General features: G+C 37.0%; 1 protein-coding gene and 1 pseudogene across 3 annotated transcripts; one reads left to right on the top strand and one right to left on the bottom strand.

Annotated features, from left to right (window-relative positions):
* Positions 1-375,990: 375,990 nt before the first annotated feature.
* On the top strand, positions 375,991-377,923 carry LOC133227403 (endogenous retrovirus group K member 25 Env polyprotein-like; annotated as a pseudogene).
* Positions 377,924-546,745: 168,822 nt separating this feature from the next.
* Positions 546,746-1,036,333, bottom strand: BRINP3 (BMP/retinoic acid inducible neural specific 3). 3 transcript variants are annotated; one of them, XM_061382185.1, is made up of 8 exons: positions 1,036,257-1,036,333; positions 1,012,138-1,012,423; positions 790,531-790,721; positions 774,091-774,281; positions 720,267-720,372; positions 711,581-711,817; positions 638,257-638,479; positions 546,746-548,124 (listed from the first exon to the last, which is right to left on the bottom strand). In XM_061382185.1, exons 2-8 carry the CDS (start codon positions 1,012,371-1,012,373, stop codon positions 547,008-547,010), a joined length of 2,301 nt encoding a protein of 766 aa, XP_061238169.1. In that variant the 5' UTR covers positions 1,012,374-1,012,423; positions 1,036,257-1,036,333; the 3' UTR covers positions 546,746-547,007. The 3 variants fall into 3 exon arrangements, with proteins under 3 accessions (XP_061238169.1, XP_061238170.1, XP_061238168.1); XM_061382186.1 differs by lacking the exon at positions 1,036,257-1,036,333 and adding an exon at positions 1,034,566-1,034,819; XM_061382184.1 differs by lacking the exon at positions 1,036,257-1,036,333 and adding an exon at positions 1,033,187-1,033,992.
* Positions 1,036,334-1,153,433: the final 117,100 nt, after the last annotated feature.

Raw genomic sequence — 1,153,433 nt, 5'->3', positions numbered from 1 at the left:
CAATTAAAATAAATAAATATATATTTTAAAAAAGGATAAATGCACTAATCACTGGACTATGAACAGAGATTAGATAAAATTTGTTGTTCGCTCACTAAGTTATTTTCGACTGTTTGCAATCCCTTGGGCTGCATCATACCAGGCCTCCCTGTCCCTCACCATCTCCCTGAGTTTGCCCAAGTTCACTTCCATTGCATCAGTGATGCCATCAAACCATTTCATCCTTTGTCACCTTATTCTCCTTCTGCCTTCAATCTTTCCTAGCATCAAGTTATTTTCTAGTGAGTTGGTTCTTTGTATCAGGTGGCTGATTCAGCTTCAGCATCAGTCCTTCCAATGAATATTCAGGGTTGATTTCCTTTAGGATTGAGTGGTTCGATCTCTTTGCTGTCCAAGGGACTCTCAAGAGTCTTCTCCAGCACCACAGTTCAAAAACATCAATCCTTCGGCCCTCTGTCTTTTCTATGATACAGCTCTTACATCTGTACCTGACAAATGGAAAGACCATAGTCTCAACTATACAGATCTTTGTCAGCAATGTGATGTCTTGGCTTTTTACCATACTGACTAGGTTTGTCATGGTTTTTTGGCCAAGAAGCAGTAACCTAATTTGATGACTGCAGTCACCATCCACAATGATTTTAGAGTCCAAGAAGAGGAAATCTGTTACTGATTTCACATTCCCCCCTTCCATTTGCCATGAAGTGATGGGACTGGATGCCATGATCTTAGTTTTTTTTTTAACTTTTATTTTATTTAACTTTACAATATTGTATTGGTGTTTTTGTTTTTGTTTTTAATTCTGAGCTTTTAAACCAGCTTTTTCACTCTCCTCCATTCTCATCAAGAGGTTCTTTAGTTCCTCTTCACTTTCTGCCGTTAGAGTAGTATCATCTGCATATCTGAGGTTGTTAATATTTCTCCCAGAAATCTTGACTCCAGCTTGTAACTCCTCCAGTCAAGCATTTCACATGATGCAGCTTGCATATAAGTTAAATAAAGAGGGTGACAATAAACAGCCTTGTTGTACTCCTTTCTCAATCCTGAACCATTCAGTTGTTCCACAGGGTTCTAACTATTGCTTCTTGACCTGCATACAGGTTTCTCAAGAGACAAGTAAAGTTTAGTCTAGATTAAAAAATTATTCTTAATGAAAAAGAATCATTCTGTTAATGTGAAGTGTCTTTTCACATGATACATATATTTCAATATATATGTATATGTGTATATATATACACATATATTTATATTTATATATATAAATAGCTATACTTATATTTTCCTCTATCTGTATCAATAAATAATAGATTAAATAATTATTTAATAATAGATTAAAAATTATTATTAATAAAAAAGAATCATTCTGTTAATGTGAAGTGTCTTTTCACGTGATACATATATTTAAATATATATATATTTATATATATAAATAGCTATACTTATATTTTCCTCTATCTGTATCAATAAATAATAGATGTGGGTGTCTGTGTGTGTATGCATGTGTCCTTGTGTGTGTGTATAAAACTAGTAACCATCCATTAACTAGGTAAGAATGATGTGCCAGATTGTATTGTCATCAAAATATTTGCTCACCCTTCTTTTCAGACCCCTCCTTATCCATATGGTCAAATAGCTTGTATTGACTAAAGATAAATGAGTGGAAATAATTGTGCCATTTCCAAGTAAAATATAGTTTTTAGAATTATCTTGCAGTTGTTTCCTGCATTGGCAACCAGATTCTTTACTACGGAACCACTGGGGAAGTCCTAGAATTATCCTACAGTCGTTATTCTAATGTCCACTCTGCCATGAGACCTATTTGAGCCAGCTTTCAGCCTGGGATACAGAAGACAAAGAGGAGTCTCAGCTAAACTGAGATGGACATGTGTATAAGAAGTAAGCAGGTATGTCACTGACATTTTGTCATTTGTTACCACAGCATGTGTGTGAAAGTGAAAGTGTTAGTCAGGCAGTCATGTCCAGTTGTTTGCGACCCCATAAACTATAGCCTGTCAGACTCTTCTGTCCATGGAATTCTCCAGGCAAGAATACTGGAGAGGGTTGCCATTCCCTTCTCCAGGCAATCTTCTCAACCCAGAGATTGAACCCGGATCTCCCGCATTGCTGGCAGACTGTTTACCATCTGAGCCACCAGGGAAGCCCATACCACAGCATAACTTACACTAAATTGGTTGAAATAGAAGTTGCATGTCACTATTTGACATTGTTCTAGGAGCGGTGGACACTGCAATTAGATAAGCAAAGAAATGAAAGTAATAAAGTACAAATGTAAAAATAGAGAGGCAATGTCTTCACTATTTACAAGAAATACTAAAAATTAACAAAAAATAGTAAAAATGAAAATATTTTAGAAATGATTAGGAAATTCATAAATGTGGCTACATAAAAATGTAGGAAATGCTTGAAAAGCCATGAGAAATTGTTTGTTTTCTTTTGCTTAGTCACTTTTTTCAAGGAGGAGGAAGAGGGTAGTAAGATCTCTGAACACTTATCACAGGAATAAGATTTTATTTTGGATGGAAATAAAAACATGACTCAATTTCTTCACTTCTATAAAAATTCCACATGATCTGTGGGCATGCTTTCCAAAATTTTACACTTGCCTCACATATGCCTGAAAAGCTTCAGTTAAAATAAAATCTCAAAGTGTTCAATATTTTGCTTACCCATATTTGCTATTGCCAATAAAGAATGCGGATAAAGTTTACTATTGAAATGTCAAATTAAGTGATACTTTGGCTACCTGATGCAAAGAGCCAACTCACTGGAAAAGACGCTGATGCTGGGAAAGATTGAAGGCAGAAGGAGAAGGGGGCAGCCGAGGATGGATGAGATGGTTAGATAGCATTGCCAACTCAACTGACAGAAATTTGAGCAAACTCCAGGAGAGAGTGAAGAACAGAGGAGCCTGGCGTGCTGCAGTCCATGGGGTCACAAAGAGTAGGACACGATTAAAGACTGAACAATAACAAGAAGACTGGGTCACAACCTTGCCAATCATCTCTGATCTGTGTGGGATAAATCAGCCACTTTGTGACAGGTAAAACCTTCTATGCTACTCTCTACCCAAACTGGGAAGTAGCCACTGTCCATGAACCACTTTCAGGCCCACAGGCGTATGTCGGAGTCATTTCTGTGAAATTGGGAATCTGAGGGAGAGAAGGCTTTGCTCTCCTTTGCTTGGTGACCCAACAGTGCATCTTCTGCACCTCTCTTTCCCTGCCCTGACTGAAGGAAAAGTTGGCTAGCTCTGCTTTTTAAGCAAAAAGCCAACAGAGTGTCTCCAAAAAATGGGACTTCATGATCACTATGTGTGCATGCTAAGTTGCCTCAGTCATGTCCAACTCTTTTTGATTCTGTGGACTGTAGCCCACCAGGCTCCTCTCTCCATGGGATTCTCCAGACAAGAATATTGGAGTGGATTGCCATGCCCTCCTCCAGGGGATCTTCTTAACCCAGAGATCAAACCCACATCTCTTGAGTCACCAGCGTTGGCAGGCAGGTTCTTTACCATTAGTACCACCTGCAAAGCCCTCATAATCACTGGCTTCTTTAAACTAGTTTCTTCTCTCCCAAGTACCTCCTTTTATAGTAAGTCCCCTACATATATAAACCTTCAAGTTGAAACTACAAACGATGGGAATGTGTATTCCCATATAAAACTATGTAAGTTAGTTCACATGTCTGGTGTACATTTTCTCATGTGTGCGTCCTCTACAATGGGTTGTGTTTTTGTGTGTAGTTTTCTGTACAGTACTGTACAGAGTACAGTAAAAGAGTATGTTTGTCCAGGATGTCTGGAAGTAAGTATAAAAGCAACAGGGATATAGTACTGTACTTTTAAAGTACTATACTGTAAGATTAAAACTGTTTTATTGTTTTTTATGTATTATTGGTGTGGAAACTATTATAAACATATTACAGTAGAGCACTATATTGCTGATTGTGTTTTTTGGGTACCTAAGGTGACTTTATTGGACTTACAAACAAATTTGACTTATAAACATGTTCTAAGAACAGAACTTGATCACATATAGGGGGCTTACTGTACAACTTAGGCAATGATGATGTTGCTGATGGATTGTTGTCTGAATTGAGTCCTCAGAGTAACTCTGGAGGATAGATGCTAATCATGAGTTTCACTTTATTTCTAATTTTTTTTGGGGGGGTTTCACACAACTTTATATATATATATATATATATAGTTTTAACTTTACAATACTGTATTGGTTTTGCCATGTATCAACATGAGTCTGCCACAGGTACACACGTGTTCCTCATCCTGAACCCTCCTCCCTCCTCCCTCCCCGTACCATCCCTCCTCTGGGTCGTCCCAGTGCAACACTGTGGTAAGTATACACAATGGAGTATTACTCAGCCATTAAAAAGAACATATTTGAATCAGTTCTAATGAGGTGGATGAAACTGGAGCCTATTATACAGAGTGAAGTAAGCCAGAAAGAAAAACACCAGTACAGTATATTAACACGTATACATGGAATTTAGAAAGATGGAAACAATAACCCTGTATACGAGACAGCAAAAGAGACACTGATGTATAGAACAGTCTTTTGGACTCTGTGGGAGAGGGAGAGGGTGGGATGATTTGGGAGAATGGCAATGAAACATGTGTAATATCATATATGAAATGAGTCACCAGTCCAGGTTCGATGCACGATATTTCTAAATTTAAGATAAGAATTCAGCCTTTCCCTCCCTCAAATCTGAGCATTAGCTTTAATTTTGGGACTATTGGTAGAATTTCCACTATTTCCTATTCCACTTGTATAAACTGTGATTAAGTATTTTAAAAATTATCTTAAGAAGATGCTTTGTGATTTAGAACTGAACACAACACAGGAAACAAATTCCTTTTGCATGGTGTTTCCTGTATGTGTAGGAAACCAGATCTTAATATTAAAAAATTCAATAAAAAATTTGAGTATTTCCTTTGTTTTATAGGATTAAATTCCTTTTCATAACCATATTCCTTAAGCAAAACATTTAAGTGTGATTGTGGTTGCTTTAATACTTATTTCATGGTAAGAATTCATAACTATAGTCACTATAACTATAGTCATTATAAACATATGGTCATTCAGAAGCTTTTGCTTAAATATAAATCACCATCGAAAACATTACACTACATAATTATCTGGTCGCATACATTTGAGAACACATAATTTTCAGTAGATGAAGGCATACGCTCAGTTTCCATGTAGCATAATTTTTTAAATGTGCTTAGAAGAGCAATTTGTTGTCTGCATTTTGGTTTAAAAAACCTAAAACACTGCTAATTTCCACTTGCTTTCTTTCCAAATTGCCTTAGATAACTTATTTGTAGAATATTTTTAACCACAGAAGCTTTAAAATGGTTTTTAAGCAACCTGTAAATAAAGAGCTTTTCAATATTCTGGCTAAAACATAATAGGAAGCAAGAGTTACAGTGTATTAACTGAGATGAATTCCAAATTTTGTTGCTTAAAAATTAAGGTATCTTTGTACTTCTTAGCCATTTGCGATATTTTCTATATCTTCATGTACTTGAGGTTGTTTGTTGGATGGAAAATTTTCAAAATTAAGAGAAAAGAAAAAGGCAAACAGAAATCCAAAAACATCATCACTAACAACAACAAAGGTGGATTCAAATTTTTCAGTTAGTAAGATCCATAGATTTATTGGAAAATAAGCATTCCAACCAAACATCACAGGTTTTAAATTTTTATTATTTTTAAAATCTTGTGAAACTTTACATCTTCCTGAGTTTAAGATTGTAGAATAGTATGAAGGAGACACAGTGTTAAAATTAAAAATTTGGAAGGGGCAGGAATGGAGACACAGAAAAGAGAAGTGACATGTGGACACAGTGGGGAAGGGGAGGGTGAGATGAATTGGGAGATTGGGGTCAACTTATACACACTGTATATTTTATACTGCTGTGAAAAGTAGATAGCTGGTGGGAACCTGCTGTATACAGTTCAGTTTAGTGCTCTATGATGACATAGATGGGTGGGATGAGGGGTGGATGGGAGGTCCAAGAGGGAGGGGATAAATATAGCTAATTCACTTCATTGTACAGCAGAAACCAACATAATACTGTAAAGCATCTATACTCAAATTAAAGAGAAAAAAAATGAACTTGTGAAGTAGCTAATGCAAACTCTGTATCTAGAAAGTGGCATAAAGTTCTAGGGGAAAAAAAAGGTTTTTAAGTTTTAATAATTTTATAATTAAGACATTAATGTGAAGGGAATGAGCAAGTGCACATTGATGTATCATTACTGTAAGCAGACACACAACCTGACTTATTGCTGTTGATGTTAATGTTAATAAAGTGGCTGAGCTAGTGTTTGCTAGATTTCTATACTGTAAGTTTTATTCCTCTTGACACTTGATATTCTTTAGCAGAAAATCCCAGCTGCATCCACACTCAAGCCATGGAGAGTTATGCATCACTTCCTTGAGAGTGGACCATCTACAAAAATATATGGAATTTTTCTGCATGTAAGATTTATTATTTTCCTTTATTTATGTATTTATTAAATGCTTTATTTATATCAGCATGGACTCAGGGACTTGGGGTATTTTAGACATTGTATATGATCCAATACTATTTTCTTTATTTGGTTGCTAAAGTTACTTCAGCTTTGCCTAGAGTTCATCAGAAACTCTATGCTTCCATTTTCATTTGTTGGAAATATAAGAGGTTTCATGCTCATCTTCCCACCTCAGTACTATAATCGATAATTGGACCAAGGAATCCAAGTTACTTTGTTGAAAAGTGATATTAGAGACTAAGATACAGGTGAAAGGTACGATTTTGCTACCAGAGTATAATTGCTCCTAAGATCTCTCAGTGGACAGAGAAAGAGGGTACATGTTCACACCAACTCAGGTATAAATACACACACACACACACACACACACATACATATATGTATATACATATACACACACACACACACACACACATATATATATATATATACGGTAACCATCTCTATGCAAATCAACTAGATAAATAGTGACAATCAGGATTACTGGATTCTATGATAAGATCATATTTAACTTTGCAAGAAACTCCCAAGCCGTCTTCAAAGTGGTTACACCATTTTGTACTCCCACCACCAATGGATGAGAGTTCCTATAGTTCTGTATTCTCACCAGCAATTGGTAGTGTCAGTTTTTTGGGTACTGTCCCTTTTACTAGATATGTAGTGGTATCTCATTGTTGTTATTAGTTTGCATTTCCATAATGACAAATGATGTTCAGAATCTTTCTTATGTTTATTTGCCATGGGCTTTGTTTATTTGCATAGGCTTCCTTGGTGACTCAGCAGTAAAGAATACACCTGTAAATGCACAAGATATGGGTTTGATCCTTGGGTCAGGAAGGTCCCCTGGAGAAGGAAATGGCAACCCACTCCAGTATACTTGCCTGGGAAATACCATGGACAGAGGAGCCTTGAAGGCTGAAGTCCATGGGGTCCCAAATGAGTCAAACATGACTTAGCAACTAAACAACATCAATAAAGTCTTCTTTGGTAGGCTGTGTCTGTTCAGATCTTTTGCCTAATTTTGTTATAATTGCATTGTTTTTTTCCCTTCATGTTAGACTTAAAAATTCTCTCTAAAAATTCCCTGTCAGTCCAGTGGTTAAGACTCCATGCTTCTACTGTGGAAGCATCCTTCAATCCCTGGTCAGGGAACCAAGATCCCAAATGCTGCGTGGCACAGCCATAAAAGGAAAATAAAATTAGTATTTTCAAAAATTCTTTGTATATATTGGATCCAAATTCTTTAACAGATATGTGTTTCTCAAATATTATCTCCTGTTGTGTGACTTGTTTATTATCTTAACATGTCTTTTGAGAAGTAGAAGTTTTCCATTTTAGTGAAGTGCAAATTACCTGTGATTTCTTTCATGGATATTGTTCTAATGTTTTATTCAAAAACTCATCCTTCTTAAGGGGAATCTTCTTGAATCTTAACCTTGAGAACCCGGTACGTTTCCTGGAGGCAAACCGCATGAAAGTAAGGCAACTCCCCCAAGACCGCAGTCAAGGAGTTTTCTAACTTGCAAGTTGGTTCCCGTAGGCTCCAGGAGTTTGTCAGTTACCATTTGAGTTCTTGAGCTTCCCTGGTGGTTCAGATGGTAAAGAATCTGCCTGCAATGCAGGAGATCCAGATTCAATCCCTGAGTCAGGAAGATCCTGTGGAGAAGGGAATGGTTAACCACTCTAGTATTCTTGCCTGGAGAATTCCATGCACAGAGGAGCCTGTTGGGATCCATGGGGTCACAACTCAGACAGCACTGAGTGACTAACACTTTGACTTTTTCACTTTCATTTGAGTTCTTACCACTATGGCTTCAGCAGCTTCAGCAGGAAAGGCAGAATTTTCCTGTGACTGTCTAAATTTGACCATCTTTCCAGATTTTATGGTGGTCATTTCTGTTATCTCACTTATCTAACGGGTATAAGAAAATTCATTGATTTTTATTTTGTTGTTGTAAGAACCTGAGAGACATCTTCTAAGTTCTTTACACTTCTGGACTGAAAACAGAGTAATAGTATCTTTGTATATAAGTTGTATCTCAGTAAATTTTATTTCAAAAGAAATTTTAAAAATATATTTTAAAATATATTATTACTTACATGAAAAACTATTAATAATATAAACTAAATTACTGAGGAATAAGAATTCTGTTCCTAACATGCCATCAAATTGCCATAATATGCTTGGTCAATTTAGAAAATGTATCATGATATGCATGAATGTCATATTTAATTTATTCCTTTCATCAGGGGATTCCTTTTTGATTGATCATCTTAACAATCACCTCAAAATAACAACTGTTACATAAATATTTAATAAATGAACAAACACACACACCAAGTATAAATTTATTATGAAAACAGTTAATCAAATTTTCAGAATTCATCTGTCAGTGATGTCAGCATTGGTAAATAGAATAAAACTCACACACAAAAAAAGGTTTTATGTTGTTAGCTCAAAAGTTTGAAAGCAAATCTGGCTGAGTTAGTGAATTCTTTAAGCAATTAGGAAACTTTTACTTTTACTATCACTCAAAAATATTGAACAATTTATATTTGTATTAGGAAGAAAATATTTTTGAGTTATATATTGCATAGGTTTTTTTATATTTGTTATGCAGAGGGGTCATGGATGCATATGAGGTAAGATTATACAATGAAGATGAAAATAGGTTTTTTGGAGGAAAAACTTAAAGGGGAAAAAATAACATAGCTACTGTTTCTTTCACTCATATTTATATAGCATGGGGAATCTCTGGCAGGCCAGTGGGTAGGATTGTAAGCTTCCACTGCAGAAGACATGGGTTCAATCCCTGGTCTGGGATCTAAGATCCCACAAGCTGCAGCTCTCAGCCAATAAATAAATAAATAGATAGATAAGTAAATAAATAGCATGGACTGTACATAGCTGTCAGTGGGTACAGTAGTCAAGATTCCAGCAGGGATGGGCCTTTCTGGGTAAGCACATTCCAGAGAAAGTCAACCTCACTCTCAGCTTATATGAAACATTTTTTAGTTGATCTCTAGGCCCAAGAACCACAACAGGGAAACTGCAGAAGAGGACTAATAACTCTTTTGAAACTGATAATTATTTTTGGTTGGTGCCTGTAGTTGTATTCTTGCATTGAAATTCTACATATTTTCACACTTGTAGAGTTTTTAAACAGGAAGTGGTAGCTCTAGCCTCATACCCAGACGCATAAGGCAGAGGTATGGAGTTCGGCCTAGAAGCCCTCCTCTATGTCCTGTGGATGGTCCTGGAGTTCAGGTTGGTCCAGTAATTTGTTGGCACAACATTTACAGCCATCTGCCTCTTAGGAAAAACCTGTCCCTAGTGGACCCCATTCAGCATCCCAGGTCTGCCTCTGATTCTCTGGAGAAGAATCTGAACTAGGTCCTGCTTGGGAGTCAGGAGCCCAAAGCTCATGGTCTCCTAGTGTTGTCCATTAAGGACGCAGGGAGTGGAACAATTCGCTGTAAATGGTAAATTCAGGGACCAAGTCTAAGGATGTCCAAGGCTGAAGTTCTCAGAAACCAAGAGCCAGCACAGGAAGAAAAATCTGAGCAAGAAGCTACTAAAGAGTATACCATATAGTTTTGCTAATAAGAATTTATATATAAACTGAAAGAAACTTTCCTAACCTAAGCTGTTAATACCAGGTTAAAATTTTTAAAAATTCAGTCAACCGTACAGTAAAGTAAAACTGAATTACCTTTCTATGGTCTCTATAGGGAATTACAAAGTTCTGCTATATTTAGAGGAAAGAGCGTTCATTTGAAAAATAGAGGAAAACTACTATAGAGTTCTTTCAGACAGTTAATTAAAATAATAATTCTAATTCTAATTAAATCGTATATTCTTTGAGCAATAATAGTTGAGCAAACTGTATATATATATTTTTTTTGGTTACTGAATGCCTCTACAATTCTCCATAAATTTGAGAATTCATCATCTCTCCAAACCCAGAACTAATCTTTTACATAAAGGATAATCTACAATTAAATTTCTCACTTTGTGTAATTTGCATTTATATAGGATTTACTAATATAATGGAGATCTGTTTTTTAAAAAATAGAATTGAACAGTTATAATAAATAATTTTTCACACAACATGTAACTAAACTAATAACTTACTTTAAAAGAATGAGTGTTAATGGCCAGTTATTCTCCAAGAATATTTTGGGAACATTAGAAGGAAGTATTAAGTGTTCAATAGACTTTGAAACAAGAGTGAAATGGATCTGTCACTTGAGATTTGCAGTCAGCAGAATGAGGAAATGGGCTGGGAAATGGTGTTTATGCTAATAGTTTTACTGATCAATATCTAGAAACTTCAGTTTTAAGACTTTAGGAAGAGTTGTCATTGTCACATTTGGTAATAACAAGGATGGTTGCAAACCTTTAAATATATGCATAGAAATCATTAAAAAAAATGTTCTCTGTACCTGCATAGATTTACCTATTAAAAAAAAAACTAAACATAACAAGCTTTACAGGAGAAAAATTAAACATTTAGAAATAAGTAAAAATTTCAGTTATTATAGTTAAGGGAATGGCTTTTGAATTCTTGTTCTAGGACTCTCTGATCACCCTCTAGAAGTCTCAAAATGTCTTTCCGGAATATCTACCTCTTGATTTAGAGCCCAGGTTAATTTCAAGAAATCATTAGTCTTTTCGTATAAAATTGCTCAAAGTTCACATTAAGAAATAAATCTTTTTCCATAGACTCTACAAAGGCTTTACTCCATCCCAGTAATTTTGGAGAAGCATTGACTACCTGGTTTACAAGATAATGAGAATTTCTCCATTCTGTTGCTTTAACCTAAAAGTTCCAACCTATCTACCTGTCTGCGTTCTCTGTTCCCGATGCTTTATTTCTGCCTCTAGCTTTGACAGCAAGACTCACTTCCTGATTAGCTTCCAAGTTCAAAATTTATTACTTCCTTTCAATGCCAAGATACATTGAGAATGACACTATTAAATAAATATCATGCGGTCACTAGAACCTCAGAGAATCATTATCAAGCATTTTATTATCCAATATCTAATAGACTTTACAATGTACCTAGAGTACAAAAAATAACCAAAGGAAAATGAAAATATGTGCATATATATGTATTATTTATAACTGTTAACAGACTATATAGTATACTATGCAAATCCCTGCATATTAGCTCATTTAACTTTGGCATTCCTATTAAATAGTTATTGTTAAGACTATTTAAACAAAGATGAACCCAAGGCCCAACATGAATAATCCAGTTTTCCCTTGTTTTTTTCTTCCTTAAATATGAGTATAATTGCTTTACAATGTTGTGTTATTTTCTGCTGAATGCTGAAAATAATGATTCTGATTCTGCAGAATGCTGATTTTACTGTTTTGCCTTTGTTGTGGGTCAAAGAGGGGGCATTGGGAGAATTATTTTCAAAATAGAAAACACGAATGATAATAAAGTGTTCCTATTGAAACAAAGATAAATTAAAGGCTTGTATGGGGACTTCCCTGGTGGTCCATTGGTTAAGAATCTGGGACTCGGTCCCTGGTCTGGGAACTAAGATCCCACCTGCCCAGAACAACTAAGCCTGCCACCTCAACAAAAGATCCTGCGTGCTGCAACTAAGACCTGCTGCAGCCAAATAAATAAAAATTAAAAAAAAATTAATAAAGGAGAAAAGATATATTCTAGATAATTATAACATAAAGAAGTGTTCAGTGCTGGAGGAGGCGATCAATTTAGAATGACATATGCTGTCAGAACCTGCCCTGCTGTAGACTCCTGTCCTCATGAGGAGTTGGGTGGCATTGAGCTGGATTGTGAATGTCAGATAGTCTTAGAACTTTTGGCGTTAAGGGAGATAGACTTTCCAGAAGGTGGGAGCAAGGTTTGGAGAGTGCAAAGTGGGGCTCTATGTCTAAGAATGTGCATGTTTATGTTCCTGAGCTGGAGGGTTAGAGAGTCAGAGAGGCAGCTAAGGCATGAACCATCATTCATGAATCAGCCACAGTATGCATATAATCCCTCCTTCTTGGACCTCCCTCCCCCTCTCCATCCCACCCCTCTAGGTTGTCACAGGGCACCTAGCAGAGCGTAGTGCATATGTGTCAATTCCAATCTCCCAATTCTTGATAACACTTTACTTTTAATGTGATATATTTGGCTTGTAAAACTCATAGAGTTGTAAACTTTAAGCCATGTTCTTAATACATGCCATCACTACCTATTAAATCTAACATGGTGCCAATTTTTATGCTTTACTCATTTTAAAATTTATATATTGTAGACATTAATCATGTATCTACTATGCACTCAATAGTAGATTGCAGTAGTTTTCTAGCATTTAAAAACATTCAGTAGGCTGCCATTTTGAAAACAGATTGATCACGATAAGGATAGAAGCAGGATAGATGCTAACAGTGCAGGAAGGAGATAATGATGCTAGGTGGTAACAGTAACCTTTGATGGTGATGAGATATAGTCAGGTGGCTCAGAGGTAAAGAATCTGCCTGCAATGCAAGGGACTTGGATTTGGTCCCTGGGTCTGGAAGATCCCCTGGAGAAGGAAATGGCAACCCGCTCCAGTATTCTTGCCTGGGAAATTCCATGGACAGAGGAGCCTGGCAGGCTATAGTCCACGGGGTTGCAAAAGAGTCAGACACAACTTAGTGACTAAACAACAACAAATATTTATATACATTATAACAAAAATATTTATATATAATATATGTATATATAATGATAATGCCTTATTTCTATGCCTTAGGCTTGAGATATTGGAATGATGGACTTCATTTATGGAGTTCAGGGAACACTGGGAAAGATATGAATAGGTGGAGATCAGAATGTTTGATTTTTATATGTATTGTTAAATACCCCTAATTAATGTCTAAGTGGAGATATTCACCAACCAGTTAGACTGCAAGATGCCTTCAGAGGAGGTCAGAGATAGAGATACATATTTGGAAATCATCAGTTTATAATTAATTTTATATATCATTTTACTCCACGGTAAAATGAAGATAAATACAAAATAAAATCTCATACTATAGAACTCTTGTGATGTTACAATAATATATTTGAATGATGACATCAGAAATAATGCATGTAAAATAACACATTTAATTAGTCAATTTAAAAATCTTTCATGATTATTATTTTTCAACTAGTTGTTCACTCTAAGTTAAGGTTTTATTATTTCATTGCCTATTGTTAACAGTTATAATATGTTAAAATGATGAATATTGCCTTTTCTTTTATCTGGCATCCTACCTTTTAGCCATAATACTTTAACTAGAAAATGTAAAAATAAGGTACTAGAACAACTTTTTTTTTAAGGAAAAGTTTTCTTCCACTGAATGTAACCATGCCTTTATGTAAAATAAGAACTGATTATAGTTATCAAAAATAGCAAGATCACTACATGGGCATTTACTATGAACAAGAAAATCTTTATTCTAGCCTTTTTATTTTTGTAAAGTTTTTAAAAATTGAGGTATAATTTATGGTGTTGCAGTAGTATTAAGAGTACAGTAAAGTGATTCAGTTATATGTGGGCTCCACTGCCCATTCTTTTCCAACTCTGCAACCCCATGGACTGTAGTCTGTCAGGCTTCTCTGCCCATGGGATTTTCCATGCAAGAATACAGGAGTGGGTTGTCATTTCCTTCTCCAGGAGATCTTCCCAGCCCAGGGATCAAACTTCCATCTCCTGTGTTTCCTAAATTGGGAGGAAGATTCTTTACCACTGAGCCCCCGGGAAACCCTTACATACATATATACATATATATATATATATATATATATATATATATATATATATATATATTTATAAACACACACAAACACACATATATCTATACATATAGTTATATACATGTATATATATATATATATAGTTATTGGAAAAGGCAATGGCAACCCTCTCCAGTACTCTTGCCTGGAAAATCCCATGGACGGAGATCCATGGGGTCGTGAGGAGTTGGATACGACTGAGTGACTTCACTTTCACTTTGCATTTCCATGCATTGGAGAAGGAAATGGCAACCCACTCCAGTGTTCTTGCCTGGAGAACCCCAGGGACAGAGGAGCCTGTGGTCTACGGGGTCGCACAGAGTCGGACACTACTGACGTGACTTAGCAGCAGCATATATAGTTATGTATCTAAAATAGATTATTTTCCATTATAGACTATTGTAAGATATTTGATATAGTTCCCTGTACAATACAATAGCTCCCTGTTGTTTACCTATTTTATATATAGTAGGGTGGCGTATGTTAATCCCAAACTCCTAATTTACCTCCCTGCCCTCACTCTGCCATCTCCTTTGGTCACCATAAGTCTGTTTTCTATTTCTGCAAATCTATTTCTGTTTTGTAAATAAGTTCATTTCTGTCACTTTTATATGCCACAAATAAGTGATGTCATGTGATATCTGTCTTTCTCTGACTTACTTCACTTAATATGATAGCATCTATATCCATCCATATATCTGCAAATGGCAATATTCTACAAATGGCAATTAGTCATTCTATTCTAGCCTCTTTCTAATAAAAATAGCTACAGTTTCTATTAAAACATGTAGAGAACTAGCTGCACGCAGCACCACAAAAGGGTGGGCAAATCACCTAACCCATCCCTCCAGTCCAACCTCTGGACACACCCTACCCTCACCTCATATTAGAAATGAGCTTGCCCCACCTCAGGGAGCAAACCAGGAAACCTGTTACTTGTTTTCACTGCCTCCTACAGCTGGCACAGGAACCCAATAAAGCCTTGCCTGAAAATAAATAAATAAATAAATAAAGCTATTTAATCAGTGGTTTTGAATTCAAAACTTGTAAAGACCCTGAAAAAAAAAAAAAAAGGCATTATCAAGTAATGATACCCTTAGCCATCCTGCATTCTGACCACATTTTATGTTATGCTGTCACCACAGAAGGATGTGATATACTAAGACCTCTCTAACTCAGTCCTTTAGCCTGTCCATTTCACATAATTAAGATAAGTGGAAAGTGTTAGTCACTCAGTTCTTTCCGACTCTTTGTGACTCCATGATCTGTAACCCACCAGGCTCCTCTGTCGGTGGGACTCTCCAGGCAAGAATACTGGAGTGGGTTGCCATTCCCTTTTCCAAGGGATCTTCCCAACCCAGGGACTGAAGCTGGGTCTCCTGCATTGCAGGCAGATTCTTTACCTTCTTGAGCCACCAGGGAAACCCCAATTAAGATAAGATAACTCAGATCAACCAGTGTTCTATATGAAATGCATAGTTTTCCCCAACGGGAAGACTACCTAACATATTTAAGCAGTCCTAACACAGAATATTTTAATAGGATAACCACATTATTTATGAAAAAACACTTGAAACTGTTTGTTTTCCTACCTGTAGCACTACTGGAGATTACTTAATTTGGAGTACTAACTTGAATGAAAAATGCTACCCTATAGTATTTTTATATACTACAAATATTACATATGTTGTCATACATTGTGAAAGTCAGTCAGTCATGTCTGACTCTTTGCGACCCCATGGACTATAGTCCATTGGGGTCCTCTGTCTGTGGAATTCTCCAGGCAAGAATACTGGAGTGGATTGCCATTCCCCTCTCCAGGGGATCTTCCTAACCAGTTAGAGATCAAACCTGGGTCTTCCGCATTCCTGGCGGATTCTTTATCATCTGAGTTGCTAGGGATGTCTTGTCATACATTACTTTACGTAACATTATATTATGTCATTTGTATTGTGTTGTTTGACTATACAGACCTTTGTCAGCAAAGTGATGTCTCTATATTTAATATGCTGTATAGATTTGTCATAGCTTTCCTTCTGAGGAGCAGTGTTAAAGTGTTAATCTCTCAGTCATATCCAACTCTGCAACTCCATGGATTGTAGCCTGCTAGGATCATCTGTCCATGGAATTCTCCAGGCAAAAATACTAGAGTGGGTTGCCATCCCCTTCTCCAGGACTGAGGGGCAAAAGCCTTTTAATTTCATGGTTGCAGTCACCATCCGCAGTGATTATGGAGCCCAAGAAAATAAAATCTGTCACTGTTTCCACTTTTTCTTCATCTATTTGCCATGGAGTGATGGAACCAGATTCCATGATAGTAGTTTTTTTGAATGTTGAATTCTAAACCAGCTTTTTCTCTCTCCTCCTTAACTCTCATCAAGAGACTCTTTAGTTCCTCTTCACTTTCTGCTCCCAGAGTGTATCATCTGCATATCTGAGGTTGTTGAGTATGGATGTGAGGGTTAAATCATAAGAAGGCTGAGTGCCAAAGAATTGATGCTTTTGAATTATGGTGCTGGTGAAGACTTCAGAGTCCCTGCACGGAGATCAAATCAATCAATCCTAAAGAAAATCAAGCTCAAATATTCATAGGAAGGACAGTTGTTGAAGCTGAAGCTCCAGTACTTTGGTCACCTGATGCCAAGAGCTGACTCACTGGAATAGACATTGATGCTGGAAAAGATTGAAGGCAAAAGAAGAAGGGGGTGACTGTAGATGAGATGGTTAGATGACATCTCTGCTTCAACGAACCTGAATTTGAGCAAACTCCAGGAGATAGTAAAGGACAGAGGAGCCTGGCATGCTGCAGTCTATAGGGTCACAAAGTGTAGGATAGAACTTAGCGACTGAATAAAATTACATTGTTATATGTTATGTTGTACTATATTATTTTGTATTACATTTAGATGGTTAGAATTAATGCTATCATGACAAGTTATGGGCCTCTTTAAAAAATTAAATTTCTATCACAGATATTCATTTAACTTACAATGTTGCATTGCATCAACCACAGGTAGGAAAGAACTCAATTTATTATTAGATAAAGTGAAAGTGAAGTCGCTCAGTCATGTCCGACTCTTTGCGACCCTGTGGACTGTAGCCTACCAGGCTCTTCCATCCATGGGATTCTCCAGGCAAGAATAATGGAGTGGGTTGCCATTTCCATCTCCAGGGGATCTTCCCTGATCCAGGGATTGAACCCGGGTCTCCCGAATTGTAGGCAGACACTTTAATCTCTGAACCAACCAGGGAAGCCATTATATAAATATTCACCAATTGATTTGACATCAGTGCAACCTCAATGTGGAGAGTTCTGAAAAATTCATGCATTCATCAACACAGAAGGCTATATCTCCACGTAAAGGATGGTGTCCAAAGAACTCTGCTAGAAACGGCACTGTCAAGTTTTGTTTTGGTAACTATTATATATTATTATTATAGAAAATCTCAAGTTTCTTCATGACCAAGCCTAAAACAGCATTATGCATTATTTATTTCAGATACATTACTTTCAGTAAAACTCCATGTGATAACTCTTCTAGCTTATATAACTGCATGTTTTTGAACCAAAATACTAAATATTGAAGATAGAGCTTCTCTCAAAGACCTGATTGTTTCCTCTTTTTCTAGATCCTGACATCTCCATGTCCCAAGTGTCTATCAGCAAAACTGAAAATATAGCTAGCTTTCTTTTTGTTCAATCCTTGTATCATTGGGACACATGTCTATGCACAAAATCATTGACCAAAAAAAATGAATAATCTACTTACTCCTATTGTAGTTGTAGTTGATTGAGTTTATAGTATAAAATAACCTCAGTAGCTTATGTTCGGTTCATGTGCTTATTAGATTAATAGACCATCAGTTCAGTTCAGTCACTCAGTCATGTCCGACTATTTGCGACCCCATGAATTGCTGTCCATAACCAACTCCCGGAGTTCCACTCAGACTTATGTCTGTCGAGTCGGTGATGCCATCCATACATCTCATCCTCTGTTGGCCCCTTCTCCTCCTGCCCCCAATCCCTCCCAGCATCAGAGTCTTTTCCAATGAGTCAACTCTTCACATGAGGTGGCCAAAGTACTGGAATTTCAGCTTTAGCATCATTCCTTCCAAAGAAACCCCAGGGCTGATCTCCTTCAGAATGGACTGGTTGGATCTCCTTGCAGTCCAAGGGACTCTCACCATACTAGAAATCTGTTACCTTTCAAAGTAAGGCAAAATTAATAGAATTAATTATTTATTTATTTTAAAATAATTTTTAATATTTTAAATAAATTTTAAATATTATTTATTAATTAATAGAAATAAAAATTAATAGAATATCCATATAAGGATATTTGTGATTAAGGAAGGTGATTTAGACAATGTAATATGAAAAATCTTACAACAGCATTATTTTTATTATAGTTGTTTTTTTCTTTAATAAAGCTTTAAAAATGTACTATGTAGAGATAGCCTATTTATCCTTTCCCAACCTTGTAGGGGGAAAAGTGCTGTGAGGCAGGAATAGTCTTTTAGAAATTATTAATAGTGTTTTCTGTAAAATAGCAACTTAAAGAAGCTTCCCATTGCTCTTTGAAGCCATTAAAAGGAATATCTGGACTTCTTATGCAAAATTAAATTTATCCTATGTGATGTGTATGTGTGTGCTTGCTAAGTCACTTCAGTCATGTTCAACTCTTTGTGACCCTATGGGCTATAGCCTCTCAGCCTCCTCTGTCCATAGTATTCTCCAGGCAGGAATACTGCCATGCCCTCCTCCAGGGGATCTTCCTGATCCAGGGGTCGAACCTGCGTCTCTTGCAGTTGCTGCATTGCAGGTGGATTCTTTACCACTGAGTCACCAAGGAAACCCTCTTCTGTGGTATAATAGTACAAAACTTAATTAAGTGTTTAGTTCAGTTCACTCAGTCGTGTCCGACTCTGCGACCGCATGAACCGCAGCATGCCAGGCCTCCCTGTCCATCACCATAGTAGTACAAAACTTAATTCAGAAAACTTTAAAAATTACTGTTTCAACTTTTGTAACATTTTTGGGAAGAAAATTATAGGTAGTTTTATAAAAATTACATTCCCCAAAGCATACTGTCTTTATAAGAAAATGCTATACTTGTGAAAGTCATTTAAATTGAAGTGTTTACATTGTGCGATGGGGATGGTAAACACCATTTACATGGTTTTATACCTTAATTAACCCTAACTGGTATTATTTGAGCAGAGTTCTTGTTAAATGGCATATTATGATTATGTAGTTTCACTAAAGTAAATATGCCTGATACTTCAATTCTTCTCTTTTGCCTTTAAAATTCTTTCTCTGAGCAGTAATATTCCATATGCATGACATTTTAATGGTCTCTTTTCATAGAAATTGATGAAGTGTATATTCAAAAAGGATAACTGTCTTAAAATCAGGCAGTTTAGAATTATTGTGTTTAGAAAGATAAATGAGCAGTGATCCTTACTTATCTTCTAAGATCAATATGAAAAGCCCTAAAATTTGAGTTTAGTTTGTATGAATATACTTAACAGAATATACAAGGAGTGACATTATTGTAAGGATACATTTTGAAGGGTGACTTTTCAAAAAATAATGATAGAGAATAGAAAGAGTGGCAGGTAGATAGCACACTGGCTGATACCATAATGCTATTTTTTATCAGCAGCATCAATAAAAAATTCAGTCAACATTTGCTTATTTTTTGACTTCTTGCCAACAGCGGGTTAGACTGAAATTTTTTGCACTGAATAAGTGCAAAGGAATATTTTGTGTCACTGTAGGGAAAGCATGATCTCTGTTATGACTCTTGCAAATTCAAAAAGGAAAGGGAAAGGCTAGTTTGAATGAGCTTTATTGATTGATTTTTTGATTGATTGGTTGATTTTATATGAGGCTGACTGCTATAATCATGTCTTTCAGATAGACTGTAGACTCAAAATAGCTTCAGAAAATCATTTCTTCCCCTGCAGCAATGAGAAGATATAGACAACCAGGGGTTCCTGTGTGTTGAGGTGACCCAGGTGACAACCTGGAAGAAGAATCCAGATAGACCTCCAGCTACACTCTTGATTCGGTATCTAATTCCTCCTAAAAGAGCAGATCTTTAAGGAAGAAAGAGGGGTTTTGACACGGATTCTGAATAAGCTAAATATGTCAATGTATCATAGATATCAACTAGCAATAGATTAATACATGTACTTTCATAGGCTCATGGCTTCTGCTTATTAACTTTAAAGGATCATAAAAGAAAGAATAACTCATTTGGCAGGTCAATATGAGGATTTTGTTGATCTCATAATGTCATGTCATAGATCTCCAAAACTGGAGATAAATGTTCTGCTTATGAATCTTGGAAAAATATGCATTTACTCTCAACATTAGCTATCTTAAAGGGGAAATTGTATTTCATATCTAGTTTTCTTCTTTTCCCTTAGCATGCTATATTAATTCCCCTTGGTGGCTCAAGGAGTAAAAGAACCCACCTGCCAATGCAGGAAATTCAGGTTTAATCCCTGTGTCAGGAAGATCCCCTAGAGAAGAAAATAGCAACCAACTTCAGTATTCTTAGCTAGGAAATCCCATGGACAGAGAAGCCTGGAAAGCTATAGTCCATGGGGTCACAGGAGTCGGACACAACTTAGTGACTGAGCATATGAGCGCGAGCCACAACAAATGACCACAGAGTGAGTGGCTTAAGACAGTAGACATTTGTTCTCTCACAGTTCAAGACACCAGAGGCCAAAGTCAAGGGGACAGCATGATTGGTTTCCTCTGGAGATTCTTATTGAGAAAACTCCTAATTTATTGTCTCTTCCCTAGCTTCTGGTACTTTCTAGGCATCTTTTGTATCCTTGACTTCAGGCAGCATAACCCCAAACTCTGCCTCTTGGCAAAGTCTTTGAAACACACTTTAAAGATTTAAGATTTTGGCACAAAACATTATTGTGAGTACAGCAATCCTTGTGTAGGGGAGTGTATGTTACTTTAAAAAAGATCCAATAAATTGATATGTCTATAAATTGAGAATTTTCATTAATTCAATTAACTAAATTAATTCAGTTTAACTAACCCATAGAAATTTAGATATCCTTAGTAAAAAGCACTGCTGCTGCTAAGTCATGTCAGTTGTGTCTGACTCTGTGTGATCCCATAGACGGAAGCCCACCAGGCTCCTCCGTCCCTGGAATTCTCCAGGCAAGAACACTGGAGTGGGTTGCCATTTCCTTCTCCAATGCATGAAGGTGAAAAGTGAAAGTGAAGTCACTCAGTCGTGTCCGACTCTTAGCGACCCCATGGACTGTAGCGTAGCAGGCTCCTCAGTCCATGGGATTTTCCAGGCAAGAGTACTAGAGTGGGGTGCCATCGCCTTCTCTGAGTAAAAAGCACAAATACGCTTAAACTGCATTTGTCATATTGTTTTTTAGTATAATTTTAAGTTTATAATCAGAATTTATAGATAATGCAGTGTTTTGCTTCATTTCCCTTTATGTAAAATATATATTAAATTTAAAATTTGCTTCCTCATTTTGGTATTGTAGAAATTCATAGAAATTTGCATGCACTAATATGTATACTTGACTTTGCCTTAAAATCTCAATTTATGGATAATAACACATATATTATTGTATATGTGTTTAAATATATATATTTTAAAATTGAGAATATAAATTCACCTTATACTAACTTATTGTAATACAGTCTTTCAGCCTTTTCTTGTTTTACACTTTAATTTCAAATCCTGGAATATTTACTGATATCTAATTTCCTGATGACAAGAATGCAGACTATTATATTGCATTTCCAAGCAGATGTCTGTATCAGAACACAAGATAAATACAGAAATTAAGCAAAAAAAAAAAAAACCACGTATCTTACTCTACTAAATTGAAAACTCTCTTTACACTTGGAAAGCAAAATGAAGATTTGATGCACTCATATAGAAAACAAGTTTCTTCATTTCTGAAAGGCGTTTGCTTACAGCACACATTCATTCATTCTGCCATGTAGTTGGTTAACATGTTTTAGCAGCTTCTGTGAGGCAGACACCAAAATCAGTACACTTACTTCATATTGCCCAAACTCTTCACATCTGTTATGCTGAGGGATACAGATAATTTCATGCACTTCATATTTTGAATTTAATATTGCATACTATCATTCAACTTCTCAAATATACTTGTTAACATTGCTTTTAAGTACTATCAACTGGATGTTTACTACACTTACTCAACATGTAAATGTCTGTAAATATTAATGTATTATCCATATGTAATACATATACTAACTTTGTACCCCAGTTTAACAGTTGCTAAGTATTTTTTATGTTTTACATGGTTGTTTTTGTTTGAAATAAAAAGTTCTAATACATCAGAGGCTTGGGGTTTTTTTTTTTTGTTTTTTTTTTTTTGGTCTCATATTTACTGCTAAATGGATAAAGATTCTAGAAGGATGAATGTGCATTACTGCTCTGATGAAACGGTAAAGGAAACTCTAATTTCCAGCTTCTGATTTACAAGCTATGGTTATTTAATCATCAGGCAGCAGTAACTTTTGGAACATTAAACAGGAAGTTGTATTTCAAGTCATCCTTAGTCACTGATGGTCCATATGTGCAATTTAACAGAGTATGCCCCTATGTAAGGGGCTTCCCAGGTGGCTCAGTGGTAAAGAATCCATTTGCCAATGCAGGAGAACCAGGAGGTACAAGTTTCATACCTGGATTGGGAAGATCCCCAGGAGAAGGAACTGGCAACCCATTTAAGTATTCTTGTCTGGAAAATTCCATGGACAGAAGAGCCTGGAGGGCTACCATCTGTGGGGTCGCAAAGAGTCAGACACAGTGGAGAAACTGAGCACTCACTCATCCCTATATAAGCAGAATGGTGATATTTGGATTGGGTTTTCAAGACAAATTATACCCTTTTGCACTCTGCAGGCAAAAAAACCCAAAAAAACTGTAGACTACCTCTATATTCTATACATGCTGTTGTTTCAGTCGGTAGGTTATGTCCGACTCTTTTGTGACCTCATGGACTGCAGCCTACTAGACTCCTCTGTCGATGGGATTTCCCAGGCAAGTATACTGGAGTGGGTTGCCATTTTCTTCTCTGGTATTCTATATATATAAGCTATCTATAATAGCTTCAAGGAACAATGCTGCGTTATAAAAAGAAAATGAAGGACGAACCATTTGAAATACGTATATATATATATTGTTGTTGTGGAAACAGTGTCACATAAAAATGATGACAGGGAATCTGTGTCAACATGAAATGAGATATTTTGAGGGATATTGAACACTTCATTATCATGGAACAGGACAAGGTTATTTCGCACAGGTGTTTCTGTAATTGTGATGCATTAGCAAAATTAGCCGTGTTCAATGGCCCTCACACTTCCTTTGCCACCTGTACTTGAATTGGTGTACTGTTACTGCCAAGAGATTGAAACATGTACCGTAGAATGAAGTTCATAACCACAAAAATAACCTATTTGTGGCTTTATCATCTTCTTTTGGTAAATAAAACTGTTTTTCCAACATTGTATTCTTTCTTATGTCTAAGAAGAAAAAAAAAAAAAGAATCCTTGAAAAATGAGCACAATGTGATAAATTCTGAACCAAGTTGGAGAGAGAAAACACCCGGGAAAAACAAAGCACTTGTGTAGGTCACAGTGGAAGCTGAAGACTTTTTTCATACTGAACGATGACCAAGAATTTAAAGTTGCTTTCATACTGAGGTACTGCTTATCCATTAATCTCTGAGGATTCTAGATAAAAATTTGAAGACCCTGGGCCCAGCCTATTAAGTGGGACTCTGACAGTATCCCAGTGATTCGGCTTCACAATCAGCTTTTCCAACCATTGATCAGATGGTTAAGATGCATGAAAGATAAATGATTTTTTTAAAGCAAGATAATACTATTTGAAATACCAGTGTACCATGCTTGCATTTGCAGGGAACATAAATATTAGATGATACAGAGATCATTCCTTAATAATTAGTAGCTGTAAATGCATTATTGTTTTCCTCATTTTGAAAAAAAATGTAGAAGGTGCCGTGAAGTCATGAATATTTTACTTAAACTTGTTTCCAAACCACTGAATTCAAAAGCAGGACTGCCAGGTTCGATGCACGATGCTGGATGCTTGGGGCTGGTGCACTGGGACGGCCCAGAGGGATGGTAGGGGGAGGGAGGAGGGAGGAGGGTTCGGGATGGGGAACACATGTATACCTGTGGCGGATTCATTTTGATATTTGGCAAAACTAATACAATTATGTAAAGTTTAAAAATAAAATAAAATTAGAAAAAAAAATAAAATAAATGAAACATAAAAAAATAAAAAAAAGCAGGACTGCCAAAGTCACTGGTGTTTGATGCTTTGGGATTGACAGCCTTGATTTTTTATAAATCAAATAAATACATAGTATAAACTATTATATTCATTTATTTAATTAGAAATTGAATGCATATACAAACATCATTTCCCAATTAAATGCTTTGTCATCACTAAGATAAATCTTAAGATTTATCTTAATGACTTTGACTGCTTTTTTAAAATTTCAGATATGACATAATTTTCATATTATGAAACTGATAATTATAATTTGATTTTTATAAAAGTAGCCTAAATGTTTATAGGAAATTATTTTAATATGTCAAGTTAGTTCAATGATACCAGCAGTTACATAAATTATATATTAGTACTCGGGCATGTGTCTGTGGCCTCTTTTTTAAATGTCAAGCCCCAAGTTCATCACTGGCAAATAGTCAGTTAATTCTGATTCCTTTCGTTGGGACCACAGGAATGTATTGGAAGCACCAACTTCATTCCTGTTTCTATTTCTGGATAAACCTAGGAAAACCTCCCATAGTAACTGAGTATTTTGCCAGCTTATATATTAATATTTCAGGGAAACAACTGCCCTGATAGGTGTATCTTATTTGGAGTTGTAATATTATATCTTGTTATCTCAGTTATTTTGTAAATCAGCAGTGTTATGGAAATGTGACTTCATATTTTATTTTAAACTTATTCAATTCAAAAAATAAGTAGCAAGTATTATTTGGTATTGACTTAAGAATCCAAGATAGTTGACACAAGAAATACTGTGCAAGTCCTTCATAAAACATGATACCATTCTTCTAGACTCCAAATTGCATGTGTTTTTGACCAAATAATGACTCTATTCTGTGAACAGATGTCCTGGACAATCACAACCTGCTTACTCAGAACATTAAGCCTCCTACATCCATGAAATTTTCAAATTGTATTTGTCCAGTTCTTTTGGGTTCTTCTACCTCACTGTGGGCTTCTAGAAGCAAACATTATGGATCATAAGAGTTAACTTTGAGCTATTTTGGCCCCTGTTACTACCTGAAAAGTCTTTTATCTCTGCATTATTGCATCATCTTTTATCTGAGGGTTAAGTGACCCCGTGTTATTAGCCATAATTCGGCCACCATAGTTCATACCTTGACGTAACCTTTAAAGCATCTCTTGATTTCTTAATATCAAGGATACAACTTTGTTATTACAGTTTCCATCATATTCAGTATCTTTTTATCTTCGTTAAGTAACATTTATATCATCAATTTTATGTTTGGTGTAAAGTAGGGACTAAACATGTATAATGAGCAATTCAGTAAAGAATGAATGTGTCAGTCTCGACATCCAGATCACTTTTTCAAGTCTTTTTTAGTGGAGTGAGAGTACCCTGCCAGATCTAGAGTAATAACTCTTTCTCCCTAAGCTTGTAATGATAAGAGAATAACATCACAGTCTGATCTGTTTCCAAGATGTCTGAAATAGCCACAACTACATTTAACAATTCCTGAAGATATCAGAGTTTATATATATTAGATGCCATTTCCTTTCCTTTTTTTACATAACTCTTTTCTTTGATGGAAAAAAAGTCAAAGCTTCATGTTTATGAATATAAACACATTTTATATGCAGTATATAATATATTCAAACTAGATGCTGGGATATACATACAGACAAATATTACAATTTTTCTTTTACCACATAGGTACTCAGCACTACTTTGCAATGTGAATATACGAAACTTTTTAATTCCTTTTATCTAACAGATAAAAGTTTCAAGAATGACACAAAGAAACAAATGTTTTTTCCTTGTTCCAATGAAATGATATTGTCAGACATAATCAAGCACATTTTTAAAAGATGCTTTTATGAGGTTGTCAAGAGTTTGGCTAGTCTAGTCTATGGAATTATGGCCTTGGCATTCTTTTTGTTGACTGAGCAAGCAGCCTGGAATGACTTTAGACTGACATGGTCCCCTCAAACAAGCAAATATCCTAGATAGCATTCTGCAGAGTCACAAGAAAATGTAATTTCCTGATATATTTACTTCAATAGCCCTTGTGATCAACAATTTCTCCTGTCTCTCAGACCCCATTCTTTTAGTTTGAATTAAACAGTTCTGCGTTAATCTATGAACCCCAAAGCACTTTACCCACCACCCCTAGTAAAGGCGTGTTTTCTATGTCCTGTCTTTCTCTGCCTTGATGTCCGCATGTGGCCCCTCAAGACAAGCTGGGTACATCTTTCAGGGAATGTAAATGATCAACTTCTTGATTTCCATGTCATTGTAAAGTAAAAAATGAAAAACAACAACAAAAATAACAGGTGACAAATTACAAACACAGAGAAATTCAGAGACAAAAATGTGAAGAAAGCACCCCCTCAATAGTTTCCTGTAATAGCAGTTAGACATGGTGAGGTAGAGAAGTGGAGATTTACTAGTGGTACCATAAAAAAATCAACCAGAAAGTAGCACTCCAATGGGCAGAAACAGTCTGTTTTGTTTCTGGTTAAAACGTGTAGCTGCATTCAAATTTAATCTAGCACATAATAAATACTCTGTAGGTTTTAGAAGTTTTTGTTGGCATATAGTTGCTTAAATTGCTGTTTGTTTCTGCTGTACAGCAAAGTGAATCAGCAATGCTGCTAAGTCGCTTCAGTCATGTCCGACTCTGTGGGACCCCATAGATGGCAGCCCACCAGGCTCCCCCATCCCTGGGATTCTCCAGGCAAGAATACTGGAGTGGGTTGCCATTTCCTTCTCCAATGCATGAAAGTAGAAAGTGAAAGTGAAGTCGCTCAGTCGTGTCTGACTCCTAGCGACCCCATGGACTGCCGCCTACCAGGCTCCTCCATCCATGGAATTTTCCAGGCAAGAGTACTGCAGTGGGTTGCCATTGCCTTCTCAGTAATACATATACATGTGAATCAGTAATACGTATACATATATCTCCTCTTCTTTGGGTTTCCTTCCCAATTAGGTCATCACAGAGCACTGAGTAGAGTTCCCTGTGCTTTACAGTAGATTCTCATTAGTTGCTTATTTTACGCATAGTTATCAGTAGTGTAAATATGTAAATTCCAATCTCTCAATTCACCCCACCCCATTTTCCCCCTTTGTTGTCCATATGTTTATTCTCTACCTCTGTGTCTCCATTTCTGCTTCACAAATGGGTTCATCTATACCTTTTTCTAACTCCACATATATGCACTAATAAATGATTTTTTTCCCTCTTTTCTAACTTACTTCACTCTGTATCACAGTCTCTAGACCCACCCATGTCTCTGCAAATGGTGTAATTTCCTTTCTTTTTACAGCTGAGTAATCTTTCATTTTACGCAAGGAGGCCTAGAGCGTTGCAGTCCATGGGGTTGAGAAGAGTCAGACACAACTTCATGCCTGAACAACAAACATTTCATTTTTGTGTGCTTTGTAAACACTATTTAAAAGACTAACTAGACGAATGGAGCATTTATTTTCTCCGAAAACTGTGAGTCAGATACATTAAGTACCTTAAAGAAGTGTTGCATGAAAGTCAGATGTTTAAGGGGGCTTGCCAGGTGGCGCTAGTGGTAAAGAACCTGCCTGCCAGTGCAGGAGGTGTAAGAGAGGTGGGTTCAATCCCTGGGTTGGGACGATCCCCTGGAGGAGGGCATGGCCACCCACTCCAGTATTCTTGCCTGGAAAATCCCGTGGACAGAGTAACCTGGCAGGCTACAGTCCACAGTGTACCACAGAGTTAGACATGACTGAAGCGACTTAGCGTACATGCAAGCAGGAGTTTAAGCTCTTCAGAGAGAAAAGGTGGATTTAAATCTAGGTTTTGTTTCTTACATATGTCATTAGGTATATTTCTTAAATACTCAGTAACCATTTCTGTTTCATTTTTGTTAAATATTTATTAGTAGACCCTAGAACCAAGTGATTTTTGTAGTTCTATATTTTAGAAACAAATACCAATAAGCTAATCAATAGTTCTAGAGAAATATTATTCATATAAAAATTTTAAAAACAGAAAAATATTACCGGTGTCCACTGTTACACAGGGAAAATAAAGGTATTGTGCAATTATCACTTTAATTCAAATTAAATGTGTGTGTGCCAATTGAAAGCGTTCTCAAGTACTAAATTATAACTACAAACAGATTAATTAAAGAATGATTATATTCAGTGTGAAACAATTCCTCAAAAAATTAATTTAGTTGAAATTCACCTTTTATTTTAAATTATCTATTTACTAGCAAGTAAATCCTAAAAAAAGACTAAGACAAAAATACTGAAACACATTTATGTGTTAGCTACCTTTGTAAAAATAAATACAACTAAGATTATACCCTAAGTTCATGGTATACATGTACTGGTGATTACAAAAATTAGTATTAACTTAGGAAATCTCTAAACGTAAGGGCACAAATACGGATCTGTTTTATTTTTCTAATTTGATTTCCTGATGATGCTATGGAGAATCTTTGTTTTTTCTCATTCAATAGAATGTCTAATAACAAATGGATATTCCTTTATAAGTTTACAGTTAATTTTAATAGAATAGTTTTATTTCATGATCAAAGTTTCAGTTTGTTTTGTCTTAAAGCAGTCTCAAATTCTACTCAACATTTAGCTCACTTGCTTCTATTTCAGTGGGCTTGTAGTGGAGGAGAAAAGTTTCTCCATGCGTGCGTTTCAGCTCTGGTGTTGGAACAGGAAAAAGATAGAGGAGGTGGATCTCTGTAAGGGTATTTGCTGTGACCAGCTGTCTTATCTAAGGGTGCCTTACTGACACGCTATCTTCAGCTTCACAGTTGACTTTAGTGATGGGGTGTACTGAGGAGATTCTCCTGAAGTCTGGGGGAGTCACCCCTCCTGCTGTTCCCTGATATGATAAAAGGAACTCTATCTAGACTCTGTGTTCCACTTCTCTTTCTTGTCCTGTTCTCACCAAATAACATGCACCTCATTTGCTTATCTGTACACCACATATAATGAGTTATACTCCCCTGGTGAGTGCCTCTTCTGGAAGTGACAACAAGGTAGCTCAAGCCCAGCTACCGGCTTGGTGAACCCTCACACCTTGAGGGACTGAAAACATGGAAGAGTATGGGTTTTGACTGCAGCAAAATCTCTGACTGCTTTTCCTCTGCACGGGTTGGTACAGGTACTGAAGAGCAGAGGCCACTGTGCAGACATGCATGTGCTCAGGGAATTGACCTTTCCTGCTTTAGAGAGAATCTTTTGGAGTCTCTATCGGTTGGCTTTGGGAAAGAGAAGACACCCTCCTTTACAAAGAGGAGAAAATAACCTCTTTACAAGGCATTCCAATTGATTCAAAGATCAATATAATTTCTGCTCTTTTCTCTGGCTGTTGATGAGAACAGTGATCATGGTAATTTGGGAAAACGGATTGTTCAGAGAGAGTGCTGTAAGGAGGGGGCAGATCTTGACTGCTAAAAGTTTAGTCACTCAGTCGTGTCCAACTCTTTGCAACCCCATGGACTGTAACCTACCAGGCTCCTCCCTCCGTGGAATTTTCCAGGAACGAGTACTAGAGTGGGTTGCTATTTCCTTCTTCAGGGGATCTTCCCAACCCAGGAATCAAACCTGGGTCTCCTGCATTGCAGGCAGATATTTTATCATCTGAGCCATAAGGGAAGCCATTAAAAATGGTTGTTAAAAATGGTTCTTATAACTTAAAAGGTAGGTTAAATTGAGGTTCAGTTCTCAATTCCAGAATTACAAGAAAATTTCATCTCTCTCTGTATCTTCATGAAATATTTAATTTTAATTATTACTCCATTAGATTGTTAGATCTGTATCTGTACCTATAATATCTATATTTGTCATCCAGCCTATTTGAATATATATGTATGTGTGTATGAATACACACACACACACACACACACACACACATAGCTTTACTAGAAGTCAGCAGACAGCTATGGAATTGGTACACCTAGTAATCATTTTAATGAGAGAGGCAACATTCTGATCTCCATCTTCAGGAATTCAAAAACAGATAACTTTATTTTATTTTTTAGAGTATAATTGCTTTATAATTTTGTGTTAGATTCTGCTGTATAACAAAGTGAATCAATTGTACATATACATTATCCCCTCCTTCTTGGATTTCCCTCCCACTACCCCATCCCATCATTCCAGATCATCACAGAGCACTGAGCTGGCCTCCCTGTGCTGTATAGCAGATTCCCACTAGCTATCTATTTTACATATGGCAATGTATATATGTCAATCCCAATCTTCCAATTTATCCTACTCAACTTTCCCTCCATGGTGTCTATACAGTTGTTCTCCAGGTCTGTCTCTCTATTTCTGTTTTGGAGACAAGAGCATCTGTACCATTTTTCTAGGTTCCACCTATATATGTTAACATATGATATTTGCTTTTTTCTTTTGATTTCCTTCATATGACAGAAAGAACAAGAGACAGGTATAGTCCCTTAGCTCAATATTCTCTCATGCTTTTGATAATAGTCCCCTTTGCTGGTGGTTCACAACAAGGCAGCTCCAGCAATATTTATTTTAATAGTTGCCATCAGTGAAAATAACTCTTTATAGATGCACAATTTCTCTGGTTATCATTTTTAGATAATTCACCACGAATTCCAGGAGCAGTAGTTTTCAGGACAAAAATGATAAGGCTAATTACACTTGCTGATGGAAATCAAATTCATTTAGAATATCTTATGACTCTAAACAGTAACTGAAGCTTTCACTTAGCATCTTTGGAAACACTGTCTCCTTTTAAAAAAATATGCTTAAAATATGTTCAATTTCAATAGCACAAAAACTAAGAAGTAGGAACTTTTGACATAGAAAACACATGGTTGGCTTGATTTTTTTAAATTTTACAAGCTTTCTGGAAATTTGCCTTAAATCTATTTAAACTTTCAAATATTTGTGTATTATTAAATGCAAAATGTGATTTTTTCCCATGTGTACCAATAAAACAATATTTTCTGGAATGAAAGAACATATGTTAGAAATGACTACTATGATTAAAATTAGCATAAATCCTACTGTTTTAAATGTACTCAAATAGTTGTATAGAATTTTTAAGACTGGGAAATATATTAATATAAAATTATGTATAATATGTGAACCATCTTTTGAACTAAACACTTTAAACTTCAAAACGAAAAGGGCAGTGTGTCTACTCTTTTTAATTTCATATACATCCACTATTAGTAATAATATTAATTTCATAAATATCACAAAGTAATAAAGAGCCAAGTACTAATCTATGTTCAAAAAGTAAGATAATCTACGTTTAATATATAGAAAGATCTTGGCTGGGAAATTTGTAATTGCCTATAAAAAATAGACTAATGATCTTTCTGTCAATAAAGAAGCTTAAAAAGGGAAAGCCAAAAGAGAACTAGAAAAGCTCAGATAATCACTTTGATTACTTGAGTGAATTTTGATTAAATGGATATTTGATTAGGCGTATTGAATGGGACATTGAATGGATATTTGATTACTTAAATGGATATGAAATAAAAGTGTGTAGAAATGGAAAAAGTATAGATTTGTGGAAAATAGTTTTATGATATCCTTCATGATCTGATACCTCTGCAGCAGCTACAGTCTCAAGGCACTTGGTTTTGCCATGTAATTTGCAATACTGTCTTATTTACTGACACTAAATCTCTGTACGGTGAGGATGAGATGAGAGTTTAGGGGATATTGAACTTGGTGACTTTTTCAATGAATGTCAATTGGAGAAGCACCTGTGGTCAGGGGCTTTGGGCCAGTCTCCTGGGAGACAGGGGGTTAAATCACTCCAATTCAAGACAGGCTTTTATTTTGTTTTGCACATGGTATCTAAGTCTTAGAGATTCAAAAGATTTTTTTGTATGTTCAATACAACCTCAAACTTTTAATACACTAGATATTTATATGTGTGTGTCTTCTAATATTTTACTACAATTTTAAATATAAAACAGAATACGCTAAACTTTATAATTGTATTAGTTTTGCCAAATATCAAAATGAATCCGCCACAGGTATACATGTGTTCCCCATCCCGAACCCTCCTCCCTCCTCCCTCCCCATACCATCCCTCTGGGCCGTCCCAGTGCACCAGCCCCAAGCATCCAGCATCATGCATCGAACCTGGACTGGCAACTCGTTTCCTACATGAAACTTTATAAGATAATTCATCACATACAAAACATGGACTACTGAACATTAATACGAGTTCTTCCAAATGAAAAGAAGTATAGCCAGGTTTAAGTTAAATTCAAAGGAAAGTATGAAAATTGTGGGTAAGTATGAAAACCAGTATCTCATAACAGCAATGTACTGTAGGATAATTTGTAATATTGCATCAAGGGGAAGTGCTACTTATAAATGTAAAATATATAATAAAAATAGTGAAAGACTAAAAGCTAAAGGGATTATATTGTAGCTGTGTACTTAAATGGGGCTTCCCTGGTAGCTCAGTTGGTAAAGAATCTTCCTGCAGTGCAGGAGACCGGGGTTTGATCCTTGGGTCAGGAAGATCCCCTGGAGAAGAAAATGGCAACCAACTCTAGTATTCTTGCCTGGGAAATCCCATGTACAGAGGAGCCTGGTGGGCTACAGTCCATGGGGTCGCAAGAGTCAGACTTGACTTAGTGACTAAACCACTGATATGTACTTAATACTCTCACATTTCATTTATCTGCAAAAAATATTCATTTTATCCTCTTTATTTCAAGAATGATTTCACTGATTATAGCATTTGAGTCAGACAGTAGTATGTGTATGTGTTCTCCCAGAACTTTTTTGATATCATCCATTGTTTTCTCTCCCTCTATTACATTTTTGGGGAGTCAGTCACTATTTATCTGATTGTTTATATATAAAGCATGTCTGCTTTTGAGATTTTCTTTGTAACATTTTCCATTTAATGATGATGTGTCTTGGTGTGATCCTATTTGATTTTATCCAGCTCAGTGTTGAATGAACTTTTTAGATCTCTTGGTCAAGATATTTTTATTTTAAATTAGAAATGTTCCATCATTATTTCTTCAACTATTTGTGTGACCTCACCTTTCATTTTACTCTGTGTCTGGTACTATAATTGTTAATAAAAGTGGGGTTGCTTGCTGTTCAAAAGACAACAAATAATCAAGGTGGGTGGAAAGGAAAGTTTGCTTTATTTTGGATGTGGGCAACTGAGGATGGGGCGGGCTCCTGTTCAAAGGCTTGTCCCAACTGACAATCAGTGGGAACGAACTTTTATAGACAAAGAGAGGGAATTACATGTAGAAACAGCTACATGTAGCTGACAATCATCTTGGAATTGGTCATGCAGTGGTCTGATAAAGTGCTTTAAGTAAAGTTAACCTTCAGTTACAGGGTCACTTTGTTCCCATATCCTTAAGGCCAGTTTTCAGAATTGTGGATACTTGTGTTTGGGCTATAGTTTGGTTATCATGTAGTTAACTTCTTCCACCAGTGCGGGTTTTAGCATCTACAAGACAACTCACAGGATATAACTCGGAATATTATCTACAGCCCTTGAAGAGGAAACAATAGTCCCTGACTTTGCTTAATAACTGAACTTTTATTTGGATCTGTTTAATTGTTTTCCTTTGCTTCTGCATTTTCTCACTTCTCTGCTTAAATTTATTTTCTGACTAAAGTTTTTTTTTTTCTTTTAATAGACGGAAGGCAGGCAGAAGTCATTGATGGGGATGGATGATAGCATCCTGCTCTGTTTCATAATTTCATGTATATTAAATCACTTGACATTGTCTTACATGTTGAAATCTGTTTATTATTGTTACTTTGAAGTCGACTGTCACTTCATAGATTGGATGGTACCAGTATCAACATTGGTCACTCTTGATTATTTTTCATTATTCTCTGGCCACGGGTCGATTTTTCCTTCTTAATACATTCATGTTGCAAATTACTTTTAAAAAATCTGGTATCTTGATATCCATTATAGCTTATTTAAGTTTCTACAAAAATGTTGTAAGAATCTTGTTTCTTAATACATTTTACAAGAACATGCAGGGAAATCATTAACGACATTTACTTATGTTTTTTTCCTTCTAAATATATGAAGACCTTTTACAAAATATAGAAATATATGTAACTGCATTTTTGTAGTGTTGTATATAAAACTTGTTGATCAGAATTTTTCAAATGTATAAGGGTAAAGAAACAATTTATTCCTACAAAAGATTAAGTGGACAACATAATTATTCAGTGTTACTCTCTCAATGAGTTCTCCAGAAATTAAAAGAATTAATTTCACTCCCATTGTCACTCCTACCCCAGCCCTGCCACTGACACATATAGCTTCCAGCCACAATTTTCTGCCACAGATATATGTATTATATGTACATATATATGTCTCTGCATGCACATACATACTGGATATATTAATATCTATTCTGAATATATATAAATATATAATATATATGGTTCTTAGTATATATGATCTATACAGTACAAGAATTCAGCTTATACTACTTCAGTATTTCTACCATAATTATATTATGTAGCATTACATGTATTTTACAAAGACAAGAAGGGATAATACATACAAAATTTGCAAAGTCAGTTTGTCTCTTACAATTAAAGCAGAAACTTAATTGAACAACTGAATCTTTCTCAGGACTAAAATTCCAAGACATATTTGCCTTACTCAGGCTAGAAAGAAAATATTACATTTAGTGTTTTAGTGTAACATCATCATGATATAATTTTAAATTGTAAATTTTCATTGATCATAATAGCTATAATTATTAGTCACAACTCAGACATTTAATCACAAGTTATTATTAGTCACAACTCAGACATTTAATCACAAGTTCCTATTTCTGAAAATTTCATAATACTTTGAAATATTTGAAGATATGCTTGTGCATATCTCTTTAAGCAAATAGCCCTAATTATGAGCAATGTTTTTAAATTCTTAAGAAACCCAGCACATTAGATTGCTGTACCAGGAAAATGTACCAGGAAAATCATTAGCTAGAATTTAAGTAGTAAAAGGGGATAAAAAAGACTCTCATAGAGATATTTCATGACAATGAAGTGGCTGTTTATGATATAAGTGAAATTTGAAGAAGGAGTTCTAGAAAATTAACATCCATAAGATTAAGGATAATCATATCAATTTTCTCTCAATGCTTTTTCCTTGGGGAAAAATAAAAGCTGTGACAAAATTAAAAAGAACAGAATTGTGTTAAAGAAACCTTGGTTTTGTGTTTTTTTTTATTTTAGAGGCAGATGCTTTTCTCATGGAAGGAATAAATCATTGATTTATTAAGGCACATTGAGCAATAACTGTCAAATATGCCATCCAAAATTAATTTAATTAAATACTTGACTCATTAATTTTATAACTTGTAGTTTTGAGTTGACATGAAACTCATCCAACATTCTTAATTGAAGAGTCATATCAGACCACTGCAAGGATAATTTGAACTGAACAAATCTACCATATGTGACCTAGTATTAAATATAATCCAATAAGAATTTTCTTGCTTTTGAGTATACTTTGTCTTGTGCAATAATCAAAATCAATACTGTAAATAGTTACTCTAAATGTGATATTTTAGGCCCTATATGTACGTAAGATGAAAGCTTAGACATTAGGTTTATATTAGAATTGATCTCTTCAAAGTAACTAACAATCCTAGGGCCCATATTGATAATTAGGAGTGCCAAATTTAATATTTCTGATGTGATCCTTTAAAGTCTACATGTAAAATATTTCTGTTATTCTAGACATTTTCTTTTCCAATAGATCTTTATATTTTAGATGAAGCTTTTATTCTCCTAAAATAGTAATCATTATCATAGAAATTCTACTGAAGCAAATGAAAAATCATTAGTGTTTTCATGTTCAAATAACAGAAATTCAGATTATTAGAAACTCCAATTAAGAGGGAATCCCTGGTGGCTCAGCAGTAAAGAATGCATCTGCCAATCCCTGAGATGGGAAGATTCCCTGGAGAAAGAAATGATAACTCACTCCAGTGTTCTTGCCTGGGAAGTCCCATGGACAGAGGAGCCTGGTGGGCTACAGTTCATGTGGTCCCAGGATCAAACACGACTTCAGTACTAAACCACCACCACCTATTATTAAGAATGGTTATGCATATTGGATACCTTTAATTTCAATTATTTTCATTAATTAATGCATTAAAATATTTAGTTAGTATCTCTTGCATATTGATGATTTAAAGTACCAAAATTCATATGTCCGCTATCTTTATAATATGTATATGAAATGTATCTCTTATTCCAATCATCTTCTCCCAGAAATATCTTGATGTGTTATGCTTGATGCTGGCTTTGCATGCTATATATAGGCCTTACAGTCTGATGGTTCCAGTGTAGTTGGATTTCTAATGTGGAGTTTTTGTCTAAAAGTGTTCAAAAGATTCAAGTGTCCAAAAATGGTCCAAAGGATTTTCAACTGTTTGAAAGCTTCAGGAAGAAACAGTTTGACTTTTTCTGACTTTCTGTTGTAGGTCACACAGCACCAGTTCTGCCACATGTAATTGACTGAAGTAGTCATAAGCCAATACAGATAAAGAAATTAAAGAAGAACTGGACACTATTTCTGTTTGGAAAGTGGTAAGTTCAAGATGTAGATTATGGAGGATAGAGAATATTGTTGAAACCTCTATGGAAAAACAACCAGCCTCATGAAATCAGTATAAAAAAAGAGTTGTTTGTGAAAGTCTGTAGCACAATTCTTTTCATTTAACTAGACGAGATGAAAGCAATGACAGATAGACAAAAGCTTATCAAGTGAGATAATTTTCATTAATATGGAGGTGCTAGAACTGCAATGTTCAGCCTCTCTTCATAAATTAACTCTCACGGCTGTTCACAAGGACGATTGAGCTGCATATGAACTTGACAAGTTTGTAAAGAAGGAATACAACTTTACTTTTGTTTCAAGTTCTAAAGATTTAAGTAACAGGAATTTTGATGGACTTAATATACTTTAAAATTCTTAAAACCACATTAGGAAAGCATAAAAGGAGCGAAAAATTAGACAGCATGCAGGGATATTTCAATTATACCCTTCTGTTTTGAAGAAAGACATTAATACTATATCCATCACCACAGACAGCAACTGTCTTTGAAAACAGAGATTATGAGGATAGTATTGGTGAATTCTAGTTTTAAACAAAAGGATTGGTAAAATGCATACCTCATAAACATAAAGAAAGAAAGAAAAATGATCTTTTAGTATCACGATTTAGCAGCAACCAAAAAATTATAATAAATATTGGATGAATGCCTACCAAACTCAACTATACAAACTTCTAACTTTCTCCAAAAAAGCACTATTTTAATTTTAAACTATTGATTCCATGCATTAATAGTGCTTGATGATACACTCAATCTAAAAGCTAGACTCAATAAATGACCCAGTCAAAAAATGGGCCAAAGAACTAAATAGACATTTCTCCAAGGAAGACATACAGATGGCTAACAAACACATGAAAAGATGCTCAACATCACTCATTATCAGAGAAATGCAAATCAAAACCACTATGAGGTACCATTTCACACCAGTCAGAATGGCTGCGATCCAAAAGTCTACAAGCAATAAATGCTGGAGAGGGTGTGGAGAAAAGGGAACCCTCTTATACTGTTGGTGGAAATGCAAACTAGTACAGCCACTATGGAGAACAGTATGGAGATTCCTTAAAAAACTGGAAATAGAACTGCCTCATGACCCAGCAAGCCATATACTGCTGGGCATACACACTGAGGAAACCAGAATTGAAAGAGACACCTGTACCCCAATGTTCATCGCAGCACTGTTTATAATAGCCAGGACATGGAAGCAACCTAGATGTCCATCAGCAGATGAATGGATAAGAAAGCAGTGGTACCTATACACAATGGAGTATTACTCAGCCAATAAAAAGAATACATTTGAATCAGTTCTAATGAGATGGATGAAACTGGAGCCTATTATACAGAGTCAAGTAAGCCAGAAAGAAAAACATCAATATAGTATACTAACGCATATATATGGAATTTAGAAAGATGGTAACAATAACCCTGTATACAAGACAGCAAAAGAGACACTGATGTATAGAAGTCTTTTGGACTCTGTGGGAGAGGGAGAGGGTGGGATGATTTGGGAGAATGGCACTGAAACATGTATAATACCATATATGAAATGAGTCGCCAATCCAGGATCAATGCACGATACTGGATGCTTGGGGCTGGTGCACTGGGACAACCCAGAGGGATGGTACGGGGAGGGAGGAGGGTTCAGGATGAGGAACACATGTATACCTGTGGCGGATTCATTTTGATATATGGCTAAACCAATACAATATTTTAAAGTTAAAAAAAAAGAAAGAAAGAAAGAAATTTAAACTGAAATCTTTATCCCAAACAAAACAAAACATTATAGATAATATAAATACTTGGACTGCAGGGCATATAAAGTAAAAACAGCATATGCAAATAGAGGAAGAAGAGACAGGAGCAGGGCAGAGTGGTATTCATTCTGAGTTTCTTGCAGACCCACATACATCCTTTAATACTGGACTCCTTAAAAGTGGCTGTAACTCTGAATGTTTTTCCAAAGGGAACATGGTTTGTTATCTATCTTAGGTGAGATTTCCTACAAAATAGGTTCTGAGAAAATTTGCTTACAAGAATCAACAGGCAGGTTTTCAAACCACACCAGTAAGGAAATGAAAGAAAAAAAAAAAAAAGAAAAAAGACTGAACAGAATGAGAAGCTGATAGAATTTAGTTGCTACATATACAGGAATGCACAGGAACCGAGTCCCTTCAAGTAAATTCTAGGTGTGTGTATTTGTGGGGTGTGTGTGTGTGTGTTCAGTTGCTCAGTCATGTCTGAGTCTTTGCAACCCCATGGACTATAGCCCACCAGGATGCCCTGTCCATGGGCTTTTCCAGGCAATAATACTAGAGTGGGTTGCCATTTCCTTCTCTAGGGGATATTCTTAACCCAGGGATCAAATTGGTGTCTTCTGCAAGTCTCCTGCATTGCAGGTGAATTCTTTACCACTAGAATACCTGGGAAGCCCAACTTTGCAGCTTTATAATAAATTTAAGATTTTCTTAGGAGTTTCACAATATGGGGCTTCCCAGGTGGCTTAAAGAGTAGTAGATAATATTTCCCAAAGTTAATCTGCATGTATATATTATCCACTATGTTCACTATATTATTTTTATTGAATTCCAATAAAATCTTCTCTTCTCCAGTGAGCCTGAGTCAGTGAAAATAGAAACAAATATTAAAACCTAACTAGGACATAAAGATTAAAATTCGCATTTTCCAAGGGGAAGAGAGAAAAAAAGAAATATTTTAAGGGGGAAATCCAGGAGATCTGAGTAGAAGCCAATTCAACACTGAAGATTGGAACCTGTTATTGGCAGGCAGAAACACATGGATCAGCCTTCTGATCTTCTAACCACCTGAATAGGAGCACTGTATCATCATTTCAAAGATTTTGTCTTCCTCTCTTCTTGTGACTAAGCAGTGAATTTTCACAGTTCTAATGGAAAAGCCCTCAGCACTCTTGAGCCCTTAGAACAGAAGATGAGAGAGTGGTAAGTTGAGTGTATCTCTAAAGAAAAATCGTTAGTCATGATAATGGAAAGACTATATTAAATTACTTAAAACTACTTTAAAATTGCTCACTTAGCTGGAAGAGTAGTAAACACATCATATCTATTGCAATGAGGTTAGGCCAGAAATCATAAAATTGTAATACTTTGCAAAAGTCTTACATTTTGAAATCAGAATATTAATGCATTACAAATCTTGTATAGCATGCAAAATGCAGCCAAGAGCTTTGTTAAATGGAAAAAGAATATTAAGAGACAACATGGCAAAACAAAAATTCTGCCTATTTTGGAAAGAAAAAAGTACTATCAATGACAAATTTGTGCTTGCTAAGGGAAGCATCTGCCATCTGCCTCTGTGGAGACTGGAACCTGTGATGCCGCAGCTATTGATCTTCTACATGCCCTGAAGGGAGTTCCTGTGGAGAATGAAGCACTCTGCTCCAGGCAAACTGGTGGAATGGGTCTTTAGACAGTTAGATATTTTCAGGAACTGATTTCGAGATCCTCATCCTTGCATCTCCTCTTATCTAGAAAAGCACTAAATCCCTTCATGGTGACATTAGTTCCCCATGACTAGAAGAAAAATCTTTGTAAAATGAGTGCTTGATTGTGTGAACTCCTACTCCACCAAAATATATATTTTGACCTCCCTCAACTGCCTCTTTGGAGTAGTCTCTCAGAGTTATCTGAGGTGCTGTCTCCCAGGCTTCAGTCCTCTTTTTTGCCCCAAATAAAGTTTAACTCGCAATCCTCATATTGTGCATCTTTTTTAAAGTCGATAGTATAGATGGCTTTCTCATTTTAATTTTTTTAATTATAAGTTTTCCAAATGACTATTTTGGTTAATAAATTTGTCAAGTGGACCAATTAATAATTACTCAAATGAGTTTGTACTTTCCTGCCTAAATATGATTTTAAAGACATGCAATTAAGTTCTTGAGCTTCTTCATTTGGGTCCCCCTTTTTCCCTGAGTAGTTCTGCTCAAAAAGCTTTAAGACAGACCCCTGAGAGAGCCAAAGACTTTGATTCTTTCTGAGTGTTACCCATTTTTTTCTGAGATGAGCCTCCAACATTTGGATTTCCATAGATATTAAAAAAGAATTTTCCTGTTTGAAAAAAATATATGTGTGTGTGTGTGCTCATATGGCAGCACTCAGGTATTAAGATCCTGGCTAATTTGTTTTTCTTTTATTTCCTTGACTCATGCACCATCATCTATCTGCAAGGCCCCAAGCTTTGCAAAACAAAGCTACCTCAGGAAAAAAGGTAGAATGAAACAGTCATTAAAATTTTCCCACACACATTGATCAGCCTTCTGATCTTCTAACCACCTGAATAGGAGCAGTGTATCATCTTTTCAAATATTTTGAATGAGCCAAAGACAAGTCATCATAAGTGAATTCTACCAGTAAAAAAAGAATATTAACCCCACTGGAATGTAGAAAAGGCAGTAGTAAGAAGTAAAGCTTAATGCTGTAAAGAGCAATATTGCGTAGGAACCTGGAATGTTAGGTCCATGAACCAAGGCGAATTAGAAGTGGTCAAACAGAAAATGACAAGAGTGAACATCAACATTTTAGGAATCAGTGAATTAAAATGGACTGTAATGGGTTAATCTAACTCAGATTACCATTATATCTACTGCTACTGCTGCTGCTAAGTTGCTTCAGTTGGGTCTGATTCTGCGCGACCCCATAGACAGCAGCCTACCATGCTCCGCTGTCCTTGGGATTCTCCAGGCAAGAATACTGGAGTGGGTTGCCATTCCCTTCTTCAATGCATGAAAGTGAAAAGTGAAAGTGAAGTTGCTCAGTCATGTCCGACTAGGCTCCTCAGTCCATGGGATTTTCCAGGCAAGAATACTGGAGTGGGTTGTCAGTTCCTTCTGTGGGAAAGAATCCCTTAGAAGAAATAGAGTAGTCATCATAGTCAACAAAAGAGTCTGAAATGCAGTACTTGGATGCATCTCAAAAATGACAGAATGATCTCTGTTCATTTCCAAGGCAAACCATTCAATATCACAGTAATCCAAGTCTATGCTCCAACCAGTAATGCTGAAGAAGCTGAAGTCGAACGGTTCTATGAAGACCTACAAGACCTTCTAGAACTAAAACCCAAAAAAGATGTCCTTTTCATTACAGGGGTCTGGAATACCAAAATAGGAAGTCAAGAAACACCTGGAGTAACAGGCAGCTTTAGCTGTGGAGTACAGAATGAAGCAGGGCAAAGGCTCCTAGAGTTTTGCCGAAAGAATGCATTGATCATAGCAAACATGCTCGTCCAGCAACACAAGAGAAGACCCTACACATGGACATCACCAGAAGGTCAATACCAAAATCAGATTGATTATATTCTTTGCAGCCAAAGATGGAGAAACTCTATAGAGTCAGCAAAAACAAGAGCAGGAGCTGACTGTGGCTCAGACCATTAACTCTTTATTGCCAAATTCAGACTTAAATTGAATAATGTAGGGAAGAATACTAGACCATTCAGGTATGGCCTAAATCAAATCCCTTACATTATACAGTGGAAGTGAGAAATAGATTCAAGGGATTAGATCTGATGGACAGAGTGCCTGAAGAACTATGGATGGAGGTTTGTGATATTGCACAGGAGGCAGGGATCAAGACCATCCCCAAGATGGTCTTGAAAAAGAAGTGCAAAAGGCCAAATGCTTGTCTGAGGAGGCCTTACAAATAGTCATTGACACAAGAGATACTAAAGGCAAAGGAGAAAAGGAAAAATATATCCATTTGAATGTAGGGTCCCAAAGAATAGCAAGGAAAGCCTTCAACAGAGATCAATGCATAGAGGAAAACAATAAAATGGAAAAGATTAGAAATCTCTTCAAGAAAATTACAGATATCAAGGAATCATTTCATGCAAAGATGGGCACAATAAAGGACAGAAATGGTATGGATCTAACAGAGCAGAAGATATTAAGAAGAAGTGGCAAGAATACACAGACAAACTATACAAAAAAGATCTTAATAACTCAGATAATACCAATGGTGTGATCACTCACCTAGAGGCAGGCATCCTGGAATGTGAAGTCAAATGGGCCTTAGGAAGCATCACTACAATCAAAGCTAGTAGATGTGATGGAATTCTAATTGAGCTATTTCAAATCCTAAAAGATGATGCTGTGAAAGTGCTGCACTCAATATACCAGCAAATTTAGAAAACTCAACAGTGGCCACAGGACTGGAAAAGGTCAGTTTTCATTCCAATCCCAAAGAAAGGCAATGGCAAAAAAACACTCAAACTCCCACACAACTGCACTCATCTCACATGCTAGTAAAGTAATGCTCAAAATTCTCCAAGCCAGGCTTCTACAGTAAGTGAACCAGATATTCAAGCTGGATTTAGGAAAGGAACAGGAACCAGAGATCAAATTGCCAACATCAGTTGGATCATCAAAAAAGCAAGAGAGTTTCTGTAAGACATCTACTTTTGCTTTATTGACCATGCCAATGCCTTTCACTGTGTGGAATCACAACAAACTGTAGAATCTTAAAGAAATGGGAATACCAGACCACCTGACCTTCCTCCTGAGAAATCTGTATGCAGGTCAAGAAGCAACAGTTAGAACTGGACATGGAACAGACTGGTTCCAAATCAGGAAAGTAGTACTTCAAGGCTATATATTGTCACCCTGTTTATTTAACTTATATGCAGAGTACATCATGAGAAACGCTGGGCTGGAGGAAGCACAAGCTGGAATCAAGATTGCTGGGAGAAATATCAATAACCTCAGATATGCAGATGACACCACCCTTATGGCAGAAAGAGAAGAAGAACTAAAGAGTCTTGATGAAAGTGAAACAGAAGAGTGAAAAAATTGGTTTAAAACTGAACATTGAAAACTAAGATCATGGCATCTGTTCCCATCACTTCATGGCAAATAGATGGGGAAAGAGTAGAAACAGTGACAGACTTTATTTTGGGAGCTCCAAAATCACTGCAGTTGGTGACTACAGCCATGAAATTAAAAGACGATTGCTCCTTGGAAGAAAATTTAAGACCAACCTAGATAACATGTTAAAAAGCAGAGACATTACTTTGGCAACAAAGGTCCATCTAGTCAAAGCTATGGTTTTTTCAGTGGTCATCTATGGATGTGAGAGTTGGACTATAAAGAAAGCTGAGTGCCGAAGAATTGATGCTTTTGAACTGTGGTTTTGAAAAAGACTCTTGAGAGGCCCTTGGACAGCAAGGAGATCCAACCTGTCCATCCTAAAGGAAATAAGTCTTGAATATTCATTGGAAGGACTGATGCTGAAGCTGAAACTCCAATACTTTGGCCACCTGATGCTAAGAAACGACTTATAGGAAAAGACCCTGATGCTGGGAAGGGTTGAAGGTGAAAGAAGAAAGGGACAACAGAGGATGAGATGGATGGATGGCATCACTGACTCAATGGATAGGAGTTTTAGTAAATCCAGGGAGCTAGTGATGGACAGGGAAGCTGGGCATTCTGCAATCCATGGAGTTGCCAAGAATTGAACAGGACCAAGTGACTGAACTGAGCTAAGAAAGAGAAAAGAGGGAAGAAGAGTAAAGAAACATAAGTCCAACCTTGGGGGCAAGGTCCTGACTCTTCAAGATATATACATAACAGTGCTTCCCGCATAGCTTAGTTATAAAATCTGCCTCTATGCAGGCCACTTTGATTTGATCTTCTGCTGGAGAAGAAAATAGCAAATCACTCCAGTATTGTGGAAAATCCCCATGATAGAGGAACCTGGCAGGCTATAGTCCATGGGGCTGCCAAGAGTCAGACATGACTTAGGGACTAAACCTCCAAGGCCCTCACCCAGGTGGAGCATGGGGTAATCATGTCTTATCCACATGTGTCTTTTTCATTTTCTGCATTGGCAGGTGGGTTCTTTACCACTAGTGCCAACTGGAAAGTTGAATATGCATGCACACTTAGCTTAAAACTTACCCAATTTTGTTACTGGGGGGACACTTCTTTGGGAGAGATTTCTAATATTCTCCTTACATGCTACAAGTAAAAGTAAATCTTTCCTTCTCCCAATTTTTGGTTTAACTGTGTCTACTAGGCCTACAGTAAAAAACTACGGTAAAAACTGGGGACCCAGTTTTCAGGTAACAATAGCACTTTATTCACTGTCATCAAAATTATCTTGACACTTTCCCTTTTTCTTTTTTTTTATACATTTTATGACAAACTATTGATGTTATCTGAAAAGATTTTTGGAGTTGTAACTGCAATTGCATTGATTTATTTGCAAAGATTGGTTTCTTTCTTTCTTTCTATGAAGCCTTTTGTCAAAGAACATGTTGGATCAATTTATGAATTGAAGAGTTCTAAATAGAATATTCTTTAAAAGAATTCAATAGCATTTTATTCATTATGATGAAGATGATTTTCCTTTACTATATTTGAGTATATATTCTTTTGTATGTGCTTTACTGTGTATGTGAAAATGTTTCTGAATATAAAATTTTTCATGGATATATTCTTTGCAAGCATAAGGATCAATAAATGAATTTTGCTTTTTCCTTATAAAACTTAACATTCACCTTTGTCTGCTTATCTCTCCCCTCAATAGTTTTCAGCTCTGAACTTGCTGCCAACTCAAACACAATAAATTCTCCTTTTGCTTCCTTTTTTTGCCTCAGCACCTTTCAGCTATAGTAGCAGAGGCCTAGGGAAGAAACATTTTGTATAGTCATTAGAATGAACTGCTGGAAGAAATGCAAATTGTTACACTGAATCTAAAAGTTAAGAGGAAGAAAAAGTAAATTAGTTTAATTTATCTCTTAAGAAAACATCATTTATAAAGAAATGTGTGGCAAATATGTTGAAAAAAAAAAAAGGCAAACAACCCTAAATTGTGAGTTCACCTATCTCTTATACTCTCTAATTTTTCACATATTTTAAACACTATATGATAAAATTGTGTTAGCATTATACCCTACCTTAGAACTTAAATTGGAATCCTGGTGCCACCATTGAACATGGTGTGACAATCACCTGATTATTTAATTGCTTCATTATTCAAATTCTACATCTGTAAAGGGGCATAACAATGAAACTCCTTTAAGAGGTCATGTTGAGAAACAAACGGGTTAGTCATTTTTTTCAGAAAAGAGAGTAGGGCATGAGAGTATGATCATATCCCAGTTACATCCAAGTCCCTGAGACAGCCACCAATGGTCAGCTCTTGGCTTCTTTCAGGAAAGAATTCAAGAGTGAGATATAGTAGAGTGAAAGGTATATTCAGGGAGTAAACACACTTCACAGACAGTGTGTGGGATTTCCTGGAAAAAGCACCAGGTTATGGGATCATCAGTTTTTGTAGGGGTGGGTAATTTCATAGGCTCCCACTATGAATCAAGGTATCTTTGAGTTCTTTAGGAGGCCCTCACTTAGGTGGAGAATGTGATAATCATGTTGACTTTCCTGATCAACTAAAGCTTGGACACTGTAGACCATTGCCCCAATTCTATGATGAATTCTCTTTCAGTCAAGCTCCTTCATGAATATGCATATGTGTGCATGTTAAGTCATGCTTTCCCACTTGGCAAGCCAAATATGCATTTCCTGTAGCTTAAAACTAAGTGGGAGGAGTGGGAGTCTTCCAGTTATTTTGGAGAAGAGGTGGGGATTACCAGGAATTAGGCCTCTGCCCACTTTTTGGTTTGGCCTTGAAACTGTTGAGATGCCTGTAGGTGTGTCATTTAACTTGCTGATGAGTTACAATGAGTGAATGTTGAGGCTCAAAGTCTAGTGGAAGCCTACTCATCTGCCATCTTGGACCTATTTATTAATAGATTGAATCAGTTTATGTCATGGTCCCAGGATATGCCATTCTTTGAAAGAATGTACTCTGGCCCCTTCCTGTTCCAATTGTATTTAAAGGCAAAAAATGAAATGATGATGGTTTTAACAAGATGTCTAATGTACAGCAAAGGTAGAGGGGAATTAGTAAAAGGCCATATTATCAAGATGAGCTTTTGGCTACACATTAGATGATCCAGTTATAAAGGAGAGGTTATGTGGTATTTGCAATGAAGGAAACACCCTCGCTGATCTCTCATCTTGAAAACAGTCACAGAGAGAAAGCATTAGATAAGGAACCCCAAATACCCCTTAACCTCACTACCTTTGTCAATGTTTTATCAAATAGTTGCATACTTTATTTTCTAGATGATAATATTTTTTTGCCTTTATGAGACATAATTATTCACTTACCTTTTAATTTTCAAAATTTAATAACAATAGTTTCAGGAGGTAACATAAGTATGAAAGTGAAAGTGATAATTGATTAGTCATGTCCAACTTTTTGCAACCTATAGACTGTAGCCTGACAGGCTATTCTGTCCATGGAATTCTCCAGGCAAGAATACTGGAGTGGGTGCCCTGCCTTCCTTCAGGGGATTGTCCCAATCCAGGGATCAAACCCATGTCTCCTGTATTGCAGACAGATTCTTTACCATCTGAGCCACCAGGTAAGCCCCTAACACATGTATGCTGCTGCTGCTGCTGCTTCTAAGTCACTTCAGTCGTGTCAGACTCTGTGCGACCCCATAGACGGCAGCCCACCAGGCTCCCCTGTCCCTGGCATTCTCCAGGCAAGAACACTGGAGGGGGTTGCCATTTCCTTCTCCAATGCATGAAAGTGAAAAATGAAAGTGAAGTCGCTCAGTCATGTCTGACCCTCAGTGATCCCATGGACTGCAGCCTTCCAGGCTCCTCTGTCCATGGGATTTTCCAGGCAAGAGTACTGGAGAACACATGTACATCTGAGTGTATTTCTGTGTGTGTATGAAAATGCATATTGTTGATGAAAAATTAATCAGTCAATGGAAAGGAAGAAATGGAAAATTTTATTTAGGCCAAACTTAGAATTATAACCCAGGAAATAGTCTTTCAGAAAGCTGAAAACTCTCTTGCCCATTAAAGGTCAAACCTCAGCTGTGCAAGTTTTTGAGACAGTGGTCTGTACATGAAACGATGTATTACTGACAGTTTACACAATCCAGATCTATAGGTGCAAAGCAAGTCTTCCCGGCCCCTTACAAGATTAAGAAGGTAGGTTATCTCCCAAAGAGTTTTGACCCTTGATGAGATTAAGAAGAAACTTGATCTCCTAAGGAAGTCTAGTGAAGGCAGATACACAACAATCATTACAAAGGAAGGAGAAAGCCCAAGGGACAATGAAAAATTTGGTGTTTAAACTTTTCTCATCTTGCCAAAAAATATGAATTTTATTTCATAGTGTACATATGAAACTCATGATGAAAAAAAATCTCTCACCCCATTTCTTCACCCTCCATTTCTTGTTCCTTCCCACATAGGTAACCACGCAGGGCCATGCTGTGCCCTCCTGGGTACAAAAGCCTTTCCTTTCCAAGGTACCCATTTTCTGTTTGTAGCCAAGACTATCTTCCCAGACTTTCTCTAAATCCCAAAGGCATATTTAAGTAGTAGCTAATTATAGAAGTAAGAGAATTCAGAAACAACAGAAAAACAGTCAAGAAATAAAAGTCAAGTAAAAAAGCAACATCTGAGTTCCTTGAAAGGTGAAAATATTCACTTCAGATTGGGACCTGAACCCATGTGCCTGGACTCAAACCCAATCCAAACCTAGTTTGGGGCTTGAACCCATAAAGTCAGGACTCAAATCCAGCCACAACCCTGCTTGGTACTTGAATCCACAATCTTTTAATTAGAATTGCTCACCTGGTGTCTGACCCTACTGAGACTCAAGTTCTTTGTGTCTCAGCACAGAAGGAATTCAGAGAGAGGCAAAGTGATAGGTAAGAAGTAGATTTATTATATAGGTTCTGCCTTATGAGATATACAAAACAGTATTTTTGAGCTTTTTGCAGAGCTCAAACCCCCAGTAAATGGAAGATGAACTGTTGCAGGAAGGGGGATCCCTTTCAGGGTCCGAAAGTGGCCTCTTGTCTAACACTTGGAAATGAATTGCTGGAAGAGACATACGTGCTGATAAAGCAAGAGATTTTATTGGAAAGGGCACACAGGTGGAGAGCAGTAGGCTATGGGAAACCAGGAGAACTGCTTTGCCTCATGGCTCACAGTCTTGGCTTTTATAGAGATGGGATTCGTTTTGGGGTTGTATCTGGTCAATCATTCTAACTCGGGTTCCTTCCTGGTGGTGCACACATTGCTTCGCCAAGATGGATGCCAGTGAGGAAGATCCTGGGAAGTGGTCAGACACATGGCTTCTCCCTTTGACTTTTCCCAAACTCTTCGGTTGGTAGTCCTATTAGTTTGATGTTTTGAACTAGGACCTCCTGCCATAAAATGGCTTGTGCAAATGGTTACTATGGTGCCTGGCCAGGGTGGTGGTTTCAGTCAGTGTGCTTCCCTTAACAGAACTACTTAGGCAAGCAGCCTGAAGCTCAGGCTGGATCAAGATTGCTGGCAGAAATATCAATAACCTCAGATATGCAGATGACACCACCCTTATGGCAGAAAGTGAAGAGGAACTAGAGAGTCTCTTGATGAAAGTGAAAGAGGAGAGTGAAAAAGCTGGATTAAAACTCAACATTCAAAAAACTAAGATCATGACATCCACTCCCATCACCTCATAGAAAATAGATGGGGAAAGAATGGAAACAGAGCGACAAACTTTATTTTCTTGGCTCCAAAATCAGTGCAGACTTTGACTGCAGCCATGAAATTAAAGGACACTTGCTCCTTGGAAGAAAAGATATGACAAATCTGTGTACTGTGCCTCATTGCTCAGTTGTGTCTGACTCTTTGTGACCCCATGAACTATAGCCCACCTGGCTCCCCTGTCCATGGGGATTCTCCAGGCAAGAATACTAGAGTGGATTGTCATGCCCTGCTCCAAGGGATCTTTCCAACCCATGGATCGAGCCCAGGTCTTCCACATTGCAGGCAGATTCTTTACTGTCTGAGCCACCAGGGAAACCTATGACAAACCTAGACAGTGTATTAAATAGCAAAGTCATCACATTGTCCACAAAGTTCTGTATAGTCAAAGCTATGGTTTTTCCTGTAGTCACGTACAGATATGAGAGTTGGACTGTAAAGAAGGCTGAGCAATGAAGAACTGATACTTTCAAACTGTGATGTTGGAAAAGACTCTTGAGAGTCCCTTGGACAGCAAGGATCAAATCAGTCAATCCTAACGGAAATTAACCCTGAATATTCATTGGAAGGACTGATGCTGAAGCTGAAGCTCCAATACTTTGGCCACCTGATAGGAAGAGTCAACTCACTGGAAAAGACCCTGATGCTGGAAATGATTGAGAGCAAGAGGAGAAAGGGGTGACAGAGGATGGGATTGTTGGATGATATCATCAGCTCAATGGACAGGAGTTTGAGCATGAGATAGTGAAGGACAGGGAAGCCTGGCATGCTGCAGTCCATGGGGTCTCAAATTGTTGGACATGACTGAGCATCTACACAATCTCCTAAGTCATTTCAAGTTGCGTCTGATTCTTTGTGACCCTATGGACTGTAACTCACCAGGATCTTCTGTCCATGGGATTTTCCAGGCAAAAATACTGGAGTGGGTTGCCATGCCCTCCTCCAGGAAATCTTTATGTCCCAGGGATCCAATCCAAGTCTGTTATGTCTCCTGCATTGGCAGGCAGGTTTTTAATCACTGTCTCTTAGATTCAATTCAACACCAGTCCACAGAGGTAGAACATTTGGCATCAGCGCATAATAAGGAACTCTAAGTTTTCCAGTCTTTATAATAAAGCACAACATTAAGTCTTTTGCATATAAACAAGTGTATCATTTTTTTTTTTTAATTCTCTGCCAAAGATCATGCCTGTTTTCTTCTAAGTCTAAAATTAAGCTGCAAAAATGGTCTCTGACTAAATATGCATTCATACTGTGTGGCTTTTAGAATTTTTTTCTTTTAGAACAAGGTCAAGAGTATTACTGCTATCCTTAGCTTTTTTTTACTAACTGCATGTCTGTTATTTTTTGAGAAAAATCTCTACATTTTCCTATTCCTTTAGCATGTTAAAGACTTGCTTCCCCCTTTTTATTAAATATAATTTGAAATTTTGTATTTTTACACCATATGGTTTTGGTTGAATAGCTATAGCTTTATGCTGAATCTTATAGTTATTTGTGATTTCAATGAACAGTTACAACTTTAAGATGAATGTTGTAATGTTTTCTTCACTGTTTTTAAAAAAGAATAAGATATAGCTTTAATAAGAATATCTTAATTATCTAATAAGATAACTAGTAAGTAGTATAAATAGCACCTATTTCTTCTGAAGCATGAACATTTTGGAAAGTTGATAAAGCAAGGATAGTCATCCCAAAGGTAATGAAGCTAACATGAGAAATCTATAGAGTTGAGTTGAGTTCAGTAGCTCAGTTACGTCCAACCCTTTGTGACCCGAAAGACTGAGTACGCCAGGCTTCCCTGTCCATCACCAATTCCCAGAGCATGCTCAAACTATGTTCACCAAGTCAGTGATGCCATCCAACCATCTCATCCTCTGTCATCCCCTTCTCCTCCCAACTTCAATATTTTCCATGAGTCAGTTCCTTGCATCAGGTGGCCAAAATATAGGAGTTTCCGCTTCAGTGTCAGTCCTTCAAATGAATATTCAGGATACAGATTTCCTTTAGGATTGATTAGTTTGATCTTGCAGTCCAAGGGTCTCTCAATAGTCTTCTCCAACACCACAGTTCAAAAGCATCGGTTCTTCAGGGCTCAGCTTTGTTTATGATCCAACTCTCACATCCATACATGATGACTGGAAGAACCATAGCTTTGACTAGATGGACTTTTGCTGGCAAAGTAATGTCTCTGCTTTTTAATATGCTATCTAGGTTGATCATAGCTTTTCTTCCACAGAGCAACTGTCTTTTAATTTCATGGCTGCAGTCACCATTTGCAGTGATTTTGGAGCCTCCAAAATTAAAGTTTGTCACTGTTTCCTTTGCTTCCCCATCTATTTGCCATGAAGTGATGGGAACAGATGCCATGATCTTCGTTTTCTGAATGATGAGTTTTAAGGCAGCTTTTTCACTCTCCTCTTTCACTTTCATCAAGAAGCTCTTTAGTTCTTCTTCTCTTTCTGCCATAAGGGTGGCTTCATCTGCATATCTGAGTTATTGATATTTCTCCTGGCAATCTTGACTCCAGCTTGTGCTTCATCCAGCCCAGCATTTCACATGATGTACTCTGCATATGAGGTAAATAAGCAGGGTGACAATACAAAGTCTTGAAATACTCCTTTTGGGATTTGGAACCAGTTCATTGTTCCATGTCCGGTTCTAATTGTTGCTTCTTAATCTGCATACAGATTTCTCAGGAGGCAGGTGAGGTGGTCTGGTATTCTCATCTCTTTAAGAATTTCATACTATCTGATTTTAAAAGACATGAAAAATCAAATTATTTGGTACTGTTTGATTTTTAAAGACATGAAAATGCAATCCTAATTTAAAAATGAATGGGATTATAAAGGGGCTTTCCTGGTGGCTCAGAAGGTGAAGAATCTTCCTGTAGCACAGAAGTATAATTTGAAGAGTTTACTCTTGTTTTGGTTTAGATCTTAATAAAGCAATAAATTAACTAACTGTGCTATTTTACATATGAGCAAATTAGACATTAAGTTACATTTATTGACTTCTTTCAATAAAGTTATAAATATAAATAAATATATGTAGTCTAAATACACATATCAATTTATCTGTTTCACATTGACCCTTTAAATTCAATCCTATAATGATTTCTTCTCTACAGATAAGGAAATTGAAGCACTTACAAGTTAAGTACTTGTCCAAAACCAGAGAATTAAGAGAGATGAAATGTAAGCCACTACGCTTTGTCCCTCTAATTGGTGAATAAAATACATTCTGTGACACCTCAAATTGGAATTGGTAGGATATTGATTAAGTATATGCATTATGGGTGCCACAAATTCACCTTGAAGTGTGTTTTCAACAATCTTTTTCCTATCTGTGACATAATTTGTACCCTTAGTGAGCTATCCTAATTATCTGATAATATTGTTCTTGACAAAGCAACACATGCATTTCAATGTATTTCCAAATTGGAAATTAATTCTTACTGATCTTAAATTTTAGTCATTGATTTGTAATGACCAATTTTATATTAATATCTTAATAAGGGGATTTAATTTAATGTTACATTTAGAATAGCATGGCTTGCCACAAGTCTATCTTCCATATGTATGAACTAACAAAAAATTTTTTTAAAAATCTGATGTTTATATATTGAATAGGAGAATATGTCTCAGCGATTGTTAGAAACAGTTTTAATGAGAGCTCTAATCTTTACAGATATGGTGATATAGGCTCCAAAGTGCAGCTTAGCTGAAACTGCTCTGTCTGTCTTGATGCAAAGTACTTAACATAATAAGTTTTATTCTACTACATGTAAAAGGATATAAATTTTGCAGTTATTTTTTATTTGATGCTTACAGAACATTTTAGCATTGACAAGTTGAAGTTTATTTCAGATAAATTTGGAATTAGAGCTGATTTACTAGAGCCACATATTGTGAATTGCATAGGCAATATATTTCAAGATATTGATATATATTGCCATTGCAATATAGAAACAGATTGCTTATTTTACCATGGCAGAATTATTTTGCTTTAGGGAATGAATATTAAATTCCATGAATATTTGTTGAGCCTGTTTCTCTGCATTGAAGAATGTGCTTGTCCCAAGTGTTTCAAACTGGAATGGTATAAAATCTGGTATTTCCTTGCATGAGGTATTACTGCTGCATCAGAATCTGTTCTGAGCTCTGGCTCCACACTCTGCACTTCAGATGAAATAACTTAGCTGACATCTTATCAAATGACTATGTCCTGGGTTATACTTATATATGGAGGTCTCAGGAGCTGTGGTATAAAAGCAGATCATTCCTCAAAATGACGCAAGGATTCTCTGAAATAATCACTGAGTCATATTTGTTGAGGCAGTTATTGCTTTCTTGGTGTCCATTGCTTACTCTTTGGAAGAAAAGTTATGACCAACCTAGACAGCATATTCAAAAGCAGAGACATTACTCTGCCAACAAAGGTCCTTCTAGTCAAGGCTATGGTTTTTCCTGTGGTCATGTATGGATGTGAGAGTTGGACTATAAAGAAAGCTGAGAGCAGAATAATTGATGCTTTTGAACTGTGGTGTTGGAGAAGATTCTTGAGAGTCCCTTGGACTGCAAGGAATCCAACCAGTCCATCCTAAAGGAGATCAGTCCTGAACATTCATTGGAAGGACTGATGTTGAAGCTGAAACTCCAAAACTTCGGCCACCTGATGTGAACAGCTGACTCATTTGAAAAGATCCTGATGCTGGGAAAGATTGAAGGCAGGAGGAGAAGGAGATGACAGAGGATGAGATGGTTGGATGGCATCACCGATTCAATGGAGAAGAGTTTGAGTAAACTCCAGGAGTTGGTGATCGACAGGGAGACCTGTGTGCTGCAGTCCATGGGGTTGCAAAGAGTCAGACACGACTGAGTGAACTGAACTGAACTGATACATACATTTCCCAGTGCATCCTTGACTATATTAAGTCACTTAATTCTGTCAGCAGCCAAATGGGATAAATAGTTTAATTTACAAGAAAGGAACCCGTGGGCAATTTGAGGGTAAGCAGAGTTGGTAAATGTCCATGACCTCTACCTTCTTCATGTTTTCATATGATAATTGGCTTGATAATAATTGTAGCGAAGATTTATTTTCATTCATTTTGTTGAAATAAATTATATAGTAATGAAAAATACAAGTGGGAATTCTTTTCTCAAATGATTGTCTACTAATGTACTACTTACTTTGGCAGAAAATGTTATGAGCAAGATACAAGCAGTCTTTTTTCAAAGCATTATATATATATACATATATATATATATTAAAAAATGATATTAAAAAACCGGTGTATATGTGGAGCCGGCTTATACTGGCTTATGAAGAGTTCATTATTAAATTTTCAGAAATTTTGCTTTTGTTTTAAAAATGACTACTATTTAAAATTAAATTATATAAATACACAATTATATAGTTTCAAAAGCAAACATGATAAATATTCCAAATATTCACTGCATAGTGAAATACAACCAACTGTATTACTGCAGTTCATTCCAACTCTGTATTAAGTGACATCATGTTGGCAGATTGAGCACGTGATGGGAATATTTATACCATCACTTATACTTGCTTCACTGTTTTATTGATTGCCTAGACTTAAGAAAGTGTTGGGAAAATGTTAATAATGCAGATATTTGCAGTCATTACGTGGTGACTATTGCACCCAGATAAGCACACACAAATACAAAAGAGAAAATATTCCTCTGAAACAAAACACTATCATCTGATTCATCAAACAACCCATTGATACCATCAATTAATGAGGGAATTTCCAGAATGAAATTTAACTTTGCTCTTATCCTTTTTCTAAATAAGCAAAATTATTAAATAATATTCTTGCCAAAGCACACTCATTTATCAATGATATGAGTGATTTCCTTGCATTTATTTTTAGCCTGTTTTTTAAAAATCATAATGAAGTTGCAAAGATAAGTTTGCTACAGATACAAGAGGTCACAAAAAAATCAATAAAAGCATTCTGTGAAAATCAATTGGCTATATGGAATCACAATAGAGTATTGTATTTTTGTTATTTGTAAATTATGCCCTATATATCTTCTATATCAGTATCAAAAAATAATAAACTCATACAATATTTTCAGAGAGCTCCTTGTTAATCATCTACTAGCACACTACTGGTAGCACTGAAAAACAGTATTGAAACGAAATATATAGCTTGTTGTTGTTGTTCAGTCACTCAGTTGTGTCCAACTCTGTGATCCCATGGACTACAGCTTGCCAGGCTTCCCTGTCCAATATACAGCTTAGGAAATCTTAATAAAAATACTTACAGGGTATAAGTAGAGAAACACTAAAATTTCTTATCATGAATTCATAATAAGTTAATGGGGAAAAACAGATTGGCAAAATAAAGTTTAAGTTAATTTCAAGAGCAGCTTTTTGAATTAACTTCAGTCTTCTGACGGGCAATTTTGTAAACAGGCTTCCAATGATTCCTGCTTCCTGACCCCCAGGTCCCTGTGTAATCAACCACCTCCCTTTGAATGTGGCTTGGACTTAGAGATTTATTCCTAATGAGTAGATTACTATTAAACTGATTTTCGACCACCTCTGAGATTAGACAGTGAGAAACCGTCTTCCATCTTTCTTGCACTCTATCTCTGGTTCTCCTCACATGCTTGCTCTGATAAAGCAAGTTGCCATGTAGTGAGTTGTTCTACGGAGAGTCCATCATGGTAAGGAACTCAGGGCAACCAATAGCCAAGAGCCAGGGAGGAAGTTGCTGTCCAGATGGTGCAATGGTAAAGAACCTGCTTGCCAATGCAGGAGATACAGGAGACATGAGTTGAATTCCTGGGTCGGGAAGATCCCCTGGAAAAGGAAATGGCAACCCACTCCAGTATTCTTGCCTGGAAAATACCATGAACAGAGGAGCCTGGTGGGCTACCGTCCATGGGGTCACAAGGAATCAGACACTACTGAGAACAACACAACAACAAAGAGGAAGCAAAGCCCTCAGTCCAATCAGATCAGATCAGTCGCTCAGTCGTGTCCGACTCTTTGCGACCCCATGAACAGCAGCACGCCAGGCCTCCCTGTCCATCACCAACTCCCGGAGTTCACTCAGACTCACGTCCATCGAGTCAGTGATGCCATCCAGCCATCTAATCCTCTGTCATCTCCTTCTCCTCCTGCCCCCAATCCCTCCCAACATCAGAGTCTTTTCCAATGAGTCACCTCTTCGCATGAGGTGGCCAAAGTACTGGAGTTTCAGCTTTAGCATCAGTCCTTCCAAAGAAATCCCAGGGCTGATCTCCTTCAGGATGGACTGGTTGGATCTCCTTGCAGTCCAAGGGACTCTCAAGAGTCTTCTCCAACACCACAGTTCAAAAGCATCTATTCTTCGGTGCTCAGCCTTCTTCACAGTCCAACTCTCACATCCATACATGACCACAGGAAAAACCATAGCCTTGACTAGACGAACCTTTGTTGGCAAAGAAATGTCTCTGCTTTTGAATATGCTATCTAGGTTGGTCATAACTTTCCTTCCAAGGAGTAAGCATCTTCTAATTTCATGGCTGCAGTCACCATCTGTAGTGATTTTGGAGCCCAGAAAAATAAAGTCTGACAGTTTCCCCTGTTTCCCCATCTATTTCCAATGAAGTGGTGGGACCGGATGCCATGATCTTTGTTTTCTTAATGTTGAGCTTTAAGCCAACTTTTTCACTCTCCACTTTCATTTTCATCAAGAGGCTTTTTAGTTCCTCTTCACTTTCTGCCATAAGGGTGGTGTCATCTGCATATCTGAGGTTACTGATATTTCTCCCAGCAATCTTGATTCCAGCTTGTGTTTCTTCCAGTCCAGCGTTTCTCATGATGTACTCTGCATAGAAGTTAAATAAACAGGGTGACAATATACAGCCTTAACGAACTCCTTTTCCTATTTGGAACCAGTCTGTTGTTCCATGTCCAGTTCTAACTGTTCCTTCCTGACCTGCATACAAATTTCTCAGGAGGCAGATCAGGTGTTCTGGTATTCTCATCTCTTTCAGAATTTTCCACAGTTTATTGTGATCCACACAGTCAAAGGCTTTGGCACAGTCAATAAAGCAGAAATAGATGTTTTTCTGGAACTCTCTTGCTTTTTCCATGATTCAGCGGATGTTGGCTATTTGATCTCTGGTTCCTCTGCCTTTTCTAAAACCAGCTTGAACATCAGGAAGTTCATGGTTCACATATTGCTGAAGCCTGGCTTGGAGAATTTTGAGCATTACTTTACTAGCATGTGAGATGAGTGCAATTGTGTGGTAGTTTGAGCACTCTTTGGCATTGCCTTTCTTTGGGATTGGAATGAAAACTGACCTTTTCCAGTCCTGTGGCCACTGCTGAGTTTTCCAAATTTGCTAGCATATTGAGTGCAGCACTTTCACAACATCATCTTTCAGGATTTGGAATAGCTCAACTGGAATTCCATCACCTCCACTAGCTTTGTTCGTAGTGATGCTTTCTAAGGCCCACTTGACTTCACATTCCAGGATGTCTGGCTCTAGGTCAGTGATCACACCATCGTGACTATCTGGGTCGTGAAGATCTTTTTTGTACAGTTCTTCTGTGTATTCTTGCCATCTCTTCTTAATATCTTCTGCTTCTGTTAGGTCCATACCATTTCTGTCCTTTATCAAGCTCATCTTGCATGAAATGTTCCTTTGGTATCTCTGATTTTCTTGAAGAGATCCCTAGTCTTTCCCATTCTGTTGTTTTCCTCTATTTCTTTGCATTGATCGCTGAAGAAGGCTTTCTCATCTTTTCTTGCTATTCTTTGGAACTCTGCATTCAGATGTTTATATCTTTCCTTTTCTCCTTTGCTTTTTGCTTCTCTTCTTTTCACAGCTATTTGTAAGGCCTCCCCAAACAGCCATTTTACTTTTTTGCATTTTTTTTCTATGGGAATGGTCTTGATCCCTGTCTCAGTCCAATGGCACGCTATAAATTGAATCCTGCCAACAATGATATGAGTGGTCTTGGCAGCACATTATTTCTCAAGTAAGTCTTCAGATTGGGCTTCCCAGGTGGCTCATTGGTAAAAAGTCCCCTTGCAATGCAGGAGATGCTGGAGACATGTGTTTGATCCCTGGATTGGGAAGATTTCCTGGAGGAGGAAATGACAATCTATTCCAGTATTCTTGCCTGGAAAATCCCATGAACAGAGGAGCCTGGAGGGCTAGAATCCATGGGGTTGCAAAGAGTTGGACACAACTTAGCAACTAAACAATAATAAGAAGAAGTCTTTAGATGAGTTCCCAACCTTAGTCTAAACCTTGATTTATTTCAGCCTCTGAGAAGTCTTGAAGGCAAGACCCAACAAAGTCTTACCCAGATTCCTTACCAACAGAAACTTTGAAATAATATTCTGTTGTTTTAAGCCACTAGATTTGGCAGTACTTCATTAAACAGTAATAGAAAACTAATACAATCATCATAAAAATAAAATTGAAGTTAAACATCCTTTAAAATTATATAATTTCAATTAAACACAAAATAAGCAAAATTCTTACTATTAGTCTTAAAATTTAGAGTTGCTTTGTTCCTTTACCTGTGGCGGATTCATTTTGATATTTGGCAAAACTAATACAAATTGTAAAGTTTAAAAATAAAATAAAATTTTAGCTCTGTGAAGAATACTGTTGGTAGCTTGATAGGGATTGCGTTGAATCTATAAATTGCTTTGGGTAGTATACTCATTTTCACTATACTGATTCTTCCAATCCATGAACATGGTATATTTCTCCATCTATTAGTGTCCTCTTTGATTTCTTTCACCAGTGTTTTATAGTTTTCTGTATATAGGTCTTTAGTTTCTTTAGGTAGATATATTCCTAAGTATTTTATTCTTTCCGTTGCAATGGTGAATGGAATTGTTTCCTTAATTTCTCTTTCTGTTTTCTCATTATTAGTGTATAGGAATGCAAGGGATTTCTGTGTGTTGATTTTATATCCTGCAACTTTACTGTAGTCATTGATTATTTCTAGTAATTTTCTGGTGGACTCTTTAGGGTTTTCTATGTAGAGGATCATGTCATCTGCAAATAGTGAGAGTTTTACTTCTTCTTTTCCAATTTGGATTCCTTTTATTTCTTTTTCTGCTCTGATTGCTGTGGCCAAAACTTCCAAAACTATGTTGAATAGTAATGGTGAAAGTGGGCACCCTTGTCTTGTTCCTGACTTTAGAGGAAATGCTTTCAATTTTTCACCATTGAGGATAATGTTTGCAGTGGGTTTGTCATATATAGCTTTTATTATGTTGAGGTATGTTCCTTCTATTCCTGCTTTCTGGAGAGTTTTTATCATAAATGGATGTTGAATTTTGTCGAAGGCTTTCTCTGCATCTATTGAGATAATCATATGGTTTTTATTTTTCAATTTGTTAATGTGGTGTATTACATTGATTGATTTGCGGATATTGAAGAATCCTTGCATCCCTGGGATAAAGCCCACTTGATCATGGTGTATGATCTTTTTAATGTGTTGTTGGATTCTGATTGCTAGAATTTTGTTAAGGATTTTTGCATCTATGTTCATCAGTGATATTGGCCTGTAGTTTTTTCACAATTTGTATGGAAATACAAAAAACCTCGAATAGCCAAAGCGATCTTGAGAAAGAAGAATGGAACTGGAGGAATCAACTTACCTGACTTCAGGCTCTACTACAAAGCCACAGTTATCAAGACAGTATGGTACTGGCACAAAGACAGAAATATTGATCAATGGAATAAAATAGAAAGCCCAGAGATAAATCCACGCACATATGGACACCTTATCTTCGACAAAGGAGGCAAGAATATACAATGGATTAAAGACAATCTCTTTAACAAGTGGTGCTGGGAAATCTGGTCAACCACTTGTAAAAGAATGAAACTGGACCACTTTCTAACACCATACACAAAAATAAACTCAAAATGGATTAAAGATCTAAACGTAAGACCAGAAACTATAAAACTCCTAGAGGAGAACATAGGCAAAACACTCTCCGACATACATCACAGCAGGATCCTCTATGACCCACCTCCCAGAATATTGGAAATAAAAGCAAAAATAAACAAATGGGACCTAATTAACCTTAAAAGCTTCTGCACATCAAAGGAAACTATTAGCAAGGTGAAAAGACAGCCTTCAGAATGGGAGAAAATAATAGCAAATGAAGCAACTGACAAACAACTAATCTCAAAAATATACAAGCAACTCCTACAGCTCAACTCCAGAAAAATAAACGACCCAATCAAAAAATGGGCCAAAGAACTAAATAGACATTTCTCCAAAAAAGACATACAGATGGCTAACAAACACATGAAAAGATGCTCAACATCACTCATTATCAGAGAAATGCAAATCAAAACCACTATGAGGTACCATTTCACACCAGTCAGAATGGCTGCGATCCAAAAGTCTACAAATAATAAATGCTGGAGAGGGTGTGGAGAAAAGGGAACCCTCTTACACTGTTGGTGGGAATGCAAACTAGTACAGCCACTATGGAGAACAGTGTGGAGATTCCTTAAAAAACTGGAAATAGAACTGCCTTATGATCCAGCAACCCCACTGCTGGGCATACACACTGAGGAAACCAGAAGGGAAAGAGACACGTGTACCCCAATGTTCATCGCAGCACTGTTTATAATAGCCAAGACGTGGAAGCAACCTAGATGTCCATCAGCAGATGAATGGATAAAGAAAGCTGTGGTACATATACACAATGGAGTATTACTCAGCCATTAAAAAGAATACATTTGAATCAGTTCTAATGAGGTGGATGAAACTGGAGCCTATTATACAGAGTGAAGTAAGCCAGAAGGAAAAACATAAATACAGTATACTAACGCATATATATGGAATTTAGAAAGATGGTAACAATAACCCTGTGTACGAGACAGCAAAAGAGACACTGATGTATGGAACAGTCTTATGGACTCTGTGGGAGAGGGAGAGGGTGGGAAGATGTGGGAGAATGGCAATGAAACATGTAAAATATCATGTAGGAAACGAGTTGCCAGTCCAGGTTCGATGCATGATGCTGGATGCTTGGGGCTGGTGCACTGGGACGGCCCAGAGGGATGGTATGGGGAGGGAGGAGGGAGGAGCGTTCGGGATGGGGAACACATGTATACCTGTGGCGGATTCATTTTGATATTTGGCAAAACTAATACAATTATGTAAAGTTTAAAAATAAAATAAAATTGGAAGAATAAAAAAAAATAAATAAATAAAATAAAATTTAAAAAAAATGAAATGCATTTTGAATTTTTTTAAAAGTCTTAGTATTAAAATCTTTCCTTTATATCTAAGATATTTCTAGTGACATTTCCACTCTGGCACTGAAGTATTGTATAAATATTCTTGCATCTCTTTTTTACAAATTAGAGCAAAAGAAATAAAATTATAATAATGGTACATAGGTTGGCATTCATTTCTAACTACTTTATAATCCCACCATTCCTTACACCTGAATTTATGACATTCATTTAATATGTGTAATAACAGCAATTCAAACTCCATATCACTATAAAGAAAAACAGTCAATATCTCACTATTTTTTTAAATATACAAGCAAGTTGTCCATTTCTTCCTTGTTAATTTACATGTATCTTGCATGAATTAATGCAATGAATTAATCATTGTCATAAATGTATTAATGATAGGTTTCCTGAAGGAATACTTTTCTCAGAAGTTTGAGACCATAAAGTAACCAGAAACTAGATCTTTAACTGAATATACTCTTCACATTTTCTATTTTTTTTCCTTAAACCTGTAAGTGTTCAGTTGTGTAGCTGTTTCTAATAATCAGAGAGGCACCTGTCAAATTCTGCTCAATACTTTTCCTCTAATATGGTTGTCGACTCTCTAAATTATTTCTAATTTAAAAATTATTTCACTATAAATATTTTAAAGCAGAAGCAAGGAACAAATGTGTTCTATATATATTTGACAGCTCTGAAATTCAATAAGAAAATTTGAAACGTCTTTCAAGATTACAATCTGTGAGAGTTCCCGTACATATCTGGATATTTCTTAAACATACTTACTGAAATGTGTCCTTGTCTTTATTAAAGCTAAATGCATATTTTTTATTTCCTGTAGATATTTGTAATTTATCTTCCGGGCTTTACTCACATCTTTTCTATTGGCTTATTCTGGCATTGATTCTCTGCTTAATAATTGTTGATTTCCCACTTCCATTTAGGAAGAATGATATTTAAAGAGAAATCAAATGTAACTCTGCTATGCTTATATTCTTATTTACAATGAGATAATATTTTGCTATGTTAATAAATTTAATTGACTAGCAGGAGAGGTAGTGATAATGTAATTATTTATAAAGGATATTCTCCAATAAACCTAAACATACTGTGTGATTAATAAAATTGATGATCTAATGAACTCAATTGATGTGATTAAATATAAAGTAAGAAAACTTCTACTAAAATGAGTTACTTTTTGTATGTCAAACATATACATTTAGTTAAAATGAACTTATAGTAAGACTTTGTCTTGTTAGATGTCCATTGTAAGAGCTAAACACTTTTATAATATTTAAATATTTCTAAATGGTGTTTTCAAACCTATGAAATTCATTACTCTGAAAACAATGTGATTATGGTCATAAACATTTCTAGAAAGCCTTGTATTTGAAGAATAATGACTCTGCCTAAATTGATTTCTAGCATTGTTATATGCCCAGTGTAATGTTAATGAAACCTAAAATGAGTGATCTTTAACAAGGTTTCCATTCTAGCAACTTTTATTACTTGCATCTATTGTTGCAACAGAGGCTGTTTTCAAATTTAAAAAATTCTTTATAAATTCAAAAGCTTATTTTAGGAGAATATTCTCATCCACAAAGACTGCAAGTAGAATACAATAAATAAAAATAAATTTAAGTGTCCTGATGAAAAATAAAGCCCATTTTAAATAGCAGTTCAGAATATGTAATTAAGAAAGTCCCTAACCAGAAAGAATTTTCTAAATGATAATAATAAACAAGTATAAATTAGCATTTGCATCTACAGAGGATAATTTCTCATGAGTTCTGGGTAATAACCTCGATATAATGACACATATTCAAGGGCTATTTAGCACAAGTTTTAGATTCAAATATTAAGCCACAATTATTTTGGCATTTTTCTTTTAAACAACAATGAAAATAAACTGTCTAAAAGAGATATTCTTTACCATATCTGGAAATTTCACTGCTTGTGGTTCAATATTGTGTGTGGAGAGCATCCATGTGAATTTGACTTACCAATAGTGATTTTGGTTGATTTATTATAAATTAGAAAAGACTAAACTCAATCAATGTTAATCAAAATCAATTATCAATAACCATTATATTAATCCCAGTGATTATTTTTTCTCAACCAGTTGATGATACTATTGTTTCTTTTGCATATAAAATTAAAATATAAATGACATAAAGTCATTAAAATTTATTCAATTACTTATGGCAAATATATTGAGCATCTTTATTTTATGGTTCACAAAAAAGGTGAAATGCTAAGCTATTAATTATCATTCTTCTATTAGTAAATATGTAGGTCCCACTGATTACACCTTACTCACATATTTAAATTTCTGCAGAGTATTATGGTTATAGGATAAAAATCTACAGCATAAAGCAAACTAGATTCTGTTTTGGGGGATACTATAGCTCACTGCTCTCTTATTCATAAATTTCTTAGAGTTTAATTTTTCTAATTAGGTACAAATGATTGAAACTCACATCTGAAACTTTGTTTTTTAAACAAATTCATCAAATTTCTCCCATGCATCTATTCATTTCAAAAACACACAGTTATAATAATTATTAAACCATACTTAGTTTGGTAATAGGCTTCCCTGGCAGCTCAGCTGGTAAAGAATCCACCTGCAATGCAGGAAACCCCAGTTCAGTTCCTGGGTTGGGAGGGGATCAGCTGGAGAAGGGATAGGCTACCTACTCCAGTATTCTTGGGCTTCTCTACTGGGTCAGTTGGTACAGATTCCACCTGCAATGCAGACACTGGGGTTCGATCTCTGGGTTGAGAAGGTCCCCTGGAGAAGGGAAAGGCTTACCCACTCCACTATTCTGGCCTGGAGAATTCCATGGACTCTGTAGTCTATGGGGTCTCAGAGAGTTGGACACGACAGAGCGACTTTCAGTTTCACATTTGTTTGATAGCAACAACATACTTATAGTAGATTATAGCTATCTTAAAGTGCTTTCTCATTTTACTGTATTTTTTTTAAAAAACTTTTATTTATGTATTCATTTGACTGTGCAGGGCCTGGGTCTTCATTGCTGTGCAAGCAGGCTTTTCTCTAGTTTTGGTGAGCAAGGGTTATTCTATAATTGTGCTGCTTAGGCTTCTCACTGTGGTGGGTTCTCTTACTGTGGAGCACAGGTTCCAGGCACACAGGCTCCAGTGGTTGTGGAACACAGGCTTATTAGTGTTCACTGGCAGGCCCTAGAGTGTGAACTCAATAGTTGTGACGCAAAGGCTAAATCGCTCCGCAGCATGGGGAATCTTCCCAGACCAGGGATTGAACCCATATCCCCTGCATTGGCAAATGAATTCTTACCCATTGCATCACCAGGGAAGTCCATCATTTTACTTTAAATTTGCAGAACTGGATAAAGAATGAAGTCCAATAATAATAGTTAATATTTTAGAGTGCATATTTTCCCATTCATGTTTTAAGTATTTTATTAACATTAACTAATTTAGATCTCAAAATGGCACTATGAAATGCCATTATTTTTATCTGTTTTATATATGCAGAAAAGTAGAGAAGCCATATAGTTTTCCCATAGCAAATAAGTATTAAATATTGAAAACAGAAATTGGATTCAGCTCCAGAACCCAAGCTCCTAACTACCTGGACTTAGAAGGTATTATTATGCTTAGTGAAATAACTTACATGGAGAAAGACAAATGCTGTATGTATTCACTTATATATAGAATCTAAAAAATAAATTAAAAAAGAATACATATAGCCAAAAAGAAACATACTGATATGGAGAACGAAATAATGATTTAGTGATTACCAGTGGAGACAGGGAAAGGAGGAAGGGCAAGAAGGGCTTGATAAGAGATACAAACTACTGAGTATAAAATAAATGAGCTAAAAGGATATGTTTTATAGCACAGGGAGTAGAGCCAATATTTGTAATAACTTTAAATGGAGTATAATCTATAGAAGTATTAAATCACTGTGCTATACACCTGAAACTAATATCATATTGTTAATCAAATATACTTCCATGAAAATAAAATGAAAGTATTATTATTGTCAAGTAACTCACAGGAATTTAATATAAACATATTTTAACATTTGATAAATTAATGATAAGGAAATAATACTAACAATATTTAAAATATTTGTGTGTATACATTGTTGTGGCACTTTGGTTTATAAGAGTATAGTCAAGGGAATGTACTTTGAATTCTTACAGACCTGGCCTCCAATCCTGGCTCTGTGATGTTGAGCAAGTTGATTTTTTTCTCTGAGCCTGAATATTTTCATATGTAAAATGGGGGACAATAATGCCTATTGAGAGACTTTCTTGATGGTCCAATGACTAAGACTCCACTCTGCCATTGCAGGGGACCAGGGTTTGATCCCAGTACTATTGCCTGGAAAAATCCCATGGACAGAGGAGCCTGGTAGGCTACAGTCCATGGGGTCGCAAAGAGTCAGACATGACTGAGCGACTTCACTTCACTTCACTTCAGGGAACTAGATTTCACGTGCCTCAACTAAGAATTTGGATGCCACTATGAAGATGGAAGATCTCATGAGACAGAACTAAGACCCAGTGCAGTCACATTAAAAAGAGAAAAAATATCTGTGATTACAAAAAAATAAATAAATAATGCCTACTGATAGGTATGGGCTTCCCTCATGGGTCAGTCGATAAAGAATCCACCTGCAATTGGGGAGACCTGGCTTCAATTCCTGGGTAGGGAAGATCCCCTGGAGGAGGGCATGGAACCCACGCCAGTGTTCTTGCCTCGAGAGTCCACATGGACAGAAGTGCCTGGCTGGCTGCAGTCCATGGGGTTGCTAGGAGTCAGACAGCACTGAGCGACTAAGCACAGCACACCACCAATAGGTATGTTGTGTATAAAAAGCTAAGCATACTGCCTATCAGTCAGTTAGGAAGTACTCATAACTTCTAATTATGATTAGTTCTATTTTAACTATACTTTATTAATTCCTGAAAATAAAAACCAACCTGGCATTTCTCATTATTCTGGCAATAATATTGTAATACAAAGGCTAATGCTGTTTTTAAAATACAATATTGTATTATCTCCTTATTTGAACCCCTTGAGAAGGAAATGGCAAACCAGTCTAGTATTCTTGCCTGGAAAAACCCATGGACAGGGGAGACTGGTGGTCTACACTTCATGGGATAGAAAAACAACTGGACACAACTTTGTGACTAAATAAACAAATTTTTCAACTAATCCATTTTATAGTCTTAAACATTTAACAGTCTTCAGGGGAATGAGAAATTTGGTTCTGAAGCACGGGATAAATTGACAAGACATTGTGATGAAGAACTTTGCAGTGTTTCATTTCTCCATTAAAAACTCTGATTGTAATTTGATATTTTTAAGGCCCCATTCATATCTGCACAGAATTTCACTGTGTTAATGTTGCAGCATGGTGGAGCAGAGACCAGAACCTACTCCATGACTCAAGGGTGCTGCAAACTGCAACCTCATGATTGTCCTAGTAAGCACGTGGAACTGGACATTCTTGGGGCCGGACGTGCTCTCTGCTCTGCTTCACTGCCTATCCCTGTGCCCGTTCCCATGGAAATAAAGTAAGATGTTCCTGATCAACAGCAGAGCCTTAACTTGACTCCATCTTTATGGTGTGCTAAACTAACTCTTATTATATCTATTCCCTAAAGATCTCATGTGACTTCTGCCAAAAAAAGTTGGGGCTGAAAGGAGCCATTTTGTCTTCCTGCCATAGACAGCAGGAAGGCCCCTGACTCCCCACTTGCCAAATTCTATGTGTCTGTCTTTTCATTATGTGCCCGCTCTCCTTTCAGGTCTTTCTCACCTGCTATGTTGGACACAGAACAATGTAAATCATATCTTATTAATAAAAATTAGAATTGTGTTCTAAATTCAAGTTTCAGCTTGACTAAAGGAAAAAAGACACTTGCTCCTTGGAAGAAAGGTTATGACCAACCTAGACAGCATATTAAAAAGCAGAGACATCACTTTGCCAACAAAGGTCCATCTAGTCAAAGTTACGGTTTTTCCAGTAGTCATGTATGGATGTGAGAGTTGGACTATAAAGAAAGCTGAGCACTGAAGAGTTGATGCATTTGAACTGTGGTATTGGAGAAGACTCTTGAGAGGCCCTTGGACAGCAGGAGATCCAACCAGTCCATCCTAAAGGAAATCATGAATATTCATTGGAAGGACTGATGCTAAAACTTCAATATTTTGGCCACCTGATGCGAAGAACTGCCTCATTTGAAAAGACCCTGATGCTGGGAAAGATTGAAGGTGGGAGGAGAAGGGGACAACAGAGGATGAGATGGTTGGATGGCATCACCGACTCAATGGACATGAGTTTGTGTAAGCTCTGGAAGTTGGTGATGGACAGAAGGCCTGGAGTGCTGTACTCTATGGGGCCGCAAAGAGTCTGACATGACTGAGTGAACTGAACTGAACTGAAAGTTAAAAAGAGAGAGAGAGAGAGAGATGGTTTTAGTACCACACCATAAAATTATAGTTCTGCTTATTAAGAAAATAGCTTTATTTCAAATTTAAATATAAGAAAACAATAGGAAGTCTACTATCAAGGAGATGAGTTATTATATTTCCATATTATTTCTGCTAGTCTTTTGTTTACTTCTTTAACAGTGACTTGTGTCCATTTAAGACCAGGAGTCAGAAAGCCAAATTTAATTTTATATTACTTTAGTAACATATTCTTCATCTCCATCACTGCTTCTATTTTTCTCTCCAAATATTCCCTCTAAATATAAACAGAGCATCATGCTCTTAATTTATGGAGGATAATTCTCTTGAAATTCATGAAATTTTTAATTAAAATTTTATTCAGTTCTTAAAATAAGTTTTTATTTTCTTAAATCCAGAGTGTATGCATATGTGTTTGTATTTCATCTTTGTCTTTCACATGTCTTGTTTTGTTCATGTTTCTTTGAGTCTTGTTCACAAAACAGTAGTAAGTTACAAAGACTATGTAATAGTTACTTCTATGTATAAATGTTTCTGGGCTAGGTCTTTTCTTGGGTGACGATTTTGTGTAATGATATAGGCCTAAGATTAATGTTTGAAAAGCCTAGTATTAGAATGTTTCCTCCATATAATGGAAAGACAAATTTTAAAGGTTATAAGCTAAGTTTTAACCTACATAGTAGACTCTGTCTTGCTCCAAAAAAAGCTTTGTATATCAGTTTAGGAAAGAGGTCAAAATCAGGGCTGTTATGGTTCATTGGTAACTGGTTCTTCTACACAAAGGACTAAAATGTCAGCAGAGAAAAATGCAATCTTCTAGTAAATAACAACATGGGTCTGACAGCAGTGTCCTTTTCTGTAAAACAGGAACTAGAACACAATGAAATAACAGTTTCATAGTGTTAAGAAAAAATAACTGCAAAATTAGAATTCAAGCCTCAGTATATATGCCTATTGTTAGAAAGAAGACAAGCCCCAAATGGAGACACTTGTTATCTAAGACCCACTTCACCAAACCAAGACTTAATTATAGTTTTGTTTTCCAGAAATGGAGGCTTAAATAGACTGATCAGGAACTACCTTCCTAGACTGACACTAGTTACATAACCTGCCAGATAACCCCCCCATCATTCCCTATTAAAAAAGCAGCCTTGTAAAGCCAACCTGCTCTCTGGCCTGATGTGACTTCCTTGTTCCTGCTTTCTTCTGCTTGTAAGTGTCTTTCATTTTGTATAGCTCTTTGAAGCTTCATTTTATCTGCTAGATTATACACTGCCTGATTCATGAATTACTAAAGCCAGTAAAGATCTTTAAAATTGATTTGCTTTCAAAAAATAGATAAATAGACATTAAGTTTTTGGATTGGGCGATGTGTTGTTTGGGTTTTTAATTTGTACTATAGTCTAATGTCTTTGTGATGCATATGTACATGCCCGGGTGTGTAGTCACATCCAACTCTTTGTGACCTCATGGACTGCAGCTCACCAGACTCCTCTGTCCATGGGATTTTCCCCACAAGAATACTAGGGTGGATTGCCATTTCTTCCTTCAGGGTGTCTTCCCCACCCAAGGATCAAACCCACATTTCATGCTTTGCAGGTGAATTCTAAGCCACACAAGAAACCCACATTTTCTTTTGTATGCATCAAATATATGTCAGTAATACTTTTAAACAATTCACACATATAACACTCAAAAGAGCTAGAGCAACAGTTAAACATACATCTAACATCTATGCTTCAAAGGACATTCAAAACAAATGCATACCATGTGCTGTGCTGTGCTGTACTAAGTGACTTCAATTGTCTCTGACTCTTCGGACCCTATGGACTCCTCTGTCCATGGAATTCTCCAGGCAAGAATACTGGAGTGGGTTGCCATTTCCTTCTCCAAAGCATCTTCCCAACCCCGAGATCAAATCCGGGTCTCCCACATTGGAGGCAGACACTTTACTGTAGCCTGATAGGCTCCTCCATCCATGGGGTCTCAAAGAGTTGGACATGACTGAGCGACTAAACTTTCACTTTTCACTTTCAAGTGGGACAGGCCAGTTCCTACGAAGCAGGACTGAGAATTACTCAAAACAGGTCACAGTAACAAAAGACCACTAGGAGAACAAAATCAATAAAGATCAAGGAGATTTTAGGAGAAAGTGATCTGTTATACTGGCAGGATCAGGATAAGGGTTTATTTTCCTTGACTATTCTTCTGCAGGAAGAGTGACAATTAGAGCCGACAAAGAAGCAACAATTTAAAATTGTCATTGACCTATGAAAACAGTTTGCTTAACAGTAGCATTGACTAATCAAAGCTTCCCAATATTTGTACAGATTCAACTTGTAACGATGCCCAGCTAAAACTGACTGAGGAACTTTACCCAAGAAAAATTATGTTCTTAGAGTAGCCATATACTTTGCCTTAGTCACATAAATATACTTAATTTGAGAAGAATGCCATTTTGAAGAAAAATAAATAAATTATACAGTTCTCTGCTTGTAGTGAAGAAATTCTATATTAAAATTAAATTAATGTTTTTAAAAAAATAAAAAAATTCTATTACTCAAAATGAAATAACATTGCTTGTCTAATACCCTATCAATTTCTCACTGGGTCAAAATGAGAAAAAATTATATTATCTACTAATAAGTATTTATCAGACAAAAGCTTTAAACAAAGTTGAATAAAAACACACAATAAAAACATGTATGTACCTTATATCTTAAAAATGCTTAAATTTCAAGATAAAATATTTGAATTCTGTAATAGGACTTTAAAATATTAGCTGATCATTATTAATTTCTTCTGGTATTTATTGTCACAATATTAATCATGATGAACTCATTTGGTATTAATGTGCATGTCATAACTAGTTCTTTGGGATTTCAACAGTGATTTCATCAATGATTAATTGCACAATTATTTTAAAGGGTTACCAATTTTCTTAATGCCTCCTACCTGACAAAAAGGTTGAGCTGTATTTTTGTAGGTATAGAGAATAGCAGGTACATTTAAATGTCTTCCATCCATGAAGTCAACATTAATCCCTATATTTAAATCTCATGTGCATACTCGGGCTCAGTTCTTGCTATTTTCATTTATAATCTCAATATGCCAACCTGATTAAAATACCATCTTTTAAAGATTAATCATCTGATACAGGTGACTATATTTTAATATGAAGGAGAGTTGCGAAGTGAGGAACTAGATCATTAGAAAAAAAGACAACCAAAAAATTCATTCTCAACTATTAATAAAAAGTGGGAGTGAGCTGAAAACCTATAAGATGGTGGTGGGACAAAAATAGGAAGAGAAACATCCTTGCAGAATTTCCAGTCTTAATAAGGTTTTTCAACACTTAGAGGTCATGAAATGGATACTATGAGACAAGATATTGAGTTAGTCCAAAATTTCCTTTGGGTTTTTCTGTAAGACTTTATGGAAAACCAGAACAAACTTTTTGGCCAACTCAGTATTACAGGGACATAGAAAATATGAATGACAGGTTTACTGATGTAACTTCAGTACCACAGAAAGTGGAAAATATTTAAATTATATGGGACACAAGTATATCCAAATTTGTAAAGTCTCAGATGGCTCGGTAGTAAAGAATCTGCCTGCCAATGCAGGAGACATAGGTTTAATTCCTGAGTCAGAAGGACCCCCTGGAAAAGCAAATGGCAAATCCATTCTAGTATTCTTGCCTGGAAAATCCCATGGAGAGAGGAGTCTGGCAGGTTACAGTCCATGGGGTTGCCATGGCTTAGCAACTAAACAACAACATAAAACTATCTTATAGATTATTTCATTATTTTTTTCCTATTTATTTGCTCTTCTACTAGTATTTTTCTCTAAAACTATTTCCAAAACTACTTCAAAAACTATTTCAGTATGTTCTAATTCCAAAGGAAAATAAGTAAACATGGGCTGTATGTAAATGCACTTCATATCTCTTCCTTGTGCTTTTATCTTTCTTCTCCCACTGACCCTATCCCAAGCAATTACGCACATGAAGAAGCATCCTATTACACACCTGAGGACACTGTTTCTCCATATTTAAGCATCATTCCACCACTCTTGGTTATCTAATTTCCAAACTTAACAATACATTCAATTCTTCAGGGATGACAGCTCCTATCTTTAAAAATTGTGAATTTTTATTTGCTTAAACTCTGTTAGATGAAATTTTAATCTACTCTCCTATGAGTTTGGGGATGTTAGAGAATTTGGGGTCAATAGATAAACATGCTTATATTAGTGGTTCCTTTCAGCAGAGCATCTCAATCTTGTATATAGTGGCAATACACAAACATTACCTTTTGGTTAATATTTCCATATATTACTTATTTTAAAACTAACTTTCAAAAATATACTTAAAATTGGCAACATTCAAGTAAATGTGCTTTAAATTTCTTACATTTAAAATTAAAACTGAGAGGCAAGGTAGTAGAAAAAGCATGGAAAGAGAGAAGAAAGAGACTCTTATAAGGATTAAATCAGAATAATATATAATGAGCTATCTTATATTTTGATCACATAAAAATAGCAAAATTATCTCTAACAGCAACCACATTAAAACACACAATGTTAGAAAACATATTCAAGTTTTTGGGGAAAAAAATTGAAATCTTTAAGAGCTGAAAATGCCAAGAAATCTCTGTGTAGTGAGGACAGTTATTGGAATAATTAGCAACTCTAGTTAAAGTGAAAAAGTGAAAGTGTTAGTAAATTCAGTCATGTCTGACTCTTTGTGACACCACAGACCATAGCCCTTCAGGCTCCTCTGCCTATGGAATTCTTCAGATAAGAATACTGGAGTGGGTTTCCATTCCCTTCTCCAGGGGATCTTCCCAACCCAGGGATCAAACCCGGGTCTTCTGCATTGCAGGCAGATTCTTTACCATCTGAGCCGTCAGAGAAGCCCAGATAAAGTAGTAGAATACTATGACAGGTATAAAACATCAGTTATTAAAATAATTATGTAAAGAAAGAAGAGAAAAAATGAAAGTAAATGAACAGGATAATATAAAAATTAACTAGGAAAATTTGCCAAAAAATTATTAGAACTATGAGAAATCAGTCTATAGCCATACCACCCTGAAAGTGCCCAATTCCATCTGATCTTGGAAGCTAAGCAGGGTTGGGCCCAGTTGCTATTTAGATGGGAGAACTATGAAAAACCACACTAGGTGATGAAATGAAAAAGTCAAATGATGGTAGAAATCTGAAGACAGAAATAATGAAATGAAAGATAAATTTATATAATTTGCTTCATAATGAGCACAAATAGAGATGGAATAATTTCAAACCCCACTGGCAAAATAGCTAGCATAAATTTGCTTTACACAGTTGTTCCTTTAAAACCATGACTTATTCTCTAAATAGAGTTGAATATACACATTTCTATGTTTTATGAATATTTATATATTGCCAGCCAATACCCGGTATGCATCCCTATATTAAAACTCAAAAATGCATTTACACTTACAACAAATTTTCAGATTTTGTATCTGTAGAGAGCCCAGATCACATGTAAAAAGAAATATTTAATAAGTATATAAGTGCAATATTGAAAAGAAAGTAAATTAGGAAGTTTGAGAATGGGTAAGGAGGTAGAAAGCAATCTTTATTAACAAAATGAAGTGTGGCACATGTGGTACATGCCTTGGCTTATTTAAGCCACACAAACTAATGAGATATTAATATTTTCCCTATTTTAGAAATAAATCGGAGAAGGCAATGGCAACCCACTCCAGTACTCTTGCCTGGAAAACCCCATGGGCGGAGGAGCCAGGTAGGCTGCAGTCCATGGGTCGCGAAGAGTCGGACACGATTGAGAGACTTCACTTTCACTTTTCACTTTCATGCATTGGAGAAGGACATGGTAACCCACTCCAGTGTTCTTGCCTGGAGAATCCCAGGGACTGGGGAGCCTGGTGGGCTGCTGTCTGTGGGGTCGCACAGAGTCGGACATGACTGAAGCAACTTAGCAGCAGCAGCAGCAGAGATAAGTAGATGGACACAGAAAAATTAAAGAACCTGCCCAAACTCACACAGTGAGTGACTCTTGGTGTCCAGCAACAAATCCTGTCAGTGAGCCTCCAGTGGTCAAAGTGAGAAATAGGTCTGTTATAAAAGAAAGGAATAAATGCCAGATGTGTATTTCAAACAATGGTGATCCTTTAAATTGTTATTACCACTTTAGAATCCCTGTCACTAGAAGAATAATCACGCCTATCTCTATAAAATATTTTAAAGGTGAATTTTTGTTTGGCGTGATTATTAATGAAGTTGAGAAATGGGCATTAAGCAGAAGATTGGCAGAAAACAAAATGAGCTATCTTATCTAGAGATGCATTGATGCATTGAAATGTAATCTGCACAAGGAAAAATATTTCATTTTGAGTAGACAAGCTTATCTGTGTTCTAAGTGTAAAGCCAATTGAAACTTGGCAGGGATTTCTGCTTTGCTTTGTCTTGCATTATTTTCAATTGAATGGAAAAATGCTAATGCTACTGAATTGGCTAAAATCATCAGGGGAAGAATGTTGCTTTTGAGTTTTTAAAGCAAAATTTATTTTTATCTGATTGAGATTTTTAATTGAAATAATATTACATTTCCAGAGCTTAAAATGCACTCTTATGTTTAATGATTCTCTATGAAAAAAATGTTCACTGTAAAATTATTAAAATGAAGCAATAATTTATTTAAAATATATGTTTAAACTTTATTTCTTAACTATTTTTCTGTTCACAGCACAAAATTTTAAAATCCCACCTACCACCTATTAATAATATTATTTCTTATGTATGTATTTTAAGTAAGTAGACATATAGTGGAAAAAATGACATATTAAGCTTTAACAAATCTAGAGGTATTGTAGGCTTATGTTTTTGCTTCTTGACAGTCAGGTAAGGAGTATATTAGATTGTTTTTCATTCATGTACTCAAAAATTATAATAACTAAAATTCCCATATGTAGAATTTATGATTATCATCAAACTTATTCATTGGAATTTTTGTCTTTTATTTATCATCTAGTTAACAAACACCATAATTGCATTGCCAAATATAGCCATTCAGTCATTTTCCTTAGGGTATTAAAAACTCTGTTATCATTGAAGAAAATATATTTTAGAAATTCAATATAACATTTTATCAAGATATTCATTTTCACTTGTATATTATTCTGTTTAAGTGACATGCAACTATATCCATGCTCTAGATGGCAGGTTGGTTAAATTTTTTCATAAAAAGCTTCATAGTAAATATTTTGTGCATTGCAGATCATAGGATGTCTGTCTCCACTGCTCAGCAGTGTTATGTCACCGATAGAGAACACATGACAAATGGATGTGGCTCTGTTCCAATTATTTTTAAAACCAAAACAGGAATCAATTGTATTTGCATATGATCTGATCTCTGTTTGCCTCTAGTGCCTCACTATGTATCACTCATGCCCTCATTTGTTTCTGTCTCCAATCAAAGTTCTGTTCTCATACATACTTATTTTACTCTTGGATTAAATCTGTTGTACTCTTGTGTGGCCCCTGATTGTATCTGTCCATGCATCCAAAAGTTGGCTGCTTATCAAATGTAACCTGCTCATAGAGGTCTTGTCTAACTAGCCTTCTCTTGTAGTTACACCCCCACACACACATACACACACAAACCATTTTCCACATATAAATTAGAGGATTAGATGTCCTAGTTCACAGTAAAAAGTCTTGGTTTGCCTGGAATAGAGCTGGCTTATTTCTGCTAATCTCATTCTTTATAGTCTCTGTTCCAGATAGTACATTATTTGACCTACTTATTATTAACTGAAATATGTAAACTGGACTGGGTCTGACAGAACTACTTTTTATACATCCTACTTTTGCTTTAAAACTCAACATTCAGAAAACTAAGATCATGGCATCCGGTCCCGTCACTTCATGGCAAATAGATGTGGAAAAAGTGGAAGCAGTGGCAGACCTTATTTTCTAGGGCTCCAAAATCACTATGGACTGTGACTTCAGCCATGAAATAAAGACACTTGCTTCTTGGAAGAAAAGCTATGACAAACCTAGACAGTGTATAAAAAAGCAGAGTTATCACTTTGCCAACAGTTTCATACAGTCAAAACTATAGTTTTTCCAGTAATCATGTACAGATGTGAGAGTTGGACCATAAAGCAGGCTGACCACAAAACTGTGGTGTTGGAGAAAACTCTTGAGAGTACCTTGAACACAAGGAGATCAAACCAGTCAATCCTAAAGGAAATCAACCCTGAATACTCATTGGAAGGACTGATGCTAAAGCTGAAGCTCCAACACATTGGCTACCTGACGCAAAGAGCTGACTCATTAGAAAAGACCATGATGCTGGGAAATATTGAATGCAGGAGGAGAAGGGAGCAACAGAGGATGAGATGGTAGGATGGCATCACTGATGGACATGAGTTTGAGTAAACTCAAGGAGATAGGGAAGGACAAGGAAACCTGGCATGCTGCAATCCATGGGGTTGCAAAGAGTCGGACATGTCTTAGCAACTGAACAACAACAATTTATGCCTTAGTGGATTCTAACAGTATGTAGCATGAAAGTTCAGTGAACAGAATTCTCCCTGGAACACATCATTAGAGGTAAAAGATAACCATTGATAACCTGTTTCTCCTTCCAAAACTGTTTCTAGAGGTAATGTCCTTACTTCATGGATATAATGCATGTGATAAATCAAATTATACTTGAACATAAATTCTCAGTCATGCCCAACTTTCTGCAGCCCCATAGACTGTAAACCAACAGACTCCTTTGCCCATGGAATTTTCCAGGCAATAATTCTGGAGTGGGGTGTCATTTCATCCCCCAGGTGATCTTCCTGACCCAGAGATCAAACCTACATCTCATGCATCCCCTGCATTGGCAGTCGAATTCTTTACCATTAGCACCACCTGGAAAGCCCTGAGTGGCTAGGGGCAAACATTGCCAGGTCTAATGTGCTGGAGATGTACATGCAACTGTCCATGGTGTTCTCTTGATATGCCCTTGGCATGATGGAAACAGTTCACAAAAGGAGCAGGGCGTCAGACTGCAGGGTGACATAAACATAAAAGACTAAGAAATAGGAGTACAGGGGGAAAAAAGCATAATTATTGAATTTCAACATCAAAATTTGTACACAAATTTTTTTGTAAATAATCCTGCCATGAACAGTTCAGTTCAGTTCAGTTTCTCAGTCGTGTCTGACTCTTTGCAACCCCATGAACCGCAGTACGCCAGGCCTCCCTGTCCATCACCAACTTCCGGAGTCCTCCCAAATCCATGTCAATTGAGTCGGTGATGGCATCCAACATGGGTGTACAAATACCCCATTGAGACCCTAATTTCAACTTTTGGGGGTGTACATAGGCAAGTGGAATTGCTGAATCATATGGCAATTCTGTTTTGATTTTTTGAAAAATTCTCATACTATTTTCTGTAGCAATTGCAACATTTAAATTTCAAACAGTACACAAAGGTTCCAATTTCTCCATATCGAAGCTAGTGTTTCTTTTTTTTTTTTTTAGTAGCTATGATTAATATTTATTTTAATCACTAAATCATTTTCAGAATGGTTTTCTTCAGTATTTTGGTTTTTGGGGAATATAAATTCTATTTTTCCTGTTATTCTTTTATAAATATTTTATGTAATTATTTCATCAAATTTTTACAATGATTTTTCAGAACTGTTTTAATTTTGGACTTTACAGGAAATAGCCTTTCAAACATGTCAATGATGCATTTTACTTGAAATCCTTTGTGAATGGCTTCAACTCAAAATTATTTTTCTTGAATGCTCCCATGTGTAAATTGCTCCATAATGTTCAAATTAAGCTTTGATTTTTACCATGTTAAATGTTTCTACTTGTGTCTTCTGGCATTTATCTAATTCTGTCTACAGCAAGATGGTATCATCTTTTCATTAAAATAACTAACGTGTTCAGCCATACATCTACCTTCCATGGCACTTTCCTGAAATATTTGTTTTGTTGTGGTTTATTCAATTCAAATAAACCTACTTTTTTCAATATGCTGCTACATTCCAGATGTCATGTTAGCTGTTTAAGGGATCAAAGCATAACACTATTCCTCTTCTGGGGAAACATATTATTTTATTCAAACCCTAAGCAAATGTGATATATTATTCATTTGTCTGTTAACTTAGGTAAATCCTTGCTTATCACCTTTCTAAATGTATAGCATTTGTTCTACTTAGTGTTTTAGTTTTATATCTGGCATTTTAATTTCTACATTATATTCTGTCCTACTAAGAACATATTTTTATTTCCTGTACATTTGGCATTTTCTAGGTTTCTATGTTTTGCCAACAAAGGTCCTTATAGTCAAGGCTATGGTTTTTCCAATGGTCATGTATGGATGTGAGAGTTGGACTGTGAGGAAAGCTGAGTGCCGAAGAGTTGACGCTTTTCAACTGTGGTGTTGGAGAAGACTCTTGAGAGTCCCTTGGCCTTCAAGGAGTACTAACCAGTCCATCCTAAAGGAGATCAGCCCTGGGTGTTCTTTGGAAAGAATGATGCTAAAGCTGAAACTCCAGTACTTTGGTCACCTCATGTGAAGACTTGACTCATTGGAAAAGACTCTGATGCTGGGAGGGATTGGGGGCAGGAAGAAAAGGGGACGACAGAGGATGAGATGACTGGATGGCATCACCGACTCGATGGACATGAGTTTAAGTGAACTCCCGGAGTTGGTGATGGACAGGGAGGCCCGGCGTGCTGTGATTCATGGGGTCACAAAGAGTCGGACACGACTGAGTGAACTGAACTGAGGTTTCTATGTTATTTGCTGCAGTACAAGCAATTATCTCTTCCTCATTTATATTTTGCTCTCTGTGACCTCATAATTGGTTGGTAATTTCTGTCATTAGTGATCAATACAAAAGCTAGTGAATATAACTTTTATTGATTTGATTTTGCTCTAGACTTTTACTTTTTTTTTTAATCTCTTCATGCTGTGTTTAGTTGCTCAGTTGTACCTGACTCTTTGCGACCCCATGGACTATAGCCTGCCAGGCTCCTCTGTCCATGTAGATTCTCCAGGCTAAAATACTGGAGTGAGTTGCCATGCCTTCCTCCAGGGGATCTTTCCAAACCAGGGATCGAACCCAGGTCTCCCACATTTGTAGGCAGATTCTTTACCAGTTGAACCACCAGGGAAACCCAAGAATACTTGGAGTTGGTAGCCTATCCCTTCTTCAGGGGAACTTCTCAACCCAGGAATTAAACCAGAGTCTTCTGCATTACAGATGGATTCTTTACCAGCTTAGCTATCCTAAGCTAAGTATATTTTTATTTTTTAAGCTTCAACAATATCTTTATATAACCCTTAGATTATTTTGGTTGCACAATTATTCTTTAAATGTTATATAAACTTTACATAAATTTTGTGTATTTTCTGGACAATTACATTTTATTTAAAGTTGAGAAAATATGCAAAGTTTTTCTTTTTTTTAATCTTTGAAAGATAATTGATAAAAATAAATAAAGCTGGTGGCTCAGTGATAAAGAGACTGCCTGCAACATGGAAGATGCGTATTTGATCTCTGGGTTGGGAAGATCCCCTGGAGAAGGAAATGGCAACCTGCTCCAGTATCCTTGCCTGGAGAATTCCATGGACAGAGGAACCTGGCAGGCTGCAGTCCATGGGGTTGTAAGAGTTGGACATGACTTAGTGACTAAATCACCACTGCCAAAGTAATCAGAGAAGACTAATCCATAAAATACTTTCCTACCCACGAATAATGGTGCATCTTTTCTTTGCAACAAAGCACATAGCTTACATAAAGCATGATATTTTATTTCCATCCTATTTATATATAACGAAAATTTCACAGGCTTTATGTCAAACTTTCTGAGCCACAGTGGCTAGGTATTCAGTCAGAAATTGTCTTAGGTAGTCTTGTGAAACTGGGGGTGAAATCAACATTTAAATTGGAGATTACTGTCAGCAATGTGAGCGGGTCTCAAGCAATCAGCTGAAAACCTTAATATAACAAAGTCTGAACAATGCCCCCACCAACACACAAACAAAAAGGAATTTTGGCAGCAGACTGCCTTTGGGTTCAAACTGCAATACAAACTACATCCTTTTTGTTCGGCTTCTCTAGAGGACTCTGACATATAAAGATCCTTGAAGATAAATTCTTTATCAAGTATCTATCTTTGCTGAACAAATAGGATTTCACTAATACATTATTTTTCTTGAAATTATATTCATTGAAAACAATTTATATATATATATGACTTATCTATCTGTAGTGAGCTATTTCTGGTGAAAGTAAAAACAGGTACAATCAGCCCTTTATTTCTACAGGTTTAGCACCTGCAGGTTTAAACAACTATGGAACAAAAGTATCTGTAAAAAAACAAAACTTCTAGAATGTTCCAAACATTAAGATCTTGCATGCTGACAACTATTTGCATTGTATTTATAACATTTACATTTGTACACTGTGTTAAATATTATTAAGCATTATAAGTGGACTTTCCAGGTAATGTAGTGCTAAGGAATCCTTCTGCCAGTGCAGGAGACAGAGATGCAAGAGACATGGGAAGATCTCCTGGAGTAGGAAATGGCAACCTGCTCCATTGCTCTTACCTTGAGAATTCCATGGACAGAGAAGCCTGGTGGGCTACAGTCATGGGGTAACCGAGTTGAATGTGACTGAGCACCACATAGACAAGTATTGTAAGTAAACTAGAGACTATTTGAAATGCATGGGATGATATGCATAGATTATATGCAAATACTATGGCCTTTTATGTGAGAGACTTGAGCATCCTTAGATTTTGGTGTCAGTCGTAGGGGTCCAGAAACCAATCTCCTTGCTGTGTAATAATAAGCATTGAGAGAGTAGTGGTAATCTAAATGTAGGATCTAAATGTGAGAAAGAAAAGCTGTGTGATGCTACCTTGTTAGTATATGATGAAACTGTTTTCCTTTGAATTTAACCCTTATAACGTTTCTTTTTTTCAACCTGCAATTACTTAATTAAACTTCATTCTAACTTAGATCACATAATTTATCCCAGAAGTTTTCTGCCCCCAGATAACAATGACTAGACTGCCAAAGAGATGAGTAATCTTGTTCAAACAATCAAATGATTCTGTAAAGTCACATAAAGACCACCTCTCCTTTATTTGGTTAACCTGAATTACCGATTAATAGAAATTTTTCTTATCTGATGAAGTTATTGGTCTAACTTTCTCCATTATTTCTTGTACTGGAGACATTTAACATGGTATTATGTGAAACTGGAGCTTCGCATATGAACCAACAGTAACGAATCTGCCTGCAGTGTAGGAGACACAGGAGATGCAGGTTCGATCCCTGGGTTGGGAAGATCTCCTGCAGTAGGAAATGGCAATCTGCTCCAGTATTCTTACCTGGAGAATTCCACGGACAGAGGAGCCTCACAGGCTATAGTCATGGGGTAGCTAAGAGTTGGACGTGACCAAGAGTGCACTGGGCCTATGTGAAAATGAGTTCCATAAAAGAAATAGATTAACTCTATCAGACAATAAATTCTACTTTACTTTCTCTTTTCCAAATGAACACACATAGATACACTTAATTTGATTTTTGCAACTGACTAGTAAATTTATTTTAAGCTACTGTAAGCTCTCATTATTATACCTGTGTTACTATCTTGCTTTATTTTTAAGTAGCTCTGGGTCATCACCCACCTCAAAGTGTGATGTATCAGATTAAAACGGAGAAAAGTATTATAAGAAATAAAAAATTCAAATTCCACTTATAATTAAGGATGCGACATAGGAAAACTTAATTTAGAAATAGATGAGCACACTACCTTAGGGAAATTTGGAAAAGGTCATACAAAGACTGATAATTAAAAGCACTCTTCCACAGTTCCTATGCTGTTTGATCAGGATACTTCAGTGATCAAAAATCCAAGAAGAACTATGAGAAAATAATATATACAGTTTTTTCCCCTCATGATGATTTCAACTCCACCTGCATAATTTGCACAAGTATGGTTTTTAATGCTTTCCTGAAACAGTATATTGAAAACAGGATCAATAAATTAAAATGTCTGCATGATCACATAATTATTTTGCTTTGATAAACATAAGAACCATGACATTCACAAATGCTACATTAAGGAATGATAGCCACACCCTGTAAATATAGCAAAATGTAATATAATTTCCTAATAGGTGGGTGGGTGGAATGTAGTTTGTGGATGTTGATTAAAATTTACTTTAATTAAATAATTTTTAAATTTATTTAATTATTTTAAAAATAATCATAATTTTTATGATCTGTTATTAAACTCATTATTTCAGGCGCTCAGTTAATGTATTGAGCTGGTAAGCCAAAGCCAGATGATTAAAAATGGTGACTTGATGCTGTATGTGTGTCTAGGTCACTTCAATCGTGTCCGACTCTTTGAGATGCTATGGACTGTGGCCTATCAGGCTCCTCTGTACAAGGGATTCTCCAGGAAAGAATACTGGAATGGGTGCCATTTCCTTCTCCAGGGTATCTTTCCAACCCAGGGATTGAACCCATGGTTCTTATGTGTCCTACACTGGACACTGGAATGCTTTACCACTGGAATGCTACATCCCCACAATTCAGTTCAAGAACCAACTTATCTTCTTTACTCGGGTTAAGTGTTCTTGATTTTACCACTGGAATGCTACATCCCCACAATTCAGTTCAAGAACCAACTTATCTTCTTTACTCGGGTTAAATGTTCTTGATTTTACCAGGAGGAGACAGTTTTCTCATCTGGTTTGCCTTGAAGATCCTGATTGTTTATGTGTCACGTGTGTTTTCAACCTCTAACTTGAATTTACATCCTAATTCAATGTTATATATACAATTTCATAACTTATTTTCTAGCTTGAATTACAACCATCAGTATCAGATTCATTCTCACAATCTCCATCAGAACAGCTAAGTATAAGATGCTCCTTATGTTCCAGACAGTGTACAGATAACTTCTATACATCATGTCATCATTTCACTGAATCCTCCCAGTACACTCACAAAGCATCTACTGGGGTGAACAGAGATGAGGGAGCTCACACAAGGGTTTATAGTCAAGAAATAACAGACTGAGATTCATTCTCTGATTTCAGAGTTTGTGCTACTAATCACTACCCCCACCAGATGCCTTGCGCACAGACTCAACAGTATGAAAAAAAAAAAAAACTCTTGGGCTGCTGCACTTAATTTATTATTCTTCCTAGCTTCCCTGTGTTATCAAGCAGCAATGTTAATGTCTTTCTTAGTCTGGTTCTCATTTCTCACCTGTAATAATCACATCAGATTATTATAGTCACTTTTGAACTGCTGTTTCTCTTCAATCTATCCTCTGTTATGCTGCTAGATTTAATATTCCAAAATGTTAATATGATCTTGCTGTAATCTGTCAGTGATTTAGAAATACATTTCAGATTCTTATCATGATGTCTAAATACGCTTCACTGTGCGGCCAGTAGTAACTGCCCATTGTCATCCATATATCTCTGCTGGCAACCATTAGTTGTATGTGGACAGCACATTGAACTACTTGTCTGCTAAGCATGCTGGGAAATAAAATGACACAGATCAGAATAAACAAAAAGCAAAAGGTGCCACCACTACCAATCATAAAAATATGCTGCAAGAGGTCATGAGATCCAGGAACACATGAGCTGAAGAAAAGTCAGTTCTGATGGTCTCAGCTGCCTGGAGCACTAAAATCAGTGATTGCCAGGTCTTTACCAGACAACTTTCCAACCTCATAGATGATATTTACTCATAAATGTGCAGGTTGGTGTGGGAGAAAAATAATGATCCATTCCTTCTCTTTTTCTGCCTTTCAAATCTTGTAAGGAGGTATGTATTGGCAAAATGTTGTTTATTGTAACCTGACTGACAATGCAGTTACATGGTTCTTAGCAATGCTCCAGAAAATGCATTAGGTTGCATAGCAAAGGCTATGGTTGGTGTAAGTATTGACATAGCTTATGTTCAAAATATACACAAAATCTAAGCTTCTCACACTTTCCTGGTCCCTGGTCTAGACAGCATGGTATTTGACCGGGTTACAGAAGTTGCCTCCAACTGACCACAGTATGTACACTTTTGCCTCCTTCTAATGCCTCAGGCCTTAGAAAGAAAGTTCCTTTAAAGCTGTGCATTAAATCGCATCACTTCTTTGATCAAGACCTTCTGATAGATGTTGGTCTCCTTCAAAATAAAAGCCAGAGTCCTTAAAAGCCTACAAAGTCCACTATGACTCAGTCCCGTTATCTCTCTGACATTTTTCTCCTATCACTTTTCCTCTTCACTCATTCAAGTTATACTGGCTTCCCTGAGGTTTCTTTAGTAGCCCAGGCAGCTTTCAGCTATGGGGATTTTGTATCCATCCTTTCTTATCAGTAACAGTCTCTCTAAGGTGTTCTTATGACTCTTATGCCTCATATCAGTTACGTCTTTGTCTTCTCTCAAATGCGAATTTCACAGTGAAGCCTTTCCTTAAAATCCTATTTATATTTGCACCAAGTTCCAGCCCCAAATCCAGGAATTGAAAACAAAGGTGTTTACCTTTAACCAAAGGAGGTGAAAGCTTATGTCCACAAAAATGTCTGCACATAGAAGCTTGTGGTGTGTTCCTCAGCTGTGTCTGACTCTTTGCCATCCCGTGGACTATAGCCTGCCAGGGTCCTTTGTCTATGGCATTATCCAGGTAAGAATACTGGAGTGAGTAGACATTCCCTTTTCTAGGGGATCTTCCCAACCCAAGGTTCCAATCTGGGTCTCCTGTATTGTAGGCAGTCTTTATTGTCTACACCCTGGAAGCCCATACAGAAGCTTATAGCTTCTTTATTCATAATTGCCCAAACTTGGAGCAGTCAAAATGTTCTTCAGTAAGTGAATGGATAAATGAACTGTGGTACATCAGACAATGGACTATTATTCAATGTTTAAAATAAATAAGCTATCAAGCCAGGGAAAAAACATGAAAGAATTTTAAATGCAAATTACCAAGATGCCAATTTGAAAAGCCATCTGTATTATTTAAATCATAAAACATTCTGGAAAAGACAAAGCTATGGAGAAATTAAAAAGATCAATGGAGTTTGAGGTTGGAGGGAGAAAGAAGAGGGATGAGTAGGTGGAGCACAGAGGAGAAAATATTCTGTATGATACCATATTGATGGATGCATATCTGTAAATATTTGTCCAAAACTATGGAATGTACAAGAGTGAGCTTATTGTGAACTATCAACTTTGGGTGATTATGATATGTCAGTGTAGGTTCATCACTTGTAATAAATGGACCACTCAGGAAGGGGATGTTGATAAGGAGGGAGGCTATGCATGTGGGGGGCAGGGACATAAGAGAAATCTATATTGTCCTCTTAATTTTTCAGCAAACCTAACATTGCTTTAAAAAAGATATTAAAACATCAGTCTTGTCTATCTCTTCTTGCCTAGATATAAATCTTCTCTTTCCCATCCCTAAAATGGCTTTATCTTATAGGAAAATAGTAGCTTCATGTTTTTCTTTAACCTTATGTTTATGGATGCATGACTACCTCCTTCAGACTTTTGTTCTTTATATTTTTAGTCAAGATTTCTAAAGTGCAAAACCCTTTTCCCTCCAAAGAGTTTTGCTCTTGAAAATGAAAACCAAAGGTTGCAAATCTCTATGTCTCCAAAAGGTATAAAAAGGATAAAAAATGAGCACAACAACACTGGTGTGTGTGTGTGTGTGTGTGTGTGTGTGTGTGTGTTGGGTGAGGCTGATGAAAGTGAAAGATGTTCACTTTTACCATATGGCACATGAGCATATATAGCAGAGAACCACGTTAGAACAAAAAGAAGACGGACTAAATTAAAGTTTCGAAATACATTTTTTGATCTGAGTGAAGGGTGTTAAAAATAAAATTATTATTTTTCTGTAAGTTTATAATTAAAATTTCTTTGAACATGCACTCAGAACTGACTAAAATGACTGCATTTTATGTTTTCATCCTGATGCATTCAAATTTTTAAAGCTTAATCTTTTCATATATAAATAGAAGACCTGGATTCTGGTGCTGTGCCCTAGGAATCTACACAGTGCATTCTACAGGCTTGATACTCACAAAGAATGGAATTTAATCTGTCCTTGTTCTGCCAGTAGAGAACAATTAAGTATCAACAGAAGTAGGGAAGTGTAGGATTAGAGTTTCATTAATTCCCTTCTCTTCCTATATTGAATGTGATTTCAAATTCAAAGTAGTTATATTTGGACAAGGTTTTTTGGTTAAAAGTGAAGCTGATTATAGGAAACTTAGATACTTAAGCTCTCGAAAGCAGTAAACAATTATAATCCATCATTTTATGTGTTCCTTTTCCTCAGAAAGTCACAATGACTTACATTTAATTATACCTTACTACATTAACAAGGGATCCCTAATCTCTTCCTTATGAGGTCCTCAAGATTTTATAGAAGTACCTTTCAAGAAAAAGTATAATCATTTTCATCTAATTCACATCACAATTGCCCAATTAAAAATCTCACTTTTATTATGAAATGTACATTTCCTTTGTGAAATGTCTTATTTTATAAGAGTAAGTGTGTGGAATATAAATAAATGGCTTATTTTGTATGTTAATGGACTTGTGAGCAGGCCAAGAAATACAACTAGTACGTGAGCGATGTTGGCTTATTCTCATGAAAAGCCCTTGTATGTTTTCTGGTTGCTAAATACAATGGGCTGAAACCAAGTTGGAATAAATTGATGCTGAGTCCTAGTACTTCATCAGAGGCAAGCATTTAGGGATGCGGAGCTAACAAAATTAAGGACTTGGTCAGGGCTCAGCAAGAACAGATTGGGAAAGCTAAATATCTGCCAAGCAGCTTATTGTAACTTCTGGGATAATGTGCCCTGGTTGTTTTTCTGAATAAATGACATCCTGGAGCTGTGCAGAGGTAACACAACAAAGACATTAACCACGTTAAAGCACTTCCCTTCATTCCAGTGGGCAACATGAGAGCCAAAATTTCATCCTACTCACAATACTCATCATTATCAATGAGGTTCTAAGATACTTTGAGACCCTCCACACATGAACACACATGTTGGAAGATAGTAGCACTGACTTATAAATTTAAATAAACAAATTTTAATTAAACACTCAATGTCAGCCTCTGGGGTGTAAGAAAGCTTGAGACAAAATGAATTTATAAAGGTCACTGTTGACAATATACAAAATCATTTGTGCAAGTATATATGCAAAAATCAATAATAATTGTATGTATGAAAAATAAGTAGAAATAAGATTTTTAAAATAACACAATTTTCACTAACATCATAGGAACAAATCTGAGACCTCTGCACTGAAAACAATAAAGAATATTATATAAGAGAAATTAGACCAATATAAATGGAGAGATGTATCATAGGTATGGATTAGAACATTCAATATTTTAATAATCTAATGAGGTTAATTTTCCAGAATTTGTTAAGCTGATTCTAGAATACATGTGAAAATATAAAGCACTAAGAATAGGAAAAAAAAAAAAATTGAAGAACAAACCTGGAGGACGTACACTATTAAATATCTATCTATCTATCTATATTTAGAGCTTCCCTGGTGGCTCAGACAGTAAAGAATATGCCTGCAATACAGGAGGCCTGAGTTTGATCCCTGGATCAGGAAGAGCCTCTGGCAAAGGAAATGGCTGCCCACCCCAGGATTCTTGCCTATAGAATTCCATGAACAGAGGAGCCTGGCAGGCTACAGTCCATGGGGTCACAAAGAGTCAGACACCATAAGTGACTAAGACTTTCACTTGCATATCTTATTAATTTAATTACAAAACTAACTAAATAAAAAATTACAAAATAAATCTATGTCATTAGAATTTAGGATAATGGTAACAATTCCTGAAGTAATATGTCATTTACCAGTTTTACCAATTGCAGTAGTATTTCCAGAACAAAAGAAAATGAAGAAAATGACATATATTACATATAATTAATTTATTTTTTTGGGGGGGGGCATATGCCATGGGGCATGTGGGATCTTAGTTCCCCAACCAGGTATAGAACACATGGCCCCTGCATTGGAAGCACAGTCTTAACCACTGGACCACCAGGGAAGTACCCATTACCTGTAGTTTTAACAGCTATTTATTAGTATAATTTTGTATTTCCTTGTTATTATTGGCCCAAACTTGCAGAAAGCAAATGGCTTTCGAAGAGGAATCATTTGGTTTTGAATTTTTTCTGCAGAAAAATCCCATCAATTAAAGTACTTTCATAAAGATATTCACTAGGAAATGTATTTCTTATAGTGACAACATGAACACAACTGCTGGGTCTTGGGGCTGTGATGGGGGGAGTAGCAAAAACTGGCTTGAGACTCTGGACAGCAACTCTTTCTTGAGTTCACCTTCAGTGATACTACACTGCAGTTCTGTCCCTTGAAGGGCTGGTTGTATAACATTTAGCAGCATGGCATTGGGTGAGAACAAATGTATTTTTGAACAAATATATATCTGCAATATTAAATGGCAATTAAAATTAAAGCCTTATTCTATTCTGCTGGGAAAAGCCTACATTATGGTTTTTTTTTTTCTAATGTTGCTATTCCATTTGACATAAAGATGATGAGTTAGTTAAAATAATACATGGAAAAAAATTTTCAAAAACTGCAGAAAGTACCATATGTTAATCTCAGAGATTATGGTTTTATTATTCTCATGCATTTCTGTATTTTTAACTTCTTTTTAAATTATTTTATTATAAAATTTTAAAATGTAATGAAGTACATTTATTTTTTAAAATTTTATTCATAAAGGTTACCAAAATTGAGATTCTTAATAAATGTCTTATTTTTTTATGAAAAGTATTAGACCTAATAACTCCAAAGTTTATGTCAGCTGATGCTCTCTCCTTGATTTAAAATATTGTAATTCAGTATTAATTTTCTTCATCCCAGTGTCCTTATTTACTGTGTTATTTACAAGAATGATAAGATATAGATTTCATTTGGAACACTTACACAGTTTATCTTAAAACAGAGACAATAAAGAAAGGATTAGCATCTTGCTAAGTTGTTATAAAATTCAAGAGATATGTATAAAACACTAAACTCTATTAAAAGAGAATTAAACCCATTAATTACAAAAGTGTATGAATATTTCTGTAGAGGCCAAGTATGGATGGCATTACCTTTTAAGATTTATATTTCAAATGTAAATTAAAAACTCTCAAACCAAAAAATTTATAAGCACAGAAAGTTAGAAGAGCCATAACAGGAAAGCTGAGCAAGCAATCAAGGATTATACTGTCTCGTTTGGATCAAGACTGTATTCAATACAATACCACTTCAGTTTTGTGTTTTCCAGTATGTAAAAGAATATATGCTCTCAAATCTAGGTAACCTCAGAGCTAATTAGGTAAACTACGGCATTTGTTTGTGTATCTTTGGGTTAAAAAATAAATTTTTGGCTCATTTTATGTCACATCATATAAATTTTAGCTTCAATACACTATGTAATAAATTTTAATGTTTCCAGTTTGAAAAAGGAAGAGATCCTTTTTGCATAGGAAATTTATCAGTTTATCCTGTGAAAATGAAATTATTTTAATATATTCCTTTTCACAGCCATGTGGAGAGTTGTGAGTTAATTATGTTTCTACTGAGGAAAAATATCCAATATGTCTTAAAAGTCATAGGGAAAGGGTAGACACAATGCAAGTCTAAAGAGTTGTGATTCAGTTAAGCTTTCAACATAAGTCAGACTTTCCACAAGAATATCATTTAACAATATGTTGCCAAAAGAGTCACTTCTAAGGATGCATTTGTCTCATTATCTCTTAGATTTTTTTCTTTTTGTGGGGGGAGGGGGAGGTGTGCAGCTTTCAGGATTTTAGTTTCTGGACCATGGATTGAACCTGGGACCCCTGCATTGCGAGTGTGGAATCTTAGCCACTGGACCACTAGGAAGTCCCAGTCGCTCCTTATCTCTTTAAAGCACCCTTTAACTGCCTTCTCAGCCCTTCTATCCTTTTAGTCTACTTAAAGGACCACTTGAAACTGTTAAGTCAAGTTGTGCTTAATTTCCAGAGCTCCCAGTCATAAGAAAATGAAAGGTTTTCTGTTGGTACCAACAAAGGAGGCTACAGTATCTGAGATGTGGTTTCTAAATCAGGGGCTTCCCAGGTGGCGCTAGAGGTAAAGAACCTGCATGGGTTCCATCCCTGGAGGAAGGCATGGCAACCGCTCCAGGAGAATCCCATGGATGGAAAAGCCTGGATGGCTATAGTCCATAGGGTCTCACAGCATAGGACACAGCTGAAGTGGCTCAGCACGCAGGCACGTTCCAGATCAGATCTTCAAGAATCAACTGAGCAGTCTCCTCACAGGGTAGACATATCTTCAAACCAAAGCTAATAAAAAGCTGCTGTGGGATTTCCATTCTCCCTAAGTTTTATTCTAATTATTGGAAGACTTTTACATCCCATCCAATATTATGAATGATACAGCACATATTATAAAACAAAACACTTGTGATACAAACTAGTTAGAGATTATGGTTCAAACGTAAAATGGCTTTTTATATAAAAAGCTGAGTTCAGGAGATAGTAGATGCCATCAGAGCCAAGATAAGAAGGGAAAATTTACGCAAGTGTGATAAGCAGACAGGGAAGTTTTAAGGATATTAATGAAAAGCCCTCAGCATTTAAAACAGAAGAGGGAAGAAAAGACAAAACTTAAATGAGTAACTCAGAGCAGGTTCAACACATGGAGAACCCCCCTCCATCCTTGCAATGTCTGGAGATCACAAAGAACTTCATGGTTACAGGCTGGGTTCACAGAGGAAGGAAAATATATCTCTGGAGAATTTCTATCACCAAGCCTGTTTTCAAATCAAATTTCTACTACCTACCTGATTTCTGAAAAGATAAACAAAAAATTTAAGTGGTTCTGGATTTAAATCAAAGTGCGAGTGTCATACAAACTCTTCTGACACTAATAAAAATGAGTTAGAATTCAACCAGCAAGAAATAACTAAGAAGGACAAAATATAAAATACATTTGGAAAGTAACAGCACACTGGAAAAAAAAAACTTGCAGATAAATGATGAAATTATTATGGAAATCAGGACTCACAACTTAAAAATGAAATCATTGCACAGACAACAGCTTGGCATTTGCACTTAATTTTTTACTATTAGATGCTTATAATTTTAGTATTAGATACTGAAGAAAAATAATTAATTAAAAAAACATTTAACAAATTAGAAATTGAAAAGCAGTCAAAAAGAAATTAACAGGGAAAGCAATAAGAAAGAAAAAGCTAGAAAAATAATGAACAATGAAGCTAGAAAATAATGGAATATATAAAAAATGGTATTATAAAACCTAAAGTTTTATGCAAAGAATAGTGAAAGAAATAAATTTCTGGTAAGAGTGAGAAAGATTTGTGAAAGATGCACAGATAAAAATAAGTACTTGATAAGAATAAAAATACATAAAAAATTATGTGAAACCATTATGAACACACTTATGTATGTTCACATAATGTGCACAATTTCCTTGTAAAAGATGCATCCCCCAAACTGACACAAAAAGAAATACTGTAGTGAACAGATTTTTAAAATCATTTTTGATGCTAAATCATTGATGAAAAGTCAAAACAAGCATAGACACAAAGGCAAGATTATAAAAATGCTACATATGAATTATACAAAAAATTGATAATAATTTCATGTTTAAAACAATTCAGGGAATAGCAAAATAAAACATTTCTGAATTTATTTTGTGGCTTTATAATTGCCAAGCAATAAAAATATAAGAAAAGCAAATCATAACCAAAAATTATTTAATCATGACAGTACTTTTTAAATTTATTTGCTAGCAACTCCCCCTCCCTTCTTAAACATTTTGTTTGTATCATCGGTTGAATCCAGTATTCATTAATTTAATCAAAGACTAACTATATTTATCCTGTCTATGCTGTGTGCTAAGTCGCTTCAGTTGTGTCCAACTTTTTGTGACCCCATGGTCTGTAGCCCACCAGGCTCTCCTGTCCACGAGATTCTCCAGGCAAGAATACTGAAGTGAGTTACCATGCCCTCCTCCAGGGGATCTTCCTGACCCAGGGATCGAACCTACATCTCTTATGTCTTCTGCATTGGCAGGCAGGTTCTTTACCACTAGTGGCATTTGGAAAGTCCCTTATACCCATCTCTATTTTTCTATTATCGGTCTATCTCTCTCTATCGATCTATCTAGCCATCAATCTCTTCACCTCTTCTTTCTTGTTTCTTGCTATGTTTCACCCCAATATAAATTAGCCTGTAGGAAGGTCAGAAGTTTCCTGATTCTCCTTTCTGAATTTCCAACATCCTTATATATGTACCTTTTTCTCATAATAATTTTCTAGTCTTTTCTAATAGGCTTTAAAAAAATTCTTTAAGTAGATCTTTGTTTTAATAATTATAATTTTACCTCCTTTCTGCTGCCTATTGATCAAGCTTATGTCAACCATTGATCATTTGAGTCTGTCAGCTTGACTGACTCCCTGGTAAGTCTCTTACAATGTACCAAATCAGTCATCAGTTTTACTTTTTTTCCTTTTGTATATAAATATTGGTGACAGTCAGAAGTACAGGCAATGTGAATATGTCATACAAGCAATACCAATATAAAATAGAGGGTGGGACAAATTGGGATATTAGGATTGACATGTATACATTACCACGAGTAAAATACATGGCTAGTGGGAAACCTATACAGGGAGCTCAGCTCAGTGCTCTGCGATGACCTCGAGGGGTGGGATAGGGAGTGAGCGGGGTGCTCAATGGGGAGGGGGATTATGTATACATGTAGCTGATTCACATTGTTGTACAGCAGAAACTAACCGAACATTGCAAGGCAATTATCCTCCAAATAAAAAAAATAGTATAAACCATAATACAGCATATGGCAGTGATATAAAAATATGTAAAAGATCCAGATTAGTTTACCCTACCATTGAAAATAGGAGAAGAAAATCAGTATCAATATTGCTAACATGATCTTATGATTCAAAAGTTTTTAAATTGCTATTCCAATGGTTGAGAAAATAAATTTATACTGCTTCAAATAACAGTCATTTTTGCAAATCTCATTCAAGATGCTTACATTTAGGAAATGCACATGCTTGTGGAAAAAAAATTGGTAAAATGTATTTATGAATACAACATTAATTTCTATTTTATTTTTTGGAGAATTTCAAGGCCAAAATCATTAAGGCCTGAACTATGTACTGTGGTAGATTTTCCAAAATATTCTCATTCAAATACAGATAAATGGGGAGTAGACTGAAGATCACAGTTTCATCTTAGAGGATAGCAGACTTTGCTCTCATAGCTTCTAAACATTTTTGCAGTCCTCTGCATTAGTCCTAAAATTCCTGGTAATTTTATATTCTATTTATGATAAAAACTTATTTCAAAACCTTACTTATTTATTTTTTCTATTAAGTTGTTGATGTTTATTCAGTTTCCCAGACAATGGATTCCACCTATCTTAACAGCTAGCAAAGCACCTGGTATCTAACTTGAATGAAGAAGTATTATTACTCAAGTATATAAAGGCAACCTGACTACATTTTATGCTGATAAGCATGACCCCTATGCTAATAGTCCTGATTACCAGGCTTCCCTGGTGGCTCAGACAATAAAGAATTACCTGTAATGTGGAAGACCTTGATTCAATCTCTGGGTCAGGAAGATCCCCTGGAGGAGGGCATGGCAACCCACTCTAGTATTCTTGCCAGAATCCCATGGACAGAGGTGCCTGGAAGTTTACAGTCCATGGAGTCAGAAAGAGTTCGATATGACTAAGTGTAGCCCAACACATGATCCCTTCAGAACTTCTTGCATGTTAATAGACTAAATAATAGCCAAAACCAAAGAAAATAGAGAATTTTGGTAATAAACCTAAGTGATATAATATTAATTATTATTATTACAAATGCTAGGGTCAGGTTGCATGTATCCATATTCTATTTTATATCCTTATGGTCTTAAAGATATAAAGCAATCTGAGCACAATTTCATCTTTAAATATACCTCTTTCATCTTTGGGTCATTGTAAGAACTAAATGAGGTAATATATGCAAAGATCTTAGAAAAGTGTCTGGTACCTTGGAAACCAAATGTTATCATCATCATTATTTACATCCATTTTTGAAGAAATTATTTAGGTAGCATAATGGTAAGGTTTATGTTATATTGAATTCATGAAATATATTCCAAATTAAATTGTACTAGGTGATATACAAGAGAGAGAGAGAGGAAAGCACACACAAAGTAATCATCTGACCAAACAAGTTTGAGAAAAAACATTATTCAAAGTTAAACTTTTTTTACAAAGGGGAATGTCAGAGTATACGCTAAAATAAATGGATCCTAAGACTTTGACTCAAAAATCTAACCTACTTTAACCAAATAATCTTTTAAAATCAGTGTTTTCAAACACATCCATCCTAGAAAGAATCTGACAGAACATGTTTAGAATTTCAACAGTGCCACTGTTTTGTTTTTAAGAATTTTTCTTTTATTAATTTTACCCTAAATGAACACAAGAGGTTTTCCAGGTCAGACATGCATGTTTTATTAAATTCCTCACAATAAATAACAATGTGTCAGCATCTCATTTTCCTAGAGCTTGTCCCTTGAGCAACGGGATGAAAGATGATGGGAGTTTTTTTTTTTTTTTTTCCTATACAGTGAACCAGACAGCCTATAGGTGAATGGCAAAGATGGAATGGAACCGAAAAAATGATTTTTCTCTGATTATAAAGCATAATTAAGAAATTTGTTCCCTCCCGTCCTAAAAGGGCCTCATAGGAAAAGTAAAGTTTCTGAATCATAAATTCAGACTTTTTGGCAGTTGAATAAAATCTCTCCATGAGCCAGATAAGTTCTCTGCCTCAGTCCTTAAAACCTGGAGTTTTCTCCAAGTTCTGACTCTTTGTTGATTCTGTTAGGTAGGAAGTTAGGCATAAGCAATAAGGGTTGGTCACCAGTATATAAGAAGTTTCAGAGAGTGTATATCATAATTCTACTATTAACGACTAATATTAAGTGTATATTATTAGCCTACATTTTTCTAAACCACTTTACATTTATAGGACTTCCCAAGTGGCTCAATGGTAAAGAATTTGCCTTTGCCTACCAGTCAGGAGATACAAGAGATGTGGATTCAATCCCTACGTTGGGAAGATCCCCTGGAGAAGGAAAGGGCAGCCCACTCCAGTATTCTTGCCTGGAAAATTCCATGGATAGAGGAGCCTGGCAGGCTACAGTCCATGGGGTTACAAAGAGTCTGACTGAGCAACTGAGCACACACACTTGTCTTTTCAAGTCCTTTCTTCATCATTCTGGTGCCAGTGCCTCTTTTCTTGGCCCACGTCTCCCTTGAGTTGTTCTTTCTGTTCTTACCTTAATAAACTTGTTTTTGCCATAGGTAAGACCTCATATTGTTCTTTGTGCTCTTACCAAGAACGGAGACCCACAAAGAAGGATCCTCTGACCCTCCCTCTCCATATCCAATAGCAATTCTGACATGTAAATACTTCAGTTCAGTTCAGTCACTCGATTGTGTCCTATTCTTTGAGACCTCATGAACCGCAGTACACCAGGCCTCCTTGTCCATCACCAACTCCCCAAGTCCACCCAAACCCATGTCCATTGAGTCAGTGATGCCATCCAACCATTTTATCCTCTGTCTTCCCCTTCTCCTTCTGCCCTCAATCCTTCCCAGCATCAGGGTCTTTTTAAATGAGTCAACTCTTCCCATGAGGTGGCCAAAGTATTAGAGTTTCAGCTTCAACATCAGTCCTACCAGTGAATACCCAGGACTGATTTCCTTTAGGATGGACTGATTGGATCTCCTTGCAGTCCATGGGACTCAAGAGTCTTCTCCAACACCACAGTTCAAAAGCATTAATTCTTCTCTGCTCAGCTTTCTTTATAGTCCAACTCTCACATCCATACATGACCACAGGAAAAACCATAGCCTTGACTAGACAGACATTTGTTGACAAAGTAATGTCTTTGCTTTTTAATATGCTGTCTAGGTTGGTCATAACTTTCCTTCCAAGGAGTATGTGTCTTTCAATTTCACGGCTGCAATCACCATCTGCAGTGATTTTGGAGCCCAGAAAAATAAAGTCTGACACTGTTTCCACTGTTTCCCCATCTATTTCCCATGAAGTGATGGGACCAGATGCCATGATCTTCGTCTTCTGAATGTTGAGCTTTAAGCTAACTTTTTCACTCTCCTCTTTCACTTTCATCAAGAGGCTCTTTAGTTCTTCTTTATTTTCTGCCATATGGGTGGTGTTGTCTGCATATCTGAGGTTATTGATATTTCTCCAAGCAATCTTGATTTCAGCTGTGCTTCCTCCAACCCAGCATTTTTCATGATGTACTCTGCATATAAGTTAAATAAGCAGGGTGACAATATACAGCTTTGACATACTCCTTTTCCTATTTGGAATCAGTCTGTTGTTCCATGTCCAGTTTTAACTGTTGCTTCCTGACCTGCATATAGGCTTCTCAAAAGGCAGGTCAGGTGGTCTGGTATTCCCATCTCTTTCAGAATTTTCCACAGTTTATTGTGATCCACACAGTAAATATTTAGGAAGATATTAATAGCTAATTATCTATTTTTCCCAATACCCAGATGTTTGACTTAGGGATACATGCCAGGCTGTGAGAGCTGACCCTGGCCTTGAGAAAAGAGAAAGTTGCATCACTCTTTTGAATCAGTACAATGAACTAAACAAAGGATGGAGTTCTAATCCTCCAAGTAGGTGACAAGCCTCCAGAAGCTTGGGATTTTTATAGCTGAAGAATCCAGTGAAGTTTGATTCCCCACATATTAAGCAGGTTTTGAAAAGTTAAATAATGGGAGATAATGGGTGATGTTAATAGCATACCATAAGGAGACAAGAACAAGAAACTTTTGTTTTTCTTTGGCTGATTCTAATAGGAAATATCCCACTGGGCAAACAAACAAACAAATATATATATATAATTTAAGAGTAACTTAAATCTACCTTTAACAATTTTAAATTTTGCGGATTGTAGGTACAAATTTATCACACATATTTCAGCTACCCATTTTGCCTCTAGGGAACTGTTATTTTGTCCATGCCACTTAAACCTATAGGATATTTACATCCTTAAAGGAAAAAGCATTTATTATCTCACAGTTTCTAGGGTTCAGGAAATCAAGTGTGGCTTTGTTGGGTGACTCTGGCTCCATGCTTTTTTTTTTTTTTGATTTTGCAGTAAAGCTGTCTCACCAATGCTCCACTGAGACTGGGCATGTGGCAACATGCCTCTAAACTCACTTAACCTTACTTAAGCATATATGCTCACTCAGTCATGCCCTACTCTTTGATACCCCATGGAGTTTAGACTGCCAAGCTCTTCTGTCCATGAGATTTTCCAGGCAAGAATCCTGAAGTGGGTTACCATTTTCTCCTCCAGGGGATCTTCCCAATCCAGGGATGGAACCTGTGTCTCCATCACCTTTTGCATTGGCAGGCGAATTCTTTACCACTTAGCCACCCGGGAAGCCCCTACTTTCATTTATGTTGTTGTTGTTGTTCAGTCACTCAGTCTTGTCTGATTCTTTGTGACCCTATGGGCTGCAATATGCCAGGCTTCCTTGTCCTTCACCATCTCCTGGAGCTTGCTCAAACTCATGTCCATTGAGTCAGTGATGCTATCCAACTATCTTGTCCTCTATAGTCCCCTTCTCCTCCTGCCTTCAATCTTTCCCAGCATCAGTATCTTTTCTAATTAGTTGGCTCTTGGCATCAGGTGGCCAAAGAATTGGAGTTTCAGCTTCAGCGTCAGTCCTTCTAATGAATATTCAGGGTTGATTTTCTTTAGGATTGACAGGTTTGACCTTGCAATTCAAGGGACTCAAGAGTCTTCTCCAACACCACAATTCAAAAGCATCAGCTCTTCAGCGCTCAGCCTTCTTTATAGTCCAACTCTCACATCCATAATGACTACTGGAAAAGCCATAGCTTTGACTATACGGACCTTTGTTGGCAAAAGTAATGTCTCACAAACAAAGTAACTTCACTTGTAGTTAGTCCCTAATCAGATGCCTTTTTACAGGGCTGCTTCCTGATAGACATGGCTTCTGCTCTCTCTGGGTGAGCAATGAAAGAGAGAGAGAGAGAGAGATCTCAACAGCCACTAACTCTTAATATTCTAACCACAGGATTGATACTCTATCACTTCTGTTGTATTTGAGTCAGTAAATTCTACCCACACTCAAGGGGAGGAGATTACATACACTAAGATCTTAGAAGCCTTCTACCATACTTGATATTAAGACTATCTGTGGATTATTCATGTTGAGGTTTAACACATAAAAATAAAATTCTGTAAAGCAATTACCCTTCAATTAAAAAAAAAAAAATATATATATATTTTTTTTTTTTAATAAAAAGACTCTATTTACGTGGCTAGCATCATAACTGCTTTGGAAACTCTTCCAGAGTATTAGGTAACAATTGAAGCACCTACATGAAAATGGTTTGTAATGCTGTAATCATTGTGAAAGCAGTCTATAATTCACTAAGATTATGTAATACATAAATATGTAAATGTTGAAGTGGAGAGCTATGCTTTTTTAGTGAATGTTTCCCAAAGTGTATGCAAAGTAGTCCATCACTCAATAATCCTAATTTTAACAAATGATAGTTTATAATGGATAATTTTGTTTTAAAATTCTATAACAGTGCACCAGAAGCTACAACAGCATCAATGCTTTAGTTAATATATCTTTATAATATTCTGAAAAGACTTTATATGCAGTAAATCATGACTGGCATATTAAATATTTCAATATTAGCATTTAAATAGATTTTTATATCCTCTACAGGTTAAACACAAATATTTTGATTATTTCTATTTATTTATTCTCATGCCAGCTTAGTTATGATTGGGACTAACTTGCTGAAGTTTAAATTTTGAATTCTGCTGCTGCTGCTAAGTCACTTCAGTCGTGTCCGACTCTGTGTGACCTCATAGACGGCAGCGCACCAGGCTCCCCAGCCCCTGGGATTCTCCAGGCAAGAACACTGGAGTGGGTTGCCATTTCCTTCTCCAATGCATGAAAGTGAAAAGTGAAAGTGAATAGTTTTGTTTAAATAGTACCGAAATTAATGAGCATATTTGCAACTTCAGTGTGCTGTACCAGTCAGAAATTTAAACTAATGTCACAGAGAATAATAATAAATTTTTAAAAGGTTAATGTCAAATTTTTGAGAAAAGGCTCTAATCTGTTCTTTACTTATTGATGAAGGAATTGATAAAGACAATAGCAACAAAGAGATGATGAAGTAAGAGTAAGCTCTGGAAACTTTTTACAATTGAATACAATGTAAAACTCAATAAAAAATAAAATAAATATAAATATTATCAAGGACTACCATGTGTCCAGAACTCTGTAAGAATCTGCTGTAAGATAATTTCACAAGGAACTTTTAGAAACATGGCCATACCAGCGGGGCTGCTTGTAAGCTAAAATATATTTGAAATTATTCTTATAAATTATTAATAAGATTTCCACAGTCCAAATATCCCGTTAAGCACTCCAACTCCATTTATTACTATCCTCCACAAAACAAATCTACCCTAAAATAGACAAATAAACTATTTTCTATTTCCCATAATTTGCCCAGATTTCTATTATCCTTATATTTGTAGTGTAAGGCTTCTCACGAACTCCATCTCTCTTCTTTCTCCACATTGTCAAATTCAATCTTTCTTTCAAGTACAGAGTTTATAACTATCCACTTGCTTCTCTACACTTAAGCGTAGACTCTTCCTCAATTGTATTTTTCTGGCAGTCCTTTGAAATCTCTACTAAGATACCAATCGTTTTCTAACTTGTGTTTTAGCTTTATAGTCAATTGGCATGTACCAATTTTCTGACTGAAAACTTCATGAAGTCAGAACCCACATTTGGGCTATCTCAGTTCTCTATAACAGCTACAATATTGCTTTGCAATTCATATGCATCTGACATGTTTATATTGCATATATAAACCTAGATGATTTTGCACTGGAGGACACTGATGATTTTTCAAATCAAGCAGTGGTTTAGAACAATAAGAACTTAAGAGATTGATTCTGTACTGTTCAACTAAAGCAAGTAACAGAGACTATTAATATTCTTCAATGTTGGCATAAAGCTGAAAGATACATAATTAATTGGTTCTGTAAAGTAAAATATATAAAGTAAGTGAAGCCATAGAAATGAAGAATTTCTTTGCAAATTCATGTGAACAACTTTAAAAAATGTTTTATAAATTTGGACACCAAAGGAAGATCTATAAAAGAATAGCCCATTTTTGAGTCTGTCTGTAAGTAATAACTGTCCTGATCCCAAACAAATACCTTCATCAGTATTTACACCAAATCTTTAAGTAATTAACTTGTTCCCTAAATTGACTAAAATAAAGGACACTATGTGTGAACTGAAAAATGGAAACAGAGAGCAATTCATATTTAAAGGAGAGTCATTACATTTTGAAAATGCTAAATTCAGAGAGGTAAGCACTGCTGCTGCTGCTGCTGCTGCTGCTAAGTCGCTTCAGTCGTGTCTGACTCTGTGCGACCCCATAGATGGAAGCCCACCAGGCTCCCCCATCCCTGGGATTCTCTAGGCAAGAATACTGGAGTGGGTTGCCATTTCCTTCTCCAGTGCATGAAAGTGAAAAGTGAAAGTGAAGTCGCTCAGTCATGTCTGACTCTTAGCGACCCCATGGACTGCAACCTACCAGGCTCCTCTGTCCGTGGGATTTTCCAGGCAAGAGTACTGGAGTGGGGCGCCATTGCCTTCTCCAAGGTAAGCACTAAATACCTTAAAATAATAACAAAGCCACATTTAATAATATTGCACAGACAATTACATCCTACAAGTATTGATACATATTTTCTTTATGTGGGGCCATATAATAAAATCAGATGCTTGAATTATCAACATATATATGTATAGAGTGAATAACATGAAGACAAAAAAAAATATTGCTCTAAGTGACCACAAATCACTTAAGTGCTCTAAATTTAAAGATATTATCTGTGGAATCAAGTGATAGAAAAAGAAAAAAAACAGCTGATCAAAGTTAACATTTTGTAGCTGTAGAAGTTCAGGTAGAAATTGAATCTTCAATGCTAACTTGTTTTAATCCTCAGTTCAATATTATATCCACTACAATCAAATTGATGAACTCTCTTGACTTATATAATCTAAAAATTAACTTAAAATACTCATGAAATCAAAATGACAAACTTCTTAACCTCATTAAAATGAATATAATTAAGTTTTCACTTTACTTTCTATGCTTTTGAACTGTGGTGTTGGAGAAGACTCTTGAGAGTCCCCTGGACTGCAAGGAGATCAAACCATTCAATCCTAAAGGAAATCAATCCTGAATATTCTCTGGAAGGACTGATGCAGAGGCTAAAGCTCCAATAATTTGGCCACCTGATGAGCAGAATTCACTCATTGGAAAAGACCCTGATGCTGGGAAAGATTGATGGCAGGAGAAGGGGACAACAGAGGATGAGATGTTTGGATGGCATCACTGACTCAATGGACATGAGTTTGAGCAAGCTCCGAGTGTTGGTGATGGACAAGGAAGTGGTAACCTGCAAGTCCATGGGGTGGCAAAGAGTGGGACATGACTGAGTGACTGAACTGAACTGAACTTACTATTTATTCAGATTCTCTCTTGACATTGTTATCTGTCATACTTTAAGGATATATTACAAATCACTTAGTTGATGATTATTGCTAAAAGATTTCCAATCATAAGCATATATGGATGTTTGTACCTGATAATAAACATAGTTGATATTTTATAAATATTTATGCATTTTATAAATTCAACTTAACTTTTTTCTGGAATTTTTAAATAAATATCTTAAATCTGTGTGATATTCATATTTTTACACAATTTATTACATTTTAGTGTCATTTCCTATTATAATTATAATTGTTAATTTATAGAAGAGTTTAAAATGTTGAGAAATTATTGGTCAAACCCATTATTAAATGGCTGTCATTTTCATTAAGGGATGGAATATGATCAGTTAATGTTCTCTATAGATATTTATCTTGAACTTTTAAAGTTAACAAAATTTAATTTTTGTTTAGGCCTTATGCCAAATAATGAGTACAGTCAAAGTAGAAAAATAATTATGATTTAATAGTATCCTGAAGATAAGGTGTGAATGTTTTTATTGAGTTTGTTTCCTAAGAGATTCTATTGCAATCTCTAATATGATTTTACATTCTTTTGAATGGCACAGGCAATTTGCATTTTATTACTGCCTGCTTAATTGAACTTTTATAGTGACTTATTGAACAGAATAACTCAGTTTGCCAACTTCACTTTCTGAAACCTGCATTTACATTGTCTTAAAAATCTTAAAAATATTGGTAAAAAAATGAAACATCAGCAAAATATTATTTTTCTTTGTTTATGATTTACTTTCTCCTACCACCCACTCCAGTATTCCTGCCTGGAGAATCCCATTGACAGAGAAGCCTGGAGGGCTACAGTCCATAGGGTCGCAAAGAGTTGGACAGAACTAAAGTGATTTAGTATCATGCATGCACATGAGAATTAAATGATCTGATTTTTGTTTTGCTTTTTTTTTTTAATTTAGGTGACAGATGAAAATTTTCTATTTTGTCTTTCAAAAGTAAGTATGCTTCTCTGACTACAATGTGCATTTGCCATAGAATTCAGTATACTTTTATGATATTCAAAATTGTTTTTAATTGCAAACATAAGGAAACCATGATGTCAAGTCAACCGAAAACTGAAGCAAACTTTTATATTTATGGTGCTATATACCTTACCTGAAACAGGCAGGAAACTGAAATAAGTAGAGTGTTTGACAGCTTTACTTTTGTTTTCTTCTCAAAACCTGTACCTTCCAAGATTTTTATTTTCTGTTTTCTATACAGACTTTAGTTTTAGATTCTGAATGACCTACATATGACCTTTTGAAAAAGACAAATAAGACATCAAGTTTACTCTGTAAATAGAGTAATTAGTAAATTAGTAATTGTGTATAATAATCTGAACCATACATTCTTTGTACTGTTGCTCAGAGAAATTTTCATTTGAAACTTATTTTTTCTGTTTACTAAGAAAGTAATTGCCTCCAGGGGAAAAGAATATTATGTAGCACTTTTATGTGTGAATCCTTTCAATGGTAATTATTTGAATGGGTAACTAAACACAATTTCTGCCTTAGGGTTAACACATATCCAATTTGTTCACAGATCAACTAATTATAAACAGATCATCCACCCACCTCACGTTTAATCTCTTTGCATTTTAAAGTAACTTCAGAGTGTAAAGAAATATGTGATACTTGTTATTAGGTCATCACAAGACTACCTATGTTAGAACTGTCTCACTTGCATTCCTCTTTCATAACTCCTCTGTGGTTAGAGTGTCAACAATAAATGAGTTATTACCATATTACAGACATGTGGGAAAACTAAGCAGAACGTTTACAAAAAAGAAAAAGCACACAAACTTAACTGTCAATTTTGATTTCTTTCTATAAAAGAGCCTACATGATAGACACATATTTCAAGTCATCATTATGCCATTTTAAGCTACTCCTTTCATATTTCACAGGTAAGATGGAGCCATGATTTAATGTTTATTTCTGGGAGACATGTACCTGCTGCTGAAAATTACTCCTCAAAGGACTCACAGTTCTCTTCAAATACATAAAATAAGACTGTACCACAAAGTGACAAGCAAAGGGAACTGATTCAATCATTAAGAGAATTCTATAGAATATTATACTCATTTATTTTTATGTTTCACCTTCATTTAATCTATTTCTCCTAGTATAATATTTTCTGCACCCATAAACTTTAAAACTATAACTTTTCATTTAATATCCTATCTCTCTATTGCCTTTCAGATGCAAACTTCATGGAAAAGTTATTCTATTTACTGTCTCTACTTTTTCATGTTCTATTTACTCCCCAGACTTGGATCTGGCTTCCTCCCTCCCTTGGTAATGTTAATAATCTTATTGTTGGCAAATCCAATCAGTATTTTGCTAACTTGCTCTTCCTTATTTCCTCTTCCATTACAACACATTCCTTTGATTTTCTTCATGCACTTTCTGCTTCCTTCAACATTTCTTTTACTTGCTCTTCTTTCTCTACCTTTCTTTAAATGTTGAAGTTGTCCAGGGAGTGTTTCCAGGCCTCCTTTTCTTCTTGGTATGGAAACTTGGCCAGATATTTAAATATTGCCTCTATAGAAAGGAAAATATGTCTTGCCATGATCAATTCTCTGAGCTTCAGACATAGATATTTGATTGCCTTTGATTGAGTGTACCATGGACACTGAAAATACAGCATTAGCAAAACTGAACTGCTATGTCCTGTAGATATGCTCTTCCCCCAATGTTTCTCCATGATTCTTCTGTCCAACTCTTTTTCAAGTCAGAAAACTAAAAATCATTCTAACAACTCACTCTGCCTCAGGTTGCAGCATTCAATATCCTACCAGATTGACAAAATATTTACTACATCTATTCACTTCTTTCCTAGAAACCAAGTAATTATCGTCTTCCTTCCTTGCATATCAAAGTCATCTCACCAAATCCTGTGGGTTTTACTGCCTATGAATTTCAGCCCACTTTCTTTCTCTCTTCTCTACTATCACGGATCCAGTTTCAGCCACCATTGCCCACCACACCTCTAGCTAGTCAATGAATGGTCTCTAAATTAATCTTTCCACTAGTATACTTACCCATTTATAAACCACTGTGTACAGACAATTTAGAACACCCTTTTCAAAACAAATAAGATCACATCACAATACCTAAAACTATGAAAAATAATGTTTTTCTCCTCCCCCTCAAATAGTTCTTGTACCACTCTCTCCCCTTATTCCCAGTATCTAGCCATGATGTCCTTTGGGCCAGGATCTCTGTATCAAAAACATACCAAAGGGCTTTTGTATGTTTTGCTAATTCTGAGTAAAAAGTGTTTTTCATCAATACTTCAAAATTTTAAAGTCTTCAGGTCTCAATTTAAATGGCATTTCTTTAGAAAGGAAGGCCTTAACTGACTGCAGTTCATCCTTGGAAATGAATCTACTCTATTTCATTATCTCATAATTCACTGTATTATCATCCTAGTACTATTTGCGGTTTTGTATTTTATGACCATTTTCCACTAAAATTAGTTGCTACTAAAATTTGCCAGTGGATGAAGGTTGCCTTATCAATGTATTAGAATTGTGTTTATCTTTTCAATTTTAATTTTTCTCTAGATGAGATATTTAAAATTTTCAGATTGTGTATGAATCACTTGGGCTGCTTTTCAACTATGTAATTCTCAGGATTTATATTGAAGTGGGCACAAGGAATCACAAATTTCATGCATCTTTAACAAGCCCCTATGATGATTTTGATGTACATTTTTCTATGTTTTTAAGACAAATCTGATTTAAAAGTATATATATATATATATATATATATATATATATATACACTAATATATATGAAATACAGCATAAAATTATTTTTTACACTCTATTCTAAAATATCAGTTCAATCAAGTGTATTTCATATACACAATTGCTGTATTTTGTGAGATGATTTCAATTTTTAGATATATGCCAACTGGAAAAGTAACATATAATGACAAATTGAATTTATTTCACCTTTGCTTTTAACTGGGTTAATGCATTTAATTATCTTAAGTGAAGCCACTTCTTGAAGAACTTCAATGTATAAAATAAAAATGCTATTGCTCTAAGCTTCTTCACCTTGGCAGCATTGACATTGTGGGCTGGGCGTTTATTTTCGTGGGGTTTGTGCTGTGCACTCTAGGATGTTTAGCAGCATCCCTGGCCTTTATCTACTAAACACGCCCACCCACCCCATTTGAGACCAAAAAAAAAAAGCCAAAGTCTCTTAAAAGGCAAATCACTCTAAATTGAGAATTGTTGCTCTAAGAGAAAGATTACCCTCTCTAGTGATACTGGATGTTCATCTCCCACTATCCTTCAGAATAGTGGGAAACTCAGAAACATGACTTGCCCAAGGTTAAACGCTAATTTAATATTAGCTAATAATATTAGATCTATGACCTTGGGGAAGTCTAGTTTCTGATTCAAGACATTCATATGTAATGTAAGAAAGCTGGGATAGTTTATTGTCAAGTGATCTTTAAGTTTTACTGTCCTTTTATCATGCAGATAAATGGAGATGTAGGGGAATAGGGGGAGATAATTACTATTATGTGCTCAATCCTTGTACACACACATATATTATGAATTTTATATATATATATATATATATATAAAATAAGGAAAAAGAGTGTCTTGAGTTCAAAGTTTAAGAGTATCTTGAAATAATTCAGACAAGAATGGTACTGATATTCTTCTTGATACTTAAGGAGACCTGTTATACATGAATATATAAATTAATGCTAAATACCCTTGTCTAAAACACATGGGAAATAGTATATAAATTCTACATTAAATGTCAAATATTTTTCCTAAAACTGGAAATATATTTAAAATATATTGATATTTTCCCAGGGTTTTAGTTTTACAATTAGTGTGTGTGTGTGTGTGTGTGGCAAAGAAAGTTAAGCATAGAAAGAATCTTAAACATTTTTCTAATGTTGCAATAATCTCCTAATAATTTTCGTTTGTAAGGAGTTGTCCTCTCTTTCCATCTCCATGGTGGTTTCAGGAAAAATCACCTTCATGCACTGTGACACTCTGTGTGTGCTCAGTCGCTTCAGTTGTCTGACTCTTTGCAATGCAATGGACTGTCACAAGATTTTCTAGGCAGGAATACTAGAGTGGATGGCCATGCCATCCTCCGGGGGATATTCCCAAACCAGGGATCAAACCAACGTCTCCTGCTTTGGCAGGCGAATTCTTTACTGATGAGCCACCAGAGAAACCATGCCCCATATTATAATTCCATGCTGTTGACAGAATCCCTGAAACACAGCGTTTCAGCTTTTGTCTTACTGTTCTCTTGAAAAGGGTTTTGTTAGTGTGGGAATTGATAGAAATGGTCACCTTCTGCCATGTTGATTACCACCAAAGGAAAAGAGGTCTTAGTAAACATGAAAAATGAGAATGGGCACTCATCTCAAAGGGAAAAGGGAAATCGATTGGAAATGGGTTTTATGGATCCTCTATGTTGTCCCAGGCCCTTGTCCTCTCCACTCAAAAAGCTAATTTGTTAGATAAAGCCACAAAACACAGTCCTTCTTCGTGTGTCTGTATAGGAATCCTCAGAATGTGCCTTAATTCAGATCCTGACTCTTCTTGTCATTTTCTGGGTAACTGAAAAACTTATCTAACCTTTCTAGTACTTAGTTGCCTAATCTTCAAAATGGGATTTTTAAAAAGTGTTTATATTATATTGTATAGCCACGCGTTCCAGGAAACAAACTCACTCAGAAGGACAATGCAGATAGTGGAGTGCAGTTTATTACACAGGTGGGCCCAAAGCAGAGTCTCCTCTTAACCAAGGACCTCGACCGACTTTTATGGAAACCTTATATACCTTAAGTATACTGCTCAAGCCCACATCTCCAAATTCCTTAAACCTAGCCTGCAAAGTGTTAAAGGGCGATACAATCAGGTTACAGCCATGATTCATAATCAGAAGGGTCAGCTGGTTATTCATTGTAGCCTACACCTATGGGTGTGATAAAGATTACAAAGGTGACCCGACTACATAGGGGATTACTGCATTCTTTTTGGCAATGAGAAATCGTAGTATGGAATCTAGTGTTTAGCAGTCCGGGAGGCCAGTTCAGCCGTATGTATGTCATCCCCATGGCTACCAGGCACATAGTCCAAAGCTCACTGAAAGTGCAAGATGGAGTTTCCTTCTTTTTCAAGATGGAGTCAGCTCAGCCTGTTCCTTTCCTCCCTCAATGTAATTGCTGTAAAGATTTTTTAAAGATTATATATTCCAAAGGGTTTAACCTGATCCTTGTCATTAAGCAAGTGCTCAGTAAAAGCTAATTATGAGGTGATAATATAACTTAGTAAGCTCTAGTGTGTGAGTGCTGGTTGAGGATAAAACTTGGGTCCCCTGCAGATTAATTGTGTAACCTTGAGATACTTCATCTCCCTGTGCTTTCATGCTCACTTTTGTAGCACGGGGTTAATAATAAAACCTTCCCTGGAGAGTTCTTATGAGAATTCAGACTTCACCTGATGCCTGGCACATAATAATCAAAAAATAATTATTATTGCTATAACCAGCACTTTGGGCTTTCATTCTGCCAAGTTGTTGTCCCAGTTCTTTCTAAGGCTGTAGTCTGGCTGCCCAGTTGCTTCCTCCCCCTGGCACCTTGACCTTCTTTATCTGTCAGCTCTTCAGCAAGTGAGACTCCTGCTCTGATTGCGCTGTGTAAGCAGAGCATCCCTGTTACCATCTATCTCATTCTTGAGTTTCCTTGGTAGCAGGCATCACAAAAGGTAATTACTTCATGTTTTTACCTGTTTTTATTTTTCTCTTCCACTAAATTTGTAAGTGCCTGAGAAGAGAAAACTTGTCTGCTTTGCTTGCTTAGAATAATGATTGACCTATTTTGGCACTCAAAATTGTCTATGAATGCATAGATTTGTTTTTCCTAAATCAGTGACAGTTAAGAAAGTATGTTTCCCTAAATGGGTGGTCAGAGCCCAGGACCCATTTCTCTAAGTCTTTGCTCATGTGCAACCAAAATGCTCTGTTATACCATCATACAAGAAAATAAAGATACCCTGTGACAATATCATATAAAACAAGTTTACTATCTTAGTGAAAATGAGAGATGATTTCCACCAAAGTTATTTTTGATTCTGTATTTAATCTGACCAAATTTTTCAAAGGGACTCATCATGTAAAATAGATAATAAGATATATTATATATACACACATATATATACATATATTTCTCTTCTTCCATTTTAATGCATTAACTGATGGCCTTATTGCTTCTGTCTTTCATCACTTTTTTTTTTTTAATGGTTAAAGTATAGTACAAAAACTGAAGGATAAAAGCAAGTAACTGGCCCTTTAATTTTTTTTTCTCTGATGGACATTCAGAATAAGGATATTACCACAACCAGACTGAGATTGGGATTTATGGTATAGTTAAAGAGTCAAAAGGCTTCACTGATGGCTCAGGCGGTAAAGAAACTGTCTGTGATGCAGAAGACCTGGATTTGATCCCTGGGTTGGGAAGATCCCCTGGATCTTGAGAGGGGATGAGGCCATGACCACCCTCTCCAGTATTCTTGCTTGGAGCATCCCGGGGACAGAGGAGCCTGGCGGGCTACAGCCCATGGAGCTGCAAAGAGTTGGACTCGACTGAGAGAATAACACACACTTTTCACTAAAGAATCAAAAGTTTAGGAAATAGAGAGCTTATGGAAAGTTTCAAGATCTCAGAATTTGTAGCAGCAGTTCTGGCTTGCACATGGCAGTAATTTTACCTACTGCAGCCACCAATTGGCCCCAGATAGTCACAAAAACACAGTCTTGGGTAAAATTCCATTGCATTTGTTGATTTTATTCCAGAAACATTTTATTATCTCTAACATCTGTTGTATTTGGCAAATATGGACTATTTAACAGTGAAATGTATTAGCATGAATATCTTCACTGTCCCCTCCCCCCCTCTTTTTTTCTTTAATGGCTAAAGGTCTGTCTCTGTAGTTAAATTGCTGAAGGGTGGGCATCAATAAGCTCTCTATTTTCCTCCACGTTGATATATTTAAAAGAGTTTGTGTATTTCCTGTCTATTGAAATTTAAAACACTATCTGAACCCTGTCTGACAGTCCTGAGAGTCTTTAAAAGTTTTATTTCCTTAAGTTATAGTGTGTGCTTTACTATGCAAGATGAGTAAAACAGATGCAAGTTCAGATTATAATTTATATCCGACTCTAATATGTCAAAGACAAAATACAGATTTACTCTTCCATTTCTACATGAATTTACACTTAGAATGATTTTTTCCTAATCTCTTTTCTTTTTCCCTTTTGGATTAAGTTGACTCTTGTAAATATTGAATATCATTATGATGTTATTTCCTTTCGTAAAATGCTTAGTTTGCTATAATTTCTCAAATCTCACTGTATAGGTTCTTGTTTTATAAAATATTAAAATATTTTTTTTATTTTGCAAGACATAGTTGGAAATGAATTCTTTCAAATATATTAAAAATGCACACTATTTATTTATAAGTTGTGATCTTTAAATTTTATTTGAATTTTTTAGATAGTAGATGATATGAGTTCTGAATCTTTTTTCAGGCACAGCAAATGAAATTTGAGTCTGCAGCTTTATTAAAATCTACAAAGCAAAGAATATTTCAAAAGTTACACATCGGTGAAAGTAAAGATTTTCAGGGAGAAGGGAGGGAGTGACAGGTGTCTGATAGAAACCCACTGTTTCACCCACAACCAGTCTATCCAATATTCTGGGCAAATTTTGTTAGTAACTCAAACTAAGTAGAGCATCCTTCCATTATCACAGTTACCAGACTGAATTTCTATTACTTTGTCAATTGTTTGTATCTCTGATGAAGGTGTTAACTTCTTGAGTAAAGTTCTTAGGCAGTATTCATCCTTGTTTCTAGCTTCCACAATCCCTGCAACATAAGGAACACACAGATAGTATTTTTTGTTGGCTTGAATTGAAATCTCCCACTGTCTGGCATAGTAATTTCCATATGGTTGATTTTAAATATTTTTCAATTTCATGAAAATAAAGTCAGAGGCTCTCATTGTACCTTTTTGATTTTTAATACTTGTAGAAAATTACCTTCCCTAGAAACAATTCCACAGACACTACAATTCTTGGATAAACTACACTTCTTTAATTTAAATGAAAACTTTATTACAAAAAAAAAATCAATGAAAATCTAAGTACATGTAAAAGTCTTTTAAATCATATTTAGATGTGTTTTATCTAAGCTTTATTTACTTGGAATTTTGTTAAACCACATTTTTCTTCTCTCATAGAATAATAAGCTAATAGTAAATATGAGTTTATATAAGGTGGAGACCTTGCAATTAGTTTTTACCAGGATTAAAAAACATAATTATCTGAAACTAATTCTTTGTGATGCTTTGTTTTCTCAGATCATAGGGTTGAGAAGAAAAAGGATAAGAAGGAGTTACAAAAGAGGCCAAATATTTCACTCTTTAACATCACATATTTATATGACTATTAATAGTATTATTATAAGAATGTGATGGTAGATTCGAGTCCATTACTATTTGTCTGACATCTAGATATGATATAATTATTCTTTTGTTATTGAATAATTGAAAATAGATTATTGAGTGGTCTCCTTACTGGTACAGTATGAAATTGAGTTGAGATTTAGGAGATTTTGAAAAGTCTCCTCATATAAATCTTAATAATTCTTACAATTACATTTGCTTTATTTTGAATGATTCTAGAACAGTCAAGCAGAATATCGAATGTGATCGATGGTATTTATGGCTGTGAATATGCTGAGGTATGTAAGCTGGTGATCATTAGATTGTGATGCTTTTCTTACATAATAAAAATGAGGGCATCATAAGCCACTAGCAGAAGAGGGAGCATTGTGGGTGACTAATCCATCATCCATATGTCACAGGTATATGTGACTTCTTTCTTAACTGTGACTTACCTGTCATACATAAATTGAAGCTCTTTAAAATGCCCTTGAAACACCCCAATTTTTTTCTATGGGACCCTGACAGGGAGTTATGGCTCAATTCTTAATAATTGGTTTGTTCCTACCTATATTTCAGGAATGTTGGCTTTGATAGTTAGGCAAGGCAAGTTATTCCCAGGTGAAATTGTTCTTACTAAAATCTGTGTCAGCATCAGTGCACTATCGAATATTGCTGTCTCAGTTAAATAGAGCACAGCATTTGTGTGATATGGTGCAGTTACCTCAGTCATATATTTCTTAGCAATGATGAGAAGATGAAAATTGATGACAGTAAGAAGAAGGCTAATAAGTGTAAGTAATGGGGGAGAAGTAAATATAAGATACACTGTAAGTAAAATATTAATCACAAACTGCCAAAGTAAATATTCTCAATTTGTTATTGTCTCTTTTTATAAATGAAGCTACTTGTTTTCAATCGGACTATTCACAGTTGTCCTTCTTCCATCATGTACTTATTTCTCAATGATCAAACTAGGATGATCCTGGGGTTTGGCTTCCAATTAGTTTGAAATTTTTACCTTGGTAGAAAGTCTGATTACATCATTCCATGGGGGACTTACCTTAGAGACATCTTATTCTTGCTTTAAAAAATTTTATTTACAGGCACCCAACCTCTGCGGTGGCTCACACTATCTATGGAGGTTTTTTTTTTTTTTTTTTAATAAATCCACTTCTTACCTATCAAAAAATTTAATAATATTTTATTTATAAAATTAAGTTATTCACATGACTTCCTATTGAAATGCATTTATCTCTATACAATAGGAACAAGAAGATTTAATAAACCTGGTTACCTAATTTCTATCACATCCATAACTCAGATTAGGTAAAGCCAAATCAATTTTTTAAAATATGACCTGTCTCAATTGTCCTCAAAAATTAGCACCTAAATTATCATCCCTTGATGTCTCCTTCATCACTTTTTGTAGATCTCATCTGACAGACTAGCTTCTTTTCTTGTCTTTCATAGTTTCATATGGGCGATGCATTACAATTACCAAAAACACCACTGTGTATGTCACTATTCTTATTTTAGAGTCTGTGAAGTGAAGTGAAGTCACTCAGTCGTGTTCGACTCTTTGCAACCCCATAGACTATAGCCTACCAGGCTCCTCTGTCCATGGGATTTTCCAGGCAATAGTACTGGAGTGGATTGCCATTTCCTTCTCCAGGGGATCTTCCCAACCCAGGGCTCGAACCCGGGTTTTCCGCATTGTAGACAAACACTTTACCATCTGACCTACCAGGGAAGTCCCTTATTTCAGAGTTTAGTGATCATCAACTGCAGTAGTCTTCTTCAGTCTGGGGTGGGGTGTGGATAAAAAAATTAATCAAAATCAGGCAAGAATCTCAGAATAGCTTAATTTGCCCTTAGTCTAAGCCTGACCAAGGACGGTCCACAGAACATTGCCTGGGCATCCTCAGAGTGGTCCAGGGTAGGCCCATCATACATATTCAGATGACCAGCTTCTTTTTACAAGGGGTTTTATTTCCAAGGCTCAGGCATGCATTTCCTTTGTTTTGCTACCTGTACTTCATACTAAGGCTATACTGCCTTTTGTGGTATTTCCTATCTCTTTAGCTCCTTCATATCGTTCATGATCAATTAGGCATTTCTCCATGCTTGACTTTGGATAGGTTCTTGAGTGGAAACCACTGCTGTTCCTCTGCTTATAATGATTTTGTCAACCTTTGCCTGGTTCTTGATTACCGACACAGAGAGAGCAGCTGATTAATTGGCATACACTACTTTGACCAATCCCTGGTCATTTATTAATTAATTTATTTTGCTGTCTCACAAGAACTTAAATTTCTATTTACACATCTAATGCTAAAAATCCTTATTTAAAATTTAATTATTCAAGATACTTTGTAGCTGGAAGCCTCATTGTTGACAACTAAACAGAGGATGCTTGCCTCTGATGCTCCCCACTGAATATGGTCTTCTGATAAAGATGAGCTCTGTAGGGACTTCCCTAGTGGTCTAGTGGCTGAGACTTCACCTTCCAGTACAGGTTGTATGGGTTCAGTCCCTTGTAGGGAAACCAAGATCCCATAAGCCTTGTGGCCAAAAAAACCAAACAAAACATGAAACAGAAGCAATATTGTAACAAATTCAATAAAGAATTTGAAAAATGATCTCTGTAAAAAATTCTTTAAAAAAGATTTGCTCTATAAATATTACCTTCACCCCCTGGTTCATGTACTCCTTCCTTATAGAGAGACTCCTTGGCTATAGCAGTGAGAACTCACTTCTCTGTGGCATAAATCTCTGCCAGCATCTGCACTGTAGAAAATTTCAGGCAAATGATTGAAAAGGCCTTTAAGTAGAAGGGTCCTGAGCAGTTTGACTTGGAGTGTCATGACTCAGCACAATAGTACAGAAAGAGTCTGTCTGTTCTGGAATAATTTCTACCTCTGGAGCAAGATGTCATGTTAAAATGCACGGTCACTGAAGTATAATGGGACTTGACTGCAATATCCACTTTCCAAACATAGCACACTGAGATTATTTTCTCTAGAGGAGAAAGTTGTTCTTTGCTACGAATAGCACAGTGGAACTGGATGGAGGTGATCTCTCCCACCGTTTTAGACACGTGGCAGTGTTTCTGGGCTTCAGCTCGGTTGATAAAGAATCCACTTGCAATGCAGGAGATACCTGTTTGATTCCTGGGTCAGGAAGATCCACTGGAGAAGGGATAGGCTATCAACTCCAGTATTCTTGGGCTTTCTTTGTGGCTCAGCTGGTAAAAAATCTGCCTGAAACACTGGAGATCTGGGCTGGATCCCTGGGTTAGGAACATCCCCTGGAGAAGGGAAAAGCCACCCACTCCAGTATTCTGACCTGGAAAATTGCAGTGTTTTTAGCATAAAGGGTAAAAAGAGTAAAAGGTTGAAGACATATTAGTAAATAAACAGGAATTGGGGACTGTTTATGCTTTCACAGGTGGAGTTTTAACTATTACATTCTAGAAACTCTCAGGGACATAGAATACACCAATTGCATTAATGTTGTGAGCAACCCATAGTTTTTGCTTTTATTTGTTTTATGTTTTGTTTTATATACATGGTCTTTTATCAAGCACTTCCTTTTTTCCCTTTGCTTTTGGTAAATTTTGTTTTAAAATATTTTCAAATGTATAGAAGTTGCAAGAAAAGTTAACAAAGAGCCCCAATATACCTTTCCCTCAGGGCTCCTAACTGTTAACATTTTGCCATTTTATTTTATTTTATTATTTATTTTCAGAACCATTTGACAAGTTGCATATATAAAGCCCCTTTTGTCCCTAAATATTCAAGGTATATTTTCTAAGAGCAAGCACATTTTATCAGGAATATTTTCCTGTTAATAAACTGAATGCTATTAAAGGACATAAGTATTAAAAATAAATATAGCTACAATAATTTGTTAGTGGATAAGCAATACAAATAGATGTAAATTATAATATCAATAGCAGATAAAATGGGTGCTTGTGTGCTCAGTTGTATCCGACTCTTTGCAAGCCCATGGAGTTGGGCTTCTGTCCATGGATTTTCTAGGCGAGAATACTGGGGTGGGTTGCCGTTTCCTACTACAGGGGAGCTTCCCAACCCGGGGATCAAACCCATGTGTCCTGCATTGGCAGTTGGATTCTTTCCCACCAAGTACCTGGGAAGCCCATAATATGGAGGGTGAAAGGCAAAACTAGAGAATTTTTATATGCAAGTGAAAGTAAGCTTACTTTTTATGATATTTTTATGTCCTTATCTTACAAACTCAATTTATTATTATTATTACTTTATTTTGATTGATTGATTATATTCTTTGTAGCCAAAGAAAGAGAAGCTCTATACAGTCAGCAAAAACAAGACAAAGAGCTGACTGTGGCTCAGGTAATGAACTCCTTATTGAAAAATTCAGACTTACATTGAAAATAGGGAAAACCACTAGACCATTCATGTATGACCTAAATCAAATCCCTTATGATTATATAGTGGAAGTGACAAATAGATTCAAGGGATTAGATCTGATAGTCAGAGTGCCTGAAGAACTATGGTTAGATGTTGGTAACATTGTACAGGAGGCAGTGATCAAAGCCATCCCCAAGAAAAAGAAATTCAAAAAGGTAATGGTTGTCTGAGGAGGCCTTACAAAGTGCTGAGAAAAGACGAGAAGTAAAAGGCACAGGAGAAAAGGAAAGATATATGAATCTGAATGCAGAGTTCCAAAAAATAGCAAGAAGAGATAAGAAAGCCTTCCTCAGTGATCAATGAAAAGAAATAGAGGAAAACAATAGAATGGGAAAGACTAGAGATCTCTTCAAGGAAACTAGAGATACCAAGGGAACATTTCATGCAGATGGGAACAAAAAGGGACAGAAACAGAAGCAGAAGCAGAAGATATTAAGAAAAAGTGGTAATAATACACAGAATAATTATACAAAAAAAGATCTTAATGACCCAGATAACCATGAAGATATGGCCACTCACCTAGAGCCAGACATCCTGGAGTGCAAAGTCAAATGGGTCTTAGGAAGTATCACTACAAACAAAGCTAGAGGAGGTGATGGAATTACAGCTGAGCTATTTCAAATCCTAAAAGATGATACTGTGAAAGTGCTGCATTCAATATGCCAGCAAATTTGGAAAACTCAGCAGTGGCCACAGGACTGGAAAGTGTCAGTTTTCATTCCAATCCCAAAGAAAGACAATGCCAAAGAATGTTCAAACTACTGCACAATTGTGCAATTCTCACATGCTAGCAAAGTAATGTTCAAAGTTCTCCAAGCCAGGCTTCAGCAGTATGTGAACCGAGAACTTCCAGATGTTCAAGCTGGATTTAGGAAAGGCAGAGGAATCAAAGATCAAATTGCCAACATACATTGGATCGATCATAGAAAAAGCAAGAGAGTTCCAGAAAAGCATCTACTTCTACTTTATTGACTATGCCAAATCCTCTGACTGTGTAGATCAAAGCAAACTGTGGAAAATTCTTCAAGAGATAGGAATACCAGACCACCTTACCTGCCTCCTGAGAAATCTGTATGCAGGTCAGGAAGCAACAGTTAAAACTGGACGTGGAACAATGGACTGTTCCCAAATTGGGAAAGGAGTACATCAAGGCTCTATATCGTCACCCTGCTTTTTTAACTTCTATGCAGAGTAGATCATGCAAAATGCCAGGCTGGATGAAGCACAAGCTGGAATCCAGATTTCTGGGAGAGATATCTATAACCTCATGTATACAGATGACACCACCCTTATGGCAGAAGGTGCCATAAGTTGCCTTTTTTTTTTTTTTTGCTCTTAAGAGCTCTTTCTAATTTGATTTTTCTTGTTTTGAATTTGCCATACCTTTCCTACTTTTTGAACATAGTATTGAACAACATGTTGAAAATATATTCTTCATGAATATCTTTTTAAATGATTTACTCTTTCTTTGTATTCTGCATTATTTATACCGATAAAGATCTTTTTAGAACATGTATACTGATTATTTGCAATCTGTAACTTTTACAATGATAACATGGGTACTCTCCTGTTGGTCTGGTAGTTAAGACTCTGCATTTCCACTGCAAGGGCCACAGCTTTAATCCCTAGCTGGGGAAATAAGGTCCCACATGCCATGTGATGCAGTGCAGCCTAAATAGATAAATAATTTTTTAAAATTAGTATATGAAGACCTTTCTAATGGACATGATTTTTTTTTAGAGTGAGCATTCAGAGATTACTTGTTATTCCAATGAGATCAAAGTGGGATGGTGAGAGTTTTCTTTGGAATGCCTCAACCCACTAAGCTTCTCCAATAGTCCTAGCACTCCTTTTTCCATTTCTTTCTGCAAAAACATTAATTTGTTCCCTCAAGGGGTAAACTGTGGTTGCCTGCACTATACATGGAAGCTGGAAGGTCAATGGCATATTAAAATGAAGCAACTTTCTATGACTCCATTCATTTTCATCTCTAATATTCTCTACCTACACTCTCCCTCCCTGGCTTCCTCCATTGTTTTCTCCAATTCAGTCAAAACCTTTCCAGGATAGGTTGCCTTCCTCTCACTTGGCTTTGGTTCCCTCTGCTTTCATTTGCCAATACAGTTTTATAACTTTTACCTTCCCCAAATCTGGAAATTCTTTGTCCACTGTTGGCCCTGTCCTGATTCTGATATTGTTCTTTATATATATTTCTATTCCTTTATATATATGTATATATATATTTTTTTTCATAAAATTTCAGGAAAGAAGGGAGGATGTTCCTGTGTTTGGTGTAATGTCTTTAAACACAATTTCCATAAAGATTTTTGAAATTTGATTTTGGTCTAACAAAACTAGCTATAGCTATGAAAAATTTTTAAATCTGTTTACACTGTTTGAAGCAATGACATTAAATAGATAAATATATATTTTGCAAAAATGTGGCATTTTATCTTGTCTGATATTTTATTCTATCTTTAGGATTTCAAAACAAATAGAAAGGCAATTTTGAAGCAATTTGGTCTCAGTGGCCCTCAGTCTACAACAGTTTGAGGCATGATTTCATTTCCCAGCCAGAAACTTAAGTTGGGATGTGGTTGTGAGAGTGCTGAATCCTAGCCACCAGGTCAGTGACCAGTGACAAGACCCTGGCCCTTCAGCTTTGCAGAAATGAATTCCCACAAAGACAAAAAGTAGTGAAACACATAAAGTCTTTATTAGGAGGAAAAAATGTACCTGTGAGTAGGCACACACAGGCAGACTCAGAGAGAATCATGCCCTCGTGGTGCTTTGAATCACTTATATGGGGCATTTCTTCTGGGTTTCCTTGACAAATCACCTTGCTTTGCCTGGTTCTGAGCCTGTATTTGGTTTCTCTTGGGGTCCTCCCTTGTTTTGGACTCTAGTGAAGAGGCCTATGGGGAGGCTGACATGACTCACTTTTTGACTTCTATAGAGCCTTTCTATGCATGTACAGTCAGGAAGGTCTCCTTGACCTTGAGAATGAGAAATACATGGGGCCTGTCTTTTAATTGGGCAGAACTTAGCTCCTCCTCCTCTTCATCTTGAATTATCTGTCCAGAGGGGACAAATTCCAGCCTGGGGCCCATCTATCTCCTGCCTAAAAATCAATATGAGGAAATGTTCTACATCCTTTTTTTTTCACCTATTAAAATATTTCATACCCTATACTCCAGCAATCCATAATTAACCCAAAATATGATTTCTATTTGATCTTATCTCTAAAATGAAGGAGAAAAGTAAATATGAAGATTTGGGCATCTTGATGAGAGTGTTTGGAAAACCCAAATGCATAGATTTTTATAATTCTCAAAGTGAATATTGACTCCCTAATCTATATTTCAAGTGTGAAATAAGTGTTTACACCCATTCACATAAAGTAAATATTCCAAACCCCACCCATTCTCTGGAATTCTCTATTATAACAGAATAAAAGGGGGAAGCTGATTTGAGATTCTAATAGTCCTAATTTTGAACATATTGGAAGCCTGCAAATGTAGCCTTTCCTAAGCTATTATTGTGTAGATAATGAGTGCCTTCCACTACCAACAAGTATTTCACAATAGTTTAGAGTTTTAAAAGCACAGGAGTGGGATTTTTGAGGACTGAAGATTTATCTACTCTTGGCTGAATGCATATGGGTATTAGCTTTTAGCTTTCATTCAATCTCTTTAACCTGTTCTTGTTTACTGAAAATCTGTCATTATGTTCTGCTTTGAAACTTTCTTTTACAAATGGCTTATACGCATTGCATGGCATGTTATTCAGTCTCAGTGAATAATAAAAGCTCCTTAAAGAAGGCATTAAATATAGAGAGACAAAGAACTGTTATTCCAAAACGCTATTCTGCCAAGGACCACTTGTCCATTCCTCAAACTTTTTAATATTCATATCTAAAAACCTTTATTTTATTTTTTTACTGAACTGTTTTATTTGCAGTTACATAATATACCAACTCTCTCTCTCTTTTTTTTTTACTTTTCATTTGCTTTTCAGCAAGTGTAAAGGAAAATTACTATTCTAGTACAATAGGTTTTAAATTTAACACTTGAGTTTCTGTCCTCTTTTTAACTCTATACACATACACACACACACACAGAGTTAAATGATTTTGTGTATGAAGAATAGGGAGGAGAATCAGAAGTGTGAGCTGTTGTGAATCTTTGGATCAGGAAATAGGTAAGCTCAATTCAAAATTCATATCATTTAAGAAACAAAGAATAAATAGTCTTCAAAGGAGGCAGATATCAGGAGTCAGGAGATTTAGAGGTACAAGCAAGAGCTATCCAGAATTCCTGTTTTTAAACAGAAGTTATAAAAATAAGTTTAAAAATGTGATGCCTAAAACTAGACTAGATAAACCAGTAGGTTTAGAAAAGGAGAGGCATAGAGTTTCATACACAGAAGCTGAATGAAACCATTTACCTGTTTATTTAATCCATTATATTATCATTGTTAACCATTACAAAACTTTGAACTCTAAATAGATGATAAGAGTTTGGCCTAGTCAGTTTTGAAAAACAATGACTTGGGGTGGTGGTTAATCTATTAGATATTAAGATTCATCTTAATGTGTGGATTTGACATTGCCCTATGAAATGAGGTTTGTGACACTGTACAGGAGACAGGGATCAAGACCATTCCCATAGAAAAGAAATTCAAAAAAGCAAAATGGCTGTCTGGGGAGGCCTTACAATTAGCTGTGAAAAGAAGAGAAGCAAAAAGCAAAGGAGAAAAGGAAAGATATAAGCATCTGAATGCAGAGTTCCAAAGAATAGCAAGAAGAGATAAGAAAGCCTTCTTCAGCCATCAATGCAAAGAAATAGAGGAAAACAACAGAATGGGAAAGACTAGGGATCTCTTCAAGAAAATCAGAGATACCAAAGGAACATTTCATTCAAAGATGAGCTCGATAAAGGACAGAAATGGTATGGACCTAATAGAAGCAGAAGATATTAAGAAGAGATGGCAAGAATACACAGAAGAACTGTACAAAAAAGATCTTCATAACCCAGATAATCACAATGGTGTGATCACTGACCTAGAGCCAGACATCCTGGAATGTGAAGTCAAGTGGGCCTTAGAAAGCATCACTACGAACAAAGCTAGTGGAGGTGATGGAATTCCAGTTGAACTATTCCAAATCCTGGAAGATGATGCTGTGAAAGTGCTACACTCAATATGCTAGCAAATTTGGAAAACTCAGCAGTGGCCACAGGACTGGAAAAGGTCAGTTTTCATTCCAATCCCAAAGAAAGGCAATGCCAAAGAATGCTCAAACTACCGCACAATTTCACTCATCTCACACGCTAGTAAAGCATTAGCTCAATATTCAATATTCTCCAAGCCAGGCTTCAGCAATATGTGAACCGTGAACTTCCTGATGTCCAAGCTGGTTTTAGAAAAGGCAGAGGAACCAGAGATCAAATTGCCAACATCTGCTAGATCACAGAAAAAATAAGAGAGTTCCAGAAAAACATCTATCTCTGCTTTATTGACTATGCCAAAGCCTTTGACTGTGTCGATCACAGTAAACTGTGGAAAATGCTGAAAGAGATGGGAATACCAGACCACCTGATCTGCCTCTTGAGAAATTTGTGTGCAGGTCAGGAAGCAAGAGTTAGAACTGGACATGGAACAACAGACTGGTTCCAAATAGGAAAAGGAGTACGTCAAGGCTGTATATTGTCATCCTGCTTATTTAACTTATGCAGAGTACATCATGAGAAACACTGGACTGGAAGAAACACAAGCTGGAATCAAGATTGCTGGGAGAAATCTCAATCACCTCAGATATGCAGATGACACACCCTTATGGCAGAAAGTGAAGAGGAACTCAAAAGCCTCTTGATGAAAGTGAAAGTGGAGAGTGAAAAAGTTGGCTTAAAGCTCAACATTCAGAAAACGAAGATCATGGCATCCTGTCCCATCACTTCATGGGAAATAGATGGGGAAACAGTGGAAACAGTGTCAGACTTTATTTCTCTGGGCTCCACAATCACTACAGATGGTGACTGCAGCCGTGAAATTAAAAGACGCTTACTCCTTGGAAGGAAAGTTATGACCAACCTGGATAGCATATTCAAAAGCAGAGACTTTACTTTGCCAACAAAGGTTTGTCTAGTCAAGGCTATGGTTTTTCCTGTGGTCATGTATGGATGTGAGAGTTGGACTGTGAAGAAGGCTGAGTGCCGAAGAATTGATACTTTTGAACTGTGGTGTTGGAGAAGACTCTTGAGAGTCCCTTGGACTGCAAGGAGATCCAACCAGTCCATTCTGAAGGAGACCAGCCCTGGGATTTCTTTGGAAGGAATGATGCTAAAGCTGAAACTCCAGTACTTTGGCCACCTCATGTGAAGAGTTGATTCATTGGAAAAGCCTCTGATGCTGGGAGGGATTGGGGGCAAGAGGAGAAGGGGACGACAGAGGATGAGATGGCTGGATGGCATCACTGACTCGATGGACGTGAGTCTGGGTGAACTCCAGGAGTTGGTGATGGACAGGGAGGCCTGGCATGCTGTGATTCATGGGATCGCAAAGAGTCAGACACGACTGAGTGACTGATCTGATCTGATCTGATCTGAAGTAATCAGTTAAATTTAAAGTCCACAAATACATCAAACATTTATAGAAATAAAATGTTTCAGGGAGATAACACTATAAATTCGTTCATGATTGGGGAGCTATTCAATAAGTGGTTTTAAAATAACTGATAATTTATATTGCAAAAATGAAAGTCAATCCTTATTGCACACTGTGCTTCAAAGACCATGTCCAATCAAAGCATAATATAGAAAAAGAAAATTTGAAACTTTTAACATGTACAATTGAATATGTTTGTGTTCTATGGGCACTAAAATATTATTTAAACAAAATATAACTCAAAAAGTAAGCTATAGACACATTAGATTGCATTAATATGTTTAGGTCTATACAGGAAATGACACCAGTAACAACATTGAATTACACCAAAGCCTTTGACTGTGTGGACCATAATAAACTGTGGAAAATGCTGAATGAGATGGGAACACCAGACCACCTGACCTGCCTCTTGAGAAACCTATATGCAGGTCAGGAAGCAAGAGTTAGAACTGGACATGGAACAACAGACTGGTTCCAAATAGGAAAAGGAGTATGTCAAGGCTGTATATTGTCACCCTGTTTATTTAACTTCTATGCAGATTATATCATGAGAAACCCTGGGCTGGAAGAAGCACTAGCTAGAATAAGATTGCCGGGAGAAATATCAATAACTTCAGATATGCAGATGACACCACCCTTTTGGCAGAAAGTGAAGAGGAACTAAAAAGCCTCTTGATGAAAGTGAAAGAAGAGAGTGAAAAAGTTGGCTTAAAGCTCAACATTCAGAAAACGAAGATCATGGCATCCGGTCCCATCACTTCATAGCAAATAGATGGGGAAACAGTGGAAACAGTGTCAGGCTTTATTTTCTGGGGCTCCAAAATCACTGCAGATGGTGATTGCAGCCATGAAATTAAAAGACACTTACTCCTTGGAAGGAAAGTTGTGACCAACCTAGGTAGCATATTCAAAAGTAGAGACATTACTTTGCCAACAAAGGTCCATCTAGTCAAGGCTATGGTTTTTCCAGTGGTCGTGTATGGATGTGAGAGTTGGACTGTGAAGAAAGCCGAGCACCGAAGAATTGATGCTTTTGAACTGTGGTGTTGGAGAAGACTCTTGAGAGTCCCTTGGACTGCAAGGAGATCCAACCAGTCCATTCTAAAGGAGATTAATCCTGGATATTCATTGGAAAGACTGATGTTGAAGCTGAAACTCCAATACTTTGGCCCCCTCGTGTGAAGAGTTGACTCATTGGAAAAGACTCTGATGCTGGGAGGGATTGGGGGCAGGAGGAAAAGGGGACAACAGAGGATGAGATAGCTGGGTGGCATCACCAACCTAATGGACATAAGTTTGAGTGAACTCTGGGACTTGGTGATGGACAGGGAGGCCTGGCATGCAATTCATTGTATCTCAAAGAGTCAGACACGACTGAGCTAATGAACTGAATTGAACTGAACAGCGTTGAAAGACAAACGATAATTTGAGAAAGAAATATATATGGTATAAAATCAACAAAGATTTGAATTTGAAATTTATAAAAATGATATTTAAAGAATGTAGAGTTTTTATTCATGTTAATATATTCACATATGTATTAAATATACATATTAATCACCTAATAGGAAGATCCCTTGGAGAAGAAATGGCAACCCACTCCAATATTCTTGCCTGGGGAATCACATGGACAGAGGAGCCTGGTGGACTATAGTCATGGGGTTGTAAAAGAGTGGAGTATGACTTAGCCACTAAACAACAACAACAACTATATATATATATATATATATATATATATATATATATATATATATAGTAAATTAGTGTATGAAAGTTAAACATCACCTATCACCAGATTTTGATTTCTAATGTCATTCTATTACAGGAGCTCCTTGAAGAAATCACTGATTCTAGGAATGGGCCAATAATTTTTTATAGAAAGAGTCTAGAGATCTTATGGTTCAATAAAGTAAAGTGCTCAAACATCCTGCAGTAAGCAGGATGTGTCACAGGGACCCAGGACCAAAGTAAAAGAGAGCGCAGTAACTAAAATTGAAACAATTTGACAAAATAAAGTAACATTGGATCATTACCAAGAGTATAAAATGAGTATCCATGAGTCCACATTGAGAAAAATAAATAATATCGTAAATATATGAGAGAGAAGATATCAATCTCCAATACAGAAAAAAACCCTAAATAATGTACATGTTAGTAGGTGCTCTGCACTCATGGGCACATTGCATACTAAAGCATTTGAAAAGGGGAACAAAAATGGTAACCTCACAGTGAAGAATCCTGACATACTCTACTTCTGCTAGATCATCAAGGTTAGCACCAAGAGTGACAAGTCATGTTGACAGATGTACCCTTGATATTGTGTGACAAAAATGAAAAATGGCACTTGACCTCTGTGGTAGGCTTCCTCAAAAGACCAGAAACAACAACAACAAACACAGTTCCTGTCTAATTATAAGAGAACCATTGGACAAACCCTAAAAAAATGGTCGTTCTACAAAACAAAACTGATGACTATGCCTCAGAACTTTCAAGGTCATAAAAATATGGAAAGTGTGAGAAATTCTTTTCTCCAAAGGAAACTACAATGACATGCTTACTAAATGTAAACCAGCAAAAATCAAAAGCTCAATGGACATGCATGTCCATCCAATGGATGACTCAATGGATATGAATCTGAGCAAATTCCAGAAGATAATAAAGGACAGGAGAGCCTGGTGAGCTGCAGTCCATGGGGTCACAAAGAGTGGGACACAATTTAGCAAACAAACAACAAAAACAATGACAAAAAAAAGAAAGTGAAATTTGAAGGTTTGGAAAATTTTCAGTCTATCCACACTGCAAAAAATAAGAAAGCATGCTGTGGAGTTAATATGAAAGGAGGTGCTGGACAATTTTGCTACAGCGATTAAATGTGTAACACATGGATTCAATCAAGCATCTTGACAGAAACTAGGATTAGAGATGAGTTATCCAGAAAAGGTATATAGAGGACCTGCTTGTCAATGGCTTGAACACTTCCAAACTGCACAGGAGACTGGCTGATGGGTTTTGAGAATTTTATATCAGCAGAAATGTGGCCAGTCTGGACTGAAAAGAACAGAGGAGGGACAAGATGAAATAAGAATGACCGTGGAGCTGATGGCACTTCCTTAGGCTTACAGGGCAGACCACTACCACAGTAAGACTGAAAGGCAGGGGGTTCCCACTTGCACAGAGAGATCCAACATCCTTCTGACAAGAAGCGGATGACAAAAGCTGGAACAGTAAAGTGTTCTTCAAGACTTAGGGAGGAAGTCGAGGGGAAATTGATCCTGATTTGGATTTAGATGTTATTCTTAGTAACAGCAAGATCATTTCTTTCAAAGCACTTAAAGTATTATGCAACCAAAGGCAAAATAGTTTTCTTAGAAATAATTAATGTATACAACATGCAATTTATAATATCTAGAAAAATATGAATTAAATATTATAATATTTACAGTTGTCATCAGCAATTTTCCTGTTTTCTTAGTTACATTATTATAAAATAAAATTATTTTCTTTTTGTAATGAGAAAAATATTTGTATTTATAAGGGGAATGTATATCACAGTTTGTATTATATACTATTTCTATTTTACACTATTTCCATTATACTATACTATAATATCACTTCGTATTAATGAACTTTTCGTGGGTTTCAGGTCCATTAGGGTATTAGTTTGGGAAGAGCAATGACCTTATACAAAGATCTGATTTCTGAATTTATTGCTGCCTCTTAATACTTGGACCTTGCACAAGCCACTTAACCTCTTTAAGGTTATTTCCTGCCCTACATACCTCACAAAGTAGGTGTAAGAATCAAATGAGGTTATTTATGAAGGTTCCGTAATTCTCAGTATAATGTCAGGAATAATTATTGCAAAAATAATTTTAACACAATTCTCAGTTTCAAAAACAGAATATGAACTTTTATTAAATAGATATTTTAAAGTTTTTAAACTGTCACGTATCTTGCAAAACATTTATACTGGATAATGATAAAGCAACATATTTATGTAAGATTCTGTGAAAATAGCCAATAGGCCATGAATGTCTATGTTCATGTGAAATATTATACTATGTCTGTGAGACAGTCTGAAAATTTGTTTAATAATTAACATTAATTAACATAATTAATAAAGTTTGGTGAAGACTGTAATCAATAAGTGTTGAGGTTTTGAACCAAATTATTTGGGGAGTTGAAAGTTTTTTTCAATACTTCTTTTGATTTGATTTGACTTAATTTTACAGAAATTGATACATCATTTTCCTTTTACAAAAGGACATATTCCAGTCTGTTGCACCAAATGTAAGCTTCATGTTCACACCTGAAATTAATGATATAAAGTTTTGAGCTCCATTTTTCAAAACTCTCAAAGGTTCTGGGCAGTACAAGATGGAGAGAGAGATGCTAGATTCTTCTGGTAATTACCTAGCATTGTGATGCTATCTCTCTAGGACCTGGGTATACAGAAGATATACCACTACACTTTTATTTCTCAAGACTTTATATTTAATATTTGACTTCTTTCATAGTTTTTATGTGAATTCTGGGAAAGAAAAAAAAAGAAAGGATCTATAACTGTAAAAACTGAAATCTCAAACTAATTCATCTTTTGTACAATATAACACCAAAGAGAGTTCTTTGAGCACAGTGAAAATTCCATCAATACTTACTGAATACATTATATAATCAAAGAAATAAAAAAATCACTGCAAGGAAATGTACAAACTTTATATCAAGTCAAAGATTATCTTCAGTTCTAATTTATTAATTTCTTTTGGCAGGAGACATTTTATGCATTCTATGAGACAGATGTTTACAGAAGAGGTCTGATTTCATATTTATCCAGATGCAACTAACTAAGTGGGAAAAATAGTGTCATTTTAGCCTCTTTGGTGTGTCATCTAAGACATATCCAGAAGAAACATACCTAGTTCTTTCTGGAAAGACTGAAAATAATTTAGACCCTTTCAATACCGTAGTCTGTGTGTAGTAATGTGGATTGCCTACCTTTAGGTAGGCTAGACTATGAACACTTTTTTTAAGAGGGTGTATTGATTGCATTCAATCAATCATTCCAATTCCAAAGAAAGGCAATGCCAAAGAATGCTCAAACTACTGCACAATTGCACTCACCTTACATGCTAGTTAAAGTAATGCTCAAAATTCTCCAAGCCAGGCTTCAGCAATATGTAAACCGTGAACTTCCTGATGCTCAAGCTGGTTTTAGAAAAGGCAGAGAAACCAGAAATCAAATTGCCAACATCCGCTGGATCATGGAAACAGCAAGAGAGTTCCAGAAAAACATCTATTTCTGCTTTACTGACTATGCCAAAGCCTTTGACTGTGTCGATCACAATAAACTGGAAAATGCTGAAAGAGGTGGGAATACCAGACCACCTGATCTGCCTCTTGAGAAATTTGTATGCATGTCAGTAAGCAACAGTTAGAACTGGACGTGGAACAACAGACTGGTTCCAAACAGGAAAAGGATTACGTCAAGGCTGTATATTGTCACCCTGTTTATTTAACTTCTATGCAGAGTACATCATGAGAAATGCTGGACTGGAAGAAACACAAGCTGGAATCAAGATTGCTGGGAGAAATATCAATAACCTCAGATATGCAGATGACACCAGCCTTCTGGCAGAAAGTGAAGAGGAACTAAAAAGCCTCTTGATGAAAGTGAAAGTGGAGAGTGAAAAAGTTGGCTTAAAGCTCAACATTCGGAAAATGAAGATCATGGCATCCGGTCCCATCACTTCATGGGAAATAGATGGGGAAACAGTGGAAACAGTGTCAGACTTTATTTCCCTGGGCTCCACAATCACTGCAGATGGTGACTGCAGCCATGAAATTAAGACGCTTACTCTTTGGAAGGAAAGTTATGACCAACCTAGATAGCATATTCAAAAGCAGAGACATTACTTTGCCAACAAAGGTTTGTCTAGTCAAGGCTATGGTTTTTCCTGTGGTCATGTATGGATGTGAGAGTTGGACTGTGAAGAAAGCTGAGCACTGAAGAATTGATGCTTTTGAAGTGTGGTTTTGGAGAAGACTCTTGAGAGTCCCTTGGACTGCAAGGAGCTCCAACCAGTCCATTCTGAAGGAGATCAGCCCTGGGATTTCTTTGGAAGGAATGATGCTAAAGCTGAAATTCCAGTACTTTGGCCACCTCATGCGAAGAGTTGACTCCTTGGAAAAGCCTCTGATGCTGGGAGGGATTAGGGGCAAGAGGAGAAGGGGACGACAGAGGATGAGATGGCTGGATGGCATCACTGACTCGATGGACGTGAGTCTGAATGAACTCCGGGAGTTGGTGATGAACAGGGAGGCCTGGCGTGCTGCGATTCATGGGGTCACAAAGAGTCGGACACGACTGAGCGTGATCTAATCTGATCTGGTCTGATTGATTGCCGGGAGAAATATCAATAACCTCAGATATGCAGATGACACCATCCTTATGGCAGAAAATGAAGATATAAAGAGCCTCTTGATGAAGTTGAAAGAGGAGAGTTAAAAAGTGGGCTTAAAGCTTAACATTCAGAAAATAAAGATCATGGCATCTGGTCCCATCACTTCATGGCAAATAGATGGGGAAACAGTGGAAACAGTGGCTGACTTTATTTTTCTGGGCTCCAAAATCACTGCAGATGGTGTTTGCAGCCATGAAATTTCCTTCCTTGGAAGGAAAGTTATGACCATCCTAGACAGCATATTGAAAAGCAGAGACATTACTTTGCCAACAAAGTTTCATCTAGTCAAGGCTGTGGTTTTTCCAGTGGTCTTGTATGGATGGGAGTTGGACCGTGAAGAAAGCTGAGCATCAAAGAATTGATGCTTTTGAACTGTGGTGTTGGAGAAGACTCTTGAAAGTCCCTTGGACTGCAAGGAGATCCAACTAGTCTATCCTAAAGGAGATCAGTCCTGGGTGTTCATTGGAAGGACTGATGCTAAAACTGAAACTCCAATACTTTGGCCACCTGATGTGAAGAACTGACTCATTGGAAAAGACCCCAATGATAGGAAACATTGAGGGCAGGAGGAGAAGGAGACGACAGAGGATGAGATGGTTGGATGGCATCACCAAGTCAATGGACACGGGTTTAGGTGGACTCCGGGAGTTGGTGATGGACAGGGAGGCCTCACGTGCTGCGGTTCATGGGTTCGCAAATAGTTGGACATGACCTAGCAACTGAACTGAACTGAACTGAATTGACTTCTGAGACATATTTACAGTTATTTTGAAAATATATAGTCATGGTTATCATGGTAACATTAGGTCAAGACGATTTTTTTTTTTGCTGTTTCTCTATAACTCTACTCATAGATTATTTCTATCTAATATATAAGGCATATATTCACCTTACTAGTATCATGTATTTGATCTGCCATTAATTAAATATTGGAATGAGTTCACTAAGTTAATAGCTGACTGAAATTATCCTTCTTAAAAAGAAAAAAAAAATACATAGAATATTTGCAAACATCCACAGACTTCATGACATGTTATTTATTTTAAAGTAGCCAATTTACCTCATGCAATGTTAATTTTGTAATTCTAGTTGCTGTTATGGTGGCTGTCACAGTCATCTTACACTCGAGCACACTGCACTCCCAAGAGCAACTGATGTTAACTTGAGGAATCCTAAGGCCACTGATAGCCAAAGACTAACTTTCCCATTTACCACCATGCACCAAGGAGGAGGTTTTCTCTGTGAGTTCCGCAGAGAGGATAACCCAATCTTAGGCCCCAATCCTGAAGGTGTAGAGAAATAAAGGTACTGATCAGGTTCTTGGCTGGGGAATCCATCTACTGGTTGAGCATCTATGTGGAACATTTTCAGACGTTGAACCACAGTCAGTCAGAGGCTTTACCTAGCAGATGTCGCTGGGAAAACTGCCAACCCTCCTCCAGACTTAGTGCATGGCCAGGACACTGTCATCTCTGAAGGGAGGAGGTGCAGTCAAGGACACAGGTCCTGTGGCCAGTAGTGCTCTTTACATACCTACATTCTTAGCGAAGGAGCCTGAATTCCTAGGTCCCTTCCTGCAGTACCTCTTCTGAGACTTCCCAAGAGCTAAGAGGATGGGAACCTGGAAGGTCTTCTGCTTGCTATAACTCAGCACCTAGTACTCATCCACTCCTCCTGACCACAGGGTCCACAAAACCACAAGATGCTTTGGTCTGGGGCTCCCTCAACAGTGAGAAGATCCCAGCATCAGTGCTGATCCACCTGACCCTCAACCTGCACTCCCTTCCAGAGGGAAAATAGAATGGGGGGAGTTGATCTTTTTGGGGTTTGAGACTCTTGCTTATTCCATCACAGTAAATGATTAAAGGCTTAGCTCTCTCTCATTGTGGTATGTGGTTTTAATCAGTTGTTCTTCCCACACCTGGCAGCTCAGCTTTAGCTCAGTTGAGCTCCCTCCCTCACCTACATCCCCCCAAAAAAGTGACTTATTTCAACTCACAAAGTGTTGGGTGTAGGAAAATCTTCCAGGGTGAGGAAAGGCTTTCTTCTAGAGAATTCAGAACCTCTACTGTCCCTGACAGGATAATGGAAGGTATAGTACCAGAACCCAGGGGCCACGATCAGCAGAGTTATAGCTTTTGGTGGTGAGGTGGCCCCCCTCCAAGTGGCATGGAGGAGGATGTGAGAATCAGTCTCCCTACCTGACTGTCCTGCATCCTCCAGATCATGTTAATGCCTCCCCAGAAGCCCTTGAGAGAGAGCACATCCATTAGTACAGAACAAGAAGCAGAGTTAAAAGAGTGGAAAGAAAATCTACAGAAACAAATAGAAAATGTACAATATGTGTTTAACATTGAAAGATCTCTGATGCTGCCTATCATATACAAAATCAACTTTAGGGTCAATTCATACCTCACACTTTATCTCCTATATGATACAAATGCTCTCTTTTTAACCCAAAATTCCAGCTTACTAATCTTCTTTGGACTGTCTCTTGTTCATTTCAGTCTGGAAAATTCCACACTCAATTCAGGGAAGAAATAATTTTGTTTGACTTTGAGTAAACTCTGGACAGGGAGGCCCGGCATGCTGTAGTCCATGGGGTTGCAAAGAGTCGGACACAACTGAGCCACTGAACTGAAATGAACAGAACTGATAATTTTATTTGTACTTCTAAGTACTGTGAAATTTTTAAAATCTAATCTTTTTGAAAAAAATTCCCTTAACATACCAGACGATAGTAGTCCCATCCTGGTGTCAATACATTTAACAGATGTGAAAGTGCTGCACTCAATATGCCAGCAAATTTGGAAAACTCAGCAGTGGCCACAGGACTGGAAAAGGTCAGTTTTCATTCCAATCCCGAAGAAAGGCAATGCCAAAGAATGCTCAAACTACCACACAATTGCACTCATCTCTTATGCTACTAAAGTAATGCTCAAAATTGTCCAGGCTTCAGCAATATGTGAACTGTGAACTTCCAGATGTTCAAGCTGGTTTTAGAAAAGGCAGAGGAACCAGAGATCAAATTGCCAACATCCACTGGGTCATGGAAAAAGCAAGAGAGTTCCAGAAAAACATCTATTTCTGCTTTATGGACTATGCCAAAGCCTTTGATTGTGTGGATCACAATAAACTGTGCAAAATTCTGAAAGAGATGGGAATACCAGACCACCTGACCTGCCTCTTGAGAAATCTGTATGCAGGTCAGGAAGCAACAGTTAGAACTGGACATGGAACAACAGACTGGTTCCAAATAGGAAAAGGAGTACGTCAAGGCTGTATATTATCACCCTGCTTATTTAACTTCTATGCAGAGTACAGCATGAGAAACGCTTGACTGGAAGAAACACAAACTGGAATCAAGATTGCCGGGAGACATATCAATAACCTCAGATATGCAGATGACACCACCATTATGGCAGAAATCCTCTTGATGAAAGTGAAAGAGGAGAGTGAAAAAGGAGGAGAAGAAGATGACGACAGAGGATGAGATGGCTGGATGGCATCACTGACTCGATGGACGTGAGTCTGAGTGAACTCCGGGAGTTGGTGATGGATAGGGAGGTCTGGTGTGCTGCGATTCATGGGGTCACGAAGAGTAGGACACAACTGAGCGACTGAACTGCACTGAACCATTTGCAGGAAAAAAAAAAAAAAAACCGAAACAAAAAAATGTGAAATTTCAATTTCTATAACTTGCACAAATTTCCTGTGTCTAGAAGTCTTTCTACATCTCATGTGCAGGTGTGATATTTTGTAATCTCAATTCAAGTGTCAACCTCATTTAAAAAAATATCTTTCCCTCCCTCCTAGTAAAAAAAAAAAAAAAAAGACATGTATTTTTCAGAGTTGAAACATGAAAACTGAGGCCATTAAGGATATTTCAAACAGGAAGAGAGCTGTTTCTATGAGAATGGGCAGTCAAAATGTGACTGCAAAAACTCAAAGAAAGAGGGTCACCAGAGTTATCTGTTAGCTGTCAAGGAAGAGGAAGTTTCTGGAACTCCAGAAAACTGCTGTTGGCGGTCACAGCTGCCTCAGCATGAGAGAAAGGCAATTCATTAGGGAACATACATGTTGTTGTTTAGTCACTCAACTGCGTCTGAGTCCTGGCAACCACATGGACTGTATCATGCCAGGATCTTCTGTCCATGGGATTTCCCAGGAGAGAATACTGGAGTGGGTTGCCATTTCCTCCTCCAGGGGATTTTCCCAACCCAGGGATCGTACCCATGTCCCCTGCATTGGCAGATAGATTCTTTACCACTGAGCCACCAGGGAGGCCAGAGAATATATATAGGTCACAAAACAAATCATATGTCTAAGAAATTACATCTGCACTCTCCCCAATTTTTCTTATTTATGAAAATTAAATAATTGCATAATACTTCCCTTGCTATCTATCATCTATGTATTATACTAAATCTGTATACTAAATATGTATGCTGCCTATACTAACAAAATGTCCTTGAAATCCACCTTTACTCTCTGCAAAACAAAACAAAACAAATAACAACAACAAAAAGGCAAAGGAATATTAATTCATTTAGGCTTTCTTTTCACAGACTATAATTCTCTTATTTTTTCATTATCTGATATATTATACTGAGTAGTCTGGCCTGTATGCAAAGGAATCATTGACATGTTTTAAAATAGTTTTGAGATCTCAATGGCAGCATCTTGCATTTCATCTATTTTGAATCTTCAACAAATATGCTAGAATTAATTTAAAGTAAGTAGATATTTTTACAAAAGTCATTGTATTTTTTAAAATTATAGCTATAATTTATGCCTAGTTCTAAAACTGGTTCTGGAAAATTGTCAAACAATTTTTATTGATTTCAACCATTTAAATTTAAACAAAATAAATTTAAAACCTGGATTATAGGAAACTAATACATTTTGTTTTATGCATAATATTGTAAATCTTTAAAATAAAGCAACTTCAAAATTTCTAAAAGACATTTTCTTTTACACACTTAAATTTTGCTAATGTTATAATTGAAGTATCTGTACCTAGCTAAATCGACTTTTCTATTCATCATACTTCCTAATTTTACAATCAGGTAAAAGCTAAAATACTTTTCTGTTTTCCATATTGGCACAATATTCAGTGTTCTTTCCTAAAAAATACAGTGTATCTACTCTGTATTATTTAACTACTCAATTGACCTTGCAAATCTCTTCTCTCAAAAAGTGATATATTTTTTAACATTCTTTGTGAAAATGGATATTTTTCATTAGTAAAATTGATCACAAAAGGACATTAATGTAATAACAAACTTGACCTGATTTTTAGAAATATGGGATACTTCTCAGTAAATGTCCCAAGAAATGTGAATCAGTTGAACATGCTCACCTTCTTGGCAAGCATTTTAATAATACAATTTTCTCTTTTGCTCTATTTAAAGCTCTGCTTTTCTTGCTATTAAATTATACTTTTGGCTCACTGAAGTGTTTATGAATCAGCATTACTTTAAGAGAATCTATCTTCACTACCATTAGTTTTAAGTGTAGAGTTTCAGTGAGTAGAAAAATAGTAGTTGAATGTGAATCAAGAGGTTCAAATATAAATTACTAATCCTATCTCTTTTACAATCTACTGCTTTTCTTCTTGAGTCCTTGATGATTTCATGAGTGATAAAGTAGTTGTATATCTAAGTGTACTAGTCTAGAATAAATGCTACATTTATTTAAGATTTCTAAATACATAATGGATAAGGACAGAACAAGTAATCTTTAGCTCTTCAGTATTCAAGTGTAAAATAACTGGCTTTTTATTCATCTGAAAAGAGCATACATTTCTCAAAGAAAAGAAACTTTCTAAAATAAATTTTATGAGAGTAAGAGTTAAATACCAACTAGAGGTTTATACATGTTAATAATATAATATAAATAAATCTGCTTTCAGATTTATTTTTCCTAACTCTTGGATTAATGATATTTTTACCAGAATTCTATATATGAAGACTGTATCAAAATAAAGTCAGTTTTAGGACAGTACTGATGGCTAAAATTTCACTTGACCAATCATTGTACATTGATGAGCTATGGTCAAATTTTAGTTAAAAAAAAAAAAACAAAAAACTTTTGCCTCCCTAAATCCTCTACTTGCCATTGACTTTGTTCTTTGTGTTCTAATTAATTTGTGTGATGTCTGTATTATAATAAGTAACAAAAATTGAAGCTACTCCTCTATTATAAGTACTTACAAGTGGGTTCCTTTAAAAATATTCTGTTATGATAGAACACTTATAACAGAATTACAATGAAGCTAGTACAATGAAACATTATTTTATAGATTTAAATTAATTTAATTATTGCCAGGTTACTTAACTGAAGCTCTATTATATGTATCATTCTTATGACATCACATTCAAAATTATGCTTGTGAGCTGCTTAAATATGTTATCCTATCTAATTTCATTTCTTAGCATCAAGAATGAGTTTATTGAGGAAATATTGGTAGGGAAGATAAGACACAATATATCTGTTAATTACGATATTATTTATTATTATTCTACTTACCTTTATCTTCTTCCACATTTTCCCTCAAATTCTCTGTGAATTTTTGTTTCAGTATCACAAACTGAAAGTCATTATTCTGTATAGTCTTTAATTAATTAAATGTATTGATCTATTTTATCAGTGGAAGACACAAAATAGTGGAGTAGAAGGACATGTGCTCATCTTCTCCTGTGAGAACTCCAAAAGTACAACTCACTACTGAAGAACCACTGACAGAAGCATGTAGGATCCCACCAAAAAAAGATATCCCCCATCCGAGTGCAAAGGAGAAGCACCATCAAGATTGTACGAGGGAAGAAATAGCATTTAGAATCAAGCCCCATACCCGCCAGAGATGCTTGGAGGGCTCAAACAAAATCTTGTGCACACCAGGACCCAGACACCCCACAGAGACTGAGCCAGACCGCTGTTTGAGTCTCCTGCAGAGGCATGGGTCAGCAGTGGTCTGCCTCAGGGGCAGGAACTTTGGGTGCAGCTACCTGGGTCACACAGCCTGTGGCATAAGCCATCTTGGAGAAGGTCACCATTAACCTCACCACAGGGATGCAGAGCAGATGACCCACAAACTGCAGAGCAATTATGCCAAAGAAATTCTCACACTGTTAAGAAAGTTCTAAGACTCACAACAGATTTCTAAACCTGGGGATCTGAAAGGCACTGAGAACCCCCAGAGAATCTGACTTTGGAGGCCAGGGGATTTAATTACACAACTTACACAGGACTGGGGAAACAGACTCTTGGAGGGCACAAACAAAAACTTGTGTGCACCAAGAACCAGAAGAAAGGAGCAGTGAGCCTGCAAAAGACTGACCCAGACTTGCCTGTGAATGTCCAGAACATCACTAGATGGTCAATACCAAAATCAGATTGATTATATCCTTTGGAGGCAAAGATGAAGAAGCTCTATACAGTCAGTGAAAACAAGACCAGGAGCTGATTGTGGCTCAGATCATGAACTCCTTATTACCAAATTCAGACTTACATTGAAGAAAGTAGGGAAAGCCACTAGACCATTCAGGTATAACCTAAATCAAAACCCATACAATTATACAGTGGAAGTGACAGATAGATTCAAGGGATTAGATCTGCTAGAGTGCCTGAAGAACTATGGACAGAGGTTTGTGACAGGAGGCAGCAATCATGATCATCCCCAAGAAAAAGAAATACAAAAAAGTAAAACAGTTGTCTGAGGAGGCCTTACAAATGGCTGAGAAAAGAAGAGAAGCTAAAGGCAAAGGAGAAAAGCAAAGATACACTCATCTGAAAGCAGAATTTGAAAGAATAGCAAGGAGTGATAAGAAAGCCTTTCTCAGGGAAGAATGCAAAGAAATAGAGGAAAACAATAGAATGGTAAAGACAAGCGATCTCTTCCAGAGAAGGCAATGGCAATCCACTCAGTATTCTTGCCTGGAAACTCCCATGGACAGAGGAGCCTGGAAGGCTGCAGTCCATGGGGTCGCTGAGGGTTGGACACAACTGAGCGACTTCACTTTCATGCATTGGAGAAGGAAATGGAAACCTACTCCAGTGTTCTTGCTGGGAGAATCCCGGGGACTGGTGGGTTGCTGTCTATGGGGTCACACAGAGTCAGACACGACTGAAGTGACTTAGCAGCAGCAGTGGCAGCAGCAGCGATCTCTTCAAGAAAAATTCGAAAACCGAGATACATCTTTGCATATGCTCATGCAAAGATGGGCACAGTAAAGGACAAAAATGGAATGAACCTAATATAAGCAGAGATGTTAAGAAGAGGTGGCAAGAATACTCAGAAGAACTATACAAAAAAGATCTTCATGACCAAGATAACCACAATGGTGTTATCATTCACTTAGAGCCAGACATCCTAGAATGCAAAGTCAAGAGGGCTTTAGGAAGCATCACTACAGACAAAACTAGTGGAGGTGAAGTAATACCAGTTGAATTAGTTCAAATCCTATAAGATGATTCTGTTAAAGTGCTGCTCTCAATATTCCAGCAAATTTGGAAAACTCAGCAGTGGCCACAGGACTGGAAAATTTCAGTTTTCTTTCCAATCCCAAAGAAGGACAATGCCAAAGAATGTTCAAACTACTGCACATTGCACTCATCTCACATGCTAGCAAAGTAATGCTCAAAAATCTCCAAGACAGGCTTCAATGGTATGTGAACCATGAACTTCCAGATATTCAAGCTGGACTTAGAAAAGGCAGAGTAACCAGAGATCAAATAGCCAACATCCATTGAATCATACAAAAAGCAAGACAATCCCCCCCAAAATCTACTTCTGCTTTCAGTTCAGTTCATTCGCTCAGTCGTGTCTGACTCTTTGTGACCCCATGAATCAAAGCACGCCAGGCCTCTCTGTCCATCACCAACTCCCAGAGTTCACTCAGACTCACGCCCATCGAGTCAGTGATGCCATCCAGCCATTTCATCCTCTGTCATCCCCTTCTCCTCCTGCCCCCAATCCCTCCCAGCATCAGAGTGTTTTCCAATGAGTCAACTCTTCACATGAGGTGGCCAAAGTATTGGAGTTTCAGCTTTAGCATAAATCCTTCCAATGAACAACCAGGACTGATTTCCCTTAGAATGGACTGGTTGGATCTCCTTGCAGTCCAAGGGACGTTCAAGAGTCTTCTCCATCACCACTCAGTATTCTTGCCTTGAGAACCCCATGAACAGTATGAAAAGGAAAAATGATGGGATACTGAAAGAAGAACTCCCCAGGTAGATAGGTGCCCAATATGCTACTGGAGAACAGTGGAGAAATAACTTCAGAAAGAATGAAGGGATGGAGCCAAAGCAAAAACAATACCCAGGTGTGGATGTGACTGATGATAGAAGCAAGGTCCGATGCTCTAAAGAGCAATATTGCATAGGAACCTGGAATGTTAGGTCCATGAATCAAGGCAAATTGGAAGTGGTCAAACAGGAGATGGCAAGAGTGAACGTCAACATTCTAGGAATCAGCGAACTAAAATGGACTGGAATGGGTGAATTTAACTCAGATGACCATTATATCTACTACTGTGGGCAGGAATCCCTTAGAAGAAATGGAGTAGCCATCATGGTCAACAAAAGAATCCGAAATGCAGTACTTGGATGCAATCTCAAAAACAACAGAATGATCTCTATTTGTTTCCAAGGCAAACCATTCAATATCACAATAATCCAAGTCTACACCCCAACCAGTAACGCTGAAGAAGCTGAAGTTGAAGAGTTCTATGAAGACCTACAAGACATTTTAGAACTAACATCCAAAAAGGATGTCCTTTTCATTATAAGGGACTGGAATGCAAAAGTAGGAAGTCAAGAAACACCTGGAGTGACAGGCAGATTTGGCCTTGGAATATGGAATGAAGCAGGGCAAAGGCTAATAGCGTTTTGCAAAGAGAACGCAATGGTCATAGCAAACACCCTCTTCCAGCAACACAAGAGAAGAGTCTACACATGGACATCACCAGATGGTCAACACCGAAATCAGATTGATTATATTCTTTGCAGCCAAAGATGGAGAAGCTCTATACAGTCAGCAAAAACAAGACCGGCTGCTGACTGTGGCTCAGATCATGAACTCCTTATTGCCAAATTCAGACTTAAATTGAAGAAAGTAGGGAAAACCACTAGACCATTCAGGTATGACCTAAATCAAATCCCTTATGATTATACAGTGGAAGTGAGAAATAGATTTAAGGGACTAGATCTGATAGTGAGAGTGCCTGATGAACTATGGACGGAGGTTCATGACATTGTACAGGAGACAAGGATCAAGATCATCCCTATGGAAAAGAAATGCAAAAAAGCAAAATGGCTGTCTTGGGAGGCCTTACAAATAGCTGTGAAAAGAAGAGAAGCAAAAAGCAAAGGAGAAAAGGAAAAATATAAGCATCTGAATGCAGAGTTCCAAATAATAGCAAGGAGAGATAAGAAAGCCTTCCTCAGCAATGAATGCAAAGAAATAGAGGAAACTAACAGAATGGGAAAGACTAGAGATCTCTTCAAGAAAATTAGAGATACCAAGGGAACATTTCATGACCAACCTAGACAATACATTAAAAAGCAGAGATGTTACATGGCCAATAAATGTTTGTCTAGTCAAAGCTGTGCTTTTTCCAGTAGTGATGCATAGATGTGAGAGTTGGACCATAAAGAAAGCTGAGTGCCAGAGAATTGATGCTTTTGAACTGTGGTTTTGGAGAAGACTCTTAAGAGTCCCTTGGATTGCAAGGAGATCAAAACAGTCAATCCTAAAGGAAAACAGTCCTGAATATTTATTGGAAGGACTGATGCTGAAGCTGAAACTCCATTACTTTGGCCACCTGATGCAAAGGACTGACTCCTTGGAAAAGACATTGATACTGGGAAATTTTGAAGGCAGGAGGAGAAGGAGCGACAGAGGATGAGATGGTTGGATGGCATCACTGAGTCAATGGATATGATTTTGAGCAAGCTCCGGGAGTTGGTGATGGACAGGGAAGCCTAGTGTGCTGTAGTCCTTGGGGTCACAAAGAGCTGGACACGACTGAACTGAACTGATTTTACCAGTATTTGTTTCTGTCATTATTTCTTGCAAACTAATTTTTCCCCACGGGTTTACTTTTCTTCTTGCTCTGGTGGTAGTAATGGTTTAATTGCTAAGTCTTGTCCAACACTATTGTGACCCCATGGACTATAGCTTCTCCATCCATGGGATTTCCCAGTCAAGAGTACTGGAGTGGGTTGCCGTTTCCTTCTCCAGGGGATCTTCCTGATCCAGGGATTGAACCTTCATATCCTGCTTTGCAGGCAGATTCTTTACTGCTTAAAAAGCAAACCCCATACTGAGTATCTTTTAATAAAATTGTAATGAAGGTCTGGAAGGACTAAATTTGATTACTATTTTTATGTTCAGTCATGAATTTTTCACTTATGAATTATAGTTTAACTGGCAATGTCTTTAAAGAGAAAATGATTTTTTCTTAGAAAATTTAATATTTCACAAAACTACATTTTTACATATGGGTCATTTCTGTCAGTCTATTGGTATTCCACACTATAAATAAAGGTAGTATATTCTACTCCTTTGATAGCTTTTAAGAAGTTTCTTTGTGAACTGCTGCTTGATTCTAAGTAGTCTAGATGTAAAATTATTTTTATTTTACTTAATATTTGTTTGCAGTTTCAATCTGAGCATTTACTTATCCTTTAAGCCACTTAATTTTGTCTTTGAAATTTGATTTTTAATCCATTTGAAATTGATGTTATTCTATAGTAGAATGTCTAGGTCTAATTTCAGACTTTTTCATTTGTTTTTTCCAAATTGCTATTAACCTCTTCCTAGACTTTGTTGAACACCTAACCCTTGTCTTACTATTCTGCAAGACCAGGTCTGTCACTATTGTATGTTATGTCCCTTTAGTTGTGTATGACTCTTTGTGACCCCAAGAACTGTAGCCCGCCAGGCTCCGCTGTCCTTGGGATTCTCCAGGCAAGAATACTGAAGTGGGTTGCCATTTCCTTCTCCAACGGTCACGATTAAGTTTCCATATATGCATTGATCTGTTTTTGTGATTTCTACTTTCAGTTGTCAATATGTGTATGTGCGTGCTCAGAAGCTTCAGTTGTGTCCAGCTCTTTCTGACTCTATGGACTGTAGCCCACCAGGCACCTACGTTCATGGAATTCTCCAAGCAAGAATACTGGAGTGGGTTGCTGTGCCTTCCTCCAGGGGATTTCCCAGGCCTGGGGATCGAACTGGTGTCTGCCTGGATCTCGTGCACTGTAGGCAGATGATTTACCCACTGAACCACCTGAGAAGCCCATTGATTGTGCATGTGTTGCCAATTCCACAGTGTCAATTATAATAGCTGTAGTTTTTACATGCTGAAAAACAAGTTTTCAGCTTGTTTTTTTTTTTTTTCTCCCTTGTTAAAGAGGTTCTGTGATATTCTTATCCATCTGATCTTTTCTAGTAAAATCAGTGTGTCATTTTTCAGGAATACAGGGTTTTGATTAGAGTTACAATAAATCTACAGTTAATTTTTAGGGAATTAATATTTTTGATTGTTGTGAATCTTTTTATGATCACCTGCTTTAACATATTGTATTTGAATTTTATTACTTTCTTCCCAACTTCCTCCCCAGGAATACTTGGTGTAATTATCTATTTGTTTTCTGCAGTTGCTATCTTATTTATTGTTTTCATTCTCTTTCTCCATTTACCCTGTACCACGGGAGTATTTATCAAGTTTTTCTTCCACATCATTGATAGGATCTTTAGCAATAATAAAGTCAACATTTTACTTCTTTAAGATCTATTCAAACTTGTTTGAAAATAAATAAATTGTATAGTTTTCCAGTGTTTCTACTCACAACACACTTTGTGTCTGTCCACAGATCTATGAATTATGGCACATGGATATGCACATTGGATTCCCAATCACCATTATAGCCTCATTATTCCAACCCAAAATCTTATGTTTCCTGAGATATAGATTTCTCCTGGTCCCTGATTCTTTTTTTTGGAATTTTTTATTAAATAAAAAGTGCAGTTTTTTCTAGGTGTTTCTGTTAGATTAAGAATAAATATATTCAAAATCCTGACAGTCTTCCAGGAAAATGACAAACTGATTTTACTAAAAAGAGCAGACAGATAAGAACATTCCAGAAACTCTTTAAGAAGCCATTTAATGCTTTGGTTCTCATGTAGCAAGTTTCATTTTGGGAGGATGAGGCCTTTTGAGATGCAGTGTAAGTACGAGTAAGTCTTTTACTTACTCTTTTAAGGAAGTTTGGTAGAGATAAAACAGTTGGTCATTCAGAAAATGACAAAATGGTTATCTGAGGAAGCCTTACAAAAAACTGAGAAAAGAAGAGAAGCAAAAGGCAAAGGAGAAAAGGAAAGATATAGGAATCTGAATACAGAGTTCCAGGGAATAGTAAGGAGAGATAAGAAAGCCTTCCAAATCAAACAATGCAAAGAAATTGAGGTAAGTAGTAAAATGAGAGAATGGAGAATGAGAATGGAGAAGGCAATGGCACCCCACTCCAGTACTCTTGCCTGGAAAATCCCATGGACGGAGGATCCTGGTGGGCTGCAGTTCATGGGGTCGCCAAGAGTCAGGCAGGACTGAGCGACTTCACTTTCACTTTCATGCATTGGAGAAGGAAATGGCAACCCACTCCAGTATTCTTGCCTGGAGAATCCCAGGGACAGAGGAGCCTAGTGGGCTGCCGTCTATGGGGTCGCACAGAGTCGGACACGACTGAAGCGACTTAGCAGCATCAGCAGCAGCAGTAGAATGAGAAAGACTAGAGATCTCTTCAAGAAAATTGGAGATACCAAGGGAACATTTCATGCAAAGATGGGTGCAGTAAAGGACAGAAATGGTATGGACCTAAGAGAAGCAGAAGAGCTTAAGAAAAGATGGCAAGAATACACAGAAGAACTATACAAAAAAGATCTTAATGACCTGGATAACTACGATGGTGTGATCACTCACCTAAAGCCAGGCATTCCAGAGTGAGAAGTCAAATGGGCCTTAAGAAGCATCACTGAGAACAAAGTTAGTGAGGTGATGGAATATCAGTAGAGCTATTTCAACTCCTAAAAGATGATGCTGTTAAAGTGCTGCACTTAACATGCCAGAAAATTTGGAAAACTCAACAGTGGCCACGGGACTGAAAAAGGTCAGTTTTCATTCCAATCCCAAAGAAGAGCAATACTAAAGAATATTCAAACTGCCACAGAATTGCATTCATCTCACAGGCTAGCAAGGTAATGCTCAAAATCCTTGAAGCTAGGCTGCAACAGTATGCAAACCGAAAACTTTCAGATGTACAAGCTGGATTTAGAAAATGTAGAGGAACCAGAGATCAAATTGCCAACATCCATTAGATTTTAGAAAAAGAAAGATATTTTCAGAAAAACATCTACTTTTGCTTCATTGACTATGCTAAAGCCTTCGACTGTGAGGATCACAACAAATCATGGAAAATTCTTAAAGAGATGGGAATACCAGACCATCTTACCTGCCTCCTGAGAAACCTGTATGCAGGTCAAGAAGCAACAGTCAGACCAAACATGGAACAGACTGGCTCCAAATTGGAAAAGGAGTACATTGAGGCTGTATATTGTCACCTTGCTTATTTAACTTATATGCAGAGTACATCATGAGAAATGCCATGCTGGAATCAAGATTGCCAGGAGAAACATCAATAGCCTCAGATATGCAGATGACCAGAGAAGGAAATGGCAACCCACTCCGGTACTCTTGCCTGGAAAATCCCATGGATGGAGGAGCCTGGTAGGTTGCAGTCCATGGGGTCACTAAGAGTCGGATACGACTGAGCGACTTCACTTTCACTTTTCACTTTCATGCATTGGAGAAGGAAACGGCAACCCACTCCAGTGTTCTTGCCTGGAGAATCCCAGGGACGGAGATGCCTGGTAGACCGCTGTCTATGGGGTCAAACAGAGTCGGACAGCATGACATCACCCTTTTGGCAGAAAGTAAAGAGGAACCTAAGAGCCTCTTGATGAAGGTGAAAGAGGAGAGTGAAAAGGCTGGCTTAAATCTCAACATTCAAAAAACAAAGATCATGGCATCTGGTCCCATCACGTCATGAGAGATAGATGGGGAAACAGTGGAAACAGTGACAGACTTTATTTTCTTGTGCTCCAGCATCACTGAGGATGGTGACTGCAACCATGAAATTAAACTATGCTTGCTCCTTGGAAGTAAAACTATGATAAAGGTCCATTTGGTCAAAGTTAGTTTTTCCAGTAGTCATATATGAATGTGAGAGTTGGACTATAAAGAAGGCTGAGTTCTGAGGAACTGATGCTTTTGAACTGTGGTATTGGAGAAGACTCTTGAGAGTCCCTTGGGCTGCAAGGAGATCAAACGAGTCAATCCTAAAGGAAATCAGGCCTGTGTATTCATTGGAGGGACTTATGCTGAAGCTGAAACTTCAATACTTTGGCCACCTGATGCGAAAAGCCAACTCACTGGAAAAGACCCTGATGCTTTGACAGATTGAAGGCAGGAGGAGAAGGGGATGACGGAAAATGAGGTGGTTGGATGGCATCACTGATTTTGTGGACTTAAGTTTGGACAAACTCTGGGAGATGGTGAAGGACAGGGAAGCCTGGCAGGCTACCATCCATTGGGGTTGCAAAGAGTCAGACACGACTGAGTGACTAAAGGGTTACGACAACCACTTTCCTTGTGTATCAGGCACTGCCCCAGACTCTGGGAACTTTCTCTTGCTCTGAAAGGAATATAAACTTTATGATAGAGGGAGAAAAATGGATAGGACAGAAGTAGTCCCATCAATGATGTAAAATTAAAACTCAGACAAACAGTCTGATGGAAACAGCATTTGAACAAGGGATTCATTCTTTGAAAGACAAAGTGTCTTCTTTGAAAAAGTAACATTTAACCTGAGTAATACTTTCGAAGTCAAATTGCATCTGACAAGTTTTCTAGTTGTTAAAAGCTTTGGGTTTATTAGTCAGAGGAAAGACTTTTTATTCCCTAAGTCCATCTTTGGAATAAGTGGTAAAAATATTCCTTCCAGATTCTGTTATTATTTTGTATGGAATTTTATTTTTACAGTTGTGAATTTTCATGTTGTTCTGTGTTCCTGTTGATATTTTAAGAGGAAGTTTGGAAAGACTGCCCCAAGGACTGCTTGTTGTATGCCATTTAAAGCCAGACATCCTGAATTATTTATTAACAAAAGAAAAAAACTTACATCCAGTGCTACTGCATACCTATTGCCTTGTTAATGTGAATTTAGGACTTCGTCATTTGACTGCATATGTATGACTCATGAACACATTTACAATTATGTGCTCAAAGGGATCATGATCTTCTACCCAGTTTATAAACTCTTTTGGCATTTGTCTTAAATAACACTTAGTAGTATTGCACTCATTTTGATGATACTTACAGTGAATATTCTGGCTAATGTTGCTTATTAATTATGAGACAGATACTGTTTTATTCTCTTTGCTTACATAATTTAACCCATTGTATAACACTCTGAAATATGCAGAGACAAGATTTAAATCAATGGCCATGTTTTCGAATCTGTGGTTCTTATTGTGCTCCATTGCTTTTTTCATCGAGTAAGCTCATTCATACGAATATCATGCCGCATTTAATTCGCATCTATATTACAAATATATGTTCAGTGCTTTTCCCAGGCAGGCAGCTTACACATGACAAAAGTCTGGTTCCAAAATTATCCCCCTAAAACTCCTTTATCTTAGTTTGGAATATTTTAATTGGAGAAGTTTGGGAAAAGCAGAAGGAGAAGAATTGTAAGTAGTAGAGCTACCAGTGGAAAGTATGCAGTGAATACTAGGAAGGGAAAACATGATAAAAGAATAAACAATGGGACTGTGATGGAAAACTAGCTAACACTGCCTGTATTTTCAAATATCCTCATATGATTTAGAACTAGAGCTGGATTTTTGCAGCAGCCAAAGCCAGTATTTTCTCAGCTTGTCAGTACTGTCAGTTTTTATACTGTACACAGGAATTCATGTGTATGAATGTGAATATGTATCTGTGGGTGTTTTTGTTGGATTTTTTCACCCATTAAACCCCTTGGATTTTCCCTTTTAGTGATTACAATTGCTATTTCTTTTTAATTTGCTTGTGTTGTTATAACTTCCTAATGTGATGAGTGGAAATCATCTAGACTTGGAAAATATAAAGCTGATTGTATACATGGCTGACACTTGATCCAAGAGTAAGTAAGAAGTTGTCATCCCTAGGGGTTTCCCCAGAGGCTTAGAGGTAAAATGTCTGCCTGCAAAGCACGAGATGCAGGAGCAGCAGTTTCAATCCCTGGGTTGAGAAGATCCCTTGGAGGAAGGCACAACAACCCACTCCATTATTCTTGCTGGGAAATCCCCATGGACATAGGAACCTGGCAGGCCACAGTCCGTGGGCTGCAAAGAGTTGGATACAACTGAAGCGAATGAGCATGCACTCATGTCATCCCATGATCATCTCCATGATACAAGAAATGAGTATCCCAAGTTTCTATGGAGTAAAATGACTAATATGGAATAATTTGCTGTTTCTGGAGGTGAAGGTATCTATCTGAAAAGGAAAGAAAATATGGGGCTAATGATGTAAAATAAGCTGAATACTCAATGATGGCAGGTTTTTTTTTTTTTTTTTTTTTTTGGCTTCTTTCTTCATTAATATAGTTTTAAGAAACAGGACATCATTTGGCTACAAAGGGCTCTCAATAAATAGCGGTTGACAAAATATTTTTTAAAAAGTATTTAAGCACTAAAATAGTAAGATGAAGACTGATAAGAAAAACATGAAGAACTGGCAATTCAGTTTAGATATGAAAATGCTGAATCAAAATTTAAAAGCCAAATGAAAATATTATATTTCAGACAGACTCCATTCCTGAACAATACTGGGAAACTGAAGAAGGGCTGTAGAAACAGGTAGAATAGACTTTTTCAAATTTTGCTTCTGTCTGACATGGAATTGTTTTTGTGTTTTAAACTCTAAAATTTTATGGACTGAAGATTAGTGAGAGTTATAAACACTGAATGCATTGATTCAATTTTTTATCTTTATTTTAATCAACTGCAGGATATTAAAATTTCATCCTTTTTCTCATCAAAACTTGAAAATTACATTTTCATGTCTTTAACTATACTGAAATACAAGACCTAATTGGTTATGAAATGAAACATAATTAGGGGCCAAGGACATTTTTTTCTTTCAAAAGCTTTATAAGACTAACATGTTTTATGACTCTTCTATATAAGTAGCAAAAAACTTTTATAATGTAAGGCACTTTCTATGAATTATTTCAAAATTTTCAATCTGGTAAAAGTGAAAGTGGAGCACTTTGTGTTCAAAACTCATTATTCATATAAACCACTTTGTTGTCTTTGCATAATTTTATTCTGTCAATCCACCTTTATTTCAGATTGAGTTTGTCATTACTATTCTAGTTTAACAGATGTATAGATAAGTGGATGATTGGATGGATGGATGGATAGATTTATAGATAGATGAATGGATGGATGGACAGTTGGATGATGGATAGGTATAGAAAATTAATTTATGTTGTGTCTTATTGTGAAATGAGGACATTTATTTTAAATTATTGTTATGATTCTTCTATGATTTATTTCCCTAAGTACTTGACACAGGGCATTCACCTGCCAGTTTAGATGGAATGAGAAAGGGAGGTGAGGAGAGGTATGGAATTAAATATGTACAAATATATAGCATAGGTAATTTTACTCATAGTTTCTTATGGGTAAACTAAGATTATTCAAGTAGGAGTAAAATTGCATCCAGCATTTTCCTTTAAAAGAATAAGATATTGATACTTCTACATCTATAAATACCTTCGATCTTCTTTCCTTTTCTTAAAATGTTACTGTGATAAGAACACTAGCATGAAATTGATCTCTAACAAAATTTTCAGTGTACTATACATTCTTTCTGACTATAAGCACAATGTTGCATGGCAAATCTTTAGAGCTTAATTCATCTTGCTTGACTGAAACTTTTTGCCCCTAGAGTAGTAACTCATTTCTCCCTCTAATCAGGCTCTCAACTGAATTCAGTCACTCAGTCGTGCCCAACTCTTTGCAACCCCATGAACTGCAGCACACCAGGCCTCCCTGTCCATCACCAACTCCCAGAGTTCACTCAGACTCATGTCCATCGAGTCAGTGACGCCATCCAGCCATCTCATCCTCTGTCGTCCCCTTCTCCTCCTGCCCCCAATCCCTCCCAGCATCAGTCTTTTCAATGAATCAACTCTTCGCTGAGGTGGCCAAAGTACTGGAGTTTCACCTTCAGCATCAGTCCTTCCAAAGAACACCCAGGACTGATCTCCTTTAGAATGGACTGGTTGGATCTCCTTGCAGTCCAAGGGACTCTCAAGAGTTTTGTCGAACACCACAGTTCAAAAGTATCAATTCTTCGGCACTCGGCTTTCTTCACAGTCCAACTCTCTCATCCATACATGACCACCGGAAAAACCATAGCCTTGACTAGACAGACTTTTGTTGGCAAAGTAATGTCTCTGCTTTTGAATATGCTATCTAGGTTGGTCATAACTTTCCTTCCAAGGAGTAAGTGTCTTTTAATTTCATGGCTGAAATCACGATTTGCAGTGATTCTGGAGCCCCCAAAAATAAAGTCTGACACTGTTTCCAATGTTTCCTCATTTATTTCCCATAAAGTAATGGGATGCCATGATCTTCGTTTTCTGAATGTTGACCTTTAAGCCAACTTTTTCACTCTCATTTTTCACTTTCATCAAGAGGCTTTTTAGTTCCTCTTCACTTTCTGCATAAGGGTGGTGTCATCTGCATATCTGAGATTATTATTTCTCCTGGCAATCTTGATTCCAGCTTGTGTTTCTTCCAGTCCAGCGTTTCTCATGATGTACTCTGCATATAAGTTAAATAAGCAGGGTGACAATATACAGCCTTGACGTACTCCTTTTCCTATTTGGAACCAGTCTGTTGTTCCATGTCCAGTTCTAACTGTTGCTTCCTGACCTGCATACAAATTTCTCAAGAGGCAGATCAGGTGGTCTGGTATTCCCATCTCTTTCAGAATATTCCACAGTTTATTGTGATCCACACAGTCAAAGGCTTTGGCATAGTCAATAAAGCAGAAATAGATGTTTTTCTGGAACTCTCTTGCTTTTTCAATGATCCAGAGGATGTTGGCAATTTGATCTCTGGTTCCTCTGCCTTTTCTAAAACCAGCTTGAACATCTGGAAGTTCATGGTTCATGTATTGTTAATGCCTGGCTTGGAGAATTTTGAGCATTGCTTTACTAGCGTGTGAGATGAGTACAATTGTGTGGTAGTTTGAGCATTCTTTGGCATTGCCTTTCTTTGGGACTGGAATGAAGCTGACCTTTTCCAGTCCTGTAGCCACTGTTGAGTTTTCCAAATTTGCTGGCATATTGAGTGCAGCACTTTCACAGCATCATCTGTCAGGATTTGAAATAGCTCAATTGGAATTCCATCACCTCCACTAGCTTTGTTCATAGTGATGTTTTCTAAGGCCCACTTGACTTCACATTCCAGGATACCTGGCTCTAGGTGAGTGATCACACCATCATAATTATCTTGGTCATGAAGATCTTTTTTGTATAGTTCTTCTGTGTATTCTTGCCACCTCTTCTTAATATCCTCTGCTTCTATTAGGTCCATACCATTTATGCCCTTTATCGAGCCCATCTTTGCATGAAATGTTCCCTTGGTATCTCTAATTTTGTTGAAATGATCTCTTGTCTCCCCCATTCTGTTGTTTTCCTCTATTTCTTTGCATTGATCGCTGAGGAAGGCTTTCTTATCTCTCCTGGCTATTCTTTGGAACTCTGCATTCAGATGCTTATATCTTTCCTTTTCTCCTTTGCTTTTCACTTCTCTTCTTTTCACAGCTATTTTTAAGGCCTCCTGAGGCAGCCATTTTGCTTTTTTGTATTTCTTTTCTATGGGGATAGTCTTGATCCCTGTCTCCTGTACAATGTCACGAACTTCCGTCCATAGTTCATCAGGCACTCTATCTATCTGATCTAGTCCCTTAAATCTATTTCTCACTTCCACTGTATAATCATAAGGGATTTGACTTAGGTCATACCTGAATGATCTAGTGGTTTTCCCTAATTTCTTCAATTTAAGTCTGAATTTGGCAATAAGGAGTTCATGATCTGAGCCATGGTCAGCTCCTGGTCTTGTTTTTGCTGACTGTATAGAGCTTCTCCATCTTTGGCTGCAAAGAATATAATCAATCTGATTTCGGTGTTGACCATCTGGTGATGTCCATGTGTAGAGTCTTCTCTTGTGTTGTTGGAATAGGGTGTTTGCTATGACCAGTGCATTCTCTTTGCAAAACTCTATTAGCCTTTGCTCTGCTTCATTCCGTATTCCAAGGCTAAATTTTCCTGTTACCCTAGGAAAATTCCTACTTTTGCATTCCAGTCCCCTATAATGAAAAGGACATCCTTTTTGGGTGTTAGTTCTAAAAGGTCTTGTAGGTCTTCATAGAACCGTTCAACTTCAGCTTCTTCAGTGTTACTGGTTGGGGCACAGACTCTTCCAACCATCATCTCACTAATTGATTCTATGATTTGACAGTTTAGATAACTCATATAAGTAGAATCAAGCCGTATTTGTCTTTGAGTGACATTTCACTTGGATAATATCCTTAAGTTCATCCATATGTCACATGTTGCAAAATTTCTTTGTTTTTTAAGGCTGAAAATTATTCCCTTGTGTCTGTGTTATTTTCTTTATCCATTCATCAGTCAATGGCCATTTAGATTGTTTCTATGTCTTGGTTATTGTGAATAGTGCTGCAATGAACACAGGAGTGCTAATATCTCCCGAGATCCTGATTTCAATTCTTTTGGATAAATATTCAGTAGTGGATATCAATGGATACTATGGTAGCCTAGTTTTAATAGTCTGAAGAACCTCCGTACTATTTTCATCAGCATCTGCACCATTTTGCATTCTCACCAGTTAATGAGCAAGGGTAAAAACTTTTTCCCATCCTTGCCAGCTCTTGTTGTCTTTAGTTTTTTTCTTTCTTTCTTTCTTTTTTTTTTTTATAATATCCATCCTGTAAAGTATGAGGTGATATTGCATGATGGTTTTAATTTGCATTCCTGATGATTAGTGATATATATGTCGTATATATATTCTTTTTATGTCTTCTTTGAAGAAATATCTGTTCAGATCTTTAATATATTTTAACTGACTTACTAGTTGTATCACTTAGTTACTTTACTATAACTTAGGAGTTAAATATTTTGGATGTTAACCCCTTATCATATATATGGCTTGCAAATATTTACTGATATTTCATAGGTTGGCTTTTCACCCTATTAATCTTTCTATTGCTGTATAGAGGTTTTTACTTTGATGCAGTATCACTTTATTTTTATTTTAGTTAACTATGCTTTAATATCTTATCCAAAAAGAAATCATTGCCCAGAACAATGTCAAGAAGATTTTTTCCCCAATGTTTTCTTCTGGGAGTTTTATAAAGTTCAAGCCTTAATTTAAGTCTTTAATGTATTTCAAGTTGATTTTTTGTGTTTTGTATAAGGATCAAATTTCATTTTTTTGCATGAGGATAGCCACTTTTTCAACACTTTTTGTTGAAGAGACTGTCTTTTCCTTTGTATTTCTTGGGAACTGTTATAGAAGATCAGTTGTATATGCATGGATTTATTTTTATACTTTCTGTTCTGTTGCAGTGTTCTATATGTCCACACTTACCCAGGCATCATACTTTTTTATTATTATTGTAGCTTTGTAATATATTTGATATTAAGAAGTGTGAGGTCTCCAGATTTGTTTCTTAAGATTGCTCCAGTTATTGTGTGTATCTTGTGCTTTTGTATAAATTTTAGAATTATTTTCTCTATTTCTGTAGAAAAATCATTGGGATTTTGGTAGTGATTATGCTGATTTTTTTCATTGCTTTAGATAGTATGAATATTTTAATAACATTAATCTCCTAATTCATGCACACAAGATATCTTTTCACTTGTTTGTCTTGTCTAATCTATTTTATCAATATTTTACAATTTTCAATATATACATTTTTATATCCTTAGTTAAGTTTATTTCTAAGTATTTTTTATTCTTTTTGGTGCTGTTGTAAAGAGGATTGTTTTCCTGATTTCCTTTTCAGAGAGTTTGTTGTTAGTTCCCTGGTAGTTCAGATGGTAAAGAACCTGTCTTCAATGTGGGAGACCCAGGTTCAATTCCTGGGCTGGGAAAATCCCCTGGAGAAGGGAATGGCAATGCACTCCAGTATTCTTGCGTAGAGAATTCCATAGACAGAAGAGCCTGGCAGGCTACATTCTATGGGCTTGCAAAGAGTCAGATGTAACTGAGAGACTAACACACACCAGAAACAACTGAATTTCTTATATTGATTTGTACCCTACAACTTTGCTATATTCAGTCATCTGATTCTTGGAATAAGCCATTAAACCTCTGTGTTCTGAACCTTACTAACTGTTTAAACTTAAGAGCTCTTTGGCCACCTCATGCAAAGAGTTGACTCATTGGAAAAGACTCTAATGCTGGGAGGGATTGGGGGCAGGAGGAGAAGGGGATGACAGAGGATGAGATGGCTGGATGGCATCACTGACTCGATGGACGTGAGTCTGAGTGAACTCCGGGAGTTAGTGATGGACAGCGAGGCCTGGCGTGCTGCGATTCGTGGATTCGCGAAGAGTCAGACACGACTGAGCGACTGAACCAACCTGAACCAACCAGAGCTCTTTGAAGAAGTGGCTGATTCCATGCCTGGGGCAAATAAAGCGTTAAATAAATCTGGAAGTACTTGGGAAACTTGCAAGTAAAATTACTCAAAAACATACTCACTCCATACTGAAAAGCCAACTTAAAGAAGCTCCTAATAACCAAATATGAGGCAATTAAAGCAGTAAATAAATAATGACAGTGATAGGTTATAAGTATTAAATTAAAATAAACACCTATAATGCACACTGGTATAAATGATTGAGTAGCAAATAAATGAGAAATTATTCTATGTAGTGGACTTCCAGCTCACCAATAGAAAGAGAATATTGAAAATATAAATATTGCCATTAATCAAAACATACGGTAATAATTGATATAAGCAAATATCATCAACAGATGCTAAAACTTAAGGGCAAATGTATAATGAGAAGAAAGACATTTGCGTCATCGTAAATTACATCACCACCTGCTAATTATTCACCATAAAGTGCAAAATACTAGCTTTACTGAGGAAAAACTTGGCAAACACAACCCCAACCGTGTTCAGACACATCACTAATTTTTCATTCTTTTTCAGGTATAATAAATGTCTATTTCCTTCAGTTTCCTTTAAAACCCTAGTAACATATTTCTGCCTTTATTCACCATTCAAATTTGATTATAAATATTTTTACTGTTATATAATTTTTGTAATTTATTTATTTTTACTCATATAAATTTTAAGCAAGTTTTTACTCTTAAAAACAGTATTAAAGTATTTTCTTTAATTTCACCTTCAACATTTTCTCTTGTGTTGTTTTCTGCTACTGAGGAGAACATAATGAGCATACATTTTCATAATTTTATTTATTAGGCATGAAATATTTGTGGCATTTTCTCAGAGGCAGGCATCTGACCATACTTCACCAAATTTTCAAGTGCAATGGCAAAATATGTCAAAATTCTGCTGTACCAACTGCTGCTTCAGACAGCTACAAGAATGAATGCCAGTAGCTTGTCTTTGAGATAAGTGTTAAATATGTATGATTAAAGATGTTAAATATAAAGATGAAAATTGTATCTTTCAGTTATCAGAAAATATTTCAAATTCTGTTAATTCTATCTTTCATTGACATGCAGAATAAAGGAAAAACACAGTGCTTAACTAATTGCAATGATATGGCTTGATATTTTCATAGATATGATGATATAAAGGCAAGAAACATTTCAAAATATTCAAATATATTGACAGGTTGAGATTAATTAGATAAATGCACGATTGAATTTGATAAGATGATGAACAAAGTAATTCACTTTCTCCTTTACATTTAGAGGAAACATAACTTTCTTTCTAGTCATCTTCTCTATTATTCACCTGGTACAATTCATAAGATGAAAATCACTGCCAAACACCAGTTATAGTTTATCATCTCCATGTTTGGCTTTGAACAATATTGTTTTCTGTTTGTGAGTAAGTGAGAAAGTTCCTTCATTTGGTCAAGTTAGTAAATTATTCCATCAGTTTTAAGGAGGTTCTAGTGGGGAAAGCTGTTAAATTGCTTTATATAAAAGAAAAATAGGCTATAAAACTTCTAGACAAGAGTGCTGAGTATGTGTCCCTCTCCTTAGTGTATTCTGAAGCAAAAGAAGGTCAAGATTTAGGGAAAAGCTCATCTCTTTTTAAGATGAAGCTCAGAAAGAATTCTAATATTTGCAAAATTTTCTCACGAATACCTTGAGTATTCTGTGAGCGAAACAAATCTTTCTCCCCCAAAAATTCAAAAGATATATCCAGTCTTGGTTCAGTGTATCCCAAGAGCTTTAGCAATTTTCTTTATGAACAGATGCATGAAAAGAAATAAGGGGTTTCCTTTATCCTTTCTACATCTGTATGTATATACAGGCTTTTCTAATCTTCCTCAGCATATACAATGCAGTTGGTAAACTCAAGAAAAAAAATGAAAATGCACACATTCGTTTTATCATTCAGAATCAAAACAACCTGATGATGGCTTTGATAAAGACAACTTGTAAAGTGTCTTGAAGACCTGGAATATTCACATTAATGCTTCAAAACTCAGACAGGCTGATGTAAGATATAAGAAATTAACCCTGACTAAATCACAAGATCTCAATAATTTAAAGGTGTCTAGAAGGAATAACATGTCTTGTTTCAATGTTTTCTTACTTCAAACTCAAAAGTTTTGCCTGATAATGTGCTGCTTCTCCAAATCACTCATCCTTCTGAGTTTTGGGGGGTTTTTGGTATTTACAAACTGCCTAATTATATTCAAGAAATTACTCGATCGATCATGATGAATCACACACCTTGCATTTTTCCTACCATTTAAAAGTCAATCCATAGTGTAAGGTATATTGTCATTGATATGGCGACACTGAATACTCAAAATTTCTTAGCACCAGCGCAACGTCTCAGTGGACCTTCCCAGGTGGCTCAGTGGTAAAGAATCTGTCTGCAATGCAGGAGACACAAGAGACGTGGGTTTAACCCTTGGGTTGGGAAGATCCACTAGAGAAAGAAATGGCAACTCACTTCAGTATTTTTGCCTGGGAATTTCCATGGACAGAGAAGCCTGGTGGGCTACAGTCCAGGGGGTATCACAAAAAAGTCAGACATGACTTGCAACTAAGCAGCAGCAACAGCATCTCTATATAATTCCTCTCAAGGAAAGAATATTGCCCAAAAGCAGCAACCTGTCAGGCATTACAGTCCTCATGACCTCAGACAGGGATGACAAAGTTCACCTCTATAAGGAAGATACTCATCAGAAGATGAACAAAGTGAGAGTTGTTCCTCATACAATTCACTGAGAAGTTTAAGGGTAAAATCATATTTCTTTCTTGAGATTCTGAATTTCAAGTGACAAAAAATAATGCCCAAGTTTCATCCATATGAGATAAGGCAGGTGAGATGTGTGCTTGGTCTAACACTTTAATTCTGAGATGACTCACAAAGACTTCCTGGTCCAAAGTTCTCACTGGAAGAAATGACCACAGACAGCTTTCTAAGAAATAACCAGCCACAGAATGGCTGCTATCAAAAAGTCTACAAGCAATAAATACTAAAGATGGTACAGAGAAAAAGAACCCTCTTACACGGTTGGTGGGAATGCAAGCTAGTACAGCCACTATGGAGAACTGTGGAGATTCCTTAAAAAACTGGAAATAGGACTGCCATATGACCTAGCAATCCCACTGCTGGGCATACACACTGAGGAAACCAGAAGGGAAAGAGACACGTGTACCCCAATGTTCATCGCAGCACAGTTTCTAATAGCCAGGACATGGAAGCAACCTAGATGTCCATCAGCAGATGAATGGATAAGAAAGCAGTGGTACATATACACAATGGAGTATTACTCAGCCATTAAAAAGAATACATTTGAATCAGTTCTAATCAGGTGGATGAAACTGGAGCCTATTATACAGAGTGAAGTAAGTAAGAAAGAAAAATACCAATACAGTATATTAATGCATATATATGGAATTTAGAAAGATGGTAACGATGACCCTATATGCAAGATAGCAAAAGAGACACAAATGTAAAGAATAGACTTTTGGACTCTATGGGAGAAGGCGAGGGTGGGATGATTTGAGAGAATACCATTGAAACATGTATATTATCATACGTGAAACAGATCGCCAGACCAGGTTCAATATATGAGACAGGGTGTTCAGGGCTGGTGCACTGGGATGACCCAGAGGGATGGTATGGGGAGGGAGGTGAGAGGGGGGTCAGGATGGGGGACACATGTACACCCATGGCTGATTCATGTCATGTATGGCAAAAACCACCACAATATTGTAAAGTAATTAACCTCCAATTAAAATAAATTTTAAAAAAAAGAAAGAAAGAAAAAAAAAAAAAGATATGACCAGTCAATCAATAAAGCCAGGATGCTGAACCAAGAGACATTCCCATGAGAGGAAGATACAGTCTGTGGTATATACTGGTAAGATCACTCTGTGTAGTGGATGCAGACAGATGTGCTCAGATTCTCTCTGTTAGGGAATTTAATGAAAAAAATAGGCAAATTAAGAATAACAACACACAAAATAGGAGGACCTTAAGTAGAATCCAAAAGGCAATAAAATTAGTAAGTAAACAAGAGCCATAAATTAGAAGCAAAACAAAGAAAGGAAACAGGGGTCTCCAACCTCTGGGATCTAATGCCTGATCATCTGAGGTGGAACTGATGTAATAATAATAGAAATAAAGTGCACAATAAATATAATGCACTTGAATCATCCTGAAAACATCCCCCCACCCCGGTTGGTAGAAAAATTGTCTTTCACAAAACTGGTCCTTGGGGCCAAAAAGGTTGGGGATCACTGATTAGAGGTAAAAGAGAGTAACTGAAAGAAGAAGCCATAGATACTTCTGGGGGAAAGAGAAGAGCATTTATGCCATTGAAATATACTGTGATCTGAGTGATTTTCCAATTCTCCTTAAGACATATCTTTTTTTTCTTTTTTAATGACCCCAGATAAGTGCCTTTATATACAGAAGAACTATATAAAAACGATCTTCATGACTCAGATAATCACAATGGTGTGATCACTCACCTAGAACCAGACACACTGGAATGTGAAGTCAAGTGGGCCTTAGGAAGCATCACTATGAACAAAGCTAGTGGAGGTGACGGAATTCCAGTTGAGCTATTTCAAATCCTAAAAGATGATGCTGTGAAAGTGCTGCACTCAATAAGCCAGCACATTTGGAAAACTCAGCAGAACTGAAAGCAGGACTGGAAATGGTCAGTTTTCATTCCAATCCCAAAGAAAGGCAATGCCAAAGAATGCTCAAACTACCACACAACTGCACTCATCTCACACGCTAGCAAAGTAATGCTCGAAATTCTCCAAGCCAGGCTTCAACAGTACGTGAACCATGAACTTCCAGATGTGCAAGCTGGACTTAGAAAAGACAGAGAAACCAGAAATCAAATTGTCAACATCCATTGGGTCATCAAAAAAGTAAGAGAGTTCCAGAAAAAAAAAAAACGTCTACTTCTGCTTTATTAACTATGCCAAAGCCTTTGACTGTGTGGATCACAACAAACTGTGGAAAATTCTTAAAGAGATGGGAATACCAGACTAACTTACCTGCCTCCTGAGAAATCTGTATGCAAGTCAAAAAGCAACAGTTAGAACTGGACATGGAACAACAGCCTGGTTACAAATCAGGAAGGAGTACGTCATAGCTGTATGTTATCACCCTGCCAATTTAACTTATATGCAGAATACATCATGAGAAACGCTGGACTGGATGAAGCACAAGCTGGAATTAAGATTGCCAGGAGGAATATCAATAACCTCAGATATGCAGATATGCAGATATGGCAGAAAGTGAAGAGGAACTCAAAAGCCTCTTGATGAAAATGAAAGAGGAGAGTGAAAAAGTTGGCTTAAAGCTCAATATTCAGAAAACTAAGATCATGGCATCTGGTCCCATCATTTCATGGCAAATAGATGGGGAAACAATGGAAACAGTGATAGACTTCATTTTGGGGGACTCCAAAATCACTGTAGATGGGGACTGCAGCCATGAAATTAAAAGATACTTGCTCCTTGGAAGAAAGGCTATGACCAACCTAGACAGCATATTAAAAAGCAGAAACATTACTTGGCCAACAAAGGTCCATCTAGTCAAGGCTATGGTTTTTCCCATAGTCATGTATGGATGTGAGAATTGAACTATAAAGATAGCTGAGGGCCAAAGAATTTATGCTTTTGAACTGTGGTGTTGGAGAAGACTCTTGAGAGTCCCTTCGACTGCAAGGAGATGCAACCAGTCCATCCTAAAGGAAATCAGTCCTAACTATTCATTGGAAAGACTGATACTGAAGCTGAAACTCCAGTACTTTGGCCATCCGATGGGAAGAACTGACTCATTTGAAAAGACCCTGATGCTGGGAAAGATTGAAGCCTGGAGGAAAAGAAGACAGAGGATGAGATGGTTGGATGGCATCACCGACTCAATGGACATGAGTTTGAGTAAGCTCTGGGGATTGGTGATGGACAGGGGGGGCTGGCGTGTTGCAGTACATGGGGTCTCAAAGAGTGGGACACAACTGAGCAATTGAACTGAACTGATATATTTACTAATTTTAGCAATCTGACTGTTCACACATTGGAAATTTTAAGAGACTAATACAAATATACTGAAGTAATGCCAAAGGTTCATAAATAAAAAATAAAGTGAAGATAACTTTAAAAAAATAAAGAGTTTCTCAGAATTATGCAAGATGTTCCTGAAGTACATAAGCTTCTAGTACTGAATGAGACTATGATCCTGTCAACTGTAAACATCAAATATTAACAGAGTGGTTCTCAACTGGAGGTAATTGCCCTTGCTCTCAGGAATATTTGGCAATGTTTGAAGAAATTTTGGTTGTCATCAAACAGGTTAGGGAGCTTGGCAGAGGACTAACCATTCTGCAATGTACAGGACACCTCTCCTCAAGACAAAGAAATCCGACTCAAATGGCTATAGTGCCAGGTCTGTGTCTAAGTATTGATCTAAATCAAGAGAGGCTGGGTCAAAACAAATCGAAGCTTCTTAACTTGAACTAATTCTGGTTTAACTATTTCAAATCAATTCTTACTCTTTTACCTATATTATTCCACCGTAAATATACCTAATCATCATAATTGAAACCATCTAAAACTAAACAAATAAACCTGCTAAACATAATATCTCCAGTAGCTTATTTTGAAAGATTCTGTTTTATTCAAGTAAAAGAATATTGTAAGAAGTTTCTTTGAATTGGGTTACTGCCATTTTGCTGATAGAAGTACAAGGAGAGGCTGAAATGGATACTTTCTGACAATAGGGGAAATCAGTGAAAGTGATGAACTGGCAGAGTTTAGTCTCTCAAGATTTTTATGAAGCAAAACATCCAAAGCCTATTTTCCTGTAACTCTGGTACATCTAAATGTGGATATTTTGGCTTTCTGCAGACTGATGACTTATTCGATAGCTGACTTTTTGTGAGTGGTGAATAATACCATATTTTAGATATATGAAAATTATAAAGGAATAGATTATTGTTTATCTAGTGTGATTTCAACTTCAAAGAGTAAAATCCTTTGACAAAGCAAAAAAGAAATCACTCAACTGTCATTTTATGATCCTTAGATTCTATCACTACTATTAGAAATGCAAAAATTCTGGGGCAGAATAGCTTATTGAACCTGGGGAGTCATAACGTTTAAGAGGAATACATCAGAAGGTTTACAAATTCACAATAAGGTGAAACTTCTTGCTTTTTTAGAGTGGAGGAAGAAACAGAAAGAAGGAACAGAGAGTTCAGACCAAGAGAGGTCACTTGGATATGGAAGGAGCCAACCATAAAGAAACATGAAGTTCTGAAAATCAGCTAGGGAAATATAATTCATTGACTACTTTATGATTTGAATTAATGCTCCAACTAGCTAATTTATTTAAGAGTAATAGGTTTTTTGTTTTTTTAATCTCACCATAATCTGGCAAAGTTGCTATGACTTTAGTTATGTAGAGATTGAGGCTTAAAGACAGGTATAATTGTGTGGGTCATTCAATGAGTGAATAGCAGAAAAAGGTTTTGAATCAAGGTCTGGCTGAAAGAAAGGTTATATTATTTTTATTTTCAAAAATTTTTTTCGTGAAGATTGTATGAACTCATTCATGGGTGTTCATAAAGTAAAGAAAACTAACATTCACTGGATATATACTAGATACTGTGCTAATGTCTTTACATTCATTATACAAAATAATTCTTATATAATTTACTGGAGAAGTGATAGGGAATAAATAGCAGAATTAAAATGGAATAGTTTAAACAAAATATGTTTATTTTTCTAGTATCAAGAATCCTATGGGGTGTAATCCAGCCCTATCATTTGTTAGCCAAGTCCTGAAAAGACCATCAGAATATCTTCTTCATAAAATAAAGATAATTTCTGTTCTCACTTAAGTGAGACTTTGAAGGCATCATATTATCTGCTTAGAGTTGGGAGGCTTTGGGCAGGATAATTATAGGTTTTTGATATCTAGTTTAAGATCATTCTCTCAATGTTGGGAACTGTTTGAGGGTGGGTAAAAATAAGTTATAACAGTTTAGATTTAGTGAATACAGGGAGACAGGAATGTAGAACAACCTCATTTGGACAAGTTTATGGGATAAGAAGGGGCTTCCCAGGTGGCACAGTGGTAAAGAATCCAGCTGCAAATGCAGGAGATGCAAGAGAAGCAGGTTTGATGCCTGGGTTGGGAAGACTCCCTAGAGGAGGAAATGGCATCCCCTTTAGTATTCTTACCTGGAAAATTCCATGGACAGAGGAGCCTAGTGTGCTACAGTTCATGTGGTCGCAGGGTCAGACACAACTGAGTGACTGAGCACACGCACACACACACACACACACACACACACACACACACAAAGTCACGTTAATTGGAGATATGTTGCCTCTCCTATTTCAGTTCAAAAATGTTATAAAAATTCAAGTTCCTTTTTCTTTCTCCCTGCCATCTTATCACTGTGGCATTTATTTTTGTAATTAAAGGGTAACTTGAACAGTTTTACATGTCACACCTATATCCCAGGGATAGAAAGATAAAAGAGAAGCAAAAAGGGACCAAGTCTAGATCAGACAAGTCTGCCCCTTTAAAAATGTTTTTTTTCAGAAATCATATTGCTTCTCCTCCCCAATCCCCAACTCCACTCCATAGTCACAACTAGGTAACCAGGTCTCCCGTGTAGCTCTAGCTAAGAGGAAATGTGTGTGTGTGTGTTAAGCCACTCAGTTGTGTCCAACTCTTCGTGACCCCATAGACTGTAGTCCACCAGGCTCCTCTGTCCATGGAATTCTCCAGGCAAGAATACTGGAGTGAGTTACCACGCCCTTCTCCAGGGGATCTTCCTAACCCAGAAATCGAACCCAGGTCCCCTGCATTACAGGCAGATTATTTACATCTGAGCCACCAGGGAAGGAAATAGGGAAGGTAAATGTTGGACTTTATAGCCTCTAAAGCAGAGAAAAGAAGTGAAAAAGGTTAGTGAGTTGATTTTGTTGCTAATACACAACGTTGGTTGCAATTGATTTTAGATGAATAATTCCCTAGCTGGCACAGTTGTTCCTATTTTATGAGATTATACTGAGTCCTACTATGTCCCCAAACACTCTGCTGTGTTATGTCATGAAAGTTTCCCTTCATGAAACTTCACTCCAAGCTTATTTGGTAAATCATAGCATTGTTCCTTTTACAGATGAAGAAATTGATGGTAGGTAACTTATCTGAAGACACAAAGAGCCAGCAAATGTCAGAGATGGGATTTAGAACCCAGAACAATTTTTTAAATATTATTACTGGAGTATAATTGGCTTATAATGTTGTGTTAGTTTCTGCTGTACAAAAAAATGAACCAACTATATATATACACATTTATCCCCTCCCTCTTAAGCCTCCCTTCCCCATCCCACCCCTACAGGTCAGTACAGAGCTGAGCTCCCTGTGCTATACAACAGCTTTCCAGTAGCTATCCATTTGACACATGGTGTGTATCTATGTCATTGCTACTCTCCTAATTCATTCCACACTCCCCTTCTGCTCAACCATGTGTCTACATATCCATTCTCTATGTCTGCATCTCTATTCTCATCCTGCAAATAAGTGAACCCATAACAAATTTTCTCCAAAGATTGTGCTATGCCCATCATAGCCACTACCTCTTTGGATGTAAAAATACAATGTACAACTGAAATGGACATACTAATTGTGATTTATTTATTATCCTATTAATCTTATTATTTATCCCAATTGTGATTCATTTATTATTATATTATTTATCCTATTATAATTAATTATATTAAGTATTCCTATTATATTAATTATTCTGCACTCAAATACTTTCTCATTATAATCAAACCTTCCTATAATCAGATAAATTGTTTGTATAGTATCCTGAATATTTTTTGTCATTTTATGCACAATAAAGTCTGTCTTTAAAAAAATATATTCCACCTAATGTGGAACAGGATGTCATAGTATTTTTTTCTATACTGAAGTCAGTGAAATGGAACTTGTGTTGTGAGTCATGTTTTTGTCAGCAACTGTTATCACCCAAGGACATATATTCCAAATAATTTAATAATTTTGTTTTATAAATGCAAATGCAAAAATGTTTTTAAAAACTCATCTAAAAACTAGTCAGCATGAAATTTTTCATTCTCATATGATATCCCTACAGCTGATTATTTTAAATAGCAATCTCAGTAGAATTTCAAGTTCAGTAAAATCATTTTCTCCCTCCATGCTGCAAAATTCTTTTATGTTTACATTGTAAAATCAACAGAGTCAAAATTAGAAACACTGTGTTGCCTGTTACTTTTTCTGAGACTGATATGAAAACATAATTTGTAATCCACTGAGGAAATGCTTAAACCAAAACCAAGCAATCTAACAATAACAAAATATCTATTACAACTGGTGCCTTGCAGATTTTTTCTTAAACCCACTGCTTCTTGGCTGCTGATTGTAACTCAGAGGTGAAATTCTGACCTGACCTTATAGATTTGCTGGGGAGAGTTTCACCTGTAAATAAAGACCTTCACTTACATTAAACAAAACACTTACAAATTAGGTCAAACACTGCTCCCTTACAGAACTGAACTTTTTCATGCACAGAGCACACAGTTGCCACAAAATGTGACTTGAAAGAGATTTAGAAAGTCATTTTATCAATATAACCTAAAAAAGGCAGCCTCCCCCATAAAAAAGCATCAATCTGTTTTTGATTGCCATCCTCAATTATTTCTTTAATATGAAGTATATGAAGAACTAAGTATGGACTATCCCCAAATAATACATTGTGCCATGAGTTACAAATCAATACTTTGTTAAATGAACTATTGTGCATAAGATTGGCTATTTAACCTCTGAGAAGGAACCATAGAGAATAAAAGTCAGACAGAGCCAATACGTTTGGAGTCTTGTTATCATATCATTAGTCTCGTTGTTTATAGACTGTTCTAGAATGGTCTAGCTTAGGGAAGAACTGTCATGTTAGGAAGTCTGCCTTCTACTTGGGGAGATTTTAACATATATGCAATGCATTCTGACAATTCTACTATTTCTTTTCCTTCAATACTGCCAGATATGAATAGCACCTATGATTAAAAACTGCCATTAAAAGTATCTTGTTCCCCAAAAGTTCCATAAAACAATCATGGGAGAATAATTGGTTTCCTGAATGTTTGCTTTTGAAGCCTAATTCTGATACCTGCTTATCTCCTTTTCTTCCTTCCTCTGCTCCTTCCTTCTTTCCTTCCTAAAAATTTCATTCTAAAGGTCATTAGGTGGGATCCAGGAAGGTCAGAACGCTTTGCACTAGAGAGGGAGCATAGCACAGGAGTTAAGAACTCAAGTGGAGTATAGCACAGGAGCAGAGCACTTGGCCATCCAGTAGGTTAATAAAAGAAGGTAGCCTGCACGGAGCCCCAGAGCTGCGATGATGCTACCTGCCCCTGTGTGTCGGAGGCCAAGTAGGGTGAGCAGGCCATTTGCATAGGAGGAGCTGCGATGGTATATAGGCATTGGTGACATGCAAGGGGAACTTGTCAAAAACTATATATATATATATATATATATATATATATATATATATATACATATATATGAGGAATGGTGGAAGTCAAGTTCCTGTCTATGAGATAAGACATACTAAGGGAAAAACTAAAATGATTTCTGTGAGGTTGATATCAGCATGACATTATGGTTTTGAATATACAGTTGTACCTCAGTATCCACAGGTGATGATTCCCCAATTTTCTAATTACAAAATCCACTAACTCTCAAGTTCCTTATATAAAATGGCGCCATATAGTCAGCCCTCCGTATGCATCGTTCAGAATCATGGATTCAACCGATTGCACATCACATCCCTGAGGTTGTTTCAATCTGCAAAAAGGAGCCCCCAGGTATGGAGGGCCAACAGTATATACAGAGACATAACTATGCATGGGAGAGGGAGGGAGTTAATATATTCTTTAGCTCAGTCTTCTGAAAGGCTGTGAAAGCTGAGGATCAAAAGTGACTTGAGAATATATATATATATATATATATATATATAAATACCATTGTATATCAAAATTGCTGATTTCAAAGTTGGAATAGTGAAGACATAAGATAAGCCTGGACTATCTTATTGTAGTAAAGTGTAACGACTTCCTCTAAGAAAGATGAAGGTTTGTCAAAAACAATTGGAAGTCCCCTTGAAGGATCTATCACAGGCTATTTTGGGGGTAATCTGATCAGCAAAATAAATAATGATAGGTGTGGACTATTATAAACAAACAGGAATCCATGATTTTTTTTGTTTTGTTTTGTTTACTGAATTATTTCCAGAGGAGAAAACCTTTCCTTAACTTGCATGCCAATAGAAGGCTGTAGATGGAATGAAGGAAAGATGTTATTACCATTTGGCATCTATGACATTGATTATTTATCCAAGAAACAGAAACAGATGTTAAAGTAATGGATGAAGGTTTGATGAGCAATGTAACAGTTTTAATTGCCTCCTTACAAAATCCTTATAAAGACAAAAGATTCCTATACCTTAGAGAAACCTGGCCAGGAACACTTAATTCAAGGTAGCAAATTTAGCATTATAAGCAAGGGGACAGATTGAAATTGTGTCCTGTCTGATAAAATGGAAGAAGGAGACATCTTTTCTGTGTTATTCCTACCAAAACTTTATAACCTACATTTGACATTTCAAATAAATGTAATCTAAGGGACATCCTATAAGATAATTGGTCTATAATCTTCACAATGTTATGATCATCAAAGTCAAACAACTGTTTCGGAGTAAAAAAACAGCAAAACAAACAAACAAAAAAAAACAGCTCCCCCCCCAAAAAAAAAGCTAAAGATTCATAACCTCTAAGTATAAGAGGTGATCCTGACTTGATCCTATTTGCTAAAAAGGGCATTATTGAGAAAACTCACAAAACTTGGATGAAGCTTTTGGATTAGATGATAGTAATATATCACTGTTAATGACCTTGTTTGATTGCTGTGTTGTGACCAGCATACAGAAGGATGTCCTTATTTGTAGTTGGTACATATCAAAGTGTTCAGCTTTGAAAGGGCATCATATAGGCGACTTACTCTTAAGTAGTTCAAGAACCGAAAGGTTTTTAAAGATTTTCCTTCAGTAACAGAAGGTTGTGGTTGTATCAAAATAAAAAGACCTGGATTTTCGAGAATTATAATTCCATATGGAACTTGCTCCAATACGTTAACTCTAAAAAATTTGACCCACTATTTTCCATAAAAACTTCTCTTAGAAGTCAAGGGGAACAAAGTTATTTGAAAATGATTATAGGATAATTGTGTCTTTAAGAGTCTAACCATAGTTGCAGAAATCTTCAAAGGAGTTCTCATTTAAAAATAATGTTTAAAATGTGTATTTCTAAATGACTCTAATATTATATCTACCAATTACAGTACTTATTCCTTTATAGCTTCTAAAATTAATTTATTTTCCCATTACTCTTTTTCTTTTCTTGGCTGAAATCCATGTTTCCATATCTCTTAGGTTGTTTAAAGAGAAGCATAGTTCTTTGGATTATCTTTCAAAGTATTTCTCTGCCATCTCATGGGACAAGTTTTAAGAGGGTAAATTTGCTTACATAAATTTCAATGTAGTTAGGAGCTCAAATTGTAGAAAATGAGACAAAACACACAAAAAGATTATTTCCTAGATAAGAGGAAAACAATTGATAGATTGTGCTAAGTAATTAAAACTGCTGAGAATCTAAGTTTAAAAACATGGTAAAGTTTTAATTATTCATAATAAATTGTAGACCATCCAATTATTAGCATCTATATCACCTAAAATATTTCAAACTTGGGTCTAAAAAAATGTATTAGAACTCCTGATAGAAATATAATATTTAGTCTATGTACTATATTGCTTTCTTACTATACTTCCTTTAAAATGTTTCTGAGGTTGAGTACTGTACTTGTGCAAATTGAAAATTAAATATTTCACCCTGCCATCCATCCTCCCTGTCTCTTAAGAGGCATATGGCTAACATCTTATTGTAAAACTCTACTGGAATGAGCTAACTTACAGCTAACAGTTTGCTCCATTGTATCAAATGACTTATTTTGTGTGCAGTATGACAAATACATGATTAATTCTCTTTCTGTACAAGAACTTCTCTGCTTGTGTGGCTTTGAAGGGAAAGGTGCCTTTGAGGATGAATGAGTAAGTTCCATAGAGACAAATAGCCTTGAGGGCAGCAGGTTAACTCACTCAATCTGTAGTGAAGCAGTGCTCCCCTGGAGATGCTCCAAAAAGCCAAGAATCAAAAATAAGGAAGCTTTTAATTTTTGTGTTCAAACCCAGAAAAGTTCAGTGTTTTCTTTTTTATAATATTTCTAGGTGTAAGTGACCTGGAAAAGTAATAGGCAACTTACTGTGTGTGCTCACTCAGTCGTATCTGACTCTCGTGACCTCATGGACTGTGGCCCACCAGGCTCCTCAGTCCATGGGATTTTCCTGCCAAGAATACTGGAGTGGTTTGCCATTTCCTTCTCCACATCTTACTATAAGACATTATACAAGTATTTTCAAATTTAAAAAGAGAAGCTTGGAAGCATTTGAGGACATGGCTTTCTCACCTGCACTCAACTGAGTATTTTACTATGTAATTGTCCCTCAACATTTTAAAACATGATACTAAAGGAATAAAATTCTATAAATCCATTAGCTAGACTTAACAAAAATCTTGCAGATGAGCATATTTGTCATGGAATTTAATATAGTGACACAGAGATGCTATATAATTAGATATGCAATATGTTCTTCATGAAAATGAATTCAAAGTTAACTGGGGGTTAAAAATGAGAGAATTTCCATAAGGAAGCAATTTAGTGTTATCAAAAAGGTACGGAGTTCAGAATTGGAAACCTGGTAATAAGAATCCATAGGAATATAACATACAAAGTTGTTGTTCAATCACTAAGTCCTGTGTGACTCTTTGAGACCCCCTGGACTGCAGCACTCCAGGTTCCTCTGTTCTCCATTATCTCTGAGAGTTTGCTCAAATTCATGTCCATTGAGTCGGTGATGCTATCTAGCATCTCATTCTCTGCCACCTCCTTCTCCTTTTGCCTTCAATCTTTCCCAGCATCAGGGTTTCTTCGCATCAGGTGGCCAAAGTATTGGAGCTTCAGCTTCACAACAGTCCTTGAAATGAATATTCAGGGTTGATTTCCTTTAGAATTGACTTGGCTTGATCTCCATGCAGTCTAGGGGACTCTCTATAATCTTCTCCAGCACCATAGTTTGAAAGAACAATATTCATAGTAGCACTGTTTAAATAGCCAGGACATGAAAGTATATAGATTACTGAGAGCTTATATGGCCTACTTGCCAGTCAGTGGTACATAAGGCAGTAAACTTGCAGTTACTTTGTTCCTCTAAATCAAAGGGTCCTCAAATTCCACACTGACTATTGAATTTCAAGCCCCCCATGTGAGGAGCTGCATCCTCCCCCCACACCCTTTTGTGCATGGATATAGAGTAGTCCCTATTCTGCTTGTTTACTGACAATCGTGTCAAGTGGAGGGGAACCAACCCTGGAAAAAGTCCATATGCTCCATCTTCCCAATTCTCAGACCAGGATTACAATTCCTTTTCTGTTTTTGCTCATTTAGAATAAAGTAGACCAGGATTTTTGGCAAATTACCTAATCTCAACTTCCTTGTCTTTAAAATGCCACTGATACAATTTACTTTTCAGAGCAGCTGTAGAATTTAAATGAGATAAAAGAAATAGACATTCTTTTATATTTTAAGTTGCAGCAATTACTAGAGTTTTATTTTCTTTCTTTAGCTTTTTGTTATGTGGAGATGGTCTACTGTATAGCTGAGATTTATGTGCTCCCAGCGAGAATAAATAAATAGCCTCTTTATATGAATGACCATAATGTATAATGGTATTGCTTGAATATATTTCACTTTTCCTTCCAGACTCACTTTTATCTATTTCTTCTAAAACTTTTGCACTTCTGGGAACATGGCAACTTCCTGTATTGGTCCTTCTTGCTGTTATTCTTTCTCCAATGACATTCCAAGTTCATTTGTAAGCGTGGGATACATTGTTGTCAAGTATCATCTTTAGTTATCATGCTTACTGGGCATGAGATTTAGTTGCCTTTTAATGAAGAGGTAAAATCTGGACTCTTTGGCTAAGAGGATATTGGAAAAATAGCACTGTGCAGGAATAGCCCTAAAGTTAGGCCTCAAGAGGACTTGTAGGTTCAACTTTTGATCTTCTAGGGTCATGAGACCACCTTATTATGAAAATGTCAGTCTGCTTAATGGTAAGTGAGATTGTGGGGGGAACTTAAAGTACCCATGCTGACAGCCAGCAAAAACTGGCTGAAGGTGAATGGAGTTCCTTGATCTCTCTGAATGCAGTTATTATGTCAGATGATACAGTAGTCTTTATGTGTACAAATTCATTTAATTGCCATGTCTTACTGTGTTGGAAGTATAAAAGGGGTAATTTTACCTAGTACAGTGTTCAGTTCTGTAAGCAATTCATGGTTGCTTATATTTTCTTCCTCACTACTCAATTTGTTCTTTGAAAAATGAAATGGTTTTAGGTAAGTATTTTGAATAAGTGAGGAAGTCAAGGATGTAAAGTAAGATTACATCACATATTATTCTTGTACATAAAACATGTGGATTGAGAAGATGTACTAGTCTATTCCAAGAGGAGCCAAAAATATGACTCCAAGATTTCTTACACTGGATTTGAACAGAGACACAATATCCTAAATGGACCTAAGGTGATATAATGATAAACATATTTAACCACAAATAGGGGAAGAAAAAGCATGGCAAATTTCCAAGGACCATTTCTTTTAATATTTTCAACTTAATCTGATTCTGTAATGGCCAAGGCACAAAAAGGTTTGGATAACCCTCTGGGAATTTCCTAATTGTGGCATTTAATCCCAAATGTATTTTAGAGTTATTTAATGAGTGTATGGACTGCAAATTCCTCAGGCTATGCTCCATAAATACTTTCCTTACTTTGGATTTTTATCGTAATTCAGAGATAGTGATTTTTTTTTAGAATACTTACAGTTGGATTGTCTATATTTTTCCTTGTCATTAAATATATGCCATGATGAGCATAACATTTTAGGAAGGATATTGAAAAAAAAATAATGTGTGTTCATGGAAAATGACCACAGAAGTCAAGAGAATTGGAGGGTATAACCCAGGGAATAAATTCAAGAAATATAATCTATTTCCCAAATATTTGGTAACCTTTACATAGAAATGCATTAGACTTTGCTGTGTAATCTCAAAAGGCAGAACTTGAAGTTATAGCTTAAAGTTGTAAGAAGTTATATTTCAGCCTAACATATAAATTTATGATACCTCACATTCTACAAAAATGATAAAGACTATTTCAGAGTACCTCAGTGGTTTACAACTTTGTTATTCAGAGAGGTATAAGTATGCAACAAACTTTTTCACCAATTAAGGCAAAATGGTGCAAGAGGGATGTGTGTGTGTGTAACTGTGTAAGATAGCTCATTACCAATGATCTATTATTCGGAAAATGACTGGTCTTATGTTCATCTTAATTTTCTGTTTTAAAAATGTCCATACACTTTTTGATTACTTTTTTTGGTTCAAAATATTAATCTTGAAGTTAAAATCTACAACCTTTGTAGTAGATAGTGATTTAGCAATGATGTCCATGAAGGAATTCACGCAAACAGTATTTGGAATAATCAGCTCATGGGGTCACTGTAATCCAAAATTCTCTAACTCAATTCTCTAACTCAAAACTCACAGTCAAAGGATTTAAGTGATAGTGGTCTTCTGTTGTATCATGATCCTAGATATGTATTTTTAGCTTTCAGACAAGGCCTTTGCTTTGTTATCAGAGAACATCTCTTTGTTTTAGTCTTAATAGACACCAACTCCCTCTCATAGATTTCATACCCAGTGGCATGGAAATAAAGCCATATATATTGAATCAGTGTTTTTCACAATTGAAGAAAACTCTCACAATGATTACATAAGGATTTACATTTCCTAAGAGGAATTTGTACTTTATATTTCTTAACATAAAATAGTTAGACTATAAGCCTTATACATTTTTTGCATCTGATAGCAAGTTAGTGTCTTAATGACATGCAGCATTTGGATATTGAACAGATGGCCATATAAACATTACCAGCCACAATAAATAATGTAATGGGAGTAAAAATGTCCAGACATTATTTGATATTAATGCCATTTTCATTGTCATTCAATTGTGTTCTCATATTTTCTATATTGTTAATATTTCATCAGCTAACATTTGTTTTTCCCTGTAACTATTATATAACTATTTAAAATTTAACATGAAATAGAATTGAAATACATAGTTCATTAAACTTTGAATCTATTTATGACTGCTTGAGTCTAAGAATCTGATCAAGCAAGAGATAGTTCTATTAATAACTAATGCAAGACTGAAACGTGGAAGACATCTATATTCTAGCAGTAAAGAGGAAGATAGAACAAAGTAAATTTGCATGTAAAAAGGAAAGCATTAGTGTTATATAAACAATAACAATAGACTTCCTTACAAAAAATATCTTAAAATAATACACCATATTTTTTTTCTAAATGATGGGAAACATGCATATATATATATATATATATATATATATATATATATATATATATATCATGTACCCAATCTCTCCTTTCCCCCAAACAATATCACTAATCCTCCAGGGCATTTTTCTCAAATGAAAATTCATGAACTCAAATGTAGCTTCAGAGCATACCTCACATTAATGCTCTGAACAACCACTACCAATCCATGAGAATTGACACTCCAGTTAAAATCAATTTACCTTTCTATCTGTTACTCCAAAAAGATCATTAGAAGCTAGAAATCCATTCTGGAATGCAAACATGAATTTAGCAAACAGACAGAAGCTTGGATGGTGTAGTTGCCTATACTCTACAACAGAATAGGTGAATTTCTGAGGCCTAAAATTATCCATTAGTTTAAAGGACATCTAATCTATGAAGATGAAGGATGTTCTTTTGTTCAGCCTACAGCTTTAAAAAGTCATTATTGAAAACACTTAAGAAAATCAAAGCCATTTTTAAACAATTCAAAGCAAAAACTGGTAGATTTTCCACAGTAAATAACCTCTAGATTGGGTATAAGTGAAAGTGAAGTCACTCAGTCGTGTCCGACTCTTTGCGACCCCGTGGACTGTAGCCCGCCAGGTTCCTCCATCCATGGGATTCTCCAGGCAAGAATACTGGAATGGGTTGCCATTTCCTTCTCCAGGAGAATCTTCCCAACCCAAGGATTGAACCCAGGTCTCCCACATTGCAGGCAGACGCTTTAACCTCTGAGCCACCTGGGAAGCCCTGGTGGGTATGGGTGGTAGAAAAATGGCATTATGCCCTTCAGAGGACTAAGAATTTCCCCTTAATGCCCATCACATTTCAGGCACCACTGTAATTACAATAAACAGTATCTTTCCTCATGGATCTTACTCTTTAGCTAAGGGACAGTAGGAAACAAACAAACAAATAAATAAGACATTTTACATAGTGAAAAGGGCTTCCCCTGTGCTCAGCAGTAAAGAATCTGCCTGCAATGCAGGGGTCACCGGAGATATCGGTTCAGTCCCTGCGTAGGGAAGATCCCCTGGAGAAGGGAATGGTTACCCACTCCAGTATTCTCTGGAGATTTCCATGGAGGAGCCTGATGGGATACAGGGCATAGGGTCTCATAGGGAATATGCCCTGGAGAAGGGAATGGCTACCCACTCCAGTATTCTTCTCTGGAGATTTCCATGGAGGAGCCTGATGGGATACAGGGCATAGGGTCTCAAAGAGTTGGACACAACTGAAACGACTTATTAATAGCATAGCATCTAGTGAAAAGTGCTCTGATAGAAATTCAACAAAATAAGGAAATAGAGAACAAGAGTGGGTGTGGGGGATTCGGAATCTCGCCCCAGGTCTCGCTGAAGCGGGCTGCGTCTGGGTGCGCGGTGTGTGGTGGCGGCGCGTGGTGAGGGGCTGCATGTGGCGGGCCGCACGCCGCTCCAGCTCAGCCAGGAGACCTCCCCGCCACCGCTGAGCCTGTTTTTAAAAAAAAAAAAAAAGAGTGGGTGTGGGACTGCTGAAATGCCAGGAAGTCCTCTCTGAGGGCTGAGAACTAAATTACAAAAAGGGAGACCTGGAACATTATATAAATGTTAATGGCATTGTCACTAAATAAGGACTCCTACTTCTTACTGAACTATTAATATTGTTTTGGTAAAACTATTTTAATGGAAAAGAATGGAAGAAGAGAAGTGCAAAAACAGAAAATAGTATGTACAAAAGACATGGAGCAGGAATGGCTCAGTATGTTCTTTTGCAAAATAAAGGAATGACATTAATCATTGTATACAGAGACTTTCAACTGCCTACAATTGATACAGCATGTTTACTTCAAGTAGAACAAATTCAAGATCAAATGGATTACAACCCACTGCATATAGATTACTAGCATGTTGCTATTTCTTTTTCAATATTATTATTCAAACCACTATTACTAGAGGTAGATATTGCTTCAGTGAATAAGCCCACATCTTACTTTACTGTCTACCGAAACAGTCTGTCTAATCACTGGGACACAAATTTTACTTTCTGCTGAATGTCAGTAGCTCATACTTGGTTCAGGGTTATTAAACATCTCTCAACTATGTAATATTTTATCAAACAAATTAAAAGCATTGGAAAAATTCACAATTAGTCTAATTACTGTCTGAAGCAGTGGTCAGCAAACCACCAACCACAAGCCAAACTTGATTTGCAGTCTGTTTTGTTAGATAAAGTTTATTCGGACCAAAGCCAGCACCATTCATTTACATTTTGTTGGTGGCTATTTTCTTCCTGAAACAGGCAGAGCTGATCAGTTGCAACAGAGACCATATGGCCTGCAATTCTTAAATATTCACTACCTGGCCCTTTACAGGAAAAGTTTTCAAACACCTTGTGTGAAGTAGTTCAGTAATACTGGAGGACATTTAAAGCACCAGTATGTTTCATCAAAGCGCTTAGTGATAATTTCATCCCTTGAATTATATTGCTTCTTATTTTCATCTACTTTCCTCCTCTCCACTTCACCTGAGCCAAGTCAATTAATTTTGTTTTCAGTTCTGTAGAAATAAGAGCCTTTTAAATTTATTCTGCAAAAATATTTTCTTTGTTTTCTAAGCCAAAGTTCAACTTGCTTTCTGCACCAACTGGATTAGGTCTTTCTCTCTCTCTCTTTTTTTTTTTCTCTTTCACTTCCATTAGGTTAGAAATACTTTCTCTTTATCCCTCTTCTGGAACAATTTTAGAAAATATTACTCAAGTTTATATAGTAGAGTGCCTATATAGGCTAAATTTCTGCTGTCAACGTGGAAAAGAGGCCTTGGATCAGTGAAAAATACCTTAGTCCTTTTTGGAGAGTAAGAATCTTACTGGGTTAAGTGAGATCCTTTCATCCATGATCAGGAATTTTGGCTGTTCAGCTCAAATGAGCAATTTGGGAGGGATTTGCTTCATCAGATGATTTCTGATGACTAGAAAAGCAGATATCTATCTCTTTTTGTTATTTTACTTTTTGCAGTTGAATTATAGTTAACTGAAAATGTTGTGTTAGTCTCTTGCATATAGCAAAGTGATTTGGTGATATATATACATACATATATATATACACATACATATAAAACTTTGCAGATTTTTTCTATTATAGGTTATTATTACAAGATGTTGAGTATAGTTTCCTGTACTATGCAATAGGTCTTATTGTTTATCTATTAAATATGTAGTAGTGTACATCTATTAATCCCAAACTCCTAATTTACCCTCTCCCCACCCTTTCCCTTTTAATAACCATAAATTTGTTTTCTGTCTGTGAGTCTGTTTCTGTCTTGAAAATAAATTCACTTTTATCATTTCCTTTATATTTTACATGTAAGTGGTATCATATGCCATTTTTCTTTCTCTGTCTGACTTATTTCACTTAGTGTGATAATCTCTTGGTCCATTCATATTGCTGCAATGGCATATTTTTATGGCTGAGTAGTATTCCACTGTCTATATGTCCTACATCGTCTTCATTCATCTGTCAGAAGACTCTTTGGTTGCTTGCATGTCTTGGCTATTGTAAATAGTGTACCTATCTTGTTTTCCATTTGGAACATTACATTAAGAGGGTCCACATTGGGAGGACTGATACTTGGAGATGGTTGTCAGAATTGTGACTAACATCTTGCTTTATCACTGCACCTTAACTCTCTTCTTACAGTAACTTGGCCACCTGAGAGGCAGCAAATCAAAGGCAGAATCAGAATCTTGCAGTTAAGTCCCACAACACATCATATACAAATGTATGAGTTGGCCTAGTTGTTTACTTTTTCTTTGTGTAGATTTTCTGTGGGATAAGGGCAAAAATCAAGAGAATTCTTTTCACATATCCATCATTTGCAACAATGTGGAAGACTGAGCACATTACACTTAATGAGATAAGAGAAAAGCAAGTTCTGGATGATATCACATACAGGTGGCATTTTAAAAAGTCAAATTCATAATGAATAGAGCAAAATGGTGGCTACCAGGGCCTGGGGGATAAGGATATTGTTTAAGGTCCAAACTTGCAATAAGTAAATAAGCCATAGAAATGTAATGCCCAGTACAATGAATATAGACAACAATGTTGTGCTACAATTATGTAATGCATTAAGTATCACTATAAAGGCATTCATATTACAATATCTAATCCTATCAAAATAACATGTACATCTTATTTTTTTTTATTTGTTTAATTGGAGGAAGATACACATTTTAAATTTATAGAATTTTGTATGTATCAGATCAGATCAAATCAGTCACTCAGTCGTGTCCGACTCTTTGCGATCCCATGAATTGCAGCACACCAGGCCTCCCTGTCCATCACCAACTCCCGGAGTTCACTGAGACTCACGTCCATCGAATCAGTGATGCCATCCAGCCATCTCATCTCTGTCATCCCCTTCTCCTCTTGCCCCCAATCCCTCCCAGCATCAGAGTCTTTTCCAATGAGTCAACTCTTCACATGAGGTGGCCAAAGTACTGGAGTTTCAGCTTTAGCATCATTCCTTCCAAAGAAATCCCAGGGCTGATCTCTTTCAGAATGGACTGGTTGGATCTCCTTGCAGTCCAAGGGACTCTCAAGAGTCTTCTCCAACACCACAGTTCAAAAGCATCAATTCTGCGGCGCTCAGCCTTCTTCACAGTCCAACTCTCACATCCATACATGACCACAGGAAAAACCATAGCCTTGACTAGATGAACCTTTGTTGGCAAAGTAATGTCCCTGCTTTTGAATATGCTATCTAGGTTGGTCATAACTTTCCTTCCAAGGAGTAAGCGTCTTTTAATTTCCTGGCTGCAGTCACCATCTGTAGTGATTTTGGAGCTCAGAAAAATAAAGTCTGACACTGTTTCCACTGTTTCCCTGTCTATTTCCCATGAAGTGATGGGACCAGATGCCATGATCTTCATTTTCTGAATGCTGAGCTTTAAGCCAACTTTTTCACTCTCCACTTTCACTTTCACCAGAGGCTTTTGAGTTCCTCTTCACTTCCTGCCATAAGGGTGGTGTCATCTGCATATCTAAGGTTATTGATATTTCTCCCGGCAATCTTGATTCCGGAGTTTTATATGGTTATATGTATATAGACAATTAAAAAAGAATCCTTGTTATTAAAAAATAGCATACTAATATTGTCTAGCAAGATATTTATAAAAATATTGACATTATAATTGCTTCAAATAAGGAGTATTCAAAAATCATAAATGTTCAGTGAAAGGAAAAATCATTTGTACATGGTCAAAAATTTATAGAATCTGTGCTGGGTCTTGTAAAATTAGGATTTTGATGAAACTGATAATTTCAGGCTTAAAATTACTTTTTTTCATTTATTCATTTATTCAACAATTATTTATTAAGCAGTTTTTTCATGTAGATTCTGTGCTTGGCGGTGAATCAACAGTGGTAGACCAGAGTATATGCTAATATTCTTAATAGAGTTTACTGTCAAGTTGAAGGATTGGTCAATAAACAAATAAAAATAGAAAGAACATATGCAATGAAAGAGAATGTAGCTGAGAAGAAAAACACAGAAAAAAATCAACTAAGGGGCAAATGGGAAACAGACATCAATGTATTCAAATTATTTTTGTTTCATGCTTTAAGAAATTGAATTTTTCATATTACATTTGCTCAGCAATTACAGATATTGCCAAACAAAGAGTGTGCATATGTGCATTTATATTTATCTTTAAAAAAAAAAGTTCATTTTGGTTTTTTCTGAATTGCATTTGTCATTCATTGACTTTGTGCTAGCTCTTTTATCTTGTTGATTACTATACAAACATTTCCTTTAAAATGGAAAATTATAGTATCCATATAGTATGATGTGCTCATGCTCAGTCGCTAAGTCCTGTCAGCTTTTTGCAACCCTGTGGACTGTAGCCCACCAGCCTCCTCTGACCATGGGATTTCCCAGGGAAGAATACTGAAATGGGCTGTCATTTTCTTCTCCAGGGGATCTTCCCAACCCAGGGATTGAACCCAAGTCTCTTGCATTGGCAGGTGAGTTCTTTACCATTGAGCCACCAGAGAAGCCCTATTATACAGTATGGTATGGTGCTTTAAATTATGTATCTTAGACTGTTTTAAAAGTTCAAGTACTACGTTTATTATTTTAACAATTTATTTAACTCTTGCTGCGTCCCTTATACTGGTCTAACCCTTGACAGGCATGCATGACCCTTCTTTCTTGGCATATATATTACAAGGAGTGAAAGAAAGAAAAAGAAGTAAACAACATGCATTTAAGAAAATTTCAAGATGCTTTCAGATAATAGAAATAAAATGGAGAGATATGATATTGACTGAGACTTGGATGGGAATAATAGTTTTAATATTGAGGGCTCAAAGCAGATGACTCTGGAAAGAGAATACAGAGCTGAAGCTTATTAACTTAGTCCATTTGTGGGCCAGGCAGAGCAAACACAGACTGAATAGAAGAAACAGCTTGAAAACATCAATGTAGGCATGGATTTTATGTGTTTTGCAAACGTAAAAATAGAGTGATTGGACAATTGTGTCTAGAGGAGAAAGTAATAGTATTTGTCAAGAGAATTGCTGGTCCTGGATACCATGGTAAGGGGTCCGCATTCATGACAGAGAATGAGATGGTTGGATGCATCACCGACTCAATGGACATGAGTTTGAGTAAACTCTGGGAGATAGTGAAGGACAGCAAAGCCTGGCATGCTGCAGTCCATGGGGTCACAAAGAGTCAGACACAATTTAGCAACTGAACAACATTCATTTTAAATAGGATCTTAGACTATTATAAAGCATAATTGATAAAACCAATTTATATTTTTAAGATACTTCAGTTGCTTCATACAGAAAGTTTCAGGAAGGGTAAAAGCAAAGAAACCATTGTGAGGGTGGAGTCACTGTGTTTAGTTAAGAGAGGAGAAACATTTGGATCAGGGCATAACTGGCTTCCCTGGTGGCTCAGTGGTAAAGAATTCACCTATAATGCAGGAAATGCAGTTTCAATCCCTGTGTCAGGAAGACCTCTTGGAAAAGGAAATGGCAGCCCACTTCAGTATTCTTGCCTGGGAAATTCCATGGACAGAGGAAGCAGACAGGCTACAATCCATGGGGCTGCAAAGGAGTCAAACACAACTTAGCAACTAAAACAACAAATGGTATAACATGTAGAGAAACATGAAATGTGGGTATGCTATAGGTGAAGAGCTGGCAGGATTTGACGATGGAGAAGATGTAAAAGAGGAAACAGGTAAGAATTAAGCAGCTGCTAGTTTTATTTTAACAACAAAAGGGAAAACAATACCAATTACAGAGAAGTGAAGAGATGTAAATTTGGGATTTGGATGTATAAATGTTAGTATACAAGTTCTAAAAGTTCTAAAGAGGATGTGTAGGTTAAGAAATTTCTAAAGAGGTTGTGTAGATTAAGAAGATATAAACAAGAAATAAATCAGCACCAAATCTTGAGGCATTCCCATATTTAAAAGTTGGAAGAGGGGGAAGAGCCATATGAAGAGAGAATAAGAATGTTGACCATTGATGAGGAATGAAAATCAGTAGAGGTGGGGGGGGTCAGAGAAATCAAGAGAAGAAAGGGTTTCAGGGAAGAAGAAATGAATCAAATCGGGTATTCCTGACTGATCTACTGAGGTGAGTTACTGAGGAGACCATTGGATTTACCACCATGGAGTTCAGGTGACAAAAGAATTGTCAGAGAAAAGATACGGACAAAACATTTTTAGAGAAGGTAAAAGAGATAATAAGCAGGAAGAAAGACACAGCAAGAAATAAAAGCAGATATTTGTAAAGATCTTGGTACTTCCCTGGAGGTCCAGTGATTAAAACTCTGTGCTTCCAAAGCTTGGGCTGCAGATTCAATCCCTGTGGTGTGGCAAGAAAAAAAAAAAAAAAAGAAATATCTTAATTAATCTCAGAATTCTGCCTTTAACAATTCACTTTTTGTAATGTATATATATAATGTACATTCAGTGGAAATATACAACTTATTATTTTTGAATGTGTAGACTATAAACAACAATAAGTGCATACCTTTAAATATTGATGCCAGGAATAATTAATTAACTCTAAATGGAAATAAAAGTACCACTCCACTTTGGTATATTCTTTGCTAACCTGTCTTTCCATTTTGTCACAAGAAGAGCTTTAGTTCTCAAATTTTATTTCATAAAGCATGCTTAAAAAGAAAACATTAAATGTTTTCGTAATTTTAGAATTTAATTCCATGATGATAAGAACATAGAAAAGTACTTAAAGAGTTATAATGATTCATGATTTATGGAGTATTATTTTAAAATATGCAAGCTGATATTTTATAACTAGATTTACACAGTATGCCTGTAAGAATGTCTGGATTCCTGATTCCTTTAGAAGTGATTATGTATTGCATTTATAATGGTGCTACAGAATATAAACTGTACAAGCTAGAAATACAGTTTTAAAATGTAAATAAAAATAGAACTTTGTATGTTATATAAGTATGCTTTATGTGTTAAATGTGATTTAAAACTTTGACATATTGATTCATCGAGATCTCCATTAGCTATATAATCTGTACTAATCCCCTCAACATTCAGTTTCTTAAAATAATCAGAATTATAGTATTGTACCTTATTTCATTAGTACTCATAGCTGAGGAACTGCATGTAACCTTTTTATATTACAGAGGAATGGATTTATGGCATGATTACAGCTGTTTTCAAATCAAGTATTTCACGTTAATATTTGCAGATAAAAAAAATCCTCTTTTCCTTTGATGGATTTCCACTCCTGCTCTACCTACAAAATAAATCACAGATGTTTTGATATTACAGCCCTCTGAAAAGTAATCCAGAACATTTGAAAAATGTTAGTATAATACTACTAATTTGTTTTGCTTCCTGTTAATAATAAGAGCTATGTGGTGATTATGGGACGTTAAGATCTAGAGTACAACTTGTAAGTGGAACTTGAGCCGTTATAAATTATGCTGCTTCTTTTTATGCTACTGTAGTTAAGAAATCCCTAACATGTCCATTATAAATCTTTATCTTTTGGGCTTTCATATATCATACAGTGGTTTTTAAATATGGCATAAACCACTACAGTTTGGGAAAATATAACTTTTCAGAATATCCAGAGAAAAGATTGAAGATAGGATATTTTGTATTTATGGCCTCACTATTAACAATAACTCCATTTAAGCTAAATATTGAAAACAATATCAAGATATATGTTGCCAGAAATTGTGAACGGTCTGAACTGTCACCCTACCTACCCAGTATATATCACAAACACAAACCTGGGTCAGAGTAAAGAACTGCGATACTTGCACAGTCATTAGCTAAAATAACATCACATTGTCTGTTCTCGCATGCCCAGCAATCCAGAAGAGTTACATGTTGAGAGCCAGACGGAAAAATACCTTGTGCACATGGTGGGCTCACTCCAAAGGTGAAGGTTAGAAAAACGCACATTTTCTTCATTTTTAAAGAAGAAAGAGATCGCTTTCTCTCCTGCCATTCTGAGAGAGTTGTCTCCTGAGGATTGTAAATCTTGGCTCTTGTACAGATAAGAAAAAGTTTGCTGGATCAAAGTAATTGTAGGACCATTAGGCTACAGAAATAATCCTCATGGTATGTGAAAAGTAAAATATTTCTAGAAGTGAAGGTAAATATTCTTTGCCTTTATAATGTTTATAAGGTATACATTTTTCACTACTTAGGGAGGTGAGATAAGCACCGAGAAAGTCAATGAATATTTATTTTCCCACAATATACAGGCCATAAAATTTTGCCTTATTTATTATCTTATAATAGCGAATATCTTCCTTAATTCTGCAATAAGTACCAAAATTTTATCAAAAGGATTATTATTTTAGACATGCATATTTTATTCTCTATTTATGGTATATGAATTATATATGCTAAATAATTTTTCTAGGTTTAAAATTATATAGTTTACAAAAAGCTTCTGGAGGACAATTTTTATTTTAAACAATGAAAAATAAAACTTTTAATTTTATCTACTATTTCATATGAAATTAATAAATTTAACTTGAATAAAAATAAAGTTAAATTCAAGGTTATTGAGCTTTAAATTTTATATTTAATTTATTTTAATATATTTTTAATAGCTTTATTGAGGTTTTCTGTCCATGGGGATTCTTCAGTACTCTTGCCTGGAGAATCCCCACGGGCAGAGGAGCCCGGCTGGCTACAGTCCATGGGGTCACAAAGAGTTGGACACAACTGAGTGACTAAGCAGAAGCAGCAGAGGTATAGGGCTTCCTTGGTGTCTCAGTGGTAAAGAATCTGCCTGACAATGCAGGAGATATGGGTTTGATCCCTTGGTCAGGAAGATACCCTGAAGAAGGAAATGGCAACACACTCCAATATCCTTGCCTAGGACATTCCATGGACAGAAGAGCCTGGCGAACTACAGTCCATAGTGTTGCAAAGAGTTGGACACGACTTAAGAGACTAAACAACAACAAAATTAAAGTATAGTTGATATTCAAAGATCTCACATTTTTAATATGTATGATTTAATGAGTTGGGACATATGCAATCCCCCCCAAAATATATGTGTATTTAGATAATTGTTTTTATTTAGAACATATTCATTTGAAGATTTCTTTGAAGAGAAATAAAACGGTGCTCATAATTAGAGGTAGAAGTAAATGTTACATAAAGAAATAAATGTATATATAGACAGCCAAATAAAATTGTTTTATTCCAATGCCCCTTTTGTGGTATTATGCATTGCCATTATATATCAATATTTAAGCCTGACAAGGCATCATGATTATGTTCTATACACAAAATAATCCGCTTTTCTACAACATAGGTAGTAGAGATAGCGTGGTTCTAGAATCAGCATGGCAAATTTGGGGTCTTGATTTATTACATTTTCTGATTCTGCATCAGTTTGCACTGGACAAAAACAATTTGGTTTTCAGATGTTGTTTGAGAGTTGTTTTGAGTATATCGCCAACAGACATTTTTTTAAGGCTTCCTATAATTCTAAGGGCTATGTATGCCATTTACTAATCTCTTCTGATATCATTTGGACTTCCCTGGTGGCTCACAGGTTAAAGCATCTGCCCGCAATGTGGGAGACTTGGGTTCGATCCCTGGGTCGGGAAGATCCCCTGGAGAAGGAAATGGCAACCCACTCCAGTATTCTTGCGTGGAGAATCCCATGGACGAAGGAGGCTGGTAAGCTACAGTCCACCGGATCGCAAAGAGTCAGACACGACTGAGCGACTTCACTTTCACTTTCTGAAATCATCTGGGCTTCCCTGGTAGCTCAGATGGTAAAGCGTCTGACCGCAATGCAGAAGACCTGGAGTTCGATCCCTGAGTTGGGAAGATCCCCTGGAGAAAGAAATGGCAACCCACTCCAGTATTCTTGCCTGGAAAATCCCGTAGACAGAGGACCCTGGTAGGCTGCAGTTCATGGGGTCGCAAAGAGTCGGACACGACTGAGTGACTTCACTTTCTTTCTTTCTGAAATCATCTAGATGTTATCTTCTTCAACCAAGAGCTCTGCATTACAAACACGAGCTTGTGTTTCCTATTAGAGGAATGCAATGATTTATATTAATTTTTAAGGAATGGTATTTTTTTAGTAAATGTATGGTAAAATGAATATATTGTATAATTAGAGTGTAATTTTTGTGAAATGACATTTTCCTCTCTTATATACTCTGATTCAGGTTTATTGTTACTGTTAAAGCATGTGATGTGTGCTCAGTCACTAAGTCATGTCCAACTCTGCGACCTCATGGACTATTTCTTGCCTGGCTCCTCTGTCTATGGCATTTCCCAGGCAAGAACACTGGGTTGGGTTGCCATTTCTTCCTCTAGGAGATTTTCCCAACCCAGAGATCGAACCCACGTCTTTTGCATTGACAGGTAGATTCTTTACCACTGAGCCACTTGGGAAGCCCCACTCTGATTTGGGACAGGATGCTAAAGTTCTGTCCAAACTTGTAGAACAATACACTTTTCATTAGAGTTTATACCCTTAAGTAGAAATAAATATTCTAGACAAATACTGTTCCTCAGTTCTATATAGTGTTTCAAAGGATTGTATTTGAAGTCAAGACTTATTTATGTATATTTTTAAGTTGGAATCTCAGTGGATTATTTTTTACATAAGATTGATCTAAACACATTTTTCCTTTCTTCGGCAGGAGAAGAAAAATCAGAGGACCCAAGCAGTTCATTGAGGTAGCCTGACTCTTGTTATTTCAATGCTTTGACCTAATGTTGTACTTTTCTGTTCAGAACTGCTTGACAAACACCTGGGAATAATGTCAAAATATTTGAAGATTATAAGAAAAAAGAAGATAAAGATTTGAACTTTGTCTTTCTAGCTGTCTTTTTCTCCTTACACTGGTGAATACAGTTCAAAGAAATAAGAGTAAATCAAATTATTAAAATATGCTGTTTTTAGGGGCTCTATATCAACCTAGAAGGGTGGGATGGGGTGGTAGATGGAATGGAAGTTCAAAAGGGAGGAGGTACATGTATACCTATGGCTGATTGATGTTGAGGTTTGACAGAAAACAACAAAATTCTATAAAGCAATTATCCTTCAGTAAAAAAAATAAATAAATTTGAAAAAAAACATGCTGTTTATATTTTGAGATTATAGAAATGACAAATATTTATGGTGGGAAAATTTGAAAATGCATCATAGTAAATTTAAAAAACACATAACTGTCCACCCAAAATTGACCAAACATGCCATGAGTACTTAAAAATATTCGCTGTTAATAAAATCATCCAATACATCTGTCTTCAAAATATAGACATGTGTAAAGACATGAATATCAATATAAAATATGTTTATACATATACTTGTTTTATATATATGTACTTATATATTCTGAAATTTAGATTATGAACATAATATTAAAATCTGCTAGGTCATAGCATTATATCATAACTCACTTCACGAAAACCTGTTTCATAGTGTTTCATCAAGAACATTTTTTTGCTTAATATTAGTTTGTATGAACATCTAAACATTGATCTGAATAAACATTATTCTACTACTAGGCATTTTTCTACCTATATTATTTTATATCATCTCTAATTATTAAAAAACCACAGATATGAACATTCTTTTATTTAAATGCTACCTGAATTTTAAATTACTTTCTTAGTTTAAATATCTAGAGTTTGTCCATCAAAGGGTCTGTATTTTATAAGAAACTTTGATAAATACTGCAACATTAACTCCAGACAGGTTAAAGTGATTTACTTTGCTAATACTGGACTACAACCTGGACATTTATTATACTCTCATGAACACTACATGTTATTTTTGAAAGCATTTTCTTCCTTTGGTAATATAAAAGTGTCATTTAGTTTGTGCTAAGATGTATGTTGGGCTTCCCTGATGGCTCAGCAGGTGAAGAATCTGCCTGCAGTGCAGGAGACACAGGAGACATGGGTTCGATCCCTGGGTCAGGAAGATCCCTGGAGAAGAAAATGGCAACCCGCTCCAGTACTCTTGCCTGGAAAACCCCATGAACAGAGGAGCCTTTCAGATTACAGTCCAAAGGGCTGTAATGAGTCTGACATGACTAAGCACACAGGCATGGCATGATGTATGTTGGAATAATGAATGTCATGTCATGTATACTATATTGTGTTTCAATAAATAGTAAATTTGTACATTTCTGTCATATGTTATTTGCCATTGCAGTTCTTCTTTGTGGATTTTATGAACTTTCCCATAGAATAATCAATCTGTTGTTTTCCAAAATTTCCAAGGGCATTATTTGTCATATCTGTGAAAAAGTCTTAGCAATTCCTTATTAACATTTTTCTTTTATTCACTTGTTATGAAATCTTGATTTGCAAGTTTAAAAAATTGAAAAATATAATGCAAATCTTTCTGATTTTTAAAAATTATTTGATGTTTAAGATCCTCTTTGATTCTGAAATCAGACAAATTTTCCATTCACAATCCTAATTGTTTTCTGCTCATATAAAGATGCTGAGGGTTTACATAGTCAGTGATTCTGTTTCTTTACAGTGTTCTCATTAATGACTTCATTTTTCTGAAAATGTTTACTTTTATTTATTCTGTTTTTATGTGTTGAGTTACTTCTTAGTTACAAAAAAGTCAATAGTACTGTACCCTTCAGATTTTGTTCATGTGATTTATGATTCCATATATGTATAAGTATATGTATGGATTATATGTATTATTTTATGGAAACAGCAAAAATAAAATCAAACAATTTGAAAGAAGTATGTCACTTATACTATTTTAATTTTATTTACTTTTTCCTTTTTCATAGAGAAATAAAAGTTAGAAATTTTTAAATGTATAATGACTCAATCAGTGAATAACCAGTAACTGTCATGATAAACATGGTATCAGCTAACTTACAAGTGTCCAATGGTTCTAAAATTTAACCAGTTCAATACAAATTTCATGTCAGATTTCTCTGTTTCCTATGTATACATAGGAATATGTATATTTTTCTCCTAATTATCTTTGATTGTCTGACAGTAACCACTATCAACATCATGACTGCAAACGAGACATTTGCTTGACAAAACTATATACCCACTTATGCATACAGATAATGAATAATTGAATACATAATAAATTGGGAGAAGGGACAGTTCTTTTCAAAGAAAGATTTGAATTAATAAATGTAGAAGGGTAATGGAAATAGAAATCATCTTAAGTAAATTCTAGTATAAACGAGCACTGCAATTAGAATCAACAATAGATATATCAGAGTCTAAAGTTATCTCCCCATAAGAGACTTACTCATCAAAAGGGAATATTAAATAATGTTATAATTGGGGAAACTTGGAAGACAGCACACTTATCCAGTGATCAAAGTTAGCCTCACCAATAAGATAAATATACCCTAACAACTCTGGATGTGAGGCATAGAGAAAAGTGCCACAATACTGCTGTTTTATTCTTGCCCCAAATGCACAAACTCCCATCCAATCATAAGAAAATATCAGACAAATCCTACCTAAGGGGCATTCCACAAAATAGCTGGTCAGTATTCTTCAAAAGTGTCAAGATCACAAAATAAAGAAAAATTGATGTACTGTTACATATTAGAGGAGACTAAAATGACATGACAACTAAGTATAATGTGTGCTCCCAGAATGAATCCTGGACCCAGAAAAGGGCAGCACTGAGAAACCAGTGAAATTCAAATGACTTCTGTCATTTAATGACAGTGTATCAATGTCAATTTCCAAGTTGATATAATTGCACCATGGTTGTATAAGAGATTATCATTAAGGGAAGCTTGGTGAAGGGTAAAAGAGAGAAATATTATATTTGCAAGTCTTCTATACATCAAAATTACTTTAAAGCAAAAGGTTTAAAAATGACTTGAAACTTAGTGACAATAATAGGTAGAAATTTGCTGTATTCCTTGATGGTTCCAAGTATTTCTTATACATTAATCATTTAATCTCAAGAAATGTATTAGATGGGTACTATTATCAACTCCACTTAATAACCAAGCAAATAGGTACGAACTGGTTAAGAAACATAGCCAGTCATGAGAAACAATACTTCAAAGGTAGGCAGGTGATTGCCCTCATTGGTGCTCTTAACAACTCCAGTACATATTGCTAATTAATTTCTTCCTATTACTATGCTTAATATGTTCTGTCTAATCTAATATTCACAAATTTAAAATACTTTCAGACTGACTATTTTTAATAAACTTTATTTTTAGAACCATTTTATAGTTACTGAAAAATTTAGAAGACAATACAAAGTTCTCATATGTCCCATAGTTTTCACCATTTTAACATCTTACATTAGTGTCATGTATTTGTCACATTTAAAGATACAGTGTTGATATATTAATATTAAATATTACTATTATTAACTCAATTTGGGTTTCATAGTTTGTCTCTATTTTTCTCCTTCTATTACAGACCCCACTGGGTTTAGCAGTCAAGTCTCCTTAGGTTCCTTTAGGTGAGCACAATCTCTCAAGTTGTCCTTGTTTTTGATGACTTTCATAGTCTGAGAAGTAATAATCAGGTATAAAAGAGAATGGTCCTCAGCTGGAGTTTCTCTGATCTTTTTCCTCACAATGAGATCTGGGTGAAAGGGTCAGAATCACATTATATCATGGGGACATACTATAGATACAGGTCATCATTGTAGAGGATGACTAGATGACCTGAAAGAGAGTTTGTCAGATTCCTCTCCTATAAAGTTGTTCTCCACCCGCTTCCCTTTTCACACCCTGCTTTGTGAAAATGAGTTGTTATGCACACTTCACACTTAAGGAGAGGGGAGTCATGCTTCATCTCCCTGAGAGCAGAGCATCTCCATAAATTACCTGGAAATCTTCTGCTCTTGAGATTTTTCTCTTCTCCACCATTTATTTATCTATTCTTATCAGTATAAATTTGATGGTATGTTTATGATTATATTATAATTTATATTGCTGTTTCTGTTGTTTAGTCACTAAGTTGTGTCTAAATCTTTGTAACATCATGGACTGCAGCCCTCCAGGCTTCTCAGTCCATGGAATTTTTTATGGAGTGGTTTGCCGTCTTTCTCTAGATGATCTTCCTGACCCAAGGATCAAACACGCATCTGGCATCTACTGGATTGGCAGGTGGACTTTTTTTACCACAGTCACCTGGGAAACCCACAATTTGTATTATGGTTCACTATTTCTTTTGTTGTTGTTGCTAAAATTGTTCTGCTGCTGCTGCTAAGTCGCTTCAGTTGTTTCCGACTCTGTGTGACCCCAGAGACAGCAGCCCACCAGGCTTCCCTGTTCCTGGGATTCTCCAGGCAAGAACACTGGAGTGGGTTGCCATTTCCTTCTCCAGTGCATGAAAGTGAAAAGTCAAAGTGAAGTCGCTCAGTCATGTCCGACTCTAGCGACCCCATGGTCTGCAGCCTACCAGGCTCCTCTGTTCATGGGATTTTCTAGGCAAATGTATTGGAGTGGGGTGCCATTGCCTTCTCCGAAAATTGTTCTAGGTTTGGCCATTGGGTCCTGTGTCCTTTTGACATAGCTCCATTATTGTGGGGATTAGCTTCTCCCCCAAACTACAGGCAAGATGAGAAGAATAGAGGAGACTAAGGTCGTAGGGATATATTTCTTACAGGCGGGATACTGTACTGGTAAAGTCTTTGTCCTTTGAGAGTAGGAGTTTGTTAGAAAGAATATTCTAGGCAAACATCACAATTGTTACTTTTTCCCTCTTCCTGCCTCCAGGAGAGATTCCTTGACTCCTCACTGTGAGGAGGAACTCTTAAGAGTTCCTGGAGGTAAAATCCATTGAGATCCGTGAGGCAATTTAAGACCTCAGAGTTCAGGAATTTCTTACTCTCAAGCTAGTCCACAAACAACCTTTAGGTATTCTTCAAAACCATCAGTTAAGTGATCCTTCCATTTGACTGCATCAGTGACTTTTGCTCTACTTACACAGATCTCAATTGTGACTTTCTGGATTTACATGTCTCTCCAGATTTCAGTCCCTGGTGGTGATAAAGAATCTGCCTGCAATGTGGAAGACCCAGGTTTGATCCCTAGGTTGGGAAGATTCTCTGGAGAAGGGAATGGCAACCCACTCCAGTACCCTTGCCTGGAGAATTCCATGGACAGAGGAACCTGACTATAGTCCATAGGGTCGCAAAGAATCAGACACAACTAAGGGACTAACGTTTTTACTTTCCAGATTTCACAGGGTGGCTGCCCTGGGAATTCAGTTTTTTAATGACTCCAAGAAAAGTCATTGATTTTCAACTTGTTCAGTTTGTTTCTTGGGTGATGACATCTATGTTCTTTGTCAAGACATGAAATGGATGACCAGATTTAGCATTTTTCCATTGTTTTTTCAGAGGATATTCATCTTCTTTAACAACAATTTTCTCACTATTATATTGAGCAGTAAGAAATTAAATTAACACTTTAAATTTCTTGTTATTAAGAATTCTTAATTTTTTTATGTCTCATTTTATCTCCACACCATTAACATGGTATTTAACCACATGGTGGGTACATATTAATACTACAGACTCACAAGTGAATCAATGGAATTTGACACTTGACGTAAGTTTTCTTATCAAAATACCTATTCATATGTTATACTTTTTCATTTTACACAATGAGCTCATCATCTTATCCATTAAAAACCTTCTCCTATGATATGACTAATTCTACAAGTTATCTAAATATAAAGTACTTTGAAAGCAGTAATCATATAATCATTAAATAACATTTTTGATTCCTATTGTTGACACATTTTGAGGTTATTTCTCAAACTGTGGATTCACTTGGTAGATCAGCATTGTTTTTCTCACATAAAACACAGCTTTATACATCATTAATAATTGCTTATTTCAACTTATTATGAATAAAATGAAAACATAAGGATTTATGAATGTAAATGAGTGCAAACTCCTAGATTTTCACATAAAATTTTCCAATCTTTTGTCATTGTCAATTCTACAGCTAATTTTCAAAACCTTAAAAAAAAAAAAAAAACTGAATTTATAAAACCTTTTCAAAGGACATGTTTCCAAAGAATTCAGCCTTCAAGAGAGCACATTCTTTTTTGCTTCCATTTTTCTTTGATGATTTTTAATTGCAGCAACTTGTACCATTGGTACACAAAACTTTGTGAATAAATGCCACCAATTCAAGAAAAGTAAAAATTTAATTGCAGGCCAATGAGGGCACTGTACAATCTACGAAGCACACAAAAAAACAGCATTTTGGATTCTTTGTATCTCCACACCAGTTTGGAGAGTAAATAGTTTATTACAGGAAATAGAGAGTAATAGTTTATTTCATGAAAGTTAAATAAGTAGTAGTAAAATATATCTTCCATTTTTCACTAGTAAAATTCTTGTAATAGAAACCCTTTACTCTTGTATGAGAGACTTAGAATTTTAACATGATAACAAGAGAGAAATGTGCTTAACTTTCAAACTGATTAACTTGTGTTTGATAGCTAGAAAAAAGCATTTTCAAATTAAAAAGATAGGCAGTATTATTTGCAAATAACTGTCACTCTACATTTTTTTAATATAGGGATAAAGTATGGGCATTAAATATGATATTTGATATTCTCAAATTTCTTAAAAATGCATCTTTCTTGCATTTTTAAGAAATTTGAGAATGTTAAACATCATATTAGGAATGATATTTAAATATTGTATAAAGAAAGCATCCAAGAAAGATCACATATCAGGAAAAAGTTATTAGCAAACAAGTAGATACTAACTTATGCTGATAATTCAATATGAAATATATTTCAAACACAAAAACAACTAAAATTGACTTCTTATTATCTAATATTATTAAACTTTCAATATTTAGTGAATAAACTATTTAAATAATTTTTCCTTAAATACTTTCTACATATGATGAAGATACAATTTAAATAGACTACATAATTTCTTTAAATAAAGATTTTAAAATTGGTTCTTATTCTGAAAATGCAAAATAAGTCAATTTTTTTTTCATTTTTCTCAACATAGAGGAACAGTTATAAAAGTGAATAATAAGAGATTAAAAACAATTTTTAATTGGGAGATCATTTGATATGAAGAAACTCAGGGAATATATGCATGATTGTGTTTGAAGACATTAAAATGTGTAAGGAAAAAGTCTGAAGTAACTTTCATCTTGATACACTTAGCAAACTGTCTAACAGATGTTACCAGATTTGCAGTTTCCAATTAGAATTTTTTAAACACAATTAAAGAGGATAACCGGCTCTGTTTTTAATTAGTTAGAAAGCCATTATTTTGGTTGAGTTGTTTTGTTTTGTAAAACTTTACAGCAAGTTATTTTGTGTTACAGGCTAAAGTGACTCCTGTACCATTGGTAGGCCTTTTCCAATTTTAGTGATCTAAAAGGTGTTCTAGGCCCAAACTGGGGTTTTCCTTCTTAGTTTCTGATAACTCCCTACATCACCACACCACCCAAAACCAACCCCCACCCTGACCCCCAGGGAATAATGATTGATGGTTTGCTTTGGGACATAGACTACTTATTTCTTGTATCCTGTGTCTTCAAATATTGGTTTTATTCCCATAAATAATTTGGCTCAGGGTAAACCTAACCAACTTTTACCTCTTTTTTTTCACATGAAAAATGTTAGTTTCCACATGGTTGCTTTTGAATATATTTTTTGTTAAATACAGAATGATTTATTTAAACAGGATTAAATCTTGGCTTCCTACACTCATGTCTACCAAGTATGAACATTCTTTTTCTCAAACTTTGAAAACTATTACTTTTCTGGTATTTTTGCTTCTTTGTTTTTCTCTATTCCTCTCCCCAAATTGATTTATTTCTACCACTTTGAAAAAATTTGAAAAAAATAAAATTGTAAAGTAAAGTGTCCTGAGAAATACAGTGGAGAAAAGTTGTTTTCTCAAACTGAGTTGCTACTCTCTGGACCATGCTGTGTTATGCTTAGTCGCTCAGTCATGTCTGACTCTTTGCCATCCCCTGGGCTGTAGCCAGCTAGGTAGCTCTGTCCATGGGGATTCTCCAGGCAAGAATACTGGAGTGAATTGCCATGCCCTCCTCCAGAGGATCTTCCCAACCCAGGGATTGAACCCAGGTCTCTGGCATTGCAGGCAGACTCTTTACCATCTGAACCACCAGGGAAGCCCAAGAATACTACCCACTGGAGTGGGTAGCCTATCCCTTCTCCAGGGGATCTTCCTGTCCCAGGAATCGAACAGGGATCTCTTGCATTGCAAGTGGATCCTTTACCAGCCGGTCTACCAGGGAAGCCCACTCTCTGGGCAGCAGTAGTTTTTTTGACTAAAATTCACCACCCAGTTCTAGTGGGTGTGAGGAGGGGGTGGTTTCCATTTAACAAGTAATTCTCAGATACCACCTGGGTGTCCTTCACTTCAACTCATTTCTGGCACTATCTACCTCCAGCGTCAGATTCTACAGGTTGATGCTAGAGTTTGAGGACTTAATCCTATGAGACTGCCCCCCACACCCGAACACATATTTCTGATGCCAGTTGCAAACCCAGGTTATTACTTGTTCTTCTGGCTGCTGGGCAAAAAGAGATTCCAATTACCACATCCTGGAATTCCATTAATTTGCTAGAAGGTCTCAAAGAACTGAAGAAATATTTTACTTTCTAGATTATGTAGACATGAGTAATCAAATTGTTAGCCATTGGTGCTTAATTCAACCTCCAGCCCCTAGCTCTCCTTGGGAGGTCAGGGGTGGGGGTTGAAAATTCCAAGCTTCTGTTCCTGATTGGTTCCCTGGAGTAGGAAATGGCAACCCACTTCAGAATTCTTTCCTGGAAAATCCCATGAACAGAGGAGCCTGGTGTACTGCAGTCCAGTGGGGTTGCAAAGAGTCAGACACAATTGAGCTACTAAGCACACGCACATCTTCCTGATTGATTCCCCTGGCAACTAGCCCCCATCCTTGGTGCTTTCCAAAAGTAACCATATCATCATAAGCACAGTCGTGATGGAAAAGGGATTGTTGCAAATAACAAGACACTCTTTGATCTTTACGTCTTTGAAGTGATTTTGGTAAACAAGAACAAATATTATAACAAAAGGTACTCTCATTGCTCTTATCATTTAAAACTTCTAAGAGTCTTGGGAACTGTGAGCCAGGAACCATGGATGAAGATCAAATATATATTAGAAATATATATTTGGCCATCTGAATGACCAAACATATATTTCTTATGAATTACAATTGGGCATTGACCATAGGAACAAACTGTAGCTTACTATGGACTTGTTTAATTTGCTACTTTATTATGCTAAGTCTTGACTTCTAAAACAACACCTTGCTGCTAAGTCACTTCAGTCGTGTCCAACTCTGTGCGACCCCACAGACGGCAGCCCACCAGGCTCCCCTGTCCCTGGGATTCTCCAGGCAAGAACACTGGAGTGGGTTGCCATTTCCTTCTCCAAAACAACACCTTAACTTCTTCTGAATTCATATGTATATGTATATGATTGGCTTACTTATTATTATTAATGACATTTTATTCATTATTTCTTACATACTGTGTTCATTCAGTGCTGGAAAGTAACAGAATATGGAACCCCAGAATATGCCACCCCAAAATATGCAGCTTTGACATAATGATTATTTTGAGTTGAAGTTCTTCTCAATAGAGAAGAAACAGATTTAAGAAAAGCTCTCTGAACTTCCCCTATTTGTCTAAAATTAAGGCATGCATTTGTAAAGGTGTCCCCATCCCCTCTATCAGGAGGACACAAGTTAGTCACAGAGACAATTCTAAATCCTTATCAGCCCATAAGGGTGTCAGAGTACTCTACATAAAGAAGTTTACTAATCAGCCCTTATCTACTGCTTCCCCTGGTGGGCTTCCCTGGTGGCTCAGATGGTAAAGTGTCTGCCTACAATGTGGGAGAGCTGGGTTTGATTCCTGGGTCGGGAAGATACTCTGGAGAAGGAAATGGCAACCCACTCCAGTACTCTTGCCTGGAAAATCCCATGGATGGAGGAACCTGGTAGGCTACAGTCCACGGGGTCACAAAGAGTCAGGCACAACTGAGCGACTTCACTTTTACTGCTTCCCCATGTATTTACCTTTCTAAAATTTCCTTCCCAAGAAACTCAAAGTTCTTTTCCTTCATCCTGTCATTTATCTTCAAATTTATTGGGTTTTTTTGTAAAGATGAGCGCAGGTTCTAATCATCTGTTTTAGTCTTCTCAGGTTGTTAAACCATGTAGTAGTAGTGTAGCCGCTCAGTCGTGTCTGACTCTATGCGACCTCACAGACTATAGCCCGCCAGGCTCCTCTGTCCATGGGATTCTCCAGGCAAGAATACTGGAGTGCATTGCTGTCCCTTTCTCAACCCAGGGATCTTCCCAACCCAGGGATCAAACCTGGATCTCCTGCTGCAGGCAGATTCTCTCTGATCTACAGGGAAAAAAAAAAAAAAAAACATAGGCCAGGTTAAATAAAAACAGAAATTTATTTCTCACAGTTCTGGAAGCGAAGAAGTCCCAGACTGATGCCCTTAAGACTGTGCCTCCCTAGAAAACAGTGAGTGTTTTTATAGCAGTTGTTCAAAGAAGGTGTCATCAGCTCTTTGCCATTCTTCTGATGGGTTGGTGTAAGGTAAGTAGGAGTCAGCATCACTGATCTTCAGATGCAACTGGTCTGGCATCTACATGCTTGTAGGTAGCATGTCCTATCCCGTGTTAGTTGCTCAGTTGTATCTGGCTCTTTGTGACTCCATGGACTGTAGCCCACCAGACTCTTCTGTCCATGGAATTCTCCAGGCCTGTAAGCAGCATACCAATACTAATTGTTAACTTTCCCCAACTGGAGGGGGTTTCAGTATCTGCAAAATAGCTCAAAGATATAGTTGTGTGTATCCCTTGATGAGGAAATAGGACCTTGCTTCAAGGCTGCTCTTGACTGTTCTTCCCTCCCTGCCCTAACAACTGTTTGAATCTGTGCATTGGAACTTCGGGAAGGTCATAGAGGCTGAATGAAGGCTGTTCCTGTAATCAAAGAAATGGGAGACACAGAAAGACTTGTGCCCAGAACCCCCATAGGGCCCTTCCTGGTATCAGTGAGAGGCCACTTCTTGGTTCATATATAGTCATCTTTTTGCTGTCTTCGCATGAGAAAGGGGTGAGGAATCTCTCTGATCTCGTGAATACTAATCCTATTCATGAGGTCTCAGCTCTTATGACTGAATCTCCTCCATACGACCCCACTTGTAAATACCATAACCTTGAGGATTATGCTTTAACATATGCATTTTGGGAGGACACAAGGCATCTAAAGAACCACATATTTGAGCTACTCATCACTACACATCACTGTGATGTCCTTGTTGATAAACTTCTTTTTTTCCTCTTGATATTTAACCTTTAATGAGTCTGATTTACAGAGTCCTAGCCAATAAGCCCAGGCTGGGTAGAGGGAAAACAATTATTCCCTCTCCCTTGCAATCTTGTCATGTATTATTTCATTTAATCATTATGAAAACATGATAGATGTCATTATCTTCACTGTCTAGAAACAATGGAAAAGTTAAGAAATTTATCCAAAGAAGTATAATCAGTGAAGGGTAAGTAGGCAATGTCAGGGTAAATAAAATAGGAAAAAAAAAAAATTAACAAAAAGACATACTGTGGGACCCAGAGAAACATCTCTTTTTGAAATATATCTATCAAAAAAAGACAGCGTCACTATCTATCCGTTTCTGTGGAAGAATAGGAACCTAACTTTGGGGTCTGCCTCGCTTGAAAACTACTTCCCCTCATAAAGACATGACAAAGTTTTTGCTCTTTTGAATTAAGCCAATTAGTTAGCACACATGTTGAATTATCTGTTGAATTTAGAATAAACCATGTATGACAAATGGTGCTGTCAAGTCCTCTTATGAGAGGACTAGTTTTTGTTTATCTTGAAAAGCAAAAGCGAAAGTTGCTCAGCTGTGTCTGACTCTGAAGCCCATGGACTATACAGTCCATGGAATTCTCCAGGCTAGAATACTGGAGTGGGTAGCTGTCAGGCGAGTGTATGCTCCTCAGTTTTTGTCTCATGACAACAAAGATTTGGAGTGATGGACATTAAAGCCCTCTCGGCGTGTCACAGCTCTTGGGTCTTGGACAGACAGTGTTATAGCTCTCAGGTATCGAACAGACCATGTTATAGCTCTTAGACAAATCAATGTTACAGCTCAGTGTTACAGCTCTATTGTATTTAGAAGATAGCAGGAGAATCCATCTTCAAGGCGTGAAGGCATGTTGATCTAAAGACACAAAGAGAAGAGCACCCCAGACTGTGGTGGGGAGAAAGAGAGAGAGAGAGAGAGAAAGAGAGAGAGAGAGAGAGATAGCTTTGGCTCCTCTTGTTATATGTTTTTTTTTTTCCTCCCCTGGGCCTGTGTAAATTGGGCCAGTCAGGAGTGTTGTTTTTTTACCTGAGGTCCTCACTCTGGTCCTCAGACCTTCCTTTGTTCTATTTTCATGGGCTTTTCCCTTCTTTGTCTTTTAGCCACCGCCATTTTGGACTCCTTTTCCCTATTCTAACTACGTAATAGTAGCCTTTCCCTTCTCCAGGGGATCTTCCCAACCCAGGGACTGAACCCAGGTCTCCAGCATTGCAGGTGGATTATTTACCAGCTGAGCCACCAGGGAAGCCCAAGAATACTGGAGTGGGTAGCCTATCCATTCTCCAGGGGATCTTCCAGACCCAGGAATCAAACCAGGGTCTCCTGCATTGCAGGCGGATTCTTTATCAGCTGAGCTACCAGGGAAGCCCTTTTCATTTATCTTAAGGACACATACGTAATAGTGTGTATATTCTTGGTTACATAACATGGTGACACGTCTGTTTTTGCGATCTGTGATGCACAATACATTCTAGATTGATGCTTATTCAATGATAAAATGTTTGTCTTTTTCTTATACTTTAGGAGAGAGGACTACTGGGTCAGGAGAAGATTATTTTAGATATGTTTCTCCAACTGCATTCAGTATTGATGCTGACAATATTAAGCAACATGCTTTCAAAAAGCAGGAACTGCTAGGACATAACCTCATTTGTTTTTGTTCTTGAAAAGGGCTGATCAAGAAGAACCACTATATATTCTGAAATACAGCCTATTTCTATACTCCTCATGAATCACTCAACACTCATGGAGAGCTCCTTTGTTTAGCTGGCTCCATCAAACCCCAGGCTCACTTCCTTTTCTTTGTCACATTCCTTGTTAATGAATGTTCTCCCTATTGCAACAGCTTTAACAAAATCACCTCTTTAATTTGTATTTTGTGTTTAATAATGTGTGTTTTGTATTTAATAATGCTAATACAGTGTATTTTGGATTTAATAATGTTAATAATTTAATATAATGCACTTTTTATTTAATAATAATGCTAATCTTTTACCAACCACTTGGCTAGTTGTGCTATGTTTTGTTGTCATCATTTTGGCTTTTTTTTTTTTTTTTTCTGAATATTGTCAGTTGGTCTGGGACAACAGTTTGCTGTCTTTCACCTTCAGAGGTAATTGAGACAAGTTTAAAAGTTAACTTGCTGTCTTGACTCTTATTTTAATTTTACTTCTTTCTGTTGTGGAAATTAATGAAGACCACTCAAAGGAGGACATGCAAAGTTTATTTATTCAGAATTTGTTATAGCAAGCGTCAATCACACCTTGCCTTAGCAAAGACTCAAGGCATGTAAAGGAATGTGAAAGCTTTAAAACTGGAAGGAAAGGAAGCATCAGGTATGCCCTGATTGGAGGTCACTGGTCAGAAAGCTGAGGAAAGATGACTACAAGTGGTGTGTCTTCTCTGTTTTTTTTCATGGGAATATTTTTGCCTTTTTCCAGTTGGCCCCAAGTTTGGAGACACTGTAGGGCATCTGTCAGTTATTCATCAAATCCTGACAATTGCTGTAGAAGTGGTGGTGATTTGGCTTCTGGCACTAGTTGCTGAAGACTTTAGGTCAAGTTTCTAGTTTCCTTTATGATCTGACCATTGCCTGTTTGTATATTGTCTGTAACAGTTAATGCCGTTGCCATTCTTCCTGTCACCTAGGCCCAGAACAATAGAGTCCCCTAAGTATTTTTGTTATAATATTCATATTTTCAGTTTTTTCTTTTTAAAAATCTTTCACCTTTTTCTATCATATAGTCCTGAACTACAAACTATGAAACCGCAGTACTTTTTCCACTGCCACATCTTTGATTCAGGTCTTTATTTCTTCGTCTAGAAGAGGTGCTGGTGTTCTCATTGGTGATTTCTCTCAGTATCCCACTCTCTGCACAGTCATTAACTAAATAAAATTTAATTTTAAGTTCTTCACCACTAACCCCCAATGGTCGCTCTTCCTTCTTCCTTTGGCATAGCTGTCATTTCTGTGCATACTCAGACAACCTACCGTCCTTGTACATAAAACCAGTAAACTATATTTACCGAATGAATAATACTGAAAAAAAAAATGAATTAACCCTATAACCTTCACTCTTTGCACAAATCAGTCATTTTTGTCCTGTTCAAAGTTTTTACTGAATAAAATGTGAGTGGATTTGAAGTTTTGAATCTTGCAATGTTATAAATGTTTCCGTAAGATTAACCTTTTACTAAATTTATTGACATTTACATTTTTAGATGCAAATAATTCCAGATAAATAAAATGTTTTCTCTAAATAGTTGAGTAGCTTTGGTGGAAAATAATTACCATAGCTATGTCCTGTTGCTGGGATTCCTGGAGCCTAAGGTGGTCATTCTGAAACATTTCTCCAGGGCCACCTGTCAATCATCCCAGTGAGGCCATTGACAGCAAGAGTCCTGTTATTACCATGGCAAAGAAAGGGCAGCTACCATGCTGTCTCTATTTAGTAGCACCCCAGGAGCACTGCCCTCACCTCAGTAAGGTTTCATTTAATAAATTACACTTGTAGTGTACTGGATCCTGTCACAGGATTCTCTCTCTCTCTCTTTCTCTTTCTGTTTCCCCTTCCTTCTTATTTTTTTGATTCAATAGTACACCTTCAAAATACCTGTTACAACTTACAGTGTAAATTACAGAGCATGCTCAGCCCTTTTACAAATTGCATAAACTTTAGGTTTTGTTTTCAATCTAGAAGTAAAATATGTTGATTAAAAACATCTTCAAGTAAGACTATCCTTATAGAAAAATTAAATAATTATATACAAATCAACTAGGCTAAACCATCAGCTAAAATCATATTTGAATTCTCCAGGCAACAGTACTGGTAGTCATTCCCTTCTCCAGGGAATCTTCCCAACCCAGGGGCTGATCCTGGTTCTCCTACATTGCAGGCAGATACTTTACCATCTGAGCTATTAGAAATATGAATGGTAGGATTTTATAACTCCAAGTACTTACCTTGGTCATTTTAAGGTTTAATCCTGGTCAATTTTGCAGTGGTGGTAAGAGGAGATTTGTATGGCTAGAAAGACTCAATGCACACCTTGTGTGAACAGTTCTGGAAGCATCTCCTGACTCTATACAACACATCACAGGCTGGGTATCCCTCCTGTTTCAGGACACTTTGACTCTATCACACCACTGTTCGTATCAATTCATCTTTCTCCCCTAGCTGTCTGTTGTTCCTTGAATAAAATACTTCCCCCCCACCCTCCGCCCCCGCCTGGTTCTTATTTGTGGTATTTGTAGGGGTAAAGAAAGGGCAACCCACTCCAGCATTCTTGCCTAGAGAATCTGTAGACAGAGGAGCCTGGTGGGCTGCTGTCCATAGTGTCACACAGAGTCAGACATGACTGAAGTGATTTAGCATGCATGCGTGTATCAGAGAAGGAAATGGCAACCAACTCCAGTATTCTTGCCTAGAGAATCCCAGCGACAGAGGAGCCTGGTGGGCTGCTGTCTATGGGTTTGCACAGAGTAGTACATGACTGAAGTAACTTAGCAGCAGCAGCAGCATGGTATTTATATGTCAGCTATATAATGAATTAACTAATTACAATTAATATTTGGAGAAGGCAATGGCAACCCACTCCAGTACTCTTGCTTGGAAAATCCCATGGACCGAGGAACCTGGTAGGCTGCAGTCCATGGGGTTGCTAAGAGTCAGGCACGATTGAGCGACTTCACTTTCACTTTTCACTTTCATGCATTGGAGAAGGAAATGGCAACCCACTCCAGTATTCTTGCCTGGAGAATCCCAAGGACAGAGGAGCCTAGTGGGCTGCTATCTATGGGGTCACACAGAGTCGGACACAACTGAAGTGACTTAGCAGCAGTAGCAACAGCAGTAAATATTTAGTATATAATGTGACAAAGCATTAAAGCACTTTCAATAACTCATATTACATATTACAATTTTTAAAATCACAAGAGTTAATTCATATGGAATATAGGTTAGATATAAGATTTTGCTTAAATTTCATCTCCATTGCTCATGTTTCTCATTTTTATAACTAATAGCATTAAAGAAAAAGAAATATTTAAAAGCATCTGAGTTTCAACTTTCAAGAGAAAAAAGAAAAAAAACACTGAAAGAACATAATTTGGAAATTTTTGTTTGCAATACTTGCAATGTTAGCTCTAATATTGCAAATAAACTAAAATCCACCTTATTAAACTATGGAAATAATCAAGTATAATAGCAACAAAGAAATAAATATGTCATATATTGTCATGACACCCTTTAATTTTTTGATGAATTTCTATTTTGGGTCCAAAATACATTCTAGATGAAAATAAATCCATCAGATTGATGATGCTTACTGTTTTCTGTAATTTTTCTTCCCAACAATGAGGGGAAAATATTATTATACTCTGTGATTCAAAGATCATCCATGTATTTCAAAAATGCATGTATTAAATTAGCATTCTATAGCAATCATGACTAAATATAGCATCTTTCACCTTATGTGAGTTAAATAACAGTTTTAATCCATGAATTGAAACCCAGAAAACATTTAGTTTCAAGGAGGGAAAAGGAGGCAAGTGAATATGGAAAAAACTTTAAAAAAATAAATTTTTCTCTTGGGTGTCCGCAGAAATTAGAATGATGATGACTGAAAAGAAACAGACTGGCTTTTACAGACTGAAGGAAATAAGGTATCTTCAAACTATGCACTGAAAATTCAAGGCATTACTATTGGATTTGTCAGATTCAGGACGGAAGAGAAAAACTAAAGAATATTGTGTTTCCACAGTTTCAAAATTATCCCAGTATGAAAGACTTATAGCTAGCTGCATGTAAGAATTTAGTGCCACTTAATGTACCGATAGTATGTAGCTAAAGGTCTATTTACATAAGCAATGGGAAAGTAGCAATGTGTAGAACAAGCATAATATCTGCCTCTAAAATATTCTGGTCTGATAAGGAGGATAGACACATAACTATGACTACAGTTAATTGTCAAGCAGGAGAAAATGAAAGTGTTACAGAGACATATAAATTGAGAACTTACATTAATTTCTTTTTATATGAGTAGAAAAGGATAGTTTAAATAAATTTTTGTTAATGTATCAAGCAAAGTCTTCAAAGATTAGTTGTTGTTGTTCAGTCACTCAGTCACGTCCAACTCTTTGAAACCCCATGGACTGCAGCACACCAGGCCTCCCTGTCCTTCACCGCCTCCCAGACCTTGCTCAAACTCATGTCCATTGAGTTGGTGCTGCCATCCAACCATCTCATCCTCTGTCATCCCTTTGTCTTCCTTTCAATCTTTCCAGCATCAGGGTCCAATGAGTTGGCAAGCTTTAGCCTCAGCATGAGTACCTTCAATGAATGTTCAGGACTGATTTCCTTTAGGATTGACTGGTTTGATCTCCTTGCAGTCCAAGGGACTCTCAAGAGTCTTCCCCAAAACCACAGTTTGAAAGTATCAATTATTCAGCATTCAGCCTTCTTTATGGTCCAACTTTCATATCCATATCTGACTACTGGAAAAACCATAGTGTTGACTACATGGATCTTTGTTGGCAAAGTAACATCTCTGCTTCTTAACAAACTGTCTAAGTTTGTCATAGCTTTTCTTCCAAGGAGCAAGTGTCTTTTAATTTCATGCCTGCCATCACCATATGCAGTAATTTTAGAGCCCAAGAAAATAAAGTATGTCACCGTTTCCACTGTTTCCCCATCTATTTGCCATGAAGTGATGGGACTAGATGCCATGATCTTCATCTTTTGAATGTTGAGTTTTAAGCCAGTTTTTTCACTCTCCTCTTTCACCTTCATCAAGAGCCTCTTTAGTTCTTCTTTTTCTGCCATAAGCATGGTGTCATCTGCATACCCAAAGTTATTGATTTTCTCCCGTCAATCTGGATTCCAGCTTGTGCTTCATCCAGCTCAGCATTTCCAATGATGCACTTGGCTTACTTGGTGGCTTAGACAGTAGAGAGTCCATCTGCAATGGAGGACAGCTGGGTTTGATGCCTGGGTTGGGAAGATCCCCTAGAGGAGGGCATGGCAATCCACTCCAGCAACCCTCTCCAGTGTTCTTGCCTGGAGAATCCCCATGGACAGAAGAACCTGGCAGGCTATAATCCATGCAGGCACAAAGAGTTGGACATGACTGAGCAACTAAGCACACAGTACTATGCATAGAAGTTAAATAAGCAGGGTGACAACATACAGCCATGGTGCACTCCTTTCCCAACTGTGAACCAGTTTGTTGTTCCATGTCTGGTTCTAAATGTTGCTTCTTGACCTGCATACAGGTTTCTCAGGAAGCAGATAACATGTTCTGGTATTCCCATCTCTTTAAGAATTTTCCACAGTTTGTTGTGATCCACACAGTCAAAGGCTTTAGCACAGTCAGTGAAGCACAAGTAGATGTTTCTCTGGAATTCTCTTGATTTTTCTATTATTCAACAGATGTTGGCAATTAATCTCTGTTTCCTCTGCTTTTTCTAAATTCAGCTTGAACATCTGAAACTTCTCGGTTCACGTAGTGTTGAAGCCTAGCTTGGAGAATTTTAAGCATTATTATTCTAGCATGTGAAATGAGTGCAATTGTGCAATAGTTTGAACATTCTTTGGTGTTTCCCTTCTTTGGGAATGGAATGAAAACTGACCTTTTACCAGTCCTGTGGCCACTGTTTTTCCAAAGTTGCTGGAATATTGAGTACAGCATGTTAACAACATTTGCAGAAAGAGTTGACCAGTGTGTTCCAGTTCTTGAGGACAGCACATGTGAATATACTCAAATTACAAAGAACATGTTGCTTTCAAGGAAGTAACAATAGCTTGCTAAGAAAATAAATTTAAAAATAAAGACTGGTGGAACTAATACACAATTATAGCAAGATTGTATGACTCAAGGTTAATACAAATTTAATTTCTTTCTTATATACCATCAGGAACAATTGGAATTTGAAATTAGGAACGCAATATGATTTATATTATCACCAACACAAATGCAGTCCTTAGTTATAAATCTAACAAAATATGTACAAGATCTATATGAGAAAAATAAAATTCTGATGATAGATGTCAAAGAAGTTCTAATTAAATGGAGATATTTTATGTGCATGACTAAAAATACTAAAAACTGTCAAGATATCAGTTCTTCCAAAATTGATCTGTAGGTTTAACACAATTCAAATCAAAATGTCAGCATGTTATTTTGTGAATATAGACAAACTGATTCTAAATTTTAAATGAAAAGGTTAAAAAAAAGCTTCAGCATAATCAAAACAATATTGAAGAAGAACAAAACTAAAGAACTAAAGTTACCTGATTTCAACATTTAATATAAATATACAGTAATTGAGACAGTGTAGTATTAACAAAATAATATACATACTGATCAATGGAACAAAGAGGTTGCCTAGAAATAAACCTACACAAATATAATCAACTGGTCAGAGTAAAGAAGTAAAGGGAATTCAGTGGAGAAAAGATAATCTCAATGCATGATAGTGAGACAACTGGACATCCACATGTCACAAAATGAATCTAAATAAAGATGTCACAACTGTTGGAAAGGCTTCTCTGGTGGCTCAGATGGTAAAGAATATTCCTGTAATGCCAGAGACCTGGGTTTATCCAGGGTTGGGCAGATCCCCTGGAGGACAGCATGGCAACCCACATCAGTATTCTTGCCTGGAGAATCCCCATGGACAGAGGAGCCTAATGGGCTACAGTCCATGGGGTCGCAAAGAGTCAGACATCCCTGAGTGACTAAAAACAGCACAACTGTTGGAAAAATTAATTCACAATGGGTTATATACACAAAAACAAAATGCAAAATTATAAGAGTCCTAGTATATACTATAAGAAGAATTCAGGTGACTTTCGGTTTGGTAAAGATTTTTTAGATATAACACTTAAATCATGATTTACCAAAAAAAAAAAAATTAAATCATTCAAATTAAAAAAAAAAAAAAAACCCATTCTGCTCTGCATAAGCCACTGTTAAGAGCATGTAAAGATGAGCCACAAAATGATGATGGTATTTATAAAGACACCTGTTAAAGGACTATTATTTAACATGTACAAAGAACACTTTAGTGTCAACAATAAGAAAACAAGAACCTTAATTTTGAAAATGGGAAAAAATTCTGACATGCTCCTAATGAAAGAAGATATATAGATAGAGGCATATGAAAGGATGTTCAACATTGTATTGTGTAGTTGTTGTTTAGTTGCTAAGTCTTGTCTGACTTTTGTGACCCCATGGACCATAGCACACCAGCCTCCACTGTCCATGGGATTTCCAAGGCAAGAATATCAGAGTGGATTGTTATTTGTTTCTCCAGGGGATCTTCTTGGCCCAAGAATCAAACCCACATCTCCTGCTTGGAAGACTGATTCTTTACCACTGAGTCACCAGGGAAGCCCTTTGCCTCAAGGGCTACAATCCATGGCGTCACTAAGAATTGGGCACAGTTGAGTGACTGACTCTGTATTTCATTGAGTTCAGTTCAGTTCATTTCAGTCACTCAGTTGTGTCCGACTCTTTGCGACCCCATGAATCGCATCACTCCAGGCCTCCCTGTCCATCACAAACTCCCAGAGTTCACTCAGACTCACGTCCATCGAGTCAGTGATGCCATCCAGCCATCTCATCCTCTGTCGTCCCCTTCTCCTCCTGCCCCCAATCCCTCCCAGCATCAGAGTCTTTTCCAATGAGTCAACTCTTCGCATGAGGTGGCCAAAGTACTGGAGTTTCAGCTTTAGCATCAGTCCTTCCAAAGAAATCCCAGGGCTGATCTCCTTCAGAATGGACTGGTTAGATCTCCTTGCAGTCCAAGAGACTCTCAAGAGTCTTCTCCAGCACCACAGTTCAAAAGCATCAATTCTTCGGCGCTCAGCCTTCTTCACAGTCCAACTCTCACATCCTTACATGACCACAGGAAGAAACATAGCCTTGACTAGACGAACCTTTGTTGGAAAAGTAATGTCTCTGCTTTTGAATATGCTATCTAGGTTGGTCATAACTTTCCTTCCAACGAGTAAGCATCTTTTATTTTTTTTAATTTTATTTTATTTTTAAACTTTACAATATTGTATTAGTTTTTCCAAATATCGAAATGAATCTGCCACAGGTATACATGTGTTCCCATCCTGAACCCTCCTCCCTCCTCCCTCTGGGTCGTCCCAGTGCACCAGCCCCAAGCATCCAGTATCGTGCATCAAACCTGGACTGGCGACTTGTTTCATACATGATATTATACATGTTTCAATGCCATTCTCCCAAATCTTCCCACCCTTTCCCTCTCCCACAGAGTCCATAAGACTGTTCTATACATCAGTGTCTCTTTTGCTGTCTCGTACCCAGGGTTATTGTTACCATCTTCTAAATTCCATATATATGCGTTAGTATACTGTATTGTTGTTTTTCTTTCTGGCTTACTTCACTCTGTATAATAGGCTCCAGTTTCATCCACCTCATTAGAACTGATTCAAATGTATTCTTTTTAATGACTGAGTAATACTCCATTGTGTATATGTACCACTGCTTTCTTATCCATTCATCTGCTGATGGACATCTAGGTTGCTTCCATGTCCTGGCTATTATAAACAGTGCTGCAATGAATATTGGGGTACACGTGTCTCTTTCCCTTCTGGTTTCCTCAGTGTGTATGCCCAGCAGTGGGATTGCTGGGTCATAAGGCAGTTCTATTTCCAGTTTTTTAAGGAATCTCCACACTGTTCTCCATAGTGGCTGTACTAGCTTGGATTCCCATCAACAGTGTAAGAGGGTTCCCTTTTCTCCACACCCTCTCCAGCATTTATTGCTTCTAGACTTTTGGATCGCAGCCATTCTGACTGGTGTGAAATGGTACCTCATAGTGGTTTTGATTTGCATTTCTCTGATAATGAGTGATGTTGAGCATCTTTTCATGTGTTTGTTAGCCATCTGTATGTCTTCTTTGGAGAAATGTCTATTTAGTTCTTTGGCCCATTTTTTGATTGGGTCATTTATTTTCCTGGAATTGAGCTGTAGAAGTTGCTTGTATATTTTTGAGATTAGTTGTTTGTCAGTTGCTTCATTTGCTATTATTTTCTCCCATTCTGAAGGCTGCCTTTTCACCTTGCTAATAGTTTCCCTAGTTGTGCAGAAGCTTTTAAGTTTAATTAGGTCCCATTTGTTTATTTTTGCTTTTATTTCCAATATTCTGGGAAGTGAGTCATAGAGGATCCTGCTGTGATGTATGTCAGAAAGTGTTTTGCCTATGTTCTCCTCTAAGAGTTTTATAGTTTCTGGTCTTATGTTTAGATCTTTAATCCATTTTGAGTTTATTTTTGTGTATGGTGTTAGAAAGTGTTCTAGTTTCATTCTTTTACAAGTGGTTGACCAGTTTTCCCAGTACCACTTGTTAAAGAGATTGTCTTTAATTCATTGTATATTCTTGCCTCTTTTGTCAAAGATAAGGTGTCCATAGGAGCGTGGATTTATCTCTGGGCTTTCTATTTTGTTCCATTGATCTATATTTCTGTCTTTGTGCCAGTACCATACTGTCTTGATAACTGTGGCTTTGTAGTAGAGACTGAAGTCAGGTAGGTTGATTCCTCCAGTTCCATTCTTCTTTCTCAAGATCGCTTTGGCTATTCGAGGTTTTTTGTATTTCCATACAAATTGTGAAATTATTTCTTCTAGCTCTGTGAAGAATACCATTGGTAGCTTGATAGGGATTGCATTGAATCTATAAATTCCTTTGTGTAGTATACTCATTTTTACTATATTGATTCTTTCAATCCATGAACATGGTATATTTCTCCATCTATTAGTGTCCTCTTTGATTTCTTTCACCAGTGTTTTATAGTTTTCTATATATAGGTCTTTAGTTTCTTTGGGTAGAGCTGCAGTCACCATCTGCAGTGATTTTGGAGCCCCAAAAAATAAAGTCTGACACTGTTTCCACTGTTTCCCCATCTATTTCCCATGAAGTGATGGGACCAGATGCCATGACCTTCGTTTTCTGAATGTTGAGCTTTAAGCCAACTTTTTCACTTTCCACTTTCACCTTCATCAAGAGGCTTTTTAGTTCCTCTTCACTTTCTGCCATAAGAGTGGTGTCACCTGCATATCTGAGGTTATTGATATTTCTCCCGGCAATCTTGATTCAAGCTTGTGTTTCTTCCAGTCCAGCGTTTCTCATGATGTACTCTGCATAAGTTAAATAAGCAGGGTGACAATATACAGTATTGACGTACTCCTTTTCCTATTTGGAACCAGTCTGTTGTTCCATGTCCAGTTCTAACTGTTCCTTCCTGACCTGCATACAAATTTCTCAAGAGGCAGGTCAGGTGGTCTGGTATTCCCATCTCTTTCAGAATTTTCCTCAGTTTATTGTGATCCACACAGTCAAAAGCTTTGGCATAGTCAATAAAGCAGAAATAGATGTTTTTCTGGAACTCTCTTGCTTTTTCCATGATCCAGCAGATGTTGGCAATTTGATCTCTGGTTCCTCTGCCTTTTCTCAAACCAGCTTGAACATCAGGAAGTTCACGGTTCCCATATTGCTGAAGCCTGGCTTGGAGAATTTTGAGCATTACTTTACTAGCGTGTGAGGTGAGTGCAATTGTGCGGTAGTTTGAGCATTCTTTGGCTTTCTTTGGGATTGGAATGAAAACTGACCTTTTCCAGTCCTGTGGCCACTGCTGAGTTTTCCAAATTTGCTGGCATATTGAGTGCAGTACTTTCACAGCATCATCTTCCAGGATTTGAAAGAGCTCAACTGGAATTCCATCACCTCCACTAGCTTTGCTCGCAGTGATGCTTTCTAAGGCCCACTTGACTTCACATTCCAAGATGTCTGGCTCTAGGTCAGTAATCACACCATCGTGATTATCTGGGTCATAAAGATCTTTTTTGTATAGTTCTTCTGTGTATTCTTGCCATCTCTTCTTAATATCTTCTGTTTCTGTTAGGTCCATACCATTTCTGTCCTTTATCGAGCCCATCTTTCCATGAAATGTTCCTTTCGTATCTCTAATTTTCTTGAAGAGATCTCTAGTCTTTCCCATTCTGTTGTTTTCCTCTATTTCTTTGCATTCATTGCTGAAGCAGGCTTTCTTATCTCTTCTTGCTATTCTTTGGAACTCTGCATTCAGAGGCTTATATCTTTCCTTTTCTCCTTTGCTTTTTGCTTCTCTTCTTTTCACAGCTATTTGTAATGCCTCCCCAGCCATTTTGCTTTTTTGCATTTCTTTTCCATGGTGATGGTCTTGATCCCTGTCTCCTGTACAATGTCACGAACCTCAGTCCATAGTTCATCAGGCACTCTATCTATCAGATCTAGGCCCTTAAATCTATTTCTCACTTCCACTGTATAATCATAAGGGATTTGATTTAGGTCATACCTGAATGGTCTAGTGGTTTTCCCTACTTTCTTCTTTTAATTCTGAATTTGGTAATAAGGAGTTCATGATCTGAGCCACAGTCAGCTCCTGGTCTTGTTTTTGTTGACTGTATAGAGCTTCTCCATCTTTGGCTGCAAACAATATAATCAATCTGGTTTCAGTTTTGACCATCTGATGATGTCCACGTGTAGAGTCTTCTCCTGTGTTGTTGGAAGAGGGTGTTTGTTATGACCAGTGCATTTTCTTGGCAAAACTCTATTAGTCTTTGCCCTGCTTCATTCCGTATTCCAAGGCCAAATTTGCCTGTTACTCCAGGTGTTTCTTGACTTCCTACTTTTGCATTCCAGTCCTCTATAATGAAAAGGACATCTTTTTTGGGTGTTAGTTCTAAAAGGTCTTGTAGGTCTTCATAGAACCGTTCAACTTCAGCTTCTTCAGCATAACTGGTTGGGGCATAGACTTGGATTACTGTGATATTGAATAGTTTGCCTTGGAAACAAACAGAGATCATTCTGTCGTTTTTGAGATTGCATCCAAGTACTGCATTCCGGACTCTTTTGTTGACCATGATGGCTACTCCATTTCTTCTGAGGGATTCCTGCCTACAGTAGTAGATATAATGGTCATCTGAGTTAAATTCACCCATTCCAGTCCATCTTAGTTCACTGATTCCTAGAATGTCGACATTCACTCTTGCCATCTTTTGTTTGACCACTTCCAGTTTGTCTTGATCATGGACCTGACATTCCAGGTTCCTATGCAATATTGCTCTTTACAGCATCGGACCTTGCTTCTATCACCAGTCACATCCATAGCTGTGTATTCTTTTTGCTTTGACTCCATCCCTTCATTCTTTCTGGAGTTATTTCTCCACTGATCTCTAGTAGCATATTGGGCACCTACTGACGTGGGGAGTTCTTCTTTCAGTATCCTATCATTTTGCCTTTTCATACTGTTCATGGGGTTCTCAAGGCAAGAATACTGAAGTGGTTTGCCATTCCCTTCTCCAATGGACCACATTCTGTCAGATCTCTCCACCATGACCCGCCCATCTTGGGTTGCCCCACAGGCATGGCTTAGTTTCATTGAGTTAGACAAGGCTGTGGTCCTAGTATGATTAGATTGACTAGTTTTCTGTGAGTATGGTTTCAGTGTGTCTGCCCTGTGATGCCCTTTTGCAACACTAATCATCTTACTTGGGTTTCTCTTTCCTTGGGCGTGGGGTATCTCTTCACGGCTGCTCCAGCAAAGCGCAGCCGCTGCTCCTTACCTTGGATGAGGGGTATCTCCTCACTGCCACCCCTCCTGACCTTCAATGTGGGATAGCTCCTCTAGGCCCTCTTGTGCCTGTGCAGCCATGGCTCCTTGGACATGGGGTTGGTCCTCCTGGCCGCCGCCCCTGGCCTCAGATGTGGGGTAACTCCTCTCGTTGCGGCCCCTGACCTCGGACATGGGGTAGTTCCTCTCCGCCGTTCCTGCGTGGTCGCAGCCTGGCACTCTCGGCTGCTGCCCCTCACCTTGGACATGGGGTAACTCCTCTTGGCCGCTGCCCTTCGGGCATGGGGTCCTCCGGTCTTCTGCCCCTGACCTCGACGTGGGGTAGCTCCTCTCCGCCACACTTAGCGTGCCGGTCACAGCCGCCTGTGCTTAGCGATTAGAGAACTACAAATTAAAGCAGTAATGGGATACCACTACATATGTGGGTAAAGATACAAAGCAATAGGAATTCTTGTTCATTGCTGGTGGTGATATAAAATGGTACTGCTGCTGCTGCTGCTAAATCACTTCAGTTGTGTCCAACTCTGTGCAACCCCATAGATGGCAGCCACTGGAGTGGGTTGCCATTTCCTTCTCCAATGCATAGAAGTGAAAAGTGAAAGTGAAGTCGCTCAGTCGTGTCGGACTCCTAGCGACCCCATGGACTGCAGCCTACCAGGTTGCTCTGTCCATGGGATTTTCCAGGCAAGAGTACTGGAGTGGGGTGCCATTGCCTTCTCCAGTAAAATGGTACAGCCACCTTAAATGGCACAGCCAAGAGAGCTTGACAGTTTCTTACAAAAATTAAGCATTCTCTTACCACATAATTCAGCAATTAGGCTCCTTATCATTTACTTAAAAGAGTCGAAATCTTTATCTACCCATAATTCACATTCAAGTATTTATAGCAGTTTTACTCACGATTGACAAGACTTGGAAGCAACCAAAATATCCTTTAACAGATAAATGGAAAAACAAACTGTGTTATGCCCATATAATCGAACATCAGTCAACATTAAAGGAAATAAAAAGTAAATTCTGTGTCAACAAAGCATATTATAAAATAATTTTTCAATGATAATATTTTAGTGGTTTAAAATTCCTTAAACATGTATTTGAATTTGGGCTGTATGTGTCTCTATCTATGTATCTGTGAGTGCTTAATACCTACATCTCACAGGATAATTAGTGAATTATCTAATGAATATGGAAAATAGTTCATGCAATCAACACTGAGGCCTGTGTCAGCTTTAAAGCTCATTTTTATGTATGGCATTTATTTATGTACAGTCACAAGTATTTTATTAAAAAATGAAGCTCCTTTTTAAAAAACTGATAACTACTACTATCTCTTCAGTACACTTTGTTTTTTTTAATTTGTCATTTTATTTAAATTTCATTTTCACCTATATGAACCCACACCTACAAATATTTAAATGTCTTTTTAAAATTTAAATCTATTTATTTTAATTAGAGGCTAATTACTTTACAATAGTGTATTGGTTTTGCCATACATCAACATGAATCTGCCAAATATTATTCATATCTGAAAAATGTCATACACATTAAACTTTCGTTTCAACATATAATCCTTTGGACACTGACTGCAGCCATGAAATTAAAACACACTTGCTCCTTGGAAGAAAAGCTATGACAAACCTAGACAGCGAACTTTGTTGACAAAGGTCCATATAGTCAAAGCTATAGTTTTCCTAGTAATGTTATACAGATGTGAGAGCTGGACAATAAAAAAAACTGAGCACTGAAGAATTGATGCCTTTGAACTGTGGTGCTTGAGAAGATTCTTGAGAGTCCCTTGGACAGCAAGAAGATCAAATCAGCCAATCCCAAAGGAAATAAATCCTGAATTGGAAGGACTGACGCTGAAGCTGAAGTTCCAATACTTTGGCACCTGATGCAGAGTCGACTTATTGGAAAAGACCTTGATCCTGGGAAAGATTGGGGCAACAGAAGAAAGGGAAGACAAAGCATGAGATGGTTGGATGGTGTCACCAACTCAATGGACGTGAGTTTGAGTTAATTCCAGGAAATAGCAAAGGACAGGGAAGCCTGATGTGCTTCACTCCATAGTATCACAAAGAGTCAGACATGAATGAGTAACTGAACAACAACATATAATCGTTATTTGAATGACCTAAAAAGAATGTATCTCACTTTGATAAGAATTAACTGCTGAAATATCTCTAAATTAAAAACATTATATGACCTCCTACTTGATAAGAGGAGGAGTTGATAGTTATGACACATTTCAGTCTCAAAAAATAAATAAATGGAAGTATTCTAATGAAAGGCCACAAGACATTTTTCAAATGCTAGATATCTATTTTTTGTAATGGTCAGTTGGTCCTAAGTCACTTCAGTTGACTCTTTGCAACCCCATTTAATGTAACCTTCCAGGCTCCTCTGTCCATTGGGATTCTCCAGGCAGGAATACTGGAATGGATTGCCATTTCCTCCTTGAGGGGATCTTCCTGACCCAGAGACTAAACCAGTGTCTCTTGTGTCTCCTGCATTGGCAGGCAGGTTCTTTACCACTAGTGCCACATGGGAAGTATATGTACCCAAATGGCTAGAGTACTGATTTCATAAAATATTTGAATTTTCCAAGAAAAAATATATCTTGACACATAGAAGCAAGCTTGGTGGCAGAGAGGATCATTTTCCCACCTTAAAAACAATAAAACCAGGATAAGGTATTATTAGTATATTTTCAGGAACAGTTGACACTTGAAATCTTGGTTGATGCTCTAAATATGTACCCCAGTTTCGCCATTTTACTGTGATTTTCTCTTTTCACACTTAGATCAGTTAAAAGCTAACCACCACTCACCCAACCATGCAACAAACAAATCACAATTTATCTAACATAATTCTCTGTTTCAGATCTTTACAGTGAGCCAGACAGGGCTTTTGCAACTTTTATTAAACATTCATATGTTAGATCAAATTGCCTTTAAACAGGTATAGATTGAACTTGATCTTAAGCAAAAGTGTACCTTCATGATCCCCTCATTACTGGCATCTCCATGACACCTGTCAGTTGCAGAAAAACAGGAACAGCTTGATGGAAAACTGTCATAATAAATAAAGGGAAGATATGCCAACCCTTCTGTTATTATATGCTCATGTGCTGAAAAGCTGTGCAATAGGTTTTCATTTGAGTTAGAACTCTTTTAGTTCCATTTTAATATTTTCCTGTTACAGTTTGTTAATTTTAAAACAGTAAATGAAAGAAATTTCTACCTCCTTTGGTTAAGAGGTATTTGAGTTAGAGTTAGCAATACTTTCCTTAGTTACCTTGCAGGAATAAGATACCAAAAAAAAAAAAAAAGAAGAAAAGAAAAAAAAGTGTTTTCTCCAACATAAAGATATCAAATAAATCTAAGAACCCAAATCCTTGGAGAATTGTCAGAAACTTATTTCAGTTTGAACTCCAAAAGCAATAAAGAAAGGTTTATGTGAGAAAATAAAATAAAAGTAGAAATAAAGTCTGGCCTTCATCCAAATGAGACCTAGATTGGCCTATAAAGTCAAAGCAAAAGGAAGTTACACCTTGTCTTGTTGGTTTGATATCACACCAAAACTATTGAGATAATCTATTTTTCAGGTCTTCAAATTCTTGATATTTTTTAATTTCATAAATATAATTCAGATGTTGAAAAAAACAATAAAATTGTACCCCTCATTGTTTGTATTATAGTAGTCTACAAGTTCGTTATTTTTTTTTCATGTGGGAAACTTGGACATATTTAATATTAGTGCAGGACATTTTAGCTTCAGATTTCTATGTATGTCAAAATAAAAAATTTTATTTGTACATGGTATTTTGGGCTTCCCTGGTGGCTCAAACAGTAAAAGAATACACCTGCAATGTAGGAAACCTTGGTTCAATCCCTGGGTTGGGAAGATCCCCAAAGAAGGGAATGGCTCCCTGAAGAAGGGAATGGCTAGTATTCTTGCCTGGAGAATTCCACAGATAGAGGAGCCTGGTGGGCTACAGTCCACGGGATTGCAAAGTTGGAGAAGACCAAGCAACTAACCCTTTCACCTTTAGGAAACATAATTAAATCTGAACAATTTTAATTTCCTTTCTTTAAAACAATCATTTAAATACCATTTATTGTTAATAATAAATAGTCATGCAACTTAATGTGAATTTATTCTGAATGAAACATTTTTACTGTCAAAATTTTGTGGATTTAGAGTTTACTTTATAATATAAATGATCCATTCCAGCATTCAAAAGTATGATGCATATGTTTCATGATTACTAAAAATGAGATGCATTTATCAAAAACAATCTGCTTGCACTTTTGAGCTCTATATCTGTATTTATGACTACTCACATATATCTATAATTTATAGTAATGTTATTTATTTTTGTTTTCACATTTGGTAAATGCCAGTAAAGATTTTCAACTTAAAATGTAAAACTTCTCTAATTATATAAAAAATATTTTTGTTTGAATATTTGACTCTCCAAAGTTAAAAAATCTGTTTATCTAAAACAATCTGTAAAATGAAAGCACAAATGTAATTTGGTATTGGCAGTTATCATTCTTAGTTCTTTTCAGCCTAACTACTATCTCATTATTTTCCCTGAGGTTAATTAGAAATAATAATAAAAGAAATCACCATTCATTACTAAAGTTGGCTACCATTTTTTTGCATAATCAGTTTAATATATTTGAACACTAAATTCAACCATGCATAAAAATAGTAATTTCATTATTTTCTCAGGACTCAAAGTATTTCTAAATATCACAGAAAGGAATTGAACATCTAAAATACAAACATGAATTATTATTAGTATGTGTAGGTATGTTTAATTCAAAATAGGGTTTAAACATTGTTTTAACATTATTTTTATCCTTATTCTAGAAAAAGAGAGCCAAATATTCACTTTTATACTTAATAAGCAAGGATGATACCTTAAAACAGTTGAATTAAAGAAATAAATAAAAGACAGGAAACTTTATTTTCCATGATATAATTTTTGCCTTTTTTTTGTTGTTGTTAATTGACTAATTGTGGTTCTTACCTTTGAGGTAGTACTTTGAATTACTTAAGCCTAATTTCATAGCAAAATTCAACAATATTGTTAAGGGAAGTAAAATAATCCCTTCTAAAATACAATCAAAGTACATTAAAATGATGAAAACTTACTTTTAAAAGTATCTTTCAAACTGCCAAAGGCATTTTTACTTACGAGTTATGCTGTATTTCAAGCAAATATTAGGATAAACAGTACTCTCCAACCAAATATCATGCTTTCTGGTGGTATGTATCATCTTCTTCCTGTTTTCCATCACTTTGGACACTATTTGGATGTTGTTTATGTATTTTAATGGTCTTAGATTCTTATCTGGATCTACTGTCAAATTTTTGGAAGCATGCAGATAATGTCTCTCTTGACTATCTCTAGGGAACCTTGAAATCAACATATATAAGGTATTTTCTTCTTTGTCAAATTAAAAATGCCTGATAAGTACCAATTTTTCTTACAATATCTCTGTGCATGACCTGTTATTCTTCATTTCTATCATCATCAGTTCTCATGATATCCTACTGTGATACCTCTACTGATTCTGAGCATGCTGTTTTCATCTTTAGTGTCTCCCCTTTCTGCTGCTGCTGCTAAGTCGCTTCAGTCCTGCCTGACTTTGTGTGACCCCATAGACAGCAGCCCACCAGGCTCCTCCGTCCCTGGGATTCTCCAGGCAAGAACACTGGAATGGGTTGCCATTTCCTTCTCCAGTGCATGAAAGTGAAAAGTGAAAGTGAAGTCGTTCAGTCATGTCCAACTCTTAGTGACCCCATGGACTGCAGCCCACCAGGCTCCTCTGTCCATGGGATTTTCCAAGCAAGAGTACTGGAGTGGGGTGCCATTGCCTTCTCCCTTCCCTCTCTAGAACATGTTATATTTCCAGATTAATTGGCCCAAGTTGCTGTTCATCATGTCACTCTTTTGATCAAGAAAATACTGTAGATCCTTATTGCCTTTGTGAATAAATCAAACATCCAAAAATTACCATTCGATTAGTGTTCCTATCAGTACTCATGTACTACTGTAACTTAACTTATATGAGGCATGACCTAAAGACTAGTCTCCTTTCATCACCCTTAAATATTTTCTTATGACACTGACTCAGCATAGAATGATGTTAAGAATATGGAGTCTAGTTGAGTTTTGCCCAAGAATCTTCTGGAGTTCTTTGGAGATGGAGGTGACTTATAATGAGGTCAGTAAGAGTTAAGAGGAGTGGTACCACGGACATGGTAGAGTTGGAGACCTCAGCTTTCAGCCTTCAACAGCGATTAATAATTAGACAGCTATCCATCCCTGGAGAAGGAAATGGCAACCAATTTCCTGCCTGGAAAATTCCATGGACAGAAGAGCCAGGCGGGCTACAGGCCATGGGAAGAAAGAAAGAGACTCGTCATCTCGACCGCATCAACTCCTGTCTTCTGCCTACCCCAGCCAAGGGGGACCAACCCAGCTCGAAAGTTTAAAAATAAAATAAAATTTAAAAAAATAATAATAATAAAGCTGCTATAAGCATTCATATACAAAAAAAAGAAATAGTTCCTCTCACTGGGACAGGGAAAGCAGGTTATATGATCAGCTACCTCAGCCTTTTGGGGCTTTGTCTTTGCCCCACCCAGACACCAGCTGAGCTGAGACAGGCCACAGAGATGGCTGGAGCAAGGAAGAAAAGCAAGAACTCCCCAACCAGCCAGGTACCTGGAGATAATCCCAGTTCCCACTGCCTGCTCTGCGGAGGACCCAGAGGTTCTTGTCACTGAGAAAATCTACCTCCTTGGAACAACCTCTGTGAAATCCCTACCTATTTCTCTTATTTTCACACTCCTCCCTGGCAGATTATTGGAGTTTGCAGATGACAGCTGCCTACATTCCTCACCCCCCTCTCTAGCTGGACCCCAGCATCTGGGGTGGTGACCAGCCCAGGCCTTTGGGCTTGGGTAAAGGCAAGACCCCCACAGCCACATGAGCGCTCAGGGCCAGCCCCTCCTGAATGGCCCATCACCAGGGTCCACCGCTTTGTATGCATCCTCAGTGACACCTTGCTACCACAGCTCTGGACTCTGACAGCCAGGGCTCCCACATCTGCCTGTGAGCTCAGATTTGGGTCTATTTCTTCTCACTGGCCTGCACTGTTGGGCTCATCTGCTGCTCTGCTAGCCTTCCCTCTGTGCACCTACACTCTTCTAGTTGGAAATCTGTCACAGCAATGCCTCCACTGCTACCTGTGCCCCCGGGGGTAAGACCCAGCCACCCCAGGAGTGCCCACAGGCAGCCATGGACCCATGCAGATGCCACTGTTGACTCTGTCCTTGCTGTTGACCCTGCGTGTGTACTGTTGACTTAAAATAAACAGACTGCCAGATATTTTCCCAGTGAAAATAGGTTTATTGGGATCAGTAGAGAATTGCAATTCAGGGTTTGCAACCACACTGAGCCCATGGCAAGGGAAGAACCCTTATGGAGAGGAAAATGATTTGAGAGGACTGTCGTAACCAGACGGTCATGGGTTTTCATTGGCCGAGTCCTTGCAAGGAAGGAAGAGGAGTCTTTCACCTTCCTGTTGGGCTCTGCTATGGTCTCATACTTGAGACCTCCCCTTTCTGTTCTCCCAACTCTGTTAAATTGAAGTTTCTGTTTATTATTTTCTTACAGAGTTTACAACCAGACTCTGCCATACACAGGCACTTCCATTGGTCCCTGCAACCAAGCGTGTGCAAACTAAGGCTCTACCTACCACAGCTACCTGCCCTGGTCCCTTGCTGCCGGCCCTGGAGGTGCAACTGAGGACCTAAACTGTCCATGCAGTCAAGCACTTGTTGATGCTATAATGTGGATTCCAGCAGCCCAGACTGAGGAAACATCATGCCTCATACCTTCATCTCGAGCCACCAGAAGCTCATGCACTCGGCGCCCTGAGCCACTGGACAGAGGGGCCACACAAGCTCCAGCATGCCCCATGTGTGTGTGGGAAGGCTTTTCTCATTCAAGTCAGTCCATAAGCACAGATCAAAATCACAGTGAGATGCCCCTCAGACTTGTTAGAAGGTCTATTATTTAAAATACAAGGGATTTTTAAGTGTTGGGGAGGACGTGAAGAAAAGGAACACTTGTGCACTGTTGGTGAGAATGTAAATTGATGCAGTCACTGTAGAAAACAGTACAGAGGTACCCAAGAAATTCAAAATCATTTAAAAGTAATACTAGAACAGCCTCTGTTTTCACTTAATATCTTCTACCATGGACATAAGGCAACCCAAAACCTAGTAAGAGCATCAGCACAGAGAGAAATCTTCAAGTTTGAGCTCAAAGAATGGAACAAGGATCTCTTGACGGTGACAGCAGAGGCATCAAAGAATCACAGATACTAAAACTCTGAAGACGGAGTAACTTCCTCTCTGATTGTAGATATGGTCACCCCGAGAGTACAAACCTCAATTGCTTTCTCTCTCTCTCTGACACCGGGCAGCTTGGTTCTGGACATGAATGTTATATCCCTCCGATGCAAAAAGTATGAGACAGAGCAGGTTACATACAACCTGTGCTTTCTGGAAAAAAGGAAATTGGGGGCCTCCAGGGAAACAGAAAGTACCCAGGAGACTGCTGACAAAGGAAAAGTTTTGCAAAGTGACCCCATAAAGTTGATTATAAACCCTTCAGCTCATCCCCAAATTTCATGCATGAATCTGATAGTATGCACTATCACAGGCTTCCCTGGTAGCTCAGAGGGTAAAGAATCTGCCTGCAATGCAGAAGACCTTGGTTTGATCCCTAGGTTGGGAAGATTCCCCTGGAGAAGGGAATGGCAACTCATTCCAGTATTCTTGCCTGGAGAATTCCATGGTCAGAGGATCCTTGGAGGGCTATAGTCCATGGGGTCACATAGAGTCAGACACGATTGAGAAACTAACACACATACACTATCACTAAGAAAACATGATGAATTTTGGTTATTGATCACTTCCAAATGAATTTGGAGCAAGTGAGTTAATTGCAATTAAAATAATGAAGGAAAACAAAGAGGAATATGAGAAAAAGAAGAATAAATAAAAGTCATTAGCAGTCCTATGAGGTGGGAGGGGGGTTCAGGATGGTGACACAGGTACACCCATGGCTGATTTGTGTCGATATATGGTGAAAGCCACTACAATATTGTAAAGTAATTAGCCTCCAATTAAAATAAATAAATTAATTTTCAAAAAGAATACAAAAAAATAAAAATTGAGGTAACTTGGTGGAACAAATAACCTGAGAATAATGAACAAAAGGGAAGAAAGAACAGCTTCATCTCATCTGCATCATCCTGTCCCTGCCTCCCAGCACTGCTCAGGGCCAAGAGAGAATAACCTAGCTAGGCACAGGACCTGTCACTGGGAAAGGGAAAGCAGATTAAGTGACCAGATTTATAATACAGTAAGTCCCTTACATAAGAACGAGTTCCATTCTGAGAGCACCTTCGTAAGTCCATCTTGTAGGTAAGCCCAACAAAGCCTCAGTTCAGTTCAGTTCAGTCACTCAGTAATGTCCCACACTTTGTGACCCCATGGACTGCAGCACACCAGGCCTCCCTGTCCATCACCAACTCCCAAAACTTGCTCAAACTCATGTCCATCGAGTCGGTGATGACATCCAACCATCTCATCCTCTGTTGTCCCCTTCTCTCCCCGCCTTCAATCTTTCCCAGCAGCAGGGTCTTTTCAAATGAATTAATTCTTTGCATCAGGTGGCCAAAGTATTGGAGCTTCAGCATCAGTCCTTCAATGAATATTCAGGACTGATTTTCTTCAGGATGGACTTGTTGGATCTCCTTGAACTCCAAGGGACTCTCAAGAGTCTTCTCCACACACAAATAAAACAATCTGCTATATAGTACTGTACTGTAATAGGTGTATAGTACTTTTCACACAAATAATGCAGAACAAACAGAATATAAAACATTTTAAATCTTATAGTACATTACCCTGAAAAGTACAGTATAATATCAGCTATATTATTGATGCTTTTATACTTTCTCCTTTTATGCAATCCTGAGCTTGAAACAAACTGTACTGCTGTGCTCTATACAGTACTGTACAGTAAAGAACATAAAAGCATATCCATTTGTAGAGGATGCACCGTGACAATACCCCAGACACGTGAGCTTACTTACTTATTGAACATGTGAACACACATTTGTAATCTTTGAAAGTTCGCAACTTAAAAGTTCATATGTAGGGGAATTACTCCACTGTGTTAGTTTTGGGTAATTCAGTTTTTATACATATTTTTTTCAGATTATTTTATATTATAGTTATTATAAGATATTGAATAGAGTTCCCTGTATTTTACAGTAAATCCTATTGCTTATCTATTTTATGTATAGTTGTTTTTATCTTTTAATCCCATACTCCTAATTTATCCTCCCCACATACTTTTTCCTTTTGGTAACTATTAGTTTGTTTCTACATCTGTGATTCTGTCTCTGCTTTGTATATAGATTCATTTTTATCATTTTCTAGATTCCGCATACAAGCCATGTATTATATTTGTGTAATATTTGTCTTTCTCTGCATGATTTGTTTTTTACATTTGAAGAATTATAGAATCTGAGATGGATAGGAATTTAAAGGTCAATGTTAGCTTGATTCAATTTATTTCAATTTTGTAAATACCCTGAAATGTGCTCACAGGTGGAAGGTGCTGAATGACTACAGATGTAGAGCAGGGCAGGTCTATTAGGAAAGACTGAGCTCCAGATCATTTTGGCATCTAGTGTTAAGATGAAGTGCAAATAAATAGTAGATGGCATTGCACTTATCACATTCTAGGCATTCAATAAATATTTGCTAATGGATGAAAGGTAAACTAAAGACATGTTTTTAGAAAGTTTTAAAAACCATTACAATGTGAACTCAGCCCTGCTACATCCTGTCTCTCTTTTTTATAATTGATTCCCTGTTCTCAGGGGTAAACATGAAGTCCAGTTCAAGCCAATAATTGCCTTCTTCAGCTGGTTCCAGTGACTTTCCAAGAGATAAATATATGACCCAAGTTAAGCCAATCAAACTATTTCAATAGAAATGTTCAATTTGGAACTGGAAAAGGTACATTTTTTATTTGCATTTTATTTTGTTTTTATTTTTTGTTTTCTGACACTGGGTTTTGAGGTTGTGAGTAGGACCCCAGCAATCATCATGCTTCCTCCTTGACATCCTGATCAGCACTGAGAGAGAATGAGGATGACGTTTAAATATAAATACATGTAAATAGAAGTAGAATGTATGAGAACCACTTCTCCCCAAGTCATGTTTTCTTTCATTTGGGAAAAAAGTCAATTAAAGTAACTCAGTGACCTTTCTGCCCTCTTACACAAGCAAATGAAGTGGTTTATCTGCTTATATATTTGGAGAAAACTTTGGACATATTCAGTTCAGCTCTGCCACTTCCTTTTGGAATGGAGTAGCTTACAAAGGCTATGATCTTCTCCACAAAGAAAATAATTTACCATCATTGCCTGTGACTTCTGGGTAAGTCTGTCTAAATCAGAGTTTCACTTTGAAAGTCAACATGGGTTTTCCCTAGTGACTCAGTGGTAAAGAATTTGCCTGCTAATGCAGGAGACAGGAGTTCGATCTCTAATCTGGAAAAATTCCACATGCCTTGGAGCAAATAAGCCAATGCACCACAGCTAGTGAGCCAGTGCTCTAGAGCCCAGGAGCCACAACTGCTGAAGCCCAAGTGCCTAAAGCCTGTGCTCCACAACAAGAGAAGCCCGTGCACCACAATTAGAGAGTAGCCTCAACTTGCTGCAACTTGGGAAATACTCATGCAGCAATGAAGCCTCAGTACAGCCAAAAGTAAATTAGCTAATTTAAAAAAATCAGCATGGCTGAGATATCTAAACCATATCTTTCAATCTGGCATCATCTGTAATAATGTTGACCATTTATTCACAATTGATTCAGTACTTTGAGAAGAAGAATAAAAAGCATGGAGTCTTTTCAAAGCATCACAGAAAGAAAAGCATAGGAAAAATTTTCTGGCTGTTTAAGCCTGGATTCCATGTTTGCTTTAAGGCAGCTATCATCCTCCTTCCAGGGAGAATATGTGTACTAATAAATCGTTTATTTTCCTAATTGAATTCTATTTATATTTCAGTTATATCCCAAATTGATGAGCCAAAATGATATGCATATTCACTATACTTTTTGCATACACTAGTAAATATATCACTGTGTTTATATTATGAGAAAAACAAGTTGGTTTAGTCTTCCCAGATAAACTCTAAATATATAATGATATCAATGCCAAGAGACAGATCTGCTGTTTTCTTTCTTTGAGGTTCTCAAGTTCAGTTCAGTAAACCAGCCATGTCTGACTCTTTGCAACCCCATGGACTGCAGCACACCAAGCTTCCCTGTCCATCAGCAACTCTCAGAGCTTACTCAAATTCATGTCTATTGATTCAGTGATGCCATCCAACCATCTCATCCTCTACATCCCCTTCTCCTCCTGCCTTCAATCTTTCTCATCACCAGGGTCTTTTCCAATGAGTCAGCTCTTCACATCAGGTGGCCAGAGTATTGGAGATTCAGCTTCAGTGTCAGTCCCTCCAATGAATAATCAGGATGCATTTCTTTCAGAATTGAATAGTTTGATCTCCTTGCAGTCCAAAGGACTCTCAGAGTTTTTTCCAATGCTGCTGCTGCTGCTGCTGCTAAGTCGCTTCAGTCATGTCCAACTCTGTGCGATCCCATAGACGGCAGCCCACCAGGATCCCCTGTTCCTGGGATTCTCCAGGCAAGAACACTGGAGTGGGTTGCCATTTCCTATTCCAATGAATGAAAGTGAAAAGTGGAAGTGAAGTTGCTCAGTCATGTCCGACTCTTAGCAACCCCATGGACTGCAGCCTACCAGGCTTCTCCATCCATGGGATTTTCCAGGCAAGAATACTGGAGTGGGGTGCCATTGCCTTCTCCAGTCTTTTCCAATGCCACAGTTCAAAAGCATCAATTCTTTGGCACTCAGCTTTCTTTATGGTCCAACTCTCACATCCATACATGACTACTGGAAAAACCATAGCTTTGACTAGATGGACCTTCATCTGCTTTTTAATATTCTGTGTAGGTTGGTCATAACTTTTCTTTCAAGGAGCAAGTATTTTTTTTTTTAATTTAATTTTATTTTTAAACTTTACATAATTGTATTAGTTTTGCCAAATATCAAAATGAATCCGCCACAGGTATACATGTGTTCCCCATCCTGAACCCTCCTCCCTCCTCCCTCCCCATACCATCCCTCTGGGTCGTCCCAGTGCACTAGGCCCAGGCATCCAGTATCGTGTATCGAACCTGGACTGGCAACTCTTTTCTTACATGATATATTGCATGTTTCAATGTCATTCTCCCAGATCTTCCCACCCTCTCCCTCTCCCACAGAGTCCATAAGACTGTTCTATACATCAGTGTCTCTTTTGCTGTCTCGTACACGAATTTCATGGCTTTCAGTCACAATCTGCAGTGATTTTGGAGCCCAAGAAGATAAAGTCTGTCTCTGTTTCCATTGTTTCCCCATCTATTTGCCATGAAGTGATGGGACTGAATGCCATCAACTTAGTTTATTGAATGTTGAGTTTTAAGCCAGCTTTTTCACTTTCCTCTTTCACTTTCATTAAGAGGCTTTTTGGTTACTCTTCACTTTCTGCCATAAGGGTGGTGTCACCTGCATATCTGAGGTTATTGATATTTCTCCCGGCAATCTAGTCTCCAGCTTGTGCTTCATCCAGCCCAGCATTTCACATGATGTACTCCGAATATGAGTTAAATAAGCAGGGTGACAGTATACAGCCTTGAAATAGTCCTTTCCCGATTTGGAATCAGTCCATTGCTCCATGTCCAGTTCTAACTGTTGCTTCTTCGCCTGCATACAGATTACTCAGGAGGCAGGTCAGGTGGTCTGGTATTCCCATCTTTTTCAGAATTTTGCACAGTTTGTTCTGATCCACAAAGTCAAAGGTTCTGGTGTAGTCAATAAAGCAGAATTAGATGTTTTTCTGGAACTCTCATGCTTTTTATATGATCCAACCATGTTGGCAATTTGATCACTGGTTCCTCTGCCTTTTCTAAATCCAGCTTGAACATCTGGAAGTTCTTGGTTGACGTATTGTTGAAGTCTGGCTTGGATAATTTTGAGTATTATTTTGCTATGTGTGAGATGAATGCAATTATTTAGTAGTTTAAACATTCTTTGGCATTGATTTTCTTTGGAATGGGAAAGAAAACTGACCTTTTCCAGTCCTGTGGACACTGCTGAGTTTTCCAAATTTGCTGGCATATTGAGTGCAGCACTTTCACAACATCATCTTTTATTACTTGAAATAACTCAGTTGGAATCCTATCATCTCCACTAGCTTTATTTGTAGTGATGCTTCCTAAAACCCACCCGACTTCGCATTCCAGGATATCTAGCTCTAGGTGAGTGAACACACAATCGTGGTTATCTGGATCATTAGGATCTTTTTGTATATTTCTTCTGTTTATTCTTGCCACCTCTTCTTAATGTCTTCTGCTTCTGTTGGGTCTATAACATTTCTGTCCTTTATTATGCCCATCTTTGCAGGAAATGTTCCCTTGGTATCTCTAACTTTCTTGAAGAGATCCCTAGTCTTTCCCATTCTATTCTTTTCCTCTATTTCTTTGCATTGATCACTGAGGAAGGTTTTCTTATATCTCTTTGCTATTCTTTGGAATTCTGCATTCATATAGGTATATTTTTCCTTTTCTCCTTTGCCTTTAGTGTCTTTTCTTTTCTCAGTTGTTTGTAAGGCCTCCTCAGACAACCATTTTGCCTTCTTGCTTTTCTTTTTCTTGGGGATGGTCTTGATCACTGCCTCCTGTACAATGTCATGAATCTCCATCCATAGTTCTTCAGGCACTTGGTCTAGCAGATCTAACCCCTTGAATCTATTTGTCAGTTCCACTGTATAATTGTAAGGGATTTGATTTAGGTCATACCTGAATTGTCAGTGGTTTTCCCTACTTTCTTCAATTTAAGTCTGAATTTTGCAATAAGGATATCATGATTTAAGCCACAGTCAGCTCCTGGTCTTGTTTTTGCTGACAATGTAGAGCTTCTCCATCTTTGGCTGCAAAGAATATAATCAATCTGATTTCAGTATTGACCATATGGTGATGTCCATGTGTAGAGTTGTCTCTTTGCTGTTGGAAGAGGGTGTTTGCTATGACCAGTGCATTCTCTTGGCAAAACTCAGTTAGCCTTTGCCCTGCTTCATTTTTTACTCAAGGTCAAACTTGTCTGTTACTCCAGGTATCTCTTGACTTCCTACTTTTACATTTCAGTCCCCTATAATGAAAATGACATCTTTTTTTGGTGTTAGTAGTAGAAAGTCTTGTAAGTCATCAAAGAGCCATTCAACTTCAGCTTCTACAGCATTAGTGGTTGGGGCATAGACTCAGATCACTGTAATATTGAATGGTTTGCCTTGGAAATGAGCACAGATCATTCTGTCACTTTTGAGATTCCACCCAAGTACTGTGTTTTGGACTCTTTTGTTGACTCTGAGGGCTGCTCCATTTCTTCCAAGGGATTCTTGCCAACAGTTCAGTTAAGTTCAGTCACTCAGTCATGTCCAACTCTTTGCAACCCCATGGATGGCAGTATGCCAGGCCTCTCTGTCCATCACCAACTCCTGGAGTTTACTCAAACTCATGTCCATTGAGTCAGTGATGCCATTCAACCATCTCATCCTCTGTCGCCTATTCTCCTCCTGCCTTCAATCTTTCCCAGCATTAGGGTCTTTTCAATTGAGTCAGTTCTTCCCATCAGATGGCCAAAGTATTGGAGTTTCAGCTTCAGCATCAGTCTTTCCAGTGAATATTCAGGATTGATTTCATTTAGGGTGGACTAGTTGGATCTCCTTGTTGCCCAAGAGTAGATATAATGGTCATCTGAATTGAATTCCTCCATTCAAGTTCATTTTAGTTCACTGATTCCTAAAATATTCACTCTTGCCATATCCTGTTTGACCACTTCCAGTTTACCTTTATTCATGGATCTAACATTCTAGGTTCCTATGCAGTATTGTTCTTTGCAGCATTGAGCTTTACTTCCATCACCAGGCACGTCCTCAACTGGGTGTTTTCTTTCGCTTTGGCTCTGTCTCTTTATTCTTTATGGAGTTATTTCTCCACTCTTCTCCAGTAGCATATTGGGCACCTAGCAACCTGGGGAGTTCATCTTTCAGTGTCATATCTTTTTGCCTTTTCATACTTTTCATGGGGTTTCAGGCAAGAATACTGAAGTGGTTTGCCATTCCCTTCCCCAGTGGAACATGGTTTGTCAGAAATTTCCACCATGACCCATCCATCTTGGGTGGCCCTACATGGCATGGCTCATTGTTTCACTGAGTTGGACAAGGCTGGAGACTCGGGTTTGATCCCTGGGTCAGGAAGATCCCCTGAGAAAGCAATGGCAACCCACTCCAGTACTTTTGCCTGGAAAATCCTATGGACTGAGAAGCCTGGTAGGCTACAGTCCATGGGGTTCCAAAGAGTCGGACACAACTGAGCAACTTCATTTTCACTTTCATGGTCCATGTGATCAGTTTGATTAGTTTTCTGTGATTGTTGTTTTCATTCTGTTTATCCTCTGATGAATAAAGATAAGAGGCTTATGGAAGCTTCCTGATGTGAGAGACTGATTGTGGTGGAAACTGGGTCTTCTGATGGGTGGGATCCTGCTCAGTAAATCTTTAATCCAATTTTCTGTTGATGGCTGGGGCTGTGTTCCCTCCTTATCTGGCCTGAGGCCAATACTGTTGGCCCACACCAAAACTGTTGGCCTGAGACTCCAGGACACTCAGGGCAAATCTGGCTTGGTGTCTTCTGGGAATACTGCTCCTATCTCCTGGCTCCTGTTGCACACAAAGTTTTGTTTGTGCCCTGCAGGAGTCTGTTTCCCCAGTCCTGTGGAGGTTCTGTAATCAAATCCCACTGGCCTCCAGGAGTCCTGGTGTGCACAAGGTTTTGTTGGAGCCCTCCGAGTGTCTCTGGCAGGTATGGGGTTTGTTTCTAAACATGATTTTGCGTCTCATACAATCTTGTTGGGGCTTCTCCTTTGCCCTTGGATGTGGGGTATCTTTTTTTTTGGTGGGATCCAGCATTCTCTTGTCCATGGTTGTTCAGCAGAGAATTGTAATTTTGGAGTCCTCTCAGGAGAAGATGAGCTCAGATCCCTCTACTTCACCATCCCACTCAAGTACCTTGGCCGCATACTTTTCAGTGCACAGGGCTGAGTGGCTGCACTTAGTGTACAGGCAAATGAGCACATCAAGCAGTGTCTCCATGTTTAGGGCACCCTCATTGCACCTGGGCCCATCCAGGAGTAGCTGTTCCAGCTTCTTGAGTCACACCTTGGCTGACATGGTGCCATATGGCCCATTCCCAATGTGCTGGCCTCTCGTGGCCCACTTGGCCAGTCCATCAGGGACTGAGAAAAGGAGGGCAGGCTATTCTTCTGCAACATTATCTTCATAGACTCTTTTTAGCATAAATAGAAAAATAAATATGTTATCATGCTAACATTTTTCTTAAATACAGATATTTTTGTCTGGTTGCTTCTAATGGTCACAACAAATCTGAACTGCTGACACAATGACTCTAGTCATCATTTAAAAGATGTGTAATTTTTATTGCAGGACATTCTTTTGGACTCAGTTTTTCCAAGATTTTTTCCTTTTGTCTCAATACAACTCTTCAGACACAAGTCACTCATTTGTTATCAGTATGAACAAATCACATCATTGACATACACCATGTTTCCATAAATCTTATAATTTATTGAAATTTTTATTTTTGAGATATTATAGACAACTTTAGAAGCTTTATTTACTTATTGTGGTTTTTAAACAAGCTATATTTATAATTTTTACCATCAAAATTTCTTATGATTTTAAGTTCATGAAAAATTGTATTTTTTGTATTTGAAGTAAACTTTGGATTTTATATTACCTTTGAAACCTATACTTATAGCTACAGATAATGATTGCATAACAGTTCTTGATAATTTGAAAAGGCCGAAGACGGCTTTGAGTATCTAAAGGAAGATATTTTCAATTTTCCTTACCGTGTTATACTTCAATGTGCATACTCAGTCACTCAATCATGTCCAACTCCTGTGACCCATTGGACTGTAGCCCAACAGACTCCTCTATTCATGAGATTTTCCAGGAAAGAATACTGGAGTGGGTTGCTATTTCCTCTTCTTGGGTATCTTCCCAACCCAGAGATCAAACTAGCCTAGCATCTCATCTCTGTCTCTTTTGTCTCCTGCATTGGCAGGTGGATTCTTAACCACTTGCACCATCTGGGAAATACCAAGTTATACATCAATAGATTTCAATCAATGTTTGACTCTCCTCAACTGCACTCATGTACCATTTTGGACATTACCTATCCCAGGGTAAAGCAAGGACCTCAGGCAAGTATAAGAAGAGGACACTTGCTCTATTCTCACATCAGCTTTTATTACCTGCACTTCTTCATTAATGTGGTGGTGAAACCTGTAAAGAGGGAGCAAAGATATTCTCGTAATTTTCTTTTCATTCTCTCTTGGTTTAATTTTATCTGACTGTCTTCTTTAACTGTCCTCATTTTTGTAATAGTCCATTCATGTTACATCAATTACAGAAAATACTCGGTCTCTTCTTCAGAAAGGTCTCAAAATTTACACTTTAAAGGCAGAGTCTTCATTTGCAGCGTTTCTGGAGTGTTCAATATTCTAATTTCAAATAACCCTTGCACTAACTCACATAAAGCTGAAATCCATACTTAGTCACTATGTCATGTCTCACATTTTGTGACTCCATGACTGTAGACCATCAGGCTCCTCTGTTTGATTTCTCAGGCAAGAATACTGAAGTGGGTTGCCATTTCCTCCTCCAGGAGATCTTCCTGACCCAGGGATCAAACTTGCATCTCCTGTGTCTCCTGCATTGACAAGCAGATTCTGTACCACTGAGCAACCTGGGAAGCCCCTAGAAGCTGAGATGTTCACCCTGTATTTTGCAGATTGGTTGCTTTTTGTATTAATATAAGAATAGCTTTTCTCTGTGTGAACTTCCCTTTAGGACATCTTTAATTATACTTCATGCTCTGAGATGTGCTGTGAAAGTGGATGTGAATTTATTTTCTGGTCCAAATTATGGTGAGATGAGAACAGGTTTCACATTGGTAGAACCTGAAAATGTTTCTCTCCCATTGAAAACTCTTTATGTCCTGCAGGTACTTCTAACTTACTGCATCAGCCTGAGGTCTCATACCTTCATGTTCTAGTACCCAAAGGTTTACACTGCTGCTGCTGCTGCTAAGTCGCTTCAGTCGTGTCTGACTCTGAGTGACCCCATAGACGGCAGCCCACCAGGCTCTCCCGTCCCCGGGATTCTCCAGGCAAGAACACTGGAGTGGGTTGCCATTTCCTTCTCCAAAGGTTTACACTGGCACAATGCTAATTTCATCATGTTGAAATTACCACTGTGACAAGCTAAAATTTCTCCCTGTTCTGAATAATTTCCAAAATGGAATTAATTGCTAAATAATTCTTTTTGCAAACATCTAATTGGTGATATAAATTACATTTAAATACTGCTTGGATATTTACTATGTACTGATAGTATACATCAAAAAGTCATAGATCCTTAGCTAGATATTTCAGTATCTTGATATTATATTGTCAGCAAATGTATCCACTTCTTTTCCCCCCTCTATACCTTAAAAATATTCATCTTAAATTACCAGGAATTTTAACAACTAACATATACTAAATGTGTACTTTTATCAATACTGGCTAAGAGCTTAATCTTATTTTAATACTACAAACACCCTTTGAAGTAGCAGATATTGCTATCTCCATTTAATATATAAAACAACAGAGGTCTATACAGATAACCTGATATGCCCAAGATCACCATTCATCCACTTCAAAAAAAAAAAAAAAAAAATCTATTGGAGAAATTCTATTAAGGTAAGACTTTTGTTGGATTGGTTCTATGACAGATTCCAAACAGATGCAACAGTCTAAAACACATATGGAAAACTATCATAGTTTTCAGAATCTACTGGATATTCTTCCTTTGTTCCTCCAAATATACTCTCCACCATCTTTCACTTTGACTATTTCCTGGGTAGGGTTGGGGATGCTTTAAGAACTGCATTAACTGATCTCCCTGGCTTTCTAGTTTCCTACTGGGCTTAGTTCATACTACCTTGGCAAGAAATTTAGGTCACCACGAGGCTGTTCTGCCTCTTGTTTCATGTGACGCAACAGATCCAGTGGTGTTTCAAGTAACTATTACTGACAGCAAGGCTAAACAGAATGATTGGCAAAGGTCTGAGGGCAAATTCTTCTCCCTTTCAAACTGCCAATGGACTGGTGGGAGACAATAGTTTCATATAACTTCAGATGGCAAGTTTGACCAATCAGCATTTCTTTGTGATTTCTCTTTTCCTGTCTTACTCCTCTTTTCTCTTATTTCTGTTTCCACATGACAGTATTATTCCCTGACAGTTTTTCTCAGTCTTTGTTTTCAAGAAAACCCAATTTAAGACATCCCAAAGCTCATAAATATTACATGCACACAAAGTTCCATATTTGTACAGGTGCCTTGATCAAAAATATTAATGCTTTGTCATATGTGTATTATATTTTCTCTTCTGCTGACTCTGTGTACTATATCATTTAATTGAATTTGTATGTCTTTAGATCTTTAGAGATTTTAAATCTTGTCTTCACAAAAACTTTTCATCCTTGCTGGAAATACTTCTCTTTGTAAATTTTCTCACCTGTTAAAGCGATAAAATCTATGACGCTTAGAGATTCTCACTTAGCTTTTTCTGATTATGTGCTTGTAGAATTCTAATAAAATCCTTCTCAAACTTGAACATACATTAGAGTCACAAGGAAATATGTTGAAAATATAAATTGCTGGGCCTCATTGTCAGAGTTTCTGATTCAGTAGGTAGAGAAAGGCTTGAAAATTCCAATTTCTTACAAGTTCCAAAGTGATGCGGATGCTGCTGAACTGGAAACCTCATTCTGGAAGACATTGTTCTAAGGTTGCGCCAATGATATATATGAGGTCAGAAGTCTTACTCTAGAGCTGTAACTTAAGTGTGTGATATTGATAGAATAGCCAAGTAAACAGCAGAAAAAAACCTATGGGGAAAAATGTAACTGAACATTTGATGATATACGATTACAATGTGTTTATTTTTAAAAAATTTTTAGACTATTATTTATTTATTTTATTTTTGGCTGTGCTAGGTCTTTGTTGCTGCTCCGGCTTTTCTCTAGGTGCAGTGAGCAGGCTTCTCATTGTAGCGATTTCTCTTGTTGTGGAGCACAGACTTTAGGGCACATGAGAAAGTGAAAGTGAAGTTGCTCAGTCGTGTCTGACTCTGCGACCCCATGGACTGTAGCCCACCAGGCTCCTCTGTCCATGGGGTTTTTCAGGCAAGAATACTGGAGTGGGTTGCCATTTCCTTCTCCAGGAGATCTTCCCAACCCAGGGATTGAACCCGGGTCTCCTGTGTTATAGGCAGATGCTTTACCGTCTGAGCCACCAGGAAAGTCCTTAGGGCACATGGTTTTCAGTAACTGCAGTACATAGATTCATTAGTAGCTGCTCCCAGGCTCTAGAGCCCTGGCTCAATAGTTGTGGCACATGAGCTTATTTGCTTCATGGCCTGCGGGATCTTCCTGAATCAGGGATAAAACCCATGTCTCCTGTATTGGCAAGCTGATTCTTTACCACTGAGCCACCAAGGAAGCTCTATAATGTGTTTCTTAAGTAAGATAAAATCGTCCTAAAGATTGATGTTTGATCTTTTATGAGAGATAGTCCATTTTATGAAAATTCCCTTAAGTAAATTGAATTGACATTTTCTTCATAACCATCCTGTTAAGTAGCACTGTTATTACATGTGCTTTAAAGATTAGTAAGTTGGGCAAGTGAACTCCTTCAAACCACAAGTAGGTAAGTGGTAGAACCAGGCAGTGTGTCTCCAGAGCCCATGCTTTGTTGCTTAAGAAGAAATCTGAACATGAAAAGCAAGGCCAGAAGATGTTAGTGGTGACAGAGCATACACTTAGCCAGATTGTGCCACTCATGAGTCTGGGCTTTCAATCACTGCACGATGGCTCACAGTGGGTTTTTTTGTTTTGTTTCATAATGATAGGTAGTTTTTAATCAGAATTAACTATATTTTAATCACTGCAGTTACCACTTTGCACAAATTTGTTCATTTAGTACTATAAAACCTGAGATACTAAATACTTAAAAATATTCTCATTTTATGGGTAAGGACACTGGGTCTTAGAGAAAGTTAAGCATTTAGACAGGTTAAAGAGATTGTGATTTTGAGAATCAGAGGCAATCACAGATGTAATTATGCTGTACATTCCAAAGGTTTTTACAAAATTAATTTGAAAACCTACTTCAATTTAATATAAAAAAATAGCAATAACCACATCAATAAAACAAACATTCAAAAATGCCCCCTTTCAACCTTGCAGTAACAATTCTTTTTTGTTGAATCAAAACCAGTTTGTCATCATCTTGATAAAGACTTCAGAAAACAACAACAACAAAAAAAAGACATAAAAACTGGAAAACATAAACTAAATGAAATGGAAGCACTGAATAGGAAATAAAAAAATTGAAACAAACTAAATGAAAGTAGAAGACCATCAAATACTCCAGTTGTTTTTAAACATGGCTGTATTCATTAGAAATACACATAGAGCTTTGGAGAAAAAAAGCAACACCTGGGCATTTGCATTTTTCAAAAAATTACAAGAAAATTCTCATATGCATCTGGATTTTAATAAGTAATTAGAGGTTTTCTATTAAATGTTAGGTTTAGTGATATAGAATTCTATTATTTTCTGTTGACTAATCATGATACAATGGTATTAAGCAAATAATAGCTACATAATCACAATTGTAAAAGATGTTTATCAGTTATCACAGTCAGTAGCCAGATTTAAAAAATCAAAAGATAATTACATCTGCAAACCATAATGGAAACATGATTCACCTAACCATGTAAAATAATTACATACAATTTGAGGGGTTAAATAGAGTGATGTGGTATATGGAAGTGTATACATACAAATTTCCATCTGCCCAGCCAGTCTATGCCTTTTGGTGGTGCATTTGATCCATTTACATTCAAGGTAATTATCTGTATGCATGAATAAAAGGTCTGTCTAGTCAAGGCTATGGTTTTTCCAGTAGTCATGTTGTGGATGTGAGAGTTGGACTATAAAGAAAGCTGAGTGCAGAATTGATGCTTTCGAACTATGATATTGGACAAGACTCTTGGGAGTCCCTTGGACTGCAAGGAGATCCAATCAGTTCATCCTAAAGAAGATCAGTCCTGGGTGTTCATTGGGAGGACTGATGTTGAAGCTGAAACCCTAATACTTTGGCCACCTGATGAGAAGAGCTGACTCTTGAAAAGACCCTGATGCTGGGAAAGATTGAAGGCAGGAGGAGAAGGGGATGACAGAGGATGAGATGGCTGGATGGCATCACTGACTCAATGGACATGAGTTTGGGTGAACTCTGGGAGTTGAGGATGGACACAGAGGCCTGACATGCTGCAGTTCATGGGGTCACAAAGGGTCGGACACGACTGAGTGACTGAATTGAGCTGATGATACTATCTGCATTTTCTTCATTGTTTTTGGTTTATTTTGTATACCTTCTCTTGTGTTTCCTACATAAGGAAGTTCCTTTAGCATTTGTTGTAAAGATGGTTTGGTGGTGCTAAATTCTCTTAACTTTTGCTGATCTGGAAAACCGTGATTGCTTCATCAGATCTGAACAAGAGTCTTGCTGGGTAGAGCATTCTTGGTCGTAGGTTCTTCCCTTTCATCACTTTAAATATATCATGCCCTTGCCTTCTGGCTTGTCGAGTTTCTGTTGAGAAATCAGCTGATAACCTTATGATAGTTTCTTCATATGTTATTTGTCATTTTTTCCCTTCTTGTTTTTAATATTTTATCTTTTTCTTTAATTTTTGCCACTTTGATTGCTATGTGTCTCAGAGCGTTCCTCTTTGGGTTTATTCTGCCTGGGACTCTCTACTTCCTGGGTTTGGTTGACTATTTCCTTTCACATGTTAGGGAAGTTTTCAGCCATTATCTCTTCAAATATTTTCCCTGGCCCTTTCTTTGTCTCTTCTCCTTCTGACATTTCTCTGGTGGCTCAGATTGTAAAGAACCTACCTATAATGCAGGACACCCAGGTTTGATCCCTGGGTGGGGAAGATCCCCTGGAGAAAGGAATGGCTACCCACTCCAGTATTTTTGCCTGGAGAATTCCATAGACAGAGGAGCCTGGTGGGCTACAGTCCATGGGGTCACAAAGAGTCAGACATGACTGAGTGACTAACACACTTTACATGCACATAATGCAAATGTTAGTGTTTTTCATGTTGTCCCAGAGGTCTCTTATGCTGTCTTCATTTTGTTTTTCATTCTTTTTTTTATATTCTGTTCTGCCTCAGTGATTTCTACTATTATATCTTTAGGGAAGTGACTTTTAAAAGCCGTAAAAAGGAATGAAATTGTGCCATTTGAAGAGACATGGATGGACCTAGAGACTATCATACAGAAAGTCAGGAAGAGAAAATCACATCATATAGGTGGAAATTAAAAAAAAAAAAAGAGGGTATATATGTATACATACAGCTGATTCACTTTGCTATACGGGAGAAAATAACAGAACATTATAAAGCAACTCTACTTCAATAAAAATTTTTAAAGGACAATTTGACGTTTTTAGCAGATTCATGTGCTACTATGAACACATTAAGTTTTCTTTCATTCTACTCACTGGTTGATTTATCTCTTTATGAAAAACATGTCTCCTAGGTTGGAGCCTTAACACTCACTCTTGATTGTCCTTTGAAGTTGAAGCAAGGCATATCACCTTTTGCTTTATCAATCCACTGAGGGAGCATTTATTTTAAATGAATGGGATATAGTTTTTGGAAAAATCTTATTTTCTTATTGCTATTTGACATTCTTCAACAACTGGAATCATTTCAAGTTTAGGAAAATGCACATTTGCATGTTTTTTCATGAATTCTCCTAATGATATCATGCAGTGAAACTTAAAAAAGCAACATCTGTATTCTCACCTTTTGTGTAAACTCTTATAATGTACATGTACTGTCTTCAGGAACTATGGGGAAGTATATGACATTTTTATATTGTGCTACTTTGTTTAATTAGAACTGACTCAGAATGAAGTACAATTCTGCCCTCTGTGCAACTGCCTTGAACTTTCTTCACTTATATGGAGTCCTCAGCTTCGTTGCCAAGCAACCATGCTCAAATTGCTACTTTGCCTTTGCACTGAGAGCAGTCAACTCTACCACATATACTTTGCTTTGCATTTTTTAAGCACAAATAATTTTCTCCTTTCTTTAAGGCAATTGTATCTTTTAGTTCTGTATTTTTGACAAATCTGTTTCATAAGCTATGTATATTCTATATCTTATACCTGACAAATTTCTTCTTTTGTCAATTTAGAAACTTGGAATTTATCTTCTTTTTGCCTTCTTAGTTTATCAGAGATGTAGTTGTGTCTTCAGCTAATAAATAAAATGCCAACAAGATTTACAATAGATGTGAACAAGAATCAAACAGATGAAAAAACTAATTCAGCAAATATTTATCATATTCTATTTACCCTTTTTGGGGCTGGGGAAATAACAGTGACCAAAGCAGACAAAATACCTGCCACCATGAAGCTTACATTCTATTCAAGGAAAATAGGTAAATACTTAGGGAACAAATAATAATGCAATATATATATACAGCTGGTGTCAATAAGCTATAAGGAGGAGAAGGTCTTCTTTTTTTTGGTGTCTTTGTATTTGCATGCATGTGTGCTCAGTTGCTTCAGTCGTGTCTGACACAGGTGGGCCTTATGGACCATGGACCACCAGGCTCCTCTGTCCATGGGATCCTCCAGGCAAGAATATTGGAGTGGGTTGCCATTCCCTTCTCAAGGGGATCTTTCCAATACAGGGATCGAACCTACATCTCTTGCATCTCCTGCATTGTCAGGCAGGTTCTTTATAGCTGAGCCACTATGGAAACCCCATCTTTGTATACATACATGCCTAAATATATATATATATATATATATATACATACACACAAACACACACACACATATTATATTTATAATTAAACATAATATATTATGTTTAATGTGTTTATAATTATATAAATGTTTAATATAATGTTTAATTGTAAATATAATATGTTTAACTGTAAATATAGTATGTGTGTATGTGTTTGTGTATATACATATTATATTAATAATTCATGTACAGTTTGATGGCAATTTTTAAAGAAATAATTAAAATTATAACTACAAAATTGGAAGAACTTATAAGGGGCTATACACATGAGGGATGTGACATATAAGTATCAGTTTTCTAGTACACCCACAATTGATGTTTGGCTTAAAATAAAACTGACAAGAAAGATGCGGAGCTCAAGGCAGTTAGGCAGTTACCATGCTGTTATTTGGTAGCCAAGGAAAGGCTCACTGAGAAGATGACATTTGAATAATGATTTAAAATAATTGAGGAAAGTGTTGGCATGGTTGATAAATGGTTACAGGTGGGTCAAGATTAAAGATAGGAAGCTAAAATGGAAAGATAAGATAGAAAGTTGTTACTGCAGAGGAGAATTTTATGAGTGTTAAAGATGTTGGAAATAAAGAATAGGGTTGTCCGTGAGAATGAACAACTGAAGCAGAGTGAAGAATATGATCACTGGAGGATTCAGATAAAAAAAACTGAGTAGCAAACTTATTAGATGGTTTTTATACACATATTCTCAACTAAACAAACATTCAGTTCAGTTCAGTTCAGTCACTCAGTCGTGTCCGACTCTTTGCGACCCCATGATTCGCAGCACATCAAGCCTCCCTGTCCATCACAAACTCCCAGAGTTCACTCAGACTCACGTCCATCAAGTCAGTGATACCATCCAGCCATCTCATCTTCTGTCATCCCCTTCTCCTCCTGACCCCAATCCCTCCCAGCATCAGAGTCTTTTCCAATGAGTCAACTCTTCTCATGAGGTGGCCAAACTAATGGAGTTTCAGCTTTAGAATCATTCCTTCCAAAGAAATCCCAGGGCTAATCTCCTTCAGATTGGACTGGTTGGATCTCCTTGCAGTCCAAGAGACTCTCAAGAGTCTTCTCCAACACCACAGTTCAAAAGCATCAATTCTTCGGCACTCAGCTTTCTTCACAGTCCAACTCTCACATCCATACATGACCACTGGAAAAACCATAGCCTTGACTAGATGGACCTTTGTTGGCAAAGTAATGTCTCTGCTTTTGAATATGCTATCTAGATTGGTCATAACTTTCCTTCCAAGGAGCAAGCATCTTTTAATTTCATGGCTGCAATCACCATCTGCAGTGATTTTGGAGCCCCAAAAAATAGTCTGACACTGTTTCCACTGTTTCCCCATCTATTTCCCATGAAGTGATGGGACCGGATGCCATAATCTTCATTTTCTGAATGTTGAGCTTTAAGCCAACTTTTTCACTCTCCACTTTCATTTTCATCAAGAGGCTTTTTAGTTCCTCTTCACTTTCTGCCATAAGGGTGGTGTCATCTGCATATCTGAGGTTATTGAGATTTATCCCGGCAATCTTGATTCCAGCTTGTGTTTCTTCCAGCCCAGCATTTCTCATGATCTCCTCTGCATAGAAGTTCAATAAGCAGGGTGACAATATACAGCCTTGATGTACTCCTTTTCCTATTTGGAACCAGTCTGTTGTTCCATGTCCAGTTCTAACTGCTCCTTCCTGACCTGCATACAGATTTCTCAAGAGGCAGATGAGGTGGTCTGGTATTCCCATCTCTTTCAGAATTTTCCACAGTTTATTGTGATCCACACAGTCAAAGGCTTTGGCATAGCAATAAAGCAGAAATAGATGTGTTTCTGGAACTCTCTTGCTTTTTTGATGATCCAGCAGATGTTGGCAATTTGATCTCTGGTTCCTCTGCCTTTTCTAAAACCAGCTTGAACATCAGGACGTTCACGGTTCACATATTGCTGAAGCCTGGCTTGGAGAATTTTGAGCATTACTTTGCTAGCGTGTGAGATGAGTGCAATTGTGCCGTAGTTTGAGCATTCTTTGGCATTGCCTTTCTTGGGATTGGAATGAAAACTGACCTTTTCCAGTCCTGTGGCTTCTGCTGAGTTTTCCAAATTTGCTGGCATATTGAGTGCAGCACTTTCACAGCGTCATCTTTCAGGATTTGGAAGAGCTCAACTGGAATTCCATCACCTCCACTAGCTTTGTTCGTAGTGATGATTTCTAAGGCCCACTTGACTTCACATTCCAGGATGTCTGGCTCTAGGTCAGTGATCATACCATCGTGATTATCTGGGTCGTGAAGATCTTTTTGTACAGTTCTTCTGCGTATTCTTGCCACCTCTTCTTGATATCTTCTGCTTCTGTTAGGTCCATACCATTTCTATCCTTGATCGAGCCCATCTTTGCATGAAATGTTCCCTTGGTATCTCTAATTTTCTTGAAGAGATCTCTAGTCTTTCCCATTCTGTTGTTTTCCTCTATTTCTTTGCACTGGTCACTGAAGAAGGCTTTTTTATCTCTTCTTGCTATTCTTTGGAACTCTGCATTCAGATGCTTATATCTTTCCTTTTCACCTTTACTTTTCGCTTCTCTTCTTTTCACAGCTATTTGTAAGGCTCCCCAGATAGCCATTTTGCTTTTTTACATTTCTTTTCCATGAGGATGGTCTTGATCCCTGTCTCCTGTACAATGTCACGAACCTCATTCCATAGTTCATTTGCCTATCAGACAGGCAAATTTGTCCTTGGAATACAGAATGAAGCAGGGCAAAGACTAATAGAGTTTTGCCAAGAAAATGCACTGGTCATAGCAAACACCCTCTTCCAACAACACAAGAGAATACTCTACACATGGACATCACCAGGTGGTCAACACTGAAATCAGATTGATTATATTCTTTGCAGCCAAAGATGGAGAAGCTCTGTACAGTCAACAAAAACAAGACCAGAAGCTGACTGTGGCTCAGATCATGAACTCCTTATTACCAAATTCAGACTTAAATTGAAGAAAGTAGGGAAAACCACTAGACCATTCAGGTATGACCTAAATCAAACATTAAGGCAATATTAATTTTAGACTGTATTACAGTCATGTGCTATAACCTATAAATGATGGGTAATGACCTGGATGGTAGTAGTGATAAGACTGACAATATTATGGGGAATGGAGGAGGGGGAAGTGTCTCGCCAGGAACAACCAGAGCTATTCAGGGTTAAGTATTCCTGTGTGTGTGTGCGCTTGCGGCCTCAGTCATGTCCAACTCTTTGCCACTCCATGGACAGTAGCCTGCCAGGCTCCTCTGTTTATGGAATTTTCCAGGCAAGAATACTAGAGTGGGTTTCCATTTCCTTCTCCAAAGGATCTTCCTGACCCAGGGATCAAGCCCTCATCTCTTGCATCTCCTTCATTGGCAGGCAGGTTCTTTATCAGCTGAGCCACCGGGGAAGCCTGTGCATGACAACAGGTAAAAATTGATAGTGAGTGGTAAATTTTAGTGACCTGAAATTTACAACTGAGGTATTTTAGTGAATAGAGATGAAGAACACTGTGAAAATAAAGATGAGGAGCTTTCCAAGATCTGCAGTACATAAGACATGTGAACGAAAACAGTCCTCGCTTGAGGACTACAAAGGGAGCATTGTTCTGAGGGAAATCCTAGTGTCATTTCCACTAAGAAGACAAAGGGAATGTTCAAAGAAAGTATGTAGAAGACAATGCTTTTGCTGATTAACAACCAAGATTCCCTGAAATCATGATGAAAAAATTCAAATTTTGGAGAACAGCTTACAACAGCTGACAGGGGCAACTGATAGAGAAAAAGGGACACACAGGATAAATGGAGTTCCCATGATGACAGATGACATAGGCTTCCTGGTCTACTGGATAGACTCGCTGTCTGGTGAAATCAAGGAGATTAGTCTTAATGGTCTTAAAGCATATTTAGAGTTACATACACCTATGCATTTATTATATTTGCATATATATCACATGTGTGTGCTAAGTTGCTTTAGTCATGTCCTACTGTTCACAGCCTATGGACTGTAACCCACCAGGCTCCTCTGTCCATGGGACTCTCCAGGCAAAAATACTGGAGTGAGTTGCCATTTCCTTCTCCAGGGGATCTTCCCAACTCAGGGATAGAATCTGCATCTCTTAAGTCTCCTGCATTGGCAGGTGGGTTCTTTACCACTAGTGCCACCTGGAAAATCCTATATAAGACAAATTCATATATTTATATACACTTGCAAGAATGTAAACACACAGTCACAGAAATTAGACACTGGAACTTTCAGACTACAGGCTAAAGATGAGATATTAATATTAATTATCATGTGTATGGCTTGCAACTAGCTACTTTCTCTGAAGTTCCATAAGCATTTTTCTAAAGAGCAAAATCCAGTGAGAGAAGTCTATTATATCCAAATTTAAGAGGACCAAACCAAGGATAAAATTTCCTTGTAACTTAAATCAAAATGGATAATATCATCCTGCTACATTGCTAAACTTATAAGCCCAAGATTAAAGTACACATATCTTTTATGTAATCTGAACATTAAATTCACTGTTAATTAAGTTGCCATATTTATTAACAGGAATAATATCAATTAAAGTAAAAACAGATAACACATTCTCACATTTCCAGATCTAGTTAATGAGTTCTGTATATATGTGTGCATGCTCAGTCATCTCAGATTCTGCATCTCCCTGGACTGTAGACCACCAGGCTGCTCTGTCCATGGAAGTTTCCAGGCAAGAATTTTGGAGTGGGTTGCCATTTCCTACTCCAGGGAATCTTCCCCACCCAGGGATGGAACCCACATATCCTGCATCTCTTGAGTCTCCTGCATTGGCAGGGGCATTCTATGCCACCTGGAAAGCCCCTTAATGAGTTCTGCTCATCCACTAATCTCACTTTATTGAGCAAACTTTGAATATATGTTTTTGAATTCTTATATTTAAAAGGAAGAAAACCATTTCATAAAGAAATCTTGTGCTTCTTAATTATATTATAAATTTCACTATGTGACTCAGTGGTCTTTATCTCTCTGGTTCTCTAATTTAAATTGAATTCACATAAACTTTCCTACACTGGTAAAGCCCACACTGGTAATTTATTTGTAAAATCACACTTTGGAAAACGATGTTGCAAATGTCTTTATCTCATTTGAAACATAAAACAGTTCAAGTATTTTTAAAAAATTCAAACTAACTGACAGTTTCAATATATTTCATTCATGTACAGGAGGGAAGGCTTATTTTTTATTTCAAGAAAGTAAGGGAATCAACCCTGAATATTCATTGGAAGAACCAATGCTGAATCTGAAGCCCACTATTTTGGACACCTGAGGTGAGGAGCTGACTCATTGGAAAAGACCCTGATGCTGGAAAAGACTGAAGATAAAAGGAGAAGGGTGCAGCATGAGATGGATATCATCACTGACTCAATGGACATGAGTTTGAGCAGATGCCAGAAGTTAGTGAAGGACATGGAAGCCTGGTGTGCTACAGTTCATGGGGCCACAAAGAGTCAGACACCATTTAGCAACTGAACAACAACCAAAGCACATTACAGAGTCAATACTTTATAAAAGCTTTTAAAAGCTCTCAGGTTGTCTGTTCTGAGATTCTGAATAGAAGGAAATGCTCCAGAATAATCACTGTGTACTTCAAATATGGACTAGAAAGCTATGGGGCACTGTGGCCTAGAAATTCAACGGTAGTCTTAATTTTTGGCTGCTTTTGCTGGAAACTCTTTAAGCAGTCAATGGGAGTGATTTATCTGGAAGGAAATGTACGATTTTAAGGAGAAATGCTTTCACACCTTCAGTGAATCTAGATAATGTTTTGTGTATCTAAAGATTGCAGCTGTCTTTGGGAGGGCTGATCCAGGTCCTGAATATCTTAAGCCTCAGCTTGCAGAAAAGAATTTAAATGAGGACCTTTGTTTCTGGAGGATTAGAGTAAAAGAGGGGATGCTCAGAAGAATTGAGTGTAGGAAAAGAGGGTTAGAGCATTTCAATTCAGTCAAGAGCTTTTTCTCTGAGAGGGCCCTCACTTATTTCCTCACTTTGAGGCTTAAGAAGCATCAAGTCCAGTAAGTGAGAAAAGGTCCCTACGTGAAAAGCACAATCTGAGTTATCAGATGTATTCGTGTGTTCAGTTGCTAAGCCGTGTCTGACTCTCTGCTGTCCCATGGACTGTAGCCCACCAGGCTCCTCTGCCCATGGAATTTTCCAGGCAAGAATACTGGAGTGGGTTGCCATTTCTTACTTCAGGGGACCTTCCTGATCCAGGGGTTGAACCCATGTCTCCTGCATTGGCAAGCACATTCTTTACCACTAGAGCCACCTAGGAAACTTTGACTCCTCAGGATCCCCATGGTCAACAAAACATGCCAGCTCAAAGTGTTAGCTAGGAATGACATTTTTTTTTTAAATTTTAATTTGATTGGAGCATAGTTTATTTACAATCTGAAAGGATACATGTAGATTTCTTTGTCTCCATCCTGGGTGAACTTTTCTGGCAATAAATGAATTATCTCCAAAGTAAGATACCAAAAGTATTTTTGAGACAGAATGGTCATGTGACAAATTCATTGGTTACCAAATGGGATGCTCTATGGCTTCATCCAGAAGCTGGTACCTCTCATGGTAGAAGAAGAAGGGAGGACAGCTTCCTTACTAGAACCCTGATGGTGGAAAAGGACACTTCAGTGTAACTGAGATGGGGGCCTAGCAAAGATAATTCTACATTTACACCATTATTAGCTTATACTTATTCTTTCCATATCAACTAGAAATAGTAAAAAAAAAAAAAATTTGATTTGGCACATGAGTGATGTTGCAGATGGTGACTGCAGCCATGAAATTAAGAGGCTTGCTCTTTGGAAGAAAAGCTATGACCAACCTAGACAGCATACTAAAAAGCAGAGACATTATTTTGCCAACAAAGGTCCGATTAGTCAAGTCTATGGTTTTTCCAGTAGTCATGTATGGATGTGAGGGCTGGACTATAAAGAAAGCTGAGTGTTGAAGAACTGATGCTTTTGAACTGTGGTGTTGGAGAAGACTCTTGAGAGTCCCTTAGACTGCAAGAAGATCCAACCAGTCCATCCTAAAGGAAATCAGTCCTGAATATTCATTGGAAGGACTGATGCTGAAGCTGAAACTCCAATACTTTGGCTACCTGATGCAAAGAACTGACTCATTGGAAAAGACCCTGATGCTGGGAAAGATTGAAGGCAGGTGGAGAAGGAGATGACAGAGGATAAGATGGTTGCGTGGCATCACCAGCTCAATGGACATGAGTTTGAGTAACCTCTAGAGTTGGTGATGGACAGAGAAACCTGGGGTGCTCCAGTCCATGGAATCAAAAAGAGTTGGAAATGACTGAGCAACTGAACTGAACTGAACTGATGTTGATGGAAATCTCAAATCACTAATATATGTGAAACAAAAAGCCAATTTACAATTTTTTTTCTTGACCAGGATAGAAGTGTTAGTAAACATAGAAAGTCAGCTTCTCATTGAGCAAATAAGTTGGCCAGTAATTTAGATTTGGGGGAAATGTGGAATCTGAAATAGATTTCAACAAAGCAGGGTTTTAATTAGAGTTTATCACTGAATGAATGCTTTCTACATTCCAAATGGATCTGTTCCTTGGGGGTCCACTGATTGGAAGGGATTCAGTGTAAAAGAGACTTCTGCAGCTTCCTGCATATATTTAAGTCACATTCTTCAAGAAGAGCAGGGTTTACAGATTCTTCTGTGTATGTGCAAAGGAAATCTTCAAGCAAGTATAGACATTTTTTGTTTGTTTGTTTTCATTGTCCCCCTTTGTCCCTCTTTGGTTAGATCACAGAGGAGATGATTAAATATTGTCTGGCTCTATACACTATCAATCATGGTTCCATTTAGGAAAATGTCATATAACATACAGAAAAGGTTCTGGAACTTTCACTTTTTTAGTGAAAGAAGGTTACAGTGTGGACAGACAATACTACACCAATAAAGAGCAATTTTTATCACAATATTCATTTTATAACTGCAAAAGTTTCAAGAGTCAAATAATGCACACAAAAGTATAAAAATACACACCAAGAATGCACTACAAACAAATAAACCAATCCCCATCCCCCAAACTCCAGACCTAAAGGCTATACAATTTTAGGATAGAAAAATAAGTTTGGTCTGATTCAGTTGATATTATTCTACAAACTCTTTTGAGATCTCAGATTACCATGCAGACACTCACCCATCTGGGAAAAATAGTTAGAATGTTATACTAAGGGAAATGTATGTTATGTTTGCAGGTCTCTTGACTACAGTGAATGAAATAAGCAAGATCTCAAGGAAGTGTTACTGTAAAACCTCACAATCTACTGAAATCTGCCAAAGAAAAATATAAAATTATTCATAATGCAGTTTCTCACTAGACAAAAATAAAAATGCAATGTAAAATATAGACAATACAAGAGGGTTTTTTTTTTTGGGGGGGGGGAGATAATGTTTAGATTACATTTAAACAAAGCAAGACTTGTTGTTGTTTAGTCACTCAGTTGTATCTGACTTTTTGTGACCCCATGGACTACAACACACCAGGCTTCCCTGTTCTTCACCATCTCCCAGAGTTTGCTCAAACTCATGTCCATTGAGTCAGTGATGCCAACCAACTGTTTCATCCTTTATCATCTCCTTCTCCTCCTGCCTTCAATCTTACTCAGCATCAGGATTTTTTCCAGTGATTCAACTCTTCACATCAGCGGCCAATATTGGAACTTCAGCTTCAGCTTCAGTCTTTCCAATGAATATTCAGAGTTGATTTCCTTTAGGATTGATTGGTTTGATCTCCCTGCAGTCCAAAGGACTCTCAAAAGTATTCTCCAACATTACAGTTCAAAAATGTCAGTTCTACATGAAAAGATGCTCAACATCACTCATTATTAGAGAAATGCAAATCAAAACCACTATGAGATATCATTTCACACCAGTCAGAATGGCTGCGATCCAAAAGTCTACAAATAATAAATGCTGGAGAGGGTGTGGAGAAAAGGGAACCCTCTTACACTGTTGGTGGGAATGCAAACTAGTACAGCCATTATGGAGAACAGTGTGGAGATTCCTTAAAAAACTGGAAATAGAACTGCCTTATGATCCAGCAATCCCACTGCTGGGCATACACACTGAGGAAACCAGAAGGGAAAGAGACACGTGTACCCCAATGTTCATCGCAGCACTGTTTATAATAGCCAGGACATGGAAGCAACCTAGATGTCCATCAGCAGATGAATGGATAAGAAAGCAGTGGTACATATACACAATGGAGTATTACTCAGCCATTAAAAAGAATACATTTGAATCAGTTCTGATGAGGTGGATGAAACTGGAGCCTATTATACAGAGTGAAGTAAGCCAGAAGGACAAACACCAATACAGTATAGTAACGCATATATATGGAATTTAGAAAGATGGTAATGATAACCCTGTATGCGAGACAGCAAAAGAGACACTGATGTATAGAACAGGCTTATGGACTCTGTGGGAGAGGGAGAGGGTGGCAAGATTTGGGAGAATGGCATTGAAACATGTGAAATGTCATGTATGAAACGAGATGCCAGTCCAGGTTCAATGCACGATGCTGGATGCTTGGGACTGGTGCACTGGGACGACCCAGAGGGATGGTATGGGGAGGGAGGAGGGAGGAGGGTTCAGGATGGATTTTCTTTTAAAAATTTAGAAAAAAAAATAAATAAATTCATGAAGACTCTACCTATTAAAAAAAAAAAAAAAACGAAAAAAAGAAAAAAATAAAGGTTGGAGAATACTTCTAGTGCTTTCTGCTTTTGGACATGCCCCCAGTGCAGAATGCAAAGTCTGCCGAGGTTCTTGAGATGAGAAAGGGAAGAATATACACAGGAGGGATAACAAAATGCGCAAATTGATCTCTTTAAATTATGCTGCCCCAAATTTGCCACTGAGACAAGGTGATGCGTCAGCATTTGCGGAGTGCTTTATGACTCTCATGATGGAGAGAGTGTGTCGGAGGATCACGGGGTTAATACTTTCCCTGGCATCTCAGTTGTCTTCCTTTTGGGGAAAAGTTCACTTAAGACCCATCATCTGAAGATTTGGAGGGATATGGGCAGAATTATGAATCTCTAGACCATTTTCTCCAGAGGCATTTGCTCAAAGGAGGTCACATTAATTTGCTGCTAATTATATGAAGCTAGATTTATCGGTGAAGATGGTTTTGGCAGCAAATAATCAAAAAGTCTACTCAAAAGGGTTTAAACAATAAGGGAATTAAAAAAAAGAAGCTAACTACACTCTCCATGTCTACCTGCTGAGCCCCATGGATGTCATGATTGATGGAAAGGCATTACAGAACGCTGACTCTGAGGAAAAAAAAAAAAAATGTCAGTTCTTCAGAACTCAGCCTTCTTTATTGTCCAATTCTCACATCCATACATGACTAATGGAAAAACCATAGCTATGATCTTTGTCAGCAGAGTAATGTCTCTGCTTTTTAATAAGGTGTCTAGTTTTGTCATGGCTTTTCTTCCAAGGATAAAGCATAATAATTTCATGACTGCAGTCACTGTCTTCAGTGATTTTGGAGCCCATGAAATTAAAGTCTGTCACTGTTTCCATTGTTTACCAATCTATTTGCCATGAAGTGATGGGACCAGATGCCATGATCTTAGTTTTTGAATGTTGAGTTTTAAGCCAACTTTTTTACTCTCCTCTTTCACTGTCATCAAGAGGCTCTTTAGTTCTTTGCTTTCTGCCATAAGGGTGGTGATATCTGCATAACTGAAGTTGTTGATATTTCTCCCAGCAATTCTGATTTCAACTGTGATTCATCAAGCCTGACATTTTGCATAATATACTCTGCATATAAGTTAAATAGGCAGGGTTGACACACTCATTTCCCAATTTTGAACCAGTCTCTTGTTCTGTGTTCGGTTCTAACTGTTGCTTCTTGACCTGCATACAGGTTTCTCAGGAGGTAGGTAAGGTGGTCTGATATTCTCACCTTTTCAAGAATTTTTCAGTTTGTTGTGATCCAGACAGTCAAAGGTTTTAGTGTAGTCAATGAACCAGATGTTTTTTCTGGAACTCTTTTGCTTTTTCGATGACTGAATTAATGTTGACAATTTGATCTCTGGTTCCTCTGACTTTTCTAAATCCAGCTTGTACATCTGAAAGTTCTTGGTTCATGTACTGTTGAAGCCTCACTTGGAGGATTTTGATCATGACGTTGCTAGCATGTGACATGAGTACAACTGTGTGGTAGTTTGAACATTCTTTAGGATCGCCTTTCTTTGGGATTGAAATGAAAACTGAACCTTTCCAGTCCCATGGCCACTGATGAGTTTTCCAAATTTGATGGCATACTGAGTGCAGCACTTTCACAGCATCATCTTTTAGGATTTGAAATAGCTCAGCTGGAACTCCATCACCTCTACTAGCTTTGTTCTTAGTGAAGCAAGACCAGAATTTGAACAAATTATTATGGGCCTATTATCTAAATAAAATTAAGAACAGATCTGTTCATGACTGGAGTCTACCTGTAGTATGTGATTCTACACAAAACCACAGAATCTTAAACTTATGTGTCAGTTATGTCCTTTAGGATCCTTTCAGCATTTGATTAAATTTTAAAGATTCTTTTAGTTATGTTGTACACATACCTCTAAGAATTAACCTTTGGTACAGAAAGCTAAATGATTGGTTAATTTTTGTTGCATCAATCTGTTTGTAAACCACTCATAGTTTTCAGGAATTAATGAAGATTTGGTGACAGACATATTTTCCTCTGTTATGGGGAAACCTTTGTTTAAATAGCCTTTATTCAGATGTTAAGTACTTTTTTTGCTTATAATAATACATTGTAAATAATGTGCAGATCAAAGCCTGTTATATTTCTTGATTATTTTTCAATATTGTTTAAAAATAAGGCAGAATAATCAGTACATAGGATGACAGTTTAACACTAACCAAATAGCCAGTGAAGTCACAATATCATGAAGGATTCATTATTACTTTAGTGTGTCATAAAATCATATGCAATATACAAACTGCCAAGTCTGCATTCTATGCCTTCACAGAATCCCCACAAATCCTAAGACATGGCTTCACCTTTAATAACAACTTGGTTAATATCAACTATTAGATGGACCAACAAACAGTGCATACATTATCTTTTTTTTTAATGACCAAATTATAGGAAAAGTTTGGTCAGGAAAACAGAAACAATAAGGAATTAGAGCACAGATAACCACTGGATGAGCTGGGAGAACAAAGGCTATGATCTTTTGGCAACAGTGACGTCACTGAAACTGAAGAAGTCAAATACCAGGGGTCCACAGTCTCTGCTGGAAGCTGCTGGCTGTGCTGCTCTTATTTGGCTTCAGTTGTCGCTACAAGTGCTTTTGGAAACTGATGGTCTCTTCTCTTGGCCTTCCAAACTCATACATGATGCCCATTGTAAACATTACTTTAATGATGAAAAATATTACATTGTATCTTTTTCAGAGTGCCATATTAAGAATGCATGGATATTGGATTCTCTTAAATCCATGGCAAAAATTATATTGTCTGCAATGTGGAAAGTGATTTGAAAATATAATTTTATAAAACAATGATGCATAGCATCTTTATATCTCACACCTTGGGTAAACAATAAAGCACACATTTAAAAAATCTGAGTATTTTCTAATAAATACTGCTATTTCCTTTTCCTGTTCCAGTATTCTTCCTATCTTACCTTGCCAAGTAGTTTTATAAGGTCTTGAACTTCTAAGTTATTTAAACTTTATAACAATCCTCTTAGACAAGTCATCATTCATTTTATAGATTAAGACAATAAGCCATAGAGAGACTGAAGAATTTGTCTAAACTTATACAGTATGTAGTTCTAATTGACCAAGCAAGAAGTGAAGGTCAAGAAAACTTAAGAGAAGCCCCAGAAAAAGACTAAATATCAGTTATTATGTGTTTCCACTGTTTAAATGCCTGAAGATCATGCATGGTGAAAAGCTATATCTCTTGTATTAATGTCCAACACATTTAAACAGTTTGCTATGTTTTTCTTCCACTCAAGTGCCTTAATAATGATAATAATCATAACAATTTGGGTTTCCATGGCATTTAATTTTTTTTACAAGTTATTTCATACTTTTAATGTGTGAATATACTCATAACAGCTCACTGTTATCAGTTTTGTCCACCTGGGAAATTAAGCTTTAAAATCAGAATTAATAATATGGTATTTATAGTCCCTTTCCTTTGGGAATATATATGTAGAGCTTTATATTTATTTATATATATATATAATTATTATAATCATATAGGCATGTACACTAATTACACATAAATATCCATGTTTTCCATGGGCTTCAAAGTTATATAATTACTCATCGTTTTCTATGCCTATATACAGTGAATGGATTGGTTATACTTTTAGATTGGTAACTTTTATAGACATTTAAAAATCAGAATGTAAGCAGTTTTTAACCACATTTTTTTTGTTGTTGTTGATGTTGTTACTAAATAAAGCAGAAATGTCACCTATTTTTATGTAGTTTTTAAGTGCATTGGCAGAAAAATGCCCCAAAGATATATACAATGAGGGAAAATGTACTTTTGCCTTTGGTTTAGCAAATAATACAAAGGGAAAAGGCATGACAAGCAGTATTTCTCAAAATTATTTAATATGTACCCATATTTTGGTGGAAAGAAAATATGTAAACTTAGGGTTACACCTGACTTAAACATGTATTTAATGTTGCGTAAGAAGTTCAAAACATAGACCTGGATATAAAACCCATATGCTTTTACAGCTATATAACCAAAACTAATTTAAAAATTAATTATAAACACTGTAAAGTTAATGATATTCAAATTAAGAACATTGATTTAATGTCACAAATAATATTTTTCTGAAACTTAATTACAATAACCAGCTATGCTGGGCAGAAGTTGTTTTTTAATTCAGCATACCTACAAGTTTGTACTCTGTGATAGCTAAATTTTCTTACCAGTATTTCTATTCAAACTGTGGTGGACACTTCACCCTCCTAAATCACTAGGCAGAGTGCAGAATTTGCAATTAATATACCCTGTCATTGCCTCATTATTAGTAGAATGTGGCAATCTTTCCTTTTCTCATTTAAAATAATACTATGTAGATTCAAAATATCTTTAAAAGCAAAATTTAAACCAAGAGGCAAGTAATCAGTTCATATTTTTCAGTATAGTTCTTAATAAAAATATAATATTATGTATTTATTCACTTATATATTAAAAATATTGATTAAATGCCTACTTTGTATCAGGAGCTGGGTACAGAGGAAAATTTATTCAAAATCCATTTTCTCATAGAGCTAGCATTTTATTGTAAGAAAAAAGGAATTAAAATAAAATCTATGTCTATATCTTTCTATATATCTATATCTGTATATTCCAGAACTTTTTAAAATCCAGAACAGAGTCTATTTTTTTCCTTGTAATATTAGATATATAAAAGTATACAAGTGATGTATCAAGGTATAAACATGATGTCTATAAATATTTATATTATGCCCATTTATAAATTATAATACTATTCTGTGGTATCATTTTTAATAGCAAAAACTGATAAATATCCTAAATGCCAATAAGGAGCAACTAGTTGATTAATGGCACCCACTCCAGTACTCTTGCCTGGAAAATCTCATGGGCAGAGGAGCCTGATGGGCTGCAGTCCATGGGGTCGCTAAGAGTCGGACACGACTGAGCAACTTGACTTTCACTTTTCACTTTAGTGCATTGGAGAAGGAAATGACAACCCACTCCAGTGTTCTTGCCTGGAGAATCCCCAGGGACGGGGGAGCCTGGTGGGCTGCCGTCTATGGGGTCGCACAGAGTCGGACACGACTGAAGCGACTTAGTAGTAGTAGTAGTAGTTGATTAAAACTTAATGAAATGGAATATAACACAACCATAATAAAATGTACTATAACAAAATGGAAAGCTGTGCAAATTTTATTGTAAGTTAAAAGACAAGGACCAGATTATTTTATATCATTTGCTTAAAAATGGTTCATATCTATCAATTCATCTATCTAGATATTTAGAAGGAGCCACAGTGGCTATCTGCTTGCAAGATAGAGAATGAAATATAAGTAGAGACACTTCACTGCATGCACATTTCTCTACTTTTTGCTTTGTGACTCATGAGAATTTTCCAGCTATTCAAAAGTTGAATAAAAATATAGTTTTATAAAGATTTTAAATTGTAGGGTTCAGAAAGATCAGATGGAGCAACACTGTAGTGCTTGCATTGAAATACGAGGGGGATAGCAGTGGAGACCTGTTAAGAAGAGGTTTTCATATTCAAGATAGCTTTGGAAAACCTTCAAAGGCGTTGGCAGCCTATGGCCCTTGATTGAAATCAGGGTCAATGTCGGTTTTGTAAATAAAATATTACTGGAACATAGCTACACTTTTTTTTTTTTTTTTTTTTATAGATCGTCTGTTCCTGCTTTCACACTGTAACAGCATGGTTGAGTACTTGGACAATTATTGCCTGCAAAGACTAAACATTTGCAGTTTTCGCTTTTACAGAAAAAAAGCTTGCTGATCCCTGATGTAGAGTACAGAATTTTATAATGGACAATCTGTGTGGTATTGACTAATGATGAGAGTAAATACTGACTCCACCAATTTTAGCTGAAGCAAAGTGGTGAATAAATTTGCCAGTTATGGCCACGTATTCAAATAGGATAAGGATCACTTGGAGAGGAACAAATTCAGGGTGAGGAAGAATAAAACTCAGGATCTCAACAGGATATTGGTGTATTCCTTGAGTGCATCTGTATGATCATGTAGGTCCACAAAATTCTGCTGGAGAAGCAGTTAAGTAGTAGGATAAAAAGTGGATAATTATAGGTTCTAAAACTAATAACCTTTTGAGTAAATCACTTAATGTTTGCGATTCTCAATTTTCTCATGAATATAATAGTAGGTTCATCTAATAATCACTAAAGTCCTTTCCTAAACCAAACTTTGTTAAATAATTACTGAAATTTTACTATATAAGTCGACTAGGTGCTGCTTTTAAGGATTTTTAAGTTAGTGAAAGATGCAAGATATCTAGTTAGGACAATATACCTATTCTGTCCACTGAAGGTCACAGGTAGATAACACTTCATTGTGAAGATTTTTATTCAAATAAATACATTATCAAGCATTTTAATTTGCTTTAAATTGTATCATATTGCACTTTAAAAATACTTACACTTACAACTCAATAAGGGAAAAAAGTCACCACTCCGGGAGGTAGGGCAGGAGATGTGTGTGAAGAGAGTGGGGAAAAAAAAAAAAAGGAAAAAGTAACCAATCTGGATGTCACATAGACTGCCATCATGCTAGCATCACACCTCCACTTTGCATTTATTTTGATAACTTTTCATAAACAGAGGATTTTGATGGCAAGCAATTTTCAGAGAGTTAATTGGTGAAGAACATAAGGCATTCCTTTGCAAGTATAGCACCTTATTGAGATGTTTGTCTTAAAAAATAAATATAGCAAGAGTGTAATAAAAGCCAGAGAATTTCTCAGTGTTTCTTATCTTTTCTCTTTTAGAAACTACAAATTCTTCTAAAAAGCCACACACTTAAAAGAGATTTGAACAGTTACAAAGACAAAGAATCATTTCAGCAGGTTTAATTGCCAGTTGGTTTCTGTCACAACTAAATCTTCAAGCCCTTTTTAGGCCTTTCCAAATTATTGAATACTTTCAAATCCTCCTTGACCTATTTTGTAAAAGTGCTGGTCATTATTTTTTAAGACCATGCTCTCTATGATTATTATGTGCCTGCACACATTCTCTTTCTTGTTCTACATACCATGATGAAGAAATCTGCTAAATACAGAATTTCATTATATTCAATTTCCATGAGAGAAGAGGTGAGTGTTCTTTATTCAGGTTCTATAATGACTAAATTTTCACCCTTCCAAATATAAAATGGCAGTGTCATCACTTTTCCACACCTTCACTGAAGTTCCATTTCCTCTGTAAACTTTCCCCCTTTTCTCTATTTGATCAGATTATGTCCTCAGATCAGTCAGGAACTGACTACATGGAGCTTTATGTGATCACATTATATGAAATTCAAAGTTGCACCAGTTTGTTATCTGAAAAATTATTTTGCACCTCTTAATAAGTAACACAAAAAAATTATGAACATATGTGAATATATGTGAACATATCCATAACAGTTATTTGTTTTTCTCGTCCAGTTCCCTTCTGTATTCTGCAGCACCTTATCATCAAAATTTCCTTTAGTTATATGTACTTCCAAATGTATTATTTATAAATGCATAGAGAAATTCCTCCTTGGGCATGAGCAAATAATTTATATTTTAAAATTATGCAAAGATATCAGAATATTTACTAAAAATTGTGGGAAGCAATCTAAGGTAATGGCATAGTTGGTGACACTCTAGAAAGATAATTTTATAGGTGAGTTATGAAAGAACAATGTGTTGGGACTTCCCTGTTAGTCCAGTGATTAAGATTCTGTGCTCCCAATGCAGGGGGCATGTGTTCAATTCCTGGTTGGGGAACTGAGATCAAACATGCCACATAGCCAAAAAAAGAAATAACTGCATGTTCTCTCCTGCCAGTGTCCACAGAGAACAGAAATACACCTGTAATAATTTTATAAACAAGTTCAGTTTCATCACTGTAAATACTTCAAAGTACAATTATCTCATACTTCATTTCAAGATAGATACATGATTTTCTATAAATAAGCAAATATACCAACATCATATTTTCTTTCTTATGTTTTTATTATAATACTAAACAGGAAAATTTGTTTTTTACACCAACAAAAATATATAAAGATTTCTCAATTTCCTTTTCCTTGCTTTCTCCTGTCCCCTCCCAACCAATCTCAGCATCCTATTCCCCCTCCTTCAAGTTACAAGTATCCTAGAAATTTTGCTATGAATTCACATATCCATTTCCATACACGTATTGAGCTATTGTCATCATATCATATTTTACATTTTGCTTTATCTTTTTCCTTTGTAATAAATACATGGAAAGTATGTTTCTGTGTGGGTACATATAGGTCTGCCTTATTCAAATAACTGCAGTCTTCCATATTAAGGATGTAACATAAGTCATTTCACTGACCTTTGGTGAAGCAGTGGTAAAGAATCCACCTGTCAATGCAGGAAACACAGGAGATGAGGTTTGATACCAGGGTCAGAAAGATCCCCTGGAGAAGGGAATGGCTACCCATTCCATTATGGACTTCCCTGGTGGCTCAGACAGTACAGCGTCTACCTACAATGCGGGAGACCTGGGTTTGATCCCTGAGTTAGGAAGATCCCCTGAAGAATGAAATGGCAACCCACTCCAGTACTCTTGCCTGGAAAATCCCGTGGACGGAGGATCCTGGTAGACTACAGTCCATGGGGTCGCAAAGAGTCGGACACGACTGAGCGACTTCACTACTTCTTCACGCAATCCAGTATTCTTGCCTGGAGAATCCCATGGACAGAGGAGCCTGGCGAGCTATAGTCCACAGGGTCACAGAGTTGGATACAACTGAGCGACTAACACTTTCAGACAGGGCAAACTATGCTACACTTTTTTCTATAATTCAGTGTACTGGCTAAGAGTATAGGTTCCAGATTCAAAGCTATGTATCAGTTTTGTTCCTGTAAAAATGAGGATAATGAGAGCATGTGTCTCAGACTTATTTTGACAAATGCTAGAATACAAGCAAAAGTATTTAAGTAGGACTGCCAAAACTATAAGTATTCAGTAGATGTGGTAATAGATAATAGATAGATAATAGCTAATAATAGATAATAGATAACTATTATCATATTCATGGTAATAAAACTGTTCATGAATATGAGGTATAGTTTGTTATACTACTGGAATGTTTCCGGTATGTTTCATAATCATTATCTCCCTGAGTCCTGAAAGTGGTACCTAACTCCCTCAGCTACTTCCATCCTAGGGACACTCAGACAAATATTGTCTGTTGAGATTTTCATCTTCTGCTCTTCTGAAAATATCCCAGTTTCTGAAGTTCCTGTGTGAACCCCAGGTAACAGAGGGCTTTCACCCTGGAGGCTGATAAGAAAGATGACAAACTGCTGCTGCTGCTAAGTTGCTTCAGTTGTGTCTGACTCTGTGCAACCCCATAGACGGCAGCCCACCAGGCTTCCCTGTCCCTGGGATTCTCCAGGCAAGAACACTGGAGTGGGTTGCCATTTCCTTCTCCAATGCATGAAAGTGAAAAGTGAAAGTGAAGTCACTCAGTCGTGTCCGACTCTTAGTGACCCCATGGACTGCAGCCCACCAGGCTCCTCCGTCCATGGGATTCTCCAGGCAAGAGTACTGGAGTGGGGTGCCATTGCCTTCTCCGATGACAAACTAGAGAGTGTAAATATCTAGGCTCTGCAGCCTGTCCTGATACATCTCCATCAATCACTTGTCAAAACTACAGTGTGGTCGCTACCTTTAATAATATAGGGTTTCCTGGTGGCTTAGATGATAAAGAATCCACCTGCAATGTGAGAGACCTAGGTTCAATCCCTGGGTTGGGAAGATCTCCTGGAGAAGGAAATGACAACCCACTCCAGTATTCTTGCCTGGAGAATTCCATGGACAGAGGAGCCTGGTGGGCTATAGTCCATGAGGTTGCAAAGAGTCAGACACAACTGAGAGACTTTCATCTAATAGTAATTTTTTTTTTTACTATTTCTATATATTATTATTTACAGTATTTAAATATTATGAACAATTAACCAATATACATACAATTATAAAATATTACTCTTATTATACAGATTTCATATAGACAATCTATGTGGGGGATTATTTAAATATATATTTTTAGTGACAGTTTACTAGATACAAAATTCCAAGTAGGCAGGTGTTTTGTTTTCTTACAGCAGTTTCAAGGTAGCATTGCATTTTTTCCTTTCAGCTTTCACCCCCCATTTCTTTGAGCTTGAAATCTTAATCTTGTTCCACTGAAAAAACCTTAAATCTACCCTTTATTTTCTTTCTTTTAATTTTTTTCTCTAGTCATTTTAGTTTCACCACTTTTACTATGATGCACTTATTTGCTATTTTCTTTATATCTATATTTCAGTGCCATGGTCTGAATGTTTGTGTTCCCCATAATTCGTATATTGGAATCCCCACCCTGAAATTAATGTTATTAGGAGGTGGGGCCTTTGGAATGTGCTTTAGTCCTGAGAATGGAGTGCTCATGAATGGGAATCATGCTCTCATAAAAGAGGCCTGAGAAGAGCTCAGCAACATAAACCCAAAAGAGGGTCCCCACCAAAATCCAACTATGCTGACTTGTACTTCACCTCCAGAATGGGGAGCAATAATTTTCTGCTGTTTATAAAACACGTGGTCTATGATAATTTGATATAGCAGCCCAAACAGATTAAAACATGTACCTGTTTGTTTTCTTTTTCTTTTTATTTCTCACTTTTAAAATCTATGAATGGAAGTTTTTCATTAATTTTGGAAAATACTTTGATATTACTGTTTCAGATCTTGATTCTGCTATTGTTTCTCTATTTCCCCATTTTGGGCTCTGTTTTAAACAGAATTCTAAGACAGCCCTCATTGTTACTGACCAGTGTTCTTGGCCTCCTTAATCAATAGAAATTAATAACAGGCCAGACAAGAAATGTTTGCAAGACTTTAATGGGGCCCTGCTGTAGCAGGGGAGTGTGAACACAAGTAACAGTGTTTCCAAGCTCACTCCCTTGAGGTGAGGGAGCTGGTTCCTCATATGAAGGGAGGGTGGGAGATGGATCTAGGAGTTGGGCTTAGGTAGACTACCCACCACCTTGGTGATGCTGTGTGCAGGGAGCATGAGTAGCACCCTGCTTTTGCTCGTGGCTCCTCAGAATTAGCCATTGGGTTTTGGGTCTTTTTATAGGTTGTTGTTCACAATTTGCCCGAACTGCTCATGCACAGTTATTTTTAGTCCTTTACAGTTTCTTTGCATTTTGCTGCTGGAGGAGACATTTGTTTGTCCAGGTGCAAGCACTGAAGCAAACAGTCCCAGGTCCCAGGTTTCAGGTCCCAGCCAGTCTCGGCATCATCTCCATTTCCTGTTGATACTACCACGGTTATATCATGTTTCATATTTACATTGTACACACAATTAACCTTACAATAGATCCAACCAGTCCATCCTAAAGGAGATCAGTCCTGGGTGTTCACTGGAAGGACTGATGCTGAGGCTGAAACTCCAATACTTTGGCCACCTCATGTGAAGAGTTGACTCATTGGAAAAGACCCTGATGCTGGGAGGGATTGGGGTCAGGAGGAGAAGGGGATGGCAGAGGATGAGATGGCATCACTGACTGGCTGCACATGAGTCTGGGTGAACTCCAGGAGTTGGTGATGGACAAGGAGGCCTGGCATGCTGCGATTCATGGGGTCGCAAAGAGTCTGACACGACTGAGCGACTGAACTGAATTGAACTAAACCTTACAATAGAAAGATTATCCAATTAGGCTTAACTCATTCATATGAGCGCATTAAAAGAAGAGTTTTTTCCAGCTGGTTACAAATAGGAAGTCAGATATTAGAAGCCTGAGGGAAATTTGAGTCTCTTGTGGCAGCTGTAATGTGACAGAGCCTGTGAGACTGGCCCAAGGCACAACACTGAAGCAGAATGTAGGAGCTGAGAGTATTTTCCAGCTCACAGCTTGCAACAGAAAGAAGCCCTCGGTCCTACAACCACAAGGAACTGAATTTTTCCAACTAACTCAATGAGCTAGTTGATAAGTTATTTTCTAGAATCCCCAATGAAGAGTTTAGCTCTGTTGAGGCCACCTAGATTGCTAACTTACAAAACTGCAAGATGCTAAACAGATGCTGTTTTAAGCCTTCTAGATTTATGGTAAGCAGAAAATAAAATTAAAGATCTTTTTTGTACTGCATAGTCTTTCTGTCCTGCCTCCCACAGACAGGGAGTGCTTCCCTGTGTTCTCTGCTCCCATAATATTTCATATCTACACAAACAGCCATACATTAAAAAGAATCATAAATACATCATTGCTTTATCTTCTCCAGTCAAATGCAATCTATTGAAAGATAAGAACCATGATCTTCACTTTTTTGTGTGTGCTTCCAGATATATAGGGTTGGCCAAAAAGCTTATTCAGGTCTTTCTGTAAGATGTTTTGGAAAAACCAAATGAAACTTTTGACCAACCCAATAAATAGCCACACCTGGCCATAGAAGGAATTTTGTTTGGATGAAGTCTTTCAATTTCTTTACAACAACAAAATTTATTGAAATATTTTGTCTTTAAGAGATCAAATTTTAAAGTGGTAAGTTTTGTTATTAATGTAAGCTTACAATTTTCAAGAATTGGAGGGTTCAAGTACTCTATGATATAGAGATCCAGAAAAAAAGTATTAGATTTTCTTTTAGCAATTTAGGTTTGCACGCACATTTATGCACCAAATACACAAATACACATATACAAAAGTAATGCCAAATACTTTTCTTATTAGATAAATTATATTCTCTCTTGGAGAAGGCAATGGCATCTCACTCCAGTACTCTTGCCTGGAAAATCCCATGGATGGAGGAGCCTGGTGGGCTGCCATCAATGGGGTTGCACAGAGTCGGACACGACTGAAGCGACTTAGCAGTAGCAGCAGCAGCATTCTCTCTTTCACAAACTTGCTAAAACAACTACAAAAGATATTTACTGGCCATCTTCTCCATATGTATTTTCTTTTTTAGTTGACGTTTACTAACTGACTACTTGCCATTTGTCAATATTTTTAACCTATTGGAAGACTCCCAAATTCAGAACAATTTACCCTGATCATTTTCCCCAGTGCTGAATTATTTTAAACTTCTGAAGCCTTTTTATGTGACTTTAGATACATAAAATACATCAAACTGAAACTTTTAATAAAATTTTAATGAAGTGATTAAGATGACTTTTGCAAAAAAAAATGTAAAAATTTTTTTACACCATTTGTACACCATTAAATGATGTACAAATCATATCTAGTCTGAATGAGTTTCTTGAAAAATCAAAGAAGCGTCAATCTAATACTTTCTTTAAAATGATTCTTCAAACTCTATTTTTTAAAGCAAAATAACGTGTTTCAGGTCAGTTGTGATTTTTGCAAGCATTTATCAGCAATCAAGGTTTTAAATATACTAACTCTCAAAAATGTTAAAGTACAACTTCATATTCATTATTTTATTTTAAAATTTAATCTGTGCTAATGAAGCACTCTAATGCCATTTTTATTGTGAACTGATATTAATACTTTAAGAACATACATATCAACATTGTTAGGATCACTGCTGCTGCTGCTGCTAAGTCGCTTCAGTCATGTCCAACTCTGTGTGACCCCATAGACGGCAGACCACCAGGCTCCCCTGTCCCTGGGATTCTCCAAGCAAGAACACTGGAGTGGGTTGCCATTTCCTTCTCCAATGCATGAAAGTGAAAAGTCAAAGTGAAGTCACTCAGTCGTGTCTGACTCTTAGCAACCCCATGGACTGCAGCCTACCAAACTCCTCCGTCCATGGGATTTTCCAGGCAAGAGTACTGGAGTGGGGTGCCATTGCCTTTTCCAGTTAGGATCACTAGTGTGACTAAATTTGCAGAAAACAATGATTGATGGAATTACATTATTACATGCTTACTTTCATCGAAGCATATATATAACTTTTGAGATTCAATATGCTTTTGAGGTTTTCAGAATTGCTGTGAAGATGTTGCTGTTATTATTATGTTTTCTTCATATATTTCCCCTAGTCTCCAAAAGACCTATTGCAAAAGGACTAAGACATCTATTATTGAAAGGAATCTTTTTCCAACATGATTGGCAAAATAAATAATTCACTCAAGTTAGCTTGTTCTCTTTTATATCCTGTATATTAAAAAGGAATGAGAATGCATAAACTTAGGTTTTCTTGACACTCATTCTGGCTCTATGTAAAGATTACTAGCATATATAACAAAATCCAATAGATTCAATATTTAAGTTGTTTACACAACTGTTGAATTCACATTATGTAGTTACCTAAGGAAGTTTTGCACTGTCAGAAAATTCCTGGACTTGATTAGTGTGGTTGATTGTGATGAGAATCTGAAATTCTTGCTGGGACTCTATACCTAAATTCTTCCGCCATCAAGATGGAGAAATGAGTTTCCATACCTGGAAGTGGCAACACTTTCCTCCTTTAATAGTGTATCAACACATGTGAAGCTAAAGAAAACTTTCTTGGAGCATATGTATGCTCTAGAGTTGGAAAGATGATCATTCTTTTGAAAATTGTTTCAGCAAAAGGGGAGGGCAGTCATAGATGGGTAAGACGAGAATTAGTGCATAACATTTATATCTCAAAAAATTCACTGCACCCAGTTGATTATCAGCTAGGTTGTTTTTCCTTTTCAGTCCTTCATGAAGTCCCATCTCTAGATGAAGTGGGAATCCACAGCATGGCAAATCTCCAAGTCTACTGAACAGAGAGATCTGAGCTAGAAATCTAATACTCTTTACTTTATTCCCTGTGGAAATATCCACTGCAAAACAGAAGAAAAAATGTGATTTCAATTGTAATAGCAAAATTTGTTTATTCATGTTTTCATATTTTTGTTGTTTAAAAAGCATACCTTCTTTAGACAAATGCAATTCTCAAATTTAGAGAATCCTATCAAGTATATCAAATATTCTTTTTGTTGTCTTTGCCATACATTATAGTATTGCTGTCTTGCTTTGTGATCTCAAGTTTCTGTGGTGAGTCATTCAATAAAGAAATGCTCTAGCAAATAACTGGAGAAGGCAATGGCACCCCACTCCAATACTCTTGCCTGGAAAATCTCATGGACAGAGGAGCCTCGTAGGCTGCAGTCCATGGGGTCGTTAAGAGTCGGACATGACTGAGCAACTTCACTTTGACTTTTCACTTTCATGCATTGGAGAAGGAAATGGCAACCCACTCCAATGTTCGTGCCTGGAGAATCCCAGGGACGGGGGAGCCTGGTGGTCTGCCGTCTATGGGGTCGCACAGAGTCGGACACGACTGAAGCGACTTAGCAGCAGCAGCAGCAGCCCCGAATAACTATTATTAAAACTCTACAGATATTCTCAGGCATTATTTCCCTGACGGTAATTTGTAGAAAAACTTTCAGAAGCAGAGAGAGGTGAAAATCACTACTCTAAACAAATTATATTTTAGCTCTTTAAATTTAACTAGTGAAGTGAAAGTGAAACTCGCTCACAAAGTCCGACTCTTTGAGACCCCATGGACTATATAGTCCATGGAATTCTCCAGGCCAGAATATTGGAGTGAGTAGCCTTTCCCTTCTCCAGGGGATCGTCCCAGCCCAGGGATCGAACTCAGGTTTCCCTCATTGCAGGCGGATTCTGTCCCAGCTGAGACCACCGGGAAGCTCTAAATTTAACCATGTACAGCATAAATAAACTGTGTGCTTGCGTGTGCGCCAGTCTTCTCTCTTTTCGACCCTATGGAGTCTAGCCTGCCAGGCTCCTCTGTCTATAGGATTCTCCAGGCAAGAATACTGGAGTGGGTTGCTGTGTGTGGGTAGAGAGCAAATAAGCCAAGAGGCGTGTTCAGCCTTTCTCACCCCACGTTTTGTAAATAACGACTATGTAAAAGCTGAGATCACTGATAGCACTGCACATGCGCGTCAGGAGACACTGGCTTGGTCACGGGTTACTTTGTGCAGTACGCATATGTGAGCCTTGTCTAGAAAACGGCTCCATTACTGTCGCATCACGGCTGTGCTGATTGGGTCAGCCATGAGAAGAGAGAATATAGTGTGTCCTCGGCTACGGCTGCTGTGCCAAGAAGGAGAGAGGTTGTGTTGTGTTAGGTTACGCCATGGCTGCTGCTACAGCTGCTGCATTAGCCAGGAGAAAATAAACCTGTCTTCAGCTCCTACCGGAGCCTCTTAGCTCGCGGCTGGCCTACCCTGGTATCAATGAACAATACGCACAGTGAGATACAGTGAGACAACCAGCATCACAAACAGGATCGGCAATACACTGCCCTCCTCCAGGGGATCTTCCCGACCCAGAGTTTGAACCTGCATCTCTTGCATCTCCTGCTTTGGCAGGTGGATTATTTACCACTAGTGCCACCTGGGAAGCCCCAAATAAACTGTGTGCAAATTATTAAATTTAAATTATTTTGCTGTATTTGAGAAGCTCTTAAATAGTATAAGTCTAAACTTGTATCTGCTATTCAGCAGCCACTTGTATAGGGAAAAAGTGGATTTGAACGATATTACATCACTATAAATATGTGGAAAGATTATTACAATGGTTAAGGAGTTGAGCTAACAGATAATTTTTCTGGAAGCTTTCAACCATCTCTGGGATTGGTTCACATTTGTGTTTCAATTTTATCATTCTACCATTTGAATATTAACCTACAGGAAATATATTTATTAAAATTTCAACTTTGTAACTACTAGGCGTTTGCTATTACTGTCACTTCACTACTCTTAGCCAGAAAATAATGGAAGTTTTGTCCAAAGTTAGTCTGCTTACCTTAACTTCCAAATCCTACTCTTTTATAAATGTGTGCAGTTTTGAAAATCTACAGCCCATGGGGTCACAAAGAGTTGGACACGACTGAGGGATTTTCACTCACTCACTTCAAAATGGTAGGCAGCCATGAAATGACAACTGGTCCCTATACCTGTTATTTTGTCAATATTGTTAAAGAAAAAAATTATGCAAAATCATCAAATACATGCCAAAGAAATTTGGTGGACTAAACTTTTCAATGAAATTTTTAGGATATTTTTCCTCTCTTTTTTAATTAGAGGATTATTGTTTTAAGATATTGTGTTGACCTCTGCCATACATCAACATTAATCATCCACAGTTATACATATGTCACCTCCCTCCTGAATCTCCCTCCCATCTCTTCTATATGTCAGTCCAAAGACTACGTAATCAAATTAGTCACAAACCACAAACCCAGTAAAGAAGTGAGCTATATATTTTAAATAAAAATCTATTAAAAAAAACAACTTTATTTCCATAAGTATTACTTTCTGGAGTACTCGGTAAGGTAGGATAGATATTCTACAGCACATCGACTAATATACTTTGAACACTAGTTAAAATTTTGATCTTATACTTCCCTTGATATCTCTACAGTGCTGTAGACAGTATTTTCTGGGTTCCTGTTTTTTTTTTTTTCCCCTAACTATGTCCTAAGAAAGTGTACATAAGAATAATTTTCTAAGTTGTTTTAGGGCTAAAAATATTTTTATTTCTTCCTGTCTGATTAATACTTTCTCTGTATATGTAGTTCTGGCTGGAAATCATGTTTCCTTAGACATTTGAAGAAGCTGTTATATTTTATTCTAGTATCTAATGCTGTATTGAGAAATCTTGTGCCTTCTGCTTCACATGCTTCAATAGAGTTGCTAACCCTGAACCTATGCCTTTCAGAAGGTTTTAGCATCCTCGAACCTCACTATTCTGAAGAGTGACAGTGATATGTTTTAGCCACAAATAATTTGTGGTGTAAGCCACTATACTGTAAACAAAACAAAGCAAAACATAAGCAAAACAAACAAAAGCCATAGAAAGCTAGTTTCCACTCAACATCCCATAGAAAATATGAGAGTGGAAATCATAATACCAGACAAATGGCTGATCTTCTCAGCATGCAGAGGCTTTTCTCATATTGTGAGAAAATCCTCTTTTGGTAAAAAGTTGAATATTGAATTTCCATTAGTTTTGTTCATTTTAAGAGTTTTTGAAAATGTATAGATCTTGGTTATGAGTTGAACATAATTACTGAACCTGAATTTTTAAAAGAAAAGTTGACTTCAATTTCTAGATCAATAAAAAATTCTTCTGTTTTTTCCAATTTAAAATTCACAGTTTTGACTTTTTATCAATTTGACTGATATAGGCATATTTGTCTTCCCTGCTTTCTTTTTCAAGGTACAAAATGATTATTGAAAACAAAGATTTCCTTCTCCAAGGCACACATGAAAATGTAAACTAGCAGATTTGTTAAATTCATTTTTTCCTGTAGCTATATAAGTTTTTGCTATATTTTAGTTTTAAATAACTTTTCTCTGTTAGCAATAATTTCTACATGATATTCACATTTTCTAAATATTTATTATAGTGTCTTATTTTTTCTAATTCTTCAAATATATATTTCAATTGCAGACTAATTAATAATTTCTCCAATCATGGACTGTGTTTATGTTCTTAAAATAACTTTTGTTGCATGCCTTTTTTGCTCATCTTAACATATTAAATGAGAATTATCTAAACTTCTTGAAAGCTCTATGTCAAATTTTCCACATGATTTGGACATTACTGCATTTCCAAAATATATAGATATTATTTTCTTATTAACTTTATATTGCTTCAATTCAGTTCAGACGCTCAGTTGTGTCCAACTCTTTGCGACCACATGGACCTCTGCACGCCAGGTTTCCTTGTCCATCACCAATTTCCGGAGTTTACTTAAACTCATATCCATTGAAGTCAGTGATGCCATCTAACCATCTCATCCTCTGTTGTCCCCTTCTCCTGCCTTCAATCTTGCCCAGCATCAGGGTCTTTTCCAAGCAGTCAGTTCTTCGCATCAGGTAGCCAAATGAGTTTCAACTTTATCATCAGTCTTTTCAGTGAATATTCAGGACTGATTTCCTTTAGGACGGGTTGGTTGTATCTCCTTGTTATATTGTTTAGTAATACTATTACTCCAATTAATTCATTAAAAGGCATCAGAACTTAAGATACTGAGTGTTTCTGACTGTTGTTGTTCAGTCGCACAGTCATGTCCAATTCTTTGAGACCCCATGGACTGCAGCATTTTTGCCTCCTGTCCCTCACCATCTCCTAGAGTTTGCCCAAGTCCACGTTCATTGCATCAGTGACGCTGTCCAGCCATCTCATCCTCTGATGCCCTTTTCTCCGTCTGCCTTCAAACTTTCCCAGCATCAGAGACTTTTCTAATGAGTCATCTGTTCACCTCACATGACCAACATACTGGAGCTTCAGCTTCAGCATCAGTCCTTCCAGTGAATATTCAGGGTTGATCTCCCTTAAGATTGACTGGTTTGATCTCCTTGCTGTCTAAGGGACTTTCAGGAATCTTCTCCATCACCATAGTTTGAAGGCATCAATTCTTTTCACTGTTAAGTTTTCTCACTGTAACAATGAAAAATGATTTTTTAAAGATGCTGTATGTTTGTATTTTTTGCACTTAAAATGTGTCTAATAACATTAATGGCCAATTTTTGTTGCAACTATAACTTAGTCAAACTTACTTCCTCCTGAAGACATAAAGATAGATACAATTTTATAATTTTCTTATTTTTTAATATAGGATGGTTTAGCATCCCTATAAAATATGCAATATAATACTTAAAATAATTACTTAATACTTTTTAAAACCCAACTATATATTCAAATTATTTAACAACTAAGAAGTGGAAAAGTTTGGTGTTTTAAATAGTAATCAGGTCAAATGCTGGTAGAACTTATAACCTGATATACACATATATATACACTATTTGGTTTGACAAGATGACATTTACTATGGATAAATTTTCCCTGTCCAGTAACTTTACTTCACCTTTGTGAAGTCAGATATTTGGCTTTTGACAACAGAATGACTACTTCATTCCCTAACAGGTGGACTTAACAAAACTCATAGACATTGATATAAAATGTATATTCTCTGATTATTAATATAAAACTTTAGAAAAATAAAACTCCACTACATTTTTCTGTACTCCTTCAAAAAGCACTAGCTTCTGAGCCATGGAAATATATACTATATAGCTTATGTTTATATAGAATAAATGGTGGTGGTTTAGTTGAGAAGTCATCTTTGACTCTTGTGACTTCATGGACTGTAGCCCACCAGACTCCTCTGTCTATGGAATTCTCCAGGCAAGAATATGGGAGTGGGTTTCCATTTCCTTCTCCAGGGGATTTTCCTGACCCAGGGATCAAACCCATGCCTTCTGCATTGGCAGGTAGATGCTTTACCACTGAGCCTTCAGGGAAGCCCATATAGAATATATAGAAACATATATACTTACAGTATATTTATATAGGATAGAGTGCTTTTTTTCCCCCCAAGAAACAGCTCACATACTCTAAAACTTATATCTGTAGTCATTTTTTTGGTTAAATTCTCTGATCAAAATGGTTAATGAAACTTCTCTGTCCATTTCTGGGACAGCCAGGTTAAAACCAGGTGCCAGGAAGACTGGAACAATATCTATCTGGTATTTACATGTCAAAAAATCAGAGACTCCAGGGTCTGCCTGAGTCCTGAAGAAATGTTTTTGTTTACCAAATAGTTGGAGTTAGAATTTGCAGTATTTATATTTCCTAGGAACTCCTTTAGGAAGGAAGAACAATTGCCTTCTTCTGCTTTAAAAGCAGAGAGAAATTTCTTTCTCATTCTTAGCCTGTGGGGCCTCTGGCTACTCCTGTAGTTAATCTTGCTCTCATGACCCCACATTAGGCATAACCACTAGGGCAAGAGGAGCCAATACACTTATCATTTACTGTATGGTATTTCATTGGAAATCTGTCTCTGATTCAGAATTTCTCATATTGTAAAGATATAGCACATAAAGATGAATATTAAAAACCTGGCAGTAGTCAGATATTTGCTGGTTGTCCAGTCACTAAGTCATGCCCTACTCTTTGGGATCCAGGGACTAGAGCTTGCTGGACTCCTCTGTCCTCCACTGTCTCGCAGAGTTTGCTGAACCTCATGTCAACTGAGTCCTTGATGCTATCTAAACATCTCATCTATGCTGCCCCCTTCTCCTTCTGCCTTCAGTTTTTCTCAGCATCAGGGTTGTTTCCAATTAGTTTTTCACATCAGGTGGCCAAAATATTGGAGCTTCAGCTTCAGCACCAGTCTTTCCAATGAATACTTAGGGTTGATTTCCTTTAGGATTGACTGATTTGATGTCTTTGCTGTCCAAAGGACTCTCAAGAGTCCTCTCCAGCACCACAGTTCAAAGCATCATTTTTTAGTAATCAGAAATAGGACTTGAGTATTTGTGTTGATCAAAAAAAATGCACTTAGTTGAACATTCAAGCAAGGGGAATTATTTTTAAATGTTAATGACATCAAGACTGATTGCCAGAGACTTCATCTCCATGACAGGGATATACCTGACACAGAGATGTCAATGTCTGAACTTATGGGACAGACACATCCTACACATTAGTTTTATTTTGTCCAGATTGTTTTCCTGACTAGCCTAAGGTAAATTTATACTGTTTAAATCTTAGAATGTACCTTATTTTTCTTGCTTCAGAGTTTTTGTCCTAGTGTGAGATAAAATAATAGAGTAAAAAAACTCTATCTTCTCTCATGGGCTCCCCCAGTGGCTCATCAGTAAAGGATCCATCTTCAGAGCAGGAGACACAGGAGATGCAGGTTTGATCCGTGGGTCAGGAAGATCCTCTGGGAGATGACATGGCAGCCCACTCCAGTATTTTTGCCTGGGAAATTCCATGGACAGAGGAGCCTGGTTGTCCATCAGGTCACAAAGAGTAGACATGACTGAGCAACTGAACACATTTTCTCTCATGTACCCCTTACAAATGTCTCTCCTAAATTTTCTTATTAACAAATAGGCCTGAGTGACATTGGTGTCATGGTGGCCTCCTTTTTGTCTCCCTTGTAACAACTGGCATCCATCCATGAGCAAAAGTGCCTCAGTAGAGGCTATGGGACTTGGCACTATGCACCAAGAAGCCTAGGAGGCGTCTTGCCCACCTGTGTACCAGGTAATAGCAAACAGATTTTGGTAAAAAAAAAAAAAAGAAAGAAAAAACTTGAATAAAATCATAACAATAATAATGCCAGGAACTATGTCTATCTAATTATGTTTTTTCATTTCAATTTGTATTTTATTATTTAATTATTGCTAAAGCTGGTGCAATATTCACAACTATAATCATTATGTGATCAAGAGATTAGGGCTCATTTTGGTTCACATATATTTCTTCAAATAATTTGTTTAGAACTAGGCATAGTTAAGACTAAAGGTTTCAATTACCTGATTTTCAGAAAAAGCCCTGACACAGTAAAATTATATCATAATAGAATTCTAGAACCTAGGTTTTGTCAGCAACCATTTTTGTTATCTAAAAGTTCACTTAACACCAAACTTTATAAAATGCTGTGTGTTTAAGTTCAGTTCACTTCAATTGCTAAGTCATGTCCAACTCTTTATGACCCCATGGACTGAGGCACACCAGGCTTCCCTGACCATCACCAACTCCCAGAGCTTGCTCAAACTTATGTTATCCAGTCATAACATTCTCTGTCATCCCCTTATCCTCCTGCCTTTAATCTTTCCCAACATCAGGGTCTTTTCCAATGAGTCAGTTCTTTGCACCAGGTGGCCAAAGTTTTGGAACTTCAGCTTCAGCATCAATTCTTACAATGAATATTCAGAACTGATTTCCTTTAGGATTGACTGGTTTGATCTCCTTGCAGTGTGTGCTTATCACCCTCTAGATCATTTCCTTTGGCACTTTCATGACTCATGTATACCTTCACACTCTTTCTGTCAATCAGTACATATTTATTAACAAAATTATTTTTAGTTAATTTTATTGGAGTGTAGTTGTGGAGCTATCACTTTGCCCACAAAAGTCCTTGTAGTTGAAAATACGGTTTTTCCAGTTGTCATGTACAGATAGGAGAGTTGAACCAGAAAGAAGGCTAAGCACAAAAGAATTGATGCTTTCTAATTGTGATGCCGGAGAAGACTCCTGAGAGTCCCTTGGACAGCAAGGAGATCCAACCAGTCAATCCTAAAGTACATCAACCCTAACTATTCATTGGAAGGACTGATGCTGAAGCTGAAACTTCAATACTTTGGCTACCTGATACCAAGAGCCAACTCATCAGAAAAGAGGATGAGATAGTTGGATGGCACCACTGACACAATGGACATGAGTTTGAGCAAACTCTGCGAGATGGTGAAGGACAGGGAAGCCTGGAGTGCTGCAGTCTGTGGGGTCACAAAGAGTCAGACATGACTTAGTGACTAAACAACAACAGTTTGTACTATGTTAATTTCTGCTATACAGAAAAGTGAATCAGCTATACATATACATTTATCCTCTCCTTTTTTGTATGTCCTTTCCATTTAGGTCACTGCATAGTACTGAGTAGAATTCCCTGTGCTATACAGTATGTTCTCATTATCTATCTATTTTATACATAGTCTCAATAGTGTATGGGGCTGTCCTGGTAGCTCAGCTGGTAAAGAATCCTTTTGCAATGTGGGAGACCCGGTAACCTAGGTTCAATCCCTGGGCTGGGAAGATCCCCTGGAGGAGGGCATGGCAACCCACTCTGGTATTATTGCCTGGAGAGTCTCCCTGGACAGAGGAGCCTGGTGGACTACAGTCGATGGGTTGCAAAGAGTCAGACACAACTAAGTGGCTAAGCGCAGCACAGCACATCGATAGTGTATATGTGTTAATTCCAATCTCCCAATTCATTGCTCCGCCCTTTACCCGCTGGCTACCCTTATGATTGTTCTCAGTACTTCTCTATGTTCAGAAAGATGTGTGCTTCCCCCCTGCCCTTGGGTCAATATGCTTGTTCTCTACATATCTGTATCTCTGTTTTGCAAATAAGATCACTTATATAATTTTCTAGATTCCACATATATGTGTTAATATGTGATATGTATTTTTTATTTTTCTTGTTTACTTCACTGTGGGGCAGGATCTAGGTTAATCCACATCTCTAGAAATGACCTGATTTCGTTTCTTTTTAGGGATGAGTGATATTCAGTAGCATATATGCACCACATCTTCTGTATTAATTCCTCCGCCAGTGGGTATTTAGGTTGCCTCCATGTCCTGACTATTTTAAATAGTACTTCAATGAACATTGGGGTGCATGTATCTTTTTGAATTATGGTCTTCTCTGGGTATATGTCCAGTAGTGGAATTGCTGGGTGATAAGATAATTCTATTCTTTATTTTGAAGACTTAGTTTATTTTATACTAGAAAATAATATCAATCTAGTTAAAACATCTACTATAATATTTTTCTTCCATTTTCCCACTTGTTTTACATTTAAATAATTTTAATCGTGCATCATTTGGTGATTTACCATATCTATGCTAACTTACTATTTTAGAGTTATTAGAAGTTCATTTAAGTTTTTCATTTAAGTTTTTATTTATACTCTGAAAGAATAAAAGAGTGGAAAACTCAACCCAAATTGAGAGAATATTTCCAGTCTCCATCTGGATGTCATTCATTGTCTAAACACAGAAATTGTCAAATGAAGCAGCAAAACACAGAACCTGGATAAAATAGTATTTCCTGCTGAGCAGACTCTTAGAAGCACTGAAAGTCTTGAAAGAAAAATAAAGAGCGTTGACTTTGAAATAAGTATGATGTTTCATGCTGAGAGAAACCACATTTACAGGGTACATGAACATTGAAAATAGAATTGCAAACCAGAACCAGGAGATAATATAATGCTAGCTAGAGATTCTACCTCCCAGAAAAATAAAAAGCAAAATTTTAGCACTTAGAGAAATTTAAGACATGAGGTTAAAATAAATAGAACAGCAACAACCCCTAAGGGTTATACATGATTCCTTTAAAAAGAAGTAAATAAATTCTGTGTTGACAGGTGTATTCCTCTAAAGGTGGATGCCAAAAGTGTAACAGTTGCAAACCTAATTAGATGAGCCAGATGTGAATATGGTGAAAGTCATTTCAGCAAAAAAAGAGCTTGGGCATGCTGGCTTTTAAATTTTCTAATCTCCTCTCTCTTAAGTGACTGTCAATGCAAGTATTTTTAATATAAATTTTTCTATCTTATACATCTTTAGAACATTTTTTGTTTATGTTTTGCCCAAAGCATTGGTATTCATTTAGGTGACAGCAGTTTCACAAAATGCTATTTGTCCAGAATTCCATGTAACTTGTATTAATATTATACCCACATACTCCTACAAATAAAAGATGAAAAAGAAAAGCAAATCAAAATAGCTTGAAGATCAATCACTACATAGTAAATTCCCAATAACAATGATCAAATTAAAAAAGCAATATGTTTAAGGATACATTTATTTTCATTATAAATCTCCTTAAAGTGGGATAATATTAGCATTCTATTTTTATTTTTCTACTCCTTTCACAAGCAAACCAGACCTCAGTATTAGATGGACTAACAGGTTGAAGAAATAAAATCTAAACATAAGTGTTTAATATGTGAGATATTAAAGCTGTTAAGAAATTAATTGTTCTGCTGTGCTGTATCTGAGAAATGATGCAAAGACTGCATATGAGTCATTTATTAGAAATGTCGAATTTGTAAAAAACTTACGATAAAAGAGTGAAAAATAATACAATTATGGTTTATATTTATGATATAAGCTATACAAGTAGAGCACTTTATTTTCACCTTTAATTGAACTATGTCATGCTTTTAAGATCATATAAATAAAGCAATAAAAATTAAGATGATCTAGAAAAAATTTCAGCTTCTAACAGAATATAAGAACTGCTTATATATAAATTAGGTGCCTTTAAGGTGTTTCTAACAGAATCTTTCATATAATAGAGTTCAATCAGTGAATGAAGATAATATGTAAGATTACATAGCAAACAAATTATTGCTATGTAGTTTCTTAAGAATTGATATCTATTCACTTATCCAGTGCTTCCCAGGTGAGTCAGTGGTAAAGAATCTGCCTACAATGCAGGAGACACAGGTTTCATCACTGGGTTAGCAATAACCCAATATTTTTACCTGGGAAATCCCAGGGAGAGAGGAGCCTGGCGGGCTACCATCCATGGTGTGGCCTAAAGTCGGACATGGCTTAGCAACTCAAAAACAACACTTATCCAATCTCTTCAGAACCTATAAGACATAATTTCTTCTAAAAACTATGAGAGATAAGACATAGCCTTATCCTCAACATACTTATGATAAAGTTGAAGGACAGAATTTAAACCTTCGTAATTTTTAAATAATGCTATATGGCTTGTTGTGAATAAACATTCTCTTTAAATCATACAATGTTTTGGTAAACCTTAGAGAAACTATAGGTTTAAGGGTATATGAGGAAGAATAGTTAATATTTACTAAGAGAATGCAGTTGAGACAATAAAGCATGAAAAAAAGGCATTGAGGACCAGTGTGATGGTCTGAAGACGAGTGATCTAGATGATACTAGAGATCACATTAGACCGAGTATCACATGTCTGAAAAGGCAGTTTGAAAGCTCTGTATGATGGTAGAGCATAGATAATGACTAGTTGCCTGAAAACTGGAAACGTGTTTTCAGTTTCCATTCTGGCTCTCCCACTTGGCTGTTGAACATCGGACAGCTTGTTCAAGCTCTCTGTGGCTCTGTTTTCTCACACATAAAATAGGGGCAATAATGCTTTCTAGCTCATGGGATTGTTGTGAGGATTAAATAAATGTGTATGTGTGAAGTGCTTAAAATAGTATTTGGCATTAAGAAAGATAAATACTAGTTATTGCAATTATTTAGCACTCTATGTATACATATAGCTGATTCACTTCGTTGTACAGCTGAAAATAACACATTATAAAACAATTCTATACCAATTAAAAAAATAAACTAAAGATCTACTATTATACCAGAAAAAAAAATTAAATATGTGTGTGCTTCACAGAAGCAGAACTGCCTTGAATAGAAATGTGAGGACTTCTGTAAATTCTTTCTTCCATAAAATGAATAATAAAAGAATCTTGAATGAAGATCAAAATGAACTTTTTCAGAACTCTGAAAATTAACGAAAATTTTATAAGAATTAGGACAGTGTTTATTTATTTGAACAAATTCCCAACAGATGTTTTATTAAAGAGGATATGCAATGTTTAAAACATTGATCAACATAATTACTTATAGAGGAAATGAAAATTAAACATACAATTTGATAACAATTTAACCTCTACTAAAATATCTATAGTAAATAAGGCAGATGATAGTCAAAGTGGGTGAGAATATGGAGAAACAGAAACTTACATATTATTGCTTGATGGGAATATAAAATGGTGCAGTCATTATAAAGTAAGTCTGGTAGTTTCTAGAAAAATTAAACATAAAATGACCACATGACCTAGAATTTTGACGAATAGGTATCTAACTGACAAGTGAAATTTTTGTCTACACAAAATCTTGTATGAGATTGTAAAGAAAAGCATTATCATAATAGCTAATAACTAGAGCGACTTCACTTTCACTTTTCACTTTCATGCATTGGAGAAGGAAATGGCAACCCCAGTGTTCTTCCCTGGAGAATCCCAGGGATGGGGGAGCCTGGTGGGCTGCCGTCTATGGGGTCACACAGAATCGGACACAACTGAAGCGACTTGGCAGCGGCAGCAGCAGAAACGATCTAAGTGGAATGGAAAGACAAAATGTGTTTTATCTATAAAATGGAAAATTATTCATCAATAAAAGAAAATATCATCATATTCCATGAACTTAAAAAATGTTAAGTGACCATATACTAGGTACCACATATTATATGATTTTATCTATATGTATATATTCTGAAAGAAGCAAATGTATAGTGACAAAAAATAGATTAGTGGAAGTCTGAGGCTGGGCGTAGGATGGGGACTAACTGTATATGGATATTTGCAATCCCATGGACTGTAGCCTGCCAGGTGCCAATGTCCTAGAAAATGTGATTTTCTAGGCAAGAATACAGGAGTGGGTTGCCATTTCCTTCTCCAGGGCATCTTCCTGATCCAGAGGTGGAACCATCTTCTCCTGCTTGGTAGCTGGATTCTTTACTACTGAGGTGTATATGGACATGAGGGATTTTTTTTTTTTTTTTCCCTTTGGAGGGATAAAAATGTTCTAATTTTTGTGACAGATGAAACACTCAGTAAAGGTGATAAAAATTACTGAAACGTAATACTCAAAATAGATGTAATTTCTGTTATGTTAAAAACCAATATATCTGCTTATAAAAATAATGTCTTAATAAGTTTGTGGAAGGACATGAAAGCCAGATGTAAGCTTTAATTATATCTATCCTTATTTTGATACTATTTTAGAATGTGCACAATGTTATGATCTATCACATTTCATCTCACACTGCCCAGTAAGATAGAAATAGCATCTAATCAAATATCCTTTAACTGATTATTAAAGTGAAAGTAAATATAGACTGCAATAGTTGAACCCAGCTGCCTACCTGTACTTGGGTTTCATTATTATCTAGATTGTATTGGATTGAGTTGGAGCTAAATGCAAAATGTAAATTAAGAAAATATTATAGTAATTCATATTTTCTGTGTCAACACCACCAGGAAAAATGGCAATACTCCAAAGGCACTGCTTTAATAATTAATAAAAATGACAACTTAAAGTCAATACTTGTATTAATACTAACCTAAATATTCTCAACTCTTTAATTTTTCTTATGGTAAAAGCATTTACATTAAGTATAATATGATTTGGAAAACTCATCAGTCTAGTTTTGATTTAAAATATGGCCAAGATATTTGTGTAAAGATAATTATATAAAAAGATAATTTTCTGAAATTTTCATTTATTTATTAAAATATAAAAAGTAGTGTGTGTGTGCTTATTCCCTCGGTCATGTCTGACTCAAAAGTAGTATCTTCCTTAAAAAATTTTAAATGTTTTTAAGAATATAACAATAGGATGCAAAAATAAGTAACCAGGTGATTGGGCAAAACTGTTGCTTCTAAGTTAAATATTTACCACAAAATGTATTCATAAAATCATTTCTGGATGTTCTTTAGGATTTCTGTTACAACAACCAATATTCACTGAATATCTACTATGTAATGAAGCATTATAATTGCTTTTTGTTAATCCATAAAATCATTGAACACATACTTATTTGATTTCTCCCATGTACCAGAAATTATTCCAGGGTTTGGGAATGCATGAGTAAACAAACAAGCAAAAAAAAATAACATCTCTGCATTCACGAAGATTATTTCTGGGAAAAAAGGCAGCTAAGGAAAAAAATAAGCATATTTTGAGACCTAGACCACTTTAATGCTGCTGTTTTCATGATATTAGAAGGCATAGCTAGAATATTTTTCACACAGTTGGGTCACTAATGATATTAGACTGACAGTGATTGTTAGATACAATAAGACTTCCATAATGTTAAGTGTGGAAAGAAAAACAAAAACACAAAAGCCCGCAGAACTCTATACCGCAGACACATTGAAATAGTAAATAGGCCTATAGAATCAGAATGTAGTAAATGTTGTAGAAAATAAAACTGGACAATGTGACAGGCCTTGAGACTGCTGGGGGACTTAAGATTTCAGAAGGCACACTCAGTAGAAATATCCTTCTCAGAAGAGAAAGTGAGCCATGAAGTTGTTTGGAGGAAAATAGGAAAAATAGGAAGAAGAAAACTTGCTTTCAGAAAGCAGGAAGAGCCATTGCAAAACCTTTTTATATCAGAGCAAGCATAGACTGTTGAGGAATGATGAAGAGCTATATGAGGCTAACAGGAAGGAAAGTTAAAAAAAAAAAAAAAGACAAGAGAGAAGGAGTGTGGAGTCAGGTAGGGCGTCAGAGGTCATTGAAAGAACCATAGGGTGTTTCCATCCCAGAGAAGTTGTTCAGTCACTAAGTCATGTCCAACTCTATGTGACCCCATGGACTGCATCACGCCAGGCTTTCCTGTCCTTCACTATCTCCCAGAGTTTGCTCAAACTTATGTCTATTGCTTTGTCATCCAACCATCTCATTGCCTGTTGCCTCCTTCTCCTGAGCTCAAACCTTCCCAGCATTAAAGTCTCTTCCAATGAGTCAGCTGTTAGCATTAGGTGCCCAAATTATTGGAGTTTCAGTACAAATACTTCAGTCCAAGTATTTCAGCATCAGTCCTTCCAATGAATATTCAGGATGGACTCCCTTTAAGATTGACTGTTTTGATCTCCTTGATGTCCAAGGGACATCTTACAGAAGAGATATGGTCAGTTTCACAGGGCCACGCTGAACTTCATGTTGTGGATGAACAGTGATAATTTGAAGGTCACAGCAGGGAGATCAGTTAGGATGCTATTGCAAAAAGCCTTGGGAAGAATGATGGACATGTAGACCAAAGTTGTAGAGGAGTAGATAAATTTTGAAAGTAAAGCCAGAAAGATTTCTTTGACAAACAACACAAGGTATGAGAGAGATATAGGACTCAAGTTGATTGCAAAGGTTTGGGGATTATTAATAGCAATAGGAACTGTGGAGAAGTTAAAAAATGAAAGTGCAATGTACTTAACTGATTTGTAGAACACAGTAATTCCAAAGTAAACTTGCTGGAGATCTTACAAATAAATTATTTCAATAAGATAATTCAATATATACCAATATGTACCATTTTGGCAGAATTAAAAATGCTTTCCCTTACTGTTTAAGTTTGTAACTCTGACAGCTAAAGTGACCTTTTTACCATTTAATAGTTATTTACCTGGCTTGTATTAGGAACTAGATGCTAAATACCTTTTAAGTTTTTTTGTTGATAACTTTTTCTTAAGTTATGAAAATACTTCATGTACAATATAGGACAGTCATTCTTTAATCCAAAAAAGTAGCTGCCTATATTTTATTATTTTATATTCAGTTCAGTTCAGTTCAGTCCCTCAGTTGTTCATGTTTGACTCTTTGAGACCCATGGACTGCAGCACACCAGGCTTCCCTATCCATCACCAACTCCCAGAGCTTGCTCAAGCTCACATCCGTCGAGTTGGTGATGCCATACAACCATCTCATCCTCTGTTGTCCCCTTCTCCTCCCACCTTCAATCTTTCCCATCAGGGTCTTTTCCAATGAGTCATTTCTTCACATCAGGTGCCAAAGTATTGGACTTTCAGCTTCACCTTTAATTCATAATAATTTATAAGTATTTAATATACATAAAACTATGTAATGATCTAATGAACACATTTATAAAAATAATTGCATTAATATCCCCTGGTGGCTCTATCAAATCACCATGCATTTTGTGACTTGATAGTGATAATGATAGTGAAGTCGCGCAGTCATGTCTGACTCTTTGCTACCCCGTGGAGCCAACCAGGCTCCTCTGTCCATGGGATTTTCCAGGCAAGAATACTGGAGTGGGTTGCCATTTCCTTCTTCAGGGGATCTTCCCAACCCAGGGATCGAACCTGGGTCTCCCACGTTGTAGTCAGATGCTTTACCATCTGAGCCACCAGGGAAGTCACACAGCTATAAAAATAATTGCCTTAATATCCTCTGGTGGCTCTATCAAATCACCACACATTTTGTGACTTCAACAACATAAATGTACTCTTATGGTCTGGAGGCCAGAGTCTGTAAGTGTTCCCTGGGGTGACATCAGCATCAGCAGCTCCCTCTGCTGACTCCAGGAGAGAACACATTTTCTTGCCTTTGTCAGCTTCTGGAGGCTTGTTCACTGGTCGGCTCATGGCCCCACATCACACCACCTTTTTCCCTAGCTTCCATGGTCACATGGTTTTCTTCCTCTTCTACCTTCAAATCCCTCTCTGCCTCCCTCTCATAAGGACAACTGTGAGAACATATATGACTCACCCTGATAATACAAGATGATCTCACCACATCAAGATCCTTAATCACACCTGTGAAATCCTAGCTAAGATCTAAAATCACACTCATAGATTAGAGGAGTTAGGACCTGGAAAACAAAACTTGAGAACCAAAAATTATCAATAGACTTGAAGAACTCTCTACCAATCACTTCTAACTTTCCAATTCAATTTTAAATTAATTTAATGGATTATGCATGGTAGGCATATAAATCAAATATTTTCTGATGTCATGAGCCAATTTTCCAGCAATCTAAGTAATTGCTGATCACTGACACAAACATATATACTTGTCTGTGCATACTATGTCACTTCAGTTGTGTCTGACTCTTTGTGACCCCATGGACAGTAGCCCACCAGGCTCCTCTGTCCATGGGATTCTCCAGGCAAGAATACTGGAGTGGGTTGCTCTACTCCAGTGGATCCAGTGGAACCACTCCAGAAGATCCTCTAGGGGATCTTCCCAACCCTGGGATTGAACCCATATCTCTATGTCTCCTGCATTAGCAGGCAGATTCTTTACCATTCCGTCACCAGGGAATCAGTCTTTATATTTTTGTCACTTCATTTTGGCTTAGAATATAAAGTCAAGGATTGTAATGCAATACTTTCCTGGGCTAGTTTTCCTTCAAATTTTCCCTCTGAGGCTTATGTTCCAGACAGTCTAGAAAATTTGTTATTGCAAAGCAGAGAGTCTTTCATCTTTACTCGCCTTTGCTCATAATGTTTCATCTACATGGTGACATTTTCCCTTTCCTTGTTCCAGGTAGAAGAAATTTTACTCCTCCTTTAGCTGCAACTGACGTCCTTCTCCAGATGTAGCATCATTCTCTTTTGTGTTGTTGTTGTTCAGTTGCTCAGTCATGTCCAACTCTTCATGACCCCATGGACTGCAGCATGCCAGGCTTCCATGTCCTTCATCATCTCCCGGAGTTTGCTCCATTGCTCAATGTCCATTGAGATGGTGATACCATCCAACCATCTCATCCTCTGTCATCCCTTTCTTATCCTATCTTCAATCTTTCCCAGCATCAGGGTCTTTTCCAAGGAGTCAGCTTTTTGCATCAGGTAGCCAAAATGTTGGAGCTTCAGCTTCAGCCTCAGTCCTTCCAATGAATATTCAGGGTTGATTTACTTTAGGATTGACTTGCTTGATCTCTTTTGTGTTACTAGATGGTTAAGGTACCTAGCTTACCTTGCTTTTTATTAGTCTAAGGTTAAAAATGCATTTTCTAGACAGGTTTGGGTTCAGACTCCACCACTTACTAAGTGTGAGATCTTGGGAAAATTATTTTCCTTTGTTACATCTTATTTTCCCCAACCACACAAAAGATGCAATTAATGACCTCCCACTTAACTGGGGCTTCCCCAACTGCTCAGCAGGTAAATAATCCACCTGCAATGCAGGAGATGAGGTTTGATACCTGGGTTGGGAAGATCCCTGGAGAAGAGAATGGCAACCCACTCCAACATTCTTGCCTGGGGAATTCCATGGACAGAGGAGCCTGGTGAGCTACAGTCCATGTTGCAGAGTTGGACATGACTGAGTGACTAACATGCATTTCATATAGGTGAAATATATGTTTAATAAAAAAACAGATCTACTTAAATTAGATCTACTTAATTTCACCTAGGTCCTATAAATGGCAAGCTTTCAACAAACATTTGCTATTCTTCTACTACTTTCTATATTCACTTTCATTATTATTTAGTTTATGAAATTTATGATATTAGTTGCCAACAGGAAAGGCCTGCAAAACTCTCAGATACCAATCACTCAATGAACTTATATTCAATTCTACTAATACTCATATCCCTTTAAGTTGTCTGTCTTATAAAATAATCATAAACTTTAGAAAGCACAATCTTTCTCTATTTTTAGTTTATCTTCATTATCTAATCATATAAATATTTCTTTGGTTTAAGACTTTTTTTTTAATGTGGATCATTTTTAAAGTCCTATTGAATTTGTTACAATATCACTTCTGCTTTATGTTTTGGTTTCAAGGCATATGTGATCTCAGCTCCCTAACCAGGGATCAGACTCACACCCCCTGCTTTGGAAGCCCTAGTCTTAACCACTGGACCATCAAGGAAGTCTGAAAACTTCTCTAACTATCTCACTGCTAATTCAATGTCTCACCTTCCTGATAAATAATGTAACCCATCAACAGTTGTAGTCATCAAGGAAAAATGTGTAATTGTGTAGCTGAGAATTTAACTTATCACATAAATCTTTTGTTTACCCAAACATACTTCACAGTTGACTACCCAATTTATGTTAAATGCTTTCAGAAAATGCATTATAAGATTGTGTTCTATCTTCAAACATACATTTATAAGCAAGTTTTCTTGCTAGATGAACATAATTTGTTGACTGGTTGAATTTTTACTTTCAAAAAATTGTTTTTTTTCCTAAAATCGTACTGATTTAATTTTCTATTTTAGTGTTGTAGTCAAGTATACTAACTGCCATACTCCTTCACCTGAAGCTTCCCTAATTTGTACTACTTTGCTTTTTCACAAATACAGCACTTGGCATATTTCTTTTTAATTAATTTTCTGGCAAAAGTATTTTTTTTTTGCAAAATTCCCTGTCATCTATAATTTTCTTTTACTTCTCTAGTGTAGGTTAAAAGAAAAAAGAAGGAAAAAAAAATCCTTAGACTAAATAGCCAGCCTCAGGTATCCTATAATGCCTATGACTAAAAAGTACAGATAATTTGCTTGTTTTCCCAAGGAAGTGGGCAGGCAGCCAAACCTCACAAGTGAAATTAGTTCCCAATTTAGTGTTCGATGTCATTTCACAAGGACTAGAATGAAAAATGAGACATCGGACATGTTAGCTCTGAGGAAAATTATCACTTCACCTTGTATAGGGCGTCTTTACTGGATGAAATCAGAGGAGATAAATCATCTCTCCCCATGACAGATCTGCCTGTCATCAGGGGAAAGATGTCCCACAGTGAGAGGGCAGGCGCTGTCTGAGGTTCCCTCCGGTTGCGACCAGATATATTTTGTGCCTCAAAATAATTATAGAAATGTGAAAATGTGGATGGTGTATGCAGGACACACTTCCCAAGTCAATTTTTCCAAGTGACATCTTAAGCGAATATACACAAATACAAATAGAAATGCATTCACATTTGTGAACTGCGTATACCCTTGAAACAGTTACGGGATAAAGAAAACATTTACCAAACGCTATCTGTGATCAGGTTTCCTCGTGGCTGGTGGTGATCAGCATAAGTAAACTCATAAGCCCAAGTAAGATTCGTGGGGTGTTTTGTCCCTCAAATTTTCCTTCAGAAAGCAGGATATAAGCTTAAATTTAAATACCTACAAAGGCAGTTATATTATGGTCAAATCTCTCACGAAATTTATTTTGAAATCTAACGTGTCTCTTTAGGAAAAGAGGCATTAACCAGAAATGATATCACTCATCAAATTTTGGATACATAGAGAGGTGACCTTATGGAAATACAAACAACGGAGGTAAAGATTTCATTTAGACTTTGTGTTTATTCTTGTGCTATGGCATTGCAATTCAGTTTTGGTTGCAGTCTTTAAAAAGGATTCTAAATAGTAGAGAACATGTTGATGATGAAGTTGAATACATGCCTTCAGAAATAATAATTACCCCAAATGTTTAATAAATGCGTCTTTGTGGCTACAGATAAAATACTGAATGGCAGCAAAATGAGCATTTTAAAAGGTCGCTGTCATTTCTGAAGGAAGTCAAAGTCTAAACTGATAGATAACTCAAAAACAGCTCTAGATTTAATAAAGTTAAAGCTATATAAACTCCTCAGATCACATCAGATCAGTTGCTCAGTCATGTCTGACTCTTTACAACCCCATGAATCGCAGCACGTGAGGCCTCCCTGTCCAACACCAATTCCCGGAGTTCACTGAGACTCACGTCCATCGAGTCAGTGATGCCATCCAGCCATCTCATCCTCTGTCGTCCCCTTCTCCTCCTGCCCCCAATCCCTCCCAGCATCAGTGTCTTTTCCAATGAGTCAACGCTTCCCATGAGGTGGCCAAAGTACTGGAGTTTCAGCTTTAGCATCATTCCTTCCAAAGAAATCCCAGGGCTGATCTCCTTCAGAATGGACTGGTTGGATCTCCTTGCAGTCCAAGGGACTCTCAAGAGTCTTCCCCAACACTGCAGTTCAAAAGCATCAATTCTTTGGCGCTCAGCCTTCTTCACAGTCCAACTCTCACATCCATACATGACCACAGGAAAAACCATAGCCTTGACTAGACAAAACTTTGTTGGCAAAGTAATGTCTCTGCTTTTGAATATGCTATCTAGGTTAGTCATAAATTTCCTTCCAAAGAGCAAGTGTCTTTTAATTTCATGGCTGCAGTGATTTTGGAGCCCAGAAAAATAAAGTCTGACACTGTTTCCACTGTTTCCCTATCTATTTCCCACGAAGTGATGGGACCAGATGCCATGTTCTTCGTTTTCTGAATGTTGAGATGTAAGCCAACTTTTTCACTCTCCATTTTCACTTTCATCAAGAGGCTTTTGAGTTCCTTTTCACTTTCTGCCATAAGTGTGGTGTCATTTGCATATCTGAGGTGATTGATATTTCTCCCAGCAATCTTGATTCCAGCTTGTGCTTCTTCCAGTCCAGCATTTCTCATGATGTACTCTGCATATAAGTTAAATAAACAGGGTGACAATATACAGCATTGACATACTCCTTTTCCTATTTGGAACCAGTCTGTTGTTCCATGTCCAGTTCTAACTGTTGCTTCCTGACCTGCATACAAATTTCTCAAGAGGCAGGTCAGGTGGTCTGGTATTCCCATCTCTTGAAGAATTTTCCACAGTTTATTGTGATCCACACAGTCAAAGGCTTTGGCATAGTCAATAGAGCAGAAATAGATGTGTTTCTGGAACTCTCTTGCTTTTTCCATGATCCAGTGGATGTTGGCAATTTGATCTCTGGTTCCTCTGCCTTTTCTAAAACCAGCTTGAACATCAGGAAGTTCACGGTTCACATATTGCTGAAGCCTAGCTTGGAGAATTTTGAGCATTACTTTACTAGCATGTGAGATGAGTGCAATCGTGTGGTAGTTTGAGCATTCTTTGGCATTGCCTTTCTTTGGGATTGGAATGAAAACTGACCTTTTTCAGTCCTGTGGCCACTGCTGAGTTTTCCAAATTTGCTGGCATATTGAGTGCAACACTTTCACAGCATCATCTTTCAGGATTTGGAATAGCTCAACTGGAATTCTATCACCTCCACTAGCTTTGTTCATAGTGATGCTTTCTAAGGCCCACTTGACTTCACATTCCAGGATGTCTGGCTCTAGGTCAGTGATCACACCATCATGATTATCTGGGTCGTGAGGAGCTATCCCATGTTGAAGGTCAGGAAGGGCGGCAGTGAGGAGGTACCCCTCACCCCAGGTAAGGAGCAATGGCTGCACTTTGCTGGAGCAGCCGTGAAGAGATATAAACTCCTAGAAAAAAAAAAAAATGATTCTATTATTACTAAGTTAAAGCTTTGCTGTAAGATGTCCAAATGAAATATATTTTTCTCCTAAAATTCTATTCTAGTTTTGCCCCCAAACATCCTTTTGAAGTGATCTTATAAAATAAGCACTCAGTCACCTTCTATTTTCATCTATTTGATTTTTAAAAAATGAAACTTTAAAAATAAATTAATACTCCCATTCAAAAATTGATGTAATTCTTTAAAAATTGCACTATTTCTAACATCCAATAATATATTTAAATTAAATAATTAAAATAATTCAGAATGGTCATTTGAGTTTACTTCTCCAAAGAAAGTCAAACATGTGATAAGCCTGTCTGTGATTTTCTATAAGGTCTTATTAAATCTTTTTTCAGCTTGTAGTAATAATAGATCAGGGTTCATTGACAACTTGTTTATTGATTATGCAAATATTGAGCTTATCCTCTTGTCTGGGTCTTGTCTGGACATAAGATGTACAAGGGTAAACAAAACAGACTTGTCTTCTCAGACACTGAATTCTAGTGATCACAAATTCAGTTCATATTGTTGATGAAGTAACTGGAATACTTTAGGGTTAGGTGAACCAGACTGAGAAAAGTGCAGCCAGGGACCAGTTAGATCAGCAGGAAAAAGAAAATCATAAGAGATGCTCAAAGCTAAGACCAGGCAGGCCATCAACACAAAAAGAACTGCATGTTTCAAACAAAATAATCTGGATTTAGAGATCATGATTTAGAGTGCATGTTAATTTCAATAAAGTTGATAGAAGCAGTAATTTAGGAACTGGCTCCAAAGTGATCCAGGAGAAAATACATTTGCTGGCTCTGTCCATTAAGGGTAAAGCAAAACCTCCATCTGATTTCATTCACACATTAATTTCCTCATTCTCTTGCCCATTTATTCATCAAAAATCGCAGCACTGTTTATAATAGCCAGGACATGGAAGCAACCTAGATGTCCATCAGCAGATGAATGGATAATAAAGCAGTGGTACATATACACAATGGAGTATTACTCAGCCATTAAAAAGAAAACATTTGAATCAGTTCTAATGAGGTGGATGAAACTGGAGCCTATTATACAGAGTGAAGTAAGCCAGAAGGAAAAACACCAATACAGTATACTAACGCATATATATGGAATTTAGAAAGATGATAACAATAACCCGGTGTACGAGACAGCAAAAGAGATACTGATGTATAGAACAGTCTTATGGACTCTATGGGAGAGGGAAAGGGTGGGAAGATTTGGGAGAATGGCATTGAAACATGTAAAATATCATGTATGAAACGAGATGCCAGTCCAGGTTCGATGCACGATACTGGATGCTTGGGGCTAGTGCACTGGGACGACCCAGAGGGATGGTATGGGGAGGGAGGAGGGAGGAGGGTTCAGGATGGGGAACACACGTATGCCTGTGGCAGATTCATTTTGATATTTGGCAAAACTAATACAATTATGTAAAGTTTAAAAATAAAATTTAAAAAATGTATTAAGCACTCTCTATATACCAGGAATTTTTCTACTTCATGGGCATAGAATATTAAAACAGAGTCCCTGCCCTCATGGAATTTACAGTTAACTAGAGAAATAAAGGACAATAAAATGTGCCATACATTTTAAATGTAGTAATTATATGTAAATCTACAGATATGGATTATGTGTAGTATGCCTATTATACATGCATATAGATGACATTATCTATATCAATATCTCTGTCTGCCTTTCTTTATTTCTAGAAATATAAAGAAATAGTAAAAAAGAAAGCTGAGATATAAAATGGAAGGAGATGAAGTAGAGATTTGGAAGGTTTCGTAAGTCATTCTGATTTGTTTTTTTAGATGAAGCTTTCTTCTAGAAACATTGAACACCATACTATATATATTCCCAGTTTTTCAAATACCTTACTCCCCGCTCCTCCATGCCTTAATTATCCTGCTCTATCTACTAGGATGCTATTCCCAAAGTTCCTTAAGATTAAAATACAAAAACCTGACTTTTGCTTCAAAGCCTTCGTTAATATGACCCCCTCATACATAATGTGTCCTATCATCCAGGCAGTCAGTTACTCCTTCCTCACTGGTGTCTGAGAGCCTTAAAATATGCTCTCTAGTACCCTTACTTCACTGCCATGAAGGATTCTCCAACTCACCCTTCAACATTAAAACAAAATAAATTTTGAATGCTTCTAAACATTGAGAGTCCCTTGGACTGTAAGGAGATCCAACCAGTCCATTCTGAAGGAGATCAGCCCTGGGATTTCTTTGGAAGGAATGATGCTGAAGCTGAAACTCCAGTACTTTGGCCACCTCATGTGAAGAGTTGACTCATTGGAAAAGACTCTGATGCCGGGAGGGATTGTGGGCAGGAGGAGAAGGGGATGACAGAGGATGAGATGGCTGGATGGCATCACTGACTCGATGGATGCGAGTCTGAGTGAACTCCGGGAGTTGGTGATGGACAGGGAGGCCTGGCGTGCTGTGATTCATGGGGTTGCAAAGAGTCAGACATGACTGAGTGACTGAACTGAACTGACTGAAACATTTATTGATTGCTTAATGTCATCAAGTTCTCTAGTAGATGTGTGTTTTTTGTTTGTTTTTTTTTTTCCATTGTGTAAGTTCTTAGTTCAACGTCAATTGTTTGGAAAAGTGGGCTATTTTAAAGGACAGTAATTTTATCCCAGAAATCATCATAGACAAACATTATACTACCCAAACCTGTGGCAAGGAAGAAGAATCCAGGATACAGAAGACTCCCTTGACGAAAATGTATGTTCTTCATTAGTTACAAGTAGTTGGAAAGTGAAAGTGAAGTCGCTCAGTCATATCCGACTCTTTGCGACCCCATGGACTGTAGCCTACCAGGTTCCTCCATTCAAGGGATTTTCCAGGCAAAAATACTGCAGTGGGTTGCCATTTCTTTCTATTTATGTTGTTGTTGTTCAGTCACTAAGTTGTGTCCAACTCTTTGCAACCCCATGGACTGAAGCACACCAGGTCTCCCTGTCCCTCACTATCTTTAGGAGTTTGCCCAAGTTCATGTCTGTTAAATCAGTGATGCTATCCAACCGTCTCATCCTCTGCCACTCTCTTCTCCTTTTGCCTTTAATATTTTCCAGAATCAGGGTCTTTTCCAATGAGTTGGCTGTTGGCATCATGTGGCCACAGTATTGGAGTAAATCTTAAATGGTACTACGGATATTGATAAGAGGCTTTGACATTGAAAGAAAGCTATAAAATTTCCTCTTACCTGCAAGATAATGAACATATGGCATAATAAAGCCACTCATGACCATTATGAACAAAGGTAACTATTAGTAGAAATTAGGAATTGGATGGCTTCCCCCATAGCTCAGCTGGTAAAGAACCTGCCTGCAATGCAGGGGACACAAGAGACATGGGTTTGATCCCTGGTTTGGGAAGATCCCCTGGAGGAGATGGCAATCCACTCCAGTATTCTTGCCTGAAAAATCCAATGGACAGAGAAGCCTGGCAGGGTACTGTCCATAGGGTCACAAAGTCAGACACAACTGAAGGGAGGCAGTATTTGCACATATAAAGAAAAGAAAATGATTGCTGTTAATTACAATAACAACTTCAGCAAATAAGACTAGAGTTAACATAGGGTAAGTGATTTTTGCTGTAAGAGTGCTTTTGATACATAATATTAAGCCAAAATTGTATTGCTTCACATCACTATGCAAGTGATATCTCACTGGCAGTTTATTTCCCTGCCTTCATAAACACACTATCCTAATTTAAAATCTGCTTAAAAGACACATCTAAAATGCAGATTTGATCATTGTACAATTTTATGTAAAAACTATCTTTAGTTTCCCCAAATCTCAGAGAAAAAAATCAAAACTTTTTCCCTTCAATGCCTATCAGTGTAACACCTGTGTACTTTCCCTGCCACCTGCATTTCTGTTCTATGTCAGAGAAACAATTCTATTTCCAGGACCACTATGGTTTTGTAACTACACTGACTTCAGAAATTTTGGATTTTTCACATGCTATTCTCTGGGCTCATAAAACTTATTCTCTCCTTCTTACTATCCTGTCTCCAACTCCGTATATTTTAATATCAGCCGACACTATTTCCTTCAGGATTAGCAATCTACCTTCCACACTAGCAATCTGTTATTTCCAGGATGGGAGAAGTAATTAAGCTCCCCCTGTATCTTGTGTGTAATCTCAGTTTAATTGTTGTCATGAGTACCATTTCCATGTTATACTTGCATATTTCCCCGTCTGTTTCTAGCATTGTTGCGTGACATCCCATAGCTTTAGCTTACACATTTTTTAGGATTCATGACTCAGTTTCATCCCCAGAGATTTTTGCTTAACCAAGTCTTAAATTATACCTGAGTCATGAATTTAAAGGAAGAAATGAAAGAACCAAAAAGGTATTTGATTACAGTTAATTGTATCAAATGTTTAGAACCATTGTCCTAAAAGGAATTCTGTAATCCTAATGCATTACTTTGTTCCTGGAACAGTATAAGAAGAGAAAGTAAAAAAAAAAAAAAAAAAACTCTGAAAAAAAGACCTTCTTCAGTACAAGTGTCAACTATAAAAAAATGATTGTATTTCTGTTGAATTAAAAATATTCAAAATATTGGATTATCTTATTTCCCACCTTTATCCAAAACTCTGTGGCCAAGAGTGCCTACAATCTTTGTGGTTTTCAAATGTATCTTAACAAGATATGATAACAAAGGCAACACGATTTCTGATAAGGTCATTCTAAGGCAAACTGGGCTCATGGGTTTAGGGGATCTTGGAGAAGGCAATGGCACCCCACTCCAGTACTCTTGCCTGGAGAATCCCATGGATGGAGGAGCCTGGTAGGCTGCAGTCCATGGGGTCGCTAAGAGTCGGACATGACTGAACGACTTCACTTTCACTTTCCACTTTCATGCACTGGAAAAGGACATTGCAACCCACTCCAGTGTTCTTGCCTGGAGAATTCCATGGACAAAGGAGCCTGATGAGCTACAGTCCATGGGGTCACAAAGAGTCAGACACAACTGAGGGACTGAGCATGCACTCACACTCTCTCTACTTCTCACTGAAATTCACCTGTCATAAGCCCATCCCCCCAGGTTCTGTCTTGGCTTAGATAAGCAGCTTATGTTATTAAATACAGAGGTAAAGAATATCAAAGGTTTATGTAGGATATGCTTCTAATCCTATGTTTTTATCTTCTATTTATACTTTAATAGGGGATTTTCTGGACTTAGAATAACGTGATGGAAATCAGAAACATCCATCAAACAATTCAGAAGTGAGATAAGTCCTTGAGGTTCTCCTCCCCCCCTTTGGAATGTAGTCAACAATGTTGTGTTACTTTCACGTGACGGCAAAGTGATTCAGTTATACACACACATGTAATTTTTCTTTTGCAAATTTTTTTCCTTTTTAGGTTTTTACAGACTATTGAGCACAGTTCCCAGTCTACACAGTAGGTCATTATCCTTCTTGGTTATTTCTTAATATTTTAAATATAGTAGTGTATATTTTGCAAGAAAAACATTTAAACAGCTATTATATGGCCACAACTAAAATGTGATTGAATGTTCATGATTATTTATGTTTTTAATACATGAGATTAAATTTAAATTATATATTTATAACTTCTTGATTATTTTGCATTTTATGCAACTATATATTGACTTTTTTGTGTGGCACCATTGTTTGGTATTTGATTTGGCAGAAGAGTAACATAGCATAGTAGATAGTACAATAAAATGCTAATGACCTTTTAGCCACCTTGTAGAAATTAAATTTAATTTAATTCTGATCTAGGGAATTCTAAAATGTCTCAATTAACTTAGCATTGAGTAATTAAGAATATGAATATTTTTAATATAAAAAACACCAGGACCCATTTTATAAAAGTTGTTTAAATATAATAACAATCAACATTAAAATAGATTATCACATAGAAGGCATGCAGAGTATACTAGTAAAATACAATGATAACGTAATGACCACAATGTTGTAAGACTAAAATGTTTTAAAATTAAGAACATAAATTTATTTTCTAACATATTGTAAAATTAACATATTCCACAATGCTATCACTGGTTTATCTTTTACTTTTGCTAAAAAAAAGGTCCAGAATTATAACATTTAATTACAGTAATCCAATAAACACTAAAACAAAAAATATACTGACAGTTCTATTTTGATGAAGTTATCATATTAAACAAATATGGTACCTCTCAGAGATGGAAAATGAAAAAGAACAAGCATTGCATTAAATCATGGAATCAGATACAGACCCCTTGGATCAAAATACATTATCTGTCAGAACTTGAGCAATTCATTGCTTTGTTAGAAACTTATGAAATTGAGAGGAAACCACCTAACTCTAGTGCTTGATATTTTAATTATCAGTGTTTCACTATTCACCTTAAAAAGAGAGATTTTTCTGATTTTGCTTGCTTGTTGATTTGCTTTTTAGTGTTCTCAAAAGTATTGTAGCCAGGTTATTGCAATTTCCTTTGGCACCTGGTAATTACATATTAGATCACCAAGGTCAAATTTTGCCACTGCCAGCTCTTATTAACTCTAATTTTTTTCTTCAAACATCCCTCAGTTCATATTCTGCAATAAGCGGCTGCAATTTAAAGCTATAACCTAATGACTCCCCTGTGATATAGGCCACCTTGCCCAAATGGCTCTTGGAATCAGATAAAAATTTGTTAAAATTATTAATCCAGAAAATAGCTTTCAGTCACACAAATGTCAATCAGTAACCTGAATTTCCTAACCAAACACTGTAGTAAGTAATTGTCTTCTGCTTGTCCTGTCCCTCACAACATCCCACTCTGCATTTAAATAATAAAAAAATAAAAAATAAAAAAAAAAGAAATGTACATAATCAAGAATACTATGCTCAATAAATTATTTAAATTGTTAAAAAAAATACTAAAATTTCATTATCAAAAATTCTTCTCAAATAAACAACTCATCCTTAATATTTACATTGTATATGCTGCATAAAAGTAACCTGTAGAGAATTTTCCTTTATAGCTGGACAGAGGTGTCTCTGCTGCTGCTAAGTCGTTTCAGTCGTGTCCGACTCTGTGCGACCCCATAGACGGCAGCCCATCAGGCTCCACCATCCCTGGGATTCTCCAGGCAAGAACACTGGAGTGGGTTGCCATTTCCTTCTCCAATGCGTGAAAGTGAAAAGTGAAAGTGAAGTTGCTCAGTTGTGTCCGACTCCTAGCGACCCCATTGACTGTAGCCCACCAGGCTCCTCCGTCCATGGGATTTTCCAGGCAAGAGTACTGGAGTGGGGTGCCATTGCCTTCTCCGGAGGTGTCTCTAGGTATTTCAAAAAATATGTGGTTCTACTGGTGGTTTCCTCTGATAGGTCTTATACATTGCTTGCATGACACATTTCAACTTCTTTTCTTTCCTCTTATTACTACAGATTTTTAAATAACATACATACCTCAATGTTGTCTAATAGTTTGCATCTAGCCACTACTTCAATAATGTTATAATTAAATATTTTAGCTTGGCATTTTGGATTTCAATTTTCAGAAATTAACTTGAGCTGCCTTAAGAAAAACAGGGCATTTTTTTTTAAGTACAAAAGGATGTGTCATACCTGGACAGAAAAGCCCCTGGGCTTAGGAAGGACTGTGAACAAAACAGGGAGAGCTATCAGAAACACAGAACCTGGGAGTTTACTTTTTTTTGTAATATCTAATTCTTTAGAGTTGGCTTCTTTCAGTTTTTCTAGCACAATAGCATTCTATATTATTTAATGCACATGACAAGAAAAATAGAATCATCCAATTCTAGGCAAGTAAAAGGATTTTTTTTTTTTCCCCTTTTCTCCAATCCTACTTTTCCAGGGTAGGGGCTCTGTGGCCAATCTTGAGCTGGGGACTCCTCAACTGCACCAACTCCAAAGGGACCATATTTCATAGCAACAAAACATGCCCCATTCTAGATGTAAACTTCTGACCTTACCTCTTGACCAGAACTAAGCATGGAAAATAGGGACCAATTTTCTGCACTGAAATTTATTCTCAGAGTGAAAGTAAGTTGAAAAGTAGAAGAGTTATCAAAGGAAAAAAAAAAATAAAAACAGAGAACGGGACCACAGAAAACAGGGCAATGTATAAACAATAGACTATCATCAGTTAAACCTATAGTCATATCCTGGTTATGCTACTTTATAGTTGCACATGGCATGGCATTTAATTTATCTGAGCATCATTTCCTCAATTATACAAATGTAGATTAAATAGCATGAGGCATGTAAGTTTAATGGATGATACAGTGCATTAATTCAGTGAGTCAATATGGCTAGTCCTGCTAATGGTTTATGTTTCTAAGTCTATGAAATCTTTTTACACAATCATTCCCAGGTTATCTAATGACTTACTTCACCTTATATTTCTCACTGCATATTTTATTCTTTAAATTATGACATCTCTATGCATCTTTACTTGTTAGCTATCTCTTCCATCAGATTGCAAAGTTTTTGAAGCAGGGTCTCCATCAAAATTGTTCACTAATGTGGTCCCAATTTCTGGAACAATGTCTAGTAAATACAACATTTTTAGTGAAGAGAAAGTATACTAAATACAAGATGGCCATTCTATTTCAGTGAAATTGTAAAGCATGTAGTTTATCTTACAGATCTTTGACTATATGGTAACATGACAAAAATTACTCTTTAATAAAATTCTGATAGTTTTGAAGGGACTTCTTAAGGTTTTAAATGTAAAGAGAATGTCTGATATTAAAAAAGAAGAAGAAAATATAATTATATTAGAAAATGGAGTTAGTATGATCTCCATTATTTCAGTGGTGTAAGAGGTAAAATAAAATACCTAAAAATGCTTTCTTTTTCTAAAGTGAAAGAGTAGAGTGAAAAAGTTGGCTTAAAACTCAACATTCAAAAAACTAAGATCATGGCATCTGGTCCCACCATGTCATGGTGAATAGATGGGGAAACAATGGAAACAGTGAGAGACTTTATTTTCTTGGGGTCCAAAATCACTGCAAATGGTGACTGCAACCATGAAATTAAAAGACACTTGTTCCTTGGAAGAAAAGCTATGGCCAACCTAGTTCATTTCATTTCAGTCACTCAGTCCTGTCCGACTCTCTGTGACCCCATGGACTGCAGCACGCCAGGCTTCCCTGTCCATCACCAACTCCCGGAGCTTACTCAAACTCATGTCCATCAGGTCGGTGATGCCATCCAACCATCTCATCCTCTGTCATTCTCGTCTCTTCCTGCCTTCAATCTTTCCCAGCATCAGGGTCATTTCAAATGAGTCAGCTCTTCACATCAGATGACCAAAGTATTGGAGTTTAAGCTCAACATCAGTCCTTCCAATGAACATCCAGGACTGATCTTCTTTAGGATGGACTGGTTGGATCTCCTTGCAGTCCAAGGGACTCTCACTAGTCTTCTCCAACACCACAGTTCAAAAGCATCAATTCTTTAGCACTCAGCTTTCTTTATAGTCCAACTCTCACATCCATACATGATTATGGGACAAACCATAGCATTGACTAGACAGACCTTTGTTGGCAAAGTAATGTCCCTCCTTTTTAATATGCTGTCTAGGTTGGCCATAGCTTTTCTTCCAAGGATCAAGCATCTTTTAATTTCATGGCTGCAGTCACCATCTACAGTGATTTTGGAACCCCCAAAATAAAGCCTGCCACTGTTTCCATGGTTCCTATTTGCCATGAAGTGATAGGACCAGATGCCATGATCTTAGTTTGCTGAATGTTGAATTTTAAGCCAACTTTTTCACTCTCTTCTTTCACTTTCATCAAGAGGTTCTTTAGTTCTTCTTTGCTTTCTGCCATAAGGGTGGTGCCATCTGCATATATGAGGTTACCTAGACAGCATATTAAAAAGCAGAGACATTATTTTGCTGACAAAGGTCCATCTAGTCAAAGCTATGTTTTTTCCAATAATCATGTATGGATATGAGAGTTGGACTATAAAAAAAGCTGAGCACCAAAGAACTGATGCTTTTGAACTGTGGTATTGAATAAGATTATTGAGAGTCCCTTGGACTGCAAGGAGATCAAACCAGTCAATCCTAAAGGAAATCAGTCCTGAATATTCATTGGAAGGACTGATGCTGAAGCTGAAGCTCCAATACTTTGGCCACCTGATGCAAAGAACTGACTCATTGGAAAAGATCCTGGTGCTGAGGAAGACTGAAGGCAGAAGGGGATGACAGAGAATAAGAAGGTTGAAAGGCATCAGCGACTCAATGGACATGAGTTGAGCAAACTCCAGGAGTTTCATGATGTACAGGGAACCCTGGTGTACTGCAGTCCATGGGGTAGCAAAGAGTCGGACATGGCTGAGTGACTGAACTGAACTGAATCCAAAGAAGCTATTTCTGGATGTTGATTGCACGCAAAAATTTAAACTATTTTGTAGTGTCCTGTACTATGTTCTCAATAAGGAATATATAGTACCAGTTTACATTGAAATAAATGTTCTGTTTAAATATAACATGGTATTTTTGAAATAATGTTTAATCCATATAAAAGCTATTAAATCAAACAATAATTAAATTGGAAGGGGTTAATTGAGATGCTATGAGTTATTGCTCACCAGATGAGATGAAACAAGTATACCAATAGGAGAGAAGAATTTCTATCATTAAGGAATGAGTTAGCATCTTTTTAATGAAATTTTTAAAAAAAGAGTAATGGATTAGAGATAAAAATAGAAACTAAAACAGAGAGATGAGCACTGACATGTAGATAATATTACCTATAAATGCGCGAAAGTCTAGTTACTCTGACCTGAAATGTGAAAGATTCATTCTAGAATGTTCCCTAAGTTTCTCTTTAACAGGCAGTTCAGTGATTCTATATTTTTAAAGGTCACAAAAGTTTGATGAGATTAGTGAAAGCATAAATATCTGACTAGCAACAAGAACATGTGAGAAATTAGTGAAACAATTGTTTCTTTGAACATATGAAGTCAATCATGCAAAAATATTATTGAAAAGTAATTTTATAGTTTCCTCATGGTATCCAACTTCATTCTTTCTGAATCTGATCTTCAAACACCATTCTTTTTCAGGTTCAATATGGTTCTCCTGAAATGTTTCCATGTTCTGAGAGAGAAGTAAGGCTTTAAGATAAAAATTCATTGGATTTCCATCTGCTATATCCAAAAACAGATGAAGAATAGGAAGATGTGATGGAATCAGTCTTCAGAAATACATGACCTAAATGGGATGACAAAAATATACATTACGTGAAAAGCACTCATTGTACAAATAACAAAATATAGGCAGAATTTCTGAAATTGCATGTAATCATATACTGAGGATACTTCATGATGAAGTTCAATTCATGTTAATTGTATAAAGAAAAGAAGAATGACTGTATTAAAATAATTTGTAATGGCCAATACCTTGGTTTTATTAAAAAGGTAAATTAAGTTATTTAAAATCATATCCTATCCATGTAATGTATAATATATAATGTATATAAAGCAACAAACTATTTTGATGACCTTAGAATATTTTTTGTTTAATTAAATAACATAGTCTCTCCTAGACAGAGAACACATAACATCATTGAGGCTCCTTTTCAAAATTATTCCCCACTCTACCTATACAGAATGAAAATTTATGCTAAGGTATAAAGATTAAGATAAGTAATATCTACAAGCACTCCCTGAAAAAAAAAGTTCTAAAAAAGAAATAATGTGGTTTATCTTAAAGAAGTGTTGGAGGAAACCATCAAAAAGATAGATCAGTAGACCCAAGTGCTGGACCTTATGAATTAAAGACTCCACCACCCCTCTTTCCTTGTGGTTCCAATTCTGCTGTTCTTCCCATTTCCAGGAGTTGTTCAAGGATATGTCCTTGACACAGCAATGTGGTATTGAAGCCACCTGGACTGGTTACCTGACTGAGCCCTATTAAGTTCTCTATATAAAGTTTTAAGATGTGTGGGCAGGTGGAGAAATCTACTCATCTTGAGCTCCTCTAAGACAGAGCCCCTAACCTGAGGGATCTAATACCTGATGATCCAAGTTGGAGCTTATGTAATAATAATGGAAACAAAGTGCATAATAAATGTAATATACTTGAATCATCCTGAAATTATGCCCCCTCCTGTCTGTGGAAAAAACGTCTTCCATGAAGCTGGTCCCTGGTGCCAAAAATGTTGGGGACCTCTGACCTGAGAGGAGCCTGGTAAGTTCCCCTGCTTATTAAAAACTGCTGCCTATCAAGCCGAAGCTGCATGACTCTTTATTTGATATATCCCTTCCCTTCATGGCACCCCCTCTCCATCCCATCTCAATAACAGGGCTGGTTTCAGATTACACTGAAGAAGATATAAGGAGGTTGCAAAACAAGAAAGTGAAGGTGATGCAATGAGCCAAACATGAAAAAGCTAAACGTCGATAACAGAACAAAGTTACACTGTGTCTGAAAAATAATAATGCTCCTTTTGAATATCTATGTCAGCATTCATCTTTGGCACAGAAACATGTGTCAAGCTTATCTCTGTTCTACCAGTATTATTTTTCCAGAAATCATAATTAGCAAGTCCCAAACTATATTTACACTAACCAGCCTTTTATTTAGGTGCTTTACAAGGATAGTATTAGAATAAAAGAAGCTTCAGGCACTTCTGTTACAATAATGGATGATTCCTGAGATGTGATGGTGTCCAAGTTATATCATTCTGATCATAATTTCTAATGCATTACAGAGGAGTGGGGAATCTTGAGAATCAGATGAAATTCTTTTTCATCTAGATTACATTTTTTCACTGTCCCAATGTGCTTGATATGAACTGACACAGCCATAAATATGTTTATATGAATGACATGCTGTCATATTAGATAGAAAAATATATAGCCCTGTGTGAAAAATAATTTCAGATACCTTTCAAGTGCTTTCTTGGTTGTTGTAACAGTAATTCTTGCAAATCACATAGTAGACTATGTAAAATAACAATTCTGCCTACAGATTTAGTGAAATGTGTATTCTTCAGAAAGGTTGAACATTTGTGTTCTAATAGTACCTATGGGTAGTATGTAGGATAATTTAACTTTCTGGAGGTTTATAGATCTCCAAAGTTCCTGAACTACCTCTTGAGAAAGAAACCAAGTGCTCTTGCCCTTCTAATAATTTATGAATGTACCAGTGATCACTGAATGTATACCCAATTAACTAGAGAAATAGGCTCACAATATTCTAAATATATACACAGAAGAGATACCTACACTACCTGTGTTGAGGATAAAGGAAATATTGATTTCATTAACCCTCACTGGGTTATTACCAATGCTAGTGAAATTGAAATGGATCAAGTGATTAGTACAGTGCCTGACATTTAAAAAGTACAGCACAAGTTGTTGAAAATTGGAAAGAGTTACTACATGAAAGTTACAAATATCTTCAAAATTATTACATTACCTGCACAAATAATTGAATAAAATTTATTTCATATTTTGGGTATGACTTTCCTTTTTTCTTTTTTTTTAAAAGGAAATTTAGTTTCCTTTTGTTTTAAGATTTGTTTTGAAGCTGATAATTTTTAGAGTCTTTATTGAATTTGTTACAATATTGTTTCTGTATTGGTTTTTTGGCCACGAGGTATCTGGGATCTTAGCTCTCCAGTCAGGGATCAAACCTGCACCATCTGCATTGAAAGGGGAAGTCTTAACCTCTGGACCACGAGGGAAGTCCCCTTTTGTTCTTTTACTTCCCCTAAATAACTAGTGGTGTTAGGTGTGATTGAGTCCTGTGAATGATTTGATTCACTAAATGTACTATTCAGGTTTTTCAAACAGTAGGCTGGTATTCCGGAGGACTTTGCCATGTTGTATAATGGGCACAATAAAGGACAGAAATGGTATGGACCTAACAGAAGCAGAAGATATTAAGAAGAGGTGGCAAGAATACACAGAAGAACTGTACAAAAAGATCTTCACGACCCAGATAATCACGATGGTGTGATCATTGACCTAGAGCCAGACATCCTGGAATGTGAAGTCAAGGGGGCCTTAGAAAGCATCACTATGAACAAAGCTAGTGGAGGTGATGGAATTCCAGTTGAGCTATTCCAAATCCTGAAAGATGATGCTGTGAAAGTGCTGCACTCAATATGCCAGCAAATTTGGAAAACTCAGCAGTGGCCACAGGACTGGAAAAAGTCAGTTTTCATTCCAATCCCAAAGAAAGGCAATGCCAAAGAATGCTCAAACTACCACACAATTGCACTCATCTCACACGCTAGCAAAGTAATGCTCAAAATTCTCCAAGCCAGGCTTCAGCAATATGTGAACCGTGAACATCCTGATGTTCAAGCTGGTTTTAGAAAAGACAGAGGAACCAGAGATCAAATTTCCAACATCTCCTGGATCACGGAAAAAGCAAGAGAGTTCCAGAAAAGCATCTATTTCTGCTTTATTGACTATGCCAAAGCCTTTGACTGTGTGGATCACAATAAACTGTGGAAAATTCTTCAAGAGATGGGAATACCAGACCACCTGATCTGCCTCTTGAGAAATTTGTATGCAGGTCAGGAAGGAACAGTTAGAACTGGACATGGGACAACAGACTGGTTCCAAATAGGAAAAGGATTACGTCAAGGCTGTATATTGTCACCCTGCTTATTTAACTTATGCAGAGTACATCATGAGAAACGCTGGACTGGAAGAAACACAAGCTGGAATCAAGATTGCTGGGAGAAATATCAATCACCTCAGATATGCAGATGATACCACCCTTATGGCAGAAAGTGAAGAGGAACTCAAAAGCCTCTTGATGAAAGTGAAAGTGGAGAGTGAAAAAGTTGGCTTAAATCTCAACATTCAGAAAACAAAGAGCATGGCATCTGGTCCCTTCATTTCATGGGAAATAGATGGGTAAACAGTGGAAACAGTGTCAGATTTGTTTTTGGGGGCTCCAAAATCATTGCAGATGGTGACTGCAGCCATGAAATTAAAAGACGCTTGCTCCTTGGAAGGAAAGTTATGACCAACCTAGATAGCATATTCAAAAGCAGAGATGTTACTTTGCCAACAAAGGTCCGTCTAGTCAAGGCTATGCTTTTTCCTGTGGTCATGTATGGATCTGAGAGTTGGACTGTGAAGAAGGCTGAGTGCCAAGGAACTGATGCCTTTGAACTGTGGTGTTGGAGAAGACTCTTGAGAGTCCCTTGGACTGCAAGGAGATCCAACCAGTCAATTCTGAAGGAGATCATCCCTGGGATTTCTTTGGAAGGAATGATGCTAAAGCTGAAACTCCAGTACTTTGGCCACCTCATGCTAAGAGTTGACTCATTGGAAAAGACTCTGATGCTGGGAGGGATTGGGGGCAGGAGGAGAAGGGGACGACAGAGGATGAGATGGCTGGATGGCATCATTAACTCCATGGATGTGAGTCTGGGTGTAGTCTGGGAGTTGGTGATGGACAGGGAGGCCTGGCATGCTGCGATACATGGGGTCGCAAAGAGTCAGACACAACTGAGCGACTGAACTAACTATCACTATTCAAATTGCTTCAATATTTTAGTATTATGATGTAAGTTGTAGAATTTGAGAAGAATTTTATATCCAACAATTTTTCAGGGTAATTTTTTTGTCATACTCATGGCCACTGTGCTTGCTCTATGTCTCTGCAATTTTAAACTTGCCATTATGTAGAGCTTGATTAAAACACCAACTTCATCATAAACTGTTCTCCAAATTCTATACTAATGTTCTTCTTCCTTAAACTAGGGCTAAATGTAAAGGCAGAAGGAATATTTTTGAAAAATCTGTACCTTTTCTTATCCAATCTCTAATTTTATTTCTACCCTAGCTGAAAAATTCAAGAAAGTTTGTTTGGGAAATTTGCAAATGAACTCTAGAATTTATGTGAAAATTCAAAGGTCCAACAGTGTCAAAGGAAATCAGGATGAAAGAAGAGCAAAATTGGACAGAAGTTATTGAATTTCAAGATATATGTGCAATAAAGGATACAAGTATGCATGCTCAGTCACTTCAGTCAGTGTTCAACACTGTGTGATCCTATGGACTGTAGCCTGCCAGGCTCCTTAGTCCATGGGATTCTCCAGGCAAGAATACTGGAGTGGGTTGCCATGCCCACCTCTAGGGGATCTTCCCGACCCAGGAATCAAACCCACATCTCCTATACTGCAGGAGGACTCCATACTGACCGAGCCATCAGGGAAGCCCCTCAATAAAGGATAAGCATTGTCTAAAGTAAAGTTTGGTCTTTTGTCCTCATGTCTTAGAGGGTAACCACTAAGCTTATCTAATTAACTTTTTTTGTTTACCAGGACATCTTGGGCCTTGCCACTTAATTGATGCCAATAACATGATTTATAGTGAGGATTTTGGGCCATTTGGTGTCAGCTCCACCTCTGGAGGGGTACAAGATTAGCATCACCTATGGGGGTGGTCAGCCATGTCTACCTGTACAATCTCTGGTACATCTATTGGCACCAGGACTTGTATGATCTCTCCTGGTTGGCAATACTCTACAGGAAGTGTCAAACATCATTTCTGGGAGAAATACAGGCTGTTTGCACCACTTTTGTGGGAGATGACAACAGATAGTCTTGTATCTATTCTGTCCTGGACTTTGCCCAATATGCCTTTTCCTATTGCTTGTCATAATCTGTATCCTTTCACTGTAATGAACTGGAACCATGAGTATAACAACTCTACTGACTTCTGTGAGACTATTATTTATGCACCTGACTACTATCTTGGAGGCCTCCTCAACCATATGGTAATTATGAATTTGGTGTGAAATTCAGAAAAATAGATCAATGAAACAGAACTCATTGTCTGGTCCAATATGGTAGCTACCAGCTGCATGTAGTAGTTTAAATTTCAAATTCAATGAAATAAAACTGAATATTCATTTCTTCAAATGTATTACACATATATCAAGTGTTCAACAGTGTGTGATTATTGTATTGAGGCTAAACAGACATAAAACATTTCCATCATTATAAAAAATTCTATTAAATAAACACTCACATAGGGAGTTCAATAAAAGACCCAGTTAGGTAGACAGAGAGATATGTCTTGGGTAACTTGTACATTAGAATTTGAGAAGTAAAACTATAAAACTTCTAAAAAGTCACATATGAAACTGTCTTCGTGTCCTTTGTGTAGTGAAAATCTTCTTAGAACAAAAATACTAATTGTTCGTGAAAGCTATAAATAATTAGGCTGCATTAAATAAAAATTCAGTTCATCAAATGACACCATGAAGAATGAAATGTAGAGAACAGGTCTTTGGAAACAAGGGAGGAAGAAGGAGGGTGGCATGGATTGGTAGACTGGGATTGGCATATATACACTACCATGTGTAAGGTAGACGGTTAATGGGAAGCGTGGGAAGCTCAACTCTGTGATGATCTAGAGGAATGGGATAGGGAGACAAGACGGCTGCTCAAAAGGGAGGAGTTATATGTATACTTATGGCTAATTCACTTCAATGTACATCAGACTAACACAATGTTGTAAAGCAACTATATTGCAATAAAATAAACAAATTTTTTTAAATGAATGAAAAGTTAAAGAGTGGGTGAATAAATTTGTAATACATATAATTGTCAAAGAGCAAATATGTAGAATATAAAAGAAATTTTAATGGCTGAGTAATACTCCATTGTGTATATGTACCACAGCTTTCTTATCCATTCATCTGCTGATGGACATCTAGGTTACTTCCATGTCCTGGCTATTATAAACAGTGCTGTGATGAACATTGGGGTACATGTGTCTCTTTCAATTCTGGTTTCCTTGATGTGTATGCCCAGCAGTGGGATTGCTGGGTTGTATGAATCAGTTCTAATGAGGTGGATGAAACTGGAGCCTATTATACAAAGTGAAGTAAGCCAGAAAGAAAAACACCAATACAGTATATTAACACATATATATATGGAATTTAGAAAGATGGTAACAACAACCCTGTATGCGAGGCAGCAAAAGAGACACAGATGTATAGAACAGGCTTTTGGACTCTGTGGGAGAGGGAGTGGGGGGATGATTTGGGAGAATGGCATTAAAACATGTATAATATCATATAAGAAACAAATTGCCAGTCCAGGTTTGATGCAGGATACAGGAAGCTCGGGGCTGGTGCACTGGGATGACCCAGAGGGATGGTATGGGGAGGGAGGTGGGAGGGGGTTCAGGATGTGGAACACATGTACACCCATGGTGGATGCATGTTGATGTATGGAAAAACCAATACAATATGGTAAAGTAAAAAATAAATAAATAAAATAAAATATCTGCAAATAATAATAATAAAAAAAGAATTTTTACAAAATGAAAGGAAAAAAAGTCCAGTAGAAATATAGAAGGGACTATGGGGCATTCCTCAAAAGAGGCAACCTGCATACTACACACACACACACACACACACACACTTGTACACAACCTCAGTAGGAGTTAGGGAAAAGCCATGCTAAAAATACAGTGAGATACTACCATACACCACTGACCAAGAATAATTAATAATATTGAGTGTTGGTGAGGAAGTAAAACTACTGGAATGTTGGAGAGATTGTAAATGATGCTTAGATGCTAAAATGATGCTTAGAAAACTTTTAACATCATTTTCATGTTCAGTTCAGTTCAGCCACTCAGTTGTATCCAGCTCCTTGCAACACCATGAACTGCAGCACGCCAGGCATCCCTGTCCATCACCAACTCCCAGAGCTTACCCAAACTCAAGTCCATTGAGTCGGTGATGCCACCCTACCATCTCATCCTCTGTCGTCCCCTTCTCCTCCTGCCTTCAATCTTTTCCAGCATCAGGGTCTTTTCAAATGAGTCAGCTCTTCACATCAGGTGCCCAAGTATTGGAGTTTCAGCTTCAACATCAGTCCTTCCAATGAATACCCCCAGGACTGATCTCCTTTAGGATAGACTGGTTGGATATCCTTGCAGTCCAAGGGACTCTCAAGAGTCTCCTCCAACACCACAGTTCAGTTTCAGTTCAGTTCAGTTGCTCAGTCGTGTCCGACTCTTTGCGACCCCATGAATCGCAGCACGCCAGGCTTCCCTGTCCATCACCAACTCCCGGAGTTCACTCACACTCCCGTCCATCAAGTCAGTGATGCCATCCAGCTATCTCATCCTCTGTCGTCCCCTTCTCCTCCTGCCCCCAATCCCTCCCAGCATCAGAGTCTTTTCCAATGAGTCAACTCTTTGCATGAGGTGGCCAAAGTACTGGAGTTTCAGCTTTAGCATCATTCCTTCCAAAGAAATCCCAGGGCTGATCTCCTTTAGAATGGACTGGTTGGATCTCCTTGCAGTCCAAGGGACTCTCAAGAGTCTTCTCCAACACCACAGTTGAAAAGCATCAATTCTTCAGCGCTCAGCTTTCTTTATAGTCCAACTCTCACATCCATACATGACCACTGGAAAAACCAGAGCCTTGACTAGACGGACCTTTGTTGGCAAAGTAACATCTCTGCTTTTTAATATGCTGTCTAGGTTGGTCATAACTTTCCTTCCAAGTAGTAAGCAACTTTTAATTTCATGGTGGCAATCACCATCTGCAGTGATTTTAGAGCCCCCAAAAATAAAGTCATCACTGTTTCCCCATCTATTTCCCATGAAGTGATGGGACCAGATGTTAAACAAATAAATATATGTGTACATGTGCACGTGTGTGTTCAGTCACTAAGTTTTGGCCAACACTTTGTGGCCCCATGGACTGTAGACCCCCAGGCTCCTCTGCCCATGCGATTTCCCAGGCAAGAATATTGGAGTGGGTTGCCATTTTCTTTTCCAGGGGATCTTTGCCAACCCAGGGATCGAACCCACATCTCCTGCATTGCAGGTGAATTCTTTACCACTGAGCCACCAGGGAAGTCACTATGACCAATAATTCCTCCCTTGGGAATATGTCAGTGACAGAATTACCCTTCCATGTACATCCAAGAAATATGCAAGAATATTTATTGCAGCATTATCATTAATAGACCAAAACCTGGAAATAGGATGAATTCTAATATTATTTATTCTAGTACAAACTTCATATTGTGTTGTAGTGGTGAGATGCAGAAGAATATATTATTAATTTTTTCATATGAGGCTCACTATAGAGGACACTAATTTACACTGTTAGAAACTATGAAGGTTGTTTTCTTTGAGAAACAGAAGCATATGGATTTGGGGAGCCTACATACGAGGAGCCTCTTGATGAAGCCTTTTGATGAAGGTGAAAGAGGACAGTGAAAAAGTTGGCTTAAAACTCAACATTCAGAAAACGAAGAGCATGGCATCTGGCCCCATCACTTGATAGGAAATAGATGGGAAAACAGTGGAAACAGTGTCAGATTTATTTTTGGGGGCTCCAAAATCACTGCAGATGGTGACTGCAGCCATGAAATTAAAGACACTTACTCCATGGAAGAAAAGTTATGACCAACCTAGATAGCATATTGAAAAGCAGAGACATTACTTTGGCAACAAAGTTTCGTCTAGTCAAGGCTATGGTTTCCAGTGGTCATGTATGGATGTGAGAGTTAGACTGTAAAGAAAGCTGAGCGCTGAAGAATTGATGCTTTTGAACTGTGGTGTTGGAGAAGATTCTTGAGAGTCCCTTGGACTGCAAGGAGATCCAACCAGTCCATTCTGAAGGAGATCAGCCCTGGGATTTCTTTGGAAGGAATGATGCTGAAGCTGAAACTCCAGTACTTTGGCCACCTCATGCGAAGTGTTGACTCCTTGGAAAAGCCTCTGATGCTGGGAGGGATTGGGGGCAGGAGGAGAAGGGGATGACAGAGGATGAGATGGCTGGATGGCATCACCGACTTAATGGACGTGAGTGTGAGTGAACTCCGGGAGTTGGTGATGGACAGGGAGGCCTGGCGTGCTTCAATTCATGGGGTCACAAAGACTCAGACATGACTGAGCGACTGAACTGAACTGAACTTAACTGAACATATGAGGAGGTTATATATTGCTGGTCATGCACTATTTCCTCACCTGGGGGTAGTTATAAAATATGTTTACATTGTGATAATTTATCAAGCTATACACATGATTAAATGTCCTTCTATGATGCAAAGTATGTTTTAATAAAAATGATTTTAAAATCTTATAGTCTAAGTAAAAAGAAGTATAAAACCTGTTGAATGATAATCATACGCATTCTGGGAAGATACTGGTCCCATTTTAACATGATAAAATAAGGTGAAACAAAATGATCCTGGATAACCTTAGCAAATGAAAGAACAATTAATTATTAATAATAACTACTTAAGTATTTAAGGCAACCTAATAAGTTGTTCATTGGTTTAAACTAAATTTCAACTAAACCGCTTACCTAATTTATGAATTCACTCAGCCAATTATTTATTGAGCAACTACTAAATGCTAATTGAAAGGGAAAGGGAAGTCACTCAGTCGTGTCCGACTCTTAGCGACCCCATGGACTGCAGCCCACCAGGCTCCTCCATCCATGGGATTTTCCAGGCAAGAGTACCGGAGTAGGGTGCCATTGCCTTCTAATGCTAATTACTGACCTATAAATATAGAATGTCATAATAAATTAGACTGACACTTTGCATATTTTAGTGAATTTAACAATATAAAGGAAATAGAAGAAAAATTTAACTCCTCTGAGTTTTTAATGAAGATTGTTATAATACCATCACATTTATCAACCAATATGTCATTGATGTATTTATTATCCTATTAAATAAGAAAGTCATAAACCATTATGTGCCCTGGTAAAAATATATTTAAAAATTAATTATTTCAGACATGACAATTTCAACTTGAGCAGTACAGTTTTCGTGGCATAGTCAACACAGCTCAGGACCTAAGATATACAAAAGGCATGTGCTTACTGTGTCAGCCACTGAATTGATAGCCAAGGACAAAGGATTGGGCAAAATATATGTTATCTGTACTCTTATGGGGTTTGCAACCTGACAGTCTACATACACATTTGACAAAAATAATAAACACAGAAATAAATCTACAATAGTGATGAATGTTATGAAATAGAAGTTTGCTGTGAAAGCACATAATAAGAACATGTACTGATACTCAGTTTAGACTAATCATGGAAAAAGAAAACTTCCCTGAATTTATTAGTGTTCTTGTAAAAAGTCCCAGCTTCCTACAACATTTTCACATGCCATGAGTTGTGTGGACATTTGTCTAGTTAATTGCTCTGATCCAGAAGTGTAGTAAAATATTTCTCTTTATTTTTCCTGGAAAGGCCTTAACTGTTACAGCCATGAACTAGGCCCTTAAGTTAAATACATGAGGTGGCCAGGGAGACTGGTACTTTATCTTCTTTGGATTTATATATAAATGAGGAATAAGGCCCAGACACTTGGAGATAACTCTAGGTCTTAAAGGCTGAGACACACAGAGTTATTAGACATTTGCCGAGATTCTACTCCCATCTCAAAGGGCTTAAGGAAGGAGGAGAGCTTTTCTGGGGTAAAGGAAACTTTATAAGCAGAGAGAAATAATTTACTCATGGTTTGCTATGAGATTTCCAGTTACTCATGCAGGAAAATTCCCATTATTGACTCTGGTGATATCCCCATGGGGTAAAGACTGGCAGGGGAGGAAGAACACATATATATTTGCTTTAAAGTAATAATAAATCTGTCTTTGATGTGGTACAGCTTGTGTGTGCATTCTGGATAAAATTAATAAAGATGAATATTAAAAGTTCAACTGGGTCATTTATAGGGATGCAGATGGACCTACAGTCTATCACACAGAGTGAAGTAAGTTAGGAAGAGAAAAGACAATTTCACATATTAATGTATATATATGGAATCCAGACAAATGGTACAGATAAACATAAATGCAGGACAGAAAGGGAGATGCAGATACAGAAAACAGATGTGTATGTGTGAGGGGAGGGGAGTAGAATGAATTAAAAGAGTAGCATTGACATATATACCCTACCATGCACAAAATAGATAGCTAGTAGGAAGCTGCAGTATGACACAGCGAGCCCAGCTTGGTGGTCTGTGTTGACCTAGAGGGGTGGGATGGGAGGGTAGGGGAAAGGTTCAAGAGGAAATTGATACACACACACACACACACACACACACACAGCTGATTAAATTTGTTGTACAGCAGAAACTATTATTAACACAACATTTATAAAACAGCTACACACCAATAATAAAATTTTCATAGTTGTAGAAAAAAAAAAAAGCCCAACTCTAATACTAAAATTAAAACTTTGTGAATGCTTTAAATGTGCCAGACACATATGTTAACTTCTTTACATGTGTTGTCACTAATAGCCACAGTAAAACATACACCATTTATATGCTAGAGGCATAGAGAAGGAAAATGTCTTGCTTAATTAATGTGACAATCTCATAAGTTGTCTTAAAAAACTTCTGATTTCAGAGTCCAATGATTAAAATTGATGATGTACATTGAAAAGACCTCCTTGAGAAAGTTTCATTGAAGATGGTACTTGAAAGAATAAAACAAATTTAAATGGTAGAAATGTTGGTTCCAGCAGAAGGAACATTGTCCTCTATAAGATGATAAGGCCATAAGAGTTTAAGATATATAAAAAAGAAAGAAAAAGGTGAAGATGGAGGAAGAAAACTATGAATTATTATAGACCTCCTGACATTGCATTTCTATTTTTCAGCCCACTCCTAAGAATCATGTACAAAAATATATATATATAACATATGTAGTGTTACTATATAGGTGTACCTGAATAATCTCACATTTTGCTAAATTGCACACTAAAATTGGAAGACTTATGACAAAAAGAGATGAGGTTCTAAACAGACCACTTAAAACTCACACAACTCTACACTGCCCTATAGATGCAACAAGAATTCAAAGAAAAACAACAACACGGGTAGCACCCTGCTGACATTCACAACAAGCGTCACATCTTGTGTGCCTGTTAAGTCACTCAGCCATGTCTGCCTCTTTATGACCCTATGGACTGTAGCCCACAAGGCTACTCTGTATATGGGGATTCTCCAGGCAAGAATATTGGAGTGGGTTACTGTACCCTCCTCCAGGGGATCTTTCCCAGCCCAGCGATCTTCCCAATCCAGGGACTGAACACTCTTCTTTTAAGTCTCCGACATTGGCAGGCGGATTCTTTACTACTAGAGCCACCTGGAAACCTCTATCACATACTTAGTAGACTTAAAACCTCAATTCTGTTACCCTCATTAAATGTGGGGCCTTAAGAGGATTTGCTTCCAAAAGGGACCAGTGTCATCAACATTTTAAACTATCAGATCCCAGATATGTATGGCTCTTTCATCTTTTTTTTTTTTTAAACATGGAGTAAATATGTTCACATCATCCTCATCTGTGTAGATTCCTCAAATAATTTAACAGAATCAAAGATGATCTTGAAGCAATAAAACAGATATGATTTCTATGAAACAAAGGCACTTGTGTAGGATTTTTAGCTGTTTCTTAAGGTTTTCATGTTAAATACTTGACCTTTCCTTGTAAGAAGGTCTGGCAAGCTCAGTTTTAAAACATTAATGTCCCTGAAAAAAGTTCCTATACAAGTTGACTTCTGATTTATACTAATTTACCAATCATGTGTGAGCTAATTTGCCTGAGAGTAATATACTTTGTGGCAGAACAGGATGGACTCAGAATAAGTCTTAAATGTTATTAGTCTTTTCTAAAATAATTTATGTATTAGGAAATTACAGCCTTTTAAATTTTTATGACTGACAATTTATTTTCCAGATAAAATTTATGTTATTACTCAGTAATGGATCTTTCCTCACCCAGATGGGAACTGTTAAAAACAATTTCAAGTCTTTGTCCTCATTCTTTACTGGGAGTTTACTTCTCTGTGTTTACAGAGGTAAATTCAATGAACTTCTCAGATCCTCTAATTGTTCAGCTGTAAATTGAAGAGGTTAAAACAGATAGGTGTTTTCTACATTTTGATCAATTCTGGCCCAAACTTAGGAGAGGACAAATGTACATTTACTTTTTGAACTCTCTTTAGGAAAGAAGAGAAATATTCAAATTATATATGTTTAATATAGATATTCTAAATTATATATATTTATATAACCAAATGTATATAATGGGTTTCCCTGATAGCTCAGTTGATAAAGAATCTACCTGCAATACAGGAGACACTGGTTTGATTCCTGGGTTGGGAAGATCCCCTGGAGAAGAGAAAGGCTACCCACTCCAGTTTTCTGGCCTGGAAAATTCCAAGGACTGTATAGTCCATTGGTCGCAAAGAGTCGGACACAACGGAGTGACTTTGACTTTCACTTCAAATGTATGTAATGGCTCTATGTAAGTTAGCAGAGGGGTGGTAACATAGGCTTGTTAGGTAATTAGAGTAGGAAAAAGGAGTTCAAAATGGCAGTGGCTAAAACACAAAGACGAGAAAAGCCCACAAAATTAGAGCAAAGGGAAGTCCAAGGACTGGAGTGAGGACCTTGGATAAAACAAACAGCCTTCCTAGCTAGCCCAATTTACATAGGGCAGGCTCAGGGGGAGGAGAAAAAGCATATAACAATATGGGCCAAAATTGAGCTGGGGGCTTCTCTTTTCTTTGCGTAGTTTGGGTTAACCCATCCTCTTCCCTCGAGGATGTATTTTCCTTTGCTTGCCAATAAAGCTGAGCTATAACACTGGTCCATCCGTTGCTTCAGAGAGACAGAAGCTGCAGGGAGACAGAACCGAGGAAATTACACACTCCCCTGACATATATGGTGCCACTTCCCAGATTTAGCCTGGCTCAAACAACCTCAGCTTGGCCCCTGTGAGGCGGAGGACAAGCACAGCAGAAGCTCAACTCAGAGAAAGCTCTTGGGAAGGAAACTGAACGCAAAGAAAACCCAGCGCAGTGGAAGTGACAAGAAGCCCACCATACTGGAAACCAGGACAACAAAAACAAAGTCAGCAGAAAGCTCACACGGGTCAGTCTCCTATTCCAGAGCTCCGGTTGGGGTAGGAAGTCCTCGCTCCTACAGCTGGAAGGACATATGGCTGACAAAATCTTAATTCCTTTACAATCCCTCATTTCTTATTTCCTCCAACCACCTGCAAATAAGTGAGCAGCAGTGGGTGCCCCAGGGTGTCCTGAAGCCTCCGCTATCTGAGGTGCCCTAGTAGCTGTTGCCCAAGCGAGTAGGGGTTCTTCTGTCCTTAATCTTCTTTGTGCCAAGGATCAGGCCAATGAGAATTGTGGGCACAGGTCAGGGTATTTATCATATTTTCCAGCAGGTTATGAAGGGGATTTCTCAGCATGTTTTTCCCACTGCTTTTTCCTCCAGTCCTTCAGCTCTTCTCTCTTGGCCAAAACCCTCAGTGCCTAGTTTCAGGGCCTAATGAAGCTCAGGTTCTTGATGTCTCATTGAATAAACTTCAGCAAAAGACACAGCAATAGTTAAGAGGTGGATTTGTTTGGATTCAGAGAGAAGCACACTCCACAGGGTGTGGGCCATCACAGAGGGCGAGTGCAGTGTGTTGGCCATAAAATGTCCTGTGGTTAGTTTGAGTTGTGTGATTTCATATGTTAACGAGTGAGAGGATCACCTGAACAATTAGGGAACCACACACTCCTGTCTTTTGACAGTGCCTTGGAACTGTCCTGGAGCTTCTGGGTGTGTCATTCAGCTTGCAGATTGAGAATCAAGGTTTAATTGAATTTGACTTGTCATCTTGGATCCATTTGATTTTAATCAGTTTATGTTATGCTCTTGGGCTACGTCATTCTTTCAAAAGTTGTGCCCTGCCCCCTTTCCTTCTGCTTCACGCTCTTTTCCTGAGCCCCATCTGGGCCCACAGTGTTGCCTCTACAATCTTCTGGAGGAATGAACAGAAAATAGCTGGCCCTTGGGAGAGAAATACTGTATAATATCCAATCACTCTATATATTCAGACCTTCATCTTCCATGTTTCTTACAACATGTGCAACAATAGCATCTCTCAGTGAATACCCTAGGGCTGGTGACAGGCACACAATGCCTGCCAGAAGTCCATCTGTTGGTGGCATCCTTTCAAGGGCAATTTGGCTTCTGGCGATAATGTTTACCACTTTGGGAGTTAGCCCTGCAGGCCCTTTGGGCCCAAATCCTTACCACCCTTCTCCTAAACTTACAAACATACCCAAACGGATCAAATCTCCACTTCACTTTTATGGAACATCTGGTTTGTTGCCTCTTGTCAATTTGTTCTTAAGCAACTTACGAACTCCTACAAATAGGACCCTGCCCCCTTGTAAACAACATCGCTTCATCCCACTTACTATTAAAATACTCCTAATACCCCTAACAGAACCAGATAACCCACTCCTTTATTATTACTTCCGTTATTACCTAAAGTGGGTCTATGACAATGAGACTTTTACCATTGGAAACACCCTAAACTGCTCTTATGGAGGAGTAGGGGAAGAAATCAGTGACTGACATTTTCTCAGAGCAATAAGAGGATAAGGCTTATGGCTGTTTCCCCAGGTTTCCAGTCTCAGGTCACAGGCTTGGGTTGCTTTACATTCCCATCTGTAGTGGACAAACCAGCAATGAGTTAAGATTACAACCCCTTAAAATCTTACCCAGCACTGGTCACGTTGGAGACCTCTGGGATGCCCAACTCCAGTCTAGGGGTCCCATGAGGTCGACCTGCCTCAACCTTCCTAGGGATCTGGTCCCTGGGAGGTTGTCACATGTCAACCTGCTCAGGGATCTGGCAGTCTGGGGGTCCCAGGAAGTCAATCTACCTCGACCTGCCTAGGGATCTGGTCCTCAGAGATTGTCACGCCTCAACCTGTTTGGGGATCCACCAGTTCAGGGGTTCCAGGAGGTCGACATGCCTTGACTTGCCCAGGGACCCAATTCTCAGGAGGCTGACATGCCTTGACAAGCCCGGGTATTCAATCTCCAGGAGACTGTCACGCCTCAACCTGCCTGGGGATCTGCACCCTGACCCGCAGACGCCTGGCTCTCAGGTTGCAACAGTACAGGGTAGGATAAGCTTCAGAAAGACTCACCCCTAACCCAGTCCACCCACGGAAACGAAAGGAAGCCTATTAGTTGTGGGACTGTGTCGTCTTGGCAGTAACTCAGGAGCACAACGAGAACCCCATTGCCTTTCTGGAAAGGCTAAAAGAGGCCCTCCAAAAGTTTACCAATCTGTACTTAGACTCTTATGAGGGACAGGTGACTCTAAAGGACAAATTCCTGTCACAGTGTGCATCAGACATCAGGATAAAGTTACAACAGCTACAGCAGCAGGACCCTCCTGCCTCTTTAAATGAGATGGTCCAAACAGCCACCAATATCCTTTGTAGGAGAGAACAGGAGAGGGAAGACAAGTCCCAGGAAAGGAAGAAAAGGAAAGAGACAAGGCATGGCCAGATGCTGGCCACCCTCTAGGCAAACCCTGAGTCTTTAAAGGACAAGGCACGCGGCAAATGCCTAATCTGTAGTCAGGTGGGACACTGGGCTAAAGAGTATCCAAACTGTGACAAGTCTCCTAAAATGGCTTGCTACAAATGCCATCAGTTGGGACATTGGGTGGCACTCTGCCCTGGGGACCCAAGAGCCTCAAGGTCAAGCGCCAAACCTTCCTTCAGGGTGGTTCAACAGTACTAAAGTGGCCTGCTACATCCAGCCCATCTGTCACAGATAACCAACATGGGGCTGGAGCCAAGGGTGAAACTGGATGTGGCAGGTAGGTCCGAGAATTTCTTGGTTGACACAGGGGCTACCTACTCTGTCCTGACCTCCTACTCCGGAGCCTTCTCCTCCCAAGCCTGTACTATTTTCGGTGCTACAGGAAAAACAATTACGAAAATATTCACCCGAGCACGTCTTTGTTGCTGTGATGGACAAATATTTTCCCACCAGTTTCTGGTGATCCCTGAGTGTCCTACTCCCTTATTGGGAAGAAATATTTCCCTGTCTTAAAAATCTTGCAGCTTTTGAAGTCCTGATAGAAGATGCTTTAAGACTCTCTTTGGGGGGAAAACTATTTTTACCAGCCCCCAAGTAAAACAACTCCTGAATGGGACAGGCCATTTATGGTTGTCTGATTCCTCAGATATCAAGTAGTGCTGATGGAAAATCCAGTCCTGATTATATCCCCTTGTGAGGTTCTTAACCCTGCCACTCTCCTGCTTACCCCCAAGGGCTCTCTCCCCTTTCGGTCTTGCCTAGAAACTGGACCACTGGACAAAACCCCGAGAGGGATTGTCAGAAGATCCTCTGACCAATCCTGAGGAAATCTGGTGCACTGATGGAAGCAGCTTTGTGTTGGATGGAAAAAGAAGAGCTGGATACACAGCTGTCTCCAATTTTGAGACCATGGAAGCTACACCTTTGCCACCAGGTACCAATTAACTGAACTCATAGCCCCAATTTGAGCATTAGAGCTGGGAAAAGGAAAAGGAGTAGCCATTTACACTGACTCCAAGTATGCCTTTCTGGTGCTACGTGCACATGCTGCTGTTTGGAAAGAAAGAGGTAACTTGACCACCTGAGGGTTTCCAATCAAATATGGTGATTAAATCCTTAGGCTCTTGGAGGCAGTCCATCTTCCCGCTGAGGTTTCAGTCTCCCACTGTAAAGGACACCAAAAAGGAAACACAGAAGTGGCACGAGGGAACCAAGCAGCCAATCAGGTAGCTAAGAGAGCAGCATTACAGAACAAGGACCTAATAGGGGTTGCCACCTTAGTTCCACAGACTAATTTACCAGAAACTCTTTCATATGCTGAAGGTGAGACTCTTAAAGCTAAAAGAGGGAAGGCTTTCAAGAAGATCATATGGGGTGGTTCCAAAAGGAGGGACTCCTTTTTCTGCCTGGGAACCTCCAATGGAAGTTGGTTAACTCCTTACATGCCACCACTCATTTAGGGGAGAAGGCCCTCCAAAGATTACTAGAAAGGTCCTTCAGAGGAACATGCTTCCAAACAACTATATGACAGGTGGTCTCCTCTTGTCCCACTTGCCAATTAAACAACCCCCAAGAAGCTCAAAGACCCCAGCTGGCCCAACTTGCCCAATGATGTAGGACCTACCCAGGAGAGGACTAGCAGATGGACTTCACCCAGATGCCAATTTCTCAAGGGTATAAATACCTATTAGTCATGATAGATACATTCACGGGATAGATTGAAGGCTTTGCCACCCAGAAGGAGAAGGCAGAGAAGGTAGTAAAAAAAACTGTTCTATGAAATCATTCTGAGATTTGGTCTGCCCAGGTCATTACAAAGTACGATGGGACATCAATTACTTCTAAGGTCACCCATGGGGTCTCTAAAGCATTGGGCATTGCTTATTACCTCCATTGTGCCTGGAGGCCTCAGTCGTCAGGAAAAGTAGTAAGAGCCAATCAACTCTTAAAAATCAGTGATAAAAAAGATAACCCAGGAGACCTCACTGTGATGGAAGGAGGCTTTACCAATAGCTCTCCTCTGCTTCTATATTGCCCCCAAGGAACAGGGTGGTCTTAGTCCTTATGAGATGCTATATGGGATACCTTTTGTTTATTTCAATGACCTCTCCCTGGATCCAGAGGCTCAATCCCTCCTTTTTTATACCATGGCCATTGGACAATTCCAACAGGATATATGCTTGTGGGGTGTGAACCAGGACCCAAAATATTCTAAAGAGCCACCACTATATGCTCCAGGGACACATGTCCTAATTAAAGTCTGGAAAGATAGATCCCCAAAGGCTCAACTCCAGCCCATATGGAAGGTCCCCTACCCTGCAATACTTTCTACCCCCATAGCAGTCAAGGTACCAGGACACAACTCCTTGACTCAGGAGTCAAGCTGTGGAAGAAAACAGAAGAGGACACTCAATATACCTGTGAGCCCCTGGGAGATCTCAGATACCTATTCAGGACTACCAATGAGTGCCATTCTAATGAACACCCCCAGAATTAGGTTTCTGGGAATAAGATTTCTCAGGACAGATCTAAATGGCCAACACATCTTGGCAGGGGTTGTACTCCAAAATAGACAGGAGATAGATCTCCTGATCCCTGAACAAGGAGGGACTTGAGCCATCTTGAATGAGACATGTTGTTTCTGGGTAAATACCTCCAGCTATGTTAAAGATAGTTTCACAGTCCTCGAGAAAAGCATTTTAGATCTACAGGACCTAAAAGAACAAGCTGGAGATTTCTTGGGGTGGCTACATATCTCTTTTTGGGGAATCCTTCTCCTGGTGATGGGGAATTTGGAATTGGCTTGGAAGGAAAGTTATGACCAATCTAGATAGCATATTCAAAAGCAGAGACATTACTTTGCCAACAAAGGTCCATCTAGTCAAGGCTATGGTTTTTCCTGTGGTCATGTATGGATGTGAGAGTTGGACTGTGAAGAAGGCTGAGCGCCGAAGAATTGATGCTTTTGAACTGTGGTGTTGGAGAAGATTCTTGAGAGTCCCTTAGACTGCAAGGAGATCCAACCAGTCCATTCTGAAGGAGATCAGCCCTGGGTGTTCTTTGGAGGGAATGATGCTGAAGCTGAAACTCCAGTACTTTGGCCACCTCATGCGAAGAGTTGACTCATTGGAAAAGAGTCTGATGCTGGGAGGGATTGGGAGCAGGAGGAGAAGGGGACGACAGAGGATGAGATGGCTGGATGGCATCACTGACTCGATGGACGTGAGTCTGAGTGAAGTCGGGGAGTTTGTGATGGACAGGGAGGCCTGGCATGCTGCGATTCATGGGGTTGCAAAGAGTCACACACGACTGAGTGACTGAACTGAACTGAATGCCCCTACTAATCCTGTTATCACTGTATTGATGCTGTTTAGATGGTTTAATGTATTATCAATTGTCTAACCCATTTTGTCTCTGCCCAGGTCAACAAGCTACAACATGCAGTGCCAGTTTAACAAGGATATATAAAACTACAGCCAGCCACTGAAAATATCACCCACCCTTAGATGGACACTGCTATAAAGACTCTGAGGCTTGAGAACAGCAAGAGTCGAGGCCCAATGCCCCTCTCCATCCAAGTTCAGCAAGAAGTAGCCAGAGACACCTCAACGCCCCTATTTCCAAAAATTGGGCCTCCCATTTCTTGAGGGAGGAATGTTAGGCAGTTAGAATAGGAAAATGAAGACCAAAATGGCGGTGGCTGAAAGACAGAGAAGGGAAAAGCCTGCGAAAATAGAAGAACGGAAGGCCCAAGGATGAGAGTGACAAGCAGCCCTCCTGGCTAGCACAATTTACATAGGGCAGGCTCAGGGGGAGGAGAAAAGCATATAAAAAGAGTCAAAATTGAGGCGGGGCCTTCTCTTCTCCTCATGTCTTTTGGGTCGGCCAGCTCTCATGCCTCGAGGATGTATTTTCCTTTGCTTGCCAATAAAACTGAGCTATAACACTGGTCCGTCCATTATTTCAAACTTTTGCTGTGGCAAGACAGAACCAAGGAAATTACACACTCCCCTGACAGGCTAAACCTGGTAAATCATCTCCAATTTTACTGTAATGTCACCTTTTCGGTATATTTTTGTTTTTAATGTGCACAGAGGAGCATTTCCTAGGAATTGTTGAATTATTGAACTCCTGGAAAGAAAGTGGGTATCATACCACCATTGTATTGTTTGGGAGTGTGTCTCATGCTTCTGTTGCATGGTTTTGATGCTAAGCAAGCTCATTTGGCTTTATGGTTAAGCAAACCTGCTTTCTTGAGTGGTCATTAACTTACAGGGCTCTCCCATACATTTTTCTTTATTTACAATCCCCTACTGGGATTAAGTATTTAATCACATACTTTGGCCCTTGACTCTCCTTATCAAATTTGCTTAGAACATTTTAAAGTCCTCTCATTTCAGTTAGTTTATAATCCATGTTCCTCATCATGACCTTCTTACTTTGTAGACAGTGAAAATTATTTTAAGAAATTAGCACTTATTAGACGAACCTCAAGAAACTAAGGAAGTATAAAAAATACTAAACTTTGCTGTGTAAATAGCCATAATATGATAAGATATAAAATCTTTTAAACTGGAAGCTATTTCTTGGGTTACTGACAGTCAAGATTCTTCTATACCAAAAGCTGAGCAGAACTCCCTTTTGTCTGGATCAGTAAAAGTTGTATATTTTTATATACAATTTTATAGAAAGAATACACTGATCAGTCAGTCAATAAAAATATTTTAATAAAAAATTTCCTGAAGTTTCTGGGATATTTTCTGTTTTAAAGGCATCTCAGAGATCACATGTATGTTTCCTCCTAAATTAAAATTTAAAATATTCAGGATTATTCTGACCTTTTCTTGATTAAAATGTTGATATATTCCTTAATCTAGAGCTTTCCTCACAATGCTGGTATATCTCAAAGTACCAGAAATGAATTATAAATCCTGGATGGAAAAACAAGAATGAAATGATGCAAACACCTATCCTAAGATGCATAACACATGCTATGAAAATGCATGCAGACTTTTTAATGTCCTTTCAATTACACTGCACATAATTTAATATATTCATGGAATGTCATTCAATTATAAACAATGAAAAGCAAAGAAGTGCTCATTTTCAATATTCCATGATATTCTTTATACTGATACAGATTTATATATTTTGGTTTAATCAAAAATTTACAATATGTAAAATACTGTAGAATTTCTAATAATATAAGGAAAGAAAATTTGTCATTTTTCACATAATATGATGGTGCCTGCTCTATTATGCCAATGGTTATGGGAATTATTTAAATCTAATGTTAGCATTCCATTGAGACTGTGGCTTTTGTAATATTAAAATAATATTGAAAAAATTTTAATTTTGTTTAATGAAATTTTGTAATGAAGCAATTCCTAGATACTTCTTACAGGAAAAAAATACTCCAAAGTAATGAGCATATTATGTTGCAAATGCAAAATACTGGAAAAATAGTCATCTATCTAGGAAGACAGCAGAGGCACTGGTTTCTAATTTTTCATTCAATAATTGATTATTCATACACCCAACACTATTGAGCTCAAGTTCTCCAGGAACTTCACTGAATTTAGAAGCCCCAATGGTGAGATCTCCTAATATTCTGCAGAACTCCCTCCAAGTCCTTGTACTTAATAGTCTTTCTTTCTATAATCTTAAATCCTAGATGGTAAAGAAAATGCCTACATTAACTGATTATTGAATATCCCCTGGAGAAGAAAATGGCTACCCATTCCAATATCCTTGCCTGAGAAATCCCATGGACAGAGGAGCCTGGTAGGCTAGAGTCCATGGGACAAAAAGTTAGACACAACTGAGTGTCTAGCACACTTTTCACTTTTTTTCACTTCAGTAACCTATAAGGGAAAATAATATGAATGTATATAAATATATATAATTGAATCACTTTGCTGTAAACCTGAAATTAACACAACATTTTTGCCTGAAAAAAAAAAATTCACAATGTGAGAGTTGTGAGGTAAGTTTTATATGGGGCAAAATGGGGACTATTGCCTGGGAGATAGCATTTCAGATAGCTCTCAGAAACTGCTCCAAAGAGGTAGCAGGAGAGGTCAGTGTATGTGGGACTTTGGTGAAAGAGGAGAACATGCAAACAAGTACAATTTTTTGCAGGTTTCTGCTAGACTTGTGAAGGTTACTTCTAGTCAGGAGTCACCGTGAAGGATTTTAGTGCTTTTCCAGATGCAAGGAGCTGCAAGACTTGAGCTCATAAAATCACCTGAAAATATCCAACTACCTGAAGACCTGTTCAGCCAGTTTCTCCCAGAGCACATGTTTACTCATTCCTGATCTACATTCTGAACTTCTTTCAGGGGGTGTTGAAGGTCAGCAGCTGCAGCAACTCATAACTTGATCCTTGTAGAGGTACATGGCAAGTGTCAATTTGAAGGAGACAACTTCAACTTTAAAAAACTTCAACTTTAAAAAAGACCTAATTTAAGGTCAAAACCAAACAAATAAATAAGAAAAACAAAGAGGACTTTCTCTCTCTTCGAATTGCATATAAATAGATATGTATGGAGATAGTTTACTGCAGTGAAAAAGAGTATCAGAATGTGTGTCCTGTGATCATATCTGCATATTTCAATACAATTTTTCAGTGTGATCCTCATCAAGTTACTTAACTTTTCATGATTGAATTTCCTCATTTGTAAATTAGGCATGATAATAGTACTGACCTCATTTTGCTTTTGCAAAAATTAAATCAGATGCTAATCATGTAAATACTTGTACTTCCTGACACATATTAAGTGCTTAGAAAATGTTTCAGTGGTCTATTATTCATATTATTTACGACCCTTGGTTTTGTTCTATGCTTTCTATTTGTGTCTTATGACTATGAGAGTTCACACTTTTATACATTGTGTCAATGACTTACCAATTAAGATCTTACTCTTGATCTCTACATCACTTACCCAAATTCCTGTTTGACATTCCCTTTAATATAGATTGGGCTTCCCTGGTGGCTCAGTTGTTAAAGAATCTGTCTGCAAATCAGAAGATCCATGTTCGATCCTTTGGTCAGAAAGATCCCCCAGAGAACAGAATGGCTACTCACTTCAGTATTTTTGCCTGGAAAATCCCATGGACTTAGGAGCTTGGTGAGCTACAGTTGCAAAGAGTTGTACACGACTGAATGACTAACACTTTCACTTCACTTTAATATAGATTACTCAGGGCTGCAGATTGCTCCCCTCTGTTCTCCAATTAAACCCACACCTAACTCTAGCTTCTTCAGCCTGAAAGGACTCTATTATCTTTGTAGAAATTCAAATAAATACAAAGGTTTTTCCTACCCTCATCTACCATATCCAATTAATTTAAAAACCTTGGAGGTTCTTCAAAACATAACTCATATCCATTTTTATAGAGACTACATCTCATTTTGAAGTATCTATAAAGCTTTAAAGCATTTCATCAAATATTGCATCAAATTTTGTATAAGTTAACTCTAAAAAGCATAAATTATTCAAGTCATTCTCTGCTCCCAAGACAAAACAACTAGATCAAATGATAAAATTCACAAGAATATATTTAGCAATTTTAGTATTTCTAACTAAGATTTAATAATAACAGAAGTTTCCTGATAAAAATCCATCAATGACATATCAAATTACCAAGAAAGAACAAATGAAAATTTGAATAGGAGATCTGAAGACATTTTAAATATTTTTTCTCTCATTTCCAATTTTAATCATTTTCTAAAAAATAAATGTTTACTTTTGACTTTAATCTGTCACAATAAAACATATTTAAACCAACTTCTTAAAATTAGCAATCTACATTATATCTTTGCTCTATAAGCTAATATTAAAATGAATAGTGTGAGATTATTGATATGATAACAAGAATAACTAGAACATAGCATGGTTAACTATGGAATGGACAGTACAAGGTTATCTATGGTAGTGGTGGTGGTTTAGTTGCTAAGTCGTGTCCAACTCTTGCAACCCCATGAACTGCAGCCCATCAGGCTCCTCTGTCCATGGGATTTCCCAGGCAAACATACTGGAGCCAGTACCCTTCCATTCTCCAAGGGATCTTCTGAACCAGAAATTGAACCTGGGTCTCCTGCATCGCAAGTAGATACTTTACCAACAGAGCCACCACAGAATCCCAAGGTTATCTATGTTTATGAGAAACAGATGTAACTGATAAGCTGCTAAAATTGACAGCTTCTCCTTCAGTATAAACAATATGATTTCAAAGAATTATTTACCCCTCTCTTCTTAAAACCACACACATATAAATAAGAGTAAACTTGTACCTGAACTAAAAATTAGAACTACACACACAAAGAAAATTATGATTTCAACAATAAAATCAAAACCAAAATGACTAATGGTCCCAGACCTAGGTGACAAACAGAACCATTTGAAATGTTTCATAAAAATACAGTAGAACTAGACTATATTTTAAGTTTCATTTTATTTTTGTACTTCTTATATACTATAATATGGGCTTCCCAGGTGATAGGTATTAGTGGTAAAGAACCCACCTGGCAATGCAAAAGATGTAAGAGACACGGGTTTGCTCCCTGGGTCAGGAAGATCCCCTGGAGGAGGACATGGCAACCCATTCCAATATTCTTGCCTGGAGAATGTCATGGACAGAGGAGCCTGGTGGGCTATAGTCCATAGGATCACAGAGTCAGCCACTACTGAAGCAACTTAGCTTGCATGCATATACTCCAATGATCAGATAACTTATGAAGTGGTTAGTGTAAGAGGAATTTGATTGAGGGAAAAGCCAATCCTATAGCAATTAGCAGTCTAAACAATAAGGTTAATAAGGTTCAGTTCAGTTCAGTTCAGTCGCTCAGTCATGTCCGACTCTTTGCGACCCCATGAATCGCAGCATGCCAGGCCTCCTTGTCCATCAACAACCATGGGAGTTCACTCAGACTCACGTCCATAGAGTCGGTGATGCCATCCAGCCATCTCATCCTCTGTCGTCCCCTTCTCCTCTTGCCCCCAATCCCTCCCAGCATCAGAGTCTTTTCCAATTAGTCAACTCTTCGCAGGAGGTGGCCAAAGTACTGGAGTTTCAGCTTTAGCATCATTCCTTCCAAAGAAATCCCAGGGCTAATCTCCTTCAGAATGGACTGGTTGGATCTCCTTGCAGTCCAAGGGACTCTCAAGAGTCTTCTCCAACACCACAGGTCAAAAGCATCAATTCTTCGGTGCTCAGCCTTCTTCACAGTCCAACTCTCGCATCCATACATGACCACAGGAAAAACCATAGCCTTAGATGAACCTTTGTTGGCAAAGTAATGTCTCTGCTTTTGAATATGCTATCTAGGTTGGTCATAACTTTCCTTCCAAGGAGTAAGCGCCTTTTAATTTCATGGCTGCATTCACCAACTGCAGTGATTTTGGAGCCTCCCAAAAAATAAAGTCTGACACTGTTTCCACTGTTTACCCATCTATTTCACATGAAGTGATGGGACCAGATACCATGATCCTTGTTTTCTGAATGTTGAGTTTTAAGCCAACTATTTCACTCTCCTCTTTCACCTTCATCAAGAGGCTTTTTAGTTCCTCTTTACTTTCTGCCATAAGTGTGGAGTCATCTGCGTATCTGAGGTTATTGATATTTCTCCTGGCAATCTTGATTCTAACTTGTGCTTCTTCCAGCCCAGGGTTTCTCATGATGTACTCTGCATATAAGTTAAATAAGCAGGATGACAATATACAGCCTTGATGTACTCCTTTTCCTATTTGGAACCAGTCTGTTGTTCCATGTCCAGTTCTAACTGTTGCTTCCTGACTTGCATACAAATTTCTCAAGAGGCAGATCAGGTGGTCTGATATTCCCATATCTTGAAGAATTTCCCACAGTTTATTGTGATCCACACAGTCAAAGGCTTTGGCATAGTCAGTAAAACAGAAATAGATGTGTTTCTGGAACTCTCTTGCTTTTTCCATGATCCAGCGGATGTTGGCAATTTGATCTCTGGTTCCTCTGTCTTTTCTAAAACCAGCTAGAACATCTGGAAGTTGACGATTCACGTATTGCTGAAGCCTGGCTTGGAGAATTTTGAGCATTACTTTACTAGCATGTGAGATGAGTGCAATTGTGCGGTAGTTTGAGCATTCGTTGGCATTGCCTTTCTTTGGGATTGGAATGAAAACGGACTTTTTCCAGTCCTGTGGCCTCTGCTGAGTTTTCCAAATTTGCTGGCATATTGAGTGCAGCACTTTCACAGCATCATCTTTCAGGATTTGAAATAGCTCAACTGGAATTCCATCACCTCCACTAGCTTTGTTCATAGTGATGCTTTCTAAGGCCCACTTGACTTCACATTTCAGGATTTCTGGCTCTAGGTCAGTGAACACACCATCGTGATTATCTTGGTTGTGAAGATATTTTTTGTACAGTTCTTCCGTGTATTCTTGCCACTTCTTAATATCTTCTGCTTCTGTTAGGTCCATACCATTTCTGTCCTTGATCAAGCCCATCTTTGCATGAAATGTTCCCTTGGTATCTCTAATTTTCTTGAAGAGATCTCTAGTCTTTCCCATTCTGTGTTTTCCTCTATTTCTTTGCATTGATCGCTGAGGAAGGCTTTCTTATCTCTTCCTGCTATTCTTTGGAACTCTGCATTCAGATGCTTATATCTTTCCTTTTCTCCTTTGCTTTTCACTTCTCTTCTTTTCACAGCTATTTGTAAGGCCTCCCCAGACAGCCATTTTGCTTTTTTGCATTTCTTTTCCATGGGGATGGTCTTGATCCCTGTCTCCTGTACAATGTCACGAACCTCATTCCATAGTTCATCAGGCACTCTATCTATCAGATCTAGGCCCTTAAATCTATTTCACTCCCACTGTATAATCATAAGGGATTTGATTTAGGTCATACCTGAATGGTCTAGTGGTTTTCCCTACTTTCTTCAATTTAAGTCTGAATTTGGCAATAAGGAGTTCATGATCTGAGCCACAGTCAGCTCCCAGTCTTGTTTTTGTTGACTGTATAGAGCCTCTCCATCTTTGGCTGCAAAGAATATAATCAATCTGATATCGTTGTTGACCATCTGGTGGTGTCCATGTTAAAGTCTTCTCTTGTGTTGTCGGAAGAGTGTGTTTGCTATGACCAGTGTGTTCTCTTTGAAAAACTCTATTAGCCTTTGCCCTGCTTCATTCCATATTCCAAGGCCAAATTTGCCTGTTACTCCAGGTGTTTCTTGACTTCCTACTTTTGCATTCCAGTCCCCTATAATGAAAAGGACATCTTTTTTGGGTGTTAGTTCTAAAAGGTGTTGTAGGTCTTCATAGAACTGTTCAACTTCAGCTTCTTCAGAATTACTGGTTGGGGCATAGACTTGGATTACTTTGATATTGAATGGTTCACCTTGGAAACGAACAGAGATCATTCTGTCGTTTTTGAGATTACATCCAAGTACTGCATTTCAAGCCCTTTTGTTGACCATCATGGCTATTCCATTTCTTCTAAGGGATTCCTGCCCGCAGTAGTAGATATAATGGTCATCTAAGTTAAATTCACCTATTCCAGTCCATTTTAGTTTGCTGATTCCTAAAATATTGACGTTTACTCTTGCCATCTCTTGTTTGACCACTTCCAATTTGCCTTGATTCATGGACCTGACATTCCAGGTTCCTATGCAATATTGCTCTTTTCAGATCAGACCTTGCTTCTATCACCAGTCACATCCACAGCCGGGTATTGTTTTTGCTTTGGCTCCATCCCTTCATTCTTTCTGGAGTTATTTCTCCACTGATCTCCAGTAGCATGTTGGGTACCTACTGACCTGGGGAGTTCCTCTTTCAGTATCCTATCATTTTGCCTTTTCATACTGTTCATGGGGTTCTCAAGGCAAGAATACTGAAGTGGTTTGCCATTCCCTTCTCCAGTGGACCACATTCTGTCAGATCTCTCCACCATGACCCGCCCGTCTTTGGTGGCCCCATGGGCGTGGCTTAGTTTCATTGAATTAGACAAAGCTGTGGTCCTAGTGTGATTAGATTGACTAGTTTTCTGTGAATACGGTTTCAGTGTGTCTGCCCTATGATGCCTCTCACAACACCTATCGTCTTACTTGGGTTTCTCTTACCTTGGACATTGGGTATCTCTTCACTGCTGCTCCAGCAAAGCGCAGCCACTGCTCCTTACCTTGGACTAGGGGTATATCCTCACCACCGCCCCTTCTGACCTTGACGGTGGAATAGCTCCTTTAGGCCCTCCTGCACCCGTGCAGCCACCGCTCCTTGGAGGTGGGGTTGCTCCTTCCAGCGGCGGCCTTTAGCCTCAGGCGTGGAGTAGGTCCTCCCGGCTGCTGCCCCTGACCTCAGACGTGGGGTAGCTCCTCTTGGCTGCTTTTTATTAATAAACTTAATAATCTGGTTAATAAAGTGAAAGTAAACCCAGAAGAAATTCTCTAGTCCTCATAACAGTGAGTGATTTGAGATGTTAGAATGAAATAGGTCATAGGGCAACAGTTGGTGGGAAGACAAAACTTAGTCTATGGATTCTTGAATCAATCTAACCTAGTACTAAAATCAGTATAGCAATTATCTGTTATGGTACATACTTTTACTTCCTCCTTAAATTTGGCATGGTTAGCAAATATTGCTTGTTCCAGCTGATTCATAAAGAGATAGTTGCATTCGATACTGGCAGCACATGGCTAGGAGAACACTATGAATATTACAACAAATACAGAAATTAAATGCTGACAAAGGGAAGAATGTTTCTTCCTTCCCTATTTCTTCTCTGCATAGGCACTCCAACCAGCTCTCCCCAAAATTCTAAGTTTGTATAAAGCAATTAGGTAGTTTAAAAGAAAACCACCAATTTAAGAAAGCAAATGAAGATCCCCAGATTAGCAGTTGCAGAAAGGAAGGAAAGTTAGTGCCTAGAATTCTTTTCCCTTCTAAGAGGTGTGTATGAGCTTCGTGAAGAGCAGAAAATCCAGGAAGCTAAAATCAGTAGGTTAGTTTGAAATTGAATCTGTAATTGTCACATCTGAAATGTGTCAGAGGCACTAAACAACAGGTTGAATGATACAGAAAGCTAAATCAGAGAATTTTACAAGAGGCATGAGTTCTTAGAGAACTCTGCATGAATATAATGTTATACAAGAAAAAAAAAAAAAGAGAGAGAGAGAGAGATAACTGAAAGAGGACTCTTCACCAGCAATTCACCAAATACAAAGAAAAATTCCCAAGTAAGAAGTATAAAAGACATTCATAATGAAACAAAACATCTCTAGTTCTTCTACCTTGGAGTGAGGTGCATGGGAAATGATGGACACAGGAGAAGCACTAGCAGAAGGACATCTTTCCCAGTGAAATTTCAACAGATTGGGAGGGCAGAACTGGAAGCTTCAGTATATGTTAGAAATAACTCCATACTCATTTAACAACAGCACGTGTATATATATATATATATATATATATATATATATATATATACACACACACACACATAAAAACAATCTTAAACTCTGTAACCAAGTGTGATAGGAAAATGGTAAGTAGACTTATTATGGCAATCATTTCACTTGATGAAATGATATATAAATATTGGCTCATGATGTCCTACACCTAAAACTAAAAAAATGCTATATGTCAGTTTTATCTCAAATTTTTTTTAAATTTTTAAACTTTACAATATTGTATTGGTTTTGCCAAATATCGAAATGAATCTGCCACAGGTATATATGTGTTCCCCATCCTGAACCCTCCTCCCTCCTCCCTCCTCCCTCCTCCCTCCCCATACCATCCCTCTGGGTCGTCCCAGTGCACCAGCCCCAAGCATCTAGTATCGTGCATCGAACCTGGACTGGCAACTCGTTTCTTACATGATATTTTACATGTTTCAATGTCATTCTCCCAAATCTTCCCACCCTCTCCCTCTCCCACAGAGTCCATAAGACTGTTCTATACATCTGTGTCTCTTTTGCTGTCTCATACACAGGGTTATTGTTACCATCTTTCTAAATTCCATATATATGTGTTAGTATACTGTATTGGTGTTTTTCTTTCTGGCTTACTTCACTCTGTATAACAGGCTCCAGTTTCATCCACCTCATTAGAACTGATTCAAATGTATTCTTTTTAATGGCTGAGTAATACTCCATTGTGTATATGTACCACTGCTTTCTTATCCATTCATCTGCTGATGAACATCTAGGTTGCTTCCATGTCCTGGCTATCATAAACAGTGCTGCGATGAACATTGGGGTACACGTGTCTCTTTCAATTCTGGTTTCCTCAGTGTGTATACCCAGCAGTGGGATTGCTGGGTCATAAGGCAGTTCTATTTCCAGTTTTTTAAGGAATCTCCACATTGTTCTCCATAGTGGCTGTACTAGTTTGCATTCCCACCAACAGTGTAAGAGGGTTCCCTTTTCTCCACACCCTCTCCAGCATTTATTGCTTGTAGACTTTTGGATTGCAGCCATTCTGACTGGCGTGAAATGGTACCTCATAGTGGTTTTGATTTGCATTTCTCTGATAATAAGTGATGTTAAGCATCTTTTCATGTGTTTGTAAACTCTGTGGTTAGTACCGTCTACATAGGAAGGGGCCTATAGATCTTGAGTTTATCTCAATTTAAAACATCAAAAGTTAAAAAAAATTCAGCAAGTTTTCTGAACAAACTAAACATTGTGATCTTGTCCTTAAAATATTGCATCATCATTAACTTTATACCAGATATTTATTTAATGCTTAACCCACACCTGGTAGGGGCTTCCGTGATGGCTCAGCAGATAAAGGATCCATCTGAAATTCAGGAGACATAGGAGACGTAGGTTAGATCCTTGGGTCAGGAAGATCACTGGAGAAGGAAATGGCACCCAACTCCAATATTCTTGGCAAGAAAATCCCATGGACATAGGAGCCTGGAAGCCACTGTCCAAAGGGTCACAAAGAGTTGGACACAACTGAGCATGCATGTATGCACACACCTGGAAATGTATTAGCCTCTTAGTCTGTAACAATGAACAAGATGCAAGCCTTGCTTTGGTGTCAGATTGTGCATCTTGTGAAGGGTACAAACAAGCAGGTAAGTAAGTTGCTCTGCCAATTAACAGCTGTGTAACTTTGAGCAAGTTGTTTAACATCTTTATGTTATTTCCTCATTTACAAAATGAGGTAATTTAACTTCTATCATGTGATAGGCTGGCTATTGTCAACTTGGCATAACCATGTCTTTCCAAGGTCTCTTCTGCATTTCCAAAACTCCTTTTGCCATATGTTTCCTTGTTAGAGTTTGCCAACGATAGATGCTTGTGTGAGCTTTGGAAGACAGAAGAGCCAGAAAAGCCATTATTCTCTGGAGGCTGTCACAACGAGACAAATGAGCAGATGGGAGATTTCACTGCATCATTTCAAACAGCACTGGGGAACTACCTGCTTGACTGCTGCATACTAAGACAATGAGTGAGAGTTTCACATAGACTCAGCACTGCAGCCCTTTCCAAGACAGTTCTTGAGAGCTTCCGACTAAGATATCTGGTAGCTTTACTGAAATTTGTTCCTGGACTTCTTATCTTTCAGAATCGGCCTTCTTGATCTTTTTTTTTTTTTTCCTTTCAGTCCTTCTAACTTTTCTATAAGCTTTTAATTCCTGCATTAACTCTTTTATACCTGGAAAAGCTAATGTGGCTACTGTTGGCTGTTGGGTCTTAGATTCTTACACTTCTGGTAAAAAGAATGAGGTTGATTTCTCACTTATGGCACACGTGCGTTCTGTTAACCAAATATCTGAGGGATTTAAAACTTTCTGCTTTAAAGTCCAACCATGATTGTAAACCATCATGTCAAGAGCTGCACAAGGGACCAGATCTTCAACAGTAACATGATTAGAAAGTGCATGGGATAGTTTATGATAACCCATTCATATTCTCCAAGGTCTTTTAGATTCTGCACTGTCCAAACAGGCTAGCTTAACAGGGGTATGATGGAAGTCTTCAGCTCTCCATCTTTCAAGACCTTTATTGTGGCACTAAGCTTGTCAATTCCTACAGAAATGGGATTTGGGTTTAAATCTTAAAGAAGAGAAGAGAGAGAAAAGTCTAGGGGGTTCTCTTGGCTTTATGACCAATAGGCTCATTCTGAAGCAGACTTGAGCCAAAATTGGATCATCATGCTTAAAACAGATAATTTTATATGATAAGAAAATTAAACCTTTTAAAAATATGAATCACAATGTATTTTAGATCTCTTGAAAATTGCATCAGCTCACAGCGAACGTATAGTAATCCGTTAACATTCTGGTATATGATTAAGATAGATACCTTTGGAAATGTAGAAAAAGATTACACCTATATATGTACACATATCTATTAACATTTTGAAATAATTTGATTAAAGTATCAAAAGCATATATAGTGAGAGCTTTTCTCTATAACTAACATATATTTTAAACTTGGCAAACAAAAAAATAAAATGAAATATTCACATACAAATGTACATATATTTATGAAATAGATGAAAATTTAAGGGATTAATTTTTATAAATTAAGGAAATCTAATGTAATCTGCCTATCCAGAAGCCTGATAAATATTATAATTGCTTCAAAAACTAATCTATCTAATCAAAATTTCAATGTAAAACATTTGAAAATTAACCATATAGCTATTATTTAGCTGGTTTTCTGAATGGGATGATAAATCCAGATAGACTGATCAAGGAAAACATTACAGAAAGTGAGAAAACACAAATTATCAATATCAGGAAGATGTGAAGGGCACATAATTATGGTCTAAATGCAGTTTATCTTTGAAATTCAAAGTTGAGCTAATGTTTGAAAATTAGTCTCTAATAAGTTAAGAGACTAAAGGAAAAAATAATATAATTTCTTCAATATTTATTAAGCCACCATGGCTTAATTACCAGCCAATCAGAAAAAAAGCAAAGAATTTCTTCAGTTTGGTAGAAGAGCATCTATAAAACCTATAGCTAGTATAACACTTCATGATGAAATGCTTTCTCAGTCAGGACAAAAGCAAGCATACCTGCTTTCTTTTTCCACTTAACACTGCAGAAAGAAAAAATAATAGAGATAGGAAGCATAATGATTGGGAAGGAAGAAGTAAACATTCCTTTATTCATAGAAAAAAATTTTTTTACAGAAAATCTAATGGAATCTTCAAAAAGACTACTAGAACTAAATCCTTTTAGCAAAAGCATAAGGCCAACATAAAATGTCAATTGTGTTTTTAAACTACAAAACATTGCTCAAATGATTATGAATATCTTGTATCAGTAAATGCAGATTTTATTCTAAAAAATATCTCTTTTGAAATTCTCTTTTTATTGAAGTATACCTGCTTTTGGCATAAAAAAATTAGTGCTGAAAATATGAAATATTTTTTGTATTCACATATTGTTAGTATTTGGTTTATCACTGTTAAAATTTCAAGTGTCCCTAAATGATCTATAGATTCAACAGAATCTTGATAATTCTGAAAGTCTTTTTGTAAAAATAAGTAAGTCAAATGTGTATGTACAGAGGTGCACTCACAGGATAGCTGGCATCGCTGAGTGCACAAAGGTATCTAGAGTTCCAGAATGGCTATATGAAGCCCAGAATCCACAGTGGCCTAATGTGAATGAGCTTGAAATGACATTAAGATCCATCCTGGAAGGAGTATACAGTCCTAAGGAAGTGGGAATGGTGTAATGAATATGTTGTGTTAAAACTCTGGAATCCTGCAATGGCACTATAGATACAAAATATGAAGGAAAATTGAGAAGATATATTTTAAAAATTATTACTGAGAAGGAGCATCCTTAATAGTTTGAAGTGATTGTTCATGCAGAGATCATGCTCTAATGTAAAGGATTTAAGTTTCTTGATATCAATCGAAATAATGGAATCTTACAATTGTATTTATTTCTTTATTTTTGACTGTGCTGAGTTTTTGTTACTACATTCTAGTTGCAGTGTGTGGGCTTCTCATTGCAGTGCAGAAGGAATTGCAGTGCATTCCTCTTGCTGTGAAGCACAGGCTCTAGGTAAGCTGGCCTCAAGTAGTTGTAGCACATAGGCTAGGTAGCTGCAGCTCCTGGGCTCTGGAGCACAGTCTCAGGAGTTGTGTTACATGGGCTTAGTTGCTGCACAGCACATGGGATCTTCCTGTATCAGGGATCAAACCCACATCTCCTGCGTTGGCAGGTGGATTCTTTACCACTGAGTCACCAGGGAAGCCCCAAGAATCTTACAGCTATAGATAGTAGGTTGAGATGCCTAAGAGCCAATGACAAAGTATAGTATAATTACTATATCCAACCACAGAATGGAAGGGTACATTAAGAGTGTTTTCAGGTCTGCAGAAATTTGTGTTAATGTTTGAATTCTTATTGGATGTGTAGTATTAGAGCAGTTTGCCATCACATGGTGCAAAATTTTTATGTTGAGCAGGGAAAAAAAGCTAAATTGTATCATTAAGCAGGCATTCAAAATCTCTTATTCAGTCCCCCTACTTACTCAAATTTACTCAAAGATACCTCAAATTGAAGGGAGGCAATAAATGTTTGGGGAAGGACACTGGGATCATGTGATAGTTACACACCATTACTCATTCCCAAAGCTTTGCCTGGTGGAACCTGATGCCATTTACTGAGGATCTATGCACTGGGAAAAATGAATTTCTCTTCCCTTTAAAGTTGTAAGTTGCTGACTTTTTTAAATGACATACATGCTTGAAGACCAAAAACCTCACATTCTACCAGTTAGATTGGGGCTTAAAAAAAACAATTGGTGATAGTACAGTCTTGGGACAAATCCATCTCACTGAGAGTTTAGAAAAACTGTGGTTACTTCTTGGCAAAACTTTATTAGTCTTTGTCCTGCTTCATTCCGTATTCCAAGGCCAAATTTGCCTGTTACTCCAGGTGTTTCTTGACTTCCTACTTTTGCATTCCAGTCCCCTATAATGAAAAGGATATCTTTTTGAGGTGTTAGTTCTAAAAGGTGTTGTAGGTCTTCATAGAACTGTTCAACTTCAGCTTCTTCAGCATTACTGGTTGGGGCATAGACTTGGATTACTTTGATATTGAATGGTTTGCCTTGGAAACAAACAGAGATCATTCTGTCATTTTTGAGATTGCATCCAAGTATTGCATTACGGACTTTTTTGTTGACCATAATGGCTACTCCATTTCTTCTAAGGGATTCCTGTCTGCAGTAGATATAATGGTCATCTGAGTTAAATTCACCCATTCCAGTCCATTTGAGTTCGCTGATTCCTAGAATGTCAACATTCACTCTTGCCATCTCTTGTTTGACCACTTCCAATTTGCCTTGATTCATGGACCTGACATTCCAGGTTCCTATGCAATATTGCTCTTTACAGCATCGGACCTTGCTTCTATCACCAGTCACATCCACAGCTGGGTATTGTTTTTTCTTTGGCTTCATCCCTTCATTCTTTCTGGAGTTATTTCTCCACTGATCTCCAGTAGCATATTGGGCACCTACTGACCTGGGGAGTTCCTCTTTCAGTATCCTATCATTTTGCCTTTTCATAGTGTTCATGGGGTTCTCAAGGCAAGAATACTTAAGTGGTTTGCTATTCCCTTCTCTATGTTTAGAATCCATGATGGGATTAGGTACACTTAGTAATTGACCAGATACTTGTATTACTAACTTTACCAATGAACTCGAGACATAGTTAAGAAGAGCTTGCAATGCAGGAGACCTGTGTTTGATCCCTGGTTTGGGAAGATCCCCTGGGGAAGGGAAAGGCTACCCACTCCAGTATACTGGCTTGGAGAATTCCATGGTTGTCACAACGAATAGGACATGACTGAGTGACTTTCACTTTCACTTCCTGAATAACATCCTCTACAGCTACCCAAGTACTAAATTAATCAATCAACTAAAAACAATACTGTAGCCTTAGGTGAAATTCAGTGATTAGATTCATCAGAAAGTACTTGAAAGATGCAATAACAATGATGAGAATAAGACTGTTACAGAAGTGAATCAAAGATGACCTCTGTGTATTGGCCTTTGAATTATTTATTTCTCTGCTGCTGCTGCTGCTGCTAAGTCGCTTCAGTCGTGTCCAACTCTATGCGACCCCAGAGACAGCAGCCCACCAGTCTCCCCCATCCTTGGGATTCTCCAAGCAAGAACACTGGAGTGGGTTGCCATTTCCTTCTCCAATGCATGAAAGTGAAGAGGGAAAGTGAAATCACTCAGTCGTTTCCGACTCTTAGTGACCCCATGGACTGCAGCCTACCAGGCTCCTCCGTCCATGGGATTTTCCAGGCAAGAGTATTGGAGTGGGATGCCATTGCCTTCTCCGATTTATTTCTCTACATACACTGAAATTTATCTTAGAATCTTACCAGGGCCAAACTCAAATTTTGACACATCCAATTATTTTTCTTCCTTTTTAAAATGTATTTTATTTTTTAATTAATTCATTTTTAATTGAAGGGTAATTGCCTTACAATATTGTGTAGACTTCTGTCATACAGCAATGTGAATCAGCCACAAGTACACATAGGACTTGCCTTGTAGCTCAGTCGGTAAAGAATCTGCCTGCAATGCAGAAGACCCGGGCTCGATCCCTCAGTTGGGAAGATCCCCTGGAGAAGGAAATGGCAACCCACTTCAGTATCCTTGCCTGGCAAATCTCATGGACAGAGGAGCCTAGTGGGCTGCAGTCCATGGGGTCGCAAAGAGTCAGGCATAACTGAGCAACTAACACTTATTTACACTTACTTACTCATAGGTCCCCTCCCATCTGAACCTCCCCCCCACCCCATCTTGCCTCTCTAGGTAGCTTGCAAAGCCGATTTTAGCGCCTGCTTGCTTTGTGTATCCTAGAAAACTGTTCCTCACATCTGCTAACCTAATTTATCTTTATAGATTAGATAAACCCTGTGGCTATGAAGACCAATCACTGCCCTTTGGAGCTCTGAGTCACTGTGCCTCTAAGAGTCATTACCTAGATAAGATAAGTCCCATCTCTGATCCTTCTCTTTGTTCCTCCCCTTCTGCATTAAAAAAAAAAAAAAAAGTGAATTGCACAGTCCTGTCCAACTCTTTGCGACCTGTACAGGCTCCTCCATCCATGGGATTCTCCAGGCAAGAATACTGGAGTGTAGTGCCTGGATTATCTCATATGATGAGAGATTTTCCTTGTACATATATATGCTATATATGGTCCTTACACATTCATGGATTGTCTTTCCATTCTCCAGCACACATATAGCTTAAGAAGGTATTTAGATTGCTTTATCCCAAAGCAGTGCCCAAATAAACTGGACATAATACTGTTACATTAAGATCATCTCTTTTTCCTTGAACATCCCTAAATTCCTACCATAAAATCAAATTTATGGTTTCTACTTGGCCAGCACAAAATTCAAGTGTTCCTTGAGTTCAGTTCAGTTCAGTCACTCACTTGTGTCTGACTCTTTGCAAACCCACAGACTGCAGCAGGCTAGAACTCCCATTCCATCACCAACTCTTGGAGTTTACTCAAATGTATGTCCATTGAGTTGATGATACCATCCAACCATATCATCCTCTGTTGTTCCCTTCTCCTCCCCACTTCAATCATCCCTATCATCAGGGACTTTTCAAATGAGTCAGTTCTTCGCATCAAGCAGCCAAAGTATTGGAGTTTCAGCTTCAACATCGGTCCTTCCAATGAATATTCAGGACTGATTTCCTTTAGGATAGACTGGTTGGATCTCCTTGGAGTCCAAGGGACTCTCAAGAGTCTTTTCCAATACCACAGTTCAAAAGCATCAATTCTTCAGCATTCAGCTTTCTTTATAGTCCAACTCTCACATCCATACATAACTGCTGGTAAAACAATAGTTTTGAATAGACGGACCTTGTTGCCAAAGTAGTCTCTGCTTTTTAATATTCTGTCTAGGCTGGTCATAACTTTTCTTCCAAGGAGCAAGCATCTTTTAATTTCATGGCTGCAATCAGCATCTGCAGTGATTTTGGACCCCCCAAAATAAAGTCTGCCACTGTTTCCACTGTTTCCCCATCTATTTGCCATGAAGTAACGGGACTGGATGCCATGATCTTAGTTTTCTGAATGTTGAGCTTTAAGCCAACTTTTCCACTCTCCTCTTTCACTTTCATCAAGAGGCTCTTTAGTTCTTTGCTTTCTGCCATAAGGATGGTGTCATCTGCATGCCTGAGATTATTGATATTTCTCCCAGCAATCTTGATCCCAGCTTGTGCTTCCTCCAGCCCAGCATTTCTCATATAATCTGCATATATGTAAAACAGCAGAGTGGCAATAAACAGCGTTGACCTTCTCCTTTCCCTATTTGGGACCAGTCTGTTGTTTCACGTCCAGTTCTAACTGTTGCTTCCTGACCTGCATACTGACTTCTCAAGAGGCATGTCAGGTGGTCTGGTATTCCCATCTTTCAGAATTTTCAACAGTTTGTTGTGATCCACACAGTCACAGGCTTTGGCATAGTCAATGATGCAGAAATAGATGTTTTTCTGGAACTCTTTTGCTTTTTTGATGATCCAACAGATGTTGGCAATTTGATCTCTTGTTCCTCTGCTGCCGCTGCTGCTGCTGCCTCTGCTAAGTCGATTCAGTCATATCCGACTCTGTGCAACCCCATAGACAGCAGCACACCAGGCTCCCCCGTCCCTGGGATTCTCCAGGCAAGAACACTGGAGTGGGTTGCCATTTCCTTCTCCAGTGCATGAAAGTGAAAAGTGAAAGGGAAGTCGCTCAGTCGTGTCCCCATGGACTGCAGCCCACAAGGCTCCTCCATCCATGGGATTTTCCAGGCAAGAGTACTGGAGTAGATTGCCATTTTCTTGTTCCTCTGCCTTTGATAAATCCAGCTTTAACATCTGGAAGTTCATGGTTTACATACTATTGAAGCCTGGCTTGGAGAATTTTGAGCATTACTTTACTAGCATGTGAGATGAGTGCAATTGTGCAGTAGTTTGAGCATTCTTTGGCATTGCCTTTCTTTGGGATTGGAATGAAAACTGACCTTTTCCAGTCCTGTGGCCACTGCTGAGTTTTCCTAGTTGGTTGGAATATTGAGTGCAGCACTTTCACAGCATCATTTTTTAGGACTTGAAATAGCTCAACTGGAATTCTATCATCTCCACTAACTTTGTTCTTAGTGATGCTTCCTAAGGCCCCCTTGACTTTGCATTCCTGGATGTCTGGCTCTAGGTGAGTGATCACACCATCATGATTATCTGGGTTGTGATGTTCTTTTTTGTATAATTCTCCTGTGTATTCTTGCCACCTCTTCTTAGTATCTTCTGCTTCTGTTAGGTCCGTACCATTTCTGTCCTTTATTGTGCCCATCTTTGCATGTAATTTTTCCTTAGTATCTCTAATTTTCTTGAAGAGATCTCTAATCTTTCCCATTCTATTGTTTTCCTCTATTTCTTTGTGTTGATCACTGAGGAAGGCTTTCTTATCTCTCCTTGTTATGCTTTTTATCTGTGTATTCAAATGGATATATCTTTCCTTTTCTCCTTTGCCTTTTGCTTCTTTTCTCAGCTATTTGTAAGGCCTTGTCAGACACTCACTATGCTTTTTTGCTTTTTTTTTTTTTTTGAGATGGTCTTGATCCCTGCCTTGTGTACAATGTCATGGACTTCCATCCATATTTCTTCAGGCACTCTCTCTATCAGATTTAATCCCTTGAATCTATTTCTTACTTCCACTGTGTAATTGTGAGGGATTTGATTTAGGTCATAGTGTTAAGTTGTCTAGTGTTTTTCTCTACTTTCTTCAATTTAAGTCTGACTTTGGCAATAAGGAGTTCAGGATTTGAGCTATCATCAGCTCCCAGTCTTGCTTTTGCTGACTGTATAGGGCTTCTGCATCTTTAGCTGCAAAGAATATCATCAATCTTATTTCAGTGTTGACCATCTGGTGTGTTTTTCCCTACTTTGTTCAATTTAAGTCTGACTTTGGCAATAAGGAGTTCAGGATTTGAGCCATCGTCAGCTCCCAGTCTTGGTTTTGCTGACTATATAGAGCTTCTGCATCTTTGGCTGCAAAGAATATCATCAATATTATTTCAGTGTTGACCATCTAGTGATGTCCATGTGTAGAGTCTTATGTTGTTGAAAGAGGATGTTTGCTATGACCAGTGCATACTTTTGGCAAAACTCTGTTAGTATTTGACCTGCCACATTTTGTATTCCAAGGCCAAATTTACCTGTTACTCCAGGTAGCTCTTGACTTCCTAGTTTTGCATCCCAGTCCCCTGTAATGAAAAAGACATCTTTTTTGGGGCATTAGTTTTAGAAGGTCTTGTAGGTCTTCATCGAACCATTCAGTTTCAGCATCATTCATTGGGACATAGACTTGGATTATTGTAATACTGAATGGTTTGCCTTTGAAAGGAACAGAGATCATTCTGTCATTTCTGAGATTGCATCCAAGTACTGTATTTCAGATTCTTTTGTTGACTATGACAGCTACTCCATTTCTTTTAAGGAATTCTTGCCCACAGTAGTAGATATAATAGTCATCTGAATTAAATTCACCCATTTCAGACCAGTTTATTTTGCTGATTCTTCAAATGTCGATGTTCAGTCTTGCCATCTCCTGTTTGACCGCTTCCAATTTGCCTTGAGTCATGGACCTAACATTCCAGGTTCCTATGCAATACTGCTCTCTACAGCATTGGACTTTACTTCCATCACCAGTCACATTCACAACTGGGTGTTGTTTTTCTTTGGATCTGTTTCTTCATTCTTTCTGGAGTTATTTATCTACTGATCTCCAGTAGCATATTGGGCACCTACTTATCTGGGGAGTTCATCTTTCAGGGTCTTTTTGCCTATTCATACTGTTCATTTGGTTCTCAAAGCAAGAATACTGAAGTGGTTTGACATTCCCTTCTCCAAAACATGGACCATGTTTTGTCAGAACTCTCCACCATGTCCCATCTTTCTTGGGTGGCCCTACATGGCATGGCTCATAGTTTCATTGAATTAGACAAGGCTGTGGTCCATGTGATCAGATTGATTAGTTTTAAGTGATTATGGTTTCCAGTGTGTCTGCCCTCTGATGAAGAAGGATAAGAAGCTTATGGAAACTTCCTGATGGGAGAGACTGACTGAGGAAGGATGATGATTATATCCACATTAACCAATTGATAATGCCAATCACAACTGTCATTCTGGCTGTAACATCTTTAGTGGAGCAAATACTTGTCTCTGTAACTGACATCAGAAATTTATCAAGCATATAATTTTAATAAAATTTTATCACAGAGTAAATTAGTGGCAATTTGCCTTCATGTGAATGGATGGTCACTTTCATTGCCTTTCATCTTGGTCTATCAAATGCCTTGCATTTGCTATAGTCAACAGTGACATTGATTATCTTGATATCAGAACATCAACATGAGCCTATTGAGCAAGACATAAAAAGCAGCCTAGATATCTTCTTAATTTATATGCATTGTGTAGAAGGAGAAATAAAACCCATGCATGTATAAAAACCCCCATACAGCAGGGAGCATTCTAAGTTTCCATGGTCTGAAGGCATCAGGTGATATTCCCTTTAAGAAAAAAGTAAAATCGCTATGCTTTATGCTACCACAAAGCAGAGAAAAAATGATGAAATGCTTTGTATACATATAAAATGATATATAGTTATTTATATAAATAAATACATAGTTATTTATTTTATTTTCATCTGGGTTGCATCTTCATTGCTTTGCACTGGCTTTCTCCAGCTGTGGAAAGCAAGGGCTACTCTTCATTCCAGCACACGGGCCTCTCCTTGTAGTAGCCTCCCTTGTTGCAGAGCGTCGACTCTAGGGATCTAGGTAGTTGCGGCTTGCAGACCCTAGAGCATGGGCTCAGTAGTTATGGCACACAGACTTAGTTGCTCCATGCATGTGGGATCTTCCTGGATCAAGGATCGAATCCATGCCAACTGCATTGATAGGTAGATTCTTATCCACTGCACCATCAGGGAAGTCCAAAATGCTTTTAATTTAGGAGGCAAAGCAGAATATATTTGAGTATGCTTCTCTAACTTTTCTTCTAGGTAAACACAAGAGACTTCTTAGTGACAAAGCCAGACTACCATAGTTTTCATTTAACCAACCAATGACATTGAAAATGTCTATGGTTCTATGTTAAGCCTTGAACAATATGAAACTCATAGCTTAGACCCTTAAAGATTTTATGCAATACAACTGTTTTCCATTTGAAAAACAGCTTCTGGCTTGCAGCTGTGCTTCAATAGAAACTACATACATGTCCAAGGGACATCAATCATAAAAGAAACTAAATTTCCCCTGATGAAATACATTTTATCCAATCTACAGGATCATGAAATTGGTCATGCACAGCAGTAATCTCTTGCAAAATTGAAATCGTGTATGCATCACCAGATCTAGAAGGGAAAAACTTCACAACTGCTGGCCCAGCTTCCACGGTATCTACCCCTGCTGTTTTGTTAACATTCCCTCCAACCCACATACCTAGGGAAATTCACTATGACCAGGTGGTTGAGAAGAAAAGAAAGAAAAGATAAGCTTGGTTTATAGATGAATCTTCACTGTGTGCTGGTGCTAGTGGGAACTGTCTGACTTGTATAGCATATACACACTGAGAAGTAAGGAGTGTCCCTAAGAGATAATGGAGAAAAAAGCCCCTTCCAGGGGACAGAATTTCCAGCAAAACTTTTAGTTGCTCACAACATTTGGGGTTGATAAATGGCTTTAATTAGGTGCTAGAACTTTAAGTAGGCATCTACATTAATTCATTAGCAATGGCTGAGAGTTTTTCAGATGAATAGAAACTTGGAAGATGGGGGCAGGATGTCTTTTTTATTTTATCTTATTTTTTAACTTTACAATATTGTATTGGTTTTGCCATATATCAACATGAATCCACCACAGGTATACACGTGTTCCCTATCCTGAACCCTCCTCCCTCCTCCCTCCCCATACCATCCCTCTGGGTCATCCCACTGCACCAGCCCCAAGCATCCTGTATCCTGCATCAAACCTGGACTGGTGACTCATTTCATATATGATATTACACATGTTTCAATGCCATTCTCCCAAATCATCCTACCCTCGTCCTCTCCTACAGAGTCTAAAAGACTCTTCTATACATCTGTGTCTCTTTTGCTGTCTTGTATACAGGGTTATTGTTACCATCTTTCTAAATTCCATATATATGCATTAGTATACTGTATTGGTGTTTTTCTTTCTGGCTTACTTCACTCTGTATAATAGGCTCCAGTTTCATCCACCTCATTAGAACTGATTCAAATGTATTCTTTTTAATGGCTGAGTAATACTCCATTGTGTATATGTACCACTGCTTTCTTATCCATTCATCTGCTGATGGACATCTAGGTTGCTTCCATGTCCTGGCTATTATAAACAGTGCTGCGATGAACATTGGGGTACATGTGTCTCTTTCAATTCTGGTTTCCTCAGTGTGTGTGCCCAGCAGTGGGATTGCTGGGTTGTTTGGCAGTTCTATTTCCAGTTTTTTAAGGAATCTCCACACTGTTCTCCATAGTGGCTGTACTAGTTTGCATTCCTACCAACAATGTAAGAGGGTTCCCTTTTCTCCACACCCTCCCCAGCATTTATTGCTTGTAGACTTTTGGATCACAGCCATTCTGACTGGCATGAAATGGTACCTCATAGTGGTTTTGATTTGCATTTCTCTGATAATGAGTGATGTTGAGCATCTTTTCATGTGTTTGTTATCCATCTGTATGTCTTTGGAGAAATGTCTATTTAGTGCTATGGCCCATTTTTTGATTGGGTCATTTATTTTTCTGGAATTGAGCTGCAGGAGTTGCTTGTAAGGATGTCTTTGTGAGAAGTACATGATTGAACCCTTCAGGATGAGTATTCCATGTGAAGATATGCTAATCTGTGCTGTTGGTTGCCAAGTCTACATTACTACCAGTTACATCTATGGGCTTTGTTGATTGCAAAGGAGAAGCCAGAAAACATCTCAAAAGACCCTTTTTTTCCTTTCAAGAGTCTATATTAGGAATGCATATCAGGCTTATGGGGTGAAAGTGAGGAAAAGGCATTATTAAGATTTCACAGTGATCAGGCATATGAACAACCACAAGCTATATAGCAGCTTTTCCAGTCAACAGTTTCCAGAGACTTGAGAATTACAGTTCCCCAATGAAGTTTTGCAAACTAACTTCTTCAGCTCATTTAGCTGATGTCTTCAGTTACTCTTCTAAACTACCAAGTTCCAAGCTGTTCTCATATTCATGCTCAGTTGCTCAATCATGTCCAGCTCTTTACGATCTCATGGACTGTAGCCCACCAGGTTCCAGTGTCCATGGAATTTCTCTTCAGGCAAGAATATTGGAGTGGGTTGTCATTTCCTCCTCTAGGGAATCTTTCTGACCCAGGGATTGAACCCACATCTCCTGCATTGGCAAGCAGATTCTTCTACCACCAAACTACCTGGGAAGCCTGAGTATTACATGGTCTCAAAGGAGTTACCATAGATATCAAAAACATTTTTTTCACAAGATGGCAAACATGTTCCAAAAGTAGAAAGTGAGAAATCCCCAATTTATTAACATTCAACTGGCTTAACTGAATCATAGACCTGCCCAGATTTATGGAAAGGCAAAGTAGACTCCATTTGTGAGATCCTTCTCTCCAAGTCAAGAGAACATTCATAAGTAGATGAGAAAAATTCCTGGCCATTTTTTCTATCAATTAGTCACAAGGCTCAAACTTTAATTTATCTCAGGGTCCCACCTGCCAACATAAGCCACCTGGTGGCAGGTTGACTACATTGGACCCATTCCACTAAGGTATAAGGCAGCAAATTTTCCTTCCTGGAAAGATAACTTGCTCTGTATTTATGTATGGACTTACCTTCTTACCCACATGCTTTTGTTCAAACCACATTGTTGAGGTTACAGTTCAGTTCAGTTCAGTTCAGCTCAGTTCAGTCTCTCAATTGTGTCCAACTCTTTGCAACCCCCTTAATTGAAGCACACCAGGCCTCCCTGTCCATCATCAACTCCCAGAGTCCACCCAAACCATGTCCATTGAGTCGGTGATGCCATCCAACCATCTCATCCTCTGTTGTCCCCTTCTCCTCCTGCCTTCAATCTTTCCCAGCATCAGGGTCTCTTCCAATGAGTCAGCACTTTGCATCAGGTGGCCAAAGTATTGGAGTTTTAGTTTCAAAATCAATCCTTCCAATTAACACCCAGGACTTATCTGCTTTAGGATGGACTGGTTGGATCTCCCTGCAGTCCAAGGGACTCTCAAGAGTCTTCTCCAACACCACAGTTCAAAAGCACCAATTTTTATGCACTCAGCTTTCTTTATAGTCCAACTCTCACATCCATACACAACCACTGGAAAAACCATAGCCTTGACTAGACAGACCTTTTTTGGCAAAGTAATGTCTCTGCTTTTGAATATGCTATCTAGGTTGATCATAACTTTCCTTCCAAGGAGTAAGCATCTTTTAACTTCATGGCTGCAATCACCATCTGCAGTGATTTTGGAGTCCAAAAAAATAAAGTCAGCCACTGTTTCCTCATCTATTTGCCATGAAGTGACGGAACCAGATGCCATGATCTTAGTTTTCTGAATGTTGAGCTTTAAGCCAACTTTTTCACTCTCCTCTTTCACCTTCGTCAAGAGGCTCTTTAGTTCTTCTTCACTTTCTGCCATAAGGGTGGTGTCATCTGCATATCTGATTTCTCCCGGCAATCTGGTTTCCAGCTTGTGCTTCCTCCAGCCCAGCGTTTTTCTTGATGTACTCTGCATATAAGTAAGCAGGGTGACAATATACAGCCTTGACGTACTCCTTTTCCTATTTGGAAACAGACTGTTGTTCTATGTCTAGTTCTAACTGTTGCTTCCTGACCTGCATACAGATTTCTCAAGAGGCAGGTCAGGTGGTCTGGTATTCCCATCTCTTTCAGAATTTTCCACAATTTATTGTGATCCACATAGTCAAAGGCTTTGGCATAGTCAATAAAGCAGAAAGTTTTTCTGAAACTCTCTTGCTTTTTCAATGATCCATCAGATGTTAGCAATTTGATCTCTAGTTCCTCTGCCTTTTCTAAAACCAGCTTGAACATCTGGAAGTTGACAATTCACTTATTGCTGAAGCCTGGCTTGGAGAATTTTGAGCTTTACTTTACTAACGTGTGAGATGATTGCAATTGTGTGGTAGTTTGAGCATTCTTTGGCATTGCCTTTCTTTGGGATTGGAATGCAAACTGATCTTTTCCAGTCCTGTGGTTGAGCTTACAGAATGACTTATTTTTATGACCAAGAAACTGTATTTTACAGAAAAGAAGGGGAAGCCATAGGCTCATGTCTATGGAATCCATTGACTTTACTGTGTGTCCTATTACCTTTAAAGAAGCTGAAATTCCAATTGTGTTGCAACTTCAATGGTTTCTTGTCAACAGCTCCCTGCTATTGTATTCCAAGGCAGTTGGTGGGTCTTTCCTAAGCCTCTTCCAAATTGCAGAGTTTCTGTTAGTCTTTGAGAATTATTCACTATTGTGCTGTAGGTTTTTTGTCAGACTAGATCTAAAATGATATAGTGTCCCAGTTAAATGAAAATGGATGGCTGTAAACTAGACACGGCCCTCAGTAAGCAGAAGGAAAATGTGACTGCTCACTCTTTCCCCAGTCATATTGGTGTTTGCTCAATGGACATAGACTCAATGGCCATGAAAACAAAGATGGAAGCCATGCATGGGCTCAACTTTATAAAGTTTTTGTACTAAGACTGATCTGGCTACTATCACTGCCAAGTTCCCAATCTGCGAATGACAAAGGCTAACAGTGAAATATACTTGGCACATTTTGCAGAGTTCCAGGCAAGCATCTCCCAACAGATTGATTGTTTGGGACTCCTCTCATCACAGAGAGAGCAATAGTTTGGAATACGTGTCCACAGAGATACAATATTTCCTTACTGCCCATGGTGTTTCTACCAATACCACCATTCATAAACTTACAGAAAGCCATATCCATTGCCAGAGTATCTCATACAGCATCTCCAAAGAACATGCTTTATAGTGAAGGAATTAGAGCAATCGGCTCACAGCCACAAATTCATTGGTGCAACATCTTTCATCAACCAGAAGCAGTTGTTTGAGAAAATTATGAGATAGGCTGCTGTAGTTCTACTTAGGACTTCCCTGGTGGCTCAGACAGTAAAGAATCTGCCTGCAATGTGGGAGACCTGGGTTTGATCCCTGGGTTGGGAAGATCCCCTGGAGGAGAGCATGGCAAACCACTCCAGTTTACTTGCCTGGAGAATTCCCATGGACAGAGGGTCCTGGCTGGCTTCAGGCTATGGGGTTGCAAAGAGTCAGACATGACTGAGTGATTAAGCACAGCACAGCATAGCACAGTCTTAGTTATGGGACCATCTTGGAGAAATAAAATCTTGAGTCCTGATCGTGTCATATATGTCTTCAGCCAGTACTTAGTAGGTGATGGTCATTCTCATATAATTAGAATGTATGCACCCCACAATTCAGGAGATGGGATATGACTCTTTTACTCTAAAGCCAAAGAATCTGCTATCATAGTCTCCCTTCCCACCCATTCCTGTAATATTGGGCTCGGTGAGTTTTATTCCCAAGGGAGAAAGGTTGCTACCAGGAAACAAGTCATGGTTCCATTAAATTGGATGCCAAGACTGCCAATGGCCATTTTTGTCCCCTTATGCTGCTAGATCAGCAGGAAATAAAGGGGGTTACTGTAAAAGCTAGGATGATTAATCAATAACTTTCAGAGAGTTCATCGATTCAATCTAGTAGCTAGCCAAATTGACCTTCAGCTGTGTTTATTCTACTATTCAGCTCACTTATTGAGTTTTCTTTTCCAACAGACAGACTGCCATCTTGGGCCAATGCTGGTCATAAATTTTTTTACTGCTTTGGACGGATGTTGGTAAGTTTATTCTTGCTTGGTAGATAGCAGTTCAGACAAATCGAGAAGCACAAATCTTCCATTTGTACTTGGAATGGCATGCACAATAACACAGAATTCTAGTTTAAAAAATCAAACTATAGTTTATGACCTAGTACATCTAGGTAAAATAGAAGATGCAGTTTTAGAATATGAGCAGAATCAGCTTCCCCCTAAAGAAGAAAATATTCCTCTTGGTCTTCTTGTATTTAGAAGCACTTTGGAAAGATAATTTCAAGCGTTTGTTTAATTACAGAGACTTTCTTCATGGAAACACTGTCTAAACTATTTGAGAAGAGAATTCCTTGATGGTCCAGTGGCTAAGACTCACCATTTCCAATGCAGGGATTGTGGGTTTGATCCCTGGTTCCTAAACTAAGATCCCACATGCCTTGCAGTGTGGTCAAAAGAAAGAGGCTTTTTTATTATTTGAAGAGAGATAATTTTTTTTTTCCAATCACGAGAGTGACAAAAATAAATCTAGAACCTCAAGAGTTTCCACTGTCAATTTGAACTTGAATGTTAGTAATATTACTTCTTTTAAAAATATTCGTTTATTTATTTATCTTTGGTTGTGCTGGATCTTGTTACTATGTCTGGGTTTTCTCTGGTTGAAGCATGTGGGAATTACTTCTAAGACTTTATAGCTAACACACCTTCTGCCTCCTTTAGTATTTATAAAGTGGAAATTTCGCAGAATGAAAAATTAAATACCATTATCATTGAATCTATCAAAACATATATACTGTCATTTATTATTCAATATTTGCAGTGCTTACTATGTAACAGGCACTATTCTAGTAAATATAGCATACATGGAACAACTATAGCATACATGGAACTTGTAGTCTACTGGGGAAAGAACAGACAATAAATATAAATATAAAAGAAAATGATAAATAACTAAAATATATAGTGTATTATAAAGTGGCACATGCAATGAATGAAAAGAAATAATAGAATAATTTAAGGGATAATCAGAATTTTCTCCTTTCTCAATAAGAGCAAGAAAACTGTACTAACATCAGGCTGTTGAATTTTTTATTTACTTAAGAATAAAGTGCCAATCAAAAATATTTTATCCATCATGCTGTCCTTCAGGTCTTGAGGCCATAGGAAAACATGCCAGAAATCAGGGAAAGCTTGCACTTGTGTCTTTCCCAAGGAAACAAAGAGAAGATAAAAATTATCTCAACAAAAAGTGGGAAAATTCATGTTGAACTTTTCATATGTTTAACTGTAGAGCTAAGACTAACACATAGTGAGGTTTTCAGATGAGAATGTGTTGAGCATCATATGTATGACTGAGTAAAACAATGCAAATAAAAGTGGCTAAAGGGGGAGGTTTAAAGGGGAAGGTAAATATTATAAACTATTTTTTTAGATTATGTAGGAGTCAAAGGATTGCTTTTAAAACTAACAGTAAAAGATTAAGTTAGAAAAATATGATATTAGGATAATTGTGGAACTATGGATGGTGGTTCATAACATTGTACAGGAGGCAGTGATCGAGACCAACCCAAAGAAAAAGAAGTGTGAAAAGGAAAAAACTTTCTCTAAGAAGCCTTAAAATTAGCTGAGAAAAGAAGAGAAGCAAAAGGCAAAGGAGGAAAGGAAAGATATATTCATCTGAATGCAGAGTTCCAAAGAAGAGCAAGGAGAGATAAGAAAGCCTTCCAAACTGAGCAATGCAAAGAAATAGAGGGAAAAAAAAAAGGAAAGAGTAGAGATTTCTTCAAGAAAATTAAGATACCAAGGGAACATTTCATGCAAATATGGGCTCAGTAAAAGACAGAAATGGTATGGACCTAACAGAAGCAGAAAGATAGTAAGAAGAGATGGCACAAATACACAGAAAAACTATACAAAGAATATCTTTATGACCCAGATAATCACAGTGGTGTGATCACTCACCTAGAGTTAAATATCTTGAAATGTGAAGTCAAGGGGGCCTTGGGAAGCATCACTACAAACAAAGCTAGTGGATGTGATGGAATTCCAGGTGAGCTATTTCAAATCCTAAAATATGATGCTGCTAAAATACTGCAATCAATATGCCAGCAAATTTGGAAGACTCAGTAGTGGCCACAGGACTGGAAAAGGTCAGTTTTCATTCCAATCCCATAGAAGGGAAATGCCAAAGAATGTTCAACTGCTACACAATTGTACTCATTACACATGCTGGCAAAGTAATGCTCAAAATGCTCCAACCTAGGCTTCAACAATACTTGAACCAAGAACTTCCATATGTTCAAGCTGAATTTAGAAAAGGCAAAGCAAATTGCCAACATCCATTGGATTACAGAAAAAGCAAGAGAATTGCAGAAAAAATCTACTTCTGCTTCATTGACTAGGCTAAAGCCTTGATTCTGTGGATCACAACAAGCTGTGGAGAATTCTTAAAGAGATGGGAATACCAGACCACCTTACCTACTTCCTGAGAAATCTGTATGCAGGTCAAGATGCAACAGTTAAAGCCAGACATGGAACAACAAACTGGTTCAACATTGGGAAAGGAATATGCCAAGGCTGTATATTGTCACCTTATTTATTTAACTTATATACAGAATACATCTTGTAAAATGCCAGGCTGGATGAAGCACAAGCTGGAATCAATATTGCTGGGATAAATATCAATAACTTCAGATATGCAGATGACACCAACCTTGTGGCAGAAAGTGAGGAAGAATTAAAGAGCCTCTGAATGAAGGTAAAAAAGGAGAGTGAAAAAGCTGGCTTAAAACTAAACATTAAAAAAACAAAGATCATGGCCTCTGGTCCCCCATGTCATGGCAAATAGAAAAGGAAACAACGGAAATAATGATAGATTTTATTTTCTTGGGCTGTAAGATCACTGCAGATGGTGACTTCAGCCATGAAATTAAAAGATGCTTGCTCCTTGGAAGCAAAGCTATGACAAATGTAGCATATTAAAAAGACATTAATTTGCCTAAAAATATCTGTAGAGCCAAAGCTATAGATTTTCCAGTTTGGTTGTGAGAGTTGGACCATAAGGAAGGCTGAATGCCAAAGAATTGATGCTTTTGAACTGTGGTGTTGGAGAAGACTTGAGAGTCCCTTGGACAGCAGGGAGATCCAACCAGTCTATCCTAAAGGAAATCAGTCCCGAATATCCATTGGAAGGACTGATCATGAAGCTGAAGCTCCAATATTTTGGCCGCCTTGTGCGAAGAGCCAATTTATTAGAAAAAACCCTCATGCTGGGAAAGATTGAAGGCAGAAGGAGAAGGGAATGGCAGAGGGTGAGATTGTTGGATGGCATCACCAACTCAATGGACATGAGTTTAAACAAGTTATGGGAGATGGTGAAGGCCAGTGAAGCCTGGTGTGATGCCTTCCATGGGATCACAAAGAGTTGGACACAAATGAGTGACTGAACAACAACAACAGAATAATAAAGTGTTTCAAAAATCCAGAAAACTAGTAGAATAAAAATACAAAGCTTTCAAAATAACAAATAAAATTCTTTGCCGATTAGAAAACAATTTCAAAGTTCTATTACCTCTTACTTCACAAATTGTTTCATACCTAATATTATCAAGAAGTATTTGTTGAAATGTGGAATGAAGGCAGAAATTAGAAGGGGTTAAAAAAGAAATGACATTTTAAAATTACACAATAGATAAATTTTTGTAGATTCTTAAGAGAGACTGTTGAACAGAACATTAAACAAAAAAAACGCTCTCTCTCATGTAGCTCAGTATGACTATTCTAACACGGATACAAAAGAGAAACAAGTGAAACACAATTTTTCTTGAGATTTCTATTACATACTATTGTTTTCCATTTGTGGTTCTATTAATACTGTTGATGAAGCAGTTCTTTATTGTTGAGTCATAAGTTGCTCAGTTAAGGTAATCATATATGTTTTTGATAGATGTTTTGGAGGGCAAGAAACAAGTATACACTCATTACTTGAAAACATTTTTTTAAATCTAATGCCACCTATCAGCAGTTGTGGTGTCAATGCTTAGATATTTTGATCTCCATCTCTCTTTCTCTCAGCTTTATTTGGCCTGCTCATCATTTTCTGCCAGGCCACATCACACGTCACAGGAAGCTCTGATTCAGTTAAGTGTCTACTAATGGTACAATCAGACCAGGAATTATGTGAACTTGGCATCACTGTGGCATCACTGTGGCATCACTCATGTCTAAAGCTTCAAGGTATTTTTTTTATTCAACAAAAAATTGGGACTAAGACCTAAACATTTATTAGACAGCAGTTCTTTCAAGTTTGAAAACCATAGAGAAAAAATTCAATTAATAATACAATATTATAAAAATTTAAACAGTTCTTAGTAACTAAAATGCAAATTTAGCAAGAATCCTAAGGATATTTTTCATATTTGAACCTACATAATACAAAGGCCAACAAAATATTAGCATAATTCTTAGAGAAAACAAGTTGCTTTACATAGCTTAGTACAGCTGAGAAAGATTGGAAGGATCTTTCCAAATGCACTGATTAGTAAAATTAAAATTGAAATGCTCTATACCAAGTAGATAATAAGCTTAAGGGTAAAGCTGTTCCTAATTGAAAAACTTACCCTTAAGAGAAATGTAATACCAAATTAAGGAGAACAAAAACAGCACAAAATCCTTTAGATTCTCAGATACCTATTAAAAAACTTTAATATGCTTAAAAATGAAACTAAAGAAAAATATCTTAACTATTGGAATATGAGCCACTGGGTTCATATTCCACTATTTTAAAAATGTGATCAAAACAGCCTATAGATTTAGAATGAGTGACTTAAAAAGCTGATGCATTTCAAAACACTTTTTTTGGTGGGCTTGCTTGTGTTTATTGTTGTTCCTAAATGATCTTTAAGCATACAGTTCATCTGATTTCTCGGTGTCATTTATTTTGAGTCATTATGTTGTGTAATTGATACCCAAGAAGATAAATTTATAACTCTCTCTATATATTGTATTTTATTTTACAAGTTCTTTCATATATATCTCCCAAAGTATTCAAATGAAGTAATGTAGGTAGAAGGGTGATCATGGATCCTTATTAGACCAACAAAATAAAAGAAGAAAAGAAAAAAGAAACACAGAAGAAATGACAAAACAAAGAGATCATAAATAAATGTAGCCTAGATATTCCATTTGTAAAAGATTATATATATGTTTGTATTCTTTATAAATAAGAGCCTTTAAAGTTGAAGCCTATGAATGCCAGTAGCTAGAAATCACTTGTCAATATTGCATAAGCTTGTAACAAAGAAAAAAATCAAGGAAAGGAAAAAATTTTCAGCATGCATAAGACACCATAGCACATAGTAAGCAAAAATAACTCTATTAGTCAACATTCTTAATTCTTTTTAATTTGGAAGTTTCTTAGTGTTTAAATAGATAAATGTGCTACCATGTTGCTGCAAATTAATGCTAATACTACCTTTGAAGAAAATTCTTCATAATTTATAAAAGCTGTTCTTTCAAAACAGTACATTTTATAGCCTCTGATAATTATTCTCAGCCACTAGCTTGCAAAAAAAGATACCATCAATGTTATGAACAGAGACATTTAGCACATTAAAACTCTGAGAGAATACACTTTAATGCTCTACTTTTAATTTCTTTGTACTTGTCTGGTGTTTAATTGTGTTCATATTCCTTTTAAAGTTTATAATATGCATCTGGTTCTTCTGGATTCTTTAAAGCTTCCAGGATGTGCCACAGTCTTAGAATAAAAGAAAGAAATTACTTTTAAAAAGTCTCCAGCATGAAAATTTAAACAGTATATTCTTCAGATCCAGGGAACACAAGTGATAAAACCAAACAACTTATATTTTAGTGGCAAAATTCCTTATTTGCTTAAAATTTAATATATGTTATTTTACCCAAATCTTTCAAAAATAGATCACACACTGAGTTCTCAAAGGAGAACTTAACACTTTTGAACTGCTAACAAAACTGTGATCATAAAAATCAAGTTTCTTTGTGTTTCTTTGTTTAAGAATCTATAAATATTTATGAGTTGTTGGACATATATCTATTCAACAAGAATGTTCACCTTTGAATAGACTAAGTAAATGCTTGTTTCTTTGTACTCAAAACATGAGTAATCTTTACAATGAATTATTTTTACATAAATAATGTGAGATAAAAATGCTAGTATCTCCAGGATAAATTCTATTCTTTATTTCAATTAAATTTTCTATTGAAATATAGTTAATTTACAATGTTGTTTTACTTTCAAGTGTATAGCAAAGTAATTCATGTATATATATGAATGTGATTCATTCATACATATATGAATGTATTCATATATATTCATATATATGGCTTCCCTGGTGACTCAGTGGTAAGCAATTCACCTGCCAAGGCAGGAGACACGGGATTGATCTCTGGGTGGGGAAGATCCCCTGGAGAAGGCAAGCCAACCTACTCCAGTATTCTTGTCTGGGAAATCTCATGAACAGAAGAGCCTGGCAGACTACAGTTCATGGGGTCACAAAGAGTCGGATATGACTTAGTGACTAAACAACAACAAAATTATATATATATATATATATATATATATATATATATATATATACCTAGACACACACCCCCACATATATGTGTGTGTGTGTCTTCTTTTTCACATTCTTTTTCATTATGTTATTAAAGGACATTGAGTAGAACTCCCTGTGCTATACGACAGGTCCTTATAGCTATCTATTTTATATATAGTAGTATATTTATGTTAAACGCAAACTCCTAGTTTATCTCCCCTACTCTTCCATACACTTTGGAAACCAGAAGTTTGTTTTCTATATAGACTCACACACAATTGCATTTTATTTGAACAAAATAAATCAGAAACGAAATGGCTGTTAAATTCTGAGAAAATATTTCATACACTCATGTATTTAACAAATTATTTTTATTTGAATCATACAGAGTATGATTCATTTTCTCTTTTGTGAAAAAATGAATAAGCATTAGGAAGAAATAACTGTCATAAATAACTGTCATATAAATATGAATTTTCACTGATCTTATTTGTTAAAATAACATTTTGGGTATAACATGCAGTATTTAAAATATGTACTGAAAACAAATTGTAAAATTGTAGGATTTATTTTCATTCACAGAGTAAAATATCTTTTGAAATGTTCTATTGTTAAATAAATCCATGTTGCCATGACCAGAATACATTAGAGTGAAAGTTTCAGCACATACAAGACTACACATATAGTGATAAAGTGTGGTATAATATAATCCAGTATAATATATTTAAATATAAAAATGAATATTTTAGGTTGTATTTATTAAATCTGAGAGTAATATTTCTTCTCCTGTTTTTCAGTTTACTTGGCTGTCCTTGGTCTTAGTTGCAGCATGTGGGATCTAGTTCCCTGATCAAGGACTGAACCTGGGCCCCTTGCATTGGGAGCTTGGAGTCTTAACCACCAGACCCTAGGGAAGTCCCCTATAATTCAATAGAATATACATATAACCTGCTCACAAAGAGTTAGGGTTCAATGAAATTATGGTATATATTCTGGAATTCAGACAATTGCAGAAAAGCTGTTTCCCATTTTTAAAAAACAGTCTATGACTTAACTGCATAAATATAATTTCACAGGAAGGGTATGATATCATCTTTCCTTTCCATCAGTACAGTTATATACATGCCACTCTTCTCAAGATATAAGTCAATACAAATCCTAGTAAGTAGACTGTCAGCTGGCTGGATAGATTTAGATTGATTTAGTAGAATGCATTTGGATATAGCAAGCTAAAGTATCATCTGTATAGTCAAGGCTATGGTCTTTCCAGTAGTTATCTATAGTTGTGAAAACTGGACAGTAAAGAAGGCAGAGCACTGAAGAATTTATGCTTTCAAACTGTGATGCTATAAAAGACTCTTGAGAGTCTCTTGGACAGCAAGGAGATCAAACCAATCAGTCTTAAAGGAAATCAACCCTGAATACACATTGGAAGGACTGATGCTGAAGCTGAAGTTCCAATACTTTGCCCATCTGATGTGAAGAGATGACTCATTGGAAAAGACCCTGAAATATTGAGGGCAGATGGAGAAGAGGGTGACAGAGGATGAGATAGTTGGATGGCATCACTGATACAATGGACATGAACTTGGGCAGTCTCCAGGACATGATGAGGGACAGGGAGGCCTGGCAAGCTGCAGTCCAAGGGGTCATGAAGAGTCAGGCATAACTTGGAGACTGAACAATAACAAGATAAAACTAACAATGTTGAAGTTAAACAAAGAGTGTTGTTAGAAAGCAAATGGTTATAGTTCCCTTTTATCATTAAAACATTATATTTTTTTAACTTACTATTCTGTAGAACAGAGTGGCTCAGCAGAAGCATGGTGGGCCCATAACCCAGAGGTCAATAGATAGAAACCATCCTCTGCTATTGGTGTGTTTTGGGCTTCCCTTATGGCTCAGCTGGTAAAGAATCCACCTGCAATGTGGGTAGACCTGGATTCGATCCCTGGGTTGGGAAGATTCCCTGGAGGAGGGCATGGCAACCTTATCTCAATATTCTTGCCTGGAGAATCCCCATGGACAAAGGAGCCTGGTGGGTTATAATCCATGAGATCTCAAAGAGTTGGACACGACTAAGTGACTCAGCACAAGATTTTGATAGAGGATACTGAAAAGGCTCATGAGAATAAAACATACATATAAAGATATAGAATATAAATATTTCTACAGAACTCATGTTAGTGAAAGTTTCTCAGTCGTGTCCAACTCTTTGTGATCCCATGGACTGAAACCTGCCAGTCTCCTTTGTTTGTAGGGATTCTCCAAGCAGGAATACTGAAATGAGGTTGCTATGCCCTCCTCCAGAGGATCCTCCCAACCCAGGGATCGAACCCAGCTTTACCCACATTGCAGGCAGATTCTTTACCAGCTGAGCCACCAGAGAAACCCTCAAAATCTTAGTTTTAAGAACTGCCTTGTTGGATAAAAACATGAAATTACAGACTTGTTAAAACAAAGCTTTTCATAATATGTTTATCAGACACTGAACATACAGATATAATTGCTACCTTTAGCAATATAGGTGTTGGCATTTGGGGAGTAGTTGAAGATAATTTTGAAAATATTCCAACTTCATGGTCATGATTGCATAGACATTGGATGGTCAGTCTTTATCTGGAACTTCCACCTCTGGCAGAGTCACTTATGCCTCTATCATGGACAGAAGAAACCTTCGAAATTCTAGCAAAATATAAAGTCAGAGAACACTGCTTCAAAGCTGAGTCTATGACATGTTAAAGTAACTAACAGAAATAGATTGGGAGCTTTTAAAAAGGTCTTTCTTCAACTGTGCAATTAGACTTCCTGTACTTGAATGGTAGCTTCAGTATTTTATAGTTGATATTTAGATGTAACTTATCTCATTACACAAGTCGTGTGGCCGTTCTCAGTTACTGGTGCTATGTTATTCTTGAGTTTGTTTATTTTCTATTTCTCCAACTAGAATATACACACCCTAGATGCAATGATTTTTATATCCTGTTCAATGCTGTATCCTCAATTAATAACATACTGCCTGACACATATTAGGTTTTTGTAGGTCAGTCATATATATGAGTACATATATGAATGATGTAATGCATAACACAAGAATTGTTTGCTTAGTTGTATTTTGCATTCTCCATCAGTTTGCAAGAGTTACTAATATATTGGGAAGACAAGTGTCACAAAGTGGTGATCTGGTGTAGGCTTATGTCCCATAGAGCAAGTGGTGACCTCCGCCAAGCACTCTGAGCACTGAGCACTCTGGCAGGTCTGTGACCACACAAATGAGATTTCCTTTTTTTAACTCACAAAATAGTGCTGTGTAGGCTGAGACATCTTTGGGTACAGTAGTCTAAGAAAGTAAGGTGAAGATAATTTTGGATTATGGGTTGTTTATGTCACAGAATAGATATGACACATATCATGGAGCTTACTAAACATTACTAAGCAAAATATGCAAAGTAAGAGGCTAAGGAAAATATGTGAAGTAAGAGGATGCTGGTGAGAGAGTTAATTATAGACAGATTCTACAAGAAAATTGATATATCTCTAATGTAGGTACAAAGGTGTGGGTATAAGAAACTAGCCACCTGATGCAAAGAGCCAACTCATTGGAAAAGACCCTGATGCTGGCAAAGATTGGGGGCAAAAGGAGAAGAGGGAGGCAGAGAATAAGATGGTTAGATAGCATCATTGACTAAATGAACATGAATCTGAGCAAACTGTGGAAGATAGTGAAGGAAAGGGAATCCAGTTGTGCTGCAGTCCACGGGGTGGCAAAGAGTCACATGTGTCTTAGCGACTGAACAACAACAAAGAAGACATTAGCAGGGAGTGAGGCAGTGAGTTGGCTAAAGATCTTGTGCTCCATCTATCAAATGTTTATTTTGAAGAGAGAGTGAAAAAAATAAAGACTTATGAAGGAAATTAATGTTCATTAGAAACAGTAAGATAATTTTATATAATTATTATAACATAAATGGATCATCCAACGTTTTAATCTAATAAGATAAAATCTTCTTAAGAATTAATGTGTATCATGTAATGTATCATGCAGAAATAAAGAAAATGTTGTCTTTTCTACAGAATAAAATATAAATTGCTAAATCGTATTTACATTTCTTTTCACTAAAAAGTAGCCATATTTTTTCCCTATCAATCTTTAGAATTCTTGGCTTTATGATATCCTTAATGTTCTACAGTTTGTCAAGATAAAGCTGATAGTCCCATCACAAAGTAGAGTATTTTACTAAAAAATTTTTCATCATTCCTCTTAAGTTCTGTACTTTAACAACATTCTCTGTAAAGGTATTTAAATTCTTTGAACATATTGTATATTTAACCTCTTCAAATATAAGTGGTTCATTAGATTATCATTATTTAATTATATAAATTTTTATATTTAAATCCCTTAGTAAACTAGGAGTTTGAGATTACCAAATACAAATTGCTAAATACAAAATAGATAACAAAAATATAATAAAACAGATAACAAAGTTCTACTATTTTCAATATCCCATAATAAACCACAATGAAAAAGAATAGGAAAGAGAATATATATTTATATCACACACACACACACTGAATCACTTTGTAGAAAATAACACATTATTACAAATCAACTAAACTTCAGTAAAATATTTTAAAAATTAAATTCCTTAGAACTCTAAATCCTTTGTTCTTCACTCTTGCTCCTCTAAAACATAAGCAAGAAAAATTATATGTGAGAGTTTCAACTTGATTTTCAAGATTACTTAGATACTGTTGTCTCAACTTTTATTCAGAATTACACAGAAGTGAGTCTGGCTCCAATTATAGAATGTGTAATGACTGATTTTGCTAGAAATCACAGTTATAATTGTTCACTAATTCAGCATATCCATTTTGTGGTTGTTCAGTCACTATGTTGTGTCTTACTCTTTGCAACTCAATGAACTGCAGCACGCCAGGCTTCCCTATCCTTCTCTATCTACTGGAGCTTGCTCAAACTCAAGTCCATTGAAACAGTGATGCCATGCAACTGTCTCATCTTCTGCCACCCCCTTCTCCTCCTGCCCTCAATCTTTCCAGTATCAGGGTTTTTTTCAATGAGTTATCTCTTCGCATCAGGTGGCTAAAGTATTGGAGGTTCAGCTTTAGCATCAGTCCTTCCAGTAAATTGTTGCTGTTGTTGATTTCCTTTAGGATTGACTGACTTGATCTCCTTGCTGTCCAAGGGGCTCTCAAGAGTCTTCTCTAGCACCACAGTTCAGAAACACCAATTCTTAGGCCCTCAGTCTTCTTTATGGTCCAAGTCTCTCATCCATAGATGACTACTGGAAAAACTATGATTATACAAACCTTTTTCAGCAAAGTGATGTCTTTGATTTTTAATATACTGTTTAGGTTTGTCATAACTTTTCTTCCAAGGAGCAAGTTAATTCAATAATATCCATGCATATGGAAAAAGACAAACTTTGTCAGAAAACAAATACATAGTTATTTTTAAAAGAACACATCATCAATTTATAGGCCAAATTGTGTCTAGTATACATTATTTTATTAAAAATATGATTCATCATATTTATTATAATCAGAAACTTTTAAAATTCTATAAGCAGTTTAACTCCGGAGAAGGCAATGGCACCCCACTCCAGTACTCTTGCCTGGAAAATCCCATGGATGGAGGAGCCTGGTAGGCTGCAGTCCATGGCGTTGCTAAGAGTCGGACACGACTGAGCGACTTCACTTTCACTTTTCACTTTGCTGCATTGGAGAAGGAAATGGCAACCCACTGCAGTGTTCTTGCCTGGAGAATCCCAGGGATGGGGGAGCCTGGTGGGCTTCCATCTATGGGGTCGCACAGAGTTGGACACGACTAAAGTGACTTAGCAGCAGCAGCAGCAAGCAGTTTAACTCAGAAATGACAAGGTGAATGCAGTTAAACACTCAAATCTGGTAAATAGATTTTGCAGAAAAACTTCTGCACCCTCCAATTTGTGTATGTATTTATATTGTCCTGTGGAAAGTTATAAAAATTAGTCATATCCAAAGGCAAAAAAATCCTCAGTAAAAGAGAAAATCAGAAGACCTTAATAAACATATTGAAATGAAGCAGGATATGGAGAACAAAATGATAATAATAACCACACAGACAACAAAAATTCATTCATGTGAAAATTTCAATAAATATTTTTCTAAAAAATTCAAGCCAAAGACTAATCACATCTAAAATGACAAATTCATATTTGAAGAATATTTGTAATGGTATAATTCATATTATCCCTAGGAATAATTTGTATTATCACTAACTCTGAATCTAAAGATGTTGAGTGACTTTTGAATTTGCGTTATGAAAGGGGAGTCAGCCTTTGCATAATTCAGAAATACCTGAACTGGAAGCCACCATGTATGAAGTTCAGTCACCCTGAGTGTGCCATGCTGTGAAGAAGTCAAGCCACATAGAAAACAGTCATTCTTTCTATATCCTGTCTAAATTCCTGACCCAAAAACCTGTGAGCATAATAAAAGGTTGTTTCAAGCCTGAGTTTTCAGGTGGTTTGTATTCAGCACAGTAACTGGGTTCTAATACAATCACAATTTAAACGCCAGTATTTTTAATGGATTTTATTTTCAAGATATACAGTCTTAAAAAAAATAGTTAAGATTTAGATTTCAAAATAGGCAGAAACCTTTGAATTCCCAGATGTTTGCAACTCTCTAAGCATGTGGATAAGCCTGAATTAGAAATGCTAGGAATTATTTTTGTGAAGTCTGGCAACAGTTCTGCTACGTGAGAGCAGCTGCTGGCTTTAAAAGTAAGGGTTGCACATATGTAATAGAAAAACTAATATCACCTTATTAAAAATGCATTATCACAGTGTTTATTCTGTCCAATGACAGATGCAAAACACGTATTTCTTTATTTAAAATTCAGAGTCTTGAACTGTTTTAGACAAATGGGCTGCTCCTTCATTCACAACAGATAACAAAATAAAAACAGAGATTTCAAGAGTGCATATACAGCAAAATTCAATTTCCAAGAAATATTTTTATTTTTACCTTCCCATAGTCAAGAATGTCCTTGGTGACATTCATTTCCAGAAAAAAACTGAAACAAAGAACATCCGTGACAGGATATGCTGCTGATTCTACATCACTCCATCAGTTATCAGTGACATGCTGGTGGCTTAGCTATAGATTGATTATATTACAGAATTGAATACATTTAATATAATTTGATCCACTAAATAGCATCTGCCATACACTTTTATTAATAATCTTACCGGACATGGATAAATCAGACAATTCTTAAAACTAATAAAAACATAGCTTGTAACTAATTTCTTTAATTCTGCTAAAGACCAAAATATGGAATGGTATTCAGCTTCTGTTTACACAGCCACCAGAGAACATCTTCCCCTTTCTCTGCCATCATGTTTCATTTCTACTGAGGCTTGATTATTTAATTATTTAATTCAAATTCTATTTCGACAGATAAGGTTATGGAAACATGGGAACAACTGAAAAGAATTTGAAAACCATTGTTTAAATTTCAAATTTATCTTAAACATTAATACTAACAATAGATGGATCTTCTCAAAGAAACAACTTTGAAGAGGAAGCATTAGTGTACTTTTAAACAAAAGTAGCTTACTGTATACAAAAATCTTACTGTACTCAGAAACATAATGCATGGTAGTTCTGTCCCAGTTTACATTTCTATGTAAACTATGTGGTGAATCTTGAAAACATTAATATAATGATCAAATGACTGGGATCTTGGCAATTTTCTTTACTTTGATCTCAACAAAGATAACTAACAAGGATCAACAGGCTAAATCACATTAAATATGGAAAGGAATTAAAATTAGTACAGTAGTATTTATGTAAACAGTGGAGATGGCCTCACATCAATGCTGAATCTGTAATAATCTCATCGATATAATTGCATCAACATGGCAGTTATCTTACCCAGGGCTTTTTGTCTAAGTGATATATAACCTACAAGACTGTTAAATTTCTAGGGAAGCTCACAAAATCATTTTTACCATTTATAACATAACGATATAAGGTTTTTTACTGGGGGAGAGGAGGGCAATCTTTTGAATCAAATAAAAACATAGAAAAATAAGAGTTTGGCATTATTATGACTGTATTGATGATATAGCTTTTTATTTTTTCTTTTCAGTCAAAGTCACAGAAAGAATTTCTAAAATGATTTTTTTTTTCTTGCCACTACTTTGCAGAAAGCAATACAGACAGAGAAGTCAAATAATACCCTTCAGACTGAGGTTTATTTGATGTTTCAAACCCTGGAACACCTTTAGAATTATACCTATAACAGTGCCATGGCATTTAATGTTATGTTATTTTTTCCTTCTTTCTCATCTGTTTTTAAGTAGGTTTATAGACTAGCATTCAAAGCCAGTTAAACAGAGAGATGAAAGTTTACAGAGATATAGAAAGAAGGAAAGGAAGGCTTTGTTGATAGCAGTAATAGAGGGAAGAGATTGAAACTAGTCAAACAGGACTGAAGGGAGAGAAAGAAAACCAATAGCTGAAGTAAAAGAAAGTAATCTTGAGAAAATAATAGTACTACTATAACAGTTCAGTTTTTTACTGAGAGTGTTTAAAATAAACTTAACATTGGATGTTAAGAAGTTTTAAGTCAGGAGAAAGAGGTTTTTAAAAAATTGTTTTTGATATTATATTCACAAATATTCAGTGGGACAGGGCTCTCCCTTTCTCTCCTGCTGTTTGCCTTCAGGCTATTTCGCTGTTCATTAGCACCTTCACCAGAGAGTGGGCTGGAGGAAAAAATGAGCTGAAACAGGAGTCAGTCAATTACAGTTCTCATTAGGGGCGCTGGCAAAAAAAATAATGTGTGGGTGGGCGGAGTCTGAAACTAACAGCTAAAGAGAGGTGTGGGGATTATCCAGGGTATTTTCTTGTCCAAATCATTCTGCTCCCTGAATATCAGAGATAATTGCATGTTGACTATATTATAATACATTTCCATAGCAATTACTGACATGTTTGCAGAAGGGAAACAAAGCGAAAGGGTGAAGTAATTATCTAGGTCAGTGGTTCTCAAATTTGAGCTCATATTGGAATCATCTGCAGAGCTTTATGTAAAAAAGGCAGATTGTCAGGCTCCATCTATAGAGTTTCTGATGGAATAGGCGTGGGTCGGTGCCCAAGAACACGACTTTCAGCAAGTTATCAAGTACTACTGCTACTGCTGCTAGTCCACAGAGATCATATTCCAAAGATGGCTGATCTAGATAATTCAGAAAACATTACACAGTTGCTAACAAGCAATATAGTTGATTGATTTTAATTTTTCCTTCTTGTAAGGCTTATGAATCCTTCTAGTATTCCTTACCAGAATTCTGGAACCCTTTGAACTTATCCTAGGTTGATATGCAAAAAAGGAACATTGAGTTGCTATCCAACATCTAGATAACATCCTAAAACATAATGGTAAAAATAGGGGTAACATTTAAATATTTGCTTTCAAGTTCATTTTTATTGCATTGAGATGTATTCTTTGTCAATTTAAACTGTTAATTTACCAATGAAGTCTCCTGAGTCCATAGTTTTTCTTTTCTTTTCATTTGTTTTAAGTTATCAAAATAGAATCATCTTTGAAAAAGATACATATAGAAATCTAAAGGGAAAAAAATGTAAAAATCTTCACTTTCTGCTTCTGCTTAACCCATAATCTAGCACTGGAGACATACTGATATTTATAGCTACCCGAAAATAAACATAGACTTGAAAATATAATAGCATATATTGGTATATTTTATGTGACTATTATATATTCTGCATGTGATCATTATATATTCTTCTGTAGGCAGTTTTGTTTTTTGATTGACGGTCTACCATGGATATAGCAGAAACTGTTTATTGCTTCCTTTATTCATTCATTTTTAATACAAATGTAAGATTTTAGATTTTCTTATGACCACCTAGATTAGATTTTATTTTTCCCATTGTGATTTCCAGTTTTGTGTGGCCATGTGACAAACTTAATAACTATAATGTGTCATAATAAAACCGGGCAGGACTCTGTGGGACTCTGATGTATATAAATTCTTTACATGTTCCCCATTTCTTGTTCCTAGGAAAGAGGCTTCATTTGATCTCCTAGTCCTTCCCTGAGTTCCAGCAAGCAGATTCAAATAGTTGTGGGCTTTCCAAGTGGCACAACGCTAAAGAATCTGCCTACCAATGCAGAAGATGCAAGAGACATGGGTTTGATCTCTGGGTCAGGAAGATCGCCTGGAGAAGGAAATGACAACCCACTCCAGTATTCTTGCCTGGATAATTCCATGGACAGAGGAGACTGCCTGAACTGAGTCATTCCAGTGTGTGCAGGATGGGAAAATTCTACCCACTCCATCAGGGCTCATTTCCCTTTCAGAAAGTGAGCCACTTCAGGGCCCATTAGATTAAGAATTGGTCTAATCTGTTAGGAGAACTTTGTTGGGGAGTGGAAGTATAATTTTTGGCCCACACCTCATCCAATCTCTTGTTTGTGGGCCCATGTTTGTTGTTTGTATATGTGTGTGTTTGAGTACTTGCACTGAACTGGTTGAGGTATCTCTGGCCTCTGAGTTCTGATGACACTAGGCTATTCTTCCCTATTGCACTGGCTTCACCTATGGTGGACAATTGGTGGGGAATATCCCTTTCTGGATCTAGGGAGTTGCAACCCTGAGAGACCATCCTGCATTGCATTAGTTTGCTTTTGGCTGTGCATAATTAAAAACAGGTGATCAGAGATCTACTCCAACTTATATCCTGCAAGGGGTATATTATGCAAAACTGGTAAATAGTCAACTCAGTTCAGTTCAATCGCTAAGTCGTGTCAGACTCTTTTGACCCCATGGACTGCAGCACGCCAGGCTTCCCTGTCTATCCCCAATTCCCAAAGCTTACTCAAACTCATGTCCATTGAGTCGGTGATGCCATTCAACCATCTTATCCTCTGTAGTCCTTCTCTCCTCCTGCCTTCAATCTTTCCCAGTATCATGATCTTTTTGAATGAGTCAGTTCTTTACATCAGGTGGCTAAAGTATTGGAGTTTCAGCTTCAGCATCAGTGCTTCCAATGAATATTCAGGATGGATTTCCATTAGGATGGATTGGTTTGATCGCCTTTCAGTCCAAGGGATTCTCAAGAGTCTTCTTCAACACCACAGTTCAAAAGCATGAATTTTTCAGCGCACAGCTTTCTTTATACTCCAACTCTCACATCAATATATGACTACCAGAAAAGTCATAGATTTGACTAGATGGACCTTTATTAGGAAAGTGATGTCTCTGCTTTTTAATAGACTGTCTAGGTTGGCCATAGCTTTTCTTCCAAGGAGCAAGCATCTTTTAATCTCATGGTTGCAGTCACCATCTGCAGTGATTTGGGAGCGCACAAAATTAAGTCTGTCACTATTTCCATTGTTCCCAAATCTATTTGCCATGAAGTGATGGGACCAGATGATCTGACTTTTTTAAAAGTTGAGTTTTAAGCCAGCTTTTTCACTCTTCTCTTTCACTTTCATCAAGAGGCTCTTTAATTCCTCTTCACTTTCTGCCATAAGGGTGGTGCCATCTGCATATCTGAGGTTATTGATATTTCTCCTGGTAATCTTGATTCCAGCTTAGGTTTCCTCCAGCCCATCATATATACATGATGTACTCTGTATATATGTTAAATAGGTAGGGTGACAAAATACAGCCTGATGTACTCCTTTCCTGATTTGGAACCAGTCTGTTGTTCCATATTGGGTTCTAACTGCTGCTTCTTGACCAGCATACAGATTTCTCAGGAGGCAGGTAAGGTTATCTGGAATTCCCATTTCTTGAATAATTTTTCCACAGTTTGTTGTGAACTATACAGTCAAAGGCTTTGGTATAATCAATGAAGCAGAAGTAGATGTTTTTCTGGAATTCTCTTGCTTTTTCAATGATCCAGCAGATGTTGGCAATTGGACTGCTGGTTCCTCTGGCTTTTCTAAATCCAGCTTGAACATCTGGAAGTTCTCAATTAAAATACTGTTTAAGCCTGGCTTTGAGAATTTTGAACATTACTTTACTAGCATGTGAGGAGCAAACCCACGTTCAAGGAGTGGTGGCTGCTTGGGCACAGGAGGGCCAAGAGGAGCTACTCCACATTCAAAGTCAGGAGGGGTGGCGGTGAGGAGATACCCCTCATCCAAGGTAAGAGAAACCCAAGTAAGATGGTAGGTGTTGTGAGAGGATATCAGAGGGCAGACACACTGAAACCATAATCACAGAAAACTAGTCAATCTAATCACATGGACCACAGCCTTGTCTAACTCAGTGAGACTAAGCCATGCCGTGTGGGGCCACCCAAGATGGGCAAGTCATGGTGGAGAGGTCTGACAGAATGTGGTCCACTGGAGAAGGGAATGACAAACCATTCAGTATTCTTGCCTTGAGAACTCCATGAATATTATGAAAAGGCAAAATGATAGGATACTGAAAGAGGAACTCCCCAGGTTGGTAGGTGTCCAATATGCTACTGGAGATGAGTCAAGAAATAACTCCAGAAAGAATGAAGGGATGGGGCCAAAGCAAAAACAAAGCCCAGTTGTGGATGTGACAGGTGATAGAAGCAAGGTCCGATGCTGTAAAGAGCAATATTGCATAGGAACCTGGAATGTTAGGTACATGAATCAAGTCAAATTGGAAGTGGTCAAACAGGAGATGGCAAGAGTGAACGTTGACATTCTAGGAATCAGTGAACTCAAATGGACTGGAAAGGGTGAAATTAACTAAGATGATCATTGTATCTACTACAGTGGGCAGGAATCCCTTAGAAAAAATGGAGTAGCCATCATGGTCAACAGAAGAGTCCAAAATGCAATACTTGGATGCAATCTCAAAAAAGAATGATCTCTGTTCATTTGCAAGGCAAACCATTCAATATCACAGTAATCCAAGTCTATGCCCCAACCAGCAATGCTGAAGAAGCTCAAGTTGAACAGTTCTATGAAGACCTACAAGGCCTTTTAGAACTATCACCCAAAAAAGATGTCCTTTTCATTATGGGGGACCAGAATGCAAAAGTAGGAAGTCAAGAAACACCTGGAGTAACAGGCAAATTTGGCCTTGGAATATGGAATGAAGCAGGGCAAAGGCTAATAGAGTTTTGCAAAGAGAATGCACTGGTCATAGCAAACACCCTCTTCCAACAAAACAAGAGAAGACTCTACATATGGACATCACCAGATGGTCAACACTGAAATCAGACTGACAATATTCTTTGCAGCCAAAGATGGAGAGGCTCTATACAGTCAACAAAAACAAGACCAGGAGCTGACTGTGGCTCACATCATGAACTCCTTATTGCCAAATTCAGACTTAAATTGAAGAAAGTAGGGAAAACCACTAGACCATTCAGGTATGAATCAAATCCTTTATGATTATACAGTGGAAGTGAGAAATAGATTTAAGGGCCTAGATCTGATAGATAGAGTGCCTTATTAACTATGGACTGAGGTTCGTGACATTGTACAGGAGACAGGGATCAAGACCATCCCCATGGAAAAGAAATACAAAAAGCAAAATGGCTGTCTGGGGAGGCCTTACAAATAGCTGTAAAAAGAAGAGAAGTGAAAAGCAAAGGAGAAAAGGAAAGATACAAGCATTTGAATGCAGACTTCCAAAGAATAGCAAGAAGAGATAAAAAAAAAAAAGCCTTCCTCAGCGATCAATGCAAAGAAATAGAGGAAAACAACAGAAAGGGAAAGACTAGAGATCTCTTCAAGAAAATTAGTGATACCAAGGGAACATTTCATGCAAAGATGAGCTCGATAAAGGACAAAAATGTTATGGACCTAACAGAAGCAGAAGATGTCAAGAAGAGGTGGCCAGAATACACAGAAGAACTGTACAAAAAAGATCTTCATGGCCAAGATAATCACGATGGTGTGATTACTCACCTAGAGCCAGAAATCCTGGGATGTGAAGTCAAGTGGGCCTTATAAAACATCACTATGAAAAAGGTAGTGGAGGTGATGGAATTCCAGTTGAGCTATTTCAAATCCTGAAAGATGATGTTGTAAAAGTGCTGCACTCAATATGCCAGCAAATTTGGAAAACTCAGCAGTGGCCACAGGATTGGAAAAAGTCAGTTTTCATTCCAATCCAAAAGAAAGGCAATGCCAAAGAATGCTCAAGCTACCACACAATTGCAGTCATCTCACACGCTAGTAAAGTAATGCTCAAAATTCTCCAAGCCAGGCTTCAGCAGTCCATGAACCGTGATCTTCCAGATGTTCAAGCTGGCTTTAGAAAAGGCAGAGGAACCAGAGATCAAATTGCCAACATTCGCTGGATCATCAAAAAAGCAAGAGAGTTCCAGAAACACATCTATTTCTGCTTTATTGACTATGCCAAAGCCTTTGACTGTGTGGATCACAATAAACTGTGGAAAATTCTGAAAGAGATGGGAATACCAGACCACCTGATCTGCCTCTTGAGAAATTTGTATGCAGGTCAGGAAACAACAGTTAGAACTGGACATGGAATAACAGACTGGTTCCAAATAGGAAAAGGAGTATGTCAAGGCTGTATATTGTCACCCTGCTTATTTAACTTATATGCAGAGTACACCATGAGAAATGCTGGACTAGAAGAAGCACAAGCTGGAATCAAGATTGCCGGGAGAAATATCAATAACCTCAGATATGCAGATGACACCACCCTTATGGAAGAAAGTGAAGAGGAACTAAAAAGCCTCTTGATGAAAGTGAAAGAGGAGAGTGAAAAAGTTGGCTTAAAGCTCAACATTCAGAAAACGAAGGTCATGGCATCTGGTCCCATCACTTCATGGAAATGGAAAGGCAAACAGTGGAAACAGTGTCAGACTTTATTTTGGGGGGCTCCAAAATCACTGCATATGGTGACTGCAGCCATTAAATTAAAAGACGCTTACTTCTTGGAAGGAAAGTTATGACCAACCTAGATAGCATGTTGAAAAGCATATTGAAAATGTCTTTGTAGTCAAGGCTATGGTCCCAGTGCTCATGTATGGATGTGAGAATTGGACTGTGAAGAAAGCTGAGTGCTGAAGAATTGATGCTTTTGAACTGTGGTGTTGGAGAAGACTCTTGAGAGTCCCTTGGACTGCAAGGAGATCCAGCCAGTCCATTCTGGAGGAGATCAGTCCTGGGTGTTCTTTGGAAGGAATGATGCTGAAGCTGAAACTCCAGTACTTTGGCCACCTCATGTGAAGAGTTGACTCATTGGAAAAGACTCTGATGCTGGGAGGGTTTGTGGGCAGGAGGAGAAGGGGATGACAGACGATGAGATGGCTGGATGGCATCTCCGACTCGATGGACATGAGTTTGAGTGAACTCCGGGAGTTGGTGATGGACAGGGAGGCCTGGCGTGCTGCAATTCATGGGGTCACAAAGAGTCAGACACCTCTGAGCTACTGAACTGAACTTATTCGTGTGTGAAAGTGAAAATGAAGTCGCTCAGTCATGTCCAGCTGTTTGCGACCCCATGGACTGTAGCCTACCAGGCTCCTCTGTCCATGGGATTTTCCAGGCAATAGTACTGGAGTGGATTGCCATTTCATTCCCCAGGGGATCTTCCCAACCCAGGGATTGAACCTGGCTCTTCCGCATTGTAGACAGATGCTTAACTCTCTGAGCCACCAGGGAAGTCCTTACTAGCATGTGAGATGAGTGCAACTGTGCAGTAGTTTGAGCATTCTTTGGCATTGCCTTTCTTTAGGATTGGAAGGAAAATTGACCTTTCCCAGTCTTGTGGCCACTACTGAGTTTTCCAAATTTGCTGGCATATTGAGTGCAGCACTTTCAAAGCATCATCTTTTATGATTTGAAACAGTTCAAGTGGAATTCCATCACCTCCACTAGCTTTGTTTATAGTGATGCTTCCTAAGGCTTACTTGACTTCACATTCCAGGATGTCTGGCTCTAAGTGAGTGACACCATCGTGATTATCTTGGTTGTGAAGATATTTTTTGTATAGTTCTTCTGTGTATTCTTGCCACCTCTTCTTAATATCTTCTGCTTCTGTTAGGTCCATACCATTTCTGTCCTTTATCGAGCCCATCTTTGCATGAAGTATTCCCTTGCTATCACTAATTTTCTTGAAGAGATCTCTAGTCTTTCCCATTCTATTGTTTTTGTCCATTTCTTTGCATTGATCACTGAGGAAGGCTTTCTTATCTCTCTTTGCTATTCTCTGGAAGTCTGCTTTCAAATGGGTATATCTTTCCTTTTTTCCTTTGCCTTTAGCTTCTCTTCTTTTCTCAGCTATTTGTAAGACCTCCTCAGACAACCAAATTGCCTTTTTGCATTTCTTTTCCTTGGGGGTGTACTTGATGACTGCTTCCTGTACAATGTCATGTACCTCTGTCCATAGTTCTTCAGGCACTCTGTTATCAGATCTAATCCCTTGCTTGAATCCATTTATCACTTCCAGTGTATAATCGTAAGGGATTTGATTTAGGTCATACCTGAATGGTCTAGTGGTTTTCCGTACTTTCTTAAATTTAAGTCTGAATTTGGCAATAATTAGTTCATGATCTGAGCCACAGTCAGCTCCCAGTCTTGTTTTGGCTGACTGTATAGACCTTCTCTATCTTTGGCTATAAAGAATATTGTCAATCTGATTTCAGTTTTGACCATCTGGTCATATCCATGTGTAGAATCTTTTCTTGTACTGTTGCAAGAGGATATTTGCTATAATCTTCAACTATGCTCCCACAAATTAAACAACATTCTGGGGGGGTTTTTGGTAACACTGTTTGACCTCAAGGTTCCTTGAGATCTGGGCAACAATACCCCCTGATATTTGTGCTACTGTATCAGAGTGAACATCTTGGAATTGTTTTGGCTTTTATCAATATTTTGGGTGTATATATGTTATCTCAGTACATGAGCCCTAGCCCTGTTCTCTTTTACTTGTTTTGATCTTTTTTTTTTTTTTTTAAATAATGCAAGCCATTTATTTAAGATGTTTCATTGTGTTTTCTTCTCAGCAAGCTTAACATAGTAGACTAGGTAGTTCAAACTGCATGTATCAAAACTATGTTTTTTGTTTTCTTCCTTAGAAGAAATATCTTCTTACATCAAAAGCTAAATTCTTTGCCTATGCTTTGATTTTTTAATTTAAATTTAAATTATTTTAATTGGAGGCTAATTAATTTAAAATATTGTATTGGTTTTGCCATACATCAACATGAATCTGCCACAGGTGTGCATGTATTCCCCATCCTGAACACCCATCCCACCTCCATCCCTGTACCATCCCTCTGGGTCATCCCAGTGCACCAGCCCCAAGCATCCTGTATCATGCATCGAACCTGGACTGGCAATTAGTTTCTTGTATGATATTATACATGTTTCAATGTCATTCTCCCAAATCATCCCACCCTCTCCCTCTCCCACAGAGTCCAAAAGACTTTTCTATACATCTGTGTCTCTTTTGCTGTCTCGCATACAGGGTTATCATTACCATCTTTCTAAATTCCATATATATGTGTTAGTATACTGTATTGGTGCTTTTCTTTCTGGCTTACTTCACTCTGTATAATAGGCTCCAGTTTCATCCACCTCATTAGAACTGATTCAAATGTATTCTTTTTAATGGCTGAGCAATACTCCATTGTGTTTATGTACCACAGCTTTCCTATCCATTCATCTGCTGATGGACATCTAGGTTGCTTCCATGTCCTGGCTATTATAAACAGTGCTGCGATGAACATTGGGGTACATGTGTCTCTTTCAATTCTGGTTTCCTCAGTGTGTGTGCCCAGCAGTGGGATTACTAGGTCATAAGGCAGTTCTATTTCCAGTTTTTTAAGGAATCTCCACACTGTTCTCCATAGTGGCTGTATTAGTTTGTATTCCCACCAACAGTGTAAGTTCTCCACACCCTCTCCAGCATTTATTGCTTGTAGACTTATGGATCGCAGCCATTCCGACTGGTGTGAAATGGTACCTCATAGTGGTTTTGATTTGCATTTCTCTGATAATGAGTGATGTTGAGCATCTTTTCATGTGTTTCTTAGCCATCTGTTTGTCTTCTTTGGAGAAATGTCTATTTAGTTCTTTGGCCTATTTTTTGATTGGGTCGTTTATTTTGCTGGAATTGAGCTACAGGAGTTGCTTGTATATTTTTGAGATTAGTTGTTTGTCAGTTGCTTCATTTGCTATTATTTTCTCCCATTCCAAAGGCTGTCTTTTCACCTTGCTTATAGTTTCCTTTGTTGTGCAGAAACTTTTAATTTTAATTAGGTCCCATTTGTTTATTTTTGCTTTGATTTCCAATATTCTGGGAGGTGGGTCATAGAGGATCCTGCTGTGATTTATGTCGGAGAGTGTTTTGCCTATGTTCTCCTCTAGGAGTTTTATAGTTTCTGGTCTTACATTTAGATCTTTAATTCATTTTGAGTTTATTTTTGTGTATGGTATTAGAAAGTGTTCTAGTTTCATTCTTTTACAAGTGGTTGACCAGTTTTCCCAGCACCACTTGTTAAAGAGATGGTCTTTAATCCATTGTATATTCTTGCCTCCTTTGTCAAAGATAAGGTGTCCATAGGTGCATGGATTTATCTCTGGGCTTTCTATTTTGTTCCACTGATCTATATTTCTGTCTTTGTGCCAGTACCATACTGTCTTGATAACTGTGGCTTTGTAGTAGAGCCTGAAGTCAAGCAGGTTGATTCCTCCAGTTCCATTCTTCTTTCTCAAGATTGCTTTGGCTATTTGAGGTTTTTTGTATTTCCATACAAATTGTGAAATTATTTCTTCTAGCTCTGTGAAGAATACCGTTGGTAGCTTGATAGGGATTGCATTGAGTCTATAGATTGCTTTGGGTAGTATACTAATTTTCACTATATTGATTCTTCCAATCTATGAATATGGTATATTTCTCCAGCTATTAGTGTCCTCTTTGATTTCTTTCACCAGTGTTTTATAGTTTTCTATATATAGGTCTTTAGTTTCTTTAGGTAGATATATTCCTAAGTATTTTATTCTTTCCGTTGCAATGGTGAATGGAATTGTTTCCTTAATTTCTCTTTCTATTTTCTCATTATTAGTGTATAGGAATGCAAGGGATTTCTGTGTGTTGGTTTTATATCCTGCCACTTTACTATATTCATTGATTAGTTCTAGTAATTTTCTGGTGGAGTCTTTATGCTATGTAGAGGATCACATCATCTGCAAACAGTGAGAGTTTTACTTCTTCTTTTCCAATTTGGATTCCTTTTATGTCTTTTTCTGGTCTGATTGCTGTGGCCGAAACTTCCAAAACCATGTTGAATAGTAGTGGTGACAGTGGGCACCCTTGTGTTTTTCCTGACTTTAGAGGAAATGCTTTAAATTTTTCACCATTGAGGATAATGTTTGCTGTGGGTTTGTCATATATAGCTTTTGTTATGTTGAGGTATGTTCTTTTTATTCTTGCTTTCTGGAGAGTTTTTATCATAAATGGATGTTTAATTTTGTTTTGATCTTTATTTATGGGGTCAGGTAGCTTCAATGCAGATTCAAGTTTATTTGGAAATGATGCATGTAAACACAAATGAGCATTGTGTATTTTTTCTATTACTGTTATTGAGTATAATTGAATTGGCAATTTAGCAACTGAAGAAACAATCCCAGAAAATGGCTGTTGGAAAGCGCAATACAAAATAGCCAGTTGGAGGAAGTCCTTGGGAAAATGGCAAAGGGCCAGAAGTACCCCGGCTTGGTGTGCTGCGGGTAGAAAAACATCTCCTGCCTTTGGTTATGCCTGGTGCCAAGATTTAATAATAAATATTAAGAATGTTGCTTGAGAAAATGGGTTATGGGATAAGCACATGGGTCAGTTAGAGCGCGCTGTCCTTGAAATATTTTTACTGATTAGGTGTTAACCCCATACGCGCTCTGCTGGCTGTATACTCTAAGCTCTTTGTTCCTGCTTCTATAAAAAGGCTTGACTGCAGAAATAAACTTGTCAGTCCTTGCAAGAGACTGTCCGAGTGTCATTCTTTCAGGTTCATCGCTTCCAAGTCCCAGGGAGAAAAATCCCCAACAAGTGGCACCTGAACAGGGACTTGAAAGGAAGGCTAAACAAAGCAACGAGTGCCTACAGAAAAAGGTAAGCAGGATGGGACAACATAACAGTAAAATTCCTTTCATTTCTATAATGCATCATTTTTTGAAACAAAACAGTGTTAATGTTTCAAGAGATCAGTTGAACGACTGCTATCATATTTTACTGGAACAATTCATGGTTCCCAGAAGAGGGGACACTGAATCTAGACATATGGAAAAGGGTTAAAAATAATGTTTTGTGAGCATATCGGCAGGGAGTTCACATTCCTCCTCAATGGTGGGTTACCTGGTCACTCATATGGGCTGTCATAGAACAAATTGAAGGACATAATGTTGATTTGGAGGTAGAGACTGTTTGGTCTTTGCATGAATATGAGCTTAATGAACAAGACATGCAAGGTGCTTTGAAATGCAAGAATGTTATGCTCAATCAGACACAACTGAGACATATATATACAGGATATGTATATATATATATATATATGCATATATATATATATATATAAGAGACAAATATATACAGAATATGTCAAAACTGAAGCCACTTAGAACTGAGGTCATTTCATTCAACGGACAGCCCAAATCTGAGGTTTTTCCTTCCTCTCCACCTGTAATAGCAATTGCTAACTTTGCTCGTACTAATCATTTCACTCCTCCTCAGGAGATGCCTGCTTGCACTTTCGCTTTCCCAATGTAATTTAATCAACCTGTCCAAGGCCAGAATACTTGGGCTAATCTAGATTTTGGCATGTTGTCTAGCTTTAAGAAAGCATGCACTCTGTATGGACCTACTTCTCCTTACTGTATAGAATTGCTCGGAGGATGGGCTGACCATTGGATGCCATATGATTTTTTTCAAGTAACAAAGATGATTTTAAATCCTCAACAATTACTTCAGTGGCAAATGTGGGTTAATGATGAGGCCCGACAGCTGATGATTGACCAGCAATATCATGGTAACCCTGCCGATTTAACCTATGATATACTCACTGGAACAAGAGCCATAGCCAATATGATTGTGCAATTAGCTAATATTACCCCTCAGATGTTACATTTCATTAAAGAAACTGCCTGCAGGGCATAAGCAAAGGTTGATAGCACTAACTCTGATGGTTCATTTATTAAGATTATTCAAGGATATCAAGAGGAATATTCTCAATTTATAGGGAAATTAAAGGATACAATCGAAAAATCTATTAAGGATGTGACTTTATAAAATATTATTTTCAAACAACTTGCTTTTGAAAACACTAATGAGGAATGTCAATCCATGCTTAGACCAATTCGAGAGACTAGCTCTCTTATTGAATATTTGAAAGCTTATAAGGATATTGGATCTAGTTCCCGTAGAGCAAAATTGGCAACATTAGAAAATTTTAATGTACATAAGCTACTAATGCCAAATGTTTTACCTGTGGGAAGCCCAGCCATATGAAAAAACAATGCCACCTGCCAACACAGGCCAAAATAATAATAATAATAATACTTCTAATAAGAAGAGACCCCAGGAGTATGTCCAAGATGTAAAAAGGGGTTCCATTGGCTGAATGAATGTCATTCTAAATTTGATAAGGATGGAAATACTTTGAACCCTGGTGCACAACAAAAACAACAAGGAAACTGATAAAGGGGCTGTCCTCTAGCCCCACTACAAAAGGAGGACCTAGCGTTATGACGCTACGAGCAGCTACATCTAAGAGTGCTTGCATTGATATACCTAGTCCTTATGATATGAAACTAATAGAGTTATACAACCCCCACAAAATTCCCACTGGATATTATGACCCGATTCCACCAGAGACAATGGGACTAATTTTAGGATGTAGTAGCTGCACAATGAGAGGTTCAGTGGTATTGACTGGTGTTGTGGATGAAGATTATGAAGGGGAAATACATGTTACGGTAAATACTGTGAAAATGAGAAATGTATACTTACAAAAAGGGGAACATTTTGCACAATTATTACTTTTGCCATATGTCAAACCAATGAAGGCATCTGATAAAGTTCGGCAGGGAGGCTTTGGCAGTACCAACCTTACTGCTGCACTATCCACCTTATTAAAGGAACATCAGAAACCCATGCTTACTTTATGCATATGGGGAAAAAATTTCACAGGCATGTTAGATACCGGAGCTAACATTTCAATCATTAGAGCTGCAGAATGGCCCCTTGATTGGGGTAAGGTTATGGCTCCTTCTAAACTATTAGGAATGGATAAAACTGATGCCACACAAACTTTTGTCAATGCATCCTATTTACAAGTGTATGGCCCTGATCAAATTGTAGCTTATCTTAAACCATATATTACTAATATCCCTATCAATTTATGAGTACGGGATTTTTTTGAACAAACAAAAGCCACAATTTCTTTAAATGAACCTTTTTAATGGGGGCCATTGAGTTAACACTGCTGCCTCTCGATTGGGAATCTGGTACCCCAGTATGGACACCTCAATGGCCCCTAACTAAAGAAAAATTGGCAGCTCTTATGCAATTAATAAATTAACAATTACAAAAGGCTCATATAGAACCTTCATTTTCCCCTTGGAATTCTCCTATTTTTGTAATAAAAAAGAAATCAGGAAAATGGCAAATGTTGATAGATTTAAGAAATGTTAATAATACCATGTTACCTATGGGGCCCTTACAACTTAGATTGCCCTCCCCTTCTATGGTACCAAAAGGATGGTCTATAATTATTATTGACTTACAAGACTACTTTTTTACTATACCTCTGCACGCTAAAGATAGAAAGCGTTTTGTCTTTTCAGTTCCTTCTATAAATCACATGGCTCCTGTTAAAAGATTTCAATGGAAGGTGCTACCTCAGGGAATGATGAACTCTCCTACCACTTGCCAATATCTCATATCTGTTTTATTACAACCCATTAGAGATAAGTATCCTACTGCATTTATAATTCATTACATGGATGATATACTTCTTTCTATGGAATCTGAACTTTGTTTGCAACAGTTATACAATGAAGTTACTACTACTCTTCAAAGTCATGGCCTGCTTGTTGCGCCAGATAAAATTCAATAGAAAGCACCCTTTAATTATTTAGGACAAGTTATGGAAGAATCTAAAATCAAACCTCAAAAAACTCAAATTTCTGTGCAGTCTCTATGCACGCTGAATGATTTTCAAAAATTGCTAGGAGATATTAATTGGCTGCGGCCATCTGTTGGCATCCACACCTATGTCTTACAAAATCTATTTAAAATTTTAGAGGGATCCCCTGACCCTAATATCCCTAGGCAACTAGGGTCAAAAGAGGCCAAAGAAGAACTGGCCTTAATGGAGAAATGCATTCAACAGTCTTTGTCAACTCGGCTAGATCATGATCAACCAATGTCTTTATATATATTCCCCACTGAACATTCGCCCACAGCAATTATAAGTCAGCATAGCCCAGTAGAATGGGTATATTTACACACTAAACAGTCTAAAAAAATTGTATCATATATTGAGAAAATAGGGCCCTTAATTATGTCAGGAAGAAGCCATATACAAACTTTGACTGGATTTGATCCATATGCAATACACGTTCCCTTGACAAAAAAGGAATTGCAAATTGCCTTACAGTATAACTTGACCATGCAAATGGCATTAAGTGATTTTCAAAATGTTATCTCATTTCATTTGCCAAAAGGAAAATTATGGGACTTTCTACAATGTACTAGATTCATTGTAACTAATATCATTGCATCCCAGACTATTTCCAATGCACCCACCTATTTCATTGATGGCAACAAGAAGGCATAGCAGGGATTGTCGGCCCTGATATCAAAGAAAAATTACCCACTACCTATTCTTCAATACAAAGAGTTAAATTGTATGCTTTATATGCTTTTTTGTCGCTTCAACCATTATCCTTCAACGTATATACTGATTCCAAATACCTTGCTTCCCTTTTTCCCAATTTTGTTACCGCCTTTTTATACAACCTAAATGAAGAATTATATACTCTCTCTTCACAGACTCAAGCCTTAATTCACTCATGTACAGAACCTTTCTTTATTGCACATATACACACTCATTCAGGTTTACCTGGCCCTCTGGTTGCAGGAAATGATGCTGTTGACAGGCTCATAGCACCCATTTTTACGTCTGCCAATGATGAGCATGCTAATCTTCATACCAATGCCAACAGATTGCACTCTAAATACCATATTCCTCTCACTGAAGCGCAGCATATTATTAAAACCTGTGATGTTTGCGCCCCTCTGCACTTACGAACTACGATTTCAGGAGTTAATCCCCAGGGGCAACAGCCTAACTCCCTTTGGCAATCTGATTTCACTCACTGCTCCTTAGGAAAGTTTTCTTTGCTTTTTGTCTCAGTTGATACATTTTCAGGCTTTATCTGGGCAGTACCTGTCTCTTCAGAATCCAGTAAACACACCATTTCCACACTCTTACTCACCCTCCCCATTATGGGGATTCCTTCTGTCTTGAAAACAGATAATGGACCTGCATTTACCTTGCATTCATTTTGTTCATTTTTATCAGAATGGAACATAACACACATTACAAGAATACCCTACAATCTTCAGGGTCAAGCCATTATTGAAAGAGCCCACCGCACCCTAAAAACTCATTTATTAAAACAGAAAGGGGAAATATGGAAAAAGAGATACACTTCTTATCCCATGAACCCTCAATTACTATTATCTTTAACTCTTTATTCCCTGAATTTTTTAAACTTAACAAAAAATAATTCTGATACTCGTGAAGATAGACATTTTGCAGAAGACAAAAACAGCAAATTAGAAATCAATACACCAATATGTTATAAGCAATTTAATCAGTGGCTGCCAGGAATCTTACAACTCCTAGGCAAGGGTTATGGTCTTGTCATTGCAGATGGAGAGGAAATCTAGGTTTCCCTTCACCATGTCCATTACTGAGAGGGACCCCAAGACCGGACTCCCTCAGGGAGTGATGAAGTTGACACAAAGGGTCTCGTCAATGACCCTGGAGGAACCAATGAGGAAACGCCATCGTCTGAATCCTTACCCAACATGTGCTCAAGTGAAAAACATGACTCGTCAGGCTGAGCAGACACTGAAGAGTATTGAAACTCCTATGACTCCAGATAAGCTGTTTCTGCCAATGTTAGCTGTTCTTTCCTATTCCTCTGGGGTAAGTGCAGAATATGTTTATTGGGCATACATACCCAACCCACCACTTCTCTCCATAGTAGATTTGGTAGACAAAGCCCCTATGATCTTTACTAAAGATAGCATGCATTTTCCAAGTCCCTGGTCCATAAAGCAACCAATTCATGAAGAAGATGAGGGAAAGCCAATCAACATTTCCATGGGATTCAAAACCTTGCCTATCTGTTTCGGATCTCATCCCCTTTGCATGACTATCTTCCCACAATGGTGGGCATACTCTGCCAACAATGGGACTGCTTTGCATCTGGGAATGTTTGCTACAGCATCTTTCTTACTTACTGGCACCAAGCGACATTATCCAGGCCAGATAGCCAACTATTTGAACTCGCTTTTTCAACCAGAGGAACCTTCATGTCATATTGTATCTTGGAGAAGAAAACAGGCAATACAACCGTTACATTGGTGTGATTGTCGAGGCCAATTTGGAAAAGTTTCTATAATTCAGCAAAATCATACTAATCATACATTTAAATTTGTTGACTGGGGACCTCACGGTTTGTTTGTAAACTGTTCTGAAGAGCAGGAGGAACATCATAATTGCTCCTGGTTTAATAGATCAAGCATTGGAGGCTTTCATAAATCTAAGACAAGTTCCTGGACTGATAAGAACATATTGCTGAATTGGTATAACGGGGGCTTATCATCCCCACGACCCAGGATTGTCGTCCCCATTGTGGGGCCAAAGCAATGGCACATTTGGAAAATTCCAGCAGCCTTAGAGCACTTCGCTAATGTTTATGGGACTATGGGTGTGTTTCGTCCTTCTAATTATACCTTCCTATACAATAGTACTGGCTATATGCAATCGTGTGTTCACCTTCCATACTTATTTATTGTAGGACATTTTGATATTGACTTATCAGCCAAGATTGTCAATTGTACTGCATGTGCATTGTATACCTGCCTTAATCACACCATTTCATATCACGATGCTAGCATTGCACTAGTTAAACAAAGATCCGAGTTATGGCTTCCCATAAACTTAACTGATTCTGTATTTCTTTCTGTATTGTTGAAAACTGGACTTAGGTGATCTAAGCGCATCATTGGGTGGATTATTGCAGGCATCTTAAGCCTTATTTCTATTATGACTGTAGGAACTTTGTCTGGTATGGCTTTACATAATTCTATACAAAATCATGATTTTATCACTGCTTGGCACAAAGACTCTCATAATCTTTGGACTCGACAAGCTCAAATAGATCAGCAATTACAAACACGAATTAGTGAGTTACAAACTCTGGTTATCCCCTTAGGAGATCAAGTGCAACAACTGACTTTCCAAACACGTATATGTTGTCACTGGAATTTTACTTCTTTTTGTCTGACTAACATGCCCTATAATAGCACTGAATATCCTTGGGATAAAGTTAAAGCGCATTTGCAGGATCTCACAGATAACTCAAGTTTTAGACATCAATTTGTTGAAACAACAAGTTGCTAATTTTCAAGTTAAGGTACCTAAGGAATTGTACAGCACTCAATTTTATGGTACTTTAACCAAAACCCTATTGTCTCTACACCCTAGAACTTGGTTTTCAGGAAGCAACATTTTTATATATGTATTAATCACTCTGATTTTTCTGTCATTGCTTATAGGATATAGATGTCTCTCCTCAAGACGCCATGCCTCCCACAACAGAGTCTAACTAGCAGCTACCATGCTTAAATTAAAAACAAAAGGAGGATATATTGGGAAATGCAATACAAAATAGCTGGCTGAAGGAAGCCCTTGGGAAAATGGTGAAGGGCCAAAAGTACCCTGGCTTGGTGTGCTGTGGGTAGAAAAACATCTCCTGCCTTTGGTTATGCCCGGCATCAAGATTTAATAATAAATATTAAAGATGTTGCTTGAGAAAACAGGCTATGGGATAAGCACATGGGTCACTTAGAGCGCGCTGTCCTTGAAATATTTTTACTGATTAGGTGTTAACCCTGTATGCGCTCTGCTGGCTGTATACTCTAAGCTCTTTGTTCCTGCTTCTATAAAAAGGCTTGACTCCTTGCAAGAAACTGCCTGAGTGTCATTCATTCAGGTTCGTTGCTTCCAAGTCCTGGGGAGAAAATCCCCAACAATGGCCAAGATGAGTCTCTTTCAATATTCTAAATCTAGGTTTTTCTTTTCAGTTAGAGGAAGCTAGGTCTCTTGAAAGACTTGTTATTTATCTTTCTGTGTCATTGAGATGTAAGTGATATATCTTAATGTTAAGTCTAGTTATCTGTGATCCCTGTGATTCCCAGGTGTCCTTAGTGGTAAAGAACTGCCTGCCAATGAAGGTAGATGTAAGAGATGTGGGTTTTATCCCTGGGTTGGGAAGATCCCCCCGGAGGAGGGCACAGTAACCCACTCCAGTATTCTTGCCTGGAGAATCCCATGGACAGAGGAACCTGGCAGGCTACAGTCCATGGAGTCTCAAGAGGAAAGACTGAAGCAATTTAGCACACATGCACCTTATTTAGTACGTGAAGTTGCATGGGAAGCATTGTCAAATGAGTGAGAAGTTTTTTCAGGTTATATTGTATGAGTAAACGTTTTAAATATAAGTATTCTAAAAATTATATGGAATTCCTAAAAATATGGTATGTCCTGATAAGGTATTGTCAGTCCTAATTTCTAACATATGATAAATGATTAATGGATATATTTGAAGTGATTATATATGTAATTTTTATTAAAAAAAAACTGACTTAGAAAATATTTTCTGTAAATACTATACTTCTTAGATTATCTTAGAGCTTCCAGTAAAATTCTATATATGAGTAATACTATTTAATATATTTAACATTTATTAGCAGGAATTATAATTTTGTTGTCATATTTTATGGCTTTATTACCCTATTGAATAATGTTTATGCCTACGTGCAGTCCATGGGGTCGCGAAGAGTTGGACATGACTTGGTTAGTGAACAACACGCCTACATTGTGCACTTTTAGGTTCCATCTTTTTTTTTTTTTTTGTCTTCACTGGGTCTTCATTGCTGCACTGGCTTTTCTCTAGTTGTGGTGAGCAGGGGCTACTCTCTAGCAGTGGTGTGCAAGCTTCTCATTGCAGTAGCTTCCCTGGTTGTGGAGCACAGGCTCTAGGGCTCATGGGCTTCTGTGGTTACAGCACTTGGGCTCAGAACTTGTGGTTCCCGAGCTCTAAAACACAGTCTCAGTAGTTGTGACACATGGGCTTAGCTGCTTCCTCAGTATGTGGGATCTTCACAGGGATTGAATCTGTGTCTCATTCATTGGCCAGTGGATTCTTTATCACTGAGCCACTGGAGAAGACTCAGATTCCATCATTTTGTAAAGTTTCTTTAAACTGCCTTTTTAAATTTTTGACAATTTTATGTGTGAAAAGAATGCTCTTTCTTTGTTGCTTTAATTTGATTTCCTTAGTAATTAATAGAATCAACTATCTTTATGCTGAATACTCATTTATATTTATGCTTCTGTGAAATATCTGATTTAAATATTTCCTTATTTTTCTTTTGAGAATAATTACATTATTACATTCTGGATGGATACCATTTGGCTATTATATTATTATAAATATTTTCTCCTTGAGGGCCAGTAGTCTTTAAAATTTTGTTTGTGGTCATTTTTTTCCATGAATAGGTATCTAATCTTTATAAATTCAGATTTATTATATTATTATGTTTCCCTTTGTGGCTTTAGCTTTTCATGCATTCTTGAAAAAATTCTCCCTTGGCCAAAGGCATATATTTGGTCTTCCATATTCTCCTTTATTTTTTAAATAGAATATTTATGATCTTTAATATATCAGGAGTTATGTTTGAAATAGTGTGGAGAGTTAATGGGTATGATTTTCCAAACTTTTCTCAGAATCATTTACTGAACATCCTTTCTGATTTGAAATGTGACTTGTATATCATAATAAGTTATCATATCTACATGGACCTTAAGGAAGATTTTCTTTTTATCCTCAGGTCCTAGAGGCCAGGCAAAAATTTTAAGCTTCATGAAATTCTCAGTAATTTTATGTAAAGCTTTGTGAGTTCAAATGTGCCTTTCTCCGTAGTGAATAACCTTAACTTTAATTAGATCCTTAATAGTTATACACGTACACATGCACACACACACACACACACACACACACACATACACACAATGCAATGTGTTAAAAGAGATTGCATTAAATGAAGGAGCAAGTAGGTGAACCATTCCACTAGAATCGCTGCTATGATATCGTGTTGGTTCTACTAAGTAGGCAGAAATCAAAAAACGTTAGAGATGATGCTGAAAGTTACTGTTTGCTGGGTAGGCAGTAAAATGTTGTTTCACTGTATGTAGAGAAAGGCTTTTTAATGCGTTCACTTAAAAATTTCCTTGAAAGGTTTATAGTTTGCCCTATAGCCATCTGGATTTGAGTTTTATTTCTTTTGAATCACTGATCACTGTCTCTAGTTCTAGTACCATAGGGGCAAGTCAGTTTTCTGCTTGAGCTCTCGAGAGCTGAGGCAAATTTGAATTAATCAAAAATTGGCATGTTCTCTCTGCTAAATTTTCAAGGGAGTTTATTCTATATAGAGTGTTTGATAATATTGAAAACAGCATCTGTTGCAGTTTTTGCTTTGTTCACTGCTTTGTTGAAATTGGATTGTTGGTTCATTGTCACTCCACAATGTGGAGGCTTATTGTTTTCTTAATTGAAAGGCCAACAGCTGGCTCTTTTTGTTGTGCTCTTCCCCACGTGGTTTTAAAACACTCCTTGGTTTAAAATATGAAGGTGCAATTGTAAATATCTAAAAATTATCATATATAGATAAGAGAAGGTTCTGAATCAAAATAGGAAAAACAAGTGTTAAATTTTGAAGAACGCTTTTAAGCCCAGATGTTTATTTATCTAAAATTTCTAAATAAATGAGCATCTTTCAAAATTAAAATATTATTTATTACACAAAATAGTTTAACTTGCATTACTCATTAACTTTGTTCCTTCTACGATATATATGTGTTTACCCCAAAGAAAATGTTCTGATATGGAAGGTAGTCAGAAATTGTCTATAAGGAGGAGGGGCTGAAATAAAACTACACCTTGGACTTAACGGTTGGTTTTGCACAATACTTAAATTTATTGAATTAAACACCATAGGCTCATGAGAAATGTTCACTGGGTAAAGAGGAAAAAACAGTGGAGCTGTTGGCAGTCGTGTGGATATAAAGTACAATATGGAAAATTTGAGAGGTCTCAAACACACAGTTGTTTCTTTCTATAAACTATTTGCTGAGTTTCAAGGCTTATAAGAGTACATAGAACTAGGTCAATAGTTTCTAAAATACAGTCAAGAGGGATGGGATGGGGATAGGAGGGAGGCTCAGGAGAGAAAAGATACATGTATACAAATAACTTTCACTTCATCATACAGCAGAAATCAACATAACATTGTAAAGCAATTATACTTTTAAAATAAATAAATAAATAATTAATTAAATGCAGAATGAAAGCTCTGCATTGTGGTGTTAGAAAATAAAATATCTACTAGAAGGAGTGGACCTGTTCCATGCACTCTGCTGCTCTCCTGTTCAAGGCATGTGCCAAATTCTGAAGCTGAGTGGTAGGTGGTTGGAGAACTGAATTAGGAACCTCTAAAGAACAGAGCAAGACATCCCTCTGTCTTTCAGTGCTATTGCCAAAGAGATGTGCCAGGCACTCAATCAGAAATCAGAGGCACATTCATGTGCAACACAGATGAAGATGGTGTAGAGGAAATTTACACTCTCCAAAATGTAAATGTACCCCAGGCCAGCCCAGTGCCTGTCTAGACTGAAGTGAATGGACCCCACCCTGTGCCTAACAGAAGAAAGAGGGGACACCATGCAAACAACCTTCTCAGAGCCTCTGGTTCTGTTGCCATGAAGTCCAGGATATCATAAAGGTATATAATACATATACAAGAGTCAACAGTGTATGACCAGCAATGAAGAGAATAAGAAAAGAGAGATAGACACATTACACAAAATCAGTTTATTATTATTATATTGTAGGATATGCTTATAATTTTCCTTTTTTGATTTTTCTGTCTTTGGTTATAGCATATATGAATAGGGCACATAGGATTTTTATCTATAAAGCATTTACTATGTACTTACTACCTAAATCCTGAATAGCTTCATTTTTATTAATTTCAATTCATAATGACAATCTCAAATGTTGTTAAAGTTAATAATTTGGAATTATCAATAACATTATAAATGTTAATATCAAACATGTAATTTGGAATTAAGATGGAAAAATCAAATAGATAAATTTGCAGCCATAATTGTTTCATTGGCTAAATGTGTAGCTGCTTTTCTTTTTCAAGTAAAAATTTGTGCAGTACTTTCAGTGTATACAAAAACATCCCTTTTTTAACACCAAGAGTTTCTTTTAGGGAGAAGAAATTTACCCTATGATTATCCTTAATTAAGGGTGGTTCAGTGCAGTTGATGGGCTGCTGCTGTTGACCTCCCAAATGAAATATAATTGAGTGGATATCACAAAGATAATAATTAACTGAACTGAGAGAGGTCCTTTTAAATATTATGTAGGTTAAGATTAATTGGAACATTCCCCAAGCTCCTTAAGTAACTCATTTTTCATTGATAGGGTAGAAATTGCATTCAGGGCAGCTATCATCAAAAATGTGATTTCTGTAATTCCCTGCTCTTTGTTAGCAAACTGCTAAATTTGGGATATAACATAAATTGAATTTTTCAAATAAATCAAAGAGAATTTTAACTTATTTTTTCTTGTTTTAATATAAATGTCAATTAACATATGTTAATCATCTAAAATGAAAGTCATTTAGTCATGTTTGACTATTTGCGACCCCATGGACTATATAGTCCATGGAATTCTCCAAGCCAGAATACTGGAGTGGATAGCCATTCCCTTCTCCAGGGGATCTTCCCAACCCAGGGGTCGAACCCAGATCTCCTGCATTGCAGGCAGATCCTTTATTGTCTTAGCCACCAGGGAATCCCATTTAGGATTTTTTTTTTTAATTTTATTTTTAAACTTTACAATATTGTATTAGTTTTGCCAAATATTGAAATGAATCCGCCACAGGTATACATGCGTTCCCCATCCCGAACCCTCCTCCCTCCCCATACCATCAATCTGGATTGTCCCAGTGCACCAGCCCCAAGCATCCTGTATCCTGCATCAAACCTGGACTGGCAACTCGTTTCATACATGATATTATACATGTTTCAATGCCATACTCCAAAATCTTCCCACCCTCTCCCTCTCCCATAGAGTCCATAAGACTGTTCGATACATCAGTGTCTCTTTTGCTGTCTTGTACACAGGGTTATTGTTACCATCTTTCTAAATTCCATATATATGCGTTAGTATACTGTATTGGTGCTTTTCTTTCTGGCTTACTTCACTCTGTATAATAGGTTCCAGTTTCATCCACCTCATTAGAACTGATTCAAATGTATTCTTTTTAATGGCTGAGTAATACTCCATTGTGTTTATGTACCACTGCTTTCTTATCCATTCATCTGCTGATGGACATCTAGGTTGCTTCCATGTCCTGGCTATTATAAACAGTGCTGCGATGAACATTGGGGTACACGTGTCTCTTTCCCTTCTGGTTTCCTCAGTATGTATGCCCAGCAGTGGGATTGCTGGATCATAAGGCAGTTCTATTTCCAGTTTTTTAAGGAATCTCCACACTGTTCTCCATAGTGGCTGGACTAGTTTGCATTCCCACCAACAGTGTAAGAGGGTTCCCTTTTCTCCACACCCTCTCCAGCATTTATTGCTTGTAGACTTATGGATAGCAGCCATTCTGACTGGAGTGAAATGGTACCTCATAGTGGTTTTGATTTGCATTTCTCTGATAACGAGTGATGTTGAGCATCTTTTCATGTGTTTGTTAGCCATGTGTATGCCTTCTTTGGAGAAATGTCTATTTCTTTCTTTGGCTCATTTTTTGATTGGGTCATTTATTTTTCTGGAGTTGAGCTGTAGGAGTTGTTTGTATATTTTTGAGAGTAGTTGTTTGTCAGTTGCTTCATTTGCTATTGTTTTCTCCCATTCTGAAGGCTGTCTTTTCACCTTGCTAATAGTTTCCTTTGATGTGCAGAAGCTTTTAAGTTTAATTAGGTCCCATTTATTTATTTTTGCTTTGATTTCCAATATTCTGGGAGGTGGGTCATAGAGGATCCTGCTGTGATGTACCTCGGAGAGTGTTTTGCCTATGTTCTCCTCTAGGAGTTTTATAGTTTCTGGTCTTAGGTTTAGATCTTTAATCCATTTGGAGTTTATTTTTGTGTATGGTGTTAGAAAGTGCTCTAGTTTCATTCTTTTTCAAGTGGTTAACCAGTTTTCCCAGCACCACTTGTTAATGAGATTGTCTTTAATCCATTGTATATTCTTGCCTCCTTTGTCAAAGATAAGGTGTCCATATGTGTGTGGATTTATCTCTGGGCTTTCTATTTTGTTCCATTGATCAATATTTCTGTCTTTGTGCCAGTATCATACTGTCTTGATAGCTGTGGCTTTGTAGTAGAGCCTGAAGTCAGGTAGGTTGATTCCTCCAGTTCCATTCTTCTTTCTCAAGATAGCTTTGGCTATTCGAGGTTTTTTGTATTTCCATACAAATTGTGAAATTATTTGTTCTAGCTTTGTGAAGAATACCGTTGGTAGCTTGATAGGGATTGCATTGAATCTATAGATTGCTTTGGGTAGTATACTCATTTTCACTATATTGATTCTTCCAATCCATGAACATGGTATATTTCTCCATCTATTAGTGTCCTCTTTGATTTCTTTCACCAGTGTTTTATAGTTTTCTATATATAGGTCTTTAGTTTTTTAGGTAGATATATTCCTAAGTATTTTATTCTTTCCGTTGCAATGGTAAATGGAATTGTTTCCTTATTTTCTCTTTCTGTTTTCTCATTATTAGTGTATAGGAATGCAAGGGATTTCTTGTGTGTTGATTTTATATCCTGCAACTTTACTATAATCATTGATTAGTTCTAGTAATTTTCTGGTGGAGTCTTTAGGGTTTTCTATGTAGAGGATCATGTCATCTGCAAATAGTGAGGGTTTTACTTCTTCTTTTCCAATTTAGATTCCTTTTATTTCTTTTTCTGGTCTGATTGCTGTGGCCAAAACTTCCAAAACTATGTTGAATAGTAATGGTGAAAGTGGGCACCTTTGTCTTGTTCCTGACTTTAGAGGAAATGCTTTCAATTTTTCACCATTGAGGATAATGTTTGCTGAGGGTTTGTCATATATAGCTTTTATTATGTTGAGGTATGTTCCTTCTATTCTTGCTTTCTGGAGAGTTTTTATAATAAATGAATGTTGAATTTTGTCAAAGGCTTTCTCTGCATCTATTGAGATAATTGTATTAGTTTTGCCAAATATCAAAATGAATCCGCCACAGGTATACATAGAGTCCATAAGACTGTTCTATTATTTTTCAATTTGTTAATGTGGTGTATTACATTGATTGATTTGCAGATATTGAAGAATCCTTGCATCCCTGGGATAGAGCCCATTTGGTCATGGTGTATGATCTTTTTAATATGTTGGTGGATTCTGATTGCTAGAATTTTGTTAAGGACTTTTGCATCTATGTTCATCAGTGATATTGGCCTGTAGTTTTCCTTTTTTGTGGGGTCTTTGTCAGGTTTTGGTATTAGGGTGATGGTGGCCTCATAGAATGAGTTTGGAAGTTTACCTTCCTCTGCAATTTTCTGGAAGAGTTTGAGCAGGATAGGTGTTAGTGCTTCTCTAAATTTTTGGTAGAATTCAGCTGTGAAGCCGTCTGGACCTGGGCTTTTGTTTGTTGGAAGATTTTTGATTACAGTTTCAATTTCCGTGCTTGTGATGGGTCTGTTAAGATTTTCTATTTCTTCCTGGTCCAGTTTTGGAAAGTTGTACTGTTCCAAGAATTTGTCCATTTCTTCCACGTTGTCCATTTTATCAGCATATAATTGTTGATAGTAGTCTCTTATGATCCTTTGTATTTCTGTGTTGTCTGTTGTGATCTCTCCATTTTCATTTATATTTTTACTGATTTGATTTTTCTCCCTTTGTTTCTTGATGAGTCTGGCTAATGGTTTGTCAATTTTATGTATCCTTTCAAAGAACCAGCTTTTGGCTTTGTTGATTTTTGCTATGGTCTCTTTTGTTTCTTTTGCATTTATTTCTGCCCTAATTTTTAAGATTTCTTTCCTTCTACTAACCCTGAGGTTCTTCATTTCTTCCTTTTCTAGTTGCTTTAGGTGTAGAGTTAGGTTATTTATTTGACTTTTTTCTTGTTTCTTGAGGTATGCCTGTATTGCTATGAACTTTCCTCGTAGGACTGCTTTTACAGTGTCCCACAGGTTTGGGGTTGTTGTGTTTTCATTTTCATTCATTTCTATGCAAATTTTGATTTTTTTTAAATTTCTTCTGTAATTTGTTGGTTATTCAGCAGCGTGTTATTCAGCCTCCATATGTTGGAATTTTTAATAGTTTTTCTCCTATAATTGAGATTTAATCATACTGCATTGTAGTCAGAAAAGATGCTTGGAATGATTTCTATTTTTTTGAATTTACCAAGGCTAGATTTATGGCCCAGGATGTGGTCTATCCTGGAGAAGGTTCCATGTGCGCTTGAGAAAAAGGTGAAATTCATTGTTTTGGGATGAAATGTCCTATAGATATCAATTAGGTCTAACTGGTCTATTGTGTCATTTAACGTTTGTGTTTCCTTGTTAATTTTCTGTTTAGTTGATCTATCCATAGGTGTGAATGGGGTATTAAAGTCTCCCACTATTATTGTGTTATTGTTAATTTCTCCTTTCATACTTGTTAGCATTTGTCTTACATATTGCGGGGCTCCCATGTTGGGTGCATATATATTTATAATTGTTATATCTTCTTCTTGGATTGATCCTTTGATCATTATGTAGTGACCATCTTTGTCTCTTTTCACAGCCTTTGTTTTAAAGTCTATTTTATCTGATATGAGTATTGTTACTCCTGCTTTCTTTTGGTCCCTATTTGCATGGAAAATCTTTTTGCAGCCCTTCACTTTCAGTCTGTATGTGTCCCCTGTTTTGAGGTGGGTCTCTTGTAGACAACATATGTAGGGGTCTTGTTTTTGTATCCATTCAGCCAGTCTTTGCCTTTTGGTTGGGGCATTCAACCCATTTACGTTTAAGGTAATTACTGATAAGTATGATCCCGTTGCCACTTACTTTATTGTTTTGGGCTCGAATTTATATACCGTTTTTGTGTTTCCTGTCTAGAGAATATCCTTTAGTATTTGTTGGAGAGCTGGTTTGGTGGTGCTGAATTCTCTCAGCTTTTGCTTATCTGAAAAGCTTTTGATTTCTCCTTCATATTTGAATGAGATCTTTGCTGGGTACAATAATCTGGGCTGTAGGTTATTTTCTTTCATCACTTTAAGTATGTCTTGCCATTCCCTCCTGGCTTGAAGAGTTTCTATTGAAAGATCAGCTGTTATCCTTATGGGAATTCCCTTGTGTGTTATTTGTTGTTTTTCCCTTGCTGCTTTTAATATTTGTTCTTTGTGTTTGATCTTTGTTAATTTGATTAATATGTGTCTTGGGGTGTTTTGCCTTGGGTTTATCCTGTTTGGGACTCTGGGTTTCTTGGACTTGGGTGATTATTTCCTTCCCCATTTTAGGGAAGTTTTCAACTATTATCTCCTCAAGTATTTTCCCATGGTCTTTCTTTTTGTCTTCTTCTTCTGGGACCCCTATGATTCGAATGTTGTAGCGTTTAATATTGTCCTGAAAGTCTCTGAGATTGTCCTCATTTCTTTTAATTCGTTTTTCTTTTATCTTCTCTGATTCATTTATTTCTACCATTCTATCTTCTAATTCACTAATCCTATCTTCTGCCTCTGTTATTCTACTATTTGTTGCCTCCAGAGTGTTTTGAATTTCATTTATTCCATTATTCATTATATATTGACTCTTTTTTATTTCTTCTAAGTCCTTGTTAAACCTTTCTTGCATCTTCTCAATCCTTGCCCATTTAGGATTTAAAGTATTCATGATATGGATTTCAGCACTGGGAAAAGAGTTAACAAAATATAACCCTAATATAATTTGGATACTAAAATCTTTATTTTCAGAGAAATTGTATGAGTATACATTTCTTTTTACAATAAGAAAAATATTAAGTTCTTCCATCAAAGGTCATTAGTTTTTTTGTGTCTCAGATTATTCTAATAGTTCAAATCCAACAGACTTTGAACCAAAATATAATAACTGAGCACATATTTAATCACAATGGTTACTAGATCCAAAGTCTGCTTATAATACAACTGAACATTATTGAATGTAGTAGAAGTAAAACTTAAAACCATACTGACTGTTTTCACTTCAATTTATTTCTGTGAAACTCAAGAATATTTTAATGATTCCTGGAAATCAGATCATACTTTCCTTTTCTGTTTGTCACTATTATAGACAACTATTTTACATTTTCTCTTCTTTCCTCAAATAGCTAACACTTCTCTGCCATCCTCACTTTTAACTTCATATTTCTCCTCATTGATATGTTGTTTCACTTTACTCCTCCACTGAATCTGCTCTTTACAAAACTGCTAATAACTTTAATATGAGTAAAATAAATGGCCAATTCACAGTTTTCGTCTTATTTGATGAAATATATCAGAGTTATTCATGTTATGCGTGGCAAAAATGTAGTAAACCACTTGCCTATAATAGCTTAAACCTCTCAATCTGGGGTTAGCAAACACTGTTTTTGTAAAGGACTAGAGTGTATTGGGCTTTGTGGGTCATATGCTCTCTGTTAAAATTACTCACTTCTGCCACCATGGCAAGAAAATAACCATAAATGAAATGCAAGTAAATAGGTGTATCTGTATCCTAATAAAATGTTCTTTCCTGAAAAAAGTGTCCTGCTGGATGCAGAGGCTGACAAAGAGAATTTAAGAGCACAGGCTTATAATCATTGGCTACTTCACACAAGGCACAGCAAAGAAATGTTACCTCAGAAAATAATTGGCCATTATGAAAGCTGAAATTCAGAGACTTACAGGTTGGAAGAAAAAAATCTCTTAAACATAAATAGTCAAAGATACAATTAAAAAATATTTTTAAAGACTTTCCTGATTGTCTAGTGGTTAATAATTCACCTTGCAGTGCAGGAGGCCAGAGTTTGATCCCTGCTCTAGGAACTGGGATCCCATATGCTGAGTCCGTGGGGTCGCAAAGAGTCGGACACAACTGAGTGACTGAACTGACTGAAGATATGAGGGTCTGTGTGACTCTATGGACTGTAGCCTGCCAGACTCCTCTGTCCATTGGATTTTCTAGGTAAGAATACTAGAGTGGGTTGCCATGTTTTTCTCCAGGGGGATTTTCCTGACCCAGGGATTGAACCTGAGTTTCTTGTCTCCAGCACTGGCACGCGGGTTCTTTTTCACTAGTGCCACCTGGAAAACCCAGGATATGAGAGTAGGGGCTCCGCCCAATATTTGTCAGCTGGAATTTCACTATTGCTATGTAGAGAGATTGTTGTATGGCTCCAATGATCTCTTCCCAAAAGGTGAGTGTTTACTGTGGTTATCCTGCCTCAAAGCTACATTTTTACTGGGTTTGTGGAGAGTATATCATGCATGTGCACATGTTCAGTCACTTCAGTCATGTCTGACTCGTTGTGACCCTATGGACAGTAGCCTGCCAGTCTCCCCTGTCCATGGGATTCTCCACGCAAGACTACTGGAGTGGGTTGTCTTGCCCTCCTCCAGGGGAATCTTCCCTGGTAGTGTATTACTTGTCTTCTTAATTCATGAGCTTCCAGACTTAGACCAGATATGAGGTTTTCCCAATGGCCTGAACAAGGAGTATGATAAATTACTGTGAACGATTTTTGAGTTGTCTTCCTTGTGTAGGGGTCAGTATATTATGTATGAGTTAAAGACTGAATATTCTATCCACTAGAGTTATTTACAAACATAGAGTGCTGTCATTTCAGAAATAAGCCACATCTCTTTTCATTTATTTTGTTTATTTGGAACCTGATCTGCTTTCTAAGTAAAAGGAAATAAAGCAAAAATAAACAATGAGACCTAATTAAACTCAAAAGCTTTTGCATAGCAAAGGAAACCATCAATAAAACAAAACAACAACAACAAAAAACAACCAAGCGCACAAGAATCCCAGAAACTATGAGTGAAGTTCTAAAAGAAACAATAAATAAATGGTTTTAATTCCAGGGCTTATCTGTGTCTAGAAGGTCATCACAGAATATACAATATTTACATATAAAATATTTAAAGAAACAAATCAGATAGTTTCTTAAATAAGCACTCAACAGAGAAAATGTGAGAAATAGATTTGGAAATAGGCTGAAAATAAAAGTTGTAGAAAAAAAAAAAACTTATACTCAAAAATCAATAGGTAGTTGAGACAATTATTAAATTACAGGAAAACAGCCTATAATCATAACACTAAATATAGTTTTAAAAAGTAAAATAAAATTTGACATTTAATTATTTTTTTTAATTTGAGATAGAAGGTTTTAGAATATTTGAGATACAGACAAAATTATTTAACCGAATAAAGATAAGGTGGGAAACGTTTTCCATAAATATAGCTCTGGATGAGAATAGTGAGAGGCATGTCCTTTGTAGGTAGGGACAAATCCATTATCACTACTTACATTTGATAATGTAGGATGAGATGGCTGGACGGCATCACTGACTCGATGGACATGAGTTTGAGTGAACTCCAGGATATGGTGATGGACAGGGAGGCCTGGAGTGCTGCGATTCATGGGGTCACAAAGAGTCAGACAAGACTGAGCGACTGAACTGAACTGAACTGAAAAGACACACAAAAGCTTGAGGATTAGAAAGATGGCAATTATTTATCATTTGTAGTTAATGTGATTGTTTAGATGAGGAAAAGATACAGACACATTATCAGTACTAAAGAAAATAGGATAAAATGGTAAGGTTGGAAACAGGAAAAATATACAAAAAGAATCAGTGTTAGGGAACTCTGCTCAGTACTCTGTAATAACCTACATGGAAAGAGAATTTGAAAAAGAATCAGTTCAGTTCAGTTCAGTTGCTCAGTCGTGTCCAACTCTTTGTGACCCCATGAATCACAGCACGCCAGTCCTTCCTTTCCATCACCAACTCCCCGAGTTCACTCAAACTCATGTCCATCAAGTCAGTGATGCCATCCAGCCATCTCATCCTCTGTCGTCTCCTTCTCCTCCTGCCCCCAATCCCTCCCAGCATCAGAGTCTTTTCCAATGAGTCAACTCTTCCAATGAGGTGGCCAAAGTACTGGAATTTCAGTTTTAGCATCAGTCCTTCCAATGAACACCCAGGACTGATCTCCTTTAGAATGGACTGGTTGGATCTCCTTGGAGTCCAAGGGACTCTCAAGAGTCTTCTCCAACACCACAGTTCAAAAGCATTAATTCTTTGGTGCTCGGCTTTCTTCACAGTCCAACTCTCACATCCATACATGACCACAGGAAAAACCATAGCCTTGACTAGACGGACCTTTGTTGGCAAAGTAATGTCTCTGCTTTTGAATATGCTATCTAGGTTGGTCATAACTTTCCTTCCAAGGAGTAAGCATCTTTTAATTTCATGGCTGCAATCACCATCTGCAGTGATTTTGGAGCCCCAAAAATAAAGTCTGACACTGTTTCCACTGTTTCCCTATCTATTTCCCATGAAGTGATGGGATCGGATGCCATGATCTTCATTTTCTGAATTTGAGCTTTAAACCAACTTTTTCACTCTCTTCTTTCACTCTCATCAAGAGGCTTTTTAAAGAATAGATGCACATATATGTATAACTGAATCAGTTTTCTGTACACCTGAAACTAACACAATGTTGTTAACCAGTTATACCCCCAATATAAAATTAAAACATAAAGATAAATTTTTTAAAATAAAAATTAAAAAATCAGTGTTTACCAACAACACTAAGACATTTAAATATCACAGTAAAATAAATATCTAGAAGTTAATGTAACTACAAATATGCAATACATGTGGCAAGACTGAAAATGTAGATCTAGTGAAAAATCACTGAAAATCTGAAACAAAGAAATATACCCAATATCAATAGGTATAATGAATGAATATCATAAAAACACCATGCCTTCTCTATAGATACAAACAGAACTACACACTCAATGATTTGAAATTTTATATAGAATAACAAAGAACTGAAAACAGTTTAAATATTTCTGAAGAAGAAAAATGTGGAGGAAAAAAAGCCTTTACAAAATCCAGAGACTTATTTAAAGCTAGAGCAATTTAGAAAGTGTAAAATGTGTACAAGGAGAGGCAAATTGATAAATAGAAGAAAATAGTGAACCCAGAAATAAATCCACACAAATATGCCACTTTGATTTAGAGCTGAAGTGGCAAAATGATCAGCAAATATTTGTTATCCATATGGAAAGAAAAGTGAAATTGACTTCTTCAGTTCATTTCACTGAAATTAAATTCTTCTTCAAGACATATCCATAATTCATTCTAGATGGCTTAAAACTTAAAATTTCATAGACAAAGCTTTATAGTGTTTGGGGGAATACATAGACACATATATTTTTTATAATAGGAGATAGAAGTCTTCTTAAACAGGTCATGAAAGTTTTTTTCAGTATTAAAGAACATAAACATTCAAAATGTGGCAATATTAAGTTCAAACATTTCTGGTCTTCAAAAAATATCTTGTAAAGTGGAAAATCAAGCTATAAACTTACAAAAATATTGGAAACACATAAGATATAAAACAATATTTTTTGAATAACAAATAATAACATGAATTATTATAATTAGAAAATTGGATTAGAGATTTACTGAGCAAGACTCTGTCCACCAGAGCTAGCTAGGTTTTACCCACAGCCAGTCCCTCCCATCAAGAAGCTTCCATAAGCCTCTTATCATCAGCCTTCAAACAAAAGACAGAATGAAAACTACAATCACAGAAAACTAACCAAACTGATCACATGGACCATAGCCTTGTTTGACTCAATGAAACCATGAGCTATGCCTGTAGGGCTACCCAAGACAGACAGGTCATGGTGGAGAGTCCTGACAAAATGTGGTCCACTGGAGAAGGGAATGGCAAATCACTTCAGTATTCTTGCCATAAGGATCCCAAGAACAGTATGAAAAGGCAAAAAGATAGGACACTGAAAGATGAACCCCCTAGGTCATTAGGTGCCCAATATACTACTAGAGAAGAGCAGAGAAATAGCTCTAGAAGGAATGAAGAGGCTGAGCCAAAGTGGAAACAACACCCAGTTGTGGATGTATCTGGTGGTAATTTAAAGTCCAATGCTGTAAAGAACAATAATGCATAGGAACCTGGAATGTTAGGTCTACAGGTAATTGGGTAATTGGGAAATGGTCAAACAGGAGATAGCAACAGTGAACATCAACATTTCAGGAATCAGCAAACTAAAATGGACTGGAATGGGTAAAATTAATTCAGATGACCATTGTATCTACTACTGTGGGGAAGAATCCTTTAGAAGAAATGGAGTAGCCCTCATAGTTAACAAAAGAGTCCAAAATGCAGTACTTGGGTGCAATCTCAAAACTGACAGAATGATCTCTGTTTGTCTCCAAGCCAAGCCATTCAATATTACAATAATCCAAGTCTATACCTCAACCACTAGTGCCAAAGTAGCTTAAGTTGAATGGATCTATGAATACCTACAAGACCTTCTAGAACTAACAACAACAACAAAAAAAGATGCCCTTGTCATCATGGGGGGACTGGAAAGCAAAGTAGGAAGTCAAAAGAAACCTGGAGTGACAGGCAAGTTTGCCTTGGAGCACAAAATGAAGCAAGGCAAAGGCTAACAGTTTTGCCAAGAGAATGTACTGATTATAGCAAACACCTTCTTCCAACAACACAAGAGATGACTCTACACATGGACAGCGCCAGATGGTCAATACTGTAATCAGATTGATTATATTCTTTGCAGCCTAAGAGAAAGTGAAAGTGAAAGAGGAGAGTGAAAAAGTTGGCTTAAAGCTCAACATTTAGAAAACGAAGATCATGGCATCTGGTCCCAACATTTCAAGGCAAATAGGTGGGAAAACAGTGGAAACAGTGACAGACTTTATTTTCTTGGACTCCAAAATCACTGCAGATGGTGATTGCATCCATGAAATTAAAAGATGCTTGTTCCTTGGAAGAAAAGTTATGACCAACCTAGACAGCATATTAAAAAGCAGAGACATTACTTTGCCAAGAAAGGTCCATCTAGTCAAGGCTATGGTTTTTCCAGGAGTCATATATGGATGTGAGACTTGGACTCTAAAGAAAGCTGAATGCTGAAGAATTGATGCTTTTCAACTGTGGTGTTGGAGAAGATTCTTGAGTACCCTTGGACTGCAAGGAGATCCAACCAGTCCATTCTGAAGGAAATCAGTCCTGAATATTCATTGGAAGGACTGATTCTGAAGCTTAAATTCCCTATATTTTGGCCACCAAATGTGAAGGACTGACTGATTGGAAAGACCCTGATACTGGGAAAGACTGAAGGCAGGAAGAGAAGGGGACCACAGAGGATGAGATGGTTGGATGGCATCACTGACTCTATGGACATGAATTTGAGTAAACTCTGGGAGTTGGCGATGGACAGGGAGGCCTAGCATGCTGCAGCCCATGGTGTCACAAAGAGTCAGACACCACTGGGCAACTGAACTGAATTGAACTGAGCTGAACATGGAGAAGCTTATACAGTCAGCAAGAACAAGACTGAAGCTGACTCTGTATCATAACATGAACTCCTTATTGCAAAATTCAGACTTAAATTGAAACTAGGGGAAAAAACACTAGACCATTAAGATATGACCTAAATCAAATATTTTACTATTATACAGTGAAAGTAGCAAATAGATTGAAGGGGTTACATCTAATAGACAGAGTGCCTAAGGCACTGTGGATGAAGGTTTGTGATATTATATAGGAGGCAGTGACCAAAATCATTCTCAAGAAGAAGAAATGCAAAGGGGCAAAATAGCTGTTTGAGGAGACCTTAAAAATATTTGAGAAAAGAAGAAAAGCAAAAGGAAATATATACCCATCTGAATGCAGAGTTTCAAAGAATAGCAAGGAGAGTTAGGAAAGCCTTGCTAAGTGAACATTGAAAAGAAAAAGAGGTAAACAATAGAATGGAAAAAAACTAAAGATCTCTTCATGAAAATTAAAGATACCAAGGGATCATTTCATGCAAAGATGGGCACAATAAGGGATATAAATGCTATGGACCTAACAGAAGCAGAAGATATTAAGAAGAGGTGGCAAGAATACACAGAACTATACAAAAAAGATATTAATGGCCCAAATAACCACAATTGTTTGATTCCTCACCTAGAGCCATACATCTCGGAATGTAAAGCCATGTGGGCCTTAGGAAGTATCACTACAATCAAAGCAAGTGGAGGTGATGGAATTCTAGCTAAGCTATTTCAGATCCTAAAAGATGATGCTTTTAAAGTGATGCACACAATATACCAGCAAATTTGGAAAACTCAGCAGTGGCCACAGGAATGGAAAAGGTCAATTTTCATTCCTGTCCCAAAGAAAGGCAATGTCAAAAAATGTTCAAACTACTGCAAAATTGCACTTATTTCACACAATAGTAAAGTAATATTGAAAATTCTCCAAACTAGACTTTAACAGTACATGATCTGAGAACTTCCAGTTGTTCAAGCTGGATTTAGTAAAGTCAGAGGAACCAGAGATCAAATTGAATTGCCAACATCCATTGAATCACAGAAAAAGAAAGAGAATTCCAGAAAAACATCTACTTCTGCTTCACTGACTATGCTAAAGCCTTTTGTGTGGATCACAGTGATCTGCAAAAAATAATTAAAGAGATGGGAACACCAGACCACTTTACCTGCCTCCTGAGGAACCTATACACAGGTCAAGAGGCAATAGTTAATAGTTAATAGTCATGGGACAAAGGACTGGTTCAAAGTTGGGAAAGGAATACATCAAGGCTGTTTATTGTCACCCTGCTTATTTAACTTATGCAGAATTCAACATGAGCAATGAGGGGCTGGATGAAGCACAAGCTGGAATCCAGATTGCCAGGAAAAATATCAATAACCTCAGATATGCAGATGACACCATCCACTACCTGATGGCAGAAAGCAAAGAGGAACTAAGAGTCTCTTGATGAAAGTGAAAGAGGAGAGTGAAAAAGCTGGCTTAAAAGTCAACATTCAAAAAATGAAGATCATGACCTCTGGTCCCATCACTTCATGGCAAATAGATAGGGAAACAATGGAAACAGTGGCAGATTTTATCTTCTTGGGCTCCAAAAATCACTGCAGATGGTGACTGCTGTCATGAAATTAAACGACTCTTAGACAGTAAATCTATGACAAATCTAGGCTGCATATTAAAAAGCAGAGGCATTACTTTGCTGACAAAGTCTGTATAGTCAAAGCTATGGTTTTTGCAGTAGTAGTGTAAGGATGTGAGTTGGACCATAAGGAAGGCTGGAAGCCAAATAATTGATGCTCTTGAGCTATGGTGTTGGAGAAGACTTTTGAGAGTCCCTTGGAATGTAAGGAGATCCAACCAGTCAACCCTAAAGGAAATAAATCCGGAATATTCATTGGAAAGACTGATGCTGAAGTGGAAGCTCCAATATTTTGGGCACCTAATGTGAAGAACTCACTCATTGGAAAAGCCCCTGATGCTGGGAAAGATTGAAGGCAGGTGGGGAAGGCAACAACAGAGGATGAGATGAATGATGGTATTCCCAACTCAATGGGCATGACTTTGAACAAGCTCTGAGAGATGGTGAAGCACAAGGAAGCTTTGGTGTGCTTCAGTCCATGGTGTCACAAATAGTTAGATACAACTGAGAGATGATGATCTATATGAAGAATATATAATCGGAAGGAAATGTCTTAATAATCTTCTCCTGCATAACAAACCATTCTAAAATGCTGTGAAAACAAGTGCCATACAATTTTTTTTCATAGTTTTGAGACATAGTGCGTTTGAGACTTGGATTGAGAGACACAAGCAGAAAAATCCTGGACTCCATGACCTTATTTCAGCCATCAGCTTTTGGGTGGCTCAGTGGTTAACTGGCTGGGACTGGCTGGGACTGTCTCATTTTATTCTCACATCTTCCAAATCCTCTCACCATATGACTTATCTATACTCCTTGTTAGTCAGGGTTCTTTACATGATGGCTTAGGGCTCCAAGGGTAGAGAAGGACATACTAACGGCTTATAAGCCTAGGCACAGAAATAATACAACATCCCTTCTGTCTCATTCTATATGTCAAAATAAGTCACATATTAGAGGGGAGTAAACACCGATACTAACCTTTGTTAAGAGAAATGGCTTTAGAAAACCTTTAGGATAAGGGAATCTTTGAGATTCTTTTTTTTTTTCCTTTTTTGGTAAATTAATTAATATATTTTAATTGCATGCTAATTACTTTACAATATTGTAGTGGTTTTTGCCATACTTTCACATGAATCAGCCACAGGGGTACATGTGTCCCCCATCCTGAACCCCCCTCCCACCTCCCTCCCCATCCCATTCCTGAGGGTCATCCCAGTGCACCAGCCCTGAGCACCCTGTGCATCAAACCTGGACTGGTGATCTATTTCACATATGGTAATATACATGTTTCAATGCTAGTCTCTCAAATCATCTCACCCTCACCTTCTCCCACAGAGTCCAAAAGTCTGTTCTTTACGTCTTTGTCTCTTTTGCTGTCTCACATATAGGGTCATTGTTATCATCTTCCTAAATTCCATATATATGTTTTATTATACTGTATTGGTGTTTTTCTTTATGACTTACTTCACTCTGTATAATAGGCTCCAGTTTCATCCACCTCGTTAGAATTGATTCAAATGCATTCTTTTTAATAGCTGAGTAATATTCCATTGTGTATATGTACCACAGCATTTTTATCCATTCATCTGCCGATGGACATCTAGTTTTTAAACACTTTTTTTAAAACAATCTACCATGCAAACTTGTACAAAAAGAGCAAATGTCATAAGCAGACATTCTCCACCAGAAAAAAACTAATGACTGGAAAAAGAATCACTCAGCAGCATCAGCCTTATGATTAATCAAAGTAAAATAAGGCCACAATGAATTTCTGTTTCTCAAGCATTTAACTGACTGGCAAACGAAATAAAATAAAATCTGCCAATATCAAATACTGGGGAGCTTCATATTTCTGAGATTCCTTACTTTTTAATAAATGAGGGTATTAAGTGGTACCACTTTCAGGTAAATGATTCAGCATTGTCTTGAAATGTTGAGCATCCCCATGTTTTGGGTGCTAAGTCATCTTAGTCATGTCTGACTCTTTGCAACCCCCCGGGGTTGTGGCCCACCAGGCTCCTCTGTCCATGGGATTCTGTAGGCAAGAATACTGAAGTGGGTTGCCACGCCCTCCTCCAGGGGATCTTCCTGAACAAGGGATTGAACCCATGTCTCCTACGTCTTTTTGCATTGGCAGGCGGGTTCTTTATCAGTATCACCACGTGGGAATCCTTTTATGTTATGATCCCCAAATTACACTTCTATGCATGACACTATTTTGCTGCAATAGACCAGAAGACATGTGTAGGAATGATCCTGATGGCATCATTTGTAAGAACAAAACCTGGAAACAATACCAATGTCCATGAATGGAAAAGCAGATAAATAAAATTTGATAACTTCTTTGGATATCAGGAGTTCAAGGTGCCTAGCACATTGTCACTAAATGTTTTTGCAGCACTTAGAGGTGTTCCTTGGATGCAGAGTCTATGCTCCTTGCCACCAGTGTTCCCAAACATGTTCCTCCTTTGTACTTAATCAAGAGCTTATTCATATGTCTAGTATTTTATGCCCAATGAATGGCCGTTGTTACATTTATACAATTAAATAATACTGCAAGATTTCAGATTTAAGAACAGTAATTATAGTGTGTCAATCAGGATAAATGATAGGTGAAGCCACTTCTAATATGTTTTAATTCTTATGTTTGCAAAATATTTCATGTATTATAGGAGCAATTTTCCAATTCAATTGTGTCATATTGTTTGTGTGTATATATGTATCTTACAGATCTTTCTCCATTTAAAAAGATTTTATTTTATCAAATAATTGATATTGATGTTGATTCATTTCATATTAATTAAGTTCAGTCACTCAGTCATGTCTGACTCTTTGCGACCCCATAAACTGCAGCATGCTAGGCTTCCCTGTCTGTCACCAAATCCCAGAGCTTGCTCACATTCATGTTCATTGAGTTGGTGATGCCATACAGCCATCTCATCCTGTCATCCTCTTCTCTTCCTGCCTTTGATCTTTCCCAGCATCAGGATCTTTTCAAATGAGTCAGCTCTTCACATCAGGTGACCAAAGTATTGGAGTTTCAGCTTCAGCACCAGTACTTTCAATGAATATTCAGGACTGATTTCCTTTAGGATGGACTGTTTTGATCTCTTTGCAGTCCAAGGGACTCTCAAGAGTCTTCTCCAACACCACAGTTCAAAAGCATCAATTCTTCTGTGCTGAGCTTTCTTTATAGTCCGACTCTCACATCCATATATGACCACTGGAAAAACCATAGCTTTGAGTAGACAAACTTTTATTGGCAAAGTAATGTCTCTGCTCTTTAATATGCTGTCTAGATTGGTCTTAGCTTTTCTTCCAAGGAGCAATCATCTTTTAATTTCATGGCTGCAATCACAATCTGCAGTGATTTTGGAGCCCCCAAAATAAAGTCTGCCACTGTTTCCATTGTTTCTCCATCTATTTGTCATGAAGTGATGGGACCGGATGCCATTATCTTAGTTTTCTGAATGTTGAGCTTTAAGCCAACTTTTTCACTCTCCTCTTTCACTTTCATCAAGAGGCTCTTTAATTCTTCCTTACTTTCTGCCATAAGGGTGGTGTCATTTGCATATCTGAGGTTATTGATATTTCTTCCAGCAATCTTGATTCCAGCTTGTGCTTCATCCAGCCCAGCATTTCTCAAGATGTACTCTGCATATAAGTTAAATAAGTTGTGTGACAATATATAGCCTTAATGTACTACTTTTCTGATTTGGAACCAGTCTGTTGTTCCATGTCCAGTTCTAACTGTTGCTTCTTGACCTGAGTATAGATTTCTCAGGAGGCAGGTCAGGTGGTCTTGTATACCCATCTCTTGGGGAATTTTCCACAGTTTGTTGTGATCCACACAGTCAAAGGCTTTGGCATAGTCAATAAAGCAGAAGTAGATATTTTTATGGAACTTTCTTCCTTTTCCATGATCCAACAGATGTTGGCAATTTGATCTCTGGTTCATCTGCCTTTTCTAAATCCAGCTTGAACATCTGGAAGTTCACGGTTTACATACTGTTGAAGCCTGACTTGGAGAATCATTTCATATAACTGTGCTATATTCTATGGATTTGTATTTTACAAACACTCTGCATTAACAATAGGAATTCTATTTTGTGATAATAAATATTTACTAGGGAAAATAGTACTCCTTTAGAACCTTCTGGTCCTCTAACATATTCCATATGTACATAGCTATGAAAGCTAGTTTTGATGGTTTCTATTCTGAATGTAAATATCTATAATACAGTCAGCATTTTTGAAAATACAGTAATCATATATTACCTAGGGAATTTCTATATAGTCATGATGCAGAAATAGTCCTGGCTGATCTTTTCATTTCTGGCTGTGCTACATCTTTGTTGCTCGGCACAAGTTTCTCTAATTTTGGTGAGCGTGGGCTACTCTCTAGTTGCGGTGCACAGGCCGCTCACTGTGGTGGCTTCTCTTGTTGCAGAGCATGGACTCTGGGTGCACAGGCTTCAGTAATTGTGACTCATGGCTCTAGGCCACAGGCTCAGGAGTTGTGGTGTACCGGCTTAGTTGCTCCAATGCATGTGGAATCTTCCAGGATGAGAGATTGAACCCATGTCTTCTGAACTGCCAGATGGATTCTTCACACCTGAGTCACCAGGGAAGCCCCTAGCTGATAAGTAGCTGTAATATTTATTTCTGAGAATATTTTGACCAATTTTAGGAGTTTTTTTTCAAAAGTCATATATGACTAGCAGGCTTTCCTAACCATTAACATATGAGAGATGCTAGTTAATTTATATGGTTTCACTGGTTTCTTAAATCTAAGACTTTGGAAATTTTTCTTCAGTCCCTTGGTGTTGTTCAGTTGCTCAGTTGTGTTTGACTTTTGCAACCCCGTGAAGAGCAGAATACCAGACGTCCCTATCCTTCACCATCTCCCAGAGTTTGCTCAAACTTGTGTCCATTGAGTTGGTGATGCCATCCAAACATCTCATCCTCTGTTTCCCCCTGTTTCTCCTGCCCTCAAATTTTTCCAGCATCAGTGTCTTTTCTGATGAGTCAGCTCTTTGCATCTGTAGCCAAAGTGCTAGAGCTTGAGCTTCAGCATCATTCCTTCCAATGAATATTCAGGGTTGATTTCCTTTAGGATTGGCTGGCTTTATCTCCTTACTGTCCAAGGGACTCTCAAGAGTCTTCTCCAGCACCATAGCTCAAAACCATCAGTTCTTTGGTGCTCAGTCTTCTTTATGATCCAACTCTCACAACCTTACACAGCTATTGGAAAAACCATAGCTTTGACCATATGGACCTTTGTTAGCAAAGTGGTGTCTCTTCTTTTTAATGCACAGTTTAGGTTTATCATAACTTTTCTTCTAAGGAGCACGTGTCTTTTAATTTCATGACTTCAGTCATTGTCCACAGTGATTCTGAAACCCAAGAAAATAAATTCTGTCACTGTTTCTATTTTTCCCCGTCTATTTGCCATGAAGTAATGGGACCAGATGCCATGATCTTCGTTTTTTGAATGTTGAATTTTAAGACAGCTTTTTCAGTGTTTTCAGTTCTATATGTTTAATTTTATTATTCCATCTTTTTCAGCAAATTTACAAGGAAATGTAGTGCATTGAGTAAAATACTGAAAGCATTTGGATGGTTAGACATTTTAGTTATGAAGCTTCTCATTTCATGTCTTTGTTTGTCATAAAAGCAGATAGTTATTGAGGCAGTTATAGCTACCTGAACATAAAGAACCAGGACTATTTCAAATGTTCATGCCAACATCATGCATATATCTAACATTGAGATGGAGTATTCTGTCTGCAATTATGTTTGATTGGTTTTATTTGTCATTTCCAGGCAGTCTTAAATGAATCACCAAAAAACAGTCCATCAATTCCTCAATATAAAATGATTCATTATTGTAGAATGTAATAGTCTCAAAACATTGTTTCCAAAAAATGATTACCTTGCCAAAAGTAAAAGTGCCCCATCTCCTCTGAGAGCACAATAATTCAAGGCTGGAAATGTAGTTTTGTTCCATGCCTCAGTGGATTGAGCACATTTTAGCATACTGTCTAAACTCATGAATAAAAGGACAGGAAAAAATGCAAATGAAATTTATGAAGTACAGTATGTTCTTCTATTGTTAACCTAACGTTCCAGCTGTAAAGAATATGGCTATCTTAAAAGAGTTATTTCTCTCTATATCTCTATCATTTAATCAATTGTATAATTAATACTACCGAAAGAGGATATAGAATTCTGTAATCTTTCTAATAATGGAATGAAGCAAAGATGTAATCTAAGGACATAAAAATAATGGACAAATTGACAGAGATTTTAATGAGAATTCCCTGTAAAAATCTTTAACAATTATCCTTTTGGAAGTGAAGTGACTTTTTTTCTTAGCAAGACTCATTGTTAAAGCAGAAAGATAATGCAAGAAAAGATACAGAACTAGAATATTGGAATACATAGAAAATCCTAAGAGTTGAGATTATGGAGTCAGTAACATTTTGTTGACTCAAACTTATGCTTTATTATTTCTGAAACTCTTTGTAAGAATAGTTTTTATAGAAAGACATGTTTGAAGTACATTTAAATTCTATTTCAATTAAGATTATGTATAAATAACTCTTTTAATCCAGGATTGCCCCTTACTACCTGTGTAATTTTAGACTAGTGATTTAATTTTTCTATGCCTCTGTTTCCTCATCTGTAAACTAGAATAATGAAAATGACAAACTATAGTCCTATTACAAGAATTACATCAAGTTATAAATGTAAGGATCTGGCTTTACCCAAGTTATGCCCTAATCTTTGTGATCCCATGGACTGTAGCCCTCCATGCTCCTATGTCCACAGGATTCTCCAGGCAAAAATACTAGAGTGGGTAGCCATTCTTTTCTCCAGGGGATCTTCCCAACCTAGGGATTAAACCCAGGTCTCCTGCATTGCAGGCAGGTTCTTTATCATCTGAGGCACTAAGGGAAAAAGCAGGCCTTAATGTTTGTTTGTGAAAGTGATCCCTCTCCCTTCCCAGGAATGAGAGAAGAATCATTATCACCAAAGATAGAGAAGGCACTGGGTTCAGTCTGGATAAACAGAGCTTATAATCCTTATTTATAACTAATTTAACCAGTGTATTTGCTTGTCCCCAATGTACAACCCCCAGAAATCTAAAGCCTTTTCCGAAAAATGGCATATAACTGCCTGAGTCTTTGTTGTTTCTTCAGGTTCTCACTTCTTTTCTGGGAAATCCTTTGCATATAAAAATATTAACATCAGTAACATTTTTATGCCTTTTCTCTTGTTCATCTGCCTTTTATCAGTTTAATATGCAGGCCCCACTTATATATATTAAGAGGGTAGAGGAAAAGTCTTTCCTCCCCTGTGGGATGCTTTTGGGAGTTGTTAAGTATGAGGATTGGTTTTGGGAAAGATTTCATATTTCACAGAGGAAATTGTGTTTGAACTACTTCTTAAAAAATGAAAGAGATTGTCAAGGTAAGAAATGGACAGATGATGGAAAAATCATGGACTTTATTCTGTGAATAGTGGGGAATTGATGCTGATCTGGGACATTGGGAAGTGATGAAACATTGTGTGTGTGTGTGTGTGTGTGTGTGTCCATGTGTACACACGCACACGCTTAGTCATGTCTGATTCTTTATGACCCCATGGACTGTAGCCCTCCAGACTCCTCCATCTATGGGATTTTCCAGGTAAGAATACTGGAGTGGGTTGCAATTTCCTTCTCCAGGGGATCTTCCTGATCAAGGAATCTAACCTGAGTCTCTTACATCTGCTACATTGGGAGGCAGATTCTTTACCACTGTGCCACCTGAGAAGCTGCTGTGTAATATTAGAGCCTGCTTAATATTAGTTGAAAGGGAAAACCTGAGCTTCTCGTGTGGGGTAGAAGGTCACACGGAGATATTTTAATAGTTTTAGCCTCAGAACGTCTGTGGTTTTGATTAATGACGGATGTTTTTCCCAAAAAACTAGGTAGAATATAACTTTCCCTATTACCACAACACTGCAGGTGAAAGGCAGAGGATTTACAAATGAGAGAAAGAACAAAAGGCAAATGCAGATCAGTTATTTTCAGGTTAAAAAGCAACAACAACATTCAAAGAGCTTATTGGTAAAAAGAATTCTCATTCATAACAAAACAGTGACACTGCATTAAAGTTAACTTTGACCAACTGCACAGATTCTGAATACCTTGCAGTCGTAAAAACTGACATGAATCACAACTACATTGTAACACAAATTTCCTCTTACTTTTTTCTCCCACTAGATTATAAATTCCAGAATAGAAATTGTATTATCTATTTTATTATTTCCATGGAACAGTTATAGATCTAGTTATTTGCTGAATAATTTAATGATTGAAAGACAGCAAAAGAGGGGGAAATAGTGATGTAAAATACTTCATTAAAATAGGGAGTAAAGGATCTCAGATGACACCAGAAAGGAAACTATTCTCACAGTTAAAATTAACTGATGAATTTTTCTAGTTCTTGCTAAAGAGGAACTGGAGATTTATATTTAAGCTAAACTGTAAACCCTTCAGAAATATAAATATATACAGTTAATTGATTGCAAGATGTAACTATTTTTTCTTCTTCAGTTTGTTCATCCTGTTATGTCCACTATTTTTAAGTCCTAAGCGAAAACTCCTAGCAATTTTTTCTGGGCAGCTGTCTCAACTCTGTTTTATATGTGACTATTATAATTAAATACTGATGCCAAATAGCAGATAAAATGAAGAAAGAAATATCATCTTCTGAATGAGGCTTTTATAAGATATATTTCTCCTTGTGCATGTCACCAGTGCAACAGAGTTATAAAAATAATCACAGGTGGTTCTAGTGGTAAAGACCCTGCCTGCCAATGCAGGGGATATAAAAGACACGGGTTCATTTCCTGGGTCAGGAAGATCCCCTGAAGGAGGGCATGGCAACCCACTCCAGTGTTCCTGTCTGAAGAATGACATGGACAGAGGATCCTGGGAGTCTACAGTCCATGGGGTCACAAAGAGTGGACATGACTGAAGCGACTTAGCATTCAATCAAAATAATCACAGAGGTTTCCCAGTGGTATAAAGAATCCCCTGCCAATGCAGAAGACGAGGAGACATGGGTTGCATTCCTGGGTCGGAAAGATCCCCTGGAGGAGGAAATTGTAACACACCTCAGTATTCTTGCCTGAAAAATTCCATGAACAGAGAAGCCTGGCAGGCTAATGTCCTGAAAGAGCAGAACATGACTAAGACACTAAACAATAACAAAAGATCTCTATGTCTCAGAAAAAGAAAAAAAGATCATTGGAAGTAAAAGGAAGTATCAATTTACTAGTTTTAAATTTACAATTACATATAGAATAAGATCATGAACAATTACAGCTAAATGTAAGTTTTCTTTCTGTTGTCTGATGCTAATTGGCTTCAGTCATGTCTGACTCTTTGCAACTCTATGTAGCAGGCTCCTCTCTCGAGGAGATTTTCCAGGCAAGAATACTGGAGTACGTTGCCATTTCCTCCTCCAGAAGATCTTCCTGACTCAGGGATCATCTCTTGGGTCACCTGCATTGGTGGGAAGATTTTTTACCACTAGCCTCACCTAGGAAGCCTCTTTCTTTCTGTTAGATATATGTAAAATATAGTTTTAATTACTACAAAATTCTGCTGAAAGTGATGTTTTGAAAACATAAGTTTGTTCAATATGAAGAACTCAGCTATAATAAGTGTTTACTTTCTTTGTATTAAGCACATATTATTTTAGATAAGACGATTAGACTTTCTAGGCATAACTCTAGAGACTTTACTGTTTGGGGCTCCAAAATCACTGCAGATGGTGGACTGCAGCCATGAAATTAAAAGATACTTGCTCCTTGGAAGAAAAGCTATGACCAACTTAAACAGCATATTAGAAAGCAGAGACATTACTTTGCCAACAATGGTCCATCTAGTCAAAGCTTTGGTTTATCCAGTAGTCATGAATGGATGTGAGAGTTGGACCATAAAGAAATCTGAGCACAGAAGAATTGATGCTTTTGAACTGTCGTGTTGGAGAAGACTCTTGAAAGTCCCTTGGACTGCAAGGAGATCAAACCAGTCCATCCTAAAAAAAATCAGCCCTGAATATGCATTGGAAGGGCTGATGCTGAAGCTGAAGCTCCAATACTTTGGCCACCTGATGGGAAGAACTGACTTATTGGAAAAGACCCTGATGCTGGGAAAGATTGAAGGCAGGAGGAGAAAAGGAAGACAGAGGATGAGATGGTTGGATGGCATCACCGACTCAATGGACATGAGTTTGAGTAAGCTCTGGGATTTGGTGAGGGACAGGGAAGCCCGGTGTGCTGCAGTCCATGGGGTCACAAAGTGTCGGATGTGACTGAGTGACTGAACTGAACTGAACTGAGGCATAACTCAGATTGCAGGTAAGCAAACCTGGAGGAAGAATCTTCAGCTTCCTTTACACGTTTTTCAATTAACACTTACCCTTTGGATCAGCTTGCCGCTCCCTAAGGTAATGCCATGGGCAGCTAAATGATGAACTTGCTCTCCCCAGCTCCCTCAAAAGCACTGAACTATTTTAATTGTTGATCCATGAGGAGAGATGATTGATGTGAGAAAGAAACTGAGGTTGCTCTCTATCACACTTTATAAAATTCCCTTCCATTTATCATTCACTATACAAAAGCCCTCAAGATTAGTTTTGTTTAAAGATTATTTGCATTTAAATTGTGAGGATATTGTAGAGTACTTGTATTTATGGCTGAGGTTAAAAGCTGAAATCATCAGTGGTTTCATCATTTTTGAAGCAATATTCCCTAAAGCAACCCAAAGCACTGAATGTGCTACAATATCTTGTGGAAATTTCTTTGGCTAGAACAATACAGTGGGGTCAACAAAGTAAAAGAGAAAAAAAAGTGTCTCTATTTTCTACTAGGTTGTACCTAAACATATATCCCAGTAGAATAATGGTCCTTGATGTGAGCTACTCTTTACAAACAAAAGTGAAGCTTTTTATTTTCTGAAATTGCAATTGTATAAGCCAATTTTTTCTCAAGTATCATGCAGAGTTAATTGACTTCCAGTAACCTAAATTATGCTGTTACCTTACAGTTCAATTTAAAATTGTTAAGCAGAGAAATTTAGAAATGTTAGAATGAAAACATTAGGCATAAAACAGACTGTAATATAACATCATAGTGGTTCTAAGTAGATTGTGCACAATGTGGGTTATGGCTGTAAATGTAAAACACAATTATATATCTTCTTCCATTGATTTCAAAGAGTTCACAGGGTTATTCCCATGAAACAAGCAAGCACACTATAGAGTTTTATCAGTAAAGATATCTAATTCGAATAACTCCCTAACATCTTACATTTTAAAAGGTTTGAGATGCTTATTAAATAGCCTATATATAATATTTCCAAAAGGACCATTTTTTTTATGTTAAAAGGTTTTTTTTTTTTTTTAACCCAATAAATGAAAGAATCTTGTTTTATATGTTTAAAAGTTTTAGCAAAGAAGACTAGTTGCTTAAGGCCTAAATAGAACTGAAGACTGTGTATATCTAAAATGAACTTTTTGAAGGAGTAAAATGTTATTTACTCTGCTTGGTGCAGGCTGACCTATTCATCTTTATGTAAAACATATATCTAAAATCTAATAATTTAATTTTATAATCATGTATTTGGTTTATCATGATTGGTAGAATCTACTTTAGAATTATGTGTTATACTATCAATGGTATACTAATTATTAAAGGTTTATTTTTCCTTTCTGTCTTGAAGCCGAAGACGTGGAAAGGACACTCATAATTAAAACATAACAAAGCTATTTTCTAATTTATGAATATTTGTTAAATATAGTAACCAAAATATGAAAATTAACAATATCAGTTTATATTCACGGTGTTCATGGTTACACATTCATGAAAACTTTGTAAAGTTCCCTACTGGCTCAGATGGGATGGTAAAGAATCCGCCTGCAATTCAAGAGACCCAGGTTTGATCTCTGGGTCAGAAGATCCCCTGGAGGAGGAAATGGCTATCCACTCCAGTATTCTTGCCTGGAGAATGCTGTGGACAGAAGAGCCTGGTGGGCTGCAGTCCACAGGTTTGCAAAGACTCGGAAAGGACTGAACTACTAACACTTTCACTTTCCACATCAGTTTATTTTCAGGGTGTTCATGGCTACACATTCATGAAAACTTCATCAAATATTCACTCATAGTTTTAAAATTATATATATGCATATAAGCTTTTATGTATCTTTGTACATAAAAGATTTTAAACAAAATTCTAAAACAGATATTTTCAGTCTGTACTCCATGTGGACTCTTAACTGACTTGAGGCTGAGGCACAGAGCAAATAAAATAAAATACAAATAAAAAGCATTTTTATAAAAGGAGGTCAAAATGACACATAGTTGTAATATTATTCTTTGTTGGCCACAGTGCCCACCAGAAATCATAACCTTCTTGATGTTCCTAGATGTCAGGTAAAACCATTTTTAGGAACACAGTACATTTAAACTTCACAGCAGCCCTCTTCCTTCATTCAAAGATATACATCATGTGCTTAATCCCCAGATATTGTCTGTGTTCAAGTCTTTGCAACCCCATGGACTGTCGTCTGCCAGGCTCCTCTGTCCGTAGAATTTTCCAGGCAAGAATACTGAAATGTTTATTAATTTTAAGTAGCCTTCAGTAGACCTAAGATGGTGAATAAAGCAGTGCTGGATTGCAGGTCCTGGATCTAGTAACAGCAGAACATTATTTTGGAACAAGGAGACTTCTAAATACTCATCTATTTCATGTGATTACATCCTCTCCATTTCATAGGGTATTGACACAGAAGGTATCCTTGGAACAAAATTGTAATTATTACCAGAGCTTTTTAAATTTGTATCAGCCTGGTCACAAATTTTAAAGATCATTTGGAATCTTTTCCAATAGTTATGGCATAAATACATTTCTATATTCTTAAGGATGCATGTGTGTGTGCTATGTCGCTTCAGTCACGTCCGACTCCTTGGACTATAGCTTGCCAGGCTACTCTGTCCATGGGATTCTCCAGGCAAGAGATACTGGAGTGGGTTGCCATGCTTTCTGCCAGCGGATCTTCCTGACCCAAAGATCAAACCCACATCTCTTACATCTCCTGCATTGGCGGGTGGGTTCTTTACCACTAACACCACCTGGGAAGCCCTTCCTTAAGGATACTGCATAGTTATTTACTTATTATAACATAAAACTATTACACATAGAAGTAAAAATTGCATGTAAGTCCCTAAAATTTTTCCATTATTTAAATAAGATCAAAAATTAAATAGTTTTCCATTTTCTTGAAAATACTTAAAAACCAAAAAAGTGATACTTTGCTAATGTTTCATTATCAGAATAGAGTGAGAGAAAAAAATGAGTGCCTCTTTCTTCTTATTTTTAAAATGTTTCAGATGCATTAGAGTTTATCCAAATAGTGTATCCCTCTTAAACCACTCCAAATATCAGTAGATGTTACACTATTAAGAACTTGTCAATAAAATTTCAGCTCTCTGATTTCCTCAAGAGACTAAAACAAAATCATTTCAACAATCATAGTAAGCATTTGATTGTTGCAAATCTTTGGGAACATATTTCAACATATTTCAACTTTTAGCACAAACTTAAGTCACCATAAGAAGGGGCCAGCAGAGGAAGAGATGGTCAGATAGCATCACTGATTCAAAGGAGATGAATTTGAGCAATCTGTGGGAGATAGCAAAGAACAGGGAAGCCTGGCGCTCTGCAGTCCATGGAGTTGCAAAAAGGCAGACACGACTTAGCAACTGAAACAATAACAACAACAAAGTCACCCTAGGTAGATTCGAATTTCCTTCTGTTATAAATAATCCTAACTGCAAAGATGATAGATTTGGAATATTAGAGATTTAGTTATTTAGCCTTTTATTCAATCTTCATTCATATTAAATCTTTTCAGGTATATTGGCATATTGCAAATATTCTTTGAATAATTATATTGCCAAATCACAACAAAAATATTCCTCTAAAAGTCACTTTCACCAACTATGTTGTTTTCCACCAGCATTTACCCCTTCAACCCTTTCCTCTCCATATATAAGAGACAAAGTGAAAATGAAGCTGCTGCTGCTGCTGCTGCTGCTAAGTTGCTTCAGTCGTGTCCAACTCTGTGCGACCCCAAAGATGGAAGCCCACTAGGCTCCCCTGTCCCTAGGATTCTCCAGGCAAGAACACTGGAGTGGGTTGCCATTTCCTTCTCCAATGCATGAAAGTGAAAAGTGAAAGTGAAGTCGCTCAGTCGTGTCCGACTCTTAGCGACCCCATGGACTGCAGCCTACCAGGCTCCTCCTCCATGGGATTTTCCAGGCGAGAGTACTGGAGTGGGTGCCATTGCCTTCTCCGGAAATGAAACTAGTAGTTAGTAAAGGAAAAACCAGTGTCCCTGAGCACGTGCTCCAGTTATCTTAGATAATGAGATGACATGGGGATTGCTAAAACTTAATATATAATGTACATGCATGTGAAAGAGAAATAGAGACAGAAAAGAAAATGAAGGGGAAAGAGAAGAAGGAGGAGGGAAAAGAAGGAGAAAGAGAAGGAAGAAGAAAACAAATCAATCAGACACTCAGATAAAAAGAGTCAGTTGCATCTGAGGCCTCCTCAACCAGCCCCAGATGACTGTAAGCTCCTCATCTTGTTTGTATGTTCCCTCATCTACAACCCAGTATCTCAGATTCCATCCTTAACCTCAAACCACAAGCAGTTAGAACAGAGTTGTATCAGATCAATTGCAGGAATGGCCCATTCATTCACACCATCCTGTATCTAGGCCCTTGGATAGCACCCTCCCTCACTGACTTTACACTTGACTTCGTATCAATGCAACAGGAGCAAACAACTCAGATGGAGGCTTGAAAAGATACTTTCACACTTTTACTTTCCTTCTTGAAACACTGTCAGTGCCACCAAGACTAACCTCTGGAAGGATGTGAGAGGTTTTTGGGGAGAGCGGAGTTAGCTACTGAGACCTTCTGAAACAGGGCAGCGCCTAGCCAACCACTGATGGAGATGCATGAGCAAGCACAGCCAGAGACGCAGAACTTCTCAGCCAATATATACACTAGTGAGAAATCATAAAATGGCTGTTTAAGTCATTACTTCTTGCAGTGCTTCATTACCAATAATAACTAACTCATGTAGGAATGGTCATTGAAAGTGTCTAATAAAGGGCTCATTTTCATAGACTCAGCCACTGGATCTCTGGACTCAGAGAACCCAGGCACTTCAGTCATTCTGGCTGATGGTTAATAACAGCACTGCTCAGCCAGCGCAGTAACTGTGGAGCTCCCCAAAGCTCTCTGTAGCAGCAGCATTTGACTCTGGTATATATATATAAAAGGAGGAGACAACAAGATAGAGGTGACCAGAAAAAATAAAATTGACTTCTCTAAATATAAATTTTTTTTCTAGATTTAATTTTGAAATTTAAAACATTTACTTTTATAAATTATGCAATTACAACTATAAATCAAGGCTCAATTTGTAAAAATCAGAGGCAACCTGAAAGAAGTGAAACTGTGTTAGGTCTGTATTACAATGAGTTTTAAAAACAGAATTTGACTGCACATGTTAATACTATGGATAAAAAATAAATATAAAATATCATAGCAATGTGATACCCTGGTTATCCATTTGCAAAACAAACAAAATAAAAGATTAAATAATAAAGCATGAAAGTGAATGTTTTAGTTGCTCATGCCTGTCTGACTCTCTGTTATTCCATGGATTGCAGCCTGCCAGGCTCCTTTGTCCATGGGATTCTCCAGGCAAGAATAGTGGAGATGGTTACCATTCTCTTTTCCAGGGGATCTTCCCAACCCAAGGATTGAACTTGGGTCTCCTGTGTTGCAGGCAAATTATTTATCATCTGAACCACCATGTCAGTGATAAAGTATACCTCAATACTCTTACTATATAATTACTGGACAATGACTGAAGCCCATGGCCTTCTCCAACATGGCTGCCTATTTTATCTGCTCTCTTGCTTTCTTTATTTATAAAAAGATTGCTAAATGTGTTTTACTTAAATACATAAAATTACTATTAAACTATACTTCATAATTTAATTTCACCTTATTTAAAAATGATATATTTAAAAAGAGGAAAATTTTACCATTTGCAATATCTTGAATGGATCTTGAGGACGTTATGCTACATGAATCATGAAGAGAAAAGGCCATATGATCTCACTGGAATCTAAAAATACAAAAACAAAATAAAGCAAAAAACAAGCTAAGAAATACAGGGAACATATTCATGCTGGTAGATCTGAGAGATATACATGAAATCCCTCATCTTTCTCCTCTACATTTTAAAATATAATATTTTGCACTATATTTTAGTATAGTATTTAAATATGTAGATATTTACTTAAATAAGCAAGATGGATAAAAAACAAATATTATATATCATCACTTATACAGGTAATGTAAAAATAACACATACAATGTTTCTACAAAACAGAAACAGTCTCACAGATACAGAGCACAAACTGGTGGTTGCCAGTAGGGAGAGGGAAAGAAAATGGAGCAAAATAGGAGGAGAGGATTAAGAGTTACAAACTACCATGTATAAAATTAATAAACTACAAGGATATATTATACAACACAGGGAATATAGCCATAATTCTATACTAACTTAAAATGGAGTATCATCTATAAAACCACTAGCCCATTCAGGTATGACCTAAGTCAAATCCCTTACTACTATACAGTGAAAGTGACAAATAGATTTAAGGGATTAGATCTGATAAACAGAGTACCTGAAGAACTATGGATGGAGGCTCATAACAATGTACAGGAGACAATGATCAAATCATCCCCAAGGAAAAGAAATACAAAAAGGCAATATGGTTGTCTGAGGAGGCCTTACAAATAGCTGAGAAAAGAAGAGAAGCAAAAGGCAGAGGAGAAAAGAAAGACATACCCACGTGAATGCAGAGTTCCAAAGAATAGCAAGGAGAGATAAGAAAGCCTTCCTCAGCGATCAGTGTAAAGAAACAAAGGAAAACAATAGAATGGGAAAGACTGGAGATCTCTTCAAGAAAATTACTGATACCAAGGGATCATTTCAGCAAAGATGGGCACAATAAAGGACAGAAATAGTATGAACTTAACAGAAGCAGAAGATATTAAGAAGAGATGACAAGAATACACAGATGAACTCTACAAAAAAGATCTTAATGACCCAGATAACCATGATGGTGTGATCAGTCACCTAGAACCAGACATCCTGGAATGCGAAGTCAAGAGGGCCTGAGGAAGCATCACTATGAACAAAGCTAATGGAGGTGATAGAATTACAGCTGATCTATTCAGATCCTAAAAGATGATGCTGTGAAAGTTCTGCACTCAATATGCCAGCAAATTTGGAAAATTCAGCAGTGGCCACAGGACTGGGAAAGGTCAGTTATCAATCCCAAAGAAAGGCAATGCCAAATAATGTTCAAACTACTGCACAATTACACTCATCTCACATGCTAGCAAAGTAATACTGAAAAATTTCAAAGTTAGGCTCAACAGTACATGAACTGAGAACTTTCAGATGTTCAAGCTCAAATTAGGACAGGCAGAGGAACCAGAGATCAAAATGTCAACATCTAGTGGATCATAGAAAAAGCAAGAAAATTCCAGAAAAAGCGTCTACTTCTGCTTCATTGACTACACTAAAGCCTTTTACTGTGTGGACCACAATCAACTGTGGAGAATTCTTCAAGAGAAAAGAATACCAGACCACCTTACCTACCTTCTGAGAAATATGTATGCATGTCAAGAAGCAACAGTTAAACCTGGACATGGAACAACAGACTGGTTCCAAATCGGGAAGGAAGTACGTCAAGGCTGTATATTGTCACCCTGCTTATTTAACTTATATGCAGAGTACATCCTGAGAAATGCTGGACTGGATGAAGAACAAACTGGAATCAAGATTGCCAGGAGAAATAACAATAACCTGAGATATGCAGCTGACACCACCCTTATGGCAGAAAGCAAAGAGGAATTAAAGAATCTCTTGATGAAGGTGAAAGAGGAGAGTGAAAAATCTGGCTTAAAACTCAACTTTCAAAAAACTAAAATAATGGCATTCAGTCCCATCATTTCATGTCCAGTACATGGGGAAACAATGGAAAGAGTGATAGACTTTATTTTCTTGGGCTCCAAATAACTGCAGATGGTGACTGCAGCCATGAAATTAAAACACTCTTGCTCCTTGGAAAAAAAAGCTATGACCAACCTAGACGGCATATTAAAAAGCAGAAACATTATTTTGACCACAAAGGTCTGTCTAGTCAAAGCTATGGTTTTTCCAGTGGTCATGTATGGACATGAGAGTTGGACTATAAAGAAAACTGAGTATCCAAGAATTGATTCTTTTGAACTGTGGTGTTGGAGAAGACTCTTGAGAGTCCCTTGGACTGCAAGGAGATCCAACCAGCCCATCCTAAAGGAAATCAATCCTGAATATTCACTGGAAGGACTGATGCTGAACCTGAAGCTCCAGTTCTTTGGGCCACCTGACACAAAGAGTCAACTCATTAGGAAATACCATGATGCCAGGAAATATTGAAGGTGGGAGGAGAGGCGGATAACAGAGGATGAGATGGTTGAATGGCATTACCAACTCAATGGACATGAGTTTGAGCAAGCTCTGGGAGATGGTGAAGGCCATGGAAGCCTAACATGCTGCAGTACAAATGTTTGCAAAGAATTGGACACAATTGAGTGACTGAACAATAACAATCTATAAAATACTGAATCACTATGTTGTATATCTGAAACTAATGTAGTATTGCAAATCAACTATACTTTGATAAAAGTCTTTTAAAATGAAAAATATTAAAATTCTTGTCTTTATACTAGGCACAATAGGATATTATTAAAGTGTTTTCAAGATTGACATGGCCAGATTTTTTTTATCATATTGAATATTTCCTTTTAGGTGCAGACAGCTAGAAAAATACTCCAGTTTCAAAATGCACCATGTTAAAGAACTAATCTAGCAAAATGATAAAAAATAATAATTATTATACACTGTGAATTTATTATAAATAATAATTATGTGATTTTATCATGAGGAGAGCAACACTAGATATAATAAGGCCAGTTAGAATAAACTTGCAATAATCCAAGAGAACAATTATGATAAATTTTGTACATCTCTACAGTGTAAATAGAGATATGTATGACAGATAATTTAGTGGTAGAATATATAAGATGCAAATGTACAAGATATTGATATTTGGATTGAAATAAAAAATATCACAGAAAGAGTCTTGAGAGTTTTGAGGAGGAGGTGAATGGCAGTGGAGCAGAGCCTGGCAGTGCTGACACAGGCTGTATTTGGTGCCCTTGCGGATTACTCTATGCCACTGCCTGCTTCACTCTGCTCGATGGCTTCTCCCTGCCTGCCCCAAAACTGTGGAAAGTAAAACAACCATGGGCCCCAAACAAAAAGCACCAGAGGAGGAATCTCTTCAGCCCACAAGAGCAGCTCTCAGACCAAGACTCTCGAAAGCTGATGTGAAAATATCTCAGCTCCCTCAGCTCCTCAAACTTCGGGTCAGATGAAGAATCTGTTTTGTACTATTCCCAGCATTTCGAGGAAGGCTGCGTCCGTGGGGTCCCTAGAGTAGGACACGACTGAGCGACTTCACTTTCACTTTTCACTTTCATGCATTGGAGAAGGAAATGGCCACCCATTCCAGTGTTCTTGCCTGGAGAATCCCAGGGACGGGGGAGCCTGGTGGGCTGCCGTCTATGGTGTCACACAGAGTCGGACACGACTGAAGCGACTTAGCAGCAGCAGCAGCAGCATTTCCACATAGAGTTGGCTCTAGGAGCCACTCTCATCCTATGGTTCCCAAATAAAAGACTGCTTGCTATCAAATTCTGGTCTCAGGAAATCCTTGGAGATTCTAAGACATTAGTGACCTTTACATGACTAGAGACAACAACAAAGCCTAGCTATTTCAATGGTGGTCTAGTGGTTAACAATCCATCCTTTCACCGGAAGGGGAATGGGTTCAATGCCTGGTCAGGGAGCTAAGATCCCACATGCCCGTGCAGTCAAAAAAAATTTTTTAATTGAAAAATGAAATAGTTATACTAATTTGAGAGGTAAATTAAGTTATATGTTTAATATGGGTAAAAACTATCCACCAGAAATAGTATTTACAGTTAGTTGATTCAGAAAAAAAAATCAAACTATTGTTGAAAATATAGAAAATCTGTGGTTGTGTTGAACCAGTAACTTTAAAAGACATATTTCTATAAAATATTCTTTTAATTATATTTAATTATTAGATTAATAAATTCACCTGTAAGTAAATATGCCTGGTTCTAGATAACAGTCATGGTATATTGTTATTTCTTATCATAGAGCAATAATATTATTTGTAATTTATCCAATCTGTTATAGTTCAAAATAATAAAAATTCATTTCACTAGTTCAGATATTTATATAGTTAAACCAATGGTTCCATTTCAAAATATATGGGATCTATTTTATAGTTGATTAAATATGAAACAATTCACTTAAAGAGAAATGCTTTCAAAGAGATAATTGTTCAGTTCAGTTCAGTTCAGTCGCTCAGTTGTGTCCGACTCTTTGCAACCACATGTATTGCAGCACACCAGGCCTCCCTGTCCATCACCAACTCCTGGAGTTCATCCAAACTCATGTCCATTGATTTGGTGATGCCATCCAGCCATCTCATCCTCTGTCGTCCCCTTCTCCTCCTGCCCCCAATCCCTCCCAGCATCAGAGTCTTTTCCAATGAGTCAACTCTTTGCATGAGGTGGCCAAAGTACTGGAGTTTCAGCTTTAGCATCATTCCTTCCAAAGAAATCCCAGGACTGATCTCCTTTAGAATGGACTGGTTGGATCTCCTTGCAGTCCAAGGGACCCTCAAGAGTCTTCAACACCACAGTTCAAAAGCATCAATTCTTCAGCGCTCAGCTTTCTTCACAGTCCAACTCTCACGTCCATACATGACCACTGGAAAAATCACAGCCTTAGACGAACCTTTGTTGGCAAAGTAATGTCTCTGCTTTTGAATATGCTATCTAGGTTGGTCATAACTTTACTTCCAAAGAGTAAGCACCTTTTAATTTCATGGCTGCAATCACCATCTGCACTGATTTTGGAGCCCCAAAAAATAAAGTCTGACACTGTTTCCCCATCTATTTCCCATGAAGTGATGGGACTGGATGCCATGATCTTTGTTTTCTGAATGTTGAGCTTTAAGCCAACTTTTTCACTCTCCTCTTTCACTTTCATCAAGAGGCTTTTTAGTTCCTCTTCACTTTCTGCCATAAGGGTGATTCATCGGCATATGTGAGGTTATTGATATTTCTCCCGGCAATCTTGATTCCAGCTTGTGCTTCTTCCAGCCCAGTGTTTCTCATGATGTACTCTGCATAGAAGTTAAATAAGCAGGGTGACAATATACAGCCTTGATGTATTCCTTTTCCTATCTGGAACCAGTCTGTTGTTCCATGTCCAGTTCTAACTGTTGCTTCCTGACCTGCATATAGGTTTCTCAAGAGGCAGATCAGGTAGTCTGGTAGTCCCATCTCTTTCAGAATTTTCCACAGTTTATTGTGATCCACACAGTCAAAGGCTTTGTTATAGTCAATAAAGCAGAAATAGATGTTTTTTCTGAAACACTCTTGCTTTATCCATGATCCAGCAGATGTTGGCAATTTGATCTCTGGTTACTCTGCCTTTTCTAAAACCAGCTTGAATATCAGAAAGTTCATAGTTCACGTATTGCTGAAGCCTGGCTTGGAGAATTTTGAGCATTACTTTACTAGCGTGTGAGATGATTTTTAATTTATAGATAATAAGCATGTGGAGAAAAATCTCTGATAAAAGTTTCTAAACCAACCGATTGTTTTGGAATTTTTTTTAAGAAATAAAACAAATATGTTGTTAAAATTGCTCCTTTAAAAAGGATGATAAAGTAAACTGAAAGAAAGATGCAACATTTTTCTAACTCAAAATTTCAGGTCACATGCATACTATTCTGTATTTTCTTTTTAATTTAACTTTACCTTGTATTTGATGGAAATTTTCTGAAATTGTCATGTATAAAAGGGAATATACAAATTGCCCCAATTTTGTATATTTTATTTTCCCAAAGAGCTCAAGGCAAGGTTATCTTGAAGTCATCGCTGGACCATTTCACTTTGGGGACTTCCAGCTATGCCAGATTCCTGTCTTTCTTTTTTCTCCCAAAATGAAGTTATTAGTTTGAATTCAATATGATTGATTCCTAACACACTCGGTCAGATACTGAAATAGCTACAGGGCTTTTTTTTTTTTTTTTAATGTGCTTTCCCACAAATACACTTCCAGAAGAAAACTGGAAAGAGATGCCTTTCACCATTGTGTTTGCTTAGATTCTATCCAGATGCAAAACTCTGAAATAGCCAGTCAAGGTGGGCAGGACAATGAGAACACAGTCCTGTCCTGGCTTTTCTATGGCGGCAGCACCTCTGTCAGGATAACCCATCCTTGAGTCATGCACAATATGTTCTGAAACAGTCTTACTCCATCTAGACTAGCAACTTTAAATCATGTATATGTCTTTTCAATTTTCTAAAAAGCTATATTTTATTTCTACATTTGAAAGCTTGAAGATCATTTATTTTAGTATGATAAGTAGAAGGAAATAGAATTGAGATTTTTTTCTCTCAATTTTTTTCTAATAGTATAAAAATACTTCTGTGTACTGGATCTGTTGCCTTCAAGACTTTTTAATCACGGAATTTTGATATAGCAAAATGGTGTTGTAAATTATAAAACAAAATATTTTTTTAAATGAACCATTTTCTTTAAGACTACTCACACTATGAAGTATTTTTGATCTCTTATGCCCCACTCAAAAGTATGCACCCTACCCCAACCCATCCCCACCCATCCAGTGGTATTAGATATTTCCAGATAGGAAATATTGCATTTTCCATTGTTTGAATATATTTATAATATTATCACTAATAGTATGAAAGCAAAAGTCACTTAGTCGTGTCCGACTCTTTGTGACCCCATGGTCTGTACAGTCCATGGTATTCTCCAGGCCAGAATACTGGAGTAGGAAGCCTTTCCCTTCTCCAGAGATCTTTTCAACCCAGGGATTGAACCAGGTCTCCTGCATTGTGGGTGGATTCTTTACCAGCTGAGCTACAAGGGAAGCCCAAGAATACTGGAGTGGGTAGCCTATTCCTTCTACAGTGGATCTTCCTGACCTAGGAATCAAACTGGGGTCTCCTGCTTTGCAGGAGGATTCTTTACCAACTGAGCTATCTGGGAAGTAGATAGCAGAATATGCAGAGGGCCAACTATACCTCTGTTTTTCATCCATTCTGCCCCTGAATATTAGTGAATTTTAACTTTATCTGTTATAAATTTTATTGCCATAAACATTCATGAAAATACCTGCTGGGGTACCTGTCTATATAGTACCATTTTTATAAAATTTAAAGCAACCAAACATAAAATATCTTTATAATACCAAACTAATTTTCAAAATATTTCTGCCCACATAGACTCTCACTTTGAAGTTTCTAATTTATTATTTGTATTTAATGTGTGCAAAGCATATCACCTATAGGTTTTAAAACATTTCCCCAATTATCTGCTTCTGGGAGTAATTAATATTATTTTAAAACCCAGCTTAATATTCTTCTCTAATCATTTAGCTAAACCTTGGTTATCACATTCATCATCACTGAACTTTTTTACATGGTGAAAACCAACTGCAAGTAAGTTCCCTGGGTGATTCATAGTCTGGTTGTTTGTCCTCTGCCTTACACTTGCTCCTGGTTTCAGTTAATAATGGCTTTTCTTTCTGTTTGTGGGTCAGAGAGGCTTAAAGCATCATTTCCCTTTATCTTCCCCACTGAATAGTTTCCTGCCATGCTTTACCCCTGTGTCTGTAATGCAAAAAACATCCGTCCTACCTAAATTACCATTCAAGTGTAATACCTTTTTTATTTAACCCTGAGTGCATGACTGCTCTCTTTAATCCTACTCAATCTACCCTGGACAGGGAAATATCTAAAGGAGAATTTATGGTCCCAAGCTTCAAATGCTATTCCTCCGTGTACTTAGAAATGGTTTCAAAATTGATGTTCACTGAAGTTTTAGATCAAAAATTGAGCATAGATAAAGCCAAGGTCGTGACTAGTCAGCTCACAATTATTTCTGTGAAAGCTTACCTAGGGAGAGTAACCCTGCTGTGCTTTGTATCTCAAATGATGAATTACCATGAGATGCTGAAATCAAGTATTATGGAATATGGGCCCATGCTCTGGCCAAAAAAGAACTCAGGCATGACCTCACTAATTAAGCCAGTGAAGTGATATGACAGACAGGTCAGACTGGTTTAAAGGGTGTCCAGAACTCTAATAGTAGCCAGGCTCAGGTGAGCATACACAGAGGAACAGGACAGATTAGAGCAACCATTAACACATTTTTAAATAAAAAGTCAAAACCACTTGCATGGGCTCTCTAGAAAGTTCTCAGCAAGTATGCTGCCTGATAAAAGAATATTTTCCTCTATTTCAGACATTTGATAAGCATTGAATAGTATTCATTTGCCTCCCAGGCTACAATTTCCAATGCTAGGAAAGCAGATGTAATAATGTACAAAATTTATATTACCTGTGGTTTCAGGGGAAATGCTCTCTCTGACACCTTCTCTAATATGCAAAAGACCAACAATCGCCAGAAACTGCTAGCGATTTTCTGTACGTATTGTCTTTTTTCTTTTACCTTTTCTTCATTATAATGTATTTCTTGAGTTTTAATTAACTTACATTAATATCAATATAGGCATATTTGTAAACTTATCTCAAATTTATGCACAAATTTTGATGAGATGATAAAGGATTACATGTCCCAACATTTCAAATACGTATAATTTATGGAAATAGAGAAATTTAGAATACTAGTAATACAATTGCTTTTTAGTTGTTGCATTAATTCTTATTTCAGCATCCCCATGCAGAGAAAAAACATTTTTTTATAAAACTACATTGTATCAGTTTTCAATATTCTTCACTACCTTTTTTCTCAGAGCATATCTGACAGCTGCCTTAGCTGTGTGTTTCTTGATTCATTGTGAAAACTTACCCAGCACATATTTGTCTGACCCATGAACTGTGAAAAATTATTTCTGACTTTCTTATCCCAGGCTTGAGGTTAAGCCTGGATCAAGCTTAGATCAAGAAGGGACAAGATATAGGGAAGCCCATAAGGAGAGCAGTGCAAAGCTTGAGGGGCAGAACCAAGATGAGAAAATGACAAATCAAAGATGTCTAACTCTTAATTTTGTTCTCCTGCATCAAGTGCTCTCACATTAAAGTCAGAGAAAACAAGAAATGAATGTAAAATATGAATAAGACGTGGGTAAGAGTGATGTTACTGAAGCAAGTTAATTTTCCTAACAGTACGTTCTAACCATGTTGTGAATGTTGAGAAAATAATATTTTCTAATTTTCTTTATGAACTCATTCTTTCCCCACTCAGTAGGAGTAAATTAGATGTAAGAAAGGCTGGATTCTAGCCCTCACATCATATAAGTTCATAAATGAGGTGATAAGGATAGGGCCACTTTGAAAAGTATGCTATGCTATGCTAAGTCACTTCAGTCGTGTCCAACTCTGTGCGATCCCATAAACAGCAGCCCACCAGGCTCCCCGTCCCTGGGATTCTCCAGGCAAGAACACTGGAGTGGGTTGCCATTTCCTTCTCCAGTTCATGAAAGTGAAAAGTGAAAGTGAAGTCACTCAGTCATGTCCGATTCCTAGTGACTCAATGGACTGCAACCTACCAGGCTCCTCCGTCCCTGGAGTTTTCCAGGCAAGAGTACTGGAGTGGGGTGCCATTGCCTTGAAGTGACTACAAAATATTCACCAATTTTAGGCTATTTCTTCAATTGCAGAATAAATATATTAGCCAACATAGCAACGCTTTGATGAGTTAACCACGACTTTTCGAAAAATGTGAATGTAATCAAGGCCTCTGCATGTCAGCATCACAGCCTCAGAGAACTCATGGCTCATAGGACACCTTCCAGATGCACCAACACGTTGACCCCTGTTCACTTCTCCAGCCTCACGGTTCAACGTTCTGCAACTGATTTAGAATTTACCTCCACATCTTTTGAGGTCTTTAATAATGCTAAGAGATACTGGAATATCTCAGTGCCTTTGCCAAATGGTTCTAGTTCTATCATGAGTATGTATGCTATTTTTGTGCTCATCTACACACTGCCTTCTTTTCATTTATCTATTCATTCATTTATTTGGCTGTGTAGGGTCTTCGGCTCGCTGGATATGTTTATATCCAATATCGCTGGATACTGCAGCACATGGACTCTCTAGTGGCAGCACAGGGGCTTTGTTTCTCCAAGGCATGTAGGATCTTAGTTCCCAGCCCAGGGACTGAACCTGTGTCCTCTGTGTTGCAACACAGATTCTTAAACACTGGACCACCAGGGAAGTCCCACAACTATCTTCTGTTGTCTTTCTTTGTTTTTTGTTTTTTTTTCACACTGCCTTCTTGATGGAACTTACCTGACCATGCAGATAGCACTTACCTTTTTCTCAGGTGGATCTTTACCTTGCTTGTACATATTCAGCTCAGTTCAGTCACTAGGGTGTGTCCAACTCTTTGTGATCTCAAGGACTGCAGAACGCCAGGCTTCCAAGTACATCATCAACTCCTAGAGCTTATTCAAACTCATGTCCATTGAGCCAGTGATGTCATTTAACCATCTCATCTTCTGTCATCCCCTTCTCCTCCTGCCTTCAATCTTTCCCAGCATCAGGGTCTTTTCCAGTGAGTCAGCTCTTCGTATCAGGTGGCCAAAGTATTGGAGTTTCAGCTTCAGCATCAGTCTTTCCAATGAATATTCAGGACTGATTTCCTTTAGGATGGACTAGTTGGATCTCCTTGCAGTCCAAGGGACTCTCAGGAGTCTTCTCCAACACCACAGTTCAACAGCATCAGTTCTGCTCTCAGCTTTCTTTATAGTACAACTCTCACATCCATACATGACTATTGGAAAAACCATAACTGTGACTAGACAGACCTTTGTTGGCAAAGTAATGTCTCTGCTTTTTACTATGCTGTCTAGGTTGGTCATAGCTTTTCTTCCAAGGAGCAAGCATCTTTTAATTTCATGGCTGCAGTCACCATCTGCAGTGATTTTGGAGCCCCCCAAAATAAAGGCTCTCACTGTTTCCATTGTTTCCCCATCTATTTCCCATAAAGTGATGGGACCAGATGCCATGATCTTAGTTTTCTTAATGTTGAGTTTAAGCCAACATTTTGACTCTCCTCTTTCACCTTCGTCAAGAGGCTCTTTAGTTCTTCTTTGCTTTCTGCTGTAAGGGTGGTATCATCTGCATATCTGAGGTTATTGATATTTCTCCTGGAAATCTTGATCCCAACTTGTGCTTCATTCAGTCCAGCATTTCTCATTATGTACTCTGCATATAAGTTAAATAAACAGGGTGACAATATACAGCCTTGACGTACTCCTTTCCCAATTTGGAACCAGTCTGTTGTTCCATGTCCAGTTCTAATTGTTGCTTCCAGATCTGCATACAGATTTGTCAGGAGGCAAGTCAGATGGTCTGGTATTTCCATCTTTTGAAGAATTTTCCACAGTTTGTTCTGATCCACACAGTCAAAGGCTTTGGTATAGTCAGTAAAGCAAAAGTAGGTATTTTTCTGGAACTCTCTTGCTGTTTAGATAACCCAATGGATGTTGACAATCTGATCTCTGGTTCCTCTGCCTTTGCTAAATCCAGCTTGAACATCTGGAAGTTCATGGTTCATATACTGTTTGAGCCTGGCTTGGAGAATTTTGAGCATTACTTTGCTGGCATGTGAAATGAGTACAATTGTGTGGTAGTTTGAACATTCTTTGGCATTGCATTTCGTAGGGATTGGAATGAAAACTGACTTTTCCCAGTCCTGTGGCCACTGCTGAGTTTTCCAAAGTTGCTGACATATTGACTGCAGCACTTTCACAGCATCATCTTTTAGGATCTGAAATAGCTCAACTGGAATTCATCATCTCCACTGACTTTGTTGGTAGTGATGCTTCCTAAGGCACACTTGACTTTGCATTCCAGGATGTCTGGCTCTAGATGACTGGTCACATCATTGCAGTGTCATGAATATCTTTTTTGTGCAGTTTTTCTGTGTATTCTTGCCATCTCTTCTTAATATCTTCTGCTTCTGTTAGGTCCATACCATTTCTGTCATTTATTGAGCCCATCTTTGCATGAAATGTTACCCTGGTATCTCTAATTTTGTTGAGGCGATCTCTAGTCTTTCCCATTCTATTGTCTTCCTCTATTTCTTTGCATTGATCATGGAGGAAGTCTTTCTTATCTCTCCTTGCTATTCTTTGGAACTCTGTATTCAGATAGGTATATCTTTCCTTTTCTCCTTTGTCTTTAGCTTCTCTTCTTTTCTCAGCTATTTGTAAGGACTTATCAGACAACCATCTTGCTTTTTTACATTTCTTTTTCTAGGGGATGCTTTTGATCACTGCCTCCTGTACAGTGTCACAAACCTCCATCCATAGTTTTTCAAGGACTCTATCAGATCTAATCCCTCTGAATCAATCTACCGTATAATGATAAGGGATTTGATTTAGGTCATACCTGGGTGACCTAAATCACTCAGTAGTGGTTTTCCCTACTTTCTTCAATTTAAGTCTAAATTTGACAATAAGGAGGTAATGATCTGAGCCACAGTTAGTGCCTGGTCTTGTTTTTGCTGACTGTATAGAGCCGCTCCATCTTTGGCTGCCAAGAATATAATCAATCTGATTTCGATATTGGCCATGTGGTGATGTCCATGTGTAGAGACTTCTTTTGTGTTGTTGGAAGAGAGTGTTTGCTATGACCAGTGCATTCTCTGGACAAAACTCTGTTAGCCTTTGACCTGCCTCATTTTGTACTTCAAGGCCAAATTTGCCTGTTACTCTAGGTAGCTCCTAACTTCCTGCTTTTGCATTCCAGTCCCCTATAATGAAGAGGACATCTTTCTTGTTAGGTCTTCATAGAATCATTCAACTTCAACCTCTTCAGGATTACTGGTTGAAGCACAGACTTGGACTACTCTAATACTGAGTGGTTTGCCTTGGAAATGAACAGAGATCATTCTGTCGTTTTTGAGACTGCATCCAAGTACTGCATTTTGAACTGAGTTGTTGCCTGGGAGGGCTGCTTCATTTCTTCTATGGAATTCCTGCCCACAGTAGTAGATATAATGGTTATTTGAGTTAAATTCACCCATTCCAGTCCATTTTAGTTCTCTGATTCCTAAAATGTTGATGTTCACTCTTGCCATCTCCTGTTTGACCACTTCCAATTGCCTTGACTCATGGACCTAACATTCCAGGTTCCTATGCAATATTACTCTTTACAGCATCAGACTTTACTTCTATCATCTGTCACATCCACAACTGGGTGTTGTTTTTGCTTTGGCTCTGTTTCTTCATTCTTTCAGGAGTTATTTCTCTATTCTTCTCCAGTAGCATATTGGACACCTAATTGGTCTGCATTTATTTCTTATTTATTTAAGAATAGAAATGATGGAATACTAGATAGTTCAGAGAATTTTTTTTTAAGTGAAAGAGTTCATAAAAGTAATTTCCTATGAAGAAAAGCATTTTTCTTGATGATTCACTTAATAAGCTAAATAACGATTCTTCTATTAAGACATTGCTCTTGCAGACCTAAATTGTTATTTCATCTGTGTGTTTGGATGACTTGGTAAAATGATTCACTGTGTGATAAAGACTTAATAGAATAATAATAAAGATTTAATTTTTATTATAATAATTTGATTATTTTCTCTTAATATTAAACCAAAAAATACAGATGATATTCATTCTATACTTTCTACTTGACTAAGAATGGTTTTTAAATACATATTTGGTAGCTTAGATTACTTGAAAAGTTTTGCATTGGCAAATTGTAGATACAAAAGTGGTAATTCTATGTTATGCTCAGTTGTGTCTGACTCTTTGCAGCTCCGTGAACTGTAGCCTGCCAGGCTCTTCTGCCCATGGATTTTTTCTGGCAAGAATACTAGAGTGGAGCTATTTCCTTCTCCAAGGGATCTTCCCGACCCAGGGGTCAAACTTGTGTCTCTTGAATCTCCTTCATTGGCAGGCAGGAAGCCCCAGCTGTATGTTATATCAAACATTTGCTTGTGGCTTTTGGTGAATGCTTTTATACACTATTATGCACAATGAGATATTTTGACTGACAGCATTTATTATGAACAGTTTCACAACTTCACTTGTGTGCCCAGACCTACTGAACTCTGCAGCCTATGAATGCCTCATCCCATTTCTTTATTTAGCCATTCAACATTAAGCACATAATTATTGAGTTCTTATTCAAGTCAAACATTATCTTAAGAGGCAAAAGATACACACAATGAATAAAAGTTACAAACATTCCTGTCTTTATCATTTTGTATATCACTTATCATCTAAAATCTATTTTATCTACACCCTAGGCCCCAGAATTCAGAGAAGGTTATGGCACCCCACTCCAGTACTTTTGCCTGGACAATCCCATGGATGGAGGAGCCTGGTAAGCTGCAGTCCATGGGGTCTCGAATACACAACTGAGCGACTTCACTTTCACTTTTCACTTTCATGCATTGGAGAAGGAAATGGCAACCCACTCCAGTGTTCTTGCCTGGAGAATCCCAGGGATGGTGGAGCCTGGTGAGCTGCCATCTATGGGGTCGCACAGAGTCGGACACGACTACAGCGACTTAGCAGCAGCAGCAGGGCCCAGAATTAAATCTGGCATTAGCCAGAGAAACTTAAGGAATTCTACCTTGAGTCGATTCTCTGACATTTAGTATTAACTCACTCTTACTACTTACCTGAGTCTAAACATGTGCAATAATTCCACTAGCTGAGTTTTTGCCTTATACCTGATCAAATCCCTAACAACTAGCCTATTTCTCACAATACTCGAATTAGACTTTCTGCTTCTGAAGCCTGGTTGGAACAAAAGGCCTAGCACCCTGGCTGCTGGAGTACTAAAGCTGTTCTTTTCCATCATCTTATAAATGTACAGTGGAGACCCGGGTTTAGCTTCCTGCAGATAGACATAGCCAACATCTACTGACCAACCTGATAGAGCTGCAGATTTTACCTGCCACTAGATTGTCTTTAGTAATTCCCTGTAGGAACACCCATTACTTTGTGATGCAACTGCTTTTTACTTTTGCCAAGTACAATGAATGCCTACTAACCTTCATCCTTAACATCCCTGGCCTTGTTCCAGCTTAACAATCAATACTAGTTCCAGACTATTATCCTTCTCACTCAGCCCCTAATGCAGGGAACTAAGTCATCCATATCTGTGTCTCAATCTATAACAGCTCTGCAGGGGTTGTGGAAGACATCACCCAAGATGTTGTGTTAGGCAAAGGAAAAGCTGCAGGAAAAGACATGGACATTCCAGCACAACTTTCCAATGTGTAGGCAGGGTTGCAAAACGTCAAGTTCAAAAATTATATCTAAAATTAAAGATCAGTTAATCAGAAATCAAATAGAGGAGATACAATTACATTAATCAAGTTCTATGAAGAGTTTTAAATTTTAAGGCATTTCCTCTAAGCAGATTTGAAGGATTATTACAGGGTCAATCAGGCAAGTATGCCATCAAAGAAATCCAGCTATAGCTGTTTCTTATATAGTGTCTTTAAAAGAAGCCCAGCTGGATCTTAAGTACAACCAAGCTGGGTATGGAACCCCAGGTTTGACTTACTGCAATCAATGTGAAAAGGTACCTAAGAGCAACACTTAATCAGTGTTGAATTGATAACTTCCTGGGGTTCTCAGGTCATGCTCGTAGTAAAGAATCCACCTGCCAATGAGGGAGACATAAGAGAGGCAGGTTCAATTCCTGGGTTGGGAAGATCCCCTGGAGGAGGGCGTGGCAACCCACTGTAGTATTCTTGCCTGGAGAATCCCGTGGACAGAGGAGTCTGGTGGGCTACAGTGCTTGGGGTTGCAAAGAGTCTGACAGGACTGAAATGACTTAGCACAAACACATGATAACTTACTAGTATGTGTCCAGCTTGCCTCTTATATATGATGTGTGACTCCAGCAGGCCTCTTATATGTGATGTGTGACTCAGTAGATACAGGGTCAGTGGTACTAGACACCAAGCTTGGAGGGTTATGGGGGCACTCAGATGTATGATTGCAATAGCATTTTTTAGAGTTGGAATATTTAGAAAATTCAGAGATTACAGTTCTGCAATTGAATATTTAAAATAAATAGTAGAAATGAAACTTGAAAATACACATGCGTAGATACCACATGAAAGAAATTATAGCTTGGTAAATTGTCACTGACATGTTTTGTTAAAAATCAAGTTTCAATGAATTTCATATTTCCTTTGGCATCCAGTTGCTTCTATTAATGTTCACACCTGTAGAAAAGAGAAAAGCTTGACTCTACTAATCACCCATTTTTCTAAGCTACAGCTGTACAGATAAAAATATACAATTAACTGTGATTTTGAGATGTCACTCAGAATAAATTAATTGCATCAAAATATACATGATTTTGATAATATATATTAAAAAAACACAAATTCAAATTCTTAAAGTGATACATTTCAAAATAAACTTTCTCCTGCAATTTCTCATACCAGCAGGACTTTCTTAATTGGCAAGCAAAGAAATTTGTTCCAAATTCCTAAGATGCATTTTGTCTCATATGGCAAAGGAAGAAAATTTGAGGTATGGCTAGTTAGCTGGAGACAAAGAATCAATTCATTACATTGGAAAAGACAAGGGGCACAAAAATATACCTGAGGAAGCTTGAGCAGATAATTGTGTTCCTTAGCTTTCTGATGAGAAAGGGCCTAAGGCTGTAGCTATAGATAAAAAAAAGAGAAAAAAAAAAAAAGCTCAAGGGCAAGAAAATACTAGCTATAACACTAAATTAAAGACTGATATGAATTATTATGGGGATATTTAGATTATTGATTCATTACACAGCTATAGTCAAAATAACTCCGTCACACTGTGATCAAATTAATAGTTTTCAAAGTTCAGTTCAGTCTCTCAGTTATGTCCAACTCTTTGCAACCCCATGGACTGCAGCACACCAGGCCTCCCCTTCCATCACTAATTCCCAGAGTTTACTCAAACTCATGTCCATTAAGTCAGTGATACCATCCAACCATCTCATTCTCTGTCATCCCCTTCTCCTCTTGCCTTCAATCTTTCCCAACATCAGGGTCCTTTCAAATGAGTCAGTTCTTTGCATCAGGTCACCAAAGTACTGGAGTTTCAGCTTCAACATCAGTCCTTGCAATGAATATTCAGAACTGACTTTCCTTAGGATTGACTGGTTGGATCTTCTTGCAGTCCAAAGGACTCTCAAGAGTCTTCTCCAACACCACAGTTTAAAAGCATCAATTATTTGGCACTCAGCTTTAATTATAGTCCAACACTCACATCTATACATTACTACTGGAAAAACCGAAGCCTTGACTAGATGGACCTTTTTTGGCAAAGCAATATCTCTGCTTTTTAATATGCTATCTAGGTTGGTCATAACTTTTCTTTCAAGGAGTAAGTGTCTTTTAATTTTATGGCTGCAGTCACCATCTGCAGTGATTTTGGAGCCCCCAAAATAAAGTCTGTCACTGTTTCCACTGTTTCCTCATCTATTTGCCATGAAGTGATGGGACCCGATGCCATGATCTTAATTTTCAGAATGTTGAGCTTTAAAAGTTAATTTTCGAAGGAGCCTAAATAATAAATTTGAACAGTATAACCAAAAAAAAGTTATTTAAGTTTTCTTTGGGTTTTCATTATTCATTTTCTAGTGTCTTATCCACAGTATTTATTCTTAATGAAGAAACTAGTTGTGTTAGTATTGTATATAACCAGTCTCTACCAAAACTCTTAGTTAAATTTTTAATGTTTGAGAGTCTTGTAAACATGAAGAAGAATGTTTGCTGTTAATTACACATTTTATGTTTCTTTACAAATCTTATAAATCTGTTAAACAATGGTTCTTCATATATTTAAATACAACTTATGTAATATTGGATTAAAAATTGATAAAATTAAAAATAATTTTGGGGTACTTACCTGATGTTCCAAATAGGAAAAGGAGTACATCAAGGCTGTATATTGTCACCATGCTTATTTAACTTATATGCAGAGTACATCATGAGAAACGCTGGACTGGAAGAAACACAAGCTGGAATCAAGATTTCCGGGAGAAATATCAATAACCTCAGATATGAAGATGACACCACCCTTATGGCAGAAAGTGAAGAGGAATTAAAAAGCCTCTTGATGAAAGTGAAAGTGGAGAGTGAAAAAGTTGGCTTAAAGCTCAACTTTCAGAAACTGAAGATCATGGCATCCGGTCCCATCACTTCATGGGAAGTAGATGGGGAAACAGTGGAAAGAGTGTCAGACTTTATTTTTGGGGGCTCCAAAATCACTACAGATGGTAACTGCACTCATGAAATTAAAAGACACTTACTCCTTGGAAGGAAAGTTATGACCAACCTAGATAGCATATTCAAAAGCAGAGATATTACCTTGCCAACAAAGTTTTGTCTAGTCAAGGCTATGGTTTTTCCTGTGGTCATGTATGGATGTGAGAGTTGGACTATGAAGAAGGCTGAGTGCCGAAGAATTGATGCTTTTGAACTGTGGTGTTGGAGAAGGCTCTTGAGAGTCCCTTGGACTACAAGGAGATCCAACCAGTCCATTCTGAAGGAGATCAGCCCTGGGATTTCTTTGGAAGGAATGATGCTAAAGCTGAAACTCCAGTACTTTGGCCACCTCATGCAAAGAGTTGACTCATTGGAAAAGACTCTGATGCTGGGAGGGATTGGGGGCAGGAGGAGAAGGGGACGACAGAGGATGAGATGGCTAGATGGCATCACTGACTCGATGGACGTGAGTCTGAGTGAACTCCGGGAGTTGGTGATGGACAGGGAGGCCTGGCGTGCTGCGATTCATGGGGTCGCAAAGAGTCGGACATGACTGAGTGACTGATCTGATCTAATCTGATCCCTGATTTTCCAGTGGTTAAGAAACTGAGCTTCCAAGGCAGGGTGCATGGGTTCAAGCCCTAATTGTGGAACTAATATCCCACAGGATATTTTAAAAAATAAAATGATATTTTTTGAAGAAAATAATTGCTCCTGAAAATAAAAACCATCTTAAGTTTCAGTCTATAAATTTAACAAATTTGTTTTTTAGAGCATTTAGAAATATCTTAAATTGCAGGTAGAGTATAAAAAGTGAAATATCACAGTACTCATTGTTACATTATTACTCATTAATATGCAGAGAAGGCAATGGCACCCCACTCCAGTACTCTGCCTGGAAACGCCCATGGATGGAGGAGCCTGGTAGGCTGCAGTCCATGGGGTCGCTAAGAGTCAGACAGGACTGAGCAACTTCACTGTCACTTTTCACTTTCATGTATTGCAGAAGGAAATGGCAACCCACTCCAGTGTTTTTGCCTGGAGAATCCCAGGGACAGGGGAGCCTGGCGGACTGCTGTCTATGGGGTTGCACAGAGTTGGACATGACTGATGTGACTTAGCAGCAGCAGCAGCATTTATATGAAAACAATATTCAGTATTTAATATAGTCATTATCTTCATATATTCTATTATTCCTTCAGAATTCATTATCTTTAGATATATTTTTCTGTATTGTGGGGGTTATCTAACATTATTAGGTCCAAGTCAAAAAAGACTAATTCAACCAACAAAAGATTTTAAGTTATGGTTTACTAAACAATTGATTTGGGGGAAAGATCTGGAACTGGCTAACAAAGCTAAACCTATACCCTGCTGTAGTCAAATTCCATGTTTATACCAAAGAGGTGTGTTTTTCTGTGTGTTTTTTTTTTTAGCTCATAAATTTTACAGAAGTGTAATTCTCCTGAAAGCTTTCTTGTTTTGTTTTGTTTTTTCCCTTGTCTCCTTTTAGCTTTGCTTTTCAGACATTACCTGGTCAATTGCCCTGTCATTTTTTTCATATTGACCTGGTACTTAGTACTATCGAAAAACTGTGCCTGTTGTCTTTAGTAGCTCATTCTAATTAGCAGCATAATTGTTAAGTTTTGGTTCCCAGATCACAATGTGTTATGTCTACAGAGTCAGATTACCCATTTAGAACATTTTGCTAATCCATAATCTTTGGGAAACCCAGCTTAAGCTCTTTTTTTCTTGTCATCTGGTCAATAGCTCACAGGTTTTAAAAACAAGTCCACAAGTTATTTTCTGCCTTCATCTTTAAAAGATGAACCCTAATTCTTCCCTCTTAAATGTGGGAAGACTGAATGCTTTACTTCTGTTAAATAATCAGTCAAGTGGAAGCACCCTTGTTTGGTTTTCATTTTGGGGAGGAAGGGATTGTCTTTGTATGTGTTTTTTGTTTTCTTTTGATTTTTGCCCTGCTCCATGGCATGCAAGATCCCTTTTCCCTAACCAGGGGTTGAACCTGTGCCCCCTGAAGTGGAAGAATGGATTCTTAACCACTGGACTGCCAAATAAGTCTAGTGTTCATATTTGGAGACCAGGTTACAAATAAACACTGTGACTTCTGTCTTGATTGCTTCATCCTGTGCTCCCTTTTGGGCTTTCCTTGTGGCTTAGATGGTAAAGAAGCTGCCTGCAATGAAGGAGATCTGGGTTCGACCCCTAGGTTGGAAAGATCCCCTGGAGGAGGGCATGCACCTCAATCCAGTATTCTTGCCTGGAGAATCCCCATAGACAAAGGAGCCTGGAGGGCTAAAATCCATGAGGTCTCAAAGAGTCAGACAGGACAGAGCCATTAAGCAGAGCACTCTCTCTTTTGAAGAAATCTCACTTTGGCAAAAGCCAAGAACTGGGAGCCACTGAGACAGCCTTCAGTCTAACAACTCTCATAACTGAGGCCAAAAACCATAGGAGTTTGCTTTGAAGCAGATCTTCATCTGTGGTCAAGCCTTGAGGCAACTGAAGCCAGACTAGGGGCCAGAACTACCCTGAAAAGCCATTCCTTCCTGCGTGCTCCTTGGAAACTGAAATCATGAATGTCCCCTGTTTTAAGCTCTAAACTTGAGGGTAATTTTTAAACAGCAATACATAGTGTTGAGGAACAAAACTTATCACCCCAGAATGTTTCTTTGGCATGTGGATTATTTTGAGCTGAAAGCAATCAAGACCTAACACAGTCAGAAAGAAACTTTGACATTCCCCCTGACTGCCTAAAATAATGTAGAGAGAAGACTTGTTTCAGGAAGGGAACTACTACTGTAGATAATTACATTATGAACTGAACACCATGCTAGACAGGGAGGAATCTAGCAAAGTCTGCTAAAATTCCTCATTATGTTTCCATGCTTCCTATTTGTTTATCAAACATTTGCTTTTTCATCTCCATGTAAATTGCCTTCTTCCCCTCTGAAGTCCCAAACTATGACCCCCAACATGTTCATTTGTCTTTAACCATAGATGGTTCATCAGGTAAAGAATCTACCTGCAATGCAGGAGACACAGGAGATATGGGTTCGATCCCTGGGTCAGGAAGATCCACTGGAGAAGGAAATGGCAATGCACTTCAGTATTCTTCTCTGGGAAATCCCATGGACAGAGAAGCCTGGCGGTCTACAGTCCATGGGATCACAAAGAATCATATACGACTGAGTGACTAAGCAACAACAAATACATGTTATGTATTATATTTTATTCCTTATAAAAATGCATTCATATTTTCACGGATTGAGGTTGTGAGGTGCTCATGCCCTATGATGGACTCAACATATTATTCTCTTAAAGTTATTATTCTCTTTTTGATGCCCAAATTATCACAACATGGCCAAAAGCAAGCAGGCTCTTTTGGCCTTTCAGCAAGAATTCAGGTATCTTTGACAGTTTCATTCTTCTGACTTGAAATCACTAAAAGTTCCTAATAAAAGAATGTTTTAAACACATTGTGTTTTGGAGGGGGAGAGGGGATGCCTTTGCAGGATGATAGGATGCCTCACAGCTGTACTGTGCGTTCCTCTCAGCTCCTTGCCCAGATTCTACCTCCCTCCCTCCCTCTCTTTAGTCATCTACATAATTCAGCCTCCACAGAAAAGCTTCCATGACTCTCTAGGTAGAAGGGATCCATCGCCAGTGCTTTCTAGTCTCTTCTGTTATGGTGTTTAGCCATAAGTGAAATCATGTTATATAAATTATTTGTATCCTTTTGTATTTTGAATAATGAGAACATACTTAAAAAAATTGATCTAAGGGAATGCATTGCCTTTTTCTAAAATAAGTAAATACATTTAAACTATGAGGCTGTATCCTACTCTCTCTTTAAAATTGCCCAACAACAAAGTGGATGGTTATTCTGCACTTGAGAATAGATGCAATTTTCACTTTTATGATTTAAAAAGAAAAGAAAGTCCCTAAATTAATTCCTAGCTCCATGGCTTATGCTGAAAATAGTAAAAGCTAAGATTTATTGAAGACCAATGATGTGCCCTGCCCAGAGCTATATTCTTTATGTGTCAACTCATTTAATCCTTGGGATTACCCTATGAGGTTTTGAACTGATTTACCCTTATTTTAGACTAAAGATATTAAGTCAGAGGAGATTTAGTAACTGGTTCAAGGTCACAGAGTCAGGGCACACTAAGATTCGAAGTTAAACAGTTTGAATTCTCAAGTCTATGCCCTCCAATTCACAATGCTGTAATTAGTACACTACCAGCAGATTTCTGGAAAAATCTGTTTCATGAACTATACCATGCCCCATTTCATGTACCATAAAATTTGCAAAGTATTTTAACAGACAGACATTTTTAATTTATTATTTTATAGAAATCTAATTTGTCTAGAAATAAAGCACTTAAAGCAATTTCAAGTAAGGGGGAAATTTTTCCAGTTCAACTATGCACAGAAAATCTTCAAATGTGCACATATTTAGTAATACTTAAATGTGTACAAGTGGAAATTTAATATTTGTCCCTGTAGTGGAAAATACTGGAGGAGAAGTTAAAATCAACTGGATACTTCTTATTACATTTTTCTTGTATTATAGGGAAAAAAATGAAAGATTTTTGTTTTTATTCCTATCTATAGCTTTCTAAAAGTAAACTCTCAGGTTGGCCTTGTTTATTTTTCACATTTTGTAAATATGAGCAGCTTCAGGATATAAAGATTTATATTATATGTAATGTGTGTCAAATTATAAATATCAACACTGCAGCCCAGAAAATATAAACTAGCGTACCAGAAATACCACAGGTGATTTGAGTATAGGCTTTTAAACAGCACAGTCTTTATTCAAAGTTTGGAACTAGATCTTCCTTGCTGATCCTTCTTTATCCCACACCAAAGACTGCATTAACCCTGAAAGCATATTTCACTTGTCTTCACATAATATCATTTTAATTTTAGACAGTTTATAAACTATGTTCTCCTCTACTCATTTTTAATTTTAAGATATATTGGACTCCCAATTCTACAAAGTTGGATTATAAAAGTTAAAGTAGATGTTTTTCTCTTTAACCAACTTACATTCCCACCGACAATCTAGGAGGGGTCTCTTTTTTCAGCACCCCTTCCAGTATTTATTATTTACAGACTTTTTGACGATGGCACTTCTGACCAATATGAAGTGATACCTCATTGGTGTTTTGATACGAATTTCTCTAATAATTAGCATTATTGAGCATTTTTTCATGTGTCTTTTTGCCTTGGGTAGTATTTTCATTTTGACAATTTTGATTCTTCCAAGCTAAGAACATGGTATATCTTTTCATCTGTTTGTGTCCCATCAACAGCTTCAAGTTTTTGGAGTACAAGTCTTTTGTCTCCTTAGGTAGGTTTACTCCTACATGTTTTATTCTTTTTGATGGGATGGTAAATTTTAACAGAGAAAAATAAAGGAGCTGTTGGACACAGTTCCACTTCGTTTGCACATTTTTAGAGTTTTACTATAAATTGTTTTAAATACGATATTATATTTTCAAAACCTACAATTCTTCCATATCCAAAGGCAAGACAAAGAATCCAAAGATAGAAGCAACTTGAATATTGACTATTTTCTAAATGTATGCTTATGACCATCCTATTATGCTTTAATAAATTGAAACAAATTTTGTACTGATCGCAAATGCATATTCAGTTCAGTTCAGACACTCAGTCGCGTCTGACTCTTTGCGACCCCATGAATCGCAGCGCGCCAGGCCTCCCTGTCCATCACCATCTCCCGGAGTTCACTCAAACTCACTTCCATCCAGTCGGTGATGCCATCCAGCCATCAATAGTTAATCAGGACTTTTTTAGTTTGAATTTATAAAAAACTACATTTAAAGCAAACATAACTCATCATCTACAGACTCAAGCACAGTTTTTAAATGCTTAAAAGGATTTCCTTGTAAACCTGCTGCACCCCACCCCATCCACAGCTTTCAGTTCACCTGCGTTAGGGCTTCTCTGGTGACTCAGATGGTACAGAATCTGCCCACAATGCGGGAAACCCAGGGTTGAACCCTGTGTCAGGGAGATTCCCCTGGAGAAGGAATGGCTACCCACTCCAGTATTCTTGCTTGGAGAATTCTATGGACAGAGAAACCCGGTGGCTACAGCGGTGGGCTACAGTCCATGGGATGGCAAAGAGTCAAACATAACTGAGTGACTAACACTTTCACTTTTCTTTTCTTGATGACTTAATTCTCAATCAGATGCCATCGGAATGAAACATCCTTAGGGTTTCCGAACCCATGATTCAAAAAAGCTCTGTCTTCCTGGTGGGTATGACTAGGCTCTCCCTTCATGCCTATTTACACACACATTAAGAATTCCTTATAAAAAAATCCATTTTACCTTTTTATATTTTGTGCATGTGTGTGTTAGTTTCTCAGTCCTTTCCAACTCTTTGCAACCCCTGAGACTGAGACATATCCATGGAATACTCCAGGCAAGAATACTGGAGTTGATTGCTAATTTCCTCCTCCAGGGGACCTTTCTAACCCAGGGTTCAAACCCTGGTCTCCTGCACTGCAGGCAGATTCTTTACCAGCTGAGTCACCAGGAAGCATGAATCCTATTAAAATGTACTTTGGGAGTTTCCTTCATTAACATAAGCCAACACTTTAAAATGTATCAGCTGATTTTTCTTGTATAAAAACATGGCTTATTTTGTGTATTGTATTTGTATCTGCAACAATTCAGTCATTAAAAAAATAAATATTTGAACAAAATCAGTGTCCTCTGGAATTTCGCCCTGTTCTGTTCATTTCTATTGCAAACTGCTAGTCAAGATGTGTTTCTTTTTGCTTGAATTATTGTAAAAAGTACTGTTTTCTATACTACCTAATTCTTTACTCTAGTGCCTAGCAAACAGCTTGAAACTCTCTAATAATGGCAATGTTCTACTATACTTTAGGAGGAGATAAAACTGATTGGCTTGATAGTTGGTACTTAATATTTGTCCAGAGCTGATTTAACTAGCTTATCTATATTTACAAAGCTGAGCACTGAAGAACTGATACTTTTTAACTGTGGTATTGGAAAAGACTCTGGAGAGTCCCTTGGACTGCAAGGAGATCCAACCAGTCTATCCTAAAGGAAATCAGTGCTGAATATTCATTGGAAGGACTGATGCTGAAGCTGAAACTCCAATACTTTGGCCACCTGGTGTGAAGAACTGACTCCTTGGAAAAGACCCTGATGCTAGGAAAGATTGAAAGCAAGAGGAGAAGGGGATGACAGAGGATGAGATATTTGGATGGCATCACGGACTCAATGGACATGAGTTTGAGCAGGCTCTGGGAGTTGTTGATGGACAGGGCGGCCTGGCATGCTACAGTTGAAGGGGTCACAAAAAGTTGGACATGACTGAGCGACTGAACTGAACTGAACTACATTTATTAGGCCAAAGTCCCTGATTGCCTCTGTTATGCCCTTCTTTCTGCCCACATGCCTTTGATTATCTGGTTCTCTAAAGCATTGGTTGATCCCATAGTTCTCCATCTCCCCAGTTTCACATTTTCAGTTCCTAAAAATGAAACGACGTGCTCCCATCTATGACTTCTCAGTCAATAAGTATCTAGAATTACTCTCTTCATCTGTGCTCTGATAACACTTAATTCATGACTCCCTAAAGACTCTAATCAGTTTCAACTGTCTTTGAGTTATTTGTGTTCATGTTTTACCTCTCCCAATGGACCCATATTTGAGAGCCAGAGTCATTTCTTATTTATGACTGAATCACCGTCAGAGCACAGTACAACATCTTAACCAGAGTAGGAGCTCCAGAATCTTTATTTTGAAGGCAAAATTGCAATTAATAAATTATATGAAGTATACACAGCCAAAACTAAGAGAATTAGAGACTCAATATATTTTTGGAAGCTATAGAAATAGTTGCAAAAGCAAATGCATGTGTTTCTACATCTAACCACATACAAACCAAAACATCTAATTAACAGATCCTTCAATTTCAGAATACTGAAGTAATTGAGTTTTTGAGCTTTTCAAAACAACCATGATAAAAACTTCATAGAAGAATTTAATGTGTGTATAGGTGTTTAGAGAAAATGCCTTTTTTTATATTTTAATTTCCATTTACCACTATCCCTCCCTAAAATGTCAGAACAGAAAATCAGTAGGATATGTGTAATTTTGTCTTTTTTGTATGAATGGAATGAAATAATTTTCTCATACCCAAAATAAACTTTTACTGAACAACATTATGTACTAGGCAATATAAATTAATTTTGTCTTTCTAAATCTAATTGAATATAGAGAAGAAATTCTCAGTTTCAGTCAAGAGATGTAGGACACTACATTTAGTGCTGATTTTCAAAATTGTATTCTTAAGAAATTGATTGGAAATTGAAAATAAGGATATTGACTAAAGTCCATCCTTACAAAATTCCTAAATATGCTTCTTGATTTAACACCAGTATCTTGCTAGAAGAGTCATTTTATGTTCTTCAATTACTTCACATTACCAAATAGAATACTTAATAATGATTGATTAATGTAAATTATTTTCATTTCTAAGTTTTCAAGATAAAGTGAAGAAGCTCTGTCTGGGACTGTGCATTTCAACTTTTTTTTTTTTTTACCTGAATTTTCCAGTTTATATACCTATTTTAAGTGATAAGGACCAATGTAAAACACAGCAAAATAAACCTTCTGGACTTTTTTTTTCTCCTACTAATTAATGAATCTATTTAAGAACAGTTTTTCTGACATTATTTTTCTGACTTTAGTTGTCTAAAGTGTAACAAATCACTCCCAAGCATAGGCATCTTAAAAAGTGATAATAATTATTTATATTTTTCACAAATTTTGTCCACCAGGAATTTTAGGGCAACTGACTGTGCAAAACAGATCTCTGTTTTTTTCTGCTATGAATCTCATTCTAAAGAAAGAAAATGAAGTGAAAATATAAGATATCTTAAGAAAATTATTGAAACTGTATAAAATATTTCTGAAAAATATATCTACTTATAGGTATTTATTCCAACTGCTTATTCCCAATGGGTTATTGTTCCCATGAATTTTCCCTGTAGGAAGATATGGAGGTTTGCATGTATGTGTGCATGCAGCTGTATGATAAATAAATCTCCTGTAAAATGCAGCAGAAGCTGTCTGCAATGGATGGAGGTAATAAGAGGAGTGAAACTTTCTCTGTAGAAAAATTTAAAATAGTCTAAGCTTGGCTAAAACTCAGTCTACTTCTTTCATCATCCCAACGCACTGAAAATTCTAAATATTGCCAATGACACAATATTTCTCTGTAAAAATTGTCTTATTTGGTTTAAAATCAAAGCACTTCCTGTAGTTATCATAGAGTTTTAACAATGTGATAAAAATTCAGATTGCAAATCATCACATTTTTATTACTCCCTTTAATAATCTTTGCATTCTACATGAAAGATAATTATAATAACTCTCAGTTATGCAGTAAAATTCTACTTAAACAGATCGGTTACACAAATTTATTCCAAGAGTTAAGAGTGTAGTGTGATTCAGAATCAATCAAACAAATTTTAGGGGACAGTCTTACCTGTAACCACCATATAATTACAATTTCCTACATATAACAGTAAAATTAAAATAAACCATGAGAGCACAGTGATCGTAAACAGCAGAAACAAAATTTGAGTTGCATTTATTATCACTTTCTGTGCAAATTATTCCCTAATTTTGGCAGAAGAATTTCTACTGGGAACATTTCCTCTGGTGTATATTTCCCTTCCTTTAGAGAACACAATAATGCAAAAGATAAAGGACTGTTATCCAAAGTGTACAGAAAACTCCTAAAACTCAACATTAAGAAAACAAACAACCCAATTAAAAGTGAGCCAAAGACCTTAGCAGACACATCACCAAAGCTCCACATCATATGTCATCAGGAAAATGCAAATTAAAACAACAATGAGATACCAAGGCTGTATATTGTCACCCTGCTTATTTAACTTATATGTAGACTACATCATGTGAAATGCCAGGCTGGATGAAGCACAAGCTGGAATCAAGATTGCTGGGAGAAATATCAATAGCCTCAGATATGCAGATGACACCACCCTTATGGCAGAAAGTGAAGAAGAACTGAAGAGCCTCTTGATAAAAGTGAAAGAGGAGAGTGAAAAAGTCGGGTTAAAACTCAACATTCAGAAAACTAAGATCATGGTATCCGGTCCCATCACTTCATAGCAAATAGATGGGGAAACAATGAAAACAATGGCAGACTTTATTTGGCAGGGGGTGGGGGTGGGGGCTCCAAAATCGCTGCAGATGGTCACTGCATCTATGAAATTAGGACACTTGCTCTTTGGAAGGAAAGCTATGACCAACCTACACAGCATAGTAAAAAGCAGAGACATTACTTTGCCAACAAAGATCCATCTACTCACAGCTATGGTTTTTCCAGTAGTCATGTGTGGATATAAGAGTTGGACCATAAAAAAGCTGAGCACTGAAGAATTGATGCTTTTGAACTGTGGTGTTGAAGAAGACTCTTGAGAGTCCCTTGGACTGCAAGGAGATCCAACCAGTCAAATGTAAAGGAAATCGGTCTTGAATATTCATTGGAAGGACTGATGCTGAAGTTGAAACTCTAATACTTTGGCCACCTAATGCAAAGAACTGACTCCTTAGAAAAGACCCTGATGCTGGGAAAGAATGAAGGCAGGAGGAGAAGGGGACGACAGAGGATGAGATGGTTGGATGGCATCACCGACTCGATGGACATCAGTTTGAGTAAGCTCAAGGATTGGTGACCGACAGGGAAGCCTGGAGTGCTGCAGTCCATGAGGTCCCAAAGAGTCAGACATGACTGAGTGACTGAACTGAACTGAGAAGGCCCCAAGAAACACTAACAAAAATCAAGTGCTGGTGAGGATGTGGAACAATAGGAACTCACTTATGATGGTGGAAACGCAAAATGGTTCAACCACTTTGAAAGACTAGACTTACGTTAAGATCCAGCAGCCATGCTCCTTGATATTTGCCCAAAAGAATTTGGACTTTGGATGATGCTGAGTCAGTGTAGACTCATCAGCTGTGACAAATGTATCACCCTCATGTGGGATATTGATCATGAAGGAGGCTGTGGGTGTTTGAAGGCTGTCAGGAGTCATATAGGAACTCTGAACTTTCTGCTCAGTTTTGATATGAACTCAGCTCTTAAAACATCTATTTAAAACTTTAAATGTAATATATTAACCTATAACTTTTGTCTTTTTGTATTGTAGTATATTGTAATGTTTACACATATCCATTTTAACAAAAGAAAATTTTAGTGTGTGAATAACTTTTGCAGCCATTATCAATATTTTTTACTTCTTAGATAGTAAATTTTCAAAATAATCTTGTGATATAGAGACTATATTAAAAAACTATCTGTTCCAGGTATTACAATTTACTTCAGAGTATTTAACCATTGTTCTTAGTTGCTCTGTCGTGTCCAACTCTTTGCAATCTCATGCACTGTAGCCTGACAGGTTCCTCTGTCCATGAGGATTCTCCACGTAAGAATACCAGAATGGGTTGCCATGTGCCCTCCTCCAGGGCATCTTCCCAACCCAAGGACTGAACCCAAGTCTCCTGCATTGCACGTGGATTCTCTACTATCTGAGCCACCAGGTAACCCCATATAACCATTGGTATCACTGGTACTTTGCCTCAAGCCTTCATTTTTAAAGCTATCATTCCCTTCAAAAGCTAACATTGCTTTAGACAATGAATGCACCTGAAATATATGTCCATTTAAGATTTTTTTTTCCACTGATCCCATCAGTCCACCAGTAATTGCTTCTCTAAAGAAATTTTAGAAGCTGCATCTTGAATTTCTTTTAAGAAATATTTTAGGACTATTGATCTAGTGAATTCACAATCAAGTATATTTTTCTGTTAAATTTTCAGTTTTTCAGGACACATTGATGGTGTGGATAAGATTATAATTACACAGGTGTTCCTTAAAGCTAAGGGATTTCCAGGTGACTCAGTGGTAAAGAATCCACCTGTCAATTCAGGAGACACAGGAGACTTGGTTTGGGAAGATCTCCTGGAGTAAGAAATGCCAATCCACTCCAGAATTCTTGCCTGGAAAAGTCTCATGGACAGAGGAGCCTGGTGAGCTACAGCCCATGAGGTAACAAAGAGTTGGACATGATTGAGCACACATACAGGCATCTTCACCAGGCATGTTATGACAAATGGTGCTTGGTGTCTCATTTCCTATTAGAAATTAATAATCAGATTGAGGTCTTCTTTCAAAATGTTTTAGTCAGTCAGACAGTTCTCAAAAACTATTCCTTGGCAATTTCTGAACTTTAAACTTTTAATCTCAATGTCCTCAAACTTTTGTTAAATGAGTTTCCTGCTATGACTATACATCACTATGATCGAAAAGAGAAAAGTTAAAGAGTACTTTTGCTCATTGCAGAGGGTAATAGCAGAGTAACACCATTTATTTTTCATGAAGAACTTCTGATCCCAATTATTCGGGTAAATTGATTTTATGGTATTAAGGAAACTCTATTTTCTTCTAAAAGTATAAAATAAGACGTCAACCATCTGGCACTCAGCTGTGTAGAGGCAGCAAACCCAAAGATGCATAGGCCATTTATTAATAAATTTGAAAAGGGAATAAGAGGAGGAAGAAATTTAAAGAATTTTACCTGATTTAATACTCTCTGTATTTTAAACTTACACTTTTTAAGTTCTAAATTTGCTAGATAATTTTCTGGTGACTTTGTGTTTACATATTTCTGCTGGTGAATGTCTATGAGAATAAAATGTTTAACTTATTTACAGAAAGGATTCAGGATTGACATCAAGTTTATGTTGCAGTGTCTACTGAAAGGACTTGGTAAGGGTAAAAAGAGTCTTGATCCAAAGAACATTCAATCTCTTTTCTTTTGTTGTTCAGTCATTAATTCTTGTTTGACTCTTTGCAATCCCATGGACTGCAGCAGCCAAAGTATTAGAGCTTCAGCTTCACCATCAGTCCTTCCAATGAGTATTCAGGGTTGATTTTTTTAGGATTGACTGGATTGATCTCCTTGCAGTTCGACTCTCAAGAGTTTTCTCCAGCACCACAATTCGAAGGCATCAGTTCTTTGACACTCAGCCTTCTTTATGGTACAACTCTCACATTCATATATGACTAGTAGAAAAAACATAGCTTTGACTAGACAGGTCTTTGTTGGCAAAGTGATGTCTTTGCTTCTTAATATACTGTCTAGGTTTGTCATAGCTTTCCTTCCAAGGAGCAAGTGTCTTTTAATCTCATGGCTACCGTCACCATCCTCAGTGATTTAGAGGTCAAGAAAATAAAATCTGTCACTGCTTCCATTTCTTCCCCATCTATTGCCATGAAGTAATGGGACTGGATGCCATGATCTTCGTTTTTTAAATCTTGAGTTTTAAGCCAGCTTTTTCACTCTCCTCTTTCACCTTCATCAAGAGGCTTTTAGTTCCTTTTTGGTTTCTGCCATAAATGTGGTGTCATCTGCACATCTGAGATTATTGATATTTCTCCCAGCAATCTTGATTCCAGTCTGTGCTTCATCCAGCCTGGCATTTCACATTATGTACTCTGCATATAAGTTAAATAAAGAGAGTGACAATATACAGCCTTGTGCTCCTTTCCTGTTTTTGAACCAGTCCATTGTTCCACGCAAAGTTCTAACTGTTGCTTCTTGACTCACATACAGGCTTCTCAGGATACAAGTAAGGTGGTCCAGTGTTCCCATCTCTTTAATAATTTTCCACAGTTTGTTGTGATCCACACAGTCAAATGCTTTAGCCTAGTCAATGAAGCAGAAGTAGATACTTTTTTTCCTGAAATTTCCTTGCTTTTTCTATGATCAAGGGAATGTTGCTCTCTTGTTCTTCTGCCTTTTCTAAACCCAGCTTGTACATCTAGAAGTTCTCAGTTCACATAATGCTGAACACTAGCTTGAACAAATTTGAGCATAACTTTATTAGCATGCCTGGTGCCTGGAGAAGGAAATGACAACCCACTCCAGTACCTTGCCTGGAAAATTCCATGGACTGAGGAACCTCGTAGGCTACAGTCCATGGGTTCACAAAGAGTTGGACACGACTGAGCCACTTCACTTCACTTTACTAGCATGGGAAATAAATGCAATATACATTCTTTGGCATGGCCTTTCTTTGGGATTGGAATGGAAATTGACCTTTTTCAGTCCTGTGACCACTGCTGAGTTTTCAAATTTTGCTGACATTGAGTGTAGTGCTGTTACTCATTTTACAACTCAACACAGATATTAACACTTGTTTTGTGAGTGCCAAATTTTCTCTGTGGTTAAAAATACCTAATTATTATCCACTCAACAGCTTCCCTGGTGGCTCAGATGGTAAAGCGTCTGCCTACAATGTGGGAGACCCAGGTTCAATCCCTGGGTTGGGAAACTCTCCTGGAGAAGGAAATGGCAACCTATTCCAGTACTCTTGCCTAGAAAATCCCATGGACGAAGGAGCCTGGTAAGCTACAGTCCATGGGGTCGCAAAGAGTCGGACACGACTGAGCAACTTCACTTTCACTTTTCACTTTCACTTTATGAACTCAAAATAAAAGTGTAGTTTTCTTAGATTTTATTTGTTATTGCATTTATTTTTATGGTCTGCATTACTTATAAATTCATCATTATAAAATAATTGAGATGACAGAACTTAAAAAAAATTAAAATGGAAATGAATAGTTTAATAAAATAAGTTATAAAAAAAGGACTGGGATATTCTGGATGTTTGGATATTAACTTACCTTTGAAAAACTGAATTGATATTTAATTGCCTTTTGGAAGTTGAAGCAGTTATTATACATTAACACTTAACAGAATAGGTATAAATTATGAATTTCATTTAGAACTGTGGTGTGTGTGGTGTTTAGTTGTTTAAAAAACTCTTTGCAACCCGATGGACTGTAGCGCATCAAGCTCCTTTGCCCATGGGATTTCCCAGAAAAAGAATACTGGAGTAGGTTGCCATTTCCTTCTCTAGTTATTTAGAGTTGTACTAGTTGCTTATTAGTATTGAATGAGGAAAATTGTACAACAGTATAGAGATACACATTTCAAATAGTACCCACCAAGACAAATTGGACACATTTTGAGTGTGTTTTAACTAGCATTTATGATACCTACATTCTATAAACAAAACAGTTTGGGGCTAATGAATATTCTGTAAATGAATCATACTACTTAGTGAAATCATTTGCTATGATATGAGTTTAAAATATGGTATGAGTCTCATTTATTAGATATGACTTTACAACTGAAATTTGTAAATAAACTGAAAAAAGCCAAACACCTTTGAAAAATGTTAGTTTAATATTATTTTCAAAAGTATGTGATGATTTTATTAAATATACCTTTAATTTTTATTACTTGCATTGTAATCCCAAGACATAAAGTATAAGACATAGAATACACCAAGACAGTGAAATTTATTCAAAATGAGAGATATTTGTAAATTATTTTTTTGAATTGTCAGACTTACTCCTGAGACGTTTAAACTCTAAAAGTTTAGATACTAATTCTTATTCAATATTCAACAAGTCAATTAGTAGGTTTTCTGTCATGCTACCCTGAGACTGTATGAAATTGAAAATAGACTCTAAATATTCAGTGCTTATGGTGATGCAAGTAAATTTTTGTGAAAACCATTTTGGATAAATACCCAACATTAACTATTAATAAATTCACCTCACTTTAGATAAGGTTGTATTTTGCATAAATGAAGAAATAGAAAAGAAATTGTGATCATATTTTCAACAAACAATAAAAATTTTCTATGCATTCCTCAGCTAGTTTCTTGCATTTAAAAAGGAAATCTTTTTTTTTTTTTAATCTTGGTATTATTCTTTGGATAATTGGCACTTTGTCATAGTTATTTTGTTGACAATACTTAGGAACACATTCCTATTTATAATATTCTCACAAAGTAGGAGGGAATAGATTTTTCCCAAATTGCCAATTTTAATTTTCTATTTCTTAAGAGATTTTGTAATAGTACATATGCAGATCTATTTATGGTTTATGAAATGCATACGTCCTGTAATTTAGAAATAAATATTATTTTGTTTAAATATATCTTATTTTGAAGATATGCCGGAAGTTAAATCCTTTAGAAATAATAATTCTAACATCTTATATACCAATACAGCAGTGTAAAGCAATTATCCTCCAGTTAAAAACAAAAAATCTAGTATTTAATTACTAGATTAATAAGTAATTTATTACTTACGATAATAAAAAATTACTCTAAAATAACATTCATGTTTGATTCCAGTTTTAACATATACTTGACTCACTAACAAGTACAAAAATTTTTCTTTCGAGTCATAATTTCATAAGCATCGTCATTGCAATTTATTCACTCTGTCAGTGTTTATCATCTTTTTGACTAACTTCCTGAAAGTTGATTATTCAGTTCTGTTTTCAAATGTGCCTGGAAGTTTTCACACTTCCGACAATGTTTTCTGAAGTTTTGAGAGCACTGAAACAGCTTTGCAGTTCTTCCATATCCTCACTAAATAGCATTAGGAAAAAAAATCCAAGTATGTGGCTGACAGCACTGTGAAAATTGTGTCCCTGCTTCTTACAGGTGCTGAAACCCTGTTAAATTTTCAGGTTGGCCACATATCATACAGTCAAGTGAACTCTGATTCTCCGCATTGAGCAAGTTAGTCACATTCATTCCAACATCTTTGAAACCCGAAGAATATCTTCTTAAATGAAATGGCTGCTAGCGCTTTGTGCAAGTTCTTGAAAAACAGGATCTACAAAAGTTTAGTCTATCATGCCAGTGTATTTTACATGAATTTATGCATTTTGTGTAAATAAATCTTAAAATCAAAAACAAACTATGATCTTTCCCATTTAAATTCTAAATCTTTAACATACTGCCATTTTATATATATATATAATTGAAGACTGATTAAAGTATTCATTGATTCAACGTAATTTTAAAACACCAACTTTGTCCATGTAGGCAGCTACTTGGGGTATGTTGGTTGGTTAGTTTAATCGCTAAGTCATGTCCAGCTCTTGAGACCCCCTGGACAGTAGCCCACCAGGCTCATTTGGAATGGGATTACCCAGGCATGAACACTGGAGTGGGTTGCCATTTCCTCCTCCAAGGGATCTTCCCAGGGGATCATTCCTGGATTGCAGGTGAGTTCTTTTTACTGTTGAAGCTCCACTAGGGGTGTAGCAAAGGGGAAAATAAAAGCAAAAGAGATAAGATTCCTCCTTTCCTATAGGTTTTAAGTTATAAGATTAATAAAATAAATTTATATGCTTCACATTTGAGCATACATGTTTATATGTTGATCTAAATATTTGATCACATGTGAATAAATAATTGTAAAGAATGTACTTTCATTTATTATAAGTATTATCAATGTATTTGTCAAGAACTGCAAAGAGTCTAAGATTTTGCTTTACCTGCAAGCTGACAGTTTAACGTGGCACAGTTTTATAGAGGCTTGCAAAAACATGTGAACCTCCTGAGTCATTGACAAAAATCTTCATTATTTGTGGCTGAGCAAAAAGCATAAGCTTCGAGTTTGTAAATCCTATGTGGGCAATGCCATGGTGGGCCCTGGTGGGTGCTGTGCACACAAGTGAGAAATGGTGACAGTGTGGCCTAAAAATCTGTCCAACCTATACGTGGATGGAGGAATCATACCGCTTGGACTGCAATGTGAACTCTATACCCCCTAGTAAATACTATCTTCCAAGGCTATTTGCTATAGAGCTGATCTTGGAAAGAGCGTCTGAGAAAAACTGTCAGTAAAGACATAGAGTTGCTTTATTACACTCTGTGAAATCAGTTTACTATAATAGTACAATGGAATCATTGTGATACTATTAAACAAAGTCAGTGGAATCTAAAAACTATCATGCTGTCATCACTCCTTTTTTCATTTGACTCAAATTTCTAACTATGCACTATCAGAATATTATTCATCTTCTATTATATTTCATGCAAAAGAGTATATAAGTTGAAATTTAATGACTATTTTCCACTTGATGTTAGACTTTACAATTTTTTTCTGTATTCAGCTATCTTGTAACTATTATCACCAGTAATCGATCAAAAGAATACATTCATTATAACACATAAATATATAATAATTCAACAAATTTTATTTAACAAGAGTATACTTTTATCAAAATATATCTCTGAATGAGATTGATATCCTTGCCCTTAATATACCCATTAACGAATATTACACATTGACGGACTGAATCAACTTTCATCAGAAATTAACTATCCTTTTAAAGAAAAATTAATTTTAAGGGTTAAAATTTTTATTCATATAAATAAGTAGATGAAAATATGTTAATTTTATTATAGATTGTCACTGAGTTACTTGAATTTTTTAATTACATGGAAAAGTTGCATAGTGATTAATTAATATATTTATTTTATAAGATATTAGCTGACAAATAAGATTCCCCTTTAATTTGTTGAAAGCAAAGATTTGAAAATCAACTGACTTACAAAAAACAAAATTCTTAGTGTGCCAACAGATCATTCATGCCCCGAATTCTGGGAAGTAAACCAAAAATGATTTACCAAATATTATCAGCTGACTATTAATTACATCTGTTATGTTTTCACCTAGAGACATGTATTTAGTCTTATGTATTCAAAAAGGGTAATGAAAGCTGGAATACTTTTCATGCTAATTTACATTTGCCAATGAAATATTTGTTAATAATGATTTGATCCCTTCACATAACCCAATTAAGAAAGCCAGTCATCATGGTTAAACTAATTAGGCATATCATAGTTAGTTTCTGTCAGAATAAAAGCTTGCCTTCATTGTACAGTTCAAATACATATGCTAATACAAAGTTCAAGATATCTTATAAAATCACTGAGAAAATGAATTTCATATCAGCAAGAATATCACTGTGCTATTTCCAATTGAAATATAAAATATTAAGCATTTAATAAAGATTACTTGAAAGAAAAAAAAGTTATATAAAATGCTTTGCACATTCATCTGAGCAAACTCTGGGAGACAGTGAAGGGCAGGGGAGCCTGGCATTCTGAAATCCATAATGTGGCAAAGAGTCAGACACAACTTAGTGACTGAACAACAACAAAAGCATTATTTCCCCTTTAGGATCAAGTAATGCTTCATCTGGAGAAGGTGATGGCACCCCACTCCAGTACTCTTGCCTGGAGAATCCCATGGATGGAGGAGCCTGGTAGGCTACAGTCCATGGGGTCGCTAAGAGTGGGACACAACTGGGCGACTTCACTTTCACTTTTCATTTTCATGCTTTGGAGAAGGAAATGGCAACCCACTCCAGTGTTCTTGCCTGGAAAATCCCAGGGACGGGGTAGCCTGGTGGGCTGCCATCTATGGGGTCGCAGAGAGTCGGACAGGACTGACATGACTTAGCAGCAGTAGCAGCAGTAGCATGCTTCATTTAATGTTTACTATTAATGTATTACATGTGCTTGAAAAAAAGATTATCTGTGTCAGGGGTGAAAGGTTTCTTTTAAACAATGCAGGCTGCCATGGTATAACACTATGGACTGGATGGCTTAAACAAGGATTCCCAGATGGTGCTAATGGTAAAGAATCTACCTGCCAACGCAGGAGATACAGGTTCAGTCCCTGCATCTGGAAGATCCCCTGGAGGAGGAAATGGCAACCCACTCCAGTATTCTTGCCTGAAAACCCCATGGACAAAGGAGCCTGGCAGGCTACAGTCCATGTGGTTGCAAAGAGTTAGACACAACTCAGCAACTGAGCATGTAACCATGGGTGGCTTAAAAAACAAAAATTTACTTGTCATGGTCTTATCAGCTAAGAAATACAAGATTAGGGCATGCACAGATTTGGAGGTGGTCTGATGAGAGCCCTCTTCTTGGTTTCCAGCAGATCTTCTTTCTGTACCCTCAAATGACAGAAAGACAGCAAGAAAGTTCTCTGTTTTTTTTTTTTTTAAAGAATGATAATCCTATTCATGTGGTCCGAGTGATTGAATTATCTCCTAAAGCCCTACCTCCTAGAACCATCACATTAGTGTTAAGAATTTCAGCATACAACTTTGGGGGAATACAGACATTCAGTGTATGACAGTGCTCCTTCCACATTTAGTAATTGAGTATATTGATTACTATATTGATTACATTGCTCAGATCTTCAATGGCTCTCTTTATTTTTTAAATTAAAACCAATTTTTTGGTCTACTTCACTTATAAATTTCTGCCACAGCTACCACCTTTTATTAAAATTTCCAGCTTGAATTGATTTATAATCCTTTATTTTCCATCACGTATGTACTAATGTTCCATCTTTTATTTTTAATATTAGTAATTGGCATCTTTTTTTTTTTTTTTGGTGGTTGGTTTAGCTAGAGACTAATCAATTTTATTGATCTTTTCAAAAAACCAACTTTTACTTTTATTGATTTTTTTCCTACTTATTTCCTGTTTTCAAACCCTGTTTCATGGATTTCTGCTCTAAATCTTATGATATATTTTCCTTCTGGTTCCCTCAACACAATTTCTGCTAGAGAGTCTGTTATGAACTCACGACTCCCTATCTCTCCAATCTTGGGGTCAGTGGTTTCCCCTCTCATAGAACCAAGAAATGGTGATTTTCCAGCCTGTCCAAATTTTTGCTTGCTGTTAGGAATGCAGGAGGAACTTCTAAGCTGCTTCAGTGTGGAACCAGAAACTGGAAACCTAGGGTCTTTTTTACTGTAATTTTTGTTTTATGTTGCTAGTATTTTACCTACACCCTTAAGAAATGGGCTTCTCTTGTAGTTCAGCTGGTAAAGAATCAGCCTGCAATGCAGGAGATCCCCATTTGATCTTCCTCAGGAAGATCCGCTGGAAAAGGGATAGGCTACCCACTCCAATATTCTGGCCTGGAGAATTTCATTGACTGTATATTCATTGGGTCACAAAGTGTTGGACACAACTGAGTGACTTTCACTTAAGAAATAATCTTACTTTTAATTATTTGTCTTTCTCTTCAAATACCTACCTTTTAGTGGAATATGTTCTTTAGTGTATTATGTATGTTTAATGAATGTATGCTTTTTAGATATTTAGCTTTGGTCTATGAGTTTGTGCTCTTTTGGTTGAATAAGTTACTTTGATGATGAGATAGGTCCATGAGTTTGAAGAGTGGAAAACTCCGAGCACCCCTCCAATCCATCTGATCCCACCTACATGTTTCCTCACCTTAATACTCTTCCTCCTTCACCTCCACATATCAGGTTAACCCCTTTGGTCTTGATTTCATCATCAAATTATTAGCAGTAGCTGCTTTTGCTGAAGCTATTTTTTGGGTATAATTTACCCTGAATGGCAAGGGGGAAGTGAAAATGCAAGAAACCAAATCTCAGGCGAGAGAATACATTTAGAATTCAACTCTTCCTCCACCCAAACTTTTGCAATGCCTTGATATCCTGTGGGCACCAGCATCAGCTGTTTTTGCCAATTTCTGAAGCAAAAGGACAAGTAGTCATTGACATACATATATATGTATGTATCTCCTATATATATATATATATATATATATATGTATATAGATGAGAGAGAGAGAGAGAGAGAGATGTGTGTAGGTGTGGGTGTGTATACATACACATAGCTGCATATTGCCATATGTTTATTTAACTTATAGGCAGAGTATATCATAGCTGGATGGTGACTGAAGCCATGAAATTAAGACACTTGCTCATTGGAAGGAAAGCTATGACAAACTTAGTTTATTAAAAAGCAGAGACATCACTTTGCTGACAAAGGTCCCTATAATCAAACCTGTGTTTTTCCTAGTAGTCATGTATGGATTATGAGAGTTGGACCATAAAGAAGGCTGAGCATGGAAAAATTGATGCTTTCAAATTGTGGTGCTGGAGAAGACTCTTCAGAATCCCATGGACTGCAAGGAGATCCAACCAGTCCATCCTAAAGGAAATCAATCCTGAATATTCATTAGAAGGACTGATGTTGAAGCTGAAGTTCCAATAGTTTGGCCACCTGATATGAAGAGCAAACTCATTGGAAAAGACCCTGGTGCTGGGACAGATTGAGGGCAAGAGAAGAAGCGGGTGATAGAGGATGAGATGATTGGATGGCATCATTGAATCAGTGGGCATGAGTTTGAGCAAACTCCAAGAGATAGTGAAGGACAGAGAAGCATGGCATGCTTCAGTCCATGGGGTTGAAAAGAGTTGTACACAATTTAGTGACTGAACAACAACAAATACATATAGCTGTACCATAGAAGCTAACGCAACATTATAAAGCAACTACAATAAAAATTTAAACTAATGATGAAACATAAGAGAAAATATTTTTCCATGCACAGCCTTCTTTTTGGTCCAACTCTCATATCCATACATGACTACTAGAAAAAACACAGGTTTGATTATAGGGACGTTTGTCAGCAAAGCGATGTCTCTGCTTTTTAATACATTAAGTTTGTCATAGCTTTCCTTCCAATGAGCAAGTGTCTTAATTTCATGGCTTCAGTCACCATCCACAGTGAATGTGGAGCCCAAGAAAATAAAATCTTTCACTGTTTCCACTTTTTCCCCTTCTATTTGCCATGAAGGGATGGGACTGGATGCCATGATCTTTGTTTTTTGAATGTTGAGTTTTAAGCCAGCTTTCTCACATTCCTCTTTTACCCTCAGCAAGAGACTCTTTATTTCCTCTTTGCTTTCTGCCATTGAAATGGTATTATCTGCACATCTGAGGTTGTTGGTATTTCTCCAGGCAACCTTGATTCTAGCTATGATATACTCTGCCTATAAGTTAAATAAACACATGGCAATATGCAGCAATGTACTCAGCAGCAGCAGCAGCAGCATATGTATACACACACACACACACAAACATAACTCTCTCTCTCTCTAACTGTTGCTTCATGATCTGCATACAGATTTCTCAGGAGGCAGTTCAGGTGCTGTCTGATATTCCCATCTCTTGAAGAATTTTCCACAGTTTGTTGTGATCTACACAAAGGCTTTGGCATAATCAGTAAAGCAGTAGTTGTTTCTCTGGAATTCTTTTGTTTTTTTTTCTAATCCAACGGACATTGACAACTTGATCTCTGGTTCCTCTATCTTTTCTAAATCCAGCTTGAACATTTGGAAGTTCTCGGTTCATGTACCGTTGAAACCTGGCTTGGAGAATTTTGAGCATTACTTGGCTAGCATGTGAAATGAGTGCAATTGTGCAGTAGTTTGAACATTCTTTGGCATTGTCCTGAGGGATTGGAATGAAAACTGACCTTTTCCAGTCCTGTGGCCACTGCTGAACTTTCCAAATTTGCTGGAATACTGAGTGCAGCACTTTGACAGCACCATCTTCTAGGATTTGAAGTAGCTCAACTGGAATTCCATCACCTCCACTAGCTTTGTTCCTAGTAATGCTTCCTAAGGCCCACCTGACTTCGCATTCCAGGATGTCTGGCTCTAGGTGAGTGATCACATTGTCGTGGGTATCTGGGTCATGAAGAACTTTTTTGTATAATTCTTCTGTGTTTTCCTGCCACTTCTTCTTAAATATCTTCTGCTTCTGTTAGGTCCATACCATTTCTGTCCTTTAGTGTGCCCATCTTTGCATGAAATGTTCCCTTAGTATCTCTAGTTTTCTTGCAAGATCTCTGGTCTTTCCCATTCTATTGTTTTCTTCTATTTCATTGCAATGATCACAGAGGAAGGCTTTTTTATCTTTCCTTACTATTCTATGGAACTCTACATTCAAATGGATATATTTTTCCTTTCCTCCTTTCCCTTTACCTTCTCTTCTTTTCACAGCTATTTGTAAGGCCTTGTCAGAAAACCATTTTGCCTTTTTGCGTTTCTTTTTCTTGGAGATGATCTTGATTACTACTTCCTGTACAATGTCACAGACCTCCATCCATAGTTCTTCAGGCACTCTATCAGATCTAATCCCTTGAATCTACTTGTCATTTCCATTGTATAACTGTAAGGGATTTGATTTAGGTCGTACCTGAATGGTCTAGTGGTTTTCCCAACTTTCTTCAATATAAGTCTGAATTTGGCAATAAGGAGTTCATGATCTGAGCCACAGTCAGCTCCCAGTCCTGTTTTTGCTGATTGCAAAAAGCTTCTCCATCTTAGGCTGCAAAGAATATAATCAACCTGATTTCGGTGTTGACCATCTGGTGATGTCCATGTGTAGAGTAGTCTCTTGTGTTGTTGGAAGAGGGTGCTTGCTATGACCAATGTGCTCTCTTGGCAAAACTCTGTTAGCCTTTGGCTTGCTTCATTCTGTACTTCAAAGCCAAATTTGCCTGTTACTCCAGGTATCACTTGCCCTCCTACTTTGCATTCCAGAGCCCTATGATGAAAAGGACATCTTTTTTGGGTGTTAGTTCTAGACAGTCAGTGATTTGTCAACCATTATTTTCTTAGTCTGGGTTGTTATAACAAAATGCCAAAAAATTACTACCATATTAAGAAAATCATGATGTTAGCACAGCTATGTTTGGTGAGAGCCCTTTTATGGTGTACATGGTTGACTTACTGCATCCTCAAATGGTAGAGATCAGAGCAGAAGAAACAAGTTCTCTGATGAATCTTATACAGGCAGTGATACTATCCATGAGGGCTTCACTCTTATGACTTCATTGAATCTAATTGCCTACCAAAGACTCAACCTTCTGATACCATCACACTGGTGGATTGAGGGCAACAAGCATTCAACAATAATTGAGGGGCAATAAGCATTCATTCCCCAACCATTAGATATAAAAATAATGATCTGTTTAGGAAGCCTGTGTGTTAAATTTTTAATATCAGTATTTATTAATGTTTTCCTGAATGCAAACACATGGTTTCTGCAGCAGAGAAGATCTTTATTTATTTACAGTCAATAATGTTGCTTATTTTTCAAGGCCAGATTTTCCCTTGCAGGGCTACACATTAAAAACAAGATAAGAGATTATCCTCATGGGCCAGAGTTTGTCCTGCAGGCAAGACCTTAAAATATGAATCCAGAGGATTATTACATAGGAGGAGGAGGCCATTTGTACTGTCATTTCTTCCTAAAGATGGGGAGCAGAATTTTGTTCCTCATATAAACAATTCTTTTGGAAGTTCAAAAGGAAAGGATCTTAGAATATACATTTATGCTTCTAAGGGGGAGATCAAATTAGTATTTTAGGCTTTAGAGTGTGTGGTCATGCTCAGTCATGTCTGATTCTTTGTGACCCTATAGAGTGTGGCCTGCCAGACTGCTCTGTCTTCTCTGGGATTTTCCAGGTAAGAATACTGGAGAGGGTTGTCACTCCCTCCTCAGGAGATCTTCCCAACCCAGGGATCAAACCCATGTCTCCTGCATTGGCAGGTGGATTCTTTATCACTGAGCCACCTGTGAAACCCATAAGTTTTAGTACTCCTGGGATATCTCATTGGCCTTGTGCCTTACCCTCCTTGGGTGTAAGCACATACATCTCTGGAAGTAATTTTTTCTATCTAGAATTCTCTATTTAATCCATCATAAGTTAATTTTCATGATATATTTTAATTCAGTTCCAAAGTTTCCACAAAATTTAAAACAAAGCCCTAAAATAAAAATATTTTCTCCATGGTTGAAGAGATAATGCATGCTTTATCATTTTGTTCACAAAAGAGACAAAATTTGATATAACAAATGAAAAGTCCTTAATAAATAGAAACATATCAAATAAAATACATCCTTAGATGACTTATAAAATCAGCGTAAAACCCATTCCAAAGAACTGAATAAATAAAGACAATGTGATCATTTATTTACTTTTCTTTCTTTCATAGAATAAGGACCTCTTCTAATAAAAGACAATTCATAAAATTGTTTTCATAATTATTTTAAATATTTTATTGTTTGATGGATAATATTAAACAAAAATACAGTCTCCTAATACTTAAGTGTAGAGTTTGTTTTTTTAACTTAACTCTGGGAGATAGTGAAGGGCAAGTATACTGGCCTGTGGCAGTCCACAGGATCCTAAAGAGTCGGACTCAAGTTAGTGACTGAACGATATTCATTAATGGTTAATATATCTTGTGACTTAAGAAGAGAATATCCCTCTTTGGGGAGTCTTAATTCAGTAAAGGTCACAATATTTACATGTCTGCATTACAAAGAAGTATTCAAATGTATTACTATATGTTACTGACATTGCTAACCAAAAAAGAAGGAATCTAAATTTAAAAAATTTTAAAGACTATCCTTTGAAAAACAAATTTCAAAAATGTAAAAATTATAATGAAGCAGAAAGAAATAAAAACACTAGATTTATATAACATTAATGCATTTTTTATGTTTGTATTCAACATTATCCTAATAACTCATATTGTTATCTTCAAGCATTTCATTAGACTTTTTTTTTTCTGTGTAATATCTAGCTTTCAAGGAATGGAACCATCACAGTGAGAGTAAAGAAACTTCTAAATTGTACTTTTATTCTTCCAAGAAGAGTATTAAAACAAATTTCATACAGTGAGACAATTATTTTTAAAATACTTATTGTGTAAGTGTAGTTAAAAAAAATAAAAACCAAAAATGTGTATACAAATGCACAAGAAGGGAAAAATGTATCTTATGCAGTATTGCTTAGGAAAAGTAGCCAAACTTCAAATAGCACTATATAGTTGCATTTTTATTATAGTGGTACTGATCAATAGTCTTACTTTACTAAAATAAAGAATTATACTAATGGGAAGATCCAGATATACACTATTCTCTATGAATAATGCAGATGAAATGTACTAGAAATGATGATACATTGTGGCTAAGTAGAAATAACTATCTTTCATCAGACTATAATTTAAAAATTTTAAAATAATCCTAAGTATGTACTATGAGGACCCCAGTCAACACACTCTGCTCTTCCTGTACATATGGATTTCAGTATCCACATATTCCTTATCTGAACTGCACTTTAGCATACTGAGAAGTCAGCTTCTCAATCTTCTGGAAAGAACATTGCTGTAAGTATTAGTAAGCTAACTTCATTGCCTTTTTATGTTTTTAATTGGTTAGCTTGAATAGCTTCATAATGTCAATAGTCATTGAGAAAATGGGGTTATTTGGAGAGAAAGTAATCTCCCTTTCCCTATTGGCATCTTCAGGCCAGACTTCCACAGCCAAAGGGATGAGGAGCCATAAGGCAATTAAACAATAAATGTGAAGTCAGCCTCTTCACTTTTACTCAGAACTGCACTAATTCCATCTAACTGATTGGGATAAACACCCACGAAAGCCAAAACCAGAGGCAACAATTCCAAAGAAAAGGAGGTGGTGTAAATTTCCAGGCATATGCTCTAGGACACAGGCCAAAGGGAGAATTTTCTAATGGTTGATGTGAAGGTACAATCCTAGTTTATTCTTAAAGTGATTGCCTTAGTCATCCCCTCATGTCATCTATTCACAGAGCAAATAGGATATACAGGCTCCTCTGTCCATGGGATTTACCACTCAAGAATGCTGGAGTAGACTGCCATTTCCTTCTCCAGAGGATCTTCTTGACCCTGGGATCAAACCCCTGTCACCAACCTTGAAAGGCAGACTCTTTACTGCTGAGCCACCAGGGAAGCCTAGATATGCTTTTCCAATTTTCTCCAATTGATAATCCAAATAAGTTAAATATGAATGATCAGAATTATAAACCAGAACCATATAGACAGGTAACATATACATGGGGCTTCCCAGGTGGCTCAGTGATAAAGAACCCACCTGCTAATGCAGGAGACGTAAGAGATACGAGTTCGATCCCTGGGTCAGCAAGATTCCAGGGAGGCGGCATGGCAGCCCACACCAGTATTCTTGCGTGTAAAATCTCATAGACAGAAGAGCCTAGTGGGCTACAGTCCATAGAGTTACAAAGAGTCAGACATGACTTAGTGACTGAGCATGCACACACACATGGACAAAGTCATCATTACATTTCCTAACCTCTTTTCACGATCCATCCTTTCTCTAACCCTTGGATGTAGAAATACTAATAGTGTGTCTTCAAAAGTTGTAACCTCTGAGCAACCTCTGAGAAATCTGTTTTACTCTGTCAAAGTTAATTACATCTCCTTATATGTTATTCCTCTTACATTTGTAATGAAAGAATTGTGCTTCAGTGGAATCTATGCATTGTCCGAGGCACACACTTCCAGGTCACCTCATTCTGATATTTTGAGAAGCATTTCATAATTTTGTGAGTTATAGGTAACGAATAGCAATGCCAAAATAATACTTTTCTATGGATATATGAGGACTTTTGTTTGTGGAAGGACACTCTGTGGATATAACATTAAATAATAAAGAACTTTAAAGTGTGTTCCACTTTAAATTTTTTTGAGTGTCATAATTTCATCTTAAAAAAAAATATGTCTGGGAACTTCCCTGGTTGTCCAGTGGTTAAGACTCCACCATTCCAATGCAAGGGCATAGGTTTGATCCTTGACTGGGGAACTAAGATTTCACATGCCTCGGGGCATGGCCAAATAAATCAATAATTTTAAAGTATTTTTTTTTAAAGTCTGTTTACGTTGCCAGATATACTTTGGCCAGTAGTCCCCATTTTATACAGCTAAATTCACCAGCCCTGGCGCAAGTAGAATGAAAAGACACTTGGTATTAAATATAGTATTTCATTACTTTCCATGGTCTTCCACCCTTTTATTTAAGAATAGACATCATTATAAATTTTCATTAATTGCCTGTTATAGCAGGATATTGAGTTAGTCAAGTAACAAAATAGCCTATAAGCCTCAATGTAATGAAAATGACATGAACAAACCTAAAGGAGTTCAGAGTGCAACGGAGTAACAATTACATCAGATTAACTGGAATTCTGACTAAATAACTAGGAGAACCTGAAAAGCAAAATGTCAGAAAAATCTAAAGAAAATGTTTTGAGGAGGAAGAGTGACCAGTTATGTGCAATACTTTGTCTTAAAAATCCTCTTTAGGGATGGTACGGGAAGGGAAGAGGGTTCAGGATGGGGAACACATGTATACCTGTGGCAGAGTCATGTTGATATATGGCAAAACCAATACAATATTATAAAGTTAAAAATAAAATTAAATTAAAAAAAGAAAAAAAAATCCTCTTTAGCTTTGCATTTGAATAATAGAACTAGGTCACTTTAGTTTATACTTTTTCTATATATGTAAAAATACTGTAATTAAATTAATTATCCAAATGTGTGTTTTTGGCTTCTCAGATTTTCTATTAGCTATAGCATTGCAGTTAAAATACATATACATTTATTTAATGTATGAAATATATTATCCAATGATTTTGACAAGAGTTAGGAGAATCATGTACAAATGTCTATTTCAATGTACATTGAAAAACATACATATCTAAATTTTTCCTTATTACATTTCTTGAGTAATAATTACTATTCACACTACTGTTCTTTAATACCATATATTTCTCAATTTTCCTAACTCTGTAATGTCTGTAACATATAGTGACTGTACAGTGTGACATAAGGTTGTTTGTGAAATGCTGCTTTCAAAAATAACAAATGAAAACACACACTGCCAATGATACAGATTTTAGTATACCATGGTGAGTGCTCTGTCTGTCTGTCTTTTTTTCTCTCTTTATTTAATGGACTCTGCCCCTGGATACTGCTCAGAGAAGGAGCAATCAAAATTGTTTCTTCTTCCTTTGGCTCAAACATCTTAGAAAAATTGAGAACCCCACAGAGTTCAAAGGAAGAGCACCCACAGGGTTGGGGAACTTTCTCATTTTTTGTTTTCTTTTCCTTTGTTATGAACCTTTAATGACTAAGATTTGTTGTAGTTTAGGGAGGAAGGATTTCAAAGAAGAGCAAAACATTTGTGAAATGATAAATGTTGTGTTTTTCCCTTGTTAGTGAGCTTCTTGAAAGTGCTTACAACTTTTAGGGAGGGTAAAGAATATTGAGTAAATAATATTCCCTGCAGAGCAAAAGTCGTGCATAGAGAGGCATCAAGAAGAGAAACTTAGACAGTCTACAACACAAGAAATGCTTTTCAGCAGGGAAGTCTCCCTCTGAACTTACACACAGGTGGTATGACATAAAATGCTTTTTTTTTTTAATTGATAATGAGAGAAGTTTAAATAACTTCCAGGTGATATCTATACAAAAATTACAAATTTAATCATAATCCAAAATTTCAGTTCAATCCAGTAATCTTACTTCAAGAACATAAAATACTTTTGGTGTGATAAATCAAAATGGAATACAGAGTTCGTTCAATTTTCTCATGAAATATTGCATTTTTCTCACAGAACTGCTATTTATAAATAGGTTAAAAATCAAACTATATTTGACAAAACTATTCGACTTACATACCTACTATGTGTAGGAATGATTCTAAGTGCTGAAAATACAACAAGAACAGATATAGTACTTGCTTTTATTGAGTACATTCTACTAGAGAGGGCAGGCTATAAATATATAAACAAATGTATACATAATGCAATGTTAAAAGAGTGGCAAGTGGGTTCCCTATTTCATCACACTCTCCAGGAAACAGTACAGATGGACCCAGTTGCAGGGCAGGAATAGAGACACAGACATAGAGAATGGACCTGTGGGCACAATGCGGGGGGAGAAGGGGAGAGCAGGATGAGTTGGGAGATTGGGACTGACATGTAACACTGCCTCGTGTAAGATAGCTGGCTAGTAGGAAGCTGATTTACAGCAGTGGGAGCTCAGCTGGCTGCTCTGTGAGGACTTACAGGGGTGGTGGGATGGAGGTCCAAGAAGGAGGGGATATAAGTATACATATAGCTGATTCACTTTACTGTACAGTAGAAACTAACACAACATTGTAAAGCACCTATCAGTTCAGTTCACTTTGGTCACTCAGTCGTGTCCAACTCTTTGCGGACACCATGCACTGCAGCACGCCAGGCTTCCCTGTCCATCAGCAACTCCCGGAGCTTGCTCAGACTCACGTCCATCAGGTCAGTGATGCCATCCAACCATCTCATCCTTTGTCATCCCCTTCTCCTCCCTCCTTCAATCTTTCCCAGAATCAGGGTCTTTTCCAATGAGTAAGTCGCATGAAGTGGCCAAAGTATTGGAGTTTCAGCTTTAACATCAGTCCTTCCAATGAACACCCAGGACTGATTTCCTTTAGGATGGACTGGTTTGATCCCCTTGCAGTCCAAGGGGAATCAAGAGTCTTCTCCAACACCACAGTTCAAAAGCATCAATTCTTCGGCACTCAGCTTTCTTTATAGTACAACTCTCACATCCATATATAACCACTGGAAAAACCATAGCTTTGACTAGATGGATCCTTGCTGGCAAAGTGATGTCTCTGCTTTTTAATATGCTGTCTAGGTTGGTCATAACTTTCCTTCCAAGGAGTAAGAATCTTTTAATTTCATGGCTGCAATCACCATCTGCAGTGATTTTGGATCCTAAGAAAATTAAGTCTTTCACTGTTTCCACTGTTTGCCCATCTATTTGCCATGAAGTGATGGGACCAGATGCCATGATCTTCGTTTTCTGAATGTTGAGCTTTAAGCCAACTTTTTCACTCTCCTCTTTCTCTTTCATCAAGAGGCTCTTTAGTTCTTTGCTTTCTACCATAAAGGTGGTGTCATCTGCATATCTGAGGTTATTGATATTTCTCCCAGCAATCTTGATTCCAGCTTGTGCTTCACCCAGCCCAGCGTTTCTCATGATGTACTCTGCATATAAGTTCAATAAGCAGGGTGACAATATACAGCCTTGATGTACTCCTTTTTCTATTGAAACCAGTCTGCTGTTCCATGTCCGGTTCTAACTGTTGCTTCTTGACCTTCATACAGATTTCTCAGGAGGCAGATCAGGTGGTCCGGTATTCCCATCTCTTTAAGAATTTTCCACATTTTGTTGTGCTCCACACTGTCAAAGGCTTTGGCATAGTCAATAAAGCAGAAGTAGATGCAATAAAGCAAAAGCAACTCTACCCTAGTACAATAAGAGAAAGAAAGAGAGAGAAAAGTGACAAGTATTCTGAAGAAAAGCAAATAGAGTAACTGTAGGGAAGGGATAGCTAGAAAAATTGAGGATGCGGGATTCTTTGGCTAGAGTGCCCATAAAATATGACAGAATGGGAAAAATTTGAACAGAGATCTGGATGATAAGAAGTATTTAAGTATATGAATATCCAGTGCAGGCACATTCAAATAGAGGGAAAGTGATGCCCAAAGATTTTGAGGCTACAATGAGTTTTGGAGGTGGAAAAAATTCCAGCGTAGACTGAGCATCATGAATATTGAGAAAGGGAGAAGTAGAAATGAAGACAGAGTTGGTTTTCTCTGGTAAAGGCATAAGCTGCCAAGAATGTACACAGAGTGAAAGAAATAGGTCAAAAAGATGGAACTTGGCTAAACCCCTTTCAAAAATCATACCTAGTCAAAGCTAGGATACACGCTAAAATCTGTGTTGACCTATATGCGATGGTTAATTTTCTGTGTCCTCTTGACTCGGCTAAAGGCTACTTAGATAGCTTGTAAAATATTATATCTGAATGTGTCTGTAAGTATGTTCCAGAAGTGATTAATATTTGAATCAGTAGACTTAGTAAAGAAGATCTGTCATTACCAATGTGAGATGAGACACCATTCAAACCGTTAATGGCCTGAGTAGAACACAAAGGCAGACCAAGGGCTAGCTCTCACTCCTTTTTAAGCTGGGACATCTATCTTATCTTGTGCTCCAACATTGGTGTTTCTGGTCCTGAGCCTTTGGCATCTGGGACTTTATTGAGAAGTGGTCTAAGAACCATTGGATCAGAGCTGAATACTGAAGAATCTAAAATCTTAGCATGGTAAGTGTATTCACAGAAACAATGGTGTGTAGAAGACACTACTTTGAGGGAGATAAAAGAAACTTGGAAGAGAAAGGCACCCCTCAGATTCTTGATGGTGAGGGGGCAAAAAAGAACAAATAAGAAGGATGAAAAGTAAGGGTCCCATCACAAAATCAGCCAGTTCACCAAAACTTCTTAATCAAGAAAAGCTGCTCTGTATTTAAGAAACTGCATTTAACTACCAACAGAAAAGGGTGTCTAGAATGTTGACCTCTCTTTAAAAATACTTGTAACTGTTAATCCAAAAAAAGAAAAAAAGCATGAATTAAAATAAATGGGAAATGGCAGAAATCAAACATAAAAAGACACAATAAGAGCGAAGCAGAAGGAACTAATCAATACTAATTAGCTAATAAAAACATGACCGAAAATCTAATCACAAAGGTGAGAACAATAATAACACAATATTTCAACATTAATTAATTTTAATTAAATAGGTAATTAAAGATATGACAGGATACTGAAAGTCAGAAATTAGAATAGAAATATACAAAGTTGTGAAATCAGAGTAGATAGCACTCAGGGAAAAAATTAAATATGAAAAATTTAACTGTAGGAAGAGAGCAGCATCAAAATATACCGAGGGGATCATCTTTAGTGAGGTGCAGAGAAATATTCTAGAGTGTTGAAACTCTAAATTGTGGTAACGATTATAGGAGTGCACACGATTGTCAAAACTTTTCAAAATATATACTTAATTGAGTGAATTTTATTACTGTCAAAGCTGACTAAATCACTAAAAAAATATTTTTAACAACCTGGTCAAAATTTAGAATCCAGCAACCTATATACAGGTCAGGAAGCAACAGTTAGAACTGGACATGGAAAAACAGACTGGTTCCAAATAGGAAAACTAGTACACCAAGGCTGTATATTGTCACCCTGCTTATTTAACTTATATGCAGAGTACATCATGAGAAATGCTAGGCTGGAAGAAGCACAAGCTGGAATCAAGATTGTGGGGAGGAATATCAATAACCTCAGATATGCAGATGACACCACCCTTATGGCAGAAAGTGAAGAGGAACTAAAAGCCTCTTGATGAAAGTGAAAGAGGAGAGTGAAAAAGTTGGCTTAAAGCTCAAACATTCAGAAAACAAAGATCATGGCATCCAGTCCCATCACTTCATGGGAAATAGATGGGGAAACAGTGGAAACAGTGTCAGACTTTATTTTTTGGTGCTCCAAAATCACTGCAGATGATGACTGCAGCCATGAAATTAAAAGATGCTTACTCCTTGGGAGGAAGGTTATGACCAACCTAGACAGCATATTGAAAAGCAGAGACATTACTTTGCCAACAAAGGTCCATCTAGTCAAGGCTATGGTTTTTCCAGTGGTCATGTATGGATGCGAGAGTTGGACTGTGAAGCAAGCTGAGTGCCGAAGAATTGATGCTTTTGAACTTTTGAACTGTGGTATTGTAGAAGACTCTTGAGAGTCCCTTGGACTCCAAGAAGATCCAACCAGTCCATCCTAAAGGAGATCAGTCCTGGGTGTTCATTGGAAGGACTGATGCTAAGGCTGAAACTTCAGTACTTTGGCCACCTTAGGTGAAGAGTTGACTCATTGGAAAAGACTCTGATGCTGGGAGGGATTGTGGGCAGGAGGAGAAGGGGACAACAGAGGATGAGATGGCTGGATGGCATCACCGACTCCATGGACATGAGTTTGAGTGAATTCCGGGAGCTGGTGATGGACAGGGAGGCCTGGCATGCTGCAATTCATGGGGTCGCAAGGAGTCGGACACAACTGAGTGACTGAAGTGAACTGAACTGAACTGCAGCGTGCCAGACCTCCCTTTCCATCACCAACTCGCAGAGCTTTCTCAAACTCATGTCCATCAAGTCAGGGATGCCATCCAACCACCTCATCCTCTGTCATCCCCTTCTCCTCCTGCCTTCAATCTTTCCCAGCATCAGGGTCTTTTCCAATGAGTCAGTTCTTCCCATCAGGTGGCCAAAGTATTGGAGTTTCAGCTTCAGCATCAATCCTTCCAATGAATATTCAGGACTGATTTCCTATAGCATGGACTGGTTGGATCTCCTTGCAGTCCAAGGGACTCTCAAGAGTCTTCTCCAACACCCCAGTTCAAAGGCATCAATTCTTTGGTGTTCAGCTTTCATTATAGTTCAACTCTCACGTCCATACATGACTACTGGAAAAACCATAACCTTGATTAGATGGACCTTTGCTGGCAAAGTAATGTCTCTGCTTTTTACTAAGGTGTTTAGGTTGGTCATAACTTTTCTTCATGGCTACAGTCACCATCTGCAGTGATTTGGAGCCTCAAAATTCCCCATCGATTTTCCATGAAGTGATGGTACTGAATGTCACGATCTTAGTTTTCTTAATGTTGAGTTTTAAGTCAACTTTTTCACTCTCCTCTTTCACTTTCATCAAGAGCCTCTTTAGTTCTTTGCTTTCTGCCATAAGGGTGCTGTCATTTGCATATCTGAAGTTATTGATATTTCTCCCAACAATCTTGAATCTAGCTTGTGCTTCATCCAGTCCAGCATTTCCCATGATCTACTCTGTATATATGTTAAAAAAGTAGGGTGACATTATACAGCCTTGACACACTCCTTTCCCAATTTGGAATCAGTCTTTTGTTCTATGACTTTCAGCAGGATGGAATTCTTATCAGGGAAAATTTATTCTGATTTGCAGTTACTACTTTTAAAGTCCCTCACAGTTATTCCTGCCAAAGCTCTCTTCTATCTCAGGCACCTTGGATATTCTCAAGTGCTTCCCATTAATTACTGGGTTTATCTCTTTAAAATTCTGTCTTTCCTCTCTAATGTGGCCAGCGATTTTTCACTATTTTGTTAGTTATTTCACACTTAAGAAGATATTTATTTAGGAATAAGCAGTTCAATTTTAGGTCAAGCACTATACAGATATGATTTTTATAAGACAATGTAAGTTTTATCATCTTTGAAAAACACTTGAAATACCATTCAATTTCAGGATTTTGTTCAATGGAGTTTTAATTGGTTTAACTCTGCTCTGTTATAAGTGAACTCAATTAAAGGAGACTATTAATTGCTACATTTGTGCCATTTCATTTGCAAGGAATTACCAAAGCCAGTACAACACTAAAGAAAACACTTTTTTCTTTTTTCTTTCTCCTGAAAGCAGCTGGTCATAGAGAAGGATTGTTCCCTTAAGAACCATAAAACTCTTCCGTTTGACAGCCAAGCAGAAAGGTGAGAACAAAATAAACAGCACTGTTAACCAGAGCTGTCACCATGATGAATGCTGATGAGCAATAATTAATGTGGATTCTTTTAAGCAAAGCCCAGAGGTCTACGCTGATGTCCACTCAGTGATGGGGAAGCAGGAAAAAGGACCAAACAGTGAAGAAACCAGAGGAAATACTGCTCTTTTTAAAAACAGGAAGCAAGAATATTAGAGCTGTGTAAATGGCTGATCTTCCTGCATTGTTTGAGCTATTGAATATTACTCAGTTCTAGAACCAGTTTTCAACAAATATTACCTATACAATATATGATTACTCTGCATATATTGACTTACTTGTTCACTGTTTGTCTTACTGATACATTGTCTGACATACACCTACTAATCATAAAGTAAAATACAGCTTTGAGAAAAAAAGAATCTTCTTGTTCTTTTATCTGAATACTATTTAGATTTTTTTATCACATGAAAATGTTTTTAAACTTACATTAAATTATTTCAGTAATAAAATAATTCTGAAGGAAAGTAATCACATTTTAAAAGAATGGCCAGTATTATTATGTCAGTATTGTAGTATAAGTGATATCAAATCATTTATATATTTAGTATAAATGATATTATTTAATTAATTTAGTATGGTATAATTTAGTATAAATGTTGTTATAGTCATTTTGTTCAATGCCAGAGCTTAGAAATAAACACCAGCATGCTTCTTCAGACATTATCAAGTCACTTAATTTCTTCAACAAATCATTCATTGGCAAAGAAATATTTTCTATAAATTATCCATCCCAGACTCAGATTTAGGTCTTGGGTTATTAGCATGATCCTCATTAATCATTGCTGTACAGGTATGTGTGATCAGTTTAACAGTCAGGGTTCATACACAGAGCAGGGTAGCATATTCCAGGATTATTTTTCTAAACACTTTTTGCTAACTCCTTAAGAAAAACAGTCTCTGTGCCTTTATTGTAATCTCTGAGACACCTGCAAGGAATTTTCAGCAATCATCTCTCAGGTGCCGGAAATGTTACATCAGAAAAACACATTTATGATGATGAGTTCTTTTCAGCTTTGGGGCAAACTCCAGAAACCACCAGGCAATTCTTCTCTGGATGCATAGGTCACAATTGTCCAAGGACTGATTTTCACCAGGAGAATTCATATGATGTAGTTTCAAGTTTTTTTCTTTTTATAATTTTTTCCTCTTAAATTAGTTCTTCTCTAAAAACAGACAGCATGGTTATTTTAGAAAGACTGTTTGACTCTTGGCTTCCAGTTTGTAAGCTAGTTTGTAATGCTTTAGTAAGGTGCTCATTTTCAAAATGGCAGGAGAATAAGAGTACCTCTGCAGGTAAGAGGAAGGGAAAGGGCCAAGACACCTGAGTTAGCATTTACAAAGTCACAGGTCAACTCACAGTCTCTTCCAGGAATAGCTGAGAAGCTTCTCTTTGAGCACTTCCCTGATACCATAAATTGCCCTCCACTGATCCAGTCTTGGCAGAATCCCTTCTGGGTCACTGCAAGTATAAAAAGGAAAGCTGAGCCATAAAACCTTTAAAATAATTGCCTTATTCTCTCTGAGAGCCATTTTTTCCAAATTTTTTTTTATGTTCATAAGCACATACATACCTCTGTGTGTGGGTGTGTGTTTGCAAAGTGATGCAGAGATATTTTATATGTGTATTTGCCAATTTAGTCTTCTTTTCATGAATTATCTGTTAATATCCTTTGATTATTAGAATCATTAAAAAAGACCCTGATGCTGGGACAGATTGAAGGTAGGAAGAGAAGGGGATGACAGAAGATGAGATAGTTGATGGCATCACTGACTCAATGGACATGAGTTTGAGCAAGCTCTGAGAACTGGTGATGCACAGGGAAGCAGTCCATGGGTCACAAAGAGTCAGACATGACTGAGCCACTGAACTGAACTCTACTCATCCTTTGATTAGTTTTTCTTCTTTTGATATTGTTTATTTCTTCTGAATGTTATTTCTTAAAAAAAAACATTGAAACAAAGGATTGAGACAGATGAGTATACTTTGCATACTGTTGGTGGGAATGTAAATGTGTATACAACCACCATGAAAAACAGTATGAAGTTTCTTCAAAAAATTAAAAATCGAACTGCCACCTGATCTAGCGATTCCATTTGTGGCTATACATCCAAAGGACACAAAATCATGAGTCCAAGACATATCTGTACCCCCATATTCACTGCAGCTTATTCACAATAGTCAAAATGAGAAAACAACCCAAGTTTCCATCAACGGATGAATGGATAAAGAAAATATGAAATAAACACACACACAATGGAACAGTATCCAGTTATGCAAAGGAAAAACACTGCCATTTCTGACAACATGGATAGACTTTGAGGGCATTATGCTAAGCAAAATAAAACAAAGACAGATATTACATAATATTACTTAAATGTGGAATCCATAAACAAACAAACAAAAAAACAAACCCAGAGAAATAGAGATCTGATTTTCAATGATCAGAAGTGGGAGGTGTGGGGTGAGAAAATTAGGCAAATGTGGTCAAAATGTACTTCTAGGTATAAGATGATTTCTGAGGTAATATAGACAATGATGACTATGGTTCATGACACTAAATTATATATTTGAAAGTTGTTAAGAGAGTAAAACTTAAAAGTTCTCATCACACAGAAACAAAAAGTGTAGCTATGTGAGGTGACAGGTATTAACTAAACTTATTGGGGTGATCACTTCATAATATATGGATATATCAAATAATCACAATATAAAACCTACACACAATATAAAACCTACACAATTTTATATCTCAATGAAATAGGAAAACATAAAAGCAATAAAAGAAATATAGTGACTTCCTTGGTAGTCCAGTGGTTAAGACTGTGTTTACAGGACTGGTGGCCTGATTTTGATTCCTGGTCAGGGAACTAAGACCCCACAAGTGGCACAGCATGACCAAATTTAAAACATAAAAGAAAGAAATATAATTGAAAAAATATTCTATTGAAAAATCATTTTAGAGTAAAAGTAAATTTTGTGATACAATTTCAATTTAAGTGATGACAAGCTTTCAAAATAACCGTAATTATTACAAAAAATAAAATTGTGAAATTACAAATATTTGGGGCTAAACATCACAAAAGTGATGATGCAGTGGCTTCCAAAAATGAGAGACACGAATGATTTTTTTAAAGAGATTATTGTGATCTTTTGTTTGTTTAATTTGATGTCCTAATAAATCTGGGAAGAATGCACAGTATGCTAATAGTGCCAGTTACCTCTGGGAAGGAAAACGTGGGGTGTGGAAACGGGGATTTTAAGGATATTTTCCCTTTTCAAAAGTGTTGGAATATTTGACGGCAAAAATGTATGTATGTCTACTTGTCAATAAGTCAGGTGAAAAACCACCTAACCATTCATCGACAGAAGGATGAATTCAGACAGTGGGACACTATATACTATGTAAAATGAATATATTACAGCTACATTTATCATCATTCCCTGGTGGCTCAGCTGGTGGGGGATCTGACTGCAAAGGGAGAGACCTGCATTTGATCCCTGGGTATAGAGGATCCCCTGGAGGAGGGAACGGCTACCCACTCCAGTATTCTGGCCTGGAGAATTCCATGGACTGTCTAGTCCATGGGGTCGCAAAGAGTTGGATACGACTGTGAGACTTTCATGTGTATCATCATAGCTAAATCTCAGAAACAGTGATGAGAAAAAAAGAAAGCTACAGAGATATCTGCCCATTATGATGCATTTATATTAATTTTGAAAGCATAAACAATACTATATGTTATTTATGAATACACATGGTATTAATATAATTATGTACATGAAATAATAAATTCAAGATGTGGATTTATCTGGGGAAGCATGAGATTAAAATTGGTAAAAGGTACACAGTGAGTTTCAGCTGAATCCGTACTTTAAAATATTAGAATAAAATGTGGCAAAATGGTAGGTAAAAAAAAAGAAACTAGAATAAAAGTGTGTTCATTATGCTTTAAAAATATTAAACATCATTGTGATGTAGTTAGTCATTGATTGTATAGAGAAAAACAACAACAACTAGCATTGGAATTAAGGCACTAACCACAAATGCAAACCAAGCACAATATCCTGACCCAGTCCTTAGTAAGAGTCCATTCCACTCATCTCAAACGCTAGTAAAGTAATGCTCAAAATTCTTCAAGCCAGGCTTCAGCAATACATAAACCGTGAACTTCCAGATGTTCAAGCTGGTTTTAGAAAGGCAAAGTAACCAGAGATCAAATTGCCAACATCCACGGGATCATCCAAAAAGCAAGAGAGTTCCAGAAAAACATCTATTTCTGCTTTATTGACTATGCCAAAGCCTTTGACTGTGGGGATCACAATAAACTGTGGAAAATTCTGAAAGAGGTGGGAATACCAGACCACCTGACTTGCCTCTTGAGAAACCTATATGCAGGTCAGGAAGCAACAGTTAGAACTGAACATGGAACAACAGACTGGTTCCAAATAGGAAAAGGAGTACGTCAAGGCTGCATATTGTCACCCTGCTTATTTAACATATGCAGAGTATGTCATGAGAAACGCTGGACTGGAAGAAGCACAAGCTGGAATCAAGGTTGCCGAGAGAAATATCAATAACCTCAGATATGAAGATGACACCACCCTTATGGCAGAAAGTGAAGAGGAACTAAAAAGCCTCTGGATGAAAGTGAAAGAGGAGAGTGAAAAAGTTGGCTTAAAGCTCAACATTCAGAAAACAAAGATCATGGCATCCAGTCCCATCACTTCATGGGAAATAGATGGGGAAACAGTGGAAACAGTGTCAGACTTTATTTTTTTTTTGGCTCCAAAATCAGTGCAGATGGTGATTGCAGCCATGAAATTAAAAGAGGCTTACTCCTTGGGATGAAAGTTATGACCAACCTAGATAGCATATTCAAAAGCAGAGACATTACTTTGCCAACAAAGGTCCGTCTAGTCAAGGCTATGGTTTTTCCAGTGGTCATGTATGGATGTGAGAGTTGGACTGTGAAGAAAGCTGAGCGCTGAAGAATTGATGCTTTTGAACTGTGGTGTTGAAGAAGACTCTTGAGAGTCCCTTGGACTGCAAGGAGATCCAACCAGTCCATTCTGAAGGAGATCAGCCCTGGAATTTCTTTGGAAGGAATGATGCTAAAGCTGAAACTGCAGTACTTTGGCCACCTCATGGGAAGTGTTGACTCATTGGAAAAGACTGGGAGGGATTGGGGGCAGGAGGAGAAGGGGATAACAGAGGATGAGATGGCTTGATGGCATCACTGACTCGATGGACATGAGTCTGAGTGAGCTCCGGGAGTTGGTGATGGACAGGGAGGCCTGGCGTGCTGCGATTCATAGGGTTGCAAACAGTTGGACATGACTGAGCGACTGAACTGAACTGAACTGATGTTGATTAGATGATGGTTGATATTGTTCAATGCAGGTCAGTCATTGTTTTGAGGACAAGCTTTGAATAGCTTCATTCATTCACTTATGAATCAATGTAACAAATCATATCAGATCCAAAAAGTCAACCTGTAAGTGACAAATGACTCCAAGCTTTCATAAAAATTTTCCAAATACAGATAATTGTCATACAACAGGGGTGTAAGCTTGAACATTATTCATGTTTACACTAGGCTTCAGTGATGTTCAGTTAGTACAAGCCTACCATTGTTCCATATAGAACAGAGCAAGGTTAGCAGACATATGACAGAAAGATTTAAGGTGCACAATTAACTTTTAGGAGTCTGGAAGATTAAAAGTACAGAATAGTCCAAAAGGTGCTTGTTAACCTTTACAGCTGTGCTTTAGTCATAGGTAGAAAAAAAGAAACAAAAATAAGTAATCACACATACAAACACATACACACAAGAAAGAGTAAAACTATGAAATATTAAATACATGCCGTCACCTGCAGTTTTTAATGTGGCTTCCCTGATAGTTCAGTTGGTAAAGAATCTGCCTGCAATGCAGGAAACCTGGTTCAGTTCCTCGGTTGGGAAGATCCACTGAAGAAGGGATAGGCTACCCACACCAGTATTCTCGGGCTTCCTTTGTGGCTCTTCAGGCATAGAAAGCCTGAAGTAGATATTGGCAGATGCAGGCTCACATACAGTGGTTTAGTGGGCAAGGATAATGGAAATTGGTGGTTTCAATGCAACCCATCATGACATTATAAAATGTTCATCTCAACTCTCAAGTCAGAGAGCATTACAAGTAGTAATATCTTTGTGAGATAACAGTAAACTGCTGTTTTTTGAATTGGGAGAAATAGAAACACACACATATACATACACAAGAAATAAAGCAAGGAAGGTAGCAAATGATGGGAAGGATAACAGAACCAAAAGGACCTATTTGAGCAGCACACAGAAACATGTCTAGACACTAAAATATGAATGAACTTGAAGACACTCAAGGAGGATCAGTATGTAGTGCTGAAGTAACAGTGTTTTACAGCTATGGGAGACTGTAGCTTTGTTTCAATTTTAGTAATACATGTGATATTTTTCTTTCTTTTAATTGAAATATAGGTGATATACCTAGTGGCTCAGACTTAAAGAATCTGCCTGCAATGTAGGAGACACAGGTTTGATCCCTGGGTTGGGAAGATTCCCTGGAGAATGCAGTGGCTACCTACTGCAGTATTCTTGCCTGGGATATTCCATGGACAGAGGAACCTGGCAGACTACAGTCCATGGGGTTGCAAAGAGTCAGACATGACTGAGCAACTAACACTATAGGTGATGTACATTATATAAGTTACAGGTGTTCAAAATGGTGATTCAGTTTTTAAAGCTTATATGTCATTTATAGTTAATATACAATATTAGCTATATTTCCTATGCTATAAAATATATCCTTGTAGATTATGTTATGCATAACTGTTTGTTCCTCTTATTTCCATACACCTGAATGGTCCCTCTCTAATTTATCTTTATAGGAAAAAATAAGATAGAAAATTAATATGATACTAGAACTTATCAAAGAAGTTGGTTGTATACACAAAATGGGTGAAAATTCTACCCTGATTTTGCTTCCCATAAAAGAGATTCAGTGAGTAATTTAGTTAAGCACACATTTAGTAACAGGTTAATTACTAGTATATTCTGCCAGAACAGTTAAACTGATTTGCATATATAGATGCCATCAAAAATTGCATGTCTTTAGATTTTTTAAATAAATTGAATAAAACTCATCTGAATAAGCAGAGTTGACATTATATGCATTCAACAGGATTTACACAACTATTAAGAGAAAACTCTCATTACCATCTTCATTAAGAAACATAGAAACCAAAACAATCTCAAAAAGTTTGCTCCCAAGACCATAAGAGATAAAAGGAAAACTTGACAGGGAAAAATAATCATCTCATGTCAGTTCAAGAAATAATATTTCAAAGATTTTTTTTTTCCTAGACCAATTAAGTAAAAGCATTATACACACATGAATTTTATTTATGGTTCAGCTGTAAAGTATCCCTCTGCAATGCAGGAGACACGGGTTGGATCCCTGGGTTGGGAAGATCCCCTGCAGGATGAAATGGCAACCCACTCCAGTATTTTTGCTTGGAGAAAGCCATGGACAGAGGAACCTGGTGGACTACAGTCCATGGTGTTAAATGACTTATCATGCATGCAAAAAGAATTAGATATGTGAGGAATTTGATACCAATAATAAATTATGGCAACCTTAATTTTTGAAAAAGAGAGTGCCAAATAATATTTCACTTTGCCAGGTAATTTTTGATTGATGCTGCGAACTCCCTGGAGAACCTCTTTATTTTGAATATTTACCTCCATATCTCTGTGCAACATCTTTAGATCCCATACACTCTATTTACACTTCTCCCTATGTAGCCCCATCCTGTATGTGCTTCATTTGAAATAATTTTCTACTTGGAAAATAGGCTGCAGAAAATAGAAAGAAAAAAATCACTGCCTTGAATGTTACAATGGCTATTTTATGAGGTATAACTCGAAAAGGAATTAAAAAAGAGTTTAAAGGGTTGATGTTTCAGGAAATTTTCTTAGAAAATAATCAGGTAAATATCTGAAAGATGTAGATGGATCTGATAAAAATATTATATTTTTGGCTCCTTTGGTTTTGGCTCCTATCATATATTTATATGTTAAATAAACATATCAATAAGTGCCTGTTAGATATTTGATTTTAAATATCATTGAGGAAAATCTGATCTACCCTTTTAATTTACCACTAAGTTGAGTAAATATCTATGATAGATATTTATTTATATGTATTAAGCAAATGTTAAATAATTTAATATATATGGTGTGCCAGTACATAACATTTTATAAATATTAGCTCATTTAGTATGCATAGATGACTTTATAGTCATAAAGTAGATATAATTACCAAGCTTACTTAGCAGATGATATTGTGGTAGAAAATGGTATAAACAAACAAACATTATTCTAGGTCATACTGCTAGAAAGTGGCAAGGCTTTTTATGCAAACCAAGGTTATCTGCCTCAAAGCCTATCCTGTACCAATTTGCCAGGAACCCTAAGGAAAACAGTAGAACCAAGAAGGATGAATTGGAATATAATAGATTATTTCATTCTATTCACCCAATTTCTTTGCATTTCTGTATCTTACAGACATTTGACTTCATTCATCCTCATGCCTCCATCTCCTTCATCCTGCACCAGTGTGCAATAAGAGGCTTTTTTAAAAATCTATGATATGATCCAGCTATCAAACTTCTGGGTATGTATTCAAATAATAGAAAAACACTAGTTCTAAAAGATATATGTATCTTTGTATTCACTACATCATTCTTTGTAATTAGTTTTAGCTATTTTTTTTTTTTTTTAAGACTAGCCAGGACTATTGCATCCTTTCATTACCCAGTAAATAATTTGCTGGGAAATTGATTTCTACCAATAAAGCTGGTATTTACATAAGGAGACAAGTTGTTTCCTACATAGATTGTCACTGTGAAAACAGACTGCAACTGAATAAATTTTAGTAACAATATACTCTGGGATTTTTACTTTTCAGTCACTTTTTAAAATCGAGAGACACAACTAAAACTACAGACTGCTGTATATTATTCAGAAATTAAATCCAGTCCTGAACGTTTGGGAGAGAAAATAAATAGATCCCTTTTTATGGGCACTGATCTACATATTAAATCCACATCTGCAAAAGCACAGGAGAGTTTGCTGTGCACATTTGCCAACTTACAATGCATTATCCATAAGGAGAATACTTCAAGCAGACTCATGTTTAGGAAGTGAAGATAAGGTAATCCATAGGCCTGTTTTTGAAAATAGGCCTGTATAGTTCTTTCATCACTCACAGATGTATAAACAGGAAAAATGGGGAAAAAATAAGAATGAGTACCTACAAAATAAAGTGTAACTTTCACACCATCAATATGCAATTACTGTATTTTGAAATAGATTTAATACTGAACATAGAATGAATACTAGAAAGCATCTGCTTTTCACATTATGAAATTTGAGAAAATGGATTATATGAAATAAGAAAGGAAGAAAGGTAATAAGAAAACAGCTGAATTTAAAGGGAAACTAAGACTCAAGAAAAAAAGCCACTTGGAAATAGACCCACATAAGCATACTCTTTGACAAAGGAGCAAAATGATACAATGAGATCAAAAAAAAAAAATTCCATGAACACAGGCTATGTTTATACTTATTTTTTTATTCAATTCTGTTCATCAATGTCATAATTTTCACCTCCTTGCATAAATTTATCCTTATTTTTGATGCTACTACTATAAATAAGATTGCTTTCTTTAATTTTCAGTGAATTCATTGCTAGTATATAGAAATGTTACTAATTGTTGTATGTTGATTTTGTATCTTAAAAATTTACCAAACTTATTGATTAGACCTAACAGATTTTTAGTGGCGTCTTTAGGATCTTTTATGTATAAAATCCTGTCAACTGAAAATAGAGACAATTTTATTTCTCTGGTTTAATTCTAATGACTTTTCTTTTCCTTACCTGATTGCTTGGTTACAACTTCTGTACTTTGTTGAGTAGGATTGGTGAAAGTGGGCACCCTTGCCTTATTCCTGGTCTTAGAAAAAAAGAGCTTATAATCTTTCGCCACTAAGTCTAATGTGAGCTGTGTGCTTGTCATATATGCTCTTTATTAATGTGTCACTTCTATATCTAATTTGTTGAGAGTTTTTATCATAAATGGATGTTGAATTTTCTCACTTTTCCAGCAGTAATTAAGATGATCATATGATGTTTATATGTTATTCTATCAATACAATGTATCACATTTTTCGATTTGTGTATGTTAAATGAATTGACTTTCTTATCTGGATGTGGGCACAGAAAAGATGCCTAGGCTGAAAAGGTTTTCATTCTTTGAGGACCAAATCAAGCAGAATGGTCCTCTAAGTTCCCTGCCCAAGCAGAGCCACTGGTTTACTGGGTGGGCTCTGCTGGAGTTTCCACCTGGCCAGAGCTGCTTCCCTGGTGCTCTGGCCAGGTTTTCTAGCTACACAGGGCTGAGGACTGAATTCAGCAGTGGGCAGGGATATTTAACTACCTTCCCTTTCTGGGTGAAGAGGCAGATCAGGCTCCAAGGCCAGCAAGGATTTTTGTTTGGGGACCCAAAGGACTATACACCACATTCTTTGGCCAGATGAGGCCATCATCTTGGCTCTCTAGATGTATAAACCTACTGGCTGGGATTTCTCCTGGGGGCTGCTGTAACTTCAGTCTACCAAGGTCTGAGTTCTAGATGTTGTATGTCCAACCTTCTTTCTCATTGCAATCTGATCTCCAGTATTCAAGCTCCATAAATTCCTGCCCCTCTGATCTTCGTGAGGCATGACCTGCCTGGGCCCCCTGGGAAGTGAGCAACCGTGTGCAGGGAGCTGGATACCTGCCTAGGGCCCTCTCCTTCCCACTGGAGAAAGAATGGCCCTCTTGGTGTGACTTGATGCCAGACTGGGGCAAGAGAGTGTGGACAGAGAGTGGCCATTCCTCTTACCTTGCTAATACAGTCCTTTGTGGTCTCCGTGGTCAAGGGGGTGCTTCAATTTCACCTCCATACTCTAGAATTTTCACAATGGTGTGTCCTCTATGAATCTCTGCTAATTGATCTTATGAGGGAGACTGAAGTCAGGATCAACCTTTGTTGCCATCTTGATGATGTCACCCTTTAAAGATAATGTACTCTAAAATTTTATTGTTACTCTAAAGATATTTTAGTACAAACAATAAATAACTGCCCACAGCTGGATACCTGGAAATAATATTAGTCTTCTAATAATAAAATAAGGCTTCAGTTCTTAGCCTACCATTTAATTCCTGTGGGGACCTTGAGAAAGCCATTTAATTCTCTGAGCCCAGCTATTTTTGCATGTAAGAGAGGGAACAGCCCGCTATTGCTCTGCTGATGATGACACTAATGCATGCCAAGTTAGTCTGAGAAAATAGAAAGCCTATTCGGTCTGTAACTCCTTTGTGCTCAGGTGTTTTAGTCATGTACTGACTCTTTGCGACCCTATGGACTGTAGATCACCAGGCTCCTCTCTCTATGGGATTCTCCAAGCAAGAATGCTGGAGTGGATTACCATTTCCTCATCCAGGGCATCTTCCTGACCCAGGGATCGAACCCATGTTTCTTGCACAGCAGGCTGATTCTTTACCTCTGAGCCACCAGGGAAGAATATGAGTAAATATGTCACTGGGGTCTATCTTTTCATGTATATATTTTACCTGTCTTTTCCCTAGAGTCTCTTTGCTCTAGCCTTTGGTAACTTCTGAATAAATATGCAAATGAAGAAAGACAACGAATTGTTATAAGCATTTGTGAATAAGCATTTATTCATTTCTATATTGATGAATGAATGAGCATGTGTGTTTATATATAAACACATAAGGCAGTGCTCTGTTTACTATAAAGCAATATTCTAAAGTTAGCAAAATTTTAATCTATACATTTTCTATTTATTCTTTGATATATTTATCTAATATTTTAAAAAGAAATATCGAGTGTCTATGCATTCAGGCTGTGAGATATGAAAGATATTGCTATCATTGTCTTAACTTTCCTACTAGGCAAAGTTTACATATGACTATCAGGACCAGTCCCCACAAAAAATACTAACTACACAGTACTCAGTCAAAACTGCTTTTCACTATATATCTACATGGAATTTTAAAGAAAAGTATTCATGCAACCTAGAAAATACCTCGGAGAAGGCAATGGCGACCCACTCCGGTACTCTTGCCTGGAAAATCCCATGGACGAAGGAGCCTGGTAGGCTGCAGCCTATGGGGTCGCAAAGAGTCAGACACAACTGAGCAACTTCACTTTCACTTTTCATTTTCATGCATTGGAGAGGGAAATGGCAACCCACTCCAGTGTTCTTGCCTGGAGAATCCCAGGGACAGGGGAGCCTGGTGGGCTGCCGTCTATGGGGTCACACAGGGTCAGACACGACTGACACGACTTAGCAGCAGCAGCAGCAGCAAATACATAATTTATATGAAGGAATTCATAAATGCATAATAAGTGAATGAATGCATAAAGGAAGAAAAAGTGAAAAGGCTCTACGTAATACTGTTTATTCTTGAGATTAGAATTTTTTAAAAATTTAGGGCAGTAAATGATATACTTAATCTTGAGTACTAGATATTTTATAAACTCATTTCTCTTAACAAAATATGTGCCTAAATTCTGGTTAGTAACGGATGAATTGGCAAACTGACTCAGGGATTTAGACCTGGTGATGATGAAATAGTCAAACCAATACCTCTATCTTGAGTTAGCCATCCATAATCAGTGAGAGTATTTAGTTATTTTAATAAGCAATATATCAAAAGCGCCATGATATGTTTTGTCTTTAAAATGTGAGTCTTTGAGCATACACACAACATCCATGTGTTTTACCTGATGGCATTAGCTGTAATAGTCACTTATCATGCAAAGAAATAGTACTGGTGTATGTATCACAAAATATGGAGCAACTGCTTCAAAAGATTTCCTACTTGTTAAATATGGCAGCCCGTGTGTAGAAGAGCTATATTCCAACAGAAAGCACAGGCCAAACATATAAGCTTAAAACAGAATTAAATTAGATACAAGACGGAATCTTTAGCTGGGAATGCCAACTCTACAACATAACATACTTCTATTGGTAAATACACACAGACACAAAATTTTACTTGTTTTGTTTCAACTAGCATGCTCAGAGTAACATATTAAAAGAGAATGCAGTAATATTTCAGTCTCTCTCTGTTCATAAAGAAATAACATGCTCACAACCTGTGTGCTAAATTGCTCCAATCATGTCCGACTCTTTGTGACCCCATGGACTTGAAGCCCACCAGGCTCCTCTGTCCTTGGGATTCTCCAGGCAAAAGTACTGGAGTGGGCTGCCATTCCCTCCTCCAGTGGACCTTCCAAACCCAAGGATAGAACCTGCGTCTCATGTCTCCTGCATTGGCGGGCAGGTTCTTTACTGCTAGCGCTACCTGGGAAGCCCTATTTTCACAATGAAAGTGAGGAAAGTGAAAGTTAAAGTCACTCAGTCATGTCCAACTCCTTGCAACCCCATGGACTATAGAGTTCATGGAATTCTCCAGGCCAGAATACTGAAATGGGTAGACTTTCCCTTCTCCAAGGGATCTTCCCAACCCAGGGATTGAACCCAGGTCTCCTGCATTGCAGGTGGATTCTTTACCAGCTGAGCCATAAGGGAAGCCCAAGAATACTGGAGTGGGTATCCTATCCATTCTCCAGGGCATCTTGCAGACCCAGGAATCAAACTGGGGTCTCCTGCATTGCAGGCAGATTCTTTACCAGCTGAGCTAACAGGGAAGCCCCCAATACCAGTGTATAAAACATGTTTATAATTGATAAACTTTATCTTGAAAGGCATATAAACAATATCTTGAAAGGCATCACATATTTTGTTACTACTCATGGCTGGAGAAAAATAATAATAACAAAATGTCAACTAAATTATTCATGACTTTTCAGTTTTAAAATATTTTATGTCTATTTTTTGCACTAAATAATTGAGAGCAAAAGGAGAAGTGGGCAGTGGATGTTGAAATGGTTAGATAGCATCTACAGCTCAATGGACACGAATCTGAGTGAACTCCAGAAGAGAGTGGAATGGAGGGTAGAGGAGCTTGGCGTGTTCCATTCTGTGGGGTTGCAAAGAGTGGGACACAGTTTCGTGTCTAAACAATAATTTTTTCATGGGATGCCCCAACCCACAATGTGAATGGAGAAATTTAAAATAGTTCTCATTTTCCAGTGAGGATACTAAAGTTTCAGAGGTTGTGTATCAAGACCACACATTGCAAACTCTCTGGTTAAACTACTTATCTTCAGAACCATGCTGAGTAATTAACATTAACACCATGTCACTAATTAAAACTTTTCTCTTATATTAAAACAATATATTTAGCATAAGACCCTTTGTTGATCTGGTTCCTTGGTTTAGAATTTGTATTCCTTTTAAAAAGTCTGTAATTCAAAATACATCATCCTTTTTTACTGACCTCATGCTGATTTATTAGTGTTTTATATAAGTCAAATGTCTTACATGTACATTTTATCTTAATTTAGTTTTCATTGTCACTCTTCACTATATTTATTTATTGATTGTAATGTGGCATTAAATCTCTTTGTAAATTAAATCTAACAGAGATGCTTTCACAAAGAGAGATTGTGTGACAATCTGAACTTCAGAAAAGTCCATGCAATTGGATTTTAAACTCTGTGATAATGTCAATTGCCTTTAGCTTAGCCTTGCCTTCTACAGTCTTTGGGAATCCATAACATTCGGTCACGCATGAGCATCTTAAACTTTAACGCTCTTTTTGGTCCTAACACAACACAAAACAATAATTTATTCAGTGAAGTTTGTGCAGCTGGGCTTTTAAATGCACACAGGATTTGTGAAATACATTATAAATGCATATATATATTTATCTGTGTACATATAATTCAAATTATATTACAGAAGAGCTTCTTCTTAGTGAAGGGTGGAAAACACTAAATATTTCATCAACTGAACTTTAATTTTCTTCTAAATATTCACTGTGATAAATTTATGCTCTAATCTGATTCCTTTTTTTTTTTTTTTTAGTGTATGGGACAGGGGAGTCTATAGCTGTAGTCCAACCTCTAGTTGTCTATGTTTTACATTTTAGAATGCTTCATTAGGTGTGAAGATTTTCCACTAAGTTTTATTAAACTAATTCAGCTGAGAGAGTAAATGTAACTTTATATGCAAAGAGCAAAAGACTCAGAGAAACTTCACTGCGAGACCAAAAAAACCTATTATCATTACTGCCTATGTAGTTGCTTTATATTTTTTTTTTACAGTGAAACAAAAATTAGAATCCCAACTGCAGAGTCTACTAAAAAATTTGTCAAAATCTTTCATTTGCTAAATTTGGCAAGTATATTATATTTGAAATGTTTCAACAGGTAAACAAGTTGGAGCCTTTTGTGCCTGCTTTTATATAAAATTTATAAGGCATTTCATTGAGATATTTAAAAATAATTTTGGTCATATGTTGTGTCTTCAAACATAATAGTTTTAACAATCATCAAAAATTTTAGATACTGTAAGTACAGTTAATTTTGTAATCTTTGAGATAGTAGAGGTGCAAAAATATGTTATTACATCTTCACTTACGCAAATGCCTTCTTGACATGTGTGACTTTGTTCAATGTATCTCTTTGAATCACAGAATCGATCTTCATGAGCTAAAACAATATATTATGCAATCTAATTTTACAATGGAGAACACATGCTGGAATTATTGTTGTTCATTTCTTTTTGTGAATCAGCCTGAAAACCGCTAAACTAAGGAGATAGTCTAACTCAAGTTTTATAGGAACACCTGGGTAGATAAGATAAAATCCTATAAGAAGAATGTTTAATTCTCTGGAAGAAATCACAAAAGAGCATAATCTTACAGAATCCCATATACTATAGGTTTCTTAAAAATTTAGGATACTTAGTTGAGTAAATGGGCTTCCCTTTGGTTCAGCTGGTAAAGAATCCTCTTGCAATGCTGGAGACGAGTAGAAGGACATGGACTCATCTTCTCTTGTGAAAACCCCAAAATTATAACTTGCTGCTGAACAACCACTGACAGGAGAATGTTAGATCCCACCAAGAAAAGATACCCCATGCCCAAGGGCAAAGGAGAAACACCAGCAAGATGGTAGGAGGGGCGAAACCGCGTTTAGAATCAAACCCCATAACCACCAGAGACACTCAGAGGGCTCAAACAACACATAGTGTGCACCAGGAGACCCTACAAAGACTGAGACAGACCTGCCTTTGAGTGTCTCCTGTGGAGGTACAGGTCAGCAGTGGCCTGCCTCAGGGGCAGGGGCTCTGGGAGCAGCAATCTTGGTTGTGGCATAAGCCCTCTTGGAGGAGTTCACCATTAATCCCATCGTACAGCTTCCAAGCAGATGACCCACAAACTGCAGAACAATTATACCAAATGAATTCTTGCACTGCTAAGAAAGTTCTAGACCCACAACAGATTTCCCAACCTGGGAAACTGGCAAAGGGACTGAGAACCTCCAGAGAATTTGACTTTGGAGGCCAGTGGGATTTGATTACAGAACTCACACAGGACGGGGGAAACAGTAACTTGGAGGGCACAAACAAAACCTCATTCACACCAGGACCCAGGAGAAAGGAGCAGTGACCCCCACAAGACACTGACTCAGACTTGTCTGTGAGTGTCCAGGACCCTGGCAGAGGCATGGGCCAGTGGTGGCCTGCTGCAGGGTCCAGGGCACTGGGCCTTTTGAAGGTGGTCACCATGATCTTCATTACCTCCACCATAGTTTGGTCTTAGGTCAAACAACAGGGAGAGAACACAGCCCAGCCCATCAGAAAATCCAGAAAATTGGGTTAAAGATTTACTGAGAATGGCCCCGCCCATCAGAACAAGTCCCAGTTTCACCCACAGCCAGTCTCTCCCATCAGCAAGGTTCCATAAGCTTATTCTTATCCCTCAGAGGGCAGACATAATGAAAACCACAGTCACAGAAAACTAATCAAACTGATCACATGGACCACAGCCTTGCTTAAGTCAATGAAACTATTCAGTACTTGGATGCAATCTCAAAAACAACAGAACGATCTCTGTTCGTTTCCAAGGCAAACCATTCAGTATCATGGTAATCTAAGTCTATGCTCCAGCAAGTAATGCTGAAGAAGCTGGAGCAGTGAAAAGTGGCTTCACAGAGCTGCAGAGACAAGTGGCCTAGAGGAGATACCCTACATCCAAGGTCAGTAGCGACGGCCGTAAGGACATACCCCACATCCAAGGTAAGAGAAACCCCAGTAAGATGGCAGGCACTGAGAGACGGCATCAGAGGGCAGACAGACTGAAACCACAATCACAGAAAACTGACCAAACTAATCACATGGACCACAGCCTTGTCTAACTCAATGAAAGTAAGCCCTGTCATATAGGGTCATGCCAAACGGACGGATCTTGGTAGAGAGTTCTGACAAAATGTGGTCCACTGGAGAATGGGATGGCAAACCACTTTAGTATTCTTGCCTTGAGAATCCCATGAACAGTATGAAAAGGCAAAAAGATAGGACACTGAAAGATGAACTCCCCAGGTCCGTAGGTACCCAATATGCTACTGGAGGTTAGTGGAAAAATAACTCCAGAAAGAATGAAGAGACGGAGCCAAAGCAAAAATAGCACCCAGTTGTGGAAGTTACTGATGATAGAAGAAAGGTCTGATGCTATAAAGAGCAATACTATATAGGAACCTGGAATGTTAGGTCCATGAGTCAAGTCAAATTGGAAGTGGTCAAACAGGAGATGGCAAGAGTGAACATCGACATTTTAGGAATCAGAGAACTAAAATGGACTGGAATGGGTGAATTTAACTCAGATGACCATTATATCTACTATTGTGGGCAAGCATCCCTTGGAAGAAATGGAGTGGCCATCATAGTCAACAAAAGAGTCCAAAATGCAGTATTTGGATGCAATCTCAAAAATGACAGAATAACCTATGCTCTTTTCCAAGGCAACCTGTTCAATATCAGAGTAATCCAAGTCTATGCCCCAACCAGTAATGCTTAAGAAGCTGAAGTTGAATGGTTCTATGAAGACCTACAAGACATTTTAGAACTAACACCCAAAAAAGATGTCCTTTTCATTATAGGAATGCAAAAGTAGGAAGTCAAGAAACACCTGGAGTAACAGGCAAGTTTGGCCTTAGAGTACAAAATGAAGCAAGGCAAAGACTAATAGAGTTTTGCCAAGAGAATGCACTGGTCATAGGAAACACCCACTTCCAACGACACAAGAGAAGACTCTACATGTAAACATCACCAAACGGTCAACACGGAAATCAGATTGATTATATTCTTTGCAGCCAAAGAAGGAGAAGATTTATACAGTCAGCAAAAACAAGGCCAGGAGCTGACTATGGCTGGGATCATGAACTCCTTATTGCCAAATTCAGACTTAAAGAAAGTAGGGAAAACCACTAGACCATTCAGGTATGACCTAAATCAAATTCCTAACGATTATACAGTGGAAGTGAGAAATAGATTTAAGGGATTAGATCTGATAGAAAGAGTGCCTGACGAACTATGGACGAAGGTTCATGACACTGTACTGGAGACAGGGAGCAAGACAATCCCCCAAAAAAGAAATGCAAAAAGGAAAATGTCTGTCAGAGGAAGCCTTACAAATAACTGTGAGAATAAGAGAAGTGAAAAGCAAAAGAGAAAAGGAAAGATATGCCCATTTGAATACATAGTTCCAAAGAATAACAAAGAGAGATAAGAAAGCCTTCCTCAGTGATCAGTGCAAAGAAACAGAGGGAAAATATATAATAGGAAAGACTAGAGATCTCTTCAAAATTTAGAGTTACCAAGGGAACATTTCATGCAAAGATGGGCTCAATAAAGGACAGAAATGGTATGGACCTAACAGAAGCACAACATACTAAGAAGAGGTGGCAAGAATATAGAGAACTGTACAAAAAGAGATCTTCACTACCAAGATAATCACGAGGGTGTGATCACTCATCTAGAAGCAGACATCCTGGAATGTGACGTCAAGTGGGCATTAAGAAGCATCACTATGAACAAAGCTAGTGAAGGTGATGGAATTCCAGTTGAGCTATTTCAAATCCTAAAAGATGATGCTATGAAAGTGCTGCACTCAATATGCCAACAAATTTGGAAAACTCAGCAGTGGCCACAGGACTGGAAAAGGTCAGTTTTCATTCTAGTCTCCAAGAAAGGCAATGCCAAAGAATGTTCAAAATACCACACAATTTACTCACCTCACACGCCAGTAAAGTAATGCTCAAAATTCTCCAAGCCAGGCTTCAACAACACATGAACTGTGAACTTCCAGATGTTCAAGCTGGTTTTAGAAAAGGCAGAGGAAGCAGTATTTGTGTTGCCTTGAATACTGAGGAGTCAGAGATCAAATCCCCAACATCCGTTGGATCATCAAAAAAGCAAGAGAGTTTCAGAAAAACATCTATTTCTGCTTTATTGACTATGCCAAAGCCTTTGACTGTGTGGATCACAATAAATTGTGGAAAATTCTGAAGGAGATGGGAATACCAGACCACCTGACCTGCCTCTTAAGAAATCTGTATCCAAGTCAAGAAGCAAAAGTTAGAACTGGACATGAAAGAGCAGACTGATTCCAAACAGGAAAAGGAGTACATCAAGACTATATATTGTCACCCTACTTATTTAACTTATATGCAGAGTACATCATGAGAAATGCTGGGCTGGAAAAAGCACAAGCCAGAATCAAGATGGACGGGAAAAATAACAGTAACCTCAGGTATGAAGATGACACCACCCTTATGGTAGAAAGTGGAGAAGAACTAAAGACCTCGATGAAAGTGAAAGAGGAGAGTGAAAAAGATGGCTTACAGCTCAACATTCAGAAAACGAAGATCATGGCATCTGGCCCATCACTTCATGGCAAATAAATGGGGAAACAGTGGGAACAGTGGCAGATTTTATTTTTGGGGGTCTCCAAAATCACTGCAGATGGTGACTGCAGCCATGAAATTAAAAGAGGCTTACTCCTTGGAAAGAAAGTTATGACCAACCTGACAGCATATTAAAAAGCAGAGACATTACTTTGCCAACAAAGGTCCATCTAGTCAAGGCTATGGTTTTTCCAGTAGTCACGTATGGATGTGAGAGTTGGACTGTAAAGAAAGCAGAGGGCCAAAGAATTGATGCTTTTGAACTGTGGTGTTGAAGAAGACTCTTGAGAGTCCCTTGGACTGCAAGGAGATCCAACCAGTGCATCCTAAGGGAAATCAGTCCTGGGTGTTCTTTGGAAGGACTGATGTTGAAACTGAAACTCCAATACTTTGGCCACCTGATTGGAAGATCCAACTCATTGGAAAAGACCCTGATGCTGGGAAAGATTGAGGGCCAGAGAAAGGGAAGATGGAGGATCAGATGGTTAGATGGGATCACTGACTCAGTGGAGATGAGTTTGAGTAAACTCCGAGAGTTGGTGTTTGACAGGGAGGCCTGGAGAGCTGTGGTCCATAGGGTCTCTAAGAATCAGATAAATATGAGTGACTGAACTGAATGAAAAAACATTTCAGCAAGGATGGGCACAATAAAGTATAGAAATGGTATGGACTTAACAGAAGCAGAAGGTATTAAGAAGAGTTGACAAGAATGCACAGAGGAACTATACAAAAAAATCTTCATTACCCAGATAACCACAATAAAGTGATCACTCACCTAGAGCCAGACATCCTGGAATTCAAAGTCAAGTGGGCCATAGGAACCATCACTATGAACAAAGTTAGTAGAGGTGATGGAATTCCAGGTGAGTTATTTCAAATCCTAAAAGATAATGCTGTGAAAGTGTTGCACTCAGTATGCCAGCAAATCTGGAAAACTCAGCAGTGGCCACAGGGCTGGAAAAGGTCAGTTTTCATTCTAATCCCAAATAAAGGCAAAGCCAAAAATTTTCAAATTACTACACAATCGCACTCATCTCACATGCTAGCAAAGTAATGCTCAAAATTCTCCAAGCCAGGCTTCAACAGTACATTAATCATGAACTTCTGGATGTTCAAGCTGGTTTTAGAAAAGGCAGCGGATCCAGTATTCAAGTTGCCTATATCCATTGGATCATAGAAAAAGCAAGAGAGTCCTAGAAAAATATCTACTTCTGCTTTATTGACTATACCAAAGCCTTTGACTGTGTGGATCACAGTAACCTGTTGAAAATTCTGAAAGAGATTGGAATACCAGACCACCTGACTTGCCTCCTGAGAAATCTGTACAGGTCAAGAAGCAAAAGTTAGAACCGAACATGGAACTGCAGACTGGTTTGAAATCAGAAAAGGAGTACGTCAAGGCTATATATTGTCACCCTGCTTATTTAACTTATATGCAAAGTACATCATGAGAATGCTGGACTGGATGAAGCACAAGCTGGAATCAAGATGGCCGGGAGAAATATCAGCAACCTCAGATATGCAGATGACACCACACTTCTGGCAGAAAGTGGAGAAGAACTAAAGACCTCTTGATGAAATTGAAAGAGGAGAATGAAAAAGTTGGCTTAAAACTCATCATTCAGAAAACTAAGATCATGGGCATCCAGTCACATCACTTCATGGCAAATAGATGGGGAAACAATGGAAACAGTGAGAGATTTTACTTATAGAGGGGGGGTTCCAAAATCACTGCACATGGTGACTGCAGCCTTGAAATTAAAAGATACTTGCTCCTTGGAAGAAAAGCTATGATCAACCTGACAGCATATTAAAAAGCAGAAACATTTCTTTGCCAATAAAGGCCCATCTAGTCAAAACTATGGTTTTCCCAGTAGTCATGTATAGATGTGAGAGTTGGACTATAGAGAAAGTTGACTGCCAAAGAACTGACGCTTTTGAACTGCAGTGTTGGCGAAGACTCTTGAGAGTCCCTTGGACTGCAAGGAGATCCAACCTGTCAATCCTAAAGGAAATCTGTCTTGAATATTCATTGGAAGGACTGATGCTGAAGCTGAAACTCCAATACTGTCAACCTGATGTGAATAACTGACCCATTGGAGAAGACCCTGATGTTGGGAAAGATTGAATGTGGGAGGAGAAGGGGATGACAGAGGATGAGATGCTTTTATGGCATCACTTACTCAATGGACATAAGTTTCAGTAAGTTCCAGGAAGTTGGTGATGGATAGGGAAGCTTGGCATGCTGCAGTCCATGGGGTCTCAAAGAGTTGGACAGGACTGAGTGACTGAACTGAACTTAACTGAGTTGAGTAAATCTGGCATTGGAAATTTTGAAGTTAAGAGTAAGAATATGGTAATAAAAACAAATTTTATAAACTAGGGTATGATAACAAGAAGCAGGAACTATCAGGATTGGCATACACTTTTATCTATAACTGAGATGGTCAATTATATATTAGAATTCAATGAGTATGGATAAATTAATGAAACAAATATGGAGAAACTCAGGTGTAATATTTCTTACTCTTTGCTCTATTTGATTTACTGCAGTAAAACATGTAAATCCACAGGAAATTTATTTTCAATCATTGAGAAGCAAAGCCAAATAGATAAACTGTTCTACAGAAATAACCCATCTTTCATGCTGTTTTCGAATAAAGTCAAAAGATGACTTGTTAAAATAAAAGAAATCTCTTGCAAAAAAAACACTAGTAAGTTTCAAGAAAATATTAATCATATATTCACTGAGAATTTATTTTAACTTGAAACCTATGGCAAGTAATATAAAGGCACAAAATATATATATGATAGTTCAGTTCAGTCGCTCAGTCATATCTGACTCTTTGCGACCCCATGAATTGCAGCATGCCAGACCTCTCTGTCCATCACCAACTCCTGGAGTTCACGCAAACTCACATCGAGTCGGTGATGCCATCCAGCCATCTCTTCCTCTGTTGTCCCCTTTTCCTCCTGTCCCCAATCCCTCCCAGCATCAGAGTCTTTTCCAATGAGTCAACTCTTTGCATGAGTGGCCAAAGAACTGGAGTTTCAGCTTTAGCATCATTCCTTCCAAAGAATACCCAGGACTGGTCTCCTTTAGAATGGTCTGGTTGGATCTCCTTGCAGTCCAAGGGACTCTCAAGAGTCTTCTCCAACACCACAGTTCAAAAGCATCAATTCCTCGGCACTCAGCTTTCTTCACAGTCCAACTCTTACATCCATACATGACTACTGGAAAAACCATAGCCTTGACTAGACGGACCTTTGTTGGCAAAGTAATGTCTCTGCTTTTTAATATGCTATCTAGGTTGGTCATCTGAGTTAAATTCACCCATTCCATCCATTTTAGTTTGCTGATTCCTAGAATGTCGACGTTCACTCTTGCCATCTCCTGTTTGACCACTTCCAATTTGCCTTGATTCATGGACCTAACATTCCAGGTTCCTAGGCAATATTGCTCTTTACAACATCAGACCTTGCTTCTATCACCAGTCACATCCACAACTGAGTATTGTTTTTTGCTTTGGCTCCTTCCCTTCATTCTTTCTGGAGTTATTTCTCCAATGATCTCCAGTAGAATATTGGGCACCTACTGACCTGGGGAGTTCCTCTTTCAGTATCCTATCATTTTACCTTTTCATACTGTTCATGGGGTTCTCAAGGCAAGATACTGAAGTGGTTTGCCATTTCCTTCTACTGTGGACCACATTCTGTCAGATATCGGTCTGTCAGATAATTCAAGAAAATTAGACATACCAAGGGAACATTTCATGCAAAGATGGGCTTGATAAAGGACAGAAATGGTATGGACCTAACAGAAGCAGAAGATATTAAGAAGAGGTGGCAAGAATACACAAAAGAACTGTACAAACAAGATCTTCATGACCAAGATAATCACGAGGTGTGATCACTCACCTAGAGCCAGACATCCTGGAATGGGAAGTCAAGTGGGCCTTAGGAAGCATCACTACAAACAAAGCTAGTGGAGGTGATGGAATTCCAGTTGAGCTATTTCAAATCCTAAAAGATGATGCTGTGAAAGTGCTGCACTCAATATGCCACCAAATTTGGAACACTCAGCAGTAGGCACAGGACTGTAAAAGGTCAGATTTCATTCCAATCCCAAAGAAAGGCAATGCCAAAGAATGCTCAAACTACCACACAATTACACTAATCTCACACGCTAGTAAAGTAATGCTCAAAATGCTCCAAGCCAGGCTCCAGCAATAGGTGAACCGTGAACTTCCAGATGTTCAAGCTGGTTTTATAAAAGGCAGAGGAACCAGAGATCAAATTGTCAACATCTTCTGGATCATCAAAAAAGGAAGAGTTCCAGAAAAACATCTATTTCTGCTTTAAGGACTATGCCAAAGCCTTTGACTGTGTGGATCACAGTAAACTGTGGAAAATTCTGAAGGAGATGGGAATACCAGACCACCTGACCTGCCTCTTAAGACACCTGTATGCAGGTCAGGAAGCAACAGTTAGAACTGGGTATGGAAAAACAGACTGGTTCCAAATAGGTAAAGGAGTACGTCAAGGCTGTATACTGTCACCCTGCTTATTTAACTTATATGCAAAGCACATCATGAGAAATGCTGGGTAGAAGAAGCACAAGCTAGAATCAAGATTTCTGGGAGAAATATCAATAACCTCAGAAATGCAGATGACTCCACCCTTATGGCAGAAAGTGAAGAGGAACTAAAAAGCCTCTTGATGAAAGTGAAAGAGGAGAGTGAAAAAGTTGGTTTAAAGTTCAACATTCAGAAAACAAAGATCATGGCGTCTGGTCCCATCACTTCATGAGAAATAGATGGGGAAACAGTGTCAGACTTTATCTTTTTGGGCTCCAAAATCACGGAAGATGGTGACTGAAGGCATGAAATTAAAAGACGCTTACATAACATATTGAAAAGCAGAGACATTACTTTGCCAACAAAGGTTCGTCTAGTCAAGGCTATGGTTTTTCCAGTGGTCATGTATGGATGCGAGAGTTGGACTGTGAAGAAAGTTGAGCACAGAAGAATTGATGCTTTTGAACTGTGGTGTTGGAGAAGACTCTTGAGAGTCTCTTGGACTGCAGGGAGATCCAACCAGTCCATTCTGAAAGAGATCAGCCCTGGGATTTCTTTGGAAGGAATGATGCTAAAGCTGAAACTCCCATACTTTGGCCACCTCACCTGAAGAGTTGACTCATTGGAAAAGACTGTGATGCTGGGAGGGATTGGGGGCAGGAGAATAAGGGGACGACAGAGATTGAGATGGCTGGGTAGCATCACCAACTCGATGGACATGGGTTTGAGTGAATTCCAGGAGATGGTGATTGACAGGGAAGCCTGGTGTGCTGCGATTTATGGGGTCTCAAAGAGTTGGACACGACTGAGGGACTGAACTGAACTGAACTAGGTTGGTCATAACTTTCCTTCCAAGGAGCAAGCATCTTTTAATTTCATGGCTGCAATCACCATCTGCAGTGATTTTGGAGCCCAGAAAAATAAAGTCTGAAATGACAGAATGATCTCTGTTCGTTTCCAAGGCAAACCATTCAGTATCACAGTAATCCAAGTCTATGCCCCAACCAGAAATGCTGAAGAAGCTGAAATTGAATGGTTCTATGAAAACCTACAAGACCTTTTAGAACTAACACCCAAAAAAGATGTCCTTTTCATTATAGGGGACTGGAATGCAAAAGTAGGAATTCAAGGAACACCCAGAGTAATAGGCAACTTTGGCCTTGGAATATGGAATGAAGCAGGGCAAAAGCTATAGAGTTTTGCCAAGAGAACGCACTGGTCATAGGTAACACCCTCTTCCAACAACACAAGAGAAGATCTACACATGGACATCACCAGATGGTCAACACTGAAATCAGATTGATTATATTTTTTGCAACCAAAGTTGGAGAAGCTCTATACAGTCAGCAAAAACAAGACCGGGAGCTGACTGTGGCTCAGATCATGAACTCCTTATTGCCAAATTCAGACTTAAATTGAAGAAAGTCAGGAAAACCACTAGACCATTCAGGTATGACCTAAATCAAATCCCTTATGATTATACAGTGGAAGTGAGAAATAGATTTAAGGGACTAGATCTGATAGATAGAGTGCCTGATGAACTATGGACAGAGGTTCATGACATTGTACAGGAGACAGGGATCAAGACCATCCCCATGGAAAAGAAATGCAAAAAGCAAAATGGCTGTCTGGGGAGGCCTTACTAATAGCTGTGAAAAGAAGAGAAGCAAAAAGCAAAGGAAAAAAGGAAAGATATAAGCATCTGAATGCAGAGTTCCAAAGAATCGCAAGAAGAGATATATATGATAAGGTAGTCCCAATTCTTGGTAAATTTAAATTTTATTTAGAGAAAATAAACAATGATACTTTTTCCCTGTAGTATTCTCATTTTCCTGTAGTCATTATGATCTCTCTACTCATCTCTCTAAATTCTTAAAATAATTGTGATTTGTATAGATACTTATTTATATAAGTTAAAGGGATATATATATGTTCAGTTCAGTCACTCAGTCGTGTCCAACTCTTTGCGACCCCATGAATTGCAGCACGCCAGGCCTCCATATATATATATATATATATATATATATAATATAAAATTTCCCTTCTATTTATCCTAGGCCCTGTGAATGGAATCCTTTCCTGGAAGTAGCAAGGAGATAATTAAATCAGAAAGATCTTCAAATTTTTTGAACAATCAGGCTTATTACCAGAACTCATAACAGTAATCAAATAAAATCTACAGTGTGTCTCTCACACTGGATTACCACAGTCATCTACAGCCTGGATTACCTCCTATTCCACCAACTAGAACAGCTAAAGTAACCCAGAAGGCATCATTTTCTATTAATATGTATCTTCTCTGTGTGATCTTAATCTTTTACCACTATTCAAATATCTCTTAAATTCCTTTATAAACATTTCCCCAGCATGATCTCTTCCACTTTTAGCTATTTGCTTCATTTGTATGTTTTGTTTTTTTTTTAATTATGTTTTGTTAGTGTCAGAAAGTTACCCTGAACATGGACGTCCAGAAGTGATACCTGCACAATGTGGCTTCATTTGGAATTCTCTGCCAATTAGATAGATTTCAACTCATAGTTCACCACATTCACCCACTGGAACTATGAAAATACTGTGCATATTCTCCTTATCTTGTTCATTCCTGGCAATATCTCCTCTTATTTCAGTGATGTTATGCCCCCTATCTTTTTATCTAACTGAATTTAAGACCTTTTCCTATGGATTATGATAACTACTATGTACATATTTATTTCTAAAAATTGCATTTCCCTGTAAAATGTAGCCTAACTTTGTCTCTTTCAAATCTTTTTATTTTAAACAGTGATGGTTATCATTCTTCTGTGACTTTAATTTTGAGGGGAGGGGAGATTTACATGAGCTCAGGAAAAGATCAAATTAAATATTTTAATGATCTTGTTGTGGCAAAGTGTGCCTGGCTAATGTTGATCCAGAGGACACTTTTTTCCTGAACAAGAGACATTTGATGTTCTTTTTCAGTCTTGGATTGTCAGACTTTGGAGCAGCCCTGGGATTATGGCCTAATTCTGAGTTCAAACTGTAGAATTCTTTTGGAAAATATATACATTGTAACTGGAAAACCTGAAACAAAGTTTGAGTCAACCTTTAGTGTGCAAAAAAGAGTTATTAAAAAACACTCAGGAGCTGGAAGATAACAGAATTAAAAGCAGAATGACATTGCTTCATTTTAGCTATTAATCCCATGAAATATTGTCACACTATAACATATGTTTATCTTACCTTAAATGTTTAGCAAATTTTAGAATGTATAAATTTAAATTATAATATGTCTCTAACATCTACTTAGATAACTATAGTTTGTTCTACTTTAAAATTCTCACAACTTTTGGAAATTACATGAACTGTTTCCAAAAAACTAGGATACAACTTATTTTCCATTCCATCTCCATATATTTCTTAAAGAAACTCAACTCATAAAAAAATAACAAATTAATTTCCTTTATGTCACTGCATTTTTAAAAGAAATTCTACATATAAAACTTTGAATTGGTAAATAAGTAAGTTAAAACAACCAAAAATATTTTCTAGTTATCTATGGTATATGTAAATTCTTTGGATTGAAATAAATCCTAGAAACTACTAATAGCAGTACTTTAATAAGATTCAAGACAAATTGAAGTATGACTTATGCATTAAGGATATGGCAATATGTCATATCTATCTACAGGTAATTAGTGAAAAACAATTGTGGACAAGAAGACTTAACAAATGTAAGAAGTCCCACCTCACTCCCCAAATATGTATGTCAAAATGATACAGTCAATAAATATAATTTTGAAAGTTTTAATTCAATAAAATTTTTCTGGATATCAAAAATTAATAGCTAGACCACTTAGTGATTAGCAGTTGTCATGATTTATCTGATGGGGGCAAAGATCAGATGCACTCTTGAATGATTGTAGTGAAAATGCCATCATAGGAAAACTGTAGTTTAGGCTACAGGACTGGATCAAGGATGAAATATTTGGGATGAGACCAGAAATCATCTATCACACCCATAAAAGAAAACTTGAAAGTATCTGCCTAGTATTTTAGCATCTTTGCTGAGGTTAGTCTGTGGGTAGAAATGAACTTACCTTTGAGAAATTACAATCCCAGTCTCAAAAAGTTGAGTCACAGGGGAATATTAATATAATTAGAGAGGTGCAAAAAGTCAAAAAGAAAAATGAACAATCAAGGAAAGGAGAGATAATAGAGCAAAATAAAATATGTAAATAATACTTATATTTAAAATATTCCATCAATTTAAAAACATAGATCACAAAATAAGAAAGTGAAAATGCAGAAATTGTATTGGTGAATATTAAATGATCACTACAGTTCTTAAAATATATTAAAATTAAAAAGTACAATATATTTTTTAAACTTTAGGAAAGTAGGTAATTCAGAGATAAAAAATGTTTTAACATGCAAATATTTAATTTTAAAATTGTTATTTTATTAATATTCTTTCATATATTCACCTATTTAGACATCATTCATTTATTCCTCTATGTATACAATACATATATCTACATAGTTATTAACAGTTTTGGCTAACATTAACAAATTATATTTTATTCTGATTTAAATATAGAACTTTGGAATATAAAAACTTAAAAATATTGAAAGTAAGCAATGGTGTAAAATACAGATATATTACACATATCTTTTAATATCTTTTCCAGAAGTCTTTTTTCCTTATATTTAAATGTTATTTATCTGAATAATGCATTTTTATGAAATGTGAGGAAGAAGTCAAATTTTTAGTCCAGGTGTACAGTTAATTATGAAATCACAATTTTTTAAAACAAAAATAGCTTTCTCATTGAATTATAAAGAAAACTTTTGTTACGTATCAAACTCAGAAATAGAAACTTAGGAATGGTGCTATAAGAATAATAGGAAATTTGGAAAATAAATATTTAAATTCATATATTTTTAAACATGCAGAAATTTTTCAAAAATGAAAATCAAAGTGAATGGGAAAGTATTTTAAAAGGTGTATTAAAGATAAATAGTTCTACTAAAATATACAGAATTTTTTTCTGTCAATTGTAAGGGAAAGATAACAATATCTAAAGAAAAGTGAATCAAAGAACTTTGACTAGAAATTTCACAAAATAAGCATGGCAGCACATACATTTAAAGGTACTTTCAATATCTCTACTTGTAAGGGAATTTCAAGATAACTTCAAATTAAAAGTTCCCAAATACAAAAGCCAAACAATTTTAATTTTGGAGCTCTATATGAAGAAATAAAAGATACTGTTATGACCAACCTAGATAGCATATTCAAAAGCAGAGACATTACTTTGCCAACAAAGGTTCGTCTAGTCAAGGCTATGGTTTTTCCTGTGGTCACGTATGGATGTTAGAGTTGGACTGTGAAGAAGGCTGAGCACCGAAGAATTGATGCTTTTGAACTGTAGTGTTGGACAAGACTCTTGAGAGTCCCTTGGACTGCAAGGAGATCCAACCAGTCCATTCTGGAGATCAGCCCTGGGATTTCTTTGGAAGGAATGATGCTAAAGCTGAAACTCCAGTACTTTGGCCACCTCATGCGAAGAGTTGACTTATTGGAAAAGACTCTAATGCTGAGACGGATTGGGGGCAGGAGGAGAAGGGGACGACAGAGGATGAGATGGCTGGATGGCATCACTGACTCGATGGACGTGAGTCTGGGTGAACTCCGGGAGTTGGTGATGGATAGGGAGGCCTGGCGTGCTGCGATTCATGGGGTCGCAAAGAGTCGGACACGACTGAGCGACTGATCTGATCTGATCTGATCATAATTCAAGAATGATACATACAAGAATTACACAAAGATCAATTAGAAAAGAGTTAGTCAAGTCTTTGTCTAGTAAATGGTAAGAATTCTCATGTTACATTGTTTATGGAGAAAAAGTAACTTCTCGGTGCAATGACCCAACATTTGTAAAATAGAAAAGGGAACAATTCCTTGTTTGTAGTGTATGTGCACACATGTGTGAATGTGTTTATGAGCATGACCTTATTGCTACTTTAGAGTGATAGAGGGCTTCCCTTGTAGCTCAGCTGGTAAAGAATCTGGCTGCAGTGTAGGAAACCCCGTTCAACTCCTGGGTCAGGAAGATGCACTGGAGAAGGGATAGGGTACCCACTTCAGTGTTCTTAGGCTTCCGTAGTGGTTCAGCTGGTGAAGAATCTGCCCACAATGTAGGAGACCTGGGTTAGGAAGATCTCTTAGAGAAGGGAATAGCTACCCACTCCAGTATTCTGGGCTGGAGAATTCCATGGGCTGTATATCCATGAGGTCAGAAAGAGTCAAACCTGACTGAGCGAATTTCACTTTCACTTTGAGTGATAAAAGATGGAAAGAAAGAAGATTGGGAAAGGAAAACAAGAAAAAAAGATATCAAAGAATTGGAAAGGAAGAAATAAAATTGTCTGTGTTTACAGATTATATGTTTTTATATATGGAAGCTGGATTAGTTTTTAACTGAAAACAATATCAAACTATTTTTAGGCAATGCATACACATTGAATAAGTGTATGGTAAAGTTTACAAGTTGACATTAATAAAAATGATTGAGCTATAGACAAAGCTAGTCTTGGACTTTCATCATCTTAATATACAGTCTACAATAAACTAATACTTTTTAAAAACTGATACATTACTTTTTGTCTTATATATGTTGTGCATATTCAAACATCTTTTTAACTAAAGAAGTCTGTTAAGTCTAAATATATCCATAAAGTTATCTCTATTCATTTCAGTTCAGTCACTCAGTAGTGTCTGACTCTTTGCAACCCCATGGTCTGTGGCATGCCAAGCCTTCCAGTCCATCACCAACTCCCAGAACTTACTCAAACTCATCCATTGAGTCAGTGATGCCATCCAACCATCTCATCCTCTGTCATTCCCTTCTCCTCCTCCTTTCAATCTTTCCCAGCATCAGGGTTTTGCAGTTCTTCACATCAGGTGGCCAAAATAGTGGAGTTTCAGCTTCAACATCAGTCCTTCCAATGAATATTCAGAATGGATCTCCTTTAAGATGGACTGGTTGGATCTCCTTGCAGTCCAAGGGACTCTCAAGAGTCTTCTCCAACACCACAGTTCAAAAGCATCAATTCTTTGGCACTCAGCTTTCTTTATAGTCCAACTCTCACATCCATACATGACTACTGGAAAAACCACAGCCTTGACTAGATGGACCTTTGTTGGCAAAGTAATGTCTCTGCTTTTTAACATGCTGTCTAGGTTGATCATAGCTTTTCTTCCAAGTAGCAAGCGTCTTTTAATTTCATGTCTGCAGTCACCATCTGCAGTGATTTTGGGGCCCTTCTCCCCAAAAAACTCTACCACTGTTTCCATTGTTTCCCCATCTATTTGCCATGAAGTGATGGTACTGGATGCCATGATCTTAGTTTTCTGAATGTTGAGCTTCAAGCCAACTTTTTCACTTTCCTTTTTCACTTTTATCAAAAGGTCTTCAGTTCTTCTTTGCTTTCTGCCATAAGGGTGGTGTCATCTGCATATCTTAGGTCATAGATATTTCTCCCTGCAAACTTAATTTCAATTTGTGCTTCATCCAGTCCAGCGTTTCTCATGATGTACTCTGCATGTAAGTTAAATAAGCAGAGTGACAATATACAGACTTGATGTATTCTTTTCCCAATTTGGAACCAGTCTGTTGTTCCATGTCCAGTTCTAACTGTTGCTTCCTGACCTGTGTACAGATTCCTCAGGAGGCAGGTCAGGTGGTCTGGTATTCCCATCTCTTGTAGAATTTTTCACAGTCTGTTGTGATCCACACAGTCAAAGCTTTGGCATAGTCAATAAAACAGAAATAGGAGTTCTTCTGATACTCTTTTGCTTTTTTTATGATCCAACGGATGTTGTCAATTCAATCTCTGATTCCTCTGCCTTTTCTAAATCCAGCTTGAACATCTGGAAGTCCATGGTTCATGTACTGTTGAAGCCTGGCTTGGAGAATTTTGAGCATTACTTTGTTAGCCTGTGAGATGAGTGCTATTGTTCAGTAGTTTAAACTTTATTTGCTATTGTCTTTTTGGGGGATTGGAATGAAAACTGACCTTTTCCAGTCCTGTGGCCACTGCTGAGTTTTCCAAATTTGTTGGCATATTGAGTGCAGCACTTTCATAGCATCATCTTTTAGAATTTGAAATAACTCAACTGGAATTCATCACCTCCAGTAGCTTTGTTCGTAGTGATGCTTCTTAAGGCCCACTTGACTTCGCATTCCAGAATGTCTGATTGTAGATGCGTGATCACACCATCGTGGTCATCTGGGCCATGAAGATCTTTTTGTATAGTTCTTCTGTGTATTCTTGCCCCCTCTTCTTAATATCTCCTGCTTCTGTTAGGTCCATACTGTTTCTGTCCTTTATTGTGCCCATCTTTGCATGAAATATTCCCTTTGTATCTCTAATTTTCTTGAAGAGATCTCTAGTCTTTCCCATTCTATTATCTCACCATGTTTGTTAGCCTTTCAAAAACAGCCCAGTCCTGACTATTAGGCACTTTGGGAAAAAATTGCTCCATTGTTTTCTCAGACTAATAAAGATGTTCATTCAAGTTGTCAGCTAGGATAGATATAATAAGAAATCAATTTTAGCTGTAAAATTATAGTTTCATCTTGGCAGTGGTATAGGAATATCACTTACTTTATTTCTAATTCTGAGATATATACAACATATAAGTAGGCATTTGAAATTCTATAAAAAATTTATACCAAGGAAATACTGGAACTTAGGTTTTATGCAAAAAATCTAGATTTTAGTTATGTTTCTGTTTCCTCAGTAACATATAATTACTCATTTCAGTTAACTGATTTGAACCCAATCACCACATTAACTAAATTAATTGACCATATTAAATTATTAAGTTATCTTCTAGCTCTATAAATTTATAATTTTTAACATTTATGATTTTATTGAATTGCAATTTTTCAATTATGAAACAATAGCCATTATTGCATTAGTATTTCACTGAGGATGAGAAATACATTGATGCTGTATTTCTGCAGGCCAATTTTTTCCCATACATCTGAAAAGTCATTAATATATTCATGCCCTTTGATCTGGCTATTCTAGTCCTAGAAATTTTATTTTAAGGAAATAATTAGAAACCCTTGGAAAGTTTTGTCAACAAGAACTTTTCCCACATGTCATATGTGTGTGGATGTGTGCTAAGTCACTTCGGTTGTGTCTGACACTTTGTGACCCTATGGACTCCTCTGTCTTAGGAGTTTCCAGGCAAGAATACTGGAGTGAGTTGCCATGCACTCCTCCAGGGGACCTTCCTGACCCATGGGTCCCTGAACCCATGTCTCTTATGTCTCCTGTGTTTTGGCAGGCTGGTTCTTTACCACTAGCACAACTTGGAAGCCCCACCACATGTTTTATACTACAATATAGAAAGAGAGGTTAATATAAGGCACTTAATTGATAGTGTATGAAGTCATTTTACAGGATGTTCTTAAGTCTAGAAACAGGATAAACTTGTGTTTAAAAACAATATTACTTAAAACAGATAATGTATAATTTTGTTTCTTTCCAGGTGAAGTACCTCTAAATTCAAAGCATGTAATATAGTTGTTAGCTTAAAAGAAGTACAATAAATATACTAAACATCCCAAAGTGAGGAAACATGGGAGAAATAGGGTAAATGAATCTGGAAGGGGCAATATTAAAGCAGTTACTGAATAAAACATTTAATAATTGTGTAACAAATTGTTTTTTTAATAATACATACCCCACTACCCTTATATTTATTTCCATTACCTGATTCTCAGATCACATACTGCATAAGTCTCTACCTGCCATCTACACTAATCTGGACTCTGCAGTGCCGACCTTTTAACCTAACAAACTCCTTTAAGTGCTTTTAGGCTAGGAAATTCCATAACATTGTAAGTTAGGCCAACAGCTTGTATAATCCTCTCAAAGTTTGTTAAATATAATTCTCCTTATTTTATGCGAAGTTTTAAAAATTCACAGAGATCTTAACTTCCATAAAAAGTGACTTTATCCCCAGATCCCAGAAACGTTCTGTTCCACAAATGTTTATCATCATTATAGTAGAGACACACACAGGAAATATTAGCAGTAATCAACTATCTCCAATCAAAACTCAATCTAATTTCACCCAATTACCTGTTGAATCTATTGCTGAATGAACATTGATAAAAAAGAGAAAATGAGAGTGAGAGAAAGATGAGGGAAATCAGAAGAGACATTATTAACCAAAAAAGAAATAAATTCTCAAGCCTGAATGCCATGCACTTGAATACTGTAAAAGATGTTCAAGTTTACAGCACCATAAGAAAGAAAAATTGACATGAAATTTCAGAACACTATCAATAAAGATTTACAAATGAGAAGAGAGAGAAAGAAAGAAAGACAGAGAGAAAGGGAATATCCCCCAGTTCTAAGCTTAGGAGAATCTCATAAATCCCATACAATCAGGCATGTTAATAAAAGCATACAATTTGATGATACAAAGTTCCTAGGAAAAAAACTTAGCTTTGATGTAATCTGTGCAGAGGTAGAGATAGAATTCTTCACATTTGATAAAAACTGACTAGATAGAAGCCATTCTTCGACAAACCGGTATGGTGTACGAAGTAGTGGATCAGCAACATGTGTGCCTATGAAGAACCTCTGCACAAAAATTACCAGAAAAAATATTATTTAAAGTGATTAATAGAAATGCATGTCATAGTAAGTGAGCTTTGAGGGGCATTATATGTATGAGTGTACTTGTGTGTCCATGTATATGTTTAATTGTTTTGAAATTGATATCATTATTATTAGCTCATATAACATCCTTAGTTCTTGTAAACCATTTACTGATCTTTACAATTCCTATGCTGCACAATTCTTTCAGATATCATCAAATGTAAAGTAAAACCTGAAAGGATTTAATACTTGACATCAAGATAAATTATTAAAAATATTTGTTCTTCAGTAAAAGACCCTGATGCTGGAAAAGATTGAAGGCAGGAGGAGAAGAGGGCTACAGAGAATGAGATGGTTGGATGACATCACTGACTCAGTGGACGTGAGTTTGAGCAAACACAGGGAGATAGTGAAGGACAGGAAAGCCTAGCATGTTGCAGTCCACGGGGTCTCAAAAAGTCAAACATGACTTAGCTACTTAATAACAATGAACACATTTATTGGTAGTGATGTCCACTAAAGTAAGGAGCTTTTCTGATTTGTTTATGTAATTAACTTAAAATCCTGTTTAAGTCTTCATCTATGTGTGTAAGAGTGAGACTGCTGCTGCTGCTGCTAAGTCACTTCAGTTGTGTCCGACTCTGTGGACCTCATAGATGGCAGCCCACTAGGCTCCTCTGTCCCTGGGATTCTCCAGGAAAGAATACTGGAGTGGGTTGCCATTTCCTTTTCCAGGGGGTCTTCCCAAACCCAGGTCTCCTACACTGCAGGTGGATTCTTTACTTTCTTAGCCACTGGGCTATCCTAGGGAATATAGATTGTCTTCACTGGGCTGTGTTCTGGATGGTGTAACTGGTGGTCTGTTCTGTTGAAACAAGTCATTCATGGTGATTACTTAACCATCCTTGATGGTGCTATTTCCATCTTTATTCTAGCTGGTGCTGCTGAATTTCAAAGAACAATTTGCCTTCTCAATTTGCACAGTCACCTCACCTCACACCTCAGGCAGGCACATGAAGTTTATTCCTGAGCTGTCACCATTCTTTCTCAAAGGATTATTTGGGAGTTAATATATATTTTCAAATGGATAAGTACCATGAGGAACAAGAAGGTTGCTGGTCTCTGATTCACACATTACACAGTTATGTCTAACTTAATCTGACCAAGATCATATTGATTTAGGGCTTCTCTGGGAAACATGTAATCTCCAAAGTCTATGTCAAGATATGAAGCAATATGTCCTGTGTTAGTTTGCTTGGGCTTCCAAAAATTTACTACAGACTAGTGGATTAAAAAATAGAAATGTAATTTTTCATAGTTCTATGGGCTGGAAAGTCCAAGAATGAGAGGATAGCAGGTATAATTTCTCCTGAGGTTTGTGTTCTCGGATTGCAAATGTCTGTCATCTTGCTGTGTCCTCACGTAGTATTTTCTCTGTGAAAATATTTAACTGGCTATTCTTCCTCTTCTTATAAGAAACTACCACAATGTACTTCTCTCATATCCTTATGATATCGGGGTGGCTCAGTGGTAAAGCCAAATTCAGATTAAACTGAACAAAGAAGGGAAAACCACTAGACCATTCAGGTATGACCTAAATAAAATTACTTATGATTATACAGTGAAAGTGAGAAATAGATCAAAGGTATTAGATCTGATAGACAGAGTGCCTGAACTATGGATGGAGGTTCATGACACTGTATAGGAGAGAGGAATCAAGATCATCCTCAAGAAAAAGAAATGCAAAAAAGCAAAATGGCTGTCTGAGGAGGCCTTACAAATAGCTGTGAAAAGAAGAGAAGTGAAAAGCAAAGGAGAAAAAAACAGATAGGCCCATTTGAATGCAGAGTTCCAAAGATGGCAAGGAGAGAGAAGAAAGCCTTCCTCAGTGATCAGTATAAAGAAATAGAGGAAAACGATAGAATGGCAAAGACTAGAGATCTCTTCAAGAAAATTAGAGATACCAAGGGAACATTTCATGCAAAGATGGGCTCGATAAAGGACAGAAATGCTATGGACCTAACAGAAACAAAAGATATTAAGAAGAGGTGGCAAGAATACACAGAAGAACTATACAAAAAAGATCTTCATGACCCAGACAATCACGATGGTGTAATCACTCATCTAGAGCCAGACATCCTGGAATGCGAAGCCAAGAAGGACTTAGGAAGCATCACTAGGAACAAAGCTAGTGGAGGTGATGGAATTCCAGTTGAGCTATTTCAAATCCTAAAATATGATGCTGTGAAAGTGCTGAACTCAATATGCCAACAAATTTGGAAAACTCAGCAGTGGCCACAGGACTGGAAAAGGTCAGTTTTCATTCCAATTGCCAAAAAGCAAATGCCACAGAATGTTCAAACTACCACACAATTGCACTCATCTCACATGCCAGCAAAGTAATGCTCAAAATTCTCCAAGCCAGGCTTCAACATTATGTGAACTGTGAACTTTCAGATGTTTAAGCTGGATTTAGAAAAGGCAGAGAAGTCAGAGATCAAATTGCCAACATCCATTGGATCATTGAAAAAGAAAGAGTTCCAGAAAAACATCTACTTTTGCTTTATTGACTATGCCAAAGCCTTTGACTGTACGGATCACAACAGACTGTGGAAAATTCTTCAAGAGATGGGAATACCAGACCACATGACTTGCCTCTTGAGAAATCTGTATACAGGTCAAGAAGCAACAGTTAGAACTGGACATGGAACAACAGACTGTTTAAAAATCGGGAAAGGAGTAGGTCAAGGCTGTATATTGTCACCCTGCTTATTTAACTTATATGCAGAGTACATCATGAGAAATGCTGGATGAAGCACAAGCCGGAACCAAGATTGCCAGGAGGAATATCAGTAACCTCAGATATGCAGATGACACCACTCTTATGGCAGAAAGTGAAGAAGAACTAAAGAACCCCTTGATGAAAGTGAAAGAGGAGAGGGAAAAAGGTGGCTTAAAACTCAACATTCAGAAAACAAAGATCATGCCATCTGGTCCCATCACTTCATGGGAAATAGATGGGGAAACAGTGGAAACAGTGGCAGACTTTATTTTGGGGGGCTCCAAAATCACTGTAGATAGTGACTACAGTCATGAAATTAAAAGATGTTTAATCCTTGGATGAAAAGTTATGACCAACCTAGACAGCATATTAAAAAGCAGAGACATTACTTTGCCAACAAATGTCTGTCTAGTCAAAGCTTTGTTTTTTCCAGTAGTCATTTATGGATGTGAGACTTGGACTATAAAGAAAGCTGAGCACGGAAGAATTGATGCTTTTAAACTGTGGTGTTGGAGAAGACTCTTGAAAGTCCCCTGGACTACAAGGAGCTCCAAGCAGTCTATCCTAAAGGAAATCACCCCTGAATATTCATTGGAAGGACTAAAGTTGAAGCTGAAGCTCTAATACTTCGCCTCCTGATACGAAAAACTGACTTACTTGAGAAGACCCTGATGCTTGGAAATATGGAAGGCGGGAGGAGAAGGTGATGACAGAGGTTTAGATGGTTGGATGGCATCATTGATTCAGTGGACATGAGTTGAGTAAACTCCGGGAGTTGGTGATAGACAGGGAGGCCTGGCGGGTTGCACTTCATGGGGTTGCAAAGAGTCAGACACGACTGAGCGACTGAACTGATCAGTGGTAAAGAATCCACCTGTCAATGCAGAAGACACAGGAGAGCTGGGTTTGCCCCCTGGGTCGTGAAGATCCCATAGATGAGAAAATGACAACCCACTCCAGTATTCTTACCTGGAGAATCTAGTGGGCAGAGGAGACTGTATAGGGTTGCAAAGAGTCAGACATAACTAAGCGTGCACAAACTACCTTATTTACTTTTTGAAAGATCTTATCTTTGAACATAGTGATATCAGAGTTTAAAGATATTAAAGTTTTAACATATGAATTGCAGAGCCATAGGATTTCAGTCTGTAAGTTTCAATGTTCTCAATTAGTCAACACATTTCAATATTCTGAAAAACCAGTGGATACACCCAGGGACCTGACTCACACTTTCCTCAATGAATAGCCAGTTCTTTAAGTCCAGTAAAAACTCCAAATGCTCCAGCAGCCCAATCTTTTCTCTAGAATTACCTGAATACTTTGTGCTTCAGTAAATGAAACTGCACTCTGACTGCTGGAGGCCTCTTTGACCCTGTTCTGATTCTGTGACAGGCTTGGTTTGTTAGGATTAATCATATTTTCTCTCTTTCTTATGACAAGGATTTTAATAAGACTTTTAGATGATCCATACTGCCTAAGATGACAAATATTTAAAGGTATTAAAGTATTAGTATAATAAGTAAAATGTGATTTAGCCGTTTATTGGTGTTCTTATTGCCTATTTAGACAAAGACTAAAATTAGAATTTCAAATTAAGTAATTTGTTAATTAACATGCCATATATATAGAAAGAGTGGTTAAAAAAATTATAAACAAGATCTAAAGTATGCTGCTTACAGGAAACTCAATTTCACTTAAGAAACCATGAAGTGGAAACTAAAGTAGTCAAAAATGATATTCTAAACAAATAGTAACCAAAAGAAAGCATGAGAGGTTGTATTTATATCACACAAAATAGATGACTGCAGATGCAAAACTATCACATGGGACAAAAGAAGGCCACTAGATAATGAGAAAAAGGTCAATTCATCAAGGAGATATAGTGGCTGTAAAAATATATTCATCCAACATTGAAGTACATAAATATATAAGGCAAATACTAGCAGAACTGAAGGTAAAAAAACAGACAACAAGCAGTACAATAATGATGGAAACTTCAATATCCCACTCTCAACATTGAATCATCCCAACAGAAAAATCAATAAAAAAACAGTAGACTTGAATAAGCCTTTGATCAAGTGGAACTAAGAGACATATACATAAGATTACATCCAACAGCAGTAGAATAAACATTCTTTTCAAGTACTCACAGAACATTCTCAGGATAGATCAGACATTAGACTATAAAACAAGCTGTAATAAATTTAAGAAGGCAGAAATAATATTGGAGATCTTTTATAATCACAATGGTAAAGAACTAGAAATCAATAATAGGAGAAAAATTGGAGAATTCACGAATATTAAACAAGACAGTGCTGAATAGTAAGAGGCAAAGAAGTCAAAAGGAAAATTTAAAAAAATACATTGAGACAAATGAAAATGGAAATACACCATACCAAAACTTATGGGATGCTGCAAAAGCAATTCTAACAGGAACATTTATAATGATAAAACCTTACATTGTGATAAAAGCTTACATTGAGAAAAAGGAAATATCTCAAGTAAACAACCTAAACCAACTCAAAATGGATGAAATACTTAAGCATCAGATCTGCAATTGTCAGCCTACTAGAAGATAAGAAAGGGTTAAAGCTCCTTGGTATTCTGATATTCATCTTGGTAGGTTTTTTTTTTTTTTTTTTTTTGATCTGACACCAAAAGCATAAGTAATAAAAGAAAAAAGAAACAAGTAAGGAATAGTGAGGCAACATCAAACTGAAAGCTTCTGCACAACAAAGGAAACAAGCAACATACTGAAGACACATCTATGAAATGGGGGAAATGTATTTGCAAATCACCTATCTGATAAGGGCTTAAAATCCAAAATGTTTAAGAAGTTCAAATAACTCAAAAGCAAAAAAAATAAATAAATAAAAGATAAAAATTATCACATTTTACAAATGGACAAGAGATTTAAATAGACATTTCTTAAAAGAAGGAATGCATATGATCGAGTATATGGATGTGTACTCAGCATCTTTCAATCATAGAAATGCAAATGAAAATCACAATAAGATATCACTTTACAGCTATTGACATGGTTATTATCAAGAAGAAAAGTTAACAAGTGTTGGCAACAGGGAGCATTAGTACACTGTTGCTGAGACTATAAATTGGCGTAGTCATTATGGAAAATGATACAGAGGTTTCTCCAAAACTAAAAACGGAACTATCATATGACCCCAAAATCCTACTTCTGGTTATCCACACAAAAGAAATGAAATCAATGTCTTTAGGAAATATATGCCCCCTCATATTCACTGTAGTATTATTCACAATATCCAAAGAATGACAACAATCAAAATGTCCATTTAGGGGCAAATGGATAAAGGAAATGTGGCATATATATCCAATGGAATATTATCCAACCTTATAAAAAGTGGTATTACCATTTGTGACACATGGATGAATCTGAAAGATATTATACTAAGTAAAATGTCTGAAACAGAGAGACAAATACTGCATGATCCCACTTATATGTGAAATCTAAAAAAGGCAAATTCATAAAAGCAGAATTGAGGGGTTGTTAATACAGTATGAAAGGTGGGATAAAATGAGAGATGTTGGTCAAAAGTTCCAGTTATGCAGAATGAATAAATTCTGGAGAAATAATGTACTATATGGTGATTATTATTTAAAATATAGTATTACATGCTTGAAATTTCGAAAGAAAATAGATATGAAGTGTTCTTACTACCAAAAAATAAAATGTACTCTATGAGGTGATGGATATGTTACTTATCTTGTTTGTGGTAATTATTTCACAATGTATTTGTATATAAATCTTCATTTTATACAAGATAAATATATATAATTTCTGATTTTCAAATACGCTTCAATAAATCTGGAGGGGAAACTAATATGGTCCTTAAGTCCATGCTAGTGCTATAATTTTTAAGTGAGCCAAAATACTGATTTAACTGTTTAAAACAGTTAGTATTTATTTCTCTGTTACTAATACCTGAAATGATCCTAACAGATGCAATAGGGGCATATGATAACCAGGAATTAAAAATGACTTCAATATATCAAAATTATAATTCCTTACGGTCTTATTAAGATATATATGAGGGTGAACGCAAATACACCTGAGAACTAAAATAATCTTTCAAGTCTTTGTATGTGTGCTTGTGTTCAATCACTTAGTCGTGTTCGACTCCTTCAACCCTATGGACTGTAGCCCACCAGGCTCCTCTGTCCATGGAATTTTCCAGGCAAGAATACTGAAGCAGGTTGTTGTTTCCTAGTCCAGGGAATCTTCCCTACCCAGGGATCAAATCAGCGTCTCTTACATCTCCTGCATTGGCAGGCAGATTCTTTACCAGTAGCACCACAACATGTGTTATGTTTAACAACATGAACTTATGGAACAAGAGTTTGGGTTACATACTACATCTTCTATAAATTATTTTGAGAAAGCATAATATTTTGAAATTTACTTAAAAACTCCAAACCAAAAAAAGAATGAAATACACCAAATTCTATCCACAATTTGGAATTTAGTTCTACTTGCTCATTATTTCTACTTGTTTCATTATTTCAACCAGTATCAACTGCCACTTAATTTACCCTAACTCTGCTTTCCTTTTCCTCCTATTAGAATTTCCTTTGAAGTTTCCTGGTCATTGAAATGCAGCCCCAGGTGTTGGCTTCTATGTAGCCAATAGTGATTCAGATGTCAATACAACAGACTGAACCATCAGAGTTTCATTAGCTTGAAAAAAGTGATTTATTTAGTTTGCCTTCTAGCAAGTTTGAACATTCAATAGCTGCTAAAAATCTGCAAATAAAATGCCACTCTGTACACTGTGAGCCTTTAAATACTTTTTAACTCAATAGGGTCAAAAGACAGTTTCCTCAAACTGTATTTCAAGCTTTTATATAAAGTATTGGCTTTTATGGGTCTCCCTTGTAGTTCAGTTGGTAAAGAATCTGCCTGCAATGCAGAAGACCCGGCTTCGATCCCTGGGTCAGGAAGATCCCCAGGAGAAGGAAATAGCAACCCACTTCAGTATTCTTGCCTGGAGAATCCCATGGGCAGAGGAGCCTGGGGGTCTACAGTCCATGGGGCTGCAAGAATCAGACATGACTTAGGGACTAAACCACCACCACCACCACTCACTATTACAAAATGATAAAAAATCATAGACCTGAGGAATTATCTTATATCTGTAGTTAGAGTTACAAATTTTCTGTTGAAAGGTGAGGCTGTGTTCCCTCCCCGTTGTTTGACCTGAGGTCAAACTATGGTGGAGGTAATAAAGATAATGGCGACCTCCTTCAAAAGGTCCCATGCATTCACTGCTACACTCAGTGCCCGCAACCGTGCATCAGGCCACTGCCAACGCACGCCTCCACCAGAGACTCCTGGACACTCCCGGGCAAGTCTGAGTCAGTCTCTCTCACTGCTCCTTTCTCCTGGGTCCTGGGGTACACAAGGTTCTGTTTGTGCACTCCAATAGTCTACTTCCCCATCCTGTGTAAGTTCCAGCAGCTCTGTGGTGGGTTAATGGTGACCTCCTTCAAGAGGGCTTATGCCATACCCAGGTCTACCGCAAACAGAGCCCCTGCCCCTGCAGCAGACCACTGCTGACCCGTACCTTTGCAGGAGACACCCAAACACAGTTCTGTCTCAGTCTCAGTGGGGTCTCTGGGTGCTGGTGTGCATACAGGGTATGTGTGAGCCCTCTGAGTGTCTCTGGCAGGTATGGAGTTTGACTCCAAACATAATTTCACCCCTCCTACCATTGCTGGGGTTTCTCCTATGCCCTTAGATGTGGGGTATCTCCTAATCCTCATTCCAGCACCATGCAGCCACCGCTCCAGTGCTGAGTAGCTACATATATATTCAGTTCAGTTCAGTCACTCAGTCATGTCTGACTCTTTGCTACCCCATGAATTGCAGCACGCCAGGCCTCCCTGTCCATCACAAACTCCCAGAGTTTACTCAAACTCATGTCCATCGAGTCAGTGATGCCATCCAGCCATCTCATTCTCTGTCAGCCCCTTTTCCTCCTGCCCCCAACTCCTCCCAGCATCAGGGTCTTTTCCAGTGAGTCTACTCTTCACATGAGGTTGCCAAAGTATTGGAGTTTCAGCTTTAGCATCAGTCCTTCCAATGAACACCCAGGACTGATTTTCTTTAGGATGGTCTGGTTGGATCTCCTTGCAGTCCAAGGGACTCCCAAGAGTCTTCTCCAACACCACAGTTCAAAAGCATCAATTCTTCTGAGCTCAGCTTTCTTCACAGTCCAACTCTCACATCCATACGTGACCACTGGAAAAACCATAGCCTTGACTAGATAGACCTTTGTTGGCAAAGTAATGTCTCTGATTTTCAATATGCTGTGTAGGTTGGTCATAACTTTCCTTCCAAGGAGTAAGCGTCTTTCAATTTCATGGCTGCAATCACCATCTGCACTGATTTTGGAGCCCAGAAAAATAAAGTCTGACACTGTTTCCACTGTTTCCCCATCTATTTCTCATGCAGTGATGGCACCAGATCCCATGATCTTAGTTTTCTGAATGTTGAGCTTTAAGCCAACTTTTTCATTCTCGTCTTTCACTTTCATCAAGAGGCTTTTTAGTTCCTCTTCACTTTCTGCCATAAGGGTGGTGTCATCTGCATATCTGAGGTTATTGATATGTCTCCCGGCAATCTTGATTCCAGCTTGTGCTTCTTCCAGCCCAGAGTGTCTCATGATGTACTCTGCATAGAAGTTAAATAAGCAGGGTGACAATATACAGCCTTGACGAACTCCTTTTCCTATTTGGAACCAGTCTGTTGTTCCATGTCCAGTTCTAACTGTTGCTTCCTGACCTGCATATAGGTTTCTCAAGAGGCAGATCATGTGGTCTGGTATTCCCATCTCTTTCAGCATTTCCCACAGTTTATTGTGATCCACACAGTCAAAGGCTTTGGCATAGTCAATAAACCAGAAATAGATATTTTTCTGGAACTCTCTTGCTTTTTGGATGATCCCGCAGATGTTGGCAATTTGATCTCTGGTTCCTCTGACTTTTCTAAAACCAGCTTGAACATCAGGAAGTTCACAGTTCACGTATTACTGAAGCCTGGCTTGGAGAGTTCTGAGCATTACTTTACTAGTGTGTGAGATGAGTGCAATTGTGTGGTAGTTTGAGCATTCTTTGGCATTGCCTTTCTTTGGGATTGGAATGAAAACTGACCTTTTCCAGACAGACTTTAATTTTTTGGCTCCAAAATCACTGCAGATGATGATTGAAGTCATGAAATTAAAGACGCTTGCTCCTTGGAAGAAAAGCTATGACCAATCTAGACAGTACATTAAAAAGCAGAGACATTACTTTGCCAATAAAGGCCCGTCTAGTCAAAGCTGTGGTTTTTCCAGTAGTCATGTATGGATGTGAGAGTTGAACTATAAAGAAAGCCAAGCACCAAAGAATTGATGATTTTGAACTGTTGTGTTGGAGAAGGCTCTTGAGAGTCCCTTGGACTGCAAGGAGATACAACCAGTCCATCCTAAAGGAAATCAGTCTTGAATATTCGTTGGAAGGACTGATACTGAAGCTGAAACTGCAATACTTTGGCTCCTGATGTTAAAAACTGACTCATTGGAAAAGACCCTGATGCTGGGAAAGATTGAAGGCGGGAGGAGAAGGGGACAACAGAGGATGAGATGGTTGGATGGCATCACCAACCAATGGACATGAGTTTGAGTAAACTCCGGGAGTTGGTGATGGACAGGGAGGCCTGGCATGCTGCAGTATATGGAGTCGCAAAGAGCTGGACACAACTGAGTGACTGAACTGAACTGAGAGATACAAATATATTTTGTTCTTGTGAGTTTATTTAAAAATCAATTCAAAGTCATCAATAGATGTCCATCCACTGATGGTATAACATTTTGCTTAGCTAAAGAACTAATAAGCAATATGTTTAAAATAAAAGTGAGTAAGGTCCTTTCTGTTTCACTTTTACAGTCAATTTAATAGGGATTTAGAAAACAGTGAGCTTCCTAAGCAAGTAACATAAAAATCTTTCTAAATTTCCATTCACATATCATTTAAATATGACGTACAATCTTAGTTGAGAATTTCAATTTTCACTAGAGTTTGCAAAGACATATGCCACATACACACACACACATATATATAAGTATATACGTGATGTCTCTGCAAAAAAAAAAATTCAGACTTTTTTGCTCAGTTCTTTTGAAAGTATACTCTCATAAAATTTTTATTCCTTTAGAAATTCTTGCACATTCTGATATTACACCAAATTATTGATATATGTCACATAAGAATTTGACTAGGGAGAAATATCATTCAAGCCCTTTTTAAAATCTTTTTTTTTTTTCTTGGCGGAGGTGGGGGTGGGTGGATTTTCTCTCTCACAATGTTTGTTCATATAAATGAGAAAGAATGGCTTGAAGAAATTTACGTTCATCAGTTCAGTTCAGTTCAGTCATTCAGTTGTGTCTGACTCTTTACGAACCCATGAATCACAGCACGCCAGGCCTCCCTGTCCATCACCAACTCCCAAAGTTCACTCAAACTCACGTCCATCGAGTCAGTGATGCCATCCAGCCATCTCATCCTCTGTCATTCCCTTTTCCTCCTGCCCCCAATCCCTCCCAGCATCAGAGTCTTTTCCAATGAGTCAACTCTTCATATGAGGTGGCCAAAGTACTGGAGTTTCTGCTTTAGCATCATTTCTTCCTAAGAACACAGGGCTGATCTCCTTCAGAATGGACCGGTTGGATCTCCTTGCAGTCCAAGGGACTCTCAGGAGTCTTCTCCAACACCACAGTTCAAAAGTATCAATTCTTCATTCATAACCAAGTCAAAAATAACCTAAAGTACCCTTTAATACTATTAAGATGATTCTCCCAAATCCAGTCTTGCTTTTTTAAAAATTAATTTTTATTGTAATATATCTGATTAAAAATGTTGTGTTAGTTTCAGGTGTACAAAAAAATGAATCAGTTATACATATACATATATCCACTCTTTTCTTTTTTTAGATCATTTTCCCATATAGGTCATTACAGACTGTTGAGTAGAGTCTCTGTGCTATGCAGTAGGTTTTTATTAACTATCTGTTTTACATAGAGTAGTATATATTTGTCAATCCCAATCTCCCAATTTATTGAAACCAAGCTTGTCTTTTAATAGCACTGATTCTTGATCAACACCTCCGTCTTCCTCAGGATCACTCATGAAGTACCCATATTCACTTATATTGTCGTGGTTTCCTTGAAACTCCTAATTTTACTATTTTTCATCTCAAAATCTTGTTTCTGTATGCAGTTAAACCAGCAATGTTAATGTTTACCATCTCACCACCACACATCTCTTGATTTCCTTTTTCTCCTTCATGGACCCTCATTCATTCCACTAGTTCCTTATCCCAGTATACGCATGTGACTATGAGCCTTCCAGTCTAAGGCATAACTTTAAAATAGCAATCTTACCATAACCCCTCTTCTATTGATACACATGGGATCCATTCTAAACTCCTTCTTAAGGAGCTTTTAGAGCTAAACTTTCTTCTTTGCACTTTACTTTCCATGATTTTCCTAAAGACTGAGAAACAGGGAGGCTGTCCCAAGAAAACTAAAGACCAGAAAAGACATTAACATTGATACAGAGTGGTAATAGAAGTTAACTTACTTTGGAAAATGTGCAAAGATGCTGGGAGCCAGCGTGAGGAACTCCGCCCATGGCAAAGGTCATGAGGAAGGCGGCTCCGCATACGGAAAGGAAAGGCGGGATCGAGCCTCAGGAGTCCCCCTGGAAATTCTCGAGTATCTACCCCCAAAACCAGAGTCTGCCTACTTTCTGCTTTGTGCTCTCACCTACACCTCTGACTGTATGGGGGCTGTCCCCCACTACCTCTCTCTGAAAAAAGAGTTAACTTACAGCTCCAGTTAATAAAGTTCCTGGGTGTGTTAGTGTTTCAACCTACAAACTCCTTTGGAAGTCCTCTAGCCTGCCTGAATAGGTTTTTCCGGCCACATGTGATTGCTCAGAGCCTCCCAACTATGAGAGGCATGAGATGTTCTAAACTGTCTAAATACAGATTCCTTTGAGCAGTTAAAAGATTGATTAGAAATTGTATTGGTGAAGGGTTTTTCACTTGTTGGGCCAATGTTTGCTGCTAAGTCTCCATATCCCTTACCTGCTGTGTCCCTGGCAGTGTATTGATTAATATAATTGGTGTAAGTAGTAGCTTTAATGTTTGTAGCCTTAGACCCTTAATTCTTTTTCTTATTATAGCCCACCACACATTTGTCCTATAGGAATGCAACTTTATCTAATGCTTTTGGAGGGTGTCGCCTGACTAATCACCTTTAGAGAAAAGTAAGTTTTCTGAAGAAAGGGTCTTAAAATGTTAACAGGCCTCTGGGCCAGAAGATGATGCAAATCACCTAAACTTTTGCATATGATAAGTTTGTAGGAAGAAAGCCTGGCTTACTGCATGACTCTATCCCTTCCCCCATTATCCTCTATGCATAACTTAAGGTATAAAAACTACTTTGGAAAATAAAGTGCGGGCCTTGTTCACTCAAACTTGGTCTCCCCATGTCATTCTTTTTCTCACCTTCTGGCTGAATTATTCAGCCTCTTTTCTCCACTAAATTTTCTCACTGAGCTATCCTTACTTAACCACTCTTTATATCCTTAATTAAAGTTTAATTAAGCAATTGTTTCCTGATCCTCGCCGATGCCGTCCCCACTTCAAATTCCCTGGATCCACCGGGCCTGGACCCCGGCACAAATACTCATAGATATTTTATTTCATGTGCTGCCCTTGTTCAGCATTTCTCAGGAACATATTTCAAAGCATCTGCATGATTTATATCTTTGACAAAATATGTAAAGTTATTAGGAGGCCAATGTGCAGTGACCCCTAGCCCAGATAACATAATCAAGCTTTTAAAAAAGATGCTGTGCTTTCTTACCTTTATTTTCTAATCATCCAACCTCTCCTTAGATAAAGAAGAAACCCATCAGATTATTTCATAGACTTTGTATAGCTATGATGGTTAAGAATGACATAGGGAATGGACTTGTGGACACAATGGAGGCAGAAGAGGCTGAGATGAATTGAGAGGGCAGGAGGGTAATGTATATATTACCATATGTAAAGTAAATAAATAGCCAGTGGGAATTTGCTGTATGACTCAGGGAGCTCAAATTAGTGCCCTGTGACAACCTAGAGGGGTGGGATACAGTGGGAAGGAGGTTCAAGAGGGAAGGGACATATGTCTGCCTATGGCTGATTCTTGTTGATGTATGGCAGAAACCAACACAATTTTGTAAAGCAATTATCCCCCAATTAAAAATAAATTAAAAAAAAAAAAGAATGACAATCTTTGTCCTAGCTCCTACCCATGGCCTTGACTCTACTGAATATTGTCTCCTTTTATCTAGCAGTTTGTAGGAAGAAACCTAGCTTTTCTGTTTTTTTTTTTTAAGTTATTTGTTACCACTTCTGTGTTCCCTCTGTCAATGTCTCTTTTTTATATTTATTTGTTCAGAGTTCCATCTGGGATACATTTCTGATGATTCATCCTTGTTCTATAATATTTTGTCCATGCCTCGGGTTCTACACTATTCAAACATGTCTAATATCTAATATATTTCCTACTCAGGTTGAGCTATAAATCTATACATCAAGATACTCCTTAGATAATTTCACTTGAAAGTTTCCTCAGAGTTTAATTTCAGTATGCTTAATATTAAATCCCTTATCCTTTTTGCCAATTTTGCTTTTACTGCCAGATTGCCTATCCTATTGATGTTATATACTATTTTTGATCAGGTAGCCATGGTCATTATGTTAAGTGATATAAGTCAGTTACAAAAAGACAGATACTGCATCATTCCACTCATATGAAGAATCTAATGTAGTGAAATCATAGAAACAAAATTGGTTGTTGGGGGAGGTGGAATTAATGTTTACTAAGTAAAGAGTTTTAGTTTTGCAAGGTGAAAATTTCCACATATCCCTTACACAACAATGTGAAATGCTTGACACTTTTGTACTGTACACTTAAAAAGTTCAGAGCATAAATACAATATATGTGTTTTACCAAAATAAAAAATTAATAAATGAAAGCTTGATAATTCAGACTAATGCTTAAAAATAAAAGACATTCATATTTACACATGTATTTTCTCTCTCTAGGCATTTAGAAGTCAGCCTAGAAAACCATAATCCTGATCTTATTTGAACTTTAATTTTGGGTAAAGTGATACTTGGGGCTTTCCCAGTGGCTCAGCAGTAAAGAACCTGCCTGTCAAGGCAGGAGATACAAGATACACGGGTTTGATCCTTGGTTCAGGAAGATCCCCTGGAGAAATAGCAAGCCCATCAAGTATTCATGACTGGAAAACTCCATGGCTAGAGGAACCTGGTGGGCTATGGTCCACGGGATTGAAGGAAAGTTGGAGACAACTGAGTGACTGAAATATTCAAGAGATACTTAGACACCAGGCCTAGGTTCATAAATCCTCTTTTCAATTTGCATGAAAAACATAGATTAATTTTCTGACAACTCCTCTTCATTATTATAGTAGGTTAAATAATAGCTTACAAAAATGTCAAGTCCTAATTCCTTTAAATATTATCCTGCTTTGAAAATGGGATTTCAAAGATGTGATTGCATTAAGCTTTTTGAAATGATAAGATTATCCTAGCCTTGAAGTGCTAGTATGCCTCCTCACTCTTTCAGTGTCTGACTGTTTGAGACCTCATGGACTGTAGCCCACCAGGCTCCTCTGTCCATGGAACTTTTCAGGCAAGAATACTGGAGTGGGTTGCCATCTCCCTCTTCAGGGGATCTTCCTGACCCAGGGATCAAACCCATGTCTCTTGCATCCCTGCCTTGGCAGGCAGATTCTTTACCACTGAGCCACCTGGGAAGCCCTAAATAGAATCATGAGCCTTCATCTAAGGGCAGGTTCAGAAGAAGACCTGACTTCAGCAGAGCAGAGTGAGAAGACAATGTGAAGTCAGAGGCAGAGAAAGGAGAGATGTTCCCAGGAGCTAAAATGCAGCCACCAAGCTCAAAGAGACAAGGAATGGATTCTCACCAGGAGCCTTGGCATGGAGGGCAGCCCTACCGGCAGCTTGATTTTAGCCCAGTGATACCGACTTCCTACTTCTGCCCTCCAGAAATGTGGGAAAATAAATTAAATTGTTTCAAGCTACCCAATTTGTGGTAATTTGTTACAGAGGCAACAGAAAAATAAAACGGTAACTAACTTCATAGGAAACTGAGTTGTGCTTTGAATGCAAATAAACAAGTAAAAGCCATGAAATAAATGATACTGACTGAGTCAAAAAGACCTAGGAAAGAAAGAAATTAAGAATTAAGGACCCACGGGATATGGTTAGTATCTGAAAATTTAATTTGATTATAATATTAAGTATGTAGTAATTTGCATATAACTAAAGCAAAATTAATTTGCAGGATTTTCATACTATCGTGTAAACACTCAATTATCATTTTAAAAAAACATAACACAAGGAATGAAGTAATTGAAGTGAATGGATAATTATTAATATAGTTTTAAAAGTTGCTAAAATTATTGTTATGAACCTAAAGGCATGAGTCACTTATAGTCTCCAAGGTTGCTGCTGCTACTGCTGCTAAGTCACTTCAGTCGTGTCGGACTCTGTGTGACCCCATAGACGGCAGCCCACCAGGCTCCCCTGTCCCTGGGATTCTCCAGGCAAGAACACTGGAGTGGGTTGCCATTTCTTTCTCCAACACATGAAAGTGAAAAATGAAAGTGAAGTCTCTCAGTCATGTCCGACCCTCAGCAACCCCGTGGACTGTCCAAGCTCATCCATCCATGGGATTTTCCAGGCAGGAGTACTGGAGTGGGGTGCCACTGCCTTCTCCGAGTCTCCAAGGTTATCCTGCAGTTAATAGAGACAATGAATCTTAAGATGCTAAAAAGTTGTTCATATGATATAGCATCTTGCAGTTTTTAAAAGTGATCAAAAGTATAGTCCTTAAGATCATAGGGTCTGGAACTAAATTTTTTTCTGTCTAAATCCCACTTGTAAAATATTGTTACCAGTTGTGAGAACTTGGGCAAATTATTTCACCTTTCTGAGCCTTGGTTTATTCAATCTGTAAACTAGTGATAAAAATAGACTTCACTAAGTCTCTCTCTGATGAAGTGGGTTGATATAAGTATAAAACTTAGAATTATGCTCGGTATTCAGTTCTTTTAAAATGTCTGTTAATAAACAAAAGAGACTAAAGTACTCATGACCACTCAGGACATAAGCTAAATTTATGATTTTTAAGACACCAGTGATTTTAAGGAGTTTTACCAATTTTATAAAAGTCTTAGTCTGTTCTGACTGTTACAACAAAAATATTGCAGACTACATGGCTTAAATAAGAAACATTGATTTCTCACCAATCTGGAGGCTGTGAAATCCAAGATACAGGCAGATTCAGTCTTTTGAGAGTATGTATACCAGTGCACAGAAGACTGTCTTCTCCCCATGTTTTCACCTGGTAGAAGGGGTCAAGGAACCCTGTGGAGCCTCTTTTAAAAGGGTAGGTGTCCCATTCATGAGGGCTCACTCCTCAAGACCTAATCACTTCCCAAAGGCTGTACTTTCTAATATCATTACTTTGTGAACTGGATTTCAACAGATGAATTTGATGAAACATGGACATTCAGTCAATAGCAACAACAAATTGCTAATTTTGGAAACAAAAAGAAAATAAAATAATACTTCCATATTAATGCTATTAGGAGTTTCAAAAGTGTTAACAGAGAAAACAAATATTTTAATATTTATATTAATATTCATATTAATATATTAATATTTATAAATATTTAAAAGAGGATATAGCCTGATCAGGGCATGAATGCCTCAGGATGGTATTGGAGAACTAGAGTTGAATTATGAATCTTGGATCCCCTTTCTTTAGAATTCATGTAGGCAACTTTACTTTTGTTGAGATATTCTTCCATTGTAAATGGCAATGTGACTGAAAAAGTTATTGGTTTCTTTTCCACTGATCTATTTTGAAGGCTTTCTTAGAAAGAATTAACATTTATGAATAGGCAGGTAAATCTCTTATGTGTTGATTTTAGTGATTCACCTTTTTGAAAGGCAGCATATCTCTAAATTTTAGGTATACTTTTCTATAATCTCTGTATTCTACATGACTAACATAAATTTTCAGGAATTTAATCTGTTGTAGAAAGTGAGCCAATCTACTGAATTGGATTTCTTTCTATTCCATCTCACCCTTCAGTCATCATAGGGCAATAGACATTATGATTTTAACAGCTGCTGTATTGGCAACTCAATTGTGGCTTTGTTATGACAAAGGGCAAATATATCTAATTGTGCATATGAACTCTTGCCAGTGAAAAGTGGCATTAATTTTTAAATCGATCTGAACAACTGAGTATATCATTGTGTTTAGCAATGTTTTAAGAAATCGTTTACCCTTCCAAAATCAAAGTGTTTCAATCAAAGGTGAAAATTAAGGAGCCACCATCACCAATAATATTTTCCAACCATTTTTACCCAAATAGAGCTATATTATTTGAATCATTTGCACATGAAGTCATAAAAATTTTCAAGTTGAAAAAGAGCTTAAAACACAAGCAGACTTAACTTTATAAGGGAGAAACGCAGTTCCCAGGGGAGTTAAATGCTTCCTCACAGCAACAAAATGCTTGGCATGTGCATGCACATGCACACACACACACACACAATTAGAGTCCCTGGCTACATTTTATTATTAAACTAGTGGGTTTTTTTTATATTATATGCTTGTGTTCTTAGGAGGTCCATGAAAATCAATCAAGTGCCTCAAAGGAGATTAATTGTGTTGTTGAATAACCAAGGCTTAGCTTTTCACATGATACTTCAACCTGATTTCACCCAGAGTACAGGACCATTTTAATCTATATTGCTTTCATGGGTTTCTGTTAAAAGAGGAGGTTTTCCTGTTAAAAATTAAGCTACTACATTGAAAATTTCCTCTGTCTCATATACTTTTTATAGAGTATTCTACCTATAATTTATATATCCATTCCTCTGTCCATCTTTGTGAGTAGATAAGAATGTACATTGGTGGCACTAATGGTAAAGAACTCACCTGCCAAAGCAGGTAGACATAAGAGACTTGGGTTCTACCCCTGATTTGAGAAGATCCCCTGAAGGAGGGCATGGCAACCCACTCCAGTATTCTTGTCTGGAGAACGCCATGGACAGAGGAGCCTGGCGGGCTACGGTCTATAGGATCTCAGATTTGGATATGACTGAAATGACTCAGCACACAAGCCAGCACACAAGAATGTATATTTCCTATCACACAATTTAAATGTCATTGTCTTCAGAGGGGATGACAGTGCCTTCTATCATCTCTCATTACCCAGATTATTTCTAACTGCCTACAATAAACTATGTAATCAGTATACTTTCTGATATTGATGATAATGAGAATAATTCATCAGCTGAAGTGGAAACAGTATGCAAATTTTATATGTATCAACAGTTTGACATAACTGACACCAACATTAATTAATGAAATTAATGATTCACTCACTAAATGAAATTAAATTATTAGGGAAACATGCTTTATAAAGTGGGATACAATAAACATATGCTAAACCATATTAAAGTTAGTTTAAGATCATTTAAATAAATAACATAGATCTAGTAGACTTATTAGAGAGTAGTCCCTCTTAGGAGAAGGCAATGGCACCCCACTCCAGTACTCTTGCCTGGAAAATCCCATGGACGCAGGAGCCTGGTAGGCTGCAGTCCATAGGGTCGCTGAGTCGGACACGACTGAGCGACTTCACTTTCACTCTTCACTTTCATGTGTTGGAGAAGGAAATGGCAACCCACTCCAGTGTTCTTGCCTGGAGAATCCCAGGGACGGGGGAGCCTGGTGGGCTGCCGTCTATGGGGTCCCACAGAGTCGGACACGACTGAAGGGACTTAGCAGCAGCAGTCCCTCTGAGAGAGTCCCTTGGACTGCAAGGAGATCCAACCAGTCCATCCTAAAGAAAATTAGTCCTGAATATTCATTGGGAGGACTGATGCTGAAGCTGAAACTCCAATATTTTGGCCATCTGATGCAAAGAACTGACTCATTGGAAAAGACCCTGATGCTGGGAAAGATTGAAGGTGGGAGGAGAAGGGGCCAGCAGAGGACGAGATGGTTGGTTGTCATCACCGACTCAGTGGACATCAGTTTGAGTAAATTCTAGGAGTTGGTGATGGACAGGGAGGCCTGTTGTGCTGCAGTCCATGGGGCTGCAAAGAGTCGGATACGACTGAGTGACCGAAGTGAATTGAGTAGACCTATTCAGCTTTAAATTATAAATCTAGAAATTAAACATAAGGAAAATGAAAAATTAGCTCTGTGGCTATTGAAATAACATAGTCAAATTGATCAAGTGGCCTTCTGAAAATGTCTGTATGTAACTTTGGCATTTGTCTATGGTGAAGGGACTAAAACTTACAATAGCTGATATAAGATTTCTGTTTCATCTCACATAATACTGAAGGGATAGGTAGGTAGTCTGAGGATAATGAGTACCTGTTTCATTTCTTATTACATGGCTTTTTTCTTTGGATCCACAGCTCTTCCAGGGAACTATATTCAATATCTTACATACACTATTATGGAAAAGAAAGAATATATACATTCAGATGTATACATGTAACCGAGTCATTGTGCTGTACACCTGAAACTAACACAATATTGTAAATCAACTATGCTTCTATAAAAAATGAATCTTGCCTATATCTAGTGAACTCAACTACACTGTCTGCATTTTTATTTATCATTTCCAGAACCTAGTGATATGACAGGCACATGGTCAGTGCTTGGTAGTTGATGCTGAATAAATGAACGTGTGGATCAATAACAGAATCAACTGAACAGCAACAAACAAATTGTTCAGTTTTAGGTAGATGCATGCATGCAATCAAGGGCACTAAGACAATGAGACCAGTCTGATCTAATAATAAATTAGGCAACATATAATGTTTCAGGTATTTCCAAAGATTAGAAAATACTTCCAAAATTTTTGGCTTTTGATAAGCAAAAGTAGATGAGTAGTATTCCTGTGGAGTTCTATTTTCATAAATATAAATCATATTTGATCAAACCATATGTTACAGAGGTTTAAAAGCTCATAAAACCTCATGTTCTCTAATTACTCAGTGTGTTCTATTATCCTGGATAAAGAAAACTTAATTCAGACACCTCTGAGCATCCTAACTTCCTTTCTGTAATCACCTTAACTAAGAAAAACACATTTCTAAAAAAAAGAGGGCTAGGACAAAGGCTAGGTGATGTTAAGTTTTCAAATGATAGGGTGATGCTCATGAAAAAGACATAAACACAAAAATTATAGCAATGTATAGTCAGTTACTATAAAGTAAAACAAGCTTATGTGCCAAAATGATCACTATGTTTCACATACAGTTACAGCAGCATGAGGAAGCTAAAGGTCATTTTGATTACTTAGCATATTTATATATGAAATTTAGAAAAAGTGTCATCAAAACAATCACAGCAAAGCAGTGAGAACATAAAAGGGGTATAAAGTTTTCATTTCATATAAAAAAGTTTAGTTCCTCCTAAGTTACTGAATAAGTTAAGAATTTCTTTTTGTAAATTACAAATTTTACGCCCATTACTATAAAATAAGTCAAAAAAAAATAAAATAAAATAAGTCATACCTACCCCACATGTTACAAAATAGAAATGAATGTATTTCTTTTTTATTTATTCTATTTTAGGACTTAAATTTTTTTGTTTAGTTTTCATTCTAATGTATCTATCCTATAGTATACATTACTATATTAGAATGAAAACTAAACAAAAAATTTTTAAGTCCTAAAATAGAATAAATAAAAAAGAGATACATTCATTTCTATTTTGTAACGTGTGGGCCTCCTTAGAGTATTCATATCAGGAATAGATACTCTGTCATCTTTGAAAGGGCTTCTCTAGTGGCTCAGTGGTAAAGAATACCCCTGCCAATGCAGGAGATGTGGGTTCAATTCCTGGGTCGAAGATCCCCTGGAGAAGGAAAGGGCAACCCACAACCAATGACACTGTGGTCTTTTACCAAAAACATGTAGCCTTAGTCTAATCCCAGTAATACGTGTTCAACTGCATTGGATGGAAAATTCTGTCAATGTTAATTACAACAACTTGATTGATATGTCTAGATGCAAAATGTTTTTTATGTTTATTCTATTTGTTGCTTTCTAAGCTTCTTAGACAAAGACAGGCATGGCAACCGACTCCAGTATTCTGATCTGGAGAATCTCATGGACAGAGGAGCCTGGTGAGCTACAGCCCATGGGGTCGTAAAGAGTCGGATACGACTGAGTGACTAATCACAGCACAAGCTTCTTGGATCTATAGTTTGGTGTTCATCATGGATTTTGGTGAGTTCTTTACCATAGACATTTCAAATAAACTTTTGTTCTTTCTTCTGTTATTCTGATTATCTCTGTGTTGAAGCATTTGAAATTGTTTCCTGGTTAGATTAGTTTGATGTGCTCAGTCACTCAGTCGTGTCCGACTCTTTGCAACCTTATAGACAGTAGTCTGCTAGGCTCCTTTATCCATGGGATTTTCCAGGCAAGAATACTAGAGTGGGTTGCCATTTCCTCCTCCAAGGGATCTTCCTGATCCAGGGATCGAACTTATGTCTCTTGCTTCTCCTGCATTGGCAGGTGGATTCTTTGCCACTATGCCACCTGGGAAGCCCAATAATTTGATAGGGCTGCCATAATAAAGTACAACAAACTAAGCGGCTTAAAGAATAGAGATTTATTTTCTCACAATTCTGGAGGCTAGAAGTCCAAAATCAAGGTGACTGCGGTATTGGTTTCTTCTGAAGAGTCTCTCCTCGGCTAGTAGGTGGTGTTTTTGGCCAGTCTTCACTCTGTGTATCGGTGTCCTAATCTTTCTGTCTTATAAGGACATCAGTCATATTTTATCAGGCCCCACCCTAATGACTCTCATTTTAATTTCATTACCTCTTTAGAGTCCCTATCTCCAAACACAGCCACATTCTGAGATACTGGTGGTTAGGATGTCAACATGAATTTTGGGGGTACACAATTCAGCCCATATCAGCAGTTCTTGGATCTTCCGTTGTGTTGTTGTTCTCATTCTTTTTTCTTCTTTGATTTTAAGTTTGGGAAATTTCTAATGAACTAAGTTTAAGCACATGGATTCCTTGATTTCCTTTTCAACTGGATACAATCTACTAATAAACTTATCAATGACATTTCTCCTTGCTGCTGGTTGTTTCCCACCCCCCCAAACCATTTCCCTTTGGTACTTTATTAAATTTCTTTTTCTCTGCTTATATTATTTATATGTTCTTGGTTTTGTGTATTTTTTCCATTAGCAGAAAATAATCATCCTTATTTTAAATTCTTAGAAAATTCTAATATAATGTGTCTCTCTCTCTCTCCCCCTCTTTTCTCTCTCTTTGGCATGCCTTGTAATTCTTTGCTAACATAGACATAAAATAGGACTTCCCAGGTGGCGCTGGTGGTAAAGAACCTGCCTGCCAGTGCAGGAGACATAAGAGATGCTGCTTTGATCCCTGGGTCAGGAAGATACCCTGGAGGAGGGCATGGCAACACACCCTGGTATTCTTGCCTGGTATTCTTTCTCATGGACAGAGGAGCCTGGTGGGCTACAGTCCACAGGGTGCAAAGAGTTGGTCATGACTAAAGCGACTTAGCATGCACACAGATGTATTATGTAATAGATATGCACACGTCTATTATTATGTAATAGACACTGAGGTGAATATTCCTTAGTGAGAACCCTCAATGGAAATCTGCCAGTTGAGCTGAGTTTAATGCTTGCTGGAGCTATAGGTGCTAGAGGCTTCAGATTCCTCTATCTCCCTTGTTTCTGTCTCCCCTTTCACTTTGTTCCTTAGTACTTCTTCTTAGAAAGAGTCTGCGACGTGCAGTTTCAGCTGCAATTTCAACAGTTTCAGCTGTGATCCACTGTTGTATTATTATATGTAGTAGTAATATTGGAGCCCTGTTGGTGTAATGGTAAGGTATGAGAGAAATAGGGAATGTATTCTATAATCTTTTGATTAAACATTCATCTTGTATTGGCTCTCTGGCTCTGGTTATGAACAAGTGTTTTTCCTTAATGGTATAGCTGTCTAGCCACCCCTTCCACAAGACAAGAAGTTGCTGTGTGTTATTCTAGCGGGAGTTAGAATAAACAGAATGCCCTTACACTGAGTGAAATAACTCTGGTAAAGGAGTGATGCAGTCTCTGGGATCGCAAAGAATCAGACACAATTTAGCGACTGAACAACAATAACAACAAAGGCTTTTCGCCTGGAGAGTAATCCTTTGTTACAGAGAAAGTTCTGGGCATATTTCACAATGACTTCTCTTCCCCATCCTCTGTCAGACCTATGTGCTTATTCTTTCTGATTTCCACCATGAGAGCCTGTTGATGTTTCTAAAGGTAAAATTCACAGAAGTGGAAGTGACAGGAGCTAAAAATGTCCCTAGGAGAGTCTCAACATTGTGCTGGCCCATACTCAGCTTCCAGTAATTAATGCAAGTTACCATTATAACTTTCCATCAGTTGATGACCCCAGCAACTTCTGTTCCAGGTATGCATATCTTCACTCTTCTTCTCTAGATTTATCTGTTTCTCCAGATTTGGGGGTGGTGGTTTGTTCTGCCAACTCAGTTCTCTAATAGATTCAATGAAAATTATTGATTTTAAGTTGGATTCATTAATGACTTCCAAGCTTTTTATATGTTGACACTGAACCTGAAAGTCGAATTATAATGGCTTACTTTGTATATTTAACACATTATTATTTTAATTGCATGTCATTTTGCTATGAATTTGACATATAAAATTTAATTATAATCATATCTGTTTGGCTTGGTGATGCTATCCAACCATCTCATTCTCATATTAACAAATACTTGATAATCAATAAGAAATTGGGTAAATACTGATAACAATGGAATGACAAATGCAAGAAAAGATAAATAGTAAACAATAATTTGGAAAGTTAATGATCATCATGGCTTTGATGCTCTGCTACTGCTAAGTCACTTTAGTCGTGTCCAACTCTGCGCGACCCCATAGACAGCAGCCCACCACCAGGCTCCCCTGTCCCTGGGATTCTCCAGACAAGAACACTGGAGTGGGTTGCCATTCCCTTCTCTGGTGCATGAAAGTGAAAAGTGAAAGTGAAGTTGCTCAGTCGTGTCAGACTCTTTGCGACCCCATGGACTGCTGCCTATCAGGCTCCTCCATCCATGGGATTTTCCAGACAAGAGTACTGGAGTGGGTTGCCATTGCCTTCTCCTAAATTAATTTTAAATTATTCAATTAAAATTTGAATAAGTGTTAGATTAATCATGTTAGAATGAATTTAGAATTCATGTTAGAATTTTTAAGTTAAAAGCAAGCATTTTATCATTTTAAACTAAATTTATGCTATTAAAATCTGTAACAGAATCTAAGAAAAGTATTATAGATGGTAATGTAGTAAACTGGGTAGAAGAAATTTGTTGTGTGTTTTTTCCCCTAATTCTCTCTTTTTGAAGACTAATATTAAATAATAGCTACAAAAATAACAAAACAATATTTGAATTCCTTTAGTGGGGCATTACTCTACAATCTACTTCCTGCTATTATTTTGCCTCATATATTTTAATTTCCTGGTAAAACTGAATGTCTTTGTGATTAGTACATCAGGTTTAGATTTTTGCTGTTTGAAAAAATAATAATACTTAGATGTAGTGCAAATTGATGAAAACATTTCTATTATGAAGAGGCATGTATTATACTGTGAACTTAGTATAGGAGATAATAGACTATCTGGTTAAGTTGTTTAGAAGAGATGAGGAACATAAAAATGAATTTAAAATATTATAAAATATAAACTTATTAAATTATTGTATTATTAGAATTTTCTGATCAAATGAAACAAGACAATCTAACACACTAGAGTGTATATTTCTTCAAATCAAGATCATGGCAGTTTTTGTAAGTATAATTGAGATATTACCACACTCAATCCTTCCTTATAACTAATAAGTAAAGCTCCTTTTAAGTATGTTAACTTATTTCATGCATTTTATAGCCATAATATGTACTTAAATGATTTAATATATTTTTTCATTAATTTTAATGTTTAAAATTTTCTTTTAAAGAAAGATATATCTTTATATTTATCAAGCTCTATATAATAATCATATAAGTATTACAGAGTCTTGCCAACAAAATGACCAATGAATACTATTAAAAGGATTGAATGATGGTGCTTAAATTTAGAACAAAAATGGTTATCACTCATATAGTGTTGACTTTTAGCTATGATGATTTCACGTTTACTCTAATACAAGGAATATAGAAATCAAAGCAACCTTGAGAAAGAAAAACAAGCTAGAGGTACCAGACGCCCTGATTTTAAATGATATGACAAAGCTACAGTAATCCAAAAAGCATGATGCTCCCACAGAATCAGACACATAGCTCAATGGAGCAGAATAGAGAGTTCAGAAGTGCATTTACACTTATATGAAATATTTATCTATGACAAAGAAGGCAAGACTATGCAGTACAATAGGGAAAAGACATCCTCTTCAATAGATGCTGCTGGGGAAACTATACAGCTATTAAAAAATCACTGGACTACCATTTCACATCATACAAACATAAACTTAAAATGGACTAAAGACTTAATGTAAGATCTGAAACCATAAAACTTCTAGAGGAAAACATAGCCAATATGCTCTTTGACATCAGTCTTAGCAATATTTTTTGGATATGTCCCTTCAGCCAAGGGAAAAGAAAATGGGACTACATCAAGCTAAAAACCTGTAGAGTGAAGGAAAGTAGCAACAGCCTACTGAATGGGAGAAGATATCTGCAAATGATATATAGTTGACCTTTGTAAAACAAGCATTTAAACTGCGTGGGTCCACTTACATGTGGACTCTTTTTCACTAAATTTGCACTACAGTACTACACAATCTGGCATTGGTTGAATCAGAGAATGTGTAACCAGAAATGCAGAGGGTCAACTATTAAGTTGTACACAGATATTTTACCACACAGACAATCATTGACCCTAAACCTTGCATCATTCAAGGGTCAACTATATTCTAAAAGGGTTTAATATTTTATATATATATATATATATATATATATACATATATATATAAAGAACTCAAAATTAAAAAACAATTAAACAACTCAATTTTTAAAAATGGGTACAGGACCTGAATAGACATTTTTCCAAAAAAGACATATAGAAGGTCAACAGGCACATGAAAAAACGCTCAGCATCACTAATAGTCAGGAAATGCAAATCAAATCCACAATGAGATACTACCTCACACCTGCCAGAATGGTTACAATCAAAAACACAACAAATAACAAGTTTGGTGAGGATGTGGAGAAAAGGAAAGCCTCATGCACTGATGGTGGGATTGTAAATTGGTGCAGCCACTATGGTAAACAGTACAGAGGTTCTTCAAAAAGTTAAAAACAGAACCATAAAATCTAGCATTTCCACTTCTGGTTATTTACCCAAAGACAACAAAAACATTAATTTGAAGAGATGTATGCACCCAAATATTCATTGCAGTATTATTTACAATAGCCAAGGTATAGAAGCAACCTAAAGTTTCATGGATAGATGAATGAATAAAGAAGAGAAGATGTGAGATATATGGATATATTTTTTCCATAAGAGTATCTTGCCTTTTGTGACAATATCAGTTCAGTTCAGTTCAGTTGCTCAGTCATGTCCAACTCCTTGTCACCCCATGAACTGCAGCACACCAGGCCTCCCTATCCATCACCAACTCCCGGAGTTCACCCAAACTCATGTCCATTGAGTCGGTGATGCCATCCAGCCATCTCATCCTCTGTCGTCCCCTTCTCCTCCTGCCCCCAATCCCTCCCAGCATCAGGGTCATTTCCAATGAGTCAACTCTTCTCATGAGGTGGCCAAAGTACTGGAGTTTCAGCATTAGCATCATTCCTTCCAAAGAATACCCGGGAATGGTCTCCTTTAGAATGGACTGGTTGGATCTCCTTGCAGTCCAAGGGGCTCTCAAGAGTCTTTTCCAACACCACAGTTCAAAAGCATCAATTCCTCAGTGCTCAGCTTTCTTCACAGTCCAACTCTCACATCCGTACATGACCACAGGAAAAACCATAGCCTTGACTAGACGGACCTTTGTTGGCAAAGTAATGTCTCTGCTTTTGAATATGTGACAATATAGTTGGATCTAAATTCTAGATGATATTATGTTTAGTGAAATAGGTCAGATGGAGAAACACAAATACCATATGGTCTCACTTGTATGCGGAATCTAAAAACCAACCAACAAACAAAACAAAATTAAAAGACTCATAGATACAGAGAAAAAAAAAATGCATAGTTACCAGAAGAGAGGGCGGTAGGGTAGGTAAAATAGGTAAAGGGGTTTAAGAAGTATAAACTTCTAGTTATAAAATAAATAAGACATTGGGGATGAAATATCTAGCATAAGAAATATGGTCAATTATATTGTAGTAATGTTGTATGCGGGCTTGTGGGAGTAATCATTTCAGAATATATATAAATGTCAAATCACTATACAGTACATCTCAAAGTAACCTAATATTGCATGTCAATTATATATATATTTTTTTCTCAGTTGATATAATTTATTGCAGTTAGCACACAGCTTTAAAATTTACCAGCACACCAAGAGTACAAAACTAAACATCATTATAAGGCTTCCCAGGTGGCACAGTGGTAAAGAATTTTCCTACTAATTCAGGAGACTCACAGAGACTCAAGAAAATTAGACCCCTGGGTTGGGAAGATCCCCTGGAGGAGGAAATGGCAGCCCACTCCAGTATTCGTGCCTGGGAAATTCCATGGACAGAGGAGCCTGGTGGGCTACAGTCCATGTGGTCACAAAAAGTCAGACATGACTGAGCACATGTGTGTGTGTGTTCACACACAGCATTATAAGTTATTCCTCCCTCAGGAAATACTAGCAACAACACAGAAAGGCTGCACAGGGTTAAAATAATCACAAATAGGAACTTTTAGAAAGAATCTTTAAATTTAGAACCACCTTTCACATTATTCATTTACTGAACCAATCAAATATAGAATGCACTGTGTACCAGAAATTTTGATCTTAGGCTTATATATTAACAGCACATATTACAGGTTAAAACTTAAGGATATGAATGTATATGGTTTCTGTTTTTTAGAGATCTACAATCTGATAGATATATAAAAAAATTAAGTTCACTAAAATATCAAAACTTTGTTTACTTTGACCATTTTTACCTTTTTGTAGTTAAGGTGTAAGAGGTAATGGACCCGTTTTGCTAATGGTAAGATGAAAATTAAATTCAAATATGAGACAATTTTTCATCTGATCCATGAGTGAGAATTAGAGTTGTAATTTTTTAGAAGGCAATCCAGGGTGGAGGATGAAAGAATGTCACAGGCTGAATGGAGAAGAAAAAGTCTGTAGGCATGAAAAAGCATGCCGTTTTTGCACCGAATACACGTTTATATAGGTACATTATAGCTTCATGTGAAACAAACACATCTGAAGAGATAGAGAAAGAAATAGACAAGGACGCGCTTAAGAAAGGAATCATATGCCAGATAAATGGTTAGTTAGGTCCCTATTCTGCAGAGATATGCACCACATTTTCAAGGTAAAAGTTTTATAATGGAAGAGTTCACTCTGGTGTCTAGATATAAGTTTGTAATGGTATAGAGGAGAATAGTGGGAGAAAATGAATCGTAGGCTTCCATCAATACAGCACACACAGCAATTTAAAAGGGCGGGGGGCGGGGTGGGAAACTCCGGAACAAACACTTAAAACTGACAAATTAAATAAACAACAATTTAACCATTCTTTTAAGCAGAACTAGCAAGTAAGGAAGCAAGAGATATTGTCTGAGCTCCCAAATTAAGCAAAAAATTGAAAAGCAGAGGCTGCTGTCAACCTTGGGATAATGGATGAAGTGTGGAGAGGATGATGATGGAGAGGGAACAATTGGAATTTTGCTAAACTATTAGTTTCATTTGCCCACAGTGGAAGAACATGAGGAGGGACCTTGAAAATATATAAAGAAAACCTTTGAAAGTGCAGATAACGAAGTTAAATCAAGATGGCAGGATAGTGTCTTCTCTAGAACACGTCACTTTGGAAGTGAAGCTGCTCGGGTAAAACAAGAAGTGGGAAAGGGACACGCCGGGGGGCTGCACTGTTAAAACAGTGGCAACGTGGGACTTTTAAGCCCTAGAAATGCGACTGGCCCAGACTGAGAGGGGTGTGAATGTACAATATTAACCAGATTTCCAAGACTTGGTCCCAGAAAGCAATATAAAATACCCACTTATTAATACTGTTTCTAATTACTTTTGAAATTATGTTTTAGATATACTGGCTTAACTAAAATGTTAAACCCTACTTCTCTTTTTCTTCTACTTTTAAAAAATATGATTACTGAAAAAATGTAAATTACATATACGCTTGCATGTATGGCTCAAATTATCTTTTTATTGGACTGCCCTATCCTGGGGAATAATCTTTTAACACTAGAGATCTCCCTGGCTAGTCATTGTATTATTCTTTGTTGATAGTGTTAACTCCCTAAGCAACTAGAATTTCGTTTCTTCTTTGCTTTTGCTTTAAGATATAAACTTAATTATTGAATCTCCTTTTTTAAATAGAAAATCAAATGATCTAGCCTGTATGAACCACCCCTTTTATTATTTAAAATGAGAATTTTATCACAAATGCCATTTTCACAAATACCTCACTATGCTTCTGGATATCTTATTTTTCTACTACTTATTTTAATATTATTGTTATTGGAAGTTCCCATTAAGTAGTTTTATTTACAAATTTCATTTGTTTGTTTATAATCACTTGTTCTTCCAAACATATTTTGATTCTTTGTCATACTTATAATAAAATATTACATTAATATATTGTTTGATTATAAATTAACTTAAAAATGACACTGAGATAGAGTTTACATCTTTTGGAGGCTTCCCAGTTGGCTCAGTGGTAAAGAATCCACTTGTCAATGTAGAAGATGCAAGAGAGTCAAATTGGATCCCCGGGTGAGGAAGAGCCCCTGGAGTAGGAAATGACAATCTACACCAGTATTCTTGCCTGGAAAATCCCACAGACAGAAGAGTCTGGTGGATAGTGGATGGGGGTCACAAAAAATCTGACAGGACTGAGCACATGTGTGTGCACACACACATATTACATTTTTTAAAATATTGATCCAATCTTCTGAAAGCATATATCCATTTCCCAAGCAGTAGGTTTAGTTTTATATTTTTCCTTCCAATAATTTTATTTCTTATATTTATCTGATTAACTCCTATCTTTATATTATAGTCTCTTCATTAAGGACTTTTTCAATTTATGTTGAGAGAAATATCCAACTATATTAGAAATTAGATTTTAATAGCATATTTTTTGCTATAAAATTTGAGGGCTTTTTTTAAAAAATTCCCATTACAAACTCATAATTGGTGGTTTATTTAGACACATTTACAACATTTATGATTTTTATTTTATAATAGCCTTTTATGTTAATTTACCTGAATCTTTTAAATGCTAAGCATCTAACATACATGGGCTTCCTTGGTGGCTCAGATGGTAAAGGATTGGGAAGAACACCTGCAGAAGGGAATAGGGAATGACAACCAGCATTCTTGCCAGGAAAATCTCATGGACAGAGGAGGATGATAGGCTACAAGCACAGGGTCCCAAAGAGTCAAACATGACTAAGCCACTAGTGAAAGTGAAGACTCTCAGTCGTGTCCAACACTTTGAGACTCCATGGACTTCCAGGCCGAAATACTATATGCTACTGCCAATTTAGAAGATGCAGGAGCTGTGGGTTGGATCCCTGGGTAGGGAAGGTCCTCTGGAGTAGGAAATGGCAATCCAACCCTTTATTCTTATCTGGAAAATCCCACAGTCTGAAGAGTCTGGTGGGATAGAGTCCATGGGGTCACACACATACGCACAATATTACATCTTTTCACTACTGATCTAATCTTCTGAAAGCATATATGCATTCACCAAACTGTAGGTTTCAGTTCAGTTCAGTTCAGTCGCTCAGTCATGTCTGACTCTTTGCGACTCCATGAACTGCAACACGCCAGGCCTCCCTGTCCACCACCAATTCCCAGGGTCCACCAAAACCCATGACCACTGAGTCGGTGATGCCATCGAAATCTCTCATCCTCTGTCATCCCTTCTCCTCCTGTCCTCAATCTTTCCCAGCATCTGGGTCTTTTCAGATGAGTCAGCTCTTCGCATCAGGTGGCCAAAGTATTGGAACTTCAGCTTCAACATAAGTCCTTCCAATTAACATCCAGGACTGATCTCCTTTAGGATGGACTGGTTGAATCTCTTTGCAGTCCAAGGGACTCTCAAGAGTCTTCTCCAACACCACAGTTCAAAAGCATCAATTCTTCGATGCTCAGCTCTCTTTACAGCCCAACTCTCACATCCATACATGACCACTGGAAAAACCATAGCCTTGACTAGACGGACTTTTGTTGACAAAATAATGTCTCTGCTTTTGAATACGCTATCTAAGTTAGTCATAACTTTCCTTCTAAGGAGTAATTGTCTTTTAATTTCATGGCTGAAGTCACCATCTGCAGTGATTTTGGAGGCCCAAAAAATAAAGTCAGCCACTGTTTCCACTGTTTCCCCATCTATTTCCCATGAAGTGATGGGACTGGATGCCATGATCTTCGTTTTCTGAATGGTGAGCTTTAAGCCAATTTTTTTCACTCTCCTCTTTCACTTTCATCAAGAGGCTCTTTATTTCTTCTTTACTTTCTGCCATAAAGGTGGTGTCTTCTGCATATCTGAGGTTATTGATATTTCTCCTAGCAATCTTGATTCCAGCTTGTGCTTCCTCCAGCCCAGTGTTTCTCATTATGTACTCTGCATAGAGGTTAAATAAGCAGAGTGACAATATACAGCCTTGATGTACTCCTTTTCCTATTTGGAACCAGTCTGTTGTTCCATGTCCAGTTCTAACTGTTGCTTCCTGACCTGCATACAGGTTTCTCAAGAGGCAGGTCAGGTGGTCTGGTATGCCCATCTTTTTCAAATTTTTTTGCAGTTTACTGTGATCCACACAGTCAAAGATTTGGCGTAGTCAATAAAGCATAAATAGATGTTTTTTTTGGAACTCTTTTGCTTTTTTGATGATATAGCGGATGTTGGCAATTTGATCTCTGGTTCCTCTGCCTTTTCTAAAACCAGCTTGAACATCTGGAAGTCCACAGTTCACATATTGCTGAAGCCTGGCTTGGAGAATTTTGAGCATTACTTTACTAGCGTGTGAGATGAGTGCAACTGTGTGGTAGTTCGAGCATTCCTTGGCACTGCCTTTCTTTGGACTGGAATGAAAACTGACCTTTTCCAGTCCTGTGGCCACTGCTGAGTGTTCCAAATTTGCTGGCAAATTGAGTTGCAGCACTTTCACAGCATCGTCTTTCAGGATTTGAAATAGCTTAACTGGAATTCCATCACCTCCACTAGCTTTGTACATAGTGATGCTTCCTAAGGCCCACTTGACTTCACATTCCAGGATGTCTGGCTTTAGGTGAGTGATCACACCATCGTGTTTATCTGGGTCATGAAGATCTTTTTTGTACAGTTCTTCTGTGTATTCTTCCCACCTCTTCTTAATATCTTCTGCTCCTGTTAGGTCCCTACCATTTCTGTTCTCCATTGAGCCCATCTTTGCATGAAAGGTCCCCTTTGTATCTCTAGTTTTCTTGAAGAGATCCCTAGTCTTTCCCATTCTATTGTTTTCCTCCACTTCCTTGAATTGATTGCTGAGGAAGGCCATCCTATTTCTCCTTTCTATTCTTTGCAAGTCTGCATTCAAATGGGTATATCTTTCATTTTCTCCTTTGCTTTTTGCTTCCCTTTTTTCCACAGGTATTTGTAATGCCTCCTCAGACAGAATTTTGCTTTCTTGCATTTCTTTTCACTGGGGATGGTCTTGATTCCTGTCTTCTGTACAATGTCATGAACCTTCATCCATAGTTCATGAGGCACTCTGTCTATCAGATCTAGTCCCTTAAATCTATTTCTTACTTCCATGGTATAGTCATAAGGGATTTGATTTAGGTCATACCTGAATGGTCTATTGGTTTTCCCTACTTTCAATTTCAGTCTGAATTTGGCAATAAGGAGTTCATGATCTGAGCCACAGTCAGCTCCCGGTCCTGTTTTTGATGCCTGTGTAAAGATGCTCCATCTTTGGCTGCAGAGAATATAATCAGTCTGATTTCGGTGTCGACCATCTGGTGATGTCCATTGTTGAGTCTTCTCTTGTGTTGTTGGAAGAGGGTGTTTTTATGACCCGTGCACTCTCTTGGCAGAATTCCATTAGCCTTTGCCCTGCTTCATTCTGTACTCCAAGGCCAAATTTGCCTGTTAATGCAGGTGTTTCTTGACTTCCTACTTTTGAAGTCCAGTCCCATATAATGAAAAGGACATGTTTTGGGGGTTTAGTTCTAGAAGATCTTGTAGGTCTTCATAGAACTGTTCAACTTCAGCTTCTTCAGCGTTACTGGTCAGGGCATAGACTTGGATTACCATGATATTGAATGATTTGCCTTGGAAATGAACAGAGATCATTCTGTCATTTTTGAGATTGCATTCAAGTACTGCATTTCGGACTCTTTACTTGACTATGATGGCTTCTCCATTTCTTCTAAGGGATTCCTGCCCACAGTAGTAGATATAATGGTTATATGAGTTAAATTCCAGTCCATCTTAGTTCCTAGATTCCTAGAATGTTGATGTTCACTCTTGTCATCTCCTGTTTGACCACTTCCAATTTGTTTGATTCATGGACTTAACATTCAAGAACGTGCTTGGCTGCCACTGCGCAAAACCATGGCTGAGAGAAGCTACCTGGGGCTGGTGGTCAGGGGCAGCAGCCAAGAGGAGCTACCCTGCACCCGAGAACAGGGGCGGTGACCAGGAGGAGCTATCCCACGCCTGAGGTCAGGGAGGTAGTCAAGAGGAGTTACCCCATGTCCGAGGTAAGGAGCAGTGGCTGCGCTTTGCTGGAGCAGCCATGAAGAGAGACCCCACATCCAAGGTAAGTGAAACCCTTGTAAGACGGTAGGCACTGAGAGAGGGTATCAGAGGGCAGACAGACTGAAACTACAATCACCAACAACTAGCCAATCTGATCACATGGATCACAGCCTTGTCTAACTCAATGAAACTAAGCCATGCCGTGTGGGGCTACACAAGATGGGCAGGTCATGGTGGAGAGGTCTGACAGAATGTAGTCCACTGGAGAAGGGAATGGCAAACCACTTCAGTATTCTTGCCTTGAGAACCCCATTGAGGCAAAAAGATAGGATACTGAAAGGGGAACTCTCCAGGTCAGTAGATGCCCAATATGCTACTGGAGATCAGTGGAGAAATAACTCCAGAAAGAATGAAGGGATCGAGCCAAAGCAAAAACAACACCCAGCTGTGGATGTGACTGGTGATAGAAGCAAAGTTTGATGCTGTAAAGAGCAATATTGCATAGGAACTGTAGGTTTAGTTTGTTTTTCCCTGCAATAATATTATTTCTTATATTTACCTGGTTAAGCTCCAATATGCTACTGGTGAAGAGTGGAGAAATAGCTCTAAAAATAATGAAGAGACAGAGCCAAAGCAAAATTAACACCGAGTTGTGGATATGACTGGTGATGGAAATAATGTCCGATGTTATAAAGAACAATATTGCATAAGAACCTGTAATGTAGGTCCATGAATCAGTGTAAATTGGAAGTCGTCAGACAGGAGATGGCAAGAGTGAACATTAAAATGGACTGGAATGGATGAACTTAAATCAGATGACCAGTATATCTCCAACTGTGGGCAAGAATCCCTTAGAAGAAATGCAGTAGCCCTCATATTCAACAAAGTCTGAAATGCAATACTTGAATGCAGTCTCAAAAGTGACAGAATGATCTCTGTTCATTTCCAAGGCAAACCATTCAATATCACAGTAATCCAAGTCTATGCCCCAACCACTAATGGTGAAGAAGCTGAAGTTGAAAGGTTCTATGATGACATAAAAGACCTTCTATAATTAATTCTAGGACCAAAATAAATGTCTTTTTCATCATAGGTGACTGTAATGCAAAAGTAGGAAGTTAGGAGATACCTGGAGTAACAGGCAAATTTGTCCTTGCAGTACAGAATGAAGCAGGCAAAGGCTAACAGAGTTTTGCCAAGAGAACACACTGCTCATAGCAAACACCCTCTTTCAACAACACAAGAGATGATGTTACACATGGACATCACCAGATGGTCAATGTAAAAATCAGATTGATTATATTTTTTGCAGTCAAAGAGGAGAAACTCTATGTAGTCAGCAAAAACAAGACCAGGAGCTGACTGTGGCTCAGATCATGAAATTCTTATCACAAAATCCAGACTTAAGTTGAAGAAAGTGGGGAAAACCACTAGACCATTCAGGTATGAACTAAATCAAATCCCTTTTGATTACACAGTGGTGGTGACAATAGATTCAAGGGATTAGATCTGATAGAGTGCCTGAGGAACTATGGACAGAGGTTCGTGGCATTGTCCAAGCTAAGCTTCAACAGTATGTGAACTGAGAACTTCCAGCTGTTCAAGTTGGATTTAGAAAAGGCAGAGGAATCAAAGATCAAATTGCCAACATCTGCTGGATCATCAAAAAAACAAGAGAGTTTCAGAAAAACACCTACTTCTGCTTCATTGACTACACCAAAGCTGTGTAGATCAGCTGTGTGGATTTGACTGTGTGGATCACAAGAAAACGTGGAAAATTCTTAAGGAGATGGGAATACCAGACCACATTACTTGCCTCCGGAGAAATCTGTATGCAGATCAAGAAGCAACAGAACCAAACATGAAACAATGGACTGGTTCAAAATTGGGAAAGGAGTATGACAAGGTTGTATATTGCCACCTTGCTTATTTAACTTATATGTAGAGCACATCATGCAAAATGCCAGGCTAGATGAAGCACAAGATTGAATCAAGATTGCCTGGAGAAATATCAATAACTTCAGATGTAGAAATGACACCACCTTTATGGCAGAAAGTAAAGAAGAACTAAGGAGCCTCTTGATGAAAGTGAAAGAGGAGAGTGAAAAACCTGGCAGTGGTCTTAGCTGATTAACAGGTATTATTTTAAATACTAACTTCAAAGCATAAAATAAAATTTCTTTTCTAAAAAAAGCCTCAACTTTCAAAAAGTGAAGATCATGGCATCCAGTCCCATAACTCTATGGCAAATACAAGGGGAAACAATGAAATCAGTGAGAGACTTTATTTTCTCGGGCTCCAAAATCACTGCAGATGGTGACTGCAGCCATGAAATTAAAAGACACTTCCTCCTTGGAAGAAAAGCTATGACAAACCTAGATAACATATTAAAAAGGAGACATTGTTTTGCCAACAGAGGTTCATCTGTTCAAAGCTATGGTTTTTCCAGTAGTCATGTATGGATGTGACAGTTGGACTATAAAGAAAGCTGAGTGCCAAAGAATTGATGCTTTTGAACTATGGTGTTGGAGAAGACTCTTGAGAGTCCCTTGGACAACAAGGAGATCAAACCAGTTAATCATAAAAGAAATTATACAGAGTGAAGTAAGCCAGAAGGAAAAACAGAAATACAGTATACTAACGCATATATATGGAATTTAGAAAGATGGTAACAATAACCCGGTGTACGAGACAGCAAAAGAGACACTGATGTATAGAACAGTCTTATGGACTCTGTGGGAGAGGGAGAGGGTGGGAAGATTTGGGAGAGTGACATTGAAACATGTAGAATATCATGTAAGAAACGAGTTGCCAGTCCAGGTTCGATGCGCGATACTGGATGCTTGGGGCTGGTGCACTGGGACGACCCAGAGGGATGGTGTGGGGAGGGAGGAGGGAGGAGGGTTCAGGATGGGGAACACATGTATGCCTGTGGCAGATTCATTTTGATATTTGGCAAAACTAATACAATTATGTAAAGTTTAAAAATAAAATAAAAAAAAAAAAAAAAGAAATCAGTCCTGAATATTTCCAATGAATATTGGAAAGGCTGATGCTGAAGCTGAAGCTCCAAAACTTTGGTCACCTGATGAAAGGGAACTGACTCCTTAGCAAAGACCCTGATGCTGGGAAAGATTGAAAGTAGGGAAAGATTGAAGGCAGGAAAAAAAGGGATGACAGATGATGCAGTGATTTGATGGCATCACCGACTCAATGGACATGAGTTTGAGCTAAGTCCAGGAGTTGTTGATGGACAGGAAAGCCTGGCGTGCTGCAGTCTATGGGGCCATAAAGAGTTGGACATGACTGAACGACTGAACTGAACTGTGAATACTGAAGTGGGTAGCCATTCCCTTCTCCCAGTATTCTTCCCAACCCAGGGATTGAACCCAGGTCTCCCACACTGCAGGTGGATTCTTTACCAGCTAAGCCATCAGGGAAGTCCATGAACACTGGGGTGGGTAGCTTATCCCTTATCCAGGGAACTTTCCTGAACCAGGAATCAAACTGGGGTCTCCTGCCTTGCAGGTGGATTATTTACCAGTTGAGCTACCAGGGAAGCCAAATGACTAACACTTTCACATTTTTTCATTTAACCTACATGCTGCTGTGCTGTGGTTAGTTGATCAGGCATGTCTGATTCTTTGCGACCCCATGGACTGTATCCTGCCAGGCTCCTGCCAGTATTCCAAGCAAGAATACTGGAGTGGGTTGCCATGCCTACTGCAGGACATCTTCCCAACGGAGGGAATGAACTCATGTCTCCTGCAGTGCAGGTGAATTCTTTATCGTCTGAGCCACCAGGGAAGTCCAAGAATGCTGTAGTGGGTATCTATCCCTTCTCCAAGGTAACTTCCCGAACCAGGAATTGAACTGGGGTCTCCTGCATTGCAGGTGGATTCTTTACCAGCTGAGCTACCAGAAAAGCTTGTAACCTATGTAAGTGTAGAGTACCATCAACCTATAGATAAATCTTTATTTTTTCTTTCATTTTAATGATTTGGGATGGATAAATTTAAAGAAATTGCCCAACTTGTTATAAAAGAGCAAAAATTTACATTTCAAAATCACAAGTTACTTCTATGTAAAATGATTAAGCTGATTTCAGTTTTCTGTAGTAAATAGCTAATTTTATTAGGCTTCCCTGGTGGCTCAGCTGTAAAGAATCCACCTTCAGTGCAGAAGCCACAGGACATGGGGTTTGATCCCTGGGTGGGGAAGATCCCCTGGAGGAGGGCATGGCAACCCTCTCAAGTTTTCCTGCCTCGAGAATCCCATGGACATAGGAGCCTGGCAGGCTACAGGTCGCATAGATTCAGACACGACTGAAGCCACTAAGCACATGCACACATATAGTTAATTTTGAAGTATATTACTGCTAGCATTTTGAGTGTCATAGCCTGTATTTTTGCTACAACTTTTTTACGGGCTCATTTTTTCCTATTTATTTATTCTTGCCCTTTGAAGATGCTTTCAGGACTCTTGATGCCATTTTAATGGTGACTGAAGGGAGAGGCAAAGTTAGAAACCTGGGATCAGTTTACCAGGTTATCACAAAATCCTTGAAATCACTATGCTCTCTGAACAGTGCTTTATTGTACATACTGCATAGATATTTAAGTAATCAGGTATTATGTAGTATGGTTTTATTTGACAGTTATACGGTATAATCATAGCATGAAATAGTACTTCAGTCATTAAATAATCATTTAATCTTCTGATTGCCAGCACATGAGATAATTTCAAGTGTGGAATTTTTGCTTTCATTGAATTTCATTTATATGTACTAACTTACCAAACTTGGCTGCATGTCCTCAATATCAAATAATTTGACATGGATATTCTAATTCATTAGTCATTCATGGCTCATTAAAATAGTTAATGTTGCTTTCATATAAAAAATGTAGATGTTTGTAAAAATTTTCAGCTAAGAAAATTTTCCAGATATTAGAGTATTATACTGTGATTGAATTATAATATATATGTCTATCTCTAGGAGAGCCTGGAGGTAGAAATATAACTGACGACAGAGATGGAGAAGAGGAAAGTAGAAGGTTGATAGCTGTAGAAAAGTAGCTCAGTAAACTCTCAGGTTGTAAAAATTCAAGTGAGGGGCTTCCTTTGTGGTCCAGTGGTTAAGAATATGCTTTGCAATGCAAAGTATGGTTAGGGAACTAGATGCCACATGCTGTGGGGCAACTAAGCCTGTGCTCTGCCACTACTGAATTCCTCGGCCGCAACTAGAGAACCCGTGCATCACAGTGAAAGATCCTGCAAGACCTGACACAGCCAAACGAATAAATAAAAATTTTTAAAAAATCAGATGATTGCACTATTATTGCCAAAGAATATCACAAGCTTAACACCTGTGACTCTGAAGTTTCAATTATAAGCACCTTATTTATGGCCAGGAAGATGCATTTTTCCTAAGGAATTATTATTCCAGTTAAATGCTCTAGGAAACAAATCAGAATGAGGTTGTTTTCAGTTTCTCTAAGGTTGATTTTTTTGGTATGTTCTTTTCAATTGTCACATGGATTTGGAAGACATCTATGTAGCTTCTTAAAATCTTAAACCAAGTTTCTTATTTAAAAGTTATATTTTCTACTGGATTTTTGAACTTTCAACTTTCCATTCAGGTGAATATTCTATAATTCCCACTTAACAAATATATATTTGTTATCTCTCTCTCTCTCTCTCTCTATATATATATATATATATAGAGAGAGAGAGAGAGAGAGAGTTTTATTTTGCTCTTACATTGTTTAAAATTATTTATTTTCTAGATCTGTTCAAACTGGAGATCTTAAATAACCTCCATAAAGAAAGAAGGAGGCATATTTACAAAAAGGGGACATACATGATTAGAGGGCAATACACGGACCTGGTTCCTTCCAATATATTTCTATATCCTGATGAGTCATCAAAAAATTTTTAAAAAAGAGGAGGAAAGGAAAATCAATTTTCTGGCTCTATTTAAATCAGGGAGGACCATCAGCCATTTCAGAAAATTTTTTGAGCTGACAGTGATCATTTCAATACTGATTAACCTGCAAAAAGTCAACTTGGGACAGGAACAGTAAAGCAAGTCAAATTTACAATAGTCATCAAAAAATCTAGAGCAATACGAGATGTTTCTGGAAGCAAAATGTATTCTCAATACATTTTTGAATTTTCAGAATTTCAAATTTCACTGAATTTTTTAAGGTCAATTAACTGCTAATTTCGGAGAAGGCAATGGCACCCCACTCCAGTACTCTTGCCTGGAAAATCCCATAGGTGGAGGAGCCTGGTGGGCTGCCGTCCATGGGGTCGCTAAGAGCTGGACACGACTGAGCTACTTCACTTTCACTTTTCACTTTCATGCATTGGAGAAGGAAATGGCAAACCACTCCAGTATTCTTGCCTGGAGAATCCCAGGGACGGGGGAGCCTGGTAGCTGCCGTCTATGGGGTCGCACAGAGTCGGACACGACTGAAGCGACTCAGCAGCAGCAGCAGCAGCAATTGCTAATTTAGAAGCTTACATTAGAAATATCAAAAACAGAAATCAAATGCTGTCTTTTAAAATGTGATTTTTCAATTTTTGGTCTAAGTAAGATTTTGAATAAAATTAATTTTATTAAAAATTTTCAACATCATAAAGCATTTTTCCCATATGTTGACAAACAAATGTTGAATTAAGTATATTTTATATTGTCTATTGCTTGTTTGACTTTACTGGTAGCATATGAGAAACAAAAATATTAAAAGATGTTGATCACTTATCCTTTAAATGTGTATAGTGCTTTAGAATCTGCTTGGTAGGTTTACTTATATTGTATTCATATTATTCATGTAAGACCCAATAGTCAGAGAAAGACATTCATATTACTTTTCCACTTTCAAGGGAAAAATGGAGTCAGAGATACTGAATATTCACTGAGGTTGTTACCAAGGCAGAATGAAGATGATTAATAATCTTTCAATAGCCTTCTGTGGCAACACATGCGAAGTCTCAGGATAAACCCCTAGCCACCCTAGCCAGGTATATCCTTACCTTTAGCCATAGGAGTTTCTCTATCATAAGCCCATCAGCACAGAGTGAGCTGAGCAATAGAAGTAGCATTGCTGACATTTTGCTTAGGTTCCAAGAATGGTTGCTGTTCTGAGTCCACTGGTGACCACATACATTGCTCAGGTGGTTTCTGAGATCAGTGGCTTTGGACATCTGGGCCTCTAAAATGCTTCTGGAAAAAGCCTTAGTTGCAATTCTGACTTTTATAGCAAATGTCTTTTTAAATATATGGTCTATCTATTTTCGATAAGCTTGGTCATTTTGTGGGTGATCAATTTTGGATGATACATTCTGGTTTATTTAATTACTCCAGTGTACTGTGAAGGTATGTGTTTTATAATGATTTAGACCTCAGTTTTATAAACGATTCTTGTTTCACTATAAACCTGTCCATGTAATGAGATTAAATACAGAAATAGGATGGTTCATTTAAATCTCAGTGGCACACTTGAAAAGAAGACAATTCATTCCAGAAAAGTTGTGTTGGTAGGCTGATTTTTTAACTTACTGGTTTGTGATCTTGGGGAATTTGACAAACCATTCTGAGCCTCTGTTTGTTTTTCTTCCATCAAGAAAATGGGAATGATAATCTATAGCCTAGTGTTGTCAGAATTAAATAAAAAGTATATCTGCTATGACATCAGAAAAATGGTGTTAAATAATTGTGTATATTTTCAGTTGATTTACTGATAATAGCAAAAGTAAGGGGAAAAAAATCAGATGATTAAAGAAAGAAAATCAGTTATCCAGGCAGGGGTTAGAAGGCTATGCCACACTTATGGTGACTGAATTGGTATGCGATGTCTGAGCTACCTTTTCTTAAAATGCTTTGGAATCTAAACAAACAGCTTAAGAATCCAGAATGTGGATGTGATGTTTTCATCATCAGTCTTACTATGTTCAATCATGTCATACATTCCCTTCTTTGTGCTCTGAGAAATAACTTCATGACCTCAACAGGAAACCTGGGCTGGACAGTGCATTGGTTAACATTATAAGAAATGTTTATGAAATATTTAAACAAGAGCAGAGTGATAAAAGCATCACCATACTTTACAAACACATTCATATATCTAAACAAAAATGCAACTTAAGTTCATTAGATAAAAAACATTAATTATATATCTAATATTGTCTGTGATAAGTGCCTTCAGTCGTGTCCAACTCTGAGACCCAATGGACTGTAGCCCGCCAGGCTCCACTGTCCATGGGATTCTCCAGGCAAGAATACTGGAGTGAGTTGTCGTGGCCTCCTCCAAGGGATCTTCCTGACTCAGGGATTGAACCTGTGTCTCTTATGTCTCCTGAATTGGCAGGCAGGTTCTTTACCATTAGTGCCACCTGGGAAGCCCACATATCTAATATTATATATTGGTAATACGGAATTTCAAGCAAATATTTTGGACTAAAATAGTTTGTATTGAAAGAATTTGCACTGCAAAATGTATTTTAATGATACTAGTTTCTCTGAGAGGAAAAAATGTCTATTTACACTTGAATTAGTTATTTGACCATTTATTTTACGCCAGCACGTTACAATTTATGATTTCTAGAAATGTTATCTTATTGACATTGCTAAAGTACTGGAATAACTAGGCTTTTAATACTTGAAATGAAAATAAGTGTGTAGAGTATGCTGATTGCTGGTTATTAGAATGTAGAAAGAGAATGACAAAGCAAGTTGCTGAGGAAATGAAGCCTTTACTTTCTCCATGTGTACTTATAAGCACACTGACTTTCTGTGTGTTTGCCCGAATGTTTAGATATTTAGTTGAGAAATAAGTTGTCTATTTTAATAATGATTGTGTCTGGTTTATAAGTATAGGTAATAAAGCATTGCCATTATGCTGTTAACCATAAAAATACATTAATGCTAGGCATTCTACCTAGTTGGGTTTTCCCTAAAGGCTTTTGAAAGGAACCGTCAAATGTTTCAATTAAAAAATCTTGGGAATTTTCCCCAGGTTCTAACAAGCTATATCAAAATAGAACTCATTTCATGGAAAAAAGGAATCCCACAGCATTTCTTTTTAATAACTGTTCAGCTACAAAATTTTATTGGTATCTTTTTATGTTCCCTCTAGAGGATGTAATGCACAAAAGCATTGCCACGGAACATATAAAATTACAAATGAAATTTATTGTAAAAAGTAGAATGTCTTCTAGACTGGTGTCAGTATTTATTTCATTCAGAAACCAAAACTGCAGTATAATATATTCATTGTCAGCAAGTCCATTGTGTAAATTGCCATCCAACGTTATTGACGGATATAAGACAGATATTGAAAAGACAATTTAAAGGTACTCTTCCAAACATAAACTGTTCCACAAAAGCACTGTAAAAACTCCTTCAAGATTTTGGGTTGTGCTTGACATGTATGGTTAACTACATAATTTGGTTGTGTCATAATCCACCGTGTTTGGCAATTTGGCATTAAACGCCTGCAGAGCAGATTGGATTCTCACCACCTCACTAGTAGACAGCTTGAGTCTATGACGAAGCAAGCAAGAGAAGAGATCTAGACGACGCTGACCGGGTGGGGAGAGTTTATTTACACGGTCTCTTATCTCTAGAAGCTGCAAAAGTGCTGAGTCCTGGGATCCCTGAGTGTAGGGGTAGTCCAGCTGCAGAATCAGGTCCCGGATGGCTTCCGGGTCAAAGTGCATGCTGTAGCCAAACACTTGAATGTTATTGATTTTCATATAACCCAGGTTCCGGGATGGGTCAATAAACTCCAGGGGTTCGTAGTAGATGCTCTCGTTGCCATTGGGGCCGTTTGACTTGATGCGACTCCTCAGGTAGATGTGCACGGTCTCAAAAAACGTCTTCCACTTGTTCCCCAGAGTCAGCGACCAGTTGTAACACTGCAGGGGGAGGTCCAGCTTAGTCCGCTCCCAGTCGGGGAAGCTGTTTTCATTCACAGGCATAAACCAGCTCTCAGAGTGGCTGCCTCCGAAGGGGTTGATGTAGACGGCCAACACGGGCTCCAGGGTGCTGTTTTTCGTCAAACAGATCTGTAAAGAGAGACCCAGGATCATGTGGACCAGGCTCGACTTGTACTTGTTGCTCTTTAAGGTGAGGAGCATCCTCTTGCGCCAGGAGGGGTCGAACCAGCTGTTGAGGCGCATGTCGTTGCTGATGAAGATGGCGTGCACCTCCAGCCGCCTGTCGATTTTCTGCAACAGGTATTTCATCTCCAGGTCTTGCAGGTCAGTCTCGAAGCCGATGTAGTGGTCGGTGGACTCGGCGACCTCGGGTTTGCAGAAGCCCTGGCTCAGCATGTAGCCCGTGTTGCACGTGCCGCAGCGGGTGCGGTTGTCTGGGGCGCAGGAGAGGCAGGCGGCCGCGTCGCCCACCGTGCAGGGCAGGAAGGCCGTGCAGACCACCTGGTCATTGGGACACGTGCAGGAGTGCGTCTCTTCTGAAAAACTGCCCAGAAGGCCGTTCTCATTGCAGTAGAGAAAAGACTGGATGCGAGTGAGCCAGTAAGTTGAAGTTCTAGAAACAGAAAACAAAAGGAAACTATATTAATACAAAAGCATTCGTGTGTGTGTGTGTGTATCCTGCAGTCAAGTTACCTTGTGTCTGAAAGCTTAACTGTTACGTTCTTAGGACCTTTCCAGTCAGTTATTTAACTGAGATTAAAAAAAAAATCCATGTAGTTCATCATTTAAAAAATATAAATATACTTATATAATATTTATATATTTAAATTATATATATATATATTTTGTTCATCATTGAATAAGATTAAAGATAGATACATTTGATTTGAACTGGAAAACTGCATGAAATATCTTCTGAAGAGATTACATGGCATCTCATTAGTGTCCTTGGAAGCTGATTGTGAATATAATTGGGTTTGTTATAGTTTTGAAATGATATCCAACAAAAGGAAATAAAATGTTTTATCATTAAATATCTGCAGTAGAATTAGAGTGCATAAATGACGATTGTTCATTCATTCACTCTTAGCTTCATAGAGCACTATGCAGCAGGAATCCTAAATAGAAAGGAAAAAATGAAATTAAAACAACTCTAAATATTCAATCAATGGATTTAAATCCTAGGGTTCCATCAACATTGAAAGAACAAGTACCCACTGAGAGGGAAAATATTATTAAAACATGTTTGATTTTTATCCTTCCAGGCTGCTCAAGAAAATTGTTGAAAATATCTCATTAAAACCAACTACGAGTTCTTTTAATAAGGGTTAAGTGTGTTAGTTGAATGGGTTTGATTTGAATAATTAACATTTTAAAATTTATATTTAGAAATCAGGCTAATCTTCATGCAAATTTAAGATCTCATTTTTCCTCTTTTCCCACATTATTCAAATTATTTTAGTGTGTTTAAAATCTCAGTAAAATAATTAAGGAAAAGCATGTGGCTGTGTATTCAGACAATTCTTTGATTTTATCTCGCTACTTTCTCATACTAGCTGCAAAATAATGGAAATGTTGAATGACCTAAGTTAGCAAAGGGCTTTCCAGATAGTGCTAGTGGTAAAGAACCCACCTACCAATGCAGGAGACAAGAGATGGGAATTCGCTCTCTGGGTGAGGAAGATCCCCCAGAGGAGGAAATGACAACCCACTCCAGTATTCTTGCCTGGAGAATCCCATGGACAGAGGAGCCTGGAGGGCTACAGTCCATAGGGTGGCAAAGAGTCAACATGACTCAAGTGACTTAGCGCTCAAGTTAGTAATATTTTCCATATTAAGTTCTTGTGAGAAATAGTTTGCCTCAGACTGGCTGCATGTGTTTTGACTATTGTACAGAGCATGCGTCACAGTAGACACCAAAAATTGTATATTTTTTGGTGTTTTATGCCTTTCCAGTGTTGATTATTCAGTACATATAAGATTTTCTGCAAATTGTATATATTGTACCCAATCCTTTAGACATTACATTGCTACCATTTAACGAACTTGTATATGCAGTAAAATATAGATATGAATGTGTAAATAATCAGTCAGAACAATTTATTATCACATTCAGAGCAATATTTGAGTTATATATTCATTTTTGGTCCTTGCTCATTCTCCTATTGTGAATAACACTTTTTTTTTTTTTTAAAGGAAGCTCTTCCCTGTTTTTTTCCAAATAAATTGAATAACTCCTTTATTCCTACTCATAATATTTACTTATTTTTCTTCATAGTGCCTTTTTCCACTTAAAATGTTATATCGTGTACTTACTTGTTTATACTCCATTTATCCCATTAAGTATAATATTCAACTTGCCAAAATCATATATGCTTTGGTTGCAGCTTTAGATCTTGGGCCTAGCAGAATGCCGGGAGATCACAATGCTCTAATACTTAATGAATATTAGATAAAATGCACAGACAAATTAAAGGAACATTTTCTCAATGTGCATATTTTTCAGTGAAAAGTTAAAGCACTAAACTTTGTATTTCATACCGTTGTGAAGATCTAACTCCCAGGATGCAGGAGGTGCAGTTACACAACATATTCTTGACATCTGCACAATTCAATCTATATACAAATCTCAGTAAATGTATATTTTAAAAACCTTTCTTTCCAGAGTCCCTAAATGCAACTGTTTTCTCTAGACCTAGAATAGAAGGTAAAACCTAATTAAGCTCAACAAAAACACAAAATATTTTCCTCCTAATTGTCTCTTGCACTGAAAAATACTAACTGGGATACTACACCTATTAAAATCATTTCTAACTTTCCCAAGATACTTTAAAAATAAGTTCTTAGAAAACTCTCCCAGGAGGCTGCTCAGGGGTTGTGAAATAGCAATGATTGGCACTTGGTTAGCCATACATCTATGTAAGCATCTCTTCTTCTCTGGTTCCTTGTTTTCTTGCTGTATTATATATATATATACACACACACACACATACAAAAGCTTTCTTTTTCTCACTGAGGAAATAGCTTGATTCATGATTTCTGTATTCAGTCTCAGAATCCAGAAATTATTACTGAGTTGTTATCTGCAGTTACTGATATATTTATTTCATCAATTCACTCTCAATGAATTAATCTCTCTCCTTGTTACCTTCTTTCTTTCTCCCCTTCTCTCTTTTTCCTCCCTTCCATTCTATCCTTCTTTCTTTCTTCCCTATTTCTGTGTTTTCTTTCTGTCTGTAGCCTTATTTATATCTATCTAATATAAACCATATAAAATATATACCCTATCTGGATTGAACATTATATTTTCTTCCCTAGAATCAAAGCATAAGTTCTCTGAGCCAATCCATCTCTTACTGTAAGCTCTCATTGTGTTTCCAAATCATAAGGACAAACCAAAAAAAATGAGTTAAATAGACCCAAGTCTATAGACAGAGCTCACAAAACCAGGGTATCATAGAAAGACTCATTTGGACACTTTAGAAAAGCAGTGACTTTTTCAGCCTTTTCCAGTTCTTTTCACATCGCCTGCAGATGCATGACTGAAGGAATGCATTACTGAAGGTTCGTGGGTTTCAGCTTGTCATGTATGAATACTGATAACTCAGTATGCTGTCAAAGCTCCTGTTCCCTAGGACAGAAGAGCTTACATGTGTTTCCTTCCTTGCTGTTTCTTGTCCTTTATTCCCTATTCCCTATGTTTTTACTTTTTTAATTACTTCACAGGTAGGGAATAGATTTTTAAAGGAACAAAATTCAATAATTATTCATTACTACTAGTAAAATCTTGTGAAGGCAGTGTTTGAATCAGTTCTAATGAGGTGGATGAAACTGGAGCCTATTATACAGAGTGAAGTAAGCCAGAAAGAAAAACACCAATACAGTATACTAATGCATATATATGGAATTTAGAAAGATGGTAACGACAACTCTATGCGAGACAGCAAAAGAGACACAGATGTATAGAACAGTCTTTTGGACTCTGGGTGGGGGAGGGGGCGGATGATTTGGGAGAATGGCATTAAAACATGTATAATATCATATAAGAAACGAATCGCCAGTCCAGGTTCGATGCAGGATATAGGAAGCTTGGGGCTGGTGCACTGGGATGACCCAGAGGGACGGTATGGGGAGGGAGGTGGGAGGGGGGGTTCAGGATGGGAACACATGTACACCTGTGGCGGATGCATGTTGATGTATGGCAAAACCAATACAATATTGTAAAGTAAAAAAATAAAATAAAAAACTGGCCTAAAAAAAAAAAGTAGAAAGTGGAGCAAATTTCACGTTTGTACATGGGTTTTCACTTTATCCAAAAGATCATGTAGTTCTTTTTTTTTCTCTGACAAAGTAAACTTTAACTGTAGTTTTAAAATTTAAAGTTAAATTTTTGAAGAGAAATATATTCCACATTAAAGAAGCCTGGTGTGCTGCAGTCCATGGGATTACAAAGAGTCAGACACAACAGCGACTGAACTTTACTGAAGTATTTTTTCAAAACTCCCTTTCTTTTTTGTTGTTGTTCAGTTGCTAAGTCATGTCCGACTCTCTGTGACTCTATGGACCGTAGCATGCCAGGCTTCGGTGTCCTTCACTGTCTCCCAGAGCTTGGTCAAACTTACATCCATTGAGTCTGTGATACTATCTAACATCTCATCCTCTGTCACTCCCTTCTCCTTTTGCCTTCAATCTGTCCTGGGATCAGGGGCTTTTCCAGTGAGTTGGCTCTTCGCATCAGGTGGCCAAAGTATTGGAGCTTCAGCTTCAGCATTAGTCTTTTCAGTGAATATTCAGGGTTGATTTCCTTTTAGGATTGACTAGTCTTAAGTTCCTTGCTGTCCAAGGAACTCTAATGAGTCTTCTCCAGCACCACCATTCAAAAGCATCAATCCTTTCTTTTATACTTAAGTATTAAAACAAAGTAATGCCACATTTTTATTCTCATACATAACTTTTTTCCACATAAACTATTTAGGGTCTACTGGGGTTAGGTTTAGAAGATGCAATTTGAAAGATGAACTCCTGGCAGGCAAGTAAGTCCTTTGTTGCTTTTTATCAAACATGTGGCATTGTTTCTAATAACTACTTAATAGCACTTCAATAAATATTTACTAAGCAAGGAAATAGGAAAGAAAAGGGAGAGAAGGAGTAAAGGGAGGGAGAGAATATAAATTAAAGTGAAGGAACTATGCAAATTATAGAAGTATAGAAGAAAAAATGAAGGGAAGGCAGTATTAAAGTCAATGAATTGATAATGACAATGATATGAAGCGATTCAAGGGGTTTAAAAACTCCTTATCTATCAGGAAGTAAGTGCATTGAAACTGATCTAAAAAAACAAACAAAAAAAACCTTTTATGTGATTGCATTACAAAAAGAAAATACCTTCCAGAGTTAAGTTAAACTTTTGGAAGAAATATAATTAATTAAAAGCCTATAGCATGTTTATATTTGAGAAATCAGGTAGCAAACCAAGTTGAGATTAGACACAAGTTTGGTTCAGTTGTCTCTGTTCACTGACAACATTCTTTCTGTCTTCATTAAAGAATTTTTTTTTTCTGTAGATCCTTTTTAAAGCCTTTATTGAATTTGTGACAATATTGTTTCTGTTTTACTTATTTATTTTTTGGTTTTTTGGCCACGAGACATAGGGGAATCTTAGCTCCCCAACCAGGGATTAAACCCCACACCTCTAGCATTAGAAGGCAAAGTCTTAACCGCTGGGCCACCAGGGAAGTCCTTTTCTGCGTATTTAAAATCTGTTCTTCTTCACAGAACATACATTATATGAGTGTCAAAAGAGCACTAGACCAGAAGTATGAACACTGGATTTCTAGGACAGACTTTACCTGGTGGCTGGGGACAAGTCACTTTAGTCTCTTTGAGCAAAGACTTTAGAATTCAAAGAAACACTGGTCCAGATTTTGATTCTGCATGACGCTGGGGAATGTGTACAGCTTTCTGAATCTCAGAAGCTCACCCTCAGTTTGCCTGTTGCTCTACTGTCAGGTTGAAATGATGTAACAAATCCCATCGTCACAGAGCCCCCACGCATGGTAGCTGCCCACAATGCAACAATATGAATGAAATGCTGTATTAAAACGTTGTTATGAAGAATATCAAAGAAGATATTGTCTTGGCCTTGTAGTTTTGAATGATGTTGCCAACTAAAAATTGGCACTTGCCATCTGCCTCTACAAGGACTAAGCCACTAGTCACTGCAGCCACTGATCTTCAACACCCCCCTTTAAAGGAGTTGAGGGTCAAGTTCAGGAATGAGGCATCTGTGCTCTGGGAAAAACTGGCAGAACAGACCTTCAGATAGATATTTTCAAAAGATGATTTTATGGGCCCAACTCTTACATCTCCTCATATGTAGAAAAGCACTAAAGTCATTAAAGATGGCATCTGTTCTTCATTACAAGCAGCAAGCCTTGGCCAAAATGTATGCTTGACTGCATGGACTTTCTTATCTAAAATTGTATATAACACTGACCTCCCCTCCTGCCTCTTCAGAGCAGCTCTCAGAGTTATCTGAAATGCTACTCCCAGACTATTAGTCCTCATTTTGTCCCAAATCAAATTAATTCACAACTCTCACCTTTCGAATTCTCTTTCTATCAGCAGTGTTAAGTGGGTTGGGTAAAATAGATTCCTAGACCCCACCCTAGACGTATTATATGAATCCCTAGAAGCAGGGCCCAGGAAGCTCTTTTAAAAATATCCAGCCCCAAAGACAAAGCCAGTGTGGTCAAAGCAAAGAGTATTGCACTAAAAGAGCTGTATGTACAGAGAACTTGGTAGGAAGGGTCTTGTCTTCAGGAACTAAATGAAAGCCAGTAGAGCTGGAACAGAGAGCATATCGATGCAGTATTAGACTGTGAACTAAGTAGTGGCCAGATCAGGCAGAATTTTGTTTCGGTTTTAAATTTATTCTGTGTGCAGTTAAGAGTGGCAAACGGATTTAGGCAAGTGTCAACGAAGTCGCTCAGTTGTGTCCGACTCTTTGTGACCCCATAGACTGTAGCCTACCAGGCTTCTCTGTCCATGGGAATTTCCAGGCAAGAGTACTGGAGTAGGTTGACATTTCCTTCTCCAAAGGATCTTCCCAACCTAGGGATTGAACCTAGGTTCAACCTCCTGCATTGCAGGCAGAGGCTTTATTGTCTGAGCCACCAAGGAAGCCCCATGCACATATTTAGCAACTATCTTTCTCTTTATGGGCTTCCCTGGTGGCTCAGCTGGTAAAGAATCTGCTTGCAATTCAGGGAGCCTGGGTTTGATCCCTGGGTGGGGAAGATCCCCTGGAGAAAGGAACGGCTACTCACTCCAGTTTTCTGGCCTGGAGAATTCCATGGACTGTATATTCTATGGGGTCACAAAGAGTTGGACAAGAGTGAGTGACTTTCACTTCACTTTCTCTTTGTATTATACCAATAGTATTTCATTTTAATTAAAATAAAACATGCAGTCTCAGAGAACTATGTACACAGACACTGTTTAAGGTTCTATATGAAAATGAACAACCACAATAGCTATTAGGGGTTCTTTAGGGCTTCTGTCTGCCAATGCAAGAGATACAAGAGACACGGGTTTGATCCCTGGGTCAGGAAGATCCTCTGGAGAAGGATGTGGCAACCCTCTCCAGGATTCTTGCCTAGAGAACTCCATGGACAGAGGAGCCTGACAGTCTACAGTCCATGGGTTCGCACAGAGTCAGACATGACTGAGTGACTGGGCACTCACACACACAAATACCAGTTAGCCATGAACCTTTAAGAACATATCCAGAAGAAGACAGAGAGAAGCTAAAATGTCTGTATAGCAGCAGACAGCTTTGAATTAATATACATTTGGGGCCTTGTGCCCACAATGTATGCTAAATTTGCAAGCCCTAAAATAGAAATTTTGGGCATACACACACAGAAGAAAAAGTGAAAGTGAAAGTTGCATCCAACTCTTTGCGACCCCATGGACTATACAGTCCATGGAATTCTCCAGGCAATTCTATTGGAGTGGGTAGCTATTCCCTTCTCCAGGGGATCTTCTCAACCCAGGGATCGAATCCAGGTCTCCTGCATTAAAGGTGCATTTTTACCAGCTGAGCCACCAGAGAAGCCCAAGAATAAAGGTAATCTATCCTTTCTCCAGTGTATCTTCCTGACCCAGGAGTCAAACTGGGGTTACCTACATTACAGGCAGATTCTTTACCAGCTGAGCTACCAGGGAAATAAACCAAAACCCTAAAGCCTACTTTTAGAAATCTATGTTACAGTTACATTAATAAATTATTTACTGAATTTCCCTCATATCATGGGCCAGTCACTTTGTTATTTTTAATCCTTTAACAGTAAATGTAAAACTTAAACCCATTTGACAATTTGAAAAAATACATAGAGTCATAGTTTCAACAACTTTCACAATTTATATATGTATTAGGTATTACAATGAAAAAGGACTCGAACCAAATCTAACTTTTTAATGTGTGTCTAATAGTAAGGAAAAATGAGTTAAGGAAAGATATCTATTTATCGTCATACTGGAAAGCATTAAAGATAAAAGATAACTTTAAATTATTACATAAAATTAGGTACTTGAGTTATAGCCCACTCTCTTGACTTCAGTCATCTTTTGGGAGCTAAACTATCAGTGAACCTTATTTTCCTTGACTCATATGGAAAATGGGAATGAAATATATGCTATTGTAAGAATTAAAGGGAAATAGCAAGAAAATCCATTAAAAGAGTGCCTGTGCACAGGAAAAAATGATCAATAAATGTGAATGTTTATTCTTATGATGATGATTATAACTACCGTTACCTTCCAAAGAAATCATATCATATGCAGTTTCTTTATTACAAATGCTATTTTCCTCTAGAAAGTGGAAATTGTCACTTTATCTTCAACAATTTGTGGATTACATGCATAATCTTACTCTTTATCTCACTTTTATCAGATGGACCTAGTTATTGATAGCATGATTAAGATGGCCTCTGTATTAATTTGGAAACTCAAAAATCTGAACAAACTATTTTTTCAAATTTGGTACATATATTCTGATGCATGACAGTTTGCACTGAGGTATTAGAACATATGTTGATACAAAAACAATTACCTTCTCTCACAGTTAAATCCTCTCTGAGCACTAATAATCTTATTTCAAAGGTCCTTTTTTCCAACCTTCTAATCTTTTTTGGCTTTCCAAATCTGTGCAGTGTGGATCTGAATTTTAAAATCTAAACAACACAACTTCAGTCTATTTTTGAAGTTAAATATTATTTGTTTCATTCATTATTCATTTCAGCCTTCATAGATTTGTTCTTCTTCAACCCTAATACTTTAAACTGAATAAGAATTTGGGATTGAGTGCCCACAGCCATTTAAACAATCATAAACTGATTATTAGTGCAGTCATAGACAAATGATGCCAAATAATATGCTGTCACTCACTCTCCTCCAGCTCTGCTGCTGTGTCCATCTCAGCCTTGACAACATGACCTGGGGCTCATCACACAATAGTCTCACTCTTGAAAATAATATTACATCCTGAGAAACAGGATATCATTGTCAAAGGTCCCTTGGCTATGAGTCTCCCAAAGAAGCATCATTTATATATATGTATACATATATATGGGCTTCCCTGGTAGCACAGTGGTAAAGAATCCACCTGAAATGCAGGAGCTGCAGGAGACCGGAGTTCAATCCCTGGGTGAGGAAGATCCCCTGGAGGAGGGCATGGCAACCCACTCCAGTATTCTTGCATGGAGAATCCCACGGACAGAAGAGCCTGGTGGGCTGCAGTCCGTGGGGCCACAGAGAGTCAGCCACAACTGAAGTGAATAAGCACATATATGTGTGTGTGTGTATATATATATACACACACATATATATATCACGTGTATATAGATACACATCTATAAACCTATAGATGCATATAAACAACCACATTTTATTTTTATGAACTTGAATTCAGGTATCTACTAAAACTTTCAGCTTGTAGGAGGATGATGAAAAAGTGAGTGAAGCAGTTGAAGATGTAGGTGATATTTTAAAGACAATATTAGCCGAGGTTTTGTCAAGTGCACAGTCCATTTACAGGCATTTCATTAACTCTCCCAATTCTCAACTACCCCTTGAAGTACGGACCCTTGTTATCCCAATCTGTGTTTAAAGATATGAGTTGTAAAAAGCTTAATTAATTAGAACTTATAGAAGGTCAATGGCACCCCACTCCAGTACTCTTTCCTGGAAAATCCCATGGACGGAGAAGCCTGGTGGGCTGCAGTCCATGGAGTTGCGAAGAGTTGGACACGACTGAACGACTTCACTTTCACTTTTCACTTTCATGCATTGGAGAAAGAAGTGGCAACCCACTCCAGTGTTCTTGCCTGGAGAATCCCAGGGACGGGGGAGCTGGGTGGGCTGCCATCTATGGGGTTGCACAGAGTCAGACACAACTGAAGGGACTTAGCAGCAGCAGCAGCAGAAAGTTAACTAGCTATTAAGTGACAGAACTCAAGTATATCCCGGTCATTGTTACTCCTGACAATATGGGGATATAACACCAAAAGTCCTGTGTAAATTCTGGCAGCTCTATAGTGGGGTTAATGGTGACCTCCTTCGAGGGGACTTATGCCATACCCACACCCAGAGCGCCTGTCCCTGCAGCAGACCACTGCCGACCCGTACCTCCTCAGGAGATGCCCAAACACAGTTCTGTCTCAGTCTCTGTGGGGTCCCTGGGTCCTGGTGCGCACAAGATTTGTTTGAGCCCTCTGAGAATCTCTGGCAGGAATGGCAGAAAGTGAGGAGGAACTAAAGAGACTCTTGATGAAAGTGAAACAGGAGAGTGAAAAAGTTGGCTTAAAGCTCACCATTCAGAAAACTAAGATCATGGCATCCGGTCCCATCACTTCGTGGCAAATAAATGGGGAAACAGTGGAAACAGTGGCAGACTTTTATTTTTGGGGGCTCCAAAATCACTGCAGATGGTGACTGCAGCCATGAAATAAAAAGATGCTTACTCTTTGGAAGAAAAGTTATGAACAACCTAGACAGCACATTTTTTTAAAGAGACATTACTTCCCCATCAAAGGTCCATCTAGTCAAGGTTATGGTTTTTCCAGTGGTCATGTTTGGATGTGAGAGTTGGACTATAAAGAAAGCTGAGCACTGAAGAATTGATGCTTTTGAACTGTAGTGTTGGAGAAGACTCTTGAGAGTCCCTTGGACTGCAAGGAGATCCAATCAGTCCATCCTAAAGGAAATCGGTCCTGAATATTCATTGGAAGGACTGATATTGAAGCTGAAACTCCAATATTTTGGCCACCTGATGCAAAGAGCTGACTCATTGGAAAAGACCCTGATGCTGGGAAAGATTGAAGGCAGGACGAGAAGGGGACAACAAAGGATGAGATGGTTGGATGGCATCACCGACTCAATGGACATGAGTTTGAGTAAACTCTGGGAGCTGGTGATGGACAGGGAGGCCTGGCATGCTGTAGTCCATGGGGTCACAAAGAGACAGACACGATTGAACTGAACTGAACACCAAAAGTACAAACAACAAGAGCAAAAAGTACTAAGTGGGACAACGGCAAACCAGAAAGCTTCAGTCCAACTAAACTGTAATTCATTTAATTGAACAGTATACACAGAAAAAATCTGCAACTGAAACATTTTGTCCACGTTTGTGCTGCATTTAATAGTATAGTTAAAGAAAAACCGATAGATATGTTTCCCATCTTATGACATAAAATATGAAAAGAAAAAGGCAACATTCAGGATGTGAAATGTGAGAAATACAACTCAATTATTTTACTGTATATTAAGGGAATATATTATTTAAAAAATAGAGTCCACGTTTAATTTCCTCCAAATTAGAACCTGAACTATTTTGCCAATTGAATCACTTACATGATAAGTTAATAAAACTTGGAAAGTATTTATTATGTGCAAGTTCAGTCTATTAAGTAGTATAATTGAGGAATATTGACACAAATGCAATGGTCTCTCCTATGTGCTTTTACAACACCCTGGTTTTCATTCAGCATAATATTCATTATACCAAGTCATTATTACCCAATCATCTGTATACTTCATTACATTATACATGCTGTGAGGGAGAAGATATATTTGTTTACTTCACCATTTTACTATCATAAAGTACCTTAATCAGTTTATAATGTTTATGCTTAAGTTTTCACATTAAAACCTTCTGAACCTTTATTAGTCTTGAAATATGTTAATGATGAATCCAAATTTGAAAATCTAAATAATATAAATAGAAGTTTCTAAAAGTAAAATATTCATGAAGAGGCCATTTTATCTTACCCTTCATAGATCTATTCATCTCTGACCCTAATATTTCAAACTAAATATAAATATCAAATATCACATGAATGGGTAAATTAAGAACAAAAAAAGAGAAGAAGCTAGAAAAAAGCATATTCAAGGCAAAATTGTGAATGTTCTTGCTTGTATTCATTTATTTATCTTTAGCATTTCATATGATTTTTCTTGATATTCAGTGTGTGATAAACATTTTCAAAATTAATTTAATAATGCATAACCAATTTCTCATCCATTTAAAAAAAAACATAAAATGTTTCTGTTGGATACTGAAAACTTGAAACAAAAGGAAATTGTATTATTTAAATAATTTAATCAAATTTTAATGTTTCAATTGGTGACACTATTCATATCTAAATCATATTTTCAATTAAAGAAAACATAATTTGTCCAAATCCAACGTCAGTCTATTCATATAACCAGAATGTAATTATGGTATGAACTGTTTTTGATATGCCTGCATTTGTGTGATAAGCATCTCTCCAAACTGAATGTCTCTGGCCTTATTTTCCTCTCTCCTAACACAACTATCCTTGTTATCTATACTGATGGATATCAACTCATCCCTTTCTGTATCAATTAAAGTAAGATCTAGCTTCTGGAGGCCCTGTACCTGTTCTTTTTGTCATTTTATTACATTTGTGTGCTTCCAAGCTAATCTTCCTAAAATGAATTTATCTCTTATTGCATAATACCTAATAACTTTCATATAAAATGTATATTGCCTAACTTCTAAAGCCCTTTACAATCATACAATACCCACCTAGGCTTCAGTACTCTATAAAATATATTCTCCATTTAGGCTCTCTTTGTTCCCCTCCCTAAATATGTCATGCTCAATTTCAACCACAATGAATTTTGTCATTACAGAATTTCATTACAGAATTGTCCTTTCCCTCTGCTTAGCCAGTTCAAGATGCAAATTTAATTTTTTTTTTACTGTAAATAGTTCTTAATAAGCCTCTTTACAACAACTTAGTTCTTTGATTCTTATATATAATTATATGTATATATTATATTCTTATATATACTATATTCTTAATTATATAATTTAATCTATATTACTATATTTGTAATTAAGCAATGTACAACCATATATTATTGATAAATATGTTCTTGTTTCAACCAAAGTGTATTGTTTATTATAATATCTATATTTTTACATGTTAGTTTTGGTATTTGGAATATAAGCTTCTCAGAAAGAAGAAAATGAATGTTGTTTCATTGGAATTTTTAGAGGTAAGCAAAATCTCTTCCCATGCAACCCCTTTAAACAAAACTTCTAAATCAAAATTGAATTATGGATTTATATTTGTGGGAAAATGTCAAAGGAAATACTTTTAAAAACTCCTCAGCACAAAATGCCAAATAATTCTGACAAAAATGTCTTAAATGCATTTATGATCTAGAAAAAAAGATGGGGTAAATTTCAGAGGCTGAAATTGCAGTAAAAGAACAAATGTGAAGGAAGATATGGGTGTACTGGATCTAGAGGTTTCAGGGGCTGTGTCAGGTGTAAGAAACAAAGTCCAGTGACTTGAAAGGAAAGAAGTTGAATTGAGACCTCTGTGAGGCTGGCGAAACACCCTCTTCCAACAACACAAGAGAAGACTCTACACATGGACATTACCAGATGCTCAACACTGAAATCAGATTGATTACATTCTTTGCAGCCAAAGATGAAGAAGCTGTATCCAGTCAGCAAAAACAAGACCAGGAGCTGACTGTGGCTCAGATCATGAACTCCTTATTGCCAAATTCAGACTTAAATTGAAGAAAGTAGGGAAAGCCACTAGACCATTCAGGTATGACCTAAATCAAATCCCTTATGATTATACAGTGGAAGTGAGGAATAGATTTAAGGGACTAGATCTGATAGATAAAGTGCCTGGATGGAGGTTCGTGACATTGTACAAGAGACGGGGATCAAGACCCTCCCTATGGGAAGGAAATGCAAAAAAGCAAAATGGCTCTTTGGGGAGGCCTTACAAATAGCTGTGTAAAGAAGAGAAGCGAAAAGCAAAGGAGAAAAGGAAAGATATAAGCATCTGAATGCAGAGTTCCAAAGAATAGCAAGAAGAGATAAGAAAGCCTTCCTCAGCGATCAATGGAAAGAAACAGAGGAAAACAACAGAATGGGAAAGACTAGAGATCTCTTCAAGAAAATTAGAGATACCAAGGGAACATTTCATGCAAAGATGGGCTCGATAAAGGACAGAATGGTATGGACCTAACAGAAGCAGAAGATATTAAGAAGAGGTGGCAAGAATACACAGAAGAACTGTACAAAAAAGATCTTCATGACCCAGATAATCACGATGGTGTGATCACTGACCTAGAGCCAGACATCCTGGAATGTGAAGTCAAGTGGACCTTAGAAAGCATCACTACGAACAAAGCTAGTGGAGGTGATGGAATTCCAGTGGAGCTATTTCAAATCCTGAAAGATGATGCTGTGAAAGTACTGCACTCAATATGCCAACAAATTTGGAACACTCAGCAGTGGCCACAGGACTGGAAAAGGTCTGTTTTCATTCCAGTCCTAAAGAAAGGCACTGCCAAAGAATGCTCAAACTGCTGCACAATTGCACTCATCTCACACGCTAGTAAAGTAATGCTCAAAATTCTCCAAGCCAGGCTTCAGCAATACGTGAACCATGAACTTCCTGATGTTCAAGATGGTTTTAGAAAAGGCAGAGGAACCAGAGATCAAATTGCCAACATCCGCTGGATCATGGAAAAAGCAAGAGAGTTCCAGAAAAACATCGATTTCTGCTTTATTGACTATGCCAAAGCCTTTGACTGTGTGCATCACAATAAACTGTGGAAAATTCTTCAAGAGATTGGGACTACCAGACCACCTGACCTGCCTCTTGAGAAACCTATATGTAGGTCAGGAAGCAACAGTTAGAACTGGACATGGAACAACAGACTGGTACCAAATAGGAAAAGGAGTACGTCAAGGCTGTATATTGTCACCCTGCTTATTTAACTTCTATGCAGAGTACATCATGAGAAACGCTGGACTGGAAGAAGCACAAGCTGGAATCAAGATAGCTTGGAGAAATATCAATAACCTCAGATATGCAGATTACACCACGCTTATGGCAGAAAGTGAAGAGAAACTAAAAAGCCTCTTGATGAAAGTGAAAGAGGAGAGTGAAAGAGTTGGCTTAAAGCTCAACATTCAGAAAACGAAGGTCATGGCATCCAGTCCTATCACTTCATGGGAAATAGATGGGGAAACAGTGGAAACAGTGGCAGACTTTTTTTGGGGGGGTTCCAAAATCAGTGCAGATGGTGATTGCAGCCATGAAATTAAAAGACGCTTGCTCCTTGGAAGAAAAGTTATGACCAAACTAGACAGCATATTAAAAAGCAGAGACATTACTTTGCCAACAAAGGTCCATCTAGTCAAGGCTATGGTTTTTCCTGTGGTCATGTATGGATGTGAGAGTTGGACTGTGAAGAAAGCTGAGTGCTGAATAATTGATGCTTTTGAACTGTGGTGTTGGAGAAGACTCATGAGAGTCTCTTGGACTGCAAGGAGAACCAACCAGTCCATTCTAAAGGAGATCAGTCCTGGGTGTTCACTGGAAGGTCTGATGCTATAGCTGAAATTCCTATACTCTGGCCACCTCATGCGAAGAGTTGACTCATTGGAAAAGACTCTGATGCTGGGAGGGACTGGGGGCAGGAGAGGAAGGGGACGACACAGATGAGTTGGCTGGATGGCATCACCAACTCAATGGATATGAATTTGAGTAAACTCTGAGAGTTGGTGATGGACGGGGAGGCCTTGCGTGCTGCAATTCATAAGGTCGCATTGAGTCGGACACGACTCGTGACTGAACTGAACTGAACTGATGAGGCTGGTAAGACTGAGACTATGAATTTAAAGAGAGTCAGCTTAAAAACAAAACAAGCAATTAAGCAAACAAATAAGCATTCTAGAAAAGAAGAGAGCATGATGAATGCCTACAGTTACCCCACTGGTAGTAGAAGAGAAAATACTAATTAATACATAATCTATAAATTCAAAGTATTTTTTTATAAAACATGTAATCTAAACATTCAAAACCCCAATGAAAATAGCAATTTATTTTAAAGTAACCCCAAATTGTTTTACTGTGGTGATATTAAATATATATATTTTCTACATCAGTGTATATCTTTTACATTTTGTAAAGGACTTGAAGAATCAATACAGATGAAAATTTTTTTTGACTATGAACTCACAATAGAAAAAAAAAAAAAAAACCTAAAGCGGAACCAGGGTTACCAAGGTTGAAAATGTACAAAAATCAGAATCTTACCAGCATTGATTACAGAAATTGAAAGCATGTTATATTGAAGTCAATTACCAGGAACACACTTAAATAATTCCTATGTAAAATAAAATATGAGATAGACACAAGTGGTTACCAAAACAAATCTGAAAAAAGAAAGGAAATATGATGATGATTTAAATTTAAACAGTAAGAGGTAAAACATCAGATTAGCAAAGCTGAGCAGAAAATTGGTGAATTAAATATAATTGAGATAATGATACTGAGAATATGCACAACAGAGAGGAGAAGAGATTGAAAATATAAAATAGATCAAGAGGATAACGTTAGAGAAACTGATAAATACCTAATCAGAGTTCCAGAGGAAGAAAATGGAGAAAAAGGGGAGATTCCATATAAAATGACAGTAAGTGAGAATTCTCCAAAGTCTATGAAATTCATAAATCTTGAGATAGAGGAAGCTCAAAAAATTCCAAGAAGAATAACTATTCACATTGTACTTAACTTGTGGTTCTTGTTATATGTAACAAAATTTTTTTTTTAAATAACAAAGATTATATATAACAAAACATAAAAATATACAAATATTTAAAAGATACTAAAGCATATGTAATCAATGCAGTTATATTCACAATATTCACAAATAGAAAGACTCACTAGGAAAGACATCAGTTCTTCCCAAATGTATTTCTAAATTTATGCAACTCCAATAAAAACTGCTTCAAGTTTTCTTTTTTGTTTTTAGTTATGATAAAAATATCTGTCTGGCAATGCAGAAGACCTGAATTCCATCCCTGGATCAAGAAGATCCACTGGAGAAGGGAATGGCAATCCACTTCAGTATTCATGCCTGGAGAATTCCATGGACAGAAGAGCCTGGCAGGCTATAGTCCATGGGGTTGCAAAGAATCAGACATGACTAAGTGACTAACACTAGAGTAGCTTGTCTTCAATCAATGCTCCCAATAATAATTTATAAAATTTGACCAAAATAGAAAGAACTACTAGTTAAAGGAGTTATACAATGTCCAAAAGCAAAAGCAAAATGAGTTTTTGTCTTTAAAGAAGGGGACACCACCAATGGAGAGAGAAGTTTTGCCTTAGGGAACTCCTTAATCTGGACACAGTGGGAAGGATGGAACTCAGTCAGAAACAATACTCTTAAAGGCTTAATGCGTACAGAATGAAAATGGAGAGTTGCCAGAGAAGATATCAATTGAGGCAATTGTGAGACACATTTTGAGGAATCAACCAGAAAGCAAATGTAAAGACTGCATTCTTTGCCTATCACAGAGGAGACAGTGTTTGCAGTTTGGGTATCTCCAAGGTAGAATGGCTTGGTAAACACATTCAAATACGAGAAAAGCCATGCCTTCGCAGTAAAGAGTGTCACAAGACTAAAGATTATTCCTAACCTAACTGTTGAACTAAAAAGACTCACTGTAATTAAAAAAAAAAAATCTGTAAAGACAATGTGGTCAACAAATAACAAAACAGCTTGTTAAAAATCAACAGTATTCTAATAAAATAACATATTTCAGAGTCAATATATAATATCACCTACAAAGCCCAATAAAAATATGTAGTTACAAGAACTGTGAACAAACAAGTAGATGCCATTCATTGCAAAAAGAAAAGCTATTGATAGAAATAGGTCCCGCGACAACCTACATAATTGCTATTGACTGATAAATGTTGACTTGAAACAAAGAGACTGACAGATATTTCTCCATTAAAGATAGATTTATTCAAATTATGATTTTACCTATTAAAATAAAACCTAATTCTCTAATTATTCAGACAAAAAACAGGATAAGGCATTCTGTGTTTTGGAAAAACAGTTCCCTTAGATAATCACAGCTATCTCAGAAAAATAAAAAAAAAATATGAACCCAGATTTTTGCATCTTCTCATTTATAGAAAATCACTAAAATCATTAATGGAGATATGTAATCTTCATGACCAGCAGTAAATGTTTATTGAGCTATATGCTTGACTACATGTATTTCCTAGGCAAAATTGTGTATATCTGGCCACTCTCTCAACTCTTTGGGGCAATTTCTCAAGAGCTTTCTGAGAGGCAATCTCCTGAGTTAGAGTCCTCAGGAAGGCCCTGAATAAAACTCAACTCAGCTATTATATTATGTGTGTGTGTTTTTCAGTCAACAGTTTTGACAACCATGAAGGATTCAGAGCAGATTTGTTTCCTTCAACTGAACTCTACAGAGATCTAGGTCTGTGGTATCAGCAAGGGTTCCATGTGCCCATCCACCTCCTTGATGTGTCCAGATGAACTGGGTGAGTCTCTCATGTGGTCTTGGATCTCCCATCTTGGCTGACATCCTGAGCCTTATTCAGTTGTTATTAAACTCCTTGATATGAGGACTAGGGTTTCCTTGAACTTAAGTTCAAGAAGAGGTATCTGGATTCTCCAGATGAAAGACATTGACAAGATTTTGCTCAGTTGAAAGACATCTAGGTGGTTTGGACTGTGTCATTAGGTAAGAGCTATCTGATGTCCTTACTGGAACTGGCTATTTAACAGGGCTGGTCAGAGTAAATTGAAGACACCAAATGAGAGCTTTCAGCTCCAAAGATAGGGGCCACAGATCCTCCCAGCTGATACAGCTTTCTCAAGCAACTGAGAAATTTATGGGAGTAGTGGAAACAATCCTCATACCATTTGGCAGTCTCATAAGGAAAGCCACTCAAACCAAAGACTTACTTGTCTAGGAATGCACACATAGGGTTGCCCATCCAGAATTCTGAGCACCCAAGCTGGTTTTAGACTGCCAGTGAGAGAATTCAGAAACAGACACATAAAATTGCTGAAACAACTTGAGGGTAACACCTACAGGATGTAAACTCACAAATAGCACAACAGCCCACCACACAGCTTTTGATAGTAATATTTTGACAAACCAACTTTAAAATGGGGGATTGTTTTTCCTCTTGTTTTTTAGTTGCTAAGTTGTGTCTGACTCTGTGACCCCATGGACTGTAGCCTGCCAGGCTCCTCTGTCCATGGGATTTCCCAGGCAAGGACACTGGAGTGGGTTACTATTTCTTTCTCCAGGGGATCTTCCCAACCCAGGGGTCACACCCACATCTTCTGTGGCTCCTGCACTGGCTGGTTGATTCTTTACCAATGAGCCACCAGATAAAGCCTCCTACACATAAGACAGAGGGAAGTCAGATAGCTAACCTCCAACCAGGTTCATGCACATTTTGTATGAAGCACATAAGCACTCACTTTATTGGAAACTAAGAAAATCTTGCACAGAAATGGCCAACATAGGGCTCTTTTCACATTCCCAAACTGACTTTTGTGTATGCAGCAAAAAAAAAAAAAAAAAAAAGCCAGCTTGATAAATCATCTTTTCAAAATTCTGACCTTAAGGGAACAGAAGTCCTTCTAGGAGGAACTTGCATTTTCTCTCACTATGCCTTTGAGATGTAAATGTTGTACAGATCAGGGAACTGTATCTAGACCCTCTCCAATTCCTGAGATTAAGTTAAAAAAAAAAAAAAAAGGAAAGAGGACTTTTAAACTTAAGCAAGAAAACAACTTATTCTAATTGTTTTTTTATAAACTAGTGAGTTTTATATTATAATGCCTGATTTATAAGTTAGTTTTAGAAATGAAAACTATGAAATCTATATGTATCTGGATATATGTATATCTATGTTTCTACACTATATGTTTCTACCTTTGATGGTATTGCCAAAATTAATTATAAGTGAACACTATTTAATTGACTTAAAGGAAAATAAGTTATTCTATAAACTCAGAAACAGAAACTAACCCAAATGAGTTTCAGTTTCATGTGATCTAGGAAATATTCAGTATTAAATTAATAGTTAATGCTAAAGTTAGTTTAAATTTGTTGGTTTAACTAACATAGACAACATTAAGTGTAGCATTTTTATTGTAACCAAGTTTACTAAAACTCAAATAAGTTCACATTATCTCTGTCACAAAATTTTTTAGCAAGAAAAATGGGGGGTGGTGATGGCTGGTGTGGTCCAATGTCTTCTGAAGATTTCATGAGTAATCTGAACATAATTATTGAGGAAAAGTGAACTAAATTGACATAAATGAAGTGAGAGCTTTTAGGTGAACTATTTAAGAATAATTATGTTTTATGGTATATCTACTTAAAAACAGTTTCTTTGAAATTTTAGTAACTTGAAACTTTAGAGATTTGCTAAATTAAGTTAAATGATGGAAGTTATTGAATATCTAGATCACTCCCAAATAAAATTACTGAAACATTAATTACTGAGCATAGGCTTTTACAAAGAAACTAAAGTTATTTAGGACTATTAATAAATATGTTTGGTGCCACACTGAGACATTTTCTATAAGAATGCATGTTTTGGAAAGTCTGAATAATATTTATGTTTGTTATTCTACAGAATTCTGATGTAAAAGACAGCTTATAATTTGTTTACTTCTTAGTTTTCACTAGAAATTAAGGTTTTAAAAGTTAATAATTCTAATGAAAACATTTAATTAAAACCAATAAAATTAAGAAGAAAATCATGTTTATATGCAAAGGAAAAAGAATATACAAGGAATTTAAATGCCTATAGTTAAGGGAAAAGTAAGTAATTTTGCTTTAAAGTCAAAGTGTTAGTCTCTTAGTCGTGTCTGACTCTTTGTGACTCCATGGACTGCAGCCGACAAGTCTTCTCTGTCCATGGAATTTTGCAGGCAACAATACTGGAATGGGTTGCCATTCTCTTCTCCAGGGATCTTCTTGACCCAGGGATGAAACCCAGGTCTACCATGTTGCCGGCAGATTCTTTACTGTCTGAGTCATCAGGGAAGGCCTAATTCTGCTCTAAAGAAAGGCTCAAATGAGACAAAGAGAAAAGGACAGAATCTGAAAGTAAAAAAGGAAGTTATAGAAGGTTTGTGGAAAAGAAATAATGGGAAAAACAATGTATGGTCAGGCCAGATTAATTAAGAATAAATTTGAGTAAATACATTTTAATATTAAAAGTAAGTTGATACAAAACTAGGATTTGGTTTTTTCTCTGTTAAGAGGACAAGATATTTGGGGATATTTATTTGCTTCTGATAACATATTGTAATGTTTCTTCACTGTTTAAGCAATATGCTTTAACTTTCTGTATTTTCCTTTGAAATCTTGTATTGTCATTTTGCTTAAGTGAATAAGGATTGTTTTATAGTGATCTATAATCTTATTTGACCAAGTGTTTTAAACTTTTGATATATTTAACTTTCCAGGTCAAATCCTAAATTAAGTTTCTCTGACCTCTAGCTAACTCTGGGACATATCAAAGTGCCCCTGAAATCAAATCCCTCAGAGAGGTGTTAAACTATATATGTTTATTTGCTATGCTAAATTACATAGAAAGCATTGTAAAATGAGTGGGAATAAGCCTTCTTAGGTTATAGTGTATGGATCAATGTCATTAATATAAATGTTCTAGAAATTATTAGAAATTTCTAAAATTTGGATATATCTTGGTATTATGAGTCATAATTCTAGTTATTAAGATGTAAAATATAAATAGAAATAACCAAATTTCTTGACAACTGTATTGTAATCAGATATTTAGCCATTTCATGTTGTCTTGTCATTTACAGATAGTTACTGTTTTATCTGATGCTTTTGCAAAACTGCTTCATATTCTAGAAGATTTATAGAAACCACTTTTTGACAAGTATAAGTTTCTGATATCTTTCACATCCTACTGATGAACTGGTGATATTAATAAATCATAATATTCTAATTAAAAATCTGTTTCATAAAACTGCTAACAGAAAATAAAGATCAACAATAATTAGTTATATCTGTCTGAATAATGATATTACTGGCTTTAAAATTTTTTCCAGATGTAAGGAAACCTTTCCCTTTTAACTAGCTATGGTTTACAACAGCTTGATAAATTATACCTTTGTAAACAGAATTGAAACATTTATCTTTTCTCTCTACCTGATCCCTTTAGAATCTGGAAACATTGTTATCAGTTGACTATAATGTCACATTTGAGAATGTGCATAGAATCAGATATGACCAGACAGCTTTAAAGAAATAAGGTGGACTTTGTGGAGCCATAAAGCCCCTTGGAAAAACAGCCCTGGCACTTTGCTCACAGGGTTCCAGGCAGCCTCATCAGCAGACTAAGGAAATCCACTTCCTGGCAGGTGCAGGGACCTCAACGTATATTGCAGACCTTCAAGAAGAGAGGAATCCATCCAAATTTGTAGATATTGAAGGCAGAATCCAACAGCAAGTCCTTAGCATGGCTTTTCCATCTTTGAGAAGCCTTTTAAAAGTTTAATCTGAGATTCCAAAATGTTCCAGTAAAGGCAATTTAAAAAACCTATGCAATCCACTACTTACATAAATCATCAGGCCAAATTTATTGAAATAAGACTTATTTTGCAAACAATTTAATCTATATTTTGGTAGACCATCTGGCTATATTTTGTAGAAGTGAGGGTAATTTTATAAAGGAAAAGTAGGTTTCAGTGGATATTAAGTTCTGGCATTATTGATTATATTTAATGTTTTATATTTACTGCCTAAGACTCACTACCAAGATGGCTTCTTGTTACTACTAAGATGCTGTATTACTGTAAAGTTTAATTGAATTATTAAATGGATCATCTAAGCTTGTTTCTGAAGCTTATCAGAGTGATCTATCTTTGGAGAAAGATCAGATGCTCCATGACTTGCAACATATACTGGAAAAGACATCATTTAAAGGATGCTCTCCAACCTAGCGGAAAGGAACCTCATCAGGTACTCTTAACTAGCTCAGGCACAGCAAAGCTGAAGGGGACTGATTCTTGTATTTATATTTCCCACTTAAAAAAGGTTCTTGCATCAGTCTGGCCTACAGAGAGGACTGCTAACCTCAAACTCGCTTAAAAACAATGCACAAACAGAGGAGAAATCACATCAGGACAAGAAGATGGCATCAGAAGTAGAGAACTTGTAAACCAATTATCCTCCTTAAAAATGAAAAAAAAGAAGTAGACAGCTATCGCAAGATGCTAAACCTGACCCATATGGTTATTTATAGTGTTGTCTTGATTTCTTGGACTTGTACGTATAAGTAAAAGTTTCTCTATCGTGTGTACAATCTTATGCAGCATTTAAAAGTCAATGAAATTCTTGGGTTTATGATAAATTACCTATGTTTAGTACTTCTGGTTAACTTGGTGAATTTCTTCTTTCGTGGACTCTGATTAGACAACTCTTAGGAAATTTTTTCTAGACAAAAGAAATATACTTTTATATTACTGATATTACTAAGTGGGTTCCCTTAATTGGCCAATATTCATACTTGCTCTGATTATAACCATAAGATGAATTTTCTTTAAAAGTACCTCAAGCTCAATCAGAGCAATTGGCTAAATTTTAATTAAAACCCATAACTCCCCATTTAGTAAGAGGGACCCTTCCTCAGTTATAGGATAGGTTTATATGGGTAACAGCATGCTTCAATCATTTAAGGTTCCCCTTATATTGGGAACAATTAAATCACACTAAAAATAGTCATAAGTCTTGGAAAAGACCCTGTTGCTGGGAAAGATTGGAGGCAAAAGGAGAAGGGGGCAGCAGAAGATGAGATAGTTAGATAACATCACTGACTCAATGAACATGAATTTGAGCAAACTCTGGGAAGGAGTTTACAGAGGAGGGCAGAGGAGCCTGGTGTGCTACAGTCCATAAGGTTGCAAAGAGTCAGACATAACTTAGCAATTGAACAAGAGCAGTAATAATCAGCATAATGAGGCTAGGAAATTGGGCTGAGTACCTTGTAAATAATGCCAATATATCATTATCCTTAAGGATAGCAATTGGTATGGGACAGACTGGGACAGATAACTGGGGCTATATTGGCCTACACCTTAAGAAAGTTCTTGGCTTTAATTCTTGCTTATTACTTTATTAATGCTACCAGTTATATTACTTAAATTCTGCCTCTTCTATAAGATTGTTGTTTCTTCTATTACCCAGTATATAACCAAGACTCTGACAAATGACAACTAAGCAACTGGAAATAATTGATGAAATACACAACTTTATATAAGATTAGTATGAGCACAACAGCGTAACTCTACAATTGGGAGAATCATTTCCTATTGTTTAATAGACTAGTAAGATTGGTGGGAAAGATAATTTTATGGCTGCCTATAACAGGACTTAGTCCAGTAACAGCACATCCAGTGGCCTATCAATTAAATCTTTTCCTGACCTAGGAATAAGCTCTCCTATCACTGTGGAACAAATTGGTCATGGAATGATTCCCAAAGCTGGGTTGAACTGACAACCAAAAGAGGAGGATGGTTGTCTATCATCTAGTTCGACAAGGATCAAGTCATTAGCCACTGCTGTCACTGACAGTACATCCTGAAAGGAATCCAAGACACAAGCAGAATAAAGTGCTCTGTGCTTCAGAAAAACAGGCCTCTTTGATAGTTAGGAACATTTCAGGACAAAAAATTAACAAATTCAGATTTTTGCATCTTCTTATACAAAGAAAACCTTAAATCATTAACTGAGATGTCTGATGCTTTTATTGAGATATACTCTTGAGTGCATGTATTCCATAGCCAAACTCATATATACGGGCTGCTCACCTTGCCTCTTTGGAGTAGTTCCTCAGAGTTAAAGCTATGACCAACCTATACAGCATATTGAAAAGCAGAGACATTACTTTGCCAACAAAGGTCCATCTAGTCAAAGAGATGGTTATTCCAGTAGTCATGTATGGATGTGAGAGTTGGACTATAAAGAAAGCTGAGCACCAAAGAACTGATGCTTTTGAACTGTGGTGATGGAGAAGACTCTTGAGAGTCCCTTGGACTGTAAGATCAAACCCATCAATCCTAAAGGAAATCAGTCCTGAATATTCATTGGAAGGACTGATGTTGAAGCTAAAGCTCCAATAATCTGGCCACCTGATGCAAAGAACTGACTCATTGGAAAAGACCCTGATGATGGGAAAGATTGAAGGCAGGAGGACAAAGGGATGACAGAGGATGAGATGGTCGGGTGGAATCACCAACTCGATGGACAAGTTTGAGTAACCTCCGGGAATTGGTGAAGGACAGGGAAATCTAGCATGCGGCAGTCCATGGGGTTGCAAAGAGTCAGACATGACTTAGCACCTGAATGACAACAATGACAATAATGCTAACCACAAAACTGCAAAGGTCTTACTGAACTTAATGTGAATTATGAGTGTGATAGTACACAGGAGCACTCAGAATACTGATTTAATCATTAATGTTTACTGCATAGACAAGACAGATGTGATATTACACCTTCAATACCATGGCTCTATATGAACACTACTTGTGCTGGGTGCAAGACTCTGTGCTCTGAATTATAAACTTGGTTAATGGTTAAACCACAACATGAATGGGTGTTCCTGATCTTAACAAAGGTCATGTTTTATGGAAATAAACAAGTACTGTGGTTTGTGTCTATGTTAAATGTTGCAAAATTTATACAAAGATTTAAGTAATGACAATTTACATCTCTAAAAATTGGCTTGCTTACCATGAAAGTACAAGAAATAACTTTTGACCCTATTTCGCATGATATTATTCATCAGAATGAAAAAGAATATAGGTATTGCAATGGATGGAATATTTGTATTCACTCAAAATTTATTTGCTAAAATCCTAATCCCCAGTGTGAAAGTACTGGGGGTTAAGGCCTCGGAAGTAATTAGGTAATAAGGGTGAAGCTCTCATGAATGGGATTAGCACCCTTATATAAGAACTAGAGAGTTATCTCACATTCCTTCTGCTATATAACAGCATAGTGAGGAGATGGCCATCTATGAATCAGGAAGAGATTTCTTTAAGACACTGAGTCTTCCAGTGCCTTGATCTCAGTCTTCCATCTTCTTCCTCCTTATGTGAGAAATAAATGTGTGTGATTTGAACCACTCCGTCTATGGTATTTATGTTAGAGCATCCCATACTATGATAAGTATTATCTTCTAATTTATTTTTTTATCTTTAGCAATTTAATATTACACTTAAGTCTATGGAAAACAAAAGCATAATGTGTGGGATGACTGTTTAGAAAGTGGAAGCAATCCAGCATGGCAAGTCTTCTTTGGCCCCATTACTTTCTAGATGAGTCCACAGTAAATGATGGATTAGCTTAAAGGACTGTTCTACATCTATTCAGAAAACAGAGTAGAGTAAGCACTTTTATACTTGGATTCTCAGGCAGACATGAAATGTAGAATGTCTTTTTTCCAGTGTCCAAGATGTTCCATTAACCATAATGTATCTGATTGGGGAAAAACAATGAGTCACTCTGGATGATGTCAGCAGTGACATAAATCAAATGGGTATTTGAAACGAACTGTTCTCTTTTATTTTCAGGGTAAACCACAATACAAATGGGAACCTCTTATCAATTGGAAGAAAGATAGAAACTTGTGTCACTTGAAGAACTTAATCTGTTCTGTTGGCAGGGGAAACATCCCTAAGTCCATTCCTTAGTGTTGCCAGTTTAGCTTTTATTTAATTTTGGACAGTAAATCCAGTTTCAAGTCATTTGAAAATGAAGTATTATTAAATTTTGGTTCCAAATTTATTTGAAATTAACTTTGTTTTCCTAATCATTTATTACCTTTGTCATTTATCATCTTTTGCTAATAAAATAATTCCTTGGGGGATAAGAGGCAAATGACACACTATATTCCAAAAACTGCTGAGACCATGATGCTAAAGTATTATATGATTAATTTATTTCATGTGTTTATGTATAATACATATAGTAAGTACCTATTCTAATAAAAATGGCTTGACCTAATAAAATCATATGTAATTTGCAAGCCAAGGAATAACAAAGGCCATTCCAGACATGGTTTATCAGATTCATCAGGATGTAGGTACTGGAAATCAAAATCACATTCTCTCCAGTCCTCAGGTGCACGTTATGTAATAATCACAGTCCTTGTAACAGCTCTGTGAGGTGATTATTATCATCATCCACATTTCTATATGAGGAACTAAGGTACACAGGGTGCCCCTTAAGTAACAGTATGGAATATAAAATGGGCCAAAGCCCATGTTCTTTGCCACTCCTCTCTATGATCTGTGTTATAACTGGCCTAAAAAACACATATAAAGACAATAAATGTTGAAAAAGGACAGCTTTCTAGAAAATTAAAATTTCAGCTTACCTTCTAATATGACAGCTGTCTGAAGTGTTTTGACAGCCCAGATTACCTTTGGAGAAAATGTGAACTGCTATCCTGCTTCTAGATTAACTAATACAAAGTGAGATGAGAATGTGACTCATATTGGCATTCCTATCCAAAGGTTTCTTCTTGCTACTAACAGGACCTTGGCTTTGTTCAACACCAGGTGCCCAAATAAAACTACTTTCCCAGGTTCCCTTGAAGTTAGAGGTGGCTTTGCGGCACATTTCTAAGGTCGGAGAGTCTGAGATAACTTTTTTCTCTTGAAAGAAGTCAAAGGCCATGACTTGCTGTAGCTCTTCTTGCTACTTATGTAATGGGGAAGAACAAATCTGACTCTATATTAGATCCGTTCCTTTTACTTTGTTCTCTGCTGTCCGTGCTTAGTCATGCTGGCTCTGCACCTTTTGTAAAAGAATATTGCCTAAAGCCTGAAATATACAAGGTAGCCTATTCTCAGGGTTCTGACCTTTGAGTCCATTCATATAGTGATAAGTTTCAGAAACTTGTTTCATTGGAGATTTACAGGAACATCATGACTGACCTACAGGGACAGCAGCAAGAACAAAGGATTCTAATACCAAGAAATTTGCAACAACTAACCACCACCCTCCACTTTGCCTTTAAAAGTATATTGCTAAAACCCTTTGGAGAGTTTGGGGTTTGGGGAGCCATAAGCCACCCATCTCCTTCCATGGCCCTACAATAATCCTTTCTCTGATGCAAACTCTGACTTTCAATTTGCTTGGTCTCATTGTGCTTTGGGCACAGGGACTTGCAGTCGGAAACACACTGAAAATAGTTGTGATGTCTGAAGCGATAGACAACATCTTGTGATTTCAAGGGAAAAAGCCAAAAACAAAAAATGTGTACACTGAGAGAAATGAAAAAACAAAACCAAAAAACCAGAGATAACTGATCCTGAATCATCAAGTTGCAAAACCACTGCCCATAGCTACTTTCCATGGAATTCCTTTTCCTTGAAAAAGAAAGATCCTTATGTTTTTAGGCTTCAATTAATCAAGTTTTCTGTTAGTTGTAGTAGAATATTGATTACTAGGAGCCAGATGAAGTTTCTGAGAAGCATTCGAACTTTCAAAATAAGTAGTCTGTTGATCGTGCTTCTGAGACATCAAGAAACCTGCTGTGTTGGGTATTGAGGGACAGAGATCTCAGGTGGAGCAAATTTTAATAATCTGCATACTAACTGTGAAAAGGCTTTTGAGGAAATATCGCAAAACGTAACTTGTTTTCAGCAACTCTAAAAAGAAAGTCAAGAAGGCCAAATTCTTGGAATTCTTGTGGAATTAAAATGTATAAAGATTGTTATCCTGAAACAGAATCTATTAGCTCCATAGACAGATGATTTTATGTTCCTGAACAAAGAGTGAAAACACTTAACTCAACAATCAACAGAAGTATTAACAACTTGGGAAAGAATGTGGTATCTTCAAGCATTATTGGATAGACCTGAAAGCTTTATAATTCTTGTTTAAAATAAATGCTTTTAAAAAATTGTGTGCTTTTAGCATCAGTTAGCTATAACCCTATAATGCATTTGTCTCTAAACAGTCAAGGTAATGTTTCTTCGTTCATGAGGATTTATTCAAATAATAATATATCATTAACTTAGTTATGCTGACATCACCGACTATTTCTGTGTATTTGTATATTGTGAATTCCTTGAATATGTCACCACAGAATCCGAGTAGAATATTGTATCTATATACTTCATAATTTAGAGGGGGGAGAGTTGCACTGAAATCTTTAGAATATCCATTCACAGTTTTAGATTTGGAAACAAAGCCAGTAAGCCAATAAACACATACTGAATTATTTTTTTATACTGAATTTTTTAAACCAGTGTATGCCTTTCCTCTTCAATGAGCCAAAGTATCTTTTTACTGTCTTCCAAACAGGTATTTGGGATCTTATAAGAAGTGTTTTATTTTTCACTTCAGTTTATTCCCACATATATCACTTCTGTAAAAGATCTGAAGTACAAACTCTTCCTATTTCTCTAAATTGAAAGAAACATGTCACCATATATCAATGCCTTAAATTGTTTTGGTGAGAATTGTGCTGAAGCATTACATTTCCCAGGGAAGAACCTAGGATTAAATCAAACTTACAACTTTCATTTCAGTATTCAAAGCATAGTTTTTCATGTTAAATGAAAATAACAGAGTATGTTTTCTTCATAAAAGTTTTAAAAACAACTCTGTCAAATCCTTGTATTGATACCTTTGCCATTCCTCCTAATCTTTTTATTTCCCCCACTTCTTCTTCTTATGAAAACATCTTTCACAAAATGCTTTAGATTATCTTATTTTTATATTGAGAGGATATAGGTAGAGGTGACAGAGGCTGTGCCCATGAACATAAATTGCCAAATCAACGAATCAGTTCCTTTGCCATAAAGTCAGCCCATTTAAAATAGATGTGGAAAACAAAGAAAATAAACCAAATCTCCCTCACAGAATTGTGCTAATTAAGTCAACCAATTATTTCACTTTTAAGGATACACATTTAGTAAGTTTGTATTCAATAATTCATGTTCAGACATCTGGAATTCTAGAAAAATAAAGTTGGGCAACAATTGAATCAAGCAGAACAATATTCTCATTTTTAAATAGTGTACATATATTATAGTGTGCATTTCCTCATTACATTGATAATCTGATAGAACAACAATTGGCCAGGTTTAAAATCTGAGATAACATTTGTCCAACTATGTTTGGGGACTTAAAAGCTATGTGAGTAGGGAATATCATTACCCTTTCTATGATTTTTTTTTTTTTTTGCTTTGACACACAAGCTACTTTGTACTAGACCTTTTTTTTTTACCCTGGAAATGATATTTTACTTATTTATTACTTTATTTTTTCAATTAAATTTTTATTGGATTATATTCAATTTACAGTTTTTTTGGTTTCTGCTATACAGCAAAATGAGTAATTTATACAGACACGTACATATATCCACTATATTTTTAGATTCTCTTCCCATATAGGTCATTACAGAGTATTGAATAGAATTTCCTGTGCTATTCAGGAGGTTTTTTATTCATTATTTATTCCATATTAGACTATTCTTAACTTCCCTGGTGGCTTAGCTGGTAAAGAACTCAGCTGCCAATGCAGGAAACTCAATTGATATGGGTTTAATCGCTGTGTTGGGAGGATCATCTGAAGAAGGAAATGGCAATCTGTTCCAGTAGCCTTGCCTGGAAAATCCCATGGACAGAGGAGCCTGGTGGGCTACTGTCCATGGGGTCCCAAAGAGTCAGACACAACTGAGCAGGCGTGCACATGGAATGCTATTTCTAAGCTTTTCTCCAGTGTGAACATTCGACTTTCTACCTGAAGACTCAATAATTCTATATTTTTCCACTAACAATACTCATATAATACCTCCCTGCCCCACCAAATTAGTACCTATAAAAAAGGTTGTAATACCTATAAAAGTTTTGTAAGTAAGAGATGAGTAGTACTATCCAGAAGAAGGCAACCACCTTGTATTCTCTACATGTATTTTAGAAATGTTTGCCACATTGTGCATGTAGGTATTTATATTTATACTGGTCTCTTTTGAACTCATTCCATTAGCAATCAAGTAGGGTGTACTATTAATCAGATCAAAACCTTCCAATCATCTCTTTTAGAATAAAGGTGGAAATCCTTAGTGAGTCCTTTAAGACCCTGCATAATCAACCCCCCCTCCCCTCTAGACTGCTCTCTGCCCTCCCCAGGGCCTCTTTCTCAGTTTCTCACTCCATACACCTATTTGCTCCAGCCTCTAGGTCTTTACATTTGCTGGTTCCTATTTCCAGTACTAGATGTGTTGATCACATGTCTATATGACTTCCTCTTTCATTTCCTTCAGATCCGTAAATTCATTATTTTCTTTGTTGAGTTTTTTCAAAGATACCTATTCAAATTTCTCATCACTCCAGCCATCCTTAGCACCCTTCATTGTCTTGTTTTTCTTAACTCTAACATTTCATTTTGTTTTAAATGTCTCTCTTCACTAGGATGTTAACTTGGGTAAAGGTAGGGATTTTTCTCCTACTCATTTATGGTGGTATTTCCAGAAACACGATCTGGCTCATGGTAAGAATTCAATAAATTATGTTGATCGATGAATGAATTCATTTAGACAATTTATAAGGAGAGAGGCATAGTTAGTAGATGCAAGTAAGTACAGTCTGTTCAATTTGCCTATGTTCAATTTAGAGAAGGTTCTCTTAGCTATAGTGCATTTCTCAGCCAAGTAGAAACACATTTACTTAAAAATTATTATGTATCACTTCTCCCCTTAGCTCCCAATCCTAGGCTTTGTGTTTCAACCATCAAAGCTCCACTCCATTCCATCTTCTTTTTATCAAGTACTGGGATATCTGAAATAAAAATTTTTAGTTGCAGCAAATTTGTGTGTGTGTTCACTCAGTTGTGTCCAACTCTTTGTGACACTTCACACTGTAGCCCATAATGCTCTCTGTCCATGAGATTTTCCAGGCAAGAACACTAGAGCCAGTTGTCATTTCCTTCTCCAGGGGATCTTCCTGACCTTGGGGTCGAACCTATGTCTCTTGTGTCTCATCTCTTGCATTGGCAGATGAATTCTTTACCATTAGCACCACATGGGAAAGGAAATTTTTTAGAATAAAGCAAAGGAGAAGAACAAAGGGAAGAATCAACCCTTGAATATATTTCTCCCTTAAAAATTGACAACTATTTCTAGATCTCAGCTTCTCTTAACATGTTCTGCGTAGATCTAGCTGTCTTTCCCCTGAAAAGTAAATGAATGTCACTCCCATCCGATACTGAAAAATTTCTTTCTCTATTGGAGTTCATTATTTTTCAGTTTCTTAAAGAGACAAAGGGTATGGGAAAGACACATCTGTGCTTTTACATGATATTAGAATTAGAAATCAAAGCTAAACAAATAAAGCAATAATAACTTAGGCATCCTCATCTCTCATTTTCTTGGGCTCCAAAATCACTGTGGCTGATGACTGAAGCCATGAAATGAAAGGGAACTTGCTCCTTGGACGAAAAGCTATGACAAACCTAGACAGCACATTAAAAAGAAGAAACATTACTTTGCTTACAAAGGTGGTCCATCTAGTTAAAGCTATGGTTTTTCCCATAGTCATGTATGGATGTGAGAGCTGGGCAATAAAAAAGGCTGAGCACCAAAGAACTGATGCTTTTGAACTGTGGTGTTGGAGAAGACTCTTGAGAGTCCCTTGGACTGCAAGGAGATCTAACCAGACAATCCTAAAGGAAATCAACCCTGAATATTCATTGAAAGGACTGATGCTGAAGCTGAACCTCCAATACTTTGGCCGCCTGATGTGAAGAGCTGACTCACTGGAATAGACCTTGATGCTGGGAAAGATTGAAGGTAGGAGGAGAACGGGACGACAGAGGATGAGAGGGTTGGATGGCATCACCAACTCAATAGATATGAGTTTGTGTAAACTACTCAAGATAGTGAAGATAGTGAAAGACAGTGGAGGATAGTGAAGGGAGGTAGTAAAGGACAGGGAAGCCTGGTGTGCTGCAGTCCATGGGGTCACAAAGAGTCAGACATGACTGAACAACATCCCTCATGCTCAAGGTTTTTTTGGACAGGAATGTGGACTATCTCTGAGACTAAGAGCAAATCCCTGGATGGACATAGTGATAACTGTGGAAAAATAAACATGACAGAAAATTTCTTAGATTTACCATTGAATTAAGACTATTTTAATGGCTCTAATTACAATTACATATAAAATAAGGGGCATGCAATTGATTTTCTGAACATGCTCTACACAGCTTTCTATTTTTTATATATTTTAATAAGAAAATGAAATTTCAAGTAAATATATTATATATGATTCTCTGAGGAATCCTCTGAAAAAGAAAGCAACGTTATGAGAAAGAAAGGTCACTATGGAGTTTTGTGGTCCATCTAATTCATTTTGTGGCCCTTTGTAATTCATTCACTCCATTCTTTTTCTTTTCATTTCATAACACAAAGAGTAATCACCGTTCACTCTTTATATGTGTAAACATTATTTTTATGTTCATTGTCTATATAGTGTAAAATCCGAGGAAAAATGAAATTGTTCTCTAAAGCTGTGTACCATACAGTCTTGTTTTTACTGATACTTTTGATCTACATAATGCTATGTTACAATAGATCCTGGCAGCCTTAAATTTATCCTCAGATTAAGTGTCATGTTGCTCCTGACAAATACTAATTGAATGTATCTGCCTTTCACAAATACAGTTAAAAGCTACCATTAATAGCTGAAAATTGATTGAAGTAGACAACATCTGCTTTTAGAACCAAAGACTCTGAGAAGTAATGTGTTAGTCTGGCAAGTGGGAATACATTCCATTCAGATATGCTATGGCATGTCCCCCACACAAGAAAATTAGCTTGCAAAGTGGCATGTCAACATTCATTTTCATAGGTTTATAATATCTCTAATCATAACCAATGGGGTTAGACAAAAACACCTGCTGTCCTTTCTGTTATTTGTCTGACAAATTAAATTCAGAACAGCGTGACTACCATACAACTGGATACCCACCCTGAGTTAAGTGTCCTCAAGTGTTCTTGCAATGTCACTTGTTGGTGTTAGCATTTTAAAGGGACTAAACAATTTCAAATGAACACATTCCCATGACCATTCTTAATAGAGTTTTCTGATTAAGACAGTGAGTGAGGTAAATATGTGTATTTATTTGTAGTGTAGTTATATGAAGAAAACTTGGAAGGATGGGTTGAAGCTGTAAAAACATTTGGTTATTTCCATATGAAATACTTTTGATTCTCTAAAGTTCTCTTATTTGTTATTGAATTTGTGTGTGTTGTGTTCCTTGATATTTCTGTACAGATTCTTGTTTTTCTACATGACTTTAAAGGCAGTGATTTGGGTATTGTTGTTGTTGTTCAGTTGCTAAGTCGTGCCCAACTCTCTGCAACCCCATGGACTGCAACATGCCTGACTCCTCTGTCCTTCACCATATCCCAGAGTTTGCTCAAATTAATGTCCATTGAGTCAGTACTGCTATCAAACCACCTCATCCTCTGCCACCCTGTTCTTTGGCCTTCAGTCTTTCCCAGAATCAGGGTCTTTTCCAATGAGTTGGCTCTTCACATCAGGTGACCAAAATATTGGATCTTTAGCTTCAGCATCAGTCCTTCCAATGAATATTCAGGATTGATTTCTTTTGACTGGTTTGATCTCCTTGCAGTCCAAGGGACTTTCAAGAGTCTTCTCCAACACCACATTTCAAAAACATCAATTCTTTGTTGCTTAGCCTTCTTTATGGTTCAATTCTCACATCCATACATGACTCCTGGAAAAACCATAGCTTTGACTATATGGACCTTTGCAGCAAGTTGATGTCTCTGCTTTTTAATATGCTATTTGGATTTGTCATAGCTTTCCTTCTAATGAGGAAGCATTTTTTCATTTTGTGGCTTTAGTTACCATTCACAGTTATTTTGGAGCCTAAGAAAATAAAATCTGCCACTGCTTCCACTTTTTCCCCTTTTATTTGCCATGAAGTGAAGGGACTGGATGCCATGATCTTAGTTTTTTGAATGTTGAGTTTCAAGCCAGATTTTTTACTCTCCTCATTCACCTTCATCTAGAGGCTCTTTAGTTCTTTTTCCTTCTCTGCCATTAGAGTGATATCATCTGCATATTTGAGGTTGTTGATATTTCTGCCAACAATCTTGATTCTAGCTTGTGATTCATCCAGCCTTGCATTTCACATGATGTATATGGACATAATAATCTTCACACTTATTCCCCAACTTACAAAAGTTTCTAGATCTTTAAATCAAATTACAGTTGATGAAAAGTTAGCAATTAAGTGGTATTTAAACTACCACTCCATACAAGATATACCTAACCTCAACATAATGCCTTTGCAGAATAGGAAACTAAAAGACCTAAATCCTTTTGTAATCTAGTTGCTACATGTTAGAGCTAACTGTCTCATTGTTATTCAGTATAAATTAATCTAAGGAGAGATATCTTGTTAAAGGTTTTATAACTGTAGTATCAATCTTTAAACATTTTTTCTTAACAAATTGCTGCAAAAATCTTGTGTTAGTATAAATACAATATGCACATAATAACATATGCAGTTTAGGATGTATTTATTAATTTTTTACTCTACATATACTTGTTTAAAACCCTAAAAGACATAAGAACTAATATTAAGGCACCTACATTCAATATCTATTATTTTTAACAACTGTTTTAGCATACAGTTTTCAAATGCACACAAACAGTAGAGGTTTTCCCTGAGGTTTCAAGTATTCATCAACCAGCCTCAAAAACTACCAATGTTTTGTTTAACATGTTTTATCTCCTCCCTCCCCACCTTTCAGTGGGGTTTGGGTTGTCTGGAAGGTTTTAAAACAAATCTTGGACCTCATGTTATTTCAGTCAGATATCCTGTGTGTGATTTAATATGCATCTCAAAAATTAAAATCTTAGAAGCATATTAACTTTCATAATCACAATTTCCATTATCATGTAACAAATTTAACCATAATTCATTGACAGTGACTAATATCCAAGTCATATTCCAATTTCCCTGGAAATCTAAAAATAATACTTTTTGATTCTTAAAAATCATAATTTAAAAAGGTCCTACTATTTTATTATGTAGGTATGTTCCTTAAATCTTTTTCATCTTTTCTTTGTTTTTCCCCATGCCATTGGCTTTTTGGAAATAAAATCAAGTTTTGAAAAACATCCCACTGTATGTATCTGAGTGGTGAATTCCTCCTGGTGCTATTTGACATGCTCCCTTATCCCTAATTAATTATTTGTAGACAAAGTTGGCATCTAAAAAGTGATTAAATCCAAGTGCATTGTGTTTTGGGGTAGAGGGTAAAAAAGAATGTAAGAGATGTTGAAGATTTACTATTTTTATATTTAAATTAACTTTCTATCCTCTAAGCATAAATGCACACACATACACAACACACACTCACACAAATACACACAGTAGAAACAATTCAGCTTTCAAACCAAGTCCTGTTACTGTCTAAACTAGGTTAAGAAATGTGTGTACAGCATATCTAGTGTGTTTTATTTTCCTATTTTTAAAAAAGCAAAATCTAATTTTTAAAAACTCCATTGAGGGATTGTGTGGGTTACAGAATTGGCTTTTATTAGCCTTAAAGCTGTTGAATAAACTCATTAGCCTAATGTTTTTCACAAAGCATTGGAAAGTCTAAGTTGGATAATCCTTAAAGACTCAGCTTACCAAATATATTGTTTGGCATTAAAAAGCAAAGAAAAAATAGCAATGACAAAATGAGAAATGGATTTACAATAATACAGCCCTGCAAATGGGCCTTCAAGTGGACCCTAAGCAAGAAGATAAAGGAATGAAACATTTAGGCACTTTACCTAACATATTCATATAATTCTCACTACTCTTAATGTAAATGTTATCGATATACTATTTTCTTATAGAGATGATTAACCAGACACAGAGACCCTGAGTAACTTTCCTAAGGTCACACAGGTAATGAGTAAGCAACAAATAAAGGATTGTACAAAGGCCTTTCTACTCCCTAGCACAACCTGAAAAGTAGATCGATAACTACAACTGTAGGAGAAATCCCCATCCAAAATGGGCTTTTCTGTTGCTTGTACATTTTTTATTATAACTTTGCATCCATTAAAAAAAAAAAAGCCTGTACTTCAAATGAGATAATTATGAAAATATGGTACTAAGACTACTTATTACAGTAGAAAATACTTGGTTCTAGTCCCAGATTAACTACAAAGTAGTGTTAAATTTTCCTTTAATTTTAGCCTTAAAATAATTACTTTATGCCTAAACAAGGTTATTGATTATTATGATGAGCTGGTGTTTCTATTTTAATTTTGTACTAGATAAGTGTTTTGTGAGGACTTAATTTGGCCATGGTGGCTAATACTGACTGTCTTCTGTGTTCCAGGTACTTTTCTAAACACCTTATTTTATTAACTCATTTAAGACTCAATATGGGCCTGAGGTAGGTACTAACATCTTCTCCATCTGGCAGTTAAGGGAAGTGAATTACAGTAAGAAGTGAAGCAAATTTAAATATGAACACTGAAATGGCTGAGCTGGGATTGAAACAGGCAGTCTGATATTCATGTATTACTTAATCCTAGATTTCCATAAAACCAGCTTCTTTATAAAGGCACAGTAAAAGGTAATGACATTTTTTTCAGGTAATTTAAAACAAGACATCAATCAATTCTGAAAGACCTATGCATACATGAGGAAAGTAAGTCAGTCTACAAAAAGGCAGAAGGGATAAGAGGGAATTTTTTAGTAGGTAGACAAAACCTAAATTATTTACTCATTTGTTCATTCAAGAAACACTTATTGAGCTGAGATTTTTTTTTTCTTTTTTTGGTATATGTGTCAATTCAAAGATTATTCCAACAGCTCATCTCATGTTCCTTCTGGTTTGCTTACTGGTATTTCTAAATTAAACATAACGGTTAAAATATGGACTTTTAGAATCTGCTGACATAATATTTGATATAAGAAGAAAAAACAAAGGATAATTGCTACTTATGTTTCTCTGATTTTCTTGTTTGTAGCTAAACAGAAAACATAAAATTCAGTTAGATTCATTTCTAGGCTACCATTATGAAAATTAATATAAATGCTTACATCTTTTTTTCTTCTTTGAAATCATTTTATTTATTTATTTTTGGCTGGATCTTCACTGCCGCATGGACTTTTCTCTAGCTGTAGTGAGTATCTCTTCTCTGGTTGCAGTGTGCGGACTTCTCATTGCAGTGGCTTCTCTTGTTAGGGAGCCTTGGCTCTAGGGCACTCGGGCATCAGTAGTTGCAATTCCAGGGCTCTAGAGCGCAGGCTCAATACTTGTGGCTCATGGACTTAGTTGCTTCCTGGCATGTGGGATCTTCCTGGGCTAAGGATCCAACCTGTGTTTCCTGTATTGGCAGGTGAATTCTTTACCACTGAGCCCCCAGGGAAGCCTGACATGACTTGATGGTTTATAAATGTTCAGATGTTACATTAGATTTAACACTTTTAAATCTTCTCTTTCTAGTTTTTAACCATTTGTTATCCAAAAAGTTCACTTACACTGAATGCAGATGTCTATATTTCAGATAATCAACTTGTGTTTTATTAAGGCACATTACTGGGCAAAATATTATATGAGGAACAGGGAAAGCAGCAATGAGGTTTCAATCTCTGGGTCGAGAAGATTCCCTGGAAGGGCAAATGGCTAGCAACTCCAGAATTCTTGCCTGGGAATTCCATTGACAGAGGAGCTTGGTGGGCTACAGTCCACGTGGTCGGAAAGAGTAGAACATGACTGATTAAGCATACACACACACACTGGACAAAATTACTTGAGGGACAGGCAAAGCAGCAATGGTGAGATTTGACAGCAGTCTATTGATTGATTATTGCCTTACATACCTCTTTTTGCGTAATAAACATTTCTAGATGGAGAACCCAGCATCTGGAATTAGTAGCATTCAAGGTAGAGAACCATCATGCGGCCTATGGACCACTCAAGTGGGGGCCCCGGTGTGGGCAGGGCCGGTGGCATCACATTCAAGGTCTACTGATCCTCAGAGAGCACTGCTCTTTGCCTCCTCACTTTGCAATAAGTCCATGTGCGACTCCATACAATTTGGTACCCTAAAGCTTCTTTTTGGCATGAAGATTGTTTTGAACCAAAAACAATCAAGGCCCCAAAGATACAAAAAGAAATGTTGGCTTTTCAACATAGCTCCCTAAAATTGACACAGTGGTTCTGTTCCCAGAACAGAGCAATTACCAGAGATCTGCAAAAAAAAATATGGACTAGGTTTGGTGGGGGAAACTCAGGCAGGGCCTAGATCAGGGTTGACTCTGTGATGCATTGTTTCTTTATGACCCAGAAAACATTCATTTATCAACCATTCGTTTTTTCATCCTCAGGTCTACTGCCTCCCTTCCCTTTGAGGTCCCAAACTACTATTCCTAACATCTTCTTGTCTTTACCTGAAGATGGTGTTTAAAGTGAGGGCCTCAGTCATTCTGGGGAGTCAGTTTTTCTCGGTCTCTCCTGGGTATACATGTTATTAAACTTTTATTTGACTTTCTGCTATTAATCTGTCTCATGTCAATCTAATTCTCACACCAGCCAGAAGAACCTAGAAGCATAGAGGAAAATTTCTTCCTTCCCTATCTCGTCAAATCTAGCCAGTAAATATCTCATTGCTGCACTTCTTTCTCACTTTCCTTCAAATTGCTAGATCAGAGATATTTTTATTTTATCTTTTAGGGAAAGGTAGTTAACTGCTTTCTTTGGTTCTTGTGAAAGGTATATTTAAAAATCCGAAGGCTAATGATAAGAAGCTAGTGGTTCTGAATTCTAACAATACAGAATTCTGAAAAGTCCAGCTCTTCAACATCTCCCTTCAGCATTATCGTTCCTTTGGGGTAACTTTACTGCATTGCAATCAATACACTATGAAGTATTTGATTATATAATTTTACCACTGAATGAAAAGGGAATAGGAAATAGTTACATGAGATACATGTATAAAAAATACAACATACTAAAAAAAGGAAAATGCTTGGTATATTTATCAATTAGGATACATAAATATTGTTATTATAATCAATGTTTCCTTATAAGGGCAAGCATATAAATAAAATTTTACAAACCTAGTTTTTATTAAGTGCAGAATTTCCCTAAAACTAGTTGTACACAAAAGAAAATACCTTTTAAAATGACATTTGAATTATGTATCCACAGTGCCCAGAGATAATGGATTTCTAGGTCTGTAGACCAAAAAACAATTAGAACAAAGAAACAAACAAAAAACCCATTAAATTTAACTATGACTTACATAAGGAATTGAAATTAAACCAAGGAAAATGCAAACAAGAGGCCACTTAGTCTAACACAACATGTTGTCAACCAAGATGAAAGTGCCATGAAATAAAATTACAGAATTATGAGTAGATCCGGCAAATTTGCAAATCTAAGAAATAAGATGTCTTGAAAGACAACCTCCACCTGAATCCGAGGACACACAATACCCTGGTCGAGAACTGTCTCTTGCTCTTTAAAAGGCAGACTGTGACTAGTATAATCTCCCAGAATATGATAAAATGTGTTTCATTACTTGGGAATCTGAAGAGAATGAAAATGGTGTATTATTGTCAGAGATAAAAATGAAAACAAAAGCATAATACAGCACTGTGAGCCACAAGCACAGAGCAAGGGAAGTTTAGAATTAAAAGGATAAAGCACATATTAAGGAACCTAAAAGCAAAGAGAATACCAAGTATTAAAAAGCAGAGCTGGCTGAATATCCAATGTTGCTTGAAATCAATTTTCACAAAAAATGCTATTGAAACGTGTCTTTGTATACATTTATTTACAAAAGGAAATAATATTTCCATAAACCAATGCTAAAATTTTTATTACCTAATTACCCTGATTTGAAATCAGTTAAAATGCAAACAAAATCCTTATGGAAAACTTGCATAAGCATAAATGTGAAAGTTTAGTCAGTAAGTATACTTAAATTCTAATTATGTATCTAGCATCATTTTAAATAATATTGTGTGAGGAAAGTGGAAAAGGGAGGATTAAAAAATAAACAGATTTTATTTGTGAATTCCATGTGCCTATTATTCTAAACATATATAATAAATACATAATGTAAACAAAAAGTGAATTATGGGTTATGCTAGTAGGCATGGTAGAAGTTGTAAAAATACAACCCATGTAGACAGGAAAAAACAAAAAGGAGATATGTGAGCCGAGCATTGCAGAATGAATATATGAATAAGTGGAGGGAGACACCAGAGCCATATTATTGCAGAGAATAATACGCTATACAGCAAAATAAACCATGGAGTGTCAACACCCAACTTTACTCAACTGCCTCTGGGTTTTTTTCACCTGAAGTCTCATTATCAACTTAAATATAGCATATTGAATTCTTCCATTTTTTAATATTATTTTTCTGCCTTTGGATCCATATTCGCATAGTCAAGGCATTACACTGTCTTGAATTCATTCATGTATATACCTGTTAATTCACATACTGATTCATTCATATACTCACTGACCAGATACAGATATAGAGTTTACACTGGGCTATATACCGTTCACCCCTCCAAATTCACGTGCACTCAAAGACCACACGATGTGACCTTATTTGGAAATGAGGTCTCTGAAGATGTAATAATTTAAGTGTAAATGAGTTCATGCTAGTTAAGGCTAGGCTCTACCTCCAAATCCTGGTGTCCTTACAAGAAGAGGAGGTGGCACAGAGACACAGACTCACAGAGAGAAGAAGGTCATATGATCATGGGGGCAGAGACTGAAGGGATGTGACTATAAGCCAAAGTGTTGACAACCACCCAAAGCTAGTGAGGGGTAAGAACATATTCTTCCCAGAGCTTTCAGAGAGACTTGGCTTTGTCAATACCTTCATTTTGGATTTCTAGCCTCTTGAATATTATAAAAATAAATGCCTGCTTTTAGCTTTTGCTTTTTGCCACCCAGTTTGTTGCCGTTTTGACGGAGGAGCCTGGTAGGCTGCAGTCCTAGGTGTCGCTAAGAGTCGGGTACGACTGAGAGACTTCATTTTCACTTTTCACTTTCATGTATCGGAGAAGGAAATGGCAACCCACTCCAGTATTCTTGCCTGGAGAATCCCAGGGACGGGGGAGCTGGTGAGCTGCCGTCTATGGGGTTGCACAGAGTCGGACACGACTGAAGTGACTTAGCAGCAGCAGCAGGGAACTAATAGAGATACAGGTATAGATATAGGTAAATAAGGCTTCGTCTATGCCAACCAACTGAGCTTTTGAAGATGAGTAAATCTGAGTTCATGCTCTTCAGAGGTTGAGAGTCTAGTGCAGAAAATCTGGGAATCAATTCTGAATTCTCCTGTTGTTGGAACAGAGTCACCATGAGCCCTGAGCTTCCCTGCACATTCTTGCCAAGTGTGCCAGATGGAAAGCCTTTATCTGTCCTGATACTGGACAGTTTCTGTAGCTTGTCACACAGACAGGTAAGTAGGTCAAGGCAACCTCAGCCTGATGGTGACTACTGTGTGACTATACACCTCCCCGGGGGAGGGGGACTAGCTTTTCTACCGATTGTTATTACTATTGTTTAGTTGCTTAGTCATGTCCGTCTCTTTGTGATCCCATGGACTGCAGCCTGCCAGGTTCCTCTCCATGGATCTCCCAGGCAAGAATACTAGAGTGGGTTGCCATTTTCTTTTCCAGGGGATCTTCCCAACCCAGGGATCGATCTCCAGTCTCCTGCAAGTCTCTTGCTTTGCAGGCTCATTCTTTACCACTGAGCCACCAGAATTTTTTTTTTTTGCTCAAAAGTTGTTGGGCTCTTGGTGCTGGGTTTCTCCGCTGTGATGAAATCCCACCATATATAAAGCATCTATTTGGACCCATCACTTCATCCCTGTGTGCACTGGAGGCAAGGGGACCTTACGAAAAATATGCTGGTGTGTTCACTGCTTTGCTGTGTGGTGAGTAATAAAGTCCTTTGTTCCAGACTCAGGAGTGTCTTTTGTCAACATCCATGAAAGGTAACAGGCTCACAGATTAGCCCACAAGTAGGGTAAAAAGATTAGCCCACAAGTAAGGTAAAATATCAGAATCCTACACATTTCTTGACACTTCTTTCCTATCTAGTTATTTACTAAATTTTGTCATCATTTTCAGTGTCTCGTAGCCTTATCCATAGTGCCACCAAATCAGTTAATTAGATTATCAAAAATTTTAATTGCATTCTCTATGAACATGTATGTCACCCCAGGTGGAGAGAAAAACAACTGAATCTTCACTGCAAAGCTCCCAATACAGCATCGCAGGCTCTTGCATCTGTCCGCATGCAATGCCTGCGGTATGTATTTTACTATTGATCTCTAAGCATTTCCTTCAAATTATTAGTTAAATAGGCTAACTTCCACACCTTTGTTTAAATAATTTCCTATGTTCAGATAGCTACATCAAACTCTGCTTAAGTCCTGTTCTTATATTAATGGACAAACCTAGCAGAGACTCTAGACACTGTCTTTAGCTCTCCTCATCCCTTGGTGATTCTGAAGTCATTTAATGGATTTCTGTACTTATATACAGCCTGTGCCCTAAATGAACCCCTAAATGATGCTCAGCTTGAGAACTGATTGCAATATATTATGTTTTTGTTCTTGGAGCTCAGCAAAATGTACAATCTATAGAAGTAGGAAATAATTATGTACAGTGAAAATAACATGATACATCAAATGAATATATGGTGGGATTTAAAGAAATCATTCCCTTTTGAACAGTGTAAAACATTTTAAAAGGCTCATTTGTTTATGCTATGTATTTAAGAAATGGCTTTGAACATGAAGCATTGAATGTAACACCGTGGGTATAAAGATTAACTTGGCCCCATTTCATAGCTTCTCAGAGGAGACAGAGATGTACAAAACTGATGCAAGAAGAACAAAGAAGGGACAAAAGAGTTGCACTTTGCAATTAGTGTACATTATCATAAATTCAACCCTGTGCCTTTCAGGAAAGCCAAAATTAGTGTTTATGTTTAGCTGAAATCTTTACAGATGTACACATCAACCTCTTGAACATCATGAGAAAATATATTCGGTTGAGTGTCATGAAGGTGACTAAGAAAATTAATTAGATCAGCACTCACAGTGTACTGTGAGTCAGAGAATCATGGAAATTACAGCAGAATTGGACCTTGGAGATCACCTTGTCCAACACCTTCATTTGGCAGATGAGGAAATTGAAACTAGATTGGTAAGGATAATTTCCCAAGGTCGCACAGATAATTAGTAGCAGAACAAGACCTCGAACATAAGTATTCAAACTCCTAACTAGGGTCCTTTCAACTGAATAAAGGTCACGCTGTTCAAAAGCACTAAAAATAAAATGGAATAAAGAGCTCCACAATCAAACATGTTCTAAAAAAGTAAAAGTGAACATATATATTATATAATGTTATAGAAAGATATGTAGATATATATATATATATATAATGAAATGTGTTACAGAAAGATATGCATATGTTTCTGTCTTTCTGAGAAACTTATACATTTGTTCTTAAAGAATATGTTGCACGTTTCATCTTAACAATTATTAACATGAAAGCTTTGTTGATAATGATAAAGGTGTAAGCAGTGAATATGAGACAATTAATCTGAATATGTAATTGATTTTCTGCACAGTTCATTTGATTACATCTTAAGAAATTTCCTACATTTCCACAAATGAATCTAACACCTGAAAATTAAGATCACAATGCGATGATATGGCAGAGACTACAATTTGTTTCTTCATATTTATTCTTTCTTTCTTTGCATAGTAATCAACTTTTTCACTGAGCACATCATTACATGGCCAAAGGCCACCTTTCCTAACCTTTCTTGCAGCAGAAGTAGTCTAAAGATAAGTTCTGGTCTCTGGGTTGTAATTGGGATGGTATGTTAACTTTTGGGTCATGTTTTCAAAGGAAAAATGTGTGATCTATTTTCCGTTTCTCCCTCTGGGCTGCTGGGATGGAGTCACTATGGTGACAGCTGAAACAGCTATCTTGTGGCCTAAGATCAGATCTGTGTGTGCAAGACGGTGACACAACAGCTAGAAGGAACCTAGGTCTCTAATATTGTGAAGCCAACATATCAGCCTTAAAAATCCTACGCAGTTACTTCCATAAGATGGAAAGACACTTCTAGCCCATGTAAACTATCATTCAAGTCTTCCTTTTCATAGCAGCTTATCCTACAACTGACCTCATATGAACAGGATTGATTTGGCTGGGAAATTGGTATGTTTACATTAATAGACACTTTTATGTTCAGAATATTAGGCAGTTAGATTAAAAAAACAAACAAACAAGCCTTTGCCTGACTTCATGCTGACAGCAATTCATTCATCCTCAGAAGAGTATGAAAATATAATCATCCATTTAATAATTCATTGCACAGCAATATTGATTTACAAAAAAAAGGAATAATTTTTTAAACTATTTTTCTGCACTTTCCATAAGTTCACCTTGAATTTAGAGGAGTAGCTGCTATAATAAAAGGAAGTCAATTCCATATCCCTCCTTCTACCATAGTCTGCTTGACTGTGTCTCCTCTGTGCTTATCTGGATACTCCAGAGGAATATCCTGTTAATAAACTTCTTCCATGTGTGCGTGCTGAGTCACTTCAATCATGTCTGACTCTTTGTGACCCTGTGGACTGTAGCCCGCCAGGCTCCTCTGTCCATGGGATTCTCCAGGCAAGAATACTCGAGAAGGTTGCCATGTGCTCCTTCAGGAGATCTTCTTGACCCAAAGATTGAACCCGCATCTCTTATGTATCCTGCATTGACAGGTGGATTCTTTATCCTTAGCACCATCTGGAAAGCCCACTTCTACCATAGAGCTTAGCATCTACTGTATACTAATACTAATCAATAATACTAATACTAATTATACTACTAATTATACTAATACTAATTCTACACTATACTACTCTATCTTACTATTACAGTAATTTATTTTTACTTTAATCTCCACTGAAGGCAGGATACCTCACAATAGATCTTTTAACTCCCAGCTTACAGACAATGTTCAGTGTCTTTGCATTTTTTTCTTTCCATTTCCCAGATTTATCAACACTCTATTTTATCTAAACTCTTTCTCATCTTTTATACCTTTGCTCAAATCTTACTTATTCAGAGACTCTCCTATGTCAAATGACCCTCTACTCCAATCATATCAATCCACCTGTTTATTTTCTCCACAGATTTTAACCTTATCCAAAATTGTATTATGTATTTATTTGCTGATTGTTTATTATCTGTCTTCCCTCTTACATTCTTCTAGATGCACATTACTTAGAAGCAGTGCTGGGATTCAGTAAAGGCGAACATGGACACATTTTCTAGCTTTACTGGATTTATAGGGCAGAGAAGGCAACAAACACTGAACAAGTAATGACTAAGGTACTCATTAAGGGGTTGATGCGGCTCATGTGAAAACAAAATATTGAACTTAATCAGAAACAGAACCTATTTAACTCTCAAAAGCATCAATCACAAATTCAGTGAATCTCACCATTGTACATAATATGGAATAAAACTGCAAATGTGTATAAATCAGAAACTTGCAGTATGATGAGTCTTTTCAAATAAACTGTGATTGAAATTGATTCATTTTTAAATCTTTTTTACATGAATTTATTGTTCTTTTCTCCATTGAAGGGGTAACTATGTATCTGAATAGCTACTCAAATTTTGTTTTTGATACTGAATAACATTAATTCATTTCATATTTCCCGACCTAAGTAGAGAATATTCAATTAAAATGGATGCAGTCAATCATTTAATCTGAACTATTAACCTATTTTTTTTAGAATATCCTTAGTTTTTCACTAAGGAGATCACTTAGTTTTTCACACTTTTATATAAAGTGCAAAAGCTTGGTTTATATAGAACATTCTGTAAAATACAAGATCAGTCTTTCTCTAAGTCTTATAATCAAATGTTAGTTCTACAAACACACATTTGGTTTTCATTCTGTCTTCTTTTCTTTCTATAAAACTCTGAACACACAAAGTCTCCCCAAACTATACAATCTTTTTGTGTTTTTTCCCCAAATTGTTTGATTGAATAACTAAGTACTATAGCATAGCCAGGCTGATGCATAAAAATAACCATCACCGTGGCTTAGTTTAGATGATATATGTAAATTTAGTCACATGGTAAGTCCCCAGAAAGTAGTTACCTGCTTTCCTAGATTTTAAATGGCTTTAATCATGTTATTTTATAATTTAATAACTTAATTTTATTTATTCTGCAAATAGTTATCAAGGGACTAGTATACGGTACATAACACAATTCAAATCTATCTGCCACAGACTGTTTTTTGAAGCTTCTAACTGATAAATCAATTTGTCTATATCAAATGAACAAGACTTGGTTAATGGATAAAGGTTGCCACTATTTACTGATTTCATAGAACTTAAATTCCAACTAGGTCCAGAATTAAATTTCTTTTTATGAGGTGGTAGGGCTGCCACCCAGCTTGTGGTGGGACCTTGGTTCACCAACTAGGGATCAGTGGAACTTGGGCCCTAGCAGTGGAAGCACTGAGTCCTCACCACTGGACCACTGGGGAATTTCCCAGAATTAAATTTCTTAAAGGAGAATTCTGCCTGTGATCTGCCAAAAGAGGATACAATGCCACACTCAACAGCTCATGCTATTTGTTAATAAGATAGGGTCTCAGTATGAACTTTCATTTTATATCTGCCATGGCTTCCTAGTTAAACAAATGAATATTGAAATGGCTTTACCTATGCCCAAAGTAGCAGATAATCAGGAGAAAGACAAAAGTAAGCAAACCAATTTTCAGAAACATGTGGAACAGAGGGATCGTGAATAAAGCATTTACATACAGCCAGTGTTTGGTAAATCCTTGCCGAGTCTATTTATTCATCAAGGCTTGACTTACACCATGTTAAAAAAAAAAAAAAAGTTCTTATGCCAATGCCAATTATACAATGAAAAGGACAAAAATACAAAATACTTTTAAAATCTTTTGAATGTGTCTGATTACTACTTCATAAGAACAAACACTTAAAAGTTCTGATTTGTGAAGTAAATCTACCATGTTTATACAGGACAATCAAATATGATTTTTACTAAGCTTTCATTTATACCTATTTCAGTTTCTGTCAAAAATAAATCAGATTCAATTTTATTTGGTACTGTCCTTTACACAAAACCATTCTATTACTGTCTGTTAGGTAAGGATCATGATAAGGGATAGAAGTATGAGAAGGTTAATAACAAACAAAGCTACACCTTCATTCTTTTATTCTTACTGAACTTTTCCTCTATATAAACCAATTCTAAAATTTATCCAGCTCAGCCAATAATTAAAAACAGAAGTTATCTTTTTGAATTGCAATGATAGTAATTTTTTTGTCTCCTAGGTGAAGAGTGTGTGGAAAGACATATTTTTTGGTCATCTCCATGCAAATAAGCATTGAACTATAATTTTAGTTTGTAGTGCTATATTATTTACCAGTTCTGGGAATACTTGTAATTCATGCAGTAGATAATTGGAGCATTATCTTCTTTTAAATACCATTAAAAAAGAACAGGTGCAGCTTCTGAGCAGTAAGGACAATAAGCCAATCTGTGTTTGGAGCAGTCTGTCTCATGTGAAGAATAAGAATGCTACTGACATAAAGATTTTTAAACTGTAGTTAATGTTAGCAGACAAAAGTTTGTTTCAGTTGCCTAGTTAGCAGCCTTTCTCATTCCTTTAGCATTTTCTCCCAAAAGTCACAGAGGATTTACAGTGAAACTCCATATACTGTAATGAATAACACAGAGATGATATTTGCATGTTATACTTCTCAAATCAAGATAGAATAAGAGCTAAATAATGATAGTAAGAATGTGAATCAGTCAGTTTTCTTAGTTGTCTTTCTTTTGTTGTTTCTTTTTAATGATCTTTGTAAGAGAACAGAGGCATTCCTTCCTTGATAATGTTAAATTTGTAATTATTGGGTGATTTATCAAATCTTTTACAAGATTTTTCTCTCAAAGTGTTGAAAAACTATTAGCAAGGATCATGGTGTAATGAAACGTAATGTTATTCCTTTAAAATACTGAAGTATGTGTATAGAGTTAAGATGCTGTTATGCATTTATAATCTGATAAAAGTATCATTTTTTTATCCAATTGTATCACAGCCCTCACTATTCATCTTACTTCTCCCTTTCTCAGCAAAATGTTTAGCACAAAGTAAATATTTAATGTTATTTACAGAATCAAAACCAGAACATAATAAAACATATTTATTCAGAGTTTACAAGATATAGGGCTCCATTATGATCTATGGGTTTTGTGGTGTCTTTGAAGTATGTCTAAAAGTTCTTTGACACTCCTTCTTCAAGAAGTGGAACTTAAATCTCTTCTCCTTGAGCATGAGCTAGATTTGCATATAACACATAGACAATGAAGAAAGTGATTTTATCCTCTGAGAGTAAGTCATAAAAAAACTTTGTGTTTCCTTCTTGCTCTTGGATGACTAACTCTGGAGAAAACAAGCTAACATAACAGAAGGACATTCAGTGAGATCTTTGACAGCTCTATCAAGGAACTAAGAACTCCTTCCAATAGACATGCCTGTGAGCCATCTTGAAAGTTACTCCTCCAGCCCCAGGTAGGCCTTCAGATGATTGCAGCATACTGTTCAATTTCATGAGAAACTAAGAAAAAATATCCAAAGAAGATACTCCCCAAATCATGACTCACATAAATTATAGTATAAGCATTTATCATTTAAGCTGCTATTTTAGAGTGATTTGTTATGCAATCATAGATAATTAATACTTAATAGTTTAGAGTAAGACTATGAATTTATTGCTAAGAACTTGTTATAACATATCTATGTGGCTCAGTTTCGTTCAGTTGCTCAGTCGTGTCTGACTCTTTGCAACCCAATGGACTGCAGCATGACAGGCTTCCCTGTCCTTCACCAACTCCTGGAGCTTGCTCAAAACATATCCATTGAGTTGCTGATGCCATCCAACCATCTCATCCTCTGTCATCCCTTTCTCCTTCTGCTTTCAATCTTTCCAGAATCAAGGTATTTTCCAAGGAGTCAGTTCTTCGCATCTCATGGCCAAAGTATTGGAGCTTCAGCTTCACCATCAGTCCTTCTAATGAATATTCAGGACTTATTTCCTTTAGGATTGACTGCTTTGATCTCCTTGAAGTCCAAGGGACTCTCAAGAGTCTTCTCCAACATCATGGTTTAAAAAAATTAATTTTTTGGCACTCAGCTTTCTTAATAGTCCAACCCTCACATTCATACAAAACTACTGGAAAAACCATAGCTTTGACTACACAGAACTTTGTTAGCAAAGTAATGTCTCTGCTTTTTAACATGCTATCTAGGTTGGTCATGGCTTTTCTTCCAAGGAGTATCTTAATTTCATGGCTGCAGTCACCATGTGCAGTGATTTTGGAGCCCCTCAAAATAAACTCTGTCACTGTTTCCATTGTTTCCCCATCTATTTGCCATGTAGTGATGGGACCAAATGCCATGGACTTAGTTCAACAAGAGGCTCTTTAGGTCTTCAATTTCTGCCATAAGGGTGGTGTCCTCTGCATATCTGAGATTATTGATATTTCTCCCAGCTTGTGCTTCATCTAGTCCAGCATTTCTCATGATGTACTCTGCATATAAGTTAAATAAACACGGTGACAATATACAGCCTTGAAGTACCCCTTTCCTGATTTGGAACTAGTCTGTGGTTCCATGTCCAGTTCTAACTGTTGCTTCTTGACCTGCATAGTATCTCAGGAGGCAGGTCAGGTGGTCTGGTATTCCCATCTCTTTCAGAATTTTCCACAGTTTGTTGTGACCCACACAGTCAAAGGCTTTGGCATAGTCAATAAAGCAGAAATAGATGTTTTTCTGGAACTCTCTTGCTTTTTTCGATGATCCAACAAATGTTGGCAATTTGATCTCTGGTTCCTCTGCCTTTTCTAAATCTGGCTTGAACATCTGGAAGTTCACAGTTTATGTACTGTTGAAGCCTGCTTGGAGAAACTTGTGCATTACTTTCCTAGCATGTGAGATGAGTGCAATTGTACAGTAGTTTGAATGCTCTTTGGCATCACCCTTCTTTGGGATTGGAATGAAAACTGACCTTTTCCAGTCCTGTGGCCACTGCTGACTTTTCCAAATTTATTGGCATATTGAGTGCAGCACTTTCACAGCAGCATCTTTCAGGATTTGAAATAGCTTCACTGGAATTCCATCACCTCCAGAAGCTTTGTTCATAGTGATGCTTCCTAACGCCCACTTGCCTTCGCATTCCAGGATGTCTCGCTCTAGATGGGTGATCACACCATCATGGTTATCTGGATCATGAAGGTCTTTTTTTGTATAGTTATTCTGTTTATTTTTGCCACATCTTCTTAATATCTTCTGCTTCTGTTAGGTCCATACCATTTCCGTCCTTTTGTTGCCCATCTTTGAATGAAATGTTCCCTTGGTATCTCTAATTTCCTTGAAGAGATCTCTAGTCTTTCTCATTCTATTATTTGCCTCTATTTGCATTGATCACTGAGGAAGGCTTTCTTATCTTTCCTTGATATTCTTTGGAACTCTGCATTCAAATAGGTATATCTTTCCTTTCTCCTTTGCCTTTAGCTTCTCTTTCCTCTGCCATTTGTAAGACCTCCTCAGACAACCATTTTGCCTTTTTTGCATTTCTTTTTCTTGGGGATGGTCTGGATCACTGTCTCATGTACAATATCATGAACTTCTGTCCATAGTTCTTCAGGCACTCTGTCTATCAGATCTAATCCCTTGAATGTGTTTGTCACTTCCACTCTATTACTGTAAAGGATTTGATTTAGGTCATACCTGAATGGTCTAGTGTTTTCCCCTACTTTCTTCAATTTAGTCTGAATTTGGCAATAAGGAGTTCATGATCTGAGCCACAGGCAGCTGCCAGTCTTGTTTTTGCTGACTGTATAGAGCTTCTCCATCTTTGGCTATAAAAATATAATCAATCTGACTTTGGTATTGACCATCTGTTGATGTCCATGTAGGGGGTTATATTTATTCACATGACAAAAATATAAGATAGTTTATTGTGTGTGTGTGTGTGTGTGTGTGTGTGTGTTAATTGCCCAGTCATGTCCAATTATTTGGGACCCCTTGTATGGTAGCCTGCCAGGCTCCTCTGCCCATGAAGTTCTCCAGGTAAGAACACTGGAGTAGGTAGCCATTTCCTTCTGCAGGGGATCTTCCTGACCCAGGGATAGAACCCGGGTCTCCTGCATTGCAGGCAGATTGTTTACCATCTGAACCACCAGGGAAGTCCTAGATAGTTTACTATACAGTGCTAAAATAATTAAGTAACTAATAATAAATAATAATTAAATAATTTACTTTAAAAACTATTGTGTCTTGTTGTAAAAATTACATACAGCTCAGCAATCCCACTCCTGAGTGCATATCACAGATGAATTCTCCACAGATCAGAGGCAGAACATGAAGCTGCATATCCACTCTGATAAAGTATATGTTGGTGGGGGTTGGAATTTGTTTGGGTGCAAATCACTCAAGAATGTATGGAAATTATGGTGGATGCCAACTATTAGAACATACAACAGTCACAAAATATAGGTACAGAAAAATGTAGGGATCTTAAAACACACTTATGAAAAAAGTAAGAAACAAAATGCAGAATATAACTAATGCAAATTAAATATGCATACTCAAATATCATCTCTACATATTTGACAATGACATCAGTTCAGTTCAGTTCAGTCAGTCACTCAGTCGTGTCCAACTCTTTTCAACCCCATGAACTGCAGCAAGCCAGGCCTCCCTATCCATCACCAACTCCTGGAGTTTACTCAAACTCATGTCCATTGAGTTGGAGATGCCATCCAACCATCTCATCCTCTGTCGTCCCCTTCTCCTCATGCCTCCACATTTAAAAACATAGATCAAGCCCAATAGAATGAGCATAGAATGAAAGGAGAGATAATGAAGAAATAAACATAATATCTGTATACATAAAGTGAGACAAAGTCCTAGCATAGAAAGAAAATGATAACTATGAGCTGTGTATATGATGTACTCAAATCTCTGTACCTAAGTTCCATTAAAAAAAAAACAAAAAAAACTAACAGATAAAACAAAAACCACCAACACTGTTTCTTATATTTGGGGCTTAAGAATACAATAGTGCAAAAAAGACATGTTCTTGCAAATTTCGTTCTCAAAATATAAGTGAAACAATAAATAAGCAGGAAATATTAAATAAGCATAAGTCCTACAAAAAAGATTAACAGTGTGATGTGTTAGAGTATAAGGTACACGGACTATTGTGAGCAGAGAGCCTTGTGAAAGCCTCTCTGTGGAGGTGATATTTGAACTGAGAGTTGAATGTTTGGAATTCTCTCTCTTTGCAAAGCTGAGCAAAGGATGTGTATTCCAGGCAGAGTGCAGATGCTTTGGGTTGGCATGAAAAGGATAACAAAGATCAGTGTGGCTGCCAGGTAATGAGTTAGCTGAGAGTGATAAAACAGAGGCAGATCAAGTAGGATTATGTTAGTCTTAGGAGGCAGGTTTGGATTATAGCCTTAGGGTGACATAAAGAGCAAGAAGGAAAAAAAAAATGTTTTACAAAGAAAAGCTGTGTAGAAAGAAAATTTTACAAAGAAAATTCTGACTGCTGTGTGGAGAGTGAATTTAAAGAAAGATGCAGACAGAAGTGGGATGAGGCAGACTGGTTATGATTCCACAGCTGTTGCTTTCATCCAGGAAGATGTGATGGTCGCTTAGGCAATGATGGGAGGAGTAGGTTTAGAAAGAACTGGGTAAATGGATTATAGATGTTTGGATTATAGAATGCTAACAAGACTTGTTGCTGGATGACATATGTAGCATGAAGAAGAGAGAGAAAGAAAGGATGATTCCTACGATATTTATTTGAGCAACTAAGTGGATAGGGACACTGGTACAGAGTGGGAATATATCTTATATAAATACTATTGGTTTAAATTCATCTATTGTGGATTGAGTCATTTATCTTAAATCAGACACTAAAGCATGAACATAATTGAGAATTAAGTCTAGAGAGAAAAAATGAAAATAACTCAAGGTTCCCTCTGTTAACCTCAGTAAACTGATAATAGTTAGACATCCCCATCCCATCTCAGAGCTACAATGGGATTTGAGATCATAAACTTGAGTATTACAAATTCTGGGTTCTCATCGACTCTGTCTCTTACTAGATCTTGGATATGCTGCTGTTGCTGCTGCTAAGTTGCGTCAGTTGTGTCTGACTCTGTGCAACCCCATAAACGGCAGCCCACTAGGCTCCCCTGTCCCTGGGATTCTCCAGGCAAGAACACTGGAGTGGGTTGCCATTTCCTTTTCCAATGCATGAAAGTAAAAAGTGAAAGTGAAGTTGCTCAGTCGTGTCCAACTCTTAGAGACGCCATGGACCACAACCTACCAGGCTCCTCCACCCATGGGATTTTCCAGGCAAGAGTACTGGTGGGTTGCCATTGCCTTCTCCATAGATCTTGGATATAAGACAATTACTCTGACTCTATTTGCTCACTGGCCAGTGGGGATAGTCACAGTGCATTCCCCATGAGGATTGCACAAGCTAAAGGCATACAGAGAACTTTGCACAGTGCTTGAAACAGAAAGCCATCAACACTGTGTCTCTCAGAAACAATACCCCAAATCTAAATTGATTACTTTCCCTTTCCTGAAAGATCTATTTTCCTAGATGAAACTGGCATAATGCTTCTTTTTTCTGTTCCAGGAAGCATGAGAAACATTGAGAACAAATATTGAGTCAAATAATAAATGGTTCTGACCATTTAGACACTACTATCTAAGAAGAAAGAAAGATGTTAATCAAGTAATCACATGAATCAATATAACATGACCTTTGTGCAAAGTGTAAAAAGTACAGGTAGACTGTGCTGTGGTTGTAGGGCAGGGCATGAACGTGAATAAGGGACTATGGGCGAAGACTCAGCGCTGGACTTGAGTGTTTGAAGAAGGCGGGGCTGGTGTGCAGGGTGGAACAATGTAGGCAGGGTTGGAAGAGTATGGTCAGCAGGAGGTTAAAGACACAAGCAGAGGTTATACAAAACAAGCTGGCCAGATGGGAGACTTCAATTTTACCCCAGAGCAAATGGGTGGAAATGGAATTACATGATCTGATTTATACAATTATAACATATATCTTCCCCTTCATGGATCACTGCCTTATCACGGTGAAGGGGCTTGGATAACTCGATGAAGCTATGTGTCATGCTGTGTAGGGCCACCCAAGATGGACAGGTCATAAAGGAGAGTTGTGAGAAAACATGATCACTGGAGGAGGGAATTGCAAACCACCCGAATATACTTGCTGTGAGAACCTCCTGAACAGTATAAAAGGACAAAAAGATATGACACTGAAAGATGTGTCCCCCATGTCTAAAGTGTCCAATATGCTACTGGGGAAGAGTGGAGGAGAACTACTAATAACCCCAGAAATAATGAAGCAGCTAGGCCAAAGCAGAAATGATGCTCAGCTGTGGATGTGTGTGGTGATGAAAGTAAAATCTGATGCTGCAAAGAGCAGTATTGCACAGGAATCTGAAATGTTAGGTCCATGAATCAAGGTAAGTTGGATGTGGTCAAGCAGTTGGTAAGAGTAAATATCAACATCTTAGGAATCAGTGAACCAAGATGGATGGGAATGGGCAAATTTACTTCAGATGACCATTATATCTACTACTGTGGGCAAGAATTCCATAGAAGAAATGGATTAGCCCTCATAATCAACAAAAAAGTACAAAATGCAGTACTTGGGTATAACCTCGAAAATGACAGAATGATCTTGGTTTGTTTCCAAGTCAAGGCATTCAACATCACAGCAATTCAATGCCTAATTCAATGCCTACCACTGATGCCAAAGAAGCTGAAATTGATCAGTTCTATGAAGACCTAGAAGACCTCCTAGAACTAATACCAAAAATGATGTTCTATTAATCACTGGAGATTGGAATGAAAAGGTAGGAAGTCAAGATATACCTGGAGTAACAGGCAAGTGCCAAAGAATTGATGCCTTCAAACTACAGTGCTGGAGAAGACAGAGTCCCTTGGACAGCAAGGAGATCAAATCAGTCAGTCTTTAGAAAATCAACCCTGAGTACTTGTTGAAGGACTGATACCGACATTGAAGCTCCAGTATTTTGGGAATCTGATGGAAACAGTTGACTCATTGGAAAAGTCCCTTATGCTGGGAAAGATTAAGGGCAGACGAAGAGGACATCAGAGGATGAGATGTCTGGATGGCATCACCAATGCAATGGACATGAATTTGGGCAAACTTCGGGAGATGGTGAGGGGCAGAGAGGCCTGGTGTGCAGCAGTCCATGGGATCCTAAGAGTCAGACACAACTGGGCAACTGAACAACAATAACAACAACAAAAACATATATCTTAGCCCATGCATTTTTTGGGGGGTATTTAATTTGCATAATATTCATAAATTAAATAAATGAGAAATGATAAAATGACAGCCTTTAGGATAACTGGTCCTGGAGAGTTGTAGCCTGAGTCTATAGGGCAGGATGACAATTCTTCAAAGGAAGCTATGAAAAATCCAGATGTGGAGTGTGTTCCATGTTCTCTTTACTGTAAGTTTAGTGACATGGATCACCTGCTTTAATCCATTTGGAATTTGGGGAATATTTGACATCTAGAGTAGTAAATGAATATATTTTAATTAGCATCAAAAGTAGTAGCCAAGGCCTACTTTGATAAAATTTCAGCCTTGTTTAAATCTTTCTAAGAAACTGAGATGGCCTTTCTTGAATTAATCATCATAAGGCAATACAGCATTTGCTATTAGAAATACATCTGGGAATTAATCCATAGAACTGCTATGAAAATTCTCAATTAAAATTGAGAATCAGTAATGTTGCCATTATAGAATATTTAAACAATATGACTTTGATGATATATATTTTGCTTAAGACTCTCCTTAAAGTTCTTTTATGGAAATGCTTCTGGGAATGTTTCCTGTTTCAAAGATACTCTAATGTTTTGTTTTGTTTTGTTTTCACTTGTTGGTAGAATTTGAAGGTCTTTTGTTTTAGTACAATATAGATGACACTTTCAAAGTTTTTGGAAATGTGTTGTTATTTTTAAGGAATTGCTTATACTTAATTGTGGTGTATATGTATATGGACAGCAGAAACCACTTTTGGAAATCAACACAATATTGTAGGAATAGCCAGAAATTATGCATTTGTATGCATCATATTCCATGGAGGTAGCAATTGCCATGCCAACTACAAATATGTTTGCATTTAATATACTGACCAGAGATATTTGCATCTTAACACTTTGATTTCAGTTTATGTCCCAGGATAAACAAGAGCATCAATCCATTCATCTCAAATGATGTTTTATAGGGAATAGGTTATAAATTATAAATAAATGAATAATTGCTTCTGCCTTAGTTTACATTCTTCATTTCAATTGAATATTTTAGAATATTTACAGTATGAGTAAAACAGGTAAGATAAAATGAAATGTATGACATTTCAGTCTATTTTGTCAAAATACTTATTTTTCTAATTCTATTATCTCTACACTAATACATAAATGTATAAAATAATACCTACATTGCTATAACAGCTAGTTTCTTGCTGAACAAAGTTACCACAAATGTACAAAAAATTAAGTCTGCAACTAATAAAACACATAAGACAGACAAGCACAAATGTGCATGTATGCCTGTGTAAAATCTGTTCATTCATTTACATTAATGGGGCACATGCCTTAGGTTTCAGTCTTTTTAATAGTAAAGAAAAAAATTCTAAGCTAGAAATCCTACTATAGTGCAATTTTATTAAAATAATATTATTATCTGAAATATCCAGAATGTTATATTACTTTCATTTTTTTTCATTCCTTTTAGCTTTTGTTTAAATTTTTAAAAAATCAATCCTATTTATCTGACTCAAAAGTTCTGAAAAAGTTGACTTAATTAACACTGTACTCAAAGGTCCAACAAGCATTGCTTAATAAAAATCATCTCTTTTGAACATATATCCAGCCACCATAACTTGTCAACTCAGTTCGTGTCAGATGGATTCCTTCTTTTCTATTCACATTGGCAAGACACAGGCTACAGTCTTTATTTAATATATTACTAGGATACACTTCTCAGAGAAGGTGATGGCACCCCACTCCAGTACTCTTGCCTGGAAAATCCCATGGATGGAGGAACCTGTTGGGCTGCATTCCATGGGGTCGCGAAGAGTCAGACATGACTGAGCGACTTCACTTTCGCTTTTCACTTTCATGCATTGGAGAAGGAAATGGCAACCCACTCCAGTGTTCTTGCCTGGAGAATCCCAGGGACGGGGAAGCCTGGTGGGCTGCCGTCTATGGGGTCGCACAGACTCGGACACAACTGAAGTGACTTAGCAGCAGGATACACTTCTAATGCCTTTGCCTGCCCTCTCTCTGTGAACAATCTCATTCATCAAAATATTTAACTCTCTGAAATAATGAATTATTGTTATCACTGAAATTTTAATTAACATGAGCTTACAATTTCAGCATATTTTCTAATTTTTCTCTATTCATCATCTAAAATTCATTTTTATATACACACACATTTTTCATATAGTCTACATGACTCCTGTAATTAGAGGAGAATAATTATTCCTATCTCAATTTTTACACATAAATAAATTTTATAATACTTGTTCAAGACACTGTTAAGAAGCAAATTCAAGACTAGAAAAACCATGAAGGAAGTGTGTATGGGATAACTGGTCATCGATTATTGAATGCATACTATATATCAGGCTTTTATTAAATATTTAAAAAATCATTTAAACTGGCTCCAAATAAATATATTTTATAATAAAATGCTTGTAAATGACTGAGATGTAGTAAATACTCAATAAAATTGAGCTTTTCTAAACCATCATGATACCTGGATGAGTAGGTAATACTCTTTCCTAATTAATTTTATTTTATTTTTTTTCCTAATTAATTTTATACTTTCTCCCAATGAACAGCTAACCATACGAATGAGGCAAAGAAGCCCAAGCATCAAATTATTGAATTTTCATTTCAAGTGTTGAGCAAGAAGTAGTGGGATATATGTATGAATCAGAAAATGATTTGGTCACCCGTCTCAGGGAAGGAAATTGGAAGGAAACCCAGAGGTCGTACGTTGGTCGCTTGTCATGCACTGTCCCTTGTGTTGAGGCAGAGTAGAGCTGGCATTGGTGGGGGACCTGTAGGCCTGGAGATCAGAGCAAAGTGAGCCAGCAGTCCATGTGCATGCTAGCAGAACTCGGCTGCGTGCAGTCTTACAGAGAGTGGCAACACAGAGAAAGATGATCCCCAGAAAGACTGGCAGAACACCCAATTCTTTCCTTGGGTTTAAAGAGTCAGAGGAAGGTCAAAACACCTGAATGACCTGAACATAAAGTTGAGAAAGATGCAGAAGGGAATGCATTTATTTGTCAGCCACAGCCTAAGGCTAAATCATATACACCTCTAAGAGAGCAACAGGGATAGACAAAGCTGGAGTTCCACAAAGAGGACATTCGTATGCCAGTGGACTTAGGAAACCCTGTTAGGTTTAGAGTCAATTCAAGGGTGAAGGAGAAGAAAAAAAAAAAAAGACCTAGAGATGATCTGATAACTGAACGCAATGAAAACACAGACCAGAGTTGACTGTTAGATTTAGGGAAAAGATCCCTTAACATGCTTGGATTAAATTCCTGCATTCCATAAAACAATTGGATCAATGACAAAAGACTGCATCATAGAAGAAAGTGATTGATACCCCTTTATTTCATATCTGAGGATGTGACTATCAAAGTCATGCTGTGTCTCATTTATAATTTAAACATAAAGCAAATCATAACAAATCTTTACAGGAAAGAGGGACGATGAGCAGGTGGCTTGAGGAAAATAGAAAACATTTTCAAGTCACTGCAAAAAAAAAAAAAATAAGTGAGAGAATATACTAGTTGCTAAGTAAGATCTAGAATTCAGTTAAACCCTGTCTGCAACCATATAGCACAGGAAGTAAGTCCACATGGTTAAGGTTCTCTCCAGGCAATGAATAAATGATGTTAGTTATCTCTTTTCTGTACCCAACCTTATATTTATTGTAACTGTGTATTCAGGGTTCCTTATGTCAAATAGAAGGGCTACCCAATAAATAAAACTCAATCCTTGTCTCTGAAGGGCTCATTATCCATTGGAAAGACAGACACAGAAGCAAATAAATACAATGAAAATGTCATAAGTCTTAACTGAGGGATGGAGAACATAGAAAGGCAGTTTTTAACTTGTTGGAGAGAAAAGTGGTTAAGAAAAGCTTTCAGGAAAGGAGGTCTTATTTCAAATAAGTCTTGAAAGATATGAAAAAATTTATCAAGCAAATAAGAACAAATAAAGACATTAAAAAAAGAACATCCAAGTTGGGCTAACTTGAGCTTTTGCAGTTTGTTCTACATGGTCATAAGCATTTCTCCACTTCAATTTTATTTCTCTCAAACGTTGTTTGTATTGATGTAACCCCCACACACATTTTCACTACTGTTCAAAACTATATTGGTTTGTACTTTAAAACACACATACTATATTAGTCTAAAATAAAGACTCTTCTATAGATTAAAAGGTATAAAATCTACTCCTCTATATGATACTATCAACAATATTATATGTTTATTGGTGACTGGGGGTCATTTGCTATGAAAAAGTAATTTATCTGGGATGTCTCTTTACTTAACCACATTGTATTAAAATGTGCCTGAAACAGAAATCTATTTAGGCATATAATCTTATTATTAACTCTTGACTTTATCATACATAGAAAAGTTAATTTTAGATTTAAAAAAAAATTATTTTATTTACTAAAACCAGAAATTTTAGATCCAGACATAATTTATTTTTTGATGTCTTCTCAACATCACAACAAAACATTTACAGATTGAAATGCTGAAATTAAAGCCAGAAGGTATGTTTTCAAACTTGGTGAGATGACGTGAACTGTATTTCAAAACAACACTTCAACGTTGAGTTAGGCACATAATTCAGTGATCACAAAATTAACATTCTGTAGATTCATTCATCAGAAGGTCCTGCTTGCCTCTTTCCCCACGTACTGGAAAGCTATTCATACCAGCAGCTTAAAACACTTAAGTTTGCCAAGATTCACAGGTGCCTCCTGCTGAGAATGCCCCTATAGTCCTCCACTCTCCCCTTGCAAAAGACACATTTCTATTCACAAGAGGTGAAAAACGTAGAAACAGAGAGGCTATTCTTCAAAATCTTTGAAGCCAATTCAATCTGGAACTTGAGCAGTTGTACCTCCTCTTAACAACAGGTGCAGAATGATACACTGGCTCTCTTATAAATATTCTTGAAAGGATTCCTTCGCTTTAGCATTTTAATGCCATGTCGCTTTAAATGAGGCCAGCTCTTCCCAGGTCTCCTAATTTTAAATGCATCGACTCTTCCATACTGTACCTAATTTATTTTACTAATGAAAATATCCAGTGTCAATTGGTTTGTGTCTCCTGTGCAAATGTGCTATTAAGATATTGCTATATTTTATAGAGTTGATGTTTCTTACATGGAAAAAAAAAACACATTTATTTATCTATACTAAATCGCTAGACCTCTTGGTGATTTTCTAGCAAAAAAAAAAAAAAAAGATGATTTTATGCCTGGAATTTAAATGCACACACCTTTAACTGAGACTAGAATTTAGAGATGATTTGAATTGTGGAGAAAATTGCACTAGACCGACTGATGCTAAAGCTGAAACTCCAGTACTTTGGCCACCTCATGGGAAGAGTTGACTCATTGGAAAAGACCCTGATGCTGGGAGGGATTGGGGGCAGGAGAAGAGGATGACAGAGGATGAGATGGCTGGATGGCATCACCGACTCGATGGACGTAAGTTTGAATAAACTCAGGGAGCTGGTGATGGACAGGGAGGCCTGGTGTGCTGCGATTCATGGGGTCGCAAAGAGTCGGACACGACTGAGCGACTGAACTTAACTGAAGGCTACTCTTGGAGAAGTAAATGGCAACCCACTCTCTCATCCTTGCCTAGAGAATCCACATGGACAGAAGAGCCTGGTGGGCTGCAGTCCACAGGATTGCAAAGAGTCAGACATGACTGAAGTGACTTAGCACATGCAAGGCTATTCTAGAATTATTACCACCATTTGCTAACTGTATAATCTTCTGAATATTATTTGATATTTTAATCTTAATTTTCCCTGATTGTAAAACAGAATAATAAATCCTGACTTGTATATTTCAAAGAGTTAATGGGAGAAATGAATTGAATATTGGTCATGAAAAAATGTATATCTATAAGCTTAAAAATGTAAGAAATAAATATAAAAAGGGAAGATCAAATATAAAAGGATTCTTTTCCCAGAAGAAACTTTGGAGAACATTTTTTCATCCTTTTGTTTGACAAAGATTTCTTACAACTCAAAATTGCTAACTACAGAAGAAAATGATTGATAAATTAAATCTCAGCAAAATTTTAAAATCCACTCTTCTAATGACAACATTAAGAAAAAAGAAATAGCAAGACAGATGCTGGGTGACTATATTTGTGATGGACTTCCCTGGTGGCTCAGACGGTAAAGCGTCTGCCTACAATGCCGGAGAACCGGGTTCAAACCCTGGGTCAGGAAGATCTCCTGGAGAAGATCTTCCTGACCCACTCCGGTATGTTTGCCTGGAGAATCCCATGGACAGAGGAGCCTTCTGGGCTACAGTCCATGGGGTCGCAAAGAGTCGGACATGACTGAGCAACTTCACTATCTATCACTATCTATATCTGAAAAAATACTTATATCAGAAATACAAAAAACTGTTACAATTCAATAATGAGAAAATAAAATGCTTAATAAAAATAAATAAAATATTTGAGCATACAGAACATGATGTATGAGTGATCAATTTGAATCTGAAATGATACTGAACATAATTTGTTGTGGGGGCAAGAAAATAATTGGTAGCATTCAAGTCAGAAACCACAAAACTAAGATTTTAAACATGGTTGGAGCTAAGGACAGATCTAAGAAATATTTTAACTTTATATCATTGGCTTTGGGAAAGACATGATAGAATCTATATTCCTGTTTTTCGCTTTCATGGAAAATGCCATCTGAAAAAGTTCAATGACTTTGAATACAACTTTGAGTGGATTTTGGTTTTTAGTTTTAACAGTGTTAAACAACATGTCAAAAATATTTTGTACTTAGGAAAATGCAACTTAAAAATGGAAATCTTAAAATATTGAGTTGACGTTTTCTTAAGACAATTTAACAATTAAGATGCTCATTTTGATCTCAGGAACAATTTTATAAGAAAAAAATCAGATTAACCATGGTATATTAAAGGGATCTAAGATAAAAGGAAAGACTGGAAATAAGCCTGAATGACTATTATCAAAAAAATTTCCTCAAAGTCTGGTATCTTTTTTTTTCCTTTTGGAGCATTAGTATTTTGGCTTGAGAGATCTATGGCTTCTGAGCAAAGAATAGAGAGGAAAAAAGGATAGGAAATTCATTCCCTTGTTTAAAATAAAGATAATTAAAAATTGAAAATATTTTCAAATCTCACAGAATTATACATCAACATACAGCTACAAGAAGATGGAAGACTGTGAGCCTATAGGTTTGTCTGGTCATCTTTATAAAGATGGTTGGTTCTTGAAGCACAGCAAGAATCTCAGCTGCATGTTAGACTACACCTAGCATCCTGGGATTGCTATCCCTCTAGACATTACATCCACTCGGTTCAATTTAATTAATCCTTGACAGGTAATAAAGCAAAGAAAGCCAGACGACACAAATGTGAAGCACCCCAACTTATAAAAAAAGGGAAACTGGTTCACCAACGGGCTACTCAGAGGTCTGGTCTTTCAGCAGCCAACTGAGAGATGGGCTCCCAGGTCACTTATCTCTGAAAAGCAACAGGACCTGCTTATGAGTTCCACAGGACTGTAGCAAAGAAGCAGCTGTTCCTGAGTGTGAAAGCACTCACTGGAGCTATGTCCCCGGGGCTCGGTGCAGAGGGAGCCGGCCAAAGCACCAACTGCCCAGTCTTTTCTGGAATGGATTTTACTGTATGTTGTACATCCACTATCTGAGAGTATGGCTTCTAATTTGCATGCAGCTGGATGCTGACTGCTACCCTCCCCTTTTAGAAGATACTCCTGCAATGCTAATCAATCATACCTTATATTACATTGACAAATTGAAGGATAAAAATTATGTGACCATTCCAATAGCTATGAAAAAAAATTTGACAAAATTCAACATTATTTTATGGCAAAACTCAATTTTGTCAGATTTTTTTTCCACATCTATTGGAATGATAATATGATTTTTATCCTTCAGTTTATGTAGTATAACATACCATTTGCCTGTTTATTGTCTTCCTTACTGCACTAAAACTTCAAGTTTCCTGGAAATAAGTAAATAAATATATTTTGTAAGCTGATGTACCTTTTGTGCCTATAAATGGCATTAAATATTTGCTGAATAAACAAATAAGTGGTTACAAGATCTAAGTAACATTAATTTTTAAATTTGTCCTTCAATATTTAAAACAGTTCTTTCCAGTCAGGTAAGAATTTCATTTAAAACCTTGCACCTGAGAAATTTCACTTAAAATATTTAACTCTATTAGATGATTTATGCTAAGTCACTTCAGTCATGTCCGACTCTGTGTGACCCCAGAGACAGCAGCCCACCAGGCTCCCCGTCCCTGGGATTCTCCAGGCAAGAACACTGGAGTGGGTTGCCATTTCCTTCTCCAATGCATGAAAGTGAAAAGAGAAAGTGAAGTCGCTCAGTTGTGTCCGACTCCTAGCGACCCCATGGTCTGCAGCCCACCAGGCTCCTCCATCCATGGGATTTTTTGGCAAGAGTACTGGAGTGGGGTGCCATGGCCTTCTCCAATTAGATGATTTAGAAGTGGCCTAAGAAGTCTCTCACTCTTAACTTTTTTTAAGATCAAGATATTAATCTAACCTTACAATAGGTGTGTTTGTATGTTCTCTCCTGGACACATCCTCTGTATTGCTACGACCATATATGAAATTATGGTATATACTTAAGTATATTCCTAGACTTTACAGTATTTTATTTGCTATTTAATTACTATAGCATCATCATCATCAGAACCATTAACAAAGTGATAACTTTTGCATGTTTAATAAATGCTGATAGTTACATAAATAAGCCAGTTTAGTTCTCATGATACTTCTACAAGGTAAGTACTCTCATTATTCACACATTACAGTTAGGAAAAATGAGACAAAAAGAGATAAATTACTCAAGGCTATCCAGCAGTGTAGTCAGGACATATCTAAAGCTCTATCCTATTTCTTTACAATAGATTTTAATATCTAATGTTGCTTGTATACTATCATTATCCTCTGCTCATTTAAAATATAATTTTCCACCTTCCCTTACTGGTTTTTTTCCAGGTAAATTTTGATTAATATGGTTTAAATTGCATAACATTAATGAGGGGGGAATATATTTCTAAGATTTTTCTCCATTCAGAAACATGACTAAGGTCTTAATTTATTCATAATTTCCCTTAAACAGTTTTGTTTTAGTTTATTTCCTTAATTATATAATCTGACATTTTTGTGAATGTAGTCTGCTATTATATTTTGCTACTGGTTTTGCTCATTTAGTAGGTGGCTACTACTACTGATTATTTATTTACTTATTTTATAGTAACAAAAATTTTTAAGGTGGTTTAGGTTTTGTTTTCTGCTCTAGTTGATTCTTTCCAGATAAATAATCATGCCACCTATAAGTAATAACCATCAGTTCAGTTCAATTCAGTTCAGTCACTCAGTCATGTCCGATTCTTTGCAACTCCATGAATCGCAGCACGCCAGGCCTCCCCGTCCATCACCAACTCCCGGAGTTCACTCAGACTCATGTCCATCGAGTCAGTGATACCACCCAGCCATCTCATCCTCTGTCATCCCTTTTTCCTCCTGCCCCCAATCCCTCCCAGCATCAGAGTCTTTTCCATTGAGTCAACTCTTCGCATGAGGTGGCCAAAGTACTGGAGTTTTAGCTTTAGCATCATTCCTTCCAAAGAAATCCCAGGGCTGATCTCCTTCAGAATGGACTGGTTGGATCTCCTTGCAGTCCAAGGGACTCTCAAGAGTCTTCTCCAACACCACAGTTCAAAAGCATCAATTCTTTGGCGCTCAGCTTTCTTCACAGTCCAACTCTCACATCCATACATGACCACTGGAAAAACCATAGCCTTGACTAGACAGACCTTTGTTGGCAAAGTAATGTGTCTGCTTTTGAATATGCTATCTAGGTTGGACATAACTTTCCTTCCAAGGAGTAAGCGTCTTTTAATTTCATGGCTGCAGTTACCATCTGCAGTGATTTTGGAGCCCCCAAAAATAAAATCAGCCACTGTTTCCACTGTATCCCCATCTATTTCCCATGAAGTGATGGGACTGGATGCCATGATCTTTGTTTTCTTTTTTTTATTTTATTTTATTTAACTTTACAATATTGTATTGGTTTTGCCATATATCAAAATGAATCTGCCACAGGTATACATGTGTCCCCATCCTGAATCCTCCTCCTTCCTCCCTCCCCATACCATCCCTCTGGGTTGTCCCAGTGCACCAGCCCCAAGCATCCAGTATCGTGCAACGAACCTGGACTGGTGACTCGTTTCATACATGATATTTTACATATTTCAATGCCATTCTCCCAAATCTTCCCACACTCTCCCTCTCCCACAGAGTCCATAAGACTGTTCTATACATCAGTGTCACTTTTGCTGTCTCGTACACAGGGTTATTGTTACCATCTTTCTAAATTCCATATATACATGTTAGTATACTGTATTGGTGTTTTTCTTTCTGGCTTACTTCACTCTGTATAATAGGCTCCAGTTTCATCCACCTCATTAGAACTGATTCAAATGTATTCTTTTTAATGGCTGAGTAATACTCCATTGTGTATATGTACCACAGCTTTCTTGTCCATTCATCTGCTGATGGACATCTAGGTTGCTTCCACGTCCTGGCTATTATAAACAGTGCTGCGATGAACATTGGGGTACACGTGTCTCTTTCCCTTCTGGTTTCCTCAGTGTGTATGCCCAGCAGTGGGATTGCTGGATCATAAGGCAGTTCTATTTCCAGTTTTTTAAGGAATCTCCACACTGTTCTCCATACGTTTTCTAAATGTTGAGCTTTAAGCCAACTTTTTCATTCTCCACTTTCACTTTCATCAAGAGGCTTTTTAGTTCCTCTTCACTTACTTTCTTTGAAATATTAATATCTCTATTTTTGCTAATTCCACTAGTCAGTCAGTTTAGTGGCTCAGTCATATATGACTCTTTGTGACCCCATGGACTGAAGCATGACAGGCTTCCTTGTCCATCACCAACTCCCAGAGCTTGCTCAAATTCATGTCCATTGAGACGGTGATGCCATCCAACAATCTCATCCTCTGTCATCCCCTTCTTCTCCTGCCTTCAATATTTCCCAGCATCAGGGTCTTTTCCAATGAGTCAGTTCTTCACATCAGGTGGCCAAAGTATTGGGGTTTCAGCTTTAGCATCAGTCCTTCCAATGAATATATAGGACTGATTTCCTTTAGGATGGACTGGTTGGATCTCCTTGCAGTCCAAGGGACTCTCAAGAGTCTTCTCCAACACTGCAGTTCAGAAACATCAATTCTTTGGTGCTCAGCTTTCCTTATACTCCAACTCTCATATCCATACATGACCAATGTAAAAACTATAGCTTTGACTAGCTGGACTTTTGTTGGCAAAGTAATGTCTCTACTTTTAATATGCTGTCTAGCTTGGTCATAGATTTTCTTCCAAGGAGCAAGTGCCTTTTAATTTCATGGCTGCAGTCACCATCTGCAGTGATTTTGGAGCCCCTCAAAATAAACTCAGTCACTGTTTCCATTGTTTCTCCATCTATTCCCATGTAGTGATGGGACCAAACGCCATGATCTTAGTTTTCTGAATGTTCAGTTTTAAGCCAACTTTTTTACTCTCCTCTTTCACTTTCATCAAGAGGCTCTTTAGTTCTTCTTCACTTTCTGCCATAAGGGTGGTGTCATCTGCATATCTGAGGTTACTGATATTTCTCCCGGCAATCTTGATTCCAGCTTGTTCTTCAGCCAGTCCAGCGTTTCTCATGATGTACTCTGCATATAAGTTAAATAAGCAGAATGACAATATACAGCCTTGACATACTGCTTTCCCAATTTGGAACAAGTCTGCTGTTCCATGTGCGGTTTAACTGTTGCTTCTTGACCTGCATGCAGATTTCTTAGGAGGCAAGTCAGGTGGTCTGGTATTCCCATCTATTGAAGAATTTTCACGGTTTGTTGTGATCCACACAGTCAAAGACTTTGGCATAGTCAATAAAGCAGAAATGTTTTCCGGAACTCTCTTGCTTTTTCAGTGATATGTTGGCAATTTGATCTCTGGTTCCTCTGACTTTTCTAAATCCAGCTTGAACATCTGGAAGTTTACGGGTCATGTACTGTTGAAGACTGCTTGGAGAAATTTGTGCGTTACTTTGCTAATGTGTGAAATTAGTGCAATTGTGCAGTATTAAGTGGGCTGCCGTCTATGGGATCACACAGAGTTGGACACGACTGAAGCGACTAAGCAGCAGCAGCAGCAGAGCATTGTTTGGCCTTGCCTTTCTTTGGGATTGGAATGAAAACTGACCTTTTCCAGTCCTGTGGCCACTGCTGAGTTTTCCAAATGTCCTGGCATATTGAGTGCAGCACTTTCACAGCATCATCCTTGAGTATTTGAAAAGGTTCAACTCGAATTCCATCTTTTCCACTAGCTTTGTCGTATAAATGTTTCCTAAGGCCCACTTGACTTTGCATTCCAGGATGTCTGGCTCTAGATGCATGATCACCCCATCATAATATCTGAGTCATGAAGATCTTTTATGTAGGGGAAGGAAATGACAACCCACTCCAGTATTCTTGCCTGGATAATCCCATGGACAGAGGAGCCTGATGGGCTACAGTCCGTAGGGTTGCACAGAGTCAGACACAGCTGATGGATTATCACTCATACTCACTCTGTGTATTATTGCCACCTCTTCTTAATATTTTTTGCTTCTGTTAGTGCCATACCATTTCTGCTAATTCCATATTCACACCTTATTTTATAAGCAAATATTCCTAAACAATAAGTAATAAAAACAATAGCAGACATTCTTTCAGTTCAGTCAATCAGTTGTGTCCGACTCTTTGTGACTCCATGAACTGCAGCATGCCAGGCCTCCCTGTCCATCACCAACTCCCAGAGACAACCTAAACTCATGTGCATTGGGTTGGTGATGCCATCCAACCATCTAATCCTCTGTTGTCCCCTTCTCCTCCTGCCCTCAATCTTTCCCAGCATCAGGCGCTTTTCAGATGAGTCAGCTCTTCACATCAGGTGGCCAAAGTATTGGAGTTTCAGCTTCAGCATCAGTCCTTCCAATGAACACCCAGGACTGATCTCCTTCAGAATGGACTGGTTGGATCTCCTTGCAGTCCAAGGGACTCCCAAGAGTCTTCTCCAACACCACAGTTCAAAAGCATCAATTCTTCGGCGCTCAGCCTTCTTCACAGTCCAACTCTCACATCCATACATGACTACTGGAAAAACCATAGCCTCGACTAGACGGACCTTTGTTGGCAAAGTAATGTGTCTGCTTTTTAATATGCTATCTAGGTTGGTCATAACTTTCCTTCCAAGGACTAAGCATCTTTTAATTTCATGGCTGCAGTTACCATCTGAAGTGATTTTGGAGCCCCAAAAATAAAATCAGCCACTGTTTCCACTGTATCCCCATCTATTTCCCATGAAGTGATGGGACTGGATGCCATGATCTTCGTTTTCTGAATGTTGAGCTTTAAGCAAACTTTTTGACTCTCCTCTGTCACTTTCATCAAGAGGCTTTTTAGTTCCTCTTCACTTTCTGCCATAAGGGTGGTATCATCTGCATATCTGAGGTTATTGATATTTCTCCCGGCAATCTTGATTCCAGCTTGTGCTTCTTCCAGCCCAGCATTTCTCATGATGTACTCTGCATATAAGTTCAATAAGCAGGGTGACAATATACAGCCTTGATGTTCCCCTTTTCCTATTTGGAACCAGTCTGTTGTTCCATGTCCAGTTTTAACTGTTGCTTCCTGACCTACATACAGGTTTCTCAAGAGGCAGGTCAGGTGGTCTGGCATTCCCATCTCTCAGAATTTTCCACAGTTTATTGTGATCCACACAGTCAAAGGCTTTGGCATAGTCAATAAAGCAGAAATAGATGTTTTCTGGAACTCTCTTGCTTTTTTGATGATTCAGTGGATGTTGGCATTGTTTGCTTTTTATTAAATCTAACAAGGATAAATTTTTAAACTTCAGAGAAAAAAGCTTATAAATATTCTTATACTAATTTTTCTTTCAGTATCTTGATTTGATAAATAATGTTTTCAGGAGAAATACTTGGATATTATAATATCTGAGGTTGAGGAAAATTCGTAGCAACGATTCACTGCATATTGCAACATCTTTTGTTTTCTTCTTATTTAGAAGATCACGTAACAAAGGCTAAGATTCCCGTCTCACTCTTATTCCTCATAAAACACAACCTAATGATCTTCCATAGTTAAGTGGTCTGGCACTACACATCAACATTTTTTTCATGCACACTTGACTACACATTCTTTTTTTAGTTTTTTAATTGAAGGATAATTGCATTACAATGTTGGGTTGGTTTCTGCCATATAACAACAATGTGAATCAGTCATAATTATACATAATTATATCTATATCTCCTCTCCCTCGTGAGCCTCCCTCCCCTCTCCCAGCCTACCTTTCTAGGTCATCACAGACAGCCTACAGATCAGATAATGTATATATGTTTTTGCTACTTTCTGTATTTGTCCTACCCTCTCTTGGTTACATTTTCAGTGAAGAAAAATGAAAACTCTTTTGCTGTCATGGTCTTGGAAAAAAAAGTCAAGCTAGGAGTAGGCTCCCTTCTTGTGGTTATGGATTGGCTTGCTGTCTATGGCTTTATATGGATAAACTATTAATATATGGGATCTTGACAAGGTGCTCTTATCCTCTGGAAGGAAAATAATAGGAATTCAAGAGACTAAGTGTTAGTCAATCAATTGTGCCTGACGCTTTGCAACCCACTGGGCTCCTCTGTCCATGAGATTTTTAGGCAAGGATACTGGAGTGGGTTGCCATTTCCTTCTCCAGGGGATCTTCCCAACCCAGGGATCGAACCCAAGTCTTCTGCACTGCAGGCAGATTCTTTACCAAAACTGTGATCCAAAAAAAGCCACTAGTTCTATCTGCCCTTAGGTACTTCATCCAGAGATGAAGATGCCTTGATCTATCATAGACAGATACCACAGTTGTCATTCTTGGAGACAGCATGTGAGGTGAAGATGACCAAGTACACACCTTTGTCTCTTCTTTTGTGTCCATGCGTGTGATGAAAATGAAAGTGAAGTCACTCAGTCATGTCCAACTCTTTGCAACCCCATGGACTGTAGCCTACCAGGCTCCTCTGTCCACAGGATTTTCCAGGCAAGAGTACTGGAGTGGGTTGCCATTTTCTTCTCCAGGGAATCTTACTGATCCAGAGATCGAACCGGGGTCTCCCACATTATAGGCAGACGCTTTTGCCGTCTGGGCCACTAGGGAAGTGCATGTGATAGGCTGGCTCTTAAAATGTGTCAATTCTTGAAACTCTTTGCTGAACTATAAAGAACTGAAGTGGATTAGCTAAAAATGACTGACATTAACTCAGAAATCACTACACAGCGCCATCCTTCTTTATAAATTTTGCTTGGTGCTCTGTCATTGTTAAATTCAATTTTAGGTCTTACAAGGAAAGTTCTCTCTCTCTCTCTCTCTGTGTCTTCTCAGACAGCTATCAGTTTTCTCCTTATGGACATAAAATGCATCCTCCTTTCTTTTTTCCCCCATAAATTACATCTGCTCATTAGTTATTTGCTGTTAGGTGTTAGTTCCTTAAGATTTTCTTCTAATAAACCTATTCAGTTTCATCTAACAGTTTACTGCCTTTCTTTTATTTTTTTAATATAAATTTATGTATTTTAATTGGAGGTTAATTACTTTACAATATTGTATTGGTTTTGCCATACATCAACATGAATCCGCCATGGGTATTCACGTGTTCCCCATCCTGAACCCCCCTCCCACCTCCCTCCCCGTACCATCCCTCTGGGTCATCCCAGTGCACCAGCCCCGAGCATCCTGTATCATGCATAGAACCTGGACTGGCGATTCGTTTCATATATGATATACATATTTCAATGCCATTCTCCCAAATCATCCCACCCTCTCCCTCTCCCACAGAGTCCAAAAGACTGTTCTACACATCTGTGTCTCTTTTGCTGTCTCGCATACAGGGTTATCGTTACCATCTTTCTAAATTCCATATATATGTTACTGCCTTTCTTTTAGTATTAAACTTAATGATCATATTTTTAATCCTCTAAAGCCTTTCTTATTTTCTGAGGACTCCATTTCATAACTTAATGCTTTTGCATGGACTCAGTATCCTCTCATACTCCTTAGCAATAAGGATGAACAGGAGCTGGGAGCCTTATTTCAGCAAACATGGAAAATTTGGGAAGCACCATGGTGTAGGGATTAAGAACCCATATTCTGGAGTTAAACTGCCTGACTGCCTGACTTTAAACCCTAAATCTATAATCACTGATTGAATAAAGTCATTGATACCAGTTGAGTGCTGTGTGTTTAGTCGCTCAATTGTGTCTGACTCTTTGAAACTCCATGGGCTGTAGCTCCTCTGTCCATGGGATTATCCAGGAAAGAATACTAGAGTGGGTTGCCATTCCCTTCTCCAGGGGTTCTTCCCAACTCAGGGATTGAGCCCAGATCTCCTATGTTGCAAGTGTATTCTTTAATATCTGAGCTACCAGTGGGTAAATTATTTAGATAATCTAAATTTCAACTTCCTTAATTTTAGGGTAATAACATTAACTTGTAACATTGTATTAAATTAGCAAAACCAGGTAAAGCACTTCAGAATTTGTGCTCAATGCACATTAGCTAATTATGACAGTTCTCATTAACAAGTCAGTTGCTTGATGATTAGCAAATCATCACCTTTTATCCTGGAGAAGGAAATGGCAACCCACTCCAGTATTCTTGCCTAGAAAATCCTATGGACAGAGGAGCCTGTCAGGCTATAGTCAGTGGGGTTGGAAGAGTCGACTTGTGACTAAACCACCCTTTATCATGCTATTTGTGTTGCATGATATACTATATATATATATATATATATATATATATATATATATATATATGTATATAAATTGGCAGGGCTTCCCAGGTGGGAAGGTGGTAAAGAATCCATCTACCAATGCAGGAGATGTAAGAAACGAGGGAACGTGGGTTCAATCCCTGGGTTGAGAGGATCCCTTGGAGTAGGAAATGTCAACCCACTCTAGTATTCTTGCCTGGAAAATTCTATGAACAAATGAGACTGGCAGGCTACAGTCCATGGGGTTGCAACAAAGAGTCAGACACAACTAAGCAACTGAACACATTAAAATTGGTAAGCTTTCTTTATATTCTTACTATTTTGCTTTTAGATTTGTTTATAGCTTCTATGAACTAATTTTACTTCAGCTCAATAAAAGATACTACCTCAGACTTGATCTCTTCTGCTTCCTTTAAGACACCTACATGAAGTTTTCCTGTTGGGTTTAATAGTACAAGCACAACAAGCTGACCTTCATTTTCTCCTGTGTGCTTTGTCACATCTATGTCCTTTTGTGTTGTTCTATTTGTTGCTGTCTGAAGTACATCTGGATTCTGAGAGAAGGCATTTCGATTTTAACTGACATTGATTTTTGAAATTTATTCACTCACTTTATAACTTGTAGCAGCTGCCTTAAATGAAATACTTTAAAGTTTTCTTTATTTGTTTGTCTTTTGTTTTCTTTTCCAGTGTAAGAAATTTAAGCTGTGTATATCTTTGTAATGTTAAGTTTTCTTGATTCATAAAGCCATTTGTTTTTAGAAAATAGTGTATTACTTTAATGCTGAAGGAAAGGAACTTTGGGGTTTGGTCACTGTTGTTCAGTTGCTAAGTTGTGTTCAACTCTTTGAGACCCCATGAACGGCAGCATGTCAGGCTTCCCTGTCCTTCACTATCTCCAGAGTTTGCCCAAATTCATGCCCACTGAGTTGGTGATGCCATCCAACCATCTCATCCTCTGTCACCACCTCTTACTCCTGCCCTCAGTCTTTACCAGCATCAGCGTCTTTTCCAGTGACTCAGCTCTTCACATCAGAGGGACTGATGCTAAAGCCAAAGCTCCAATACTATGGTGCAACTCTCACATTCATACGTGACTAATGGAAAAACCATAGCTTTGACTATACAGACATTTGTCATATACCATTTCAGTTATTTGCTATATATGTATACATGAATACCTGTGTGTATACACACACACACACACACACACACACACACACACATACATGTGAGAAATGTATGGTAAAAATTAATGATGGGCTTCCCTGGTGGCTCAAATGGTAAAGCGTTTTCCTGCAATGTGGGAGACCTGGGTTCAGTCCCTGGGTCAGGAAGATCCCCTGGAGAAGGAAATGGCAACCCACTCCAGTACTGTTGCCTGGAAAATTCCACAGACTGAGGAGCCTGGTAGGCTACAGTCCATGGGGTCTCAAAGAGTCGGACACAACTGAGCGACTTCATTTCACTTCAATGATGAAAGGAGGTAATGAAGGCTGTTTTCTGGGGGGAGGGGTCCTCAGCATGAAGATTATAAAATACACTAAGTTTAAGGGTGGCAAACTGCTTCCAAAATGTGTTACCAAATTAATGGGAAAGACTTTAAGACAAATATTAATTTATTGATGCAATGACAAGTGATGGTTTTGACACAACCTATTTCATCTACACACATTGAAGCCTCCAATATTATTCATATAAAAATCTTTTCATATAATATGGGTAAACTTTGAGTGTTATTCCTCTCTTATGCATATACTATTATTATTATTATTTTACAGACTAAGACATTTGAAAATTGCATTCTATTCTAAGTTAGTCATATCATGCCTACATTAAGATATTAACCTCTCTATATGTTAACAGGGGAATAATCAGCATGGAAGTTTCATGGATAACATCATTCTGATTTTAAAAATGGGCTTCTTATTTGAGATAATAAAACTATCACAGCATTCCAATAGTGGATGATGTTCAGGTTCCTATTTATTTTGGCAAGTAAACATACATCCATTTCTCACATAAAGTAAGTAAAATTGTGAGAAATGATTCAAGTAGAAATGAGGTTGATTTTCAACCTTTAGTTAAATATGTGTAAAAATTGAATGTGCATCTCTTCTAAGAATTTTATTGTCAATAAAACTATAAGATTTGGGGAAACACTAGTGTCTTTAAATCTATATAAATCCTCACATTGTGGTCAATACATGGTTAATAACTGATAGTTAATATGATGTCAACAAATAATCAATTTATTTCCTGTGTTCCATAACATATTTTCTCTGAGATATAATTTCATGTACCGATTAATCATCACAAAAAGGTGTGCATTTAATGCAACCCTTCATCTCATGCAAAATATTGAGGTAAAAATCATAGAGTTCAAGTATATTTAAAAAATGTATTTTGGTAAACAAATTAGCATTTAACTTGAAGTACCATATCAAGTAATTCCTTCATAGAGATGAGGTAGTGTAGTCTCCAAGTCTTTCTGAGAAAGCAATTAAAGCAATTATTTGTCAGGAATTAGTACCTAGCACTCAGAAATCGTCTAAGAAGTTGAGAAAATAAAGATTTTCTAAAATCATTTCAGCTCAAGGTAATTGTCAAATATTGTATGGTGACTGAAGTGATTGCATTTTAGCTGAAAACAGTTCTAGAAGCTGCAAGATTGAATTAAAAATTGTGCTATGTTGTTTTCCAAGTGTTTACTTTGAGACAGTAATGGGCATTTTAGGACACAAAAATGTTCGCTCCGTAAAATCCTTGTTTAAACAAATCCATCTTTTTTCTAATTGTAGGACATTGTAAAACATTTGCCATCCATATATACAAAGTAGACTTTCAAGCAAAGTTTATAGTAATTCAAATTCCAAATTTTCTTGACTATGGCTGTTTAAAAAAAAGTATGTGTTATGTATTAATTTTAGAAAATAAACATTAATATCTCACAAAATGCAACTTTTTAGTGGAATGTAATGAAGGAACATCAACTGCTTAGTGAGGAGAAAAATGAAGGCTTCCGAAAGCAGAACTTCCAAGTACCCTCTGCGGCATGAGCCTGTGGGCAATGTCAAATAAAGAACTGGTTCTGATTGTTTAAACAAAGTGGTTCTCACTTCAAATAGTGCTGGAGAGAAGCATCTTAATCTTGCACACTGTGGAGTTTGCCTCCGAGATGCTATGAATAGGACTTTTATTTCCAGAAAGTTCACTTAAGTGTTAAGATAGTTCTCTGGAGCTGTTGATGATATTCTCAAATCTGACCATTTAAGCCAGAAACCCCATTGAGTTCCGGGGGGAAGGGAACTTGAGGGTGACATACAATCTTTCTTGGAAGACTGTTTAAATGCCATGATATGGAGTAGGAGGTATTGAAATGACATCAGGACAGTTAACCACATGAAAACAAAGGAACAAACCTCTCTTATTTGAAATATGTGTTATACTCATGACTATTCCTCTTGGCTCTTAGCTTCCTTTTCCTCTGCTCAGAGAATAAGCCAATTTAAAAGAAGGATAAGACAATACTATAAGGTTTTCACTTAAAACATAAAATAAACTTATGACCACTGTTCGCACACACATCCAAATAAACATATACACACGAGCCCACAGAATTTCCAAAAGGAGCAGAGCCTTTTGATTCTGTTAATCTTATCAGAAGTGAAGTGAAGTGAAGTCGCTCAGTCATGTCCAACTCTTTGCGACCCCATAGACTGTAGCCTACCAGGCTCCTCCATCCATGGTATTTTCCAGGCAAGAGTACTGGAGTGCATTGCCATGAAGCAACTATCTAAAAAGAGAGCCTCTGTGTTTTAAATTTTGATCACTTTTCTGTATAGATTGTGAGTTGTAGACAGCATTCTCTAGGCAAAATTCCATGGTGACTAGTTCTCTGATTGTTCCATATGACCTTTATCCATGAGGAAAAAATAATACTAAGAAGGGAAAACAACAGAATAATCCCACAGATTTTTATTGTTTTAATATTATTTTGCACTCTGTCTAAAATTAAAGACTTCTATGACTACCATATGAGGACTTCCCTGGTGGATCAGATGGTAAAGATTTCGCCAGAAATGCAGGAGAGATGGGTTCAATTCCTGGGTCAGGAAGATCCCCTGGGGAAGAGAAAGGCTACCCACTCCAGTATTCTTGCCTGGAGAATTCCATGGACAGAGCAGTTTGGCAGGCTACAGTCCGTAGAGTTGCAAAGAATTGGACATAACTGAGTGATTAAGCACACGGACACATGACTAGCATATAATTGATATTTTGTCAGTGAGTATGAATTTGCCTTAAAAGATTTGTTTTCATTTAACATCTATCAAAATCTAATAAACTGAAAGATCATGAAATCAGTGCTGCAACTGAAGGTCAAAGTAGAAACTTTATAGATAAAGATAAGGACATTTTAGAGCTGGGAAAACTAAAACACAGGCTACCCCAAAAGTGAGGTGAAAGAAAGAGCATGAGAGAAAAAATAAATTTGCCTACTTTGAATTTGTTTGGAAGTGGCCTATACCCAGGAGAGTGGGCACACCATTTTTTTTTTTAAATCCCCTCCTTGAAGATTCATCTTGCTGGCTTCCTTGAATCAGAATCCAGTCAAGTATGAGCTACACTATATAAGAAACAATGAGCTTCTTACAACATTTATACCATTATCCTATGACAAACTTTATTTTGACTATGAAACACATTTTGCATAAAATTCACTACCATATTAGTATTGACATGTACATAAAAATGATATTTCTATTTACAAATAAATATTTATTTAAGTGTCTTTCATGTACTGGGCACTTTATAATTCCTCCATTTTTCACATTTCTCAATAACACATTGAAGATGTCAAAATACAGAACTCTATATATAAAAATTTACAGATTCGCTATTACCTAGCAATGCCTATGAGTCATCATGGAATGGTTGAAACACAAAAAAATAATTTAAAAATTACTTTTTAATATAGAAATGCAAAGAAAATTAATATCCTGACTTTTCCATACAGTTTCATATGAAATTGCTCTCAGCAAATTCCCTTATATTAATATATAAAAGCCATTCTTAATTAAATCACAAATTCTGCAATATTAAAGGATTCTGGAGGCCATACAGTAAGGCCCTTTTAATAGTTGGGATACAAGTTTGGATGCAGTAACATAAGCCAAATAAGATTGGCTTCAATAAACTTCAGTTTCATTTTCTCTCAAATACGAGTAGAAACATAAACAATCAAGGACTGCAAAGCTAACTTCAAAGAGATTAGATATAACTAATATTAGTATGTTTTCTCATGTCATAGTTTTTAGTTCTAACCATCACATCTGCATTTTAGTTAGGGAGAAGATGAAACATATATTCTTCTTTCTTTAAGGATCCAGTTCAGTAGCTTCATGAATTTCTTCCACTTACATCCATTTGTTATCCATCCAACATTCAAGGGAGGCTGAGGGGGTGGTACAGCAGTGCTTTGCCAAAACAAAGGGTTGCATTTGAAAAGAAAGAGAAATAAAGGAAGAAGGGATGTAACCTCTCTGTTGTTCAGTTTCTAAGTCGTGTCCAACTATCTGAGATCCCCATGGACTGTAGCATACCAGGCTTCCCTGTCCTTCACTATCTCCTGGAGTTTGTTCAAATGTCCATTGAGTTGGTGATGCCATCCAACTATCTCATCCTCTGCCACCCCTTTCTCTCCTGCCCTCAATCTTTCCCAGCATCAGGGTCTTTTCCAATGAGTCTGCTCTTCGCAGCAGGTAGCCAAAATACTGGAGCTTCAGCTTCAGCATCAGTCCTTCCAATGAATATTCAGGATTAATTTCCTTAAGGATTGACTGGTTTGATCTCCTTTCAGTCCAAGAGACTCTTCAGAGTCTTCCCCAGCACCACAATTCAAAAGCACCAATTCTTTCATGCTCAGCCTTCTTTATGCTCCAATTCTCATATCCACACATGTCTACTAGAAAACCCATAGCCTGGACTATATGGACCTTTGATGTCAAAGTGATGTCTGCTTTTTAATATGTGGTCTAGGTTTGCCATAACTATTCTTCCTATGGAGCAAGATTGCTTTCTAAGGAGCAATCATCTTTCTATTTGATGGTTGAAGCTACTTCCACAGTAATTTTGAAGCCCAAGAAAATAAAATCTGTCTTGGTTTCCACTTTTTCCCCATCTATTTGCCATGGAGTGATGAGACTGGATGCCACGATCTTTGTTTTTTGAATGTTGGGTTTTTTTTTTTTTTTTTTTTTACTTTCCAATCATACTTATTTTGTCCTGATTATTCAAACATTGGGAACTGCTTCCTCCCAATTACTTAAAAGAATCTCTCAAACTCAGAATCTCAAAGACCCTTTTCTTAATCTCTAATGTTCCCACTAATAATTCTTCTCTAGTTTCAACAGGCTGAAATTCAACAAATATTTCTTGAACCCTAGCTAACATTTTTTTTTTTTTAAATTTCAGATATACACATGCTCCCCATCCTGAACCCTCCTCTCTCTCCCTTTTCTCCCTCATCAAGAGGCTCTTTAATCCCTTTTCACTTTCTGCCCTTGGAGTGGTACCATTTGCATATCTGCAGTTGTTGATATTTCTTCCAGAAATTTCAATTTCAGCTTGTAAATGTGAACCTCTATGACAACCCCACAATTTGTCTTCTTGGTCTATTAGGTCCTCATGAAATTATATACAAGCCCTTGTCCTTTGAAGTAGAAGGTTTTTACTTTACTCTCCCAGGCCTCCCTTGAGTCACTGAAGGCTGGTTCAAGAGTTAATAATTAGGAATATGAAGATGTAGAAACAAAGAATAGCTGCTGGGCTGGGAAACTGGGAAACATTTAAGCTATAAGTCCTTCCTATAGCAGTATCACTGTACTCTTAGTTCCCTGGAAAACATAGATAAAGGCTTGACACACATTCCTAAGTTGTTTTTTTACAGGAAGCAGACCCTCCACCAGACGAAAACTGCTGACTGAAAAACAGATCTTAGACTGGTTGAAATCAGAAGGCTGATGACATGTGAAACTTCACCTTGATGCCAACCAATTAGAGAATTGTCCACGAGCTGATCACGCACCCTGAAGCCTCCTCCCTCACACTGTGTTTAAAACTCCTTCCTTGAAAGCCACTGGGAAGTTCAGGTCTTTTGAACATGAGCTGCCTGTTCTCCTACCACATGTTGAATTTTGGTGTAGTAGCTAAGACTAATATCCACAATTATTCAAAAAGGCACTGCAATTCTTATTTCTCCAATAAATCTGTGCGAAGCTATAAAACTACAGTTTGCAACAGATTGCATGCAGAAACAGCAGTGGGGATTCAATTATCTTCTCTTAAGCCAAATATTAAAGAAATGTGCAAAAATCATTAAAGTTTAAATGTTATATATGTTATTAATGATATGTAATAAGCTTGCTTAATGTTCTTTAAATTGTATTAATAAATGCATATTTTAAAATCTGTTTTAATTTTACTATGGTAAATATAGATTTCAATTTATATATACATATATATGTAGATTTATAGCTTCCATAACAAAAAAGCTTTTCAGATTTCTCAGTAATTGTTATGCATTTGAAAGAGTCTTGACACCAAACAGGTGGTAACTTCCAGTCAAGATCATCAGAGAATTTCAGCAAGAAGATTTATCACTAAAATAACAGAAAACAACTAAACTTACTATGCAGAGTGACTCATAGAATGATGCTTAAGGCCATTAAAACGGGCCAGTTGAAATAAACCCCACCCTAAATTTTTGTTTTTTTGGTAAGGGAATAATATCTATGCCTTTATAATTCTTCTTGCCCAAGTTGGCAGTAGCCTACTTAAAGCAGGTTTAATTTATTTTTTCTAGGAATAAATAATGTAATACCACATAGAATATATCCAAATTTATATCTGTTTTTAAAGAAACAAAAATCATTGATTGCTGATTATATACTTATTAATAGAAGATATGAACTATAAACCCTGATCACTTTTTTGAATATTGAGAAACTAACATATCCTGATAATGACTTAAAATTCTTTTCATTTCTGTATTTCTATTGTTTATAAATTAGGAAATTAATATTCTTCACAGATTTTCATTTTCTTCATGAGCCAAACAAAATGTGATTTTTTCCAATATTTAACAGCTAAATTTACTTTACATCATTGCTTTTAATATTATGTATTTATGGTTCTTTATTAGTTGCTATAAAGTACCATTGAGACTTGACAAGTACCATTAAGAGTATGTCAAGGCTGTATATTGTCACCTTGCTTATTTAGCTTATATACAGAATACATCATGCAAAATGCTGAGCTGGATGAAGCACAAACTGGAATCAGTATTGCCAGGAGAAATATCAATAACCTCAGATACACAGATGACACCAGCTGTATGGCAGAAAGCATAGAAGAATTAAATAGCCTCTTGATGAAAGTGAAAGAGGGGAGTGAAAAAGCTGGCTTAAAACTCAACATTTAAAAAACTAAGATCATGAAATACAGTCCCATGACTTCAATGGCAAAAAGATGGGCAGACAGTGGCAACAGTGGCTGACTTTATTTTTGGGGCTCCAAAATCACTGCAGATGGTGACTGCAGCCATCAAATTAAAAGACACTTGCTCCTTGGAAGAAAAGCTATAACCAACCTAGACAGCATGTTAAAAAGCAGAGACATTACTTTGCTGACAGAGGTCAGTCTAGTCAAAGCTATGATTTTCCCAGTAGTCATGTATGGATGTGAGAGTTGGACTATAAAGAAAGCGGAGCATGGAAGAATTAATGCTTTTGAACTGTGGTTTTAGAGAAGACTCTTGAGAGTCCCTTGGACTGCAAGGAGATCCAACCAGTCAATCCTAAAGGAAATCAGTCCTGAGTATTCATTGGAAAGACTGAAGCTGAAGCTGAAGCTCCAATACTCTGGTCACCTGATGCAAAGAACTGACTCATTGGAAAAGCCACTGAAGGCAGGAGGAAAAGGGGACAACAGAGGATGAGATGGTTGGATGGCATCAGCAACACAATGGACATGAATTTGAGCAAGCTCTGGGAGTTGGTGATGGACAGGGAAGCCTGGCATGTTGCATTCTATGGGGTTACAAAGAGTCAGATACGACTGAGTAACTGAACTGATCTGAAGACTTGGCAATAACTTGTGTTTTTCCTTGTCCTCTTTCCCAGGCCAGTAGTCTCCCAAATTGCCTTTTTCAACATTATGTAATAATTCTGCCTTGGACGATTATCTATATGCTCTAGTAATACAAAGACTTTGATAAAATTAACTATCAAAACAAAGAAAAAACAAACATATTTACTGCCCTAGACATTGAGAGGCCTCCTTTATCTCAAGAGAGTTTTATGCCATGTTGATGATATTTATTACCACAGACAAATCACATGTTCATACTTCATTTTTGCTGTTTCCAGGATATATTGAAAATGGATCCAGATTTTATTTGATTTCTATATATTCTAGATTGATATCTATTTATATCTATTAGATTTAAGAAGTGAAAGAAATCAACTCCAATGAGCAAATATTATAAGACAAAATTATTGGAAGCACAGTCAGAGGCAGTATCTCATATATGTATTAAAATGCATTAAAAATAAAATGCATTATTATAAAAATAAAATAAAAATGCATTAAAAGAGCAAGTTTATCTAAGGTGAAGAGGCACTATTTTGCAGGAAAATATCAATGAGAAATTGTAAACTGGGATTCCAAGAGCAGTAAACCAAATTAAAAAAAAAAGTTTATAGAAAGATTTCAGTAAATAGGGGGCATATTGAAAAGAATGGGGGTCAACAAAGAGAGAAAATGTCAGATATTCAGCAAAGGAGGTGGGAAAAAGAAAATAGGCTAAAAAAGGATGAAAAAGAACTCAGGGGAAAATATGATTGAAAAGGATTTTTATACATCATTACTGTATGCCAGATGTTGAGAAACAGTATTCACAAAGATTTCTCCCCATGAAAGTGTTAAATATCTATTTTCCATGCATGAATTATAGAGTGGTAACTGCTTGCTTATAATGAGGGACACAAAGTGTCATGTTTTGAGTTTGAGAAGGAAAAGTTGAATAACAAAACTTCAAGAAGAGAAGTACACTAGAGAGTCAAATGAAGACAGGAGTTTAAAGGACACCTGAATTCTCTATCTCCTATTGGGTTCACATGCCAGCTTCATTGTCATACACCATGGACAGTATCCTTACACAAAAGAAACGGCTGGCTAGTCTCCTCACCCTCACATCTCATAGTGTTAACTGACAGAGACAGAATCAGTCTGATACAATATAAATGCTATGTCTTGCCTAAATTTACATGTTGGAATCCTAACCCCTGAAGATGATGCTATTGGGAAGTGGAGCCTTTGAGAGGTGCTTAGGTCATGAGGATGGAGCCCACGTGAATGAGATGAGCGCTCTCCACTAGAACCCCACCATGATGGCCCCTAGATCCTGGACTTCAGTCTCCAAAACTACAAACAGTTGTTTGTGAGTCATCCAGTTTGCGGTATTTTTTGTTTATAGCAGCCTAAACAGACAAAGGCACTGTCTCAGCTCCATTTGAAAGAATGGGGGAGAGCATTCACCTGCTTAATGGAGAAACAAAACAGAACATGATATGCATATTATAACAGGCAATTCAATTTATGTAGAGTGGGAAACATTTTACATAAAGTAATAATTCATTGCTGTGTGCGTTCAGAGGTTGAACTAAAGTATTAACAAAAACATCACAGAGCACTCATCAAATATGTATTGAGCACTTGTTGTCTGGGAATGTGAGAGCTGTCTCTAGAAACTCCAGCTGAAAACTAAGCATTCAGATTTCTTGAAATTCTGCCTGTATCTTATCTTTTCAGCATTCCACTGGGCAGGGTAATTCTTCCCAAATACATTAAAATTTCCACAGTTCATTTCAGCATTACCAGATTCCCTTTATCCTCCCATACACACAGATACTGTTCAGTTTTTCAGCTTCATTTTCCTCAAGTGTTCATGTTGTTTGTTCTTCCTCTTAGTTCATAATCATGTCATTTTGAATTGGACTAGAATTGGAGATCATGAGGAGAAGGAAGAGAAAAATGGGAAAGCTGGCTGACTCTATGAAATTATACAAATCTGCATTTGGAGATGAGTTTGAAATGGCACTTCAGTTAAGATCAGTTTGATATGTAAGATTTTAGATTATTGCTATGGAAGTTACGTTAGTTAAAATGCATATGTATATAAGTATATATTATATATTAGGGTATATATATAATGTATGAATCTATATATAATGTATATATTTGCATTTAATTCATGGGCATAATATATAATATATAGCGAATGCACATATATTAATATGATTGTATAAGAGTTATTATTAGTAAAATATTCAGTATTAACTCACAAATACCTGGATTCAAGATTCAGTGTTATTCTGTTTTCCATATGATGGATACTAAAGTAATAACTTTCTTTCCTTAACATAACATGAACTATATTTATAAACTTTTCAATGATATACAAGTTAAATACTTTTAATATACTTGATAGTGTTTTTAAAGACAGAGAATACATATTAATATTATATTAGAGTCCATGTTGGCAAAACTTTACTGTAGGAGCCAGGTAGCAAATACTGTAGGGTTTCAGGAGCATGCAGTGGTCAATAACTGCCAGTAGGGTATGAAAGTGGGCACAGACAGTATATAAACATATGGGCATGGCTTTTTTATTGATGCATAGTTTAATATAAACTCATACCATCCTCATCCATCAAAAATACTATTCTCCTTTTGATTTTTTTTTCAACAGGCTGATACAAAAATTGGTGAGGGATAGATTTGACCTATATGCCAATTTCTGACTGCTGTCATAGAGAATACATAGGAGGTACATGACACAGCTCTCAGACAAAGAATGACACAGACATCAAGTCATCCTTTGCTATGATGTTAGAGAAGTGATTTCATCCTATATCACTTTCCAATGTTAATGAAGAAGAGAGAACTTTGCAAAAATGTTTTAGTAAAATTTCTGAGGTTAGCTGCAGTATGCATGCACTGGCTCAGGATATCCAGCTGCACATCAACTCCATGAGCCATGACAGTACATTGATAGCTTGAAATTGACCATGGTGGAAATATTTCTAACACAAAAATCAGTAAATGTGAATAAATTAGGTTTTCTACCCCTAGAGATGTGGTTGTTAAGCCTTTACCAAGAGACTTTTAAATGTAATATTTCCATAGACCCTTGGCTACTCTGTGAATAAGACATGACAGCACAAAATAGTGTAGTTGAGATGCTTTCTAGGAATATTACATGAATACTTTTCAATAATTGCTGCAGCTAATGTTCTTTAATGAAATGAATATAGCATTTTTACTTATCTCAAAAATTTTTGAATAGCAACAAAAGTTGACTAACTCAAAGAAACCACATGATCACAGGCTTTGGAATTCACTTCAGTGAGAAAAAGCATTTTGCTGTCATGGGAATTCATGAGAGGGATAGTAGTAACAAGGCAGAGCTGCCACCTAGATAAAGGTCCACACTTTACCAGAAAGAAAGAATTACACGCTATATTATGGAGGAAAAAAAAAAATCAACTGCCCCACCATTATACAGGAAGAATTAAGAAATAATGTTCACTATCTATCTGTCTAAGAAATAATGTTAGTGAGATATATTTTGCAGGTCTCATTTTTCTTTGTTTCTACTTCTTTTTCCAGATTTTAGAATATCAGATATTGAAAGCTAGTTCTGAGAGTTGGACAAGTTCAAGAGGAAAACTGAAAAAAATTCCATAATGAAAGGACAAAAAACAAAAATACCTGCTAGAAGTGAATCACTGGTTACTTATTCACTTTCTCTTTCAAAGATTTCTGAAAATACACCCCACAAATTTCCAATCTCTTTTCCACTGAATTCTGCTAACAAACTCTACTACATGCTGCTGCTGCTGCTGCTAAGTCGCTTCAGTCGTGTCTGATTCTGTGCGACCCCATAGACGGCAGCCCATTAGGCTCCTGTCCCCGGGTTTCTCCAGGCAAGAACACTGGAGTGGGTTGCCATTTCTTTCTCCAATGCATGAAAGTGAAAAGTGAAAGGGAAGTCGCTCAGTCGTGTCCGACTCTTAGCGACCCTATGGACTACAGCCTACCAGGCTCCTCCATCCATGGGATTTTCCAGGCAAGAGTACACGAGTGGGGTGCCATTGCTTCTCCCTAGTACATATATATGTGTGTGTGTGTGTGTGTGTGTGTGTGTGTGTGTGTGTGTATAGTTTCCCTATCAGTCCTGGGTGTTCTTTGGAAGGAATGACGCTAAAGCTGAAACTCCAGTACTTTGGCCACCTCATGCGAAGAGTTGACTCATTGGAAAAGACCCTGATGCTGGGAGGGATTGGGGGCAGGAAGAGAAGGGGATGACAGAGGATGAGATGTTTGGATGGCATCACCGAATCGATGGACGTGAGTCTGGGTGAACTCTGGGAGTGGGTTATGGACAGGGAGGCCTGGAGTGCTGCAATTCATGGGGTTGCAGAGTCGGACACGACTGAGCGACTGAACTGAACTGAACTGAATGTAATTTTAGTACATGAAAATCTATTAAGATGGGAAAAGTAAAAACAAAGCAAAATCTCACATTACTGTTAAAAGAAATATGGTGATGAAGAAAAAAAAATCCAAATTCAGTAAAAATCTAGCAAGTGGTCTGTATTTTTTTTTTTTAACTGTGTGGGATGACAATAGAAAACATAGAAATTAAGCTAAATTGAAAAAAAAACAAGTCAAGAAAAAGCCTGAACTATCTTTGATTTATTTAGTTAAGAAGTTTTGGACAACAAATATTTAGTTCTATAGCTTTTTGAATTTGTTTCAAGTAATGCATCTTTCTATTATACTGCCTATTTATTTATTCTGCACACACGTAACTTGAATTCTTGCATATTTTTATTAGAAATATTGTACTGTAATGACACTTATGAATGTTTAATTTTTATTTATTTTTACTAGAAATTAATGTGTCTCTTTTGACATATTTTACTCCACTACTTGTTTCCTTTTCAGGTCCATTTTCCACTTATCCCTTAAACATATTTCCTATGATATTACATTCAGATCTTATGATTTCATGTGCACTGATGTTTGCCATCTTAAGTTTCTCAAATCTCCCCTGAGCTTCATATACATATCTATATATATGTGCATATATATATTATACATATATAGATATATATATAATCTCCAGTTGTTCTTGATTAAAAGAACACTTAAGGTCAACAAGTTACATTATAAGCAAACTCATCAGTTGCTTCCATCTCATTCTCTCGTATTTCCTCTTATGTTTGAAGATGAGATCATCTATTTCAGTGGTTTACAAACTCTAGCTCACACAGGGAGAATAAGGTTCATTGCAATTAAATAAGTATCTTTTTCAAGCTGTAATTCTCTGTTAGGGAATATTTACTTTAAGTTTGAAGACAGATATATAAAAAAATATCTTATGCATGAAATAAATAAGAAAACTTACAGGAAGTATAAAAGAACAAATCTTAATGGTAGTGCTTAGAGAGTAATTTACAGCAGTGAATGCTTATGTTAAAAAAGTGAAAGCTATGAAGTCAGTAACCCACGTTTTCTTTCTATGAAGCTAGAAAAAGAAAATTAGAGCATTCACATAAAGCAAATAGAAAAAAAGAAATAAGAGCAATCACAGTGGAAAATCAAATAAAAACAGAAAAATAATAGAGAATACAAAGGAAACTAAAAGTCAGTGTTTGAAAAGAAAGAAAATTGACAAACTGGCCAGACAGACAGATAGACAGACCAGGAAAGGAGATGGACAAAAAAATGAAAAGATATCCCAGATATTGGAAGGAGATATTTTTATACCAAACAGTTTCTAAAGGAACGGGGCATCCAAATATATAAATTACTCATACAACTCAATAATGCAAATTAAAAAAAAAAAACTAAGAGGGAAGAAAATTCACATAGATATTTCCCCATAGAAGGTACAAAACGGACTATAAGCACATGCAAAGATGTTTAGCATCATTAGTCATGATGGGGAAATGTAAATTAAAACCACAAAAGGATATCACTTCACAACTGCTAGGATGACTATAATCAAATCTCAGATACTAAAGAGTGTTGGTGATGATGTGGAGTAATTGGAGCTGTCACTCATAGTAGGTGGAAATAATAAACAGTAGAGCCATTTTGGAAAACAGTTTGCCAGATCCTCAAAATGTTAAATATAGGATTATCTTCTGAATAGTCAATTCTGTCAATCCTAAAGGAAAGCAACCCCAACAAACCATTTGGAAAGACTGATGCTGAAGCTGAAGCTCCAGATTTTGGCAACCTGATACAAAAAGCTGACTCACTGGAAAAGACCCTCAGAAAGATGCTGGGAAAGATTGAAGGCAAAAGGAGAAGGGGGTGGTAGAGGATGAGATGGTTAGATAGCATCACCGACTCAATGGACATGAATTTGAGCAAACTCTGGGAGATAGCAGAGGACAGATGAGTGGCAGGCTACAGTCCATGGGGTTCCAAATAATTGGACATGACTTAGTGACTGAACAACAACAACATATCCAAGAAAATTGAAACATATGTCCAGATTAAAAAAAATAAAGCACACGTGAATGTTCACAGCAGCATCATTTATACTTGACAAAAAGTGGCAACAACCCCAAGTCCATCAAAGGATTAATTGATAGGTAAAATAAAACGTGATATACTACTGATGCATGCCACAAATGGGTAAACCAGAAAGCACTATGCTACATGAAAGAAGTCAGTCACAAAAGACCACATGTTGTACAAAATGTCAAGAATAATCAAATCTATGGAGACAATTAGCAGATTAGACAAATCTGGAGAGACAAATAGCCGAGGGATGGGCATGGGAATATGCGGAGTATGGGCAAGGGAGTATGGGGCTAAAAATGGGTCCAATGAAAATGTTCTCAACTTAGATTGCATACATGTTGAATATGCTAAAATCCAATGATTGTAAAGAATGCAAATGATTTATTTTGAAATTGAATTTTAAAATGTATAAACTTTATTTTTTTTCAGTGAAAAAAATTTGTAATTATAGATTTCTTAATAATTTAATAATCGAGTCAAAGTTCAAGTATTTTATATTGGTGATACTGATACAAATACATTTTTTACTGAATTTTTTTCCTAAATTTTTCCTTAGCTTTTCCTTTTATTCATTTTCAACCTGCTTGTACTAAGTAAATACAACTTTTTACTGCCCTGACTGATCAATACATATTAAACTACCAAATCTAAAACCCAGGCTTCCCCAAGTCAGTTCAGACACAAATATTCGAAGAGTCTGTCAGCATTCATATAAATTGTTTGAAACTTTCACAGCAATTGTCATACATTCACGTAGAATGAGATTTATGGTTTTAAGAACGTGTAAAATAAATAAAATGTAGATGCTTTTATTTAAAAGTTACGTCTTGAGAAATATCACTTCTTATTCCTTACTTCCTATGCTTACAATGTAACTGGGTTTTGTGTTTTTATGTTCACTGTCACACAATTATCAGATGATTACCCTGTACAACAAGTTAGAATAATATCTTGATTCTAATGATAAAAAAAAATTAAATAAAAATTAGTCTATGTGTTCCCATTATAGCATTACTTTGGAAAATAACTGCAATTAATCATTTTGAGACTTAAGACAATATGTTTTCAAATCATCTCTAAAAATATGAATAACACTGTATTATGTATATTACTGCACCTACATTCAGAAAATCAGTGAGCTGTCCTCAGTTGTCTACGTTAGCGCACTTATCTTACCTTTGTCTTGGCAGGCTGATGAGGGGTTGTTTATGACACCTCTTGCTAAGGCTAAAGAGCTTGTGTACAATTTTCTGCGCCTTTAGGAAAAGTTGCTTCATGCTGTTCTCCAGTTGTTCATAGCGGCGCTGAAAATTAGAATCCATTGTCCACAAATGCATTATGGTAGATGTGTTGAGGAAATAGTTCATGGGTAGCCTTTTCATAAAGAACTTGAATTCATCTGAAAAAAATGCCAAAATTCAATACTTTAATAATAAAATAATCAGTTTTCTTCTTCTCCAAAGTATATTTAGTATGTTAATGCTGAAACAAATACAAACTATTATTCTCTGTGGGGCAAATTAATAGCAAGAAGGTAATTGTTTATGATTTAGGATTATTTTCTCTTTTGTTCCTCATAAGATAGAACAAGAACATTCATATAAAAGGGTAATTAAAATAAGTGTTCTAAAGCAAATATTTGGGGTAAAAGTTTAACTTGAACTTAATTTTTCCATGTTCTCCTTTTGATGATAAGTGAATTTGATGGTGCTGAATTTTTTTTCCCAAAGTTAATAGTCAGTAATCTAGCTTTTCTTTCTGGCAACAGCATTAATCATGTTTCAAGTATTGTTTATTAAATAAATATTTTCAGAAGTTATCCTTAAATCAGTATAGGAGAATACACAGATTTTCATTAATAAATGTTTGCAGTGGTTAAAGATATATTATCTGGCAAGTGATACAAACCCTATTTTAATCAGTATTCTACCCACAAAAAATTTACACAGCATGCATTAAACCTCAGTCTGTTTGTGCCTTGATTTCCTTGTTTGTAAATGAGATAGAAAATTTTTGATTATAAAAATAGCATTTTACTTTAAATTTTTATGAAGTTGCAAATAAATTGTTTTAGTTAGTTGTAAATATCCAATTCAAAAATAGTTATTTTCAAATACCAGTTATAGGTGTTAGTGTTTACTTGAATTTGGACAAAGTATGTTCATACCGATTCCTTGGTAGAGACTGTCTCTATTGAGTGTTTCAAAACCCCCAAGTTATCACTAATATTTAAAAAATATGCCATTCACATGGGAAAAGATAAACTACATTAATATACATATATATACATCAATTAATTTATATATATTTTACAAACCAGGGCTATTTCAATAATCAAATCCAAACTATTTCATCAGTGATGGAAAAGGCAACTTGTAGACAATTAACAGAAAATTATATTCATGAATGTTGAGTTGATATTTTTTCTAGAGCAAATAAATACAGAGTTCTGGCATGTTTTGGATGTTAAATGCATCCAGAAGAACAAGGAAACAAAAGGAAGACCAGGACTTTTTATAGTAAAATTCATCAGGAAAGAGTTTTGAGGATATATCCATTTGATATGCTTCAAATCATTTTTTTTAAGTAAGCAGAGTATAAATAAGAGATGCATTTTAAAATTCCAATTTCACAGTCCTCTACATTTTGTTTGGTCCCATATGTCTCCTTTGACAAATTCTCTCCTTTGAATAAAAGAGTTGGGGCATGGAAATTGGAAAGCATTCCCTGGATTATTCACAGAGCAGATGCCACTACTTTGCAAACTAATCATTCATTTCATTTCATTGTCATCTTTTACTTGAACATTTCTGATAAGCTTTTATTGTTTCATGGGTTTGCATATTTTAATTATTTTCATTGTTTGTTATAGTAGTATTATAAAAGTTTCTAAATCAGTACATTTTATTCAAGTTAAAGAATCTATTAATTTATTTATTTTACCAAAGTGGATGTAACAGTACATGCCAACTGAAAACAGGCACTATGTAATTTTTAAAAAAGGGTTTTAACATGACGTTTGAATAATTACTTCATTATGAAGTCATTAAGAGTCACCATTGATAGTCCCCAAAACAGTTATCGGACACCTGTTTTGCACAAAACATACAGCTATTTCAATCTCTGAGTGGGAATATGAATAAACATTTCATCTTATTTTTTTTAAATGACAAAGACATGTAATATTTTAAAATGTTAAAATAGCATCTTATCTGAAATTCATTCTACTTTGAAGTCAATAGAATGTCCAGAAATATTCCTCTGGATATTTATTCAGTTAATAAAAATTATGTTTATATATTATGAAAATGAAATTTGAATGATACATTAGAATTATTATATAAACCTCCAGGTTTACATAACTACAAAGAGAAAATACAATGATTAGTGGACACCAGATTACAGATAACCCTATAATAATGTCCAAACTCATGTAGAAAATAAAGTGCTCTTGCTTTTAAAACGGCAACTAAACAATGACTGTGGTGGTTTAGTTGCTAAGTCATGTCAGACTCTTGCAACTCCATGGACTGTAGCCCGCCAGGCCCCTCTGTCCATGGGATTGTCTAGGCAAGAATACTGGAGTGGGTTACCATTTCCTTCTTCAGGGGATCTTCCCAACCAAGGAATTGAAGCCAGGTCTCCTGCATTGCGGACATTTACCGATTGAGAATTTACCAACTGAGCTATGAGGGAAGTACAAACAATGACTAACCATACTTTTTTGGGGAAATAAATGTGTAAAAGAAAAAAAAATTAATGTCACATAAAAATATCCTAGGAAAAATTAATTCAGTATCTGGGTTATTGGAGAGAGATTAATCTGGAAACCCCTGTTTGCAAGATATGTACCAAATGAGTACTTTTGCTCAGCATAGTTTTGAGGAAAATGAGAAACAAAACAACAGCAATATCAGTGGTAATAAACATCCTGTATGTAAGTCAGTCAGTCTTCTTCACAAAACTAATTCACATGAAGTAAAAAATAATACAAAAGCAGATGCATGATCTTAATGAATTCTGTGGAGCCAAAGAGAATTAGCGCAGGTGACGTCTTTCCAATAAATTATAGAAGACTAGCTAGGCACCATGTAGACTCTCAAGATTACTATTGCTCTTCCAATAAAAATGAAATTTTTTCTAAAATAGCCGAACAAGGTTTGTTGCTGTTGTTTTTTTCCTCTCCTCTAAAACAAATTCTAGTTAACACTTGATATCTAGTTAGTTAACTTTGAAATGAATTCACTGTCTCTCTCTTAACACGAGTTCTCGCTTTGGCAGTAACTCAACTGCAGGGCTTTAAATATTAACTCAGTCCCCTCAATAGTCTTTCATGTAAATTTTATTGGCACAGTTATGTATGTTGAATGCAGATGACTTTTAGTTTTGTAACTCTAATGTCAGCAAAAAACTTTTATTTTTGCTACTGCATTTACATATTGATCTTATGTATTTATATGTGTATGGACTTTATTCTAATGCTTCATAGTTGAATTAAATAAGAGTGGAGAACGGAACATTTTTGGTTATAAAAGGACCAGACATAATATGTAGATCCTGATTTGTGCTTCTGTCTTCATTGATGAACATGCAAAACATTGATCAGTGTATTGATTATACATTTTCACATATTCAGAACCTCTGCTCAGAACAGCTTTGGACTATATTTTCAAGAGTGTTCTAAAGCACTCTAAATTTTCTAAAGCTTTGGGAGCACATAATTTACTTCCTCAGAAGTGTAGAAAAGCAATCAGATTATTATTATTATTATTATTATTCAGAGATGATTTCTTGAGTTGTAAAACCACCAACATATCTAAAACAGAAGCTGCTTCCATTAGCAAGTAGGACTATGGGTGGGCAGGATTCAAGGAGGAAATTTGTACTTTTATGATTTTTATATTTCATATGAATGTGTTATTCTACTAAAATGTCAATAAATATTGTTAGCCAGTAAAAATCATAGCCAAGAAATACTACTAAGTTGTCAGTTCAATATGTATATATCTTATATTTCAGACATTTATATAAAATGCTATTATTTAAAGACTTGTTAACATAAATTTAAAGTCTACTGGCTCACATTCTGGTTTTTGTTTTCTGTATCAATTACTATATTGGTACAAAGTACCTTTTCAGTAGAAATGACAATGCAGTATGGATAATAATTTTAAGTATTATGAAAGCATAGCAATAGTCTTTACTAACAAAATATTGTACAATGTATAGCAAAATAAAGAACATGGACACAGAACATCCTTAAATGAAAGGATGTAATAAGCAAAAAAGATGTGTATCATATATACATGAAGAATCCATGAAAACATTTGTTTTTAACCAGAACTCATCTGTTCATTTCTCATGAGAAAAATAACTTCTTATTTTGAGATACTAATGGTCTAGTTCTTCATACATGTATCTCTTGTTTATGTTTGTAAACAAAGAAGTTTTAAAATAATACATGTTAATAATATATTCTATTAACACAAAATTTTCTGTGATAAGTTAATCAAACAAACATTAATTCCTTATACTGAATGCAGTACCTTATCTATAAATGAACACATGTGAAATCTAGTCTGCTATTTTAAGACTGGGTTTTTATTAGTTTGTTTAGTATACAGTAGGTTTTTACCTATGCTAAGTACTACCTCCAAAGTTGAAAAATAAGCATCAAACTCTACCACTGAACTTCAAAGTTACTGCTCACTCAGAGCCACTTCTAATAAAGTTGTTTCTTGAGAATCACAGTTTCTTAGAAGATAGTATGGATTCATCTGTCTTCCTCTGATTTTCAAAGAGAAATATCTACCTAGGAAATAATTTAATTGCAATCCTTGACACTACAGATATGCAAGATTTAAAGAGGTAAGATATAAAACTAAGAAATAGATGGGAGTGTGAGTAGGAAGAAGGGCTGATGGGAACAAAGTTGAGACAGAAAATTTAGGTAGTGTCCTGAATGCCAGAAAGTTACTAATGACTGAAATGGAAATCTGACCCTTGAGGGAGTACAATGAAGAGGCAAACTTTGACTCACCCCATAATCCTGATTAGAACTGCTTGTTTTTTAACTTTTATAAAGTTTTCTTTTTCTCCAAACATTTCCAAGGGACTATTTGAATCATTTGTATCAGTTTAACATTTTCTCAACTTCTACAGTAAATCACTGATAGGACTTTGGGTGACCACATATCAATGCAAGTCTATTCAAATCTTTCTATTAACCGTGGGTATAGAGTTTATACTGAAATTGACAAAATACTAGAATACTGCATAAAATAAATGGCAAGCCTGTTCAATAGCCTGTGAACTAGCCAATTTTATGAGGCCATAAAATGAGGGGTTCATGCAGGCATAAATCAGAAATAGAACCTAATTCCTTAGTAGCTGGCCTAGAAATGTTGTGCTTTTCCTGATCATTTTATTTTTCTCTGAAAGATACTTTTATTTATGTTAAAATATTTTAATACAGCAAGACAATTAATCTGTCCTTCATCAAATTGCTCTGTTTATAAACCCCCTTCAAATGTCTGAAAATTTACCCCGAGCTTATCTCTACAATTATAACTATAGTTATCTCTATAGTTATAGTTTATCTCTATAACAAACTATAACTATAGAACAGTCAAGACTCAGGTCTTCACATTCCCAGCACCCTTGCAGCTACAAGATATAGCTGCATCATCTAAGAAATATAGGAATCAAGTGAACACGAGCAGAGTTTGGATCTTACGCTGTTGAAGCAATAACAGAGGATGCCTAGAGCAATTCTCAGGGACATAGTGATTGCAGCAGTAATGGTAGTGTTTGCTGCTATTGGATGATCAGCCACTCAAGATGGTTGTCCTCCTGCTCTCTGTCTGTCCGCTGCTTGACCACCGCCTGCTTCACCTATACTATGCTCATATGATTGACCTTCCCATGTATTGGCCCCAGGCTTCAACTAGTGACTATTCTAGTTTTAGATCAGAACTTCAACTATGCTTATCAAAAGGGCAGTAAGGGGCATGCCCCTCTGCTGGTTTCCTTGGCAACCGATAAGCCAACTTGACATCAATTCCCTATAACTGTTAGCCAAGCCCTGCCCATTGGAGCAAAGAAGGCCACCTTGTGCTACCCCATTGTCCACCACACATGGTGAGGTGTTGCTCTAGGGTCTTGCTTCAGATGTGTAAGCTTTACCCATTCATTAAACAATTAATGCTTCTGTAACTGACTCCAGGCTCTTTCTTCAGTCTTGAAGGTGGGCAAGTGCAGGACTTAAAGGCCTGCAGGGTGCAGCCCTATAGAGATCTAGGGTTCCATGCGTTCAGCAGTGGTGATCTCACTAAATAAGTCTTATGCAAGATTTTTTTTTTTTAATTTGTCTCAACCAGTAGTATGAGTATGATTCTCTAGCTTTCTTGAAGATTCTATATGCTAACCAATATCCTTTAATTGATTCCTTATCAGATTGGGTTATCTAGAGACTGATTTTCTTACCTTCATCCAAAGAAAAAAAAATTCTGGGCTACTAGAGGTACTGGTGTCATAAGTGGTTTGGAAGAGTCTCCATGGATAATAGGAGACTCTTTCTGGATTTGTTGGGGAAAAAGACTTTTTAAATAAGTGCAGTATTCAGGGTGGAGGTTTGACAATAGAAGTACCACCTGTGTTCATCTAGAATGAAGAGCTTGTTGAAGGCACATTTGGGACTATGTGCCTATATAGAACTGAATGAGGAACATAAAAATTTCAAAGACCGAGACTGACTTGGTTACTACAAATAGAGATGGCTTGCCTAAAGAGCTCAAAATCCTACTTTTTTTTTTTCTCAAAGCACAGAATGCTGGAAAGGACTAAAAGAGATCTTTTATCTCATGCAGCTGTAGGGCTTCAAAACAAATTTTGATCCCAAGACTGAATTTAAATTCCTGCCAGATCTGTTAAAGTTGGAAAGAACATTAGAAGGGGTGGGAACCTGGGAACTGGAAGGTAGATTGGGGGAGGACTGGGATGAGCTCAGAGTAATCCAGAACACTAATGCTCACTTTCTTTGTCCCCAAGAAAGAGCATCTTCTCTCCTGCCTGATGGACTAGATTATCTTGCTTCGAGTCACTGTGATGATTTTAATCAAAGAAATGACCGTCATTAGGAAGCAAATTTCATCACATCCCACTTCCATCATCTATCATGTCCCAAGGGAGTTTATTGAAAATATTATGACTTTCCAGTTGTTATCAAGAATTTGCTGATTTTCTACTGGAGAAAGAACATTAAATGCATTGATAAAAGGAATGCATGCATATCTGATGAATATTATATTCTGTAGGATGGGGACATCTGTTAGTGGGAAAATCTGTGTGAAATCGGATGGTGGGCTCTGGTTTCAATTAGGACACAATTAACCCTCTGTGACTGAGGCCTAGAAACAGAGATTACACCTCAGAGGCAAAGTGGACATTGGTATTATCTTAGATGATAAGTCCAAGGTGCTATTCAAAAAAGTCTACCTGGAGGAATTTTAGAGTTCACTAATCAGGTCATGGTTCCTTGGGATTTAAATGTGGAATCAGTGCTTTGAGGTCCTCTTTTTAATTTGTATTATTGAAAGAAAAAAAAATCTGCAAAAGAGGCCTGACTTGAGTTTTCCTGAGAGAGGAATGCTATCTGGAGTTCTGAATGATTTCAAGACTCAGAACTCTTAAACACTACTTAATAGATCACATGTTTCTTTTGCATTATGAATTAACCCCTTGGGCTCCTAATGCCACATGAAACAGAGAGGGGCCTTATAGAAAGTAAACAGTAAATTGGGTTTTCTATGAAGCCTCCTCAAATCAGGTCCAATGGGATCCTAACCCAGACCATGCTTATTTTCTGGTCTCTGAGTTGGACTGTGAAGAAGGCTGAGTGCCGAAGAATTGATGCTTTTGAACTGTGGTGTTGGAGAAGACTCTTGAGAGTCCCTTGGACTTCAAGGAGATCCAACCAGTCCATTCTAAAGATCAGCCCTGGGATTTCTTTGGAAGGAATGATGCTAAAGCTGAAACTCCAGTACTTTGGCCACCTCATGTGAAGAGTTGACTCATGGGAAAAGACTCTGATGCTGGGAGGGATTGGGGGCAGGAGGAGAAGGGGACGACAGAGGATGAGATGGCTGGATGGCATCACTGACTCGATGGACGTGAGTCTCAGTGAACTCCAGGAGTTGGTGATAGACAGGGAGGCCTGGCCTGCTGTGATTCATGGGGTCACAAAGAGTCGGACACGACTGAGCGACTGAACTGAACTGAACTGACTAAAGAATTAGAATAGAAAAGCTTTGTCTCACTAACCTATCAGGTAAAACCTATAAAGGTAAGATGGATAAAAGGAAGCTTCCTTCTCCTAGGAAAAGACTAAATTCAGGTGATACTGCTTTTTTTTTTTTTTTAATGCTTGACATGGTTGCAGGACTTGGAGATCTGTTCAACACTGAACATTTTGAAAATAGTAATCGCATTACATCTCTAATTAACTCACATATTGGCGATCTCTCAATCACAGAGTAACTCTAATTAAAGCTGCCATTCCAGATATGGTAGCTTACTGGTGACTGGACTCCTAGCACTAGGGAGAAAGTTTCTTCTATGGTACAAACTCTCTTATCTATCATTATAAAAAGGGAAGCCTGGAAGCAGTTTTCGTTCCTATGTCAGCTATGAGAATGAAGCATCTCCATCATAGTCAACGGTCAAATTTTCTCTCAGCCTCTGTCTGCCAAGTGTCTTCAAAGGAATGCAGACCATTGCATCCTGTTATGGGACATATTTTGTTAATGACATCATACTAAAAAATACATGCAAAATACAAGTAACAGGTATCCTGTCTGCTGGCCAATATTTTAGCTTATCAAGCCTCTGATGTGCGAGTGAAATTTCTGAGATTCCAGAGCACATTTGGGTAGCTTCTCCAAAGCGAACAGCAAGCAACTGCTCTCCTCCAGCTCCCTTTAATAACAAAACTCTACAGATCTTTGAAGAAGCAGCAAATGAATTATCTCGTAGCATCACTGATAACTATGACTGCAATGATCTCTCTTGGGCTGTCAAAGGTGCACATTGCAGATGTGTGTTCTCCTTATACACTCAAAAGATGGCACTTATTATGTGATTTTGTTACCATTCCTGGCACAGCCTCAGAGCCAGGCTCTCCAGTTCTGCTGATTCTGTCAGCTACCCAATCCGCTGTCTGCACATAAATTCCTTTTCTGCTACAGTCAGATTCTGTTCTTGCAAGAATGCTGACTGATACAGTTAATGGGGCCCTTAAATATAATTAGAAGATGGAGTTCAACAAGAGTATAACAAATATTTTTTGAGTGTCTAATGTGTGACAATCGCTGTGCTAGTTAAGAGCTAAAATTACATTAATAATCATTTTTGTAATTGTAGTAGTAATTTCTTCACAGGTTTAGTAAATTAAATGGGATAATAATGAAAATAAAATACCTTTTACATAATTAGTGATAAATAAATGCTAGCTATTATTTTTCTTTTTATAATTTATTCCATGTTTCTATGTGTGCCGGGCTGAGCAGTTAAAGTTAATTTTCTCATTTAATCTTTCCAGCAACCCTATTGCTGGGTACTGGGTAACCAGTACTGGGTATTTCTGGAGATGAGTACTATTATACTCAGCATTTCACTGAGGAGGACAAAAGACTTAGCAAGATTCAATCAACTGTTCAAAGTGACACAGTTATTAATTAGAACCCAGAACAAAAGACGTCTGTTTGAAAAAAGTGTGCTCCTATCTTTATAAGCATAAACTCTTTTGAGAGTTGACAGAAAAACAAAATTATTCCTTCTTTTTAAAGACTGCTTTTCTTTAGTAGATTTTTCACAAATATTGCTATATCCAATCTCATGATAACACTGCAATAAGATGGGCAGGTTTTATTGAGATGTGATGTGAAACAATTTTGAATTAAAGGATCATTCAGTTCAGTTTAGTTCAGTGGCTTGGTCACGTCTGATTCTTGTGAACCTGTGAATCACAGCATGCCAGGCCTCCCAGTCCATCACCAACTCCTCGAGTTCACTCAAACTCATGTTCATTGAGTCAGTGATGCCATCCAGCCATCTCATCCTCTGTTGTCCCCTTCTCCGCCTGCCCCCAATCCCTCCCAGCATCAGAGTCTTTTCCAATGAGTCAACACTTTGCATGAGGTGGTCGAAGTATTGGAGTTTCAGCTTCATCATCAGTCCTTCCAATCAACACCCAGGATTGATCGCCTTTAGGATGGACTGGTTGGATCTCCTTGCAGTCCAAGGGACTCTCAAGAGTCTTCTCCAACACTACAGTTCAAAAGCATCAATTCTTCAGCACTCAGCTTTCTTCCCAGTCCAATTCTCACATCCATACATGACCACTGGAAAAACTATAGCCTTGACTAGACAGACCTTTGTTGGCAAAGTAATATCTCTGCTTTTGAATATGCTATCTAGGTTGGTCATAACTTTTCTTCCAAGGAGTAAGTGTCTTTTAATTTCATGGCTGCAATCACCATCTGCAGTGATTTTGGAGCCTCCCAAAAATAAAGTCTGACACTGTTTCCACTATTTCCCCATGTATTTCCCATGAAGTGACAGGACCAGGTGCCATGATACTTAGTTTTCTGAATGATGAGCTTTAAGCCAACTTTTTCACTCTCCTCTTTCACTTTCATCAAGAGGCTTTTCGGTTCCTCTTCACTTTCTGCCATAAGGGTGCTGTCATCTGCATATCTGAGGTTATTGGTATTTCTCCTGGAAATCTTGATTCCAGATTGTGCTTCTTCCAGCCCAGCCTTTCTCGTGATGTACTCTGCTGCTTCTGCTGCTGCTAAGTTGCTTCAGTCGTATCCGACTCTGTGCGACCCCACAGACGGCAGCCCACCAGGCTCCCCGTCCCTGGGATTCTTCAGGCAAGAACACTGGAGTGGATTGCCATTTCCTTCTCCAATGCATGAAAGTGAAAAGTGAAAGTGAAGTTGCTCAGTCGTGTCCGACTCCTAGCGACCCCATGGACTGCAGCCTACCAGGCCCCTCCGTCCATGGGATTTTCCAGGCAAGAGTACTGGAATGGGTTGCCATTGCCTTCTCCAGCGATGTACCCTGCATATAAGTTCAATAAGCAGGGTGACAATATTCAGCCTTGACGAACTCCTTTTCCTATTTGGAACCAGTCTGTTGTTCCATGTCCAGTTCTAACTGTTGCTTCCTGACCTGCATATAGGTTTCTCAGGAGTCAGGACAGGTGGTCTGGGTATGCCCATCTCTTTCAGAAATTTCCACAGTTGATTGTGATCCACACAGTCAAAGGCTTTGGCATAGTCAATAAAGCAGAAATAGATGTTTTTCTGGAACTCTCTTGCTTTTTCCATGATCCAGCGGATGTTGGCAATTTGATCTCTGGCTCCTCTGCCTTTTCTAAAACCAGCTTGAACATCTGGAAGTTCACAGTTCACGTACTGCTGAAGCCTGGCTTGGAGAATTTTGAGCATTACTTTACTAGCGTGTGAGATGAGTGCAATTGTGTGGTAGTTTGAGCATTCTTTGGCATTGCCTTTCTTTGGGATTGGAATGAAAACTGACCTTTTCCAGTCCTGTGGCCACTGCTGAGTTTTCCAAATTTGCTGGCATATTGAGTGCAGCACTTTCACAGCATCATGTTTCAGGATTTGGAATAGCTCAACTGGAATTCCATCACCTCCTCTAGTTTTGTTTATAGTGATGCTTCCTAAGGTCCAGTTGACTTCACATTCCAGGATGTCCAGCTCTAGGTGAGTGATCACACCATAGTGATTATCTTGGTTGTAAAGCTCTTTTTTATACAGTTCTTCTGTGTGTTCTTGCCACCTCTTCTTAATATCTTCTGCTTCTGTTAGGTCCATACCATTTCTGTCCTTTATCGAGCCCATTTTTGCATAAAATATTCCCTTGGTATCTTTAATTTTCTTGAAGAGATCTCTAGTCTTTCCCATTCTGTTGTTTTCCTCTATTTATTTGCATTGATCACTGAGGAAGGCTTTCTTATCTCTTCTTGTTATTCTTTGGAACTCTGTATTCAGATGCTTATATCTTTCCTTTTCTCCTTTGCTTACACAGAGTCAATTATGAGAAAAAAATAAGAAAAATAATGAACTCAAAGAAATATAAAAAGAAAGATCGTTTTATATTTCTCTGAAGGGCATGACAAAGTTTTATTTTTCTCTATATTTTTCCTTTACAAAAGCCTCATACAGCACCTTACATATAGTATGAATTAATAACATGTTTCTTAAATGGCAAAACTGATTGACAAGATTAAGAAAGAAAAGTTTGAAGCTAAATATGAACATATATAGAATAATTTATTTGGAAAAGTCGAGTTTGGTCATATGAAATATGAAGCTGCAAGTAATTCACATGGGAAAATAAAGCTGAAATAAGATGTGTAGTATAGTTCTAAGTTTAATATTCAGGTTGAAGGCAAGATTATGAGATCAAAACATTGATAAATGTCTTCATTTATGGATGAGAAACTGGCAAATGGGGTCCAGGTGGTAAAGTTACAGTGCATGTGAATTTCAGAGTATCAATAAAAAACCAAAATATCCTGAAATGACATACAATCACTGGTTATAAACAAAACTGAAATTACATACTCATATTGCAGAAGGAAAACTTATGAATGGTATCTTTTAAGTATCAAGTACTCTTCTAGGCACTTAGTTCTCTGAATTCTACATAGTTATTGCTGTTACAGCCACTGTGTTAAAACCATACCTATGACTTAAGAGATGCTGAGTAAACTTTGCTAGGAGGGAAACCTTGTAAGTAGTACCTGGAGAAAAACTGGTGAACACATAAGCAATGTCTGCTATGAGATCAAATCCATCTGAAACCTTGTCCCAATGTCAGACAGAGAATCCAGAGCCAGGCTTATTCTTGTGAGAAGAGAATTTACTTCATACACTGTAAATACTAAGTAATACTCAAAAGGATATATCCTTTCTCTTGAAAGATAAAAAACATGCCTGACACCATCCTCTCCCAGCCCCTCGTACACCAGTTGTCAATTTTTGCAGCAGTTTTCTCTTCAACAATGAAAAATGGAAGCCAAGGAATCTTAGTGATTTCCAAATGAAAACAGGTCACAGAAAAATGGAATTAGTACTTAAACAAAAATTCCACACAAAATCTGTCTTTTATCCTATGTGACCATCTTAAATGCCATAAATGTACATGAGAATATATGTTAATAATAAGTATTAAAATAGTATTAATTCACAAGTAATTTAACTATTAGAAATGATATCCAAACAGGAAACTCTTAAAACTATGTAAATAAAATCACCATTTTTGATGTTCAGGTTGACAAATTTGTAATAAAGTTAAGTACAAGCATAAAGTTGTTTATCTTAAGTTATTCTGATATAGTTTATTCCAGATATAGTTCCAAGTGTAGTTAGGACTCTCAATGCACTATGGAAAAATTATCTTAGTCCTTTCTCACCTGATGGAATCTTAATAAATTACTGTAGAACTTTGGAAAACCAACCTTTAACAAAGAGTAGACACAACTTTTAAATAGTGAATCTTTTCAGAAAAGAAAGCACCATAGATCCTTCACAGAAAGCATAGGGGAAGTACATCAAGAGAAAGAAGCCCTCCTTACATCTATCTATCGGAATCACTGTGCTGTATACATGAAACTAACACAACATTGTAAATGAACACAACATTGTAAGTCAACTGTACTTCAATTTTAAAATATTAAAAATGAAGACCTCTCCACCAGCCACAGCACATGTCTACAGGCAGTTAGGCACGATGGGAAACCAGGCAGTTACTTGGCTGGTATACATGATATTCAATGGAAATCTATTTTCTCTTTACTTCCTTTTTCACAGATGCCTTGTATAAACAAATTAGCTACTAGAAGAAAATATGATAAAATGTTTAATAAGACAGAGTCAGTATTTTGGTAACACATAAATGCCTTGTTGTTGTTCAGTCACTAAGTCATGTCTGACTCTTTGCGACCCCATGGACTATAGTCCGCCAGGCTCCTCTGTCCCTAGGATTTCCCAGGCAAGAATAGTGGAGTGGGTTGCCATTTCCTCCTCTAGGGGATCTTCACAATGCAGAGGTCTAACCTGAGTCTGCTGCACTGGCAGGAAGGTTCTTTACTGCAGAGCCACCAGCGAAGCCCATATATGTGTATGCTGCTGCTGCTGCTGCTGCTAAGTCGCTCCAGTCATGTCCGACTCTGTGTGACCCCATAGACGGCAGCCCACCAGGCTCCGCTGTCCCTGTGATTCTCCAGGCAAGAACACTGGAGTGGGTTGCCATTTCCTTCTCCAATGCATGAAAGTGAAAAAATAAAGTGAAGTCGCTCAGTCGTGTCCGACTCTCAGCGACCCCATGGACTGCAGCCCACCAGGCCCTTCCATCCACGGAATTTTCCAGGCAAGAGTACTGGAGTGGGGTGCCATTGCCTTCTCCATATATGTGTATACATACCTTTAATTCTATCTTCAAATAGTTACACATTAGCTTTAATGTAGAATTAAGAGATGTCATAGTCTTTTTTTATCATTCCTCAGATTTCTTAATTGCTGAACACTTTTTTCTCTGAATCCAATTAACCAAATACACTGTGTTGTGTTCATTGAATACGTTTTTCATACTGCTACTCAAATTTGTCGGGAACAAGACTTTTTGCAAAAAGACAACATGTGATGCTTCCAATTTACCATGCTTTGTCTATTTATTCCAAATGAAAACATTCAGACTATGGCATTTACACTTTACACACAGCTGGCAGTCATGCTCAGTTGTTTATTATGATCTTGGAACCATCAACCCAGTCAAAGTCTGAGAACTCTTTCCACAAATCCATTTCAGTTGTAGGCTTAAAGTTGGTCAGTGAAATAAACTTGAGATGTAGAAGGTGGACATTAAACAGAAGCCATTATTCTCAGGAGTTTATGATGATGAACATGTGATGGTCATATACAGTTCTTTCCAAAATTCAGTACATGGTAGGTTCTACAGAGAGACCAGTTTCCACAGAAATAGCAGCTTGCCCATAAGCAGCATCCTCCCTGGGCTCCCACTGGACAGTGGCCAGACGCTCATTGTCTTCTGGACCTGTGCACAGGCTCTGGCTTCTCCATCCATTCCAGGGCTTCGAGATTAAATGGATTATGGATGTTTCTCTAATTCTCTGTCTACCCCCGTCATGCCTTCACTTTCCAAGTTTCTCCCTGCTGTAAACACTATTTTCCATGTCAAGCCCCTGTATTCCCATAAGCTTTTGTTCTTTATTTGCTTCAGCTCAGAGGAAGGAAACAGGTGAAGCAGCTCTGGCCAGTTTTCTACTATATCCATTGTCCTCTTCCAGAACATTGATTTTGCTGTCGACCGTGATGGGTCCAATATTAAACTCGCAGCCTCTGGTGGATATGTGACAATGTCCTGGCCAAAGTGACAAAAGCTACAATCTGCGTCTGTATGTTGGGGTTGGAGAAGTGCTGTGTAGTAAAGGTTTGCTTTTCAGATTTAGGTGCTTCTCTCTTTTCTTCTCCCGGCTTTTCCTGCATCCTGTTGCATGAACTGCAGACTGGATGCTGGAGCAGCCATATAGTAAGCGTGGGAGGAAAGCCAACGGCAAGGGAGAAGATTTGCTCTCCAGTTCCACAAGTCCTTGAAGCAGTCCTGGCAACACTCCCTCACTTCTGTCATCTGCCAGGTTGTTGTAACTGAGGATGGGGGAATGCAAGTCTTTAAAGCAACAGTCCTTTGACATTTTATCTTGCGAGTTCCTTGCTGTTGTTTAGTCGCTAAGTCCTATCTGACTCTTTTGCGACACCATGGACTATAGCCTGCCAGGCTCCTCCGTCCCTGGGATTTCCTAGGCAAGAATACTGGAGTAGGTTGCCATTTCCATTTCCAGGGGATCTTCCTGAGCTAGGGATTGAACCTGCATCTCCCACATTGGCAGGTGGATTCTTTACCACTGAGCCACCAGGGAAGGCCCCTGAAAACCCCTTATATTCTTGGTAATGACTGAAGACTCCAAAGAGCTTTTGTTTCTGTGGTTTATTTTATAGGTATCTACCATGCTAAATTAAACATATATCTATTATTACACGTGAAATTACAATAATTTACCCTTGACATATAAACAAGATATTTAAATAATAATAACTATATTTTTAAAAACAAAAGATAACTTGGGAGAGATTGGCATTGTTACATGTTTGCAAACCTCTTTAATGTCTGACTCAAGCCAAAACACTTGATTCTTGTATTTGATTCTGCACATAGATTTACTGCCATATCACATGCCATGTCACTGCTAGACACCTCCACTATACACTTAAGAAAGAATGAAAATGGAAAAGAAAAGCAATGACATCTCAAAATGTTATAACAAGGAGCATGGATTCATGGACATTCTAAAAGTATTTCAAGGACACCAGCTTTCTCCCGAGAACACACTGAAATCCTCTATTCTAAAGAATAATATTATATAAACTGCAATATTCAGAGTTTATGTATTAGGTAGCTAGTGTATATGTCAGGTAGTTAATATGTAAGATATATAGCTTGATAGTTTGATAGCTAATATCAAATATTAATACTACAATAAAAATAATAATAAATAGGATAAATTTCATAGTAAGAGACAAAATAAGAGCTCCCCTGGTGCCTCAGATGGTAAAGAATCTGCCTGTAACATGGGAGACGTGGGTTCAATCCCCAGGTAGCGAAGAGCTCCTGGAGAAGGGAGTGGCTGACCAGTCCAGTATTTTTGCTGGGAGAAGTCCATTGACAGAGGAACCTGGTAGGTTACAGTCTATGGAGTCACAAAGAGTAGGACATCATTGGGCAACTAACACTTTCCCTTTCAAGAGGCAATATCACCTTTTATGTGCTTTTCAACAGAAGCCAGTATGTTTCCTTTTTGAAGGAAAGGGAATCTATGACATTTACTTTCAAAGAATTTAACATGCAAGTTTCATTTTTCAAATCATTTAAACACAATAATCAAAGATAGAAATCATACGTTAGTTTTAAGTTAATAGCTGCTATATGTGTTCAATTGTCTTGCCCTTTTTCATCACAGATTATCTTGGAACGTCCTGGTGCAGAGAAACAACGTGGAAACAGTCATCATTTGACTTTTTCCCTGAAAGTGCTGCCAAATTTCAAAGTTGAAGCATCGTATTATTTAGTGTGCTGCAGTGCTCTGTTCCTATGACCAGGGTGCTGAAAACCACCATTACTATTCTTAGTGGAGGACTCTGAGAGCCAGTCATAAAAGATATAAATGATACCATATGGCCTGAAAGCCTGATACTTTTGTAGACACCTAGCATTGTGTACAAGAAAAGTGGGCTAATAATAAAATCACAGCAATATTACTTCTATCTCACAACAATATTTTCAATAGTAATCTAAGCAATGAAAATAATAACAGGTCTAACACCACTGGCAACATTAAATTGAAAAAGCAAATTGCAAAGCTAGTGAAATTGTTATCAGAGGGATTGATCTACAATAGAACAAATATTTCAAGCTCCCAAACAAATGTTCGATAAAGTGATGCTTCACTATTGTGCAAGCATTATGATAGTGCTTTACCAAAGAAATACGACTTAAAGATATCTTGCGGTCTTTCATAGGCTGTGGCAAAACAGAAAGAGCTATAATGAAAGCACGCTTATTTTTCTGTTGCATTGGACTTTTGCTGTTCACACACGTTACTTAAAAAAATCCTAAAAAAGGCCAGACTCCCAGTTTCAAGGAATGATTCTTTGTAGTGGAAACCATGGAAACATTAGACCTTAGCCAGAATTTCGTTGCTGCTTCTCTGCACCAAACAAATGCAGTCAGTGTAATTGTTCAAGAAAGGTTTAGGAATAATTATTTATATATTGGTAGCAAATTACAATTTTATTTTTCCTATTGCATATTAAAGAAACTTAAAAAAAAAGATTACTATAGGGTTCTTTGGTGGCTCAGTGGTAAAGAATCTACCTGCCAATGCAGGAGACATGTGTTTGATCCCTGATCCGGGAAGATCCCACGTGCTGCAGAGCAGCTCAGCTTGTGCGCCACAACTGCTGGGCCTGTGCTCTAGAGCCTGGGAGCCACAACTGCTGAAGCCCTCACAACCCTGAACCCATGCTCTGCAACAAGAGAAGCCACCACAATGAGCAGCCTGTGCATCGCAACTCGAGAGTAGCTCCTGCTTATCTCAACGAGAGAAATCCCACGCAGCAATGAAAATCCCACGCAGCAATGAAAATCCCACACAGCAATGAAAATCCCATGCAGTACAGTCAAAATAAATAAATAAAATTATTTTTAAAAAGATTATTATAAAATTGCATCTTTACAGGACACTAAACATATAAACAGAGATTTATCTCTGTATTTATCATCAGTATCCAGCTATCCTCTATCTAATAATATCTATCTATCTAGTTATCATCTCACCCCTGTCTTGTGATGGTCAGGAAAGGCGCATTTTTGCTGCTATTACAAACCATCCCCCATATCCTAGATGCTTAAAACAACAACAGTGTATTTCTTGCTCATCTCGCACGCCCGGTTGAGCAGTGGAGGACTCTACTAGGTCCGAGGCTCACGGAGGCTCTGGCTCTGGCATCAGCGACACACAGTGGAACACAAAGCCTTTGTGGTTTCCACGGTAAGGGGCAAGAAAGAGATGTATGTTTCGTGTTTCTTTCTTTATTTTTTACTGCCATAGCCCAGAAATGACACCTTTCACTTAAACTTACTTTTTTATTTGTCAAAATTTTTCACTCAGCACTATGTAACTGCAATAGGACTAGAAAAGAATTAAGGGAGCAAATAGGATACTTGATGAGTATTCCTCTCTCTGCAATCTGCCCTTCTCCTCATCAGATCTCCTTTGTCTCTCTTCTCACATCTCCCCCAGGAAAGATAACCCAAACATCCTACCACTGTATCAAGTGCAAAGACCAGGTTATCTGAGAGGTGTGTACTAGTTTGTAAGTCAAGTTCAGACATAATATGGCTACCATGTAAAGGGACATTACTTTGTCAACAAAGGTCTGTCTAGTCAAGGCTATTATTTTTCCAGTGGTCATGTATGGATGTGAGAGTTGGACTATAAAGAAAGCTGAGCACTGAAGAATTGATGCTTTTGAACTGTGGTGTTGGAGAAGACTCCTAAGAGTCCCTTGGACTGCAAGGAGATCCAACCAGTCCATCCTAAAGGAGATCAGTCCTGAGTGTTCATTGAAAGGACTGATGTTGAAGCTGAAACTCCAGTACTTTGGCCATCTGATGCAAAGAGCTGACTCATTTGAAAAGACCCTGATACTGGGAAAGACTGAGGGCAGGAGAAGGGGATGACAGAGGATGAGATGGTTGGATGGCATCACCGACTCAATGGACATGAGTTTGGGTGGACTCTGGGAGTTGATGATGGACAGAGAAGCCTGGTGTGCCGCAGTTCATGGGGTCACAAAGAGGCAGACATGACTGAGCGACTGAACTGAACCACGTGTCTACGTGATAACAAATTAAAAAGATGAGTTATTTGCCTCCTATACCTAACACTACTATTTAAGGATATGAAGAGAGTAGCATTAAAACATATACATTGCCATATGTAAAAAAGAGAGCCAGTGGAATCTGCTGCATGATTCAGAGAGCTCAAACCTAGTGCCCTGAAATAACCTAGAGGAATGGGATGGAGTGGGGGGTAGGAGATTCAAGAGGAAGGGGACATAAGCATACCTACGGCTGAATCATGCTGATGAATGTCAGAAACCAGCACAATATTGTAAAGCAATACCTTCCAATTAAAAAAAAATTTTTTTTTAAAGAGATGTAAACAGGAGACACATAAAGGTTACTATGATTAGTCGTCCTAGAACACACCATAGCAGACACTGTAAGGTCTCCTTACCCTAAGAGTGGAAATTGTTTCTTGATTAGGGTTGGTGTTACTGTCTGGAAGATTCTTCCTTTCATGATTTCCTTTTACCACTAACTGCTTCCACAGTTGTTTTTCAGAAATAGTTCTTAGATCTGCTATATTTCTTTACATTTTAGCCTTTCTCTATGTCTTAGATTTAAGGAAGACCTGGAAGCTGTGAAGATTCTAAAGGAAGACCATGTCCGTATTTTGATCTTTTACCGAACATGCTTCCCTTAGACTTTTTCTTTCTTAATGCTTTAGGGCTTAGAGTCAAGAAGCAGTTAGTTCTTTTAAGTCTGGAGGCCTGAAATGTTTGGATTTTTTCCCTTTCAAGTCCCAAAGAGAGCTTGTAGCTTTCATGTCCCAAAGAGAATTCATTCACTTCTTTATTACATGGTCAAACACAGCTATTACCTATCAACACATACTATGAAGGCTCTGCTTTTTAACCTCTTTCACTAGAGCTATAATTGCACAAGGCAAGGGGCTTTCCTTTAGGTAACTGCAAACGACAGCATTACCAAAGCATAATATGGGTGGACATCTTTTCTTGCTACCTGTAGACTGGCCAGTAGGCCAATACCCCTCTGTTTCTGTTTGTTTCTCATGGAAGTATCTCACAGCTAACACAAAACTACTGTGGTAGTGAGTGGAGACCAGGTTATACAGCGACAACAAATCCAGAGGCAGCGTAATCTGTTTGTCTTTGTCATTATTTTCAGACTCAATGTGAGCCTATTTTTTTGAAACAAATCCATATCTTCCATGCATAATGTTAATGAAAAATGCTATTTACTTAATAATTGCAAAATCAGAAAAATAATGTTTTGCTAACAAATTCCATAAACCTGTGTTTGCAATACTAAAATCCAAGAAGCCCTAAAAAACAAGGAAGCATTTATAATTGACAAACAAGCCCAATCTTACCTATGTTCTCTTGGAAATAAATCTTTCCTGAAGCAATCTGCGGCTATCACATGGTCTCCCACAAGATGGAGTGCTATGTAGCATGCAGTGTTTGTCTCATATAATCATTCTAAAGGGTGAGATATTATAAATTTTGGAATACATATTCAAAAGAGCTTTTGCATATAGTATTGGGTTGGCCAAAAAGTTTGTTCAGGTTTTTCTGTAATATCTTGTGGAAAAACCCAAACTAACTCTTTGGTCAAATCAATACTATGGACCTGCAATTCCTAAATCATGTAGGATAATGCGGTATCATGTGTGACTCTTTGCACATAGTACTTTGACACACATCATGTTTCCCCATTTTTAGTACATTTAGATTGCTGACCTTTCCTACACCCTGTATGTGCTTATTGCTCTTTCTTATGTCTATATTATTGTGATTGCATGTTGTGTGTCTGTGTGTGTATGTTTGATGGGATTATCTGTGTGTGTGCTGTACTTAATCACACAGTTGTGTCCAACTCTTTGCAACCCCATGGACTATAGCCTTCCAGGCTCCTCTGTCCATGAGGATTCTCCAGGTAATAATATTGGAATGTGATTATTCCTAGTGCTAAAACCGTTTGGGTTGTAAAAATATTTATTCAGTGCAATTGCCTTTTGTATAAGCCAAATTGTATTATCCCACATTGTAAGTACTCAGTTTTGTCAATCAAAAATCCAATACTTCATTATAATCTATGGCATCTAAGAAAGAGCAGAGAAAATATCTAAGGAATTAGGTAAAAATACTGATGCCAAAAATCTGAACTCTGGTTCTGTATCTTCCTTACTTACTGATGAGGATTAATCACATCTCAAAATACCTATGACTGTTTTGCCAGGACTTCAACACAGACCAGATTTCATCTTTCTCACAGCCCCTACCCACTGGTTACATAAGTATCTATAAATGCATTGACAACCACTACAGAGATGAAAGAAAACAGACTTGCTCTAAAAGGAATATTAAACACTTTGGGTGAGTTAAATGATAAAACAATATCAGGGTAATAAAAAAGTCAGGAGAGATTTTAGAACTACACAGGAAGTCATATATTTAAATTCAGAAGGTTTTACTTTGTACACAATATTACGTGAAATATTTCTACGGATAAAATTTGGTTACTGGCTTTACGGGAATAACAGTATCTATTAAAGGGGGCAGGCATCAGTAGAATTAGATCATGCCTACCTTTTTCCTTTCTTTTATTACAATGTCAGCATAATATTTAAAATGTCTCAGCAAACTCTTCTCTTCACCACTTTAATAAGTAGATTTGCCAGGTGCAGCACTAGCAGGAGGCTCATAATGTATTTAAGTTTGAAAATGAGGCAATTATATTTCAAAGTTCTGATTGGCTATATTTTAATTTCAGAAGTATGAGATGCACTGATTTAGCTGGTGGCTTGCTGAAGTAACCTTGTACATTTGCACCTGTTCCTTTTATTATAACAGAAACACCTTGCCAGGGGAAGAGGATATTGGTCACAGAAGCCAAGACAGGCTGGTCCCTAGGCTCTTACTATTGATTACATTTCTTGACAGTCACATGGGAAGTTAATTACTAGTAGGCAATTAACACCCATGCAAAATAATAAGGAAAACATAATTATATTGAGAACTCCCAGAGACTGTTTGTAATCTTAAATGTGATATTCCCAGGTCTCTGAATAGTTATGGCAACCCAGATTTTGGCATATCTTTGTGTCTACATTCTTCAACCCACATCCTATCCCTGACAAAAAGTGGTAATCGTTAACACTCTGTTTCCTTTTAAATTATTAAAAAGAATCCTGAATTTTCATCCATCTAATTACAAATTCCCTAAAGAAAAAACAAGATAAGATTTACTTTGCATATAAAGTGAATCATCCTTGTAGAAAAACAGATCTGCTTGAAAAATACTCAGGATACCTTATCTAATATTAGTTTGTAATCTCGTTAAATTAAATTTCTGCTTTCTCTGTTATAGGATGGGAGCTCAGTGAATAGATTCTAAAGCCAGGCCATCTAGGCTTTAGTTCCCATATTGTCCTCCAGAAACCCTATGACCTTGGGGAAGGTTATTTACCTTCTCTGTCACATATCTGTTCTATAAAGTGGAGTAATGCTAGATTTGTCATATTTATTGTTATTTTTATCTTAAACACTAGGTATTCTCATTCTTTCATGAAATATTTTATAACACTAGTGTGCTCCTCTTTGCATCTGTCCTTACTTCTGGGGTGACATGATTAAAGGTAATGCAATTTTTTTCCCCACAAGTAGTCCAATACTCTCATAGATCAGGCACCAAGATAAATGGCTCTTTCCACTTAGAAAGAGAAAGGAGACAGTGGTTCCCTTCCCTAATCTAAAGGTCTCCTTGGAAATACATGAGGTTGAATCTGAACTTCAACTCTCTTGTATGTGTATGAGATATCTTCAGGAACCAACTAGCCTCCTGTATTCAAATTTTATATTATTTTCTCCAGGCCTAGAATGTGTTCAAATTCTGGATCTTTCTCTCTCCTCGAAAAGACCCAAGGAGATAGTCCCTGCTGTCTTCTTGGCTCTTTGAGGTTTAAGTGAGGAAATTAGAGTGAGCTGTGACTACTTGGCCCTCTTGGGATAAAATAGGTTTTATTATCTTTTGAAATCAGAGTAATTAGCTCCTGCATTAGGGAACTAGATCTAACCCTTATGGTATGTGAACATGTCTTTAGGAGTCTAAGAACTGCTGCAGGACAGGTAAGAAATCCAGCAAAGTTATATATTCTCATAAGTCATGGTAAGAAGCCACCTGAAAGGATTTGTGAGGTTTATGAATTAGCGCATAAATTTACTTAACAAATCATTTAGAATGTGCTACTCAATATTAGCAAAAAAAGAGTCTAACCCTAGTTGATTTTTCAATGATCTTAGAAATAAGGTATTACCAATATAATTTAAATATAAATTATAAATGTGTAATTATAAATGTGTAAAAAGATGAAAACCTTTACACATTGCTATTTAATACTAAATATCCTTTCTTTAACTGTTTCATTTATTTATTTTTATCCTTTTTTTTTTTTTTTTTTAAATTTTTTGACCACACTGTGTGGCTTGCAGGATCTTAGTTCCCCAACCAGGGATCCAACTTAGGCCCCCAGCAGTGGAAGCACAGAGTCCTTATCACTGGACCACGAGGGAATTCCCAAATTTCAATGTTAAAATAATAAAAATTCATATGAAGCTATATATTTGTACAGAGACTCCTGTATACCTTTTTATTTAGTGTCTCCTAACGGTTACATTTTGGGCTTCCCAGGCAGCACGGTGGTAAAAAAAAAAAAAAAAAAATCTGCAGTGCAGGAGAGGCAAGAGACTCAAATTTGACATTCCTGGGTTGAGAAGATTTCCTAGAGTAGGAAATGGCAACCCACTTCTGTATTCTTTACTGGAAAATTCCATGGACTGAGGAGCCTGGTAGGCTACAGTCCATGGGGTCGCAAAAAGGCAGACACCACTGAATGAGTGAGCACACACATACACACAGATTATATTTTATATCAATACAGCACAGTGCCAAAACCAGAACAATGACATTGGAATAATGTGTATGTGTGAAGTTCTGTGTTATTTTCTCAGAAGTCTAGATATATTAATCACCACCACAAGTGAGATACAAAATTATTCTCTTACTGCAAAGATATCTCTCCTTCTGCATCTTTATAGTCAACTGGTTTCTCTTCCTCTGACCATCCCTAACCCTTGGCAGACACTAACAATTTTTTTTCTAACATGTCATGCAAATGGAATTAGATAATATGTGATTTACTGAAACTGTCTTCTGTTTTTCATTCAGCATAATGCCCTCATGATTTAACCAAGTAATCATATGGACCAATACAGATCACTCACTCCCTGTTAATGGTGAGTAGAACACAGTGATGTGAATGTGCTGCTGTTGGTTTAACCAACCAACTGATGACGGACTGATTTACAGTGTTTGTCTAATACAAGTAAAGAGAACTATTTATATTTCGTGAAATTATTGATGATATGTGAAGGCCTGACCATACCACTTTATTTTTATTTTCTTTTTTGTGCCCTGTTTTTACTTCTTCTTTTTACTGCCTTTCTGTGCATTGCATACACATTGCTTAGAATTTTATTTTGATTTTTCTATACGCCTATTTAAAATAGTTGCATTAGGTATTACACTATATATACATAACTTATTACAGTGTACTAGTGTGGAGATTTGGAGAAGGCAATGGCACCCCACTCCAGTACTCTTGCCTGGAAAATCCCATGGACAGAGGAGGTTGGTAGGCTGTAGTCCATGGGATGGCTGAGAGCTGGACACGACCGAGCAACTTCACTTTCAGTTTTCACTTTCATGCATTGGAGAAAGAAATGGTAACCTACTCCAGTGTTCTTGCCTGGAGAATCTCAAGGACGGGGGAGCCTGGTGGGCTTCCATCTCTGGGGTCGCACAGAGTCGGACACGACTGAAGCGACTTAGCAGCAGCAGCAGCAGTGTGGAGATTTGGCCAGTAAAAGGAATGTAGAAACATTCCCCCCCCCCTTTTAAGTTCTTTTACTCTTCTTTGGCATCACCGACTCGATGGACATGAGTTTGAGCAAGCTCTGGGAATTGTGATGGACAGGGAAGCCTGGCGCGCTGCAGTCCATGGGGTCGCAAAGGGTCAGACACAACTGAGCAACTGAACTGAACTGACTCCTCTTTTACAGTATAATTCTCATATATTTTCTCTACATACATGGAAAATGACATCAGACAGTACTATAATTTTTTTTTTAGCTATCAAACATAACTTAGAAAACTCAAGCATAAAAGTTTACTTATATTTTTAATCTTTCTGTTCTTTCTTTCTCTTAGATTTTTGATTAGTTATTTTATAATTTTCTTTCTATTTAGAGAAATTTCATTAGCAATCATTTTGAGTTGCTATGTTGATGATAAAGTATCTTAATTTTCCTTCATCTGAGAATATCTTGAAATTCCTTAGTGCTTGAAATGTATTTTTTCCTGGCTGTTGAATCCTGGTTAGCTTTTCTTTTCCATCAACACTGGAAAAAAGTTGTGTCACTTTGTTCGTCATAGTTTTCAGTAGAAGTCATTCAAGTTGTACCCCCTTAAGAAAGGTGTTATTTCCCCTCTAGTCTTTTCAAGATACTATATTTGCCTTTAGCTTTCAGAATTTTGACTCTGATGTCCTTGGTGTGGATTTTTTTGTGTCCATTCTGTCTGGGGCTTTTTTCCGACTTGATCTTATAACTTTATATCTTTGGCAAATTAGGGAAATTTTCAGCTACAACATCTTTAAATAATGTTCACCCTCTCCTTCTCTCTTTCCTTGCAGGTCTCCAATGACATGGAAGGTAAATCTTTTTTAGAGCACTACAGTTCCCTGGAGCTCTGTTTCTTTTTTTTTTTTTCTCTCTCTTCAATTTAACTTTTTTACTCTATTTTGTCTATTTTGCTTTTAGATTCAGTAATTTATAGTGTTCTATCTTGCAGTTCATTGACTCTTCTTTCTTCTATATTCAGTTATTGAATCTATCTTAGTTTTGTTGCAGTTATTATAGCTTTCATTTATAAAATTCCCATTTGGTCTTCTGTTAATAACTTTTATTTCTTTGTAGAGTATGTAACAACAACAAAAACTTATCTTTGCCAAAAAAGAGGTCTAGTCTTTGCTCTCAGCTCTTGGGAGGTAATCTGTGTCATGCCTGTAAGGAGTGTCATTTTGCCTGGGGGCCATGGACAGTGTTATTTAGGGAGGGGCCTGACATACCAGAAAAATCAACAATATAATGTATTTTGGGGACTTTGGGACTTGACCTGGAGACTGAGATTAGCTACATAGGCAATCAATTAATCAATTGTGCCTATGTGATGGAGCTTCCAATAAAAACTAAATGCAGAGGCTCAGATGACCTTCCATGACTGGTGATACACCATATAAATTGTCACAAACCAATGCAAGGAAAGCAACATGCCCTGATTTTGCAGGGAGAGGGCAAAAGAAGATCTAAGTCTAGTAGTTCCTTGGACTCTGTCCTATGTGCCTATTTCCTGGCTGCTAAGTCGCTTCAGTCGTGTCCGACTCTGTGCGACCCCATAGACGGCAGCCCACCAGGCTCCCCCGTCCTTGGGATTCTCCAGGCAAGAACACTGGAGTGGGTTACCATTTGCTTCTCTGGTGCATGAAAGTGAAAAGTGAAAGTGAAGTCGCTCAGTCATGTCCGACTCCTAGCAACCCCATGGACTGCAGCCTACCAGGCTCTTCCACCCATGGGATTCTCCAGGCAAGAGTACTGGAGTGGGGTGCCATTGCCTTCTCTGATTTCCTGGCTAAATGTATCCTTTTCTTGTGATAATATGTAACCATCAGTATAACCATGAGTATAGTAACATCTGTGACATCTGTGAGTATAAGTGACATCTGTGAGTCCTTACATACCAAAAGTGAGGGTAGTTTGGGGAAACTTCCAGACTTGCAATTGGTGTCAAAAGTTAAGACAGTCTTGTAAGAAATATGTCACTTCTACCTTAGTAGTTGGCTTAACTTCAGTCTGAAACGTTGTATATTTTCATTTGTTTCAATCAAATTCCTAACTGTTCGCTGAAGCATTTTGTTATGGCCTCTTTAAAATCCTCAGATAAATCTGTATCATCTTGCTGTTGGTATTTATTAATGATCTTTTTTTTTTTTCATTCAACTTGAGATTTTCTGGTATTTCCTGTGATAAGTAGTTTCAATTGACACATGAGTCTTCTGAGTATTATGCTATGAACCACTGGGTCTTATTTAAATGTGTTAAGAAGGTCACTTCTGACACTGCTCAAGCAAAGAAAGGCATCTCTTTATTAATGCCAGGTCAAGGTGAAAGTCCAAGTTTCAATCTTGTAATACATTGAAGCCCCTGGAAAGAAGGCTTCCCCTTACTGCTAGAAGCAGGGTGGATCTCGGGTTTCCAATGACACCTTTCCTGATAAAGTCCTAATATGAGGGAACTGGGGACTCATCACTGCTCTACCTTAAGTTAACCTCCCCTGAAGTTGCAGGGCCTTGGGCTTCTTGCTCCCTTGGTGGTAAAGTTCTGACTCTTCTCTAAGTGTCCTCTGACACTGTGGAGGTGAGGGTAATCACTATCGCCCAGCAGGACTGAAAGTCCAGGCTCTCTACTTGGTCTTTATGACATCAGCTCATGGTGGGGGGCGGGGGTGGGGAGGTTGGGGTGGTGCTAAATAACTTCATCACAGAAATCTAGGTTCCCAACTTGGCATTTGTTGGCAGAGGCAGGTTAGGGCTGCAGGTTTTTCTGAGGCATTTGGCAGGGGCAGGAATGGTGTTTATTGTCTAAAAGTTTTCTCTTTCCAGGTTGCCCTTTCTCTGCCAAAGAGAGCAGTTTTCTTGGGGTTTCTTTTGTCCCCACCCATTGATGTATTCTGAGCTTCCTAGGTGGTGCAATGGGTAAAGATGCTGCCTGCCAACTCAGATTGGACAGATTCTCCTATGGACAGAGAAGCCTGGCAGGCTACAATCCATGGGGTCACAAGGAGTCTGACATGACTGAAGTGACTTAGCATGCATGCACGCCAATTCAGAAGGTGTAGGAAATTCAGGTTTGATCCCTCCATTGGGAAGATCCCCTGGAGAAGGAAATGAAAACCCACTTCAGTATTCTTGTCTGGAAAATTTCATGGACAGAGCAGCCTGGAAGGCTACAGTCCATGTGGTCAGAAAGAGTTGGCTACAACTGAGGGACTGAGCACACACATACATTGATGTATTCATGTTTCTGGAGAGCTAGTCAAATAACTATATGTCATAGTCATTTGACATATAAAGTCATAGAGAAAGAAAAGGAAAATATTAAACAACAAAAATAGCAAATACATAGGATTTAAGGTGGTATTGTTCCTCACAGCCTCTGATCCCCAGCCTGGCTGCCACCTTTTACAAGCTCATGTTTGTTTCACATAATGACATCTGGAGTTTTAGATGAACTCCAAGTTTTAAAAGGAATAAGAGAAAAAAGTACTGCCAAGCCCTTGTATATTTTTCTCCATTAATTTTCTCAAAGCCACATTTACTGAAAAAAACCAAAAAGCAGAAAACTTGAATCTCTGAGATATTACCTTATTTGTAAATTTCAGGTTGGTAGAAAGCAGACTAAGCTGGTGCAGCAATCTTTCTACTTGATTTTAGAGGATTATCATTAAAGAGATTACAAAAGTGCAAAATGAATAGAAATAGTGTACACATCACTGTCTTTCATTTTTCTTGTTATCTTGAACTTACATTATGCTATCTATTAGATTATAACACTGAAATCCAAAGATTTGGACCCTAAAATATAGCTATAAAAAACATGCAACTAGCAGAGTTAATTAGGGATACCCAAAGAGGAAGGAGGGATTTCCCTGATAGCTCAGTTGGAAAAGAATCCACCTGCAATGCAGGAGACACCAGTTTGACTCCTGGGTCAGGAAAATCAGCTGAGAAGGGATAGGCTACCCACTCGAGTATTCTTGGGCTTTGTTTGTGCCTCAGCTGGTAAAGAATTCGCCTGTGATGCAGGAGACCTAGGTTTGATCCCTGAGTTGGGAAGATCCCCTGGAGAAGGGAAAGGCTACTCACTCCAATATTCTGGCCTGAAGAATCCCATGGACTGGATAGTCCATGGGGTTGCAAAGAGTCAGACATGACTGAGTGACTTTCACTTTCACATTGAAAGAAGAAGGGCTGATGTTGAAGCTGAAGCTTCAATATTTTGGTCACCTGATGCGAATTGCTGACTCTTTGGAAAGGATCCTGATGCTGGCAAAGATTGAGGGCAAGAGGAGAAGTGGGTGACAGAGGATGAGATGGTTGGATGACATTACCGACTCAATGGATATGAGTTTGAGCAAACTCCAGGAAATAGTGAAGAACAGGGAAGCCTGACATGCTGCAGTTCCTGGGGTCGCAAAGATTAGGATACAACTTATCTACTGAACAACAACAAGTGTAACAGAAATATATCATCTATAAATGAAAGAAATACCCTTTAAAATCATATTTAAAAGTAAAATTATTTCAAATACATGTGTGAAACACCTACTCTTTTCACAGACTCGGGCCAAAAAAATGTGTGTATAAAGTACGATAAAGAAGCCACATCTTCCACTAGTGTAGATGGTGAAATCTTTGGAGCTGTGATCCAAAAGGTCAGTAACCATAAACAACTCTTTTTGGTACTAGCACAGCATTCATTTACTGTTATCTTTATAAGCACTATCCTGAGTGTCTTTCAAAGACACAATTTTATTTCATATCTTAATCTTTAGTGCCTCACATTCTAATAAAATACATAATTACAATTGGTTTGCTTCATAAAATATGTCTGGGGAGAATTTCATATCATATGAGCTGTACTGTTGTTGTTCAGTCCCTTGGTCATGTCCAACTCTTTGTGACGCCAAGAACTGTAGCATGTCAGGCTTCCCTGTCCTTCAGTATTTCCTGGAGTTTGCTCAAACTCATGTCCACTGAGTCAATGATGCCATCCAACCATATCATCCTCTGTTGCTTTCTTCTCCTTTTACCTTCAACCTTTGCCAGCATCAGGGTCTTTTCCAGTGAGTTGGTTCTTCACATCAGGTGTCAAAATACTGAAGTTTCAGCTTCAGCATCAATCCTTCAATGAATGAACAGTATGCTGCTACTGCTGCTGCTAAGTCGCTTCAGTCCTGTCTGACTCTGTGCGACCCCATAAAAAAAAAATGACCAGTATAATTTCTCTAAATTCAGAAATGGTCCTAGGGGAAGTTGTTTGATAACAGAAAAGAGATGTTTTAAAGAATAAAAAATTCCCCAAATTTAGGTTTCAGTGTGTCTAAGCAACTAGGATTCTGTATTTTTAAAGATGTAGATGAGTCTAGGGTCTGATCACAGCTTTGTATCTTCAACAGGTAGAGTTTTTCATTTTACGAATAATCTATCAATGTTAAACTGTGTGCTCAACAATTCACAGTTGGTAGAAAGCACATATGGTGTTAAGACTCAGGTTCAGTGTTCCTCAACCACAAGCTTTCAAACTCCTGGGTGAAGTCTTGATAGAAGGACAAAAGAATCTGCCCCTCCCCCACCACAAATGATTATGTATTTCTTCTACTGGAGAGTATAAAAATACTTGTCTTTCAAAATTCAGAATATCATTTTAATCTGAAAGAAAGTGACTTATAAAGAGAATTAGGGAATATGGAATAACCAAGGGCTTTTTTTCCCTTGAGAAAAAAAAAAATAGCAGTCTACACAATCAGCTTCATGTTCAATATGCTATGATTTCTGCATTATAATAAACATGTGGAGTGCTGTGCTGCACTTAGTCATTCAGTCGTGTCTAACTCTTTGTGACCCCAGAGACTGTAGCCCGCCAGGCTCCTCTGTCCTGGGATTGTCCTGGCCATAATACTGGAGTGGGTTGCCATGCCCTCCTCCAGAGGATCTTCCCAAGGACCAAACTCAGGTCTCCCACATTGCAGTCAGATTCTTTACTGTCTGAGCTACCAGGGAAGCCCATAAATGAACTTGGTCATCATCTAATTATATTCAAATATATTCTTCTCTCCACAAAACTGTTATTTTCAATAAAAAGAAATAGGATGGGATTTTTCAAATATTATCTTTAGTGGAAAGTGATTTTTAAATGCATATAGGAAAATGTTAGGTGTTATGAACTAGTAATCTGTAAGCAAAGCGGTAGTGAGGATACTTTTAGGATCTACTGGTTTGGAAATTGAAGATATTTAAATGCACGTGTGAATAAACATGATGATTTCTAGGATGCAACCTCCCTGTCTAAACAGTGAGAACTTATCAATCATTAATCATTTAGTTCCAACAAGGAAATCTTATTTCCCTACAACAGTGGTTCTCTTCTTAAGCTTTGGTATACATTAGCATCACCTCGGTCTTTTAAAAGCCCAATCCAAGTTCCATTCCATAACAAATATCTAGGACAAATATCTAGGGATGGAATGTAGGCATCCACAGTTTTGGTGACCCCGATGAGTTATAAATGAGCTTCCTTGATGGCTCAGCAGGAAAAGAATCCACCTGCAATGCAGGAGATACAAGTTTGATCCCTGCATCAGGAAGATCCTCTAGAGAAGGAAATGGCAACCCACTATAGTATTCTTGCCTGAAAATCCCATGGACAAAGGAGCTTGGTGTGCTACAATCCAAAGTGTCACAAAGAATCAGATAAGACTGAGCAACTAAGCAAACCAGCATGAGTTGCAAATGAAGAAAACTTTTGGAAACTACTGCTTCTTTCAGTTCAGTTCAGTTCAGTCACTCAGTCGTGTCCATCTCTTTGCAACCCCATGAATTGCAGCACACCAGGCTTGCCAGTCGATCAACAACTCCCGGAGGTCACTCAGACTCACATCCATCGAGTCGGTGATGCCATCCAGCCATCTCATCCTCTGTCGACCCTTTCTCCTGCCAGCAATCCCTCCCAGCATCAGAGTCTTTTCCAATGAGTCAACTCTTTGCATGAGGTGGCCAAAGTATTGGAGTTTCAGCTTCAGCAGCAGTCCTTCCAATGAACACCCAGGACTGATCTCCTTCAGAATGGACTGGTTGGATCTCCTTGCAGTCCAAGGGACTCTCAAGAGTCTTCTCCAACACCACAGTTCAAAAGTATCAATTCTTCAGCGCACCAACTCTCACATCCATACACGACTACTGGAAAAACCATAGCCTTGACTAGACAAAACTTTGTTGGCAAAGTAATGTCTCTGCTTTTGAATATGCTATCTAGGTTGGTCATAACTTTACTTCCAAGGAGTAAGCGTCTTTTAATTTCATGGCTGCGGTCACCATCTGCAGTATTTTGGAGTGCAAAAAAATAAAGTCTGACACTGTTTCCACTGTTTCCCCATCTATTTGCCATGAAGTGATGGGACCAGATGCCATGATCTTTGTTTTCTGAATGTTGAGCTTTAATTCAAAACTTTTTCACTCTCCTCTTTCAGTTTCATCAAGAGGCTCTTTAGTTCCTCTTCACTTTCTGCCATAAGGGTGGTGTCATCTGCATATCTGAGGTTATTGATATTTCTCTTGGCAATCTTGATTCCAGCTTGTGCTTCTTCCAGCCCAGCCTTTCTCATGATGTACTTTGCATATAAGTTAAATAAGCAGGGTGACAATATACAGCCTTGACGTACTCCTTTTCCTATTTGGATTCAGTCTGTTGTTCCATGTCCAATTCTAACTGTTGCTTCCTCAGCTGCATGTAAGTTTCTCAAGAAGCAGGTCAGGTGGTCTGGTGTGCCCATCTCTTTCAGAATTTTCCACAGTTTATTGTGATCCACACAGTCAGAGGCTTTGGCATAGTCAATAAAGCATAAATAGATGTTTCTCTGGAACTCTCTTGCTTTTTCCATGATCCAGCAGATGTTGGCAATTTGATCTCTGGTTCCTTTGCCTTTTCTAAAACCAGCTTGAACATCTGGAAGTTCACGGTTCACATATTTGCTGAAGCCTGGCTTGGAGAATTTTGAGCATTACTTTACTAGCGTGTGAGATGAGTGCAATTGTGCAGTAGTTTGAGCATTCTTTGGCATTGCCTTTCTTTGGGATTGGAATGAAAACTGACCTTTTCCAGTCCTGTGGCCACTGCTGAGTTTTCCAAATTTGCTGGCATGTTGAGTGCAGTACTTTCACAGCACCATCTTTCAGGATTTGAAATAGCTCAACTGGAATTCCATCCCCTCCACTAGCTGTGTTCATAGTGATGCTTTCTAAGGCCCACTTGACTTCACATTCCAGGATGTCTGGCTCTAGGTGAGTAATCACACCATCATGATTATCTTGGTCGTGAAGATCTTTTTTGTACAGTTCTTCTGTGTATACTTGCCACCTCTTCTTAATATGCCACCTCTCCTGCTTCTTTTAGGTCCATACCATTTCTGTCCTTTATCGAGCCCATCTTTGCATGAAATGTTCCCTTGATATCTCTGATTTTCTTGAAGAGATCTCTAGTCTTTCCCATTCTGTTGTTTTCCTCTATTTCTTTGCATTGATCACTGAGGAAGGCTTTCTTATCTCTTCTTGCTATTCTTTGGTACTCTGCATTCAGATGCTTATATCTTTCCTTTTCTCCTTTCCTTTTTGCTTCTCTTCTTTTCACAGCTATTTGTAAGGCCTCCTCAGACAACCATTTTGCTTTTTTGCATTTGTTTTCCATAAGTATGGTCTTGATCCCTGTTTCCTGTGCAATGTCATGAACCTTCATCCATAGTTCTTTAGGTACTCTGTCTATCAGATCTAGTCCCTTAAATCTATTTCTCACTTCTCCTGTATAATCATAAGGGATTTACATTCATGCTAAATACACTATTTAAGGGTAGAAAGGAAAACTCAACAGATTTAGCGATATAAGCATATGTACTGTCTTAGTTAAATAAAATGGTCCAGTCAAGATTTGTCAAATTTCAAGATTAAAAAAAAAAAAATAGCATTTGTTACTCACACTGACTTAATTTTCACTAATTAAGTTACATCCAATTGTCAAAAATCTGTACTAAAACTGAACTTCAGAAATGTGATATTTGAATGCTCTTATTGTTTGACCAACTATTCAAAATTTCACAGGAAACAAAGAAAAAAAAAGCATTTTTCTTTCTGCATAGAAAGGCTTCAGTATATTAAAAGATATTTAAAGCAAAATTTAAATGGAAATAATCCTTATGCTGCTAAGCTTCAGGGTTGACTTCAAATAATAGTTTTAGAACAGATCAGTCTCACTCTTTAAAAGAAATCTATATAGTGTCGATTAGTGTACTGACTCATGAAAGAACATTAAAATGCTAGTACTTAGATGAGAAACATTCAAATGATGTTCCTTAAATAAGATTTCGTTGAAAAGTGAGCAGTTACTCCATTTGGTATGTGTTCTTTGCATTAGCATCTACCAACTAGATAATAGTTCCATTTGATAATAGTCTGCAGGAACGTTTCCTTTGTTAGGAAGGGGTGTTAGTCTGCTCTAAAAGATTTCTATTAGTATTAGCATCACCTTCCGAAAGGAAGGAAAGGTTTTCAATAAGGAGAAATATTAACTTCGCAGGAGGTTTTGTAAGACCCTGAGAAACATACCTACAGACAAGGAAAAGGAGAAGTGAGTTCAGTAGTGGATTTTCTACACGATAAAATTCCTAAAAATGAAGTAAAGACAAATAAATCAAGTGCATTTCCAGAAACTAGTCTGAGTAAAAGAGGCTCAGTTTTGGCTCATGTGAGGAAGAATGGGAGCAAGATGGTTGTAACAGTTGAAAGCCAAGATTTTCAATATCCTGCTATGATAATTATGAAGCTTGTTGCTTTGCATTTTACTTTAATTTTTATTTATTTTTTCATTTGGTGAATATAAAGCAAACTTTGTGCCCCTCAAAAAATATCTGTTTGACTCTGAAGTCAATTTTATAATATTTGTACAGAAAGTAAAGATGAATGAGTCCATGATAACCCCAAAGCTCTCAGCAATAACGTGCTTTACGTTTAAACTGTTTTTAATTCATGAATCTCTGTACTCCTCCTGGAAACCCTGAGTGGGCTGATTTATAATTGACCTGAGATGACTTAAAGGGCTTCCTTTGAAGAAAAGTAGCAACATGGAGGAAATGAGGAGGAGTTATAACATAAAATAAATTTGGGAATATACAACAGTATCTTGAAAAAAGAGTAAAAGGATATTTGAAAAGATACAAAAGGCAACATGTTAAGACCCAAGCAGAAATTTCTGCAATTTAGTCTCATAAGGTATAAAGAAGCTGATTCAAAGTGTTTTATGAAAGTTTACATGGCACTTTTACACATTCAAGTATCTGTTAGCAAGAGTTTTTAAGAACTCTGACTAAGAGTTAGCAAGCTTATTTAGTATTCTGGTGATCATATTTGATGATTATTTTGGTAGTTGGAAAAATGAGTGAGCAGGTCCTCACCAAACACCAAATCTGTTCGTACCTTGATCTGGGACTTCTTAGCCTCCAGAACTATGAGAAACAAACTTCTTTTGTTCACAAGCCACCCAGTTTGTGATATATGTGTTATAGCAACCCAAATGGACTAAGGCGGCCCTGACCTCATGTTGCTTAGAACACTTACTTTAGAAAAACTGCAATTGTAAATTCTGTCTCTGACCCTTTGAGATGTAAATCTTATCGCAGCCTCTGGACAGTTTTACAACTCAGGGATGTCTTTCTCAAGGACCCTTTGAAATACGACCATTAAGAAAGATAGAGTCCCTCGCACTCATTCTCTATGGGAGGGCAGAAGCCTACCTCTAACCCATTAGCACACACAGATGGCTTATTGACATTGACTAAACCTCTCCCCAACTTGTCCTCCACTACTTTTCCACCAGCTCACGCCAGTATTTAAAAATTCTCCCACGTTTTGTCGAAGCAGAATTGAGGTCCCTCTTCTCTCCTACTGTAATACTTTTGGATAAAAATCACCCTTGCCTTTTTAACTTGCCTGTTGCAATTTGTTTCTTTGATAACAAGAGCTCTAGAGCCCGTGTGCCACAAGTACTGAGCCCACAGGCTCTAGATCTCATGTACTGCCAGCAGAGAAACCCTGGTGCCGCTGTGAGAGAAAGCCCGCACAATGCAACAAAAAGTCCCATGTGTTGTGACAAAGACCCAGTGCAGTCAAAAACAAAGTAAAAACTAAAATATAAATGACTCATTTTCCTAAAAGGAAGAAAGACCATACTGTTCAAACAAACAAACAAAAAAAATATGAGCTGGTTAACCTGGATTATTGGCGTGTGTTCTCAATGCCATCTTAAGTATTATTCTGATGGAAAGGCAGAAGGAGATTAAACACACAAAGGAGAGCAGGAGAAGAAAGAACAAGACCACAGTACAGAGACTGGAGTAGCATAGTCAACCCGAATCCGGGAGAAGCAGGAGGTACCCTCCCCGAGCCCACCCAGAGGGAGTATGGTCCTACTGACACCTGACTTTTGCACTCTGGCTTCCAGAACTGTGACAGAATTAATTTCTACAGTTTTTCTTTTTTTTCAATGCAGATTATTTTTAAAGTCTTTATTGTTACAATATTGTTTCTGTTTTATCTTTTGACTTTTTGGCTGCAAGGCATGTGTAATCTTGGCTTCCCAACCAGGGATGGAACACCCGCCTTTCCTGCATCGGAAGGCCAAATCTCAACCACTGGACCACCAGGACAGTCCCAATTTCTATATTTTTAAGCCACCAAGTATGGCAATTTGCTATAGTAGCCCTAGAACATTACTAGAGTTTATTAGAAATCATTTTTAAGTGTATCTTTTAAAAATTGCAATAATTAGATTACTATAAAAATGTTAATTCCATTCAAAACATTTTGGATAGAGCCCACTCTTTGATTAAAGTAATACCATAACATTACCATATGTTGACAACTGTGCACTGTTTTCATAAGAAAAAGCAGTAGTAAATGAAAGCAATCATATTATTTTTAGTAGAAAATGTAAAGTGTTTTTCTCTTTTTTCTAAGTACTATTGTTAAAATGATAGAACTGGGATAAGCCACTTAAGCACCTGTTTTTTAGGAGGATGCTGTTTAAATAGATAAATTCAGCCAGAACCCTGGAGATACTAATGAAATTCACCAATTTAGGATAAACAGCTTCAGTATGGATTTTTGATAAGAAAACAGCTGCTCATCTAGGGGTAGTAGTAGCTAAAGTCTGAAGGCCGTGAGATTTGTCTGTTCTGGAAGATATGATATGCAAGGAACAGATGGTTAGCATAAATAATTCAAAATCACTCTCCAGTCACTTCTTTGGGTAAAAACAATGTGTTGAACTATGTTTACAAGGTTACTTGGAACTTTATGCATACAAACTATTTCTGTCCCCATCCTAGTTTGCTTTCAGCATGCAATTCCCAAACAAAGCACAGATTTTCATCATTTAAAGATTAGTTCTCTAAAATCAATACAGAAAGAGGCATGGTATGCATTATATAAGAGCACTATTTGTATATTATATGGCTTCCCTGGTGGCCCAGATGGTAAAGAATCTGCCTGCAGTGTGGGAGACCTGGGTTTGATCCTTGGGTTGAGAAGATCCCCTGGAGGAGGGGATGGCAATCCACTCCAGTATTCTTGTTTGGAGAATCCCCATAGACAGAGGAGCCTGGTGGACTACAGTTCATGGCGTCACAAAAGAGTTGGACACGACTGACAGACAGTGGCACCCCACGCCAGTATTCTTGCCTGGAAAATCCCATGGACGGAGGACCCTGGCAGGCTGCAGTACACGGGGTCGCTAAGAGTTGGACACAACTGAGCGACTTTGCTTTCACTTTTCACTTTCATGCATTGGAGAAGGAAATGGCAACCCAGTCCAGTGTTCTTGCCAGGAGAATCCCAGGGACGGGGGAGCCTGGTGGGCTGCCGTATATGGGGTCGCACAGAGGCGGATATGACTGACACGACTTAGCAGCAGCAGGAGCAGAGCGACTAAGCGCACACCACACTTATGTATATTATATGTGCAATCACAATTAAATATGTTTAGGTCTTCAGTGTAAATTCTGTTGAAGTTAAAATGATGTTCACTTACACCGAACATGTTTGTAAGTGAACATGGAAAACTAATATCAATGTTTATAACAATAAAAAATAAATAAATGAAACTAACTTTTGCATAGTACTTTATACTTTATAACGGAGAAGGCAATGGCACCCCACTCCAGTACTCTTGCCTGGAAAATCCCATGGATGGAGGAGCCTGGAAGGCTGCAGTCCATGGGGTTGCTGAGGGTTGGACACGACTGAGCGACTTCCCTTTCACTTTTCACTTTCATGCATTGGAGAAGGAAATGGCAACCCATCCAGTGTTCTTGCCTGGAGAATCCCAAGGATGGGGAAGCCTGGTAGGCTGCCGTCTATGGGGTCACATAGAGTCGGACACGACTGAAGTGACTTAGCTAGCTTAGCTTATACTTTATAAACATTCTTTCTAATCCTTCAACTAATTTTTTTTTAATATATACAAATCTAAAATCACTCCATCAGTTAAGAAAATAAAATACTAGCCTTATAGTTTTATAACCCTACTTGATGCTTAAATTTTATGGTAAAGGTTTTACATATCTTTTGTTAATCTTTCTTTCTCTTTCTGAAAATAGACTTCTTTCCTTTTACTTAAAATTTTTCCTATGTTTTACATGTATGAATAATTCCTTTTATCCTATTTCACAGAAGCATATATACCTCTATACCTGTGTTTATCCATGACTACAAGTCTTATAACATGATTCATAATCTCCTTTCTTTTGGTTGACTAACATTTCCCTCTTCATTGTTTCAACCTTTTTGGTATGAAGATGGGTTTTATGAATTTTCTAGACAAATGTTTACCAGACTCTGTATTCTCCTCAATCCTATACTCCAAAATTCGTCCTCTTTTCACAATGGAAGTTCTTGAAAAAAAAAATGTATTTGTTTTTTCTCTACTTTCTTTCCACTAAGTTATTCTTAAGTTCATGTTTGGCTACACATCATTAATACCTATGTATTTGGCAACTGTTCTTAGTTTATTTATTTTTATTTATTTTTATTTTTTTATTTTCCTGAAACTACACTAAATGAAGTGTTTTTTTATTGGAAAAAGTGAATTTATTTTTTTTATTTTTTTTTAAATTTTATTTTATTTTTAACCTTTACAATTTGTATTGGTTTTGCCAAATATCAAAATGAATCCGCCACAGGTATACATGTGTTCCCCATCCTGAACCCTTCTCCCTTCTCCCTCCCCATACCATCCCTCTGGGTCGTCCCAGTGATGAGGTGGATGAAACTGGAGCCTATTATACAGAGTGAAGTAAGCCAGAAAGAAAAACACCAATACAGTATACTAACGCATATATATGGAATTTAGAAAGATGGTAACAATAACCCTGTATACAAGACAGCAAAAGAGACACTGATGTATAGAACAGTCTTTTGGACTCTGTGGGAGAGAGAGAGGGTGGGATGATTTGGGAGAATGGCATTGAAATACATATAATATCATATATGAAACGAGTCACCAATCCAGGTTCTCTGCATGATACTGGATGCTTGGGGCTGGTGCACTGTTCTTAGTTTAAAACACTTCATATAAGTAACTATTGTGGACAGTGGCCAGGAAGAGTCAAGAGTGAGTTTTCTGCTCTAGATCTTATGGAGGCTTTCAGATCTCCTCTGGCAACTCTTGAATACCATTATCTAACCAAGATTTATAAGTGTTACAGTTTCTAACCCTATAAAGAAGACATCACCATCAATCACTAATATATTATTCTGACCCTGGCTTCAGAGTTTCAATCATGCTTTCTTGAATAGTAGATTCTATGCCTCAAAGACCACTACATTTCTACTCACCTCCGAATAGTGCTCCATCCTATGCAATCAGCCTGCCATTATTAGTCAGGTATGGCTCCAGGTGAGGCATATAAAGCTAGCCTTCTTATGTGTTATATATCAAAAAGTCAAATTACTTCCCAGCACCACGTAGCCATTCAGCTACTGTGAGATTTGAAAACTTTCTGGGTGACTTATATGAGCTTTGATAGAGTCTGGGAACTACTGCACACACATCTTTCCTCCCAAATGTTTAAACATGTATCTGCATTCCATCTTGTTTGGTTTTTGTTGTTTCATTGCTTAGTCATATCTGACTCTCTGCAATCACCATGGACTGCAACCTTCCAGGTTCCTCCTTTCAGGGGATATCCCAAGCAGGAATATTGGAGTGGGTTGCTGTTTCCTTCTCCAGGGATCTTCCTGACCCAAGGATCGAACCCAAGTATCCTACATTGGCAGGTGGATTCTTTACCACTGAGCCACTGGGGAAGTTGTCATTTGTTTTCCATAGTCAACATTTGTAACAAAAGTTTCCTGAGTCAGAAATTCAACATAGAAGCACATATCTATGTATTGATATTGAACTATTGAAAGAAAGCTATGGATGACCATTATTAGGGACTTAGGTAACTTAGCTATTATTGCTTCCTGTACCCACAGTGGTTGGTTACACTAAACAATAGTTCAATTTTTGTTTGTTTATTTATATTCTGGAGATGTGTAACATTTAGAAGAATTTTTAGAAAACACTTTTACTTTGTATTTCAGAATCTAATAATTAAATTTAAGCCATCAGTCTTCCTAGGGCAATGCTTAACCCATTGAAAGAAACCATAATATGAATGGAGTCTAATTATCCACTAGGAAAATGTCAAGGGCACTCTTAACTGTGCAATTTCTCTCTCAAACAAACACAAGCAGGGTTACGCCTAGAACTGACCCATTATTATAATTAACAGAATTATAAATTGTATGATAGCAAACAGGCATATTGTTGCCACTGTTTTGCATCCATTTTGATCTCTCTTCTTCCATTATCCCTGGGGGTATGATGAAATTAAGAAGAATCCAGAAATGTTCCCTTATTCACCACAAAGGCTAACATTGAGCAAGAAGAAGACAAAAGCCCCAGGCCTGGTAAACCAGTACATTTCAGTCCAATTTTATCCCCTTTGACTGTAGTGACTAGTACAGAATCATGCTCATGGCACAAGTCAGAACTATAAAGTTCCCATCCATCCATCTATCCATCCATCCACTACTTTCTTCTGTGACACTGGGAAAAAACATTATTCTTTCTCTCATAGGCTAATCTGGTAGGATAAAATTCTGATGCCGTTGGTGTGTACGTGTACACGTTGGTAATCATCTTTATCACCAACTGGGGGAAAACTGTCCAAGATGAAAGTGATAACAAAGAAAAGACAAGATAATAAAGAGGTAGATCCCTGATAATTGTAATCTGCTCCTCTGCTCTAGGTTCATTTTGCTAAAAATGAAAATCTAGCCATATTGCTTCCCCACTCCTATTTTAAAGTGATTTCATTTAAGGCAAAAAGCAGTATTATTAACATTAAAAATAAACATTCAGTTCTGGTTCAAGATGGTGGAGTGGAAGGATATGTGCTCATCTCCTCCTGCGAGAGCACCAAAACTGCAACTAGATGTTGAACAACCATTGACAGGAGGATGCTGGAACCCACCAAAGAAAGATACCCCACATCCAAAGACAAAGAAGCAGCTGCAGGAGGATTGTAGGAGGGCACAATCAGGATTAAATCAAATCCTATATCCACCGCGTGGGTGACCCATGCATGGAAGAAAAAAAAAATCAAAGAAGCTCTCCCACTGTTGTGGAGGTTCTGAACCACACACCAGTCTTCCCAGACTGCAGATCTGACAAAGGGACTGGGAATCCCTAGGGAATCTGGCCTTAAGGGCTATTGATTTGATTATAAGACTCTCAGAGGACTGGGGGAACCAGATCTAAGTCTTGGACGGGACAAACAAAATACTGCATGCACGAAGACCCAGAAGAAAGGAGCAGCGACCCCCACAAGAGACTGAATCAAAACCACCTGCCAGTGCTAGAGGGCCTGCTGTGGAAGCATGGGTCAGAAGGAGCTCACTGCAGGGACAGGGGCACTGGAAAGTCACTCATGGCACACATCCTCTAGGAGTTGGTCATTAACCCTATCATAGAGCCTGTAGACCCCAGGGCTGGATTGGCTCAGGTGAAAAAACTACCAGGGAGAGAGCATAACCCACCAACCAGGAGATAATTGGATTAAGCTTTACTGAGCAAAGCCTAGCCACAGTGGTGTTATCATTCACCTAGAACCAGACATCCTGGAATGTGAAGTCAAGTGGGCCTTAGAAAGCATCACTACAAACAAAGCTAGTGGAGATGATGGAACTCAAGGTGAGCTATTTCAAATCCTAAAAGATGATGCTGTGAAAGTGCTGCACTCAATATGCCAGCAAATTTGGAAAGCTCAGCAGTGGCCACAGGACTTGAAAAGGTCAGTTTCCATTCCAATCTCAAAGAAAGGAAATGCCAAAGAATGTTCAAAGTACTGCACAATTGCACTCATCTCACATGCTAGAAAAGTAATGCTCAAAATTCTCCAAGCCAGAATTCAAAACTACATGAACCGTGAACTTGCAGAAGTTCAAGCTGGATTTAGAAAAGGCAGAGGAAACAGAGATCAAATTGCCAACATCTGCTGGATCATTGAAAAAGCAAAAGAGTTCCAGAAAAACATCTACTTCTGCTTTATTGACTATGCTAAAGCTTTTGACTGTGTGGATCACAACAAACTGTGGAAAATTCTTCAAGAGATGGGAACACCAGACCACCTGGCCTGCCTCCTTAGAAATCTGTATACAGGTCAAGAAGCAAAAGTTAGAACTGGACATAGAACAATAGACTGGTTCCGAATAGGAAAAGGAGTACGTCAAGGCTGTATATTGTCACCCTGCTTATTTAACTTATATGTAGTGTACATCATGCAAAATGCCAGACTGGATGAAGCACAAGATGGAATGAAGATTGCCAGGAGAAATATCAATAACCTCAGATATACAGATGACACCACCCTTATGGCAGAAAGCAAAGAAGAACTAAAGAGACTCGTGATGAAAGTGAAAGAGGAGAGTGAAAAAGTTGGCTTAAAGCTCAACATTCAGAAAACTAAGATCATGGCATCTGGTCCCATCACTTCATGACAAATAGATGATAAAACAGTGGAAACAGTGACCAAATTTATTTTCTTGGGCTCTCAAATCACTGCAGATGGTGATTGCAGCCATGAAATTAAAAGACACTTGCTCCTTGGAAGAAAAGCTATGACCAACCTAGACAGCATATTACAAAACAGAGACATTACTTTGCCAGCAAAGGTCTGTCTAGTCAAAGCTATGGTTTTTCCAGTAGTCATGTATTGATGTGAGAGTTGGACTATAAAGAAAGCTGAGCACTGAAGAATGATGCTTTTGAACTGTGGTGTTGGACAAGACTCTTGAGAGTCCCTTGGACTGCAAGGAGATCCAATCAGTTAATCCTAAAGTAAATCAGTCCTGAATATTCATTGGAAGGACTGAGGGTGAAGCTGAAGCTCCCATACTTTGGCCACCTGGTGTGAAGTACTGACTCATTTAAAAAGACCCTATGCTGGGAAAGATTGAAGGTGGGAGGAGAAGGGGATGACAGAGGATGAGATGGTTGGATAGCATCACCAACATGATGGACATGAGTTTGAGTAAGCTCCAGGAGTTGGTGATGGACAAGGAAGCCTGGTGTGCTTCAATATATGGGGTCGCAAAGGGTCAGACACCACTGAGCAACTGAACTGAACTGAACTGAGCAAGGCCCTACCCACCTGAGCAAGACCCAGTTTTCCCCATCACCAGTCCCCCCATCAGGAATCTTACACAAGCCTCTTATCCTCAGCCATCACAGGGCAGACAGAAGGAGCAAGAAATAGCACAGCTTCACAGTGGCTGTACAAAAATCATATTACAGAAAGGTAATCATGATGAAAAAGCCGAAAGTTACGTAACAAAGGTACAAGATAATTCCCTAGAAAAACAACTAAATGAAGCAACCTTCCAGAAAAAGAATTCAGAATAATGATAGTGAAGATGATCCAGGATCTCAGGAAAAGAATGGAGGCAAAGATTGAGAAAATCCAAGAAATGGACTATAAAGTCCATGGAATTCTCCAGGCCAGAATACTGGAGTTTGTAGCCTTTCCCTTCTCCAGGGCATCTTCCCAACCCAGGAATCAAACCCAGGTCTCCCGCATTGAAGGCAGATTCTTTACCAGGGAAGCCATAAGGGAAGCCCAAGAATCCTGGTGTGGGTACCCTATCCCTTCTCCAGCAGATCTTCCCAATCCAGGAAATAAACCAGGTTCTCCTGCATTGCAGGTGGATTCTTTACCAACTGAGCTATCAAAGAAGCCCCTAAGAAATGTTCATCAAAGACCTGTAAGAACTAAAGAACAAACAGAGATGAGTAATACACTAGTAGGAATCAACATCAGAATAACTGAGGGAGAAGAACAGATAAATGACCTGGAGGACAGAATGGTGGAAATCACTGCCACAGAACAGAATATAGAAAAAAGAATGAAAAGAAATGAAGACAGCCTAAGAGACCTTGGGGCAACATTCAACACACCAACATTTGCATTATAAGGGTCCCAAAAGGAGAAGAGAGAGAGAAAGGACCTGAGAAAATATTTGAAGAGATAATAGCTGAAAACTTCCCTAACATGGGAAAGGAAATAGTCAACCAAGTCCAGGAAGCATAGAGTCCCAGGCAGAATAAACCCAAGGAGGAACACACTGAGACACATAGTAATCAAACTGACAAAAATTAAAGACACAGATAAAATGCTAAAAGCAACAAGGGAAAAGTCACAAGTAACATACACAGGAACTCCCATCAGGCTATCAGCTGATTTCTCAGTAGAAACTCGACAAGCCAGAAGGGAATGGCATGATATATTTAAAGTGATGAAAGAGAAGAACCTATAGCCAAGAATATTCTACCTGGCAGGACTCTCCTTCAGATTTGATGGAGAAATCAAAAGCTTTCCAGACAAGTAAAAGTTAAGAGAATTCAGGACCACCAAACCAGCTTTACAACAAAAGCTTAATGAATTTCTCTAGGGAGGAAACACAAGAAAAGGAAAAGACCTACAGAAGATAAAGTCAAGTCGCTCAGTCGTGTCTGACTCTTTGCGACCCCATGGACTGTAGCCTACCAGGTTTCTCCATCCATGGGATCTTCCAGGCGAGAATAGTGGAGTGGATTGCCATTTCCTTCTCCAGGAGATCACCCCGACCCAGGGATTGAACCTGGGTCTCCCACATTGTAGGCAGACGCTTTTACCATCTGAGCCACTGGGGAAGTATTTTACAGAAAATGCTGCTGCTAAGTCGCTTCAGTCGTGTCCAATTCTGTGCGACCCCATGGACTGCAGCCTACGAGGTTCCTCCATAAACCCCCTTAAATTAAGAAAATATTAATAGGATCATATATATCATTGCCTTAAACTTAAATGGGTTAAATGTACCAACCAAAAGACATAGACTGGCTGGGTGGATGACAACCTGCATGTATGCACTTCCACTTACTGTATCACTCTGCTTGACCTGCTCAAATTGCATGTAATTATATTGTTAAGTTAATCATGTTCCTAATGTGGTTTGCAAGTATAATTATCTCTTATTTTTTGTCTGGCTACTGATTGTGAAAACTGATAAACATCTTTTACTATCATGACTATGCAACTATTACTCAATACCATTGTATCATGACTAGCCAACAGAAAAATAATAGAACTCTATATCACCAAAATTAAGACCTAATAGAAAAACTTGTAACCATGTTTTAAAATCCAGATGCATATCAGAATTATCTTGAAATATTTTGAAAAATACAAATGCTTAGGATATTACTTTTTTTCTCCAGAGCTCCAGATATGTTTCTAATGAGCAGTCATGTTAAAAACAACTGGACTATATGACGATCTTTTACTTTTATCTAGTTTGTTTCACTTTTTCTATTTCATATTCAATGCTCCCATTTCATTTAGTTTATGTTCTCACATTTCCCCCTCTTTTTTTGATATTCTTTCTCAAGCCTTTATAAAGTGTAGTAGGAAAGCTTTTGTGTATATATATAAATATGTATAATATACATTTTTAAAAAATGAATTTATGCATAACTAAAATTATGACATTTTGATTTCACTAGTTTGACTTAGTAAGACTAGAATGCTAGATTTCTAACTAAAAATAGGTATGCAACAAAAGGTTTACTGTATAACAAAGGGAACTATAGTCAATATCTTACAATAACCTATGATGGAAAATAATTTCAAAAATAATATATGTGTATTTGTATAACCAAACTACCTTGCTGTGCACCTAAAACATTGTGAGTCAACTATATCTCAATAAAAAATATATATATATATATATATATTTAAAAAAATAAACTTTCATCCTGTGACAAATTAAAATGCCAGTCTCATTTCTACCCTTTCCCCCTCTATCTTGTATCTTGGCAGTCCCTGACCATGACTGGCAGATCCCTGGCAAAGTTGTACTTATCCTTCCAGATTTGGCTAAAGCATTCACTTCCCAGAAGCTCTTTCTCACTGCTTCTCATCAGTATATCACACTTTATTTTTCTTCTTTGCAACAGTACCACCCCCAGGCTTACCTGTGTCCTATTTATACTGGCATCGGCTATTAGAATCTCTCTTCTCAGACAGACTTTGTGCTCTGTAAGGACACAGTCATCATCATTTTCTATCTCTTCTGCCTATTAAATACCTATTCCTCGATAAACAATTACTGCGTGTGATCACGCCCTAGTGGTTCAGTACTTTTTGCCTGGTTCCAAATACTACTTCTCCATCATGAGACATATGTTGACTTGGGATGAGTTAGAATTGGACTGAAATAGAATAGGTGGAAAATGACCTCAGGCATCACAGGGCTCATGTTCTAGTCTCTCCCTAGAGAGGGCACAGTGTAGGAGTAGGGAACAAGTGTCAAATCGCCTCCCTAGGCATTTAGACTTTCAGGAAACATTTACTTTTATATCTGGGTCTTAGCAAATTAGCTATGACTGCTGAGACACTGATATAGTTTCCACACCTAAATACCTACACATTTTGATCAATTAGTCATTGGACAATGGAAGAAAAGGGTGATTAACTGTGAGAGCAATTTACCCAGCGAACAGCACCAACTTAAAATGCATTAAGAGAGTGACTATTCTTAGGTATTGTAATGGTAAATGTGGTAGCTGCAATTTTTACAGGTCATCGTCCTATGGGCTTAATGATTCTCAAGAAATCTGTCATTGTATTGATTTGCATTCATTCTCCTTCAATTTTGTACTAGGATCATCTCTGTAAAATTCCATTACTCAAATTTATGTATGATTTTCTCTCACTAAAATTATTATTAGACATGCCTAGGCTTTACTGTAGATGTAAGATGAAGTTATAACTCCCATGCTATACAAAGATATAATGCTTTTAAATGCAATACAATTCATTAAAGGGAATATATACTTATTCAAGAATGATTTTCTTTTTAAATATGCATTTCATTCTCTTAAGGAATATGGGCGGAGTTAGAATGAAAAGAGAACAAAGAACATTTTTAAAAGACATGTGTTACAAATGTATTTCTCTTTTTTTAAAAAAATCTATTTCTTATAGTTTCAACTAACTAGATTCCTCTGCTGCTCTCCACCCCGCTGGGAAGGATTTTCACATCCTAGAATGTTATCATCAAAGCTAGCTTGAAATTTAAAAATGCTGAGAAGTTCAAGTATTGTTTTAAAGACTGTTGAACAGATGTAGTTTCTCCTAAGAGACTTTCCTGATTGTAAATACCTTGTATTTCATCTGAGAACTTCAAAATATAAGTATGCATTTTAGCAGAAAGTAAGACATCAGGAAAGAAAAAAAATATCAAGCATGGAGAATAAGGACATGTTGGCATTTTATCTGTGGCTTTGCTTACTGCACAATTTGAAGTATACACTTCAAACTGAAACACTGGTGAATATTTTTCACAAATATAAGAATACCCATTCAGAAGTGGCATAATATATCAAACATTGGCATGTGAAATATACACTTGGGCTTCAGGGCATTCCATCAATGTTTAGAGTTTTATATTAGTGGAATTCAAATATTGGATGAGTAGGATATACTATTTGATTTATAACATATTGATATAACTGAGCGACCCACAAGAGACTGACCCACACTTCCTGTGAGTGTCCAGGAGTCTCCAGCATAGGCGTGGGTTGGGGTGGCCTGCTGCAAAGTTGGGGGAACTCAGTGTAGTAGTGCATGCATGGGACTTAATTACCTCCACCATAGTTGGTCTCAGGTCAAATAATAGGGGGGGACATAGCCTGCCCTTCAACAGAAAATTGGATTAAAGACTACTGAGCATGGCCCTGCACATCAGAACAAGACCCAGTTTCCCCTTCGATCAGTCTCTAACATCAGGAAGGTTCCTCTAACATCTCTAACATCAGGAGGATAAGCTGCCTATCCTTCTCCATCAGAGGGCAGACAGACTGAAAACCATAATCACAGAAAACTAGCCAATCTGATCACATGGACCATCGCCTTGTGTAACTCAGTGAAACTATGAGTCATGCAGTGTAAGGCCACCCAAGATGGATGGGTCATGATGGAGAGTTCTGACGAAACATGGTCCACTGGAGAAGGAAATGGCAAACCACTTCAGTATTCTTGCTTTGAGAACCCCATAAACAGTATGAAAAGGCAAAAAGATAGGAAGGACACTGAAAGATGAACTCCCTAGAACGGAGGGTGCCCAATATGCTACTGGAGATCAGTGAAGAAATAACTCCAGAAAGAATGAAGAGATGGAGCCAAAGCAAAAAACAAAATCCAGTTGTGAACGTGATTGGTGATAGAAGTAAACTCCATGCTGTAAAGAGCAATATTACATAGGAACCTGGAATGTTAGGTCCTTGAAATCAAGGCAAATTGGAAATGGTCAAACAGGAGACGGCAAGAATAAACATTTTAGGAATCAGCAAACTAAAATGGACTAGAAATGGATGAATTTAACTCAGATGACCATTATATCTACTACTGTGGGCAAGAATCCCTTAGAAGAAATGGAGTAGCCATCATAGTCAACAACAGAGTCTGAAATACAGTGCTTGGATACAATCTCAAAAATGACAGAATGATCCCTGTTCATTTCCAAGGAAAACCATTCAATATCACAGTAATCCAAGTCTATGCCCCAACCACTAATGCTGAAGAAGCTTAAGTTGAATGATTCTATGAAGATCTAAAAAGCCTTCTAGAACTAACACACAAAACAGATGTCCTTTTCATTATAGGGGACTGGAACGCAAAGCAGGAGTCAAGAAATACCTGGAGTAACAGGTAAATTTGGCCGTGGAGTACAGAATGAAGCAGGGTAAAGGCTAACAGAGTTTTGCCAAGAGAACCAACTGGTCATAGAAAACACCTTCTTCCAAAAACACAAGAGAAGGCTTTACACATGGACATCACCAGATGGTCAATACCAAATAAGATTGATATATTCTTTGCAGCCAATGATGGAGAAGCTCTAAACAGTCAGCAAAAACAAGACTGACTGTGGTTCAGACCATGAACTCCTTAGAGTAAAATTCAGACTTAAATCGAAGAAAGTAGGGAAACCCACTAGACCATTCAGGTATGACCTAAATCAAATCCCTTATGATTATACACTGGAAGTGACAAATAGATTCAAGGGATTAGATCTGATAGAGTACCTGAAGAATTATGGATGGAGGTTTGTGACACTGTATAGGAGGCAGTGATCAAGACCATACCCAAGAGAAAGAAATACAAAAATGAAACACGATTGTCTGGGGAGGCCTTACAAATAGCTGTGAAAAGAAGAGAAGTGAAAGGCAAAGGAGAAAAGGAAAGGTATATCCATTTGAATGCAGAGTTCCAAAGAATAGCAAGGAGAGATAAGAAAGCCTTCCTCAGTGATCAAATCAAAGAAATAGAGGAAAACAATAGAATGGAAATGATTAGAGATCACTTAAAGAAAATTAGAGATACCAAGAGGAAATTTCATGCAAAGAGGGGCACAATAAAGGACAGAAATGGTATGGACCTAACAGAAGCGGAAGATATTAAGAAGAGGTAGCAACAATACACAGAACTATACAAAAAAGATCTTCATGACCCAGATAATCACTATGAACAAAGCTAGTGGAGGTGATGGAATTACAGTTGACCTATTTCAAATCCTAAAAGATGTTATGAAAGTGCTTCACTCAATATTCCAGCAAATTTGGAAAACTCAGCAGTGGCCACAGGACTGGAAAAGGTCAATTTTCATTGCAATCCCAAGGAAAGGAAATGACAAAGAATGCTCAAACTACCGCACAGTTGCACTCATCTCACATGCTAGTAAGTAATACTCAAAATTCTCCAAGCCAGGCTTCAGCAATACGTGAGCCGTGAACTTCCAGACGTTCAAGCTGGTTTTAGAAAAGGCAGAGGAACCAGAGATCAAATTGCCAACATCCACTGGATCATTGAAAAAGCAAGAGAGTTCCAGAAAAAACACTTACTTCTGCTTTATTGACTATGCCAAAGCTTTTGACTGTGTCGATCACAGCAAATTGTGAAAAATTCTTCAAGAAATGGGAATACCAGACTATCTGACCTGCCTCCTGAGAAATCTGTATTCAGGTCAGGAAACAACAGTTAGAACTGGACATGGAACAACAGACTGGTTCCAAATCAGGAAAGGAATATGTCAAGGCTGTATATTGTCACCCTGCTTATTTAACTTATATGCAGAGTACATCATGAGAAACGCTGGACTGGATGATGGACACAGTGGAATCATAACTATCGGGAGAAATATTAATAACCTCAGATATGCAGATGACACCACCCTTATGGCAGAAAGCAAAGAAGAAGTAAAGAGCCTCTTGATGAAAGTGAAAGAGGAGAGTGAAAAAGTTGGCTTTAAACTCAACATTCAGAAAACTAACATCATGGCATTCTGTCCCATCACTTCATGACAAATAGATGGTGAAACAGTGGAAACAGTGAGAGACTTTCTGTTTTGGGTCTCCAAATCACTGCAGATGGTGACTGCACCCATGAAATTAAAAGACGCTTACTACTTGAAAGAAAAGTTATGACCAAGCTAGACAACATATTAAAAAGCAGAGACATTTTTTGTCAACAAAGGTCCATCTAGTCAAGGCTATGGTTTTTCCAGTAGTCATGTATGGATATGAGAGTTGGACTATAAAGAAAGCTGAGCACTGAAAAATGGTCACTTTTGAACCGTGGTTTCAGGGGAAGTCTATTGACAGTCTCTTGGACTGCAAGGAGATCCAACCAGTCAGTCCTAAAGGAAATCAGTTCTGAATAGTCACATTGGAAGGACTGATGCTGAAGCTGAAACTCCAGTACTTTGGCCACCTGATGTGAAGAGCTGACACATTTGAAAAGACCCTGACTCTGGGAAAGACTGAAGGTGGAGGAGAAGGGGATGAGATAATTGGATGGCATCATGGACTCCAAGGACCTGAGCTTGAGTAAACTCCAGAAGTTGGTGATGGACAGGGAGGCCTGGCATGCTGCAGTTCACAGGCTCGCAAGAGATGGACATGACTGAGCAACTGAACTGAACTGAACCGAATTGATATAATTGATTTCTAATATACTGATCTAACTTTGAAAGGTTGTAATGCTATGAGGGTATTTCAGAGTTGTCTGCTAAATAACCCCAAATGCTATCTTTCTCATAGCTTCAGTTTTTCCTTGTATTAATTTATATACTATGAGTACAATAGTGAAAGTGAAGTCGCTCAGTCGTGTCTGACTCTCTGCAACCCCATGGACTGTAGCCTATCAGGCTCCTCCATCCATGAGATTTTCCAGGCAAGAATACTGGAGTGGATTGCCATTTCCCTCTCCAGGGGATCTTCCCAACCCAGGAATCGAACCCGGGTCTCCCGCATTGCAGGCAGACACTTTACCATCTGAGCCACCAGGGCAGCCCTAAGAGTACAGTATACAATCTCAAAACTCGAAGAGTCTATGTTTAGAATAACAAGTAACCTACCTTAGGAATGAAAATAACTATCAGTTCTTGGATATTAAGCATGGCTTATTTAAAGCTACTTGCTTTCCTTCTCAAACACTGACACAATTGAAGCCGGTGGATCCACAGTTTTCATAGAAGTGTGATAGACTTAATGAATATTCACTACTGTTGGTAACATTTTTGCCTTGTCCTTCCCTGTGGATGAATATTACATTCCTACTCTATTTAAATTCAGGGTTGGTCATATAACTTCCTTTGGCCAGTAAACTGTAAATCTACAGGATACAAGTTTCTGAGCAGAAGTTTTAGAAGCCAAAATCTGTTCATCCATCGTTTCTCTGCCTGAAATGACTATGGGAAATGTTCCCAAGTTCAAGTGAAAGACTGTTCTGTCAGCCTGGATCTCTGATGAGCAAGGGACAGAGGGCAGCTGACTCACAGTACACATGCAGGGCAAAGGCTAAACCAATGTATGTCGTTGTAGAACTCTAAGCTTCTGAGGTCATTTGTTACCTTGTCCATCCTGGCTGATATAAACAACTAGAGTTGGTAAAAGATTATTCTGGGCATTGTGTGTTTGCAGAAGCAGGCTAGATGTCTGCCCATGTCACTAGATGGGGAGAAAAAATTATAGGGTCAAAGAAGGGGTATGGTTACATATGGACCAAAGGAAAACCACTTTAAAAAGCCAGGTGCAAGCTTATTACAATTCCAAATACATTTAGCAGCAGGCCTGCAGCCAAGAAAAAGATATATCCTTTCCCTTCAATTTCTATACATTGAACTTCATGACCTTTTGCTTCCAAACCCAGAAAGTGTTAGTCACTCAGTCATGTCAGACTCGTTGCAACTCCATGACTGAAGCCCCCCCAAGCTCCTCTGTACATGGGATTCTCCAGGCAAGAATACTGGAGTGAGTTGCCATTTCCTTCTCCAGGGAATCTTCCTGACCTGGAATTGAATGCAGGTTTCCTGCATTTTAAAGCATATTCTAAACCAAAGGTAATGTTCTAGTGATACCACATACTTCTATCATGAGTAACATAAGTCTTAAAGACTTAAAGAAGAGTAAAATGCTAACAGTATTTTCGTGTATGAAAACTTTAAGACAAACTAATTAGATAATTGCCTAGTGCAGAACAAGCAGATAGGGGAAAGCATTAAACTAAAAAGATATCCTAACATACTTAGGTGGGTACATTTACCCATTGCCCATGGCAAGACTATCCATGCCTAAAATAATCTTGCAAGTGAACAGTTTTTGAATTATGCCTAAATTAGGGCTCACTGCTTTACTCAATGAGAAACACAGAAATCATAGAATGTTATTTCTGGTGTAAAAGGCTATAAAAATTATCAAAATCAATATGGAACTCTTCACAAATTCCAGGAAAACCTTAGTATGGTTTATGACAAGGTTCTGCTACTTGCCCTGCTAAAAAGCAAACAGACTGCCAATGTGTGTGTGCATGTTAAATTACTTCAGTCATGTCCAACTCTTTGCAACTCTATGGACTATAACATGTTAAAATTGCTTCAGTCATGACCAACTCTTTGCAACCCTATGGACTGTAACACCAGGCTCCTCTGTCAATGGGATTCTCCAGGCAAGAATATTGAAGTGGACTGCTAGAGATATTCCTGACCCAGAGACTGACCCTGCATCTTTTATGTCTCCTGCATTGGCAGGTGGGTTCTTTACTGCTAATGCCATCTGGGAAGCCCATGGTTAATAAGAAATCGTGAAAGACTATGATGTAATCACAATCCAAAAAGAGCTCAATGCAACAATGGCAGAAATATCCAAAAAAAATTAAATATAGCATTTATTTTTAAAATGTGTTTGGGGGTGGGGGGAAGGAGAGAGGATCTAATTTGCCAGCAAGTTATTCAAAACATACTTAGAAAATCTTGCTCACAATTCAATGTTTATGAACAGTATGACATAGTTGCCAAAAAATTAATTGATTCTCAGTCTGCTTTATGTCTATAATAAAGGAGGTATTTATTTTCTTTTATTTTACATTAATAAAACCACAATTACCAAACTGTGCTCTATTCATTCTGAATTCCATTGACAAACCACAATTGCCCCTAAAGGATTATAAAACTAGTTAATGGTTCAAAAATAAAGGATAATCGAAGAGAGTGGGAATATTAAATTTACTAGTACAAATACATAAGAGAGATGTAATAGTTTGCAAATACCTGAAGCTTTCCCTGTGGAAAAGGAAGTGGACATTTGTACCAGCACAGAGAGGGTTAAAAAGCACAGTTAAAGTGACATATATTTTAGCATACAGCAACAGCATGCTACTTTTACAGAAACATGAGGAATAAGTAGAATTTTAAAATAAATGAGTTATCTTATAATTAGAGCCATTCAAAAGCATACTCTTCAGCTTCATGATACACTGAATTCCTTATCATTGGAAGTTAAATAATCAACACTAAGTTTAAGGGCTTCCCTGGTGGCTCAGACGGTGAAGAATCTGCCTGCAATGCCTGAGACCCAGGTTCAATCCTTGTGTTGGGAAGATGCCCTGGAGAAGGGAATGGCTACCCACTCTAGTATTGTTGCCTGGAGAATTCCATGGACAGAGGAACCTGGAAAAGGTTTGACAAACGGACCACTAAAAGACCCGTCGGTTTTAAAAGGCTGAGGCATGTCTCTACACCTCAATGGTGTTTGTGGACATTTATCTTGTTATTCTATGTGTGTTATCTTTCACAGCCAGTGTGACACATTTGGTCAACCTCCCTGGGATGATAATTGTTCAGAATTCACACAACACAGTTACCTGACAATCTGACATAACACCACACATTTGTTTTCCTGCCAATTAACTTCAAGATCTTTCCACTAACACTTTGTCAGCTCCTTAAATGATGCGGTGACTTTTGCCAATAGAAGGGTGATTTTTTCTTCACAGCTAGCTGTTAAGATCATACTAGCAAGATAACAAAAATTAAATGAGACTCTCAGTGACAGGCCATTTAGCCCCATGGCAGATGCTACATGCATGCTATAGGTGTCACTATCAAAGAGTGGAGTAGGTTGAAGGGATATTGGTTAAATCGAACAAAATATACCTTTTGTAAACAGATTGGTAAGTCTTATGAGCTATCTGGCTATGTTCTACAAAATGTGCAGTTATCAATGTACAAAGAATCTTGAATTATCATAATATAATGAAAAGTAATTTTTATAAAAAGTCAGAGATACAGAAATACTATTCTTAGTATGACAGCCTAGATTACCACATTTAAAATTAGAATCTTATTAAATATAGCTAACAAATATTAACAGTGAGTGAAAGTATCCAGTATGGAGTTCAACTCCCTCTAAATAGAATTATTATCTGTTTTGCCTCTAGAGTCTCACATCATTCCATAATGAAATAAGCAAATGATAATACATATAATTCACTGTCAGCATTTAGAAGAATCTAAGACATATGAAATTAGTTATCAATATCATATTTCATACAAATATACATAATACACATTGCTAATGTCACTTCATGTATCTATGTATTGTCTACAAGTGTATTCATTTTACTGCAAGCCACATTTATAGCAAGCCACTAAGTTAACATAGGGATTCCCTGTTGGCTCAGACAGTAATGAGTCTGCCTGCAATGCGGGATACTGGAGTTTGATCTCTGGGTCAGGAAGATACCCTGGAGAAGAAAATGGCAACCCTAGTATTCTTGCCTGGAATATTCCATGAATGAAGAAGCTTGGTGGGCTACAGTCCCTAGGGTCACAAAGAGTCGGACACAACTGAGCAACTTCACTTTCATGTTAAAATAAGCTATGACAAACAGGTGAGGAATTTCCTTATGTGATGAGAGCACTTGTTCATGAAACAGTTTGGCATACAAAACAAGAATCATGTATTTCTGTCTGAGCTTGATTTTTTTTTTTTTTTTAATTTTTGCATGGCTTTTGAGATTTTATTTGCCTGACCAGGGATCAACCTGCGACCCCTGCAGTGGAAGAGCAAAGTCCTAACCACTGGACTGAACTTGAATTCTTGATTTACCACAAAGTAGATATGTTGGAAAAGTAACATAAGCGTGTGTTAGACCTGGCTTTCCTATCTGTAATATAAAAACAAAAATTCAATTATATTAGTAATGTGTAGGATTACTTTAGGGAGAAGGCAATGGCACCCCACTCCAGTACTCTTGCCTGGAAAATCCCATGGACGGAGGAGCCTGGTGGGCTGCATTCCATGGGGTCGCTAAGAGTCAGACATGACTGAGCAACCTCATTTGACTTTTCACTTTCATGCATTGGAGAAGGACATGGCAACCCACTCCAGTGTTCTTGCCAGGAGAATCCCAGGGACGGGGAGCCTGGTGGGCTGCCGTCTATGGGGTCGCACAGAGTCGGACATGACTGAAGCGACTTAGCAGCAGCAGCAGGATTACTTTAAATAATAAAGGGAATAAGGTCTAAACTATATCTAAGTGGTCCATATACTTTCTACGAAACCCATCAAATAATGAACTTGGAAAATATAGCAAGTATTTACCACGATTTCTTGGAGAACGTGGTCAAACTTAATGTCTCATAATGTTCCATTTTAATTAAATAGATCATGATACCAGTCTCTACATTTCTTTCATCTTCAGTGAAATAGAAAGTGTAGACTCCCCATATGTAAGGGACCAGAGGCTAAGTTTTCCCAGCATAAAAAAAATCACCAAGATATTGCTGGGTTTCAGCAACAAAGATTTATTTCTTGCTCATATGATGCATCCACCTCAGAGCGGGTGGGGCTCTGCTGTCTACTGTTCTATTTCAGTGACACGAGCTGCCAGTCTTGACCACCTGGATCATCATCAACTATGTTGACTGAAGAAGCAAACCTAAGACATTGTGCCTGGTTCTCAAAGGCTTCCTCTAGAGAATGACAAGCTTTGTTTCCTCTCACATTTCCTTTATCTGAACAAACCGAATGGCCACACCCAGGGGTGCTGCGAAGTCAATTCTCATATGCCCATAAAGATGAGAACCATCTATACTTGCTGAAGAGCATGACTGACAACTTTATCTTATAAACCACTGTCATTGGACAATCTGGAAGTGTTTTCTTATATACTTTAAATATCTCATTTTAAAGATTTTATGAGCAAGTAAAATTTACACGAGATATACCTTGACTTTGTGTTCATGTCTAATGCACTATAATTAGACTATCTGTGTGAATCCAAAAGCCCAGGTTAAAATTCATACATTGTTGTCTTTGTTTATCAGTGAAATAACTGATGAAGCAGTTCATGTAAAGGACAACAAAATTAACTCTGCACCTATATAAAGAGTTCACTCATTTTCTTTAGCAAAATAATGAAATTTAATAATAAATGGGACGTTATGAAAATGAATGGGTAGAACTACTTGATAGTTTGATAGAGGGGACACTGCCTAAGAATTAAATTAAATTTATACAACAATGGAATATTTAACTTAGAGAGTACTGAGTATTCAACATTAGAAGATTTTAACAAAAGCTATGTGACCATTATGAGGTAACTGTGGAAGATATGAATGCACTGAGTATTGATAGCCTTTGTCATATCTTCCTAGAATTTAGCTGAAATGAATAAGTATTTTTTATTAAAATGACCCAGAAATCATTAGAAAAGGCATCACATAGACTCTTATAAAACCAACCAAACAGAAGCAAGTAAAATTTCTCTGAATACTCAGTATTATTTTTTAACCTCTCTTCACCATAGTCTGTATCAATGAGACAACAAACAATAAGGCACTTAATAAAGTCACCATTTATTTTATTTTTATGATGCTGAATCAAAGCCTTGAATGATTTGTTTGTGACTAAACCGGATAGGTTACCAATTTATCGGTTCTAATAAATACGGACTATGATAGCTTTAGAACAAACACACACATATATTGAGAGATAATTCTTCACAATAAAGACTTTTAAACTCATGGAAAAAACATCGTGTTTTTGTGTTCTGATGTATCTATATGATCTATCATGTTATTGAAAGGAGGTGTTCATGCTATTATTCAGATTTCAGTGATAGAAAAGAAGACTATCCCCCGAAACAAATAAACAAACAAAAAAACTCTCAAAATACCTTGGTGAAAACAATACAACATAATACAGAGGCAAGGTATTTTTGTTTCTTAGAAGTTTTTTTTACAATATGCCTCCAAAAAGATGAATTGTGCTATAGCAATGGTGACATTTCAAGAGGTAGTAAATGAGGTAGATTGAACCAAAACCTGGGCGATGTCTTGACAATATATATTTTGTTATCGCATTCATCAATCAACATACATTGTAATATACATAATGTCTATCAAATATGGCACACTTTCCTTGTTTCTGTCACTGATTAAAAATATGGTGTTCTTTGCCCTCAAGAAACATTAAACTTTTTTTAGATAATTGGGATGATGGCACTGATCTAGGTATGGAAATACATCAGATAAACTGGAACAGGTAGAAAGAACTTGGCAGAAAGCCTTTTGGGATCTAAATCAGGAATCTTTGCATAAAACACATGCTTGGCATTCTACAACCATCTTATTTCAGATGATTTAAAAAATTAATTGAAGTACAAAATAAAATTTGGCTATGGCAAAGATAGTATTCATAATATATTAAACATAACACAGCAAGGCATTGATGAATTAGAGCAGAAACAGTGACTACTCAGAACAAACAGCAGTGAAAACCAAATCAGTTTTGCTATGTCAGCCTTGAAGGTGCACACAGTTTTTGGTGCTGAGAGTATCTGTGAATTGCAGTATAGTCAATGAACAGATTATCACAATAAATTCAAACCTATATACATATTATATAACTCACAACTGAGATTTGATATCATAAAAAATTTATTTTCTTTCCCTTACTCTTATATTTCAATTACCAAATGCTAGGATACTGCAGTGGATTGTCGTTCCCTTCTCCAGGGAATCTTCCCAACCCAGGGATTGAACCAGTGGGTTTTACCACCTTCTGCATTGGCAGGCAGGTTCTTTACCCCCTGGTCACCTGGAAAGCCACAGAGAAGGGAATGGCAATCCACTCTGCTATTCTTGCCTGGAGAATCCCACGGAGAGAAGGACCTGGCAGGCTACAGTCCCTAGGATCACAAAGAATCAGGCATGACTGAAACAACTTTACACCAAAATCAATTGTGTTTTAAGTATAAGCATATGACTTCCAAAAAGCTTTACTCATGAGAAGGCAATATTATATATGGTAGTTAATTTAGAATAATAATTTTAGATCTAGTACCTTTAATTAAATAAAGAAACTGAACGACAAACGAGATAGCTTAAGTTTTGAGTTTGATCAAAAAGCTTGTTACCAATAAAGCTTGTTTATCAAATTTTCCACTATTTAGTTTGGACACAATTATGATCATGGCATCTGGTCCCATCACTTCATGGGAAATAGATGGGGAAACAGTGGAAACAGTGTCAGACTTTATTTTTTTGGGCTCCAAAATCACTGCAGATGGTGATTGCAGCCATGAAATTAAAAGACGCTTACTCCTTGGAAGGAAAGTTTTGACCAACCTAGATAGCATATTGAAAAGCAGAGACATTACTTTGCCAACAAAGGTCCATCTAGTCAAGGATATGTGGTCATGTCTAGTCTAGTCCAGTGGTCATGTATGGATGTGAGAGTTGGACTGTGAAGAAAGCTGAGAGCCGAAGAATTGATGCTTTTGAACTGTGGTTCAAAAGGGAGTCCCTTGGACTGCAAGGAGATCCAACCAGTCCATTCTGAAGGAGATCAGCCCTGTGTGTTCTTTGGAAGGACCGATGCTAAAGCTGAAACTCCAGTACTTTGGCCACCTCATGTGAAGAGGTGACTCATTGGAAAAGACTCTGATGCTGGGAGGGACGGGGGACAGGAGAAGAAGGGGACGATAGAGGATGAGATGGCTGCATGGCATCACTGACTCGATGGACGTGAGTTTGAGTGAACTCCTGGAGTTGGTGATGGACAGGGAGGCCTGGTGTGCTGCGATTCATGGGGTCACAGAGAGTCGGACACGACTGAGCGACTGAACTGAACTGAACTGAACTGATGGGGACAGTAGGGTTGAATGTGTCAAAATCACATTAACAAATACATACATTGCCTTTCCCTGCTAGCATATAACTGTAGAACTTCAGATAGCAAGATCAAAATATATATTTCTATCTAAAATTGTATGGTTAGAATATGATGTTTTTAGTTGCTTGTGTCTAAAAAGCGAACTGTGCCTGATATTGCGTCTATTCACAAACATTCTGGATCCTCTTCTAGGCATATGGTAAAATGGCACTTCTGTGTTTCCTTTGAAATTAGCCTTGGCTATAAACTGATCACAGGTAATGGGAGTGCTTTCCAGTAGCTCATATTAACTCCCAGCAATCCATGTAAGAGCCAGGGACAATTTACAGCACTTTTTCCATGGCCTCTAGAGCCAAACCACTCCAGATGGTGACACTACCTTCAGCCTGAACCCAGGACTGCAGACAGTGCAGTGCAAAGACCCCAGCTAAGCTGTGTGGACACACAATATGAGTGAGAAATTAACTTTTTATAGCTGAGATTTTAGGGGTGTTTATTACTATTGACGTGTTAGCAAGCTGATCTTGACTTACATGGAAACGGAAGCCAAAATGGAGGGCTCAGTCCATGCTGAAGAAAGCAAAAGTGTGCACGTGTGATGATGACTTAGTGGATTGTGGCTGTGTTAGAGACACTCTGTCAGAGGCTAGAATGATGACCATCACATTAAGCAGTGGAGAAGCATCTGGTAAAACTGCTATCTGTGTTCTTGGTGATAAAGATCATTGCACCCACTAAATGCACAGTGCCAGGGAAGAAGCCAGCAACCAGAATGTTAGTTCTGCTGCTAATGACTGTTTCTGGCAAGGTATGGCAAATTATGACCCTCTGTCACAGTGACACATTGCTCCAGATGGACACTTCACTGTCAGCCCAAGTCCTGGAGGGAACAGCTTACAGAGGACTCCAAGCCAGCTCGCCACGGACAAATGGTATGAAAAAAAAATAATTGTAATGTCATACTCCAAACAGAATTTTTGATTGTGCATTTCTATAGCTAATTACCTAGATTTTGGGTCTGATACAACCACCTCAAACTTAAAAGAGAATTAGTGAGCCTGAAAGCAGAAACAAAAGGGAATAAATAAACAACTAATCAGAGTTGAAAAAGACAAATGCTTCTCAATTCCTAATATTAAAATAATATATTTCATTACAATGGGCTAGAGCACAGAATAGATTAATTTGTCTTAGGGAATATGTCCCTAAGACAAAAGACCTAAGAACCAGTAAATATTCTCACTGGACAAGGCACCGATAAAGAAGTTTAACACGGTCACATAATTCAAATGAGGGAGGTAGGAAGAGAAATAGAATGAAAAGGAAAAAGAAATAGCAAATTTAGGAAACAGATCTAGGGAGAACTGGGTGTGACTAACTTATAATAGGAAAGAACAAATCTGACTCCAGACTGGATCTGATTCTTTAACTTTAACCTTTGTATTCTATCACTTTTTCTATAAGTTAAGAATGTCATCAGGGCTTCTCAGGTGGCACTAGTGGTAAAGAACTCTCCTGCCAATACAGGAGACATGCGAAGTGGGTTCAATCCCTGGATTGGGAAGATCCCCTGGAGGAGAGCATGACAACCCACCCCAGTATACTTGCTTGGAGAATCCAGTGGACAGAGAAGCCTAGTTGGCCACAGTCCAAAGGGTTGCTAAGAGATACAACTGAAGTGATTTAGCATGCACAGATGCAAGAATGTTGCCTGCTGCTGCTGCTGCTGCTGCTAAGTCACTTCAGTCGTGTCGTCTAAAATATACAAGAATCATTCTCATGGCTCTGACCTTCAAAGGTATAACACTTTTCATTCATATAGAGATTAAAAGTTGCAAAACAGAGAATAATATCTGTCTTGTTAGAGGTTTATAGGAACATCACAACCTGATCTATATAGACAGCAGCAAGAACAAAGGATTCTGAAAGCAAGAAGTTTGCAAAAACCAACTATATCCCTTCCTCTTTTAGTATAAAAGAAGCCTGAATTCGAAATAGGGTGAGATGGTTCTTTGGGACACTAGTCTACCATCTTCTTGGTCTGCTGGCTTTCTGAATAAAGTCACTATTCCTTGCCCCAACAACTCATCTCTCTACTTATTGGCTTGTCATATAGTTAGCAGTATGAGCTTGGACCTGGTAACCACTGGCCCATGAACTTGACTGAACTCCAGGTTAGGGTTAGGGTTAAGTTTAGGTCCATGAAATTAACTGAACTCCAGTGGATAAAACATGAGTTGAAATGAAAAAAAAAAAAAAAAAGACTGCCAGCTAAAAATCATATGAAGTTTAAGATTTAAAAACATTTAGATTTCCAATGTTTTCCACTTCACATGGTTCAAGCAATTCCTGTGGTGGCAAGATGGTTCTCTAACATTCTACTGACCTTGTTATTCTTTCATATCTGAGAAGGAAAATGAACAGCACTTCCTATAGCTATTGGGGAAACAGAGAATCTTCCATGTCTCTGAGATACTCCTAGGAAATATATTTCTGTGTATCATTGACCCAATTTGTCATATGTCTTGAACTGATCTTTGTAGCTGGGAGAATGGATTCTTGTGATTCATTTGCATTCATCAGAGAGCAGTTCTGGATGTCATTATGAGTTAAGTCCCATAAGCTGTGCATTACTAAGAATGGGAATGGGGGCTCCTGGAAGAAAAATCAGGGTGTTTTATGTCAAAGAAAGAAAAAAAAACTGAAAGGAAACAGTAGGATTTTATTAAAGTTATAATATGCAAAATGGATTGATAATTAAATGTCAAATATTTTATTTAGATATACTTATTTTCCTTGGAAAATAGTCTTTTCCCGTGAATTGATAACTAAATATCATCTGAGGGAGAAGCTACTTCTGAGAAACAAAGTTAAGAATAGTTTAGATAAAAATAACAAGAAAGAAATACATTATTTTTTTTAAGTTTGTAAATCAAGTTAACCCAACTTTAATACTACATTTTGCCATAACAGCAGTAGAAAGTTTATCCATTTTCAGATGAATTATCAAATAGACAGTATTCTCTGCAAGTAACATCTAGACAAGTTCATTATCAAGGTGGCCTCCAGCTGCCATTCTTGGTTCATCAAATGAGTATTATTAAATGTAATAGGACATGATCTTGATAACAATCTATGTTGACAGCATACTCTACACCTAGATTTTCTATGCACCAAGTGTTAACACCATTTTTCTAAAGAGTAAAGAAGCCATGTTAAAACTTTCTAAAAGATCTATGTTCTTTATAAACCAGGCCTGTTATTTTTTTTTTAAGCTTATGTATTACTTCTATCATCATATAACATAGCTACAGGTTAAATTATTGATTCTTATTAATCCAAAAATAATTGAGGATAATTCAGAATGTGACATGGGAAAAATACCACATTGCTATTTAGTTTTTTTTTTTTTTAATTTTTCTGGCAATTTTATTAAATAGTTGCATAATCCAAATTCAAATAAATTGTGGTTTTAACGATTTAGATGTATTGGTAAAACTGTAAAGACTTCCAGCTTTTTCATTAGGTTTGAATCCTTGATCCAAATCTGGGTAGAAATTATCTCTAAATAATTGGTAACATACTTTTCGTTTTTATCTAATTAAATATAATATATAAACTAGTTTTTATTTGGCACTGTGACTGTGAGGGTGCATGTGAGGGTTTTTTCTCTGCCTCTGTTTTTCTCTGTATCTTTCCCTATATGCTCTATTTTGCTATAATCAGTGTTACATATATGCCATCATTATTTCTTATTAAATAACATTCGTTTCTCAAAATATAAAGGTAGAGAATGGATAGATTTGTTTAAAATATAAATATTTCAACCAATACTTCTCTCAGATGGCAATATATGAAAAGAGAAATACATTCTATTTTGGAATTTTCTGACGCTTTTATTTGCAGGCTATAAAAGGTATATTTTCCAGGACTCTTTTTAACAGAACAAAATGAATCCTCCATAATCAAATAAAAAAGAGCTTAGCATTATATGCTAATCAGATATACTTTTATTCATGGTGATAACAGATAACACTGATTTTACTGATTTAGTTTTACTCAGTAGCAATAGAAAACACATACAACAGAAAGACATTTGCAAGTTATCCTGACCTGATACAATTTGCAGTACATTTTGTATTTTTGTGTGTGTGATGGCAGGCATCTGCATTCTGTATGGTTACTATGTGTACTCTAATTTACACACTTCTATACTTAACGCTATTCGTACTTAAGAAAGTATTTCCTATATGCAGACACATTATTCTATTTTGATAAAATAACAGGTACAAATATTTTTTCCTCAGTTTCAATCAAAATAACTTTTAGATATATTATTTGCATTTGAAATGCAAATTTTAAATAAAAAAACAACATATAAGCTAATTTGAGTTAAATGTTTGAAAGTAACCTAAAATCCCACTGTAACTTGCATAGTCTACCTAGAATACACCTGTATTTGAATTTTAGGCTTGTGGACACATATACACAAATAACTGTGCATTTTACCTAAAATTCAAGGAGACTTCTAAAGAGTTTCCTTGACACACTGTCACTGCTTTCCCAATCCCTAGGAGTATGAAATAAGCTGGTGCGTTTCCTTACAGTCAAGATACCAAGAAGAAAGTCTGTCAACTTAAAGGTGCCTGTGGGGGGTGGGAACAATTTGGAAATCTTTTCCCAATTAAGTACCTGCCTCATACTTCTTGTATTTTCTTTACCTCTATGAGGTAAAATGTTTTATTTCTCAATAAAAAGCTCTTTTAAAATCTATCAAATGTGGTTACCCACAGATTTCACTAGTTTTGAGAGAATTCCAGTAAAAACAGAATATTTTATCAGTTGTTTAGTTACAAGAGTGAATGTTATCTTTTGCTAAAGATCTAATATAGTAATAAAATTTGGGGTTCATTTTTATCTATATGTTGAAATTGATAAAAGAATACTCTCCACACTACCTATGAAGGGTCATAAAATTTATAGCAAACTAAGGTCACTCTTCCCATTAGATACGAATCAGCTAAAAACATTAGGCACCAATTGAAACAAATAATTAAATATAAACATTTTCAACATTATAGACAGTTTCAGAAATATCATGCAAAAAAATAGATTTATCCTGTAAATCATTGTTTTCTCAATATTAACACAAGTGAACCAGTATGATGAGTCCAGTTTTAAACTCAAGATGGGCAATCCAAAGATGAGTTAAGATTAAAGCATCTGATTGTACTAATAATATTACCTTTAAACTAGTAGTTCAAAACCTCTGAACATTGAATATTTCTGACTAAATTTTGACTAAATTACTACCATTTAGGCATATACTATGTAGCAAAATTTTAAAATATTGATTCACTTGTTCTGAGATCATGTTCTTTATATTGTTTAGATGTCAAAATTCTTTTTATTTTTAAATTTGCAATTAAATTATGCTATAAATACAGTAAGATGCACATAAATATAAACCCAGAAATTTTTCAGAAACCCAACATACAATGGTAGCCAACCCGTGGATTAAGGAATCTTGTTTTTAATACCAAATAAGACATGCAGACCTTTATTTGCCCATTGGGAAATGGCAACCCACTCCAGTATTCTTGCCTAGAAAATCCCATGGACAGAGGAGGCTGGTGGGCTAGAGTCCATGGGGTTGCAAAGAGTCAGAAATGGTTGAGCCACTGAGCACATACATACATATAAATTTATGTATATATTTCAATTTCTTTTTGAAGTATGTATATACTTCAGTTTTTTTTTTTCAATTTGATATTAGAGAGATTTATTCATATTATTCTGGATGGATAGTTTTATCCCTTACCTTTATAGAATGCCATTGTGTAAATATACAATTTTTTACTCTGTCTTTGTGGATGAACATTTAGTAGTTTTCACCTTAATATTATTAAGCATAACGCTACTGTGAACAATCTTGTACATTTTTGGGTATTCATTGTTGCAAATATGTACATATTTCTTTTGGATTTCTATCTAGACCATCTAAGCCTTCCTCTGTTTATCTATTTGACCCAGATAATTTTTCTTCTGTTTTATCCTTTATTGTCTTATTATAGGGTGATCAAAAATGTTTTATCTTATTTTCTTAGCTATAAACATTTTTCTTATTTTAGTAGATATTCCAGATATTATTCTTGATTTATTTCACTCTAATGCAAAGTACATCTCTTAAGCACATCCTCAACAATGCTAGTAACTTGGGATCCTTAGAAACTCTTTCCATTTACCACCCATTATTACACTATTGTCATACATTAAAATCTTACATATATTTTATTTTCAGATAACCTCATAATTATTATTTTGTACAGGTGGTATTCACTTATACTTTCTCACATACATTTGCCATCTCTGGCATTCCTCTTCCCCGTTACATGGTCAAGTTTCCATCAGCATTTCTTGTCTGAACACATCTTTATTTTCACCTTCATTTTTTTTTAGTGGTACATAATTCTAGATTGTTATATTTTTAGCACTTTAAAGATGCCAAAATCTGTTTGTGTTTTTGTTTTGATAAGTCAAGCTTATTATTAGTCCAATGGAAGTAATGTTTTTCTTTTTTCTCTAGTTATATTGGAAGAATTTTATTCTTTTTTTCAACAGATATGCCTAACTGTGGTTTTGCTTGACTTTACTTTACTTTGTATTCATTGTGCTTTTTGAATCTGTAGGTTGAATTTGGGTTTTCAGTTTTTAAAAAATCTATATCCTTTACATTTTTCCCTAGGTGTATCCCATTTTCCCCTTCATTCTTCTTGTGTCTCAAACTAAAATACCTTAGACCCTTCAAGCATATCTCACATGCTTCTCATGCATCTATCCAATATTTTGTTGTTGGTTTCCTCACTGATCCCATTTTACCATTTCGATTTTATTTTCTTGTCTCCATGGTCACTGATCCTGTCATCCACTAAGCCAAGATTTCTACTAGAACAAAATTTTGAGTTATTGATTTCAGATACTGAATTTTGATGTTTTAGAATGTCCTTTAGTTTGTTTCATAAATCACCCAAATCTCGGGTGACTTCTGCACTACTCCATCTATTTTATCCTTCCTTTCCTTTCATTTTTTGAACATTTTCATGATAACTATGTGAAATTTGTTCTTCAGTTCAGTCCAGTTGCTCAGTCGTGTCTGACTCTTTGCGACCCCATGAATCGCAGCACGCCAGGCCTCCCTGTCCATCACCAACTCCCGGAGTTCACCCAGACTCACGTCCATCGAGTCAGTGATGCCATCCAGCCATCTCATCCTCTGTCATCCCCTTCTCCTCCTGCCCCCAATCCCTCCCAGTATCAAAGTCTTTTCAAATGGGTCAACTCTTCGCATGAGGTGGCCAAAGTACTGGAGTTTAAGCTTCAGTGTCATTCCTTCCAAAGAAATCCCAGGGCTGATCTCCTTCAGAATGGACTGGTTGGATCTCCTTGCAGTCCAAGGGACTCTCAAGAGTCTTCTCCAACACCACAGTTCAAAAGCATCAATTCTTTGGCACTCAGCCTTTTTCACAGTCCAACTCACATCCATACATGACCACAGGAGAAACCATAGCCTTGACTAGACGGACCTTTGTTGGCAAAGTAATGTCTCTGCTTTTGAATATGCTGTCTAGGTTGGTCATAACTTTCCTTCCAAGCAGTAAGCGTCTTTTAATTTTATGGCTGCAGTCACCATCTGCAGTGATTTTGGAGCCCCCCAAAATAAAGTCTGTCACTGTTTCCATTGTTTCCCCATCTATTTGCCATGAAGTGATGGGACCGGATGCCATGATCTTCGTTTTCTGAATGTTGAGCTTTAAGCCAACTTTTTCACTCTCCTCCTTCACTTTCATCAAGAGGCTTTTGAGTTCCTTTTCACTTTCTGCCATAAGGGTGGTGTCATCTGCATATCTGAGGTTATTGATAAATCTCCCAGCAATCTTGATTGTTCTTACTAATTTCTATATCTGAAACATCTTACATCTGTTGTTGGTTCATGTGCGCTCAGTCTCTTAGTCATGTCTGACTCTTTGTGACCCCAGCGGGCTCCTGACCAAGGAGTTTTTTTCAGGCAAGAATACCGGAGCATGTTGCCATTTCCTCCTCCAGGGGATCTTCCCAAGCCAGGGATCGAACCCACTTCTCCTGCAGGCAGATTGTTTACCAGTGAATGACGTAGGAGGCCTGGTTTCTTTTCTGTTTGATATTAGCCTTAAGGTCTACTCACATGCTGATGATTAGAGATTTATGTTCATCATAAATAAAAGGAACTGCAGAGGTTTTAGAAAACGTTTTTCCTCTAAAGAGGCCACCCTCTTTATATTTAACAAACATCATATGGAGTTGATCCTTTAAGGATAACCTCTTTAGTATCAAGATTTGAGCTGTATCTGTGCTGTTATGCTTACATAAAACTCAATCTAGCTCTGACTCTCCCCTGTTCTTAGGGCATGATGCTTCAGGGTTTTCTGTTACGGACCTAGTGAGCATATGCTACTTCAGGCCCGTAACACTGAAGAAGATTCAGTTCTATCATGCAGAAGTTTTTACTTTATCTCTTTAGTCATCTGCCACAGGTTAAGGTGAGTGTCTTAAAGAGGGTGCTGAACATATATTTAAAACTCCTTAAGCCTCTAATTTTTTTAGTTCAATCAATTGTGACTGCAAAATTTTCATCTGATTTCTCTGTCCTGGAATACCAGCATTTTCCAGGGGCTAGTCCTAAATTTTCAGTTTCATACTCTGCCCTGAAATGACAAAATCGCTTTAAGGAAAAGCAGTTCTAGAAACACAGTGGTACTTCCTCATTCTCTCTGGAGTATCCCATCCTTTCCTGTTCTATTTTCAATCTCCTCCCTCTGGAGAGCTTTTATCCCTCAAGCACTTGAAAGTCTGTGGTAAATTTCATCTGCTTGCAAAGATTTTTGAATATGTTTTAGCATCCAGCACTATCTGAAATTCAGCAAATATCTTGGGGTAGATTAAACTTCTTTAAGCCTATTGAGTCTAAAATTTTGTCATTCTACTCTCCACAACCATTAGAAGCTTTGCTGGTTTCTTTTTTGCCCATCAGCCACTCTGCTTGGTGAAATGATGAGTCCTCAGCCTCTGTTCACATAGGTAAGCAAATTAATGAATAAAACAAGAAAGAAAGAAGGAAAGAAGGACAGAAAGGAAGCAAAGTAGAAAGAAAGAAAAAAAAAAGTTATGAATCCTAAGCTTATATCTTGTGCCAGGAATTTTAGTCCATGCAGTTGTGACTTTTATGATCTATTATATATTTAAATATAATTTTAAAAACTATTCAACTTTTAGTTACTATCAACAGATGTATTGGCCTACTTCAATCTACAACATATCACCTGAAACAAAACCCCCACCTTTCACTTGGTGATTTTCTAAAATATTCTCTCAAAGCAAAATAATAGGGGCAGCATTCCTATGTGAGTTCTCCAGACTTGGGGCTTCTAAGATTCTCTGATCTAACATGCCATACACTGTAATATGTAGACAGAAGGTTTGTTTTTCCTTTTCAAATTTAACCCTAAGACGACTACTTTATATTATAGCTTATCTAAAAGTATTGCATTTCATCATTATTTTTAAACATCAGATGGTTCTACTTGAATATAAAATTAGGTTTCTAATATGTTACTTATGAGTGTTCTATTGAAAAACTAAAAGGAAGAGTTTGAGTTTAGAAATTCATTCTGACAATGTCGAGAAACTGCCTAATTCTAGACAGGTTTTCCTTTTTATATAAAGAGAAATATTACTAAAATTGAGGAGGATAATTTATTATACACTATTTTGATTAATATATACATATATATATATTTATAAAGAAAATATGTATCTATGAACTCTTCGTAGGTCTATTACCTTCCATTTTATTTTATTTTATTTTCTTATTTATTTATTTAATTTTATTTTATTTTTAAACTTTACATAGTTGTATTAGTTTTGCCAAATATCAAAATGAATCCATCACAGGTATACATGTGCTCCCCATCCTGAACCCTTCTCCCTCCTCCCTCCCCATACCATCCCTCTGGGTCCTCCCAGTGCACTAGCCCCAGGCATCCACTATCGTGCATTGAACCTGGACTGGCATCTCGTTTCATACATGATATTTTACATGTTTCAATGCCATTCTCCCAAATCTTCCCACCCCCTCCCTCTCCCACAGAGTCCATAAGACTGTTCCATACATCAGTGTCTCTTTTGCTGTCTCGTACACAGGGTTATTGTTACCATCTTTCTAAATTCCATATATATGCGTTAGTATACTGTATTGGTGCTTTTCCTTCTGGCTTACTTCACTCTGTATAATAGGCTCCAGTTTCATCCACCTCATTAGAACTGATTCAAATGAATTTTTTTAATGGCTGAGTAATACTCCATTGTGTATATGTACCACTGCTTTCTTATCCATTCATCTGCTGATGGACATCTAGGTTGCTTCCATGTCCTGGCTATTATAAACAGTGCTGCGATGAACATTGGGGTACATGTGTCTCTTTCCCTTCTGGTTTCCTCAGTGTGTATGCCCAGCAGTGGGATTGCTGGATCATAAGGCAGTTCTATTTCCAGTTTTTTAAGGAATCTCCACACTGTTCTCCATAGTGGCTGTATTAGTTTGCATTCCCACCAACAGTGTAAGAGGGTTCCCTTTTCTCCACACCCTCTGCAACATTTATTATTTGTAGACTTTTGGATCGCAGCCATTCTGACTGGTGTGAAATGGTACCTCATAGTAGTCTTGATTTGCATTTCTCTGATAATGAGTGATGTTGAGCATCTTTTCATGTGTTTGTTAGCCATCTGTATGTCTTCTTTGGAGAAATGTCTATTTAGTTCTTTGGCCCATTTTTTGATTGGGTCATTTATTTTTCTGGAGTTGAGCTGTAGGAGTTGCTTGTATATTTTTGAGATTAGTTGTTTGTCAGTTGCTTCATTTGCTATTATTTTCTCCCATTCTGAAGGCTGTCTTTTCACCTTGCTGATAGTTTCCTTTGATGTGCAGAAGCTTTTAAGGTTAATTAGGTCCCATTTGTTTATTTTTGCTTTTATTTCCGATATTCTGGGAGGTGGGTCATAGAGGATCCTGCTGTGATGTATGTCAGAGAGTGTTTTGCCTATGTTCTCCTCTAGTAGTTTTATAGTTTCTGGTCTTATGTTTAGATCATAATTTTGTGGTTCTACTATGCAAAATGGTGAGGGCTTATTGAAATCATCTATATTGTTTTTCTTGTCTGATGTTAGCTGTGGGCTTGTCATATACAGCCTTTATTATGTTGAGATATGTTTTTTCTATGCCTAAATTAAGGGTGTTTATTGTGAACATATAGTAAATTTCATTGTCATTGTTTTAAGTGAGTTCAGTTAAATGAATCACTGACAAAATTATAACTTTCAAGAATATAATCTGACCTCTTGGCAATTAAAACCTCTTTGCCAATTTGAAACTTAGTCATATCCAACACTTTTGACTAAATGCTACATAATTATACTTAGCACATTCTGAGGATTTTTATTATTCTATTAACAAGAATGATCATATATGTTATTATCATCATTTTTCATTTCATGTTGAGGCACTCAACTTTTTATTAAAGTTCATTGCTTTATGAAATGAAGGCCATTACAGGTAACATAGTCTATTTTATATGTAACAATATGGGAAACACAAGTATGCACTCATAAAAATTCAGAAATAGCAGAAACAAACTCCACAGACATTACTAGATCAAAGCTGATCTAAATTTGGTTTAAAAATAAGTAGTGGAGTAAAAGTGCACATTCATGAGATTCCCTTTAATGTGAAGAAAGTATAGAAAAATCCTTCTCTGGATCTTGCCTCAGAAGTGGAACTCAGGGCCCATGAGAATAGTCCAGAAGGGAATCGGAGGTATTGGACTAAGAATGCCACCTGCCATGTCAGTAAACACAAGCTGTCTGGACTTTGAGCCACCACAGCTGCCCCAGCGTGAGCCCTAAGGGAATGTAAGATGGAAACAGGATGCAAAGGATCAACCTATCAGGTACTGCAGCAGCCCTGCCAGGTTGCACCCTAGGGTGACTCAGGCAAAGCATAGGATACTGGCCCCAAAACCTGAAGTGCATAATACAGGAAAGACTTCCATCAGCCTTGACTTTTCATCTGCTCTTACATTGAAATAGAGAAGGAAATAGCAATGCACTCCAGTATTCTTGCCTGAAAAATCCTATGGACAGAGGAACCTAGTGAGCCATAGTCCAGGGTCTATGGGGTCACAAAAGTGTCAGACACAACTTAGATACTAAACAACAACAGTACACAGAAAAGCAGTAAATTCCTTAACTTCAGATGTCTGGTTTTCCTTAATCAACAGAATCGATGTTCCAACTACCTGGTTTTTGTTCTAAAAACTCCTCTGTAATGCTGGCTCCTCCCTTACCACTTGGGGCCATCCTTCAGAGCGACCTGAGAGTTCTGTCTCTTCAGAGCTCTCGAAGAGCTCAGAAAATCCACCAAATAAAGCATAATTACATAATTCTCAACTTCTAGGCTGTGCACTTTTTTCAGTCCATAGTTTAAATTCTTATATTGAAAAAGGTAGGGACCTTCTTTATTAAATGATTAATATGTCAGCTCAAGAGAGGCCTGGGTTCTACTACCATAGTACATAGCATACAAAAAGTACCACATAGGGTTTCAGTAAAATACTGAATAACCAACAATAAAAGCAATATCCACAAAGAATAGTAAGAACAAATTGAATAAATTTCTTCCAAGTATGTAATAGTTTCTTCCAAAAGGGTAAAATTGTCTGTTCAATATAACATTTTTTTTGGTGAAGTTTAGAAGTGTTAGATAAAAATATATGTCTTACCTGATTCCTCAAAGTCAATGTTGTAGGCTTTCCAGGTTTCAGTTATGCGAAGAAGATTCTCTTCCATGGCTTGAATGTCCATGGAAGGGCAATTGCATTCTGGGAACTTGGGGCCACAATGACACCAGCAATCATTGTCCTTGCAGATAAACTCTCCCTCTGAGTTGCAAGCAATATAGCTCAAAGCTGCTTGTACAAAACGCTCCTGAAGGTAGTCTGGAAGTAGGACTTGCAGCCCTTAAGGAACAAACCGAAAAAGGAAATTCATTTTGATAAAGGCCAAAATATAATACATAATTACAATATTCAGAAAATGTCAAAAATGTAGCATATTAAGTTACAGGTTTATGCATATTTTAATATGATCATTAGAAAAATTACTGAATTTTGAAAAATTTTCAAATGTTTATCATTTTTTTCAACATATACTAACTCCAAGCACTTTTCAAGAATCTGGGAAAGTATAAAACATTTAATATCTCAAACTATCTGATTTTATTTTTTAAATTGACTTAATTGGCTATTTGAATTTATTGATCAGAATATTTGATTATTTTATGTAATGTAGATAGAATTTACCTTTATATATTTTGAAATGAGATGTATGCATTTCTTTTCCACTTATTTTCAAATACTTCCAATATTTTTATTTTACCTTCAAACTATCAGCTCATCTCTACTTAGATATTATTTGCAGCATTGGCAAAAGTGTTATGAAATGTTGCTGTATCTCATGTCATTAAAACATGTAACTTTATATGAGTATGTTTTTCAAATGATCACTTCAATTGACTACAGGGAAGTCATAGAGAGACTGAGTTGTTTCACTGATTATTCCTCATCAGTCATAGGGATACAGTTTATTACTTTTCAACATGCAAGTTAAGTTACTAATTCTTAAGAATATATTAAGAATAAAAATAAGGCTATCAAAAATATTTAGGGATCTCTACTTGTTTTACATTTAAGCATTTGCTACAAAAATCTAATCAAAAGGGTAAATATTCAATATAATCAGTAGGTAAAAATAAACATAAAAGTAAAGGAAAATTTATTCAATAACTCACAGCAATTTACCACAAAATTTGATTTTTACCTCCTTTACATGCTTCCTTTCTAACAAAAAAAACCAAAGCAAAACAAAACAAAAACACATTTTTTTATATATAATCATTATCTACAACTTTAATTTAACTAAAATCATGAATTAACATTTAGGGGAAAAAGTCTATCATGTAAAAATCTTGACAATTGTACTTATCTCATTCTTTCAGACTAATGCTACCATAGATTGGTCAGGAAAAGTACTCAACACATATTTATTACTTTACTATTCATTTTTATTTCATCTCAAATAAATATTGAATGCCTTCCATTTGGAAGAGACTTTCTAGGAAAAGTATAATATGAAAATGACCAATTCTTGCCCTAAAGGCATTTGCAATATATTTAGTAGAAGAAGCAATATAATATATAATATTAGATGTATACAATGATATTATACAATATTTCACTAGGTATAATTAATTGGTAAAGCAACCACATTAGGTTCATAAGATTAATAAAACCTTTAATTAAAAAGGTAGACTGGAACATTATTTGATGTTTGATACATGGATAGTTTTCAACTTTAAGAGATTTGATGGGCCATGGGATAATACATTAGCAATATCACACACAAATGAACTATGGAACATATTCTTTAAAATAGCAATTAGCAATATTGTTTTAATTCATGTGCACTATGAGAATGCAATGAGTGAGTTGCTTAGAAAAATAGATCCAGGGTAATGTTATTGGGGCTCTTATTTCAGGATGAAGTACAGGGAATTAGTTCACTTGTATTTAAATGATGTTTAACCATGAAAGTACTCTGAGTAGTACTTTAATTTATATGCAAAAGATATAAAGAAAAAATTAATTTAGACAGAAAACTAAAAATATCTAAACCAAAGAATAGGGGATAAAAAGGCAATTTTTTAGGAGACGGGAGAAGATGAATGGGATCTACTAGACAGTACTTTATATGATGTAAGGCAGGTGAAATATGTCAAATGACTTGGAGGAGTAAACTGGTAAAGCTAGATATATTCTTAAATGTCTAGTCCTGCAGGTCATCAAATGACTGTATACTTCAGAAATATCTAATATCTGAAAATACTAATATTCAGTGTTTAAAACTGGCTAAGTCAGAGTCCCTGTTAATGAGACTCAGGACTTTGGACCAGATATATGGAACCCACTGATTATCTCAATTAAAAAAAAATTAAAAATGAAAAGAAAATCAGAGAATTTATGTAACACTTAAAATGTTATAAACCAAGTAGTTACAGTATAATTTTCAATCTGTAAAAATGATAGTGCCTTAGCAGAAATAGAAAAGGGTGGAAAAGTAATTTGAGAAGGAAAGACTGATGGCAGAAAATGATGAGTTTAGCTTTAGACATGCAAGGATTTCTGTTGCATGTTATCTCTGCTTTATATCTATCTATCAGTCTAAAGAAAGGAAACTGATATTCTGTAAAACCATACTAAAAATAACAATTTTTTTTGGAAAAGAGATTTACAGTCAGACCACTCAAAACTCTTTAACTTTACAACCAGATCATTAATGTAAACAATAATTAATACCTAGAGAGAAAACTTGGACTGTTTTAACAGACAACTCAGAGGGATTGAAGGCTGTCCTATAGACATTTTGTTAATGTACAGAACCAACAGAGTAAAAATACTGATGAAACCATTATTAGAAAGCCTCCTCGATTGTGAGACAAAGCTAAGGAAGAAGAATTCTGAGCCTAGGGGATATTGTGAAAGTAAGCATGTGAGGCAGGGCTAGTGTTACAAGCTGAAAACCCATTGAGTAAAATATAACCATGTCCAGTATTGGAGGACCAGTTTTTTTCAACCAAACTTCTCACTAGGAACAACTAGAAAATATAGAAGGCATATTAAAATAATCTGTCTATACTATATAGTGCAGGGAACTATAGTCAATATCTTATAATGCAAAATAATCTAAAAAGTATGTGCAGAGAGATTCTTACATATATACACATATATATGTATATACATATGGCACAAAATCACTTTGCTGTACACTTGAAACTAACATGGCATTGTAAATAAACTATAATTCAACTTCTAAAAATCTGTTCAAAAGGATCCAAGTCCAGTAAAAGTGAGGATGTCTAGAACTACCATGACAAGAAAAGGATCCCTGAGGTGCAAACCACACAGCTTTTGTCTTAGAGTTTTGTCCAGTTAGCAAATCAAAAATTGAAGTTTAGAGCCAGTCATGATAAAGATAGTAAATTGCTCCAGATTTGTAGAAATACATGAGGGCTATATACTCAAGCAGTAATTAAACAAAAAATTAGATTTCATAGGTTTAAAGCATACTTTCAAAGAAGTCAATTAAAATGGATTGAAATGCTACTGCAAATCAAAGTAAACCTTCTCTGGAGAAAGAAAACATCAAGAATTTTAAATTATTTTTGTAAAGCACAGCATCAAAATTTAATAAAAATAATGAGCATATAAATAAGAAAGAATAGTTTATCAAAAATGAACTGTAAATTAATTTCAGTCACCCAATAAAGAATTAAACAAACACTGTAGACAATTTTGACAAAGAATTGGAAACTAAAAATTATAACCAAATGGAAATTCTGCAAATAAAGTATATATACATACATACAAACACACGCACACATACATATAGGAGTTACCAATAATAGATTTAATAGCAGACTAGACACAGCTGAAAGGATAAACAGCAAACTGGTATATGTCATAAAAAATATTGAACACAGAATACTGAAATGGCAAATGGATATAAAGAACAGAAAAGAGTAGAAAGGACACAGTTCTGTCGCTCAGTCATGTCTGACTCTTTGCAATCCCGTGGACTGCAGCACATCAGGTCTCCCTGTCCATCAACTCCCGGAGTCCACTCAAACTCAGATCCATTGAGTCAGTGATGCCATCCAACCATCTCATCCTCTGCCATTCCCTTCTCCTCCTGTCTTCAATCTTTCCCAGCATCACGGTCTTTTCAAAACAAGAGTCAGTCCTTTGCTTCAGGTGGCCAAAGTATTGGAGTTTCAGCTTCAGCATCAGTCCTCCCAACGAATATTCAAGACTGATTTCCTTTAGGATGGACTGGTTGTATCTCCTTGCAGTCCAAGGTACTTTCAAGAGTCTTCCCCAACACCACAGTTCAAAAGCATCAATTCTTCAGCGCTCAGATTTCTTTATAGTCCAACTCTCACATCCACACATGACTACTGGAAAAACCATAGCTTTGACTAGACAGACCTTTGTTGGCAAAGTATTATCTCCACTTTTTAATATGCTGTCTAGGTTGGATATAACTTTTCTTCCAAAAGAAAAGACACATAGGTCATAACTAAATTATCTAAAAACACAGTTAATTGGAACTTCATGATAAGAGTAGAGAAAGAAAGAAGCAATATTTGGCAAATAAAAATTTAAGAAATTTAATAAATTCCTGGGAGAGGAATAAAGTTCTAATTTGCATCACACAAACATAAAGTCTAGTAAGATAGACAATTGTGAAAATGATCAGCTGACCAGAGATCCTCAGTGCTGTATAGCTCATGTCTCAATGGGCATGAGTTTGAGCAAGCTCTGGGAGATGGTGAAGGTCAGGGAATCCCAGCATGCTGCAGTCCATGGGGTCACAAAGAGACAGACACACCTGAGTGACTGAACAAAAAATAGCTCATGTCCTACCTAAAGGAATATGAAGAGGGTGAAAAACTAAGGACTCCCTTGAATGTGATGAAGTTGACATCTAAAATTTTTATCATACATTAAATAGATCAAAAGTAGGTAATCTCTTATATTATAAATATCTTAAAATAAAAATATTACATCATATATCTGTATGTACTGATGGAACCTAATCCCAGCAATCTGGCATCAATATTCTCCTTTAAAAAGAATAAATGAGCAATGTGTACGTGTGTGTGTGTGTGTGTGTGTGCTCTCCTTGAAGTCACCATTTCATTTCACTGTCCTACAAGTTTTTGTACTAATATATTACATTTTATTACTAAACATCTTTTTTTAATCACAGTCATATCTCTACTATAAAAATCAATGATTGAAAATATATATATGTTTTTCTGAAACTTATAAATAATACAAAATTTTGTAGCATGAATTACATAAAATAGTTTTCTAATAATGAAAATAATTTTAAAAATCACTATGATTTGAATTATCATGATTACTGATAATATGCAATTAAATAGTTATATGTATTACAAGGATTGACAACTTTTAAAGACATATGTTATCTGTTCCTTGAAAATGCATGATTTAATGAATTGATAGAGCTTTGTTAATTACTGTGGGATTTTTCTAGAAATATAAATTAATATGAATTATTTCAAAGTAAATTATTTGCCTTCTTTTAATTTTTATATATGTAAGCTCTAAGAACCCTAAAAAAGGAAATGACAACCCACTCCAGTATTCTTGCCTGGAGAATCCCATGGACAGAGAAGACTGGTGGGCCATATCATGGGGTTGCAAGAATCGGACATGACTTAGTGACTTCACCACCAAGCTCTAAGAAAATATGTTCCAACATATCAATAGATAAAAAATAGGAAACAGGATAGTTTTGTAAGCAATATAATCAGACTTTTATTATAAGCAAAAAATAATTGCATAGTGCTCCATCGTTTATTATCTATTTGATAACACAGTCGTGCCAATTTTGCTGAAATAAAGCATTAGGAACCAACTGATGTGGAAAAGTATTTGTTACCTAATCACATGGATCATTCATTTTTCTGGGAACTTTACCAAAAAATTACTACCAAAATTTAATAACTTTGAATTACTTCTGTTACCCTTTCACGCAAATGTACCTTGTTTGATATGTTAAATTCTTAAGTGGGTTGAAAAATTGGAATATCATTCATTTCAATATGTATTTGCTAATACTTCCTATGAATTACATTTTGTCATATGTATTCAATGTATTTTCATCAATATTTCAGAGTAGTAGATATGGATCTTTCAATTAAAAAAAAAAAGTGTCTGCTCTGAAACCTGATTGACAAAGCCAGACGGAAAGGAGATAAATCCAGCTTACTCACTGCCAGCCAACATTTGATTTCATTTGTTTTCAGTCAAAATCAATGTGCTGATGTGTAATGCATCTCTCTGACATCTCATTTATGAATGTCAATTCTAATATAGATAGTTAAGTCATGGAATTCATTTTGAATTTTTTGCCTAATGCTGTACCTCAGTAATTCTTATCGTTGCTTTCTTTGCTCCGGTAAAATTCTACTTCAAGAACAATTCTTTTTCTTCTATAAGACCAGAGCTTCAGAAGTAGAAGGTCAATAATAGAGCGGAACTCAATATCTCCAAATGGACCAAACACTGATTCTAGTGCTTCACCTCATTCTTACAAGCAAAACACAAGGTCTCTCTCTCTCACACACACATATCATCCATACCTATGCACATCTATCCATAAAACCAGCTAACAATGAAAGACACAAAGACCTATGGTAGTACTTTAATAAAAGATTCTTCTGAAACATCAGTTTTTGCTGTTGCTACATATAGTGACCCAGGGTTTTATAAATACTTTTCAAAGAGATGTACCATGGTAATATTCTGGAATTGGTGAGAGTTTTGCATTCCTTTTTTTTCTTTTTAGTGGCAAAGGGCTACTATTTTTTGCTATATACTATTTATATATATATATATATGTATATATTTAATATATATTAAAGGTGAGATTGAATAGGTGAATCAACATGAAACTTGTAAGTACAGATTAAATTTAAGAAAGAAAGAGTACATGGGATATTGAGGGCCTTGATATTGATTTTCACAGTATTATCTTTGCACGGGACTTTGTGCACTGTGGTACAAATATAGTTGTAACTAGTCCTAGCAAGTAGTAAAAGGTGAAAGAGATTCAGGTTTCTGTTTTACATAAATTGAAGGGAATAGAAAAAATAGTTACACAAAAGGGGCATGTCTCTTCATTTATTCCTTGTGCTGATTTTTTCCAAGGCTGATTTGTTTTGTATTTTGTGTTTAAATATTATATTTAAATATATTATTTAAATTTTATTTAAAAATTTAAATAAATTAAATATTATTTAAATATTATATTTAAAAAAAAGAAGTTTTGTGTTTAAATATTATATTCTTAATACCGAACACAGTAAATCAATAGTGTTAATTCACAAAGATAAAAATCAAAAGTGTTAATAAATAAATTGTATCAATTGAAATAAATGTATTTGATATAAAAATTCCTTGTCTTTTTCTAGTAAAATTAATACTCTGATGGAAAGTCAATACATTTTAAAAAGGGGTGAATAGTAAAGAATTATAGGTAATAGTGAGAGACTGTGCTTCCATTTAAGTTAGAGAAAATATTTCAATAACTTTAAAGCTAAAATTGACAATAATAACTTGGATAGCATTTAGAATTTAAAAATTTAAGCACTTTCTCTGTGAGTTTGTACATTCAAATTGAATGAAATCTATTTATTACTTAAGTTAAATTTAAATAACCTGATGCCTTTAAATTTTTAGATGGAAAAATTGAGAGAAAATCTCATAAATTTCTGAAATGTTAAACATTTTTATGTAAAACTGAATAATGCAAATATAGCTCTAAATTAAGCAATTAAAGAAGGTAGACTAGAGAAGAACAACTCAAAATTACCCCTTTGATCAGTGAATTAAATGTAGATTATGTGTCATCAAAAAGGCATTTTTGAACTTATTCAGCTAGTACATGTTTAAACATGTGGATATATAACGTTTCCCTGTCTGTATGAAAGAGTGATATACACATGCGTAAACATTTAGGGGATAAAATTACAGTTTTAAAAAGTTCTCTATTGAATTATTTCACAAAGTACAGTAATAGAAAGAAGATGATAAATTATTACCATTATCATGAATCTATCTTTATAAAAGAAATAATGCAAGTATAAATATTTTGTTAATATACTCTTAAGTATATATCTATTTGTCAGAATAGAAAGGCAGCCTTAACTATCATATTAAGTTATGTTTAAAATGTCAAAGTTTCACATTACAGTATACTTAAATATGGTTACAATTCTTATCAGAATCTATGAGGAAAAAGGGCTTCCCCTGTGGCTCAGCTGGTAAAGAATCCTCCTGCAAGGTGGGGGACTTTTGTTTGATCCCTGGGTTGGGAAGATGCCCTGGAGAAGGGAAAGGCTACCCACTCCTGTATTCGGGCCTAGAGAACTCCATGGACTGCACAGTCCATGGGGTTGCAAAGAGTCCAACACGACTGAGCAACTTCCACTTTCACTTTCATGAGGAAAAAGTTAAAGCTCAAGGAAAGCTAAGGAAAACTGCTACTTATTGAGACAATGATTACTGGAACAAAATATTATCAAGATGCATTTTCAATTCTTATCAATTATTTAATTTAAAAAGTAAAGTGAATTTTGACATTCTCTTCATCTGGTCTAGAATGTTTATATCAGTTAAAGATTAGGAGCCTTTTATAAGAATTTTAAAAGCCTAGTACTGAACACACAGCTTATTAAAAAAAAGAAGAAGAAGAAAGAAATCACAACTGGATAACTGTCATTCAGGCTTATAGAGAATTAATGAAATTTCAGCTACATACCTTGCAACTGAATCTTATTCTCAGGACTCTGAACCAGAACAGAACTGACAGAATCTAGGTTGTCATAGTTACTGCAGCCAAGAGGACCCGTCCGTGTTTCTGTTACCTGAAGAACAAAACATCAGCTTTATTATATGTACCAGACCTTACCATGTTCTCTCCATTCAATCTATTAATAGTTGTCACTCACACATCCATTGGACAGTAAACATCACTAAAAGGTCTAGGATCTGATACGCATCAACAATACACCTAAGCAGAAAGAAGACGAATGATCCCTTTATCTTCAATTCCATTTCCTTCCCTTTGGCCACGCATCAATCTTCAGAGAAAATAATGGAAGCCCTCCTTAGTCAACAACATCACTCATACAAGGTTACCGAATTTGCCAAGACTGAATTTACCAAGATATGACAGAGCATCTGCTCCTTTAGGTAGAAAGCAAGTTTTGACTCATTTGAGACTAGTTTCTTGTTTGCTCATCTCCCATCAATAAATCAAAACCATCTTCCAGGCTACTGTCTAAAGACTGATTTTATTATTTCATTTTTCTACTTAAAAATCTACTATTTCCTGCTCTTATGCTGGTATCAATATTTAAACTCTTCTGCTTGGCCTCCATCTGCCCCTCTTTTCCCAGCAGGCAGGCAATCTTGCCATCCAGTTGGACTTTGTTAATTCTCTGCTTTTGCTTATACAACATCCTTCACCTTATCCCACCTTTCTCCTTTTAGATAAATTGATTTTTTTTAACCTTCAAGATTGACCTTGTGTTTAAACACCTACACAAAGTAGTCCCTAATGATTCCCACTTGTATTACTTCATATTTGTATAAAGTTATGGTTTGCAGAGTCCAGCCTTAGCACTTAATTATGGAATCACATAGAGTGATTTCCCCCCCATGGGTATTGTGGGATGAATAGTATCAGATGAGATGTTTAAGTGATTATACCAGACTAGAAATTTATCCTGAGGATATTTTTTAAAAAATACAAACATATTTTAAAGTAGAGGAGTATTATAATCACTTTGGGGTTTTAAAAAGATACTCTCAACAACCAGAAAGGTTTGCAAAACATTGTTGATCTCATTTCATTTCACAGTCCACAGCCACACAATGGCTTCCCACCTCGCTCAGAGTGAAAGCCAGAGCTCTTTGGTATAACTAAAAAAATGCTCTATTTTCAAGCTCCCCAATACCTCTCTAACTTATCTCTCTCCTTCTCTTCGTCATTCACTCCATCCCAAGCACAACGGCTTCTTTGCTGTCCCCAGAACACGCTAGGCTCTTCTCTTATCTCATGATTTTTGACTTGCTGTTCCTGTATCTGAAATTCTCTTCCTCAAAATATTTGTGAGCTTATTCCTTCACTTTCTTCATATCTACTCAAATGTATCTCTTTCCAGATCACTTGGACTAACCAGTGTTAAATGAACATACCTTCCCACATTTCCTTCTTCCAACTATTATTTCCTCTGCTCCTTACCTTGTTCTATCTTTTCCACAGTAGTTTTTAGCTTATAACATGCCGTATAATTTACTCATTTATCATGATTATTGTCAATACCTCTCATTAGAATGCAAGCCTCCACCAAGCACAAGGGATATTGCTTATTTGTTTACTGAAGTATTTGCAGAACAAATCATGCTCTTGTGTAAACCCACAGGTATTAATACTAGAAAAAAACAAGAGGACAGTGTGAGGGGAAAGTCAAACCTAGGAAGACATTAATGCCATTATTAAGATAATAAAGGCCTGAGTGGGACAGTGGCAATATGATTTATCTGAAGAAGATGGGTTTTGAAAAACTAGAACTAATAAGATTATGAAACATTGAGAATGAAATTTCTAGACTAAGTGATAACATTAAAATATAAGGCAAAGAAACTCCATTGTGAAGAGCATGTAAGGAAGCCTGATTTTGACCATTTTGACTCTGACTTGAACAACACTGTTAGAAGAAATGACAACATAGTATATTTCTTGGAAGCTATGTCAAACATGGAATCACTATTTTGGGAGTCAAAAACACATAGGTGATAAAGACAGGGCAGCATGGACATGCCACCTCAGGTGCATGGAGAGAATGTATAATTGTATTATGACAGTTCTATCACATTTTCTAAACAGCAAGTCCTTTAGAATAGCCCAGATTGGCTATGAGCACACAGCAACCACGGGGGATGTGGTTTACTCTTTCTCTAACACCACATACACTTGTGTTCTCCTCTACTGCTGCTCTCCAGTGGTGACATTGAATATTCCTTATTTTCTTTAGGAGAATAATTTCTGATGTTGATGTGTCATATACAGCCATGTACATATGCATGTGTGTATAAATAATATTAAATATAAATGAATCATAACATAGAATAACAGAATTTTCTGTCTCTGGGATTTCCCAGGCAAGAATACTGGAGTAGGTTACCATTTCCTTCTCCAGGGGATCTTCCCAATCAAGGGATCGAACTCATCTCCTGCACTGGCAGGCTAATTCTTTATCACTGAGCCACCTGGGAAGACCATTTAGAATTTGAGATAATATAAATCTTCATCTTGTTCTATCGGGTAGTTTATCCCCCCCCCCAACACACACACAAAAACATACATACCACATTAATACAAACTCTAATATTGCCATTTTAAGGAAACTTTCTAAATAAATATTCTCATTGACATATGAGATCTTAGAAATTGGTATGCAATCCTAGACAGCTAATTGTTGAAAGAGGATAAACAGGATTATTTTATCTCATTGCAGACAATTCCTAATTCAATTACTATGTTCTTGAGAATAAATACAGGGGATTTAAATAACAGTCTCACAAATTTTCAGAATATTTGAATATCTCTGTGTGTGTGTTCAGTTGCTCAGTCATGTCCAACTCTTTGTGACCCCATGGATGGTAGCCTGCCAGGCTTATCTGTCCATGGGATTTCCCAGGTACTACCTCTATTTCTAGCAATCATTTTATTCCTGCACCTCTAGAGTATACAATAATAAAAATATTGCATATTCCTATTTATAATTTTATTTTATATTTTATCATTCATAACCGATTTCACTAATCATTGTTTGATTTAATATAAAGTTCAAAAACTCTAGCATGTTCAAGGTTTCAAATTTATTTTTCCAATTGTACTATTTTTTAAGAACCCTAGATGTCAATCTAACAAATGTGTCTATAATATTTTATATTTCCAATGCTAATGAAAGGAATACAAATGAAAAGAGAGTAATAAAAACTAACTTAATGTATAAACATTTGTATAAAGATGCTAACTTTCCAAAAATGAATTCTGTAGTTGTGCCACAAATGATTTCAACTCTGTTTATCAGCGGGCAGATGAGCATCTGACTTAGAGGTCTCCATATGTAATGTAACAAAGGAAGCTAAATTCAATAGCTAAACATAAAAATGATGAAGACTAACAATAACCCAGTACTGATAGCCTTCAGTGTTTTTAGAAATGACATGCAGAGTAAAAAACATGTTTTTCTTTTAATCAATTATCTCTTGGTGAGAGGATGCTGAAACAAAGGAAAATAGATTTTAGGACACAAAAATGATATCCTTTCTGAGGTGTTACATTGATTTGTGGTTTTATCTGAATATCATGAGGAAAATTAAGGGGCTGGGAAGCTGAAGAGGGGTATTTTGTGTACAAGAACGGAAACTATGACTTGCCCAGCTGTAAAATCAAAACTTTTCAAAATGTACTGATATTTAGCAAAAATCTGTCTTCACACTGTAACGAATGTGCTCTTCTCTAATTGACAACTGGCGTAAACTGTTCTTAAATACATTGTTAAAATTCAGAGAGGATATTAAAAGTATTAAGTAAAAATATGACCATGTTTTCATTTCAACTTTTCCTATATTGTTTCTGTTTCGTTTCATTAAACTACCATCCATCATTTTCACAATCAGAGAAGTTTACAGAGAAGAAAAGAAAATAAATAACCTTCTTATTAAAAGGGATGACTTGGAATTAAATAAATAATAATATAAATTCAACTTTATTTAGGTTAAAATAAAATGGCATCAGTAATTCATTTGGAAATAAGCAGGCTTTGTTATTTTTGATCATTTTCTGGGTCTTACATATCCTAAAGGTAATATCAGCACCATGTCACAAAAATGAATTGAATTTATAAAATTAATTCAATAAGAATCAGATTTGCTTGAATCTCAAGCAAAAAAACAAGAACAGAAAAAAGTTAAAACAAGGGGAAAAAAAGTGGAACAAAAAAGAGTAATCAAACAAAAAACACATCACATTCTTAAAGGAAAACAGTATTATTAGAGAGTCTGTTGTTTTATTAATAAAATTATCACATTATATCTTTAAAAGATATCTGATCATCATTAGAACTCCACCACTTACTGGATCCAAGTTTCAAGTTTCTGTCCAGTGAAATAGTTAAAATTTTCTTACAGTCTGAAGAGTTTGTGAAGAAACATGAGATAACAAATGCTATGTGCTTATCATGGGCCTGAAGGAGAGTAATGATTGCACAGCAAGTGTAAGGTGTGTGTAAGGTGTGTGAAAGTGTTTACTATTGAAAGGCAGAGGCACAATAATAGCCCTGGGGTAAACTTTTTGGAATCATTCACAGCCTACTTCTAAGACTGTAAAATTGTAATATTTTTTTCTGACATCAGTGCTGCATATTAACATTTTTCTTTGAAAAGAGAAAAAGAGTGCCTATATTTTAGATAATCCTAAATCAAGTTTTAGTCATGTCTGACTCTTTGCAACCCCATGGTATGTTGCCCACAAGGCTTCTCTGGCTATGGAATTCTCCAGGCGAGAATCCTGGACTGGGTGGCCATTCCCTTCTCCAGGGGATCAACCGCACCCTTAAATGAGGCTATGCACAAATTTTACAAATCACATCAATGTGAAAATCAAGCACAATATATTAAGAATAATCCTTAAGACTAAACCTAAGACAATGATATAGAAAAAAAAAATAGGCAGTTTGCACAGAAAACTTTGGAACAGCAACTACACTGAAAATAGAAAAAGTTGACTTAACTCGAGTATAGAAGACAACTAATGAGTCTCAGAAAAGTATGCTTGTATGAGAAAAACTTTATCCACATTGAATGGAAAAAAGTGATAGAAAATGCATATGCACTTTGTAAAATTATACATACACATATACCATAAATAGCTCTGTGAAACTGCTATTTCTCCACACTTTCTTCAAATGGAAAAAAAAAATTAGTTCATCATTTTGACTGAACTAATTATTTATCAGCAACTCAATAAAATGTATAATTGTATGAATAGTATATCTCTTATTGCAAATCTGTAAATGCACATTTTTTTAAAGTTTTAATATTCCCGGAAATTTTATCTAAACTTAAGAGGGGGAAATATTTTTACCTCTTAAACTCAAAAAAAAAAAGATAAGAATGTGTCTATTTTCTATTACAATGACTTGTCATTTCTAGACTATTTATTGATCATTTGATAAGAACGTGGAATAGCAGGATTCTTGTTTGTTCCAACCTGTTATTTTTAATAGCAAAATTAATACGTGTTTATGTTGGAAATTCAAGCAGTGAAATAAATTGAAAAACCGAGAGAAACAATTGCTTTCCCTGATTACATGTTTGCTTTCAACTTTTTACCAGACTTGAAAATGGTTGTGATTAGGAGTAATTCCTATTCGGGGCCACTGTTTATTCATAGCATCAAATTTTCATGTGTTTTATTGTTTACAACCATTTTTTCTTTAAAAATATTATATTCAATTGGTTCCAAAGTTAGAGTATATCGAAAGTTTTTGAATAATTTCATATTGCCATTCATCATATATATGGAACAATAGATAAGTATAATGTAACTCATTTACAAAGAATTATGCTCAAACAGAAAACTTAATATCTTCCTTCTGCATTCAGTTGTCTCCTCCACAATCTTACATCTTAGCCATATAATACAAAAGAAGTGTTAACATTTAAGAGAGGATCCTGCTAACCTATATTACAGTGAAAAAAACCATCTACATGGGGGTTGGTGTGGGAGGACCAATGAAATTGATTATTGGTAACTATATACAGATGAACTACACTACCAGATACTGCCTACAATTTTTAAGGTGTACCGCATTTTTTCACATTTCCCTCAGAGACACTCTACTGTATAATGCAAGTCAAATGCCCCTTCTTCCATAAATAATCCTTCTAATCTTTAATCACCTCACACACTTTACAGTGGTATTGATGAGCCTATTTGCATGGCAAGAATAAAGATACAGAGAGAGAACAGACTTGTGGACACCACAGTGGAAAGAGAGGGTGGGGCTAATTGAGAGAGGAGCACGGAAAACACACATGACCGTATGTAAAACAGCTAGCTAGTGGGAAGTTGCTGTGTTGCACAGGAAGCACAGCACGGTGTTCTGTGACAACCTAGAGGGATGGGAGGGGGGTTCAAGAGGCAGGGGGCCTATGTATACTTATGGCTGATCTATGTTGTACAGCAGAAACCAACACAACATTGCAAAGCAATTATTCCCTAATGAAAAATAAACTTCAAAACTAAAAATTTTTAAAAATAGAAGAAAAATTTTGTTGAGAATAAGACTAAAATAGAGGACATCAACCATATTTGTCTAATATTGCATTTTTATGTCTTAACAAGTTTTCTCATTTAATATAAAAACTATTTTTTCAAATATATATATACATTTTTGTATAGATTTTTATATCAAAACTTATTCATTTTACTATCTCTTTATCAAAAATGTTAACTGACATTAACATTAAGGATTATTTGTTGGAATACATAACTGTATTCCAACAAATGACTCAATATGCAGAATAAATGAAGAAATCCATATGATCTCTGGTTTCCAGTTCTGCATATAAGGAGCTTGGAAGTTGCCATTCCCTCCTCATAACAAGTAAAACAGATGGAAAAATCCATGAGTCTTCTTACATCCATAATAAGGAAACAAACTGCTGCTCCAAGATTGGAAAGACAGACAGGGAATACAGGGAGTCACAGTACAAAGCAGAAATTCATGTTGAAACAATCATAGGAATCAGTGCTAAGGTAAGAACACCTGAATTTCCACTGACAAATTGTTGACAGCAAATGTGTGGAAGGGCTTCCCTGGTGGCAGCTCAGACAGAAAAGAATCTGCCTGCAGTGGGGAGGCCTGGGTTTGATCCCTGGGTTGGGAAGATATCCTGGAGAAGAGAATGGCTACCAACTCCAGTACTCTTGCTTGGAAAATCCCATGGACACAGGAGCCTGATGTGCTACAATCCATGGGATCACAAAAAGAGTCAGCTACAACTTAGTGACAAACACACGTGTGTGTGTGGAAAGTTTGGGAATTAAAGATAACAGAGAGATCCCGTCATAAGAAGACTTTCCACCATTTTTTTGAGATTTACTTCAAGGAACTCAACCAGCTTCCTACAGTAAATATTTAAGAATAATATCCTCTTGCTTTCCACAGTGGGATAGAAAAGAAACCATTTTGAAATACTCTAGAACACTCTGCTCTCCTCTGCCTCAGAGAAAGCTAGATAATCAGAGGTTAACTTTCTATAGGATTATCTCAGCCTGAGTGACCTAGGGGAAGGGAAATATCTGATTCTAACCCTTTCTCAGAGAAGGCAATGGCATCCCACTCCAGTACTCTTGCCTGGAGAATCCCTTGGATGGAGGCGCCTGGTAGGCTACAGTCCAAAGGGTTGCAAAGAGTCGGACACAACCAAGCGACTTCACTTTCACTTTTCGCTTTCATGCAATTGGAGGAGGAAATGGCAACCCACTCCAGTGTTCTTGCCAGGGACAGAGGAGTCTGGTGGGCTGCCGTCTATGGGGTCGCACAGAGTTGGACAAGACTGAAGTGACTTAGCAGCAGCAGCAGCAGCAGCAGCCCTTTCTAGCCATCTTGTCCAATTCCAGGTGTGAGGGAGGAAAAATCTGAGACACTTTATGAATTTTGCAGTCCAAAGGCATAAACTCTATAAAAAATGACCAAACGAAGGATAATAGAACATTTCCCTTTCTCCACACCTCAACATCACATTACTCAAGACCTGTTTCTAGCAGTTCCTTTTACCCATCAATCACATTCACCTACCAAGAAAAAGTTACAAGGAATACAAAAGGCACAAAACACAATCTGATGAGACAGAGCAAGCACCAGAACAAGACATGGCAAGGATGCTGGAATTATCAGATCAAAAATTTTAAATTACTATAATTAATACACTAAGAGCTCTAATGGATAATATATAAAAACTGATACACAAGTTAAGTAGAGAGAAGAAAATCCAAGAAAGAACGGAAAAAAATGCTATAGGAAAAAAAAAAAAAAAACAACACAATGGAAAAGAAAAATGCCTCTGATGGGTTCATTAGTCAACAGATCTGAGGGAAGAATCTCTGAGCTAAAGGATTTATCAATAGAAACCTCAAAAATCAAAAGTAAAGACAACAGAGACTAAGTTTTTTTTTTTTTTTAAGGAATAGAATATCAAATGAATGAAGAACAAACACAAAATGTGTGACATAAACAAGAGAATTCCAGAGAGAAAAGAGAACAAGGAATAGGAAAAAAACAAAACAAAACAAAACAAAAATGACCTAGAATTTCCTCAAATTAATGTCTAAGATCAAACCAAAGATCCAGGAAACTCAGAAAACACCAAATAGAAAAAAAAAAAATTCTAAAAGCTAAACTAAGCATATCATTTATAAATTACAAAAAATCAAAATTAAAGAATAAATCCTGAAAGAAGCCAGAGGAATAAAATATGTTACCTACAGAAGAAATAACATAAGAATTACATCTGGCTTCTCAGAAACAAATGAGACACTGAAATATTTATACTGTTGAGCAAAAAACCCTATCAACCTAGAATTTTATGCCCTGCAAAGTTATCCTTCAAAAATAAAGAAGAAATATATATTTACAGACAAAAATTGAAAAAATTTGTTGTCAGTAGACTGGTCTTGCAAGAAATGTTACAAGAAGCTCCTTATAAAGGAAAATGTTTAAAATATTATAGCTCAGAAACTCAGATCTATATAAAGAAGAACATCAAAGAAGGAATAAATGAAGACAAAATGAAAACTTTTGTTTTTCTTATTCTTACTTGGCTGAACTGATAACAGTTTGTTCAAAATAATAATACCAAAATATACATATTGTGTGTGTGTGTGTGTGTGTGTGTGTGTGTGTGTATATATATATATATATATATATATATATAAAGTGTGTATGCTTATAGATAGATAGACAAAGTTAGGTTCAGTTCAGTTCAGTTCAGTCTCTCAGTCGTGTCCAACTCTTTGCGACCCAGGAATTACAGCACGCCAGGTTTCCCTGTCCATCACCAACTCCCGGAGTTACTCAAACTCATGTCCATTGAGTCAGTGATCAATGGACATCCAGCCATCTCATGCTCTGTCGTCCCCTTCTTTTCCTGCCCCAATCCCTCCCAGCATCAGGGTCTTTTCCAATGAGTCAACTCTTCGCATGAGGTGGCCAAAGTATTGGAGTTTCAGCTTTAGCATCAGTCCTTCCAATGAACGCCTAGGGCTGATCTCATTTAGAATGGACGCGTTGGATCTCCTTGCAGTCCAAGGGACTCTCAAGAATCTTCTTCAACACCACAGTTCAAAAGCATCAATTCTTCGGTGCTCAGCTTTCTTCACAGTCCAACTCTCACATCCATACATGACCACTGGAAAAGCCATAGCCTTGACTAGATGGACCTTTGTTGGCAAAGTAATGTCTCTGCTTTTTAATATGCTATCTAGTTGGTCATAACTTTCCTTCCAAGGAGTAAGCGTCTTTTAATTTCATGGCTGCAGTCACCATCTGTAGTGATTTTGGAGCCCCCCAAAATAAAGTCTGGCACCATTTCCACTGTTTCCCCATCTATTTCCCATGAAGTGATGGGACCAGATGCCATGATCTTAGTTTTCTGAATGTTGAGCTTTAAGCCAACTTTTTCACTCTCCTCTTTCACTTTCATCAAGAGGCTCCTTAGTTCCTCTTCACTTTCTGCCATAAGGGTGGTGCCATCTGCATATCTGAGGTTATTGATATTTCTCCCAGCAATCTTCATTCCAGCTTGTGCTTCTTTCAGCCCAGCGTTTCTCATGATGTACTCTGTATATAAGTTAAATAAGCAGGGTGACAATATCCAGCCTTGATTTATTCCTTTTCCTATTTGGAACCAGTTCTAACTGTTGCTTCCTGACCTGCATACAGGTTTCTCAAAAGGCAGGTCAGGTGGTCTGGTATTCCCATCTCTTTCAGAATTTTCCACAGTTTATTGTGATCCACACAGTCAAAGGCTTTGGCATAGTCAATAAAGCAGAAATAGATGTGTTTTTGGAACTCTTTTGCATTTTCGATGATCCAGCAGATGTTGGCAATTTGATCTCTGGTTCTTCTGCCTTTTCTAAAACCAGCTTGAACATCAGGAAGTTCATGGTTCATGTATTGCTGAGGCCTGGCTTGGAGAATTTTGAGCATTACTTTACTAGTGTGTGAGATGATGCTCAATTGGTAAAGTTAGGTTAATATGTACCACATTCATTATTATTTCCTGTTTGTTGACCTTATTATTTGTTTCTATTTTTGTCTTTCATTCTTTGTCTGCCTTTTTTTGGTTTTAACAAAGCATTTCACATTATTCCATTTTCTCTCCTTTCTTATCATATGGGTTATAATTCCTTTTTTTTTCTGTTTCTTTTTTTTTTTTTTACATTTTCTAGTCATCATCCTGGATCATGCAATTAGAAATTATAACTAATTCAAGTCTACTTTCAGATAACACTATAGCACTTCATGGGTAAAGTGAGTAAATTATAATAATAAAATAAGCTTAATTTGTCCTCCCATCTCTTGTATTATTCTCTCATTCTTTACATTCATTTCACTTAAATGAAATAATTGTATCAATAATCATTTTTGAACATCAACACACCAATTAAAAGACAGAGATTGTCAGAATGGAGCAGAAAACAAGGCCCAACTACATACTGTCCACAAGGAGACCACTTCAAATTAAATGTACATTAAAAAATAAATAAATAGAGAAAATATAATAAAAAAAGTAACAGGATAATTACATAACTATCTTAATTTCAGACAGAGCAGACTTTGAAGCTAGTAGAGCTACAGGGATAAGGAAGGACATCACACAATGATAAAACCGTCATCTCTCCAAGAAGATATAATAATACTTAATATCTATGTGTTTAACAACAGTGCATTGAGCTAGGTGAGGCAAAAATTTACAGAATTGTAAAAAGAAATGGGTGAATACAATAGCTTAGTTTCAGATTTCAACACCTTTCTTTTATAGATGAACAGGTCCAAAAGGCAGAAATCTACAAATCAATAGCAAGATGGTAATGAAAGTGAAAGTGTTAGTCACGCCACTGTGTCCAAATCTTTGCCACTCCATGGACTGTAACTCTCCAGGCACTTCTGTCCATGGAATTCTCTGGGCCAGAATACTGGAGTGGTCCAAATTCCCTTCTCCAGGGGATCTTTCCAAACCAGGGATCAAATCTGAATCTCCCACATTGCAGGTGGATCCTTTACTATCTGAGCCACCAGGGAAGCCCAAGACGGCAATAGCAATACTTAAAAAAAAGAAAACTTGACAAAATAGATGATGCTAAAATCTGATGATCATGAAACTGCAGTTTCCTTATCAGGGGATTTAAAAGAACAATGAGCATTATCCATTCTCAAATGGCTACAAATAGTATAAAGATGGAAAATGCCAAGTATTGATAATAATGTAAAAGAAGTAGAATTCTCATACATTGTACCCAGGAGTATAAATTGGTACAACCACTTCCACTTTAGAAAATTCTTTGTAACCATCTACATAAACAGATGTTGGCACATCTTAAGAGCCAGCTGCTGCTGCTGCTACTGCTAAATTGCATTAGTCATGTATGACTCTGTGCGACCCCATAAATGGCAGCCCACCAGGCTTCTCCGTCCCTGGGATTCTGCAGGCAAGAATACTGGAGTGGGTTGCCATTTCCTTCTCCAATGCATGAAAGTGAAAATGAACATGAAGTTGCTTAGTCGTGTCCTACTCTTCACGACCCCATGGACTGTAGCCCACCAGGCTCTTCCATCCATGGGATTGTCCAGGCAAGGGTACTGGAGTGGGTTGCCATTGTCTTCTCCCTTAAGAGCCAGATGTACAGCCAAATATATAAATATATATATGAAGATGTCTGTAACCAAAAGAAACATGCAAATATGCTCAGAGAAACACCATTCTTAATAATCTCTAACAGGAAAAAAAATCAATTGTTAATTAATAATTTGATGTATAAGTAAATTGAGGATTCAAATACTGTACCACAGTAAAAATAAAGTCAATGACACAGAATAACTAGAATGAATCTCACAAATATAACATCAGGTAAAATAAGTCACATATATTATACTTCCACTAATAAGAAGCTCAATATCAGACAAAAATAATCTATGATGTAACAAATCAGAATGTTGGTTAGACTTTGTGAATAGAAGTCACAGAAGAAGGTATAAGTGGGATTTCTTGGATTCTGGTAATGTTTTATTCTTTTATATAGATGTTGGTGGTTGAAAGACATTCCAAGCTCAACACAATCTGAACGTGATTGTGTACTTTCTGTATATATACTTTATATCTGTAACATATTTACCAATAAATGTTGGCTAATATTATTGTCCTCATGAATTACATCAGGGCAGGGAGCATGTCATCTATGTCTACATCTATGAGTGCTCAGTCACTTCAGTCGTGTCTGACTCTTTGTGACCCTATGGACTGTAACCTGCCAGACTTCTCTGTCTGTGGAATTCTCCAGGTAAGAATACCAGAGTGGGTGATATCTATCTATTTATCTGTCATCTATCCATTTGTCATCTCTCCAATACTACAATACTAGCTTGTATCTTTGCAAATTTACCTTTCAAATGTACCTTTCAAATTTATTATTATTATAATGTGATTTTGCAAAAAGAAAGTACTAAAATCTGACCCTGAATGATTATTTAAAATGAGTTATTTTTAGATGATTAATATAATAGCTTAACTTAATCAAAACACATCCCTATTAATTATCTTAAAACATCATATTTTTTTTATCTTCTTTCAAGGCTACAATTATAAGTATTCTATAATTACAGATTCATACATGATAAATCAGCCATCCACTAGGAACTAACTTGAAGACCAATAATTCTTATTTTTATTTTGTAGGTATTCATAATTCCAAAAAATACTAAAAAGAAATTAGCCTTTTCCTAATAATCTCATGTATAGTGAAAGTGAAAATTGCTCAATCGTGTCAGACTCTGAGACCCCATGGACTATACAGTCCATGGACTTCTCCAGGGCAGAAAATGGAGTGGAGTGGATAGCCGTTCCCTTCTCCAGGGGATCTTTCCAATCCAGGGATTGAACCCAGGTCTTCCACAATGCAGGCAGATTCTTTACCAGCTGAGCCACCAGGGAAGCAGAAGAAAAAATATAATCATATAAGCAAGCTATTTAAATTTCAATTTTTCCTAATGTTAATTTTTAGGTTTACTTTGGTTAAAAAGTTAAGAAATTTTTCAGAAATATCCTATTGTTTGACATTAAAAAGATAAGTGTTTACTGAATTTCCATAACTAGTACTCAAAAGAGAATTTCTAATGAAGACAATGGTATCAAAAAAAGACCCCATGGGTCTACTTGGAAAGACTTTTAAAAGCAATGAATTTTTAAACAAAATTAAAAGCACTATTTCGCAAGAGTAGAACATTATTGGGAAAGTAAATATACTAAGAATTAGGAGATTAAAACCCTCAAGATATTTTAATATCTTACTCTTTTTCTTACCACGAAATATTCTTTATGTTTCAATATGGGAATTATATAATTACAATCATCTACTTATGCTGTCTTTTTTACTTATTTTACTATAAAATCCTTACTCATAATTAAACACTGCCTGGCACATGGTAGAAATAATAATTGTGAGCCAAATCTGTGGATATTTTACTTATTATTTAGAAATCTTTATTTAAAAATACTCTAACATTTTTGAAAACCTCTTGAAGAAAATGGAGTAGAGCCAGCATACATAAATTTTAGAGCTATCAGGAGTCCTAGAAATCACGTAGACTCACTGTGTTATTACACAAATGAGGTATCTAGAACCTAGGGAAGTTTTACTAACTCCCTATGACACAAGAAATGCAACTGGACTGGTTTTGACCCTTTTGACTTTATACTCTTGCAATCATTTCAAATATCATGTTGGCTTTCCAGTACTCTAGACTTGTTTCTGAAACTTTGCTTGCCTTAATCAATCTAATTCATTCTCTCTGACTTTCTTTCTCTCACTCTAGCAATAAAGTTATAACAAAGCACAATTTAATTGATCTGGATTGAAGTACAAGTCAATTAGAATAATGTAATATCTTGGGTCATTCTCATGAACAATAAATACTGCTATGAATGTACTGGTTAATATAATTTTGATGGAAAGCCAAGTGAGTTAGCTATTATTATAAGTATTAATTCATTAATGCCTTGAAATATAACCCTCCATATATTCTTAAATTACTCTACCACAAGCTTTTAAAAAGTAAAATACAAGTGTTGATTACTTTCTGTGTGAGTGTGTTAAGTTGCTTCAGTCATGTCAGACTCTTTGGCACCCTGTGTTCTGTATCTTTCCAGGCTCCTCTGTCCATGGGATTCTCCAGGCAAGAATACTGGAGTGAGTTGCCATGCCCTCCTCCATCACTTCCCACAAAGGTCCGTATAGTCTAAACTATAGTTTTTCCAGTAGTCATGTATATCCATACATGAGATATGAGAGGCAGAGCATAAAGAAATCTGAGTGCCAAAGAATTGATGCTTTTGAACTGTGATGCTGGAGAAGACACTTGAGAGTCTCTTGGACAGCAAGGAGATCAAACCAGTTAATCCTAAAGGAAATCAATCCTGAATATTCATTGGAGGGACTAATACTGGAGCTGAAACTCTAATACTTTGACCACCTGATGCAAAGAACTGACTCATCAGAAAAGATCCTGATGCTAGAAAAGATTGAAGGCAGAAGAAGTGGGGAACAGAGGATGAGATGGTTGGATGGCATCACCAGCTCAATGGACATGAGTTTGAGAAAATTCCGAGAGATGGTGAAGGACGGGGAAGCCTGGCATGCTGCAGTCCAAGGGGTCACAAAGGGTTGGACACAACTTAGCAAATGAACAACAAAGAATGAGAAACAACAGAGAAAAAGCATGTGAAATAAAGTATTAAGTATCAAGAATCCACCTGATAATGCAGGAGGCCCAAGAGACATGGGTTCAATCCCAGCACTGGGAAGATACCCAGAGTAGAGAATGACAACCCACTCCAGTATTCTTGCCTGGAAAGCTCCATGAATAGAGGAGCCTGGTGGGCTATAGTCCATGGGTTGCAAAAAGTCAGACACATCTGAGCACAAATACAAGCACAAATATTTAATACAAAAGACATGGCACACATTTAATTTAGAAATAAAATAGAGTATATATTCTTGGAGAGTAACTGCTTCAGTGTGGTTCCCGTTTGTACTTGCTATTATGAGTCTAGGCATGGCTACAATGATTGACCTTTTTTCATACCCTACAAATTATCCTCTTTCAAAATAATATACATGTATATGACCCACAAACACCCACATGGAAACCTGTTGAGAAAGACTATGCTTTCCCCTTGAGCACACATTAAAATACAGAATTGCACACGAAGCTAGAAAAGAGTTTTCTCAGGTTTCTAAAGTTTCTATTTAGCGTGATATGGAATATGGTAAACTGGACACAATTTATTTGGAACAAGTGGAAGCAACATCAGGACACCCTTATGCTTAAACCATGGTTACCATGGAATTTAAATGTCTGGCACTTGATTGGTCTTGGGCAGGCCAAATCTATAAGCTCATTCCTACAGATGCTATTTTGATATATTTTAAAATAACACAAAGCTTAAAATCACAGCAATTTCAAGAAAACTCTATAGCAAAAAAAAAAAAAAAAGCTTTCATTAGATTTCTAACTACATGTATATATATTTATAAAACTGACATTTTAAAAAATGTTACATTTTGATAGCTATAACTGACTACCTTACATAAATGATAAACTTGTACCTCATTGTATGAAGTTTAAAGGGATATTTTTATTGTACTATAGTTAGCTAAGAGTTTTCTAATGTATTCAATATTAATGTGAAAGCATAAAAGCTCATTGCCACAGGGCAGTTATAAACAATGGACACAGACTGCATCCCAGCTCAGGACTGTGGCCTGCCATCTGCATTCTAGCAAGAGTTATTAGGCCACCACTGCACATGTTACTGTTACTTGTAAGCTTGAATGCCGAGTCCACCAGACTTGAGAAATTACATTTTAGGGAACTCAGGAGCCAGAGGTTCTTTTCTGTTGCTTCACATAAAAACTAGATGTAATCTAAAAGAGCATTTATTACATTTTTTAAAGAAATGAAACAGAAGAGATAAAATATTAAGAATGATTTTATTTTCTTTATTGTTTATTCTATGACTTGCAATCTCATTGGCTTTTAGTTATTACAGCTACTTAAAATTATCACAGATTATAAAATGCAATGGCAATTTCAGAATTCAAGTACTATTTTTTTTGGAGTTGGTGTGAATCATTGCATAAAACTAATAGTGTTTTTTGTAATCATTTTGAAAATATAAAGTAATAGTTATAAAAAAAGCTACACTGAGTATAACAGCATCATTGAACAAAAATAGGATTAAAAGTTTTCAGCCCATTTTGCCACCCCATTGGAGACAGTAATCTCTAAGTGCAAAAGAACACACACACATGTGGCATGTTCCCTCTGGTCTTTCTCATTCATTTCTCAAATAATTTCTGTATTTCTTTATCCAATCACTCCAAGCCACTCTATCTTGACGTGTTTTCTCTCTTCTTTGATGTAGTAAACAAAGAAGCAGTTAGACTGAATATACCAAAGACATTACAGACACTAACCTACGACTGAGCAAATGCCACTAAGTTCACAAACAAAATTTCCTGCCAGGACCAGTGAGCAAAGGATAATACCAAGGAGAGCCACTCACTTCATTAATTCCTGTTATATAATTCGTTTGATCAGGATATTTCTAAATCTACCCAATCTGCCCAATTGGTCCTCACCTGAAGTCTCAGTCAAGCAGGGAACTGTGAGCTGATGCTCCAAATGATATAAACATTTACCAACTGAATTATCTATTTTGCTTCCTTTTGACACTTTAGCTAAAAATGTGCAGATGCAAACGTCAAGTGCTGAAGGAAAAGCACACATCACCATATTAAGGATGATGGCAGCTGAATCAAAGGTTCTGCCAGTCCACTGTGGCTGGTAGGGCACAAGATGCACACCCCAGGACAATCTGTCACTGTCAAAATGCCAACTGCAAATGCTCCGCCATACTAGGATACTAACGTAGGGCACCTGGATAAAACAGGCTTATTCTGTAATTCAAATTTAATAAAACTATTTCGCTATTATTATTTTTAATTTTCTCCTTCAATTATGGAGTCAGTAGAGTAGATCGTAACATTTCCTGCAGCTCCCACTATTTTATTTCAGAAAAAAAGACTTGCACTAAAATTTTTGCCTGACTCCTCTGAAATTCCACGTTTAATATGACTGTTCTGAACTACTTATTAAAATATTCCTTATTGCTCTGATTAGAAATGGAAAAAAATTTTATCACAGTCTTTTGAAGTTTTAGCAGTATTGAATATTTCTGAATTCCTTAAGCATATCAAAAGTTTCTGACTTCAGTTATCTTATTATAATAGGACAACTAATGCCTGTGCTCAGACTGGCTAAACTTTCATACTGAGACTGTCATATTCTTCCATTTGTCACCCAATTAAACAAGCGCCCAGAGAACTGATAAGTGCACATTAAAACTCAACAGTCTCAGGAGTAATTAGAGAGACAAGTGGATTTCTTGTTTCAGCTGGCCATTACAGAAACGGTTCTGCTGTCATTTCTTTCTTCCTTCCTTTTTTTTTTTTCCCCTCAAAAAAAATAAATTGGCTTGCTCACACACAAAAAAGTTATGACAAATTCAGATTCTTTAGCAACTGATTATCACTAAAAGTTAACACAGTTGACTTCAAATGAATTTAAAAATTGTGTAGGAGAAAGTGGAATCATAGTTCACATTATGATAAGCAGTTGCATTATTAAATTCTTTCATTATTAAAATTCTAAGAGCAAGAGAAAACAATAAACTGGTCAATTATGTCAGGAATATTACTCTTGTAATACTCTTGTACGTCAGTAATCATACTCTTCAGTGCTGTGGTGCTCGAGAAGACTCTTGAGAGTCTCTTGGACTGCGGGGGATCAAACCAGTCAATCCTGAAGGAAATCAACCCTGAATATTCATTGGAAGGACTGATGCTGAAGCTGAAACTTCAGTACTTTGGTTACCTGATGCAAAGAGTTGACTCACTGGAAAAGACCCTAATGCTGGGAAAGATTGAAGGCAGGAGGAGAAGGGGAAAACAGAGGATGAGACGGTTTGATGGCATCACCGACTCTATAGACATGAGTTTGAGTAAGCTCTGGGAGTTGGTAACGGACAGGGAAGCCTGGTGTGCTGCAGTCCATGGGGTTGCAGTCAGACACAACTGAGCAACAGAAAGGCAACAACCCTCTTCAGCGCTGTTCTCCTCCCACTTTTTTTTAGTTGAAAACTGAGGATCACAATTAAGATAATTGCTTATCATGAGAAATTAATAGAAGCATAAACAAAAGTGACAAGGACAAAAAGTTTTATTGTTACAGTATGTGTTTTTCTACGTCCCAGAATATATTTGGGAGTGCAATAATAAAAATCCAAAGTGTACTCCCACTCCAAACTTTATTTTCCTCTTCTATTACTTTTCCTTATATCCTATCTCTGCTATATTATTTCTTCCCATTTATTTTCTCCTGAAACCAGGGTGCCAAAGTGACTTCTGGGACTCCAGGCCACCTCTGGGACTTCATGCAGCTTTGCTGGCAACACACCATCGAGTGCACCCCAGGAATCATATGTGCTGGTGACCCCTGTGGTTTTAAGGCCCCAGGGGTGTTAACTCTGAACCTGTGGAGATGCTCTTTAGATACAAGCAGGTAATTTTCAACCACACTAAACACTAAAATCCACCATGTTCATCAAGTAAAATCCTAAAGGAGTAGATGATTCTTCCATGGGTATACAACTTCAATTTTGTCATCTATGAACAATTACAAAGAAAATACCTGTTGGTTCATGTCTCATTCATTTAACATTGTTAGGAAAAGAGTTTTTAAAAAGTGATTTATTCTAAGCCACTCAAGCTTGGCTCAAGGAAAATTTTTTTTTTTTTTTTTTGTAACAAAGCTTACGTTTGAATTATTCTCTATGGAAGAATTTCAAAATCAGAAAATAATTTAATCTGCCTTTTAAAACAAAATATAATTTCATTTTTCCTTGGCTCAGTTGAAAAAGAAGTAGTCTTTTCTTGTCAATATATCAAGTGCATGAGTATTTGCCCAGACACTATATGGGGCCTGATGAAAATGTCTGAGCTGTTACTTCAGCTGCATTATGTTGAGATGTTATTTTAGCTGTCTAGCTGGATTGCCTGCTCCCCCAACTTTACAATAAATTTAACTTATTGATACAGCTATTGTGTCTCCCACTAGCAGCTCTTTTTGTCTCCTGAAAGCCTATTACTATCTGTTATCAGTGAGGAAGTCAGATAAGTAAGTTGGGTGTATTTGTTCCTGAATAGTTTCTATGGGAAATTTGGCAGACGCTTCCATGTTGAAAGATATGGGATTTAGGAATGAAAACTGTGAAATCTCTTTTGACCGATCAGTCAGGAGTCTTCTCTGCTGCTGCTGCTGCTGCTAAGTCGCTTCAGTCATGTCCGACTCTGTGCGACCCCATAGACGCAGCCCACCAGGCTCCGCTGTCCCTGGGATTCTCCAGGCAAGAACACTGGAGTGGGTTGCTATTTTCTTCTCCAATGCATGATAATTTTTCTGAGGCAATATTGTTTAGGCTATTGAAAAATGACCTCTACATTTTTAAAAGTGATATGCTTCAAATGGCAAATATCAATCTTATGCTTAATCCTTCTCTTATGCTAGATTTTCAAATATAGAGGATGAGGCAATTAGGTTACTGGAAAGGGGAAAAACAAAAATAAATACAGATAAATTAATTTCTATTCCCAGGTTTGTCACCTGTCAGTTGTGAAGCTACAAGTTAGAAACTGTGGCGATTCCACAATGGCTTCTCCATAGATAAAGAAAAGTACTTTACCTGAATTATCTTGGGAAAAATAAATGCTTATATGTAACATTTATATAATTTATATAATACATACAATGCCTAGTTAATTTCTATGCAAATACAGGTTTGTGTTATCAAAAAAAGAACTAAATACTTCAAAGTGTACCTCTCATACTAGTCAAGTTTCTGTTAACAAGGTGATAGAGTTCCTAAATAACAGACACTGTGCATTTGTCCTTGTTGATGGAGCTCATAGGTGAACTGCACATAAGAACTGCCCTTAACATATGTGATTACTCAATATATAGGACTTTCTAAGAAAATATTCCATAGATAGATAGAAAGGGAAAGGGTTCTCAAGAGAGATCTATGCTGCTGCTGCTGCTGCTACTAAGTCGCTTCAATTGTGTCCGACTCTGTTCGACCCCAGAGATGGAAGCCCACCAGGCTCCCCGTCCCTGGGATTTTCCAGGCAAGAACACTGGAGTGGGTTGCCATTTCCTTCTCCAATGCAGGAAAGTGAAAAATGAAAATGAAGTCGCTCAGTCGTGTCCGACTCTTAGCGACCCCATGGACTATAGCCTACCAGGCTCCTCCCTCCATGGGATTTTCCAGGCAAGAGTACTGGAGTGGGGTGCCATTGCCTTCTCCAAGAGAGAGATCTATACCTGTATCTATACATAGGTACATATATATATATTTGTGCAACATCTGAAAATGTAGATCAAACTGACATAATTTTAAAGAAAATTATATATTTTTAACTTAAAGTCACCAAAAACTAAAAAGATGAGCTATATAGAAATACCTGTACAATTATGGTACAATACTAATAATTGAAATCATTTTGCTATAATATGAAAATTATATTCCACAAAACTAGATTCCACAATGTGTTCCCTACAATTTAAGATGAAACCTTTTGAATATATTCATTTTCTCACAATTTGTTCTACACCTTTCCTTGACTGAATAATACCTACGGAATACTAATTTTTTTCCACTTTCCAGTCAAATACAAGACTTTTATGAACTTTTCCCTTAAGTTTTTATAGTTCTATACTACCGTAAGAAAATATTTTGCATTATTAACTATGGACAGAGGTTAATAACATTTTACAGGAGACAGTGATCAAAACCATCCCCAAGAAAAGGAAATGCAAAAAGGCAAATGGTTGTCTGTGGAAGCTTTAAAAACAGCTGAGAAAAGAAGAGCAGTGAAAGGCAAAGGAGAAAGAAAGATATATCCATCTAAATGCAGATTTCCAAAGAACAGCAAGGAGAGATAAGAAAGCCTTCCTAGATGAAGAATGCAAAGAAATAGAGGAAAACAATAGAATGGGAAAGACTAGAGGTCTCTACAAGAAAATTAAAGATACCAAGGAAACATTTCATGTAAAGATGGGCACACTAAAGGACAGAAATGGTATGGACCTAACAGAAGCAGAAGATATTAAGAAGAGGTGGCAAGATTACACAGAAGAGCTATACAAAAAAGATCTTCATGACCAAGATAACCACAATGGTGTGATGACTCACCCAGAGCCAGACATCCTGGAATGTGAAGTCAAGTGGGCCTTATGAAGCATTACTAGGAACAAAGCTAGTTGGAGGTGATGGGATTCCAGCTGAGCTATTTCAAATTCTAAAAGATGATGCTGTGAAAGTGCTGCACTCACTATGCCAGCAGATCAGGAAAACTCAGCAGTGGCCACAAGCCTGGAAAAGGTCAGTTTTCATTCCAATTCCCAAAGAAAGGCAATGTCAAAGTATGTTCAAACTATTACACAATTGCACTCATCTCACACGCTAGCAAAGCAATGCTCAAAATTCTCCATGTTAGGATTCAAAGGTATGTGAACCGAGAAATTCCAGATGTTAAGTCTAGATTTAGAAAAGGCACAGGAATCAGAAATCAAATTGCCAACATCTACTGAATCATAGAAACAGCAACAGAATTCCAGAAGAACATCTACTTCTTTACTGACTACACGAAAGCCTTTGATTATGTGTATCACAACAAACTGTGGGAAATTCTTCAAGATATGGGAATACCAGACCACCTTACCTATCTCCTGAGAAATCTGTATGCAAGTCAATAAGCAACAGTTAGATTCAGACATTGAACAACAGACTGGTTCAAAATTGGGAAAGAGTTCATTAAGGTTGTATATCATCACCTTGATTATTTAACTTATATGCAGAATACATCATGCAAAATGCCAGACTGCATGAAGCACAAGCTGGAATCAAGATTGCCAGGAGAAATATCAATAACCTCAGATATGCAGATGAAATCACACTTTGGCAGAGAGTGAAAAACTAAAGTGCCTCTTGATGAAAGTGAAAGATGAGAGTGAAAAGTTGGCTTAAAACTCAACATTAAAAATGAAGATCATGGCATCCGGTCCCATCACTTCATGGCAAATAGATAGGGAAACAATGGAAACAGTGAGAGACTGTATTTTGGGGGGCTCCAAAATCTCTGCAGATGGTGACTGCAGCCATGGAATTAAAAGACACTTGCTCCTTGGAAGAAAAACTATGAGCAACCTACACAGCATATTAAAAAGCAGAGACATTACTTTGCTAACAAAGGTCCGTCAGTCAAAGCTATATTTTTTCTGGTAATCATGTACGGATGTGAGTGTTGGACTATAAAGAAAGCTGGTAATTGAAGAATTGATGCTTTTGAACTGTGGTGTCGGAGAATACTTTTAAGAGTCCCTTGGGCTGTAAGGAGATCAAACCAGTCAATCCTAATGGAAGTCAGTCCTGAATATTCATTGGAAGGACTGATGCCGAAGCTCCAATACTTTGGCCACCTAATGTGAAGAGCTGACTCATTCGAAAAGGCCCTAATGCTAGGAAAGATTGAAGTCAGGAGAAGGGGATGACAGAGTATGAGATGATTGAATGCATCACTGACTCATGCAACATGAGTTTGAGCAAACTCAAGGAAATAGTGAAGGACATAGAAGCCTGGTGTGCTGCAGTCCATAGGGTTGCAGAGTCGGACATGACTGGGTGACTGAACTGAACTGAATTGATTTGATTTATGTTTTAAAAAATCCTGATTTGGAAATTTTGTATTTTCTAACAGGACTGTATCAGTTTCCATTTAGATTGACCTCTTTTACTGCACAGGCACACACACACACACACATTATGTGACTGAACCACACGGACTCCATTTTTTCAGCTCTAACTTAGGCCTGCTGTCCTACCCCCTTCTTTTTCTACATGACTGAGCTTTAACCTAATTCACAAGAAATGCACCCAAGCCACATAAGTTCCCAATCAATTTTTACCCTTACTTGTCTGTTATAAAAATTGGCAGAGTGCTTTTTTGCTGAGGCAGATGGTAAGGTCATGAGACCTTCAGGGATTAGAAAAAAACTCTGTTCTTGTAGCTACAGATATGTTTCTCCCTTTGTAGTCAAATTCTATTTTTCAATTTGGCCCCTTTCAACCCATATGTATTCCTTTCAACAGCATGGGGTGCCCTGAGCATACTCTGGATCACCATTTGCCCATTCCTACCTGTATGTATGTTACCTGCAATAAACTTCATATTGCACATTATAAAGTTGCCTGCTTCATCTTTCATTCTCAAAGTTCCTTCTCAGTTCAAAGGGTATTGATAAGTATCTTTGGCTTTCAATACAGATACACATTTATATATTTTGAGATCTATAACTTTTAACTACTTAAAATTTTCATCTTTCCTATCACAGTCTCTGGTCTTATTATTTTGTTAGAATATTTTTTAAAAATATTACCTTCAGATTGAGTGAATGAATGATATATTTGCTCAATTTTTGAATATTCATTAAATATCATTACAAGTAAAACCCATTTTCATAGTTATTTTATATTATTTGAGCTGTATACAATGAGTTGAAGTTGCTTTACTTCTTTAAATTAGAAACTTTATTCCTCTGTTTTTTATATTATTTTTTATTTTTGTGAAATGTCTATACCTTCAAAATGTAATATCTCTTGGATATATTATCTATATTTCATCCTAATTTCAGTTCTTGGTAGTTTTCTTTGTATTTCTTTTTTTTAGGTTTGAAACATACCTTCTGTTAATTTTTTATTTGTAACCATTTTCCATTAGTAGATATATTTAATCTCAATCACCAAGTATTTTGGGTTGTATTTTCCAAGTTTGCAAGAATTTTCTCTATCATCTCTATTTTTTCAGAGGCTTACAGAGATTGCACACAATGGTTTATTTTTCTGATCTGCCTCTGCTTATCTAGATTGATATTTTTTCTCTCTTTACTCACTGGGACTTGTTCAACTGTAGAATATTAGAATACTTCATTGTCTGTAATTCTGAGAAGTAAAGACTGTGCCATGTAGCCCTCACCTCAAATAGAACAACAGTAGCTTATTCACAATCTCTGCTCTGCTGTTAAGATTTAGTTTCTTTACCCTGAGGAGCTTTCCATGCCTTAGGTAGGAAAATTTGACCAGGTTTTCAACCAGTCTTCAGCTCCTAAGAGTCAGGGAAACAAAGATAAACTCATATGGTACCAGACATCATTTGAGTGCTAAATTCTCCTTGGTAACAATAAGATTCTAACTCTCAAAATTAAGACTTTCAGAAGCTGCTTCTCAGGTTTGCAGTAATCTCAGAGGGAAGAAAATGCTTCAAATAATTCTCATGATTATACTGTCCAGGGTTTGTTTTCCTCTGAGCACCTAAACATATCTGGCTCAGGAGGTTTGGATGATTGGCAATAGGAGCTGGGGATAGAAGAAAGTCAATCCTCTTTTTAGCCTGCCATCTTTCCCGAATGCCCCTCTTATCTGTCAAACCGATAAACTCTCCGTGATTAACCTAATTCACTTTTGTCTCTTCACTTATTATCTACATATTGGTGATTTTCACATATTTTCTCCTTGTTTGATTCTTTCTTGCACTTTAGGACTCATCTTTGCAACCATCTTCTAGATGTTGGTATTTGGTTTTTCACTAATACCTCATAAATTTTGTGTCATAGACTAAACTTATTATCTCTGTTTCTATAAAACCCATATTATCTTTGTCTAGTCAAATTAATGGAAACACCATATCCACCAAATCTCTCAAGTGTTTATTTTCTCCAGCTTTTTCCTCTGGGCCTAACACTGGTTAGTTTGCAATAATGTAAATTATATTTTCCCAAACCCACATGTTTCTCTATTATTACTGTATGAGTTAAGACTTTTATTCGTTCTTCCATTATTTACTGTAATAACATCCTAACATATTTATATGCCATTAGACTTTTCTGATCTAATAAGCTCTCCATTATGTTTCTGAGTTACAATGTTAATAAATTTCTCATATAACAACAACAAAATTATTGACATGTCAAAACATTGCTACAGACCCCCAACTGCCTCCCAATTGGCTTCTTGCTTTCTTCAAATATTTTGGCAACTACCTGCAAAGCTGCTTTATTTTCATTTATTCTCAGTGGTTTGTGTGTGTGCTACAATGGCTTGGTTAAGTTAACAATGAATTCAAGCCCTCTCTGAAAGTGAAAGTTGCTCAGTCTTGTCTGACTCTTTGTGACTCCATGGACAATACAGTCTGTGGACTTCTCCAGGTCAGAATACTGGAGTGGGTAGCTGTTCCCTTCTCCAGGGTATCTTCCCAACCCAGGGATTGAACCCAAGTCTCCCACATTACAGGAGGATTCTTTACCAGCTGAGCCACCAGGGAAGCCCAAGAATACTGGAGTGCATGGCCTATCCCTTCTCCAGTGGATCTTCCCCACCCAGGAATCCAACTGGGTCTCCTGCATTGTAGGTGGATTCTTTACCAGCTGAGCTAAAAGGGGAGCTGAAGCTTACTCTTCAAGTGTTCATTCTAGGACCCAGACTAAAGAGACACTGATTTTCACAGAGAAAATCTTCCACATGACAGTGATGGAAACACAAGAACAGAAATTTAACCACAAAATATATTTTTTGAGCCTACGTGTCATGTCCACTAACACTTCATTGACCAAAATCACATGACTAAGGCCAACACTAAAAAGACAGAAAAAAATGTTTCCTAGATGTCATCAGAGAAATTATAAACTCTTTTGGCAAAGGGTGTGCTAAAAGGCATGTGCAAATAATGGGGTAAAGCTAAAGGCATGGGTAAGGAACTGGGACAAAAATAACTCAATCTATGTCATTATCCCACCTGGGTAAACACTGTTCTTCACAAATCAGTCACAGATTTCTTCAGACACACTGAAATTCTCCATAATTCTTTAGCAAAGCCTTTGTCTTCTGTCTGGATTTTTCATTGTGTGATACTGCATACTATTTATCCTTCAAGACCCAGATCAGATATTTGGGGGCATTCTTATCAATTCTCTTAGACGAGAATCAATGAGTGTCCTTGGAGTAAATTTACTTTTGGTATATTGCCTTTCTCAGTCCAGATATCTGCCTCCCCAGATTAAATCTGCCAAGGCTAACAATCATGTTATTTTCATTTATTTAGTCCTAATACCTAGCAGTGCTGACCACATCACAGATGCTAAATGAACATTCACCAAATAAGCAAATTAATTAAGTAATTTGTAAACTTATGGATAACTTTACAATGATATACGGTATTGGACATTATATCTAGCCATGAAAGGATCGCATATTATGCATATGTTTTGTTTTAATTTCCAAATGTATTAATTCAATCAAGAGAAATTGTTTTAACTAATATTATTAAAATAAAAATTTAACTATTAGATGCCTCAAATTAAACTGAAAAGATAATTTTATGTATTAAAAATATAAGGATTTATATAAAACATTTATCTCCATTTTAGGTCATAATTTGATAGCATGATATCGTTTTTGATGAGATTTTTCAAATTTTTTCATGGACCAAAGGTGAACTTGTCTGAGAGTTTGAACTAAATTGCTTCAGCCATTTTTGAGTTATGTGAAGGTGAGAGTACATTTTTCATGCACCTAACTAAAATAGACTCCAACCTTTTCTACTTACATAAGTCACAAATGACTAATGCTATATATTTTAAAGTTGACAGAATTATTATATTTCTCAAAGAAACCTTTAAATTTAAAAGAAAATATCGAGTCATTTTTAAGATGACAAAAATTCCTGTGTACGTGTCTGAAGATTGCTAACAGAGGACAGTAGTTTAAAAGTAAGGAAAATATAATTAAGGTCAACTCAGATTTCTATCTAGATTAGATAGAAAAAAAGATATAGGACAAATATCAAATTAGTGTAGCATTTCAGGGCAGAAATGTTAGGAAGTTAATGCACTTTAAAGTGCACTTTAAAATGTAAAAGTAATTTAACCTCAACCTTTTACAATCCGGCTGGAGGGAAATGCAATGATCTGAAATATAAATTCTTTGCCCAGCACATTCTCGAGTGAGATTTGATCACTTAAATTTTGAGCTCCTCTTAAGCAGTGCAATGGGGAAAATATCCATTATCAAGTGGCATAAAATAAATTTGGAATTATATGTCACATCACAAATCCCCTTTTAAAACTAGCTTAGTCTTTTTCAATTCCCTGGACAAAAGTGTTAAACTTTAAAGGTAAAAAAAATGATATATGTTTAGAATATTAAAGCAGAAAAATGCAATATATTTCTTTAACTTTACATTTATATCAATGACACACCATACTTTCATAATCATTTGCACTCTATCTCACTAAGATGGCTTTGAATCACTGTTCATTTCCTTTCTAGTTTTCACCAATTTGCTCAGCTTGTCCTTTGTATAGCTACTCAAGTTAGTGATGAAATGGTGGAATAGGAAAAGGTCAAAGGCACTGCATCATTCAATTCGAGAGGCTACTCCCTATGGCATCACTGATTCAGTGGACATGAATTTGAGCAGACTCCAGGAGACGGTGAAGGACAGGGAAGACTTGCGTGCTGCAGTCCATGGGGTCACAAAGGAAGGACACGACAGAGAGACTGAACAACTCCCTATGGAGCCATAGATGTAACAGGAAATAAGCCCTTCGAGTGCTGAACAACTTTGTAGGTTGGTTCAAGAAAGCATTGTGAAGGATTTATCTTGAGATATTATGCAGGCTGCATGAGAAAGGTAATAAGACAAAGTCAGGGAGAGTGTCTGGGAAGTTTTACAAGGGGAAGTGCCTCAGCTCAAATTCTATCACAAATGGATAGAAACCAAAAAGGTGTTCAGAACTCATTGCTTGATTAAATACAGATGACTAACAGAGAGAATAACATACAAAGAATTCAAATTTAAATTTAGAATTTGATAAAAATTTGATAAACAGAAGAAAACATTATAGGTTATTGGAAAAATCAGAAGACTTTGGGTTTGGAAATGGGAATGGCAGTACATAGTTAGGAATTGTTGACATAGTGCTGATGGTTGATAAAATAGACTAAAACAGATGATTTTGTCTGACATAATTTCCTATCTGCCAATATTTCTATTAATAAAAATGTATCTCAAATATATAATTATTTATTAGTAATTCTTCCTTATAATGAGTTAAATTGACAGTAATGGGCACGGCAGTGGTTTAGTCGCTAAGTCCTACCCTACTCTTGTGACCCCATGGACTGTAGCCCAACAGGCACTTCTGTTCATGGGATTCTCTAGGCAAGAATATTAGAGTGGGCTGCATTTCCTTCTCCAGGGGATCTTCCCAGACCAAGGATCAAAGATGCATCTTCTGCATTGGCAGGCAGATTCTTTACTGCTGAGCCACCAGGGAAGCCCAGTAACTGTCTTACAGGTCACTTATTCCCTTATACCATACTTCATACATGTAAGGCACTGTATAAGTACATTCAATATAATAACTCTTCTAATCTTCATGACAGCCAGATAATCTTAGGGCCATTACTGCCTCCCTTTCAGAGATGGTTAAACTGAGAGAGAAAAGAGTTTATTTAAGCTAGATCATACAATCAGTAGACAGTGGAATTAGGATTCCAGCCCAGGGGACGGTGGCCCCAGAATCAGGACTCTTCACTGCTCTGTTCCCTTGGCTCTTTCTGATATAATGCACCATACTGAAATAGGGAGTGTGTACAGAAATGTAGAGAAAGTAAATAATACGATATTTCTCTCTTAATTATTTAACTCTATCCCCAGGAATGTAACAGAAGAAATTGAGTAAAACAAGTAATGTCTAACAATGGATGTTACCATCTGTTCGTAGATAGATGAACCAAATTCAGAACTATATGGGAGAGGTAGAACAAAATTATTTTTATGTCTTTTAACGTACTATGACATTTAATGGTTATCTTTTAAAAAATATGGAGATAGTAAAACGATCAGTGGTTTCCAGTTAGGGAGGAGGGAAGGGATGAATTGGTGGAGCCCAGAGAATTTTAGGGCAGTAGAAATATGTGTATGATCATAATAATAGATACGTGCCATCATACATTTATCCAAATCCATAGAGCATACTACAACAAGAATGAACCATGATGTAAACTGTAGACTTTGGGACACTGCTGCTGCTGCTGTTGCTGCTAAGTCGCTTCAGTCATGTCCGACTCTGTTCGACCCCATAGACAGCAGCCCACGAGGCTCCCCCGTCCCTGGGATTCTCCAGGCCATAACACTGGAGTGGGTTGCCTTTTCTTTCTCCAATGCAGGAAAGTGAAAAGTGAAAGTGAAGTCGCTCAGTCGTGTCTGACTCTTAGCGACTCCATGGACTGCAGCCTACCAGGCTCCTCCATCCATGTGATTTTCCAGGCAAGAATACTGGAGTGGGGTGCCATCGCCTTCTCTGTTCGGGACACTATGATGTGTCAATACAGGTGCATCATTTCAATAAATGTATCATCTGATGGACGATGTTGATTATGGAGGAGGCTATACACACATAGAGGCAGGGAGTATATGAGAAGCATATGTTCCCCTTAATTTTCTTGCATACCTAAAACTTCTCTAAAAATAAATTCTTAATTAAAAATACAACAAACAAATTTTAAGGACCCAGATAACTCATAAACCATGCATATTTATTTCCATCCCAACTAAGAGTTTCTTACTTTATTTTCCAGAGATTTTACCAAATATAAGGAAATCTAACCAATTCTTTTTGTATTCATACACTAATGAATAAAATTAAAAAAATAATTTTGAAAAAATCAAATTCCTATTCACTCAGTGAATGAAATTCACTCACTACTCTCTATACAATAATAGTCAGCTATACTGTGAATAAGATTCGACAGATAGTCAATCTGCACTTAGTTTAGGACTTTTCCCTTCTAAGCACCTTTGTTACTGGCATCTGGTCTTTCACAAATTCAACAGGATGCACTCAACAAATATTTGTTAAGTGTCAGTCACCAAGTGCAGTACTGCGTGTGATCTATGGTGCTGCCAGCATTTCAAAGGTGAGGAGATTCTGCCAAAGAGCTTGACATGTTAGTTATAGTGATGGGATGTCCCAGTTTAGCTGTGATATGGGCTTGATGTTTTGCAAAACAGGAAGTGGAATATACTGAATTATTATATAAGAAACAAGCAATTCTATACTCTTATTTAAAAAGAAGGTATTTCTAAAAGAGGATTTTGAGGGTTTTTTTGCTTAGTAGGAGAGTTGTTATTCTGCTACTCAGAGGTAGAAGAAATATGAGGATGCTGAAATAAATATAGAGGCATATTGGGGATTCCTATGAAACTTCTCACAGCTATTTCAGCATCCACGCAATAGTTACAGTCACTTACCTAATTTTAGCAATCTCAAACTCGGGTTGCTGCAGTTTCTGATTGCTACAACATCATCAATTCTGCTCATGCTGAGTTAGGTTCACTTAATTTCAATTAGCATTTATTGAGCTCCTATCTTGTACTGAGCTCAGGGTGGAGAGATCAGAAGATAAATAAACTACCTCTTGGAATATAGCATGAGCTCAATAACTATGCGCTAAATAATTACAGCTAACACTTCATTGCACTTTTACATGCTAGGCATTGTTGTAAGAGCCTTTCAAATATTGACGTCCCTGGTGGCTCAGATGGTAAAGCGTCTGCCTATAATGCGGGAGACCCGGGTTCGATCCCTGGATCGGGAAGATACACTGAAGAAGGAAGTGGCAATCCACTCCAGTACTCTTGCCTGGAAAATCCCATGGACCGAGGAGCCTGGTAGGCTATATAGTCCACAGGGTCACCAAGACTCGGACAAGACTGAGCGACTGCACTTCACTTCAAATACTAACCCATTTGACCCTGACAACAAATCTATATAATCCTCAATCCAGAGACAATGAACCTAAGTCAAGGAGAAGTTGAGTGCTTTAATTTATGTAGGTGTCATGACTAGCGATCAGTGAAGCTGGGATTTACATGCAGGCATTCTGATTCTAGAATTCATATTATTAAGTGTGTAAATAAAATTGTGTGAGTGAGTGGCCTAATGAACAAATTTATATATTTTTAAATGACCAAATAAAAGGTACTAAATAGGGAGATCTTTGAGACATGAGTAAAATGAATCAATTTAAGATAACATGGGAAGAAAATCCAGTAAGAAAGAAAAATATGAGCAATAAAATACATTGTATAACCCTATGAATTCACTAATAAAAATGTTGGTGGGTTATGAAGAAAAACCTGATTAATGAAAATATTACTTGATCAGGTTTAGGGCATGTTTTCCAAAGCCAATATGCTTCTGAGGAAATCCGTAATTACATGCATTTTAGTTTTAAATTGGGGGTTATCCAAAATCAAAAAGGTTCTGACAGTTCATTATATTGCTCCACATATTGTGATCCTTGCTGATTCCACTCTCCCATTTTAATTTCATTATTATTTAACCTCTATTCTTGCCATTTACTCATGTAAAACTACAACAAAACAAGTTTGTTATATCAAAATTATGTTCTAACTTGGAAAACGTCCTACCTGTTTTCTGATTTTCTCCATATTATAAATAGAATTGAAATTTCAATTAACATATAACATAAATTTCCATTTATTCCTAACTGCCTAAAAAAGGCATTCTCTGAGGTCAGGGGCGGCAGCAGAGAGGAGCTATCCCACATCCGAGGCCAGGGGTGGCAGGTGGGGAGGAGCTACCCCTCATCTGAGGCCAGGGGCAGCGGCCTGGAGGACCAACCCCATGCCCGAGGCCAGGGGCAGCAGCCAGGAGGACCAACCCCATGTCCAAGAAGCCCTGGCTGCACGGGTGCAGGAAGGCCTAGAGAAGCTATCCCATGTTGAAGGTCAGGAAGGGCGGCGGTGAGGAGATACCCCTCATCCAAGGTAAGGAGCAGCGGCTGCGCTTTGCTGGAGCAGCCATGAAGAGATACCCCAGGCCAAAGGTAAGAGAAACCCAAGTAAGATGGTAGGTGTTGCAAGAGGGCATCAGAGGGCAAACACACTGAAACCATACTCACAGAAAACTAGTCAATCTAATCACACTAGGACCACAGCCTTGTCTAACTCAATGAAACTAAGCCATGCCCATGGGGCAACCCAAGATGGGTGGGTCATGGTGGAGAGATTTGACAGAATGTGTCCACTGGAGAAGGGAACGGCAAACCACTTCAGTATTATTGCCTTGAGAACCCCATGAACAGTATGAAAAGGCTAAATGATAGGATACTGAAAGAGGAACTCCCCAGGTCAGTAGGTGCCCAATATGCTTTGGCCACCTCATGTGAAGAGTTGACACATTGGAAAAGACTCTGATGCTGGAAGGGATTGAGGGTAGGAGGAGAAGGGGATGACAGAGGATGAGATGGCTGGATGGCATCACCAACTCGATGGACATGAGTTTGACTGAACTCCGGGAGTTGGTGATGGACAGGGAGGCCCGGCGTGCTGCAATGCATGGGGTCGTAAAGAGTTGGACACGACTGAGCAACTGAACTGAACTGATGCTACTGGAAATCAGTGGAGAAATAACTCCAGAAAGAATGAAGGGATGGAGCCAAAGCAAAAACAATACCCAGCTGTGGATGTGACTGGTGACAGAAGCAAGGTCTGATGCTGTAAAGAGCAATATTGCATAGAAACCTGGAATGTCAGGTCCATGAATCAAGGCAAATTGGAAGTGGTCAAACAAGAGATGGCAAGGGTGAATGTTGACATTCTAGGAATCAGCGAACTCAAATGGACTGGAATGGGTGAATTTAACTCAGATGACCATTATATCTACTACTGCGGGCAGGTTCCCTCAGAAGAAATGGAGTAGCCATCATGGTCAACAAAAGAGTCCAAAATGCAGTACTTAGATGCAATCTCAAAAATGACAGAATGATCTCTGTTCGTTTCCAAGGCAAACCATTCAATATCACAGTAATCCAAGTCTGTGCCCCAACCAGTAATGCTGAAGAAGCTGAAGTTGAATGGTTCTATGAGACCTACAAGACCTTTTAGAACGAACACTCAAAAAAGATGTCCTTTTCATTATAGGGGACTAGAATGCAAAAGTAGGAAGTCAAGAAACACCTAGACCATTCAGGTATGACCTAAATCAAATCCCTTATGATTATAAAGTGGAAGTGAGAAATAGATTTAAGGGCCTAGATCTGATAGATAGAGTGCCTGATGAACTATGGAATGAGGTTCGTGACATTGTACAAGACACAGGGATCAAGACCATTCCGATGGAAAAGAAATGCAAAAAAGCAAAACGGCTGTCTGGGGAGGCCTTACAAATAGCTGTGAAAAGAAGCGAAGCAAAAAGCAAAGGAGAAAAGATATAACCATCTGAATGCAGAGTTCCAAAGAATAGCAAGAAGAGATAAGAAAGCCTTCTTCAGCGATCAATGCAAAGAAATAAGAGGAAAACAACAGAATGGGAAAGACTAGAGATCTCTTCAAGAAAATTAGAGATACCAAGGGAACATTTCATGCAAAGATGGGGTTGATAAAGGACAGAAGTGGTATGGACCTAACAGAAGCAGAAGATATTAAGAAGAGGTGGCAAGAATACACAGAACTGTACAAAAAAGATCTTCACGACCCAGATAATCACAATGGTGTGATCACTCATCTAGAGCCAGACATCCTGGAATGTGAAGTCAAGTGGGCCTTAGAAAGCATCACTACGAACAAAGCTAGTGGAGGTGATGGAATTCCAGTTGTGTTATTTCAAATCCTGAAACATGATGCTGTGAAAGTGCTGCACTCAATATGCCAGCAGATCTGGAAAACTCAGCAGTGGCCACAGGACTGGAAAAGGTCAGTTTTCATTCCAATCCCAAAGAAAGGCAATGCCAAAGAATGCTCAAACTACTGCACAATTGCACTCATCTCACATGCTAGTGAAGTAATGCTCAAAATTCTCCAAGCCAGGCTTCAGCAATATGTGACCCGTGAACTTCCTGATGTTCAAGCTGGTTGTACAAAAGGCAGAGGGACCAGAGATCAAATTGCCAACATCCACTGGATCATGGAAAAAGCAAGAGAGTTCCAGAAAAACATCTATTTCTGCTTTATTGAGTATGCCAAAGCCTTTGACGGTGTGGATCACAATAAACTGTGGAAAATTCTGAAAGAGATGGGAATACCAGACCACCTGTCCTGCCTCTTGAGAAATCTATATGCAGGTCATGAAGCAACAGTTAGAACTGGACATGGAACAACAGACTGGTTCCAAATAGGAAAAGGAGTATGTCAAGGCTGTATATTGTCACCCTGCTTATTTAACTTCTAGGCAGAGTACATCATGAGAAACGCTAGACTGGAAGAAACACAAGCTGGAATCAAGATTGCCAGGAGAAATATCAATCACCTCAGATATGCAGATGACACCACCCTTATGGCACAAAGTGAAGAGGAACTAAAAAGCCTCTTGATGAAAGTGAAAGAGGAGAGTGAAAAAGTTGGCTTAAAGCTCAACATTCAGAAAATGAAGATCATGGCATCCAGTCCCATCACTTCATGGGAAATAGATGGGGAAACAGTGGAAACAGTGTCAGACTTTATTTTTCTGGGCTCCAAAATCACTGCAGATGGTGACTGCAGCCACGAAATTAAAAGACGCTTACTCCTTGGAAGGAAAGTTATGACCAACCTAGATAGCATATTGAAAAGCAGAGACATTACTTTGCCAACAAAGGTCCGTTTAGTCAAGGCTATGGTTTTTCTGTGGTCATGTATGGATGTGAGAGTTGGACTGTGAAGAAGGCTGAGCGCCAAAGAATTGATGCTTTTGAACTGTGGTGTTGGAGAAGACTCTTGAGAGTCCCTTGGACTGCAAGGAGAGCCAACCAGTCCATTCTGAAGTAGATCAGCCCTGGGATTTATTTGGAGGGAATGATGCTGAAGCTTAAACTCCAGTACTTTGGCCACCTCATGCAAAGAGTTGACTCACTGGAAAAGACTCTGATGCTGGGAGGGATTGGGGGCAGGAGGAGAAGGGGATGACAGAGGATGAGATGGCTGGATGGCATCACTGACTCGATGGACGTGAGTCTGAATGAACTCTGGGAGTTGGTGATGGACAGGGAGGCCTGGGGTGCTGCGATTCATGGGGTCGCAAAGAGTCGGACACGACTGAGCCACTGAACTGAACTGAACTGTATTCACAATGGATACATTGTATAAGGTTTTCCTGTTGTCTCAAGAGTAAAGAAACAACTTGCCAATTCAGGAGATGTGAGTTTGATCCCTGGGTCAAGAAAATCCCCTGGAGAAGGATACGGCAACCTGCTCCACTATTCTTGCCTGGGAAATCCCATGGACAGAGGAGCCTGGTGGGCTACAGTCCCAGGGGTCACAAAAGAGCTGGACATGACTTAACAACAACAACATTGTGTAAAGGCATCAATAAATGTTTTTATTTTTCTTTTCTTTCTTTATCTTTCCTTCTTTGCTAAAGATTGTTATACTGATGTTGTTAGAAAAGATTCTATATTTTTCCCTACTATGTAGATAGAAATATAGGTTTTTATTCCTAGCCTTTGGTTGAATGTCTTGATGACTGCAAATGTTTTAATTACTGTAGAAATATTTGACTCTGTGAAGATAACAGTTTTCCTAGACAAGATAGCAGTGATTCTTTTGGCTTTCTATAGACTCCCCCGGAGAAGAACACCTCTCTGCATGGGATCTAAGAACCGCAACTATGAAGGTGATGAATGTATCAAAGTTCTTTCCTCTGTGGCAGACCCACAAACCAGGCATATCTGCTTTTTAACTGGCTTTTACCAAAACTGTTTCATAGGAAACTGTGTAAGCATCAGTGGATTTAGAAAACAGCATCTTGTAAGAGATTATTTCTAAAATTATCTAGCAATTTTCTGAAAATCGATTTCTTTCCCTAATCTATGACTTAAATCCTCTTATTTTTATACTACTGGAAATTTGAATGGTATCAAATTTTGAGATGTGGTCATAATAGACTAAGAATTTTGAAAGAGTCTGATTTTACATAATACGATATTACATATATGTATAAAAACATACACACATACACATACACACACACACATGTGCACGCTCAGGGAGCTCAGATATTTGCATTGTCCAGGTGGTTTTTCAGACCTATCTTTAGTTTTTCTGCTGACACCTGCCAGAGTAATTAATTCAAGCAATCCTGGTAGGCAGTCATCATGGGTTTAGTGAAACAGAAGGACCCTTTTACGGCGATATCACTTGACATTTGCTCTTTTATAGTCCTCTGGGAACTACAAGTTTAATTTGTATGTGGGAAGAAATGGAGTTCAAGATTTATTGATTTAAAGTATTGCTCTTGAGAGCCTTTGTTCCAGATCATTGTAACAATCCAACTTAGAGTTCTGAAAGATAGATATGATCCCTGACACAATGCTATTGTTGTGCCTCCTATCTCTAAATAAAGTTAAATAACAAAGATTTGCATAAATTTAGTGATCTAATATCAGCAACTACATTGAAACAAAGCAAAAATCAAAACAGCCTTGGTTTCCTGGATAAAGGCAGGGTGATTGTGATCAACACATATTATGTTTGAAAGAGTGTCATCTAATTGTTTTTCATGGAGGAGGTAATATCCCAGGCAATAAAACAGACTTCCTGATAGGGTCTCAAAAGAGTCAGATGTGACTTAAGCACGAACCAAGAACAGTGGTCCCAATAAATACAGTTAACTTTAAACATCCTGAGAAACCGGTTATATTCAAACTAAGAAAGATGCCCTGGATAGTACTAGAAGAGAAAGTGCATTTTATTTTGTCTAATGTTTCACTGGCAGGAATTTTACTAGGATACCTCTCATGCCCTCTCTTAACCCATCTCCCTCCCACATTCAATAGCTTCCATCAAAGATAAAAGAATACCTGATTAGTGATATTGAAGGATGGGATTATGTATTCTCTACTCTGCTCCTTTTGAAATACCACTTGGACAGATCCATCAGAGGAGTTATATTCCTGTTTTCATAGGTTAAGATTATAGGAGTGGCTCTGTCCCGAGGGAGAGTGCTAGGTATTTAATTGGGAGTGAACTGTTCAGAAGCCTGTTGTGTCTGTAGTTTTTCAAAATGCCTAGAAATAGAGCTTATACTTTAAATTCAGTCTTGATGATTTCTATGAGTACATCTTAATTGGTTCTAAAGTCTTTAAGGGTGGAAGAGGGGAAGGAGTATGATGTTAGAGCTCATGCACTTCAAAAGGAATAAGGCTAGAAATGTTATGGAGTATAAAATACAAACCTAGAGTGTCTTAATAATTTCCAGGAAGTTTCTGTGACCTCATATGAGAAAAAATTATGTGATCCAATATAGTGTTTTGAGCAAATTTATATAGTTATCAAGGGATACAGAGATATAGAAACGAAATAGCAGAGGCTAAAAGTAAGGACTTCCAACTCTAGTTAGGATGCATAAAATCATAAGAAACCATCATTCTCATCCTAACAATGAAAGCCAGACAAAGTCAAAGTTTTGCTTTTTAACTATAAGAGTACAGTGGATGCTGTAAATATATTTAAATCCAGAAAATAATTAGCTTTTCTGAGAGAAAATAACACTAGGCTGCTCTAATCTCTGGCAGAGAGGGAAGAGGATAAATCTGCCATTGATAAAATAAAGGGAAACTAGAATTGAATGTTTAGTATCTTTGTCAGTGCCAGTATGATGAATTAAAATACCAGGAAGTTCCAAAATGAGTATACACCCTCCCAGGCAATTACTGCCATTAGCCCTCACTGACCACATGAATTTAGCACATGAGAAGTTAGCTGCAAAACAGCATAGCTGAGAGAAGCAATTGTGCTTTCCTCAAGTACAAGGCTTTGGGAGAAACCCTCTGATGCATTTTTGGCTTTCACCAAGTTCAAGGCATACAATGGGAAACGTTTGACAATAGAATAATTATTCATTTCTTAGTCTGCTTTCCTTGACTACTGTCTGTCACGCCCTTTGAATCCACATTCTCTTGCTTTTTCATATATTATTGCTATTGTCAAACATCATGTATAAAAAAAAGAAAAACAAACAGCAAAATGAAGACTCTATGTAAATAATACTTCTTCTGAAAATAAGCATACTTCTTCCCGTATTACATTTCTATTAAGTGTGACTGAATAGTCTAATCTGGAATTGAGGTTGACCAGAGCTTTCTTCAAAATTTGACTTGATTTAGTGACTTTTGGCTTAAAACAGTTGGAAGACAGCATCAGCACTTTCTTTTCAGAAGGACTTAGGATCTGGCCAAGAGTGAGACTCAGGAAATGAACATACTCTTCACAACCCAGCTGCCAACTTCTGAATCAAGAGGAATCTCTTCCAGCTCGAAGGCTTGGCTGTTGATCTCTTGGGATCCTGCAGAATTCTTTGCTTTACAGTCTTGTCCTAACTTTCTGTACACTGGGAGTTCACCTTCCTCTTTGCAGGCTTCTCCATCCACACTTGGAAGATCAGTGCCTGGTACTTGGTGAAAGCCTGAAAGGCTTCAACGGGCATCTTTCCTAGCTCTTTTTCCCATTGTATGCCTTGAACTTGAAAGTGAAAGTCACTCAGTCATGTCAGACTCTGCAACCCCATGGACTGTAGTCTACCAGGCTTCTCTGTCCATGGGATTTTCCAGGCAAGAATACTGGACTGGGTTGCCATTTCCTTTGCCAGGGGATCTTCCTGACCCAGGGATCAAACCTGGGTCTCCCACATTGCAGGCAGACGCTTTACCATCTGAGCCACCAGGGAAGCCCAAGAGTATAGTCTGTGGAATTCTCCAGGCCAAAATACTGGAGTGGGTAGCCTTTCCCTATGATTTTTCCAGTAGTCATGTACAGATGTGAGAGTTGGACCATAAAGAAGGCTGAGCCCTGAAGAACTGATGCTTTCAAACTGTGGTATTGGAGAAGACTCTTGAGAGTCCCTTAGACTGCAACGAGATCAAACCAGTCAATCCTAAAAGAAATTAACCCCTAGTATTCTTTGGAAGGACTGATGCTGAAGCTGAAGCTCCAATACTTTGGCCACCTGATGCAAATAACTGACCCTTGGGAAAGACCCTGATGCTGGGAAAGAGTGAAGGCAGGAGAAGGGGAAAACAGAGGACAAGATGGTTGGATGGCATCATTGACTCAATGGACATGAGATTGAGCAAACTCTGGGAGATGCTGAAGAACAGGGAAGCCTGGTGTACTATAGTCTATGGTCACAAAGAGTTGGACACGACTGAGCGACTGAACAACTGGTAAGATTCTTCTCTGGAATATACTTCTCTCATATTAAGATAGTCACTCCAGTGTTAAAATCACATATCTACTCTCATCCTTTTACTTTTAACTTACTTTCAAATTTCAAATGATTCTCCTGTAGACAATGTATAGTCAAATTTTACTTTCTTAAAAAAGTCAATGTGACACTGATGTGCATTTTAATAGAATGTTGATATTATTAGGTTTAAGTCTATTTACTTAATATTTATTCTCTATTTCCCATTCTGTTCTTTCTCGCCTTTTTCTTATTTTTAACTTCCTTTGAGTTAGTTTTAAAATAATTCTATTTTATTACCTTTCTGTCCTGTTAACTATAATGTTTTGTTATTTTAGTGCTTATTTTAAGGTTCATAGTATACACACTTATCAAAATACCTTTAAATTATATTATAGAATTTCACTGACAATATAAGAACTTTAAATTTTATACACTTGACCCTTGAACAAGAGGAGGTTAGGGGTACCAACCTCCATACGGTAGAAAATGAGTATAACTCATAATTGGCCATCTGTCTCTATGGTTCCTCTATACCGTTAATTCTGTACCCATGGATTCAACTAACCATGGGTCATGTAGTACTGCAGCATTTACTATTGAAAAAAGATCTCCTTGTAAGTAGACATTTGTAGTTCAAACCCATGTTGTTCAAGGGTCAACTACCTCCAGTACACTTCATCTAATCTTTATGCTATTGTGGGCCTATTACTTATTTATATATATGCTATAAACCTCATAATACATTGATTGTGGCATTGTTTAAAGGAATGCTTCTCTTTTAAAGAGACAAAACAACAACAATAATAAAAGATAATTACCAGTGTTGGCACCATTTTCTCTTTTCACTTTTCTTCATTCATTTATGTAAGTACACATGTATGTATTTAATGACTGACATTAGCTACCTTCTTGCCTGAAAATTTTCTTACTCATTTCACTCATTCAGGTTTGCCACTGAGAATCTTGCAGATTTTATACGTTTGCAAATATATTTTCCATTACTGAAACATTTTTATTAGAAAATAAGCTTTATATTGACAGAATTTTTTAGTATTTTAAAGTTCTCATCTCCACTATTTTCTTACTTTCATTGTTTCAAGGAATCTGCTATCACCCTCAGCTGTATTCTTCTGCACCTAATGTGTTCTTTCTTTCCCCTGACTCCCTGTACCACATGAATTTATATCTAAGCATTTACACTCTTGGTCAACCTTATATCTCAGCAAAATGTCCATTTATTCTGATTGAGAGTCCTCCAATAACTAACGGAAAGTAAGATATTCTTTTTAATAGTGGTTTTGAGCAATTTATGGACTTCCCTACAGCTCAGATGGTAAAGAATCTGCCAGCAATGCAGGAGATCCAGGTTCCATCCCTGAATCAGGAAGATCCCCTGGAGTAGGAAATGGCAATCCACTTCAGTATTCTTGCCTGACAGAGGAGCCTGGTGGACTACAGTCCATGGGGTCACAAATTTGAGCGATTTGATTATGAAATGAAAAGTGAAAGTGAAATTCACTCAGATCAGATCAGATCAGATCAGTCACTCAGTCGTGTCCGACTCTTTGCGACCTCATGAATCGCAACACGTCAGGCCTCCCTGTCCATCACCAACTCCCGGAGTTCACTCAGACTCATGTCCATTGAGTCAGTGATGCCATCCAGCCATCTCATCCTCTGTTGTCCCCTTCTCCTCCTGCCCCCAATCCCTCCCAGTATCAGAGTCTTTTCCAATGAGTCAACTCTTCACATGAGGTGGCCAAAGTACTGGAGTTTAAGCTTTAGCATCATTCCTTCCCAAGAAATCCCAGGGCTGATCTCCTTCAGAATGGACTGGTTGGATCTCCTTGCAGTCCAAGGGACCCTCAAGAGTCTTCTCCAACACCACAGTTCAAAAGCATCAATTCTTCGGCGCTCAGCCTTCTTCACAGTCCAACTCTCACATCCGTACATGAACACAGGAAAAACCATAGCCTTGACTAGACGAACCTTTGTTGGCAAAGTAATGTCTCTGCTTTTCAATATGCTATCTAGGTTGGTCATAACTTTCCTTCCAAGGAGTAAGCATCTTTTAATTTCATGGCTGCAGTCACCATCTGTAGTGATTTTAGAGCCCAGAAAAATAAAGTCTGACACTGTTTCCACTGTTTCCCCATCTATTTCCCATGAAGTAATGGGACCGGATGCCATGATCTTCATTTTCTGAATGTTGAGCTTTAAGCCAACTTTTTCACTCTCCACTTTCACCTTCATCAAAGTCACTCAGTTATGTCCAACTCTTTGTGACCTCATGAACTGCAGCCTGTCAGGCTCTTCTGTCCATGGAATTATTCAGGCCAGAATACTAGAATGGGTAGCGTTCCTTTCTCCAGGGGATCTTCCCAAGCCAGGGATCAAACTCAGGTCTCCCGCATTGCAGGCAGATTCCTTACCATCTGAGCCACCAGGGAAGCTGATTATGAAATGCCTCAGTTCAGTTCCGTTCAGTCGCTCAGTTGTGTTCGACTTTTTGCAACCCCATGGACCGCAGCACGCCAGGCCTCCCTGTCCATCACCACCAACTCCCAGTGTTTATCCAAACTCATGTCCACTGAGTTGATGATGCCATCCAACCATCTCATCCTCTGTCATCCACCTATCCTCCTGCCTTCAATCTTTCCCAGTGTCAGGATCTTTTCAAATGGGTCAGCTCTTCACATCAGGTGCCAAAGTATTGGAATTTCAGCTTCAACATTAGTCCTTCTAATGAACACTAAGGACTGATCTCTTTTAGGATGGACTGGTTGGATCTTCTTGAAGTCCAAGGGACTCTCAAGAGTCTTCTCCAACACCACAGTTTAAAAGCATCAATTCTTCAGTGCTCAGCTTTCTTTATAGTCCACCTCACACATCCATTCATGACTACTGGCAAAACTGTAGCCTTTTTTTTTTTTTTTTTCCAGCCTTGAAAGTAGATGTATTTTATTTCTTCCAGGAGTATAATGCCTCCAAATAGACTGAAGGAAGTGAAGTATTGACTAGATGGACCTTTGTTGGCAGAGTTATGTCTCTGCTTTTTAATATGCTGTCTAGGTTGGTCACAACTTTCCTTCCAAGGAGTAAGCATCTTTTAGTTTCACAGCTGCAGTCACCACCTACAGTGATTTTGGAGCCCAAATGAAATGCCTAGCTAGGTGCAATTTTCTTGATCTTTCTTATGTTTGGCATCTTTTGAGTTGCTAGGATCTGTGGGTTTTAAATATCCCAATTAATTTGGAAATTGGTCATTAACCCTTCAAATATTTTTCATTTAGTCTGTAGCAATAGATTCTAATGTCCACTCCTAACCCTTTCCTTATGGTATGCACAATCTTCTGTAATCCTCTTCCACTAAATTTAGATAGGACCTATGACTTGTTTCTTTCCTGGTGGCTCAGATGGTAAAGCATTTGGCTATAGTATGGAAGACCCAGGTTCGATCTCTGGGTCAAGAAGATACCCTGGAGAAGGCAATGGCACCCCACTCCAGTACTCTTGCCTGGAAAATCTCATGGACGGAGGAGCCTGGTAGGCTGCAGTCCATGGGGTCACGAAGAGTCAGACACGACTGAGCGACTTCATTTTCCCTTTTCACTTTTATGCGTTGGAGAAGGAAATGGCGACCCACTTCATTGTTCTTGCCTGGAGAATCGCAGGTATGGGGGAGGCTTGTGGGCTGCCATCTACGGGGTCACACAGAGTCAGACATGACTGAAGCAACTTAGCAGCAGCAGCAGTACCCTTTGGTATGCCCCACCAGTGAGGCATGGCATTTCTAAGCATTTCATGCAGTACTCCATGAATTATTAGCATTTCCCTCTGGCTTATGGGAACACAAAATCACTATGCATGATGACTGCAGCTGTGAAAGTAGAAGATTCTTGCTTTTTAGAAGGAAGGCTATGACAAACCTAGTGCTGTGCTGTGCTGTGCTGTGCTTTGTTGCTCAGTTGTGTCCAACTCTTTGTGACCCCATGGACTGTAGCCCACCAGGCTCCTCTGTCCATGGGGATTCTCCAGGCAAGAATACTGCAGTGGGTTGCCATGCCCTCCTCCAGGGGATTTTCCCAATCCAGGAATGGAACCGAGGTCTCTTGCATTGCAGGAGGATTCTTTACCAGCTGAGCTATCAGGGAAGCCCAGACAAACCTAGATAGCATATTAAAAAGGAAAGACATAACTTTGCTAACAAAAGTCCTTATCGTCAAAGCTACAGTCTTTCTAGTAGTCATGTACAGATGTGAGTTGTTCAGTCACTCAGTCGTGTCCAACTCTTGCGACCTCATGGACTGCAGCATACCAGGCTTCCCTGTCCTTCACTATCTGCCAGAGTTTGCTCAAACCCATGTCCACTGATTTGGTGATGCAATCCAACCATCCCATTTTCTATCATCCCCGTCTTCTCCTGCCTTCAATCTTTCCCAACATCAGGGTCTTTTCTCAGGAGTTAGTTCCTCACATCAGGTGGCCAAAGTATTGGAGCTTCAACTTTAGCATCAGTCCTTCAATGAATATTCAGGGTTAATTTCTTTTAGGATTGACTGGTGTGATCTCCTTGCTGCCCAAGGATACTCTCAAGAGTCTTCTACAGCACCACAGTTAAAAAGCATCAATTTTTGGGGACTCAGCCTTTTTATCTGTCCAGGTTTCACATCCATACTTGACTACTGGAAAAACCATAGCTTTGACTATATGGACCTTTGTAGGCAAAGTAATGTCTCTGCTTTTTAATACTCTGTCTAGGTTTGTCATAGCTTTTCTTCTAACGAGTAAATGTCTTTTAATTTCATGGCTGCAGTCACCATCCACAGTGTTTTTGGAGCCCAAGAAAATAAAGTTTCTCACTGTTTCCACTGTTTCCCCATCTATTTGCTATGATAGGACCAAATGCAAATCAATCCTGAATACTCATTGGAAGGACCGATGCTGAAACTGAAGCTCCAATATGCAAACAGACAACCCACTGGAAAAGACTCTAATGCTGGGAAGGATTGAAGGCAAATGGAGAAGAGGGTGGCAGAGGATGAGATTGTTAGATAGCATCACCAATTCAATGGACATGAACTTGGGTGAACTCCAGGATATGGGTGTCTGTAAAGGACAAGGTGGCCTGGCGTTCTGCAGTCAATGGGGTCACAAAGAGTCAGACAACATGCCACTATTTATAAGGAGGACTGATGCTGAATCCGAAGCGTCAATGCTTTGGCCACCTGATGCAAAGAGCTGACTCATTGAAAAAGACCCCAATGCTGAAAAAGATTGAAGGCAAAAGGAGAAGGGGGTGGCAGAAGTTGAGACAGACAGCATTATCAACTCAATGAAAAAGAGATTAAGCAATCTGCAGGAGATAGTGAAGGATTGGGGAGTGTGGTGTGCTACAGTCCATGGAGTCACAAAGAGTTGGACATGACTTAGCAACTGAACAACAAAACATATATAAGACATTATTTTGATTATAGACAAAAACAAGTAAAAATAGTTTCTGCTTTTGCCCTCCAAAAATTATTTATCAAAAGCCATGAAGACATGGCACAGGGGAAATAAATATCCATAATGCAAATTACAAAGTTGTTATCAAGCATATGAAAATTGTGAATATGAAAAAATATGATTCTTTATTATTATGGAAATTTTTGATTCCAAGAATTTAATCATAGCACAACAGTACAACATAGGAGTATGAAGAGGAACTAAAGAGCCTCTTGATGAAAGTGAAAAAGGAGAGTTAAAAAGTTGGCTTAAAATTCAACATTCAAAAAACTAAGATCACAGCATCCAGTCCCATAACTTCATGGCAAATAGATGGGGAAACAGTGGAAACAGTGAGAGACTTTATTTTCCTGGACTCCAAAATTACTGCAGATGGTGACTGCAGCCATGAAATCAAAAGACGCTTGCTCCTTGGAAGAAAGCTATGGTCAATCTAGATAGCATATTACAATGCAAAGACATGACTTTGCCAACAAAGGTCCATATAGTCAAAGCTATGGTTTTTCCAGTAGTCAAGTATGGATGTGAAACCTGGACAATGAAAAAGGCTGAGTCCCAAAGAATTGATGCCTTTGAACTGTGGTGCTGTAGAAGACTCTTGAGAGTCCCGTGGATAGCAAGGAGATCAAACCAGTCAATTCTAAAAGAAATTAACCCTGAATACTCATTTGAAGGACTGATGCTAAAGCTGAAGCTCCAATACTTTGGCCACATGATGTGAAGAACTAACTCCTTAGGAAAGACCCTGATGCTGGGAAAAATTGAAGGCAGGAGGATAAGGGGATGGCAGAGAATGAGATGGTTGGATGGCATCACCGACTCAATGGATCTGAGTTTTTGAGCAAACTCCGGGAGACAGTGAAGGACAGGGAAGCCTGGCATGCTGCAGTCCGTGGGGTCACAAAGAGTGGGACAGGACTGAGTGACTGAACTTAGCTGAACTGAACATGTCTTGGCTATTGTAAATAGCCTGAACTGAACTATTGGGGTACTTGTATCTTTTCAAATTAGAGTTTCTCCAGATATATGCCCAGAAATAGGATTGCTGGATCATATGGTAACTCGATTTTTAGCGTTTCAAGGAACTTCTATATTGTTACCATAGGGGTGATACCAATTTATATTTTTACTAACATTGTTAGAGGGTTCCCTTTTCTCCACACCCTCTCCAACCTAGACAGCATATTAAAAAGAGGAGACATTACTTTGCTGACGAAGGTTCATCTAGTCAAAGGTATGGTTTTTCCTGTGGTCATGTATGGATGTGAGAGTTGGACTATAAAGAAAGCTGAGTGCCAAAGAATGGATGCTTTTGAACTGTGGTGTTGGAGAAGACTCTTGAGAGTCCCTTGGACTGCAAGGAGATTCAACCAGTCAATCTTAAAGGAGATAACCATGAATATTCATTGGAAGGACTGATACTGAAGCTGAAAGTCCAATACTTTGGCTACCTGATAGAAAGAGCTGGCCTAATAGAAAAGACCCTGATGCTGGGAAAGATTGAAGGCAGGAGAAGGGGACGACAGAGGATGAGATGGTTGGATGGCATCACCAACTCGATGGACATGAGCTTAAGCAAGCTTTGGGAGCTGATGATGGACAGTGAAGCCTCACATGCTGCAGTCCATGGGGTTGCAAAGAGCTGGACATGACTGAGCAACTGAACAACGAACGACAACTTAGCATGATTAGCATCTGAATTATAAAGAACACTTATAGTGGAATCACAGAGTCGGGCACGACTGAGTGACTGAACTGAACTCCAGCCTTTACTATTTGGTGATGGCCATTCTGATTCAGGTGAGGTAATATTCATAGTAGGTTTTATTTACATTTCTTGATAATTAGCAATGCTGAGTATCTTATTACATGCTTGTTGATCATCTGTATGTCTTCTTTGGAGAAAATAAGTCTGTTTAGGTCTGCTGCCCGTATTTTGATTGGGTTGTTTTGCATTGTTGAGTTGTATGACCTGCTTGGGTATTTTGGAAATTAAGCCCTCACCGGCCACATAATTTGCAGATATTTTCTCCAGTGCATTGGTTGTATTTTCCTTTTGTTTATGGTTTTCTTTGCTGTATAAAAGCTTATGAAATTGATTAGGTCCAATTTTTGTTGCTGTTGTTGTTTTTTTCCTATTGCCTTAGGAGAAAGGCATTGATATGATTTATGATATGATAAGAAAACACTGATATGATTTATGTCAGAGAATTTGTTGCCTATGTTCTCTTCCAGGAGTTTTATGATGTCCTGTCTTATATTTAAGTCTTTAAGCCATTTTGAGTTTATTTTAGTCAGTTCAGTTCAGTTGCTCAGTCATGTTCAACTCTTTTCAACCCCACGGACTGCAGCACGCCAGGCCTCCCTGTCCATCACCAACTCCCAGAGTTTACTTTAGTTTACTGATACATGTGTTGTGGTCCAACTTTCCCATGAGATCAGATCAGATAAGATCAGTCGCTCAGTCCGACTCTTTGCGACCCCATGAATCGCAGCACACCAGGCCTCCCTGTCCATCACGAACTCCCGGAGTTCACTCAGACTCACATCCGTCGAGTCAGTGATGCCATCCAGCCATCTCATCCTCTGTCGTCCCCTTCTCCTCCTGCCCCCAATCCCTTCCAGCATCAGAGTCTTTTCCAATGAGTCAACTCTTCCCATGAGGTGGCCGAAGTACTGGAGTTTCAGCATTAGCATCATTCCTTCCCAAGAAATCCAAGGGCTGATCTCCTTCAGAATGGACTGGTTGGATCTCCTTGCAGTCCAAGGGACTCTCAAGAGTCTTCTCCAACACCACAGTTCAAAAGCATCAATTCTTCGGCACTCAGCCTTCTTCACAGTCCAATTTTCACATCCATACATGAACACAGGAAAAACCATAGCCTTGACTAGATGGACCTTTGTTGGCAAAGTAATGTCTCTGCTTTTCAATATGCTATCTAGGTTGGTCATAACTTTCCTTCCAAGGAGTAAGCGTCTTTTAATTTCATGGCTGTAGTCACCATCTGTAGTGATTTTGGAGCCCAGAAAAATAAAGTCTGACACTGTTTCCACTGTTTCCCCATCTATTTCCCATGAAGTGATGGCACCGGATGCCATGATCTTTGTTTTCTGAATGTTGAGCTTTAAAGCCAACTTTTTCACTCTCCTCTTTCACTTTCATCAAGAGGCTTTTTAGTGCCTCTTCACTTTCTTCCATAAGGGTGGTGTCATCTGCATATCTGAGGTAATTGATATTTCTCCCGGCAATCTTGATTCCAGCTTGTGTTCCTTCCAGCCCAGTGTTTCTCATGATGTACTCTGCATATAAGTTAAATAAACAGGGTGACAATATACAGCCTTGATGAACTCCTTTTCCTATTTGGAACCAGTCTGTTGTTTCATGTCCAGTTCTAACTGTTGCTTCCTGATCTGCATACAAATTTCTCAAGAGGCAGATCAGGTGGTCTGGTATTCCCATCTCTTTCAGAATTTTCCACAGTTTATTGTGATCCACACAGTCAAAGGCTTTGGCATAGTCAATAAAGCTGAAATAGATGTTTTTCTGGAACTCTCTTGCTTTTTCGATGATCCAGCGGATGTTGGCAATTTGATCTCTGGTTCCTCTGCCTTTTCTAAAACCAGCTTGAACATCAGGAAGTTCACGGTTCACATATTGCTGAAGCCTGGCTTGGAGAATTTTGAGCATTACTTCACTAGCATGTGAGATGAGTGCAATTTTGCGGTAGTTTGAGCATTCTTTGGCATTGCCTTTCTTTGGGATTGGAATGAAAACTGACCTTTTCCAGTCCTGTGGCCACTGCTGAGTTTTCCAAATTTGCTGGCATATTGAGTGCAGCACTTTCACGGCATCATCTTTCAGGATTTGGAATAGCTCAACTGGAATTCCATCACCTCCACTAGCTTTGTTTGTAGTGATGCTTTCTAAGGCCATTACCACTTGTCAAAGAGACTGTCTTTGCTCCATTGTATATTCTAATGTTCTAATATATATCCTAACTTTATGAATAGTTCTTGAAGTTTATAATAATGTATCTTTATAATTTCAGAAATATAAATGAAGCTCTAAAGTCATGGAACTTCTTCTCAGTATCACCTTGACCACCCTTAGTAAACTATGCAGCACCAAAACATCATTTGAAGATGGATTTTTTAGCTGGAATATTGACCTGTAAGTTGATTTTATCATATTGTTTGTGCCTTTCACTAAATTTGTTCAAAAAAATTCTAAACACCATAATTTTAAATATATTTCCAGTAAATTTTCTATGTTAGGAAAATGCTAGGAATATATTATTGTATTGTATCTTTTTGTATTGTATTGTAATCATTGTATCTTTTCTTTTAGAAAAATAATGATAACTTTTAGAGTTTTAACAGATTCAAAATTTTAATTTAAAACAGAGTATAAAGGAAATTTTGGAAAATGTATATAGCATATCAGGCAATTGATTAAATTTCCCACAATATATATATTTTTATTTTTCTCATCTTTGACAATCATATTAAAGTTCATTCAACTATTTCAAAATAAACCTAAAGAATATGTTAGTGTGATTTTTTTAGGTAACTTGAGTCAATTTAATTGAATGTTCTGAAAATAATGGAGAATCCTAGACATTATACTTGATATTTTTTGCACTAATAACTATATTGAGAAATAATATTTGACATAAATGCCATTATTGGAATAATATAGCAGTTAATTAAGCTATATAGGCATTTGAGCCATTCCTTTTTTGTTTATAGATGTGTTAATGAACTTCAGTCTACATTTACATTCATGATTATAAGAGATAAAAGCAACCATTTGTTCAATTTCCTTTTCTAGAAACTGGTTCATAGTCAATGCTATTCATTCAACTCCTGTGTTTTTTAAAGATTTAGCATGATAAAAGCAGGCACGATAATGCAGATTTAACAATATTTTTGCTGTTATCTGATAATGAACTTATTTGACTTTATTTTTTAACAATACTCTGTCTCCTAGATTCTATGAATCATGACACATCTTCATACAACATTTGTTCAAGAAATTACATGCCAATTACATGACACTTAAAATCCAAGGTTTTTTATCTAATCAAAGAAATTGTAGATCTTGGTATCCCTAGTGTGAATCTTTAAAATATAAAAGCAACACATTGAACCTTTAGAGAGTTGGTAGAATTTTTCAGCTTTTGATTTTAAATATACTACAAAAGCACTTTGCAGTCAGTTGTTTATTCAGGTAAAAGGATTTCAGAAGTTGAATACCCTTGGATTTTGCTTACACACCCACTACCGTAGCCATTCAGTCCCTTTCACCCTGTCCAATTACATCTAAGCAATTATAATCTTATACTTGAGGAGGGACATCTTTTATCTTTTATCTATACATTTGATAGCTAAGGAAAAATAAAAGATACTCTCTCCAGAAAATTACACAGCATAATAGAAGTGTGCATGAAATTCAAGGACCCTGTAGAGCTGCTCAAGAATCTTTCCCAGAGCTTTCACAGTAGCCCAGACTGCAGCTGACCATGGGTCAGATAATCACTAGCTACTCTACTGCCTCAGGTGGGAACTCCATCCATGTTTGAATTTAATCCTGAAAAGTCTGATGGCCCTCCCCTCTTTCCCAGCTCCTACTACCTCACCCTTGCAGGCCTTGGGTACTTTCAGATTATTTTCTGAACCTTGTTGCTCCCAGTACACATACCTCATTCCCTTTTTTTCTTAGTTACAGATAAGATATGTGAACTTTTCTTTACAATCCATCCATCTCTATATCATTCCTATATTGTTCTCTGTTTCCTCTCCTTGATCTAAAGTTCCACTTTTTTTTTTCCTGTTTCCAGCCCTGCTACACACACTTTAAAATATTTCCATTATGGAGACTTCCTTAGTTACTGTGATACAGAATCTGCCTGCCAGTGCAGGAGACATGGGTTTGATCCCTGGTCTGTGAGATACCACACACTACAGAGCAACTAAGCCCAGGCACCACAACTACTAAGCCTGTGCTCTAAAGCCTGGGAGCTGAAGCCACCGAAGCCTGCACTCGTTCCCTAGAGCCCATGGTCTGCAATGAGAAGCCACAGTCAGAAGCCCTCAAACCACAGCTAGGGAGTAGCCCCTGCTCAATGCAACTAGAAAAAAGTCCAGACGGCAACCAAGACGCAGAACAGCCAAAAATAAATAAATATAATTACTCTAGAAACTATTTCCATTGTGTGCATTAGAACTCCCTTCCAAGACTACTGGATAAAGAGTATTTTCTGGAGTCCTTTCAAGGCAAAACTGTTCACTCTCCCACACTCCAGGCTACTCCTCTGTGTTCCCTAGAGCTCCTGTGAGCTTACTCATTGATAAAAGTCACTTCTACTTTGAGGCTGGCTCATTTCTACCATCCATGAAGCCTTATCAACATCAGCTGTAGCATCAGTGTCTAAGAACACTGCCTGCATACAATAGCCTAGCCATTAAAACATGTGCCTTTTATGATACAGATTTCTATTCTGGGACAAAAGAGTATGTACAAATATCCATTAAGTTTTGATATGAACTGTGAATGAATACTTACTATGGATACAAAAACTCTATTGTATAATTCTACTTGGTGTGCTGAGTGAAAAATCAATAGCCATATAATAAACACACTTACAACAATGATGTCTTCTATTAGAAAATATACTTTAAGTCACTGTTTATATCACTGAAATTGATTTCTGAAAAAGCCTATTTCCTCTCAGTAACCTTAAGCTAAATACCTACAACACTACTCTACCTTACAATATTTTAAAATTAATCAACATCTGCATTCATGCTGGCCACATTGGTATCTATATGGCATAAATATTATTTATATACTTGATTACTCAATATAACCTAAATTCTATGGTCAGAGGTAGACTATAATTGTACAATTTATCTCTACAGAAGTCTTTTTCTTAACCTCATTTACAAACAGTATTGGAAATCGGCAGTTATTATTTGTGCAACTCTTAAGCTAAAGATATTTTCATGTAACCTTTTATTCTCTCTAGGAGAATCTTAGACAAAAGATGTACCTTAGGCTAATTTGTCTAGCATTCTCAACATATCAGTGTACTAAGTTTTCAAGTAACTGAAAAAATATAAATACTAATTTTAATCTCACAAAGCAATACAATGATATATTTAATGATTGATTTTTACATTAATTATGACATGTTACATTTAAAACACTAAGAAATGCTCTTTATGTTTTATTTTGTTCTTACTACTTTGTCCAGAATCACCCCATGATATTGTGCCAACTCTATGGTCTGTTAATTTTACAATGGCCCCTGGCCAAACCCAAACACAACAACATGCTTATCCAAACTTCCAGAGAAATATGTCAAAACATCTATTGTTCTGGAAACTACTGCTTCTCTCTCTCTCTGTCTTTCTCTTTCTCTTTCTTCTGAAAATTAAAGGTATCCTGTTTTCCCATTCTCTCAGCACTCATAAAGTCAACTTTAGTTGAGTCAAAGGCTAAAGATTTTAGCAAACACATGGATTTGTCCACTAGTTCCAGATTATGGTGTATATTGACTTCTAGAAACTTAAAAACAACTACTTGTACTCCTTAACTGTGTCTTAAAAAACAAAGGGGGAAATACTCCTCGAATCAGACTTCTTAATGATTTTTGTGTCACTGACTCATTTTGAGCCCAATCATCCACTACTCAGGATAATGTTTTTAAATGCACACAAATCAAATTATGAAGTTTTACAAAAGAAATCAGTATTATTAAAACAAAGTTTCATCCATGTATGCTTTGTGTGTGAGTCTAAGTAGCCAAGGATAAACTCAATTCATGTGCATTTCAATTAATGCTCTGACTTGAAAAACCTTAATCCAATTATCCAGTTAACAAAATTACATGAAAAAAAAAATATATATATAATTTCACCTTAAATGTATTGCAAAACTCAAAACAAAAGGAAATAATACATTATTCTTCAAGACACCATGGTTTAAATCAGTGAGCCATGAACATACATAGAAACGGATCTTAGAGACGGAAAACACAGTGGTATGATATGATGGTTTAGTCTCTAAGTCATATCCAATTTTTGCAACCCCATGGTCTGTAGAATGCCAGGCTCCCCTGTCCATGGAATTCTCAAGGCAAGAATACTGGAGCTGGCTGCCATTCCCTTCTCCAGAGGATATTCCCGACCCAGGGATTGAAACCCAGTCTCCAGCACTGCAGGCAGATTCTTTACCACTAAACCACCAGGGAAGCCTCATGGTATGATATAATCATAAGATAAACATATTCATACCTTTATAGCAGTGGATGCGATTTGAATGTGGTGAAGTCTCCGAAGGGTGCTGTCCCTGTCAATGAAATAGGAAGCAGCCAGTTGGTGTAGAGTCTCCAGAGTAACCGAGGAGCTATTGGCGCTGGGGTCACTTCCTTCAGATCGTTTGCTCAGCTTCCGCTTGTCCACAAAAATTGTGAGTGACTCCTCTCCTGCATGAATAATATTTTACATTATTCCATTTTCCACTTAAAATCAGTGTTTAAATTACCTGCAACTGAGGAAGCCTAGATTATAACCATTATGAAACAAAAGAGTGACAGATAACAAATGGGCAGGGAGTTTTATTTATATTTTTGTTCACAAATATTTCACACATACCTAGAAAAGTACCCGGGATGATCATGGTTGTGAATACATATTTAGTAAGCACTGAATAGCAAGCTTTTAGAGAATTTTTTCTCTAGATTTTATTGACTTTTTCGTATGGTTTAGCTTATCTAACACTAATGTAGCCCCAAAATTAAGCAAATTAAGATAAGAAAATATGTAAAATAAACAATAGTTACTATAGATCGTTATGGCAAATGGAAACTTGATCAAGTATATTAAAAAATATTGTTGCTTGGTTGCTAAGTAATGTCCAACTCTTGATTTCTCAGGCAAGAATCCTGGAAAGGTGGCCATTTCCTTCCCCAGGGGATCTTTCAGACCCAAGGATCAAACCCACATTTCCTGATTGGCAAACAGATTCCTTACCACTGAGCCACCTTGGAAGACCACTTCAAAACATTACCTGCTTTCAATTGTATCTTTAAAATGCAGAGAAAACATATATATGACTATACAATTATATAAATATGTGTATTAAGCTCAGAGGTTATCATGAGAAATGCTGGGCTGGTTGAAGCACAAGCTGGAATCAAGATTGCTGGGAGAAATATAAATAACCTCAGGTATGCAGATGAAACCACCCTTATGGCAGAAAGCGAAGAACTAAAGAGCCTCTTGATGAAAGTGCAAGAGAGTGAAAAAGTTGGCTTAAAGCTCAACATTCAGAAAACTAAGATCATGGCAACCAGTCCCATCACTTCATGGCAAATAAATGAGGAAACAATGGCAATAGTGAGAGACTGAATTGTTTTGGGCTTCAAAATCACTGCAGATGGTGACTGCAGCCATGAAATTAAAAAACATCTGCTTCTTAGAAGAAAAGTTATGACAAACCTAGACATTAAAAAGCAGAGACATTACTTTGCCAACAAAGGTCCGTCTAGTCAAAGCTGTATTTTTTCCAGTAGTCGTGTGGATGTGAGAGTTGGACTATAAAGAAGCACCGAAGAATTAATGCTTTTTAACTGTGGTGTTGGAGAAGACTCTTGAGAGTCCCTTGGACTGCAAGGAGATCCAACCAGTCCATCCTAAAGGAAACTGGTCCTGAATATTCATTGGACTGACTGATGCTGAAGGTGAAATTCCAATACCTTGGCCACCTGATGTGAAGAACTGACACATTTGAAAAGACCCTGATGCTGGGAAAGATTGAAGGCAGAGGAGAAGGGGATGAGATGGTTGGATGGCATCATGGACTCCAAGGACATGAGTTTGAGTAAATTCTGGGAGTTGGTGATGGACAGGGAGGCCTGGCGTGCTGCAGTTCATGGGGTCACAGTGAGTCGGAGATGACTGAACTGAACTGAAGCTCAGAGGTTTCTTGTGTGCTGCAATCCATGGGGTCACAAAAAATCGGACACAACTGAGCGACTAAACAACAACAAATACATGACATTAAATATTATGTTATTGTGTGTTGATAGCTTTGTAGAAATCACTAACATCCATGGGAGCTTTAGGTTCTTGATAATGGACCCTCTAAGGTGAAATTTGAAGTTAAGCGAATTACAGTTAAGCTGCAGTTTTCAACATTTGAATGTTGATAAAAAAGTATCAGTGCCATTTAAGACTAACATTAAGAACTTGCCATTCTCAAACTTCCAGATTCTTGGATCATCTAGCATATAATTGTCAGACATGAAGCTTGTTCTCATTCTTTCAGAAACCCATCTGTTCAGGTGGCATTATGCCCATTGACAAATTGGCAAGCCAATTTCCTAAAACACCAAATAAGATTTCTAGCAGAAGAAGAGTTTGTTTGTCTTCTCAAAATTAAAAATAATGCCAGTTTTAAAATGACACAGTCTAGTGACCATCTAATTCTAAGTGACAGTTTCTACTTCTCTGCAAGAGATAAGGTGAATTGCTATCAGAAATAATGTGTCAACAATGTTATTTCAGAAAGTAGCATTCTCAGTTTGTATTTGGAACTCAGCATATGCCAAAGCAGGAGATGCAAGAGACGTGGGTTGATCCCTGGGTCTGGAAGACCCCCTGGAGAAGGAAATGACAACTCACTCCTATATCCTTGCCTGGAAAATTCCATGGACAGAGGAGCCTGGTGGGCTACATTCCGGAGGGTCACAAAGAGTGAAACACAACTGAGTGTGTGCATGTGCGTGCGTGTGCACGTGCTCACACACACACACACACACATATCCTGGAAATCAAGCAGATTAGAATTACAGAAGGAAAAAAAAAAGACCTTCAAATATATAAACGAGTGGATCAAATTATCAACAGCATTAAGTCATTTGCACGGTAACCAGACTTCAGATGGGAACATCTGAAAGCAAAAAGAAATATTTATGTCAAATACTATAAGGGGGAAAAAAAAAAAAGCAGCAACCATTTACCCTCGAATGGAAGGATGAACTGGTTTGGAAGTTTTGTTTCACTGAATCTGAGACCAACTCACACATGTACCCAAGCAAACATCTTGCACATAGAGACAGAAAGGTCAGTGCCATTATCTTCTTATGATCTAAGAAGTCATAAGGCAGCTCCATGACACATGTAAGCGCTATGATCTGAATGTTTGTGTCTCACAAAATTCATATGCTGAAATTCTGTCCTTCTAAGATCATGGTATTAGGAGGTGGGGTCTGTGGGACATGCCTGGCTTATGAGAGCAGAGCCCTCAGGAATGGAAGTCATGCTTTGTAAATGAGTCTACCAAGAGATTCTTTGTCCCTCCTGCAATGAGAATATACAAGGAAAAATCTGTTAGTGGAAGACAGCCCTCACTCAACCATCTTGGCACTCTGATCTCTGACTTCTAGCTTCCAGAACGTTGAGCAAGGTGTTTCTGCTGTTTACAAGTTACCCAGTCTTTGGTATTTTGCTATAGCAGCCTGAACAGACTAAGACAGCAAACAGTGTCTCTTCTTAAAAACAGAAAAAAACAAACAAACAAACAAAAAACAGTTAAAAACCAAATGAAAAAGATATCTTGATAAAAGTAAATAAAAAAGAAAGAAAAATTAATCATCTCTTCAGGTCAAAATTATTACATCAGAAAACGAAATAGACTGAATAGTGCTAAAGACTAAAACTTGCAAATCTGCTTTAACTGAAACACTTTTCATAAAGTAGAACACAGAAGATACAGGTTAAAATATCCATACGCTGACAATGTTACGAGACTCCAGAACATGTTTCCTAGACCTAGATACATTCGTGGGGTAAAAATGTAACAATAGAGATCTACAAAACCTACTTAATAAGATAGATCATCTAGTGAAATATGAAACCTTATAATAATAAAGAGGAAATGAAAATTTCTTCTCAACAGTACATAGAACATATTGGCCATATATTCCATTAAAAAATCCTTAGCAAATTTCAAAAGTTTGAAAAAATAAATCAGTTGAGAAAGTTTTTCTCCTTGATGACTCAAGACAAACTCATATGAGCTTCTTTTGACTAGACTCTTTCTATAGGCATGTGCGAGTCCAACTTTAGGAAGAATTCTGTCAAGTCACTTTAGCAAGAATCCCCTAGCCTGAACATCTGATCATCTTTAATAGCTGACCAAATTCTGCATCCATCACCATCTCCCTGGTGACATTTGGTAACCCTGGTCTGCCTTCAGCAAGATTTTTGTTGCTGCTGCTGCTGCTGCTTCTGCTAAGTCGCTTCAGTCGTGTCCGACTATGTGCGGCCCATAGACAGTAGCTCACTAGGCTCCCCTGTCCCTGGGATTCTCCAGGCAAGAGCACCGGAGTGGGTTGCCATTTCCTTCTCCAATGTATGAAAGTGAAAAGTGAAAGTGAAATCGCTCAGTCGTGCCCAACTCTTAGCGACCCCATGGACTGGAGCCTACCAGGCTCCTCCGTCCATGGGATTTTCCAGGCAAGAGTACTGGAGTGGGGTGCCATTGCCTTCTCCAAAGATTCCTGTTAGGTGTCTTTAAAAAGAATTACTCTGCCTTCTCTGTAATATTCTATCTACCAACCCTTCTACTCTGCTCATAGACCAAATGCACCATTTTCCTGGCTCTGCTCATAATTAAGCACAATCTCCCCTGCTATACAACTCAATTGCCGGAGGCCCCATGCATTAAATCTGTCTTACTGTTCTTTATCAAATGTCCAGATAACTTTCTTTAACACACTTACTGATTCAGGTCAGTTCACTTCAGTTCAGTCGCTCAGTCGTGTCTGACTCATTGTGACCCCATGAACCGCAGGACACCAGGCCTCCCTGTCCATCACCAACTCCCGAGTCTACACAAACCCATGTCCGTTGAGTCGGTGATGCCACCCAACCATCTCATCCTCTATCACCCCTTCTCCTCCTGCCCTCAATCTTTCCCATCAGAGTTTTTTCAAATGAGTCAGCTCTTTGCATCAGGTGGCCAAAGTATTGGAGCTTCAGCTTCAACATCAGTCCTTCCAATGAACACCCAGGGCTGATCTCCTTTAGGATGGACTGGTTGGATCTCCTTGCAGTCCAAGGGACTCTCAAGACTCTTCTCCAACACCACAGTTCAAAAGCATCAATTCTTCGGCGCTCAGGTTTCTTTATAGTCCAACTCTCACATCCATACATGACCACTGGAAAAACCATAGCCTTGACTAGACGGACCTTTGTTGGCAAAGTAATGTCTCTGCTTTTTAATGTCTAGGTTGGTCATAACTTTCCTTCCAAGGAGTAAGCATCTTTTAATTTCATGGCTGCAGTCACCATCTGCAGTGATTTTGGAGCCCAGAAAAATAAAGTCAGCCATTGTTTCCACTGTTTCCCCATCTATTTCCCATGAAGTGATGGGACTGGATGCCATGATCTTCATTTTCTGAATGTTGAGCTTTAAGCCAACTTTTTCACTCTCCTCTTTCACTTTCATCAAGAGGCTCTTTAGTTCTTCTTCACTTTCTGCCATCTACATATCTGAGATTATTGATATTTCTCCTGGAAATCTTGATTCCAGCTTGTGCTTCATCCAGCCCAGTGTTTCTTATGATGTACTCTTACTGATTACAATACACTAAAATTAAAAATTGATAAACATTTTTTTGAATTTCCTATGCATAGATATTCTATTATATAATTATTGTATATTAGGATAAATGAAAGAAAAATAACAAATATTCTAAGAAAAACTGAGGAAAATATAATATAATACAATCAAGCAAAGATAGGCTTCATAAAGGACAGAAATGGTTATGGACCTAACAGAAGGAGAAGATATTAAGAAGAGGTGGCAAGAATACACAGAAGAACTGTACAAAAAGATCTTCACAATCCAGATAATCACGATGGTGTGATCACTCACCTAGAGCCAGACATCCTGGAATGTGAAGTCAAGTGGGCCTTAGCAATCATCATTATAAACAAAGCTAGTGGACATGATGGAATTCCAGTTGAGCTATTTCAAATCCTAAAGTATGATGCTGTGAAAGGGCTGCACTCAGTATGTCAGCAAATTTGGAAAACTCAGCAGTGGCCACAAGACTGGAAAAGGTCAGTTTTTATCCCAGTCCCTAAGAAAGGCAATGCAAAAGAATGTTAAACTACCGCACAATTGCATGCATCTCACATGCTAGCAAAGGGATGCTCAAAATTCTCCAAGTCAGGCTTCAGCAATATGAGAACTGTGAACTTCCAGCTGTTCAAGCTGCTTTTAGCAAAAGCAGAGGAACCAGAGATCAAATTGCCAACATCCGCTGGATCATTCCAAAAGTAAGACAGTTACAAAAAACATCGATGTCTGCCTTACTGACTACACCAAAGCGTTTGACTGTGTGGACCACAATAAACTGTGGGAAATTCTTCAAGAGATGGGAATACCAGACCACCTGACCTGCCACTTGAAAAATCTGTGTGTAGGTCAGGAAGCAACAGTTAGAACTGGACACGGAACAGACTGGTTCCCAAATAGGAAAATGAGTACATCAAGGCTGAATATTGTCACCCTGCTTATTTAACTTATAGGCAGAGTACATCATGAGAAATGCTGGGCTTGAGGAAGCACAAGCTGGAATCAAGACTGCTGGGAGAAATATCAATAACCTCAGATATGCAGATGACACCACCCTTATGGTAGAAAGTGAAGCAGAACTAAAGAGCCTCTTGATGAAAGTGAAAGAGGAGAGTGAAAAAGTAGGCTTAAAGCTCATCATTCAGAAAACTAAGATCATGACATCCAGTCCCATCACTTCATGGCAAATAGATGGGGAAACAATGGAAACAGTGAAAGACTATTTGGGGGGGCTCAAAAATCACTGCAGATAGTGACTGCAGCCATGAAATTAAAAGATGCTTACTCATTGGAATAAAAGTTATGACCAAGGTAGACAGCATATTAAAAAGCAGAGGCATTATTTTGCCAACAAAGATCCATCTAGTCAAGGCTATGGATTTTCCAGTAGTCGTGTGTGGATATGAGAGTTGGATTATAAAGAAAGCTGAGCACCAAAGAATTGATGCTTTTGAACTGTGGTGTTGGAGAAGACTCTTGAGATTCCCTTGGACTGCAAGGAGATCCAATCAGTCCATCCTAAAGGAAAGAAGTCCTGAATGTTCATTAGATATCAATTGAATGTTCAATTGATACTGAAGCTGAAACTCCAATACTTTGGCCACCTGATGCAAAGAACTGAGTCATTTGAAAAGACCCTGATGCTGGGAAAGATTGAAGGTGGGAGGAGAAAGGGATGACAGATGAGATGGTTGGATGGCACCACCAATTCAATGGACATAAGTTTGAGTAAACTCTGGGAGTTGGTGGACAGGGAGGCCTGGTGTGCTGCAGTCCATGGGGTCGCAAAGAGTCAGACTCGACTGAGTGATTGAACTGAGAGAACTGATACATAAGTACATCACAATTCTATGTAAAAATATTCAGATTTGAAAAGTGATATATTATTCAATCAACCAAAATTGTGTGTTCAAAAGTAATTTTCATTCACATTTTTAAAGCCAGCTGTAGCTCATAAGCATGACATGAGTGCCAAAGGCCATCCACCCATTTTGTAAAAACTAAATGTGATTTCCAAGTGATTCAACATTCTGAGTCCATTAGAAAGTGAAAAGGATTAATGACTGTAGATATAAAAAGATGTGATTATTTCACATAGAAATCATGCAGCTGTGCCTTTTACAACTAAAATGCTGTGGAGGTTTATGGACTTTAAAAGCACATACTGAAGATTGCTTTCATAGAGAATACAAAACAGAGGACTGTAAAACCGCAAAAAAAATCATGACTTTAATGTTATCCTAGGGTTAGTTCATAGGGTAAGATTAGGTATATTCCCTATATTGTGGACCTCACAATTATGTATTTTTCTGGCCTGGTTTTCAAGAGTTGATTTTGTGTCCAGGAGAAACAGAAATGAAAGAACTTTCATTCTATTACCTTTTCACTTGGATCTTCTCAACCTGCATTCTTACATATATAGCTTTTAGCTTACATAAAAGCTTTTAGCTTTTTCAAAATTTCACAACCAGAAGCAATGGAAAAGAGAATGAGTAACAGAATCTACAGATAAATCAATAAAATGCAGTAGTTTATTATTTGCAATTTTAACTGTGTCATGGATGCAAACATGCACACATGTATTGCTGTGGTTCAGTCACTAAGTTATGTCTGACTCTTTGTGACCTCATGGACTGTAGCCCAACAGGTTCCTCTGTCCATGGGATTCTCCAAGCAAGAATACTGGAGTGGGTTGCCATTTCCGTCTCCAGGGGATCTTCCTGACCTAGGAATCAAACCTGCCTCTACTGCATTGGCAAGGGTATTCTTCACCACCGAGCCTCTAGGGAAGCCCATGCATGAATTAACGGTCCATTGTAAAGAAAAGTGAGTGCTGCCCTTTAACTTGATATCGAAAATAGAAAATGATGAGGTCAGCAGACTTCATAAGAGCCAGATGTTCCATGATTCAGTACAAGTTTTGAAACACATCAGAAATTATTATGCTCATTTTTTCTTTTTATGCCTTTGCCATCTGCCAGTAAGATGGCATGTTCCAATGAGAGCCTTTTTCAACTTGATTCCCAGAATGAGCAGACACTCAGAGCACGGGATCCATATATACTGACGAGACATAATACTGGGGAGACACAGCCAGTATTGTGTTGTGTAGTTGCAGTGCACTGAGTTTTGAGGTTATTTCTTTTTTAACTGAGATGACGGTAACTCTTGGATGTTGGCTGTATTTTATTTTAACATTGCTACTACCCATGGACTAGTATACTGACTCCAATATATACCATTCCACCCAGGTGAAAAAAAAAAGTGCATTTATGGCAAATATCTTCCCAGTCATTCAGCTTTCTTATCCTTGAAAATCTTACAGTGAATGTCTATTTTGCTTTTGTGTGAGTTTCATGTATCAAAAACTGCTATAAGCGTAGAATAACAGGAACAACCAGTGCAAATACAGTTTAAATATAATTGTAGGTTTTACTTTTGATGTATTGTTTTAGTTCAAAATTGTTATCCTATTTTTGGTAGTAACAGGTCATATTATTCCTTGTATTTTTCATTCCTTAAAAAATTCTCCAAGTGTTACTATATTTTAAGTATCTCTGTCTTTTTAAATTTTACTTCACTTTTCAGTGTTTACTTTCACTGCTAATGATCATTGTTTCCTAGCTTTTTGTGTTAAAAGGTATATCCCCTGAAGACATGTATCTTTCCACTAACATAGTGTTGTAGAAAAAAGACAGGGTTTTAGATACAAATAGAAGGGGAAAATCTAGAAAAAACAGGCTTCTGATAAGCAGCAAATTCAAATATATAAAGACAGTAAAAAATAGACATGTTGGCTTAATACCAGTTGGCATCTGCAAGATATTTTGCAAAGAAAATAGCTAGACTTATACAGCTTTGACAAAAAACATAATATATTTTACAAAACACTCTAAAAGAAAGCAACTGACCTTATGCTTATTAACAGTTATCCCCGCAAGTTGTCAGAAAAATTTCTAAACAAAATTGCCCAGAAACAATAGTCCCTATTGAATAACGACATGAATAAAAAAGTAACTGGAAACATATAGTTCCAAGTAGAGATGGAACAGAATACACCCTGAGTGAAATAAATGTTTCATGGAGAAGTTTACAAACAATGCTATACTGAACATTTTTGTTATGTATAGTTGCAGACTCTTGCTATTATTTTGGTAAGATTGATTCTCAGAAGTGAGATTTCTGGAGCAGTTAAGTGCAGTTGAAATTTATGTAGATACTCTAAATAGTGCTGTTCAGACTTAATGTGCATATAAATCACCTGGAGATCTTGTTAACATGTAGATTCTGATTCATTAATCTGGGATGGAATCTGAGATTCTGCATTTCTAACAGGTTCCAAGGTGATGCTGATGCTCTTGGATCATGGACCAGCCTCAAGTAATGAGGCTCTCAACCACAGTAAAATTTATTACCAATTTAAATGTCTGTCTTTATCAGTGACCTGTGTGTTCCTTTAAGAAAGGTCCTGAATCTTTGTGCTTTTATAGGTAACTCAGTACATATTTGTCAAATAAATGGACAAGTGATTTATCTGTCCTATTAAAGTGCTATACAGAAAAACAAGAATAAATATAATTGTATTTATGAAATTCTAAAACTCAGCATTTATCTTTTGACTTAGTTGCCAGGAATGCCATTATTAAGATCAACTGACATAGCAAATTTAATTTCATTTTCTTCTTTGTTATCTTTATTATGATTTTTATAAATGGGCTCAAGTCATTTTTAGTAGGTAACTGCCTTATAATCATTACACGTGAATTAACAATATTACTTTAATTTCAAAGTTTTCATTCTTTTCACCAGAGAAATGTGAGCGACAGAGATAGAAATGAAAGAATAAAAGAGAGAGACAGAGCAATGACAGAGAGATGAACTGATATAACTAATCTTAAGTAGTATTCAGTCTTAAATACAAATATGGAAGTGTCATTATTTTAATAATTCCTTGGAGTATAAAGCTTCAGAAAATTGTTCTTTTCTTTCTTTCAATACTTTTTCTTGAAGAGAATATGCATTCTAATTAGAAATGCAACTGACTATGCATTTCTAATTAATTGAAAATACATAGAAATAGTTCCATGCATTTTCAAGTAATTATTTCTATTTGGTTAAATGATAAATTATATGTACTAATACATACCTTGGCAGATTAACTTCTTTAAATTATATCATAGATAAACTAAAATAAAAGGAATTTATGCCTCCTAAGAAGAGACAGTGAAAATGAGAAAGACAGCTATCAATCTATTTTGAAAGAAGATGGTGCATGATATAGAATTACAAACTATCTTTGACTATTTTCTACAAAATATAATTTGCATAAAGAAAAGTGAGAATTGAGCATTTCTGAAATTAAATGAGGATATTTGGATTTCCATACTTATAGAAATGCAAGAAAAAAAATTAAACTAATATTCTATCATACCCCAGCTTACTGACCTCTGTTTTTTTCTTTGACAAATATACATACACATAAAATATATATCAAGAAATTTTTGAGCTAAATAAACTACCTTGCAGATATAGCTAATTATATACTATATAGTCACTGAGACAGTATTTATTTTACATAATTACCTTAGTAAGTTAATATTAGTCTGCATTTCAATCATGCATTTTTTCACTCCAACAATGAAGAAAATATTTTCTATAGCTAGTAAAATTAAATATCTGACAAAATGCTTTAAATTGAGCCATATGGTAGTCTCTGATACATTCTCATAAGAAGCACTTTCAGAAAAAAAATTTCAAAGCAAACTTGCAAGAAAAAAAAATGTAACTCTTTCTGCTATAAAATTAATGATGGCTTTTAAAACTCTGTGCATTCAAAATCAAAATAGAACTGTTTTTATGTTGCTGAGAATAAAAAAAAAAACCTTTAAAGTTGTAAATGAACAAATCTCAATATATAATCCATTTGCTTGTAAAATGAATTTTGGTCCAATAAGAAAAACATCTCTGAGAAAAAGAGTACTTTGGAGGGAAGTTATTTTGCCTAAACTCTCCTCACTGAGTCCACATTCCAGACCCTGCCCGCAGAGGTGTGAGCTGACGGACTGGTGGGTGTTGGGAAGGACCTGCGAGTCAGTAACCCCACCCCTTCCTCTTCTTCCTCTTTAGGATGTGCTTTAGGGAACACAGAGCACCTGCTGTGGTTGGCTTCTCACCTCCTTAGACTTTAAAGAGCCATTTCACCAGGAGGTGTTCACATTCTCCAGTGACTGTGGATGGCTCAGAGCTTTACATATGACTGCTTGGACAAGTCTTTGCAACTGTGGAGGTGAGGCCCAGGTCATATTTAAAACTACTATAAACATTTTGCTATAACATTTTTTTATCAATTTTTAATTAATTTTTGATTTTCATCTCCCTTAATCCTTTGTCCTTTTCTATTGATAGAGAATCCTGACCTGTTATTAGTGAACACCCTCTGTCTGCTCAGTAAACTCAACAATGTTAAGGTCTTTTTGTTTCCATTCACTCATTTTTTTTTCCTTTTTCGGTATTTCTGTATTCAGTACACAGAGGCACTTTATTTCAGTGTTTGTCATAGATTATATTATAATGAAATATTTTATAAAAACAGTCCAGAAATATATTCCATAGCTAGAAATCAATATATCCCAGGAGTGCAATCTTTTCCAAGATTGATTCTTTAAATTTAGTAGCTTATTTTAGATTTTTAAACTGTGATGGAGTTTAGATATCATTATCCCAAATAGAAGCAAGCTAAATAGCTATATTGAAAAATAGTTTGGAAGCTATAAGATGAAACAAACGTAGAAAATGATATATATTGAAGAAGGCTTTTTATAATTTATTTTCCCCTATAGGAAGATAATTTAATCACTGACTTCTCTATCATAAAATATCCCATTAAAGGCTTCGAATATCCTATCCCAAGTTTTATGTCTAAGTCAATAATATGATGTACTAAATAACTCTTGGGAAAAAAAGACATTTTTCATTTATCTCCTTTTCATCACTTTAATGCTGGTAGAGAGTATTTTACACTCAACTTGTTTTGAAAAATGTTTAAATTTAGTTGAAGATCTAGTTACTTAGAAAGCATCTATTTATAAAGTAATGAATTTTCTGATGCAAAGTAGTATATATAGACTGGATAAACAACAAGGTCCTACTGTCTAGCACAGAGGATGGTATTTAATATTCTGTGATAAACCATAATGAAAACCAACATTAAAAAGAATGTGTATATATATATATATATATATGTATAACTGAATCATTTTACTGTAAAGAAGAAATTAACACAACATTGCAAATCAACTATATTTCAATTAAACCATAAAAATAAAATTTTAAAACCTGGCTTTTTATTTAAAATATCTTGCTTGTATACCTGATATCCTCAGTGTTAATATTAGAGTTGTTCTTCAGTCTTGGTCATTTAATGAGAGAGAAAGAAAATTTACTCAAGTTAAACACCACCAGTCTCATTTTTAAGAAATGGAGTAATACAATTTCATGTTCAGTCAGGTAAAACATATGAAGTTAAAATACACTTATAGCAACACAAAAGAGTGTCATTACAATAGCAATAATTTTAAAAATGGTTGAAATTAACCTAGTATACATTTTAATTGCTAATAGTTTATATCCTTAAGCTACTAAACTAATTTCATGCATTTTAGCTAAATTATTAACATCACCCAACAGAGAGATTTCTGAAGGAAAATATAAGTAACACTTAAAGATGAAAGAAATAATTTCAACAGAAAATACCAGGAATACTAAATCCAAAGGATAGTCAGAGATTAGAAGGCAAATGAGGGTGATGATTCCATTCTTTCCCCCAACCCACCATGGAAGACAATGCTTGAATAAAACTTTTAAATAACTGAAGTAAATCAATTTTGAGAAAGTAGATTGTCATTATCAAATAATCAACCTTAAAAAGTAATTTATCACAAAGGTTTTCATCAACCATGTTTATAAAAATAAGCCAAAAACATATAAACAAGAACTATCTTGAGGTATCAATGTGACACCCATAAGGCCAAAGCAATGAAATAAATCAAAAAGTCACCATAGTTTTGTTGCTAAGGAACAAAAATATCCCTGAGAATTATCTCTACTTTTGATCTCTTTGGTTTCACTTCCTTCCTTTCTTATTTGAAGAATATATTTTATGTTTTGAAATTCTTCTGGGAACTCTGTATTGTTGATGTAATGAAACCTAGTATATAGTATGTGTTGCAAGAACACTGAACTTTTTAAAAGGAGGTGTGATAGAAATAATTTAATTTTGACTTTCACTTCAGATTTTATTGTATTAATAACCATTGTCATTACAAAGCCAAAGAGACATAACTTTCAAAGAATCAGTTTTCACGATTATGGGGATATTTTTTGTCATTGTTTTGCCATCTACAGTGCTGTAATAACAACAGCAATTACATAAACGCATGGCTTGATTATGGCACTTACACTAATCTTCCCGTGTCCCTGTCACACAGGTATTACTGTCCCCCATTTTTCCTTAAAAAATAAAATAAAATAAAAAGCAGTGAAATAACTTGTTTTTAAGGTCTCTCAATTTGTTTACAATAAAAAACAAGTCAGGATTCAACACCAGGCTTGTCTGATCCCTTTATCTCATTATTTAATATTATTTATTTATGGAGGAAGGTAATGGAGAGAGCATGTGCGTTACAGTAAACTTTTCTGTCTGCCTGGACTAGCTGTCTCTTCTACATTTAATTCCTCAGGGTTCCATGGCAGGCTTGGTTCTTCAGTGTGTCCAGGGATCTCTCCTTTTTCACCTCCCCATGCCTGGTTCACCTGCTGTCCCTCTTATCCTGATTCTCTCCAATTCTGAATCGATTGGTTTAACTGACCCATTCTGGCTGCATGGATTTGCTTCTTTCATTCAGTCTTCTTCCTGAATTAGATCTCAATTATCCTCTATCATATATTTCATCATTTTGACATTTATCTAGTGGACTGGGCAGTCTCAGCTTCCTAGCAAAGTGTAGTTTCACTTATTCATTTAAAAATTTAACAAATATTTAAAGAGAACTTATTGTGTGCCCAGCACTACTATAATGTTGATTGAAAAAAACTGCACAATGCAGAAGTTGAAAGTTGTTTTATTTGGTGGACAAAATTAAGGACCTAAGCCCAGAAGATAGTCTCTGAGGTAACTCTGTGGGACTGCTCTGAAAAGAGAAGGGAGGAGTCAGGATACATAGGAGTTTTGCAACAAAAATCAGATAAAAGAACATCAAAAAATTACTATTAATTAAAGAAAAGTTTAAAAAACTGAAATTCAGTTTTAAAAAGAAGTTTGGGTTAATGAATTTAGCACTTTTCTATGTATGGGAAGATGCAAGAGTCTGAGCTAACTGAAATCATTCCTCTGATATGCACTTTAACTATCTAGGGCCAGTATCCTCCTTTCTCTGTCAGGAATCCCATCAGGGTGCACAGCTGGGTGGCTGCAGTGACTGATGACTTGATGGCTGCAATATGCTTTATTTAGACATTGGTATTTTCCATCCACAATAACTGTGGGTGATAAATTAGTAACAAATACAGGCAAGATTCCTGTCTTTAAGAAAATATGCAGGAATGACAGATGATAAACCAGTAAGAACATAAATATTTTTTTTCACATAATAATAAATCCTATGAATAATGTAAAATGAGATCATGAAATAGTAGAGACTCTTGGTGGTCTATAGGCACTATTGTTGATGGGAACATCAGTAATGTTACTCCCCTCTGAGAGTAACATTTGAGCAGAAAAATGTGAAGTTTTCTTGTGGCTGAAAAATCAAGCACAATCAGGAGAGTGGTCAGATGAGGTTTCAGATAAAAGCCAGTGGCAGATCATTCATGTGGTGCCTTAAGAAACCACAGAAAGGCATTTGGATTTCATATCAAGTGGCTAATTGTAGGCTGAGTTAAAACAACTCAAGTTTTAAAAAGATGTGTGCAAAGGACGAATCTTAGGAGTAATCTAGAAGAAACATGGTGGTCACTTGTCTAGGGACACTGGGGTGGGAGTCAGAAAAGAATTTGATACAGGATATATTCTGGAAAAATAAACTGATGTGATTTGGTGGCAGTCTGGACTGGCAGGAAACAGGGAAAAATATACATGCTCTAAGACAGAAAAATTAAAGAGCAGGTGGTCTTTCACACCTCCTCACTGTTACTGTGAATCAGTCTGTCTGTCTTCCATATACTTCCTGAGAAATTGACAAGGGGGCAGGGAATCACTGCTTCCATGGTGATTCCTACCCAATTTTGTCCAATGGTCCTCTTTACAGGAAAGAGTAACATCCATTTTAAGTGGAATATTTGGACATTATTTAAAGTCCTATAAACCATTATTAAATATATGGAATTCTGGTATACTTTTAAATTTTAGAAAAATGTCATTTTCTAAATGACATTTAGAGATAATTATACATTATCTCCCCCCAAATCATTTACATGTATTCAAAATACTGAATTATATATCACCATGATAAAACACATGTAATGATATTTAATCACATGGAGGAAGAAGTAACATTGTTAATCTCTACTTTCATATTATGCCTCTTCATTGATATTTATTTCAATGACATAAATATTCTCTTCATATCATATATCATATGATACTCTCTTCATATCATATATTAACCACAATCAGAAATGTTAAAATAGCTCTAAAAATGTAATTTTGGAATTTTAATTTTTACTTCAGGACCTTTCCTGCTCTCTGAAACAGAGTACCATCTGTGACTAGAATGCTTATTATTCAAATTTAAACAAAATTTGGCATATCACCTTGCATTATAGAGTATCATAACTATGCCTATATTTAGTCTATATTATTAGATTGTAAATTATTTTCAGGCAGAAACTGAGTGACAATCCTCTAACTCACCCTTGTGAACACCATACAAGATATTTAGCAGTAATTCAATAAACGTGCTGATTAAGTTAATGAATAATCTAAGATTATTCAAACTGCAGCAATTTGGATGAACCAACACTTTTCCCTGACTTATACAGTTTTATGCACAAGCATACACAGGCACAAATATTTCAAAGAGCCGTACCTCCCAGAGTAGCAGAGAGCAAGAAATGTGTCCCATATTTCTTGATAAGATTTTCTGTGATTTGCTGAAGGGTAGGTCGACGTCCCAAAAGTCTTATGTTGCGGAAGAATTCAGGGGCAAGAGGCAGAGGGGAGCCAAGGAAATTTCTTCTCTCAACTGCAAGGTTATTTACTTTCCAGCGGCCAAACTCCCTGAAAAGCAAATTTATTTTTATTCATAAATACATAATCTATCTGAATGTTTTCATTTGAAAAGTTCACTTGGTAGTTTTGCTGGAGTCGCTACATTACAATGATTTTTGCTTGTAACAATACTGCATGTGCTATGGGTAGGAGAAGCAATATTTATAATTTATGTAGCTGAGTGACTATTCTGAAACCAAGTTGTGTAGAGGAAAAATAAACCACTTAAAGTAAACAGTTTCCACTGATTATTTTTCCTAAGGAATTATGTACTTATAAAAATGATTTCATTATGCATAGAATATTAATGTAGAATTATTTTTAAAAAGGAAACCAAAGCAATATTTTATTATTTTCCAATGGAATTTGAAAAAAGATTAAATTTGTTTTTATCATTAATCATTCTTTTTCTATTCAGTTTAGATTGGAAACTTGTAAGACTTCAAGAATATTAAGGAGCTGTAGAAGAATTTTTAAAAATATGATCAACAAAGAAACTAGTTCTTGTAATAATTGTTGTTTACAGTATGTTTTGAAACCCCAATTCAACTTAACCAGCAATTACTCAAGATGCAAAATGACTTTTAAGCTGGATTTGGTCAAATCAGAGAAATAGAAAATATGAATATAAAAGATTTATATAAAAATGTATACATTTATATTGAATTAAAGCCAACCTAATAATATTTTAGAAAATGACTATGCTGAACTAGATTGCTTATATCAACTATATTGATTTTTTTTCCCCCTTCAGGAATGATCTGATAAATCTCAAGTAGCTTCCACAGAGAAGATTTCCCTGTACTAGATTTAAACTCACCTACTTGTGTAATTTGACCCCGTTACTACTTAGCAAATAAAAGGCTGATTAAATACTGTATAAATATGTGCCATATTTATTTACATTTTTGCCTACAAAAAAATACCTGTAATGCTCTACAAAAAAGTGCATGATAAAGATACATCTGTGAACCAGAATCTAAATGGAGTTCACATTCTAGAGACAGTTTAAAGAACAAACAAAGATGTTAAATTTTAAACACATTCAGATTGTGACAAGTGCTGAAGGCTATCACAGGCAGCCTATTATGATGGCCCTATTTTATCATAAGTGACCAGACAGGGCAACTCCAGAGAGGTGGTATTTGACACTTAGGCAGTCTTTAAAGGAAAAATACAAGAGACTAGTTGTGGGGAGGCACAGAAAAGATTTACACAGAATAATGAAGAACGGTAAATAAATATTTCCAGGACCAAGAACCACGTCCCTGATGGAGTCTCTAACCATGAATCATTTGTTCCTCTGACACACATTTGGCAGCCAACAATCCGTCCAGTCTTTTGGAAACTAATTACAAGATTCACTATAAGGAATCTAGCGAAGACCAGCCTGAAAATGTTTCCTTCATTGAGACACACCTGCTACCACCTCTGTAAATCAGCAGATCCCAACAGCTTTAAATAGTATGACCATGCCAATGGTTCTCAAACATCAGGACCTATTAGAATCACCTGGAGACTCCATCCCAGAGTTTTTGATTCATTAGGCCTCGGATGGGGTCAAGAGTTTGCATTTTCAACTAGCAATGCTAATACTACTATTCCTGGGATCATACTTTGAAGAAAACTACTGATTAGATCATTTGGTGTGTTGCTTTGAGTCAAATTTACTTTGAGTAAATTTTAAAACCCCTTTTCATTAAATTTTGGGAGTTTATCACTGGATTTATTATTTCATGTTTCCTCAGAAGAGAGTAAGAATGTTGTTGTTATTATCTTCCCAAATCTGATTGATAACATTAATTTCCTATTTCTTTTCATTTTGTAAGAGATTTACCTGAATTTATTTGTGCATGTGTGTGTTTGATATACATGTAGAATATTCAAATGGGAATATATATTCAAAATATTAAGGTTTTAGTGTTTTGCGACATAAGGTATACAATAAAACAGTGATTCTAAAAGTTATTTGTTAAACCATGATCTAAATAATAGTTGCTCATTAATTTCAAAACTTTACTCCCCAACAGTTACTTTTTTATTTGCTGAAAAGATTTTATAATTTTATCAAGAGAGAGTAACATAGCTTGAACCTAAAGTCATGGTATATCTTTTTCAATGGTTTAAATGAACAGATTTATAAATTCATATGCATTGACAAATACTCATAAGATACAAATTGCTAAGTGAAGTAATTGGACTTTAAATAACCAAGACAATTTTTTGATGGTGATTTTTTTTTACAACCTGTACAAACTCTTTCTAAATTGCTATTTCTTGCTAGATGACTGTAGGTTAATACATAGTGGAAGAGTGCGATCCCAGCCTCCATTATTTTTTTGACAATTAGTCAACGTATACCACCAGCCCATGATCAGTACCAACCCATGATCTATTCTGACTTGAAATATTTGCAACTTTCTTTAGCTTCTTCTTCTTAAATTTAAATCAATTTCTGAACCCAGCTTATGACATTAATTTAACAAGAATATTTACTAACGGTTTGCTACTTATTGCTGTAGCTACCAGAAATCTTGCTAGTAATATAGATGACTAGAAGAAAACCTGTGACCTCAAGGGTTCCAAAATTATACTAAGTGAAGTATAACATGAATGAATAAATTGCAAAGCCTTCACAATGTGCAAAAACACAAGTGGGACAATAACTTAATGAACGTAACCCTTCAGCCCAATTCCTTGATATAAATGTTACTAATCTAATTCATTTCGAATATGTTTTGTCTTCCCTTAGATATGCACATCTCACATGGCTATTAAGAGTTGAAGACTATGGACAATCTTCCAGGCCGCTTTCTTCTTCTTATCAGATGCTTTTTATTACCTCAGTCTGTTAACACAGATTATATTTATGATCTCAATTCACCTTCCAACATTTCAGTGCGACAAAACACTTTGCCATACCATCAGGTTAATTTATTCTCTCTGTCATACAACACCAAGAGTAAAGGACAAACCCTTTAGGAGTGTCACCAAATACTGAAACTAAATTAATTAACCAGTCAACTAACTAACTAAATGAATAAATAAATGAATTTTAAAAAACAGGATTGTTAGTAACTGCAGTAAATTGTTTTAATTTTCAAAGCTTTATTTAAATTCTTCTCCTAGATTTTTAAAAATATTTTTCATATAAAGAATGAAATATTATACTTCCTATTATTTGCATAGAAAACACAAATATTGGTGTGAGATCTGAGATCTCTTATTGCTATTCACATTTTGATTGTGTTGTAATGATATATGATCACTGCTATAATTTCTATAAATTTTTGGTGAAAACCTACTTAGAACATACTGAAATCATCCTCAGAAGTGGTGATAAGAGCACTTCACGTAAAGGAAATAATCTCTGAACAGTTAAGTACCATACTGTGAGCAGTAGACACAGATATGAATTCAAATAATGTGTTTCTTTCACCTAAGCACAAGTATGATTGATTGCATTTATCGATGCTCTTCAAAATCAGTATGGCCATGTAGCTTACTGTGATCAAAAAAGTGGGAGCGTGTAGGTTAGCCTGGACAATCAGCTTGGAACCCGGATCAAGAAAGATGATTCAAACCCCTATCCTTCAACCATTGGTCCTGCACCTTCTTAGGATGAACACGAGCATGAAGTGAAAAGAGAGCTTGTCATGTAATCTACCAAGATTACAGAGCTGGTTGTTTGTTTGCTTGCTTTCTAGCAATATCATCGCTGAAATCAAGTATTTTAAATTTGGGGTAACTTGAGAAGCAAACAAGGAACTACTGGTTGTATATGAATTAGAAATTTATTGGTACAGTTTTGTTTTTTTTTTTCCTTTCCTGAAGAATAAATTCACTTCAGTTAGAACTAGACCATGCATTCATTAAATTTTGGAAAAACAAAGCAATAGAGTGCTGAACTGAAAACACGCTGCCTGATAAGATTATCATAATAAGAGCATTTTACCTAAAGGCATCTCAGGATTCTATCCAGATGCATTATGTTTATATTAAATAAGAACATTGTTATATCTAACTAAATGCTGTATTCTACCTGAAGCCTTCATAGAACATAAATGTTATCTCACTGTCGCTATTGGAAGTCTTTAAGTGACATCAGCACAATCATCATTGTTTAGTTTAACTCAGCCCCTTTATCGGAGAAGGCAATGGCACCCCACTCCAGTACTCTTGCCTGGGAAATCCCATGGATGGAGGAGCCTGGTGGGCTGCAGTCCATGGGGTCGCTAAGAGTCGGACACGACTGAGCGACTTCACTTTCACTTTTCACTTGCATGCATTAGAGAAGGAAATGGCAACCCACTCCAGTGTTCTTGCCTGGAGAATCCCAGGGACTGGGGAGCCTGGTGGGCTGCCGTCTATGGGGTCGCGCAGAGTCAGACATGACTGAATCGACTTAGCAGCAGCAGCAGCAGCAGCCCCTTTTTATAAGCACCACTATTTTGTAGAACACACAAATGGATTATAACCAGTTCAGCCAGAACATTACTTTGAAATTGTTTTCTTTGGCTCTAAGGGGCCTCCATTAGTTGATTAGAGTTGCATGTTTGCTGCTAAAAATTCGGACTTGCAAGCATCATTTATTATGTGTGTCCCTGTCTACTTTTCTACAAACATATTTATTATAATTTTATCCCTACCCATCTCATAAAAAAGATTAGAAAACCCAAACCCGAATGACATCAACAAATTCCATTTAAATAATGGTTACATCATTGCCACATTGCCATTGACCTTTCTTATTTGTATTTACATTCTGTGTGAATACATAAATGTACTCAGTACAATTGACTTGCACTTACACTTGACTTACAGTTAACTACCATGTTTTCTTTAAAATTACACATATATACTTGGTTCCTGAAAAATATAGAATCTACCATGGTTGATATTAGATATTTTGTACTCACTACCAAAGGAAGGGCAAAATAAAAATATTGATGAAATGAGTTTATACATTTGCTGAAAGGTTTATCTTTAATTGCTAATTTACACTAAATAAAGTTGTTTTGTGAAGTCCTAAAACCTATTATTACATTACTTTTCATGATACTACATTTGTTGGCTTGAAATTTTAATTCTGTTGATATTCATTAAAACTTGCAGACACAACAGAATATTAAAATACATTGCCCAAGCACTAATGTGTGGACAAATCTAGCCTAAGAATTATAAATTAACTTGCCAATCTTTAGCAGCAATAACCTTCTAATTGCATCTGTAAAATCATACTGATCTTAAGAAAGGCCACTAATAATCAATACTGGTCTCCCATAATTCTATTATGTGTAATCGTTATATACAAAATTGGCTTTTTAAAAGTTCTTTCAGACGAGTTTCCACATCTCACAAATGATGCTGTTTTCCATTTGGCCAGAACAAGGCAAATGTTGCTAATGGCCTGAATAACAGTAGTTATGAGGCCAGTTTTCTAAAGCAACTGAATGCTGAGCAGTTGGCAGGATAGAGAACCTATTCTCTTTCACCCTCCTGCCCCTTAATACACTGATACTTTCTCTTCTTTTTTTTTTTTTTAACAGTAGCAGGGTTTTCAAAGCTTGGGAGGTATTTTAATATGAAGCTAGGAATTTAGAAGAATAAATACTGGAAGAAAGGCATAATCACAATTATGACTTATGTGAAATGTTTACATGCAAGATTTTTGAGAAGCATCATTAATGACTATTGTATTTTGAATAAGCTGCCAAATGTAGAGCAGAATGTTCGTGCTGTGCTAAGTTGCTTCAGTCATGTCTGATTCTTTGCGACCCCATGGATTGTAGCTCGCCAGGCTCCTCTATAGATGGGATTCTCCAGGCAAGAGTATTGGAGTGGGTTGCCATGCCTTCCTCCAGGGGATCTTCCTGACCCAAGACTTGAACTGTGTCATTAAAATCTCCTGCATTGACAGGCAGATTCTTCACCACTAGCACCACCTGGGAAGCCCTCAGAGTAGAACGAAGACCAATTATGATTGCAACAAAGCGTTACCCATCCCCGTAAAACAATAACAATTCATTGTATTAATAGCTGTAGCCTCTTGACTATATTATTGAGTATATGAGATCTGGATGGGGTTACTGAGAAATTTTAAAGAATGGTCTGGTTTGCGGCTACTAACGTATTTTTCTAATTCTTAAAATATGTTACATTTTCAGGGCAATGAAATACTGAAAATGATTTAATTTTATCTTGAAAGTGCAAAGAAAGTGAAGTTGCTCAGTCTTGTCTGACTCCTTGCAACCCCAAGGACCAGGCTCCTCCGTCCATGAGATTTTCCAGGCAAGAGTACTGGAGTGGGATGGCATTTCCTTCTCCAGGGTATCTTTCCAACCCAGGGATAGAACCCAGGTCTCCCGCATTGCTGGCAGACACTTTACCATCTGAGCCACCAGGGAAGCCACAATTTTAAATTATTTTCAGTAGTTTAATAGAGATTTGAATCAAAATTTAAGGGAAATACCACAGGTATCCCCAAAGTAATTCATTTCCTAGGACTATAATGGGACTACATGCTTATATACTTATGTAGATATATATATATATACAGGTGTGTGCTTAGTCATGTCCAACTCTGTGATCCCATGGACTGTAATCCACTAGGCTTCTCTGTCCATGGGAATTCTCCAGGCAAGAATACTGGAGTGGGTTGCCATGCTCTCCTCCAGGGTATCTTCCTAACCCAGGTCTCCCACATGGCAGGCAGATTCTTTACCATCTGATCCACCAGGGAAGGCCAAGAATACTGAAGTGAGTAGTCTATCCCTTCTCCAGGGGATATTCCCAACCCAGGAATTGAACCGGGGTCTCCTGATTTGCAGGTCGATTCTTTACTACCTGGGAGAAGGAAATGGCAACCCACTCCAGTATTCTTGCCTGGAAAATCCCATGGATGGAGGAGCCTGGTAGGCTACAATCATGGGGTCACAAAGAGTCAGACACGACTGAGCAACTTCACTCACTCTTTACTACCTGAGCTACTGAGGAAGCCCACATATGTGTGTATATGTACATGTGTATATATATATATACGCACACATGTATACATATATATATATATAGGATTTATTATTCATTTTTAAATTAAACCACTCTTTTGAAGAGACGTTAGCAAAAGTTTTGATGTAAAAAATAAACATACATGGTGCCAATGAATGACTTCCTAAGTTGAGAGAGGGAATGATTTAACAAGCAAAAGCTTTCTTTCTAAATTTTGGAAATATAGTTTAACATCTGTTACATCTCATCACAATTATTCCTCAACAACATTCATGTAATTACACAGATTTCATAATTATTGATCAGTGTAGATAAGAGACAAACACAACTGAGCTAAAATAAAATGTCTACTTGATTCTCTGTGAAAATAAGCAACAAATACAAATGTCTTTCTTTGAAATTTATAATTACAAAATTAATTACTTATTTTGAATAATGAGTCAAAATTTACATTTCTTACATAAATTTAAATATTTTAGGAACTAATATTAGTCTTTCAAAGGAGAATAGATTTAAGAGTCAGCTAAAGTTTCAAATTGAATTTTCACCAATTTAGTTCACAAAATTCAAAGGTATGTACATTTTGGCAAGTTTTTAACCTCAGTGATGTAAAGTCATTTAATTTATAAGTCTATGTTTGCTAATACTGCCTCTGTAGAGTTTTTACAGAAGAAAAATTTGTAACAATTAACTTAGATGGTACAAGGAGCAGAGTTTATTTCTTAGTAAATTTTGTTGTGTGCACCCTTGTGAAGTCACAGATTTTAGTCCCAGCCAGCTCCTGGTGGCTCAGTGGGTAAAGAATACGCCTGGCAATGCAGGAGGGGTGGGTTTGATCCCTGGGTCGGGAAGATTGCCTGGAGAAGGAAATGGAAACATACTCCAGTATTCTTGCTTGGGAAATCCCATGGACAGTGGAGCCTGCTGGGCTACAGTTCATGGGGTCGTAACAGAGTAGGACATGACTTAGCAACTAAAGAACAAAAACATAACTATGAATCACAGTAATGTACTTTAGTAAAGTTAATGAGAAAAAATTAGGGCTTGCCAGGTGGCTCAGTGGTAAAGAATCCTCCTGCCAAGCAAGAGCCACAGGAGAAGCGGCTTCAAACCCTGGGTTGGGAAGATACCTCAGAGGAGGAAATGGCATCCCACTCTAGTATTCTTTCCTGGAAATTCCATGAACAGAGAGGTCTGGCAGACATGACTGAAGCAACTGAATATGTATGCAATAAGCAAAATTAATAAAAAGAGTTTTAAAATAAGACTACACTCAGTTCAGTTCAGTTTAATCACTCAGTCATGTCTGACTCTTTGCAACCCTGTGGACTGCAGCACACCAGGCCTCCCTGTCCATCACCAACTCCTGGAGCCTACCCAAACTCATGTTCACTGAGTCGGTGATGCCATCCCACCATCTCATCCTCTGCCTACACTCAAAGAATCTGCAAATTATTTTTCTTGGTCCAAGCACAGATTAATAAATGCTCTTTAGAAAGAATATGTGTGAAAAGAATAGTTACCTGCTAACAAAAAATCAATTTGTTGTTTGATAATTTATTTAAACATTTAAGAATTTCATTGAGATTTCTTCATGATGGTATACACTCTACCTTAAACATTGACTCAAACATTCATAGACCCTGAATTATGACAAGGTAAGTAACAAATCAAATATCTGAACTTATAATATGTGAAAACAACATATACTTCTTCATTTCAAATAACCTACAAGTTGTCTTCAAAAATGCAAGATCAAGGACATTTTTTTATTAACTAAATTTTTAGAGATAGTGAATACAAATTGCTAATCTTTGCATGAAAATCTCCCATAATAAAACTTATTTTTAAGTAGTAACTCAATTTAGTATTTTTCCTATAATGTTTAAAATGCCTTAAGGAAACTTTTTTTAAAAGTTATGATTTTTCCCACATAGTAAAGAAAAATATAAGTGTGTTGTAGTAGGTCACAGGTTTTAAGATACATATAATTTATTTCAACTTGCTATTAATTTTATGTCTTTCACATGTGAGGCTGGATATGGTGTTTGATGACAAAATAAATTTTCAGAAAATGTATAATCTTAATTTTACAAGGTATAAATTACTTGTTTCCCAAAATTATAACTTTTCAGCTTGAATCAGACTTGAGTTGTCAGAATGCTGCTTTACATACAAAAAGCTTGTGAAATATAAACTGGAATATTACCTTTCTCTGGATATTATCATCATAATGTAGAGATTACATACTGAAACATATTCTAACAGACACTCAGTTCTCCTGTCTTCTATGCTTGGGATTCATATAAAATAAGTTTGTTGTATTTAAAAGAGATAACCTAAAATGACCTACTGTATAGGGCAGGGTACTCTGCTCAGTATTCTATAAAAACCTAACTGGTAAAAGAACATGAAAAAGACCAGCTATATGTGTATGTATAACTGAATCACTTTGCTTTACACCAGAAACTAACACAATAATGTTAATCAACTATGCTCCAATGTAAAATAAAAATTTGAGAAAAAATAAAAATAATTGTAATAACACCCACTATGTACACCCTTCAAAAACATCAATAACACATGAGAAGATTGCTGTCTTATCTGCTCTTCCAACCCTGTCTTCTGCTAATTCAAGTCCTCTTGCTGTGTGTATTTTTATTAATAGCAGAGTATTCTTTTCCTTCGTAGTACTAAATATATTTATCTTTGTGATTATTCTGTTCACATCTGCCTCTTCTGTTATACAATAAGCTCCACATAGACATAGATTACACCTTGTTTCTATAATTATGTATTCTTAAGCCTCATATCCATGATCCATCCTAGTTGCTCAATAAATACATACTGAATCAACAAAGGAGTGACTGTTATTATGTGAACTAAGATGAAATAAACACCTAAAGTAAGAAAAAAGATGCTTTCTGACTTATGAGCACATACCCTGGCTAACGTTTATAGAAAACCAAGCTCACTGGAAGAATGCATTTCTCAGTTGAACTCATTGAGTGTTCAAATGACGGTGGGAGGTTAGGAATTAACTATGTACTTTAAATTGAGAATCACCAATGGGAAAGACTAGAGAGCTCTTCAAGAAAATTAGAGATACCAAGGGAACATTTCATGCAAAGATGGGCTCGATAAAGGACAGAAATGGTATGGACCTAACAGAAGCAGAAGATATTAAGAAGAGGTGGCAAGAACACACAGAAGAACTGTACAAAAAGATCTTCATGACCAAGATAATCATGATGGTGTGATCACTCACCTAGAGCCAGACATCCTGGAATGTGAAGTCAAGTGGGCCTTAGAAAGGATCACTATGAACAAAGCTAGTGGAGGTGATGGAATTCCAGTTGAGCTATTTCAAATCCTGGAAGATGATGCTGTGAAAGTGCTGCACTTACTATGCCAGCAAATTTGGAAAACTCAGCAGTGGCCACAGGACTGGAAAAGGTTGGTTTTCATTCCAATCCCAAAGAAAGGCAATGCCAAAGAATGCTCAAACTACTGCACAATTGCACTCATCTCACATGCTAGTGAAGTAATGCTCAAAATTCTCCAAGCCAGGCTTCAGCAATACGTGAACCGTGAACTCAGATGTTCAAGCTGGCTTTAGAAAAGGCCAGGAACCAGAGATCAAATTGCCAACATCCGTTGGATCATGGAAAAAGCAAGAGAATTCCAGAAAAACATCTGTTTCTGCTTTATTGACTATGCCAAAGCCTTTGACTGTGTGGATCACAATAAACTGTGGAAAATTCTGAAAGAGATGGGAATACCAGACCCCCTGACCTGCCTCTTGAGAAATTTGTATGCAAGTCAGGAAGCAACAGTTAGAACTGGACATGGAACAACAGACTGGTTCCAAAAAAGAAAAGGAGTATGCCATGGCTGTATATTGTCACCCTGTTTATTTAACTTATATGCAGAGTACATCATGAGAAATGCTGGACTGGAAGAAACACAAGCTGGAATCAAGATTGCTGGGAGAAATATCAATAACCTCAGATATGCAGATGACACCACTCTTATGGCAGAAAGTGAAGAGGAACTCAAAAGCCTCTTGATGAAAGTGAAAGAGGAGAGTGAAAAAGTTGGCTTAAAGCTCAACATTCAGAAAACGAAGATCATGGCATCCAGTCACATCACTTCATGGGAAATACATGGGGAAACGGTGAAACAGTGGCTGACTTTATTTTTCTGGGCTCCAAAATCAGTGTAGATGATGATTGCAGCCATGAAATTAAAATACACTCCTTGTAAGGAAAGTTATGACCAGCCTAAATAGCATATTCAAAAGCAGAGACATTACTTTGCCAACAAAGGTCCGTCTAGTCAAGGCTATGGTTTTTCCAGTGGTCATGTATGGATGTGAGAGCTAGACTGTTTAGAAAGCTGAGTGCTGAAAAATTGACGCTTTTGAACTGTGGTGTTGGAGAAGACTCTTGAGAGTCCCTTGGAGTGCAAGGAGATCCAACCAGTCCATTCTAAAGGAGATCGGTCCTGCGTCTTTGTTGGAAGGACTGACGCTAAAGCTGAAGCTCCAGTACTTTGGCCACTTCATGCAAAGAGTTGACTCATTGGAAAAGATTCTGATGCTGGGAGGGATTGGGGGCAGGAGGAGTAGGGGACGACAGAGGGTAAGATGGCTGGATGCATCACCGACTCGATGGGCATGACTTTGAGTGAACTCCGGGAGTTGGTGATGGACAGGGAGGCCTGGCGTGCTGCAATTCATGGGGTCACAAAGAGTCGGACACTACTGAGCGACTGAACTGAACTGAACTGAACTGAAGCACTAGGTAAAGATCTACTCCTACTCAAAGTCAAAACACATATCTGAATGTTGAGAAAGATGCTACCATTGTCCATGAGTGCAATAGGAGTCCTGGTATCAGTTATACGAGGATTTTCAATGTGCTATCAGGCTAAAGGCAAGGAAAAGACACTGATCATACAAAATCAATTTCCATCTTGCTAGGGAATAGATAAATCTATAAAACACACTTTGACTATTAATAAAATAATTTGCTTTTACTCATTAATAGGCAATAAGTTTAAAGTTTGATCAGTAAGAAGTAAAATTTTCATATTAATGATATACTAGAAATTTTTATTGTCAAATAACATTTACCTCAAGATGGAATTAGAAATGATACTTAATTAGACTTTCGTTTAAGGTGACTAGGCCTTGAGGTTTAAACTATTGCACTGTGAGATATATAGGCTCTTCTTATCTTCCTTTGATAAATGAGAGGATTTAGGTGTGAATTATTTCTCTAGAGATGTATACCTAATAGCTTGAATCCAGGGAGCTTGACACCAAAAGTATTGACCTTGACTTCTTTACAGATTAATAGCTACTTTGTTTGAAAGATGGATTTTAATAATAATAAACAATGTTTTTGTGTTTGAGTGTGTGTTTGTATTTATGTGTGTGGGGATCATAAAAGGGATTATATGGTGAAAGAGAGGAGGAGAGATAGAAATATATATATATATATATATATATATATATATATATATATATGTAGAGAGAAGTGGGAAGGAAAGAAGTTGGGAGAAGATTATCAGTCAAATGGGGAGGAATATCAGAAATATTAATATAAATTATTGTAATAGAAGCAAAATGCTGATTACAGATTAATCATATTTTGTCCTGACTAAACATCCATCCAAGAAAGAAAAGACGTAAACATCTATTTGGTAGAAGCAGCTTAAAAAACCCTTGGGACTAATTCACATTTCTCAGAAGAGGATGGTAGAGTTGTAGGAACTGAATGATTAAAGAGGTGTATGCTCAATTGCTTTCATAAGTCATACAGTAAAGCCCAAAACCCAGCCTCAGGGCACAGAGAATAAAAGCCTCAGAGAGAGAAACACAGATAGGGAGAAGGAAAAGAGATACTCTGATGGGCTCACCCAGCAGTGATGAAGGAATTCAAGGGTGAAATTGGGAAGATAATGGAAAAAATCTGTTACATCAAACAACCAATAAGCTGAAGTCTATCAATATGTACCTAATGCATAAGAAGGTTTCCAGAGTAGGATAAATTCCTGTCAATCCACAGGGAAACTTAGATACCATGATAAAAGGTTAACATCACTGAACACAAATGGAGATACCCCATCACAAGAAATAGGCTTATTCTATGACGGGGATACTATGTCTCATCACTTTATCAGAACCGCTTGCACTGAGAAGTATGCATGTAGAAACAATAAGTCCATAAAGATAATCTACTGATACTTACAAAAACTAAATGATGTCTCCTCCTCAAAGTTTTGGAGAAGGAAATGGCAACCCACTACAGTATACTTGCCTAGAGAAACCCATTGACAGAGAAGCCTGGCGGGTTATAGTCCACGGGCTTGCAGAGTCGGACAAGACTTAGCGATTAAATCACCACCACCACCACCTCAAAGAAATAAAAGGAATCCAAATTGGAAAAGAAGAAGTAAAACTCTCACTGTTTGCAGATGACATGATCCTCTACATAGAAAACCCTAAAGGCTCCACCAGAAAATTACTAGAACTAATCAATGACTATAGTAAAGTTGTAGGATATAAAATCAACACACAGAAATCCCTTGCATTCCTATACCTTAATAATGAGAAAAAAGAAAGAGAAATTAAGGAAACAATTCCGTTCACCATTGCAATGGAAAGAATAAACTACTTAGGAATATATCTACCTAAAGAAACTAAAGACCTATACATAGAAAACTATAAAACACTAGTGAAGGAAATCAAAGAGGACACTAATAGATGGAGAAATATACCATGTTCTTGGATTGGAAGAATCAATATAGTGAAAATGAGTATACTACCCAAAGCAATTTATAGATTCAACGCAATCCCTATCAAGCTACCAACAGTATTCTTCACAGAGCTAGAACAAATAATTTCACAATTTGTACGGAAATACAAAAAAACTCAAATAGCCAAAGCGATTTTGAGAAAGAAGAATGGAACTGGAGGAATCAACCTACCTGACTTCAGGCTCTACTACAAAGCCACAGTTATCAAGACAGTATGGTACTGGCACAAAGACAGAAATATAGGTCAATGGAACAAAATAGAAAGCCCAGAGATAAATCCACGCACATATGGACACCTTATCTTTGACAAAGGAGGCAAGAATATACAATGGATTAAAGACAATCTCTTTAACAAGTGGTGCTGGGAAATCTGGTCAACCACTTGTAAAAGAATGAAACTAGAACACTTTCTAACACCATACACAAAAATAAACTCAAAATGGATTAAAGATCTAAACGTAAGACCAGAAACTATAAAACTCCTAGAGGAGAACATAGGCAAAACACTCTCTGACATACATCACAGCAGGATCCTCTATGACCCACCTCCCAGAATATTGGAAATAAAAGCAAAAATAAACAAATGGGACCTAATTAACCTTAAAAGCTTCTGCACATCAAAGGAAACTATTAGCAAGGTGAAAAGACAGCCTTCAGAATGGGAGAAAATAATAGCAAATGAAGCAACCGACAAACAACTAATCTCAAAAATATACAAGCAACTCCTACAGCTCAACTCCAGAAAAATAAATGACCCAATCAAAAAATGGGCCAAAGAACTAAACAGACATTTCTCCAAAGAAGACATACAGATGGCTAACAAACACATGAAAAGATGCTCAACATCACTCATTATCAGAGAAATGCAAATCAAAACCACTATGAGGTACCATCTCACACCAGTCAGAATGGCTGCAATCCAAAAGTCTACAAATAATAAATGCTGGAGAGGGTGTGGAGAAAAGGGAACCCTCTTACACTGTTGGTGGGAATGCAAACTAGTACAGCCACTATGGAGAAGAGTGTGGAGATTCCTTAAAAAACTGGAAATAGAACTGCCTTATGATCCAGCAATCCCACTGCTGGGCATACACACTGAGGAAACCAGAAGGGAAAGAGACACATGTACCCCAATGTTCATCGCAGCACTGTTTATAATAGCCAGGACATGGAAGCAACCTAGATGTCCATCAGCAGATGAATGGATAAGAAAGCAGTGGTACATATACACAATGGAGTATTACTCGGCCATTAAAAAGAATTCATTTGAATCAGTTCTAATGAGGTGGATTAAACTGGAGCCTATTATACAGAGTGAAGTAAGCCAGAAGGAAAAACACCAATACAGTATACTAGTGCATATATATGGAATTTAGAAAGATGATAACAATAACCCTGTGTACGAGACAGCAAAAGAGACACTGATGTATGGAACAGTCTTATGGACTCTGTGGGAGAGGGAGAGGGTGGGAAGATTTGGGAGAATGGCATTGAAACATGTAAAATATCATGTATGAAATGAGATGCCAGTCCAGGTTCAATGCAGGATACTGGATGCTTGGGGCTAGTGCACTGGGACGACCCAGAGGGATGGTATGGGGAGGGAGGAGGGAGGAGGGTTCAGGATGGGGAGCACATGTATACCTGTGATGGATTCATTTTGATATTTGGCAAAACTAATACAATTATGTAAAGTTTAAAAATAAAATAAAATAAAAATAAATAAATAAATAAACAACCAAAAAAATGAAAGGCCAGAATAAAGGATATACCAGTGAAAGTTTTGGGGAACTATACCAACCACTGAAAACGTCTAGAACACATATTATTACTTCATTATTGATTTCAAAAGGATGGGAATCAGTAGGTCTAAAATGCCAATGAACCTAAAAGCCTATCACGGAGAGTCACTCTATGTGACCAAAGAAAATAGAAAATAAAAAGATGAAATATAATCTAGGGAGAACCTAATGAAAATTTCCCAGAATGAAGCAGAATGATAGATGAGTGTGGGTGGGGTAAAAGTGAGGATATTATAGAGAAAAAAGGAAACAAAGAAAAGATTTTCATCATCTTAAAAGGAGAAAACAAAAATAACAATATTTCTTAAATTTCATCTCAACAATAGAGGATTAAGAAAAATACCAAACACTAGAAGCCTTATAAAGGAAAACAGGAAAAATGCTCTTTGTCATACCCCACTTCTTAAAATAATGAAAATAAACAGAAAAATAAACAACCGGGACCTAATTAAACTTAAAAACTTTTGCACAGCAAAGGAAACCATAAACAAAATTAAAAGACAACCCTCAGAATGGAAGAAAATATTTGCAAATGAAGCAACAGACAAAGGATTTATCTCCAAAACATACAAACAGCTTATGGAGCTCAATATCAAAAAAGCAGAAAATCCAATCAAAAAATAGGTGGAATATCTAAATAGGTATTTCTCTAAAGAAAACATACAGATGACCAAAAGATGCGTGTAAAGATGCTCAAGATCACTAAATATTAGAGAAATGCAAATCAAAACTACAATGAGGTATCACCTCACACAGGTCAGAATGGCCATCATTAAAAAAAAAAATCTACAAACAATAAATGCTGGGGAGGGTGTGGAGAAAAGGCAACCCTCCTACACCATTGGTGGGAATGTAAATTGATATAGCTACTGTGGAGAATAATATGGCAGTTCCTGAAAACCTAAACACAGAACTACCATGCACATGTACTCAGTTGCTAAGTCATGTCCAACTTTTTGCAACCCCATGGACTGTAGCCCACCAAACTCCTCTGTCCCTGGGATTTCCCAGGCAAGAATACTGGAGTGGGTTGCCATTTCCTTCTCCAGGGGATCTTCCTAAACCAGGGATTGTACCCATGTCTGCTGAACTGGCAAGCGGATTCTTCACCACTGAGCCACCGGGGAAGCTCAGAACTACCATATGACCCAACAATCCTACTACTCAGCATACACCCTGAGAAAATCATAAGACATATGACACATAAAAAAAGACATATGCACCCCAGTGTTCACTGCAGCACTAACTATTTATAATACCCAGGACATGTAAGCAGCCTAGATGTCCATTAACAGATGAATGGATAAAGAAGATGTGGTACATATATTCAGTGGTACATTAATCAGCCAGAAAAAAAGAATGAAATTGAGTCAGTTGAAGTGATGTGGATGAACTTAGAGTCTGTCATACAGAGTAAAGTAAGTCAGAAAGAGTAAAACAAATATCATATATTAATGGCATATATCCATGGGGTCACAAAGACCATGGGGGTCACAAAAGTGGGACACGACTGAGTGACTGAACTGAACTGAATGCATATATATGGAATCTAGAAAGATGGTACAGATGAACTTATTTATAGGGCAGTAATCATAAAGAATAAGCCTGTAGACATAGGAGGGGAAGGAAAAGGGAGGATGAATTGAGAGAGTAACATTGCTATATATACACTGCCATGTGCAAAACAGCTAGCTAGTGAGGAGCTTCTGTAGAGAACAGGGAGGCAAGCTCAGTGTTCTGTGGTGACCTAAGGGGTGGAACGTGGGGAGGGGAGGGTGGGAAGGGAAGGAGGGCATATATTTATACATATGGCTGATGCATGATCTTGTACAGCAGAAACTAACACAACATTATAAAGCAATTATATTCCAAAATAAAATGGGAAGGAAAATGCTTTGTGCTTATCCATTTTTACTCCATTTTTCCCCTTCTTAATATTTCAAAGTTCCTTCACTTATTATTTCATTCCTGTTTAGAGAACTCTCTTCTAAAGTACATTTTATGGTGATAAAAATCTTTCCATTTCCCTCAATCTGGATAATGTTTTGATTTTTCTTTTATTCCTAACAGTTGCATAGATTTTGAATAGATATTAAATTCTGGGTTGATACTTCTTTTCTTCCAACATTTGAAAAAAAAAAAAATTCTGCTTCCATTTTTTTCTGATGCGAAATTTCCTGCATTTAAATTGAATTTCCCCTAGGATGGTGTTATTCTCTTGTCGATTTTGATATATTTTTTTCTCTTTTGCCTTCAGAAGTTTGATATGATGTGGCTTAGTGTGTATCTCTCTACAGTTCCCTATTTAGGATTTGTTCAGCTTCTTGAATCAGGGGGATTATGTCTTTTGACAAACTTGAAAAGGTGTTATTTCTTTGAGTTCTTTTTCAGCCTTACCATCTACCATCTGGGATTTCAGTGACATAAATGTTAGATATTTTGTTAAAGCTCCAAGGATCTCTGAGCTCCGAGTCTCTTCATTGTATTTTATTATTGTTTGTTTTAGCTGAATTTATTTATTTTTGTTTGGAGGAGGTGATTTATATATATATGTGTATATATATATATATATATATATAGCTATTCAGATTAGACAATGTCTTTTGTCTTTAAATTCACAATTCTTTTTTCTCTTTCCCTATCATTTACTGTTACCCAATCCATTGAGAGTTTGCTTAAGAATGTATCATATTTTAGGACAGTTTGAGGTTCACAGCAAAATTGTGGAAAGGTATGGAGATTTCCTATATATTCCCTAGCCCTCCACACAAATTGCCTCCTCCATTATCAACATCACTTACCAGAGTGGTACATCTGTTGCAATTAATTAACCTATATTGATACATTATAATCACTCAAAGTCACTCAAAGTCCATAGTTCATGTAAGGTTCACTTTGGTTACATTCTGTGTTGGAAAAATGTATAATGACATGTATTCACCAAAATAGTATTTTCACTGTCCTGAAAATACTCAGAGATTTGCATGTTCATTTCTGTCCACAACAATCCCTGGCGACATAGATCTTTTTACTGTCTCCATAGTTTTGTCTTTTCCAGAATTCTATATCTTTGAAAATTATAGAATGCAGACTTTATTGATTGACTTCTTCCCCTTAATTATATGCCCATAAATTTCCTCCATTATTTTTTCATGGTTTGATAGCTCATTTACTTTTAGCACTGAAAAGCATTCCATTGTCTGGATATCCATACCTACCGAAGGGCATCTCAGTTACCCCCAAATTTTGGCAATCATGAAGAAACTTGCTATAAATATTTGTATAGGTTTTGCTGCGGACATAGCTTTTCAAATCCTTTCGATAAATACCTGGTACAATTGCTAGACCATACAGCTTCCTAGGGGCTTCCCATTGGTGCTAATGGTAAAGAACCAGTCAGTGCAGGAGACATAAGAGAGCTCTGAGTCGAGAAGATCTCCTAGAGGAGGAAATGGCAACTCGCTCCAGTATTCATGCCTAGAAAACTTCATGGAGAGAGGAGTCTGATGGCTATAGTCTATGGAGTTGCGAAGAGTAGGATATGACTGAGTGACTGAGCATGCACATACACACACACACACACACACACACACACACACACACATGCTAAGAGCTGGTTTAGTTTCCTAAAGAAACTGCCAAACTGACTTCCAAAATGCCTGAACCATTTTGCATTCCCACAAGGAATATATGAGAGTTCCTGTTGTTTTACACCCTTGCTAGCATTTATTGTTGCCATTACTCTGGATTTTGGCTATTCTAATAGCTATTCAGGAGTATCTCATTGCTGTTTTAATTTGCATTTCTCTGATGACATGTGATGTGGAGCATCTTTTCACATGCTTATTTGCCATCTGTATACCTTCTTTGGTAAGTAATAGACGTTTACTCATTTATTAAGTAGATTTTTTATTACTTTTTTATTACTTTTTTTTATTGTGTGTGGTTTTTTTTCAAGTGTCACCAAATTTTCCTTTAGTATTACATGTGATATGTACAACTGCTATTTTTAAAATGGGTAACCAACAAGGACCTACTGTATAGCACAAGGAACTCTGTTCAGTTTTATTGCTGAATTTTAAGAGTTCTTTGCATATTTTTAAGGACTTCCCTGTAGTTCAAACGGTAAAGAATCTGCCTTCACTGCAGGAGACCCAGGTTCGATTCCTAGGTTGGGAAGATCCTCTGGAAAAGGGAGTGGCAATCCACTCAAGCACTCTTGCTTGGAGAATCCCATAGACAAAGAAGCCTGTAGGGCTACAGTTTGTGGGGTCACAAAGAGTCGGACCCAACTGAACAATTAACACAACATTTGCATATTTCAGATCAGAGTCCTTTATCAGATGGGTTTTTGTAATTTTTCTCCAGTCTGAGACTTGTCTTATTCTTTTGACATTGTCTTTTGCATGGCGTAGGTTTTTAATTTTAATAAAGTTCACCTTATCATTATTGCTTTAATGAATCATCCTTTTGCTGTAGTATCTAAAAGTCATTGCCAAACCCAAGAACAGCTAAGTTTTCTCCTATGATATCTTTTAGAAGTTTTATAATTTTGCCTTTACATTTAAGTCTGAGATCCATTTTAAATTAGTTTTTGTGAAAAGTGTGAAGTCTCGGTCTATATTTCTTTTTATTTTTTGCAAGTGGATATCTAGTTATTCCCACACCATTTGTTGGAAAGACTAACTTTACCTCATTTTATTGCCTTTGAACATATTTATGTGGGTCTTTTTGTAGGCTATGTATTCTGTTACATTGATCTCTTTATCTATTCTTTTGACAATACCACACTGCCTTGAAAACTGCTTCTTTATAATAAATCTTAAAGTTGTTAATATTAGTCCTCCAAATTTATTCTTAATTATCAGGTTAGCTAGTCTGAGTTTTATCCTCTCCATAAAAACTTTAGAATCAGTTTGTCAATATCCACAAAATGACTTCTTGGGATTTTAATTGATATGCCATTGAATCTACATAACAAGTTGGAAAGAACTGACATCTTGAGAATATTGTATGTTTCTCTCCATGAACATGGAATATCTATATTTTATTTAGTTCTTCTTTGGTTTCGTTCTTCAGAGGTTGGCAGTTTTACTTATATAGGTCATTTACACATGCTATTATATTTATACATAGGTATTTATTTTTTGTATCAAGTCGTTAAACACAAATTCCACTTGTTCATTGCTGACATACTGGAAAGAAATGAACTTGTATCCTGAAATCTCACTGTAAGCATATGAGTTTCAGACATTTTTGTTGTTGTTGTTGATTCTGATTCTTTCAGAAGTTTTGACATAGATTTTCATGTTATTTGAGAGCAAAGACAGTTCTATATCTTCCTTCCTAATTTGTATAATTTTTCTTTTCTTTCCTTATTGAATTAACTAGAACTTCCCATACAATGTTGAAAAAGAGTGGTGATAAAGGACATCCTTGCCCAAGGGAGAAAACTTCATTCCTCACCATTAAATGTGATGTTAGCTGTAGCTTCTGTGTAGATATTCTTTATCCAGTTGAGGAGTTCCCAAATATTCCTAATTTACTGAGAGTTTTTATCATGAATAGGTATTGGTTCCACTTATCATGGTATAATTCTTTCTTATACTTAAATGGATTCAATTCGTTAATATCTTTAATTGAGGATTTTTGTATCTATGTTCGTGAGAAGTATTGTTCTTTTATTATATTTACTTATATTATTTGTCTGGTTTGGGTATTAGAGTAATATTGACATCTTAGAATAAATTAGGAAACATTTATTCTGCTTCTGTTCTCAGAAAGATAGTTATTGTGGAGAACTGATATTATTTCTTCCTCAAATGTTTAGTATAATTCACCAGTGAATCCATCTGGACTTTGTGCTTTCAGTCTTCAAAGGTTATTAAGGATTGTTTCAGTTCATTTAACAGATATAGGCCTATTCAGTCTGACTGTATTTTCTTGTGTGATGTTTCTGCCTGCTTGATCTGCCCATTACTCTTAGAAGAATGTTAAGATCTACTGAGTTTCTGAAATCAATTTTTGCATTTTTCCATTGATAATTTTCCATTATTTTAAAATATATTTCTTCTTTTTACATAATCTTCTTCAAGAGTAAGTGGGCCACCTTTCAAAAGACAACATCATTAGCAAAAGTCTAAATTGCACAGACAGTTCTGAGGCCCCCCTCTCCTACTCACCTCCCCACCCCTATACCCTTATCCCTCTCAGGCCACTGCTGCTGCTGCTGCTGCTGTTGCTTCAGTCGTGTCTGACTCTGTGCGACCCCATAGATGGCAGCCCACCAGGCTCCCCAGTCCCTGGGATTCTCCAGGCAAGAACACTGGAGTGGGTTGCCATTTCCTTCTCCAATGAATGAAAGGGAAAAGTGAAAGTGAAGTTGCTCAGTCCTGTCCGACTTTTAGCAGCCCCATGGACTGCAGCCCACCAGACTCCTCCATCCATGGGATTTTCCAAGCAAGAGTACTGGAGTTGGGTGCCATTGCCTTCTTTGAGGCCACAAACCTCCAATATCCAGACTGAAGGCTGACCTCAGGTTGTAGTTTTTCACACTGCCACCAGAGGGCACCAAAACTAGGCCATCAGAAATTAATGGCCTGGTAAGGAGAAGGAAGTAATTTTAATGACTTTTGCTGTTTTCAGTCACTCAGTCCTGTCTAACAGTTTGCCACGCCATGAACTGCAGCAGGCCAGCCCTCTCTATAAACAGTGAAGGCCTCTGTACTTCACTATTTCCTAGAGTTTGCTTGAGACTCACATCCACTGAGTCAGTGATGCCATCCAAGGATCTCGTCCTGTCTCAATCCCTTCTCCTCCTGGCTTCATTCTTTTCCAGAATCAGGGTCTTTTCCAACAAGTCAGCTCTTCACATCAGATAGCCAAAGTGTCAGAGCTTCACCATCAGCATCAGTCCTTCCAGTGAATATTCAGGGTTGATTTCCTTTAGGATTGATTGACTGGTTTGATCTCCTTGCAGTCCAAGGAACTCCCAAGAGTCTTATCCAGCACCACAAGTCAAAGGCATCAATTCTTCGGTGCTTATCCTTTTTTATTGTCCAAATCTAACATCTGTCCATGACTACTGGAAAACCATAACTTTGACTAGATGGACCTTTGTAGGCAAAGTAATGTCTCTATTTTTTAATACACTGTCTAGGTTTATCATCGTTTTTCTTCAAAGGTGCAAGCGTCTTTTAATTTCATGGCTGCAGTCACCGTTCACGGTGATTTTGAAGCCCAGGAAAAAAAAGTCAGTCATTGTTTCCACTGTTTTCCCATCTATTTGCCATGAAGTGATGGGACCGGATGGCATGATCTTCATTTTTTGAATGTTGAGTTTTAAGGCAGAGTTTTTACTCTCCTCTTTCACTTTCAAAAAGAGACTCTTTAATTCCTCTTCACTTTCTGCTCAAGGGTGGTATCATCTTCATATCTGAGGTTATTGATATTTATCCCCACAATCTTGATTCCAGTTTGGATTCCATCCAGCCCAGCATTTCACATGATGTACTCTGCATATAAGTTAAATAGTAAGGTAACAATATACAGCCTTGACGTACTTCTTTCGCAATTTAGAACCAGTCCATTGTTCCATGTCCAGTTCTAACTGTTGCTTCCTGACCTTTCTGCAGGTTTCTCAGGAGGCACGTAAGGTCGTCTGGTATTCCCATCTGTTTAAGAATTTTCCAGTTTATTGTGATCTATAATTAAAGGTTTTTAGCACAATGAAGCAGAAGTAGATTTTTTTCCTGGAATTCTCTTGCTTTTTTTGTGATCCAACAGATATTGTCTATTTGATCTCTTGTCCCTCTGCCTTTTCTAAATTTAGCTTCAACGTTTGGAAGTTCTCAGTTCACATACTGTTGAAGCCTAGCTTGAAGGATTTCGAGCATTACTTGGCCAAGTAATTACTTTGTAAATCGACATCACCAACTCGATGGACCCGAGTTTGAGCAAGCTCTGAGAGTTGGTGATGGACAGGGAAGCCTGGTGTGCTGCAGTCCATGGGTTGCAAAGAGTCAGACATGACTGAGTGCTCAAATAGTTCCAATGTTTCTGACAACTCAGTGATTTCATCTGTTCATATTTTTTTATCCCATTTGAAATTTTCCTGGTTTATGGTATGACAATCCATTTTTAGTGAAAACCTAGGTATCTTATGTATTGTGTTATAAGACACTGGGTCTTATTTAAATATTATTTAAATATTTGGATTCCCCTGATACCACTTATAGTGAAAGGGGGTGAGCACTGTTACACTGTGTCCTATGCAAATAGACATTCATTTTCCCTATTCAGCCTCTTTGACATCCCAGCCTATGAGTGGCTCCTAGAGGAGATGTGAAGTCAGAGTTTCAGCTCTGAACTAGACTTCTGCTACACCAAGGCCAGCCTTGAGAAACAGCAGTATTAGTCATAAAGATACTAATACTACTGGTACTACTAGTAGCTCTACAGTACCCCACCTGGCTTCTACTGATACTGCAGTGGTTGGTGGGGAGGGTTTGATTCATTTCTATTGAGTTGTGGAAAAAGTCTTATCTTGGACACTACTGCTGGCACCATACCAGTGGAGAGAGGAAGACAATCTTAATCCTTGGTGGGGGTTAATGTGTGGGCTCCACATGTAAACTGCACCAACACTGTGAGGAAAGGGTCTTGCTACCACCCAGCAGGGATGAAAAGTTCAGTCTTCCACTCACCTGGATTTCCCTGGGACATCTTGCTCTGGGGTTGGGGGGGGGGGTGGCTCCTTTGCTGCAACCTGGCAAGGAACCCATTTGGTATTTGTTGGCACAGGACAGTGAGGAGAGACTGGTTGTCTCTAAGTATTTGGCTGGGGTAGAGACATTAACATGTAATTTTTTTCTATCATACTATTCAACTTCTTTCCTGGTTGAATAACTACAGCTGTTGTTGTTCAGTTACTAAGTCATGTCTGACTCTTCTCAATCCCATGGACTGCAGCAGGCTCCTGTGTCCTCCACCATCTCCCGGAGTTTGCTCAAATTCAGGTTCATTGAGTCACTGATGCTCTCTGACCATCTCCTCCTCTGACGCTCCCTTCTCCTTTTGCTTTCAATCTTTCCCAGCATCAGGGTCTTTTCCAAAGACTCATCTCTTTGAATCAGGTGGCCAAAGTATTGGAGCTTCAGCTTCAGCAGCAGTCCTTCCAATGCATATTCAAGGTTGATTTCCTTCGATTGACTTGTTTAATCTTGCAGTCCAAACGACCCTAGAGAGCAGTCTCTTATTGAGTTTTGTTTGTTAGCTTGTTTTGTTTTGTTTTTGGTCTATAGACCAAATGCCAAAATCTTTTTTGGCATTTCTGGTTTGCTAACTTTTTCACTCCAAGTCTGGGATATATGAGGCAAAAAGAAAATCTAGGAACTCATCAACTGTCAGTGCTTGGATTCTAATGTCCCTAGCCAGTTCACCTTCTTCCCTACAACTTTCAAAATCTCTTTAATTTTGTTTTATATCTAATATCTTTTTTTTAGTTGTGCTTATTGGGAAAATCAAGAAAACTATATATAGACATACTCCTTAAAACAGGATTGCTATAACAACGCTAATATTTTTAAATTACTTTTCATTTATTTTATAATAGGTATTAAAATATAATTGCATTATTAAATACAAAATACTGCTAAGAGACTAATAATCTTAGTAAATGCCAAGGAGGAGTTACTAAACTTTTAATACAGGTGTCTGTTAAAAATGGTGAGTTCCAAATAGAATCTAGAAAAATTTACAGAGAAACTTATTTGCAGGGCAGGAATAGAGACGTTGCAGTAATGAATAGATGTCTGGACATTGTGGGATAGGGGAGGTGGGATGAATTGAGACTGGGATTGATACATGTGCACTACCTTATGTGAAGCCAATAGTTAATGGGAGCCTGCTGTACAGCACAGGGAATTTAGCGCAGTGCTCTCTAATGACCTAGATGGATGGGATAGGGTGGGAACGAGCAGGGAGGTCCAACAGAGGGGGATAAATATATGGCTGAGACATTCGGTGTACATTTCTGCGCACATATGTATTTCTGTGTACATCGTTGTACACAGAAACTAACACATTGTAAAGCAACCATAACTCAATTTTTAAAAATCCACTTGAGAAAACAAAAATTCTTCCTACCAAGTTTATGCACCTTTCTGAAGATCTCTGAAAAGAAAAGAAAAAAGTATACACAATGTTTTTTTTTTTTTAACTTTTAGAGTTTTTGGAATACGTAAAAGTGGTAAATTAGGAAACAAAGTCTAGTGGAAAAACTATCCGTTTGTAATTATATAAGCAATTTAATTTAATCTGAGGAAGAGTTATGTATTCATTTAAAGGTAGAGTTTTTGTGGTAATCTTTATTTTTTATTTATTTATTTATTTTTTTGTAGTAGTGATCCAGGTGACTCAGTGGTAAAGAATCTGTCTGCCAATGCAGGAGACATGGGTTTGATCCCTGGTTTGGGGAGATGCCCTGAAGGAGCAATCAGCAAGCCACTCCAGCATGCTTGCCTGGAGAATCCCATGAACAGAGTAGCCTGGTGGGCTACAATCTACAATCCATGGGGTCAAAAAAGAGTCAGACAGGACTCAGTGACTAAGCAACAATAATGGGACCTAATCAAACTTCTAAGCTTTTGCATTGCAAAGGAAACAATAAACAAAACAAAAAGACAGCAACAAACTGGGAGGAAATACTTGCAAATGATGCACCCAACAAGGGCTGATTTTCTAAAATATGCAAACAGCTCATACAACTCAATAACAGAAAAACAAACAACCCAATCAAAAAATGGGTAGAAAACCTAAACAGACATTTCTCCAAAGAAGACATGCAGGTTACCAACAGGCACATGAAAAGATACTCAACATTGCTAATTATTAGATAAATGCAAATCAAAACTACAGGGAAGCACCGTCTCACACCAGTTAGAAAGGCCATCACTAAGAAGTCTACAAATAAAAAATGTCGTAGAGGGTATGGAGAAAAGGGAGCCGGTGGGAATCTATTTTGGTGCATCACTATGGAAAACAGTATAGCAGTTCCTAAAAATATTAAAACCTCAAGTTCCCATACAATCTAGTAATCCCACTCAGGGGCATATATCTGGAGAAACTCTAATTTGAAAAGATACATGCACCCAATTCTCATAGTAGCACTATTTACAATAGTCAAGACATGGAAGCAACCTAAAAGTCCATTGAGAGATGAGTTGATAAAGACATGGAATATATACAGAACAGAAAACTAATCAGTCATAAAGAAAAGAATGAAACAATGCCATCTGGAACAACATGGATGGACCCAGAGATTATCATACTAATGAAACATATCAGAAAGAGAAAGACAGATACCAAACTATATCATTTATATGTGAAATCTAAAATATTACACAAATGAACTTATTTATGGAACAGAAACAGACTGACACATGTGGAAAACACACTCATGCTTACCAAGGTGGAAGCAGTAGGACTGGGATTAGCAGATACAAACTACTACGAACAAAACAGATAAACACAAGGTACTATTGTATAGCACAGGGAACCATCTTCATTGTTTTGTAATAAACCATAATAGAAAAAGACATGAAAAAGAATATATATATTTAATGTATGTGATATATAATTATACAATATGTTATATATTAATATTATAAAATAGATAATTATATAATATACATACAATTTACAGTCTTAATTTCTGATGTACAACAAAGTAATTCAGTTATATAGCTTTGTTGTATACCAGAAATTAACATTGCAAATCAACTACACTTCAGTAAAAAATAAAAATAAATAAAATGGGAGCACATAACCAAACATTTTCTAACAAAATGTATAATCTAATTATGTATAATATTGATATAAAATCACATTTCTCTATCTATGTATCATAATGGTTAACATATTTATACTTCCCTAGATTCCTGTGTTGAAAGTGTTTTTGATGACAAATATAGAATAAAGTTTTTTTTTTTTCCTTTTTTATAATGGGAAGTTGTTGAGATTAGCAAACACACACTATAAGGGAAAAAAAACTCACATTGTAAATAAAAATAATTAAATAAATAACAAAAAACAATCTAATACTAGTTATAAGAGCAAGAACAAGAAGAAAATAAATTTGCCTTATGTGCAATAACATATAACACGTGGTTTAGCTACTACCTTCTCACATTTTAAATATCCCCTATGCCTCCAAGAAAAAAAATTCTTATTGGCTACTGAGGCCATAAATGTAAAAAAAAGGCAAGAATCTCAGGACCACAGAGTTCCTCCAAACAAGAATACTTTTAATAGTAAATGCTGCACATACTCAATTATAATGCAAATATATTTTTAGAATGCAGAAAATATTCAGCTTCTTTCTGCTGAATATTATTTAAAGTACTTATTAGAAAGTAAAATTAATGAAGACCAATAAATATTTTTTGACTGTGTAGGATTTAATAGTGTTTGCTTCAATGACTCAGCTTCAGAGAAATATAAATTTAGTTTTAATATTAAAGTAAATGTTTTATTACCATCATATGGGGTAGGGGGTATTCCAAAGATTTATTACATATTAATGCTGGTGAAGGACATAATAATAACTTTAATAATTAGATAACATATTTTAATTTATGAAGTTTAAGCATTAGCAGCAGATGGAAATTAAGTTTCAGTTAAATTTAACAGTAAGATCATTCCAAGAAAATCCCAAGAGAATCATTAAAATGAAATATTGTAGAAACATTACTATTTTGAGGTCCAATGAAATCTAAGTTAAATTCTATGATGACTCTTCTGATGATAATTACTGAAAATGTTTCATAGGAAAGAAATAATGCAGATGGTTAAGGTTCCTGTGAGGTGGAAAGTGATCAAGTTTTGGGGAAAGTGATATATTCTAATCAGAGACAGCAACTGAGTAACACCAAATTAATAGTAAATAAAAGCTGAAAAGGGAGGTGGTAAGAAAATTCAAGCTAAATGTTAAGACATCTAGATAAATTATTACATAGTTATTAAATTGACAATGAAAAGGAATGCATTTTTAATGTCACAAATCAGACATGTATTTCATTTATAAAATTTAGACTAAAACTAAAACTAAGTATTTGAACAACTGACCTTCCTCATTCTGGGTTGAGCTTGAATAACTATTTTATAAATTAGGTATTAGGGCTCTTCTGAAAGAACTAGGTCAATTAAAAGTTAGTAAAGCCAGAAGTCCAGATGGTATTGAATTCACCCAACTAAAATTAACTCTGCTGAATTTGGCTTATTCTCATCATTCAATTATTCATGTGATATAGGTGAAAATCTGGCAAATTGGAAAATCGCCATTAATTTGGTCCATCAATGGAAGATGACTCATTTCTCCTAAGCACCAATTTAAACACAAGTGTCTTCTTTCCCTTCAAATGTTTTTAAAAGCAACTGTATCTATAACACAAAAAATGAACAATCTAAAGAAAATCACAAGTACTTAAATTTTTTTCCACAGGTTAGTAACAAAAATAACCATTTGCATAAAAGTTAAGAAGTAGTTGTCTACAAAAAAGAAACATTTTCTATTGTATAAAATAATTTTAAAAATTAAGAAATGGAAACCTGCACAGTGGGAGAATTTTATACTCATACATTTCTGTTCTACAATGTATTATGACCTTGGGTAAATCACTCAGATTTTTAATTTTCTCTGCTATAAAATCACACTTAGTATCCTTTTTTCATGTTTCTGATTTCCTGCTTTAAATTTAAATAATTCTGTAGAAGAAAATTCACATGCTTAAACGTCTCATGATTAAATGTAGATGATGTAAAATCTCTGCTGCTGCTAAGTTGCTTCAGTTGTGTTCAACTCTGTGTGACCCCATAGATGGCAGCCCGCCAGGCTCCCCGGTCCCTGGGATTCTCCAGGCAAGAACCCTGGAGTGGGTTGCCATTTCCTTCTCCAATGCATGAAAGTGAAAAGTGAAAGTGAAGCCTCTCAGTCGTGTCCCACTCCTAGCGACCCCATAGACTGCAGCCTACCAGGCTCCTCCGTCCATGGAATTTTCCAGGCAAGAGTACTGGAGTGGGGTGCCATTGCCTTTTCTAAAAGTAAAATCTCTAGATAAATGCAAAATCTCTAGATAGCTAGTATGTAATTTATATTATTTTACAAGGACTTAAATACTGAAAATTATTTTATACCATCACATCATATGTATATACTTTAAGAACAAAATGCTGTTTGTTGGGCTACATTTTCCATTGTTTGTTTGTTTTGGCAATATTCAATTAATACTCTGTGAAAACTGATAATTGCGATCAAAGATATAGATAACTTTGTATCTATTTTCTCACTGAAGACTCACAATAATCCTATAAGCCATAAATAATTATTTTTATTATTTGTAGATCGTAAAGATAAGGCATAGTAAAGTTAAAATGCTTTAGTCAGTTCAGTCACTCAGTCGTGTCTGACTCTTTGTGACCCTATGGACTGCAGCATGCCAGGCCTCCTTGTCCATCACCAACTCCCAGAATTTACTCAAACTCATGCCCATTGAGTCAGTGATGCCATCCAACCATCTCATCCTCTGTCATCCCCTTCTCCTCTTGCCTTCAATCTGTCCCAACATCAGGGTATTTTCAAATGAGTCAGTTCTTCTCATCAGGTAGCCAAACTTGGAGTTTCAGCTTCAGCATCAGTCCTTCCAATGAATACTCGGGACTGATCTTTAGGATTGACTGGTTCAATCTCCTTGCAGACAAAAGGACTCTCAAAAGTCTTCTCCAACACCACAGTTCAAAAGCATCAATTCTTCGGCACTCAGATTTCTTTGTAGTCCAACTCTCAAATCCATACATGACTACTGGAAAAACCATAGCCTTGACCAGACGGACATTTTGTTGGCAAAGTAATGTCTGCTTTTTAATACGCTGTCTAGGTTGGTCATAACTTTCCTTCCAAGGAGTAAGCATTTTTAAATTTCATGGCTGCAGTCACCATCTGCAGTGATTTTGGAGCCCCAGAAAATAAAGTACTTGACCTGTCTGAAATAGTGTTCAAGTCAGGACTGCCCAACAGAAATTCTGTGACTCAGAAATGCTATTAATACTATCTGAGCAGGAGGGTGACATAATCTTAAGGCAAATGAACAGAAGGTTGTTGTGGTGACATAGACTAAAACGGGGTATTTGAATTTTTTATTGGTAGTGTTCTTACATTATCATTGTGTCATTTATGTTTTAAATTTTTATATAATTGTAAATGTTACTTTCCATTTACAGTTAAAAATTTTAGCCATATCCCCTGTGTTGTACAATACATCCTTAAGCCTATCTTACACGAAGCACTTTATGTCCCCCAGGCCCCCCACACTGATATTGTGCCTCCCTCCCTGGTGACCTCTAGTTTCTTTTTATATCTCTGAGTCCGCCTCTGTTTTGTTATATTCACTAGTTTGTTGAAAACCGTACAGTACTGAGTACCTCAAAGTGCAAAATACTCTATGTCTTGTCTAGTGTTCTGTGTCTAGTGCTCTTGTCTAGTGCAAAATACTCTGTCTTGTCTTATCACTTTACAAAGTTGGAAATCAAGTCTTAATTAGGCTTGGTTAAATGTCATTGCCAAGGTCAAGGAATAATACAGAACATAGATTAAAAAATTAGAACATAATTGGTTGTAAAAACATTTTTCATTTTTTTAATAAATCAAATGCATTATGATGAAGGGAAACTTGTATTAACCACATGTTTAAATCATCTCTAAAAATAAGAATAATATTATTAGTCAAATTTTGGAGAAGTCTGGACTGTCCCAGTGTGAGTACATTATGTTCCCATGTCCCTGTGTATACTCAAATACTTTTACACATCTATATATTCAAATAACACAGGCACCTAACATGTGAGTGCATAGAGACATATCGTATATTAATTTAAATTAGCTATTATCATAGTATGATGGTATTTACTTACTGCTTAAATCCAAAGTCTAATTTTTCTCTTTATAATTCAAATATGTTCAAGGGTAGATTTTAGTCATCAATAACACTAAATATGGCTAATCTCTGCCCAAAAGTAACTTCTGTATTTAGAAATAGAAATAACTTCATTTTTCCTTCTGCCTCACATCTGTGCTTTGAAATAGTAACAGAAAGACGATTAAAAATAAGAAGCAAAGTTTCCATTTACAATAGAATCATAGACTGTCTTGATCATGAAAATAATTAAACATTCTGCTGCTGCTGCTGCTGCTGCTAAGTTGCTTCAGTCGTGTCCAACTCTGTGCCACCAGGCTTTTCCGTCCCTGGGATTCTCCAGGCAAGAACACTGGAGTGGGTTGCCATTTCTTTCTCCAATGCAGGAAAGTGAAAGTGAAGTCGTTCAGTCGCATCTGACTCTTAGCGACCCCATGGACTGCAGCGCACCAGGCTCCCCCGTCCCTGGAATTCTCCAGGCCAGGACACTGGAGTGGGTTGCCTTTTCTTTCTCCAATGCAGGAAAGTGAAAAGTGAAAGTGAAGTCGCTCAGTCGAGTCTGACTCTTAGCGACCCCATGGACTGCAGCCTACCAGGCTCCTCCATCCATGGGATTTTCCAGGCAAGAGTACTGGAGTGGGTCGCCATTGCCTTCTCCAATTAAGGTGGCTACTATGAAAGAAAAAAAGGGAGGAAGGAAGGGGATGGAAGAGAGAGAGAAAAAAAGAGAGAGGAGAAAGGAGTGAAGGAGGGCAGAAAGGAAGGAGGGAAATAAATACTGACATCAGTGAGGATGTGAAAAATACAGACCTTTGACCTTTGTGCATCGTTAGTGGGAATGTGTAGCCAGCAACCACTGTGGAAAGTAATACAGTGGTTTCTTTAAAAACTAAAAATAGAATTATGATGTGATGCAATTTTACTTCTAGGTATACACCCTCCAAAAAATAATTTCAAAGCTTGATCTCAAAGAAATATTTGTACACTCATGTTCACAGCAGTAGTAGCCAAAAGGTTACCACCCAATCCCTACTTGTTTTCATATACTCTCTTATTTGTTACTTACGGTTTTTAGTATATTGGGACAGACTTTTTTTGTTTGCTTGTTTTGTTTTTTAGGAAACTGCTATTCTAAGTGACTATTATTTAAAATAACACAAAGTAAAAAGCCCTGTAATAGAAAACAAGGCTAAGAAATCAAAGTAAGGAGGGGTTGATAATGAAGAGGACGATGTATTAAACCCAAAGAATGTATAGTTGATTGCATGGGAATTTTTTTTATTGTCTCCTGACTTTTAGTTTATCAAGAAAAACTTTGACAGCTTATATTCATATTTATATACTGATATGAAGAACTGACTCATTGGAATAGACCCTGATGCTGGGAAAGATTGAGGGCAGGAGGAGAAGGGGACAGCAGAGGATGAGATAGTTGGATGGCATCACCGACTCAATGGACATGAGGTTGGGTGAACTCCGGGAGTTGGTGATGGACAGGGAGGCCTGGCATGCCTCCCATGGTTCATGGGGTCGCAAAGAGTCGGACACGACTGAGCATGAACTGAACTGATTCATGTTTATAGCAGCATACAGGCTTTCTGAGATCATTAATTTGTAATTCAAATAGTAATTCAAGTGCTAGTCCACTAAGATATAATAAAAATACATTTCTATGATGTTTTCAATGCTAATATGCTTTTATACATGCTTAAAATGATTTCAGTACCATTCTGACATGTTTTATCAAGCAAAAAAATTTTGGAAGAAATATGGTAAGATATGTCAAATAACTCCTCCTAAAACTAAGACCATCGTCCATCATGGCCACTTAAATCAGCATCATGAGTTTGTCACACTGAATTTTCATATCTCTTTCCATTTGTTACTGTTTCCTCAGCATTCTTCCCCTCCCCAAATTCTCTACCCCATTAATGGTATAAGCATAGAACAGCTCTCTTTGAAAATACCCGAAACTACCACCTTCTAATCCAAGGCTTCTTATTGCTCATCCTCAATCATAATCGACATCACTCATCTCTCTCCAGGTCATGCAAAATATACAAGGTGAGAATAAATTAACTGATTAGCCCATGATACACTACAAAATGGCTGTTTAATTTTCAACACAAAGGGTATAATTCAAGTCAATAAACATTGAATGAATACCTGCTAATATAAGTATTAATAACTTCCTTAACCACAGGCAGGATTTAATAGTTTCAGGAAGGAACTAAGGTGTCTCCATTTCCTTCTCTTCTTCTTAAGTCCCTAGGTGAATCAGATCTTCATGCCAGAGCCTGGTCTAAAACTCTTATATCTTTCATTTCCAAACCCAAGCATCTTCTGTCTTCATGTATTTTCATTTTGATTCTAGGAGCTGGGCTTCTAGACAGACTGCCAGTGAACTAAAACAGTAAGCTTCAAGCCTCACATGATAGTATTTAGTATCATACATTTTTGTGGTTTGAAAAAGTAAGCCATTTATTTTAATATTGATTATCAGGGGAGGTTTCATAGAAGACACAAGGTTTAAACTTTGCCTTGAAAACTGACAAGATTGTTCATATATGAGAAATGTGAGTAGAACATTCAAGGTTAAAAGAAAGACTATATATAATGAAAAGTACACTGAGCATTGGCAGAACAAAGATTAATCCTAGGTAACTGAAAGGCAGACCATAAGGAGGTAAATAATAAGCTTTGGGAAGAAAACAAACACACACGTACACACATACAAACACAGAGGTTGGAAAAAGAGTATAATGATTAAGAGTTTGAGGTTTGAAACCAAAAAGAATAGGAATAAAATGAAGCTACTAATGATAAGTTGTTTTGAGAATTCAAAGAGGAATGTGAATGCGTTAATCACAGAATCTGGAAAAGAGTATTAACCAAATACCACTATTCATTTTCCTGTTATCTTGAGTATCTATAGAATAAAGATTGCTTTATTCTGTGAAAAAGCTTAAATCATCTTAGTTTTATTTTTTAATAAAGAAACCAAAAAGCTTTCCTTGTATAAAAAGTTTATTTGATCTTTCCTAGGTAAAATAAAATTACAAAAAAAAACTGGTGACCGAATAGATGAGAGAGGAAGAATTTGGAACTAAAGAGAGTAGAGTGATATAACAAATGTAAAGTGTATTCCCACAGATCAAAAAGCATTTATAAAGACTCAAACATCAAAACTTACAAGGATCGTGCCAGTGGAATGAACACTCACATGCCTGGAGGCATTTGATCACATTTTCTGAATATAAATTCAAGGCATATGGTCTTTTAATTGTATAGAACATTTAAAATACTGTCCAGAAAACCTCAGTCACAGTAACTATTTCCAAGGTCACCTTATAGACAAAAACACTTAATAATGAAAGCATTTTTATGCTTAAGTAACTAACCACATTTGAAGTGGTGCCAAGATTTAACAGAAAATGATAGTCATTTATAAATTGTGTTATTGTAAAGTTAAAGGTAATAATAGTCCAAAGAGTTCCTACGTAGTTGAAAATGAACTATAAGTTAGAGATATTATAAAAAGGAATACATATGCATTACAAAGAGGTAAATAAACCTTGGAAGGTTATAAAAGCAAGGAGACAAGTCAAAATACAGAATTTCTGACAATACATTTACATGCTCCCCAGAGGCATTTGACAAAAAATGTATGCATCTCACTAGTGATCTCCCCGGAGATGGCAATGGCACCCCACTCCAGTACTCTTGCCTGGAAAAATCCCATGGATGGAGGAGCCTGATAGGCTGCAGTCCATGGGTTCGGTAAGGTTCGGACACGACTGAGCGACTTCACTTTCACTTTTCACTTTCATGCATTGGAGAAGGAAATGGCAACCACTCCAGTGTTCTTGCCTGAAGAATCCCAGGGATGGGGGAGCCTGGTGGGCTGCCATCTATGGGATCGCACAGAGTCGGACACGACTGAAGTGACTTTGCAGCAGCAGTGATCTCCCAAATTTATCTACCCTCACACCCTAGAGTGTTGAAATAAATAAAGAAGCTTTTCCCAAGTTCAAAATACCTTAGTTATAAATCCAGTTACAATTTAGTTGTCTCTGTGTCTCTAAATAGGAAAGAAATAGACCTTAAGAAGCATTTTCTATATTCTCAGGTTTTCTACTGAAAAGATTCTTCCTAAAGTTACTGAGAGATTTCAAATGTGAGAGGTATGTGTTTAGAAAGCAGAGCAAGATAAAATTTCTTAAATGAAAGTACTAAAATACTGACTGCAAATCTTAAATTAAATCTCATTTTGTATCATCAGATAATAAGAGATAGCTAAGGATATGAGTGATATTTTGGAGAAATGTCACATCATACGTGAAGGGTTATTTCCTTCATGGTCTCTAACATTTAATTGGAAATCTTTGCCAACTTGTGGATATAATAACCCATTCTGGGAATTTGTGGCTTTTTGCTTGAGCAACGGTGTCATTCTGTTCAATTTGAGTTTCAAACATTCATTTCAAATTCACCGATGTATTCTTGCAGAAACTAATACAATCAATTACAAACTTTACATAATGATTTTAATTTACAAATAACTTTTAACATGTATCGTCATGTTAAGATGGGGACCGCAGATTACAAATGATTTACAACACACCGAAAATAGAAGAGAATTAAGAGTATAATTGGTTGTCATTATTTTAGTGTCATTAAATACAATGGAAAAAATTGGTGGTCCAGTTAATTAAGTAAAGAGAATTAGTACTTCCAGAGGTTTTTTTGAAACTATCTCAAGAGGAGTTTGTAATCTGCTTAGTAAATCAGTACAACAAAATTTAATCAGGTCTTATTCCAATGCATTTATATAAGTCAAGCCAACAGGAAAATGAAAGTAGAAGAAACAGGTAACAGATGAAGCAAGAGAATGAAAAAAAGGCAGAAGTCAGGGTAAGGAGAGATGAGGAGGGCAAATTGAAAGTGATGGAACTGGTAAAATAAGATTCACCAAAACAACAGTGAGAACTTGACACATTTTGTTTAGTAGGGAAGGCTATTTAGGCAGAGATAACTATAAAGGAACACTCTACAAACTATGTCACATATGTATGAACAGTAATCACATATAATGTAAGTATACATCCACTTTTACATGTGTAACTTTTTATTCATAGAATAACATCATTAAAAATGTGTTCCAGATAAGTGTTTTCTAGGTTGTTTCTTATTTAATCCTCATAATAAACTTTGAGTTAGCTACTTGGAGTCTCTCTAAATGACAAATTAGAAAGCTGAGGTTTAAAGAAATAAATCAATTGCACAGATGCACAGTAAGAAAAGTGTGATTCTAGTCCAGATTCATCTGACCTTGATGGCCTCTAATTGTCTGAGTTTTACACCTCTATTATGCAGGCACTTTGTGAACTAAATATTAAAACACTTTTCAAGTCATATTATCAAATTCAGAAAAACCGCAGCTAGGTACTTGAATCTCTGAGCTGACCTTTCTTCTATCAGATGAAATTTTAATAAATATATAAAAATAAAATAGAGCTGGAAGAGATGTTAAGAGCCCTCTAGTCCACTTATGGGCTTTGTGATTTTTTTTTGCCTAAAAGATCTGATTTATTTTCAACCTATAATGAGTGATGTTATATATAGGTCATTGGGCTAGACATTTTGATATGTAAAAAGAATATTTTAAAACCTTGATCTCCATCAGAGGTCAAGTTGTATCAAAAACATGCTTTTTAATGGAGAATAAAATATCTGAGAAATACACATGCAAATAACATGCTGTGGAAATGGAGAGAAAGGTCTAATTAATAGTAACCAAGGAAATTAAATCTTAAGAAAGTAGGTTACATTTGAAGATATTAAAGGATTATTAAAATTTCAGTAAATGAAAAATTAGAAAAGATTATTCAGGGAAGAAGGCAACAGTATAGACACTGGAAATTTTGTCTTACAAGTTTTTCTAACTTGCTTAATGGGAATAAAACCCAAAGATGTATCATTAATATTGAGAAAGTTAAAGGATACAAAGCTAATATAATATTTGAAATAATGTAACTGTTACCACAATCATCAATGTTGTTGATATAGTTAGAGAATAGAGTGGGCAGCTGCTGTGAGTATTCTTGGAAAATACATTTTACAATAAAATGTAATATTATGTTAATTTACCCAGAATGATAAAATATGGTATGATTTATGGATAGAGTAAAACAAAAATTGACTGAAAAAAAAAAGATATGACTATGGGATATGATCTGACACAGTCTTAAAAAAATAAATTTAGGCCAGACAGTAGAGAATCTTAATGGAAAGAAATTTGAAATTTATTTCTAGACTAATTCTTATGACTAGGTTTTTAAGATAAGAAGTAAATAGATTCAATTTGTGTTTTAATAATATGTTATACATATAAATATGCTTATCAATTAACAACATGCTAATGTATTTTAACTCATACTATTAATTTTATAACTTTAGAAACACATACTATTTTGTATAATTTGTAGAAAAAAGAAATAGAGACTTCAGACATTAGCTGGTTTCCATATCATTAGCTTATAGGTGGTAGTGTGCATGCTAAGTCACTTCACTAGTGTCTGACTCTTTGCGAACCATGGGCTGTAGCCCACAAAGCTCCTCTGTCCATGGGGATTCTCCAGTCAAGAATACTGGAGTGGGTTGCCATGCCCTCTTCCAGGGGATCTGCCCAACCCAGGGATTAAACCCATGTCTCTTATATCTCCTACATTGAAAGGCGTGTTCTTTACCACTAGTGCTGAAGAGCCAAGACTTAACCCAGTCCTCTAAATTCAAATCTAACCTTCCTGCACAATATATTCATTTATCTGTTCATTTTTAGAGGAACTACGGTGTGTATGAGTATTACGACAGTGATTAATACAGACACAACCCCTGCCATCATGCAGTTTACAGCCCAGTAGTAGAAACAAAAATATTTACATTGTGGCTTATAGTAAAATAAGCGATATTTAAAATTTAGAGATAGAAATTTGGAACACAGATAAGGAATAATCAACCACATTGGGGAGTAAGGAAAGGTTTCCTGGAGAAACAAATTCTGAGTTAGGCAGAATAATGCCCCTACTTCCAAATGTCCACATGCTACTCCAAAGAACCTATGATTATCTTAAGTTATATGACAAGGGGAAAGAAGATTGCTAGTCAGATAAATTTAAAATAGAGAAGTTATTTTGGATTAACTAGATGGATCCAATGTAATCAGGGGGACGACTGAAAATGAAGAGAGGGATGTCCTTGGGAGTCCTGTGGTTAAGACTTCACTTTCCAGTGCCGGGATGTGGGTTCAATCCCTGGCTGGGAACCTAAGATCCCACGTGCCTCTCAGCCAAAAAACAAAAACAGAAAACAGAAACAATATAATAAATAAATAAAAACTTTCAAAATTGGTCCACATCAAAAAAAAAAAAAATTGAGGAGAAAATCAGAGAAATGGCAGCATAAGAAACATTTGGTATGACCGTGCTCACTTGATATGGCCACAGGCTAAAGAATGCTGGTGACCTCTTTAAAAAAAAAGGCAGGGGAGAGGGGGATTGGCAAAAGAATTAATTTCCCTCCAGAGCCTTTAAAATAAGTTTAGAAATACTGACATCTTTTTAGTAAAAAGCCATGTTGAACTTCTGGCCCCCAGAACTAAAAGAAAATAAATTTGTGTTGTGTTAAGCTATCAACATTCAGAAAACGAAGATCATGGCATCCGGTCCCACCACTTCATGGGAAAGAGATTGGAAAACAGTGGAAACAGTGTCAGACTTTATTTTTCTGGGCTCCAAAATCACTAAAGATGGTGACTGCAGCCATGAAATTAAGAGAATATTAATTTCAATTACTTCAAGCTTACTCCTTGGAAGGAAAGTTATGACCAACCTAGATAGCATATTGAAAAGCAGAGACATTACTTTGCCAACAAAGATCTGTCTAGTCAAGGCTATGGTTTTTCCTGTGGTCATGTATGGATGTGAGAGTTGGACTGTGAAGAAGGCTGAGCGCTGAAGAATTGATGCTTTTGAACTGTGGTGTTGGAGAAGACTCTTGAGAGTCCGTTGGACTGCAAAGAGATCCAACCAGTCCATTCTGAAGGAGATCAGCCATGGGATTTCTTTGGAAGGAATGATGCTAAAGCTGAAACTCCAGTACTTTGGCCACCTCATGCGAAGAATTAACTCATTGGAAAAGACTCTGATGCTGGGAGGGATTGGGGGCAGGAGGAGAAGGGGACGACAGAGGATGAGATGGCTGGATGGCATCACTGACCCGACGGACGTGAGTCTGAGTGAACTCTGGGAGTTGGTGATGGACAGGGAGGCCTGGTGTGCTGTGTGATTCATGGGGTCGCAAAGAGTCGGACACGACTGAGTGACTGATCTGATCTGAAGCTATCAAGTTTGTGATTATTTGTTACAACAGCAACCAAAACTAATACAGATTTCTATATTGGGATCCTCAATGTACTAATAAGAAGTGTGGCATTTCTATGATGAATCATTTACAATTTATAAGCCGAAAAGTAGCAAAAAGTTTGTGTTATAGAAAGTAACACTAGTGTTACACAAGATTTAGGAGTTGAAAGTGAAAGAAGGTAATCAATACTGAAGACACATATTACCAGTAAGTTTCCATGAAGACAGGTGCTAAAGACAGTGAGGAAATGAAAAACAGAGCCCTTGCCTCCAGTCCAAAAGATATTCTAGAACTAAAACAATCCTATATAATTACAATAAAATTTGAAAGAACACCACAATGAAAAAACCAGAGAGAGAACTGAACTCAAGGTAAGATGCCAGAAAGATTCAAAGGAAAGCCCTAGAAAAAATGACATTTGAGGTAAAAGAGGGTAAGAGGAGTCAAAATTCTTCAGAAGTGTGAAACTGAAAAAGAAATAGTCTATAGTGAAAAAGAGCCTGGGTGTGTAGCTTAATATATGATTGATTTGTTGACAAATAAGCAGGTGACTAAAGATCATATTAGGCTTCCGTGGTGGCACAGTGATAAGATTCTATCTGCCAAGCAGGAGACAGTTTCGACTCCTGGGTTGGGAAGATCCCCTAGAGAAGTATTCACCCAACTCAGTATTCTCTCTTGGAAAAATCCCATAGACAGAGGAGCCTGGTGGCCTACAGTCCACAGGGTCACAAAAGAGTTGGACACAACTTTGCAACTAAGCAACAGAAGTTAGTATTTCCAATATAAAAAAGTTCTAGGTCATGACAAAGTCAGGATTATGACCAAGAAAGTGATTGTTCAAGTAAACCAAAGGTGAAAAGCACCATGAAAATGTAGAGGAACTAAAAGATTAACATAGTGAGTGTGTGGCCCAAATGGATGTTAAAATTAACCCTACATAATAGTCAAGGAACCAGAGATAATATTGCCAACATCCACTGGATCATTGAAAAAGTGAGAGAGTTCCAGAAAAACATCTACTTCTATTTTATTGACTATGCCAAAGCCTTTGACTGTGTGGATCACAACAAACTGTGGAAAATTCTTAAAGAGATGGGACTACCAGACCACCAGACTTGCCTCCTAAGAAATCTGTGTGCAGGTCAGGAAGCAACAGTTAGAACTGGACATGGAACAACAGACTGGTTCCAAATCGGGAAAGGAATACGTCAAGGCTGTATATTGTCACCCTGCTTATTTAACTTCTATTTAGAGCACATCATGAGAAATGCCAGGCTGGATGAAGCACAATCTGGAATCAAGATTACTGCAAGAAATATCAATAACCTCAGATATGCAGATGACACCACCCTTATGGTAGAAAGCGAAGAAGAACCAAAGAGCCTCTTGATGAAAGTGAAAGTGGAGAGTGAAAAAGTTGGTAAAGCTCAACATTCAGAAAACTAAGGTCATGGTATCTGGTCCCATCACTTCATGGGAAATAGAGGGCAAAACAGTGGAAACAGTGTCAGACTTCATTTTTTTGCTCTCCAAAATACTGCAGATGGTGACTGCAGCCATGAAATTAAAAGACACTTACTCCTTGGAAGATAAGTTATGACCAACCTAGATAACATAATGAAAAGCAGAGACATTATTCTTTGCCAACAAAGGTCTGTCTAGTCAAAGCTATGGTTTTTCCAATGGTCATGTATGGATGTCAGAGTTGGACTATAAAGAACGCTGAGAGCCAAAGAATGGATGCTTTTGAACTGTGGTGTTGGAGAAGACTCTTGAGAGTCCCTTCAACAGCAGTGAGACCCAGTTAATCCTAAAGGAAATCAGTCCTGAATATTCATTGGAAGGACTGATGCTGAAGCTAAAACTCCAGTACTCTGGCCACCTGATGCTAAGAACTGACACACTGGAAAAGACCCTGAAGCTGGGAAAGATTGAAGGCATGAGGAAAAGGGGACAACAGAGGATGAGATGGGTGGATGGCATCACCGACTCAATGGGCATGTGTTTGAGTAAACGCCGGGAGTTGGTGATGAACAGGGAGGCCTGGCATGCTGCAGTCCATGGGGTCACAAAAACTCGGACATGACTGAGCGACTCAACTGAACTGAATAGTCAAGACTTGGTTTAAGAGGAATGTATAGAGCCTTTTGATAACAGTCTTCAGTTAATGTCATGAAATGACCTATTTATCAATATTTTACAATGATGAGGAGGGAGTGGGGGGAAATGGTCTGATAGCTGGAGTTTTTAAATAGCAGAGGAGTCTATAAAGTGCAGAGTCGATATGGACAGTTGGGAAGTAATAACATGGTAGTGGTGCAAGGGAGTGAATTTAAGGTAAGGAAGGGTGTGTGAAAATAAGATTCTCCTTGATTTGGCTGCAGGGGAAATAGCTCCAGTGCAGTGCTGGGTGTCAATTATATCACTAGGAGGTAAAGAAGCTTACTATGTGGGATGCTTATTTACTATGAAATCAGAGGTTACAGATGTATGGGGAAAATGCCAGGTAGGGGTCAGGGAAAAGGGAAGTTGCTTCAGCAGAGAAGTAGCACACTGACATCTGAGAGACTAGCAGAGAACAGAGGCCATGGGAGCACTCTGTATCCAGGGATTTTTGCATTCATGGATTCCACCAACCACAGATTGAAAATATTAGAAAAAATTACAGAAAGATCCTAAAAGCAAACCTTGAATTTGCTGTGCACCCAGCACAAGTTTACATAGTATTTATTTTGTATTTAGTACCATTTACAAACATTTATATTAAGTATTGTAAGTACTATAGATGATTTGAAGTATGTGCATGCATGCTCAGTTGCTCAGGAGTGTCCAACTCTTTGCAATCCTATGGACTGTAGCTTGCCAGGCTCTTCTGTCCATGGGATTTCCTAGGCAAGAATACAAGAGTGGGCTGCCATGTCCTTCTCTAGGAGATCTTCCCACCTGAGGGATCAAACCTGCATCTCCTGTGTTTCCTGCATTGGTAGGCAGATTCTTTACCACTGAGCCACCTGGGAAGACTAATTTGAAGTATATTGATATGTATAGGTTAGATGCAGATACTGTGCCATTTTATATAAGGGACTTGAGTATACACAGATTTTGGCATCCACAGGGAACCCTGGAACCAGCCCCCCAGGGCCTGTGCAGTACAGCTGTACTGACAGACAGCTGTAATGAGCAGCTTCTATATGAAACACTAGGCCGTGATGTACATATATACAATGAATGTAGCATATAGAAGTCATAGGATGGAAAACTTGCTAGGGTCTATTTTAATAGACAAAATAAAAGATAATAAGTAAAATAAAGTCACAGAAGGAATAAATAAAAAATAAGAGAATCATTAAGTATTTAAATCTATAAGATTTAGCTGCTGCTGCTGCTGCTAAATCACTTCAGTTGTGTCCAACTCTGTGCGACCCCATAGACGGAGGCCCACCAGGCTCCCCATCTCTGGGATTCTCCAGGCAAGAACACTGGAGTGGGTTGCCATTTCCTTCTCCAATGCATGAAAGTGAAAAGTGAAAGTAATGTCGCTTAGTTGTGCCGGACTCTTAGCGACTCTGTGGACTGCAGCCTACCAGGCTCCTCTGTCCATGGGATTTTCCAGGCAGGAGTACTGAAGTGGGTTGCCATTGCCTTCTCCATAATATTTATCTACTATAATTTAAAAGTATGAAAGGGAAAGGTGAAAGAGAAAATTCTGACATTGCTATTCAATGAAATTAGAAGGCTGATGATGCTAATATAAGAACATACATGATAAGGAGTGCGTTTTGGACAAGTGTATTCATTTTTTCATGTATTAAGCCTAAGGCATTAGGGACATCCCAGAGGAGATATTTACCAAATCATCTGAAATTTTGTTCTGAAATTCAGAGATCAGGGGATTATGTGAGGGATTAATCTATACTCTCCAACATCATCAACATAAAACTATAGTTAAAGCTATGTTAAATATATGATCACCTATAGAGAAAGAAGTATAAGAAGAAAATACTAAGAACAAATCACTAAGAGAAATGATCATTTAAAGTATGGACAGAGTGAAAGGACAAACAGAAAGCTATGAAATATTCTGGGAGTTAGGAAGAGAACTAGAAATGACAGGGACTTTGGAAAGCAAGTAATAACTGTGGTCAACTACTAAAAAGTGTTGCAAGGAAGAGCCAATTCTGACTCCATGATGGATCTGTTTCTTTGACTTTTAATCTTTGTTTTTCATCGCTTTCTTATTGTAATCAAACAAAATGACATGCCCTGGGGAGCCCTGTCTCTCTGCCTGAAGAGATCAACACATCCCCTCCCTGAGATTGGCCCTTCCAAGAGATTTACGAGAAAATGGTCTTTACTTCCTCAACTCCTCCCTCTCTTCATTCTATAAAAGAAACTGGCATCCAGAACCCCACAAGATGGTTATTTTGAGAGGTGAGTCTGCCATCCTCTTGGTCAGTCAGCTTTCCAAATAAAGTCATATTCCTTGCCTCAACATCATGTCTCTTGGTTAACTGGCCTGCTGTGTGGTGAGCAGTCCAAGCTTGGACTCATAACAAAAGTTGTTGAATAATAATTGGAAATGTTAATTAAGTCATTGTTTCACATATTATTCCAAATATAGTGCATATTTTAACCCAATAAGTCTTCACAGCAGTAAGTACTAACTGATCACCAAAACTGTTCCTTTTTTTTTTTCTTCCAGCACGCACAGGTGGATACCATGTCTCTTTCTTAGTGTGGATGTCACTCTGTAATTAAGTTCTAGCTACTAGAATGGATGTCTACCACATCCATTCCTGGGCAACCAAACTTCAAACACAATTCACTATGTGCTTTTCCTACCTGTTTTTGTAAAGGCAGCCTCACAAAAGCTCCATTAAGTTGAGAGAGAGGAAGCCATGGGGCTAAAAGTCAAAAACATATAGGAGATCTTGAGAACTAAAGCTCCATAAAAACTTTGAGTGGGAACTTTACATGGCACTGGAAGCAAATAGATTGAAAGAACACCAGGTTTTTGTGGACCCGATATTGACAAAGAAAGCATAAACCTGGATTAAACAAAAAATAATCTGTTTATTTATCTGTTTAAACCTTGAAAATATTTAACTGCTTGAGCCTTAAACAGCCTTATGCCCACCCTAGAATAAGAAGAAGACTGCAAAAGCAGTGGGGGCCCCAAGGATGAAACTCTACCCTAATGCCTGTTGCAGAGGTAGCCATGAAAAGCAAGAGACAAGGAAGAGTCTTCAAGATGGAAGAGTTGAGAACCAGAGGAGGACACACACAACTAATTTTCTCACAGACAGTGGAACCTAAGTTTAATTAATCTATCTGTTGCTAGGGTAGGGAATCTTCAGCGTGTTTAACACCAGAACTGCATACTACCTATTGGTCAACAATTGCTGGATGTCTTCTATTCTTCCCTCTTCTGAATGAGATTGTATTATGGTTGTCCAGTCTCCAGTCTATAGAATAAGTCTCTAGTTCATTAGTTGAAAGAACTCTGCTACATTCATTGCAATAACTTGATAAAACTTTGATTTGTCTTTCTTGGGGTGGGTGTAAGTATATTTTATATATAAAAGAAGAAGGTTGAATATATATTTGTGATCCAGAAAGGTGGACTTTTACAGAGATTGCTAGTTGATCACCACTCTCAGTTCTTCCTGGACACAAAGCCAAAACCACAATTTCCTGTTTCCTATAATGGCACCCCACTCCAGTACTCTTGCCTGGAAAATCCCATGAATGGAGGAGCCTGGTAGGCTACAGTCCATGAGGTCGCTAAGAGTCGGACACGACTCAACGACTTCACTCTCATTTTTCACTTTCTTGCATTGGAGAAGGAAATGATAACCCACTCCACTGTTCTTGCCTGGAGAATCCCAGGGACGGGGGAGCTTGGTGGGCTGCCGTCTGTGGGGTTGCACAGAGTCGGACACAACTGAAGCGACTTAGCAGCAGTAGCAGCAGCAGCATACTATCTTCTATGTTGACAGAAATAGCCATATGGTTGAGCTCTAGTAAAAAGATGGCAGACAGAAATGATGAGACCCATTTCTAAACCTGCTGCAGGAAAACACCTCATGGCAGGTCCTCCATGATCCATTCCAACCAACAACTTCACACGGATGGAGTGGAAGATGATAGAGCTGTCAGTAACATGGGGCCCCTGAATGATTTTTATTAGCAGTGTAGAAAAAAGAACAAGTAAAATGTCAACTTGAGTCATCCTCCCAAATACAAAGCAGAGGACAAGAGCACACAAATCATTAGAGCAATCATATAGTACATTGATCTCCAAGGATATTCATGTACACAGTCATCTTTATCATTTCTTGAACACTTAAGTTTCAGGAAAAGTTCTAAGCAATACAGGCACAGGTGAGAAAAAAAAAAAAAAGATAAAAGTCCCTAAACAAGATAATTTCAGATGCAAATAAATGCTCTAAAACAAACAAACAAAAAAAGTCTCAGCACTCTTAACCTCTGCAGACTAAGAGTATGAACATTGAAATGTTCTGTGAATGCCAAAAAATGTTTAGTCACTGAAACTTGGGAGTTTGTCACAGTAGCTAACTGAACTTCAAGAGACTTTCCTACAACTCTTAGGTAGATTCAATTATTAACTTTAGAGATAAGAAAATGGAGACACTGAAAAGTCAGGTTACTCACCCAAGGTTACACTAGTTAGTATGTAGCAGAGCAGAATTGAACCCAGCCAGTTCACTTACATGTCTTAGAGCTGTTTTATCCTATGACACAAAGTCTTTGAGACTGAACAAGAATAAACATTGATGATTCTGGGAATCATTATTTTAGAGTAGTAATCAAGATAAGGTATGATTGTGTACAGAAGATTTAAAGAGAGTGGATATAAATGATTTTAGTGAATCTCTTATCCAAGATGAATCATTTTCATAAATATTGAGAAACTCAGCATTATAAAGCTTACAGATACCTATGAGACTTCTATAAAATCTGAATACCATTTTATTTCTAGGCAAAAACATATCAGTGATTATATTCACCCTGAATATAAAAGACTTGCTGGGCTTGTGCTAAATACATTTTAAATTTACCAACTTAGCATTCTTTGTAGTCAATGTAAGCAAATAAAAGGGTCAATATAGAAAAACTGTTAATTTTTGTAATGGATTCTCCTCTTTCATTACGCTAAAATAGCTCTGAAATATCTTGACTTTCTAAAAGCAATTGCTGTCAACAGCAGCCTATCGAAGGATCTTTATTTTAGAAGAAGCAGGACACATAGAAATCGTTGCTAAGCTTTAAACTTAAAATGGATAAGGCTTGCATTACCCTATCCCAACCTCAAACATACCCAGGAGCAGCTATTCCAAGTTTTTGTCTCTTGTCTCAAACCTCAGCAGTGCTCCCACATTGTCCACTTACTGCCTTGCCTCCAATTTTATAGTAGAAATTGAGGCTAATAAGGAGAAAGTATTTTAAATTCCTCATCTCCATTTCTTGAGTTGCATTTCAAAGCTCCCGCCCACCCCCTCTGCCCATCTGTCACAGGGAAGGTGGTGATGTCCTTTCATTTTGTACCCTGGGTATGACCTCTAACTCCTCATCCCAACTTCAAGCCCTTTGTTCCATCAATGACTACCTTTCTCTTGCATTTTTAATCATGCTATATCTGCCATACATTAGTGTCCCAGTTCTTTAGAAAGTCATTCTGGGGAAAAAAAATCACATTGAACTATAGTCATTTTCCAAATATAGTGCCTATTTCCTCATACACCCATTCCTTCCCCCACTTTTTCGCCTGTCAGATAGCCCTCTTCCTTACCTTTGCCTGTTTCAATCACCTGCATCCCGTAATATTTTGACCTTAACTTCTCCTTCTCAGTAAAACTTTTACCAGTCTCAGTGGACAGAATTATTCAGCTGGGTTACTTTCTGGTCACGATTGATTGATATCTTTATTTATATTAGCTGTTTTAAAAAATAGTTTATCTGTTACATGTCGGTCTCCCTCGTAGACTGAAAGCAGAGTTCATGTGTAAGCATAATCAGTCCTGAGCACGAAGACTGGCATTTCAATGCTCAGTATATATTTGTCACAATGAATGAAAATACTATTCAAAAAAGAAAGCAAAGAAGATACACATTTCCTCTTTCTTTATATTGATAAAAACTTTGGACAAGGAAGATTTGCTCAAACTGACCGCTTTAAGATGGACCTTAAAACTAGACTTCTTGGATGATAAAATCAATATAGTACTACCTGTCATTACATCTCTTCCCAAGAATCTTTTTTCATTTTCACCTGAGCTCTCATTTCCATTCTTTCTTCATTTACCTTTATCTAATATTTTCAGTATTTTTGTATACATAGGAAAGGAAAGGAAAGTGAAGCTGCTCAGTCATATCCGACTCTTTGCAACCCCATGGACTGTAACCTACCAGGCTCCTCTGTCCATGGAATTTTCTGGGCAAGAGTACTGGAGTGGGTAGCCATTTCCTTCTCCAAGGGATTTTTCCGACCCAGCGATCGGACCCGGGTCTTCCGCATTGCAGGCCGACGCTTTACCAGCTGAGCCACCAGGGAAGCCTTTGTATACATAATGAGAATGCTAATTCCATACTTGGTCTTATTTCTATAAAGACCTTAACTTAAAATATTTTGACTTGATCCAATCTGCCTTTTATTTGCTTAGAGAAATGGGGTTGTATAAAACAGTTTATCTCAAGTCTTTTTTACCCCATATAGTATTTTTTTTAATGAGTTAATATTTTGTCACCAACTGTCCATGAAACCCAATCTTCCAACAGGCTTCTCAAGGCAATGCACCCTTGGATTTATGGTTCTCCTTGTGTCTGGTGATAAATGTGGGGGTAGAGAAAATTTTTTAATTATTATAATCTCTCCCTTCCATCTTTATTCTCTTGTGTAAAAGAATAAAGAGTATATATATCAGGATTAATTCTTTTGCTTCAGAGATGGTTCACCCAAATTGATCCTTAAATTATGAAGCTGGGTCACATTCTGACTACTTCCTCTTCCCTAAAATGATTACATCAGACATACAGTCTTATGTTTCCTTATATCCTTCACTCATTTAACTAGGTCAACAGTTTAAGTAATTTATCTTATTGAATGAGTGTTTCCCTGATGGCTCAGTAGGTAAAGAATCTGCCTGCAATACAGGAGACCTGGTTCAATCACTGATTCGGGAAGTTCCCCTGGAGTAGGAAATGTTTAGAAAAATAATGAACTGTCTTAGTTTTTCCAAGATGTATTGAGAGCAAGGCTAGACTTCATTAAACAACATAACGCTACCATCCTTTGGATCAAAGTATTGAAGAATAGGGTCATGTCACAGAAGAATGAATCAAACACACCATTAGACTGCAAGGAGATCAACCCAGTCAATCCCAAAGGAAATCAGTCCTGAATATTCATTGGAAGGACTGATGCTGAAGCTGAAACTCCAATACTTTGGCCATCTAATACGAAGAACTGACTCATTGGAAAAGACCCTGATGCTGGGAAAGATTGAAGGCAGGAGGAGAAGGGGACAACAGAGGATAAGATGGTTGGATGGCATCACCAACTCAATGGACATGAGTTTGAGCAAGCTCTGAGAGTTGGTGATGGACAGGGAAGCCTGGCGTGATACAGTCTATGGGGTCGCAAAGAGTTGGACATGACTGAGAGACTGAAATGAACTGAATCTCCACCATAAACTCAATAATGAATTACAAATATCAGAGGTGGAAGGAAGTGATTACCTTTATATTTATTACCCTCATTTTGAACAAAATAACAATGTTTTGAGTTAAGCTGAAAAATATCTTTAATTTAGATTCTCAATACTCTTAAATTAACTATTTATAAATCATATATAAAACAAAATTCCAATGGAGAAATATTTGAATACACAGTAAAATCTCAAGGATTTGATATTTTTAAATAAAAATTAGACTTTGTATTTGGAAATCTTAAAAAATGATAGAATCAATTGTTTGTGTAATGAATGCTATCTCTTGATTAAGAAATAAGATTTTTTCAGTTCCACTAGTTTTACATTTTAACCGACTAAACATATCATTTAGTCATCATCATTTTTATGAATTGTTTTTTGATTATCTTTGGAAACACTATAATATCAAAAAAATGTCCTCAATGCATTTTATTTGAAAATAATCATGTCACTTATTTTCACCCAAAGGTTATAGAACAATTAGTATTTAAACAGTTGATTTTTCCATGCTGGTATGAAAAGTTCATACCATTTGGAAACCAGTGTTGCTTGCCATAACATTTAGTAGATTTTGACTTCAAAATTTATCTTGTTTTTCATGCTACATGCAGAAAAAATATAAAGCTCACAGTGATTGGATAGATTTTTTTCTGAAATTAGTAAAATTATGTTTTTAAAAACTAATGTATATATATACATATGCATACATATACATAATACATACATATAAATCAGATACCTTTCAAATGAAATATACCAAGAAATTTCACGTAATACATCTAGAAACTGGAGAATCTGAAATTATCAACTACTGTATATAATCAAAATATACAATTATTTCAAATTTCTGAAAATCTGAGAATTTGTTCTGTGCCTTACCCAGTTCTAGGGGTTATGGGAGTGAAATAAAGCCCCGAGAGGTTGGTCATCTGAGAAAATGGTCCTTTGTCGCTAAAGATAGTCCAGAAAAAATGCAAGGTGAAGGAAGTGCTTTGCCTGGGAGCAAAATACTAGTCTGTACCCAACATTTAAGCGGATACACCTGAGACCTCCGTAGGGATTTGCATGTTTCTCATTCATGCTGTAACATCATGGATGTGACTAAGCAGACGGACCTGAGGAAAAAGGAATGGCTTTCAAAGGCTGAAAAGGGGGAATACATAGAGTGAATTTTATCAATGAAGGATGGTGATAAAGACATTTCAGTGGAATAAATGATGATCGAAGTGACCAGAAACAATCATCTATTACCAAGTGCTAAGTCAATCTTTCCAAACAATTTCAGAGAAAAGAAGGAACCCTGAATTGATCAAGTTTAAATTTCAGCTCACCCTCCAGGTGGCGCTAGGGGATAAGAACACACATACACACACATACACACACACACACACACACACACACACACACGACAAAAGAAAATTCATGTTGAAATGCGAATCTCCTGATAAAAATAAAGTTACATTCCTCTTACATCTGCAATTGTGCGATTGTTAGCTGTAAAAACATAATCATCCCCATCATCCCCATAACCATGTCCTAAGTGTTCATTTTGTTTCAAGTAGTGATAAATAGCTTCACATTAACCATCTCATTTGATCCGCTGAAGGCCTTTAAAGAGTAGGGGATGTTATTCACATCTTTTTACTTAACAAAGATCAGGATTAAGTAACTTGACCAAATCATACTTTAAGGACCCAGGATCTTTACTAGGATTGTATTAATTCCAAGTATTGATAGTTTCTTATTTAAAATATTAATTAACTCTAAGTAGTTAGATCAGCTACCTATAGAAGTAAATAGATACATAGATAGACTGCCATATGATAATAACATCTCTTTTATACATCTGTCCTAGTCAGTGAGAATTTAATAGGGAGAAAAACTATTTTTCCACCATAAATTTTATCTAAAGTCAGATTTTTTTAATTATTATTGTTACTATCATTTTTCTGGTTAGCATAAAAGCCAAATAGAAAATATAAAGGATATCAGGTTCCTTTGTTTTCACAGTCTCAAGGAATATTGAGTATCAAAATGATGACTTGATTTTAAAATGTAATTGACATGTTCAGTGATCAAATGGGACCCGCTGATATGCTCACTAAAGCCATAACATTTACACAAGGAGAAAAAAGACTTATGACTACTGAAATCTTCGTTTGAGGGATGAAATGTGTTGCAGTAGTTTAATATTTTTAATCTTATGAGATTTGCTCAGCTGAGTGAATAAAATAATAATAAATGTTTTAATATTTAACAGATAACAAAATTGTATGTTCTTCAGATAAATGTTTAAAAGGATATAGAAAGTTTACACAAGAATATTTTTTTCTAATATGCATTGTGACTGGTTATTTAACTGTTCTTTGTGGTTGAATATTATAACTCATGTCACTAAGATTACACAAAAAAGCAAGACAGACATGACAAGCATAGGAGAATCATGAGACAGCTGCATAATTACTGCAAATGAAAGCCTTCAGTTACATGTAAGAAATTGTGAGAGAAAATCCCCCTGCAGTTTCACAGCTTGAGTACACAGAAGTGCTGAGTGATAAATTCTTGGGCTTTTTTGGAAAAAAATGTCAACAGTTTTACAACCTGAACTGTATATAAATAAATGAATAAAGCATGCTTGTGTTTGTTAGTTGCTCAGTCATGTCCGATTCTGAGATATCATGGACTATAGCCCACCAGACTCTGTCCATGGAATTCCCCAGACAAGAATACTGGAGTGGATTGCTATTTCCTTCTCCAGGGGATGTTCCTGACCCAGGGATCAAACCCAGATCTCCTACACTGCAGGCAGATTCTTTAAGGTCTAAGGCCCCTGAATGGAGGACAAATATACCAGTGGAAGAGCATGCTTCTGGAATTAAAGATAGGAATTTGAGAAGAACAATAAACAAATACAAATGACCGTTTCATGACCATTCACAGGTTAAGAGCAGCTGAGACTGTTTTCAGTGTGTTCACAATGCAAAAAGTAGGAGGAACATGTGGAAGAAATTGCTAGATATAGCCACACTGCTTTTTATTGTAATGAAAGCTACTAACAGTTGGGTAAGCAGCAATGAAAAGAAATCATTCTCTGTGATCTATAGTTATAAAATTTGAATGATGTCTTAAAACTAGGAGGCAGAGTAGAAAGACTTAAAAAGAGGGGTTAAACATGAATAGGGCCAAAACTAATGTAGAAGTTTCAAAAATTATGTTCCATTATAATTTTTGGAGATTGAGATCACACTGTCTCCAATACATAATGAGGCTATATTCCAGAGCCAATAATTTCACCACAAGCCATTGAATATGAACATTTTCTCTAACAAAGTATTGAATGTTATCAGAAAGAAACAAGGAGCTATTTAGGGGAGAATCTTAGCTTTGATAAGATTCACTCTGTTTCCAGAATATGATGATAAATGTTGCTTTTGAAACATTTGTCAAAGTTTGATAAGTGTTTTTCTTGATTAATTTTGGGGAAGAAAACAACTTGTTTAAACTGTTTCATCAATAACATTTACTGTTACTAATTATCAAATATTACTAAGATATCATTTGTAATATTTTGAATAATAGATATCAGTGTTGATATAATTAGCTATTAAAAATACTCTGTAACCACAAAGCAATTATTATTTTGATGTTATTTTTTGTCATAAGTTTAGTGAAATAAATTACTCTAATTGGAACTAGAAGATATGCAAGGAAGCATTAAAAATAACAATACTGATGGCTTTTTAAAATTGTAGTATTTTACAATCATTAGGTTAGCCAGAGGGAATAAGATTCCAAGAAATTGGGAGCTTAATAAACAAAAATCTGATAAGACACTGCTTTTAGAGGATGAAAACAAAAGTTATAACATTAATAAATTTATTATTTTTCAGTGTGCATGAATTTTAAAATAAAAAGTTTAAAAATTAAACAAAAGGAGTATCAGGAGGACAAATACATGAAAGTCATAAACATCCAGCATGTTCATGTGGAAGACTGGCACCCAGAGAAAAGTTTATGCCAAATACAAAAGGGAATAAAAATAAATTTTAAAATCATTTTAAATAATAAAGAGATACTTATCACTTTAAACAGCAAAATCCTTGATTTGCTCACAAAGTCCTTAAAAATCATATTGAAATGAAATATTTGTTGGTTTTGGAGGGAATAAAGTCCACTAAAGGAAAATTCTGGTGAACAACAATTTATCTACTTAAAATTCCAGATCTGAAATATTATTGCCTACTATGCCAATAAACAGGCTTACAGAATAATAAAACCACAATTATCAAACACTGAGAAATAAGGTACCCAAAACAGTTAAGAAGAACTGACATGGACTTCGAAAGGCTGGGGATGCATAGGAAGTAGATATTCAAACTTTGTGCTGAAGGATTGGATATTAAGTCCATGCAAATGTTAAATTAGAATTGTAAACTAATAGTCTGGATGTAAGAAATGAGAACTCCTTACGTGTTGATGTAAAGACAAGTCCACTCAAGAAAGTTATCCCGTGATCTAATAATACTCAAATAAGTAGGCATGTATCTATTAAAAAACCAGTTTTTAATATGCCTGGAGATCTAATGTGCAGTGTAGTGAGTATAGTCAACAATATTGTATTAGAAACTTCAAAATTTCTGAAACAAAATCTTAACTGTCCTCAACACAAAATAAATGACATTATAAAGGTGTTACTCTAGTTATATTGCAACATATAAATGTATCAAACCAACACATAATTGACCTTAAACTTACACAGTGTTTTATGTCAATTATATCTCAATGAAAAAATTAGTTCTTGATTGAATGATATAAACTTAATGGACTTTTTAAAATTTTACCTATACATTACAACCACTTGAAAGCACTTTAATTTAGCTATGAAAACTAATACATCTAGATTTTATAAATTAAAGTGAGTTTGTTAGAATAACAGTTTCCTAAGGACTCTTTATTGTTATTTTAGGAAGTCTAATTATTATGCAATGTATAGTGGAGCCTGTTAAACACTCACACAGCAGAAAAAGTGTTCTGGTACTCCTGGGCATACCCACAGACATCCAGAGGTGACCATGTGACTGACTTTTGCTGTCAGTTACAAGCAGACATGATGTGTGTTCCCTTGCAGGTCAGGCTTGTAAAAGTCCACCATCTAAACTTTGGTATCTTCTTTACCTCTTTCAGCTAAATAAAATGAGGTTAACCCCCAGTGCAAACATGAAAACCACATGTTGAAGATAGTAGATTACTCATCTCTATTATATGAGCAAAAAGTAAATCCTATTTACATTTGAACCATGAATTCTTGAGTCTATTTGTTGCAGTAGTGAGCTTACCATAACTAATACACAAATTTAGCAACATTACCAAGCTGCTTCTGTTACATAGACATTTTGGTAGTTTCGTGTTCTTCAGTTGCTAAGTTGTTTGTATATTATATATTAATAAAATAAGCATATATGTCAAAGAAGAATTACATGGATGTACATATACGTGTGTGTGTGTGTGTGAGATGTGTGTGTGTGTCTATGTAATTTTGCACAATGTTGTCTGTTCTTTAGCTCTTAGTTCTTCTAAGAACTAAGGTGGAAACTTCTAAGAACTAAGGTAGGAGTAAGTATGGTAGATAAGAATCAAAGGGAAAAGTGCCCTAATTAAAGGATCCATCATCAAGAGGACTTAAAGATCATTGCCAAAGAACTTACAGTTGACTGAACTGATATACTGTATGGTAACCAATTACTAATCATTCTGATTTCATGTTGACCACTATATCTATCCATTCTGACTGCCTCCCACCTGTGTGCTCACAGTGTGGATTTAAATATGCCTGCTCTCCTTTACCAGCCTGTTATCAGACTGCAGCCATGAAATTAAAAGACGCTTACTCCTTGGAAGGAAAGTTATGACCAACCTAGACAGCATATTCAAAAGCAGAGACATTACTTTGCCAACAAAGGTTTGTCTAGTCAAGGCTATGGTTTTTCCTGTGGTCATGTATGGATGTGAGAGTTGGACTGTGAAGAAGGCTGAGCGCCAAAGAATTGATGCTTTTGAACTGTGGTGTTGGAGAAGACTCTTGTGAGTCCCTTGGACTGCAAGGAGACCCAACCAGTCCATCTTAAAAGAGATCAGTCCTGGTGGTTCATTGGAAGGACTGGTGTTGAAGCTGAAACTCCAGTACTTTGGCCACCTCATTCGAAGAGTTGACTCATTGGAAAAGACTCTGATGCTGGGAGGGATTGGGGGCAAGAGGAGAAGGGGACGACAGAGGATGAGATGGCTGGATGGCATCACTGACTCGATGGACGTGAGTCTGAGTGAACTCCAGGAGTTGGTGATGGACAGGGAGGCCTGGCATGCTGCAATTCATGGGGTCATAAAGAGTCGGACACGACTGAGCAACTGATCTGATCTGATCTGATCTGATCAGTGGGAAGAATAGTCAAGCTTGAATTTGTAGTTATCAGAATTCAGTAATGTCTTCTGGTAGGTAGAAAGTTACCAGGACCCTTCTGAAAACAATGTTAGTCACTCAGTCACGCCCGACTCTTTGTGACCCCATGGACTGCAGCCCACCAGGCTCCTCTGTCCGTGAGATTTTCCAGGCAAGGATATTGGAGTGGGTTGCCATTTCCTTCTCCAGGGAATCTTCCCAGCCCAGGGATCGAACCTGGGTCTCCTGCACTGCAGGCAGATTCTTTACCGAGTGAGCTACAAGGGAGACCCCTTCTATTTGTTTTGCCTTGTTTACATCTTTCACATTTACTTTTCTGCAATTCCTGATTGACTGAAAATAAAATCACATTTCTCTGTACATCAAAGACAAGACAAGCCTTCACAGTGATTTAGTTAGTCCACTATGATTTCTCCAAGGGCATAACAATAAACCAGATGATTCCTTTTTAATAAATACTTGCTCTAAAAAAATAAGAAGACATGTTTCTTGATTTATCAAAACAATTACACTCTTTGTGTTTCACTGTGAAGGGTTCTCCAATGATTTGTCCCATTTTTCCTTTTCATCCATCCATATACCCACACATTCATCATGTTATACCAAATTTATCAGACCTTTTTTTGCAAATAAAACTGCAAAAGTTTTGGATACAAAGATGAAAAACAAATCTGTTCTTATACTTAATATTTTTAGGTACATTTATTGATAATATCTATTATTAGCAAACAAGAGCTTCTATCAAGCATTATTACTAACATTTCTGGATGTTTCTTAAAAGCTTGAAGCCATGCCAAGTGATCTCCATAAATAATCTCATTTAATACTTACAACAGCTAAGGTAGATCTTTTACCTTTATAATATTTTCATGAGAAAACCAAACTAAAAAAAAAAAAATTAAGAAATCCCTAAATGCAGAGGCTATTTTGTGGTGAACCTATGTTTCAAGAACATATTGTTTCCTGAAGCCTTTCTCCTAAGGTAAATTCATCGTCAATATAGGTATAGTGATCGAATTCATTAATGTCCCTAAGGTTAGTGGACATATGTATAGTAGGTGGTCAAGTCTTAAATTTTTATGCTATCAAAAGAGTGACAGAATCAAAATAAATATAAAATCAATAGGATGACTAGTATATGCATATTTTAATAGAGTTGAACCAGATACTCATTTCTAATGATCCAATTATACCATTGCAATTCAAAGCAATATTTTAAAATATTTACCCCTCTGTTTATGAAATGCATATAGTGTTGAAAATGATTTTAAAGTTCTAACTTCAAGAGTATTTTCTAATATAGGAAACACCTTAACAACACCCAGAGCAATTGGGCATTCATGTCTACATAAAATGTTTCCTGGAAAGAGGAGATCAATTCCTCATAACAGAGCCCAATCTATACTGTGTGATCTTTCTGAAATCTATCCCACTTCTTCCTAACTTTAACTCATTGATCCCAGTTCTGTCCTTTGAGGAACGCATAATTAATTTACTTACAGATTCTACCTGGCAGCCTTCAAATACTTAACAGATCTCCATAATGACTCCAAAGACTTTCTCACTTCGAGAATATCTCCTTAGTTTAATTTAAATGCACTGTACTATAATAAGCAGAGTATTATAAGGGGACACCTTTCTTCCTCCTAGCCCACCCCCTGCCACGTGCAACTCGTATCTAACTCTTTAATTTAACAAATAATAAAAAAATGGAAATTAAAAAAATTAAATTCTATAATACAAATTCCAAGTTAGTTTAAGGTCACTCTACAAATAGAGTGGAGTGGGTATTAATAAGTAACTTGATTCTGTCCTTGGAGTTTCACTTAATTTCTTAGTTTCAAAGGCCCCTGGCCAAGTTGCTTTAAAGAGTTGGACTCTTCTCCACTGAAACCTATAGTATTTTTACATAAAACATTTTTTTCTTTTGGTTTCCCCTATTACAACTGAGAGAAATTGAGAGAAAAGATATGCCATTGTGAAATTTTCTAATTACATCATTGTTTGTGAGTTTTATTGTATTTTATATATAGGTTTTTGGGGGGTGGGGGAGGGAAGGAAGTCAGAGTATAGTTTTCATGTTTATTGGAGATGCATGACTCTTCTACCCTTGAATAAAGTTGGATTCTACCCACTACATGATTTTAGAGAAGAAAGTGCTCTGAAAATTGATCAAGGCACTGTATGCTTGAGCAAAATTGATCTCTAAGGTAAACTGTATTTCAATTAGAGGTGATTTTCCAGACCTTGAATGGCATATAATTAGGGTCCCAAAGCAGGTTGAAAATGGGGGTTTCATAAACAAAGGTCTCCAAATTGCTAAGAGTATTGAATAGTAATGTTAAAATGAAGATACAGTGGCCCTTAAACATGAAGTGATATTAAATCTCATATGGGCATGCTCAGACAGGAAATTTCTTAAAGTAGGAATAAGTGAAAAAGAAAAAAATACAAGTCTCTCTAGAAAGAAGGAAACATCAGGAACAAGAGAGATATAGAAATGCCTCTTGGAAGAGAATTCTATATTAGGTATTGTCAATGGGATTAAAGAATTTTGAGAAATTTTGAGATCTTATATCCAGTTTGAAGATGTCTCCTCTCATTAATATTCTAAGTCTTCCCTAAGACTTCTTCTTTTGGCTTCTATAAATCTCCAGGAAAACTTAGGTAACTATAATTATTACTTAGTATTAGGGAAAGAAAAGAGGATAGTGGTGAAAGATATGGGCAAAGTGGAGCAGAAAGTTTACTAGATTAAGATTGGAAGGTCCTAATAAAATAGCTAGAAGAGAAACCAGGAGAGAAAGTAATAGAATGAATTGAACATCTACAACCAGCACCACTAAACACATATCTTAAGCTATTTTCTTAAATCAAGTAAAAGGTGGAAGCTAAAGTTAGTGTTCTACTATTTTCTTCCAGAAAAGGAGGACTTTTAGTTCCCAAAGTCACAAATAATATGCTAGTGTCTTTACCTTATGAGGCATTTATTATATATTAAAACTTAGTTAATTGAAAATTATATAACATGATGGCTTTAAAATAATATATAAATATTTAAGGATAGTATAGTTTGAACCACACATTGCTAAAGAAGACATTTTAGGCTAGATGGATATTTAACATAAAGTGAAAGTAAAGTCGCCCAGTCATGTCTGACTCTTTGTGATCCCATGGACTGTAGCCTACCAGGCTCCTCTGTCCATGGGATTTCTCAGGCAAGAATACTGGAGTGGGTTTTCAATTCCTTCTCCAGAGGATCTTCCCGACCCAGGGATTGAACCTGAGTCTCCCGCCTTGTAGGCAGATGCTTTACCATCTGAACCACTAGGGAAGTCCATTTAACATAATAGAAATATAAATACATATATAATATATTTTATATATATATATATAGAGAGAGCACATGATATAACTGTGCTTCTCGTGTTCTGAAGCTTGCATAAAATCTTATTAACCCCAAATGTTAGGAAATGTCAAAGAATATGTGACTTGTTTACACTTTCTTTTAAATCTGAACTGAAATTATTAAATGTTTTTAAATTAACTTCAAGATATTCTCAGAAAATAATTTGAAGAGATAAAAAACATAATATTAATGGGAAACCTTCCTTATAAGCAAGATTTAAAAATCATTACAAAGCCAGTGTCCCTAAACTTGTCTACTTTATATGTATCATGTTCTTTGACAACTGAAGGTTTTCTCCTTTGATATTTCAGTAGCAAACTCTAGGGAAATGGGAATGGAAACTCTTTATTTCCTCTCAGATATGGTATTGGTAATTTATAGAACTACATGGTGATCCCCAGGAGAATAAGGACTATATAACAAAAAAGTAAGACCATCTCTGTGGGAAGTCTGGCATTTTAGAATCCAGCTGTGTGAGATGTATATATATATATATATATTATGTGATATATATTATGTGTATATATAGATATAGATATATATTAGGGCAGGTGGCTAAGTTTCTGCTTCTCAACATAACCACACAATAATGACCATTAATATTTCATCAAGCTACAGTATTCACTGATTCCATGATTATATTCCCTTGTTCTTTGAATTGAAACTTTTGCAACTTCAGTGGGACACAAATGCATGAGTTTTAGTGAACACTATTTATCTGCAGCTGTAGCCCTGGGTTTCCTGGTTGGTCCATCTATGTTATACTGAGATCCTTCCGATGCTATGAGGGGACTTAAAGCAAGAATTACACATCTCCTTTCTTTTAGCAATAAACTTAGAATAGTTATTCTATCTTTGTTTACTCATTTATTATAAACTATATTATGGGTTGAATACGTGCATGTGTTCTTGAAGAAAGCCACATAGATCGACATCAAGGGAATTAAAATATCACAAGGAAAAATCCAAAGCTCAAGCTATGACATTAGCACAAAAGTGACTGTTCTCCACTCAAGAAAATGTAAATCTTATCAAGGCCTATGCATATTTAATGAGAAAGTTAGCTTAAGATAAATATCACTGCATAGTTATTTACAAAGGGAACTTAGTTTGTAGAAAGATAGGTTCCTAAAAATATAAGTATAAATTTAAGCTGGTGTAGACAAAATGAAGTGTAACAAGTTCTAATAAAATGTACTTTTCCTATGGCACAGTAACAAAGTGAGTAATAAATAAAATTACACTAAGGTGAAAAATATTCTCCTTTCTCTTCCTCCTTTCCTCCCTCCCTCCTTTCCTCCATGTCTTTATTCCTCCCTTCTGTTACACTTCACCTCAATCTTTTATTTTTTGTAAATGTTTTTACATAGAAAAATATCCATGAAAAACATGATGAATATTTGATGAAATAACTTTAGAATTTCAAGAATGTCAGCAAAAAAGCAGGAATTTCATATAATATTAAATTATACTAATAAAAACAGCAGGTGTCTTGAAAGAAGAGAAATATCTAAGTAAGAAATCAGTCTCTACAGAGCATCTGCTTAATGGTGAAGATTCTATGCTTATGTGGTGAAATTAAAAGACGCCTGCTCCTTGGAAGGAAAGCTATGACAATTCTAGACAGCATATTAAAAAGCAGAGACATCACTTTGCTGACCAAAGTCCATATAAGCAAAGCTACGGTTTTTCCAGTAGTTATGTATGAATGTGAGAGTTGGACCACAGAGAAAGCTGAGTGCCCAAGAACTGATGCTTTTGAACTGTGGTGCTGGAGAAGACTCTTCAGAATCCCTTGGACTGCAAGAGTGTCAGCTCTGTCAATCCTTAAGGAAATCAACCCTGAATATTCTTTGGAAGGACTGATGCTGAAGCCAAAGTTCCATTACTTTGGCCACCTGATGTGAAGACATGACTCATTGAAAAAAAAAAAAAAAAAAAAACCTGATGCAGGAAAAGATTGAAGGTAAAAGGCGAAGGGAGCAGCAGAGGATGTGATGGTTTGATAGCATCACTGACTCAGTGGGCATGGATTTGAGCAATGGTGATGTCCAGGCGATGGTGAAGGACAGAGGAGCCTTGCATGCTGCAGTCCATGGGGTCTCAAAGAGTCAGACATGACATAATGATGGAACAACAACAACATTTCCTATGTGGTTGATAATCAGAAAAAGCTAGATAATCAAAAGAAGCTACGAGTCCCTCTGCAGTCCATGCCCACTCTGTCCTAAAGAAAGGAACTGAACTCAACTGAGTAGTAGCTTCCCATTTCATATGGCTGTCAACTTGCTAGCTCTTGTCTACCCTCTATTGATCTTGGATTCAGACACAGACTTGGACACTATCAAAGACCATGCTCAAACCTTTTTTGTTATGTGTTTTTAATTACTACAGTATCTACTTCTGGTCATAATTCCACAGGAAATAGATTATGCCTCTCAAAAAAAAAAAAACTGCCTAAATTTGACTTCATTTCCTCAGTTCTGCCTTGAACACTCTAAATGGAACCACTCAATTTTGTCCATCTAATAAGCCCTTCATCCAAGAATTCAAAGATAACAAACTCTGAGAAACGTGGTCTTATGTCTAAGGGCAACTAATATAAATTTAAGTTTGCAATATTAGTGATTTGAGCAATTGAGACAACATCTGCTGCTGCTAAGTCGCTTCAGTCGTGTCCGACTCTGTGCGACCCCATAGACGGCAGCACACTAGGCTACCGTCCCTGGGATTCTCCAGGCAACAATACTGGAGTGGGTTGCCATTTCCTTCTCCTAAGAAGTCAAAGTAATAGTAGAATAACTATATTCCTACTAAGGAACAACTTCTCTTATTTTGCTGCAGTATCTGATGTGAGTCAAAAACAAGGAAAGAATATAATGCTAAGGCTAGCCCTACCAGTTATGTGATGTTTTGTTTAGTTTTCAAAGTTAAAGGTTCCTAGAGGGTTGCCAAAACACGAGCCTAGAGAATATTATACTTAGTGAAGTAAGTAGGACACAGAAAGACAGATAGTATATGACATCATTTCTATCTGGAATCTAAAAGTAATTAATTTACATATAAAACAGAAATGGCCTGGCAGACATAGAAAACAAATTTATGGTTACCAAAGGGATGAAGGAAGGAATAAGGGACAAACTGCCAGTGTGGGATTAACATATATGAACTACTACACATAAAATAGATAAGCAAAAGATTTACTGTATAGCACAGGGAATTATATTCAATGCCTTGTAACATCATATAATGGAATGTAATCTGAAAAAAGTAACTGAATCACTTTCTTATACACAAGAAAATAACACAATATTGTAAATGAACCATAATCCAATAAAATGTTTAATAAAAAAAAAAGATTAGAGCATCGAAACAACCTAAAAGTTCATCAACAGAGGAATGGGTAAAGATGTGGTACACATATATAATGGAATGTTGCTCAGCCATAAAAAGGAACAAAACTGTGTCATTTGTTAGAGACGTAGATGGACGTGGAGACTGATATACAGAGGGAAGTAAGTTAGAAAGAGAAAAAAAATGTCATATACTAACACATATATAGAATCTAGAAAAATGGCATAGATGATCTTATTTACAAAATAGAAATAAGACCCAGGTAATGAGAACAAACATATGGAAACCATGAGTAAAATAGGGTTGGGATGAATTGGGAGACTGAGATTGACACAGATATGTTATTGATACTATGCATAAAATAGATAACTAATAACAACCTATTGTATAGAACAGGGAACTCAACCAATGCTCTATGGTGACCTAAATGGGATGGATATCCAAAAAAAGGAGGGGATGTATGTATAAGTATAGCTGATTCACTTTTCTGTGCAGTAGAAACTAAAACAACATTGTAAAGCAACTATACTCCAATAAAAATGAAAAAGAACAACAAAATGTTTACTAGAGAAAGTTACAGGATTTATATCTTGGATATTGAGAGAAATGTATATTTTCTGTTTGCTGACTATATGATTGAGAAAGCAAATCTGAAGTATGTGGAATGTTAAGGCTGACTTGTTCTTTCAGCTCTCAAGGTCCAGAAGAAGGAATAATGCATTGATACTAGCACTGCTACTGGTTATAATATTAGGCACATGCATTTTTGCTAACATATTTTCAGGACCAGGATATATAGAAAAATAAAAGATGCATATCGTAACATGACATGTGTAACTGAAATAAACTGAGCAAATTTTAAGCACACACTTGTTTGTACTTATCAGTTTGTAGTACTTCTGCAGTAATAGCATCTTTTTTTGATGAGCTGTGTGTTTCTTACTTGTACTATCTTACAGATACTATTTAAGATCTCTGTGGAAATAATGACAGTTACTCAATTTTTAATGCAGCGTAAATGGTAAGTTGGGAGGGTGAGGGTTAGGGTTAGGGTTAGGTTAGAAATGGTTACAAATGGTTAGTAAGGAGATTTAACTAAGAAGGAGAATTGTGTAGGGCAACTTCCATTTCACAAAGGCTAAAGGAAGGCAATGCCAAAGAATGCTCAAACTACCGCACAATTGTACTCATCTCACATGCTAGTAAAGTAATGCTCAAAATTTTCCAAGCCAGGCTTCAGCAATACATGAATCATGAACTTCCAGATGTTCAAGCTGGTTTTAGAAAAGGCAGGGGAACCAGAGATCAAATTGCCAACATCCGCTGGATCACTGAGAAAGCAAGAGAGTTCCAGAAAAACAACTATTTCTGCTTTATGGACTATGCCAAAGTCTTTGACTGTGTGGATCACAATAAACTGTGGAAAATTCTGCAAGAGATGGGAATACCAGACCACCTGATCTGCCTCTTGAGAAACCTATATGCAGGTCAGGAAGCAACAGTTAGAACTGGACATGGAACAACAGACTGGTTCCAAATAGGAAAAGGAGTACGTCAAGGCTGTATATTGTACCCTGCTTATTTAACTCATATGCAGAGTATATCATGAGAAACATTGGGCAGGAAGAAGCACAAGCTGCAATCAAGATTGCCGGGAGAGTTCCCTTTTCTCCACACCCTCTCCAGCATTTATTATTTGTAGACTTTTGGATCGCAGACATGGAAGCAACCTAGATGCCCATCAGCAGATGAATGGATAAAGAAAGCTGTGGTACATATACACAACGGAGTATTACTCAGCCATTAAAAAGAATACATTTGAATCAGTTCTAATGAGGTGGATGAAACTGGAGCCTATTATACAGAGTGAAGTAAGCCAGAAGGAAAAACATAAATACAGTATACTAACGCATATATATGGAATTTAGAAAGATGGTAACAATAACCCGGTGTACGAGACAGCAAAAGAGACACTGATGTATAGAACAGTCTTATGGACTCTGTGGGAGAGGGAGAGGGTGGGAAGATTTGGGAGAATGGCAATGAAACATGTAAAATATCATGTAGGAAACGAGTTGCCAGTCCAGGTTCGATGCACGATGCTGGATGCTTGGGGCTGGTGCACTGGGACGGCCCAGAGGGATGGTATGGGGAGGGAGGAGGGAGGAGGGTTCGGGATTGGGAACACATGTATACCTGTGGCAGATTCATTTTGATATTTGGCAAAACTAATACAATTATGTAAAGTTTAAAAATAAAATAAAATTAGAAGAAAAAAAAAAAAGATTGCCGGGAGAAATATGAATAACCTCAGATATGCAGATGACACCACCCTTATGGCAGAAAGTGAAGAGGAACTAAAGAGCCTCTTGATGAAAGTGAAAGAGGAGAGTGAAAATGTTAGCTTAAAGCTCAACATTCAGAAAATTAAGATCATGGCATCTGATCACTTTATGGCACATAGATGGGGAAACAGTGGAAACAGTGTCAGACTTTATTTTTGGGGGCTCCAAAATCACTGCAAATGGTGATTGCAGCCATGAAATTCCCTGGTGGCTGAGATGGTAGTGTCTGCCTGCAATGCAGGAGACCCTGCTTCGATCCCTGGGTGGGAAAGATCCCCTGGAGAAGGAAATGGCAATCCACTCCAGCACTCTTGCCTGGAAAATCCCATGGACGGAGGAGCCTGACAGGCTACAGTCCATGGGGTCGCAAAGAGTCGGACACGACTGAGCGACTTCACTTCACTTCACTTCACTTACTCCTTGGAAGGAAAGTTATGACCATCCTAGATACCATATTCAAAAGCAGAGACATTACTTTGCCAAGAAAGGTCCATCTAGTCAAGGCTATGGTTTTTCCAGTGGTCACGTATGGATGTGAAAGTTGGACTTTGAAGAAAGCTGAGCACTGAAGAATTGATGCTTTTGAACTGTGGTGTTGGAGAAGACTCTTGAGAGTCCGTTGGACTGCAAGGAGATCCAACCAGTCCATTCTAAAGGAGATCAGTCCTGGCTGTTCTTTGGAAGGACTGATATTAAAGCTGAAACTTTGGCCACCTCATGAGCAGAGTTGACTCACTGGAAAAGACTCTGATGCTGGGAGGGATTGGGGGCATGAGGAGAAGGTGACAACAGAGGATGAGATGGCTGGATGGCATGCCCTACTCGGTGGACAACAGTTTGGGTGAACTCAGGGAGTTGGTGATGGACAGGGAGGCCTGCGTGCTGAAATTCATGGGGTTGCAAAGAGTCAGACACGACTGAGCAACTGAACTGAACTGAACTGAAAGGATAATTACGGATTCCCAGGCAGCTTAGTGGTAATGAATTCACCTGCCATGCAGGAGACACAGGAAACAAGAGTTCAATCCCTGGGTCAGAAGATCCCCTGGAGGAGGAAATGGCAACCCACTCCAGCATTCTTGCCTGGAAAATTCCATGGACAGAGGAGCCTGATAGGCTACAGTCCGTGGAGTTGCAAATAGTCAGACATGACTGAGTGACTGAGCATGCAGGCACAAAGAATAATTAGCAATATATTCTGGCCTATAAAAGGGAACATATTTACCTCATTCCCTTCATTGTACAGCAGAAATTAACACAAATCTGTAAAGTAACTATACCCCCCAATTAAGCAAAAGTAAATAAAAAAGGGAACAGTCCTTATGCATATTTTCAATGTGTGATAGCAGATTAAAGCAAGCAAATTATTTGTGCAAGCACCTACCCAACAGAGGCATGTCAATTTTTCCTATTAAGTATAGCTGATCCTGAGCAAAAAGAAAAAGGAAGCTGATTCTTTTGTTTTCAGTGCTTAAATGAGGCAGCATACCTATAATCTTGAGAGAATACTCAGCAACAAATCAATTTGCCTACCCTCCTTAGGACACTGGCCTTTCAAAAACTTCACAGAAATGGTTAATCTGCTTTGTTCCTGTTGCTCTCAACGATTCCCAGAGAACTCTGTGCAGCACAGCTGCACTGCAGATAGCCTGACAGTGTCATTAAAACGGAGAGTATCTCTGGAGAAGGACTGTAATCCTAGAATGAAAAAAAAAAAAATCAAAATTTTCCCTTTCTATCTGGTAGAACCCCTGAGAACATGGAGAACTCTTACATAACTTCCAATATTTGTACAACTTGTCCCAAAATCACATCTCAATTCATTGTGCTTGTGACCTATGAGAAAATAAGAAGGTAGTTTGGGAATCTGATCTTTAGTGAAACAGAAGATCAGGCAAAGAAATGGATACTGTGAAAGGAGTAAATGTAAGTCTGTGAGGAGTAGCTCTTCTTTTTCCGTCCCAACAGCAGAAATGATGGAAATGTGCATATGATTTCATTCAGAGCGGTTCATCCAGTATTATTGATATACACATTGACCCTGTCGAAATGCCTGTCTACCAACCTTCTCCCCATATTTAGGAAAAAAAAAAAAGTGAAAATCAATCAAATTTTTTTTCTAATAATACAATTCAGTGAGACCATGTTAATCAGTCCATAGGTGCACTTTGATTTCCTCATTTCTTGTCTTCAGAAACAACTGTGATTTTTGAGCTGAGGTACATTTTAGAGCAACACTTAACATATACTACCTGGATATTTTATGTGTGTGTGAATTATACGTTATGATAGCAAAAGACATTGAGTCATTCTTCTGTGGAAAAATATATCTTTCAAACTAGGCTTCCATGTCCATTGGTCTAACTTATTACATAAGGGTCTAACAACAAAAATCTAATTAAATTTGACTGACTGGACTAACTAGCTATTATTGAGAACCAAAAAAAAAAAAAGAGAGAGAGAATTAGAAATGTCTGTTTCTATAATCACATTTAAAAGTGACTCATTGTATTATGTTATACATCACTTCTGTATCCTATGAGGAAATCAAAGGTAAATAAAATATTTAGATAAGAAAAGTTTTCAATTCAATCTATTATGGGAGTCCTGCCTTTCCATTGAGTTAAGCTGTGTGTATTCTGATAGAAAACAGGGTCTTACTGACCCTGTTTCAAGTCTTATTGACTTGACAAGCTTATATAACAAAGAATTGGGAAAGTGGAGGACCTTCCTCAGGAGACATCTGTCAAACCACATGGGGTGTTAGGGAGACTGTGTGCTGGCCATCTGAGAGCCAAGGTTCTCCATTCTATAATCAAGTATTTGAAGATTCTGCCACTGAATAAAGTCTTTGAAGACACTGCTTTTTGTCTTCGCTCAAAATATGGATCTTTACTCTGCCTTTATGTTGACTGGGTTATCCTCTCCATGGACTTATTACTCATCCCTAGAACTTAATGGGAAATAGCTTAAGAAATTTGAAGTATGAACAACTTAGGCTAAACTTTCTAATAGATTGGTCAATCAAGACTAAATCATGACAGTCATGTTCCAAAAATAGAAAGTTGAGATTTAGTATTGAGAGTGCATACCATCATTCAAATTCTTATTCCCTTTTTCACACATGACAATTAGAAAGGAACCCTCCCTGTACATGAGATAACCAACTCTTTTGAGCCCTCTCAAAAACACTAATGTGTGATGCAATGGCAGATGCTCCTGTCAGTGCCAGATACTTAACCCTGAGCTCATGTCCTAAAGTTAAGAGAAGGCTGAGCACACTTTGTTCTGATTCAGAGGCTCCAATTGAGCAGAATACTGAAATCAGATTGATTATAGTCTTTCCAGCCAAAGATGGAGAAGTTCTAAACAGTCAGCAAAAACAAGACCAGGAGCTGACTGTGGCTCAGACCATGAACTCATTATTGCCAAATTCAGACTTAAATTGAAGACAGTAGGGAAAACCACTAGACCATTCAGGTATGACCTAAATCATATCCCTTATACAGTAGAAGTGAGAAATAAATTTAAGGGACTAGATCTGACAGACAGAGTGCCTGATGAACTATGGATGGAGGTTCATGACATTGTACAGGAGACAGGGATCAAGACCATCCCCATGGAAAAGAAATGTAAAAAATCAAAACGGCTGTCTGAGGAGGCCTTACATATAGCTGTGAAAAGAAGAGAAGTAAAAGGCAAAGGACAAAAGGAAATTTATACCCATTTGAATTCAGAGTTCCTAAGAATAGCAAGGAGAGAAAAGAAAGCCTCCCTCAGCTATCAATGCAAAGAAATAGAGGAAAATAATAGAATGGGAATGACTAGATGTCTCTTCAAGAAAATTAGAGCCACCAAGGGAACATTTCATGCCAAGTGGGCACAAAAAAAGACAGAAATGGAATAGACCTAACAGAAGCAGAAGATATTAAGAATAGGTGGCAAGAATACACAGAAAAACTAGACAAAAATGATCTTCATGATCCAGATAATCACAATGGTGTGATCACTCACCTAGAGCCAGACATCCTGGAATGTGAAGTCAAGTGGGCCTTAGGAAGCATCACTATGTACAAAGCTAGTGGAGGTGATGGAATTCCAGTTGAGCAATTTCAAATCCTGAAAGATGATGCAGTGAAAGTGCTGCACTCAATATGCCAACAAATTTGGAAAACTCAGCAGTGGCCACAGGACGGTTTTAATTCCAATCCCAAGGAAAGGCAATGCCAAACAATGTTCAAACTACCGCACAATTACATTCATCTTACATGCTAGCAAAGTAATGCTCAAAATTCTCCAAACCAGGTCTTCAACAGTACATTAACTGTGAATTTGCAGATATTCAAGCTGGATTTAGAAAAGGCAGAGGAACCAGAGATTAAATTTCCAACATCCGTTGTATCATCAAAAAAGCAAGAGAGTTCCAGAAAAACATCTAATTTGGCTTTATTGACTATGCCAAAGCCTTTGACTGTGTGGAACACAACAAACTCTGGAAAATTCTTCAAGAAATGGGAATACCAGACCACCTGACCTCCCTCTTGAGAAATCTGTATGCAGGTCAGGAAGCAACAGTTAGAACTGGACATGGAACAGCAGACTGGTTCCAGATAGGGAAAGGAGTACTTCAAGGCTGTACACTGTCACCCTGCTTATTTAACTTATATGCAGAGTACATCATGAGAAACTCTGGGCTGGAAGAAGCACAAGCTGGAATCAAGATTGCTGGGAGAAATATCAATAACCTCAGATATGCAAATGATACCACCCTTATGGTAGAAGGTGAAGAAGAACTAAAGAGCCTCTTGATGAAAGTGAAAGAGGAGAGTGAAAAAGTTGGCTTAAAGCTCAACATTCAGAAACCTAAGATCCTGGCATCTGGTCCCATCACTTCATGGCAAATAGATGGGTAAACAGTGGAAACGGACTTCATTTTTGGGGCCTCCAAAATCACTGTAGATGGTAACTGCAGCCATGAAATTAAAAGACGCTTGCTCCTTGGGAGAAAAGTTATGACTAAACTAGATAGCATACTCAAAAGCAGAGACATTATTTTGTCAACAAAGTCCATCTAGTCAAAGCTTTGGTTTTTCCAGTAGTCATATATGGATGTGAGAGTTGGACTATAAAGAAAGCTGAGTGCCAAAGAATTGATGCTTTTGAACCATCATGTTGGAAAACACTCTTTAGAGTCCCTTGGACTGCAGACAGCTTACACACAAACTAAAAATTTAGTAGAAGCAATAATGAATCTTTCCTAATATTTGTTATATTTGATTGGTGCAAAGTCTCTTTCCTATTGTTCAGTCATGTCTGACTCTGTGACCCCATGGACTGAAACTCACAAAGCTTCCCTGTTCTTCACTATCTCCTGGAGTTTGCTCAAACTCACGTCCATTGAGTCGATAATATAGTATAGAATAGTGAAGTCGCTCAGTTGTGTCCGACTCTTTGCGACCCCTTGGACTGTAGCCTACCAGGCTTCTCCGTCCATGGGGTTCTCCAGGCAAGAATACTGGAGTGGGTTACCAATTTCCTTCTCCAGGGGATCTTCCTGACCCAGGGATTGAACCCAGATCTCCCGCATTGGAGGCAGATGCTTTAATTATTTCCACTCAAAAATGAAGTGGGAAGAATAATTCTCAGATACAGTACTGGAGAGCAGATTTTTCTTTATAAACATCCACTGACAAAAGTTTTTCACCTGGACTTGCTCATAAATCCATATTGCATATAGGATTATCTTCCTAAGGATTTTACTGTAATAATTCATTCATAGCATGAGGACAAAGAGTACTGTAACATGGTATACTATGTTATGAGTAGACCTCATGCTCATAAACAAATACATTCATAATAAACATCAGTGGAAAAGAGATTACCAAATACAGGGTACAGCACACGGTGTTCAGCAAGGTCTCAACTGTGAAGACCCTTCAGGTATTACTGAATAAGGAGAAAACTCTTTTTGAAAACATAACTGGAGACTATTTTATTTGAGAACTCTCTGTTAGACATCATGCCAATTATTTTATGTGCATTATTTCTCCTATAAATTTGTCACCTTTATATACCCAATTTTAGTTGAGAAAACTGAGATAAGCAAACCAAGTAAACAGAGAAGACACACAAATACTTGGAGACCACATATAAGTTATTAAGTTATTAAACTTGACTATTAGCCAGGCCGCTTGATATTGAAAAGGGAACAGATCAATTACTATTGCCAAATTGACCTCCAATGTTACCATCTCAGAATCTTTGAGCACAAATATAAATAGCAAAGATTTGCTTGTCTACTGCTGCTGTGGTCTGAATATTTGTGTCTCCCACAAAATTTACATGTTGAAAACAAATGTTGAGGGTGATGATACTGGGTGGTGGTCAGGTCATGATGTCTTAGCTCTCATGAATGAGACCAATGTCCCTTTAAAAGCTTCCCCTTTTGAAATGTCAGAGGCAAGGAGAAGTCTATCTACCTAAAGAAACTAAAGACCTATATATAGAAAACTATAAAACACTGGTGAAAGAAATCAAGAGGACACTAATAGATGGAGAAATATACCATGTTCATGGATTGGAAGAATCAATATAGTGAAAATGAGTATACTACCCAAAGCAATTTATAGATTCAATGCAATCCCTATCAAGCTACCAACGGTTTTCTTCACAGAGCTAGAACAAATAATTTCACAATTTGTATGGAAATACAAAAAACCTCGAATAGCCAAAGCTATCTTGAGAAAGAAGAATGGAACTGGAGGAATCAACCTACCTGACTTCAGGCTCTACTACAAAGCCACAGTTATCAAGACAGTATGGTACTGGCACAAAGACAGAAATATAGGTCAATGGAACAAAATAGAAAGCCCAGAGATAAATCCACACACATATGGACACCTTATCTTTGACAAAGGAGGCAAGAATATACAATGGATTAAAGACAATCTCTTTAACAAGTGGTGCTGGGAAATCTGGTCAACCACTTGTAAAAGAATGAAACTAGAACACTTTCTAACACCATACACAAAAATAAACTCAAAATGGATTAAAGATCTCAACGTAAGACCAGAAACTATAAAACTCCTAGAGGAGAACATAGGCAAAACACTCTCTGACATACATCACAGCAGGATCCTCTATGACCCACCTCCCAGAATATTGGAAATAAAAGCAAAAATAAACAAATGGGACCTAATTAACCTTAAAAGCTTCTGCACATCAAAGGAAACTATTAGCAAGGTGAAAAGGCAGCCTTCAGAATGGGAGAAAATAATAGCAAATGAAGCAACTGACAAAAACTAATCTCAAAAATATACAAGCAACTCTTACAGCTCAACTCCAGAAAAATAAACGACCCAATCAAAAAATGGGACAAAGAACTAAATAGACATTTCTCCAAAGAAGACATACAGATGGCTAACAAACACATGAAGAGATGCTCAACAGCACTCATTATCAGAGAAATGCAAATCAAAACCACTATGAGGTACCATTTCATGCCAGTCAGAATGGCTGCGATCCAAAAGTCTACAAGCAATAAATTCTGGAGAGGGTGTGGAGAAAAGGGAACCCTCTTACACTGTTGGTGGGAATGCAAACTAGTACAGCCACTATGGAGAACAGTGTGGAGATTCCTTAAAAAACTGGAAATAGAACTGCCTTATGATCCAGCAACCCCACTGCTGGGCATACACACTGAGGAAACCAGAAGGGAAAGAGACACGTGTACCCCAATGTTCATCGCAGCACTGTTTATAATAGCCAGGACATGGAAGCAACCTAGATGTCCATCAGCAGATGAATGGATAAAGAAAGCAGTGGTACATATACACAATGGAGTATTATTCAGCCATTAAAAAGAATTCATTTGAATAAGTTCTAATGAGGTGGATGAAACTGGAGCCTACTATACAAAGTGAAGTAAGCCAGAAAGAAAAACACCAATACAGTATACTAATGCATATATATGGAATTTAGAAAGATGGTAACAATAACCCTGTGTACGAGACAGCAAGAGACACTGATGTATAGAACAGTCTTATGGACTCTGTGGGAGAGGGAGAGGGTGGGAAGATTTGGGAGAATGGCATTGAAACATGTATAAAATCATGTATGAAACGAGATGCCAGTCCAGGTTCGATGCACGATACTGGATGCTTGGGGCTAGTGCACTGTGACGACCCAGAGGGATGGTATGGGCAGGGAGGAGGGGGGAGGGTTCAGGATGGGGAACACATGTATACCTGTGGCAGATTCATTTTGATATTTGGCAAAACTAGTACAATTTGTAAAGTTTAAAAATAAAATAAAATTAAAAAAAATAAAACTTGGAAGAGGGCCCTCACACAGCAGGCTGACACCGTGATCTCAGATTTCTAGCCTCCAGAATGGTTAGAAATCAATATCTCTTGCTTATAAGCCACTCAGTCTATAGTATTTCTTTATAGCAGATTGAACAGACTAAAACAACTGCTATCTTCAGTTCATGATTTGTACTCAGTAGTTTTTTTTCACTCATTTGTAAAAAAAAAAAGAAAAAGTTATTGTTTTTGTTTTTGTTTTTTTCAATCACTCAGTCCTATCCAACTCTGCAACTCCATAGATTGCAGCATGCCAGGCCTCCCTGTCCATCACCATCTCCCAGAACCTGCTCATGTCCATTGAGTCAGTGATGCCATCCAACCATCTCATCCTCTGTCCTCCCTTCTCCTCCTGCCTTCAATCTTTCCCAGCATCATGGTCTTTTCAAATGAGTCAGTACTTCATATCAGGTGGCCAAAGTATTAGAGTTTCAGCTTCAGCATCAGTCCTTCCATTGAACACTCAGGACTGATTTCCTTTAGGATGGACTGATTGGATCTCCTTGCTGTTCAAGGGGTTCACAACAGTCTTCTCCAACAACAGAGTTCAAAAGCATCAATTCTTTGGCGCTCAGCTTTGCTTATGGTCCAACTCTAACATCCATACGTGACTACTGGAAAAACCATAGCTTTGACTAGATGGACATTTGTTGGAAAAGTAATATCTCTGCTTTTTAATAGGCTATCTAGGTTTGTCACAGCTTTTCTTCCAAGGAGCAAGCGTGCTTTAATTTCATGGCTGCAGTCACCATCTGCAGTGATTTTGGAGCCCAAGAAAATAAAGTCTGTCAAAATATAATTGAGTAATCACACTCCTTGATATTTCCTCAAAGGAGCTGACAAAATACATACATACAAAAACCTGCACACAGACATTTATACCAGCTTTGTTCAAAATTTTCAAAACTTGGAGGCAACCAAGATATCCTTTAGTAGATGAATGGATAAACAAACAGTGGTACCTCCAGATGGTGGAATGCTCTTCAGTGCTAAAAAGAAATGAGCTATCAAGCCATGAAAAGACATGGGAAACATAACACATATTACTGAGTGAAAGAAGCGAAACTGTAAAGACTACATAACGTGTGATTCAAACTACATGACATTCTGGAAAAAGCAAAACTATGGAGACAATACAAAGATCAAATTTACTAGTAGTGGCAGTGGGAGTGGAAAGAGACAAAAACAGGCAGAACACAGAAAATATTAGGAGGGTAAAAGTATTTTGTTTGATACTATAATGATGGATATATATCATTATATATTTATCCAAACCCATAGAATCACCTATACCGATAGTGAGCCCTACAGAAAACTATGAACTTTGGGAGATTATGATATATGAATGTAGATTCACCCTTGTAACAAACCCTTCTGGAGAGTGATATTAATAATGGGAAGGCTATACATACATGGGCGTAGATGGTTTATGGAAAACCTCTGTATCTCCCTCTCAATTTTGTTGTAAGTCTAAACTCTCTCTAAAAAAATAAAATCATAAAAAAAAACAAATTCAATCATCATGACATTCTTAGAGAACACTTTTTTCTGGTACTCTCAATTTCCTCTCCCATTCATCTTAAAAAATTTAATGAGAATTGGACCATAAAAGAAAGAATATGTATAAAAATCAAATGTTCACTGAAGATCAATCATATATGAATATCTTAGCTATGAAGTAGTTGAAAAGTTTAGCATAATAAATAACCTACCTCAATAATGATGGTAATAGACACTATGATAAATTATTACTAGTCATAGGATAAAGTTCAAATATTTGAACAATTTAGCATTATTTTAACCTATATGTCATCAGTGACCTTATGGGAGTAGAAATTCAGAAGAAACTGTTATGACAGGGTGATAAAGAACACTCATTTGAAGTAGAAGCAGAGAACACTGTATGAGTTATATAATTGACTTTAATATAATTGTATTGAATATACATTACACACATGGTCATAAAAATTGTCACAAATGATTAATGACTCTCTAAATCATGGTATGAGTTTCAGATCATTTTATAAAGTCCATTAACCTACAAAGTATTTTAGTCATGATCTTTGTTCCTTTTTATGAATATCCAATGTCATATTCACTTGGAAAATTATAAACATTTGGACTCAGAGATCTGGAAGGGCCCTCAGTAGGTTTGCTTGTCTCTCCATCTCTCACTGACCAGTTGTGTATGTCAGTCATTCCAGAAACAGACACTTAGATCCTCTCTGGAGAAGGGATTCGAGCATTCTAAGTTCAGATTGCTGCTGCTGCTGCTGTGTCGCTTCAGTCGTGTCCGACTCTGTGCGACCCCATAGACGGCAGCCAACCAGGCTTCCTGTCCCTGGGATTCTCCAGGCAAGAACACTGGAGTGGGTTGCCATTTCCTTCTCCAATGCATGAAAGTGAAAAGTGAAAGTGAAGTCGTTCAGTCGTGTCCGACTCTAGCGACCCCGTGAACTGCAGCCTACCAGGTTCCTCAGTCCATGGGATTTTCCAGGCAAGAGTACTGGAGTGGAGACTTATACTTAAAAATTTCAAAATGGCTATTTACCTATGAAACAAAGCAATAGTGCATATCCCAGAATGGAAGTAAAATCAAGAATTGGAGTCAGGAGGATGTACTTAGGAAATTTTAAATTATTTCTCCCTCCTTCCTTCATTTTCAATCCTTTAATTGATTTTTAGTTGGAGATTCAATATTATTAGTTGAGTTATTCATATATAGTTTTCTTCATTTATATTGCATAGGGCTTAAAGCAGAAAGTGTTAATTTAGAATTGGACAACATGAAAAATTATGCAAATTTTTCCATTTCAGAAGATTATAGATAAAAGAAGGCAACCTAACTTGGAAAAACTGTCATGGAATGAATTAAGTTACTAATTCAAGCACAGAATATCCATTTACCCTTAGAAAAACAATAATATTTAAAATATGTGGAACAATTTGTCATCTGTCCCTTCAAAGCAGCAAAAAGAATGAAAGGATAAACTATTAATTTAAATGGAGTAACACTTTTTTTTTCTCTAACATTCATTGGAAATTATTTCCAAGTATTTTCCAGTTCTAAGATTAATCCTAAATATGGAAATATATGCAATTCCAGAAATGATCAACATCAATAAAAGCAGAATTTATTTGAGAATGTCTATATTTATGTACATTGTAATGGTGTGCTGCAGTTCATGGGATCACGGTGTTAGACATAGTGGCTGAACAACAAACAAAAAGAGCCATGACCTACATAAAAGAAAGCATAGATAAAATAGAAAATGATAATATTGAAGAGTATTAGACAGTAAAACCATATAATAGTTAAGAAAATGTGGCCTTTCTAGCAGCTTTAACATACTTTCAAAAGCAAGAACAGTTATTCACACATTGGTGAGAATAACCATCAATTGTTCTGAAATGAGTAATAGAAAACAATTTTTGTATAGGCCACTCTAGCAGCTATCCTAAGGAGGAAAGAAAAAAAGAAAAACAAACTGCAAAAGTAGTATTTCAACTGAGGTAGGAGTATACTGCCAAAATATATAATGAGAAAAATTTCCCTATTTATCCACATGTAAAATTAACAACTATAAAAAATACTAGGGGGCACCTTAAAGCAATGACTGTAGAATGCTAATCTAATTGATTACGGGGCTCTAAGATTTTGGTTATAAGCAACAAATCATAAAACATTTTTCCCTTTACATAATAAGATATTTCTTTACATCTTTGATTTCTTATAACCTTTCACTGTTTGAAAATCGTAGGTCACAAATGTTCCTATCCTTAATAGCAAAGAACACAAACTACTTGCCAATTTCTATCTAAAATAAATGATAGGTTTGAAGCTGAAAATCTTAGCCAATCTCTCTTACTCTGGACATTTTTGTAGGCTGCTTCTTCTCCCTGCTACTGCTACTGCTGCTGCTAAGTCGCTTCAGTCATGTCCGACTCTGTGCGACCCTACAGACGGAAGCCCACCAGGCTCCCCGTCCCTGGGATTCTCCAGGCAAGAACACTGGAGTGGGTTGCCACTTCCTTCTCCAGTGCATGAAAGAGAAAAGTGAAAGGGAAGTCGCTCAGTCGTGTCCGACTCTCAGCCACTCCATGGACTACAACCCACCAGGCTCCTCCATCCATGGGATTTTCCAGGCAAGAGTGCTGGAGTGGGGTGCCATTGCCTTCTCCCTAGAAGGCCCCTATTAATTTTTTTCCTTTGTTCTTCCTAACAAATTTATCTTCATTGTTGAGAACTCAGTTTAGAGTTTCCTCTCCCTAGCAGCAATCTCTGAAATCGCAAAGACTAGGTTATTATTGTCCCTTGGTTAGCCTCAAACTTTGTGCAAACTGCCTTAGCACTTATAACTTTCATCACACAGTATTATTAACTTGAATATCTTTCCAAGAAGGTTGTGAATAGCCTGGGATAGAAACCGTCTTATATTTTTATTGCTGTATTCTCAGTAACAAGCACACAGAGGGCTTTTGGGTGGTTGGGATTGACACATATATACTACTGTTACTATGTATATATGTGATACTGATACAATGTATAAATGATAAATACTATGTATAAATGATACTATAAATAAATGATAAATGTATCATAAATACTATGATATATTATATCTATATACTATAGATAATAATGATAACCTATGCTATAGCACCGGAAAAGGCAATGGCACCCCACTCCAGTACTCTTGCCTGGAAAATCCCATGGACAGAGGAGCCTGATAGGCTGCAGTCCATGGGGTTGTTAAGAGTCGGACACGACAGAGACTTCACTTTCACTTTCCCCTTTCATGCACTGGAGAAGGAAATGGCAACCCACTCCAGTGTTCTTGCCTGGAGAATCCCAGGGACGGTGGAGCCTGATGGGCTGCTGTCCATGGGGTCGCACAGAGTCGGACACGACTGAAGCGACTTAGCAGAAGCAGTATGCTATAGCACAGGGAACTCTACACAGTGCTAGACAGTGACCTAAGTGACTCTGTTATTGGTTTAGTTGCTAGTCATGTCTGACTCTTTTGCGACCCCTGTGGACTGCAGCCCAGCAGACTTCCCGGTCCATGGGATTCTCCAGGCAAGAATACTGGAGTGGGTTGCCATTTCCTTCTCCAGGGGATCTTCCTGACCCAGGGATTGAACCCACATCTCCAGCACTGGCAGGCAGATTCTTTACCACTAGAGCCACCTTGGAAGCCTCTTTGTAAAGAAACTATACTCCAATAAAATTTTTAAAATACAGATAAATAAATATGATTTATTGAAGGATATTTACAATTAATCAAGAATAAAAATAGCATATGGAAGGGAGAAAAACACTTACTGTATGCAAGTCATCAATCCCCGCTACACACACACACACACACACAGAAAGGCAGTAAAATTTATCACTATAATAATCCTTTGTGGACTTGCTACATGTCAAAGCTTTATAGACACTGTAGTTTTTAGTTCTCACACCCATCATGAAAGCCAGAATTTTATATCTGAGGAGACTGAGGCTTTAAGGTAGTAAGCAACTTATTCAGGATCTTGATTCTGTTTGCCTGATTCCATCTTTAGTTATTATGAAATAGTTCTTTCCCTTCATATGTACTCTGTGGTGGCTCAGACAGTAAAAGCATCTGCCCACAATGTGGGAGACCTGGGTTCAATCCTTGGGTAGGGAAGATCTCCTGGAGAAGGAAGTGGCAACCCAGTCCAGTATTCTTTCCTGGAAAATCCCACGGAAGGAGGAGCCTGGCAGGCTACAGCCCAGGGGGTTGCAAAGAGTCAGACCGGACTGAACGACTTCACTTTCACTTTCTTTCCCTTCTTATGTACTCAGTACTTCCATTTGTTCACTTATTTAAAAATAAAGATGGAATATCCGTTATGGGTATACAACACATATTAAAATGATCAGTTTTCCCAGGCCACACAAGCATGGGAAGGGAAAATATGCAAACAAGGACAAAGAGATGGCATGTTAGGAGAAATGGATGCCAACACTGAAAGCATCTATACCATAATTCTGAGGAGGCCAGAATAAATGCTATATTTTCAAAAGATATGAAATGATATATAGCACAATAGCTTCCCCCAAATAGAGAAAAAAATTTTTTTTCCAATTTGTATGGGTTTTCTCAATTCATATATTGGCTGGAAATTCTTCCAGTTTCTTGAAAAACTTCTAGTGAAGTCCAGGTTTAATTTCAGTGCTTTGAATCGCACAGGAGACTGCAGATAGAACAACATTAACACAGCATCCTCTTTACTGCATTAGCAAATATCTCTGTTAAAATGCAATTAGCAAAAAGAAGCAGCACTTTCCATTTAGTCAATTTCAGCCTGTGCTACACAATTTTAAGGTGTTTGTGTGCATGTGTATGTGTGTGCATGTGTGTATGTAACCTTAAAATCAACCCCTAACAATAACAAGGGAACAAATCAAAGTGAACAAAATAGTTTTTAGAAGACAGAATATAGAAAATGTCTCCAAATAAGACTGGTTGATAATTTATCATTAATGATAAGAGTAAAACATATTCATGTCTGCATCTCCTGCTAGTCCATGGATTTGAGGAAAGAAAGAATCATGCCTGTACCTCTTTCAAGTTACCATGTTTTGGCATTCAATAGGCACTGAGTATATATGTGCTGAAAAATAACTGTCAAATGCTTATTTTTCCCTAAACTAGCAATTTTCAGAAACTGGTATAAAGAAAGCTGAATTTCTCATTCTACTTGACAATGCCAGAATGATTTTTCTTGTTTCTCCCTAGTGACCTCAGGATCATAAAAAGGTTCTGTTTACAACCCGTAAGGTGACCACCAAATGCCTGAAATAGAGCTTGCTTCATTTCTTTTCTTTTGCTTAGAGTTTCTCAGTTACAATTCCAGAACTACATTTCTGAGGAAAAATGTTCCTTTACTGTTTACACTATATGGACAAGTAGCTAGATCACAAACAAAGCAAAGAATGAGGTCATGAATTGAAGATATTTCATGGAAGCTAGCAATGCAATCATAAGAAGGAAGATGAGTTGAGGCAGTAATAATTTAATTAAAAAAATGAAGTGGATCAAATTGGAAATTTAACCTAGGGAGCACATCCAGGATATTACTGCTGCCACTCTGCCTTTTAGACAACTTGCAATAAAATTCAAATAGGGAAGACAGGGTTACTGTAAATCACAATAGGCAAAGAAAGTACAAGGAGCCATTCAGAAAAGACTAAACTCACAGAGGAAGGAAATGTCCTCTTGTTAGACCCAGAATTTAGGAAATGAAAGAAAATTCTGGCTTTTTACTTTGAATTGCAACATTACTGTCTTAGTTCTTTTTGAACTCAAGACCTTATAAATGTTTAGGTCACATGCTTCCAGCTCTGTAAATTGAGAAGAGTGCTCTATGTGACTCCACGCAGTGAATACTATTTGATCCATCTCAAAACATCCTACTAGGAACTAGAAAAACTAGAGGGAAAGCCAGTCATCTTCAAAAAATTAAGCTTTGTGGTCAGAATCTTTAACATGAGATAAGCAAAAACCTCTCTAGTCCTTAATTCCAGGCTCTGTGTGTCAATGACTCTGTGTCCAAAATTCTCCTGACACTTCAGAATAGTTGCATGAGGAGTCCTGGACACTGCTTTCCTGATGTGCCCACAGATTAATGCTCTGTGAAGTCTTTCACTTATTGCTCCGTACTTTACGACTGAAATGACTCTGCTTATACACTAAGCAGCCATGCATCTCCCAAAGTGTCCACCATTTTAGCCTGTACACACAGCTGTATTATCAGAGTTTGGGTCCATGCTTAGCTTCTACCTTTAAATCCTACTTATGTTTAGTCAAGAATAGGAGACACATCCCTTTGGAGCTCATTTCTAACTGAAATGGTTAGAACTGTTATCTAACGGTTACTTAGGATGAAATATGTTTCAATCTAGGCTCCAGACTCATTCACCTCTGATTTGAACAGAAGATAAACACTTATTTAAAATATATAATAGCTTGTTTTTCAGGAAATATGGCATTATATTATTATTTTTTGTTAATTACTATTACATGGTAGGGGTTCCCTTATGGCTCAGCTGGTAAGAATCTGCACACAATGTGGGAGACTGGGTTTGATCCCTGGGTTGAGAATATTCCCTGGAGAAGGGAAAGGCTACCCACTCCAGTATTCTGGCCTGGAGAATTCCATGGACTGTATAGTCCAGGGGGTAGCAAAGAGTCAGACACAGCTGAATGACTTTCATTTCACTTCACTTCATTAGATGGTAAGGAACATGAAACAAATAATAAGAAATTTATAGATTCAGTCCATAACAAGTAACAGCTGAGCTTAAGTATGTACAGTTTTCCAAGTGAAATGCTGATAGTCCAGTGCAAGATTAATTATAAATTTAACACTTTAAGTTACCCACTAAGAGACAGGCTTGGTAGTTGAAGGATAACTCATTCCACAAAATGATAGCAATCTTAGCCTAGGTTTTGAGCTGGATTAAATTTCTCCAATTTTAAAAAGCAGACCAAATAGGACTTTCCCTCATTCATCTCATGAGTCACTTCATCAGTTTTTCATTTCTTAATTGTAGAATAATTAGCACAGATTGCAGATGGGATAAGCATAGGGTGTGGGGTCAGCTCGGAAATGAGGAAGGGGAAACATTAGGATTGAGAAAGACAGTTTTCTAGAATGTGTTTAGGTAAAGAAACCCACAGGATAGAAGGGGAGTTAGAGAGAGAGGTAGATTGAAAAAGATATCAATCTATTTCTTCCCTGGTTAAGAATGTAATTCCTATTGGTGTCATTAAGAAGATACAGAGGCTACAGGCCCATGGACTAATTCTATTTCTTACTAAGTTCATTATCATTAGAATACATAACAGTATGGTTCTGAAGAGCTGATGCTTTCAAATCTGGTGCTGGAGAAGACTCTTAAGAGTTCCTGGGACAGCAAGTAGATCAAAACAAGTCAATCCTAAAGGAAATCAACCCTGAATATGCATTGGAAGGACTGATGCTGAAGCTGAAGTTCCAATACTTTGGCCACCTGATGTGAAGAGATGACTCACTGAAAAAGATCCTGATGCCGGGAGAGATTGATGGCAGGAGGAGAAGGGGGCGACAGAGGATGAGATGGTTGGATGGTATCACTGACTCAATGGACATGAGTCTGAGGAACCTCTCGGAGACAGTGAAGGACAGGCAAGCTGCAGTCCATGGGGTTGAAATGAGTGGGACACATGAACACAGCTTTTTTTTTTTTTTTTGATATTTTGGTTTGCACTATAGCTCCAAAGCAGACAACTGATGCCACATAAAGAATAAAACCTTTCTCTTATTTGGGAGATAGAGAAACAGAGAGAGAGGTGAGAGAGTGTTTTAAATTTCTGTTTCTCCTCATATTGCAGATTTTCAGTCCAAGAGACTGGACACACCAGGCAGAGCAATTTACCCTAGAAACATTGCAAATATACGATAAACCATCCTGATAGTTATTAACATTTTGCTTAAGATTCATAAATACTTAACATTTATATAATACTTTAGTTTACAAATTGATTATCATCAAGAGTTTATGAATATTCATAGATTCATAAAGAAGAAATACTGACAAAGTGGTATCTGGAAGTAGATTTATAATGTAAAGTATCTTTCTGACACATATTGAACACTTGTAAGATATGCTACTGTCTGTAAAAATATGCAATTTGAAAAAAAAAAATGTCCCGTGTATTGTTGAAATTAATACAATCATTTCAGGCTTTTTAACCTAAGTCTGTTTTCAAAAAATGTCACAGAAAAGTTTTCTATTAATTTCTAGCTAATTGTAGGCTATCATAGATTCATGTAGCTTGAGGAGTTTGAAGATGGATCAGGAGTTTCTTATGGATTCAGTTCTGGTCAGTTGCTCAGTTGTGTCTGATTCTTCGTGACCCCATGGACTGAAGTACAACAGGCTTCTCTGTCCATCACCAACTCCTGGTACTGGTTCAAACTCATGTCCATCGAGTCAGTGATGCTATCTAACCTTATCATTCTCTGTCATCCCCTTCTCCTCCTGCCTTCAATCTTTCCCAGTTTCAGGGTCTTTTCCTATGAGTTAGTTCTTCACATCAGGTAGCCAAAGTATTGGAGTTTCAGCTTCAGCATCAATTCTTCCAGTGAATATTCAGGACTGATTTCCTTTAGGATGGACTGGTTGGATCTCCTTACAATCCAAGGGACTCTTAAGAGTCTTTTCCAACACCACAGTTCAAAAGCTTCAATTCTTTGGTGCTCAGCTTTCTTTATGGTCCAACTCTCACATCCATATATGACTACTGGAAAAACAATAGCTTTGACTAGACAGACCTTTGCCAGCAAAGTAATGTCTCTGCTTTTGAATATGCTGTCTAGGTCATTCTTCCAATGGGCAAGCATCTTTTAATTTCATGACTGCAGTCACCATCTACAGTGATTTTGGAGCCCAAGAAAATAAAGTCTTTTACTGTTTCCATTGTTTCCCCATCTACTTGACATGAAGTGATGGGACTGGATGCCATGATCTTCATGTTTTGAATGTTGAGTGTAAGTCAGCTTTTTCACTCTCCTCTTTCACCTTCATCAAGCCAGGGTTTACATACTCTGTTCACACACTGTTGAAGTCTGGCTTGATGAAGGTGAAAGAGGAGAAATATATCTTTCACTTTCATCAAGAGGCTCTTTAGTTCTTCTTCACATTCTGCTGTAAGGGTGGTAACATCTGTGTATCTGAGGTTATTGATATTACTCCTGACAATCTTGATTCCAGCTTGTGTTTAATCCATTCTGGCATTTCTCATGATGTATGCTGCATGTAAGTTAAATAAGCAGGGTGACAATATATAGCCTTGATGTACTCCTTTCCCAACTTGGAACCAGTCTGCTGTTCCATGCCCCATTCTAAATGTTGCTTCTTGACCTGCATACAGATTTCTCAGGAGGCAGGTCAGGCGGTCTGGTATTCCCATCTCTTTAACAAATTTCCACAGTTGTTGTGATCTACGCAATCAAAGGCTTTGGCATATTAAATAAAGCAGAAATAGATGTTCTTCTGGGACTCTCTTGCTTTTTCTATGATTTGACGGATGTTGGTAATTTGATCTTTGGTTCCTCTGCCTTTTCTAAATCCAGCTTAAACATCTGGAATTTCTTGGTTCACGTACTGTTGAAGCCTGGTTTGAAGAATTTTGAGCATTACTTTGCTAGCATTTGAGATGAGTACAATTGTGTGGCAGTTTGAACATTCTTTGGCATTGCCTTTCTTTGGGATTGAATTAAAACTTAGAAAAAATATTCTTTCAGATATGCACTTACTGCACTTTTCTAACTTTCACCATTTCTCAGATGAACATACCAGTGTAAGTGTATTATTTGGCAAAAAATCAAAATTATATTTAATATGTTAATGCAATTGAAAGTTCTCTAGAGAGTAACTTGATTCTATTCTGAATCATCTTGATATAAAAGTTTTTGAACATTTTACATTTTTCATAGGAAAATTCCTTTCTTTTTACATGTTAAATATAGATCTTTACTTCTTTGCAATCAATCAATAATATATGGTCTATAATAAAAATCATTGCACCTCGCTCCAAATTTCAGGGATAATTTATCAGACTAACTGAAAAAATTGAAAACAAATATGTATGTAGAACATAATATGGTTGATATATCATTTTGGCTATGGAAAATTTGATTTAGACCTTCAAAAATATATTTAAACACCATTCTCAGGATTCAATAAACTTTAGTCTGGATGATTCTAGTCTACCAGGAGAAGCTTCAGAATTTGTGGAAGCATGGCTTCTGAGTGTTAGATTTGGAAGAAAAAGTGAATATTAGAGGTTTATGGATGAGGTATTTGTTTTTCAGTCATTCAGTCATGTCCGACTCTTAGTGACCCCATGAACGGAAGCCCACCAGGCTCCTCTGCCTGTGGGATTTCCCAGACGAGAATACTGGAGTGGGTTGCCATTTTCTTCTCCAAAGGATCTTCTGGCCCCAGGGACCAAATCCCTGTCTCCTTCACTGGCAGGCAGATTCTTTACTGCTGAGCCACCAGAGAAGCCCAATGAAAAGGACAGTGTCTCAAAAAAAATATTGTCTTGTAAACTATCCACAGTGTACTTCCTGAGAAAACAGTGATTGATCTGGGTATTACATATACTGGAAATGGTTCATTTCAATGGTTATAAGTAATATTCAGTTCAGTTCAGTTCAGTTCAGTCGCTCAGTCGTGTCCAACTCTTTGCGACTCCATGAATCGCAGCACGCCAGGCCTCCCTGTCCATCACCAACTCCGGTGAGTTCAAACTCACGCCCATCGAGTCAGTGATGCCATCCAGCCATCTTATCCTCTGTCATCCCCTTCTCCTCCTGCCCCTAAGCTTATATATATATATATATATTTATATATATATATATATATAGGCTTTTACTTTTTAAAAATTCCCTAAATGTACCCTTTTACTATTAAAAGCAAAGATAGTCCAGACATTTTTTTTAATCTCAAAATACGTTTCTATGCAATGTCTCAAAGCTTCTTAACCTAATTTATACTCTTTGCCCCACTTAACACACCACCCTTTTATCTTATTTATTTCAAAAATCTTTCTGTACCATCCAGCAACAAAATCCAGCCCTTCATTATGTTCATGCTAAGATATAAATATCATCATGGCATTCTCTCAAGGGTAATTACACTTGTAACAGATATTCTAATCTCTTTCCTTCTTTCTCTTTCTATTGCAATTTGAAACTAGGAAAGTTAGAACTCTTCACATAGAACATTTTCTGGGACAACCAGGACTTAGAGCAGACACATGGATGGCTGTTACTCAAGAAAGATGCATTATCTTTGCCATTTATGAACGACCAACCTAAAAAGACAAACAAAAAAAACCCCTTCATTTACTAAACATTTTAGCTGAAGTGACTTATGCAGGCTCTCATCAGAGAACATGCTTTGTTTACAATTTATTCCAAATTTTACATATTGCTGGACTTTTTATAATAAGGTTCATTGCTTATAAGGTTATGAAAGAAGTAGAGAAATATAAGAATGAAAATTGCCTCTAATTAGTAATACAAAATTCACAAAGTGAAGAGGCAAAAGGTGACTATATTTTAGTATTCTTTGGCACGATGTAAAACATGGCCATAATAACATGGTAAGCCGAAACTTCATCACTAATGCCAGCTGATTAGAGACTAAGTAATACTACAGTTTTTGAAAGTGAGATGATGCTGGAAGTGTGACCGCAGCATCCCTTCACATTAAATGATACAATTTAGTTTGATTAAAACTTGACTATTTCTGGTATGGAGAATTATCATAGAGACTTATGCAAGATTAAACTCTGATTTTAAGCAGCTATAACTGAACATGAATATGACAAAAATGATGCAAAGGAAATTTGATATCAGAAATGTTCTATTCTCCTTGTTTGATGCTTATGTACCTATATGCATGTGTTTGGCTGCATATAATTCATTTCCCTCTCTTTAGAAATAAAGAGAATTACAAGCCACCAATCACTTAATCATCCTATTCAGAAACTTCAACTTTTTCTCAGTGCCCCATCATGTCTACTTTGTTCCCATAATCTCTTTATTCCATCCCATATGACTGTCTGTCTCTCAAATTTGCTCCCATTTCTCCAATACCACTGATTCTACCATAGCTTCATGCAGTCAAATCTCTCAACCTGAATATCCTCTAAACAATCTTGTCTTCTATGTACTTATGAGTGCACTTTTTGCTTTTAGTTGTACCTTCTAGAATACAAATCTACCCACATCACTCCTTCCTTCAATGGCTCCTCACTACCTTCAAACCAAATCCAGATTTCTTAACATACAGATGCTGACTTACTGATCCAGCCTCATTCCTACAGAGGACCTTTAATAACATTCATATTTGATTGTTACAACTGGAAGGAGGTGCCCCTGGCTTCCATGGGTAGAGACCAGAGATGCTACCAATCATCCTAAAATGCACAGTCAGCCCCACAACACAGAATTATTCAGCCCAAAATGTCACACTGAGGAGGCTAAGAAAGCATTTATTTCCATAAACAAAAACCTTTTCTGCTATTTTGGTGAACCACTTGAAATGTTAACTGAAATGATGTATCCTTCGTGAGGGACACACGCCAGGATTATTTTGTTCAATTCTTTAGAATTAAGGTTTAACAGAGTTAATTTATGTTTTAGAAGAAGAGTTCCTGGAACTTGGGAGGGCCAGTATATAAGTATTTCTTAAATGAATGAATGCTGAATACCTATACATCCTTTTCTGCAATTTGGTTCGGGATGGGGAACACATGTATACCTGTGGCGGATTCATTTTGATATTTGGCAAAACTAATACAATTATGTAAAGTTTAAAAATAAAATAAAATTAGAAAAAAAAAGAAGAGAGAAAATCTAGTATCTTTTATTTTTTAAATTGAAGTATAGCTGATTTACAATGTTGTGTTAGTTTCAAGTGTAGAGCAAAGTGATATAGATAGATAGAGAGATAGACAGAGATATATATAGATATTTGTTTATTCTTTTTCAGATTCTTTTCCCTTATAGGTTATGACAAAATACTAAGCACAGTTCCCTGTGTAATACAGTAGGTCCCTGTTGGTTATTTACTTAATATAGTAGTAGTGTGTATATGTTAATCCGAAATTTTTAATTTATCCTCCGCCGCCATCTTTTTCCTTTGGCAACTCTAAGTTTGGTTTCTATGTCTGTGGGTCTTATTTCTGTTTTGTACACAAGTTCACTTGTATTATTTGTTTCAGATTCCACATATAAGTAATATCATATACTATTTGTCCAGTACTGTCTTTTCAGGCCTGTGGTATTACTCAGCCATTAAAAAGAATACATTTGAATCAGTTCTAATGAGGTGGATGAAACTGGAGCCTACTATACAGAGTGAAGTAAGCCAGAAAGAAAAACACCAATACAGTATACTAACGCATATATATATGGAATTTAGAAAGATGGTAACAATAACCCTGTATACGAGACAGCAAAAGAGACACTGATGTATAGAACAGTCTTTTGGACTCTGTGGGAGAGCAAGAGGTGGGATGATTTGGGAGAATGGCATTGAAATATGTATAATATCATGTATGAAACGAGATGCCAGTCCAGGTTCAATGCACGATACTGGATGCTTGGGGCTGGTGCACTGGGATGACCCAGAGGGATGGTATGGGGAGGGAGGAGGGAGGAGGGTTCAGGATGAGGAACACATGTATACCTGTGGCAGATTCATTTTGATATATGGCAAAACCAATACAATATTGTAAAGTTAAATAAAATAAAATATAATAAAAACAGTTCAAGGTTTATCAGATTTTAAATAATAGTTCTTTCATTGAGGCTGAAGGTATTTGAAAGGACAACAGCAGATCCCAAGTGTATTAGTTCCCTATAAAAATTCTGTAACAAATTCCCAGAAACCCAATGGCTTAAAACAACACAAATGTATTATCTTAATATTCTGGAGGTCAAAAATTTTAAATGGTTTGGCATGGTTGTGTTCTTTCCGGGGGCTCACTGTGGACAATATTTTAATTTCCTTGCCTTTTCCAGCTTCTAGAGGCTGACTGCATCCCTTTTCATGGTCCCTTTTTCTGTCCTCAAATCCATGAACGTAAGCATCTTCAAATGTCAGTCCCTCTCTTAGCTCTAATGCTGAGGTCACATCTTGTTCTCTGAATCTGACCATCTTGCCTTTCACATAAAGATACTTGTAATTAGATTGGGTTCATTTAGATCATCCAGGAAAATCTCTTCATTACAAGGTTCCTAATGATCACATCTGCAATATCCCTCTTGCCATTTGATGCGGGTTCTATCTCTGGGTCAAGAAGACTCCCAGGAGAAGGAAATGGCAATCCACTCTAGTATTCTTACCTGGAAAATGCCATGGACAGAGGAACCAGGCAGGCTACAGTCCACGGGATCACAAACAATCAGATATGACTTAGCAACTGAACACACATGTACGTATTCCCAGATTTAGGGGATTAAGGAATTGGGGTTGAGCCATTACCCGGACCACCACATCAAACAATAATGAATGGAAAGTGATTACTCAGTCATTTATTCATTCATTTAATAAATATGCAGTTTACTCCAGGAGCTGCACTAGGAAAGATGCCCTTAAGGCATTGGAAGCAGAAGGTCAACCCACTAGATTAACAGTTACCTTACAGAATGAGAGAGTGATAAATGCTTTCCCAGAGGAAAGCAGAGGGCTGTGGGAATGGTCAGCATCACTTCTACGAGTGTTTACAGGGACTCTCCCTCATTTCCTTCTCTTCCCTCCCCCCATTTTTTAGCCCAAGGATCGTAATTTACTTTAGCAAACTCATATTTTTCAAAGGGTTAGTACTGATAATTAAGATGGCTCTAAGTTTTATGGAACAATAAATTAGTGGGAAAAAGAAAGGATCCTGCATGGGCTTTTTAAAGACATTTTGAAACTGGCCACACAGAGTCAACAACTTAATCTAAATTTTTATCTGATGGATGTCTGTGTTTAAAAGGTTATATTTTTAAATACATGAGATTTTTAAACAAATATCCAGAAGAACTGGACTGTAGAATCATTTCACTAATATTTCACTTCAACTCTCTATGTTTAGTAGAGAATTGGGGTCATTTTAGTTTCAAATTTCCACAGTTGTGATGCTGAATCTGTATTCAGTGTAGCAACTTTTAAGGATATCTTTTAAGAGCTCTTAGTTTAGTAAAGAATTTAACCTTGTCCCAAAAGAGGTCTTGTTCCCTTAGTTCCTGGGAGGTTATCTTTGCTTTTCCTTGGGTCAGCCAGATATTCACATTGTGATTCAGAGTGAAGACAGGTCACTTTAAAAAGTCAAAAGAATAACAATGCCATTTAGGGTAGAAGCTTTTGGTCATGCAGTATCAGTACACATGGAGATTGAGAACCATGTGGGCAAGCAAACAATCATGTCTACATGACGGGCACCAATAAAAACTCCCAACACACGTTTGTGTGATCTTGGGAATTTTTGTTGTGTCATTAAATTGTGTCTGATCCTTTGCAAACCCATGGACTGCAGCACGCCAGGCTCCTCTGTCCTCCACTATCTCCCAGAGTTTGCTCAAATTCATGTCCATTGAGTCAGTGATGTTATCTAACGATCTCATCCTGTTCTGTCCCCTTCTCCTCCTGCCCTCAGTCTTTCCCAGCATCTGGGTCTTTTCCAATGAGTCGGTTCTTTGCATCAGGTGGTCAAAGTATTGTACCTACCGCTTCACCATCAGTCCTTCCAGTGAACATTCAGGGTTGATTTCCTTTAGGATGGACTGGTTTGACCTTGCATTCTAAGGGACTCTCAAGAGCTTTCTCCAGCACCACAGTTTGAAAGTGTCAATTCTTTAGCACTCAGCCTTCTTTATGATCCAACTTTCACATTCATACATGACTACTGGAAACACATACCTCTGACTATATGACCTTTGTTGGCAAAGCGAAGTCTCTGCTTTTTAATACCCTGTCTATACCTCATGAGTATTATTGCATATGGTGAAGCTGGGACAGCAGCAGAAGCCAACTCTATAGGGAGAAGAAAAGGGAAGTTCCATGTGTGACACTTCCTCAGACTTCACCCTATGCAGTTCTCTTATGGCATATTTTAATCTGTTTTTTTTTTTTTCCTTTAATTAGGCTTAAGTGAGTAAAATATCTTTTGGTGAATGAGTTTTCTCCCCCACACCCCAAACCACACACACATACACAAGATTAAGCCTTGGAGAACAGAGTATCTGGCTTTTTGGCTTACCACTTTAATCTTACTGTCTGGTACAATATGATCTATATGGCATTTGACAAATATTTGCTAAATTGATAAATTACTGTTTATGCATGGTAGTTTTTTTTATCAGAAAATAAAGCAAGATGCTATGCATGTTTATTCACATTATAAAAATTCCTATTATCTAGAAAATACAAATATACACACACATATATAATTGCACACTTACACACACTTAACCTTGGGAAAAATAAGTACATTTGCATATAATAACTTTTTATTTCTGTTCTTGTTGCAGGTGCTGCTGACATAATTTAAGTAAGAGATTAATATTAAGGTCAAAAGATAGTGGTTAAAATAAATCAATGGGGCCCACAGCAAAAATAATAATAATAAATAACCTCTTTAGTTGGGATAGAGAAAATATATATACAAGTGATACAATCCACAACTAAAAAATAAACAATTTCAGGACTACAGTAACTTGTTCTTACTAAGTGACCTGTTTCTCTAGCTACTTCTTTTAAAGCTGCAGGCTTTCAAAGGATTTCTCACCTGCAGATGTGTATAGAAGTCTATCATAACATATTTATGCTCTATAAAATCTATATAAATCATGAGTAAGAGAAATGGTCAAAAAACTTTAAAAGCAATCATTTTGGCCCTTTTCATAAAACTGGAAAAATATCATAACCACAGAGGTACAAAAACATTCTGAAAGGAGAAAAGTGCTTGTACTAAGACGTAGTACAGGAAACAGTTGAATTAATTCCATTTCAAAATGTAGATTTATTTTTATAATTCCATTGATAGTTTTAGTCTTGCTTTAAAATTAATGTAAGATGTTTAGTATTTATGATTATACACTAATATATGCCAGTACTTCTATCTTTGTGTTACTAAAAATATTTTCATGTTTTATACTTCTCCCATTGAGTTTTAGCCAAAACATTTTTCACTGTTTACAATCTTTCAACAATCTGTTAGTTTCCAAAAACATAAAGATGAATAAAATACAGGCCCTCTCCTCAAAGATCACAGTGTGTATGTGAGAGGGGAGGGGGGATTAGATAGGAAAATAAATGATGCGACAAAATGTATCATTTCTTTAGATCAATTTTAACTTACTCCATCATGATTATTATACCATATTATTATTTTCTAGCATATAATTTCAAGGGATACATTATTTTCCATTGTAAATATACAATTAGTATTATCAGTCCCATAATTGAACACTTATTTCCTTGTATGTTACTCTATAATGTTTCAATTAAATAAATATACATATCTCAGTATCTCTCTATCTCTCTGGACCTCTGTAATTAGAACAGGTTAGGTAATATAAACTGTATTTGTACTCAAAAACTAGATAATGAAGTGATATAATCAAGGTTAAAGTTGGTGAATTAAATTACTTAGAAGGGAATTTAAAACAATATTAAAGCATAAAGACTAGAGAAAAGGTGAATATGACAAAAAAAAATAACATTAAGATAGACCAATAAGAAGTGGTAAGTGATTCAACCGTAGAGCTTATAAAGGAAAGATATCAAGTATGATGAGTTTTGACCTGCAAGGCTAGGTCACTTACAAAGAACTTTGGGAGGCTGCTGCTGCTGTTGCTGCTGCTGCTAAGTCACTTCAGTCGTGTCCGACTCTGTGCAACCCCATAGGTGGCAGCCCACCAGGCTCCCCCGTCCCTGGGATTCTCCAGGCAAGAACACTGGAGTGGGTTGCCATTTCCTTCTCCAATGCATGAAAGTGAAAAGTGAAAGTGAAGTTAGTCGTGTCCGATTCTTCATTACCCCATGGACTGCAGCCTACCAGGCTCCTCCATCCATAGGATTTTCCAGGCAATAGTACAGGAGTGCAGTGCCATTGCCTTCTCCGTTTGGGAGGCTACTATGTGCCAAAGGCTACTAAGTATCAACATGACAAAGAGAAAGCAATCACCATCCCAACTTGTTATGGACTATATATTTGTGTCTGCCAAATTTATGTGTTGAAACCCTAAGCTCAATGTGACTTGAAGATAGGGTCTTTGTGGAAGTAATTAGGATTAGATGAGGTCATGAGGGTGGGGCCCTCATAATGGCATTAGTGCCCTTGTAGGCAGAGGCAGCAGAGAGCTTGCTCCTTCTTCTTTCCAGAACAAAGTAGTCATGTGAGCACACAGCAAGACAGTGGGATCCTACCAGCTAGGAAGAGAGATTTCATCAGAAACTGTCCATCCTGGTACCCAGATATCAGAATTCCAGCTTTCTGAACTGTGAAAATATAAACTTAAAGTACCTCATTTGTGGTATTTTGATACCAAGGCATGAGCTGAATAATACTCTACCCTTGGGATTTAAAGTAAACAGAGACTTCATTTAATAAATTTCTTGCTAGTAGCATAATATAACAGTATATCAGAGAGAACTAACAAGTCCTGGGAATTCAGGGAAATCTTATTTTCTGAAAGATATTATGCTTAAACAAACAAAGATGAGTAAGAATTAACCATAATTAATGCCAAAAATTGTGAATCAATTTCTCATTAGAAGAAATACCGTAAATTGAAACATGAATATTTACAGAAAATCTTAACTAGTTAGTTCTTGTGAAGAGCAGAATTCTGAGAAAGACTCTAAGATTTCCTCTTTTCTCTCCTGATTCCAGAAAGAACTGTGAACATGATGGAATATCTCTGCTTTGATTAAGTTATTAATCTGTCAACTTTGAGTTCAGCAAAAGGGAAAGGATCTGAGTATACCCGAGTTAACCATGGAAACTCTTATCAGGATTTGGAGCTTTTATGAAGAAAGAGATATTGAGGTGTGAGGGAGCATGTGGACAAGCACATGTGGAGAACTGTGGAGGACCTTAAGTTTCTGAGAGGAGCCTGAGCCCAACAGCCAGCAAAGAACAAAGACCTCAGTCCTACAACCACAGAAATCTGAATACTATCAGCAACACTGTGAGTTTGAAACATGACTCTGAACTCCAGAAAGAGAATGCATAGCCCAACCAATGCCTTGATTGTGGTCTCAAAATAAACTGATCAGAGAGACTCGCAAGTCCTGAACCCTGACCCACAGAAATGGTAAGTTGGAGTTGTCATGAATGTGTAACTTTGTGGTACCTAGTTAGGCAGAAATATCAGGTTCGCCAAAACATCCATTCAGATTTTTATGCAACATCTTATAGAAAAATCTGATTGAACGTTTTGACCAACCCAATAGAAACTCAATATATTATTTTTTTGTTCAGTTGTTAAGGCATAACTGAATGTTTGTGACCTTGTGGACTGTAGCATGCCAGGATGCTCTGTCCTCCACCATCTCCCAGCATTTGCTCAGATTCATGCCCATTGAACTGGTGATGCTATCTGACCATCTCATCCTCTGCCATCCCCTTCTCCTTTTGCCTTCAATCTGTTCCAGCATCAGGGTCTTTTCCAATGAGTCTGCTCTTCGCATCAGGTGGACAAACTTTTGAAGCTTCGGCTTCAGTCAGGCAGCATCAGTCCTTCCAATGAAAGAGACCTTAATATATGAAACTTGAAGAGGCAAGATAGAGGAGCTTTGGCATCATGATGTGGATTGTGAAGACCCTCTGAGTGACTGTAGCAGGGACACATGTCAGATTTCCTTGTGCAAGGCTGTAGTATAGAGGGTAAATAAGAGGGCACTACTGCTGATCTTGTACAACACGAACACTATAGTGATCCTGTGGCAAATAGAAAAGGAGAGCTTGTTTAGAGCAGAAGCAGTGAGAATGGAATAAAGTGAATGCACTAAAAGAGATTAAGAGGTGAAAGGACAGACATGGAGATGTTTGCATGTGGCGAATGAAGGAAGAAAATAGTCTGGAATGACTCCCAAATTTCTACCATGAATGTCCAAGTGAACAGTGGGCTACAGTCTAATGTGGGAATACAATGGAAGGTGGCAGATGGGAAGAAATAATGAATTAAACTTTGGAAATACAGTGTTTGGGTGTCTATATAGAACAGAATGTGAAGGAAAAATGATGTCCCAAATATGCAGCATGTTTTTGTGTGAAATATTCAGTCCCTTCTTGGAAGAAATTAGCATTTCTGATAAATGTTCAATCAATTACAAGATAAACTTTTAATGGTATCCAGATTAATTCTGGGAAATGAATCCCCCTCCCACTCAGCTGTCAATCAAAAGTCTAATAAGCAGATTTTTTTTTCTTTTTTAAGTTTGCAAGGATGCATACCTCTCTTTTTTCCTTATAGATGTCTCTAACAAGCATCTGAACTGGTCTGATTCAGAAATCTGCCTTTGTATTGACTTCAAAATAATGCTTGAATGTATGTTCACACATCAATGTTCTGAACATTTAATTTTAGAAAATATAAAAGGATCTGTCTGGTAAGAAGTTAGTTATATCAGTCTTCATATCACTGTACAGATCAGATTTCGAGAAGGAGATAGTGAAGCCCAAGGAGGAGACAGAAGTGTGACAATCAAAAAGCTAAGAACTAGGAGAACAGAGAATAGCCTTACTCTGTAAATATATGGATCAAAATGTGACTATTATGCTTTGTGACAGTTGTAATGGTAAATTCTAACATGTACTAAATATATAATACCTGCAAAACTGCCTTTGCAAATATCTTTTATAGTAAAGTTTAAAAACTGAAATTTCATTACCAACACACTGAATCTAGAGAAATGAATTGAAAAGAGAGTGAAAGAAGAAATGACTCAGTGATAAAGAGACTGTCTACACCATTAATTTTCCTGCAGCTGGAATTGCTCTAAAAGAGTGGGCTGCAGAGTCCATAGACTGGTAAGAATCAAATTTGGCCTACAGTCATTTGGCCAGCTGTACATTCACCTCAATTACAGTCATAGGTGACATGGAAGAATGGCTTATTTACTTCATCAAAATCAAAGCTGTCCCATGAGACATTAAATCACTAAAAGATCTAATTTAAAATCCAACCATTTCTGATTGTGTTAGTTATCAACTCAGTGGATATTAATTTATTTAAAAAGTCAAGCAAACAAGACTTCTGCCTGATTCCTGAGAATGAAATTAGCCGAACAACAGAAGCCAAGGCTGCCTCCCCCTCCATGAAATCAGAGGTGACTGCTCAGTATGAGGTGTTGGTGACCGTCTGATAAAGGCTTTGTTCTCATCCATCCATTCATTCATTCACACATCCACTCATGTACACATTAATTTGATTGCCTTCTCTGTTTTCCCTTTGCAAGGTGCTAAGGATGCAATGATGAACTAACTGGACAGAATCCCTGCTCTTGCGTTAGCCTCAGGGGAGATGAGTGTTAAACAAATATTACAAAGTCAATATTGTGAGTGGGGAGGGACAAATTAGGAGCTTGGGATTAATATACACATGCTATTCTATAGAAAATAGATAACTAACAGGGACTTACTGTATAGCACAGGGAACTCTACTCAATAAATTGTAGTAATCTAGATGGTTAAAGATTCTGAAAAAGAAAGACTATATATATATACACATATATACACACACACATATATATATAAAACTGAATCACTTTGCTGTATATTTGAAACTAACATAACATTATAAAATAACTAGACTCCAATAAAAATTTAAAAAGCAAATTAAATTAATATTTTTAGTAAAATATAAAAATCACAAAGAGAACTATCAGAGAAAGAGAGAATACATGGAAAAAAAAGTGAAAGTGTTAGTTGCTCAATCATATCTGACTCTTTGCAACCCCACAGGAATCCTCTGTCCATGGAATTCTCCAGGCAAGAAAACTCGAGTGGGTAACTGTTCCCTTCTCCAGGGATCAAACCTGGATCTCCTGCATTACAGGCATATTCTTTATTATCTGAGCCACCAGGGAAGCCTAGTGTCAAACTTTAAAAGATGAAGGAAAACATCTTTGAAAAAATTTAAGTTGACTTGTGAAGAATAGGAGGAAAATAACTAGAAAAAAAAGTGATAGAGGCTTTCCAACAAATGAGGCATGAAAGATCATAGGCAGTATGTCTTTCAACACCTACACACAAAACTCATCTAGAGAAGCTGTAGGATGAGAAAGAAGGAGATAGAAGAAGTTTTCTGTTGGTTGATACTTGTCCCAGGTCTCAAATGATCACTAGGATAAGTCTCATTAAGATTTGTCACTATACAAAGATACGATGTAATAGCTGACAATATTCTCCACACTGTGCACTTCATACCTGTGACATATTTTGTAACTGGAAGTTTTTACCTCTCCATCTCTCTCATCTATTTCTCTCATCAACCAACTACTCTTTTCTCTCACAGCTTTTTCTTTGTATGAATGGTTCTTCCTGTTCCATTGTGTTTCTTGGTTTGTTTTATGATTCCACATATAAGTGAAATCATACAGTATTTGTCAGTCTCTGTCTGACTTATTTCACCTAGCATAATATCCTCCAGGTCCATCCAAGCATGTGCTGTGGTTGCAAAAGCCATTTGTATTCTTTCTATAATTAGTTTGCTTGAAATATGTTGAGTCCAAGACAAGCTTTACATGAACTATGAAACTACTGAATAGAATATTTGTAAATTTTTAGGTGTGAATTTCAATGTGATGCTTCAAATTATTAAATATGTTACATTTTATGACAATGTTTAACTAATAATTGTCACTTAATCGTCACAAAAAAGGACCTGAGTAGACATACATTTGTACCTTTGTGAATAATCTGAATTAGAAATATTTTAAACTCATGGTAGATATTGTTCCCTTGGGTTTCTTGGCTTAATTCATTTCCAGTGCCACACTCCTCACCCTGCCAACATGCACAACATCCCCTTGACTGTCTTAGTGAAGAGAATAGAGAAATTTAAAAGCAGAGAGGATAGGAAAAAGGAAGATGCTTCAAGAATGATTCCAAGCCATTCCCATATCCTTAACATTTTCACAAGTCAAAATAATTAATATCCTCATGCACATACACATTGCTTTCCTATGCTGATTCTTTGAAAATATCTAAATTAGATAAACCATCAGTTAATACAATCAATAAAAAAAGAAAGAAGCAGGAAAGAAATAACCATAGGCACAGATATATGTGTGTGTGTTCACATGTGTGCAAAGTAGCTTTAGTCCATGTACAATTCTTTGCAACTCTATGGACTGTAGCCCTCCAGGCTCCTCTGTCCACACGACTCTATGCAAATAAATTTGAAATCTTACATAAAATTGATACTTTTTTTAGAAAAATGAAATTTTCTAGAACTTTACCAAAACCAATCCTACAGGCTAATAGAATCCTAAACAAGGTATAGAGATAGCAGAAACATTTTAGAGAGAAAATAAAAAACAACTCTGAAAAAACACCCAGCACTGGATTCAGATGGTATTACCATCAGATACAAATCTCTCAGCATTTGCATTTTTAGAAAGCCGTCACAACACAATGTTCTGTTTAGAAATAATCAGGCTTATGGGGAAACTAGGTTACAGGATGCTCGAGGGTAATGGATGGGGCAGGCCTGCCACCTGGGCACAGACCTGGACCAACCGCCGACTTTCCCAGCTACATTGACCTTGACAGCAACAATCACACCCAGAGGGTCAGGCTTCAGGACCCAGCTCCTGAATGCTTCTGGAGGGCCACGTGGCCTCAGGCATGACCACTTTGGAATAAAGACGCCTGGTATTGCATGTCAGGGACCTGCAGCGACTTCTGTTCTGTCCCGCACTCCCCCCAGGACCTTACCACAGATTGGAGACGTGGCTGGTGCTCTGATCACTGCTGGTCCTAACAGGTCCATGACTACAGGTGCTTGGTTTCAGACGCACTGAGGGCAGAAGTGAATGACTTCCATCCTGGGAAGCTAAGAGAGGAAACCCCAGGAGTCCAGACCTTGCAGGGACTCAGATGCCACTCAGCCTGGTGTCTTTAACTCTGCCTGCACAGCTTCTGTAGCATCTAACCAAGTTCAAAGGAGTGACCATTTCCACCAAGGCAAACTGCATCCTCGGAGAAGGCAATGGCACCCCACTCCAGTACTCTTGCCTGAAAAATCCCATGGACAGAGGAGCCTGATAGGCTGCAGTCCATGGGGTCGCTAAGAGTCAGACACGACTGAGCGACTTCACTTTCACTTTCCCCTTTCATGCACTGGAGAAGGAAATGGCAACCCACTCCAGTGTTCTTGCCTGGAAAATCCCAGGGACGGGGAGCCTGGTGGGCTACCGTCTATGGGGTCGCACAGAGTCAGACACAACTGAAGTGACTTAGCAGCAGCAGCAGCAAACTGCATCCTGCAGTGAGCCTTCATGTCTTCCCCCAGGGAGCTCAAGCCCTGACATAATATACATCCACTGGCTGGTTAGAGACAGAAAGCGAAGCTGTGTGATGCTCATGCCATAGCCCCATATCATTCTGGCAGGGTTCTGTCTGACACAGGATCAAGTCCCATACCAGCTGAAAGGCAAGCAAGTGCCCCTGGAGCAAAGGGTGAATGCAGCCTTCTGTGTTGATGAACTTATCCTTCAACTGTTATTATTTAGTGTTGTTACCCCAGATGCACAGAAAGAGTATGTGTGAAACAAAGTGACTGCTGCATTATACTGTCACAACCTCTTTATTTACTCATTGTTCATGAGGTAATTTCAGATTCTAAAACATGAATTACACTAAAACACACTGTTGGAAAGAGCCGGTAATTCTACATGCCATTTAAACTACTCCAGAGCATTAATTTCCATCCAAACAATTTTTTGATGAAGCAAATATAAATCAATAGAATAAAACAACAAATAATGCACAAATAGTTCACAGGCCAATCTCTATGTGATGTAATTAAAAATCTAAACAAAATATTAGAAAATAAATGAGAGGACTTCATTTAAAGAATATTGCAAGTAAGAGAGATATTCTAAGAAGCCAGGGAGGTACACAGATTATTCAGTTCAGTTCAGTTCAGTCATTCAGTCGTGTTCAACTCTTTGTGACCTCATGGACTGTGGCATGCCAGGCTTCCCTGTCTATCACCAACTCCCAGAGCTTGCTCTAATTCATGTCCATTGAGTCCCTGATGCTAAGCAACAATCTCATCCTCTGTCATCCTCTTCCCCTTCTGCCTTCATTCTTTCCCAGCAGCAGGGTCTTTTCCAATGAGTCACTTCTTCACATCAGATGGCCAAAGTATTGGAGTCTCAGCTTCAGCATCAGTCCTTCCAACGAATACTCAAGACTGATTTCTTTAAGATTGATTGGTTTGATCTCCTTGCTGTCCAAGCGACTCTCAAGAGTCTTCTCCAGCACCACAATTCAGAAACATCAGTTCTTTGGTGCTCAGCTTTCTTTATGCTCCAACTCTCACATCCATACATAACTATGGGAAAAAAACCATAGTTTTGACTAGAGGGACCTTTGTCAGCAAAGTAATATCTCTGCTTTTTAATATGCTACTAGGTTGGTCATAATTTTTCTTCCAAGGAGCAAGCGTCTTTTAATTCATGGCTGCGGTCACCATCTGCAGTGATTTTGGAGCCCAAGAAAATAAAGGCTATCACTGTTTCCATTGTTTACCCATCTGTTTGCCATGAAGTGATGGGACCAGATGCCATGATCTTAGTGTTCTGAATTTTGAGATTTAAGCCAGCTTTTTCACTCTCCTCTTTCACTTTCATCAAGAAGTTATTTAGTTCTTCTTTACTTTTGGCTATAAGGGTGGTGTCATCTGCATATCTGAGGTTATTGATATATCTCCCAAAAATCTTGGTTGAAGTTTATGCTTCATCCACCCCTCCCCAGCCATTTTGCATGATGTACTGTGCATGTAAGTTAAATAAGCAGGGTGACAGTATACAGCCTTGACATACTCTTTTTCCAATTTGGAACCAGTCTTTTGTTCCATGTCCAGTTCTTCTGTTGCTTCTTAACCTGCATATAGATTTCTCAGGAGACAGGTAAGGTGGTCTGGTTTTCCTATCCCTTTAAGAATTTTCTACAGTTTGTTGTGAAAAGTTCTCCAGTGGACAACATTTTGTCAGAACTGTGCACCATGGCATGTCCATCTTGGGTGGCCCTACATGGCGTGGCTCATAATTTCATTGAGTCAGACAAGACTGTGATCCATATGATCAGTTTGGTTAGTTTCCTGTGCTTATAAGCCATTCAGCACACATTATTAGGAAGTTTATTAATATAACCCACAATATTAATATATCTGAGAAAAAATTCAGATTACCTCCTTCTTGGACCTGAAAAGGGGTTTGTCAGACTCAACACTAATTATTCATAAAAACAGAAACCCTGAACAAAATAGAAATTGATGGATAACCCCTTAATGACTAACAAATGCATTTACCAATGATCTTCATTACTTGCCGATTCTGTATCTGTGATCCACCTACTGGCGAAAATGGATTTGCAATCCTAAAATCAATACTTGCGGACTTGCTGCAGTGATTGCAGAACACAGACAAGAACAGGGCTGTGAAAATTTTGAGCTGTCCAAACTTGCTGAGGTCCAGGGCCACTCCAGAGCCCATCATAGGATGGAGACAGCAGCGGGCAGTGCAGTGTGGGCCACAAGCCCAGCGCTGCACCAACTCTACCACGGTTAGTGGGACAGTCTCAGGCAAGTCACTTAAATCCACTCTTATTTCCTCTTTAGTTTTAGGATTTAAGATTATGTTGTTTTAGGATTTAAGATTATGTGAGACACGTCTGTACCCCACAAAAACTCACACACATACTACCCTAGGAGCAGTGGGTCGGTAAAAGCATGCCTCATTTAGTTGCATTTTGCTTTGATGTGCTTCACAGATATTGTGTTGTTTTACCGATTGAAGATTTGCGGCTACCCTGAGTCCAGCAAGTCTACCAGTGCCATTTTTACATTTGTTCAAGTTCTGTATTTCTGTCACATTTTGGTAACTCACAATAGTCCAAACATTTTCATTAGTATATTTGATTTGTGATCAGTGAACTTTTTTTAAGGGAGGAAATGTATACAATTTTGGTGGTGGTGGTTTAGTTACTAAGTCAACACTTGCAACCCAGTGGCTGTAGCCTGTCAAGGTCCTCTGTCCATGGGATTCTCCAGGCAAGAATACTGGAGTGGGTAGTCATTTCCTTCTCCAGGGGATCTTCCCAACCCAGGTCTCCCACACTGCAGGCAAATTCTTTACCAGCTGAGCCACAAGGGAAGCCCCAAATACATATTTTATTATTATGTATATATTTTTAAAAGAAGCACAAGCTGGAACCAAGATTGCAGGGAGAAATATCAATAACCTCAGATATGCAGATGACACCACCCTTATGGCAGAAAGTGAAGAAGAACTAAAGAGCCTCTTGATGAAAGTGAAAGAGCAGAGTGGAAAGTTGGCCTAAAACTCAACATTCAGAAAACTAAGATCATGGCATCCAGTCCCATCACTTCATGGCAAATAGATGGGGAAACAGTGGAAACAGTGTCAGACTTTATTTTTTTGGGCTCCAAAATCACTGCAGATGGTGACTGCAGCAACGAAATTAAAAGACACTTACTCCTTGGAAGGAAAGCTATGACCAACCTAGACAGTATATTAAAAAGCAGAGACATTACTTTGCCAACAAAGGTCTGTCTGGTCAAGGCTATGGTTTTTCCAGCGGTCATGTATGGATGTGAGAGTTGGACTATAAAGAAAGCTGAGCGCCAAAGAGTTGATGCTTTTGAACTGTGGTGTTGGAGAAGACTCTTGAGAGTCCCTTGGACTGCAAGGAGATCCAACCAGTCCATCCTAAAGGAGATCAGTCCTGAGTTTTCATTGAAGGGAGTGATGTTGAAGCTGAAACTCCAATACTTTGGCCACCTGATGCGAAGAGCTGACTCACTGGAAAAGATCCTGATGCTGGGAAAGATTGAAGGCGGGAGGAAAAGGAGATGACAGAGGATGAGTTGGTTGGATGGCATCACCGACTCAGTGTGGACATGAGTTTGTGTAAACTCCGGGAGTTGGTCATGGACAGGGAGACCTGGCATGCTTCAGTCCATGGGGTCGCAGAGTCGGACATGACAGAACTGAACTGAAAAGAAAATTGATTCATGTTTTTTTTATATTTTATGTAAAGTAGTGTAACAATGTGATTATAGACTTTGACAAGTTAGCAAAACAGACTACAAATGCTAAACTAACTACTATAGTAACAAAGCAAACAATTACAGTGAATAAACCAGCAAAAGAGATGAAAGTTGAGTAATAAAAAGTACTCAATGCAAAAGAAAACAGGAAAAAAAAAAAAAGAGGAAAAGTGAACCAAGAAAACCAGGAAAAATAGAAGGCAAATAACAGGATTGCAGTTATCAAAATATATCTATATTTAATAATAATACCACATGTAAATTGTTGAAATTTTGATTACAAAGCAAGACTATGTCAGACTGGACTAAGAAATAAAAACAAGAAGTATTTAAATATAAAGAAATAAGACAAGACAAGGAAACAACACGTGTCCACTGACAGACAAGTGAATTAAAATGTGATATTATATATACACGTATACACAAACACACACACACACACATAGAGTGACTTTTGATATTACCAATCACCAAAAGATTACAACTGACTGAAGGTTCAGAGGATTGCTAGCATTTTTTAAACACAGTAATTTTTAATTAAGGTATGTATATTGCTTTCTTAGACATAATTCTAGTGCACAGTTCATGCTGTAAATATAACTTTTATATGTACTAGGAAATCAAAAAAGTCAAATGACTTGCATTACTGTGGTATTTGATTTATTGCAATGGTCTGGAACCACACTCACACTATTACCACAGTATTTCTGTACTTGCTGAGAGTCTGTGGTGACTTTATAGAACATGATTATCATGAAGAATAAGAACCGAATGTGCAAATATATATTACATATGTATATAATACATCTATATGTGAATATATATATATATGAAAAAAAGTGTAAGTGTTAGTTGCTCATTTGTGTTCGACTCTTTGAGACCCCATGGACAGTCAAGCTCCTCTGCCCATGTGATTCTCCAGGCAAGAATACTGGAGTGGGTTAGTTATCATTTCCTTTTGGAGTAAGCTGCCAGGGGATCTTGCTGACCCAGGGATCAAACCCGGGTCTCCTGCACTGCAGGCAGATTCTTTACCATCTGAGCCACCAGGGAAGACCATGCGAAGAGTTGACTCATTGGAAAAGACTCTGATGCTGGGAGGGATTGGGGGCAAGAGGAGAAGGGGATGACAGAGGATGAGATGGCTGGATGGCATCACTGATTCGATGGACGTGAGTCTCAGTAAACTCCGGGAGTTGGTGAGGGACAGGGAGGCCTGGCGTGCTGCGATTCATGGGGTCGCAAAGCGTCGGACACGACTGAGCGACTGATCTGATCTGATATACGTGTGCATCCTGTGTATATGTGTATGTATCACATATTTGTGAAAAGTAAGAATGGCATACAGGGGTAATACTGAAGGCTTCATCACTAAGTTAAGCACATGGAAATCCCATAATCAGCTTTACTACCTAGTACAGAATTAGATGCCCTCACCAATGTAATTGGTTAAAAGAGAAAAATTAGAAGCATAAATACTGAAAAGGAGGGAACACTAAAATATTAATATTTGCAGATGATATGATTTAAACCTGAAATTCCACCAGACTCAACCGGAAAACTTCTACAAACAATAAATAATTCATTCAGGTAGTGAGGCATGAAATTAAAACACAGAAATCAATAGCCTTCATGTATACACATAATGACCAATTGAAGATAAAAGGTAAAAGAAGACCTTATTTATATTAGCAGCCAAAGGAAAATTAAAAGCATGCAGAAAAAAAATCAATGAAAAATGGGAAAAAATCTACTTAAAAAAATTTAAGCATTCTTAACAATCACAAAAGTAGAATGAAACAAGGGGAATTATATACCATTTGAAGACTCAGCTTCATAAAGAGTTCATCTGCAGGGCATATGGAAAAATAAATAGGCATAAATTTCCTAAAAAATGTTGGCAAAAAGAATGACATGGGGAGATTAGCACTACCAGAAAACAAACATAAAATTAAAAACTGAGTTATTGATTTCTGTATTAACAGACTAACAAAATAAGCTGATTTTTCAGATAATAAACTCATATACATATAGAAATTTACTATACCATTTACTATACTATAGCACTTAGGTTAAAATAGGTAGGATTGAAATTTTAAACCAAGGTGTTGTAATAAATTTGTGAAATATTGGAGTTGAATTGATACCTCATCACACACTAAAATGAATCAAAACTGATTAAAGACATACACATATATAGATTCATATAATTTTTATATTTACCTCCAACAACAGTGTGGAAGGTATGGCTGCTGCTGCTGCTAAGTCACTTCAGTCGTGTCCGACTCTGTGCGACCCCATAGACAGCAGCCCACCAGGCTCCGCCATCCCTGGGATTCTCCAGGCAAGAACACTGGAGTGGGTTGCCACTTCCTCCTCCAATGCATGAAAGGGAAAAGTGAAAGTGAAGTCGCTCAGTTGTGTCTGACTCTTAGCGACCCCATGGACTGCAGCCCACCAGGCTCCTCCGTCCATGGGATTTTCCAGGCAAGAGTACTGGAGTGGGTGGCCACTGCCCTCCTTAATCTATAACCATAGACTGCAAAAGGCTATTCTAGCTATTTCAAAATCTAGAAGTTATAAAAGAAACATCTAATGCTACTTTATATTAATATAAATAAGATTCTATGCCTAGGTACCCCACATCACCATGTGTTCAGTCTCTCAGTTGTGTCCATCTTTTTGTTACCCCATGGACTGTAGCCTGCCAGGCTCCTCTGTCCACAGGCTCTTCCACAAGATCCAGCAATCCCACTGCTGGGCATACACACTGAGGAAACCAGAAGGGAAAGAGACACGTGTACCCCAATGTTCATCGCAGCACTGTTTATAATAGCCAGGACATGGAAGCAACCTAGATGTCCATCAGCAGATGAATGGATAAGAAAGCTATGGTACATATACACAATGGAGTATTATTCAGCCATTAAAAAGAAAACATTTGAATCAGTTCTAATGAGGTGGATGAAACTGGAGCCTATTATACAGAGTGAAATAAGCCAGAAGGAAAAACACCAATACAGAATAATAACGCATATATATGGAATTTAGAAAGATGGTAACAATAACCCTGTGTACGAGACAGCAAAAGAGACACTGATGTATAGAACAGTCTTATGGACTCTATGGGAGAGGGAGAGGGTGGGAAGATTTGGGAGAATGGCATTGAAACATGTAAAATATCATGTATGAAACGAGATGCCAGTCCAGGTTCGATGCACGATACTGGATGCTTGGGGCTAGTGCACTGGGACGACCCAGAGGGATGGTACGGGGAGGGAGGAGGGTTCATGATGGGGAACACATGTATACCTGTGGCGGATTCATTTTGATATTTGGCAAAACTAATACAATTATGTAAAGTTTAAAAATAAAATAAAATTTAAAAAAAAGACAAAAAGTATAACAAACTATGAAAATATCAAAATTCATAGTACAGATGAAGAGTCTAACATACCTAACTTGTAAAAAGCTCTGTACATTAATAAGAAAAAGATCAGTTCAATAGAAAATGGATAAAACAAATGAATAGGTAATTATATATGCTAAGTAACAAGTTCACCACACCATATAGCTGGATTCCTAAAAATGGTCTTTGTTGCTAATCTAATTACATTTGTTCATATGCAGGTATGGAAAATCCACTTTGAAAAGACTTTCAAATTTCATTTGCACAATGATAAGAAAATAATTTCAAAACGGCACTCTGAAATAACTGATGTCTAAAAAGACTGCCCTTTAAAGATATAGACTAAACAAAATGCTAGTGATTTTGTTTTTATATTTAAACTAATGAGAGTTTTTAATTCCTCTTCATGACATTCTTAATTTTAAATAAAATATACTCTTCATCATAATAAAAACAAGAGTTTTATCTTGCACATTTTCTTCTTTTTTGATGAAAAAATATCTTAGTAATTTAAACAAAGAAGCAATAACTGACTGTGGACATCTTTAAATAATCAGGGACACACAATTTTCCAAGCCAGAGAGAAGTATTACCACACTATTATTTTTTTATTCTCATAACAATCCAGGTAGTCAAAACTATCATATCCTTATTGCATCAATGAAGACAAAGAGGATTGCAAATCCTATCTCTGTAGTGTTTAATATGTGTAATAATTTATGAATATTATTTATTTAATATAGAAGCAGCTCACTGAGAGAAAAAACTAAACAAATTAAGCAACAGCTTATCTTTGGATGTTCCGAGGCTTTTTCATTCAGTCATTGTTTCGATTAAATGATACACAGAGGCAGCATCAAATCCATAATATTCAGTATACTTAAAGGAATGCACATTATTAAATCTCATATTAAATCTGCAAACTTTACTCAGAATTTGAAGCAGGCATAGCTGAATTAAAGTTGTGTAATGAAACCGTGTTATCAGCCCATCTATTTATAACTTGTTTTCGTAGATACTTTTCATAGATATTTGGAATTTTGTGTTTCAGTAAGCATTTTTAAATGTGCTAGAAATTGTGCTTTAAGTTTTACTTTTTTATTCTCGTAACAACACAACTAGTCAAAAATATCTTCATAATAACTATGAAAAACAGAGGATTACAAATATTCATTAATCTGTTTTGATGTGGAAAAAAATAAGTCTGACATCATAGAGTAATTTCTTAAACAGCAGATTATATACTTTCCTTAAAAATACTCATATACATGTGTTTATAACAAATGTATTTTGCTGAACTCCTGACATAAATGCATCAGTTTTGAACTGGTTAACTCATATGTTACATTATTAAAACAATTTTACCTCTTTACAGATTAATGTTTGTATTTGTTATTCTTTTCAACTCATTTTTCTCTTTCTGAGCTATGAGAAGTAGAAAAAGGCAGAGATCAATTCACAGGCAGGATTTAGGGTAGTGGTTTTAAATAAAACTTTCTATAATTATTGAATTTTCTATATCTCTGCTCTCTGATATGATAGCCACTAGCCACATGGGAAGACTGGATGAAGGTGGTCAAAGCATTCAGGAAATAAATTCTGAGGAAGTAATGTACAACATGGTGACCACAGCTAATGATAATGTATTGTATACTTGAAAGTTGCTATGAGAATAGATCTTAAATATTCTCACCACACACACAAGCTAACAATGTAAAGTGACAGATGTGTCGACTAATCTTATTTTGGTTGTTGTCGTTTAGTTGCTCAGTCATGTCCAACTCTTTGCGACCCCATGGACTGTAGCCCAACAGCCTCCTCTGTCCATGGGCTTCCCAGGGCAGAATGCTGAAGTAGGTTGCCATTTCCTTTCCCAGGCTCTGTTCCTGATCCAGGGATCAAACCGTTTCGCCTGCACTGGCAGGCAGATTCTTTACTGCTGAGCCACCAGGTTAACCTAACCTTGTTTTGGTAATCATTTTACTAAATCATCAAGTTGTAAACATGAAACTTACACAATGTTATTTATCAATCATATCTCAGTAAACCTGGAGGAATGTGTCCAATATTATTTTGTTGCTTTGATTTTTAAAATTAAACTAATGTAAGTGAACTGAATTTTTAATTTTAACTACCTTTACTTTTTATTAGCCACAAACGAATGATGGATGATGTATTGGACAGTTCACCTCTAAAGTTTATGCCAAACAAGCATCTCATTCATGGTAGAAGTCTGTCAACTTACATCCAGACATGTCTCTAACATGCCCATTTTTTCATCTTTCAAACAATTGTATCAACAAAAGTTACAAAGGCTTTCTAACTAGTACACCTGTTCTACTCCTTCAGTCCTTTCTCCAGACAGCAATAAAAGTAAGTCTTTAAAAAATCAAATTAACATAATAAAATTCTAAACAGTGAAAGATTGAGAGCTTTTTTCCCTAAGATCAGGTACAAGTCAAGGATGCCAATCTTCACCATTTCTGTTTAACACAGCTTTGGAGTTTCTAGCCAGAGTACTTGGTCTTGAAAAGGAAATAAATGGTGTTCAAACTAGAAAATAAGAAGTATTTTATCTATGTGCAGATAAAATAATCTTACATAGATAAAAGTCTAATGAATACATACATACACACATAAACCCATAAAGCTAGTAAACAAACTCAGTAAAGTACAGAACTCAAAATTAACACACAAAAATTAGTTGCATATCTAACCACTAGCAATGAGTAAGCCAAAAACTATATTAAAAGAACAATTCTATTTACAGTAATATTAAAAGGAATAAAATTTCATTTAGCCAAGGAGGTACAAGATTTGTACACTGAAAAGTACAAAACATTTTTAAAGAAATTAAAGAAGACCTAATAAATGGAAAGACACCCCATGTCCATGAAATGGAAGACAATATTGTTAAGACGAGAATATTACTCAGAACAGTTTAGAGATTCAATGCATCTCCATCAAAATTTCAACAGCATATTTGAAGAAATGTAAAAATCCATTTTAAATTCATATGAAATCTCAGGGGAGCTGAATAACCAAAGCAATCTTTAAAAAGAACAATGAAGTTTGAGGTCTCACACTTCCTGATTTTAAAATTTACCACAAAGCCACGATAATTAAAATAGTACATGGAAGAGATGTATAGACCCATGGAATAACATTTAGAGACTAGAGAAAAGCTCTCACAACTATGTTCTATTAAATTTTGACACAGATGCCAAGACCATTCCGTGGAAAAGAACAGTATCAATGCTTGGGAAACTGTGTATCCTCATGCAAAAGAGAGATGCTGTAACTATCTTACATACACCAGATTCATAAATTAATTCAAAATGGATCAAAGATCAAAAAAGTAGACCTAACACTATAAAACTCTTGGAAGAAAACATAAAGGCAAATCTGCATGGTCCTGGCCTTGGCAATGGTTTCTTAAATGTGACTCCAAAAGCAGAGCAAAAACAACAAAAAATAGACTGTTAGACTTCATCAAAACTAAAAACATGTGTGGATATAAGAAAGCTATCAAGGGAGTAAAAAACAAAAAACAAATAGGAAAACATATTTGCCAATCATATGTCTGAAAAGGGTTTCATAGTAAAAAAAAAAAAAATTAAGTTTACAACTCAAAGGCAAAATGAAAAACAACTTAATTTTTAAATGGGCCAAGGATATGAATAGACATTTCTTCAAAGAGGATTTTCAAAATAGCCAATAAGCAGACTAAGCAATGCTCAAAAACATTACTCATTTGGGAATGTAAACCAAAGCACAAATCAATATTGGGATGGTTATAATGAAAAAAAAAAAAGAGAGAGAGAAAAAAGGAAAGAGAGGGGAACAAAAGCATAAAGGAAGGAAGGAAAGAAAGAAGGAAGGATTGTCAAGATGCAGAGAAACTGGAACCCTTGCACATTGCTGGTAGAAATGCAAAATATTGCAACTGCTATAGAAGAGAGCTTAGCAGTTCCTCAAAACTGTATACATAAATTTACCATATGATCCAGCAAGTCAACTCCTACATACCTAAAATATTGGAAACAGGAATTCAAACAGATGATTGTACACCAATATTTACTACAACATTATGCACAAAAGATGGAAACAACCCAAGTATCCATCAACAGATGAATAGATAAACAAAATGTGGTATATACATGCAACACATATTTTTCAATCTTACAAAAGCATGAAGTTTTGCTACAAGTTGCAACATGAGTAAGCCTTAAAAACAGTATGCTGAGTGCAATAAGTCAGACACAAAAAGAAAAATACATATAAAAATGTATATATGAAAGATCTAACAAAGACACACTTATAGAGATGAGAGTGTATTAGAAGTTGCCACAGCCTGGGAGGGAGATGGAATCGGGTGTTATTGCTTAATGGGTACAGTTTCTGTTTGAATTGAGTAAATGTTTTCAAACCAGGTAGTAGTGGAGAAGGTTGTACAGCATTGTAAATTTAATTAATGCCACTGGTTTTTATACTTAAACATTGTTAAAGTGGCAAATTTCATTATGTATATTTATTTCTCCATAACTGAAAAAAGGGTAAGGTAACAATAAAACTCTAAGTCATATTTAAAAGAAACTTGTGGTGGATTCATGTTGATGTATGGCAAAACCAATACAATATTGTAAAGTAATTAGCTTCGAATTAAAATAAATAAATTTAAATTAAAAAAAAAGAAACTCTCAAATTATCATTTATCACCTAATGTCCTCCAATAGATGATCACCATTTAAAAAAAAAAATTAAAATTCTATGTCTAGGTTTTCAAGATCCCTGAGTTGGGAAGATCCTCTAGATGAGGAAATGGCAACCCACTCCAGTATGCTTGCCTGGAAAATTCCATGGACAGAGGAGCCTGGCGGGCAACAGTCCATGGGGCACAGAGTCAGACTCACCTGAGCAACAAAACAATGACAGCAACAAAGAGATGCAAAGGGAAAAAAAGTGTGGATTATGGGAAAGCATTCAGAATTTGTTTCAAGAGAAACAGAAAAATATCACTAGACACTTTTATTCCAAGAATTGATGTGATCTAATTTACAATCCCGAGATGTCGCTCTGGTTTCTCTGAGGTACATTTATTTAGCCCTGTTGGATGCCTGTAACAATAGTCCAGTCAAATAATGTGATATCCTAGACTCAGGCTGAGATATGGGATGGAGCTAAATGGATGTATTAGAGATCTAAAAGTGTTTGTTAATGGACTGAAAACGGCTAATGAGGGGAAAGAGGGTATTGGGAATAATCCATAGGTTTTAAAACTCAGCAAGGAGCTGACTGATGATAAAGGGGAGGAGGCAGAATTGCTTGGAAGCATATCAAGAGCTCTATTTTCAACATATTAATTTTGAGCCAGGCATTTAATATCTAAAAGAAGATGTCAACAAAGTAGACAATTACTAGAATCAGGATGGCTTTCTAAAGAGAGATCTAAACTGAAGAAACCTATTTGATGTCTATATTAGTAAATACTTGTATTTAACACTACGGATGGGATTGGATAATATTTCTTAAAAGATATTTCAGTTTCAAAGGAAAAAATGTACCAGAGCAGAGATTCAAGGCAAGAAAACATTTAAACAAGAAGCATTAGATCAATTCTAAACGTGAATTAAGAAGGAAACTTATCAAGTAATATACAAGTAAACCTAGAGATATGATGAGCTTCAGAGTCTGTAGTTTCACCACTGCAGTGATTCTGACAACCCCTAAAGGGAGTTGTTGCTCATGGTTTACCTACTTTACAGACAACAAAACCTACCATCATAGGAAAAAAACCAATAACTCGCTCAAGTTTACATAATTAGTAAATAAAGAGGCACAGCACTAAAGTCTAGACTTGTTTCTATCATCCTCTCTTATAAAAATATTTAATTTTTCTCATTATATTATAAATCTATGAAGTTAGGATAGTAAATTTAATTATCCCCATTTTTTTCATCAATGAGAAATATGAACTTCAAACATATCTGATGATCTGTTCAGGGTTTAACTGGTAAGTGGCAGAGTCATGACTGGGGTTCATGTCTCAAGTCCTGCCTAAGTCAGGTGGCTTGCCCAGCCATGTTCCCATTATAAAAGCAGCTTTATATTTCTTCCATTATCTGTTTACTTAAATATACTATTTAAAAAAAACTTTGTGGGTTGGTCCTAGCTTATCCTTTAGGCAATACTTTATTTCCTTGACCTTTTCCTCCATCAAAAACACACTGATGACACACGCAACCTTCTCCACACCTGGATCAGTACAAGCTTTTGAGGACCACAAACCATTCATTTCAATTATGGGCCAGGCCAGCCCTGAGCTTCAGAAACAGCACTTGTATTATTTTTATTGTAGGACATGACTATCATTAACTAATTTAAAGGGAAATAAAGATGAAAAAATAACATAAACATGTATTTATGTCTTATTTCTGTTTCTATATATTAATATCTGTAACTTCACTGGATCTTTAAATTTTTGCTTTCCTGGTGACTCAGCAGTAAAAAAAAATCCACCTGCCAGTGCAGGAGATGTAGGTTCAATCCCTGGATCAAGTAGATCCCCTGGAGAAGGAAATGGCAACCCACTCCAGTATTCTTGCCTGGAGAATTCCATGGACAGAGGAACCTGGTGAGCTATAGTCCATGAGGTCACAAAAGAATCAGACACAACTGAGTAACTAAAAAACAACAAAAAAGGTCTAAGTTGATTGGATCTTTAAAATTTTAACTGGTCAGGTACATGTATACCAATGACCTTGAGTTTTCTTTTTAACCACCTTCCTTTTTAGCCTCAATTATATGAAAATATTCATAACCTTCAATGAGAGAGCCATTAAATATCAAATAATAATAATGGAAATGAGTGGCAGTGAATAGCATATTTTTCATTAAACCCATCAGCTAATTCTCATTCATCTTCCAAGCCAATTTCATTCAACACACACTGATATCTTGTAGGTTCCTAGGCATATGAATTGTACTTATTTCCAAGACAATTTCAATATTCTTTTCATTTTCTTACAGATAATATGTGGAAATTAACTTCTTCAGATTTTATGTGGAAATTTTCATGTTAAAAAGTTCTATACTAAGTTTTAATCCTCTGGGTAAAGCTTATGGTGTGCAAATTTGAAAATACAAAGGAAGAGATAATCACAAGTGACAGAAAACTATGTGTTCATATACAAAACATAGACACAGGTATTGCCTAAGACCATTTACACCTTGCAGAGAATATGTGTGACAACACATTTTCTCTTTTAATATGAACTGTTTTGTTTTAAAATATTTCACACTTCAGGAAGCCTTAAAATTTCCTTACAATGAACTTTTCAGTTTCATTTACCCTTTTCATTGACATAAATTTAAAATCAGAAAGAAGAAAAAAAGAGATGCATGTACATACTTCTAAAAAATCTTGAGTTGTTGTTTCTAAAATTTTCAATCCTCCCAAATTTTTCTAATTACTTTGTACTTAGGAATCTTGTCACATCTTTCCCTGTCCACAAACTGGGATTTACATTCTCCCTCCCAATACACCATCATCAATGAAAACATTGTTTTGGGTTCCCAGGGCATATTCAACTACTGAGAAAATGTGAAATGTGTACTCACTTCAGGAGTGCAGTCCTTACTAGCTCATACTTCAGATTAGTAGTGTAATATGTTTCAAAAACTAACTACAAATTTCTGCAAAAGATTGCCCTGAGCCAGGATTGATTTATTTAAAAAGCAGGGAGTGTGCACTAACTTTTTTTTTCTTCCTGAGAAAAGAACAGCCTACTTTTGGCAAATGGTGAAGCCAAGTACATGTTTATTCAATTTTTTTGTCCTTTTAAAATATGCCCTTCAAAGTTGTCCTTTATTTAACAGTTCAAAAGCCCTTCTAATGAGTTTCACTGACTTTCACATATTAAAAATGTCCCAGTATTATATATTTCCTTTGACAAAATCAGCAGCCACTGACTTGGCCCCAGAACAGTTCCAGCATGTCTGTCCAGGTAGTGAAGTCCAAACGCATGTGCCTCATCCTGGATCTTGAGGTTCAAGCTGTGTCTGTGAGTCACCCCAACCCAATCCAGGCAGAGCGAATACTGCAGCCATTCCAATTCACTGCAGTCATGTGGACCCAGCCTCATTCTGAATTTCCTCAAGTGCTTTCATCACTTGGATTTGGCAAACTGACAGCTCAGAATAGATACAGTATTGATTTGTGCCTTCTCAGTGGTGCAGGTGGAACAGGGAAATGAAAGGACGCTCTTGAAATTAGTAGATTGGCATGCATCCATCCCTGGGATAGATCCCATTTTTTTTTCCCTATTCATCTCATTTTGACCAGGAAAATATCTAACTGGGTGCTTTGTATGAGGCCCTTCACAAAGTAATTCCCTTGGTTGTTTTTGTTTTTATATTTTTAGTGGGCCATGAGATTCAGGAGAGTCTCAGTTTCTTGTTAAGTGTAAAAATAACAGTAAAACCTGACTTCTGATTAATTGAAGACATTATTCCCTAACTTAGGATTGTACTAATATGGCATTTATAATTATGAGCACACTGAGAAGGAAGAAAATATTGTGATTAAGTTGTGACATTATATATTTCTTATAAAATTGCAGTTACCTTTGAACTATAAACCTCTTAGGATAAGCTGCTGCTGCTGCTGCTGCTGCTAAGTCTCTTCAGTCGTGTCCGACTCTGTGCGACCCCATAGACGGCAGCCCACCAGGCTCCCCCACCCTGGGATTCTCCAGGCAAGAACACTGGAGTGGGTTGCCATTGCCTTCTCCTAGTAAGTTCTAAATGTTTTCTCTGACTCCCTACAAATTTCTAGAGAATAATGAACTTTGTATCAATTATGTGAGATTTGTATGTTAGCAATTTTAGTATATATTTTATAGTATTAGAGAGTAAATCACTGTTTTGTTATTGAGGAAAATAAAGCATGAATACTGAAATAAATACTGAAATACAATATGTAAAATAGATAGCCAACAGGAATTTACTGTAATGACTCAGGAAACTCAAACAGGGGCTCTGTATCAACCTAAAGGGGTGGGATGGGGAGAGAGATGGGAGGAAGTTTCAAAAGGGAGGGGATATATATATATATATATACATCTATGGTTGATTCATTTTGAAGTGTGACAGGAAACAGCAAAATTCTGTAAAGCAATTTTCCTTCAATAAAAAATAAATTAAAAAAAAAAATTTGAATCATATAGCCTTGGGAACATGCCCTAGCTCTTCCATTATACATATACTTACCATGAAAAAATTACTCACAATTTCCAAACTTTCTTTCCCTTGATTTCTGTATTGTGAAAATAAGAACACTGAGTTCAAAGGATAATGTGATACCTAATATTTGTGAAGAGGTACTTCTTAAATTGTTAATAAATAGATATTAACTATGATTCATTCTTACAGGTAATCACTAAACTCTCCTAAATTGTATAGATTAATAAAATAATACTATGAATTATTAATTTATTACTAGGTGCAAGTTGTTGTTATAACTATTTTTCATGTATGAATTCATTCAGTCATTACAACAAGCTCATGAAGTAGTTATAGTTATCCCAATTTTGCAAACGAGGAAATTGAAGCACAGAACAATTAAGTAACATCACACACATAGCAAATAATGGGGCTAAGACTCAAATCTCAGGTACCAATATCCAGAATCTTTGTTTTAACTTGGTCACTACACTTTAATGCATTTCCATTATATATTAATTTTCAAAACAAAATTATATTTCCTAAAAAGAAAACTGTATTGTCATTGCTTCTCTTATATATTTTGTAAGAAAAAAATAATACAAAACCTAAGACTGAGGTTCTCTGTTACTTAGTAACTCCAAGGCTCCAGGAAGTATTGCAATTACAACTGGAATTTCAACATACAATTATTGTTACTATGAGGATAAAGAAATTCATTTTTCTGGTAGAGTATGATTGTGATATTTAGAGTAAAAGTATACTTTTCACACAGAAAATGTTTAAAATATTTGTGCACTGATAATTAAACAATGTTCAAAGGGAAGTTTATCTGACAGAGAAGGAAGTACAATATTAATCATTGACATCACTGAGCAAAAAGAATATGAATATGTCATTTTTTATCAATATATAATTCTCAGAAAATGAAATACATTTGTATATAGCTACTCTTCCATATGTGGGAAAACAAAGATGATTGAGTTAAGCATAAATTAACAAAGGCATAAATTTCCTTTAGGTTAATAGTGAAATATTAGCTTATGCTTAGCATTATACCTGCTCTTCCCTTTAAACTGATACACTGTGATTCAGGACTGGTTTGACTGCCTTTAACTTTCTGATAAATTAAACTCTTGGTTCTCATATACTCAATCCTAGAATTCTCTTTGTGGGAGGGTCGAAAACAACATGCTATTATTAGTAGCATCCTTAACCCGATTAAGGGAGTACAGGGGTCAGCTCTAAAGTAGTCAGCTCTAAAGTAGTCACCTCATCAGTATGTGAAAAGATCATATCATTCCACATTATTGACGAAATGCTGCTGCTGCTAAGTCGCTTCAGTCGTGTCCGACTGTGTTCGACCCCATAGACAGCAGCCCACCAGGCTCTGCCATCCCTGGGATTCTCCAGGCAAGAACACTGGAGTGGGTTGCCATTGCCTTCTCCAGTGCATGAAAGTGAAAAGTGAAAGGGAAGTCGCTCAGTCGAGTCCGACTCTTACCGACCCCATGGACTGCAGCCCACCAGGCTCCTCCATCCATGGGATTTTCTAGGCAAGAGCACTGGAGTGGCTTGCCATTGCCTTCTCCTCTTGACCTCAAATTCCTTTTACATTGCTTTAGCATTCCTTTCTTTTTACTAGAATTTTTATTTCTATGCTATCAGAAGAGGGTCACATAAAAGTGGCCATGAAAATCAGATATTAAAAAAATAGAAGACTGAGGCTTTAAGTTTTACATGAAATAGGAAATAGAAAGCTTAATTTTTGCAAAAAGAAATGCAGGGACAAGTGAATTACAAATCAGTTCTAGGAAAATCAAGCATTAAATGTCATTTCTTATTTTAAGTAATGAAAACTGAAAACTCTGATCTATATCAATATAATTAAACATGTTTCCCCACTGTAAAGATTTAATGGACTCTAGTAAAATATTTCTGGAGAGAAATTTCACATATATACCAAATATTGTTTGATTTTAACATAAATATTTTATATCCCCCAAAGTTCACCTTCAGGGACCTAGTCTACAAAATTAATGAGATAATTTGCATATGCCTAAGTATAAAAATAATAGTTCTTAGTCATTCAGACACTACTATAAGCTTCTTTGGGTATTCTTACGTTATCCACACCTCAATTCTATGAAACGGGTACTTTACTATATTCTTTTATCATTAGCAACATGAAGCTTAACATAATTTAAGTATTTCACCGAGCAACCTGAATTAAAATTTAAGCAATGTGATTCCAAACCACTATATCACAATGGCTATAATTTTGTAATGGACTTTTTGTATCATCTTTAAAAGTTTTTTGTTTTTTTTTAAACTTAGAAACACAGGTGATAAAAGATTGACAAAATAATGACTCACCCTTTCAGTAAAAGTTCACTTCAGTTCAGGCACTCAGTTGTGTTCAATTCTTTGTGACCCCATGGACTGCAGCAAGCCAAGCCTCCCTGTCCATCACCAACTCCAGGAGTTTACTCAAACTCATGTCCATTGAGTCTGTGATGCCATCCAACCATCTCACGCTCTGTCATCCCCTTCTCCTCCCGCCTTCAATCTTTCTCAGAATCAGGGTCTTTTCAAATGAGTCAGGTCTTCGCATCAGATGACCAAAGTATTGGAGTTTCAGCTTCAGCATCACTCCTCCCAATGAATATTTCAGGACTGATTTCCTTTAAGATAGACTGAGTGGATCTCCTTGCAGTCAAGGGACTCTCCAACACCACTGTTCAAAAGCATTAATTCTTCGGTGCTCAGCTTTCGTTATAGTCCAACTCTCACATCCATAGGAAATGGCAAACCACTCCAGTGTTCTTGCCTGGAGAATCCCAGGGATGGGAGAGCCTGGTGGGCTGCTGTCTATGGGGTCGCATAGAGTTGGACATGACTGAAGTGACTTAGCAATCACATCCATACATGACTACTGGAAAAACCATAGCCTTGACTGGAGAGAACTTTCTTGGCAAAGCAATGTCTCTGCTTTTTAATTTGCTGTCTAGGTTGGTCATAACTGTTTTTCCAAGAAGTAAGCATCTTTTAAATTCATGGCTGCAATCACCATCTGCAGTGATTTTGGAGCCCCAAAAATAAAGTCTGCCACTGTTTCCACTGTTTCTCCATCTATTTGCCATGAAGTGATAGGACCAGATGCCATGATTTTAGCTTTCTGAATGTTGAATTTTAAGCCAACTTTTTCACTCTCCTGTTTCACTTTCATCAAGAGGCTCTTTAGCTCTTCTTCACTTTCTGCCATAAGGGTGGTATCACCTGCATATATGAGGTTATTGATATTTCTCCTGGCAATCTTGATTCCAGCTTGCGGTTCATCCAGCGCAGTGTTTCTCATGACGTTCTCTGCATATAAGTTAAACGAGAAGGCTAACAATATACAGCCTTGACATACTCTTTTGCCAATTTGGAACCAGTCTGTTATTCCATGTCCAATTCTAGTCATTGCTTCCTGACCTGCATACACATTTCTCAACAGGCAGGTCAGGTGGCCTGTATTCCCATCTCTTTAAGAATTTTCCACAGTTTGTTGTGATAAACAAGTCAAAGGCTTTGGCATAGTTACTAAAGCAGAAGTAGATGTTTTTCTGGAACTCTCTTGTATTTTTCTATGATCCAATGGATGTTGGCAATTTGATCTCTGGTACCTCTGCCTTTTCTAAATCCGTCTTAAACATTTGGAAGTTCATGGTTCACATGTTGTTGAAGCCTGGCTTAGAGAATTTTGAGCATCACTTCACTAGCATGTGAGATGAGTGCAACTGTGCGGTAGTTTGAGCATTCTTTGGCATTGCCTTTCTTTGGGATTGGAATGAAAACTGACCCTTTCCAGTCCTGTGGTCACTGCTGAGTTTTCCAAATTTGCTGGTATATTGAGTGAAGTACTTTCACAGCATCGTCTTTCAGGATTTGAAATAATTCAACTGGGATTCTATCAGCTCCACTAGCTTTGTTCGTAGTGATGCTTCCTTAAGCCCACTCCACTTTGCATTACAAGATGTCTGGCTCTAGGTAAGTGATCATCCCATCCTGATTATCTGTATCATAAAGATCTTTTTTTGTATAGTTTATTTCTGTGCATTCTTGCCACCTCTTCATAGTATCTTCTCCTTCTGTTAGGTCCATACCATTTTTGTCTTTATTGTGCCCATCTTTTCATGAAACGTTCCCTTGGTATCTCTAATTTTCCTGAAGAGATCTCTAGTCTTTCCCATTCTATTGTTTTCCTCTATTTCTTTGCACTGATTACTGAGGAAGGCTTTCTTATATCTCCTTGCTATTCTTTGAAACTCGGCATTCAAATGGGTGTGTCTTTCCTTTTCTGCTTTGCTTTTCACTTCTTCTTTTCACAGCTATTTGTAAGGCCTCCTCAGACAGACATTTTACTTTTTTCCATTTCTTTTTCTTGGGGTTGGTCTTGATCCCTGTCTCCTGTACAAGATCATTAACCTCCATCCACAGTTCTTCAGGCACTCTATCAAATCTAATCTCTTGATTCTATTTCTCACTTCCACTGTATAATCATAAGGGATTTGATTTAGATCATACCCGAATGGTCTAGTGGTTTTCCCTGCTGCTGCTAAGTCTCTTCAGTTGTGTCCAACTCTGTGCGACCCCACAGACGGCAGCCCACCAGGCTCCCCTGCCCTGGGATTCTCCAGGCAAGAACACTGGAGTGGGTTGCCATTTCCTTCTCCAATGCATGAAAGTGAAAAGTGAAAGTGAGGTCGCTCAGTCATATCTGACTCTTAGTGACCCCATGGACTGCAGCCTATCAGGCTCCTCTGTCCATGGGATTTTCCAGGCAAGAGTACTGGGGTGGGGTGCCATTCCCTACTTTCTTCATTTTAAGTCTGATTTAGGTGATAAGGAGTCATGATCTGAGCCACAGTCAGTTCCAGTCTTCTATTTGCTGACTGTATAGAGCTTCTGCATCTTTGGCTGGAAAGAACATAATCAATCTGATTTTGGTGTTGACCATCTGTTGATGTCCATGTATAGAGTCTTTAGGAATGAGCTAACTAAAATGGACTGGAATGGGTGAATTTAACTCTGATGATCATTATATCTGCTACTGTGGGCAAGAATCCCTTAGAAGAGATGGAGTAGCCCTCATGGTCATCAAAAGAGTCCGAAATGCAGTGCTTGGATGCAATCTCAAAAACGACAGATTGATTCCTATTAGTTTCCAAGGCATTATTCAATATCACAGTAATCCAAGTCTATGCCCCAACCAGTAATGCTGAAGAAGTTGAACAGTTCTATGAAGACCCACATGACCTTCTAGAACTAACACCCAAAAAAGATATCCTTTTCATTATAGGGGACTGGAATACAAAATAGGAAGTCAAGAAATACCTGGAGTAACAGGCAACTTTGGCCTTGGAGTACCGAATGAAGCAGGGCAAAGGCTAATAGAGTTTTGCCAAGAGAACACACTGGTCATAGCAAAAACCCTTTTGGAGCAACACAAGAGAAGACTCTCCACATGGACATCACCAGATGGCCAACACTGAAATCAGTACAAGTTATGCGACTATTACAGCAAATGACATAGTTCTATATTCTTTGACATGAGAATGTGTTCAAGGTATGTTTTCCAGTAATGAAAAAAAATATTTTAAAATCAATTCTATAGCAAGAAGTATTTTTTAATAAAGATATATATTCAAAATGTGATAATAGACAGTTGAAAATATTTACAGTAATTGTATCTGGAAGACATTCCTTACAGTCTTAATTTTGCACTGATCCCTTTAGAAAGACTGATTTGTATGGCTGTAAAGGAAATGGCAACCCACTCCAGTATTCTTGCCTGGAGAATTCCATGGATGGAGGAGCCTGGTGGGCTACAGTCCACAGGGTCGCAAAGAGTTGGACACGACTGAGCGAGCGACTTAACTTTAACTTTCTTAAAATGGCTCACTGGATTAGCACTGGAGCTCTGGAGTTGGATACCTGGGTGGTACATCAACTCCACATTCTGAGCGTTGATAACTATTTGAAGAGTTATAATACTGACTTGTCTAAATCTCAAGCTTCCTTTTCTGTAACATGAAGGTGTTAATAGTATCTAGCCTAGACTTTCATGTGTGCATGCTTAGTCACTTCAGTAGCATAGGACTCTTTGTGACCCCAAGAACTGTAGCCCACCAAGCTCCTCTATAGATGGGATTTTCCAGGCAAGAATATAGGAGTGGGTTGCCATATCCTCCACCAGGAAACCTTCCCAACCCAGGGATTGAATACAGTCTCCTGTGTCTCCTGCAATTCAGGTGGATTTTTTACCTGCTGAGCCATCAGGGAAGCCCCTTGCCTAGAGTTTCACTAAGAATTAAACGACTATCTAAGTAAGCAGCATACAACTCATATCAGCCAATAATGGCTAGCTATTTCTTAACTATGCTACATGGAGGAAATGATTTTATTAGGTCTTTATTTTTCTTATTCATGCCATCATAAATATTCTTATTTCTTAAAGAAAGAATAACATTGGGAACTATTATTTTGATTTTATAAATGCATTGCAAATGCCAATACCATCATTAAGAAATATCACTTCTCAACAATGGCATGAAAAATTAATATTTTTCTGTATCAAGGTTTCTAATAGCCACAGTCTTCATCTCTGCTGATCACTGTTATCAGTGAATTGGAGAAGAACATAATGCATCATCACCAAATTTGGGTGTGTGTGTGTGTGTGTGTGTGTGTGTGTATGCTTGCTCAGTCAAGTCTGACTCTTTGTAGCCCCCATAGACTATAGCCCCAAAGGGTCCTCTGTCCATGGAATCTTCCAGGAAAGAATACTAGAGTAGGGTGTCATTGCCAACTAAGGGGGATCTTCCTGACCCAGGGATGGAAACTGTGTCTCTTGTGTCCCCTGCATTTGACAGGCAGAGTCTTTACCACTGCACCACCTGGGAAGCCAATTTGGATATGACATCTAGTTAAATGATACCTACTTTATTTGACTGATGAATCAAGAATGAGGGGTCATTTGAAAGGCAAAGTTGGCTAAAATCAAATGGTGATATTTAATAAGGATAAATGCAAATTTCTGGATATAATTTCTAGAAATCAATAGTAAAAATTAACAAATGGAGGAACCTTGGCTTGAAAACAGTTCATCTGCCAAAGACCTTGGAGTTTTCAGTTAATCAAAGTAAATAATATGACAAACTAGCTGAAGCTAATTTAATCCTAGGTAGCATTAATAGAGTTATAGAGTCCTTATCATGGGAATTGATAACCTCACTAATCTCTGCACTGTCAAAGTGAATGTTGAACACTGTTTAATTCTGGATACTAAAATTTAGGAAAGGAAATGAAAACGAGAGGCTATCATTCTTTATTAAAAATGAGGACAGGTCTGTAATTTGAGATGTATGATAATTCTTTTTCTTTTTTAATTAAAGTATAGTTGATTTATAATATTATATTAGTTTCAAATATACAACATATTGAATCAATATTTTTATATAACATAATCCCAGCAACAAAAGTCCAGGACCAGACAGTGGAATTCTACCAAACATATAAAGAAGAATTAATACTTACTCTTAAATTATTCTGGAAATTTGAAGAGGAGGGGCCACTTCCAGGTTAATTCTACAAGACTACTATTGAGTTGATATCAAAACCAGGAAAAATACCACAAAAACCCAAAGATAACAGACTGAATATAGTTGCAAAAGTCTTGAAAAAACAGTAGCAAATTATATGAAAATTCTCGAAGAGATCAGGCATGCTTAGAATGAACCTGCATTGTAGGATACCATACCCTCTATTTCATTTTACTGACTATTTTTTCTAAGTCTTGATTTTTACTTATCCTCATCTCACTGGTCTTAAGCATTGGTGTGATACAAGGCTGGGTCTTGACCTCTTTTTGGCTCTGTTGACATTAACCTTTCTGATGACCTTATCTAGCATCATGGCCTTAAAATGCCATCTTTATAATGATGACTTACAAGTTTGTATCTTAAGCTTGCATTTCTTTGCTGGAATTTATGCTGTAATATCTAAATATCTTCTGAATATCTCTACTGGGAAGTCTCACAAATCTTAAACTCAATAAATGAAAATTTTAAATCTTGATTTTCTGCCCCAAAAAACATTATTTTAAATTCCTCCTTTTCTAGGTAAATGACTTCATCATTGCTCTTACTTAAAGCATTCAGAGCCATTCTCTTTCTCATTTTATCTTCAAATGTATCAATATCTTGCACTGTATGCATGAACTGTCCAGTTCTCACCAAATTCAAGACTATTAATTTGGTCTAACTCACCAACTCTCACTTAGAAAAAGGCAGCACACTAGAGTTTTTGCTTTGGCCTTTACTTCACTAAGTTAATTCTGAACTCAAAGGTCAGAGTAGTACTTTAAAAAAAAATCTGTTTACACATATATGAATGTACATTAATTATATGCACGTATTTAAGTATGTATATAAATATTAAGAGTTGACTAGTAAAAATAAACCATTCTCCAGTACAAATGTTCCTTCATAATACAAGTGCAAATAGAGATGGAATAGACATATCTTAGCATAAATCATGAAGGAATCCTTCTCCATGTGAATTGCTATTAAAATGCTTAGCACATTATATTCCGGTTATATGGAATGCATTTCAGTATCCATAGGAATAAAAAGTCATTCAGTTTGTAGTCAATATCATTTTCTAAGCTCCTCTTATGTTCCAGACACTATAGGGTGCTGGATTGAATAATGTGCCCTAAGAATATATATATTAAGAATATATATCCAGGTCTTAACCTCTGGTACCCATGAACGTGACCTTATTTTGAAAAAGAGTTTTGGAAATGAGATTCACATGGATTATTAAGATTCCAGTGGTTGGTATTCCTATAGCAAGAGAGATATTGAAGACAAGGACACATGAGGAAAATACCACGTGATGACAAAGGCAGTGTGTGTTGGTCACTCAGTCATGTCCAACTCTTTGTGACGCTATGCACTGCAGTCCACCAGGCTCCTCTGTCCATGGGATTTTCCAGGCAAGAATACTGGAGTGGGTTGCCATGCCCTTCTCCAGGGGATCTTCCTGACCCAGAGATCGAACCCGAGTCTCCTCCTTGCAGGCAGATTCTTTACCTTCTGAGCCACCAGGGAAGCCCCAACAAAGGCAGAAAGTGAAGTAATTCATCTAACAAGTCAAGGAATACCAAGGAAACCACCAGAATCTATAAGAAGATCAGCTATGTGTTCCTTGTATCTTTCAGAGACAGCATGACACCTTGATTTTGGACTTCTAGGCTCCAGAACTGTAAGTTAATGAACTTCTATTGCTTTATGCCACCCAGTTTGTGATCATTTATTACAAGAGCCCTGGGAAACTAATACAAGTGGGTACTAATGATAGAGTGGTAAGAAGTCACAGTCACTATGCTTGGTGACCAGTGGGAAAAGCCATCAAAGATGAATAATCATCGGCATGCAAACTGTGTTATGAATATACACAGGATGCTACAAGATGATTTAGCAAGGGATAGCAGGACAAAGTTTACTGAAGTGAGGCACTGGGCAAGTTTTAGCTTACATATTTGGCTTTTGAGGGTACTAGGTAAAAGAAGTCGGTGCTTAATGATTGCTTGAATGAAAAATAAATTACTGGTTTAATGTCTGGAGTAGAACTAAGGCAAACTCAGGCCAGAATAATATCATATCCAGAAGAAAACTATGTAGTTGGTAAAATTTTCTCATAAAATAAAGACCAAAAAATGAACTAATTAATAATAAAAATGCAAGTAAAGTACCGGAATAAACAGGCTTCTCTGGTGGCTCAGATAGTAAAGAATCTGCCTACAAAGCAGGAGACCTGGGTTTGATGCCTGGGTCAGGAAGATCCACTGGAATAGGAAATGGCTATCCATTCTTGTCTGGAGAATTTCATGGACAGAGAAGCCTCGTGGGCTATATAGTCCATGGAGTCACATAGAGTTGAACATGACTGAGCAACTAACATTTTCATTTCACTTTACCAAGATTTGATATGCTTGTATGTGATAAAATCCTCTCCAAAAAGGGAAAATGCATCTAAAACTGTGGTGACGACACCATACTATCCATTCCCTTTATTCCTCTATTTCCCACATTACAGGCAGAATTTTTACTGTCTGAGCCACCAGGGAAGCCCTTCTTCTTCCTAATAGAATCTTATTTTTGATCAACTATTTAACCATATACTTTATGGTTCATGAATCTAAAAAAAAAGACTATTTTCATATTTCCAAAAATAGGTTTTGATGAACTGACAGCATTACATGCCTTTGCAAATAACTGGTTTAGGGACCAAGGTTCAGCTAATTGGTGGAAAAAGGGTCCAAATGACTGTTTATAAAAATCAGTTTCATAGGACAAAATTTAGCACAATTATATTGACATAAAGGACTCTTTCATGCATTGAGAGAGATACATTCCTCTTTTCTGGGAAAATAAAATCACAAGTTTAAGCCATATCATTTGGCACATTCAAGCATATTCTTTTCTTTGAAGTATTAACAAGATCTCAATAAATGAATATAGATGTTATTGGAACTGAAATGAACCAGCTGACAATTGATTTTAGGAATATGAGAATTCTTGGGGATCTTGATATTATTATTATTATATCAAGTGTTATTATTTTGAGCCAAACCTTAATTGGGTTTCACTCAATAAAAATGGAAGGAGACAATTGGAAATATAACGTATATATATTTCTTTTGATAAATGAGTTTTATTGCCCCTGAGTGTGGAGAAACATGCAGTCATGGGTCAAGAGAGCATTTTGCTGTTTATATTGATAATTGATAGGAGTTGTAACAGCAGGCTTATAAGCTGATGAAAATGTTCCTGTAGAGATGAAATAAACTTCCGAAACCAGCTTTTGGGAGGAAGAAGACACGGATTATTCATCTCTAAAACTTCATACTACCTCACAGTAGTGCTTCATAGTAGACACCTGAAAAAAAAATGTTGAATTTCATTTGTTGATATATAATTGCTGCTGCTGCTGCTAAGTCACCTCAGCCATGTCCGACTCTGTGTGACCCCATAGACGGAAGCCCAACAGGATCCCCCATCCCTGGGATTCTCCAGGCAAGAACACTGGAGTGGGTTGCCATTTCCTTCTCCAATGCATGAAAGTGAAAAGTGAAAGTGAAGTCACTCAGTCGTGTCCGACCCTCAGCGACCCCATGGACTACAGCCCACCAGGCTCCTCCGTCCATGGGATTTTCCAGGCAAAAGTACTGGAGTGGGGTGCCATTGCCTTCTCTGATATAATTGCTAGTCTATACTAAAAGAACTCTCCAAGAAAATTAGAGATACCAAGGGAACATTTCATGCAAAGATGGGCACAATAAAGGACAGAAATAGTAAGGACCTAACAGAAGCAGAAAATATTAAGAAGAGGTGGCAAGAATATACAGAACTATACAAAAAGATCTTAATGATCCAGATAACAATTATGATGTGATCACTCACCTACAGACAGACATCTTGGAGTGAAAAGTCAAGTGGGCCTTAAGAAGTATTACAGTGAACAAAGCTAGTGGAGGTGATGGAATTCCAGCTAAGCTATTTCAAATCCTAAAAGATAATGCTGCAAAAGTAGTGCACTCAATATGCCAGCAAATTTGAAAAACTCAGCAGTAGCGACAAGACTGGAAAAGGTCAGTTTTCATTCCAATCTCAAAGAAAGACAATGACAAGATTATTCAAACTACCTCACAATTGCACTTATTTCACATGCTAGCAAAGTAATGTTCAAAATTCTCCAAGCTAGGCTTTAATAGTACGTGAACTGAGAACTTGCAGATGTTAAAGCTAGATTTAGAAAAGGCAGAGGAACAAGAGATCAAATTGCCAACATCTGTTGGGTCACAGAAAAAGCAAGAGAATTCGAAAAACCATCTACTTCTGCTTAATTGATTATGCTATAGTCTTAGACTGTATGGATCACAAAAAACTAAGGATAATTCTTCAAGAGATGAGAATACAAGACCATCTTACCCGCCTCCTGAGAAACCTGTATGCAGGTCAAGATGCAACTGTTGGAATCAGACATAGAACAACAGACTGGTTCATAATTGGGAAAGGAGTACATCAAGGTTGTATATTGTCTCCCTGCTTATTTAACTCATACTCAGAGTACATCATGTGAAATGCCAGGCTGGATGAAACAGGCTGGAATCAAGATTGTGGGGAGAAATATCAATAACCTCAGATATGCAGAAGACACCACCCTTATGGCAGAAAGCAAAGAGGAACTAAACAGGATCTTGATGAAGGTGAAAGAGGAGAGTGAAAAAGCCGGCTTAAAACTCAACATTCAAAAACTGAAGACCATGGCATTCTGTCTCATCACTTCATGGCAATTAGAGGGGAAACAATGGAAACAGTGACAGACTTTCTTTTCTTGGGCTCCAAAATTACTGCAGATGGTAACTGCAAAGACACTTGCTCCTTGGAAGCAAAGTTACGACAAACCTAGACAACATATTAAAAAGCAGAGGTATTATTTTGCCAGCAAATTTCTATCTAGTCAAAGCTATGGTTTTTCCCATAGTCATGTATGGATGTGGGAGTTGGACCATAAAGAATATTGAGCATCAAAGAACAGATATTTTTGAACTATGGTGCTGGAGAAGACTCTTGAGAGTCCCTTAGACTGCAAGGAGATGAAACCAGTGAATCCTAAAGGAAATCAACCCTGGATATTAATTGAAAGGACTGATACTCAAGCTTAAGCTCCAATACTTTGGTTACCTGATGCAAAGAACTGACTCACTGGGAAAGACCTTGAAGCTGGTAAAGATTGAAGGCACAAGAAAAGGGGACAACAGACGATGAGATGGTTGGTTGGCAACACTGACTAAGGGACATGAATTTGAGCAGGCTCCAGGCAATGTTGAAGGGCAGCGGGGCCTGTCATGCTGCAGTCCACTGTGTCGCAAAGAGTCGGACATGACTAAGCAACTGAACAGGGAATAAAAACTCAGCACGATTAGCATTTGAATTGTAAAGAGCATTTATATTAAGCCAACAGTACTACAGTAGCAACTTGTTATCATGATGGGCATCTAGTCTTTGATGAACTATTAGAAAACAAAAAAATATATTCATAGAAACCAACAGATTTTAAAATAGATCTTTTTAAACAGAAAGTTGAAAAGATCCAACTGAAGCTTTGAAAACCTTACAGGTTTTTTATGGAGTGTAAGATATAGAAATGTTCTTTTCAGTCACTTTTTCTCCAAGAATTAAGGCTTTCCTGGTGATCTCCAGGTAGGAAATGATTGAGTTGTAACCACACTGTAAATTAGATTGACTCTATTTTGCCAGATTATTAGGGTCAATGAGAGAGATCACACATGTCTGTCTTCATCACTTCTTTAAGCACTGAAGACAGTTAACTTTATCACTTTACACTCAATACCTGGAGGAGGACAGACGATGCTAATTAGTTTTCAGAAGCCATTCTCTTCAGTTCTGCAATATTTTATAGGGAATGGTAATGTGTGCATAACCCTAATCTCTGCTGCATTGCAATTTTACTTGGTTAGCACAGCATATGTTATAAAGTTAAAAATGGAACAAGGGATTAGATTGGTCAAACACCCTAAACTCTGTAATTAGAAAGGCTTTCTGGAGATTAACTTCAAAAATGTTTTGGTGCAAATTATTAATACTCCTTTTTAAAAGGGCTTTAAAATTATATTGTATCTGAACACTCTCATAGAATAAATATGAGATTATGGTAATAAGACTTAATAAATCTTGCTGAGCTGGACTAGTACAGCTCTAATAATGGCAATAATAAAGATAAATACAACAAGATCATCTAAAATTTTTGGCTCCTTTACTATGAACCTGAAACTAAGTGGTATATGCAGAGTTCACGCCATTTAATTCTTGCAACAAATCTGTGAAGTAGATATTATTATTCCTAATTTATTGATGGATAAAAAACTAAGGATAAGAAAAGTGACATAACTTGACTAAAAGGTTATCCACTTCAATGTGGTGTAATTGGAATTCCCAAGCAATATGCATTTCTTACCCATGATACATGATACTCCAATGTAGATGAGGATAGCACAAATTTACAAGGATTATCTGAAAATGTCACTTTTGATCCCTCCTAATATGAAAATTTCCTGAAAGGAAAAGTATGATACCCCTAAACTATACAGTTCACATTTCCTTTCCATTTTCACATTTTTTATATTTTTTAAGAAAGGGTAAGAGTGAAAAATTAAAACCTTCACTCCTAATAGACCCATACCTGGTGTCAATACCATACTATACCTGGGTTCACTGTAAAACAATGCATTTCTACTCTCAATGTAAGTAAAATAAAATAAAAGGAAAGTATTAATAACTTGGGGATCAGGACAAAATAATTTAAAACGTCCTTTAACCTAAATTTTGTGAATTATTGCTGGTAAAGTCTTAGAAATGCTATTCATGTAAGGTAATGATTTAATTATGTTGAGCTTCTTTCTATATTCATAATCACTGTATTTTCTTTTGCATAAGGAAATGGCAACCCACTCCAGTATTCTTGCCTAGAAAATTCCATGGACAGAGGAGCCTGGCAGGCTATGGCCATGGGATTGCAAAGAGTCAGACAGGACTAAACGACTTCACTCACTTCACTCACTCTTTCTATATTCATATTTACTATATTTTCTATGTAGTTACGATCAAGCTGAAATCACAAGGTTGGGAATAAATCATGTCTGAATTAAAAGCTATCCATATAAATAATGTTTTGTCAAGGACCTCGAAAACATTTTCAATACATGAAACCCATTTAAAAATAATATCAGGAGAAGTTTGCATTTAATACATGATTCCAATGTTGTCATTTTTGTAATGTGCACTTCAACATTAACTGTGGGATTCTGGAAAACATTATATATGCATTTAAATATGTGAAACATATTTATGTGTTTGCATATGTATGCATGCATTTGTGTGTATATATTATATATATACATATGTATATACATGCAATACATACATAATATATACATACAATGCACATATATTCGGAGAAGGCAATGGCACCCCACTCCAGTACTTTTGCCTGGAAAGTCCCATGGACGGAGGGGCCTGGTGGGCTGCAGTTCGTGGGGTTGGACAGGACTGAGCGACTTCACTTTCACTTTCCACTTTTATGCATTGGAGAAGGAAATGGCAACCCACTCCAGTGTTCTTGCCTGGAGAATCCCAGGGACGGGGGAGCCTGGTGGGCTGGCGTCTATGGGGTCGCACAGAGTCGGACACGACTGAAGCGACGCAGCAGCAGCATCAGCATATATATATCGTGTGTGTGTGTGTGTATATACGTATATAGTTCTGTGTGTGCCAAAGGACCAATGAGTTTGCCTAGGATGATTACAGAATTCTCTTATATCAGGATAACAATCAGGTATTACTCACACCAAATTAATTTACTGATTGATAATGGCTTTTGGGTACACTCTAAGAGAGACACTATGGCGAGATCACCTCTGATAGGAAAGAAAACCCTCTGTGGGAGGGGGACAGGAAAGATGTAGTAGCACATATTACTAAGCAGGAAGTTGGCATACCAATGTATTTTTCAACATATACCTGAAGAGAACTTATGATACAAAGTAGCCATGGGATCCATTTCTGCAATAAGGACAATACAAGGAAAGCCACAGGTTCTTAAAATATATATATATATTTTTTAATATAGCAACCGACATTAGAAAACTTTAGACATATAAAATCTTACTCTTCTGCACTCCCTTCCAATTATCTAGTAAAATCATATACTTAAAAGAGGAGTCCAAAATATATTTTAGATCAATTTTCTTATGTATAGCTCACATCTCAGAACAACTAAATTTTAAAAGCATGCTGAAAAACCTTGAGTGCATGTATTACACTGAAAATGCTTGCTAGGATTTGCATGTGATTATGCTAAAAGGGTGTTATGGCTACTTTTGAGCACTTATTGCAGAATTTCATTTTTAAGAAATGTTTTAATATATCCACATGCCCTAAAGCTAAGCCAAAGGAAAAGGGAATAAGTTGAGGAAACACTGTTTAAGCATTTTATTTTAAAATTTTCCCCTGCATTAAAACTACTATTTTGCTTGAGAAATTACTAAACAGCGAGTCTTTCATTCTTTTAAACTCAATTTTAATCCATACAAAATATTTAACATCAATTCTGTCGTATTTTGAATTTCCTATCAGTTAGGTAAGTGAAGTATGCTAGGTAAATTGCTCATCATAATTAGTTTTAAGCTCAATTCAAAGAAACAAACCAAAGAACACGCACATGATTTTAAAGTGTCAAGTCTTTCACGGCTGTAACACTTCCCTCATTCTTTACTTATGATTATTTAGTCTTATTATTATGGAGCATTTAATAAGTTCTTAGAATAAAATGTAATTTCCCTTTTTAATAAAAATGGAATTATTAAACACAGTAATACAATTAAATTGTCATTATTTCCAATAACACAGATTTCAGCTGTCTATGGATTCTTTGTACTCTTTTTCTAATTATGAATTTTCCTTTCTATAGAGAATATTCATGTGCATAGGCCAAAAAAGTAAAATATCTAAAATTATATCATTACAAAGAATAGCAAGGAAAGATAAGAAAGCCTTGCTCAGGGATCAATGCAAAGAAATAGAAGAAAACAATAGAATAGGAAGGACTAGAGATCTCTTCAAGAAAATTAGAGATACCAACAGAACATTTCATGCAAAGATGGGCTCGATAAAGGACAGAAATGGTATGGACCTAACAAAAGCAGAAGATATTAAGAAGAGGTGGCAAGAATACACAGAAGAACTGTACAAAAAAGATCTTCATGACCCAGATAATCATGAACGTGTGATCACTCACCTAGAGCCAGACATCCTGGAATGTGAAGTCAAGTGGGCCTTAGGAAGCATCACTACGAACAAAGCCAGTGGAGGTGATGGAATCCCAGTTGAGCTATTTCAAACCCTGAAAGATGATGCTGTGAAAGTGCTGCACTCAATATGTCAGCAAATTTGGAAAACTCAGCAGTGGCCACAGGACTGGAAAAGGTCAGTTTTCATTCCAGTCCCAAAGAAAGGAAATGCCAAAGAATGCTCAAACTACCACACAGTTGCACTTATCTCACACACTAGTAAAGTGATGCTTAAAATTCTCTAAGCCAGGCTTCAGCAATATGAACCGTGAACTTCCAGATGTTCAACCTGGTTTTAGAAAAGGCACAGGAACCAGAGATCAAATTGCCAACATCTGCTGGATCATGGAAAAAGCAAGAGAGTTCCAGAAAAACATCTATTTCTGCTTTATTGACTATGCCAAAGCTTTTGACTGTGTGGATCACTATAAACCATGGAAGATTCTGAAAGAGATGAGAATACCAGACCACCTGACCTGCCTCTTAAGAAATCTGTATGCAGGTCAGGAAGCAACAGTTAGAACTGGACATGGAACAACAGACTGGTTCCAAATAGGAAAAGGAGTACGTCAAGGCTGTATATTGTCACCCTGTTTATTTAACTTCTATGCAGAGTGCATCATGAGAAACACTGGGCTGGAAGAAGCACAAGTTGGAATCAAATTGCTGGGAGAAATATCAATAACCTCAGATAGGTAGATGACACCACCCTTATGGCAGAAGGTGGAGAAGAACTAAAGAGCCTCTTGATGAAAGTGAAAGAGGAGAGTGAAAAAGTTGGTTTAGAGCTCAACATTGAGAAAACTAAGACCATGGCATCCTGTCCCATCACTTCATGGCAAATAGATGGGTAAACAGTGGATACAGTGTCAGATTTTTATTTTTGGGGGCTCCAAAATCACTGCAGATGGTAATTACAGCCATGAAATTAAAAGATGCTTACTCCTTGGAAGGAAAGCTATGACCAACCTAGATAGAATATTAAAAAGCAGAGACATTACTTTTCCAACAAAGGTCTGTCTAGTCAAGGCTATGGTTTTTCCAGTAGTCATGCATGGATATGAGGGTTGGACTATAAAGAAAGCTGAACACCGAAGAACTGATGCTTTTGAACTGTGGTGTTGGAGAAGACTCTTGAGAGTCCCTTGGACTGCAAGGAGATGAAACCAGTCAATCCTAAAGGAAATCAACCCTGAGTATTCCTCGGAAGGACTGATGCTGAAGATGAAGCTCCAATAATTTGGCCTCCTAATGCCTACTCATTTGAAAAGACCCTGATGCTGGGAAAGATTGAAGGCAGGAGAAGGGGTGACAGAGGACTAGATGTTTGGGCGGCATCATCAACTCAATGGACATGAGTTTCAGCAAGCTCTGGGAGTTGGTGATGGATAGGGAAGCCTGGCGTAATGAAGACTATGGGGTCACAGATAGACACCACTGAGTGACTAAACAACAACAACTCACTACTGTTATTGATAACTCAAGAGTTGGTTACAAAACTGTAGCTGCAGCTAAGTCGCTTCAGTCGTGTCCGACTCTGTGCAACCCCATAGGTGGCAGCCCACCAGGCTCCCCCGTCCCTGGGATTCTCCAGGCAAGAACACTGGAGTGGGTTGCCATTTCCTTCTCCAATGCATGACAGTGAAAACTGAAAGTGAAGTCGCTCAGTCGTGTCGGACTCTTAGCAACTATTTTCATTCAAATTCAGTCTTTGCCCCTAGAGCAAGACGTTACCTGGACTGTTCAAGTCAGTCCAGAACCTTGTCATAAAGGTTCTTATTCAGTGTGAGGAATTCCACTCTAGAAGCCCTAAAGTACTGATTGACTTTTTAGGTTGTTGGTAATAAAAGGGACATCATTTGTTTTCTTTTCTAATATTTTCTCAAAGTCACATGCTATCACTTCGAAAACATTTGCAGATTCTCTTTCATGACAATACATGAGAAATGGTAAAAATAAGGGCATTGGCAGTACTGTAAATGTACCTGGCTAAGATGCACAGTTCTTAATATTCATTACGCCATCCTCCTAACTAACTTAGAAGGCAAGTAATATCATTGCCATTTTATACATGAAGAATCCAGAAGATGATTAAATGAACTGCTCAAAGTCACAAAGCTAGTACACGGGCAATGCTAGGATTTAAACTTACAGGCAGCCTTACATATAAGGAAAGTAATGTCTCCACCAAGTAATCATTACTAGCTTTAAGCATTTTTGAATCCCCACTCCAGCATTCTTGCCTGGAGAATCCCAGGGACGGGGGAGCCTGGTGGGCTGCCTTCTATGGGGTCACACAGAGTCGGACACGACTGAAGTGACTTAGCAGCAGCAGCAGCAGTGATATTTTCATCAGGACGCTATACTATTTACAATACATATGCATGCCACACAAAGCAAAACATTGTTGACCTCAACTCCAGTGGCCAAAGGGTGCTTCCTGACATAGTTCCTTATCCTATTCCCTGTATCAAAAGCAAGTTTAGGTTTGAATGCCTCCTTCTTACTAAGTCTTCAAAGACTGCTGCTGCTTGGAAGCCCCTTCAAAGACTAAGTATCTATTTATTTACTGAAAAATAGTGATTTTACCAATTATCAATTATGGAAACTCTCCAACTAAATATAATGACTTTCTCGATGAGTTGCATTCCACTTTTTATGTTATAATTTCAAGAATACTAGAGTATAACTTTAAGAATACTTGCAAAAGAGTGGCAAACACAGGGGTAGGTAAATGAATGCACACACATATGTGTATATATATATACATATACATTTAACCCTCGAACAATATGAGCTTGAACTGGCTGGGTCCAACTTATACATGAATTTTCTTCAATAGTAGATAATACACCACTACATGATCCTGGGTTGGTTGAAGCTATGGATGCAGAACCTCAGATATGAGAAAGCAGTATATGGAAGTCCAACTGCAAGCTATACACAGATTTCCAATTGTGCAGAGAATTTCAGTGCCCCTAACCTCTTTGTTCAAGGGTCAGTTGTGTGTGTGTGTGAGCAGAGAGAGAAAGGCTAATTAATGTCTATATTCATTTCTAATAGAGCATGTGTTCTTAACTGTCCCCATCTGCCAACCTGGATATGGGTAAGGGGTATAAGTAGGGAGGAAAATATAAACTAAAATTATGTGAAGTCAGTCCTTTTTGATATTTAAACATGACCCTTTAGGTATGCTTCACTCAACTGGTAAAGAATTGGCTGCAATGCAGGAGATCCCAGTTCGATTCCTTGGTCAGGAAGTTCCTGTAGAGAAGGAGAGGCTACCCTCTCCAGCATTCTTGGACTTCCCTGGTGGTGTATGTCCTGACTCTGTAGGCATAAAGCTTTGACATTCCTTTTTCCAAACCTTCTGCAACACAAAGGAAATGCGTGACTACTGTCACCACAGGGAGACGGAGGTTGAACATGGATCCAATATGCAGAGGCTGTTGTGCTTGTCACTGTGAACTAAAGTTCAGTTCATCTTATGACTTCTCACTGGAGAAACTAGTTCCTACCTTCTGCCTCTAGACTCAGTGCGTTAGGTCCACTTTGGCCTTTTCATTTGATTCTGAGCTTCTGCCATCCTCTTCCATCTGTCTGCAGTCCCTTACCATAACAAGTATGGTACTTATGGCCCCTGGTATACCACTTGCAAGCCATGGGCATCTAAGACACACTCCAGTTTCACCCGCCTAAACATATCCTACTGTAATCAGGCCACCCATGTCATGTTGAAATTGTTCATGCACAAGTGATTTGGGACAGGCTTGCAGCCTCCTCCAATTACCAGTGAACTATATCACTATGGCTGCTGTTCTCAAAATTTCCATAACTATCAATATTGTTAACCCTTTCTCTCCCCACCTCCCCATACATTTTCACTCAGGCATTTGACTTATTTTACCCACTTCATACTTAATTATTAATAACCTTCATATCCTAGGCTAGAAAAAATGTCTTGGACTTTTTGCTTCCCTCATGTCATATCCCAATTCTTTCTACACTGAGAATACAGTGAAACTCTCTGATATAATTATAACCTAAATTTGGTATTCCCTGAGTCAGAAAGTTTGGGACAAAACCGAATTCCCTTTTGGACTTTAAATATAGAGATTAGATTAAGGCTATAATTAATTATCTTTGGGAGTAATTTAATTAAGTGAATTTAATTATTAAAATTTTCTCTACAATATACTAGGAAGACTATCTCATGAAAAAGAAAAGGTAAATAATATTTTAATCTTTGCACAATAATCCATGAATAATTAACCCTTTTTCTGAATCATTATTTTTATGTATGAGATGATTTTTACAATTTTTATCTAAAAGAAAATGAATATATGAATCTGTCATGTTTTGCTGAAATGATACTCTACTATTGGATTAAAATCCTGTTCAGTGTGGATTTTATTTTCATTAAATAAACTTACCTCAAACATATGTTAAAGGAACCATTTTTTAAGCTACAAAAAATATAAATTGAGTTAATTTTGAAATATCCCAATATCAGTATCAATCCCAATATCAATCAAACTGCAGTTTTAAAAAATATCATAAATTCAAAGCAATTTAAAAGTCATAAGTTATTTTTCTCAGTGATGAACAATACAGTTTTAGAGGACAAAATTTTCATATAATTAACATTCCACTTAACAATTAACAATAGTTCATGCCCTTGAGTACAAAGAGACTGTATAATTCCTTTAGAGATGAATAGGGTGAAAGCTCATATGTATCTTTATAAAGGTGATAAACTATTAGTTTTAAAACTTCATTGATATCCACACCAGACTAACAGGGTGTAAACAGTTTTAATATAGCCTACATGGAAATTTGAATTAATAAAAGTGATGATAGAAAGTTATGGACAGCACAAAATATAACCCAATTTATATTTAACAGGGGGTTTTCTTCTTACAGGTGACTATGTCTCATGTATTAAATATCATGCTAAAAAAATTATAAATGCACATTCTTCAAGTTTGGATCAAGTGAATCAAGAAAGTCTAGTTTATAACCTATTATTGTATTGAGTGTCATTCATGAAACTATGCTAAATATATGATGGTTCACTTTTCAGATGGATGCAATACATTGGGCTAAAATGAGACAAATTTATTTAGTGCAAGTATTTCTCAAAGTATTGCCGACTGAACATCTGCACCAGAATTTCCTGAGGTATTTAATAAGAATTCACATTTCCAGGTTGGGGATGAGGCCTGCAACATCAGACTTCTCAGAGTCTAGGAGTTTGCCTTATCGTAAACACAAGCAAAGTGAAAGTGAAAGTCGCTCAGTCGTGTCCAACTCTTTGTGACCCCACAGACTATATAGTCCATGGGAATTCTCCAGGCCAGGATACTGGAATGGGTAGCCTTTCCCTTCTCCAGGGAATCAGATCTTCCCAACCCAGGGATCCAACCCAGGTCTGCCCTATTGCAGGTGGATTCTTTACCAACTGAGCCACAAGGGAAGCCCAAGAATACTGAAGTGCATAGCCTATCCCTTCTCCAGGAGTCAAACTAGGGTCTCCTGCAATGCAGGCAGATTCTTTACCAACTGAGCTACCAGGGAAGCTCACACAAGCAAGTTATGGGAAAACTGGAGTCTGAGAATTTCATTCTCATATAAATTTTTTGTAATTTAATTGTATATATAGTTGACTTCCCTGGTAGCTCAGAAGGTAAAAGTGTCTGCCTACATTGTGGGAGACCCAGGTGCAATCCCTGGGTCAAGAAGATCCCCTGGAGAAGGAAATGGCAACTCACTCCAGTACTCTTGCCTGGAAAATCCCATAGACCGAAGAGCCTGGTAGGCTACAGTCCATGGGATCGCAAAGAGTTGTACACAACTGAGCAACTTCCCTTCTTCATAGTTGATTTACAAAATTATGATAGTTTTAGTTGTACAGCAAAGTAGTCCAGCTCTCTCTCTCTCTCTCTCCTCTCTACATATATATATATATATATATATATATATAATATTGCTTTACATATATATAAAACAAAAAAGTTATATATATATATATATATTTTCAGATTATTTTCCCTTATAGGTCATTATAAAATATTGGGTATAGTTCCATGTGTTGTACACCAAGTCCTTTTTTTTTCTTTAATCTATATTATATATAGTAGTTTGTATCTGTTTATCTAAAGCTCCTAATTTATCTCTTTGCCCTTTGGTAACCACAGGCTTGTTTTCTATGTCTACAGGTCTATTTTTCTGTTTTGTAAATAAGCTCATTTGTATATCATATAAACATTTTTATGTGAGAGAATTAACTTGGTGGATGGTTCATCAATTCCTTGAGTTAAGGATTTAATTCTTTTTGGAACACACACACACACACACACACACACACAGATATATAAACGGGGGCTTCCCTGGTTGCTCAAATGGTAAACAATCTGCCAACAATGCAGGAAACCTGGGTTCGATTCCTAGGAAGATCCCCTAGGAATCTTACAAGAGAAGGAAAAGGCAACTCACTCCAGTATTCTTACTTGTAAAATTCCATGGACCGAAGAGCCTGGTGGGCTACAGTCCATGGGGTTGCAAAGAGTTGGACACAACTGAGCAACTAACATTTTCACTTTTCTTTCATGTATACATATATATAGAGAGAGTAATCCAATTTATGCTAACAGGGAGGTTACCTAAACAGCACAATTTTATTTAAAAGAGCATTTCTTCCATTAATTTCCTGAAATACAGTTAAGTATAAAAAGAAAAATAGTAAACATTTCTTAAGTGCCTACTACATGTTAAGCATAGTGTCTTATGTTTATATTTCAGTTTAATCTCACAACATTTATGAGTTAGGTGTTATTTATATTTTAATAGGTGAGGAAATTAAGATGATCTCATAAACAGAATGTTGTCTCCTTCCTGGTGTTCCTCTGCTGTGAAAGCCTCCCCCATTCTCACTCAGCTAAAAATTTACCTACTTCAAAACTGAACTCTTCTAAGAAGGATTCACAATCAACCTCTACACAGCACTTCTCCTTAGATATGTCTCTTACAACGTTAATAACAGTCCCATGCCATCACTGGGCAAGCTGCAGTATTGTCTGTTTCTATGTCTGTTCTCACAAATGACTATGAATTCTGTGTGGATAAGAATTTGTCTTAATTTACATCGTTGGTGTCTTCTGAGACAACAGAGAGAACACTTCATCTACAAACTAAATTCGGAAAGAGAACACTTCATCTACAAACTAAATATCTTAAGACATACCAGATCTGTGTGAATCAAGATGAGTCACTTAATTTTTTAAAATAAAAACACACACTAACATGGAGAACATATTCACTCCTCCAAACACAATAAACAGAAAGGAAAAGTAGTGCCCTTAGAAAACAAAGATAGAAAGTAGTTTCAAACAATCCTGACAGTTTTGTTTTTTTATCTTTCTATTACTAAAATCTCTGACTGAAAATAGAAAATCTTCCCAGGGGAGCTAATTTCTGTTCCTATGTGCTTCTTCATCAAGTTACAATGACTTCAAGTTAAAAATAAAAGTAACATTACCTGAGTATGAAATTGAAGTATATCCTTATAAAGTACAATACATAGTTTTCATTTAGAATCTCCCAGGGGTTTTATAGATTAAAAAAAAATGTAAATAGTGCTCTGCTGTTCATAACCAGTCTCTGGGTATATATAGATACAAATGAAACAGGAAAAAGAAAGCACAGCACATATTACATCGTATTTCCCTATGTTGAGTATCATGTACTGAAATTAGCATAGAAGTTAGCATGGTCCTCTACCTCTGTATAAAATAAAGATTTTCTGATTGTAAAAAACAACAATGACAACAACCCACTGTCCCACCCCCCTCCCCCAATTAGGTCAGGAGGAGAAGGAAGTAATAGAGAGAGGATGAGATCGTCGGATAGTATCACCAACTCAGTGAAAATGAAAGTGATGGTGTTAGTCTTTCAGTTGTGTCAGAATCTTTGTGACCCCGTGGACTGTCGCCTACCAGGCTTCTCTGTCCAAGGGATTTTCCAGGCAAGAATACCGGAGTGGATTGTCATTCTCTTCTCCAGGGGACCTTCCCAATCCAGGGATCAAACGTGGGTCTCCTGCATTTCAGGCAGATTCTTTACCTTCTGAGCCACGTGGGAAGAACTCAATGAATATGAGTTTGAGCAAACTCCAGGAGAGAGTGAAGGACAAGGAAGCCTGGCATGCTGTATTCCATGGGGTCACAAAGAATCAGACACAACTTAATGACTGGACAACAACAACATCTATCTAATTGGAAATTTACTATATTATCTGCAGTCAAGAACAAAAGCCATAATTAAGTCATTCACTTTTAACAACGTAAAGCACGTCTAAGGTCATATATTTTCAGTTGTTCCCTGTCTTACAGATGAACATACTAAGTCTCAATATTTTTCAAGTAATGAACATTGATACTTGTATTCTAATGTCCTAATGATCAGGGAGCAGTCTGTCCATTTGGAATTCTTGTTCTTTGTACCACACCATTCTTTCCCTCTTTGCCCTTCACCTGCTCTAGTCATTGACTCAGATAACAAGCATTTATTTACTTCCCAGCACTGTTGACATATAAATCCTCAGAAGGTTGACATGTAAGATAGTGAAGACATCTCACTATATGAAGACATCTCAAATCCATGGAAGGGTTTGACTAAAAAAAATCTAATATGGCATAGAAGAAAGAATTGAAAAGACTATTTTGTCATTCTGAATTTATAACAACAAGGCATTGGAGATCTCCAGAATTTCAGATTTGAAAAGGATCTTCAAGATTATCACAAAGACTTAACCATTATAACTCAAATATGTTAATTATACATGTAAATTAGTCATATAATCTAATTTTCAAAGAACACAGAACAACTTCAAAGTATCACTATCTATCTTCAAAAACTCTTAGAATTCACATCAAGATACAAAAATCTATTGCATTTCTATACATTAATAACAAATTATCAGAAGATAATTAACAAAAAAAAATACATCAATAACAGACGACAAGAAAATAATCCCTATTATAATTGCATCACAAAGAATAAAATACCTAGAAAAAAAATTAACCAAAAATGTAAAAGATGGTACATTAAAAACTATAAGATACAGATGAAAGAGATAAAATAAAACACAAATAAGAGGAAAGATATCCCATGTTCATGTACTGGAAGAATTAATATTGTCCATGTTACCCAAAAGTCTACAGATTCAACAAAATATCAATATTCCAACAGAATTCTTCACAGAAATAGAATAAAAAAATCTTAAAATTTTGTGGAGACACAAAAGACCTCAAATAACCAAAGTAATTTTGAGAATAAAGAGCAAAGCTAGAGACATCTCACACTCTTATTTCAAACTATGTTACAAAGCTATACTAATCAAAACAGTATGATATTGGCATAAAAACAGACACATAGGTCAATGGAACAGAATAGAGAGCTCAGAAATAAACCTATTCATATAGAGTCAATTAATTTAAGACATCAAAGTGTCATAAATGTTTTAGTTAGGCAAAAATTTGTAAGTTTTCTAAAATATATATATTATACATATCATTTATATGTATGGATACAAAAGCTTTTACACTATGCTTGATAAACACTTGAGAAAGACATCCAAGAAAAGAAGACATAGAGAAACTGGAAAACATAAACTAAATGAAATGGGAGCACTAAATATGAAATAGAAAAAGTAAAACAAACTAGATAAAAAGTCATCAATGAGCTAGCACGAATAGAATGTTAGATCTTTAGTTTTTAAAAACAATAGATATGCAACAAGCAACAAAGTTTTATTCTATAGCATAAGAAACTATAGTCAATATATTGTAATAACCTATAATGGAAAGTAATTTCAAAAATAATATATGTGTATATGTATAACTGAATCATCTTGCTGTGCACCTGAAATATTGTAAGTCAACTAAACTAAAACTAATACAATTATGTAAAGTTTAAAAATAAAATAAAATTTAAAAAAAAAGAAAAAAATTAAGACAAGTGAGCCAAGAATATACAATGGGAAAAGACAGTCTGCAACAAACAGTGTTGGGAAAACTGGACAGGCACAGGCAAAAAAATGAACCTGGATCACTATCTTACACATACATAAAAATTAAAGAGATTAAAGATATAAATGTAATACATGTATAATGTATGAAATCATAAAACTCCTAGAAGAGAATATAGGCAATAAGTTCCTTGACATTGGTGTCAGAGGGGTTTTTGGATTTGACGCAACAAGCTAAGGGAACAAAAGTGAAAATAAGCAAGTGGGGCTACATTAAACTTCATCTACACAACAAAGGAAATTATCAATAAAATGAAAATCAAACTTAAGGAATGAAAGAAAATGGTTGCAAATTTTATATCTGATAAGAGGCTATAATACAAAATATATAGGGAACTCATACACTCCAATAACAAACAAACAGAAAATCCAATTAGAAAATGAGTAGAAGAGCATAACAAACCATTTTCTTTTCCTGATAAAACACTCAAAGGGCCTATAAGTATATGAAAAGATGCTCAGTATCACTAATCATCAGGAAAATGTGAATCAGAATTGCAATGAGATATATCACCTCACACCAATTAAAATGACTAGTCAAAAAGACAAGAAATCATGAATGAAAATGTAGAGAAAAGGAAACCCTTGTGCACAGTCGGTAAAACTATAAATTTGTACAAACTATCAAAAACAGTATGAGGTTTCTCAGATGACTAAAAAAAGAACTACCAGGTGATGTAGCAATTCCACTTCTGAATATTTACCTGAAGAAAACGAAAATACTACTTTAAAAAGATGTATGCACCTGCATGTTCATGCAGAACTACTTACAGTAGCTAAGACATGGACACAATCTAAGTGTCCATGATTGATGAATGGATACAAAAATCTTGCCATTTGCAACCACACAGATGGACCTTGAGGGCACTATGCTAAGTGAAACAAGTCAGTCATGAAATACAAATACTGTATAATTTCACTTGCATGTAGAATCTGACAACAAAAAGCAAACAGAAAAACAAGACAGATACAGAGAACAGATTGGTGGTTGCCAGTGGCAGGTGGTGGAGAGGATAAGTGAAATGTGTGAAAGGAGTCAAAAGTAGAAACTTCCAGTTATAAAAGAAATAAATTCTGGGGATGTGATGTATAGCATGGTGACTATAGTTAATAATAATGTATTGGTCACTCCAGTACTCTTGCCTGGAAAATCCCATGGACGGAGGAGCCTGGTGGGCTGCAGTCCATGGGGTCACTAAGAGTCGGACACGACTGAGCGACTTCACTTTCACTTTTCGCTTTCATGCATTGGAGAAGGAAATGACAACCCACTCCAGTGTTTTTGCCTGGAGAATCCTAGGGACAAGGGAGCCTGGTGGGCTGCCATCTATGGGGTTGTACAGAGTCGGACACGACTGAAGCGACTTAGCAGCAGCAGCAGCAGCAAAGGAGTAGTTCTCATTTAAAGTTCTAGTCATACAAAGGAGGCAAGAATATACAATGGAGAAAAAACAATCTCTTTAACAAGTGGTGCTAGGAAAACTGGTCAACCACTTGTAAAAGAATGAAACTAGAACACTTTCTAACACCATACACAAAAATAAACTCAAAATGGATTAAAGATCTAAACGTAAGACCAGAAACTATAAAACTCCTAGAGGAGAATATAGGCAAAACACTCTCCGACATAAATCACGGCAGGATCCTCTATGACCCACTTCCCAGACTACTGGAAATAAAAACAAAAATAAACAAATGGGACCTAATTAAAATTAAAAGCTTCTGCACAACAAAGGAAACTCTAAGCAAGGTGAAAAGACAGCCTTCAGAATGGGAGAAAATAATAGCAAATGAAGCAACTGACAAAAACTAATCTCAAAAATACACAAGAAACTCCTGCAGCTCAATTCCAGAAGAATAAACTACCTAACCAAAAAATGGGCCAAAGACCTAAACAGACATTTCTCCAAAGAAGACATACAGACAGTTAACAAACACATGAAAAGATGTTCAACATCACTCATTATCAGAGAAATGCAAATCAAAAACAGGAACCCTCTTACACTGTTGGTGGGAATACAAATGAGTACAGCCACTATGGAGAACAGTGTGGAGATTCCTTAAAAAACTGGAAATAGAACTGCCTTATGGCCCAGCAATCCCACTGCTGGGCATACACACCGAGGAAACCAAAATTGAAAGAGACACGTGTACCCCAATGTTCATCACAGCACTGTTTATAATAGCCAGGACATGGAAGCAACCTCTTATCCATTGAGCAGATGAATGGATAAGAAAGCTGTGGTACATATGCACAATGGAGTATTACTCAGCCATTAAAAAGAATGCATTTGAATCAGTTTTAATGAGGTGGATGAAACTGGAGCCTATTATACAGAGTGAAGTAAGCCAGAAAGAAAAACACCAATACAGTATACTAATGCATATATATGGAATTTAGAGAAAGATGGTAACAGTAACCCTGTATCAAGTCAGCAAAAGAGACACAGATTTATAGAATAATCTTTTGGACTCTGTTGGAAAGGGAGAGGGTGGGAATATTTGGGAGAACGGCATTGAAAGATATATAAAATCATATATGAAATGAATCGCCAGTCCAGGTTTGATGCATGATACAGGATGCTTGGGACTGGTGCACTGGGATGACCCAGAGGGATGGTATGAGGAGGGAGGTGGGAGGGGGTTCAGGATGGGGAACGCGTGTACACCCATGGCGGATTCATGTTGATGTATGGCAAAACCAATACAATGTTGTAAAGTAATCAGCCTCCAATTAAAGTAAATACATTTATATTAAAAAAATAAAGTTCTCATCATAATAAAAAATAATTTTTAACTATACGTGGCAATGGATATTAACTAGAATTATTATAGTGATCATTTTGCAATATATACAAATATTAATTACACTGTACACCAGAAACAAATATTTTATGTCCATTATATCTCAACTTAAAAATAGGAATACAGATAAGTCATATAATTCAATTTTGAAAGAACAGAGGGCAACCTCAAAATATTTTAGATTTTCTAAATTGGTTGAGAAGCAAAATCAATTATTCTAATTAGTTATGTAGTAAATTGAAAAAATGTTACTGAGTACTATGTATTAAACAATAACTGTGAACAAAAGAGGGAGTTTGACAGCCAAAAGGCACATGATAAGATACTCAACATCATTATTTATTAGAGAAACGCAAATCAAAACTACAATCAGGTAACACTTCACATCTGTCAGAATGAGTGTCATCAAAAATACAAACAATAAATTCTGGAGAGGGTGTGGAGAGAAGGCAACCTTCCTACACTGTTGGTGGGAAAGTAAATTGGTACAGCCACTGTGGAGAACAGTATGGAGGTTCCTTAGAAAACTAAAAACAGGGCTATATCTGACAGAACAATTCCACTCCCAGGCATATCTCTGGAGGAAACAATAATACAAAAGGATGCATGCACTTGGTGTTTGTTGCAGCACTGTTTACAATAGCCAGGATATGGAAGCACACTAAATGTCCAAAAACAGATGAATGGATAAGAATGGATAAAGAAGACGTGCTGCAGGTATACAATGGAATACTACTCAGCCATAAAATGAAATGAAATAATGTTATTTGCAATGATGTGGATGGACCTAGAGACTGTCATCCAGAAAGAGACAAATTAATATATAATATCACTTACACGTGGAATATAGAAAAAAAGGTATATATGAATTTACTGGCAAAGGACAAATAGAATCACAGATGTAGAGAAAAAACGTATGCTTAGCAAGGAGGGAAGGGCAGGCGAAGTCAGACAAACTGTGAGACTGAGAGTGACATACATACACTACTGTGCATAAAACAGATAATTAATGGCAACCTATTGCTTAGCACATGGAGCTCCATTCAATGATCTGTGGTGATCTAAATGGAAAAGAAATCAAAAAAAAATGGATATATGTATGTGTATAACTGACTCACTTTATTCTACAGCAGAAAATCACACAATATTGTAAAGCAACTATATTTCAATATTTTTTCGAGAAAGAGTTTAATTCAATGAAAATTCTAGATATTTAAAAAATACCCAATATATCAACCCTGAATATTCATCAGAAGGACTGACACTGAAGCCGAAGCTCCAATACTTTGGTCACCTGATGTGAAGGGCCAACTCATTGGAAAAAACCCTGATGCTGGGAAAGACTGAGGGTAGGCAGAGAAAGGGGTGACAGAGAATGGGATGGTTTGGATGGCATCACTGACTCCATGAAGATGAGCTTGAGAAAATTCTGGGAGATAGTGAAGGACAGGGAAGCCTGGCGTACTGCAGTCCATGGGGTCACAAAGAGTCAGACACAATTTAGCAACTGAAAAATAACAACCCAATATATCTAGTGAAAGGCTCTTTGACTAATCATATAGATGTGATTGCTCACATCTCTTTTCTTCCTTTGTTTATGGATCACTTTGTGTGTAAATAAACCTTGGCCAGTATTCAATATTGTTTGCCAGTACCATTCACTTTCTCCTACCATCATAATAGAACACTGATCTTGGTCAATTGTCATCCTGTTTGCTATAGCCCAAATGACTCAGAATAGCAGATCTTCTTCATAACTCCATAAATGAATCCTGATATGTATAAACCAGCCAAAGTAATCCTAACATCCTTGCCTGGAGGAGACTCTTGAGAGTCCCTTGGACAGCAAGGAAATCAAACCAGTCAATCCCAAAAGAAATCACCTGAATATTCATTAGAAGGACTGATGTAGAAGCTGAAGCTCCAACACTTTAGCCACCTGATGCGAAGAGCCGACTCATTGGGAAAAATTCTGATGCTGGGAAAGATTGAAGGCAAAAGAAGATGAGGGAAGCAGAGGAAAAGATGGTTAGACAGCATCACCAACTAAATGGACATGGATTTGAGCAAATTCCAAAAGACAGTGGAATACAGAGGAGCCTGATGTGCTAGAGTCCATGGGGTCACAAAGAGTCGAACACAATCTAGCCACTGAAAAACAACAAACCTCCTTGCCAGTACTACTGGGGCAGGATCAGTGGCTTACTCCAAGCAGATAATTCAATCCCTTTGCAATTATTATTTGCTTATAGTGAGGTGTGTGATCTATGATGGTCACATCAAGTCTTACAAAAATCTTGTGTTAAACAATTCAGAGAAAGCTTTCATTCTCTTGCTGGATGTGAACAAGGAAGCTTCCAATCCTCAGGCCTTCGGTTGTATCACGTCCCTGAGGGAAAGCTGCCTGAGGACAAATCCTGGAGGTGCTGGAGGAGCATGGAGAAGAGCAACACAGGAAAAAAACCTGGGGCTCAATAGTCTCTTGGAGTGGGTCCAATCTTCAGACTGTTTTACTTGTCTTTTTGTTTAAGCCATTTTTTGTGAGCAGGGTGCATGGGTTTCCAAGATCAGCATCACTAGGGAAATGGATACCGATACAAATTCTAGGCTGCATCCCAGATCAAATAAATCAGAAACTTGGAGTGTTTCTGGCAGATCTGTGTGGCCGAGTGAGGTCTCCATGACATTTCCCAGGTACATCAAAGTTTGAGACGTTAATATGAGCTACTTTAAGTCAAGATTTCTATTAATTATAGTCAAATGTACCCAAAGTAATAAAAAAAAGCAATCCTCTCCATCAAACCAAGTATGCCACATATACATACAGAGTTGCCAAATAATGCTATATTTTTTAAAAATTTAATTTTTAAAAATTTTAATCAAATTTAATGTAAATCTCTTTAAAACTGCAATTTGAAGTTGTTATTCATCTGTATTTGAAATTCACAAAAATTCATTTTCTCCACTGAACAAAAGAAATATATATATATATGAGTATATATGTATCTTATCTACTATTAAATATACATATATTTGAAATGCATACATATATATACACATGCATGTGTGCTAAGTTGTTTCAGTCATATCCAACTCTTTGCGACCCTAAAGACTGTAGCTTGTCATATATATACACACATATATGTGTGTGCATATATATATATATACACCTACACATCAAATCAGTTCAGTTGCACAGTTGTATCCGACTGTTTGTGACCCCATGGACTGCAGCATGCCAGGCTTCCTCGTCCATCACCAACTCCCAGACCTTGCTCAAACCCATGTCTATTGAGTTGGTGACGCCATCAACCATCTCATCCTCTGCCATCTCCTTCTCCTCCTGCCTTCAATCTTGCCCAGCATCAGGGGCTTCTCCAATGAGTCAGTTCTTCGCATTAAGTGGCCAAAGTTCAGCTTCAGCATCAGTCCTCCCAGTGAATATTCAGGACTGATTTCCTTTAGGAATGACTGGTTGATCGCCTTGCTGTGCAAGGGATAAGGGACTCTCTAGAGTCTTGTCCAACACCACAGTTCAAAAGTATCAATTCTTAGGTACACAGCTTTCTTTATGGTCCAACTCGCACATCAATACATGATTACTGGAAAAACCATAGCTCTGACTAGATAGACCTTTGTTGGTAAAGTAGTGTCTGCTTTTTAATATGCTGTCTAGGTTGGTCATAGCTTTTCTTCCAAGGAGAAAGCACCTTTTAATTTAATGGCTGTACTCACCATCTGCAGTTATTTTGGAGCTCAAGAAAATAAAGTCTGTCACAGTTTCCATTGTTTCCCCATCTATTTGCCATGAAGTGATGGAAAATAGATGGGTAAGCAATGTATATACCTATGTATATGTATAAATATATATAGATATAGATAGATAGATAAATATAGATATATACCTACCCATATTATCCAACATGGAGCTTCCCAGGTGACTCAGTGGTAAAGAATCTGCCTGCCAATGCAGGAGACGCAGGTTCTATCCCTGGGTGGGAAAGATTTCCTGGAGAAGGAATTGGCAACCCACTCCAGTATTCTTGCCTGGGAGATCCCATGGACAGAGGAGCTAGTAGGCTCCTCTGTCCATGGAGTTGCAAAAGACTTGGGCATGACTTAGCCGGTAAACAGCAGCAACAATTACCTAACACAGAGCTTCTAAAATCCTTGTAATCTCCTGAGTGATAAGGGTGCTTAAGAGCCATTTTTGTTCTAATATTTGGTCTTTGACTTCAATTCCAGACACAGAGCTTCTAAATCCTCTGGAATTTCCTGAGTAATAGGAGTCCCTTTGGTCCTAAAGAAGTAAATGTGTGTGTTCCTGGATGGGGAGAGTTAGAAAAATAAAGCCATGATTAGAAACCTGTACCATTTAGCCCCATCCCTGTCCTCCAAGGAGGGAGTTAATAATTATTCAAACTTCCATAAAAATCAAAAAACTAGGAGCTTCAGAGAGCTTCTGGGTTTGTGAACATATGGAGAGGGTGGGGAACCCTGGCTCCATAAGTACAGGAACTCCTGGGCTTGGGCCTCTACTAGACCTTGCCCTGTTCTGGCCGTTTATCTGTATTCTTTAATCACATCCTTTATAGTAAATCTAGTAAATATAAGTGGAGCTTCTCAGGTGGCACTAGTGGCAAAGAACCTGCCTGCCAATGCAGAAGACATAAGGGATACAGATTTGATCGCTGGGTTGGGAAGATCCCCAGAGGAGAGTATGGCAACCCAGTCCAGTATTCTTATCTGGGAAATCCCATGGACAGAGGAGCCTGGCAGACTACAAATCATAGGGTCACAAAGAGTTAGGGATAGGACTTAGCACACACACACAAACATAAGTAACTATTTCCCTGAGTTCTGAGAAGCCACTGTAGCAAAGTACCGGATCTGAGGAAAGAACTGCAGTAATTCCCCCACCCCTAATTTTGAGCCAAGTAGACACAGTGTGGATAACTTGGGGATCCACTACCTGTGTCTGGCATCCAAAATGAGACAGACTTTGTGGGACTGAGCCCTTAACTTATGGGGTCTGACAAACTCCAGGTAGTTAGTATCATGATTGCCTTGTAGAACCCCAATTGGTGCCTGGAAAGCTAAGAGAATTGGTGTGGGAGGGGAAACCCTGCATATTTGGTGTCACGAGTTCTGTGGTATGAACAGGGAAAAGAGAACCGATAGCCTACTTCTAAGAGGCAGGTTTATTTCTTATGAGTCTAAAATGTAAATATAAATCTGTTAGTACACATCATCCTTAGAGAAATAACAGTTTTGAGAATAAATCCACATGAACCTCTCAAGTGAAAACTGATGTCATATTATGTAGGTATACATATTTGTATGTATGACAAAATTCATTTTTGTGGCATTTTTTTCCTCAAAATAGAGTTTAACTTAAAGAAATTAAAGTAATACATTCCTATATTTAAAAATTACACAGTTGATTATAGTTTCACTTGAGAAATTACAGGCCATTTAAAATTATATAAATATATGCAATTAATATATTCATATATTCATCAACTGGAAGAGCTTTAGACACATGAACATTCAGATGTTAATGGTCTATAATAGCTCCTTCTTATTGTAAATTAAAATTAGTTACATCATCTCTATACTTAACAGCAACTATCAATTTTAGAAATCCAATTTACTTTTAAAAAATCCTTTTAAACTCTATGTTAAAATATCTTTGAAAGTGTCTCCAGAGAAGAATGTTTTGCCACTAAAATCACCCAGTCTATTCATAGAACAAATGAAAGTCTTAAGTTCACATATTAATCCTGAACTTTTAAGAAAATTAGAATCAAGTTTTATATTATTCAAACATATTTAGTGCTTAATGCTCAAGCTTGACCACTCAATATAAAAAAAGTTAAATAATAAAATTTGAAACCTCTACCAAAAGAGGCAGTATATTCATAAAGTGATAAGTTGAACTTTTCTGCCATGACTTATTTAAAGTGTGCTTACATTTAATTTTTTAAAAATTAGATTTCTTGCCTATTCATATTATTTTTAATAATGTTCTCAAAACATGATTTTATGAACCAACAAATGATACATTTAAATTATGATAAACTTATTCAATATTGAGTAGGTCTAGGGAAATATGAGCATGAAAAACGAACAGCCTATAATCTAACTTGGTATGTGTCAAACTGTAATACTTTGGCTAAATAGAAAAGTTTTATTAGATTTATATTCAGTTAATCTATTAAGTTAATCCTTTAAGTTAAGTTAATCCATGAGTAAATCACTTGAACTCAAAAAGCAAAGCCTTAGAAGCTGCATATCCCAAGCCTGGCTCCAATTTTTCTAACAAGGTGAAAACAGAATGAATTCAATCAAAATGCCTGACAAAACTGCATGGAGAGAAGAGATGTCAATATCACATTACTTTAAATCAAAGACAAACATAGGAGCCAAATGATTTCATTCTATCTTCACTGTCTAGCATAGAACAAAACTTGTAGGGATTTAAATTGAATATCACCTTGAGTACATGAATGATTTGATGATTCTATGAATAAAAAATCAACATGTTAATAAATCAGAATATGAATAAGGAATGTACATTCTAAAGGAAACTGAGAACTAAAAGATGACTCTTTAAATAAACTAAAAAGTATTGAGCTTCTTCCACATTTTGGAGTTAATCTAATTCTCTTTAATGTAACCCTTCCATCGTTGTTTACTGATTTTGAATCAATGTTTCCATCTCGATAGGTAATATGATAAATATGTCCATGCCAAAGTGAAAAGTAAGTGAAGAATTCCTTGGCTCAGAAAGTAATGCATATTTTAAGTAGAGCTTCTTAAGAGAATGCATGAAATGGATCTGAATTCATTTGGAATTTACTATGTGCCAATGAATCTACCTTATTCCATTTAATTCTATAAAACAGCCCTAAGAGACTGAGATAATTACTCCAGGTAATTTTACAAATGACCAAATCTGATCAGAAAAAAAAAAACCTATACAAACTAAAATTGAACCCTTAATTCTCACTTCATATTTCACGCTCTCGAAATACTATTATTCTGCGTAGTTTTTTTATGGCTTTGTTATTCGCAAATAATAATTTTAATGAAAAACTTTCAGTCTGTTGCAAACCAAAATTAATAGCAGTATTCTGCAACAGAACAAGCTGACACATTTTGAAAGTTACTACTGAGTGAAGGAAGGAAAATGAATCCACTAAAGAAGTACTATATCCCATGGCCAAAATTCAAAGAAAAGATATATTTTATTTTCAGAAGAATTTCTTTAGACATAAAAGTGGAACCATGCTAAAAAGATGCGGGTGTTCTTAGTACAGTTACAGATGCTCTCAATGCCATAAAGCATGGTGCTACTTATTACTGTATTTACTTATTTTGCTTAGAGATGAATGGCAAGTACTAAAATGCTTTTATATGTGCATAGCAACAAAGACAGAATATGGTTAGCCAATGTGGAAAGGAATATCTTTAGTTTAAAAAAAGTTAACAATGCTACGTTAAATTTATAAAGCATTTTATAGTTTTCACGGCTCTTTCCCACATAGCATGTACCCCTTCAAAAGCCCTGTGAGATTGCAAGGAAAGATAAATTATGGGTGAGCAAATTAAGGCTCAGAAAGATTAAGTGTCTTACATAATAATACACGTAGCTTTGATGGTGCCATTTATATATTATCAAAGTCAAGTTTCTTTCTAGATTTTCTGGCATCCTTCAACAACAGTGATTTTACTATTTGAGATAAAGTTTTACAAATGTTTCCTAATTTGAAAAATGGTTTTAATCTAAATATTAGAACTGAATGAATGCCATGAAATAACAACTATAAAGCCCCATAAAGGCTTTCAAAAATCATTCACAGAAATTAGTATATTTCTAATGCAGAAAACCAAATATGTAAATAAATGAAGCAAAAAGGAAGCAATTGTTCTTCAATTTATAGAAGTGGTTAAAAAGAACATCCATGCCTTGCATCAACAGTTCCCGAATTTTTGAATTAATAATACCTCATTTTCTTAGTTTAGAGTAATGTGAATTATTTTCAAAGAATCAGCTACATGTCACATCATTTTTTAGCATGAATAATGATGGGCAGGTTTGAGCTCTAATGATGCTGCAGGATCACAGAGTTTGCAGCTTGGAAGCTTACCATATAAATTAATGCAGTATCACATTAGCAAACAAGGCACAATCAGAAAAATGAATTCAAACCGAAGGAAAGGAATTGCCATATATTGAAATAAAGCAAAAATGCGCAATAATACCGCTTTACTCTTCAATTTAATCTTTCTGAATTCTGAAGATGGATTTGAGGATTTCGTTTGCAATCATCCTTTACCATGCAGATATGCTGCAGTAACTATATTAGGGCAGACAAGTAACAAAATTATTCAAAATACATTCAAGTAATTAGACTGAAGACTAGTCAGCCAGATCAATGTGTCCTTTTCATCTCTGCCTGGAGAATCCCAGGGAAGGGGAGGCTGGTGGGCTCCGTCTCTGGGGTCGCACAGAGTCGGACATGACTGACGTGACTTAGCAGCAGCAGCAGCAGTAACATTGAACAATACCTGATGACTTTTGGTGTTGAGGCAGCCTGCTTTTGCCTATTTTTTCATTTGTACATTTCAAATCTGACTTCCAAGTTATTGTCTGCTTCAGAGAGAGCCAATAATTTCTTCAGGCCAACCCTATTAGATTTCCACCAGAATTTTGTGAGTTATAAACTCTTAAGTACTATAAAATTGTTAGTATGTGTAATTGAAGACGTAAAAATGTACACATGGTTATAGGATAATTGGTATTAAATTCAGCTCCATCATCAATTCTTTGTGCTACCAGACCCTATACACAACTGCTCCACTGGCTACTTTCTTTCATTTTACTGAGAAATCAACAAGAATATGGCAAAGATTTCCTAGTGATCATCTATCCATCACCATCCTTTAATATGCTATGGACCATGTTTTTTAAGCTTAACACACATCACATTATACTACTGTTCCTGCTAAGCCTGTATGTTCTTATCACTACAAGAGTCAGAACTATCTGGATGAGCTTCCTGGCAGATTAGATTTCAGTCTCAAGTGATATAAAATAGAACACATTTTAGTTTGGTTTTTCCTTCATTTATTTTTCACAGACTTATTCCAGCTTTGAGGTGAACCCAGATACATAATGTCCTGCTGTGCTATACATCCAGTTAATTTAAAATAGACAAGCATCCTGTATGCTGAAAACAGTTTTATCATTGCAAACAAAGAGTTGCCTAAAAAAAAAAAAAAAAAAAAAAACTTTGGGTTCTCTTGACTGTGGCAGATGCTTCCTAAAGTTCAAATGAAAATTACAGACGAGTGCTAGCTTGTAATCAATTTAGTTATCCTTTGTACCTAATTCACTCTTAATTAAAGCATTGAAAATGAAGGAAGAGATCAGTACAAAGTTAAAGGTTTCACACAAACATCACTGAAGCTCTTCATTGATCAAATTAGATGCCAGATCACTGAAGCTCTTCGTTGATTAAATTAGATGCCAGATTACAACCGATCTGAAAATATATCAGTCTGAGATATTAGTCATGTTCCTTGATCAGAATTCCTTTGATCATTATAGAACAAGTTTTGTAGTAGCAGCAAAGCAATTTATTGAGGGAGAAAACTACAAATTGCTTCCATTTTTCCAGCAACTGTGAGGGCCATGTCCACAGGTGATGTGCGTCCTTCCAATTAGATATCCACACAGTTTTGGTTTGCCACCTAACACAATAGATTACCAACCCCTTAACAGTATAATTGGAATATAAATTATTTAACCCTTCTATAGTCAATAACTGATATTGGCACATCAAATTCTCTCCAGACAGTTTAAATTTGAAGGCCCTGCTATTCTCCGGTTCTTAAATGTGTGTTAGTTGCTCAGTAGTGTCCGACTCTTTGCTACCCCATGGACTGCATCCCGCCAGGCTCCTCCATCCATGAAATTCTCCAGGCAAGAATACTGGAATGGACTGCTATTTCCTTCTCCAAGTTCTTTAGTAAATTCTGGTAAAAAGAAGTGATACTGGAGAAAAGAGATATATGCACCATGCAGTATATTCATTTAAAGCATGTAAACTGTTTAATTTATAGAACGTTTTGTACGTGGAAACAAGAATATATTTTTATTGTTAATTTACTTTTTAACAAGACAGATATTTTAAATATTATGACTATGGTTTTTATTCAGAACAAATATGCATAATAAAAGAAAAAATATGATACATGAAGCAAGTTTCTCTTAAAATTGGTTAAAAAAAACAAAAATTTGGTATCACTTAAACAGCTAATGTTCTTTTATTAGATGAGAATTTGGTGCTTTAACTTAGAGGAATTTCTAAACCAAATTAAAAATGTAATCAAACAATTATGTTACTCCTTGATATATTTCCATTACTCTTCACTAGAATGCTGTTCTATGCTTAATTATTTACATTTTTGCTATTTTAATAGATAAAAATTCATTTCTTTAAATTAGATTATATACAGATTATTTAAAGTAGATTTTGTATGTGATCTGGAACAAAGTACATACATTTTATTGTTGTTTCAATGTCTTAACCTATAAAATGAGTATTGGACTACACTCTGCTTAGGGCCCCTTTCAGCACTAAAAAGTCTTGATTTGAAGATCTGAAATACTAATTAGTAGAAAAGATTTATTACTGATGAATTCCAAGCAATGGGTCGATGAAGTTTATACTAGTATCTTTTGATTTTACTTGAAGACCAATATACTCAAATTTACTATCACAGTTAGTAGATTATTGGTTCTCCAGTGAGGATGTTTTTGTCCTGAAGAAATTATTTAAATTAGGCTAGTCTTTGTGAGGAGTGGGGTGACTTCACCCCCAGGGAAGATGTGGCAGTGTGTGAAGGCATTTTTAGTTATAAGAACTTGGGGTGGTGTGGGGGGTGGGTATTGCTACTGGGCTCTAGTGAGTAGAAACATGCAATGCTTCTAAGCACGTGAAAATGCACAGGATAACAGCTAGGACAAAGAATTAGCCCAAAAGGTCAACAGTGCTGAGCTTGAGAAACTCTGTACCAGGTAGGGAAAAAACCTTTCTGCCTTTAGCCTACTCTTATAAGAGAAATATAAATGCCTATATATTAAATAACATTATGATGACTATAGCATACTTCAGGAAAAAAAGCAAAAACTCAGCCTTTTAATTTCTAGATCTGTATCACTTTCAAAACTACAGGCTAATATCTTATCTTAGCTTCTTTTTTCTTAATCTTGTAAAGATATTTTACATATCTTGCACATTAAAAACAGAGCAAAATTATTTATTTTTTACTATGTTTAAACTGTCATTCTATCTTACAAACTGATCATTCTTTGGCAGAAGTTTCAAGTAATTTCTGATTAACTTTAAAAATCGACATGAATATCTCACGTTGAAAAATAGAAACTGAGAATTACACTGACTATTATTTTCACAGCCCACATTTCCTGAGCACCTGCTGCATGCCAGCACGACATGAAGGAGCAGACAGACCCCACGACAAACTGGAGAAACACAAAGGGAAACGTTTCTATAAAAACCCAAGGAAGGATAAATGGGACATATCCAAGGGAAAAAGAAATCTAGCCTTTTAGGGATGAAGAGTCATGAGTGAGAGGAAAGGATAGAAAATTAATCCAGAGATGCAGACAAAAGCAAAAATCACATAAGGCATGGAGGGCCATTAATGGAAACCAGTAGAATATTTTACAAAGGAAAATGTCAGAATTAATGTCTCTTCATTTCTCTTTTCTTGTCCCTTCTTTCCTTCCTTCTTTCATTAGTTTTTTTTTTTTTTTCTCTTTCACATGTCACTAGCTGTTTAGAAGGGTATAAACTGAAAACATCATAAATGGGGAATGCCCTGGTCTAGGTTAGTAGTGCTGAGAAAGGGAGAAAAAGTGGATATAGTATAAAGCTTAATATCCTAAGATCTGCTAGCATATCAGATGTGAGGGTCAAGGAAGTGTGTGCTTCCAGGCTTTTTGGCTTAAATATTTGAATTCATGGTACTGGTCATCACTAAGAAATGGAAACCAAAGGAGCAGGTTTTTTTCTTTCAGCAGGTTTTGTTTTCCTCATTATATTTTTTGCTTGCTTATTTGTTTTATGGAGAAAATAAGTCTTCTATTTTGAACATATTAAGTTTAGGATCTCCACTGCACATACAAACAGAGATAAAAGAAAGTATTTGGGACTCATGCAAAGATTAGGGTTTGGATTACAAATTTGGTGTCATCAGTACATAAGAGCACACAAATAGTATTAAGTGAAATTACCTATAGAGAATATAAAGAGAGAAAAGAGAAAAAGAAATAGAACAGAGGCTAACAGATTAGAAAGCTTAGAGGTCAAGGGGATGACATGGAATCAGAAAAAGGGAAAGAGAGGATCAGCGAGTTTTAAAAGGGAAACCAACAGAAAATGTCCTCCCTAAAGACAAGTAAAGTAATAGTTCAAAAAGAAGCTCTGATAACAAAGTGTAATCCTGCTGAGGTTAAAGTAAGGAGAGAACAGAAACTTGACCATGAAAGTGAAAGTTACTCAGTCGTGTTCAACCCTTTGTGACCCCATGGACTCTTTACAGTCCATGGAATTCTCCAGGCCAGAATACTGGAGTGGGTAGCCTTTCCCTTCTCCAGGGGATCTTCCCAAACCAGGGATCAAATTCAGGTCTCCCACATTGCCGGCGGGTTATTTACCAGCTGAGCCACAAGGGAAGCCCAAGAATACTGGAGTGGGTAGCCTATCCCTTCTCCAGTGGATATTCCAGACCCAGGAATTGAACTGGGATCTCCTGCATTGCAGGTGGATTCTTTACCAACTGAGCTATCAGGGAAGCCCATAGTGAGAGGCAATTTTGATGACTTTAACAAAAGTTATTTCAGTGAAGTGCCTGGGTCAAAAGTCTGATTGGAGTGGTTACAAAAATGGAGACTTGCAAATACGGTCTTTTGAACAAGTTTTTATTTTTCTTCCTACTGAAATATTGCTAAAATGGCATTAAGACTTTTTCAATGGCATATATTTACAAGGTGGAAAACCAAAGACAAAGAGTAAAATAACAGCAGACCAGATATTAAAACACATTTTTGAATTTGGAAATCAGTTTAGAAGCAGGAGGAAGTGATAATCTATATGCTTGAAGGGTTAAATGCAGAGAAAGCAAATCAGTTTGCTCACAGAATCACCAGTTACATGAGAAATAGAGCTGGGAGAAGGTATATGGCTGCAAGTTTGTTTATACCTCAGACACTTTCATACCCAGCCCCAGGTCACCACCTCCCTACCCCATGCCTCGCATACTCCCCTCCTGCCCCTCTGTGTCCAGGAAATCTGACACTGATTCTATTCACAGAGTTCATGTCTGTATGACACCTGAAACAGCAGACTTCAAAGACAAAGATGCAAACCGAGAACAAGAAATATTTCACAAGGATTAGGGAAGAACTGAAGGGTATATATCACATAACTTGGTGATTAAACATCTAAACATGTAATAGATAATAGCTGTCATGTGAAATATAGATGATCATTTATACAACCTTGTGGTAAAGAAGTTGAAAAAATCATCTACAGTATATAAAAACACAATTAACAATTTTAAACAACAAACTTGGAACAGATGCTTATGGCGAGCCTAACGAAGAGAGAGTTACACTTTCTGTTACAAGTGCTCCTGCAATTAAGTTAGAGAAATTTGAACAACTCCACAGTGAAATGAGCAAAGAATATACAAACCATTTAAATAATGTAAGAACCACATTGAACTTTACCATCAATCAAAAAATCATTAATGGGATATTTTGCTTCAGCAGAATTAAAACTGAGTTTCAATTTAAGAGCTTTGTGATAAAGTTATTTCAATGATCAAATCCTTTGATAAGGCAATTTTCAGATCCTTTTACTTAGAAAAAAAGTATGTGCTTGTGTGTGTTATTGTGTTGTTTTTGTTTCTATTAACTAAAAAATTGAAAAATTTGAGTTACTATAATACCTATCCTTGGGAATTGATAAAATTAAGCATTGTGTGTACATGCATGCAATATCATGTAAATACTTAAAAGGATGGTGCCAGTAATGAGACTTTTCAAAGACATCGGACTCTAACCTCTGGAACCTGTAAAATTCCTTTGTGCATGTAATTAAGTTGAGAATCTTAACATGAACAGATTTCACTGAATTATCCCAGTAGGTTGTCCTTATAAGAGACACAGGTGAAAGAAGAGAAGGCAGTGTGCCCACCAAGGACCAAGGCAGATGTGGGAGTAATGTGGCTACAATCAAGGGAGGCTGACAGTCTCCAGATACTGGATGCAGCTGGGAACATATTCTGCCAATGTGTCCAGAAGCAGCATAATTCTGCCACTAGTTTCAGCCCAGTGATACTAAATTTTGGAGGTATGCATCCAATACTATGAAATAATACATTTCTATTGCTTTAAAGCATCAAGGTTATGGTAACATGTTACAGAAACTATAACAAGCTAATATACTAACTATATTCATCAATAAGGAAAATGTCTATATTTTAATTAAGATTGTCAGCTCATGAATCATACATATCCAAAATTACATGAAAAATACCTAGAAAATATACTGACAGGACTTATACATAAATATTAAGATCATTGGTAGTTTGTGATTTTTTGTTTTAATTTTGACCGTAACCATATATTATTTTTTTCTGGTAAAAAATGTTATTTTAATTTTTAAACAAAATATAATACTTTTTAAACAAAATGTATTTTTGTGTATATCAACTGCAAAATATCCCCATTCTAACCAAGTAAGCTAAAGTTGAGTTTTCTGTACCTGGGGATATTGAGCCCTATGCAGTGGTATTGTTGCCTGACGCAGTTTTCTAATGTATCTTATTAGAAATGGTTTGAGGCTCAAGGAACTTTTGTGGTTTTCTGTGTGTCAGTTAGGAATTATATTTGGCTGCTAATATTGGAGACTCTGAGGCTTCCCAGGTAGCATTAGTGGTAAAGAATCTGCCTGCCAATGCAGGAGACGCAAGGGACACAGGTAGATCCTTGGGTTGGGAGGATCCCCTGGAGGAGGAAATGGCACCCCACTCCAGTATTCTTGCCTGGAAAATTCCACCGGCAGAGGAGCTTGGAGGGCTATGGTCCATGGGACCTTAAAAAGTCAGACATGACAGAGCAACTACGCACACACTTACATACATCAGAAACCCTGGTTCCTGACTTCAGTGTAAGAGAGGTTTACTTCCTCTCATGTAAAGATAATCTGAAGTTAGGATTAGTGAGGGCTGGTGTAGAAGCTCTGGAAGTCACCAAGGGCACTAATGTCTTCTGTCTTTATTCTTTCACTTTTAGGGCACTGCTTCCTTCTCAAGGGCATTCAGTTGTCATAAGGTAGATGCTGATCCAACATTTTAGGAGAATGGGAAGGGCCAAAGGAGAAGTTTCATTCCAACCAAACCTCTCAGGAGTTTTACCTACTAATATCCACTCATATCTCATTGGCCATCCCGATTTGCAGTGAGGTAGCAAAGTGTAGTCTTATTGATGGGGCACAATTACTAAGGTAGAAGGGAGAATGGATATTGGTTTGACAGCAGGCAGTAATTGTCATATCCACCAAACCAACATCTAAAGATGTCACTGAGAAGTATTCAAATCACCATCCAGGAGGAGTCACTGCTGTGATACTTGTTGCCAGTCATATTACTCTAGAAAGAACAATTCAATGGTAAGATTGCTCTGCCTTAACATTAAAGACTGCCTATGTCTATTACTCCTTCTTTGCCTACTATAGACTGCAAATAGAATAAGTTCCTATGTTAAGTGCTTGGTTTAAAAAGCATTCAATTTATTCCACCTAAAATTAAGACTTGTAAATCTTCAATTTGTAGATTATCTAAATTAATTATTAATATTTAATGGGCTTCCTAGGTGGCACAGTGGTAAAGAACCCACCTGCCAATGCAAGAGATGCAAGAGACAGGAGTTTGATTCCTGGGTCAGGAAGATTCTCTGGAGTAGGAAATAGCAACTCACTCCAGTATTCTTGTCTGAAAAATTCCATGAACAGAGGAGCCTGGTGGGCTATTGTCCATAGGATCACAAAGAGTCAGATACAACTGAGGGACATACAGCACATTTAATTGCTTCAGTTCTTGTGAATCATTAATAGAAAATAAAGCAAGTGAAACAAAGCTTAAATGAATATTAAATAGGCATACAATAAGCATTTTGATACAATTGTAACTTTTTAAATTAAAAGATTACTCAACAAATTAATATTAGTGTAAATAAATAAGAATCTAAATAAAATTCAATATCAAAACAATCTTCAAACAATGTTCTCTTTTGTATATTCTATATTTATGTTACATATTTTATTCTACTGTGTCTGTCACATTCAGTATGTTCCTAAAGTTAAACCTAATTTTTATCCCCTTTGATTGCCTTTTAAATTAACATCTATAGAAAACAAAAATCTTGATTAAAGAATGATCAACTCAACACACAAATCTATTAGGTGGTCTCAAGAACTATGAGCCTCTTCAAAGATATATTCGTTCTGTATGTACATATGTGTGTGTGTTTGTCTATATTTCATCCACATCTGTAAATATTTATATAAATATATTAGTTTTATATACTAGATCTTATCTCTGCTATCAGTTCAGTTCAGTCGCTCAGTCGTGTCCGACTCTTTGCGACCGCATAAATCACAGCATGCCAGGCCTCCCTGTCCATCACCATCTCCCGGAGTTCACTCAAACTCACGTCCATCGAGTCGGTGATGCCATCCAGCCATCTCATCCTCTGTTATCCCCTTCTCCTCCTGCCCTCAATCTCTCCCAGCATTAGAGTCTTTTCCAATGACTCAACTCTGCATGAGGTGACCAAAGTACTGGAGTTTCAGCTTCAGCATCATTCCTTCCAAAGAACACCCAGGGCTGATCTCCTTTAGAATGGACTGGTTGGTTCTCCTTGCAGTCCAAGGGACTCTCAAGAGTCTTCTCCAACACCACAGTTCAAAAGCATCAATTCTTCGGTGCTCAGCTTTCTTCACAGTCCAACTCTTGCATCCATCCATGACCACTGGAAAAACCATAGCTTTGACTAAATAGACCTTTGTTGGCAAAGTAATGTCTCTGCTTTTCAATATGCTATCTAGGTTGGTCATAACTTTTCTTCCAAGGAGTAAGCGTCTTTTAATTTCATGGCTGCAGTCACCATCTGCAGTGATTCTGGAGCCCAAAAAAATAAAGTCTGACACTGTTTCCACTGTTTCCCCATCTATTTCCCATGAAGTGATGGGACCAGAAGCCATGATCTTAGTTTTCTGAATGTTGAGCTTATGCCAACTTTTTTACTCTCCTCTTTCACTTTCATCAAGAGGCTCTTTAGTTCTTCTTCACTTTCTGCCATAAGGGTGGTGTCATCTGCATAACTGAGGTGATTGATATTTCTCCCGGCAATCTTGATTCCACCTTATGCTTCTTCCAGCCCAGCGTTTCTCATGATATAGTCTGCATATAACTTAAATAAGCAGGGTGACAATATACAGCCTTGACGTACTCCTTTTCCTATTTGGAACCAGTCTGTTGTTCCATGTACAGTTCTAACTGTTGCTTCCTTACCTTCATACATGTTTCTCAAGAGGCAGGTCAGGTGGTCTGGTATTCCCATCTCTTTCAGAATTTTCCACAGTTTATTGTGATCCACACAGTTATATTCTCTGCTATAAACATTCACAAATTGCTTTCTCCCTATTTTTAAGTTTCTCACTTTTCAATCTGTTATCTAATTACTAAACATCCCCTGGTTGCTAATCCTGCCTGTATGCTCCCAACTGCCCCTTGCCCAGGAACACCATAAGAGAAGGAACTCTGTGATTTATTCTAAGCATAACTGTTGCCCCTATAATATTTATTCCATGCATAACTTCTGCTGATGCACTGGTTGTGCTTAAGAAATGACCTGGAGTTCATTTGAACTAAGTTTCAAAAACAGAAGTAAAATGTAGATACATGAGCATAATATTTGAAAACTCTTGTTGTGAGCAGGTATCCATGATTATTATATGTCATCAGTTACCAACAAGGAAACTAAAACTTAGAGAATATAAATTAGCTTTGACTGAGATCTTACAGCTGTCGACAGCCTTACTCCAGAACTGAAGTGTTTAGCCACACACCTGTATTTGAGAACATGAAGAGCCTTACTGAGTATAGACACTTGTTTCCTTCCAGAGAAAAACCAGTTTGGATTACCTTTTTCTCTAGATTCACAGTTGTAACTAAACCAGAGGGAAGGACATGTAGGAGATTAAATAGAAGGTTTATTTACATGCTTATTTCAGAAACTAAAGTTAGTTTCACAATAACCCCTATATTCTCTTGTAGCTAAGAAACTGACACTTCAGAATTGTGTAAAATGCCATTAAATTTAAGTGAACAGAAACAATTTTTCTGAAATAGAGTGAAAATCTATTAAAATGGAATCACAAGTTAAAGTAAACAAAACTCACTTAAAAGGTGGTTTTTCTAACATGGTTGTTACTGTTGTCGTTCGGATGGTGCAGCACACCAGGCTTCCCTGTCTTCTACTGTTTTCCAGGATTTGTTCAAATTCACGTCCATTGAGTCAGTAATGCTATCTAACCATCTCATCCTTTGCCACTTTCTTCTCTTTTGCCCTCAATGTTTATATTATTAGATATACATATTTATTGACTTTTAAAAAGATAATTTGTTATGAGATATGGCTGTACAGCAAAATTACATTGAGTTTAATTTTCCTTTAAAAAATTGAGTGTAGAATTCCATACTCTGTGCATTTGTTTTACTTTAAATATATATTAAGGACTTTGACAGAACTCTTCTTTAGTTCAAGTATACCTGATCAACACAATATGCTTAATTGTCTACTGATATTTACTTTAAAATCCTTTTCAGCAACATATAAATATGTATTAATTCAACTTATTACTGATATAATATTTGTGTTATAATAGTTTCTAGAAGTTATCTATCAAAAATTTACCTAAGTTTTATTAGGTTTTATAAAAATTTATTCAGCCCTTCCTGTAGCCTGTATTTTTGTCTTTTGGTTTTCATTTTAGTGCTATGTAATTGGCCTTTCTCTAAAGTTAAAGAAGAAGGATTTGAGTAGCAAGCAATACAGAAACACAGAATATTGAAAAAGATAAATTGTTCTCATTATAAATGCAAAAGTTATTTTAATATGAGATAAGGCACCATATACTTATTGCAACTCTGTGGACTGTAGCCCACCAGGCAAGAATACTGGAGTGGGTTGCCATTTCCTTCTCCAGTATCTTTCCCATTCAGGAATCAAACCGGCATACAATTATGTAAAGTTTAAAAATAAAATAAAATTAGAAAAAAAATAAAAAATAAAAAAAATAAAAATAAAAAAATGAAACTAAAAAAAAAAAAAAAACGGCATCTTCTGCATTGGCATTCTGCACTGCTTATCTTCATACTGAGCCACCTGGGAAGCCCCCATTGAAAGACACCTGGATGAAATATATAGTGTAAAACAGAAGTTTCTTCTCTGACTTTAGAGAACTAAGTGGAAAGTGCAACACCTTCGGAATAATGCAGAATTGCAATCAGTCCCTCCACTGGGTGTCTAGTTCCTAGGCTAAGGACTTTCAGTCCTCCCTATACATTGCCTGAGGGCTTCCCAGGTGGCCCTATTAGTAATGAATCTGCCTGCCAATGCAGGAGATGCAAGAGATGCGGGTTGGATCTCTGGATCAGGAAAATACCCTGGAGAAGGAAATGGCAACCCACTCCAGTATTCTTGCTGGAAAATTCCACAGACAGAGGAGTCTGGTGGGCCACAGTCCATGGGGCCGCAGAGAGTCTGACACCACTGAGCAACTAAGCACACACACACCGCACAGTCCTAAAACATCATATTAACAAATATATCAACATTTTCTAAGTATTCAGCCCCTTCCCCTGACACTCACTGCTTATGGGCTTTGGGTATTAGTGTATATAATATCGTTAATTATACTGCACATTTCTTACAGTATGACTTGAATGGGAGCTGCAGTCATCAACTCTTATCAATAACAATCTTTTTTCATGTAAAATGGCAACTCTTTTAAATAGTATACCTATTTACCATAAAAAAACTCTAAACAAAATCTGGTTGATGATGATAAAAAGTTGATTAAAAATATTATATTTTATCATGTTCTTATACACAATTATTTTCTCATTCTTTTTTTTTAATTAATTTTATTTTATTTTTAAACTTTACATAATTGTATTAGTTTTGCCAAATATCAAAATGAATCCACCACAGGTATACATGTGTTCCCCATCCTGAACCCTCCTCCCTCCTCCCTCCCCATACCATCCCTCTGGGTCGTCCCAGTGCACCAGCCCCAAGCATCCAGTATCGTGCATTCTCATTCTTTTTTAAAATTAAAATATCACTCAACATCACACTGCTTTTGTCACCTAGTATAGCTTACACATTTTATGCCCTATATAAATTCTCTTCCCTGTATCTTACATTCATTCTTTCTTAAGCGAATTTTTATTTTCCTTTTCCTTGCACATTTATCTGAACACTTCCTAAATATTCTGCTCTGTTCTTCATGACAAAACAACCTAGAAATTCAGTATTTGTCCTTTCATGTAGCATAATATCCTCCAATTTTGTCTATGTTGTCCAGATGACAGGCTCTTCTTATTTTTTAAGATTGAATAATATTCCATCATATGTATATAAATACTGCATTTTCTTTATCCATTCATCTGTTGGTAGACGTGTAAATTGTTTTGATATCTCGGCTATTGTAAATAATGTTGCAGTGACCATGGGATCCTTGAAATCCTGACTTCATTTCCTTTGGACATATAACTAAAGTGGGATTGCTGGATCCAATGGCAGTTATATTTTTAATTTTTCTGAGGAATCTTCACACTTTCCTCTAATTTCTGCATCATTTTAACCAACAGTATACAAACCCTCCAATTTCTCCACATCCTCACCATTTGTTATCTTTTCTTTTTTGATGAATCATCCTAGTAAATCGTTGCAATTTTGAATTGCATTTCCCTGAAAATATTATTCAGTATCTTTTCATATATCCCTTAGAATGAAACTAGTCACCTTTAAAACTTTAAAAACTAAAGCCTTAGGCATAACTCATTCTAAAATTAAATATAGCTGTTTGCTTTTTTTTTTACCCAAAATCTACAAAATAAAAAATAAATAACAACAACAAAAAGAACTGAACTTATCCAATGCATTTGAAAAGACCCTGATGCTGGGAAGGACTGAAGGCAAAAGGAGAAGGGACAGGCAGAAGATAAGATGATTATATAGCATAATCAACTCAGTGTACATGAATTTGAGCAAATCAGGGAGATAGTAAATGACACAGGAGCCTAGCATGCTTCAGTCCACAGGGTTGCAAAGACAACAGGCACGACTTAGCAAGTGAACAATTTATTGATTACCCAATTCTTTTAACCTAAGTGGTTTGTCTGGAATTCTTTTGAGAGGGACTGTGGTAGGTATGAGATGAATAGTATTTGAGGCTAACTGAACAGATATGGGCAAGAATGATCAAGACTCAGTGTGAGTCCCTCTGAGGTTCTCATCTGCCTTCCACCTGCCAGCCAATACTTACGCTACTTTAACTTGAGCCTTCAAACCTAGGGTGAGATCAGCCTCCCTGTGATCCTGTGCATCCTGTAGTTTCACAACTCAGCTATGGTTTGACAAGGAGAAAATGGTACCTCTAACATACTCATTATATCGCTGCCAAACCCAAGCCAAGGCATAATGTATCCTTATTCAAAATGTACCTCTGATAGTCTATTTTTTCTGTAAAAAATTATATAATATTAATTTTTTAAATACAAATCATTTCATTTTTGTAAAATATCCAAGACCCTGGTATTAAAGAACTCTCATGAAAAAATTAGAATTATTCTATATTTTCCATGGTAGTACCCATCTGTAAGCTATGGACTATTTAGCTCATCTAAGAAAAAAAGGAAATTTTAAAATCAACATCCATCCTTTAGTGAAACTTCAAATATTAGAAAATTCTAATTACTTGAGTTCCTTTATGATCAAAGGAAAAAAGGAATAAAACCATGTTTTGACAGCATTATATTTAAAAAGTTAAAATTCATCTCAAAACTGAAACTAATTTTCAGAAATAAAAATTCAGTCATTACATACTCACCAATTTCTTATTGAATTAATAGAGACAACTAAACCCAGTAGGTTCCTTTTGATTATTTTTGTTCCAAAGAGACAAAATATAAAATTTATATGAATTTTAAGTTTAAATCATTGGTTATAACAATGTGTTTACCAATATTTATAATTGAGTTTGAAGATTAGTAATACAAGTACTTATGACTATTTCATCCAAACGTAGCTTCAAAAATATTTTATCATAATGAATGGATATTTGAAATAAAACTGTATGTAGAAATAACTTTTATGAAATTTTGATATCTGATGCTAAGCGAACAAAGATGGCAAACCCTACACACACACACGGAGAAGGCAATGGCACCCTACTCCAGTACTCTTGCCTGGAAAATCCCATGGACGGAGGAGCCTGGTAGGCTGCAGTCCACGGGGTCGCTAAGAGTCGGACACGACTGAGCGACTTCCCTTTCACTTTTCACTTTCATGCACTGGAGAAGGAAATGGCAACCCAGTCCAGTGTTATTGCCTGGAGAATCCCAGGGATGGGGGAGCTTGGTGGGCTGCCATCTGTGGGGTCGCACAGAGTCGGACACGACTGAAGTGACTTAGCAGTAGCAGCAACACACACATACATGCACATATACACAAAAACAGATTTTCATATTTTCCCTGTATGAGCCTTAAATCTTAAAAAGTATGTGTATACATACATTTACACACACACACATTTTAGGCTCCAAAGAAACTAGGAAAGAGAAAAATGGTCACAAAACACAGAAAGTTAATGCAAAGTACTGGGGTATAGGCCAATTGTGAGCTACAAGGAAAAAAAATTGCCTATTTAGAAAAAAATTTTCCAGGTCAATATGCAAATGTCACTTGAAAGCATTCTGACTTTTGAAATAAGCTGTTTCTCTTGAGAGGTTTTACAAATATCAGCTGTGTTGGTATAATGTGTTTGCATAATGTGTTTGCAAGCAAACCAAATTTGGGGGCCAAAGTAAATTTTTATAATGAATCTATATATGAATCTTAAATAAGCTTCAATAAGCACACAGATGGCTTTGCAGGTGGTAATGTCTTAACAACTAAAGCTTTTCTAGAAGAAGCATGTGTCAGTGTCTTGAAGTAATGATGGGCACACAACAGAGCTCTAAGAATTCTCCAATCCATGGAGTTGACCTCTCTGTCAATCATTTGGCCACCATGATGCTTTCAATTGTCTCAACATGTCACACTCACTCAACAGTCTTTGTGTTACCAGCTCTAACTGTACATCTTGAACAGGTGTATAAGACACATGTGAGAAAGGTTAGAGATGATCAGAGCTTGGAAGGATGCAGTAACTGACTTCCCAAAGAGAAAAGAAAAGCTTTAGTAGCACATGCAGTTAGATCAGAATTTTCACCTTCCACATGAGACTGGAAGTGTTAGTCACTCTGTCGTGTCTGACTCTTTGCAACCCCATGGACTGTGGCCAGCCAGGCTCCTCTGTCCACGAGATTCTCCAGGCAAGAATGCTGGAGAGAGTTGCGATTTCCTTTTCTAAGGGATCTTCTCAACCCAGGGATTGAACTCTTGTCTCCTAAAATGCAGGCAGATTCATTATCATCTGAGACACAGGGAAGCCCTTCCACATGAAAGCAGGATAAAATCAAATGGTGTTATCCGTTTGTAATCCTAGATTAACCAAACTGATCAACTATTTCTAATTAATAAATGAATTATTGTTATTGGTGTTTAATCACTAAATTATGTCCAACTCTCTTGTGACCCCATGGACTATAGCCCACCAGGCTCTTCTGTCCGTGGGATTTCCCAGGCAAGAATACTAGAATGGACTGTCATTTCCTTCTCCAGGGGATCTTCCCAGCCCAGGGATCCAACCCATGTCTCCTGAATTGGCAGGAGGATTCTTTACCACTGAGCCACCAGGGAAGCAACATATGAATTACCTACACAATTTCAATGAAGTGTTAAGTTTTGACAAATTTCTATTTAGCAAAATAGCCACTTTGGTCCCCCAACTGTAGAAAAGGTCATCAAACCATCATTTTGGTAGCAAAATTATTATTATTCTTTAACAGTGAAACATCGTATGTCCTGTCACCCAGGTAACAGCAGCTATCTCATTCAAAGGCCCAGCACAGGTCGTTGAGATTTTATAGACTGCCAAGCTAGAACAACAGTTTTAGCAAAAGACATATTTGCATAGGAATTTTAGTTCTTCCACCACGTAAAGGTTTCAATTTTAGTTACCAGAAAGAGGTCAGAACAAGCTTTTTGGTGCAACCTCTTGAGTGAAGAGGGAATAGTGTCTTGCCCTTGAGACGTTAGCAAATAGAATAGTTGCATGATTATCACTTAGTAGGAAAAGGATGACACAAATATCATCTTGGTACCAGCTATTCTACTGACAACTGCACGAACCTTTCACCTAAGGCTAACTGCAATTAAAAATAAAAAATTTATACTGCAATCCAATAAACTGCTAATTACTAGATTTCTTTCATATGCACTCCTAACAGTTGTGAATTTTTTCATCAAACATGTCTTGTTTTGTGGACTGGATGCAATTGAAATATTACAGTACTGAGTAGTCTATAGTAAAGGGTACTTAAACAAGATTTTTTTTCCCTTACAGTAAAGGATACTTGAATAAGAAGTGGTATGAAGGGCAATGAAACTTTTAAGGAAACCCTGATTTTTAGCAGATTCTTTCAACAATCTGTGATGGATGAACTGTTGAAGATGTATGTTTTAGGTGATACTGAAAATGAACCTATACATGATTTGATTCAATCTTGTGTAGAAACATATCATTACTGTATATATACAGGGCCTTCCAGTGGGCGCAGTGGTAAAGAATCTGCCTGCCAGTGCCGGAGACTCAAAGGACACAGGTTCAACCCCTGGGTAGGGAAGATCCCCTAGAGGAGGAAATTGCAACCGACTCCAGTATTCTTGTCTGGAAAATTCTTTGGACAGAGGAGTCTACATTCTAATGGGGTCACAAAGAATCATATATGACTGACTGGCTGAGGAGTCATATTCACTCATATTTGTATACATATATATGTGTGTATGTATATATGTCAGACTAGAGGAGATCATATGACTATATTAATATGTGATATTTATGAAAAGTAACTGATTCTGCATGGTATAAATTTGACCTCTATTTCTTGAAATTAGTTGCATATGTGATTACATAAATAAATATCATTTTGTTCTGTTTAGACTTCCCACACCATAAAGGGGATGTTCTAATCATTAAGATATCATGATGCCTAAAATCACTATGCCCATATTCTGTAGCCTTTGTATTTTGCAGAAAGTCTAAGTTCTCATACTCTCAACTGATCCTCACAGAAAACTTTCTACAGTCTCTTTAGGATTCTTATAGACTGATCTGCTCCATTTGATGTTTCTGTGCATTGTGACTATCACAACAGCCTGCAAGGTTTTCACAACATTTTAAATATTGTTGAGTAATGTTTATATTTTATTTTCAAAATTCTTATGAGAAATGACTAGAATTCTAATGTTTTCTTGACATTTCTATTCATATAAAAGTGTGGGTCACAAAGAGATTTCTGAGCAGAACACTGATATTTTGAATAGAATAAGACACCTGAGAGTCAAGCTTGGCAGGACTAAAAGATGAATTGCATCAGAAAGATGCTTGGAGGCGTAACACAAGCAAAACTATGTAGGCTATTGAGATAATACTTTACTTCTTTTGATGATACACTGAATTTTAGTCCCATATTGGGGTCAACACACATTTCCTAAAAACACCCAACCCCACAAAATACTTCTACATTCAAACTGTGAGATGAAATTAAATATTTACTTCTTGAAAATAATAAGCAATTGATATACATCCCAAACTTCTCTCCACTTTTTTCTCCACTTCTATTGAAAAATAATTGACATGCATCACTATATAAATGTATATACAAGTATTACTTACTTTGGGTAGATTATCATGTGTGGCTGGATTAATGAATATGGTTGCCAGTAAGTTAACTAATGTATCTCTAAGAACAAAGTGGAGGTATGATATAAAACTTTTTCAATTTCTATCCTGGAGAAGGAAATGGCAACCCACTCCAGTATTCTTGCCTGGAAAATCCCATGGATGGAGGAGCCTGGTGGGCTACAGTCCACGGGGTCGCAAAGAGTTGGAAATGACTGAGCGACTTCACTTCTTCACTTCAATTTCTATATGATTTCTTAATGAATTCTTTTCTGACCATCCAGTTAAATTTCAAAACCTGACTCCAACACACACATACATGCCTATACCCTAGGCATGGGACCACCTAAGATTCTGCACTCCCAATGCAGGTGGCCTAGGTTCTATCCCTGATCAGGGACAATATACCCATCTGAATGCAGAATTCCAAAGAATATCAAGGACAGATAAGAAAATCTTCCTAAGTTATCAATGCGAAAAAATAGAAGAAAACAACAGAATGGGGAAGACTAGAGGTCTCTTCAAGAAAATATTTCATGCAAAATGGGCACAATAAAAGACAGAAATGGAATAGACCTAACAGAAGCAGAAGATATTAAGTAGAGGTGGCAAGAATACACAGAAGAACTATACAAAAAAGATTTCAATGACCCAGATAACCACGATGGTGTGACTCCTCATCTAGAGCCAGACATCCTGGAGTGCGAAGTCAAGTGAGGCTTAGGAAACATCACTATGAACAAAGCTAGTGGAGGTGATGGAATTCCAGCTGAGCTATTTCAAATCCTAAAAGATGATGCTGCATTCAATATGCCATCAAATTTGGAAAACTCAGCAGTGGGCACAGGACTGGAAAGGGTCCGTTTTCATTCCAATCCCAACAAAAGGCAATGCCAAAAATATTCAAACTACTACACAATTGCACTCATCTCACACGCTAGTAAATTAATGCTAAAAATTCTCCAAGCTAGGCTACAACAGTATGTGAAACAAGAACTTCAAGATAGTCAGGCTGGATTTAGAAAAGGCAGAGAATCCAGCAATCAAATTGCCAACATCCACTGGATCATTGAAAAAGCAAGAGTTCCAGAAAAATATCTACTTCTACTTTATTGACTATGCCAAAGCCTTTAACTGTGTGGATCACAACAAACTCGGGAATATTCCTAAAGACATGGGAATACCAGACCACCTTACCTACCTCCTTGTATGCAGGTCAAGAAGCAACAGTTAGAATTGTACATGTAAAAACAGACTGTTCCAAAATTGATTAACATGTATATCAAGGCTGAATGTTAGCACCCTGCTTATTTAACTTACATGCAGAGTAAAGTGAAGTGAAGTTGCTCAGTCATGTCCGACTCTTTGTGACCCCATGGACTGTACCCCACCAGGCTCCTCCATCCATAGAATTTCTAGGCAAGAGTACTGGAATGGGTTGCCATTTCCTTCTCCAGGGGATCTTCCTGGCCCGGGGATCGAACCCGGATCTCCCGCACTGCAGGCAGACACTTTTACCGTCTGAGCCACCAGGGAATTCCTATATATGCAGAGTACATCATGTGAAATACCAGGCTGGATGAAGCACAAGTTGGAATCAACATTTCCAGGAGAAATATCAATAACTTCAGATGATACCACTTACGGCAGAAAGTGAAGAGGAACTAAAGAGACTCTTGATGAAAGTGAAAGAGGAGAGTGAAAAAGCTGGCTTAAAATTGAACATTCAAAAAACTAAGATCATGGCATCTTGTCCCATTATTTCATGGCAAATAGATGGAAAACAATGGAAACAGTGACACTCTTTACTTTCTTGGGCTCCAAAATCACTGCAGGTGGTGACTGCAGTCATGAAATAAAAGATGCTTGCTCCATGGAAGAAAAGCTATGACAAACCTAGACAGAGTATTAAAAAGCAAAGACGTTACTTTCTCAACAAAAGTCCATCTAGTCAAAGTTATGGTCTTCCCAGTAGCCATGTACATATGTGAGAGTTGAACCATAAAGAAAGCTAAGCGCTGAAGAATTGGTGCTTTTGAACTGTGGTATTGGAGAAGACTCTTGAGAGTCCCTTGGACTGCAAGGAGATCATACCAGTCAATCCTAAAGGAAATCAATCCTGAATATTCATTGGAAGGACTGATGCTGAAGCTGAAACTCCAATATTTTGGCCACTGATGCGAAGAACTGACTCACTGGAAAAGACCCTGATGCAGGTGATGACAGAGGATGAGATTGTTGGATGTCATCACTGACTCAATGGACATGAGTTTGAGCAAGCTCTTGGAGTTAGTGATGGACAGGGAAGCCTGGCATGCTGCAGTCCATGCAGTCACAGAGAGTTGGACATGACTGAGCAACTGAACTGATTTACTCATTGGTTACTGTGCATATGTGCATGCTAATTCATTTCAGTCATGTCTGACTCCTTGGGACCCTATGGACGGAAGCCCACCAGGCACCTTTGTCCATGGGATTCTCCAGGCAAGAATACTGAAGTCAGTTTCCATGGCCTCCTCCAGGTGATATTCTAAAACCAGGGATTGAACCCACATCTCCTGTGGCTTCTACGTTGTAGGCAGATTCTTTACCATTAAAGCCACTGAGGAAGACCCATTGGTTACCCTTAATAGAATGTAGGATTCATAAGGAAAGATATTTTTGTCTTTGCTTTTTCCCCACTGTGAATATAATATATACATATAAAACATGAAACCAGAATTTCTTCTGGTGGTGGTGCTTTAGTAGCTAAGTTGTGGCCAACTCTTTTTGATGTCATGGACTGTAGCCCACCAGGTTCCTCGGCCCATGGGATTCTCCAGGCAAGTATACTGGAGTGGTTGCCATTTCCTTCTCCAGGGGATCTTCCCAACCCAGGGTTCGAACTCAGGTCTCCTATAGTGCAGGCGGATTCTTTACCAACTGAGCCACATAATAAGAGTAGATGAAGAGGCTTTCAATATACATATATACTTATTTATAGTGTTCTATATTTTATCTTAATATATTGTTTGTTATTTAAGAACTTAGAATAAAGTATGGCAATGTAGTTATGTAAATATTGGCACTTTAAATGACATTTATTTAAATATTATATCTGGAAAATATTAGAAAGAATGGAAAGTCATGATAAGTGGGGGCTTCCCTGATAGCTCAGTTGGTAATGAATCCACCTGCAATGCAGAAGACCCTGGTTTGCTTCCTGGGTTGGAAGACCCACTGGAGAAGGGATAGGCTACCCACTCCAGTATTCTTGGGCTTCCCTTGTGGCTCAGCTGGTAAAGAATCTGCCTACAATGCAGGAGACCTGGGTTTAATCACTGGGTTGGGAAGATCCCCTGGAGAAGGAAAAGGCTACCCACTCCAGTATTCTGGCCTGGAGAATTCTCCATGCACTGTAGAGTCCATGGGGTCGCAAAGAGTCAGACAGGACTGAACAACTATCACTTTCTTGGTAAGTGTAATGAAAATACTTTTTAAACACGATTATTATTTTAAAAAGTTGCTTCAACAAGAATTTTCTTACTGTGTAATTCGCTTATCATTTTATACACTGAACTATTAAAGGTAATATTTGTTAAAATAGTCACATAAAACTTTTGAATAATGATATAATGGTTCTAAGACATTTTGAAAAATATACACATTTTTATTATGTCTTCACGTGTTAACCACAAAAACAACTCGTTCTTCATTTAAATCAGAATATGCACATTACTGCATTTTAAAAAATGTAAGTTGCTTATGACAGCATTTATCTAAAATTTTGTAAGTTTTTATGTCCTTGCTTTTATGATTTAATAAACATATGAAGACTCAGAACAAAAGTTTGTGTGTGTATGTGGTTTGTAGAATTTGGAGAACATAAATTTTCAGAATATATGTCTAATTTGTCTCTTTGTTTGGTTTTTATGTCAAAAATAATGCAGATAACTTCACATTTCATAATCGGAGAAATAAACCACCTAAACATTTAGCTTTTTATTTATTCAATGGTATCTTGACTTTTAGGTTTGAACCATGTAAAGTGTTAAAGACAGTAAAATCTAAGATGCTGATATAAATATGCAGAATATTTTTTAAGTAATGTCATCTTTAGCATCTTAGATACTGCTAGATTTACAATCATAAAAAAAAGTTCAGTTTTCCAATAATCAAAATGAGAGATGTTTCTAGCTTGCTTAAACATAATAAAATATGAAATTCCATTACAAGGCAAATGCTAAAGTCATTAAAGAAAAAATATTGATTGTTTATAAGACAAAAGATTTAATAATTTTAAAAAATTGTTTCTAAAACTTGAGCTAACATTTAGATGTCATTTCCGAGCGTAAAGTATCAGATTAATCCAAAATTCCACACAATGGTAATTATACTGAATATTCAAACACACACAGAATTAAATTAGTTTCAAGAAAAGAAAGTACTACCATCATAATCACCAATTCTGAGTTCAAAGTAGTGAAATTTTTACAAAGTAAGAATCAACTACAAGATATGTTACTCAGACTTACAAACAATAGCTATTACACTCTTTTTAAAAATGCATAATTTTTGAGAACTTTCTATAGACATATAGTCGCTAACATGATATGTAGGGTTTTGTAATTACTTTTTATTTGAAATAGTTGATTTACAATGCTGTGTTAGTTTCTGATCTACAGAAAAGTGAATCACACACATATATTGGAGAAGGCAGTGGCAACCTACTCCAGCACTCTTGCCTGGAAAATCCCATGGACGGAGGAGCCAGATGGGCCACAGTTAATGGGGTCGCTAAGAGTCGGACAAAACTCAGCGACTTCACTTTCACTTTTCACTTTCATGCATTGGAGAAGGAAATGACCACCCACTCCAGTGTTCTTGCCTGGAGAATCCCAGGGACAGGGGAGCCTCGTGGGCTGCCGTCTATGGGGTCGCACAGAGTCGGACACGACTGAAGCGACTTAGCAGCAGCAGCATACACATATATATCCACTCTTTAAAGCATTTATATATATACATATATATCCACTCTTTAAAGCATTCTATTCCCATATAGGTCATTACAGAATATTGAGTAGAGTTTCCTGTGCTATACAGTGGGTTCTTATTAGCTATCTGTTTTATATATAGCAGTGTGTATATGTCAGTCCCACAGTATGTAGGTTTAATCCTGGCAGTAGTATCGATACATTCAGAGTCCTCAGACAAATTGTTTAACTTCCCTGAGCTTCAGTTTCCTCATCTGAAAAACGCACAAGGTAGTTTGTGAAAGAGTCAAAAGGGGTTCCCAATATTAAATTCCATAAAGTCTCAGTTCCTACTTTTGTTACTCATTTGTGTTTTTTTCATGGATGTTTTCTACATGATTTCCTTATTCTTCCCAATTTTAAAAGCCATTTTGCCCTTTATCTCTTTCTGACTATTCAATGAATTATCTATCCAGCACCGATTTTCCTGTCCACATTTCCCAAGGTAGCCCTGACATCTTATCAGATGACTGGATTTATGTCCCAGCCCTGATAATTCCTGTGGCCTGGGGTGAGTTAGTTAACAGTTTTACATCTGAGCCTTCTAATCTGCACAGTGAAAATCATAGCAGTACTTAACCCATGGTGTTATCTGAGAATTAACTAAGACAATGTGTGAAGTTTAGAACTATGCATGCAAACCTTAACTGTGACCAGGGTGATAAAAGTGAATGCGTGCTTTTGCTCTTCTCCGAATCAAGTTAACAAGTGATTGTCAGTATAGAGATGGATACATTTTGAATATATTAAATAATCTATAACTGGAAGATCATATTGCTCAGGTTTTTTATGAATCTCAGAAAAGACACCGGAAAATTAGATCCTATATTATTAAATTATTTAAGCCTTCAGAAACCATAAAACTAACTGTCACTGAAAAATGACACCTGCTGTAGAGGAATCAACATGAAAAATGACACATTCAGAACATATGCTGCAAATTCACTATAAACATTCCCCGATATGATCGGCGACTAGAAACACAGTGAAAACCAGAGCACCTGTAGGATTTCTAGAATTTATGAGTGATTTATACCCCACCATAAATAACACAAATTCTAAGTCTAGTCTTCAGAAATAAGAGCTGAAGTCCAGTGCTGAGGAAGTGCGATGCGGGAAAAAATTAATTTAAATTCTTGAAACTCATTCAAAAACTAAAGAGCATTTTGAGTATTTTTAGTTAAGCTTGTATTTTAGGTTTGCCATTTTTGACAAATAGCTTTTGATATTAAAAATCTTTTTGACATACATCATTTGTAAAAACTAACTTTCATAGAAAAACTTAAACTACTAGAGCATTACCCTTTTCAATGTATTACTTTGTGTTTTGAAACATTCATTAGAGGTTTTTAATCTGGCTTTGGAAAAGTGACCAATTTTCAACTGTGGCTCAGGTAGGCAGCACGTTTCTATTGTCTTCTCTCTGGAAGGGAGAGAAGGAGATTTTCTAGACCACTAGCCCATCATATCAGAGAAGGCAATGGCACCCCACTCCAGTACTCTTGCCTGGGAAATCCCATGGATGGAGGAGCCTGGTAGGCTGCAGTCCATGGGGTCACTAAGAGTCGGACACGACTGAGCGATTTCACTTTCACTTTTCACTTTCATGCATTGGAGAAGGAAATGGCAACCCACTCCAGTGTTCTTGCCTGGAGAATCCCAGGGACCGGGGAGCCTGGTGGGCTGCCGTCTGTGGGGTTGCACAGAGTCGGACACAACTGAAGTGACTTAGCAGCAGCAGCAGCAGCCCATCATATTGGTTTTTCAGATGAGCAACTCTTTACACTTTGGTCAGTTCCAGCTCTCTGAAAGGTGGGATCTGAGGCATCATGACCCTGGATGGGGTGTCCTTAGAGCACCAAATCTAGTCACAACGGGTTAAATGTTGCTTCATACTCTTGTGTGGGGGTTGACCTCTTCATTTCTGAATGCTGAATTTTTCCCTTTTACAATGGGAATGTTTGTTTCAATTCACTGTCATCAACAAAATCGACAAATTATTCCACATTTCTGTAGTAAGACCAGCATTTTGCTAAGGCATCTAAATTCACTGCCTTGACTTGAGTTCTTTGTGACAGAGCACTGACCAAACATAATAAATATTTAAATCTTCTATTTAATAGTGTAAAATTTTCCCTCCATAAATATTATAAACTGGCATCAGATAGATCAATGACTCTTACCATGCAAAAATTTATTGTACTTTTACATATTTGGTAAGTTGACAAGAAAAATATTGCCAATTCTTTCAACTTAAGTTTTATTTATACTTTATATTTATGCATCCAATACAACATAACTTAAAACATTTTAAAGATAAAATCATTAAAAAAGAATGAAATATTGCCTTTTGATATTTTCCTATTCATGAATGAATTTGTCAAACTTTTGAATTCATGTATTGCTCTCAACTTTTCCAACCAAGAAACAAAGCATATGCACATATAGCTCTTGCCACTTGTGCCAGACATAAAGATCTTATTTATTAGTATTATTATGGCAGTTTTCATGTCTCTAAAAATAATTTTATCAATTTGTATTACTGTCATCCACTTTTGAACAATGTGGAGTCAGTTTGTGTTAACCTAGTTTCAGTGTTGCTCACAACCTGTCCTTTTATAGATCTGCACCCTGAATATTGTTATATTTAGCTTCTTGGTTGGTAAGCATTCCATATACAGCATTTTCATTTTTTAGTAGGTATAGTGAAATCTGTTGTTTGGATTATAAATCCAGATAAATAAATCCAGTTTATTACAGATTTTACATATGTGGCTCCTGCCTTTTTCCATGAAAGACAACTTGCGTACATGTAACATACTTGAGTCTTAAACTTGATCTTAAATTGTACTGTACATATTCACTGTATTCTGGAATGTGCTGTTACACAGTCAAAGTATTGAGGCCAACACAAAATACATTCATGGTTATTATTTTCTAGTCACTCAAAATCATAAGTACTGCCATTTCCTAGCCTTTCTATATCCATTCAGAGATTTCATAGCTTAGAAAACAACCTGATGTTGGCAGAAGAGCATTTTAAAATGGAAGGCAGAGTTTTTGTATGAAGAACAATATAGTCAGGGAGAGTAGGGGATCAATATTGTCAGAATTGTATTATTAGAGGTCTTACATTCAAGTTTTTACTCCATTTGAGTTAATTTTTATTATAGTATGACTTTATTTTATATATGACTATCCAATTTTCCCAACCCCACATACTGAAGACACAATCCTTTCCCTGTTGTTCTAAATACCCATCAATAGATGACTGGATAAAGAAGACATGAAACAGACAGGCAATGGGATATTATTCAGCCATAAAAAGAAAAAAATCTTGTCATTTGAAACAACATGGATAACTCTGAAGGCAGAGGAAGACAAGTGTCAAATGTGATTTCATTTATATGTGGAATGTAAAAGACAAACAAAGCCAAACTCATAGATACAGAAAATAGGCTGATAATTTCTAGAGGGCTGGACGATTGGGGGCAAAATGAGAGAAGGAAGTCAAAAGGTACACATTTCCAATTATAAAATAAATAAGTCTGAAGGAAATAATGCAGAGCATGGTGACTATAATTTAGAATGTCTTCATACATGCTAAGTCACTTCAGCTGTGCCCAACTCTTTGCCACCCCCTGGACTGTAGCCCACCAGGCTTCTCTGTCCGTGGACTTCTCCAGGCAAGAATTATGGTGTGGGTTGCCATTTCCTCCTCCAGTGGGTCTTCCCGACCCAGGAATCAAACTCACATCTCTTACATCTCTGAACTGACAAGCAGGTTCTTTACCACTAATGCCACCACAACTGTATCATATATTTAAAAGTTGTTAAGAAGAGTACATTTTAAAAGTCCTCTACACAAGAAAAAAAATGCAATTATGTATGGCAATGGGGGTTAACTGGACTTATCCTGGTGAATCATGCTGTTGTATACCTGAAGTCAATATAATGTTATATGCTAATTATACCTCAGTAAAAATTACATTATTATGGGGACTTTAGAGAGTCACACATATTTTTAATTCAGATTGTCAAGGAACCATTCAATGGTTTATGATAACTTGCCAACTATGCACCGCTAAGAAATGACTGAGAGAAAATTTGTTCTAGAAAATCTGCAAAATAGACTACCTTCTTGCTATACATATGAGAAAGGAACGGCTACAGCATGTATGATAGAAATATCTGTAAGCATCCAGTCTTTTTAGAACTTAAAGATTCGCCATGTGAAAATGACAGAGGAGCTGCATAATATATCACAGATCAAGGAAAACTAAATCCAGAAGCTTCAAGGATGATAGCATTAGAAAGTCATCCTTAGACAGGGTGTTTCTTTCTAACACAAGAAGGAAATTTCAGTACTGTGCCAGCAATATCAGAGAAGTATGCAAGATGACACGGACTCTTTAAAAGAGCACTCCTGGGAGAAAAGAAGCCAGAGAGAGAAACAGATGTGATTAAGGGGAAGATGGATGGGAGAAGGGAGGACTTCAAGGGGACTAGAATTGCAATAATAAAATAAAAATCAGATGAAAAGAAAACACAAACAGAACTGACAGTTCACATAACTGTATCAGGACATGGAGGAAAATATTGAGAAATGTATCTTAGAATGGAAAAGAAAAAAGTTTAAAATAAGGAGCAGCAAGGTGATAGCTTGAAGGTCAGAAAAAGAATATGAGTTATATGAATCAGATGTGCTGTAGAACAGTTTTCACACACAGAAAATAATTTAAAAACTTAGATGGAAGAAATTCTTAATGGCATTAAAAGTTTGTGAACTTCAGTGAATTACAGTATCAAGGCAATAACAATGACTTAAAAATTTAATAGATGTTAGCAAATAAATAGATATTATCTCAAAATAAGCCTAAAACAGGTCCTAAAAATAACTGAATAAGGCTTTTACATCTTCAATCAATTTCCAATAACCAATTTATTTAAACAATTGAGAAATATGACAGTGTGTTAGACAGAGCTGAGAAAGTGAGGGTCAAATTACTTTTATCAAAGAAGTTTGTATCTTTAACTTGCAAATAACAGCAACTTCTCTATCATGAATCAGCAACAACATACTTAATAAGGAATAAGTGCACAGTATGAAAAAGATTAACATTTTAACACTTCACCTTTGTACTGGAAATACGAACTGTAAACCAGATAAAGTACAAAAAGAGGTTCAGGCGATGTGCAACGCTGTATAACAGCTAAGTTGGCAAAACCTTTACTTGAATTTAAAGAACCATACTTGTTAGAATTATTTCCAAATCAATAACCATTAGCCCCAACAATGTTGATTTGTGCCTTTCTGAAAGGTAAATGGCTCAAACAAAATTATTGCAATAAAATCTTCCTCTCTAACAGTATTCATTTCAACAGGAAGCCAATAAATTTGCCTTTCATGATAAGCCAATAAATAATGAAAAGCCCAGCATTTTATTTTTAATCAGCAAAAATTAAATTCATTGGTATATGCAATGTCACTACTGAAAAAAAGCTGTGCAGTTATATTTTGATATGTACAACATGAAGTTTCAAAAATGACGCACACATGCCATTACTATTATAACATAATCTGAACATTATAAATGTTTATTAATATCCTTTAGTTTGAAAATTATCCAGAGGATAATTTTCAGGATTATTTCTGAAGGAAGAAGTAAAATATTCTCAGTCTCAACACCATGTAACTCATAAAATTATATTAATAAAAGTGTTGCTATAGCAACATTAATGTATAATTTGCATGCAATTTTATTTCATATAGTATAGTTTCCATCATGTTCATCTCTCTCTCTCTCATTCATGTCTGAGTCTTTGCAACCCTATGGACTGTAGCCCGCCAGGATCCTCTGTGTATGAGATTTCCCAGGCAAGAATACTGGAGTGGGTTACCATTTCCTTCTCTAGGAGGTCTTCCCCGACCAGGGATTGAACCCGTGTCTCCTGTGTTTCCTGAATTGCAGGCAGATTCTTGACTCACTGAGCCATTGTGGAAGTCCCTTTCTATCACTTTACCTTCTTACACTTTATGAGAGAGCATGTGACCTGATTAAATTGAATATATTTATTAAATACAACTACTGTAAAAATGTAATAATAATAGAAGTATTTAAAACATAAAATTTTTTAAACGTAAGAGAAACACATAATCTCAATTGTGCAATATATCCTCAGTAAAAATACAGGATGAAAACACATCCAAAGTTAAATTTGGTTGTCTCTCTGTGGTAACCTTACAGAATTATTATAATTTAAATACGTATACCTAGCCTAGTTCCAGACAGTCAAATCACTTTGCTTTCTTTATTGTTTTCATTAGCTTAAAATTATCCCTGTAGTAATTAATTTACTAATAAAAAGTAGACTATTGTGCCAAGGGCCACATAATGTTGAGTTCTGAATGAGCATTTAGAGTATTATGTTATAAGCAGGTTATTAACTTTCTCGAATACCTATTTTGGGGAGGGAGATCTAAAAAGTTATTTCAGGGATTAGTGTGAAAATGAAAAGAAAATATAAAATATCCACAATACTGCTTACAACCTAGGAGAGTGTCATGTAAATGGTCAGTCTCCTAACACTGTGTTCCCTTGTCTCTATGTTTGGTCTATGTGTTTGTTTACTCTTCTGTTTCTAGCTTTAAAATGTTAGACTCTTAAAATCAAAGAAAGTATTACACAGAATACATTTTCAGATGAGCTTAGAAAACACATCTCTACCTTCAAACATGGATGTGAACAACTAGACATGCTTTTAAATGCTATGAGCCACAGTAATGTGTTCTCCACTGGTTTGGCAATGTGCTTTTTGTCAACTTTATATGGAGAAAAAAAAAAGTAATTAGAAATGCTTATAAAAATAGCAAAGTCTTCTAAATTTCAAGTTATTTAAATTACTCTGTTTGTGTGCCCCCATTTTGTATTAACACAGAATGCTAAAAATAAAACCTGCTGTACATATGAAGAAATAAATCATACAAGCAAAATTAATCTGCAGCCCTCCTTTCAACAAGAATCACTCTCTATGATATATTATAATGAATTGTTGAATCTAAATAGCATTTATAAAATAGTTTCATTAACAAAGTATGTAGATTACTTGGTTAAAGCTAATGATTATTTTCAAATTACTGAAGGTACAAAATATTTGCATATCATTATAAAAAGGAGCAGTAAGTAAAAGCTTTTCCCTTAGAGCCGTAAGCAAAAAATGTAGCCTTCTAACCCATCTTAGATGTCTGACTCCAGAACTATAAGGTAATCAACTGTGTTGTTTTAAGCCAATAGAAATTCAATATGTCTATTGATACCAAAAAATATTATGAATGGGAATTTTGGGGTTTTTCATTCAGGAAAAGGATGCCTTCTAATTCTATCACATCCTCTCCACTATTAATACCTGACAGTCAAAAAAACATACTCACGCTGTCCCCTGCTAAAAAAAAAAAGTCTCAGTTAACTTTATCCCCTGGTAGCTAGCGTCCATGGGATCGCAAAGAGTGGACACGACTGAGCGACTTCACTTTGCTTCACTTCACTTTATCCCACTTTCTCTTCTTGACTCTGCAGTGCTTCTTGCACATGTCTGAAATATGTCTTCTGTTCATTCATTTTTTAGAAGAGCTATATTGAAGTATGATTTATATAAAAAGAACTGCACATATTTAATCTTTACAATTTGATGAGTTTGAACATAAAACATATACCCATGATATCATCTCCACAATCAATATAGCAGATGTATCCAACACCTCCCAGAACCTATTGTGTCCTTTGGTTTTTGATTTTGTTTCTGTGTTTTTATTTAAGGTGTAGAGCATGTTGTTGTTGTTGCTTTTAATTATTGGAGTGTAACTGCTTTACAATGTTGTGTTAGTTTCTGCTATAAAACAAAGTTAATCAATTACATGTATACATATATCCCCTCCTTCTGGAGCCTCCCTCCCACCCAACAAGGTCATCACAAAGCACCAAGTTGAGCTCCCTGTGATATACAGCAGCTTGCCAGTAATATCTATTTTACACATGGCAGTGTATATATGTCAATGCTACTCTCAATTTGTCCCACTCTTCCCCTCCCGCCCTGTGTCCGCATGTCCATTATCTTTGCCTGCATCTCTATTTCTACTTTGCAAATAGATTCATCTGCATCATCTTTCTGGATTCTGTATACATGCGTTGCTTCTGTGTTTTGTGGTCAAAACACTTACCATGAAATTAGCCCCTCTTAATAAACTCTGAAATGGCATCACTATATTGTTAACTACAGGCCCCATGTTGTACAGCAGATTTCTAGAACTTGTTCATCTTGCATAATCAAAACTTGACACCCACTGAATAACAGCATCTCATTTCCCCTACTCTGAGCCCTTGACAATCACTATGGTATTCTCTGCTTCCATGAGGTTGACTGTTTTAGATGGACTCATGTAGGTGAATTCATGTGCTATTTGTCCTTCCGTAACTGACTGCTTTTACTTAGCATAAGGATGACAACATCCTCTGTGTTGTCACAAGTGGTAGGATTTTCTTCATTTTTTAACGCTGAGTCATATCCATTGTGCATATTTTTTTTATTTATCCACTTGTCAATGGGTACTTTGTTTCTCTAGCTTGGCTATTGAGAATAATGCTGCAATGAACCTGAGCATGTAGATAACTCTTAGAGATCGTGATTCTGAATCTTTTGGATATATACTCAGAAGTGGGATTCCTAGATCAGTTGGTAGTTCTACTTTTGATTTTTTGAAAAATGTTCATACAGTTTTACATAGCTGCTCTACCATTTTACATTCCCACTGACAGTATACAAGGGTTCTGATTTCTCCACAATCTCCCCAGTGCTTATTTCTTTTTAAAATATTAGCCAGCAGTCCATTTGATGTCTTTTTATATTAAATTCATTACCAAGGTATTAAGTACTTTCCATTTCAGTCTCTACTCTTTTTAATTACATCATTATCATCATAATAACTTTGGCTAAGTTGTGTACTTCTTTTCCTTACTCCCAAATATATCAATCCCTCCTCTGAAAGATACCATCCCTGGTATATTTCCTTTACTTTTGCCACTACCTTAAACCTGAGAACCTTAATATTTTACCATACCATACACTGTGTTCTCCCTAAGTATATGCACTCAATTCTAAAGCTCCATCTTTTCCAAATAAAACTCTTGAAAGCACAGTTTAAAACATTCCAATGGGTTCCCAATGAAAACTTGCTAAAATAAAGACTCAGACCATAGACTCAAGATCTCAAAGTCTGTTCAATGTCAACTTTTTAATCTTATCCTAAAAATAATAAGAAAAAAACATATTAACTACTTGCTGTAGGTTAAACATTTCTTTAGCTACTTTACATTTACCCATTTAATTAGTATTAACAGCCTACAACAGGGGGCATAGTATACTAAGTTTCTGACATATTATACCAGTAAAAAACTAGAAAAGAATACCTACCATTCACAGAGATTTAATTCAAACATGGGACCTTGTATTACCAATGGGAAAGACAAGTAATAAGCTATTGAGAAAAATGAGCCATGGAAGAGTTGTACAGAGGTTTGAAATCGTACCAAATGTAAGTAAACTAATCAAGAAGACTTTACTGAAAAGCTGAAAATGCTTCAGTGAAAAAAGTTCACAAGAGAAAAGAAAATGAGCTGTGTGAGCATCTGGTCAAAGAGTATTCCAGGAAAGAAACAGAACATGCAAAGGCCCTGAAGTAATTTACCCGATACAGTCCTAGGAAAAGCAAGAAGGCAAAGAGAGCTGGAGCTCAGTAAGTGCGGAACAGTAGGAAAAGTGATTTGTGACCATCTTAATACTCATACATCAATGAACCAGTTTTAATTTTTGTTTTGAGTATGATGGGAAAATTTTGGAGACACTGTAGCCAATGAATGACTTAATTTCCCTTCTATGTTAACAGAATCTTTCTGGATGCTAATTTAAGAGTACACTGAAAAGGGACAGCAGTAGAAACAGGAACAAGAAAGGTGCCATTAGAAAATGCACGTATTTCATTGCCACACTGAGAGAAACAGTACAACAGACCAGATGTGTTGATAACAGGCATCCTGAATTCAATTTTCATATAATTTTAAAATATCATATCTCCTATTTCATTGCTTACTATCATTTAATTTTCTCTTTATATTAACCAATCTGTTACTAAATTAATCATCATCAAAACAGCAGTCAATCAAATTATTGTTGTTCAGTTACTGGCTGACTCTTTGTGACCCCATGGACTACAGTATGCTAGGCCTTCCTGTCCTCCACCATTTCCTGGAATTTGCCCAAGTTCATATCCATTGAATCAATGATGCCATTCAACCACCTCATCCTCTGTCACCCTTCTCTCCTTCTGCTTTCAATCTTTCTCTGCATCAGAATCTTTTCCAAGAAGTCTGCTGCTCATAGCAAGTGGCCAAAGTATTGAAGCTTCAGCATCAGTCCTTCCAATGAGTATTCATGGCTGATTGCATTTAGGATTCACTGGTTTGATCTCCTTTCTGTCCAAAAAAGGAAGGAAAACCACTACACCATTCAGTTCAGTTCAGTTCAGTTGCTCAGTCGTGTGTGACTCTTTGTGACCCCATGAATTGCAGCACGCCAGGCCTCCCTGTCCATCACCAACTCCCGGAGTTCACTCAAACTTATGTCCATCGAGTCGGTCATGCCATCCAGCCATCTCATCCTCTGTCGTCCCCTTCTCCTTCTGCCCCCTATCCCTCCCAGCATCAGAGACTTTTCCAATGATTCAATTCTTCGCATCAGGTGGCCAAAGTATTGGAGTTTCAGCTTTAGCATCATTCCTTCCAAAGAACACCCAGGACTGATCTCCTTTAGAATGGACTGGTTGGATCTACTTGCAGTCCAAGGGACTCTCAAGAGTCTTCTCCAGCACCACAGTATGACCTAAATCAAATCCCTTATACAGTGGAAGTGAAAAAACAGATTCAAGTGACTAGATCTGAGAGAGAGAGTGCCTGGAGAACTATGGACAGAGGTTCGTGATATTATACAGGAGGCAGTGATCAAAACCATCCACAAGAAAAAGAAATGCAAAAAGGCAAATTGATTGTCTGAGGAGGCCTTACAAACAGCTATGAAAAGAACAGAAGTGAAAGGCAAAGGAGAAAAGGAAAGATATACCCATTTGAATACAGAGTTCCTAAGAATAACAAGGAGAGATAAGAAAGCCTTCCTCAGTGATCAATGCAAATACATAGAGGAAAACAGCAGAATGGGAAAGACTAGAGATCTCTTCAAGAAAACTGGAGATACCTAAGGAACATTTCATGCAAAGATGGGCACCATAAATGACAGAAATGGTATGGACCTAAGAGGAGCAGAAGATATTAGGAAGAGGTGGCAAGAATACACAGAAGAACTATACAAAGAAAAAAAAAAGATCTTCACAACCCAGATAATCACAATGGTGTCATCACTCACCTAGAGCCAGACATCCTAGAATATGAAGTCAAGTGGGCCTTAGGAAGCATCACTACGAACAAAGCTAGTTGAGGTGATGCAATTCCAGTTGAGCTATTATAAATTCTGGAAGATGATGCTGTGAAAGTGCTGTACTCAATATGCTAGCAAATTTGGAAAACTCAGCAGTGGCCACAGGACTGGAAGAGATCAGTTTTCATTCCAATCCCAAAGAAAGACAATACCAAAAAATGCTCAAACTACCACACAATGGCACTCATCTCACATGCTAGCAAAGTAATGCTCAAAATTCTAAAAGCCTGGCTTCAACAGTACATGAACCAAGAACTTCCAGATGGTCAAGTTGGATTTAGAAAAGGCAGAGAAACCAGAGATCAGATTGCCAACATCCACTGGATCATAGAAAAAGCAACAGATTTCCTGAAAAACATCCACTTCTCCTTTGCTGACTATGCCAAAGCCTTTGACTGTGTGGATCACAACAAACTATGGAAAATTCTGGAGTAGATGGGAGTACCAGACCACCTGACATGCTTCCAGAGAAATCTGTATGCAGGTCAAGAAGCAACAGTTAGAACTGGACATGGAACAACAAACTGCTTCCAAATTGGGAAAGGAATACGTCAATGCTGTTATTGTAACTCTGCTTATTTAACTTCTATGCAGAGTACATCATGAGAAATGCTGGACTGGATGAAGCACAACCTGGAATCAAGATTGCCGGGAGATATATCAATAATCTCAGATATACAGATGACACCATCCTTATGGCAGAAAGCAAAGAACTAAAGAACCTCTTGATGAAAGTGAAAGAGGAGAGTGAAAAAGCTGGCTTATAACCCAACATTCAGAAAACTAAGATCTTGTGGCATCTGGTCCCATTACTTCATGGGAAATAGATGGGGAAACAGTGGAAACAGTGACAGACTTTATTTTGGGGGACTCCAAAATCACTGCAGATGGTGTCTGCAACGTGTATACCTGTGGCGGATTCATGTTGATATATGGCAAAATCAATACAATACTGTAAAGTTAAAAAATAAAATAAAAAAAAATGAAAGAGGCTTGCTCCTTGGAAAAAAAGGTATGACCAACCTAAACAACTTATTAAAAAGTAGAGACATTACTTTTCCAATAAAGGTCTGTCTAGTCAAAACTATGATTTTTCCAGTAGTCATGTGTGGATGTGAGATTTGGACTATAAAGAGGGCTGAGTACCAAAGAATTGAGGCTTTTGAACTGTTGTGTTGGAGAAGAATCTTGAGAGTCCCTTGGACTGAAAGGAGATCCAACCAGTCCATCCCTAAGGAAATCAGTCCTGAATATGAATTGGAAGGACTGATGCTGAAGCTAAAACTCCAATAGTTTGGCCACCTGATGCAAAAAACTGACTCATTTGAAAAGACCCTAATGCTAGGAATGATTGAAGGTGGGAGGAGAAGGGGACGACAGAGGATGAGATGGTTGGATGATATCACTGACTCAATGGACATGAGTTTGAGTAAACTCCAGGAGTTGGTGATGGACAGGGAGGCCTGGCGTCCTGCAGTCCATGGGATTGCAAAGAGTCAGACATGACTGAGTTATTGAACTGAACTGGACTGAATTGTCCAAGGAATTCTCAAGAGTCCTCAGCACCATAGTTCGAAAGCATCAATTCTTTGGCAATCTGCCTTCTTTACAGTCTAGCTCTCATATCCATACATGACTACTAGAAATACCACAGCCTTGACTACAGGGACCTTTTTGGCAAAGTGATATCTTTGCTTTTTAATAGTTGTCAACATGAGCACACATTTACAATGAGTAATTTATATAAGTATGGGTATACAGATTTCCTCAAATTACTATCAAATGACCATAGAATAGTAAAAATGTGACTCCTACAACATATTTGGAGAGTTCCAGTTGATGTACCTTGATCTATTCCAGCTTCTTTGGAATAGAAAGCTGCTTTCTAGAGAGGTAAACTAACCTGTAACATTTTCATACATATTTTAGTTTCCACAATTCAAAGCTACATCTCAGTTCTATTTTGGAGTTCTTTCTGCACAACATATCCCTGGACCTTAACTCCTGGATAGCTCATAGGAAAGTTTCAGAAATCAAGGAATTCCCTCCTGGTCCAATAATTAGAACTCCACACTTTCACTGCCAGAGGACTGGATTCCATCCCTGGTCGGGGAACTAAGATCCCACAAGCCCTGTGTCAAGGCCAAAAAAAAAAAAAGACTAAAAATACTTTCCAAATCAGTTCTTAATTACTGGTAATTAATTGTAATCAGAGTGACAGCATGGTCAGAACTGTGACTAGGAAACATTCATCTTCTATCTAATATGATAACCTTCAAAAATAGAAATATCCATTAAAAAGATGAAAGAGGATCAGGAAAGAAGTTGTAAGAGTTACCAGAGAAGAAAGAGCCAAGCCGAGTACCTTTAACTATAAACGCAAAGGAAAAATGAATTTGGACCATGAGGTGTGGTCAAGAGCACCCTACGATGTGCTGACAAGATGCCAATAATAATCACACTGATAGAAACATTGCTTACTTAGTGTCAACCTCTAGACTAAGTGCTTTCTTGACACATCATTTAGTTGAATTATCACATAAAATATGATGGTAAATACCATCATTATCTTCATTTTATAGATAATAATACAGATAGAGAATTTAAATGACTTGTCCAATTATGAGATATTGAAGAGGCCAGACCATAATTCAAATGTAGTCCATGCTTTTTAATTGCTATGCCATTTAGCTACTCCCACACTGTCACAAAATTGAGAAGCCGCCCCTGGATTTGGTAATTAGATGACCACTTTTGAATTAAAGACAGTAAATTGTGAAAAGAGTGAGTGGAAAAAGCACCAAATCTATTTTTCTCTCTAGGCATTTTCATTAAAATACTTCTTTTTACATTCTTAGCTTATATATTAATCTATGTGTTTATCCTTTTTTTGAAACGTTACCTTCAGTTTCATAACATCACTTTCCCTTTTAAACATGGAAGTTTCTCAAAGGTAGTGAAAAGTGTGAGAAGTCATGAAACTATGTTTTTTAGCCAAAGAAAATACAAGATTTGTAAGCTCACTCATAATAAAGACAAATGCATTTAAATACCAAGGCATCACTTTAACAGATAAGGTCACTGAAAGCCATTTAAGAATTTTAAAGGTATATAATTTTTCACCAACAATGCCATATATAAGCATTTATTTTACAGGTATATTGGACAAAAATACTTTGCAAAGATGTATTTCATATCAATATAGACTGGAAAGAATTTGAATGCCAACATCAGAGGAATGGTTTAATAAGTTGTGTTTCTACATGTAATGGAAACCACAACCACTAAAACAAACGGAAGGCTTATATAAACTGAAACTATGGTTGCCTCTGATGAAAACTTGAGAACCAGGGTGAAAGAAAGTGAAGTTGCTCAGTTGTGTCCGACTCTTTGCAACCATGGACTGTAGCCCATCAGGCTCCTCCATCCGTGGGATTTTCCAGGCAAGAATACTGGAGTGGGTTGCCATTTACTTCTCCAGGGCACCTTCCTGACCCAGGGATCAAACCTGGGTTTCCTGCATTGCAGGCAGACGCTTTACCATCTGAGCCACCAGGGAAAACACAGAGAATCAGGGTACTGAGGTTCAAAACTGGGACAGGGACTTACTTTATACTGCAAATCAACTTGCACTGTTTTAATTTGTACTAAATATGCTAGCTTCCCTGGTGGCTCAGTTGGCAAAGAATCCACCTGCAATGGTGGATTGCAGGGATTCGCAACCAATCCCTTGGTTGCGAAGATCTTCTGGCAAAAAGAATGACAACCCATTCCAGTATTCTTGCCTGGAGAATCCCCAAGGACAGAGGAGCCTGGTGGGCTGCAGTCCTTGGGATCACAGAGTTGGACACGACTGAGCAACAAATTACAGCCCAGATTTAAATAATAACTAAAAATTTGATGATTAATTTTAATTATGTCTACCTGTTCTTAAAAAGGCTATTTAGTAGTATATTTTCATAACTTTAAGGATATACTTAATGAATATAACTGCAACATAGCTGTTAACATATGATTCTAGATCTTTCCTGTCTACAGGTACTTTCCTATAGTTGAGAAGGTTTAAAGACATTTCCAATAAAACTTGACTTCACTTTAACCTGACATCTCCTGCTTTCCCTTGTAAAAATTGATCACCAAATACAAATGTTTACTTCAAATTTGACTTTTATTAGAGGTTAGGTGAATCACAGAAAGAAAATATTTTCAAATACCTGAAGTCAGTTTTGGCCCTCATTTGCCACTTTGCCAGTGGTAGGATTTAAAAATCAGAGAAAGGGTCCTTGTTCGCCACTTTCCCAGAAGTAGGATTTAAAAATGAAGGGGGCAGGGCGGGGCGCGGATATCAATTCAGTTACTAAAACAAGAAACCACTGAAGTAAAGCTAAGTACCGCTACAATGGTAAAGGTTATTACTCATTCTTAGAAACAAAATAGAATCCCAGTTATCAGAACTGAGTCTATGGAGTTCAAGTTGCCCTAGAAAAATACAGCAGAGGGAAGACTCAGTCCTGTAATACAGGGTTACAGCCGCCATCCATCCATTTCTTCCCACTGAGCTCAAATGTATACAAGGGGCTCAATATGCCTATTTCAGAGGACAAAAATCCAAAGGTTCCAAGCTAGTGGGAAAGAAGGACTAGCAGGTATAGGGAATAGGTCAGAACCTCATAGCTAAGTTGTATAATTAAAATGAAGTTTAGTATTATATATGCTTATATCTAAACTTTGCAATTTCATCCATCATAAGGGATAATTTCCAATTCTCAGCAACACTGAAAGATCACCAGATACAAAATCAGTGGTGACATACCACATTTTCTTCTTGGTATGGAATGCTGAAATATTGACAAAAAGCCATAATTTAGCTTTATAAAGCAAGAAGTTCAATGGGTGTGGTTCTTGATGTTGAAGTCAATCCATAAAATGAAACTCTTCAACCCCACTGTACAATTTATGTCAAATTAATGGTGCTCTAAATTACTCAAATCTGCTTGTCCTGTTCAAATGATAACCTTACAAGTTTTTTTTTTTTCTCAGAAAATTTATGCTTGAGTAATATGTCTGATAGGATAATGCGTAGTTACTGAAAGATCTCGGAAACAAGAGATAATTTATGACATATTATGTATTATCTCTCTATCTAGAATGTTAGTTTGAATTGCCATGTCTAAAAGTATGGTATTCCTGAATCTGCATAACATTATTATTTTTAAATAAAATATTTCTGGAAATTTAATGGATATTTTATCTAAATAATAAGCAGGGCTATTGTTTAATTGTTCCCTGATAGCTCAGTTGGTAAAGAATCCACCTGTAATGCAGGAGATCCTGGTTTGATTCTTGAGTTGGGGAAGACCCACTGGAGAAGGTATAAGCTACCCACTCCAATATTCTTGGGCTTCCCTTTTGGCTCAGCTGGTAAAGAATCTGCCTGCAATGACAGAGACCTGCGTTCGATCCCTGGGTTGAAAAGATCCCCTGGATAAGTGAAAGGCTACCCCCTCCAGTATTCTCGTCTGGAGAATTCCATGGACTGTATAGTCCACGGGGTTGCAAAGAGTCGAACACGACTGAATGACTTTCACTATTGCTTGATTAATTGATCTTTAAATGAATTTAATGCTTATGTTATGTAAGTCACACTCAAATATTTATATTCAAATTTAAAAGATAATATTTCATATAGAAACTTTAATTTTTAAATTTTATCACTTCTTATTTAAAAATAACTATTTTAATAAACTATTAAGCTAAAAGTGATTAGTATTTCATTTTCAATAAATACCATCTCATGGGAAAATAAATGCATTCATGCCCATAAACTTTGCAAGTAATCCACTGTTTCCTTCAAGAATTTTCTACTGCATAATTATATTTCTTTTTCTGTCAGTTAATGCAAATTATATGAATATTAATCTATATTTTTTTCTGAAATGTCATTCAAACATTTATCTGCATTGCTGAAAGAATTGAAAAAAAACAAAAACAAAAAATAATTTGCACATAAGCCCATGAGATCTAACAGGCATTCATTTTTAGTATAAAACATGAAGTAAATAATGCCATTAAAAAGAACACATTGAAGGCAATAGAAGAATACAGTAACAAAGCACACTCATCCATACACAAATACACACACAAATGGAAAGTGTGATGTGCTAGAAATAATCAAAACTGCAAATCACAAATATGTAAATCCTAATAGTTTTCTATGAAACAGAACCCTTCTATCCACACTTTATTACTGCTCTCATCCACACAAGAAGTCAAGTTCTGTTCCTGTAAACAGAGCTTTCACTGTTAAAAGTACAGATATAACAAATCTTAAACATTAAATCATGGAATTCTACATAATGAAAACAATGAAATGCCCACCTGCCATTTAGTGATATATTTCTTCTATTTCCAAAATAAGATACTTTAAGAACCATAACATGCAGCTGACAATTTATGAGTTTGAAACAGACTTCTCATTTTTCTGGGTCATTCAAAATTGATGATATTCAGAATCTATATCACACACAAAAATGATGGAAAACATAATTTTAATTGGTCATCCTTTGACCAATTATCCATTAGAAACCCATCTTCCAGGGTGCCATGAGAGTTTTAGAACTGTGAAAATGGATAATGGAAATCTGGATTAAAATGAAGCTGGGAAAGAGTTTTCCCGCACGTACTCCTGGTCTCAGCTTACCCAGTCACCCGAAGAGAGACCTCCTCACTGCTCAGAAAGAGCAAACCTTCATCACTTACAACCAATGTGAAACTGCTACAACCCTGAGTCTTCTTCCTCCTCCAAAGAACTTTTGTTCATAACAACTTCCTCTGAGGACCTAATAAAAAGCTAGCCTCCCTTTCCTCTTCTTGAACTTACATGTGATGTGCCATGGCTTGCAATTCCTCTGCTATTCCCTAACAAACTCATCTTTGCTTAACGACAACTGTCATTAATGTTAGAGTTGAAACTATAATTTTAAAATGAAGGAGAGTGGAGCTTTGGAGCACTTTTTATTTTTTTAGCTTTTATTTCATGTTGACATACAGTTGATATACAATGTTGTAACATGTTGTATGTTGGTATATAGTTGTATATTGTATGTTGGTGTATAGTTGAGTTACAATGTTGAATTAGTTTCAGGTATTTATATTGTTGTTAGTTTCAAGTATATATAATGTGGCATTAGTTTCAAAGTGATTCAGTTATGCACACACATGCATCTATTCTTTTCCAGATTCTTTTTCTATATAGGTCATTATAGAGTACTGAATATAGTTCCCTGTGCTATGGTCCTTGTTGGTGATACATTTTATATATAGCAGTGTGTATATGTTATTCCCAACATCTGAACTTATCTACCCCCCACCACCACCATCTTTCCCCTTTGGTAACCATAACTATCTGTTTTTGCTTGCAATTCCACTGCCTGTTGTAAGAGGTGGACCTAAAATGATTCTTGAAGGTTCTGTCTACACAAGACTTAATAGAGGCATGAACTATTTTCCTGCTTCTCAGCGAAGTCTACTTTAATCCATCTGTGAAAAATCCTTCATTTGCCATGAGAATTAGGAATAGACCTGACTTAGTTTATCATTAACCTTCCAGATGTTGAAACTTATCAACTCACAGATAATGGTCATAATCTAATATTTGGGACAGGAGCAAAAGATGACTAATTGGTGTTAATTTCAAACACAGTTTATAATGTTTGTTTTTAATTTTTTCTCATAAACACATACTTAGCATGACACGTGTATTTATAAACATGAATAAATACATGAAATTCATTAAAAGAGATATAGACTAACAAACATTTTAGAAAATGCTGTTTTGTTAACAGGATCACTTCTAATGGATTGAGAAATTAAGACTATTGTTCCAAATTATAACTAAAGAAATGGAGAAATTTGCATGTATTCTTCACTACCCTGGATCCAAGTCTTCATCTATTCCTTGTTATATTACTGTAAATCTCACAGCTGCTATCCTTGTTTTGACTAATATTGGCTCTCTAGTCCATTATCTTCATGGTGTCAAATAATCTCTTAGTAAGTCTGATTGATACATATACACTACCATGTATAAAACAGATAGCTAGTGGGAAACCACAGAGAGCGCAGGTCGGTACTCTGTGATGACCTAGATGAGTGGGAGGAAGGGAGACGATGGGAGGTCCAAGAGGGAGGGGATATACGTATACATATAGCTGATTCACTGCTGTACAACAGAAACAAAATATTGTAAAGCAAATATACTCCAACAAAAAATGAAGTTCTCTGTAAAATGTCAACTAAAAAAATAAAAATTAAAAAAGGAAATCAAATCAACCATTATCCTCTGGTTAAATATCAACAATCAATAAACTATCAATTTCTTTTAGAATGTAGAAAATCACCTGATCTCAACTCTGGATATTCAAAACCCCCAAAACTGAACTTCTGGGTCTTTCTCTAACCTCATCTAACATCACATACCTAGTCTTCCAAAGTCTTCAACTCTTTTCTCTAACGACTGACTGCAGTTTCCTCTGCCTGGGATATTCTTTCTCCTTGCAACCTGTGTATGGCACATGCTCACTTTTCAGATCTCAGCTCAAATATCACATGTTACCACTATTACTTACTATCATTGCTACTACCTCCCTCTGCAGCTGTCTTCCTAGTTCTTCCTGTTTCTTTCTCTTACAGCAAAGGTCACAGTCTGAAACCATTAATCCTGTCTGTCAATCTACCACATTCCATTGTCTTCTGTCCTCCAATTTTCTAGTGAGTAGCTAGACATCATTCTTGTAATTGCTTTGTTATCTTCTTGTGCTCATTATTTATATTTACTACAGCAGGCTATATCTTTTGGTCATGTTAATGGAAATGTTAATTCTAGCAATGGCACCCCACTCCAGTACTCTTGCCTGGAAAATCCCATGGACAGAGGAGCCTGGTAGGCTGCAGACCATGGGGTCGTGAAGAATCGGACACGACTGAGTGACTTCACTTTCACTTTTCCCTCTCATGCACTGGAGAAGGAAATGGCAACCCACTCCAGTGTTCTTGCCTGGAGAATCCCAGGGATGGGGGAGCCTGGTGGGCCGCCGTCTACGGGGTTGCACAGAGTCGGACACGACTGAAGCGACTTAGCGGCAGCAGCGGCAGCCACTTTATAAAAAGTAAAAAAAAAATAACAACAGGATAGTGTATTATAAGAAGCAGAATTATGTGTAGTCATGTGCTCTGCTAGTCTGTTCAAATGTTTGTGCATGACAAAAAAATTCTCAATTATCCACATTCCAAATTTCCATGAAACAGAAGCTACTTTGGTTAAGAGTTATAATTCATATAAGAAGTGCAGACCACCCTAGGAGCAATTGTGGCAAAGAAATATAATTTTGTCTGTGCTTTTGTTTTTCAAGGAAAACTTGGTTTTGTCCTAAAGTAGTAGTTGTTGGCTCTGTGTGAGTGTTGTGTGTGTGTTGATTATTTCTTTGACATGACACTCCTTCCCACTGGTGGGACTTATTGGGTATCCCAAAGAGCTTTTTCTCCCTGTGGGTATAATGATTCAGATACTATACACTCAAACTGAAAAATCATTGAAATACATATCTATTGATTCATTAAATATAGAAAGATGAATGCATTTGTATTCATGTTTTTAGCTTTGACCTCCTGAAGCCCTGAGACTTGTCTTAAAGGAAAGTGTCAAATCCCAGAATATAAACAAGCATAATGAAGGGCAAAACTTGGAAAGTGAATTTTACTAGCCTTGGTTTATAACACCTCAAGCCTAGAAAAACCATTTGACACTTTAAACATTTGGAAAGGGTTCTAAATAGACATCACTCAGACAAATTTCAGGTCTTATCAGTGGACCATGTCAGAATGTTTAGAACACTTCTTTTGTTGAGTAGCGTAGGAAATAGCGACCCACTCTAGTATTCTTGCCTGGAGAATTCCATGGACAGAGGAGTCTAGCCGGCTACAGTCCATGGGTTGCAAAGAGTCAGGCACAACAGAAGACTCTTGAGAGTCCCTTGGGCTGCAAGGAGATCAAACCAGTCAATCCTAAAGGAAATCAACTTTGAATACTCAATGCAAAAGACCCTGATGCTGGGAAAGATTGAAGGCAAAAGGAGATCAGAGCAGCAGAGGATGAGATGGTTAGATAGATTCACTGACTCAATGGACATGAATATGAGCAAACTCCAGGATATAGTGAAGGACAGGGGAGCCTAGCATGTTACAGTTCATGGGGTTGCAAAGAGTCAGACATGACTTAGCGACTGAACAACAATAATTTATTTTTTATTTGATGTTCAACCCTATGGATACAGAAGAAAGTCTGTTTACTGAACAATCTAATCCATACCAATATTATAATCTATACTTTTACAGTAGAGTATACTTTTGAAACTTTTAAAAATGACCTGATTCTCACTGAACTTACAGAATTTAGAATCTTTCTAGCTGTTTCCTAATTTTTCACAGCAATATATTTATTTGTTTAGGTCAGTAAAAACCTGCCCTCTTTCTAACCAGAATTTAGTTCAGCAAATCAAATATATAACAGAAGTCTCACTGAAGTGTCATATGTGTAGTATAATAAGGTTTCTTATTTTAAAAACAAATGGTGGCTATACTTATGGAACCAATTCTCACAAAGCTCTTCCAAGAAAATTAGCCTAATACTTGGTTTCCAAAGTTTATCAGGGGTGAGGAATGTTTCTTCTTGCCAGGCTGGGAAAGAGAGGTGAAATCTATTAGAGAAACTCTCTTGGATTTGCGTGTCCTATTATTGGGATAACAAATAGTAAAAGCTTTTAAAAGTCCAATCCAAAATGTATTAAAAAATTCCAGACAGAAATTCAATTTGTGGTCTTAATGATTGCTCAGTATTGCACACTTCTAGTATCACAAGTAAATTCAAGGTCTCTGGAAAATTAAACATCCATGCTGCACCTATATAAACAGTTAGGCCAAATCTAACCATGCAGCCTTCTTCGTAGTCAAAAATCTCACGTTTAGATTTTTATGATTGCCAAATGAGTAGAGGGAAAGTGTAGGAACAAAATGCAATTGACTTTTAAATACACTGGATGTCTTCAGTGAAAGATGTGGCAGGGTCCAAACACACCTTTCAGGGTTATTTTATTCTATGAGGATTCTGAACTTTCCATAGCCTTTGAGCTATTTACAACTCTGCAAGTTTTAGATGACTGACAGCAACGCAAACGACTCTTGTTCATAGACATGCAAATAGCTTTTGTAAGATAGAGAGACAATTAATTATCCTCTCTACCATGGAATAAACTAGCTACACATCTATTTGTAAATTCACATCTGTATCCCTGATTGAATTCTTCTTTGAAACAGTATAACTTCTTACTAGTTTTCCATTAATCGGTGAGTTAAATAAAATTTTTGCACACATTTATTTTCTATATCTATGAAAGTCATACCTTTTTTATAAAATAACCTTTTAACACATGCATGGATTGAGGGAACTAATTTGCCTTAGTTAGATGTAAATAAGCAGTAATTAAAGTACTATTGAATTAGAAAAAGCATGAAATTTTTGTTTTGGCTTTGACTTACACCAATTTTTGAGTGGACAATTCCAGAGCTAAAGATATGAAAATTTATATGGCAAATAATCTTTCCTAGAAGTCTATAATTCCATGACTTTCTTAGATAAATAGTACAGAATAGACAAATTTACCCAGGATAAATTATCATTCCCAAAAGAAGAGCATAGGGAGATCCAAATTTGCATCTCTTAACATCTTTGAATTACAAATGGCAGACACATGATACAAATACCAATAATAATGCTTAATAATTCATTCTAAAAACTTTTGTTCTTAATTAAAATTGTTCCTAAAACATCATCTGAATAATTCATCCCATGCAATATAATGAATATATAAAATATGTTTGATTGAAAATGATATTAAACAAATAGAATTATGAGACTTATTGGGCTCAATTGTCTGTGGCTGCAAACAAGCAAATGACATGGTGTGAAGTACAGACAATGCCATCTGGTGGAAGCTATTATTGTATTATTATTGTATTTATTAAGCATATAGTGTGTCCAAGACTAGTAAATGCTGGAACTATGAGAAACAAGATATTATATTTGCTCTCAGAAAGCTGAGAGTCTCAGATAATTCTGTAAGATAACTACACAAGTACAGCAAATGCCTTATAAATTCTACCATTTTAATGAAGACAGATCTTCACCTGAGAACTGCTCAAAGCATTCCGTGTATATAACCATCATTGTTTAAGGCAGATGCTTACTTTACAATGTTTTTCCTATTATTAAATTTTTATTAAAAATTAGATGACCCCTTTTGGTTTCTTCAACAAAATGCCAAGATGCCCATCATATATAAAAATTAACCAAAATTGGAAAATCCCAATAATATTTTAACTTCTCTACTCTGAGATACTATTAAATCTCTATTACAAAGGAAAACACTCATTTATGATGTAGGAATAAAATCAGCTTTGTTGTATCAACAGGTCATTTTGTTAATACTTTGGGAAACCAGCATTCAAAAATTTTATTATGTGTTCAAATAATTTTTATGCTTATATTTGAAAATGTCTAATGACTTCTTCCCTGGAGAAAGAAATGGCAACCCACTCCAGTATTCTTGCCTGGAGAATCCCATGGACGGAGAAGCCTGGTGGGCTACAGTCCATGGGGTCCCAAAGAGTCTAACATGACTGAGTGACTTTAACTAACTAACTAATGACTTCTTGGTATACAATTTAACCATTTAAAAATTGTATCAAAATATAACTAATTCAATTAATTTTATACTAATAAACTTAGGAACAATAAAACATATTGAAGAGGAGTAAATATTTTTAAAAAATAATATTCTACAAGATTCTGTTATAATTTTTTTTTCTTGTAAGATACATAGTGGAACAGCAGAAGTAATGCTAAAAGGAATACAGAGGGGGCGACTCACTTATGTAGAGGTATTTTGCAACAGTATATGCTTCACTCCTCAAGATACTACAGTAAAATCAAAAGTAAGATGAGGAGATTCCAAATTAATAGTCCCTAACATCTCTTTGAAGTCCAAGAGTTCTTTTAGAATCACTTTTTGACCATTATATAATATTAAACACAAGCTTTAGATGCTGCTACAAAAATAACTAAAATAATGTCATTTCATTACAAAACAACATGGAAGAAAACCCTAAATATAATTTTTAAGCCATTATTCATTTGTTTAAACACTAGATGACCCAGTAACAGTTCTCTCTCTCTCTTCTTCTCTTGCATTGTCTTATCACTCTTGTCTGTATATAAACTGTACTAAAATCAAAGCCACAGAAGTACTTATTAACAGTATTTTTAGAAATACATTGTCAAAAAGACGTATTTCCCTCCTTTGGAAAAGCTTACAGTTTACCAGTAGAACTTTATTGTTAGCTTAAACTAGTAACCTATACTGAGTTTAGGTTTTTAACCTAGAGGTTTTTTTACCTAGAGGACTTTTTATAAGAAATCATCTATGAAGCCTCATTTTTTTTTAAATTTTTACAATGTTATGTTGGTTCCCATCATACAACAACAAAAATCAGCCATAATTATACATATACCGCACCCCACTCCTGAGCATCCTCCCACACCGAACCCTGCTCCTCTATGTCAACACCAGCACCAGCCTGGGCTCCCTGCATTATACAGCAACTTTTCATCAACTATTCATTTACACACAATAGTGTATATATGCTGATGTTACTTTTTCCATTCATCCTACTCACTCCTTCCTCCACTGTGCCCACAAGACTGTTTTCTACATCTGACTCTCCATTCCTTTCCTACAAAATGTTCACTTATATTATTTTTCTAGATTCCATATATATGGTTAATATGCAATAATTGTTTCTATTTCTGACTTAATTCACTCTGTAAAAGGTGAAAGTATCAGGCTCTCAGTTCAGTCTGTGCAGTCGATCAGCTGTGTCTTACTCTTTGCGACCCCATGGACTGCAGCACGCCAGGCCTCCTTGTCCATCACCAACTCCCAGAGCTTGCTCAAACTCCTGTCCATTGAGTCGGTGATGCCATCCAACCATCTCATCCTCTGTTGTCCCCTTCTCCTCCTGCCTTCAATCTTTCCCAGCATCAGGGTCGTTTCAAATGAGTCAGTTCTTTGCATCAAGTGGCCAAAGTATTGGAATTTCAGCTTCAGCATCAGTCCTTCCAATTAATGTTTAGGACTGATTTCCTTTAGGATGGACTGGTTTGATCTCCTTACAGTCCAAGAATTCTCAAGTCTTCTCCAACACCACAGTTCAAAAGCATCAATTCTTCAGTGCTCACTTTTCTTTATAGTCCAACTCTCACATCCATACATGACTATGGGAAAAACCATAGCTTTGACTAGACTGACTTTTGTTGGCAAAGTGATGTCTCTGCTTTTTAATATGCTTTAGGTTGGTCATAGGTTTTCTTCCAATGAGCAAGTGTCTTTTAATTTCATGACTGCAGTCACCATCTGCAGTGATTTTGGGACCCAAGGAAAGAAAGTCTATCACTGTTTCCATTGTTTCCCATCTTTTTGCCATGAAGTGATGGGACCAAATGCCATGATCTTAGTTTTTTAAATGTTGAGTTTTAAGCCAACTTTTTCACTCCCTCTTTCACTTTCATCATGAGGCTCTTCAGTTCCTTTCCTCTTTGCTTTCTGCCATAAGGGTGGTATCATCTGCATATCTGAGGTTATTGATATTTCTCCTGGAAATCTTGACTGCAGCTTGTGCTTCATCCAACCTGGCATTTCACATGATGTACTCTGCATAATTGAAATAAGCAGGGTAACAATATACAGCCTTGACGTACTCCTTTCCCAATTTGGAACCAGTCTGTTGTTCCACGTCTTATTCGAACTGTTGCTTCTTGCCCTTCTTACAGATTCTCAGAAGGCAGGTAAGGTGGTCTAGTATTCCCATCTCTTTAAGAATTTTCCACAGTTTGTTGTGATCCACACAGTCAAAGGCTTTGGCACAGTCAATAAAGCAGAAGTAGATGTTTTCTGGAACTCTTGCTTTTTCTATGATCCAGCAGATGTTGCCAATTTGATCTCTGCTTCCTCTGCCTTTTCTAAGCAGGCTATAGGTTCATAGAACTAGGACTAAATCTACCATATGATCCACTAACTCCACTACTTGGCATATACCCTGAGAATTTTTATACTCAAAGCCACTGGAATAATTTTGACAAAGATCCCATCCACATTTAGAAAATGCTGGTTTATATGAATCCAATTCCACAAATAATTAGTGAACTGTAATTTTGTCTGAGATACATGCTGGGTCCAGCACACATGCAGGTAGGTTATTACTCCCACCATTCAGAAGCAGGGCATTCACCTAGAGTAGATGTTTCTTCCCCAAGACAGCCTAAAAGTGATGCACTCCCAGCTCTCAATGCAAGTTAAGTGACTGCAGGAGTAAAGGACAGGTTAATGCCAGCCATATTGGGGGAGTTTCTTTTTCTTTACGGGATCCACCAATCTCCACTTCCAGAGAACAATTTCACCACCATTGTGAGATTTACTTATTTTCATTTTTGCCCTGGTTGCCTATTGCAAATTAGGATGTAGCCAAGTCTTTTCTGATTTGAAATCAAACCTTCGATCTACTCTGCTTAATGGTGTCATCGTCAGAGGGGTGTGTGTGTGTGTGTGTGAAGACACATAATGGGAGAGGCTTAAAAGTGAACATGTTTCTTCTCTTTTGACTCTGAAATGATTCAGAGCAGCAGATGTAAAGGTGAAAGTAATTTGCTGTACTCTTCACCTTCCACACTTCTGAGAAGAGAAACGTGTTGCTCATAAGCAGGCATGATGTTCATATGAATATTATAGTAAAAATAAATAAAGACTATTTCAGCTGAAATTGGCTATATTAATACAAACTGTTTTTATATAATCCTAGTACCCTAATATGGTTTGAGTTTCCAGCTTCAATTTATTTTTAAGTTTAAAATAGCAAAAGTTGGCACAAAACTCCTTTATATTTAACCAAATAGAAGACATACATCAAAAACTAGATCATGACTAATATGTCAAAAACTAGATCATGACTAATGCACAGCGTGGTAACTATAGTTTATAATATTACATTTTATATTTGCTGAGAGGGTAGATCTTGAGAGTTCTCATCACAAGAAAACATTTTTGTGACTATGTTTTGTGATAAATGTTGGCTAGAATTATTATAATGGTCATTTTGCAATGTGTACAAATATCAAATCATCATGTTGTACATCTGAAATGAATATAATCAAATGTATATAATCAATTATACATGTTGATTTATAACTCAATTTAAAAAATAGTTTGTTCTAAGACAGAAGTCCCAGTTCACTATTTTTCATAATAAGATATGTGTGTGTGTGTGTGTGTGTATTTTGAATGAATTAATGGTAGAAATATGTTTAACTCTATGATGATCTAATTTAGAAGTATTATTGAGGCCAGGATAAGAAAGAAGATAATTTGAATGTAAAGCCTGAACAGTAAATCTCAAACTGTGAAGAGTGCCAAGGAAAAGCTGAAGTATGAGCCCAATTTTAATAATTATGATGCCAGAAAGAGAGGTAGGGAGTCTTAGTCTTATGAAATATAATACTAACCTAATATCTTATCAACAATAAGTCCAATTTCCTCTAGTAAAGCACCTGAATCCATAAGAAGGGACAAAAACAGGACTCTTGATATTAAGTTTCTATGTGATGGGCCAAATTTTTTACTCTCATTTGAAGTGTTTTTTTTCTACTAGTGAAATGAAAGGAATACTCACAATGTCTTACTTTTTTCAGAAAAATACTTGAATCAAACTGCTTTAATCTAAAATATGCTAATATAAAATGTATTTAAGAATCATACTAGACTATGCCTCCTCAGGCAGATACCAAAAATCATTTTTGAAAGCTAAAATATAATATAAAATGCAGTCACCAAATTTTTACATGGATTCTTTATAAAATTAAAAAAAAAAACTATTCACATGACTTGCTAAAACTACATAATGACTAAGTTATCATGGCAGCATCAATAATGGAGAGTGTTTTCCCTTCCAACAGATTTAATATTTTAATTCATGTATCTAAAGTTAAGTGAAAGTCGCTCAGTCATGTCCCACTCTTTGTGACCCCATGGACCACAGAGTCCATGGAATTCTCCAGGCCAGAATACTGGAGTGGGTAACCTTTCCCTTCTCTAGGGGATCTTCCCAACCCAGGGATCGAATCCAGGTCTCCTGCACTGCAGGTGGATTCTTTACCAGCTGAGCTACAAGGGAAGCCCTCACGTACCTTACATTGTTTCAATATCATTCTCTTTTAAGAAGCAAACTGGTCCCATCACTTCAAGGGAAATAGAAGGGGAAACAGTGGAACCAGTGTCAGACTTTATTTTTTAGGCTCCAAAATCACTGCAGATGGTGACTGCAGCCATGAAATTAAAAGACGCTTACTCCTTGGAAGAAAAGTTATGACCAACCTAGATAGCGTATTCAAAAGCAGAGACATTACTTTGCCAACAAAGGTCAGTCTAGTCAAGGTTATGGTTTTTCCAGTGGTCATGTATGGATGCAAGAGTTGGACTGTGAAGAAAGCTGACCGCTGAAGAATTGATGCTTTTGAACTGTGGTGTTGGAGAAGACTCTTGAGAGTCCCTTGGACTGCAAGGAGACCCACCCAGTCCATTCTAAAAGAGATCATCTTGAGAAAGGAATTGTAAACTATGCAACTATAATTGTGAATTTGTTTTTTATTTTAATTTTGTCAAATTTTTCTCAGATGTTTTGAGGCTTTGTTAAATGCATGAATATTTATGATTTTTATTCCTTTTTAGAATTTACTATTTTCTAATTTTAAAATATTTCATTTTCTTGTTGCGTCAAAGTATAACTTAAGTAGTACTAATATTAATATGAGAGTCTAGTTTTCTTACATGATACACATGGTTTACCTATCCATTCTTTTACTTTAAGCCTACCTTTATGTTTTATATTTAAAGTATGCCTCTTGTAGAAAGGATGCTATGTCTTGTTTCTGTATACCTTCTGAAAATGTCTATATTTAAAATTTTGAATCCTCAGTTCTGTGCATTTAATGTGCTTATTCATTATGTAGATTTTTGCCTACCATTTAATTACATCTTTTCCATTTTCCCCATGTTTTTGTTTCTGTTGTCATCTTTGTTTCCTCATTTTTTTTTTAAAGTCAACTCATTTTTGAAAATAAAAAAAAAAAAGAGATCAGCCCTCGGTGTTCTTTGGAAGGAATGATGCTAAAGCTGAAACTCCAGTACTTTGGCCACCTCATGTGAAGAGTTGACTCATTGGAAAAGACTCTGATGCTGGGAGGGATTAGGGGCAGGAGGAGAAGGGGACGACAGAGGATGAGATGGCTGGATGGCATCACTCACTTGATGGACGTGAGTCTGAGTGAACTCTGGGAGACAGTGATGGACAGGGAGGCCTGGCGTGCTGCGATTCATGGGGTCGCAAAGAGTCGGACACAACTGAGCAACTGAACTGAACTTAACTGAAGATTGTTTATCTTGAAAAATTACACAGGAACTTTAGAAATTCTAGAAAAATCTGAGTTCTTTATTTTCAGATATCAAGTTCACTAAGTAAAAGTCTTTAAATTATAAAACCATGTTCAAAACAAATTCAAATAATGACCCTAAAAAAAAAATGCAGTCAGTTCTATGGCATGTTTACAAACACAGTTTCTCTATGGGACTACCTTCGTGGTCCAGGGACTGAGACTCAAGGCTCCCAATGCAGGAGGCTCGGGTTCAATGTCTGGTGAGAAAACTAGATCCCATGTACTGCAACCAAGATCCAGTGCAGCCAAGTGAATAAATTTTGGAGCTTCTTTGGCAGCTCAGTGGTAAAAAAAAATCTGTCTGTAATGCAGGAGACCCAGGTACGATTCCTGGGTCAGGAGGATCTCCTGGAGAAGTGAATGGCTAACCACTCCAGTATTCTTGCCTGGAGAATCCCATGGACAGAGGAATCTGGTGGGCTACAGTCCACAGGGTAGAAAGAGTCAGCTAACCAACAGTGAGCAACTAACACTTTCTTCAAAAAGAGGCCATCAGGGACTATGCTTCAGTGGAATCTCATGGTTAGAAATAAAGTTATAGAATTTCCTGTCATCTTCATTTAATAAATAGGGACTCATAGACAAAGAGAGGTGATACCATTTTATACATTTGTACAAAAAGTAAATGATAGATACAGGCCTGAAACCTAGTCTATAATTCCAAGTTCTATAAACCTTAGTTCTGTAATTCTTAGTCCTTAGTCTTCTCTCTGTCCTACCCTTAGTTCCATTCACCTCTCTATTCTATGAGCAGGATTAAATTAACATAATGCCAAAAATAAGTAGTTTAACTCTTTAAGCTAAAGGTCAAGTGAAACAAAAAATGATTTAAAACCTTTTCAGTAGAGTATAAGGACTATATGGTCATACCTAATAATAAGGATTTGCAAACATAATTTCAACATTTAAAATGGAAAAACTGTTCTGGATTGCATTCTATGCAAGTTTAAAAAGTTAGGAAAGAAAATGAAGAATAGGAAATTTCATTTCATTTCCTCCATAGATGGCATAGTTAACCTAACATGTTGATCAACAAAGAAGTCCGTATTCTGTCAAATATCTGAGTGTTATCGGGGAGCTATCACGAGGATTTGGGTTTACTGGATAGGTGCTGTGACCCAGGTTGCTTACACATGAGCTTGGGGCCAGGGGCCTCTGGTACCCAGGGCATGTGAGTGTTTCTCATCTCCTCATCACCCGGTGTAACTTCTGAGATCCCACAATCTGGCTCCTTCTGGGAAGAGTGGTCTTAGCAGCAGGCCCTCAGGCCCCATGCCCCATCCTCTGAGCCTCCCAGACACTCAGCACATCCCAGGCCCTCCTTTCCCAGCCCCTCCACTAGACCTGCCCTTACTCCCTCCCTGCCCCGCACATGAGGCCATAAAGCACACCCTGTGGGATCCAACTGTACCTTGTTTGCATTTAACATGGTCAAAAATAATATCCTTTATGGGGACACTAGGGAAAAGCCTGAAGGTTAATACAGAACCACAGGGCTTTATCTGAAGCCCTTGAGTTAAATGTATCTGAGTTCAGTTTTTCAGATTTCAAGTATACCTTATGTATATCCTCGGTGGAGTCTAAGTCATCAACTCAAACACATCAATGCCCTTGAAATGCAACATATGAATATTTCCATTAAATACAAAAATAAAAACTAGAGCCTCATGTCTTTCCAGGGCAGGACAAGTTTTGAAACCTAAAGTGCTAAGAGAAAAATGACTCAATTTCAGAACGCTGGGATTTTGAAATTTCTGATACAGTGCTTAACACTGCAAGAACTTAAATGTATCTAGCTGGAAGTTTTCTCATGATGTGGTTCAAAGATCTGTTTATACTCTTTTTCTGCTATATTTTTTTAAAAAATATTTTTACATCCATAACCTTTTTAAAGGTTTTTAAAATAATTTCTGGAGAAGGCAGTGGCACCCCACTCCAGCACTCTTGCCTGGAAATCCCATGGATGGAGGAGCCTGGTAGGCTGCAATCCATGAGGAGATATTCTTCTCAAATGTGCACATTTGAAATAAGGAGGATATTGGATTATAATGATCAAGAACAGATTTTCTTGATAAATTTGTCAAACAGGCCAAAAAGGCTTTTCTATTGCATTCAATGAGATATGGACACACATGCAGTGCTCTCCAAAGTAGAAGAGTCAGACTGACATATACGGAGAGGTATGATTTCTACAAAACTGAAGATGAATAGGATACCTGGGTACTATGATGTGAATAAACAATGAAGAGAGAGATTTGGTACAATGGTTAGAAGATGCAAGCTCACAAATCGTGACTCTTGACCAGGAAGGCATTCCCAAGTGTCATGTTTCATCCACTGATTCTGTATTCTTGGGAAAGAGTGAGTTCTCAATCCACTGAAACATTGAAAGAAAGGGGTGATAACCATTTGACAGTAGTATTATATATACGGATTGCACAGCATGCATTAAATATCATTGATTTGAATAGATGAATGCTAAGGACATTTTTAATCATTAGAATCTTTGACTTTATGTTTTAAAAAGTTCATCTTCTGTAATAATAAATGCAAAGAAAGTTATTATCCCTTTGCTTTTTATAAGTATGAAAAAGTATTCTTATGTGTAATGAATTTAATGATTGTTATAAAAAATACTTTTATACAATGAATAATCTTTTAAAGATTACATTTTGTGAGGAATTGCTTTATAACTTTAAATGGGTGTGTTTACTTAAATCTAAAGTTTGATTCTGTTTTGGAGCTATAGTAGTGTGTGTCTTTAAGATAAGACAGCCGCGCACAAGCCCACAGCCAAGTCCAGCCTTTGCTAATTTCAGACTGACAGGGAGGTAGTTTAATTAATGAGCTAGCTGCTAATATCTGTTTAAGTGAGCAGCCAAGGAAATGTCTGTTAGAAAAAGGACTTGCTAATGAAAGGCAAGGCCATTCTCAATGGCTCTTTTAAATTGTGTCAAAAAAGAAGAGAACAAAGAGACTGCACTTATTTGGAAAAAAGAAGACTACTGAAAAAAAGTAGAGACAGACACAAAAGTAGTAGAGACAGACACAAAAGTAGTCACATGTCTGCAAATATATACTGGAGTTTAGAGATACCGGTGCCTTCATAACAGACTTGTACATAAGTGAACTACTTCCACATATTGTGAAAACTCTGCCTTGACCATGGGTAAATCATCCCGAATATATATATATATATATATATATATATATATATATGAATATTAAAGTCACTTAGTTGTGTCCGACTCTCTGTGACCCCATGGACTATATATATAGCCCACCAGGCTTCTCCGTCCATGGGATTCTCCAGGCAGGAATACTGGAGTGGGGTTGCCATGTCCTTCTCCAGGGGATCTTCCCGATCCAGGGATCAAACCCGAGTCTCCTGCATTGCGTGGCAGATGCTTTACCCTCTGAGCCACCAGGGAAGCCCTCGGCTGAAAAGCTTTAGTAATTCTTTAATAGTAAGCAAAGAGCATGAAACTGTCTCCTACACCTATAATCAAGGTTACAAGCTTTTACTCTTAAACCAAAATGGTTTATTAATGTTTTTCCTGAGTTTGTTGATACAATAAATAGTACACTTTTTACATTTACATGGCATTTGTTTACTGGAATATTTAGAGAGATAGATAAAAGTCAAATAAACACTGCATGATGACTCTCTGAGTAATCTTTTTCAACCAACACTTGCTGGAAGTCTATGTATTTCATATATCACTTCAGTCTGAGGCAAATTCCAAGGATAAATATTACTAATTAATTGATATAAAACTCTTCTCTAGGCCAAATGAACTTCAGTGGATAATGTTTACATCCTAAGTCTAATTATGGAATTACAATTTCAGTTGAAAATAATAGGAAAAATAAGCAATTTACAGAAAAAGTAATCTCAAAAATAACTGAAAGTTGTTACTTCTATAAAAGAATGGTTTGATGATAGAAACTGAATAAATGTATTCTACTAAAAATCATAAATATTCAGTATAAATTACAGCTTTAACTTTGGAAGTTAAAACATGAAGGTGAGGATTCTTTTCCTGTTCATGTTATATGCTTGTTAAAATAAAAATAGTAAAATAATCTTAATTTTATAACTAATATTTTGGAATATTATTGGAAATTTTTTAAAAATACTGCAATTAAATAGCAATTGCATCATTGTACGCTAGGTCATTTCAGTCATGTCCGACTCTTTGTGAACCTATGAACTGTAGCCCATGAGGCTCCTCTATCCATGGGATTCTCCAGGCAAGGATATAGGAGTGCACTGTCATGCCCTCCTGCAGGCGGATCTTCTTGACCCACGGATCAAACCTGCATCTCTTAGGTCTCCTGCATTGCCAGGCAGACTCTTTACCGCTAGCGCCATTACTTTTGTATTAAAACAAAGAAGACATAATAAATGCCATTTTAGGACCTTTTCTTACTTACAATGAGAAATATAATGCTAAAGACTTTTTTTTCATAACAGTCCTTTTAAATACACACACACTCTCTCAAGAAAAAAGCCAAGGAAACTCTTTAAAACTATTATTACTCAACTTTTTCACTTGAGTTTTAAACTTTGCATTTTTGGAATAGTGCCCAGTTTAAAAAAAAAATGCATCTTAGCAATTCAAAACCCACAGAGCAATGATAACAAGAAACGATACTGATAATGTTGGCAATTAAATTTATAAGAAGATCACAGAGATAAGGGTAGTAAAGAATTAGAGTGCTTGGTAAGATGAAACTAGAGAAACAAATAATCAAATAATGTATTTGTCTGAATGCCAAAAATCATAATTGTTATTTTCTCTTCTATAAATAATTGTATGAACTAGGAATTCTGTTCATTTTTTTTCAATACAATAGAAACAAACGTGAATATACTTTAGGCTAAGTATTATTATTTATAAATGCTATTAATTGTTGCAAAGCATGTATTTACTTATCATGAGGCTATATACAATCCCCATTAAGAACTTGCTTTTCTGAAATTCCATTATAACTCCTAAAGCCTTGAATTAATATTTCTATTTTCTTCCTCACTGAAATTTCCTAGTGTCAACTAAAGGATACAAAGTATGAATTCATATGCAGATTCGATTGTGAATTAGAATTGAATATCAAAAATTTAAATTTATTTTATGGTTTACTCTCAAAATTGGAGATGTAATTAGAGTTGTTGAGTAGATATATTTAATTAAAGTTATTTATATAAAAACTCACTACCTAGAATACTCTCCTTAATTTATCACTGAATGGTATTGTGCTAACAGACTAATGGAAGGATTTATGGAAAATCAACCAACTAGGAAAAATAGCTTCCTCACTATAGCCCCTACAGTACAAATACACAAAACAGAAAAGAATTGAAGTAATGAGGAGAATGGAAGTTATTAAAAAATTTAGGTTTAGGTACCCATGAACACAGAGTAATCTGAGAGATTTTTATATATTATTTTTAAAAAGTATTTATAAGTGACTTTTGCAAAAGACAAAAGGCTGCAGATAGGAGAATTAACTTCAATTGATTTTCGTTTTCATGCTTATCAATTTGTTCTGATATTTTCCCATTTTGCTTTTGGGATTGCTAACACTGAAGTTTATAACTCAAAGGATCTTTAGAAATCTAGAGCATCCTTAATTTTACAAAAGAGGATACTGAAGCCTGAGAAATTAACTTACAAGCCTGAGGTTAAACAGTTCGGTTAGTGACAAGGAATCAATTCAAGTCTCCGCGCTTGGATTCAAGAGGGTATATTTTCAATGAGATGAGCTTGATTTTGAAACGAAGCAGCCCAAATGTAAAGTGAGCAACTTCTTGTTCTAGGAATATAAAGGCAAATAGAAATAAAGAAATAAGATGAGGTATATAAAATTTAAAAAATAAAATAGAAACTAGAAAGGTCTTGCCTCCAACCAAGGCACTCATACCTCAGAGGAGACAACAGATGATTTTAGAGCAGTATCAAAGGTACAAGGACAGATATTCAGGGATAGGAGGGGTAAACAAAAGGGAAAAAGGTTTAAGTTTTTATTTTGCTAACCTGTAAACTGGGAATTATTTTAAGAGGGTTGGTTAGATGATTAAACGACATAACATATGAAAGTATAATCATGTAATAAAATCACAGAATTTAGTTCCATCTTTACTCTTTCTTAGTCTACACTATACGGATGCTCCATTTGTTGTTGTTATTTCGTAGCTAAGTTGCATCCAACTCTTTTGCAACCCCATGGATTGTAGCCCACCAGGTTCTTCTGTTCCATGGAAATTTTCACGCAAGAATACTGGTGAGGGTTTCCATTTCCTTCTCCAGGGAATCTTCCCAACCCAGGGATTGAACCAATGTCTCCTGCATTGGTAAGCGGATTCTTTACCGTTGAGCCATCAGGGAAGATATACATGCTCCATAAAACACTATTATCCACTAGAGTATCATATGGATTTTAATATATTAGATCATCTTTTTTACATGTTATAGCCTTTTCTGTTAGGTGCAATTTTGTTTTAGGTAACTTTGCTATAAGAAGCATATTTTAGTAAATGTTTTATTCCAATTATTTTTGGAGATTGAATATTTACATTCATTACATTAACTATATTGTTCTGTAGCCACCTTGTTTTAAGTTATGTTTATTATTTTTATTTAACCTTTAAACTTTTATATGTTTGTTTTTATACGTAGCAAGGAAATTTAAGATGTAATGCTGATTTTTATATTTACCCTTAAGGTTTGCAATAATATTTAAACTTATTTTTCCCAGTTCCTATTTTTAGAATTTAAATATAAATTTTCCCACTCCACTTAAATGCTACAAAGATAGATTTCACTGCATTCTGGGCTCTTCCCTTTCCTGTCCCAAATTTACTTCTGGGCATCTTTGTCACTGATACATAATCGTTAATGTCATAATCACTTTTTTCCTCCTAGACTGGCCATATTTTGCAAATAAAATGTGGCAACGAGTAAAAGTAAAGTGTAAGTAAACAAATTATTTTTTAGTGTAAGTATGTCCCAAATATTGCATGCTGTGCTGTGCTTAGTCATGTCCAACTCTTTGCAACCACATGGACTGTAGCTCACGAGGCTCCTCTGTCCATGGGGATTCTCCAGGCAAGAATACCGGCATGGATTGCCATGCCCTCCTTCTAGGGGATCTTCCCAACCCAGAAGGGATTGAACCCAGGTCTCCTGCACTGCAGATGGATTGTTTACCATCTGAGACACCAGGAAAGTCCAAGAATACTGAAGTGGGTAGCCAATCGCTTCTCCAGGGGATCTTGGGTCATGCTTATCTGCCAAAATCTCTACCTACCACATTACTCTTGAGAACTACCATCTCCAAATATCATGGAAAAGAGAGAAACTGAATATTTATACTCTGGTTACATCACAAGGCAGAGTTCTGCAGGAGAGAGACAACTACACAGTTCCTGCTGCTGCTGCTGCTGCTGCTGCTAAGTCACTTCAGTCTTTGGAGCCAACTCTGGGTTTCTGAGCAGGTAGCTGATAGTAATGATATAATTCCCAACTGTATTTACAGTAAGTGTCACCTCTGTCAAGACTACTGGGCTTGCTCTATCTTAAGCATTAAAATATATTTTCTAATCATTGATTCATATAACCATTAAAATGCTTCTCATATTCTGGCACAAAGTTGAATACCAACCAAGTTACTGTGTTATGAGCTTTCAATACCCCTGAATATTCATTGGAAGGACCGATGCTGAAGCTGAAACTCCAATACTTTGGCCACCTGATGTGAAGAGCTGACTCATTGGAAAAGACCCTGATGCTGGAAAAGATTGAAGGCAGAAGGAGAAGGGGACAATAGAGGATGAGATGGTTGGATGTCATCACCAATTCAATGGACATGAGTTTGAGTAAACTCCTGGAGTTGGCAATAGACAGGGAGGCCTGGCATGCTGCAGTCCATGGGGTGGCACAGAGTCAGGACATGACTGAGCAATGGAACTGTTGAATTTACACTAGTTTAAACAGAAAAATTAAAGTGATGCTATAAAGAACTGCTATTTAGAAGACATTTTAAACCTGAATCTCCTTTTTTCTTTAAAAAGCATATACATTCTTAATGTTCTTTTGTAAATGATATCATGATTATCATATTATTTATATCACTAATAAATACCTGGCCAATTTATATTCCTGATGAAAAAATACTTATATCAATTATATGTCGTGCATAGAAAACCTTCCCAAAACTTAGAGGCTTAAAGAAAGATTTGGTGTTTGCTTATAATGATTCTGTGAATGAATGAGCATTATGAGCTGGGCTCAGCTGTCTGGTTCTTCCAGTATGCCTAATTACCAATGTAGTTTTCAGTTTTCTACCAGATCAGCTAGGTCTGAGTATCCTGGGATGGCCCCACTTCCTCATGTGGTGATTGTTTCTGTCTGGGGGCTGTGAGGTCCAAAACACATTATCTGGCCTGGTTCCTCTCTGCTCTGTGTGGTTTGTTCTGCTCTATCGGTCTAGACTTAACTTCTTCAAAGGTTGTTTTCAGATCTGATCCAGTGCAAGGCAAGTGCACAGACACTTTTATAATCTTCTACTTGCATCATATTTGCTGATGCCACACTGACAAAAGAAGGTGAATGCCAAGCCCAAAGCCAAATATGCAAAGTCGTAGAGGTGGGGAGATCTGAGTCACCAGGAGATGTGACTGCAACAATCTAACACAATTTTATTACATCTATGGCAAATAAATCAAGGATATATTTATTGAACAAACCTGACTAATAAATATGAACAGAGAAAGACGTAAGTTGTGCAAAGGATTTGTTTTTATATATTAGAAGATTTAATTCCAAAGATGTGGTCAATTATCTATGGAAACTTTTGGTTTTACTTAACTGTGGTAAAATGATTAATAAATTTAATTTCAAAAGTATGGGTTTTAATTATTTTTTTAACATGTCTGCTGTTTACAGACATACTATTTAAAATCTCTGGATGGTAGCTTTTTGAAATTGATACAGTATCATCAATAAATGGCTGCAGTAAAAATCACATATTTAAAAAATGAAAGGTCTTTGTAAGCAACAAGGAAAAATCTGATTTTTGTACAGAAATGCATGTATATGTACCAAAATATAATTTTGTATCAGAGCACATATTACTCACATAATTGAACATTTCTATAGAATACAAAAGGGCTTAATAAATGTTAATATTGAATTTGTGAATAACTCAAAGAAAAAATTAATCTACTTAATCTGAGGATTCCAGTTTTTTAATTCAAAGCTGACACAATATGTATTTACTTATTAAATGATTTTGAAATATAAAATCCATATGAATAATTGTCAAAAATATTTAGAGTCTATGCATGAGTGTAACAATTAAGCAATTTAAGAGTACTGTTATTATTTTAGAGATCACTCATTTTCCCTTAAAAATCCTATCCTTCTCCAATCCTCATGGAGATAACTGCTATCCTGACTTTTATTATAGTCATTTCCTTGGGGATTTTTTTAGGTTTTACCAACCATGTTTAGGTATGCATATCTAAATATAATTTAGTTTTACCTGTTTTGTGAACTTTGTGTAATAAAATCAGATTATGTGCAAATGTTTCCTGTGTTATGCTTCTTGAACTTAACACTCTGCTTGGGAGATTCATCCAGGATCCTGCTGGGGAAAAGCCTGGATAGGGGATCTCTATTCTGCAACTTGGGTCCAAGAGGCTAGGGCCAACTAGGTTGTCCGGAAGTCCTGGCTACTCCTCCAACTGGAGGTCTTCCTGGAATGTGCAGGTGGACAGCCCCGCTACAACCCCACCCCACATGCCAGGCCCCATGGGCTGCACAGGCTTGGACTGGGGGACCTCAGGCTCCCTCCCTCCCAACACTGGCTCAGGGCTTCGGCAACACTCCTCCAACAGAAGACCCGGGGTTGAGAGGTGAGTGTTGGGGTGGTCATGGCTGTGGGCCCAGGACCCTCCTGAGGTAGGGGGTGGCTTGGGGAGTCAGGGCGTCCCGCTGTAGGAATAGTCAGCTTTGTTGTGCATCACCAGCCGGTCATCCACGAAGTAGAAGCTGTCGGACACTCTTGTTAATGTTAATATACCTGAATTGATCAGGGTTTTTGGCTGTTTAATGCTTTGAATTCTAGGAAATACATACACATCTGAAAGTGTTTTCCTCTGTTTTTCTCCTAGAAATGTAATACTTTTGCCTTTCTTATTTAGATTTTTATTCCCTATAAAGTAGATTTGTGACTATGGTACTGGAACGAGATCTCATTTCTACTTTTCTCATGTGTGTGCTCTCTCAGTCATGTCGGACTCTTTTTGACCCAGAGGACTATTGCTCACTAGGCTCCTCTGTCCACAGGATTTTCCAGGCAAGAATACTGAAGTGGGTTGTCATTTCCTCCTCCAGGGGATCTTCCCAACCCAGGAACTGAGCCCGCGTCTCTTGCATCTCTTGCGTCTCCTGCATTGCAGTTGGATTCGTTACCTCCGAGCCACCTGGGAAACTGCTTTTCTCACATGGCTACGCAAACTGCAGAACCGTTTATTCGAAACTCTCCCCTCCCCCACAGTCTATTTCATTATACCCCTGTCACGAAGTGTCCATACACTCACTTTGTGTCTAGACTACCTTATCCCTTCCAAGTCATTCTTTAAATATAATTTTTCTCAGGGAACATTACCAAGAAGACCAATAAGGCATCATATTTATCCCTATTGTCTCTTATTCTCACCCAAATTTTGCTTTGAAAGATCGCTCTGAGGAAGCGAGCTAAGTTGTAGTAAATTGATACATAGTAATATCATTCTTTAAAGTTATAAGAAAAGCATCATTACTTCCCCCCATGATTTTCTTACACATGTGGTTAAAAAAAGAATGGTAAAAGTTAGGGGGTGGGGAAAGACTTTTATTTTCTGGCAACATATATGGATTTACACATGAGAAATATCTTTTTTTGTGGGATAAAAATCACCATCTATTTTATCTTAGAATTCATATCCCTGGTTCAAGATAATGGTGTCAGAAATACTAAAAGTGTGTCCCTTGTTCAGAGCCCTTATAATTTATTTAAAGGATGAGGATTTCTATGGTGTGGAAGAAATTATATGTTTGCTGGTGGGCCTACTGATTGAGGGTGTTTCGGAACATAATAACTGCCATCACAAGGCTTCCACTTATTAAGGGGCCAAGTGTACTCCTAGTCTTTGCTTCACACGGGGCAAAATTTTTCCCGGCAGAGTCCACTTTCTAAAAGTGAGAACACTTGCTTAAAATGCTTACCCTAAGTTCCATTATCCATCTTTAGCTAAAATATAGCAGAAAACCCAATCTTTAATATTTAACCAAATAACAATTTAAGTGTTAGCAACCTCATTCTAGGTCTTCAATTCATTGATCTTCTCATAAAGTAATCACTTCATATTTTTAACGTAGCTTCAGAATAAAACCTAAAAATATAATACACTTCAATTTAAAAATAAGACTTGATAGTTGACACAAATGCACAGTATCAAGAAAAAAAAAAAAAACAGTGGTTCCTTTTATTTTAAGTTCTAACTATGATTCTGGCAATGTTCAGTTGTTATGATCTTGTTGTTCTATATTTGAGGTGAAAAGAAAAATATGTTACTGGAAAAGAAGACAAAATGAAGACTGACAACTGAAAGAAATTTGACCTAATTATTCATGCTTAATATGTTGTACATTTACAACTAAAGCATTTCAGATATTACATCAATGCAATAACTTGCAAAAAGAAGATTATGACAGTAATAAGCACTTGTAGATTTTGATCACTTTTCAAAATGATATGGTCCCTTAAAATGATAAATTTAGTGCTTAATAGTGAAAAATACAAATTTTCCACTTATGTGTCTTAAATATTCAGTAATTAAACATTTATGAAACATAAGTCTAAAAATTATTAAGACAAATATTTAAAACAGAGGTAAGAACTAAACAAAGCCAGAAAGCCATTCTAATCTTTGAATTTAGATTCTCAAGTTCTCAAAAATAAGGTCAACTTCACTAGGGAAAACTCATACCCATATAACCCATCTATTATATCAAACAGATAGGTAGACAGCATTCTCTGAAATGTGAGGAAATACTCGACGTGCCAAGGCAAATGGAATCCTCCTGAGTCTACTACACCGTTCATTTTATAGCAACCATCACTGATCATAGCATCATCAGCCATTGTGTCAAAGGTTATATAAGTTGTAGTCTGGTCCAGGCAGAAGGACACGGACATCTTATTCCATTGTTTATAAATAAACAATTCCCATTTACGTTTATTCAACAACACAACAGTAAAAACATTAAAAGGATGAGGAGTAGAGAGTTACTGAAGGTCTTTATGAATAGAAAAACATGAAGACAACAGGGAATGCATGAACCCTACAAACCAACCCCAAGGCATTGTTTTCTTTATTACCTTTCACTGTGGTGATCCAAAGATTGCCTCTTTCATTCAGCCAAGAACCTCTGTACACATGTCAAGCCATGTTTGCAACTCACAGCCAATCAATCGATAATCCAAAGCTCAACAATCACACACAAGACAAGACCTCAGACCTCCCAACAGAGATGCCATAGATCCTGGAGACATGCTCTGGCATCCGTCTGTTTGAGAGACTGTTAAAAATTTTTCTGCAGAATGCTGAAACAGAACACAGTCTCATTCTCTGAAATGTAATAGCTTCACTCAGTCTGTGAAAGAAATCTGGCTAAACCCACAAAAACATGTAAAAATGATTATAACTGGAATCATAATATATTGACTGCATTTCAGAAAGGAAATCTTTAATATTTGTCATTTCATTTACTAAAGTAGAATGATTCTTTTTTGCAGACTTGTGACAGAGCTCTTGGCTGCCCGGAAGAAAGGGACACACACTCACATAGAGCAAGAATTGCGTGATGCCTTACGGAACATGTTCAGTACCCTCAGTCTCTTCTGTAAATATGCATGATTTATACGGTTCTCAGAATGCTATATGAGAGACTACATACAGACCAGAAGCACAGTGCCCTCTGGTGCGCATATAACATAAAATAAAATATTTATATAACAGGAACTACACAGATACAGACACTAATACAAAATGAAATGTTGCTTCTGCATGCATGCTAAACCAATCACTGGGAATTGTAAACTTCTATCATGAAAAAACAAACCAAACCGATAACCTTCATAAAATGTTCTTTATGGCATAGATCAATGCAATCTAACCCATTCAGGCAACCACTTGGATACCCCTCTACTTAATGGATTCACTGCACTTGTGGGAAGCAAGCAGTCTGACAGATTTAATGTATGACTCCTTTTGTGTAACTTATTTAGATTCAAGCTTAGAAGAGCAGTGAAAGTTAAAGGCCATATATCTCAATCTATTCCTTTTTCTTGGCCCTTGCTCCCAGATCCTATTTATGTGCATTTCCTTTTTATCCCATGGCCATTTCCTCCAGCTTCTGAATGTGCAATTACCTTGCAGGTAAAAAATGATGAGGTGACTCAACTTCTCAGTGATTCGTAGAAGATACCATCTCCATTTAAGCTAAAAAAGGTAACAAAGCATGGTACAAGGTAGAAAGGAAATGCCATTCAAGAAATTCTGATTTAAAATTTTGAGTATTTAAAGCGATAAACCCAGCCTCACAGTGAATTGAAATTTAGTCTAGAATTTGGGAGCGGTACACAAATGGTCACCATTATCCAGTTTTTCTGGAAGAAGTTACATCGACAAGAAATGCTTTGCAATAACCAGAAAACCTTACCGTGGTGAACGGCAAATAATAACCCTTCATATAAACCCTTTTCCATCTGAAACTTGCCCTTAGAGCAACTTACTTATCCACCACCTTCAAGGAAGACATTTCTGCCATTGCTTTCCCTTTGCTTCATACCTGTATATCTTGTATCTTGTGCTAAATCCCTGCCGGCTTCTGTCCACAAAATCTGTGTATTCCTGTGAACGATGGAAGGGTCCCTTATCAGAGAGGAGCCAGTCGAAGGGGCTTGTGGCATGCTGATCCGAAACAGCAGCAACCGCTAAAACCCAGCAATGAAGACTCAGTGCTATCCACTCCCATGGAGCCATCAGAGAGAACAATTCAGCACCAGCTCTGCTTCGCCATATCATGCTTCCACTGGGGACTTAGAGCCTTCATTCTCTTAGCTTTCCCTCAACACCTAGACAAAATACACAGGCAATTAGTTAGCCCCTGGGAGGTTCTTTTCTAGCAGTTAAGGTGCTGAGGTGGAAAATCCTTTTTAAAAAGTCTAATACCATTGTCTTAAATTAGATGATAGCAAAAGTCAATCGTAAGCAGTACACCAAAATGATTTTTTTCCAGAGCTCTTTCATACTTAGGTTGCTTCTCTATTTGTTTGAAAATAAGTCACTGAGTTCCAGCAAACCTTGTCAGGGCAACATCATACAGTGGATCGCTAAAGCCCACTGTGAGCAATGATCATCAGAAATTTTCACTCATAATTACTTTTTCAGCAAAAATGTTTTATGACACTGAACAGTTTCAAAAGAAACACTTGATATGTTTATTTAATAAGTTATGTTATAAATTTTAACACTACATGTATTTTATCCTTTACTTCTTTTAGAGATAGGCTTTAAATTAATTAAAATTATACAGGTAGTTATTTCCATAACAAAGATAAACTAAGACGGAATGGAACTGTGGGTCTTAGAATACATAAATAATTTTGTGTGTGTGTTTATGCATCTGCCATTTATCTAGCTCTATATTTAGATAGATGGATGGGTGTGAAGGTGGGTAGGAGTGGGGGTAAGCATGTTTATTCAGATATTTTCCCATTATTCTGATAGGGAAAAACTTTCCTGATTAAACAGAATCATAATTAAATAATTTCTAGGACTCTGAAAGATTTAAATGTGCATCTGTGTGTTATTCAAAAGATAAATAGGCATACTAATAAAATTCATATACACACACAAAAAGATGCATATTATATATAAACTATGAAAATACATACACTAATTTTATAGGCATTCAAAACTAAAGTAACAAGAGGCACCATCCCAGTGTGATTCAGTGTAATGACTTTACACAAAACAACTGATACGATATCTATAGGTTATGCAAAATATTCTACAAATATCTGAATTCAATTTTACTTTCCATCTCACAAAACCTTTTCAATATTATTATTTATAGCACAGAAAACTCTGCAGTAAATAAATTCTGACTAGCAAGAAAGTTTGATTGTGAGCATTTTTGGTCAGTAAAATCTGTTTTAGGGAGCAATCAAAATGCACAGTATTAAGTAAAACATTTTAACTATGATGGTTGCCATATTTCTTTGGTGTTAGGTTAAACTGATTGATAAGCTTAATTTGCTTTTAGTTATAAACCTTTAATTCATAACATAATCCTAAACTATTTCAATATGAAAGATATACAGCAATTTTGCAACTAAAACGTGTCTCAAAACAATGATATGATATGATTGACCTAGGTCATCAGATTCAGTTTCACCCTCTATACAATTATAAGGTCCAATATCCATACACTATCTAATTCACCCCAGTATTATGAGTTGTTCCTGTGGTGAATTTTAAATGTGAGGACTAAAAAATGACCTCATCTGTAAGCAATGTGGGACACCTTACAAGTGACAATACTTTAAAAATGATTTATCATAAGAAAGGACAATATCATATAATAAAATGATTTTGGAATAGGAGTTAAAAGACCCTGAATCCCCATTAATTATTTGTAGAAACATAACATTGTCAAATGATTCAGGTCATAACTGACAGAGAAAATACATTTTTCTTCCATATTGGTTTTATGTGGAAGCTATACCATTTACCTTAAAAACAATATATTTCATTTTTATTCATAAACTAAGAATTATTATTATGTATAATGGTAAGGTATAACACATCAATGACGAACAAATATTTCTTATCTTTGCGAAACAAATTTTATTTTCTTGATCAAATATATTCAAATAAACAACACAATCATTGCTACCAAAAAGTTGTATTTTCTTACCTAAAGTATCTAGAATAGTAGCATGTAGTAAGGACATTAGGAGTGTTTTAAAGCATATTTTACACTGGTACAAAATCATATAATTATATACCATCAAATTAAATCCAACTCTTTAACGTCAAGTACATGATTTTGTTAAGATACAGCATGTTATTAACATAAATGTAGGATATGATTGACCCAGATGGCACTTAAGGTACTATCCTAAAATTCTGTAATTTTTAGTATAATTACCCAGAACAACTGCTTTTAATATTTTCTTTACAAATAGGTTGAATATGTGTCAAGATCTTCATAATTCTTACTTGTAATATATAGAAAGCTGGAAAGATTTTTTTTAATTGTGTACAGGGAAACTGCCTAAAAATGTTAGCATTAGATTTATTTGTGTTTCTTCAACTTCTGATATGTGTACATGTTTCCCTCTTCTCTTTAGAAATGAGTTTTTCTGACAAAACAGTTTATTAGCACATGGGAATAAGAATCCTGCCCAAATTTAAGTAATTTGGAGGATCTATAGAAATCATTATATTTTAAGGTCTTTGGTGGCTCAGCAGTACAGAATCCACCTGCCAATGCAGGAAACACAGGTTCAATCCCTGGTCAGAAAGATCCCCTGGAGAAGGAAATGGCAACCCACTACAGCATTCTTGCCCAGGAATCCCCATGGACAGAGACGCCTGGCTTGCTAGAGTCCATGAGGTCACAGAGTCGGACACAACTCAGCAACTAAACAACAGCAACAACAATGACCCAAGTACAATACCTAACAGTTCTGTTGAAGTCTTCTTTAAGAAATAACTTTGAAGAGTTACAAAACGAGAAGACAAGTAGAGTTAAAATACATTAACACATTATTATATTTAGGCTTTCAAAAATCCTTAGAACAAGTGACCATTAGGCTCCATATTCATGAACAAAAGGATATCATTTACCTGATTTTTCACAAAAGCAGGTAAATGCACATGTGAATTACCCTTGTACATGAATACTAATTTTAAAATTATTACTGAATTGTCCTTATTATAATATGATAACTTTGTGAGCTATATTACCAGTGGCAAAAGTAATGAGTAGAATTCCTTTGAGGATATTTGGAAGTCACAAGTAAACAGCTAAACTCAGAGGTACTATTAGGAAAAGAAATCATGAAAGTGAAAATTATAAATAATTCATCAATTCCATTCCCTGGAGTGCAGGGATAGTTCAAAATGATCTTAAGTTTACTATTCCTGAATAAATGCCTAGTGAGTGAAAGTTGCTCAGACGTGTCTGACACTTTGTGACCCCATGGACTAGACAGTCCACGGAATTCTCCAGGCCAGAATACTGGAGTGGGTAGCCATTCCCTTTTCCAGGAGATCTTCCCAATTCAGGGATCGAATCCAGGTCTCCCGTATTGCAGGTGGATTCTTTACCAGCTGAGCCACCAGGGAAGCCCAGGCAGATTTCTGTTCTCTTTTTCTTGTTGTTTAGTCACTAAGTCATTCCCAACTTTTCTGCCACCCTATGGCATAAGTGCCTAAGAGAACAATTAAGGAAATAACAATGTCAATGCACAATACTTTACAGAACATGTAAGGGTATATTTTATGAATAATAAAAGAGATTTAGGGTAAAAAATGTATTAAAAACAAAAACATGAATTTATATTAAAAAGTAGTATTGCTCTAGATTCCCTTTTCATAAAATAAAAGAAAGTAAGACTATTGAAATATCATACTATTTAAAAATATATATTTAGTACATGGTCTACTTGTAACAAATTATTTCTCATAAAATAAAATTTAGTGAGAACATTATCGATTCACACATTATTATTACTTGTAAATACCTAATGGCCTTGAGAATCTACTCAGAAAAAAACACACTAAGACTATATTACATACTTAGTAATATATACCAATACATGTAATACATAATAAATACATAAAATATGATATATATATACATTTTCTAGTATATTAAACTAGTCTTCCTCACTAACCCTCCATAATCTTATTCCAGGGTAGTAGTGCACAACTTTTACCTAAAATGTGACACCTTATGTATATTTGAAATTCATAGAATATGGAAATGTGTAAAATAAAATATGTTCTATCATATGACAGGTGAATTTCTAATGTAACTGAAATTACAAAGATGAAAAGCGGATTACGAATCACTGATACAGACTTACTACCCTTTAGAATCATTAGTCAAATCATTGAGGGTCATCATGTAAACCATATTAATTCATTATCCAATATCTAGTTGGTATTCCAATGCTAATGATTCCTATTTATTAAAAAATTAACACTTCATGCTATATGATTGCTTTTACATCTGCATTTAGACCAATTTTTACTAAATGTCTAAAATATTTTCTGAGGGAATAAAATCCACTTGGGACCTTGTGAATGCAAGAAGTTTCATAAATAATTGTGTCAAAGATCTTTCTTTTTTTATTTTGAAAAATGTAAAATGCACAGAAAAGCTAAGAAACTAGTAAATACATATATCCTTCAACTAGATTAACCAATTGTTTATGTTTTACCACATATTCTAGTCAGTATTTCTCTCTTTTTCTATCTCAATCCCTTATAGATTGTTTTGTATGGAACAAAAATCGAAAGAAAATTGCCTAATTTGCCAAGGTCATAAGCCCATTCTTTAAATTTCTCAGTATGAGCAACTACTGCATTGCTCCACAAAGTAACTTCTTAACTTGCGTAATCACTAATATTACATTTGTAAATATACATATTTGAATCATCAAAATAAAGTCTCCAATTCCCAAAGTGATAGCATTCATTTAAAAAGCCACATTCTTCCAAATAATGAAATGTAATATATTATTCTATCAAATATAAACATTTATATTTATACATCAAATATTTTAAAAATATATCAGGTATACAAAGAATAATTATATTATAAAATAAGCATATTTGTATAAAATAGTTCCAAATTCTATTAGTATATAGCATACTATTATCTTGTATGCGTGTGTGCTGAGTCACTTCAGTTGTGTTTGACTCTTTGTGACCCTATGGACTATAGACTGCCAGCCTCCTCTGTCCATGGGCGTCTCTGGGCAAGAATACTGGAGTGGGTTGTCATGTCCTCCTCCAGGGGATCTTTCCGACCAGTGATTGACCCTCATCTCTTATGTGTCTGAATTCGCAGATGGGTTCTCTACCACTAGGGCCACTTCCAAAGCCCCATTATTATCTTATCATATATTATATATTTTTATTATATATTGAAATAAACATTAGCTCTGAATGAAATAAATGCGAGCTCTAAATAACTATTAAATATAACACTGTATAAGTAAATAAGTGATGGAAAAGTTAAAACATATTATAACTGTAAATTTTTAATAGCGTCTCCACATTTAGTCATTATTTATATTCCTACTTAATATAGAAAATAAGCATAAAAGAGTAACTCTTATCCATCATTTACAATGTACAAAACACTCTGCTATGTTGTGAGATGGATGTAAACCCTAGTGGCCACGAAAAATACCACTTCTGTGTGAACCTCAGAAGTTCAGAATTAACTGAGGAATGCCGTATGTAAGGCAGGACGCACTGCCCCTAGTCATCTCTGTCAGAAACAGATACCTCTGTCAACTGAAAATCAACATTCTTCCATTTGTTTCTTATTCTGGTGCTTTATCTTACAAATGATATTTCCATTCACTCAGATCTACTTTTCCTTACCGTCCAGTTCCAGAGTTCTAAGAGTTCTTCCTCCTGTTGCGAGGGAAAGGTTGATGACTGAAACTACCTTCCTCTGCCAGGTACAGGGGTAACCACCAGCCTGAGCCTGTCTCTCAAAAGGAAAACACGGGCTGAAAACTAACCAGAAGAATTTCTGAGGGGCTGAAAGGACGGGCATTCCAGCCCACAGGAGGTCTCATAAAACTCACCCAGGAGAGTTCTTGGGAGGGGCTAAAAGGAGGAGGGAGGAGACCACAGGTCCTACTAACCTCCCAGAACCTGTATGAAGTACTACAATAGCTCATAAATGGTCATCCTAACACTGATGTGACTCTCTCCAATCTGTCTTTTTAACTGCAAAGCTATCCTCCTAAAAATAAATAAATAAATTTGAGCTTGCACCACTTTTACTCCCACTCTGTAATCATGAGGTCTTTCCCGGTAATTAGGCAGTAAAGAATCCGCCTGCAATACAGAAGCCGCAGGAGACACAGATTGGATCCCTGGGTGGGAAAGATCCCCTGAAGGAGGGCAAGGCAACCCGCTCTAGGTTTCTGGAGAATCCTCCTGGACAGAGGAGCCTGGCAGGCTACAGACCACAGGGTCGCAATGATTTGGACACGACTGAGGCAACTTAGCACACACACACGCCTGTGATCATGATGTTGCCCTCTGGATAATATCCAAACTCTTAAGAAAATTTATAAAACTTCCTTCCTCGGCTTCCCTGGTGTCTCAGTGGTAAAGAATTCACCTGCCAGTGCAGGAGACAAGGGTTCGATCCCTGATTCAGGAAGATCTCACAAGCCTCTGAGAAACAAAGCCCACGCACCACAATTACTGAAGCTTGTGCGCCCTACAGCCTGGGCTCTGCGACAAGAAGGCCACCGCAATGAAAAGCTCACAAATCACAACTAGAGAGCGGCCCCTACTCACTGCAACTAGAGAAACCCATTGTGGCAACAAATATCAAGCACAGCCAAATAAATAATTTTTTTAAGTGTCTTCCCTTGTTTAACTTCATTCAAACCCCATGCCGTGTATATGCCACTACCATTATCAATCAAACATCAACTCTGTTCCAGCCATAATTTTATTCCACAAATTCTCCTCACTTTCTCCCTATCCTCAGCACCTTTGCTTACGCAGTTTATTTAACCTGAACCATGATTTCTACCTGGACCTCTTCACCTGCCGAAACAGAACCCTATCTCTGAGCTTCAGACTAGGTTGTGACTTCCTCCACAAGGCTTCTGCGTGACCCTTCCAGGTTAACCAGTCATAGTTTATGAAGCCATTACTTCACCTATTATAGCACATCGACACTGCATATTTATCTGTGTAATGTCTATTTGTCTGCATATCTCCCCTGCCCCCAATTAGACTTCATTTTAGGAGGACAATAATTGTTCCTAGTTTAATGGCAACTGAGTACAGTTAGCAAAGTGTCTGAAATAAAATTGTTTGATAAGTATTGTTTGAGTGAATGAATAAATGATGATTAATTAAGTACTAAATTGAGGTGTAATTAATGTGATACAGATGGCAAGGTTAAGAAAACTTCTTCAATGTGGGGAAAAAAAAGAATGTTTTATGGAGGAGTTTGCAACTGACCTATGCCTCAGGATGGCACTGGCTTTGACAGTTGAGAAAAGAGAGAAATGGAGTTCTGAGGTCATAGTTTCTGTGTTCAAATCATAATCATAAATGACATGTTCAAGCAGTACCAAAGCAAAGCATTCTTAATGTTCAAAAATTGTTAAGAACAAGGATCTGAAAGCACCCTTATTAATTATTAGCTGTAGGTAGACATATAAGGTATTCTCATGATCACACACACAATTAGGGAAAGCTAGGAAACTTTTCATTTATGTTCCATTATTCAAGGTTTCAATAGACAGACCAAATGAATGAGAGCTCATGGGCAAAGTCAAACACAAATCCTCTTCCCACTAATGAGTGCAGTGTGTCACAGAGTATTGCAACTGCTGAATTTAAAGAATAATAATATAGATACAGCAGTGGAATGGGTTGGCGGCTTGCTTTGGAAGGTAGGGGATGGGGAGAGACTGATGATGAAAATGACATGCTATATTTAATTTCTTCACAACAAAATAAACCTATATTAAGATCTTTCGATATGCCATGCATTTTACCAATATTTCCTCCTTTGCCTCCGAGAGGCACAGTGTAGCATGTTTTATTATCACCGTTTACTTATTTAGATGACTGAAGTTCAGGGCGAAAGAACATGCAGCAGTGCAAGGGTTCAAGCACTTCTCTTGAACTTAAACCGAAAACTGTGCTCTCTGTTAGACCACACCACAGCCAAATTAGAACTAATTGCATAGTGAAACTTATTTATTAGGATTTTCGTTGCCACTTAATGAAATGCTTTTGAACAAAATAAAATCTTTAAACGGACAATATAAATAATAAAAATAGAAAATAAAATGAAAATGGGATCCTTTTATCTCAGGCAATTGTAAGCAAGTGATCTGAGTAACTACATATTATGAATTTTCATAATATAGGTTTTCATATGATGGCTTTTCAAAGCATGTCTGCTCCACATACTTTAATGTTTTCAATAAAGATTATAGCTTAATCAGCTAAATGTTACTCAGTTTAATATCTTTTAAGATGTACTACTATAAACTAAAAAACAAAAATCAGAAAACTAAGGTTTTCAGAGTGTATGTGTTATTTATTGTTAAAAGTATAATCATGGTCAGATTGATTTAATTTACCTATCTGATCTTCAGAGATATTACAAGATTAATGGTCTGATTACTCAATCTGATTATAAATCGTTTTATAGTATAGTATAACAACAACAAAAAAAACACTATCCAACATACATAAAACAGAACTGGTGTCTCAAGATGGGAGGCATAATGCCATTTCAGAGGAATGAGATGACTTTCATATTTTGTTGAAATGCAGCCAAAAATTTTTATATAAGGTCAGTTTTATTATGTTCTCAAACATACCAGATAAGGACAAGAATATGAGGATCATTTCAAACAAGTATTATTTGAAAGAACAATAGTGTGAAAACTCAAGACTACAGCTAAAAATATACATATATTTATATATTATAGTTACATTTAGCAAGGAAGATCCCTGGCTATAACAAAAATAATTTTAAAGGTATAGTGTTTCATGAACACCAATTAAACTCAAATATTAAATTTGACATATTCAAACATGCATGCATGATATGACACATCATCTTCTGATATGCATGTACATACAAATTACCAACTTTGAATGTTCATGAACTATATGTAGTACATAGTCAAATTTAATAAAAGAATGAGAGTATCATTATTCAGTGATTTATATCATCTCAATAATGATGCATTAATTTATGACTTTAATTCAATTATAGTTATGATCTATAATTTTAGTCTTCAAATGGCCTAAAACTGCTCTTCCTTAATCTAGACATTGTTTATTTAAAGGTATTGATTTTTTTAAATATTTATTTAGTGACAGACTTTATTTTGGGGGGCTCCAAAATCACTGCAGCCATGAAATAAAAGGACGCTTACTCCTTGGAAGAAAAGTTATGACCAACATAGACTGCATATTAAAAAGCAGAGACATTATTTTGTCAACAACAGTCCATCTATTCAAAGCTTCGGTTTTTCCAGTAGTCATGTATGGATAAAAGAGTTGGACTATAAAGCTGAGCACTGAAGAATTGATGCTTTTGAACTATGGTGTTGGAGAAGACTCTTGAGAGTCCCTTGGACAGCAAGGAGATCCAACCAGTCCATTCTAAAGGAAATCAGTCCTGAATATTCATTGGAAAGACTGATGCTAAAGCTGAAACTCCAATACTTTGGCCACCTGATGCGAAGAGCTGACTCATTAGAAAAGATCTTGATGCTGGGAATGATTGAAGGCAGGAGGAGAAGGGGACAACAGAGGATGAGATGGTTGGGTGGCATCGCCAACTCACTGGACATGGCTTTGCACAAGGTCCGGGAGTTGGTGACGGACTGGGAAGCCTGGCGTGCTGCAGTCCGTGGGGTTGCAAAGAGTCAGATATGACTGAGCAACTGAACTGGACTGAACTGAACTGATGCCAAGTCTTAGCTGCAGCATGTGAGACTTTCTACTTTCCTGAGTACAGATCAAACTTGGAATTTCTGCATCACAAGCACTGCCTTAGCCACTGAACCACCAGGGAAATCCCTAAAGGTATTGAATTTTTAAAGAACCCAGTGGAGTAGGTAGGATTTTAAGGAACCCAATATACATAGGTAGGATTTTGCCACTCTCTTTTCCATACTTCACCAGGTGTATAGAGAAGTCATTGCTTTATCTTAGCGCATCTGTTGAAGTAAACAGTAATATGCTGAAATGGAAAGAAAGTCATTCTGACTCTTAGCTATGCAATTTATTACTGGGTTTATATAGGAATTAAACCAAAATTAAGTTTTTCTTTTTCTTATGAATTGCTAATTCTTGCATTTTTCCCTTAAACAAATTTATAAAAAGTAACACTGATCTTTGAAGCAAAAGAAAAAAAAAAAAGCCATTCAATTCCAGACATCACAAAAATCTGAAGTTCTCCACTCAGAGACGACAGAAATAATGGAAGCACTGATTTGAATTAGCAATCCTTTTTGAATTTTACAGACAATTGTTTTGGTTGGGTTAATTACTACTTTAAATTCTTTTCAATATGTTTGTTGGAAATTATTAAAATAACTGCATACTGGATGGATTTTCATTTATTAGTCTTCTAAAATTTTACAATGTACTAGTATTATCCTCTTAAACACCTTAGTTTATGACCAAATGAGGAAGGATCTGCTGGCATAGGAACCCGTGGAGCCCCTCATGTCTAACACCTTGCCATGCACATTGTAAGGTTTGGGAACATGTGCTGAACTGAATTCCTTTTTATTTTATTGAAAATATATGAGCTGCTACATTAGGCACTGCTTATACTAGAAAGATATTGTCATTATATTAATATACTATAGTGCATTATTATTGTATTTTCTCACTATTCTTATTCTAAAAAAGTTGAGCTTTCTTGTTTTAAATCACATTGTTAAGACTGGACTTAGAAGTGAATCTTCTTAGTCATTTAACTCTGCTAAACCTGTATTCCAGAGGGCACTTGTCGTTATTTATTTTATTTAGCTGATGGAGCAATACAGTGCCTCTGAATTACAGCTTTAAGTGTTTTCCATCTTAATGAGGGTTAGTATTCCTCTGAGGAGGTTATATTGTAGAGGGAACTAATCTCCTGCTTGATTCTGTCAATACAATCTTGTCTTACCAATAAAGAGGAAGTTAAATGCTACTACCTAATGGTAGAACTGATTAGAAAAAATGAATAGAAAGTGAGTTCCATTCTCTAGTTCTGTCCAGAACATAGGAGACATTATTCTTAAAAGCCCAAATTTCAAGTCACTTGCTTTATCTTTACAGTTTAAATATAAAATATTTTGGTGTTTTGATATAAGCGATCATGGAAAAAAATCTTGGTAAGATTCAGATTGTACTCAATTTTCATTCAAAAGGAAAGCGGTCAGAGACATAAGAATAAAGTTCAAATGGAAGATATTTAGAATAGTATTTTTAGATTAAAAATCTAATTTTAATGTAAAATATGAGGGATGCTTCAGAAACCTTATTATAATTAGTATCTTTGACTACCAAAACTGAGAAACAGAAGACAGTCTAAAATAAAGATTAAAATAATCTATGTACAGGAATGAAGTGGAAATAACAGTACCAGACATCTGGATTTAATATGGTTACTATAACTGGAAACATGGTTCTGCTTTTTCTGGCATGCTCCAATAATAAAAAGCATTCTGGCTTGTGAAGGACAAAGTGCTTCTTGTCAGTAACAGAATTCTGCCACAAAAATGCAAGTTTATAGGGAATCTGATGAAAAAAGTTAATTGAAAAAAACATACTCTGTGCAAATTCATGCGTGTGCAAAGATAATAAACCTTTTGCTCCTGCCTTTATGTACAACAGCCTCAGTTACAGTTTTGCAAAGCTTTAGAAATGCTTTATAAAAATATATATATTTATGGTGAGCCTGAGTAAAAATTGAAAGTATAATCCTAACTTGTTGCTTAGCTAAGGTATCTGAACTACTGTTGATAAAGGCTCAATGATGTATTCTAAGGCTAAAACATAATAAACGGGATGAAGTTCAGAAATCTTGGAGTTTGGTAACCAAATGGACAATAAATCTCTTGCTCTTTAATAAGACTAAAACTTGCTTTGAAGTTAACCAGGCCTAGAAGGTGAAATGAGCTTTTGAATTAGAAGTCTCTATACTGAGAAACACAAATAGAAGTGTATAATCCGAAGTCACCCACACACAAAAATAGTATGTGGAGAAGGCAATGGCAACCTGGAGAAAGCAATGGCACCCCACTCCAGTACTCTTGCCTGGAAAATCCCATGGACAAAGGAGCCTGGTAGGCTGCAGTCCATGGGGTCTCGAAGAGTGGGACACGACTGAGCGACTTCACTTTCACTTTTCACTTTCATGCTTTGGAGAAGGAAATGGCAACCCACTCCAGTGTTCTTGCCTGGAGAATCCCAGGGACGGTGGAGCCTGGCAGGCTGCCGTCTATGGGGTCGCACAGAGTCAGACACGAATGAAGTGACTTAGCAGTAGCAGCAAGGAAGTTTCAAAGAAAATTTAATAAAATTATTAAAAAGTTTTTTCAAAGAACTGTATTGTTTTAGCCATAGAAAACTCTTTTAAAATAATAATATTCAGTTTCTTTATATTCATTTGCAAGGAAATGAAAATATTCGACTTCAAACATAAGAGAGGGCTTCCCTAGTCACTCAGTTGGTAAAGAACCTGCCTGTAGTGCAGAAGACCCAGGTTCAATTCCTGGGTTGGGAAGATCCCCTGGAGAAGGAAATGGCAACCCACTCCAGTATTCTTGCCTGAAGAATCTCATGGCCAGAGGAGCCTGGCAGGTGACAGTCCATGGGGTCCCAAGAGTCAGACACAACTTAGCAATAAAACCACCAACAACAACCTAAGACAGTGTGGTTATAAACATTGTCAGTGCACTCCTAAATTTATCTTCTAATTCTGGTTATAGGGATCATTCAACTTACAGGATAATAGTTCCTATAATAGTATAATAATTCCTGAAATGCCTGTAATAATGTAACAATTAATTCCAGTACAAACAACATGAGGCAACGATTTGTGTTATTTGATTCACTAATGTATCTATGCTGTGTGCTGTGCTATGCTTAGTCACTCAGCCGTGTCCAACTCTTTGAGATCCCATGGACTGCAGCCCACCAGGCTCCTCTGTCCATAGGGATTCTCCAGGCAAGAATACTGGAGTGGGTTGCCATGCCCTCCTCCAGGGGATCTTCCCAACCCAGGGATCAAACCAGGTCTCCCATATTGCAGGTGGATTCTTTAGCATCTGAGCCACCAGGGATGCATCTGTACCACCAAGAAAAGAACCGGAAACAGGGGGAGTCCTCAATAAATACAAGATAAAATAAGAAAATTAAATTTGTAAAGTGAATTTTTGCAACGTTAATATGATTTTCCTTTCACTGTAAGTCCTAAAAATCAAAAGGCATAAGCCATTGAAAATGTTTCCACTAAAAAAAGCTAACATTGAAACAAATGAATCACCACAGACTCAGATGTCAACTAAATCAGTATGACTTTATTTGCAGAACCCTGCTTGTTCTTCCATGTCTCTTTAATAGTTATCCTTTAATATTATAGATAGAAAATACATTTTTACTGACCTATCTGTAAACTGAGGAATTTGACAACTATCTCTTTCTCTTAAACATAATTATATTTACAATATCAAAATTGGACATGTGTGAAAATACAATGAGTGATCAAGCATTACATTTGCCTTGTGGATTATTTCTAAGCATACTTCAAATAGCAAAAAATAAAAAAATATGCCTCTTAAGCACAAGTGTGTCTTTTCATTGTTATATTCCCAAGCTTTACCCTAGTTCACTCAGTGGATCAGATGTCCATTAAATATTTCTTTAAAAAAAAACAAAAATCACAAAAAGATGTGATCTACAGCAAACAAACCAATCTATCAGCAAGCCGTTAAATCTTTGTCTGCTGTTCTCCAATTTATTCTGAACCAGCATCTAATAGTGTCAGAACGTTTGTGTTGCTCTTGTTTAGTCACTAAGCTGTGTCTAATACTTCTGCGACTCTGTGAACTATAGCCTGCCAGACTCCTCTGTCCATGGGATTTCCCAGGCAAGAATACTGGAGAGGGTTGCCATTCCCTACTCCGATTCAGACCTCTGGGTACTTCTAATTAAAGAATGAGTCTTCGGCAATGGACTTTTGCTTATCCAGTTTGCCAGAGATGCTGGGATGGTCTATGTTTGCATCGGTAACTATCCTTACAGTGCCTGGCGTTGGCAATATATTCTAGCTTGTGTAACTAAACTTTTTTCTAAATATGAACACCTGCTTTCCCCATCATTGCCCAACACAGAATTGTGAAAACATTTGGTATTTTCAAGGACCACTCTTGGCAATAAATTACTTTAACTGCTAAAATAGCTCACTGTCTCCACATTCAGGGAGATATAAAGAACTTAAGATACTAAGTTTAAAACGAAAAGTAAAGTAAATCTATTTTTAAAGGAAATCTAGATTATTAAAAAGTTTTTATATAAGAAGAGCCAGGCAGGTTTTGAAGAATTTTATAAGAAAGAATAAATGGGGCATTACTGTATCAGATACAGAGAAACTTGAATATAAGCTAATATCTAGCATGTCATGTACATACTAGAGGTAATTTTAAGTCTTCATTGAATTTGTTACAATATTGCCTCTTTTTTTATGTTTTGTTTTTTTGGCCACCAGGCATGTGGGATACTAGCTCTCTGACCAGAGATGGAATCCACATCCACTGCATTGGAAGGTGAAGTCTTAACCACTCCCAGTAATTTTTAAAATCATACTGTCTGAACTGGCCAAGAATACCTTCTAAATAATAAACATAAGAATCAATATTGCAGGACTTATCTGAAACCAAAATCTGGTAATAGAAAAAAATTTAATAAATAGTTAATAACTGTCCAGTTTCAATGCTGAGCAAATACATTGTTATCTTCAGCTCAGACCTTTGCAAATCTATATTTAAAAGACAGTAAAGTCAGTCAAATTGTTATCATTTTTGTGATGAAAGAATCATGTGACCCTAGACTAAACTTTGGTTTACCTTACTGATTCAATGTTACTGGTGAGAAAGAAATATATTTAATAGTTAATAACAGTTTATGTTGGAGTTGCTGTTTTTACTCTAAATCAGAATTGATTTCCTTAAAGAGACACTGTCAAGGATAGGTTGAAATAGTTCTAATGACATGAGTGATCTTTCATATCTTCCTGGCCTACCTTCATAGATTGTAATTTGTTGTTTTGTCTTTTAAATTGGTTAAAGAAGAGACGTGTTTAAATGTTCACATTTCATGGATGGATGGAAGAGACACAAGAAAACCTGTTAGAGTTCACTGTAAGAGGAAACATGGATGCTGCAAGTTATTTTTCGCCACAGTTATGTCACTATTCAAACATAATTGGTGTTACTCTTTTAGCTGAAGTATAAAGAAAACTATACATTTAAAATAATCTGCCCTTGATCTACAAGTCCCCAAATAAGCAGACAAGGTGTTGCAAAAATGTATATGTTTGGGAGTAGCAATGTAAGACTAGAAGTTCCACTCAGAGGTGAGAAGATGCTGAAAATAAGTACTTTAGTCAAAAAAGAGGCTTCAAGAATAACTTTGTGCTTCTTAAGAAATTACTCAGGATTGTTTTTCTTAGCTATGAATTTTAAGTTTAAATTCACAGTGAAGACTGGATTCATTTCTCTCAGTTCACATTTCAAAAAAAAAAAAGTGTTGTTTTTGAGTGATTGGGAAAATTTAAAAAGTGGAACAGAGTATAACTTACAAATCAAAAAAATGCACATCCTATCAAAAATTGCTTACTCAAGACAGGTTTTGAACTCAAATTAACAAGTTGGTTAAAAAGCTCATTAGGAGTGAAATTAGTAATAAGAAACAGAAAATATACTTTCTAATCTGTCGCTGTTGTTAAACGATCATTGGCAATTCATTTTTATTCTAGACTATTCAATTTTGGAAACTCTGGTCTTATTCCACATTATTTGATGTATAATCCTGAAAATATTTTATCACATGTATATAATGTATTGAAACTTTGTATTCTGGTGACAGGCCTGAATGAATAATTAGAAATTCTCATAGTAAATTCAAGTAAAACCACTCAATTTAAATGTTTTGAGTAAGCTAGACTTGGTCTGTATATTAATATATTTGATGTTATATAAGAAAATGTTGAGAAAAGTATTGGTTAATTATCATAAAGGAGCATTTTTTTTACAACTCTAGTGTGTGCTTTATTCAATCTTGAATGATTTTCTTGTGAATAATTAGATTTTGTTCATTACTATTTGAGGTATTCACTTCTGAAAAAGACTATTCCACCATCTCTGTACATACATTTACGGGGCTGATTTTTTAAAACCATTAGAAATATTGCCACACAAAGATAGGAAAGCCAGTTAAATATATTATCTATCTCAGAAACTCAGTGATTGAATTAACTTTTGTTCTGTATTTACTTTGGCTACCTCAGAAGGCGCTTCTATACACAGTATTAAATTGCATAACTAAAAGCAGTTACAAATCCTTGTATCTTAAAAGTACATCCATATCAAAGATATTACAAATTACAAAGGACTCATGATAAGCAACCTGCATAAATATGCGATTTCATATTTTGATACTTGAGTGAACACATTTAAATTTACTCCTTGATTTGATTTAATCACTTTCCTAAAACGGCTTCTTTTCAAGAACATCATTTGAAATGTTTTAAAGATCATGTATTTAAGTTGTGAGAGTGTTTAATGAAACTATGAAGTAGTGAGTCACTATTTGACACTTAAAAACTAAAATGCATGCTTACTCAATTCTGGTCTTCCCAAGGCTAGATTGTTTTTTAATGGTGCAATATTCTAGAGATAGCTTTTAAAATTAACAAAATGCAAGACTCCAGAAAAGTTAATAAAAAAAAGCTCAGTCCTGATGAGGTTGGCTGATACTCACAGAAATCAGGAAGAAAAAGTCTAACTATAAGCATTCTTTCACAATAAATCTATAATGGAATTTAAATGAAACACACCATTATGAAACGATAATTCTTCTGTAGCAGAGAACTACAATACATTTGAAAGTAATGTTAACATATTTATTAATTTAATCAATAAATATGTATTTTATAGATTTAATTTGCTGGAACTGTAGCATGGTAGTTTCTTTATTAGCTATTGAAACAAATTTGTTATGCCTTTGGTGCTTTTAAAGTCATCCACATCTGAGAAAATTAGGGTTTATGCAGTAATACAAATGCTCCTAAAATATAAGTTAATATAGGTTACATTGAGGAAAACTACCATTTGTAACTCTAAACTTAAAAAATTAAAAACGTGAGAAATTATAAATTGTAAGAAATAACAGTGAATATGGAAGAAAGACTCTGTAAGATTCCTAATTATTAGATTGCATGTCATATTTTCACATCTGAATTTATGCTTTCTTGGTTAAAAATAAACAATTAAAATTTAACACAATTATTTATGTTAAGATAAAATAAAATCTACTCAGCTCACTGAAAGTATATTAGTTATATCTTTTAATCTTTGGGGGAAAAGAAACTGGTTAGAAAATTATCACTGTGTTTATTTCAATTAGAGCATCTAATAGTTATTCATGATTTGCTACTTTGAATATGAAATTGAGAAATATCCCAGAACTGTTTGCATGAATACTTTATTTCAAACATAAATATAGAAGAGCTAATTCATAGCTTATGAAATAGTTATCTATGGAAACTTTGTAACTGGATAGGTCTGCAAATAAGTAATTGGATATAAATATTCTTAATAACCCATCAAATATCCTTGAAATGATAGCGATAAAAGCTTTAAAATGTTATTGATGAGGATATTTGATGACCAGTATAAAATGCTTAGAGTGGCTATTTGATATTGCTAAGAAAAAAAAAGCTGGATCAGAACTTCTAGATATATTTTCAGTAAAAAGGCCATTAGTGTTCATGATTAAATTTCATCTTCAGAGAATCTTTTACTCTTATAGAATGGAATAAACATCTTTACACCATCCTTTTCTTTTAAGAGTCAAGACCATCCATTAGCAATCAATGATATTAAGCACATTTCTTTTTTCTTTTGCTCTTCTTTAGAACTCATGAATTGTAAACATTAAAATCATAAAACTAAATAACAGCACATGCAACTCTGGTCAGAGTTACACTACTAAATGTCTAAATGAAATTTTCCAAGTAATTGCTAAATTAAAACACCAACAATGCTAGATGTCACCTAATTACTTCTGGTAAGCTGAATATGAGTTGATAAATGATAGAAATTACCGGTATGATTTTCTCAAGTTTATTCATTATGAAAGTTGTTATATGAAAATATTTTGATCTTGCTTTCAAATAATCTGAGAGAAATCAACAAGTTAATAATATAAACTTGCTAAGAAATCAGACTTTCACTAAATGACGGTGAAAAGCCAGTCAAGAACAACTATTTTTGTAAAAGTGACTCTTCTCCCAAGACAGACAGGATTAAAGTCGTAAAAACTAATGTGTCTTAAGGAGTAAGCTTTTCTCTTTCTAGGCTATATGATATCAAAATAAAAGAAACATTATGTAAACTCATTAGACACCATAAAAACAAACCAAGAATATTTGGTACTATATATATATATGTATATTTTAAAGTTGAGTCAACATTACTTCTTTCATGGAGAGTTTTATCAGAAAACAAACCAAAAAAAAATCAAATGCAAATGATACCTTTTGAAAAATATATATTGTCTCCACAACATTTATCTTTTTAAAGCATCCTTATTTAGGGTCATTTTTTTTCTACAACAACACTCTGGTGTTTTTAACTATGTGAGAGATAAGGAGTGTAAAGAGTAGACAGAAATCTTACTAGGATCCCATTAGTGAGGCGGAACTAAAAATAAAACTGAGGAAGGAATCTCAGATCCATCTCTCTCTACTTTCACAATAACCCACTACTAGAGGTAAAAAGAAAAATGCTAGAAGACCTCATTAATCATAAGTCATAGTCATAATATACAGATACCTTTGGGATATTTTTTAATAAAAGATGTTTGTTCAAAAGTTGACACAGATAATCTTTACATTACTCTTTGTGTCTGAACTTTGAGCTTCTGATACTAATACTCAATTTTCTAAATGATTTAAATTTTAGACACCTACTCTGGTCAGTAATTACTCATTTGGGAGCTAATATGAAAAAGATCAAAGTAACAAGTAACATAGGAAACAGAAGCATAGGTTGATAAGAAAGCATCAAAGTTTTGAAGTTCTATCAGTTGACTCTTTGCACTTGTAGAGAAAAAAACACAAAGGCACTATCTTGAAAAGAAAGTCTCTTTTATTTAAAGAACACACAAACCTAGCAGTAAGGCTAATTTCATGCATGCATGTATGTGTATGACAGACAAAATCACGCACAGACACTCTTAGAATCCCAATGGTTTCATCCTTCTTAGGTTTGATTTACTTCACTATCATATACCAATCATTCAGCATGATTAAAATCAAAATGTATTATACTTTATAAAACTGTACATTTCCATTACAATGTTGAGTTTATTAAGAGAAAATAGCTCATGAGAAACTGAAATGACATATTATCTGATTAAATGATAAGTGAAATCTATCATATGGTATCATGCTTATTTTATTTTAAAATACTATTAGAACAATGTAATTTAAAATCAATGCCTCCACACTCACCCAAAAGTGGACATACATATGTAATATAATATATAATAATGTCATGTTCACTACAATAGAACTCTAGAAGATAAAATGCAAAAGAACTAAGAAAGTGGAATTCATTGATGAATTACTTTTTCCAGTGGAGTAAAAACTACCTCTTGCATCAAACTAAGAAAAGCACTATAACTTTGCAATTTTATGACCCAAAGTTGCAATTATCTTTCATATGTCTTCAATATGTTATCAGTGAGCCTTACAAGCAGAAAATTATTGATCAGAGATCTACATCAATAAATGTAAGCACTTAAAATATTTCCAGAGAAAAATCTTAAAGTATATGATTTCTTAGAGAAGAAAAACTGTTAGAAATAAATGGAACAGTTTTAGGATTGTACCTTATTAATATTTCTTTTTGCTTCACTGTGTGGGGACTCCAGACTCCTTAAACGTATTAGCATAACATAACAAAACAATATCAATAATAATAACAGAAGTTCTTCAAATGGAGTTTTAGCATTTTAATCATTTTAACTGAGATTTTTTTTTTGGGGGGGGGGATGGTTGTTAAATCTGAGAGTGGAAGAAATCTATTGGCTGGTAACATTATACATCTACAAAACTTGGAATTTTAAAAGTCTTATTTATGGGAGATTTTTCATAATGGAAAAAATTGTTTATATTGTATTTTTCGGTTTCCCACTGGTCTCCTAAGCTCAAAGATTTCTATACTGGGGTCAAACATATCTTACCTTAGGGCAAGCTCTTTTCTCACCGTATTTGACAACACAACCCATATCTACTCTAATTTTTTTTTAATTAAGAAAATTACATGAAAATACCCCCCAATAAATTTCCCTCAAGTAGTCAGAATTAAATTGCTGTTTGAAGATGCCCTGAATAGTTCTCCAGCTGTCCTTTATGTATTCAGGTCTGTGACCTTAACAAGAAGCAGTTTTAAGGCATTTCTGCAACTACTTCCTTACTTCCTTCATTTGGGTTCTACATTCCTTCTTCTGATGTCTACCCTCTCCATTTGTTCCTCTCACCTTGGCCCAGTTTATGATTTCTGTAACATTGTTAGACATTTAAGTAAATGTACCTTGAACACTCAAATGAATGCATGTTAAACATTGAAATGGATTTAAACGGCTCATGAATGCAAATATTACGAAGTTATGCATCATAGCAGACCCATTTGAAAATACATATAACCCATCGCTTCAAACAGAGGAAAAAATTGTCACGGGAGGGGTCAAACACAGGTTATCTCATTGTCAATAAAATATAGACATTCAGTTCTTACCTGCTTAACTGCATGATGATAAATCTAAATGGCACGCAAAAGAAAAAAAGTCCCCCAAATCTGATCATCTGTCTTCGAAGCGGCTGTGACAGTTTTAGACACTGGTGCTTTCTTCTTTGCTTATATTTGACTGGCTAGACTATTTGTAAGCAATAGTAGGGTTATTTCGCAACCCCAGTCACCTCTACGCCTTTTCAAGCCTCGGGTGGTCATTTCACACAGCTGGAAACATGCATCTTATCCTCGGAGGTAACAGCCTCCCCAGCGTTTCCTAGTCGGATTCCCGTCCAAGGGAGGTCTCTGCCCCAAAGGGCTGCTCACGTTCCTGACCTGGTGCAAAGGAGAAGGCTCTCTGGGCTCAACTCTTGGGGACTAGGACAACAGCCATCGGAGACTTCAACTCTGAGCCACCGTTCGGCTGCAGATCCAGCTTCTCTAGCGGCCGGGAAGCACCACCCCCTCTCGGGTGGACGCCGGAGGCGAGCGCGCCCAGCCTGGACCCTCCTACCTCGCGCCCCACCTCCAGGACAGGGGGACAGAAACAGAAAATCCTAACTCTCAAGTGGGGGTAATAGAAGCTGAAAGACTCCCAATCCCTACGGTTTGCTTTACACTTCCATTCCAACCTCTGGCTCCAAGTTGACATCCAACTCCTTTCCTCCACCCCTCCCGCCCACTAGATCCCTGCGAGTTGTTGAAGCAGGAGAGGGTGTGACGGTCAGCTACACTTTCCCACAGAGCCCAAGAAGTCAGCTAGCTCTTCTAAACCCAGCTAAGCGGACGGATGCGGACGGCGACTTTTTTTTTTTTTTTTTTTTTGAGGCAGGCATGCTGGAGAGCCGTCAAGTCTTAATCTTAGTCACAGCTCATCAAAAATAATAATAATAAATAAATAGAAACGCAGATGGGAGCGGATGAGGAATTCTCATACCAAATCTGGCCTCTCTCACAGAAAAGCGGTTTTGCTCAAAACCGGCGGGAGGAAGGCTGGCAATGGAGCGGGAAGTAAGGAAGCACCCCTAGCGCGCTCCCGGCTCCGGGGCTGCGATGCCCATGACGGGCGCACGTTCGCCGCAGGGGCCGAGAGCCAAGGCTGTGCCTGCGGGGCGGGCGGGGCGCAGGGTACCGTCTCCACCCGGGCGAGTCGTCCCCACTCCCGGCGCCCAGCCCGAGCAGCCTGGTCCACCCAGCCCCGTGTCCTCCGCGCCCCCGGAGCCCAGTAGTTTAGGCGTTGCCACCAGCTGCGGAGAAACCTCCAGGCGAGTCGCCTGTTGCTACCCCACCCGGCGAAAGCGCCTTTGGCGGTACGAGCCTGCTAGACGCACACCTCCCCTCCACCAACTTGAGTTTCAGGTTATGATACAGGAAAACGCACTTACCTAAGTACCTTACGTCTGTGCCTTACTGGGGTAGACTACGTTAAGAAGCAAAGATCTGACTGCACTGAAAGTTGGATTTTTTTTTTTTTCCTTCCCTCCCTCCACTCCTGCGCAACAGCAGCAGTCCTCCAAAGAGGATGTTTGAATTGGTGAATTATGCTAAGACCTCGTTTCTTCAGCTGAAATCTCGGACGCTGATGGCACTTGTCTGGCAGAACGACCAGGCTGGGAAGGAGACCAGGTAGAAACTAGTGACGGGTGAGGGGCGCCAAGCGGTGCGGACCACAGGCAGCCCCGTTTTCTCGCTGGGAGCCAGGAGGGGAAAGCCCTTGAATCCCGAGACTGGGGGATGGGGTGTCGCTGCAGCTGGAGTACTTTTCTGTCTGGAAGCTAAAAGGGCTCTTGAATTCAAAAAAACAAAAAAACAAAAAAATATAGGTTGTCGAGTCAGTCATCAATGACGACAGAAATAGTTCTTTCTGAGAATTTTTTTTTAAAGAAGAAAGAAGGGGGGAAAAAGGGCTTGAACAATAGGTTTTCACCTCTATCCATCAGAAATGTAGAAACCAGCAACTTGTTTTTACTGGGGGCGGGGGATTCGCAGAGGGGGAAAAAAATCTCTATGCATTAGGGATGACTGATGATACATTCATGTTTGGCATTAAATAAATACTGTGTCCTTGTCAATGTGTGAAGTAAAAGCTGAGATTTAAATGTTTCTCAACACAGCTATACTTAAAAGGGAAGTGGTAATCTTAACTGTCAGTTTAGCCCATAAAATTGCTCATAAAAGTGAAAAAAAAAATAAAACACTGACATATTAACATCCTTATTAAAAATGAGTCTAGGGGTTGAACAAGTGTGAAGAGTGAGGCAATTAATTTTTTCCTATAAAGCCTGTCCCTGAATTTCAGTGATTACAACCAATATAATCAGTACTTGCTTCTGATAGTTCTCTTCCTCTGAAATGAGCACTCTGTGTCCAATTAACTGTTCACAGGCTAAATTCACAAAATTGAAAATGTACTCCCAAGTGTGATGCCCGATTTTAAATACAACACCCAAAATAATGTGTTCATGTGTGATTTGGGATGTTGTTTAAAAAAAAAAAATGGTGCACTCAAAACTCACACTCCTCTTGTTACCATACAGTGGATTTTAGTGCTTGATATCCTGAACCCACAAAAATACACTTTAGGAAAGTCCTCCCTAGTCATGTAATTGCTTACAATGAGCAAATAGTGACCTGAACAACCTTCTAAAGATCAGGAACTAGTGAACTTTCTCAGACCCTGCGATTGTCAGCAGGTCTGTTTTAAGCTCACTCTTAGACAAACGTATAAAATTTGATCTTTCAAATGGCACAAGAATATGTGCCAAGAAGCATTGCGGGGCGCGGTGGGGGGGTGCGGCTGGGGGGTGGAGGGAGGGATGGTTAATGTTTCCTATAACCTGAACATAAATGAGTGCAGAAATAAAGAATGTAAAAAGGGATGGGGTGATTCATTACATGGGCTGTATCGTAGTAGCACAATTGCAAGGAACATACTAATTAATCAACAGGGTCACATAGATCTTTGGGTTCTGAAAGTGACAAAAATGTAAGACATGAGACATTTTTTAAACACACAGGTTTATCAAAAATAACACTAGCAGTAAGTTTCTAATCACATATGAAGAGAAGAACTTACCAGTGGAAATTTCAGGAAGCAAGAAGACTGTGAGAAAAATACATCCAGAATTCCAACAGATATTCCATGATCTTCCAAAGCAAGGTAGAGTGATGAGCTTCAGGCTGGTGGAACTTTGAAATAATCAGCAGTTCCTGGTGGCATGTAACCAAGTAAAAACCAGTTACACGGAAAGCCAGGAAGCCCCAAGGAAGGGAGGCAAAATGTGAAAGAGGTGCCTTTTATTGGGGGTGGGGGGGCGAGAAGAGGGAGGGGGGAGGCTTATTTGTGGTGATCCTTAGGCAGGCAAAGTGAAAATTTACGGACTGTACAGCCCCAGACAGTGGGGGAAAATAGAAGCTGTGTAACCCCAGAGACCAGAAGGTGGACTACAGATAAATCTGCGAAGAGAAGTAAGAAGATGTGTTGAAGACAGCGAGATAAAGAGAGAACTAGTGAGCGAAGCTGTAGTCATCCTGATAGATAGAGCAGCAAGAGAGATTTAGTCTGCTCGGGAGGATCCAATGAGAATTCAAGAGGGCACCGCTTCGGAAATCCTGCTCAGATCTTCCCTCTCTCAGTTCTTTAAGAGTTACCTGTGCTGGGAACATTATTATTAGGATTAACAGTATTCCATCAGTGCATTCCACTAGGATCTCCCTTTCTTTCCCTCGCAGCAACGGAGGGAGGCGTAGTAAGGAAGCCCAACTCCACCGAGCCCCCCAGATAAACCCCTGTGTTCACTTTAGGATGGCCGGATCCTCGGGGATTGGCCTGGGGGGCTGAAGATGCGGAGGAGGCCGGGTCTCCCGGGCGCTTCCGGGGGCGCAGGGCTGGGAGGCGTAGGCAGGGGACCCGGGAACCGCGGCTGGAAGCGGCGGCGGCAGGAGCCCTCCCAGGTCCTGCTTCCTCGGCGAATCCTGCTTCCCCGGGACTCCAGGCAATGGACTTCCATCGGGAACCTCAGCTCCAAATGCCTCACTTTAGCAGCTAGAGCTTTTGAGGTTCTGAGAATCGTCCCTGTCCTGGGGGGAGAGGGTGGCAGGCTGCGAGTCTCCCGCGCCCCCTCTGATTCCTGCACTGTTAACGGAGGGAGAGTGAGTCAGAAATGGCTTTGCTGCCGAATGCATTATCTGGCCATGTTCATAGCCCTGTACCGCACAAACGATCGCCTGATCGATCCGGTAAGACAAGCTTGACTCTTCCCCTTTCCTCTACCGCCCCATCGCTTCTCTAAACCCAAACCCCGAACCCAAATCCCAGCTTCTCTCTCTCTCTCTTTCTCTCTCTCTCTCTCTCTCTCTCTCTCTCTTTCAGGAACTTCCCTTTTCTATTTGCAACCTACTTCCCCCAGGGAATTGCTTGTGCGACCGAGGGGCTGGTGATTCTCTTTGCAAATGATTTAGATTTTGGCAGTGAAATGCACCCCCGTGCCACCCGCACCCCTTCAGACACACACACCCTCCTTAGAGAGGTTCCCTCCGTGCCCCCAGGGATTCACTCTCAGCGCTAGGGTCTGGGTAAAGAGCGCCGTGGGAGTCTTTTGCCCTCTTATCTTCCGCCGGACCCCGAAGCTTAAGCATTATTCGCCTCTCTTTTCTTTCTTTTCTTTTTTCTTTTTTTTAGAAATAAGAGGGAAAGGTAGAGTGGAAATTGATTTCTTGCAGAGACTGAGGCGCCAAATGAAAGAGGGAATAAACATTTGCCCTGGATAAAAATGTTCTTGGTAAGTAATCTTATTTTCTGCGGTTGAAAAGGAAACGCATTGCTTCTCACTGCCCCATCCCCCACTCCATTCATTTATTTGCTCTCTGTATGTAAATCACGAGCCGGGTCAGTGGAATTTTTCTTTTCCTTCTTCCTAGGAGAGTCGGAGCTTGTAAGGATGAATTTGAAGAAAGAGGGCTTGAAGAAGGCAGTGTGAAGGCTTTAAGGTCCTAAATTTCCTGCATTCAAAGTAGAAACTCAGATAAAGCTGATGCCTGCTTGCTTGCTAAATGAGTAGTTAAATATCTCCCTGATTTCTTACTGAAATTTTCCTTTCTGAAAATAAAGAAAATAGTTTGGGGTCTGTGTCTATGCTTTTCATATAGCTTGACCATGTTCTAAAATATAATATTTTCTCAGTTTCAGAAATAATGTGAATCGCCCCCCCTTTTTTGGGGGGGCAGGAAAGATGAAGTCATAGAAACGTTATACAAATGTGTGCACCTTCCTTCCAATTCTTGCACCGGATATAAACTTATAAGGTCCAGAATAGGCTTTTGCATGTCCTGGTGATACCTGTGAATTCATCCAGTCCTCTGGCTTTCCTGAGTCTACAGCACCCCCAGCCTGCAGAGACTTTTGCCTGGAGAATGGGTAGGTGGAGGAATGGGAGGAGCCAAAGGTTGATTGTGTTGACATCATGTGTCACTTGGTGCTCAGAATGACAAAGCTTGCAAATTGTATGAACTGGGTTTTGCTACTGACCACTTCAGAGGTGAATACTTAAAGGAGACCTGCTGTAAAGGAAATTGTTGCAATTTTGAGTTCAAGAACATGATTTATTGGTGAACTACTCATATTCACTTTTTCCTCCATTGTTATCATTCTTTCCACTGTAAACTTATCCTCAGTTTTAATGATAATGGATTATTTAACTGTCACAAAATGTAGTCCTGATACAAACAGACTGCCCTTAACCTCATCTGAAATAACTCATCTGAAAAATTCCATGGATGAGAAAGTAAAAATAGACTTTATTTCTGATCATCAATTTTCTAGAACTTGCTAGGGTAAACTCCCAGAAGAACCAAGTAGGTGTGCACATGTGCAAATCCGTAGCTATCATTACTATCAAAATAGGCAAGGGAAAAATTTTTTCACAAAGGACATGTTTGTATAACTCTTTTTCTTTCTATTCTCAGGCTGTATTTCATTACTAATGATGTCCTAGAGCAGAAGGTTTCCTTCAGTCATCTCATGTTACCAAAAGGATGATTTCTGTGTGTGTCCCTATGTTTTTAGACACATGTGGCAAGGGAGATTGGAGGTCCCCCCAAGGAGCATGACTTATTACAAACACAAACCTAGCAGTTGTGGTTTGAAAGAACATACTTTTTATATAAAAATTGCAATATGCTGTTCAAACCTATTTAAGTTGTTATTCAAGGAAATAGAATTATTTATTGAGAACCCAACTTAGAATAGTAACATTAACATTTTTAGCACATGTGTGAAATAAATGTGAGGTTGATATTTTTTTAAATATTTAAAGAAAAAAATAGGACAGGATGAAAAAATACTGTGACCCATGGTTCCTTAACTTTTAAAGAGTTTACAGCACTTAGACATCAATAAATAATGTGAGTATTTTAACATTATATTAGATGATATGATTATATTTGATCAACCCCCAAATAGAGCTGTCACCTAACTGGTTTTTACCTAAGTGCAAGAAAGTTTGAGCCTAGACCTTACTCAGAAATAATGCATTTTATTTTTATGTTGACCTTGTCTTTTCCTGGGTAATCTTCATGTACATCTGCAGTTGGTATTTTGGCCAATTTTTGTTACTGGTAATGTTTTGTCTGTTATTCTGGCTCCATCTTTTTTAAGAATATGAGTATTACCTAATATATTTCTTACATATTAATCCACTAAAATTGCTAACACAAAGCAACATTCAAGACATGTTGAATTAGAGAAATTATGAAGCAATTTGCTTGTGAAGAAAAGTGTCAATATACTTCAGATTATTTTAACCTGAAATAAATGTGTAACAAAAATGGGTTATAATGAGATAAGTACAGTCACACTGTTCCTTGTTACATACGTAACACTCACATTTATACATATATAGTTGCCCTCATTACAATGTTTAAATTTATTCATTTTAGTCTTATGCTTATTTTGATTTCAGAGTTTTCTCTTTGAAAGTGTCTAAAACTTCTTCAATAACTAAGTGTGAAAGCATCTTCATGTCTTATTTCATGAGATTGTAATGGAGCAGGACCCTAGGAGGCTTTCCCAGAACAGACCCACACACATGTCCTCCACCTGCCTTTGTAGAAAAACTTTAGTCAAGGAATAAAGTTCATCAGAGAAGTGAGAAGATGCAGAAAGAAAGAGAAACAGTCAAGCATGACAATCTAATACTTTAGCCATTAAACAAAGTCAAGGACCTTAGTTCCTCCTCAAAGGCTATAGATAATATTCTGAACTATATCTTTTGAGCTGTTTTACAGATACTGAAACCCCCACCAGGTGGAAGTAGTTACTGTTGTCTGCCCATAGGCAGGGAGACCTCCAGACACGTTGGAACCAGAAGGCTGATGATATTGACTCCCAATCACCATCACCTATCAACCAAGCGGAAGAATGAACACAAGCTCATCGTGCCCTGCTCCTTGAGTACTTAAATAAGACTCCTAACTATTCTCTCCATGGTAGGACACATGGTCTCCTCTGTGGCATTAGCCCTCTGTGGCCCTCTATGTTGGCAAAAGAAATAAAGCTATTTCTATTTCACCAAAAACTCTGTCTGATTTACTCCAGCACCATTGTGCAAAGGCCAAATTTCAGAAACAAGGTCAATATGCTGCTAAATGAACTGACCAGTATATTCACATCTCAGAAAAAGTGTATTGGAACTTGAAGGAGTATTAAAGATAGCTTAGTCACTTTCATTATGATGAAAAAAATGAGAACCAGAGAAATTAAGTCATTAGTGTAATGATACACTAGCTACTAATCCAGAGAATTTTATAGTTTTCCTAACTTCTTAGCTAGTATTATTCTGAATCAATTAAATTCTATTGACATTGAAGTTGCTCAGTCGTGTCCAACTGTTTGCGACCCCATGGACAGTAGCCTACCAGGCTCCTCCGTCCATGGAATTTTCCAGGCAAGAGTACTGGAGTGGGTTGCCATTTCCTTCTCCAGGAGCTCTTCCTGACCCAGGGATTGAATCCGGGTCTCCCACATTGTAGGCAAACGCGTGCTAAACAAGTAGTGTTTTTGAAATTGGGCTAAACAATAAATGAAAGAGAGAAAAAGTAGTGTAAAGATGAATGTATTGCAGTCTTCTCCAAGTTTATTTTGTTGCTAACACTCTAGATTTTTTTTTCTTTTTCTGCTGTGTTTTATCCTCCCCTTTTCCTTCTATCCCTGTCCTCAAAGATTGGGGAATATTTCATGACATAATTTTACTTCCTCAGGAAAGATTCTCAGTGTTCTGTTTGTATGTGCACTGGGTTGTTCACTAGGCTATGTTCAACTACACAATACAACCTTAAAATATAGATAATTTCAATCACCTGCAACATCATTTTCCATCATGTCACTTCTATTTTCTGCATTTTAAATTTCCTGCCAATATAAAAAGTGGGATTGTATGAATAAGAAAGCCAGGATCTCAAAATAAGCTATTTAAATAGACCCTGACTTACCTCAGAAATAAAAAACCCCACACATGCAGACACTATGAAATAAATGCAGAAGTTAAGACTGTGCATTGTGATGAAGACATTAGGTGGAAAAAGAAAAATTATTAGGAGAAAAGCTGCAAGACTATAGCCATTTAGAGGGTGTTCAGTTTTCTGCAGTGGCTGAAGCCATATCAATCTTCTTCATTCTTTCATATATGTCAATATTTGAGTATTACACATAAGCTGTAAGTTTTGGTAATGACAGACATAAAAGACAAGCATTAACATGAAAATCCATGGGAGTTGTTATTACTTCAGAAGAGATATCATTCCTGGATTAAACAAGACAGTAATAGAACCAAATTTAAACATTATGATGTGCTCTCTAGAATAAAGTTAAAATTTTACACTAACTTAGAATATTCCAAATGATGAGACACATATTAAGAAGAATTTGCATTGGCTATTTTATGTCTCAAATCTTGAAAAAATCTACACTAATTCAAAAACCTATGTGCTGACAAATAAAAATGTGCAATTGTTAAAGGAAAACATAAGTTCATAGAATTCTTTTGAAAGCCTTCTATAGACCTCTTTACATAAATTATCTCAATGTCAAGCTGTGTAATTTTGTTATAAACATTTCATATATGATGTAATAGTCTCAAAGAGCTTAATTAATTTGGCAAACTAAGTAGAAGAGACAGAAGTGAAAGTCAGGGGGACACACAGTTTTGAGCCATTAGCCTGCTGCGGTCCCCTTTGCCTGACAAAGTAGTAAAGCCATCCTTTTCTCCTTAAAAAAAAAAAAAATTAAGTCAATTTTTATGACTTCATAGTCTCATTCGATTTCCATTGTACTTTTCAATCATATATATAATACTGGGATATAGAAGCACTCTGGGAAGATTTGTGAAGTAGTGTTTGTATTGTTGTATGTGTTTTTGTGTGATTGATAATGTCTTCACATGCACATAATGGAATTAAGAGTCTAACGTGTTTCAATCACATACTGCCTACTATCAGTTCCATGAAGAGGAAACGGTTATTGTATTTTTCCATTATTTATTCTTAACTCACTTACTTTGTATCTCTGCTAACTAGTATAGGATCCTCAACAGAAAAGAAGCTAAGTAGTTAGTAGATGAATTTAAGTACTTCACCAAACTTTCCCTCTTTAACATTCATATAAAGGCTTACTATATTTAAATTTTATCCAACATTTAGAAATATTGTTACCAAATGACAACACTCCTCAAAATATTTTCAGGATATTCAACATATATTAGGCCTAGTAAACCATGCTGACAATGATGACTCTTGGCTTTCACATGGCACTTTATGTTTTGAAAGATACTTTATTAACCACCATACTAATTTAATCCTCTCACCATGCTGTGAATTAAAACATTTTGTTTATTTGAAGATGAGGAAAATGAAATTTGAGAAAATTGAAACATCATTATTAATTAATAAAAGAAATACTTGAGTTATTTTTAAACCATATTGCATTTTCTAATTTGCTGGAGAAAATAAATATAATAATACATCAAGATATATGTTAATTGTTTAATCAATTATTTATCTAAGTGTAGATACTACCTTTTGCAAGTTTAACATGCTTATGGAAGAAAGAAATATTTCTGATGTTATGAGCTGCATTACAAAGCTATCAGTTTATATAACATTTTGTTAAAATTTTGAAATTAACCAAAATAATTAATAATGACAATCACTAAATTCTTTGTACTATCAAAATTTATTCAAGAGTGTAGTGATCAAAGTATCTTCATTGACATAGTGATCCTATGGATTAATCAATGTCAAGTAACACATATAAACTTGCATAATTTTTGAAGTCATTTATAAGAATACCAATTTTGAAAACAATCAAGGAAATAATCACATACAACTTTCTTATAATCCTTCCTTGTATCTGGATTTCAGCAGCTATTCAGTATGCCAAAAATAATAGCCACTCCTATGAATGTTCACATTCTAATTTCTAGAATGTGCAACTAAGTTATTTAATATGGTCAAAAGAAACTGCCAGTTTCAAAAGGTTAAGGGCCTTGAGAAGCAGAGAGAAACCTAGATGAGCTGGGTCTGCCTAATGTAACCACAAGCATCTTTACAAGAGAAAGACAGAAGGATGGAGCCAGAGAAAGAGATGTGACCCAGAAGCAGATGGAATGACAGGGGATTATCATAGCTAAGGAAATCAGGCAGAGTACCCTCTAGAAGCTGGAAAAGGGGAAGACACAGACTCCTCCCTAGACCTTTCAGAGGAAATGAAGCCTTGCTGACCCAGTTTAGACTTCTGTCCTCAGGACTCCTAGAATACATTTGTGTTGTTTTAAGACACTATGTATTTGTAATAATTTCCATGCAGTCAAGGCTATGGTTTTTCCTGTGGTCACGTATGGATGTGAGAATTGGACTGTGAAGAAGGCTGAGCACCGAAGAATTGATGCTTTTGAGCTGTGGTGTTGGAGAAGACTCTTGAGAGTCCCTTGGACTGCAAGGAGATCCAACCAGTCCATTCTGAAGGAGATCAGCCCTGGGATTTCTTTGGAAGGAATGATGCTAAAGCTGAAACTCCAGTACTTTGGCCATCTCATGTGAAGAGTTGACTCATTGGAAAAGACCCTGAAGCTGGGAAAGATTGAGGCCAGGAGGAAAAGGGGACGACAGAGGATGAAACGGTTGGATGGCATCATCGATTCGATGGACATGGGTTTGGGTGGACTCCAAGGTTGTTGATTGACAGGGAGGCCTGGCCTGCTGCAGTTCATGGGGTTGCAAAGAGCCGGACATGACTGAGCGACTGAACTAAACTGAACTGAACAGCAGCAATAAGATTCTAAGTCAGTCAGCAAAGAGTTGAAAAATAAGCAGGAAGTTGTTTCCTCTAGAAGACCTTTATGATTTCACAGCAAATTCTTGCTTTGTGGCCATTTCATTCCTCCAGGTACTGAATTATTTGAAGAGCCAAGTTGATTCTTCCAACTCGGTTATGTAAGGAATGGATAGAAACCAGGATGTTGAGAACTAGACAAAGCACTATTTTCCATGAATAAACTAACAGTTTAAAAGCTTATAACATTACGTAGTTGTATTAATTTAGAATCTATTACTTGGTATAGTTTTACTCAATCCATACTTGTTTTTTAAAATGCAGATATAGGTATAATTAAAGATTATATGAAAATATATGATATGAAGAAAAAGCACAAGAAGATTAAGTGCAAAAGCCAGTAGAAATTAGCAAAATATTAGAAGAAATTTGAGATCTAAAATGAGACCACAAGAGAATGACTGACAGGGAGTGGGAGGACTTTTATTTTCATGAAAAGATTGATATGAAGCAATTTGATCATTTCGTCTTCTCCTTTTATTTTGTACAGTACTGCAATCAAGAAAAGAAACTGAACATTTACTTAATTAGGATGCATCGTTAATTTTAGTGTCTCATGAACTCCTAAGGCCTATCACCTTTTAATGAAAATAGAAAGAAACTAAACTACTTTATTGTCAATTCTCTTGGTATTTCAAAATCTGTCTAATACTTGTACTTCCTATTTGACAAAAATTCATACCTTGTAGGAGGATGAAAAACAATCCCTCACACTGATCATGGAGTTTTGTCTCTGAGGAGAAAATATGAATTTACAGACAAAAGCAATTTCAAAAGACTATATAAAATGAATTCATTTCACATCTATGGAAGGAGACAAAGCCTAAAAGTCAATTCAACAAATATCTATCAAGTATTTATTCAACACCCATTTACTAGTGGTCATATAAGCAGCAAGTTTCTAAACATTATAATGATATAAAAATGAGTAAGTTATAGCTTTTATGTCCTGCTGCTAAGTCGCTTCAGTCGTGTCTGACTCTGTGCGACCCCATAGTCAGAAGCCCACCAGGCTCCCCCATCCCTGGGATTCTCCAGGCAAGAACACTGGAGTGGGTTTCCATTTCCTTCTCCAATGCATGAAGGTGAAAAGTGAAAGTGAAGTCGCTCAGTAGTGTCCGACTCTTAGCGACCTCATGGACTGCAGCCTACCAGGCTCCTCCGTCCATGGGATTTTCCAGGCAAGAGTACTGGAGTGGGGTGCCATTGCCTTCTCCTTTTTACGTCCTAGGAGGTATATAAGGGGCGTGAACTGAAAAATATAAAAGGTCTTTTTTTTTTTTTTTACTCCATTCTACACTCTATTCACATAATCAATCATCCTTTTATCAAGAGAAAAAATATATATTGATTGCCACCCAAAAGCCAAGCACTTCTGAAAATAATGTATGGAATAAGATGACCAATGTCATGGACCCCAAGTATCTTACAAATATTGATATTATCACAACAGCAACAGCAAAAGAAAATAAAAAACCTAGAGTTGAATAATTGCTGGTGTCTTTAGCTTAGGCATGAATGAAATGTCTTCAGCAATATGTGCTTCATTCATTTATATCATTTAATAGCTTCTGAAAGCATGTAAATTTGTTACCTACTGAAATTTGTTAACTACTATCTGTACTTGTTGGGAGGAAGAATTTCCTTAGAGTTTGAGTCAACAGTTTCAGGAGGATGGATGTTTTTTATACTATAAATTTAAATTGGCAGTTAACAATTTCAGTATCCTGCTGTTCAATTAAAATTTGAATTTTTTGTTCACACATCATTCAGTTGAGTCAGCATGATGAGTGTGGTGATCTGATACACAGTGATTCAGGAACGCAGATGCCTTCCATCTCTGACCCAGTTTCCCTCTAAGTCCTTAAATGCTCTTTATTCACTTGGTAAAAGTGGGAAAGAGAAATTGTGAAAGATCACTTAGGAGATTTCACGGACCAGACTTAGAAGTGGCTCATGTCATTTATATTTACACCCACTGACCAAAACAGTTCTTATGACCATGTCTAACTGCAAAGGAAATGGTAAAGTGAAGTCAAACTTTGTGTCTAGGAAGAAGAAAAGACCATGGACAGCTATCTGCTGCATTGATATTCTCAAACCACAGCATTCTGATATGTGGCTATAGCATCAACCATCCCTTCATCTCTGCAGAGCAGAGATTTCAACTTTGCTTGTGGTAAAGAATCTGCCTGCAATGCAGGAGACTCGGGTTCAATCCCTGGATCAGCGAAGATCCCATGGAGAAGGCAATAGCAACCTACTCCATTATTCTTACCTGGAGAATCCCATGGGCAGAAGAGCTTGGTGGGCTACAGTCCATGGGGTCACAAAGAGTTGGACAGGACTGAGCAACTAACATTTTCACTTTCACTTTGTAGGATGGAATTAGATGAAGATTTGTGAGTGATACCCTACTGGGTAACAGGAGGAATTCCAGTCCTTGTCAGCATCTAGAATGGGCTCTGCACATGGTTTGTGCTTAATAAATGTTTGCTAATAAATTATTAATGTTTGCCTATGGTCTTGGAGGTTCCCATAAAATACTCCTGTGCCCAAATTTGGCATTCAGCTCTGAATCTAAACACAGAGTTAGACTTTTTACAAAAGTAAACTCAAAATACATCACAGCCTAAATCTAAAATGTAAAACCAAAGGCTCCTAGAAAATAATATAGAAGAAATTTAGGTGACCTTGACTTTGAAAATGATGCTTTAGCTACAGCACCAAAAGCACAACTTATGAAAGAAAAAAAAAAATGATAAGTTGTACTTCATTAAAACTAAAAACTTTTTCTCTGCAAAAGATACTATTAAAATAATGGAAAGACATAGCATGGACTCAGAGGAAATATTTGCAAAAGACATATCTGATAAAGGATTGGTATTGAAAATAGACAAAGAACTCAATAGTAAAAAAAAATTAAAAGTTTTGGGAAAAGATCTAAACAGAGACCTCATTAAAAATTTACAGATGACAAATAAGTAGAAGAAAAGATGCTCAACAGCTTGTGTCCCTAAAACATTGCAAATTTAAAAAGCAATAAAATGACACTGCACACTTACTAGAATGACTAAAATCCAAAAAAAAAAAAAAAAAGGAAAGAAAGAAAAACTAATAATAGCAAATAGTCGGATGATGTGGAACAACAGGAAGGCTTATTTATTGCTATTTTGGAAGAAAGTTTGGCATGTTTTTATAAAGCTAAGCATATTATTATATGATTCATCAACAGAATTCCTTGTTATTTACCCAAGTAAGGTAGAAAAGTATGTCCACAGAAATACCTGAAGTTTTATTTTTAATTGCCCCAAATTGGAAGCAGCCAAGTCATCCTTCAAAAGGAAAATGGATAAATAAGCTGTGGAACATCTGCAGAGCACACTATTATCCAGTGATTAAAATAAATGCACTACCAAGCCATAAAGGACATGCTGCTACTGCTGCTGCTAAGTCGCTTCAGTCGTGTCCGACTCTGTGCGACCCCAGAGATGGCAGCCCACCCGTCCCTGTGATTCTCCAGGCAAGAACACTGGAGTGGGTTGCCATTTCCTTCTCCAATGCATGAAAGTGAAAAGTGAAAGTGAAGTCGCTCAGTAGTGTCCGACTCTTAGCGACCCAATGGACTGCAGCCTACCAGGCTCCTCCATCCATGGGATATTCCAGGCAGGAGTACTGGAGTGGGGTGCCATTGCCTTGGAACCTTAAATTCATATTGTTTAGTGAAAGAAGCCAATCTGAAAAAGCTATGAACTGTATGATTTGAACTATATGATATTTCGGAAAAAGTAAAATTACAGAGACAGTAAAACAGTTATTGATTAGTGGCTGATTTTTATTGGTAGATGTGTTGGGGAGGGTGGAATAAATCAAAGGAACACAGGGGATGTCAATCTCAAATCAATGGTCAGTGCTTCCAGGACAATTCACAAACTGACTTTCCTTCAATATCTCTGGTTGCTGCATTTCAGTCTTTTTTTTTTTTTTTTTTTTTTTAGTTTATTCTCATCATCTTGAACTTTTAAAGTTGAACTTCCCCAAGATACAGTCCTTGAACTTTTCACGTTTATGTCTACACTCATTCTCTTGGAGAATTCACTCATTTCCATGGCATCCAATATCATCTGTCTACTGAATACTCTAAAGTTGATATTTTCACAATGATCCTTTGCCTTTGACTTTCCAGAGTCTATACAAATTCCTATTTAACAATTTGACTTGGGAGTAGAGTTATCATCCTAAATTTAACATGTCCCAAATTCTCCTCTTTGACTCAACATTTCCTCAAACTAATTCTACCAAAGTTCTTCTCCAACTCAATGAACAACAGTACATCTTTGCAGATAGGAAAAAGAGAGATAGAGAGATATTTGACTTCTGTTTCTTACAGAGCTCCTATTCAAAGAATCAAAAACCATCTTGATCCTACCTAAAAAATACAGCCAGCAATCAACTACTTCTTTTCTCTTTCCTTGCTAATATTCTAGCCCAAACCATCAATGATTTCTAACCTGATTTACTGTAAGAATATCTATGCTCTGTCTCCCCATTACCATTTCTTTCTATACTTAACACAACAAATACTATAATTATGTTAAAGTGAAAATTAATCATATAACTCCTCTGCTAAAAATATGCATTAAGTTCCTATTTATCTAGAACAAATACCAAAATAATTACCATGGATCCAAAGACCCTAAAAGATTGAATCTTTCTTTATCCCCTAGTCTGTTATGGCTGTACCCATAGCCACTCTCTTCCAGTCATCTTGGCTTCTTTGCAGAAATTGCAAGACATGTTCTTCCTTAGGCCATCATATTGAAAAGAATTCTTATTTTATACTTGTCTGATCCCAAGTCCAAGCCTCATTGGGTTCCAAAGCAGCTGTTCAGTATGATCTCCCTCTAGAAAAGCTGGATATTCTCCATGATGTACATAATTCATGAGAAACAAGGTGAAATACCAGACCATCTTACCTATCCCCTGAGAAACCTGTATTCAGGTCAAGAGTCAACAGTTAGAGCCAGACATTGAACAACAGACTGGTTTAAAATTGGGAAACAGGGGTGGTCCTAAGATGGTCGAGAAATAGGATGGGGAGACCACTTTCTCCCCCACAAATTTATCAGATCAGATCAGATCAATCACTCAGTTGTGTCTGACTGTTTGCAACCCCATGAATTGCAGCACGCCAGGCCTCCCTGTCCATCACCAACTCCCAGAGTTCACTCAGACTCATGTCCATCGAGTCAGTAATGCCATCCATCTCATCCTCTGTTGTCCCCTTCTCCTCTTGCCCCCAATCCCTCCCAGCATCAGAGTCTTTTCCAATGAGTCAACTCTTCGCATGAGGTGGCCAAAGTACTGGAGTTTCAGCTTTAGCATCATTCCTTCCAAAGAAATCCTAGGGCTGATCTTCAGAATGGACTGGTTGGATCTCCTTGCAGTCCAAGGGACTCTCAAGAGTCTTCTCCAACACCACAGTTCAAAAGCATCAATTCTTCAGTGCTCAGCCTTCTTCACAGTCCAACTTTCACATCCATACGTGACCACTGGAAAAACCATAGCCTTGACTAGATGAACCTTTAGAACATTTAAACGCTGAGTAAATTCCACAAAACAACTTCTGAATGCCAGCAGAGGACATCAGGCACTCAGAAAAGCAGCCCATTGTCTTCAAAAAGAGGTAGGAAAAAATATAAAAGACAAAGAGACAAAAGAGGTAGGGATGGAGCTCTGACCCAGGAAAGGAGTCTTAAAAAGAGAGAAGTTTCCAAACACCAGGAAACACTCTCACCGCTGAGTCTGTGGTGAGCCTTGGAAGCACAGAGGGCAACATAACAGGGAGGAAAAATAAATAAATAATTAAAACCCACAGATTATGAGCCCAACAGTAACTCCCCCAGCGGAAAAGCAGCGCAGACGCCTGCATCAGCCACTAGCAGGCGGGGCCGGGCAGGGAGGCGCAGGCTGCAATCGTTAGAGTAAGGAGATGGCCTGAATGTCCCGAGGGTAATCAGAGTAAACTAATTTGGGCTAGCAAACCAGACTGTGGGATAGATACCACGTGAAAAGCTCTAACCTAAGACACCACCAGGCCCAGGCGCAGAGCAAAGAACTGAACAGAATTAGCCAGCTGCAGACCTTCCCCCTCCGTTGACAGGCAGCCAGTGCCAGAAGGGGGAAATCGCAGCCCCAGAGAGACATTATCTACCAAACTGCAAGCAGGCTTCTTTGCTAACTAAGATTACTTGGGGTTCTGGACAGTCATCATCCGCCTGAGAAGGTGCGCCGGTACACCCAGAAAACTGAGCAGCAGGGATGGGAGAGACGAAAAGTTGCAGCAACCGCGCTCACCAAACACCTCATCACCTGAGCTGCTCGGACCTGGGAAGCGCACAAAACGCAGGCCCAATGGGTCTGCGCCTCTGAGGACTACCAGAGTGCCTGAACCTGAGCGGCTTAGACCTGGGAGGTGCATGCAGCCCAGGGGCGGCCTCGGACGGTTCCCGGAGGAGCAACGTAGAGCCTGAGCAGTGTGGGCAGGGAGGGCACACACACTGTGAGTGGGGGCAGGCCCAGTGTGGCCAAGACACTGCGAGCACATGCCAGTGTTATTTATTTGCAGCGTCCCTCCGTCCCCAGAGCACGACTGAACAAGTGAGCCTAAAAAAGTGCCCACCACCACCCACCTTGTGTCAGGGCAGAAATCAGACACTGAAGAGACCAGCAAACAGAAGAAGCTAAAACAGAGGGAACCACCTTGGAAGTGACAGGTGCAATAGATTAAAACCCTATAGTTAGTACTGACTACAGAGGAAGGGGCTTATCGATCTTGAGAAATATAAGCCGGACCAAGAAACTATCCAAAAATGAACTGACCCCACACTACCCACAATAATACCAGAGAAAGTCCTAGATATATTTTTACTATTTTTATGATCATTTTTCTAAACTTTTTTCTAATTTTTAAGTCCTCTATTACTCCTTTAATTTTCATTTATATAACCTACTACTACTTTTCAAAAAAAAAAGTCCCTATTTTTTAAAGCAGGAGGAGAAGGGGAGGACAGAAGATGAGATGGCTGGATGGCATCACTGACTCGATGGACAGGAGTCTCAGTGAACTCCGGGAGTTTGTGATGGACAGGGAGCTGCGATTCATGGGGTTGCAAAGAGTCGGACACAACTGAGCAACTGATCTGATCTGATCTGATATGTCCCACACATAAATAATAGAAAATTTTCATACACTGTAATCACTTTACTGTTAGCATATATAACCAGTTCAGTTCAGTTGCTCAGTCATGTCTGGCTCTTTGCTACCCCATGGATTGCAATATGCCAGGCCTCCCTGTCCATCACCAACTCCAGGAGTTTACTCAAACTAATGTCCATAGAGTCAGTAATGCCATTCAACCATCTCATCCTCTGTCGTCCCCTTCTCCTCCCGCCTTCAATATTTCCCAGCATCAGGGTCTTCTCTAGTGAGCATCTCTTCGAATCAGGTGGGCAAAATATTGGAGTTTCAGCTTCAGCATCAATCCTTCCAATGAATATTCAGGACTGATTTCCTTTAGGATGGACTGGTTGGATCTCCTTGTAGTTCAGGGGACTCTCAAGAGTCTTCTCTAAAACCACTGTTCAAAGGCATCAATTCTTTGGAGCTCAGCTTTCTTTTGGAGAAGGCAATGGCACCCCACTCTAGTACTCTGCCTGGAAAATCCCATGGATGGAGAGGCCTAGTAGGCTATGGTCCATGGGGTCTCTAAGGGTCAGACACGACTGAGCGAGTTCAATTTCACTTTTCATTTTCATGCATTGGAGAAGGAAATGGCAACCCACTCCAGTGTTTCTTGTCTGGAGAATTTCAGGGAGAGCAGAGCCTGGTGGGCTACGGTCTATGGGGTCACACAGAGTCAGACATGACTGAAGCGACTTAGCAGCAGCAGCAGCAGCAGTTTCTTTCTAGTCCAACTCTCACATCCACACATGACTACTGGAAAAACCATAGCCTTGACTAGACAGATCTTTGCTGGCAAAGTAATGTCTCTGCTTTTTTAATATGCTGTCGAAGTTGGTCATAACTTTCCTTCCAAGGAATAAGCGTCTTTTAATTTCTGCAGTCACCATCTGCAGTGATTTTGGAGCCCAAAAGAATAGTCTGTCACTGTTTCCACTGTTTCCCCATCTATTTGCCATGAAGTGATGGGACTGGATGTCATGATCTTAGTTTTCTGAATGTTGAGCTTTAAGCCAACTTTTTAACTCTCCTCTTTCACTTTCATCAAGAGGCTTTTTAGTTCCTCTTCACTTTCTGCCACAAAGGTGGTGTCATCTGCATATCTGAGGTTATTGATATTTCTCCCGGGTATTCCCATCTCTTTCAGAATTTTCCACAGTTTATTGTGATCCACACAGTCAAAGGCTTTGGCATAGTCAATAAAGCAGAAATAGATGCTTTTCTGAAACTCTCTTGCTTTTTCGATGATCCAGTGGATATTGGTAATATATAACAAAGTTCTTGCTAAATATTCTCAGTAATAAACTCTGCCCAATATAGAGTCGTGTCCGACTCTAGAGACCCCATGGACTCAGCCTACTAGGCTCTTCCGTCTATGGGGTTTTTCCAGGCAAAAGTACTGGAGTGGGGTGCCATTGTCTTCTCCGCCTAACCACTAGAGCTCCAGGAAATTCTCGTAACTTCTTACTATACTCCAGCAAGAAAATGAGCATGGCAAGGTAGACCCAGGATATCACGTTAAACAAACACCACAAGAACACATAGGGGTAAAAATTAGGAAGACTCACAACTGAAATTTCTGAGTCTTTTTTTTTTTCCATATGGAAATATTAATAATTAAATAGATTCACTTTTAAATAGAATTATTTTCATTTTCTCAATCTATATGCCCTAAGAGATTTCTTTAAATCTATTACATGGTTAGTGTAATGACTGGATTGATCTGGACTCTTGTCATACTGTTGGTTGCTCATTGTCTGAAGACCATTCCTACAAGTGAGGAATTCTCCACAGCATGAGATGAGGTTGGGCTCAGAGAAGCTACAGAGATGCACTTTTGCAGCTCAAGCATATGTTGTAGGCTGTATAATCAGATGCTCATGCCTAGCAGAGTTTAAATCTCCAACTAGGAAGACAAATCATCTCGCACAGTCAGGATTCATTTTCCTGGTAGCAGTTGGGTCAGCTGCAGCCCCCTCCTTGTGGTTCTAACAGCAGGAGCAGTGCTGGCAACACCTTTAGCTGCATCTAATATCCTGTGGCAGGTTTCCTGGTGGCTCAGAGGTCAAGAATCTGCGTGCAATGCAGGAGATGTGCTTTCCATCCCAGGGTCAGGAAGATCCCCTGGAGGAGGAAATGATGACCCTCTCTGGTATTCTTGCCTAGAGATTCCCATGGACAGAGGAGCCTGGTGGGGTCCGGTCATAGGGTCACATGATTGAAGACTTAGCACACACGTATGTAATATCCTGTGGCACAGAGGGCTGGAGGTGAATGAGGTGGAGAGTATATACAGTCTCATTAGATGGGCTCTGGGATGAGATTTTTGCTTTCAGTTGGCCACCTTGCATTCCTTGCTCTTGATTGTTTTCTAAGCCTGGTTTTGTGGGCTTATTTGAGAAAATGTGAGTTAATAAAAATCTTCCCAATAAAACCACACTTCTGCTTACATAATCCATAGTTACTTCTAATGCCTATTTATAGAAAACTTTGCAAGTAACTGTAACATGTGTGCCAGCAGTCTAGATGACTCTTCTGTGCTCCTGATAGAGGTATAAAACTGACCAGGTTGTCACAAAGCATTGCAAATTAATAAAAACTGGTCTCATCATCTTTCCCCCTCAAATCCTATGCCTTTTCAAGTATCCTTGATCTCAGTGAGTGGTCCCACCAAACATCCAACTGTGTGAGTCCTTCTTGAATTACTTTCTTACTCTTCCTCCATATCCAATTATGAACTGGTACATACAACACCATAAATAACCCTGTTCTGATCAGTCCTTACTGACTGTATCATTATAACCCTTGCCCAGGCTATTATTAATATCTGTCATTTGGACCACTGAATGCAACACATAACTGCATATAACTGGAATTCTCTACAACCTCATCGGAGAGATATTTTCAATATCATATAAACCTTGCCATCCCCCTAACTATAATTATTTGCTCCTTAGAATATTAGGTTGATTCACAGTTCCCCAATTTGACTTATAAGCCACCTGACCTGACCCCAATCAAATTCTCCAGCTTCAAGTTGTACAAAAATTCTCTTCACCTTCTTTAATCAAGACACTGCCTCATTTCATTCTCTTCTGCCTGCCATGTTTCCATATGCTTCGTTTACACTTGCTATTTGTCTGCTGGGAATAAGACTCCTTTTCATCTTAACTTGCTTGATTTCTACTATGTTGTCATATCTCAGGTCAGGTGCAATTATCTGGTGGGCCTTGGACACCTCTGATTAAATAATATCTTTACTATAGGCCTAACATCTGTAGGTATGTGATCATGCTGCATATAGCAATCAGTAATTATTGTATAAGAAACTGAATTTTTCAATTCAGTGTAAACCTAATAGTTGAGTTAGCTGCCCTTAGATACTGATACTAGAATATTAAAGATTGGTTTGCCATGGTCAAGTATAATACCATCAGGTAAACTTTACAACTTTTATTTTAATAAAATATTTTATTATAAGAATTCAGTTCAGTTCAATTCAGTCGCTCAGTCATGTCTGACTTTGCAATCCCATGAATTGCAGCATGCCAGGCCTCCCTGTCCATCACCAACACCCAGAGTTCACTCAGACTCACATCCATCGATTTGGTGATGCCATCCAGCCATCTCATCCTCTGCCGTCCCCTTCTCCTCCTGCCCGCAATCCCTCCCAGCATCAGAGTCTTTTCAGTGAGTCAACTCTTCGTATGAGGTGGCCAAAGTACTGGAGTTTCAGCTTTAGCATCATTCCTTCCAAAGAACACCCAGGACTGATCTCCTTCAGAATGGACTGGTTGGATCTCCTTGCAGTCCAAGGGACTCTCACGAGTCTTCTCCAGCACCACAGTTCAAAAGCATCAATTCTTCGGCGCTCACCTTTCTTCACAGTCCAACTCTCACATCCATACATGACCACTGGAAAAACCATAGCCTTGACTAGACAAACCTTTGTTGGCAAAGTAATATCTCTGCTTTTGAATATCCTATCTAGGTTGATCATAACTTTTCTTCCAAGGAGTAAGCGTCTTTTAATTTCATGGTTGCAGTCACCATCTGCAGTGATTTTGGAGCCCAAAAAAATAAAGTCTGACGCTGTTCCCACTGTTTCCCCATCTATTTCCCATGACGTGATGGGAACGGATGCCATGATCTTCGTTTTCTAAATGTTGAGCTTTAAGCCAACTCTCTCACTCTCCTCTTTCACTTTCATCAAGAGGCTTTTGAGTTCCTCTTCACTTTCTGCCATAAGGGTGGTGTTATCTGCATATCTGAGGTTATGGATATTTCTCCCAGCAATCTTGATTCCAGCTTGTGCTTCTTCCAGCCCAGCGTTTCTCCTGATGTACTCTGCATATAAGTTAAATAAGCAGGGTGACAATATACAGCCTTGACACATTCCTTTTCCTATTTGGAACCAGTCTGTTGTTCCATGTCTAGTTCTAACTATTGCTTCCTGACCTGCATATAGATTTCTCAAGAGGCAGGTCAGGTGGTCTGGTATTCCCATCTCTTTCAGAATTTTCCACAGTTTATTGTGATCCACACAGTCAAAGGCTTTGGCATAGTCAATAAAGCAGAAATAGATGTTTTTCTGGAACTCTCTTCCTTTTTCGATGGATGTTGACAATTTGGTCTCTGGTTCCTCTGCCTTTTCTAATACCAGCTTGAACATCTGTAAGTTCACTGTTCACGTATTGCTGAAGCTTGGCTTGGAGAATTTTGAGCATTATTTTACTAGAGTGTATTCTTGTTTGAAAAATCCCATGGACAGAGGAGCTTGGTATTAAATGTCCTTTAAAAAAATATATATATATGTATATATGGAGACGGAAAAATAACAATATAACATTGATGCTCTGTCAATTCTAAGTGGCAAAATTGCCCTAAACAAACAAAAATAAAAAAATTATTGTTTTCTCAAAGAACTGTTTTTTTTGTTGTTGTTTAGTTGCTAAGTCATGACCAACTCTTCTTGAATCCATGGAATGTGACCCGCCAAGCTCCTCTGTCCATGGTGTTTTTCAAGTAAGAGTACTGGAGTAGGTCACCATTTCCTTCTCCAGGGGATCTTCCTGACCCAAGGCTAAAACCCCTGTCTGTTGCACTGCAGGTGGTTTTGTTTACCACTGATCCACCTGGGAAGACTTTTCCCAAAGAATAAGATATAGCTTTTCTTTACTGTGGAGCTGACTTTCCCAAAATGAAAAGCAATGGTCAAGAGCTAAATGCTGGGCCTATGAAAAGAGTGCTCATTGGAAAACTCACAGGGATATAAGCAGGAGGAGGTGTGTGGGTCTGTGATCACCTAGCACACACCCAGATGGCAGGGCATGACATCACAATCTAGGTAGGGGATGCTCATCCTTCCTCCACAAGATCCTTGAAGTCGCAAGAGCGGTAAAGTGCCTCCTCTTTATGGAATCTGGGTCAAGACATAATAGCAATGTGATACAGCAAAATTGTGACTCCAGTCCTATCCTGCTGGTCCAGTATTTCAAATGGAAAAGCACAAACCTATCCTTAGCAGAATTAGGAGCCTTAGTCCAGCTCTTCCTCTGGACCAGAAGCAATTGCTTGAACACTAGACTGTGACTTCTTTCTCCAGGGTTCTGCCCAAGCCAATTTCTTTCTCTGGAGGTCAGCTTTGGTCAAGTAAACACTAAGTTCTTATTGAAATAATTAAAATGATAAAGTTTGAATAATTCTAATTACCGTGATAATCCAAGTAGTAAGAACTAAAGAGCCTCTTGATGAAAGTGAAAGAGGAGAGTGAAAAAATTGGCTTAAAGCTCAACATTCAGAAAACTATGATCATGGCATTCAGTCCTATCACTTCATGGCAAATAGATGGGGGAAGAGTGGAAACAGTGACAGACTTTATTTTGTGGGGTTCCAAAATCACCGCACATGGTGACTGCAGCCATGACATTAAAAGATGCTTACTCCCTGGAAGGAAAGTTATGACCAACCTAGACATCATATTAAAAAGAAGAAACATTATTTTGCCAAAAAAGGTCCATCTAGTCAAGATTTTCCAGTAGTCATGTGTGGATGTGAGAGTTGGACTATAAAGAAAGCTAAATGCCAAAGAAGTGATGCTTTTGAACTCTGGTGTTGTAGAAGACTCTTGAGAGTCTCTTGGACTGCAAGGAGATCCAATCAGTCCATCCTCAAGCAAATCAGTCCTGAATATTCATTGGGAGGACTGACGCTGAAGCTGAAACTTCAATATTTTGGAACTGACTCACTAGAAAAGACCCTGATGCTGGGAAAGATTGAAGGCAGGAGGAGAAGGGGACGACAGAGGATGAGATGGTTGGATGGCATCACCGGCTCTATCGACATGAGTTTGAGTAAACTCCGGGAGTTGGTGACAGACAGGGAGGCCTGGCGTGCTGCAGCCCATGGGGTCGCAAAGAGTTAGACACAACTGAGCAACTGAACTGAACTGAATCCAAGTAATTTCAATACTATTTATAATTTCAATAGACCTGATGCAGTAATAGTTCTATTTCAGTCTTGTAATTCCTTTTTCACATCTTAGTATTTCCCCAGATTTCCTTTCCTTTTATTATATATTCTTGTATAAAAGATTTGAGATGGAATTCAGTTTAAATTTCTCACCAGACTATTTTTCAAAGAGATTTTAACTTTATTTGTTTTCTTAGGAAATAGACATTGTGGATATATCAATTGTGTGTCTTCACATCTGTCCTGGGAATGCGAAGACTTTGTTATCATTTGTCTAATGGAATATGTGAGCCTCCCTGGTGGCTCAGTGGTAAAGAAACTGCCTGCCAATGCAGGAGACGCGAGTTCAAGCCCTGGGTAGGTAAGATCCCCTGGAGAAGGATATAGCAACCCACTGCAGTACACTTAACTTGGGAATCCCATGGATAGAGGAACCTGGCAGGCTATAGTCCATTCAGTCGCAAAAGATTTGGACAAAACTTAGTGACAAAAGAACAATAAAGAAATATATAAATTTCCTTGTGTACTGTGAGTTTTGAAATATATAAAGATCTTAATTTTTATTAAGTTCTAAACTTTAAAAAGTAAGCTCTTATTCCAGTTATAGACATTCTATATTATATATTTTTTCAATAATGTTTACATTTTCATTTCAAGTATCATAAATAAAGTTATAGTTTCAGTTCAGTCTATCCTCATAACTAAAGTTATAGTTACAGTTCAGTTCAGTCGTGTCCACTCTTTTCGACCCCAGGAATCGCAGCACGCCAGGCCTCCCTGTCCATCACCAACTCCCGGAGTTCACTCAGACTCACGTCCATCGAGTCGGTGATGCCATCCAGCCATCTCATCCTCTGTCGTCCCCTTCTCCTCCTGCCCCCAATCCTTCCCAGCATCAGAGTCTTTTCCAATGAGTCAACTCTTCGCATGAGGTGGCCAAAGTACTGGAGTTTCAGCTTTAGCATCATTCCTATCAAAGAAATCCCAGGACTGATCTTCTTCAGAATAGACTGGTTGGATCTCCTTGCAGTCCAAGGGACTCTCAAGAATCTTCTCCAACAGCACAGTCCAAAAGCATCAATTCTTCGACTCTCAGTTTTCTTCACAGTCCAACTCTCACATCCATACATGACCACTGGAAAAACCATAGCCTTGACTGGATGGACCTTTGTTGGCAAAGTAATATCTCTGCTTTTCAATATATTATCTAGGTTGGTCATAACTTTTCTTCCAAGGAGTAAGTGCCTTTTAATTTCATGGCTTCAGTCACCATCTGCAGTGATTTTGGAGCCCAGAAAAAATAAAGTCTGACACTGTTTCCACTGTTTCTCCATCTATTTCCCATGAAGTGATGGGACCGGATGCCATGATCTTCTTTTTCTGAATGTTGAGTTTTAAGCCAACTTTTTCACTCTCCTATTTCATCAAGAGGCTTTTTAGTTCCTCTTCACTTTCTGCCATAAGGGTGGAGTCATCTGCATATCTGAGGTTACTGGTATCTCTTCCAGCAATCTTGATTCCAGCTTGTGCTTCTTCCAGCCCAGCATTTCTCATGATGTACTCTGCATATAAGTTAAATAAACAGGGTGACAATATACAGTTTTTACCTACTCCTGTTCCTATTTGGAACCAGTCTGTTGTTCCATGTCCAGTTCTAACTGTTGCTTCCTGACTTGCATACAAATTTCTCAAGAGGCAGGTCAGGGGGGTCTGGTATTCCCATCTCTTTCAGAATTTTCCACAGTTTATTGTGATCCACACAGTCAAAGGCTTTGGCATAGTCAATAAAGCAGAAATAGATGTTTTTCTGGAACTCTCTTGCTTTTTCGATGATCCAGCGGATTTTGGCAATTTGATCTCTGGTTCCTCTGCCTTTTCTAAAACCAGCTAAACAACTGGAAGTTCACAGTTCATGAATTGCTGAAGCCTGGCTTGGAGAATTTTGAGCATTACTTTACTAGCGTGTGAGATGAGTGCAATTGTGTGGTAGTTTGAGCATTCTTTGGCATTGCCTTTCTTTGGGATTGGAATAAAAACGGACTTTTCCAGTCCTGTGGCCACTGTTGAGTTTTCCAAATTTGCTGGCGTATTGAGTGCAACATTTTTAAAGCATCATCTTTCAGGATTTGAAATAGCTCAACTGGAATTCCATCACCTCCACTAGCTTTGTTCATAGTGATGGTTTCTAAGGCCCACTTGACTTCACATTCCAGGATGTCTAGCTCTAGGTGAGTGGTCACACCAGCATGATTATCTGGGTCGTGAAGATCTTTTTTGTACAGTTCTTCTGTGTATTCTTGCCACCTCTTCTTAATATCTTATGCTTCTGTTAGGTCTATACCATTTCTGTCCTTTATCGAGCCCATCTTTGCATGAAATGTTCCTTTGGTATCTCTGATTTTCTTGAAGAGATCTCTAGTCTTTCCCATTCTGTTGTTTTCCTCTATTTCTTTGCATTGATCACTGAGGAAGGCTTTCTTATCTCTTCTTGCTATTCTTTGGAACTCTGCATTCAGATGCTTATATCTTTCCTTTTCTCCTTTGCTTTTCGCTTCTCTTCTTTTCACAGCTATTTGTAAGGCCTTCCCAGACAGCCATTTTGCTTTTTTGCATTTCTTTTCCATGGGGATGGTGTTGATCCCTGACTCTGTACAATGTCGGGAACCTCATTCCATAGCTCATCAGGCACTCTATCTATCAGATCTAGGCCCTTAAATCTATTTCTCACTTCCACTGTATAATCATAAGGGATTTGATTTAGGTCATACCTGAATGGTCTAGTGGTTTTCCCTACTTTCTTCAATTTAAGTCTGAATTTGGCAATAAGGAGTTCATGATCTGAGCCACAGTCAGCTCCTGGTCTTATTTTTGCTGACTGTATAGAGCTTCTCCATCTTTGGCTGCAACGAATATAATCTATCTGATTTCGGTGTTGACCATCTGGTGATGTCCATGTGTAGAGTCTTCTCTTGTGTTGTTGGAAGAGGGTGTTTGCTATGACCAGTGCATTTTCTTGGCAAAACTCTATTAGTCTTTGCCCTGCTTCATTCCGTATTCCAAGGCCAAATTTGCCTGTTATTCCAGGTGTTTCTTGACTTCCTACTTTTGCATTCCAGTCCCCTATAATGAAAAGGACATCTTTTTTGGGTGTTAGTTCTAAAAGGTCTTGTAGGTCTTCTTAGAACCGTTCAGCTTCTTCAGCGTTACTGGTTGGGGCATAGGCTTGGATTACTGTGATACTGAATGGTTTGCCTTGGAAACAAACAGAGTTATAGTTATAGTTAAAGTTATAGTACTCAACTGCATAAACCTCAACCTCTTGGTGCATAATACTATAGTCCTACTAAATCATAAGTAGAAAATACAGTAAAAACTTAAAATTTTAAATGTTACTTGATTAAATTTGGGAGCAATATTACAGATTTGCATTGTGGTTTAAAATTTTGAACTCAAATTTTCTATTCTTATTACTGTTATTATTGTTCAAATTTTTATTAGAAGGTAGTTGCAATTTTCAGAGAAGACAATGGCACCCCACTCCAGTACTCTTGCCTGGAAAGTTCCATGGATGAAGGAGCCTGGTGGGCTGCTAAGAGTCTGATACACTGAGTGACTCACTTTCACTTTTCACTTTCATGAACTGGAGAAGGAAATGGCAACCCACTCCAGTGTTCTTGCCTGGGGAATCCCAGGGAAAGGGGAGCCTGGTGGGCTGCCGTCTATGGGGTCGCACAGAGTAGGACATGACTGAAGTGACTTAGCAGCAGTTGCAATTTTAAAGTGCAAAATAAAAGTCATTCTTTGGTAGAGATTCTGAGTAGACTGTCTTCAAATAATTATAATCTACTTTTTAAGTTAAAAGTTTTGTGAGAAAAATGAAAATGTCAAATCTTTCCCATATTGTGAACAAAGTCATTTAGTAATTAAGAATAATATAGTTTATAATAAAAAAACAGCTGGAATTATTATGTAAACTGAAACACTGTATCATATATAAATATTATCTATATATATAGATTAGATATTACATAATCATATATAACCATGCTATGCTAAGTCACTTCAGTCGTGTCCGACTCTGTGCAACCCCGTAGATGGCAGCCCACCAGGCTCCCCCATCCCTGGGATTCTCCAGGCAAGAACACTGGAGTGGGTTGCCATTTCCTGCTCCAATGCATGAAAGTGAAAAGTAAAAGTGAAGTTGCTCAGTCATATCTGACTCTTAGCGACCCATGGACTACAGCCTACCAGGCTCCTCTGTCCATGGGATTTTCCAGGCAAGAGTACTGGAGTGGGTTGCCATTGCCTTCTCCAATATAACCATATAAGACACTATATATAATATTTTTAACAAATTAAAAATCACTTTTTATTTATATAAAATTAACAGTGTGCTTCACAATAGGTTGAATAATAGACAAATAAATGAAAACAAAGGTGATAAAGACCATATATGTAATGATTAAAATCTGAATAAACATCATCTCAATAACTGTCAATTTGCCTGGACATCAAAAATAAATATAAAAATAGTTTCAAACATATAATCATTTATTTATTAATTTTATGAATTTACAGAAACAAAAATATTTATAAGGGAATACCATGAGCAACTGTATGCTAACATATATTAAATAATCTTGATAAAATGAAACATTGCTGGAAATGTACAAATTAGCAACTTTGACATATAAAAAAGAAAAAAATGAATAGACTTATATTAAATATAGAGATGGAATTAGTAATTCAAAAATTCCCCTCAAAGAAAACACCACTACAGGCCCAGCTGGCTTCACTGGAAAATTCTCAGTATTTCAAGAATTTATTCCTATTTTTCACAACTCTTTCAAAAATAGAAAAGGAAGGAACACTTTCTGTACTAGTCAGATTTCTCCAGAGGAACAGAATCAATATTATATATGAAGAGAGAGAGAAAGAAATTTATTACAAGAAATTAGCTCATTCAATTACAGAGGCTTAGATGTCAGACAAGCTGCCTTCCATAAGCTGGAGACCCAGAAACACATGTAGTATACGTCAGCTTGAGTCCAAGGACCTGAAAACCAGATAAGTGAATGATGTAAATTCCAATCTGAGGGCCAGAGGAGATGAGATGAAATGTCCCTGGTCAAACAGTGATATGCAGAAGAAGGAATGGATTCCTTCTTTCCTCACTTTTTTGTACTTTTCTGACCCTTTGTGGAACAAAACTAGTGGAGGTGATGGAATTCCAGCTGAGTTATTCCAAATTGTAAAAGATGATGCTGAGAAAGTGCTGCACTCAATATGCCAGCAAATTTGGAAAACTCCACAGTGGCCAGGGACTGGAAAAGGTGTTTTCATTCCATCCCAAAGAAAGGCAATGCCAAAGAATGTTCAAACTACAGCACAATTGCACTCATTTCACACACTAGCAAAGCAATGCTCAAATTCTCCAATCCAGGCTTCAGCTGTACATGAACCATGAACTTCCAGATTTTCAAGCTGGATTTAGGAAAGGCAGAGGAACCAGAGATCAAGTTGCCAATATCTGCTGGATCTCTTTTGAAACCGCAGAGTTCCAGAAAAACATCTACTTGTGCTTCATTGACTATGTCAAAGCCTTTGACTGTGGATCACAACAAACTGTGGAAAATTCTTAAAGACATGGGAATACCAGACCATCATACCTGCCTCCTAAGAAATCTGTATGCAGATGTGTGAGATGAGTGCAATTGTGTGGTAGTTTGAACAATGCTTGGCAATGCCTTTCTTTGTGATTAGAATGAAATCTGACCTTTTCCAGTCCTGTGGCCACTGCTGAGTTTTCCAAATTTGCTGGAATATTGAGTGCCACACTTTCACAGCATCATCTTTTAGGATTTGAAATAGCTCAGCTGGAATTCCATCACCTCCACTAACTTTCTTCGTAGTGATGCTTCCTAAGGCCTACTTTGACTTTGCATTCCAGGATGTTTGGCTCTAGGTGGATGTACACACCATCGTGGTTATCTGGGTCATGAAGATCTTTTTTGTATAGTTTTTCTGTGTATTCTTGCCACCTCTTCTTAATATCTTCTGCTTCTCTTAGGTCCATACTATTTCTGTCCTTTATTGTGGCCATCTTCGCATGAAATGTTCCCTTGGTATCGCTAATTTTCTTGAAGAGATCTCTAGTCATTCTCATTCAATTTTTTTTTTTTTCTCTGTTTCTTTGCATTGACCACTGAGGAAAGCCTTCTTATCTCTCCTTGCTATTCTTTGGAACTCTGCATTCAGATGGGCATATCTTTCCTTTTCTCCTCTGCCTTTAGCTTCTCTTTTTTTCTCAGCTATTTGTAAGGCCTCCTCAGACAACCATTTTGGCTTTTGGCATTTCTTTTTCTTTGGGATGGTCTTGATCACTGTCTCCTGTACAATGTCATGAACCTCCATCCATAGTTTTTCAGGGACTGTATCAGATCTAATCCCTTGAATGCATGTGTCACTTCCAGGTGTTTTATAAATTCAGCTCTTTTATTTTGGTCTAGCATCCATTTATATTTAACTTTTTGTCATATATGGTATATGGTAAGAGTTTAGCTTTTTTATATGAATATCTAATTTTTCAGTATTGTTTATTGAAAGTATTACATTTTACTGATTCAGTGATGTGATACATTTATTGAAAATCAATCAACCATATACGTGTAGCTTTATTTCTGGACTCTATTCTAGTCCCTTTCTCTACATGTCTGTCCTTTTACCAATACAAACTTGTCTTGAATTCTCTAGTTTTAGATTAATCTGGGTCAAATTTATTTCAAAATATTTTATGATTTGTTACAAGAGAAACAACAATAACCTCAGATATGCTGATGACACCACCCTTATGGCAGAAAGTGTAGAAGAACTTGAGAGCCTCTTGAAGAAAGTGAAAGAGGAAAGTGAAAAAGTTGGCTTCAAGCTCAACATTCAGAAAATGAAGATGATGGCATCCAGTCCTATCACTTCATGGCAAATAGATGGGGAAACAGTAAAAAGAGTGGCTGACTTTATTTCGGGGGGCTCCAAAATCACTGCAGATGGTGACTGCAGCCATGTAATTAAAAGACACTCCTTGGAAGGAAAGTTATGACCAATCTAGACAGTACATTAAAAAGCAGAGACATTACTTTGCGAACAAAGGTCTGTCTAGTTAAGGTTTTGGTTTTTCCAGTAGTCATGTATGGATGGGAGAGTTGGACTATAAAGAAAGCTGGGCACAGAAGAACTGATGCTTTTGAATTATGGTGTTGGAGAAGACTCTTGAGAGTCTCTTGGACTGCAAGGAGATCCAATCAGCCCATCCTAAAAGAGACCGGTCCTGAGTGTTTTATTGTGAGGACTGATGTTGAAGCTGAAACTCCAATATTTTGGCCACCTAATGTAAAGAGCTGACTCATTTGAAAGACCCTGATGCTGGGAAAGATTGAAGGCAGGAGGAAAAGGGGATGACAGAGGATGAGATGGTTGGATGGCATCACTGACTCAATAGACATGAGTTTGGGTAAACTCAGGGAGTTAGTGATGGACATGGAGGCCTGGGGTCCATGGGTCTATGCTGGTGTCCATAGGGTTGTAAAGAGTCGGACACAACTGAACTGAACCACCTTAAAAATGGCATTGAATTTTTTAAGTTTCCCATTTTTCATTGTTTGTATATAGATTTACAACTGATTTTTGTACTTTGAGCTTGGATCCTGTGATCTTACTGAATTATTAGTTTTAAATCCTTTTTGTAGAATTTTCAGCATAATCTGTATGTACAATCATGTCGTTTCTTTATAGATAGCTTTACCTCTTCCTTTGCTATCTGTACACCTTTTAGTTATTTTTTTTTTTATTGTCATATTGAAGTATTTAGGACTAACTCAGTTACATGAAAGTAGAGTTCAGACGTCCTTGGTTTGTTGTCTGAGAAGAAATATTATTTGATGTTATATCTAGGCTTTTCATAACGATAGAGATCAAATTGAAGACAATTTTATTTTACTCTATTTCTAGAATACCAGGAAATCATATCATGATTGATAACTGAATTTGTTCAAATGTCTTGCTGCATTTATTATATGTTCATACAGTTTTCTTATTTATTCTGTCTATACAGTGATTTGCATTGATTGATTTTTAAATATTTAATTTTGAATTTCACAAATAAGCCTTGATAGATGGCTCATGAACAATTTTATGCATTGTTGGATTTAGATTGCTAACAATCTATTCATGGTTTTGATCTCTGTTCATGAAATATGTTAGTTTCTAGTTCCCAGTATCAGAGTAACACCATCTGGTTTGGCTACTTATCTTCAGTACTTTGCATTCCACTAACAGGAAGTTCTTTGTGGTCCCTTGAACATCATATCCTGTTTCTAATTTCTATTCCTTACCTCACAGTATTCTTTCTGCTGAAAGTCTCATCTATGTCCTCTTGGCTGAATTCAGCATTATTTAAGACTTCTAAATCCATCCCAGGCTAGATTACCCAATGACAAGTGTTTCTTCTTACCTTTAATCTATCTCTAATGATGTCCAGTTGTTTGCTAATATCTCTCTCTCATTCACTGATGGCTCATATGGTGAAGAATCTGCCTGAAATGCAGGAGGCCTGGGTTCAATCCCTGGGTCAGGAAGATTTCCTGGAGAAGGGAATGTCTACCCACTTCAGTATTCTTGCCTGGAGAATTCCATGGACAGAGGAACCTGGTTATGCTACAGTTCATGGGGTAGCAAAGAATCACACAACTGAATGACTGATACTCAACACATTCATTCACTAGAATGTGATGTCCTTGAGAGAATAGAATAAAATCTACCCACGGTTGAAAAAGCAGCAGAAGGTGATATTAATTAAAAACGAATAAATTAAAGAATAAATGACTTGGAGATGCTATTTCTTAGGGAATGGAAAGATAATTTAAATTCATGTAATGCAAAAAATTGCTAAGAACAATTTTAATTATAAGGAATATCAAAATTTGTCTGTTAGAAAAATGTGGAAATCACATTAATATGGCTTCAAGACATTAAATGATTCTAATATAAATTATTTCTGAATTCATATAAATGTAAAATGATACATTAAATTTACTTGATCTATATGTTTGTGGAATGCTTGTTGGAGCAAAAAGTTTTCTGTTGAAATTTCAGCATCTAAAATTATTTTCTGTTATTACAAACTATAGGTTTTTATATCTGGACAATTTTTATATACCTATTTTGAAGCACAAATTTTTAAAGATATACTTGTGACATTATTGTTTTCATTCAACTTTTTGGTCATCTTTAAAAGATCATAATTATTCAAAATCTGTTGGTGATTTCATTATTCAAAAACTGAGTTGAGGATTCCAGTATATTTCTGTACCTCATGGAATATTATTTGAGGATATTATTCTTTTTATTTTGGTTACTATCCTAAAGGTTTTTCCTGTATTGTCATTAATATATTTGCCATGTGTCTGATTAAAACCATAGGAAACTTAACTACAAAATACATTTAAAATATTTTTCTTTCCTTCCCACACTGTCTCTTAGTTTTTGCATGATTATTTTGCTATATGTTTCATAAAATATATTCTGATGTTTGTGCATGTAGCAAAATATGACTTGCTGATTGCCAACTCCAGTGTTTTCTGTCAGTCTTGATTCTGCTCAATTTAACAGCAGCCTTGCATATAGTCAATCACAATGTTCTTATCACTTGACTTCATGGGGTAGCAGTGACTTCGCATCTTGCATCTTATCTTTCTAATCATCGTTTTTTGTCTGTAGCAAAGACATTTCCTAGGATTCCTAATATGCCACTTAGAGTATATAATTAATGGCAAGGGCTAGCTGAAGCACCATGGCGGCTCCTCAATCATTGCTGTATCCCTTGAACTCACTGTCTATACAGGACTTAATAGTAATAGATGAACAGGGAGCATTAGATAAAGAAAGAATGTGTCATTTGATCTTAATGAATTTCCTCATAAATATTCCATGTTCAGAATTCTGGATTTTTATTCCTGAAGTACATAGTGGTTTCTATTTCAGGATAGTTTTTATATTATAAGAGCAAAAGACTAGATTTTCCCTCAACTGTGAAGATTTTAGAATACATACATATCAGATATTAACCAATTTAATGAAATTAAGGCTTTGGTCTCATGTATAAGACAGTGCTTATATTATATATTAAATATGGCAAAAAAAAGTGCACTCAGAATCAAAGCATGCTGGACCAGAAAAAGTCAATTATCAGATGTTATATATTTTTTCTTCTTTAATAAATATTATATATATACATATACTCTCCAATTTTCAAGTTGGCCTTTCAACTGTAATATGATATGTACACCACAATGAGTAGTTTAATTTAATCATCTACTTTCTAAGAGTTTGTAAAGACAAATTAAGTCTGTTAAATGATTCAAATTGTACAGTACATATAACTTTTTAATCAATCAGCTAAGCTCCTTGAGATATTTGGATTTACCAAGGTTGCAAAGATATTAAAGAATGAAATAGAGTGATATTGAAATTTCTTCATTTTCACTTCCTAAGTTCCTTTATCAATTCAATCAAAAATCCTAAGGTATTGAGTTTATTGACACCCCCAGTAAATTTGAAGAATTTAATATGTAAAAATTATTTTGGAAATGCAGCGTTTATGAAACAGAAAGGACAGAATACAAACATCAGAAGAATCAGGTTTGAAAAATAGTTCTTCCATATTGCTGTGGACCTAGTCCCAAATATGGAACTATGTGCTCAGTGTTGAGAAGTTAACAGTAGATGTGTGTGTGTGTGTGTGTGTGTGTGTGTGTGTGTTTGTGTATAGAGTGGAGCAGGACCCCGTGGCTCTTCTCCCTATGTCCTCAGTCTGCCTTTTTTTTCTGTAGAAAAACTAGCCAAAGAGTAAGTTTAATCAGAGAAGTGAGAAAATATAGATGCAAAGGAAATCAATCAAACAGGACAAAAAAACATAATAATTTAGTCATTAAACAAAGTCAAGGACCTTTAGTTTCTTCTTAAGGGCTACAGATAATATTCTGAGCCATATCCTGTGATCTGTCCTACAGATACTGAAACCCCCACCAGGTGGAAAACTTGAACTTCATAATGACCAGACTGCAGCCATGACATAAGGTGCCACAATTCCAAGAACTGGCCTCAGAGAAAAGGGAAGAAGCTGACCTTGGAACTGATAATTTACTGCTCTTAAGACAGTCAAGATAATGCTGATCAGCCCACCTATGATCAGTTGATTTTACCAATTTCAAGATGACTTGATTTTACCAATTTCAAGATGATTTCAGAGCTGACTATGCTGTTTCTGCATGTAGCCCCCTCCCTCTGCCTGTAAAAGTTCTTACTCCCTGATTGTCAGTGCGGGGAGTCACCCTTTGGAAATGAGTTCACCCACCAGCCTCTCTTTTGTCAGCCTCTGAAAAAGAGCAAACTTTCCTTTCCAGCAACCTGGCCTCTTTATTGACTTCAGAGCACCGAGCAGACAAAACCCCAGTTCTGGTAACAGTTTTTTTGGCACCCAAAGTGGAACTGCAGTGTTCTGGCAGTGTCTGGGTCCTCCAGGTTCCCTGGAGTAAAGCCACTGGCTGCAGCGATGTGCTAGGATGGTTATGAGAACAGCATGGGGCTCCCAGTGTGTGATTGCTGTATTCTTGCGACATTTGGCTCCCGGGATTTCCGGCGCAAAGCCGCTGGTCCCTGCAGTGCGCAGGGATGGTGGCCATGAACCCACTGCTCTGTGATGACTAGCTGGCCCTGAGAGAGATTTGGTGGAATATTCCTAGCAGGTGCTGAAACCATTTGTTTTGAGAAGGGTCCCTGTTTCTTCTTTGCTCAGCACTGCTGCCAACTTAGAATTTTCCCTGGTGAAACAGAAAGATGCATCTGGATGAGTCAATGTGCTACAAGACCTAGTAAGTCCAGTGGTTCCCTATCCTCCCGCCCCTGCTCCAGAGCAAATTTCTCTTTTGAGTATGAAGTTCTATTTGGGTATTTTGCCAGTTGGTTCTGATGTGTGTCTTCTATTGAAGACCATTTGTGTCGGGAATGTATTTGTTTGGACTTTGTATGAGTCACATCTTGAAGGATTGAGACAATTCTGTCTTCTGGTGTGCCAATATATATTCCATTTGTATAATGGTATCCCTATTGTCTTTTTAAAATGGGAAACTCAGGTTCTTTTCATTAGAAAAATTTAAGCTACGAAACTATGATTAAAGAAAGGATTATTATTTTTTTTAACGTTGTGTAACTAACAGTGCTCTTTAGAGTCCAGAGAAGATTGGTTAGAATGAAACTCTTTTGAAACTCCAAAACTGGATCTTTTTGTCTATGAAGTTAGAGAAAGGTAGCTTGATAAAGTACTTTCTTCAAAATCCTGACCTCAAGAGACTAAAAATATACCTAGGAGAAAGTTTGAAGTTAACTCATCTCATCCTTGAAATACAAACACAGTCCACTTTTTCTGAGACTTCAGCCTTAGTTGAAGAAAAGAGGGTTTGGGTTTATAAAACATACATCTTGTACCATCTTAAAGAAAAACTGTGCTATAAGAAAAATGTATTTTCTTGGAGATTATGAAATATATTAAGTTTGTCAATAAGAAAATGCTAGTATAATAGTTCAATTACATGTTTCTTGTTTTTGTTAAGGTTTTTAAGGGTTATAAATTTCAAAATACAAAAATAATAGGGGAAACACTTCAGTATGCAAAGCAAATAGCATATGTATTGTTGGTGAGAGGAAGTATAAAGAATGGAAATCTTTTTATTGAGAAAAAAATGATAATTTTGTTTTTCATTTGGTTATTTCTGGATGGAGGTTGAATAATCTTGATATAGAATGTGTGATAGATGGTTTGTAAAAGAGGAACCTTGAGAAAAGAATTTTGTTTCTTGTCAGGAATGATTAAGCTTAGACTGAATTTAATTAGGTAAATGAATTTCCTTATTAACAGCAAACTGATGTGACACTGATTTTTTTTTTTTTCTGTTAAGAGAACAAAGTTCTCCTAGAATTTAGAGCTGCTTTTGATAACAGAGAATTCTAATGGAAAGTTATTGCTTTGCTCCTAACCATATTTTTGACCCAATGTTCAGGATGGAAAAAATTGTCTAGTGAAGTTGTCAGAGTATATAACTGCTTATGATGTGTATTACTGCTGGCTTTAAGTTTATTGCTTGAAGCACATGTACAATGTTTGTGAAACAATTGGGTATAGCTGATAAAATATGTACTTATAAAATATTTCCCCATCAACATAAACCTCTCTGTACTTGTTTGTCATGCCTGATTACTTTTCCCCAATGTGTATAGGTAGGCAAATATATAAACAAGCAAACAAACAAAAATAAACCTAGCACTGAGATAAATGAATGGACCCAGATCAGGCAACTGAGCCACTCTGGCAATGTCGGAAAAATATATTGACTGTCAGTGATTTCTATGGAAAGATTTGCAGTTAAAAGATGAACATGATTTTTAAAAATGCTTACATATTGAAGTATGGGAAGTCATTTTGGATTTAATTTGGACTTTAGGCTAACCAAGCAGCCTATTAAACATACACTGCACATCTACTTTAACCACTAAGAAAAAAATACATTCAGAGAATAGTACAAAAGTGGATTTTGATTGTCATCCTCATTGTAATCTGCTAAATTTGAAATGTTTGTTCAAGTGCTATGATAAAGCAATTAAAGAGAGAGGTAATATCTTTTCAATACAAAATACTGATTCAAAGCCTGGAACTTGATATTTTTTTCCCAACTTTATATCCATTCCCCAAGTTAGGCAGGCCTACATCCCATTTCTTCTGAGTGCAGAAGAATAGATGCTTTTGAACTGTGGTGTTGGAGAAGACTCTTAGGAGTCCCTTGGACTGCAAGGAGATCCAATCAGTCCATTCTAAAGGAGATCAGTCCTGGGTGTTCATTGGAAAGACTGATGCTGAAGCTGAAACTCCAATATTTTGGCCACCTGATGGGAAGAGCTGACTCATTTGAAAAGACCCTGATGTTGGGAAAGATTGAAGGCAGGAGGAGAAGGGGACCACAGAGGATGAGATGGTTGGATGGCATCACCGACTTGATGGACATGAGTTTGGGTGAACTCCGGGAGTTGGTGATGGACAGGGAGGCCTGGTGTGCTGCAGTTCATGGGGTCACAAAGAGTCGGACACGACTGAGCGACTGAACTGAACACCCCATTTCAGCAAAATATAGCCAAATGGTCATTGTCTCATTCTCTCAAAGAATTGGGGAAAATTGAAGCAGAAATGCAAACTGAAACTGCATTCCTCTGCCAAATTGATGACTAACCTCTCTCTCCAAAACTTTACTCCCTTTTTTCCTGCACTTGTTCTTTTTCAAGCATTAGGAGTTTCAAAGAAAAGGGGAAACTAAAACCCTATGGTCCTTCCCCCATGTCCTCAGCCTACCTTTCGTCTGTGGAAAATTGCAACCAAAGAATCAGTTTAATCAGAGAAGTGAGAAAATACAGAAGCAAAGGAAAACCGTCAAACAGGACAAAATGATAATAGTTTAATCAATAAGCAAAGTCAGGGACATTTAGTTCTTCCTCAAGAGTTATAGATAATATTCTCAGCCATATCCTATGAGCTGTCTTACAGATAGTGAAACCTCCACCAGGTGGAAAAAGTTAATTACATGATGACCAGGCTCTAGCCATGACATAAGCTGCCACAATTCCAAGAACTGGCCTCAGAGAAATGGGAACAAACCGATCCTGGAACTGCAGATTAACTATTCTTTAAACAATCAAGATGATGCTGATCAGATCATGCATGACCAATTTCAAGATGACTTTGCATGTACCCATCCCCTCCCTCTGCCAAAAAAGCTCTTACCCACTGACTGAGGGGGTGGGGAGCTGGCCTTTGAACATGAGTTCTCCTCCAACTCCTCTTTTGACAGCCTCAGAAAATAAGCAAACTTCTCTTTCCACCAACCTTGGCTCTTTATTGGCTTTAGAGCAGCGAGCAACAGGAAGACCCCACTTCTGCTAATAGTTTTTGGCACCCAATGTGGGGTCTGCTGTGTTCTAGCAGTATTTGGGTTCTCCAGGTTTCCTGGAGTGAAGTTACTGGCCATGGCAATGTGCCAGGTGCTGATGATAGATATAGGATGAATGTTTGAAAAGCTTTCGTGTGATTAATTGGGAAAGTTCTTTGAAGTCTAAGGAATTCTCCAACCTCACAACAACCGGACCTGAACTGCACATAATTGTCAGGTCAGAATGAATGTAGGAAGTATCTCAAAAACTTTCCTGCAAACAGACAAACAAACATGATCTATACCCTGGAGGGTCAGAATGAGGTCTTCATGATCAAAGCATAAAGCTTTAGTGGCTAGAAGCAGTGTCAGAAGCAAGCGGGGGGAGGATAATTAAATATTTGAAAGTCTGGACTTGAAAAAATGGGAAAACGGAGCCTATGGTGAGGAGTTGGAGCAGCAGAGGGTCAGAGTACAAGAAAGAATTCTGAAACTGCAAGAATCCAAAGGGGCTGATATTCCTTGGGACATGGAAAACTGCTATGATATTTTAGAGTTTGAAAACTAATGTGGTAATCAGCCTGAAACTCTTATATGAGAATTTCCATGACTCTTGGTTGGGAGCACATCTGGCTACTAGAAGTAGCTGAAGCAAACCCTTTCTATGGGGAAGAATCAGACTTGCTCCCACAGACTAAGCTTTTTATACAAGATTAATTCTTCCAAGACAGAAGATATATGTATTATAGCTGATTCACTTCACTGTACAGAAGGAACTAACACAGCATTATAAAGCAATTATAGTCCAATTCTTTTAATGTCAAAAAATACCAATTTGCCCATACACACCAGTAGATATCTATGAAAATATTTAGAGTAACACACTTTGTAACAGAAAAACCTCTTTTTAAAACCCTTTGCCAGGAAATTTGAAAAGTAAACACTGGAAAACAATACGGCAGTAAAAATTAATGGGCTCCATAGGATCACAGACTTAATGGACATGAATCTGAGCAAACTCCAGGAGACAGTGGAGAACAGAGAAGCCTGGCATGGGGTCTCTCCCCAAGCCTGGCATGGGGTCACAGGGAGACATGACCTAGCAACTAAACAGTCAGTTTAGTTCAGTTCAGTTCAGTCACTCAGTTGTGTCCAATTGCGATGCCATGAATTGCAGCACGCCAGGCCTCCCTGTCCATCACCAACCCCCGGAGTTCACTCAAACTCATGTCCATAGAGTCGGTGATGCCATCCAGCCATCTCATCCTCTGTCGTCCCCTTCTCCTCCTGCCCCCAATCCCTCCCAGCATCAGAGTCTTTTCCAATGAGTCAACTCTTTGCATGAGGTGGTCAAAGTACTGGAGTTTCAGCTTTAGCATTGGTCCTTCCAATGAACACCCAGGACTGATCTCCTTCAGAATGGACTGATCGGATCTCCTTGCAGTCCAAGGGACTCTCAAGAGTCTTCTCCAACACCACAGTTCAAAAACATCAATCCTTTGGCACTCAGCATTCTTCACAGTCCAACTCTCACATCCATACATGACCACTGGAAAAACCATAGCTTTGACTAGACAGACCTTTGTTGGCAAAGTAATGTCTCTGCTTTTTAATATCCTATCTAGGTTGGTCAAAACTTTCCTTCCAAGGAGTAAGCATCTTTTAATTTCATGGCTGCAATCACCATCTGCAGTGATTTTGGAGCTCAAAAAAATAAAGTCTGACGCTGTTTCCACTGTTTCCCCTTCTATTTTCCATGAAGTGATGGGACCAGATGCCATGATCTTAGTTTTCTGAATATTGAGCTTTAAGCCAACTTTTTCACTCTCCTCTTTCACTTTCATCAAGAAGCTTTTTAGTTCCTCTTCACTTTCTGCCATAAGGGTGGTGTCATCTGCATATCTGAGGTTATTGATATTTCTCCCATCAATCTTGATTCCAGCTTGTGCTTCTTCCAGCCCAGCGTTTCTCATGATGTACTCATAGCAACATCTATATTCAAGCAAGACAGTTGGATCTTACCAACTTTATATTACAAGAAGCAAAGTATTTCATTCAAGAAGGGCAGACTTCTTAGTCAAACCAACAGTCAAGCCAATGTTCCCTCTCAGAAAAACTAGAAAAGCTGTGTATAAAGCAATAATCATTTTCTTGAAGACATCGAGAGCTAACAAGCAGTAAAAATCATAAGGATAACATCCACTAAAATGCAAAACAAACAAGAGAGGTCAGCCCAGCATTTGGGATCACCTTTTTTAGAAGAGCAGCTGCCAGTTCTGGAATAGGATGCTGGACAACGAGGAACCACTCAGAGAGCTTATTTCCCTCGAATTCTTGGAAAGGCAGAGTCTAGAGTCTGCCAAAACAGGAGAGAAGAGGAGACAGAAAGACAGTGAGTGAGGGAAAGAGAGAGAAAGAGACAGAGAGACAGACAGATATAACTAAACAGTGAGAAAATCTGGTTAAATCCTTGAACCAGAATAGATGGTCACTCAAAACATAGGAATATGTGCTAACTAAGAAAAAAATGCTTACTTGAAAATATCCTTGAAACAAAAACTAAACGAATATTTGACTTGTAGAGACATCAGGTGTCTTCTATAAACAGAAGGAAAACAACAACAAGGACATATGAAGATGAAGACAGAAATGAAAAGGAATGGAAAACAGAAGCTTGTGGGTGACTCTAAATGAGTGTGTGAAGCAACATATATGCTGTTTTCCTCTGCATGTGTGTGTGTGTGTGTGTGTGTGTGTGTATAGTAAAAGCAATAAGAGCATGTAAACTGTGAGGGGAATGAGTCGTTAACACATTCTAAGATATTTGCATTACCCAGGGGAAAACTGAGAAAGTTGATTTTTTCTAGGTCAAGTATGTATATTCTTGTATGTATATATTTCTAGGATGACCAATAAGGAGAGTGTGGAAGAGTGATAGCCATCATAACCATTTTTAGGAAGTAGAAAATACACAAATCACCTAAAGCAGGCAATCTTAAATATAAGCTACTTGCAAGAGAGAGTTGAAATACACCTTCTAAAAGGTTCAAAAGGTTGAAAAGAAAATAATGAAAATATATATACCATACAGGATATGAGCCAAAGGAGAGCTCACATAACTATGTTAATGTCTAACAAATTAGAATTTAAATCAATAAAAAACATTTTAAGGAATAAAATGATAGTTTATAGAGAAATAATTTAGTTTACTAGTTGTATAGAAGAATTATAAATTTGTATGCTCTATACACTCCTTCAAGGATCACAACCTTGTTGTAGTGAAGGGGATTGCATAGCTCAATGAAGCTAAGAGCCATGGTGTCCAATATACTACTGGAGAAGAGTAGAGGGCAACTGTTAATAGCTGCAGAAAGGATGAAGCAGCTGGAACAAGGTGGAAATGATGTTCGGTTGTGAATGTGTCTGGTGGTGAAAATAATATCCAATGCTGTAAAGAACAGTATTGTATAGGAAGCTGGAATGTTAGGTCCATGAATCAAGGCAAATTGGATGTGTTGAAGCAGAAGATGGCAAGAGTGAACATTAATATCTTAGGAATCAGTGAACTAAAATGGATGTGAAAGGGGGGATTTAATTCAGAAGGCCATTATGTCTACTACTGTGGATAAGAATCTCTTAGAAGAAATGGAGTAACCCTCATAGTCAACAGAAGAGTCTGAAATGCAGTACTTGGGTGCAATCTTAAAGTAACAGAATGATCTCAATTTGTTTCCAAGGCCAACAATTCAACATCACAGTAATCCAAGTCTATAAATTAAAAGACACTTGCTCCTTAGAAGAAAAGCTATGACCAACCTGGACAGCATATTAAAAAGCAGATACATTACTTTGCCAACAAAGGTCCATCTAGTCAAAACTATGGTTTTTCCAGTAGTCATGTATGGATGTGAGAGGTGGGCCATAAAGAAGGCTGAGCACCAAAGAATTGATGCTTTTGAACTGTGGTGTTGTGGAAGACTCTTGAGAGTCCCTTGCACTACAAGATCAAATGTCTACCCTAAAGGAAATCAGTCCTGAGTATTCACTGAATGGCCTGATGTTGAACTGAAACTCCAATACTTTGGCCACCTGATGTGAAGAACTCACTCATTGGAAAAGACCCCAGTGCTGGGAAAGATTGAAAGCAGGAGGAAAAGGAGATGACAGAGGATGAGATGGTTGGATGCCATCATTGAGTCAACGGACATGGGCAAGCTCCGGGAGTTGGTGATGGGAAAGGGAAGCTTGGCATGCTGCAGTCAGTGAGGTCACAAAGAGTTGGACATGACTGAGTGACTAAACTAAATGATGTCCCCACCACTGATGCCCAAGAAGCTTAAGTTGACCAGTTCTATGAAGACTTACAAATCCTTTTAGAAGTAACACCAAAAAAGATGTCTTTTGCATCATGGGAGATTGGAACACAAAAGTAGGAAGTCAAAAGACTTACCTAGATTAATGTAAGTTTGGTCTTAGAGTACAAAATGAAACAGTAAAAACATTAACAAAGTTTTATCAAGAGAACACACTGGTCATAGCAAACACACTCTGAAAAGACCACACAAGAAAAAACTCTACATATCAACATCACCAGATGGTCAATACCCAAATCAGACTGATTATATTCTTTGCAGCCAAAGATGGAGAAGCTCTAAACAGTCAGCAAAATCAAGACCTGTAACTGACTGTGACTCAGATCATGAGCTTCTTACTGCACAATTCTGGCTTAAATTGAAGAAAGTAGGGAAAACCACCAGCCCATTCAGAAAGGAACTAAATCAAATCCCTTATGATTATACAGTGGAGGTGATGAATAGATTCAAGACATTCGATGTTGTAGAAAAAGTGTCCGAGGAACTATGGACAGAGGTTGGTAACATTGCACAGGAGGTGGTGACCAAACCACCCCCCCCCAAAAAAATGCAATAAGGCATAGTGTTTGTATGATGAAGTTTTACAAATAGCTGAGGAAAGAAGAGAAGCAAAAGATAAAGGAGAAAGGGAAAGATGTACCCAACTGAGGGCTTCCTATGTGGCACTAATGTTAAAGAATGTGTCTGCCTATGCAGGAGACTTAAGAGACTCAGGTTCAATCCCTGGGTCAAGAAGATCTGAAGGAGGGCATGACAACCCACTCCAGTATTCTTGCCTGGAGTATCCCATGGACAGATGAGCCTGGCAGTATACATACAGTCCATAGGGTAGCAAAGAGTCTTACACAACTGAAGTGACTTAGCATGCCCATATGCATACCCAACTAAATACAGAGTTCCAGAAAAGAGCAAGGAGAGACAAGAAGGCCTTTTTAAATGAAGAATGCAAAGAAATAGAGGAAAACAGTAGAATAGGAAAGAGTAGAAATCTCAGCAAAAAAATGGAGATATCAAGGGAGCATTTCATGCAAAGATGATCATGATAAAAGACAGAAATGGTAAGGACCTAACAGAAACATAGATTAAGAAGAGATAGCAGAATACACAGAAGAACTATACAAAAATGTCTTAATGACCCAGATAACCATGATGGTGTTGGCACTTACCCAGAGCCAGACATCCTGGAGTATGAAGTCAAGTGAGCCTTAGAAAGCATTACTACACGCAAAGTTAGTGCAGGTAATGGATTTCCGTCTGAGCTATTTCAAATCCTAAATGATGATTCACTTAAAGTGCTACACTCAGTATGTCAGCAAATCTGGAAAATTTAGCAATGGCCACAGGACTGGAAAAATTCAGTTTTCGTTCCAACTCCAAAGTAGGACAATGCCAAAGAATGTTCGAACTACCATGCAGTTGTGCTATTTCACATACTAATGAGGTTACACCTAAAATTATTTCAGCTAGGCATCAGCAGAACATGAATTGAGGACTTCCAGATATAGAAGTTGAGTTTAGAAAAGGTAGAGAAAGCGAAATCAAATTGCCAAAATTCATTGGTTCATAGAGAAAGCAAGAGAATTTCAGAACATCTACTTCTGCTTTATTAACTACACCAAAGCCTTTGACTGTTTGGATCACAAAAATAACCGTGGAAAATTCTTACAGTACCAGACCACCTTATATGTCTACTGAGAAATCAGTATGTGTGCCAAGAAGCAACAGTTAGAACCAGACATGGAAAAATGAAATGGTTAAAAATTGGGAAAAGAGCACATCAAGGCTGTATATTGTTACCCTGCTTGTTTAATTTATATACAGTGTATATCATGAAAAAGCTAGGCTGGATGAATCATAAGCTAGAATCAAGATTGCTGGGAAAAATATCAACAATCTCAGATATGTAGATGACACCGCCCTAATAGCAGAAAATGAAGAAGACTTAAAATCCTCTTGATGAGAGTGAAAAAGCTGGCTTAAAACTCAACATTCAAAAAACTAAGATCATGGGATCCCATCCCATCACTTCACAGCAAATAGAAGAGGAAAATGTGAAAGCAGAGACAGTTTTTATTATACTAGGCTCCTAAATCACTATGGATTATCACTGCAGTCGTGAAATTAAAAGACGCTTTCTCCTTTGAAGGAAAGCTATGACAAACCTAAACAGCGTATTAAAAGGCAGAGACATCACTTTGCATAGAAAGGTCTGTGTAGTCAAAGCTATATTTTTTCCAGTAGTCATGTACAGATATGAGAACTGGACCATGAAGAAGGCTGAGTGCTGAAGAATGGGTACTTTCAAATTGTGTTGCTGGAGAATTCTTGAGAGTCCCTAGTGCTGCAAAGAGATCAAACTAGGCAATCCTAAAGAAAATTAACCCTGAATATTCATTGGAAGGACTGACGCTAAAGCTGAATCTCCAATACTTTGGCCACCTGATGCGAAGAACTAACTCACTGGAAAAGACCCTGATGCTGGGAAAGATTGAAGACAAAAGGAGAAGGGGGCAGCAGAGAATGAGATTGTTGGATGGCATCACCAACTCAATGGATATGAGTTTGAGCAAACTCCGGGAGATGGTGAAGGGCAGGGGAGCCTGGCATGCTGCTGTCCATGGGGTTAGAGAGTTGGACATAACTTCGTGACTGAACAACAACAACATGCTCTATACAATGACTGAGAAATGACAGAGATTGGTTAAATTATACCAAAAAAAAATGAGTAATAGAAAAGTGGTCAAAAATGGAATTTCTAAAATGTTCAATATGAAGAAATAATTGTAGTTCTTATAAACTTAAAAATGCATCATTTAAGACTGTTTTAAATGGGATGTTGTTATAATAATTAAAATAAGCCGTTAGTCATATGACACCTTACAATACTACTATTCATTAAAATGCATAAAAAGGTAAAACTCATGAGAACCTTATCTGTTTTGATAATTATCATTTTATGTAGTAAACATAAACTTTCAGAATTTCGAGAGTACATTATCTGTAGAAAATTAAGAAAGCATGACTTATGGAGAATTATCTCTCATCTATCCAGATCTATTCTGTTTGCTTACCTTTCTAATAGCTACCATAAATCCAAATGTAGTTCACTACAGCATTTTATTTTGGATTTAAAAAAAATTTTAAAACTGATAAGTTTTTGTCAAAGTTAGCAAAATATCAACTTTGCAACTTAAAATTATTTTAGCTTTATTTTAAAATTATTCAAGGTACAGTGTACAAAAAGATAAAAATGTGAAATAAAATCATTAAAATTTTAATACATAAAGCGTTTTAAATTTGGCATATGTTCTTTGTATCTTTTCTAAGTGCACAATAAAACTATCATTAGAATACCATTCAGGGTACTGCTTTGCCTCCTTGATATTATTTCTGAAAATATTTAGTATTTTGGTATATTATAATAATCATTTTAACAAGCAAGTATTTTACTATTTTGACATATAGTAACTTGCTAAACATTTTTAACATTTTTATTATAGCTGTTGCATATTTGAATATATTTTCAAATAATGTTTCAACTCATATATTTTATACACAACTTTTTCCTCTGGAAATTTTGTTGCTTCTGTTGTTGTTACCAGAGCCATAGGAATGGGAAAATTGGGTTAAATACTAAGTAAAAACATGATTCTGAATATAGTATAACTTTCCAATATATTCTTTCATAAGTTACCTGAAACTTAATTGAATATTCTCAAGCACTTATTGAATACTTAGTGTGTAGAATGAGAGAAAAATACACAGGGGTAGGAAAGAAAAAAGCAAGGTTACTGCCATTGAAATATTTAGAAATAAATTTCAGAGGCTAGACCATTACAACTCAAAGAAAGAACAACTTCACTTTTGTCTAAGTTCAAGAAATTCATGCTATTATCTACTTGTTATTAAACTTTTTAATTTTGTTTAACATGTTTCTTGGAATACTTATGTTTTGACACTGCAGATATTTTTTGACTCCTATCTTCACCTATTACAATTTAAGACATGTGACATTCATAAGACAGATCATAATTTTCTACTATATATGGGTTCCTGAAAACCTTTGTCTGTAAAAATCATTCACTAAAAATAATAGGGCTATGGGAATAATAAATTTGGTGCCAATAACCCAAAATCCAGTTCCTGGTGATAGAGCCTTAAAAAAAACAATAACGATCCCAATACTAAATAAATTTATTTAGTATAATTAAATCTCTACTGGAATTTGCCCCTGGAATGACAATCTTTTGTGGCTTTAAACATGAGATTTGTGCTTCCTGGTAAGTAAGAATTCCAGATAATGTCTTTTTTCCCTATAGAGGGAATGGTTTTATCGAAGTTAATAAATAAATTTTGGAGAAGACATTTTTATTAACCATTATTTTAAAATAAAGGGCAATATGCTCTTAAGCTTCTCTCGACACATGAATAGTCCCAAGATACACTGGAGAGTTTAGCAGTTTCAAAGCCTGTCAAGCATCTACTTCTTATACCAAAGGAAGGGACCTCTGTGGGATTTTCAGTATTTTGAAGGGTTGCTTCAAAACATTAGCTGGGGAAAATTGTGTATAAATGAGCATGTATTTGCTGATATGAGTCTCTTATTTATCCAATGTATATGATCCAATTCACACTGAAAAACGAGTATGTTACAGAATGCCTGTCAACAGCTCCATTTCCACAGTAAAGCTTTATTACATTTTTTTTTCTCTTTTTGTATGCTTTTACAAAGCTCCTTGTATTTGGACATTTTGAGCTATATGCCCTCTAATATGAAGTTACTTATGTCTTTCTCTAACATATTTTCATTTTTAAAATAGTCAAAATAAATGTTTGTTTGTATTGTTTCATATACCTACTTTCTTTGTTCACATTTTTAACCCGATAACTGAAAAGGAACTTACAGTTGATACCTTTGCTTCACTTGTGCCGTTATGCAGGTGGTATTCCAAGTCCTATTCCATTGTTTTCTATTATGCAGAAGAAATAAATACATTAATTTTGATATGTTTTCCCCTTTAATGGCTATATGAAATGGTTTCCTTTTATATTTGTTTAGCAAACTATTACTTTACTAAATCAGCTCTTTTTATTAAAATATAATATTCTGTAAGAACCACAGGGCTTCATTTCATCGCTGTATCAAATCAGCATGAATAGTTTATTTTAAATCAGTAGCAGATCATTTATATTAAAAATTATATAAATAACATTCTAATATTTAAGATGTAATGATATTGTTAGGTGAAGTAGATAAGAGTGTACATGGTACCTGCTCTAAGTACTTTCATAATCACGCAGTTTACCACATATTTCGAGAGAGAATTGTTAGTTTTCAGATTATAAAATGATTCTGACTCTGAACTAATCACAAAGATGGTTTCTGGTCTCTCCTAGCTTTTCACTTTGCTCCTCTTTGTTATTCATTCTCTTTTCCATTATAGTACAAATGAAACCAGACAGAATTTAGATAGATGATGCTTAAAAACCAATGGCTAAATAAACCAGAATAACAGAAACCTTAACACAGTGATGTTGAGAGAATCGAAACCATTTCACATGGCTGTATAATCAAGTTTCTATGAAGAAAGCTCAAAATTAGAAGTATTGAATGAAAAAATTTTCTTCTAGTATCTGTTCATCCCATAATCTCTAACTTTGAGAATTGTATTTTAATATTAGGATAGTGTTACTGGTGTTTGAAATATTTATTAAAAAACTTAAACTATAGCTGTAAATATGCTGAAATAGTGTCTCTTTAAAACACATTCTTCAACTCACTTATTCAGTCATCATGTATTGAGCTTCTACTCTGTGCCAGTAGAATAAAAAAATAAATAAATAAAGATGCAAACTGGAGAGATCCTGACATTTAAGGGGTTAAGGCAGAGACACTTAGAAAAAGACTGAGACAGAGAATCTGGAAAAGAGAAGCAATGTCTCAGAAACTAAAGAAAAGCAGGATCTAAAGGAGGATTTAAGAGTATCAAATATAAACATCAATTAAATATAGACTGAAAAGTATGTATCTATTCCACTAGTCCCTACCCAGAAAGTTAAGGATGACCTCCGGAAAAAGTAATTGCATTTAAGGGTAGATGTCAGATTGCTAGTGTCTTAAAAGTAAATGTGCACGGGACTTCTCTGGCGGTGCAGTGGTTAAGACTCCACACTCTCAAACCAGGGGATGTGGGTTCAATCCCTGGTCAGGGAAATAAGATCCCAAATGCTGTGAAGAGTGGTAGAAAAAAAGACAAAGGAAATGTGTAAATTGAATGCACATAGAAGCTGATGAAAGTTGATTAAGGCCTGTTGTCTGGTTCACAGTGCTACACCAGTAGTGACTTTTCTGGCTATATATAGATAGAACTTTGGGGAGAAGAGCATATAAGAATCTGTATACTATTCATGCAACTTCCTGTGAATCTATAATTATTTCAAATAAAAAATATTTAGAAAATGAATGGCTAATCCAAGTAAATTTGAACCCAATATTTTGATTCTCTATTCTCACTGGAAAGAAAAAATATATAACAGTAAACAATCTTCATTTCTATTTAATAGCTTGTTTATCATGGTATTTGGGATATGGAAGTTCTGTCACCATTCGGGCAGTACTGTAGGATGTAGAAAATGAATGAATATATTGGTGTTATTAGGGGCCATGGATCTCACTATACAAGTGAGTAAAAAGTGTGTAATGAGAAAGGCAAGAAAGGATTCTGTGGTCTTAGATTAGAAAGCTGTGGTACATATACACAATGGAGTATTACTCAGCCATTAAAAAGAAGACATTTGAATCAGTTCTAATGAGGTGGATGAAACTGGAGCCTATTATACAGAGTGAAGTAAGCCAGAAAGAAAAACACCAATACAGTATGCTGCTGCTGCTGCTGCTAAGTCACTTCAGTTGTGTCTGACTCTGTGCGACCCCACAGATGGCAGCCCACCAGGGTCCCCCCATCCCTGGGATTCTCAGGCAAGAACACTGGAGTGGGTTGCCATTTCCTTCTCCAACCAATACAGTATACTAACGCATATATATGGAATTTAGAAAGATGGCAAGGATAACCCTGTATGTGAGACAGCAAAAGAGACACAGATGTATAGAACAGTCTTTTGGACTCTGTGGGAGAGGGAGAGGGTGGGATGATTTTGGAGAATGGCATTGAAACATGTATAATATCATATAAGAAACGAATCGCCAGTCCAGGCTAGATGCATAATACAGAATGCTTGGGACTGGTGCACTGGGATGACCCAGAGGGATGGTACGGGGAGGGAGGTGGGAGGGGGGTTCAGGATGGGGAACACGTGTATACCCATGGCAGATTCATGTTGATGTAGGGCAAAACCAATACAATATTGTAAAGTAAAAATAATAATAATAATAATAAAAAATAAAACAGATAAATTTTAAAAACAAAACAAAACAAAATATCAGTTTAAACTCATGATTTCAATATTTTATCCACATTATAGCAATATGTACCTATACATAATTCAATGTGTTGCTTACTTACATGATTAATATATAGTGTGTTTATGAAATGAGGTCTGGCATGGAAGATTCCTGAATTTAAGATTTTTGTAAAAGAGTGGATACACTCACTACTGAGAAACCTTTGTTTCAAGCCTCAAGTGGGCAAAGCCAGAAATAACATAGGCAATTTTGTCTTACTCAACCCACTTAGAAATACAGTGTGTGATAATGTGAAACTTGGTCAAAAATGTTCAGGGGTGTGTATGTGTGTGAGTATGTTTGATAGAAAGTGATATTAAGTATTAAAGTAAGTGTAAAATGTTAACAACTGATAAATCTGAGTGAAAAATGTATGAATGTTCTTAATAATATTCTTGCCATTCTTCTCTGAATTTGAAATTATTACAAAATTAAAATTAAGAAAGACCAAATGTAAGATAATTGAGGTAAGAGAAGAAGGGGATGTCAGAGGATGACATGGTTGGATGTCATCAGCGACTCAACTGACATGAGTTTGAGCAAGCTCTGGGAGTTGGTGATGGACAGGGAAGCCTGGCGTGCTGCAGTCCATGGGGCCTCAAAGATTCAGACACAACTGAGCAACTGAACTGAACTGAAATGTAAGATGAATAAATAGAGATCATATATAAACTAATAATTTAAAAGTCATTTTTTAAGGAAAAAAGAGAAAAAATAATTTAAATTAAATGAATAAAGATAATTATTTTAAGATACTAATAGTCACATTTATTTTTTTTGAGTATAATCTGTCACATGTTTTTTAAATGGGTCATAGGTATTCATTAATCCATACCAAATCTTGTGATGGTAGGCTGTTTTCCCAGTTTACAGAGGAGAAAACTGAGCCATAGGAACATTTTTTAAAAATAATTTTAAAGTTAATCTGCTACATTTTATTCAGTTCAAGAAACTTCCTTATTTTTTCATTGCATGACATTCTTAGTTCCCAACCAAGGATCAAAGCCCAGATCCCCTGTAGTGGAAGCATGGAGTCTTTACCACTGGATTGACGAGGAAGTCCCCATAGGAACTCTTAATTAGCTTAGCCACAGTTTGTGGTTTATTTAATTTATATGCAGAGTAAGTCATGTGAAATGCCAGGCTGGATGAAATACAAGCTGGAATCAAGATTGTCAGCAGAAATATCAATAACCACAGATATGCAGAAGAAACCCTCTTTATGGCAGAAAGTGAGGAGGAACTTAAGAGCCTCTTGATGAAAGTGAAAGAGGAGAGTGAAAAAGTTGGCTTAAAACTCAACATTCAGAAAATGAAGATCATGGCATCCAGTTTCATCTCTTCATGGCAAATAGATGGGGAGAAAATGGAAACAGTGACAGATTTTATTTTCTTGGGCTCTAAAATTACTGCAGATTGTGACTGCGCCATGAAATTAAAAGACATTTGCTCCTTGGAAGAAAATGCTGTGACAAACCCAGTTCAGTTCAGCTCAGTTGTGTCAGACTCTTTGTGACGCCATGGACTGCAGCACACCAGGCTTCCCTGTCCATCACCAACCCCCAGAGTTGACTCAAACTCATGTCCATTGAGTTGGTGATGCCATCCAACCATCTCATTCTCTGTCATCCCCTTCTCCTCCTGCCTTCAATCTTTTTCAGCATCAGGGTCTTTTCTAATGAGTCAGTTCTTTGCATCACATGGCCAAATATTTGAGTTTCAACTTCAACATCAGTCCTTCCAATGAATATTGGGGACTGATTTGCTTGAGGATGGACCGGTTGGATCTCCTTGCTATTTAAGGGACTCAAGAGTCTTCTCCAGCACCACAGTTCAAAAGCATCAATTCTCCAGCACTTAGGTTTCTTTATAATCCAACTCTCACATCCAAACATGACAACTGAAAAAACCATAGCCTTGACTAGACAGATCTTTGTTGGCCAAATAATGTCTGTTCTTTTTAATATGCTTTCTAGTTTGGTCATGACTTTTCTCCCAAGGAGTAAGTATATTTTAATTTCATGGCTGCAGTCACCATATCCAGTGATTATGGAACCTCCAAAAATAAGGTTTTCTACTGTTTCCCCATATGTTTGCCATGAAGTGACGGGACCAAATTCCCCATCATTTCAACCCAGACAAACCCAGACAGAGTATTAAAAAGCAGAGACATTACTTTGTGGACAGAAGTCCTTCTAGTCAAGGCTATGGTTTTCCTAGTAGTCATGCATAGATGTGAGAGTTGGACCAAAAAGAAGACTGAACACTGAAGAATTGATCCCTTTGAACTATAGTGTTGGAGAAGACTCTAGAGTCCCTTGGACTGCAAGGAGATCAAATCAGTCAATCCTAGAGGAAATCATTCCTGATTATTCATTAGAAGGACTGATGCTAAAGCTGAAGCTCCAATATTTTGGCCACCTGCTGAGAAGAGCTGAGTCATTAGAAAAGACCCTGATACTGGGAAAGATTGCAGAAAGAAGGAGATGACAGAGGATGACATCGTTGGATGTCATCACTGACTCAATAGACATGAATCTGAACAAGGTCTGGGAGACATGAATTTGAAGGACTGGGAAGCCTGACGTGCTGCAGTCCATGGGGTTGCAAAAAGTCAGATACAACTGAGCAACTGAACAGTTAACAACAACAGCAACAGTTTGTGGATTCCAAAATCCTTTTTCCTCCTCTTTTGCCATAATTTTCAGGGATGGTTCCCTCGTAGCACTGTGATAGGACATACATTGTATTTTACATGTAGAAAATAGGTAGCTTCCTCTCACTGCAGGAATAAAACTAAGTTCTTACACTGGCGTTTGGTGTTTTGGATTCTTCCTACCAAAAAAGGAAAAGAAAAATTCAGGACCTAAATCTAAATACTATGTACACGTATTTATAAATAAAATGGATGTACACATTTTGTTAGAAAATGCAGTGCTTGCAGTTCAACTTCAACAAATACGCTTTAAATGACATCTTTCAGATCCATAATATAACTATCATATCTTAATGGTTATTAAGCCTGCAGCACAGCCACTGTTTTCAATCTGGTTGCAGCAGCAGTAACTGGATTGGTTGTGAAAACACTAGTCTGTAACCATACAACTGCTGGCTTTTTGACATGTGACTGAGGGAGAGAGTTGTTAAAATTCCAAGATTCTACTTCATACACCCTTCCCCCATCCACCACCCCGTGTTTATTGTTTGTTTGTTTGTTTCCATTGTCTGTGTTTCCACTGTCAAAGCACCGTTATTGGCTTTTGTATTTTCACATCTATGCTTCTGGGGTGTAACAGATTCAGGCCACTATTTAGAGGAGCAAACACCCCAGGGTGCTGAATGTGTTAGTTGAGGTTTTCTAGAAATTTGCCCAGAAGTTCCTAGCTTCTCAATACTTCTTTCAAGTCATTTAAATACAGAACTATAGAGATTCCTGGTGTTATTAAAAAAAAAAAAAAAGACAGAAGCACAAATAAAAACAACCCCTTCTTCCCCAGTTCTTTGAAAAATGATGAATGGTTCAGGAAAGAGATGCAGGGATCTGATTCAGACTACAGTTTCAAACATGAATTCTAAAAGTATGAACCGGTCTGTCAAATTTTAGTCACTTTTCTGACTTCCCATTCTTTATCAATAATCTGTATTACAGTCTAGTGAAGAGCCATTCGAAAAACCTAACCTGGAGAGTTTGGTCACTTATTGTTTGAAATCTATGGAAATAATAATGGCTTGAATCAGTGTTTAAAAAAAAATTGCACAAATTGTGTGCTATACAATAAGCTACCACACATGCTATTTGTAAGTGGTTAGTTTTTCTTTCCTCTGGGAAACATAAGGGAAAATAACCCAAATTGATTTCCTTACTTGTAAATCATAGGGTTATTTTGATACTTAAGAAATTGGAGAGTAAATAAATGGATTATTGTAAATGTCATAGCAGTACTTGTGTGCCTGGTAGGAACTTAAATTCTACAGTAATATGTGTTTGATAATAGCACACAACTAGAGGAGATCATAGGCAATTTAAAGTACAAGTGAGTTTACATTAATATAAGTAGGTCTTCATTAGAGTAAAATGCAGCCATCAGATTATATTTTAAACAACAGGGAGATGGGACATGATAACAACTGTGAACTGTATAACATAGAGCAGAACAAAATACAGAGAAGTAAAGAACCCAGGGAAAGGTACTCAGCGCTTCTAAAATGACTGGCTGCAGGGAAACAGGAAGGTTTACTCCTTGTGCTCAAGTAGTAAAAACAGAGGAAAGAGAAAAGCTAAAAGAAGCTGTTCATGTGTTATTGTGAACTTTCATAGGGACCAATTAAGAGCTCAGATAATTTGCTTCTTTGTTACTGTAGATGAAGCACCAATGGAGGATTATACCTCATTATAAATTTGTTTTACATAATTATAAAGAACCTAAATACAAGTTCTTAGGTTGCTGCACTTTTTTTGAATTGCTAAGTGTTGTGCTACCTTGGTGTTGCTCAATCACAACCTCTGTTCTTCATCAGGGCATTTTTTAAAATTAACTGTTATTGGAGTATAGCAGCTTTACAATATTGTGCTAGTTTGTACTGTACAGCCAATTGAATCAACCATATATATATATACATATATACCCCTCCCTTTGGGACTTCCTTCCAATTCAGGTCACCACAGTGCATTAAGTACAGTTCCCTGTGCTATGCAGTATGTTCTCATTAGCTATATATTTTATACATAATATCAACAGTGTTGCATTGATGCATGCATATTCAGTCCTGTCTAACTCTTTGCGACCTTATAGACTGTAGCCCACCAGGCTTCTCAGTCCATGGGATTTTCCAGGCAAGAACACTGGAGTGGGTTGCCATTTCCTCCTCCAGAGAATCTTCCCAACCCAAGGACTGAACTTGTATCTCCTATTTCTTCTGCATAGGCAGGTGGATTCTTTACCTAACTGAGCCACCTGGGAATCAATTCAATAGTATATACATGTCAACCCCAATCTCCCAATTCTTCCTACACTTCTCACATCCCCTATGATAGCCATACATTTGTTTCTATCAGTTCCTTTTGAGTCTGATTCTTTTATCAGAGTTAACTATGACAAAAGGTAAAAAGTAAAACTGCATGAATTGAGATTGTCTGTGACCAAGGTGTAAATTTCAGATTGATTTCCTTTCTTTAAGTACTGAAATAGGGCTGTTTTACCATTTCTTATTTGAACTTACCCTTCCTCTAATTCCTTATCAATTTTATGAATGCTTCCTTTTTACAACAATTTTCGTGGAGTTGTGAAATAAATGTTTTGCATTGAGAAACTCAACAGCCTTAAAAATCGTAACTTTAAGTTTTCCTTAATTGAATTCACTTTATATCTTATGCATCTGATTCTCTGTGCTGCACAATGACACAAAAACATGGAAATTTCCAGTGAAGTTGTGTTATTTTCAGTTATTTCCCAGTCATATCAGATTATCACTCCAATTGTATTTAGTAATAGTTCCATTTTATATTTTCTGCCCTTCTGAATTTCATGCTAAGCAGCCAGTGGTTTATGAAAATGCCACTCATATTTGCGGGAAGGGGAATAGAGAAGACTCATTATTGATTTTTCTTGATGCTGTATTAACAGCATTTGAGATCTAATCATTTTCCTCTGATCCTTGGGCATTTTCTCATCATTGCTTCACTATTCTAAAACAGCCTAGCTTCCTTCAAACCCAGCAGAATAGTTCACACTATATCTTTTGCTGTGTGGAAACTGTTTCAGCTTGTAAACATTGCCACAGGTCTATTAGCTTTCTCTTTGCCAACTTTGCCACTTTATTTGTTGGACACTGTGGAGTGGACTATTGTCTCATATGCTGTTATTTTAAATGTATTTATTTTTTGGTGTAATGGGTCTTCATTTCTGCATGGGTTTTTTCCATAATTGCAGTGCACCAGCTTCTCATTGCTGTGGCTTCTCTTGATGCAGAGCACAGGCTCTAGAATGTGTGGGTTTCAGTAACTGTGGCATTCGGGATCACCAGTTGTAGCTCCTGCCCCCTAGAGCACAGGCTCAATTGTTGCAGTATGTAGGATCTTCCTGGACCAAGTATTGAACCCGTGTCTCCTGCATTGGTAGGTGGATTCTTTAACACTGAACCACCAGGGAAGTTCTCATATATGCCTTTGACCCAGAGTTGTTGGTGGAGAACTTACTCTGCCCCTTGTTATATTAAATAAACAAGGAAGCCATCAGACCGAGGTGACTAATGCTCTAAGAGCCTACATAAGTGAAGGAAAATCTAAGCCTATAAATGCCTCAAGTTTATGAAATCAAACCACTATGGACAACCAGTCACAAACAGCCAACTAGGCTTCAAGCTTTGGCCAAAAATAATTTCCCTTCTTTGCTTCTTCACCTTCTCCTCATAAGTCTTTCATCTGGCTCTTGGCCAAAGCACTGGTCTCACCTCATACCATGTAATAGTCCATGTAATAGTCAGGGTTCTATAGAGAAGCACAGCCAATAGGAATATATTAAAGAAACAATTCCAGAAAACCCAGACCCTATTTGGAAAACATCCTTAAAAATTCTCCTTCTCTAGAACCACTCTCAATACTGAAATGTTTAATCATTGCTCTATATGGGATGTCCCTTATTTACCAACCTTCAGGTTGTGAAATTTCAAAGATGTAAACGTGCATTCTTATGTCGAATTACATAAGTAGGTTCACGTGTTTAGTGTACATTGTCTTGTGTGTGCATCCTCTACAAGTGGTCATGTTTTTGTGTACCTTACTGTACAATACTGTAGAAAATACAGTGTCAGAGTATCTTTATTTCCAGTCCAGGATGTCCAGAAGCAAGTGTTAAAGCAGTGGTGATTTACTGGTACTACTATATTTTTCAAGGTATTGTACTGTAAGATTAAAATATTTATTTATTTTTTGTGTATTATATGTGTGAAAAGTATTATATACCTATTACAGTACAGTACTATATAGCTGGTTGTGTTAGTTGGGTACCTAGGGTAACTTCTTTGGATTTAACGAACAAACTGGACTTACGAACATGCTCTTGGAACAGAATTTGTTCAGATATAGGGGGCTTACCATAATCATGTGATTCTGGAGGCTGAGAAGTTCTATGATGTGGCATCTGCAAACTGGAGACCCAAGAAAGTCAGTGGGGTATTTTGATGGCCTGAGCCTTAACACAGAAGAGTTCTTAGCACAAAAGATCAATGTTCAACCTCAACCAGTCAGGCAGAGAGAAAGAGGATTCTCCTGTCTTCTACATCTCTTCACACGGATGTCTCACCGATAGATCTAGAGTAGTTGCTACTTCTTGCTCAGTAAGTCAAATCAGCATAATGTTCTCATTGTAATGGACTAGTGTGGTATCTTGCAGAAGAGGAAGACAATCAAAATCCCTATGAACTAAATTATGACAGTTCTGGAGTGTGGAGCTATGTGTGATTTTCAGCAGTTTCAGGTCTGCATCTACACTAGTATCTTCTTCAGGGCTACATAGAAGTCTTGGGGTAATTCATACAGCATTTGAGCTGGGAATTTTATTAATACTCCCCCTGAGGTTGTCCTTTGGTCTCATTACTTTGGCCAGTGACATTTGGTGCCAACCAGTCAAACTTCTTATTAATATATTTGTTAGTTTTTGAAAAACATTTAAAAATATCATACATACTTTTACACAATTTTTGCTTCCTGTAAGTGGTTGATTAGGAAGAATAAATGCAGATAATTGCATGTTATTGCTCTTTAGTCACTAAGTCGTGTCCAACTCTTTGAGACCCCATGGACTGTAGCCCTCCAGCCTCCTCTGTCCATGAGAATTTCCAGGCAAGGATACTGGAACCAGTTGCCATTTCCTTCTTAAAAATAATTGCATACCGGTACTGCCAAATCACACCATGGATGTCATGGACGACCAGAGTTCTCTTAACTGCTCTAAATAAAGTCATTTGTGTCTTCACATCAGATTAGAAGGCCAAATCTAGAGAATCAGTTTGGAAAACTCATTTGAAAATTGTGTTCTTCTAGAACTACTCTCAATACCCAAATCTGTATTTGTCAGGGTTCTCCAGAAAACAGAAACAATACCTTATAATATTTCAGTATCTATCAAAGTGTTGGCTCACACAATTATGGAGGCAAAATCCCTAGGCCCACCATCTGCAAGCTGAAAGCCCAGGAAGAACAGGGAAATACTTTGAAGTCCTGAGAGCCAGAGAGCAGATGGTAGAGATTTCAGTCAGAGTATAAAGGCCTGAGAGACAGGAGTGCTGGCGTCAAGAGAAGGTCAACTTTCCAGCCATGGAGTCAGGCAGAGTGAATTCGACCTTCTTCATTTGTGTTCTAGTCAGGCTTTCAGTGGGTTCAGTTCAGTTGCTCAGTCATGTTCGACTCTTTGTGACCCCATGAATTGCAGCACGCCAGGCCTCCCTGTCCATCACCAGCTCCCGGAGGTCACTCAGACTCATGTCCATCGAGTCAGTGATGCCATCCAGCCATCTCATCCTCTATCATCCCCTTCTCCTCCTGCCCCCAATCCTTCCAAGCATCAGAGTCTTTTCCAATGAGTCATCTCTTTGCATGAGGTGGCCAAAGTACTGGAGTTTCAGCTTTAGCATCATTCCTTCCAAAGAAATCCCAGGGCTTATCTCCTTCAGAATGGACTGGTGGATCTCCTTGCAGTCCAAGGGACTCTCAAGAGTCTTCTCCAACACCACAGTTCAAAAGCATCAATTCTTCGACGCTCAGTTTTCTTCACAGTCCAACTCTCACATCCATACATGACCACAGGAAAAATCATAGCGTTGACTAGACGAACCTTTGTTGGCAAAGTTAATGTCTCTGCTTTTCAATATGCCATCTAGGTTGGTCATAACTTTTCTTCCGAGGAGTAAGTGTCTTTTAATTTCATGGCTGCAGTCACCATGTTCAGTGATTTTGGAGCCCAGAAAAATAAAGTCTGACACTGTTTCCCCATCTATTTCCCATGAAGTGGTGTATATGATGCCTATTATCTTTGGGGAGGGCCATCTGTTTTACTCAGTTGGCCAGTTCAGTTGCTAATTTCTTCTACAAATACCCTCTCATACACACCCAGAAATAATGCTTAACAAGATATCTGGGCATTCTGGGGCCCAGTCAGGTTGACATACAGAATTAATCATTACAGTCAGTCCTTCATAGCCATGGCCACGCTACATTAACTCTCTTGTTCACGGACATACTTTTTAGAAGTGGTCTATCCTTATTTCCTCCACTTCTTCACCTCTAATTCACTCTCTTGTCCATTTTATTTTCTTCCCATTCCTCTGTCATAAGCAGACTATTTTCCCTTTCTTTCCTCACTTCAAAACTAAATGTTTACTGCAAAGTCACCAATTATGTTTCATTTAAGAATCCATTTGTAGATTATGTGATTACCTTTTTATGGACCATTAGTCACTGTTCACCACTACCTACTTCCTCAAATTACTCTTCTTTCTTGCATCTTTGTGGTAACTAATCCAACATCATCTTATTGGCCATAATTTCTCATTCTCTTTAATTAGTTTCTCTACTATTCTTTTCCCTTAAATGTTGATATCTTCCCAAACTCTGTTCTTTATTCTGTATGTATTTGAAGTGAATCCTTAATTGAAATCTTTATAGCCTACCACCATTCCCTGAACATTCTACTATCCTGACAATATTCACAAGGTTTTCCAATGCTGTAACCTCATTTAAAGGAAAAAAAATCATAAGATGTAACTGGAGAACTTATTAAAATGTATAAAAGCCTGTTACAGCATTACCCTAAATAACATGTCCTGTTTTCTTTGCACATCTTTGTATTGCACATCCTAAAACAGATATCCAAATATTTTCTAATCTTATATGCTAGGCACTTTTGCTTTTCTTTAAAGAAATTTAACAATCAATATCCATAAAACTTTCAATTAACATAAAAATAGATGTGAATTCTTGCTTTCTACTTTATATGCCATTGTAGATCAAGATTCTATTAACAGATACTGTCTTTGTAAAAAATAGACTGTATATTTATTTACTGCATTCTGTCAAAGTAAAGTATATTGTATTCCAAACATATTAAAGGTAGTTTTATAAACTTTACTAAGCAAATCTGATAGTGCATCTGAACTTGAGAGGAGAAATGGTATTTGCTGATGAGCACGTATTCATTAACAGATATACAAGCTGCTAAGTACTCACAACTTCAGTATAATTTTAAATCAAATGTGTAAAAAAGTTGTCTGCATTAATCAAAATATGGTAATATTGAAGAGATCAAAAGTATCTATGTTTTCTTCTTCAATAATATTTTCAAACTGTAAACCAAACAGGAATAATAAATTATATGTATTATTTAAAATTGATATGGATGTTCTAAAAATGTATGGTATGTTAAAGGGATGGCAGAAATGTTGTGGATTTTAACTATGTGGACTTATACTAAATCTTTTTCATTTTAGGAAAAAATCCCAAGTTTCTTCAACCTGGATTTATTTTTGACATTCATACAATTTTACTTTTAGCTGATATAAATGCATTAGAAATTTGACCCCACTTTCTTGTGCAACATGAGAGACCACTGAATATTGTCTATATCATTATTTTTACAGTTTTATAATAGTCTTTCCAAATCTTGTGAACTTTCTTGCCAATTAATACAGACTCTAAGCCAACCTAACAATGCCTGGGATAGAATTAAGATATTACATATATTTGAACGAATTTAGGAATAAATGAGGGAGATTTTTTGGTAACATAGGTATCTTTGGGAATAAAGACAGGATTAATATTCAAGTTAAAGTTTGAAGAACTTAAATGTGATAGTTCCATTATAAGATAATGGATAAAGACATTCTTTTATGATAGCTTTACAATTCAGAGGTTTCCTTGAAATTTCTTATTAGAATTAAATTCTGATTAGAATTAAAATTCTTATCAGAAATTTTCTGATTATGCTTCCATAGGCATTATGCAAAACTACTATTTATTAGCCAAAATAAGTTAGTTGCTGAAGAAATAATTTAAGGTGTTTGAAATCTGAGTAAACAATATTCTAAGGTGAAAGTATTAGATTGGGTAAAAGGACCTGTTATTTAATGAAACAATTTCAAAGGAAACTATTTTAAGCTCAGTCTGCTAAGAAGTGAAGCTCTTTTCAGTGGCTGGATGATGCAAAATGTTGATTGCTAGCCAAGTAATAGATTAAGTCTTTAGGAACACAGATGAGTCAGTAGTGAAGTAATAAGCATAAAAATACTTAGCACTTTTAATCTTCAAAACATTTTATAAACATTATCTAATTAATCTGTACATCAATGCCATGAGACAGATGAATATCATTTTCATTTTACTGATCAGAGAACAAAGAATACTATTTGCAAATGCCAATTCAGAGAACACAAAATTCTGGTTTTGTACCACCAGTCTCAGAAACTCAAGACTTTTAAACTAATTGCAAATCTGAAGCTCTGTACATGATTTAAGCTGATTTTTAGAGGTTAGGTATATGATTCCCGAAAGGTTGTATTAATATATTATAGTTAGCATCATATACTTTACATACAAATTTAATTGTTTATCATTTAGTTATATAAACCATTTCACTATATTATTCTTTCAAATTACAGCCAAGATTCTGAATTAATTATCCTTTTCATATCCTGTGCTTTACTGTATTTCTTGTTTAAATAAATTAGGGTTGATAATACTTAAACTTTCTTCATACTCATCTCCCTCTTTTTTTTTTTTTTGATGATTTTGAAATTAATGGGGAGCACGGGTATACCTATGGCAGATTCATTTCGATGTTTGGCAAAACTAATACAATATTGTAAAGTTTAAAAATAAAATAAAATTTAAAAAAATAATAAAAAAAAGAAAAAAAAATAAAATTACAAAAAGAATACGATTACACTGTAACCAATGACTATGTAAACTACAGATGAAAGTTTTTTTTTCATCCCAAATCCATCACACTCATAGACCTGGGTCAGCAAGACCAGCAGCCTGGAAGGTTATATCTTCCACAATGTTCTCCTTGCTCACACTATACACATTTGGAGAGATTCCGGTCAGACTAGTCTCCTTGGAAATTACCAAGCTTGCTACCACGTCTAGGCCTTTAGGTTTTACATTTACAGTCTTCTGTACATTGTTCATTTTTCATAAAGAAATAGCAACATACTTTGCTCTTTGTCACTTGCTTCTTTCACTTAACAGTAAAGCTAAGCCAACTTTGCCACTTGCCATTGTTGTTGTTCAGTCACTAAGTCGTGTCCAACTCTGTGATGATTGTAGTATGCCGGGTCCTCTGTCCTCCACTGTCTCCCAGAGTTTGCTCACATTCATCTGCCATGAGTCAATAATGCTATCTAACCATCTCATCCTCTGCTGCCCTCTTCTCCTTTTGCCTTCAATCTTTCCCACCTTCAGGGTCTAGTCCAATGAATCAGCTCTTGGCATCAAATGGCCAAAGTATTGGAGCTTCAGCTTCAGCACCACTTCTTCCAATGAGTATTCAGGGTTGACATCTTTTAGAACTGACTGGTTTGATCTCCTTGCCATTACTTAACTCCAGTCCTCCAAGGGCTAAATACTAAACTCCTTCCTGAGTTCTTCAAGGTCATGTCTGCCTCTGACTCCTCTGATCTCAGTGCTCATGTCTTTCTCAGCTTCATCATCTGCTCCCGTCAAACGAGTCTCCTTGGAAATTACCAAGCTTGCTACCACCTCTAGGCCTTCAGGTTTTATATTTACAGTTTTATCAGGTAACTATTTGCCTTATTATATTATTTTTAGCAACTTAAATTATATAATGAGGATGCATTTGGCCTCCAGAAAAACAAATAAACACATCTCTTTCTTGGCAAAATAAGACTCATTTAACCTTTTGCTGAAGAAGTGCTATTAAAAACCATGAAACTTTTCAGTAGCTACTAACATTTTTTATCAAAGATGGCAAAGTCCTTGGGTTTATTCCTTCTCTTCTTAGTAGTTTGCCATGAGTGGACAGAGCCCCACAGTGCAGGATGTCATTGCCACTACCCCATTTCCTCCTTCTTACTTGGAGAGGCTCTTTCTGATCACCTCATCTAAAAGCTAAATACTTTGGCTACCTGATGTGAAGAATTGACTGATTGGAAAAGACCTTGATGCTGGGAAAGAGTGAAGGCAAAAGAAGTGGTCAGCAGAGAATGAGATGGTTGGATGGCATCACTGACTCAATGAACATGATGAAGGACAGGGAAACCTGGTGTGTTGCAGTCCATGGGGTCTCAAAGGGTTGGACAGGACTTAGCAACTGAAAAACACTTATTTAGACTTACCCTTCATTTTACCACTTACAAAAAATGATAGATAATATTTGTTAATCTATTATCTTTAACCATGTTCTTATTAATATTGACCAATTTAGTATAGATATTTTTCAAACTTTGTATTTCATTTGTTGTTTTATTTCACTGACACTGATAAATTGGAGATTATTTCACAGATGTATTCCTAATATGATTTTTCTGTAAATTTTATATCCTTTGCCAAATTTTTGAAATGTTTTAGTTTAGGATTCTGTTTTCTAAAATATGAACGCTTGTCTACCCTCTGAATTGGACTTTTCTAACTTTTTGTCATATAAAGTTGATTTATAATATGATGAAATATATTTATTTTTTTCTTTTGTTGCTTATGAGGTAAGGTCTTCCTCATCCCTATAGTGTATATGTAGACCCTTACCTTGTAAGTAATTTTAAATTAATTTCTTAAGTCATTTTTTATTTTAAATTGTACTTTGACACAGGAGTCTGTCTTTATTTTAATTGGCACTCAGCAATACCATCACATGGACATCACCACATGGTCAATACCAAAATCAGATTGATTATATTCTTTGCAACCAAAGATGGAGAAGCTCTATACAGTCAGCAAAAATAAGACCTTGAGCTGACTGCAGCTCAGATCATGAACTCCTTATGGACAAATTCAGACTTAAATTGAAGAAAGTAGGGAAAACTACTAGAGCATTCTGTTATGAACTAAATAAAATCCCTTATGATTATACAGTGGAAGTAACAAATAGATTCAAGGGATTAAATCTGATAGAGTGCCTAATGAACTATAGATAGAGGTCATGATATTGTACAGGAGGCAGTGATCAAGACCATCCCCAAGAAAAAGGATTGCAAAATGGCAAATGATTGTCTGAAGAGACCTTTCAAATGGCTGAGAAAAGAAGAGAAGCAAAAGGCAAAAAAGAAAAGGAAAGATTTACTCATCTGAATGCAGAGTTCCAAAAAATTGCAAGGAGAGATAAGGAAGACTTCCTCAGCAATCAGTGCAAAGAAATAGAGGAAAACAATAGAATGGAAGGACTAGAGATCTCTTCAAGAAAATTAGAGATACCAAGGAACATTTCATGCAAAGATGGGCATGATAAAGGACAGAAACGGTATGGACCTAAGAAAAGCAGAAGATATTAAGAAGAGGTGGTAAGAATACACAGAAGAACCATACAAAAAGATCTCAATGACCCAGATAACCAAGATCATGAGATCATTCACCAAAAGCCAGACATCCTGGAGTCCGAAGTCAGGGGGACCTTAGGAAGCATCACTATGAACAAAACTACTGGAGTTGATGGAATTCCAGCTAGGCTATTTCAAGTCCTAAAAGATGATGCTGTTAAACTGATGCACTCAATATACCTGCAAATTTGGAAAACTCAGCAGTGGCCACAGGACTGGTAAAGGTCAGTTTTCATTCCAATCCCAAAGAAAGGCAATGCCAAAGAATGCTCAAACTACCACACAACTGCAAGCATTTCACATGCTAGTGAAGTCAAGCTCAAAATTCTTCAAGCCAGGTTTCAACAGTACATGAACCAAGAGCTTCCAGATGTTCAAGATGGATTTAGAAAAGGCAGAGGAATCAGAGATCAAGTTGCCAACATCCACTGGATCATCAATAAAGCAAGAGATTTCCAGAAAAACATCTACTTCTGCTTTGTTGACTATGCCAAAGCATTTGACTATGTGGATCACAACAAACTGTGGGAAATCCTTAAAGAGATGGGAATACCAGACAACCTTACCTGCCTCCTGAGAAATCTGTATGCAGGTCAAGAAGCAACAGTTAGAACCAGACATGGAACAACAGACTGGTTCCAAATTGGGAAGGCAGTAAATCAAGGCTGCATATTGTCACCTTGCTTATTTAACTTCTATGCAGAGTACATCATGAGAAATGTCAGGCTGAGTGAAACACAAGCCGGAATCAAGATTGCTGGGAGAAATACCAATAACCTTAGATATGCAGATGGTACCACCCTTATGGCAGAAGGCAAAGAGGAACTTAAGAGCCTCTTGATGAAAGTGAAAGAGGAGAGTGAAAAAGTTGGCTTAAAACTCCTTCAAAAACCATTCAAAACCTCATTCAAAACCATTCAAAACTTCATTCAAAAACCAAAGATCACAGCATCTGGTCTCATCATTTCATGACAAATAGATGGGGAAACAATGGATTGAGTGACAGACTTTATTTTCTTGGGCTCCAAAATCACTGCAGATGATGACTGCAGCCATGAAATTAAAAGATGCTTGCTCCTTAGAAGAAAAGCTATGACCCACCTAGACACCATATTAAAAAGCAGAGATATTACTTTGCCAACAAAGGTCTGTCAAGTCAAAGCTATGGTTTTTCCAGTAATGTGTGGATGTGAGAGTTGGATCATAAAAAAAGGTGACCACTGAAGAATTGATGCTTTCAAACTGTGCTCCTGGAGAAGATTCTTGAGAGTCCCTTTGACTTCAAGGAGATCAATCCTAAAGGAAATCAACCCTGAATATACATTGGAAGGACTGATGCTGAAGCTGAAACTCCAATACTTTGGCCACCTGACTCATTGGAAAAGACCCTGATGATGGGAAAGATTGAAGGCAGTAGGAGAAGGGGAGGCCAGAGGATGAGATGTTTGCATGGCATCACCGACTTTATGGACATGAGTTTGAGCAGGCTCCGGAGTTGGTGATGGACAGGGAGGCCTGGTGTGCTGCAGTCCACGGGATCGCAAAGAGTTAGACAAGGCTGAGGGACTGAACTGCACTTAACTGAATACCATCACATTTACCAACTGAAACAACTTATTATTAATTTAATGAAATGCCACTTTTTCCATACATTTAAATATACTAATATATGTTCCTATATTATTAGTAATATTTCTTATATCTTACTAAAATAATATAATGATAATTTGATTTCAGCATTTTACATAGTATTATGATATCAGGCAGTAAAAAATCTCTTTCCATAGGTTTACTGACTCTTCTTGAGTATTAAATTTGTATATTGTTAAATGAAACGTCTGAAATTATTAATTTAAATGCATCTTTTTTTTCCCTTCCTTTCTAAACCCCTGGTGATATAGCCTGAGTCCTCAGCACAACAAAGCCTGTAAAAAAGGATCAAAGCATACATACTTTATTTAGTAAGTGTAAAATAAGGCAATACGAATGGGAAGAAAAGAAATAGGAGTAAAGAGAATGAGAGGTAATGGGAAGGGATGCATTCTCATGCTAGTTACTGATTTAAGTCGATTCCAGGGAAAATAGAATAGACTGCTCCAAAAGATTTTACTGGATGCTAAGGAGTTATCACAAAAAAAGTTCAAAGAGAAAATCTTTCTTGGTGTAATCCATAAAGTGGGAAAATAGTTTTATTCCAAGATGATTAATGCCTCCATCTTCTCTGGTTGTCTTATCAAGTCTTTTCAGCAGCTCTTTGGGCTCATTGGTCTATTCCTTGCAGTGTGGTGTTCAGTATCTGATGAACCATAAACCCAGGCATACAACTGTTTGGTCCACTTATGAGTTGATGATAAAGGAAAACCTGGTTCTCTCTTCCCAATAGATGGATTCTATTAATCAGGGTATAGACTGACCACAGCGACAAAGCCACCTATATTTAAAGTCTTTTAAAATAGACTTTACATTTCTTCTAAGTGTGTCTCTCTTGCATTGGTCTTAAAGGTTTATTTTTTGGGGGGAGGGTATTTATTTATTATTTTTTTAATTTTTAAATATAAATTTATTTATTTTAATTGAAGGTTAATTACTTTACAATATTGTATTGGTTTTGCCATACATCATGAATCCGCCACGGGTGTACACGTGCTCCCCATCCTGAACCCCCTCCCACCTCCCTCTCTCAGTGCACCAGCCCCAAGCATCCAGCATCATGCATCGAACCTGGACTGGTGATTTGTTTCATATATGACATTATATATGTTTCAATGCCATTCTCCCAAATCATCCCACCTTCTCCCTCTCCCACAGAGTCCAAAAGACTGTTCTATACATCTGTGTCTCTTTTGCTGTCTTGCATACAGGGTTATTGTTACCATCTTTCTAAATTCCATATATATGCGTTAGTATACTGTATTGGTGTTTTTCTTTCTGGCTTACTTCACTCTGTATAATAGGCTCCAGTTTCATCCACCTCATTACAACTGATTCAAATGTATTCTTTTTCATGGCTGAGTAATACTCCATTGTGTATATGTACCACTGCTTTCTTATCCATTTATCTGCTGATGGACATCTAGGTTGCTTCCATGGCCTGGCTATTATAAGCAGTGCTGCGATGAACATTGGGGTACACGTGTCTCTTTCCCTTCTGGTTTCCTCAGTGTGTATGCCCAGCAGTGGGACTGCTGGGTCATAAGGCAGTTCTATTTCCAGTTTTTTAAGGAATCTCCGCACTGTTCTCCATAGTGGCTGTTCTAGTTTGCATTCCCACCAACAGTGTAAGAGGATTCCCTTTTCTCCACACCCTCTCCAGCATTTATTGCTTGTAGACTTTTGGATCGCAGCTATTCTGACTGGCATGAAATGGTACCTCATTGTGGTTTTGATTTGCATTTCTCTGATAATGAGTGATGTTGAGCATCTTTTCATGTGTTTGTTAGTCATCTGTATATTTATCCTTGTTGATAAGTATTTTTACTAAGGAGTCACTCATTTCCTCAGTATTTACCAATTTGTTCCCATAAATCTGGAAGCAGTGTATTTTTACAATTATTTTAGTCTCTTCTCCATAGGTGTTTTTATCTTACTTCTCACTGCCATTTTTCCTTCTGGTTTGTCACTCTGTGTGTGTGTGTGTGTGTTTTTAAGATTTACTTATTTGCCTCTGCTGGGTCTTATTAGCAGCATGCAGGATCTTAAGCTAGGGTATGCAAATACTCAGTTGCAGCATGCGGGATCTAATTTCCCTGACCAGGGATTGCACCCAGGCCCCCTGGATTGGGAGCATGCAGTTGTAGCCATTAGACCACCAGGGAAGTCCTTCTTTTTCATATTATACGAGTTTGTCTGTCTCATTGTTTATGTCAAAAATAATCAGCTTTTCAGTTATTTACCTTCAATTTTTTGTTTAGTTTCTTCATTATTAATGCTGACTTTTATTCTAAATGTATTTTTAGTTTAGTGATTTTACACTGAAATTATGCATGATAGTAATTTAGACATAGTTTTATTTGAAGAAAGTGACCCAAATAGAATAATATCTTAACATTTCTTTTTCTAATAAGCTTAAAACTTTTATGTGTTACCAGTCTAAAACAATGTTATAATAATATGAAGAATGACTACAGATGATTATATTAACAGTAAAAATTAAATTTACTTCTAGACAGTGGAGAAATTTCAGTGAAAGATTTGTGTTCATTTTGAAAGTTAGGAAACAACTAATTTAATAAGTATATATTAAAATGATTAATCAATCTTAGTATTTCAAATAAAAAATAATAGGTAGTGTTATTTCTCATAGTCGTTTTTAAGACTGTCTTTGCTGTAAAAATTTTCCAACAATATTGAATCAAATGTGACAGTATAACAAAGAAGATGAACAGAGAATCTATACTATTCATGGTCTAGTTATTTAAAAATATCTAGCATTTTTCTATATTAGATTTTCAAAATGCACTCTGTGAAGGATTTTTTTCACTCATGCACTCTCCGTGACTTTATATGAACTCCCTCAGTGATTTTTAACACAATTTCATAATTATTTTCTTTATATAACCTTCATAAATACAGCATTTATTGTGATGAATCAAGTGTTATCATTATTATATTTCTTCTAATAAGTTTGCTTACATCTTCATTTTGATCAAATTTATATTTTAAAACAAGACAGGAAAAACTAAACATAAAGTTCTCTCTGTGTGTCCATCTGGGCTGCCTTCCTTCCTCCTGGGACTTCCCAGGTAATGTGGTGGTAAAGAACCCACTTTCAAAGTGGGTTCATATAATCTTCATATGATTATAACATATGAAACCCACTCCTGCCAGGGCAGGAGTCTCAGGAGCCATGGGTTGGATCGCTGGGTGGGGAAGATCCCCTTGAGGAGGAAGTGGCATCCCACTTCAGTATTCTTGCCTAGGAAATCCCATGGACAGAGGAGCCTGGCAGGCTACAGTCCATGGGACTGCAAAGATCCTTTGAACTCTCTGAGCACAAACACCTTGCTCCTGAAGTGCAGTGTGCATCTGCGCTACACACCAAACAGCTCTCAAAGATGGGAGTGCCTGCTTGACCTTAAAGATTGATTTTTACCCTTTCTTCTCAAAAGAGTACCGTTCTTTCCTAGGTCTGTAGGGTGACGTGTATGTGCTTACCTGGACCATGTTCCCTTGGGGAACTTTGTGTAGAATACCAGTATGTTATTTTGATGTACAGTTATTTGTCTGGAAAATGTATGTGACTGTGCCTTCCACTTCGAACAGGCAGAACAATTGAGAGCTTTCTGAGAGTCTGTCTCCTGGATGATAATCTATTTGACTCAAATAAAATCCCCTTGTTTCTTCTTAACTTGATGGTTTAATTGAATTTTCACGGACAACTTTATTTCAGTAATGGACTAGAATGACTTTGACTTATCTAGCACCCAGTGTATCAAACTCTCAGTACTCTTTGACCAAAATCTCTTTACTTCTACAGCCTTCTGCATGACCATTTTTTTAATCCTTCCATATTTTCCAAATCTATTATATGCTCCATAAAATTTCTTTGCTGATATTTAACTATATTACCACCAAATTTATCTCCTTCAAATCTGTAATATTAGATGTTGTGAGATAGATAAATTAAATTACGCCTCATTTTGTCTAGCTTTAACCTAAAAGTTCTTCCACCAAAAATACCAGTGAAATTTTAAAAATCTCTTCTTTAAAAAATAACATTAACATTTTTGCATGATTAGCTCTTTTTCATGAATCTCATTGATATTTGAATTGGCATATTTCTCTAACACCTTCAGGATAGGGCTTTTATTTATATTGTCTACCTTAGTATCTTTCACTAAATAATCAGGAAATACTTGGTAAAGTATTATTTTAACTCCATTTTGGGGAATTATTCATACTGTGAAATGCAAGACATATTGTGATGAAGTTTTCTAGTAAGCAAGTAAAAGGAACTCAATAAGAAGAGCTTCTCAACAATGTATTAATAGTATTTTAATACGTAAGCCATCGTAGGAATTCCATAAATATCATGCCTTATCACCGCCTGCTCTGTGGAACTAAAATTTGTTTTGTGTGTTTCAGTTTTAGTTCCATTTATGGTATTTAAAGGTTTATCATAATAGTGTAGGAGTTTTTAGAGTATGCAATTTTCGTTTTCACACTAGAGACATTTATTTTAAAAATACATTATGTGCATGTTTACAACAAATGGAAAGAAATAGGAAGGAAATGCCAAAAAGGAAATTTTCACTCTTAATGACAATGTGCTATATAGTCTGTATAGTTTAAGAATTACTTCAAGTAGATTTTTTCTGCTAGTCTGTTTGGCCACTTAGCTAAAGATGAAAACCAAAATTTTCTCTCCTGTTACTTTTTAAAAGCTTTGCAGACTATACTTTGATTTCTAAATTATAATTTTCCAACTTGTACTCTACTTTTAATGCTCTTCACTGTTAGACATGAAGATTAAGAAATATATGTCAAACTTGATATGTGTGTGTTTCTGTGTATGGGGGGTAGATAGAAGAAGGGGTCACTAGAGAATTTAAAACTCTGACCTATTTTTCTCCTGTACTCTATACATTAACTGTCTTAATCAACTTTGTTGAAGTCTGCAAAAATCCCATATTTTCCATATGAAAGCAATCTTCAGATGCAATTTAGGCAATCAGAAAAAATTTTCTTCATAATTCTAATTTTTTTTAAGATATCTAAATTCTAAATAGATTTATAAGTAAAAAATTCACATCACTGTAATGCTGGAAACCAGCTAATTTATCTTATGTTTCTGATGCATTCATATCTATTATTATTACATGGTCAGTTATTATTTCATAATTATTTAATGGTAACATATTTTTATAATACTTAAGCTACCTCAAGTATATTTTTAATTTAGTAGGTTTGTATGTAAATAAGTTACTGATAACTCAGCAAGATTTGTATTTCTTTTCTAGCAGAAAGAACTAAAGAAATTTTTAAATATATAGGTCTAATTTTTGAACTTTGTCTTATAAATTCTTTATCCTAGAGTTTTCCTTTCAACATTTTATCTCCAGAGTCCCTTTTCTCTTAAATTAAATATTTGAGGCAATCCTACACCTGTGATAAAGCCTCAAACTCCTCAATCTCAGTCTGTTCCTGACTGAACTATACATAGTAAAAATTAAGACATATTTTCACTTGTGATCATCTTAGATTTGGTAATATAAACCCATCTAGATCTTTATTTTCTAATACTCTTTTATAATCTTTGCCATGTGCTATAGATTTAGTTGACCAGAAGGCCATAGCAATGAAATAATAAGTGACAAACAGAACAAGAAGACAAAGGAGAGACACAAATGAGAAACAAGATTGAAAAATATCTTGTGGATACATTGGTTAGTTCAGAACTTCAAGGGAATTCCTTGGCTGTCCAGTGGTTAAGACTCCACCCTTCCAATGCAGGGAGTGTGGGTTTAATCCCTGGCTGGGGAACTATGATCCCACATGCTACTTGGTACAGCCCAAAACTGAGCAAACAAAAACAAGAATGAACTTTAACAAGATCACAGAGTCAAAAACCAAATCTGAAGGGGTAGAATTTCACACAATTAATCCCAAGGATATGAAATGGAAGTTGGTGAAAAGATATCCAAATTTGTAAGGCAAACACATGACTATAATCAGTTTCTTATACAAACTATATAGACTTCGTTCCAAAAAATTCTTAAGGTTGCACACTAGTAAAATTAACCTTGGTGATAATGAGAAGACCATTGAAAGACCATCACTAGTATGGTCTGAGAGTATAAAATCACTGTTACCTTAAATATTGAAAACGATGGATGGACTTCAGCAGTGAACGTTCATGAGAGGGGGCTGCCAGGAAAATATTTAAGGAGACATGATATAGTTCAAAACAGTAGGGGAAATCCCTTTTCTGCTGTGCCTAAATACACAAATAATTTTACTCAAGACTTACAGCTCCTCTACCCTGAGGAGCAGGAGTAAAACTAATGGTAAAACACATATGCAGGCAAAAACCTAGAGACTTGGAATGTAAGAGCTAGAGAGTTGAAAAAATGTAATGTGGTAGTCATCTGCAATTCACAAGCAGACAGAAACACTTCATGAAATGTAGTGGGAGAAAAAAAGCCTTGCCAAAAACCAACAGAGCAAATGTCCTCAAAGACAATACTTGGGGCAAGTAGATAAGCCAAGATCCAAGACTCTCCATGATTAAGTAAGAAAAATACCTGAAGGGAGAAGCAGACACGCAGCTTGTAAACATAGGCAAAGTCAGGTTTATAGGAAAAGATGAAGTTTATGCTCTTGAAGTGCCTGCTTTTGGATGATCCATAGATGTTAGGTGAGGATCAATTGGTGTTTATGTGTATACATTATACATGTTTATATATCGTTGGCAGGGTCTCAAAAAGCAAACTAGACAAAGAGATGATTGTGCATGTATTTTACAAAGAAGTGTTCCTATGGAAAAACTGGTAAAGGTGTGGGAAAAGCTGAGCAAGAGAGAGGAAGAAGCCATAGTCACACAAGTGTCTGATTTCAAGTCAAGTCCCCTTATCTTGTAGAGAAATTCTGAAACGTAAGAAATGGTGCCCCAGGAAAACTGAAATTCCCAGGCACGTTGGAGTCCACGGGAAGGCCTCTGAAGATGCTCAGATATCAGCCAGTGGGAAAAAAGCACATCAAAGCAGAGGAACAGGTGTCACAAATGTAAGAACATTTGAGAAGATCTGGGTGAAGCACTAACAATGTCTGTTGCATCATTTATAGCTGTTCACATAGCTGATCATAGTAGTACTCCTTGTTATGCTGAAGTTCACTGTTGACAATAAAAATGGGGAAACATTTTTTCTACATTATAGGGTTTTCAGGGAATTCTGTTGTCATTTTCTGAGTTCTGGGTTTGGGGTCCTGAGAACCCCAAAGTATTATGAAACATAGATTGTTGGTTACATATAGATAATGATCTTCAGAGAGGGCTAATTCAGGTAAGCATTTTTCCTTAATAATTGGGCTTTACAATGTATTTTATCTGTCTGAATACACCCTGAGTTATACTATGTAAATTTTTTGGAGATTGATTACTAAAATTTGGATGACCTTTACTTTAAAGCCCATTAGGAATTAGAAGCAAAATTATTATTGCTGTTATGTTTGTATCTAATTATAATTAAGGAGTGTAACCACAGTGTGTACTTCTTTTCACCTTTTGTATGTAGAGAAAACCCATGGGTGAGCAGCAGCACTAAAGCTTCACTATCCAAATGCTATTTATGTGAAAGTGAAGTGAAGTTGCTCAGTCATGTCTGACTCTCTGCGACCCCATAGACTGTAGCCTACCAGGCTTCTCTGTCCATGGGATTTTCCAGGCAATAGTACTGGAGTGGATTGCCATTTCCTTCTCCACGGGATCTTCCCAACCCAGGGCTCGAACCCTGGTCCCCCGCATTGTAGACAGACTCTTTACCATCTGAGCCACCGGGGGGATCTTGAAAAACAGAATCTTTCCTTAGTGGGAAATAAGCTGGGACAGGGGTACTAAATGGTAGTGATGGGTAGATATTTATTGGTTTCATGCTTCACAGAAACTATAACCTACTAAGAGTCTTGGCCTCTTAGAAAGTTCCAGTTCATTCATAATATTTCTTTGATATAAAGTTAGTGAAACCCAATCACATCGAAAGACAGAATGAATGTTTGAAGACCATGTCTTTGTCTCTAAAATTCACAACACTGGTACCAAAGTCCAAAATTTTATTGAGGGAAAAGAAGCAAAGGCCAATGAAATTGTAACTTGATAAACATGATGAATCTATCACCTATTTTTGTGTTCACTGAAGGCAATTATATTTTAGTTTGAGCTAAACAATCTAGTTCAGTGTTAGGAACTGAGGTAGTAGGTAGTTGTAAAAGATTATTACAGAAAATGGATGAGACATCCCTGGCCTCAAGGAACTTGTGACTCATTTGAAAGGCACAGGTGAACACTTTAATTAATGTGCAAATAATTTGGTTCAATATAAATTAAATGCAAAATTGTGTCTTATAATTTTAAGAGTTAGAGTAGGATTTTTAAGAGTTAGGGCAATATACAGTTTTCTTCCTGAAAGAGTGACTGGGGCAATACAAAGCCTTCATTGTAGAGTTAAAACTTTAAGAGCATTTTAAGCTACCCTCTAAGAAATGGGTTAAAGATAATTTCCTTGGAAATTATCTTAACAATTAAAACACACCAATGATTTGTCACTACCATACCAAAATGAGTAATGAGAGAAAGGCAAATAAATAAAGATGAAACTAGCAGGGACAACAATAGGCAATGTCTAATAATGGATTGAAAAATTGGGAAAGAAATGAAACACTAAATAAAATGACAAAAGAAGACCAAGAATTATAAATTTCTAGTGCCAGGTAAGGCACCACTTTCCACAACCCCAAGAGGCATCATTCAAAGTCAGAGTCACTCCTTGCTACCATCTGAAATATTATCTCATGAAATTATGTAGCACCATGACAAAGAAAGGTTACAAAAAGTAAGGAGGCTAAACATAGCAAAAGATCAGTATAGAAGACTGAGAAATCAGCAAGGAATCACGGAGGACAGGGCCTTCCCAGGTGATGCTAGTGGTAAAGAAATTGACTGTCAAGACAGGAGATGTAAGAGACATGAGAAAAAATGGCAACTTATTCCAGTATTCTTGCCTGGAGAATCCCATGGACAGAAGAGCCTAGCAGGTTACGGTCCTAGGGTCACAAAGAGTCAGACATGATTGAAGCGACAGCACAGACACGCGCAAGGAGTACAGAGCCATCCACTGAAGATCTGGGCTTTGCTAGTTAGTGTGGTGAAAACCTACAGGTAGTCCCAGAGTGTAGTCAACACAGTCCCAACCCCAGCTGAAAGGTATAAGAATTAGAGCCAAGGCTTGTCTGGGTGATAATGGATGTTAAATGTGAAAAGAAACTTAGGAGTTTTTCAGACTGATATAGATAGTCAAGAACTTTTGTTCCAGGATGCCTCAGGGATATTAAAATCCAGGGATATTCAATTCTCTCCTATAAAATGGCATAATATTTGCATATAGCCTATGCACACCCTCCCATATACTTTAAATCATCTATAGATTACATATGATACCTAATATGACATAAGAACTATGTAAGTAGTTGCCTGGAAACATCAAATTTAAGTTTTGCTTTTCAGAATTTTTTGGATATAGCTATTTATTTTTACGAATGAGATGTCAGGTTTTATTTCCTTTTCCATTGCAAATTGTCCATGGAGAGTATTTGTTGTTGCTCAGTCTCTCAGTCATATCTGACTTTTAGCAATCCCATGGACTGCAGCATGCCAGGCTTCCCTGTCCTTCACTGTCACCCAGAGTTTGCTCAAACTCATGTCCATTGAGTTGGTGATGGCATCCAACCATCTCTTCCTCTGTTGCCCCCTTCTCCTCTTGCCTCCAATCTTTCCCAGCATAAGGGTTTTTTCCAATGAGTCGGCTCTTCACATCAGGTGGCCGAAATATTAGAGCTTCAACTTCAGCATCATTCCTTCTAATGAATATTCAGGTTTGATTTCCTATAGGGTTGGCTGGTTTGATCTCCTTGCAGTCCAAGGGACTCTCGAGAGTTTTCTCCAACACCACAGTTTGAAAGCTCAGCCTTCTTTATGGTTCAACTCTCGCATCCATACATGACTACTGGAAAAACCATAGTTTTGACTAGATGGACCTTTGTCAGCAAAGTGATTTCTCTTCTTTTTATTATGCTATCTAGATTTGTCATAGTTTTTCTTCCAAGGAGCAAACGTCTTTTAATTTCATGGCTGCAGTCACCATAAGCAGTGATTTTGGAGCCCAGGAAAATAAAGTCTATCAGTTTCTATTGTTTCCCCATCTATTTGCCATGAAGTGATAGGATCAGATGCGTAACACAAACTATAAATAAGCACATTAATGTAAATAACAATATCATCCATCCAATGGGCAGTAATGTGACTGTTCACCAGTGGACACTATGATTTAAAATCAATTAACAAGAAGTATATCAATGAGCTCTATAAAATTTCATTAGGAATTTTCTGGTTTATTTTTAATCAGCTATTGATTGAGTCTATGGATGCAAAACCTGTGGCTACAAGGGCCAATTGTACCACATTTGTCAGTTCTATTATTGTTGAAAGTCACTCAGTCGTGTCTGACTCTGCCCACCAGGACTGTAGCCCATGGAACTCTCTAGACAAGAATAGTGGAGTGAGTTGCTATTCCCTTCTCCAGGGGATTTTTCTCACCCAGGGATCTAACCTGGGTCTCCTAAACTGCAGGCAGATTCTGTACTATCTGAGCCATCAGGGAAACCGTAATTATTGTTGAACATTTGGATTGTTTATTTCAGTATTTTGGTCATATAAACCAAGTTGCTGTGACCTTTCTCATACACTTCTCTGTGCACATATGCAAAAGTTTATCTGTGGTATATATTGACATTATCAAGATGTGGGGTAAATATATATACATATTGTGTGTATTTGCATGTATATAAATATATATACACATATATGTATGTATGGGTATATGTTTTTTTTTTTTTAATTTTATTTTATTTTTAAACTTTACATAATTGTATAAGTTTTGCCAAATATCAAAATGAATCCATCACAGGTATACATGTGCTCCCCATCCTGAACCCTCCTCCCTCCTCCCTCCCCATACCATCCCTCTGGGTCGTCCCAGTGCACCAGCCCCAAGCATCCAGTATCGTGCATTGAACCTGGACTGGCATCTCGTTTCCTACATGATATTTTACATGTTTCAATGCCATTCTCCCAAATCTTCCCACCCTCTCCCTCTCCCACAGAGTCCATAAGACTGTTCCATACATCAGTGTCTCTTTTGCTGTCTCGTACACAGGGTTATTGTTATCATCTTTCTAAATTCCATATATGTGCGTTAGTATACTGTATTGGTGTTTTTCCTTCTGGCTTACTTCACTCTGTATAATAGGCTCCAGTTTCATCCACCTCACTAGAACTGATTCAAATGAATTCTTTTTAATGGCTGAGTAATACTCCATTGTGTATATGTACCACTGCTTTATTATCCATTCATCTGCTGATGGACATCTAGGTTGCTTCCATGTCCTGGCTATTATAAACAGTGCTGCGATGAACATTGGGGTACACGTGTCTCTTTCCCTTCTGGTTTCCTCAGTGTGTATGCCCAGCAGTGGGATTGCTGGATCATAAGGCAGTTCTATTTCCAGTTTTTTAAGGAATCTCCACACTGTTCTCCATAGTGGCTGTACTAGATTGCATTCCCACCAACAGTGTAAGAGGGTTCCCTTTTCTCCACACCCTCTCCAACATTTATTATTTGTAGACTTTTGGATCACAGCCATTCTGACTGGTGTGAAATGGTACCTCATAGTGGTCTTGATTTGCATTTCTCTGATAATGAGTGATGTTGAGCATCTTTTCATGTGTTTGTTAGCCATCTGTATGTCTTCTTTGGAGCAATGTCTATTTAGTTCTTTGGTCCATTTTTTGATTGGGTCATTTATTTTTCTGGAGTTGAGCTGTAGGAGTTGCTTGTATATTTTTGAGATTAGTTGTTTGTCAGTTGCTTCATTTGCTATTATTTTCTCCCATTCTGAAGTATATGTCTTTATACACACATCTACAGGTGAATGAATGATATTTCCCTTATCATGCTGTGGTTAAGTGTGTTCACGTCTACTTCCCCTTTTTTTGAAATACATGTTCATATCATTTAAAAAATTTTCTACTAGATTTTTTGCGTTTTTCTCACTGGTTTTCAGTAGAGGTATATTCCCCAATATCAATCTTCATGTCTTATATATGTTACAGATAACTTGTACAAATGTTCTTGACTTTTAATATTCTCTTTATGATATTCTTACACTAAGAAAAGTTATTAATTTTACTATAGTTCTATATATTCTCTTTCTTTTAATATGTAGTTTTCAGATGTATTTAAGAAATCTTTGTCTATCTCAAGGTCATAAGCCTGCCTTATATATTTATTTTAATGTAAGTCTTATAATATTACCTTTCACATTTGAGTATTCCATTATTTGAGATTGATGTATAAAATCTGTATGGAAGGTATCTATCATAATTTTTTCTATAGGGATATCTAATTGGGTCAGCACAATTTAAGTATTTCTCATCCCTTGAGATCTGCCTGCCATCACTCTCAAGTCTTTACATATACAAATTTCTGTTTCTGTGTTGTCCATTTTGTGTTTCTAAGCCTGCCCATCTCCCTCAAAATTCCACTGTCTTAATTACTTCTACTAGCACTCTGACAATTTACTCTTAATTGTAAGTGATTGCTGATGCTTTAGAATTATTATCATTTTATATTAACCTTTACTTTTTCCCAGGAAGGGCCTAAAATTGGTGGTCTAGTTGTCTATTTGCACCAAGTAACAATTTTTCTTTTTATCACTTGGGTATGATCTAACATTTTTGTTTCAGGTGAGTTAAAATAATTTCTATTTTATTTCTTTTTTTAATAATGCATTATTAGCCTCTATTTATGGCTTGAATTGCTGCTACTTGAACTTGAATCAGTTACACGTATGACAGCAAAAACTTAAAAAAAAAATAGCTTGTTTGAAAGTCGTTTTTAAAAACTGCAGAAAAGCCCTTCTTTAGAGTCAAAATGTTAACTTTTAAAACATTCCTAATTAATTCTTCACTAATATATAGAGTCTAGAATGTGGTTTTTAAAATAAGAAAATACACAGGGATATCTATTTAAAACTGGAGTGGCTAAATTTCTCTTGTGTTAATCTCTCTTAGGGCTATGTTGGTGACATGCAAAAGAAACTTTTTGTGAGCATTGCTCTACCTTGCGCATCTGTCCCTATTTCCTCTAGCCTTGTCATTATCACAGTTTGCTTAAATTCTAGTTCATCAGGGATCACAATTTTGTTCTTCACTTAATTAAGACTATTGAAAGGAGCTGTTCTTCCATCAGGAGTAAAGCTGTAGCCGCCTAGTTACCTCTGCTCAGCATCTCCTTCCAATTAAATGTGAATTCTTTTTTTGTCATAATTCTTGCAAATGCAACAACTTAAAAAAAATCTTTCATACAGTGACTTTTCTGGCTATTTAATGGGAACTTGGCAGTTCACGCTTAATTTGATTCTCCTCTCTGAATACCCTCTGCTTTTCCTGAAGTTTCTGTGTGTGTACCACTTGATGTAATGCATTGTGAGTAAATTTAATCACTAATCTTTTTTAACCTACTGGAGTTTCTAATTTGTTTTTATGACCAAAATCACAGATAAGTGTGCATAATATAGTGTATCTACTTACATCTATCCAGAGTTTACTTCCTGATAATCAAACAGCTGACACCCAAAAACAAAGAGAAATCATCAAAAGACTACAGCTCTCAGTGTACAGAGAATAGCAATGTGATCAAAAACAGTTGTATTCTCAGAGAAAAAAAAAGAAGGCAGTGGAATTGCTTGTAAACTGCCAAAAGGAAAAAAAAAAAATCTGTCAATGAAAATTTCTCAAGTAAAAACTCTAACAAGTTCCATCAGAGTGTCCTTTCTAATCTAATGCATATGGCACGTTCTTTAGGATAAGCCAATTGGTAAATAACAAAACACTCGATTGTGTTTAAAGTTATTAAAATTATGCAAAGTATATTCTCAAATATCAATGGTTTATATCAGTAGTAGGAAAAAATCTGGGAAATCTCCCAGTACTTAAAAATTAAATCACTCAACAGTAAATAACCCAGTGGAAGTCACAAAATAATTCAGAACATATTTTGAGTGAAACTGAAAGATAGAAATATACGGATATAATGGGATATAGGGAAAGTAGTGCTTAGAGAAACATTTTTAGTTTTAAATACCTGCATTAAAAAGGAAGACCCAAAGTTATTAATCTAAGCATCTACCTTATGAATCTAGAAAATGAAGAACTTAAATTCAAAACAATCAAAAAGAAGTGGGGGAAGATCAGATTAAAAACCAGTGGGGCACATTATGGCTTGCAATTGTTAATTACCTTTTATCTTTTGTCTGGCTATTGATTATGAAAACTAATGAACATTTTTTACTATTGTGAATAATAAAAAAAAATAATGGGATAAAATAGAAAATAAGGAGAGTTATAGGGAGAGAAGAGAAAGACAGAGATACAGACTATCAAAATCAGGGGAGGTCATCAATACAGATCCCAGAGCAATCAAAAGGATGTGATGCCACTCTTACAGATTACTGTATTTCAGCAAATACAATGAAAAAGAAAACGTTCTAGAAACACACAAATGTGGGTTTGCTACTTATAGGTGGAAGAAAGACTTATGAAATTACATCAAGGAAAGAAATTAATGCAGAACAATATTTCTATAAAGAAATGCTTCCCTACTCATTTTATAAGGTCTGTGTTACCCCAATATCCAACCAGATAAAGACAAAACAAAAGAAGGAAACTACATACCAGTATGTCTTATAAATATTAATATAAAACTCCTTCATTAGATATTAGCAGTAAAAAAAAAAAAACTGTCCTATATCAGGAACAAATGGTGTTTATCCCAGAAATAGAAGGTTGTTTTGAGATTCAAAATCAGTTAATGTAACATACCCTATTCAAAGAATAAAAGACAAAATCCATAATATCATCTCAACAGAGGTAGCAAAATCACTTCATAAAAATAATCCATTCAGAGTTTTCCTATTGACCCAGTGGCTACTAGGGACACTGGTTCAGTCCCTGATTTGGAAAGATTCTACATGCTTCAGAGCAGCTAGACCTGTGAACCACACTACTGAGCCTGCATGACCTAGAGTCTGTGCTCCATGAGAGAAGCCATCACAATGAGAAGAGTAGACCCCACTAACCATAATTAGAGAAAAGCCCTCACAGCAATGAAAACCCAGTACAGCCAAAAAAAAAAAAGTAAATAAATGGACTCAGTGGAAGAAAGCAAGGTTGGGATGATTTGAAAGAATAGCACTGAAACATGTACATTATTATACGTAAAATAGATGAGCAGTGTGAGTTTAGTACATGAAGCAGGGCACCCAAAGGTGGTGCTCTGGGACAACCCAGAGGGATAGGGTGGGAGGAAGGTGAGAGGGGATGGGGAGGATCACGTGTACACCTGTGGCCAATTTATACCGATGTTTGGCAAAAACCATCACAGTATTATAAAGTAATTATCCAGTTAACATAAATTAATTTTTTAAAAATTAATAAATAATAAAATAAAAGACTAATTTCAACCCACTCCAGCATTCTTGCTTGGAAAATTCCATGGATGGAGAAGCCTGGTAGGCTAGAGTCTATGGAGTCACAAAGAGTCGAATACGACTAACTGACTTCACTATTGACAATCTAGGGATAGAAGGAATTCTATTAACCTAATACAGAGTATCTATGAAAAACATGTGACTAACATCATGCTTAAAGGTCTGAATGCTTTCTCCTGAAGGTTGGAAAGAGTAAGGATGTCATTCTTACCATTTCTAATCACTGTTTTACTGGGATTCTAGCTAACACAGTAAGCCACTGAAAAGAAATTAAAGACTTACAGATGTGAATGGATGAAGTAAAACAGTCCTAATTCATTGATGACATAATCTTGTATGTAGAGATTTCTAAGGTTTAGAAAGGATTTATATATCAACTTACTGTAGCCATGGAGAAGGCAATGGCACCCCACTCCAGTATTCTTGCCTGGAAAATCCCATGGATGGAGGAGCCTGGTAGGCTGCAGCCCATGGAGTCGCTAAGAGTCGGACACGACTGAGCAACTTCACTTTCACTTTTCACTTTCACACATTGGAGAAGGAAATGGCAACCCACTCCAGTGTTCTTGCCTGGAGAATCCCAGGGACGGGGGAGCCTGGTGGGCTGCGGTCTATGGGGTCGCACAGAGGTGGACCCGAGTGAAGCGACTTAGCAGCAGTAACAGCAGCAGTTACTGTAGGCAGTAAGCAAGCTTTACAGGGCCACAACATAGACACATTATACACAAATCTATTATAATTCTATCTACTATTTACAGTTTCCAAAAGTGAAATAAAAAAAAATTCCTTTTACAATAGCATCAAGGTGAATAAATAATTAGGGGTGATTTAACACATTTAATGAAAGTTTAACAAAATACAATTCCTGTACACTGAAAACTCTAAAATAGTGCTGAAATAAAATGGAATACTACTTCTTAATAAAAAGGAATAGGCTTTTATACATGCAGCAGTATGAACAAACCTCATGTAGAAGGCAGATACCCAAGAGTACATATTGTATAATTTCATTTATATGAAACATTAAAGAGGCAAAAATATAATAAAAAATCAACTTGGTGGTGCCTGGGGCTGGGGAAGATGAGGATCATTTTGAAGTGAAGGGAATGATATTTGTGCACTGTAAATTTTGTCTCAGCAAAGTTATTTTAAAAAAGAAAAATAGCCCTTTGATTATAAATAAAAATATTATCTGAAACAAATTACTGAGGAAAAAAGAATAATGACAATGCTAAAGATTTCTAGACATTCACTGAAAATGTTGAAACAACCAAACAAAGCCTGTAATGATATTCAGAACCAATCTGAAAATAATATATTCATAGATTGAGCATATAGATATGAAGTTATTTAAAAATTGCCACAATAAAATTTTCAGAGTTCTAAGACATTAGCTATCCTCACAAATATTTTATTCCAAGCTTATTCCAGGATTTGAAGCACAGAATGAGGTCAATAAACATATTTGGATTAAATAAACAAATAAAAGTAATTTGCTACTTCTACATAAGTCTCTGGTGATTTAATTTGGACCTTTATCTAAATAATTATTACATATTTGCATACATTTGTTAGAAATATGAGACAACTTTGAATACAACAGTAATATTACCATCACTCACAGATTAAAGTGGAAAGACATTTAGTTTGCTGTTATGGTTTTATTACATCTGAGGTGGGTTAATAAATAGAAACCGATTAATTGCTTCACTTGCTTCCATAAATGATATTCTTAGAGAACCACTAGGGTTTTGAATAAGAACTACTTAATTTAAGCATCTACATTGTGTGATATTTATTGACAATTAAGAAGAAAAGGTTACATTAAACATTATTTTAAACATTTTATTTACAACTGAAGGTGTCCCTTTCAATGAGTTAATTGAATTTTTTTTAAAAAACATATTCTCTTAGGGTTTTGAGGAAAAGGAACTTGTCTTAAGTTGGATAACATCCATACATAGAACCATTTTATATTTGGCTAATTCAAATAAACACATGAAACAAATCATATGTTTTACTTTTGAAGAGCATTGGAATACTATACTAGGGCACTTTTATTAAAAATAATATATGAAAAGATATCCTTTCTCACCATGTTCTGTAGAGATTTCATATTCACCAGTTTGAGATATGCTCTGGGTGTCTTGCTTCCCCATTTTAGTAAACACGATTAACCATTCTCTTTTTGACATAGTTCAGGGAGACAGGCTTTGATCCAACTGCCTCTTGGCTAAGCCTCTAGACTATGGGACTCAAACAGATCAAAACTACTTATTCTACGATAAAGACTTTGAAACTTCTATGGGAAGGCTTTACAGTTCACTTTCTGTAAGTTGTGCATATTATTAGAACATTTTTACTGAGTTTTTAAAAATGAGTATAAGCTAATATATAATAATAAAAAGCAACTTTGTCTTGTTTTGTGTCCTTTCTGAATGATGTCTTCTGGATTGAGCCTGATGATTGACAGCATAAATGTTAAGTCTTGAATCTTACATATCTAACACTTGCTACCCAGTTATCTATGAATCTATGAATCCTTACACTCTCACAAATTGTGCTTCCCCTGGCCTATATTTATTTTGATTTTTTTTATCTAGGTTTATATATTTTTAAAAAATGTTTACTTAAATTTTTGGCCACGCTGGGCCACCTGAGGGATTTTAGTTCCCCAAACAGGGATGGAATGTGCATCCCTGCAGTGAAAGTGTAGAGTCTTAACCACTGGATCACCAGGGAAGTCCTGGGGTGTATATTTTTATTGCATTTAGTTTGCATGACTTTACCATAGCTATATCATGAATATTACAGTGATCAATATCCATTGCTTTCCTGGAGACTATTGACTTTCAAGGAAAGAAAACTTGGCTCAATTTTATAAACTACATAGAAACAATTTTATGCTTCTCTTTTAGTGGTGAAGGGTATTTCAGATTCTCTTCAGGCACTGTGAAACGTGAAGCCTCAGAGCCTTAACCTTAATCTCTTCATCATCATTTTTCCACTCTCCTCTTCCATAAGAATTTCTAGGAAATTCAACAAACACAACATACACAGGACCTTTCCAATATGATGCTCATATAATAGTGCAATTGTAAGTGAAAAATAAAATTCCCTTGAGAATTTTAGACATATATCACCACCAAGCTGCTGTCCAAAACAATAGATATGAATCATTTTAAACATGGATACCTTGGTATGCCACAAACACAGGCTTTAGTGTAGGGAAACTAAGTGCTAAGTGGCTTAGACTTATCCAATATACAAGGTTTTGTGATATATACATGTGTTTTGGATGTTTTTCAGAGAGGAATTATATAAGAATATCGCCAATGATTACAACAGTAAAATTATAATATTTGTCCTATTAAAACTGTCCAGCTTATGAATTTAACATAGATTACATTCTTTGTAATTTTACTTGTTAAACAAGTAAAAATTTCATGGACTTTCTGTAAAAATATTTTATGCCTTTAAATTCACTTTCCACTCTTCAGTCTGGCTTATTTTTATTCACTGGTACAGGGCAACTTAACTTTATAGCACCTGTCAGTATTGTGGGTGATAAGTTTCCAGCAGTACCTTTGGATAGCAGTGCGTGGAACAGTTGGTAGAAGATATCTGTGCATTGTATGGCCAGTCATCCTTTTGCCCAGAAACTTACTAAATCCTTTTTATAACACATTTCATCATTCCCATCCACAGGCCTGATATCCTGTCTTTTGTACTAAAATCGTATAGTTCAGCTCTTCAAGCAGGTTTTATCCCAAATAGAACTACTAATGTACACTCAGTAGAAGATGGGTAATAAAATCTATGGCTGTTTCTATTATTTGTTTGAATTTTACATTTGTTTCCAATGAGTTTGTGTATTTGGGAGTTACATTCTTAGAGAGATTTGGGAGCATCTGATTCACACTACCAAATGGGTTTTAATTTCATTAACTTCACAGTCTATTCTAATATGTTTATTTGATTTAAAGTAAAAAATAGTATATAGCACTTACTTATAGGAACTTGCCTGGTGGCCCAATGGCTAAAACTCCGAGCTCCCAATGCAGGTAGCCCAAGTTTGATTCCAAGTCAGGGAATTATCAATAGATCCCAACTAAAAGATCCCACATGCTGCAGTGAAGATCTAAGATTCTACATGCTGCAATTGAGATAGAGTGAGGCAAACAAATAAATATTTTTTTAAAGAACTACCTATAAACCAATAAAATACTGAAAATAGGAAAGGGAAGTGATAATAAAGTCCAAATTCCTTCTTTGATTTTTATGTCCCCACATGATTTTTCTTCTCCCTAATTTTCTGATGGTAACCCCTGCTAGTCTCTTCTTTATTTACATGTTTCTAATTAGGCCAGTTTCCTAATTCCTAAGCTTATAAATTTGTATTACTACTTTTTTGGTTACAGTCTACTGTTTCCAAAAGACTCCATCTTTAGACCTTGGTGAAGTCTTTGACTCAGGTCTTGAAGTCGCAGATTTAAATGCCAAATCCTCAAAATATTCTGACTTGATTGCTGTTTTGGTAATATGTGCCCCAGCCATTATGTTCGAATTATGTTATCTGCTTTTATTTTCTTCCTAAGAAAATGTCTCCAGCAGCTAGCAAAGTTTTGGGGACACATTTCATTCCTCATACATTTTAGTTGAATGAAAGAATGAAATAATAAATCTTACACATTAATAAAAATAATCTGCTAGAAAAAATTAAATAGTGTATAAAAGTATGCTCAAATATGATAGCAAAAAGAGATATTCCAATTGAAACATTAAAAAGTCTGATCAGCATGCCAAAACTGCTTTTTCATAGATATTTTACAACCCTGTCAATTATATACAGGAAAAATAGGCAGGTTAAAAACATTCAAAACATGAAGGGCTTTTCCCTCCATTTCTCTCTCTTTCCAGATATATAACTAAAATCTTCTTCATATGTCTTATTGGGGGACATCTCTGCTATAGAGCTAAAATGATCAGATACTGTCTACCCCAGGTAAATTTCTAACTTGATCATCTTCACAGAATGTAGGGAAGGCCAAAGAAATGTTGTGGGAAATCCATTCTCTTGCTTCAGAAGACTAACAATTTCAAAACCTCTGTAGTTTAATAAAGTTTAATTTTTACTCAGTAGGTGGCCTTCTATTATAGTTGTTCTAGTCCCAAAATCTTTCCACCTTGTAACTCCATTCTGCTCATGACTAAATCTTCACAGACTGGATATATAATAGAGGATCCCATGCAAAAGTGATGCATATTCTTTTTGTACACATTTTTTCCCCAGAGCTCAGCAACATGGCCTGGTCCATGTAAAGAAAGCTGATATAATTATGTGCAGAGGAGGAGGAAGAAGAAATTTTTGTGAGCAAAATAATGTTTATAGACATATTTAGAGAATAGTTTTTCATCTATTTCATTTAGCAGGCTTCCCCAATGGCTCAGCAGATAAAGAATCCATCTGCAATGCAAGAGACCCAGGAGATGTGGACTTGATCCCTGGGTTGGGAAGATCCCCTGGAGGGGAAAATGACAGCCCACTCCAGGATTCTTGCCTAGGAAACCCCATGGACAAATGAACCTGGTGGGCTACAGTCCAAAGGGTCTCAAAGAGTCAAATGAGACTGAACACACACATAAAGTTTAATAATGTGCACCATTTTCCCCCTAAAATCTCATGTTTACAAATGCTCTCTAGAGACATAGTGAAACTCCATCCTAACCCAATAAATATTATCCAAAAAGTAAGGGGCAGGGCATAGCTAATGAAGTGACCAGGATAAACATACCTAGATAGCTGGCCAATACCTCCCATGATCCAGCTGCCCAATTTAAACTCATTTGAGTCCTAGCTGTGATCTGGCATGTACTATCTGATAGGGATTGCCAATTCTGGTTTCAATAGTGTTGGATAAATTTCTGGGACTTATAGTTGGCTGAGATTTTCAGAGTGACAGTCACTGAAGGAATTCTCCAAGTAGATAACACACATTTTGTAACCTGTTCCAGACAAAATGTCTGGAGCAGTGGGATACTGGGAATATAGTCCAATTCAAGAATGGAAAGGTTTGTAGTTTATTTTCCAATCCCATTATATACAAAATTCACATTGTTCAGTGTAATCTATTAAAATGTTTCTGTCTATTCAAACATATGTGCCATACTATTTGTACAATAAATTAATTCATTGATTGAACAATAAATTTTACATTGATTAAATGGAAACAATGCCCCCCAAAAGCAAACATGCAAGGTACATATAAATAACAGTATAAAAATAGTAGCCAAAGAGAATTAACTGGATCTATTAATATTGACCTTAAAAAGTTGTCAACAATATATGATTAAATGACAAGGAATTAATTGCTGACCAAGGTATATGAAATTGTTAGGTAGTTAGAATAGGATAAAGGAGTCCAGAATGGTGGTGGCTAAAAGACAAGGAAGGGAAAAGCCCACAAAAATAGAAGAAAGGAAGGTCTGAGGACCAGAGTGAGGACCTCAGGTAGAAAAAACAGCACTCCTGGCTAACCCAATTTACATAGGGCAGGCCCAGGGGAGGAGAAAAACATATAAAAAGAGGAGCCAAAATTGGGCTGGGGCCTCTCTTCTTTTCACTTCTTTTGGGTTGGTATGCCCTCACGCCTTGAGGATGTATTTTCCTTTACTTTCTAAATAAAACTGAGCTGTAACACAGAGCTGTAACACTGGTCCATCTGAGGGCTGTAACACTGGTCCATCACTTCAAATTTTTGTTGTGATGAGACAGAACTGAGGAAATCACAAACTTCCCCAACATCTATGGTGCCATGACTCAGATTTGAGAAAAAAGAACATGCATGTAAATATCTCAGGTGTTTTGTAGGTTTTCATTGTGTTATCATTACTTTACCCACATGGTGTTTTAGTATAAACATCCTAGTTTTATTCTCTAACTAGGTATCTATTTTATTTGTCAATGTACTTACTGGTTTTTAAATATTAACTACTTTATTTTCTTGGTATATTATTTCTGTATCCCCTAAATCCTCTCCCATTCATTCAGTATGATTATTTTCAGTCCAGGAGAAAGGACAAAAAGCAAAATGTAGAAGAAAAGTGTTATTTATTTGTTTTCATAAAAGTACAGGTTATTTTGGCCACAGAAAGAAATCTGGTACAAAATATCTGAGAGAACACACAAAGAATAACTTAGAAACTTCTCACAATTCCCACCAAACTTCACCAAATTATGTACAGATTGTAAAGATATGCTGAATTTTGCTGATATATGTATTTCCACTTTTACCCAATCCCAAGGGCTTCCTGGATGGCTCAGTGGTAAAGGATCTGCCTGCCAATGCAGGAGACACTGGAGATGTGGGTTTGATCCCTAGGTCGGGAAGATCCCCTGGAGGAAGAATTACAACCCACTTCAGTATTCTCACCTGGAGAATCCTATGGACAGAGGAGCCTGGTTGGCTACTGTCCATGGGGTCACAAAGAGTAGGACACTACTTAGCAAGTAACATCAACAACAAGCCAGTGCCCAAACTCTGAACCTTCCAGGAATACACAGTAGAATGTGCAGAAAGATGTTGAAATATGAGAACAGAGTAGACCTAAGATCAGCTCTGTATGGAAGTGGCAAGATCCTAAGGGCTAACTGTGTGGTGTATGTAGATCAATAGCATCTAAGGCAACAATTTCCCATGGTATCATATTTGTAAATTTAATTTTTTTGTGACCACATTTAAAAAGATACAGAGAAATAAGGGAAGTTAATTTTAACAATAATATATTTTTTCAAGCCCAATATAACCAGATGTAATGATAGTAATAAGCACTGAGTTGTTGTGTTCTGTCACTAAGTCCTCTCTGACTCATTGCAACACCATGGACAACAGCATGCCAGGCTTCTCTGTTCTTTACTATCTCCCTGAGTTGGCTCAAACTCATGTCCACTGAGCCAGTGATTCTATCCAACCATCTCATCCTCTCTTACCCACTTCTCCTCAATCTTTCCTAGCATCAGGGTCTTTCCCATTGAGTCAGCTCTTTGCATCAGGTGGCCAAGGTGTTGGAGCTTCAGCTTTATTTTTTTTTTATTTTATTTTATTTTTAAACTTTACATAATTATATTAGTTTTGTCAAATATGGTGGATTCATTTTGATATTTGGAGCTTCAGCTTTAGCATCAGTCCTTCTAATGAATACACAGGTTTGATTTCCTTTAGAATGGATTGGGTTGATCTTCTTGCTGTCCAAGGGACTACCAAGGGTCTTCCCAGCACCATAGTTCAAAAGCATCAGTTCCTCAGTGCTCAGCTTTCTTTATGGCCCAACTCTCACATCCATATATGACTACTGGAAAAACCATAGCTTTGACTTTATGGACCTTTGTAGAAAAAGTGATGTCTCTCCTTTTTAATACACGTCTAGATTTGTCATAGCCTTCCTTCCAAGGAGCAAGCGTCTTTTAATTTCATAGCTGCAGTCACTGTCTGCAGTGACTTTGGAGCCCAAGAAAATAAAATCCTTGGAAGCCATTTTTCCCTGGCTAAGTGACAACCTCTTTCTTTATAATCCAGGCTACTTACAGTCCTTGTATTCTACTTTCATTCCAATTTTGTTGGAAATATTTTGACACTCCTCACTGGCACAGCTGGACGAAGAATTTAAAAACCTGAACCTTTTTCATATTTGAGATTTCCACAGTGCAAGTTTACCAAAGTCCAAGAACAATTATAAAATACCCTACCCCTACACCCATGGGTGTTGCTGTGCATACACCAGGAACTTTTCCTTCCAATACTAAAATTTGCAGGTTTTATGTGCTTTGTTTCATAAAGAAAACTAATTTTGAGAAGCAAGATGATTTATTTTCCTTGTGAGTTTCTTTGTATGCAACTATTATCTGATTAGACACAAATTCTACAAGAAAATAATTAAATAAATGTAAATTGAAGCAGGGTATCTGTGATGGTATCTTAGAAATATAAAGCAATTTCTTTAATCCCCACAGAAGCACATTTCTATTATTTGCTCATATTAATTTGACTTAATAGCATCGTTTCTATTTCTAACAACCATGAGCATCTGAGGGAATCTATAAGCTCTAAATAATTCACTTTCTCCCTTGAAGTCATATTGCTAAATTACCAGTTACTTCAAAATAAATTCATTCACAAATTTATCTCAGCAGTTGTTAATACTGGGATCACCTTGGAAAGAGTTTAATATGACTATAGTAATATTGTGGGATTTTCCCTGGAGGCTTGGACAATAAGGAATCTGCCTCTAATGTAGGAGACCTGAGTTCAATCCCTGGGTCAGGAAGATCCCCTGGAGAAGGGAATGGCAACCCACTCCAGTATTCTTGCCTGGAGAACTCCATGGGCAGAAAAGTCTGGTAGACTATGGTCCATGGGGTCACAAAGAGTCAGACATGACTAAGCAAATAACACTTTCACACACAAAGGGATGTTGCATAATTATGGAAGTTTGTAAGGAAGCACTCATTTAAGAATAGATTATTATGGAAACAAATATTTGTACCTCAAGCAGCTGTTGTTTGTTTCACTAATATTTATTTTCCCTAAAAGTTTAATTATTAAATTAATTTTATTTATGTTGATGAAATGGTATGTACTAGATTTCTTTCCATGGCATTGCTATAAAGTATTTACTATTTTTCCCCAAAATTTTCTACTTAATTAAGTTCCAACCTAATATCATCTCTCTAAAAACAGAAAAATAATTACTTCAATAGGAATAACAGTTTTCAAGGGGCACTTGCTATGTGTCTTGAATTATTTCTAATAGTTCAAGAAAGGGTAGCATCACATTGACATGTCTAATATATAATTGGTATTCTACTGTTTTTACTTATATAATTTAATCCTCAAATGATATGGCAACATAAGTATTATGATTACCCCCTTACAAATGAAGAAAATGGGTTAGACAAAATGTCCATCAGCAGACGAATGGATAAGAAAGCTGTGGTACATATACACAATGGAATATTACTCAAACATTAAAAAGAATATGTTTGAATCAGCTCTAATGAGGTGGATGAAACTGAAGCCTATTATACAGAGTGAAGTAAGCCAGAAAGGAAAACACAAATATAGTATATTAATGCATATATATGGAATTTAGAAAGATGGTAACAATAACCCTGTATGAGAGACAGCAAAAGAGACACAGATGTATAGAACAGTCTTTTGGACTCTGTGGGAGAGAGTGAGGGTGGGATGATATGGGAGAATGGCATTGAAACATATAAATTATCATATGTGAAATGAATCACCAGTCCAGGTTCAATGCATGATACAGGATGCTTGGGGCTGGTGCACTGGAATGACCCAGAGGGATGGGATGGGGAGGGAGGTGGGAGGGGGATTCAGGATGGGGAACACATGTACACCCATGGCAGATTCATGTCAATGTATGGCAAAACCAATACAATATTGTAAAGCAAAATAAATAAATAAAAAATAAAAAGTCAAAAAATTATATTTACTTATAAATAAATAAAGACATCCCTTAGTCAATAATGACAATGGAGGCAAAATGTACAGTGTGCAGAAGGTAGCAATTATGCAATATCTTTGTATGGTGACAGATGATGATGAGACATTGTGGTGATCATTTTGAAATGTATAGAAATACTGAATCACTATGTTGTATAATGGGCTTCCCTTGTATCTCAGCTGATAAAGAATCTGCCTGCAATGCAGGAGAATCCGGTTCAATTCCTGGTTTGGGAAGATCCCCTGAAGAAGGGATAGACTATCCACTCCATAATTTCTTGGGCTTCCCTGGTGGCTTAGTCGGTAAAGAATCCACCTTCAATGTGGGAGATCTGGGTTCCATTCCTGGGTTGGGAAGATCCCCTGGAGGAGGGCATGGCAACCCATTCTAATATTCTTGCCTGGAACATCTCCATGGACAGAGGAGCTTAGCAGGCTACAGTCCATGGTGTTGCTCAGAGTCAGACATGACTGAGCAATTAAGCACGGCACAGCACATGTCGTGTAATAGGAACTAGCATAGTGTAACAGGTAAATTACACTTCAAAGACAAAGAGATTTATAGAAAAAGAGATCCAATTTGTGATTACCAGAGGCAGGGGTGGGGGGTTTTGGATGAAAGTGGTCAAAAGGGGCAAAGTTCCAGTTATGAGATAAATGAGTCCTGGGGATGTGATGCTAAGACATTTTTGTTAGGAAAAAATAGATGGTGCTGTTTGTGAATTGTGAAGGACCCTGAAATACCTTGGAGCTTACTTTTCTATCATTTCTACTAAAATATTTCTAAAATAAAACATAAAAATTAAGTTTGCATGTCCTAGACCCTCAAAATTCAATTTTAAAATAAGGCATTATTTATTTACCAGATTCATTATATAACATTGTGTCTTAAAATCTTAAAATTATATAAAATCATGGCTCTATAAAATGAGGCTCAAAGGCAATCTTGAATAATGTCAAAGAGTAAATGTACCTGAAAATAAAATAGGCAAGAAAGGCTTTATCCAAAACTACCACAAAAGGGGAGAGAGATTGAACTCAGCTCCCATGAATCAAAAGACAGGAGAGTTTGAAAGCATTGAAATAAGCTGGTAGAAAAGCACAGGGAGACCATAGCGGGTGGTGGGAAGGTTTGATGAGATATTCTATGTTTGTTAAGTGTTGCTTATGGAAGTTAGGTTCCTGACTTACCACAGTGACTAGGAGACAAGGGAGCTGTTTCCTTTGATGGCTACATTTCAAATGGATGTCTCCCAGGTCCTTGAGAAACACATACTTGGTTTTGTAAAAAAAAAAAAAGTAATAAGCTGAGATCTCAATGAAATAGATTTGGGAGACCAGACTGGGGAGTTCTCAATCCCTGATACCAAAGCAGAGATCAACAGGGAAAAGACAGGCTCTTCTTTTCTGAAAAAAGACTCAGCCAATGAATTGTCATGACTGTCTTCTACATTTCCCCCAACTTTCTTTTTTGCTCTATAAATGGGTTCTCCTTCCCTTTCTGTGTGGGAACTTGCATGGGCTTACCACGGTTGGAAAGAGTTGGACATAACTTAAGGAGTGAACAGCACCATGGCTGCAGACTCCAAATTGCAATTTTTTTCTGATCTCAAGTAAAACCATCTTTGCTGGAGAAATAACTGGTAGTCTATTTGTTTTATGTCAGTAGGTTATAAAACCAGCAAGAGGTTGAGAGAAAGTTTTCATCTCAAAGAGGCAGAGCAAGAATTCACAATCAAAGGTTTTCTGGAGTAAATGCTTTAAGAAAAGGGAGGTTATGACAGAGAGTCTGGAAGAAACGTGTGTGATTTAGTTGAGGGGAATGCTAAGGCTGTCTTGGTCAATACTTGATATCCACTGTTACCCCCCCCTTTTTTTTTCTTTTCAACTTTTAATTTGAAATAATTTTAAGTTTATAGTGTTAGTCACTCAGTCATATCCGACTGTTTGTGACCCCATGGACTGTAGCCCACCAGGCTCCTCTGTCCTTGGAGGAGGACAAGAATAAATTCTTGTCCAGGCAAGAATACTGGAGTGGGTTGCCATTCCCTTCCCTCTGAAAAGATTGCATAAAAGCAGAGAGTTCCCTTAGTCCTTTCCCAAATTCTACTGTTATCTTCTTATACAACTATAGTATAATTATGTATACATGCATGCATTCATGCTCAGTTGTGTCCACCTCTTTGCAACCCCATTGACTGTAGCTCACCAGGCTCCTCTGTCCATGGGATTTCCTAGGCAAGAATACTGGAGTGGGTTGCCATTTCCTCCTCCAGAGCATCTTCCCAACCCAGGGACTGAACCCACATCTCCTGCATTGGCAGGCGAATTCTTTACTACTGCTACCTGGGAAGCCCCAAGGCAGAAAGTTTCCTTTATTTCTCTCAAATTTCCGAGGTCTAAGTCTCCCAAAGTAGAATATCTTCTAGAGAATGTACCAGTATAAACAAAATAAATATTGACATTATTGGGTTCTAACTCTAATTTAAAAAGTATCCACAAGTCCATCTCATAAAGATAAATGAAGAAAGAAATTACAGAAAATAATGAGGGAAGAGGGATATTCTTTCTTATAGCATAATTTTAATTTATAAATGTTGGGAGGAAATTAAATATCTACTATTAACAAATGTCACAATCATAATTATTGTAAGCAATAACCATCAACAGTTGCTAAAATTAGTGGGTAAAATATGAGAGAAAGGATATTTGCATAGTTTCAAGATCTCTCTGTATGCAACAAGTTAATGTCAGTATACATTTCATTAAGCGGATAAAATATAATAAATAAATAATATAGAGTAAATATGAATAAGCATAATATAATCACCAGTTATGTTGATTTATAATTCCAATTTCATGGTAAATATACACAAAGTAGTCATTATTCAGTTCAGTTCAGTTCAGTCACTCAGTCGTGTCCGACTCTTTGTGACCCCATGAACCACAGCACACTAGGCCTCCCTGTCCATCACCAACTCTCGGAGTCCACCCAAACCCATGTCCATTGAGTCGGTGATGCTATCCAATCATCTCATCCTCTGTCGTCCCCTTCTCCTCCTGCCCTCAATCTTTCCCAGCATCAGGGTCTTTTCCAATGAGTCAGCTCTTTGCATCAGATGGCCAAAGTATTGGAGTTTCAGCTTCAACATCAGTCCTACCAATGAATACCCAGGACTGATCTCCTTTAGGATGGACTGGTTGGATCTCCTTGCAGTCCAAGGGACTCTCAAGAGTCTTCTCCAACACCACAGTTCAAAAGCATCAATTCTTTGGCGCTCAGCTTTCTTTATAGTACAACTCTCACATTCATATATGTGGCCACATGTGCCAGCCCTCAATTGGAGCCTGTTAAGATGAAATAGAGTTACCCCAATTTTTCACATGAGTAAACTAAAATACAGATTTTAAAAAATAACTTTTCAAGACCCTAGGAATACAAGTCCCAGCACTGCAAAAGAGGGAAGTTACCACTCTATGCTGTGGCAGACAGTATATTTTTAAATGGTGACAACAGATACAGCATCACACATACTCTTTTACAGTCTAACTTTCATTCTCACATTAAAAGCCAAGCTCTGTGTTCTCTCCCTTTAAATCAGGGTGGGTTTGTAGCTCTGTCTGAAATGATTTTATTTGACTCTTAAGGTAAGGTTATAAAAATTTCTGCACATGTTTGTTGGTGGCTTGTGCCACCATGTAAGCTGCCCTGAGGCCTCCATGTTGTGGAAAATCCCCAAAGAGCTGATGCATAAGGCCCATGAAGATAGACCTGATTTGACAAGAAGTGAGTGACACATTCTACCTCCATCCAGTCTGATTGCCATTGCATGAGTAATTCACATCAGAAATACCCTGCTTGGTCCTTTCTAAGCTCCTTATGTACAGGAATTCTGAGATATCTTAAAATGATTGCTGTTTTAAGCCACAAAGTTTGGTGGTAATACTCGTATTTTCTAACCAAAGCCTTCACTGGTTAACACATATACACGGCTTGTCTCCTCATCTCAATCACTCATTCTTCTTACTTTGCTTAGAAGCAAAAGATTTTGCTTCTAAGATTTTCTAACAAAATCTAATTTGCAGTGTATTTTACATATTTGTTCACGTGTTCCAGGCTCCTTTTTCTATGGGATTCTCCAGGCAAGAATACTAGTGTGGGTTGCCATGCCCTCCTCCAGGGGATCTTCCTGACCCAGGGATGGAACCTGCATCTCTTATGTCTCCTGCATTGGCAGTCAGGTTATTCACCACTAGCACTACCTCAGAAGCCTCCAGAGATACCATATGATCCAGCAGTCTCACTCTTGATCATGTATCCAAAGAAAACTATAATTCACAAAGATTATCACTGAAGCACTATTCACAATAGCCAGAACATGGAAGCAGCCTAACTGTTCATAAACAGCTTAAGGGATAAAGAAGATATGGTACATATGTACAATGGAATATTACTCAGCCATTAAAGCGAGCAAAATAATGTAGGTGCATTTAGAGATCATCATATGAGGGAAGTAAGTCAGACAGAGAAAGACTATGATCACCTGCTATCACTTATATGTGGAATCTAAAGCAGGGTACAAGCAAAATTATTTACAAAACAGAAATAGAGTTACAGATGTAGAAAACAAACCCCTTGTGATTACCATAGAGTAAGGGGAGAGATAAACTGGGAGACTGAGATTGACATATACACAAAACTATACCTAAAATCGGAGAAGGCAATGGCACCCCACTCCAGTGCCTCTTGCCTGGAAAATCCCATGGATGGAGGAGCCTGGTAGGCTGCAGTCCATGGGGTCCCTAAGAGTCGGACACGACTGAGCAACTTCACTTTCACTTTTCACTTTCATGCATTGGAGAAGGAAATGGCAACCCACTCCAGTGTTCTTGCCTGGAGAATCCCAGGGATGGGGGAGCCTGGTGGGCTGCTGTCTATGGGGTCGCACAGAGTTGGACACGACTGAAGTGACTTAGCAGCAGTGTACCTAAAATAGATAATTAATGAGAACCTACTGTACAGAACAGGGAACTTAATACTCTGTAATGGCCTGTAAGGGGAAAGAATTAAAAAAAAGAATTGTCACATGTCTATGTGTAACTGATTCACTTTGCTGTATAGCAAAAACTAACATGACACTGTAAACCAGCTATACTCCAATAAAAATTTTTAAAAAAGAATACTATGTAGTACAGATAGTCACACATCCAGGAGTGCCTCACATGGTCTCTCTAAGCTCATCCAAGACCAGTCATGTATTTAGAGCTTTGACTTAAGTTTGTTTCCTTTGTTATTGAAAAGATTTAAGGAAGTCTTTGATTGTATAAAATGTTCTTTCCATGAGAACTAAAAATGAAAGAAAAAGCCTACTTCGTGGTGTTAGCAGAGAAATAGTGTTGAAATCAATTTGCCTTCCTGGTCTCAAAATAGTGTTATTAGCATTGATATTATTTTTGTTATTTCCCTTAAGCCTATAAATATGACTTCTTGACTTTTGTTTTTCCTTTTAGTTTGAATAATGTAGGCAGGGTTCAGCGGTGGTGAATTCTCCCTCTCCTAACACAAGAGTAGTTACTGCAGGGCAGGGAGGTTTTCCAGGGCTTTATGTGCTTCAGGTCACTTCTTCATCCCTGAGAGGTGAAGTCTGTGCATTGATCACAAAGTGCATCTATATTTTTTTAATATATTGGAAGAAGGTCAAATTTTCCTTCTTAAAACATATCATCTCTTTTAAATGGCTTTATAAGTAACTGCTAAACCATTTTACCTTTTTATCAATAGGAAATGTCCACTATTTTCTTCCTTGTAAACACTGCATACTGCCAATTATAATTGCCAAAAGAAAGAATTGTTGAAAAGAATGTCAAACATAATTTCCCAAAATTTTTCCTACCATATTTTCACTTTCTATAAATCATTGAATTACAAATTTCAAAAGAATTTTGGAAATTATTATTGTAGACATAAGAAAATTTAGGTCCATAGACTACCTTTTTCTACCGTTAGCATGAAATTAATTTATTAATTCATTATTAATTAATAATTAATGCAGTGGTATTAGTAGCTACTTTTCCTAGGCCACCAATGAAGTGTATGTATAAATTCAAATACAATCACATAAAGAATCTTTTTCCACAATTTTTTTTAATTCCATGTGTTCAATATTTGATTTATTAACTGAATTTTGTCTGTTACTCATACTCCAGGTGATGCTCCTGCCTAAACCAGATCTGTTCCAATTCCTATATAAATGTGCTCTGCTTCTCAGATAATCATGGAGTGACCTTGTAATATTACAGACCAATAATTAACTGCCTAGTCTGGTTTTAAAGTCACTGGGGAAATTCCTTCAGTGCTAAATCACTGTTACTTAAATTTAGAATTCTTTATTACCAGTCTAAGTTTGAACAAGTTTTACAGGTTTATAGATGATTTGTCCATATTCTGGTCATATTTTTTGTATATGTTTTATATGTTTTTTTTTTAAATGATGAATAAAAGAGTCCCATTTTTATTCAGGCATTTATTATTGTTTGTGATATTAGAGTCTTCTGTGAAGGAAAAGACTCTGTGTAAAAATATTTACTGGAAAAATTATCCAAAAGTACTAACTAGAAATAAGAAAAATCACATTTACATGGCTCTTATCTCATTCTAATATTGGAATATAGGTTTTCTTTAAAATATTCTGATACTACCTTTTACGTAGATTACGAGTCACATATGCAGCTCAAGACCCAGGATTAAGTTATAAACAAAAAGAAGAACTTCTCAAAGAATAATGTGGAAACATACTTTCAGTTCAGTTCAGTTCAGTCGCTCAGTCATGTCCGACTCTTTGTGACCCCATGAATCACAGCATGCCAGGCCTGCCTGTCCATCACCAACTCCCGGAGTTCACTGAGACTCACGTCCATCGAGTCAGTGATGCCATCCAGCCATCTCATCCTCTGTTGTCCCCTTCTCCTCCTGCCCCCAATCCCTCCCAGCATCAGACTCTTTTCCAATGAGTTAACTCTTCACATCAGGTGGCCAAAGTACTGGAGTTTCAGCTTTAGCATCATTCCTTCCAAAGAACACCCAGGGCTGATCTCCTTCAGAATTGACTGGTTGGATCTCCTTGCAGTCCAAGGGACTCTCAAGAGTCTTCTCCAACACCACAGTTCAAAAGCATCAATTCTTCGGCGCTCAGCCTTCTTCACAGTACAACTCTCACATGCATACATGACCACTGGAAAAACCATAGCCTTGATTAGACAGACCTTTGTTGGCAAAGTAATGTCTCTGCTTTTCAATATGCTATCTAGGTTGGTCATAACTTTTCTTCCAAGGAGTAAGCATCTTTTAATTTCATGGCTGCAGTCACCATCTGCAGTGATTTTGGAGCTCAAAAAAATAAAGTCTGACACTGTTTCCACTGTTTCCCCATCTATTTCCCATGACGTGATGGGACCAGATGCCATGATCTTTGTTTTCTGAATGTTGAGTTTTAGGCCAACTTTTTCACTCTCCTCTTTCACCTTCATCAAGAGGCTTTTCAGTTCCTCTTCACTTTCTGCTATAAGGGTGGTGTCATCTGCATATCTGAGGTTATTGATATTTCTCCCAGCAATCTTGAGTCCAGCTTGTGCTTCTTCTAGCCCAATGTCTCTCATGATGTACTCTGCATATAAGTTAAATAAGCAGGGTGACAATATACAGCCTTGATGTACTCCTTTTCCTATTTGGAACCAGTCTGTTGTTCCATGTCCAGTTCTAATTGTTGCTTCCTGACCTGCATACAAATTTCTCAAGAGGTAGATCAGGTGGTCTGCTATTCCCATCTCTTTCAGAATTTTCCACAGTTTATTGTGATCCACACAGTCGAAGGCTTTGGCATAGTCAATGAAGCAGAAATAGATGTTTTTCTGGAACTCTCTTGCTTTTTCCATGATCCAGTGGATATTGTCAATTTGATCTCTGGTTCCTCTGCCTTTTCTAAAACCAGCTTGAACATCTGGAAGTTCACAGTTCACGTATTGCTGAAGCCTGGCTTGGAGAATTTTGAGCATTACTTTACTAGCGCGTGAGATGAGTGCAATTGTGTGGTAGTTTGAGCATTCTTTGGCATTGCCTTTCTTTGGGATTGGAATGAAAACTGACCTTTTCCAGTCCTGTGGCCACTGCTGAGTTTTCCAAATTTGCTGGCATATTGAGTGCAACATTTTTAAAGCATCATCTTTCAGGATTTGAAATAGCTCACCTGGAATTCCATCACCCCCACTAGCTTTGTTCTTAGTGGGCCTTTCTAAGGCCCACTTGACTTCACATTCCAGGATGTCTGACTCTAGGTACGAGTGATCACACCATCGTGATTATCTGGATCGTGAAGATCTTTGTTGTACAGTTCTTCTGTGTATTCTTGCCACTTCTTCTTAATATCTTCTGCTTCTGTTAGGTCCATACCATTTCTGTCCTTTATCGAGCCCATCTTTGCATGAAATGTTCCCTTGGTATCTCTAATTTTCTTGAAGAGATCTCTGGTCTTTCCCATTCTGTTGTTTTCCGCTATTTCTTTGCGTTGATCGCTGAGGAAGGCTTTCTTATCTCTCCTTGCTATTCTTTGGAACTCTGCATTCAGATGCTTATATCTTTCCTTTTCTCCTTTGCTTTCCCTTCTCTTCTTTGCACAGCTATTTGTAAGGCCTCCCCAGACAGCCATTTTGCTTTTTTGCATTTCTTTTCCTTGAGGATGGTCTTGATCCCTGACTCCTGTACAATGTTACGAACGTCAGTCCATAGTTCATCAGGCACTCTATCTATCAGATCTAGGCCCTTAAATTTATTTCTCACTCTCACTGTATAATCATAAGGGATTTGATTTAGGTCATACCTGAATGGTCTAGTGATTTTCCCTACTTTCTTCAATTTCAGTCTGAATTTGGCAATAAGAAGTTCATGATCTGAGCCACAGGCAGCTCCTGGTCTTGTTTTTGTTGACTGTATAGAGCTTCTCCATCTTTGGCTGCAAAGAATATAATCAATCTGATTTCGGTGTTGACCATCGGGTGATGTCCATGTGTAAAGTCTTCTCTTGTGTTGTTGGAAGAGCATTTTACATATACTTACACATATACTTTACCATATGTAAAATAGATAGCTAATGAGGAGGGGGAGTGAAAAAAGAACTTCTCCAAGAAGGGACAATGTTTATTTATAGGAAAACTAGTTTTACAAATGTGCTAAAAATTGGCTACATTTTACCTGTTTGAGAGATCTTAAATAACTTAGTATTTGTGGAGTTTAATTTTAAAACGGCTAATGTGTTTTTATTACAAAATCATGAGTTTTTTCCTTTAATGTGCATACAATCTAAGAAGTTATTCTCTGGTCTTTGAAAAATACTTAACAAGTAAGATGCTATGGGATTAAAGTGTCCTACTAGTTTTGGTCATAAAAATGAGTAATAAATAGGGGTTGAATTCATGATTTGGGGGGATTATCCATTTCCCCTCCCCCAAGAGTTTGTACTTTGTAGGATATCTGTAATACTGTGATGCTATGTTTTCATATTTTATCAATGTAAAAGAAATGTGGAATCTATCTCCCCTTAAAATTATTTGCTAAATATTTTCATGTGTGTATCAGTTTCCCATTGCTGCTGTAACAAATTGCCCCAAATTTGATGGCTGAAGATAATACAAATTTATTATCTTTCGGTTCTTGAGATCAAAAGTCTGAAATGAATCTCACTTGGCTAAAGTCAAGCTGCTGGCAGCGCTGCATTCCTTCCTGGGATCCATTTCCTTGCCTTTTCCAGGTGCTGGTTTTCTTTGTTCCTAGCCACTTTCCACTTCCAAAAGCAGCGATTGTGAGTTGTTGTTGTTGTTTTTGGTGAAGGCTTGTGGGCTCTCCATCACATCACCCTGTATCACTCTGATGCGCTTCTGCTCTGTCTTCCACATTTAAGGATCCCTGTGTTTACACTGGGGCTTCCCATGTGGCTCAGTGGTAAAGAATCCAACTGCCAAGCAGAAGACACGGAAGACACAGCATCAGAAAGATCTCCTGGGGAAGGAAATGGCAGCCCACTCCAGTATTCTTGCCTGGGAAATCCCATGAACAGAGAAGCATGGCTAGCTACAGTTCATGGGGTCACAAAGAGTCAGACGCGACTTATCAACCAAACAACTACACCAATGATTAACTACCTAATACTGTCTACTGTGTTAATTTCTTTTGACATGTAACAATTTCACATGTTCCAAAGATCAGGATGTGGACAAGTTTGTGAGTCCATTATTTTGCCTACCACCATATATTTTAATCAAATGGGTAGACTGAAGTTTATGGGAAATAAATTACCTTTAAAAAAACATTATTTTTACAAATGTTCCAATTTTAAAATGATGAAACAATGAAATTCATATTTTTAGAAAGTCTGCTAAAAGCCTCAGTTTCTTTTCTGAGAACATGTTATTTACTGGCATATATACAATGTAGTAGCTACTCCCTTTCGTACAAAATATTACAATGAGAGAAATTGAGGGAGAATTTAAATTATGCATATATTCAAATACTTTCTTAGAGTAAAAACATGGTTCATTTTACAGCATATGTAATTAAGTTTACATAATTTGAAAACAGTATAGGAATTGGTCAAAATTGTTGTAATTAATTTTACACATTTGCATACACATTTTCATTTTCCATGACTATTCAGCAGAATTTGATGCTGCATTACTGCCCACTTCTCTCTCTACAATATTTTCCACAAGTCAGCAATCAATCTATTCTTTCAAATTAATGCTACTTCTAACAAGGGACCAAATCAAACAATGGCCAAGTTCCAGGAATATTATTTCCTGTTTCTATACACCCTACTGAAATTTATTTACAGCTGGAGCATGCCAGTGGCAGTAAATCTGCTTATTTGGAAAGAAAATAATGGATGCTGTGTAAATACAGACACTTATGGGAAAGTGTTATGTGAATACAACTTCTGTTGTGATCTTCAAGGTGAAATATTAATAGACATTTTTTCTAATAATGTAGCTCATTGAAAAAGTAATTAGGATAAAATTCTAACTCTCTGTCAAATGTTTATAGTGATTTGAGGATTATGTTAGTGATGTCTGAACTCCCAGTGTGCTAATTTCCTACTGTTGTTTATACAGTAAAGAAGATTAAAGGCAAGTTTTGTTCCTTTGATTATACTTCGCATATATCAGAAGAGTCATCTGATTACTTGCTTAAGAGAAACTCTGTTGCCTGAATATCCTAACTTATGACTGTGTTCATGACTTACTATTTAATTAAGCTCATTAACTTTATTTTCTCAATGACAAAATTGATAAGCTAGGACAGATACTACATTTAAAATTATAAAAAAGGAGATTGAATGATTGCAATATGTTTGAACTTTAAAATTTATTTTTTAAAATGATTTTGTTCTCTGTTTAGAGCAGAGGTTTTTCTACAAGAGATATAAGCACTATGTAAAACAAACAGATAATAAATGAACAAAAAAGTTTAAAAAATTTTTTATAATTTTCTTATTAATACAATATTTATGGTATTATATAATAATAACAAAAAAGAAATGGGCGATGTTTTAAGTTCAAAAAGAACAGACTCATTAATCCAGGAATGTATGAATCTACCCTGAAGAAATATCAAGTTATTCTCACAAAAGTCTATGTGCCTGGATGTCCAGTACATCACGATTTAACTAGTTAAATTTAAAAAACAAGCTAACCATCTGGTAGTTTTTAAATGACCACTATTATTAGTAACTTTCTTCCCTCATTCTGGTCCTCCTATATTTCATACTACATATAGGAGCAGAATGACTTAAAACACGTAAATCAGATAGTCACAATGCCAGCGATTTTGAATTTTTCATGAAATCTGTCATAAAATCAAGTCTTATAACATTATTTATGAAGCTTTGCAAGTGTGAGCTCTTAACTAATTAATTCTCTAGTACTTCCTCTTACCACTCCAATTACTTCTACTTTGGAAAAAATGTTTTTCCTAATTCAAAATCTTTGCACTTTTTGTTCTGTCTTTCCCTCCTGTTTTTCCCTTAATTTCTTTGCTGACTGGCTTCTCTCATTTTATATGTCTGAACTAAAATAACATTCTGGAAGAGTCCTTCCCTAATTATACATTGTAAAGTAATAACTTCACCTTCTGTTACTCTTTGCTTCTGTTGCTTCTGTTACTTGGATAAATCTGCTTACCTTTAACCACTTATCCACTCAATTTATATATTTTTCTGTTTGTTTAGTTGCTTAATATCTATTTTACCTCCCCCTGATTATGAATGTTATGATAAATGAGGATATGTCTCTGTTTACACCCATGAGTACACCAAAGAGTCAGACAGGGCTGAGCAACGAGCAAATATATGTATAAGATGTGGAAATATATCAAATTAGCATTGGCAAATTAACTGTTTGAGAATACCTGGAATTGTAGATACAGGAGTAGTAACATTATTGTGTTTAGTGTGTTTGTTATTTTAAGGAAGGCTTTTAAAAGAGGAAAGTGATGAGCCTCATTCGTATCTTTAAATTTGAATGATACCAGGAGGGATAGTGTGTGTGTGTGCTCAGTCATGTCCAACTCTTCGTGACCGGATGGACTGTAGCCCGCCAGGCTCCTCTCTCCACGGGATTTCCCAGGCAAGAATACTGAAGTGGATTGCCGTTTCCTCCTCCAGGGGGTCTTCCTGACCCAGGGATCAAACCTGCATCATTTTCAACTCCTGCACTACAGGTGGATTCTTCACTGCTGAGCCACCAGGGAGGGATAGTAAAATGCTTATAAAACAAACTACACGAGAGTTAGGAAAAGAGTTAGGTAGGGAATACACATGTTCCCTATACTAAACATGAAACACCATTTATAAAAAGAAGAAATGTGCAGAAAGTATGCATTTATTTGAAGGCACTTTGCATCTCTAGTATCACTCTTGTATATTTCAAGTTCAGCAAGCAACATTTCAATATGTAGTTATGTGCCACAAATACAGGTTAACAGAAACGTCGGTGTGGGTAAAACAGCAGATAAATACAGTAAAATTTATGAAAGTCAATGGGATGCAGAAGAAAAGGCATAGGGCCTGTGGTTTAGGTAGTAGCTCTGCAATTTTAAATAAGATGAATCTGTCACAGACCTGCAGGGTAGCGGTATGGTCAGGATATGCAGCTTGGCAAGATTTGAATGTATAAAAATGACATAGGAATATCCCTGAGATTTTAGGTCCCCAAATTTGATTTTCTCAGTACCCTTCAAACTTAGCAAATATCCAGAATTTAAGAAATCATCATTTACAATGATGGATGGTATAATGTAAATGTATGTAAGAAGTGAATAATCAGCAGCTTGTTCAGAAAATAGATATTTGAGGCAAATGGCTGGATAGAGATAGACGGTAAATAAAAAATTGATGGATGGATGGATAGATAGATAGTGTTAAAGATATTTCACTGATGCTCTGAAAATTCTTTAGGAAGACTCTCATATGAAATTGAGAGTTTAGTAACCAGTGTATCCAGATTAGGGCTTCCCTAGGAGTTCAGATGGTAAAGAATATGCCTGCAATGCAGGAGTCCTGGGATTGATCCCTGGATAGGGAAGGTCCCATGGAGAAGGGAATGGCAACCGACTCCAGTACCCTTGCCTGGAGAATTCCATGGACAGAGGAGCCTGGTGGGCTACAGTCCATGGGGTCCCAAAAAGTTGGACCCAACTAAGTGACTTTCACTTTCACTCACATGGAAAAAACATGGAAAAATCACTTCCCTTTATCTACCATAATGTTAGCATCTGGTAACATCTTACTTACACAGATATGGACTCATCAAACCAACTATAGCAAAATGTTTTCCCTCATATGCTATATGAAAGGAAGAATTCTTGCCAGCCTGGAGACTTTCCAAGTTCTTTGGCCTCTTTCACATGGATTAGTTTTACAGATAGATTAGCCTTTGGAAATATATGGTAGCAATTTGCTATAAGCTGCCCTTTATTAACACATCATGCTTTTTCCCTACCTGCCTTGGAAATATTCTATGTGGATGAAAAATGATATTACTTGTGAAAAAGTTTTAATACTCTACATGTTCCCTGTAAATATAAAGCATATGACAAATATTGCAAAAGTGGGAATTATCTCTACAAAACAATAATCCTGCATATGTATTCCAGTGTGGGAGACCTGAGTTTGATCCCTGGGTTGGGAAGATCCCCTGGAGAAGGAAATCACAACTCACTCCACTATTCCCACCTGGGGAATCCCATGGACAGAGGAGCCTGGCAGTTTACAGTCTATGGGATCGCAAAGAGTTGGACACGACTGAATGACTAACACTTTCTTTCATGTATTACAGGAGCATTTAAGTATTGGGAGCACCACATCCTAAATATGCTGTAATGCCCAGAAAGTACACGAGTATACCCAGTGTCTGCTGAGTTGTGATGATTAATGACCAAAATTATATCTGACCATTTTGATTCTATGTCAATTCATACTGATTCTTATGTTTCATATTTCTAAAATGCTTTTCCATTTAGAAAATGCACTCATAGATACTATTTTATTTGTATTACATAAAAATATTATGGGTAATATAAGCTAATATTAATATAACTACTGCTGATAATTACTATTACACTATTCTTCCTATAATTTTCAATTTAATTTTGCAGGTAAAAAGAGATTAAAAATATAACTAATTTAGCCAATATTATCAAATTAATGAAAGTGAAAAGTGAAAGTCACTCATTTGTGTCTGACCCTTTGAGACCCCATGGACTATACAGTCCATGGAATTCTCCAGGCCAGAAGTGGGAGGCCACCTAGAGTGGGAGGCCTTTCCCTCCTCCAGGGGATCTTCCCAGTCCAGGGCTTGAACCCAGGTCTCCTGCTTTACAGGCAGATTATTTACCAGCTGAGCCACAATGAAGCCTATCAAATTAATAAGCAGACATAAATTCATTATTCAAAAAATCTATTTTTATCACACAAATACACTTTTAACTATGCATTAAAAACTCAAATACATAGTTTAAATAATACAAAAATGTAATGATATTTTAGTTGGGGTTTATAGTTTGAAATATGTATATAAAATAATCACATCTTCTATTTTGATTCTATTGTGTTATGCTCAGTCATTCAGTCATGTCCCAGTCTTTGTGACTCCATGGACTGTGGCCCACTAGGCTTTATGGAATTTTCCAGGAGAGAATATTGGAGTGGGTTGCCATTTCCTACTCCAATTTTGATTTTACTTATGTGTAAATCTCATCAATAAATAACTGTCACAAATCAAGATGTCAGATAGAAATGTATGCAACATGAATGGATCTGGAGACTATCAGTAAAGTATGTTAGATAGACAAAGACATATATCATGTGATATCACACACATGCAGAATATAAAACAAAAGTATGATACTAGTGAACTTATTTATAAAACAGACTCACAGACTTAGAGAGGGAACACATGCTTACCAGGGGGAGGTAGGAGTGGGTGAAGGGTGAGAGTAAAGGATAGATTGTGAGTTTGGGACACATATGTACATGCTGCCATATTAAAAATGGAAGACCAACGAAGACCTACTGTACAGCACAAGGAACTCTGCTCAGTATTCTGTAGTAACCTAAATGGTAAAAAGTTTGGAAAAGAATAGATACATGTATAACTGAATCACTTTGCTGTACACCTAACTCTAGCACAATGTTGTTAATCAAGGATGCTCCAATATAAGGTAAAATTTTTAAAAATATGTATTTGCATTGAAATAAATGAGGAAAAAATCCTGTGATTTACCAATCATTAAATTTTCAAATGTAGTCCTTCAATCATTTTTTTTCATTCTTATAAGAAACATTAAATGAAAATAAAGTATACAGAGTACTCTGTTCTGGATGTAGGTATGAGTGTATGTGTGTGTCTGTGTGTGTCTTATTTTGAGAGCTTTTCTCTAGGACTATAACAAATAAATAAGGCAGAAAATAAAAAATTAAAATTTAATCATTTCCTGAAAGTTTCATCTCTAAGAAAACCTGCTGTTATTTAAATATATGTTTAATATACATCCATAAGAAAATCTTTGCTTTGTGATTTTGCTTTAGTCTTTCATTGATATGTTTAATTTGACTTTAATAAAAATTTGAGTTAGATTAAATTTTGAAGAATATCTAATATGTTTGATTATGCTAATGTTCAGTAGAAATTGGGCTTCCCTTGTGGCTCAGCTGGTAAAGAATCCATCTGCAATGTGGGAGACCTGGGTTCCATCCCTGGCTTGGGAAGATCTCCTGGAGAAGGGAAAGGCTACCCACTCCAGTATTCTGGCCTAGAGAATTCCATGGACTGTATAGTCCATGAGGTTGCAAAGAGTCGGACACTACTGAGCGACTTTCACTTTCATTCGGTAGAAACAACATATGATAGAATCACTATTAATATTGAAAAAGTCATCAGTAAGTATTCAACTCAAACTAACAAAATGAGGTAACCAACAAGGATCTACTATATAGCTCAGGGAACTCTGCTCAATGTTATGTGGCAGCCAGGATGGGAGGGAAGTTTGGGAAATATATGTATCCATATGACTGAGTCCCTTCACTATTCACCTGAAACCATCACAGCATTATTACTCAGTTATACTCCAATATAAAATACAAAGTTTAAAAAAATAAGAATAGAACATGAAAAATGGATGAAAATAATATTCAGATAGTGGAAGATTCTAAACTACAGCCTCTATTACTTGACAATATATAAATTATCCTCAATTCAAAATATATGATCTCATATATTTCAAAATGAGGGAGCAGTCGTAACTTATTGGTACACCATAATGTACTATGCTCCTTAGTTAGTATTTTATCCTTATCTAAATTCTTTTCATTTTTTTCATTTATGTTTTAGTGATGTACTGAAATAGTTGTTTACAGTGATATGGTACTGTCTTTAAAAGGGTGATTTTTTCCTTGTTTCTTACTGCTCTGAAAGAAATAATTTAATTAAGCCCTAAGTCATGAAATATCTCTATTTTATGCAAGAATAATGATTTAAAAATATTAACCTTCAGAGTTGGGTTATCTGGGAGTTGGTGATGGACAGGGAGCCCTGGTGTGCTGCAGTTCATGGGGTTGCAGAGTCAGACACGACTGAGCAACTGAAATGAACTGAATGCAGAGTTGGGTATTTACTCAGTTTTCATTTGCCTTATGCTTTTTATCTAATAATTATGCAAATCCAGGTCACATATAAAATAATTCACATATGTTTTCAACTATTTTAGTACACCATCCTTATGGCAGAAAGTGAAGAGGAACTAAAAATCCTCTTGATGAAGGTGAAAGAGGACAGTGAAAAAGTTGGCCTAAAACTCAACATTCAGAAAACAAAGATCATGGCATCTGGTCCCATCACTTCATGGCAAATAGATGGGGAAACAGTGGAGACAGTGTCAGACTTTATTTTTTGGGCTCCAAAATCACTGCAGATGGTGACTGCAGCCATGAAATTAAAAGACGCTTACTCCTTGGAAGGAAAGTTATGACAAACCTAGATAGCATATTGAAAAGCAGAGACATTGCTTTGCCAACAAAGATCCGTCTAGTCAAGGCTATGGTTTTTCCAGTGGTCATGTATGGATGTGAGAGTTGGTCTGTGAAGAAGGCTGAGCACCGAAGAATTGATGCTTTTGAACTGTGGTGTTGGAGAAGACTCTTGAGAGTCCCTTGGACTGCAAGGAGATCCAACCAGTCAATTCTGAAGGAGATCAGCCCTAGGTGTTCTCTGGAAGGAATGATGCTAAAGCTGAAAGTCCAGTACTTTGGCCACCTGATGTGAAGAGTTGGCTCATTGGAAAAGACTCTGATGCTGGGAGGGATTGGGGGCAGGAGGAGAAGGGGACAGCAGAGGATGAGATGGCTGGATGGCATCACCGACTCGATGGACGTGAGTCTGAGTGAACTCCGGGAGTTGGTGATGGACAGGGAGGCCTGGCGTGGTGCGATTCATGGGGTCGCAAAGAGGTGGACACGACTGAGCGATTGAACTGAACTGATATTAAAATAAATTTTATCCACATTGTGGAAAATTCAAATAATTGCCAAATGTAAATGCAGACATATTTTTAAAGAAATTGTATACACTTAAAAGATGCATTAAAAGATATATCATATACAGATATAAAGCCATTACATATTAGGCTTATCCAATTATTATCACATTGTTTATGAACAATGAAATTATATTACTGTACCTTACAAATTAGTATATTAAATGTGGACTTTCCAAAATGGTTATGAGTTTCTTTTATGCTTGAAATGATAATTTCCTTTTTTATATTATACAAAATTTGTAATAAAGAGCAATTGTCTTACATTGCTCCTGGCATTCAAACAATGTATTGGTCTTATTTATCTCTCCCTTTGACTGTAGGGAATTGAAGATATATATTTGAGAATATCCTACTGCTCTATAAAAGCACCAATATGTAATCTTCCTCCTGCCTGAAGGCAAAAATATTTCCCACTATTCCTATTAAAACTATATTTTTCAATGTGGAGGGAACAGTGCTCCTCCTGCATAATATTCCTGAGGGTAAGCACAACCTGTTTTAAAGGACACAAACAAAATGATTTATGAGTTTCCTCTGAAAAATTTTAGGCATTGGAACACCCCAGATTGGAATGTCTTATATTTTATTAGGTGTGTTTAACATTTTCTTCCACTTGTCATTAAAGTAGCACAAAGAGTTGCTTAGACAGGAGAAATTTTAAGTCTGGTGGCTAGAAATTCCAAGGTGTCCACAGAATTTCTTTTGAGGGCTCTAAGGAAGAAACTGTGCCATATCTCTTTTGTAGCTTCTGATGATTTGCAAGCAGTATTTGGCATTTCTACGCTTGTAGAAACATCATTCTAATCTCTGCCTTCATCTGCACATAGCATTCTCCCTTGTATATGCATCTGTGTCCAAATTCCTCTTCTTTAGAAGTACATTGGTCTCCCCAGGTGGCTCAGTGGTGAAGAATCCACCTGCCAATGCAGGGAACACATGAGATGCAGGTTTGATCCCTAGCTTGGGAAGATTTCCTGGAGTAGGGAATGGCAACTCACTCCAGTATTCCTGCCTGGAAAATTCAGTGGACAGAGGAGCCTAGTGGGCTACAGTCCATGTGGTCACAAAGAGTCAGACATAACCGAGTGACTGAACACGCACACATGCATAAAGACACTAGTCTCATTGGATGGGAGCCCCCTGTACTCCAGAATGCCCTCATCCTAATTACATCTCAATGACCCTACTTCCAAACAAGATCACATCCTGAGGTGCAGGGGTTAGAATTTCATCGTATGAATTTTTAGAGAACACAATTCAACCCATAACACCTCCTAAGTCACCACATCTCAGTAATTATTGGGAGACAAGGCAATGTCCTTATCCTGCTGGAGTTTCTGTTTTAATTGCAGGGGCAGAAATTGATGCAGCAATAAGCAAATAGATAAATAAAGCAGTGTGATAGCAGACAGTGACAATTCCATGCCAAAAGACAGGGGAAAATTCATTTGGATGAAGGACAAGGAGGTAACAGGAGTGCCATTATAGAAGAGATTATCAGGGAAGGCCTCTTCTATGGACAGCAGAGGCCTGAATGTGGGGAGACTGCAAGTGCTGTAACATCTGCAGGAAGAGGTTTCCTCCCCAGTCCATGAGCTTGCTGACCACAGCAAAGGAACATAGGGGGAGGCTGGTGTTTCGAGACAGGGTGAGAACAGTAGCATTTGCGGTCATAGAGGTGGGAAGTGCTGGGCAGGGTCATGTGGGGTCTTCAAGGCCATGACTGGTGGCTTCCACATCCCCAGGGAGAAGAGAAGCCATAAAGATTTGAATCAGGGGATAAAATGATCTAATTTGGATAGCAGATTATTAGGTGTGGAGTGGGGTGGTGGTGTTGGGGTTGTGGGGATGACATAGAAGGAGAGAATTCAATAAGGGAGCTCTCACTGCAGTGGAGGCAAAACCGGATCTTGACTTGGATTCACAGAAGGATGGCAGTGGATGTGATGAGAACTAGTTAGAACTGTGACAGGTAATTATGATTATATGCTGATGTACTGGTGTATTAAGTGACTTGTTGAGTATGTGAGAAATACACAAGTCAACAGTGCTTCCATTATCCAAGTCTGGGACCTGGTCAACTAGGTGAAGGGTACTACCAGTGTCAGAGAGATAAAATTCCAAGGAAGAAGTCGACTTGTGGAGTAAATCAATGCCAAGTGCATAAGCTATCTAGTAGGCGTTTGAATACACACTTCCAGATTTAAGGACAGAAGCTTGCATTGGATAAATCAACTGACTGAGCCATGTGCATAAGCTTTAAAAAAAGCAGAGAAGTGGAGATTGGCTTTACACACATTTTCCTTTACGAAATTCTAAATACTTAAAATGGTACAATTTTGTAAGTGTTTCTTATAATTTGGCCCACGTCAATTTCTATATGTAGACAGAATTGTAAACTCTCGTGGGAGAGTTGGCATTGAGTTGTTCTGTGTGATTTTTAAATGCTGAATTTTCTCTGTGAAGCTATAGTCTTCTATAATTTGGGGATCATCCCCCCTTCCATTGCTACCATCAAAGTCCAAAACATTAACAGCTCTCACTGGTCCAAACTCTCTCTCCTCCATGCTATTCTCTGTACATATCAAGCACATTTCTTGGCATTTTGCTCTATCTCTGCTTGCAATGTCGTCCTCTGCCTGCCACAAGTCTCTGTTAAAATGTTGCTTCTTCTGAGATGTCTTCTTTGATTAGGTCCTTTCCCTCTATTTTTCTCTACCTTGTACTGATTTATTTTTTTCCTTATAGCATTTTCACCACTAGTATGTTATATGCTTGTTTAGCTTTTGTTTGCATTACTTGAAAAGAGAATTGTAGGCAGATTCTTTACCAGCTGAGTCACAAGGTAAGCCCAAGTATACTGGAGTGGGTAGCCTATCCCTTCTCCAGGGGACCTTCCTGACCCAGGAATCAAACGGATGCTACCTGCATTGCAGGAGGATTCTTTACCAACTGAGCTATGAGTGAAGCACTTGAATGTCAGTTCCACGCTTATATATTTTGTGACTACTCTGCCGGGTTTCCCTGGTGGCTCAGATAGCAAAGAATCTGCCTACAGTGCAGGAGACATGGGTTTGATTCCTAGGTCAGGAAGATCCCCTGAAGAAGGGAAGGGCAACCCAGTCCAGAATTCTTGCCTGGAGAATTCCATGGACAAAGGAGCCTGGTGGGCTGCAGTCCATGGGGCCGCGAAGAGTTAGACATGACTGACGCGACTAACACTCACACACGTCTACTGTGTCGGGATAGCATGAAAGAGTACTTGACACACACTAGGTGCTGTAATCCATGACTATTGTTCTACATGACATGCAGCAGTCAGTCATTCTGAGGTCAGTAATGAACTCCATCATCCATGGCAAACACAGCTAAATTACAACATGTTCATACCACACATATTCGATAAAACATTCTTATTAAAGTAACAATTATCTCAAAGGTATGAATCAATGGATTTTGAAATTATTAATAGTTGTCTTTCAGTATCAGAGGAATAGACTTAGCAAACAGAAATACAAAACTCTGCTTTATGATGATAAGAAATAGAAAGTTAGATACACATATAATAATAATTGGTGTATAAATATTTGCTTATCTTTTTTATCTATCTCAACAAGTTTGATCTTAATTTAAAACTTTGAACTCAGGAGTACATGTTCGTGCTCTAAATTTTCTTGCTACTGAAGCTTATAGCTTCTTTTTAAAATTTAATTTAAACAAAGCTGAAATTGGCTAATAATTTGTTTGTAAACCACCACTATAAGTCATATTGTATATATTCTGATACAAAATTAAATGTCAAATTATTAAAAAATACTGTATCAAAAATAGTATATCTATTTCGTGATATATTTGATTATTACCAAATCATCTTTCTTTTTCCATTTTCTAGGAAATTAGATACTTACATGGTCAACAGATTTCTTATTATTAAACTGTCCTTTTCATAAGAAGTAAGGCTTATTGTTTTTCTCAGCTATTTCTCATTATAAAGTATGTTAGATGCATTGGTTATATGTTGATATTAAATTGAAACTGGCTTTTTACTTCCAAGTATTAGTTTCAGAAAAGAGAATTATAAAATTGACATAAAAGGCCATATACATGCTATATCAATTACAATTGTCTTGTTAAACTTTTTAATAAATCTATTGTTTTACTGGCAACCATGTCACAGTTTACCTTTTTTTCACAATTGCATATAACAAAAATAAGAATGCCGTGAGAATACATTGTACTTTTCCTTAGCTGGATAATGGGGCAATCTATATCTAAGTCAAATGGAATTATTTATTGGACTTATTGTGTCTGTTCACTGTGGGTAAGCTTAATTAAATTATTTTTAGCATTCGTATGAATACTTTGAACTTTTCAACTTTGTAAAAATGTTGGCAACTCTTTTGTTAGAGTATGAATCTAACATGTTGATTTCAGTTTTAGAGAATGGGAAATGCATCTCAATTTTTATACTTTCTCTACATTGTCTATAGTACATAAACAGAAAGAGGAATAAAATTGATGATTGCTTTTCTAGGGCACATTAACTCCTACACAGTGCATTTCAGAAGGAAATTAAAATGTGTGGTCTCATTTCAAAACTTGTATTATTTAAGTTGTGAAGAGATTCAAATTTGAAGCATCTGAAGAAGACTGTATTTGTTTGGTTCTTTGTTTTTGTTAAAGAAAGAAATCCCTGGGCTCAGACTATTTCTCTGTGTGACTATCTTGCTTTTTTATAGCAGCAAATGCTTAAAAAAGTTAGTATGATACTTGATAAGTTTCTCAGAATATTGCATTTTTGCCACAGAACTATATTTTAAAATCATGTCTAATTTCTTGTTTATTTGAACCCATTTCACATAATTTTTCTTCCTTAGAATGTAATAGCTATAGTTCAGATAACTACCCTGCATTAAGTACCATATAATTTATAATCAGCTAAAAGATTAACATTGCTTATGTGTCTTTGTTGGTATTATAAATTGCTACTGGCTACCATCATTGAGTTTAGGTTTATATACACATAAAGTATATAAGGTCACATTTAAAGTGTTGTACATGACACAAAAATGCTCCTCCTTAATATTTTCATTATAATTTATTTAAAATGTAAAAAAAAATCCAATTTTTCCTTAATTTTCTCAATGAGAAATATCTTTTAGCTTAAGAATTACAAATACATTCAGTCTAGAGCCATTTATAGACCTGTTAATTTGACCATGAGTTATTAAAATCACTGAATCATGCCTTAAAAAGAAATAGTACCTTTTATATGTGTAGAACTCAGAATGATTAGTCGTTAGTTTTCTGTAATAAAAGCAAAGTCCTGCAGTTGTAATCTTCTACTCCATCCACTCACTGCTCCTAGAAAGACATTGTGAAAGTGAGAATGTCTTTCTTCCTTATCCCTACAATGCTTTTGATTGTGCTAGAACCACTTAAAAAATTATGTAGAACAGTTATTTAATTTTTGTGATATTTAAGCTCATTGTAATTAAATAAATATTGAGTTATGTCAGAATAACAGACACAAAGTTCCAGTCTAATTAACTGCATTTTCCCTGTTTACATACATATTTACTAAACACATAACTATACATGATGTATCTTTTGATGAAATTATAATGAAGTAATTACAGTGCAGACTTATAGAAATGGAGTTGAGTGGCCAATAAGGACCTGGTCTTAGGCAAGTTCGTGCACCACTGAGAACTTGAACTTCCTGTGAACTACACATAACCCAAGGATTCCAGCCATTTTCACAGCATCTGCTAGCTGCAACCTGTGTCTCAAGGTTGATAGATTTGTAACTATTCAACCATTTTGGACCTCAACCAATCCTTACTAAACAAGTACCTTTCTTGCCAGCTCCAATTATAATCCCTGATACAATTCATGGAACTAACTGCAACCTTGTGGTTTCTGCTTTTATAAAAGCTTCATTTTGTGGTCCAGCAGAACACAATTTGAGAGCTTTTTTATTCAGTCTCCTGGGCTGCGGTCCTAACAAACCTCAAATAAATGCCTCTTTATTTTAATCAGGTCTTTGTTTCTCAACTTTTAGTTAACAAAAGTGATGAGCTCTCTTTTTAAAATAGTCTACAAAAAAAAAGTGCTATGAGAAACGGTGGAGGTTTATCAGTTCAGTTCAATCGCTGAGTCGTGTCCAACTCTTTGTGACCCCATGGACCGCAGCACGCCAGGCCTCCCTGTCCATCACCAACTCCTGGAGTTTACCCAAACTCATGTGGAGGTTTATAATTAATAAAATGGTAAAGAAAAGGAATGTCCTTTCTTTTCTGGCAGTCTTCCCTTGTGGCCCTCAGTTCTTGTGAGTGCTCATGACTCTGCATGACTGCTAGTCACCGGAGTACCCTCATTACAGAACTCTTACTGTCCCATCCATCTGTTATTCATGAAACTCTATAAATTAATCACCACTAAACCCTGTACAGTGACCACTCCTTTGTCATCTGTGTGGAAAACCAGCAGTTCCCAGAGCAAATGATGGACAGAGAAGTTATCACTCTCTTGTTCTCCTTCCTTTAACTCTTGTTTAACTCTTACTAAAATTGAATTTCTGAAAAATGCCTTTGCATGTACATATTGTTTGGAAATGGGACTAACTTGCTCTTTATGTCACTAATTAATTTGTGTGTGCGAGCTCAGTTATGTATGACTCTTTGCAACCCCATGTACTGTAGCCTGCCAGACTCCTCTGTCCATGGAATTCTCCAGGCAAGAATACTGGAGTGGATAGCCACTCCCTTCTCCAGGGGATCTTCCTGACCCAGGGATCAAACCTGGTCTCCTGCATTGCAGGCAGATTCTTTGCCATCTGAGCCACCAGGGAAGACCAATTAATTCAGGGTCAATGTGAATATATACATAAGGAAACTGGCATTATGATACAAGGAGGACAACATACTTTTATTTTTTCCTCAGTGCATTCAGTAAACATTTCCTGATTACCTGAAATATGTCATGTACTATGTAAGATCGCTGTGATCATCAGGGAATTTCTATGATATGGTGATCAAGGAAAAAGAAAGAGAGAGAACTGAGAATATGACTCTGATGTTTAAAATATACTGACAAACCCAGTTTTGGTGCTGTTGAGGGAAGCAGCTTGCTTAGGAGGGGAAGACAAAGAAATTACATTTAGTTTTAAGGGCTATTTTAAAATGGCAAAAGGACACATATGGAAATGAACTTCAAGTAAATAATCAATGATGGTTTCATGTGCTTTTGACTCATCACAGAAACATAAAGCAATTACTAACATTTATTGAACATTCTCATATTCCAGACATCATTAATATCTCTTTACCTCTTTTAACTACTTAGTGTTCACCACAATCCTGTAAGACAAATATCTTTGTTATCTCAGTTTTCCAATTGAAAATAATTGAGACAAAAATTTTGCCAGTTCCTGAAAAACACACAGCTGGTAGGTGTTGGACTGGGATTTGAACTTAAAGGGTCCAGCTCCAGAGTCTACCATCTTACTTAAATCTGTATGTAAATTCTTTTTATTTTGCTTTTAGAATTCTGTTCTTCATCATTCATTGTACCTATACTAACCTACTAGAGCAATTATTTTTAGATTTTTTAATATTTGACTTCTTTCTAAAAATATTATCCAAAAGTAATAGCTTTATGTTAGAAAAATATCTGGATTGCAAAGGATTTTGGAATATAGAATTTATATATTTTATTTGAATTTTAAAGGAAAGGGACCAAGATTGTTTACTTATACACGAGAGTTTTCTGCGAATT

The sequence above is a fragment of the Bos javanicus genome, chromosome 16 (genome assembly GCF_032452875.1).
Source record: "Bos javanicus breed banteng chromosome 16, ARS-OSU_banteng_1.0, whole genome shotgun sequence".
NCBI classification, from domain to species: Eukaryota; Metazoa; Chordata; class Mammalia; order Artiodactyla; family Bovidae; genus Bos; species Bos javanicus.
This window is presented reverse-complemented; position numbering and strand designations above follow the sequence as displayed.

Coding starts and splice junctions, on each gene's coding strand:
- BRINP3 (XM_061382185.1), bottom strand. CDS start 1,012,373: ATGATATGGCGAAGCAGAGCTGGTGCTGAATTGTTCTCTCTGATGGCT. Junction 774,282..790,530: donor GCTCTCTGCTACTCTGGGAG/GTACGGCTCTTT, acceptor TTATTCATGCAG/GAGAGGAGTCACTCACAATT. Junction 720,373..774,090: donor TCGCATCCACTGCTATAAAG/GTATGAATATGT, acceptor TTTGTTCTTCAG/GTAACAGAAACACGGACGGG.